At 37.5% G+C, this 1,139,925-nt stretch overlaps 46 protein-coding genes, 3 long non-coding RNA genes and 2 other non-coding genes across 65 annotated transcripts; 26 read left to right on the top strand and 25 right to left on the bottom strand.

Annotated features, from left to right (window-relative positions):
- Positions 1 to 3,657: 3,657 nt before the first annotated feature.
- On the bottom strand, positions 3,658 to 11,601 carry LOC105394362 (androgen-dependent TFPI-regulating protein). Its single transcript, XM_011566253.3, has 4 exons — positions 11,331 to 11,601; positions 9,322 to 9,462; positions 7,702 to 7,922; positions 3,658 to 3,846 (listed from the first exon to the last, which is right to left on the bottom strand). The coding sequence occupies exons 1-4, from the start codon at positions 11,544 to 11,546 to the stop codon at positions 3,672 to 3,674; spliced, it is 753 nt and encodes a 250-aa protein (XP_011564555.3). The 5' UTR covers positions 11,547 to 11,601; the 3' UTR covers positions 3,658 to 3,671.
- A 6,715-nt stretch (positions 11,602 to 18,316) lies between these two features.
- On the top strand, positions 18,317 to 137,918 carry LOC105390255 (neural cell adhesion molecule 2). The gene is made up of 11 exons (XM_038118989.2): positions 18,317 to 18,533; positions 126,895 to 127,007; positions 129,610 to 129,802; positions 131,433 to 131,567; positions 132,409 to 132,564; positions 134,624 to 134,717; positions 135,103 to 135,202; positions 135,705 to 135,863; positions 136,536 to 136,650; positions 137,159 to 137,260; positions 137,575 to 137,918. The coding sequence occupies exons 1-11, from the start codon at positions 18,485 to 18,487 to the stop codon at positions 137,769 to 137,771; spliced, it is 1,413 nt and encodes a 470-aa protein (XP_037974917.2). The 5' UTR covers positions 18,317 to 18,484; the 3' UTR covers positions 137,772 to 137,918.
- Positions 28,632 to 30,847, bottom strand: LOC105394358 (trypsin, alkaline C). Its single transcript, XM_011566248.3, has 5 exons — positions 30,688 to 30,847; positions 30,274 to 30,442; positions 29,698 to 29,947; positions 29,279 to 29,407; positions 28,632 to 28,911 (listed from the first exon to the last, which is right to left on the bottom strand). Exons 1-5 carry the CDS (start codon positions 30,728 to 30,730, stop codon positions 28,723 to 28,725), a joined length of 780 nt encoding a protein of 259 aa, XP_011564550.3. The 5' UTR covers positions 30,731 to 30,847; the 3' UTR covers positions 28,632 to 28,722.
- Positions 31,459 to 33,229, bottom strand: LOC105394363 (trypsin, alkaline C). Its single transcript, XM_011566254.3, has 4 exons — positions 33,091 to 33,229; positions 32,539 to 32,707; positions 32,004 to 32,253; positions 31,459 to 31,872 (listed from the first exon to the last, which is right to left on the bottom strand). The coding sequence occupies exons 1-4, from the start codon at positions 33,131 to 33,133 to the stop codon at positions 31,546 to 31,548; spliced, it is 789 nt and encodes a 262-aa protein (XP_011564556.3). The 5' UTR covers positions 33,134 to 33,229; the 3' UTR covers positions 31,459 to 31,545.
- Positions 35,207 to 37,399, bottom strand: LOC105394359 (trypsin, alkaline C). Its single transcript, XM_038118990.2, has 4 exons — positions 37,264 to 37,399; positions 36,598 to 36,766; positions 36,089 to 36,338; positions 35,207 to 35,725 (listed from the first exon to the last, which is right to left on the bottom strand). The coding sequence occupies exons 1-4, from the start codon at positions 37,304 to 37,306 to the stop codon at positions 35,411 to 35,413; spliced, it is 777 nt and encodes a 258-aa protein (XP_037974918.2). The 5' UTR covers positions 37,307 to 37,399; the 3' UTR covers positions 35,207 to 35,410.
- Positions 59,804 to 66,468, top strand: LOC125489222. Its single transcript, XR_007266819.1, has 3 exons — positions 59,804 to 60,069; positions 63,104 to 63,106; positions 66,457 to 66,468. It is a non-coding gene; the product is annotated as an uncharacterized LOC125489222 (long non-coding RNA).
- On the bottom strand, positions 70,316 to 71,261 carry LOC119692271. Its single transcript, XR_007266818.1, has 2 exons — positions 71,085 to 71,261; positions 70,316 to 70,693 (listed from the first exon to the last, which is right to left on the bottom strand). It is a non-coding gene; the product is annotated as an uncharacterized LOC119692271 (long non-coding RNA).
- Positions 137,919 to 141,760: 3,842 nt separating the features above from the next.
- On the bottom strand, positions 141,761 to 145,098 carry LOC105390254 (peroxidasin homolog). The gene is made up of 9 exons (XM_048624425.1): positions 144,976 to 145,098; positions 144,188 to 144,374; positions 143,760 to 143,891; positions 143,248 to 143,436; positions 142,874 to 142,934; positions 142,488 to 142,749; positions 142,293 to 142,371; positions 142,111 to 142,203; positions 141,761 to 142,028 (listed from the first exon to the last, which is right to left on the bottom strand). Exons 1-9 carry the CDS (start codon positions 145,096 to 145,098, stop codon positions 141,778 to 141,780), a joined length of 1,377 nt encoding a protein of 458 aa, XP_048480382.1. The 3' UTR covers positions 141,761 to 141,777.
- A 3,706-nt stretch (positions 145,099 to 148,804) lies between these two features.
- LOC125488514 (ATP-binding cassette sub-family G member 1-like) lies at positions 148,805 to 198,373 on the top strand. Of its 2 annotated transcripts, none has more exons than XM_048624713.1 (13): positions 148,805 to 148,951; positions 163,092 to 163,455; positions 181,979 to 182,096; positions 185,288 to 185,480; positions 188,313 to 188,458; positions 189,234 to 189,472; positions 192,900 to 193,037; positions 194,098 to 194,246; positions 195,107 to 195,275; positions 195,791 to 195,891; positions 196,369 to 196,524; positions 196,835 to 197,018; positions 197,360 to 198,373. In XM_048624713.1, exons 2-13 carry the CDS (start codon positions 163,323 to 163,325, stop codon positions 197,512 to 197,514), a joined length of 1,881 nt encoding a protein of 626 aa, XP_048480670.1. In that variant the 5' UTR covers positions 148,805 to 148,951; positions 163,092 to 163,322; the 3' UTR covers positions 197,515 to 198,373. The 2 variants fall into 2 exon arrangements, with proteins under 2 accessions (XP_048480670.1, XP_048480669.1); XM_048624712.1 differs by lacking the exon at positions 148,805 to 148,951 and adding an exon at positions 153,817 to 153,968.
- A 6,583-nt stretch (positions 198,374 to 204,956) lies between these two features.
- Positions 204,957 to 222,061, top strand: LOC105390240 (ATP-binding cassette subfamily G member 4). Its single transcript, XM_048624709.1, has 10 exons — positions 204,957 to 205,331; positions 212,378 to 212,495; positions 214,901 to 215,087; positions 216,782 to 216,927; positions 218,547 to 218,785; positions 219,483 to 219,608; positions 219,694 to 219,851; positions 220,113 to 220,299; positions 221,063 to 221,319; positions 221,659 to 222,061. The coding sequence occupies exons 1-10, from the start codon at positions 205,172 to 205,174 to the stop codon at positions 222,001 to 222,003; spliced, it is 1,923 nt and encodes a 640-aa protein (XP_048480666.1). The 5' UTR covers positions 204,957 to 205,171; the 3' UTR covers positions 222,004 to 222,061.
- A 2,377-nt stretch (positions 222,062 to 224,438) lies between these two features.
- LOC105390238 (ATP-binding cassette sub-family G member 1) lies at positions 224,439 to 246,973 on the top strand. Of its 2 annotated transcripts, none has more exons than XM_048624710.1 (11): positions 224,439 to 225,011; positions 229,786 to 229,936; positions 237,191 to 237,350; positions 237,956 to 238,101; positions 239,907 to 240,145; positions 240,984 to 241,106; positions 244,254 to 244,405; positions 244,871 to 245,027; positions 245,353 to 245,453; positions 245,836 to 245,991; positions 246,405 to 246,973. In XM_048624710.1, the coding sequence occupies exons 1-11, from the start codon at positions 224,822 to 224,824 to the stop codon at positions 246,747 to 246,749; spliced, it is 1,920 nt and encodes a 639-aa protein (XP_048480667.1). In that variant the 5' UTR covers positions 224,439 to 224,821; the 3' UTR covers positions 246,750 to 246,973. The 2 variants fall into 2 exon arrangements, with proteins under 2 accessions (XP_048480667.1, XP_048480668.1); XM_048624711.1 differs by lacking the exon at positions 224,439 to 225,011 and adding an exon at positions 227,431 to 227,587.
- On the top strand, positions 241,265 to 242,044 carry LOC125489287. Its single transcript, XR_007266860.1, has 2 exons — positions 241,265 to 241,761; positions 242,001 to 242,044. It is a non-coding gene; the product is annotated as an uncharacterized LOC125489287 (long non-coding RNA).
- On the bottom strand, positions 246,842 to 251,878 carry LOC105385812 (transmembrane protein 62). Its single transcript, XM_011556255.3, has 5 exons — positions 251,530 to 251,878; positions 251,136 to 251,385; positions 250,149 to 251,044; positions 249,444 to 250,015; positions 246,842 to 249,272 (listed from the first exon to the last, which is right to left on the bottom strand). Exons 1-5 carry the CDS (start codon positions 251,731 to 251,733, stop codon positions 249,227 to 249,229), a joined length of 1,968 nt encoding a protein of 655 aa, XP_011554557.3. The 5' UTR covers positions 251,734 to 251,878; the 3' UTR covers positions 246,842 to 249,226.
- A 2,412-nt stretch (positions 251,879 to 254,290) lies between these two features.
- LOC105385810 (protein expanded) lies at positions 254,291 to 267,113 on the top strand. Its single transcript, XM_011556252.3, has 4 exons — positions 254,291 to 254,614; positions 261,785 to 262,033; positions 262,247 to 262,326; positions 262,447 to 267,113. The coding sequence occupies exons 2-4, from the start codon at positions 261,814 to 261,816 to the stop codon at positions 265,957 to 265,959; spliced, it is 3,813 nt and encodes a 1,270-aa protein (XP_011554554.3). The 5' UTR covers positions 254,291 to 254,614; positions 261,785 to 261,813; the 3' UTR covers positions 265,960 to 267,113.
- LOC105385811 (4F2 cell-surface antigen heavy chain) lies at positions 266,980 to 270,505 on the bottom strand. Its single transcript, XM_038119034.2, has 3 exons — positions 270,086 to 270,505; positions 269,576 to 269,715; positions 266,980 to 269,241 (listed from the first exon to the last, which is right to left on the bottom strand). Exons 1-3 carry the CDS (start codon positions 270,306 to 270,308, stop codon positions 267,721 to 267,723), a joined length of 1,884 nt encoding a protein of 627 aa, XP_037974962.2. The 5' UTR covers positions 270,309 to 270,505; the 3' UTR covers positions 266,980 to 267,720.
- A 526-nt stretch (positions 270,506 to 271,031) lies between these two features.
- LOC105390237 (carnitine O-palmitoyltransferase 2, mitochondrial) lies at positions 271,032 to 284,440 on the top strand. The gene is made up of 9 exons (XM_038119204.2): positions 271,032 to 271,765; positions 274,837 to 275,015; positions 275,165 to 275,435; positions 275,830 to 276,020; positions 276,487 to 276,656; positions 280,872 to 280,985; positions 281,915 to 282,029; positions 283,180 to 283,366; positions 283,856 to 284,440. Exons 1-9 carry the CDS (start codon positions 271,155 to 271,157, stop codon positions 283,980 to 283,982), a joined length of 1,965 nt encoding a protein of 654 aa, XP_037975132.2. The 5' UTR covers positions 271,032 to 271,154; the 3' UTR covers positions 283,983 to 284,440.
- Positions 284,441 to 285,424: 984 nt separating this feature from the next.
- On the top strand, positions 285,425 to 291,452 carry LOC105385807 (protein retinal degeneration B). Its single transcript, XM_011556250.3, has 2 exons — positions 285,425 to 285,861; positions 287,476 to 291,452. Exon 2 carries the CDS (start codon positions 287,509 to 287,511, stop codon positions 291,025 to 291,027), a length of 3,519 nt encoding a protein of 1,172 aa, XP_011554552.3. The 5' UTR covers positions 285,425 to 285,861; positions 287,476 to 287,508; the 3' UTR covers positions 291,028 to 291,452.
- A 16,253-nt stretch (positions 291,453 to 307,705) lies between these two features.
- Positions 307,706 to 312,423, top strand: LOC105385806 (probable ATP-dependent RNA helicase DDX28). Its single transcript, XM_038119168.2, has 5 exons — positions 307,706 to 308,298; positions 310,504 to 310,775; positions 310,987 to 311,159; positions 311,632 to 311,908; positions 312,145 to 312,423. Exons 1-5 carry the CDS (start codon positions 307,785 to 307,787, stop codon positions 312,394 to 312,396), a joined length of 1,488 nt encoding a protein of 495 aa, XP_037975096.2. The 5' UTR covers positions 307,706 to 307,784; the 3' UTR covers positions 312,397 to 312,423.
- Positions 312,424 to 313,419: 996 nt separating this feature from the next.
- Positions 313,420 to 408,068, bottom strand: LOC105385824 (gamma-aminobutyric acid type B receptor subunit 2). The gene is made up of 17 exons (XM_048624381.1): positions 407,910 to 408,068; positions 360,953 to 361,772; positions 343,426 to 343,607; positions 338,272 to 338,415; positions 334,010 to 334,122; positions 332,028 to 332,190; positions 324,593 to 324,658; positions 321,828 to 322,001; positions 319,093 to 319,341; positions 318,957 to 319,017; positions 318,473 to 318,701; positions 317,923 to 318,058; positions 317,306 to 317,394; positions 315,915 to 316,104; positions 315,236 to 315,554; positions 314,845 to 315,074; positions 313,420 to 314,732 (listed from the first exon to the last, which is right to left on the bottom strand). The coding sequence occupies exons 2-17, from the start codon at positions 361,746 to 361,748 to the stop codon at positions 313,824 to 313,826; spliced, it is 4,050 nt and encodes a 1,349-aa protein (XP_048480338.1). The 5' UTR covers positions 361,749 to 361,772; positions 407,910 to 408,068; the 3' UTR covers positions 313,420 to 313,823.
- Positions 389,251 to 390,359, top strand: LOC105386366 (E3 ubiquitin-protein ligase RING2). The gene is made up of 2 exons (XM_011556900.3): positions 389,251 to 389,514; positions 389,843 to 390,359. Exons 1-2 carry the CDS (start codon positions 389,377 to 389,379, stop codon positions 390,158 to 390,160), a joined length of 456 nt encoding a protein of 151 aa, XP_011555202.3. The 5' UTR covers positions 389,251 to 389,376; the 3' UTR covers positions 390,161 to 390,359.
- Positions 400,297 to 403,588, bottom strand: LOC125489223. The gene has a single exon (XM_048624379.1). The coding sequence runs from the start codon at positions 403,411 to 403,413 to the stop codon at positions 402,367 to 402,369; it is 1,047 nt and encodes a 348-aa protein (XP_048480336.1). The 5' UTR covers positions 403,414 to 403,588; the 3' UTR covers positions 400,297 to 402,366.
- Positions 408,069 to 412,461: 4,393 nt separating the features above from the next.
- LOC105390248 (putative fatty acyl-CoA reductase CG5065) lies at positions 412,462 to 421,508 on the bottom strand. The gene is made up of 10 exons (XM_048624761.1): positions 421,286 to 421,508; positions 420,969 to 421,085; positions 420,699 to 420,821; positions 419,853 to 419,978; positions 419,315 to 419,462; positions 418,966 to 419,067; positions 416,019 to 416,205; positions 415,608 to 415,714; positions 413,161 to 413,290; positions 412,462 to 412,820 (listed from the first exon to the last, which is right to left on the bottom strand). The coding sequence occupies exons 1-10, from the start codon at positions 421,385 to 421,387 to the stop codon at positions 412,589 to 412,591; spliced, it is 1,374 nt and encodes a 457-aa protein (XP_048480718.1). The 5' UTR covers positions 421,388 to 421,508; the 3' UTR covers positions 412,462 to 412,588.
- A 2,829-nt stretch (positions 421,509 to 424,337) lies between these two features.
- Positions 424,338 to 433,418, bottom strand: LOC105390233. Its single transcript, XM_048624699.1, has 3 exons — positions 433,227 to 433,418; positions 432,738 to 432,874; positions 424,338 to 424,537 (listed from the first exon to the last, which is right to left on the bottom strand). The coding sequence occupies exons 1-3, from the start codon at positions 433,378 to 433,380 to the stop codon at positions 424,361 to 424,363; spliced, it is 468 nt and encodes a 155-aa protein (XP_048480656.1). The 5' UTR covers positions 433,381 to 433,418; the 3' UTR covers positions 424,338 to 424,360.
- A 3,561-nt stretch (positions 433,419 to 436,979) lies between these two features.
- LOC105386369 (putative fatty acyl-CoA reductase CG5065) lies at positions 436,980 to 446,087 on the top strand. Its single transcript, XM_048624735.1, has 10 exons — positions 436,980 to 437,239; positions 437,675 to 437,791; positions 438,070 to 438,192; positions 438,591 to 438,716; positions 438,943 to 439,087; positions 440,477 to 440,578; positions 440,962 to 441,151; positions 441,482 to 441,588; positions 443,504 to 443,633; positions 445,570 to 446,087. The coding sequence occupies exons 1-10, from the start codon at positions 437,132 to 437,134 to the stop codon at positions 445,826 to 445,828; spliced, it is 1,407 nt and encodes a 468-aa protein (XP_048480692.1). The 5' UTR covers positions 436,980 to 437,131; the 3' UTR covers positions 445,829 to 446,087.
- A 784-nt stretch (positions 446,088 to 446,871) lies between these two features.
- LOC105387843 (integrin alpha-PS3) lies at positions 446,872 to 461,878 on the bottom strand. The gene is made up of 21 exons (XM_048624424.1): positions 461,724 to 461,878; positions 461,083 to 461,210; positions 460,096 to 460,193; positions 459,660 to 459,774; positions 459,072 to 459,224; positions 457,687 to 457,797; positions 456,991 to 457,079; positions 456,311 to 456,535; positions 454,648 to 454,762; positions 454,171 to 454,344; positions 453,275 to 453,472; positions 452,327 to 452,451; positions 451,996 to 452,065; positions 451,479 to 451,611; positions 450,078 to 450,437; positions 449,668 to 449,752; positions 449,502 to 449,564; positions 449,121 to 449,247; positions 448,776 to 448,842; positions 448,172 to 448,289; positions 446,872 to 447,800 (listed from the first exon to the last, which is right to left on the bottom strand). The coding sequence occupies exons 1-21, from the start codon at positions 461,876 to 461,878 to the stop codon at positions 447,666 to 447,668; spliced, it is 2,844 nt and encodes a 947-aa protein (XP_048480381.1). The 3' UTR covers positions 446,872 to 447,665.
- Positions 461,879 to 462,251: 373 nt separating this feature from the next.
- On the bottom strand, positions 462,252 to 479,224 carry LOC105386370 (nose resistant to fluoxetine protein 6). Its single transcript, XM_048624378.1, has 14 exons — positions 478,961 to 479,224; positions 478,546 to 478,879; positions 477,914 to 478,102; positions 477,700 to 477,779; positions 477,289 to 477,488; positions 476,659 to 476,773; positions 476,193 to 476,407; positions 474,668 to 474,843; positions 474,023 to 474,158; positions 472,376 to 472,562; positions 471,416 to 471,558; positions 471,014 to 471,122; positions 469,681 to 470,314; positions 462,252 to 462,339 (listed from the first exon to the last, which is right to left on the bottom strand). The coding sequence occupies exons 1-13, from the start codon at positions 479,157 to 479,159 to the stop codon at positions 470,226 to 470,228; spliced, it is 2,172 nt and encodes a 723-aa protein (XP_048480335.1). The 5' UTR covers positions 479,160 to 479,224; the 3' UTR covers positions 462,252 to 462,339; positions 469,681 to 470,225.
- Positions 475,165 to 475,326, bottom strand: LOC119694088. Its single transcript, XR_005254745.1, has one exon. It is a non-coding gene; the product is annotated as a U1 spliceosomal RNA (small nuclear RNA).
- Positions 479,225 to 481,635: 2,411 nt separating the features above from the next.
- LOC105387832 (excitatory amino acid transporter) lies at positions 481,636 to 503,978 on the top strand. 4 transcript variants are annotated; one of them, XM_038119219.2, is made up of 10 exons: positions 481,636 to 481,863; positions 495,573 to 495,728; positions 496,768 to 497,107; positions 498,739 to 498,870; positions 499,236 to 499,444; positions 501,244 to 501,415; positions 501,871 to 502,065; positions 502,506 to 502,640; positions 503,018 to 503,120; positions 503,456 to 503,978. In XM_038119219.2, the coding sequence occupies exons 1-10, from the start codon at positions 481,842 to 481,844 to the stop codon at positions 503,624 to 503,626; spliced, it is 1,635 nt and encodes a 544-aa protein (XP_037975147.2). In that variant the 5' UTR covers positions 481,636 to 481,841; the 3' UTR covers positions 503,627 to 503,978. The 4 variants fall into 4 exon arrangements, with proteins under 4 accessions (XP_037975147.2, XP_037975146.2, XP_037975148.2 ...); XM_038119218.2 differs by lacking the exon at positions 481,636 to 481,863 and adding an exon at positions 489,018 to 489,073; XM_038119220.2 differs by lacking the exon at positions 481,636 to 481,863 and adding an exon at positions 489,279 to 489,715.
- Positions 503,979 to 508,126: 4,148 nt separating this feature from the next.
- Positions 508,127 to 710,787, bottom strand: LOC105387834 (protein dachsous). Its single transcript, XM_038119021.2, has 15 exons — positions 710,520 to 710,787; positions 704,714 to 706,466; positions 532,653 to 532,830; positions 530,876 to 531,346; positions 521,950 to 522,125; positions 521,352 to 521,584; positions 520,827 to 521,013; positions 520,153 to 520,576; positions 516,574 to 516,921; positions 515,201 to 516,430; positions 514,388 to 515,105; positions 513,178 to 514,304; positions 512,205 to 512,495; positions 511,632 to 511,923; positions 508,127 to 511,424 (listed from the first exon to the last, which is right to left on the bottom strand). Exons 2-15 carry the CDS (start codon positions 706,424 to 706,426, stop codon positions 508,811 to 508,813), a joined length of 10,002 nt encoding a protein of 3,333 aa, XP_037974949.2. The 5' UTR covers positions 706,427 to 706,466; positions 710,520 to 710,787; the 3' UTR covers positions 508,127 to 508,810.
- On the top strand, positions 659,818 to 663,701 carry LOC119692708. The gene is made up of 2 exons (XM_048624504.1): positions 659,818 to 661,658; positions 662,321 to 663,701. The coding sequence occupies exons 1-2, from the start codon at positions 660,674 to 660,676 to the stop codon at positions 662,368 to 662,370; spliced, it is 1,035 nt and encodes a 344-aa protein (XP_048480461.1). The 5' UTR covers positions 659,818 to 660,673; the 3' UTR covers positions 662,371 to 663,701.
- Positions 710,788 to 722,598: 11,811 nt separating the features above from the next.
- LOC119693950 (gem-associated protein 8) lies at positions 722,599 to 723,467 on the bottom strand. Its single transcript, XM_038119000.2, has one exon. It carries the CDS (start codon positions 723,408 to 723,410, stop codon positions 722,664 to 722,666), a length of 747 nt encoding a protein of 248 aa, XP_037974928.2. The 5' UTR covers positions 723,411 to 723,467; the 3' UTR covers positions 722,599 to 722,663.
- A 1,547-nt stretch (positions 723,468 to 725,014) lies between these two features.
- On the top strand, positions 725,015 to 726,466 carry LOC105389930 (zinc finger protein 26). Its single transcript, XM_011561139.3, has 2 exons — positions 725,015 to 725,228; positions 725,332 to 726,466. The coding sequence occupies exons 1-2, from the start codon at positions 725,097 to 725,099 to the stop codon at positions 726,337 to 726,339; spliced, it is 1,140 nt and encodes a 379-aa protein (XP_011559441.3). The 5' UTR covers positions 725,015 to 725,096; the 3' UTR covers positions 726,340 to 726,466.
- A 36-nt stretch (positions 726,467 to 726,502) lies between these two features.
- LOC105389939 lies at positions 726,503 to 731,357 on the bottom strand. Of its 5 annotated transcripts, none has more exons than XM_011561149.3 (7): positions 731,104 to 731,349; positions 730,800 to 730,972; positions 730,609 to 730,704; positions 729,741 to 729,926; positions 729,010 to 729,413; positions 728,533 to 728,666; positions 726,503 to 726,637 (listed from the first exon to the last, which is right to left on the bottom strand). In XM_011561149.3, the coding sequence occupies exons 1-7, from the start codon at positions 731,144 to 731,146 to the stop codon at positions 726,552 to 726,554; spliced, it is 1,122 nt and encodes a 373-aa protein (XP_011559451.3). In that variant the 5' UTR covers positions 731,147 to 731,349; the 3' UTR covers positions 726,503 to 726,551. The 5 variants fall into 5 exon arrangements, with proteins under 5 accessions (XP_011559451.3, XP_037974966.2, XP_037974967.2 ...); XM_038119038.2 differs by having other exon boundaries at positions 730,794 to 730,972; positions 731,104 to 731,344; XM_038119039.2 differs by having other exon boundaries at positions 728,533 to 728,663; positions 730,794 to 730,972; positions 731,104 to 731,339.
- Positions 731,358 to 732,195: 838 nt separating this feature from the next.
- On the top strand, positions 732,196 to 739,336 carry LOC105389955 (hsc70-interacting protein). 2 transcript variants are annotated; one of them, XM_048624580.1, is made up of 10 exons: positions 732,196 to 732,315; positions 732,440 to 732,652; positions 733,106 to 733,191; positions 734,159 to 734,373; positions 734,921 to 735,030; positions 735,599 to 735,758; positions 736,274 to 736,394; positions 737,198 to 737,316; positions 737,797 to 737,947; positions 738,815 to 739,336. In XM_048624580.1, exons 2-10 carry the CDS (start codon positions 732,462 to 732,464, stop codon positions 738,871 to 738,873), a joined length of 1,212 nt encoding a protein of 403 aa, XP_048480537.1. In that variant the 5' UTR covers positions 732,196 to 732,315; positions 732,440 to 732,461; the 3' UTR covers positions 738,874 to 739,336. The 2 variants fall into 2 exon arrangements, with proteins under 2 accessions (XP_048480537.1, XP_048480538.1); XM_048624581.1 differs by having other exon boundaries at positions 732,222 to 732,313; positions 732,431 to 732,652.
- A 676-nt stretch (positions 739,337 to 740,012) lies between these two features.
- Positions 740,013 to 742,071, bottom strand: LOC105389962 (39S ribosomal protein L38, mitochondrial). The gene is made up of 4 exons (XM_011561175.3): positions 741,743 to 742,071; positions 740,896 to 741,464; positions 740,655 to 740,813; positions 740,013 to 740,328 (listed from the first exon to the last, which is right to left on the bottom strand). Exons 1-4 carry the CDS (start codon positions 741,919 to 741,921, stop codon positions 740,054 to 740,056), a joined length of 1,182 nt encoding a protein of 393 aa, XP_011559477.3. The 5' UTR covers positions 741,922 to 742,071; the 3' UTR covers positions 740,013 to 740,053.
- Positions 742,072 to 743,776: 1,705 nt separating this feature from the next.
- LOC105389972 (lysine-specific demethylase lid) lies at positions 743,777 to 746,725 on the top strand. Its single transcript, XM_011561186.3, has one exon. It carries the CDS (start codon positions 744,189 to 744,191, stop codon positions 746,628 to 746,630), a length of 2,442 nt encoding a protein of 813 aa, XP_011559488.3. The 5' UTR covers positions 743,777 to 744,188; the 3' UTR covers positions 746,631 to 746,725.
- A 3,425-nt stretch (positions 746,726 to 750,150) lies between these two features.
- Positions 750,151 to 762,289, bottom strand: LOC105390756 (synaptic vesicle 2-related protein). Its single transcript, XM_048624529.1, has 13 exons — positions 762,075 to 762,289; positions 761,617 to 761,776; positions 761,133 to 761,229; positions 760,512 to 760,636; positions 760,259 to 760,322; positions 759,827 to 759,952; positions 755,055 to 755,126; positions 753,286 to 753,425; positions 752,443 to 752,603; positions 752,098 to 752,209; positions 751,737 to 751,821; positions 750,827 to 750,916; positions 750,151 to 750,457 (listed from the first exon to the last, which is right to left on the bottom strand). Exons 1-13 carry the CDS (start codon positions 762,196 to 762,198, stop codon positions 750,323 to 750,325), a joined length of 1,491 nt encoding a protein of 496 aa, XP_048480486.1. The 5' UTR covers positions 762,199 to 762,289; the 3' UTR covers positions 750,151 to 750,322.
- A 27,168-nt stretch (positions 762,290 to 789,457) lies between these two features.
- LOC119694000 lies at positions 789,458 to 792,727 on the bottom strand. Its single transcript, XM_038119304.2, has 3 exons — positions 792,569 to 792,727; positions 791,564 to 792,326; positions 789,458 to 791,302 (listed from the first exon to the last, which is right to left on the bottom strand). The coding sequence occupies exons 1-3, from the start codon at positions 792,586 to 792,588 to the stop codon at positions 791,204 to 791,206; spliced, it is 882 nt and encodes a 293-aa protein (XP_037975232.2). The 5' UTR covers positions 792,589 to 792,727; the 3' UTR covers positions 789,458 to 791,203.
- Positions 792,728 to 800,405: 7,678 nt separating this feature from the next.
- LOC125489232 lies at positions 800,406 to 803,152 on the top strand. The gene is made up of 2 exons (XM_048624418.1): positions 800,406 to 801,146; positions 802,976 to 803,152. The coding sequence occupies exons 1-2, from the start codon at positions 800,406 to 800,408 to the stop codon at positions 803,150 to 803,152; spliced, it is 918 nt and encodes a 305-aa protein (XP_048480375.1).
- A 14,866-nt stretch (positions 803,153 to 818,018) lies between these two features.
- On the top strand, positions 818,019 to 841,778 carry LOC125489300 (cadherin-related tumor suppressor-like). Its single transcript, XM_048624750.1, has 2 exons — positions 818,019 to 823,492; positions 841,113 to 841,778. Exons 1-2 carry the CDS (start codon positions 818,360 to 818,362, stop codon positions 841,155 to 841,157), a joined length of 5,178 nt encoding a protein of 1,725 aa, XP_048480707.1. The 5' UTR covers positions 818,019 to 818,359; the 3' UTR covers positions 841,158 to 841,778.
- A 61,446-nt stretch (positions 841,779 to 903,224) lies between these two features.
- LOC125489231 lies at positions 903,225 to 924,251 on the top strand. Its single transcript, XM_048624417.1, has 3 exons — positions 903,225 to 903,580; positions 903,653 to 903,874; positions 924,158 to 924,251. The coding sequence occupies exons 1-3, from the start codon at positions 903,225 to 903,227 to the stop codon at positions 924,249 to 924,251; spliced, it is 672 nt and encodes a 223-aa protein (XP_048480374.1).
- A 12,233-nt stretch (positions 924,252 to 936,484) lies between these two features.
- LOC105389983 (cadherin-related tumor suppressor) lies at positions 936,485 to 958,086 on the top strand. Its single transcript, XM_048624415.1, has 9 exons — positions 936,485 to 936,596; positions 937,997 to 938,370; positions 938,708 to 938,941; positions 946,568 to 946,769; positions 947,113 to 947,300; positions 948,169 to 948,591; positions 948,779 to 949,280; positions 949,372 to 954,730; positions 954,921 to 958,086. The coding sequence occupies exons 1-9, from the start codon at positions 936,485 to 936,487 to the stop codon at positions 957,523 to 957,525; spliced, it is 9,999 nt and encodes a 3,332-aa protein (XP_048480372.1). The 3' UTR covers positions 957,526 to 958,086.
- Positions 958,087 to 958,475: 389 nt separating this feature from the next.
- LOC105389994 (phospholipase A1 1) lies at positions 958,476 to 966,196 on the top strand. The gene is made up of 8 exons (XM_011561206.3): positions 958,476 to 958,803; positions 960,534 to 960,621; positions 961,216 to 961,364; positions 961,859 to 962,110; positions 962,919 to 963,110; positions 963,427 to 963,598; positions 965,694 to 965,799; positions 966,104 to 966,196. The coding sequence occupies exons 1-8, from the start codon at positions 958,767 to 958,769 to the stop codon at positions 966,164 to 966,166; spliced, it is 1,059 nt and encodes a 352-aa protein (XP_011559508.3). The 5' UTR covers positions 958,476 to 958,766; the 3' UTR covers positions 966,167 to 966,196.
- Positions 966,197 to 966,822: 626 nt separating this feature from the next.
- Trnaq-uug lies at positions 966,823 to 966,894 on the top strand. Its single transcript has one exon. It is a non-coding gene; the product is annotated as a tRNA-Gln (tRNA).
- A 1,111-nt stretch (positions 966,895 to 968,005) lies between these two features.
- On the bottom strand, positions 968,006 to 985,879 carry LOC105390003 (transmembrane protease serine 9). 3 transcript variants are annotated; one of them, XM_048624588.1, is made up of 16 exons: positions 985,675 to 985,879; positions 985,527 to 985,578; positions 984,958 to 985,086; positions 984,254 to 984,453; positions 983,716 to 983,928; positions 983,182 to 983,343; positions 982,756 to 982,877; positions 982,372 to 982,548; positions 981,827 to 981,986; positions 981,305 to 981,535; positions 980,925 to 981,155; positions 971,518 to 971,682; positions 971,077 to 971,204; positions 969,487 to 969,669; positions 969,018 to 969,174; positions 968,006 to 968,266 (listed from the first exon to the last, which is right to left on the bottom strand). In XM_048624588.1, the coding sequence occupies exons 1-16, from the start codon at positions 985,724 to 985,726 to the stop codon at positions 968,082 to 968,084; spliced, it is 2,547 nt and encodes an 848-aa protein (XP_048480545.1). In that variant the 5' UTR covers positions 985,727 to 985,879; the 3' UTR covers positions 968,006 to 968,081. The 3 variants fall into 3 exon arrangements, with proteins under 3 accessions (XP_048480545.1, XP_048480546.1, XP_048480547.1); XM_048624589.1 differs by having other exon boundaries at positions 969,021 to 969,174; XM_048624590.1 differs by having other exon boundaries at positions 984,254 to 984,450.
- A 2,967-nt stretch (positions 985,880 to 988,846) lies between these two features.
- Positions 988,847 to 1,010,242, top strand: LOC105390011 (pancreatic lipase-related protein 2). The gene is made up of 7 exons (XM_048624384.1): positions 988,847 to 989,192; positions 999,069 to 999,213; positions 1,000,807 to 1,001,032; positions 1,002,266 to 1,002,446; positions 1,002,864 to 1,003,055; positions 1,004,783 to 1,004,951; positions 1,009,273 to 1,010,242. Exons 1-7 carry the CDS (start codon positions 989,135 to 989,137, stop codon positions 1,009,379 to 1,009,381), a joined length of 1,080 nt encoding a protein of 359 aa, XP_048480341.1. The 5' UTR covers positions 988,847 to 989,134; the 3' UTR covers positions 1,009,382 to 1,010,242.
- A 7,335-nt stretch (positions 1,010,243 to 1,017,577) lies between these two features.
- On the bottom strand, positions 1,017,578 to 1,081,030 carry LOC105390766 (vesicular glutamate transporter 1). The gene is made up of 13 exons (XM_048624382.1): positions 1,080,456 to 1,081,030; positions 1,068,879 to 1,069,025; positions 1,067,154 to 1,067,257; positions 1,036,142 to 1,036,257; positions 1,030,519 to 1,030,658; positions 1,029,904 to 1,030,158; positions 1,028,139 to 1,028,332; positions 1,027,462 to 1,027,624; positions 1,027,049 to 1,027,156; positions 1,021,870 to 1,022,079; positions 1,020,841 to 1,021,008; positions 1,019,019 to 1,019,180; positions 1,017,578 to 1,018,726 (listed from the first exon to the last, which is right to left on the bottom strand). Exons 3-13 carry the CDS (start codon positions 1,067,219 to 1,067,221, stop codon positions 1,018,520 to 1,018,522), a joined length of 1,791 nt encoding a protein of 596 aa, XP_048480339.1. The 5' UTR covers positions 1,067,222 to 1,067,257; positions 1,068,879 to 1,069,025; positions 1,080,456 to 1,081,030; the 3' UTR covers positions 1,017,578 to 1,018,519.
- Positions 1,081,031 to 1,094,342: 13,312 nt separating this feature from the next.
- Positions 1,094,343 to 1,100,740, bottom strand: LOC125489230. The gene has a single exon (XM_048624414.1). It carries the CDS (start codon positions 1,100,738 to 1,100,740, stop codon positions 1,094,942 to 1,094,944), a length of 5,799 nt encoding a protein of 1,932 aa, XP_048480371.1. The 3' UTR covers positions 1,094,343 to 1,094,941.
- Positions 1,100,741 to 1,105,084: 4,344 nt separating this feature from the next.
- Positions 1,105,085 to 1,133,513, top strand: LOC105390774 (signal-induced proliferation-associated 1-like protein 1). Of its 3 annotated transcripts, XM_048624374.1 has the most exons (17): positions 1,105,085 to 1,106,048; positions 1,110,703 to 1,110,936; positions 1,111,296 to 1,111,440; positions 1,111,882 to 1,112,016; positions 1,112,833 to 1,113,433; positions 1,114,356 to 1,114,491; positions 1,116,751 to 1,116,854; positions 1,117,263 to 1,117,395; positions 1,117,961 to 1,118,122; positions 1,123,241 to 1,123,335; positions 1,123,940 to 1,124,014; positions 1,125,787 to 1,125,919; positions 1,126,428 to 1,126,537; positions 1,127,488 to 1,127,841; positions 1,128,384 to 1,128,491; positions 1,129,095 to 1,129,211; positions 1,129,683 to 1,133,513. In XM_048624374.1, the coding sequence occupies exons 1-17, from the start codon at positions 1,105,457 to 1,105,459 to the stop codon at positions 1,129,791 to 1,129,793; spliced, it is 3,345 nt and encodes a 1,114-aa protein (XP_048480331.1). In that variant the 5' UTR covers positions 1,105,085 to 1,105,456; the 3' UTR covers positions 1,129,794 to 1,133,513. The 3 variants fall into 3 exon arrangements, 2 of the variants coding, with proteins under 2 accessions (XP_048480331.1, XP_048480332.1); XR_007266820.1 differs by lacking the exons at positions 1,128,384 to 1,128,491; positions 1,129,095 to 1,129,211; positions 1,129,683 to 1,133,513 and adding an exon at positions 1,127,147 to 1,127,226 and having other exon boundaries at positions 1,127,488 to 1,127,616; XM_048624375.1 differs by lacking the exons at positions 1,128,384 to 1,128,491; positions 1,129,095 to 1,129,211; positions 1,129,683 to 1,133,513 and adding an exon at positions 1,128,108 to 1,128,191.
- A 407-nt stretch (positions 1,133,514 to 1,133,920) lies between these two features.
- Positions 1,133,921 to 1,138,335, top strand: LOC105390022 (trypsin, alkaline C). Its single transcript, XM_011561251.3, has 5 exons — positions 1,133,921 to 1,134,062; positions 1,134,564 to 1,134,726; positions 1,136,516 to 1,136,768; positions 1,137,189 to 1,137,308; positions 1,137,884 to 1,138,335. The coding sequence occupies exons 1-5, from the start codon at positions 1,134,020 to 1,134,022 to the stop codon at positions 1,138,094 to 1,138,096; spliced, it is 792 nt and encodes a 263-aa protein (XP_011559553.3). The 5' UTR covers positions 1,133,921 to 1,134,019; the 3' UTR covers positions 1,138,097 to 1,138,335.
- A 239-nt stretch (positions 1,138,336 to 1,138,574) lies between these two features.
- LOC105390031 lies at positions 1,138,575 to 1,139,665 on the bottom strand. Its single transcript, XM_011561263.3, has 3 exons — positions 1,139,483 to 1,139,665; positions 1,139,270 to 1,139,383; positions 1,138,575 to 1,139,073 (listed from the first exon to the last, which is right to left on the bottom strand). The coding sequence occupies exons 1-3, from the start codon at positions 1,139,560 to 1,139,562 to the stop codon at positions 1,138,869 to 1,138,871; spliced, it is 399 nt and encodes a 132-aa protein (XP_011559565.2). The 5' UTR covers positions 1,139,563 to 1,139,665; the 3' UTR covers positions 1,138,575 to 1,138,868.
- Positions 1,139,666 to 1,139,925: the final 260 nt, after the last annotated feature.

The following is a 1,139,925-nucleotide window of genomic DNA, read 5'->3' as shown; positions in this document are numbered from 1 at the left end:
CAATTTAATTAAAGTTTTCCTGGATTTTATGGTGTTTGCAATTCAGTTTACAGAAGCAAACCTAACATCGCGGTGTTTAAGTTCCTTTCCGAACTAGTATATATACCCAGGACCACTTTAATGTACTTGGGGAGTCCAGGCCATACAGGAAGCTAATGGCTTTGCCTTAGATACATAGAGGCATAACCAGAACAATGCCTGTATTTATACATAATATATGTATTCAGAATCATATAGTCCAACCTATGCACACAGGACACGTGTATATATAAAAAGATGTTTGTAAAATGTTCTTGGTGTAACTCATTCAGTTGAAATCAAATAATATGTACCAAATACCTTCTAATACCTACCTGACGATAAAAGCTATGCGATTATCTTGGCACCACCATTACTACTGAATTGGCCGCTTCGACTCCCCCATTTTTGCATTTAGGTATATACATAGGTTCTTAGTAAATAAAGCAAAGTATGTTTTATTAATTGACAAGAAAAATAGTTTTCACATTTTAATTGAATTCATTCGAAAAATTGTCATCGTATATGGTTTTTTTTGCGACGGTTTCGTTTCGTAAATTTTTTGTTTCTTACCGATTTTTGTGTGTAAACATGCTCTTCTTGGGAGAGGCATAATTTTTGTCAGACGTATTCACTTAAGGGAAAAAGAAGAATAATAAATAAATATGGGTGGGGACATCTCACACACGGTCATCCGACCCCCAACTATGCAGAGCCTGTGATATGGGTGTCGGACAGCAGATATATTACAAATACGTAGATATATACATATTAAATAGACAAATAACGACCAGCCACAAGGAAAACAAATGCTCATTACACAGATGTTTGCCCTGGGTTGAATTCGATCCCGCGGCCCCAAGCTTCGGAAGCAGATTCACAACTACCGACTTAGCTACGCTGCCGTCAACATTTTTTATGGAAAACACAGTTTTTTTTGAATACTCACTTAATAAATAAAAAAATATATAAAAATACACTCACGGGCAATGAAAAGCTTCTACTGAGAAAAGCACCAAATTAATTCTAAACGGAAAAGGCTAGATTAATAACGCCTTCTGCAACAATGAAGTACATTTAACAGAACATCAGGATATTACCTACTAAAATCGGTAATATTTTGTTCCAATTTTAAAATAAATTTATGAAAAAATTGGGTTTGTTTGGTGTCGGCATTTTGAAGTGGAACGTTTTCATTGCCCGGGAGTGCATTATGCTATTCTTTTTCCTAATTTCCTTTTTTCAAATATGTTTTTGTTGTTGTTGAGTACCTACCAAGACCGTTTAAAAAATATTCACGCGCACCTATTAATATAAAGTAATGCGCTATAAAGTATGCATAATTTTTGTAAAAGTTCTTTGTGCGAACTCGGCTCTACTTAATTCTTACACAGTTGGTAACTTTCATTGTAAAGTAGCTTTAAAGTAAAACCTAAGTTTATTGGTAGTTGTTAGATATAAGGTAGCTACTTTATATCTTTTCATTAACTTAGTTACTCAACATAAGTACCTGTACTGTAACTTCCGACTCCGAGACATCCGTCACACGAAAGTTTGAACAGTCCAATGTTAATAAATAAATAACAAGGAGTAGGTGAAACAAAAAATATATCATCAATTTTTTTTTATTATAAACTGTAGAGAGGATTCACTGTGAGTGTGTCACCCGCACTTCAACAGTTTCATCTCTTTTCAGCTAAGATGATTCCTGTGCCTGTGACGTTATGGAGACATTTTGAGTTTTGCGTTATTAGAGATACCTATCCCATACTGATATGCTATAGATTTTGTCTATCTACTTATTGTATGAGTCGTATCCAATGAAACAGATTTCGCAATAGTACTTATTTATTTGTGCGTAATTCGGAAAATTGTGAACTGTCCCAGGAATCATCTTAGCTGAATCGAGGTGTTGTAAAAAGGGTATACTGCACACGAAGGTTTCGGCTTTGTATACCCTTTTTGCAACACCCTGTATACTAAGTTTGCTAGTATTAGTTACAGTGTCGCTATACTCAGTCCTGTGCTCGTAAATCCGTTGACACGGGAGGCCGCTGAGCGGTGCAGATAGCGTAGAGCCATTGATTCACCGCGAGCCACGCGCGGCTCTAAGTGATTGCGGCATACGCAGATTTGTGGCCCAAATTGTACCGTGGTATATGTGTAGTGTGAGCACTACGAGAAAGGTGGGTCAGTCTAGCAAACGAAAAATTAAATGTTGAAACACTGTAAGGTGTTACATAAAAATACAAATGAAAGGGAGCTAAGAGGCAGTGGTTGCTCTGGTAAGTGAAAAACATAGTTTCGGAGCTTACCAAGACGCTATCTCGTTGTATTTAACTCATTTTACGTGCCGATTGCATGTAACCCTTCCGTAAACAAACATTACCTAACGTAACTAATATCTTCTTGCTCTTAACTTTTCACTTTTATACTTTACTTACCCCTTTTCTTTACTTTTCTTTCTCGTTCTAGTTATCTTGTAGATTATTTTTAGTAATAAGACCACTGATTGTACTATTCATATTGTGTAAGCCTTTATTTTGTGTACAATAGGAGGTATACTTTTATCTTATCGCATCTTAAAATATGATTAAAATACAGAGGGAATCCATTGCTGGCGATTCCCATCTAAGCTTTTGCCGCCTAAGAATACTTGGAGCCCTTTTTGTGGTCGAAACCAATCAGGCACCCCTTTGCCGTAATCCATCGATGCTTTAGTATGCAGTTGTGGAATGGGCCTGGCTTCCTGCTCAGCAATATACGCTGTCGATGCAGCTATCTAGCAGGCTTGGGAGTGAAATATGTGTACCTCCAGCGTTACCTTGTAGCAATGCAATTTAAGTTCAACTGCTATTGATACAAGGGAAATTTTAGTAGTCAACATCCCAAAATCAGGTCTACCTGTCATACTAAGCAATTTTCAAATCAATATAATAATAAAAAATGCCTATCAAACCAAAATGTAGGACACCTGATTTTTCGTTACCTGATGAAAGTGGCTCATAATTTCGGTCGAATTTACTGAAAACATCCTCCAATATGCTTTGTATCCCTAGAAATTGAAAGCGATATGCATGACACTGCATTAAGCAGACATGTGTTAGCAGACTTGACCCCCAGGCTTCGTAGTCCAGAGAAGTATTCTCATATCACGACTGAAAGCTGAAAAGTAGGCGAAACTTCAGCTTTGTGAGAACAACCACGCTACTGTATTGAAACGAAACTTGCAAACAGTCAAAACTTTACCTGAACATTACTTCAGCTATCTGTAACTCATGACGAAAAAAGACAGAGGTGATGACTATAAATTTCATATGCAATTAAAAATTGTGTAATGTTAAAGTGGTTTTGACTACGTTTAGACCTTGGGGATAATAATATGCACAAAAGTGCAGGTACTTACACTCCCACGGAGAATAGAATAGAGAATAGAATAGACGTGGTTATGAACGGTCAATGAAAATGAAAATAATACTTTTCCCCTGCATCACGCCACCTTTTTAGCGATATCATTTTCTATACTGAAGTTTGCTTATGCATTGTATTTCAGGTCATCAGTCTAAAGGTAAGCGTCCACCTATGCGTACGATGTCGAAAGTTGGCCGCTTACCTTAAAGGAGAGTGAAATAAACCACATTAAAACTAAAAAATCACTTGTATGTACGTTTCCTCTTTCCCCACCACAGGTCAATGAACATCCACTGCAGCACAAAATGTAGGAGGTTCTCCGCGTACATCAACACTATGAATGAAATTATTCGTATACAGGATATGTTCTCGAACAACGGATAGATCGAGTCCCCTCGCAGGAGTGATGTGATGAACCTGAAAAAGAAAACAGCCTTCTTAATAATTATTATACTAATTTTTTTAAAACAAACGAGTGCTGAGTACTGAGAGACTCTCACACATTCGGATATTGATAGAGGGATAGGTGGGTCATAGTTAGGACCAATAGCAACGCAGTAAAACAATATCAGAATTCGCTGTAAGTACCTAATTATGTAGTATAAATAATAAACTATTATCACACTAATATTTAATTATACAGAGAAAAATCTTTCATAATTAAAACTTAGGTAGGGCAAAACACCCAGTAACTGACCATGTGCCAGTAACTGACCACCTTCCTCTTCAACTCCAAAAAATAAGAAATGTAGCCAAGCAGGGCCATCTAGTGAACATCCAGTCTATTTTGTGGTTCATTGAGAGCATTACTGATACAAAAGATTTTGCCAGCCGCCAACAGATGGATAGTGAGCGATCGAAAAAGTTCAGTTGGCGCGCGAACCGAGTAAATTGCAGTTGTGACTAACGTATTTGTTAAGGTAAGTGAATTTTTTGATCGTAAATTTTACCATGAAAAATATTGAAATCAATAAGAGAAAAAATTATACCATATAGATTTAATTATAAAGATTACGTTTTTGATAAGATTCAGCTTGTTATTTCCCGTTTGATTGTATTTAATGGGGTTGACAGTTACTGGAAGACAAAACAGCGATTTTCCAATAACTGACCACCTATGTCGGTTATTGGGATTTTTGCTTGAAGCTGAATTTAGGCAAAATAAGTACGTAATATTATAGCTCGTATGTGCCATTTTCTTGTGTCAAAATATGAGCATTCTATCTTTACTCCTTCCATTTACTGACATAGGTGGTCAGTTATTGGGTAAATTGGTGGTCAGTTACTGGTATTATTATATATGACATATTTTTACAGCTTTCAGCGAGATGAAGAAGCGCCAAGATAGCAAAAAAAGTATAGAAAAGGCAATTTCCACCTGTCTGAGACAAACTAGGATCAACAAGACATTCCAAAACAATTCAGGGTGACATGCAAGCACCTTTTAAAATATAGGGAATTCAAACACATATTCCATGTCTGTTCCAGAATCGGTATTAGCTGATGAGGAAGATAAAAACGCTAGTGGAGCATACTATCAGCCTAGGATAATGTGGATTCTCCAGGATAAAGACAGATATCACCATTTTTCCTTAAAGATAATCCTTGGAGCAGCCCCTTCAAGAATGCAAGACCAGGAGACAAATGGCTTTCACCATCTCACTCTGTGAAAAGATACTCAAATGCTATTCAGAATTCAGAACAGCTGAAGGCGAACCTAACCAATGCCAGCGATTGTGAACCAGATGAAATTGGTTCCCCAAAGCACAAAAGCACTTGGCGAACAAGACCTCAATGACGCTATTAATGACCCAACCCGAATATACGTTACCGACGAAACGCGCCGACACATTTGTTCAAAGACAGGCAGAGCCACTTCAGCAAAATAGGAAAAAGAAAGCATCACTACAATGCTAGCACCCTCAGCTGGTGCACCAACACGCCCTTCAATGGCATTATGAACGGCCAACGGATTTCAAACAGAACGGTAAAATTGGCACACAAGAAATGGGGCATTCTTCTATAAGTCGTTACCACGACCAACACCCCAGCCATTTGGAACCGATACAACTATCCGGAATCCACTGGCAACGTTATAGCATCATTGGCGGACACATTAGACCAGCAGCGGAAAATGCAGAAAGTACAGCGATGTTCTGCTTCAGTGACGCCTCTTCAACGAGGCAAAGATTCCCTGTCCCCCTTGCAGATATGACTACTCATGTCTTTGGCAAAATACTTACCTACAAAAGCACGTTTCAAAAGCATCATAAATATTCCAGTTGAATAGTCAACAAAGTCATTGAAATCCCGTTCGTCAAGGCATCCATCTTTGTATCCTGAAAAACTAACTCCCAATATCTGATTCAGTCATAATTACAATGGCTAGCCTCAATGACTCTTTTAGCCGCATTGAAAGTCTCTGGGTGGGGTTTCAGCAATAATGAAAACCATCTGTCTCTGGTCCTACATCCCTGAAAGGACCGGCGGGGAAAGGGCCTACCTTTCCGGCGGGGAATTTATATTTTCCCAGGTCGACAATACAATCCGCCACGATTCCTCCTCCTCATCAGTTGATACCGAATATTTTCGGTTCGATTCGCTACTTTATATTTAAGAAAATACTCGTTTTTGGCACCAAGAATGCTTCATGGGCCTGTCCCACTGATCCTGGCTTGTTCCGGAAAAACAAAATCGCCCTTTCTATGACTTATCTGAAGGTACTACATTGGGGCTTCTTAATCTCCCTGAAAGCTGTAAATTTAAAATGCGTGCTCACTATGTGCATGTGTGTTTACTTCTTTGTTTTTAGTATTTAACAAAAATGCATAAACTTGTGTTTTTAATAAATAAATGGTTGATTATTAGGATATAATATCATTTGAATTATGCATTAAGCTGGTGAATTAATTTAATGCACTTTTCAGTTAAGAAACCTTGAGCTAAAGTGATGTGTCACACATTAAAAGAGACCAGAGGATCGGTACTATTACATGAAGTAATCAAATAAATAAATAATGATAAGATTTAATGATAATTCCATTTTTAAACCATTTTAAATTGGTGGTCAGTTACTGGCATCGAGTGTGGTCAGTAACTAGATTTTAGTGGTCAGTTACTGGGAAAATCGCTACTTTTTGTTTACAAAAATATATAAAAAAATGAGTAACTTCTACATGTTTGCTATTTACTCATGAATGTAGCTCTGTTATTCTAGTTTTTAAAACAAAAATCGGATTTAATAAGCGATAAGAATTGAGCGCGCTAGAGACAAATTACTGGAACAACTCCCTTAAGGTGGTCAGTTACTGGGTGTTTTGCCCTAACTTCTACATGTTTGCTATTTACTCAGGAATGTAGCTCTGTTATTCTAGTTTTTAAAACAAAAATCGGATTTAATAAGCGATAAGAATTGAGCCCGCTACAGACAAATTACTGGAACAACTCCCTTAAGGTGGTCAGTTACTGGGTGTTTTGCCCTATAAAGTTTAATTTTTATTGTACCTTTTCACAAAAAACGCTTCTCATTACCCATGCAACTCATGTTTTTTTTACTAACGGCGCTTTTTATCATGGTTGGCTGTTATAGCGTTAAATAGGTACATTGATGCCAAAAATCATTCTCACCATTTAAAACACTGAAGTTGACATTATCCTCATCCTCTTCAAGTGCCTATGTATTTTTTTGATGGTACAAGGTTCTGGCTACTGTACCGTGCTAATTTATAGTCCAAATTATACCTTACAAACAATGAGGAAAATGAAAACAATGCCTGAATGGCCGGAAGAGGCGCAGGACCGTGATCAGGGGACCACTCACAGGAAAACACACGTGGGACGCCCTCCGAACAATTTTAGTGAAGATCTTGGATAGACAACGATATCCTAACCGAACCCTTTGGATGATCCAGGGGGGTCACTCTATATGACGGAAAGCGAAGTTTCAGAGCGCTGCTGTACAAGCCGCGACTCTACCTTGTTATATTAAACATGCCGATTGCAGGACAGCTTTCGTTCGTTCGTTTTTACAGAATGGAGGAACCCTCTAGGTGGTTACAATAACTTGCGAAAAACGAAAGAATGAGAGCTGTCGTGCTTAGCCAAGCGCTCCGAAGCTTAGGAAAACGAAGTATTGGGAACACTGTTGCGAGCGCTGAAACGACTCTAATGCGTGATATATCTCTTTCGTCTGTTTTTCGTAAGTGACCCTTTGGATCCTCCAACAGTTATGCAATTCTGCCTTCCGCATATTAATTACCATCATATACTCACATAGTAACATACGCAGTAATATACGCAGTCATTATCTTCAGCCCCGGTACCTTGCTGGGCGGGTTGGTCCGCGGCACCAGCGCTAGGTCTAGCAGGACCACCGCGAGGGACACGGTGTGCATGCTGTGGTACGTCCAGTATGGGACGTAGACGTCCAGCTCCGGTGGAGAGATCAGCTCGCGGTCTCGCGTCCAGATCCGCCAGAAGAGAGTGTCGGCGAACTGCAAGGGTAGGAAAAATATTGGAGGGTTCGGTTCTATACTGATGATAAATTTACGAAGGAGAGCTATCGTGCAATCTGCACGTATAATAATAGAAACTTTGTTTTTCGTCTCAAAGTGAGCTCACAGATATCTGTGTATGGATAACCGACTATGAATGTTTAGGGATATCTGATCAATAGGCCCGCCCCCTATTACATTGGGACTTACATACCACTCTGGCGAAAAGTGGGTGCAGCAATGCACCTCTGCCTACCCCGCAAGGGAGTACATTAGTACAAGGCGTGAGTGTGTGTTTTTATATCTGATTTTAGTGCCAAAACGGCACCTCCTATGACAGAGAGAGTGTACTGTGTATACCTATAGTAAAATTTATGAGATACATTGGACTAATGTATTAGTACTAGTACACAGTATATTAAATTGACCACAACCTAAATACTTAATTCAGAACTAACCTAACTAATTCTATTACCTACTCCCTACCTACTGTTCATTTCTTGTGTTACATGGTGTCAATAAATGATTTAGATTTTTTGATTATTTTAGAATGTTTTATACGTATATCTATGTTAATAGATAATTAATTTACACAGTAAGTGCTAAAAGCTGTTAAGAAATATCGCTCGACACCGATATTTCTTTAGACACCGGGTGGTTTAATATAGAGCAGGATTTTAGTCATTTATTTTCCGCTTTAAAAATCACTTGTTTCTGTATTTGTTAGCTTGTCTCTCAGCTTGTTTACCGAGCATAACAAGCATAATCTAGAAAACTTTTAACACCTAGGCATTTAAATCCTTGCGTAGTGTGAAACTAATATGTGCATAACCTAGGTAGGCTAATATTTACATTAGCAGGTATTACATTAGCTAAAGCATGAGGTGTTTTTGCACTAACATTATACAAACTACAATTTCCAAAGCTAATCTTGTTTCGCGGAAGTGGATACCCGGTTAAAAAGAGAGCTCTTAGTTAGAAAATTAATTTATGTAGATTTATCGTAAAACTATTAATAAACAAGAAGAGATTTAAAAAATGGAAACCTGAAAAATACATTTATTACCAAGCAGGTCTTAACTGACAATATTTGTTTTAGTTCTTATAAACTGAAGAGCAATGAAAAAGTTTCACTTACTATATATCGACCATTCCTTACCACCAAATGACCACAATTTTAATAAAAAACTTCATAATTTAGAATTTTATGAAAATATTTTTTACGTTTTTAGTTGGTTATATGTTCTGATGTGCTGTTAAATGTACTTCAATATTAACCTAGACTTTTTCATTGTGGAACAATTTGGTGCTATTGTCACTGGAACTTTTTCATTGCTTGTTCTAATATTATTCCATAACGGTTTACTCAACTTTGCTTGCAGACCAGTACAACACATACCATAGTAGCGGGATACAGAAGGTTGCTGAAGGCTGTGTGGCGCAGTTTGTTCAGCGTCCTGACGTGGTGGGACGCCCCCTGCCCCCAGTACTGACGGCAGTCGCAGTACAGACAGATAGGGTAGTAGAATAGCATGGACACCTGAAACCAAATGTGAAAAAGTTAGTGTTTATTATATAAAAGTTGTTAGACAATATGTCAGTTAATGACACTGAGATAACTGATATGACTGATAAGGTCAAGGGGGCACATCAACGGCAATAGTGCTGCTAGCATGCACTAAGTATTTCAAAGTCCAACAACAAGTCGGTCCAGCCCTCGGCCCACACCCCTTAGGTTATTACGGTGGTAATGGGCTTAAAAATAAAATACTTACCTACTAAATCTCAAACTCATAAATGTTGAGTTTTAATTTAATCTACTCATATAATTAAATACCTTTGTTCTCTGAGAACAAAAATATTTTGTTATTCAATGCATATCAAAACAAACACATTTATACATACTAAACCATACGATTGAAGGTTAAATCATGTCCTTATTATCATAAGTGTATGGCGGATGCTTTGTCCACTGCCAAGGGATCCCCATTTTAGGCGAACATAGTACATTATGTGACTATGTGACAGACGTCAGTCAGATTCGTTGATTTAACTCCTGGTTGAAAATAAGAGGACTTATAAGTTGACGAGTGTCTCTGTCTGTATAAACGCAGTGTTATTCTAAATAACTTTTGTAGCTTTGATAGCGTAAATTTTTAAGATACATACAGTTTAAAACGGGTATTTATGACATAAGTTATGACCTTCGCTGTAAAAGACATCATTTGCTACCTTTACAACTACGGCGGCGGATAGCTGACCTGTCCTACCTACATAAGATCATCAATGGTAGTATCGATTCTCCTGAGTTGCTTGAGTGTGTTAAGATGAAGGTACCTACAAGATCAAGTCGAACTGGTTTTCAACTACACGTACCTAAAGCTAACACTAACTATAGGCAAAATAGTTTCTTTGTACGGGTGAGTAGACAGTTCAATGCTATGGCAAATGAGATCAATTGACTTTTTTAACTGTAGTTTATTATCGTTGAAAAGAAATTTGTCATCGGAGTACTTTGGTTCCCAGACAAACGATTAGCTTTAGTATTCTTTATTAAAATAACAATATAAGTTCTTTTTCTCACTGTTAGCATAATTTAATTCTTGTAATTGCTAATTGCGTAGTTTTACGAAATGTGTAAATTAGACTTACCATAACTGTTTTTCTTTTTGTAATAATTTACTACCATATGCGAAAACTATTAAATGGCTCTTAGATGCATCATATAAATGTTAACTAGTTTAAGATAGCTGTAAGTTTTCCGAATACGATAAAATAAAATAAAATAAAATAAAATAAAATAAAATAGCTTTGAAAATATTTAGAAGAAATATTTGATTTGACGATTAATTTCAAACTAAATCTCAGGTTGTTTGGTTTAGATTCCTATGTCAAAGATGCTACATATTAGGCTTGTATATTCCTCATCCTGATTGTTTTTATATTTCGTTATGTGCCTAGTAAGTGCTGAGCATATCTGTAATTGGTACATGTTACAGAAAAGTACCCATCTAACCTATTTTGTAAGTGTATTATAACATGTACTTTTGATGTGCCATATTAAATAAATAAATAAATTCTTATACAAGTCCTCATCCCTTCACTCCACTACCAGGTACCTTGCCCATAGTTAATTATTTGTTATCTCCACTTTCAACTGTTTTACAATACTTTAATCAAATTAAATAGTAAAAAAAAAATATGAATTTATGATAAGACCTATAATTGCAATGAAGTTAAATTAAACGAAACCTTAGAATTTTATATTTAAGTCAGATAGATACAAATACGTATGACTATAATAGTAAACTGCATTTCAGTTGCATATTATTATTATAGTGTAAAATTTAGTAAGTGTAAGATTTTAACCATATAAAAAAATATATTATATGGTTCTTATGTACTTACATTTACCCATGACGTGATAAGTTTCAACTTCCTATTGTTATAAACCTTTATCCTGGGATCATCACTGGCACTGAAATCGATTGGCAACAAATACAACGCCAAAAACACCAAATGCAGCGATTGCAGTCCAAAAATTGCTATTCTTGTGCGAAGTACAGCTTTATCATTGTCACAGATGAAGCTACCTTGAGATTTTTTTAATTCAATGTTTTGCATTTTTTACAAATTATTTTTTAAGATTATTTTGTATGGCTAGTAAATCGCATGCGTCTTTGTTAGCCGAAATTTGTCTTATTACTGTGAGTACGAGTGACTACGGCAGAAGTGGATAAGGATAAAGGTAAGCGTCTACCTGTCAGAATTGTACGCAACGGACGCATCGCATTCAGTATTCTTTGTATAGAAATTCATATATAAGTGCGTTCACTATGAAAATCCGATTGATCCGATACGTAAGATACCGATAGGTGGACGCTTAGCTTAAGAATACTAATGATAATATGCTCATTGCTTTGTCAAGCATGCTACAACTTTTCATAGGCTATGCTTGAAACGGATCGTATGGGGTGAATTAATATAGGAGTGTGGGTACATAATTTTATGATTATTCTATTAATTACTAATATCCTTCAATTATTGCATTGAAATTCAGATAAAACCTTGCTTCTGTACATTTTGTCCAGATTATAATTATGTATACTTACCTACCAATAAAAATATAATAAAGATTTTTATTTATGGTGTGGAGTGGAGAAGGGACTTCACTGCAGTTAGTTTTTGTTGAGGAACGTTGCTAAATGTTACTGATGTATTCGTTACTAAATCAGAAATTACAAAAAAATGTTATTGTTGTTGGGTTATGGCACTTGTTTGTGTTGCAAAATTAGCTTTGTCGGACTCTAGCAGAATAGTACAGAATAGACATAGACATAGACATAGACACATCGTTTATTCACTCACAAAATACACATCACAAATACATAACAACAATGTAGGTACAGTGGCATAATCACTAGTACCCGGCAGAAGCGTGTATTCTATTCTAGAATATAGTCTATCTAGAATAAGCGTGTAATAAATTTATACCTACTACTTATTGAAAACAACAAGACACTCTCAATTTATTTTTTTATCTAAACGAGGTTAAAACCTCACGATATTGAATGATCATGTTAGTCACCTCGTGATCAACTCACCTACAAAAAATAAACAATGTTTTCACTTAAAATGTAAATAAAATATTTTAAAACATTTTAGGTACTTCTATGTTAAAAAAATATATGTAATAATAAAATTCGGCCCAGGGGATTACTGTAGCTAAACAAAAAAATATCTTACGAGAGCTGTCGTGCGTATAATACAACGAGATAGAGTCGTAGTTATTTTATTTATTTGTTTTCATCGAATTTAATTATAATATTATTATTATTTAACTAGTTTTCACCAAGTATTTAGTTTTTCGTATGCTAGACTGACCTGTCTAGTCGCGCTGCCTGCAAACCATTTGAATATTTCATGTAAAGTCAAATTGTATTGCAATACATTTTATGGTTGCGCCACTATATTATTTTTATTGCAAACTTGTACAGCGGGTATTGAGGGCTTTTAATAGTCACTGCTGTGGAATTGGGCCTTAAATTCTATCAAAGCTGACAGGGAGGGCTTTAAATATAGTTTGTTATTTGATAATGCATTCAAATTAATAATAAATAAAAAAAAAATACTTACATAACAGCAGTACTACAATATTGACGTAGGTATGTATATGTCGCAGGCATCTGGTTGATTCTCCTTTTTGGTGGAATCACTGCGACATATATATATCAGAGTCAATATTTTAAAATAAGTAATAACCTACAGATATTATGTCTGATACGATATCTTTATTTCATTGATTGACAATCAGAACGCTATTTATAGAAACTAACACTGTGCGTAGGACGCGACTAAGTAGATTCTGGAATTAAAAAAAATCTTTGATGTAAAATTACAGGTAACTTCAATCATTTCGTGTGGATCTGTGGATTTAACTACCCACATTTAATTTACTCATCGATTTTTTGTTGTTGTTTTTAGTTTGACTTGATTTGTCCCGGTATGTACTTCCTTTTCATGCCTTGAGAACATTCAATATCTTCCTCTTTAATACGATACGACGCCTTTAAATCCTGTACGCTTTTATAACAATTCAAAGCTTACACAAATTCAAACAAACAATTTGTGCTGGAACTAAAGGCGGAGCGTAGTTCGTCAGCATTGATCAAGGACACACGTAATGGCAGTTCGGGATAGTTGTCCGGGAACTATTTCAATCAGGGGCGTCCCGTATGTCGCCAACGTTACCGCCTCGACTTGTGGGACACCCTCGCCCTTTCGGGGAGACATTTGTACAATGGCATGCTAATCTCCCATTTGGACATCCGAATATTTGATAGCACATGTGTGGCCTTTCGTGGACCTATTTACTATAGTCTGCCTTTTAATCTCAGAAACTAAATTGACAGATTCTGAACGGTTCATCAACAGTCTATTGTCCCGCGATTAAGTGACCGCGTTTGGCGGGACAATCGACTGTTGATGTGTTGATGAATTTGTTAATTTAGTATCTGAGATTAAAAAGCAGACTTTAGGTATAGTAGAAGCTCTGTTGCTCCATTCATTAATTCGTTTTTATTTTTGCAAGTAAGTTTGTTATTTTATAACCAATCACTTCAGCAGAAAAATACGGTTGGTATGTAAATTTCTCCAAGCTAGCCTGCGTCGTCCGAAGGTATTACTTGAAATTGAATTGGAACAATTGCTCAGGTAAACAACCAACCTGCTGTGTAGTGGTTTACAAGAATGTAGGTACATACTTTTTTATTTATACCTAGATATTACATAGGTCATTAAAATATGTAACAATGTACCTATGAATTGTTTAATCCAAATCCCCTCCAGGTGAAAACTATAATCCGTTTTCACCCACGATATTATTACGCAGTACTTACTACTAATAACCATGTATTCGTACTTATGTAATTACAGTAATTACCAGTTACAGATGATCCCTTCAGTGATGGTTCGTCGACCAGCTAAAGACATTAAGCGATAAACGCGAAGCCTCCTTAAGTAAGCGAACTTATCCGGGAGGATTAACTAAGTATCGCAATACAGACGTGCTAAGACAACCTTCCGATGTTCTTTTATTTAGCCTGCAGTCGCCATGAGTAATGACCAGTTTCAATAGCTATATGTAGGGATACCTAACTTTGATATAGTTTAAACATATAGTTGTTAACCCCTTGACGGAAAAAGAGGATTGTTATGTTTATCTGTGTGTGTAGGTACTTATCCGTCTGTGTTAGTGTGTTTCTCAAACGGCTGAACCGATTTTAGTTTGGTTTTTTTAAGGTCAGAGGTAAGCCGACTGTTCTTAGCTATTACAACCAAGTCCGCGATGTCCTATGTTAGCTATGTTTTGTGAATATCGGTTCAGACGTTCAAAAGTTATACGTCTTTTAGAGAAAGGGCGGCATTGGCACTGCCGATGAAGTGGACACACTTGTGTGAATTTCTATACAAAGAATACATAATGCCATGCGTTCGTTGTGTTTGATACTGTTAGGTTAGGATACTTACCTTTACAAGGAGCTTAGGCATGAAAATTCAATGTGACTGAAATCTCCTGAAGGGCTGGCCCATAAATATACGAACCGAATTACGTCCGTATGATAAGAAACCCTGCCACAATATTGTTGCGTTTTTGTAAAACACATAGTGGTTTAGTTAAGAGCGAATATAGCGTGGCTATTTGTGTTTAGACGAGCATGGTTTTCTCATGAAGTGGCTGCGTACAGACTTGCAGGAATTTATCAATAAACGTTTCAACTGACATCGCTGACTGCTGCTACTGCAGTGCAGTGAACTGGGTAGCTTCGGCTTTTCTCTTGAATGTTACTATAGCAGCAGTATTTTATTTGAATACTATATTATTGTTAATAAGATTTAGTACGGTATGTGGAAGAGGCAGTCCAACCATTCTGGAGCTATTCAGAAACTCTATTAAAGTCGTAAAAGATATACTTAGTCGCAAAATTTCCATTTAGACAAAACGACATTTCCCATTTAGACCTCAAACATACGCGAAGTTTCCGAAGGTCCGTTATTATACCTGTAGAATGCTCGGAAGTAAACGCTTTTTAATACAATACGCTTTTTTTCTTCAATTTAAGATGAGATCTAGAGATGAGATGAGATAAGATCTTTGTTCAATTTAAGATGTTGAGTCACAATATGAATTTATTTGCTATAAAATTTCAAGTCACTTTTTAGGGTTCCGTAGCCAAAATGGCAAAAACGGAACCCTTATAGTTTCGTCATGTCCGTCTGTCCGTCTGTCCGTCTGTCCGTCTGTCACAGCCGATTTACTCGGAAACTATAAGTACTACAGTGATGAAATTTGATGGGAATATGTGTTGTATGAACCGCTACAAAAATATGACACTAAATAGTAAAAAAAAGAATTGGGGGTGGGGCCCCCCATACATGTAACTGAGGGATGAAATTTTTTTTTTCGATGTACATACCCGTGTGGGGTATCAATGGAAAGGTCTTTTAAAATGATATAAAGTTTTCTAAAAAACATTTTTCTTAAAGTGAACGGTTTTTGAGATATCAGCTCTCAAAGTCGTAAAAAGTATGTCCCCCCCCCTCTATTTTTATAACTACGGGGTATAAAATTCTAAAAAAAATAGAGGTGATGCATGCTAATTAACTCTTTCAACGATTTTTGGTTTGATCAAAGTATCTCTTATAGTTTTTGAGATAGGTTGATTTAACTGTAATGTTTATTATATTTGCTGCTACGGAACCCTTTGTGCGCGAGCCCGACTCGCACTTGGCCGGTTTTTTTAAAAAAACGTTTCGACCTTCATGGGAATGAATCCAGTTTTACGTTTGAGCATGGCCGCACAACTGTGTCTGTGATGTGAAAATCTAAGCTGAGAGTCAGAGTTTTCATAGTTTTTCAGAATGGAAATTTATGTAACCTTTATATGGTTTACTACGAAGACCCTGTTTAGGTATAGCATGTCAAAATACTGACCTAGTTATTATCAGATTATTATTGTGGTTGCTAAAAGGTTTCATGAAAGTAATGGTGATTTTTACTGTTGACAGTAAGTAGGCTTAACATACGCCATTACTTATTTCATATTTTTCAATCGCGTTGTAGCATAACATACATAAAATATTAAGTTACATAAAATATAAAACTTAACTTTACTACCACAAAAAACTTTAAACACTGTTTAACAAGTGTTCAAAACTAAATTTGACAGATTTTGAAGGCGTGTGGTGTCTAAGTTTTTGTGGTAAGGTACTTACTTACTTACTTACTTACTCCGCTGGCTCAGCGACCCGAAGTGGATCTTGGCCTCAGACACAAGAAGTCGCCACTGGTCTCTATCCTGCGCAGTCGCTCTCCAGTCGCCTGCCTGTAGTTGGCGCAGGTCCTTGCCGACTTCATCGCTCCAGCGATATTTGGGACGGCCAACTGGTATACGACCGCTTGGTACTCCAAGGTAGGCCCTCTTGGCAGCGCGATCCTCCCCCATCCTTTGCAGATGACCAAGCCAACGGAGTCGCTGGGATTTAATTTGACCAATGATGTTTGGCTCGGAAATCAGGTCTTCGATTTCCTGGTTCTTCCGTACTCTCCAGCTACCATCTTCCCTCCTAGTTGGTCCGAGCATTTTCCTCATCACCTTTCTTTCCGCAATCAGAAGTTTATTCTCTTCCTTGAGAGTGAGTGTCCAAGCCTCAGAGCCATACATCAAGATCGGCCGGATTACGGTTTTATAAATTCGGATCTTGGTTTTCCTGCTGAGAAGCTTTGACACTAGCACTTTATGAAGAGCAGCGCTGCATCGGAGGGCGTTTTGTACTCGGATGTCGATCTCCTGCTCCCTTGTGTTTGTGTCAGTGATCGTACAACCTAAGTATTTGAATTTGGCCACTCCCTTATAGGCTGTCTCTCCCACTTGCAGGTTTTTTCGTACCTCATGGTTGCCTCGGTGGTAAGGTAAGGTAATGTAAATATTTCAGAAAATGTTAAGTTTTGGATAAGGCACTATAGAGTTCAATCAACTGGAAGTGCCTTCCTCTACATTAATTGAAAGGAAAACATCAAATTACCAATTATACTGTATACAATATTTTATTCCTGAATAATTCTGAAGCCTCTTTTTCTAGTCTAGGGTTAAAAAGAGTAAAGATAATGAGTGCCGTTGGTCTAGGAGCGACAGACAGAGATCGTAATTTGTTAAAAGGCCATGACAAGTCGTGTTCGTTGCCAAGTATTTTTGAGGGTAGTAGGTTTATAACTACCCCAGTTGGATCGCTTCAGTAAGGCCTTAGCCAAGATTAAGTTTGACTCTTACGTCATGTATTAGATGTGCATATTATACGTTTCCTGGGAAAGCCTATGCGTTTTTAAATAGTTATAAAGTGATGTATTAATTTACCTACAGGCATTTAACTTCATAGGCATTTTTTTAACATGCCACTCAATAATAAAGACAAATATTGTAATTGTTAATCTGCTTGGAAATATATTATTCACCATATAATTATTAAATGAAAACTTAATGAAATTGCTTAGTTATAATATAATGAATACGTTTATGTAGGCGAATATAATTTTGCTATGATGTCAAAGAATTAATTATTTCAATAAGTACATCATTCTCCGAACTCAAAAGTTAACAAACGCAAAAAAAAAAACAGTAAGGACCATAAACATTCAATTTTGGCGGTGTAAATTCATTGTAGGTTACAGAAGACTATTCAACATGGTACCCCAAAACCCATTCACCCATATTTTCAAACACCCAGTCTCCATAACTTAGTTCCAACAGCATCAGCCCAATAAATAACTTGAAAAACAAAATAGTAAATTATGAAAGGGGTCACAGAGGGCGCATGCGTCGAACTCATCCAGTGGCGTAGGAAGAAAGCCGGCGACAGTGCGACTCCCTGCCTGACGCCGCGCGACGGTCCCTGCACAGAGCATGACACCGCGGAAGCAGAAAACTTTGTAGGAAACCGCGAAGTTTTTAAGCGAATCGTTTTATTCTTGTGGGTTTTTCCGTGTGACCTGGTGTGTTTTGAAAATGTGGTCGAGGAGATTTTCGGTTCTGTTCTTCGCTTTGCTGTATTCAGGTAAGTTTTGTGTTAAGCGTGTAGTTATACGTTTGTAAAATTTTGTGTGTGTTTGTTATTTCAAGGTTCTTTAAAGGTTACTGTTGCTCTTGTTTAAATTTATTAGGTGTGTTTTAATTATATGAAAAAAAAACGTATGCGATATTAATTATTGACAGTATTTTAGGGTCACTTTTACGAACGCTAAACTTGTATTTAGTGGATGTTTTGTTTGGTGGAATTCCACCGTATTGGATAAAAATATCTTTACATTAGAGGTGGTGCCCGCACTTCCGCGGCTGGTCAGCGCAGCTACGCAGCGTGTCGCTTCAGCATAGTCGTGAAGTAGGAGTTAACCCCCTGCAGAATTACTACGAATATAGAGTCCTTATTCTATAAAAAATACAGTTTTCATAGACTTCAACGTCTTCAACACCAAATGTAACTATATCTATGTTCTTAATTTTGTATCCTTCTTCTTCTTCTTATCGTGTCGACGACAAACCAACAAAGTCGCTTAATAATACATGCACATTTTGTATCCTAATTTGATGAAATAAAGTCTTATTCCATTTTTTTTTACTTTTAACATTTAAAAGTCTAGTAAGCTTCTCTTCTCAAACGGTAAAGAATCCCGCCACGCATTGTCTATTTCTTTCTCCGAAAGTAGATTCGGACCTGATTTGTTCGAATGGAAAATTAAACGGGACTGCTCATTCTCCCACCTACGTATTTTGTGTCACAAGACATTTCTCATTCTTGAGATAAGTATCTTTAAGATACCTTTCAATTAAACATCTTATAAATAGACAGTTAACTGGAATTTAAACAAGCTGAAAATGTCTCATTTAAATGGCTTGCTATTGCTAAGCTGACAAAGTAAAAGTGGCTTACTGTAAGAAAATTAAATCAAGATAATTAACTTTGAAGTTTTTTTTGCGTAGGGTGTTCGTGATATGTTAAATTAAACAGCTCTAATGTACTTATAATAGTTTGTAATAGTTAGTATCGATGTACTCTATTTTTACTACTTTAATACAGTCCTCAGACAGCTACGCTGGCAATAAGTATCTAAGGAAGCACTGTAAAAAGGAAAAATAATGTAGATACTTTTCAAAATCATTACAAAAAAAAATCTTTTGTTCCTATCTATCCCGGTAATCAAATAAATAAACCCTACCAATAATGTAATATTATACCTACTTTCCTATATATTATTTATAAATGATGTTCATCCAGAAACATTTGGTCACGACACGAGTTTCTCTTTGCGATTTTTGTCACGTGTAGTCCGAAAAACTTGGAGCCTTCAGTACGTGACGAATAGCGACCAAATGTAAAGAAAATTGTACCATATGGGACCCAAGGGCGTACCCAGGTAGGAGCAGGGGGGGGCTGCTGCCCCCCCCTAGAAGATAAAATAAACGTAAATTTTCCTGCCAAGCAGGAATTAAAAACGTGTTACTTATTGTGCGCAAAATGAAGTGTTTGAAAGAAAATATCTTTTCTTTTCAGTCAGATATTTTGATTTAATATTCTTTTATCTATAATGTTTCAATATACCTGACCGACCATCATCTCGGAACAGGCAAGCTGCCCCCCCCTAGCTGAAATCCTGGGTACGCCCTTGATGGGACCATTTACCTGTACCTAATGGTATATTTACACACAGTATGTTATTTTCAGAACATAAATCTTGAAGTTAAAAGAACGAAGCATCGTTCAACGAATTTAAAATCACGCCCATTACAAACACAGCATCAACAAATTAGATTAATAATGTTTATGCCCAGAGGGACTCTAGCTTACGAAAAACCGAACTTTCGTAGCGCCGCAGCCGGTGCGCTAGCCTAGACTCTATCACATCGCATCAAACATACCGATTGCATGACGTCCTCGTTTGATTTTCTGTGAAGCAAGAATAACCCCCCAGATACCTAGAAGCCCCTTGCACATCAAGATAAGGTCAAGTGTCCTGGTGTCACGATCGCCTGACTAATTGATAGGTCAGCCGGTGCGACCATTGAGTCCATTCGTTCAACTCCATCACCGGATTACGCATCGACAATTATGCTTATACAGGGGGCTTATTATGCTTCGTGTGCCTATGTTTTGTGCTCGAGTGATGTTGATGTGACGCCGGAGGGCGACCAGCGGATCGGTAGCAATTTTGTAGATATTTTCATGTACCAATGAATTCTTTTCAATTATAGAATCTGAGTACAATTTATAACAATATGTGCTCTGTAAGGTACCTGAAACATTGAGCCTGCACATTTAGTTTAGTATACTTAGTATCAAGATGTGTGCCCGGAATGCATTTTACTTATTCTAAAATGGCGATAGCCTTCGGCTCATCCACTGCATAAATACCACCCTGTATAATATGAACGTTTATTGAATGCGTGTGTGCCATCTTGCCATCTGCGGGGTGAATTAATCGGGAACCAACATTATTTAATGCTTCATAAATTAATACTAACACAAAAATGAATACTGGAAATGAACAGCTGCCGTACCACCACCGCATTCACCACACATTAGCAATTAAAAATCCATAAGCAGCGTCGCTAGCTTGTCAAACATTTGTCATATAAATAAATAAATAAATAAATAAATATGTGGGGACATCTCACACACGGCCATCCGACCCCAAGCTAGGCAGAACCTGTGTTATGGGTGTCGGACAGCTGATATATCTACACAAATACATAGATAGATAGATACTAAATATAAATATCAACACCCAAGACCCGAGTACAAATATCTGTCTTTAAACAAATATCTGCCCCGGCCGGGAATCGAACCCGGGACCATCGGCTCAGTAGTCAGGGTCACTAACCACTACGCCATTCGGTCGTCAAAAAAAAATATCCATACAAGTAACGTCAGATTTAACAAGCGAGCGACATTGTTAATTGCCACTTAATTACTAATGTTCGGTGGTAGCTTTTTCAAAAGATTATTATTTAAGTAATTAATATTTTCAGTTCTTCCAGCGATAAATGCTACTTGAACTCAAAAGAAAAAGGATACAACGACAATTGTGTCATTAGCAAAATTTGTATAAATTGTAAAAAGGTTTTGTATCCAACATATCGGTACAATATCTTTCAGTTACTCGTACCTACAATGAGTAAACAGTATAATTTGGCGAGATAGAATGTACAATGTAGGTACTGTACACTGCTCCTCAAAGGAAAATCTCAGCATAATTTAATTAAGTAGATTGTATTTTAATTAGTAATAATACTGTATCGTAGTCACTTGTTTAATTAAATTGTGAGGATTTGTGTAATATTATAAATGTTTCTGAACAGAATCTCTTTAGTAAAACGTGATATTTGGTTTTCTTCTACTTTGCTGTACCTAAGTATATTTTATTTTCCTAATGTTTTTCCTTTTCATCCATGATCTTCACGATTCTCCTAGATAGCTCTCCTTAGATACCTCATGACCTTACTAATATGGCGATGTTGTATACCGTTTACTTAGTATAGGTAAAATATTTTGCGTCTACCAACTTTTAGTCCCCTGTATTTGCCATAATTTGTCCAGACCAGTGCTAGTAGTAAATTTTTGTGGGCTTAACGGCTCGTGTTGGTAACTTGCGGCAATTATTTACAGTTTTTGGCAGCAAGGCTCGTCCCGTCCCGCCCAGTTTGTTGCTGACACTTCTGGTACTGTTACTTACTCTGTGGTCGGTTTAAAGCACTCTCTCATATTTAATTTGCTGAAATTGTTTTACATGAAATATGTTGCTGTATTTGGATATGTTATAGTTAAAGTCTGTTGTCTGTTAGAATGCGTTATACCTATTTAGTAAAAATCAGGTAATTTGTAACAGAATGGATATTACTGTATTGACTAAAAAAGATAATGTATGTTATGAAAAGACAATTCATTCTTGCATTTTATTTCCGACGATGTCCCTAATTAATTTGAAAAAAGAACTAAATACTCACACAACACGACACCAAACGCGTTAAGGGTCGGCAATAGGCAATCGAGGGTTGGCATTGTCATAGAATTATGTAGTAAATGATGCTCTACAGCCTTGAAAAAAATCACACCGGTAGTCGAAGAGTCTAGCTAGGTGCTAAATCATTCGAATTTAAGTAAAAGCTTATGGATAACTGTAAATTAAATTCAGAATATGACGAAAAACCAGTAAATGACACTCCCGTATTGTAACAACTGTGTCGTAATCATCCAGAATTTTCATATGATTTTTATCATATTATAAAGTTAGTCCAAGCCTTTAACTTTATAATATGATAAAAATCATATGAAAATTCTGGCGCTAAATACCTTGTTTTTTAATAAACACACACTTATTTTGTGTAAATTAATCCCAAACTTGAGCAATTTTTTTCCCTCAAATCTTCATACAAATATCTATGGCGGTTTTCTGTGTTATAAAATCATAAACACAAGTGACGTTTGACTCAGTTGGCCGCTGGCCTCCAAAGAAGGGTCACGTCGGTTTAGGCAGCACTGACAGCTCGCGATCTTATCGTGTACATATACAAAATCACTGCACATTGGTTGTCATTGCACTTTTTCAACTTTTATGACACCAACATAATTTGATTTGAAATTGAGGAAGCATAATTCTTCCAGTATATTCAATACATTAAATTAAATTAGATAGTGTGCAATATTCTCGTGACATTACAGTCTCGTAAAGGTCTGATGAGGAGCAGGAATATAGCGAATGGATCTAAGTGATGACAATACGCACGAACATTAGGTTAGGGATTTTTATTTTTTTATTTTATTTTATGTTTATTCAGGAAACTAACAGCGCTTATAAAACATATGTGACTTAAGATAAGTAATAGTGTACAAGGCCAATAATAAGTTTCCACATTATTAACTAGTAACAAGTTGTAAACGAAACAAAACAAAGTTATACATTATACATACTGAGTAACAAAGTGACAAAATACCATTCATAATTCTACATCATTTTCATGGAAGAAAATCTCAACAAAAAAAAAAAAATTAAGTGCAAGTAGAATGAAAAGATAACTTATTCGTATTTAATGAATATGAGGAGTACTTACTTATTTATAAAGAAGAAGAAAATACATTAATTCCTAAGCATATATGAAATAAATACATACATACATACATACATACATAGGTGCAATGTATAAACAATAAAGATCATATTTAAGTAGATATTTATTAGCATTATAAACATAAATACATATTTTATATATATAAATACATAATATATAATAATCCGATACGTTAAATATGCATACCTACTCATAACAGCAGATTAAGTTATAGGTAATATTATATTTATATTTACGATTTGCCTTTCAAATTTGGTTAAGTATAACTTTTTTAATATTGTTTTTGAATAAAAGTTTTGAACCGCTAAAGATATCAACCTCACTGAACTTTTTATTGTACAACCTGGGAAGTCGGCTGAGGACTGCGTTTTGGGCGTAATTAGTGGAGTGTGGGGGGACGTGTAGCAGCGGGGTGTGCCGCGTGCGGCGGCGCGGCGCCGCCAGCGCGAGCCGCGCCAGCAGCTCGGGGCAGTCCAGCCGCCCGCGCAGCAAGTCGAACAGCAGACTCATGTCCATTAATGAACGTCTCTCGTCAAGAGTGAGTAGGTTGAAATGCCGACAATTTTCAGTATAATCGTTAAATCGTATTTTATTTCGGAAATTTAGATGTTTGAGAAATATCCTTTGAGTACGTTCAATCTTTTGCTTGTAAGTTATATAACAGGGTGACCAAATGGGGCTTGCGTACTCTAGAATACTGCGCACATAGGCATAGTAGACCACTAGCAGACTGTTCACGTTCTTAAAGGCTTTGCATGTACGGAGCACAAATCCTAAATTCCGATAAGCTTTACTGAAAGTAATTCCCACATGATGACTCATAAGCATCTTTGAGTCTAGCCACACTCCAAGATCACGGACCAACTCGACCCTCTGTACTGTAACGTTATTGAAATTATAATTAAATGTGATAGGTTTATGTTTACGCGTAAAACTAATACATTGACATTTACCGATGCTTATAGCAATATTGTTTCTGTCATAATAAGTTTGTAAGTTGGTAAGGTCATTTTGGAGCAGTATGCAATCTTCTATGGAACGGATTTTCATGTATACTTTTTTGTCGTCAGCATATAAAAGATGATGTGAATTTTGAAAACAGGTGTTAATATCATGAATATAGACGTTATAGATCAAAAATACAGTCTCTTGGTGCTGGTTGAGGTATGGTCTCGTGAGGATCTGATGAGGGCAGTAACACGGTGGTGGCTCAATTTTATTTCAAAGATGTTAATAGCTAAAAGCATCGAGTTTGGGCTATTAAGTATGTTTTTCAGAGAGAGAGAAAGAGATTTTATTTTTCCTCTGGATGTGTTAGGTTTACTGGGTTTACTAAGTTCATTCTGTTAATGGCATCAAGTTGTTATGTGTTCATAAGTAATAATTATTTATTAACAAAATGCTGATGGTTCTCCACGAAAATGTAAAAATAAAAATAAAATAAATAAAAATAAATTCGTAACGTAAAATTGTCAATGACGGAATTTCTTCTATAGACAGTAGCCACAAAAAAAAACAAACGATAGATGGCGTGATTTGAAGATAAAGATACATTTATTCGACACATAGACAGCAACAACAAAAAAAATACAGATTTAAAGAAAACAAACACATAATTATACAAAACATCAAAGAAAAAAAAGGATACACATCAAAATAACTGGAAAAAATATAAGCCCTAATTTACTTGTGTGGGACAGGGAGTACCATAATATTTTTTTTGGGTTACTCCCCATCTATGCGAAATATCAGCTTGATGTCTATCTTTACCCGTTTCTGAGAAAAAGGGCGGTGACAGACGGACAACAAAGAGATCCTATAACGGTTGCTTTTTTTCTTTTGACGTTCGAAACCCTAAAATTAAGTAAAAATATTATGCTGCTACCAAAAAATGTACTTACAGGTATTGAAAAAGCGGTATATAGTACTAAACAAATTATAAACAAACAAAAAACCCGACTGCACTGTACGCTAAAAATATGAAAACAAGTCCCAATGTTAATGGAAAGTATCGTAGGCGGGGACCAGCAGAGGGTTCACCATTTAGCTGAATGTTACTTAGAAAACGGCTTTGAGTGGCGGTCAAGTTGGTCCCCGCCTGCGATACTTTCCATTAACATTGGGACTTGTTTTCATGTTTTTAGCGTACAGTCGGGTTTTTCGTTTGTTTATAATTGTATTTTTTTATTTGTAACTTTTTAGTTGTTTTTATTTTATGAAATTTTACGTCAGTAGTTCATGATCATTTTTTATTTCAATAATTTTGGTGTTGTTATTTAAATACCTTCAATATGCATATTTTTATAATGTGAAAATCAAGCCCTTTCATTTGATACCTTACACGGCAAAGTTGAATTATTATTTTTTCGATCATCACGTTATGTCCTCTAGAGGGCGCTATGTTCATTTTAATGGGACGTCACATAGCCTATAACCATCGCGCCATCAATACGCTTCTAATAATACCTCATACATCAAAATCTATCAAGCCGTTTAGGCTACAGGAGGGAACAAAGAAACAGACAAACATACATACATACAATCAAAAAACATTACCCTCCTCTTTCGGCAGTCCGGTAAAAAGGAGTAAGACAGGGGGTCGTTCTGAAATTTTGCTCTACGAGTTTTGGAAATTAACTTTGTTGGACATGTGACTTTTTACCATGGAAAACGAATATTTTTTTTCGCGAATTTGCAAATCTCGTAGAACAAAAGTTGTTCAGAATGACCCCTTGAGTCATCCCCTTTTGGCTTAGTATAGCCCTTTTGCGACACTATGTATTTACTTTGCTTTGTCGTCGGGGTTCAGTTGGCTGGAGAATGCCCGAAACTTATTATCTACACTTTAATACTTGTAGTTACCTTTCTACAAGTAAATACCACATTTGTTTGAGAAAGCTAATCGGGTTCCGAGTATAGAGTAAAGTGGCACCCCTATTAATTTCTACTCTTTCCTGGTGCCTACCAGTGTAAGTAAGAATTATACTTACTTACCCTAAAATCACCCAAAATGTACTTGAACATAATTGTCAATAAAGTTGGCGAGTAAAAGTTTATCGACCCACTGTGCAAACTTACATGTGTGCGTGTCACTGCGTGTGCTGTGTGAAGAGCATTGAAAACCCGAAATTGGCGCGGCACGTCACCCTGTACGGGCCCTTAAACGACACACACTGAAAATAAAATTCTCAACAATCGAAAATGTCAAACTGAAAACGGGCCGTATAAACTACGTTTAAGTGTAACCATTACTCGAAAAGTTTGTACATTCGCACACCACAAGCCACGACTATTTATTTTGTTGTAACAACTACGAAACAAATATTATCCCTCTTCAATAAAAGTCCCCTGTGGCCCCGTGTGTATCCAGCGTAGAATTATAAAGTACTAGCAGTGCCCGCGAGCTTCGCTTCGCCTTAAAAAGATTTTCCCGTGGGAATTCCGGGATAAAAAGTAGTCTATGTTCTTTCTCAGGGTCTAGACCATATGTATACCAAATTTCATTCAAATCCGTTCAGTAGTTTTGGCGTGAAAGAGTAACAGACAGACAGACAGACAGACAGACAGACACAGTTACTTTCGCATTTATAATATTATAAGGAATATGGCCTGGTAACACCGACTCTAACTTATGCTGAGAAAGAGATACACTTATAGTTTAAGGTAAAGGTGTGGCGACTCTATTATAGCTTTGCTTACTTACCTAACTCTTAATAATGGTAATATTATAGATGTGTATGCGTTTGCGTACCCTAAGTGCATTGTATTCATTCTATAACTTAACTATCAGACCTGTACGTCTTATGTAGGTCCGTTTGATAGTTTCCGTTTCCTCGTAATGTCTCGTATACAAAGTGCGGAAATTATCATGAACATTTTTACACATAATATATGTATTAGTTATTATGCAGATGACAGAAAAAAACGTTTTCGTAAATTCCGAAACTCATACTAGAGGCTATGATAATTATATTACAAAATACACATTCCAGTCGAACCCGTAAGTGGACATGACACCCACAGGCGTGTGTGCTGAAATTGTAAGTGCTTCCAGGAATAAAGCAATTTAAACTTTACTCGCATAGTCAAATATAACCTACTACCTTCATAATAATCACTTTCTGAGGCTTCATCCATTCTAATTAATACGAACTTTGTTTATTAAATTTGTTTTGACTAAAATAAATTATTTTGTACGCAACAACTTTCCCTTTGAGACGAATCAGTTTGGCGTAACTCTTCAGAAATCGTTTATACTTGCCTACTAACTGTACCATTATAATATTTATCCATACAAAATTTTTTTTATTAAGAAGATTATTAGGTACTTATTATAAAACTTTTCTAAAAATACCTAAATCACCTAGTTAGATGAAGATTAAAATAGCAAAAATGCATTGGAAAAGGTAAATCTGATAGCTACGAAAGCACACACAATCATATTAAATTTACCTAACAACTTAAACTTTTTCGTTTGGCGTTAAAATCATGTAAACAAGTAATTATTATAATTACTTGACACGCTGCTGAACTACAAACTACTTTATCTCGTCGTCTTAAAGCTATTTATGGCCCAGCACGCACGGACGCTGCGTGGTCCTATGTTTCCACATATCGCTCTTATTTATAACAATAGCTGTAAAATTCCAATTTTGCCTGAAGACAAAGTTTTACCACCGTGAAGAAGTTTTACTTAGTGAGAGGCGCCTGTAACATCACCAAGTTTATATTAAAACTTAGCATACGTACAGTGGGGAAGTTGCCCAATAAGATTAGTGGTTCTCCTTATGACTTTTGAAACTCACACTGGGGAATATTTTAAAGTGATTATTGTTGTTTAGCTTTGAACAGTGGCCTTGGTGCGTTGGTTATTAAGTTACTCCTGACTGCTAAAGAGGGTTGTTATGCGTTTAACGTGTCTTTTTACGGGGTAATGTATGCGTGTGGCATCGTAGCACCTTAATGGATGTACGGATTTTTTCCCAATCAGCCTACTGATAATTATTATTTAACTAAAAATAAAAACAGAGGCTATCATTTCAAATATATTTTACTTGTAACTGTAATGCAACTGCATCTGACTTACAACATCATTTACAATCCGCCGTCAACCAGTAACTCTCCTAAGGATTCTCAGCGACTTCGACGATCCAGTTGACGTACTTAGGCACCAGGGTGCTGACAGTATTGAGGTCCTTGTCACCACAGAGCTTGCCCCACGACGTGATGCCGTAGATAATGTCTCTCTCTGACACCAGCGGAGCCCCGATGTCGCCGTAGCACACGTCACCCTCGATCACTGAGGTGCAGACCTGGAAGAAAGTGGTTTATGTGATAAGACCGCCTTTTATGTGTTATGATAATGTGAACGACTTACGTCGATAGAAATATCACTGGTATTTGTATGCGTTTTATTAGTTTCTAACGTTACCGACAGGGGCGCTGATCAAGATGTCATACCAATTGCTATCGAATTACGCTACGACTTGAGTCGACAGTACTTGTGAATTGCACACTATCTCCGGTTCTTCTTCTTAGAGTTGATATCGGTTTTTAACATAAGAGCGGGGTTTGCCACCGTGGTGAAAGAGTTACCCAGTTAGAATAGCATCAGTCGCTGTCCATCTTCGTTCCTATATCTCGTTAATGTGTACAAACAAATAAAGAGTATCAACACACCATGCCATCCTGTACAGTCGGCCAGTTGTTGCCTTCCTCCTTCAGCTCCTGGTAGCGGGTGGCGCAGGTCTGCTGGTTGGCGATGGTCACCACCACCTGCTGAAGCTGCTCTGGCAAGTCTCCACCCGCCTGTTGGAGAGAGACGCTTGATTACTGTTTGAGAAGGGTATAGAGGATATTATGTTGTCGGTATTTTAAGAGCTTCAATGCTTGATTGAAGAAATTGTCTGCTGAAAGCTGTTTGTTATAGATTCTTGAGATGGACCTAACCAGGATCGGTTCGTCTATTGAAATATAAGTAAAGTTATTGTTGCTCTTACAGCATGGATGAGGAAAGCCAGCATTTGAGTGATTCATCCTATGACGTCACCCAATTATGTCACCCAATAGCAATAAACAAAAAAAACAATAGAACTCACCGCAACAGTGCCGAAACCAAGTGCGGTGACGCGAGCGCCTTCACTCAGGATATACGACGCGCCGGCCAAGCGCGCGAGACCAACACTGGAAGACAACACCACGACCTCCTCTAGCTTGACGATGGCCACGTCGTTGTGGAAGTTGTCATAGTCGGGGTGCAGGATGATCCTGCGGACGGGGTGCTTGCTGCCTCCGGTGCCGGTGTAGGAGCTGCCGACGCGGACCTGCCATTGCTCCTTCTTGTCGCCGCTGGAATAGGAAGTGTAATCGATGTTGAGGATAGTGCAGCGGTAGTTAAGACTTACATTTTTGTTCATGTAAGTAAGTACATTTTGACTAAAGTAAATAATTGATTGGAGAACCTATCGATTTAGCTGATGGTTATCATCATACCAATCTAGAAATAGGGAGTTTAGACAGAGAGTTTTGACCTTTGTACCTTTTATTAAATGGACTTATAATAAAGCTACATACTCGCACTTAAACAAAGCAGACAGTAAACCACTACGCTACTGTCTTCTCTATAGATTTATCCAATACTGTACAATATTCATCTAACGTCCCCATATACTCACAGGAAGCAATTAGCAGCCGACAGGACGGAGCGGGTGGTGAGCAGGGCGCCCCCACAGCCGCTGCCCCAGACGACTCCAGCCCAGGAGTACTGCATGTCGGCAAAGAACTTGTAGTCCTGGATGGAAGCCGTCTCTCCACCGGCGATGCGCTGGTGAGGCTTGGGGACCGCTGTTGATAGTCATTACAATTGTGTTTAAAGAAAACGCCGTCAAAGTAGATTCAGCCAAACGTGAGATCAGTGATCAACATGCAGGTCAAAGTCTCATTTTTAAAGTCGATTAAAACAATCACCAACGAACTATGGTTATCGATGTAGCTGTAATCTGTAAGATTATGTTGCAGTGGGCGGTGATATCTGCCAATGAATCGGTAAGAGTAGAGATTGGACTGATGTGAAATTAAATTAAACTTACCAAGAGCGGCCCCAAATAAGGCGAGGAAAACAAAATAACGCATTGTTCTGGAGCAGTTATTATTAAACACTAGTTGAAAAAAATATTAAAAAGGATTTATATATAAATTTTACTATCAATGCAGGTACCGAGGTACCTAGATTATGAAACTAAATAATCAGCAGCTGTTTAAGTCCAATCGAATGATTCCTCGGAAAATTTATGATATGCCTAATCCTACCACAACATTATTTATGGCAAAAAAATATTTTAGGCTACTAGGCTTTTAATGCTGATAAACTGTTACGTCTTGATAAGCTTTATGTATTGTTATGATTATTTTATGATTGATTTACTTACATAATACCTGCTTCAATATTTAATTTGAAGATTTCAAGCAAGGATAAACACACAGTTCGCGCAACAATTCAAAGTCTACCAATCTACATTATGTCACTGTATGTTATTATATCAGAGTATATGTAGTGATATTGGTGATTCATATTCTTCGTTGGGATGTAATTACAGTCCTCATATAGTATCCGATACTAGATCCCTGAGTCTCATCTTTAATTTTATTTTCTTGTTAGAAAATTATAACGATATACCTCAATAACAGGAATGGTTTTAGTTTTTGGGACTGCACTCAAACTATCTATGGATGTAATAGAAGTATGTATTGGCAATCCTACAGGATTTGCCATATTTATCTTTAATATTGTAAAATGCAATTAGCTAGAAATGAGTAAGAAGAAGATAGGTAATAAAGGATTTCAAATAAAAACCAAAAAATGAATCTTAACTATTTATATGACAAAACTCATACGTTCTCGCAAAGATGTTTGTATGCGACAATTTTCGGCAACACATAGATGTGACTTAGGCAGAGCCTTCAGCGACAGAGATGATCCATTCGGTGTAGCGGGGGACGAGGGTGTTGACGATGGGGTGCTCTTCATCGGCGCAGTTCTTGCCCCAAGAGGACATGGCGTAGAGGACGTCACCGTCAGTGACCACGGGGGCACCGTTGTCACCGTAGCAGGCACTGCCACCGTCGGCGGAGACGCCGGTGCAGACCATGCCGGCGTCGATGGTGGGCCAGTAGGGGAACTCCTCCTGGACAGCGTCGTAGATGGCGAAGCAAGTCTGCTGGTCGACGATGTTCACGTCAACCTTCTTCAGCTCAGCGGACTCCTCGACTCCCTCCTGTAAACAGATTGAATGAGTTTGGTAAATAAAAGTTAAACAAAACTCTAGCATTGATCTTATGAGAACTTGATAACTGAAGCAACATATATCGGATATATGAAAACGGAAGATGGAAGAGGAAAACTTACGACTTCAGATCCGTATCCCAGGGCGGTGATGGTGGAGCCCGCAGGCAGGATGTAGCTGGCGCCGGCGAGACGAGCCAGACCGATCTTGGTGGTGAGGGTGACCACGTTGTTGAGGATGATGACGGCGACGTCGTTCTTGTACCTGTCGAACTCGGGGTGGGGCACAATGCTCTTCAGGGTCTGCACGGAGCCGCCGCTGCCAGAGACTGAGGTTCCGAGACGTGCGCGCCATTGGAAGGTTTCGTCACCGCTGCAAAAAGACAGAATTGTTTCGAGTAAGTGGAGCTGTTGAACCTGATTGATGGTGAGAAGACATCCAAGACTTTGGAGAAATGAGATCAAAATATGACAACAAACTTAAGCAGCGTCGCTCGCATGTCAAATCATACGTAACTTGTATGCATCTGACATACATTTGACTGGCGAGGAGGTACGGTAGCAGGTCCTAGACTAGTATCGGTAACCGTATCGAAAATATTAGCCAATGAGATTAGATCGTGAGTTGCTGAATCGTCAGCAACGGATGAGGACATACTTGTAGCAGGAGAAGACGGAGATGAGGACGTTGTTGCTGACGAGGGCAGCGCCGCAGGAAGGCTCGAAGTAGACTCCTCGGTTGGAGTACTCCATGTCGGCCACGAAGCGGTTCTCCTCGATGGTGGTGGTCTCTCCGCCGACCACGCGCTGGCTGGCCTTGGGCGCCGCTGTGGGAGAAAGCGTTGAACGTGAAAAAGATGAAGATGCTGTAGAGTCTATGGATGATGGAACAGTGGCAGATAAAAACTACGTAAAGCTATGTTTAAATTTTACATTTTTCTTTATATAATGTAAAGAAGTTTAAATTGAGAATATAGAGAGACATGCTTTAACTAGAGACTAGTTTCAGATAAGTCTTAAGACTTAACAGAACTTACTCTGTATTTAATTCCACTCTAATACCTACTATACTCATATTTTTTGGAATATGACCTTGCAACTTTCGTTAAGTTGCAAACAAAGCTACAATGCAATGACCTAATTTTTCCTATGATGATAATGATTCTATTATTATTATTCAGTTTACACTTGTTAGAGCTAATATTCTTACCCAGAGCGACTCCGAAAAGAGCGAGAACGATCAAGGAGCGCATTGTTCTTGAGGTAAGTCACAAAACACAAATGTACCTGCAACGGAACGCATTTTTATATAATTTTCATTATCAATGAAGATTATGTTCTTAGCTATACAAACTTATCTATTAACACCAATCGTGTGATTATTGTTCGGTAGATACTTTTTAGTTATAGGTAAGTATGTTTATAGGTTTATGGCAGATACGTGGGTGCCTGTACCCAATTATGTCATTTATATTATCATTGATTGTTCAGTGATGTTATGTTTTATAGATTGTTATCTACTTAATACATATGGCAGCACGCATTTCTCTTAGGTAGTCTGATATAGCACTATCCCCTAGGCAACATTATGCTTCATTATATTTCTCATGTAATTCCATATTTCCAGAGGGTTCTAATAAACTATTTTAGAAGTATTCTCTGATGTGATGATCACTTGCCTGGAATCTTTGTGCATATTCCCATAAACTGTTTTCCCAAGTCCACTGAGAGTTGGTGGGTTCCATATCCATATTTATGTACAGATTGTACGTATGTACGTACAGGTTTCCTCACTTACCTTTTTCCTAGCTTAACCTCTCATAGCTTACCTCTGGTAGAAAAGAATCCTAACCCGACTGAATTGCCTCCACTCCTTTTATTCACATTTACGCATCATACATTCTTTTCACATGCAGGTCTTCTCTTCTAAAACAATTTATCAAAATTTTACATAGCATGGCGTGTCTACATGTAGTATTAGGTATTTCGACGTACACCTACCTTACCAAAGCCAGCACCAACATGACCTATGAACGTTTTAAAAAATAAATATTTTGTGTAGGCTCTAAACTAACAATGAGCATTTCATGATTATTATCACTCGTTTGTAAGGTGTTGCTTAAAAAATCGTTGATAAAAATGGCTAATTCTTGTACTTATTCTACAACTCGTTTAAAGGAATATGCATATTATGTAATAACTAATCAACCTGTTTAATGCAAATTTTCTCAGGTCTATCTCTCAGAGGGGTAGGACGAGACTATGGACTGCCAAGTGCCACCATATTTAATTATTTGTACAAATTTTTTTCGCTTCCTCTACATCCAAAAGTTTCTTCATACACGCTCCTCAGTTTCAGAAGCTCATACTTAATGAGGCTGTTCGTAAGTCATCTTTCATCGATCCTTGCGATAAGATAGCAATAAATAATATATCTAAGTATCTATCTGTACTTTTTGATGTGACACCAAATCATCTCAACATCCTTTTTTAGGTTTTGATCATTAGGTTTTCGTTTTGTTCAACTCGATCTCTTTTAATACGTCATTATTCCTCAGTCTTTAATTCCGTTTTTGTTCAAATACTTATCAGAGTATCTCGACAGTATTTACCTACTGTACTGTCACCCTTCTCAGCTTTAACTTTGGAGTAAGGGGGGTACAATGGATACTTCTCCTACCCATGATCATCCAAACGAGCTTTTTCAGAAACGTTTTTACCACTTATGAGAGAGTGCAAGATCGAGGAACCAAGAGGGAAATAAAATCATTATTTCCCTCTTGGAATCTTCATTCGATATCTCCTTTTCGTTCTCCATCGTTATTTTACATTCAGTCACCTTTATATATTTCATAATCCATTCCACTTTTACTATCATTCATTTCCATTATGTAAACTATTTTTATATTAAAAGCAAAAAGTTTAACTTGCGGCTCTAGCAAATATTACAATTTTTCATACAGAACAGAAATTGATGATTGATGTTTGTGTAAACTACACTTTATATGTACCTGGGGTACTCACTATGTTGCTAAGTAAAAGTAAACTCTATCTAAGCTAAAGTGTCCGAATTTATCTATAAAATCTTGAATTAGCACAAACCGTTAATTAAGAAGCCTAGTTTTTCATTCATGCAAAATTAATTGCAAATTCACCTAAAAAAGGACTGTTTTGCCCGGTAACTATACTTACAGAAAATCACAATGTTATATTTGATTATCTGCGACTGTTACACTAACTAAAACTTAACTTTACAACTTTTTTAACGAGCGATTTAGTATATGGGTTATAGAAAGGAATTTATTAATTAAAAACAATACAGTAAGTACTTTGTGAGTCTTTTATTTCTTACCTAATAACCACATAAAAGTCAGAGTGGTTAACTATCTTAACTAGAAAGGTAATTACTGAGTGTAAAATCTAGTAGGTACTTAGTATATTATTGTAGTCATGGCTGGTAATCTTGTCGATGGATATTTTAAACAGCAGTAAAAATAAAAAAAATAGTTTCACTGTAAAACATAAGAGTCTTATACGGAGCCAACGATGAAGTCGATGTAGTTGGGGACCAAGACGTTGACGATGGGGTATTTGTCGTCGTTGCAGTTCTTTCCCCAGGAGGTCAGAGCGTAGATGATGTCATTCTCGGAGACCAGAGGGGCACCGCCGTCGCCGTTGCAAGCGCTACCGCCGTTAGCGTTAGAGGCCGTGCAGACATTACCCTGGCCAATAGTGGGCCAGTGGGGCTCAGTAACCTTCAGCTCCTCGTAAAGGTCGATGCAAGCCTGCTGGTTGCTGATGCTCACGTCAATCTTCTTAAGGCTGGGAGACACGTCACCAGCGTCCTGTAAGAAAGTTAATGATTGAATTAGCGCTTATAGTGCTTATGAAAAAGTATTGTTTGGAAGAGATTTTTTGTGTTTCTCTTACCACGTTTGGTTTGAATACAAAAATATTTGGACAATTATACAAAAGCCGGTGCAAAGTAAAACACGAGATTAGATTTAAATCGTTCCTGAAAAGCAGGTGTATATATATGGTGTAGCTCTGTTGTTGTAATCTATAGCAGCCAGTAGATTACTAATAGATGATAACGGTTGTTAGATGAAGCAAAAAATATTAGCTTCGGTAACAGAGTCTAGGAAAGAAAAATTCAGATGTAGGTATTGTGGAGAAATGGACCGAAATTGAGACTAAACGCAACTTACAGCAAGCAGACCGTATCCGAGAGCAGTGACCACGCTGTTCTCGGGCAGGATGTAAGAGGCACCAGCCAGGCGGGCGGCTCCAACTTGAGGGGACACAGTCAGGAGGTTGCTCAGGATGAGGACGGCGACGTCGTTCTGGAACCTGTTGTAGTCGGGGTGGATCCTGATGGCGCTGAGCTGGTGGATGCTGCCTCCGCTGGCGGTGGCCGAGCTGCCGGCGCGCACGCGCCACTGGCTGACCTGGTCTCCGCTGCAAAATAAATTTTATGTGTTAGGAAAAAGGATTTTTTGTAAAGTTTTTGAAATGGTCTGCTGTGGTTTAATTTGGCCGTAACTTCCTGTAATTGGTTACTCCTGTATTACAAATCAAGTAGCACTGTATCTAGGCTATGTGGTCCTCAATTTAACTCTCCAATAATTATAACATTTTCAAGTTCTCTCTCTCATACTCTTAACAACACAGCACTTTTACCAGCATCTTTGCACTACAACCACAAAAAATTACGTACTAGGGGCAGTGAGCAGCGGTCAGGACGGCGTTGGTGGTGATGATGGCTCCTCCGCAGTTGCTGGTCCACACGACTCCCTGCCAGGAGAACTCCAGGTTGGCCATGAACCTGTACTGCTCGATGGTGGTCTCTTCACCATCGACGATGCGGTTCTGGACCTCGGGGACCGCTGGATAAAATGTCAAAATATTTCAAACTATTTTAAATCACACATTTTAAAAGTTATTAGTTCCACGGAAAAACAGCTACGTATGTATAGTTCACATATAGCCGTGGAATTGTGATTATTTCAAAACGTGTGGTGTATATATCCTATATAATCCTACTAATATTACAAACGCGAAAGGTTTTGTGTGTATTTGTTATTCTTTCACGTAAAAATTACTGTATTATGGATAAGTGTTATATTTATGTACGAACCGGTTACCCTGGAGTGACGTAGGTACATGCTACTTTTTATCCAGCATTTCTTACAGCAAAAGATTCCCACATTTTAAGCTCGCGGGGCCAGTTAGTAATCCAAATTTAACAAAACTTAATGTAGACTACTTGAAAGTTTTATAGGATATTTGAATAACGAATTCAAAGAGTATATTATTATGAAGATGAAATTTGATATTCATGATGAACATATTGATGATGATGATAAGAAAACAGAAATCTTACCAAGAGCGGCTCCGACCAGAGCAAGAAGAATCAGGGAGCGCATTGTTCTAGATTAAAATCACGTTAAAACGTACGCTAGTGCTACAAGTCCCTTTTATATAATTTCTCATTATCTAGCTAGATAAAACAGTTGATATTATTAGAATATTAATCCGTTTATTAGCCCAATTTTGAAATTGTTATCAGCTTCTATGTAAATTTATTGCTGTACGAATTAGTACCAATATATATTTATATCTTGTTAGGTAATGTGTTGGGTTTTTCTTGGCCATAATTTAGTTATTGATTAAACAAGTGAGGTAGCTTATTGTAGATCTCTCAACCTAGTACCTAGCCATGGATGATTTCAAATATGACAAGGCATTTAACTTAGCAGGTAACTTTTCATTTTTCTATTTTTATTTCGACTAGCGGGAATGGCCAACATTAAACATTCAGTTTATAGTCAAGGATAAAAAATTCGCTGACCATAAAATATTATAAATATAGGGAAGAAATTTAATATTCCATTATAATTTATCATACCATAGTTTTACGTGTCTATTTCTAAATAACGAACTGTAATTTTACCCTAGTTCTTTGCACGATAACAATACAGATACATATCTTACTCACAATCTGCCGCTGACTGCGTGACGCCTCTAACGAGAGGTCTGGCCTGTCGATCAGCTGATTCATTGACTCCAGTATGTACTCACAGTGTGATGACGTCACAACATGGCGCCGACTCGTCGCGCCGCCCTGCGTCTTGCGTCTTGGCATCCCCCGAGTATAGTCGATTCCAAGTTTTGTTGACCTACTCCGTTTTTCAGGGTGTTGCAATTGTATTGTTTGCTGAAGAGTAATTTATGTCGAGATTCTAAGCAACATAATTTACACCATAATTCGCCTATTACAGTAAAACTATAAAGTCCTGAAAACGGAAGTGGATCCTAACCATAGAATAACTAAGTATTCTATGATCCTAACTAATTGTTACAGACCGTATTTAATCGATGTATTTTATTTATTAAAGGACAAATCCGTTAAAAGCCATTGCCAAACGGTATTTTATTTTATAAATGTGTGTAAATGTAAGTAAATAACTGATAATGATATAAAGTCTTTGCAAGTCAGGACTTTATAGTTGGACTATACCTATGTACTTACTTTTTCTGCAACACCAAAGTAAGTTCACCTTATATTTTTATTTAATATACCTCTCCATTCTTTATAATTTTACAATAAGTAATAGACGTAGACGTCATAATCATAGTATCGATAGTGGGCAGAAGCAGCAACAGCTAGACTAAAGACTTTCACACAGTAGAATGGCTGTGTGAGGGAGGAAGTAGATAGAATACATTACTTTTAGTAAATTGTTACTTGTTCCTGAAAAATGTGCAGAAATCTCTACCTTGCTAACTCTAAAATGTTTGTACTTAGTTTATTGCTCACCAATAGGAAATATTTTTTTGTTATGCACATACCGGTCTATAAAAAAACGTTTTCCAATCTAAACCTAAAACAAATGGAAACTAGATTTTCGTCGCATCCGTTGTTGACAACGACTGGACATTTTATTTATAAAACAAATACGATTTTTAGAGTGCGCTATTTGTATTTACATACGATTATGCTGTTCTAAAAAAATAGAGGCATCCTATATTATTATTATTTAATTATTTATTGCACAGATATATAATAAATGCACAAAAGGTGGGCTTAATGCTAAGAGCATTTTCTACCAGCCAACCTACAGAAGGTAGGAATATTAATAGCTGACCGTTTTCGTGGTACAAGATTTAGAAACCTAAATTAAATTATATAGGTATTTATAAAGATTCAAAAATCTCAATTTCCTATCATGGCTATTAAAAACACAATAGCCAATTTAAAAAAAAATCCCCAGGGTTAAAGGATTCTGAAATTAAAGGTATTCGCTGACTGCCCAGGGTGCAGCGGGCAGGTAAATAAAGAAAGCCTTTAAAGTACGAATTTTGCAATTAACGAAAACGAAAAAAGTTTACTTCAAAGATTAGGGCATAACACCCTTCTTTTTATCAGGGATTCAAAAACTTACCGGCAATCTGAAAGAAGGTTGAGTAAACTAATACATTTTGTCTAAATCATAATGGATAAACAGATAAGTTTAGATTGAGGGGGAAAGTTCGTATAAATATTGGCGGTTTCGTTATGCATCCATCATGTTTCTGTTTGACTTCGACTATTAGAAAAGCGATGGATAACAAAGGTTTACTTAACTTATCTCGATTAATGAGTTCGAGTCGAAAAAAGTACCCATACTATTCAATTTAGGATTACAATCAAATAATACTGCGTATTTAATAAGTAGCACAGAACTATTGATATCCATTCACATGGAGCATGTTGCCAAAACCACGTGTAGCACTGTTCCAACATCTCCGCATCCCTGCCCCCCTGACCTAGAGGCTACACTCCCGGCGCCGCTCTGTCGCGCCTTCCCGACGCCACTCCTGAAACCACCAGGCACTGAAAACCCCGCCCTACCTACATCCCTCATACTAACCGGAGATCAACTGGATTTGTCAGCCACTCACTACTGTCTAGTGCTCTGGAGCTGTGGTGCCGTTACTACGGGATACGGATGGTGTGTCTAGGGTTTTTGGTCCGTGTTTTATGTTGCGAATGCGATGAATCTGATCGTTAAAACAGGTATTAAGTGGTAGGTAGAGACTTAGTTTCAGTGCCTTTTTATGGTTTAGACACACACAGATAGCATGACGGCACACTGGTTACAATAGAGTACCTCTTTTTCCTTCATGGGCCCAATAGATAAGTACTTGACGAACAACTTACTTTGACGAACTCAATTCAGGCGCAGAAAAGATTTTGTTTAAACTAATTCTTGATCAGCTATGGCTGGAAGGTGGTGAACTCAGGGGGTAATTCTGAAAAACTTTTGCTCTAGGATTTGAAAATTCGCATAAAAATAATATAGTATAAGCAGTTAATCTCCGTAACATCGCAGAAATTATCTTAGCTGAAACGAGGTATAGACGATAATGAGAACATAGGCGCGGGCGTACCGATATACTATAACTCTTATACCTACGTACTTAAGCCAATCTTTTATTAATATTTAACTTCAAAGTTGTAAATCGCGGTGAAAAGCTCCGCAACAGGGGGTTTTTAGTTGATTCATATAGAGTGATATGACGAAAAACTAAGTTTCGGAGCGTTGCTGCACCAGCCACGACTCTATCTCGTATTGCACGAAAGCTCCCGTTCGTTCGTTTTTCGTCAGTATAGAGTGACCCTCCAGTCGTGCAACACAGCAACAAGCGCCATTACTCCCTCGAGCGATGCGCCAACAAAGAGCGGTATGCAAATGTCGACTAATTGGCCTAATGTGCATTCACTTAATATACCCGTTAGAGCCCTTAATTACCTTGAGTGGACTGACGGCCGCTCCTAAATATCATCACTGTAATAAACCAACACCCTGTATAGGTATACCTTGGAACCGCCTGGAAAGCGTGAAGATTATGCTACAACCCTCAAGTCTTGTACCCCCACTTTTCATAAGTTTTTAAGTCGTTACATGGAAAAAAAAAATTTTTGCGGATACCATACTTTCAGAACTTACTTAAGCTTGCTCGATTCTCGAACAAAAGCTCTCCTCATAAGCCATTCATAGAACCTACAAACGGTTTGTAAGAGATTTATAAATCGGAGAAATACCTACTTCTGACTACAGAATTCTGAGTCTTTGTTCAATGAAAAAGTCAAAATACATGTATCACCGACTACTAAACCAACTAAGTTCTAAAAATAGAATAGAAGGTCTATGAATAAGGCAGTTAGTGTTTTTATCAATTCGAATATTAATCAATTCGACATTATAATAAGGTTTGGCTTAAATTTAACATGTCTAAAGTTTTTATTGGTTTGGTTTAGTGTAAAAGTTTTTATGCCTTCAGCCTTAATTTCCCTGCGGCTGTCGGAGTAGAGGTCAAACATCCCCAATATTATAAAATGTAAATTCTAACCAAACCAACAACAAATTTTATAGATACAAAGAGTGTTGCAGCTGTTTTAGAGGAGCAAGCATCGTAAATAAAATAAAAACATTCTCAAGTTTGTTTTTCTTCAAACATAGCGTGGTTTATCTTTATGCATATTATAGAGGTTTCACATTATGGCGATCTGACCATAAAAGTATACTTAAAAGCAGAAATCTTAAGAATAAATTGGGCAGAGTAATAAAACATACTTAAGTACCTACATATTTCAGAATTGATATCACTCGATGCCGTATAATCCAGCAGCTTGCGCATCAAATAATGTTAATTTTATTGTTTTTATGTTATTGTATAAATGAATTGTATGAATTTTATTGATTTGTGTTCTATCTTATTGTAATTTAATGTCAGAAAACATATATTTAAATATATAATTCTTAAAAAATGCATGTATAAATGATAAAGCGAATTTAATTTAATAATGTCAATTGCCTGTAAAAAATATATTGAATAAAGGCTTTATTATTATTATTTGCGCATCGGAATACGTGATGAACGCCCGCCATAACAATTAGAACGCAAGAAGCAAACGCCAATTCGTGCCAATGGCAAGCGGAAATCTCCAACAAAAGGCTTGACTGCAAAATAATAGCTAATAAATTGTTCTGAAAATGGCACCAATTGTACAGTTAAAGCGGTGGAAAAAAGCGCATTAGGGAGCGTTCGGGCAGCACCTGGTTTCATCGTTAGGGGGTTATTGCCTGCTGCAGCGCATACCAAGCGAGAGGAAAATATCGCCAGTCTTTCTTGAGCAAACCCCGCTTGGAAGCTGTCTTATATTTTTAACTTCCGACCGATAATTTGGGTTGTTGTGTTCTTGCTGTATCTGTCTGTAATATACACTAGAAACTGCCAATGCCGCTCACTTAGTCGGCGTCGAACAGTTTAGATAGATAATTGTTTATTGCACACAAACACAGAAATTACAATAGAATATGCACAACATAGACGGTACAAATGGCGGCCTTATTACTAAGAGTTTAGCTACTGGAACGCAGCCTTAATATTGCCTAGCGATTCATAATTTATTGGTTGCTATGTAATAGCGGCCGTAACAAAAAACGATAAGAAAAGGTAAATTATATAATGTTTTACAAACTTATCTAATCAATAAGGATTTGCTAAATTTAGCCAAGTGAAATTATCATCAATCATGATTTGGGAAATACCTATTAATTATGTAATTGAGAGCCCAAATAAAATAATTGTGTTCATGTTGTCATTCTAACAACCAGTATAATTTTATTCTATAATTTTGGAGAGTATCTGTAATCAAAAACATAATATTCTCGTGATTTTTTACTAAATACATTGTGTCAGAGGTCCATGGGGTTTTTTACGAATTACCAAAGGTCATTTATAAAACAAAGGTTGTTCAAACAAAGAATGCCGAGTGAGTCTCTCTCCTTCGGCTTACATTGCTTTGTAACAAAATGTATAGTTTAGAAGAAGCGTAAAATTAGAGTTTGTATTACTTATGTCTAATAATATAATTTTACTAACTTTACTTTTATTATTTCGTCCTTCCATCTAACCAAAGCGCAAATTTTAACGACTTTTGTTTAGAAAACCTTACAATGTTGATTATTTTGCTGTATTCTGGGTAACTCCCAGGAGATCTAACTTGTTAGCAGAATAATTAATGTACATTATGTTAAACCAAGACCTTTAGTAAACAAGATTAAATGAAAACTGTATTTAAACTCTCTATGTTACTTCTGTAAGCTAAATAAATTAATATTAACTACTTAAGTATGTGCACTGTATGTAATTGAGACACCAAAGTACCTACCATGGCTCATGTTGAAAGAAGGCTGTATGTATGCTTGTAACTGAATAAACTGAAAAAAAAAAGAATTATTTCCCATGTAATAAATTATTTTATAATGCTAAATTTTAGGTGAGTTCTGCTGGCTTCTTTTTATCCCGGAAAACGTTTAAAACATCGCGCAGAAAAGTTAGTAAATACATTATACTAAATCTTTCTATCAAATTTGAAGTATATACCATTCATTGTACATTATCTTCTTCTTCTTTCGTGTCAGTGAAATGCGATTTTTTATATTTGTCCAGACCAAAAAGAAGCAACTTTGATAGCATTCTGGTTGGCCTGGAGTAAGTCTTTTTTTTTTTTTTTTTTATTATTTAAGGACTACAAAACAGACAAGTACAGTTTAACTTATAAATTAAAGATAAATTACGTGGTATATGTACCTACTAACAAATGTAGCCACAGCACGTAAGAATTACATTATTTATATTTTACCTTGTCATTGTCTTCCCGTGTGCAGGTGGAAGGGCACAGGGGACAGGTATACATTATAATAATATATCATGTAGGTATATTCAGGAATCTATCTATTGCAGCCTTGTAGGTCTTTGAAGTTATCTACAGGCTTTCTGCCGAATCAGCCAGTGTTCAGGCCCGATAGCCTCCGTCTGAAGTCCTATCTACAGCTGTTTACACCTCACGACTTTGAGTGACTTCGACAAGTGTATTCTACTGATATGCAGCTGTAGTGGCAAAATTATATGTCAAACTTGCTAGGGAATCAAAATATCATTGAAATGTTAATTTCAATAATTTGATATATTTTATAATAATTATTGCATGAATATATTTGACATAGGTATAATTAAAATCGGGAAAATAAATAAGATGCCCGTTTTAAATATAAAAAAATAGGCTATGAGTAAAGCTAGATTTTATTTTAATCAGGATGGTTTTTTTATTGACATTACAACATTTTTATATTTTGACGGTTTTTATGATGACAAGTCTTTCAACACGAAATGTTGAAGCCAATTTCCCCGATAAACAACCAATTACCAATAAACAGATGGACAGGAACACCTTCACCCCACGTCTCATAACCAAAAATTAATTATCCGAAGTGACAGCTAATATAATTTTTAATACCTAAGTGTTAGGGGTGTACTTGAAACGGGTCACCGATTCACGTTTGATTAAGAGCACGTCAATTCAATGTGAATTCAATTCTTGTGTACTGGAGATGTGATTGAGTGCTAATGTGATACGTTGATGTAGAGGTATAGATATAGAAGTAATTTATTATTATTTGAGATTAAGTGGAGTTTTATACTTTTTGGAACCCATTTCCCAAAACATCCCTTCCTGATTCACCACACTTGACTTCGCAATATCGCACCTGTTCCCAATTAATTCAAAAGGTAAGTAATAATTTTTGAAGCAGCGATAATATTTCACACAGTAGCAGATACGTTGTTTTTCTTAAATTCCATTATAAAATCAAAGTTGCTACAAAACTGTTCACTTCCTGCAATCACAGAGAAAAGTGACAAACACCAAGTTTGTTTAGAGAGTTTGAACACCCTGTATAGTGCAGTCACCCGATACCTTTGTGTCCTGAAATTGATTCTTCTCTGTGTGGGGGTGGTCTTTGATAAAGAGAACAAAACACTGTCCAATGTCCATAATGACTGTGTAGGTGTATAACGCCTAGTATATGAAGATGTCAATGTAGGTATTTTTTTACTTATATGATTAAGTTTGTTAAAGCCACTAATACACAATCACACACACACACCACATCCATGTCGTTTGAAAAAAGTTTCGCGGTCTCGAAACGTTCAATTATATATCTTTGAGTTTGTCATAAAAGTAAATATAGGTACAATGATTATCCACCAGAAATGAACAAGGCTACGTTGCTATGGATGCGTTTGATATCCATCAATCATATTTATTTATACATTATTGCACAATTTACAAAAGTAAATTTTATTTATTTATTTATTTATTTTACTGGTGTTCCAGTTTAAATAAATAAATAAATAAATAAAAAGTAATAATGTACAATCAGGTGGACTTAATGCTAAAAGCATATTTTTCTGCCAGTCAACCTCAGGAGGTACAAAGATAAAAAAGTACTGGTGTGCAAAAAAGGAAAAAAAAGATCATATTAATTGGTACACATACGAGTAGCACTGTTGAGAACGGATTTCTTTCGCAGCTGCATCTCTGGTGAAAAACACCAGTGGGGTAACATGAATACAAAACGAATACGAAGTAACAATCTAAGGCTATTATAATATCACCTAGTAAGTAGTTTAATTCCTTGGATCTTGTACCTAAATTTAAAAAAAATACTTCCTTTCATGAAATAAAAAGTTAAAAAAAAATAAAAATAAGTAATTAGTGTCAAATTCAACACAGTTGAAATCAAAACAATCTCACGATACCCCTATCGGCTGCGGATACTTTAAATATTTCGATACTTGAGATTATCTCTGTACCTCCGGAATCGTTCTGATGCAGGCACATCTGAGCGTGTTGATTATGGAAAATCCTTCCAGTCTTGTGGGACATGTCCATGTCTGCAAGTTTGTGTGTGTGTGTGTGTGTGTGTGTGTGTGTGTGTGTGTGTATGACCTCAATTGGCGGCGGGTAAAGTCGGGTGTACACTGCACATTGCGCTGTGAATGCATTGAGGGCGATGCGTTCTCTGCAAATTGTTGCAATATTTCACGACGTGTTTCAATAACAATGTTAGGTGTTTGTCGCGCGGATGGCGGCCCGCGGCAGTCAACTGTTGGGATACTGGGTGCTACTATACTTTATTGGTAGCACAGTCTGATACCATAAATATTACACACTGGTTTTTTAACGTTTTTATAAGTTGCAGTTGATAGAAATAGGACAGGAAAGTAAATAGATTAAGTGGTATACATGTTATTAAGATATATGTATCTAAACGTGGAACTGGTCAAACTGAGCAAGGTTCCGCAAGAAACATACCAGCGTATACTGTGAAGTTGTGAACATAACCTCGTAATTATTAGGTATTGTTTAGATCGCTAATACTAAGTTTGGTAGTTACCAACTGTGGCAGCTCGAAAGTAGTTATTTATGAATATGTTTCTTTGGACATGTTGATCAGTAAGTATATCATGTGTTTAAATTAAACATAGTTGAACCACATTATTGAATAGGACGTCACAGTGTAGAATAGGGCGCCACATTATACGGCCCGTGTTACATGCATCTGTGCATTTTGAATGACGGCATCCAATAGCAACGTACCAACCGAGCGAGCCTTAGCCTATTGAAGCCTCGGTGATGTGCTTTTGTTATCGTAACATTAACTATCGTGTTATTACTAACAAGTTAAACTGGGAGTCCGAAACGGCATTTAACAGATGTAAGTTAAACTTATATGGTTTTTACTGCGTTAAACCTTTGATTTTGTACTAATACTGCTAATAACATACATAATAATAATTTATTTACCAGTCGCAAGACTGTAATCCTCGAAATGGTAGTCAGAGGGGAGCCACCGGTTTTTCGAATTTGTACTTACGTGATAGGTGGCGATCGGTATCGCCGTTTTTGTATGAGTACCATGCTATTAGGATACAGATTAGACAGCTATTAGGATCTTGAATCTAGATGTGCAGGTTTACTAAAACTGCTAATAACAGTGTTTGTTATAAAAATAAACCGAATATAGGCACGTTTCTTCGTGATGCAAACGAGTAATAATAATAATAACAATAATTTATTGACACCATTTAACAGTAAGTCCTGACAATGTGTTTTCGTTGGTGGCATATCTCTCTGTATCACTTGTGTCTCATACGAGTATGACGTGTTGTTTGAACGCAACGATACATTTATAGTTATATAGTAGTTGATCAACGTCTATGAATATGCAGCAGCGTTATATAAAAATTTATATAATATCAATATTATTATGTCGATTCTAAAGGCAGAAATTCAATTTTTTGGTGCAATCAAAACTTGAAATTTGACTCTATGGGAATATCCGTACATCTAATTTTACACTGGAGTTTTTTTTACTTTGACATAAGTACCTACCTATTGATATATATTTAGAGCTAATTATTTAAGGCTACGATGTCTAAAAATAGGCACAAAACGTGACGTCACCTTCGCAACAAAATAGCAGAAACCTCTATGAAATCCGTTTAGTTAGTTTAGACAATAGCCTTTACGTAAACGGTAACGTTTACCTTCACGTCACAAAGACAACATGATGACGTTATGTGGCTTCTTGTCTTTAAAGAAATCAATGATGTTGAAGGGATTTTAAAATCCCTATGTATCTGTATGTAAGTAGGTAGGTACTTAGTATTGTAAATAAATGCATTTATGTATAAAATAACCATTTCATCTTTGCAAAACAATTTTTACCGATATCCCGGTCATTCAAAATAAATATGTCAAGTTATTGTATGTACTTTTTAAGTTTTTTTTTCTTTTTAGTTTGTTACAGTAGAATATAATTCGACGACCGAATGGCTTAGTGGTTAGTGACCCTGACTACTGACCCGATGGTCCCGGGTTCGATTCCCGGCTGGGGCAGATATTTGTTTAAACACAGATATTTGTTCTCGGGTCTTGGATGTGCCCGTAAAATGGCAATAGGCCCGCCCCCTATTACATTGGAACTAACATAACACTCTGGCGAAAAGTGGGTGCAGCAATGCACCTCTGCCTACCCCGCAAGGGAGTACATTAGTACAAGGCGTGAGTGCGTGTGTGTGTGTTAGAATATAATTCGTAATAATTTTAGATATAAATAAACAAGTATTGTACGAAAATGTCTAAGACATTGACATTAATTAACCAGTAGAACATTGTAGAAGCAGCTCGTAGCAATCTCAGCTGTTTGCTACGCGGCTACGCCGTAGTAACTATTAGCTACGACGCGGCGTAGCAAGCAACTGGTAAATATTACATTGCCAGCTAATCTTAGTTAGCATCCTATGAGAGAGACATTCCCTCTATTTCTCCAAAGCTATTCTGGGATTATACAATAGAATAGAATACCTAAATTGAAAATATCTCCATATTCAGAATATAAAGTTTAATAGATTTGTTTTGAATAAATCATCTGTTTACAGGCAGGGCCCAAGTTTAGAGTTTTGACCTTATTAAGATTGATCATTTACCATCATTGTCCGGGTTTGTGCTATACCTATATAATTGTTACTATTACACAATAACGAAATAATATGCATTTGCAATTTTATTCAGAAACTACTTTGTATATTTGCAATAATATAGAAAATTTGCAATTTTATTCAGAAACTACTTTGTATATTTGCAATAATATAGAAAATTTGCAATTATATAGAAAAAGCACAATTTAACGTATTGTATGATCATGATTAGCATCGCTTCTTCATTGGTCAGCATTCTAAATGTACGACAGGAAGTTATACCCTCAACTGCCCACTACATTTTTTATTATTCCATGTGGGTTTGAAGGCTGTTTATAGTCGCAGTGTAGGCCGTTGTTCCGGTCAGCTGTCTCACGGATACACTGGCTTTGCAACTTGACACTGTACGCGTAGGGATGTACCATGAAATATAAAAAATAAAGGGTAAAAAGGGTATAATAAGCTAAAAAGAGTGAAACAGAAGGTAAATCTTCATAACTTTTTGAAAAATCGCGTCTTTTTAGTCAACCTTTTGCTCAATTTTCATAAAAATTCTACAAACTACTCCTATAACAATTTTTTAAGTTGAAAAATAAGTAAAAACTAAGTACATCACCATCTCAATCATTTAGTCCTTAGGTTGTCTGGCAGAGATCTCTTTAAGTGATAAGACCGTCTTTTTACTTTAACTATGTTATATCTTGTTAATTATAATTAATGATTATTCTGTTTGATGTACAAATAAAGAGTATTATATTATATCAAACGTCTCCGTTGGCGGGACGACCTCGACAGGTTTTTGCCTCAATGGCCGAAGGAAGCATATTATGATCGGGAACGGTGGTCAGTTTATAAGAAGGCCTTTTCCCAGCAGTAGGTCAGTCAATAGGATCCACGAAAAAAAAAATTCTATGTATCTACATCCCTAAGTTCCACATGCCGGTTGCATGGGATTGCATTCACCCGACGTACCACTGGCCTCAATGTCGGTCTTGTTATTGCTATTGAAAACCTTTGAGAATCTTCATTTATGTATATATAAACCTTCCTTAAACTAGAATAACTCGTCAAACACACAATCCATAATGAGGCATTGCAGGACATGGTCTCTTCGAAGAATGCAGGGTTTTATCCATTATCAGTCAGCATAATTATATAATGGATGCATTATCCCGTGCTTTGGGAGAGGACTGCTTTAGGCTGATGATGATGATAATGATGATGATGATGATGATAATTATAAAAAAAAAAAAGTGCCCGCGAGCTTAGCTTCGCCTCTTAATACCCTATCCCTACCCTACCGACCTTTAATAAAGATAAAAAATACTTTATTCGGTATATCTATCCATTTACAAACTAGTACGTTTAATTTTACACGAAAAAAGTGTGTGTTGTCCAGCACCCAAAAAGGCTTCTAGGAGCTTCAGCTGACATCGTACATACCTAGGATGTGTCAGGTGTATCATCGAAGTATGAAAAAATAAACAGTCGGAATAAATGGTTTTTAATTCAGTGCAGGCACTATGTCGAAGCTAGTCAATACCGTCATACATCACCAGGTGATCAACCTGCGGCTTTGGTGGCAGCTATTGCTTTATAGATGGTAAATGCCCGTTCAAAAATGTTTTGACTCGAGAACGTAGCTGCTGGTTGGAATTTTATGAGTTTTTATATTAACACCACTTTTTCTTATCCACTTCCTACCTGAGGACAAAGGCTTATTTCAGTAATAATAATAAAATTAAATAAACACAAAATCTTAAAAAAAAAATCTCGCCAGTGTATGTTATAATAAATTGTAAAACCTCTAGGTATGTGTATTTATGAAAAAAAAAACATCAAGGAACACCTCTTATATGTCGTTTTAAAAACATAATAATATTTTTATAGTCATATCAAATATCACGTTGGTCCTATCGCTTAGCATTCCATTCGCTCTGAAATTGCTACAATAGTCGCAGCCAGATGTCCGCAACCATCCGCACCGAACGCACATTTATCTATTAACATAAAATGCACGAGATTTTAAGCCACATGGTCGTAAATACATCAAGCAGGAAATAAAAGAATTAGGTAATTCCGGAGTTCTCGCCAGCAGGATTTGGACGAAGTGATATATGGCAGGCCTAAATTGTAAGCAAATATATCATGTAACATGTGCGTTGCTGTATGATGCGGATTTTCAGTATAATTGTTCTGCCATTCGTTCTGTGATTTGGACTACGTTCGATGGTTGAAAATTACTGGTGAGAAGAATAGATGCTCTTGATATGTTTGTAAGTGGAAGGGACAAAAGGGTTACATCAGAAAAGTTGAACTCTGTGCTATTGTGTGTTTTTTTCTTTGAGTAATTGTTTTACCATACGAAGAGATTAAGAGCCAGCTGATATAGGTATGATGTGATATTACATAATTTGTTATATCGATCGATAATACAGGCTGAGTTACAATAATACATTTCTTTATGACATGATAATTAATACACTTATTAGAGTTCCGTACTTAAAATAAAACAACTAAAGGTCTTTCTTACCGGATACATAACCGAATGGTAGAGTAGGACGGCGCGACGACCTGACGGACGTGACGTGACGTGAGGTGAGGTTTTGTCTTTATCGGTCTGCCGGGACCTTTAGCTCTACTGAATATAATAATCATATCGATTCTGAAGGCGGAAATTTTAAATTTAGAGACGTCAAAACCTTAATTTCTTTGTTTAAAATTCGACTCTATGATTGTTTCCGTAAATGTCATTTTATGCTAGCAATTTTTTTAGTTTGACAGCGTTAAAATTAGAATTTCTGCCTTCAGAATCAACATCAATATCGTACAATATATTTAATAGTGCAATTGCACAGTCATCAAAGTTGTGCAAACTGTGTAATGTTTTCTTGTTCAGTCGGAGAATAGTTTGATTTCACAAGATTTATCTGCAGTTGTCGTGTTGTTGCTTATGACTAAATTATAAAAAAAAAAAAAAACACGCACTCAGTACTAATGTACTCCCTTGCGGGGTAGGCAGAGGTGCATTGCTGCACCCACTTTTCGCCAGAGTGTTATGTTAGTCCCAATGTAATAGGGGGCGGGCCTATTGCCATTTTACGGGCACATCCAAGACCCGAGAACAAATATCTGTGTTTAAACAAATATCTGCCCCAGCCGGGAATCGAACCCGGGACCATCGGCTCAGTAGTCAGGGTCACTAACCACTACGCAATTCGGCCGACTAAATTATAAATAATCTTCAATGCTACGGAACCATTCTACTTTGCCGGTTTTTCACCCGTTTGTTTTTAATGAGCCTATCTAAAATGGATAACCTGATTACTCGTAATTTTAATTAAGTTATTATTTATTTAAGTTACTGTCGAATGTTATAAATCCATACATCTATCTATCTAATCTTATGTAAATGAAGTGAGACTTTAGGCCCAGGTGTAAGGGCACGCATAAGAGTATCTAGCTCGGATGCAATGACCTTCCGCCGGGAAACTAACTGATAAAATTTCACCCTGTATAGTAAGTATGCTCATAATGCTCATGTGTATTTGTCGTATACTGAACTGTTTCAAATACAAGCACTTTCCGTCAAGTGTGGGCAGAAATAACCAAGTTATAGAGTCTTGCCGCGGGCGAGCTGCATTCAAAGTGAATAATACACATTCGAACATTTAGTGACGTTGGCACGGACTTAGATACAGTTCCGAACTTTCTGGAGCTGGGTAATTATGCTACTTTGCGAGGAAGTTCTGGCCGAATGCTAGGGTCAGGCGCTGTCAAGGCGATGGGTGGAATCAGCAGCGAAGTGGAAGATTGGGAAACAATAAGTCTGTTTATTTTCTTAAAATAATGTAAGTAAGATAATTATGTGCACCTGAGATTGCATATTCATAGCGTAAATGAATACTCTTATTTATTATGAATACAAATTAGTTCGACTGATTTTTAGACTGTTATACAAATCATGGTATAACAGTATACAAATAAACCGCTTGATTTACTTCAATATTAGTAAAGGTACCTAGGTATCAATAGGTATATTCCTAGTCACCTCTACGTCCCTCGCCTCAATAGGATAGTAATAATTAAACTGCAATTTCCATCCTCGTCCTGTATACCTCTACCGCCATCTCTTAAAGCGATCGATTCAAATTCTATTGAACGTGACTTATTTATGAGACACAACTTCCAGTCTTAGTAGACGGTAGTACTTTAGTAGAGTAGTAGTGTATTTTTTGAGATCGTCACTTTGTTTGTACTAGTTAGGTAAGTTAAGGTTCCCGCTCATAGCCCTTCAGCTGGAAGGAGTATGTGCAGTATAAACCATAATATCATAACTATCAGCTCTCTACCCACTGTTGGGTATACGCTAAGTTTCTCAGTCATGTGCCGCTCTGATCAACAGTTTCGCCTTAACCTTGCTGATGTCATCGGACCATCTAGCAGGTGGTCTGCCAACAGATCTCCGACCGTCTCTAGGTCACTATTCAGAGACCGCCATTGTACACCTCCATCCTTCTGTAACAACAAATAACAGTTTGAAAATACAAAAAAGTTATATAAGTAGATAAGTAGGGTGATTCGGTATAAATTCCGCCCTTACGATATTTTGTAAAACTACCGCTACTACGTTGCAACTACTCACTACATAATAATATTGTAATCCATCGCGGAAGTATAAGTTTTCTAAGAATAAGAGGGTTAGTTTCTAGAGTCTAAGCGTTTGGTCGGAGTAACCCTGCAATCGTGCATTACAGCGGAACTCCAGGTCGGTACTCTAAATGTAGATTTGTATTTGAGTGATTCAGGTTCCCGTGATTATTTGGACAAGTAATCGTACTTCTGAGAAATGGGAAACTAGATCGCCGAATAAAGCGAAAACTACTCGCCTTCTCGAGCAGGGGCAGAACTGTAGGACTAAACCGAACGTTGCATGCATTAATGTTGCAGTATCATTACTGTATAGATTTACCCTGATCAGAAGGCTTGTGTGTAAAGTGAAAGTAAGTCAGCGGGCATGTAATACTATCAAGTTTATGAACAGCATGCATAATATTGACATAAGTACTGAAAAAATATTTTATGCCTCTGCAGGCTGTGGGTGCCGTTTCATATTGGCTTATACCTACCTACATAATAATATAATGTATTCGCGGTATCCGGACCGGCTACCTACTTACGTACTTTTATGTAACTCTTATTACATTATGTTATGCATTTATATTGTACCTATTCTATTATTTATGGTTTATTTATAAACTTAGTATTATGCGTCTTATTATTTATAAATATATATTTTTACTTAATGTACCTACTTACTTATATCTACTTATACACCAACCTAGCTTACTCAAATATACACACATTCCACACATACACACACACACACAACACAACACATCCCATCCTAATTAATATACCTCGCGTTCGTGACTGAGGTCACAACTCTAAGGGCCAGCTGAAAACCAGCGCTGTGGCCTCTCTGGGCACAGCACACGCTGAGCTGGTGCCTTTTTGACGCTCTGGACAGCAACCGTGTTTGTTTGTATTATTTTCTGTTTTTTTTTCTTTTCATATAAATAATTTGTAGTACTTATTCTTTTTCTTTTTGTTTCTGTTTTTTATTGTTCAGTGTGTCAAATAAATGTTTCTTTCTTTCTTTCTTTCTTTCTAAGGAGCCACTCTACCTTAGAAAATACAAAGTTTGTGAGCGTTGATGCGCTAGCATCTCCTGTGTGTTCTATTTTTTGTAAGGCTCGGGTAACCCTCGTAGTTTTATGTCAATTATTCCTTCAGGTGTTGCAACTCGTAAATTGTTTTTGGTTATCCCACCAGCTACGCTTTGCAAAGTGGATTTTCATAGAATAGTTTTTCTCCCATTCGATGTTTCCCTTAAATTCATAATCCCATTTTCAGACCATGCACGAAACTCCATCCCAACGTCATTTTAAACATCTCAATTTACGTATAACAATAAGTGGGAGGAAATGAGCACGTCACATAGCTATTTGCATTCCTTAACCATTCCTAGATGGGCTTAGCATTTGTCATTGCCATTATTGCCCTACATTACTCTACTTTTTCAGAAATCCTGCGGACTTTATTATGCCAATATTTCTTGGTCCTATTGCGAAAGAAGTAGGTTATATTAAAATCACTCAAACTTAACTGTAACTGAAATAGAGATAATAATATATATCTAGTACGCTTGTTGTAAGTAGTTCCAATGCTTCAAATTTGTGATTGAAATTTATCACAGTGACAAGTTACTATAGCAAAGCAAACTCACACAGAAATACTCTTTCTCAAAATGTAAACCACTGGTTCGCTAAACGGCTGTAGATGTATGTAGATAGCAAAACGTTTACTTACTTCGCTGAAAGTCTAAATGGCAAAACCTCTAGTTCTCATAATTGATATTAAATACATAAAAACCCGTACCAACTACGAAACTTATTCATTTTGCTTGAAATAGCGAAGAATACTTACTATATTTTCCAGGAAAGTTACTCAACATTTCTTCTAGATAAGTCCATAAGCTAAAATGTTTTGACTATCTTCATGGACTTATTTATTGAATAAAAATATATCATTTTTTTTCTGCAATAATTTTAGGCCCGTACCAATCAAATATTATTTTAATTATATCTGTGTATTTGTGTGTGTGACATGAGACATGCATGAGTGATCTCCTGTGCATTATATTAATACGAGTTATACAAATAAAGAAAAACAAAAATGGGAAATAAGTTTTGCTAACTTTAGCAAGCTAGCCATAGAAAAATCTTTTTTTTGTCTTAATATTCTTGAACATTAAACAAGACCCCGATAATATTTATAACTTTAAAAAACCAAATGAAAGAACAACCTCCCTTTACCATGGAGCTTTTTTATTCTATTCAAAGAATCTAATCGAATTGTTACACCGCGCCGTAGAAAAGTTTTCAATATTCATCGTCTAGTGAGCTTAATACTTTCAAATAGAAACAGGAAGACGTAATATTCGGATCGCACCTGTGTACCCACGACGCCATGATTTAATAACACGAAGCCTCCTGTTACAGCGACATTCTGAAAATTTCATACTTTGCATAGACATTGTTCGTATTTTTCATGGATACCTTTGACATGTTGCTACACTTTTAGCTGAGCTAAAAGAGTCCTAGGTTTTCAGGTACGTAAGGCTAGCTTCATTAGTGGCTATAAGGTTATACACTTTTGTACCTTGTGAAACTGTCAATATTTGAATTTTGATTTGACAAGGTACAAAAGTGTACATGTACATGACTGTACCTATATGTTAAGGGTCTGCAATAGGGAATCGAGGGTTGGCATTGTCATAGAATTATGTAGTAAATGATGCTCTACAGCCTTGAAAAAAATCACACAGGTAGTTGAAGAGTCTAGCTAGGTGCTGAATCATTCGAATTTAAGTAAATGATTATGGATAACTGTAAATTAATTTCAGAATATCAAGAAAAACCAGTCAATCACACTCCCGTATTGTAACAACTGTGTCGTAATAATTAAGAATTTTCATATGTTTTTTATCATATTATAAAGTTAAAGGCTTGGACTAGGCGCTAAATACCTTGTTTTTTAATAAACACACACTTATTTTGTGTAAATTAGTCCCAAACTTGAGCAATTTTTTTCCCTCAAATCTTCATACAAATATCTATGGCGGCTTTCTGTGTTATAAAATCATAAACACAAGTGACGTTTGACTCAGTTGGCCGCTGGCCTCCAAAGAAGGGTCACGTCGGTTTAGGCAGCACTGACAGCTCGCGATCTTATCGTGTACAGATACAAAATCACTGCACATTGGTTGTCATTGCACTTTTTCAACTTTTATGACACCAACATAATTTGATTTGAAATTGAGGAAGCATAATTCTTCCAGTATATTCAATACATTAAATTAAATTAGATAGTGTGCAATATTCTCGTGATATTACAGTCTCGTAAAGGTCTGATGAGGAGCAGGAATATAGCGAATGGATCTAAGTGATGACAATACGCACGAACATTAGGTTAGGGATCAAAAATACAGTCTCTTGGTGCTGGTTGAGGTATGGTCTCGTGAGGATCTGATAAGGGCAGTAACACGGTGGTGGCTCAATTTTATTTCAAAGATGTTAATAGCTAAAAGCATCGAGTTTGGGCTATTAAGTATGTTTTTCAGAGAGAGAGAAAGAGATTTTGTTTTTCCTCTGGATGTGTTAGGTTTACTGGGTTTACTAAGTTCATTCTGTTAATGGCATCAAGTTGTTATGTGTTCATAAGTAATAATTATTTATTAACAAAATGCTGTTGATTCTCCACGAAAATGTAAAAATAAAAATAAAATAAATAAAAATAAATTCGTAACGTAAAATTGTCAATGACGGAATTTCTTCTATAGACAGTAGCCACAAAAAAAACAAACGATAGATGGCGTGATTTGAAGATAAAGATACATTTTTTCGACACATAGACAGCAACGACAAAAAAATACAGATATAAAGAAAAGAAACACATACTTATACAAAACAACAAAGAAAAAAAAAGGATACACATCAAAATAACTGGAAAAAATATAAGCCCCAATTTACTTGTGTGGGACAGGGAGTACCATAATATTTTTTTTGGGGTACTCCCCATCTATGCGAAATATAAGCTTGATATCTTTACCCGTTTCTGAGAAAAAGGGCGGTGACAGACAGTCAGTCAGACAGACGGACAACAAAGAGATCCTATAACGGTTGCTTTTTTTCTTTTGACGTTCGAAACCCTAAAATTAAGTAAAAATATTATGCTGCCAAAAAATGTACTTACAGGTATTGAAAAAGCGGTATATAAACAAATTATACCAGCAGAGGGTTCACCATTTAGCTGAATGTTACTTAGAAAACGGCCTTGAGTGGCGGTCAAGTTGGTCCCCGCCTGCGATACTTTCCATTAACATTGGGACTCGTTTCATGTTTTTAGCGTACAGTCAGGTTTTTAGTTTTTTATAATTGTATTTTTTTATTTGTAACTTTTTAGTTGTTTTTATTTTATGAAATTTTACGTCGGTAGGTAGTTCATGATCATTTTTTATTTCAATAATTTTGGTGTTGTTATTTAAATACCTTCAATATGCATATTTTTGTAATGTGAAAATCAAGTCCTTTCATTTGATACCTTACACGGCAAAGTTGAATTATTATTTATTCGATCATCACGTTATGTCCTCAAGAGGGCGCTATGTACATTTTAATGGAACGTCACATAGCCTATAGCCATCGCGCCATCAATACGCTTCTAACAATACCTCATACATCAAAATCTATCAAGCCGTTTAGGCTACAGGAGGGAACAAAGAAACAGACAAACATACATATATACATTGTATGTATGTATATATGTATGTTTGTCTGTTTCTTCAAAAAACATTACCCTCCTCCTTCGGCAGTCGGGTAAAAAGGAGTAAGACAGGGGGTCATTCTGAACTTTTGCTCTACGTGTTTTGGAAATTAACAAAAAAAAACCTTTTTCATAGAAACTTTGTTGGACATGTGACTTTTTACCATGGAAAACGAATATTTTTTTTCGCGAATTTGCAAATCTCGTAGAACAAAAGTTGTTCAGAATGACCCCTTGAGTCATCCCCTTTTGGCTTAGTATAGCCCTTTTGCGACACTATGTATTTACTTTGCTTTGTCGTCGGGGTTCAGTTGGCTGGAGGATGCCCGAAACTTATTATCTACACTTTAATACTTGTAGTTACCTTTCTACAAGTAAATACCACATTTGTTTGAGAAAGCTAATCGGGTTCCGAGTATAGAGTAAAGTGGCACCCCTATTAATTTCTGCTCTTTCCTGGTGCCTACCAGTGTAAGTAAGAATTATACTTACTTACCCTAAAATCACCCAAAATGTACTTGAACATAATTGTCAATAAAGTTTGCGAGTAAAAGTTTATCGACCCACTGTGCAAACTTACATGTGTGCGTGTCACTGCGTGTGCTGTGTGAAGAGCATTGAAAACCCAAAATTGGCGCGGCACGTCACCCTGTACGGGCCCTTAAACACATAATAATATTTGATTTACCAAATAACTATCAAAGGAGAACGGCAGTGGGCGTACCGCCTTTTTTTTGGAGCGTTTCAGAACCATGTTTTCACCATTTATTAATACAGTGTAGATAAGGTATTTTCAGTAATTACAATATTTTTAGAAGTCGGGGGAAAAGAAAAAATGATAAATGAAGAATATTTAAATGTAAGTATAATGGAACGTAAAAACAAACATATAGAGAACGGAACGTAACAACAGTGGTGCCAGACCTCGGAATATTACCAGCAAATCCGAGCAAAAAAGTAATCGAATAGAAATATCGATACATTCTTAAATACAAAAGATATTTTATTTATCAATAAATTACATGTTCTGGTACTATTTGTGCCAAAACTAGTACATTTGGTTTATAAAATATCATTATATTTTAAGTCTTGAAGACTTTTATCCATAGTAAACCATTTTCTTTTTCTGTTTATTCGATTCACTATAATCGATATTTTTTGAATATTTAAATCTAATAACACTGAATCTTGCTTGTCAATCTTGTCATAGTAGTTTTTATTTCATTTTCCATTACCTAACCTAATTATTTAATATTTTGAATACCGCTGAAACTGCTGAAGATATAGAACAAATGTGACAAAGGGGAGAACCAGACCCGGTTCCTGTTCCACCTCCCCGGCAGGCTCCCGTCCCACTTCTTTATCAGGAACCTGCAGAAGCAGCAGAACAAGAACACGCAAAATCCTGACAATATTTTCTATGAACCATAGGATGATAAATACCTAAGTCAAATATGAGAAGAGCAACTGCGTTCTGCAGTTCGAATCCCGGCGCTGACATGTACCAATGTGTTCTTTGAATTTAATTAAAATGTATACCTACCATCACACTTACAGTGAAGGAAACCTGCATACCTATCTAGATTTAGCATATCTAGAGAGCCAGGTGCAGGTACTTACACCCCAACAGAGAATAGAATAGAGTAGGTAATAGGAACATAAAATTCCTAAAGTTGATTCCAGGCACATTATGTTATGTAAATAAAACAATGATCTTTTAAACAGTATATTTTATTTCATTACATTACTCGCCAAATGCATACCCATATAGTAGAACCTTTACATATAGCATTTCGAAATGGCATAGCAGATCCCTGTTGCGGAATGGCAATTTAAAACTTCAGAAGTTGGATAAGTATAACATTATTCCATGATGAAAGTAGTAGCCTGATCTAGTCGATAATATTAATAAAATCATTATATTTATTATGTACGTTGCACGTCCCGTATTTATTTAAACGTAAACATATAACTTGATATACCTAACATATTATTATCAAATTATTATTCACGTTGTTCGTCTTGTGTTGTTCAAGTGTTGACATGGTGTTGACGTTTAGTTGTTGACATGACATGACATGACACATTTTTTTATCATTTTAATTTTTTTGCTCTGGTTTGTCAATTTTTATCATTATACTGAGATCCAACCTAGACATTTATGACGTAAATCACAGAGTACTTGGCATAAACATTACTTCACTTGACGTTCCATTCTTCCTGTATGAATGTTTACGTTCCATTGCGACTACATTTTAAAGATTCTTTTTTTCCGTTTTTCTCTTTTCTCCCAGCTTCTAAAAATCTAGTAATTAATTGACTTGTGTACCTGTACAGTGTCTCTCTAATCATGGTACTTTCATTACGGAACCCGTCATTTCCATAGTGGTACAAAACGTCCTTAGAACCCTGCCTTTGTCCTTTAGTCAAATCAATGATTTCAAAAGGAAGGATAGGCCCCTTAGAACATTTTACTTAAACCTTCTTCATACAAGCAAAATAACTGTCATCTGTCATAATTTGTTTGAACTATGTCAGTGCCGAGCAACTATCTTGACGACGTAACCTTGTACATGCGTTCAAAATTTACCGTCACCGGACATTGTTTTATTAAGGTAGAGAGTCCATATTTCGCGATATTCAAAATGGCGTCCTTATTTCGAGTTATATTTATTTTCATGATTATTACTTATTTTAATAGGTTTGGATACTCTAAAATTACATTAAATCGTTCATTATCTTTAACTGAAACTACTTGATGTAGTAAATATGTTTAAAATTGCCTAAAATTACTAAAAACTCATGTAATGTGCCGTGAGGGCGACGCCGCCATGTTTTTCATACAAACGCGACCCGGCTTACGTAAGGCCAGCCATATTTAATAATTGTGTTTTTTAATATTTATACGACGTTCAACTTTGTAAATAGTTTATATTTAGTTTATTATATTCTTATACTTACATTAAATTTAAATTTTAACTCTTTTTAAACTAATTTAACCCCTTTAAACTCAAAAACAAAATACCTCGGTATAAGGGCCTGATTTTTATACGTTGTTCCTAACTCCGAGGTACCCTCGGTATATGGAAAAATACTATGTCATGATTTTTAGCTTATAACTTTACAAATAATAACATTTGAAGTATATGCTTGATTACATAATAATAATGATGAACGTGACAAGCTTATAACCTAATTCGGCGGTACAAAATATCCTCTAGGAATCTTAATATGACAAGATAATTGTTGACGCAAAAAACATGGTTACCTAGAAAACCTTAACTTAGTATGTATATTTGAAATGATAAAAAACAGTGTTATTTTATCGCTATTAACGTAAGTGATACATATTTTTACCAATATTTTATGTATGATTTGAGTAACATATCTATGTTGTTTCTAAATCGATAATTTGATAACTCGAAATATGGATTATTAAAATACTTGCTGAACCCCTAATATGGAGTATGACATTTTACATAGGTAGGTACCTCGGAAATCGGAATTTGACTACATCACACCTTCGCAGTGTCATCCGATGCCGTCATCAAACCATAAAATCAAGATGAATTAGCGACTTTCTTCCTAAATATAAAAGGGGTGTGGATAGATATGCCTGACTTTACGAAACTACTACTAGATACTACCTACTTATTACTCTTTATAAAAGAAGAAAGAAAGAAATTTGTAGACGTAAAACTTTATTTGGGTGAATAAAATAACACACACGACGGTTGAGTTTTTATAAACTTATATACACAATTGCCTAATTTCATTTCCGTATTTTATTTCCATTATCCTTCTACTTAGAGGTCTGATGGCCATTGTAATATTGTTATCCCAGAATTCCCAGATAAATGAATGTCCTGTATACTGCATTTCATGTTTGGTTTAGGGGTCTGGTTGATTTTTTCATTTTCTTGTTGTTGTCACTGAAAAATAAAGTAAGTAGGTAAATTGTATGGATAGTTGACAGAATTAAGCTTATCCTTATAAGTTGGTACCCATTTTCACAAAACTTAGTGAGTTTAGAAACGAAAACGCTAGAACAAAAACCTAGGTTAGTAACTAAACTGATGCCAAATTACTGATAAAACATAAAAATATTTCCATTTTACGTAATTTCCTAAAATAATTCGCACACAAGCTTACCTTATCGATTTTCCAATTGCATATTGCAAATACAAACATAATAATTTAATAAAAGATGTTTGTTTTCTAATGTAAAGACTTAAAAAAAATGCTTTCAAAGAATAGCGGCAAACTTTTCGGCGGAAAATTGAACATGGCGCCGGCGCGCCTCCAGTCCAGCGCGCATGCGCCATAGAGATGTACCTAGTGCAATGTTCCTTGCTTCCGACCTATGCTTGAATGAAAAAATAATCGATGCTGGATCGATTCCTGGGTAGATACTTTTATTATAATCATATTCGTTTATGGTAAATATATTAGGTACTCATCGGAAATTAGTACTGATAAGGTATTTGGCTTTTGTAAGTATTCGATACTTTTCCTCATCCCTTACACATCTACTTTTATTACGTATCATCAACTTTTAAACATTTAAGTAAGAACATAAAATATCGTGGAAAAATTTTAGACCTTACTTAGATAAAAACTATAGTAAAAAATGTTTAAATCATTCGAGTTCAATAATCGATTAAATTCGATTACTGTCACTATTTCATCAATTTACCCCATCTCTACTCTATTTTTTTTTTAATCGCTTGGAAAAGTCCATAGAACATCATAGAAGCATTATGAATATTTTTTCTAGCCAATGTTACCAGTTGCAATAATGAATTATGAAAATGTTACATAAATAATAGAAATTATCACGAAAACCAATATAAATGGAGAGTATTTAATTCTCTTCATTATTTTCAACTACTATTTAGAATAATTAAATTTATTTGGAGTACTTTAAGGTTAAAAAAGTATATCGATATTTTCGATTGTAATTTCCTTATGTTCATGGCCACACTCATGGAGCCACTGACAGGACTAACTCGGAATATGGAACAGGCTACCTCGGTATATGGAAGAAACCATAATCCTACCTCGGTATTAGGGCAAATCGACATGTGTAATAAATTATATTTTTTTTAGTATAATTAATGTGTTATCAATGAATCTGTGTTAAGAAATATAAAATTTAACGTATATTCTTACAGAAGACAATATTTCACATCAATATTGATGGTTACAAATGCTTATTTTTCTTACTTACTTTCAAATGTTGTGATTTACCTCGGAATAAGGACGCGATACCTTATTTGCAGGCGCCATATTTAAGAGTTATATAGTTTGTGTCACTACTACAATTTAAGACAAATCCAACAACTAAAATTAAAATCCGTCAAGCGTTTTGGGCTGTTGAGCGTCCTTTACAAATGGACTACATAACTACATCACGCTCCAAAACGTACGTGTGTGCAACAAGAAAATATTCTCGGAAGATTGTCAACTAAAAATTACGTGCGTACAAGGTTACAGCGCGCGGCCATTGTAGACTTTGGTAGTAAAATAATTATTGCTTTATAATATGTTTATTACTTAATTTAATGATAATTACCGATGATACGATATTCCATGTTTCTTTTTGGCCTTCGTATCATGGTTTTTGCAGCCTTTCACAACACAACTACATATTTATCACAAGATTCACAAGACCATCTCTCGGCCACAGACAACTGTCGACTGAGGAGCGTTGGCCCTAAAATGACGATTTTAGGGCCAACGCGCGGGTGCCATTTTATTGAGTGGGAGGCCCTGTCCTTACGCTAGTAATATATATGTCAATGAGTCAAATATGAAATTTCTTGGTATCCACTTTATATCTATAAAAAAAATAGCAGACGGGCCGGCCCTGGAGGAGCCTAGCATTACTCAGTAAATTAACGTCTTTGTTGTGATAAGAAGAATAGATTACTGATATAGTGTTATGTTATTTTTTATAACTTCGCGTAAAACTCAAGTACTTATAAACAAGTGGTCGCCGCGCCCAGCCCCGCCCTGTCTGCGTCCAAGTGCATGGCTGCATCTAATGTATGGAAGCCATACTGCAATACACGTCAATATTATGTACTAGCCGCTTAGAGTAACAATATGCGAATGAGATGGTGTGTCACATACTAAAACAAAGCAAAAAACTTGCCACATTTTTTTACTATCAAACCGTTTTAAGTTTATCATTGTAGCAATAATTATTTATTGCTATATAAAGTTAGAAATCTTCTAACCGAACATATTTAAAACTAGCTGTTCCCGCGAGCTTCGCTTCGCCTTAAAAAGTTTTCCCGTGGGAATTCCGGGATAAAAAGTAGCCTATGTTCTTTCCCAGGGTCTAGACCGTATGTATACCAAATTTCATTCAAATCCGTTGAGTAGTTTTGGCGTGAAAGAGTAACAGACAGACAGACAGACACAGTTACTTTCGCATTTATAATATTAGTTAGGATTAGGATTAGGATAAGAGCTCAGTGGTAGAAGCGTGGTATTATTGCTCAAGACGTTTCTTTTGCACTGACCCTGATTATACAGCACGGAATGTAAGTTTATTCAGCAAGACGTGTTGAAAAATAATAATATGCTTTCATTATAATTGGGGGAGCCCTATGTTAAGCAGTGGACGTCCTATGGCTGAGATGATGATGATGATTATTTTATTCAATGTATATTTTGACAAGGCGACTAAACTGAAAATTTATATTTGTTCCTTCTGGTTTCCACTGTACAACCTATGGCTCATTCTGTAAATAATAATTTATAATCTAATAGCAAATGTTTGGCTCTGTTATTAATACATAGGTTATTCCATTAACCGCACATAACAGTTTGTTTCAGATGCTACATAATCATTGACCTATTTTACGGTAAATATTAAACGTTAATGTACAGGCTGTTTAAATAAGATACAATAATTTTAGTATTGTGATTCGTTCCAAATCTAAAATAGGTTCCCTTTGAATCAAAACTTGTAATGTCATAATTAAGTTTCCTTTTAGATTTCAGCATTTAACGATAACAAAAAAAACTTAAAGTTACAAAAACATTACTGTATCTTCAACTCATACAAAAAAAAGTTGACCATCACGATTTGTATGGCTTCAAACTGTATTCTATTGCGACAATCTAACATACTTACTACAATAACCTTTATGTGAGCACCCTGTATATCCGTACATTGTTGGCAAAACCCGACTGTAAATGTGGCCATGATTAACTCTACTTTAGGGGAAAGAGATTATCCGCCATTCGCTTAGATAGGAGTCATTTGTTACTAACGATTCTACACGAGTATACATTTGTCCCTATTCAACGATGTGGCTCCATTAAGAAAGTAGAGAAAGAAAGAAAACACATTAATTTAAAATCATGAAATATTATCAACATTCAATAGAATAAAATAACACACACATACTCGTACACTTACACGTTCAACTTATAACACCCATTTTTCTAAAAACATTACCCTCCTCCTTCGGCAGTCGGGTAAAAAATAATGCCGATGCCGTGTCGAATATTTAACTTCACAATATTTCAAATATAAATAAATAAAGACTTTTGTATTCAAGTCGAACACTTTTAAGATAAGAGGTGAAATTTTAAAATGAAATGCAAAGTCTAAATCCATACAAGTGAGGAGTGTTGAGTGTAGGCTTAAGTTAACGCTAACGACAGTCTGATGTACTATGTTTAACCAACGAGAGGAGTATTAAAGATGTTTTAAGTTTTATACTGTGAAGGTTTCGTGTTTCTATATAGGTACCTGGGGCTTTGTAGCTATAAGATAAATGGGTTAACTTTGAGACTGTCCTTAACATTATTTCGATTAGTTAAATGGTAGTTTTTAAAACAGTAAAAAAAAATTCACGTTTTACCTAATATATTTAGGGTTTGATTCACAATGTCTGGTTAGTGGCTATCTGCGAGATAAAATACATGCTGTCACTGTCAAAAAATAATTACAGAGAGTGACAGCATGTCTTTTATCTCACAGGTAGCCACTAACCTGACATTGTGGAACAGGGCCTTAGCAAAACATCTCATTTTTCTTCTGTGTAACGCTTTATTTAATACAGATGCGCTTACTTTCCTGAAGTGTTTATTTTATTATTCCGTTCATTTTTCTGACAGATCACGCGCTGAATCACATTATAATCTGGAGCGACGTTAATACAAAACGTGTACGCGCATATCCTTACAAAAAACTGAACGTTTCCTCAAACTCAAGCGCCTCGATTCGATACGAAAGAGTTATTATGAGCAACTTTACATATCCGATGGTAAAACTCTAAGCTTATGATCTATTGAGCTGGTTTTGATAAAATAAATGACTAATCTAAGCACTTTTGAATTCAAAATCAGTTAACAAACTGTACTAAATCAGTGTGTCATAGCTAGATAATACAGATCCGCATATAGGTACACATTCGTCGAACTTATAACACTCTGTTTTTTATCGGGTGTAAGTAGCCAGTTATATCAGACAACCCAAGAACAACGCGGACTCGGGTGTACCCAATGAGACAGCCAGTCAATAGGAAGAATGTTCCAGAAAATAAAATAAAGTTTTATGTCAGCAGAGAAGAGGTGAAAAATTTTCTTGACAAAGCCCTCCGTAATAAGAATAAGACAGACAGAGACTTTGTTTCTTTACCAAATAACTTGACGCAAGTTTGTAAATATAGAGATATCTTTTCTAATATTTACTGAGAGGAATTTTCCGTCCAAATAGTTTTTGAAAATATGGTAGTTTTTCAATTTGCATGTCTGTAATGCCTATTCTAAGGCCAATTGACGTTAAGAGCGATTTAACCAGAGAGTGAACGATGAAGATGATACTAATTGGCTGGTGAATCGTCAATATCATAAGTGCTTTTTTTATTTTCAAGTTATACTAATATTACTAGTATTTTATTATCTATGTATAAGGTGCAAAGTAGGTATAAAGTTACGATGAGGGAGACCCTTTTATGCCCTTTCTGTACGATAAGCAGCACACCTTGTTTTTTATATTTTCAGTCTGTTATTTGTTAAATTTCATCTGTTATATTGCAGCCTGAAAATATAACAGCAACTGTTACTAGAAGAAATGTGGCACAAAATAATAAATAAATCGTGCTTATGACCACGGCAAAATGTGTACTCGTCTACAAAACTGTTTTTTATTCCTCCTAATTACATAAATATTATTAGGTTGTCTGGAAGAGATAGCTGTAAGCAATAAGGCTACAAATAAAGAGGACTGTACTTATAAATTGTAATTGTTATAAAATATAAACCCTAAATGTAAGTAGAATCGTATTGTAGGACAACATACTTATTATTTACTTAACCCGTTGCAGCTTATTATACCTACGATAAACACCTTCACTGCCGTGATAAAAAACTTGTATAAAAAGAAGGAATGTAGGCGTAAACAATTTATTTCCATTAAGAGTAAATTATAAAATACTGCTCCTGTATTTTATGTTGAGAGTGTTTTTATTCTTTCCCGCCATAAATATTTCAGCATCTGAAAGGCTGGCTCGTCTAGTTAACTAATAGAAGATTGGGTGCAGTTGTTAGTGAAACCGACCGCTGCGCCGAAGGTCCCGGGTTCAAAACCCGGTAAATATTTGTTTCAAACACACATATACAGGGTGTTGCAAAAAGGGTATACTGGTTCCGGCTTAGTATACCCTTTTTGCAACACCCTGTATTTTGCCTCGGGTTATGGTTGTTTTGGGGCTGATAACCCACAGTGGATTGTTTAATGGGCTGTGAGTGTGCTAGTGTAGTGGTTATCAAATCAAACGGAGGTCCCGGGTTCTTATTATATAGATGAAGTCCTAGTCCTGAACAAAGGCATTTTAATCAAAGATGTATTTTTTTAACAACATCATCTTTTGCTAATTGGCTACCTAAGGGTTTAGATTGATAAACAGTTTTAACCAATAGATTAAGGAATAAACATATAAATAGATATTAAAAACGTTATTTTACGCCATAAACCAGACTAATGGGATTGGGTCGGGCTGTGTTCGTTTATTTAGCCGATGGGTAGTTAAAAGTCTAGTGCAGTGGTTCCCAAAGTGTGTGCCATGATAAACAATAAAAATAAAGTATAGGTAATAAGTTTATCCGTTTATGAGGTTCCTTAAAACAGACAAATACACAGATACACAGTATACAAGTAAAAATTGTAAAACTCATTATTTTTTGTTGGGGGGTTTATCTAGTGAGCTAGTAAAAGGCCCCAAGGGGTGTTCTTGCCTGACGAAATACAAAGTTTCGTTGAGCTAAGATGCAATTTGTGAATTTAATGCAACGAGGAAGGGTCGCTGTTCTTTAGCGCAAAAACCCCAAAATATTCTTTTCGTAAAGCATATTACAAACATAAGCAATAAAAAGTTCCACTTACAAAATGGACCCAACTTTTGAAACATTTAGGTAATTGATATACATATATTTTTCTGGACTCACGGACAAAAAGTTTGGGAATCTTAGATCAAGTGCGCTTAGTACCACAGGGTGTGCTAGATCATTTGAACTGCAACATAAATATACTGGACTTATGGCTGATAGCCAGTGTTATTGTTTTAATTAATTTAGTTAATTAAACTGATAGATGATTCCGTATTCCTGCAAATTCTGAGTTTGTAAAGAGAGCTATAATATCCCGTTTTCAATTTTAAACCCCGAAGGAATAATAGGGGTGTTATAAGTTTAACTTATATGTGTGATTTACGTTTTGTTTTTTAGAGTGCTTGGTAATTTTCCCCGAGTGTTAAGCCGTATTTTATCAAAATCGGCTTAGCCATTTGATAGTTACGCGTATTTTTGTGATGAATGTCGGGGGGTTTTACCGTTGGTTATCACGTTAGGATACAATACACACTCTTGCCACAGGGCTAGGTACCTATTTTAAATTTTATTTCCACATCAACGCATTTGGCCATATCAATTATTAATTAAGCCACAATATGCTTTGTACTGCAACTACATTAACGGCTTTATTGTACGGGAATAAAGCCTTTGTTCCGTTGTATTCCTGTTGATTACTAGTGCGTTATTGAATCACCCCATTATCTGTTATCAATACACTATGAAGTACCGTTCAGCTTATGTCATTATTAGAATCCGCGCCACCATTTAAGTCTTACGGCAAAAGTGGGAACTAAACGACAGCCCTCGTTCTGTTAGACTTTTCGCGCGCATTCGATGCTATCAACCTCCCATTACTACTTTCTAAACTTGAATACTACGGAATTGACACAGAATCTATAAATTGGTTCTCCAGCTACCTTGAAAATCGCGCTCAACATGTTGTAATTGATAACACAGATGGTTCTTTTACTATGTCCGAAAGAGAAGCACTAAATCGCGGTGTACCTCAGGGTTCTATTTTAGGGCCCTTACTGTTTATAATCTACTCTGCCGACTTAACTCATACTATAGCCGATTGCAAATATCACATTTATGCAGATGATACTCAGGTTTATATATCATTTGACCCTAAAGATACAAACTCTGCCATTCAAAAACTAAACAAAGATTTGGATAATATTAACGTTTGAGCAAATAAAAATACACTTGTCTTAAATCCTGCTAAGTCAAAATTTCTAATCTTAGGATCGCGAAAACAAATCTCCGCCGTTGAATCTTACGACTTTATTGTAGAAATATGTACAACAGCAACCGCTTGAACGCGTCTGGGAAGCACGCAATCTCGGTGTGATTATGGATGCTGGTTTAAAATTTGAACATCATGTTAGCGAACTGGCTAAGGTTTCTTTATACAAACTAAAGCTTTTATACAGGATACGAGATTGCTTAAGTAAAGAATTGCGCGTGAAACTGTGTGAGTCTCTGGTCTTATCGAAATTAAATTATTGTGATACACTATTCGGTCCGTGTTTGCTTGAGAGTTCCAAACGCATATTACAACGAGTACAGAATGCCTGTGCTAGATTCTGTTTCAGCATTCCACCTAGAAAACATATTACTCCGTTCCTGAACGCTGCCAGTATGCTTAGGATGGAGGCTCGCAGATAGCTTCATTTTGCCGTTCTTTTATTCGGAGTAATTAAACAAGAAACGCCTAAATACCTTTTTGACAAACTGGGGCGCTCTCGTGAGCCACCCCTTCACTTTACCCGAGGATCCCTTTATATGATAAAAGTACCCAAGCATAAAACTCAGGCATTCCGCGGAAGTTTTCGATATTTATCATCTAAATGCTGGAATAATTTACCTCCACCAATTAGACGAGCTAAAACCAAAAGTTCTTTTAAATATCTTCTTAAAAATACCTTCTATCCCTTCAAAAACTTTGTAATACGTCACATTCCGCAACATATGCCAAGTCATATTTATTATTTTGAATTTGCTTGTACCCCGTCTAAAACTGACGTTTAATAATTTGTAAACTGTATGTCTATTTATTTTTACAGTGTGTCTATAAAGGCGTGAAATTAAATGATGGCGTTGCTAACGTTCATGTAGCAACCCTTTATAGCCTGACAAAACGATTTTGATACTAGCAGTTTTTCAAGTAAAATGAGTAAATAAATAATATTCATTACAGTCATATTTTATGTTTGTTTTATTTAAATTATATACCTCTACTTATGAAAAGTTATTTAAACAAAGATTTATAGTCGAAACAAAATAAAAATACACAATCTGTATTTACTGTCTTTATTTTGCACCATTAAATAAAATTACAGAACATGAAGTACAAAAAGGCGGCCCAACAGCTTAAACCAATCTCTACCGGACAACCTCTAGATGGAAGAGATAAGTACTAATTAAGTTTTATGAGGTAGCTGTAGTGCGGGTATGCTACATATACTAACAACAATAGAGATTGCGTTAACGCAACCTTGGTGGGTGTAAAAATATGAAAGTTAGAAAATAACGCAGTTGACGCAGTGCACAAATATAAAAATTGTCCATTTCTTTCTTTGGTCGGCCTCTTCTGTGTTTCCCAGGGGTTTCAAATTTTCCATTATTATTAAAACCTTCATCTACTATCCGCCTAACTGTACTCTCTGATTTTCCTGAAAAAATAAAGTACAAAAAATTCAGTAAATGGAATTTAAGATTATTTTGTAGAAAGATTACTTAACCTAATACCTATGTGCCATAAAATTTCTGTCGCACAAATTGGCGGTCCATATATCGGAGATAACCATGGAAACAATATCTCATTGACATAAATCAATAATAATTCAAAATTGGTTGAAAACCATTCAGTTTATTTTCAGACTGAGTTATACCATTCTTAAAGTATCAAAAATTATGGTCGCACTCTAATATGACCCACTTACAATGTCAATCTAACCTAAAAATATGCATTGTAAACAATGCTTTTTATGGTCTCCAAATCGCAAATTCAGTAAATTTGTATCTTCAGGCAGACTAAATACAAACAATAACTCGATTACATACCGGTCATAGATGCTGTTCGGCCATAAACATCATCCAAATCCCACAAAATTTGTCCAGCTTGGAACTCCGCCATACATCGCTGGAAAACTTTAAAAATTACTTCCCGCGTACCACTCCGGTTCACTTTACTCATTTTACCAACCTATTCGCGTAGTTTGGCCCTAATTTATTGCAATTTAATTATTTAATTAAAACAATAAACAATATAAAAGGAAAACAGTATCAGAACACCACTCGATGACAGCAGATGTACTTATGTTTGGCATTGTTTGGTGTTGCCAGGCGCATAACTAATGTTAGTTCCTCAAACATTCATGTCACGACTTTATAGACAAACTGTATATTGTTGTTATGCATTACTATTCTTTTGGTATTTTACTTAACTGTGTGTGTTTACCTAGTTGTGTTAAGCCATCCTGTTTATTCTAAAATATAAATTAAGTATTATAATATTTTTTTACACTGCACCGAGCACGACTCGCGGCCACCTGATGAAAATCAGCGTCACAGGCTTCTGTGACATTACGAGTATGTTGAGACGGTGACCATTTTGTTTGAGACACTTTGTAACCTAGTGTATTTTTTATGTTTTGTGTCTTTTACGAAATAAATGCCTTTTTCTTTCTTTCTTTCTTTCTTTCTTTCTTTCTACTTATTTATTCATAATAATAATTACGGTACTACTGACGGTAGGACTGGTCCACCGATTTAAAGTCGCTCAGCGTGCTATGGAGAGAGCTATGCTTGGGGTTTCTCTGATGGATCGTATCAGAAATGAGGTTATCTGTCAGAGGACTAAGGTTACCGACATAGCTGTCAAAATATGCAAGCTGAAGTGGCAGTGGGCTGGTCATATCTGCCGAAGAACCGATAATGGTTGGGGTAGACGAGTTCTCGAGTGGAGACCACGAACAGGCAAACGCAGCGTGGGACGCCCTCCTGCCCGCTGGACTGACGACCTTAGGCGGGTGGCGGGTAGTGGTTGGATGAGGAAGGCCGAGAACCGAGTGTTGTGGCGCTCCTTGGGCCACAACACTCGGTTCTCGGCCTATGTCCAGCAGTGGATGATTATTGGCTGATGATGAATAATTATTATGCTCTGACACTTATAAAAACATCGTTTCAGTTTGGTTCGTTGCTGAAAAAAAATTTCTTCCAGTGTAAGCAGGAAATAAAGTAGGTATATATGTAGGTATATGGTATAACCTATTCTCCTCACCGTATTATGATTCAAATACCTACTGATGCCGATATTTGGAACCTATTTTACGAACTTAATAAAATTCACAAGTATCACATGGTCCAATAGCAGACGAGCTTGGTTTACTAGTGTTGTACCTTGGACTTTTCATCGATGATATAATAATAATAATCCTTCATTTCATATTATAAACTAAACACAATACATTTTAAAAAATACAAAAAATAATAAATATAATACAATATATTATAATAAAAAGAAAACTAACTTAAACTCTAGAACTAGTAACAGGGGATTTAATAGTCTGTTTCGCCTCCCCGTAGCGACAAAAAACGATTTCCGCAGGCCAGAAGTCCCGCGGCACGTTACCTTTATCGACGCCGAGATTCGAGAAACTCGTTTCGTTAATCATAGAGCCGTATTTATCGCGATATAGTGACGACTAGGTTATATGTTATTTTTACCTACCTCTTGCGGAATAGGAAAATACTCTTATACTTATTTTAGAAACTTCATAAATAGCTTGGAAGCTGTGTGTGCATCTTTTAGGAAAAAAATATAAAGAGCTTTTCAAATAAAAAACTATAAATAATCAACCTAGTTTAATAGTACACTCACGGGCAATGAAAAAGTTTCATTGAGAAAATCATTAAATTACCACTGACCGATAAAAACTAAATGACACCTTCTGCAATATTTAAGTACATTTAACGGAGCATGAGAATAGTATCAACGTAAATATTTTTTTAAAATTTTCTGTTAAATGTTTAAAAAAATTGGGCTCATTTTGGAACTGGAATTACAAAATGCAGACACCAAATGGCCCCAATCTTTGCACGCGAGTGTAAAAAAACTAATATTCGATATGGACCATTATCGATGGTTTAACAACTCTAATGCAAATAAGACTTTTACCACTTACTTTAGCTCGAACAATATTTAATATTATATATCCCGTTCCTCTTTTACAACTTGACGTGTTATATGACACCTCTCTTTCTTAGTGTCTGATTTTACCGCCTTACCGCATAAAGTTTCAGAACTAAATAGTACCTACATTGTTTAAAATATTAACATAACATCCGCGCTTGAATTTAACGTCTTTTTGTGTATTGGTCTGTGATAAATGATGACATAGCTTACAAACGGATGAACCAATTATAATAATAAAGTATCCACTAATCTAACATCTAATCTAATAATAAAGTAAATGACAATGGGCGTTTTGGGACCTATATCCAATAAAGTCGAGACATATGTACATCGTTGGATAGCTCTTTTCAAGTGAGCAAAAAAGTATTATGACGACAAATCCGTATAAGTTGTCCATTTTGAGATATATTCGTCGGTAGGAAGTATTTTTCTATGGCATTGCACTCTCTCTTCTGATGACAGTTAGGGCGTAATACACGTAAACACGTATTATTGAAATTGGAAAAATTACTTTCAACTGGTTTTATTTACTGAGATAATAAATAAATATAATATTATATGAAATATGATCATTTTGTTATAAAAATTAAAAATGAACGTGAAAAACTAACAAAAACATTAAAATTACAGAAATAAAATATAAAAACTTTCAAGGTACGATTATTCTAATTGGACAGTAAATCAAGACAAGCGCTTCCGTTATTCATATTCTGCTAAAAATACCTTTTCAACGACGTATCACTCATTTCTATTGGTGCTGGTCCTAGCTTCCATATATTTGTGCCCATCATCATTTATTTACTTACTAATATTTTACTCGTACCTACGTCCACGAGTAAATTTTTTAATTAAACTTTCAAATGCCTTACCGAAAAACATAAAAAAAATATTTTCGCATAGCAATTCTTTATGTGCGAAAATTATTTCCCGGAAAACTGTTAAAAAAGAAAAGCCGAAATAACAACTTAAATGATGTCCAGTAAAAATCTCAACTACAGCGCGTAGCTCGTGGTACCACGGGGGTTACTCTACACTGACGAAATACCAACTAATAAGAGCTGTCGCAATCCGCACGTTTAATACAACGAGATAGAGTCGTGGCTCGCGCAGCAGCGCTACGAAACTCTCGCTTTTAGTCATATAAAGTGACCCCCCAGTTAAAAATTTACGCTTTTATATAAAATGTTACTGTAAAAGTAGGCACGTTTGCGAAACGGTGTATTTAAGTATTCCCAGCACAGCCTTCCTGTTACAGTTGTACTTCTGTAATTTATAGACAAGTTGTGCTGGAAAAATGAGGGGAATTGATAATTTCCAGCCATTTTCCAGCATCGCACTGCTGCATCGAGTAGCGCAGATTTTTCAGCTGGCAACTGTTTTGCTGACTCTATATTGTTCTTGTGAGTCGGGTCTTTAAAATATTTCAGGAGGAAAACGTGTATTCAATATGTCATTTACCTCAAAAACTTTGGATACCTCGCACCACATATTTCTAACTGTGATATGAGGTGCAGTGAAACTTTTGTACTGAGGAAATGAAATGTACTTTTTGTTCAAATACACTGTCCATTTTTGGTGGAAACGCAGGACTTTCAATAAAATAATCTTCTGCTATTTTTACTTTCAGTGTGTAGGTAATTGTTGCTTTTTACTGAAATATAGGTACATATTTATAAAAATACATACATTTTTTTTTTTTATCCACTAAGAAACAAACAGAATTTTTACCAAATTCAATAAGTTTTTTTATTGGCACGGCTGTCAATTTACACAGGCAGTATCAACGCGACCCCTGAACGCTTGCCAACTTCCCAACTTCATATTCCCACCGAATTTTGCGACATAATTTCCTAAACACCCTGTAGCTTCGATGTCCTTACTAACAACTTGCTTTCAACAATATCTCAAGTGTTAATGCTTGAAATAGTTTGTAGTTTTCGGATAAAGATATCTAGAGGTATTATGTACAGTTTCTCGCTTGATAAAGTCTACGTAACCGTGAACTTAAGTCCTGCTCAACTTCAATTAAACCAATTATGACCAAGGTATTTCATACTTAATTTGTGTTTTGTTTTGATATTATAAAGAGAGAAACTGGACATTAGCTCAGCTTAATAACAGAAATGTAAAAAAAAACACTAAGGGTGGGTTGCACCATTTAACTTTAACTATTACAAACGTCAAATCCCTTGAAGATCGATCTCTCTCGTCAAGGGATTTGACGTTTGTAATAGTTAAAGTTAAATGGTGCAACCCACCCTAAGTATGCATATTTCTCATTCATTTTTTCTTGTAAGTACAATAAACATTCAATATTGTCTAAACCAATACGTAAACAACAGTTATGTTTTCCCTTTGTTTTGCCTTCATTCCTATCATAACACTTAGAAAATCTCATATACGTTCGGACAACACACACCAAGCCAAGACAAAAACCAAAATCACAAGGAAACAAAACCTCGTAGACATATCGACAAATCCCAGCAAAAAGTGTACAGACAGTCTCGTATGTTGTTTCTTAGATCAATAATATACGAACTAGATGTAGCATCACATACAAAAACAAAGCAAAAACACTTTCCCCATTTTATTTATCGTAAAACAAGATAAACGTTTTAAGTTCCACAACCATTATACCAATAAATACATTCACAAATCTTCTAACCGAATTTTAAAATTAGTTCCCACATTCAAAGTGAGCTTTTGTATTTTTTTCGAGACGTTTCTTTTGCACTGAAACTCCATCTAGTCCGTAGTATTGTTTATCAAAGATCCAGACTTAATCCCGTGTTTCTAATATTCAGTAGGATGAGAATACCTCTACATACATACATACTTTTTTTTTTTTTTTTTTTTTTTGCCAAGTGATAACTCCTTGACCTCTCAGGACAAAAGAGCCGAGTGTCGACACACCCGGGCCTATTTCAGCTCAACCCTGCCATGCCATCGCTACGTTTATTCCAACGCGATAGAGTCTCGATTAGCGTGGCATTTTAAAACTTCTCATTCCGAGGCTGAGTACGGCCTTTGTAAAACAACACCCTTTAAAGTCCTTGAGTCTTCCTGTGCGGAGGATAGTACTAAGGGCCTGTTTCACAATGTCTGGATAATGGCTATTATTATTCCATGCTAAATTTTCGGTGCGAATGCGTCTTTTTTCAAATTATGTAATTTCTTTACCGTCCAGCCACCGTACCACCACCGCTTTATCAATCTGTCAAATATCTGTCAGATCCATACAAACTAGGTGAGATGGTTAATTGCTTATATTCGGTGGTGGTAACTCGACAGTACTCTTTTCTATAGATTATTATTTCTTACCTCTAAAGTTGATCCCACTGAAAAAAACATTAGTCTAGCTACTCTACTGTATACGTACAAACAAACAAATGTACTAACTAACGCAATTATTAATTTAACAAACAGAGCGTAATATCATTCTATCTTCCTTTACCTGCTCGACCGATACAGATATAATTATATTGTGATCTAAAACATGTCCATCCGTAGTAGTATACCGTTTATACAGGGTGATACTACTTTATAAAATGCAGGTGCTGTTACCGCCTCACCACTGACACATTAACAATTCACATTTCATAAGCAGCGTCACTCGTCTGTCAAACATCTGTCAGATCCATAAAAGTCACGTCAGAATTAACAGGCGAGTGGCGCTGCCTTTATGCGAATATTTGTGAGCATATGTTTGTTAAGTTGACTAAGTTACTGAAAATAAATATTTTGTATTTTGTTACTTATTCACGTCGAAACGGCTGAACCTATTTTAACAAAATTTGGTATGGAGTTAGCCGAGACCCTGGATTAACATATAGACTACTTTTTATCGTGGTATTCCCACGGGAAAACTTTTTATGGCGAAACGAAGCTCTCGGGAAGAGCTAGTTGCTAATATTCCGTGGTGATAAGCCCGCAATTCAATTTTCACGATGTAGATTCAAGTACCCGTAGGAAAGTCTGACTGTGATGACAAACTGCATAGCGTGTGAACAGCTTTTTACGAAACACTCTCGTCGAAGCTGCCTCTGTCCCGAAAACGAACAAAAATAATGCATTCATGTTGTCGTGAGTGCCTAGTTCATCCATTTTGGATCTATATTTTGTATACAATATACATATACATACGCTCTAGGCTTAGGACAGCTTGAAGCCAACGAGTTATTGTTTTAAAATTGCGTAACACACTTTTTTCCATAGTTATTAAATAATTAGTCCTATGAATATCCATAATCATCCCTTATTAAATAAATAAATATATAACTTTATATTCGCAGATAACATTTCACCCTGTAGTGTTGTTGTAGCGAACACAAAGTAACCGCTAATACCGAACCAACTCACATGGACAAACATTCTGTACGGACCCGGAATAAAATATATATTATTATGTTGGTAACTGTTGTAGATAGAACATGTGAAAGTCAGTATTGGTGTTGTAGTCTAGGATGAGGAAGGCCGAGGACAGAGTGTTGTGGATGTCATTGGAAGACGCCTCTGTCCAGTAGTGAACAAATTATGTTTGGCAAAACATCATACAGTAAGATTACCAGATAAAAAAAAACTATAAAAAATTATACCTACTTATACAAAAGTTGTAAGCTCAAATGTCTACTCCTTTTATACAAAAACCTAGAGCTTCAAGAAAACTAAAAACTTGAATAGTCTTGCTTAAAATTCTTATTGCAAAAACTGGTCTTTGTTCGTTTTTTCAGTGCGGCGAGTGCCTGTAAGGAGAGGACATGACTTCCACAAAGTTCCATTGAGGAAACGGTTCTTCTCTATTATAAGTAAACTTAGCCATTATTTGAGGAAGCTCCGCTGAATTTACTGCTTCGTTATAAATGGAGTGAGATACCTAGTTGTTATTTAATTTAGTACCTGATACGTAATAGATTATACTATTAATATTTTCAATTGTTGGAAAATGGTCAGGGTATTCTGTGCACGATCGCACAGTCCGTACATTGATAGTACCGACGATACATGGGAGTTTAATGGTTCTTGATGTGTTTTACATAAGAGTTGGAATTGAACGGCAAGTGTGCCGTTTAGAATGGCGTCGACTGTACCGTGCACATGTCCTGACAAAGCGCCGGAAAACTATTGGAGAATTTGTATTCACTTAGCGTTTCAACTGAAGCAAATAGGTAGTTGTTTTATTTGTTTTTCATGTATTTCCATGCAATGATAATTATGTCATTAATGTTGTTATATTAAGTATTCAAAGTACTTTCATAATAATTTTTCTACCTTAGTTTATAGTTTCTTCGTGCAACTCAGCGTAAGCGAGAAGGAATGCAAACAAACATACAACTTCATTTTTAACCGACTTCAAAAAAAGGAGGAGGTTCTCAATTCGTCGGGATCTTTTTTTTTTTTTTATATTTTTTTTTATGTATGTTCACCGATTACTCCGCCGTTTATGAACCGATTTTGAAAATTCTTTTTTTGTTGTATTGGGTTGAGCTCCCAGGTGGTCCCATTTTTTTCAGAATTTTATCTTACCCCCAAGGGTGGGTAAAGGGGTAAAAACAGTGTATGAATTTCCATTTTGGGCACATATTAACCGATTCTAATGAAATTAAGAACGTAAATATAGTTCTTATAACAAAAAAATATGATGGTGACCTTGAGCTGATCTGATGATGGAAACGGAAGGTAGTCAGGGGAACTCCTCAACGGTATATAGCAACTACTACGTGTTTAGGCTTGAATGATTCGTATTGATTAGTAGGACTTTTTGGTATCATTTGCACCTTACTTTTGATTGAAAATTATTACAAATAAACTAAAAACTATTAAATAAAATAATAATTAAAAAAATTAAAAAACCGACTTCAAAAAACCACTAAAATGTAAGAAATAATTTAAGGTTTACACAAATTCTACTCGTATGAGACAGTACAAATATACCTAAGCAGGAACTGTTCTTTTTTGAAGTTGGTGCCATATTTCTTCAGATTACTTTGTCACCTCACCAAATGCTGAAATATTTATGGCGGGAAAGAATAAAAACACTCTCAACATAAAATACAGGAGCAGTATTTTATAATTTACTCTTAATGGAAATAAATTGTTTACGCCTACATTCCTTCTTTTTATACACGTTTTTTATCACGGCAGTGAAGGTGTTTATCGTAGGTTTAATAAGCTGCAACGGGTTAAGTAAATAATAAGTATGATGTCCTACAATACGATTCTACTTACGTTTAGGGTTTATATTTTATAACAATTAGAATGGGTACACTACATAATTCCGAATTACTTTTTTACGAATATGAAAATAACGATTTTTATTATTACGAATTTCAAAGTTCCGAATAATTCACAATCCCGAATTTCAAGTTTCCGAATAATGACAATCACGAATAGTTAATAAAACGAAATTTCAAACAACAGATTTATTAAAATGACGAAAGTCAAATTTCCGAATATTATAATTTCGATGTTTTAAATGTACGATTTTGTATTATATCGAATTGTTAAAATTACGAATCCCGAAGTTTTAATATTCCGAAAATACAAATCCCCAAATGTAATTTAGTTGACAAGAAATAAGTGGTTATCTATTATACATGTATTTTTAAGCTATATTATTTGAAACGCTCCGCTCCGCTTCGCTGCGCTCCGCTTCGTTTTTCAATATCTATGTGCACCTAACACGCTCCTCCTCGCTTTGCTCGTCGTCGCACCTATCTTTAGGTTTAGGTCCCAAGGTTTTTAAGGTTAAACACAGTAAAAATCCGAGCAATTGTATGGCTTTCTTGTGTTACTTAACAACAAATACTACAAATAGTTTTCTATTTAACAATTGTTTTGCTCTATATTTGAAACGCTCCGCTCCGCTTCGCTGCGCTCCGCTTTGTTTTTCGATATCTATGTGCACCTAACACGCTCCTCCTCGCTTTGCTCGTCGTCGCACCTATCTTTTGGTTTTGGTTCTAAGGTTTAAAAAACGTTTATGTTTTTTTTGACAAAATCACGATTTATCATATTTCCGATCGGGATTTGAATTTTTCGTGATTATAATAAATCGGTATTTTATTTTTCGTATATTAAAGTAATCGTATTTTTTTACGTTCGTATATTTAACAATCGTAATAACAAATCTTCGTGATTATAATATTCGAAATTATAATTTTCGTGATTTTTATAATTTGGTATTTTAAAAAATCGGTATTGGAATATTTCGTAAATTACATATTCGGTGTTATCAAATTCGGAAAAAAGTTTTTCGGAATATTTGGGTGTTCCCATTTCAGCATCTGAAAGGCTGGCTCGTCTAGTTAACTAATAGAAGATTGGGTGCAGTTGGTAGTGAACCTGACTGCTGCGCCGAAGGTCCCGGGTTCAATACCCGGTAAATATTTGTTTCAAACACACATATACAGGGTGTTGCAAAAAGGGTATACTGGTTCCGGCTTAGTATAATTTTCAACATCCTGTATTTTGCCTCGGGTTATGGTTGTTTTGGGGCTGATAACCAACAGTGGATTGTTTAATGGGCTGTGAGTGTGCTAGTGTAGTGGTTATCAAATCAAACGGAGGTCCCGGGTTCTTATTGGAGGAAGTCCTAATCCTTAACAAAGGCTTTTTAATCAAAGTTTTTTTTTTTTAACAACTTCAACTTTTGCTAATTGGCTACCTAAGGGTTTAGATTGATAAACAGTTTTAACCAATAGATTAATTTATTAGTGGAATAAACATTATACATAGATATTAAAAACGTTATTTTACGCCATAAACCAGACTAATGGGATTGGGTCGGGCTGTGTTCGTTTATTTAGCCGATGGGTAGTTAAAAGTCTAGTGCAGTGGTTCCCAAAGTGTGTGCCATGATAAATAATAAAAAATAAAGTATGGGTATTAAGTTTATCCGTTTATGAGGTTCATTAAAACAGACAAATACACAGATACACATACAAGTAAAATTTGTAAAACTCATTATTTTGTGTTGGAGGTTTATCTAGTGAGCTAGTAAAAGGCCCCAAGGGGTGTTCTTGCCTGACGAAATACAAAGTTTCGTTGAGCTAAGATGCAATTTGTGAATTTAATGCAACGAGAAAGGGTCGCTGTTCTTTAGCGCAAAATCCACAAAATATTCTTTTCGTAAAGCGTATTGCAAACACAAGCAATATAAAGTTGCACTTACAAAATGGCCCCAATTTTTTAAACATTTAATTGTTTTTTTTAAGTTTGGGAATCTCAGGTCAAGTGCACTTAGTACCACAGGGTGTGCTAGATCATTTGAACTGAAACATAAATACACTGTACGTACTTAGTGCTGATAGCCGTGTTATTGTTTTAAGAAATTTAGTTAATTAAACTGATATAAATATGGTTCCGTATTCCTGCAAATTCTGAGTTTGTAAAGAAAGCTATAGTATCCCGTTCTCAACTTTAAACCCCGAAGGAATAATAGGGGTGTTATAAGTTTAACGTATCTGTACCTATGTGTGTATCTGTATGTGGTAGCTCCCAAACGGCTGGCCCGATTTCCGTTTTGTTTTTTAGAGTGATTGGTAATGTTCCCCGAGTTTAAGCCATATTTTATCAAAATCGGCTTAGACAATTGAAAGTCTTTTGTGATGAATGTCTGGGGTTTTTACCGTTAATTGGGATAAAATGCGGGTAGCCAGGTATTTTAAATTTTATTTCCACTTCAACGCATTTGACGATATCAATTAATAATTAAGCCACGGTATGCTTTGTACTGCAACTACATTAACGGCTTTATTGTACGGGAATACAGCCTTTGTTCCGTTGTATTACTGTTGATTACTAGTGCGTTATTGAATCACCCCATTATCTGTTATCAATACACTATGAAGTACCTACCTAACTTTCAGCTTATGTCATTATTAGAATCCGCGCCACCATTTAAGTCTTACGGCAAAAGTGGGAACTAAACTACTTATTTATTCATAATAATAATTACGATACTACTGACGGTAGGACTGGTCCACCGATTTAAAGTCGCTCAGCGTGCTATGGAGAGAGCTATGCTTGGGGTTTCTCTGATGGATCGTATCAGAAATGAGGTTATCTGTCAGAGGACCAAGGTTACCGACATAGCTGTCAAAATATGCAAGCTGAAGTGGCAGTGGGCTGGTCATATCTGCCGAAGAACCGATAATCGTTGGGGTAGACGAGTTCTCGAGTGGAGACCACGAACAGGCAAACGCAGCGTGGGACGTCCTCCTGCCCGCAGGACTGACGACCTTAGGCGGGTGGCGGGTAGTGGTTGGATGAGGAAGGCCGAGAACCGAGTGTTGTGGCCCAAGGAGCGCCACAACACTCGGTTCTCGGCCTATGTCCAGCAGTGGATGATTATTGGCTGATGATGAATTATTATTATGCTCTGACACTTATAAAAACATCGTTTTAGTTTGGTTCGTTGCTGTAGTGTAAGCAGGAAATAAAGTAGGTATATATGTAGATATATGGTATAACCTATTCTCCTCACCGTATTATGATTCAAATATTTACTGATGCCGATGGTTGGAACGAACTTATTAAAATTCACAAGTATCACATGGTCCAATAGCAGACGAGCTTGGTTTACTAGTGTTGTACCTTGGACTTTTCATCGATGGTATAATAATAATAATCCTTCATTTCATATTATAAATTAAACACAATACATTTTAAAAAATACAAAAAAATAATAAATATAATACAATATATTATAATAAAAAGAAAACTAACTTAAACTCTAGAACTAGTAGCAGGGGATTTAATAGTCTGTTTCGCCTCCCTGTAGCGACAGAAAACGATTTCCGCAGGCCAGAAGCGTTAAGCGTTACCTTTATCGACGCCGAGATTCAAAAAACTCGTTTCTTCTATCACAGAGCCGTATTTATCGCGATATAGTGACGACTAGGTTATATGTTATTTTTACCTACCTCTTGCGGAATAGAAAAATACTCTTATACTTATTTTAGAAACTTCATAAATAGCTTGGAAGCTGTGTGTGCATCTTTTAGGAAAAAAATATAAAGAGCTTTTCAAATAAAAAACTATAAATAATCAACCTAGTTTAATAGTACACTCACGGGCAATGAAAAAGTTTCATTGAGAAAATCATTAAATTACCACTGACCGATAAAAACTAAATGACACCTTCTGCAATATTTAGGAACATTTAACGGAGCATGAGAATAGTATCAACGTAAATATTTTTTTAAAATTTTCTGTTAAATGTTTAAAAAAATTGGGCTCATTTTGTAACCGGAATTACAAAATGCAGACACCAAATGGCCGCAAACTTTGCACGCGAGTGTAAAAAAACGAATATTCGATATGGACCTTTATCGATGGTTTAACAACCCTAATGCTAATAAAACTTTTAACACTTACTTTAGCTGGAACAATATTTAATAGCGTTCCTCTTTTACAACTTCACGTGTTATATGACACCTCTCTTTCTTAGTAGTGGTTTTGTTACTGATTTTACCGCCTTACCGCATAAAGTTTCAGAACTAAATAGTACCTACATTTTTTAAAATATTAACATTGCATCCGCGCTTGAAATTTAACGTGCAGTGTATTGGTCTGTGATATAAATGATGACAAACGGATGAACCGATTTTAATAATAAAGTATCTACTAATCTAACATCTAATCTAATAATAAAGTAAGTAAATCACTAATACATATTTGACTCGTACCTACGTCCACGAGTATAATTTTTAATTAAACTTTCAAATGCCTTACTGAAAAACATAAAAAAAATATATTTTCGCATAGCAATTCTTTATGTGCGAAAATTATTTCCTGGAAAACTGTTAAAAAAGAAAAGCCGAAATAACAACTTAAATGATGTCCAGTAAAAATCTCAACTACAGCGCGTAGCTCGTGGCCGTACCACGGGGGTTACTCTACACTGACGAAATACCAACGAACAAAAGCTGTCGCAATCGGCACGTTTAATACAACGAGATAGAGTCGTGGCTCGCGCAGCAGCGCTCCGAAACTTCGTTTTTATTCATATAAAGTGACCCCCCAGTTAAAAATTTACGCTTTTATATAAAATGTTAACTGTAAAAGTAGGCACGTTTGCGAAACGGTGTATTTAAGTATTCCCAGCACAGCCTTCCTGTTACAGTTGTACTTCTGTAATTTATAGACAAGTTGTGCTGGAAAAATGAGGGGAATTGATAATTTCCAGCCATTTTCCAGCATCGCACTGCTGCATCGAGTAGCGCAGATTTTTCAGCTGGCAACTGTTTTGCTGACTCTATATTGTTCTTGTGAGTCGGGTCTTTAAAATATTTCAGGAGGAAAACGTGTATTCAATATGTCATTTACCTCAAAAACTTTGGATACCTCGCACCACATATTTCTAACTGTTATATGCGGTGCAGTGAAACTTTTGTACTGAGGAAATGAAATGTACTTTTTGTTCAAATACACTGTCCATTTTTGATGGAAACGCAGAACTTTCAACAAAATAATCTTATGCTTTTTTTACTTTCAGTGTGTAGGTAATTGTTGCTTTTTACTCAAATATAGGTACATATTTATAAAAATACATACATTTTTATTTTTTTAAATCCACTAAGAAATAAACAGAATTTTTACCAAATTCAATAAGTTTTTTACTGGCACGGCTGTCAATTTACACAGGCAGTATCAACGCGACCCCTGAACGCTTGCCAACTTCCCAACTTCATATTCCCACCGAATTTTGCGACATAATTTCCTAAACACCCTGTAAGTTCGATGTCCTTACTAACAACTTGCTTTCAACAATATCTCAAGTGTTAAGGCTTGAAATAGTTTGTAGTTTTCGGATAAAGATATCTAGAGGTATTATGCACAGTTTCTCGCTTGATAAAATCTACGTAACCGTGAACTTAAGTCCTGCTCAACTTTAATGAAGCCAATTATGACCAAGGTATTTCATACTTAATTTGTGTTTTGTTTTGATATTATAAAGAGAGAAATAACAGTTAGAAATGTAAAAAAACACTAAGTACCTATGCATATTTCTCATTCATTTTTTTCTTGTACGTACAATAAACATTCAATATTGTCTAAACCAATACGTAAACAACAGTTATGTTTTCCCTTTGTTTTGCCTTTATTCCTATCATAACACCTAGAAAACCTCATATACGTTCGGACAACACACACCAAGCCAAGACAAAAACCAAAATCACAACTATCACAAGGAAACAAAACCTCGTAGACATATCGACAAATCCCAGCAAAAAGTGTACAAACAGTCTCGTATGTTGTTTCTTAGATTAATAATATATGAACTAGATGTAGTATGACATACAAAAACAAAGCAAAAACACTTTCCCCATTTTATTTATCGTAAAACAAGATAAACGTTTTAAGTTCCACAACCATTATACCAATGAATAAATTCACAAATCTTAATAAGTTCTCACATTCAAAGTGAGCTTTTGTATTTTTTTCGAGACGTATCTTTTGCACTGAAACTCCATCTAGTCCGTAGTATTGTTTATCAAAGATCCAGACTTAACCCCGTGTTTCTAATATTCAGTAGGATAAGAGTACCTCTACATACATACATACGAGTATATTATATGAGAAGCATTACATTGTTTTTGCCAAGTGATAACTCCTTGACCTCTCAGGACAAAAGAACCGAGTGTCGACTCGACTCGGGCCTATTTCAGCTCAACCCTGCCATGCCATTGCTAAGTCTATTCCAACGAGATAGAGTTTTAATTCGCGAGGCATTTCAAAACTTCTCATTCAGGGGCTGAGTACGGCTTTTGTAAAACAACACCCTTTAAAGTCCTTGAGTCTTCCTGTGCGGAGGATAGTACTAAGGGCCTGTTTCACAATGTCTGGATAATGGCTACATGTGGGATAAAATACATGATTTCACTAACTTAAACTATTCCCACTTACATCATCAGTGCGAATGCGATTTTTTTAAAGTATTAATTATCAATTATATGTAACTATAGCTATTCTAGCGAGCTTCGCTTTGCCTTAAAAAGTTTTCCCGTGGGAATTCTGGGATAAAAAGTAGCCTATGTTCTTTCTCAGTGTCTGGACAATATGTATAAATTTCATTCAAATCGGTTCAGTAGTTTTGGCACAGAGTAACAGACAGACAGACAGACACAGTTACTTTCGCATTTATAATATTAGTTAGGATTTGTTTCAGCAGTCTTTTCTACAATTGAACCCACTGAAAAACATTAGTCTAGCTACTCTACTGTATACCTACAAACAAACAAATGTACTAACTAACGCAATTATTAATTTAACAAACAGAGCGTAATATCATTCTATCTTCCTTTACCTGCCCGACCGATACAGTTATAATTATATTGTGATCTAAAACATGTCCATCCGTAGTAGTATTCCGTTTATACAGAGTGATCCTAACTAATATTATAAATGCGAAAGTAACTGTGTCTGTCTGTCTGTCTATCTGTCTGTCTGTTACTCTTTCACGCCAAAACTACTGAACGGATTTGAATGAAATTTGGTATACATACGGTCTAGACCCTGGGAAAGAACATAGGCTACTTTTTATCCCGGAATTCCCACGGGAAAACTGTTTCAGGCGAAGCGAAGCGCGCGGGAACAGCTATACTTTATAAAATATAGGAGATGTTACCGCCTCACCACTGACACATTAGCAATTCACATTTCATAAGCAAACAATTCGCTCGCCTGTCAAACATCTGTCAGATCCTTACAAGTCACGTCAGAATTGACAGGCGAGTGGCGCTGCCTTTATGCGAATATTTGTGAGCATATGTTTGTTAAGTTGACTAAGTTACTGAAAATAAATATTTTGTATTTTGTTACTTATTCACGTCGAAACGGCTGAACCTATTTTAACAAAATTTGGTATGGAGTTAGCCGAGACCCTGGATTAACACATAGACTACTTTTTATCGTGGTATTCCCACGGGAAAACTTTTTATGGCGAAGCGAAGCTCTCGGGAAGAGCTAGTTGCTAATATTCCGTGGTGATAAGCCCGCAATTCAATTTTCACGATGTAGATTCAAGTGCTGGAAGGAAAGTCGGACTGTGATGACAAACTGCATAGCGTGTGAACAGCTTTTTACGAAACACTCTCGTCGAAGCTGCCTCTGTCCCGAAAACGAACAAAAATAATGCATTCATGTTGTCGTGAGTGCCTAGTTCATCCATTTTGGATCTATATTTTGTATACAATATACATATACATATGTTCTAGGCTTAGGACAGCTTGAAGCCAACGAGTTATTGTTTTAAAATTGCGTAACACACTTTTTCCATAGTTATTAAATAATTAGTCCTATGAAACCATTATCATCTCTTATTAAATAAATAAATATATTATAACTTTATATTCGCAGATAACATTTCACCCTGTAGTGTTGTTGTAGCGAACACAAAGTAACCGCTAATACCGAACCAACTCACATGGACAAACATTCTGTACGGACCCGGAATAAAATATATATTATTATGTTGGTAACTGTTGTAGATAGAAGATGTGAAAGTCAGTATTGGTGTTGTAGTCTAGGGTGAGGAAGGCCGAGGACAGAGTGTTGTGGATGTCATTGGAAGACGCCTCTGTCCAGTAGTGAACAAATTATGTTTGGCAAAACATCATGTATACAGTAAGATTACCAGATAAAAAAAACTATAAAAATTTATACCTACTTATACAAAAGTTGTAAGCTCAAATGTCTACTCCTTTTATACAAAAACCTAGAGCTTCAAGAAAACTAAAAACTTGAATAGACTTGCTTAAAATTCTTATTGCAAAAACTGGTCTTTGTTCGTTTTTTCAGTGCGGCGAGTGCCTGTAAGGAGAGGACATGACTTCCACAAAGTTCCATTGAGGAAACGGTTCTTCTCTATTATAAGTAAACTTAGCCATTATTTGAGGAAGCTCCGCTGAATTTACTGCTTCGTTATAAATGGAGTGAGATACCTAGTTCTTATTTAATTTAGGACCTGATACGTAATAGATTATACTATTAATATTTTCAATTGTTGGAAAATGGTCAGGGTATTCTGTGCACGATCGCACGGTCCGTACATTGATAGTACCGACGATACATGGGAGTTTAATGGTTCTTGATGTGTTTTATATAAGAGTTGAAATTGAACGGCAAGTGTGCCGTTTAGAATGGCGTCGAATGTACCGTGCACATGTCCTGACAAAGCGCCGGAAAACTATTGGAGAATTTGTAGTCACTTAGCGTTTCAACTGAAGCAAATAGGTAGTTGCTTTATTATTTGTTTTTCATGTATTTCCATGCAATGATAATATGTCATTAATGTTGTTATATAAATTATTCAAATGTACTTTCATAATAATTTTTCTACCTTAGTTTATAGTTCCTTCGTGCAACTCAGCGTAAGCGAGAAGGAATGCAAACAAAGATACAACTTCATTTTTATTTTATTAACTTTATGATCCAGCCAGTATCTCAAATTATGACAGTATCCACCCCGTTGTCAAAGGAATGCACATGATATATTGCTCCTATTGACGGCGTCGACGCCAACGGCACAAAAGGCCAACGAGCGATGGAGTACGAAACTCACTTCATCAATATTGTAGCTTATTGAACGAGAAAATTATTGCGAGAGAAAATTTGAAATTGGAATTAATATTTTTTTCTCTTTGTTTTCAGGTAACTGCCAGTTGTTAGTGAGTAGATGTGTTGGAGTCGAGTTGACAATGCGGAGTTCGTTAATTCATGAAACGTATTCAATATTGGAGCAGTATATTTTGACGACTTCATTTTTAAATGCTGAATCCTACTAATATTGTAAATGTGAAAGTCTGTTAGTATTATTATTTGTCACGGAGAAAAGGCTGGACTATTTTTGAAATTTGGCAGATAAATAATCTTTAAAAGTAAAGTGAATTTCGCGGAAAAGCTAGCTACTTGTAATATATGATTGGAATATAGCTATGCCATTGAAACATAAAATCTCTTATAGTCTCATACAAACTTTTATGCATTAAAAAGCCAAGTAGGAATAATGAAACTAAATAACCATAGTGAGTATGTCGACCTGTGGTTCAGCGCGGCGAAGCGTGGCAATGCACACTATTTGCAATGCATCGCTGCACGGCTAACAGGGTATAGACTCGTGGCTCGATTCCTGCCATCAATACACTGTGTGCTAGTCTAAATTCACGTTTGCTTGCTTCCGCTTTATAGCGTACTGTGTACCAAGTGAAGTACATTGTATATTCTCTTTTGCGTAGTTTATTGTATATACAGCAAGAGGGCAAAGACACATTAGGTTAAGCTTTGCTAATCACGCCACCATTTATAGCATCATCTAAGCGGACTATGCCAAGTGTGATTACAGAGTATTATAGAGTTTACTAGTGAATCCTTCCCTACTGGTAGCTCAGTCGGGTCGTCCGCTTCTCACGTAACTGATGCAGGTTCGAATCCCGGCGCTGACATATACCAATGAGTACCAATAATATGTGAACCCACCAAACCGCAGTAGACCAGCGCGGTGGGAAATGGCCAAGCTTAGGAAGGCAGTTTAGACCTAGGGGATATGCAAAAGAATAGAATAGAATAGAATGGATCCGTCAAACATCTGTCAAATCCATACAAGTTACGTCAAGTCAATGATTCAGGAGCGTCAATAGTTAATGTTCGATTGTGGAAGATCGCAGGGGTTAAATAAGAACCTATATAATTTTCCTGCTGTCGCTACACTTGGGTAAAGTAAAGAGGTAAAGTAAAGTAAGGTTAGGTAAAGTGAACATATATTTTAGACTTTATGTCGAGTATTAAACGTAACGAAAATAAATATGTTAGTCACTGTCTTTCATTGCACTATGTTAAAGTGTCACAGTCGTTAGTGCATCTTCAAGTCTCAGAGTAATTTATGCACTGTAGGTACTTACTCACTACACAAAATAGGTTTTGCTACATAAATAGTTTCATCTAAAGCTAAATAAAGTCAAAAACTTACGTCGCATAGTGTTATGTTATTATGTAGATTGTAGCAATTATTCTAAAACAGTAAAATATAGTATTTTTTGTGTTAATCCCACAGTAACCATTCAGTATACATACACGCACATTTACAAACATCTAACAGTGACGTACTAGGAGATCAAATTACTTGTAGAACAAGACGCGAAGTTACCAACTGTTAAACTATCTCGAGTTGCGAACTAATATCGCTAAGGGACCCCTTTGTGTATTGCCGTTCTGTTTACGATTATGGCCAGGGATCAATACGATAGCGCTCCAATACCGATGGACCTATTCAGGATGAGACATTTCAAACATTCATCTAACTAAGTAATTGTTTTAGGTCCTAGGATCAAATCTAAATCTAGTGTTTAGTATTATAGTCAATCATTAGCGTAAGTTAAAATTGTTACTAAGATTTTCTATAGATTTATATCTGAATAAAAATGAAATTGAAAAAAATCTCAGCTCTATGGGGGTATAAGTGCCGGCATTTGACTCTCGAATGAAACCACTGTGCGTTTCCCCAACGTCTTAAACTCCCTTCCCAATCTAAGAACATTTCCCACCACGCTGGTTCACTACGGGTAGGTCACACAGTCATCTAGATGAGAGGTCAATCCGTTAGTGTTGTATAGCAGCTTAGGAAGGCAGTTTAGACCTAGGGGATATGCATTAGCCGAAAGAGGGTGACTCAGGGGGTTATTCTGAACAACTTTTGTTCTACGAGTTTTGTTAATTCACGAAAAAAAGGCACCCCCTTTCGGCCTTTTTGCAACACCCTGTATAAGTATTATATCTACCCTAGGTACTCAGCAATTAATCACTAACGGGCTAATCCTTTCACTTCAATAGAAATGGCACTTGAATTTCTAGGCTTAGCTATCTCCTTAGGTGCACAGGTCATTTCCAATCACTCCATAATTATATGGTAGCAAATAAACCAATAGCAAATTGCGCCTCAAACAGTTGCTGCCATCGGAAGGTGAACTCAAAGGGCTCGTGTTTGATTTTGATGTGGTCGTTAAATACAGTTAGTAGCTGTCTGCGTTCCATTTGATACAATTTAATTAGTTTGTTCTTTAATGTTTAATTAAGTTTCTGTTTGGGAAACTGTAATGGCAACTGGCAATGGAAACTATAGGTAAATGGTAGTTGCAAAGTGTAATGAAGTTAGTATTATTGGTTGCTAATTAAATTGTTTGTTCGATGATTCGGAAGTTTAGAAATTCTTTTGCTGATTGTTTGTTTCGTAATAAACTGTCTATCCAGAGTACCTACAACAGAAATTAAAAACCCTTGTCAAATAATTCTGAACAATACTTTATTCCTTTCATCAGTTAGAGTACCTACTTTCAACTTTCCACACAAAAAATACGCATTCCAATCCGTTCATCCGTTTTAAAGTAAAGTCGAAGTCAAATGATTTTTATCCATCGTATATATAAAAAAAGGGTTCCGCTCATCTCGCATAATATTTATTGGCCAAAACTCATTTCGCATAACTCGTATAGTCTAAACTTTTTTGGCCGAACCATCACTTTGCCAAGAATTATGTGGCATAAGGCTCGTTTCGTCTAAAACTCTTTAGGCACAATCTTTAAACACCAAAGTTTCGTTTGCTCAAATTTATGTTCGTCTATACCTATGTATAATCTTGTTTCTCCTAATGTTATCTTTATAAATAATATATTAAGTATGTAGTAAATGTACAAATTGTGGTATTTTTCTACTACATCCCGAAAATCACGATATTGTATGATCAAAAAATCGAAAGTTAATGACCAATATAATTATTACAAACCCCATGAGATCGAAACCTAAAAATAGGTGCGACGACGAGCAAAGCGAGGAGGAGCGTGTTAGGTGCACATGTTCATCAAAACCAAAGCGGAGCGCAGCGAAGCGGAGCGGAGCGTTTTCCAAACAGCGGAAACAATACAAGGCACCAGTTTGCGCTATGTAGGGAGACGCTCCGTCAAAGTTAAAGCCAAACGAATATTATTACTTTGTATAAACCTATGCCATAGCATTATTAGGCTATTCAAGATTTGGCCATACCATTATTAGGCTAAACAATGTTATGCGAAATAACTTTTGACTAAACGAGATTTATGCCATACGATTTTCGGCGTAACGAGACTTTGACCAAACGTTACTATGCAATACGAGATTAGGCAAATAAATCTTATGCCAAAAAAGGTAGAACCATAAAAAAATACTGATTAACCTTAGTATTTTACAAACTACTCTCCGTTCGAAAAAAGGCCTCTTTAAGCGTCCACCTATCGCTATCGTATATCGGACCATACAGATTTTATAAATATTTGGAGAAACGGAGTCGGCATTGCCGATGCAGTGGACGCACTTGTGTGAACTTCTATACAAAGAATACTGAATGCGATGCGTCCGTTGCGTACGATGCTGAAAAGTGGATACTTACCTTTAGAGCCACTTATGCTCCATGTTACGGTTAAACTATAAATAACATCAATTTTTCCCGGACGGCAGTAAAAGCTAGTTTTTCATGAAAGTGAAATGACGGCCTCTCGTGAAGGAGTGCCAGTCACCGGCTAAGTGTTGCCAGTCACCGCGCGATCGATGCTCGCTCCCAGAGGCTTCTACTGCTAAATAGTATTGGAAAGTAGTATTGCTTTATTTTATTATACGCTCACTTCTGGGGTTGATCTTATATTTTTTGCGGCTACTGATGGATCCCTGAAACGTCATGTATGTCAGTCGTCAGTCGCGGTGCAGGCGAGGCGAGAAGTCGACATTGTAAATGAAGATTCCTTGCGCCTTAACCGCCGCGACGCCACCGCGACGCCGCCGCCGCCTCGACTCTAGCAGTAGGCGGATCGCCTAATATGACGTAGAGTCACGGTAGCTTTCATAATAGGACAGAAGATATTATCTTCGTATTTTTTCCCGCTTCTGCTAATTGCACTGAACCATAAAATCTTATGTTATTTGGTTAAAACTTAAGTTGAAACACTAATCAGCAGAATGGGCTCAGGTCAGAACCGATCAGCCCTGTGATTCAATCCATTAAGTTTATGAAATATCCATTAGGATTATCAACATTTCTGATTAAAATTGTTTTAAATGCTGTGTCCACAACACTTGTACTCTTCAGGATTAATTGAGGCACATTTTATGGACCGTATCTCGGTAAGAGTAATACTGGTTTTTATTGTGGCTCTTAGAGTTTAAAAGATAACATTTACTTATTTGCCACCTAGTGATAACAAGGATTGTTATGAGTTTGACCACTTAATTTAAAAGTAGAGACATCCATTATTTATGTTGTTCCTATGTTGTATAATCCTAGTTTCTCTCCTCCGAGGTAGTCTGGAAGAAATTACTCTTAGTAATAAGGCCGCCATTTGTACCGTCTATATTGTACATTTCCTTGTGTAATTTATGTTTGTGTGTGCAATAAAGAATTATCTATCTATCTATCTATCTATAATATATCCTAACATCAGAATTATAAATGCAAGTCAATTGAAGCGCTCCATTTACAAGCTCATTATTTTGTTATCGTTGTGTTAATTTTAATGTCTTCCTAATGACAGACTTAGATTCAGAACAGAGCTCAAATTACTCTATATTGTATAAATGTACCTATTTTATTTCCTAATTTTCACAACAGGAACGCAGTCATCCAATATCGATTAAAAGGTACCTGTAAAGGAACCCTTATCTATTCTTTAAAACTGTATCTACTTATTACCATTATATTGGGAGCGCAATCGCAGCGAAATCTATTCTTAAAACAACAATACGCTTCGCGATTATAATTTTATCTGCAACAATAGTTAGCGACAATCGCTGCTAGGCGAGCACGGAGCTTAGTGTTCGTATTTGTGAATTTACGTGTCGAATTGGGCGGCCATTACAGCCGGTTTCAGCGATACAGCGACTGTATTTCACGTGTTGCTATCGGCTAGGGTTGTCGAAACATCGAAAGTTTTTTGAATACATAAAAGTACGAACTTTATTGCGAGTTAAGTTTAATACTTGAAACAAACCTTATAATATTTTAATCACCATGTAGAATTATAGATACAATCCACAGTTAACAAAGACATACAATTTTTAGGCGTGCAGTCAATACATAATGATAAATAAAATCATCATCTACCCAGGTTTACCTTTTGGGCACATGGGCACTGGGCAGGGCAGCGTCATAAAAGCTTTTTACTAACTTGTAAAAAATAAATTAAGTCTTCTCCTTAACCTATTGATGAAAAATTCTTATGTATTGAATATAGCTAGATTATGGTCTGTCGCCGTGGTGAAAAAAATAGCCAGTCAGATTAGCTTTAGTTGCTGAATTAAATGATGCAAAAATATCGATATTTTGATTCTGCCTGCACTATTGATAGTGCACTATCGCGTTATATCGCGACTATCGCGAGGTGTGTACTATCAACCAGCACAATAATTTATATGGCAGCAGATTTGAATCCCTGGGTAAAATTTTTACATTAAATTTGTTCTCTACCTTTGAATAGCCGGTACAGTATGTGTGAATTGCCTCTAACCATATGGAAGTTGTAAGCCAAGGAATAGATATCCAAGCGGGTTGGTTATCAATCACCTTCGTCATCACCAGCTAATAATAGTAGAGCTGAACTAGGGTAGGGTAGGATTACGCTGAGCTTAACAACTGCCTTGCTTTGACAGTATACGGAAGGAAAGAGACAGACATAGATTTAATACTGGCATTCCTTGCATTAGTTCCTTTCTGCAACACGGCATTAGCTAGGCCATGCCACCGTGGTACGCAGCTAATCCAGTCACATTAGTTGACATTCGCTCACCATCCAGCTGCTATGCAACGTCGGTCTACGGGGTATCTCCCGCTACGTCGGCCTGTTCGTAGCCTCCACTCTGTATGTGTTTATGTGTCGCATAGGGCGGCCATTACAGGCAGTTTCAGGCTGTATCTCACGTGGTGGCGACGTGAATCAGCCGCCATGTTATTTATGTGAGCATTCGTCGGCCTAGAGCCGGGTTACGCGCCGATTTACTTAATGATTTTATTATTATTGTAGCTTTTACTAGGTTTTTCTGTGGGCATCTCGGAAAAAATGAATGATGAATTGTTGAATAGTTCAATTTCATCTAGCACTAACTCTATATGCAGCTTATAATTATGTATTGAGTTAGTTTAACGCTCAAGCGTCTGTCAACAGAATGCTTACGTTTCTGCTACTTTTTACCTGCATTGGTGGCTGGCGGTGGAAAAGAGATGATTTATTTAATACAGTACTTAAAAATATATTTGCGCTAGAATGTACAATATAGCTCAGGGGACAAATTAAGTCCATTAAAAGTACAAAGTGTTACGTACCATTATTCCTCCTGTGCAACCAATTATTTATTTAAAATCCAGACAACACGCGGCAATCTCATAACATCCATTTTTTTTTATGTATGGTTAAAAACAATTCACACATAGTATAAATTACAACACAAATAACAGAATGGCTCTTCATTAAAGCTGAAACTACGGCAGACATCTACCGTGATAGTTTAATTCCATAAATTGTTTCACTAATGCAAGCGTGTGCGGAAAAGTCACCTGGAGCCTAACATAATTTAAGCAACATTAACTTACAATATAATAAAAGTGAACAATCGACTTCTTTTCGTGTCAATGACCTTCTTCATTAAGGTTTTCCACCGTGTTATGTAGTGAATATTGCTGTAATGTAGTGAACAATTTGAGGGGCGTGGTGTGGACAGTTGACATGAACAGGTTTTATAAAAGTGGTAGGTATACTTAGCCAAAAGCGGGTGACTTTTTGAAATTAGCGGAAACATACGCTAATCTGACTGGCAAACCACTTAAAATCCCCATTCCCAGGCCAATAAACAAGCAATCCTTACCACAATAGACGGTATAATCACCAGATATAATTGATTCGGAGTCTCCCCGTGATTTTGGGCAGAGACGCTCCAGTATGGAGATGATGTCATTGATATGCGCGAACCAGACTTGCAATTACATGTACAATGGGAGCGCCGTGCGGAGAATTTAGACGGACATGTCTGAGATAATGCGCCGTGGCTTTACAAGATTGGTTACATCGTGATACAGTTCAGCTGTCAGGCTAGTTAGGGATTAGGCTAAGTGTTGTTTGGAAAATCCATAATCCATTAACAATAAATAAGTAACTTATTCAGCTTTTTAACTAGGTATCTTATAAAAGTATAATTTTATAAATGATATGGCGACGGATATGATAATATGTTCTGATTAGTATTATTTTAATAGTTATTTTAAATTGGTGGTCAAGTACAATAGTTAGTTTTTACGTTTTCAATAAATAGGTATCATACATTTAGATCGCTCTTATAAAATTACAGTCCTATATGGGTCAAAAAAGGTCTGTAAAATATGTCTTTTTCAGACTAACACCACCTCAAGTACGCATTGATTAAGATCTGAGTAAGTAAATATACGAATTTCATATTTAAGTAGTCCTTTATTTTATTGCTTCCTAGATTTCGTTGTCTATTCGGTTCATGTTACAAATATTCAGCCAGAACAATAGGAAGTGTTGAAATACTGCCTGCGTTCTGTGCTCACGACTTTTATTGGCGCAGCCAAATATAGGCTACATTGATTTTTGTCCCGATGCAAATGTTGTGGCTTACGAAACTGGGTGTCAATACATACTCATGTGTACTGTACATAAAGAGTTTCGGATATAACACTCATATAAGTATGTTCAATGTACATAAGGTACAACATAATACAAGAAATTAATGAGCGAAACAAAACTAAAGGTCACGTTATTGCTTAAAGTAATTTATTTTAATCATTATTTTATGGATGGAAAAGTTTTGTGATTTGGTCTTTTATTTATTATAGCAGGACTAATCTATTTTGCTACAATCACCATCACAGCAAAATCGGTGAATATTATACGGCAGACAGCTATTATAAATTCTAATATAATGCGCGATCTCGTTCCAGATGTTTGAGCTTTCACATTATATTTGAACAGTGCAATGTGGCTTTAATAGACTCATGTAGACTCATGTGCACTGAGGCAGAACAGGGTGACAGATGGCTGAGGGCAGACATACAAGTTTTAATTAGTTACAGATAGTGATCACTTGGAGGAACCCGTAAAAATACAATATGGAAAAGCGGAATAGTGATGTGTGTTGAGTGTCTTCTAGGAATATCGATTATCGTCGATCGATCGATCACCATTTACTGATCCGTTGACCTAATGATCTACCAACTTTATAATGTTTAGACTCGTTGGGTTATAATCGGTTTGACCATTCAGTTTTAGTGAATGCTGAGTTGGTTCAGTAGATTCCTTCGTCATACTCGTAATTTTCAGTCATATCAATTTCAAGTAAGTAATCATCTTTCGGGAAAAAATAAATTATATTATTGCTGTCTCTGACTACAGTTACGCTGACTCGCGGAATGGTGAGAAATTTTAAACTAAGTTTGACCTGAAAGATGCCTAAAAGGCTGCCCTGTTTTGACAGTATAAATTATGTACGGATAGAAAGAGACAGACACAATATGTAGATTGAATGCCGACTTTTCCTTAAAGTTCCTTTCTGCAACTGAGCATAAGTCCGGTAGACAGACAGATCAAGCATCATTATAAAATGTCACCAAGTCGAGCTATTATTTACCGATATTAACCGGGAATACCTGAGACAACACTACCCCATTTTCCCCTTACCAGCCGCAGTTCTCGGTATTGTCTCGAGAGGTTTACGGCGACGGTTGCTTTTTATACCTTTTAACAGGTTCCGTACATAATATAATTACCTAACGGTAGCATAACGTAGCTTAGTTAAAAGCTTTTCCTTTGTATTTTGCAAAAACGCGCAGGTAAGCAGGTTGTTTTGTCTCTGGCGATAGAGTTTAGTTCCTATATTATGTATATTGATTTTACCTGTATTTTTTAACTTCCGACGGAATATGAGGGATGTTATAAGTCATTTTAAATTGTTTGCGTATGGTCTGTGGTATATAGTGCAGCTCTAAAACGGCTAAACCGATTTTCGTTTTGATTATTACAGTCGTATATCATTAGAACACTCTATAAATTAGTATAAATAAACCTAGGTTTAACACAGAAAGAGGCCACTACGCCCCGGGTATGAAGTAGTTCCTAGGGGACGGTGACGTAAGTACTCTAGAACTGTATTCAACAGACGCCGGAGAGTCTAGCCAGATCTTCATGAGGCAACCCTGGTTATGTGTTTGACCTTTATATAACAGTGAATTTGTACTGAAACTGTTCCAATTCTGGGGAAAATATAACCTGCAATCTGCAAGTGGTACATACAATACAGTAAGATTATGAAGGCATGTAGGTACTTATATTAAACTACAAAAATTTAGTAAAAAAAACACATAACGTTGGCTATAACTATAGCGGATAGGAAAGCTAATTTACCTACTACTAACTTACGTAGGTATAAATAGTAAATTGAACATATTATTATTAAATTCTTTAATGCACAGTAATAAATATGTAGGTACATAGACGAACTTAATGCTAACAGCATTCTCCTCCAGCTAACCTTGGGTGTTGTGGAGAAAGTTATAGGTAGTGCGATATACTTCGAGGAAAAAGATAATTTGTTAAAATATACAATATATCAATAATATAACCATATTTTGTTCCATCACTGTAATTTTGGTCAGTTTATAATAATTTTACAAAAACATATAGAGAAAAATAATAACACTCTTCTATTTATTTATAGTATGTATCTACTTAACTAATGAAATTCATATCCCTAAAGCAAATGCTCACTATTAATATTGGATTTTCCGTCTTTAAGTACTTCCTGAGAGCTGTTTTAGAAGCTCTTATGTGCGCTTATAGTATTACCGAATCGATTTTATCTTGACGAAGGATAACAATACCGGATACCGGATCGCTTGCATTAGTTTATAAACCGTGACTGAAAATGATATTGTTATTGTTGATTATTTAGGTAATATATAGGCTCTGTTCATGAACACTGAGTAAATTCTAATTTTAGATTGGAGACAAATTATCTCACTTCTATCGTAGTTTTAATATACTCGTGTGCATTCTTGTACATAGTCCGCATATCTAACTATTCCGATCACTGTTTGACTGCCGCCGGTGGTCAAAGCAAATAAACTAAATGAAGACCAAGTTATATTGCGATATTACTTGAAAGTTAGTTGAAGTTATGTTCCAATGCGAATAACTTTTTATTTTATTTACTCTCCCTGTAAGTTAGAATTGATTCAATACAGTGAATTTTATAGAAAGTTCTCAAACTTGAAGCATTTACTTGTAGTTTGTGGATTGGGCGTTCAAACTGGCATGTACTCGTATGTGATGGTATGGCACCTAGTTTATTAGATCACAAGATTGGATATATTGTTTGCCACATGGATTCAAATTATATTTATTTTAATTTTACGGCCGAATGGTGTAGTGGTTAGTGGCCCTGACTGCTATGCCGAAGGTCCCGGGTTCGATTCCCGGCTGGGGCAGATATTTGTTTAAAGTAAAGACAGATAATTGTACTCGGGTCTTGGGTATTGATATTTATATTTAATATGTATCTTTGTATTTATGTAAATATATCAGCTGTCCGATACCCATTCTACAGGCTCTGCCTAGTTTGGGGTCGGATGGCCGTGTGTGAGATGTGCCCACATATTATTATTATTATTAAATGAAATTAAAGTCTCAGAAAGCGGACTTATAACCTACATAATCTACATATGAGATACATTAATTTGTGATGATTTGTGTGGTAGAGATGATTATTGACATTGTTATTCCGTGTGAATGGGGAGTAAAGTCAGAATTATCGTCTTTAGTTTAAAGTCGTCAGTCTTTTATTTCAGTTTAAAGTCAGAAAACCGTGGTGTTGTACACGGGAGGCTAAGGGCAAGAGCACACGATGCGTTGCGGTGGCGGTGCGGCGGTGGTGCGGCGCCGGAGCGGAGTCGTTGCGTCGTTTTACATAGAAATAACTGTGCGCTCCGGCGCCGCACCGGACTTGCGGGGAGACGAGGCCAAGACGAGGCGGGGAGCTGAGAGTGCGTTGCGACGTCGGAGCTCAGTTGTTTTGCGTCACAAGGAAGGACATACATTAACAGAGTGTCCAACGCTGCTACGGCGCCGCTGCGGCATAACAACGTTGCGGCGCCGCACCGCTCGTGTGCCCACTGACACGGCGAAATCTCTGCGGTACGGCGCCGCAACGCACCGTCTGCTCATATTTTAAATCTTTGTATTGCTGTTTTGCTATGATGCTATACTGTTAAAGCAAGCTAGAAATAGATTTAAATAAACAAATTTATGAAACAGAACCATCAGAAGGTTTATTACCTGATGGTATCTAGGTATTCTAGGTAGGTACCGTAAACATAGTTTCTATTTAGATCATTATATGTCAGACCAAAGGGTATGATTCTAGGAAATGCTTTCAGTTAAACTAGTAAATATTGTCCGTATTTATCTATAGACAACATTTGCTTATAAAATTAATATTATTTATTATAATTATATGGATCACGAGCGATCCTCTATCTGAATCATTTATGTTCAGATCTTACTTCATTTTACCTTATTTTCGCAAAAAGGAACCTTTTATAAACCCTGCCATCCTTAGAAGAGTAGGTACAGCGATCAATCGCATCCCTTTGATAAAGTTTTTGCTTTTCCAAGTGAATGGTAACGATTCCCAGGAAATACTTATTAAAATACATACTCGTATAAAACATTCTTGCTACATATGCTCACGTTTGTAGGTAATCCCCGAAGGGATAGTCGGGGGTCGCCTTGACTCGCTGTACATTGGTACAAATCGTAAGCCGTATCGCCGTTACCTTTTTCCTGACATTTTAACATTTTGGTGATTTTACGGTGAGGGGGTTTAGAAAAAATAAAATTCATCTATTTTCCTGCTTTCATTTTGTTCACTAATTGGTATAAGAATCAGCTCAATGCACTAAACGAACGTCTTGAATCTAGATAATTGTAAGCATATTATTATAGTAATCCTACGCTAGTTATGAAAAGGATTCCTACTTATTAGGTACCCAGCCCATTCCGTAATTTAATAATAATATTATATTCTTACCTTTATAATTATAATAATGATAATAACCAAACTATTCAGAAATATTTCTCTTTAAAGTAGTGTCACTTCTCCTCTCCCACTACTACCACACCAAGAAGGCAATATAATTTCGTGCGTAGAGTGGTACAATAATGCGCGTTAATTCAATTGTAGTAGAGATGCAATTAGAGCGGTTCAGGCGCCTCCACAGATTCATTAGTTCATTATGAGACGTGCGTGCGACCGCGACCTGACTCTGAATTTAAGGTGAGAGGCCATTACCAAAGAGTAGACAGGCACAGCTACTGAGGTTAACAGAAGCGATACTTCTATGATAACGCTATATTGGTTATGTTATGATAGTTGATGTCATAATTTTACGATAAATGTAAGGATGATCTCCAGAGTTGTCACCGAGTGGTCCACCCGCGGTCGGCGTCGGCGCGTGGAGGGCTTAGGCCTATAACGCACTAGCGGTTGGCCGCCATGCGGCGTGCCGTTGCGGTAGGCCGCACATCGATTAGTACATGAAACCGCACGATAACGACGCACTGATTTGCGGCTAGCCGTCAACCGCTCCGGTTGTTCCGGAGCTGCGACGAGCCGCGCCGGTTGAATGATGCGGCGCGCCGCATCCCCACCACGCACTCGGCGCGGTAGTCGCAAACGCCGCGTCCCGCCCGCCAGTAGAGGCTCCAGGCGCAGCAGAACCTGACCCTGAGGACCATCGTCGGGGCCGGGCGGTACGTCAGAAATGATGTGATCGCCCGCGACCTCAAGATCGAGCCGTTGGAGGAGTTTGTGGTCCGTCTGGCGCGTCGAATGTACGACCGCGCCGACAACGGGCCGCACGAACACCTCCACGACATCGCCCCGACCTACGACCGGCCAGACAATGGCAGACCATATCCTCGGGAGCTCCTTCTGTTGGCACCAGCCGACGAAGTGGCTCCCTGAGTCGATACTACACCTGACGAGACACCTGATCCTCGGGAGCCCTAGCTGTCGGCTCTCAGCTGACAAGAGGGGCTCCCTGAGTCGATCCACCGGACCTGACATTCCCTCGTGAGCTGCTGTCGTCGGCAGCCAGTCGATGCGGCGGCTCACCGAGACGCAGATGACCAACCAGACGCCGCCTGCTGAACAGGCGGCCCCCCGGACCCAGGAGCTAGTTGGCCCTGGAGAAGAAGCCCGGGCAAAGAGGGCTCCCTCATAGGCCCGAAGCCTGCGCCCTCACGGGCGCAGAAGAAATCCAACGACGCCCGCCAGTCCGTCGTCGCTTGTTTCACGCGCTAGACACTACTCGTGCGCGTCATGGATTTTGATACAGAAAAGTTCATTTTAGAAATAAAAGTACGCCCCGCAATATGGGATAGCAAATGCGCTGATTATGCAGACAGAAATAAAAAGTTAAAATGTTAATATAATAAAATATAATATAATAAAACGATGATATAAATAAATGACTGCCGCAACTTCCTCAACGTCCATCATGTGCAATATTTCTAGAAGCACTGACGATTGCGGCAGACCGCAGTGAGCCAAGACCATACGGTTAGCCGGAATACGGCGTGCCGTTACGGCTGACCGTATATACTGCGGCCTGCCGCATCGGCATACCGCATCGCGGCAGGCCGCTAGTGCGTTATAGGCCTTACAACTGAGATGATCCGGTGAAGTCCAGAAGGGCTAGTACGGGGCGCATTTAAGACGTGACAAAAGTTTTGCATCGCCGTCACTCACATCGCGCAGAGTCAAGAGTGAGCGCGACGGAGAACTTTTATCACGTCTTATTAGCGCCCTGTGCTACACGGCCTGTTAAAGAATACTTTTCACAGGAAACGATGCGGTGCAGAGTGGGTACCGCTCTAATGAGCTATGACCTTACCCTAATTGTTAATATTTTCAATTTTATCCTCAATAGCGTGTATAATTGAGACATTATTATTTTATTATTATGTCTTGCGACCGTATACAGTACCTATAGCACATGAAGTGTTATCGTTACTGTACACATTTTCAGCTGTAACTTCAGTGTATGCTTTTACGTCACGGGCGAAATTTACAAGTGCCCGTTTTGGCTCCCGGTCCGGGCATTACGTGTGAATGTGTGGCCATTCCCCTTTATTATAATAAGAAGCCAGGAATCACTTTTACATGGTAGTTCAAGCCTCAAGCATACAATTCGCCAACCACGGCTATAATGGCTAAACAATCTGTGAGCCCCTTCGACACGACTCACAACTAACACGAATGCCGGGTGGTACGAATTCAAAGAAAACACCAGTATTAATTTTCACTATTCACCTCGAGTGTCTCTGGAGTTGTTCACTGTTCGAGCTTTCTATTAGAACTGAACTTAATGTGCGCCGGACACCTCGCTTTATATAGGCCGGCGAGCGATCTTCCCGAAAGTTCCAGAGATGCTCGAGGTTACACTATTTATTATTATTATTACTAAGAAGGTAGAACAATCCATACTTATCTACTAACTATAAGTACCTAACTTAGCATCTAGAAAGTTCGCGGACGTTGTGGAACATTCCCTAACCATTTTTCTAGAAACTACTAGACTATTGTGGATCTATCTATACTATACAAACTTTTCTAGAACGTTGTGGAAACTTCGAGAAAATGATGGAATGTTCCAGAACCTCCGCGAAGGTAATCGAACTATCTGTTGTTAGCAACTAATCTAACTATACGCTATACATATAATAACTATTACACACACTTATAACTAGAACATACGAGAACATTGTTGAATTATTTAATATCGCGAACATTACTCCCGCCGCAGCTCTTGTAGCTGTATCCTACGTGTTCGCGTCGACATCATCGTGGCAGGGTAAGATTACCAGTTTTTTAGTAGGGCGTCGCAGGACTCCTTTACTTGTTCGAACATCAACAGCACGTACTTCACCGTCCGGGCCTGGATAAACCGCTATGACAATGCCTCGTGGCCACACATTCCTTGGCAGACAATTGTCAGCTATCAGAACTAAATCGTTAAGGCGGATAGCTCCTTTTGCTCGAGGGTCGCGGCGGTATTGAAGTTCTGGCAAGTACTCTCTTAACCAACGTGTCCAGAAGTTGTTCGCTAATTTCTGGCTGACACGCCACATCTTCCTGCCAGATACATCGCCTTCGATGAAGGTACCAGGCAGTGGTACACGTGATGGTCCGCCTAGTAAAAAGTGATTAGGGGTTAGAGCTTCTTCATCTTCGGGTGATGTAGACACGTGTGTCAACGGTCGGCAGTTCAACGTGTACTCGACCTCGATGAGCAAGGTGTTCAGGACTTCCTCTTTGGGGGCTTGTTGATTCAGCGTTACATGAAGTGCTGTTTTCACGCTCCGCACTAACCGCTCCCATGCACCGCCCATGAAAGGTGCGCTCGGTGGTATAAACCTCCACTTGATTGCCCGTACCGATGCCTCCTCTTGAAGTGCCTCTTGCGCTGATTTACGTAGTTCGATGTCAGCGCCTTTAAAATTGGATCCTTGATCTGACCACAATTCAGTAGGGCATCCCCTTCTGCTTATGAATCGACGTAACGCCATTATTGCCGAATCTGTACTAAGTCCGCCTGCGACTTCAATGTGTACAGCCCTGGTAGTTAAGCAGGTAAAAAGCACTCCGTAGCGCTTCTGATGGCTCCGTCCAACAGTTACGGTTAATGGTCCGAAACAATCCAACCCTGTATATGTAAAGGGTCGTTGATGATGAGCCAAACGATTGTGAGGGTGATTCCCCGTAGAAGGCCACGCTGGCTTGGCGGCCCTTATGCGGCAGTATTGGCAGTTTCGAATTTCACTACGAACAGCGTGGCGCAGCCTTAAGATCCAGTATTGCTGTCGAATTTCATTGGTTGTTATCTCAAAACCACCATGATGTAGTTGCTTATGAATCCAATTGATGTAAAGTCGGGTCCACTTATGATTTCCATCTAAGACTGCTGGCTCCTTCTGATTTGCAGTAATATTTTCTGCAACTGCAACTCTTGATCGTATTCGAATGATACCTTCACTATCTAAAAATATGGCTAGCAGGCGTAGACGACTGGACGATGATGGGTTTTTCTCTTTGCGCAGCATTTCTATTTCTTCGGAGAAAACCTCTTCTTGCTGTGCGCGTACCCATATTTGCTCTGCACGATTCATAATGTCAGCTGGAATCGGTATTAATTTCAGATTTCTCATTCTATACTTAGTCGGCGGTTGTGGTTTTGATGTAGCTTTTTTATTTTTCCAAGTTGGGTCATCTCTTTCAATTTTCATCGTACGTTTTCGAGCTACAGCGCATGTTTCCTTTTTTCGTAGTAACTCAATGAATTGCAACACTCGGGCTGTTGCTCGTTGCAGGCGTAACCAACTGGAGAAATTAGTTTCTAGCGGAAGGGATTCTTTCAATTTAGCTGTTGACGCTAAGACGTGTACCCGCTCTTCTTCTATTGTTTCCGCTGGAGGAGTTTCTTCTTCTTCTTTTGGCCATTCCGATTCAGGTAGATATAGAAATTCGGGGCCTTGATACCAGCGGTGATGTGACGAGAAACTAGACGGTGGTTCCCTGGTAGCATCGTCTGCAACGTTTTCCCTGGTTGAGACCCATCGCCACTCGTTGGTTTTCGTTGACTCGGCTATTTCAGCTACTCTATGTGCGACGAAGGGTTTGTATACTCGCGGGCCATTGCGTATCCATGCCAATACTGTCCGGGAATCGGACCAGTACACTCGACGTGCAGGACTGAAGTCGTGTTCGTCTATAGATGTCTGAGCGAGTCGGCATCCCAATACAGCAGCTTGAAGTTCAAGTCGTGGAATAGACACGGTCTTCAACGGTGCGACTCGGCTCTTACCATTAATCAGTGAGACATGGATTCCTCCTTTTTCATCTCTAACTCGCCAGTAGACTGCAGCTGCGTAGGCTGTGGAACTAGCATCGACGAACGTGTGCAACTCGATATGTGCAGCTCTATGTAGTTGCTTGTAACACCGTGGTATTTCCAACAGTGGTAACGATTGTACATGTTCCATCCATTTTCGCCATGACTCTGCTTCTGCTTGCTGTAGTTCTGTATCCCAATTGATCCCGGATCTCCACGTGTCTTGAAGTATACGCTTTGCTTGTACTGTGATCGGAGTTGCAAGGCCAAGTGGGTCAAATATAGACATGACCGTCCTTAAGGCTTCTCGTTTTGTAGGAGTTCTGCTTCCATTCAAGATATCTTCCGCTATCTTGGCCCGATTAACATTGAACGAAAGCGTATCCTTCTCTGGGTTCCAGATCATACCCAGTATTTTCTCAGGATCAAGATGTACTATCTTCCCGCTGCATCCAGGTGCGAGTTTTTCAAGCACTTTCACTGAATTTGATGCCCAGCGTTGTAAAAAATAATTTGCCTGAGTGTGTATCTGAGCCACTTGTGATGACGTCTTCATTGCTTCGTTTTCATCATTAAAACTGGCCAAAAAATCATCAACATAATGATTTCTTATGATTGCTCTTGAAGCTTCAGGATATATTGACTTGAATTCTTCAGCGTTGTGGTTTTTCACGAAAATGGCTGTGCATGGTGAAGACGTGGCCCCAAAAATAACACTTTTCATACGGTATTCATCTGGCATTCCTTCTCTGCGATCATCTCTCCATAGAAATCGTTGCATGTCACGATCGTTTTCTACCACTTGAATCCGTAGAAACATATCTTTAATATCAGCCGTTACGGCTACGGGACGTTGACGAAAGCGCATCAATACTCCCGGTAGAGATTGGAGCATATCTGGTCCAGACAAGAGCATGTCATTTAAACTGATACCTCGAGTCTTAGCTGCAGCATCGTGGACTATGCGTAGTTTTTCAGGTTTTTGCGGATTGATTACCGGAAAATGAGGCAAGTACCATAATCTCTCAGGCTTTGTTTCAGGTGCACGTTCAGCGTAGCCTTGGTCTATCAATACCTGCAGTTGAGCTTTGTACCGTCGTTTCAAATCAGCATTTTTGTCCAGTTTTTTCTCTAAAAGTTCAAGGCGTCTTAAAGCTGACTCGTAATTATTAGGTGGTTTGTAATCGAGATCTTTCCACAGCAATCTGGTTTCATAGCCTCCCGCCGGTAGACTCTTAGTATTGTCCTCGAGAAGCTGCAGTGCACGCCGATCTGTGTCGTTGTAGGAACGTTTAGGTTCTACTCCCAGGGATTCTAGTGCAAAGTGTTCTTTCATCAATATCTCCATAGTTTCTTCTTGATGATTCTGTATGTGAGAGATACGATGCACTTCTTCTGCAGTTCTAAGTTGACTCACTCCATGGAGAACCCATCCTAGTTCAGTACGTGAGGCTACCGGTTGGCTTTTGTCTCCGCTTCGAAGTTCATAAGCCAGGAGCAAATCCCAGTTATCTTGGCCCACCAGGATTGTTGGCTTCCCATTTTGATGAAGAAGCAGACTTTCTAAACCTTGCAGATGAGGACAATCTTGGATGACACGCCGTGAAACGGCTTGTGGTGACAGATTGAGATTATCCATTGTTCTCGCAGTAATCTCACGCCGTTCAGTGTTACGACCACTTATATGAAAACGTACTTTCCTTGAATCACATGCTCGTATCTGTGCACCACCGACTCCTTCAGCTATTAGTGGCATTGTTGGACCCTCAGCACCAATTTCCTCGGCGGTTGCTGATTCTATTATGGTGCACGTTGAACCGTCGTCAAGTAAGGCGAAAGTGTCAACCACGCCTTTTGGACCCGACACTTGCACTGGCAAAATCTTTAGCAGCCCTGACACATTGTTCACTTTTTCTACTGTCTTCGTTGTCGTCACAGCGTTGACGGTCGTTGTTTCACTGTGCGTTGTCTTTGCAATATCATCATGCAACATTGGATGATGTGAAGATCGGCACCCATTAATGTCACATCTCTTCAACTTACAAATGTGCCGAAACCGTCGAACTCTTAGACAGCGGAAGCACAGCTTGTGTGTTTTGGCCAAGTTCCATCTTTCTTGTACGCTGGCTTTCTTCATCTTGGTGCAATCGGTGATGCTGTGCTCTTGTTTGCAGACCGGACACGTAGTAAGCGTGTTGGAAGCCGTCGATGTGTCTGTGACGTGATAACTTCGCTGTGGTTTTCTCGAATGAGGCTCCCGCCGGTCTTCAGCACTAATCATTTCCGCTGGAGCGAATTCACCAACTTCACTGGTCATTAGTTTAAAGAAGTTAGCCAACGTGATGAGGTTAGGTTGGCCTTTAGGTTGCTCTTTGTTGAACTTGTAGTACTGGAACTGTACGGCAGACGGCATCTTTTCCACGACTGTTCGCACGACTTCCGCGTTACACAAATGTTGTGGATTCTCAAGTGCCCGTATAGTGGCCGTGACATTTATAACTTTTGACGCGAATACGCAGATGTCACTCGGGTTGGCGGATAGTTTCGGCAGGCTACGTAGCTTATTCAATTCAGCTATGGCAATCGCTTCTGGTCGGCCGAATCGGGCTTCTAAAAGCTCCATGACTTCCCGCGCAGTTGTCGACCCAACAAATAGACAGTGCACTGCGTCTCTAGCAAGACCACGCAGACTTTTACGCAATCTTGCTAGATTCTCTTGTTCACTTAGTTGGTACTCAGATTCTTCAAAGGCTCTTTTAAATGGCAACCAATCCGATGATGCACCATTAAAGTTCGGTAATTCCACTATTCGTGCAGAAACTGTACCAATAGGCTGTATGGAGCGAGCAACAGCAGAGCCTATGGCAGCTGCAAGATCTTGGTAGTCCTGTTTCACAATAGCAGGTTCGATAGCCCTAACGTTCGTGGGCTTCTCTGGCGCATGGTGTACGCTCCTTGGGTCTTCGGTTATGGCTGCTCGTTCAGCATGGCATCCTGGTCCTGCAGGTTCAGTCAGAACTTGGCAGGCAACTGTTTTCCCTGCTGAATTAGGCGTTACTCTACTGGCGACAACATTTCCCGCAGGTTCAGGCGGGACTTCGCACGCGACGACGTCTTGTGACGTGACTGCGAGTGTACTTTTCCGAACCCACTCGGACGTGCGCGCTTCTTTTATGGTTTCATCATCTGGTTCTATCTGCTCCTCTTCCGAGTCTTCCTCTAGTATGGCGACCTTGGCTGCAGCCAAGTCAGCGTCAAATGTAGCTGCCTCAGCTTTAGCTTTGGCGGCAATTATGGCCACCTGAGCGTTAGCTTCCGCCGCGCGTTTTCGTTTCTCAAGAGCTTCCAAGCGGGCCTGGGCTAATTCTTTTCGCCGTGAACTAGAAGCAGTGGAGTGCGATGAACTTGGAAGACGTAATCTTCCCTGTTTCGTCGATGTTGACTCGACACTATCAACTTCAGTGCTGACTGCGGCGGTGGGGGCAACGGCAGTTGTGGCACCGGCGACTATAGCGCAGGGTGGCAACAATGGAGGGGTCAGCGTCTCCGTCGTCGGCTCTGACGGCGGTTGTGGACCTGGTGTACCTCCTGTGGTTGCACCCGATGCCGATGCGTACTGCGTTGCATCTGCAGACCTCGTCGTGGAGACGGCAGATGTCTCGTCCGTAGTCCTCTTCACTGCGTACGACTTCTGAGACCTCGTTACAGGCATCTTCTTAACTTCCAATCCGGTTTCACGAAGGACCATAAATGTGAGCCCCTTCGACACGACTCACAACTAACACGAATGCCGGGTGGTACGAATTCAAAGAAAACACCAGTATTAATTTTCACTATTCACCTCGAGTGTCTCTGGAGTTGTTCACTGTTCGAGCTTTCTATTAGAACTGAACTTAATGTGCGCCGGACACCTCGCTTTATATAGGCCGGCGAGCGATCTTCCCGAAAGTTCCAGAGATGCTCGAGGTTACACTATTTATTATTATTATTACTAAGAAGGTAGAACAATCCATACTTATCTACTAACTATAAGTACCTAACTTAGCATCTAGAAAGTTCGCGGACGTTGTGGAACATTCCCTAACCATTTTTCTAGAAACTACTAGACTATTGTGGATCTATCTATACTATACAAACTTTTCTAGAACGTTGTGGAAACTTCGAGAAAATGATGGAATGTTCCAGAACCTCCGCGAAGGTAATCGAACTATCTGTTGTTAGCAACTAATCTAACTATACGCTATACATATAATAACTATTACACACACTTATAACTAGAACATACGAGAACATTGTTGAATTATTTAATATCGCGAACACAATCTGCATAATGCACATGCTGTCCTGTGATTGGTTGTTGAAAATGGGACCAATCACAGTAGAGAACGCGATGCTGCAAGATGCAACATGCGATGGCTTTAAAGTAGCCCAGTAAGTGACGAACAGGCTCCGGATAATATACTATACGGTTATCAAAATTCGATTATAAAATCCTATTGAAATGCTATTTAAATATATTTTTTATCCGCCGTCCCTTCAATCTACATAATAATATGTAAGTATAACTAATATGGCCAATTGGCCAACGCTCACCCTTTCATATGTATATTTGATCTCGTGTGCGTACTTTTATATTCCAAAAAAAAAGATACAAACACAAAGTCTGCAGTAAGTAAGTATAGTTTTTATAATTTGTAACAGGTTTTATTATCAGACCATATTAACTCTCATATTATAATCATAAATGTAAAATTTCACACCAACCCTTACTAAACTTGGATATCTTTATTATGTAAAATTAGCAAATTATTTACTGACCGTGACCACAGCTGTTTATTTGGCCCGCACCTCGCTATAAGGCCTGTATAAGGCTAGGCTTATTCTCTATTAATGAGTCAGACACGCAAATAGGGACATCAAATAGCAGGTCAAGGCCAGAAGGTTAAAAACCCATATTTAGTCGTTTAAAAAACATATTTTTAATGCTGTTTATACCTGGGTCTGTATCAATAAAATTATATTAAACTAACGACGCTTCCGAAAAGTATGTTATCGTTTAGAGAGTTTAGAGAAAAACTACAAACAAACGCACAATGTTACCTTAATCATGTCAAAACTTTCTTTAAAAATATACCTAACATAAAATACCTCTACAATGAAATTTTATTAAATAATATAAGAAAAATATATTGAAATTAGGTGTGCGCAAAACAATTTCTTTTAAATATTTATTTTCTTAAAATACATGTAAAATTCTCAAAACCCGAAAGTTCTCAAATAGCCTGCAGCTCGGACCCAAACCGATTGAGTAGAAATAATTTCGTGGCATTCAACCGAAGACTTCGAATATTTAAACTGAGGCAGACGCAGCTTCAAGTCAATGGTTGGAACTTAATTATATTAGATACGTAGGTACCAAATAAAGCTTATGTGCACACTGTCTGATCAGTGGAACATGACTGAACTATTCTATAATATGTATAAATGTAATAACTGTAGAAGTATACTAAATTATGTAAGTACGAGGGCGGGTCAATAAGTCCGTGACTTTGACGACCGAATGGCGTAGTGGTTAGTGACCCTGACTACTGAGCCGATGGTCCCGGGTTCGATTCCCGGTCGGGGCAGATATTTGTTTAAACACAGATATTTGTTCTCGGGTCTTGGATGTGCCCGTAAAATGGCAATAGGCCCGCCCCCTATTACATTGGGACTAACATAACACTCTGGCGAAAAGTGGGTGCAGCAATGCACCTCTGCCTACCCCGCAAGGGAGTACATTAGTACAAGGCGTGAGTGCGTTTTTTTTTTTTTTTTTTTATACTAAATTATGTAAGTACGAGTACCTAGTTATGTTTATTATGTATATTTTGTATTTGGAGGGACCTAATTTGTCCAAGTTGATTCGTTGAAGCGCTTTAACTATTAGCGCATGTGATATGCCGCGTATACCCCAGTCTACCCCTCTACTAGCAGTCTTTGCATAGACCATTCGTCGTTTCAACCTGCACTCGGAAACGCTTTTAGCCCAACTCAAACGTTGTAAAAGTTATATGACTGAACTGGACATTTTGAAAACCAATCAAGCTTTGCTAAAGCTGAATTCATGCAGAATTCACGACTTTGCTCGTAACTACAAAAAGTGAATGAAAAGTAAGGGTCGCGACTTAACCTACAACACAACCATTTCGTAGTGTCTGCGTAAAAGGGAAATACAAGTACCTTTTATTATTATAATTATTGTAACAACACCAAATGGTCTACAGGTGACAGCTGGATGCAGTTTCTGGAACTACTCGTATATAAAGCAACAGATGTAACATCCTTTACCTGATTAGGTGGGATTTATAATATCGCTCTCCTTTTATGGAGAGAAGACTCCAGTAATAAAAAAGTTCAGTCTGCCGGTCCAATTCATTCACTTATTGCCTAGTTCAGGTTTTTTAGACAATATTTAGTTAAGTACCTAGTAATATTCTGGTGCGCAGTTAAATGTACCTACTTCAATATTGCAGGCGGCCTCAGGCTAGCTTTTTTGTTCAGAAGTAATTTGGAGCTATTGTCACTGGAATTTTTTCATTGCTCGTGAGAGTATCCTTGGGCCACAATAGAATAGTAAAACAATACATCTCCACAGCACTGTAACTGAGCATGTTAGTTCCTGTGAGGGATTTTAGTAAATACGTTCCGAGAGTTCCAACAGATGTTACACTTCCTTACCATTACATTATGAACATTGTTTAGCTGCACTATGACGTAGATATACATAATAATACATTATACAGACTGGTTCATAGATGGATGAGCAAATTATTATCCAAAAGATAAGCATTTCACCTATTTCCCGTTTGAATACTGAGATAAAAATTAGCCTATGTAACACATAGGTGATCCATTGTGTCAGTTTAGTACCTACATGAAAAAAAGGTAAAAAAACATACACTCGCGATCAATTAAAACGTTCCACTGACTATAAAAGTTAGTGAGTGCATTTATAGTAAATTAATAATGTACAGTATAATAATGCACCTCTCGTTAAATTATTATTTGTCTTGAAAGTTTGAATAACATAGTGCGAGCGTTATATTAATTAATCGGTGCGTAATCGTGAATCAAAATACATAATACTATGAAATAGTAGATTAATATGACCTGTATTATTATTGCGTTCGTTTGCAGTTACGCTGAGTTGTACATAATGTACACTGTACATTGTACAGCCCCTATCGAATGAGCTCTTAATCCAGGTTGTCCTGCATACACTTTTTTATAAAAACTATTCAATAGTTGCATACTATGCATACGAGTACAAAGGAAATTTATTTCAATAACACGTCGTTATGTTACATAGGTACTCCCTAGTCAATATTGGTATTTAATCCAGCTAACAAGTACTAACTAAAACCTAAGTAAGGGGTGAAATAAAAAACTTCCAGACAATGTTTTCCCGACGCATAAATCCATTTTAAATGCAAAAAAGTGTCATTAGTTAGAGCGAGCGTCTCTCCTGACCGCCATATTTGAATGAATTTAATTTACTTGCAAATAAAGCAATATCCTTACACTTAACCCGTAAAATATTGAAATTGGCAAACAATATTGCTTTATGAATAAGTTTCATCATAAATATAGTATTCACGTGGATATTTTTCTGCCGAAACACGCGCCATCAATGTATGAAATATACAGCCCAATATTGAGTAAATACAGATGAATAGTTTTATTAGCAATATCATTCTGTACTTTATCTTGTAGTACATCTATACTTTTGAAATTACCTACACTTAACATGTTATTTATTATACAATATTACATGCAGCTACTTAGGTAAGCAATGCTCAAAAACATAGTAGTATTCTACGGTGTTATTCTATATAAAATAATGATTCCTTTTATGTAAATACATGCCATAATAAAATTATGCTTCCACCTATTTAAGAATAATTTTACATCAAAACATAGCTCAAAAGTTGTTTGGTAGTTGTCTCCACAGTAAATAACTCCCAAAATCACCTGCTATTATGTTTGTCCTAATCCAATTTCGTTAATAGCTCGTCGTAAAGAAAATATAGAGCGGTTGTAACGACCTGTACAAGCTAAAACATTAAATTGCTTTTTAACCAGCGGCTATGTACAGTAGGGGATAAGCTAAGCTAACACTTTGGGCTTTATGACGCTCGTAGCACGTACCCCGTAAATGTCAAGTTTAAACTGCAAGTATTGCATTTAAGGTTGCGTCCACTATACAAAGTTATGAACACTGTTTTTCCGAAGTTAATTTTTTTTTATGAAAAGAAAACTGAATGTCTGATGATTTATCTACTCGAGTTTTAGTAAAAGTTTTTCGATTACGCTATTTGATCATGTGATTCGTTCCTGAAAATATTTTCTAACAAAGTATTAATATAGGCACGATTCCAACTCTATAATTTTATGTCATTGTGTTATACACAGTTAGGTAACTATACAAATTAAGTTTTATTAAGGAATTATGTAGATAGATATGGCTTAGTCGATCGACTTCTTACAGTCCTCATAATGAAATATATTTTTTACTTTTCAAGCATTTTTTTAGTCTATTATAAAGTATAAATAATAAAAACTACAACAAACAAGTATGTACGAAACTCTAAAAAGACATGAACGAATCGACAGTATGTGTAAATTTTTTAAGAAATTCTTAACATTAACTTTGTATCAAAGTAACCAATTTCAAAAAGAAAATAAAATTGTAATGATGATCTACCTTTTTACTACATTCACAGACAACCCAAGCAATAGTAACTGCTGGGAGCGTGGACTTAGATACAGCGGAGGGTCACTCTATATGACAAAAAACGAAGAGCCCACGACTCTATCTCGTTGTATTAAACGTACCGATTGCACGACAGCTCTCGTTCGTTTTTCGTCAGTGTACAGGGTGTTGCGATTTTTTTAAATTAATTTTACATAGAAACTTAGTTGGTCACGTGACTTTTTACTATGAAGTTTAAATATTAATTTTTCGCGAATTTTGAAATTCTGATTTCAGGTTCGGGCTTAGATATACCATACTGCACATATACGTTTCGGCTTAATATACCCTTTTTGCAACACCCTGTATACCTAGTAAACTTCCAGGAACGGGCTCTAAAAATCCAATTACGTAAGAAAATACACCGCAAATACGGACGTTCCTGTCCCAAAGAAATATTCAAGGGTCCTTAAACTATCAATTCTGCTTAGAGGGCTTCGAAAACAGTCGTATTACCATAGATATTCGTCGAATACTATCACATTCCCGATTCATATTAAATTCTAGTTATTTCAGCTAAAATTGAAAATACATCCCTTTTTCGTTGTTACTCTCAAATACGTGAAATATCGGTGCGGTATTCTTTTCAACATTCTGTCCTTTGTCAAAAAAGTATTGCTTTTATTCCAATCAATTTATGAAGTAAAATAGGTAGTAACTAACATTAATATTTGTAAATAATAATTTACTCACGTCTCTGACCCATGCTTACACTATACACAATAGATTGTCAATTGTTTCAAATTTCCCGGGATGTTGAGTTAACTACCAATATACCTACACAGTTTAATAAATCCTCATTTCCCACAAACCGAAAGAACTAAGTTAAAAATCTAAAAGTTAAAACAAACCCGAGAATCAAGGAAAGCGGCGTGATATTTCCAATTGAAATTCAATTATCAGTGACAAAGAGGAAAAATTGTCTTTTTGCGTCGCCAACGCCACCGCCGCCGCCGCCGCCGCTCCTCGGATGTAATAAAATGGGACGGCTTATCTTGCCGCTGCATTCACTAGCAGGCTGCCTTAACTATTCCACTCACATTGTATAAAACCACAGAGTTATTTAAGTCTATTTTCTGAGCGGCCCGTCGGAAAGTGGGAACGTTTTGATGTTAAGCGGCGAGCTCACGGGTAACGGGTAACTTACTAAATTAAACAGTGTTTAAAACACCTTTTACATTCTCGTCTGTTTGTTGTAGCCCAAAATACGGCTTGTGTACTGTAGGTAGCTACTAGGGTACTCGTTTAGAGGTATACTGTGTTGGGCATTTTAAGTTTAGGCTGCAGAAGGTTTTGAATGTAAATCCACATCTGGGTTCTTACGCAGTTAATAGCTACAGGTACGCTTTTTGCGCTGCTTTTGAGTCCCCTCTTTAATTATCCTTGAAAGGTAGAGTATTTAAAATTAAGAAGTTATAACTTAATTATGGTAAAAAGGCGGTCTTATCACTTGATGGGATCACTGTCAGTCAACAATTGGAAGAATGGTGTGTGTTTGTATAGGGTAATACTTACGTGAAAATGAGAACGATAATTTATTCAAATAGTTCAGCTATTCGTTACGATACAGTACGGTACGCTCAGTGGCGGATTTACCTATAGGCCAAAAAGGCCAGTGCCTAGGGCGGCAGATTTAGAGGGGCGGCAAATTTAGCATTTTTTATTTTACAGATTTTTTTAAATATAAATTTACGTGTACACAATCTACATATAAATAAACACACTGTCATATAATCAGTATGTACCTATATTCTTTGAATTTAGTGGCAACTGTGGCTGCTGAATCAGGCTCAGCGCACACCAAGAGCAGAGCAGAGCAGAGCATATTGTGAAATCATTGAAAAATTAATCTTATGATAATTCCATACATTTCAAAATTGAATACACGTCCCAACTTGATGCTCGACCATGCTCGAGCTTTCTAGTAAATGTTCGAGTATGCGTTCTACATTTTGCTCGACCATGCGCGAGCATTTTGCAGTTCGGTGTGCGCTGACGCTCAGGCTTGGGCTAGTACGGGGCGCATTTAAGTCGTGACAAAAGCTCTACGTCGTCGTCGCGCTCGCTCTTGAGGCTGCGCGATGTGAGTGAGCGCGATGCATAACTTATGTCACGTCTTAAACTAGCCAAGATTGACGCTTTTTCATGCTGCTTCAGGATTTTTTTTTGTAAACTCGACACAACGCTTGCTTAAATAAATGAGTGAAATCGGGAAAGGCAAAACCCGGAATAGAGTGAATTTGAGACGATGGTCAGCCAGAAAAGAAGCATGTAATAGTTAAAGAGATTCTTGGCATGCATATTCTTTGAAATCAATCAAATATGATATCACTAAAAAGCCTGTAACGCGACAAGAAGCGGCGGGAATACTTTCGAATTTGGAGAAACTGGAAACGGCTGTAATGGTAGTTATATGTGGATAATGTGGAATTTTGTCATATTTATTAAGTACATCAGTGATATTTTTGGACCAAACAGTCACTTGAGTCTACCAAGAATTCGCAGTTTCAAGCTTAATATTTCGCAAACCAGTCACTGAATAAAAAAAATGGTTTGAGAAGACCTTTGATATTTTTGAAAGACCTGTATAATACCTTACACCAACGAAAAAAATCATCCCCATTTTACATGTATGGAAGGTAACATTTTTTTTTCATTAATTTATTTTTCCAGTTTGTCGATTTGTACGGCGTACATTTGTACAAGGTGGATCAAAAGAAGTCATCCTATCTTGATTGGCTCTAATTTTTTTCTAAATGAAAAACTTCGATTCTGTTTTTTTTATTAACTATGTTTATTTGAACATTTAAAATTTTATTGGTAAAGTCTAGAAGATGATATTGGCCAAATGGGCGCCGTCACAATTGATTGCCCTATGGGCTCCTTTTATGGCATTTCTCATCAATTCAGCGAGACCTTCGGGCGAGAGATTCTCGCACTCGTGTCGAATGTTGTCCTTAAGGGCTTCCAGAGACACGGGCTTATTCACATTAACACGGGTCTTGAAAAAACACCCACAAAAACTGTCTGAAACGGTTAAAGCGGGCGATATTGCGGGGAAAAATGACATATAAAACGAAAAAAAAGGCGACCCGAAAACTGAATATACAAAATTATTTGGCGTTCTTGGGAAGTGTGGCTTCCATGGCTTGTCAACTTGTATTCTGCATTTGTCTAGTCCACCAATATCAAAACAAATTTGAAATTGGCGGCCATTTGTACAAATGAGAGCAATTTCCAATAGGGTGATTACTTTTGGCCCACCTTGTATATCCTTGCGAAATGTCAGCTTTGATATTTTTACCCATTTCTGAGAAAAAGACAGCCGGACAACAAAGTGATCCTATAAGGGTTCCTTTTTTCCTTTTGAGGTACGGAACCTTAAATAAGATTTGATGAAACATTTGAAGTTGGTGACAGTTAGACATAGAAATATCCACATTATTAAGTTCACAATCATACTAATAACGGGATTAAACTAACAAATTGAATTTCAGAAGTCAGTAGGGGCGGCAAAAATTGAATGGCCTAAGGGCGGCAAATTTGTAAATCCGCCACTGGGTACGCTACGGTAGGTCTAATATGTATTTTATTCTAGAAGGAGAGTAGGTCCTTGTCCAGTTTTTGTCATTAAAATTTCTTACTTCACTGGAACATCCGAAATTAGCCTTTATTTAGCAGCACCTCACAATAAAAAAAAACGAAACCTAAGCACCAAAGTGTATTCACTCACACCTACACTTGTCGGATAAGCAAAGATAAGCTTGGCATAAACTGCTCATAAAAAAATCCTTGGCTTAAACATAATGTTCAGCGCTGGGTCTCACCGAATCCATCCGAATTTATTTAGCCTGTCTCAAGGCCACGACGCCTAGCCACTGCGGCGCCCGTGACGTCACGCTGATCCATCCAGACCAGGGGGGTTAATCTATACTAGAGAAAAATGTAAAACGATCGAACGAGAGCAGTCGTGCAATCGCCACGTTTACTGAGATATAGAATTGTGGATCGTGCAGCAGCGCTCGGAAACTTAGTTTTTCGCCTTATAGAGTGACCCTCCAGGACTATTCAGAGCTTCGAAAATGATGAAGGGGATTCTGACGAATTAATACACTAAAAATGCTTAGTCGCTACTGAAACGCTGAGTTCCCCAGAATCCGACCTGTAGAGACAAGGGTTAGTTAGGAGTGAGAGTTCCAGAGCTCAAATATACCTACTCCATTTTCAAAAAGAAAATTTATTTTGAAGACGAATTATATGTACATATAATTATTATAAGATCTTAATTTAACTTGACTTCAAGTTCAGACAAAGGTTGGACATCGGAGAGTGGCCATATACCTAGGTTTAGATTTCCTTATCCCAGAATTCACACGGGAAAGCAATTAAATAAGTATCAGACAATGCAAGTTTTCAATGAGTTTATTTAGAGTAAAATATTTCTGAACAGAATATCTAGCTTTTCACTAAAAACCTCTCTTCTATTTTTAGTTTGCGGTCGGGTTCAAACGTTTCATATTTGATTCCCTGAATTTTTCACGACTGGTTTATTTGACAAACTGGTTGGTTTGGCTAGAGTTATGTTTTTCACAGAGGTTGGCGATTTAAAGGAAACACGTTTGTGTTGCGAATTGAATCAATGCTAATATTTGAGAAAGTGATTATAGTACCTACAGTTAAAAAAATAGATCGAGTCCCATTTCCAAGTTTATTTCTAAGAACATTATTAATGGGAGATAGATGAAACAAAAAATATTTCATCGATATTTATAAACAATAATAATTTTATTAATATCACCCGTCAGTGGACCTTAAATTAAAATGTTTGCACTGGGAGGGTATAAATATCACCTTTGTTGACTATAATATTCAAAAATATTTAATAATAATATAGTTATGGTCAGCACTAGACAGGGTAATTATCTATGTTTTTTTTTCCGGAATCCCCGCGGGAAAATATTGCAAAGCAACATTTTCAACTAAGTTTTAACTCGGAAATTCATTCTAGAACCGAATCGATAAAGGTTTGTAATATTATCATTTTTATTAAAAGAATATTTTCAATAACCGCCGCGTCCTTGTAACGGTATTTCCCATTACCTTTGAATAAAAATGTCAAGGGAATGGAAACTATGTTTAGTTATTTAATTTATAAAATAAATCCTGAGCGAACGCGAATCAAAGCATGAAGCTTTTCAATAGATATATCTACTTATAAAGTTTTTATAATGTAAGGAATTAAATAGCTTACAAAGTTTTATTTTTTAAGGAAGGAAAAGCTAGTGAGTTTTATGAAATATTTATTTTTGGCTCTGAACATCCTGTCGATAGGTCGTTGTTTTATATCACTATTTCCAACTTTATTTATCATAATTTTACTGTAGGACCCACTACAATAATAATATTATAAATAAAGTTGCTCATTATATCGAGTGTGTGTAATGTGCCCGTAAAATGGCAATAGGCCCGCCCCCTATTACATTGGGACTAACATAACACTCCGGCGAAAAGTGGGTGCAGTAATGCACCTCTGCCTACCCCGCAAGGGAGTACATTAGTACAAGGCGTGAGTGCGTGTTTTTTTTTATATCGAGTACATTCTGATGCTTGGAATTTCACTGATAAAATTTCACTCTGTATAGGCATTAGGCCATATAAATAATACGAACTAGATGGAGTGTCTGTGCAAAAGAAATAACATCCTACTTCTCCCACTGAGCTCTTATTTTGAGTTAGTTCGGTTAGAAGATTTGTGACTTTATTCATTGGTTGTCATTAGGTTAAGCTCCAATTTCACAATAGTCGGTTAAATCGTAACCAGGGAAAGGTTGATCGATTATACGGCCATATTAAATTCTCGACAGATGTGTCAAAAGTCAAACAATAATCCCTGGTTATGCTCTAACCAACTATTGGCAACGAGAAATTGGCACTAAACCTAAAACGGTTTTACAGTAAACAAAATTCGGACAGTTTTTTTGCTCGTTTTTGTTTGCGGTGCACCATCTGTTCGTATATCGTTAATCTAAGTAGACAGTAAATTGCATGAATGCTCTGAGATTCAGTTGCAATTACAGTTCGGTTCAACTAGCGAGAGCTGAACTACTTGAAAAGACTAAGTCCCTTCCTGAACCAGGAAATTAAGTAACAACTCGACGTTAAGAACGCAGGCGTGAGTCTAGGAACTGTCTAAGTGCCGATATCATATTATAACTGAAGTGTACACATACATTTACATATTTTGTGTAGTGAGAAAGACTTAAAATTACTTAATAAGAATGCACATAAAATGGTTTTTAATCTAGATCGGTGGTCACCTCCATTCTATTTATTAAGGGTTGATTTTTCAATGGTCAGATAAATTTAATGCTATCTGAGGAATAAAATTGTAGCTGTCACTGTCTTATGGGTTCCCCTCATCTCGCCGAATCTTTATTGCCCCAAACTCGTTTCGCATAACTCGTAACGTCTAAACTTTTTTGGTAGAATCATCACTTCGTCAAGACTTATGTGGCATAAGACTCGTTTCGTCTAAAACTCTTTCGGCACAAACTTGAAACTCCTAAGTCTCGTTTGCTCAAATTGTTCGTATTGGTATAATCTTGATTCTTCTAATATTATCTTAATAAATACTATATTAAGTATGTTGTAAATCTACAAATTGTGGTATTTTTCTCCTACATGCCGAAAATCACGATATTGAATGATCAAAATATAGAAAGTGAATAACCAATAAAATGATTACAAACGCCATTAAACCCCATGGGATCGAAACCTAAAGATAGGTGCGACGACGAGCAAAGCGAGGAGGAGCGTGTTAGGTGCACATTATCGTCAAAAGCAAAGCGGAGCGCAGCGAAGCGGAGCGGAGCGTTTCCCACATATCGGCCACAATACAAGGTACCAGTTTGCGCTATGTAGGCAGACGCTCCATCAAAGTTAAAGCCAAACGAGTATTATTACTTTGTATAACCTATGCCATAGCAATATTAGGCTATTCAAGATTTGGCCATACCATTATTAGGCTAAACAAAATTATGCGAAATAACTTTTTACAAAAAGAGATTTATGCCATACGATTTTCGGCGAAACGAGACTTTGACCAAACGTTACTATGCAATATGAGATTAGGCAAAAAAATCTTAGGCCAAAAAAGGTAGAACCCAGCCCTAAGTTTATTTAGAAAATAAATAATTATATTATGTACTGCATTTTTTCATACTTGGCATAAAGGTAAACAATCTTAGGGTGTAATTTAGTTAAAATATGATCGAAAAAAATGTACACACGACGTGATAAACATTTTCCGTCCCCGAAGCATAACTTTATTTCAGTTGTGTACAACTGTACATCCACATCCACCTGCCTCACTAGCTAATTAATTTACCTACTTTAGCGAGCATTTAATATTTTGCAAGAAATAACTTACTTTTCTATTTAAACCAGAAGAGTGATAGGTACTTTGCAATAGTTGGTTTTATAATTACTTGGTTTCCGATGTATATTTTTTTTTGTAGAAAAGTCAAAAAATTATGTAAGTAAAAATATATTCATATTGGCAATAAACAGTTTAAATACATCCTAGTTACCCAATAAAGGTAAGCAGAAAATTGCCTCTTTGACTCGTTGTTACGCATTTACCATAATATCAAGAGGTACTTTAAATTCAAACGATCGTCCCGGGTATGATATCCGGCCGGGTCAGATATATGAATCAACATAGATATTTTTATATTAGTTGAGAGATTGCATTACGTACCTACCTAATGTTTATGTGAGGTACCTATGGCCAAGTAAATTGAGACCAAAACATATGCCGGTTTTATTTTGTTGAACAAACCACGCTTTAGGGGTCCATAAATTTTCCATTTTTTTAAATATTAATAACCAATAAGCTACAAAGCTACTTAGGCACATTGCTATTTAACGGTGACTTAATTAAAGAAGTATCTTTCAATTTAGAACTTCTAATTTTAAGCCACTTCGTAAGTACTTTATAATGTTAAGGTGTTTCTCGTTTTGCGTAATTTCGCTCTTGGTCCTGGGGGTCACTCTATATGATATAATTGATTTTATTGTATTTGACTAATTTTATTGTAATACATTTATTATTGTTAATTAATTATTTCTCAATGTGTTTATGCCTGTGTATTATTTTTGAATGTGTTTATGCCTGTTAATTATTTTAGCTATAAGAATTTTTCTACACAATGTATATTGTTTTGAAATGAATAAATATGAAAAAAATATGACGAACAACTAAGTTTCGGAGCGCTGCTGCGCGAGCCACGACTCTATCTCCTTGTATTAAAGTTCCCAAATGCACGACAGCTCTCGTTCATTCCTTTTTCGTCAGTATAGAGCAACCCTCTTGAGTGGCGTCTAGGATAATAAATCACTGTGACAGGTATTAGGAGGCCCACCTTAAATGCTTCCGCAGTTTTGGCGCTAGCACAGAATATTATATTTGAGAGTTAGCTAGCTACTTTCGAATAAGCCCCTGTTCCACAATGTCTGGTTAGTCGCTACCTGTCGGATAAAATACATGCTGTCACTGTCTAAAAAATAATAACAGAGAGTGACAGCATGTATTTTATCCGTCAGGTAGCCACTAACCAGACATTTTGAAACAGACCCTAAATATGATTAAGGTACTACGTACCTTGTACGTATGTTTATTGAATGTTTCATGTAAGAGTACTACCGTACATTTTAATAAGATCAAGTACCTACCTATACTGAAAAGTATAAAGAAAAATTAATGAACATAATTATGAAGACTTACAGTTTTGTTAATGTAACATTTTATTTCCTATCTTAGCTTTATCTATATCTATAATTATCTTATATCCAATAAACCGTCCTATAACCAAATATTCTAACCAACTATAATACAGGCAGGCACTACATAACAGTTTTTTTTGCTCCTCCTATAAAACTTAATGTGCGAATATTTTCACCAAGAAATAAGACAGAAACGGTAACTTCCCGAACTATTCCCACCTGCCGAGCCTTTGACGTTTCGGCCGCACTCCAGCATAGGTTTTGTTCTACAAACTTCCTATTTTATTCCAAAACTTGGGTTAACTTTTCACCCGAGTTCCTTCGATGACTGAGGAATACTTAACAAGTTTTCCTTCTCATTGTTAAGAAAGTAATCAGGGTGTTGAGTCTGCTTTCTTAATGACGTCGCTGCGACACTGACACTTGAGGCTTTCTTTTGAGTAGTCAAGAAGGGCTAGCACGGGGTGCAAGACGCGCACATCAAGATGTGACTAAATTTATCCGACACGCTCGCTCTCGAGGCCGCGCTATGTGAATGAGTGCGATGCAAAACTTTTATCACATATTGATGTGCACGTCTTGTGCCCCTCGTTGGCATTTTATTTAGGCCATTTATTTTGTCATGCTTGCACTTATAGCCATGTGAACTGAGTAAGCGGGATAGTGATGCTGTTCAGCTTTACGTATATTTTTAGATATAACAACAATCAACTGAGATATAACTATTTTCTAACTAACTCTTGTCCCGAACACTTAACAAACAGTTAAAAAAAACATGAAAGAAAATAGATTTTGCTTATTTTAGATATAATTTAAGGCTTCTTCGTTAATCTTCAGGTAAAATTACGCGTAGCGAAAGCATAAATTATGCGTCAAACATGGCTTTTCAATTTTGTTGCTGTATAAAATGATTAATTATGGTTGTCGCTGTTAGAAAATGTTTATTTTGCTAAATTCATCGACGGAGCAGTTAGCACTGTTCTGTCGTTCGAGATTATACAGGATGTTTAAAAAAACTCCGAAAGCGGTAGATTTGAAAAACTGTTCCATGTCTTTTGAAAAAAAAAATAAGTAGGTTGTCCGTAGAAACTTTGTTATTCACGTGAATTTTCACGTGAGGGGAATTAACTTTATTTTTCACGAATTTCCATAAGTTGTCGTCCAAATTAATTTATTTACCCCCTTTCGTCTTGCTATACTACTTTTGCAACCCTGTGTAAATTGTTTTCTAAAGTAATTTGTACAAAAAGGTTTAATAAAAGTATTGATTGCATAAATGATATCCGGAAAACTTCGCTAATGTTGGTGCTAATGACGCCTTTCAGAAGTTTTACTTATAATTCTTCGCACGTGCCCTAGTTTCAGAAGTAACTAGTAGTACTTACTGTACCTTAGTCTCTCGTCTACGAGAGTATACGTAGCATTAAAAGTAAACAAAATTGCTATTTTCTTATTATTTTTTTTAAAACCTCTAAGTGGGCAGATTTGATCTTCACGTTTTTTTTATTACAAAAAATAAAATACTTATTTCTCCTTTCAATACTCGATCCAAAACAAAGGAAAGGTTGGCAGTGGCACGGTAAATGTAAAGTTTGGTAGGTTATATTCTGACTAAGTACCTTTTCATTAATGCAAAATGTATTGTGAAGAAAAATCGATCACAAATATGCGTCCACCATTGCTACGCCTCCGTAGCACGTGCTACGAACACATCGTGCGTCGTAGCAGGTTCGTAGCAAATATTAAATTTTGAGGGAAGCTGCCATGAAATTATATTTGAAAAGTATTTTACACATTGTAGGTATTTACCCGACTGCCGAAGTAGGAGGGTAATGTTTTTCGATTGTATGTTTGTATGTATGTATGTTTGTCTGTTTCTTTGTTCCCTCCTGTAGCCTAAACGGCTTGATAGATATTGATGTATGAGGTATCGTTAGAAGCGTATTGATTGCGCGATGGTTATAGGCTAAAACAAGTGAACTTTCATAGTATCCTCCTGACCCCGAGAGGTATAAATGTATACACTGATATTAAATTTAAAAAAATATTTTTTTTTACTACTGAACTGTTTTGTCACTTTGTCAAAGAACAATCTGTTTAAGGGATAGGAACTTTATAAAACTTTAAATGAATAACAGGGATACTCCATAAAACTTTTAATATAGGTATTTTTAAACTATATATATATTTTTTTTCAATGTCCTACTCATAGCACGCCAGGTGTCAGGAGGGTATATAGGAGCACAAGGCTAACTATATCTTAATCGCTTGATTTATTCCGGTATTACTTCAATACCGGTATTGAAAAAAGCGTCGATTTTGTCCCGGATCCCGGTATTACGCAATACCGGTATTGCGGTATTGCATGCCCTAGTAGGGTATGAAATGAAAGGGCTTGTGAAGCACATTACAAAAATATGCATATTGTAGGTATTTAAATCACAAAACCAAAATTATTGAAATAAAAAATTTTCATAAAATAAAACCCGACTACTGACATAAAATTTCATAAAATAAAAACAACTAAAAAGTTACAAATAAAAAATATAATTATAAACAAACAAAAAAATATAATTATAAACAAACAAAAAACCCGACTGCAGCAAACCAGTATCGCAGGCGGGGACCAAGCGATACTTTCCATTAACATTGGGTCTTGTTTTCATCTTTTTAGCGTGCAGTCGGGTTTTTTGTTTGTTTATAATTATATTTATTTTTTTAAAGTAAATTACAAGTGCACGATAATATATATAACAAGACAATTAGATATTACGTCAAGCCTTGTAGCACGGGACGTAGACGAGTATGACAAATGATGTGTGTTTTAAATAATATGACGCCACGATAACTCACACCGCGCGTTACAGTTACACCCTTTCTCATTCTCATATACCTACAATACAATTCAATAAACTTTATTTGCACACCATAAAATAACTTAAATCTCACTTAATTAACAGAAATGCACAAATGGCGGTCTTATCGCTAAAAGCGATCTCTTCCAGACAACCGTTGTAACTAAGAAAATATAAAACATAAAAAGAGATCTATGTCCTATGCTCACCAACATTGCATTGGCACATACTTGCAACAGCTATACACCGTTTTTTTCCTTATTTTCCAGTAGTGGCATTCGGTGAGGACAATGAACCCAGTCTGCGAGTCATCCCCAAGTCGACCGTGTACAATGTTGGTGAGAAGAAGGCTATTTACTGCGAAGGAATGAATCTGAAAGAGGTACGTTATGGTCACAATTAGTTCATAATTTTTATGAGAGTATATTAGGCGAACCCTAGTCCTACAATAATATTGTGCAATATGTAGATGGTGCAATAAGATTGAATGGCGTTTTGAATCCAAATGACGTTTTCACAATCTTCAATATTAACCCTAGACGATGAATTATATTATTGCACAATTTTCAATATTGCGCAATATAATTGATCGTCTAGGGGGCTCCTTAGGGTGCAAATAGGCGGCGGAAGACAGGTTCGAAGGAGGTCACTCTATGTGGCGAAAAACTAAGTTTCAGAGAGCTGCTACGCGAACGTAAACGTGCCGATAGCACGACAGCTCTTGTTCGTTCGTTTTTTGTCAGTGTAAAGTAACCCTCCAGCAGATAACACTACAATTTCCATAGAAACCATAAAAATTTGAATAATTTAACCTATTCGGAATCAGAAGTGTATCCGCGGTGACACTGCCGGCGTTCCTGGCCTCAGCTCACAGCACCTCTGACCTCTATGGAAAAATTATTTACCCATCACTTGGTGATGTTGAGGTCACGTGCTTGGCTGAGGCGAGGAACGCATGGCTGGATGTTACTGGCCGGAGCCAAAGTCTCCCGATTGTGCCTGGCTCGCAGAGGCTCTGGGACGAGCCACTCTGTACACAGGTCCAAAAAAACCTTACAGACTCGGCACAAAACCCTGCAGAGCGAACCCGTCTCATGGCGGCTGCGGAGCCGGAGTCAGGGTACTGGCTACATGCTCTCCCGTCAACCATCTTAGGGACCCATACCTTGACAGGTCAACTTTCTCGTTGGCAATCAGCCTGAGACTTGGCGCCAAAATAAATGAGCCACACCGCTGTCGTTGCGGCGGTGGCGTCGATGAGATGGGCCACCACGGCCTAGCGTGTCAGCGCAGCGCAGGCCGGCTGTCGCGTCACGCCGCCCTGAATGACGTCATCCGCCGAGCTCTTGCCAGTGCTGGCGTCCCGGCCGTACTGGAGCCCACCGGAGTGCGCGCGACGACGGCAAGAGGCCGGACGGAATGACGCTCATTCCTTGGAAGAACGGGCGGCCGCTGGTATGGGATGCCACATGCGTTGACACTTTGGCACAGTCACACCTACCAGTGACCGCGACCAAGGCAGGTGTGGTGGCAGCGACGGCTGAGGCGGCAAAAAGGCGCAAGTATGCAGCCCTAGGACACGGCTACATGTTTGTGCCTTTCGGCGTAGAGACGCTGGGTCCGTGGGGGCCGGATGCAAAACTTATATACAAGGAAATTGCGACACGGCTGATCGACGCCTCCGGCGACCAAAGGGCTGGCACATACCTAGGACAAAGCGGGGCAATGCGGCCAGCCTCTTGGGAACCTTGCGAAACGACGGCGGTAACCTACAAAATATTTTTTATGTATTAAGGTAGGTACTAGGTAGTTAGGTAGTTTTATTATATTTTAATATTTATAGGTACTATTTTAGTTTAGGTTTGTTAGTCGTAGATCACATTTTATCCTGTTTTATTTATATATAAAAGTATTTCGCCTCCATTAATAATAAATTACCTATTCGTAAATTCAATAAAAGTATATTGATAATTTTCAGCTGAAAATTATCTTAATTGATCTAATTATTTCTACTCGTACATTGTACGCTGTGAATAATCAATAGTAACGGAAAACTACAATACAAATGTAATATTCATAGAAAACTTCATTGAATTAATTGTTTCAACAAACTATCATTTGGTTTCAGTGATATTAATTGTCAATACATAGGAATTTACTTTGATTTCATTCATTTAAATATTATTTATAAACATAAGCCCGCATCAATTTAATCAAACTGTATTTACAAATGCCATATCGAGTTTTCAAATACAAAGGCATTTATTTTATTACTGCCTTGCTTTTGTAATTTTAAAACGAGCGTCCGTGCGTAATAATGTAAAGCTCGGTTTACATGGCTGAAGGCCCTCAATTCTCAAAAGCACTTGTCTATTTTTCAACAACAACTAACGGCACACACCACAACAAGAGTGCAGCAATGACAACGCTTTCTGTATCTTTATACCTCCCGAGCTCCGGAGCAATGAAAAGTTACAGTTAATATTCCGATGCGCTATTAGATGTAATTCAATATTGCAGACGGCATCATTAAGCTAGACTTTTCCGTTGAGGAGTAATTTGGTATTATTGCTGCTGGAAGTATTCACACACACACACACACACACACACACACTCACGCCTTGTACTAATGTACTCGCTTGCGGGGTAGGCAGATGTGCATTGCTGCACCCACTTTTCGCCAGAGTGTTATGTTAGTCCCAATGTAATAGGGGGCGGGCCTATTGCCATTTTTCGGGCATATCCAAGACCCGAGAACAAATATCTGTGTTTAAACAAATATCTGCCCCAGCGATCGAACCCGGGACCTTCGGCTCAGTAGTCAGGGTCACTAACCACTACGCCACTCGGTCGTCATATTCATTGCTCGTATTTATACATCAAATAAATTATAACCTTTGCATCCTCTTAACATAACATATTTATCTAGTCAGAAAACTTTAGCCATGACTCCACTAACAACATCTCCTGCACACCTATTCCAGAGGATCGAGTGGTACAGCCCGTCCAAAGCCATGGTGGGCGCGCGGACGTCCAAGAACAACCGGGTGTACGTGGAACGGATGAAGAACGACAGCCTCATCCCCATCATCATCCAGAGCGCGCAGCTGGAGGACAGCGGCAACTGGACCTGTCGGTCTGGGGAGCTGAGCGAGACTATCGAGATCTTGGTCGGAGGTTTGTATATTAGTCAATTTGGTGTAGGGCTAGCACAGGATGCAAGACGCGAACGTCAAGACGTGACAAAAGTTTTGAATTGCGCTCACTCACATCGCGCGGCTTCGAGAGCAATCGTGACATTAGTCATTTTAACGTGTCAAAACGTGACAAAAGTTATGCATCGAGCTTATTCACTTCGCGCGGCCTCGCGAGCAAGTGTGGTGTAGAACTGAGCGAGCGGACGTCCTAGAACAACCGCGTATACGGTCAGGTGCAGAGAAACCTGACCCCCTCTCATAGTAACAATGTTACTGAAATAATGTGGAGCGGATGAAGAACGACAGCCTCATCCCCATCATCATCCAGAGCGCAGCTGGAGGACAGCGGCAACTGGACCTGTCGGTCTGGGGAGCTGAGTGAGACTATTGAGATCTTGGTCGGAGGTTTGTAAAATGGTCCTTTTAACTAGCACCGCATAGGGTTGCAAGACGCGACCAATCTTTTGCATCGCACGGCTTCGAGAGCAAGCGCGATGGAAGTGCGCGTCTTGCGCCCCATGCTAGGTTAAGTGATTGTGCAATTTATTTTCTGTTTTAACTTTGAGAATCTTTGCAAAGTACAATTTACCTTTATCTTCAGATGATAGCGTCCATTTTCACATGATTTAATGAATGCGTGTATATGAATTTGTAAGGATGAATTTAATAAAATAGTGCTTATTTATAAAAGGTATTTCGAACTCCTGTCGTCGCGTGGTTATGTCACATTCCACCCGCGCTATCCTCCAAAGGACTGCACTTATTGTCTTTATCAGATGAATGTACTTATACCTTATTTGTATCGTCACTGAAAATTGTAGCTGAAATTGGTTCTGACTGATTATTTATCATTATTCCTTTATGAGTGCGAGAGGGCTGCGAGCACGTCCGGGCACGTTGGTTGAATAACAAACATAACTGATGTGGCCAATTTCCGACGTTTTTGTATGGATACGTATTACTTATAGATAGTTACATTATATTTTCACAAATTATGAAGATCGGAACGAGTAGGTAGGTGTATTGATATCCTAAACCACTTCCTGAATAGTGAATGAAAATGTAACTGTCTAAATTGGACCATCAAAGTTTTGCCTGTTCACCCTTTACATTACAACACCGTTAACCAGTTATTTTTCTACTTAGCGTGTCAGTAACAAACACGTAAGCTGAACTAGGGTTTTTAACCGTGGTAAGAGGATTTGCTAGTCGGATCAGTTTTCAGTGTCTGGCTGCGTAGTGACAGTGACACGTATACGTGCAGTTGCTACATCACTCGCGTGGCTCCTATCATGCACCTTAAAGGTAAGCGTCCACAACGGGCGCATCGCGTTCGGTACCTATTCTTTATATATAAATTCTTACAAGTCCTTCCACTTCATCGGCATCTCTGACACCTTTTCTTCATACATTTATGAAAAGAAAATCTGTTTATCCGATACATACGATGCCGATGGGTGGACGCTTACCTTAATTAATCAGTTTACCACACGCGACAGAACCGACCACATTCTCTTACAGTCTTCACAATTCGACGATACAATCAAAACACCTACATCTGCCCACAACTGTTTACAAACCTCTCACTCTCTCCTCATCTCTCATTCCAGAGAAAGTGTACCTGAAAGTCCGCAACCAGACCATAGACGGGGAGGAGGGCAAGCCGGCGCGGCTGAGCTGCGAGGCGCGAGGCAGCCCCGCGCCCGTCGTGCAGTGGTACAAGGACATGGTGCCTATATCTGCAGGTGGGTCTTATGTTTTATAGATAACTAGCTGTTCCCGCGCGCTTCGCTTCGCCTTAAAAAGTTTTCCCGTGGGAATTCCGGGATAAAAAGAAGCCTATGTTCTTTCCCAGGGTCTAGACCGTATGTATACCAAATTTCATTCAAATCCGTTCAGTAGTTTTGGCGTGAAAGAGTAACAGACAGACAGACAGACACAGTTACTTTCGCATTTATAATATTAGTTAGGATTTGGCTCCTATTGCTTGCCTAAGACCGGACAGGCAGGAGGATTGCTTAGCGCTTCAAGCTCGAGACAAAAAACCAACATGTTTCTTCCCTTCAATTCATGCTAAGCGACTAGTTAGGATCCAAGCGCGCAATGCGGCAGTTCACGAAGATTCTAGAACGTTCCTTTTACTGAGCTACTCGCTTGGTGACTCGCTAGGCGCTAAGTAAATCTACTGCCTATGCGAAGGCAGCCTTAGGCTGCGACCGGACAGGTAGGCGGTTTGCTTATCGCCTACTAGCGAGACACCTAGCGAGTAGCTAAGTAAAACAAACGTTCTAAAATCTGTAGGACCGTGTCGTCCGCTCAGGGTGGTTAGCGCCTAGATAGTCTCTTAGCGTGTTTCAGTGCGGATGGTCCTAAATATTTCAGAAAGCTATTAGGATGTATCAACTGGAACTTCACCTCATCACATCAACTTTGCATTGTCTTCTTGCCAATTTATTCAATATCTCTAAGGTTCTACACTTATGTTTGTCGTACATAACGTCATGACCTTCAGTATAAAACCCGTTAACCCCACAATACTCTCTCCCAAAACCAGCTTATACCAACAACCCTTCTCTCTCATTCCAGAAAACCGCGCCAAGTACATAATGAAAGAGAAAGCCGGCAACTACCAGCTGGAGATCCGCAACCTGAACCACCTGGACTCGGGGGAGTACGTGTGCAAGGTCACGCAGGAGGCTCTGTCGCACTACACCGACAAGCGCTACCAGCTCGTCGTGCAACGTGAGTTGTTGTAGTACCGCGCGCCGCCCACAGATGGTGCTAAACTAAATATAATCATATTGTAGTACCGCGCGCCGCCGACAGATGGCGCTAAAGTAAATATAATCATATAGTAGTACAGCGCACTGCCGACAGATGGCGCTAAAGTAAATATAATCATATAGTAGTACAGCGCGCTGCCGTCAGATGGCGCTAAACTAAATATAATAGTACAGCGCGCCGCCGACAGATGGCGCTAAATTAAATATAATCATATTGTGGTACCCTGCGCCACCGACAGATGGCGCTAAAGTAAATATAATCATAGAGATCCGTAACCTGAACCACCTGGACCCCGGGGAGTATGTGTGCAAGGTCACGCAGGAGGCTCTGTCGCACTACACCGACAAGCGCTACCAGCTCGTCGTGCAACGTGAGTTGTTGTAGTACCGCGCGCCGCCCACAGATGGCGCTAAACTAAATATAATCATATTGTAGTACCGCGCGCCGCCGACAGATGGCGCTAAAGTAAATATAATCATATAGTAGTACAGCGCACTGCCGACAGATGGCGCTAAAGTAAATATAATCATATAGTAGTACAGCGCGCTGCCGTCAGATGGCGCTAAACTAAATATAATAGTACAGCGCGCCGCCGACAGATGGCGCTAAATTAAATATAATCATATTGTGGTACCCTGCGCCACCGACAGATGGCGCTAAAGTAAATATAATCATAGAGATCCGTAACCTGAACCACCTGGACCCCGGGGAGTATGTGTGCAAGGTCTCGCAGGAGGCTCTGTCGCACTACACCGACAAGCGCTACCAGCTCGTCGTGCAACGTGAGTTGTTGTAGTACCGCGCGCCGCCGGCAGATGGCGCTAAACTAAATATAATCTTATTTTAGTAATGTACGCCACCGTCAGATGGCGCTAAACTAAACATAATCATATTGTAGTACCACGCGCCGCCGACAGATGGCGCTAAACTAAATATAATCATATTGAAGTACCCTTCCACCTGCACTCGGGAAGACTTACTCCAGGCCAACCAGAATGCTATTTAAAACTTCGCGACAAATTTAAAAATTCGCATGTTCACTGAAACGAAAGAAGAAGAAGAAGATTGTAGTACCGCGCGCCGCCGACAGATGGCGCGAAACTTAATATAATCATAGAGTGACGCAACCTGAACCATCTGGACTCGGGGGTGTACGTGTGCAAGGTCACGCAGGAGGCTCTCTCGCACTACACCGACAAGCGCTACCAGCTCGTCGTGCAACGTGAGTTGTTGAAGTTCCGTGCGCCGCCGAAAGATGGCGCTAAATTAAATATAATAGTACCGCGCTCTATGGTAGATGGCGCTAAATTTAATAGTACCGCGCGCTGCCGACAGATGGCGCTAAAATAAATATAATCATAGAGTGACGCAACCTGAACCACCTGGACTCGGGGGAGTACGTGTGCAAGGTCACGCAGGAGGCTCTCTCGCACTACACCGACAAGCGCTACCAGCTCGTCGTGCAACGTGAGTTGTCGTAGTACCGCGGACCGCCGACAGATGGCACTAAAATTAATACAGGGTGTTGCAAAAAGGGTATACTAAGCCGAAATCTGCATTTGCAGCATGGTATATCTAAGCCCGAAACTGAAATCAGAATTTAAAAATTCGCGAAATTCATAGAGTGAGGCAACCTGAACCACCTGAACTCGGGGGAGTACGTGTGCAAGGTCACGCAGGAGGCTCTGTCGCACTACACCGACAAGCGCTACCAGCTCGTCGTGCTGTTGTTGTAGTGCCGCGCGCCGCCGACAGATGGCGCTAAACTAAATATAATCATATTATAGTACCGCGCGCCGCCCACAGATTGTCGCTAAACTAAGAGAGCATTCGAATACTACATATAGTATGGTAAACTGAACGAAGCCATGCTAAAACTAAAGAGCTTCAAATAATCCAACGCACAGTTATCTTATATGTAGGTATGTCCATTAAATTATAGATTAGGAGAGCCACAAACATCATTTTGTACAGTGTTTATTCGTTTATTAATTTGTTGAATGTTTACCATTTCCAGATAAGCCGCTGTTGGTGGACCAGCCCATTCAAGAGGAGAACATGTACATAACCAAATATAAAACACAAGAAATTTACGCGATACTTAATGAAACGTAAGTATAAATAGTAACTTAATTTATAAAATATAGCTGTTCCCGCGAGTTGGAAGGACGAAGTCGCCAAAGACCTGAAAGAGCTGGAAGTGTCCGACTGGTCAGAATTGGCACAGAAAAGTGAAGATTGGCGCACTTTAATGTTGGAGGCCAAGATCCACTTCGGGTCGCTGAGCCAGCGACCGAACCAGTAGTAGTAGTAGTAGTAATGTTCCCGCGAGTTAAGGGAGACTTGTACAATACATTTCAACGTATTTAAATGTCTTGCTTTGACACTATACCGTCAAAGCAAGCGAGCAATACATTTAAATATGTTTAAATGTCTCGTGCAAGTCTCCTTTAATGTGTTAACTAAACTAAAGTTACAATAATTACTACATTTCAGTAAGAACATAAGCTGCAACACCATCGCGAATCCTCCTCCTGAGTTCGAGTGGCACCGCCGCAAGGACGGCTTTGACGAGCGCATCCCCGACGGAGACACGGTATGTCATCAACATCGTCTTCGTCAGCTGCTGACAGTCCGCCCATTCCTTTAAGGAACCCTGCGCACTCTCTGCTGCCGCAACTCTGGCTGCGCAGCCAAGCTGCCTAGTGCACGGGGACCTTAACTGTCGAGAACTAGTAACTTGGCGTAATTGATTTTAAAAATAAGATCGAAGAAAAAACGTGTAATTTTATGTTTATAAAATGGACGTGTGTAACTTACATTCATCTTGATCAACCTGGTGCTATAGTATCGCATGACCCTAAAAATTAACGTACTTTTGTATTTATCTGTTCTCATAGTGTTTATCGGTTTTATCAAGGATCTTTATTTTATATTTTCAAAATCCCCTCGTAAAATTAAAGTTAATTAAAGTTTTTAACCTTAAATTTATATTTGGCTGCTTCAGTATACCCCTGTATTTCCCCTTGTGTCAGCTAAGTAAACCTTCGGCTCTGCTACTTTATTAATAAACGCTCCCAATTCACCAATCTCCGCAGATCGCCAAATCAGAAGACGGCATGTCGTCCGTGTTAACCCTTCGCATGTACGACGAGACGTACCTCGGCGAGTACAAGTGCTCCGCCAAGAACTCCAAGGGCTCTGTCTCCATCATCTTCCACGTCACGCTGGGGAACAAGCCCGAGCCTCCTGACTCTGTAAGTGGCTGTTTTAACAGCATGCGGATTTCATCACGCACGCGGGATGGACGCCATTTTCCCGTGTCTCGCGTGCATATTCCACACGTTACAATAAATACTTGTATGAACGCGTGCTGGGCAATTCCGCGTGCATGATCAAATAAATCCGCATGCTGTTAAAAACTGCCTAACCCTCTGATAGGGGTGCATGATAACAGTCTTCCTGTTTAGCCTAGCAACGGGCGGAAGAGGAGACAAAAGTTCTACGTCACGCTTGCTCTAATGTCACGTCTTGACATGCGCTCTTTGCACCCCGTGCTAGCCCTACTGATGTTCAGAGTAATCAGGGGAATCAGTGACTGGCGGTAATCAGACTAGCAGATCCTATAATTACGGTGGCTAGATTCGAACTCCTGTTTGTCACCAATACTAACATAAGAAGAAGAGAAGCCGAGCGAAAGAAAAGATAGAGCTGTGGTAGCTTAATCGGATAACATGCCCGTTGCCCGCTTCTCACCACAGAGGTTTATGTTCAGCAGTGGATGATAACGGTGATCTGACTATATTAAAATGCATACACTTAACCTCACTCTTACAGTGAATAATGGGATAAGCATAGGATTCCAGAATGACTGAACCAGATGCAAGATATTGTAAACTAACCTTCTTATCCTATATATACATTTCCAGGTGACAGTAATAAACAGCACGGTGAGCGACATCCTGTTCAACGTGACGTGCTCGAGCTGCCCGCTCGCCGAGGACTCGCAGGTGGCCGAGCAGCCCGAGAACCTCCGGGTTTTAGGTAACGAAGCATTTGTCTTGACTATTGAAGATCCGATAGACTATAAATACTAATGTTAGAGTAGAAAACGGAGGGAGAGGTGCTCTAAGTTTGTATGGAGTAGGCGTAGTAGCCAACCACCTTAGACTTACCCCCTTATTCATAAAAAAGTCATAGAATGCTTTAGCTATTCAACAGCTGCTAGCAATTTGTTCTTTGACAGAGAGGGACATAACAATTCAATAGCTAAAGTGTCCTATAACTTTTTTATGAATAAGGGGGTTAGATTTTATTTGAATAAGACAGGCCACGAATAGTGTGTCGTTCCGTGGTGGTCGATCAATGGTCAATCTGATTGACTATGTCTAGCAGTGAACGATTGTTGGCTGATACTGATGATACTATGGAATTTTTCTTACAGTAGTACTTTGTGCAATGCAATATTTTATATTCAGCTACAAGTTTTACAGTTTCAACGACAGCAAGTATTTCTATTAAGGGTTTAAATTATGTCTTGTTTCATTTCCAGGTTATTCCTTCCAACTGACCCCGGTGGTGGACGGGTACGTGGTGCCGGACTGGGACTCCGAGAGCGCCGTGGAGATACCCGTCGACATCTACGATCCTGACGGTTAGTTATTAACTATACGTCAATTAAAATCATATCAATATGGACCTGCTGGGACTTATAAATAACCCAAAAATGTGATGATGCATGAGATGGTGCCTCAAACTGGTGAATTAGGTACTAGACAGTGTAGACCATGAAAACATGCATGAATTAGATTTTGAAGGTTGAGTACGTCCTAAACTCCTAATCCATTACAATTTCTACCTACACTTCTAACACAGGTCTCATAAACAAAACAATTTACAGCCTAAGATGGTTCACTCATTTGGACCTTACCTGCCTATAATAATCATCATACACATTCTCTCCACCAGACACCCTCTTCTCCGTGGGTCCACTCCAGAACAGCACGTCATTCTACACGCGCGTGCGGTCGCGCAACGCCGCCGGCTTCTCCGAGTGGCTGGTCCTTGAGGAGCACCCGTCCACCACCAGCTCAGGAGTAACCGCCCTGCCGTCCTTGGTCTTAGCTTTGATGTATTTTGTCGCTGTATGTGTGGTTTTGCGTTAGATTGTCGAAAGTTCTTTTGCCGAGTTGCAGAAAGGAGCTAATCTCGGCATTAAAAGTATGTCTGGCTCTTTCTGTCCTTATAGGCACTTTCGAAGACAGCAATACATTTAATGCCGACATTAGCTTAAAGTTCCTTCTTGCAACTCAGTGCTATAGATTGGCAAGTTGCTTGGCGACCCTCCTTGCGGGGTGAAAGACGCGGAGGGGACGAGGTACCCAAGACGACAGCGGGTAGCGGGAGGGTAGCGGGGAACGGCAACGCGTGCACTGCATGTCATTGTTACGGCAGTCTCGGCCGCGCAGCCGAGGCGGCCACATGTCTAATATAGTCTGTCATAATTTGAGTGCGACCCACATGAGATCATTGATTCTGAGACCATTAGTCTTAGGATGAGTGTTGAGGCCTTTTTAATATTATCATTATATTATTATTAGGTATCTATAATTCGTCAACAAAATAACGTTAAAAACAACAAATCGTATAATGTCCCAATATAGGGGCTTCTTGTAGAACAGCGTACCGGATCAGTCATGCTACGCGGCTAAAGAGTTGGTACTGCGCAGTCAGATACGAAAAAGTAAACAACAAAGACGAAGAGTCCATATGACAGTGCGTCAGTTGTCAGTTCTTGTAACTAGGAAAGCAACCAAAATTTATGTGATTTAATGAAAGTAATTAATGAGCAAAACACAGAGAAAAATTACAAAACTGATGAAATTTTGAAAGAAAATGGTCATATCGTGCTTCGCCTACCCCCATACCACCTGGAATTAAATCCTATTGAACTTGTGTGGCGGTACGTGAAAGGCGAGCTCGCAAGAACTTCGATTGACTCTAACTTAGATAAAGAGATAAAAGACTTAGAGTTGCTTTTCTCTAATTATTCGCCTAAAAAGTGCAGAAATTGTGACGACCATGTCATAAAAAATTAAGACGAATATTATAAATCTGATTGAGTATTTGACGATGTATTGGACAGGTATGTTATTGTTTATTTATAATTTATTGTAAATTAAACATAAATTGGTTTTTGTCTTAGATTTATAATTGAAGTTAATGAAAACGATGATGAAGATGAGGATGACGACGACGATGAACAAGTTCAAACAGAGAGTGAACATGAAAGTGACATGGAAATTGATTTATAAAATAAAACACTTTTACATAAATAAATTCAAATTGGTAGATATTCTGAAGGTAAACATCCAAATTTTAATGCTGTCAAACTATAAATTTTAAGCTAAATATGACATTTACGGGAACAGTCATAGAATAAAATTTTACTTACGTCAGAAATAGTTACAAGCTATCGCGAGATTAATCCGGGCACACTTTTCTACGTGTGTAGCATGTCGTGCTACCTCGCCCCCGCCACTTCTTTCACCCCGCAAGGAGGGTCGCCAAGTAACTTGCCGCATTATAGTCTGTCATAGATTTTAGCTATTTCGGTTTGAATGCTGACATATTCTGGTTAGAATTCTTATTTGAAATGCAGGTTGCCGGTGGAATGATTATTTATTTATATCTGCAATGTATAAATTATGATGCAAAGTTCTAGGAAGAGTTTCGTAAATTGCACCCAATTTATTTAATTTTCATAACTAAAAAAATCATCCTGCATAGGTAAATGTAGGAAAGGTGAATTCTATTTCGTTTTGATTAAAAAAACGTTAAAGCTTTAAATGTTTATTGTAAAGTTTAATGTACCTATGCCATAAGGCAATCAGCTAATAATATTACCTATTACTCATCTGTGTGTTCAAGATGATTTTAGTACGGCAGAATTGTACCTAGTTTATTGTTGATTTGATTGAATTCGTCAGTTACAAAAGAGGAGTATGTATCAACTCACTTTATTAAACGAAAGAGTTTATGATAAGCAAAATCTGAAATGTAATTTAGGTGTTGTTTTCGCTATCATATTATAATTATGAAAAAATTATGTAAACGTGCAAAGCATGCATTTTTAAATCATAAATAATTTATTGATCGAGCACTGCAGGGATGACTGACAATATTATTGAATTAGTGTTATCAGTTATTGAGTATATGTGATAGTGTTCTAATAATTTATAAACACCTACTTCAATTAAGACCTAGCCTTTCTCTTGCCTTCTAAGTAATTTTGATCACAAAAAAAAAGTTATTTTGGCAAACGTTGTTTGGTATCTTCAATAGTACATAATCTTTTCAGGAAGCAATCCCTTACACTCTTTAATTTATTAAATTTACTTTAAATTGTAATAAAATATGAATAGTTTTAGCTAGATACTTTAATGTTGCTTTTGTTAAAACAATTTGATTGCTGTGTCGTTTTGTGTGGCTAATGACTGGAAATGTTATAAAATATTTGTAAGGTTAGCATTAAGGTACCTACCATTATTCATAAAGTCTTACCTTATTTTATTTTTGTAGATAGTAAAGAGAAAAAATCTTCGCGACAATGAGTTAACATTATTTAACTAATATCCTTATATAAAAAAAAAACATAACACATTTTGTGTGGCAATTATTAAATAAAAAAATACTCAGATACTTTAGTCAATTTAATAAAAAAGGCACCGAGCAAAAGTTTATCATTGTTTCAAAAAAGGTTTAACATTAATTTATAGTGCCTGAAAAGGTGAAAAAATTATCTTATTTAAAAACTGTCTATTCGCTTCCTGTCATCATTCAAATTATTCACGAAGAACTGGCCTAAGACTAAATACAGTAACATAGAAAGGCTTTTTATAAAATAAACATTAGCACAGGGTGTCACTAAAATTATACGTATTCATAAATAAAAAGAGTCATCAAAGACAGGAATATCATATTTCTTCAATAATCGTAGATTTTGGTACATCAATACGATGATTTAACGGTTGATTCGTTTACCAGTAATTACATTTAATAACCAAATTACAAATATTTGACCACTACGTCACTGACTTTGACATTCATTCTTGACTTTAAGAACACCCTGTGCTCTGTTAGTCCTTGAAGACTGATTTTCAGTAATCGTCCGATGCTATACAATAACTTTTTACCTTTAAATACTGACATGTTGCATTCTCATAATAATTTACTTAATATCGATGTTGGCTTAATATGTATAATTATAAATTTTATGAAAAAAATACATTGTTTAACGTTTTAATGAACCAGTTTATTACTATATTATACATAGAATTATTTTAATAGTAGGTAGAGCTTTATTTTAGTGATCTGGTTTCTGATTCGAGGTTTTAATATAATTAATATGTACCCTACGTCTGCATTTGTGTGAATGCCTCCTCACCCTGCATATAATTATGTATTTCCCGATCAGAAATCCGCCACTATAAAAAATAAATAAGATCCTGGCCATTGATAAATAATTTTACAACTACGGAAATAAAACCACAAACAATGTGTGTCTTTTGTGAATAAACTATCAATTTGTGTATATACTTATACTTAATATAAAGTTATATAAAACATACGAAACAATATTATAGACATTGTTTTCAATATTACTTCATCAACACTAAGTGTTCTTGTTTCTTATATATAATATAATAACTACATGCTTTGGTGTACATTTCACTACAGTCCACTTGGTATATTGATAACATACATAACTTAACTAGTTCTGTTCCTTAAATAAAGGGCTAAAATTGATTACATGTTGTTTTATTCTTGCCCCTGTTTTCATGCTTTAAAATATTATAGGTACATTCAAGTAACAAGAAACTAAAACTGAATACTATTTTACTCTATTACAAATAATACAACATCAGTTAACTGAATAAACGTAAATATAAGTAAAATAAGTAAATTAAAATAAGTTAAATTTCATTTAGTTATTTACGATCATAAAAGCAGAAAATAATGACTTTTAAGATTTCTCTCTTAATTTAAAATCTGGTTCTTTCAGAATTCAAACTGCTTAACATTTACTCTAGGTATCTCGTATAAAAACTGTACGAAAAAGGCACAAACGACTTACAATTTCGTAGCGTAAACAAGTTTATTTCTACTACATCACCACCGTATATTCTTACACCACCAACAGCTAATCCACGCAAACACTGCCACAGTTACAAGTAGCAGGAAACTATAGATGCCCACGCTGAGTTGCTCTTCTAGAATGGTGGTGAGGGCTCTTAGATCGTCAGAATTAGTGCGGAAAGAATACGATTCTGACCATTCGGATTGACCAGCGGCATTCGAGATTCTCACTCGAACACGGTATTCTGTGTCGCTTTCTAGGTTTTTTAGTTTCACTTGGCACTCTGAAAATAAGCAATTTAACATAGATTTTACTGAGTCTAGTCTTAGGAGGTTTTTAGGAGGTTAAGTAGTGATAACACTTACCAAGTGATTCGTTACTTGTCGTAATAATATCATACAAATGTATCCATTCTGAGATATCTGAAAATTCGTCGTCTGTGTACTGAACCAATATTTCTGTAAAAGTTACAAATAAAGTTAAAAGAGGCTGTATCTGTCTTCTGTATAGTTCAAATAAAACTGATACACAATACATGGATACTTACCATCGATAGGAAAAACCACATCTTTATCCCAAATTAGAGAAAGCATAAGCTCATTTTCAGTTTTATTAAGTAAATGAATCTGAAATAAATTGAAACATAACATTAGATAAAGATTCAACTCTCTTTATTGAAAATAGTCGGATATAGGTAAATAAGCAATAAGCTTAAAAAATAAAATACATTCTGTTATCTTACCACTGAAGGCACAGTAGGTTTCTCTACATTTAGTACAACGAATACTTTGTCAGCATATCCATAAGTATTGCCAGCTCGACATCTATACCTCCTTCCAAATGTTATTTCATTTGTCACTATTTCGAGAGTATTTTCAGTAATATTATAGAATGAATCTGAAAATTCAGTATTTTTCAGGTCTTCTAAGACGTCTTTGTCTTTTTCAAGGAACCAAGAGTAGACAGGTGGCGGGTATCCGTTGGCTGTGCAGTTTAACTGTATTCTGAAATTAGTTAGGTGTGGATTTCACTAATAAGGAAAAATTTACTGCTCTTGAGTGCTGAAAATGTGTGCATTAAATTGTAACGTTATAATGCGTAATTTAACAATACAAAGTGACAACCTACCTTTCGTCTACTCTGGCAAAAGCATTGCGGATACTGTCAACGTCGTCAAATATCGGTTTCTCTGAAAAAATAAGTAGGTAACGAAATGTAGTTAGAATGAATAGCTTAAGGATAATATTTATTGGTAGATGCACTGCAGTGATATTATATTTCCTGTTATTTATATAGTTTATATAGTCCGCAATGAAAAGCGGCCCTGTTTTGTAATACGGCTACCTAGCTGCAATGTTATACGGCGGATTATGCGATCCGACTACGACATATCTACGACGTTATAGTTTTCATTTCATTTCCTCGTCCTCATTTGTTATTACAAATCGCCCAGGGAAACGAGAGGTTTTTCATTTATTCCCTAGGATATACATTTTACTAACCACGAACATGTAAGGTAACCACCAAGCCAGCAGTCACAGAACACGCCTCCATGGCCGGATGGTCCTGCACTGCTCGGCAGGCGTACTGCCCGCCGTCTGGCCACGTCAGAGACTTGATGGTGAGAGATGACTGGACCCCGTGTGTGCTGTACCTGTTCATTACTAGGTACTTGGTTGAGTTGTCCTCATCTGTAAGAGAAAGTACGGATGAGGTGAGGTCTCTGTTATTAGCTACTCTCAGCTGATCTGGTTTTGTTTCTGGATGGCACACGTCTTTTAGGTTTTGTGTACTGTAATTGTGACGAACTTGTGGTCGGTAAGCAATGAGCGTGAGGTGTCTACAATTATGCAGTTAGCAGCAAATAGGTTATGATTATGATGATAAACAGATAAACCTTGTTTTTCTACTGACTCTATTGCCGACTGATGCATCCGTTTCCAAAACACTATTCACTAATCCTAAATAATAGTCGTGGTAAAAGGACCGATATAAGGAGCAGAAGGATAGTTACCGAAGATCTGTTCATCATTTTTGTACCAAGCCAGCCGTGGCTCAGGGTTGCCTCTCGCCCCACAGTCCAGGGTTGCCGCTCGGCCCTCGTCTACGGAGAGCTCCTGGTGTGAGCTGGTGAATACTGTTGATTCTGAAAATGTTGTTGTGTTCAGTTCAGTTCATGGTTTTCACTAAGACCGGTAAGCTGTCTATTAGGCAATTTCGGAAAACAAATCTAATTCACTTAACAAGAATATAGGTACATGTTTCACTAGTTAACCCGAGTTAATATCTATCGAGATATCTATCTGTCCTATTTGGATCAAAAGTTCAAAACCCATGTTACCCATGATACCATATAATATATGATACCGCTCACTGAGAAAAAAATAGCTAGTACCTACGTTTTGAAATATCTCCTACTGTTTTTCTACAGGTATTACTTACCTATCACACAAACAGCCACATCTACGCTCGCACCACGAGCGCGGCAGGTCCACACCCCAGTGTCCTGCACCTCAGCAGACGTCAGCACGAGCACGGCTGCGGCCCCAACCCGTGACGTCACATGGTGGACCACCACCCTGGCGTCGGTGCGAGGGACGGGCTGCCCGGTCGGGTCCAGCCATTGTATCTGGTGGGATGGATGGTGGAATTATACACTCACGGGCAATTAAAAAGTTCCAGTTAAAAATTACCAAATTAATTTTGAACGGAGAAAGGTAGCTACCGTCATAAATATTGAAATACATTAACTGTTAAAGTTTAAGAGTTCATCAGAATATTATCAACTTAAAACGATATTCAATTTCTAAAGGAAATGTTTTAACAAATTGAGGTAATTTGGTGTCGACATTTTGAAAGTGGAACTGTTTCATTGCACGTGAGTTGTACGTTAGTGGGTAGTATGTAGACCAGAAGGCGGGGTGCAAGATGTGCTGCCTGTGGGATTAAAGACATACTGTCTGTAATTACGTTTTAGACAGTGACAACATGTCTGTGTCCCATTATCCAGACATTGTTAAGCAGGCCCTAAGGGTAAGACAAAAGATCTGAAAGCATTGACATATATATTACTGCGTAAGGACAGGGCAAACCATCTGAAGGGCGTATCCTTCCTTTTGAAATCATTGGCTGAAAGTTAAATGATTTTATGAAACGATAGTCATACAAATGAAAATTGGTTTTATTTTATTATGAGTGGTTTGATATACATGGGTATGTTCTTGACCAACTTTGTGTTTGTAATTGTTTGATCTGCATGTAAAAGTTTTCCTTGTGTGGGCTTCAACCAGTGTGTGCTCAGCTTCGGTAGCGATGTCTCTCTCTACTGTCAAAATGTCGTAAATCTTGGCCATTACTGAAAAAAACACTTAATATACAGGGTGGCCCAAAGAGTGACGTCCAAAGGAAAATGTATGATTCCTAAGGTCAAGGGGTAGCCAAATCACCCCCATGTATGTTCAGCAATTTTTAGTAGTTTAGGAGTTATGATTTTTTTTCCAAATTTTCTACGAAAATCGACCTCAGTGGATTAATTATGTTTTATTATTTTTTGGATAACTTTTTTAAAGCATTTTTTATTTTTGTGTCATCCTCTTAAGTTGTTCTTTTAACCATAAAAGTTTCAGCTTCCTAGCTGTAATGTAAGTTAGTTATTTTTTTATCGAAAGTTCGAATTATATCATCGAGCTAGACTGCTCTGAATTTTCTACTTGAAATTAAAAATTGAAAAAGATATTCTCATGGTGCCTTATTAATTTTAAAAACTCCGCAAGGTTCAAAAATTACATAAAAATAAAAATAAACTATTGCTTAATAGGGTATTATTTGCAGAAAAAAGCCTTCAAAGGTAGCTGGGTGGAAATTACCTAATTAGTAAATTGTTTCAGAAAGTTGAAATATTCCTGTTATGTCATTACTAAGGACTAATTAAGATAGACAATGTATCAAATTAAAGAGAAAATTAAATTATTTACTTTTTTTAAAAATTTAAGTTACATTTTTTTATGTAAATTCTTAGAAAAAGTTTTAGTCTGAGTAGTAAGATTTATGAGATAATTTTATTAATAATAATAAGTAAATAAACTCTAATAATTATTTTACACATTTACTCACAATAAATTTTCAAAATGGCGACCTCCCATAGCAATACACAACCTACATCTACGCAAGAAATTTTCTTTAAGTAAAAAAAGTGAGAAATGTAAAAAATATGACATTTGTCAAAAGGTTAAACATGTAAAAAAAAAGTACCTTTTCTCAAAAATGTGACATCTGCCAAAAAGTTACATCTGAATGAAACAGAGAAGCGTATAGGCGACTTAAAGAAAATTTCTTGCGTAGATGTAGGTTGTGTATTGCTATGGGAGGTCGCCATTTTGAAAATTTATTGTGAGTAAATGTGTAAAATAATTATTAGAGTTTATTTACTTATTATTATTAATAAAATTATCTCATAAATCTTACTACTCAGACTAAAACTTTTTCTAAGAATTTACATAAAAAAATGTAACTTAAATTTTTAAAAAAAGTAAATAATTTAATTTTCTCTTTAATTTGATACATTGTCTATCTTAATTAGTCCTTAGTAATGACATAACAGGAATATTTCAACTTTCTGAAACAATTTACTAATTAGGTAATTTCCACCCAGCTACCTTTGAAGGCTTTTTTCTGCAAATAATACCCTATTAAGCAATAGTTTATTTTTATTTTTATGTAATTTTTGAACCTTGCGGAGTTTTTAAAATTAATAAGGCACCATGAGAATATCTTTTTCAATTTTTAATTTCAAGTAGAAAATTCAGAGCAGTCTAGCTCGATGATATAATTCGAACTTTCGATAAAAAAATAACTAACTTACATTACAGCTAGGAAGCTGAAACTTTTATGGTTAAAAGAACAACTTAAGAGGATGACACAAAAATAAAAAATGCTTTAAAAAAGTTATCCAAAAAATAATAAAACATAATTAATCCACTGAGGTCGATTTTCGTAGAAAATTTGGAAAAAAAATCATAACTCCTAAACTACTAAAAATTGCTGAACATACATGGGGGTGATTTGGCTACCCCTTGACCTAAGGAATCATACATTTTCCTTTGGACGTCACTCTTTGGGCCACCCTGTATATATATATTAGCGATGTACAAATATAGAAAAAGAACAGCGCCAACGTAGTCACTTCTGGAACTAGCAAATTTGCCTTACATTTTGACAGTGACAGTTGACGATACACAACGTTAACGGAGGTTCGAAAATCTTGTAATCGCTGCACTTATGAACAAAAGGTGTTCAGGATGACCACTGAAACCCGCTTTCAGCTTACTATGTCACTTTTGCAACACCTGGCCCTGTAGCACAGGTCGCTATTAAGACGTGACAAGAGTTCTCCGTCGCGCTCGCTCTTGAGGCTGCGCGATGTGAGTGAGCGCGATGCAAAACTCTTGTCACGTCTTATATGCGCCCCGTACTAGCCCTTCTGTACCTTTAAATTTCAATTTACTGACCATTTCAGGTACAAAATTATATTATTATATACCTCACAGAATAAGCCTACCTGTTAAACTAAACAATAAAATCACTAAAACTTGAATTTTCATTCTAAACATTTCTATGCTACAAAAAACACAATAAAACCACAGAAAACCACGTTCGAAGTGCTGAAATTTCATACGACTCTGGACAAATTAACCTATATTTAGATTAATTAATTCGGAACTCAAATTAACTACGGTCCTCTTTTATTGCATTTTATGTGTTTTCAGGGACGAACGCTCGAGTAATTGTAATAGAACAGAATAGTTCTGTTTATTCGACAAATGTTTGTTTTTATAAAACACTGACCTACAAACTTCGACCATTTATCTACCTACAAACCGAGGTGTAATACATTTATCCCAATACAATGACATATTCATCAGTTTATAAGAGGAGTACAGGAGCGGGGTTTTATATTTTGCATCAACGTAAGATAAGTATTAGTTTGGACTTTATCGGATCCTTAAAGTCATTCGTTTTGACCATGTTTTGACTGAAAGTGTAGTAATTTGTGTAGAAATCACTGAAAAAGAACAGCGCCAACGTGTAGTCATTTCTGGAACTAGCAAATTTGCCTTACATTTTGGCGTGCCAGTTGCCTCCTAACTCCTAACCCAACTATTCGTACAGAATAAAATACTAACGACAGCCTAAGAATATTTAAGTACTTATGTACCACAGAAAAATAACTTTATGCTATGAACGTTTAGGTAACTGCCGTACTCAGAGACGTCATTTAACGTTAATGCCCACTAAAAATTTAACTTATCATCTTTATTTGTATTGACATGCTAAGCCCCAGTTTCACCATAAACTGGGACCGATAGATAATAAGGGATTAGTGGTTGACTTTTGACACATCTGTAAAGAATTTAAATGGAAATGACGTATAATTGATAACATGACAATGTATAACAGGGGTGTTAATGATCTAACAGACTATGGTGAAAATAGGTATCATCACGACCCATCACGTCCCCACTGCTGGGGCACGGGTCTCCTTCCAATGAAGAAAGGGTTTAGGCCTAGTCCACCACGCTGGCCTAATGCGGGTTGGTGGACCCCAACACAAGTAAGCTTATGCTGACAGAGTTGTCGGGTAAGTGGGCAACCCGACTGTCAGATGTTTTCAAGCCGCCCGAAGGCCTCTGACTAGGCTTAACGACTGCTGCCGAAGCAGCAACCAAAATAGGTATAAGGGATTTTTTGTCTCTGTCTCTGAATGCGGCAGTTAAGTAGGTCTGTACGAGAAGCAAGGTTATCCTCTAATTATGCACAAACACTAATAATGAAATTTCGGTTCAGCATCTATAAATACACAAGCATGTTGAATACAACACACCATGATAAGAGTTGATATCCCAATATAAACTTTTTCCCCCTGTTTATAAGGTGTATATTAATACGCAGAAACGTTCAGTTCAGATGAAGGCCGGTTGTACGCATGCGCGAATAGCTGTCAGAATTTCAGTGAAAACAAACCTGACTCATTTTCATTAAATTTGTTTCTGTAATTTTCCGTGGAATTTAATTAACTATAGTGTAAGCGGTGACTTTAGTGAAGTGAGCATTATTATTGGATTAAATTTAAGTGCATACTTACGTAAAGGATTTACAGTGGAATATTATGTGATCTGGGAAAAGGGAATTGCCACAGTAGCTGCAAAGGTAAATAAGTGTCTATAAAGGTTTTATTGCCAATTTATGTTGTTTTTATCAATAAATATATGGAAGCAAGTACCATCTAAGGCGTAATAAAATGAATAAGTATTTAAATCATAAACCAAAACATTAAACTGCAAAGGTATTACTACAATCGCAATCATAATATTATGAAATAGTTTAACATACTTAATCTAATATTCGAACAAAATACTATTACATTTATTGGTATAAAGTTCTAGTGTTTTCGAAATGTATTGTAGATATTGCCGAAATGCAAACCATAACTCTTTAGTAGTAAAGTTCCCTGTAGATTTTGATAATAAATAGAATAACCACAGAGCTGTGAGTTATTGCTATTCTCAATATGTTGGGCGCTGCTGTTCTTGTAAATGTGATTTTGAGTATTCTGGTTTCTGGGAAGATTCCATTCTTACTCAATGCACTATAGATGTCAATAGTGGGACAATAGGATTTTGGGTGACTTGCATAACAAAGGCAATCAAAATTAAATAGTTTGTCTCTTGCTCTGACAGTATAATGTCAGAGCAAGAGATAATTTTGATTAACTTTGTTGTGCAAGGAATTTACCAGAATTTACATATTTTGACTACCAAATTTACTGTCAAATATGACATGGCCTCGTTTTTACATCCAGATGAAATTTTCAAAATTTAGCAGTGAGCGCCCCATGCTAGGGAGGCAGCATATACCTACCTATTATTATAATATATGGCAACGGGAACTTGATTGATAAAATTGCACCCTGTATTATTTTCCAAAAAGTTAGATAAGTACCATTCAGATTAATTTTAATATTGAGGGATTAAGGGATTCTGCTTACGTCGAATAATTCCTATTATCGTAAAAATCATACAAGTCGTGTTTTATGTGGTATTTGCTTGCGTAAATAGTTACACCATAATATTCAGAAAAACCATGTTTATATTAAATGCAATAGTTACAATTAATTTATTTATTCTGTGGTCGTGAGTTTTGCCGGATCTGAATAAATAGAAGATTTTCCGTGATTTACCTAGAATCAATGACTAAGGTGATAATGTTGGAATCTGATAGGAAATCTTTCGCATATTGTCTATAATATGTGAGTGAACGTCATGCGATGAAAAAACAATTATTGTTATACTTAGATAAATAATGTACGAACAAGATGGTATGCACACTTACGAAAGCAAAGCACAAAATTGTCCGCATTTTTTTACTGTTTACCAATGAATAAAGTCACAAACATACAGACTTTGACAAAGTAAATAATATAATAATAATAATAATAAATCATTTATTTCAGACCAAAATACATACCCAACTAACATCGTAGCGTTAAAAAAACTCTCATATAACTTGTATAATGGTTCCATTCGAAAATTAAAGTGTTAAGACATAGCTGTATAAGAGTGTAGGAGAGTGCTCTAACTCACTTATAACCACGAAAGAGGCCCACGATTTTGAGAGTAAAGGCTTTAGAAAGTCTGTAAAACGGTGTCATTGAAGTGTTTAAGTTATAGAAAGCCTGTAGTACGGTGTCATTGAAGTGCTAAAGTTACTATAGAAGAGCGTTTAATCCCTCTCAGCTAGAACTTTTACCGGTATAGTTGTAGTTGTAGAATGGTTATTTGACTCCCTAACTCTTATTTGTTTGGTATAAAAGGGTTAAGTGAGTATGTTACCGTTTTTCGAATACACTTTTACCATACAAGTTGTATGTCTTTGAAAATAATAGTGTCAACAGCAATCATACGCGACAGTATTAGAGTGACAGTATTGATCATTACTAAATAACATTAAATATAATATATTTACTTGACTTAACGTGTTTTGTGAATTGAAAATAATATGCCATTGTAATTTTACTGTAATGTATACCATATTTCCCACCTCAATTTTAATGCGCTCCGAATTTATTAAGGATTTCAAATGAAACATAAGTAAATATAAAATAGACGACTCAATTTTGTATTTTTTTGTATCCTTGCTGTATGTCCATTAGTTTCATAAATCAATTGGCATGACTGGAATGACAAAATTCACATAAATAAGTAAGTATTTTAAAGCAAAATATTGTTTATCCCAGCAATGTATAGGTTAGGTCGTCAATGCAAATGGCGAACTTACATTTAAGACATATAGACTCACCTAAGTCATCTATTACACTTTTTGAAATAGAACACCCTTAGCCAAGGGTATTATGCAGTCTTAGTCGATCCGCACAGTCTTGCTTAACACCGTTACTTTTACAGTCTACTTGCCTAACGCAATAAGCGTAAGTTAAGTTAACCTTAAAGATTAAAACTGCATTGTTGAGTTTTCCAACACTGTAAGAACCTTGTCTTACTGCACTCTTGACAAAATCTCTTTTATAACCAATTCCTGCAGCCTAAATTCAATATGACACCTAAAGATTTATATGAGTATTAAAGGAAACCACTTAACAACCATAAGTGTTAACAGGTGTCAGTGGGCACTCTTGTATAGCTTTAGGTTTTAGAAACAGTTTAAACCTATAACATCTTAATTAAAATTGCTTTGACTAATACCATTTTAACACTTAAACCTGCTGTTAACACTAATTTCATTTGTTAACTCATCTTTATCGCTTTATGTTAGAACTGAGATAATTATAACACAGTTATACAGGTTAAAGTTATAAAAATAGCTGTAACTGAGGGTAAAATGTTTGTTGGGTAGTCCATAGCGTGTTAGTAACAATTTATCTTATTCTATGTAGTGTTATTAAAACAAATAAATAATAATTATACGTGCTTAACTTAATACCAATCCTATGCATAACTGGTGTGACGTAACACCCAATGACGCAGCATTGGGGAGTCCCACCGGTCTGCGAACACACTCAGGATAGTGTTGGTGGTGCCGCGGAGGCGAGACATCATCGAGGCGCACCGTTTCCTCATAATCGCGTGAAAATCATCCGTGTGCGCCTCAGCAAACATTTGTGACGCACTACACCGCCACGGCAACCCCAACAAAACCCTGAATGCATTGTTATATTGGACTCGCAGGTCGCTGTATGCTCGCTGCGTGTAGCTAACCCAAAGGCTGCAGGTGTAAAATGATTGACAGTATGCTTTGAAAAGCGTTATTTTGACTGCTCTTGAACACCGTGCAAACCGTCGGTAGACAAATTTCATCAACGGGGTAAACGCATCTTAAGCCGGGTCCAGACGAGTGTAACGTGTAATGTAATTCACCATGTAATGTATCACGAATTCTACGTGTGGACATCACAACGAGCATTACATGTAACGCTCGCGGTTGATCCATCGGCTGTCGGTTTTTCGCGCAAACACAAAAGCGCGCGCAGTGCTCGTTTGGTCGAGTTCGCGTGCCTTCCACACTGTTGACGCTAAATTACACGTAATTACATTCACGTTACACTCGTCTGGACCCAGCTTTAAGCTCTATTCGTATTGAAACGGCACATTTCAACGTTGGTTAAAATTGGTTTTATTTATTTTGTATCAGAATGTTTCTTCATCATCACAACTCATCAGGTCCCCAGTCCCCACTGCTGGGGCACAGGTCTCCGTCCAATGATGGAAGGGTTGTAGGCCTAATCCACCACGTTGGCCTAGTGCGGGTTGGTGGACTGGTAGTAGAATTGGGAAATTCAAATCTCGTTAGCTTAAGTGCCAATTTCTCCAGTCGGTTATCTAACCGACCAGGGATGGTTAGTCAATTATACGTCATTTCCATATAAAATTCTTGACAGATGTGTCAAAAGTCAATCACTATAATACCAGGTTATAATCTAACCAACTATGGAGAAATTGGCACTTAAATTCTGAAATAATAAAAACCGGTAATTTGTCACCACGTAATAAGGTCAAATATCGAGTAATAGCTAACGAGCTTTGTAAGATTCTTTTTACGGGTGGGTTTACATGGAGCGATTTAGTTAGGTAAGTAATGAAAAAAGTAACAAATTATAAGAAAATTTACTTATGACATAAACGTGAAATTAGGCATGTATATTAACATATCAGCTCAAAATATTAAAAGAAGCTTACATGTTATGTATGAAACAGATACCTTCTTACCCGGTGGTAGCACACGTTTCTCACGCCAGAGATTCGAATTCGAAATTCGGGTTCGAATCCCGGCGCCCGGCGCTGACATGTACCAACGAGTTCTTTGAATTTAAGTACAATACACCGTAAGAGCGATGGTACACACCATCCCTCTTACGGTGAAGGAAAACATCGTGAGGAAACCTGAAAATCTAGATTTAACACGTCTAGATAAGTAAACCCACCAACCCGCAGTGGACCAGCGTGGTGGGAAATGGTCCAAGCTTAGGAAGGCAGTTTAGACCTTGGGGACATGCACAAAGGTTCCATTCGTGAGAGCCAGGTGCAGGTACTTAAACCCCCACAGAGAATAGAATAGAATAGATAGAATACTAACAAACTAAGAAATATGATTTATACTTAATATCAATTTAACGTTATTTCAGGCTACCATCGTGAAGTATTGAAGTCACTGATGTTGATGATTATGAATTCAATTACTTATCATAAAATAGGAAATCATAGTTTACTCATCATGCGAAGGCCCTTGGAGTCATCTTTTACACGACACCTAAACCTACCTAATCAGAACATAATAGATTCCGGGCATAATAATAATACAGTTTAATACTCCCTACACACAATTAGTGGTTACTAGCAATCTAATGTCATCGACAAAATGATAAAGGTCTTATTCTCAATCTAACTTAATAGCTAAACCACGCACCTTCCGCGCTGCGAAACTTTAGCTCCATGTAAGCCCTGCAGGAATGCTTATTGTATTGTATTACAAATTACTAACAGACGGCAATGGTCGCTAGTGGGTAACTGCGGCAGTGGTGAAGTAGATTGGCGATAGAACGCACGCGCGCGCGTGAATGTTCGCTTCTATCGTCGCGCGGAATTATTTACGATCGAAACAGATTTTTAGAACGCCTTTTATTTTGGTTGCAGTGGCAAGGAACAGGGTGTGAATTGTAAGTTTTTGCTTTATATATTTTTTTTTACTCTAGTGCTAGTGGCGATTGTTTTTTGTGCAGTATACATTTAGGTGTAATTTTTTCGAGTTTACGAGTCTTGTTATTTTATTTAAGTAATACTTTATTAGATGTTACGCCGCGCCGGAATAAACCAAATAAGTACTTATCAAAAATAATATAATAAAAACAGCATATATGCTGTTCAAATATTTTTTTTATATAAAGGGGGTGGGTTGAAAAATAAAAACACAACATCACATAAAAACCACTCTTTAAGTAAAAGTAGGTAGTTTAACTGCAAAAATTGCAGTTAGACATTAGATCCTTATACAGAGGTGTGGCTAGAAGCTAGAACCTGGTGGCACATTGGCAATGCATCGTGCTTTCTAGAATCTGAAGCTAGTGTTGTGTAACGAGAACGAGGCCCGAAGAAATGGAACCCAGCCTGAGGGGTCACTTTACCTTAGGAAAAACTGTTTCGGATTTGCGTTAATCGTGACTCTGTTTTGCTGCATGAAAAATACTGTTTTAATTAATGCTTTTGTTCGTTCGTTCGTTCTTTTTTTTCGTGATGGAGTGACCCTTCTGCGCCGGCGCAGACAGGTATAAACGTAGATACTTTAGTGTTTTTTTTGTACTTTAACCGAAATTCCACGGACTATCGTCTGGGTACCGACAGATAGATAAGAGTTTTTTTTTTAGTAACGGTTCATGGTTAGTATAATAAAAAGAAAAAAACTTATTTGTGCCTCTCTGTACTCTGAAAAGCTCACAATCAAACTGACCTGATTTTTAAAAGTTTCAGTATATTTTTATGAATTTTTTGCTCAGCCGGTAATCCTACTAATACACCTTTTTTTTCAAAATTTGTTTAAATATTATATTTTAAATTTAGAAAAGTACCTAATATAATATAAATACTGACAGTCATATTTTTTACACAACTAATATTTTACCATACAAATACCTAACAGTTAAGGCGCGAGAATTCCGTACACCTAAATACCGAGTAATCAGTTAATGACAGCCACAATTAACTTTCCATACCTATAATCAGTAATTACTGTACTTAATCTAAATATTTTTCCGCACCTAATAATTTGTTTACGTAAATAACATCAATAAATCGTTACTTGCCCATTAAAGTGCATTTACTTGTGGTCGTTACATTTTTTAAACAAGTTTGTGACGGCTGTAGTTAAAGGATGTTATATGGGACTACCCAATAATTATTTGATAATAGCTAGGCATATATATATATATACAATACAATACAAACATTCACACCTTGTACTAATGTACTCCCTTGCGGGGTAGGCAGAGGTGCATTACTGCACCCACTTTTCGCCAGTGTTTATGTTAGTCCCAATGAATAGGCGGGCCTATTGCCATTTTACGGGCACATCCAAGACCCGAGAACCAATATCTGTGTTTAAACAAATATCTACCCCAGCCGGGATTCGAACCCGGGACCTTCGGCTCAGTAGTCAGGGTCACTAACCTACTAGGCATATAATATAATAATTAAATTAAATTTAACCAAAGCAAGACTAAAATCGCCACCCCCAGCCGGAGGTCGTCGTACGTAGTACTTAGATGGGGTGACGACTTGCGAAAGGTTGCTGGTAATGATTGGATGCGGAAAGCCATAGATCGCATCCAGTGGCGGGTTTAGGAAGAGGCCTAGTCAGTGGTATTCAGTGCTTATGTTTTCATACATAATATATGAAATTTCAGCAGCATACTTCCCTTTGGCAGGCCAATAGGTACAAAGGGCGCATTCACACGGGACCCGTTATTTACGATTCATATGATGTTTTCCATACATAAAAAACACGTCATGTAGTCATAAATGATTGATTGCCGTTAGCTAGGTACTTTCATTATAACCTGACCTAACTCTGAAATTACCCAAAAAACTATTTTATACAAAAAGTAAAATATCTACTCAACGAAAACATCTACCCTGTATATTATATAGGTATATTATATTTTTAATCGCACAATAATACATGTGAACACTGTGACGGTTATTGTTGAATCATCTGTATGCGACGTATGACTAATGTTTTTAATTCATAACACAAAACAATCCATATCAAATTATTATCTGAAAAAAATATGTAGGTTCCTATTTACACCAGGGACAAAGTTCCCTCACAGTTTACTATCAGGAAATGTAAAAAATCTCTAAACATAATAATATACCTACTTAGGTAGCACCGCTTATCAGTTGTGATTGTAAATATTGTGATGTGACATACATACATACGATGAATTGAAAACCTCCTCCTTTATTTTGTAGTCGGTTGAAAAGGACAATAATATGTAATCGTCCTTTTGTTCTCACACATGTCATTCACTCGCTGAGAGCCTTGATTAAGTTCACAGTAGAAAGCACCTTCCTTCACCCCTGCATCTGTCCCTCTCACTCGGATCCATCCAAGCGAGAGGGAAGAACTTCTAGAAGTGCGTTATCGTGAGTTTGTTTTGTTATCGAGTATTGTGGTGATTGATGCAGTGGATGCAATCGAAGGTGAAGGATGCTCGTGGGTCGCGCATGCGCGCCGCACAGTATTGCGCGGTGGCGATGATAAAACCAACCTAAGCTATCTTTTCAACAAAAAAAAGTGAATATTTCAGTTAAATACACTTCACAAATGGTTGAGATTTTAAAACATAAAGAAGTAGCCTATGACGCTGATCTGGCACTCGCGCGCAGCACCAAACGATCTTTCTCAATAAATGATTAAATTCGATCTATTGCTAATGATTATCATAGGTCACAAAAAAAACTAAAGTTGTATGCGTAGATGTGTGTAAAATTTAATATAATACAATTCATACAGCATCCTTTCTGCTCGTTGCTGTGACAAAGTTCCGCAAGGCAAGCTAGTGAGGGAATAGCAATATCTATGTCACTGTCTCATTATTATACAGTCAGCTGATTTAGTAATACGCGGGAGGTTACAAGTCAAAGGAAACATGATTGTGACATCACCTTTTACCCGGCCTATTAGATTTAGCCGGTTATTTATACATACATACATACATAATATGTAATAATATATATTATGCTCACGACTGTTATCCCCGAAGGGGTAGTCAGAGGTGACTCATTACATTTTTACTATTTTGTACTCACGTGATAGGTCGCGAGCCGTATCGCCGTTTATGAATGAGTACAATACACTGAAGCTGTCGGGTAAGTGGGCAACCCGACTGCCAGATGTTTTCAAGCTGCCCGACGGCCTCTGACTAGGCTTACCGACTGCTGCCGAAGCAGCAACAAGGACCCACGGCTTAACGTGCCGTCCCGTCCGAAGCACGGAAGCGTCCAGAAAAGAACCACGGTTATTTATATTTAGTATAATTATAATTTATAATCCTTATCGTAAGACATCAGGCATAATTTTGGCTTACTTATCTACTTATCTTTTGTCTTGGTATAAGAAGGTAATACTGGTATAGAAGGTATATCTGTGGATAATCGCGAAACAACCATGATGCGGGTTTAGATACAAAATTCATACATTTAGAAAGTATAATCTAAACAGAGAAATCGTAGCGGTTTTGCTCGCTAGTTGCACGGAGAGAATTGGTCCATCTACTAGTAGGTACTAGATGTTATACAAATACTTAAACATATAATACCTAGTGATGGACTATTTTATGAACGAAAAAAGTTTACTTACGTTTTCTTTATCGATCTCCATACACATTAATATATGTGTATACTTACTCACTTTGTCAAAAGTCAACAGTAAGAAATTATGATAATACCTTAAAATATTATAGTTTTCTGTGATGTGAACCTTTGATTCGAGTAAAAGCATAGATATACTTACCAAGTATATACTCACTAAGTACTAGACCCTCGGTTCTTCGGCAGACATGACATCAGCCCACAGCCATTTCTGCCCAACCACGGATTGTGATCAATTTATTTTTTACCGGCAATAAAAACTCAGGAATGTGTAGGTAATAAATATATTGAAGTAATTAAAAGAATAATAATTATTATAGGGCCACGGTCAGCGCGTTCCAAACGTGACATGATTTAAAAAGTTAGAATATACTTCTTTTTTTGAGTTAGGACCATATCAGTTGGTGAACTAGCCATCATCCAGTTTTATTTCATTAGAAGAGTTATGCGTTGTGCTGAATCGTAAACTAAACATAACTTATGAACAAAATAAGCAGTATTATTTATTTAATACAGAATGTAAGTCGAGAAGTAGCAGTAGGCATTTTCAAATGTTTTAAATCAGAATAAATTTAATAAGCTTAGTATTTTAAGTCCAATATGAAATCATTAAAAACAAATGTAAGTAAGTACCTACTTAGTGCAGATATTATAAGAAACGGGGTAATTTTCTAAAGCCTTGCGAGTTTCTTGTTTTAGCTTCCTTAGCATTTCTTCAACACAGCCATGCAATATCATTGACTTGTCATTGCAACAGTGGATATTAATAATAGCTTATTAAATTACTTATCTACAGCCAAAGTAACAATAGCAAGCGACTTAATTTATTTCAAAATTATACTTTCATGACAGAGCTCAATTACAAAATCTAGTTTAAAAAACCAATACCTGTAAATAAGCATCTCCCAGAAGCTTTTATAAGGATTTAAAAGCTGTAGAACCTCTTAAAGCTTCCTTATTGGAGAGTAATAATACCAGATGTAAAAAAGTCATTTAATAATACGTGAATATGAAGATGACCTGTCCCGCTGCTTCCATAAATTTTCTTCCTCATTGTTGCTAAGTGGAATGTACATAATATAGGTACCTGTAGTGTACGGTTGGCAACGCCACCAAATGATTATAACTATTAATATACATGATATATATTAATATACATGTATAATGATTTACAACCAAAAAAGGCCGTCAGAATATTTAATATGTTTTTTTAACCATTGCTACCAAACCACAGCTGTATGTACCTATAAAATTCGTTATTTTTTTTATTTATAACCCTCTCAACTTTATAACTAGGTAAGTACCTACCTAATCAATTTTTACTACACTTGTTTATGATACAATTATAATTTCTAGCATGGTAAATTTTCCCAATCTCGGAAACAGGGCTTACCTTGTTTATGTCCCCATTTCATTACAGTAGCAATTAAGACTAGCAAATATGTAGGGGAGCGGGGGGCTAGTTGTAACATTTTTTGGTTTCTTGCCTATGAAAACTTATTTGTTTAGTATTCAGGAAATCTAGCAATACTATTCCAATTAACAACTATCCATCTATCAATTTCAAAGAAAATTATAATCAAAACTGTCAAGGCTTTTTGTAAAAACGCTTTTGAAAAAAAAGTGGCGGGTGTTACAACTTGCCCCGTGATTGGGGCTAGTTGTAACGAGCTGGGGGCAAATTGTAACATTAGGAATAGAATACCAGTTTTACATTTTTTAAAGATTTATTTGACATAAAAATACTTCAGACACTTTAACAGGTTTTAAATGTTCAAGGAATCAAGCAATCCAAAGTAAATGTTAAAGCAAGTAAGCAAGTACTAAGATATTTTAGCTTCTTCTTCTACTTGAAAAACCAATCTGGGTTTGATATAGCCGACTGATAAAGAATTGTTACTTTTCTTCCTTTTCACATATCTATATAAAAATGCATGACATAAATTAAAAGTTTTTGCGGCTTTTCGTACACTGATTTTATTTTCTAAGACTTCAGCAGAGGCTAATTCGTAAACATCTTGACTTTGGGTAGCACGTGTAGATTTTCTTTAGTAGTGTATCATTCTAAAATAAAAATTAAGGAAGTTAAACGAAGAAGTATTCAAAATACTAAAAGAATAAATTTAAGTACGGACGCGAAATTTCATAACTAATAAATACATAAGAGGGTAAGTTATAACATGTTACAACTAGCCCCGTAAAACTGTTACAACATACCCCATAGGACAGGTTTTTAAAATAATATTTTTTAAAAATAAACCGCTTAATTGTTGTAAAATTAAAATTAATTATAATGAAACTAAAAAAATTCTAAATGTATTTTTGTTAAACAAAAACTGCTAAACAATATGAATTTTATGCTAGTCAATTTCGTATAAACAAAAAAAAGTCCAAAACCTGGCTTTTTTGGAGCGCCTGCACAGCACCGCTTTCTGCGCCGTCCGGCGGGATGCTTACCACGCTTAAATGATACATTGCGTATTAAGTAGTACATTGGATTGAAAATTAAATTAATATTCTTCTATTATGTAGGTAAAAAATGCTTGTTACTACTTACCCCTGTTACAACTAGCCCCCCGCTCCTACTTACTTAAGTCTAAAATTTGTATGACAAGAGCTTCACTTTATTTATTTATACCTAAATAGGACTTTTAAAAGAGTTAAGTACAAAATACTTCTATGTATGTATACTAAGCAGGTTCAGTATGTTATCTAGATAATATTTTCAGATTTCTTAAAGACGTTTTCCTTCGCCGTAACAGAACATAATACCTACCTACTTATAGTATTGAAATTGTTAATAAATATGTAATAACATTAAAGCACTTATGCAAAAACAATAACTTAAACTCACATGTTTTTGTATTATAATAATAATTATTGTGCACGATTTCAATTGTTTCCTTGAGTATTTTTCCACCCGATTTGAACTGTGACGTCCGGAAGTCACTTCGTAACCAAAATAAAAACAATAATGATCATCATTCGCCATTCGCCATGGTAGCTAATGATAGTGACCATTTTTTTTTAGTTTTGATTTTACGTCTTTGTACACTGAAAGCCAGCAGGCAAGCCACTGTTACATGCGAATTCAACTCTTACGACGCGACGATCTCGGGTTTAAAAAAGAATAACGAGTTTTGTTTATTGATGATTATCGTGGAATATCTGTAAGATAAAAGCGCTAAGGATAAGGATTTATATAGATCTGAAAAATTCTCGCACATAATTAATTTTTAGTTAAGTCTCGCCCTGTCTGAAAACATTCAATGAATTCAAAATTGGCAGGTGGAACTTTTCCATTACACGTGTGTGTATTTTTATGATAGTAAATTGTATGTTTTATATTTTAGGTATACCAAATTCGCTTTTTTGCAGTTGTAATTGTAATATTTGTTGGGTTGGGTATACCTTAATATTTCACTTATCATACTTTTAAAATAACGTTTCTGCGGTAAAGATAATTCTAATGTTCTTCTAAAATAAACCGCAAGTAAAGATTAACTTTTTGCTCACATTATATTTTGTACTTAACCAAGCTAGCAACTGCGTACACTTAATTTCGTACAGAATATACTTACTTATCTTTCAGTGCCAATTTTTTCAATAGAATTGTAGTTTAGTAGGTATGTTTTATTATTCTTAATGTTAAAACGTCTTTTGTTTTGCGGAAAAAAACTAATGATTAATAATTGCGACCTCAGTAAAGCTCGAGATAAGGCCTGTGGGACGATCGTTCATTGTCCCAACTATCTATTTGAATTCATGATTTCATGAATTAACCTAAACAAGTACACATAAACTGATGGTTTTTGTTCCAACTACAATTTATTTCAGTTCGTAAAAAATATAAGTAAGTAAGTACTTACATCGTATTTTTTGTTCCTCCTCCTTAGGATAAACCTAAGTGCATAATGATACTTATTACTTATATTCAGCACTGTTTTTTTTGGCAAATCATTGCTGTATGTTTATCTTATGTGTCTAAAACGGATATATTATATTTTTTAACTCAAATCCTTGTAAAGTAAGTATACTTACAGTTTGTATATTTTCTCGATAGCCATTGCCAAAGTGATTTAAAGAAATAAGTAAGTATAAAAATGTGCTCACAGAACCTTATCAACTGCGGAAGTTTTTTTGTGAATTCACAAATTCTAATGAATTCAAAAAAGTTTGTTAGTAATATTACAAAAGAATCCTAACTAATATTATAAATGCGAAAGTAACTGTGTCTGTCTGTCTGTCTGTCTGGCTGTCTGTTACTCTTTCACGCCAAAACTACTGAACGGATTTGAATGAAATTTGGTATACATACGGTCTAGACCCTGGGAAAGAACATAGGCTACTTTTTATCCCGGAATTCCCACGGGAAAACTTTTTAAGGCGAAGCGAAGCGCGCGGGAACAGCTATTTAACATAAGTTTGTTAGTTGGATTAATAATATTACAAAAGAATATAAAATAAATATCAAAGATAATAAATAATGCCGACTCCTATAAAATATAGAACTAATATACCGAAGTAATTTGTACTTACAAAGCCAACATACAAGAACTTATACGTTATGAATATAATTTACCGTTAATTATGAGAATTAATTGATATACACGATTCATAATAACAAGTAAATGGAAATACGGAATAATCCGCTCTTTGATAACGCGCATGAAGTAAATAGGAACATAAACATTCACTTTCTAGACTTTTCAAGTAGATAGATAGTTCACCCAGCCATGTAAGCTTATGCGATTTACCACAATTATACATATATTATATATTTACCACAATTAATAAACAATTAGAAATAAGACGTAGCATATTGATTGTAAATGAAAAAAATACCCTTCCCCATTTTGCACACATCACTTTCTACCAATTTGGGATGTCAGTAACTTATTTACCTATATACAACAAAGTATCTATATAAGGTATCGGTATCGTTCATATCTCATCAAACGGATTGTCTTAAATGTATGGAGAAACGACGTCAGTAATGCCGATGAAGTGGACGCACTTGTGTGAATTTCTATACAAAGAAATACTTAGGTACTGAATGCGATGCGTCCGTTGCGCACGATGCTGAGAGACTTCATGAATGTAAATCACTAGGTACATTGAATCCAAAATTAAGCGTATTAAGGAGTATATAAACACAGTAATAACATTTTCTAACCCGATAAAATCATATACAGGGCATAGGTTATCGTCTAGCTTTGTTACTTTTTAAGTTCATAGTACAGACAGACTGATCCAGGCTAGTTCCGGTATTTTTACGCATTTTAATATAACGTATACTTTTCCTTATTTCTGATTTTATCTACCCCAAAAGTATACCGTCACATACGGTATCAAACATGGTTTAAACATTTCTGTGCCAATACAAATCTAACATTCTCCTCTATTGTCCGCAGATCTCCATCCCAACTGAACTAGAACTTGATAATGATAACACTCACCAACTACCCGCTCGCGTAATTACACGAACCAAGAGCCACAGGGGTGACTCTATATGACGACAAACAAACTTTCGGAGCGCTGCCTGCTGCGCGAGCCACTCGTTATAAACGTATTGTAGAGTAACCCTCGAGCTCCCCAGTGGTGGTGTGTGAAAGTGTGGAACAGTCAGTCGTGACCCAGGCACCATGGAGGACGCATGTGCAGTGGGTCTGAGCAACAACAACGTGGTGTCTCTGCTGCCGCGCAGGACCGTCACCCTCGAGTTCAGGAACATCACGTGCTCTGTCAACAGCTTCTCGCTGACTAAGCTGAAATATGGTGAGTTTTTTTGCTATCCGTACCTAGGTGCAGTGAGTTTGGTTTCAGTGCCGGTTTTTTCTTTGCTTTCTGTAGTTTTGTGTCTATTTTGTAAAATTGTGCGTTGATTGGTAGAAAAATATTTTAGCAATAGCTGAATCCGTCGTGCTGTACGCGTTTATAAATAAAAGATAAATTAGCAATTAAGAATTTGGTAAATAGATAAATATTTGCAATGTTGGTTTGTTATGATTTTTAATTAACGGCTCGCGTATTGTTCTACTTTTTAAATGTTATTGTTGCTATTATCTGTTATCATGTGTGTCTCGTTATAATTAGACGCACAATAAACAAACACGTACCAAAACAATGCTATTCTAAACGGTCATAGTGCAAAACTTTTCTAAACGACGCAAATCTCGAAGCACAAACAAATTACATACTATGTAACTGATAATTATTACTTACTAGCTGTTCCCGCGCGCTTCGCTTCGCCTTAAAAAGTTTTCCCGTGGGAATTCCGGGATAAAAAGTAGCCTATGTTCTTTCCCAGGGTCTGGACCATATGTATACCAAATTTCATTCAAATCCGTTCAGTAGTTTTGGCGTGAAAGAGTAACAGACAGACAGACAGACAGACAGACAGACAGACAGACAGACAGACAGACAGGCACAGTTACTTTCACATTTATAATATTAGTAAGGATTGTAATCGTTGAATAACATAAAAACTCTCACGGTTATCATAACAACATCAACATTATCAATTATATCAATAAACGACTGCATCAAACTGGTCAGTATGCGGAAGAAAAGGGAAAGTGTCGAAGTCTGCGGTGCAACGGCCTCCTTTTGGACACTCGAAATAAAAATACTTCTTGTTCCTTAGTTAGTTCCGTCACATATTTAGTCATTTTTACTATTTTTAACCGACTTCAAAAAAAGGAGGAGGTTCTCAATTCGTCGGGATCTTTTTTTACTATATGAATAAGGTAAAAAAGACGGCTAAGATTTTTTAACGGTACGTTTGTACATATGTCGATTGTGTAAATAATCTGAGACTTCTAAGCTACTGAAATGATTATAAATAGATTAAAATATATATTTTGTTCTATCATTATCAGTAATTAAATTACCAAGAGTGGGACCCTTAAACCGAATCTATCAAAAGCGACACCAAAATCCACGGACCTACAGAGTATGTGGAGTGCAAACAACCTATAAAACTTAGTACCTACAAACTGACTTCCTAACATCATTTACTTATTTAATTGGCTCAATGAATAACAATTAATTGCTCATCCTTGTTAAACGGAATGTAAGTGATTCAATACAAGCAGAACACTGAGCCGGGCACGAAACCATCTGGTATTTAAATGGATTTTAATCAGGTCTAATGCAAGCGATGGCAATGAATCAATTATAGTTCCGACATTTTATCCTGTAGATACAATACTGATCGTAGAACAATCGACAAAATCAACGCAAACAAAATGTCTCGCATTTTTTCACTCTCGATCAAAATGATACCATTGTTTTTTTCATTTTGAATGGTAGAAACATAAACTTAAAAAAACAATGGTATCATTTTAATTTTAAGTTTATGTTTCTACCATTCAAAATGAAAAGATAGGTATACTTACTTATTTTTATATTTATACCTACCTACACAGTTATTAGGTTTTTTAAATTTACGTGCCATTAAACCAGAAGGGTTTGTCTTAACTATGGAATACTTATTTAATAACTACGATCTATGTTGCTAAAGTTATTATTAAAATCTATTAAGTATATTATTATTTATTGCGCTCACATTTAAATCTGAAAATCGCAAAAAATAATACCACCTATTACCACAATTTTTAACCGGTTTCTAAATAATGATTTATGGTTTTAAAATATATCTTTCGTATTTTTTGCTAACCGATATATTTGAAAATAGCCTTCCGTGTGGCGAGTCTGATTTAAACCATGTCTACTAGGAAATGTTAATGCTATTTTTAATCAAGGATTTTTGATAATTTTGCACAAACTTATTATGTTAAATTCTTTGTTACGAATCAATATGTCTATGCGTTATGCCGGTTACGCGTTATTTATCAACTTAATGACATTATTTTTTATTAAATTGTAAATTATTATGTTCTTTTTTTAAATAACAATAATCAAATCATATACATATTATTATCTGTAGCTAGGTTTTTAAAAAACATTACTACTTACTTAAAACTTTATTAAGTAGGTTACGTACCTATAAACTACCATGTCTCACTTTCATCGATCCTTATTCTAGGAGTTCGAATTAATTATACGCTAGTTTTTCATAAGTGTTGATAATGATAATTCATCCATAGTCGTTGTGAGGAAAAAGAAACCGTCATTTCCAACCCACAAAATAACTGTGCAATTGTCAACGCCTCTGGCCATTTAATGCACCATTGCTGAATTTATTATAATCACCAGTCACTTGTCACTAATGGTCACCCTCGAGTATTCCAGTCATGGTGGGAAGTGTGAACGTAAATTAGTCAAAGTCATGGTTAACGTACTGTGAGGTCACTCTATATAAAGAAAAACTACATTTCGGAGTGCTGCTGCGCGAGCCACGACTGTATCTCGTTGTATTTACAGTCGTCCAAATGTAATAGGCCCGTTTGGACCGCTACGCAAATTTGCTATTTAGGTGCTCTTGATTTAATTGATGAAATACATAAAAAGATACATAATCTGGCTTATTACTATTTAACGGCCGAAAGTAAAAAGAACTTTTAAAGCACCAAAAGTTACTTATTGTTTAGATTTGACACCAGCTGTCATCCCAATTGATCCCATACATTTTGGAGCTGTCAGCTTATATTTCGACGACTGTAATGTGCAGACTGCACGACAGCTCTCGTTCGTTCGGTTTTCGCCAGTATAGAGTAACCCCCCTGCTGAGTAACTGTAAAAGTGAATATTTCGCACATTCGGGGTATTCGTCAAGCGTTGGAGTCACATTGGAATGGTAATTAATTTCTGCGCCGTAAGAATGGAATTAGAACGGCACGTCTTGCATTTTTGGCATTTACTGTTGTTACCATACTTTATGTACAGTGGCCTGCAAAGAAACCTGACCCTCTCTCAGTAGCATGTTTGTTTGATACTTTATTGCACAAATATGAAATATGACTGAGAGGGATCAGTGTTCCTACCTATCGCGAACATGTTTTGACAATGATATATGGATTCAAAATGAATTGAATTTGATCTCAATTGAGATCAGCCATCTACGCAGGAGTAGATTATAGTGCCCAAGTGTGTGCGCAGTACACAGGAGCACTCTCTGTTCCATCACTCTCATAACCCAATGGGACGGATTGACCGACACGACTGGAGAGAGCTAGGCGCAGGACCGACTGCTTTACATGCCCATCCGACAGCATGGATCGTTTCACTGTTTCGGACAACAGGTGATCAGCCTTCTATGTCCTAACCAAACTTAGAACCACAATTTAGAAACACAAATTGATGGTCCCACCCGGGAATCGAACCCAGGACCTCTGGGTCATGAAGCGAAGCTTCTACCACTAGACCACAGAGGCACTTATTCATTAATTAAGTAAGTAGGTACATAATATTAATAATTACACGCCGTTATTTTGCACTTTCCCTATTAACAAGATGTATAGTTAGATATAAATGTATGTACATGATAAATATCGTTGGCTATAGGAAATTGTATTCAATTCATGAATGTGAAACGAAATTCTGTGTAATTAAACTGTTATAATTTTACACTTTTACACAAAAAAATACTGTAACGTTGTTGTTTATGTAAAGAAAGATGTTAATGTCAAAGACATGAAAGTCTCTATTGGAGGAGATACACGTACATTCGACTGAGTTTTATACCTCGGCTAAGCAAAAAAGACGGTTATACGTTTTCGTTTGTTTTATAAGCTACGTGTCCGAGAGAAACCTAACCGACAGTCGATAAAATTCATAGAAAAAAAGATCACCAGAAATATGAATCGTCAAGTATACTCTAATTGCTAATGCTATTTTTTCATGAAAATCAGGGCAGCCGATGAAAAGTTATTTTTATCATAAATTTAAGGGGGTTTAACTGGTATTAGATTGAAGAGGTCACGGTGAACACACATTGAATAACCCTGACTGATATGCGATGAACGATAACAGTCGTAAAATTAATAAATAAGTTTAAAAGACTCTTTATCAATTTTAATCCGCAACGCAATGTCATGCATATGTTTATCAATTTAATAAGTTGTCACGCAATTCACGCATAGAGACCAGAAGGGCTAGCACGGCGCGCATTTAAGACGTGACAAAAGTTTTCCATCGGGCTCACTCACATCGCGCTGCCTCAAGAGCGAGCGCGACGGATAACTTTTGTCACGTGTTAATAGCGCCCTGTGCTACAGGGCCAGCTTTCGGGAACGCTAACTTTGCAACAGGTGGGAAGGGAGTACGTGGCAGCCCTAAATTAGTGAAGAAAAGTTTAGGCGTACCACGACAACCGGTATCAGAGAACTCAGAAATTACAAAGAATAAATCATACTACACTCGCGAGCAACCAAATCGACTCAAGCCTTGACGGCGCAAACATACATTAATACAAGTAAAATTATGAATAGAAATAATAAAAATGATATGTCATTTAAAAGCTTAAGATGTCAGCTTTAATTTGATATCATTATTATTGAAATCCATTCATCATTTTTGAAATAAATGATGTCTGAACGCAATTGTAGGAAAAACGGGAATTTAGGAAAAAAGGGTATGGGTATCGTATTATACAAATTAAACAAAAAATGTTAAGATAAAAATTTATTTATTTAAATCAATACTTTGTATTGCCCCCTCTTGCCCTAATTACAGCCTGCAGCCTGTTTCTCATAGACCTTATCAACTTTTTGACAGTTTCCTGAGGAATGCCGTCCCACTCCTCTAATAAAGCTGTCTTCAGCTCGTCCACGCTTGCAGGGACTGGATTCCTGGCCCGAACTCTTCTTTTGAGCTCGTCCCATAAGTGTTCGATGGGATTCAGGTCAGGACTGAGCGCAGGCCAGTCCATCGTGCGCAATTCCTTCTCTCTCAGAAACTGCCGACTGACTCGTGCCGTGTGGCAGCGGGCATTGTCGTGCATTAGCACGAAGTCTTCACCGACAAATTCTGCATAGGGCACAACATGACCGAGTAGAATGTCGGTGATGTACCGATCAGCTGTTAACCCGCCTCCTCGGCCGCCTCCAGGCACGAAAACAAGTGCGGTTTTTCCCTCTAGAGAAATACCAGCCCACATCATGCAGGAACCGCCGCCATATGCTACTGTTTCAGCGAAACAACATTGGGCAAATCGTTCCCCCGGACGCCGGTAGACCCGGCCTCTCCTGTCACTGCCATGCAGACACACTCTGCACTCATCAGTAAACAGGACCGACCGCCATTGCGCAATGCTCCAATCGAGATGCTCTCGAGCAAACTGAAGACGCGCTTGTCGGTGGCCTGCAGTCAATTTGGGGCCTGATGCAGGTCTTTTTGGTGTCAAGTTGGCTTCCTTCAAGCGTCTTCTCACTGTCCACTCGCTGACAGCCACTTGTCGTACACGTCTCAGTTCTTGCTGCACATCAACGCCCGTAAGGTGTCGATTGCGCAGCGAGGTTGAGACAATGAAGCGGTCGTCTCTCTCTGAAGTGCAGCGGTGGCGGCCCGTTCTTGGTCTTCGATTGAAGGCACCAGTCTCTTGGAACCGTCTGTATACTCGGGATACAGCAGACTGGCTCAAGTGGAGCTGGGCAGCGACTGCTCGCTGACTTAACCCTTGTTGCAGCAAGGCAACAACTTGAGCAGCTTCTTCTGGTGTGGTATCCATGGGTTTGCGAAAACAAGGAATACAATGCAACGAGATGTGTACCGGTCAACTTGCAACAAGCGACTGATAAGGTACACCGGATGTGGAAAGGTTTTATAGCGGGATCAGGTAGCGCAAGGCGTGGATTCCTAATGAGGTAATTAACACTGACGGGCAATTAAAATGCGTCATTAAATCTGCGCTTAGTTTTTTTTTATGGTATTGATCTTAATTGAAAGCCTAATTCTTCAGCTTTCGAATGACATATCACTTTTATATTTACCATTTATCGTTTTAGGAAAATCAATGTATATGTGCGCCGTGAAGGCTTGAGTCGATTTGGTTGCTCGCGAGTGTATATACTTATCATTACTTTAACTTAACACTGTTCGAATATGCACCAACTATCTTGTATGTTTGGCGGATGGTTTATTATTAAACTACCCACTATTGTACTTATTTAATTAATGTGTAATATTGAATAAGTTTGTGTATTGTATAAAATATAAATAAGTATAATTAGTTATTAAGTACCTAATTACGTAGAATGATTCATCACGGACAAATCTCTGTGATTTTTGTGATGCAATGATATAAGTAATCAATAATTCTGTAAAATAATTTGATAAATAAATAAAAAAAAAAAAAAAAAAATTAATAGTAATTCAACTTTTTTGCTATACTTACTTGTTTCTGTTGCAGTGTTAGCGTACTAGGACTCTTTACTCGGTATTTATTTCTAACACCATTTCATTGGAAAAGCTGTGCAGTTTAGCAGCCGTATAAATAAACACACAATTTAGTTATGTAAGAGCAGTACTGCGGGCAACTCTCTCTGGGCTAAATGTACACTTTTACTTTACGTTAACTACGAGTATATACATACATTGTAAGTACCTATACCATGCACTTACACGTGTTGAGTTCGACCTATGTAACTTGAAAAAATTTTCTATTTCTACTTCATTTTGTATACCTAAGCTGTAACATACTTATAGCTGTCGGCATTTTATAACTGTACGGTGTAACTTATTCATAGCCAGTGTAATAGGTCCCTATGTGAATGGGTTAGTATTAAGTACTAAGTATAGAAGTATAGTAGTAAGTACTAAGTATAGTAGTAGGTGGTAGTAGGTAGTAAATTTTCCGGGTGATCACGCATCGTGTACGATGATAGTTCAGGGTTGCACAAGTTTACCTACTGACAATCGATGCAACGATCCGATACTGAAATCAACATTCAACATAGTGAACCAGTTTGATTTTAGCCAATTAAGTAAATACAAGCTTAGTACCAATACAATACGCCTCTGTAGAACATTGCTCCAATATAGAAAATTGAGGTAGGTATATAAGAAGGTAAGCGTTAATGTCCTCTTCTCCCAACCTAAGGCTGGAAGAAATTGCTTTTTGGCAATAAGCCCGCCTTTGTACATTGTTAGTTTTCTTTTAATGTTCTTCTCCTTTTTTATTGTAACTTTATAATGTACCTACAATAAAGTGTTTATAAATAAATAAATAAATAAGGTAGGGTTCCTAAAACTGGATCGGTGGAGGGCAAATGTTGGTAACATGCCAAACACCTGATCACTGATTAGATAAATAATTATAATGGTGTAGGCATATGAATAAATATTAATCCGTTATAATGATTTATAAATAGTCACACGATGACTAAAATTAAAGCAGTAACTGACTAAAAAAATGTCATGTTTAGTCGCGCGATTAAACTTCCTAAATTTAGTAGTAACGTATATATATTGAAAGTTCAATTGTACATATCCATATTAATCAAGGTGCCTGTACCTTATTTAGATTTTTCCTTGACTCATATTTTTGCTTTCCCATTAGCTAAGACTAAGGCCTTTTCCCACTATATGGTCCGGTGAACATTATAAAGCCGGTCCGATGCTGATAAAATAACTATACTATAGTATGCACTTCCGTATGACATGCACTGCCAATAATAATCATGTGTAACATCCAAATATCTGTGTTTTAATAAATATCTAATAAGTACCCATTACATTACTATCTAGTATCTACATCCCATCTGCTCTTCCATGCAATAATATGTTTACATAATTTTGCTGTAAAACCTGACGGAAAAAACCTGAGTGCCGAAGACTTAAAAACTGACAGTGAAAAATACCCCTTAGTTTAGTGCCAAAAACGTGTTTCTAATCCATGTTAATGGTAATAAAATAAGGTTAAGCATGTCCATTAAGTAACTACTAAATAGCTTAAAGTATTCCTAAATATACGGCCCTTTATACATAATACATATACATATATTCTATGTACTTAAATTAACTCCAAAGTATCTTAATGTAAGTAATAATAATTCAAACCGTGATACTTCTGTAATGTACTTAAATTAACTACTACTAAATGTGATAAGTACACTTAAATTAACTCTTAGATAAAAGAGCGTTGATGCCTGAAATACAGGTCTCTGGCCTAGTTCAGGCATAGATAGATCATGTACCTAAATAAGCTTATTTTTATACAATAAATAGATTATTATGAAATTATTACTTAACATATTTACCAATAGTAGAACGATTTAAACGTTATCCCTGTTCAACATGTAACAGCATAAGATAGAAAAACACATTCAGAACTAACAAGGTTTTATGTATACCTGCTTTGAGGTATTACTCGTTTTTACAGAAACTGTCCCTATTCTAAATCATTTGTCATCGTAAAACAAACGAACATCTGTAACATTCAAACCAAATTCCGTCATCACCAAACGACCTTGCCATAAATAATGTAACACTTTCGTACCGTGTAACACATTCGCCACACACATAATTTAATCATTTATCAAACTGGTTACTTCATCTAATCAGAGTTCAAAGACCCATAAACCGGTTCACATAACTAGCATTCAATAATCTTAGACTAACAATATGCGAACAAGATTATGTGTCACCTACGAAAACAAAGCAAAAAACGCGGACACATTTTGTTTACTGTCATAATATTATAAGTTGAACCCAATGACAACCATTGTACCAATTAATACAGACACAAAACATCTAGCCGAACAAATAAAAAAAAAGAGCTTGAAGTGGGGTGTTATTTGCCAAGTCGTTTCTTTTGCACTGACACTCCATCTTGTTCGCAAATTGTAAATCTAAGAGCATAATCAATAATACATCCATCCACAATGTTTCGAAATGTAAGCCTTAGGTGTTTTCGATAAGGATCTATTTTGCAATGGTGTTTTTTAATCTATGTCATTTGTGGTGATATATTATTATGTCGTTTAAAATAGTTTTAATTTCAATCTAATTATGATCATGTTACTTCACATGTGGAGGTGTGGACAATTAAAAAAGGCAATTTGATCGCGTAGTATTTTATTGCACAAAGTTACAAACAGTTAGGTCACTTAATTGATTCCATTATCGGTTTGTTTGTTAGTAAGTAGTAATTGCGATGCTATGCGGCGCATTGCAATGTCTAGAACTCTACAGGGTGTTGCAAAAAGGGTATACTAAGCCGAAACCTAAAGCCAAAAAAAAATATTCTCCATAGTAAAAGTCACGTGACCAACAAAGTTCCTGTGGAAAATGAATATTTTTTTCGCGAAGTTTGAAATTCTGATTTTAGTTTCGGGCCTAGATATACCATGCTGCACATGTAGGTTTCAGCTTAGTATACCCTTTTTGAAACACCCTGTAGATTGTCTAGATGCAATGTTCTTTAATTGATGAGCCCGACTGCGATCGGCTTTGTTTGTGCGTTGTGCGGTCATCCTTTAATTGGCTATAGGTGTAGGGTGCATGTACCTATTATTGTCCCTATAGTTTTTGACACGTGGTTCGGGTTACCCCGGGGCCCAGAATAATAACTATTCCCGGGGGCTTATTATACATTAGGTAGAGTTTGAGAGTAGCGTACCTCCGATCGTTAGTTTTTGACTGGGTATTCCCAAAAATACTCGTTGACAGCAGATATCGAGAAACATATTAGTATATGTTTAATAAATAATAACTCCGACGCCACCGGACACTAAATATAACTAAATACCTACAGATACCAGCCATAAATTAATAATCAGGTTCATTTCGTGCGGCGATGGTATTTCATTTATTTAATTCCAGAAAAAGTTTATTAATAGATTAAACATTTCCACTAGCAATATTACCATAATTTATAGTTCTACTTAGCCCATAGCTATATATTTTTTGCGAATGTCGGCCTCAACCTAAAATCGGTATTAGGACGGTAAAAAAATGTATTTTCGATTAAGTTTACTTAAATTCATTCAAAAATTGTGTATAAATGCATGTTAACCGATTAAAGTATATACAGTAAATGCTTTTAGACAACAAGGAAAAGCTTCTCAAGCGTCACAAAATTAAAGTCGACATGATAAACAAATATAAAATTTGACAATATAATCTACCACTGTTTAAATAAATATAAAAATTCTACCTTCACTTACGTAACCTTTGACCTGTTTTCACAAATCACGCGTAAGATGCTAAGAAGTTAAGTTGAGGTTAAACAATTTCTCAATACGTCTCCTTTGTCTGGTGAACACGTGGATTTTGTATGCATAATAAAGCAAATCACCGAAACAATTAAATTTCAAGGGATGTTCTTGATTTATGTTAATTTGTTGATCTCATTTAAAAAGTTGAATGCCAATCCAATAGCCATGCTATTGACATCTGTAAAATTTAGCAGATTGCGGGCCCTGATATTATTTTGTGAGTAAAAAAAACATTTTCTTTATATCAATCTTCTACGATCGAATGCCCGTTACATATTATTATTAGTACTGTTTAAAAATATACGAATTAATTAAAATAAAGGGCACTCGCATTCATTAAGAATATCCGGTCTTACGTACAATACATTCGGATATGAATAGTAAAGGTCTTGTAAGTACAACTATATATGTATCTATGTGCATGAGAAGGTAATTTTGAAGCAAACCTTAGCCTCGGGTCGCACTATCTCAGTCAATTGAAAGTTAATGTCAATCAAAATCTAAACCTTGCCAAATAAAAGACATACTTAAACAGTCATTTTCACACGTCAGAACGTCAAGATAGGCAGAAGTTAAGTATGGATTACAGCGCTGTGTTTCGCAGAATTGTATTTAAGTAGGACTTAAGTACATGCTTGGGCAGATATATCAAGTGAGAAACTGGGCATGACCCTTAGAAGGGCCTTGTTGGTGTTTCGTCATATCGACTAATGCTCACATTGCGTGTAGTGTTATTGCCGTGACTGCGCTAATATTACAAATATTGCGATACCTACGCTAGTTTTAAGGAGTTACCCAACAGAGCCTTAATTTCATCTGGTCTTATAATAATATCTTATATCATCTCACTAACCCAATCCTGTAAAACTCAACGTGGAACAAACTTCCGTTGCTTCAAAAAGTCAGTGTTTCAAACTAAAGGTTAGAGCTTTGGTTTTATAATCGTAGCGTTCAAAACCTTTTCTTTTGCTGGTTTTATATAAATCGTGAGTATCACTAAAGAAGTTTTATATTATGCGCTTACTATTACAAACTAATACATAAATATTACACCCGTACCAAAGCCAGTGGCAATTCACTAGTTGAGCAAATCAATTAAAAGGGCTATTTGTACAATAAATATAGTAAGATAGAGTTGGTATTGATTTGTTTACCAATGTCAATGGCAATGGTTCTATTGAAAGCAATAATGTCAAGGGACATTGTAAAATTTATGATACGACACGGGCACTGGAAGGTAAAGCCCAAGTCTAGTAGTTAATCAGTAGAGAGATATACCAACGATCTAGTTTTGATTCTCAGCGAGTGTGGAAAGTTGTATGAAGTTATAATAATACTTTGCTATAAAATAACCTTATTAACGTGAGTAAGTACTGTAGCAATAATGATTATAATTTAATAAATAGAACAAATTTTTGAGGTATATGTCGACGGACAATTTATTTTACAACACTCCTATTTTGGGTCAGTGGTTAAAAATTTGCGCTCTTCAAAGTGAATTCTGAGCACGACATTTATTATCAATCAATTTATTGTATGTAAATTACTTGGAAGAATCCCTGCTGTCATTTACAAAACTTTTAATAATATATAATTATGTTTATCGATGCGTTTATTGAGCTGTAGTACTTAATTACTCTTTTTATTTATTTACTTACTTATCTTTCTTACGAATGAGGAAAACCACATTTAAGTATATTCATATATTCGGCGCTTTGTTGTACACACATTAATAGTCTCGGTAATAATAAATTAATGATCCTAGGGTTTCCCTACTTGTATGACTTGTAAACATTAATTATTTGGAACACTAATAAAATTAAAACATATGTAAAATAATAATAATTGTGGTAAATATTTAGGTACAGACGCGATGTTAGCCAGGGGCCAAAAAGAGCCACTTTCACCCTACTTTTGTTTCCTATCTAATCTATGAAAATAAATTACCAGTAGGTACTAATCGGTTTAAATGTGAGAAAGGTCAGCCAGGTGCATTTCTTAGAAATTTATCGTATATTTAAAAAAAACCCTAACACATACGTTCTCGGAGATCCTCCACTAATTGTTTTGAAAAATAAGTACTGCCCAATACTCGTAAATACGTATTATTTTCCAACCATATCTCAATATGCTATTAGCTATTTTTCAATGTATTTAATGACGTATTCCACTATCAATAGAGCGTATAATTCAGTACCACAGAGCTGGCCATACTAAAGTGTTGCACCACTCGTATCGAAATCAGAAACCATCCTACTCGTATCTATGGTGAAACCTGCGTATCAACGCTAATAACTTGATTAAAGAAAATTGTACGCAGTGATACTTTTTATTATGAATCACCTCGTAGTTTAATTAATTTAACAATTAAGTATAATGCATAAATAATGTATAATGCTATTAAAGAATATGGGCTATTATAAAAGTTATTCGAAATATACCTATCAATAGAAAGGAAGAGATTTGGTAAATTTTATACAGAAAGAACTGCGTGCTAGGTATAAGTTCATTTATTTTATTTTATGAGTTTAAGATGATTTTGATTTTTATACAGCTTCCATATTCTATGTAATAATAACATATTTTTAAAAAGCAATTCATAAAATCTATTAGTTTAAAGTAACTAAAGATTGAAAAGTAATCGTTAATTTTCGTCGGTTCGTGACCGTAATTTTTATGACTTCAATTAAATACATATGTAGTTAAAAATAATTTTCCATTAATGGTCATCTATTTCTTAGTCTTTGCATTATCACAGCACATTGAACTGTATCGTGTTTAATAAAATGTTCACAACAAAGCGAAGGAAGCAAAACATTATGACTCCTCCCTTAGAGACAATGTGTCTTATTTTCCTCCTATTAAAACTGCTATATTAAAATTACTTGTACTTATTCCAAAACGGCGATATGGTTCGCAACCTATCACGTGACTACAATTAATGTGCTGCGAAAAGTGGGTGGTTCGCTTGTGAGCCACCTCTGACTACCCCTTCGGGGATTACAGTCGTGAGTGCATATGTATGTACCTATGTACATATTAAAATTACTTTAGTATACTTTGTGGTACCTATCACACGCGGGACGTTAACTAATATTATGAGATTATCTTATTTTTATTATATTTAAACAAATGCCTCATTGTCCGCCTAGTACAAAAGCCTACCGGAAAAGGACACAATGGATTTCAGTGACATCGTTGAGATTTCGCGTGCGATTAAAATTCACTGACAATAATTAAGAAGGTAGGAAGTAAATTACGTTCGTTTATTTTTTTATAATGCACAAAAAAATATTGTAGGTTACAAAAATGTCGTGTCTCTAATTTAAGGCCTCTTCAGTTTTTCACTTGAGTCCAACTCAAGTTAAGCACAGCTTAAGTACGACATAGTTCATGATTCGATATATCTACTCCAATGAGAACGGTCCTTTGTTTTTTAATTTAAGAATTTGTTAGACGATGAAACAAAGAAGAACCTGTCAATTGTTAGCTGCAACGTGCCGGCCATGCTAAAATGTTAATGGACAATAAATTAACCAATTCCTCCGGCTACAAATAAAGCGTGCGAAAATTATAATATCCAAAATACTTACGAACAAAGAGTCTGGTGTTGAACGTGATTGGAAACAAAAAGAAACTGTTTTTTTATTTGCATTTTACAATTTACATAAGTACCTCATGAACCTGTCTATATCCTATGTATCCTAAACGTTTAGCTAAAATTTTGTAGTTGGCATTGAGACTATAATCAATTAAGATAAATAAATAGTGCGTTAGATCTCTATGAAATTGTTAAAATATATTATACATAATATATTGTACATATGTAAGTACATAAATCCAAATAAATACAAGTGAGGAACATGCGATATGAGGACACAATCACACACAGTGCCTTATTGTAAACACAAATATTTTGGCAACAATATCAGCTGTCATACAGCCAAACTTTCTTTTTCATGAGTTCAATGCTCGGCAATGTCAGCAGACTCAGCAGGGATACGCTCACAATAACAATATACTTACGGGTTTATGTAAGTAAAGTCAGTGAAAGTAACCGAAGAAAAATATTTTTGGATAAAAAATAATGTTTAGAACGTTTTCCTATATGATATGAATCAGACATTCAGGTTTAAGTATTTATGTATTGTTCATTGCTTGATAAAACTATGTCACACAGTCACACTGTCACTGCCATAAAGTGATTATTCACAGTTTTACTGAACCAAATCACGCAGCAGTCGTTAGAGATTCACAACGCATGTCGTCGCACGACGCACGTCGCCCGTTGACGTCAAACGACTTCGATTTTGACGTTGGTTTTCGCACGATCGCAAGAGCTTTGTTCACTCAGATCTAACAATGAATTTCTTTTCAATATTGTCCAGCAGTGAATGATGACGGGCTGATGATGAATATAGTGATACAAAATATTTTAGGGATTATCAATGTATCACGCACACATTAAATACTACACCGTGAGAGCAATAATATTCTATTCTATTCTATTCTATTCTCTGTGGGGGTGTAAGTACCTGCACCTGGCTCTCTCGAGTGGAACCTTTGTGCATATCCCCAAGGTCTAAACTGCCTTCCTAAGCTTGGACCATTTCCCACCACGCTGGTCCACTGCGGGTTGGTGGGTTTACATATCTAGGTGTGCTAAGTCTAGATATGCAGGTTTCCTCACGATGTTTTCCTTCACCGAGCAATAATATTATTACAGCACTGTGCATAATCAAAAACCTGTATTTGAAAGAAACGAAACACTCAAGGCGATAGAGAGAAAAAAGGAAAAGGTTGTACGTTGGTCTAGAAATGAGTCTCGATCTTTCTACGGCGGCCTTTGGCTGTAAATTTATTAGATGTTGCAGCACTTCACTTGCGCAAGTTACGAATGTGTTTAAGCTTCCAGCCTCCGTAATGAGATGTGACTAAGTTCGCCATCATAACTTTTTTTTGCAATAGTTTAAATTATCGTCATTGAAAAACGCCTCCACGTTTTTGTTTTGTAACTTACAAAACAAATAACATGGCATGAAACTACATAGAATAGAATAGAATATAACTTTATTATGATTGTGACTGTAATGTATAATCACATAAATAAGACCTTTAAAATACTTATACACTAGAGACAATAATAATACAAGCCGCCTTATTGCTAAGTATTTTGATAATTCATCAATAAGTAATAACTAATAACATAACTTCGTTATCCATCCGTCTATCTGACAAGTTTTTGTGCTCTAACTTATAAATAAATCTGTTATATGCTATAAACAATAATGTTTGTAATTTCATTCTTTTAAATTTCGCACAGAATGTGCTAATTTGCAGATTCTACGAAAAAACTGTCTACACAAATATATACCAAGATCGAAGTGTGTCAAATAGACGAAACACATAAAGTCAATAAACTCATTCAACCTGACTGTCGCAGATGTTGCAATGCACATAGTATGCGACTCTCACGCCCGGTTTCTTTAACGATGTTATAAAAGGGTAACCTGTGATTAATTATAACATATACTTAAACATTATATCTGTGAAATAATATTTTCAGGGCATTGAAAATAAATACAGAATATTCCGTAAAAAACTAGTGACATGTGAGTCACACAACACAAGTAGCTATTACTAACAATATTTTCGTTACATAAGTATTGGTCCTATATACTATACTTACTTGATAATTTCTATAAAAAAGGTAATCTTCATCAGACATCGACATTTTTGTGTTTAAGATGAAAAAAAAAACCTTATTTTATGCATTTTTATCATAGGTAATATTATCAGTTAAATAACTTTATTGAATTTAACCAGAGATTAAGTTTGAATAAGGCTTTCGCAAACATGTCCTTAATTTATTCACGTGGTGTTGCACAAATCACGCTGCGACTTACGTAAAAGAATTTCGGTTAAAATTATGGACATTATTGAAGATGGTGTCAGCATTATTACTGTAAGAGGTCACCTAATTTATATTCCAATAAATAATTAATATTGTCATCGACTTAAGTAATCATTTTTATTAATAAGTGAACTTCGCACCTTTATTGGCTAACAACAATTATATTTAATGCTACACTCACGAGAAATGAAAACGTTTAAGTGACATGTGCAACGTCAAAGACAGTTGGAACTTTTTCATCGCTCGTGAGTGAAACTATGGACACAACAAACGTATAACACGGCTCTCTCGTGCCGAGGTTAAATAAGAGCCTTGATCTCATGCGGGTCTATGCTCTCAATAATTTAATTATCCATTATGTAAAAGAAACCACCAATGAACTAATAAATCAATACAACAACATTATATTTACATAAGTGGACTCAAAAAACGCATCATTCCATGCGTAATATTTATTCATAATGGTTTATCGTTATCGAGTTTTATAAATAAAGTAATGTTTCACAAAAGCTTTCGATAAAAGGAGGAAATGGAGGTTCCTTTACCCCGGAAAGAATCTTCGACCGAGCGCTGTCATTATCCGCTGAAGGCCAGCCGTCGCGTTCACTATCGGAACTGAATCTATGTAGTTAATATTAATATTGAAACAGTAACTCCCTTCACTGCATCGAATCTATGTTTGTATTGTAGGTAGTAATTATATGTAGGGTTCGATTCCCGGCTGGGGCAGATATTTGTTTAAACACAGATATTTGTTCTCAGGTCTTGGATGTGCCCGTAAAATGGCAATAGGCCCGCCCCCTATTACATTGGGACTAACATAACACTCTGGCGAAAAGTGCAGCAATGCACCTCTGCCTACCCCGCAAGGGAGTACATTAGTACAAGGCGTGAGTGCGTGTTTTTTTTTTTTTTTTATTATAGATTTTGAAACAATGACTGTTCTTATGATTCTTATGAATTAATAATTTTATTTCAAAAGACATTCTTATATGCTATTGAATTTAAGGGATCGAAAGAGGTTTTGAATGTTTGATTATACCGTATACCAGGGATGTTATGGATATGAAATTTCGGTTACGGATTGGATACGGATATAGGAATGATTATTATACCGGATACGGTTACGGATACGGATAATAAATTATTTCGGATTATCCGTTAGTTTCGGTTACGGATATTATATTTTTAAGGAATTTTAAAAGTAAAATACTAATAGGTAATAAAGTAGTTTTATTTCGTTTTTGGCAGGAATTACAATCAGTCTGTGAGTAGTTATTACAGCTATTTAAAATAAAAATAAATATAAATAATTATATTATATTGAGTAAATCAAAACAACTTGTCATAACGTGTCTCAATTAGGCTCCGCCCCTATCCGATACTATCCGAAACTTTCATTTCGGATTCGGTTACGGTTACGGATGATTTTTTATATCGGATATCCGATAGTTTCGGTTACGGTTACGGAGCTCCCTAACACCCCTACCGTATACCATTCGCGCTGCACCTCTAGGGTAGTGCGGGTGACATCTGTTAAGTTGGAACATTCTGAAATCATCGATGTCTGCGTATTTCAGGAAGGAAATGAAACTGCACCTATTTTGTGTTGTCACTTGTTTCTGTTGCTAAGTAGGCGTTTTCAGATTCTTCTTAGCGGCATTTATTCATAAAACACGTGCAAAATTTCAGTCGATTCGCTAATAATAAATAGATTAAATCAGTCACTATCAATCAATAATAATATGCCTATCATTAATACAGCACATGTTCAAGAACAGATAAGATTTGATCTGGCTAACACTAGCCAATATGTCATTGAACCATTACAATTTGACGTAATAAACGCACCTTGGATTGCCGTATTATAAAGGTAACATCGACAAAAAGCTACCACAAGAATACCGCACCTATGAGAATGAGACTATTCCCACGATATAACGGTAATCGGTATAACACTATTCAATCACTTAGTGTTATTATATCATTTAACATAACATTGACACATGCACAGTACACACGTGTTATGGTTACATTCACGTGTCGAAAATGTGATAATCCAAAACAGGTAATCTCCGATTTTTCACCGTTTGTGGACCTGAGAACAAATTCCTTTCTTCAGGAAAACCAATAACTACTCAGGGCACAGAATAATAACTAGTAGGGCAAAACTTTTCAACCAATGCCAAAATTAATTACAAAACATTCACTATGATTCAAAGGCGCGATAACCTTCACATTCTAACCCAACCCTCTCTTGTTACAGAGCAGAAGCAGATCCTCAAGGGGGTGGACGGGTGCTTCAAGCCTGGCGAGCTGACCACCATCTGTGGACCCTCAGGCGCCGGCAAGACCACGCTGCTCAACATACTGGCTGGATACACGTAAGTACACCTAATGGTATAGTGGTTTGTGGGTATGCCGAAGGTCCCGTGTTCGACCCCGGACGGGCAGATTGATAAAGGAGAGGATAATAAAATTATGTTGTACTCGGGTGTTCGGTGTTAGTTTGAATATTTAATAATAATATGTGTAGATATATCAGCCGTTACGATACCCATATCACAGGCTCTGTTTGAGGTCGTATGGCCGTGTTTGAGATGTCCCGGCATATTATTATTATTGGTCAGTTGTAGCTATGTTGTCGTTTAGATACGTGTAATGTATGTAGGTACTTACCCTCAAGTTATCACTAAGCTAGTAATCTTTACAACACGATAATCCATTCTTACGATTCTATTCTAACTCACACTCTCAACGCAATTATGTAATTAAAGTCACAGAGAACTTACTAGATCAATGAGCTAAATATAGCTATTGAGCACAGCTGAGGAAAGTAAAAGTGAATACCAGTAAAGGCACAACTATTAGCCAGGTTTGACGCACAACCTCACAAACAAAACGTGAATAGTTAGTCGCTAAAAACATTAAAATTTACTCCATACAACATTTTGAATAATGAAACATTTTGATCTATGTTTTTTTTGGTCCAAACTTTTTGCGATTTCAGAGTTGAAAGTGACCCAGTTATGACGGTAACATCTGTACCTTTCCTATCTAAATTATTGCTTTAATATTCTAAGTATATCATTGTTTTTTTTTACAATAAACCCGCCCCCGCTTTTACTGTGTTTTCATTTGTAATGTATTTATACTGTGTTTTATAAACAATAAAGTGTTCAAAATTAAAATTATACTCTAGAGTACTTGTAGGCAGAACCACATAACATTTAATTCGAGACTATGCGGAACCGCGGGATCATCTCAAACCACTCGCTTGTACGGCAAGTTGGAATGGAACCAACAATTATACCAGTACTCGCTCATCCATATTTATTAGTTCCGCGATAAAACAATATCGAATCGACATTGCGAAATGCAAGCCTCGGTGTGGTGCGAAATCGATGACGCTGAATAATATACTTGTGGAATTTGCAATAGCTTTATTGAATGCACCATGTTCTTTACATTTAGGTTGTTTTACATTATTACTAATATTCAATTTAGATAGGTACCTATATGAATACAACAATTCATTTTATAAATTAAAGAAGAATGGCAAAACCTGACCCGCTTTGCGTAAGTTAGCAGCCACTAACCAAACCTATTTTAAGTTATTGATAAAAATGTCTACTATCAGGTAAAAATATTTTAAAAAATCTAAACCATGGGGTTCTTGAGATATTAGGGTTCAAAAGTAAATTAATGAATATTTTTTTTCGTTAAATAAGGTTTTGATGAATAAATAGTACACGCACAAATAAGTTTTATAATCTAAATCATGGGATTCCCAATACATAGTGCATCACAAAATGTATAACATGATTTTATTTATGCAAATAATATCATAATTATTTCTGCACATTTCACACTCAGAGACCTATTTTTATAAACAGACCAATTTCAAAAATTATTTCATTCTATTCAAGTTCCCGTTATCCCAAAGTAACATATAATACTTTTTATCCAGGAATTACCACGGGAACACTTTTGAAAACAATTTTTAACTCGAGGGTAACATCTAGTACAGTAGAAAGACTTGATCTTTCAACACTTATATCTTCGTTCTCCCATGCCTCATAATAATAAAATTAATACCAGTATATACTGTAGTCACGGACTACACATCAGTGTTTGTTTCATCAATGGCCGCTCTGGGTCATGGCGCCATAGAGAAATGGCCATTCTCCTTTAATAAGTAAGTAAATAAGGCATCATTAAAATCATCAAATTACTTAACATGTTTGTTGATGATGATTAAAACCATAAAACCTTGTTGTGTTATAAGTTATGAAAGCTTAATTTCGTGATACCATCACATACCTACATAAATTACACTGTGCAATAAGTACATGAATATTGAAATTTGATTTACCATATATGTAACATATTACAATACAAAGTTACTTGTAAAGAATAATGTATGTACATATATGCACGCTTAATTTACTCTTCCGGTAAAATTTACAAAATTAAATAGGTAGCATCACTAGGTAGCAAAAACTTAACGTTACTGTCGAAAGTTTCATGATAGTAAAGTTACCTACCGTAAACGCGAATTTGTATGTCGCAGGAGAGCCGCCACCTAGCGGCATACGCGCTGCACTAGCTGCGCTAGCTCTTGGCCTATAACAAGCCTCTTCGAATTTACTTCTAGAGACCCAGAGACCTCATACGATGACATAATGTGAAGACCCAGGACTGGGTCCAGACAAAGTTAAGTTTGCAGCCGCCGAAAACTGAAAGTGGTTAAATTGTAAGGGCCTTACCACAAAAACTTAGACAGTATTTGACAGATGTTTAGCGCTGTCAAACGAAATCTGTCAAATTTCATTTTAAACGTTTAAAGTTTAATGTGGTAGCACAGTAGGTTTCTGGAGGTTCAAGTTGATACCTACTTGTGTAGATATAGATACTCTAGTGAGAAACTGCAACCCTACTACTAGGTCTATTTGACACACATCGTGATGCGATAATAAAAAAACGCATCCGCATTTCCGTTACATCCGACTTCGAGCAATGCCGTGTCTAGTTGGATATTTGCCATGATTTATGATCTGCGTTATTCCTTCACTTCCGCGCATTATGATCGTGAAACCAATGAAACTATGGCTGTTTGCCGTGCCTACTTGATTCTTGAAAAGGTAATGACTTTATGATTACTTTAAAAACTGTGCTTCTTCAAGAACCGGAACGGCCAACCAAGAATACGTACAACTATGTAGTTTCCATTGAATGAGATAGGAATCGAAATCTGTCTTTATGGTTTAAAAGGCTGAATGACCTCAATATTAATAGTGAAGATATAATAATCACATATTCTGAAAGAAGGAACTAAAGAAAATCTTACTAATTAATGTGTAATCGACAAACAGAGGTAGGATACACAGCTGGTCTAGGGCTGGTTGATAATCGTGGTGAAAAAAATTGCGTCAGTCAGCTCTGCGTGTCGGAAAGTGCAGTTCATACGTAAAGAGGCACCCTCTCTCTGTCGTGCACCCTTTATAACTCATTCGATATGACCAGTAGATTTTTTTCCTGAAGCAGCATCTAACCCGTTCATTTCACCCCCCAGGACGCGCGGCGCAGCGGGCGAGATCTCAGTGAACGGGTCCTGCGCGTGCGCAAGCCAGTCGTCGGGCCGCGGCGGCGCGCGCTACATCCGGCAGCAGGACGACCTGCGCGCGCACCTCACCGTGCGTGAAGCGATGTCATTGGCCGCCGCGCTGAAGCTGGCTGATTTCTCTGCGCATGAGAAGAAGGAGAAGGTGGGTTTTTGGTGGGCAATAAAGGCGAGGCCTCACTAGTGCGTTGAGTCGTCGCTGCCATACAATTGTGGGACATTTGGGGCGACGTAAGGCAACGCAGCGCAACGCACTAATGGGGCCTCACACTTAGGCATGGGGTTCGTTTAGGCTGCGTTTCCAGTAGGCAAACGGTGTGACGCTGCAAATTGCGTAGAAGGAGCTCAAAACTAGCAATCTGTGGACAGTGGACACTGAACACTCGAGATGTTTAACCAATACGCTGCTAACTCAGGCGGCGACGAATATTATCCCTAACTGAGATAGCAGCCTATATAACATGACATCCGAGTGAAAAAACAAATGAATGCACTTATAGGATTAATAAAATTGAAAGTTATGATTTGCAAATGGGAAAACCCGGGGTGCGTCAAGTAAGTATAGTGGGTGTTAGTCTCATGATCTCATGACTGAAGCCGTTTTGTCATCTTTGTGGTTTGTTCTGTCGCTGCTGACCCAGAAACAATCCCAACCCGCATTAGTTAACATTAAAGTAGCAACCGCAAAATTACTTAATCGGGCAGTTCTTCTTTTTAACCTACATAATGGATAAAAAATTATCCCGAATTTCAAAAAAATTACTTTAGCTTTTTGGTGAACTCTAATAATTTTTATGATAGCTACATTTCTATTCTATCGAAAAAGGTGGTTGGCCGCGAAGTTTAAGTATTTTTTCAAGATTTTCAGAACATAATACGTGGATAAGGCAAAGAAAATTACACCTTCGTCACTGAATCTTTTATTTTTTTTTATCGAAATACTCTTCGTCGATTAAAATGAAACTTTTTTGATACGTTAATAAACAAAATACCATTTTAGAAAACATATGAAGGAATGGATTTTTAGTAATAACAAAATATTTATTAAGTAGTTATTACCACTCTGTCACAATTTCAGCTAAAATAAAGCTTGTTTTTGCTATAAATATTTTTTCGCTACTAATTACAGTCAAAAATTAACAGCATAGACGTTAACATCAATGACTAAATTTAATATGATTTTTCCAAAATTGCACTATTTATAACAGAACATATAAACGACCAAAAATAAGTTGACTACCAGGAGACACCAATCGTTACAGAGTGGTAAACGATGTGACATAGTTGTTATTCTATTAAATATGCGGCAGCGTTTTGGAATAAAACAATTTTATTTAAAAATAATAATTTTGTAATTTACTTATAAATCATTATGGTTTCAATTTAGTCAAAAAAATTACTGGATATATCTTTATTGTTAGTATAACTAATGAAATCACACTTGAGAACCTCTGGAGAGTGAAATATTCGTATTTCAGGAACTTAAAGGACAAATTTGTTCCAACTACATAAAATAGTGTTTATCTGCACAAATAATATTTTCGGCAACCTAAAATTTAAGTAACTTAATGGAAAATTACGTAATTTGTTAAAGTTTTAACCAGCCATATTTCGAAAATACAGCAGTGGCTCTTAGAACTTGAAAAAAATACTCTTTCCTTTTTTAATTGCCTTAGAAGCTGGAAGGACTTTAATGTTATCATCAAACATCCGATAAATCATTCTCCACCATATTAAACAGTCTACCACATTCATCGTCTGTTCTTGAGAACAATAGCACGAAATTACCTTTTTCACTAACGAAACTTTTTATTAATGCAGCGCAAGTGTATTGGACGTTCCTTTCGCTTCTTACTTTAACCAAAACGTGTAGTTTCTCTTCAATTTTTCTTTGGTGAATTTCCTCAGGTTGGAGTGTTTCGTAAAAATGTGACAGATTTGTCGTGTGACAGAGGGGTAAAATGTGTTGCAAAGTCGATTAGCATTTAAACAGTAACATAAAGTGTAATATTCACATGTTGATTGCAAAGTAATTGTTATTACCAATGAGTAAATAACAAAATAATAATTTAATTGTATTTCATTTTAACAATTACCTACGTGACGAAGCTGTCGCCGAATAAACACACGCACCTCCTGTCACACTTTGCGGGTGGCCGATACGCGGTGTCTGGATCTCAAAGGGGAAATCTTACCAAGGGGAAAAGGAGACCTAAACTCTGATCGATGGCAATAAGGACGAGTGGCTCAAACAAATATTTTAAATGGCAACCTACGTGACAGAATGTAACTACTAAAACATTAGGTAGTAAGAGACAAATTTTCAACATTTTTTTTTAATATTTCTGAAATCATTTAAAAATATATATTTTGTTTTACTAAATAGGTAATATCTTCTGGAGTTTAAATAAATTTTTATATTTTATGTCGTCATATATATTTTTTGTAACATTATCGAATATGCGCAGGATGAAGTGGCGGGAGACAGCCAAGATTCGTATGAAATACACCTCTGTCACGCGGATTTACCACTCTGTAACGTAATTTTAAATACAAAAATATAAATTTATATTTTGGTAAACGTGCACAGCCGTTGTGTTTTTAGTACAATGCACGCTGAAATATAAATAAATAAATAAATATTTGAAAAACTCATGATTTTTTCTTCACAACTGATGGAGACTAAGTTATGTAGGTTAAAAAGAAGAACTGCCCAATCATCTCTTCAGCAGAATTTCGCATACGGACGACCGGATCTGACATCCTTGCAAAATATGATTTTATGAAAGCACACTGTAATACTTTAATAATGGTGCATGACCACGGCTATCGTCTAAAAATTTAACTTTTCGTTTCAGTAAACTATTAAAACTTACACTAAGGATCACCCACTACTCGTTCTTACATGTCCTTGCAATTTTTGCAACTTCATCTACTTTCTGCATGATAATCATATTTTATTCCTCTTTCCGGCCAGGTACACGAAGTCTTATCCCTATTGAGTCTGAGTGGGACGTACCAGACTCTGTGTCGCGACCTCTCGGGGGGACAGAAGCGGCGGCTGGCCGTCGCTCTGGAACTGCTGTCTGACCCCTCCCTCATGTTCCTCGATGAGCCGACCACGTGAGTTCCAATTTTGAATTTTGTTTTTCTTTCTTTTGTTTTATGTTGTGATTGCGGTCTCTGGTGTTGTTAGCTGCCAGCTTCTTATATTGATTTTTTATTTGTTTATTCGAAAGCTTTGCTGATCACAGATCATATACATATAGAACCATGGAGTTCCTATTATTAGTTTTAGTACCATAGAGTTATTAAAGTTCTATACATTATATCTACAGGAGCAGGTTTTGGCTAGTAACATAGTAGTTTTATAGGTGTATAAATAGAATAAATAGAATTATAGACTAAAAGATTAGGGCTAAAGGTCTTATAGACTATAAATTCTAAGCGTGTGTAAACTTAAACAGCTTTGATTCTCGTAAATAGTCGTGTATGGAGAACATTAGTTTCATAATTATACATTTTAGTGTCTGTTTTAATTATTTGTTTGCTGCCTGAATACAGAGGTCGTAGGTTCATTACTTTAAACTTCTACATCAAGTGCAGCGAAGAAACCATCAAAGCATAATTACATAATTCACGTGAATGAACTAACTGTAGTAAAGTTGTTATTTACATATATTAGAGCTAGAAGTATTATATATTATGTCTTCGTATTTAAAATGACATCAATTTAACGTGTTAGTATCATGTTTTTACAGAGAATTAATGTATATATAACTTTAAGTATATCTGAATATTTTATACAACTATCTGAACGTTCCAAAACTTAACCCAAACACAAAGTCCTCTTCACAGCAAAACTAACCCAAAACCCGTCCTTCGACCCTGTCCACAGCGGCCTCGACTCGTCCTCTTCCACCTCGCTCATCTCGCTCCTGAACGGTCTGGCTCGCGGGGGCCGCACCATCGTGGCCACCATCCACCAGCCCTCAGCACTGCTGTTTGAGAAGATAGACTCGGTGTACTGCCTAGCCCAGGGCCGCGCGCTGTACCACGGGCCCAGAGCGAGGCTGCTGCCGGCGCTGACCAGCGCGGGGCTGAAGTGCCCGCCGTACCATAATCCGGCAGATTTTTGTAAGTAATTTTACACGCGTGTTTGTAGGTGTAATATAGCTATGTTTAAATTTACCAGAGTTATAGCTTTCTTGAACTAGTGTGTCGGTGGTGGTTCTTACCATGGTGAATGGATTATCCAGTCAGAAAAGAGACGACGATCGCTGACTGCCCAGGGTACGATGATGAACAATTATAAAGTACTTATACTGAATACGTCACTTGCGAAGGCTCCTTTCGTGCACCCCATAAGTTATAGTTAAAGACGCTTGCGTGGACGGCCTGTCCAAACCTCGCAGGTCATAATAATTAACTACGACAACAACAACTAAGTTGCAATGATAATAGGTGGTCATTATACGCCTGTAGCAAAAAGCTCACGATTCGTTTGCTGCAACTGATGATGCGACATCACTCATCCACAGTCTGTTGGACTTTGTCTCTTTGTTGCATTTTAATTTAAAACATTTCTATTATTTTTGCTCATGCTGAACCCCTGGCAGAAAATTATTTTAAATTCATTTGAATGAATACATCAGTCATTATTCAGAAGTTCATACACCCGTAACATTCCATGATGTATGTTTTGTTTTGGCACGGGTAATGTATTGTTACTATCACAAAGGTTAAAATCTAATCGACGTTTGTGCGTAAAACAAAATGCCATTTACCGTAATAGACATTATAATAAGATAGTTAACTATTTATATCTATCCACGTTTATTGTTTGTGTTGGTTAATTTGACGTCACAGCGTTTACAAAACAGTACATTATCTCTAAACGTACCTAATTTAGGTATGTACAAATTGTATTTTTCTAATTTTTTTGGTTCAAATGACAATTTTAATGACTTCCGCTTAAAGTTCAATTGTTATTATTTGTCACTTGTCACAAAAATTTCGCGACTTATGTTAATTTGAATCTATCGTCGCAAATATTATGTTTGTAATAACAGATATTACGTTTCAACTATATTTTGTTTCGTATTTCGTATTGGAAAGTTTGTACTTACTAAAAATATATTCATTGTGAAGACAATCTTGGATGAGAATCTTTTGTATTTCGAGTTATTTTTGCTCCTAATAACGTAAGTATTCTCATCAAAGCTAAGGTTAAATGCAAGCTCAAATAGTGCAACCATCGCCAATTGAAAAAAAAACGGTGAAAATAGCTTTCAAACGGTTGGTTTGGTAGTAATGTTTTTTTTTTCAATTGGCGGCACTAGTAGCAAACACACAGCAACGTCGTGTGACAGACAGACAAAAGATAATTAATTAATCATAATTCATATCGCTGTGACCGCCTGGACCCGTTTCAGGAAACATGAAACCAACATTGTTACAGTTACATTGATAACAATTTATTTTGGTCACTTATTGTCACTTTGAGATTAGAATTTATTTAATAATTACACGCGCAAGCTTCAGCAAATATCTAAGTACTTATATTTCTTATTTTTAAACTTCCTGTTTTTAAGTATGTCACTACCAGTCAGTAGAGGTTTATACATAAATAAGTAGTTTCAGTACTGATTTGCAGGTGTAGGTACTATACAGTCTACAAGGGCTAAATACCGGAACTAGTGGTCATTGGCCGACACTCTCACTTTTCTGTAAAGCCTCAAGTTACTCCCCGAAGGTGGCAAGTACCTATTACAAAAGACCAGGAAGTCATACGTTACAGTTTACAAAACTCATTCATAAGGAAATCAATGAGTTCAGTATACAAAAGCTGTTTACAAACAAAAGCTGTCGTAAAATATACAATACAGACGAACTGAGAACCTCCTCCTTCGAAGTCGGTTAAAAAGAGATGCAAAGTCAACAAGAGAGAGAGTTTGTTAAACAAACGAAGGACTAGGCAGCAAAGATCCCGGGGTCATGGCAGAACAAAATTATATTGTAGGTACCTATATTGTCAATTAAGCTAATTCGAAAAGATAGATTTTTTTAAATTGCATACTGAAAACTAAAATCAAATATCTATTTTTTTTAATAAAAAAAAACTATCTATTATTAATTTATAATACCTTGATCTTATCTCTACCCTAAAATTCACCCATTTTTCAATATACTTAGGTAGATAGTAGGTAGGTACTCACATAGTTCATAGCGGTATTGTTTAAGTACTTACCTAATTATTATTATTGGTTTTCCAAATTAGAAAATAACATCAAATTAAACGGATGATGTTTGCTATACCCATAAAAATAATAGGCCGCAGATAAACTAGAAAGTTTGCGAGACAGTTGTGCAACTGGAAGCGACCGCCGGTTACGTCATGTCAGTAAAAGTTGTCGGGTACTTTCCGTATTTAATAAACTAGGTACTGGAGGGTCACTCCATCTATACTGATGAAAAACGTACGAACGACAGCTGTCTTGTAATGGACAACGTTTAAATACAACGAAATAGAGTCGAAAATAAATTAGTTTTAGTCACATAAAGTGCCATTCAGGCTTAAGAAAAACAAAGTTTCTGAGCCCTGCTGTACTAAACACGACTGTCTCGTTGCATTAAGCTTACCAATTGGATGACAACTCTCTTTTATTAGTTTTTGTTAACCTAGAGTAACCCTACAGTTAGTCTCGACTCTCACAGTTGCAGTAAAAAGAGTGAAACTTTACATCAAGGGTCACATAAATGTGTCCTCCACTCCTCGACTTTACCCAATAATGACACATCACACATGATCAGGCTAAGAGATGGCTAAGAGCTTGCAGCTTACCTGATTAATTTCTAGTAGATTAAACAAGTGCTAAGTATATAAGTAGTTATGTGCAAAGGATAGGTAATCATATATTTAATTAGTTATTTGTTTATTAAACCAATACGCTAGTACATCTAGGAAGTCAGTAATATCAACAAAGAACCGGTAGTGAAAGTATTTTTTTGACAAAGATGTCGAAGTGTTTTGTCTGCTCACAAAAAGTAATAACACAGCTTCTTTTCTCACCCACTTACCTAGATTGTCACGGCATACTATTTTAGTCTTTATTGTTATGTAATACATTACATAGTAACAGCTGGAACCAGTTTTATTTTCTATTTATGTATGTATAAGTAGCAATGAGAAATATGACCTATTGATCTAAAATATTGATTAATGCTCTCGGCATTTTTGCAATGATGACTAAAACGAGAGGATACGTAAAACCATTTACCATTTATTAAAATTAGGTCCTGTTTCACAGAGTCTGGATAATAGCTGTCTGCGGGATATTGAGTGCGTGAGTGCGTGGGATAGAAAACATTCTGTCGCTCTCTGTAAAAAGTATGTCTTAGACAGTATATCTTTTATCTCACAGGTAGCCATTATCTCGACATTGTGAAACCGGCCTTAGTGCCTTCAGAATATCTACCAACAGGATCTTAACCCGCAGCATCTCTCATCCGCTTGGCAAGCCTCATCACACCAACTCATTCGATTTCTTTTTTTAACCCTCAGTGATGGAGGTGGCATCTGGAGAGTATGATGTGGACCTGGTGAAGGTGGCGGGAGTGATGAAGAGATACAAGCCGCACCAGAGCGAGGCCTTCGACCCGCACTCAGTGCCCACCATACCCGCCCTGCAGCATACTAAAGGTAATTTGGATATGAAAGAAATTAGTATAAAAAAGATGAATACTAGAAAACTGATGTTGAGGAAACTCGAGTGAAAGTTAATTGGCAAAAACACTATTAGAGTCAGGTATTATTTCCAGTACAACTGATGGTAACACTTATTTTTGAAGATTATAATCTTATAAAAAGAGCTCAAAGAAGAAGTCTTACTGAATTTGGGCTCTTCTGTAAAAATTACTAAAAGACCCTTTTTAAAGAATTGTCTACTTAGTGAAAAAAATATTCGAAAGAAACAGGAAAAAAATATGTTATGATTACGATGTTTAAAACCATGTCATGGCCATGAATAATAATAGACTCTCCCGAAATGACTGTCGATTTTTGGATTAAAAAATCAAATATCTTATGTTTGTGTTGTCCACTATGACTAGCAATATTCTGATGACTCTGATGATCTGACCACTATCATCACGGAAGCAATTATTAGCCGACGCCAAGTATGAAATTAATTTGTGTAAGATCAACAATCCTAAGTGATAAATAATTTGTTTAATTATTATGTTAATGATAAAGCAATAAAATCGACATTAATCATTGTTATGACATGAATTAACTGCCACTTATAACAGCGATTAAACATTATTTCCCCTATATGGATGCTCCACTACAGACCACTCAGAACATTTTTCATGTCTGAGAGGACCATCACTCTCATACATAACATATTATCCTAACTAATATTATACATGCGAAAGTAACTGTGTCTGTCTGTCTGTCTGTCTGTCTGTTACTCTTTCACGCCAAAACTACTGAACGGATTTGAATGAAATTTGGTATACATATTATGGTATAGACCCTGGGAAAGAACAAAGGCTACTTTTTATCCCGGAATTCCCACGGGAAAACTTTTTAAGGCGAAGCGAAGCGCGCGGGAACAGCTAGTAATGTATAAGATCAAATTTTGTTAACCGAAAATAGTCAAAAACACGCATACTTTTTATTTATTTTCACTATTCCATTTTCTACTGTGGAAAACGTACCTTTACGTTGTATTTATTCCCTCTTACTTTATTATTTCCAGATATAGCCCTAGAACTGAAGTCTATGCCGTTCATCAGTGACTCCAAACATCAGCAGATCTACAAAAAGAACATGTACAGACAATCCGGACTCCTCAGACAGACCTGGATATTATTATATAGGAATTATTTAATGACAACTAGGAATTATGTGAGTATCGTCCATTTCCATTAATTATTCGTTCACAGCAATATGCTAATGTATATTTTTATGGGTCAAATGCAAACCAATCAAACTACCTAGCACGTGTAGACTTGGCTACTTGTCTAGATCCTTATTACTAGATCTTATGAGTATCCTAGGAACCCAACGCGTTTATAATAAAGTTTTATTGTTATACTGCTTGATTATCTTGCTTTAATCATTAATGAGTAGTTTATAGCAGTTATAAAATCGTTAAGAACTCATTTGATTGCGTATTAAAAGAAAAACTGCAAATGAGTCCAGCCAGCACCTAGCTACCTACCTAATAAGAATTTAAATGGCCTGCCTGATTATAAATAACGCGAGACCAAACACAAAGCAAACCAAAATGTTTAAGCACTCGCACATTTTTACGAAAATAGCACTTTAACAGAGCATTTTTTGCGAAACCGCCAACTTGTTTGTAAAGATTCAAGAGACGTTATTTACATACGCTCACTAGTGAATTACTGATGATTCATACAAATTTATCACGGCTCACGCTGCCTGGCGCTACATTGTAACGTAATCACAAAGATCAAAATCACAGTAACGTTACCTAATGTGCTCCTAAACCTAAATCTCACACTGACTCATACGTCTAAATCCAAGCCAAACAGCATGGCAAGACACGATGGCCGCATTCAAAACAACACCCCGTACGCAACTCGTCGTTCATGCGGGTGTTTTTTTTTGTGCATAATACAGTCAGGGGCTAAGAAACCTGACCCCATCTCAGTTATCATTATCACTCCATGAGGTCTCAGCTTTCATTACCCCTAAATTTACATAGAAGACACTAGTCTAACCGTGCCCCCCTTTTCCAGTCTCTCTTCATGTACCGGGTAGCAGCCCACGTGGTGATCGCTCTGCTCTTCGGCTACCTGTACCTGGGAGTGGGAAGCGAGGCGAGCAGTGTATTGGGGAACTATGTGTATCTGTACGGGTCGATGCTGCTCGTGGTCTACACTGGGAAGATGAGCGTCACGCTGTCATGTAAGTAATGGTCTTAGTCTTCGTGACAAATGCTACAGCTGGAGTAGGGTTTCTAGTTAGATAAGTTGTCATACGCTGACTGCTTAGGGTGCGAAGGCGTTGTAAAAAGGTACAATTGTACAGTACCAAATGAAAATGTGTAAACAATTTACAGACTATATTTAATGTCTTCATTAATCATTGTAATTATCAATCTATTTACAATCTAATATAGTAACATCAGAGTCGAATATCAAGTGATACTGTTGACGTAATAGTTGTAGGAAATGATATAATTACTAAGTATTCGTGATGACCTCTGCCATTTCAGTGGATCAATATCATGAGCCAGACATTGCACCTACTTATTAAAACAGTTGACTACAATAATGATATTGAGGCTTGTCATCAAATTGTGATACTTACACGAGGCATATAAATACGTGTAAAGTTCATGAAATCGCTTGCGCCATAGAATAATATTCATGCGTCTTTGTAAAATTGGCTTATAATGACGAAAATGTTTGTTTTTTCAGTCCCCCTTGAAATGGATATCCTTAGAGCGGAGCACTTCAATCGATGGTACAATTTGGGGCCGTACATTGTGTCTATATTGGCAGTAGAACTACCATTCCAGGTGAGGCTTTACTATATTTTTACCACTATATTAAGATCACTCTATCTTATCTGAATTAGGTACATAAATGAGAAGATACTTTTTGCATTATCGTGACCGGCTGTGACTGTCCCGTCTGAAAAAATGCACATATTTTTCTTAGATAAGTAACTAAATCATTAGTGTTGTTATACTTTACAAAGTTCTAAGTAATGTTTCATTACAATCTCATTTGTGATAATTATAATTATAAGTTTTTAACTCCTCTTCTTTATCTCGTAAGTTTTTCATTGCATTCTGTTCATGTAAGACTGTAAGACCAATGCATTAGCAATTAGACTCAAAACCATTTTGAAATCATAGAGCATTGAATTTTTTCTACCTTCGGTATGTATAGGCATAAATTTTTTTTTAATTTATTTGCCTCTTTTTATTTCTTGCATTTGTACTTATGTCTTCTTTACCCACTCCTAACTTCAATTTATCCTCATCTTCCAGATGATATCGTGCGTCTCCTACGTGGTCCTTTCCTATTGGCTGACGGACAACCCGCTGGAGCCAACCAGGGCCACCCTGTTCCTTGCCACCATCGTCGCCACCTCCCTCTGTGCCCAGGCCTGGGGGTACTTCATAGGATCTACTACTCCGACTAAGGTAAATTAACTTTTTTGTTTACCTATTTTGATAATCCACTCTTCTGCAGTGGACTATCTTGGATTTGTTTTGTCATGCTTAATTGTTATTTTCAAAACATCGTCCACTTACATCTAGACTCTTTTCAAATTGTAAAGAATATTTTTAATAATGTTTAAGTTCAACAACGCCTTCACATACAGTTATAGCAAGAACTTTATCTTGAAAGCATTTGATAAACATTAAAAATCTGCTTCCTTTATTAAAGAGGTATGACCATCATTATAATCGTAAAATCATCCATCATAACAGTTATTATACCTGTTTCCAGATTGCCGTGTTCCTTGGCCCGGTCCTGGCTTGCCTGTTCTCCGTGTTTGGCTTCTGCCTCGCGCTGTCGGACACTCCTAAACCTTTCAAGTGGCTCCATCATGTCTCCTACTTCCGAGCTGGCTTCCACATCGCCGTGCACTCAGTCTACGGGTTCAATCGGACTAAGATGCACTGTAATAAAGGTAATTATCGGTATTCTGCAGAAATTGTTACAGGCCGCTTTGTTTATACCAACTCTGCATTCAGACCATGTAGATATATGTATAAGATGAAAGTTAGTAGCAGCTAAGTGTATGAACATAACTTGTGTCGCGCGACGATATTTGTGTATTTATCTTATTCTCCGTTGGAGATGGAGAGCATTCTATTCTAATGTGTTACTATTTATCATACACTGTTCCCAGTTTGCGGAATAGCCATCATCTTCAGCTAATAATCATCCACTGCTGGACATAGGCCTCTCCCAAGGAGCAGGCAGTTAATATTGAAATATGGCTATTTCTTATTTACATTTTTTTTTCAGAATACTGCCACTACAGAACTCCAAGCAAGTTTCTGACCGAAATGGACATGGAATATATCGATGTAGGTGGCAATATGGCGGTAGTCCTCTCAACTACGGTCATCATGCATGTTCTCACTTGTATCGCCCTGTGGTACCGTCTGAACAAGAGATGAAGACATCGTCCAAATATATCGATGTGTAGGTGAAAGAAAGCCTGATGCATGTCCAAACTAGTAAGGATTATCTTGATTATTCTGTGATACCACTCTCATCAACGCCTGTAAAGTTTTGTTTATCAATTTGTGTCGCCACTTTTTCATTTATGTTTTGTTTCATTTGTTACATCAAGCTCTTCTTTTGTACTTTTTTTCTCTGAGATTTGAACATAACTTGTGGAAATATCAAAAATATTGAAATGAATAGATTTAGATAGATAAATGCCAGTGTAAGTTTTAAATTAAGTTTGTAAGTATTATTTCGTAAATTGTAAGTTTTTATGAACTTTTATTTCTTAACTTTCTTGCAGGACGAAACTAGATTTATTTATTTATTTTTGTGTTAGATAGTTTTAGCAATGTTTTTTTTTTGTTATAATATTATGGGTAAGTGATTATTTTTATTTTAAAATGCAATGATTAACAGAAAATAAGCACACATACGTAATGTGCTGGACATTTAAAGACTAATAAAATGACCAACTGACTTCAGATCTTACTTATAATGTAAAATGTGTACTTACTTAGAACCTTTTGTTGCCTCTATCTTTCTATGCACTTGGGTGTATTTTCTTACAACACCTAAATATTATAGGTGCCATAATCAATGATGAAGGAATATTATGCCTAATTCAAATTGACATACATATTTTAATAGACATACACGACATTAACCACTTAGATCTTAGCTACTGCCTTTACGTTGGACTGAGATTATGCCTATAGTGTGATATTTTAATGTTAACATTGCTGGTACAAACGCATTAAAATAATTATGACATAAGCATTTTTTTATAAATAAATATGGTTTCAATCATTTTGTTTTTTTTTTATTTAAAACACTATATTTCATTAAACTCTTACATTGTACAGTCTAAGGGAAATAAATCTGACCTTCCGCAGATTGTCAATCGTACCTGAGAGGAGTCAGATTTATTTACCTTTGATATAGGGGTTTTTTTAAAGTCGTGCGGGATGGTCGCCATTTTCCCGTTTTAAGGAAATATGTTTTCAATATTATGTTCTAAATTAAACATAGGTATTCCTGAGGGGATCCGTGTTTATCTACTTGAATGCCCGTTATCACTGCACTTAAAAAGATAATATTTCAACTAGATCCTTATCTCTTTAAGGGGAGCGCATAAGTGGTAACATAGGTACCTACTGTCAATTCGTAACAGTACGTATAGTACAGGGTTTGCAATTTTTGAAAACTATACAAGTTTACGTTTTCTTCTTTCATCTGCATACATTATCTGTCAAAAGTTGCATGATAGTTTCCGCTAGAGGCGCTACTTTGTATGCGATAAAACTTTTATAGTTTCCGTCAATCTAAGAAACCTATACAAGACCCTCAGTATTTATGTAAGTAAGTACCAACTTATGTAGCTACACGTACAACCAATACCGTCATGTTAGCCTAGTAATTTATTCATTTTCGTAATAGGGAAATACTTATGATCCGTACTTCCTTTCAATCCTACCACTCATAGGAGTAAAATTAGGTACTTACTGTGATAATACCACTAAATACTACACTTTTTCAAAAAATCCGATGAAATGTTTACAAGCTTCAAATTTTCATCAAAAGTTTAGTGTTAATTTTTTTTTAATTGTGGGAATTTGGACGTAAACCAGACTGAAATGATAACTTTGAAATTACCTCTTCTTTTTTTCTGCACATTTTCTACATAAATAATTTGATACAGTACGCCACTGGATGCGATCTATAGCTTTCCGCATCCAATCAAACGTATGGTTTGTTGATTGTTGCATTAATTAATTATAAGTAGGTATACTTATACTTAAGTATTTAATACATATATATTCCCTAGTAGGCTCACCGAGGTGAACAACACATTTCCTTGTTCTTTTGAGTAATCTCACAGTAACTAACCTATTTAGTAATCAGTATCGGACGAGCGGGTGATCATCGCATAATTTCCTTTATTTCAGGCTTATCTTTCTTAATCCTGCTACAAAGTATTGAAAGAATTATGATGCAATCATTGATTTAAATTGTAAAACAAAAGCTAAGTCAGAAACTAGGTAGGTACTTGCATTAGGAAGACTTGCAAATCGTGACGCTTTTGTTATTGTCAGAAACAACGAAGACTTATGTTGGATCTTTAAGGTTGGACAAAGGTCCCTCCTAGAAATAGTCACAATCACATTTATTCAGACCCATCATGTCCCCACTGCTGGGGCACGGGTCTCCTTCCAATGAAGGAAGGGTTTTTTAGGCCTAGTCCACCACGCTGGCCTAGTGCGGGTTGGTGGACCCCATCACATATATTATGCAGAAAAATCTGTCTAAGGGCGCCTTCAAATTAGTCTCTAAGTGTCGCGCGGAAGCAGCGCTGCAGCCGCGCTGCTGTCTAAATTCCATATAAATTGTGAACGCGCGACTGCAGCGCTGCTGCGGCGCTGCAGGCGCGCATCTTTTAAATTACAAAATTTATATGGATTTTGACAGCAGCGCGGCTGCAGCGCGACACTTAGCGACTAATTTGAAGGCGCCCTTAAGCAGGAATTCTGCTTCAGATATTCTGGAGGTACCAAGATGACTAAGTACACAGTAACTATTGGTAAATTTACTTCTCTAAGTAAGTATATCATAAGTAGAATCACAATTGGAATAATATAACCTTTATTGTGTATCGACCTTCACCGCTAACGCAATAAGAACCTTTGTATTTTTTGTAATACAAGCATTGATCATGCATTTAATTTATTATTTACTTTCAAGGACAACATTTAGAAGCACTCCATAAACTTTCATACTTAATCAGACGAAACGAAAGTAGATTTTAATTAAGTCTTGTTATCAGACGTTATTTTAAAGTAGACGAGTTCTTGAATAGAGATCCCGACTTGTTACACTTGAATACTCGCATAGAAAGTGGCGCCTCTACGGGAAATTATCATGAAACATTACAACAACGAAGAAAACATAAACTAAACTAGAATAGGGTTCTTCAATAATTGATAATGTTTATTGCTAAATGGTGGTAGAGTAATATTATGACTATTGACTAGTAATTGTAAAATTTTACGTCAAAATAAACGATATTTCGCTACATAGAAACATCCGCATCCGATATCCACCCCTTTGTGCTTTTCCACCCAAAGGTGCTAGTAAAGAGCCTCTTTTGGGACACGATACTCCCTGAAAGAGTTTTTTTTTTATTATCACCTGTTGGTTGACTATGTCCGGTGCACGCTATCCTATCAGCAACTGAACTGACTGACGCTAATCTGTCAGGCCAATATTTTCTCCATTCCAGTCTACCTCTAGTTTTGGTCACCGCCACGCTAAGATGAAGATCCCTAGGTTGCCTGGTAGAAATTGCTTTAAACAATAAGGCAGTCTTTTGTGATTCATTTTCTTATATCCTATCTTATAGATTATATGTATACTATCTAAAAGAGAATCCTCTTTGGAATCAACTCTCCTTTCCTAAAGGCCTCTACACACCAAAGCCGCTGACCCGGCGGCTCAGGCCGCCGGCTCAACCCGCCGGCCTCATTTTGTACTATGTTAACCCGCCGGCACTAGGCCGCCGGGCTATGCCGCCGGGTCAGCGGCTTTGGTGTGTAGAGGCCTTAAGAAAGGCCTAGGGCTTGAGATAACATATTATTATAGATATGCATGCTTATAGTTTTGCAGTGTCAGTGCTGCATGTTGGGTTGAGTGAGAGAAATCCTTATCTGTACCCAACATCAGGGAAGCGTGCTACTGATCCATACAAAGACATTACTATACATACGAATGACCGATATCATTGGCAATACGCACAAAAGCAGACACATTCACACGATTGCAGCCTAACTATATTGAAATAGAGGTGAATGTCCTCTAAATTAAATAAATAGATAACTTTGTACACGGCATTAAACTTCTATAAAAGTGTTGCTAGGCTTAAAGTGTTTACTTTATTGGAGGGTAAATATTTCTAATGATAAGCAACTTATTGAAAAACGATATAAGTACCAACGATAGATACGATTGTTAATTATTGAAACAAAAAAACTTACGAGGTACCTACAGGTATATAGGATAAAATATCCGTAATTTAATTAGTCCACAACCCCATTTTAAAGCAAAACAATATTTGTGCGTATGAATAACAGTGTGGTATGATTAATCACATACTTAGATAGGCTTAGTTTCTCAAAAATACATCGAGCAAAAGAATTTACTTTAAACAAAATTTTGGGCATAAGTAGTTTTACAGTTTTACTAGCGTAAGAAACAAGTTTCAAAATAAAGCATTAAACAACCAGAAATAAACACATTATACCTACCTATTATTATGATAATGCAATGAAGGCACAAACCCGTTGGAGCTGTAAAAACGTGTGTTATGAACATGAAATGACATTGCGATGATGATGAGATGGCAGTATCTCTCATCAAGTGAATAGCAAATTAAGTTCATGGTAGCTTTGACTTACTGTATCTATGTAGATCATCTCACCAATTTTGAATGGTTTCTTTCAGGAAACTATAATTACCGCCGCATACATATGGCATACTTGCCTCTCCATTTTCTCCATATATCAATCGCCAAATCTACAATTCCATGCAAAAGACTTAGACCTTTTCTTTGATAGGGATTCGAAAGTACTTCTAGCAGGAGATTTTAATGCTCGTCATCCATACTGGAGTCGTGGCCAGGCAAATTCCCATGGTAATGCCCTTATTAACCACATGGTCAATCACGATTATGTGATTCATGCTCCCTCAGAGCCCACTCTCATTCATTACAGAGATGATTTAATGCCTACTACACCTGACTTACTTATTTCGTTAAATGTTCATGACATTAATAAAGTTGCAACTGTGCCCGCATTAGCATCAAACCATCTCCCAGTCTTTGTTTCCGTTGGTGGTATATTTGAACGTACTAGCATAACTCATTACAACTACAGAGATGCTGATTGGCCAGGTTACCGAGCGTACGTAAACAATGAAATAAACCTTACCTCATGTACATTTAATACCCATAACGAAATCGAGTCGGAATTATCGAAACTATCCAATATTTTGATTACTGCAAGAGATTTATATGTCCCAAAGGCTAATTATAAAGGCAATAGTATAAAATTACCTAAGTTCATTAAAAAGTTAATACAAAACAAAAACCGCCTTCGGAAGCTTGTACAGCGCTCTAACGATCCCCTTGGAACCAAACACCTTAGATCCCAAATCGGTGTCCTACAACACAGAATAAAATTATGTTTAACTAATTTCAACGACAAGATCTGGAACGAAAAGCTGGCCAGGGTGGATAATGCACATTCAGACCTATGGAAAATTGTCAAGTCGCTAAAAAACAAACCTGTAACGATTCCACCTCTTCTTAAGCCAGACGGCACCATGACTTCAAATGCTACCGAGCAATGCAATGAATTAGCTTCTGCATTTTTTCAAAACATGTGTCTAACTGCAAATTGGAGCGACGATGAAACAAATGAAGTGGTAATGAAATCCCTTTCGGAACTTAATTCATACCACAGTACCCAGCTACATCATCCTGTTCGCCCTCGCGAAATTTGGAAGCACTTAAAAAGTTTTAAATGCCGCAAATCTCCAGGCGTCGACGGTATCAACAACTCACTGCTAAAAAACATGCCCCAAAAATGCATAGTACTACTTACCAAGATATTTAACGCTTGCCTCTTCTTAGGCTATTTCCCCTCATGCTGGAAACTAGCAAAAGTTATAGGTTTAAAAAAATCGGGTAAAGACGAAACCATTCCCTCTAACTACCGCCCTATTAGTTTGCTCCCTTCCCTAGGGAAGCTACTAGAACGCCTTATTCGTGATCGTCTTCTAAAATACACAAAGCATATAGATGAGCAGTTTGGTTTCCGACAGTCTCACTCGACCATTCAACAACTTGCCCGTGTAACCCACCATATTGCTCATAATCTTAATCTGAATACACCCACAGGCATGTTTCTACTGGATATCGAAAAAGCGTTTGATACCGTCTGGCATAATGGACTATTACACAAGCTAATTAAAAACAACGTTCCCTTAGATTTAGTCAAATTAGTACAGTCCTATCTCAGAAATCGTAAATTTAGAGTTCATATTCAAAATTCCACCTCAGATTATTACAACGTCCCTGCAGGCGTGCCCCAGGGCTCTGTACTGGGCCCAATATTATTTATTGTATACATTAATGATATACCTAAACAGCCCCATACTCAACTTGCATGTTTCGCAGATGATACTGCATCACTTGCATCGTCTAAAGATGAAGAGCTGGTGATAGCGCGCTTGCAAATGAGTATTGACCTTATGTGTCAATATTTTAAAAAGTGGAAGCTCAAGCTTAATGAGTCAAAAACCGAAGCCATTTTCTTTACTAGGAAACGAGCCCTGCCCAGGCAACTCTTAACTATTGGTGGATACCCTATTAAGTGGAAAAAATATGTGAAGTATCTTGGTGTTACCATCGATAGCAAAATTAACTGGAGTACCCATGTTGAAAACCTAAAAGTAAAGGGAATAAAAGCGATAAATGCTCTCAGCCCCATACTCTAAATCGAAAGAGCAATCTAAGCCCAGGCACTAAGTTGAAAATTTATTATACTCTAGTGCGTCCCTGCATTACATACGCTGCCCCAGTATGGAGCGGCACATGCGTAACTAATTACAAAAAACTTCAAGTGGTACAAAACAAAGCTATTAAAATAGCTTTTAAAACCCCCTACCTTACTAACCTTAAAGAACTACACATATCTATTAATTTTCCTCCCATACAAGATTATATACAAAAAATTACAATATCATTTTATCTTCTTAAAAACTACAACCATGCTAATAAACTCATATCGTTAATTGGAAGATCCCGACTACACAACCTATCTTATAAATCGACATATCATAGTTACAGATTACCCCATCACTATATTCTCAACAGTGATGACGCACCGGCCGTTTGAATGCTGTTTGTTGCGACCACCGTCATTTTGCTAATCTACCTGCAACTATTTAATAGTTTTAATTTGGTGTTTTATTTATAGTTTTAAATGCTTAAAATGTAAACTACACAAAGTGAACATAATCTGTGACTTAGTGATAACAATATAAAGTGTAATAAGCCTTAATAGAATTATAATACTTACCTACTTAGTAGTGAGTAATAATTAATGCGTAATGTTACAATAGGCATGGTGTCTGTGTAAACAATTTGGTTATATCCTAATATTTTCACTGCTGTATGCCCCTGACTGTGTCTTGGTATGTACAAATATCCATTGTTATTTTTATGATAATAAAGACTTTTAAAAATCAAATCAATCAATCACTCCCAAATCTTATAAATTCCGCACATATTACAGTCGGCAATTTTAACCCAATTCCTGGCAACACCAAGACTTGTTGTGTGTATAAACCAGCCAGTGGAAGTGTGCTCAATGCCGAGCACCGACGCGGCTGGCCTGTGCCGCGCGATCGCCCTTTGTTTGTTTACCTCCACGCAACACGCGTCTTTGTGTTCCAATTTCAAAACTTTTAAAAACAAATCTACTCCATCAGCCAGTGCTTTTACTTCTTATTTTGAATCGTAGAGTTCTACCATGAGAGTGATGCGAGTGAATGTTCGTAGTGTCAACAGAAAGTGACAAAATGGTGTGTGGTACTGATAATACTGGTTCTGAGTCCCAAGACACTAATTCGACATCTGTGCTTGAGGAATCTATTAATATTGCCTTCCAAGATATACATTATTCTGTACGCAATGGGTTCTTCACTAGAGGTAAGAACCTGCCTTAACTTCGTTTGTTTATTTTTGACTCTATGACGCTTTTGTCTATGTTAAAAATAGTGTAGCCTTTGTTTAAATGTAGAGTTAAGTAGTTTATAAATAAACAAAGATTAACATGTCAATGTCAATAACCGAAGTCATTAACTAAATAGGCTCCGATTCTAATTAATTAACCTTTGTTTTAAATGTTATCAAAGTAGCTAAGCTACGAAGGACAGATAATCACTTAACTCATTTACTGTTTATCTCTTACATTGTACTGAATCTTACCTATATTGATACAGGACCTACTATAATGATTTGTTAATAACTAATTAGGTACGACACATTTCCTCCGATAACAACGCTTGTATGGCAACTGAAATGATAAGAAAAATCATCTATATTTGTATAGTTGTAGTATTTTTCATACTTAGGCCTTGTCCTATTGTAAATTTATAGGAGATTTAATAGCATTTCATTGCTATGTACAAAAGTAGTATTCAAACACAGGTATACATTAAAAAAAATAAATCTCAATTCAAAAGTATTTACAGCACTGATCATTTCACATTAACATTACAATGACAAACTTGGTCTTTTGGGTGTGGCTTTATTTACAAAGTGAAGTCTATCAATGTGACATATTTTATTCTTTAATTTGTTTCATAATAAGGCGTCATCAACAATAATTTTAATAAAGTTGAAATTAAATTCACATTTGAAAACAAAACCAAGAACGATGTGTAATAACAGCTCTATACATATATTTCCTCAGAACTGACTGACAAGAGAACTGAAGGACCTTTGACTGATCGGTGGCAGCCGCCGACAGCCCGAATTGGTTTTCGATTATATGCACATGATATTGACTCCTATTTCTTTCCTACAAGATGCAAAATCCAAGTGCATTGTTTAAGGCTCTTACGATTCAATGATTCGGGTGTTTCCGGGAATACGACAGTTTGCGAAGATTTGCATGCGCATTATTAATATGGGAGAACTGTATAATTCCTTTGACGTTTAATACCTTTCCCTGATTACGATCTTACCTTCTATGGAGAAATTGGGGCTTATGCTACGAAGCTCGTAGCAAACATTGCTACGATTAGCTACGACTCGCTACTCATCGTTTGTAATTAAATTGCAATAGCAAATTTTTTTGTATGGATGATTTTTATTTACAATGCAATAGCATAAAGTGCTGATTTTATTCATCTGACCTCTGACCCTACACCATGCCTAATCTAACGTGGGCTTAAGCAAAACGGAGTATGTATAACAAATGGCCAAGGCCCACATCTTTCCTGTGACAGTAAAATACAACAATAAAGCTAATTTAAAATGCACACTGAATACTATCAACATTTTACACCTACATGTGTTTAGTTAGAGAACATTCAACGGATAAGTGGCTAGGCTTGTTCTCCATCTCGTATTATCATCATCTGAACCGTCAAGTAGGGGGCCGTCCATTAATCACGTGAGGTCGTTTTCCTCATTTTTTGACCCTCCCCTCCCCCCTGGTGATATTTGGTGAGGTTTGGGACCAAAGCTCAAGCAAAAATTAATACACGTGATGTCTAACGAGAACCCCCCCTCCCCCCTCGTGATGTTTCGTGAGGTTTTCAGTACAATGTTTGGTGCAAGTCACCCTAAATGTAACGAGATACATAGTCGTAGTAAACTCAGCAGCTTCAGCGTCCTGAAATTTTGTTTATCTTGAGCTGGAGCGATGCTCCTGGTCCCAACCAAAGACCAGGTCCCAACTGGCCACTGCTTTCCTCTTTCATAATATTATCTATGGGACTAGTTTGATACATACTTATAACTTTCTACGTTCTACGTGGCATTGCAAAGGGCAAAGACACTAATAATAATAACCAATTCCTAATACACCTAGAGGTATTTGATAAAGGCCTTATATTAAAATTGTACCATAATGATCAGCTGGCCACCTGACTAAGGCTATTTACCTACTGGCCTTGGCAATTACTAAACTAACACTGAGTGATTATATTTATCAGTACGCTAAACCTTATTATCATAGGATTAAGAAAGATTAATTTATATTTCAATTATTTTAAAAATCTTTAATTGATATGATAATATTCCCGCAGGTTAACATTTTCATGTGCGTTTACATAAAAAACACGTGTTATAAATGTAATGACCATAATTATAGTATATTATCGCAAGTCAATGAACTTTACAGCATATAGACCTATAATATTTGGATGATATTGAATATTGTTCCGTGCGGCGGCCTCCAAGACGGAAATCAGCAGGATGATTGCCAACCTTCGCTAGGAGACGGCACAAGAAGCAGAAGAAGATTGAATAGATGACCATCAAGAAATAGGTGATCTCTTAGAGGTCCACAGACGGACCGTATCGCAACGACCGGCTGCGAGCAGTTGCTGATGCGATTGCAGACGGTTTTTGTGGTGCAGCCCGTCTGATTTATAGCCATGTTTCAGTAAACTTTCGGAAATATAACAAGTTGTACCTAAAACATAAAAGATAACTTTAGTAAAAACAGTTAGTGCGGGTACTCTTTAACAATTAGCATTAAGTACATAATTATATTTCGTATTTTAACTAACACATTGAGTTCAAAAGTGCCATTCCGTTATAGGACCTTAAGACAGAATGTTTTAGTCGAATCTCTCACCGACCGATTTGTGCAAGAAAGAATTAAATTATGTAACCAGCTTTATTTGTATTGCAAATGAAATGAGATACTTATTATGACGGCTTTTTGCCCAATAACATCGGCCATACGAATGTATTTGGATTTGATTACTTATCGTATTTCTGTAGTTCACCCTTGGTACCTACTCCTATATTAAAACATTTGTGCAATAAAAAAACGTAAAATTCCACAATGGAAAATATGAATTCCCTCCAAATCTAAGAATAAGAACTACTGAATAGCACATCATGATGTTATGCGGTAACTGGCTACTACGAGTAGTAATACCTAACTGGTAGTAATTTATTTCTTATGTCGTTTCAAAACAATTACTTAGGTAGGTATCATGAAAATTGCATATTTTTATTTTTTATTTAATTTCGGTAATCAAGTGTAATTAATTCAAGCAACAGAAACCTTAGACGGAAAGGTCAAATGTAGCAAGGATACAGTGATAAGGACGATGAATGACAAGCAGCTCATACAATCTCATACACAGAGGATTTTCCTCCTAATGTGTCGAATTTGCAATTCTTTTCTTCTATTGTAGTATACAATATACTTGGTTCATTGCAGTATTGGTGCCTAAGTTATGCATTCTTAGTGAACTTTGTTGTGGCTTGCTAAGTACCTACTTGTCTTCCAAAATATATTTTATTATTAAAATACATATAATATTAATTATGTCGCAGGATGATTTGATTTCGTGATTTTAGGCAGTGGTGAAATTCTAGGCCAGTTTGCTCTAAGGAAGATGCTTCCCTTTGCTTTGGACGAATATGTGCTCCTAACATGCTCGCTTTCCTCGATTTTCTTGAAACCTCGAGTTATTAAATCCTCCCAGGACAAAAACTAAATTAAAAATATAATATGAGGATTGCATAATATTTGTAATTTAAAGAATATGCAGAACCAAAAGCCATACTGCGTAATTTGGGTACTCGTGTACTTACCACAAATAGACTTACATAAATAAGTAAGATAAAACTAAATGCATAATTGCATTATGTTTAGTAAACTTGTGTAAGATTTGTTATAATTATGTTGTTTATTCTACAGAAAAGTTAAATGCAGAATAATATTTTCTTGCCTTACACTTATGTAGTCTAGTAGTCTGACGTTAATAAATTTCATAATATGATTAGAAAACAAACTGATAAATAAGAATTTACGTAGTTTTTATATATTCTATTCTCTATTCTATTCTCTGTGGGGGTGTAAGTACCTGCACCTGGCTCTCTCGAGTGGAACCTTTGTCCCCAAGGTCTCAACTGCCTTCCTAAGCTTGGACCATTTCCCACCACGCTGGTCCACTGCGGGTTGGTGGGTTCACATATCTATCACACTATCAAACATTTGTGTAAGTATACCTAAGTATATTTATTTGTCTTAGGTACTTGACCTACCATGCACTGTTGCTCTACTCCAATTTTATTCATTATGATCATGACTCACAACACAACGCTATCTATTGTTCTTCTCATTAGAACAAAGCGAATTGTACTTTAGGACTTAGCACATTTCGATAAAATCGAACTGGTACCGACAGCAGCGCAATCGACAATTTTACTTATACAAACTTATAAGCATTTTAAACTTACTCTGTTTCATTCAATTGTTTTGTCTCGTTTTATTTTATAATGTTTGCATTCGTACAAATAAAATGTTAGACCTCTACCTTACCTCGTAGACCTTACTTACACATATATGTATACATATACTTATTTATTTTTATCCTAAATGAAGAGAGGGTTATATACTTATATATGACTTCGACGTAGATCTTTGTGTATATGTGTCTGTCTGTTCCATCGCACTGAATTGTGAATTTGAATAATCTGATAAACTGATTAGTTTTTATTGTAGTACGACGGGACAACGAGTGCCCTTAGACATATGTAGTCGTTTTATCAGTACTTTGAACGGTAATAACAACAAATACTGTAATGCACAAATTCCACAGAATTCTTGCCAATTCGAACCATACTCTAAGATGAGCTTAATAGATGTATTGTATATTCTTGGTACTTGAATAAATGAATTCAATTATTATTATTATTTTAAGAACGCGCGTGCACGCGTTGTCATCCTATCTCTCACTTCCGATAATTTCACGCAAGCCTCAACTCTACCGTCACAGCAAAACAAAAGATAACAAACTAGAACTGCGCACAATATCACACACAAGTATAACTAAAGTAGCTTCATACTCATAAAGTATAAATAGACGCCTGAGTACTGTAAAAACGCTTATCCTAACTAATAATATTAATTAATAATTAAATAATTATTATAAATGCGAAAGTAACTGTGTCTGTCTGTCTGTCTGTTACTCTTTCACGCCAAAACTACTGAACGGATTTGAATGAAATTTGTTATACATATGGTCTAGTCTTGACAACCGAATGGCGCAGTGGTTAGTGACCCTGACTACTGAGCCGAAGGTCCCGGGTTCGATTCCCGGCTGGGGCAGATATTTGTTTAAACACAGATATTTGTACTCGGGTCTTGGGTGTTGATATTTATATTTAGTATCTATCTATCTATGTATTTGTGTAGATATATCAGCTGTCCGACACCCATAACACAGGTTCTGCCTAGCTTGGGGTCGGATGGCCGTGTGTGAGATGTCCCCACATATTTATTTATTTATTAGTCTAGAGTCTAGACCTTGAGAAAGAACATAGGCTACTTTTTATCCCGGAATTCCCACGGGAACTTTTTAAGGCGAAGCGAAGCTCGCGAGAACAGCTAGACACAATCTCTTAACTAGAAACTTGGAACGACCAATATGTAATCATTGTATTCTATCAGAAAACTTTCACAACCTTGACCAAATATTAAAGCTTGAGGCCCGAGGCTCTTGCCTTAACTGTTTTAGAAAATTGGACTCATCATAAATTCATATCGAAAACTAATGTATTATGTTTTTTTATCTTTATCTTCGGAACATAAGTCAAGTAGTTCCCTCGTTTGAAGTGCAATAAGTACTTACAGTTGATCTTGACTCCAACTATTTTGTCAAAAGAATTTGTATGAAGTTGTTTAGGATTTAACACCGCATATACCGTAAGTTATGTGTATTGTGTGACTGAAACTGCTTTGATAAAAAAAATAATGTCACCACTCTCGAGTATATAATTTAAATTATAAAACTGTATTGATAATAGAAGGGCATTGTCATCCATATTTCACGTAAACTTTTTACGCTTTATTTTAAAAAGTTACATTATACATAATATAATTAATCGATGATTAAGTAAAATATAACAAGGTGATACGCGGTGATGACGCATGAATGGGAAGTACCTTCAATACTGAAGCGATTTTACTGAAAGGCGATTTACGTTTAACAACCAATGAAACCAAAACATCTGAATTAAATGAACCCACTAAGATTAATATGAATAATATATGCAGACTTTTGTTTAATAAATTAATATACTTAACAAAAACTTATGTAAGGTTTTTCTTTTGTTTTTACCAATCTTCAAATACTTTTCTTCGGTATAAGTATGTAGCAAGCAAGTAAGCAGGCAATGCATGAGTCATGAATTGCAGCATGATTCACAAAATCAATTAATTTTTGGTTTATTTTGATGACCAACATTCATTTTATAAATAAAACATGAAATATTTATAACGCAATCTTATCAATAGATACTTCTGATTACGATCTTATAGATTTTTTGTTATAAGTAGGTAACTAGTAAGGTTATTCTTTAAATTCTCTATGTCACAGATGTGTTATTTACAAGAATACAGTCATAATTTAACGTGACTCCCAGTATTGATATTGAAATGTTATCTCTATATTTTGAGGTTATCGGCACTCTATTTTATATATTGTTTTTATTTCCTCACAATTTTGACAGTAAAGTATTGAATACTATAAATTCAAACACTACAAACATTAATTATATAATGTAACTATACGATCCAACACTCTGTTTAATAAACGAAAAGCTACATAGCCTTCTGAAATTATTGGTTTTGTTTGATTTAATTTACTGAAAACAAAAATTAAAAAAATAAATAATATAGGTACAATGTACATACCTTATGATTATCAACAGTACTTAAATAAATACACCTTCATTGAATTCCTTTCATTTTTTTAACATTAGGGTCGGCATAATAAGTTTTATTTATTTTTATTTATTTAAAGTATTTATAAAATATCAGAAAAGTGTGAAAATATTAAAATAGCACACGGGTCGCGAATTTAGAGAGTGACTTCCCAGCTGCCTTACCACCATTGACACATTAGCAATATCAATAAAACTTACGCAGCATCGTTTATATGTCTCGGATCTCCATACAAATTATACCTGCTGTACCTCATGTGTTTATCTTCCTGCAGGTCACAAGCAGATCCTGGCGGGGGTGTGCGGGGAGGTGGCGGCGGGGGAGCTGACCGTGCTGGTGGGGCAGTCCGGCGCCGGCAAGAGCACCCTCATGGACATCCTGGCTGGCTACACGTGAGTAGCTGATGATGAAGATTGAAGAAGAAGGCATCCACAGTCCATTTGTGAAGTCATGAAAATCATAATACATACAGTCATATTAAGACCGATTTGAAACTAATTATTTAAAAAGGTATTTTATCGATCTACTTAATTAGTTAAATTAATTACGTGCCGTTTCCGTTTTCATGACTATATAGATGGAGTGCAGAGCTTAAGTAAAAGGGGAGTGGGCAAGGGCAATTCATACTGCACTACTACTCATGACTCATTCTCGTACATGAACAAAATTTCGCTTCGCAAACATTATAAAGAAGTATTTGAAAGGTTAAAATGGAAACTTGTGCAACATAGTTTCCAATAACAATGATTTATCTATGACATCCTACTCTCCTGTACTCTATGCTCTTCCACCTAATTTCTAGGTCTACGTCTAGAATGCTATCCAATCAACTTCCTTTTGATGAGGAAATAAAATAAATTTATTAATCAAAGCGATAATCACGCTATCAAACGCTTGTGAATTGTGAGTGTTACTCAGATAAGTTGCAGCTAGACAGCTTGGATTATGTACATAATGCACCATAAAGATAAAAGTAAACAGGCAACACTTCACACGAATGTAGTGCGACAGTACTTAGAGCATGAAATATACCGTTTTTTTGGGAATACATATATTAATTTTACCAAAACCCGAATTAAAATAAACACAAGGTGTTTACTAAATTGAGGTACTTATTATTAAATGGGTGATGGAGGAAGTTACACCCGGCGTAGTATTTGCAGTCGATTGAACCCTATAATCTCTTATCCGAAATTCAACCATGTCTGAGATATTTGAGAATTATTGAGTGATTATGAGTATTTTAGTTTTGGCCAAAATATTATGTTTAAAACCATAAATTAAAAGAACTTGCCATTTTAGAATCATTTCTGGAATTGAAAGGAATACATCGTCTTAGTAGATATTATTAAAGCGATCGCTTATAAAAACCTGATAATGATAAAAAGGCCATGCTCAGTTACATAACACAACACAGCTGTTCAACCATGTCAATAGTTCGTATATAATAAAATTGATTGTTCCCTTATCAATGAGCAAATTAAGTGATAGGATAGGAACATAACTGGCCATGATAATACATTATGTATATATTTATAATGTTAATATAACAGACTTCTTATCAGTTGTAGTGTGTTTGAGGCAATGCCTTTTAAGTGTGTATTTTAAGCTGCTACTTTGACCACATTAGTGAGAGGTATGATTAATTGGTATTGTGATAGCGGTGTCCCGATATGAAATCCAATATTATTCCTATGATACATAGGTACATGCAAATACTTATTAGTATATCATTCGGGTTCGAGCGGTCACTAGGGCAAATGAAAGCCGAAAATCGAAACAAAATCATTACTTATTCCGTATCCCACGCTACACTTGAGAATTTAAAATACACTCGCGAGCAATGAAAAGGTTCCACCTGCAATCACCGTTCCATATTATGTCACTGGAACTTTCGAATTATTAACTAACTGCTGAAAATACGAACTTATTTTTTTTTTTACTTGTTTAGTCCGTTAAAATCCTATAATCTAAAAAGAAATCCCTATTCAGCTTTCAACTGCAGTCAATATTCCTTGTACCAAACAATTGAACAAGTACCTTTAAAAGACACCAATCATCTTTCACAAAGGATATTAAAAAGTTAAAGGACATTGCTCATTCGATAGGTGAATCATAAAGAGTCCATCAGCTTTAACAAAGGTTCAGTTAGCGGTGGCTTTGAGCACATTCTTAACCTCAAAGGCATAAGTAACATTTCCGATTGCCTCTATCCGGCATAGCAACAAGCACTTTAGGCCTGTTGAGCAGTTTCCTTTATTCCTCTTATTCTTGAGACAAGATGTCTGAAGATTAAATGCAATGCAATAAAATGCTTGGTTGGATGAAGAATTCTGTAATGTTGTTAGGTTTTTAATTAACTAACTTGACTAAGTATGCTTCCTGGTTAGTCTTTGTCTGTTTGGAAAATAAATGATTTTTTAAATCAAACATAAAAAATACCAACCAGGTATTTTATTGCAAATAACGAAGCGTAGCGCAGTTAGTGTTACTAATGAAACTGTTATGCCTAAGATCCGTGATTTGATTTCAACCAAATGGATCAAAAAAGACTCTAACAAGTGCATTCAATTTCAAAATCATGCACATTTTTTCTACCACCACTGCAAAGCACTTCAAGCGGCCTTTTATCAAAAAGCAAATCCAACCATTTCAATACTTTTTTGAATTCCAAGCTCTTCCGCAAAATATCTACAAGCTGCCAGCAATAAAATTCCTCAAAAAACTAACCCAGCAACAGCAATCCTTCAAAACCATGCTTCGAATTTCAAAACGCAACTTTTTTCTTAACCCCCAGAGCACCAACAAGCGGCCAGCTCCTCGTGAACGGGCGCCTCCGCGACGACAAGTGGTTCCGCCGGCGCTCCTGCTACATCATGCAGAATGACCAGCTCCAGGACATGCTGACTGTCGAGGAGTCCCTGAACGTAGCGTGTGACTTGAAGCTGGGAGCCCATGTGAGCCGGGAGCAGAAGTGCAGGCGAGTAAGTAAGCGGGAATTTGTTGTTATCGTCAAATAAATACCGTACGGGTCGATCTAAATGAAACCGTTTAAAAAAAGAATAGACTGGTGAATATTTTGATGGATGCGGACGGACAGTGGTCCCTTGGTATAGTCGGGTCCACCAAGTGACCAAATATAGGTAGGTACAATAAAATTTAAAGACTGTAGGCATTTTGTAACGCATAGGCACGCAGAAAATAAATGGATAAATTATCTAATTCTTTAAAGGTACTTAATGCTGTAAATATGTATAATATTATGAACATATTTCTCCACAACAATGAGGAAGTCATAGCCAGTTCTTAGTAACATGTCGCAGTAACTTTCCTGGATTCCTTGCACATGCCATGGCGACTCGTATAAAGTATTTACAACAGACATAAGTAAGTCGAAGGTCCAGCTTCAGCAATAATTAACATTAACATCAACCTACCTAATTAATAACTTATAACACCTTATTTTTTCGGTCAGTGGTTCAAATACTACGAACACCAAATATTTTACCGATCATAGAGGCCATGTTTCATAACCTTACTCAGTCCATAATCAGTGCCTGCTTGTGTAATATGATAACAATAATATTACAAGTACCTAGTTAGGATATCGCAGAAAGGTTAGCGGTTGACGGTGTAGCGTCTCAAGCCCGCTACAAAAACCAAAAATGATAAAATTAATGCATCATCATCATGCGTCTCATAAACTGAAGTAGAGGTTTTGTGTTATTCCTATGTTTTATTTTATTTTACCATCAGTAGAACGCGCCACTAGAGTTTTTACTTTTATGCATAAAAATAATGATGATCATTTATACGTACAATAACTATACTCTATCGACTAAAGAGTGCCACTGATATTTGCGATTAGCTTCAATTGAAGCGTGGGATACTATATCCTGTCGTCTACCGTGTACCTTCACAGCTACATCAACATCTACCGTAGTACCTTTAACTCTTACATCCTAAGAGCTAAAGTTCCTTGTAGACTTTGTGAGAATATGTCTCCACAATTCAAGCGTGGTAGGCCACGTGTCTTTCTCCGTTTATCACGAATTCCTTAGTTGATGGTATGTCTGACGTGACGGTAGATTCATTATTGGTGTGTCATGTAATTTGCGACTTCATCTCTTTATAAGGGGATATCCTGTCGGATGTGGGAAGACGTTGATGATATGAATTAACAAAGGCAGCGAAATAGTATGTAATGTTAGTAGAATTTGAGCAGAATACTCGTATGTATGAGCTAGTGCAACATAGTTACTTTGCTACCAAAAGCTATGGTTCTTCTAAAGTCGATCCATGCATATTACTAGGGACAGGTTGCCAGTACTAGTTAGAAACCAAGGAACTAGCTTTTTATAGTTCTTCTAGGGAAAAATCCAGTAGTGGACGCTCCAACAATCGCAAACTATCGCTAATAATGACGTAGATGATGTTAACAATCATAACGATAAAGATAATAGCTTAACTCAGATAGTGTCAGAGCTAGGGTTGTGCTCGGCACGAGTGACGCAGACTGAGCTTTTTACAGTTCTTCTTGGGAAAATTCAGCAGTGGACGCTCCAACAATCGCCAACGCTAATAACTAATATGATTAAGTAGAATGTCACGATGATGATGATAATAACTAGCTTAACACACAGCACATCCATCTAACTAGACACACCTCAACTTCCAGGTGGTAGAGATAGTGTCAGCGCTAGGACTGTGCTCAGCGCGAGTGACGCAGACGCGAAGCCTGTCAGGGGGCGAGAGGAAGCGGCTCGCCATCGGGCTCGAGCTGGTCAGCGACCCGCCTGTCATGTTCCTGGATGAACCTACCAGGTAATCAGTGTTCTAGAGTAACTAGATTTTGAGTCAGGACCTTCTTACCAAAACGTTGAAGTTCCTCGATCTTCTGTGTATAGGCTTTTTCAAGTATGACAGTGTAGAAGAAGGTCATCTAAATACTCGTATTACTGAGGTATACAAAAAATCATAGTAGTTAAGTGTGCTTGATAACACTATAATGTATTTATCAGTTGATGTACAAGTAGGGGAACCCGGGGTAAGATGGGGTCACGGGGTAAGACGGGACCCCCCACATATATGCAAAACTATACATCTTAGGAATCTGAGCCAATAGAAAGGCTTAAATGATTGACCTTTAGTGCGCCAGTGACGGCAGGTGTGAGCGCATGCGTTTTTTGTGTAAGCTCAATTGTTTGTTTTTGCGTAGTGTCCATGTTATTTTTGACCGGTAGAAACAACGTCACAACACAGTAAGTAAAACAGTGCCATTTTTGGTAATTGTGTCTTTTTATTTAAGGTTTGGTACGCTTTGTTTAAATATGTGCAAAATCACTTTAACATTGGAAATATTTTTTTATGAATTATTTTTATAAAAAAATATAACGTGGGGCAAGACGGGGTATTTTTGGAGGGGCAAGATAGGGTACGGATCTAGCTTGGTTAAGTTTTTTTTTTCTCCAACCCGATATTTGACATTGTAGAAGGGCTCTAAAAAGGCTACAGGGAAGTTGGCTAAAAATACAAAGCAGATACTGCCTACGAAGAAGAATAACAACGAAAATGACTGTGTCTACCTCTACTTGAGGATATCAACAGTCCTACTTTAAATCTAAGGAAGAGTGGGTCGGATTTCAAAGGCGCAGGCGGTGGGCTCACACTGCAGGTGCTGGTATTGACGATAAAATCACAGAAGAAGTGTTGTTTGTCTGTTTTGTGCCCCACATAGTATACTTACCTCATCTTACCCCGTACATGGGGCAAGATGGTTTATTTCCCATTTTTTACATTTCTTAAAATAAGTCAATTGTAATCATTACTTTTTTGGCAAAAGCTGTGCCAAAGTGTTCATCATTAAGTTCCTAATGAGCCATAAATAATTGATAACGTTGTGGTTATAAATACCTGTTGTTTTTTTTACTTTCCCTTAGCGACCCCGTCTTACCCCGGGTTCCCCTACATTAGGTCTCTTTCTGCAGGTTTCTTCGCGAAGTGACCTTTAAAATGATAATTCAAATACGGATAGGGATAATTCAATTGTCGCTATCATTGTACATGCGTAGTGAAAGTCCGATGAGGAAATTAATATTTAATCTAGCATAGTGACGTGATGGGCCAGGTGCTGCCCTAATCCATCACTATTGGTATCGCTTACATTGTTACAAAGACACTTGTCACAATGAAAATCCGTCATTGATACGACCCAGACCTTCATTAAGTCTACATTGCCTAAAGATTAGTTTACTGATTAATCGACATTGTAGTAGCATAAATTAAGATAAAATAAATACTTCCTACGTGCGTTTTGCAGCCTTTTCCTGTAACCGAAAAAGTAGCCCCGTTTTTGAGATGTTTGTAGCAAGAAGTCCTTACAACACCACAACATTTCTACCCAATCCATCCTCCATTCTAACCCAAGCCCCTCCTAATTCCAGTGGCCTGGACAGCTCAATGTCGAAGCAGATCATCTACCTACTCCAACTGCTGGCGCGGCAGGGTCGCACGGTGGTCATCACACTGCACCAACCCTCGGCAGTCCTGCTGCAGATGATAGACCGGCTCTACGGCATGGTGGGCGGCCGCTGCGCCTACATGGGGTCAGTCCCGATGCTGCTCCCGTTCCTGGAAGGCATGAACTTGAAGAGCCCCCCTTTTCACAATCCAGTGGATTTTTGTAAGTGTTTTGGGATTCTGTTGGTGTTTTAGTAAGAGGTCTCGTTGTAGAAGAAATTATGAGAAAGAAAGATATTCTTGCTTTTAGTCTGCAAATATTTTTATATCTATGAATATCTTCACGTAAGTGGGTGAACAGCAGAGCTAGCTCATTATGATAATTTGGTTTGAATGCCAGTCTGGTCGTGTAGGTAGAGTAAGATTGCTTCTTCCGCAATTTCTTAGTAATGTACGGTATGCTACAAGGATATGTAAAGATACAACAATATCATATTATTCAACTTTCCCCGAGTTTCTATACTTAGGTACCTTATATTTGTATATTTCGGAATATATATTTTAAAGGTCCTTAAGAGTTATCGGCAATCAGCCATTGTAGAGTGCAATGAACCACTTAGTCAACCCGGTTTGTATTTTATATGCGCATATTTTATGCCAAATCAAGCCAAACTTTCCTAATTAATATACATCGGTCACTCTACTCACTCTTAACCTCCGTCCGAAAGAAGAGTGATAAGTTGTTAACAAATTCATTCTATTAAGTACCAGATGAACTGGATTATAGACTAGAAACAACAATCATGTTGAGAATCTACCAGAAGGACCATTATCGGCCAAAAGTAAAGGGGGTGAAACATTTGCCTCTATCTACTTGATTTATGTAGGTTATTGATATAACTGATTTTCTTTGTTTTCAGTTATAGAAATGATGTTAGAAAATACAAACCTGTTCGTAAGGTCAGCACAAAATGGCAAAAACACGCAATGGATAGCCAACATCCCTCACGTGAGTCCGCAAATCAACAATGAAGATGATTTAATTGGTAATTTCCTGTTTTATCCACCAAAGTTAATACTGTTTGAACTTGAAAATATCTTAGTAAGAATGGAATGTTACATTACTTACAGGTAAAAGTAATTTAAATTTATACGAAGAGATAATATCGATCACTGCCCTGCCGCCCCCAAAAGAAGACGAGACTAGTAAAACGTTATTGAAGCTCAAGACGACATACTCGACGTCATCGTGGACACAATTCTGCACGCTGACCAGAAGATCTCTGCTGGTAAGTTACACTTGCTTATTAAATTAGAACCAGAATCCTGAAAGTTTTTACCACCTACAACCAAGTTTTTGTTTTTGTTATCAGGACCTAGAGCCAATCTTATGGAGAAGATTGGCTCTCATCTTTGCCTTAAAAATAATACTTTTGGAAATGTTCTTGCATTCATCTTTGCCAAATGCCCAAATATTTCAACAAAATTGGATTTTATGATCCGTAAAACCTCTCAGCCTCTTATGCACCTTCCACCAATACCCTCCACAGATCCTCTGGCGGCACCCGACCTACACGCGCATGATCCTCGCGGTCCACTGCGTGGTGGCCGTGTTCATCGGCTCTCTGTTCTACGACATCGGCGGCGACGCCATGTACGTGCGCGACAACTACAACTTCCTCTACTTCAGCCTCATGTTCCTCATGTTCACGGCTTTCAGCAGCGTCTCTATCAGCTGTGAGTATTACTTACTTAGATTTAGCTTTTTAACAGGTAGCTGTAGCTAGAAACAATGAAAACGTTGAGTACGTTTGTCGCTGCTGTTGTGTCTTCTCTTGGGTATAAATACAGACGATGGTGAACCAAAGAAAATTCGATTGTTTTAGATTTAAAAAAAAAAACTAGTTTTTCGGAAAATTCTGTTGTTTCCGTACTCCTGTATGCAGAGTTTCAATTTCATTAACTTCAATCCTTTAGTCATGCTATGAAAAAGGAGTCGATTAGTTTATTTTTATAAATTAATATTAATCCTAAGTAACTTTGAATAGTCCGGACTGACCTTTGCAATTTAGATTGACTGTTAACTAGTATTTTTTTATTTATTTTGGTGGCACTTACTGCTGCAAATTACATCGTAATTGAATAATTACCTACGCTATTCGTATAAATATGAATAAGAATTTTATTTTATAGCTTAGTTACCTATGTACATCCTTATTTAAAGAAACAATACCTACACCTACAGTCTAAAATTAAAATTTTTGTAGTATCTGTTTAAACTACCTTTTATGTCAATTATTTTTAAAATAAATTTATACAGCAACACTCATGATATTCGATTCCAGTTTGACCAGTAGGTGATAAGGTGCTTTTTTTAAAAGAAAATTATATTTATATGTATACTTCTATACCCATATACGTGCCTACACCCTGTACCATCAAACTCAACCCCACAATCAACTACAAATTACTAACTCAACCATCACCATCTATATTCCAGTCCCCCAAGAGCTACCAGTGATCCGGCGCGAGCATTTCAACCGCTGGTACACCTCCGGAGCTTACTACTCGGCCACGGTCGCCGCCTCCATCCCGACCCAGACTCTCTGCACCCTGGCGTACGCCTGCATCACGTACTACATGACGGGGCAGCCCCAGCAGTGGCTGCGGTTCCTCGGCTTCAGCTGGACGCTGATGCATGTGTCGTATGTGGCGCTTTGTTTGGGGCTGCTGAACGGGTCGTTGTTTGATGTGAAGGTTAGTTTATTGTTTCAGTATAATTAAATTTACTACATATTAATACTCGTAAAGTATCATAAAATATGATAAAATAAAATAAAGAACTGTTTTCGACGTTTAATAGAACAAAACTAAGAATGACGATTTGAGTTACCCCTTTCGCATTTCAATACCACATTTTGCAACATCTAAGGTAGTTTAGAAAAAGAAAGAAATTTAAAAGTGTATAACTTACATATTTTTGCATCCTGGTGTATCGGGGCTTCCGTTTCATTGTTACAAATCATTTATTTTCCTGTTACAAATGCTGTATATTTTTTCTAACTCAGTCTTAACTTAACCAATCTTTACTTCCAGAGCGCCGTAGTCTTCGGTCCATTCTTCATCATGCCGTTCACGATTTTCTCCGGCTTCTTCTTGCGCTACGTGGACGCTCCAGGGTTCTTCAAGTGGCTGTTCCACGTCTCCTTCCTCAAGCATGGCTTGGTCGGCCTCGTCCTCTCCATCTTCGGCATGGACCGCGGCAAGCTGCCCTGCTCTGATATCTACTGCCACTACTCCTACCCTAAACAGTTCATTGAAGATCAGGGCTGCAGTAAAGAGTCCTATCACGTCGCGGTCACCATGCTGTTTTGTACGTTTGTCGTTGTGATTCTGAGCACCTATGTGATATTAAAGTTTAGGTTGAGTCGTAAATGGTAGCTCTGGTTGAATGAAGCCTACCGCTACTTAGGTAGGTATTTAGATCGAAAGATTTTGAGATCGATAATAGTGTGACTGGCGCGTCGGTGCTGTGAAATTCGATTGGGATGCTTGGCTAGTTTGCGTGGGTATTGTACTAGTCTAATTTGTTTGTGTTTGTGGTGATTAGGTAAGTAGATTCAGAGTAGGTATATGCGATAGTATTCCCTACAAGAGAATAAGTAAAGTTGATATTGTCTTACAAGTTATTCCGGTGCATTGTAAAGTAAATTGAATTACCAACATCATTTTTGTTTTAAGCCTCTACCTACCTATCAGTTTTAGTCACCACTCCAACAAAGAACAAAATGTTATTTATGTAATGTATGATGATGAAGCCAGCAATAATTAAAACATTACGATAGATATACTTAAGTCGTTAAGTATGTGATTCCTCTTGTAAAGGAATTTCAAAAACTAACTTAGGTTTATGTATCTAAAGAAAGTGACAATATTTGTGTATAATATCGTAAAAATATAAGTGTGTTTAACATAGTGTTGTTAAGTAACTAATAATAAAATAGATAGACCAATTCCGTAGATATTTAGGACTGCCACAATTTCACAATGTAAGAAGCTTTACCTAGAAGGAATGAATGAGATTAATACAATTTTACCGAGGAACCGAACAACTAAATTTATATTAACTTTGATATTTTTTATATTAAACATATTGTTATGTAGGTAATTTCTATCTGAAGAGGTTTTATTTGTTGCCAAATCACTAGTCTAAGGCCTGACCAATTTTGCAATTTATGGAAACTATGTGATAGAATTGCAAAAAAAGGTTTATTTCATATAATTCAGCATCTCTCTACTATTGAAAGGTATTCGCAGCAACCATGTGTTTTAAATGCGATAGTAAATTAGCGTTCTAAACCGACTTCTAAAAAAGAGGAGGTGTTCAATTCGTCTGTATTTTTATGTTTTTCGATCTTCAGCGTCGATGTACGGTCACGTGCAGAGAAACCTGACCCCCTTCTCATAGTAACAATGCTTCTGAGAGGGGTCAGATTTATCTGCATTATAAGTACTATGAATTCCCTACACGCGTATCTTTTGTACAAATCTTGTCAGTTATTTAACATTCGTATTAGCAATTGCTGCCATAAAGGGTTTAAGGTCTCATTCAATTTATTTTGCTGTTAGCTAATGAACAAGTTACTGAGTTGAGAATTATAGCATTATTTAGCAAAAGTTAGTGACTGTAAGTTTTTTTTGTTGTTAGGTAGGTATATCTAGTTATCTAGCCTTGCTACAAAAACGCATGTCAAAGAAAAAGAAGTTTTGTTCATAAAAAGTGCATTTTTTAAGTAAACGTTAATTATATTAATAAATTAATTTGTATTTATGTACCTACGTATAGTTATTTTTAAGAAATAAATGCACAAAGAAAAAATATTTTACTTTAAATAAGGTTACAATCAAATTATAAAGATTTATATTCATATACTTGGGTATTGTGTTTTTTTTAAACTAACCCTAACCCTATGTTACGGTTTACTAACAATGGATTATTGCACACATGTCATTATCGGCCCGTAAAAGGTAAACATCCACCTATCAATATCGAACGTATCGTTCTAAACGGATTGTCATAAATTTCTAAATAACGGCGTCGTCAATGCCGATGAAGTGGACGCACTTGTGTGAATTTCTATACAAAGAATACTGAATGCGATGCTTCTATTGCGTACGATGCCGAAAGGTTACTGTTATCATCCACTGCTTGCCAAGGCCTCTCCCAAGGAGCGGTAAAACACCTTTTTCCTCGGTCTTCTTCATCCAGCGACTACCGGCTACTTGTCTAAGGTATTCGGTCCAGCGGGGCCGGAGGGCGTCTCATGTGTTGTAATCAACCATTTCGCCATTCTTCCTCTCAGTTACTGAGCCTTTGTAAAATGAAGAATGATATTCCATTCTATTCTTCATATCGGTCCTTCGGCCCTCCGCTACATCAGCTTGCTGACAGGGCTGCATAAGAATAATCAAATCAAAACAGTGATTTTGTGTGTCTTTTATAAACAAGAGTTGGTATTTCAAAGTCAATGACCCACCAAGGTCCTTGTAACCATACCTGTTAGTATTTACCGTTGGAGAGGATATTACTTAGTTAGTACCGAACCGATGTACTTTGCTAATATTAGAAAATCTCTACCTTTTATGATGACGATGGTGATTTGATGTATTGATTATAATTGCCCATAAACATCATCGTTTATCAATATCATAGTTACACATTTCCACCAGACGGTGATGTCCGTGAAAATTAATTCTAAAACATTAATTAAAAACTTACATAGAAATGAATAATTAAGCTCTTGGCTTTAGATTAAGATAATGTAACAAAACGATAGATATAATTTGGCTTATCTGCGTTGTCAACGATTTTTAGTTTTAAATCAGTCAATATTGTTACCGACTCCGCTTGCAGTCCAAAGGATGCATTCAATTTAATAATAATATAATTATCTGCTCACTACTCGATTAAACTTCCATTTGTGTTCCTTTGTGTAGTTATAAACCTTTAAACACTTTTATGTGATATGTGAACGTAAAAAGGTACCCAAATCATAGGATACTGTGAGCAAAATAAGTGACAAATATGAGAATAACTCACAAATTGATTGTACTTAAATGTGAAGTGAAAGTTGTAAGATAAAATAGTGCAGAAAGTTGCTATAGCTAAAGTGTATCATCTCGTGCTATAGTAAATAATACCCCAGTAGTGCGTTGCTCGACTCATGCGCATCAAGTCTCCAATTTTCCAATTCCCCACATGAACAATACACAATGTTGTTCTCACTGTGACACAGTCCTACTGTGGATACCCAAGGCAGTGCGTATAGAACTTAAGTGTGAACAAGTTAAAATGGATGTGGAAATAGGAAAGGATGATATCAGTTCTGAAGATGGAAGACTTGTGGTGTTTGGTGATTTGTGCTCGGATGTACGATATGGATTTAAAGGTAAAAATAAAAACTGTTCACGTAGTGTGATGCTTGCTCCTACGGATGATAACATCTTCAACAAAAACACAAATTACAGGCAATTTGGAATAACATTCGGATGGCATAGCACTACTGTTAAGTTCAATACGATTTCCCACCTTCGGCTTCGTAAAAACACCTAAATATTTTCATTAATCATAATCAGATATTCAGACAAATATTTAATAATTTTCCAGCATTCTTTAGGTGTATTATGAATCTAACTAAATTATAAGTAATACTTAATATTATTAGATAGACACTTGTAGGCCAGTTCATAAGGTCATTGATAATTACATAATGGGATGCAAATGTACATTGCACACTCTATCTATGTAATTAGTTCATTATCATTATCACATACTGATGTATGAGTAATCGTGGATATTGATAAGAAATCTCAATCCAAAATCCCCAGACTCTTCAGTACCCAAGAGATAATGATAATCGAGATCAAAAACCCCTGATAAACTGATTTTGATTACATTTGATTTGGGGTGGACGATGTGATGTCAGCTAGTGGCAAAAGATCTGACTGGCTCAGAGGAAGAAGAATATTTTATCTTGATTTGAATTCTGATCTTGATTCAAATAAAAATAAAAATGCATTTAAAAATATGTTCCTAAAAACAGCGTTCCTACGCCAAAGAAACTATTATTTGCCACATATAGGCTGTTCCAATTTGCACGGTAGCTAGACTCGCTGAGCTGAAATTAGGGAATATGTACAAAGGTTCCACTCAGGAGCAATGTTGTTGCAGTCCTATGGCACCCCAGAGGAGCAGAGGGTCTCCACTAAAGTCCGCCACTTCCGCCTATCTTCGGCTGTACTTTTGGCCTCGCTCCGCTCAGGAGCAATACCCCCTTAAAATAGAATATAATAGTTATTTGTCAGTTGGGATTTAATATATCAGAGTTAAATAAAGACTAACATACTGTGCAATTCTATATTGATAAGAGAAGCTGTGGTTAATGCGGATATTCAGTTATCATTTTCATTTGCAAATCGTATTATCACCGACAAAATGACGTCCGGTTGGAAATAAACCACCAATGTATCACATTAATAATTATTTTATTTAAATAAAATATTTAATTCAAATCTCTTGGGAAAGGCTATTAAAGTGTTCCTACAGGGTGGAATTTTATTATTTAAGTTTCCGTTTCCGGGTAAATTTTCCAACATACTTACTGATTTAATTTCATTACGGGACCTAAATACTCAACAAAAAATTAAAATATAATACCTGGTTATTTTAAAGAGTAGTACCTATAGTACATTATCAGCTTTTCCAATATTAAATTCAAGTAAAAAATATATTTTAATACTCAGGAATAATTTTACAATTATAGTGGTACCTACTCGTAAGTATAAGATATTTTTAAATTGGTTTGGGATATTTTTATTTTATTTGCTTCAAACATACATGCATTCTGAAAACAAATATTGCTCAATATAAACTGTGTATTTATTATAAGCCTTTTATTACTCTGATATCAATTATATTTACATTAATAAGTGAACATTAATTGTTTCATGCAATGAGCCGTTTTCCTTGACAGCTGTCAGTTGAGCTTTTGGGTAAGAGGATAGATGGCGTGAAAACGCAGTGTATCAACTGTCAAAAATTACATAGAGAGCAAAGAGTACTAAACTCAGAATAAGAACTCAAACTCAAACTATCTCAAAAGAGTCACTATCTCAAGTGCACTAACTCTACAGTATCAAGGGAGGAGGAGCAGATAGCTCAACTACAACTCAATTAATACAGGAGAAACACAAGGAAACTGAGAAAACTTGAAAAGAACGGCTGTACGCACAATCGCACTGAACGCTGAAGCAACAGTGACATCGACATCATAGAGAAAATAATACTACAATTCTACCTACCTACGTCACTTTCACATTTCGTTAGCCTCACAGAATAACATATTGTGATCTGAGTGTGTTCTGAGGGTTTGAAAGTTGGTACAACCCCAGACAACGCCATCTATTTCTCCAAAAATGAACTTTTTTTTTTTTTTAACAAACGCCTCATTAATTTGACAATTTAAATTTAAACTGTGTATTACTAATTAAATTACACCTAAAAGCTCTGCATTAAGTATATTTTTTTGGCAAATATTTGCTTAATAAATAATTAAGTATCAACCAATCATATTTGCATATTCACTAACGAACTTAAGCATCTTAGCTACGTAATTAAGTAATCTATCTCGCAACCAAGTATCTACTCTAGCTACTGTCCGTCCTCCGATCTCTTTAGTAAGCAGTTATGGACACCCTGGCAACTTTTACTCTGATAGTGGGCGCGAGTCAGTCAACTTAGTCAGTGGAGTAAAAACTACATTACGCTGCGCACGCGCCGCTTGCTCGGTCAATTCGCGAATGAACTTATAACCAACTTTATAGTGCGTGTCGTGTGTGTGTGGTGTATATGTTTTTAAAATGAGTGTCCAAGTAAATATAGGATTTGAAAATCTCGTAGCTGAAGTCAAAGGAAAAGGAGCCGTGTTCACAGATATAAGCTATAAGATCGATAAAGATGTTACAAGTAAGTTGTTGGTCTGACGATGCCGGTGCCGGTGGGTGAAAGTTGCGGATGCAAGGTTTACGGGTTATGCATATGCTGCATCGATTTTAAAATGAGATCCTTTTATGTTGAATGCGTTTATTTGGCTGTCGGTCAATTATTTAAAATGAATTTTCGAAATATTCGTACTACTTAACTTACTTTATTATTAAATTTTAAGAAATAGTTTTGGTAAACTAAGTTAAGTAGGCGAAATAAAATTAAAAATACTTTGATGAAAAATATAGTGGTAAATAAAAAAAATAAGCTCATTATAAAAGTGTGCGAAGAAGCTTTGTTAATCCTATTTGAACTTTGATCAAAATGCAAAAAGTTATCGTTAGGGTAAGTATTCCTAATGAACGATAACTAAATGTGTTACATGGCCAAACAATTTAATAATTACTTCCTATGTTATCATTATTTATCACTAACCCTGCTCTAGACATTACCCCGCTGTAAATAGGTACTCCTATAGTATAACGTTATTAATCATTTTATTCTCTGCGGGATAAATTCCGAAATTTCAAAGAAAATTATTATTAAGTAAATATATAAATAATCGTGTAAGTATAGGACGGGATATGAACCCGTATCTCTATCGTGAGATCATGCGGTGGCTCTTACCGACCGAGTAACCACCACCGCAATCTTAGCACATTATGACACATTTATTTTTATTTTAACTTGGGTTATTACGTTAGACCAGTAATAAATAATAAAATGATCTATATATATACTGTTCGACACATAGAACGACAAACTTCTTTGAATGATAGAGGCGGTCGAACTAAGCATACAATGCATGCTTCGTTAGTTTCTACAAACTGTACCTAAGTATCGGCACACTTTATATTACAATATTACGTGTCTTATCTAAGTAGGTAATACGTCTAATAACTAATATTCTTAACTGTTTATTATGTTGTATGTCCGAGCGTCGGTCAAGCGTGATTTTTGTATAGTCTAGGTTAATCGAGATACTTATTATCGCCGTAGATCTCTCTTGAGATAATTTAATAAATTGGGAATCGATAAGTACCTATGTATAGTTCTTCATCATCAGAACCCATCACGTTCTCACTGCTGATATACGGGTCACCTACCAATGGAGGAAGGGTTTAAGGCCTAGTGCACCACGCGGGGCTAGTGCGGATCGGTGAACCCCAAAAAAAGCAAGCTTGTGCTGACTGTTAGATGTGGTCAAGCTGCCCGAAGGCCTCTGACTAGGCTTTACGACTGCTGCCAAAATAGCAACCAGGACCCACGGCTTAACAAATACAAATAATAAATAAATATGTGGGGACATCTCACACACGGCCATCCGACCCCAAGCTAGGCAGAACCTGTGTTATGGGTATCGGACAGCTGATATATATGTAGGTACACAAATATACTAAAGATAAATATCAACACCCAAGACCCGAGTACAAATATCTGTGTTTAAACAAATATCTGTCTGTCAAAATAAAATGGATGGATTGATTATTGGAACGTAGAAATTAAATAGCTCTCTACAGCCTTCTATTCAACGTGGCACCGTACAATAGCTAAATACTTTGGTTGTACGTGAACCAAAAACAAACGGAAGTCATAATAATTAAATGGGACAATTAAGAATAATAAATCCTAACTTGTTATTAAATTGACCGTGTTGATAGGACGATCGTTAATGTTATAATTTAGTCATTTATAAACCTATTGACACCTACACCTATTATTCATTTTATAGTTCTAGACATCTTATATCCTTTTAGATTGGGTATTTTGTATTGTTCATTACCACAGTGCTTGTCACACGTAAAAACCACGTAAAATGCAATTTTAGAGTGTTGCTAACCACGACTCTACCTCGTTATTGCATGACAACTCTCGAAAGAAGGGTGTTAGGGTCTCTGTATCTGTATGTGTGTATCTGTCACATAGCTCCCAAACGGCTGATTTTAGTTTTGTTTTTAGGGTTATAGGAACATAATTATATAACTTATAGGTAATGTTACCCCGTGTGTTCTAAGCCATATTAATTTTATCAAATTTGGCTTAGCCGTTTTAAAATTGTGCAACTCTGTAGTGTTGAATCAGGGGGTTTTAACGTTAGTTAGGTTTTAGTCAAGCTACAATAACCCATCAGTCTACGTTCATCATCAAATTTTTACTTCTACCTTCAAACCTTGTTGCAGGCCGGTTCCCCTGGCGACGGAAGACCAGCTATGAAGACCAGGTGATCCTGAACGCGGCGTGCGGGGCGCTCCGGCCCGGCCGCCTCACCTTCATACTGGGGCCTTCGGGCGCCGGGAAGACTACGCTTATGACTATACTGGCTGGCAGGAAGTTAGTACCACTTTTGTGTTACCAAAATATTAACATATGTATAGACCGTGTAATAGTTTACTGCAGGACACGGGATCTTGCCATAATTTTCTGTGGAAAATATAGGTACGGTAACAAATGTCGGAAAACTTGAGTTACGGCATAGAACTAATTTTTGAATGAAAATGAATTGCGCTGATTTTATATAAAAGGCGAAGATGTAGGATTGATTGACTGACTAATAATACAACTGTATGGAACATAGTCCTGACGATTATCTAGAAGTAAAATTCTAAAATCAAATGGTCAAAATAAACAAATTCTCAAGTATCTTTCAGGAAATCGTGACTGTTTTATATTATTATGTTTCCTGAGTGTTTGCTACACTTTAGCTCTAGTCCAAATGTTCACGGAGCTAGACTGGACAAAAGCCACATGTCAGTAACAAACCAACTAGAGCCACAAGCCGTGGGGAGTTATCTCTTAGGTTAAAGGAGATAGGAGGGTCATCACCAGTTATCAAAGTTGAGAGATTCGGCGCCGCACCGTCACACTAAACTGTCTTGGGATCCTGTTTGTCGACCTTGACTGTGCCACAAAATTAGTTTAAGTGCCAATTTCTCCATAGTGGGTTAGAGCATAACCAGGGATTATTGATGAACTTTTGACACATCTGTCAAGTATTTAATAGGTATATGGAGATCAACCTTTCCCTGGTTACGATCTATGGAGAAATTGGAGCTAAACATCGTTTAACGGATGCTTACAGTGGTTAGATCAAAAAGACCTCGGAAAAGGATATACCTAATTAGTAAGCTGAAAGGGTGTGACTCAGATTTAATGAACTTTGGTGAATTAAGTAAGTTATTTGAAACCTTGATTATTTAAATATATCCTATGCAATAATATATGAAGCTGATTGATAAGGATACATAAAGTAAACAATGTTATGTCCTTAAACCTTTGCTATTTCATTAAAATTCTAAGAATAGACTTAAGTATATTGTGTAGAAATCACATATATTAACAATACGCCGGCCGTGGGCAATATAATAAGGTGTTATATACCAACAACTAGCATATATTGCAGCTTTATGTACTGATTGGTATGTTATTAACATATTAATTGAATCCAAAGTGTGATGAGTAATATTATTTATCAATAACTATTAAGTTAGTGGATGGACTCTATATTGGACTTAACTCAATTACTAACATATTTTTGTAATTTACGTGTTAAGTTCCTATCTCCCAATAAAAAAATAATAAGTATTCGTTTGTTTCGTTAAATTAAATCGTTCAAAATTAAATAATTTAAATATCGAAATACATTGTAGGAAGTTGGTACATACTCATATTATATTGTAGCGCCGTAAATAAACATACAATAACAATTCTATAAGTATTCTTAAACACATAATGATAGTCGGTATATTAAGTGTGCCTATATGAGTAATCTGGAGGGTTACTCTATACTGACGAAAAACGAACGAACGAGAGCTTTCGTGCAATCGGCACGTTTAATACAACCAGATAGGGTCGTGGATAGCGCAGCAAAGCTCCGAGACTTAGTTTTTCGTCATAATAATTATACCCGTAGAGTGACCCCCCAGCCCCAGAGTATACCCTACACGAGTGAAGGCTATTGCCTCCATCAACCTTTTACCTGCACGTACAGTCACTTACAATTACAACATACATTAACTTTGGCATGCAGATTATTCTGCTTCTTCTTTCATTTTTATCATATAAATTTATATCAAATCGTCTACCTATATTGCATAAAAAATACAAAGATATAGGAACTTAAAAATATTGAAATGCAATACGTGTACGCCTTTCTCTTGTATTCCATCCATATATCATTCCATTCATCCAAAGGTTGCCTGGAAGAGACCGCTCTTAGCGATAAGGCGGCCTAATGAACTTATTCGACTTTAAAATTGTAGGTAATGTATATAAAGATAGGTACTTGTATTGTATTATAGTGTTCTTACTTTCCAACAACACAGTATTAACTTGCTGTTCATACGTAAATTAGTAGCTGACTGTATTATTGCAGGTAGTATTAAGACTTAGTAAGTACCTCTACATGTGCCGTGCATACAATAATGATGCATGCCATCATCGTTTGTTGAACTTAGAGGTCATTCTTGTGGTTTTTGCTCGAATACATATCTTAAGATATTACTTAGGTATACTTTGAAAAAGCATAAGACGCACCTTCCATTGACAAAGGATAGAGTGAGACTTCAACTACTGGTGAATAAATATGAACAAGAGATGTCAGACTACAACCAGAAGCTCGCAGACAACAACCAGGAGTGCGAGTTCAACATGGCCATGCTACAGTCTAGGCTGGCCACACTGAAGTCTGCCCTAGAACAGAGAACTCTGGAATACGAAAACCAGCTGCTGGTGCTGAGTAGTGTGGGCTTAGTTCGGGTTGAGATGCTGCCGGAGAAGTCTTCACCTGCTGAAGCCACCACCGCATCTCCGGAGGCCACCACCACCACCTCGGAGGCCACAAACAGCATCCCGCTGGCCACCACTGGACTCTCGGGGACCACCACCATCCTCCCGAGGGCCACCACCACCTCGGAGGCCAAAAACAGCATCCCGCTGGCCACCACTGGACTCTCGGGGACCACCACCATCCTCCCGAGGGCCACCACCACCTCGGAGGCCACAAACAGCATCCCGTTGGCCACCACTGGACTCTCGGGGATCACCACCAGACTCTCGGGGACCACCACCATCCTCCCGAGGGCCACCACCATCCTCCCGAGGGCCACCACCATCCTCCCGAGGGCCACCACCAGCCTCCCGACGGCCACGCCATCCTCAAGGGTCATCCAGAGTAAATCGGCTACAGCAGATGTTTTTCCGACCTCCAATAATAAATTACATAGGATACCCACCTATGCTCAGGCAGCTAGTAGAATAGTAGGTAATAAGCAGTTACCTAAGATGTCACCCACTTACTTGACAAGGCTTACTACTGATACAAGTAGTAGCAGTTCAGCCAAGGATTACAGCACAGTTGTATACTCCGATAGGCTTGGCAAGGATTTCGGGCACATGTTGGGTAATCATGTAACTGGAAATGTTGTTAATCATTGTTACCCAGAACTTTCATTCGCACAAATAGTACAACTGATTTCAGAGAGGTCGTACACCGAAAAAACTACTATATTAATTATGGTGGGAAATAGTTTAGGTGTGTCAAATTCTGATATAAATAGAAGTTTTGCTATATTAGAAAGCATTCCTGCAAAACATATATTTGTTTGTGCATTTCCTTATTCTTGCACACTGCCTGACAAATACAATTATATGACATGTAGCCTAAATAAAAATATGTACAATGCGTGTTATAAATCTGACTGTATCAATTTCTTTGATACTAATTTGTATGTAGATAATTTTAAGTTGACCTGGGACAGTTTATTTCTGTCCTTAAATCAGAAACGACGTTTAGCTACAGAAGTAGCTCCTCTTATTAACTCAGTTATAAGCATTATAACGAAGAAAACTTGTGTCCCTATTGACACCGTCAGTAGTAATACTGAAAATAGTACAGTAGATTTAAATTAGATTTTCAGACAACGGGAGAGCATCATAGCGTTGATATAAAGATTGATTCAGTTCACTGCTCTCTCGGCTCAAAACTATCGAAGGACAAGACATTTAAGAATGAATTTAAATTGGTACATCAGAATATTCAGAGTATTTCTTCTAAATTGTTAGAAATAGAACTATTTTCGGAAAAATTTAACATTGATTGTTTATGTATCACAGAACATTGGTTAGACGAGAATAAAATGATGTTCCAATTAAAAAATTACAAACTTATAAGCTGTTTTAACAGAAATATCAACGAGCATGGTGGGTCACTTATATTTCTTAAAGAAAATTGTAAATGTAAAGAACGAAAGGATATAGTTGCTCTTTCTGTTAAACACCATATAGAAATTTCATGTGCAGAGCTTAATAAGTATATAATAGTATGTACCTACAGGCCACCTACTGGTGATTTTATTACCTTTGAGACTGTCATGGAGGATGTTCTAAGGTTAGCTTCCAATAGTAAAAAGGAAGTAATAGTGTGTGGTGACTTTAATGTTGACCTGTTAGGTGACTCTCCTAATAGGTCGAAATTGTTGTTACTTTTTAAATCATTTAATCTTTTTAATGTTTTTCTGGAACCAACTAGAATTACACCCACGTCAGCCACTTGTCTAGATAACATATTCTGTAACTGTGAGTTTAAAGACAGTAGTGTGATTAATTGTCTGAGGTCAGACCACAGTGGGCAGACCATTACCTTAGTAAACACTGACAAGACAAATAAAACTAAGGTGAGATGCAGACCGATTACTACAAAGAAAATTGACAATTACTTGAAGAAACTAGACGAAAAACTTCCGAATGTTAAATTAGATTGCAATTCTAATGAGATGTATAGTAACTTGTTTAAGATAATAGCTGATGAGTTTGAGAGTAATTTTGAAACGAAGGAAGTTTTGATTGACAATAAAATTAAATTTTGTGACTGGGCTACAGAGGGTATTCGCAAAAGCAGGGCGACATTATATGATCTGTATGAGATGAAAACATTCATACTCCGACCTGACTTTCAATCTTATGTGAAGAAATATAGCAAGATGTATAAATGTGTCTGTCACTGTGCGAAGACAATTTTTATTAATAACAAGATTAAAGACTCTGCTAACAAATCTAAGGCCGTTTGGACTATTATTAATAACGAAACGGGGAAGAATCGAACACGCGAGACAAATTTATCTTTGAAGGTAGGCAATGACATTATAACATCGAATGATGCGGTGGCGAGGGTCTTTGAAGAGTTTTTTACGAACATTCCTTTAGAGACTACGTGTAACCTGGATTCTTCGGCTGCAGCAGCTGAAACACTGACGTATGAGAACGCACCTTCAACCGATAAGGAATTTAAATTCAGATATATTAATACATTAACTATTATAAAAACATTTAAGTCATTAAATATGAAGAAAACTGAAGACTTGTGGGGAATGTCAGTTAAATTTGTTCTTTCTATTATTAATAAAATCGCCCCAATTTTGGCTAACATCTTTAATAAATGTATCGCTGAAGGTGTGTTCCCAGATCTTATGAAATTTAGTAAAATTATACCTCTGTTCAAAAGTGGGGATATGGAGGACCCTGCAAATTTCAGGCCTGTCTCGGTTCTTCCAGTTTTGAGTAAAATATTTGAGAGGGTCATACTCAGTCAGATGCTTTTGCATTTCAATGATGCTCGATTGTTTCATAGCCAGCAGTATGGTTTTACAAAAGGCAAATCAACAGCCGATGCCGGTACTGCGTTGATTAAGCACATATTTGACGCCTGGGAAGACCATCACGATGCTATTGGAGTCTTCTGTGATCTGTCGAAGGCGTTTGATTGTGTAGACCATCAGACTTTAATTTCGAAACTTAGATACTATGGAATAGGAGGAAAGGCTTTAGATTTGATATCTTCATATTTAGACAAGAGACAACAAAGGGTCGATATTAACAATACTAAATCACAGGGGGCTCATGTAAAAATAGGCGTCCCTCAAGGATCTATTCTAGGACCATTTTTATTCCTCATTTATATTAATGACTTGCCTTTTATGGTTGAAAAATTGACTAATATAGTTTTATTTGCTGACGATACTTCTTTGCTTTTTAAAGTTAAAAGAAGAGAAAATAATTTTAATGAAATTAATTCAATTCTATCTGACATACACGATTGGTTTACCGTTAATAATCTTCTATTGAATTCTAAGAAAACGAAATGTATTAAATTTACACTGCCGAATGTTAGACAATGCGATACTAACATTATTCTAGATGGGAATAAATTGGACCTAGTTAATGATACTGTCTTTCTTGGGATGACTATAGATTCAAAGTTACAGTGGGGACCTCACATTGAAAAATTGTCTGGAAAGTTGAGCTCCGCAGCTTTTGCTGTACGGAAAATTAGACAGCTGACCGACGTTGAAACCGCCAGATTAGTTTACTTTAGTTATTTCCACAGCTTATTATCGTATGGCATTTTGCTTTGGGGTAGAGCAGCTGATATTGAAACTATATTTGTATTACAGAAAAGAGCCATCCGCTCTATATACAAACTTGGTTCCAGGGATTCATTGAGAGAACTATTTAAAGAAATTAACATCCTTACAGTTCCATGTCAGTTCATTTTTTCCAATTTAATGTATGTACGAAAGAATATTTCAACTTTTGATACAATTGGCAGTAATCATGACATTAATACTAGGAACAAGCATAAGCTGGCTTTTCCAGCGATGCGTCTGGCGAAAGTTAATAAATCGTTTTTAGGGTACTGTATTAGATTTTATAATAAGCTTCCAGCAGAAGTTGCTCAAATGCCAGAGAATAAGTTTAAGTGTTACATTAAAGAGAAACTCAATAAAAAAGCTTATTATAAAATTGATGATTACTTAGAGGACGTTAATGCATGGCTGTGATAAGTAGTTAGCTCTGCTCATATTATTATAATAATAATTATTAAGCTTATATGTATTGTATACCAACTAGTTTTAAGTCTTTTTTTGAAAAGATGGCTCAGGAGTTTCTTGCCTCCGTTCTTCTCCTTAGACAGAAAGAGCCCCCCCTTATCCGAACGGAGAGTAATTTGTAAAAATTGACGTTCATCAGAAAATTTTATATTTGTACGATGAATAAAAAAAATTTGAGTTTGAGTTTGAGTTTACTTACAATGTAGGTACTTTAGTTATTTTTTCACAGATAGGTAGGTAGGTTCGTTTAAAACTTTGCTAATTTCATTTTTACTTATAAATTTAAGCATGTTCAAGTGCAAACTCCGTTTTATCCCTATATGGCAGGGACCAACGTTAGTCTAGGATCCATCATCAGATTGAACCCCAGATCTTGACTGACCATCGAATCTAAAGCTAGTACTGTATGCCTGTATAGGTATTATTTCTTGGGCTTTTAGGTGGAAAAACGTGATTTGATCGTTTCGAAATTGAACCTACATTATTTTATTAACCGTGCGTAGTTTCCCTTAAGACAGTGACCCAGCAATGTGAATGCGTCCGCACTTTATCAACTTTGTATTAGACCAAACTCTACTACTTATGGATGTTCCATAGTTCTAAAAATCCATGGACTATCTGACGTGACTTCTATAACTGAGCAATGAGCATCCATAATTTTCTTTCTATCATCAGCTAACCTATGACCTCCGCTTTCCAGAAAGACAGGCGTGTCCGGGTGCCTCCTCGGGGTGGGTCGCGAGGCGGTGCTGGTGTCTCAGCAGGCCACGCTGCTGGACGTGCTCACTGGAAGGGAGACCCTGCAATTTGCGGCCGCCCTAAAGCTGCCGGACTTGTCTAGACGGGATCGGCTTTATGCGGTAATTCTTCTTCTTCTTTGGCTGCGATGTCCACTCGCTAAACTTGTTTTTGGACATCGCTGCACGGAACTACTATCTGTAGGATTCCCGTTCTAGGGAGCTACTTCTCGTGAGCTACATTTAGTAGATTAAGTATTCACTGGTCGAATTATAACGACCAGTTCGTATAATTTTAATGCAGGATCTCAGGTTCGCTGTGGAGTTAACATGTGGACCTCCAATTATCAAAGTCCTATTTCTATTTTTGGGCGATACAATCAGCACCGCCATCATCAAACGCTCATCAAAAGGTGCAAACAAAAAATGGCGATACAAAAACCTTATGATGGATGGCGCAAAATATAAAGAATCTAATCATGCCTATCCAAGATTTCCTTCAGCCAGCTGGACCGTAATTTTTTTTACAGTTTTCTAAAAAGCGTTCACTATACGTAATTTGCAGACGTCGCATGAGTTTCAAACACTTTGCCTACTGGGATTGCAATTTTAAAAAACGTACCTATGACCTTTATTGTATCAGAACTTCTATGTCCAGCTGAGGACGTTTGTTGCCTCCCAATCCTTCACTCACAAGGATTCACTAAAATACCTCCATTATCTTTCAGGTAGAGAACGTGTCGAGACAGCTGGGTATACAGGATGCTCTCAACACGAAGGCGGGCGACATGTCGGGGGGGGAGAGGAAACGACTCAACATCGCGTGTGAGCTTCTTACTGACCCCATGGTCATGCTGCTGGATGAACCCACCAGGTACTGCTATGGTACAGTCAGCTGCATAGAAACCTGACCCTCTCTCAGTATCAGGATTCTGTGCAGGTTACTGTAGCACTATTCTATTCGCTGTGCATATGTCCCCAAGGTCTTAGGCAAACATCTAGAAGCGCTATGGTACCACTAGATGTACCTAGAGATACAATTAGACACTAAGCAATTTCTTAAGAAAAAAATTCGTGGAAAAATCGATGCACTTCAAGTAAATTGCGGTCACATCTCTCAAATCTCACATCTGTTAAAATCTCACTACGAGAACGATATCAACGGTGCAAAATATTTTTTGCTGACCTTTTTACATTTAAGTAATTTAAAAGCCCATCAACCTTGAATAAGCCGACATTTTTAAATAACTGGTAAAGTTACTTGTCCTTATAAACTCATATGATTAAATCCAGTTTTCTACCTTTTATTGAGGTAGGTATAGGTACCTATACGATACGTTACGCTACGCGAAAAAATAATCTACTTACATTTATTTTAACAGTCTATGATATTTGTTTCCTGGGTTCGGTACTTACTTATCCCATACCTGAGCACTTTGCTTAGCTACTTTAGATATCTCTTCTTTTGTTCTCTTTATTATCCTCGTGCGCAAAATGCATCAGTGGTATCTATCTAATGCAAATATTGGAATGTCGCACATAATATATATTATGAATACAATCGTTAACACAATGACAGGAAATGCATTTAAGGTCAAGCAAGGCGTTATAGACTTTAACAATTTTTTTTTTTATGTAAGTACTCTTTTAGGCCCTTAGACCACACTATAACAAACCTTGATGCTGATCGGTATATTTGCTATTTTTACAAAAAATATTTTTTTTTAAATCATGTATCACTGCTATGTCTATAAACTTTAGGTTTTATGAAACTAGACTATTGAAAGATCAAATGATATTTTTTTTGGAAAATATTGTCACACTGCATTATGATAGAAATTAACTGTGAAGTCAACAAGTCGCTTAAGTGGCCGATAACCGGTACTGTTACCCTACTCCCCTGTGATTGTTTCCCAACTGTTTGTTTGTTAGTTTTGTACTGCTGTTATAAGCGCATTGTAATAGGTATTTTTATACTGAACTAGATATAAGCGCATTCTAATTTAACGCAATTTACCACATATTGTAATCTTAATTAGGATAATAATGGCATATAATAACTTAAGTATAATCTGTTATTAAACTTTTTGTAGACTTGTTAGTCTGGTAAAAGTAGGTCCTTTTAAATTAAGTTAAACTAAGACTATAGTCTAATGTTTATGTATTTTGCTTATGATTAATAGAATAGAATAGAATAGAATAGAATATATCTTTATTGAACACCACAAATTAAAATATAAAAAAAGAGAACTTATAAACTAGGAACAATGAACAATAGGCGACCTTATCGCTTAGAGCGATCTCTTACAGATAACCTTAAACATAAAGAAATAAAACTAAAGAAAATTTGAGGGCGGTGTACCTACTACCTAACTACTTATAATATAGCTAAATAAACCATACATACTATAGCTACATAAATACTAACATAAGTTACATATTCTAACTAATATACCTACATACCATTATTTACATACATGCAAACATACATACATCCTATATATATACAATAAATACCTATATTCATACAACATCTCGAAAGTAGGTAAGTAACTATTGAGACAGATAATGTTTTAGATAGATAGATAATAAAGAACTTTGAAAATCAAATCAATCAAAAATCAAATCATGCTGATCAACCCTTCATCTGAACATCTTTCTTCTTCTTCTTTCTTCCAGCGGCCTAGACTCAGTCTCTTCCATGTCAGTCATCCGCGCCCTGCACTCCGTCGCTCGCGGCGGCCGCACGGTGGCCTGCGTCGTCCACCAACCAGCGTCCAAGCTGTACTCCTCGGCTGATGACGTCATCCTGCTGGCCAATGGCAGGACGTTATACGCTGGAGCGGTGGAAGACGCGCCGGCCACGTTCCAGAGGGCAGGGTTCCATTGCCCCCAGTATTATAATATGGCGGATTTTAGTAAGTTTTTTTTTTGGGATGTTTGGAAGAAACCTCCCCTAAGTATATGAAGTTTACGTTATAAGTCTGGTGCACCCTAGACAGTTTGCAAATGGCTCAGACTGGTTAATCCTTAAACCACGGTGACAAAAATAAAAGAGATGAACTAGGCTCATCCATAGTGGATAGTAACGATTAATTTGTGTAGCTAAGCTAGGTAGTTAAGTTCCTACTCATATGTGTTATTACTTACCTAAAAATAATTACTTACCTACAAGCACTAGGCCTTTGTTAAGACCTAATGGATAGGATTTTTCCGTAATAGTCCAAGAGAAGTCAAGTGCTAATTAGACAATAACCTGAATAAAGTGGGTTGTTTTTATGTTGATATTAAACCGCTTGATGAATAATTTATGAGAGCATTCTTGTAGGTAGTCTAGATATAGCACGACATATTCTGACTGCTCAGGATTATTCCAACTCTTATTATTTATGTTACAAATACTTACATACTTTAGATGCGATCATAAGGTAGAAATTTTATCGAAAATCGCCTAAATCAGTTAAAATGACGAATTGAATCTTCGCTAATCCGTTACGCCTACACGGATATGTAGAAGACTGGATAGAGCAGTTGTTAATGACTGGCTGCTGTTCCAAGGGTCCCGGGATCGATCCCTTGCTGGAGACAGATATGCAGCAAGGGATCGATATTAGGTATTGTTCTTGAGACATGGATGTGTTTTAGATGGTTTTAGTAGATATGTGTGAGAACAAGTGTGTATGAATCATAATGCAGATAATCCACTAAAGTATATATATATTTTATTATTGTTATTAAACAATCATATTCCTTCAGTTCTAGAAGTGGCGAGCGGCGAGCACGCGGGCAACCTGGCGCTGCTGGAGAATGAAGCCAGAAGCTACGCGCACGAGATGAGGAAGATCGCCCATAACGAAGTCAGCGGGAACAATGGGAAACGTGAGTTTAAGAGTAAATGATGTAAATGATGTAGGCCAAGTTAAATTAGGGATAGAACGGTTGATCTCGAAATCTGCTTAGTACTCGTATATTACCTATGGACCGATATTGTTATTAGTGTGTCTTGACATCGCAAAGGTTGCAGGAAGGCCATGGATTAGAGCAGGGGTCGGCAACCGGCGGCCCGCGGGCCGCATGCGGCCCGTGGACTAACTCAGTGCGGCCCGCAAGCCTGAGGTCCGTAAGAAAAAAATACCAAAGCAAAAGGCCATATTATACTAAGCCATATAGTTAAGATTCTTGAAAGCTCGCTCCCACCTGAGGGTAATAAAAAATATAAAAATGTACCTAACTACTTATTTCATATATTTGCTGTACTTATTCAATTCTTGGAAAATTATTTTGCGTTTATCCGCCGCACGTGGCCGTCGGTGCAGGCAGGCGGCTTCTTTGAGACAATAGGCGGCGGCAGTCTTTGATTAGACGCAGGTGTGCGGCGGCGAAAAATTCAAAGCGACCGGCTTTAGTTGAAATAACAGCCGCGCGTGCAGCTCTCGCCTCATTCGGTTGTGGAAATTTGCCGGAAACTCACGTCTCATCTGGTTGCTAGCTTCTCGTTTCACCATTCTTCAGCATCTCACGCACGACGTATGAGGTAAGTACTTTGTATGCACTCGTGAATTTGTTTTATTTTATTTACTGCTTTTGTAATCTGTCTGAAGGTTCACACATAAACATGTGTGAACCTTCAGATTGTTCGGTTAACATGACATGAGGTTAGTTACGAGTATGTCATGTTTTATTAGTTATGAATATGGAGTTGAATTTGCAGGTGCTAACTAAGTATAACATATAATTTTACAACGAATTTTATTTTGTTCATTATTGTTACAGGATAATTATACAAACATGGCTTCAAGGAAAAGGAAGATAGAAGACGAAAAAAGAGTTTTTAACGAATTATGGACAGAATTATACTTTTTTATCGAGTTTAAAGGAAAACCGTTATGCCTGATTTGTCAAAAGAGTATTTCTTCAGTAAGGAATATAACCTGAAACGACATTACGACACTGAGCACAAAGCTAAATTTGACTGTCTTGAAGGAGAAATACGAAAAAGGAAAATTTCCACTTTGAAATCGTCATTACAAAGTCAACAAAACATATTTAAAGTTGTGGCAGACAACAGCGAATCGAATGTTCGTGCCAGTTACAGGGTAGCAGAGATTCTAGAAAAAAGTGGACGTCCGTTTACCGATAGTGAATTAGTAAAAGAGTGTGCCTTAGCTATCGCAGAAGAAATATGCCCAGAGCAAAAAAAAATATTTGAAAATCTTTGTCTCTCTGCGAGAACTTGCACCCGACGTACTGAAGACTTGGGTGCTAATTTGTGTGAACAACTCAGGGACAAGGCGCAGTCTTTTGACTGCTTCTCTTTAGCGATGGATGAAAGTACGGATGTGTCGGATACAGCACAGCTACTCATATTTGTACGTGCGGCATTGACGAAAACTTTACTGTTTACGAAGAGCTTGTGAAAATGTGCAGTTTAAAAGGTACGACTACAGGAGAAGATTTATTTCACCATGTGGAAAAAGCTCTGAACTCATTGCAATTAAGCTGGGAAAAGTTAACAAGTGTCACTACCGATGGAGGCAAGAACATGAGCGGTCAAAACAAAGGTGTTGTTGGGAGAATCATCAGCAAAGTGAAAGATTCTGGATCTACTGTGCCATTGATTTTCCACTGTATTGTCCATCAAGAGGCATTGTGCTCCAAAGTTATATCCTGGAAAGAAATAATGGATACTGTAACATCCTCTGTTAATTATATAAGAAGAAATGGACTCACTCACCGTCAGTTCCAAAAGTTTTTGGAAGATCTGGAGGCTGATTATGGTGACGTGGTTTACTACTGTGAAGTGAGGTGGCTGAGTCGAGGTGCCGTTTTAGAACGGTTTTTTGATTTGAGAAAAGAAATTGGAAACTTCATGGAGATGAAAGGAAAGCCAGTGGAAGAGCTTACTAACAAGCAGTGGATTATCGATCTTGGTTTTTTAACTGATTTGACCAAGGAACTGAACCAGCTCAACAAACGTTTGCAGGGAAAAAATAAATTGATTTGCGACATGTATTCAGATGTCAAGTCATTTGAGATGAAACTGAAACTGTTTATCAAGCATATTGATGAAAAAAAGCTTGACCATTTTCCCAATTGCAAGAAAGCCGTGGAAGAAGCTGGAAATAACTTTGTGTGGGAAAATATCACAATGAGAAACGTGTTAGCACAACTACAAACTGAATTTGTAAATCGATTCACCGATTTTAAAAAGAGCTCCCTTAACATGGAAATATTCCAAAACCCTTTTGGAATTGATGTTAGTGAGGTACCAAGCTTGTACTTGCAAATGAATATTGTAGATTTGCAAAGTAATAGCCAACTTAAAACTGCATTTAAAGAAAGCACAGACTTGATACAATTCTATGGAGGTTTGAGCTCTGAAAACTTCAAAGAATTGAAAAAGTTTGCTCAGCAGATAATAACTATGTTTGGTAGTACATATTTGTGTGAGCAGACTTTTTCAGTACTCAACTACCGCAAAAATAAGAATTGTTCGCGGTTAACGGATGAACATTTAGAAGAGATACTGCGCGTTTCTACTACTAAAATGAAAGCAGACGTTAAAAAACTTGCAAGTCAAATGCAGCAGCAAAAATCGCACTAGTTATTTTTATGTTTAATTTATGATTATTTGTTAGTTTTAGTTATTATCTGTATAGTAATTCAATGAATATAGACATGATTGTATGAAGATATATGCGTTTTATTTGAAATACATGCCCGAACCTATAGATATAAAAATAAGTGCGGCCCGCACTGAAACTCTGGCAACTTAAGTGGCCCTGCTATAGCAAAAGGTTGCCGACCCCTGGATTAGAGCAACGCAGAAAGATGGCTTGTTTATAAGAAGGCTCTACCCAACAATGGGTGATGGAAGGCTGATGATGAAGATCAACTTATAAATTCTAATGCTAACTACATAATTTAAAAATGTATACTTAGCAGCTATCTTACCAGGGAGCTGGACTATGTCATCAGCGTTGGCTATGTTTACCAGTGTTTAAAACCTTCCTTCTACTTCCCCAGTGATAGTCCCAGTGCCGGAAGCGGAAGCGCTCCTACAGAGCCCGAAGGCGGCGGCGGCGGCGGCAGCGTACCCGGCGGGAGTGTGGTTACAGCTGCGAGCGCTGCTGTGGCGGTGCAGCGTGGGGTCGCTGCGGGATGTTTACTTGTCGCAGGTGGGTTTGATGGCTGCCATTGATGTTACTGATGAAAGTGAGGTAGTTACACGGCCGAAGCGCCTATAGAATTGGAGATGTGGCTCGCGATAAATGTTTTCTTGCTACTTAGTTACTGGTAACCAGGAACCATGAATTTTATAATATGTAATAAGAAAAGTATAGTATAATATTGCAAAAATCTTAGCGCTACCTACATAGAGCCACAATTATGGAATAAACTATAGGACGTCCTATACATTCGACACTGACAAAATTTTCGGTAAGTATTCCGTTTATTATAAATTCGGCCATCCATCCGTAAATATACATACCTACACAAGTGGTGCCGAAACAACAATCTCTGTGTTAAATTGAGAGCCTGAGCCTGATTGGCATAGCCAGTTGAACCTGAACTAGTTTTACCAACACCTAGAACAGCAATTCCTATAACAACTTCATCACTAACCTCTCACTTGTCCCCAGGCCCGTCTCGCATGCCACCTGCTGGTAGCCCTGCTTCTCGGCGCGCTCTACGCCGGAGCTGGCGAGGACGGAGCCCGGGTCACCACCAACACGTCGTGCCTGTTCTTCTTCCTGCTGTTCCTCTTCTTCTCTAACGCCATGCCTACTATACAGACTTGTGAGTATTGTTTTTAATTTTAATCAGTCACGAATATTTAATAACTGCTGGGTATATGGTTGTTCTAACCAGCACCATGATACTCGATCCTCGCGATTGGCTACCAGATTTTCCACGTTTAGCCTAGCGGCTGGATAGCTAGATGCCACCCAATCTCATGCCTGGAAGTCTGTAGACGACCTAAGTTGTTTAGGACATATGTACCAATCTGGTTGTGATTACCAATGGAATTTCGAATATACCCCGCAATAGCCCCTACAGTTTCTGAATAGAAATAAATGATTTGCTTATCTTATACCTATTTAAAGTCCTTTTTCTTGAACAGTTCCAGCGGAAGCGAGCGTGGTGGTGCAGGAGCATCTGAACAGGTGGTACTCCCTCACTGCCTACTGCATATCCAAGATTGTTTCTGATCTGCCACTCCAGGTAAATACGTCACCCTGGCTGAATCTTGTCGTTAGGCTACATACCCACGAAATTACCCTTTGAACGCCAATCCAATACAGCCAATCCTGACTGTGACTGTTTCCTTCCATCGTTTTTTTAATCCCCTTTTCATGTCATAGGTACTTTTATACTATCTCATACGAAAGTAGTCTTTATCCGGTTACATTGAGAGTAGAACGCATAAATAAAAAGTGTACCTACTTAAATCCACCTACCAAGCGTGAATATTATCACAAAAACCCTATGGTCTTAGAGGACGATTATGTCCTGTACATATCTCTGCCTGTAATCCACTGTAACGAGCTATGTATTTATTTCAAGCTGTCTCTACTTCCCTAATCATTCTCCCCTGACCTTCCAGCTCCTTTGCGCCACAATATTCATGGTCCCCGCCTGGGTGCTGACGTCACAGCCGTTTGAGCTCCACCGCATGGCTCTGATGTGGGCGGTGTCGATCCTCATCACGATCCTGGCGCAGACCTCGGGCCTGGTGGTCGGAGCTGCTTGCGGGGTCAAGGTAAGTTAGTTGCATCTGAATTCTTCTTAGTTTTAAGCGTGTCGACGACAGACTAGATGGTAGTTTTGGACTTAGGTTTATCATCGTGAATAAAGTATTAGCCAGTGAGATTAGCATCTATCGCTGACTGCCCAGGGTAGGTATATTTAGCGTAAATTGGCATAGAAAGCCTAAAGAAGCCACCGGTTTTCTATACCCGTGTAGGCTTGTGTCCAAATATTAATAGAGTAATATGCTAAAATGAATTTCAATAATAGGCAATGTCATCATCATCATCATCATCTCAGCCATAGGACGTCCACTGCTGAACATAGGCCTCCCCCAATGTTTTCCACTTTGACCGATTGGAGGAGGCGCGCATCCAGCGGCTATGGCAATGTAATTTTTTTTAATAAATCATTAATCTTCCACAGCTCGGTCTATTCGTGGTGCCAGCGGCCAACATCCCAATGCTGATGTTCTCGGAATTCTTCATCCCATACAACGAAATGCCAGTCTACCTCCGACCACTAGCCCACATCTCTTACTTCCGCTACGCTTTCGACGCCGCCATACAAACTGTGTATGGCTTTAACCGAGAGACGCTACCGTGTTACCAACCGTATTGCATGTTCAAGCACCCAGATAAATTTCTGAAGCATCTGGGTTTAAACACGCAATTTCAGACGGATATTTATGCTTTATGTATATGGATAGTACTGCTGCAGTTTGCTCTGATGTGTGTGCTGACTTTCAGAATACACAGGGCGTGTCGATAATACGGTGTTTTGTATATTGAGTTACAACATCAAGTTGATTTATATAATTAATTGCAAGTATAGTAAATTAATTGTAAAATAAAATGACAAGCTTGTTTCTGTGATACAGTGAAATTAATTATAATTAGTTATTGCGAATAAGCGAGTGACAATACAAATAATAGTCTTTTTTACACATCGTATAACTAGCAGTAGGTACATTTTAATACGAAAATATCATGACATCTAATTTACATTTATTATTTACAAAATAATATATACTTAGGTAAGTTCTCTATACATACATAAGTACAAGCTCTAATATGATTTGTCTTTTATACCTAATTGTGAGGGACTAAACCCAAGTGTGTCAGTTGAATAAATAAGAGTGGTTCATTATCTTAAATAATTTAGTATGTAGTATTCACTGTAATTAAACCTTCTGTATTCTAGTGGTCGACTCAAAAGTTACAATTACAAAAACCCATAATAAGTACCTAGCTCGGTATATTAAAATGTTTTTTTATTGTCAATTATTTTAAACATGTATTTTTACTTTTATATTATTAACAATTTATTTCGTATTTATTATTAGTAGGTACTTGTGACTGTAAAAGATCTGTCTTAACGAAAATACTGGTTTTCTATGTAATTTTAATATTGACAAATTTTAACGCAGTCGTAACATTATGTTTTCAGTTAAGTAGTACACATTCTAATACCTAAGCCTTAACTTAAAGTTAACATCTGCTATTGTATATCTAGGTACATTATGTAAATAATGCTCACAATATAAAAATAATAATATATATTATGTAGGTAGATAAATAATATTTTATAATTAGTATCTAAGGGTTTTAAAAACTGCCATCAAATATAAATAAATAAATATACAAATACGGCTAACTGGTTTCCTTTCCATTTCATCATTTAATTAAATAAATTCTATAGAAATAACTTCATTGTAATGAAAAATCTCCCTCCTGGATATTAATAAAAACTGAGAGTTGATGGACACAACAAAAATTTACCTACTGTCGGAGACTAAAATCATATCTATATCATTATGTTAAAATAAGGTAAACTGAATGATAATATTTACAAATGATACCTTTTACAGTACAAAATTTACACCTGTGTGAGTGTGGGTTTTGAAAGTAACCGTTTGTTACCTTTGTTACATACAAAGTGGCGCCTCTCGCGGTAGATATCGTAAAACAAATGGCATAATAAGATGCAATAAATTAATAATTAATATGTACGCAGTTCACATTATATTTTTAAACATCAAAACGTACACATTTGCGATACTTTTCACAAAAACTACAATAAGGGCCTTACGAAAACGAAGTTTCAGAGCCCTGCTGCACTAACCACGACTCTATCCCGTTGCATTAAGGTACCATTTGGCATCAAAATACATAAGGTTTCAGTTAGATGTCGTTGCCAAATGAAGCCGTTAACTATGATTGCTAGGTATTTTCATGACTTCCTAGCTTTATAAACTAAATGCTGTAATGTAAGCGTATTAAACTAAACCTATTATACGTAATATGACTTTTTATACAGCCTGTAACTGAGATGTTAGACTCAAAAGCTTTTAAATGCTATCCAACCATTTTGTTTTTGGTTTTCGTCGTCAACTATTATGTAAGTGTACAGAAAATTAATTAATGTTAACAAAGTATAGGTATTATAATTAAATCGTATCATACCTAAGTATTATTAGTCGGTATGGTCTATTACAAAGATGCTTTCCCAATAAGTACGCAAACTGTAAAAAAATTGCATAGGTAGAGTGAGCACAAAAATAGCTACCTAACTCTGAACTGTGTTAACCCATAGGTCGCCAACTCAGTTGGTCGCGAACAGTTTTCCTACTGGGAACGAAGCTTTAGTCACTCATTCAGCCTTAGCCCTTCAAAAAAATGGCATCGATAATCCTAGAAACTCCCTTAGACTAGAAGTAGAATTCTATACAATGCAGTCATTTGGGATGTTTATTACCTCTCACTCTGAACACTAGGGCCCATTTTAGTGCATCCTAGAATAAAATGCGTAACCCCGCCATTACATACTACGCAAAAAAAAAGTATAAGATGCGCAATTAAAGAAACTATAATGAATAACGGCAGACCTATCTTCATTCGTATTAGTATGACTGTCAATACCTACTATTAAAGGGACGCTTATGTAAAGGCCGCCATTTTTATATAGTTACTTTATCTGCGCGGGTTATACATGCGATTGCTGTTACTTTCTATTCAACCAATCACATAGCTCCGTTTTTCGTGTGACTAACATACCGACTGTGTGACATAAATAAGAAACTACACAATTATAGATTTTCAAAAGAAGCACCACATTTACTATAAAGTGGTGAATGCCAACATAAAAAAATATATTGTTGGAATGTACATTTACTTACATCTTTGGTGCAAAGAAATACTTATTATCACGTAAATTATTATCCTCTTGACTATCAGGTGGTTTATATTCTAGAGCGGTGCTTGAGATGTCGGCTCGTACAATCTTAGCAGTTTCCTGAAAATAATGAAAACATTAGGTTTATGATTTATTTCAAATTAAATAAACATTACAAAAATGGGTAAGTACATTAAATTTTGAACCTTATGGGATATAAGATTTGCTATTATAGTTGGTAATTTCAAACTCAGTTTAAGTCAGTAGGTAGGTATCAATAACTCAAATTACCTGCAAACGTCAGGCGGCAGCGTCATCGTCTTATACCAGAGAAGTATGCTGAGAGGAACACTCCACGTCCTTAGCGGCCCGAGAATAAAGGACAAAGTCCCATACTCCAGCCAGAAGAAATATGCCAGCAGCAACTGTACAGACAGCAGCAGAATAAACGGAAAATGCTTCACTACTCGCTTGTACCCTCTAGTGTACTGCTCGGCCAAGTAATAGTCCAACGTTTGAGCCAACACCAGTATTAACGGAATCTGGACAAACATCAACTGGACTCCTCCATAAATATATGTAAACGGTTCGGGCAAAAATGAGCCTTTTATCAAAATACCCCACGCGAATATGACTCCTATATGCCCGTCTATCAGCTCTCCAATGGACCACGGGCCGAATGGGAGATATAAAGCGTATAGCACTATGGGGTAGAATATTCTGTCAACTTTGCTGAGCAGCCACATTCGTCGGATCATCCTCTGGTGGAAGGACCGGCCTGGCTGAGGAGGCTGCTTCGTTATCCGCATTATGACTAACGGCACCACGTTCAGGATTAGTAGAGTACTGAATACAGCCTGAAACTAAAAAAAGAAGTGTTAGGTAACACTCACCTTTGCAATGTTATTTTAACTCATTGTGGACATAAGATTGTGGCAGCGTTATTTGTTTGATTATATCTACAGATGCAATATTTGTGATTGATAAGATACTTACTACAACACCTGCATCAAGCATTAGCAATATCCTTGGTGTAACTGGGAAATTAATGATAGTGCCATCTAAAGAGAATGGATGCTCAATGAAAGCCTCCTTGTCTAATTCATCCACTACCCTGACATACATGTTATGTAAGCCTTCTTTGTATAGCGATGGAGTCCATTGTGCAACATACAATGGACCTTCCACATTATAGCATGCCATCCAATGGACTTTGTCAAAAGATATTTCTACAGTCTTAATGTTAACATCACTGAATGCCAAAATTCGGACATGCGTAGAGGCCAAAGACAATGCCAATGGTTCCCGGCCGGGCATCAAATAGCGAGCATTCTTTGGGTTTGTAACCAGGACTAGAGGCCACACGTTGTGCTTCTGATCAATGAAAGATAAGTGGCCATGGTCAATGGCTACCAGACGGTACAGTCTATTATCTTTCCAGTCTCCTAATTCAAGCTCCAGGTATCCTGCTTTTTGTTTTGTGTACATAAATGGCACGAGCCCACCCATGGAGTGCAGATGACCGCACAGGTAGGCTTGGGAGCTGTGACTCTCGCCAATCATCTTACGTAAGTTCATCTTCTCTGGCTCCTTGTCCAGCATTACTATACAGCTTGTTGGGTAGTGACCGAACCACACAATGTGATCAGCTTTGTCTTTTGCTTCTGCATACAGTTTGGCAATGTTCTGTTGTTCTCGTGTATCCAGGACACCAATGAAGTTGAATGGTCTGCGGAGTCCCGGCTCAGGACAAGCATCTATGCCCATAAATGCCACTTTGACCCCATTGCTTTCATCAATATGAACATACGATTTTGGTCTCAAACTTCCCTGCACTGAGTAGTTGCGGAAGTAGTTGGCTTGATCATTTAATGCTTTAATGTTAAAGTTATCTGAAAGTAATAAAGTTGTGGTCAGTTACAGTTTGATTTTTTATCTAGAAATAAATCAATATTTAATGTTAATTGAGAGTAATAAATTTACCGTGATTTCCTCTGATGTCTAGCCAGACAGTGTCATCTGTTACCCCTGATTCCTTTATTATATTGTAATAATAAACCCATTCTGTTTTAACTTGTGAACTGCCCAGATTGTCTTTGGCTTTAGCATCAGTCAAGTCCCCAGTAGCTAGAACTACCAGTGGTTTAACTTTCTTAACAGTACTATCACAAAACTGCTGAAACTGGGATATTCTACCAGGATCCCTGAATATACTGATGTGTATGTCTGATATCTAAAAAAAGAAAATCTAAGATTAACTATAATGTACGAAGAAATTTGACGAATCATTCCATTACTTTGTTTTCTAAATTTCTTTGTCTCAAATATGAAAAACATGCATTGTTCTTTAGCTCTAAGGAATGTATGAAAATGTTACCTGTAAAAACCAAATAAGATTTTTGGGCGAGCTTCCCACAGAATTATACTTATTTCCAATATATTTGGTAAAGTTTATGCCCCCATCTCTATCTTCTATGTAGAAATTGTGATCGGTCGCAATCAAGTTCAACAAATTCGACATAAATATTGAAAGTAACAATAGAGCTACTATCAGCGATATTGCTATTTTGGAGAATATCATTTTCACCTCTTTTTAACACTTCTCGACATAAAATATTAATTTGTTACTACCTAATTAACATTAAATGTAAGAAAAATTAGAGCTGTGAAAATTGTAAACTTATTTTCGAATTTTCCGAAGCGAAATAAAGTGACAGTTGGCAGCTGTTTGAGAAAAAATAATGATGACACTGACAGTGACATTGTCAAATAGACAAGCACAGATTACTCCGGGCCCGTTTTTTATTGTTTATTAAATAAATCAACTTATTAGATAAATAAATATAAAAATCTGTATACAATAAATGTGTAAAAGCATAGAAGTATGTCTTATTATTACTTTCATGACTAAAAACCACAGAGGAAGACACAAGTCTTTGAAAATGCCATATGCGGAAAAAACATATCATGAAGAATAGAACGGACCCTTGCTATATTATAGGTAACTAAAACTCTCTGAATAATGACGGTATCTCGCTTCGCTCGGCTAAAATTTATTATTCTATGGATTGTAAATTAAAAATCGTCATGAGATAATACCGGATTTGTCCTTCGGGTGGTTTATATTTACCTTGTAGGAATATTGCGTAGAACTGGGAAGACCCGATGCGATGAACGTTACGGTCGGGCTTTATACGAGTTCTCGAGTGGAGACACTGGAGACTATGTGAACAAACCAGCGTAGTATAATGGGACGCCCTCCACCGTTCTAGACAGATAATACGACAACCTAGCCTAGCACGGGGCGTAAGACGCGCAAGTCAAGGCGTGACATAAGTTTTGCGTCGAGAGTACAACGGAAAATTAACTACTTATTGTCACGTCTTGCGCCCTGTGCTATTCCTTCTGATAAGGATAGGTCTGGAAATGGGACAGGGCATTGAAGCGTTCTTTTCGCCTTCAGTTTATTATGGTGTACCTATATAATAAGAATCAAATTAAACTAGTTAGGTAACATGCTTATATGTTACATGGTGCTTAGGGTTTATTTTAATATCCACCATATTATTAAATTCCACAGTAGACATGTACTTACCTAACTATTTGAATAAGGTATAATTAACTACGTACTGTATGGAACTTCGTTCGTATCATTGTCATAATCTTTATTAAGTACCTACTTAATCCTTATTCGTCCCCTGCTGAACTGCTGCTCTGACTGTGACCGATTTCCCATGAGGCCCGCCGCGCCGGGCCTAGGGCGTAAGATATTAGGGAAATAAGTAACTCTTACTGCTTTTCATAGGTATTTGTCTTTTTAACGTGTCGCCCGTGACCTAAATAATTGTGTATACTTAAACCATTAACTTGAACTTAGAGAAAGAGCGGCTGGGAACTAGGCAGGGTGGCCAAGATTGTAAATCCGCCACTTCTGCTTAATATGGCCTTTGCCATTATCGTCTCTGCCAATGAGCGCCAAAATACTTACTTGTTACTCAGTTTCTTTTCGAACCCCATAATTGCATCCATTACCACCACAGTGTTAGTAGTTAGGTATGTTACCTCTATGCAACTTTGTATCGTAATTTGCGCCGATCGTGGTTCGATTCGAACCCAAAACCAAAACCTTGGTCTCCTATATTATTATTATTATTTAACTCTTTATTGTACAAATATTACAAATAAAAGTACAAAGGGTGGACTTAACGCTAAAAGCGAAGCTATATTATGAAGCTGTGTAAATTATGGACTAACGCAGAGCCACGGACACTGACTTTTTAGAAATTGTTCGTTGTTGTAGATATTGATGAGCAGTTGTACAAGTTGTACCAATAGACAGCAGACAGAACTCCTGGTTGGTTGGAACTTCTGAAACCTACTTACCAATTTCCGAAGAGTGTTAATTGAGGTCATACCTAGGTATTCTGCAGGTATCGGGTAGTTTTTCTATCTGCCACCCTGCCCTGCCTAATATGGTATTTAGTATCAATACCTATAGGCATTATTCTCTAGGTAAGTGTTATTTTGCTGGAAGGATGGATTAAGTACTAATATGGAATTACTTATTGGATTTGATGTTTGGTAGAGTATCGTAGGTAACCACATAAGCTAGACAGTATCACAGATCACAGTAGTACCTAACTAAATCAGTAAAATTATGCAATGTAAGAAGTAGTTTACTTAAGTACTTAGATACTTTATAGCATAGAATTTGCTCTTAATGTTGCACACCTACTTACCTGTATTTTATCTTATTCCTACATTATACCTACATACTTACCTAAGTACGTAGGTACTTAAATATAGTTAAACAACTTTCGTATACGCGAACACATTATAAAAGCATACAATAAACACCGACGCCCTGCTGGGTCACAGAGGTCTCGGAATATTTGGAAATTGTATTCAGTTAATGGAGCTCCGCTGTGAGTGCATTCCGCGCGGCGACGCCAGAGAGTCGCGCACCTACAGGCTACGGGGGGGACACTTATATCTATTGGAAAATGAACGGCCGAGAGTAGTCACGCAACCGGTACATAATGCAACGAGATAGAGTCGAGGTAAGCCAAGCAGTTAAGCTCCGCAACGCTGCGCTAACCACGACTGTATCTTATTGGATCAAGCGTACGGATTGCATGGCAGCGTTGGTTCGTTCGTTGGTTCAGTTTGTAGTGACCCCCGGGCCCCGGCACTCTCGGCGCGCCACTATCTCGCCGCATTCCTCCCGCAGTGGAAGCCGCGGCGCGCCCTGCGCGTGCCTTCGGTCCGAGCCTCACCGACCGACCCACGCCGCTCAGTCGTTCCCGCGCGCTCACGCCCGACGCTGCTCCGCGCCACGCCAAACAAACGCAATCGTGATCGAAGTTATGTGTAAATAAGTGCAGTGCTCTCAATGGATGCGGTTCGTGCGGATAGTGTTGACGTTAACTCTAGTGCATAGCGGCTGGATTTATATATTCATGGTAAGTTGTGTGGATTTCGACGGCAGTGTGGACGGCGCAGCGGGTGCGCGCGCTTTCACGATGCGGCCACTTTCATACGCATAGTTGGGATTCCTTGCGCCCGCGCCGGCCGCGGCGGCTCTGCGGCCGCTGACCTCGCGCTGCGCCCTTCCTCGCCACCACCAGCCTGCTCCAACCACCACCGACCGCTCGCACCATCGCCATCTGCTCTCGCTCCCGCCACTAATCAACACCAGATGTTTGGACCACATTCTTTGGCATTTCAAACCCAAGCATTAAGACCACAATACGGCAAGCATATTATACAACAGTTACATAATTAATAGGCTCTGGTTAAAACAATAAAAAGCAACGATTTAAAATCAAGTTGAACTGAATGTTCTCGCTCTATCGAAAGGCTCGAAACCGACAATTGTTTAGAAAGTTAAAACTGTTTCCCAAAGCAATGATAAAGTAGCTCGTTAATTCTTGGGTAATGAATGAACGACGTCAATTTCCGTTCAATGTTTAGTAACTCAAAACAAAATGAACTAAATTGAATTGGCCATTTAGGTAACAAAAAACGCGAGACGGAAATCAACAATATTATAAGCTGCAGAATTGATTGACTTTTATGAATCATAGGCTTAGAAATTAGATTTCATCGTTTTAAATGCAATAAGACTATATTAGAAATAAGCATATTTTTTCAGGTTTAGATGGGCCACCACAGGGCCTCAGGGTAACAAAATTGAAAATCAAGATCATAAGGATCAATGGCGATAGCTTGGATCAATAGATGGGTAGCATCTGAAATTGCTAAGAAACTCTAGTCTAAAAAACACGAAATATTGTTGAGAGCAGAGGCAAAAGTTTATGAGGTCCACCCACAACTACCTCGTCTCATCTCTGGATAGAACAGATGGAAAATATTTTTCCAATAGCTTTAAAGCCAACAATTCTCTCTAGAAAAACTTTTAAATGATAGCAGAGCTCTTGGGAAAAAGTTGCAAAGTATACATAGGCAGACAAACAACAGAGGTATGATATACAAAATATAGATATCATTAGAAATAAATAATCAGCAAAAAATGTGTTATCAGGAGGTAGGCAGTCCCTAATAAGCAATCTCAGACACGTCGCGTGTAGCGCTACATAGCAAATATCATGTTTCTATTAGTAAATAGAAACAGTATAGCTGATGCAGGCACCATATCAGTTGTGTGATAATGATTCATTAGTCAAACATTACGTAGCTAAATATGTTGGCCGCGACCGCATTCCACTGTGCTTGTGTAAACAAATCTAGGACGAGTGAATGACAAAGCAAAGTGGTAAATTATTGACTTTGTCCAGATAAGTGAGCTCGTAAGAACATCGTGTGAAATGAAAACTACACAAATACCCGACTGTTTAATTAAAAACGCACGTGATTGTGAAAAACAACACACTTTAAAGCAAACTATTTTAAAATTAAACAATGAAAAAAGAAGTTAAATAGTAAGTATTTGTAAGTCTTTAAATGATAAGACAAACACCTACTCAAACAGAAAGGAAATATTTAAAAGCGTTCTAACAAAACAAAATAACAACTAGATATAAATAGACATTTGTTTTGTTTGTAACAATGAATAACATAAAAGCGTTAAAAGGTGTAGCGAATAAATATTGCTTCGTTGACTATGATTACTCATAATCTGATGAACATCGATCAGAACATAAAGTAATGACCTCCAGAAATTCCTGGTGTGTTAGAGGTCGCATTTTTTCTGAATAAGTATTTGATATTGTAATAATAAGAACACAAAATTCTAATCGCAAAAAATATCAAAATACTAACTCTGATTTAAAAACTTGTACGTAGTTGTATGTAGTACGACATGGAATGTATCTAGTCACAAAACTATTAGATAAGCACTATGGAGATTATTGATCAAGATCACAGCAAGGTGAAGAGTTCATAATCTATACGCGGTGACCCAACAGACGTAACTACTACTCGACTCAAAAAGTAATAGCGAAAGACATAATTTATTATAGTCTATCAAAATTGAAACTATAAGGGGTCAATATTATGTAGGAATAGAGATAATAGTACCTACTTATCTAATTATAACGAATGTAACTATGCATTTTTATATCCTGGACCGTTAACCTTTACAATAATGTTTACACATAGCAAAGCTATGCAATGCCATGCGCTACGGTATTGCTGTCTGATAGGCATAAAATAAACATAATGTGAAAAATGCCTTCTTCAATATTATTATAAACTGAGAATAAAAGTAACTACGCCTGCAACCTGTTAAAGATTTTAAGAGACCTACCTTTTAACTGCTCTTTAAGCATGCACAAAAATCTATTATTGAATTTTATGCACAAAATCTAAATAAATAAGATTATTTTAGAACACAACGCAATTTATTTAACCAAAATGTAATCTCCAATATTAGATGGCAGCGAAGAAGATAGATAGTTATCCAATCTAAATGTATAGGTAAAGTATATAATAACACTTAGGTATAATAAGTTATAATTGTAAGATCCGATTCTGCGAATATAATTAAGGTGAACTAGCTAACGATTATTTACTAATTAACTCCTAATTAATTAATGACTGAAATTCATAATTACTAGCAAACATTCTATCAAAATTTGGAGGGTTGGTACATGATTTATCAGATTTTCAGGATTTATCATGTTTTCATTCACTACCACAGCGATGAAATATGAATTCAAAAGAAGTCATTGGAACATCTCACGAGATCATCTCTCTATTAACACTCTACCAGCACCGCATTTTTTAATCTTTTGTTATTTATTAACGACGCTCAGTTACTAAACGTATCTACTATTTGGGGTGGTGTACCGACTATCGATAGATTTTTCCATCAGCCCTTAGGGCTAGTCTAGCAAACTTGTGCTGGGGGAAGATATGCCTTGAAGAAGTTACTTTGAAATGCACACGGTTGTTTGTTATACTTCAAAGCGCGAACAAACTTCCCATGCATCCTATTCCATAGTGCAGAAACGGGTCGTTTGGCCTGCTCCACCGATTTAAACTGTCTCACTGGTACTGCTTATGAGATGAGCCATGCTCTAGGATTCTAAAAATCAGAGCTACCTTTCCTTCATTGGAAGCAGACCCGTGCCACTTACTTCAGCTTGTAAGGCTTGCTTTCCATTGTTTTATGTGTCTGTTATAGGCTGTAACAATCAGTGATAGTTAAACTTTATTGACTATACTTATAGAAACTGTAGATAGACCTAGTTGAGTAAGCAGGCTTTAATTCTACCTGATTCTATCCATATGAATTCAAGTAAGTACTTACCTGTAATTCTGTAATAAACCTCTTTAATTATTTCACTGTAATAAGTATATAAATCTTATCTTTACACGTGCGGAATATTTCTCGTTTATATCATGCAAGAAAAGAAAACTCCTGCGACATTTTCCAAAATATTTCACTACGATGTATTGTAATGATCTTTAATCATCGTCAAAAATTTATATGTGACTTAAATTTTTTTTAATCCTTTGAGATTCGTCTGGTAGGATATTTTGATATTTAGCAATCGATTTGGTACTTTTAGGTATGGGTTCCTTAAAGTTAATCTAATCATCGTGTTTATGTTAATCATGTCTAATAAAGAAACTCCGAGAATTTATAAAAACGTCACCTGTAGCAAATAATTATCGTGTTATGATTATCGGGTAGCAATATTCGGTGGAGTGAAATTAGTCGTTTGTTTCTTGCAAGCCTTTAATTTAGTTCCATCCTAACTAATATTATAAATGCGAAAGTAACTGTGTCTGTCTGTCTGTCTGTCTGTTACTCTTTCACGCCAAAACTACTGAACGGATTTGAATGAAATTTGGTATACATACGGTCTAGACCCTGGGAAAGAACATAGGGTACTTTTTATCCCGGAATTCCCACGGGAAATTTTTTTAAGGCAAAGCGAAGCGCGCGGGGACAGCTAGTATACTATAATTCTCACAAGTTAATCGTCATATCCATCTCTACTTCTTCTGCAAAAGGTACAGTCTCTGTAGGCAGCATTATCATTATCACATTTTTATAATTTCCTAATAGTTGCAATATATTGATATCGATATAATTCTTAATTTTTGCTTCGTAACAGTTAATTTTGAATGCAAGTATAGGGAGTTCTTATTGCTTAGTATTATGATCCACATAAATATAATATGTAGAGCTTTTTGGTTAAAGCGATCTATTTAAATGATTTACACTGTGTAACATTACATATGCTGAGCCTTCTACGCTACACAGCATGTTATTCTTTAACTGTTACTCAGCCTTGCTCACATAAATGATAAAAACATTTTAATAAAAAAGTTTCTGCTAATTTATTACATTAGTTCTTTGGAGACAATTTACTAGTGTTTTATTGATCTCCACCTTCAGAATTTGATACTTAAAATAGATTTATAAGTAGACAGATTAGTTAGTTTTGCTCTATCTTAAAAACTCTACCTTATAGAAATATACATATGAGAAATTAACAAAACTTAGAAAGACTCAAGTGAAAATTTAGTTCGAGCTTTAAAAAAACCCTTTAGACCTTTAGATCATCACGGCGGATTTAATACATTCAAAATATGTTTACGGAAGCCGTCCAAACGAGAATCAAATGTGGAATCAATTCGAATATGTAGTAAAATTATAGAGGAACCCGTTCGGAAATTCCATCAGATGTGGACCTTACAAATTGAGAAGTGTCAAAGTGGCTGGCGAGACGTCGAAAAATGGAGGCAGAGACAGCGGAGGTAGGTATGCGGGGACGCGAGATCTGGCCGGGGGAGGGGCGCTCGGCATCCGAAGGTCGTCCGCATTCCTCGCGCCGGCCGCTGCTACCGCGCTTACGTAGCGCCCCGCCGCCCGCGCCCCGCGCCGCACCCCGCGCCCCGCGCGACCGGTCCGCCCCTCCCGCTGCGCCTGCGCGCCATCACAAACTATCGCGCATTTACTAAAACAAAAACTGGGCAAGTGCAAGTCGCTCTGGCGCAATCCGTGTTCCGTACCACGAGCCGCGATAGGTTTATGAAATCCTTGCAACCTTTTTCGGACAAGGCTACTTCTAGTAGCCCCTAAATGCTTTGGCTAATGCATGATAAGATTAATAAGGAAGGGTATAACGTAACAAGTACCGATTCGGTTTGAAACATTCCAGTACGGAACACTAAAAACATGTTGTTATCAAGAAACGAAGAACCACAGAGGTACCGGATGGGATGAAATTTATTCGTGTCTAGTTTTTGGAATGCTTTGAAGAATGCTCGGATCAGAACTCGTAATACAAGTTTTTATTCTAACTGAGAATGTTTTAAGAAATTACGTTGACCGTTTTAAGACATGCCTCAGCCTAAGTATTTTTTGTATCTAGGCACTCGGTAAAGTGTGTGTCTAAACCTTTACATTTAACCATCTTGCATAATATTAGAGTCTAGATTCCAAGACCAACAATAAGACATGTCAATGGTAGTACGTTTATCCCTAGAATCTTTACAAGAAATAAGCAGAGGTCTACATATGATTGAAGCATAGTAAATTAAATAAAAAAACAAGTTATTAAGTTAGGTATATTCATCATCATCACGACCCATTACGTCCCCACTGCTGGGGCACGGGTCTCCTTCCAATGAAGGAAGGGTTTAGGCCTAGTCCACCACGCTGGCCAAGTGCGGGTTGGTGGACCCCAACACAAGCAAGCTTGTGCTGAGAGAGTTGTCGGGTAAGTGGGCAACCCGACTGTTAGGTATATTACCTATAACGAAAATATAAGTTCAGCATTTCAAGAGTAGAGGCTAAAACAGGACGCATTTTTAAAACTGGTAGTGGCATGGTAGCAAAAACATCCGAGGCAAAGCTCATAATTTTTGCCTTTACCCAATTAGCCTTCAGTGACAAATACTCCGGTACCTATTTGGCACAAAAAAGTCAACGGGTTTACTCATTGGCCATTGATTTTAATTGCAATGAGTTAATTTCGTTATTAATGTGATAAATATTCAAATTCAAAAGTTTAGAAATACCGTGGAATCGTCGAATATAATAAGAGCCGGCCGCATAAAAGGAACAATGTGAACCTTAAAGGTCGCAGGTAGCTAAAGGAGATTCTGTATGGAAAAAAGAGAGTAAAAAAAGTTATGGAATGCACAGATGGCACGGGTCTGGGACTCCGGACATTCTTGCGCTTGCGCCGATCTGTATAGAGGAAGTTATTGTGTATAGCTAACAGCTAGCTATCTCGACAAATAGCAACCTATCATGTAACTAGAAGCTCCAAATGTGGATCATTCTATCAATAAAAAAGTTGTCAATCTAGCTTACCGATGCAGGATGTAAATGAATGTAAAATATTGAACATAAAAATTCGTTCTGCTTGTAGAACAAAATGTAGGTGATATCTCCGCAATTTGCTCATGTAACTTGTTCGAAATGAATAATATTAAAATAAAATTGTGTCAACGTTATGCCCGTTTTAAATGATTCGGAATGTGTAGCTAGCTAGAGCGGTCTCTACGAAATCAATAATGATGTTTTAGAGGATTTAAGAAACTAAACATAGCATTAGGCTCCATTGAGAAAAACGAATATTTTCTGGATGGCTCTTCATGAAAATTATGCATCCAAATATATTAAATATATAACTATAGGGACTTGTATTTATTACAATAATAAGGAACATGGAAAAACGCAGTCTCTGCAGTAGGTAATGTATGGAAACTTTGGAAAGTGCACGAATCCTAACGGCGACGATACTAACTTTGCAGACTACTTTAAGGAAACCCAACTCTACAACGATATTGGATTGTTTCTGTTGTGATACCTAAATTTAAAAGAAAAGTGAAACCTTATAGCCGACTCCTAAAAAAATTAAAACAATACGTAACACGTTAACTCGTCCTATTCTGGTAATCACATACGATTCCGGTAATCACGAACGGTAGAGCTTTTTAAAATTAATTGCCAATCTTAGTGGTGGTGGTGATTGATTCTTGGTCCCAACACAAACATGAATCTTCACCAAGATAAATCTTGAATGCCATTCTAGCTGAGACTTTGCCCCTTCCAACATATCCCGCTAATAACACATACACTCCTCTTCAAACAAAGACTATATCTCAACCCCGAAAATATTTCAACGTGTAATCATTGTCCGCAGGTGGGGTAAACGTGGTCTCGAGATGCGACATGCGTGCTCTGTGTTCGGTTCGCGGGACGCTGGGCGTCGAGGCCACGACGCTCGGAGCCGGCGCGCGGCTGGTGGCCCTGAGGGTGCCGGCCCAGCAGCCCCTCCATCTGGTGGTCGAAGCCAAGGCCAGGGTCAGAGAACTCCGGGCCCTCGCCAATGCCCATGCACAGTTACAAGGCATGACCGACACAGAACTCTTCGGCTTGGCCGTCATGCAAAGTGAGTAGACTATACCTAAGTGACAAACACATAGATATAGACTGTCGCTGTAGACGCATCGAAACAATGCGTAGCCTTGACTCTATGACTATTGTGCTTGGCTATCATTATTTTCTTTATCTATTGTTCTCGGGTGTGCCCACGTATGACAAACGCAAATGGTCTGGCGGACGCTGTTCGTGATTGTAATGTGGTGTCGTATTTTTATTTCAGATGGAGAATATTGGTTCGTGGATTTAGACAGCAAACTATCTAAATATGCGCCAAAGAGCTGGAGATCGTCTCATACTCATGTAAGTTATAAAAATCAATAGTTTTCATATCCAAATTCTGATTGACTTTTAGTAAGATTGCATTTTGACTTTATTTTCAACAACAACGCTGTATGCTTATGAGCTTTTGTTATTCTGCAGGGACTGGACGCCAACGGGAAACCCCTACTAGAACTCCATCTAGTGGTCCAGTTTCACGTGGAGAGTCCACTACTGCTGCATGACGACGTGGGCCGCCACTACTACTTCCTCCAGCTCAGGCTGAACGTGCGGCACCGAGACGCTCTCCCAGCCGAGGTCTTGCTCCTCCTGACAGGCCTGGCACTACAGGCCGAATACGGAGATGCCGAGACCTATGAAGACAGAGACTACTTCAATGTGGACGATTACGCACCCCCCTCCCTCACGGGAGACTGGGTCTCCGCAGCCATGCGCGCCTGCCATAGAGAACACAAGGGACTCTCGAAGGCAGACGCCGAAATGCGATTCATCCGCGAAGTCTGCTTCCTACAAGACACCATCAATTCACACAGATACCGACTGAAACAATCCAAGACCGAACCGGAGCCTGGCACGGTCTGGCTACTAGTCACAGCAAAAGGCATCAAAATTCTGCCCAACAATGGACCCGTGTCGACGTTCATCTGGAGCTCTATCGGTAAACTAAGTTTTGATAGGAAGAAATTCGAAATCAGAACCGAAGAAGGAAAGATAACGCTGTATTCTTCAAGTGATGATAAGTGTAAATATCTGTTTGCGTTGTGCAAAGAAACACATCAATTTTCAATGAAGATTGCACCTAAACTGAACGAGATATTACTGAAAGAGGAGGAAGAACAAAAAAGTTGCTTCGGATACACAAAATCACTTAACATTCAGTATAGCCAAAATAAAAGCGAGCAGAGAATATCAGTGATTTCTACTACCAGCTCCAATACTACGTCAGGAATCGTCAGTGATAGAGTACAATCGGAAGACGAACTTGAAATAATGATTGACACTCCTCCAGCACCTTCCACTGAAAGTTTGGCCTTTGCTCACTTACTCGACACCAGCAACTCATACTTAGTCCAAAAGAGCCCTCTGACAAAAACATCTTCGTTGCAATTAGGAAAAACGCAAAGTAGAGCACGTGTCAGTAAAAACAAAGATGACACCGTTTCGGACAGTTTTAACATTGCGTGCGGTTCCACGGATGTGGCACAGAAGTCAAGTCAAATGGATGAAAGTGTTTCACTGCCCGATCAAAATGCCACTGAGAATTCAAACAGCAGTCCGGTCTCTAATAAATTCAAATGCACAGGATCGCAATGTTCATCGTCTTGCAGCACAGTTATAATGGCTCGAGCGGGACTCAGTACGCTTAGCAGAGCATCTGATGCAAGCAGTTTAGAACTAGGCTTTAGTCACACGGCACAGAACTCAATGCTTAGTGACAACAGTACTGTGGGAATTGAAACTGAATATCCTCAAGACACAGCATCAGCATTGTATGACGGCCTCGGCCAACCAGCTACGATTGCTGCCTCTAGTGAGACCAGTGGAGTATATACTATGGGCAGTTCAGAAGTAACTACTGAATCCAAGATGGAACTTGCTTCGGAAGACAGCCGGACAGATTACAACGAGTCACATTATGGCGAATACAAGCCCGCAAAGGAAAACGACTTGGCTGACATAGATAGTGTTTCATCGATATTGAAAAGCAAATCAGAAAGAGTAGCCAAAATAAATGGTGCGCTTAGGATTCAATCAAAGCGTCATTTGGGCAGCAGTGATTGTGTCGACGGAGCAACACCCTTCCACATACAGGAAAATGATAGCAAAGAGAGTGCGTTTAGAGAAAGGACTAATTCAAGTGTAAGTGCCGTTTCGTTTCACGGTGACGGTAGTGACCCGACGGACAATAAGCATAATCTGCTAAGTGCAAGTGAACTCAGTGATCTAATTGTAGGTCGAGGAGTCTACCCTAAGCGCCAGTCAGTGAGCGACACCCTCGACTCAGTATCGGATTATGTGCGACTGCCTCTGCCGTTTTCTGGTGACAGTTACATTCAGGGACATGAGGACACGGCACCTTCCGATGACAATAACCCCGAGGGGTCCTTCTTTGACCGACCACCTACACCACCAGCAAGGACAGACAGTCGGAAAGTGCTCAACTTGTCTTTACCGAACATTCTAGATATCGGGGAGAGTGAGATATTAAACCCCAGATTTCCTAACAAACCACCACCACCCTACGAGTACAATCACAAGACTGTCCCATCGACTGTCTCTTCGCCGATGAAAGCCCCGCCAGCCTACCCTGGCCCGACCACCCCTACAACAACTAAACTACTAGAAAAGGAGGAAGTAACTGCTCGCGTTGTTACGTCAAAACCAATGATAACAATCCTTAAAGCAGAGGCAGGAGAAGTCGGAGGGTCGAGTGAAAGAACTTTTGCGAGTCCAATGGTTTTAGAACATCGGTTCCAGAAGTCAAAAAGACATCAGGCGTCTAGTCGCAGAGCTGATCGATCTAAATTGGCTCAGGGGATGGTGAGTCAGAGCCTCTCGCCATCTCGGGAACTGCCGACACGGGTGGACTCAAATGTTCTGGTGGCGATGATGAAGCTGCCTCCCCCTCCCCCGCCGCGGCGCTCCCGCCTGCCCCCGCCGCCGCCCGCCTCACGCCTGCCGCCCCCGCCGCCACCGCACAACCCCATGTTCCACCAACAACTGTACAGCGATGTCGACTACGTATACTATCCGATGCAGGACCCGGCAATATCGCAACAAAACTACCTTGATCACAAACTTACAGAATCTCGAGTTTCCAACATGCACAAGAGTCATGTACAGTACAGGAGTACGCCGTTCTTATCGACGACACTTTCAACATCGTCGATGTACGGATCCATACAGAATCTGTCCGACTCATACGTGCAGCTACCAGGAAACCGGACCAGCTTGTACTCATTGAACAGTCGGACTTCATCGGTGAGCAACCATTCTATGCACATGGACCGGCCTCTGATAGCATCGAGGATTCCAGAAGCCTCGTTTTTCCCGCGAACAAAGTCCGATGAAAACATACTGAATGCCAGGGACCCGCCACCGATGACGTCGATGAGGTCGAGGCGAATGCCGCCGCCGCCTCCGCCGCCGTACGAACACAAGAAGAAACTCCCCTCGCATTTGCGAGACGTCAAGCTGCCAAGCTCCAGCTTAGAAGTGAACAGTGACCACAGTGGTAAAGTGAAAGACGCTAATTGTGATTTAGACATAAAGACTCTCAGAGAAAAGAGCAAGAACTTGGACCTTCCCTTAATAGCAGCTCTCTGTAACGACCGGTCGTTACTAAAGCAGACGAAAGCGTTCGGTGCTTCCAAAACTAGTAAGCAGACAGGTGACTGTGATAGTGAAAACAAAGTGAGTGCTAAGTCTATTCCAAACACCACCGATAACTTAGATGTTAAGATTAAGCAAGATTGTAGTCTGAAGCAGGTAGCGCCCGATGCTCTTGGGAAGAAGCTGTTGATCAGAAACCCGAAGGATAAGCTCCCGGCACTGCCTGGCTCAGACCCGCACACTCCTCGGGCCATGTCCAACACTTACGTGATGCATCCGTCGAGCGTCGCCAAAACTAAAAGAGTACATCCTAGTTCATGACCATTGCCTCATTTAGATATTAGTCTTCACTTTGTATCTATTCTTCCAACACTATGTGCTTCCATAAGAATCTCCCTTTGCGCCATAATATAGTGTAGTCAAGCAAGACTGAGCTTTATACCTGCAACAGTAAATATATTATGTTATGTACTGGTAAATACATTCCAAAACAAAACTTGACATTCCACACACTCATAGAATCCAGGACATTTGGCACAAAAGCCAGTTTAGCTAACCTCTGCGCCATCGGTCATCATATTCCATGTATGAATAGCAAAAATTTTACTTACCATCATATTCGTTCAATAAATGGTCACGATGTGTGATGTTAAAATCATAAAAATATTACAGCGTTAGTTAGCGACTTCATGTTTTGACTGTGTATGTGTATGTATGCATGCAATTCTTTCTTTTTTTTCGATTAGGTATTTTGTTGCCCATTATTGGTCTTGTGTGCCATAATTTGTTTCAAATTATGAATTATGTTTTTGGCTACGAGTAGATGCAACTCCTGTTACAATAGTAATTATTATTTCATTCTTTATTGCACGCTAAATAAATATGTATAAGTGTACAAAGGGTGGACTTAATGCTATAAGCATTTTCTACTAGTCCACCCACCTACAGGAAACTTATGTAGGTACAATCAATCCATCACGCCACTGTTGGTAGGTTTAAAAATATTTCAGTCATTGTTAATTCAGTTAATTCCTACCTAACCTTAAGTTTCTCAAAGAATCAATGTATGTAGCTTTTTAAGTCAATAAATGACTGAAAAAGATCGTGTGATTAAAACTTTTTGCACTTGTTTCACACTTATATTGAACTCTTTAAGAAACGTGAGGATAGCATTGAGTTGGTAGTTGCTTGTAAGTGGAATATTGTAAGCCATATGGGTGCATAATGGCAGGACAGATTTATAAATTAAATACTCGCTCTATTTAAGAATAATGTAAGAAAAATTGTGATTTAACTAAAATACAAGTCATTGCTCAATCATAGTAAATGATAATGATAATAATATCTGCAACTATTTATTTTGTTTACGGCCATCGTGTGTATATAATTTAACTAGGTTAAACATTCACAAAGTACATATTGTTTCAACTGTGTACAAATGTAAATAATTTACATTAAAAAATCGCAATATAAAACATGTGTTTGATTTTTCAACTACTAAGTAGGTAAGTACAATCTTTGGTAAATTAAGGAATAAAATACTGACAAACATCTTTGGGAAGTATTATCTAATTAGCTCTACATTTTTGGTTAGAAGTAGGTACGGTTGCTCCCTAAATACCGTACCGTATAATACAATAATTAAAAACATAATTAAAAAACTTAATACTTACATTACTACAAATCATATAACAAATGAAAATACATTTTGAGATTCTGTTAAGAAATATCGTGGTTATACGTATCAAAACCTATAAGTACATCAAATACCAATGAAGATTCTTCAATATGGCAGCCATCCAATAGCATAGATAGGTAAAACTATTATCCTTACGATTAAATAATACCTACTTAGGGCTTCGTTTCTAAAACTCTGCACCTAATGATTGAGATTGTAAGTTTAAATGAGGTTCTCTCCTACATAGCAATCTTGACCGCTAGTCCTCAAATTTTTGTTACAACAGTTGGATTTTATGATAAAAAGAGGCATGAATTTTTACTGACGAGATACAATAAAAACAAATCAGAGAAGACCAGCGCTCAAGAAACGCTCTAATGGCTACGATAGGATTCAAACGTCAATTACTTTTCCAGTTTCAATATAACACCGGAATTCGGAAGAAAAGTGATCTTTTCGAAGTAAAGAACCTGCCCGATGAGGCTGGTGTTAGTACCGGCGATCACTGTTCCCCCATAGAACATCGTGGAAAGGTCAGTAGTTATCGACGAGTTCCCCAGATTCCCGACAAACACGCAAGTATTCCTTCTGGGAAACCAACGCTCGACCACCACGAGGTCATTCTCCGTTTGCCGCACCTCCGCATTCTTGAATATATTCCCTTCTTTAAATATTCCGTTCAGGTAAATAGTCGGAGTGTTCAGTCTGACTTTGGTGAGACTCTTTATTATTTCCAGGTAGTGGTAGTTGGGGTCTAAGGAAGACTTGGAGTTCCATGATAGTACTTTCCCGCTGTTCTCTTTATCGTCTATTCCCGGAAACATCATTGGCGGGACGTTATGCACATGCTTGTGCTCGTGGAAGTCGTGCTCAACGTCTTTGGAAGATATTCCTCCGAGGCCTATTTCGTCACCGTAAAACATATTGATGGTGCCAGGAAGGGAGAATTGAAGGACTCGCAAAACCAGAGTGTTGTTCATTTGTTTACTGGCAATCCTCTCACTGTCGATGTCCCCAATGTTCCATAGAACCCACGGGTAATGAGGCTTGGACCACAGAGGCCCAGAAAGAACTTCGTCTATCCGGTTCTTCACATGAGTTATGTCGTTATTTAGGTGTAAAGGGACATCGATTAAATCAACCCTCGATAGCAGGATGTGGAGTGAGTCTCCTTTAGCTTTTTGCAGAGCTGCTTCACTGGCTATGAATATTTTGCCGGCGCCAATCATCTGTTTCCAGATTTGAAGGGTGCTGCCGAAGTTTACGTCGTCAACGAACTTTTCAAGGTTTTTCAGATAAAACCCATCGACGTTTTGGACCTTAGACCAGTACGCTATGGCGTCCGAGGTCGGGTCGAAGTAGTCTAGAACTGTGCCGTTCGAAGTGAGTATTGTGTGAGAGACATTCAAGTTTCGCGAGAACACTGGCGTAGCTATTGAGATGACAGGTATGTCTATAACAACAAACATGTTCCTGCTGTGTGCTGCACCTACAAGGTTTTTGAAGTCCTTGTCGGTTCCAATGCTTCTATCAATCCTGATCAAGGAGGTTGTGTTGTAATAATGATCAGGATAGTTGGAAGCCTCAAAGATGTAGTTGAGTCTGATGGCTGATGCCCCAAGCTCCTCTATGTAGTCAAGTTTCTTTATGATTCCTTTCAAGTCTCCAATTCCATCATTGTTGGAATCCTTGAAGCTGGCTGGGAATATTTCGTAGATTACCTTCCCTTGGTACCAGGGGAGGTCAGGGTTGCAGGAGGTTGGTATGGTAACAATCATAGCGATGATGGCGCCGAGACAGGCTATGAGGCCAGAGAGAACAATCCAAAGGAGTACCTTTCTGATGACAGCCCAGTTCCAGTTGATGAAGCCAGGGAGTTTCCGGTTGCCAACATTGAGGTTGCCGTTGAGTTTGCAGTCCTCCACCTGTTCATAAAATACAACTATTTTATGGTAATCTATCAAATATTTTATGGTATGGCTTCAAGGTGAGAATAATTATAGGTTAAGTGAGTATTTAATTGAGTGCCATAGAAATAGTAAAGTAAAATATTGTGAATCATGAATGAATTGATGAAAATATGTACAGCATATTTTATATTTAGATCAGTCTGTTTCCACATAAGTATTTATTATTGTCATCTACAGTATAGCACATAGGTTAATCCTTGGGGCCTTGAAGCATCCCAGAGCAAAAGGGAATCAAATAGGGATAGGTAATCAGTCACACACTTAATCACATAGTACACTAAATACTGACCTGGTTCAGGATATGGTCTCCGTTCTTGCTCAGGGTCTGATACTCCAGCATGCTGATGTTGTTGATGAGTTGAGCGCTGACAGGGTCCTGCACCACCGAGTTTGAGTCCGCTGACGAGCTGGAGTCTCCCGCTGATGTATCTGGAATATTATTGTATGTATGATATGGTAACTATTCTATTTTTTAATAGTTCAAGTGCCTGCACCTGTAATGGACCTTTGTGGACAGGTTTATATACTAGTGTTGTAGTGTTGAGTTTACCATTGTACACAACTACTTTGTGAGAAATAAATAGGACCTTTTGTAATCATAATCAAATTGAGGGTGAAATAATAACCGTTAATTGTCAATTATGATTATTAATTGTTTAGTAAGTTCAAAAGATCTACTTGTTTACATAAAAAACATGAAAACAATCTAATTTAAAAATTCATAACATTATCTGTCTCCAACATGAGCCAGTCATTACAACTCCTAACTACAGCTAATTGGCTCCAATAAAACACATACCAATATTCTTAAGGTCACTGGTCTCATCATTGAGCGTTAGGAATGCGGCGTCGGTCATCTGATCCGACAGAGGGTGTTGGAAGTCCAGGGCAGTGGGGCTGGGGGTCGTCGGCAGCAGCAGGCATGTTGAGGACTTTACGCCGCGTAAATAGTCCAAGGTCTCCAGATCTGTCCCGCTATTGTTGTTATCCGGCCCCTCTAACTCTGGTACCAATTCACTCATTTTGAAACACTATTGATTTAACATTTACGAAGGGAAATATAGGTGTTTTGTGTACAATTTCCGTGTGGTATTAATTGTAATTTGGTACTTTTCAAGAAGTTCACATGCAATCCGAATCAAATAATCTATTTTCGGAAAAATTGGCCAGAATTTCAGGAATTTATTTTGTTTTTTTCCTGACACTGACAGTAGTAGCTGTCACTGTCAATACGAGCTCTTCTGTCACTGACCTGTCACTGAATGGACTAGCTCAGAATAATAAACCTATTAACATAACGGCATAGACAGTAGGGTCATAACCAGAGATATATGTCAACCAGGTCATAACTCAGAAACGCTCGCTCAGAAAACTCGCTTTGCTAGGATTCTTGGAGGTGTGGAGGCTAAAAGACCTCTATCCCTCTATCCTATTTTCACAACTTAATGAGTTCTTAAGCCCCAGTCCAGACGAAAGCGGGTGGATCGGTAGCACGCACGCCGCCGCACGCACGTGTATTATTTACTGTATTTCGGAGATTTATCTTGCATTACAGTAGTTACAGTAGAGCTTGCCACCGCCGCCGCGCCGCCGCCGCGCCGGCGCCGGTGCTGCCGCTCGCATCGCATCGAGCACCGCTAGCATTGCGGCCTTAGAAGAATGAAAAAAATATACGTCAACGGCTGTGGCTGACGTCAATCATAATAAAGGTTTTTAATCTGTGACTAATTTGACATTCATTATTCTATGTTTCGTTTCGCCGTTTTCATTTTTCATTGTTTTCGTATTCGCTCGTAGTTTTGGGAAGTTTAGTTTTCTATAATTTAGACTATTTAAAGCTAGATTTTAGTGCCGAACGTTTGTTAATAATGCTGTCAGTAAATAGAATAGTATTCAGCAAAAACTTTAGCTATAAGAATTCCGTGAAACACAGAAACTTTTCCAACAAGAATCGAATCAAAGATGTGAACTACCAATATCTCCAACGGAGCAAAGTGCCTACGATGCATTTTCAGAAATCCCTACCGCGCCTCCCTGTGCCTGAACTGGGCAAGACCAGCGAACGCTACCTCAACGCGTTACGGCCTATATTGACCTCTCAACAGTATGAAGAGGCTGTAAAAAGAACCAATGACTTTATCAGTAACGAAGGGAAAGTACTCCAAGACAAACTGATCCTTAAGGACAAGGCCAACAAGCACACCAGTTACATTTCAGAGTACTGGTTTGATTTGTATTTGAGGGACCGTGCCCCGCTGCCTATCAACTACAATCCATTGATAGTATTCCAGAATGATGAGAGGCCGGAGTACAACAATCAGTTGCTGCGGGCTGCCAACTTGCTGACCAGTGCCGTGAGGTTCATGCTCTCACTGAGAGACCGAGTGTTGGAACCTGAGGTGTACCACATGAACCCTAAGAAAAGTAATACTCCGATGTTCAGGACTGTAACAGGGTTGTTGCCAGAAGCTGTATCTTGGTTTGTTGCTTCTCAATTTATTAGTAATGGTTGTAAGATGCCTTCAGATGTCTATGTCAAGCTGTTAACTTTGATGTTAAGGGCCCGTACAGGGTGACGTGCCGCGCCAATTTTGGGTTTTCAATGCTCTTCACACAGCACACGCAGTGACACGCACACATGTAAGTTTGCACAGTGGGTCGATAAACTTTTACTCGCCAACTTTATTGACAATTATGTTCAAGTACATTTTGGGTGATTTTAGGGTAAGTAAGTATAATTCTTACTTACACTGGTAGGAAAGAGTAGAAATTAATAGGGGTGCCACTTTACTCTATACTCGGAACCCGATTAGCTTTCTCAAACAAATGTGGTATTTACTTGTAGAAAGGTAACTACAAGTATTAAAGTGTAGATAATAAGTTTCGGGCATCCTCCAGCCAACTGAACCCCGACGACAAAGCAAAGTAAATACATAGTGTCGCAAAAGGGCTATACTAAGCCAAAAAGGGATGACTCAAGGGGTCATTCTGAACAACTTTTGTTCTACGAGATTTGCAAATTCGCGAAAAAAAATATTCGTTTTCCATGGTAAAAAGTCACATGTCCAACAAAGTTAATTTCCAAAACTCGTAGAGCAAAAGTTCAGAATGACCCCCTGTCTTACTCCTTTTTACCGGACTGCCGAAAGAGGAGGGTAATGTTTTTTGATTGTATGTATGTATGTTTGTCTGTTTCTTTGTTCCCTCCTGTAGCCTAAACGGCTTGATAGATTTTGATGTATGAGGTATTGTTAGAAGCGTATTGATGGCGCGATGGTTATAGGCTATGTGACGTTCTATTAAAATGTACATAGCGCCCTCTAGAGGACATAACGTGATGATCGAAAAAATAATAATTCAACTTTGCCGTGTAAGGTATCAAATGAAAGGGCTTGATTTTCACATTATAAAAATATGCATATTGAAGGTATTTAAATAACAACACCAAAATTATTGAAATAAAAAATGATCATGAACTACTGACGTAAAATTTCATAAAATAAAAACAACTAAAAAGTTACAAATAAAAAAATACAATTATAAACAAACGAAAAACCCGACTGTACGCTAAAAACATGAAAACAAGTCCCAATGTTAATGGAAAGTATCGCAGGCGGGGACCAACTTGACCGCCACTCAAGGCCGTTTTCTAAGTAACATTCAGCTAAATGGTGAACCCTCTGCCTACGATACTTTCCATTAACATTGGGACTTGTTTTCATATTTTTAGCGTGCAGTCGGGTTTTTTGTTTGTTTATAATTTGTTTAGTACTATATACCGCTTTTTCAATACCTGTAAGTAAGTAATATTTTTTGGTAGCAGCATAATATTTTTAATTAATTTTAGGGTTTCGAACGTCAAAAGAAAAAAAGCAACCGTTATAGGATCTCTTTGTTGTCCGTCTGTCACCGCCCTTTTTCTCAGAAACGGGTAAAGATATCAAGCTGATATTTCACATAGATGGGGAGTAACCCAAAAAAAATATTATGGTACTCCCTGTCCCACACAAGTAAATTGGGGCTTATATTTTTTCCAGTTATTTTGATGTGTATCCTTTTTTTTCTTTATTGTTTTGTATAAGTATGTGTTTGTTTTCTTTAAATCTGTATTTTTTTTGTTGTTGCTGTCTATGTGTCGAATAAATGTATCTTTATCTTCAAGTCACGCTGTCTATCGTTTGTTTTTTTTGTGGCTACTGTTTATAGAAGAAATTCCGTCATTGACAATTTTACGTTACGAATTTATTTTTATTTATTTTATTTTTATTTTTACATTTTCGTGGAGAACCAACAGCATTTTGTTAATAAATAATTATTACTTATGAACACATAACAACTTGATGCCATTAACAGAATGAACTTAGTAAACCCAGTAAACCTAACACATCCAGAGGAAAAATAAAATCTCTTTCTCTCTCTCTGAAAAACATACTTAATAGCCCAAACTCGATGCTTTTAGCTATTAACATCTTTGAAATAAAATTGAGCCACCACCGTGTTACTGCCCTCATCAGATCCTCACGAGACCATACCTCAACCAGCACCAAGAGACTGTATTTTTGATCCCTAACCTAATGTTCGTGCGTATTGTCATCACTTAGATCCATTCGCTATATTCCTGCTCCTCATCAGACCTTTACGAGACTGTAATGTCACGAGAATATTGCACACTATCTAATTTAATTTAATGTATTGAATATACTGGAAGAATTATGCTTCCTCAATTTCAAATCAAATTATGTTGGTGTCATAAAAGTTGAAAAAGTGCAATGACAACCAATGTGCAGTGATTTTGTATCTGTACACGATAAGATCGCGAGCTGTCAGTGCTGCCTAAACCGACGTGACCCTTCTTTGGAGGCCAGCGGCCAACTGAGTCAAACGTCACTTGTGTTTATGATTTTATAACACAGAAAGCCGCCATAGATATTTGTATGAAGATTTGAGGGAAAAAAATTGCTCAAGTTTGGGATTAATTTACACAAAATAAGTGTATGTTTATTAAAAAACAAGGTATTTAGCGCCTAGTCCAAGCCTTTAACTTTATAATTTGATAAGAATCATATGAAAATTCTTGATGATTACGACACAGTTGTTACAATACGGGAGTGGTTTTTCGTCATATTCTGAATTTAATTTACAGTTATCCATAAGCATTTACTTAAATTCGAATGATTCAGCACCTAGCTAGACTCTTCGACTACCGGTGTGATTTTTTTCAAGGCTGTAGAGCATCATTTACTACATAATTCTATGACAATGCCAACCCTCGATTACCTATTGCTGACCCTTAATGATAAAAACTGATATGCTTACAAAATCATTTATAAATAACTAATCTTTAACTATTCAAAGCAGGTTCATTGAATTTATTAATTTAAATACAAGGGAGTATTTAATTTGCAAATTAATACTGGCATACAAAGGTGTTTAATATTGTGTCCATTTGAACCCCACAATTTTCTGCTACACAAGTATTATGCAGCACTTTTAAGCACACTCACTTCTTTTTAAAATTATTAATCACATCTCTGTAATTAATATTTCCAGGTATGGTGCATATTTATTCAAAGCATTCCCGCTAGACATGAGTCAGTTTGATGGGCTGTTTGGAGCCACTCGCATTCCTAAACTGAACAAAGACCTCATCTTCAGGGATCCCAACAGTAAACACGTTCTTGTGCAACGGAAGGGACATTTCTATGCCTTTGATGTCTTGGACTCTGATGGTAATTGTGAAGGGCAACAGCAATGGGTGATTGTAACATGCTGCTTTTTTGTGTAACATTATTGAGAGATATAAATGGAGACAGTATACAGTATACTTACATTAAATGTAAAGCTTCCCTAATAATCAATTTAATTATTGCTTTTGCAGGAAACCTGTTATCACCGACAGAACTACTAGCCAACCTAAAGCACATTATGGATGATAACAGTCCAGTGTCCGAGCATCCTTTAGGAGTGTTAACTTGCCAAAACCGGGACGAGTGGGCGAGACAGAGAACACATTTAGAAGAGACCGGCAATACAGAGGCGCTAAACAAGATAGATTCAGCCATATTCAACTTGATATTGGATGAAGAGACAATCCTTGATGATAAACATTCTATTTTGAAGCAATATTTGCATGCTGATGGCACTAATAGGTATTATTATTTATTTTTACGATTATACCTATCTGTCTATGTGTATTATGATTATGAAATATGATAATATTAAGAATGCTATATTTTAATCTCTTCTTATCATGTTATAGAAGGGCACAGACATATTTGTATAACTCCCTAACAAAATAATAATAATAATTAAAGTCTGTTTTTTAATCTCAGATACTAAATTGTCAGATTCTGAACGATTCATCAACATTCTATTGTCCCGCGATCAAGTTAAGTATCGTTCTATTGGTGGGACTATCAACTGTTGATGAACCGTTCAAAATCTGTCAATTTAATATTTGAGATAAAAAAAACAGACTGTAGGTAACAAGCCTATTTTTGCGCGTATTAGTAAAATAATCTAGAACCTTCTCCAACCTTCCAGATGGTTCGACAAGTCGTTCAGCCTCATAGTAACAAAAGACGGTGTATCCGGCATCAACTTCGAGCACTCGTGGGGCGACGGCGTGGCGGTGCTGCGGTTCTTCCAAGATATTTATGCGGAGACCACGAAGAAACCGTTTCTGAACCCTGAGAGTCGGCCCGCTGGGAGTAATGTTACTGCTAGGAGGCTTGGTAAGTTTTTGTGATTATATTTTGCTAGCTTGGTAAGTAATAGGTAAGCTAGTTTTCTTGTAAATCTAATAACTGGCTAAATGGTTACACTGTATGTTTAGAATGCGTTTTTCGCTACATCCTGTATATTGTATTAGAATGTAGCAACGCCCTACAGACGCCGCTTTGACCTATAAAAAGATTCAGTCAAGTTGTGGCACTCTTTTTTCAGAGAATGTTAGCAAATTATGGTGGTGATGGTGATGTCTGCGTTTTCATCAACTGCATAGGTATATTTACATTTTCTGTATTTTTTATCATTTGTCTCCGATTTATATGACGACACAATATGCAGGGAGGGTCGCTGCAGCTGCAGCGCATTATCGTATAAAATAAATTTAAAGACTTGCACTACGATCTGAAATACGTAATACGATCCTTTGTAGGTACCTACCTATTACCTAAAATTCCATTTAAACCATTCCAGAGTTCAAGCTAGACGACAAGTCGAAGCGCTTCGTGAACAAAGCTCGCTCCGAATACAAGGAGTGGTGCGATTCACTAAGCATCGACTACATCCTGTACGAGCAGCTCACGAAGGAGGCATGCAAGAAGTACCAAGTCAGCCCGGACTGCGTCATGCAGTTGGGTTTTCAAGTAAGTAAAATTACATCTAAACTATTCCAGAGTTCACGTTAAGCATTGTATCCACTTGAGCATACTCGGGCGAATGAGCGGCTTTTATTCGCCCGAGCATGCTCAAGTGGAGACGCCTGAGCACGCTCATGCTCGGGCGAATGAGCGGCTTTTATTCGCCCGAGCATGCTCAAGTGGATACAAGGCATTAGACAACAAGTCGAAGCACTTCGTAAACCAAGCTCGGTCACAATACAAGGAGTGGTGCGATTCACTAAGCATTGACTACATCCTGTACGAGCAGCTCACGAAGGAGGCATGCAAGAAGTACCAAGTCAGCCCGGACTGCGTCATGCAGTTGGGTTTTCAAGTAAGTAAAATTACATCTAAACTATTCCAGAGTTCACGTTAAGCATTGTATCCACTTGAGCAGTGTTTTTCAACCTTTTTCATGACGCGACCCCCCTGATATAAAAAAATATTTCGCGACCCCCTTGACCCTTTCGGTTTTTTATCATGTAGGTATGTATGTGTATGTTACAGTATTCCCAATATTCATTCCATACGACGTATTTATGGTCTCCATGATTAGAATTCGAAGTACATACTTACCGGATTTAAAAACACATTATTTTACAATTACATACATCGGATACGTGTCGCCATACGGTACATACCTACGTACGGTGGCCTGCGCCGAAAAGTATACAGGCGGAGTTTTTAAAATAGCTGCCTGATGATGAAGGGACCAGCTACATCTGTTATAAATCCGGGGACGTGTTGTGTGTGATGTGTATAGCAGTGGTGTTTATGTGGATGTGCTTGAGCAGCATGTGAGGTTGAGATCGCTATTTTAAAAACTCCGCCTGTATACTTTTAGGCGCAGGCCACCGTACATGCTATTGCGACCCGGAATTTCTTTTCCGATATTAGCTTTTTCTTTCTTACTTTTTTGAGCATTTAAATATCTTGAATAAAAGTTTTCAAGGGTGAATTGAAAATAAAAAGACAAAATACCTGGCTTTACAAAAAAAAATACTTGTAGTCTTCGTCTTTGAACCAGGCAGGAAGGCCTCCCACGCTATTTTTGCCTATTCGTGGTCTATACTCGAGAACTCGTTTACCCCAATGGTTATCGGTTCTTCAGCAGATATGACCAGCACACTACCACTTCAGCTTGCATATTTTGACAGCTATGTCAGTAATTATAATCCTCTGACTGACGGAAAACCTCATTTCTGATACGATTTATCAGAGAAACCCCAAGCATAGCTCTCTCCACAGCACGCTGAGCGACTTTAAATCGGTGGAGTAGTCCTACCGTCAGTGTCCACGTCTCTGCACCATACGTCATCACTGGTTGAAATCTTTAGTCTTCGGGCTCTCAGGGATGGCCAAGGAGAATATGTGCTGACGAAGTTTTCCGAATGCAGCCCAACCCAGTTGGATGTGCCTTGCAGCCTCCTTGTCGAAGTTGCTTCTGCCTAGCCGAATAGTCAGCCCGAGGTAGACATATTCTTGCACAACTTCGATAGTGAGCATTGTACATGACTTTCGTCTTGTCCAAATTTATACCCCAATGCCTACACGTTGGGAAGCAGCATTTAGACCACTTCCATCATCCAGCTGAGTTCCTGCAGAGATTCTGCCATAATAACGATGTCGTCCGCGAAGCAGAGAAGTGTGACATGTACTCGCCATTCCACGTCCAGCGGTATCGCACAGACTCCTCAACTCCTCGATATAGCGCCAGTCGATTTGAAATCTCTGCAACGCTCTAAAATTGCCCATGTCTCGATGGAGTTGAAGGCGTTTTCTTAGTCCACAAAGGCTAGATACAGAAGCTAATTATACTCTTCGGTGTTCTGTGTAATCTGCCTTACTGTGTGGATGTGGTCTATTGTACTAAAACAGATCCACAATGAGATATTAAGAAAATTTTCAGTAAAAGTTTTTTTTGAAGTAAGAGTCTTTTTTCATAAATTAATACTAAATGTCTTTATTGTTTTTTTACTAAAGTTCCCAGTTTTTTCGCCCCTTGGCGACCCCCCTACAGAAGCTTCGCGACCCCCCAGGGGGTCGCGACCCACAGGTTGAAAAACACTGCACTTGAGCATACTCGGGCGAATGAGCGGCTTTTATTCGCCCGAGCATGCTCAAGTGGAGACGCCTGAGCACGCTCATGCTCGGGCGAATGAGCGGCTTTTATTCGCCCGAGCATGCTCAAGTGGATACAAGGCATTAGACAACAAGTCGAAGCACTTCGTAAACCAAGCTCGGTCACAATACAAGGAGTGGTGCGATTCACTGAGCATAGACTACATCCTGTACGAGCAGCTCACGAAGGAGGCATGCAAGAAGTACCAAGTCAGCCCGGACTGCGTCATGCAGTTGGGCTTTCAGGTGAGAAATTACAATACATATTAATGCATTCAATACTTTGTTAAATTTAAATTTCGCAATGTATACCATCTATTTATTTATCATGGCGAGCTGATTTTCCGCATTTCCCCTCTAAGGTGGGCCATTATGCGTGAAATACCTATGGGGTGACTAGCTAAAGGGTTTTTCAATAAGGGCGGGTAGATTTTGAAACGAAATTAAACAAGCTGCGTATGAGGTATCAACAATTTTTTTTATTTATTTAAAAGGCCCATATATGCCATTAAGTATGGAAGATAACATCATTTAAATGCCCGCCTCGGCTTCACACAGTGGCACGGATCCGAGTGGTCCAATTTTCAATGTCTTTTCCGCATAGATCCGCCTGAATTTGAGCGATGGCATGTGCTATGTTCGCCTTCAGGACATTGGTGGATTGTGGTTTATTTGCATAGACCTGCGACTTCAAAAAACCCCACAAGAAAAAGTCTAGCGGGGTTAAATCGCATGACCTTGGTGGCCAATACACATCACCCCTGCGAGAGATAACCTTAGTCTCAGATCGCTCATGCAGAATGTCAATCGTTGCGTCCGCTGTGTGGCAAGTAGCGCCATCCTGCTGAAACCACATGTCGTCTAGGTCCATATGGTTCAATAAAAAATTGGTTATCATCTAAAGAGTCGACTGTGAAGGGCCACCACGTCTACCGTAAAATGGGCGCAATGCACGCAACGTTTGCACTAACGAACACTTATTTTGATAATAAAGTTTTATCATTTGTACGCGCTGTTCAATCGTGTAACCTGCCATGGTGATTTGGCATAAGCAACTAAATAATAAGCAAAAGATTTGACAATTGTCACCATTACAAAATGGCCGCCACGGGCCGCCAAAATCTACCCGCGCCAATTGAAAAACCCTTTATTAAGCTTACGCCAGAAAGCCAGTAGACGTAGTAGTTAGACGAAAAGTCGAAGCACTTCGTGAACAAAGCCCGGACAGAATACAAGGAGTGGTGCGATTCACTGAGCATCGACTACATCCTGTACGAGCAGCTCACGAAGGAGGCATGCAAGAAGTACCAAGTCAGCCCGGACTGCGTCATGCAGTTGGGCTTTCAGGTAAATAAACGTCATTTATAACCCGAAAGTTTTCCAATTTATTTACATGTTTATTGAGACAGTAGCCATAGCTAGCCAGGTAGCCAGGACCTAACTATATTAAAAATGTACTTAGGTGTGTTACTCATCCAGCATCTATTATGTATTTACTGTACAGTGTACATACAAGAACTTCACTAAGGTGAACCATTGGTCAGTCAGATTAGCGGCAGTGGCTTACTGCCCAGTGCCCAAGTATGGAACAGTTGATACGCGTGACTTGATGAGACTCCCGTCTTTACAACTCCGGCTTACGTACACCTAAAGCCGCGTACAGACCGGCCCAACGAACGCCCAACGATGGATATTTATCATACATAATACAGGGCAGATTGCAGCAACGAAGGTCAACGAAACCCGTTCGTTGGCGTTCGTTGGGCCGGTCTGTACGTGGCTTTATCGTATCGGCGACATACATAAGGTGAACCGTGGCGAAAAGATTGGCGTTGGCTCACTGCCCACCACGTACAGAACAGTTGATACGCCTCACTTGAAGAGACTATTATCTGGCTTATGTTAAACTAAGAAAAAGGTTCCTTTGCTTAGGTTTAAATATCTGCCGTCACATAAAGTACGAAGGTCCAGCCGCCATTTTTCTATTCATATTTCTTGGTAGGCATATTTTGTGTTAACCTTTTCACCAATTTTTTTTTCTAACACCCTGTATAACAACAACAACCTGCTCCTCCCCAGGCGGCCTACCACCTGCTGCGCGGCGGCTACGCGGGCACGTACGAGTCGTGCAGCACCTCCGCGTTCAAGCACGGCCGCACCGAGACCATGAGGCCCTGCACTGATAAGACTAAGGTATGTTGACTGGAAGAGATTGCTTATTAGCATGGCCGGACTGAGACCATGAGACCCTGCACTGATCAGACTAAGGTAAGGAGTGTTGACTGAAACAGATTGCTACGATGATACCTTGCACTGATAAGACTAAGGTAATCTTCTTGCGTGTCAGTGTCGTGAAACTCGTGAATGCTATAATTTTTTTAAGATAAAAAATAAGACATATTGATGGCATTAGGCCTACCACCTGCTCTGCGGCGGCTACGCGGGCACGTACGAGTCGTGCAGCACCTCCGCCTTCAAGCACGGCCGCACCGAGACCATGAGGCCCTGCACTGATAAGACTAAGGTATGTTGACTGGAAGAGATTGCTTATATCGTGGCACCTACGGGCTGGACTGAGACTATGAGACCTTGCACTGATAAGACTAAGGTAATCTTGTTCGTGTTGTGAATGCTAGCTATAATTTTTGCCAAACCAAAAATAAGCAACTTTAATAGTATTCTGGTTGGCCTGGAGGAAATCTTCCCAAGTGTGATCAATGTGGATACTATGGTTAGAAGAATGAGTGTTGCCTGGATGAGATTGCTTATACTATAATGGCACCTACGAGTCGTGCAGCACCTCTGCCTTCAAGCACGGCCGCACCGAGACCATGAGACCCTGCACTGATCAGACTAAGGTAATACCGGTCATAAAGTCTGGGGCGCAAAGGGTAAACATGTCTAAACGTCGTCGTTATAGTTATGTGAAGCCGAGGAAAGTGGAGGGAAGATAGCGAAGTGGAAGTGAGGAAAGGAATTATTGGAAAGCTATGTTGAGAGGAAGGGAGTGTATACCCATTATTATATGTAATACTTACTGTGCTTTTTGCAAAACCTCACTCGACTAATCATTGTACTTTACACCACCACCAATAAATGACCTCCCTCCTACATCATTCCAGGCGTTCTGCGACGGTCTCCACATGAACTCTTCATCCAAGGACGAGCTGCGAGCGCTCATGGCGGACTGCTCGGTCTACCACAGCGAGCTGGTCAAGCAGGCTGCTATGGGGCAAGGTATGATATCGATCATATTATACGGTGAGAGGAAAACGGTTTTTTACGCCTTTGCCTCTGAGGAGTGGCAGTGAGCTAGTGAAACATGCTGCTATGTGGCAAGGTACGGTCAATCTTGTTACAATGCACAGAAAATGATTTTTAAATCCACTTTGAGGTACCGCAGCCAGCTTTAAATGTTATTAAAATGCGCTGAAAACGTTTTTTAATTCACTTTGGAGCAGCATTAAGACAAAGGACGAGCTGCGAGCGCTCATGGCGGACTGCTCGGTCTACCACAGCGAGCTGGTGAAGCAGGCTGCTATGGGACAAGGTATAGTTGGAGTTAGATGTTATTAGAATGAGGGGAAAACGCTTTTATATCGGCTTTGAGGTGCGGTAGTGAGCTACAAAAACAAGCTGCTATGGGACAAGGTACAGTTGGAATAACATGCTATTATGATGAGAGGAAAACGGTTTTAATAACGCCTGGTGGAGGTGCGGCAGTGAGCTAACTAGCTGGTCAAACAAGCTATGGGATAAGGCACATAGATTTAACTCTTATTAGAATGCATACAAAACACATTTTTGCGTCTTTTGTGCGGCAGCGAGCTGGTCAAACAAGCTGCTATGGGGAAGGTACATGAAGAAATAGGTACATAAATGTTATTACATTGTGCTGAAAACGCTTTTTAATCCACTTTGGAGCAGCATAAGCCAAAGGACGAGCTGCGAGCACCACCACAGCGAGCTGGTGAAACAGGCTGCTATGGGACAAGGTACAGTTGGAATTACATGTTATTACAAATATAACAATGAGAGGAAACCGCTTTTTTGTGCCTTTGAGGTGCGGGCTGAGGTGCGGGTGGAATATGGCCAGTAATAATATAATATGGCGCACCAATGACGTCGCTTTTCTGTATCGATTTTTAAAATGAGGTAAAACAAGAATTGTTAAAAAAAAACCCTTGAGTCACCCACCTGAACCACCCCGTTTCGCCTTACTATAAGTAGTGGAACTTACAGTACTTTGGCAATACCTGTATACCGACCTATACAGAAGCGAGCCAGCAATAGATTAAATTATTTGTGATTAAATATTTGGTGCAGGTCTGCAGTAACAACCAAATCACTAAATCAGTTACTAAAACTTCAAATCATTTTTCCCCAGGTTTCGACCGCCACATGTTTGCGCTAAAGAAGATAGCCGAAGAGAACAACCTGCCCGTCCCCGCTCTCTTCGACTCATATGAGTACAAGTTCCTCAACAAGTCTATACTGAGTACGAGTACACTGTCCTCACCGAGCGTGCTGGCTGGAGGGTTTGGCCCAGTAGCTCAAGACGGGTTCGGTATTGGGTGAGAATTGTTTTGTTATTATTACTTACATACTTTTCTATTCATTACGAGGGTTGAATGCTTAGGATAAGTAGACCTAAGTCTAGGGTTAGTCACCATGGTGAGAGGATTGTCCATGCAGTCAGATTAGTCGTCAGTCGCCAACTGCCCAGGGTGCGCCCGACGTATAAGTAGGTAAGAAAGGAGCCTCCTTGAGTGATGGTACTTTATAGACAATTCGGCGCACTCTGAGCAGTCAGAGCTCTAGTGTCTCGTGTTTGTCACCGATATGTTTAGAAGAAGTAGAACCTAATAACGTAACCTATCCAAACCTATACCACCTTATTATAAAACGTAGACTAATTGTACTTAGTTCTGTTTTATAACTGGTAAAGTTAAGAGATTTCATACAGATCGGTAGTCAGAACTAACTTTAGTCTTCGTTTTATAATAGAAGGGAAGATAGAGAGCTTCAGCATTAATTAATAATGTTATTTCTTTTATTTCCAGATACTCAGCGTTTGCTGACAAGCTGGGCGCCGCAGTCACCAGCTACAAGCAGCATAACTGTAGCACGCAGTATGTTGAAGCTCTGCATAAGTCTTTCGAAGACATTAGGAAACTACTCTCAGGGTGAATTACAGGGCACAATAATTCAAAAATATGGACCTTAAAGCTATTTTCATGGAACCTAAATAGCTTATTGGTTTATAGACTTTATTTTCGTTCTTAATATTTAAGAGTTCTACTATTGTCTGCTTTATACAATGCATACCAAAATGGGCTTTAAAATGTAATTTATAAGTGTCCTTTTAGAACACTGTGCAGAAAGCTAGAATTGGTAGATTTTCCTATTAAATAAGTATAATTAATGGTGTATTTTTAAGGAAAAAGTTGAATATTTATTGCAGTTGTTGTTTATTCAAGAAACGTCCATTGAAAATTAAGTGCCTTACTCATAATCGTAACTGAATGCATGCATACTTTTATATTGTACACAAATATGCATTTTTATTTACAAAATATAATCATAATATTTTATCTGTTTGTATTTTTACACTGTTAAACATTTCCGAAATATATTATTCTTATACTCAGCTTGTAGTTTAAATTATTATTTATGGTAAATCTTATAATTACTTATACAGTATTATATATATACTCATAAAAATATGTTTTTTTAGACATAAAATCTAGTCAAAGGTGAAGCAGGAACCAAACCAACAAACCTACTCTAATAAGTAAGTAACCCACCCCACGCTTCCAGATAAGCTCTACATTAAGTGGATTGGATGAAAAGGTAATTAGGTAGGTAATACATTGATAAAACAGGTCACCACTAGCTGTATGTATACCTAATGCAATCAACCCAACGTTTTACTCGATGAAGATACAGTGATACTATAGAAGTTCCTACAGATATACAGTATACTTACTAACCTACCTATAACTTCAAGCCTGATTTATAGTTTAGAATACCTAGACCTAGTTCTATGGTTGAAGCTTTATAATGCCGATGCCGCCCTAGTGCCCTACCCTAAAGTGTCATTTCAATAATAGCCCCTTTTAGTTGTGTACGCATGAATAGACCCGCCACTTTGCTCAAAGAGCCCGACAGAACTGACACGAGCAGAGATATCGATTTTCTCAACTGTTTTGTAAGCTGGACCGTATTCATAGTTTGGGTAAGGAGTTCTTGCGATGGAACCTTGTCGAATTGATGCCCAAAGCAATGCGGTCGATATTGTATTGTATGTGTAGTGTTGCGGTACAGAGTGTAGAATAGCGCGACTACGAGATACCTACGCTACGTCATAAATCATAACGGCAGCCATTATCAACTTACGGAGCTTATAACTAAATCATATTTGTTTATAGTTACGATGCCATACTTATTATTTTGTTTGTCTGTCATACCTTTAGAAAAGGCCAGAAAACTAGGTAAGCGGTAAGCATTAATATTATCGCTGAGTCCAACCACATCTACCTAACGATCCAGCATTCTAGATATAGCCTCTATAGATACGGCACTTTACTCATCGTACGCAGAATCAACAGCGTTCCAATCCACGATTGCGCACATACCCATACCTATTTGTACACTATGTATTTATTTACATTGTCCGCGAAAGCGAAGCTGCAATCATCTCCTCATGCAGTCTATTAAATATTTAAAGTTAGTGATATTTTAAATCATATTTGTGTAGATGTTTCCTATGTTCATCATCATAATGAATTGTTTATGTGGCGATGCAGAAAAGTGCAATGACTGAAAAGAAACGTGGCGTATAGGACCTTTTTGACGTGAGAATGTTTAAATGTCAAAGTTCATTCGTAGACCGCGGGCGGTATTGTTTAGTGAGGAAAGAAAAGAGCAAATTTAAAAATATCTGTGCGATGATTTAGTGTAAGGCAGATACTTTAAAAATGCCTGTAAAGTAATGGCTGTACAGTGTTTTTTCGTGATGTTTGAACGTGTCAAATAAGGATAGAAACCGTGGATTTTCATTAGCAAGGTAAGTTCTCAGTTTTTGTTCCATTTTAGGACCCAAGTAAACATAACTAATTGGTCTTTAGTCCTAGATAATGCGAGTATGTAGATAATTAGATACTCCATTACTTTAGATTTTATCTCTTGTTAATTATTGGTCATATCTTTGATTATGTATTTATTCGACACACCTTAGTAAATTGTTCATGAAAGGTATTCTGCGAAGTCTGTAAGGTATACCAAGAAGTCTAAAAGATACCCAGTTAGGGTGATTTCTGACAAGATAAATGAATTATACCTGCCCACCTAATTAATGATAGCAGTCCATAACATGCATAATAACTGGCATAAGCCAAGGTGATAGTCTTGAGTTAGCATTATGTAGCACAAGTATGAGATGAATTAACATATAGGTACTATTAAATATATAGCACTAAAGTGTTAATAAGTCCTACAGTAATTACAAATAACTTGTTGTATGTATACCTAGTCCTCTATCCCATTGGAAGTATTCTTGTGTTCGAAGTGGCCTTTGCCATTTTAAACCTATACATGTATAAAAGTTTTAATCTTGTGTGAACTTGAACTCTGGCAGAGTATTTACTGTAGTAAATTATGTAGACAAAACATAACCACAGTTACATACTGTTGATGGCTGAATACATTTTATTAAAAATGCCAAAAAAATAGTTAATAAGTACTTTAAATACTTTTGGAGATACAGCTATAAATATAGGTCAGTGAGAATGGTAGCTGGAGGGTTGAGCTAGAATTCTCATCTCTCCCAGAAGCTAGTAGGGCCTATGGACTTGGCTATGGCCTTAAAAACAGATAGATTACATGCCAAATCTCTTTAATGTCCGTCAAGATGTTTGAGAGTTTTAAGGGTGGTACGGTCAGTCGGTCAGTGGCAGAGGAATCTGACCCACCTCTCATAGTAACAATGCTCCTGCGGGTACCAGGGTTGGTAAGGATTATCAGGGTCAGGTAGAATAGCGGGAGGTTTCGATATCATAAAATATCTTTGAAACTAAAATGACTGTTGGTTTGAATTTTACATCATAAAATAGTCCTAAAGTAATTGGACTCTAACTAACAAATATAAAATTACAACTTACCTATATACATACTTTGAAAAAAAACCAGTTTAACAATCATGTCAATTTCTTCATATAAAACACAGTGTATTTTAACGTATTCATACTAAAGTAAGCAAGTAAAAAACCGCTTAAGAGCCATAGCCCATAGCATTGAGGTACAGTACAATCTGGGGTAAAGAAACCTGACCCCTCTAATAGTGGCATAAGTCAAAAACTGAATTCATGCAGGTAAGATAGGTGGTAAGACTATACAAAGGCTTATTGCCAAAAAGCAACATTTGTATAGTGTCTAAATTTATGAGAACTAGATATATTTTTCAAATAAGTCCTATTTGAAAAATATAAATAGTAGATTGTTCTCTTGTGAACATACTTAATGGTAGAGGTCCCTACCTAATTTTATTAATAGAGTTTATTCAATTTAGGAAAAACATATGTAAGAGTGACAAGCCTGGAGGAACATAATATTGGACTAGTCTTAACTGATTTTGCCACTAAAGTACTTCCAAGTTTTTGATCAACAATTCTGATTGTTACAGGTTTCCATGTGATGAAGTGATAGCTCCAGCAAGATGTTGATCAAAGAATATAGAATACCACTACCGCTGACTGTGGAGGAGTACCGCATCGCCCAACTGTACATGATAGCCAAGAAGAGCAGAGAAGAGAGCACAGGAGAAGGTAGTGGTGTTGAAATAGTAGTCAACGAGCCATATGAAGACGGGCCTGGAGGTAAAGGTCAGTACACACAAAAAATATATCATGTTGGAAGCCATCTACCAGGATGGTTCAAAAGTTTACTGCCCAAATCAGCGCTTACAGTCTCAGAGGAAGCATGGAATGCTTACCCCTACACAAAAACCAGATACACCTGCCCTTTTGTTGAAAAGTTCTCATTGGAAATAGAAACATATTATTTCCCTGACAATGGCCATCAAGAGAATGTCTTTAAACTAACTGGTAGTGACATGAAAAATAGGGTGGTTGATCTTATTGATGTTGTAAAAGACCAGTTGTATGGAGCGGATTATGTCAAAGAAGAGGATCCCAAATGTTTTGTATCTGAGAAATGTAACAGGGGCCCTCTGTCAGAGTCGTGGCTTGAAGATTACTGGAAAGAAGTACAAGGGAAACCGCAGCCTTTGCCAAATGGTAAATCGCTTATGTGTGCATACAAGTTATGTAGAGTAGAATTCCGCTATTGGGGAATGCAAACTAAACTAGAAAAGTTCATCCATGATGTGGCACTCAGAAAAACAATGCTACGAGCCCATAGGCAAGCATGGGCATGGCAAGATGAATGGCATGGGTTGACAATGGATGACATCCGAGAAATTGAGAGACAAACTCAACTTGCCCTTCAAAAGAAAATGGCAGGAGAAACTTCTGAAGAACCAGAAAACACTGAAGATAATTCAAAATCTCTTGCTGCTACAATGAGTAGTTTGGAAAAGAATGAAGAAATGCCTACACCTGTCGCCCCCAAACGACATGCTGCCGAGAGTAAAACGCAAATTCATTTATCTCCAGAGTTGACTCCTCCTTCCCAGCATCGTGGTCACCAGAGCAAAGGAATTCGGTCCTCATCGTCAGGCTCAATTAAAAGTTTACAAGTCCAAGCGGCAAACTGGAGGATGGAAAGTCTGGTGAGGGAGTCTGAAACTGAAACTGGTTCGGAGGATGAATTTTATGACTGTGAGTCCTCATTTAATAAATGGTCATCTTTATGCTCTCTAGATGAAGCCGACATTGACATTTCGCCTTCTGCAGGCGAAGCAAACCAAGAAGATAGCATATTTAATCCATCTTTCTTGAAAAGAGTGACTTCCGAAAGAGGATCTCGACGAATGGGCACACTGCAAAGTCGTCAAAGCGTCGATGGCTGCCCTGACACCCCTGTTCATAGTTCATGTTCAACAACTGTTCTCATTCTTGTTTTTCATGCTGGAAGTGTTCTGGATGCTAACGTAGATATGACTGCCAAAAAATCTGATGTGACAACGTTCAAGGGAGCGTTTGAGTCTGTAATGCGACAACACTATCCGACATTAGTTGGACACATTCAAATAAAGTTAGTTTCGTGTCCATCTGTCTGCACTGAATCATTAGGAGTGCTTTCTACATTGAGCCCTTACAGTTTCGATTGTTCACCATCAACTGTTGAATCTCCTTCACTTACAAATGATCTAATACCCATTGGTGCTATACCGCTTATTGCGACATCTTCACCAGAATATCATGAGTCGGTTACGAAGACAATCAATTCGGCAAATTCTGTTTACAATGAATTTATCAAATCTGATGACGGCAAGGGCTTTAATGGTCAAGTATGCATAGTCGGTGACAGTATGGGATCGGTGTTGGCTTACGATGCGATGTGCCGTACAATGCAATATCAATCTCGACACGATAGTGAAAATAGCATTCTTGATACTGAAATTACTATTCCAAATGATCTCACAGAGAATTATTTAAACAAAAATCACCTCCAGGCACCGCCCACCAGGAGAAGATCGTCATCAACTAGTGACCATCAAGTGAAATTTGATTTTGAAATAAGCGATTTCTTTACATTTGGTAGCCCACTTTCGCTGATTTTAGCATCAAGAAAAATATCTGATGATAAACCTCGAGAAATAGTCAAGCCACCGGTACAACAAGTGTACAATCTTTTTCACCCCACTGACCCGGTTGCTTCTCGGCTAGAACCACTACTATCGGCCAGATTCACGAATTTACCTCCAATAAACGTAGCGAGGTATGCTAAATATCCTCTAGGAAATGGCCAGCCGTATCATTTAATGGAGCTAATTCAAAGTCATCCACAATTATTTGGAGATCATTTACAAATGCCACCTACGCCAGTTTTAAGGAGACTTTCAGAGGCATCAGTTCAGAGCACCATTAGTGGACTTGTTGATAATATTCCATTGATAACCATGAACGCTTTACAACAAAAATGGTGGGGTTCCAAAAGGCTAGACTATGCTTTGTATTGCCCTGAAGGCCTGACAAGTTTTCCCACGAATGCTTTGCCCCACTTATTCCACGCAAGCTATTGGGAGAGTTCGGACGTTATAGCTTTCATATTACGCCAAGTTGGTCACTTTGACTTTTCCTTATATGGACATTCAGACGATAAAGATTCGCCTCTATTCAAGCCTGGACAGGAACGAGAAAAATGGATGAGAAAAAGAACATCTGTAAAGTTAAAGAACGTAGCAGCCAATCACAGAGCTAACGATGTTATTGTCAAAGAAGGCTGTCCGCAAACGTTTTCAGCAAGATTTATGTATGGTCCTCTAGACATGATAACTTTGACGGGAGAGAAAGTGGACATACACATGATCAAAGACCCTCCAGGTGGAGAGTGGGTTCTTTTGTCAACCGTGGTTACTGACAAAACAGGAAGGATCACCTACACTCTCAGCGAGAGGCAAAGTGTTGCTTGTGGAATTTATCCCGTGAGACTTGTAGTCCGAGGCGATCACACTAGTTGCAACTTCCATTTGGCTGTGGTGCCTCCACAGACGGAATGCGTCGTATTCAGTATCGATGGCTCCTTCACTGCTAGTGTGTCTGTCACTGGACGAGATCCCAAAGTAAGAGCTGGTGCAGTAGATGTTGTGCGTTTCTGGCAAGATCTCGGATATCTCATACTCTACATTACGGGGAGACCAGATATGCAGCAGCGGAAAGTGGTGTCATGGCTGGCCGAGCACAACTTTCCTCACGGGCTAGTTTGCTTCTCAGATGGACTTTCAACAGACCCGCTAGGCCATAAAGCAGCACACTTGAACAATCTCATAAACGAGCACGGAGTGATACTATACGCCGCTTACGGATCGGGGAAAGACATAAGTGTGTACAACAATTGTGGGTTATCTTCCAAGCAGATCTATGCCATTGGGCGTATAAGCAAAAAGTATGCTAATATGGCTACAACTCTGAACGACGGATATGCTTCTCATTTGGCTGACTTGCGGCAGCCGGGAGCAGTGAGGCCGGCTAGAGGCAACGCTCGCCTGTTGGTGCCGCGCCGGCTGCTCGCCCCGGTAGCCAATGTCACCATCACTCGCGGAAAACGCTAACTGCTGTAGGACTGTCTTCATTGCAATGTTCCGAAGTGTTAAGATTTTAAAGTTGTTGTGTGCAATTTCTATGGTTGTTAGATGTGAATGTTTTTGTGTTCGACAAGTCAGTGGCTGGAGAGTATTGATATTTCTGTATAGAAGTGCTTGAGACTGTATTTGTTGTTCTTTTTGTATTTTCAAATACCTACATAATTATATAATGTTATGTAAAAAATATGTGTGATCGTAATGTATAACTGATCAAACTATAAATTAAATTGATGTCACGCTGTACCTTACTAATATTATATTATGATTATTGAACTATTATCTATCCATTAATGTACGTATAGTCAACTGTGTTAGCAGTGGTAGTATTTATAAATATCTATTTATGTTTACCTAAATATTTATATTGTAAGTATATTTATTCTTAACTGTTTTGTGCTATACTATCTCTTATATTTATGATAACTGTTTCGTTGTTTTAACATTTGGCATCTAGTCTATAGGTATGATATATTATAAGGACCTTTTTGATAGTAATATCATGAGAAACCCTTTTTGACACTGATTTTTCTTAAATTTCATCGATGTAATTCTCAATTAACTAAGAGTAGTCATCAGACAGTAATTTCTATTCAAATAATATTAAGTATATAATATATATTTCATTGTTGTTAGTTTTTAGGTATTTATAAGCGTAATTTACGATTAAAAGTATATTATGCGCATACGGTAGGTACTTTGTGATATGAAATAATATGAAATTTATCAGCAATATATAGATTTTCTATTTTGTTTTAAAACGATATTATGTCCAAATGATAATTTATTTTTTTAGACATTTAATTTTATATCTCCTAGTAGTTAAATGTAAGTACGTACCTATGTAAAGTATGGAATTTTAATCTATAAAACTAAATTTGTGCTAAGATCATTATAGTTTCTGAGTTGGTGTTGATGAAGTTAACTTTGAATATTTTCTTCTTTCCAAAATTGATTTTAAAAGATTCAAAGTAGGCCGCAAAAATAGGGTTATCATGTGGTTTTTATTTAAATTTATTTTAAGTACCTATCTGTCTTTATCTTCAACAAACACACTGCTACTCCATTCACATACCTACTATGTATTTCGTAACATACATAATTCATCGTGTATCCATACAGTTATGGCCCACTCTACCCAATAATGTTTTTATTGAAGTCTTCATAATGCTATTTACGTCTTCCTTTCCGACGAAATGTTGACATTCAGTAGTTTCAGTGCCCTAAGAGGTTTGTTGAATATTGATCATGCAAAAGGGTCTTATTTTTCCTGCGGTTACCTAATCCCTCATGGACGTGGCTATCGATCTGATAATACGGATTAAAGTGGCTGGAAACCAGACGGACCTTCCAAATAATGTCAACGTTTACTTTAGTTTCGTATAAGTACGAATACTTCTATTTTTTGGATAGAAAACGTTGTTTTCGTGATTATGATACGTAATTCTCATTTGGTTAAAACGATGGTGGCAATGGCAAGTCTATTTAAATATTTATAGTAAGGTAAGGTCTAATGAAACTCTGTCTTTCTTTGTATTCAGAAATACATACACCAAGTACTTTGGTGCATAGATAGGTGTTTTCTCGAATAAATTGGTTACGGGTTGTATTATATTGTGATTTGCTTAAATATGTGCACTGTTAAATATTATTTTACTCATACTATTAGGTGTTGTCGGTATGTAGTCCATTCCTATGATTTTGATCTATTAGATTGTTGGGTCTTCCGCTCCAGTTGTTAACAGCGAGTTTAGTATTTCCATCAGAATTGCTAACACCAAAGGTTAATTGCACTCGATTAAGTACTTATTGGAATATGAATCATCTAATGGTACAAAGTATACAGGGTTGAAATTTATCAGTTTTCGAGCCGGAGCACTACTAAGTACATACAAATATTCCAATGAGAAGTATTTTGAAATTCGAGGAAATATGATTTAATTATCCCATGAATTGTCACCTGGCTTCGTAAAAAGCACTTATGTATACGTGACCAGTTTTCGGCTTAATTACTGCTATAGTTCCAACCTCCATAGATCGATAGGTGATGTGATAGAAATAAACTCGTAGTCGCCGTATGTAGTCGGTACATTACTATTCTAATTAGGTATGATTTAATGGTGTTTTTCTTATATTGTTACGTACATTTTACCGTATAAATTATTGTAATAGAGGTGTTTTTGTCTCAATTGAAAATGAAAGAAACAGTATAAATGGCTCCGTTTGTATAAGTAAATCTTGTCTCGTGTCGATCTTATTACCTTCGGATAAACATAGATAGTTATACGAGTATATTGGATTCACAGCGATGTGTTAGCAAATAACATCGTAAGCACATTGTACCTATCTGTTGTTTGGCTTCCCGAGGTCAAAGTGTCTGCATTAAATTTAGTGTCGATCTCAGTTGTTAGGCATTATATCACAAAGTAATATTACGTGTATGAGAGTGTGTTGTTATTACTGTTGGCATCTGGTGTGTTTGAGTATATTTTTAAAGACGAGACTGTCTGTTTGGTTCTAGTTTCTTAGACGAATCTGTTTGGGAAATAGTGTATTTACTGATTTTCTTTTGAACCAAGCACCTAGGTGCAAATGCAGATATAAAATAACGGTGGCGTCTTCCTTAAACTTCTTGTTGAGATCTATGACTCCAATTGCTATGCATTATTGCTTTGGTGGTGCTTAAATGATAATATTATTATCTATACTATATTCTCTTGTTCTAAGAATTAAGTTAATGATTATATTTTACTAAGTAATTTGGACAATTTGTTACACTTGTATGTACGGACAACATTTAGGGATAAATTTACTATCAGGCATCTGTTTTCTTTGTAGCTAATTTTATGAATCATCGTTTCGAGTATTACTTGCATTTCATCCATATTTACATTAATTAAATCTTTTATATCTAACATCCTTTTAATCTATATTTAAGGACGGCAGTTTTTATGTTACTTATTTAATATATATTTTATAATTATAAATCAATTAGGTAAGTACTATATTTAAATTTAAATACCTACGTACTGTAAGTATTTACGTATATTAACTAACATTTTTTATTATGTCTGCATTTACTGCCACAATGTAATTTATTTATTATCATTATTATTTATTGATTATTGAATACCATACGCAGTATTGATCTGATTCTTATTGTAAGGTAACTATTTACGAAATGAATTTATTTACATTTATTAAAATTGAGTTATTAGTAAGCATACTTACCTACATTACATTAACAGAATAAGCATTGAGAGCATTTTTATATTATTTATTTATTTACTTTCTAAATTATTACTATATATGCAGACTTTTGTTAAAATTTTGTAATTTAAACTAGGTAAAACAAATTCGTAATTAACATAAGACATCAAATATATTTTAAAAACATATAATTTGTTACATATTTATAGGCAATATAATATTATAGAATGTACGGTCAGTTTCTGAAGTGCTATAGTCCATTTCAATATACCTACTTACCTCGGAAAAAGTCTCTAGCAAATTAAGCAAGTTAATTCATTTATTTAAATTACTTACATATTTTTATATTGAAATTCGACTGCATTTTACTGACCTTTCACTATAAATGTTTGATATAATATAATTTACTAAATACTTAACTAATGGCGATTTTTTGCAATGTGGTAGCTTTTTCCGCAACAGGTAGGTATATCTCAAAAAGAGTTGGACAAATTGAACAAATTTTAAATCAGAGACTGGCGATATGGTAAGCCAGATTTACACACTGTTTAGTGCGAGTGATTAGTAAACTTACAAAATTGTGTTCATGCTACCTGATAGTGGTCCGGTTTCTTTGCCCCCCTCTGTACTAAAACACCTACTGATCAATCGCGCTAAACAGTGTGCTTCAGCCTGTAGAAATCATGTAATATGTATAACGTATTTTGTGGGTAGTAAAGTGGTCACAAATTATACCTGTCACTGTGTTTAGAGATTCTTGTGTATAGTAGGTAAATATAAGGTGAAATGTACCGATGCATGCTAATCATTTCATTTACTTTCACGTGATGCTATAACTATTTATTATTATTATACTATTTTGTAAGTTTTCTTGTTATGGTTGTCAATCTATTATACATTTTAAGACATGAATCTAATTCTAAAGTATACATTCATTGCTGTTCAAGCTTCTCTCTCCTTGAATGTGTCGAAATAAATTTATTGTTGTTGGCACTTCTGTAATTTTATTACTTACTTACCTACCCTTTCTATAAATAAATTTGTCGTGATATTTAGGTTTAAAGAAACCTGACCCCTCTCTAGAGTACTAAACTAAGAGGGGTAAGATTTATTTGAACCCGACTATACTAATAATAGATAATACCATCAGCAATGGAATCTACAAACTGAACTTTTTTAAGTACCTAATGCACAATAACTATAAGTACCTACTGTATCCTCTGCGGGTTAGTGGGTTCACATCACACATCTAGATGTGCTAAATCTAATTATGCAGGTTTCCTGACGAAGTTTTCCTTCACCGTAAGAGCGATAGTAGTTATACATTGTACTTAATTTCCAAATACCTAACTACATGGACATTCACGTTATTTCAGTTAGTTGTAAGTAAGTACTTATTTAACAAACAGGTCCACAAACTTATTGTGCCGGTAAGAGCTACCGTAAATTTCTCATATTTCTTCATTCTCTTAGATTCTATGTTTTTCAATGATGTACTTAATTCGCCCATGTGCTTTTAGTAACCCATCTCATCTATGAGATATGGATCAATTTAGTCCGACTTCACCGGAGCAGATAAGTTTGTGGCCCGAACCAACCTTTATGAAGAGCCTCTCCGAGGGGTGTAAAATGAGCTACAAGTTACAGGCATTGATCACTTCTAATACATAATTCTAATACCTCCCTACACCTACCACCTACCCCAAGGGCCCTGACAGTTAGACGTGAGTTAGACCCAAGGCTCAGCCACGGAACCAACTGACGAATCCAAACAAGTGGGAGAGGCAACGCGACGATATGGTATGTTAAGAGTAGGTAGGCCTAGAAAGGCTAGAAACTACGTGATTGAGCATTCAGCTATTGTAGGTCGACTTCCCGTTAGGAAAGTCGATTTTTTCTTTGATTCGTGCGAATCCAGCTCGTGTACTGAGAAAATTTCTAAAATAATAAGGCAAATAAATACCTACATCGCCCCGGAATAATAACAGCCTTTGTATCCCTGTAGTCCCGCTGTCCCCGTAATTCTTGTCCCCGTTAAGCGGGGACAACGGTACTTTCAGAAAATAAATAAAATCAGGCCCGTTGTCCCCGTTGGACGTGAGCTCTTCAACGGGGACAGCGGCACTTAATAAAAAAATAAAAAATCAGTCCCGTTGTCCCCGTTCTCAAAATAAACTTTAAAAAACACAAGTAGGTATATTTTTTATTTCATGAATTTTATATAATACCTATCTCCACATCAAATCGCTTTTTAGCATAGATCAATTCATAACTAACCTGGGTGATAATAGACGCATTTTTCCTGAAATAAAAATGACATATTATGTATCTAGCCTATCTGAAACCTAGTTAAACATTGTGAGATATGGCGTTTCGACTTTCTCCGTGTTCGGCATCATAAGGGTCACAGTGACAGTTAAATAAAGTCCATTTTTCTCTCCACCTTTATTTGCAAGGTGCGGGTGTCTATATAAATAGAGTGAGTCGCCCGCGCGCCTCAGTTGTAATATCACCATGCAGAAATGACTAGGTTTCAGATAGGCTAGATACATAATATGTCATTTTTATTTCAGGAAAAATGCGTCTATTATGTAGTCTGAGCCTATCTGAAACCTAGTTAAACATTGTGAGATGTGTTTATTATCGCATGGTGGAGAGAAAACCAACTGTGACCCATAAGCTACTGATGAGTATATCAGTGGATAAATATTTGAATCTATAAATTTAAAATGCATAGATTTCTAGGTAATAGATATACTAAAAAGAAAGGTATATGTATACATAAGACTTAAGTACTTCCTTATTATTCCTGACTTGTCAGAAAGTTATGGAAGGTATGTACCTATACCTATAGGTAGGTATTTATACATATGGATACAGACAGTGCCTCTTCGAAAGCAATACTTATAAGTAGTTATTGATCAATATCTTGTTATTGTCAAGGCAATATTTTTAACATACACTAGCCGAATGGATGGAACCAGTGAAATACTTTGCAACAATATTTAAAAGCTGTAAAATGTAGAATATCGATCCAGGCCGCTGGGGCTCAGGTCAGCACATGCTGACTAGGGTATGTAATTCTGGACTGACCTCAGAAATGCAGCAGCCGACCCTGGAGCCTCGAGGACCTGCTCAGTCAGCCCTGTACGAGGACACGGCCTGCAACACCTGGCGCGGCATCTAGTCCTTGGAACGAGGAGTGGTGCTTGAAGGGAAGATAATTTTACTAAATATCTCAGCCTCATCAGCTACTGGAAAAGATTAGATGAAGGCTGTGATACTGGCGGATAACTTAGTATTCAGTTTTTCAAAACATGATGCAGGTCACTATATTCATATTCTAAATTGACAAGTAACACACAGTCTAATTTTGTATTCTAACTAACTCGGCGGTTAACGAGTTCCTGTGCAGTCCTACTAGGAAGGAAAGTTATTTTATAAGCCTTTGCACCGATTTTGTGGGCTACTATCATTCTGTATCATCATGTGTGAATATTATGAGCTCTGGCAGCATTCCTTGGTAGATGACATCAATTAATAAAGATTGATTAACACAACAATAACAATTATAATAGTTGATAAATGAAACCCGGCTAACATGTCTTAACTGGGTAAGTATGTAGTGCCCTATGGCCTACTTATTCAATTTATTAAAATAGATACCTAAATACCTAAGTACCTAACATCTTTTGCATTAACTTAAATTCAAAATAATTTGTTAACTTACATGTATAAAATATAAAAATACCTATTTACAATATCTACAGTTTAATATCATTGTTGTAAATCATAAAGTACTAAATAAACGTAAAAATAACTTATACCTATTCTAAATTGTAAATTTAAATAAAGCATATATATATTAGTAATGTATAAAAGTAAAAATAATTATAATATAGTAAACATTAAAATAAGTGACAAACAGACAGACAAGACTAAACGTATTTTATATAGATAATTCTGTCGAGTCGTGCGCCGGCCAGCGGTAGCGCATGCGGTGACGTAGAATCCTTATCGCAGATCTACGCGCGAGCGAGATCGCATGATATTGTTCATATACTCGCACGCGGCTACCTGAGCCGGCCCGCGGCCGGCAGTCCGCTTTCGCACTCCGCTGTGAATAGATTATTTTATTTGCTAATAATTTGCTTGCGTCGAGAATACCTACTCCGCTTATTCTTAAATCTATTGTATGTGCTATCATTTCTGAGCTATTTCTTCCACTATACTTTCTACTCCTTCTTGCTTCTTTCTAATAGACTTTTGTGTGTGTACTTTGTGCAATAAACTTTACTTTCATTATTGTGCACTTGGGACTTTTTATTATTGCTTCCTGCCTACACACGCCACTATATTGGTGACCCCGTAAAAGGACACTTTGAAGATGGCTCAAGAAAAAGCATCGACATCATCGTCAGCGGAGACCTTCCGAGTTGGCGTGAGAATTCCGCCATTCTACGCGGAGAAGCCAGGGCTGTGGTTCAGCCAGATGGAGGCGCAGTTCACCCTGGCCAACATCAAGACTGATGAGACGAAGTACTTTTACGTCGTCGGCAACCTGGATGCCCAATACGCCGCGGAGGTAGAGGACATAATTTCCTACCCTCCGGACGCGGACAAATACGAAAAGCTCAAAACTGAGCTCATCAAGAGGCTGTCGGCGTCACGCGAGAAGAAGGTGAAGCAGCTTCTCATGCACGAGGAGCTCGGAGACCGGAAGCCCTCGCAATTCTACCGGCACCTGAAGGACCTGGCCGGCCCCGGAGTACCTGACGAGTTCCTGCGGACTATCTGGACGAGCCGCCTGCCCAGCTCCACTCAGGCCATCATCGCATCCCAATCCAAGACGGACCTGACTGAGCTGACCGAGTTAGCTGACAGGATCCACGACGTCGTCGGTACCCAGATCGGAGCTACAGCCGCTGTCACGTCTACAGCAGCTGCACCAGGTACGTCGAGTGGCGCCGGGAGCTCGGAGATCGCCGCCCTCACCAGGCAGATGGAGAAGCTGGCGGACAAGGTGGACCGAATGTCCCGCCCACGGGAACGCTCCCACAGCCGCACGCGTCACGGCCGTCGATCCAGCTCCACCCGCTCATCATCTGCATACCGACGGTACCCACAGTGCTGGTACCACCAGAACTTCGGTGAGCGGGCGAAACGTTGCGTGAAGCCGTGCGACTACCCACAGGCGGGAAATGCTCGGGGCAATCAGTAATGGCGACTGATGATTGTCCGAGTGCGGGTCGCCTGTTCATCACCGATCAGCGGTCGAAGGTGCAGTTTCTGGTCGACACTGGTAGCGACCTCTGCGTCTATCCCCGATCGGCAATAGCGCGACAGTTAAACAAAACAAATTACGAGTTGTGCGCGGCTAACGGAACTACAATAAATACCTACGGTTACATAAATGTTTCTCTTAACCTAGGCTTACGCCGCGACTTCACTTGGAAATTTATTGTAGCCGACGTAACAAAGGCGATAATAGGCGTGGATTTTTTGTGCTATTATAATCTAGTTGTTGATTGCAGGAACAAACGCCTCATCGATAATAACACTAGCCTCACCACCCCGGCTTCGCCTGCCCGTCGTACTGATGACATCTCATCGGTTAAAGTAAGTCTCGGTAATTCCGCATACACTCACATACTACGCGAATTTCCAGACATCACTCGTCCTCATGGCACACACCGCACTCCTAAACATAACACTGTACACCACATCCGCACCACACCTGGGCCACCAGTATCAGGTTCACCACGTAGGTTGGCCCCTGAAAAATTAAAAATAGCCAAGGCCGAATTCGAGGCCATGTTGCAAGCTGGCACCTGTAGACCATCAGAATCGCCCTGGTCTTCGCCGCTCCACCTCGGGCCGAAGAAGGACGATGGTTGGCGCCCTTGTGGAGACTACAGAATGCTGAACGCCCGTACTATTCCGGACTCTTACCCCATCCGGCACATCCAGGACTTCGCTCACAGCCTGTCTGGCTGTACCGTCTTCTCCCAGATCGACCTGGTCAAGGCGTATAACCAGATTCCTGTCCATCCGGATGATATCCCGAAGACCGCCATCACCACACCATTCGGTCTTTTCGAATTCCCGTACATGACGTTCGGACTTCGAAATGCCGGTCAGACGTTTCAGCGCTTCGTGGATGAGATGCTCAGGGGTCTGGATTTCACATACTCATACATCGACGATTTTCTGGTCTTCTCGAAAGACCAGAAGACCCACGAGACCCACCTGCGCCAGCTCTTCACCAGACTGAGGGAATACGGTATGGTTATCAACAGCTCTAAGAGCGTCTTTGGTGTGCCGGAGGTAAACTTCTTAGGCTATAATATTTCAGCCAAGGGAACACGGCCCCTACCTTCCAAGGTCGAGGCCATTCACAACTTCCCTGCACCTAAAACTGTCAGGGAACTACGAAGGTTCCTCGGGATGCTAAACTTTTACCGAAGGTTTATTCCCGAGGCTGCCACTCACCAAGCACCATTAAATGCCCTACTAACCGGATCGGTAAAAGGTTCGCATCCCGTGGACTTCTCTCCCCAGGAACACCTGGCATTCCAGAAGTGCAAGGACAGCTTGTGTCAAGCAGCAATGCTGGCGCATCCTGATTGCAACGCAAAGTTGGCGTTGGTCACGGACGCGTCAGACAAAGCTATTGGATCTGTCCTGCAGCAGCTGACCGAGGGAGCATGGGAGCCTCTCGCTTTCTTTTCACGTAAGTTGAGCCCTGCACAGGTTAAGTATTCTCCTTACGACCGAGAGTTGCTCGCCATTTACGAGAGTGTGAAATATTTCCGTCACATGTTGGAGGCTCGTGATTTCGTCATTTATACGGACCACAAGCCTATCACGTTTGCTTTCCACTCTCGTAAAGACAATTGTTCTCCCCGGCAGTTCAGACAATTAGACTTCATCGCACAATTTACAACGGATATACGGCACATCTCGGGGAAGAACAATGTCGTGGCGGACACACTTTCGCGTATTGAGGAGATTGCTCAACCTGTGCACGCTGAAAGGATTGCCGCCGCTCAACTCGAGGACCCGGAGCTAAAACAGCTGCTGGCTGGAGACACTTCTCTGCACCTGAAGCAGGTAAGTATACCTGGAACAAGTAGTCAGTTGTATTGTGATATCAGCTCCTCAACCCCAAGACCGTACGTGCCCAAGGAGTTGCGTACTGCAATTTTCGCAAGCTTGCACTCCTTCAGTCATCCTGGCACCAAGGCAACTGCGAAATTAGTTTCTGACCGCTACGTCTGGCCAGGCGTTAGGAAGGACTGTCGTGAGTGGGTTCGATCCTGCTTACCTTGCCAACGATCCAAGATCACACGTCACGTGTCCGCTCCATTAGGCACCTACAAATTACCCCAGTCAAGGTTCGCCTTCATCCACATTGACCTCGTGGGACCTTTGCCATTGTGTCAAGGTTTCCGGTATTGTCTCACCGCCGTCGATCGCTTCACGCGATGGCCTGAGGCAATACCACTAGCAGACATGACTGCTGAGTCAGTGGCAAAGGCCCTGCTGAGTGGCTGGTTCTCTCGGTTTGGGTGCCCCACGGATATAGTTACGGATAGAGGAGGGCAGTTTGAATCCGCTCTATTTAAGGCCCTATCCACGATTGCTGGATTCCAGCATCGTCGGACCACGGCGTACCATCCAGCTTGCAATGGACTGGTGGAGAGATTCCACCGCCAATTTAAAGCTGCGATAACTTGCCATGCAAACAACAATTGGGTGGAATCTCTTCCACTAGTGCTGATGGGTATCCGCAGCGCCTATAAAGAAGACGTACAGGCTTCAGCCGCCGAACTTGTATACGGCCAGCCTATGCGCCTTCCAGGCGAATTCTTCGACCCTGAGGCTGATGTCACAGTTGATACAACTGATTACTTGTCTAGGCTTAGGAACTTGGTTAGGAACCTTCAACCATCACCAACAGCCAGGCACAACAGCAAGCACAACACATTTATTTTCAAGGACCTTGCCACGTCATCTCACGTGTTTCTCAGGGACTGCACTGTTGGTGGTGCTTTGAAGCCAGCATACTCTGGTCCCCACAAGGTCGTACAACGAGGTGACAAGATTTTCAAAATCTTGGTGAACGGTAAACAGGTGACCGTATCGATAGACCGCATCAAGCCGGCCTTCATACTGTGTGACCCAGACACTACCACACCTACCTCTTACACTCACCACAACACACCAAACACACCTCCTCACACAGTCACTCGTCACACTCCAAATGCGGAAAATCGAGACATACTTCGTGCTGATGATGATGAAGATGTCGTCAGGACGACGAGATCAGGGCGTCGCGTACGATTTCCCGACTATTATCGCCCTTGACGGTCTCTGGAGGGGGGTGATGTAGTGCCCTATGGCCTACTTATTCAATTTATTAAAATAGATACCTAAATACCTAAGTACCTAACATCTTTTGCATTAACTTAAATTCAAAATAATTTGTTAACTTACATGTATAAAATATAAAAATACCTATTTACAATATCTACAGTTTAATATCATTGTTGTAAATCATAAAGTACTAAATAAACGTAAAAATAACTTATACCTATTCTAAATTGTAAATTTAAATAAAGCATATATATATTAGTAATGTATAAAAGTAAAAATAATTATAATATAGTAAACATTAAAATAAGTGACAAACAGACAGACAAGACTAAACGTATTTTATATAGATAATTCTGTCGAGTCGTGCGCCGGCCAGCGGTAGCGCATGCGGTGACGTAGAATCCTTATCGCAGATCTACGCGCGAGCGAGATCGCATGATATTGTTCATATACTCGCACGCGGCTACCTGAGCCGGCCCGCGGCCGGCAGTCCGCTTTCGCACTCCGCTGTGAATAGATTATTTTATTTGCTAATAATTTGCTTGCGTCGAGAATACCTACTCCGCTTATTCTTAAATCTATTGTATGTGCTATCATTTCTGAGCTATTTCTTCCACTATACTTTCTACTCCTTCTTGCTTCTTTCTAATAGACTTTTGTGTGTGTACTTTGTGCAATAAACTTTACTTTCATTATTGTGCACTTGGGACTTTTTATTATTGCTTCCTGCCTACACACGCCACTATAAGTAAATGATCAGTCATGCCACCAGGATAAGTAAAATGTTCAGCACTTCATATGAAAAACATTAACAAGGTCACCTTTAGGTATGTTCGTCAACACTAAGGGCAAGTCTCGGCCAAAACCTTAAGGCTTCGCCTTATTGCAACTTCAAAGGTACGTAGATAGGTACCTACTTACATTGTTGTAGGTTCGATTTTGAAACCATCAAGTCAACCTGGATAAAACAAAATAAAATAGCTCGATTAAATAAAGATGGTACGTAAAGATGTTAGTTGTACCTGATCAGACCTGATGCAACGACAGCCAACATAGACTCTAATCTGTGGAAGCAACAATCATGGTGGCGGGAACATGGACAGTTGGACGAGCCACCTCGAGCCTGACTTATCAATCAGAACTGACAGTTCGCCAACAGCAGATAGCTTGCGGCTATCTATAGGTAAACTTAGGTAGTTAGCTATACCCAAGAAACAGTCCTTGGACATCGATATGACAGTGGAACGGCCAATAACTGTGACATTCTTTAAAACAAAAAGGCTTGTTGTTGTCCAGCTAAGGAAGGTTACCTACTTCAGCGACCTGGTATTGCATTCTGAAAGAACTGCGAAGAGTTAATATTATGACTAATAATTATTACTTATTTAGAAAGTTTTCCGCAAACTCTAATAAATCAAGCAGCTACCACGTCACCGCTGCCCGGTTATAACTCTGTACTAGCTTAGTAGATATATATACCAGTTCTAGCCTTCAGCTAGAGGCCAGAGAGCTCCTAAATGAGATGCGAGTACGAGCATGACACAAGTAATTTTTTACTTGGTAAGTAACTAGTTACGTAACTAACTGAAAGATCCATAAAACAGATTACTCAAAATGGAATTGTGAAAACGGCACGTCTGCATCTTAACCAGTCAGTCTAAGTAGTTTCAGCAGATACAGTGTTGAAAAATAGTTATGAAACGTTTGCGCCAGAATCGAATTAAAAATACATTTTCATTAGAGAAGCCGTTTAGGCATGAATAGGTACTTTCACCCTTTGGATTGTGCTCCAAATGATGACCTTCGAAATTCATAGAAATTTAATGACGACTGCCATTGTTTATTATCTAGCCCCGTACATTGAGTAGGGCTGCGGCTACACGTGATGTGATACACAGTACACAGTAGGTATATGCATGTTCCCAGAATAGTGGAAGTTATAATTTTACCAAAAGGTAGTCGTCTCGTGCAAGAGCACCGATACTCGATTTATTCGATACACAACTAGTAGACAGCTGCTGCGTAGGAGGTTCACGCATTTTTCAACAAAGAGCTCGGATTATACACTCTCACAATCCACTGGGACATAAGGAAGACAGCTAATATGGTGCCACTCAGAAACCGCGATGACACTCCGATCATGATCACCCGACAGTAGGATCATAATAAATTCGGTAACTTGTGAAGCGGTATGGTATAGCAACAGCGACTTTCACGAAATCAGGAATTAGCTCAGTGCTTTTAGGTTGAACACTCGCCGGTGGGATTCACTTTGCTCACAGCCGAGAAAAGAAAAGACTCAAAGCTGGAATCTGCCGATGTGTCATGACACTTAAGATAGTGTCTGGGGGGTCACTTTATATGACGAAAAACGAACTTTCAGTGCACTGCGGCGCGAGCCGCTCTATCTGTTTGTATGTATTAAACGTGCCGATTGCACGACAGCTCTCGTTCGTTCGTTTCTCATCAGTATAGAGTAACGTTCCTGTACTTACCGTGCGTCACCATTCCCATGAGCAGTCCAATGATCTTTAGGCAGTTTAGAACAAAAGCTGCATTAGACAGTTTCTTCAGCAGAGACATCGAAATAAAAAATTGATTGCACAACTATCCCCAGGAGCAGTCTACAGGTCACTTTGGGGAGTTCAGAAGAAAGCTGCTTTAATAGAATACCCTACCTCAGCGGAGGTATCAAATTGAAGTGCTATAACACTTTTAGAAGCGGTGCACGTTACCCGATTTGTCGTCATCCATGCCGATGCGGCTACGGCGACTGCAGGTGGTTACTCATGCTTCGTTGGTGTGCCCTTGTATGGCTAACATGACCAACCTTGGCAGTAAACGTTCGTCTGCATATGCCATAATCACTGATGAATAGCGCACGTTACTCGATACCTTCTAAATAAGTCACTCATAATGATGGCTGATGATGATGATGACCGTGCTAGCAATAGTGCAGGCGGTTCCGCTGAGCATAAAATCTCTTCCCAGACAGGGGGCGTTTGGATCTGGCAACCAGAACAGGAGTGCCAGGTGTGCGCAGCGATGCAGGTGGGACAACACAGCCGCCAGGGCAGGAGTACATGGCTGGGTCTATGCAGCGATGCAGGTACCACAAACCGGTGGCCAGGGCCAGGACCGGGTGTACAGCCACCAGGGCAGGAGTGCATGGCTGGGTCTATGCAGCGATGCAGGTACCACAAACCGGTGGCCAGGGCCAGGACCGGGTGTACAGCCGCCAGGGCAGGAGTGCATGGCTGGGTCTATGCAGCGATGCAGGTACCACAAACCGGTGGCCAGGGCCAGGACCGGGTGTACGCTGCGATGCAGGTGGCACGAGACGGCGGCCAGCGCAGGAGCACAGGGCCGGGTGTATGCTGCAATGCAGGTGGCACGAACCGGTGGCCAGGGCAGGAGCGCAGGGCCGGGTGTACGCTGCGATGCAGGTGCCACGAGACGGCGGCCAGCGCAGGAGCACAGGGCCGGGTGCAGGTTACACGAAACTTCAATTTCACCGAATCGGCCTGCCTACCCTCAGCGGGTAGGTACCGGCGGATCACATTACTCGCCGCACATGCCACAATGTCCCAACATACTGAAACTCGGAGCCACGTACTTCCTGTAAAAAATCCTATGACGGTCCTGGAAAGCTCCTGTTTGTAAAGCCTTACATAAGCTGTAAGTGCATTATTGTAATAGCAAAGTTTTTATCAACTGTTTTCTAAAAATATTAGAAATTGAGGGTAGAAAAATATATTTTTATTATTTTTTCCTGTATAAAATTAACATATGCTTTACTTAAAGCGGTCATTAATGTAAGTATCTAGCTCAAGCGCCACTAGTAGGACCGGAATATGTGATCAATCATCACCACGACTATTGAATCGGACCCTACTGCGTGGGATAAAAACCCCAAGCGCCGGAGCATTATGACCAGTGGCTGAGCTTTTAAAAGCAGTAAATAATAGCATTTTACTCACGGCTTATCAACTCAAACCTTCGTTGCGAAATCCTCAGCAATGGCTGCGTGCGCAGCAGCCGGCAGGCCCCGCGCCGCCTGGTCCGCATCACGCTACAGCTCCCGGCAGCGAGGACTCCGCAAATTCAATATTATATTTTTCCCCGTCGGAGCGAAGCCGACGAGAACCGTGGCTACATTGAGCCATTTTGCCGAAGTGTTCACTTCAAAAATCAAAAACCAACTGAGGCGCGCGGGCGACTCACTCTATTTATATAGGCACCCGCACCTTGCAAATAAAGGTGGAGAGAAAAATGGACTTTATTTAACTGTCACTGTGACCCTTATGATGCCGAACACGGAGAAAGTCGAAACGCCATATCTCACAATGTTTAACTAGGTTTCAGATAGGCTCAGACTACATAATTTGGCAAATTTGATGAACGTGTAAATTTTAAAGGATGCACTAACGGCACGACAAAATACTGCCGCGAAACAAAAGCACAGATAAGATTGTTGTTTGCAAAACTCTCATTGGCTTATTGTAAATCAGTGAACCAATGAGAGATTCCGTAACTACACTACCCTTTTGAACATTCATACCTGTCACATTTTTTTTATTGCTCATTGAGACGATGGAAAAAGTCCTAAAGTCCGTAGAATCCCCGTTTTGTGAAACTTTAAATGTTTTTATTTTTATAAAATTAGTAACGCATAGAATAAATCTGAGATTTTTTTTAGGATGATACGGAGGGTTATTCCTATCATCAGAAAAATTATGAGCGTTGTCGAATTTTTTCGGACATTGCCCATTACCTAAAGCCGATCATGTAACATTTTGTTTCATTTTATTTTGTCCTTTTCGTGCTAATAGAATTCGGAGGGGACAACGACACGTAAAATTTTGACGGCCCGTTGTCCCCGTTCACTATTGACCGCAAAGGGGACAACGGAACGAAAATATAATGACGTCCCGTTGTCCCCGTAACGGGGACACAGTTACGGGGACAACGGGACTACAGGTTTGTATCACCTATTTTACTCTGTGATTGTAACTGACATGATAGCTGACATGTGTCAATGTCACTATCACATGTTAGTTGTCATGTTGACAAATTGTGTCATTTGTGAAAATGCTTGATTGTTGATTTGATTGAAAATAATACTATTTTATCGTAAAATGTCTAAATTACGGCAAGTTTTCAGGACATCTTACTGTCGGTACTACAGTGCACAACAAGCAAATAAGAAACTACCAATAATATCATGTAAGCGGCCAGAATTTAATCATTACGAGGGTCAAACGTATTCAAAGTTTGATGGCATTAAACTAGCTTCCAAAGGCTGGCTGCATCCTAAATCAAAGAACGATTACTTTATAGTTCATGGGAATGCAAATAAGCCGGAATCTGAGCCATCATACAGGAAAAGTTTTGAGGAAATTGGTGTGAATCCTGAACTTATTGAGGTTATGGCAAATTTGGGGTACACCTTGCCTACTTCTATCCAATCCAAAGCGATCCCTGCTACTTTAGAAGGTTATAATACGATGGTGACGGCCGAGACCGGATGTGGGAAGACATTAGCCTATTTGCTGCCAATTATTCAGCACATTATAAACTGGAAACCAAGTTTGAAGAAGCAAGAGTTTAACAGCCCTCTTGCTGTAATTATAACGCCAAGCCGAGAATTAGGTAAGTGTTATGTGGTAAAAATGGCTATGTTTATATTTAAAAAAAAATGTGATACAAATTAATAAAAATCTATTCTGATGGAGAAGAATAGAAAATTAAGTCAAATCATTTAATTTTTTTTGGATTATCATCTAGATCAGATAAAGGCATATCAAAGCATAGTTATGACCCTGTTCACAGACACATTAATATCCTATTTAGGGGAGCGGGGGGCTAGTTGTAACATTTTTTGGTTTCTTGGCTATGGAAACTTACTTGTTTAGTATTCAGGAAATCTAGCAATACTATTCCAATTAACAACTATCCATCTATCAATTTCAAAGAAAATTATAATCATAACTGTCAAGGCTTTTTGTAAAAACGCTTTTGAAAAAAAAGTGGCGGGTGTTACAACTTGCCCCGTGATTGGGGCTAGTTGTAACAAGCTGGGGGCAAATTGTAACATTAGGAATAGAATACCAGTTTTACATTTTTTAAAGATTTATTTGACATAAAAATACTTCACACACTTAACAGGTTTTAAATGTTCAAGTAATCAAGCAATCCAAAGTAAATGTTAAAGCAAGTAAGCAAGTACTAAGATATTTTAGCTTCTTCTTCCTCTTGAAAAACCAATCTGGGTTTGATATAGCCAACTGATAATAATAATAATAATAATGCGGCAGGGCAGCTTGTGGCGAGCTGTTGGGCATTAGCGACCCCACCCACCCGATGCCGGGGAGAACCCCTGTTCCTCATCTCTGGCTTGCCTTTATTGGTTGTCCAGAGTGAACACTGACGAAGAACAGGATCTCCCACCTCTTGCTTGCCTTCAATGGCTGGCTTGAGTGGTGTACCGCTAGAGCAGCAATGCTCGAGGAAGGATGTATTACCCAGTAAGGTGCTTGTAGGGATCTTGACCGATCACGCGATTGTCCTGAGAGCCGTGGAATACCTCTCCATCCTTAGCACCTCATGCCATGTTGCCCCCTTGTTGCTACGTCACTGTAATGTGCTAGCGACTATTTTGGGGGGCCCATTTAGTGTGTGTGCGAGTCACCCCCTGCCTTTTTATCCGTGTGTGAAACATATAGGTCAGGCAGGGGCCATAGTCCTTCCATAGTCCCAGTTACCCAGTCCATTTAGCACCCCACTCCATAGCCCTGTATTAGTTTTCTCCATATCCTACAATAGTCCTGCACTAACCGGGGGTTTTCCTTGGGTTTACTTCCATAGTTTACACAGGGAAAATCGTCGGTTGGTGTCACATTTCATATAGATTAATGTTGTCAAACGGGCCTCTACGTGTTGGCTTCGGCCCCATGCACGCCTTCCAAATGCCCGGGACCCCATGGTCCCGTGATGGTAACGACACAACATAATAATAATAATAATAAATATTTATTTTCAGACCACATAGTCCATAGTAAGAAAATAAAGAATTGTTGCTTTTCTTCTTTTTCACATATCTATATGAAAATGCATGACATAAATTAAAAGTTTTTGCGGCTTTTCGTACACTGTTTTTATTTTCTAAGACTTCAGCAGAGGCCAATTCGTAAACATCTTAACTTTGGGTAGCACGTGTAGATTTTCTTTAGTAGTGTATCATTCTAAAATAAAAATTAAGGAAGTTAAACGAAGAAGTATTCAAAATACTAAAAGAATAAATTTAAGTACGGGCGCGACATTTCATAACTAAGAAATACATAAGGGGGTAAGTTATAACATGTTACAACTAGCCCCGTAAAACTGTTACAACATACCCCATAGGACCGGTTTTTAAAATAATATTTTTAAAAAATAAACCGCTTATTTGTTGTAAAATTAAAATTAATTATAATGAAACTAAACAAATTCTAAATGTATTTTTGTTAAACAAAAACTGCTAAACAATATGAATTTTATGCTAGTCAATTTCGTATAAACAAAAAAAAGTCCGAAACCTGGCTTTTTCGGAGCGCCTGCACAGCACCGCTTCCTGCGTCGTCCGGCGGGATGCTTACCACGCTTAAATGATACATTGCGTATAAAGTAGTACATTGGATTGAAAATTAAATTAATATTCTTCTATTATGTAGGTAAAAAATGCTTGTTACTACTTACCCCTGTTACAACTAGCCCCCCGCTCCCCTACTTATTATGCTACTATGCTGAATGTATGAATACTATATAGCAGCTATATTTATATAACTACTTATTGTTACCTTGAATTCCCATTTTCAGCAATGCAGATTGGCGAAGTGGCACAAAGCATAGCTCAGGTGTTCGACATAAATGTCAGCACACTGATAGGTGGGAAAACAAAGAAGAAAATGTTGGACCCCCCAATAGAATACACAGATATACTTGTGACAACCCTGGGAGCGTACAGTAAACTGGTGACCACTGGAATATACAAGATAGATAATGTACATCATGTGGTGTTGGATGAGGCTGATACATTGTTGGATGATAGCTTTTTGGACAAATTAGCACATTTGCTAAGGAAGTTTTCTGTGAGTGTTTTGTATCTTCTTTGATAGTGTCATGTAATTATTACTTGTTAGTAATTCATAATCTTTAGCAAATCATTCTTTTGCCAGCCTACTTATTAAGATTGCCGGTAATATAAATTTTGTTTTATAATCCAACTCAAGATAGCATTTTTTCATAGTCACACATTTCACATTAACATTGAAATATAAAAAAATCACTTATTGGTTTCAGATCCATCACAAGGTGACCATCAGGTCACCACCCTCCGGTTGCCAGCTGACGATGGTGAGTGCCACCATGCCGGTGGAACTGCCCGAGGCTATCAACTCCTTTGTGGACCCGCAGTCACTCCGAACAATCTCTACCACGAACATACACAGACTTATGCCACATGTGCCACAGAAGTAAGTCTGAAAAATCTTTCTTGAAACAGATGTTTTTGTTTTATTTTAATATTAGAGAAATAAAGAGTAATTAAATAATTATAATATTATAACTTAATTAGATTTAGCAGTCAAAGGGCCTTATTTCCAATTTGAAGAGCAAGAAATAGATCTGCTTTTAAAACATTTTATTCCTCTACCTGCATGTGGCATTGCCACGGGATACCCTGTATTATTATTGGCAGACAACAGCTAGTGTTCATTAGGATAGGGAAGGTGGGATGAAGTTAAAACATCTGTGTCTTGTGTGTTTACCCACGAAGTTTCTTGATCCTATGATCCTAACAATCAATAAAAACTAGCTCATTCTTGGACATTTACCTTTCTAAAATTTCAGAGAGAAGGAGACAATGAAACAACCATGCACCACCAATACTGAATAAAAACCTATCAAGAATTTTTGTGCTAACCACACGCAATATTCTTTCCACAGATTCATACGTCTCGGCAAAGCGCAGAAGACACTAGAACTACTGAAGCTAGTCCAAGCCGACGTCAACCAGAAACGTCCAGTCATGATATTCTCCAACAAAACAGCTACCTGCGACTTTGTATGCATGTTTCTGAACGAAAACGGCATAGAGTGTATAAATATTAACGGGCAAATGGCTGTACCGTTGAAGATTGGCAAGTTTGACGCGTACAAAAACGGGAAAGTCAACGTGATCTCGTGCACAGATATCGCGTCGCGTGGATTGGACACTATTCGGGTAAGATACTTGTAATAGCCGTAGTAATAAATAAATAAATTTACCTACCATATAATTATAACTTTAGCTTTCGCGTTAGAAGATTATATTGCGAACTAAATGTGCTCGGAAGGGGAGTAAGGAGAGACGCACCCCTCTTAGCGATACTTACGCCTATTGTACATTATTCCTACCCCTTTATTGTAGTTTTGTAGTGGTGTTCACAAAAGTAATATTCCAATCTATTCCCTCCACAGACCCACCACATAATAAACTTCGACTTCCCGCTGTACACGGCAGACTACATCCACCGTTGCGGGCGCACGGGGCGGCTGGGCTCACCTCCCGGCTGCCACGTGACCAACCTCATCGCCTGGCCGAGAGAGGTCGAGCTGGTCATGAAGATTGAGGCCAGTGTGAGGAAAAATGGGGAGTTGCCCAGTGTCAATGCGAATATTAAGAGGATTATACAGAGTCGGATTGCGGCTATGGGCGCGGTTGCTGCGTAAGTTTGTAAATTAGATTAGATATCTATAGGGTGTTTAAAGAATTTTGTAGTCCGCATATAAATATAATAGTTTCATAATACTAATTGGTTTCATAATGATCAATATACTGTTTAGATTTTATCATACGAATGAAATGTAGCAGGCTACATTGCTGATCTGTTTATCACAGTTATTGTCTAAAGCATAGACTTGAATATATAAAATATTTGTTAATACAAATGGGTATTTTAATTTATACTTGAAATGAAACTAACAAAACGACAGTTTACTTTCAAAATGTATATTTTCACACGTATTTTTTGAGATTCATCAATAAATAGACATCCATTATATTTACAAAAGAATAACATAAAACAATGAACACTCTTAGGACCATATTTATGTATTATAATGTATATGTAGATATCTATATAATATTAATGTATTTAAATAGGTATATATCACTAAAACGATATCTATACTTTTATAGATATCGTTTTAATATATAAATATCGTCACATACATAAGAAATCTTCAATTTCGGAATAAATTATGAAAATAGCAATTTCTACCAAGTTACCTACGTCCATTTACAAATACAAATACTTATATAACCTAACACACATTATTGCTTTTCGACTATTAATACCATTTAAAACATCAAGCTTTACGTAAGTATACGCATTAACGGTACCTACGTGGATTTTGGCTGTAGGTACAGGGTCTCATACGTGAAGTTTTCAAATGTCGACAAACTTAAAAGTTTTGGGTAAGTAACATGCCACGCCACCATGCGACCCATTCTTGGTACTAAAACAAATACTTTTAGTTTCCTTCAACTTCTTCTTCGTCTTTTTAGATATTGGTGCAGATAAAAAGTAAGTAAATAAATAATGAAAAAAAAAAACTGCTATTGTCGAAGCTTTAAAATCTAATTTCTACTTACATAATATTGGTGTTGTACTCCTTCAGTTTTGTAATAATTTTTATGTCCTTAAAATTTATGTTGATGACGATATATTTTTTCTCTTATCGTAGGTATTAAATATTATTTAAAACATAGACATTTAAACATACACTGATAACAGTTAGGTAAGTTTTTTGTAACAAAATCTTGAGCAGTTAACTTAAGTTACACACATCATCATAATAACCATAATTATATCGTAGCCTATGATATAAGTTCACTAATATTTTTTATTTTATAAAGGCCTATGTACTAAAATCTAAATAGAATATCTTTCACATTTAAAATCTCCATAAAAATATCTACAAAATGTATAGTAACGTAAAGATATGAAGCTCAAAAAATTGGCACTCCGTATAGTTTTCAATTCTCATTATTGCTAATTAATTCCTTGGAGCACTCAAAATTTCCAAATACCTTATGTATACGTTTAGTAATACTGAAAAGTTGTATTTTTATACTAAAAGTAAATAATACTTTTCTATTCCGTAGTCCCAGAAGGCCCAGGCCTGGCATCTTCAGTAGATTTCCATCTGCTTTCCAAAATATCTTTGCCTTTGCTCTCACTATTGCTGACATTCTGGTGACTATACCTCCTCTGCTCATCATGGACCCTGGCTGACACGCTGAAGACGCAATCGGCACTTGTCTTTCTCCTCGCTTCCAAACCCATGGAGCTACCTGAAGGAGATATCCTATGGGGAAATCTTGGTGAACCTTTAAACCTCTCACATGAATTCTGATGCGATACCGACTTATGACTAGCTGGGAGCACAAAATTCACTTTCGTCTCCGGTTCGGCGACATACTTCTGCGTCCCTGATGACACTCTCCTGTCCGTGTCGTATCTGGAACATGTCGGCTCATCGTCTGTTATCCGAATGATGGGTCCGCTCCTGGCGTAGGACTCTCTTCTGAGCTTCCATTCTGGGTTGGGAACGTTTAGCGTGTTGCAAGAGAGGACCATTGAATGCTTCCTGTTTCCGGGGACCAGACCAGCTATCATCCCAACATGCATCTTTAGTGCCGCCGCAATGCTTTGCCCAGTCGGGTCTGCTATGGACATGGTCGAGGCTTTTCTGCTCGATGGTCTGCTGGTTCCGAAGAAGCTCTTGATTCGTTTGAGCAGACCAGGGTTCTCTTCTCTTTTATTGAGGCAGAGATTGTAGAAGTCGATTGCTGGCTGTGATTTCCGCTGGTCAAGTTTGGGTTGAGAACTAAAGCTGATGGAGTTGCGGCCTCCGAAGGCGTTGGTGGATGGCCAGCTGGCGCGAGGTATGACGGGGGGCAGGACTGACAGCAGGAGCATCGGTAGACCTCCTGTTATACTCGGTGTCCTCGCCTTGTCAGATTGGGCACGGCCTTCCTCTTCCACGGTGTTTAGCTCCGTCTGTGAAAGAAATGCTCAAGTATATTTTAAAGTCATTTGTTAATTGGTATGTTATTGGTAAACCTCTCCACGGTTTACCATTAACCATAATGAAATTGATGCAGATGCTTACCCGCCTATGCAATGAAATAGATGCGTTTGAACTGCTGGTCGACTCCAGTGGTTCCAATAGTAATTTCTCCAGTCTCCCGATCTCCTTGTCTAACGCTGCTACCTCCCTCTTGTACACTTTGTTCTGGATCTCTATCCGGAAGTGTAGCTCTTGTGTGTCGTCTGTCACAAACCTCCTTGTCTTACATTCTAGTCGGAGACCCATGCTTTGTATCACAGGGTCGTCTTCACCTGAAAAATAATATTTTAAATCTTAGAATCATGAATTAACTTTGATCTGGAAATATTTTCGTATTTGGAGGAATAAGAAAAGTTAGATTCCTATAAGTAGTCCCATAGTCTGGCTTATAATTTTACAGTGTTATATTAATAGACAGTATGCAGATACTTACTTTTACTCCTAATAGCGATAATCTTCGGCAAGAACAGCAAACATAAAGTCGAGGTCGTTGTTATAAGAATAAGACTTGTGATCGTGATGTAGGCCAGTGTAGCTCTTTCAGAAATGATTGTCCCAATGACGACGACACTAATACTCGTAATAACGACGGAATATACACTTATGCCGATGTATTTGGAGTCGTTTAAGGCTGAGATCTTGACATTTCTGGTCTCCCAAGCCATGTAGACCCCGACTATGAGGAATAGAGCCTTGTAGGCGTATAGGGCTAGCAGCCATCCTGTAGTGTTTTGCGATTTGCAGACTTCGATCTGTAAGAAATGTAAAAAAAAAAACATTATACCTTATACCTAGGTAAGATGACTTTACACCAAGAATTAGAGCGATTTTGTAGCCACCAACATTAAATAAAAAGGGTTCAAAATACAAAAACAATTAATGACAATAATGAAAACAAAAATATTGTATCGGAAAATTACATCAAACCAATCATCATAAATGCATAACATTGTGTAAAAATTACTGTAACAAGTATAATTATAAATAGTTAATTTATGTACTGGTTTAAAGAACTTTTAAATTGGGGACTAGTAGGTTTGGTAGACTAGTTACCAATAAAATTGTACGTAGTTTAAACCTACGTTTTGAACAAAATCGTCTTCCATATTCACCTGCGGCTGATAAACGACGCTACGGTCGTCAGGACTCATCTCCACAGTCAGATTCTTCAGCTGCCTCTCCATGGGGTCCGTAGTAGCCCACAGAGTCACGATGAGTCCGTCAATGATGAGCAGCGCACACACGAGGGAGATGAGGGGAGTGTCCTGCAGCAGCTTGGTCTTGCATACTCCGCTGCGGTTGCTGGGGATGGTGGGAAGTGGTTAGGTTGTTATTGTTGTTTTATTTTATTGATAAAATAGGTATTTGCAGTTGTAAGTAGGAGCGACACCATACCAATACTTAAAAGTACTCTATGACCAATACTAAGAGCGATGCCATACATACGATGCATCATTGGCACGTCTTTCCGATTCATTTATGTAGCTCAATGTAGTCGACAAAGGCTAACGCAACGTTCACAACAACAACCGTGTGACAAAGCTATTGTGGCGAAACTGGTCATTCTGAACAGCTTTTATCTTTTAGATGTTTACTGCAGATGAACCATTCTATGTGTCACCTGTTTCCAACGTACATAACGACATTAAAGAGCAGAGTAGATTGGCAGGAGGCACCTAATTAGACTCGTAATATAATGGCTGTGTTCCTCGAAAATCCTACAAAAGTACCAGGTAGGACACAAAATCCCCATTCTATAATACCATTTATTTCTGTCATCCGGATTATTCTCTACAATCCGGTTAGCCATGCTGAAGTGCAGTGTAAGAGATTAAAATTTTGTCCGAAGCGAGTATTACCACTACTAAGTTTGTATTTTCACGTAACTAAGTATTTAATTAGTATAAAGATAAATTACAGTGAAATTCAGAGTCCGTTACGCCACCACAGTTAAACCTATATCCTTTCCTGTCACTGGCGTTATTGTGAATTCTAGCAATGAATTGAATAATTATGGAATTTATAACGATAGTGATCACAACAAAAACAAACTTTTACGGGAAATGGCGAAATCGCAGAGAGTTATCACTAATGAGACTTATAATTCATGCGAAAGATTAAAACGGATATAATGATGATTCGTGGACATTGCCATTATCACCAAGCGTGAGAACAGTCTGACAACGTTAACTTTGAAACAGGTAAAATATGGATTTTATTTAACTGGTAGCACTAAATGAATAAAAAAAAGAATAGGACGGTTCGCATCACCAGTGTCAGACATTAGAAATAACAGTAGTTTGTATTGTCCCAATAAACTTGAATTTCTATTGGCACATACATATGTATAGAAGAAGTAATAAACTGACGTTATAACTTTATGGGAACATGTTGCTGTTGCAAAGTTAACGTTGCCACTCTATGTGTTGCGAACGCACGCAGTGACAGTTCCAAATTAATTAGTAGTCATATCCTATTTAGTAGTTAGCCTATTTATACTTGCCTTATGAATATTCGATGAACTCGATAGGTCTTCGCAAACATTGATCCGAAAGCGAGAGAGAACCCAGCCGATAGTATGTACACTCTGCCCTGGAAATAGGTTTCTTTCTCTGAATATACATTAACATATTAACCGGTTAAATCCCGTTAAATCAGACACAGTAAAAATCTATAGTGTATCGTGCTCATCGCGACTTCGGGAAGCAAAAGGTCAAAGGGTCAAAAATAACAGCTGTTCGATACTGAAGTTTAATGATAGTTACATACCTACTCTATCAATGAGTGCGTACTATAAAAAAGCTATTACGATCAAGACAATTATAATAAAAATATACCTATTAATGAAAAGTTGGTTCAAACCACTTGGTAGTTTGGCATTGGCAGCCAATGTACTTTTTTACCTGGTCAAACTATCAAACCGCCTATTCATTATATTTCAAAGATTTGCAGTTGGTTAGTTTGACAAAGCAGAAAAGTGTAATCGCAACCCACTTCAGGAACGATCACGTAGTTATTACCTATGTCAGGTATAAACTGACAAAGGCAAAATAACAGGTGATTATTTTTCGTCTTCGTCACTATTATATAACCCTACGCTAATAAACAGTGGCCACTTACGGTGCACATAGCCGAGAACGGTATATAGGACGGCAAAATAGCGTTATCCACGCCGAGAAGCGCCACCGACGTGTAAACCAGGACACACCCAATGAGAGTCATGTTGTTGAGCCGCGGGGACGATAACTTGATCGATCTGGAATTGAGAAAGAACTAAATGAAGCCTGTGAAACAAGATGAAAGCTAGCAATAAAGGGCCGGAAGGAACCCTTACGTTAAGGGCAAGACAGAAAGGGAAAGGGATACAGAAACTATTTTTAAAACGAAAGACAGGAAAATTTGCCACTTACTTTACTTTACTTTAGGTACTTCTAATTAAGGCGAAGGTCAAACTGTCTTCTAAATTTTCTAACAGGAACCTACATCTTCATAGCTTATACGAATAGTCCTGTGGCAGTTTACTTATTCCACTATCGGTAAAATACAATATACAATATCAACCTGTAAGAAACGGAGCACCAAGTACTTGGCTATCAACATAACAATGTATAAATTACTATAGCCTAAAAGACAACCCTAAAATCTTCCAGCAAAACTCAAACCCACATACCTCCGCTTACTATAATGCAAATTAAACGCCAAGAACGCCAGCGCCAGCGCCACGCCACAGCCAGCCAGCGCGGTGACGGCGACCCGGGCCGGCGCCCAGACCGAGTCCACTCGGAGCACCAGCACCCGCCGCGCGGCTGGGACGCCGCCCGCCCACTGCGCCTTGGAGCATTCGGAGCAGAGGATCTCGCGGCCGTGAGTGTAGAGGGCCACGGTTTTTGGTCTGCCGCCTGGGGGTTAGATAGGTTGTAAGGTTGTTATTATTCAGCTTCAGATACGATCGAGTGAACCATCATCAAGTATCTCGCTCGTAGTTAAAGATATAGTGGGACCCGAATATTAAATGTGAGCGAGGCGTCTGATAAGATATAAGATAAAGTTCACACGTTGTATTTCCATGGTATTATTGAATGACTAAACTTAACATAGATGTATTATGATGATGTAGAAAGTGACTCGAAAGAAAATATATTAGATATTCTTACCTTGTATTTGATAAAAAGCTGATGTCCCGATCCTGTCAGCTCCATTAAACGATACTGGGCCCTGAAAAAAGTTATACACTATAAACTAGATCTCACAAAAATACCCATAAACGCAATAAATAAAATACCCACTCACCGAAACTCCCAAAAAACTCAGATTCCCCAGTTGGCTCAGAAACTCCTCAGCCATATCCTTCCTATTATAGTCAAAGTACCCCAGCCCCAGCTTGCTGCCATCATTCCCCTGGTTCTCGGAGGCTCTCCAGGTCTGCTCAGCGCGGCTCAGCGCGAGGGCGATGGCCCACACCGCGTCGTACGTCTGAGGGGCGTACGGAGACATCGGGACTCCGGCGGTGGACATCTCTTGCTTGAACATTTCGTTTGTCTGGTGGGATATAAGACATGATGATAAAATATATGTAAGATTTATTAGCGGTCGGATGAGGTTATAATCTTACTACGGCGGTGGCTACGACATTTGCTACGATTGCTACGAAAAGCGCTACGAATTCGCTACGCAGCTACGTAGACTTGCTACGAAGCGACGTAGGCCTATTGCTATAATAATTCGTTTAGCCTAGCCGCCACCAGCCACGACCATTCTTACACGCCCGTTGCAAGACTAGCCCTACGAATGCTACGAGAAGTGCTACGAGGTTGCTACGAAGTTACGTAGACTTGCTACGAAGCGACGTAGGTCAGTACAAAGTAGAATTCGTAGGGTACTATATAAAAATATGTTACTCTCGTGTTTAGGCGACTTTTCATGTGTACCATCTTTCCGTATTGTAGCCTCGTCGCGTATCATGAAGGTTTGATAGCAAATATTAGCTTTCTTTAAACTCACCAAACCTGCATAAGACACCTGAAGAAATTTTACATTTTTAAATCTTTTTTTCATTTTTTGCATTTCTCTGTATCGTAGCCTCGGCGCGTATCATGATCACTAGCTTGACGTCGTATTTTTTGCTAAAATTTCTTGAAACTCACCAAACCAGCATAAGACAGCTGGTCCCCCGCTATCCCGCGGTGCGCGTCCACCAGCACCAGCCCCTCCATGGCCTGCTGGAGCTGCGCTCGCGCACACGGGGCGGCGCGGGGGGCGGGGGGCGCGCCCGCCACCAGCCACGACCACTCTTACACGCCCGTTGCTACGAATGCTATGAGAAGCGCTACGAGAGACGCTACGAGTTTGCTACGAGGTTACGTAGACTTGCTACGAAGCGACGCAGGCTAATTGCTACTACAATACGCAGCGTATATTATAGTGTGTAAAAGCGATTAGATTTTAAAATCCTGTTCAGCTGAGTTTACATCTGTATCATTTCTCCGTATCCTAGCCTCGGTGCGTATCATGATCGCTAGCTTGACGTAATACTCTTCCAAAAATTTCTTTAAACTCACCAAACCAGCATAAGACACCTGGTCCCTGGCTATCCCCCGGTGCGCGTCCACCAGCACCAGCCACTCCATGGCCTGCTGCAGCTGCAGAAGCGCTACGAGAGTGCTACGAAGTTACGTAGGCCAGTTGCTAATACTACAATTCGTAGCGTACTGTGTAAAAATATGTTACTCTCGTGTTTAGTCGACTTAGCATTTGTACCATCTTTCCGTATTGTAGCCTCGTCGCGTATCATGAAGGTTTGATAGTAAATATTAGCTTTCTTTAAACTCACCAAACCTGCATAAGACGCCTGATCCCGCCCAATCCCTTACGATCATGATACGCAATTGATTTGACATATTATTCTTGAAAAAAAAAAAATTAAACTCACCAAACCAGCATAAGACATAAGATACCTGGTCCCGCGCTATCCCCCGGTGCGCGTCCACCAGCACCAGCCCCTCCATGGCCTGCTGCAGCTGCGCGCGCGCACACGGGGGGGGGGGGGCACCACCAGCCACGACCACTCTTACACGCCCGTTGCAAGACTAGTGCTACGAATGCTACGAGACGCGCTACGAAGTTACGTAGGCCAGTTGCTACTACAATTTGTAACGTTGCCAAGAGTGGAAAAGTAAAATAAATAGGTACATTTTAAAATCGTTTTTAGCCGACTTTACCTTTGTATTACACTCACGTGCAAAAAAACAGTCCCACTTACATAATGCAGACACCAAATGGCCCTAACAGAAAAATTGTTGAAATATTTGCGTTTTTTGTTTGTAATATTCTGATGCGCAGTAAAATATGTATACTTAAATATTGCAGAATGCGTCATTAAGTTAGTTTTTTTCCGTTTAGAAGTAATTTGGTGAATTTCTCAATGGAACTTTTTCATTGCCCGTGAGTGTCTTTCTTCGTATCGTAGCCTCGGCGCGTATCATGATCGCTAGCTTGACGTAATACTCTTGCTAAAATTTCTTGAAACTCACTAAACCAGCATAAGACAGCTGGTCCCCCGCTATCCCGCGGTGCGCGTCCACCAGCACCAGCCCCTCCATGGCCTGCTGCAGCGGCGCGGGGGGCGGGGGGGGGGGTGCGCCACCAGCCACCACCACTCTTACAAGCTCGTTGCTACGACTAGCGCTACGAATGCTACGGGAGACGCTACGAGTTTGCTACGAGGTTACGTAGACTTGCTACGAAGCGACGTAGGCCAGTTGCTACTACAATTCGTAGCGTAGTGTGTAAAATGATAAATATTTTACTCTCTCGTGTTTACATTTGTACCATTTTTCCGTATTGTAACCTCGGCGCATATCATGATCGCTTGACAGTAAATACCTATTAGCTTTCTTTAAACTCACTAAACCTGCATAAGACACAGTAAGTGTTTAGATTTCTTGCATTTCTCCGTATCCTAGCCTCGGTGCGATCATGATACGCAATTGATTTGAAATATTCTAGCCAAAATTTATTAAACTCACCAAACCAGCATAAGACACCTGGTCCCTGGCCATCCCCCGGTGCGCGTCCACCAGCACCAGCCCCTCCATGGCCTGCTGCAGCTGCGCGCGCGCACACGGGGCGGCGCGGGGGGCGGGGGGCGCGCCCGCTACCAGCCACGCGTATTGGGCGCCCCACATGCCTAGCCGGTGCGCCTGGGGTGAAGGACATTGAGACATTGAGTATAAATGAGTTTCGTATATTCACTGTAGTTTTCCAACAACCAAAGGTTGGCTGGAAGAAATTGCTTTTTGGCAATAAGCCATGTTTTTGTCTGTATTTTTTTTGTATACAATAAAGTGTCTATAAATAAATAAATACATCCAAGTCCGCGTTTTTTTATGGTGAAGGATGATGTTATTATTTCTACAGGGTGAATCGACGGCCAGTCGACTGTTTCCACAAAGAGGGTTATATTATAGGTTTTTAGGATTTGGGATGATTTATCTTTTGCCTTATTATACTACTTTAGGAACACACTGTATAGTAGCTGGCTCGGTGTACTTGAACACAAGAAGTAACAAGTACGCTTGTGACGAATAAAGTTAAAGATCTGGACTAAAATAACTGGATAACAGTAGTAGATAGGGTCTAACACGAACAGAAAAGCTACTATGAATTAATATAAAAAGCACCTCTCGATTGTAGGTTGTAGATAAGTGAAAACTCGAGAAAGGTCGATCTACAAAGCTGAATTATTTTCAAGTGTCGTCTAAGATATAAATTTTTAGCCCGGATTTTTTCGAGAAAATTAATTTTATATCGGAGAAAAGCTCGCGGGGACCGATAGTTTGTGATTAATTTTAAAACGTGTCAAGTCAACCGCGTCAGGGATTACTTCAAGACTTTGGAGATTACGTTCTAAGTCAAGTACTTAACTAAGACCATAGTGGCTGGGACAAGTTTGGCTAAAAGCACTAGTGTAGGTGGTCACTATAGAAATGAACGAACGAACGAGAGCTGTCATGCAAGCGGCACACCTAATACAAAGAGATAAAGTCGAGGTTAGCGCCGCGATCCGAAACTTAGAGAAAACGAAGATTAGGAGCTAACCACGACTCTATATCGTTGCATTCTATTCTATTCTCTGTGGGGGTGTAAGTACCTGCACCTGGCTCTCTCGAATGGAACCTTTGTGCATATCCCCAAGGTCTAAACTGCCTTCCTAAGCTTGGACCACTTTCCCACCACGCTGGTCCACTGCGGGTTGGTTGGTTCACATATCTAGATGTGCTTAATCTAGATATGCAGGATTCCTCACGATGTTTTCCTTCACCGTAAGAGCGATGGTATACATTGTACTTAAATTCAAAGAACTCATTGGTACATGTTAGCGCCGCGAATCGAACCCGCATCTCTGGCGTGAGAAGCGGGCGCTCACCCGACTGAGCTACCACCGCTCCTCGTTGCATTAAACATACCGATTGCGTGACAACTCTCGTTCGATTTACAAATTTCTGTAGTGAACCCCCAGGTATTGGTATATTGGAGGTGGCTTAACCGTTAGTAAACTGGGAAGTTTAATGCAAGCTCCCGCTACAGCCAAACCCATTGTTGGACCGTTAAGCGCAAAGTTCTTAGGAACTGTCTAGTTTTGTTGTAACTAAACAGAATATTAAATAATAATAATAAATAAATAATAAATATGTGGGGACATCTCACACACGGCTATCCGACCCCAAGCTAGGCAGAACCTGTGTTATGGGTGTCGGACAGCTGATATATCTACACAAATACATAGATAGATAGATACTAAATATAAATATCAACACCCAAGACCCGAGTACAAATATCTGTCTTTAAACAAATATCTGCCCCAGCCGGGAATCGAACCCGGGACCTTCGGCTCAGTAGTCAGGGTCACTAACCACTACGCCATTCGGTCGTCGATATTAACGAAATTGAATTTTAGGAACAGAACATAAATCGTTTCATAGTTATATTATGCAGTGTGTGTATTGTCGATACTGTATAATAAACGGTTTTGCATTATAACCTTATCCAGTTGTGTCGGATGTTCGACTTATTGGGTTATGAGAGTGATGAAATATAGTCCGGGCGGTATCAAAGCACCAACAAAAGGTATTATGTCGGACGAGTATCGAGTATTTTCGCAAATCATACTAATTAGTAATTACTGCTTTAATTATCTATTGAGTTCAGGTAAATTCAGTTCAATAGGTAAATCAGATAGTTCACCTAAGTTCAAACACAATTATTCAATGTTTTCCGACTATTGATTTGCGTTTAAGGAATTTTGAAATATGTTGAGGGCAATTCATTAAACCCTTTGAAAAAGTTTCTCTTATAATTATTTTCGAACCAGTGAATGGGTGGTATTTCAGATTACTTTAGTTTTAATTAGCTTTATGTTTTAATTGATTATGCCTTGGGGTTTACTATAAGAATTATTTTCACTACTACAAGGATTCCAACGATAAAACGGTTTCATCCAATAATGAATGTTAGGGACGCATTTCCTTACTGATACACCGTCCAATCGTTTAAGGTAAAGTACCCGGAAAATCCAAGTTATTTAACAAAAACTTCACGAAGGTAACATTAAACAGATGTTAAGGAAACATGAGAATGTTACGCATAATTTATTTTTCGTTTACAAAAACGAGAATAAATGGCCATTCGGCTTCCCCGTCCCAACATTATTACACGGGCATCTTTCGGAGGACCCCAGGGTCTGTCTTGTTTCGGTAATTAATTAAGCAATTATAGCAGGATTCTCACTCACCTCACAAAATATTTTCGGTATCATCTCTTGGGAGAAGCTTCCTATTATTATTCGTGTATCCAACTCCTGAAAAAAGGAAACAGGTTTAAGTTAGAATTGAGTTTTTATAAGTATTTCGGTACTGCGTTATTTAAATAATGAGTGATTTAACCCTAGGGTCTAGGGTAATGAGTATGTTTCGATTTCCATTTACCTCTGATTCCAATAAAACTTTCGACAGCAGAGCAGATTACATCGTGTTTATAAGGTACACATGACAAGACTCGACCGTATATAACAGGTACAAAGGCAGATTAAAGTAAGCTCTTATAATCCCACAGCAATCATTGAATACAGGAGGCAGTTAATTTATTTTTTTAATCCCTATGGGGTAGAAACAAAGAAGGGTTTCCTTTGTAGCTTGTGCTGGATCATTCCCGAACAATCTATCTACTTTCAACGCTAAAAAAGTATACTCATTCATCCACTCTTAAAAAAAGTGTAATCCGTCTTGTGGACTGTTAATTACCCATGTCGTTATTCATTTTCAGAGTGTAGCAAAGGTTTTATAGTTTGTGAAAATAAAACAGTGAAAACTCATGAAAATTGCATAAAAATTTGCTTAAACTATTCTATTCTATTCTATTCTCTGTGGGGGTGTAAGTACCTGCACCTGGCTCTCTCGAATGGAACCTTTGTGCATATCCCCAAGGTCTAAACTGCCTACCTAAGCTTGGACCATTTCCACACCACGCTGGTCCACTGCGGGTTGGTGGGTTCACATATCTAGATGTGCTAGATCTAGATATGCAGGTTTCCTCACGATGTTTTCCTTCACCGTAAGAGCGATGGTATACATTGTACTTAAGTTAAAAGAACTCTTGGTACATGTCACTGCCGGGATCGAACCCGCATCTCTGGCGTGAGAAGCGGGCGCTTACCCGACTGAGCTACCACCGCTCTTTTTTGCTTAAACTAATAATATGTATTAATTTACTTCCTATATAGAAAAGGGTATTTCGAAGGATTTTTTTTTGTACGGTATCCTCTAATCTTTTGTACCATGACAAAATAACTGACTATCAATGTGTAATGGAATATAAAGAAGTTTGTTAGTACAAAAATGTAAGTAATTTAAATATTTAAATAATATGTATACATTGTTAAGATTTGAACTCACAACCTCTGGAATGAGAGGTAGAGGCTTAATCCATTACGATGCCACGGCTCCACCTAAATTAATGCGTAGATATCTACTCAGTAGATACACAGAGTATACTGACCTACATAACAACGTATTAATTTAGTGTCTCAATCAAGCCTTGGTACACCAAGTATTAGTTTTAATTAAACCGAAACCAAACATTGCAACAGCTCGCGGCTAACAAAATAAAGTTACTGGCTCGGTTCGGAACAAGCGGCGGCATGAAACAATAGATTTGCAAAACAAAAGAACCTTCTGTTCGCCATGTTGGTACTTCACTAATTTCAGCATGAGTCAGCAATATACCTACTATATTGGTCGGTGTATATTTTTATGGACCTCTGAAAATATTATAATTGGGAACGACCTTTTCGACGAGTTTATTCAAAATTACCTCGCCTAAATTTTCAATGTGACTTAAATTGACCACGGTAGATGATAATTAAGCTCGTAGGCTAAATAGGTGTAGGAATAGACTTACTAGTAATAGTATAATATTATTATGCATGTGCCGAAATGCATATACTTGAAAAGTGGGTATATGCGAAAGAGCAGTGCTATTTTCGCCGTCCAATCATTTAATATTAACATTCTACTGAGTGCAATGAATACAGAAGTAGTGGTGCGTTGAATTTATCAAACAAATATAATGGAAATCCTTATAGAAGGAATTAAAAAATATAGAAAATTCATAAAAATGACTTGTAGGTACGTTTTATCATTTTTATTACATATTAAAAAAATACATGTTTCAGTTGGTGTTTGTCTACTTGCGGGGTGTCGTTATCTGTTGTCTCTACCTACTTTCTATCAGTAGTTGCAGTTATTCGTAGTCTTTTGTCTTTTAAAAAATGATGTGTCGGTTCATTGTTGATCGAAATTTTGTTCGTCGGTACTCCGTGATACATTTCTCGGTGGTATATTCTGCAGTACTTTTTACTTACAGTACACTAGTAGGTACCTATTATGTTTAAACGATCCGTTCATCGAAACAAATTGTGCGGAGACACGGAGCGGAGCAGAGTAGCGTTTTCTATTGTTTTTATAAAGCCCATTTTACACTTACGTTGCGCTATCGGCGAGTTATATTGTTATTACAATACGTGGAAAACGAAAGTTAAGCAGAAAATCGTCGATTGAGTTCAGTGACATACGAGTGTTTTTTTTTCAGCGAGTCATGTGCAAATCTTTCGCATCTCCCTACTTACATACATGTATGCTACCTTACTAGTCATTGTGTAGACAGGAGAGTTTCGTACAGTTTCTTGGGTTTAGTGCCAATTTCTCCATTGTCGGTTATTTAACCGACCGGGATTGATCTATAAATTAAACGTCATCTCCATATAAAATTCATGACAGACGTGTCAAAAGTTAACCACTACTCCATGGTTATGCTCTACCGAGAATGGAGAAATTGGCACTTAGTTTGGTATGTTAAGGTTGGTTAAAAAGCAAAATTTACCTTACTTGTACAATGTACATGCCATTGAAAAAAAAATCATAGAATTAGTTACCAGTGTAAGTAGACCAAAACTAAAAAAAATATGAAAAGGTGTAAATTAATAATAACCTATCCAACCATCTAAAGCGGTTTCATCAAGATGCCTATACTTATCTATATTTATTATGCATGACTTTACGCTCCTTTGTGACAAGCACTGAATTACAAACACCAAACACCCATTGAACATGTGTTGCGAACTTCTCAGTTAATCACTTAAAATAAACTTAGATTAAGCCGAACTTGAGTTAAGACTACTTTACTCGTAGATCACGAGTTTGATTGACGTTTAAAAGCGAGGCATCGTCGTTTCGAAATCAGGGTGACATTTTATTAGTGGTCGAGTTGAAACCGGTCCTTATACGTAGAGTGAGAACTCTACGTATATGTATACATATGTCGCAGCCGGATCGTATAACCCGCCGTATTACATGACGGCTAGCCGCATTACAAGACAGGGCCGCTTTGTAATGCGGCGGATCAACGTTTAGCCGTATTGAATACGGCTGCATGATAATGCGCCGGATTGTATTCGGCATCATACATCATTCAATACGGCTGGCCGTTATGTAATACGGCGAGAGATTAGCCGCCGCTTTGAAAGATTTTAGTTTTGATTTTTAACACTCCTGGCGCTGCTTCACATAACAACAATAATGGCGTTGGATACAGATATTTGAAGATGATTAAAACGAAGAAATCGTGTTAAATATGCTAGTAAACAGTACTTCAAGAACAATTTTCACGTGATATTAAATAATTTCTATTCCGATCAATGCGGTACAGTGAAAAACGTACAAAAGTTATAACGCACATCAATCAGCTAAAGTGACCATGGATTCTGCTGGTCGGCGGATTTCCAGATAATACTACTGGGTCATAAAATATAAATGTGGCCGGCAAAGGTTATTTTGATCTTGAAGAGACTGCGACGAGGCAAACGTAGTGTGGGACGCCCTCAGGCTAGATGGGGTGACGACTTGCGAAAGGTGGCTGGTTATGATTGGATGTGGAAAGCTGTAGATCGCATCCAATGGCGTGCTTTGGGAGAAGCCTACGTCCAGAAGTGATGTTGATGATGAAGAATAATAATTCCGAAGATCCTACAATCCGAGTAGTGCCCATGAACAGTATTTTGATACTTACCATATGATAGATTTACTCTATTATGATTACAAAAATCCTTCACCTGTAATGTCATGCTTAGTATGGACATGGTTACCCTACAATTCAGTAGTAGTACGATGCGGCTAAACGTGGGCCGCCGTATTGAAGAACGTATTGAAATGACAATGCGGCTAAACGTTGATACGCCGCATTACAAAGCGGCCCTGTGTTGTAATGCGGCCAGCCGTAATGTAATACGGCGGGTTATACGATCCGGCTGCGACACATATATAACGCTAACTATGAAATAGAAACAAAACTTTACTTACTTAGCAATTAAAGAAAAAAACAAATTGGTATCCGTGTATTTGTCATGATCTTATGTTGTACTCGTTGCAAAGTTAGCTTTAGATTAAATAAATAACATTAAGGTAAATAGAAACACAAAAAAACATATTTTACTTTCTACACTTTTAAAAAGACACGGAGTTAAAACGAAATGATATTCCAAGGATATAAATATTATTTTTATCTCGAACCGGTATCAGTTCGGTCGATCACTGATGAAAAATTCATTATTTACACTTGCTTTTGTACTCATAATTACTTACCGGCAGTTTCAAAACCACAAAATTTAAGTATATCTAAGCGTGAGCCTTTGTGTGTGCTTACAAGTTTGAAGTCTTTGTACCAACTTACTTGATAGGTATATTAGGAGTTGCTTGTTGTTTGAATTCAGAACGTATTAGATATACTTATTATTCATAGGCAATGTGGAACAAAAGACTGGCTCATAATTAGTAATTCCAAAGAGACCTTCAATAAAGTAGGCTATTTTACATAAATAGGAAAATCTACTGTAACTATAATTATATGTATAAGATGTACAAATTGGCTGCAGCAATGCCAGTTTAAATGACACTCAATAAACACAATACATTCACATACTACACTCACGGGCAATGAAAATGTTACACTGAGAAAAGCACCAAATTAATTGTAAACGGAAAAGTCTATAGCTTAATGCGGTTTTCTGCAACATTGAAGTACATTAACAGAGCATCTGGATATTACCAACTACAATCGGTAATATTTTGTTCCAATTTTTAATTAAATCTTTGAAAAAATTGGGGTCGTTTGTTGTAAGAATTTTGTGAATAGAACTTTTTCATTGCCCGGCAGTGTATATTAAGTTCCTATCTTGATGAAGAATGCAGACACTGCTATAGAACAACACACCACTGGGTCCATCGTTGTACAAATAGTATAATGTGTGTGTTAGCAATATAGGTATTATTCTAAACTCTAATTAGTTTACCAACACAACGGAACCCACTGAAACATATCTCACTACCAGAGTATTGTCACTAAATTCACTAAATTGTATTTCCACGCTGTCATTTTGTGCAGTAGAGTTTGCGCTAAACATTTGCAGAAAATACAATTAGTTCTCTAATTGTATTGCCGTGTCAATCCACTTGCTAACTGAGTTTAATTATTTAAATTATTTGCGGGTTTCAAGACTGTGTTCGGAATGTTTCAGGAATTTTACATTCGGTTAATGTTAAATGAAGAAGACGCAGCATACATTTATGTAGTGTTCTGGTTATTCGTTAATAGTTAAACGCAAAAAGACCATTTCTCCTTCCTATTCTATAACCAACTCTTAAATCAATGTTCTGCAAATTAGATTAGATTTTCGATCTAGAAGCTTATTCGCTACTAAACAAGAATTTAAAAAAATACATAACAAATATATGTGTGCTGCTGAAGCTGTGCATATGTATTTTCCTGTACCTACAGCGATACAAATGCAAAAAAAAACTTTAAACTAATTTGGTTTGGAACTTTAGGCGGTCATCCAATTCTTCTGACTCGGTTTTTTCTAAATAAGGCTTAACAGTTGAAACAGGTTTTAGAGTTGTTCATTCCCCATTCTGAGAGAATGAACACAGACTCCATGCCAAAGCAAAGGTAATCCTAGAAGCAAACGGGAAATTGGTTTCAAAGGAAACTTACTGAATACCACCAGCTATTTCGAAAGTTTTGTGGTAAAATAAAGCCAGTAGGAATATTTTATAATACCTATGTTCGGTTTTAGTCCCAGTTAGATATACAGGTGCAGTTTTATCAGTGTTCGAGCTGATGGCGGCAGGTTGAACTGAATTTATCAATTACATTTGTTAATATTACTTATTTAGTGAATATATTTTCTGATTTAAACATATCACAGTGTCGTATATCTATAGGTATTTACATTGTTCATTTACCAGCTTTATGAATCATCAAAGATAAAAGTTTACCCGCTTCTGTCCTGTATTGTATGAGATGAGCAAATTGTTTTACAACTTCCCAATCGGGATCCTAAAGCCACGAATATATTTGTTGTTTGTTTGCATTGGAATTAAGTGTTTTAAACTACTGTTGTTCCAACACATTTAACAATAAGTAATTATATTAGAAAGCTTTGGTTTCGAATCATATTATATGAAGTGGTAGTTGGTTTTAAATATGAGTGTTCATATTGAAATAATGTATGTGAATAATAAATCATATTTTGAAACTAAGTAAACTTACTTAATAGTAAATACCTAGCTAGTTGAGAACACCAAATTTACTTCGAATCGTTAATCTAGAAAAAAATACTTAGCCAAATGAGTTTTTTAGAAGTATTTTTTATTTCTAGTTGACCTTCTATAAACGCATGTATATATGTATTTCATAAATCAAAATGTTAGGTATTGAGTATTTCATCGTCTGTACTAAATATGAATTTGACTTAAAAGTCCCAAAACACTTTTTAAAGCAGCTAAGTACCTAACTGTTTTAAAAAATACCAGCAGAGCGTAATTTTCAACAATAACCATTTATTTTTGTAGTTGTTAGAGTTATTTTATGTTCCAAGCCACATTGTTTCTCTGCTGCCGGCAGATAGTATAAATTTGAAAAAGTTTCGCCAAACCGTAATCACAAACTTTTAAAATTTATTATCTACATTTTCTTTCCAACACACTTTTTATAGTGAGAGTGAAATGTTTTATAAACATTGTGTAGGTACTAAGACTGGGTAAATATACCTGACGGACAACTTTCATTATGGAACCGACTCTGAAATGTGTAAAAATGCTCCTCTCATTGGATCGGAAATAATTGCGCGATATCAGTCAGATATCAATGGCCTATGTGGACGATTACGGGCTGATGACTCTGAACCAAACACGTTTTTTTTTTCATGAAGCACCATACTAGTTTGCGTAGTAATTATTCGCGAATTTCCAAAAGTTGTCGAAAAAAATTTTGTTGGTACTCCAAAGTAAATCCTAACTATATTAATTAATATAACTGTGTCTGTCTGTCTGTTACTCTTTCACGCCAAAACTACTGAACGGATTTGAATGAAATTTGGTATACATAAGTCTAGACCCTGAGAAAGAACATAAGCTACTTTTTATCCCGAAATTCCCACGGGAAAACTTTTTAAGGCGAAGCGAAGCTCGCGGGAACAGCTACTAAATAAATAAACAAAAGTTGTTCAGAATGACCCCCTGAATCAACCCATTTCGGCTTAGTTTGTGACAAGGTGTTGCCAAAAGTATAACTATAACTATAACAATAAAGTATCAAATAAATAAATAAATAAATACCTTCAAAAGCAGCAGTTGTTGCTTGAAGTCGGTCTCTGCGAAGGTGATGGAGGCTGCGCAGGAGATGTTGGCGGCCTCCAGCTGCGTCACCAGCTCGTTGACCGCCAGCGAGTACACCTCCTCGTTCTGGGAGAAGGCTGTCACGGTGTCCCAGCCGTATTGTCTGCGGGTGGAGGGGGTTATTGCAGCTGTGAACTTAGTGAGTTTTGGAAGAAGAGTGGTTGGTCAAAATGATGAGCTGATACACCCCCTTTCCGCCTGTGTAGTGTTGGCAGATACCGATTTACATATAAAATGCACACCCGATAAAAAATCGGCCCAACGTGGGCCCAACAGACGACATAGTGGAAACGACGGGTTACACTTTTATGCAATGTTACTCAGTATTAAATATAAATAACATATAATCGATTAAAAAAAAATGTGATAAATTCGCAAAATATTTTAAACCATTCAGTAAGATGAAAAATCATCTTGCATTTGTCCTTTAGATAAATATTGCCTTATTATTCAATGAAAAAAGGGGGCCAAAGTATGTTTATGTTTGTTATGTTTGACCCATACCTAAGGACATTTGTAATCCATATTTGTTAATGCAAAGGATACTAAGAGATGCATACGTATTCCAATCGATCATAGATGCTATTCCGTTCACGTTATCGAGAAATAGTAAACACAAATGGGAAGATGGATAGAGATGCATCGATAATCTAATTCTACACCAAGTAAGTAGATTTTTAGAGATCTCTGCATAATCGTTGAGTAATCCTCAAAAATAAGTAGGTAACAACAAATGAAAATAAATATGTTAATGTATTCAGTAGTACAGACAATATGAATAACCTTGAAACTGAACTGATTATCCAGATTTCGCAATATGAAATCTACAATACTCATAGAAACAGCTCCCTTCGTTAGTGTAATCCACCGTTGTTTACACAACGATTGGATGAGAACAAACAGGGATCACTTGCTTTACCAGATAAATGGAATAGCGAAGCAGGAGTATGTATGCTGGTTCTACCGGGGGGTTACTCCGAGTTTCGCTGCGTGTGTGCGAGGTATGTTTGCGGAGGATAGTGCCGCTTCAATTTCGTAGACTCGATAGCTGCAGCTGTTGGTGGCTGTTACTCTCGTATAGAGCTCAGTTCGAACACAATGCTTTGGCAAATTAAATCGTTGATCAATACCAGAAAGTGTTAGGTCTGTGGCTATAATAAGTATGGCCATTTATTTCAGATATTGTTTAAGAGCGATATAGCTCGTTACCCGGTTTAAAAAAAAATTGCGAATGAGAAGTGTTTTAGCCCTGGCTAGTCATAATCGCTTCAGCATTCAATTTAACCGATATTTTATTATAACTTTTTTTCGATACTAGAATGTTCTTCTAAGGTCGGAGTAACCGCCTAACCCAATATTAACGTAGCTGGTTAATTATCCAATTAATTAATTACAAGTTTCTTGGAGTGTTCATTCGCCTCTTTTATTTGCAAAGGCAAAGGAAAAAGGTAAAATAAACAAGGATCCATCGAGCATTTGACTAAGCGTTAGCAAGTTCTTCGTAGTTTGCAACTTTCAGGAGCTTAATTGTCTAGGTATTTGTTTTAAAACAATAAGTATTCGTAGCCATGAATTTTTATGGTCACTGTTTATTAAACAGGATTACCCTTCTTGAGAGATTTAAGCCAGATTTAAAGTTTTAGCACTTGAAAATCTAAAAATAAGATAACAAGCCCTTATTAACCGTTTAAATGTTACCATTGTTAGATCTATACAAGATACGACAGATTTGATTGTCGATTGATAATGACCAGCTGCCACGACACGTGTTTGTTATCGACGTCGTTCAATGCGCGTTCCAATTACAACGCCGTTTTTATTATTCTTTTAAGTCACGATAATTAAAGTGATGTTTATCTTGGTGGATAACGAACCCATGTAGCGGCAGCAGTAGTGGTAGCCCCACTGGTGATGCCAATTACCTGATGAAGGCGATCCGCGCAGGATTGTGCGAGGAGTCCGGGGCCACCGTGCGGCAGAACAGGGGGAACTCACTGCGGTCACTCAGCGCTGGTGATGTGGACCCGAATGAGACCTGGTGAAGGAGCGAGATAGCGTTATGTAGGGGAGAAGAAGTTTGAGTGAGACGGTGGGTGTCAGGAGGGTTTGTTTTTGTCTTATAAGTAGTATTGACGTCGGACGACCGGGTGGTTAGTTCTAGTAGATATGAATAGTCCTTACCTACATATTACAATGAATATAATAATGGTGATAAATAGAGATAGCGTTATGTAGGGGATTGAGGGTTGAGTTAGACGGTGAATAGATAGGATGAAGGTGTGTTTTTATGTTATAGGTAGTTAGTGTGAGTACTAATCGGTGGTTAGTACTAGTAGGGTACGCATAGTACCTACATCTTTTAATGAACGGTTTCTTTTAATATTGTTCAATAATTTTCACGTATAGACTTAAAGGTATACATTGTAATTTTTCCAACAAATTGTTGGAAATTGTAACAGTACTTAGTATGCATGGCTACCGTACTGAACACATACAAATAAATAGTCCTGGGTCTCAACTATTGCTCTTCTATCGCGTAATACCCAATCGTATTGGTCGGCCGTCCCAACGGGCTATGGAGTGATGGAACAGAGAGTGCTCTTGTGTAAAGCGCACACACTTGGCCACTATATCTGGAATGAAATGGAGCCTTGCTTCTAATATGAATTTGTGAGAATACAGGGTGTTACAACAGTGTAATACTAAGCCGAAAGGTGACCTCTTTGAGAACTACTTTAGAAAAATTGCAAGAAAAAAGGATTTTATTTAACCTGTATAATATACTGGTAAGCAATGAAACAGTTCCACCTGCCATTGTCTTTCCATATATCACTGGTTCTTATTCTTATAATTGGCACTGGCATGCCAAATACCAAATAATAATAGCAATGGTTACCTAACCTACACCTGTTAGACTCTTAAGTGCCAATTTCTCCATTGTCGGCTATCTAACCGACAGGGATTGATTTATAAATTAAACGTCATCTCCATATAAAATTCATGACAGATGTGTCAAAAGTTAACCACTATGGGTGGTTATGCTCTAACCGAGAATGGAGAAATTGGCACTTACAGATGCAACTAATGCAAACCGTTAATAAGCGATTTCAACCCAAAAGTTCACTACTAATTAATCGAGTTAGTTCGTACACTAACAAAACACTCATTATATTTTAGCATGTAACTCACAAATACAGTATTCGCATAGATTATGTTACATTATCCAGTTTCGATAACTAGCATAGCATTTAAAACTACTATTTCAGACATGATTAGTTATTTAGCTTCATGAACCTAGTATGTATAAAAAATTCTGTTATCAGCTCGGTTTTGGAGCGTTGACGATTGTGGGTTTAACTTTAAAATATATTTTATGTTACTCATACTCGTATAACTACTACACATGACAATATTCCCTAGCTTAGTTGTGATGATAAATCTAAGGATAAATTCTGATGTACAAAATTCACTACAAAAGTAAACATAAATATTTAATTAAAAACAAAAGATACTAACTAAATGAATAGAGGAGAAAGTCTCGGAACTTCTAAAGTAATGAACAGTTTGACTACTATTTAAATTTTCCAATGCAATTTGGCTTTTAACCCTGTGTTAATAGGGGCCAAATTGACACACTATTGAGTGTATTTAAACGAGCCCAGTTGCTTCGCTATCAAACAAGTCGTAGTTTGAGATGCATCGCAGTGTTGAGTGTTGCGCTTGTTAGTGAAAATGTAATTTCATGGTATGGATACCCTTCTTAGTGTATCACTTGTATCAGACAGAGTGTTTGACCCGCCGCGCACATTTGTGGGAAGTTCGTAACTAGTGCGCGTCGGTGTAAGAATTCATTGCACAATATAATAGTCACTAAGCATTATTATACCGTTGTAAAGGCAAGGTTTTGAAATGAAGCCATATGTTGCTGATTTCTGAACGCACCTTAAAGGTAAGCCTCTACCTTTAAACATCGCATGCAGCGGACACATCACACTTAATATTTATTGTATAGAAATTCACACAAGTGCGTCCAGTTTATCAGCATTGCCAACACCGTGATACATTTATGAAAATCTGTTTTGTCCGATACGTACGATACCGATGGGTGAACGCTGATCTATACATATACAAAATAACGTACAACCCAAAAAGTTTACAACATATTTCAACTGAGTTTAAAAAGAAATTTTTCAGACTACACTGAAAACCACATGACAAACAAGCAATCTGTTCATGAAAGTGTAAAATAGTAGCAGGACTATGTGACTAATGATCGAAGAGCGGTAATGGCTACGGAATGATAAATGATCGTTGTATCGTCGAGGAAAGCTGCGCTAACCACAACTCTATGCCGTTGTGTTAGAGGTGTCGATGGAATGATTTTGTGTTCGATATGTCGCAGCGAATGGGTGTGCTTTTGCGAATATGGTGACAATTAACGAGGGATAAGAAAAGCTATTATGAAATTGCAATTGTAAATAACTTTTTGTTCTGTAACAAAACTGTGAATGTATTATTGTATTACATATGGGTTTTCCTGTGAGTTTGGCTTTAATCCCGCGCTCTCGCAAACCCATCAGAATTATTATGATTAAATGATTTTCAAAAATCTTCAATGAAAGCCTACGGCTAGTTATTCATTGATAAAACTGTACAACTGTGTAACTGTATAACAGACAGCTGTAACTAGTACAACATATTGTTTAGAATAACAAGCTGAGCCACCCCCTTTTGTATTACAATACCTCTTTTGAATCACCCTCTATAGAGCAACATACAATGGTGTAAAACTTATAACAACCCTGTTTCTAGGTCGGGGAATACAAATCCACACGACTGGTCAGCGTATCTGGAAATAAGCTCCGTTTGTTTGCGAACTTGCACAGCAATAGTTTATGAGCTTTTAGTGTTTGCAGATAGAGTTGTAAGTGAAAATGTTCAGTGAGTTAGCTGGTTCATGAAAGTGTAAAATAGGCAACGGAAATGAGAACTAGCAAAGATTTCATTTTTACGGTAAAAAACGTTCTCTTACGTTAATAATATGTGCTGTTGGTGTCGCTCAATATTATGGACAGTGCCAAATTTATGTAATAATAGTTACATATTTTATAGTATATATGTAATAGTTAATTATTAATAAAACCAGCAAAGCCACCGGCCACAAAATAAACTAAATGCGTAGTTATAATATCACATATCTGGACCACAAATTCGTTAGAGTGAAGTTGTAACACAATTTGAGTGTGAAATTACAAACTATGACTCTAGTATAATAACCTGAAATAAATCTTGACCATCACTCGATAATCATCCGATGCTGGACATAGGACTGAAGTAACAGAATGTTATTATTGACCTATTTCATTAGTTCATCCTAATGAACTAAAGAAATATCGTAGAAAATTGGCCTACGAGCTACGCCGTAGCTACGCCGTAGCTCGTAGCAGATGTACGTAGCAAATATCGTAGCAACCGTTTCACGTAACGTTTACCTCACTGCACTCTCAGTTGTAGGCAGAGGGTGTACAGTGCTCCAAAATTGATAATGCGCATAGAAATCTTTGACAGATCGGTGGTTTTCGATTATGTGACACATGATATTGACTCCTATTTCTTTCGAACAAGGTGCAAAATGCAAGTGTTTTTTTAAGGCTCTTACGTTTTAATGATTTGGGTGTGAAGATCTGCATGTGCATTATTAATTTTGGACAAGTGTACACACTGTATGTTAGTACAAATATGTAGTAAACTCTGGGGCTAAGAAACCTCTCTCAGAGTGACAATGCAACTAAGGCCAGGTTTATCGGCCCCCAACTCTACTCTATATTATTATTACACTACACTGTACCTGCACAATGTTCCAACAGGGCACGATGTTGCCAATAGCCTCGGTGACAGTGTACATAACCAGGCGGTACCGAGCAGCATGGGCATTCAGCCTGTGGAGAAACAATACATGCTACGGGAGGTAGCGTCATATTTTACCTGCACAATATTCCAATAGGGCACGATCTTTGCGATAGTCTCGGTGACAGCAGTATGAGTAGGAGCATGCGTGCTTGTGTAGAGATATAGGACATGCTGCAGGTATTGTGGCATATCTTTGAATCCTGAAACCTAGCGCGGATGGGCGGCACTTTTAGCGAGAAGTAGGGTCGTAGTCTACGTTAGCACTCTTACGTACCTGCACAATATTCCAATACGGCACTATCTTGGCGATGGTCTCGGTGACGTCAGAGCAGGCAGTGCCGAGCAGCATGAGCATGCGGGCGGCGCGCGGCGCGTACAGCGCGTGGAACAGACGGTCCACGCCCACGCCCGGGTCGCACTGGGGGGAGATTTTATTATTAAAACAAAGCGAATTCAATGCTAGTAGAATTCTCTACCAGTTACATAGGGGGGAGAGATGTGATAAGGATTATATAGGATGGCATAAAGAAGAAAAGGTGACCGTTACATAACGCATGACGTATGCATGCTATTGATGGTGCTGCGAGCAATTTTGGCTACGGCGGCGGCGACGTCTAGCGGGTGTTGGTGTAGAAAAGCGCCATTGGCTGATCTACGAGATATATTTTATTTGTTTATGCTATTTTTAAGTCAACGATGTAATCATATTTATAGTTAAATTAATTATTATTTCCTTTCCTCACGGCATCACACATTCAAAAGCTGGACAGATTTTTTTATGTTTATTATTGTCTGAAAAAACCTGGAAATTGTACGGGAAACCGGAAAAAAGCACAGGTTGGATGTAAAATATAGTCCAATACAAATTGTAAAGCGTGCAAACATTGTGAAAATGGAGGACGTTAGGTACATGAATGGCAAAGAAAAAGTGCTACGATTAATAGCTGCTGGTTTGGGAAAGCGCCTATCGGTGTGATCGAAAATGGCTGATATAAATAATTTTGTTAGTAAATAGTGGCAGGTCGCCATTGCTATCAAATACGTTATGCCAGCACATTAGAAAGTAGATGTAGAACAGTGCTACTCTTCTATTTAGATGTTATTTATCTAAATGCTCTTCTATCTAAAAAGGTAGTAAAAAAACCGGCCAAGTGCGAGTCGGGCTCGCGCACAAAGGGTTCCGTAGCAGCAAATATAATATTACAGTTAAATCAACCTATCTCAAAAACTATAAGAGATACTTTGATCAAACCAAAAATCGTTGAAAGAGTTAATTAGCATGCATCACCTCTATTTTTTTTAGAATTTTATACCCCGTAGTTATAAAAATAGAGGGGGGGGACATACTTTTTACGACTTTGAGAGCTGATATCTCAAAAACCGTTCACTTTAAGAAAAATGTTTTTTAGAAAACTTTATATCATTTTAAAAGACCTTTCCATTGATACCCCACACGGGTATGTACATCGAAAAAAAAAATTTCATCCCTCAGTTACATGTATGGGGGGGCCCCACCCCCAATTCTTTTTTTTACTATTTAGTGTCATATTTTTGTAGCGGTTCATACAACACATATTCCCATCAAATTTCATCACTGTAGTACTTATAGTTTCCGAGTAAATCGGCTGTGACAGACGGACAGACGGACAGACGGACAGACGGACATGACGAAACTATAAGGGTTCCGTTTTTGCCATTTTGGCTACGGAACCCTAAAAATATGTCTGAGTTCATAATTTTGCTCCCCGATTGCCTCGACCACTTTTATCGCTAAAACTGTCGTCGCGTTTACTGCACTTAGTGAATCGGAAAAATAAAAAATAAAGTAGCTACTCGTAGGTACCTAGTATTTCTTAGATATACTCAATGGTATACAGTTTTTTATAATTAAGGTAAAAAATGTTGTTATCGGCAAAAGCAATCACTTGAACTATACTTGATAATAATCCATATATACATGTAAATAACTCAAATTCCTAGCACAGCCGCAAACAACATTTAATTAATATTTCAATGTGACTTGATTATAAAGAGTGCTGACTCCGCTAACATGCATATTTTTGTACAAGTGCTGAACTCTGACCTACTAATTACCGCGAGTGGAGCAGAGTAGTATACATACGAGCATTTTACTAGTGTTTTATGAAAAAGTAATGTTTTTGTGTAAGAATAAGCCCCTGTTCCACAATGTCTGGTTAGTCGCTACCTGTCGGATAAAATACATGCTGTCACTGTCTAAAAAATAATAACAGAGAGTGACAGTATGTATTTTATCCGTCAGGTAGCCACTAACCAGACATTGTGGAACAGACCCTAATCTTATAAATAGCGAGGTTATGGTCATCGATGAAAATAACGAAATATCACCAATGATGCATTTGTGTTTGGTTGAGGCTTCACTCCCACTCACTAAATTGGTCCGGGCAGAATACCAGCGTAGTGATTATTTAATTATAATCATGCTGAGTCAGAACCCTTTTGCTAACATGATAAATACACATCATGTTGCTTATCTATCTGTCTGTCTCATATTAATGTTGTGTGTTCATGTAATCTTAAACTTAATGTTAGTAAGTCTTCCTGTGTATGTGTTGTGTTAAGTAAATAAATAACTTATCTATCTATCATGCATCTTTAAGTCAATGAATACTTCTTAAATCATAAATAAAGTGTAAAAGAATCCCCACTGAGTTAAAGAGATGATGATAATTAGGTGACCCTCATTTTGACTCGATTGCTAATTAGAAATAAACGCATTAAACAAAATTCTCTAACAAAAAACTTCAAATCTACTTTAGACCCTCAAGGACCTAACAACAAAACACTCTTTCCATCAAGCATAACAAATTGATCGAGCAAAACATAGCGAATCCTTCATTACAGGCTCGAGATCCTTTTAAGTCCTCGGGGTTCCATTCTAACGAGATAGCGGGCACAATTTTCCGCCCGATGATATAGCGGCTAGCCCGCTTTCTGGCCAGCAAATAGCACCGGCCAGGCTCTATTCCAGAAGGCTGTTTTGTGAAGTCAAAGTCAGGACAGTCAGTTCAGAAGTCAGGGCATCACTTTATAGGCTAATTTCTGCACAATAATGTTATGTTTATGAATAATCATTTATGTTATGAGGAGAGGAAATGAGTGAAAATATGGGATCATACATTTGTTACTCCTAAGTTGCAAAGGTTTTATAAGATTTAAGTGTCTATCTGTGTAACTACCTGTTGTTAAGCAGTTACAAAACGTCTGCAATGGTGCATATTTAGATATTTGTTTATTAGAGATTTGCTTTGTGTTGTGAGACATCATACGAATGGAGGTTGGTTTTATCTCATTTAGGATTGTTATGTAACTGCAATAATATAATAAGGTTATTAAAAAATCATCACAATCATATTATCCCAATAACAAAATTAAAAACACAATAACTTTACCGCAATAACCACGATTAAACATCCAGAATAAGTCATCAGGACTACCATTTGTGCATGCAATAGCCCCGGAATGCAGGTCTCAAAGTACGAGTCATAGGGGATGTGCGGGGTGTGAGGAGGCGTACGGGGAGGGGCGTGCAGGACCACACATGCATCACATTCTGCGGACAGCGTGCATTATTTATCCCCACTTTATTTCTGTTATGAATATTTGCCGATAAATTGCTTGAGCAGTCGAGTTGTGGTGCAGTTTGTGGGATACCACGTGCCACATAACTTGTGATAAAACTACAAGGTGATAAAAGGAATATGTTGACATCAGGCAGTAGCCAACAAAAGTGACGTTGACATCAATTTATGTATCGTAGCAGTTCCTCCCCTGTTTGACGAGGTCCAGCGATTAATAATTAACAATACGATTAAAATCACGTAATTACACATAGTAAGTGTTGGATTCAAGACCAAAATTGAATCAATCCGTACTAGATATTTAGGTTGTAAATTCGTCTGGTAGTCTCTCAGCCATACAGATCGCTTTTAGAAAATCCCGGGAGAGGCCTATATCCAGCGCTGTCCTGAGTGAGGCTGACACGACCACGGCAAAATACGAGACACGATTCAATAAGCGACACCCAATTTCGGCCCCCCACGCCAGAGTTGCAACGTGGGACGACGAATCAGATTATGTTTTCACCAAGAGTGTGAATTGTGAAACAGAGTATGAAAGGGGAACTCGATTAATCTGGCTCAGCACATGTCCTGTTAGTTGGCTAAAAGCAAACTCGCCGCATTGTAGCTGAAAAGCTGAAATCCTGTCCTGTCGGTGAAGTAATATTGCTGGAGGGTTACTCTTGCTCGACAAAAAAAGAGCAAACGAGAGCTGTCTGGCAATAAGTACGTTGTTTTATACAGCCACATAGAGTCGTGATTAGCACAGCAGTGCTCCGAAGCTTCGTTTTTCGTAAGCTAGGGTGACCCCTTTGGCACGTATAGAGTTCGCAGTCTTGTACGTACTTATCAAAATAAATTAGAAACGGATTTAACGGTTTTACTGTTACATTTATAAACACGCACACATACCTATACTTAAAATATTAATTATATGTGTTACAGTAGAATAGAATAGGGAAAGGGCGCCTTCAAATTAGTCGCTAAGTGTCGCGCGTCTGCAGCGCTGCTGCAGCGCTGCAGCCGCGCTGCTGTCAAAATCCATATAAATTTTGTAATTTAAAAGATTAAAAGAAGAAAGCGCAGTCGCGCGTTAATAATTTATATGGAATTTAGACAGCAGCGCGGCTGCAGCGCTGCAGCAGCGCTGCAGACGCGCGACACTTAGCGACTAATTTGAAGGCGCCCTAATACTTAAGTAAGATTAATTGTGAAATGGTCTGAAAAAAATCTTCATCATTAGGACCTACTTATTCCAAAAATCTTACCTAAATTTTACCTTAGTGCATTACTTTGTATTCCATAACTCTCACAGGAATCCTTCTAAACTCTCGCTCGCGTAGAAACCCATATGAATGTAGGGTGTTGCAAAAACGGTATACTAAGCCAAACGGTAGGGTAAGCGCTGCTGCCTATGGATTGTTAATGGCCAATCTGTCAGTGGTAGCAGTGTCACGCTAGCAGTAAACTCAAACGCTCAGCTCTTAATAACCCACTGCTGGGGTTGAGCCTCCTTCAAAACTTGGTCGAGCTATAAAAGTACGCGTACTTACTCGTACGTCTATTTCTCACTTTAAAAAAATCCACGTAGGTACCATGGAAGTAGAAAAAAAGGCGGAAGGAATATCGCTAACTAAAAACTGAAGCACCCTAAGTAAGTCATTTTCATTATTAAGACGACCCCGAAACACACACATTCACACTCAAAGTAAGTCAGTTTGCCGCCGCAAGCCAATCAAGTCTCACTCTCATATCGTACCATTGTGGGGCTTCATTGTTTTACCAAGCGAGATTCTTTCCGCCTTTTTTTCTACTTCCATGGTAGGTACCTTAGTATCATTAGTGACAAGATGCAGCACGTATCCCGGCAGCAGGTTCCTGCGGTTGACGTGGTTGACGGCGAGGCGCGCCGCCGCCAGCTCCGAGCGGCCGTCGGGCCGCGGCCTGGCGCCGACTGATAGCTCGAAGAGGCCAAGGATGGAGATGGTGCGCGGAGACTGGGGCGGCGGTTCTGTGGAGGTGAGAATCGTTTCAGTGTCATAAGAAGTAGAATGCTTCTATTGGAAAAGAGAAGTCGAAGAGACCCAGGATCGAGGTCATGTGAGGAGACTGATGAGGCTCTGAGGAAGAGGTTGTCAGGTGAGAAAGGACAGCTAATCCTTTCAGCAGGTAAGAAGAATCTTGAGAATGGTTTGACATGTGAGCAAACTTCGAAGTCTTCTCCTTTTTACCGTGTCGGTGATAAATATGAAATACTAGTGCGCGGCTTGGGTTTGTCACCGTTTTGAATGGATAGCCAGTGACTGACGCCCTGGGCAGTGACTGACGATATTTTGACTGGCTAAGTCAGAATATCCCCCTCCCGTCCTCTGTGGCATCGCAACTAAATAATATGATCCCCCTTAATAAGTATATTGGTTAAACTGTGTCGTCGTAAAATGCACAGTCGAGAGGATGTGAGACGTAAACACTTCTCCAATTAGCGACTAATCACATATTATAAGGTGCTTATATACAGCCTGCGCACACCACGTAATACAGGGTGATTGTGTTCTGAGATTAGAGGATGACGTGGAAATGCAGCGTAAATCGTTTATTGTGGCAGAAAACTAATTAAGTGCTTAACCAAGTGAAGCGTAGATTTACATAAAATCCTTAATGAACACTGGAATATGGCTGTTTTACATTTACATAAAACTATTATCTTTTATTACAGTGTGGGGTTATTAAATTTTCACGCTGTAAATCAGTAGAAGACCTTTTTTTTAGCAATTGCCTTTTAGCATGGTTTAGTATATTTATCATTTAATACGAGTAAACATAAAAACCATTGCAGTTTTTGATGAGGACTGTGAAATGTCTCGTGGAGCGGACAATATCAAATTAGGCCTTGGAAATTAATAATAATCGTTTTGAGGAAAAATAGGCTTTTATTTTTATATATTTTTAAACCTTTTTTTCTGTTCAGTGATTCGTTTCGCATTGCTTTTAAATATAACTGTTTCAATCGGCCAATATAATGAATGATGGAGCATTTCCAATTCCTCAATGAAATTAATTTTATTTATAGCCAGCTTTGTGTATTTTAAACTGTTTTAAAAGAAAGGAAACAATGGATTTGTAACTGTGACCTAAGTCCTTAAATCTTACATCAACTATGGTGATAGGCCTAAGTATCTGTCTTTATCCGTCTTGAAGCAACCAAAAGTTCTCAGCATTTTCTGAGCTGCGCTTTATTTTTCTAAAGCCCCAGGTACATGACTAATTGCCCAGAAATGAATTGACGACCCTTGTACTCTGTAATCCCATTTGATCTGGCAATTCAGGAATGGTATTTAAAAGGACCCTCTTTAAGCCCACCCCCGTTTTGTGATCGTCTAACTACTGATCCCGGCTTCGTGAAATACTATGGATGTTTGTGCACGTTCTGTGAAGGATACCGTCATATCAAATTACTTATAAGCAGTTGTTGTCTGTATAGGTACTTAGTTTAGTAACGGTAAAAAAAGTCTGAAGCGTCCGTAGTCAAGCGGGCTTCAGTGATCGTAACTGATCACTGAGGTTAAGCAATAACTGGCACTGGTGACCGATTTCAAGTGGTTCTTTTCTGGACGCTTCCGTGCTTCGGACGGCATTTTAAGCCGTGGGTCCCGGTTGCTGCTTCGGAGCAGTCGTTTAGTCCTTGCTTGTGTTGGGGTCCACCAACCCGCACTAGGCCAGCGTGGTGGACTAGGCCTAAACCCTTCCTTCATTGGAAGGAGACCCGTGCCCCAGCAGTAAGGACGTAATGGGTCGTGATGAAAAAAAGTCTTGGTTTATTTTTTCGTTGCAAGGAATATTTGTATAAAGACAGACTTTCGATTGGATTCAGGTTTTGGATGCGGCCGAATTTCTGTTATTTACATAGATTTTTATATACTTAATAAATAAACCGACTTAATCATATCTGGAACACTATTGTTTTTTTTTGATATTTTAGTTAAAAATAAATCAGTTTATGAATTTATATGAAAGCTATTTCTTAATTAGTAAATAAAAAAAAACCATTTGCAAAATAACTCCTGCATTTATTGAGACCCCAACTCTGAACCGGCAGTAGGTATAATGCGAATAAATTTGGATGTCATGTCATATTTGGACAGATGGGTTCACGGGGTTTCGCCGAACGATATCCCATTATACAGGGCGGACTTTTTGGCAATTAATCATGATACAGCCTGAACCATTTTTTATGGAACATGCATCCGAATTTACATTGAAAGGTGAGCCCGTGTGAGCCTTGTTTATGTGACGTGGGCTCAAGTTATGTACTACAAGTACATACAGTACATACGTAGAAGGATGGTGGGAAATGGAATTTCAAATAATATGATCTCGTTTATGAGTGTAAGATATTAATTATTATGCGAAAGGGTCGACCTTTTTATCCTGTTAAGGTCGAGTGTATTAAGTCGATGCGTTGTTGTATAAAAAAGTGTTAAGTTTATGCTTGAGTAGTTTCTACCTACAGATAAAATATAACTGAAGTAAGTAATTTAATTGCTATTAAATAACAAATTACTTAAAAAATCAAAACATTATCACGTGACCAATGATAGAGAAAAATTACAAGCTCTAAGCTCTACTCTCTTTTGTATTAAAAAAGGCATTTCGACAAAACTGACAAATTTATACAGAATTTTTAATCATTTCCTCTAAATTAGTCAATAGAAAGTACCTAAACACAGCAGTGCAGCGCTGTTACAATACGGGCAAATACCTCCGATGTGGAAGCTTTACTATTTTGCAGCAAAACCGTATAGCATCTATTCTTTTTGCAATTTCACAGTCTTTTCCGGTGCTCAGTTTGCTCTAGTATTTCAGAAAGCGTTAGCGAAATAACGCAACTAGAGAAATAAGGCCAGCTTCTAGAACATTACATTGTGAACTCCTGCAAAAATAATTGTGCAATTACCTTTAGATAGTTTATTTGTTAGTGATGTCAAACTATCCACGAAAATATTAAGTAAGTAAGTATGATAAAGTTTTGACCTTATTGGGTATGGTTATTAAGATTTCAGACTGTAAACAGGCACTTAATTTATACTGCTGTATAACCGTTTAGTTGTATTTTTATTTGATATTTGAGCTTCTAGCTCATGACCATAAATAATTTCAAATTCAAATTCAAATAAAAATTATTCCTTTCTTTTATAATTCATTTAATTTTGTTACAAAACTTGTTTTTCTTTGGTATTTTTCGAGGCCTTTAAAGGTCTAATTTTTGAGAGGACACAAGAGTCTCTCCTGTAATCTTTTGTTCTTGTACTTTGAAAAGATTAAAATGTTTCATTGTTAACGATATATAAATTAAATTTCTTTTGAAAAGACTTTCGTTTAAAAATTCTCAGCTCAAGTTTCTAACCTCATTCAAATATAATAATTTGTTCTCGGAAATTTATGCACTTTCAGCGATCCCGCAGAATTGAGAACAGAATTTAAATTTAATACAACCGCTTTAGTTGGCAAATTGAGAGTTCAACTACGTACACAAACTTAAATAAAAAAGTTTATAATAAAACTAAGTATAATCACGTTTATAGTCAGAAAATTAGGTGAGGTCGTCAGCAGTCGTCTTTTTTATCTTTATCTGTCATTGTTTTTTATTCATAGAACTACGCGGACTCGGGCTAAACCACCAGCTTTATCGGAGGATCCTCCCTTTTCAATGGAGGAGTGGCACTGCGGGTAATACCTTCACTCCTCCATACATTTATTCACTTCCGACAGACTGTTTACTGCTATGGATAGAGATTGCAAGTCAGCTCAGGACAAAACTCTCAAGTTATAATCGGGAATACTCTTGTTTATTGTAAAGATTAGTTATACACAATAATATTTGTTTGTTTCCGCTATATATAAGGTTGCCTGTAAGAGATCGCTCCCAGCGATAAGGCCGCCTATTGTACATTAGTTCTAGTCTATAAGTATGTCTGATTTATGTGGTGTTCAATAAAGCAATACTCTATTCTATTCTATAATATTACTGCTACTTAATTCAATATTTGCTAAGCATCGGGACTCGCATGAAGCATAAACATAATTTTATCGGAACTAAACTCTGTCCGTACTTCGCCGCCGTTTTAAATTGTACTTTTTACAACGAAATTAATTAAAGAGAAAGCAATTTTATTCTCAATCCGCATCACAAAGAGCTCAATCTGCTCTCCTATCCAGCTGTAAATGATTTTATGGGCTATTAAAATTGAATAAAGTTAAAAGATGCCGGCTGAGTTAGTAATAAAATACGAATAAATTACTTAAAAATCTAGAACAGGAAGGAGTTTGAAATATTTACTATACCTATTCGGCAACATTTTTTCAATATTATAGAAAATGTTTTATACATCAAGTTTACAACAGTTATAAGTTATAACTGTTATATTTTTTAACTCAACGATTAGATATTAGATGGACGATAAACATTGATACGATATTTAGTAGATCGCATCATCGCACTGAATACAGGGTGCTCTAATACAAGCTGTCAGGCTGTTGAGATGTTGCCGCGCAGCCTGTGCTGTACTTGACAGCTTATTTCACTCGTGTATACCTAGGGTATCAATTTATCAGTGATATACACCCGTAAGCAGATAAGCGTTTCTCACATCCCGAGGAATTAGGTATATGCTCTAATTAATTAACTATGAAATATAATCAATTTTGATATTTTTATTCTGCGCCTATAAATATTGAATCTTAAGATCGCAGATTTTCCATAAACACACAAAAAAGTATGTTTTGTGAATTTTAACTTTTATCGATTCAGACGTTGTTTTCGACATCGACTACATAATCAGTCGGCTCGGTAACTGATAGAATTCTACCCTAATACTCGATACCAACTACACTGAAGTAGACAGAAGACTTGACAGAATAAGCCGATTTGCAGTTTCGAACAAGGAAAAGTGGACCGAGTATTTTTAGTCTCAATCGACTGTACCTAAGAGGAGCTAGGTATAGTGTCGGTTTTATTTACGGACCGAACATTAATACCTGATAGAGGTAATTAGCCAGATAAAGTTAGCGCTGCAGTTTGGAATAGCTCGTAAGGTTGACAGACAAGTAGCTGAACTATCGATATGAGAAAATTACTTATAAATAATACAAGCAATTTAATAAACCAGTTTCAATAAGTTAAGAAACAAAAACACTTTTCAAAACTTTCTTTTAAAATTAGTTCTAAAACAAAAACTACATGCAGGAAGTGAACCTATTGAATTTTATGTACTATCAGGGAAATATTTTTTTCGCTGGTAGTATAAGTAATTAATATAAAAATTAAAATCATAATTAATTAAGTTATCATAAAGTTTCCAAACACGGTGGCTATATTGGATGGAAAAAGAGTTAAAAAACATGTTGGTTTCAAGTGATTCTGAGTTTCAAGGTAGATAAACGACCGATTCCCTGATAGTACCCTTGCATCGCTAATAGTAATAGCCAACTTTTAACTGCAGAAGTGGGGCTGAGCAAATGCATTTCATTACTAAGTTGGTTACAGTGGAGCATGGAATCGTTAAGGCGAATCGTTTCGGTAGTAGTCAACATCAATAAATGGGGATGATTATATTATGACGATCGAATAGTGTAGTGGTTAGTGACCCTGACTGCTATGCCGAAGGTATCGAATTCGATTCCCGAACCAGCCCAGCGACTGAACACTACATCAATCTGTCACCACGGTGACAAACACTACTCCGTCTGAAGAATATAATAGAATATAATAGAAGAATATAATTTAAAGATTATAGAAATATTGTCTCTATGATAGAGACGCAGGAAATGGTAGTTTTAACCGCTGAAAGCTAAAAACCGCATGTGAGAGCACCACTTAGTAATATCAATTATATGTTACGGCTCGATTTATACATATTCGTATACATAATAGGTATATTATAATTATATCTGCCTTTTATTGTTTTGTACACAGGTGACAAACGTTTTCAAATATTAACAGGCGAAGATCTTGACGAAACTGATAATCTTTGTTGGAGCTACACTACAACACAACTTATGCCAAACTTATAACCCTCTCTTATTCAGTTGGCAATTAAAACCCGATCAGAGGATGTCCCTTAATCGTTCCATTTCTAGTGCAAAACTTGTCGCTGCTAAAAGATTAATACGATTGGAAGTTTCATTTAAACGGATTGTTCGCCACTCGTTTAGCTGCTCTAAAGTAATTAGAATGCCTCATTCATTGTTCCCTTTCATATTAAGTTAAGTTTTACATCGTGTTCACATTGTATTTTGCAGAGTACTTTAAGACCTTTATCAAGTAAGTAACGAATTTAGAGGCAAATTGAATTTCACCTAAGTGAGGTGCTTCGGTGCTAAGTGAAATATAAATTGTGTCATAATAGATTTGATTTTACCTTTTACACCTTTATCTAGTTGGGGACAGGGGAGGAATGAAGATTTATGAATATTGAGTGAGTCTAGAGGTGAGGTGCCACAAGTAATCTTTATAAAATTGGTCGCAAAAAAATACAGTTGAAAAGAATATTTGACTCGGTTTTCCCACACTTTAGTAAATCCAGGACATATTCTGACGAATATTGGTAATTGTTATTGCACGATTTTTTATCAGCTATCGAAATATATAATAGAATAGAATACTCTTTATTCTGCACCATTAAAGAAAACAGTCTTCTAAATATTTTACCTGCGATTTATCTGTATGTGACAATGACAAGCAAATACAGTTTTATTTGGTTTAGGTTTCTCTACGAAATGCTTCTTTTGGGTTTTATTTATTGATCGGGTTTTAACTTAGGTTTACGTTAGGTAATGTTATGTCAGAATGCTAGAAACAAAACAAACACACTGTAAATTAGATTCGCATTCCGGCCGTGGAATCAAAGCGGAAAGGATATCCGCAGTGGTCCTGTACCGGGGTTTCCTTCTGTCATAATTAAGGTTAGTGGAACAAGACACGACCTTTACATTGCCCTTTGCTCTTTTACGAGGCATCACTTGAGAAACGGCGTTTTCACGTTAAACGGTAAGTGCAACGACACGATAACTGCACGACATGATATCTCAGGACTGATAATTTCGTACCGGCAAATAAAAGCCCAGCCCGTAAATAGTAATATGCATGTTTTGATTCATCATCATCACCATCAGCCTATACCAGTTCACTGCTGGATGTAGGCCTCTCCCAAAGCACGCCACTGGATGCGATCTTTAGCATTCCGCATCCAATCATATCCAGCCACCTTTCGCAAGTTGTCACACCATCTAGCCGGAGGGCGTCCCACACTACGTTTGCCTAGTCGCGGCCTCCACTCCAGAACATGTTTTGATTAGAGGTTTATTTTTAACACCCGACGGAAAACAAGGAGTATTATAAGTTTCACATGTTTGTGTGTCTGTTGTAACATAGTTCCCAAACAGACGAACCAATTTTCGTTTGGTTTTTAGGGTGATTGGTATTGGAGTAAACCAAGTGTACTTTACTGTTAAATCCCATAAATTTTCCGTTCCAAAGTTAGCGTTGTTGGATTTTAGTTTCATACATTAACTTCTTAAAGCTTTGACACTATGTTAGCGATATGGGCAAGACAATACATAATTTATATTAAAACATCAGTCCAACAATATCGTACCGTCTAACGACGCAGTGTGGAAACAGCCAACCGCCGAGACGTTTAGCCGCTAAACTTGGGGTGACTTCGTAGATGAAGCTATTGTGAATGACATTTGCAATGCACAGCAAGTATGTGCAGGGCAGAAAGTTATCAATGATCGACCGGAAGGCAAGTAAATCCCAGTACCCGAAATTCTATAACATTTTTCTATTCAAGAGATATTGGGATACTTATACGTTTTCGCTAATAGAAAGAAATAATCGACTACTTATAATTAATTACTTTATTTATTAAACATTGCAGTGTTATACATTAGGTACAATACAATTACCACGAAACCAATATTTTGGAGTCGGTCACTGATAAATTTCCTGCCTATATTCTATTTGTAAGGTCGTGTCCCAACGCTTCACATTAAAATATGGTTGTAGCCTCAACTTGAACAAGACATGAGCCAAATATGTCACTGTTGTGGATACTCTTGGGAGATGTTCATTGGATGAGAATGTTTATACTAATATTCAAGGTATATTAAATTTTATCATGAATACTGCAAAGTCTAATAAATGTAAACATATAAAATTACTTAAGTTTGTTTGGGGTTTTAACATAAGTAGGATTCATCGAGGATTTTTCAGAGTTTCCGTGGGAAATCCTGAATAATTGTAAATAACTGAATAATTGTATCCATCCATTCAGCACTTACTCGTGCTAGCAAACATTATAATCAATATTTCTTCTTTATAATCATTATTAATATAATAATAATGTGTATACAAATGTGTATCGCAATATTTGAATAACCTGACTTATAAAGTACCTACGTTAATAATATGTGATGTGTATAAAAAAACGTTCGTGTAAATTTGCCATTTCCTCCGTGGCGGTCCCTTTTATGTAAATAATTTCGTTCTAAATTTTACTCACGACGTTCCGCCTGCTAAATTGACGTTCTGAATAAGTATATGAGAAAACTAATTTTGGTGAAAAGATTATGAAGAGATTAGTAATTCACCGCGTGTTCTCGCGAAATGTATGTACCTAATTTCGCGTATTTATACAAAGTTGTCGTGGTATTAAAGTCCGTTAGAGTTATAAGGTTTGAGTTATAATGTTATCTTAGATTTTTTTCTAGAACTCTCTCAGTTTGAACTATATTTTTTAAACTTATACCTTGCATTGGTTCTTATACGAGTATTATGTAAATATTCACTTGGTCTAATTAGGTAAAATTTAATCCCATTGCTATAGCGAGTACACTGAACCTCAGCACATTGGAATGATAATTATTATAACCGGGAAAGCAATTTTGGGAATGGCCGAGTAGATTTATTTTACGCGCCTACCTTACCTTACATTTCTTAAGCTTTAACAAAATTTTGCGAAGCATTTTTCAAGTTTATTATAAAATTTAATTAAAAATATTCCATAGTAACCAAACAAGGCACTTAAGAAGAACGAAAACCAAAATTGAAATTCTGATGGTGAGTAAAATAACTAATTTTTGCGATGCATTGGTTTTGTAGATTGTAGCCGAAAGGGGATGTCTTAGCATTTATTACATTCGAATGCGGTTGATGGATACCTACTGAGTGAGTTTTCTTTGGTTTAAACATAAAGTTGTTAACACCAGAGTGCGTCTAGGGTTAATCACCGTGGTGAAGGGATTAGCCAGACAGAGTAGCGTCAGCCGCTGTCCACAGTGTCCACCCAGGGTACGGAGGTATTTATTTCCATTTTACAATCAGGTGGACTTAATGCTAAAAACATTATCTACCAGACAACCTGCAGGGGATTCAGACACAGAAAGAAGGGAAGTGCAAAAAATATGAATCATTAATAAGAAATTTTCTCCTTGCGTTTACATGCAAGCTCGGGACGGGTCCTTTCTTGCAACGCTTAATAACTGATAAAAACATACGTCTTAGGGCACCCACGCTTAGAGCGTGCGTGGACCGTTCGCCATTACCGCCGGGGCCAATTAACTCTCATCAAACCACTTCATGAATGACAAACTTAATTATGAACAAGACGTGCCTACATAATTTAGGGTTCACTCTAAGTGGTTGCTGGGTTCCGGGATCAGCTTGTACAAATACAACCCTTGGGCTAGTTTATTCGGCGTATTATTCCAACATACGGTCGGCCACAGGATACGAGTAATGCACCGGAGTTAGAAGTTCCTAATATGTGCGTCGTAAGGTGTAAATTTTACTGTTCGCGTTCTTAGGCGTTTTGTTGAAGAAGGGTTAGTGATAAGTTGACACAATATTTTAGGGTTTAAAAGCTTCCGTAATATTTCAGTAGTGTTACATCTAGAAATGTTAACAATTTGCTATTTAGAATGGACTCATTCAGCTTAGTTTCGTCTTTCTTTCCCGTGGGAGATTCATGGTGAAAAATTGTTTGGTTACGTCCCATTTGTCGCGATTTCATTAAACTATTTATATGAGTAAACGCGAATATCTGAACTGTTAATAATTAATAACCGTGATTAGTACAAACATACTAATCACGGTGACGAACTGAATATGGGATATATCATAAACAAATTAGTTACTTAGTATCACGCACACGTGATGACCGATCAGTCTAATAACCTGATCGTCTGAATGTCAAGGATAATCCTGATGTTCTTAGGGGTTTCACCCCAGTGGCCTCCAACCTCCCCTATAGCCACCCCGTGCCTCGCTAGTAGGGTTGTTCCCTGGGACTGATCACATAGGACTGTTTCCCTAGCTTCTTACACTGATCACATGGGACTATTTCCCTAGCTTCTTACACTGATCACATGGGACTATTTCCCTAGCTTCTTACACTGATCACATGGGATTGTTTCCCCTGGCGCACTGAATATCTAATCTATCTATTATCACACGGTACGGGTACGGTATGTACTCGTACCTCCTTTGAACCTTACATTACCTCCTTAGTTTCCTTACTCATTATAAACACAATTGGTACTTCAAGAAATCAAGTGTAGGTATAACTTATCAATCATAAACGAGATATAAAAGGTAAGTAGAAAGGTCACTTAGCTGCGCACTTGCAGTAACTGGCTGTTGTCTGAACCGGGCCATCACGCCCGCCTCGGCTCCCCGAGCCTGGGCGCCTCGGCTAGGCTCCGCGGGGTCCTCTCGCACCCACGACACTGATAACTCCCTCACTCTCCGTCTGCTCACCGCGGCTGCTCACAATAAGTGAAAAGGGCTCCCGCGCTGCTCGTTTACGTGGATAAATTAGTCTACCCTCAACTCGCCGATATTAATATTAAGGCTCGTCTACACTCAGAATAATTATCTTGATTATTCTGTGAGTCGAAATCGGTACAACTCCCGATAATTCGGGACACCTAGTCATACTCAGCAACTTTTATTATGAAGCCTTTTAAGAAAATGCGTAAATAATAACAACTGGTCCATACTTGTGCAGATACTCATAAAATATATGAAACAGCTGTTACTTTCACCATTATTTATTAGCACACACACAGGGTTGTCACATAAATCCGCGGCGAGGTAATCCCAAGATGTCTCCGAGAGGTTATCCCTTAATCTGCCTATCAGGAGTAGCCTTGGCGTGTCGCTCGAGTCTCTCGGCCAATCCGGAGCGCCGCTCTCCGTACTCAGTACGTAGTTTCATTCTCCAATGAGACTTATTTAATAATTATAACATACTAGCTGTTCCCACAAGCTATGCTTCGCCTTAAGAAGTTTTCCTGTGGGAATTCCGGGATAAAATGTAACCTATGTTCTTTCTCGGGGTCTAGACCATATGTATACCAAATTTCATTCAAATCCGTTCCGTAGTTTTGGCGTGAAAGAGTAACAGACAGACACAGTTACTTTCGCATTTATAATATTAGTTAGGATAATATATAAACTAGCATTAGATGTAAGTATTATGACTGTAGTTGTTACAAAAGTGATAGGTTTAATTAATACCTCTTTGCTTGAATGGCTATCACTTTCACTCGATTTGGAAAACTTTTTTTCAGCGATCAATAAAGTTATATTGCATTATATTTAATTGTACAAACCGATAAGGTACTTAACTATCAGAGGCGGAGATTATAAAATCCAATCAAATGTTGTTTATTAGATGTAAAATCCTACAATTATTGGTCTATAGTCATAATATACTACCACCAATTCACAAAAACTCTGTCCTTTCCATAAATGTGTTACCCCTGGAGATGAAGTCCGGATATCGACCTCAAAGTTATTGTCATGATAATATGGTAATCTGCTGTACGAATAATTAATAAACCCTCGCATTCTGCATAATCCTATATTTACATTTAATAAACCAAGTTTTAGTTTGCTTGTCTGTGTATTTGATATGCCTAATTGCCTACCTAACAATGTGTTATATTTGTGGCTCGTGACCTATCACGTTGGGAGGCTCGCCTTCAAAACGGTTTTCTAAACCTAGTTTTCGTACTCCGCTACGACAGCCGCTACGCGCTACGAGCTAACGGCTACGAATTTGCTACGATTGCTACGACTACACATGCAGTTAAATCGATGTAGATATTTTGAAGTTTGGTCTCGAAATGTTTTAATTCCTGTTTAATTCTAATAAACATAATATACCGAGAGTTACTATACTACTACTACTTATGAGGCTCCGCCTAGTTTGGGTCGGATGGCCGTGTGTGAGATGTCCCCACATCATCATCACATCACATCATATGATTATTAACCCGTAATAGGCCATAGCTACCAAATCTATAGTCCAATATTCAAGCATTAAGATCAATCTTAGACTATAAGGCAAATGTCTGATATTAAGGCAAGTCTTCCTCGATCATGGTACGGTACCTTCTCGAGTAATATTCTAACTGCTCCTTGCCGCTAATCGGACTGGTTGATCCTTTCACCGCGGTGACAAACCCAGCCCTAGCGGTTGTCACCAACACGCTTATAAGTTAGAACAACGGGTCTCCGATGGACCTCATTAGAGATTCTGATTACACAGTCGAAGACAAAACGTTCACTGTCGTAATATTCCCATCGCTCTTTATGTCGTTGAAATTAAGAGCGAATATTGAATGAGCAGTTGCGGCTCAATGGTATGATAAGGTCTGCTTATGACAGGTTAATTTCATCGTGAGTACTATTATCGCCGCGTATTATTAGTCTATCACTGTCATAGCTATTGTTTTTTAAGTATCTGTCATTGGACAGGGTAGGCGGTGTTGCATTGCTGCACTTACTTTTCGCAGTGTTATATATAAATTAAGGTAAACGTCCACCTTTCGGTGTCATACAAAATGGGCGCATCGCATTCAGTATTCTTTGTATAAAAATGTGTGCGTCCACTTCATTGGCATTGCCGACGCCGTTTCTCCATTTATTTATTACAATCCATTTGATACGATAGGTGGACGTTTACCTTTTGTGGCTTTAGTTTTACTCTGAAAAACAATAAGGCGAATGCCTATGGGTAATTTAATAATATATGTGTATTTGAACAAGGCGTGACATAAAAGATTTGTCACTGAAGGAACGAATTTATATCACCCAAGCAGGAACAAAGGTTTGCACTCTTAGTAAATAGTCTTCCATTTACATCACTTCGTCTCAATTTCAGTAAAGAAGATCGGACCTTAGTCGTATTTTGTGCATGTTGTGAGTTTGTTAATATATGGTCTTCATCAAAATAATAATTTATCTTCTAAGTATTTTTATATTCATCATAACATTATAGCTGGATATACTCATAAAATTCTAGATGTACCTACTGGTTTTATCAGGACGTCCTTTTCACGTAAATCCCCACTGAAGAAAGAGTGAACGACTCTATGATAAATTGATAAAATAATGCGAAGAAATCATCCTCCACAATTTATCACAATGTTATCTGTATCTATATTTTCATCCCTTTGTATTTTCTTAATTAAGATAATTAATCTTCTCAACAATTAATCCTCATCGATACACGGAATATCCATAGCAAAAAATGAATATAACCTTTTGATTATCTTCAGAAATGATCAACTTGACAGCACTTTCGAACACTTTTTTTTACCTATAGAATTGACAGTTGTCGCACTCGCATTCGATTCTATACGTTAGCTCTGTTTTTCGTGATCGCCCTGCAGATATAAAAAGCTTTATATTATAATATATACAGCTTTAATTATTAAACTCTATTTGCGCCAAGTTATTAGACGATAGGAGTAATCTTAAAATTTAAATAACATCCACTGTTTACATTTTTAAGGCCGTAATAAGCCTTGAATTTGAGTCAAAAGTAGCTCTTCATATAATACGTGAGGGCACGTTCTATTGCTATATATCTTTCCTGAGCCCAGCAAAATTAGATACTTGCCCCTCAAGTTATTTGCCAAGCTGAATTGACCCCTAAGTAGGTTGTACAAAAGGTCTGCAATTGTCTGGCAACGTTTAACTTGTGTTTGTATTTATTTTGTTGCTCTGTCGTGTTGCCGGTTTCGGTAAATAAATGATTATCTGTGCGTAGACGCGGGCTCTAAAAAGAGGTTACAAAAAGGGTACAGGGGAAATTATATTTAAAAAAATATTTGTTCGAATTAAGTTTTAAGTAAGTAGTTTTTATTTAAAATAATTAGAGCAATTACCTAAACGTGAACAGCTTCTATACATACCTAAGTAAATGGATGTACATTCTACAGATTTGAACCTTGAGTCCTAATTCCCTATCACGAACAGTGAATAATATAACAGTATTGCTAAGTTATGTAACATTTGACGTGTACACTGTACATAAGTGGATACACCCGTGAAGTTAAGTCAACAATAATTTTGAGCTTACTAATTCTCATACATAAGTATTAGATATTTCTCGGTTGTATTTGACGACTTGAGCTAATTTTCTACTTTAGGGTGAAGACAAGTTGAAGACTCTAGTATGATTGATGGTTATGTATCGAAATATCTATAAAAAACTCAACGGTGTTGATACGTTGCAGGAATGGTGGCGAGACGTATTGTACCTCCAAAATATTATTGAAAAGAACATCTAAAGAAAAAAAAAAGAATAATAATTGAACAATAACAAGTGATCTCTTAATAACTGAACTAAATGAAGCAAAGCTAACAAATATCCCTGCCACGTAACATGCAAATCTGTCCATCTGTTTTGAAGCTTCGGAGGGATACTCTACCTCAGAAAAAACTAAAAACAGAAAGCTGTCACGCATGAGAGTGAGTCATGAGAATTCTCTGAAACCATGGAAGTAGAAAAAAAGGCGGAAAGAATATCGCTAACTAAAAACTGAGGCACCCTAAGTAAGTAAGTCATTTTCATTGTTACGACGAGCCCGACACACACACATTCAAATCAAAGTAAGTCAGTTTGCGGCCGCGCGCCAATCACGTCGCACCTACGCACCCACACACTCTCATGTCGCCGCCATTGTGGTGCTTCAGTGTTTTAGTAAGCGAGATTCCTTCCGCCTTTTTTTCTACTTCCATGTCTGAAATTTAGTTTGTCGTTATGTGGAGTGACCCCTTTCTACCGATACGCTTTCTCGTTTTGCGCCTGTATGGGCTCTTCCCTTTATTCCGATCTCTTCGTGATTGATCGCGCATTGTGTCTGAACACCGACTGAAGTCTTCGGGAACTTTCACTTGACTTCATGTCGCTGAAGGCAATTGAGACACGAATGTACGGAGCTCACAGTTCACCGAGCAGCAAAATGTGATATTTTGGATACATTATAAATAGAAATCTCATAGTTTGTGAAGCGTGAACATAGTTTATTCAGTAGTTGACCTTTTGAGGTGGGTAAGTGTTGCATTAGCGCCGCCAAAGAAAAAAGTGACAAAATATCATATTCAAAAACACATAAAACGGCAGTATTTGTGGAAAATGCTAAGTTTTAGATAGTAAATATGATGAACAGATGATGGCGCTAGTTAGCATAATTATTTAAAGGTTTATTAGTACATACCATTCTTATACTTATACAAACATATCGGTGAAAACTAGCTTTGTTTTATTACTCACCTTCTTTTAATGTCACTTAGATAAGATTTCCCCTAAAAATAAAATGGAATAACGCAGACTTGGATAGGAACAATTATTATAATAATGGTGCATAATTTAGTTCCAAGAGTGTACACAATATCGTTTTTATAACCGTTTAATATAAACTAAAAGATAATATAAGGGATTTCTTGTATAAATTTTCACGCAATTTATTAGAAGAAAAAAAATGGTGTGCTAAAAAGAAACTTCCGTGAAAAATGGAAGCAACGATAAGAAAGGTACGTATTTAATTAAATAACTTATCCTGAAAATAAATTAGAACGAGACTAGAATAAATAGGAATCACAGACCTTTTTCCAAAAGTTCCTGCATTATTCTGGAACATATTTATTAATTAAATGCCTAAATTTTACTAGCACCAGGCCATAGATAAAAGAGTGATGTGCTGTAAAAAAATATCTACTAACATAAGATACGAGTACTAGTAGCTATATAGGAAAGTACACTCTTTGTGCCTTGTCAAACTCACAAAGGGCTGTCGGCCCCAAATACTGCTGGATATAGGCTTCTGGTAAAGAGCCTCACTGTCCAAAACCTTCCTCATGGAACCTTAACGTTTTCCTCATACCAGAAGCCTGATTCTCATGTCAAAAATACAGTTTTACGACTGTACAACTATCATGGAACGGTAAAACTGGATTAATTCGCACGAAGCTATCAGAATCGTTTTTTAAAACGCGACGCCCACGTCATTTTATGGCAAATACTTTAATACTGTCCAGTTCTTAACTTCGACAATTGAACGAAGATTAATTAAAAGGGGTACTTGTTTTATTCAAAGCTTTGACTTCCAAACATCAACTACTGAATGCATTAATTGTATATAAACTTTATTTACGGACACTCAAAACGTCGCGTATTTTGAGGTCTACATGGAAAATGAGAGTTTGTGTTATCTGGGACTGTCTTTAATGGAGGAGAATAGACAGACAGTATAATTCCACACATGTCCATTTCTGGCTGTAACTGGAGGGAACTGAAATGTAATTATGTCCAGGTCTATAGCGACGTTCATTGGCCTTGAATGTGGACGAGAAAATGTAATAAAGGACTTGTTTCCTAAGTGATATTCAAATGTATCGTGAAAGGAGAAATGGGAAATTGCCATTCAAGTTTAGCCTGTATGGTATAAAGAATAAGGCGGGATCAATCCTGAAATGTAGCTACAGCTATAAAGAAAATTAATTTTGTAACAATAGGTAAATAAATCTTAACGCTAAAAACTCAATAACTTGTATAGGTATCCATTATCCAAGCTTAATTCGCACACACAAATATAAATACAACTTAGAAGACCCATATTTTTACTAACGATCAACAAGAATAATGACTGTTTGGTAAACATTCCATTTATCACTTGATAATCCCGGAGATTTAAGAAAAAGTATTAGTTTTCTAAAAAGTGTCAACTGAATACCTAAAGCTAAGAAAATGGCAATTTATTAAAATCAGAAAAAGGGTGAGTCCAGTAGGTCGATGTGATCAGTTAGGTATTTGATTTTACTAATAAAAAAGGAAGCGGAAATGAGAACTTCTCTGATATTCAAAATATCGCTGAAAAAAAGATGTCCAGTTTTTTTCGGATTAAAATAACTATTTGCAACGGCATATTGGTGTTCAGTATTTAAGATAAGCTCAAGATAATTCTTAATCAAGGTACTTATATTTAATATTTTAGTCTTACCTCTCATAAAACCCGGCTTCGCTGTTTGCAGAGGGGTAACTCCGAACTTGGTAATAGGAGATGAAGGGATCATAAAGGAATGATTGTCTTGCACTGAGTCATTTAATAGAACTATATCATCAAATGACACAGTTTCATTTACAAACTTATCATTTAGTTCGGCAAACAGTGCATTATCGTCGGCGAATATTGAATTATCCGTAGTTGATTCAATATTCTTTTCGTTTTCAACTGTGTTTTTGTTAATTGTACTGCTGAAGTCAAAGTAAATTTTACTTCTGTCTTCATCATCAACTTTTAGCTTCTCTATAGAACTTTCAGTTTCTGCTAATTGGACATTACTTTGTGCTAAACTATATACACTGTTACCGTTGTCAGTTGCATCTTTCACGGCATTTTCTAATGTACTATTTATAGATATGACTTCTGAATGATTGACTAGCTCGTTATCATAAATAATTGTATCACTAATATTGCTTATATCCACTACACTTAAGTCTACATCACTGTTTACATTTTTTCTTCTTGTCCAGTTGAGTTTTGCTTGGTATTCTCTGCTATCACTTACATTCACCACATCAATATTTGAGGTATTAGCTTTACTAATATTTATGACTGCATCGTTAATGTTCTCAGTATTATTAGAGGGGTCTAACAGGTTGGGAGTCATCGGAGTGGTGTGAGAGACAGGTACTAGAGTCACGAGTAGGACGAGGAGGGTTGAGGTGATCTTCAAGGGGCCGTAGAGGGGGAGGCAGCGGTGCGGGGGGGGCAGGGCGCGGGCAGGGCGCCGCATGCCAGGCCGCCACCACCGACTGTGCTGTGGACAAAAAATAATACTATAAGTTTTTTCGGGATTAATAAATGTGAAGTGGCATTTTCGATGTAAGATGCACATGTTTGGTGAAAGATTGTTTAAAGATAGTACCTAATTATTATTTTATTAAAATTTTTGTAACCTGTATACTGATACTCAACAAAAAGGTACAGGTAAGGAATACACCCCTAGTATAAACTGAACCTGAAAGTTACAGGTTGTCAACTATTCTTCAACTCATTTTCTATGTTTTAATTTGTGGGTATAATTGACACCTCTGCAGCTCTGGGTAAATCGTACTTACCATAGCCATAATAATATTATTATAGTATAGTACTTAGTCAAATTGCGGGTCCGCGCTATTAGGTTTTTAAAAACTAAAATTAAAGGCGAGCATAACCGTTCCGATTTGAGGTCCGTTTAATACTGCCTCATACAATGACATAGTCTTAACACTAAGAGTGGCCTACGTGACCAATCTGCTGATACATCACTCTACACTCCATACAGTTGATGCTTTACAAAGTTGGAGATTCGTGGAATGATCCATCAGCATCCTGGCTGATGCAATAACAATATAATATGTTGCAATGCTTACAGTATCTCTGTTTATGTTTATATTTAAAGTTCCAGAAAGTTCTAAGGGTGAGATACTTGGGGGTACATAACTCCTCCCTCCTTAAGAGCGAAATTATCGGGGGGTTGCACATGCACATCTCGATGATTTCGCCACTGCAACATATTAGTGAGCTTTTTCCTATTTTTAAGAATAAACACAATAATCATTAAAAATACAATAAAATACAGTAAAAGAGTGCCTAGACTAATGCTTTTCACTTTCACTGAATTGCCCATTTCACTATCACTTTCACTATTGAGTTGTTTCAGCATGTAGGACATGTGTTGCAGGTCGCTGAGGTCCATTCCTTGAAGATTTACTGGATTCTCGTTTTCCTTGGAGTTTACTCTGGTTTGTAGTTCCGGCAGTTTTATTGAAGGGATGCGTTCTGATGACATATTCTCGGTATATGATCGTTGATGATGCAGCTGCATATTGTTAATGTAGAGGTCACAGGGTTCGTCTATAAGTATTATATACGTACCCTTTATGGAGTTACGGCTTATTTCGCTATTACATCGCTTTTCAATAATAGTTGTGTTGCGGCTATATAATATCCATTTATTAATAGATATTTTCTGAACCTTAATCTGTTCTATAATCACTGCATTCTGATTACAGTGAGTCGGGTGCTCTTTAAATGTCATCAGCTCCTCAGTGCATGTAATTTCAGGGTATGGTGCTCTATTTTCATGAGTGCATAGGTAATTTTCTTCAGATACCTGCTTGCAAGGCTGTATAAGTGGTAAATATGTAACACCTCTCACCAGGATATAAGGATATTTGGGAATTATTACAAGGGTAAGGTTTTCAGGGTCATGAAAGATAGGTAAGGGGTACATTCTATAATAATTATAGGTAGAGTTTGCTATCAATGGTATTTCTAATACAAATGTTATCTTTCTATCTATCATGTATGATTTAACATTAATTGTATCCTCTATTTTTACTAAATTTTCCAAGGTAGGTGTATACATAAGGTTTTCAGATTTAGATATATTAATTAACAGCTGTAATAAGTCAGTTGAGTTAAGTATAGATTGATGTACAATATTTATCTTAGTGAAGGCTAAGGCAGTCTCTAACTCGCTAATCTTTATATAAAGCGTTCTAAAATTACTTACAAATAGGTTATACAAGCTTAAGATATAAGTAGAGTAAACTGCATTATTTTCTTTAGTGCTGATTTCCTTTAACATTATTTCAACACGTTTTAGTCTATTGTCCATAATTTTTGAGTTATTATGTAATACTTCTGATGAGTTAATTAGACCGTCTATCATCTTAGAAACAACGGTTAAGCGTTTGTTTGTAGAGATCTGTTGATTGTTTAAATTACTTATTAACTGTTCGTAATGTTGAGCGTCTTCTTGATCTAAGTTTCCTGTTATGATTTTTATTATAGAACCAATAGGGTTCAATATTCCTCTACGGACTCGGTGTGAAGGGATAATCTGTTTAAACTTATCTATAGTAATTTTCTGTAAATACTCTACTTGTTCTCGTATTCCTAAAAATTCATTAAAATAAGGCTTATCTACGGATACTAACTTACTAAAGTTACTATACTTCCTATTATTATATTCTAATTCCATCAGTAGGCCATTTAAATCTAATACCTTAAAAATAAGCCAGTTATCCTGTTGAATAACAGCTGTTCCTTGTCTTACGGGGAGGATCCCGGGATTGTTTTCAATCTTTTGAAGTTGAAGGCCCAGGCTGGGGCTCATGAGAGCCATCATGGCCACTAAGCAGCACCTGCGAAGGGCGTTTTATGTTTTTAATGGGAATTCTAGTCTGTCTACCTCTGACGGTAACAGGGACGATATTTCTTTCAGGTTTTCCAGTAACGATCGCTTTTTCAAAACGGGGTTTATCCTTGCTCCTGCGGGTGTTGACTAATTTTGTGAAAATTGGTTTTCCTTCTGAGAACTGAATATCGGTTTCACCACCACGTTTTTCACGGGATTTTTCTTTCGAGGTAAGCATTTTATCTGATATGTATTTATATAGAACTTTTGTTCGTTTCGCGTGATCTTTCATCAATTTTTGTAAGTATTGTTTCTCGAAGTTTACGTTAAATGGGTTTTCAGACTCTACATGACCAAAGACGACTTCAAATGGTGTTAAGTTAGTAACGGAGTGGATTGAGTTATTATACGCCATGATAGAGTAAGTCATTATGGATGCGGCGTCGGTACATTGCTGTTCGTATTTTGCCAATCTGTAAATTTCAATTAAGGTGGAATGAAATCGTTCGACTATACCCATTGAGTTAGGGTTTCTAGGCGTGCCTATGTGCAATTGAATTTTATAGAGTGACATCATTTCTTTCAGAAGCTCGTTGTTAAATTCAGTACCGGGGTCGCAGCTTATTTTCTTTGGTACACCGTAATAGGAAAAGTATTTTATTAGTGCGCGGATGACTTCAGGGGTGCTTTTACTAGAAATTTCGATTGCTTGGCCTAGCTTGCTGAAAGCATCAACAAGGGTGAGGTATATTTTTCCTTCGATAGTGAACAGATCTATGAATATTTCCTGAAATGGGGCTTCTTGTGTTTGAGTTAACTGTAAGTATGGTTTCAGGGGTTTACGGTCATATTTCATCTTTTTGCACACGTCACATGAGTTAATTACTGCTGAAATTGTTTCAGTCATGTTATGCCAAAAGAAATGTCGCCTAATGTGTGTGAGGGTTTCTCGAATACCTCTGTGGCAGGTTTTTCCGAGGTGAAATTTCAGAATAACCGCCTTCTGTTCATTTTCGTCCTCGATGAAAACTACTCTTTCAGTGCACTCGAAAAATTGGATTGAACCACCCTTAAAGAGGCTGATTATTATATTGCTGAACTGTTTTCGATGTTCTTCCTGTTCGAAATAGATGAAATATTTGGTTTTTGGTTTTATGTACTCTTTCAGGAATTGTTTTATTAGATCTTGGTTATCTATGGGTAGGAAAACTTCTAAGACCTTTTGTTTTTCGCGGGACCTGTCTTGAACTTGCATACTGTTTTTATACCATTGAAAAACTAATATTTGATTAGGCTTAGTATCGATTGCTTCGTGTAAAATAGGTATACCGTGTGACTGAAGGTCCTGTGCTGAATGTATTGTATCAGATTTACTGGAGAGGGATGGAACCGGATATGTAATATTTTCTAAGTCTGATTTTTCAGAACTTGAGTCGGATATGGTGATTGTTTTTTCTTTTTCAGAATCAGATATGGTGATTGTACGTGAGTCCTGTGAATCGCGGGGTAAGTCCTTTTTGTCATAATTTACTACCATTGAGTCCTTATCAGATAGTGCATTTACTTTTATACGCGACAATGCGTCAGCGTTACTGTTTTGTTTGCCCTTTTTATATACTATGTCGAAATCATAGTCTAAGAGATTTAACCTCCAACGGGTAAGTTTGCTGCTGGGTTCCTTGAGAGAATGTAACCACGCCAAGGGACGATGGTCGGTGTAAATGATAAACTTCTTCCCGTAAAGATAGGGGCGGAAGTGTTTGATGGCCCATACAATGGCTAGAAGTTCACGTTCGATCGTGCTATAACGTGATTCGGTTTCGGTCAGAGTGCGGCTTGCATAAGCGACGGGGAGATCACTACCTACTGCACCTTGTGAAAGCACTGCACCAAGGGCTATCTGGGAAGCATCGGTGGTCAATATAAAAGTTTTTTCAGGATCTGGGTACTGTAAGAGGGGTGCGTTTGTTAATAGCTCTTTACACTTCTGAAAGGCATCAATGTATTGTTGATCTATTACAATTTTGTTGCGTTTCTTGAGACAATTGGTAAGTGGTTTCGTTATTTGGGCAAAGTTTTTGATGAATCGGCGGTAATAACCGATGAGGCCAAGGAAACTTTTTATTTCGGTGGTAGTTTTAGGTATGGGATAATTCAGGACTGCCTGAATTTTATCGTCATTCGGCTGTAAACCGTTCTGAGTTATTTTGTGACCTAGATAAAGAACTTCCTTGCACAAAAATTCTGTTTTGTCTAACTGTACTTTCAGGTTGGATTCTCTAAGTCGTTGGAAAACTGTTTTGAGTTTGTGAATGTGCTCCTGAAGGCTAGCTGAAAAGATTATCACGTCGTCCAAGTATACCATGCAATGGATGTTATGCAGGCCTCTTAGAACGTTGTTCATTGCGCGCTGAAAAGTAGCGGGCGCGGTTTTTAAACCGAACGGCATACGCGTGAACTCGTAATGCCCGTTCTGTGTACTGAACGCCGTTTTCTTTCTGTCTCTTTCTAGCACTTCTACCTGGTGGTAGCCGGATGCCAAATCTATTGTGCTGAAATATATAGATTTTCCTAGCTTATCTAGTAAGTCAGTAATGTTAGGCAAAGGGAACTTATCGTCTGTAGTTATTTCGTTAAGGCGTCGGTAATCGACTACCATACGGAACTTTCGTTCGCCGGATGCATCTAATTTTTTTGGTACGAGGTGAACTGGGGCACTCCACGGAGAGTGGGATTCTTGTATGACGTTATCTTTAAGCAGTTTTTCCACTTGTCTATTAATTTCCTCATTAAGGACCGGGGGTAATCTATAGGGTTTTACATAGATCGGATCTTCGTTAGTGGTTCTGATTTCATGTTTTACCTGATTGGTGAAAGTTAAGGGTAATTTGTCTGTGTAAAAGATATCGCGGTACTCATAACAAAGTTGGAAAATTGCTTTTCTTTCCTCCTCGTTCATGTGATCAAGGCGGATTTTATTAAGGTTGTCTTTTAATATTTCGTCTACATCATAATCGGTGGTGGCGGTGTTGAAATGACATTTTATTTCCGTTTCCTGAAAAGGTTGGACCTGAAAAGGCTTATGGAATGTAAGCGTTACGCTTTCCTCTGAAAGATTTTGTATTATTGTTTCAGCGAGGCCATTCTTACAAGTGACTATTGCTGAAGGCATTCTAATTCCGTTTCCGAAATCTCTGTAGTCAACTATCGCTTCACCATTTTCTAAGCTCGTGGGAATTTTCACACGGGTTTCTGAGCGGGGCTCAAGGATAGCCTGTCGAGGTGGACTGTATATTATTGGTATCCGTGTGTTGGGTGTTATAAGTAGTTGGTTTTTCATATCTACTGTGGCTTCAAGCTCCGTCAGCAGATCTGAACCAATCAAACCGTCATAGTTTTTATCTATGTTGTACAGATAAAATTTATGTTTCAGTGGGCTCTGAAATGTTTTCAGGAGAGGTATATAAATTACTTCTCCGTGCTTGCTGCGTGAATGGGTACTAATTACTTCAAAGGGCTCTTGGTATTTGAAGTCTGAAAAGTAATAGTTCGCTATTTCAGGGCTCATGAAAGATCGGGTGCTACCAGTGTCGATCATGAACTTAGCATTTATTTCAGGGATGACTATATGGGGTAGTTTATTAACTTGGTGGCAATTTATTTGTATTATCTCTTCGGGTTGGTTGGGGAGGCTTCTTCCTGAAAATTTTCATTTTCAGTTTCAGTCTCTATTTCCTGATTAGACATAGGTGGGATTTCATTGTAGTATTCGTCATTGTACGCGGGTTCTTCGTGAGCGTACTCAGGATAATAGACATTATCGTCATAGTTTTCAGGTTGATTTTGCTCTGATTCGGGTTCGTATGGCAACTCGTTATAAAAGAGTTGGTTCATATTGGTTGGTTTTGAAAATTGCTTTACAGGGGCTGTTCTCATTGATACGTCAGTCGTCACTGCGTTGTTGGATTTATAGGGGTGAAACTGTTGGTTGGGAATTCCAAATTTAAACTGTGGTCTTTGCAAGTTTTGGTTGGGGATGCCGAACTTAAATTGATTTTGGGGTAAGTTGGGCCTGTAACCAGTTGGCTGAAAATTGGGCCTGTAGCCTGTAGGCTGGAAATTCGGTCTGTAGCCTGTAGGCTGGAAGTTGGGTCTAACATAGGGTTGATTTTGGGGGATGCCAAATTTAAATTGGTTATTTTGTGGAACAAGAGGTCTGAAGCCTTGCTGAAGGAATGCTGGTGGTCTGAAAGAATTCTGGTTGTTAAATGATGTTAACTGAGGGGGTTTTGACGTGGGGGTTGCATTCTTTAACATATTGTTTCTAGATTGATATTGGAATTTGAAGTTTACCTCTTCCAATACGATGCTGAGGGCACTTTCAATCGAATTACATTCTTTCAACCGTACAATCCGTATTAAATCCTCAGGCAAGTTATAGAGGAAAACATTTTTGGCAAGATTCTCATATATTGTTACTTTACTTTTTCTTAGTTGTTGGTCTTCCAAAAGGTTGACCTTGGCTATTAAAGCGCTTTTAATGTGTTGTATTCTACTGTAAAAGCTAGAAAAGTCTTCTTGTGGGTTAATTTTTAACGTTTCCAATTCGATGGCTATACACTCTTCTGAGCGTTTATCACCGAAGCTTTGTGTCAAAATTTCTTTTAGCTGTTGCCATGACTCTATATCCTGTCTTTCGCTGATAAGAACAGCGGCTTTGTCAACTAGTTTGCTCGTAATTAGATGGTACAGGTAGAGCTCCTGTTCGGGGTTGTTATCTCCTTTATATGCATTGATAACATATTCGCATTTCGTGAGAAATGTCCTTAGTAACTTCCCGTCACCATTGAAGGTGGGTATTACTCCAGAAAATTCGCGGGGTATTAAAATTATTTTAGACATTACTAATTTTAAGCAAACGCTTCCAAAATAACTCAACAATTATGGGAATTTTCCTAGAATAATGATTACTTATCCTATATTTTACTTAACTAGGGGTTGCAGAATTTGATGCACTATTTTTAGCTTTACAATTAACTTTTTCTTACTTTTAATCAATTTAATCAATTTAATACACTTTACTTAATATCTAGCGTTAAGCAGAGAGAATTTGATCCCTAAATAACATGTGAAAAATGGAGAGGACTGGATTTGGGAGGTGAGAAGTGTACTTACCAACGCATCGCTGCCTCAACACTCGAGCAAAAACACTAATGCACTTTTGAATACCCTTTTCTTGACGTATTTGTTTGGTTCTTGGAATAGCCGTTTAATAGCGAATCGCGACGTAATTTCACCTTTTTAGGTAAGCAGAATTTGATGCTCGAACCGACAGATGCGAAACACGCGCTGCTAATATTTAGCGACTATCCTACCGGCTGCGCCAGTCAAATTGCGGGTCCGCGCTATTAGGTTTTTAAAAACTAAAATTAAAGGCGAGCATAACCGTTCCGATTTGAGGTCCGTTTAATACTGCCTCATACAATGACATAGTCTTAACACTAAGAGTGGCCTACGTGACCAATCTGCTGATACATCACTCTACACTCCATACAGTTGATGCTTTACAAAGTTGGAGATTCGTGGAATGATCCATCAGCATCCTGGCTGATGCAATAACAATATAATATGTTGCAATGCTTACAGTATCTCTGTTTATGTTTATATTTAAAGTTCCAGAAAGTTCTAAGGGTGAGATACTTGGGGGTACATAACTACTTTAACATTAATAACAGTCTTTTGTCAGTGATATATCCCCTCGGGTGCGGTTGCCAAATTGATAATCATTACGAGAACTACGTCGTTTGGGGATGTGATGACCCAAGTTATCCCCAATTTCAATTGAGGCTTGATTGATTTCAGAAATTCGCTGCCTAACTTTAAATATACATATGCAAAATTACATATTCACCATTTTCTAGCACATTAGTATAACATTGAACACTAAGACTCGCCTAAATGTTGAACGGCTAAGCCGATTTTCACAAAATATTGCTAGGAACACTCAGGGTAACATTAGACATGACCCAAAAAAACGAGTCGAAAATCGGTTCAGCCGTTTGGGATACACGCACCACATACAGAATAGATACACAGACACGTTAAACGTATACATAACACCCCTCTTTTTTTCTGCGGTAAAAAAAATACTTGTTATGGACTTTGTTACCGTTCTTGTTGAACGTTATCTTTGTATAAACATATTTGCTTACTTTCAGTATCTACTAAAATAAATACAACACAGTAGTAAAAAATACCCTATTATTCAATCAAAATGCAAATTAACTTCTATCCCCGCCACTCTGTCGCCATCTTAAAAATAAAACACAACTCACCCATAAACAAAATTAATCAATTTTGCTCTTTCATTATGTCGGTACAGGATGAGAAAGACGGGTAATCTTTAAATCCTTTTTTATTATATCTTTTCATGGGATTTACTCCATTATTGTTCACAGATGGTCATTCTCCTCCGCTTTTGTTAGCTTTCGTTTAGATCACAATGGTCCTGTAATTTTATGAAAACTTCAGTGAAAAAGATTCAAAGACAAATTGTTAGGGAAATCTGCCTTTTCAATTGCATAATACTGTTACAAATGGACTTGAATTAGGCAATGAATTGGTTGGATTATTTGGTAATTTTCTACGTACCTTCTTTCTGGCTTTTGGAAGTACTTTTTAAAGTATTGAACATACAATATGTCATAATGTATTGTTATTCAGATAATGTATACAATGTATATATTAGTGGACAATTTCTTTAATTAATTAGAGTAGTATGTACTTTTGTAATTGAATAATAAAAAATAAATAAATTAACGAGAATTAATTCATATAATCGAGAGGTTGGTTATGGGTATTTTATTATGTATTTGTTTCTATTTTTTCAAAAAGTACATGCCTTTCGTTCATTTCTGTTGCCATGTGGTTGCCAGTATATCAAATTATGTTTATTTACATTTAGCTTTACAATACTCTGTAAGAGGAAATGTCCTCATTTGCCGTAGTAATATATGTATTTCCATCTTCTGACTGATAATTATTATTTACTCGTCACGTTACGGTAGACTTTCCTCAGCGAGAATTTTAATTTAGCCCGAGATTGATACGGGTGTGCGAAGTTCCAAATTGAATTTGAATTTGGAAAAAGATATTGGAATCCGGGGAGCTTTTTCAAGACTAATTCTAAATGTCAACATAATAAATGAACGGGACACGGCGATGTTGATCTAGATAATTCTGCGATCAAATATTGACTATAAAGAGGGCCTGATTCCAGATACATAGTAGTTAGAAAGCTTAATGGTGCAATGACAAAACATGGTGCATGGAGGTCGATCATTGTAGGGTTTGTATCAGGGATATAATTATGGTCTAAGGTTAAGGCCTACTATTGTTGATAATTTGTTATTTTCGTAGAGCAAAATTTGTCAGAGCGTTTTATTATAACTATGTTTTGATGAAAAAAGTTTTATTTTTTCCTATATTATAATTATACTTTTCTGAAATACAAATAAGGCAAGCTTAATACACTCGCAAGCAATGAAAATGTTTAAGTCATAATAGCATCAAATTACTCATAAACAGAAAAGATTAGCTTAATTACGCCGTCAAGAAGTACTTATAATAAGACTATTCTTAACACGTTCACGGACAATCCGTCGAGGGCCGTAATTAAGTATCCTTGTAATATGACTACGCGCCTGTGGCCGTCCAACTTTTATTGATTGAAACGGACGAACCGTCAACAGCCGTATCATTTCCGTATTCTTAACAGGAGATGCATGATTTAGTGTCGTATTGTGCTAATTCATTTGTTTCTAGGTGTCATAACAAAGAACTTGTCGGGGTTTCTTTTGCACACACATAAGTGAACTTTATAGTGACATACCGCCTGTCGCCGTAACCGTTACAAATAAAAATAACCTTCCAGAAGTTTAGTGTCACGACGCGCGCGTCGCGGAAATGTTGTGTAGTACGGGTAATTTTTGTGGAAAATTACGAGGTAAATTAATAATAAATCGATAAATATTATACTGTTTTGCATATAGGATACCTACCTATTCGATTCAAATACTATATTTACTTAAATGGAACAAAGAAAAGCAAAGATATAACTGTAATGAGGAACTAGAAAATTTTAGCTTTTGTCGATGAACCCCTTTGTTTAATCTTACTATATCAGCTTCATTTATTGTAAATAGCATGCTAAAAGTGGAACTTTGTATCTGAAAAACGTCCAAACCTATTTGAAAATGAAACGGTCCTTGAAAAAAACTGGCGGCTGCCGCCTGTAGCCGTAGATGTCACTATACGCATTGTTGGATATGCATGATGTGGCGGACCGCTTGTAGACGATACCGTCTATAGCCGTAACTGTCACATTACGTAAATAAAATATGTTGAGATACGGCAATACGTTTCCAGGCGGAACGATAAAATGTATGGGATTTTTAGGTGTCATATCAAAATATTTTCCAACCATCAATTGTCCGTGAACGTGTTAACTAAAAACGTAAAATATTTTTTAACGAATTCAAAATAAAATCTTTATAAAATTAAAACGTACATTTACAAAAACGTATCTACGTTCATACCAGTTCTTGTATCAAATTTATGCGGAAGGTATTGGAAAATGATGAAAAGTTTTTCAATATCCTATAGCCTGCATGTTGACGTCATTTATATGCAGGAGGCAAAAAATGAGGGTCTTGAAAAGTGGGACTCGATCGATGTAATAAAACTTGACGTCACTGGACTTTTTTAAACTTTGCATCGCTCCGAAATGATGCTTGAAATGAATCAGAATATGCAGTATGATTAAAATGTATTATTGTATACATGTTTTAACTTTATTGTACACACACTTTAAATAACATTTAATACTTAAAATCTATAATACAATAAGGGCGGCCTTATCGCTAAAAGCGATCTCTTCCAGGCTACGAGCTAAGAGAGACCATTTTGAATATAAATTATATGATATTTGCACTGAACTTTATCTTCGCTTTCATTTTGCTTTCAAAGATGATTAGATAATATAAGTACTGACTTAATTACCTATACTTTTTTGAAATACCTAACATAATTATACACACATGAAACCCAAACCTAAAATCTTTATTTATGCATTAATCGGATTAAAGGTATTCGAGTATCTAAGTACTCCATGTTCGCACAGGTTTTATCCTCTTTTGATCTTTTAACACGGCTACCCGGGCTGTGGGTCAATGATAGGGTCTCAGTGAATGGTCTAAAGCAGGGGAAAGCCAATGTGTTTACCTAGCCGGAATGAAAGGCACTTACCATTGAAGCTTTCAATCTCATTAACGATTGAATTTTTGAAAAGGAATCGAGCAACCATACTAGTACAAGCCATAATTATATGGGTATGTACTTTTGATTGAATAACATCGACGGTAATAAGCTCGTTTACATAATAATACTAATTGATTTAAGTTAATGGGTCAGATTTCTTTGTCACAGACTGTACAGTCATTATTGTGATAGAATGTAAATATTAAAACGTTGGTGAATCGTTAACTTATTTATTTCTATTGCTCTATCCGGAATAGGGTTGTCGCTGCTGGCTTTTAAAATAAATAAAAAACCTCTACAGCAAAGCGTGTTGAAATTTATTTTAAACGGAATCCAAACAGGATCGCAATCTTGCTTCCTCCGAGATAATTTACTGAGAACCAATACATGCACGAGATCCGTTTTTGAAAATATTTTATTTATACACTTTATTGTACACATACACAAGCAAACATAAAAGAGAACAGTTACAAATTAAAAAAACACAAAACGTATACAAATGCGGGCTTATTGCCAAAAAGCAATTTCTTTTTTAGCTTTAGCTTTTGAGCTTTTAAAAACTTTCGTTTAAAATTAAGGTATATTTTATTCTTTTTAAATTAGGTTAGAAAGAAAGAAAGAAAGAAAGAAAGAAATAGTTTATTCGCCTTCAAGAATACACAACATGGAAAATCACATAACAATACAAATTAGGTAGGTACACAGCTTATACATTAAATAAATAAACAATATTTTATGGTTGCCAATCTCCATGTCGTGCACAGTGATAGCGAAATGGTTCAGACTCAGCATGTGCTACATATATAAGTGTGTATATATATATAGCGCTGATAATTCTGCCAGAACCAGTTCTTAAAGGGTACCTATGTGGCGTATACATATATTACAAGTAGGTCTATTCTAAGTGCATGCTCCATAATTAGCATATAACATTTTATTAATTTTAACTGATCTTTAAATACGTTGTAAAAAATATATAGGAAGAAAGAATAAATGTGTTTGTTAAACTGTGAAATAAATGGTATATAGTATATAACAGTGCATAAACAAATGCTTACTCATATGTGCCCATGTAAATAACTATGCTTGTGAGTACTCTGTTATTTATGTATAGTTAAGGCCAGCTGAAAGATAGGAAATATGTAATGTATAATGAAATGTGTGTGTGTGTGTTGTGTGTGTGTGTGTGTGTGTGTGTGTGTGTGTGTGTGTGTGTGTGTGTGTGTGTGTGTGTGTGTGTGTGTGTGTGTGTGTGTGTGTGTGTGTGTGTGTGTTTGTGTGTATGTCTGTGTGCGTGTGTGTGTGTGTGATATATATAACTGCTTATTACTGATTTTGTTTTTGCCTATTTAGTAAACATAGGTTATACCTAGCTCTACCTCTATTACGGAAACCCGTATTACGTATTACGTATGGTACGGCCATAACAAGTGTTTGAGTTTTTGTGATTCAATAATAGGTATATTATTATAGATGGACCGGTTGATTTTTACTGAAACGACAAACGACTAAACATTTTTTAATGAAATTCGACATGTAGTAAGCTAACACCCGGGATTAACATGTCAACTACTTTTTATCCCGACAAGCTTGCAGGGAAAACTATTTTCTTTATATCGGTCCCAAAAGACTGCTATTTTCCTGATTCCGCTCACGGCTGGACCAATCTCGATTCAAAAAGGTTTAAGATAACGTAAATGCGTCTTTTACTAGCATTCGTGCAGCGGTCAATCACTCGGCTTTCTTACTAGCAGGTGAGTTGTTCCGAGTTTGATTTTGTGGCTTTACTGTTAATTTATTAAGTGCGTTGGTACTAAGTACGGTCGGGTGCAGAGAAACCTGACTCCCCTCTCATAGTAACATTGCTTCTGAGGGGGGTCAGGTTTCACTGCCGCTTACTATAGGTGTAATTTTTTGTGTAAGTGTAGTCCATTAATAAAACAGTTGTGTTAGTAGTATGTAGTGTATTGAAACACTAGTGTCAGTTATCGGTCCTATAGGAATAAATAAAATGACTTATGATTGTGCTGGTTCCACATTTGTATGATTTCTTTTACCCAAATATGACATCAAACTAAAAGATTAAATATGGAGATTTGATACAGTTGTGCGCCTTTAGGCGGCTTCAATTGTTATGCTCTCTATAACCAAATGCGAAGAGCTGTCGTTTCTGTGAAATCCGCACTATAAATATTTGTGTATTGCAGATTTCAGTGAGCAAAATTCCTGAAAGAACGTGATAGAATCTATTCTCGGTGATGTGACTGTGAAATGCACAAGCTATTTTAAGATTTCCACTGGGAGTTCTAGTCTAAAACTTGAATACCGCCTTAGTTTTATTGTCTTTGGGTATGACCGTTTCAGTTTGATTATCAGGTTAATAATAAAAATCTAAGTTCAAAATGTTAAATTTTTGTATTTATCAAAAATAATAAATTATAAGATCAAAATGTAAATTTCTTGTGTATTAACAAATCCTCTATTTTTCATCGACATGTTTTTCTTTCAGTATACTCGTATTATTAGCCCGTAATTCTTTGAAAAAGTGAAACAGTCCTGGTTAAAACATAACGTTTCATTGTTTCACAAACTTTCATAGTCACGCGTTTCTTCCGATCAGCTGACTTCGATGGTACTCGGACCCATCGGGCCCAGCGGACTTGGACAGAAGGAAAAACACAAGGCAATCAAAAAAATATTTACACACCATGTAAGCAGTAAGCATAGGCAATGGACAATAAGACAGTGAGAAATAAAACACTATTAATTATTAGAATCATCACAGGGCTAAAATCATTCCAATGATGGAAGGATTTCAGCCCTAGTCCACCGCCCTGGCCAGTGCGGGTTGGTGGAAAACAAACTAACTATAGAAAATAATCCCGAAAATAAATAGATCAACGCAGATAATTTATTTATTTATTTATTTTATGGAAAACTTACAGCTAAAATTTAACAGTATAACACTAAAAATAAACAGTTGAAAGCCAATTACTAGTTTTCACTAATTGATAACAGAGTATACACAAATGATTCCTATGTATGCAAACATACTAACCTAACTGGAAACACGAAACTAAACTAAGCTAAATAAAATATTATTTATACCTACAATATGATATGAGTATTACATAAAATAATCGTTAAGTAAATAATGTTACTACTAATCATAAATAGTTGAGCTAAACTTATTAGTTAGATTATAGCTGATAGAACGAGCGCTACTACAAAACATGTCTATGTCAATACAGTCGTTACTAAGCGTATTGAAAGAGCGCGAAGCTCTCAAAAGAAACGAGTTCTGCCTGTAGTTGGTATGAACGAGTGGAACATGCACCAATGATTTGAGACGTAACGGACGTGAGGGGACTAACAGATTGATTTTATTCAGTAGATCTGGACAATCAATACTATTCTGAGCCAGTCTAGTGAGGAATATTAAATCTGCTGCTTCACGCCTGATTTGAAGAGGAAGAAGGTGGAATTGGTTACAATGAAACTCATAGCTACGTCTTGGAATTTTAAATTTATAACATAGGAAACGAATAAACTTTTTTTGTATGGACTCAATTTTTGAAATATAGACGCCATAACGTGGGTTCCACACTTGAGAAGCGTATTCCAAGTTGCTTCTTACAAGAGTGCAGTAAATTATCTTAATAGACTTCATCAGCTTGAAATTTTTACACGAACGCATAAGAAACCCTAGTAATTTGTATGCTTTCTTTACTATTGCATCTACATGTTTGTCAAAAAGTAATTTTGAGTCCATTATTACACCCAAATCCTTTATCTCATTACAGATGGAAATAGATTGATCGCTAAGACTATAGGTACTCTGGTACATGTTTCGTTTGCGGCCAAATGAAATGGAGAAGCACTTAGAGACATTTATGTCTAAACTGTTAAATCTGCAATATGTCGCAAGTCTATTAAGATCGTCCTGTAGTAAATCAGAGTCCTTCGGGCTGTTGACCACTCTAAACACCTTCATGTCATCAGCAAAAAGGAGAAATTCGGAATGATTGAAGCAAATGTCAATATCATTAATAAAAATAATAAATAGGAGGGGTCCTAATAGGGATCCCTGTGGCACCCCGGAAGGAATGTTTTTCCATGCTGACATATAACCATTTAATACCACTGATTGCGTCCTGTTCGATATATAGGACTTGAGCCAGCGAAATAGATCCCCACGAATTCCGACTGATAGAAGCTTTTTGAGTAGCATTACATGGTCAATCCGGTCGAATGCTTTACTATAATCAGTATAAACAGCATCTACTTGATTATTGTTATCCATTTGTTCACTGATAAACTCATTGAAAACGAGAAGGTTTGAGACTGTAGATTTTTTCTTTAGAAAACCATGTTGATTAGGGTTAAAAGTTAGCTTTAGTGATGAGTAAATCTGATCATAGACGATACGCTCAAATATCTTAGCAATAAGGCATAGTTTAGAAATTGGTCGATAGTTGCTGACAATATCTTTTGGACCTTTCTTGTGAATCGGACTAATAAAGGCAGACTTCCACAATAATGGCATTACGCCCTCGCATAATGATCGTTGGAATAAAATGGCTAAAGGGACTGCAAGTGCTTTAGAGCAACTGAAAAGAAATACTGCTGGTAGTTTGTCGGGGCCGGCTGACTTTTTAAGATCCAAAGTTCCAAGGAGTTTACAAATATTGTCGACAGATATTTCAATAGACGCAATATCAGCTAGCGGAGTCGGGATGCTATCATTCGTATTTTCATCCACCTGAACGGGCCCAAAGTCTGACCGTAAAAATGTAGAATGAAAATATTCAGAAAACAAATTACTTATCTCTGGTCCTGACGATGATGAATAATTTAAGTGTTTCATGCACGATGGAAATGAAAATCCCTTACGTTTGCTTTTAATGAAAGACCAAAATACCCGGGGATTAGCTGGTAATGAACTTTCAATATGGGCTATGTAATCATTGAAAGATACTCTTTCGAGCCGCTTTACTCTTTCTCTCAGAAGTTCGAAGGTCTGTTTATCACTTACGTTACCATATTTCTTAAACTTACGGTGGAATTTCATTTTTTCGTTTAACACTTTAATAATGGCTTAATTATACCATGGTGGATATTTGTTTACTTTTGAAACACGCTGGGGTATGTGTTTATTTTGAAGTTCATATACAATATCATAAAATTTTCCCACAGCATCGTCAACTGAGCCCACACCAAGTGTATTTTGCCAGTCAATTGAATTAATTTCATTATTAATTTTAGTAAAGTCAGCACGATTATAACAATACATTGTGCGCTTGCAAGGGACAAGTGGTTCGAGTTCAACAAATGAGACATTAATATAAAGAGCTGGGTGATACGGGTCCTCTGGTACCAGAGGGTCGGTACACAGTGTAACTGAAACGTCGTCATTTGAGAGCACTAAATCTAGTATTTCATCGAACTTATTAACTATTAGGTTAAATTGTTGCAAACCACAAAAACTCACCGTATCCAAAAAGTTATTTATGTGTTCACTTGATAAACTAGCTGCCTCGATCCCGTCCTCAGATACAACCCACTTGATACAGCTCATATTATAATCACCCAAAAGGATGAATTTATGAGAATCATGCTCCGTGACTATAAACTCTAGTTTATTGCAAAAGTTCTGTAGTTGATCTATGAACGAATAGCCCAGGTTTTCAGTACATAAATATAAAGTACAAATATTTAATATATATTCGCTTTTTGTAATAGGACAGCGCAACGTAACCGAGACCCATATATCCTCAGCGGGCGAGTGCCAGTCAGGTAGTCCCGTTGCTATGAGATCCCTCTTGATAGCTAACAAGACACCTCCTCCTCGCTCTTGTTGAGTACGTTCGTAATCACGATCACGCCGCCACACTACGTACCGACCGTCGAACAATTCCTCATCGTAAATTCCCTCGTACAGCCAAGTCTCCGTTAGTGCTATGACATCATAATCATTAAGTCCTACGTTCCTAGAAAAAGTATCAGTCTTAGTCCGGAGACCCCTTACGTTCTGATAGTAAACTTTTAAATTATTCATTAATATATTCAAAACGTAATAATAGCAGAACGGTCACCAAATCAAGGGCAAAATTTACAAGATAAATAATCAAAGCAAAAAATCTCGTTTCCATTGAAAACTCGCACTCGTAACCAACTCGCAACATCACTATAATATTATGTTCAATACGCTTATAAGTATACTCATATAGACGGTAACTATATAAACACAATAATATGGCAAGCTGTAATATTGAACTTACTATGCATTTAGTAACAATTCTATCATACAGTAAAACACTATTACACAAAATCACAAATAGACAGTAAATAATTAAACAAGATAAGTTATTATTTTCGTTAACGCAGCACCAGTGTGAAAAATAAACATAACAAAAATGAAGTAATCCATTATAGTCTCTAATACTCATAGACATAGATCTCATTGAATGCTCATTACAATTATCAGTACATGTGCCCGGCTCGCTCGAGCAATAGCAGGTAGTAGGATCGAACAAAAGAGTCGTTGGGCGCGCAAAAAATGAACAATCAGGGGTTGTCAACTTAAATGAATGGCTCCAAACAAATTGAACAAATAAGTCGGACGATGCAATTATAATTAGTAAGCTGATTATTACAATCTGTTTAAATCCCCGTCAGACCTTATTGTAATGACAGGTGCCGTATCATTCCTCCGGACATGTATCTTGGCATGCTTAACCCATACGTATTTGCAGTTCTTCTCGCGCGCTACAAGCTTAGTCTTGGAGAGAAGCTTTTTGTTTCCTGGCGATAAGTAATCGTTGACATAAATGCGTTCGTCACTAGCAAAACCGATGTCAGAAGCTTTTAGAGACTGATTTTTCAGTCTAGCAGCAGCAATAAAATCTTCTTTTGCGTAGCGATTAACGAAGCCAAGCAGTATGGACTTATCCTTGGAATTGTACACAGGAACGCGTGATATAAAATTGATCTGAGATTTACTTATAGGTAGGTTGACATGCTTACCTAGAGACTCCACTATATCAAATAGATTTTCGTTGCTTTTGAGCGGAATACCTTTGATTTCCACATTATTTAGCCTTGACCACTGCTCTTTCTCGTTCAGCTCCTGTTTTAGAGCCTCCATTGCAGACTGAGTGGATTTGACGGCTTCATGTGTTTCCTCTAGTGAAGACAAGCGGCCATTGACTCCAACAAGCTTCAGCTCAAAATCATCAATTTTGTGGCTAGAGAACTCGCAACTCTTCATTACTTCTTGCATGTTCATTTTAAGCTCATTTACATCGGAAATCAATTTAGGTAATACATCCAACTTTGATGTAAGAATATCCAGACGACTGAGAATATCTTGCAAAGTAGGTTCTTTTTTCTGGGTAGGACTTGGCGATGCAATGCGGCACTTAGGACACTTCCAGGCAGCTCTTCGCTCCGCCCCAAGGTTGCGAAATCCTCTTTCCGTAATGTTTGCGCAAGCAAAACATATATCCTTGGAGCAACCTGCACATGTGGCACCGTGTAAGGTAAAAAGGTTGAGAACCACTGGATGACGAGCAAAGTAACGTGTGTTCCGTACGGTTTCTGGGAGCGGGAATAAAAGATATTACTTACAAGTATGCTACATTCAGAGTGTCAGCTTTTGAATGAGTACCGAATTTAATGGCAATCCGTTCAGAAGCTTTTATTTTAGTGTTCCAAACATCCAAACAAATTAGGCCATTATAATTTTACAGATTTGGGATTATGTATTAGACACATAGTACAAATATGCAACTCTACCAGATGTATTCTCGGTTCCAGGAGCAGGAGGGTCACTCTATCGTCAAGCAATCGGCATGTTTGATACAACTAGATAGTCTACTAGTCATGGCTCGCGCAGCAGCAGACAGCGAATTATAAATGTGAAAGTAACTGTGTCTGTCTGTCTGTCTGTTACTCTTTCACGCCAAAACTACTGAACGGATTTGAATGAAATTTGGTATACAGATCGTCTAGAGTCTAGACCCTGAGAAAGAACATAGACTACTTTTTATTGCGGAATTCCCACGGGAAAACTTTTTGAGGCGAAGCGAAGCTCGCGGGAGCAGCTAGTATATTACATGCTTTTCGTCATGTACACTCTACACTCTACCCCGAAGGTCCAACGGGTCCTGGTGTTTCCGGATCGGACGAATCAGCGTCGTTCGCACTCGGTGGAGCAGAATGAACCGAAGGCTCAGACAGAGTGAATATACATTTATATACTTATCTACATACAACAAGATTGCTAATGTGTGGAGCATTTTGCTAGGATTAAAATGGGGTTAATCGTACTCTTTTTTCTGGCAGAAGGTTTAAGATCTTTATTTTTGTTATCCGGCAATTTGTTAAATAAGTTAAAACGTATCGCTTTAGAGTTAAATCAAATTAGAGCGTATGTAATTTACCTGGATTATAATTTATAAAAATAAGAAAAATACCAAATGTATTAGAAAATCAGGTACCTATTCAAAGAAGTGCAAAAGATTTATACCGTAAATCTCGAAATTATAACTTTCTTCGAAGTGCCTCAGGCTTAGAGCCCTTTGAATATCTAATTTCTTCAACTTCAGATGGGTGTTATTTTGAAAAATATGTATGTATATTTTTTGATTTAATAAATATGTAGGTATTTCTTCATTTTATTTATCACCCCGAACCGGGTGTAAAACGGGTTAAACTAAAGAGTGCTACTACCTACTGCTAAACTTATTTAAATTGTTACGTGTTGAACATAGTGTTTGGTGTACTATAATAAATTTGTACAGTGAGTCGACCTCACACAAGTGGTAGTACTTGAGACCTATGCCCAGCAGTAGACGATGATGATGAAGAACTGCTTTAGAATTATCACTAAAATTGAATTGTACTTGTAACAGTAAAGTTAGTAAGCCTCTTAGTTTAAAATATGTGTAGGTACTAGACGATAGGGCCCGTACCTAGCCGGAGGGTCACTCTACATTAACAAAAAGCTAACCAACGAAAGCTTTCATGCAATCGGCACGTTTAATGCAACGGTATAGAGCTTAAGTTAACGCAGCAGAGCTTTTTAACTCTGTCAAAAAAAAAGTTCTTTCATACAGAGGGACAAAACAGTTCAATAGCTACAAGAGGGACAAACGTCCTATAACTTTTATATGAATAAGGGGGTTAGTTTATCGTAAGCCAGAGTCAGCCCCGTGGCCTGTTCGTTCAGTAGCTTTGCTTACGTTCTGAACTCGCCTCGTTTCACTTGTTTATTATTTATACAAATCCCTCACTGCTGTTACTTAGCCACGGCCGGAGAGAAGGGTAAATTGAAAATGTTTTCCCTTCTAATATTATCACGAAAGGTGTACTTTTCAAAGTTTTCAAAAATGGCAAAGAGTTGTCCAAAATGACCATCCCCTTTTGGTTTACTATACCACTTTGGCAACACGCTCTATTTAATGCTCATTATACACTCGCAAGCGATGAACAAGTTCCAGAAACAATAGCACATTTTTTTTCCTAAGCAGAAAATGCTAGCCGTCTGCAATATTGAGGTAAATGCACATATTGCACATTAGGATAAGGCTAACAAAAAGCATTGTTTTGTTCAATTCTTTTATTAAATATTTTTAAAAAATGGCTATTTCGTGGTGGCATTTTGAAAGTGGACTTTTTTCTCGTGAGTGTAGTATTATGGATGCATAATTATTGAACACTTCTTCAGTCGTCCCATTAACATTTTATAAGTCACTTTAGCATCTCAAAGAAACTATGGCCAACTTGACAATCTCATCTATTCAATTGAAATCGAAAGAGCTTATAGGATTTTAGTCCCATCGTTTCAGCAAAAGATAAAGGTTTTTCAGACCATTCGAATCCAATAGCGTTCCGACTTAGACCCCTTTTGACGAAATACAATAAAACGTTTATGGTGACGTCGCCAGAGTGGTAGTTACAGTTTTCCGATAGAAAATGGCTTTGTTTGAATTGATTAACCCAGATTGAATGTGTGACACTTCTGGGAAATTGTGAGAAAGCATCAAATTCGAACCTATATTTAGTTCTTATAATCAGCCTAAAATTACCTACCTACTGCTGGAATTAGGCATTTCCCGAGGGGTAAATGCTTCATGTATTTTATAGGCTTTCCTTGTGCAAATAGTAACAAACTTTTACTATGATACAACTACTTACATATATTTTGTAAATACATATCTATGAGCAAGTAACAAAGTACCTACCAACTAATAAGTAGGCACCTAAACAGAAAAAAAATCGTGAGGGGTAAACATTTTCACTATAAAAAAAAATCTTCTTCTATAAATAATTATATACAGGGATAATGATATATATTCTAAAATAAGTGATTATCTAATAAATACCTAGTAATTGTGTAATCATAATTATCAGGTATGTTAAATATCTTGCCGGATGTTTTTTTTTCGCCCACTTTGATTAGTTCACAGGATGATGTAATTTAGATTTCAGTTTCCTACCTTTGATCAATCAGCAGGCGCGGGGTACGTATTTCCCTTTCACCGATTCGTTGGCACACTTTATTAGGTTTTTTATCGCCAGTATACTGAAGGTCTGGTTTTAGATTTTTGCCGTTTTTAGTCAGCCTCAAAGAGTTGAAGTTAAATGGCGGTGGTGTTTTAAATATGGGTGAAACGGCAATTATTTTTCTTAAGTTAACAATGAATGTAATGATAATGATACACTGTAATAGTATATCAATCAATAGTTCTTAGACTGAACCCGTGAATGAGTCACCTTTTCGGAGTGCAATAACTTTTTTTAACACACTGTACACTATATAGTAAGCAGAAGTGTATTTATTTATTAGGTACATTTTAAAGTTGGTATGTTTAGAACCATTATTTGAATAATGTTTCTAAACTTCGCCGCTTTTTGTGTGGAAACTTTCACACACTTTGTAAACATTTTTGTTCTACCTATCTACACAATATATTTTTCGTTACAAGTATCTTACGGGTCAGAAATATCCCACAAGTGAGTCGACTACAATAGTAATAATTTGAAGCAAATATTAAAGAGAGAATTGAAGAATATCGAATATCGCATACAATAGAGATCATTATTGTGTTCAAGTCGTTGTGAAATTCGCAACAAAAGTGTGGAATCACTCGGTCTTCAGGTGGATGGGAGATTTTCGTTGACAGTTTAAAAGTTCCAAAATCGTCCGATACATGGCATCCGGCCTGTCCTTTTTATGAGCAGCATTCTTCTGCGGGAACGGAAGATGTCATAAATGGTACAAAGCTGTCTTAAACTTGTTAACACTTAATATTTTTGCATAATATAACAGCTACTTATCGCATATGGTTGGGTTTTTGTATTGGCTGAAAGGACTGTAATCCATGCCGGCTAGGAAAAAATGCTGTGCTGTTGAGTATGAAGTTTTACTAGCGCCATCTATAATCGATTTTTGTCTATGGTTGAAAATCTCCCATTTTTCTGAAGTAAAGGTACAAATTGGTAGCCGACAGCATGAGGTTGCATCAGACGACATAACATATTATATAGATTTAGCACACCTAGGCATGTGAACCCACCAACCCGCAGTGGACCAGCATGGTGGGAAATGGTCCAAGCTTAGGAAGGCAGTTTAGACCTAGGGGATATGCACAAAGGTTCCACTCGAGAGAGCCAGGTGCAGGTACTTATACCCCCACAGAGAATAGAATAGAATGGGCTTACTAACGTAATAACCAATCTGGAAACTGTACGGAGATATTTTAATTGTTTCCAAGAAATACCAATTAATATTACGATACATTGTCTTCGATATAAAATAAGCGGCTTTATACTTAAAGCTTTTATCTTAAAACGCAGTTCATTTGTAATAGAAACCACAATATATAATATGTACATACTTACCTATATAATTATAGTAGGTAGTATACGTAATAAGTATAATATGAATAGGCAGAAAAGGCCACAATACAGTGCCACAAACTTATCTGTTCCGGTGAGAGCTCACGTAAATGACTAATATTTCTTCATTCTATAAGATTTTAAATTTGCCAGTAGTGGTAATTCGCTCTTGTGGTTTTAATAAACCCATCTAATCTATATATCAATATATAATTCAGTAGTAAGTAATGAGATACTTATAAGGATCAATTAAGTTCGCTCTCACCGGAACAGATAAGTTTGTCGCACTGTATGTAGATATTCTTTGTCATTTTTAATAATGATGTGTCTATGATGTAGGGCTAGATTGAATCGTGGGCACTCTACTACTTGAAATAAATATTTTATTCGTTGCAAAATTGGCGGTGTTGTACTCTTTTCTCTCTCTCACTCTATTTCGGTTCCAGTGATCGAGTTACATGTCAAGTTTTAGTTCTCAGCCTTTGATACGTAGACCTGTCTAGATATCTGACCTATTTGATGCAACAGTAGTTACAATGTTAAATAGCAAGTTCCGAACAATATTATTTTAGTTTTATTTTGGAAATAAAAATATGTAATACAGCAGTTACAAATTTCTTGACTTTATCAATTATTATTAAATTTAACGCTTCAAACAATTTGGTTAACATTTCAAAAGTTTTTCAAATGAGGAAGGCCAAAAACGTACAGGTGCAACAGGTATTACAACGTAATCATCAATAAAACTCACTACTTATCATATTTTTTTAAAATAGGAACTATTATTTTTTTAAAATGTGTCGTTCTTTTGTTTTAACAACTATTGCAACAGCTAAAATACATGGTAAATAGGACGATTTCAGTTCAGAAACGAAAGTTTTGCACTGCAAGTGAATTACTTACCACATTACTTAGCACTTAAGGTCCAAATTCCTAAAGCCGTTTTCCGCTCCTCATATTTCAGCTGTTTCTAAACGATTAATGCGATCAAGATGAACAACTTGGGGGATTACAAAGTTCAGTTCAGAAACTTGGACCAATATTTAAATATTTCATAAGTTGCTGGGATCATCTCACGGTGCTGCATAAATGATTTTACTTTTTAAAGTACGTTTAATGACGACCGAATGGCGCAGTATAATATAAGCAACTTTGGCCGATGTTCGATCCCTTATATTGTGTTGTTTTATTTATTTATATAGTCTAGAGTAATGGGTCTGCGAATAAACCGACTCAAAACAGTCGATATGCGTATCAAGGCTAAAACCTCGGACGCCTTAATACTCGATGACCAACGCTTGGACTCGGTCGATGCATTTACTTACCTCGGAAGCACGGTCACCCGTCAGGGAGGAGCAGATGAGGATATAGAGAGCAGGATCAAGAAGGCGAAGGCTGCTTTGGCTCTCAAACCTGTTTGGGACTCGAATGTGCTCACAAGGCGGATAAAAATCTCCCTCTTCGACTCCATCGTGAAGTCCGTATTGCTCTTTGGTTGCGAAACGTAGAGAGTGACGAAAGGGCTGACGAACAAACTGCAAGTGTTCGTCAATAAGTCCCTCAGGTCGATCCTACGCGTTTTCTGGCCGAAGACAATACGTAACGAAGATCTGTGGAAGCTGTGTCGACAATCTCCCATCGGCAAGGAAATTGCGAAACGAAAGTGGAGATGGATTGGGCACACTGTACGAAGAGGAGCTACGAATGCCGCAACTATAGCCTTTGACTGGAGGCCACCAAATGGCAAGCGCTCCCGGGGACGCCCTGTCCAAACATGGCGCCGAAGCGTCGAAAACGAGCTGCGAGCCGCTGGACTAAGCTGGAGTGAGGCCAAAAGTACAGCCGAAGATAGGCGGAAGTGGCGGACGTTAGTGGAGACCCTCTGAACCTCTGGGGTGCCATAGGACTGCAACATAGTATGTACTGTTTAAGTAGTATACCTTGCACCTCTACTCCCATTAATTATGTTAAAATTGTCTTTCCATCCCAAGGTTGTCTGGTAGAGATTGCTTTAAGCAATAAGACCGCCTTTATGTATTATTTTATATATAAGTTGTGAAATTGTAATGTTTTCTTTAATGGTGCATAAAAAAGAGTAAGTATTCTATTCTATTCTATTCATTCCCCGCGGGGCAGATACTAGCTACTTTTAATTTGGAACATGATTCTTTTTTTATTCTGGACTATAGCATTATTTTTTTTCGTTTAATAGTTCCTCACTTATTATTTCTTCTGCTCATTACTAACGGTCACATCTTTGTGACCGACGCTTTTTACTTATAATGCCTTAATACGCTAAAATATCAATATTATAATCCTAATTTCCGTAAGAAATCATTTTATGACTGGGTCAATCAAATCTATATCTCTAGAATCTTTGTCCCTCAACAATAAAATACGGACAGCTTTATCAACATTTCTCAAATTAACTGGAGAAAGTCCTTTAAGGACCAATTTTATGCTAATTGCAACTTTATTCCGTTGTTATAGAGGTAGATCTTCAAACTCTGCAGACGTAAAGACTAGGGTTACTTTAGCTTAACAAGTTAGTGACGAACGAACAAAAGCCTTCAAGAAATCGGTACATTTAATGGCTCGAGATAGAGTCGAGGTTAGTAATTCGATTCGTATTTCGTAAACTAGAGTGACCTCGATTCCGATCCCGTTCACACAGATAAAGGAGGGAGGCTAATAAATTCGATTAGTCGTTTAACAGCTCAAGAAGTCATCAGATTTCAGAGGCTTACGATTGGCCAGTGTTTCAGATAGCCACAGAGGGCGTAGCATGGCGCGCGTCAAAGCTTTCTCATTCTCAGTATCCATTGCACAGACCACTCGGCTATTTAGAGTTGTGGTGGTGTAACAGATGAGCTCAAGGCTCTCATTCCTGAAACCATGGGTTCCAATCTGGCCAAATGTTCCAATAGATTCTTTAGAAATAGTACAATAACAGTCGTGAGCATATGTGTTTATGAATATCATTCGGCCTCAAGAGTGAAGAGGGTTGGAGATATCACACGACACTATAATTTGACACTACTAACGAGAACTAATTTATATTAAAATCTATCTTTTAATGAGTACGTGCCTCGGATGGAATCAAACCCTCTGCAGTCAGATTCGTTAACTACTGTGCTATTTGGTCATATAATGTATAATCGCTTAGAAACATTTATATAAAACCACACGTCCAAATACCTCCACATTTACACAAATCCTCCGCTTGCGTGTTCTACATCCATTACGGGCCATTTTCCTTTATCGCACAATATATTCATGAGATCTCACTAGAAAGTACATTCTCAGACCGCAGAATCTCGCCAAAATGAGAACGAGAAGTCAACTTGTAAAACGCAAGTGCTCTTTAACGAACCAGCGAAATCATTTATTCGTACGAAAAGTTTATAAAACTATGGGAAGCTCTGCGGTGGGTGAGTATACTGAGATTCACGTAACTTGACCGAAAATGGCGGTATAATTTTGTCAGTAGCAGCCTGGGAGACGAAAATAGAGTGGATGTTTTTTCCGTTGCAGTTATCTGCTATTGGCTGAAAGAAATCAGCCATGTAAACCTAGCTTAGGAGTAGGAGTAGTGGGACACTGGAAAATTGGTCATGTTTCGTGAATCGAACTCTACGTATTTTGCAAATAGAGTTCCTAATCGTTTGGCGTCCATTGAACCGTGGTATGCATCTGAGCACTCATGTAATGAATGAGTTTCTCATCTGTTAGTTGTAATTTTAAATTAACAATTCTGTAGGTGCTGAGATAAAAATACGAGAGAAGAACAACTTGACTTTATGAAACTGATCCTTAGAATAAGAGTTGTTCTGACTAGAAGAACTCAAACCCACTCTATGTTAATTTTCATTGGAGAAGAATAAATAAAATGACCGATGACCGACAGAAGTCAGAAGTCAAAACAGAATCAAAATTAGGACTTTACCCTTAGAAAATATAAAATTATTTTAGTAAGAAAAACGATAGATATTCTCTACATAATAATAGTTTTATAATGAAACCGAATACTGGGCCTTTCATCGGAGGGTTTCCGCTTCCGCCAGTAGCGGAGGCTCCACCGCCAGCGCCGCCAGGGAGGGTTACTAAAAGGAGAAGATATAGGAAGAAAAAACAACAACAAATTCTTGATGCGGTAATAATTACAATACATATTCCTCACAAACCTCTCTCACCAAAACTCTTCTACTCCCTGTCTATCCAGCCTGTAAAAATCGACTACCCACCCACCTCATCAGCGTTATCGTAAATTTGGTTTTACTAAAACAACGGAGGTACGGCTCTCGACCTATAACGTGAGTACAAATGTACAGCGAAAAGCGGATGGCTCGCTGGCGAGTCACCTCTGACTTCTTCGCGAAATACAGTCGTGTGCAGTATGCATAATGTGTGCGTGTCTGGTTTTACCATAAACTCTTCTCAACACGATACAAATTTCTCCTGACAATATTTCCCCTCCACAGATTTCCATCAAGGACCAAAACATCAGCAAAAAGGACTGCTTGAACATGACGTGCCCAATCTGCCTCGACTACCTCCAGCAAGGCAACATATCCTCAACCTTATGTGGCCACATGTTCTGTACACGGTGCATTAAGAAGGCTGTGACTAGGAACAATAGCCAGTGTCCATCCTGTAGGTGTACCCTGCGTGGGACCAAGAAGCATCACCCTCTATACCTGGACTGCGCCGCTATTTCCCAACCACCGACCGTGGACGAAGATGATGATGCTAATGAAGTGGTTGCAGAAGAAAAACCGGTAGATGGCGCTAAAAATTAATTCGCCTTTATAAGGCATAAAACTAATATTTTGTTGATTCTTGGATTTGAATTGTTGGTGCTTTTTAAAATGAAGTTAAATTTTATAAAGTGTTGATATTATAAGAAGTTATTTTTTGTATCAAGTCCTAATTTTGAATTTGTATTTTGTTAAATTATGTATTTTACTGTTTGTATTAAATTTTGCAGAATGCAATGAATAACGGCGTTTTTATCTTACTTCATTAAGGTTAAGTATCAGCTTTTCAAAGGAAAACTTACAGCTAAAGTTTATGGAAAAATGCTAAAAGTATGTAGTTGAAAGCCAATTACAAGTTTTCACTAATTAACAATGGAATATTACAAAAAATAATCCTAAATGTAGCAGTAACTAAACACGTTGCTATACACATAACAAAATAACTACACACAGTGTATATATGTCATCAACTTAAATGAAAAATACTTATAGAAATAAGTTAATAAACTTAGTTTATACCACATACACAATGATATAGTACCAAGCTAAGTAATATAAACCGCTAATCAATTAGTTCAATTACCTACCTTTTTCTGATAAAAAAAATGAAAATCCATAACGGCCCACTTGATAACGATATTTGTAGCTAGTGGGTGTCCAATAAAGTTGTAAGAATTATGTATTTTCAGGCATAGCTAGATTTTTAAAGTAACTAAGAAATTCTCAAACAAAAGAAAATAATTGGTGTACCAAAAAATTCGAATCTCAAACGCAAAAATGTAAGAAAAGGAAGGAAAAGGCTTACTAGGCTCTCGACACGTTTTACTTTGATCTGGTTCTACCCGTGTTCGAGTGTTAGCGTAATAGGGACCTTGTCAAAGTAGGATGTGGTAAAAACGGTTGCGTGCAAGTCGGCACTGCATATAAAAGGTCCCGTAGCTGTTTGCAACACATTTTTTTTTTACTTTAGCAGCCTTTATAAGGCTTTCCTAAGCTGGAGCGAGGCCAAAAGTACAGCCGAAGATAGGCGGAAGTGGCGGACGTTAGTGGAGACCCTCTGCACCTCTGGGGTGCCATAGGGCTGCAACAACAACAACATTGATAATTGTGCAATATAATTCATCGTCTAGGGTTAATATTTAAGATTGCGTAAACTTCATTTGGATTAAAAGCTTATTGCACAACAAATATATTGCACAATATTATAGAGTCTAGGGTCCGCCTAAATCTTCTCCTTAGCGGATCAGTGACAAACAACAAAGCCGGACATGTCACTGTGATGAAAGAATCAGCCTAGAATCAGCCACAGCCAGTCACGTTAATTGTCAGTGGCTGACTACCTTACTACCCACTAACTACCTACCTAGTGTGTTCCGGGGACAGAGGACATACGTATTGAAGGTACAGTTGATGTCACTTGGGGTGGCACCATTAATGTCTTCCAGAACAGAACATAGAATCATATCCATACCAATTCATTATTAAAAAAACAAAAAAAAACAAAACAAAAACACGCACTCACGCCTTGTACTAATGTACTCCCTTGCGGGGTAGGCAGAGGTGCATTGCTGCACCCACTTTTCGCCAGAGTGTTATGTTAGTCCCAATGTAATAGGGGGCGGGCCTATTGCCATTTTACGGGCACATCCAAGACCCGAGAACAAATATCTGTGTTTAAATACACTCACTAGCAATGAAAAGGTTACACTGAGAAAAGCACCAAATTACTTCTAAACTGAAAAGGCTAGCTTAATGCCGTCTTCTACAACATTGAAGTACATTTAAAAGAACATCAGGATATTACCAACTAAAATCGATAATACTTTGTTCCAAGTTTTTATTAAATCTTTGAAAAAAATGGTGTTGTTTATTGTCGAAATTATTTGAGTGGAACTGTTTCATTGCCCGGCAGTGTAAATATCTGCCCCAGCCGGGAATCGAACCCGGGACCATCGGCTCAGTAGTCAGGGTCACTAACCACTACGCCATTCGGTCGTATTAAAAAAAAAACACTGAAAAAGACAATCAGTAGTCAGTATCTTAGTTACAGTCTCGTCAGAAAACTTTCAGTAAGGAACCCTAAAATTTGACATTGGTACCGGCCTGATGTCCCTGTGATTCTGGCTATATGAATGGCACTGTGGGGGTACAACGGGACAATATTATGTTACAAAATGGGTATTTTTAATGATATGGTGGGCTGCCGTGGGGTATTTTTTTTTATATTTATGACCCCAATATAATGCAACCATCCAAAGATAAATTTGCACAAATAATCTTCACTTTTTTAATTTAGCTTCTACCAGCAGGTAAACTTAACTTAACATACCTACCTATACAGTCTTTCTGTATTTATGAACATTTTATGAAGATTTTTTTATCTAATATTCATAATAAAAGCCTTCCTGGACTTTTTTCAGTTGTTTAGGTTCTTAATAATACATTTCCTTTTCTTAATATCGTGTGGGCACTTTGTTTACACTTGGCACTACTTACACTAATTATTGTAGTTATTTGGTTTTGAATTGAAGCATTTTGTATTGTGGAAAAGCCAAGCCATAACCACATATGGCATTACAAACATACCAACTTAACGACACTATAAACGTTAGGTCTTCACAATTAAACACTGCCCTTAATTCATCGTTAATACTTTCTTAACCTCATTTTTTCCGCAACCCTCTCGTGCCAAAACCTACCTTAGACTAGTGAGAATAGTGTTCAAAGTAGCGCGAATAACCGTTTCTAATAAAATTGTCGGAGAGCTGGGGGTTACTTTCGCGCTGGAGCGCTATAGTTTTGTTCTTCCTAAGCTTCGGAGCGCTGTGCTAACCACGGCTCTACCACGTTGTAATAAGCGTGTCGATTGCGTGACAGTTCTTATTTGTTCGTCCGTCGATTTAGAGAGTGACCCCCAGAACAGTTTTGTAGGCAGCACTGAAGGGTTTGACGAGAGAAAGAGAGGGCACTTGTGTCGAACTGATTCATGGTTTTTTCTCTTGTCAGCGTTATAGCTTAATTTACGTCAAGGGGGCTAGAGCGGGACGGGAGATCTTTGTCATACAAATGAGACGTGTTGACCTTTCGGCCTCTCGTGAAGTGCGTTTGTCTTATTTTGGCGTGATAAAAAGAAAATAAATGAGATGTATTTAAATTTTATGTAAATGTGACATTACAAACCGACACGATGAGAAGAAAATATTAGCAAGTAAAGCAGTATTCGTTTATTTATTTATTATATTGTACGGTAAATGAAAACATCGTAAGATGGTAAGAGAACCTGCTCATGTAGTCCTTAAGTGCATTCAAAAAGGGCGGTATTATTATTAAATTCTTTATTGAACAATAATAAAATATGTACATAGGCCAACTTAATGCTAACAGCATTATCTTCCAGTTAACCGTGGGCGTTGTGGAGAAAGTGATAGGTAGTGCGATAGGCTGAGAGGAAAAAGATAATTTGTTAAAATACCTACAACAACCAGAAAATTAGTCGCGAAGTATTACGTGAGTACAAATGTATGTACAGCGAAAAGAGGTCACCTCTGACTACCTATTGGCGGATTACAGTCGTCAGCATAATCTGTAAAACCTACTACATGGATCCAGAAGCCCTTAGTCAATCAATCGGAAGTTTTAATGAGATTGCCTCAAGAAATCATAAAAAACATTAACAACCTAAAGAAGAAAAAAATAATCATGTTCAATTTCATAAGATGTCGTACGAACTTTCCAAAACTTGTGTTCAGAGTTGAGAATCGGATTAAAGTTGGTTCTGAACAAAGTCCCGTATACTTTTAGGCGCAGGCCACCATACATACCATCGCTCTTACGGTGAATGAAAACATCGTGATAAAACAGCATTCATTGTGTGGATTACTAATGTGTTATATTTTTTGTATAGCATTGTGTTTAAACGGAAAGGATAAATAAAAGTTAAATCAGTGTGTAATTCTTTTATTTTTATTGTATTTATTAAATGCCTAATCCTTATTTACATTATGTTCTTTCTGAAATTGGTTATAATGATTTTCACAAACACGAGATTGTCGGATAAAAATTATTTCACAAGCCACTGTTTCAGAACAGTTTTATCACTTGGTATGGTATATGTCCTCCTTCTCTTTCCGAACATAACGGATCTGCACAACATTGCGGCATAGTAACTCGATATGATGATAGTTATTTTATAATTAATAAGCTTATAAGATACAAGATTTTAAAACTTTATTTCGCGCCAATTTGATAAAGTCGCCTTTGATAAGTTTGACAGCTATGGTATGGTACCTCTTGACCTCAGTCGACAGTGGCGCCAACTGGTGAGCAAAAAAACGGTAGTCCCCATTGTCAGTGGCTGACTACCTTACTACCTGCTAACTACCTACCTAGTGTGTTCCGGGGACAGAGGACATACGGTGTATTGAAGGTACAGTTGATGTCACTTGGGGCGGCACCATTTATATCTTCCAGAACAGAACATAGAATCAAATCCATACCAATTCATTATTAAAAAAAAACACTGAAAAAGACAATCAGTAGTCAGTATCTTAGTTACAGTCTCGTCAGAAAACTTTCAGTAAGGAACCCTAAAATTTGACATTGGTACCTGCTTGATGTCCCTGTGATTCTGGCTATATGTATGGCACTGTAGGGGTACAACGGGACAATATTATGTTACAAAATGGGGTTTTTTAATGATATGGTGGGCTGCCGTGGGGTATTTTTTTATATTTATTACCCCAATATAATGCAACCATCCAAAGATAAATTTGCACAAATAATCTTCACTTTTTTCATTTTGCTTCTACCAGCAGGTAAACTTAACGTACCTACCTATACAGTCTTTCTGTATTTATGAAGATTTTATGAAGATTTTTTTAGCTAATACTCATAATAGAAACCTTCCTAGACTTTTTTTCATTTGTTTAGGTTCTTAATAATACATTTCCTTTTCTTAATATCGTGTGGGCACTTTGCTTATACTTGGCACTACTTACACTAATTATTGTAGTTATTTGGTTTTGAATTGAAGCATTTTGTATTGTGGAAAAGCCAAGCCATAACCACATATGGCATTACAAACATACCAACTTAACGACACTATAAACGTTAGGTCTTCACAATTAAACACTGCCCTTAATTCATCGTTAATACTTTCTTAACCTCATTTTTTACGCAACCCTCTCGTGCCAAAACCTACCTTAGACTAGTGAGAATAGTGTTCAAAGTAGCGCGAATAACCGTTTCTAATAAAATTGTCGGAGAGCTGGGGGTTACTTTCGCGCTGGAGCGCTATAGTTTTGTTCTTCCTAAGCTTCGGAGCGCTGTGCTAACCGCGGCTCTACCACGTTGTAATAAGCGTGTCGATTGCGTGACAGTTCTTGTTTGTTCGTCCGTCGATTTAGAGAGTGACCCCCAGAACAGTTTTGTAGGCAGCACTGAAGGGTTTGAAGAGAGAAAGAGAGGGCACTTGTGTCGAACTGATTCATGGTTTTTTCTCTTGTCAGCGTTATAGCTTAATTTACGTCAAGGGGGCTAGAGCGGGACAGGAGATCTTTGTCATACAAATGAGACGTGTTGACCTTTCGGCCTCTCGTGAAGTGCGTTTGTCTTATTTTGGCGTGATAAAAAGAAAATAAATGAGATGTACAGTGCCACAAACTTATCTGTTCCGGTGACAGCTCATGTAAATGTGTAATATTTCTTCATTCTATAAGATTTTAAGTTTGCCCGTAGTGGTAATTTGCCCTTGAGGTTTTAATTAAGCCATCTAATCTATATCAATATACAATTAATGAGTAAATAATGAGATATGGATCAATTTAGTTCGCTCTCACCGGAACAGATAAGTTTGTGGCACTGTATTTAAATTTTATGTAAATGTGACATTACAAACCGACACGATAAGAAGAAAATATTAGCAAGTAAAGCAGTATTCGTTTAGTAAAATTATACCTCTGTTCAAAAGTGGGGATATGGAGGACCCTGCAAATTTCAGGCCTGTCTCGGTTCTTCCAGTTTTGAGTAAAATATTTGAGAGGGTCATACTCAGTCAGATGCTTTTGCATTTCAATGATGCTCGATTGTTTCATAGCCAGCAGTATGGTTTTACAAAAGGCAAATCAACAGCCGATGCCGGTACTGCGTTGATTAAGCACATATTTGACGCCTGGGAAGACCATCACGATGCTATTGGAGTCTTCTGTGATCTGTCGAAGGCGTTTGATTGTGTAGACCATCAGACTTTAATTTCGAAACTTAGATACTATGGAATAGGAGGAAAGGCTTTAGATTTGATATCTTCATATTTAGACAAGAGACAACAAAGGGTCGATATTAACAATACTAAATCACAGGGGGCTCATGTAAAAATAGGCGTCCCTCAAGGATCTATTCTAGGACCATTTTTATTCCTCATTTATATTAATGACTTGCCTTTTATGGTTGAAAAATTGACTAATATAGTTTTATTTGCTGACGATACTTCTTTGCTTTTTAAAGTTAAAAGAAGAGAAAATAATTTTAATGAAATTAATTCAATTCTATCTGACATACACGATTGGTTTACCGTTAATAATCTTCTATTGAATTCTAAGAAAACGAAATGTATTAAATTTACACTGCCGAATGTTAGACAATGCGATACTAACATTATTCTAGATGGGAATAAATTGGACCTAGTTAATGATACTGTCTTTCTTGGGATGACTATAGATTCAAAGTTACAGTGGGGACCTCACATTGAAAAATTGTCTGGAAGGTTGAGCTCCGCAGCTTTTGCTGTACGGAAAATTAGACAGCTGACCGACGTTGAAACCGCCAGATTAGTTTACTTTAGTTATTTCCACAGCTTATTATCGTATGGCATTTTGCTTTGGGGTAGAGCAGCTGATATTGAAACTATATTTGTATTACAGAAAAGAGCCATCCGCTCTATATACAAACTTGGTTCCAGGGATTCATTGAGAGAACTATTTAAAGAAATTAACATCCTTACAGTTCCATGTCAGTTCATTTTTTCCAATTTAATGTATGTACGAAAGAATATTTCAACTTTTGATACAATTGGCAGTAATCATGACATTAATACTAGGAACAAGCATAAGCTGGCTTTTCCAGCGATGCGTCTGGCGAAAGTTAATAAATCGTTTTTAGGGTACTGTATTAGATTTTATAATAAGCTTCCAGCAGAAGTTGCTCAAATGCCAGAGAATAAGTTTAAGTGTTACATTAAAGAGAAACTCAGTAAAAAAGCTTATTATAAAATTGATGATTACTTAGAGGACGTTAATGCATGGCTGTGATAAGTAGTTAGCTCTGCTCATATTATTATAATAATAATTATTAAGCTTATATGTATTGTATACCAACTAGTTTTAAGTCTTTTTTTGAAAAGATGGCTCAGGAGTTTCTTGCCTCCGTTCTTCTCCTTAGACAGAAAGAGCCCCCCCTTATCCGAACGGAGAGTAATTTGTAAAAATTGACGTTCATTAGAAAATTTTATATTTGTACGATGAATAAAAAAAATTGAGTTTTTTTTTTTATTTTTTTTTTTTTTATTTATTTATTATATTGTACGGTAAATGAAAACATCGTAAGATCGTAAGAGAACCTGCACATGTAGTCCTTAAGTGCATTCAAAAAGGGCGGTATTATTATTAAATTCTTTATTGAACAATAATAAAATATGAACATAGGCCAACTTAATGCTAACAGCATTATCTTCCAGTTAACCGTGGGCGTTGTGGATAAAGTGATAGGTAGTGCGATAGGCTGAGAGGAAAAAGATAATTTGTTAAAATACCTACAACAACTAGAAAATTAGTCGCGAAGTATTACGTGAGTACAAATGTATGTACAGCGAAAAGAGGTCACCTCTGACTACCTATTGGCGGATTACAGTCGTCAGCATAATCTGTAAAACCTACTACATGGATCCAGAAGCCCTTAGTCAATCAATCGGAAGTTTTAATGAAATTGCCTCAAGAAATCATAAAAAACATTAACAACCTAAAAAAGAAAAAAATAATCATGTACAATTTCATAAGATGTCGTACGAACTTTCCAAAACTTGTGTTCAGAGTTGAGAATCGGATTAAAGTTGGTTCTGAACAAAGTCGTATACTTTTGTTTTTCTTTCTCATCTCACATTGTTAGGAACATATACCTTATACTTACGTAATATAAATAAGTACTGGAAGTTATGAGTCTCTTGAGATCATCATGGATGTTTGATTAGTCAATGCATATTACACTCACGGGCAATAAAAATGTTCCACTCACAAAATGCGGACTCCAAACGACCCAAATTTATTCAAACATTTATCAACAAAAAAAAATAACAAAATACTACTTACCGTGTTTAGTTGGTACTATAGTGACTTTTGGTTAAATGTACTTCAATGTATTGAAATATATTGTTAACATTTGTAATTAAATAAATAAATAAATAAATAAATGATAAATGTTACAGAAAGCGTCATTAAGCTAGCCTTTTCCGTTTATTTAGGAGTAATTCGGTGCTTTTCTCAGTGGAACCTTTTCAATGCCCGTGAGTGTATTATCTTTTACCTAGGAACGGGTATTTAAACAAGGGCTACACAAGGAATGAACATCTATGAAGTTAGGTACTCTACCTTAGCTTATTTTATGTAAGTTTCAAAAACAGGCATGGAATCAACCATACCTACATGCACGAAAAAGTTACACCTACTATGTAAGTTGCTATGTCACTGGTACTTTATAATTGCCCGCGAGATGTACATTGTACAATAATTAATTTAAGTTAAATCGGATTAGTTTTTATCCGACTTCAAAAAAAGGAGGAGGTTATCAATTTGTCGGGATCTTTTTTTTTATATAATTTTTATGTATGTTCACCGATTACTCCGCCGTTTATGGACCGATTTTGAAAATTCTTTTTTTGTTGTAATGTGTTGAGCTTCCAGGTGGTCCCATTTTTTTTCAGAATTTTATCTCACCGCCAGGGTGGGTAAAGGTGTAAAAACAGGGTATTAATTTCCTTTTTGGGCACCTATTAACCATTGCTTCTGATTTTCAAGCCAGTCTTCATCATGCTTCGCCATGCCTGCTTGAATATCGCGGCGCCATTCAGGTTTCATTTCGGCGCGTGTTTCCCAGCTGTTTGTCACATAAAATTTTACATTTTAGTGGTTTTTTGAAGTCGGTTTTTTAATTTTTTTAATTATTATTAGCATACTTTTTTGTACAGAAATAACAGGATTCCTGAATGTACGATGAGGAAGCGTGCATCATAGGATTATACGCAACCAGATAAAAATAAACAAAACCAAATCTATCTCATATCTAAGCCTCATCGTTGAGTGATCCTTTCACGGTGAAGTAATTGAGTCATAACATGTTGTCGTAACACGTACGTTTCAGACAGATTCCGCTGAAAATGTGTTATTATTTGATGTGCCACTGAAATTACGACCTTGGCCTTTTATTCTTATTTTTTCTCAACCCCTCACGATAACAGAAGAGTATTATGTACTTAAAGGGAGGTTTACACTTACATAGCAATAAAAAACGGTAAAAGTTGAGTGCAAGTATGAAAATGTAGGAAAAATATACTCTTGTCATACCTATTTACATACATACTTGAAGAAGTCGAAACATTGCTTGTGTTTCATGTGTGTTACAATTTAGTTCTTCCTTTTATAGTTATAAGTACATATGTATGTATGTATAACATAATTATCACCTTTTACATGTGTGGTCCCATTTTTTGCTGTGTGTGACGTAGGTATGTAAAATTCTTTTCATTCAACATTCATTCAAAATACAACATATAATTTTTATAAAAGTTTAAGGTGAAAAGGAACCACCTGTTCAGTAAAAAGGTGTGTTTGTATAATTAATATTAATGACTAAAGAGTTCATATACCAATTTACCATTCCTTTTATATGCAAAGAATTTAGATTTAATGTTAAAATGAATATGGGTATTTTTGGTTTAGTCATATTATAACACTAAAATATTATTAGCTAACACATACAATAGGCACGTTGATGTATCAATTCCATAAAAAGTTGTCTCTACACGACTATTAAATATAACTGATAATCTTAAAGTTTGTAATATGGGTGTCTAGCCAGAAATAAATGACTATTTATTTATTTATTTTATTTATAACAAGTTTTTAAAATACTGTAAGTATAACCGTATCCGTTTATTGAATGTTTTAGGTCAGGTACAATCTTCCAATGATATCTACAATAAACTCATATAAATACCTCTCTGTTCGTAATCGCTTGGTCTATGCAAGATACCAATGAATCGGTTGTTATTTGCTGGTCTCCTGTCCATGGTCTTCAGCCATGACTTGCCAGTACGACGGCGGGGCATCACTCACCTCATCTATAGCAGGAACTGGAGCTCTTTGCCTATATGTATCATACTCTATCGGAATCTTTATTGAGGCATTCATGTATGGTAGCGGCAACTTCACTGTAACTCTCAACTTGTATTTCCTTTGCACCACTTTCGAGTTCAGAATGCTGAATATTTCCGGTGATGAAGGCACTGATAGTACCAAGTCAGCAGTTGATTTGTCAGCGACGCTCGGCGTTTTAGCTTCTCCGATAGTCCTGTATTTCTTTTTTTTCGTGCCACAAGATGCGGTGTACATGGTACGTTCAATCAGCTCGACAGTAATACAGGGTATTATCACTTTAGTTTCATTCGATACGTTAAAGTTTATTTCTGCTGGCTCCCCGGCAATGGCCTGGGGGTTTTGTAGTTCAGCTTTCACGTGTATTTTTTTCTTGGATGAAAACAGTTTTAATAACGTCTTCTCGATTTTGTAGATAACAGGCGCGGGGGGTGCGGGGGGGACTGCCAGGCCCTTCAGCAAAATTTCCGTGTAGAATTTTTTCGTGAACTTAAAGAAGCCAGGTCGGTAGAATTTCACTTTGATGCAATATGTTATAAGGGCATGCTTGTCTTTAAACGATGGAGGGAGATGGGGCGGAAGATGGAAATCAAACGAGTGCTCATACAGACCAGCGGGCACCACCACTGAATCACCTTTACCGTTTTCCTTGTTCAAAATGCTTGTTTTTATATTGAGAATTGTTTCTTTTCCTTCGTAGCTCAAGTAGGGCCCCGCCAAGGTATAGTGAATATTTTCCTTCGCGGTGGTGGCAGTGTTTGCAATTTTCTCTTTCCATTCGCATCTTCCTTCGCCTTTTAGTGATAGTTGTATGTTCTTGTACTCAGTATCCTCGTCGACCGTGTACTTCACTATCCCAGTTATAAAGTAGCCGGGTCTGAAAAATCCTTCTGTAGGATAGTGAAATAGTAACTGACACGAAACACCCATTATCAGATAAAGGTCTCAGGCTCAACGTTGCTAAAACCAAAAATCTTGGAGAACAATGGAAAAAACACTGTGTATACTTTGGAAAAACATGAAATTTTCATAAGTGGTTAAATTATTATCAGAAAATCTTAATAGTACTAAGAGAGACTGCGCTTTGTGTCTCAGAAATTTAGAAATACATGCTTATTTGCATATTATTTTATCAGAAAATAAAATGTTAATAAACTCTAGCAAATAGAAAAGTAAACAAAACTGACAGAACTGTTCAGAGACTAATCAAATATAAATCCTTTTTTATTTAGGATTATGTAGCAAGGATTCGACCACTTCTCTGCTAAGTCTTCTCCACCAGACTCCGCATCACAAGTTATTTTAAATTTTCGTTGTTTTGTCGATAGCTAATAATCCTAATTTTATAATCTATTTATTGCAGTAGCAACCCCAAGGCAAACAAAATGGCGACCAAAAGGCAAACCAAAAAAATATACAATAACGGGCCTTTGCACCACAACAGAGACTAAATAAAATAAAACCGGTCCACGATATCGGACATCCAATAGAAGGAAAATTAGGCAACTTGTGTTATCCTCATTCAAGTAAACGTAGCGGGAAGCGCCATGCATGATTGGACATTAATCATCATGATTGATAAATAGTATTCACAAGCTGCTTATGTTACAATATCATTGTGTATAGCAGGTAAATTATATGTATGAGTCTGTTTCTACTTCTCATAGGACCTATATATTGTATAAAAATCACTTCATTACAAAAATAATAACTTATTGTACATTTTATATAGGTAATAAATTTTATTACTTACACAATAATTACTTAAAACAAATCTGGTTTACTAAACAGCTATCTACAGTCTGTTACACTATCATTAAGAGTTAGCCATTATTTTTGATTAATTTCTTTATCTTCACACATCACTTTCCAATAACTAGGTGGTGGCGTTTCTGGATAGTTTACTGCACTATATGAATCCACATGACTACTGCTTTTCGTATTCTCAAGAGTTGCTTCGTCAACCATGTCGAGCCCCCGCCGGGTTTCGATAACCACAGGGATCTTCAAACATTGGTTACGATGTGGAAAGGGCAGGATGGCCGTTATATGCACCTCGTATTCTCTCGAGATAACGCTCGAATGCCGAACAGTCACCATATCAGGTTTCGTAGGTAGAGTCAACGACATTTCAGCTTTGTCTGATTTCTTTATGCTTCCAGAGCTCTGACTGCAAGATTTGTGAGTCTTGAAGATTTTCTTCTTGCAACCATTTCCGGATGTATATGCATTGTGTGAGACTAACTCAGCATTCATTTTCTTGATTTTGACGGTCGAGTTGTTTGATACAAAGATATTTAGCTCAGCTGGAAATCCCGCAAGCAAGACACTTTTGTTTATGGTACAGTTCGTCACTATTCCTTCTTCCTTTGCACTAAACATTAGGAACAGAGTTTTCTTGGAATGAACGTGAAGTGGTATTTGAGGTGAAATCGCATTCCTGTATTCCCTAACTATGATGTTTCTGTAGAACTTTTTGTTGAACTGAAACACACCGGGCCTCACCAACTTGATTTGGACCCGATACGATATGGATCCGACACCATCCTTGTACGAGGACGGTATACAATTCGGTAAATAGAAGCAGAAATTTTCTTCATACTCACCAGTAGCTACTTCAAGCTCTGTTTCACTGGTATTTGTCACTTGTAACTTTTTTTTCATATCAACATATTTCTCTCTTCCGCTGTAGTGGGTTGTTCGATTGTTGACTGAGGTAGTCCAGTTGCATTTCCCTTCGCCTTTCACTGACAACACTATTTCGGTGAACTTTGTGGGTTTATCTACTGTGTACCTTACAACCCCAATGACTGGTCCGCCGGGTGTATGGAATCCTACACGAGGTCTGTTCAGGAGCACCTTGCATGTGACCCCCATGGTCTTTGTACGAGTGTTCCTGACGCAACGACGCCTGGTACAATAAGTGGTCCTGGTGACACAGTAGGTACTTTTGATGCAATTGGTTCTGGTGAAAGAAGTGGTCTGTATGCAAGTGGTCTTGATGCAAGCAGACAACGTGTCGCAGCGGTGGTGTTTGGAGTAGAACTGGTCCTAACACCGACTGGACTGGAAGCGGATGACGTCATCACAATATAACAACAAACCGTACGCTCACTTTCAAACCTGTTTGGGCTGTGATGGGATTCCCTGTAACACGATTTGGTTGATTAATATTATGCATTGACGCATTCAAATTGCGTAATATTTGTGTATGCAGAAGTTGCAATCAAATTATATTATGACGTCTCTACTCATTTTATTACGAGTATTGTTACTTTAAAACTAGATGAGGCCATAGAGACAAGTGCCTTAGTTAACATTAAATAAAAAATACCCTGTTTCCCGGTTTTAAAATGTAATGAAAGTAAATATATACCTACCTCCCTACCTACGACTACGAACATGTAAAAGATTAAAGAAAAGGCTCGATCTCGCTCCGAGCCACTTGGTGACAAGCAGTTAACGTTTATGTATTCATGTAAATTGGCAATTGAACTCAAAAAGTCCCAAACAACTGGAAAGAAAGTCTTCAAAGGAAACCTCGCCAAAGGCATGACTGAAGTTCGAAAATAACACTCCAAGTTGAAAAAGATATTTTTTCGCAAGAGCGGCCATGCAAAAAGCTAAACTACTTTACGGGTATTTTTAATTTAATTATTAAACGTTGGCACTACAGAGTGGGGGAGTGCTGAATGCATTTGAAAGAATTAAAAATGTGTCCACGGTACAAAAACTGGCTGTAGAGATGGCTTGGTTCTGTTTTGATTTTGACGTCGATTTTTACTTTTTATTAGTATAAAATGGTTACCAATGAGAATTCGGTGGTAACCATTGGCTGGTGGCTTAGCCGTTTTGTTTCTACAAGGAATAATAGTTGAAGTTTCTTTCTCCCACTTGTTTTCACAAAGAACGACCATTTTCGAATTATCGCTTCACGCCCATGTGGTGTCCAGGGTTCGATCTCCGGCCGGGCAGACATTTGTTCAATGACAGATATGAGAGTCTTAACTCTCTTCCGCTACTTCCTACTATCTTCAGTTGCACTTTTGGCCTCGTTCCAGGGGGGTCACTTTTCTCTAAAAATATTATAATTTTCCATAGAATGTTTGTTGTGTCACACGACTCTTTACTATGGAAAATGTTTTTTTTCGTGAATTTTGACATTCTGATTTAATTTTTGCGCTTAGATACATTTTGCACACGCAGGTTTCGGCTTATATTATGCTTTTAGCGTTAAGTCCACCCTTTGTACTTTTATTTGTAATATTTGTACAATAAAGAGTTAAATAAATAAATAAAAAAATAAATATAAATACCCCTTTTGCAACACCCTGTACATGAAAAAAACGAAGTCTCATTGTATTAAACGAGCTCTCATTTGTTCGTTTTTGTCAGTATAGAGTAACCCCCAGCTACGTCCAGTGGCCCGGGGCTTGCTTTCGAGGCTTCGGCGCCACGTTTATACAGGGTGTCCACGGGAGCGACTTCCATTCGAAAGCCCTATAAATTTAACTATCTGGACAGTGTAGCCAATACATTTAAAGTTTCGCATCGCAATTTCCTTGGAGTGGCACAAGATTGTCGGTATAGCAGCCATAAATCTTAGTTTATTCTTGTTTTGGGAAAGAAAACGATTAATTTTCTTATTGATAATAAGATTTTGAGAGCTTAACTTGGCTTTAAAGCATATTCCCGTTGTGATTCGGGGATAAAAAGTAGCATAATGTGTTAATCTTAGATACAGTATGCTTTATATGAGGTATTATTTGAAATGTACCAAGCCGTGGTCCCGTGAAAGAATAACAATTATCCATCCAAAATTATCTTGCTTTCCACACCGAACAAGTATAACATATCGCTTCTTTCATAATATAGGGGCACAAATCGAAAAATATTAAATATATATTTACTGACAAGAAGTTAAATTATAATTAAATTAAATTATATATTTCTTTAAAAATTGTGTGTTTTCTCAGGCGTTTATCCAACAATCATGTTTTTCGAATTGTGCCCCTATGTTATGAAAATAAGCGATATATTTGAAGGAGGCCATCCTCTCCACTCTCTACGCACCTGTAGCTTAAATCGCATAATTGTTAAGTAGATATCTGTTCAAAAAGATCACAAGGCGTAAGAACAAAGTACACTAAAGAAACAAAACTGTTAATGATAAAACTTGGAAGATGGTACAGTCAGCATCAAATATTAATGCCAAAATAAAAGTGTCCTCGATGCAAAAACTTTAAGAAAGTGCTTTTGTGAACAATGTGGATTGTACCTATTTGTTTTTAGAATTAAAGGTGTACTGTATGGGTGTCAACTACGATGAAGCATAAGGTTTTATGCTTTAAAAAACCGTTTATAGGAATCTGTGAAAGTTGTTGTTTATGCGTTTGATATAAATAAATACTATTATTCCTTATCTTCATCTTAAAATCATAGTTTATCAACCTTCTAAACCGTTTGCACAAAAAACTCAACGTAACTGCCAAAAAATATGTACCTACATAATTTAACAAAATCCTGTGGCTTACTGTACCATGTTCGCGGGCTACCGCAAACACTGTCGTATAAAAACTTTAAGTCAACGTGCTGGTAAACCGCTGGCACATAGGAATCCTTCCATCCGGGGAAAGTGGAAAACTTTCTGTATTACAAAGACAGCCAGTTACTCTGAAAAGTGACCTCTACAGAGCTCATTGTCTAAATTTTGCTAATCTATAGCACTAATTTGGAAACTGATACTGTAGCGTTAATTATTTTGTAAGATTTGTAATTGGATACTCTGAAGTCTCATAATGGGGTGGTAGCCTTTATCAACCCTAATAATTAATAGGCGCTGCCCCTTATATCATTGATTCGATCGCCTATGTATTTTTTTTTCTATATCAAGCCAAGTTACTTTAGATCATTTTACACTTTTATAATGCGTGCTAAGTATACCTAACAGCAGCGTTTAGCATGTGTCTAAGGGCGCCTTTTACCAAAACCTTAAATCTAGATTAAGTGTCTAATTCGGTAATTTATGGCATGAATCAATACTTAAAAGATTTTGGTGCAAGTAACCCTAAGTTTTGACGATTAGGCCCAAAACTACGCAATCCTAGCAATCATTGACCATACATGGGTAGCATAGCAATAGAGCGACACGAATCTTAGTTCTAGGTCAAATGAGCCCCTCACGACCGCTGAGAGGGACCAAGTGCACTTAGCCCCACGCCGTCTCTCAGACATCGGGCGGCTCTATAGCAGGTAGGGACGGACGGAATAATGGATCCCCGAAGGTGGGATTGTAGGTCAATGGTTGGTGCTGAGTGTGGGGAAAATCGCCGTGGTTGTCCTGTGGAGATAGGGTGCAGGTTTTTTTTGTTGGCAGTTTTATTTCAGGGAACTTTACAAAACGCATTTAGTGCCAATTTCACCATTTTCGGTTATCTAACCGACAGGGATTGATTTATAAATTAAACGTCATCTCCATATAAAATTCATGACAGATGTGTCAAAAGTTAACCACTACTCCCTGGTTATGCTCTAGCAGAGAATGGTGAAATTGGCACTTAGTCTCATGTCAAACGTGTGTCAGAACAGAATTTACTTAGTTATGTATTTAACCTTTGATTTAAATACCATTTTAAATACACCCACGTGCAATGAAACAGTTCCATTTGTGACTGGAACTTTTTATTTGCACGCGAGAGTACGTTTAGCGTTTAGTAATAGTGACCCTACTAATTAAAATTTCAGATTCTCATGTTATGTTTTATTTATACCTACACATTTAAATTTAATATTTCACTGAGCAACACAAATTTAGTTACAGCAGAAATCCACCAAACTAGGAGATTATGGAAAATCATCCAGCTTGGAACGGGCTTATGTCCAACTGTGGAATGTTAGTGCACCGCGGCCGCAAAATATATGTGTACTTACACATTGGATCATTCTCCTTTTTTTAAAACCTTTATAACTTCAAAAGTACTACACATATTTATTTGTTATTTCACCAAAAATGTAGTACAGTAACTTTTTAAATGTTTTTTGTTTGAAAGCTGAAAGAAAAAAAATTAAGTCTGCATAAGGCACTTTAAAAAAAGACTCATCCATTGATGGCCAACTCACTTGAAATTATTACACGTCTTGTAATTTATTTTGTACATTGTACGGTCAGCTTAATAAGTTTCTTTAAATTATACTTTTCTACCTTGTCAAAATAACAACCAATATAACATACAACCAATATAAATTAAATTTTGCCCTTAGTGATTCGAAACGATACAAAAGTGTAGGTATCACTAATAAATAATTCAAGGCTGACTACATATTATGTATAAGGTACTAAGTAACTACGTTCTAAAATTTAAATTATAACTCACCACTCAACAAAATATCCTTGCAAAATTACATGTTGATCGCACACTCAATTTACGGGACCGGATACATTTATTTGATTATTTGCGAAAAGTCGCGGGTTTCCTGAACTTTGTCGACTACCGACAGGGGGCGCGGCGGGCGCGTCCGCTCTCCACGGCCGCTGAAACGATACTGAAAGCCTACCCTTGCTTTACGAAGTTTCAGAGCTGTCATGCAATCGGTATGTGTTTTGTGCAACAAGATAGAGTTGTGGTTAGCGCAGCGGGGATGAAACTTGGTTTTCTTGAGCTAGCGCGCCAAAAGAACATCATCGATGCGATCGAAATACACACGTTTATTAGCTGTTACCCTCATTTTCTTTAGGGTTGCCACGAATAATGATTTGGCCGAATACCGAATACCGAATATTCGGCCGGCGCTCTCAGCCGAATACCGAATATTCGGCCACCGAATATTCGGCAGGTGATCCAGTATAATTCAATAAGTTAAAGTTTTATTTAAAGAGTGTTCTTCTTAATCTTACGGCAGATCCGTATAACTGGTTGGCCACCAGTTGTACCAACTCGAATCAGTAGCCAAACCTTATATATTTTGTTATAAAATACCTGTGTCTCAGTAGCAGGTATTGTATATTTTATGAAGAAAAGCGCAACTGTCGCAAGCGCGATGTTGTATTCAGGTTTTCGCAATTAATTATTGTTTGATAGTTAAATGTTTCGATTAAATTGTTTTTTTTATTCCTTTTTGTAAGATATTTGCTACATTTTTAAGTATTCGGTATTCGGCCGAATACTACTTACTATTCGGCCGAATACCGAATAATGAAAAAACTGGCCGAATAGGCCGAATACCGAATAGTTGCCGAATATTCGTGACATCTCTAATTTTCTTATTACCAATCATCCTGTATAGCCCCGAACCATAAATAATAATTCTAAGTTTATTTCTTGTATCAGTGTATGCATAAAAGGTGCCATGATTAGCACTTGAAAGAGAAGATTGTTTTTTCAATATTGCCATTTTATTTTAACTTTCAGTTTACGGTGTTTACTTTATCTCGCTAAAGATCACTTGTTCGTTATGTACCTACTAACAAAGTTTAGTTGCGCATCTTCGCATACCTTAGGTGGATAATGAGACGGGCGCTTGCTGTTTTTATACACCTTATTAAGTAGGGGCATAAGTTTTCTACTAAATTAAGGAGGGTGTGCAATGTTCCCGGTATACTTATTCTAATCCTAATCCTAACTAATATTATAAATGCGAAAGTAACTGTGTCTGTCTGTCTGTTACTCTTTCACGCCAAAACTACCGAACGTATTTGAATGAAATTTGGTATACATACGGTCTAGACCCTGGGACAGAACATAGGCTACTTTTTATCCCGGAATTTCCACGGGAAAACTTTTTAAGGCGAAGCGAAGCTCGCGGGAACAGCTAGTTAATAATAATAACAAAACTCTTTGCCTGTTGGTGATATTTAAACATTAGAGCTAGTCTAAGATAGGTCACCGTGATGCAGCAGACAGATTAGTGTCAGTCGCTGACTGTATAGGATGCGCTGGACATGTTTAAGCTACAGGGTGCTACGTAATTACCATCTGAGATATCCAATCTTATTTAAAAACCAAATATAATATACTTACCTATACATTTACTCAGCAAAACGTGGTAGGATACACTAAACGTGTACCTACGTACTTATCAAACAGCCGAGACATTTTAAAGATACGATTTAGAGTTGAATAGATGCCGAAAAACATTTAGAAAGAAAGCATTCTGTTCAGAATGGCACAGTAAAGGTGAATACCAGTGAGGTTGTAACAAAACACGAATGCATGACCCAGATGTAAAACATCTATTCAATCATATGTTAGTACCTATACGTTCTATTTTAGTTAGTTATAAGGTATTCTACAGGGTGTTGCAAATAGGGTATACTAAGCCGAAACCTACATGTGCAGCATGTTATATCTAAGCCCGAAACTGAAATCAGAATTAAAAAATTCGCGATTTTTTTTTTCATTTTCCATAGGTACTTTGTTGGCCACGTGACTTTTTACTATGGAAAATGAATTTTTGTTTCGCGAATTTCTAAATTCTGATTTCAGTTTCGGGCTTAGATATATCATGCTGCACATGTAGGTTTCGGCTTAGTATACCAATTTTGCAACACCCTGTAATCCCTGTATACTATCAGATTTCGCATAGTAAGTATGGCTAGATCCTTGGCCGAGGCAGATATTTATTGTTTAAACACAGAGTGATGGCAATATGCATGGCCCTTAGTACACTGAGTCACAACACAAGACTTTCGTAATTATAATGTTGCTGCAAAAAGACACTGCCCTGCAAGGGAGTACAGTAACAAGGGTTAGTGAGTGTCTGTACTATTGTACTAATGCACTGTGGTGTACGTAACCGCCCCAACCCATTTCACATTAGTTTCTAATGTAATGGCACATGTACCTATGTAGTTTAATGTTATAGCACTTAATGTTGGCAGTTTTTTCTCTCACGCCCTAGCTATTTGTACAAAAGATACTATTAAAAGGTAATTTATAGGATCCGGTGAACTTTAATTTATATAAACTTTGACATTGAACGTGTGTATAGGCACAGAATAATAACTAGTACCAGGTACAGAAGTCCATCTTCGCAATGGCTATCAAAGAAATATGACTCCATCCCATAAGCAATAAGATCTAATTTAGATCGCGCTCCAGCCGCACACGTTTTTATTTACTTACCTACCAATTTATTTTTGAGGGAATATGCGCCTTATTTCACTGGACTACGGTGCATAATAAGTTATACGTGGTTATACGCATTGAAAAAGAAGCCACCTTAGGGTTGCCTCAGCACCACAGACAACAATGTTTAGTAAGCAACGAACTGAGTTTGTAAAAAGAATGTCATGATATTAAAACAAAATAATTTGAATTTAGAATACAAAGCTATTCCAAACTTATTTTCTATTGGAAATGACTAGTTGAAGCTTCGGCAATTTCATAGTTAAAGACCTATTCATAGATCTATTATTTGAAGTAAAAGTAAAAGAAAGAGGTAGATAGGTACCTATTTCTACCTAAAACATTTACTTCAGTCAAAAAATGATTTTTTTCTTCATAATGTGTGATAATATTGAGATGAAATTGATCATGATGTTCTGTTTTAGTTTAGTTGAGCACGAATCCCACTCAGCTCACATTTTATAATCGATTCATTAATACATTTTGAAGGTAGTTGTGACTGTAAATTTAATACTTTAACGAAAAAAATTGGAATCGACTTTGTTCAACATGGAGAAAAAAAGGGTTTGTAGTTCGGATTAATTTCATTTCAAATAAGGAACATTAACTGAATGAATTACAAGAAATCAATAAAATACTTAGATTACTTTTACCTGTCAGCATCTTTTGGTAATCTAAAAAAAAATAAAATGGATCACGATCCGTATTTAAGCGATTAAATACGGCACAGTATTTTTTTGCTGCTTTTTTTCTTTTTATGTCCATTTTTCTATTCATAAATTTTAATAAATACCTAAATACGACATTTATAAACTAGTACGAAATAGGAACAAATAGCGCGCGCGTGTATCGTCTTCCGCTTGCGGCAGCCGACTAGATTCGCCCCATCGATGGGGCAGGCGCCAGGCTGGCGCCTGCGCCGCCCACGCGCGGAGTGACACAGGCCTGGTATAGGTGGTGAGGCAAATAGATGTATAACGAATTTAGGATAATTTTATTATTAGAAAACATTGACAAAAAAGAATTTACTCTTTCGGCAGCTATTTTCCAGGTATTAGTTCCATTTCTGGCCCACAATCACTTCACATGGCACATATAATTTACATCAGCCAATTAAAGATTTTCAGGGAAATAAAATTATTAGAAATGGATGTGAAAAGGGTATTATAAATATTACTCCTTTTTACACGACTCACCACTTTGTTCCCACGACTTTTGGCTTAAAATAAACTCTCTCCAGTGTCCTATAAATCCCTAAGTATAGGTATAATACGTACGAGAAAAAAATAACAAACTACTTTTACACAGAAGTTTGCCTATTTGCACCATGTTTCGGCGTAATGTTATGTTAAGGAGGCAATAAGGAACGAAATTGTAGGTCATTTCCAAAGACGGGATAATGGGCGCAGATTCGGGGCAGATCCCTCTTTTGTAAACATAATAAGACTGGAGTGGCAGAGTGAGTGGTGGCCGGTGGCATATGGAAAAGAAAATACCTACTGAAAACAGTTGTAGATTGCAGTCGGTGTAAGTTTCTTTTATAGATAGACAAATCGAATATATATCAAGTTTAATTGTTAAAAATAATTGAGGATGGACAATGGACAGTGAAGAGTCGGCGTTGCGTTGTAGTTGCGTAAAATTATATTATATTATTATGAACATGCAAAAACTTATAACCTATTTAAAATCCATGAACTTAGGAGCATCAAGAAAAAATATTATTATACAATTTATCAATGTAGAACAATCTCATTTACTCTAAAAATACAGATTATACTCTGTCCATGGCATAATCAATGTTATTTATTCATGAAATGTATGCAATTCCTACACCTTATTTTAAATTTCAAAACAATCTTATGATACTTTATACATATAAGATCATTTATAAACGGCTTCACATCAATATTAATCGATTCCCAAAATTAATTATTTTTATCTTTCTTTACCAAGAACCTGTCAATACCAACGACGTAATCGTCTACGTATTTTCTCCAATTGATATCGGCCGGGTCACAGTAGAAGGTATCCCTGTCTTCAGGAGTCATATTTCTGATCAGACCCCTGACATTCTCATCACGAAAGGTCCATTCGTTCAGTGTAAAAAACTTCAGCATATCTTCAGCATACTGAAACACTGCTTGTAGTTTCACGTACCTGTTTTAAAAGATGTATATAATGAGTAAATACCGGAAATGTGGCAAAGTGGTAGGTGTAGTGAACCCAACATGGTGACACAACTTATCACTAAGATTTTTTTTTGTTCTTCTTTGGAAATTCTTAAATAAGGGTGACCGCTTATGGCTTATTACACCACTTTTGCAATATGCTGGTATGCAGTAGGTACTGAATCTGGTAATCTGGATCAATAATTCTTATAGATAGAATAAGTATGGGGTTCTTGAGGAATACAAAAAAAATGATAATATTTTAAATAACTTGTGTGTAAGATGGTTAATGATTATAAATGAAAACTGTTTAATGTCTTAGGACTTACTTTGGTTTCCTTCCAAATAGTCTCAAAAATAAATCCATCACGTAAGCAGGAATCAGTACTAAGAAGAACTTCAATATAGAGAGCACGATAGTGGATTTAATTAGAATCAAGAACGGATATGGAACCACACCTGAAAAAGAAAAAAAAACTTATACCTAATACTCGGTATTTCATCTAAAAGCAAAGTAAGATAAATATTTGTTCTCTGGTGTGTGATGGTTTTGCACCATAACTATCTCCAATTGTCCTGCCACGCATGGGCTAGCAATAACCCTCCAATCGTAGAGAAGGTCCATGTCCTGCGCAGTGCAATATTAATGTACTATTTACAGTGTGTCGTGTACAGTCAAGTGCAATTAATCCTGATCCCCTATATAGCTATAACTACAACCCTCCCACATAGGCGCCACCTATGTAAAATAACCTTGAACTACATACACCTTGTTTCGTTACTAAGACTTCTGTATGTGTGTTAAAATATGGCGCTAAATATCGACTTTTATTAATTTAAGCGCCATCTTAAATCAAATATTGGAACTAGCTTCATAAAGTTCATGCCAGAATGTTAAAACCTGTGTTGTTCACTTTTAACTATTGCAAGCCAGCTCAGTGTGATACGAAGTGATTGCATTTTTCACCAGTTTAACTACTTGACGGTGTGGTGTAATCGTTAAGGTATTCGGCTTTCAATATGGAGGTTCAGAGTTCAAATCTCTGGGAGGTGTGACTTTTAAAATTTATTTTTATGTTTTACTTTGTTAATCATTATAGATAGGTTATTTTAGACTATCTTTATCAATATGAACAGGAAATAAAATAAAAACATAATATATAAGAAAAAGAACTTTATTTCACTAAACAAGTAAATATTATTAGTCTGTATGCAGAATAATTATGAACAAAAGTAAACAAATTCAAAAATTGTAGAATTATACAACAATGAGAACCAACATGTTACTAAATTTCACAATTTACATCTCTTGTTGTTTTCTACAATTAAATTATAAATAAGCAACAATTTTATTACTAAGTAGTTACTTATAAATATGTAATCAATTATCTTAACAGTATGAACAAATAATTATCTTACTACTAATTAAATCTTGTCATGCGTTAGCTATTTTATAACAGTTCTTCAGGGCCCATTATAGGACATCCATCTTCGGTAACCTTTAAAAACAATAATTTGATCATGCCTTAATGAATATAATAATTGTGACATTATTACTATAGCGTAAAAAGTATATTATGATAATCTATAAGTAAAATAAATAAAAGCCAATAATATATAAAGTAACCAATAAAATTATAAAGAGAAAATACGAACCCAATGTTGTCCTGGCACTTAACTCAATTAATAATGATGACCTTGTTAATAAATTCGTTTGTCATCGTTACAAATCAATAATTTTGATTATATTATAGGTATAAATATAAATCAGATCAATCAGATGGAATTAACAAAACCCATCTCAATGCAACAAAACATTCTCTTCAAGTCTACAATTTCAAATGAGAAATAAATTCAAAATACCCTCTGCGCTTATAATATTTCATATTGTAAACAATTATCACTACATAGACTATACGTTTGCTAATGAACCGCAACATATTCACTATTTTGCAAACGAGTTCAATAAGCTTCTTGGCGTAGCGGGCAAATGGTTGGTTTGCGAATAATTGGGCCGCGGGTTCGAGCCCAGATGAAAAACAAAAAGAATTTAAATTTTGTATTTCATAATATTATTGTTCTATGAATTCGTTAGTTTGTGTAAATGATGGATATTATCTAAAATCTAAATGATGGATATAAATAGGAGAATAGTAAAATAGTTCTGTGTCTGTCTATAGACACGAGCACTACCGCAACATACGTCACACCGACAAATTGGCTTTGCGTAGTTTGAATTTCTATTTGAAATGCAGGGGGTCAGGTTTTTCTGCACCTGACTGTACATGTCACTTAATAAAGGAGTGCATGAATATACGTCCGGCGCACCTTTCAGTTAGCAACAGACAACTAAACAGACTGGTTAATTCTTTCACCACGGTGAGTAACCCTATAAGTCCAGGGCTAGTAGCACGGGGCGCATTTATGACGTGACATAAGCTTTGCATCGCGCTCACTCACATCGCGCAGCCTCAAGAGCGAGTGCGACAGAGAACTTTTGTCACGTCTTAAATGCGCCCCGTACTAGCCCTTCTGCTCTAGAGTTTTGTCACGGACTCGCTAAGAAAGAAGGTAAGTGGACTGTATTTGTATGATTTTTAGGCCCTGGGGGTGCTTGAAGCTCGTGGGAGTAATTAAAACGGGAATTGTGGATTGATCCGTGTATTTTCGTGTGAAGAGCAGAAACGGAAGAGGAAGTTGAACATAGAATATAAAATATACACATATGATTCATAGACAATTAATGTTGCTCTGCATAAGATACAATAAAATTTACCATAGTGATGTGACGCTCCTGATTCCATGAAGTATCGCAAGAACTCTCCATTGGTGATGGGGTTTCTGGGGCTGCTGCAGCAGTTGTACACTTTCAGTTCCTTTGAACTAAAACCAATTTTGGAATATTAAATTAAGCAGGAGGATTTGTAAGAGTGATATCGAGATCCAACACAACAGTCATTCTGTACAACATGAAAATGTATGTATATGCTCACGAGCGAATTGCCCCTATTGAAGTACTTAATAGTAGTACTTAAATCTAACAGCGTAAATTTAGGGGCATTTACGGTGTCGATATTTTGTAAGTGTAGTGTATTTTATTGCTGTCTTTTTAAATAGGCGGTTAAAGAAACTATTACGAGACAAAGGTACCTCTCATAGGTACACCAATTCCACAAAAAATACAAACTTTTTGCAAGCAGCGGCCGCGGCAATGGTCATGTTGGCGACCGTATCGACGGGGATGAGGTCCAGGACCTTGGCCGCGTCGGCTGCCATGAACCGGTGGACCCCGCGGGCGGCGGCGTACATGAGGCCGGTGGGACCGTTCCAGTTCTCCAGCCACCCTGGGAGCGGGTCCTTGAGGGTTGATAGCACTGTCGATATTTCATATTCATATTAAATTATTGAGTTCAATACATCGTCATACATATAATAATAATTATTAATAATATAATAAAGTAAATTACTAGGGCCGATTTTTCAATGCTCAGATAGACAGATAGATAGCGTTTATTCGACAGATAGCGAAATATTACATTTTTCAAATGTCAGATAGAACTTATTCGTCCAATAACTCAGTTACCTGGAGAATAAATCTAACTGCTGCTTGGGCCGCCAGATAGGGCTTATTCGATTGATAATTTGACATTTGAGGTTATTGTAAGTTCTTTTTTGCGTTTATACCAATTCTAAACTACCGAGCGCAGAGAATAATCGTCATTTTCAATTGATATTTTCGATGATATTGATGATATGGCGATAGAAGAAGAGGCAGTAATGAACGAATATATTAATCCATTTGAAGAAAGTCACAGTCGTCAAAACGAGGCCTGATCATTATAGTATGGGGGATGCAAAAGAATTTCATCGCCGAAAGGCACCAGACTAGAAACATTATGTTGATTTATTTTCAATCATTTATTTTATAAAACAGGAATGTAGCAGCACTTCCTTCATAAAAAAATATTAAGGTACATATAGTTTTTCATTTTACGATAAGTAGGTAACCTACGCTATGTATAAGTATCAGACATCCCTCCGGCTTGGCGGGATGATCTTCAATGTCCAGTATTGGACTGCTACAGGCTGAGGAGAAAAGAGAGAAACCATCCAGTACTTGATAATAAAACATAGGTGTTATAATTATTTCTTTCAGTTTTTATTTGTTAATTCTAAATTAAGGATATGTTGAATGGTAATGCTGGAGCAAATGCCTAACACCTTTTCTTCTACATTGATAAATGGAGGTGCATTTGAGGGCCCACCTCCAGTTTTGTACATCTCTTGCCTTTGCAGGGAAGACTTCTTCTTCATTGTTTAATTGATGCCCTCGTACTTTAACTTAAGGGTTTTCCATGAGCGGACACTTGTGGTTATACCAGTGGAGTTAAAAGAAAACTCAATTTTCTTCCATGCAGTCTCCTTATCTTTATTTGTTGCAGCATCGGTCTTTTTATTTTCTATGACATGTTTCAATTTATCTACCAAACTCACTACACAGTAACTTCAGCATTATTAAAATTCGCAAAACGCTCTCTTTTTTGTGAAACCATTGTGATTCAAGAATAACAAATTTAAATACCAAAATCAAAACAACCAAACCAAACAGTCAGTGAGGCTTGTTGATTGCTGTTTGCTTGACAGTGATAGTTGACACTGACAATTGAAATAGTAGTCTGTCCTGCTTTAGCACTAGTGTCTGCGCATATACTTGTTTCATCTCTCCTGAGTTCAAATAGAAGAATCGGTAAGATAGTTATCTATGGAATAAATCACAATTGAAAAATGGTTAAACAACTACCAGGCCGATAAACAGCCAAATAAAATTATTCGTTAGATAGTTATTTGACGTTTTATCCTGGCATTGAAAAATCGGCCCTTAAATTAGGAATGGTCACAAATAATATAACACAGAATAGGGTGGGTTTTATAATAATATAGTGATAGACTCTGCTGCCGCTACACGGGTTTGTTATCGTCGTAGATAAACGGAACTGTATCGCGATTCGCCATAAATACGGCGCTGTGATTGGTGGACTGCACATTAAACTAATTTATCGATGGCGATAACAAATCCGTGTAGCGGCTGTAGTACTTTAATGTGTAACAGATAAATAATCCTAATCCTAAAATTGAGGCTGATTTACTCTTTGCGCCGTATAGGTTCGTGTGACTTTTGAACACAGAACGTTACGTTAGGTTTCTCTAAATTTAAAATGACTGCTTAATTACGAGAGATAATTACTACAATATAAATAAGTTTACATTATGAGCAACAAGTTACTGGCTAGAAAAGAAACTGTTCTTCATTGCTAAGGCACCATAAAACGCACTTTCTTCCTTCTTCTATTTTTTTACGTAAAAAACAGATAGGTTAAGTTTCTTGATTACGCTGCCGCTGTAGACTCTGTAGAGAGAATGAAAACTTCCGTACTTTTTCTATAATAGATCTGATAAAATTCCAATAAAATTACTTCAATAGAGAACTATCATGCCTCTTTAGTAAGACCAACAGCGGAAACTTCAGCCGTTTAGATTTGCCTTCCCGAGAAAAATGCGGGATAAAGGTAAGGTCCTACCGTTATCATACGTATCGCACCAAACGGATTGTTATAAATTTAAGGAGAAACGGCGTCGGCAATGCCGAAAGGTGGACGTTTGTAGTGATATACTATTCTATTCTCTGTGGGGGTGTAAGTACCTGCACCTGGCTCTCTCGAATGGAACCTTTGTGCATTACCCCAAGGTCTAAACTGCCTTTCTAAGCTTGGACCATTTCCCACCACGCTGGTCCACTGCGGTTTAGTGGGTTCACATATCTAGATGTGCTAGATCTAGATATGCAGGTTTCCTCACGATGTTTTCCTTCACCGTAAGAGCGATGGTATACATTGTACTTAAGTTAAAAGAACTCATTGGTACACGTCAGTGCCGGGATTCGAACCCGCACCTCTTGATTGAGAAGCGGTCGTTCACCCGACTGAGCTACCACCGCTCCTCCGTCATATACTATTTAGGTCCCGCTATTTCCATTATGTAGGTATTACCGCTACCGCCGTGGGTACCTCAGCGGTCTGAGAGTTCCTTAAAACTTTAAAAATACTATGCATAGCGCAAATATGTTCAGCTCTCACCAATTGAAGGTCTGACGATGGCGGTGGGTATGTCCTGTTGATGGGTCGACACCAAATATTCAGCCATAGATTTTGTGTAAGCGTATGTATTCGGTTTCTTTTCTAAAAATAAAATAATATTACGATAGATTTAATTTGTAATTTTCAGTAAACATTGTTTTTTTGAGACTCTTTCTATACTATACAGGAATCAAAATATCAGAAGCCCAGATTATGCTTCTTTATTTCATACGACTATAATTTGAGCCGAGTAGTAGATAAACTTACTAGTTAGCACTTTCTTGAGTTTATAAATCGGATCTATAATTAAAAATTGCTGAAAAAAAAGCATTGCAGTATAGCTACATACTTAGAAATATATTCCTTGCATCCACATCATCGCCACTCTTATTGAGGAATTCGTCAATTTCTTGCAATGTGTTCGGCGGCGGGTAGACCCTCTCCTCCACCGTGTCCTGCTCCGTGTTGCTGTAGGCTGTCGACACGTGGACTAATGCCTGGAAAATAGGTACTGGGTATATTAAAAATACTGATTTGCTAAATTAAATAATTATATAAGCACTCACGAATTAGAACATAAGTAATCGACATAACTGAACAGCGAAAAGCAGAATATACTCGGCCGGTCATGGATACCGAATAACTCATGCCCGGAGTGGTTAAATAGTTCTTAAGTGAAGATCGCAAATAAATAAATAGACAAACGTAGCGTGGGATGCGATTTGCCCCGCTGAACTTTAGTCAAGTAACCGGTATCGGTAGTGCCATGATGAGAAAGCCGAGAACAGAGTTGCGGCGCTCCTTGGGAGAGGTCTACGAGCATGTCCACCTGGACACGGGCTGATGATGATAGGTACTGCTAAATTTGGTATCATAACTATACTTGCATCAATTTTCCGCAATTTTCGACACAGCTCAAGAATCTGTTTGGTTCCTTCAAAGTTAACGGACAAAGCAAATTTCAAGGACTCGTTGAACTTTATAGTGGCGGCCACGTGGAATATTACTGACACCTGGAATTCAATAAATAAGAAATATTTAAAATAGAATAATGATTCAGTTTCCTATAAGGACATTTATGTATGGTATACCGACGTAGATAAACGTCACTATATCCCGAGCTGCGTAACATAAAATGATTGGTGGGAAGCGAACTTGAAGCGAATTATACGAGTTTACCCACCATTTCATGGCTATAAACAATATCTTTTATCATATACTTTTGACAAAAAAAACACAATAAGAATGAATATAATAATGTTCTTTGGAAACAGAAGTATTTTTTCACATTCACCTGATATTACAAAAAATATGTAAGTCTTACGATTAATTACGATTTATTTATTAAGTTATGTACTAATTTGTGTGAACTTTTTGTGATTACGTGACTGTCTGCGTAACCTCAAATGGTTAAATAAGCAATTACGAACAAACGTGTACAATTATATTGTATCTTCATTGAAATTAAGGTTTTTTGTAGATTTCTATTAGCTTGTTAATGGATAACTCCTACGTAATTCTGTGAGAAATTCATAATTTGCTCATAACTGATATTTAATAAATTATAATGATAATTATATGTAATAATATTATTTCATCAAGTCCGTTGTATACGATGCCGAATATGCTGCATACGATGTCCGTTGCATACGATGCCGAAAGGACCTTTCTTACTTAAAATAATATGAATCAATATGAGGTTGTAATTGTATGGTTATCGTTATTGGTCTTACCTTTTGAATTAGAAGGGAAATGACTGAGTGCTCTAGGCCCAGGTTCGGTTCTGACATGTCTCCAATAACAGGGACCACTTTCTCTAAATCACTGGGTCTTTCATTTCTTATACGGGAAAAAATCTAAAAAAAGTTAAAATAATATTTAAAATACAGAATAAGGGTATGTGATAGAATGTAAACGTAAGTGTATTTAGCTGACAGCACATATAGGTACATTTTATTCATTTAAATTACAGCTACAAATAATAAATTAATAAATTCGCTTACGACATTTTCAAAAAATGATTGCATTCGGACGTCGGGATTCCGACCTCTCTTTTTCCGAATTAAAACATAGATTTTGTCAATAGACCTACAGCTATATAGCAGTTTTTCTATTAATACCTGAAATAAAATTATATTATCAAGAGGTGTTGTAACATTTTAAGAGAAATTTTCTATCCTAATTGGCGAAAATACTGGTTTTAATAATGTTGTAAACTTTAATGCAAAACGTAAAGGTACTTAGTATTAATCAGGTTCATATTCATAAATCATAAGTCTCATAACATCCGTATGTTTTATTTAATATTCAAAAGACTCACTTTTCCAAGAAATCCGGTGCCTCCCGTCACGAAAACTGACTTTCCAGCGAAGAACTCGCTAATAGATTCACTCTGATTACAGCCTTCTTCTGAATTCACCATTTTAGGATTTTTAAATTAAATTTTAAGGGCTATACACTCTCTATACACTACTCTGTACTGTTTTTTTTTTAATTAATTGTACTTACTGCCTTATTTAAATATAGATATTTAAATATATTTTATTGAACAATAAATGTACAAAATATATTGACTCTTTACTGGGCACATATTATCCGATGTTGTGTGCGTTTAGCACTGGAAACTTATGAATTAATACTTTTATCAGTTATGGTATTTACACCAACAGTTTACTCGTTAATGTACGTTTAAACTTTATCATAAAACAATTTGATTTATGGATTAGGGCGGATTCGACCAACGTCGAGTAACTTTTTACTCACGAGTAAACTACCAGTTACTCGCGAGTAAGCCGATTTTGCATTCTACCAAACCTGAAACCAAGATAAGTAGCTTATCCCAAGAATAAAATGTTATACCGCCAAAATTGACCGTGTAACGAGCTTATCCGAGAGTAATTTTGTAATGGCGGCGGCACATCAGCTGATTAGAAAACCGTCATAATGACATATAAACACATCTGTCAAAACATAAACAAAAGTACGTTAAAAGGCAAATTCTCAGAATAACAACAACGAATAAAATATTAAAACGTATATAATTTTATACTATTATAATCCATTCAAACTAAGTTGGCATGTCATTTCTATTGCATGCTTTGAAACGCAGCTATTTTTATTTTAGTTGCATTACAGTTTCGTTCCTCGTTCATTCAATTAATCATGGTATAACTTGGTAGAATGCAAATGTACTTATCCCAGATATTTACTCGCGTATAAATTTTATTCCGGTATAGTTATTCTCGTGTAAGGTGATGTTTGGACGAATTCGCCCTTAGTGGGAAAACAGATGGTTAATTTATTAACTGTATATTACTACCAACGACATTGTACATGTTCAGTATATATATAAGTACTCCAAGCTACTACCAGTTAATGCTGTAGATCGGTTTTTGTTTAGCTGTGTCTTTTTAAAAGTTTCATGATAGTTTCATGGTAGAGGTGCGCCACTATGTATGCGATAAAACATAAACTTTTATAGTTTTCGACCAACCATCAAACCTGTTCAAGGCGTATTGATTGGGTCATCCCTTTTACCTCGATGATAAACTCTTATTAACAATACGCTAAAAAGCATCTTCTATTGAACCTGTCCTTATAATTACAAATTATTTTCGGATTTATAAAAACCTTCGACTAAAATCTAGGGATGGGCTGAAATTCGGTAGACATTCGGTTTAACCGAACTTCGGCAGGTTTAACCGAACTTCGGTATTCGGCCGAAGTTCGGTTTAAATGCCGATCATTCGGCACACCTATTTCTACAATTTTGTATGAAATACAGTGTGGAATTTTGTTGGCGACGTTTTCGTTGGTAAGCGAGTGTATCTGTGATACTTGGCCACTTTTAGAAATCGCGTAATAAACTATAATAGTGAAATTGTGAAACATAATATATCTATAATAGTGAAAAATTATAAGTTAAATACTTATAAGTGATTTAGAGGGCAGTATACCTTCGTGATCCTAGCGAAATAAGTATTTAGGAAAACATTTGCTATCGCTTGTGCACTAATGCTCTGGACACGGGTGCGATAGAGATAAATTAAACTTTAGTGTTCTAGTGTTTAACAATATAGATAAAATTAAACTGTCATCGCTAACTTTTAACCCTTTCTAACTAAGTTTCTTCACAACGCCCAAGGTTAGCTGGAAGAGAATGCTTTTAGCATTAAGTTCGCCTATGTACAGTTTAATTTATGTGCAATAAAGAATTTAGTAATAATATTTACTTTTCTTGATGAAATTCTCATTTCGGGAGAAAACTTTTTCACCAAGTAAATATCAACAAATCTCTTTGATTTTGGTGTTAATCGCTTCAGCATAATATACCTATTATAGGTTTGTAAGTATCACTTAAAAAAATACATTGTACCAATTTGTTCGACAACGATTTGATTCGATTCGACACAGTTTTGATCACAAAAAGTATGTTGTTTTTAGGTGCCTATACGTTTGAACCTATAAAAAAATTAGAAAAAAAACTATAACCCTAGAAATTCATTGTGTTATTAACATTATTAAAATTATGGAGGTAGGATAATATTTAGAAATAGAAAAACGTTTTCTCTTTTTGTATGGACGAGCAAGTGCTATACGTCCCTCTTAACAAAGTAAAATTTTATTTATTATTATAGCTTTTTCGTTTTTTCGGGATTTGATCGACTATTTATGAAGTGGTTCGGTATTTCGGGTACATTTCCCTGCCTTCAGGAGCTTCACTGGGGAGATTCCACCCTGTATAATAGATTTACAATAACAACAAATTTAACCGAATGTTCGGCCGAAGTTCGGCCGAACTTTTAATTTTAACCGAATGTTCGGCCGAAGCCGAACTTCGGTTCAAACCACATTCGGCCCATCACTACTAAAATCCTATACGAACCTAACCTCACCTTGAATACTGTCCAACAATTTGTCCAAAAACCCGTTTTTACGTCTGAAGTAATAATTTTGAATAATAACAATATTTTGCCACATAAAATACCAAATTATATTTTGTTAATATTAAACAATAAGTGGCATCCATATGAACGCGACGCGACCGCAGCGGCCGCGCTGATGACGTGCGGTCGCGCCGATCACCTGCAGGTCCACACAGAATTATAACCATACTTTCATTTATAAATAGCAGAAAAAGTATTTAGAAGTTATAGTGTAGGTATAAGCGCTTATCAGCGTTGGTTTGGAAATAGTATGAAACTAACAGATCAGCGCTGGTAACCAGCTTTCTTTCTGTAACGAGCCTTAGAAAATATTATTAATCCAGCAATTTCAGAAAGACAATAGCAGCAATTTTATTCACAACGTATCATTTTGATAATTTTATGAAAATACATACCTACCTATCCATAGCAAACAAAAAAACAGCGTGATTTTTTCCTTCACTTCTCATTTATTCGCCATAAACCCGCACATCGAAAGCCAATCCCTCCACGCTATCGCCTCGCGGGGTGACTCTGACCACGGCCCGCGTGCCCCGGCAGGACCCTGACACCAGCTGGACCAGGATCCTCTCCATCATCAGTCCGGAGATGGAGACACAGCGCATGTCACCCACGGCTAGTTGTATCTGTAAATAGAAAGGTAATTTGGGGGTAAGCACTACCAATCACTTTTTCGACATCATCAAAGGTTAACTGGTAGAAAATGCTGCTAGCATTAAGTTCGCCTTTGTACCAATTTACTTTGTGCAATAAAGAATTTAATAATAATAATAATAGTGGCTACCTGTGAGGCCAGGTACATATAATGTACATATTATGGAAAAACTACGGATATACCTATATATTATACGCGTAATGTGCGCGAACTGAGATTTTTTGATAAGTACCTAGCATGATATTTTCGTTGCAGAAATGTAACATAATATATCACAAAAGAATTATAATGAATAAAGCTACTTATAAATCAAATTAAAATAAATGTATCTATACAACGCGGGTTGAACCTGAATAAAGGAAAAACAAATAAAATGCAGTCTCTGAACCGTATTTTTAATACAATTAATATTGATTTCATTTGTTCGTTGTTTACACTGTACCTGCAACTAATACTACCAATAAAATTGATACCAGGAATCGGGGTCTTTCTGCGAAGAGCGGAGCTCTATTTTATCCATAACACAAAATACCTAATTGTAAATTTATATGAAAGTATAACTAATTAGTATAGATTAAAGATAAGTAGATTAAGTAAGTAAGTAAGTAAGTTATTATGGCAGAATCTCTGCAGGAACTCAGCTGGATGCTAAGTGGCCTAAATGCTGCTTTCCGACGTGTAGGCCTCGGTATAATAAATAATAATAATTTATTCATATAAAAACTTATTATAAAGATACATTTTATATTTAAGCAAAAATATAAAGGCTATAAAAACTTATAAAGTTAAAATACATTTAACTATAAAATTCATTAATAACAATAATCTTTTAATTTAAGGGGATCCCTAAAGCTAAAATGCTAAAGTCGGCTTGATATACTTGATTAGATTGGAAAAACGGTGGCTTCTATCACATTGATAAAAATATATTTTGTAGCAGAGGGTATACTGAACATGTTAGTTGCTTATAAATTGGTGCAGGATTATAATAAGTATGTTAAAAAAAATTGCAAACACACCATGTCTTTTGCCATTTTTTGACTTATTATGAAAAAACCCTCGAAATCAGAGGGCCCATTTTCATGGAATCTTATATGTATGTGTAGGTAATTAAATTCTTAACAAAGTTACCTTAAAGAGTTGGATTTAATGGACCAGAAGTCAACTTTTTTTGCAAAAAACTAATAAATTCCGGTTTAAAAATGATGACACCGTGACAGATTTCAGATTTCTTCAGTCGTCGCCCTGGTGGCGGCCTGTTAGGAGCGATACCCACGCCATTTTATTTTTTATCAAATATTTCACAAAAACTGATTAAATCAACAAATTATGACTACAAGTATTATAATACATATGCATTTGCTATGGAAAGTTAATTTTCTAATCATTTTAGATGCAGAAAAGCCGAAAATTCTTAGAAAACATTTCGCCTTTTCGATTTGTTTAGGTACATTTTTTACTATAGAGTTACAGATGCATAGATAAAGGTAAACATTGCACATAATGACACTTATTAGATTCTCCGAATAAGAACTATACGGTCAATGCAGTATGCCAAAGCGCGAGCCTGTTTATATTCTGAGGGGTAATTAATTTTATTTTAACGGTTGTGTATGGTAGGTAAGCTACACAATATACAGGGTGTTGAAAAGTAAGTTCATAATTTGTTTTATTTGAAACCAAAAACCGTAGTTAATTAAAAAAATATATAGGTATTTTAAGATGTGGTAGTCTGTACACTACAGGTTGTTAAAAATAAGTAAGTATTTTTAAAAATTGAAGATCTAAAATTTACATAATTTTTTAAATCTATTTAACAAGCTTTGCAAAAAAGCGGTTAAGTGCGACTGTATCTCGCCATGAAAAAAATGAAATGTTTACTGTAGCTATGAATTTTATGCGTTACAAGTGGAATAAAATACCGCATAATATTATGTACAACTATGTAAGAGCCTAGTTTTAAAAAAAAAACTCATAAGAAAATATTAAATACACAGGTTTTTTAACCCCTGAAGGAAATAGAGGGGTGTTATAAGTTTAAAGTAAGGGCTGAATTTTTTTTTTAAATTAGGGTGATAGGTAATGTATATTTTTAATGATTTTTTCAAATAGATAAATGTTATACCATTTTTAAATTGCCATAAAATTACCTATAGTTATAGTTATAGAAAAGGGCAGGGCTACCAGTGCCCATTCGCCACTGCAACCTAAAAGATCTATAAATTATGACTCCCCATGCCGAGTCTCACTCTACAGGCCCAGGTCTTTTATAAACCTGATATTACCTATACAGGATGTTGCAAAAAGGGTATACTGTGCCGAAAGGGTTTGACTCAGGGGTTATTCTGAACAACTTTTGTTCTCCAAGTTTTGGAAATTCTCGAAAAATAAATTCGGTCTCTATAGTAAAAAGTCACGTGATCGAATAAGTTTCTATGTAAAAGGTTTTGTTACGTGAATTTTCAAAATTGTAGAAGAAAAGTGGATCAGAATGGCACCTAAATCCACTTTTGGCTAAGCTTTATACCCTTTTTTCAATACCTTGTATAAAATATCGTCAGCGTCACCTTAGATCGTAATCATCGTAACTCCTCGTGACCAAATTTTAGAGGAGACAAAAATACTGTTTTATTTGTAGTTCTAGTTGGCATACTACCCACCTAAAGTTTTTTTTAACTAGCCTAAAAATGATTTGTTTAGACAGTCTATCTTCCTGTTCAACCGCAGCCTGAGTGCCAGTGACTCAATGACTGAAAGGAGGCCATTAGTGCTCCTAAATAAATAAAGCAGGCCTGTAGATTATCTTTCAGTGTACCGACACATCTGATTGCTGTAAGAGCCTGATAAGCTCTTCGAACGAGTCATACCTCTGTGGTGGTACGGTTTCGACCTTTCGGACAGTCAGTTTGGCATCCGAAATGCGGATTCGAATAGTGGGTACAATACTTTGCGTTCGTTCACTGTCGGAGCAGGATAAAAACCACGGGCGAGTTGTTGCGCTGGCTGTTTGCTTAAAAATAGTAACCGCGTTCAACTCTATCCCCTAGAGGGCGAACCTTTAGGGCGGCTCTTGTATACCATCACTTGTCTTCTTATCTGCAGAAAATTGACAGAGGTCATACGTGTCTAACAAGTACATTAAGGATGCGAAAAGAGAGGGTTTGTTTTCACTGAAGAAGTTCAGTTGCGGAGTTCCACAGCGGTAGGTCTTGGACCCCTCTGCTGTGGAACTTGGCATACAACGCGGTCCTGCAAATCAAGCTCGCAAACGGCGTTAGCACAGTGCATTTTTCTAATGTCACACAGGTCGTGAGGTAAGCTGAGAGCCTCCTTCGGGGATGACATCCCAATGATTCATTACGAAAAAATTGCTGCAGCTGTGCTCGCCATGCAGTGCATGGGCTACTTCCGAATCTGGGGGGCTGTTGCAAAGGAGTCCGTTGCCTCTATACGGTACGGGTTCCGTGCGATCTATGATCCTTCCGGGAGCACCTGTCTTGTCAAGTCGAAGAGAATGGCTCGTATTCGACGCAACCTGCAGTACTGGTGGGATTGGTTGGAGGACAGGACAGCAGGAAGCTGCAGCAGCCGTCATGCTGTGATTCGACGCATAGATGCAAAAAAAAGTTGAAAGTAACTTCATGTTAATAAAATATTAGATCTTAATTTAACAACATAACATTGCAAAAGAAAAATTAACATTGTTGAGTATGTTATTGTAATTTACTAAAGTAGTAATAAAAACAAAGGCTTATTGCATAGTTTTCGTTCACGTTCGCCTACAGCGCACGTTGTATATGAGAATAAAGGGTATAATTACTAAGTTTTCTTGTTTAAAAATCACGGTTTGGGGTTTAGAGGAAAACAAATGGTAAAATGCGGAATACAGTTTTTTTTTTCGAATAAAGAGGAAAACATGTGAATTCAAAAAACGTTTCTATTGACACCAAAGAGTACTTTTCGCCGAGAAAAGTGGAGTTACAATGTTTGCGATCTAAAGTGATGATAGAACTAGAACTTATTTTTTCAGTTCACCTGCTGTTGAGTGAAATCGTAATTAGGTAAATGACTCCTTGACATGAAAATAACTTTTTTTTTATAATCGTTATAACAAAACCGTTTTTTTTAATACAGCAATATTTGTAGGTGTACTTACAGTGAGCAAAAGAGCGCAGCAAGGTGTAAATTTTTTGGTTTTTAAGAAACAAAAATATTATTTCTATCATATCCCAAATACACATAAGTACTTAAAAAAAAAATACACACTCTCGCCTTGTACTAATGTACCCCCTTGCGGGGGTACTTACATGTTATTATTTTTCTGGTGACCTCCCCATATCCCTTTGCCAGCTACGTAACCTTTTGTGACACCCTGTATATGCAGAGTTCTGCAAACTACTGTTCTGCTTTTGAAACACCAAAAAAAAAACAGGTCGTCTAACTAAAAGGTCACGTGACCAAAAAAAAATATATGAAGAAGCGTTTTTTTCATGAATATAAAAAATTACGTAGGATAAAAGATTTTCAGAGTGACGCCTGAGTAACGCCCTTTCGGCTAACTATACTTTTTTTATTACACGGGGGCAGAGTTTAATACAACACCCTGAACTATTAAACTCTGATAATATTTTCGCGATTTTTTTACATTCTGATTTCATTTCCTGGCTTAGAAATAACATCAATAACATGCTGCACACGTAGGTTTCGGCATAGTATTAAACCCTTTTTGCAACAACCTGTATAAATATCGGCACGGGTACGACTTTATATATAATTAATTATTAAATATTAAAAATACTTTCAAATAAAAATAAATATTTTCGTATCACAAAACAATATTACTTACTTAGTATATTTTTAACAAAGTGGCATGTCTTCACTTTTATGTTTTCGAGTACTATGTTAAAATTTCATGTCATTGTCCGTAGAACGCCCCGCATACCTCAACCCCCCCTCACTAGATTTGACAGATTCTGATTTTCTTCCAGCTTTAGTGACAGCCTTAATTTGAAATATGATTTAAAAAAATTTAAATTAATAATAATAAGTACATTAGCGCACTTACATAGGTAATTTTCATAGGTAAAGGCGTTTAATATCATTAAGTACACTTAAAATAGCATGAGTATCTCCTAAACTAGGCAAGAGCCTGTATCTTAGGGATACTTACATTATTTAGTTGCCTGTTCGTGTGCGAGTTATTAAAATTTCCAATACAATGGTTTTACTATTAAAAGATTAACAAAATATGAGCTAATTATAATAATGTGAAATATAGGTAGGTACCTACTAAAATTTAAACTAAATAAAAAAAAAATCCAAGGAAGGATTGAAGCATGACTAAATTTACATATAAAATATAGGTAATAAAACAATAATTGTTACTGTTAGAGCCAAGGTTTGAGCAAGTTTTCAGTATCATCGTAACTTAGTTTTAAAAGAAATTCGGTGACTATATTTTTACACTCGTGCTTGTTGTGGGAGTAAATACCGAGTTGTTGTTGTTGTGAGATGAACATGGACAAGACGAAAGTCATGTACACACGGCAACGTTAAATGGTTGGCAGGGCACACTAACGCAGGTAGTGTATGTGTGTGTCGGCGACGTCGACGTAATTATTTAGTTCTGGGCAACCCACACACGGATATTGTAAGCATGTAGTTGTGCCAGTGACAATGATTCATTGTTTTTATGATATGAAGCAAAATTTTGCAAGCCATTGTAATAGATTGAATGGCTCAGTTGGTATGATACAAGACTCACATGAATCGGTATGGTGGTTCAAATCCCACTGAACTTACATTTTTCCTTTTTTGATTTTTTAATAAATTTAATTTATTTATTAAGATGTATTAATAATAGTATTGTAGTATATACGAATAAAAGCAACACAGAAAGTAAATTAAACAAGTTATTAAGTGTTAAAATTACCAAATTTATTTGTGCCGTAACATAAACATTAAGGATGTTACGTTTTTGTTGTTTTTCGTTTTAAAACATAGTTGTAGTTTATATTAAATCATAATAAACATCAGACAAGGATGGACTGGCTGTTTTACTAAAGTAAATAGGCAAGTCATTAGTTATATGAATCAACATGTTAATTAGCTAGAAATAAGATAACTTATTCTCACCTCAGTAACAATAACATCATTAACACATTGGCTTACCCATAATTGTAAATAACGATAAGTATTTAACAAAATAACTAAAATCTTATACAAATGAAAAAATAAAAATTACTGAGCTAACCCCAATAACTATAATTTTCGCCACTTTTTCGCCATAATATCTTACGTCCATCCTTGTCTGACTTTTCATCACTAAATATCACAACATTGTTGCACCAATCAAAGTTTAAAATATTCAGTCGCAAAACGCACTCTGTTTCGACGATGCTGATCGGTTAGAGCAATTTTCTTCGCTGGCCTCCGACACCGCAACCCAGCAGCATGCAAGTGAACCCGTACGGATTGTAGGGATAGAGGATAGATTATGTGTTGTGGCCGTAGAACGGGTGCTGCAGAACGGATCAGCGCTATGTGCAGCTACGATTTCTCGATGGCGTGGTGATGCATCCGTATAGACGACTACTGTCTACATGTCCCGAATCTGCGTATCGGTGAACCCATAATTGAACAGTTCTCCTCTGCAAACAAAAAAAACAAATACTTAGCATAGACAAATACAAATATTGTAACAGTCAAATAAAATGTTTGCAATTCTATGTTACTTACCGTTAAACATCTTGCGATTTCATTAATCGTAATATTTTGTTCATATAAATACAATTATCTCCGCCTTTTTGAACATGGTTTAGTTTAAGTAAGTTAAGACTTTCCATAGTGACTGCGAAGAGTAATTAATCACAAAGTGAATCACTATGCAGATGCAGAGGTGAATTGTAACTAAAACTAAAAACAAATTTCGTTTATTCATATTGTATGAGGGTAGAATGGTTTTAATTCTCAAATGAAGAACGAATCATATATTTTTGGTGAAGATAAATAGTCGACAGCTATGCAGCTTATAGTCATTTGTCAGTTTCAAGTAAATTAATTTTATACTCAACAGCGTTTAAATAACGCAAAATTTGAATTAAGTAAAATAAAAATAAAAATAACCATCAGTGGACTCGAACTCACGACCTATGTTTCATAGGTCTAACATTCTACCAATGAGCTACGAAGTGTATAGACACAAGCAGTGAAATTTTGCTTCACTACAATTTTATAACTATTTAACTAACAATACCGGTTGATATTTTTATGTCACAGCTGGTATACGGGCGTTTGCCTACGCGCAAACTCGTTTGTGCTGTTGTGTGTGTGTGTGTGTGTGGTTTGTTACTGGTGTGTAAAACCGATTTCTGCGTTTATGCACACATAGACAACGTTAGTGTGCACACATACACTACGTTAGTGTGCCCTGCCAACCATTTGACGGTGCCGTGTGTACAATGCTCACATCAAACCGGAGCCGGTCGCCGTTGGTGAGGCAACAATCGAAGTTGTGCAAGAATATGTCTACCTCGGGCAGACTATTCGGCTAGGCAGAAGCAACTTCGACAAGGAGGCTGCAAGGCGCATCCAACTGGGTTGGACTGCATTCGGGAAACTTCGTCACATATTCTCCTCGGCCATTCCTCAGAGCCTGAAGACAAAAGTCTTCAACCAGTGCGTCCTGCCAGTGATGACGTATGGTGCAGAGACTTGGACACTGACGGTAGGACTGGTCCACCGATTTAAAGTCGCTCAGCGTGCTATGGAGAGAGCTATGCTTGGGGTTTCTCTGATGGATCGTATCAGAAATGAGGTTATCCGTCAGAGGACTAAGGTTACCGACATAGCTGTCAAAATATGCAAGCTGAAGTGGCAGTGGGCTGGTCGTACAGGCAAACGCAGCGTGGGACGCCCTCCTGCCCGCTGGACTGACGACCTTAGGCGGGTGGCGGGTAGTGGTTGGATGAGGAAGGCCGTGGACCGAGTGTTGTGGCGCTCCTTGGGAGAGGCCTATGTCCAGCAGTGGATGATTATTGGCTGATGATGATGATGAAAGATAATTAGATGAATCTATAGGTACCGGGTGTAGTTCCTAAGTAGGCCGGAAGTAAAAAAAAACCTTTGGCACCTTAGTCGTTGTCTCTAATGATCGAAAACATTAAATTTACCTGCATTTCTATAGGTTTCTCATATGAACCGATGTATGCTTCATTAGTTTCTGTGTAAATTATTTTACTTTCATCAATGTCGTCACAGTCTCCACACCACCACGATCCGTTCAATAGCACCGGCACATCTTCAGGAACTGAAAATTAAACATAAACCTAATTATAATGTATGAAATATATCTAGTATGTGTTAAATAAGTCATTACTTACTTATGTAAGTGGCATATTTTTTATAATTTTAATATTCTATAGTGAGTACAATACAAGTCAGTGAAATGAAAAACATTGTAGAAATAGTTAAATCGGTATAGACAAGTGACATCTTAGCCTTACGAAAACGTTCGTCTTTGTACTAATTTGTTTCATGTGCAATAAATAATTTAAAACAATAATTGTAATGAATGTGGACAAATGCATTATGCAATAGGGTTGGACTCTCTTTTTCTTACTGTATATCTATGCGCATTATTTTATGTAAGTATAGATTACCTTCATTTGTGAAGTCCTCTTCACTTTTGAAATCTTCATTCAGCAGTTCTTTCAATACTTCATCTGAAATCAATTCGTCATAATACTGACAATTTATACAAGACACTACAACCAACACGAATATTATACTTAGATAATATATTTTTAATAACATCGTTTTCTTTTCATAATAATTATTGGTAAATAATTATAATTATTGTAATACAAGTTTAATTATTTATTTTGTTTTTTAGTGAACAACTCGATCGATTTGTGTAAAGTGATTGAATGCTAAATAATATGTTATCTAACATCACTGACCTGCGGTCAACTTGTTATGGATTGATACTGTTCAATTACAAACATTGAAGTTTATTGTAGGTATCTAGGGACTTAGGTATTATAGTACCAATACATCACTTTACAAATAACATAACGGTTCTGCTAAGTCGAGATTTTTTAGTTACTTTCTGTTCGTATACTGCTAAAACTGTCCCCTCGAGCAACTCAGCGTTATTCATTCAAGTCAAGCCGGTTTCATGAATAATTAAGTAAAACTTAGTATGATATGCAGTGCTGTAATTGCTTAGGAGACTTTCATAGATTTCAAACCCTAGTTGTGCTTAACCGTGGTTAAAACCAGTTAGAGCGGTGGTGGCGTAATGAATAAGGCTTCGTCCTCTCAATCGAGAGGCAGTGGTTTCAAATCCTGGCCTTCAATTAAGGAGTAAGTACAATAATACCACGTGCTCTTACGGTGATGGAAAACATCGTGAGCAAACCTGCACATCTAGATTCTAGATGTGTATCCTAAGTGCATTGTACTTATCCCAAAACGGCGATATGGTTCGCAACCTATCACGTGAGTACAATTGTGCTGCGAAAAGTGGGTGGCTCGCTTGTGAGCCACCTCTGACTACCCCTTCGGGGATTACAGTCGTGAGTGCATATGTATGTATGTATGGTTAAAACCACCCCTACCTAGTGACCTTACCAACCTAGAGAATTCATAGTAGGTATTTACCGTATCTACCGGCTGTAGCCTTGGCATTTCCGTATCCGGCGCGGATGCGGCTGATAAGGCCCGGAAAACGTGGCATGCCGCTACCACGTACACAGTGAAAACGTATAAGTGCTCTTCTAGAGTTCAAACGGATTATGGGAGTTTTAAAGTTTAAGTAAATGTTGACGTTTAGTAAGCTGTTCTGTATTTAGCAAGGTTAAATTTTTACACACAACAGTAGCATATATTTTTTTTAATCAAAATTATGTTTATGTATAATAAATATTCATACGTAAACCGGTTGCCCATCACATCGTCCTTGTCAGTCAGTACCTCTACCATGCAGTACACAAGTCAAACACAAGTGCTAACACTGATGACCGATTCAAGTCAACAGGATGATGAAGTGATATTACAACTCAATCGTGAACTGTACATGTAAATTCGGCCGAATTTACATACCTACATACACGCGACGGCGGCCGTTCGGAAACAAACTGGGGACAATGGACATAGAACGTAACTTTCACGGGAACGGCAACGCCTATTGTTTCACAGGTTTCACTGCTTTTTAGGGATTCGTAACCAGTTCCATGGGCAATGGACAGCGGTTCTGGTTACAATTTAATTATTAAGTAGGTGATGGGGTGCACTAACGAAACAAACACGATACCAAGAAATAGGGAATATGCATTTATTTTTATAAATATTTTCGACAGTATCGCAAAAAAAACTCGCATACAAACAGGCGCCTCTAGCGGAAACTATTATGAAACTTTTGACAGATAATGGATATAGATGATAGAAGTAAACCTGAACTTTTTTCGTTTTCGTTATTTGTAAATCTGTTACTAGAGTATCTGACAATATTGAAATTAATATAGAAAAATCAAAATGAAACATCTTTTGAAACGATAGGATTATACTGAATCCTTTATATGAGTCCGACACGCACTTGGCCAGTTTGGAATATTTTCTCTGCGCCGCCGTGTTTTTACAATCGAAACAAAAATGTTAGCTTAGAAAAGTTTTGTTTTATGCTCCGTTCGCTTTACAGTAGTCTAAAAGCGTAAAATGGCTTAAATGGTAGAGCATAATAATATAGTGTTGAAAATTGAAGTGCTTGAAATAAGCCTCCCTCTTTTTTATTTCTGAAAATTAAACCCTCGAGATTGTATATAGACGATTGCGCTATCAAAACTTTGAGCACTAAAGTACCAAAAAAATAACTTGCGACAGAAATTTTATGCAAATAAAATACGTTTCAAGTTACATCCTCTTGCACAATCGGCCATGTTGGCTAAATTAGGCAATATTGCCGGTACGTGATTGGCTTTCCTACAACAGTTACACTCGCAGAACTAGCGGACATTGTAGTAACAAGGTACATTGTTCACAAATTCATACGAGCAACGGGAAGACCGAAGACCACTGGAAAAAGAGATGACATACACGTCTTCGTAAACGAGGTAAGCGCCCGCCAGACATGTTTTTTTTTTGGAATTTAAGCACAATTTATATACCATCACTCTTACGGAGAATGAAAACATCGTGAGGAAACCTCCATCTAGATAAATGTGAACCTGCCAACCCGCAATGGACCAGCGTGGTGGGTCCAAGCTTAGGTAGGCTGTTTAGACCCTGGCGTACAAAGGTTCTATTCGAGAGAGTTAGGTGCAGGACTGCAGGTACTTGCACCCTCAAAAAGAATAGAATAGTCTTCGTAAACGAAATACGAATCGTTAACTATATTTATGCCAAAGCTATGCAATCCAGTATTTTTTCAGCCCTGGAGGAAGGCGGGGACGACAGCGAAAGATAGCGTCGGATGAGGTCCGACATTAAAAATTATGTGTAGGTTTTCAGAGTGTACTTAATTTCATCTTCTCTCGTAGCACTAGTGTTGCTAAGAATGGTTCGTTTTTCCTTTCGTCAATCACCCTTACACTGAGCGCCGCGACACTCTGTCCTCGGCCTTCCTCATCCAGCCACTACAGGTCACCTATGCACCTGATTTCAATCATTGCTTAAAATACACTGATATTTTCCGCACGTGTTATAAAAATATACGTGCGATAAATAATTGTATAGCTATACATAGATTTGTTGTTTAATGTTGGTAATTGGCCCTTATTCTCAGGTATTCTTTTTTTGTCATTGCATATAGGAAATACATTGTAAAGTAATGTTGGGAAAAGCAATTTTATTGTTATTAAACGAATGGCTCCAATAGTATGCAGTTGTAGAGTATATTCTTTTTCGTGGAATAAATCATTTTGAGTTAGTATTTTAAGTTATATAAAAAACTGAGTCGGACCCACACGGTATAATTATCTTTTAATTAGTTTTTTTTTCCTTTTGCAGTAATAGGAAGTACTACCTATGTACCTTGCAATTTTCTTTCGATCGTCAAAATAGTTTTTTTTAACGAAAACTCTTCTGCAGCAATTGAGTCAGCCTCGTTACGTAATATTCAGATGAAAATCAGTGCATTTTGAATATAGGTAATACGATTAGAATATAATTAATTACCTCTGTTTATTTTTTTTTTATCATTTTGTATATTATACATGTAATGTTTTCCTGTTAGTGGCCTCTACTCTATACTAATCTCACGATAACAATTAACTACGCTAAAAATGTAATAAATTCAAGTCCATTGTTTTTTTTGTTCTGAAGTCCAGTTTACTCTACAATTTTGTTATAAAAATGTTGTAAATTATCGAGTGAACCCATTTATTTTGAATTGTGTCATTTAAAAGAGTATAAATGCTTGGCTTGTTAGTAGGAAGCCAGTATATCCTCAGCTGAGGTCGTGTTGTTACCTTAACAGTACCTGTATTATCTGTGACAATACGGTCATAAAATTATCTGATTAAAGTTGTATATTTTATTGCTCATTGTAAATTAGTGTGAAACTCGAATGAACCTCGGAACATTTGGCAACATGGCGGCCAACGGTGGTAGTGTTTGTGACTTCTACGCAAACAGTTCTGTCTTCATAACTGGAGGAACGGGGTTTTTGGGAAAAGTAAGTTTTGTTTAAGTATGAATATCTCGTCGTTTCGAATGTCTTAATTGTATTTTTTACCATAATCTAAAAACAGGGGTGTTGCTAATGTTTAACGTGTTCGTGGTAGCGTAGCTCCTAAAAGGCTGAACCGACTTCGAAAATCCGGACTTATCGGACTTACTTTGAGTTTATAATTTCTAATATACTTACTTACTTACTACAACGTGATTAGTATAGAAATATATTTTAACTAGCAAGTACTTATTCACCCGAGTCCACTAACTGTATTGTATGGGTTATAGTTTTTTTTTATTCGACGTACGTTACTAATTATAAGTACTATTTAACAACAAAAAAAGTGATTAAGAATCATCTTTTTCTGTAGAAACTTTTTATTCATATACTGTAAAATTAATCAGTCACAAATCACTATCAATTTTGCTTTGCTTTTAGGTACTTATCGAAAAATTGTTACGTAGCTGCAGAAAAATAGATAAAATTTACGTTTTACTCCGAGGAACCACCAACAGAACTGCTCAGGAGAGACTAGAAGATTTGTCCCATGAAGTTGTAAGTACTCATTTGTTTCTCTGTGTGTGTAGGGTAGAACTTTTTCAGTGAATGTGGTCGTCGTATTCAGCTACTTTCATTATGCTCCCAACCTTGAAATCACAAGAAACCGATTTTTTCGAACGTTTCATAGTGAACATTTAATTAAATAGTCAATAAAATCATTGCCCCACGGGGGGGTCATAGGACGCCAAGAAGAAGAAGAAAAAGAAAATAATGGTCTGACGTTTTAAATCTATCTGATATAAAATATTTAAATCTGTGAATTTTGTTTTCAGTTATTTGAAAAAGTGAGACAAGATGATCCAAATATAATGAAGAAGTTGATTCCTGTGAATGGGGACCTCACTCTACCGAATCTGGGAATGAACAACGAGGATTACAGTCTCATTGTCAAAAATGTACGTAAACCCTAATATTTACATTATAGGTATTATTATTAAAAAGCAGTATTACTTATCTTACCAGTATTCGTGTAGGGTTACCACCACTAAACATTAGCAAGCAGTTCGTTGGTCAAATCTGACGTAACTTGTGTGGTTCTTTCTGACAGATGTTTGATAAAGCTGCGTTTGGTAAATTGCTCACATACTATGTGTCGGTGGTAGCTGTTCTATTTCTCTCAAGTTCTTTCTTGGTCTTCCCCTCTTTCCTTCTATTTTGCCTTTAATAATGTTTGTATCGTAGTAAATTCCAGTCTTCCTGTATGTTATATTAAAAATAAACATAATTAAAAAAACTCGAGCAATATAGTAAATAACTGTAGTTAAATTCCTCTGAAAATATGTCTGAATTTCAGGTGTCCATAGTGTTTCACGCTGCGGCATCGATCAGATTTAACCTGAAGATAAAGGAAGCGCTGCACTGCAACGTGGAAGGGACCAAAAAAGTTATAGAACTCTGTCACAAAGCACGTTGCATTAAAGTAAGTGTATAATTAAGTTTAGGGTAAAATGTTTTTCGGGCACAATGCGTTTTACCAAACTAGAAATGACCTATGTGCCGGTAAACGGGGTTTGAATTTTCATAAAAAGACAATCAAGCATGTAAGCAGCCTTAGTGCCTGTTACACTATGTGTTTCCTGTAGATCTGCTTCTATTTTCTCTTACTTAGTTTACATACCGAACTTATTTTTGTAACTTAATTGCAGGCATTCGTCCACATATCTACAGCGTATAGTAATACAGACAAAACGTTTGTAAAGGAAGATGTATACCCAGCGCCGGAAAATCTCGATAAAATATACGAAATAATTCGACAAATCGGAGACGACACTGAAGCTGATGATTTAACGAGTACGTAAATAATAATAATACCTTATATTTACATATATTTCTGTTTAACCATAATGTAATTATTGTGAAATGGCAGCGAATTGATATTCATCTGGGGGCACTCGTGCCCCCACCAAGTCGAGCAAAAAAGCGGCACGGCCGTACCATCCTTTTCTCGAAGCAATTCAGGCCATTTTCGACCCCCTGTAACTTCGTTGTGGATAAAACTAGAAGACTGAATTTTCACTAACCATGCAGGCATTGTAAAGACACGGTATATTTCAAATTTCATTCAATTTGAACCAGTAGTATAATAATTATAACGGGACAAAGTTTTTTAATTTTGTCACTGACTGACTCACTCACCGATCATAAAAATTCTAAGGCACTTCTAGCAGACCTAGAAGCTTCAAATTTGGAATATAAGTAGTGTTTTGTGTATGAAACAATTAAAAACTAAAATATTTGGGGGCACGGCAGGGCCCCCACCAACTCGAGTAAAATTTTTCAATTTTGGTCCAGTTTTCTAGATAGGTACATAACTGCTTAAATAATTTCATAATCACATATTTGGGGGTACGGCAGTGCCCCCACCAAGTAAATATAGGCGCACGGTAGTGCCCCTGCCAAATCGAGCAAAAGATTCGCGTCATGCAAATTAAATCCGCAAAGGATGGATTACCTACCTACGGACAAATTACATCAGGCTACCAGTGCTACCACTTATAGTAAAATTTTCTTAATGTACAATGAACTTTGTGTATTGGAAACTAAGGTTGAAATTTAATCAGGGAAATTTGATGCAGTACGAAGTATCAAAGTTACGTTTATTCATTACGTAGCCAAAAATAAAGATTCTTGATTCTTACCTTAAGTTTGCGATTTATGTAGGTAGGCAACCTACCAAACTAAGTTAACGCAGCTACGTACCTAGAAGGTATGTACCGAAAAGAAAAAAAAAGTAGAACTGTCTACAAAATACAAAAAGAAATGAGATCCCACCAAAAACAATACTTGTCAAAAAACCAAGTCTCGTAACTCAGTTGTTCTGCGGTAAAAAGTTGTGAGATCCATGTAATACCAAGTCTTATCCACGCACGCATCTCAACCTTAAAAATATTTAATGTTTTATATAAATATATTGACTTGGTCATCGCACTAAATAATTTAATTAACACGTGTTTCCATGCGATGGCCGAGTCAATATATTTATATAAAACATTAAATATTTTTAAGATTGAGATGCGTGCGTGGATAAGACTTGGTATTACATGGATCTCACAACTTTTTACCGTAGAACAACTGAGTTACGAGACTTGGTTTTTTTGACAAGTATTGTTTTTGGTGGGATCCTATTTATCCGACCAAATTAAGAATTCATAATTTTGGTTATGTTTTATCAACTTTCAGGCAGCCGTCCTAATACTTATACTTACGCTAAGGCTGTAGCGGAGTATGAAGTGCTACGTAACCATGGAAGCGTACCCACCGCTATCATACGACCTTCTATAGGTAAGTTATAACACTGAGTGGAACGAAGAAACTTAAAACCATTGTTTTTTTTTTCTGTATTACTCACAAGTAGTACTGTAACATTCTAATGCGCAGTTAAATGTACTGCAATAGTTCAGACGGCGTCTTTAAGCTAGTCTTTTCTGATTAGCAGTAATTTGGTGCTAATGTCACTTAAGCTTTTTCATTGCTCCTGAGTATACAATAGCAAAATTGGCCATTTTAACTAAGTACTTATATTATCTTACTGGATAAACCTAATACAATAATAAAGAAAATTTAAAATTATTCAAATATGGGCTAAGTTCAGTTCAATTGCATCTCACTCCCAATGAACTAACAATCCAGGCATGAATATAATGTTTAAATTAATTATATTTTAGTGACACCAATCTGGAGAGACCCGACCCCCGGTTGGCTGGACAAGTGGTCCGGAGGCACTCCCATCATATTCGGTCTCTGCAAAGGTCTTCTGCGATGTCTGGACACGCAGCCATCTAACGTTATAGACTTCATACCGGCTGATATTGCAGTTAATTTGTCTATAGTTGCGGCCGCAAAATGCCATGTTGAGTAAGTTGATTTTAAACTATTTTTCTATGGTAGGTTAGTTCCTCATAGACTATAAGAACATAGGATAAAATTTAGATTCAAAGTAAAAGTCAAATGTTTTTATTCATCGTATAAATATAAAATTTTCTGATGAACGTCAATTTTTACAAACTACTCTCCGTTCGGATAAGGGGGGGCTCTTTCTTTTATTTTTAGGAAACTGTTGATTTTACGAAGATATGTTTTTTTCAGAAGCCAAATTAAAAAAATAATACAGTGCAATACAATTTTCGCATATTCTCTAGGTACTTGTAATTTTTGTGACCGAATTTTCTTTTTTATTATTTTCAGTACTCCCAAGGTCAAGGTTTACAACTGTTGCTCCGGCCCGACAAATCCGATGACGTCCAAAATGCTCTCAGATTACTGTCATGAAAATAGTATCAAACATGGACTTCGTAAGTACCTGGTCTACTTGTCTTCGTCTTCTTCCTTCCCTTTTCCTTATTTAGGGTCGGCTTTGTGCGTCATGTCACACCATTTTACCCTATCTTCTGTCATATCCTCATTCACTCCACAGTAACTACCTACTTATCTTGAGCGAAGACACCAGTATGTTGAAGTTGAAGTTGCTGACTACAGGACGGGAAAAATAGAGGAAATTAGATCAGATCTTATCCCGGTCACTGGCTCTATCCCGCAAGGTAGCGTCCTCGGATGTATATTATTTATAATTTACATAAATGACCTGACAGCTGTATTAAATAAACAATGCATCTTATTTGCGGATGACATTTCCATTTTACTCACTTGCTCGGAAGTCGGAGAGCTAAAGATTAAACTAGATGAGACCCTAGATAAGATAACGGAGTGGCTTGACGACCACAACCTTACACTTAATTTCTCCAAAACAAGTTTAATACAATTCGGCCCACACCAAAGAAAACCTTTAGAACTAAAGTATAAATATAAAAACACACATATCAAAACCGTTGAGACAGCTAAGCTATTAGGTATTGACCTAGATCGCAATTTAAACTGGAAAACACATATTGAAAACTTATCAAAAAAGTTATCGTCGTTCATCTATGCACTATTTCATTTAAAAAAAGTTACGAATTTCAAAGCAGCTCTCGCATCATATTACGCTTACGCTCACTCTAGACTTTCATATGGTATAATTTTATGGGGAAACTCTACAAATATAAAAGATGTATTCACACTACAAAAGAAATGTATTAGAATCTTAGCTAATATAGACCAAATAGATTCTTGTAAGCCTTATTTTATAAAATATGGTATTCTTACGCTCACGTCAATCTATATACTAGAATCATGTAAATTTATTAAAAAACAATCAAACCTATACTCCCCGATCAAGTTATCAAGAAGAAATAACAGATACCAAAATAAACTAAAAACTACCTTCTCAAAATTAAAGATGTATACAACAGGGCCCCACTCTATGGCTATCAAGATTTACAATTCAATACCAAACGTAATTAAAAATTCAAAAACGTACGAAGTATTCATAAAGTCTTTAAAGAGATACCTCATTGAAAAGAGCTACTATACAATAACAGAATTTTTTGATGATAATGGTGATAATAATCATAAGTAGTCGTAATTTAATAAATAGTTCTTCTTAATTAAATGTTAATTTGATTAATAGATGATTTATTTTATTTTATTTTTTAACTATAATAATTCAATGTATATTTATAATATATAATTATTTAGTAGTGCTTATCAATATTATTTAAGATTTTAATAATTTATTATGATATTATAATTTTTTGATGAATATTTTAATTTGTATAGCTATTTCTAAAAATTGTTATTACCTTATTCAAAATATAATGCATGTTATGAGATAAGTAGGTACTTAAGTAATTTTAAGCCCCTCTGGTTGCTGCGCCCTTACAGGGTGTCACATTTGTAACTAATGAACTCATTACCACCTAATTCCACAATGTGACATGCAATAAATGAATTTGAATTTGAATTTGAATTATATCTTTTTTGGTTTTAAGCAATTAATGATTATTTTTTTTATAATTACAAATATGCATATGATCCACTATAAGCTTTGTATACCTCTACAGTAAGAAAATTACAACCATTTAATTCATTTAAGCCGCGACTAGGCAAACGTAATTTGGGACGCCCTCCGGCTAGATGGGGTGACGACTTGCGAAATGTGGCTGTTTATGATTGGATGCGTAAAGCTAAAGATTGCATCCAGTGGCGTGCTATGGGAGAGGCCTACGTCCAGCAGTGGACTGCTATAGGCTGATGATGATGAATTCAGTTAAGAGTTGGTACATGCAGCCACTTTATTATGTTGAATACAGTTGTTTTTTTTTGTTTCAGATTGGTTTCCGTACCCCAAAATATTTTTAAGCACCAACCGAGTGTTCCTTAAAATTGTTAGACTCGTGTTGCAGTTTCTACCATTATTTCTTGCTGACATATGGTTGAAAATAAGAGGAAAACAACCTAGGTAAATAAAATTAATGTACAATTATAATTCCATACATAATTGGGTAATTATACAAATATTTTATGTATTTAATATTTTGAGCGATTGTTTGAATGTGATGTTTCTGAGGAGGCGTCGGTGTCAAGTACATCCGATCCTTCTCAGGACAAAGAATCAGAAAGCGAGATCAGTATGGATGAAATCATGAAAGCGATGAAAAGTATGAAAGTAGGTAAGGCTGCTGGGTATGATAGAATTACAATGGAAATGCTGAGGGCTGGGGAAGGGCTAGTAGCAAGCCTGCTGTGGCTTTTCTTTAATATATGTTGGAGACGAGGTCAAGTACCAGGTGACTGGTGCAGGGCCGTTATTGTCCCACTATACAAGGGAAAGGGCTCACAGCAGGATTGCAGAAACTACCGCGGAATCAGTCTCCTCAGCATTGTCGGTAAACTCTATGCTAAAGTATTGATTGAAAGAGTTATGAAAGAAACTGAAGAAAGAATCTGGGATGTGCAAGCGGGATTTAGAAAGGGGATGGGATGCACGGACCAGGTCTTCTCCATGCGCATGGTAGCAGAGAAGTTTCTGGCTAAAAACCAGAAAGTTTTCTGCGTGTTCCTTGATTTGGAGAAGGCCTACGACAGAGTGGCGAGGAATGAGTTGTGGAAAACACTGTCTATGTTCGGATTGAGCGGTGGACTAATACGAGCACTGAAATCACTTTATGTGACTTCTAGTGCTTGTGTTAGGATCAACGGGGCCTGCACGGACTGGTTCGGCATCCATAAGGGTGTACGACAGGGCTGTGTAGCGTCTCCGTGGCTATTCAATCTATTCATGGACAGTTGTTTACAAAGATTGAAAGAAGAAGAATGTGGTTTAAGTATGGGTGAGTTAGTCATCAGATGCCTTCTGTACGCCGATGATCAAGTTTTATTTGCATCATCGGCAGAGGAATTGCAACATATGGTGACTGTTATGAATGATTATTTGAAGGAGAAAGGAATGAAAGTGAATGTGAGCAAGACGAAAGTGATGGTGTTTGAAAGAGAAGAGAGTAGAACGACGTGTGAGTTGAAAATTGATGGTGTGAATGTGGAACAAGTGGACGAGTTCGTGTATTTGGGCTCATTATTTAGTAGGGATGGAAGATGTGATAAGGATATAGAGCGAAGAGTGAATGCTGGAAATAGAGTGAATGGGGCCCTACACTCCATTGTGGCGAGTCAGGCCGTGTCAAAACAGGCACGGCTGGCAGTTCACAATGCCGTGTTGGTGCCGACATTGATGTATGGCAGTGAAAGTTGGGTATGGCAGAAGAAGCATGAAAGTAGATTAAATGCAGTAGAGATGCGCTCTCTGCGAAGTATGTTAGGTGTGACTTTGAATGACAGGTTAAGAAATAGTTTTATAAGAGAAAAGTGTGGTCTGAAAGAAGATGTAGTGACAAGAGTTGAGAAAGGAATGCTTCGGTGGTTTGGACATGTGGAAAGAATGAATGATGAAAGAGTGACAAAGGAAATATATAGAGCAAAAGTGAGTGGAAGAGTCGGGAGGGGTCGCCCTAGACGGACGTATGTCGACCAGATTGGCGACATACTGAAAAAGGGCCAATTTAAGAGTACCCGTAACCGACGAGCATGTATGCGCAGATGTATGAATGTGGAAGAAGCGAAAGAGGTGTGTCAGAATCGTGCCCAGTGGAAATCCGTAATCTCTGCCTACCCCTCTGGGATACGGGCGTGAGCGTGTATGTATGTTTACGTATTTAACATACTGACAACATAAAATATGCCTCTGTTGGAGAGAGCTACTCCTTATCCCATTCAATTGTAAACTGTGTACATAGTATCATTTTGTATACTTAGGTATATACGTAAATTTTGTATTATGAAATCAAAACTAAAAAATCATTTTACAAGAAATTACTTAAAAATCGTTTATTTTATTTCAGATTCGTAAAAATGCTAAAAAAGTTGACTAAAGTTGAAAAAACGCTCCATTTTTTCATCAAGAACCAGTGGCAGTTTGAGAATCATAACGTGGAAGCCCTAATATCAACTCTATCCCCTTCTGATAGAGTTCAATTTCCTTGTGATCCCTCCGAGATATGTTGGAAAACGCACTTTGAAGATTACTGTCTGGGAATTGATAAGTATTTAATGAATACCTCTGTCAAGTCAGCAAATATTAATTCTGGAATGTATAAGTAATATTTTCTCAATCATGCCGGTATTATCAATATTACACTCACGGGCAATGAAGAGGTTCCACTGAGAAAAGCACCAAATACGCCTAGACGGACAATCCGTATGCAACATTGAAGTAGGTACATTTAACAGAGCATCAGGATATTAACAACTAAAAACGGTTCAGTATAATATGTTGGTTAAAATGCGTTGATTCGAAAATTTGGGTCTTTTAGTGTCGGTATTTTGTGAGTGTAACTTTTTCATTGCCCGTGAGTGTATTTATCACGAAGCGTCCGTAGTCGAGCGGGCCTCAGTGATCGTAACTGATCACTGAGGTTAAGCAACAACTGGCATGGTCAGCCATTGGATGGGTGACCAATTTCAAGTGGTGCTTTTCTGGACGCTTCCGTGCTTCGGACGGCACGTTAAGCCGTGGGTCCCGGTTGCTGCTTCGGCAGCAGTCGTTAAGCCTAGTCAGAGGCCTTCGGGCGGCTTGAAAACATCTGACAGTCGGGTTGCCCACTTACCCGACAACTCTCTCAGCACAAGCTTGCTTGTGTTGGGGTCCACCAACCCGCACTAGGCCAGCGTGGTGGACTAGGCCTAAAACCCTTCCTTCATTGGAAGGAGACCCGTGCCCCAGCAGTGGGGACGTGATGGGTCGTGATGATGATGATGTATTTATCACAGCCACACGGGCAACGGGCATACACAGCCTACAGGTCGGTAAATACAACTAGAATGTTTGTGAAGATGGCTGGATAACACTTTTGTGCTTTGTCAAACTAACCAACTGTGAATCTTTGAAAGAATGAATAAGCGGTTTGCTAGTTTGACAAAGTAGGTAGGTACATAAGTGTAATCGCAGCCAACTTTATGGACATTCTAGTTGTTTGAACCGACCTGTACCTGTTGCTAAGCGCTAAGGGTATACCTATGCATAAGGGGATACCTATGCATTCTTGTGATTAAATAAGACAGTAATGTAATGTTTTAATTAGGTCTTCGAATTAATAATTAAGTGGAACAAATGTTTGAAAATAAATATTTATTGGATTTGATTATGTCATAAATTTATTATAATTATATTATGTCACTTCCTATTTTTGCACTTCCTTAATTAAATAAAACCTAAATATACGCAGTTCACTTGCGAGCATATAAAGTTTTTTATGGTTACAAAACCTGAAACCCGGCAACATAAGCTGACACAATCCTTCAGTCTTAAATCATACCGCTCTAACACATAACCAAACCATCAACAGCACTAAATTTTAATTCAACATAATGTATTTATCTAGCTTCAGTTATACGCCCAAAGGCGATCAACTAATGCGCCTTTCCCACGAGGGTAGAGCACGGAGTCAGATCAGCCCGTCTAGTACAGGTTTTGCAATTTTTGAAAAATATAAAACTTTTCGTTGTCTTCTGTCATCGGCATACATTATCATTCAAAAGTCACATGATAGTTTCCGCTAGAGGCGCCACTTTGTATGCGAAAAAACGTAAACTTTTTATAGTTTCCGACAATCTAACAAACCTATACTAGACCTACAGTTTGGCACCGGTAGTTACTGGCAAGGCAATGCGGTTCTGTCAAGCTCTACCATAGTGTGGAAGGGTGTAGAACAAAGTCTCGATTTAGCCATAACTAGTTAATATCTTCTAGAAGCAGGCCTCGCGTGTTCCATAAGTCAGAATCTTCTAGAACCAAGTCTCGCGTCAGCCACAACTAGTAGTGTAGTAGTAAGAATCTCCTAGAAGCGACCTCGCGTGTTACCCTAGTCGGAATCTTCTTGAAGCATGCCTCGTGTGTTCCCCTAGTCAGAATCTTCTAGAAGCGACCCCGCGTGTCCCACTAGTCAGAATCTTCTAGAAGCAGTTCCTGGCTGGACTCGTTGACGGCGTCCAGTGGCAGAGTGCCCTCGCTGGACCCTGGCTCTTGTTGGAGACGCTTCAGCCGGTCCCGGGCGGCGCGTGAGAAGAAACCGTACTGGAATGGACGTGGACCTGTTAGTTTTGTTTCAAAGTTTATATGGAGGGTCTGTGAGCAATTGTTCATATTATCTAGACATTGACTTCTTTAAAGGGTATAGGGCATAACTTTTATTCCATTTCCATACAGTAACTCAGGGGATCATTCTAAACTACTATTTGTTTAGGTCTACGAATTTTGAAAGTAGGTAGCTAAGCGAAAAAATAATTTACTCCCTATAATACTCGTAAACATTAATCAACAAAATTTCTATAGAAAATAAAAAAAAACACAATTTCCAGTTCTTTTAGGACATATTGTTTAGAATAACCTGTATAAACCCTCCGGTTTATCCTATGTTTATCCTACTATATACCCTACACACTAACCCTGTACAAGGCACACACGATGGCGGCCAGCAGCAGCAGCCCCGCGGCCAGCCCCGCCGCCAGCGGCCACACGGGCGGCGCCGGCTCCAGGACTAGCGTGGAGGTTATGTTGGCGGTTCTGGAACAGAGGAATGAAATGAAATATGGTTTATTGATTTATTCGATGTAGAATTTTAGAATTACTTGTCAATAATCATAACATTACTCTACCACCATTTCAAAAAGGCTCTGTCAGGAGGAAAGAAACTCCTCAAGCATCTTTCCAACTTTATGGCTTATATCTAGTACAATTTTACTTAAGTAGAGATCTTAGAACTGTGAATAATTGAAAGCTCTATTCAGATTTAAGCGGTTTCGCTATCGAGTGATACAGTATAAAATACAGGGTGTAATAAGGAAGTAGAGCAAGCTGAAAGGTGTTGACTAAGGAGGTTAAACTAAACAAGTTCTTTCTAACAATTTTGAAAATACATAATAAATATGAGGAATATGAGGAGTTGATTTTTTCTGCGATATCGTTTACATATATAGGTAACTAAAGCTTTACACAAAGTATCGTGAATCAAAAAATATTAAATTAGATGATGATTTATTTAGAACTTACTTGTTAAACTGGTGTAAACGTATGACTGATGTAAAGTTTATTCTTTGAACTTCTTCAAGTAGCCTCCCTGTAAAAAGAATATACGTTCTAAACTTTACTATTATTTAGGTATATCGAAGTATAATTGATTTTGTTCTTTGGTACTTTATTGTGATGTAGAGGCAAGAGTCCGACAAAGCTGTGCAGCAAACAGTAACATGCAACATGCACCACATCAATGTCAGAAAATACAAGGATTTAACTTTTTTCAATATTACCACTTTTTTTTAAAAAAGTTAGCTTTCTTTATCTTGGTTAGCTCTATGTTCTCAAATAGCGTAAAACTAGCGACCATGTTACACCCACCGTGTTCCTTCAAGTTGAAGCGGAGTGTGAGGACTATCGGCAAGGAGGCCCTGGCTGGCACCGACCAGGCGCAGAGCAGCCGACTGCCGGCCTCTTGACAACCCTGGATTGGAGCCGATAGGGATACCTGGTGCGGAAATTAGAATTCCAGATAATAAGAGTAAATTATTAGGTACAATGACTGTACCTCATAATTGTAGTCATAAGGTAATTTAAACAAAAAACGACTTCAAAAATCTCTCACAAGCAATAAATAATTTAATTTTGAGACCGACAAAAATATGTGAGTAGTAAGATTTTTTTAAATTGATACCCTGTCATGTCGGTACTATTTAAGTTATTGGTTAGTATTGAACACATAGAACAGTGTTTTAAACTCACATTTTCTGGAAGATCAAAACTCGAAACCAATTGAGGCCAATCCGATGGTCCATAATTTATTATCTGAAAGAAAAATAAAAAAGTAGGTAGGTATATAATTTTTATAGGTACTGGTATAATATTTTTATGAGTATAGTTATAAAACTTTAATGATAGTATCGCTCACCTCATAATAGTGTACAAGGGTCATGACCCCGAGATCGGTTAACTTCTGTCTGGTGACCGGAAGTGTAGAGTTGATCAATGCTGTGCTGAAATCGGAATAAAATATCATAAAAATATTAATTAAAGTAAGGGTTATGTAGGTATTTTATCATTGATTAAAACTCCCTTGCTGAATAATTTATGGGTCTCCTTTTTTCGTCGTTTTTATGTTAACAGGCTCTTTAAAAGTGTGTCTCCCTACTGGAAAAAGGCCTCTGTTGAGTCGAAACTTTCTGGTTCTGTGCAACAGTCATCTACTGAGCTACCCCGGCAATAAACTGGCAAGACCATCCCCCGTCATCTCCACCTTGGCTTGGTTTTATTTAGCACATCAATATGCATGTGACGTTAATAAATTTAATGTATACCAACCCAACAACAGTAAAATTTGCTTGCGGTGAAACTTTCAAAATAATCTCTTTCAAGGCATCATCGCTAATATTCTTTGTGTAGAAGGGATCATCCAACTGCGCAACTACTTTCAAATCTACCTCTGAAGTGCTGGTCAATACAAACTCTAATTCTATATTCCATACGACCGATTCTCCTCTGTTCAGTGGCGCTGGAACATTGCATGTAAGGTTGTGTCTCTTTATAGAGCAGGAAGTGGGGACCCTGGTTGGAGGTAGTGGGAGATTCAGATGCACTTTAGCTCCAAAAGCTGGTTCCTCTTTGTTTAGAACGGTCACTTTGACGCCCAGTTTCTTTCCCGACCCAGGAATGTATGGAGTACTGCAAGATAAATTCACAATTGACAACATTTCAAAATTTTATACAGTTGAAATTCAAAAACCATTTAGAGATATGGCTCTAATATTCACAAAAAAATTTTTTTCCGATTTTTCTATTGATTTATTTCAGAGAAAAATATAAAAATCTAAATTATCATTCGTGACATCACGATGTGGCATAATAATTAAACGCGCTTTTACTTCTAAAACATGAACAAAAAAAAACATGTTATGTCACTTTGACAATGACAATGACAAACGTCACTCAAATGTGTGTCACTTTTATGTGTCCTTGTCAATGACGGAAGTTTGTGATTGGTCCTTGCCACAAAATAAAGTTGAAGTGGAAGTTGATTGGTCCTTTGTTCATGTCAAGTTAATGTCATCCAACTTTTTTTTTTAGGTTAGGCAGGCAACGAAAATATTTTTATCCAAAGCCTCGACGTGACGTCACTCATACTATAAATATTTTGAACTTTGAAATTTAAAAAAATATATTAAAACATAGAAATATTAAGAAATAAAAAAATACGGGTCATCTAAATTTGTGATATCTACTCGAAAATAAAATAAAATCGGTGAGCATTTTATTTGAAATGTTGTCAATTATTATTAAACTTATTAAGTCAGTATAAGTACGGTCGCCTGCGCCTAAAAGTATACAGGCGGAGTTTTTAAAATAGCGATCTCAAGCTCACATGCTGCTCAAGCACATCCACATAAACACCACTGCTACACACATCACACACAACACGCTAGCTGGTCCCTTCATCATCAGGGATCGCTATTTTAAAAACTAACGCAGCTTTAGATTAATTACTGTTGAAGTGGCAGTGGAATGGTTGTATCTGCCGAAGAAGCAATCACTGTACCTACTAGCAGACTAATCATTTAGACATTCAACAAAGTGTCGATTTTACGTTAAAATGATGAAAGCTGAAAACGATTTGCTGATGATGATGTAAATAAATCATGCGAAATCCATCGTATTGTCGTTCCAATCATCGTAGAATTATCTATTATCTATTGGTATAAAACTCACCTATCTAAAGGCTCTAAGAACATGTCTAGTTTTGGTCGACACACAAGGTCTTCTCCGCAGTCCCTTGTTAGTTGAATTTCAAAGTAAGAGTTCAATTCAGAATCTTCTGATAGCCTCACTAGATCTGTAAAACCTAAAAAAAAAGTCAAGCTCAAGTCTATTGCTGTCAAAAAATTCATTAAAATTATTAGTGAAAAATCATTATCTTTGCATTTTTATTTCTGATATTTCAGAGCTTTATTAGTTATGTAGTAGGAGACAGATTTACTAAAGCCCTTAAATTATAATCCTTACTAATATTATAAATGCGAAAGTAACTGTGTCTGTCTGTCTGTCTGTCTGTTACTCTTTCACGCCAAAACTACTGAACGGATTTGGATGAAATTTGGTATACATATGGTCTAGACCCTGAGAAAGAACATAGGCTACTTTTTATCCCGGAATTCCCACGGGAAAACTTTTTAAGGCGAAGCGAAGCTCGCAGGAACAGCTAGTAAAATATAAAACGTAATCTTACTTTTCGACGTTATAACAACCGGTTCCAAAACCAGGCTCAAGGTAATTGGATTTGATAAATCTGCACGGGACTGAAAAAAAAAACAACTTATAAGTTGTATTTGCATGTTTATGTTATGTAACTACGATTTCAGAGCTGGTGTCCTAATGAAAGGCAACCTGATGGGCTAGCACGAGGCGCAATTAAACGTTTTGCATCGGGCTCACTCACATCGCGCGCCTCAAGAGCGAGCGTGACGTAGCACTTTTATCCCTTCTTTAATGCGCCCCATGCTAGCCCTTCTGGCAGCAGGGGCATCACACCTTCTTAGCGTGTCAGTGTAGGTACTTACTTTAACTAGTACAGTTTCCTCGGAACAGTGTGTCCGCCCTGGTACAGCCTCCACTTGGAACTCATCGTCCCCGGACAACTCAGCTCTGCCGAGGTCGCGGTCCACCGTGATCTTAGCTTTCAGCTCTAGGGGAGAAAGTAGGGGAGTATTCTGTTAGTGGTGACTGGATGGAAGTTGCGTTGGAGCTGCTACCGTACCACTACCGATACATTAGCATTAACAGTCATTAACCAATGTCGCTCGTCTCTCGAATACTGTCAGATCCAAACAAGTTACGTCAGTTTTGCTGTTTATGGATTGTTAATTACTAATGTTCGGTGGTGTTCACCCCGCTGGTAGCGGTTAGGAATGAATGGTACTGTGTAATTTAAAAAAAAATGAATTGGTCCATTCTGTTTTAAACAGCTCTTTTAAGATTGCTACAATACTCTCGTATTCTTTGTATGATTGAAACATTAAGTATGGTAACCACAAGGTATTGGGTAATGGGTAAGTGTAAAATAACCTTTGCTCATTGGTCAGTTTATGGCGTCAGTTTATGACGTTGTTGAGCATAATTTATAGGTTATAAAAATATAAGTCCACTTAATACGTTGCGTCACCTTATTGTATTCATAACCGAGCAATATCTTTTTGGTGCTGCTTGCTAGCGTTTAGTATATTACAAGTGTTAGAAAAGTTTTTCAAAGGCACGAATTGAAATATCCAGAAAACAACACAATACAAAAAGTGAGAGCATTTATTGTCCTAACAGAAATCATAGCACGGGGCGTAAGACGCGCAAGTCAAGATGTGATAAAAGCTTCACGTTACATTCGCACTAAAAGCCGCGCAAAGTGACTGAGCGCGACACAAGACATTAGCACTTCTTGGCGTGTGCCTCTTGCGCCCCGTGCTAGGCCTTCAGTACCTGCTAGCCAGAAATATTACCAATTACACCATACTTACTCAGTACACCACGTGGCCAATCATCCAGGCTGGGCCACAACGCGCTGCTGGCAGAGTTACAGAACAGAGCCGTGAAGTTAGTAGCGTTGAGGGGCAAGTCCATCATGTCAGGTAGCTTCATGGATGCCTTCACTCTGATGGTAGGGACACACCGGTAGACGTACGCCGTGCTACTGGAATAGGCCCCGATCGCTAGTTCTGGAAATTATGTTTTTGTTAAGTAATAAAAGATGAAGCTACTACCTACTCGTATGTAGTAACTTTTTTGTGATGTGTCTATTTTAATATAAAATATGTTTTATGTGTTCTAAAATTAACACGTCCATGTTTTGTTGAAACAAAGCGTCATTAAATTGAATTTTTGAGAATATTTCTCACAATATTCATTAAACAAGAGCGCTTGTTAGTTTTTTGCCGTGTGATGTTGTAACAAAAACGTTGTACACACGTGACACGTGTGATACGTGCTTAATTTTTTTCATCTACAGTGTGTAAAATTGAAAAAGCTTCCATTAGATGACAGTAACAAAATGACAGTACAATTTCAAGCGATTGCTGCTGGAACAATTTTTACGAATTTTTGTATGCAGGAAGATTACAAACTGGACTATGAAATAGGGTACTTTTTCTCCCGTAACTCCCACGGTCACAACTTTTAACGCAAAGCAATTTAACAATAATAAATAATAGCTATCTGTGGGATAAAATACATGGTTTCACTTTCTGTAATTAATGTTTCAGACGTTGTCCACCACTGGGCTAGCGTGGTGGACTAGGCCTAACTGAACCCTTCCTTCATTGGAAGGAGACCCGTGACCCAGTATTGGGGACGCGATGGGTCATGATGACGTGATGAGCCATTATCCAGACATTATGAACCAGGCGTTTAACCTCACCATTGCACCTGTCACCATCCAGGTCAACGCCTCTAGTGACGGCCATCCCGAACCCCGCAGCTCCCGCGCTCGTGATGCGTTGCACGTGTGGTGTCCTCAGCCCGTCTTCACGCCCTCGGTAGATATACACGGCGCCGCGCCCCTGGTCCTCCCATGGCGCCCCGGCCGCTATATCTGGTGGTGACAAATCACAGGGTAGTCTTGGAATGCAAGGGATAAGAGCTTGTTCTTTTTCTTCTTGATTACTCCTTAATTTTTAAAAGTTATAAATTACAATGTTTCGGGTTACTATACAATTTTCGCAACAACCAGAATACCTATATGCTTCTACTTTCCTCGGCTGATCTCATCCAGTCATATTGGTCATCCAGTCAATACTCTTTATTTTGCAGCATTGAAGAAAATATTACAAAATGACCACTTATAAATAAAAAGGCGGCCTTACTGTATAAAGCAATCTCTATCAGACAGTCTTACCTTTGTACCCGTCACCGTCCACGTCGCCGGCATCAGCGACGGAGGTGCCGAACCTCGCCCCGTTCACCCCAGACCCGGACACGAGGCTGGCCGGCTCCAGGGAAAACCCGGCGTCCTGGTAAAATGGGAATGGGAATTCAGGGATAATTTGTACGCTTTCAATAAAGGTTGTGCTTTTTGTTTAAATTGTAGCAAGTACACAGGGTGTTGCAAAAAGGGTATTCTAAGCCGAAACCTACATGTGCAGCATGATATATCTAAGCCCAAAACTGAAATCAGAATTTCAAAATTCAAAACTGTATAAACATTGTATATTTATACAGTTTTGAATTTTGAACTTCTATCTAATATGTATACTGTCAGTTTATTTAATTTTGGGATTTTAAAAACTGAAACTTGTACTTCTTGAAAGTACCTAATAAGTATAAGTATTATACAAAACTACACCTTTATGATTATAAATGTGTGATTACACTACATATTTCATAAAAATACTCCAGAAGGTAAAGCAACAAAAAACATTGATTTTTTTGAAGAGTTGGATTTGCACGGCCGAAATAATTTATATTTTATTCATTGATTGAAATGGGATAGCTATTCCGTCCCAAATTTGATATTCTTTCCTCTAGGAAACTATGAAATAAAACCATGTTTACAAAAATGAATGTGAGTTTCTGATTTTGGATAGTTACATTACTTATTGGGATCACAAGTATCATAAGACAGAGAGTGACAAAATTAAAGCAAAAATTTAATATAGTTTTAAAAAAATCCTTGTATTCAACTTCTTATAATCTCTCGCGAGCGATGGATAAAAGTTTCAGTTACAATAGCACCAAATTTCTCCTAAGCGGAAAAGGGGCAATTAACAATTAAAATAGAGTGTTAATTTTTTTATATAAATATTATAAGAGCTATTTCATTGCTACTGAGTATATTTCATTGCTATTGGCTGCATAAAATACGAAACTGGTCAAAGAAAAACCTTTTTAATGAAGTTGATGGGACTTTTATTAATTATGTTCCCTACATCTGTCGGAAAAAAATAATATTGTATGCCGGCCCTTATTGAATATTATAGTGACGGAGGTATATTGCTTTTCAAAGGTCCTACCTATTGTTCTACTCGCTCGTAAATCTTGTTTTATGAATAATCCTCATAAAGGTTCGCCCGTCATTGGAACATCCATAAAATTATTTATATTACAAAAGGTTACAGAGAAAAAAATATACCTCGTTGTTGATTTAATAATTATATATATTACCTAACAGATATTGGGTAGGTACGACCAAATGAATATAATTCAAAAAAAACATTCATAGTGTAAGCAATATGACTTAAAGTAGGTATACATAATATACTTATATGAAAATAAACTCTCATGCCTTACTAACGTACATATTTAGAGGTACATTTTACGAAAAAGGAAGTGTTGCATGTTGGACTTTTCAGCAGATATTTTATTTTCTTCTTTTCTGAGATATTCCAACTCAATGTAGTTTTATATTGGTTATCTTATTAGTCTTATTACATAATAATTTTGAGACTGAAAAAAATACTACATATTCGTTAGATGGATTTCACAACTTTTTACAGGTTGGTGGTTGGTTTTTTACAAATAATGTTTTTGATGGAAAACTTATATTTATCATCTTCACCCACCTGTTTCCTGTTCAAATAGACGAACACAGCTCCCTGGTCATACGGCAAGTCACCATTCTTCATCACGTAGTTTGGAGCCCCGACCAGCAGGTCGGTTCTGCCATCGTTGTTGACGTCTGTGCAGAGGAGACTCGCTCCGAAGTACGACCCGAGTTGGGGACCCGTGAGCGATGAGCGGATCCGGAGCGGCTCGGACTCACGGGTCGATGGCTCGAAGATTAGGACCTGAAGGATGTCATCATTAACATCATTATCACGACCCATTAAGTCCCCACTGCTGTGTACAGGTCTCCTTCCAACTAAGGAAAGGTTTTAGGCCTAGACCACCACGCTAGCTTAGTGCGGGTTGGTGGAACTAAGGATGTAATCATCTTCAATGTATTTATTTGTAAATACTTTATTGTAAACAAAAGCACAGTTACAAAGACAAAGGACAAAGTTTGAAGAATAGTACAAAGGCGGGTATATTGCCAAAAGCAATTTCTTCAAATCAACCTTTCACTGCACTATAGTAACTTGTACAACGAGTTATGGTGATAAGTTTATCAGATTTGTGCGATGAGTTAGATTTGTATAGCGAAAACAAGGGTGAAGGATGTGTATAGGAGTTTTGGCGTTTAATGAGATATACACTGAGGTAAATGAAGAAGATTGTATTCCAATAGGCACTCAGCACTCACCTGGCCATATCCCATTTTAGAGCGCGGCGCCGCAGCTACATACAGGATGGTCTTATTCGAGTCAAATACCCCCGACTCCACTGTGTAACCTACAAAACAAAGTCTATTACGATGCAGTTAGCTTTTTAAAAAAACTATAAATTTTTAAGCAAAAATGTTTGTAAGTTTAAATTTGACATGACATACTGAGTCACCCCTTTTCGAATTCATCATCATCAGCCTATGTCAACCCACTGCAGGGTATAGGCCTCCTCCATGTTATGCCAAGTCCCACGGTCCTGTGCCACACTCATCCAGTTTGGTCCAGTCATTCTCCTAATGTCATCGGACCAACGGGTCGGCGGTCTACCGACTGATCGCTGTCCCTCCCTTGGCCACCACTCCGACACTGCCTTGGTCCATCTGCCGACTTCCCGCCTGGCCAGATGCCCTGCCCATCTCCACTTCAGCTTCGTGATCCGTCTCCCAACGTCTTCAACCTTTGTTCTGCGTCGAATTTCTACGTTCGGGATACGGTCCACTAGCGAGATGCCTAGCATGGTGCGCTCCATGGCTCGTTGTGCTACTTTAATTTTGTGCATGCATGTCTTTGTGAGCATCCATGTTTCGGCACCATAAGTGAGGGTAGGCAGCACACACATTTTCGAATTACTATTATTTTTTTGTAACTCCCTGTATTCTAATTACTATAAGTACCAAAATAATCGTCAGGGCCCAAGGCTTCCGTGTAGTAAGGGTTGGTGGTGGGCTGCTTGCTGAAGAACAGACGAGGCGAGTCCGGCAGGAACTTGTAGTCTATCACCCCTCCTGAAACAATAGTTAGCTTATTACACAATTACTTTAATAATAAAAACATCTACCTACCAAAATACTTTGGTATTCAAAAGTTTATTCATAGAGCTTGTAATTCTTTAATTAATCTAGATATTTCTAATTCCTATACGTTACGCCACCACGGCTCTAATACCAAACATTTACACTCACGAGCAAAGAAATAGTCCCACTTACAAAATGATGACACCAGATGGCTCCGGTTTTATAAAACATTCAATAGGAAATTGGATAAAACTTTTTACGTTTTCCGTTGCTAATATTCTGATACGCCGTTAAATACTGTACTTAAATATTGCAGAAGGCTTCATACATTAGTGTTCTTCGTATAGGAATAATTTGGTGATTTTCTTAATAGAACTTTTTAATTACCCGTGAGTGTAGTAGCACCAAGCTTTTAGTAATGTTGTAAGCTATCCACGAAACAATAAAAGGTATATGGGTAAAAGTAAACACAGTATTTATAGGAATTGTATGTGTATACGAAGTAAGTAGGTAATAACGTTGTAGCTGAGACAACGAACAGTTAATAATGTTTCAAGATGTTACACACTGTCTATATTGGATCCAGCTGTAGTTCGGCAAGGGAGTGAAATCATTTTCGTAAGTAGTAAAGTAATATGAACGAAGTAATATCGTTTCTACCGCGATATGTACACAAGGAGTCTGATATATTGAAGGGCATGCCTTTACCTATGAAATATTACTCATTCTAATTTTGTAACTTCGTCACCGCTATTGAGTCTCACAACACAAAAATTCACATTTATTATAATTATAAACAAACTTCAATTCCGCCGGTAATCTTCCTTTAGTTATACCACTTTGGTGGAAAGATTTTTGAGTCAGATCATGTATTATAATGTATTATATTATTGTATATTACATTGGTGTGGTTTAGTGGTGTCGTTTACAATACATGAGTCAGATAAGCGTCAGTCACTGGCTACCTAGTATGCACCGTTCTATTATAAGGCACAGGTGACACTTCTCTCAAGCTCCTTTTGTGCCCCCTATTCTGCTGATGATGTAGCCCCTCCACCAGTTCACTGCAGCAGCATGTTTGCCCTATGCTTGATTCGCACTTGCAGCCCCAAGCTTCGGAAGCATTAACTATCACCTAAGCTACGGCGCTCTCAATCATTGACTGCCCAGGATGTACCGTTCCTATATAAGGAACAGATGATACGTCACTTAAACTCAAGGGGGTACCAAAGCCCCCTATTCTGCTGATGATGAAGCTCCCTCACCAGTCCACTGCAGCAGCCCCGGGGCTCCGATCAGCACGCTGTCGCCCGCCGCGCTGGCCGACAGCCCCGCCTGCCCGTAGGCGTAGAAGTTCAGGTGAGTGCCGTAGTCGCCGTACTCGGAGCGCTTGCCGTCTATTATGTAGGCTTGGCGATCTGGGTAGATAGATGGGTAGGCGATGAGTTACAGAAATTGGGCGGTCTGGATAAACAGATAGATTGTTGTAAAGTTGGTTAGTCAGTTCAATTACAAACATGGAAAGCAGTAAGGGATGGGGAGTGTTAATAGGGGGTTTGCATGGGAGCTAGCCTGATCTAGGATATGTTCATAGGTTCCAATGGAAAGTGTAAAATAAATGCTGTATGGTGTCATTGCAGACAGTGTCCCGCTAGGTGGCAACTTTTCCGCGTTTTATACATATGCATTTCCATGCCAAACACTAGAGCTACGATTTATTTTCACTATACCGATAGAATTGGCCAGTCGCTGACTATAATACATCTCGAGGACGCTCGGGATGGTTGTAAGAAAGTGCAATGCTAGATAGCAAAATGCAATCTTTGAAGAGCAGATATTCACTATGAACTCACTCATTTCCTTCAGCGGCTGCAGTATAAGACTATCAGTCTTGGAATGCACGTAGCAGAGTCCGTGCGCCAGCATGTGGCTGTCCTTGTACGGAGTGGTCCATCTGGGAGCACAGATCTGTGAACAAGTAAAATACGAAAATTATTACTAGAAAAAGTTATGTAGCACCGTATTTGACTGAGGCATATGGTAAGTATCATTTGACTTCTGCTTAGCGTGCCTGTGATTAATACAACAGCTGGACAAGGATTCGTCACCGTGATGGAAGAAAATGAATGCCAATCGGATGAGCGTCAGACACTGTCAGATAGCGACTTCGATGACTGTACTTAGGAATTATTTCGTTGGTGATTTGAAGCAACTGGAAGATAATTTGAATTTGGTTGGCGCACCGCAGCCCTTCATCATAATATTAATGTAAATAACGGAACAAATTACCAATATTTTCTCATGAGGCAGCAGAGCGATGGTGGCTCCGTACCACATGTCGTCCCGTTTCTCCGAGCCCTGCGCCCGCGGCCATCTTGACGTGTATTCTGAAACCATCATCAGCTTTATCATTTGCCTGTGTCTAGAAGTATAGTAGTGGGACACCCTCTAACCCGCGGGACCGAAGATAGCGGGCTGATGATGATGATAATTATAACTCTCTTTTATTTTATCATTCAGTCGTACATTTATGCAAAACACCTACATTTATTTTATTATGGGTAAGTAACTGAAGAATATTAAGTGTTTCAATAATGTAAGTTGTTTAGGCTGGTGTTTCAGTTTAAATAAATATTTACCATTAAAGATAAATTGCTTAATATCTATAACTAACGGTGAACACACAAAAAAACACATATCTACAATACCCCTTATTAAGAAGTAGGTTAACACCATATCACGGCAGCGCGTTAGTTAAATTAGTCTCGCTAAATAATTAGTTAGTAAACTAGCGAAGACTCGAGGCACGAAGGCGGGAAGTGGTGAGGAATCAATTTAAAGTTTCTGCAAGCCGAAACTTATTTACTTGAAAGAAAACGTAACTTTTCGTTTGAATGCGCCACTATGAAACAATGTGTTTTAACTTAGAGGAAGTTGAAGTGATGAGCGGAACTTGTTTAGAAAGGATTTTGTAACTAGGTGTATGTTATACGTATAACATAATAAACCTATTATGTAATGTATGTAAATATAACATATTATGTACTACTTATAGATAGCTACCTAAAAATTCCTACTGACTTATCAACTTACATATTACACTATACATTATCGTCCACTGCTGGACGTTGGCCTATCCCTAGGAGCGTCGCCCCTATTTAATCCTTGACAAAGCGAGCCAGAGAGAGCGTTCTACACCACGCCACTACGCTTGCCTAATTGTGATCTCCACTCGAAATCTCTTTCACTCAGTGAATAATTATAATATCTACTCACGTTCTTCAGTCCTCAACGGGCTGCAAATGACGTCAGTCTTCGTCAGTGACGTCAGAGGGCAGGTGAACACGAGGCCGGTGGCTAGGGACGAGTCATTGTCCCGAGCTTTCGGCGCCCCGACTAGGAGACTGTGAAAGAGGAAGATATTATGATAATTTTAAAAATTTACGGAGGACGATGTGAGTTTGCAGCAGACGAGATCTGTTCAGTAGTGCTATCACAAGCTCTGTCAACTCAAGTCGCTAGCGTTACTCGATAGCAATTTGTAAGACATCTTGATCAGCGCGAAGTGTCCGTAGTCGAGCTGGCTTCAGTGATCGTAACTAAACGTTAGAAATTAATAAACGCATAAAAATCGAGTGACTTTTCTATAGAATTATACTGGTGATCGGGGTACTGTCCCGCGTCGCTACAGATATCAAATTAATTCCATAGGAATACGAAATACAATAATACTCATATTATTATCCGCCGCCAACAGAACTTAATTTTTTATAAACATGTCTGGGTTGGGTCAATAAATACATATTTGAAGTACCTAAGTACTATTTGGTTCTTAGCAAAAGCGGGGTGTACTGAATCTATTAGACTTGTTTAATTAATGACTGAATATGTAAGGAAGAAAAAATTTAAAAACATACCTGTTATTGGTTAACACAACTGTGTATCCAAAATACTCTGACTGAACACCGGACCCCAAAGTTATTTTAGATTCTTCATGAAATATATCAACACTTACACAAATTATACACTGCACTAAAACTAAAACTAGGATATTCACATTTGGATTTATCATTTTCACTTTAAAACTAATTCACAGCTACGGCTAAGTATTATTTATAAATAAACAACTTAGTAAACATGTTTATTTATAACTGCCTTCATTTTTGTTTATTATAAGTAGTTCCTTGAGCAGTCACTGCCCTACTGCTGTGAATAATGTTGTAAAAATAAACAATTGCCATGATACTGATAAGGGCTGAACTTTGTTGTGATTGATAACTTAATGTTGCAGTCAAATTAACAAAGTAGTATTTTTGGGGTCCCGTACTTTTTAAATATTTTGTCTGAATGATAATGGAATGAGTCTACTGGTCCTACATGGAGGTAAGTACAATTAATTTTACAGTCATATAATTCATGCGTGAATTTTCTAACTTGAAAGGTAATAAATAGAATTTAATTATTAAAATAGTTTTTTTTACATGGTGGTAAAGCATTTTTGCCTCCAGTGGTCGCAAATATAATGACTTGTACCTGTACAATACATGCACATGAACATAGATTAGTTCCTAATTCAGTCGCATTAGAACCACCGTACTGTCAATGTGTGTCTTTATTTAGTGATTAAAACCTCAATATACAGTCCACTATTTAAACTTAATTATGTGGTTTTTATTTAAACGACCAGCACGCCACATAATATGGTCCATCTTCGCCTAAATTAATAATTAATAAAGACATCAGTGTTGCGGTTCCATGCGGTGTTCTGTGCGGCTCACAATATCAACCGCCATATTGCGTAGTGCGGGACTTAAAATAATTTGCGTCGTGTGTGTGCGCAAGTGCCACTTCAATAAGTGACTATAAACTTTACTGTGAAAAGCTGTGCTTTTTAAAAAACTGTGACCTGTGTTGCTGGTGTTATTGGTGTCATAGGACTCAGGCTGTGCTATTGACAGCAATTATAAAAAGGACATTGTTACCGTGCTGTGCCATTGACAGTTATCAGCCACGCATTGCGTGGTACGAGTAATAGTGCTACCTAGTGTTAATCACAACATACTTACCGTGTTCGGGCTGTTGCTATCGAGCAGTATTTTAATACGAACATCAGGACTAAACAAACATAAATTCAGCCTGCTATTGAGGCTGGTGCATATCAATCTTCATAAATATCGTCATTCGAATAGCAGAGGACAAGGTGAGCTGACTGAGTTCACGGTCAAGGACGGGAGCGGGAACATACGTCATCGACTGATTCACACAACTCCACGAGGCATCCGCCTTTGACAAAAGGAGCGGGCTATATCGTGCTGCAACGGGTAGGAGCGAGACAGCGAGACGTCGCTGTGCGAAGAACCCACCAATTGCGGACGAGAGCGGCCTCGGTGAACGTTTCCGATTGGTTCGTGAATGAAGCAAGTTCGCGACAATTCATTCAATTTCATTCCTTGACGCGCGACGCGAGCGCCTTTGAACTGCGACTGCTGCGCATTAACGCCATTTTGTTTTCTCTGTTCTCTTTATTTATTACGCAGTGTGCTCAGTCACGTTTTTTTTTTCTATTAAAAGTGAAAACTATAGTCGAATTGCACAATATAACTGTATTAATTAATTTTAAAAGTACGATTCACAATGGAAGACGATTTAAAACGCATGGTTGCGACCAGAGGTCAATTTAAAGGTACTATCACTAGACTAAGTAACCTCAAATTAGAAAATGTAACAAGGGAGCAGGTTCTCGTTAAAAAGGAACAGCTAGTGTCTACCTATCATAAATATTGTGAACTAACTATTGATATTTCAATTCTAGACCCGAACGACGACGAAAAAATTGACGAGTATGAGGATAAATACTTGATAACTTTGGCGGCACTAAATCAATGGCTCAATGAACATCAGTCAGCAGGTAACATTGAAGGGCCTAGCCAACCCCCGAAGGTATCCAGTATGACTCATCAGAGTCTTCCACGGATCGAGATTGGAAAGTTCAATGGCCAGGTAGGCAAATACCACGATTTTGTAAACTTGTTCAAAAGTATCATTGACAATGACACTAGGCTGTCGCAATGTGATAAATTTTATTATTTAAAAACCTTATTAGAAGGTGAGGCTGCGGATGTGGTGCAGCATTTAAGCTTAAGTGCCGAAAATTATAATGTTGCTTTGCAATTGTTAGCTGAGCGCTATGATAATAAGTTTAGGATAATTAACCATCACATAAACAGCATACTTGATCTACCTGTTATAAAGAAATGCTCTGCTGCTAGCTTAAGAGAGCTTGTATCCAAAACTAAACAACACTTGTCAGCATTAACTAACCTAGAAGTTCCCACACAGCACTGGGACTTAATGATTTTATGTATTTTACAGCGTAAGATTGACATGTACACCTTTAGATGCTTTCATCTAGAATTAAAAGATAACACTTTACCTAAACTAGATTTATTTCTGAAATTTCTAGATCAGCGAGCATCTGCACTTGAAACTGTGGCAGAGGTGCAACAACCGTGTACTTCTGTGAACAAATACCATGGAGCGAGCTTAGTGGCGGCTGCTGAGGGCCAAATAAGCAGATCATGTACCTATTGCCAGTCCAAGTATCATAACAAGCTTCATCAGTGCCAAAAATTCAAGCTAGCCTTGCCATCTGACCGCATAAAATTCGTTGAATCTAACAAATTATGCAAGCTTTGCTTAAACTCACATAAAGGTAAGTGTTACTTTGCGTTTAGGTGTGCTACATGTAAAGACAAACATAATACTTTAATTCATGACAGTGATAGTGTTGATTTATCAAAACAAGTTGCTTTATCAAGAAATTTAAGTGAAAATATATTATTACCTACTGTAAAGGTGAAGGTTTATGATAAAAATGGTAGGCCAATGTACTTGAGAGCCCTTTGCGACTCAGGTAGTCAAACTTCATTTATTTTGTCCGATGTGGCAAACAAAATTGATTGTCAATTGTTTAATGAGAAAACCATTATCAGTGGGATTTGTGGATCTAATGAAATCAAACAAAAGGCATCATTAACTGTTTATTCAACAGTAAACAACAATACACAAGATTTAACCTGTTGTGTAGTTAAAAATATAACTAGTAACTTGCCACAGTTTCCAGTTAACAAACAAAGCTTAAATATACCTCCAAATGTGCAATTAGCCGATCAGCAGTTTCACATTAGTGATAAAATAAGTATTCTATTAGGATGTGATATATTTTTCAGAATATTAATGAGAGAACAGCTGCCAGTGGCTCCAGGTGGGCTATATTTGCATAACACTATGTTTGGCTATATTGTAGCAGGCAAGTTACCACAGCATGGTAAGTATAAACAATGCCCGGTTAGTAACTTTTGTAGTAGCACAAGTAATATGATGTTAGACTCAGAGTTTGATCAAAATGAGATACAAAGGTTAAATTCAATTGACAATTCACTAAAAAGGTTATGGCAGTGTGAAGAGGTGCCTAAGGTCTATACAGAGGCCTCCTCAGAGCAGGAACTTGCTGAAATTCAGTTCTGTGAGTCAACAAAATTAATAGATGGTAGGTTTGAGGTGTCTTTACCTTTAAAGCAGGACTTTAAGGATATAAGGCTAGGTGATTCTTTATCACGGGCTCTTCAAAGGTTTTACAACCTAGAAAAGAGGTTCATTAGAGATCCTTCGTTACAGGAACCCTATAAAAAATTTATAGATGAGTATGTACAATTAGGGCATGGTAGATACTATGATATTAGCGATTACAATTTAGAGCAGGACCCGGTGTATTTCTTACCACACCATCCAGTAATTAATCAAAATAGTAAAACAACAAAACTTCGAGTAGTGTTTGATGGGTCAATGTTAACTAATGAAGGTGTTTCATTAAATGATCACTTATTAAATGGACCTTGTGTTCAAAATGACCTATTTAGCATTTTGATCTTATTTAGGTTAAATGGTAAATATGTGTTCATTTCTGACATTAAAAAAATGTTTAGAAATATTATGTTGAACAAAAAACAATGTTCACTACAAAACATACTGTGGAGAGACACACCACAGGAAGAAATAAGATGTATTCAATTGCTAAGTGTAACATATGGTCTCCGAAGTTCAAACTTCTTAGCTACAAGGTGTTTAAATGAGTTAGCTTACCGGTTCAAGGATAAGTACCCTCTGGGGGCAGCTACTTTGTTAAACAATGTCTATGTTGATGATGTCAGCGTAGGGAGTAATGATCTTGATGAACTCTGTGAGATTAAAAAACAGTTGACTGAGCTACTGAAGTTAGGTAGTTTTGAGTTGCACAAATGGAGTTCCAACCATCCAAAAATATTACAGGATATTCCTAAGAGTGATCAAAATCTTGAGGATATTGAGTTTTGTCAGCATGAAGATGCCTTTGTTAAAACATTAGGCATAAAGTACAATGTAAAAAAGGATACCTTTAATATAGGGTGTTCACAAAATGAGGTTCTTACAGAATATACCAAAAGACAGATTTTAAGTTTTTTGAGTAGTGTATTCGACCCGTTAGGTATAATAGGGCCTATAATTGTATTGGCAAAAATATTCATGCAACAGACATGGATGCTGAGGACTGCTTGGGATCAGGCAGTGCCCTATGATTTAAATAAAAAATTTAAAGAATTTGTTGAAAATTTGTTAGGTATGTCAGATATAGTGATACCTAGAAACATAAGAACATACGAACTTCAGTTAATAGAGCTAGTAGGGTTCTCTGATGCTTCCAACAAGGCATATGGAAGCTGTTTATATGTTAGAACTATTGATTATCAGGGAAATGTTAGTATGAACCTTCTATGTTCTAAATCCAGGATTAATCCTATGACTAAGTTGACCACACCGAGATTGGAGCTCAATAGCGCATTACTGCTGGCCAAGTTAGCCAAAAAGGTGTATGACACTTTAAAAACAAAGCTTAGCTTAAATGTGTATCTATATGTTGATTCAACAATTGTTTTGGCATGGTTAAATACAGAACCAGTCAAATTAAGTGTGTATGTAGCCAATAGGGTTAAGATGATTCGTGACTTAACTAAAGAGTTTTTATGGCTGTATGTAAATACCACAAAAAACCCAGCAGACTGCCTATCCAGAGGTGTTGAGCCACACTTGTTACAAAATTATGATCTTTGGTGGTGTGGTCCAGATTATTTTAAAGAAAGTAGCTATGTACATAGTAGCAGGGGGCTTAATTTCCCAGAGCAAATTCCTGAAGTTAAGATTTGCGGTATTTCTTTTGAAAAGAAAAAAGAAAAGTTTGAATTACTGTCAAAATGGTGTCCTTAACGGATGAAAACCCACAAAACGCAAGGCTAAGGCTCTGGGAGGAAAAGCAGCCCCAGGATCCTTTCCTACCTCTTGAGGAAAAACTTGCTCCCGGTAACAGTCTTCCCTGGCACATCTGGAAGACTCTAAATCGGTTGCGAGCAGAGGTAGGCTGCTGCAAGGACAATCTCTGTAAGTGGGGCTATACCGTTGGTACCAACCTATGCGACTGTGGTACCGCCCCCCAGACTATGGAGCATTTACTCTCCTGTCCCCTGTGCCCTTCCACCTGCACACGGGAAGACTTACTCCAGGCCAACCAGAATGCTATCAAAGTTGCTTCTTTTTGGTCTGGACAAATATAAAAAATCGCATTTCACTGACACGAAAGAAGAAGAACTGTCAAAATACTCAGATATAAATAAATTAATAAGGGTAATTGCTTGTATATACAGAGTTTACAACATTTGTAAAAAGGAAGGCCACTTAGGAGGTAACATAACTTGTGCTGAGTTAGACTTTGCATTAAAAATGATAATTAGGTGCGATCAAAAACATTATTTTGAAAGTGAGATGAATGCATTGACCTCAAATAAACCAATAAAAGGTAACCTTAGTTCATTGAACCCGTTCATTGATGACATGGGGCTACTGCGAGTAGGTGGTAGGTTGCAGCATGCTCAGATTCCTTATTTTCAAAAACATCCGATTATTTTGGCCAAGGGTTCAAATATTACGCATCTAATAATAGCTAATGAGCATAAGCTACTCATGCATGCAGGTCAAAGAATGATTTTATCAACTTTAAGCCAAAGGTATTACATTGTTAATGGATTAAGAGAAATAAAATGTGTTATACATAAATGTATTGTTTGTTTTAGGCTTAAGGCTAAAACAACGGAACAGCTGATGGGTTCATTGCCATTTGATAGGGTAAACCCTTGCCGTGCTTTTGAGAAAGTAGGTATTGATTATGGGGGTCCCTTCTCAGTTAAGGCACACCGTATCAGGAAACCATTAATTTATAAGGCATATATTCTCATCTTTGTATGCTTCGTCACAAAGGCGATACACATTGAGTTGGCTTCTAACATGACCACAGAATGCTTCCTGCAATGTTTAAAAAGATTTATAAGCCGTCGTAACAGGCCATCAATAATTTATTGTGATAATGCAGCTACATTCAAAGGGGCTAGCAACCAACTCAATGATTTATATTCAAATCACTCTAAAAAGGAGCACCAAGATACAGTGCATAGATTTGCAAGTGACTTAGGTATTGAATTTAATTTTATACCGGCATATTCACCAGTGTTCGGAGGTTTATGGGAGGCTGGCATAAAAAGTGCTAAATTTCATATGAAAAGGGTTATAGGCAACCAAGTACTCACTTATGAGGAGTTAAACTCTGTAATAATACAAATAGAGGGTGTATTAAACTCAAGACCACTCATCGCCTTACCAGCTACTGACACCACTGATATGGCCTATTTAACTCCTAGTCATTTTTTAACAGGAGCTGCTATGACTTCTATACCTGAACCTGATGTGAAAGATATACCCATTAATAGATTATCTTTCTGGAAACAATGTACAAAAATGATACAATGTTTTTGGAAGGCATGGCACAAGCAGTATCTTGTGCAACTACAGAACAGGCCCAAGTGGCGTTCTGATAGGCCTAACTTAGAAGTAGGTACTTTAGTAATAGTAAGGGAAGATAACTTACCTCCATTACAGTGGAAAATGGCTCGCATTGTGGAAGTGTATCCTGGTACAGATGGCAAGGTTAGGGCACTCACTGTTATTAACAGCAAAGGCACTAAAATGCGAACGAGTGTGCATAAGGTTTGTGTGTTGCCTATAGAATAAGTTATCTGATATCTGCTTACTTGATTCTGTCACTCAGCTCGATCTAGAGGTAATTTAAATTCTATTTGCTAGGTACTTTTTAGAGAATAAATAGTTAAGAATAATTATAACAGTATAATACCTTCAAATAATGTTGTGTTTACAAAATTACAGAGGTAATTTATACTCTTATTTGTCATACTCTTATCATAGTAGGTATAATTAAGCATATTTAATCGTTAGTTAAGTTGTACTAAGTACTTACCTAAACTTATGCTGTGTTAACAGTTGATTAAATTTAATAATAATTAATTATTTAAGCAGGTTCTTATGTAGCCATCTATAGAAATGTATAACCTAAGATAATTAAAATAAATAGGATTAATGAACTGTACTCAACATAAGTATTCTATAGATATAAAGAAAATGTAAGAAACTATTGTACTGATGATATTGTTACAATTTCATGTCAGCTATCTACCTATATTGTTACATAAATGTAATTTCAGTTTGGGAGCTTAATTTTTTTGATTTGTCAAACAATTATTGTTATTTTTGCCTTGGGCCCCAATTATGTACAATACATGCACATGAACATAGATTAGTTCCTAATTCAGTCGCATTAGAACCACCGTACTGTCAATGTGTGTCTTTATTTAGTGATTAAAACCTCAATATACAGTCCACTATTTAAACTTAATTATGTGGTTTTTATTTAAACGACCAGCACGCCACAGTACCTACCTTTAATAATTAACTATTGTGTAATGTAGTTGTTGTATAGACGTTACAATGAAAGTTAGCTTGTATTTACAATAATAATTAATAGTATATTATCTGTTAGTTTCCTGCCTCGATAAGACCCTGATTCATACAATGAGTAAGCTTCCTAAGTAGGGAATTTCTACAACCATTCCGACGTCTGAGTTGGTACAAAGTTCCTCTGGGTTCCCCAAAATCATTCCATTTATAAAACACATTTTTACAGTAAGTATATACTAATATGACTAACACAAGCTTGGGTATGATCCGTATGATATAAGACAAACAAAAAATACTACGGTACGTACTTATATATTTTATTAACTTTAACCATAAATAACAATCATAAGCGTATTCAATACCCGTTCTATTTTACTCTAAAAATAATTAGGTACTTATGTACTACATAGTAAATATTATACTTATAGTGCATACATTATACTCGTAGTATAAAAAGAGTGCACAGACGGAAACTTATAGACACTAATCCTTACTTCACTAAAATCTATTTTTTATTGATGAGTATTTCATAACCTAGATTTGTCCGTGTATCCATTTGATACAATTTCAGCTTCAGCATTCTTTTCAGTTGCCCTTTGCTGCTCTTCTTTGCGACCTGCACATAGTAAATAATATATTTAAAAAATGTTACAGGAACGACTGGGAGGCTATTTCAACTCATTCAAAATCACCCCAATACACAAAGTTAATCTGTAGATTATCTACTTATAGGTAAAATATTTCATCTTAAATTGGAGAGATTGTCGACTGTATTACATGGCCACCTGGCAAGGTGGATCATAAATTAAATAAATTTTAGGACATAAGCTAAGGTGATGAGGGTGTTTTCTATGTAAGCATCGATAATCCACAAATTTATGGTCCACCGGGGAATTGAATCCGGTTCATCTAGCAGTTGTTCCGTTACCACTGGACAACGACATAAGCTACATTTTTTTCCATAAATATACATTATATTGGATACTGGGTGTTAAAAAGGTGGTACTTATAGTAAAATAGCTGTTCCCGCGCGCTTCGCTTCGCCTTAAAAAGTTTTCCCGTGGGAATTCCGCGATAAAAAGTAGCCTATGTTCTTTCCCAGGGTCTAGACCGTATGTATACCAAATTTCATTCAAATCCGTTCAGTAGTTTTGGCGTGAAAGAGTAACAGACAGACAGACAGACAGACACAGTTACTTTCACATTTATAATATTAGTTAGGATTAGGATAATCCATAAGGGGGTGACTCAAGAGGTCATTACTACTATTCCACTTATGTAAAATTCTTTATAAATAGGCATATAATACAAGTACCTGGTGTAAGCGCCATCTTGATGAGAGTGGAGCAGGGCGAGTCTATGAGCAGAGTCGCGAAGAACGCAACGAAAAGAGCCAACGAGAAGTCTGCGATGAACCTGAAAAGCTAAACGTAAAGAGCACATTAGTATTTTTATTACCCAACGAAAAAATGGATACCTAATCCATAATCAAAGCCTATTTCATATATCGATAAGTTTGTCATTTTACGTACCTATGTGAATGTCTGGTCTGTGGCCATTATAAGAATCCGTTAGGGTGTTATTGTAACAATGGTTTAGTAAGGCAAAAGGGGTAACTTGACTTACTTGACGTACAACTTGTTCTTCTGGAGAATTTTCGATGGCAGAAAGGGTTTATCTATCTAAGTTAAGGGTAAATAGAAATAATGATACTTACGAATGCCTCATCGGAGAAGTGCACCGGAGCCAGGTGGGTGTAGTTGACGATGTTGAGTATGGCGTAGTGGAAGATGTACATGGCGTAGGAGAGACGAGCCGGGACCTTCCAGAAGCGGAGGGAGAGGAACCAGTTTAGTGGACCTGTGAGGTGAATGAATCAACTTAGAAATAAAGAAAAGAAAGAAAGAAAAACGTTTAGGTATTTAGTGACGTACAGCACACACACACACACACAACCCTTATTCAGCTTAGCGGGCAGAGCAGAATGACAATTTTTTACACTCAGGATACGATCCCTAAATCGCTAATAATAAACCACCCTACTAATGGGAACTTATATTCTAGAAACTCCGGCAGCCAATTTACAGCAATAAACTTGTACTACATGCCTCGGTTATGAAAACTTCATATTTTCATACAAAATTACTCTAAGAATTCTACTTCACGTTCACGATGAGAATTCATGCTAAGGGGTCTGAGCTCCATATTTACCGCCATATCCCTTATGACACGCAAAGATGGTCCAGCCCACGGCGGCGGCCCACAGCGGGCGCAGGAAGGAGTTGATCATCGTGTCCGCCAGCCTGTGCCGCCACGAGCTCTGCTGCACCGGGTATGTCACACAGATGACAGCTGTCAATATTGCCGCGGAAATAGACCATAGACCATAGTGCAATCTATAGAATAAGTCGGAAACGGAAGACCAAGACTAACCTCTCCGGAAGTTACATCATCTACATTCTCCACGCGACAAATGCGCGTTGTAACAATGACAGCGCCGTATTTATAAATCGCTATATAGTGACGTTTATCTACTTACTTCGAAAACAGACCCGTGCAGTGAGGACTGATTCCTAATAAAACAGAAACACACTAACGAAAATTTAATTTTCAGCAACACTAGCACACTGTAATGCTATTTGGGTACACCCTTTCCCTATAAAGTCATCATATTTACCTCCATATCCCTTATGACACGCAAAGATGGTCCAGCCCACGGCGGCGGCCCACAGCGGGCGCATGAAGGAGTTGAGCATCGTGTCCGCCAGCCTGTGCCGCCACGAGCTCTGCTGCACCGGGTACGTCACAAGGATCGTGCATGTGAGGATCAGTGTGGATATTGACCATAGAGCTAGGAGGAGTGGCTGGAAAGAAAAAAGTTTTTTTAAAGAATAGTTTTAAAAATACATTCCAATAATAAGTACCTATTTCAAAATTTTGCTACAACGCTGGCGCTAGATATGGTAGCGCCAGCGTTACCTACCTAGTTAAATAAGAAAGTAGATAGATACCTATATTTATAAAAAATATTACAGGTGGTTTGTTATACATACGAGGGCGGGTCAATAAGTCCGTGACTTTTATAATTTCCCGCCACTTAACTGAAAGAACAACACTGCTCCTGTCAACAGGCAACTGTCAGTTGACATCTGTCAAAATTTGGACCAGTTACGTCACTTGGTTTGTGTTTTACACCCGTTTTTAGCAACTACCGCGTGATTTAAAAACATAATGGAAAAAACTGAATTTCGTGTGCTCACTAAGCATGTTTTTTTTGCGGAAAAAAACCATCACTGAAACCAAGGCTAAGCTTGATAAAGATTATGGGGACTCTGCACCATCAATATCTATGGTAAAAAGTGGTTTACTGAATTCCGTTCTGGCCATACAAGTACGGAAGATGCCGGACGTCCATGGCACCCAGTTGAGGTCTCTACACCTGAAATCATTGAAAAAATTCACGGCATGTTGTTGGCCGATCGGAGATTGAAAGTGAGAGGTATAGTGGAAGCCACACGGATATCACGTGGCTCAGTGGTTTCAATTTTGAATGATCACTTGGGTATGAAAAAGCTTTCCGCAAGATGGGTGCCGCGTTTGCTCACAAACGCAATCGAATGACAACTTCGCAGAGGAGTGTTTGGCGTTGTTAAACCGAAATTCGGACGAGTTTTTGCGCCGTTTTGTAACCCTGGATGAAACGTGGATCCACCACAACACACCAGAGACCAAACAGCAGTCTAAACAGTGGGTTTCTCGGGTTGAATCGGCGCCAAGGAAGGCCAAGGTGGGTATTTTGATGACCTCGAGAAACCTCATTTTTTGGAAGGGATAAAAAAATTGCAGAAACTTTCGACAAAGTGTATAGTGCTCAAAGGAGACTACGTTGAAAAATTAAAAATAAAATTATCCAAAAACCAGTATTTTCTTCAAAAAGTCACGGACTTATTGACCCGCCCTCGTATACAGGCTGTCCATGAAAGTATGAATCAGTATAGGGGGTGACTAGGGGGTCTACATAAATAATCTCTCTCGGTTACTTTTTAATATAGGTACTTACTTACCTAAGTGGTATGATTTTACGCCCGCCTGGCACAGGTATCTTTGTATACCTAATAGGTAGGTCCTAGCCTTAGTTCAGAAACTGTTATTTTCTTTACTGTAATAAACAATATTTTCTATTTTCTAATAGGTAATAAACAATATTTCTTTACGGTCACGAATTAATCATAAAACGACCTTCCTTTCCTTTGACCCAAAATTACACAGACAATCTATAGGTATAATTGTAAGTTATCTATTTTATAGGCACAACATAACATACCTTTTTAAGATGCAATTTCTGGTTCTTGGTCAAGTACAGCACGTATCCATACAACATGCCGACGAAGAACGGCGAGGCGCGGGTCAGAGTGTTCATGTAGTATAATCTGAAGTAGTCACGAGTGTTACCCACTATCCTGAAATTATAATTAACTCATTAGGTATTTTTATCTGGTAGGTAACTGGATTTTTACATTAATTGTAGAGAAGTTGATGGTAGTTTACGCTAGAGGCGCCACTGTGTTTGTGCGAACATTATTTGTAAAAAGTTTGATGTTAGTTTCCACCAGAGGCGTCACTTTGTATGCGTGGAGCCGTAAAGTAACATACGTTTAAAAGCAAATCAATCTTTATTGGTTTAAACACTTCGATAAACATTAATACAAACTAGAGGGACTGTCAAAAACGTTTTGACTAAATAACACATCACTTTCCATATAATATGATCTCTTATTATATATTCAGTCAGGTGAGAAGATTTTGTTACTTTATACATGTGGGACGATAGTTGTCGTCAGGTTGGACATAAATGTTTATCTCGGTTTAACATTACAGTACTTAAACAAAATGTAGGCATTATTTAGCTTTGTTTTTGTATCTTTAACAAACGATTGTTTATCAAAGGGTTACTAGGTAAACTTCTTACTTAGCACTAAATCCATTGACAGCATTATACACAGTAGCCGCGGTCAAGGAGGCGATCAGTACCAGCGTCATGCTAGTCCAGGCGGCCCTCCTTCCACTCAGCACCCAGAACAGCACCAGAGGAGACAGGATGTGGAGCTGGATATCCACCGCCAGGTACCAGCCTTGGCCGACGCACTGCGAGAAGGAAGGAATGTCAAAGGTGTAGATGAGAGGAAAAGTTGGGGTTAGGTTTGAATTGTTTATAAGATACGGATGGAGTATTTCAAATGGGTTTTTTGTTGGGGAGGTGATTCATTATTAATTTTCATTAATTAATCTATTGCTACCTTGCTTTCACGGTATACAGACAGGAAATTAATATATCTTGCTCTTAAATTTTAATTTGGGTGCGAGGAATATGATATTGAGGATTGAGACTCAGAATCCTCAATATCAAACTCAATTTAAGAAAACTTATTTCTTAATCAGGAATTGGGTTAAGTTTAGTTTATCAGAAGGGGACGGCGCGTACGCAGTCCCCACTACCAAAAATTACGCATCCGAGATATCCACATTAGGGATATTCGCAAAGGTCAACCCAACCGCAGTGCAATGGAAGGGCCTCGCTCTGGGGGAACCGCCTTCTTGATCACGGTGTCCCCTATGCCAGGTAAGTATGCTTTCACTAAGTTGGGTCGGGGAAGTCGTTGTTTGAGAAAAAATCTTAATACCGCGATGCAGACCAATGCACAGTGACATCTACTTGTGACTATAGTACTAAATTTATCGACGGTGCTGCCATCTACAGAAATTATGTAACATTAAGTAGTAACCGAGCTCAGCATTTTTAATGACGCATGACGGCATACACAATACACACACCGTGAGGGGATTGATATTGTTGATATTGTTGTGGAGATAATAATATTCACTTTTAAAATGTTAAAATCTTTAAGGGCTGATTTTTCAATGGTCATATGAACGTTATCTGAGGAATAAAATTGATGCTGTCGCGTCTGAATGTTTGTATTTGACAGTGACAGCAACAATTTTATTATTCAGATAACACTTATCTGACCTTTGAAAAATCAGCCCTAAATGATATATGTGCAGGAGGCAGCCGCCCTCGGCATGAGCTGGCACGAAGTCGAAGGCGTGGCACAGGACCGGTCAGAGTGGAAATCTACACTTCGAGCCCTATGTCCCTGATTAGGGATCCCAGGACCTGATGATGATGAAATGATATAAGCCACATGCCAAGTCAAGCCAAGAATTTTATTGTTGCTGAAGTCGTCTGATCATTAAATGAACACAGACAAATACACAAACGCCATGGACAAAGAAAATTAAAGAAAAGATACAAAATGCCTAATCTAATAAGATGATTAATAATTACACAAAAGTAATTTCATTTCATCTGTAGTAGAAAATTATTCATTCCTATTCCACCAAGAATCGACATTGAAAACACTAAACAATAAATTAAAATACCAAATTAAAGATGTCTTATGTTTGCTCTTAATTTCCAAATTCCACATACTTACCATTTTGCTCTGGTTCGTATAGTTCTGCACATAAAGCAGAGTGGACCACCAGTAGGTCCGGCACCTGTCGACTTTGCTCGCGAACACGGACCAATATGGTCCATCAGCGACGTGGTTGTACCAGGAGGCTATGAGTAGAATGGCGGCTGCCAGGATCGGGAACATCCGTAGCAAGCGGTTCAAGTAGAACAGATGCACGTTTTTTATTAGGTCCACTGTGGAAAGATGAATTACATTAGACTAGAGGTAGATTCGCTAGGGAGATCACAAAAAAAATATGTCTAGTTGAGATAAAATTGAATTAGTAAGTTCTAATGAGAATGCAAAGGGAAATGAAACTATTGGAAGGCATGTATAAGAAGATAAAGTAACGAAAGAAATAACATGAGCTTTTTAAATAATAATAGTGCTTACTCAACTATTTAATACTCTAACAATTCAGAGTTTGCTACTGTGTTTTACTTACTTCTTTTAAATTTCCCTGCAGTAGTGTAAACGACTAACAAGCCACTTAGAAGGAAGAATGTATCGACCGTGATTGGTGCTGCAGTAATTAGGATCGAATGCCATGACTCCAGCCACTGGAAAATAAAAGAAGATTACTTTTTTACAGAAAGTATCAAAATCTACAATTTATAAAAAAAATTATTAAATTGCATGTTTTTTTATTAAAAACCGGGAGTCCACATTGTTCTATAAGTTAAAATTATACATTATTTGATCAAACATTATGATAAGTACCTAGTATCATATTGTTTTTATTTCATAAATTCACTGTAGTATTCGGTAAATTTGATTTGCGTGATAGTGATAAGGTAATCGTATTGTTCATTGTTTACGGTATGCTTATAATCTCTGTTATTTCAACTAGTGAGTATGATGATGATGATACTGCTATTACTGCTTCATTCTGGATTACAGTAGATGCAGTTTGGATTTAACAAGAATTAACAGTAAGTATAAGTAACGCAAACTGCATGGGAGGCCATTATAGAATTTCATTTTACGTGGATTTTAGGAAGTTTTGAGAATTCTTTCTTTGGTTTTTTGACTAATCGAGTGTTTTACTGTATAAAATAGTATTATCTATACTCACTTCCTGTCTCGCCAAAGGGTTGGCAAGAGGGAATGCTCCAAGCGTAGAATAAGTGTGTCCGAGGATGACCCAAGCCATTGCCAACACTCGGATCCCATCGAGACATTCTATGGTGCTAGGAGACGAAGTCACGGTGACCAATCGCTTACAATTTGTGTACACGGAAAATGATCTGTACAGTGCATTTGCCGTCTTCGGATCTGTTGACATATAATTTTAATAAGATAGTATAATTATACAAAATTATTCATAATTTTAAGTCTTAATTTGACATTACGAAACGCTAAGAAAGTCGCTAAATAATACATGGGTATGTTCCCTAGAATTGGGCAAACGATACAATTTTCAAGATAGTAAAGGTTGATTAAAACGACACCTAATGCTTTGATTCAAATACAAAAATGAAATTACCTCTTTTCAGAAGAAAACAGTGATTGATGTCATACGTAGTGCTGATTAACGTTAGCAATCCAATAAATCCAAATATGACGCTGGGAACAAAGATATATATAAGATATATATAATAATGTTATCCTGATTAAAATAGCCAGAATATACTGAAACAAACTAGCAAAATTAAAAGTAAGATTTATGTACCTACTTTTACCTATTTGTTGGTACATACCATGCCACATAGTCTGCAGTGACATAAGGCTTGTCATTGGGCAGTCTGCAGAAGTCCTCGGTATACTCCAGTCCTGCAGATACTGCGTTTCCGTAAAAGGAGTCTAAAGCTTCTTTGGTAGTACAAGTCTTTGGGATGCAAGCAGCTAGTTTTAGACTCAAAGAAGCTAAGACACTGTCCGTTGATACTCTGTAATTGTCATCGTCATACGTAAATATATGTAGAAAGTAAGAAAAAGAAAAATGTTTATAATATACGTCCAGTCTGTTTCCTCAAAGATAAAATAAAATAATTACAGACCACCTAGGTATTCCAATTAATTTGTCATAACATACGATGGAAGTACCGATACTTTATCGGAAATTATTAATTTTACGCATTAACACAGATTTTGTTGATAATGATGTTAACGGATTTACAGCGAATCAATAATCCGGTGAGTAATCGTAAAATAAACAAGATTTAAGAAATCCATTTTTTTTTCGTTATTAGTCAATCAGCAAGCCTTTTTATGTTAGGCATAGCGTTAAATGAATCATCTATTTATGACCATGCAGAAACTGTTTATTATGTATCTAGAAGATACAAAAATATAACATGCAGAATAAATTACACAGAAAAAACTTACTTACCTGCCATTTTCGTTAACTTCTACGCCAAGCAAATTGTGTAGACTTTTTTCAAGTGTTTTAACATTTCTGATATTACTTTCATTGTTTTCAAAATCCAAAACAGTATTGTTTGAGAATAATAGTCCAAAAGGATTGTTTGATAAGGTGACAGAGTCTATAGCATCTGGCCATTGTAAATTGCCTTGTTGTAAAGGTACTGAAATCATGCAGTATTTTCCGTCTATAGTTCGGTCCTCAAAATCTTCACCTATATCCAGACATTGGAAATAGTTTCCCAAATCGACCAAGTTAAAGGACGTTATACCTCGGGGTATCTTTATACCTGCGTCTAAAACTGAAAAAATACCATCATTATTTTAACTGGCCTGATACTAGTAGGCTGGAAGGTTATTATAAAAAAAAATATCAGACTTACATTTTAATTTCCGCAGTATATTAATAGGATCCGCTAAAAAATCGAGTTCCTTCTTGCACTTATCTGTATCTAGTACTTCTTTGTACAGATTTTCATCAAAAGCACTGGGAGATCCAAAACTTTCTAACTCTATCGTGCATTTCACAAAATTAGACCAGAAAATTAAACATAAAAATATTTTCACGTGAAAAAGATCCATAATTAAATATAAAAAAAGACTAATTAGGGACACTGCTGGTCGTGATTTAACTATCGGAACAAGTTTTTTATATTTTATTGTAAAAAATATAGATAATAATGATCGGTCTGATAAAATGCTACGTATTAGTTAGAAAACATGATTACAACGGAATCAATACACGATCGACAAATGATTTTAATGATATAGATAATTTTAGGATAAAATAATAAGTAAATAGGAATATTTTGCTAGATTTTGGTAAGCTTGGCCAAGGTTACTTAGCTATAAGTAATTATTATTTATTTTAATTGAATGAATGACAAGACTTAGTTTGAATGAATGTTGTTATCATGGTAAATTATTTATAATTATTATTATTCACAGACGATGATACTTATACCCAATAGGTGATTTACTGCTACGTATGATCTCAATTCTAATGTCACCACACCTCTCACCGAAAACCCAACATTCATAACCATTAATTATTTTACTGTTAAGCAATATAGTAGGTAGTTAGATTATTTATTTAACCAAAGATTTACACATGTTACTTATCTTTTTTATAAAAAAAGTAAACAAGGTAGATTAGGTAAGTATCAATAAGCTATGAACGTAATAATTTTCCAATTGGAAATATCCTCTCTAACCTAAACCTGTCTCGCTCAGCATCCTGTTTGTCTAGAAGAGTATTTTTCCTCAGGGCCAACCATTCGTAGTGCACTTGACCTAATAATGATATTGCTGCAGCCTCCAACACTGATGACCCTGGGTCTTCATCAGGATGACACTAAATAAAAAGGTACTTGCTCAGTCAAGTCTGAGGAGTAATGTGCTCATTGGGTTCCCGAGAATGCACCGATATTGGTTATTTTTTACTCTCGAAGAGCTTAAGATAAGAGGTATGTTATGAAAATAATTATTATAGATTTGTATCATTTTTGCCATGTCTCTTTTTGTAGAAAATTTGATATGTATTTGTCTTAGCCTGACATACTGGAGGTCAAACTCTAAGGCGTATGTGCGCCGTAACAGTATTTGTTTTTTTAATGTGCATCTTATAATCACCACCGTTGTTTTATAATTCAGAATTATCAATTGTTAACTAAATCGTATGGTTTGTGGCAAAACGAAGGATTTTTGAGATAATTAGGTTATCGGTAAACAGTTGGGTGTGTCAGTCGCTGACTGTCAGGGTGCGCCGAAGAACGTACGTATAGTATATAGTATAAAGTTCTCAGGTCTTGGATGTGCCCGTAAAATGGCAATAGGCCCGCCCCCTATTACATTGGGACTAACATAACACTCTGGCGAAAAGTGGGTGCAGCAATGCACCTCTGCCTACCCCGCAAGGGAGTACATTAGTACAAGGCGTGAGTGCGTGTTTTTTATAAAGCACAGTTGATAGTACCTGACCACATTCCTCATGTTTGTTTTAATACAAATATTCCACAGTTTACATTTATAACGTGTTTATAACCAAAGCGGTACGCCAAACACCTGTTACGGAACCCCGATAAAAGATACAAGGGAAATGAGCTGTCAATTGTGCAACTAAATAACTGAACACGAGGGTTCCCGGCGGGGAGCGATGCTGGCGACGACAGCGAGCTGTTGTCAGACAAATTGTACCATCATTTTATATGTATATATAATCAATAAATAAATAATGATAACCGTTTTCTACGCATTTTGAAAAGGTCAAATTTTTTGGGGTCTCTTTTTTAATCTGTATCGGGACCTGATTTGGAACTCATTTTGGCATTTATAATCGGATGTTTTATAGATATATTAATCTTATTAAAAAAAGTGAATACGTAACGGTGTACCTACATAGTAGTATTCCACGTGTGAATGTGATTTTATATATATTTCATTTCACATTCTAAAACTCTCAAAACAACCTAGACAATTGGAAATACTTATGCTTCAGTTTATAAATTTATGAACACAACAACCTTGATTGAGAGAAACAAATTATAATTATATCTTTGTCCTTACTAATGGTTTTTATACTAAAACATTATCTTTTCGCTTCATTTCATTGACAGAATTTATTGCCGTACAAAAATGCGGCAGTTAAAAAGTTTTAAAATAGATTTCTCCATGTGTGATTATGGGTTCCGTGTACCTACATATTATAGTTTATCCTACTAATATTAAAAATGCGAAAGTTTGTGAGTATGTGTGTGTATGTTTGTTACTTCTTCACGTCAAAACGGCTGAACCGATTTAAATGAAATTTGGTATGGTGTTAGCTGACACCCTGGATTAACACATAAGCTACTTTTTCTCTAGGATTTGAACCAGGAATTCAACTTGCTCTGGACAGTATACCAACCGCCATTCCATACAATGGGCAAAAAAAACGTATAAATTTTAAAACATCTCACCAAAGGACCCCAAATTCACATGCTTTATTTATCATTGTCCTGATGGTGTGATGTCGTTGTGTTTTAAGAATAGCTCTCTTCAGCCGTATCGTATAATATCAGTCAGTAATCTGGCACTGAGGGTGATCTACCAATCAAAAACTCTTATGTTTTTCATACGTAACGTGTTTAAAAAATAATGTAGCCAATTCTGAATTAAATTAAACAATAGACATTGAACATTTCTAGTGAAGTGTGAAAGTGAATAGTGGCTAAACTGTTTGTGTTATTTTATTACCAACAAAGTTAACAGATTGCATTGGTTTTGATGACGCTACCAAAGTTCCTGGGTAAGTTTTTCTTGGGTAAGATTAAATTAATTTTATTATTTGTATAGGTAGGTATCTATGTGCAAAGTGTTAATTTAGGGACTTTTATTACTGACATGCATGGATTATGCATAAATTGCATAATATGCAGTGCTATGTGATCAAATAATCATAGATTGGCCATGTGATCACAAAATAATTAACTCAAAAAAACGATCCAATATTGAATCCTCAATAAACATCTACCTATTGTGTATCGGGTGATATCGTGACTTCGGTATGCAAAAGGTAAATAAATACCCCTGTGGTCTCTGAAATTGTCCCTGAAAAGGGGGGTTCCCATAAAATGATGGCTTAGTAGTCTTAATAGACTTTTATAGCAGGCTTCAACTTTGGGACGACAATGCCATATCTTCCTCTTTATTAGAATATCTTTAATACCTCGCCCTGACCTATCGCAAATTTGTTTTGTCAATGATTTTGGATTCAAATTATATTGAATATATTTTTGACTCTTGTTGCTTCGTAAATGTTATTTCGTTTTGACTAAGCAATTAAATAGGGCCCCTGGTTTTTAGGCAAAATTTGTAGCACCAAATGTTTGCACAGCTTTATGCTCATTATGTTTTTATTCTAGTGTAAATATAATAATTATTCAACACTAGCTGTTCTCGCGAGCTTCGCTTCGCCTTAAAAAGTTTTCCCGTGGGAATTCCGGGATAAAAAGCAGCCTATGTTCTTTCTCAGGGTCTAGACCATATGTATACCAAATTTCATTTAAATCCGTTCAGTAGTTTTGGCGTGAAAGCGTAACAGACAGACAGACAGACAGACACAGTTACTTTTGCATTTATAATATTAGTTAGGATTCCATTGAAAAGTAAAATCTTAAAAAATTATAATTTTACAATTTCAAACAAAATGTTAATTACCTACCGTTTAAAATATCTCAACGAAACAACACAAAACATAGTACCTAGTGCAAAGAAACCATTAACATTAACTGTAAACAAAAGATAATCTCCGAAACACAATATAAAGAAGGATGCACGAATGGCAGAAGAATTCCCGAAATGCCATTCGCGCAGTCGAATTTCGAAAAAAGAAAAATAAACAAATCGGCAGCAGCGGCGGATTGTGTGAAATGCATAGCAGTGGCTGGATGATAGGTTAGGCTGCCAGTACGTTTGCGACTATAAAACGTAAATAACCTAACCAACGTTAAAAACCCGTGACATTCAACAGTAACAGTCACATAACTTTTGAACGGCTAAGCCGATTTTTATCATATGAGGATAAGAATATACTCGGGGTAACTTTACCTGTGACCCAAAAAAAATACAAATACAAATCGAGAATCGGTTCTGCCATTAGATTTGATGGTACCACAGACTGATACACAAACACTGACACGTTAGAAATGCAAAAGTTCCAGTGACAATGCTTATCTGCAACATTCAAGTATATTTAAGAGAGCAACACAATAATAGCAACTAAAAAATTCACTTACAGAATGTCGATATTTTCGACATTCTGTAAGTGAATTTTTTTCAGTGCTTGTGACTCGTGATTGTAAATGTAATTCGCGTGTGTGCGGTCGGCCTAACTCCATCGCTTTTAGATTGCTCAAAGCGCGTCACGTTGGTAACCGCTCGTCTCTGATTCGTCGCCAGCAGTTTCCGGAGCTTCGACCTGAAGAGAGCATTTCATGTATTTTGTGGAACTTCCACAGATACCTAATAAACAGTGGCCACCGGATTTGTTAGGTACTTAGCCCTTGTTGAAATTCAGCGATATCTATAAGTAGAGGTTGATCTAGCTAGATTATGTCTGTAGTATAGCAGTTGGTAGTAAATCAGCTTAATTTATTAATTGGTAGGTTGTATCAATAACTAAAGCGTTTTTTTCTGGCGACTCACAAAATAGTAAGAGTCTATTTCACTATAGCAAGTTTAAATTTGTTTTATGGCTCTGTCTGAGTTAAGTGAGATTATCTTTGTACCTAGACATCTATGTTTATTGTACTTTTTTATTATGACTTCGCAGAAATAAAATATTACCTATATTGCAAAAAAATAGTACGGTATGTCGGCATGATTATGATTATGCTGCCTCAGAACAGCCCAATTTGCTGAGCAAGCCGTTGCATTTATCACTGAGCCAAATTAATGTAGTTTACACCCGGTTGTATCTACTGAGACACTCGTAATTCGTATGTATACATAAAAATTACATATAGATATAAAGTAGATTCATACATGTAGCTTATGTAAAAAGAATTTGTGGATAGGTACGTACCTACAGTGAACTAGAAAAAAATACATACAGACGAATTGAGCACCTTATTTTTTCGAAGTCAGTTAAAATATAAAGTGATGGCGGAATGTGGCCATCAAAAGAAGCGCTGTGCAGTCACTGGACTCACTGGCACAGCTAAGGGAAGAAATTTAGGTAAGTTCCTATCTGCATTTCTTAAAAAACTATAAGGTATTTTATACCTAAGTATTTATACTTATTTTGGGTCAGATTTTCTTCTAACCTGAATAAACTTTCAGTAAAGCGGTGCGATATCATAACGCACCTTAGTCAAAAACTATACTTAAAAGTTTACGTTTTCTCGCATACAAAGTGGCGCCTCTGGCGGAAACTATCATGAAACATTTGACACATAACGTATGTAGATGACAGGAGAAAATTTAAACTTTTTACGTTTTTGTAAATTGCCAAACTCGTACTAGAGGCTCTTGTTTTTCCGCATATTTTACGCATTCCTCACATCTGTTATATTTTTTTCAATTTTTGGCGCCATCTATATAACGATAAGAGAACTACTAAGTTTGTTGTCATTCGACCATTATCAGATAATAAGAGGAAAGTTTCTTTCCTATTTAGCAACTTATAACAGAATAAAGTAGTAGATGTCACTGTAAAATATTATTTTTTTACTTGTTTGAATTAATATTTTGCGATCATACAGATCATCAAAAACAGCCAGCAAATGCCCACTGCTGGACATCTTTCTCAATACCATAACGTATAACCTACCTACAACCTAGACCTCCCAAATAAGCACTAATAATACTAACCACAGGTATACGTAGGTAGTCTACCTACGTATCTTATAGATAAATCAGCTGTCCGACACCTACCCATATTACGGGTTCTGCCTAGCCTGGGGTCGGCTGTGATGGCCGTGTGTGAGATGTCCCCACATACTATTATTATTATCATAGCCAATAGGGGCTGGTGGCTGGACATGAAAGATGGACGACCGTGGAAGACCGTGGACTAAGTAGTAAGTACAGCAGAGTTCCTTGCTTCTTGGGGCATATGTCCAGTAGAGGACACTTGCAATGTAGCTTCCTAGTTTAACAGCTAGATTTATTCAGTTCCAGTGTACATATTTACCGTCTTATTATATTTTCTCATTTGTTCTTATATACCTAAGTAGGTACTTACCTAGTAATTTTATTTATGAAGAGACAGCCAAAGCGTATCTTTTGTGGAGCATATCCAAACACATGTGACGCAATAGAGATCGGCGTAAAATTGTAAAGTCCAAAGTACAAATTTTTGTTAACGTCACAAAAACGAGAAAACCAATGATATTATTATTACTTACAATATTTTATTGTACATTTTTTTAAATGCAGAGGCGAAACCAATTACTCTTCATTCCAAAACAACTTTACACGCCTCTTTGAAATTCACAAATGAATGCCTCTTCATTATTATACAGGGTGTCCCAAAAGTCAACGTCATCCCTTAAAGGGCTGATAGGTCAGCTCATGAGAGGCCAGAATATCACAATATGACCTTAGTAAAAACTCGATAATTTTCGAGATATTGACACTTTTATAAATTTGCTGAAAATCGACACCTTGGATCAGTTTTTTGCGTGCCGCTGGTACAAAAATCCATATTGTTAGATTTTGTTTTGTGTTGCATCACCCTGTATAGCGCTGTTATTGATCTCAGTCAAAAAAAAAATCGAGTAATGCTGTATGTTTAAAAAAACACGGTTTTCAAAGTCATAAAAGGTAATCGTATTTTTTTTATAAACAACTTTGACTCTACATACTGTAAAATAAATATTCCACGCAAACCTGGCACCTTATTTGAAAAGATTGCTCATTTAATGCAGTTTCCAAAATGGTATGAAACATTGCTATTGTTTCAATTAACAAAAAAGTTATTGATATTTTAGTACAAAACGACCTCGATGTAAAATTGTTTAAAGGAAATTTATCTGACTGAATTTATTAAGGGTAAGTCATGTTGGAATGAGTAAAAGTAAAATAGGTGGTGTGGCCGGGAGTGGGAAAAGAGACAACGTTGTCACAGAATAAAAAAAACGCATTTTGCGTATCTTTCTCGAAAAAAGTGGACTATAGCAACACCACATTCCCCATAAATGTAGCGCATGGTAACGTACATTCCTGAGTAGTCTTTATGTGTGATATTGTACAAGTAAAACGCTTACACATGTACAATTGTACATTGTACACCCACAGTATCCAAAAAAGGGACAGATCAGTTTGTCATTAACATTACCTCTAATTACTATTTATTTATATTAAAGTTATTGTTAAACAAAACCAAACTCTCAAAATTATGATTATGACCATTAATGAGTATTATTTTTTGCTGATTATGTACTTAATATAATAATGTGGTGTTATAATTTTGAGAATTAAAAATTAAAGGCAATAAATGTTTCTTTTTTTAAATAAGGTGTTTGGTAAGTTTTTTCTTAGCTATTTTTGCGTCATCTATGTTGCCACGGCTGACCCCACCACCTATTTTACTTTTACTCATTCCAACACGACTTACCCTTAATAAATTCAGTCAGATAAATTTCCTTCAAACAATTTTACATCGAGGTCGTTTTGTACTAAAATAGCAATAACTTTTTTGTTAATCGAAACAATAGCAACATTTCACACCATTTTAGAAACTGCATTAAATAAGCAATCTTTTCAAATAAGGTGCCAGGTTTGCGTGGAATATTTTTTTTAGTCAAAATTGTTTATAAAAAATACGATTTCCTTTTATGACTTTGAAAAACCGTGTTTTTTTTTAAACACACAGCATTACTCGATATTTTTTTTGGCTGCGATCAATAGCAGGGCTATACAGGATGATGCAACACCAAACAAAATCTAACAATATGGATTTTTGTACCGGCGGCACGCAAAAAACTGATCCAAGGTGTCGATTTTTAGCAAATTTATAAAAGTGTCAATATCTCGAAAATTATCGAGTTTTTACTAAGGTCATATTGTGATATTCTGGGCTCTCATGAGCTGACCTATCAGCCCTTTAAGGGATGACGTTGACTTTTGGGACACCCTGTATGTAGATACCTAGTTAATATTACCTACTTGGTATTTTTTTATAATGGTGAAGGGTGGCTGACAGACATACACAACACATATTATACAAATGATGATGGGCACCAATATATGGAAGCTGGGACCAGCACCAATAGAAATGAGTGATACGTCGTTGAAAAGGTATTTTTTTGCAGAATATGAATTACGGAAGCGCTAGTCTTGATTTACTGTCCAATTAGAATAATCGTACCGTGAAAGTTTTTATATTTTATTTCTGTAATTTTAGTGTTTTTGTTAGTTTTTCACATTCATTTTTAATTTTTATTACAAAATGATCATCATTCATATAATATTATCTCAGTAAATAAAACCAGTTGAAAGTAATTTCTCCAATTTCAATAATACGTGTTTACGTGTATTACGCCCTAAGGCCCGGGTCTCCTATTTACGCCGTAGGTCGCGTCCAGTGTCACTCCGTAGGCCGCGTCACAATGCTCATTATGTCTACGCGCCAACGTCGGCGTGTGAGGGAGACCGCATCAGTACATTTCTATAGTGAGCATCGTGACGCGGCCTACGGCGTGACGCTGGTCGCGACCCACGGCGTAAATAGGAGACCCAGGCCTAACTGTCATCAGGAGAGAGAGTGCAATGCCATAGAAAAATACTTCCTTCCGACGCATATATTTCAAAATGGACAACTTATACGGATTTGTCGTCATAATACTTTTTTGCTCACTTGAAAAGAGCTATCCAACGATGTATGTCTCATCTTTATTGGACATAGGTCCCAAAACGCCCATTGTCATTTTAAGGGTTACCTACCTGAAACAGCCGCCAGTTCCTACGGGTTTTGCAATCTACAATAACGAAAAAGTTCAGATTTTCTTCTGTCATCTGCATACATTATTGTCAAAAGTTCATGATAGTTTCCAGTATAGTGCCACAAACTTATCTGTTCCGGTGAGAGCGAACTAAATTGGTCCATACTTACCTCATTACTTACTAATGAATTTCATATTGACATAGATTATATGGACCAATTTAGTTCGCTCTCACCGGAACAGATAAGTTTGTGGCACTATAAGTAGATGCGGTATTTTGTATGCGACAAAAAGGTCAACTTTTACAATTTGCGAGAAACTATCAAACATGTTGCTGACCCAGACAGAAGCACAGATACATGAGTACAAACTTATAACTCTCATCTTTATGTGTCGACGGGTAAAAGCAGTTCCTCGTGTTAGTTATGACAAAGCCTTTTACCGTTTACACCTACGCCGGTATAAGTGGGAAGCCATTCAAATCATAACGTGTAGTTAGTACCTATATTAAATAGAAACTAGTAAAACAATAACATAATATAAATTGTATATGCCTGGATTGAAACTGCTACCCGCGTACACGATCTAATGTATCTACTTGATCACTCCACCATCAGTCCAGACTTATTATCCTAACTAATATTATAAATGCGAAAGTAACTGTGTCTGTCTGTCTGTCTGTTACTCTTTCACGCAAAAACTACAGAACGGATTTGAATGAAATTTGGAATACATACGGTCTAGAGTTCTAGACCCTGGGAAAGAACACAGGCTACTTTTTATCCCACGGGAAAACTTTTAAAGGCGAAGCGAAGCGCGCGGGGACAGCTATACCTTATATACCTATGGGTAGACCTACATACATACATACATACATACATCTATAGGATATGAAACATGTTCTGTGCACATCAGATATGAACTCAAACCAATTGATTGTTAATTCACAAAGTGGACAATCGTTCAACCGGCAAGTGATATTATACATACCGAACATTGAAAAGTAAAGATTAAATAAAAATAATTCATATTTATTAAAAATGGGCAAGGGTTGTACAGTTTTGACTCCAGGTAAGAGAATATTCAGACAAATTGTACCTACTTTGGTATATTATTAGGGGCATCAAAAAAATATTTAGATTTAAAAATTCGACTCGATTTAGCGCCATAACATTGGACTTTGCGCTGTGTCTTATTCGTGCACTATTACAGTTTAATTTCAATGCAAGTAATAAAGAATCTGTCTTTCACCGTACTTATAGATGAATCCAATCACATGCATGCAGCTCGCTAACACGTGCCTCTGGATCTCAAACAGTGAGAAGAATCTCTCTGCCACTGCCAAAACAATGCTATACGAATAATGTTACAATTATACAGTTTTAAATAACCTTGTCCGATCTATGCTAGGGCTGCAGTCGCCCTATGCAGCTGGCAACGCGCACTCCGTCGCAAAAGAAAAAGAAACAAAACTGGCTTCTCAAACTTTTAAATTCGAAATTCAAAATGTGCGCCTCCGTAAGGCCCGGTTTTTTACTTTTATTTTTTTGAATCCGGAATGCCGGTAAAGTGATTACGGAAAATAGTGTGTGTGATTTCGCCCTTCTTCTGAGTGTTTCTGGCCGATACAATCAGTTAAGCTGGCTTCCAGTGGGGGTAAATGCACTTCACCAAGCCTGAAATTCAAGCTTGTCAAAATTAAACGAATAAAGGGTAAGTTTGTCGAGTAGACTAGAAAATGTGTTGATTTGTTTAGTTGGTAGATATCATGTGTGTCTATCATCCATGTCAATAAAATTAATATGATATAACGCGTGTCTTTTGTTTGCTAGGTAATTAGTTATCATTAAATATACTTTAAGAAATTGTCAGTAAGCTATTTACAATATACTCAGTCACTCGCACATGAAACAATAATAATAATAATATCATGTCGTGTTCTCCAGTAAGACCAATACGTAAGTAAAATGTTACAATTACATCAGGGATCTTGTAGCATTAACGGACGGAATACCTATTAAGTATAAATTAAAAATTCCTACATAGGTACTTATATTTTTTCATAAGTTATTCTTAATCATTATAAGTTATGAATTTATGATAATCGGATATACCGGAAATGACACAGACGCGACATTAAGTGAAGGAAAATAGATATACATACAGGGTGGCCCAAAGAGTGACGTCCAAAGGAAAATGTTTGATTCCTTAGGTCAAGGGGTAGCCAAATCACCCCCGAACATGTATGTTCAGCAATTTTTAGTAGTTTAGGAGTTATGATTTTTTTTCCAAATTTTCTACGAAAATCGACCTCAGTGGATTAATTATGTTTTATTATTTTTTGGATAACTTTTTTTAAAGCATTTTTTATTTTTGTGTCATCCTCTTAAGTTGTTCTTTTAACCATAAAAGATTCAGCTTCCTAGCTGTAATGTAAGTCAGTTATTTTTTTATCGAAAGTTCGAATTATATCATCGAGCTAGACTGCTCTGAATTTTCTACTTGAAATTAAAAATTGAAAAAGATATTCTCATGGTCCCTTATTAATTTTAAAAACTCCGCAAGGTTCCAAAATTACATAAAAATAAAAATAAACTATTGCTTAATAGGGTATTATTTGCAGAAAAAAGCCTTCAAAGGTACCTGGGTGGAAATTACCTAATTAGTAAATTGTTTCAGAAAGTTGAAATATTCCTGTTATGTCATTACTAAGGACTAATTAAGTTAGAAAATGTATCAAATTAAAGGGAAAATTAAATTATTTACTTTTTTTTAAAATTTACTTTACATTTTTGAATGTAAATTCTTAGAAAAATGTTTTAGTCTGAGTAGTAAGATTTATGAGATAATTTTTTTATTAATAATAAGTAAATAAACTCTAATAATTATTTTACACATTTACTCACAATAAAATTTTCAAAATGGCGACCTCCCATAGCAATACACAACCTACATCTACGCAAGAAATTTTCTTTAAGTCAAAAAAGTGACAAATGTAAAAAATATGACATTTGTCAAAAGGTTAAACATGTAAAAAAAGTACCTTTTCTCAAAAATGTGATATCTGTCAAAAAGTTACATCTGAATGAAACAGAGAAGCGTATAGGCGACTTAAAGAAAATTTCTTGCGTAGATTTAGGTTGTGTATTGCTATGGGAGGTCGCCATTTTGAAAATTTATTGTGAGTAAATGTGTAAAATAATTATTAAAGTTTATTTACTTATTATTAATAATACAATTATCTCATAAATCTTACTACTCAGACTAAAACATTTTTCTAAGAATTTACATTCAAAAATGTAAAGTAAATTTTAAAAAAAAGTAAATAATTTAATTTTCCCTTTAATTTGATACATTTTCTAACTTAATTAGTCCTTAGTAATGACATAACAGGAATATTTCAACTTTCTGAAACAATTTACTAATTAGGTAATTTCCAACCAGGTACCTTTGAAGGCTTTTTTCTGCAAATAATACCCTATTAAGCAATAGTTTATTTTTATTTTTATGTTATTTTGGAACCTTGCGGAGTTTTTAAAATTAATAAGGGACCATGAGAATATCTTTTTCAATTTTTAATTTCAAGTAGAAAATTCAGAGCAGTCTAGCTCGATGATATAATTCGAACTTTCGATAAAAAAATAACTGACTTACATTACAGCTAGGAAGCTGAATCTTTTATGGTTAAAAGAACAACTTAAGAGGATGACACAAAAATAAAAAATGCTTTAAAAAAAGTTATCCAAAAAATAATAAAACATAATTAATCCACTGAGGTCGATTTTCGTAGAAAATTTGGAAAAAATATCATAACTCCTAAACTACTAAAAATTGCTGAACACACATGGGGGTGATTTGGCTACCCCTTGACCTAAGGAATCAAACATTTTCCTTTGGACGTCACTCTTTGGGCCACCCTGTATATCAGTTTTGCAGGGTTTTCAGTTTTAAGGGTGTATGACTTGTCTAAGGTGTAAATAAATTTTATGTTATGTAAGTACCTAAGTTATACAAAGTTTAGCTTAGGAAGTTCTCCGGCCATAAGAATTATCCCTTGTTCCTATCCCCGTTCCAGTAACAACTCACACACTCATACATCTAACACACTCGTGAGCACTGAAAAAGTTCCACTATCAAATAGGTAGCTAAAGTTTTTTAAACTTTTAATTTAAATTGGATCAAAATGTTAAAATTTTAGTTAGTAATATTCTGATGCTCTGTTAAATGTAAGTACTTCAACATTGCAGACGGCGTCATTGACCTACCCTTTTCCGTTTAGGAGTATTTTGGTGCTATTGTCACTGGAACTTATTCATTACACGCGAGTGCACTAGAAATCTATCATTCAAAACAACGACGGGAAAGGAAATTAGGTTCCGAAAACGTCACGGGAACTGCCGTGATTCGTATGTCATCTACTAGCATCGAGCACACCACAGAGCTACGGTTCTTCGCACACCTCCCCCTGTATCGCCCAATATTATACGGAGTGCGGGGGGCGGGGTAGGCCTTAACAATTCGGTAATATTTATATTCTAAAAATAAATAGCTATTTTGTCTCGCGTGTGCCAATGCACGGTTAATGATGAAGTTCAATAAACTAAACTAATTATAAAAGTTTAAATTTTTTATTTAATTGTACTGTGGATTATTTTGTGAGACGTTCCCATTCATAAGTAAATTATATCTAATTAGCTAGTTATTATGCACGATTTTTCAAGATATACGATGTACTTAATGTGAAACTTTTCAAACTAAGACAATAAATAAAAATCTGTGATAATTGTGATAGATTAGTGTTAGGGAATACATAGATATAGGTAGGTATGTTTATTTATTTTATTTATTAACAATTGTATACCGTTAATTATTTTATTTAACTACCTACCAGATAAAAATATACCCAATTTAAATAAGACAAATACTCTTTTCTGTATAATGCTAAAATGGAAAACACACTTCACATCAAATCAATTAACCGTAAACCGTAAAACTATTGTTGAATAATATTTGTGTTTTCTAATTTAAGTATTTTCTATTACGAATGTCATTTACATAATAAATAAACCAGTGTATGTTATGGACATAATATTTATTATATTTCATCTATTCACGTCATAAAACTGTGTCTGTGAAATTTCTTTACAAAGGGAAATACAGACTTTAAATAAATTTTAACCCTTTTAGGGGTTGGTTGAAATTGTTGTTGTGTACTTTGATAGTTTCCAAACTCACATTTTTTTTTTTGTACGTGTCTGTAAATATACGGTTACTTTTATTTGCAGACACTAACAAGCGTACTTAATTGAAGGCTTGATATACCTAAGCGACCATTCCATTTCCACCATAAATTTTAGTAGTAGGTAATTTTTAAGATTATTAAAACTATAAATTTAAGAAGAAGTTGAGTATGGAGTCCATTGTTGTGATTGAATGAACTGTCGTTGAGTAGAACTTATATAAGGTCAGGTTTAGATAGACTTTTTCAAGTGAGAAACTGGGCCATAGGTTTTTTAACGCCATACCCTTTATACTCTGGTATAGATTTAAGGCGTTCATACTCTGTAATATGGGTACACTACATAAATCCGAATTACTTTTTTACGAATATGAAAATAACGATTTTTAAAATTACGAATTTCATAGTTCCGAATAATTCACAATCCCGAATTTCAAGTTTCCGAACAACGAAAATCACGAATAGTTAATAAACGAAATTTCAAACAACATATTTATTAAAATGACGAAAGTCAATTTTCCGAATATTCTTATTTCGATGTTTTAAAAGTACGACCTTTTATTATAACGAATTGTTAAAATTACGAATCCCGAAGTTTTAATATTCCGAAAATACAAATTCCCGAATGTATCTTAGTTAACAAGAAATAGTTATTAAGAATAGTGTGTTTATTAACAGCATAATCCGTATACAATTTAACAATATTTTTTAAGCTATATTATGTGAAACGCTCCGCTCCGCTTCGCTGCGCTCCGCTTTGTTTTTCGATATCGCTTTGCTCGTCGTCGCACCTATCTTTAGATTTAGGTCCTAAGGTTTTTAAGGTTATCACCGTAAAAATCCGAGAAATTTTATTGCTTTGTTGTGTTACTTAACAACAAATACTACAAATAGTTTTCTATTTACAATATTTTTACTCTATATTTGAAACGCTCCGCTCCGCTTCGCTGCGCTCCGCTTTGTTTTTCAATATCTATGTGCACCTAACACGCTCCTCCTCGCTTTGCTCGTCGTCGCACCTATCTTTAGGTTTAGGTCCTAAGGTTTTTAAGGTTAAACACCATACAATTCCGAGCAATTGTTTTGCTCTATATTTGAAACGCTCCGCTCCGCTTCGCTGCGCTCCGCTTTGTTTTTCGATATCTATGTGCACCTAACACGCTCCTCCTCGCTTTGCTCGTCGTCGCACCTATCTTTAGGTTTTGGGTCTAAGGTTTTTAAGATGTTTTCGGTTTTTTTGTCAATATCACGAATTATCACATTTTCGATCGGGATTTAAATTTTTCGTGATTATAATAAATCGGTATTTTATTTTTCGTATGCTTAAGTAATCGTATTTTTTAACGTTCGTGTATTTGACAATCGTAATAACAAATCTTCGTGATTATAATATTCGAAATTATAATTTACGTGATTTTTAGAATTCGGCATTCAAAAAAATCGGTATTGCAATATTTCGTAAATTACATATTCGGTGTTTTGAAATTCGGAAAAAAGTTTTTCGGAATATTTGGGTGTTCCCCTGTAATATCTATAATATGATATTACTAGAACAATATATTTCAAATCGGATAGAAGCGCTACGACGACGGATGCCTTTAAAAAAACTCTCGTTTCAGGATTCTTTTATGTTTGTATTTCCTTTTCATCTCAGACCTCCATTTTGGAGCTGCATTCAGACTACAGACATGCGTAGAACGCAGTAGCGAGCGAGCCACCTGCGCACCACGAGTTCCCAGTCACTTGTGTCTTCTAGCAACAAGATTAATATCACCAACCTAAATATAGGACACCGCAGTTTACGTAAACCATATAATGCCCTCAATTTAATAAACTATCTGTGAGAATTTAATACATCCAGTGAATGGGAAGATCGATTCCTGCGCGCGCAATCTCAAACACGGCTTCTTCCTCTACCGCGGACAATGTGCTCGCGACACAACCGCCTTTCCGCCATCCATCGCGGCGTTTCAAACTGAACTCAGTGGTGTAAGCGACCAAACGCAGCATTGTACGGAATGGATGCCAGAAGATTGGAGAAAAGTGTTCAAAAAAGTGGTAAGGTATTCGAAACCCAGCGCTATAAACACATGGCCCGTCAGTGTAGCTTCTGTGTCATTATGCCACCGCGCTCGTCAACTGCGCTTACCGAAAACTTGTTGACGACAAAAATCTTAAAATTATCAACACAATCCACATCCATTTAAGCCAAACTTTTGTATCTATAACCTAAAACCAACAATCCATAAACCAAGCAACTCTTAAAACAGGTCCCAAAAGGGGCTTGCGTTTCCCGGTTCCGTGTGATGGAGAAAGACGCTCGGTTTTCAGAGTACCTTTTCGCGAAGATGGGCCCAGGCGACGGGGGCCCGAAGACCACGGAGGAGCGCGCGGCGCCGGTGGACCCCACGGGCTTCCGGAAGTGGCTGGCCGAGAACACCATGCTCGTCATCACACTGGCTGGAGTCATCACCGGCATCGGCATTGGTGAGTGAAGCAGCTCGAGGGTATTAGAAATAGGCCTAAAAACTTTTCCTTCATTGGAAGGAGACCCGTGTCCCAGCAGTGGGGACGTGATGGGTCGTGATGATGCTGGGTATTATAAATGGGGTGCGCGAAAGACACTCACGACAAGCTAGTGGTCGATTTTTGGTTGATGTAGTTGATGATAAAACGTAAGATACACTCACGAGAGTCAGAGAGAAAAGTTCCACTGACAAGGCATCAAATTACTCCTAAATGGAAAAGGATAGCTTATTCACTCCGTCTGCAGTTTCGAAAATATTAATAACTAAAAACTCGTGTCTTTCTGTAATTTAATGTTTTCAAAAAGTCGTGCCATTAAATTCGGTATCGATATTTTGTACGTGGAACTTCTTTATTGCTCTCGTGGGTGTAGTTTACTTTGTTACTTTGTTGAATTCTCATAATTTATTATCAAAGAAAGGTACAAAATCGTTTTAAAGCAAGCACTTTATAATTGCTCTTCGATTAATACTATGCTTAACGAATTATCTAAACGATTCAGAGTACATAAGACGAATCTAATAGACTTCAATAAATATAAGCACCTAATAAGAACAATCCAATATCTTGGCAGCCGAAATATGAAATGGCGGCCAATAAAAATAAATGTAATTGATCTTTATTGCAGACAAACAATTAATGCGATTGTATTTGTGATAGTGAAAACATTTCGTCAAAGGGAAACATTGATTGATTAAAGTCTACTGGTACACGTAACAAATATAAATTTTGTCTGCTTGTCTGTATTTTGATAAAGTAGCTTTTATGCACGAGATTCTTATCAATCAAAATGATTATTTAAAGTTTTGCTGTGTCGATTTTAAATACACATACCTATTTAAGATCAAAATGAATGGTTTCACATTGAAAGATATTCAGTATATAGGCTAGAAAAACTCAGTTTCCAATAAATAAAATCGTACCCCAACAGCCTCTCGGTAAAATGCAACAATACAACAACAGCAAGTGCAACACAACTTCAACAGCAATTTATTCCCAGGGTTCGGTCTCCGCCCCTACAACCTCGGTCCAGACGCGCTCATGATCATCTCGTATCCTGGAGAACTCTTCATGAGGGTTCTCAAACTCATGATCCTGCCCCTCATCATCGCCAGCCTGATCGCCGGCTCGGCCAGCCTCAACGCCAAAATGAGCGGGAAAATTGCCGTCAGAACCCTCCTCTACTTCATCCTGACGTCCATGTTTAATGCCTTCCTGGGGATTGTGCTGGTGGTTCTGATCCATCCGGGGAAGCCCGAGCTGAAGAGTGAGGAGTATGAGGCGGCAGCGTTTGGGAGGAAGGATCACAATATCTTGGACAGCCTTTTGGATATTGGCAGGTAAAGATATACGTTTGTACTTTGTACGTTTTGCAAGTTTGTGTTTTAAGCATATAGTCCATATCCTTACTCATAACAAAGTGAGTGAGTACCGACAAGTAGTTCACCTGAATAGATATTAAATGGAATAATAATCGATATTTTAAAAATCAGCAATATCAAAATAGCGCATTTATTCAGTGAGAAAAAAGTCATGCGCTTTCTAATCTATTTTTGTAATGTCGTTTTGTAATACTTACGTAGGCAATAGGCATGCAAACTTCAGCCACTAACAGCACATACACCCTATGACATAAAGAGAAACAAAAAGAGTTGTGCAACGATATCCAATCAACAGTAATCACAAGCTATTAACTATATCAGAGCATCAGTATTGGATGGTCAAGCGCTTCAATTCACGTCTTTATTGATGAAACACTCGCTGTCAGAGGGCAAATGCCTTCGTGTGGTCTTTAATTAAAAAGATTCCGTAATCAAAATTGATAGACGACCGACTGGTGTAGTGGTTGGTTACCCTAACTGCTATGTCGAAGGTCCCGCGTTCGATTTCCAGCTGGGGCAGATATTTGTTTAAAAACAGATATTGGCAATCGGGTCTTGTTAATGTTAATATGTTTATATAATATGTATCTGTGTAGCAGCTGTCCGATACCCATATTAAAGGCTTTGCCTAGTTTGAGATCGCATGGTCGTGTGTGGGATGTCCCCACATATTAGACGGCCGACTGGTGTAGTGGTTAGTGACCCTGACTGCTAAGCCGAAGGTCCCGGGTTCGATTCCCGGTTGGAGCAGATATTTATTAACTGATATTTATACTCGGTTTTTCGGTGTTAATAAATATGTATCAGTGTCAATATATGTATATGTCGCAGGCAACTGGTTTAATCTCCTGTTTGATTGAACCACTAGCCCGTTCATTGGATGGCGCTGTTCAGTTGTATGACTAGGCCGAACGTTGATTGTACAAGCGTCTCAAAACGTCCAACTAGTTAGCTGACTTAAAATCAGTCAGGTGGTGAATAAAACAAATATGGCGTCTAACAGCTAACAGCTGACACAAAAAGCACCTATATTGTTAGTTTTTTGCAAATAAATTAGCTTTAAAGTGCGTTATTTGTGTTAAAATAGTGTGACAACATGGATTTACCTATTATTACGCCGCGGGCGGATAGTTTCAAAGAAAAAAATTGGCGAAACTGGATAATTATGAACAACAATATGAAGGTACGTTTATTGTTATTGTTTAGTTAATTTGTGAGATAAGAGCTTTGTAACATAGTCTTTTTGTTGACTCTTGTCTGGTGATGTTCACCCTAACCAGACATTACAAAGTTGCTATACTATATCCCATTCAACGACTTCGCTGAATGACGTACAGTCAAGACGTCGAACGTTACAATCAACGACTTGACGAGTTGTCCTTTAGTCATACAACTGAATAGCGTCATCCAATGAACGGGCTAGCGGTTCAACCAAACAGGAGATTTAACCAGATGCCTGCGACATATATACCAGCTGTTCGATTCCCATATTACAAGCTCTGACTCGTTTGAGTTCCGATGGCCGTGTGTGAGATATCCCCACAATTACTATTCTTCAGCCAGTGATGCTAACATTGTTTTTCTTCCAGGAACATTTTCCCGGACAACATCGTGCAGGCGGCGTTCCAGCAAGCGCACACGGTGTACGTCGAGCCCCCCATGTTCGCCAGAAACGCGTCTGATAATGAAACTGTGGCTTTGGTTCGAGTCGTTTCGTATCGGTAAGGAGTTGTTTCATATGCTCGTAAAATTATGTTTAGGCCCTCAATGAAAACAGTTTGCAATACTTTAAACATAATACCTATTTCCCCGGTATTTACAGTGCTAGACGAGTTTCGACTTTTTATGTCAGTCACATTTCATGACATCGTTTTGCAAGTAAACCTGTTAGCTAGATCTATTTATACAGGAGTCAGTATTTTTGTAAAACATTATTTCAAACCAACCCAATTAAACTTTGTCGTTCAATATTTTAAAAAGTTGTACGCTCTTTTATTACCATTATCATCATCATCATTTGGGCTAAGGTATATAATGTAAACCTCTACCGTGAAAATAAGTCTTTACATATTCAACTCTCTTCCAGATCGGGCACCAACACATTAGGTCTAGTCTTCTTCTGCCTAGTCTTTGGAAGCCTGCTCGGCTCACTAGGTCCCAAGGGCCAGGTGGTCATCGACTTCTTCCAGGCCATCTTCGAGGTGATCATGAAGATGGTGACGGGAGTGATGTGGTGCACCCCCCTGGGAGTCAGCAGCGTCATCGCCGGCAAGATACTGGGGGTCAGCAATGTTGGTAAGGTATTCTTGTTATTAGCGTATTGGTTGGATAAATACTATAGAGCGTCTGGTGTTTTTCATCAGGATTAGGTTAAGGGCAGTCAGAATAGCGTCATTCACTGCCTGGCTGAAGAGATTTTGAAATATTTTTGTCATTGTTATTAGTACAGTAGTTTTAGACTTCATAATACTTGCGATATTCACGATTATGTTTAATAGGTAACGAGGTATTCAACTATTCATATTACATGCTCCTTTACGTAAGTATCTAGGTATTTAATGTTTTGGTATAGACATTTGACATGCCACCAAGGTATGTTAGGGAAAATATAAATTCTGCATACAACGGTAGCAAAAACTACTCTTTCGGTACTTCTGGATCGTTCTCATCGTAATTTTTTGTGAGGTATATCTTTCTATGTTCGCAGAATTACCGCATTAGTTTCAGCTATTATTAGGTAGATCAGTAAGAAAAGCCTTAACCTTGTATAACGGCATCCATTACTCGTTGACGTCAAACCTGATTACGTAAAGGTGGGGGCCGCGTTCGCGTGACATGCTAGAGTTTGGCTTGAGGACGACCTATCTTCTATTTTCGGTATAAAGTAGTCCAGTTATATCACTTTGGTTTAAAGCAAAAAACAAACTTGGCAAAGTTACCTTTCGTGTTACACAATACACTATATTATTATAGTAACTTATTACCTCTGGGAATAGGCCCAGAGGACTTAAGCTGAGGTTCTGAAAAACCTAGCAACTTTATTTTATAATATAGGGTTCAGTAGGTATAGTAAAATAAATTCATGGGTACCTAATGGACTGGAAACGGGAACCTGCTATGCGCCATACCATATACTAGTATAGTACCTACCTACATAAAATGTATAGTATGGATAAACATCTATTAGTAAGTAGTCATAGTCGGTCTTTCTCTGGACGACAATCGCGGATGTTTGCAAACCTCCTAGAATTAATAAAATATGAGAAAAATTACCAATGGTGCATGGTGTAATCAAGGGGATTTTCGTCTTACATTCATAATTATTTGCAGCACTTAGTATATATTGTACATTTATTCGAGTTTATTCTAGGTATAGGTACATATATAAAACAGTAACCAAATTACACATAAACGGAAAACCGTCTCAAATATTGAAGATATATATAATGAATAAAAAGTAATATTGTGTTTAAATTAAATGTTTTAAAAGATTTGGGCCGTTCGGTGTTTGGCACTTAGTGGATGGAATTTTTTAATTGATTACGAGTATATTTTAACGATTCTCAAGATAATTTCTTATACATAGCTACATGTTATAATATAAAATAGTTAATCAGAATATTGCGTGTCTCAATCATATTTTTTCCTGTAACATGATTTCTACAAGGTCAATCAAATATATAGGTTTCATGTAATAAGTTACATAACAAGAAGTACTTTGATCTAAGAAATATTTACATAATCATTTATAACTTTTAACTATAGGTAATATAGGCACGTACTTCTCCTTAGCATGTCGATCATAAACTGTTCTAGCACTAGAGTTTTTCACTGTGGTTAAAAAAATTGCCAGTCAGACCATTTTTCAAATCATAGCTAGGACTCCACGTTGTTCTATGTGGTAAGGTAAATAGTGGCTGGACATGGAAATCCGTTGACTAATACACATACATATCTCAGAGTTTCGTGGTACTATACTGAAAAATACAACCAATTTCACCTATCCGTTGACTTAGTATTGAATATTTCCGTGGTAATTATACGTTCTGAAAAATACGAGTAATCAATTTCACCTCCAACCCCCCACTTTCCAGCTCAAGTGATGTCCCAACTGGCGTGGTTCATCGCGACGGTGTCCATCGGCGTGTTCCTGTACCAGCTGATCGTGATGCAGCTCATCTACTTCCTGTTCCTCCGGAAGAACCCCTTCAAGTTCTACTGTGGACTGTCGCAGGCGTGCCTCACGGCTTGTGCTACTGCTTCTACGTGAGTTGTTTTGATATTCTTTTGTACTCCTAAACTGTAATATTATTTAACTGGAGAGCGAGTTCTGTTGAAAGACAACGTAATAATTATACCTACTACCTGTGTTATAAAAGATGATGTCCTAAAGAGTGCCACAACACTGTGTTCTCAACTTCCTCTACCAAACATTACCGTTCTAAGATTGTCGGTCCAACACCCTGAAGGTTTCAGACTAAATTTACTGTTTTATAGCCTCTACTCGAGAACTCGTTTCTTACCCCATTGTTTATCGGTTCTTCATCAGATACACTCGCGCGGAATTAAAAGTTCCACCTGCCTTTGCCGTTTCATATGTCACTGACACTTTTTCATTCCTCACGAGTATATTACGGGTCTACTACCACTATACCTTTCCGCTGGTACTGTTTAACCTGTGGTAAATCTTCTTTACCAAACCCCTCACCCTTCAATTCCAGGGCAGCAGCCCTCCCCGTAACATTCCGCAGCATGGAGGGTCCCCTCCGGATCGACCCGCGCATCACCCGCTTCGTGCTGCCCATCGGCTGCAACATCAACATGAACGGCACCGCTCTGTTCCTGGCCGTGGCCAGCGTGTTCATCTGCCAGATGAACAACATAGCGCTGGGGTTCGCCGATCTGTGCACTGTTTTGTGAGTATGCATGACTTTTGCATATTTTTTGGGGATGGATATTTCTATTTGTATTTTAATATATTTCGGCAACAGCTTCATTAGTATCCTCATGGTTTGCGACAGCATCATTAAATTAGATCTCTCAAAATACTTTCTTTATGCTGAAGTCTTTTTAAGCCCCTATTAAGATTTATCAAACCCAAGACGTGAGTTAAGATAATCCGTATTTACTCTGTCAACACGTTATCACTGGGGCTACCACCACCGCACATTAGCAATAAGCAATCCTTATGCAGCGTCGCTCGCTTGTCAAATCTCACGTAACTTCTATGGATCTGTCAGATGTTTTTAGGCGAACGACGCTTAATGACGACGGATTGTTAATTGCTAAATGTGGCGGAACAGTAGCAGGTTTCATTGTAAGTATTTATTTTTTACCATGCAATTTTTACTTCCAGCCTAACAGCCACAGCAGCATCAGTATCATCAGCGTCGGTACCGTCGGCCGCGATGGTGCTGCTACTGGTAGTTCTGGCCGCGGTGGAGGCGCCTACTGGCGACGTATCGCTGCTCTTCGCCTGTGATTGGCTCGTGTAAGTGTGCGGTTCTTGTTCTGATAGCTGATTGGTCCGTACACGTTTCTAGTGCTGGAACAGCTGAGTCGCTCTACTAAGGTGGAAAACTTGGATGTTTTAAGTATTACGGTACTCTCAAGGGTTAAAGTTTGCTAGCAACGAGTTTATGTTACGATGCTCGTGTATTTTTATATGGCTTGCCCACTTTTTGACTTGGAACTTACCTCACTAAAAGACAATGATTACTAAATTTTTTGCCCAAATAATTTTCGTATGTTAGGTACTTAATTAGTTTACTGGAACTTATCGAGAGAGACGTATATTATGATGTTGAACCAATGTTCATTCGATAATGATACTGAAATACGTAAGTAACTGAAATTATTTATCAACAGAGACAGGATTCGAACCTCGAACAACATGCTGGGCGACTGCTACGCCGCCGCCGTGGTGGAGCACCTCTCCAAGAAGGAGCTGATGGCTTGCGACGCCATTATTGTACGTATTTACTTGCAAACAAACAAACACATCATCAATCACAAAGTGATAGATATATTATATTGATTGAGGGAAATGTTTAATTCAGCAGATTAATAATTCTTTGCACTTCTAGTAAATAGACGTTTATGTTAAAATGAGCACATGGGCTACAAACTTAACAATCAATCATCATCAGCCATTCGTGTAGGTAGCTATATTTTTTATTTGAACTCAAATTTACCTCCTGTGAGTGCTTTATACGCCATTAGGAGTCTTATATTAACTATTAACTGTTCATTAATAAGTATGTAATGCATTTTACATTTCTTAATAGTTTACGTATTCATTTCCAGGATCCTGTGCTTGCAAACGGCACCCTCCCCCCGACGACGCCCAACTCCACAGACGTGGAGATAGGAACCATCACCCCCGGCAAGAAGTCGCTCGCATCCAACGAAATATCTATAGATATGCATTTACAAACCCAAAATAACAAACCTACCACTCCCGTCAAACGAATTTAGCTCCAAGTGTATTATTGATAAGTTTTTTACACGGTTTTATAATGATGGTTGTTGTAGCGCATGTTTAGATGTAGAGACACCGGCCATTTTTTGTAGAGGATTATTTTTTTTTCATTGTGAATTTACAATTTATTGATGGGGTTCAATTCCGGTAACTTCGGAGAAAATGTCGATAATTTTGACGTGGATATTATTTCCGTAGTAGCAAGAATTATGACCCATACCGTATGGGCAGCTTGATGATGTAAAAATCATTATAATGTTATACATACATTGATGGTCTAGAACTTGGTTACATTTTCAAGTCAACTTTAGAGCGTCAATGATCTACAGTACCCATTATGTCTTGAAATCAACCTTTCCTGATATATTAATATTATTTCTGATACAAACAACAACATTATTTTTATTGTTTTTTAGGTGTTTTTGAAGAAAACCATGCTTCCGGGTAGGACAGTTAATGAATTGTGCCAGTGTCGTGTATTGGTTTATTTTAAACCGCCACCGAGTAAATGAAGACTGGATCAATGCCAACATCTTGACAATAATTTAATTATAACCAAAAATAAATTAACTATTTGGCAAGTTATAACAGCCGGTCTCAAACTTATCAAATTCGTAACGTTTATTTTTAATTTTGTTGATTTGGGTTTTGTTTATTATTTGCAAAATAATTATGTATGTACGTAAATATAAAGCACACTTGTATATGTTGTAACAATTGTAAGTACCTAGATCTGGCTTCTGGCATGCGAATTCACAGTTAATCATGTGTTATGTAAGTTACCTATGTACTGTAACCGTACCCTATTTTAATGAAGTATTTAATATTGACATTCGACAAATAAATTGGCATATCGTAGATTTTAGGTAATAATTAAAACTTATTTAGTACAGTCTTATTATGTAAAGCTGTTTGATATAAATAAAAGAATGTTCAACGAACAAAGTGTGAGTTTTCATAGCTGAAATGTTTGTGTTTTACGGTGGTTACCGCTAGAGGCGCCACTTTGTATGTAAGAAAACGGTAACTATCGCAGTTTGCGTTAACTATCAAAACTCACACTTGGTCCACTGAGTGATTGATTGTACTGGGAGTGTAATAAGGATATAAAGTATTGTATACATTATAAGTAGAAAGCATTTTTCAATCACATTACTTAGTATACAGTTGTCACTAGATAGATAGAAGTTGAACTGAAAAGCGACTGAAAACAGTTTACAGACCCATGGACACTGTAATTTTTACATAATATTATTGTGCTATTGAATGGGCATTTAATCTAGGACGGTCAGATTAGAACTAGTAACTAACTATACCTACTTACATTTTTATACCTTGTCAAACTCACAAACTATCGATGTTTGATTGAAAAGACCGTTATACAAATGTGTTAAAAAGCTAATAAGGAAATGAAATTAAGCTTATTGTACCTACTTCTGTGCCTAGCTCTCTCCAGTCGTGTCGCCTATCTGACCCATTGGGTTATGAGAGTGTTGGAAAAGAGAGTGCTCCTGTGTGCTGGCTCAGACATCTCAATGAGATTGGCAGCTGTCGTCAACAATTTACTTTTTATATTCTACAGCAGTGTTTTTCAACCTGTGGGTCGCGACCCCCTGGGGGGTCGCGAAGCTTCTGTAGGGGGGTCGCCAAAGGGCGAAAAACTGGGAACTTTAGTAAAAAAACAATAAAGCCAATTAATTAATTAACAAAGAGTCATACTTTAAATATACTTTTACTTTAAAAAAATTTAAATGCGAAGGCCGAGCTTGTTGTTATTAATTAAATTATCTCATCGTGGATCTGTTTTAGTACAATAGACCACATCCACACAGTAAGGCAGATTACACAGAAGACCGAAGATTATAATCAGCCGCTGTATCTAGCCTTTGTGGACTATGAAATCGCCTTCAACTCCATCGAGACCTGGGCAATTTTGGAAGCGTTGCAGAGATTTCAAATCGACTGGCGCTATATCGAGGAGTTGAGGAGTCTGTACGATGCCGCTGGTCATGGCATGTGTATAAATGGCGATTACATGTCAAACCTCTCTGCTTCGCGGACGACATCGTTATGATGGCAGAATCTCTGCAGGAACTCAGCTGGATGATGGAAGTGGCCTAAATGCTGCTTCCCAATGTGAAGGCTTCGGGGTATAAATTTGGACAAGACGAAAGTAATGTACAATGCTCACATCGAACCGGAGCCGGTGATCGTTAGTGAGGCAACAATCGAGGTTGTACAAGAATATGTCTACCTCGGGCAGACTATTCGGCTAGGCAGAAGCAACTTCGACAAGGAGGCTGCAAGGTGCATCCGACTGGGTTGGGCTGCATTCGGAAAACTTCATCAGCACATATTCTCCTTGGCCATCCCTCAGAGCCTGAACACAAAATATTTCAACCAGTGCGTCCTGCCAGTGATGACGTATGGTGCAGAGACGTGGACACTGACGGTAGGACTAGTCCACCAATTTAAAGTCGCTCAGCGTGCTATGGAGAGAGCTATGCTTGGGGTTTCTCTGATAAATCGTATCAGAAATGAGGTTTTCCGTCAGTCAGAGGATTAAGATTACTGACATAGCTGCCAAAATATGCAAGCTGAAGTGGTAGTGTGCTGGTCATATCTGCTGAAGAACCGATAACCATTGGGGTAAACGAGTTCTCGAGTATAGACCACGAATAGGCAAACGTAGCATGGGAGGCCTTCCTGCCTGGTTCAAAGACGACGACCACAAGTATTTATTGTTTTGTAAAGCCAGGTATTTTGTCTTTTTATTTTCAATTCACCCTTGAAAACTTTTATAAAAGATATTTAAATGCTCAAAAAAGTCAGAAAGAAAAAGCTAATTTCGAAAAAGAAATTCCGGGTCGCAATGGCATTAGTCGTACGTACCTATGTACATGGCACATGGCCACACGTATCCGATGTGTGTAATTGTAAAATAATGTGTTTTTTAATCCGATAAGTATGTACTTCGAATCCTAATCATGGAGACCATAAATACGTCGTATGGAATGAATATTGGGAATACTGTAACATACACATACATACATGATAAAAAACCGAAAGGGTCAAGGGGGTCGCGAAATATTTCTTTATACCAGGGGGGTCGCGTCATGAAAAAGGTTGAAAAACACTGTTCTACAGTGTCCATGAGTTCGTAAAACAAAATAATCTTAACTTACCATTGTTGTGAATGAGGAACATGGGAATGAATATGTAGATAAATATTATAATAATATGTTAATCGCAAAACCTCCTCATCCGAAATCCTGGGTAATATTCTATAGCTATCGCTATTTTTAGGTACAATAACGATTAAAAGTGAGGAGAAAAAGGAAAGAAAATCCATGTTCTAGTTTTGAAAATGTACTGTTACATTTCAATGTATCGTATGTATGGTTTTTTAAAAGACAGCTTTGTACGGGTCCTATAGGTGATAGGGTTACCTATACTGAATTCATTCTTACTTGGGATAAAAGGTAAACAATCTTTGTGTGTCTTGCAAAAATAAAAATGGTTTAATTGCGAAATTAATGGCTAATTTGTTAATACGTAGGTATTTCATTGGTTTTATGTTTTATATAAAAATACACACTAACATTCTTTTCCTTTTGTGCCAAGTATGAATGAATTCAGTATAGGTAACCCTACTGCAGTATACTTGCATAAGTAAATCGTTTTCTCATTATAGCATTATGGACGTTTTCGTGGTCAATTAGTATTCTCGGTAGGTATCATCGTTCATAATTATATATAAGGTATATCATACTGCATAAGGATACAGTCTAGATGATAATACGTATTTCTGAATGTTAAAGGAGGTTTTGGTAGAAAGCACCGATAGTATACCACGTTGTAAGAGTATTCGCTACCGTATAAGTATTAAATGTAGAAGCTAACTATACACTTGCAAACCTAGCATGTTTGCCGATTGCCTTAATATTTTTAAGGAAATAACACCTCATGTCTTCAAATTTCGATCAATTTAATTCGTACTGGTTTTTCAATTACTATATTTACTCACATTGGTGAAGTTAATAAGTTATTATAAAATACTTTTAAACAGCCACAGTGAGGCTATTGTCCATTTCTGAGGGAATCAGCTCAGTAATTTATTTACTGGTTGTTTAAATTATAAGTTTTGGATCACTTGTCGTGTCCTTTACAACTGAATGTTTCATTTGGAAATCTATTTTCATATTTAATGTCTTCTTGGAGACGAATTTCGTGTAAACTTACTCTTAAAAGTAGTATTTTCAAATAAAAAACAGGAACTTCTATGTACATTTCAATTTGATGAGGTGCTACTTATAAGATGTAATGAAATAAGACAAAAACCTTAAAAGGGAAGGGATCCCTCAAGTATCGGTACTAAATATTGTCTAAAATCTTAGATCCAACTGTGATATTTCATTATGTTTTCAATCATTAACCGTTCATTTTAATGTAATTTAAAATAAATCATTGTACCTATGTATAACAATAAAACAAAATTAATTTTTAAAATTTTATTATTTTTCCTTTTTATTTATAAACAATATGTTGTTCTGAGGACAGTCGTTTTATCTTATAATTAAAGATTTTCTATAAACAGAATTATTTACATTATTTCGCTAATAGCTAACATTTCCGAATGTACTTAGACGAAAATCACAGTGTCAAAGAAATACAATTAGATTTATGCAAGTTCATCTATACAAATTGTTAATCGTAGACTTAAAATATTAAAATCATGTTTGGAAACAATTTAATCAATGCTAAATACTGTATTAAGGATGCAATATAAATGCCAAGAAGAAATAAATCGTACACATCGTTATATTTTATAAACCTTATAGCTTACAGTAAAGCTGATTCGTTTTATATTAAAAATACATTAACATGGCAGTCTTTATTTTATATTTTACACAAGTAAGGACAAACAATTTAATATTTACAAAGATTAAGTTAAACCCGATTTAAAACAATATTTACATTTACCGGAAAAATCGGTAATAAGCGCTTAAAATCACTTTGAGCATATTCAGGGCAGACTTTTCAGTTATAAAATGACATGCACAAAATGATACATAATGAAATACTAATACCGATCACATCGGCATTCACTTGAATAAATATTCCTAATATCAATACTTAGAGCGAGACAGTCACATATTTACACCTAGCATAGAACGTATTTATAATCTTAGAGTCGAATGCGCAGATTTTCTGTTAGCAGGAATAGGTGGTAAGCCAGGGCCGACCAACGGCGACATTGAGGGCGATCTAGTCGCTAAAGGTGATAGAGAAGGGGAGAAAGACGGTGACATGGCAGCCGCCGCAGAAAAGCCTCCTGGCACATCGTGGCTTATAGGAGACCGAGGAAGTAAGTGCTGTGGTTGCCGACACGACAACGAAGGAGCTGGACAGCTCCGAGGTGCCACTGTAGTAAGTAATGGCGGAGGAACACTCTTGCCCCCAGGTAAAGATGTCCCCTTACTTTTAGCGCTAGATGCAGCACTGTTGGCACTTTGAAGTGATACAGCGTCATCTTTCAGTCGGGCTATTTCAGAAAATACATGGGCTAAGGGTTGGTATTGTGGACCCCAATCTAATAAGTAATCCCAGTTGTAACTCCCGGTTAGTTCCTCTTCTGAATGTACAATTGAACTTAAACTACCTGTCATGGACGGTCCCTGAGTTGGGACTGCTGTGTTCTCCCCGGGAGCACTTGGGAATGCCCCTAAAGCCATGGCTCTATCTACTGCTGCACTGGCCTCGTCTGCGCTACTCGCTCGCTCACTGCCCGTCACTTCATTTAATTTTGCATAAATTAGGTTAGTAATATCGTTTTCATGTGCCGCGTCTTCATCGAACATATGGATAGGATCTATAGTGCCATGATGAAGAATTGGATCTTTGTTAGTTACATTTTCTGAACATCTTCTTGATGATGTAGAAGCCCCTCCACCGGCCCCTGTGTCAACAATACCGAGCCTCGCTAAGTATTCCTGAGTATTGTGAACTGAAACATCGGAAAGATTATCATCTTCAACGCCATTGTTCTGACGATGCAATGAATCTCTTTGTAGCGGGCCCTCGTTTATCATCCTAATTTCTTCGTCTTCGCCATCTTCGCCGTCTTCCGCGGAGCCTCTGCCACTTGAACCTGACTGATCTGAGCCAGAGAGTTCAGAGGTTGTAGCTGCTCCAGAGTTTGAGCTCGCAGTGTGCGGTCCGTACGGTGGGATTTCATCATATCGAGGTGGAGCAAACTGACTTGCACCCGGAGCAGTATTTCTTATAGGTATTGTGTCGAAAGCGCTTGGATCTACGTAACTATTTGTGGCTCCAACTCCTTCAGAATTCAAACCAGGTTTATTAACCTTCTTGTGCCTCTTATTTTTCATGTGAAGGAATAAGAATGCAGCAGCAAATATTATGATGATAAATATAAAACATATTAGCAGTCCTAGTGCCCAGTCTGAAAGGCCTCCATTTGCAGCCACAGCGGCATTTCCTTCTGGTGGTACTTCCACTATAACTCCCAGGGGATCTAATGATATTTCTACTGCAGTCTTGTTTGTTAAAGATCCTTGTCTTCCTGAACTTGCTGTAACCACCAGGCTTATAGATTTATCGTAACCAAACAGAGTTTCGACACTATCTGCCTTTTTCTTGACAATTATAACGCCGGTTGTTCTATTTATTTTGAAATATGAATGTGAAGTTGAAAGCTGATAAACTATTCTTCCATCGATTCCCTTGTCTCGGTCAGTGGCTGTGACTCGACCTATCGTATAACCTGATGGTAATGCTCCAGTTTTTGGCACAGGGAAGTTGTAGGTCTTTTGCGTGAATTGAGGATAAAATTCATCACGACTTTCAATATCGATTCTTACTTTCACTGTTGAGCTTTTACCGCCAATATCAGAAGCTTTAATTGAAAATTCATATTTGTTTTTCTGTTCATAATCAAACACAGCGTTTGTATTTACTAAACCAGAACTTGAATCAATTTGGAACATTTTCCAAGAATCGTCGTTTCTGTTGTGCGACGAAGATGAAATAGAATAATTTAGTTTTCCATAGCGTCCCCGGTCTAAATCAGTAGCTCTTGCTGTAAATACAGATGTCCCAACTCTTTCATTTTCCGCAATGGTTTCGAAATACTCAGTTACAGGGAATGTTGGAGTGTTGTCATTTTCATCAATTATTTCCAGTTTTATGTAAGCTGCATTGCACAATGCGGGCAATCCTTGATCACAAGCTATAATTATAAGTTTATATTGTGTATTACTTGTGTCGTAATCTAGTGTTTTATTGACAGTTATTACACCTGTACGTGGTTCTATGTAAAACAGTCCCTTATCATCTCCAGAAGTAATATTGTACGTGATTGCAGAGTTCGGTGTTCCATACAAATCAGCATCAGTTGCTGACATTTGAATTAATGTGTAGCCAATTTTGACATCTTCGCTCACAGTTAGTTCAAAGTCTTTTGATAAGAACACTGGTGCGTTATCGTTGGAATCTGCCACTGTCACGAATATGGTAATTGATGTTTTGTTCTGGTTGTACGATAGAACTTTTCCCTGCTCCACGGCAGCTAGTCCCAGAACGAAGGAATCTTGCGTCTCTCTGTCTAATTTCTTGACCAATAGAAGAGCACCGTCCGAAGAAACATCGAAAGACTCCGCTTCATTTCCCGATATTATGTGAAATTCGAGATTGTACTTTTTCACGATGTCGTTAATGCCTCCAATCTGAAGAAGTGAAGATCCCTTTTCCATGTCTTCGTTCACCGTAATTCTGAAATGAAACAAAAAGGTTTTATTTGAAATGCTATTAAAACTAGATTTAAGCGGTTATTTATAGTAATAACAGCTAATATCATAATTAACTTACGTACCTACAATCTTTATTTATGTAAATTAAGTACATATTTTTATTTAATTGACTGAATTTAACTGGGAAATTTACACTTTCAGTAAGCAAAAAAAACACTTAAATAATTACCTGTAAGTATCCTGTCCAATGAACGGCTTGATCTCAGACGACGCGCCGGCGCTGATCTTGACGGCCGCCACCGCACTCCGGTTCGGCTTCCCGTGGTCCGTCGCCACCACGGCCAGCTGCGTGTCTCTGTGCTTCTCTGGCAAGGAACTGTAGTTCACGTAGATGACGCCAGAGGTCGCGTCGATGAAGTAACCCTTGACTGGGTGCAAGAGGGAGAAACTGATCTTTCCGTTGTCTTCGCTGTCTTTGTCTTTCGCGCTGAGGGAACCGATCTCTTGGACACCGCTGCCTTCTGAAATTTGAGAAATAAAACTGTTAATTGAAAGGTACTCGTAATTAATCACAGTATAATAAAAACGTTGGTATCTATCTGAAAATAATGTTATGTACTATCATTATGAATCTTTTTGTGTAAAAACACAATCATATACATTCACTGATAACATGTAGGTACTGACTGTAATTGACCACAATGCTAAAAATACCTACATATATTGTTGCTAACATAAAGTACCTAGATATACACTGAAACAAAATTGGTTTTAAAAAGTTTTAATGGAGATGAACACTTACCAGGCAAAACTCTGTAGTACGAATTCTCGTCAAATTCAGGAGCGTGATCGTTTACATCAGTAACTTTAACAGTTAGGGTTGTTTGTGCGATGTGCTCGCTGTCCGAAGCAGTCACATTGATGTGATAAATGTTCTCACTTTCATAATCTAGTGGACCATTTAGTACAACTTTTCCACTGTAGCGGTCGATGGAAAACTTGTCATCTCCTTTTGTTATAATGTACTGGAGCGCAGGGTATGTATCGACGTCATTGGCAGTAACCGAAGTGAGCACAGTCCCGACTGCAGTGCCTGAAAAAATATAAAAATCTAATTAATATTTACACGGATTATACCTGCGTTTTCAAATTGCTTTGTTTGTTTTGGAATACAAAGTCTATTCTCTTATTTCCGAATGCAGTAAATGTAACAATATTCTAAAATAATAATTAAATAAATGTGCAAAAATGATGTGAAATTTAAGTAAGTAAGTACCTAAATGCAATAAATTAAATGGCACTTTTCTCGTTGACGCTACCTTCACGTTTTTAAGAAGCGGCAGCCGTTTTAACGATCTGCAAAACCAGATTCTCGAAACAAAACCGCTGTCGGCGTACAATGATATAAAAACGAAAAGAGAAATTATAAAAAAAGAAAGAAAGAACGCCGTTCGTTGGAGAGGTACCGCTAAGACATGCACTCGGAAAAAATGTAATACCATCCAATAAATATTGATCCTTAAGGAGTCCCCGTTTATTTAATCTGGCCCAGCGAATCGGGGTCCCAATGCAAACGTGGTTGCGGACTCGGGAATACAAATTATGTAAAATACGGCCCCTTTTGTGAACGCTTTTGTTTTGCCAATTTATTGCAAGATCTACCGTAATTTAAAGACGAATGGAAATAACAAAATAAGGAATGGAAAAGTGCCTATGCCTATCAACATTTATAAGTGAGAGTTCCTATCATATACTATGTAGATACACATACATACCTTCAGATACTGAAATCACATTTGGTGGGGGAAATGTAGGCTGGTTATCATTGATATCGACAACATTAATTCGCAGTGTAGCTGTTCCAGTCATTTGTGGGTCACCTTCATCAGTCGCAATCACTGTTAATTTGTAGGTTTCCCTGATTTCTCTATCCAGCACTATGTTTGTCTTCACAGATCCGGAAAAAGCCGGCTCAATTATGAAGGCGTTATCGTGGTTACCATCTACAATGTGGTATAAGATCCTGGCGTTTGCACCTTGGTCGCTGTCCTTAGCAGACAGCTGCACAACAAATTCCCCTTTGGTATTTCCTTCGAGTACGTTTGCAATATATTGCTGTTGCGTAAATCGGGGAGCGTTGTCATTCTGGTCCAAAAGATTTACAGTAATTTCACTGTATCCGTATAAAACAGGAGATCCTTCTGTTCGAGCCACGACAACGAATTTCCTTTTGGGTCCCGGGAAAGATTCGTAGTCTAGATTTGCCGAATTGTTGACTCGAATAACGCCTGTATTGGAATCGATGTCAAAAGCGTACTGATCGTTTCCACTTCCAAACTCATAAATTATTCTTTGTCGCCTTCCATCACTTCTTACTGCGGTTACTTGCATAACTTCTTTCCCATAGTGAAGGTTCTCGGGTATAGATATATTGTATGTAGCGTTTTGGAAGTGAAGCATAGGTGTTTGGTCGGAAAAGTCACCAACTCTTATTTCTATAAGTCCAATCGAGCTTTGTGGAGGGTTACCCTTATCTTTGGCTAAGACTTTGAGATGAATCAATTTACCATTTTCACTTGCTAAGCTCTGCGTTGCAGTAAGAACACCTGTAGTTGGGTTTATTCGAAACTTGTGATTTGAGATATCGACTAATTCGTACAAGATTTCGGAGTTTGTTCCTATGTCGGTATCGGTTGCTTGGACTTTGAGTAGACTTTGTCCGGGAGGTGTCAAAGTTGCAACTTGTTCAGAAAATGGGTATTTAGTGAAAATTGGCTTATTATCATTGACATCATTAATAGAAACTTCAACAGAAACTCTTTGTGATCGGGCAATGTAACGGCCTTCATCTGTTGCAACAGCTTCAAAATGGTATTTGTCTCGTTTTTCGCGATCGAAATTTCTGTAAAGAAATTAATATGTTAGACACTATTCTTAAATATCTAAATAAGCTGTAAAATAAATAATTCAAGTACAAAATCTTACCCGGTAGTAAATATGATGCCACTTTTGTTGTCAATTCTAAACAGCCCTTGACTTTCATTTGCTAAAGAATAAACAATACGTTTATTGAATCCTAAGTCAGCATCAGTAGCTCGTACTTTTATTACAGATGTATCTATTGCGGCGTCTTCGGGAATCATTGCTGAATAATGACCGGTGTCGAAAACAGGATCGTTATCATTCTGATCTTCAACTATGACTGTTAAATTACATGATTTTTGGAGGGCGATAGGATTACCGTGATCATAGGCAGTAATCGTAAGATAATATTTTGATTGTGTTTCTCTATCTAATGTCCTTGCTGAAAGCTGGCCTGACGATGGATCTATGTAAAATCTGTTTCCATTATTTCCAGATATGATACTGTAAGTTATTAGAGCATTAGCTCCAATATCGTTGTCCGTTGCTGTAACCGTATGTATAACGCCAAGATCATTGTTTTCAGGAACCGATAGTGGGTAACAAGATCCTTGTTTAAAGGAAGGTGGATTGTCATTTACATCAAGGACATTAATGGTAACAATAGTGACATCAAAGTTTGACGACTGAAAGGTGCTAGAGTCAGTTACATAAACTGGTACGACGTATGTGTCCTTTTGTTCTCTATCTATTTTACTTGTCACAAAAATAGTGCCTCGTTTTTCTTCAATAGTAAATTTGCCGTCTGCTACTCCGGTTGGAATAAAATATGTCAAGTTACCTGAAACAATTTAAATTATTAATTGTATGACACAATTTAAATACATGACTGAATAGTCGAGTAATTAAGAAGGTACGCATCAAATGAGAACTTACCATTTTCACCTCGTGATGATTTGGCTGATACTCTGGTAACAAAACTACCAGGTCTAATATCTTCACTAATATTAGCTTTGTAAAATGCTTGTGTAAATCTTGGAGGTACATTTGTTGATTCTAGTAAGTTCAGTGTCAGCAGCATATGACTCATTCTTGGAAATGGAGAACCATGATCAGATGCTGTCAAATTCAGTTTATAGAGTCCGGGTTTCACTTTAGATGTTTCAGAAGAAACCTTTTTAGACAGTAATAGTTTTCCTGTATCGTGTTCCATGGTAAAGTAAGCATCATTTTTGCTGTTTGAAATTGAGTATGAAACTTTTCCATTCTCCCCAGAGTCCGCATCTACAGCTAAAGCTTGGTAAATAGTTCCAGTAAGTGTATTCAAGGAGACAGAAGCTTTGGCAGCTGATACAAAAATAGGTGCATTATCATTAGCATCTGTGACTATAATATGAACTGTCGCTGCCGACGACTGTCTCTCTACAACATTAGGCGCCATATCAGTGGCTCTTACAGTTAGCCAGTATTCTTTCAAACTCTCATAGTCTAAATGGGACGTAAGAGTGAGAGATCCTGTAAGAGGGTCTATTGTGAATACGGGGGATTTAGCTGGTAATGATGATGTTATCTCGTAATTCAACTCTCCATTACTGCCCGTATCGGCATCACTGGCAGTAAAATTATAAACAATACTTCCTAAAGGTGTGACTTCTGAAATTTTGATTGTGATAGGGTCTTCAGCCCACTGTGGTGCATTGTCATTCACATCAATTATTTCAATTTTAACAGTGACCGCACTACTCTGAGGGTTATTTGTTGATGAGGTATCTAAAGCTCTGACTTCTAGTCTGTATTCGTCTTGCATTTCTCTGTCTAATTGTCGAGCAACTACCAGAGACCCAGTGCGTCTATCAATTTCAAACGTGCCAGGATGGTGATCGCTGGTAATCGGCATTAGTAAATAAGAAATGTGTTTTTCATTGTCACCATTCACCAAGTTTTCTTGAATGTCGCTATCACAACAAGCAACTGCGCCCACAATATGACCAATTATAGCGTCTTCCTTCACTTTGAAAGATAAACTCGAGCTTGTAAATGTAGGTCTGTTATCATTTAAGTCCAACACTTCCACTTTCAACTGCCGTACAGTTTGTCTTGGTGGTTTTCCACCATCAGTGGCTGCTACTGTTAGGCGATAAATAGATCTTTCTTCATGATCAAGAACTGAAAGAAAATGATATATCGTTAGAACACATTAGAAAATAAATTATCTACTTTGATTATTTCTACTTTAGCACACATTATGTGAATAAATTATCTACTTGAATTATTACTACTACTAACACTTATATATAAAAAATAGGTACCTGTGCTGGTTTTAATGACGCCAGTTTTGGAATCAATGACAAATACTCCGAATCCATCAGAGTCTCTTTCATTTAATATTGAGTAAGTGAGAGAAGAGTTAACACCATTATCTCTGTCGATTGCTTTCACTCTGGCTACTTCTGCGCCAGGTTGCTGTTCCTCTCTGACGCTGACCACATCTTCTCTAGGATCGATAATTTCTGGAGAATTATCATTAACATCTGTTATTTGTATCAGGACTGGAACTCTGCTAGACCTAGCAGGCGTTCCTTGATCCTTAGCTTCAGCGAATACGGCGTACGATGCTTTGAATTCACGGTCCAATCTCTCTTTTGTTGTGATTACACCTGAAACAATATTATCACATTACGTAAGTATTATGAAAGTAATTTAATTGAATTTACTAATAATAACTCTAGGTACATTTATTGTTAAAATGTCTAACCTAATATCCTACTACTAACAACCTACTTATAGAATATGTTAAATCTCACACGTAAATTTCTAGCAGGGATGGGCAGGGTACCCAGTATCACATCATGCCATCTAGTACAAGGTTAATTTTTGAATTCTGAAGTAATTCATAGACTCTACAATAATAAATTAAGCGTTACGTGTTTGTTCATGATTTTAAAGTAAGTCAACATTTTATTAATGGCTAATTACCGAAAATGCGCATTCACTTATTATTATACATTGATAAGCAAGCCGCATGCGAAGGAATTTTGTCAATTTCAAATCGATTATCTTTGCATCGAAAACCTCAAATTAAGCATTCATAAAAGAGATCGCCCCGAGCGCAATACCTATGATTATCCGAGAGACGGTTCCGAATTTGGACGGACTTGGCCTGTGATGACTATGGCAAGAATCAAAAGGTAGGACCGGACTGGACACAACACAGTCCCTCAATTTTGAATTCAAACTTAAACTTGTTAAGGGGTATTTTCGTTTGGCCTCCCAGCCAGTTAAAAGAAGGATAATAAGACAAGGCGACTGGTATAATGAGCGATGCGAGGCGAACCTTAGAAAAAATGAGAGTCGTTATTTCCGAGCCAGATTGTGGAACCAAATATTGAAGCCAGATTGTTGGGCTTTAGAATAAAGGTTTAAAGCAAAGACAATTCCTTTTAAGAATATCCCTCGGATAATCACAATGAAACTAACGCCACGTCGAAGAATAACATATCGAGTGGGCTTCAGAACAGCGCATAACTCATATTCACCTGTTATAAAGTAAGAATACCAACATAATTTAACACCTATAAGTCATTGGGATATGAAAATAAAAGGTATATCAGACGGACAAACAAGTTCTAGCTCCGGCGAACAGCCTACATGCACATTATACCAGCTTTAAATACTCGATGACAGTATCAAGATCATGGGGAGAGGAATAAGCAGAACTAGTTACAGACTTTTTGTTTAAAAAGGCGTAGGCAAATTCAAGTTCAGCGTCGCATTTTTCGCAGATTGCAATACGCTGCTTTGTGTTCTTGTCTTCCAACTAGTATCATTCTTATTAGATATAAAGTGAAATATACACTTACTACCTTTTTATATTTATCATGTGTTACCAACGATATTTTAATATTCTTGAGTGTGTTACGGAATCCCATAAAATATGTTTTAGAAGTAAATTAATCTTAGATAACACTATTGAAAATAAAACTTAACCTGCTTATTTACATTAAAACCTACACAATTTTAAAATATCGCTGAAAATATTCGATACAGAGAATATTTATTTTAGTTCGTAATACGGTGGCGAGAAGTGTTTCGTAACTAAAACTATAACAAGTTAGGTACTGAAGTATAAGTAAGTAGGATATATTTGCAAATTGAATAATTGCGATTTGCTTGTTCACGCAACACAATGAAACGGGACCTACGTCCTTATAAATCTGGCATCCCCGCGCCGAATCGGCTCTAATAAAACATGTGAGAGAATAGCTACACTGACTACACAGCAATATTTTAATAATACTTAATGGCGGGTCATGGCGAGAGTCTATGCGACGACGTTTATTACTTTCAATTGACGGGTGTAATTCATTGCTGGCTCGGACGCAACCTCCTGGTGAGGTGTCTTGTAGGACCGGCCGATGTAATGTAACCTTTGCGAAAAAAACAATTAATCAGCCATTGGTAATGGCCGGTGACATTGCGCGACAAGTAGGTGCCTGCATATTAAAATTTCCTTATCAGGGTGAGGAAAAATATGAGATTTTCCCGATGGCAATACGCTAACTTTTCAATACCAGCTCTACATTATTGAGAGATAGGTAATAGGTTGGATCAGTTGAGTATGCATTTCATAACATACCGGTGGCATTTACAAAGTATACTGAAGGTAAAGAAAAACGTGTAAATGACACCAATCAGGCTCGTGCGACTCGATGCGATCTCATACAAAAGTCACTCGGAATGATTTACGTACATCGAAACACGGCTTAAGGGTAAGAAGATCCACTAACTAGCGAGATCTCTTGCAAGGTGCCGATCGATCCATCGATAATCCGAATTGAGACGAGAAGACCCCCTATTCATCAGTCAGTTATTCCCGAAACGAAATCGAAACGATAACGAATCGACCCTTTTTTGCGGATCGCCATATCGAGCCGCCTCCAAAACGAAAAACTTATCTCCCAAGACATCGGCGGAGCTATGTAAATGAATTGAATAAACTAGCTATGAAAAAACCCTCTGAAGAACAATGCCATTAAAAAGAATGATTTCTTTTGATGCGTTTTTGTTTCATATAAAATGTGGTGTGAAATACAAATGCGTCCTAAACCGCGACACTGAAACCAATATTGATGGGAACGATTCCTTCCGAAGTATCTCTAAGACAAACACGCGTCGCACTTCATTCTACCTGCTCCCTATACGTCGATAAATTGTCGGATATTACGGTTGGTATTTACACAAACTGTTTGCTGTCTCGAGAGGCTCTTGTGGTGGTACACACTTTGGGTTTTAGCTTTCAAAGCTCCGCCGCTCCGGCCGCGCGCAGTCAACACGTGGAGTGGAAGGACGAACACAACAATTGGCCGGGCATGCGGCCCCTTTAATTTGGTATGCTAGTTTGTGGGAATGGAATTGATAGTTTATTATTTTGGTTTTTATTTAGTTTTGTGCTATTTATTTGCATTTATGGTGCCTCTTGAATTTCGGTTTTTTCTTGAACTCTGTTTTAATCTATTTACTTTAGGATTCCCTTGACCCTTTCACAATTATTATCATTGCAGCAAAACTAGTAACTCTACTAGTAAGGCATACATAATTTACTATACTTATTTGCAGTTGTAACGGAAAATGAACGATTATCCCATACGTATTTTGTTTCTATTGACATTGCGTGGACAGTGGACACAATGTTCGTAATACTATACGAAACAAACACTCCTTTGACTTACAGTAACAATACAATACCTTTTTGAAATTATATGTATATAGACTACGAAAATAACCTTTAAATCACTCAATGATAGGTAATATAGTATAAATGAATTACAATAAATAAACCTATCTCTAAATAATGAAAAACATTCCAAAACATGAGAAGAAAGGCTTACCTGTAACCGGATTAACGTTGAAGCTGGTGTTTGTAGGAAAGAGGCTGTATCTCAGAGCGGCGTTGTCACCCAAATCTGCGTCCTTAGCCGAGATCCTCCCGACAACCGCTCCAGCCTCCTTATTCTCCTCAACTTTGAATTCATACGACGCTTTAGAAAATATTGGATCGTTGTCATTTGCGTCTATGATGTTAATAACCAGCCGAGCCGTAGCTGACAAGGGCGGGATACCATTATCCGTGGCAGTCAGAGTCATTTTGTGAACAGAAGATGTCTCTCGGTCTAGTTGTTTGGCGAGGTACACCCAGCCAGTGTTTGGGTGCACTCCGAAGAAGTCATCGATGGTATTGTTTTCTGGCACGATGCGGTAGGTGATTCTTGCGTTGTTGCCTGTGTCTTTGTCAATTGCTTGGATTTCGAGAATCTGGAATGAAATTCATAGTTAAAACCAATTATCATCGATAATAGTTATTTAATTCTTTATTGCGCACTAAGGTAGGTATATAAATAAGTAAACAAAGGGTGTCCACCTTTACCATTTAACTTACATGAAGTATAGGTATATAAATAAGTAAACAATGGGTGTCCACCTTTACCATTTAACTCACATGAAGTATAGATATCGGGATAGTCATAGAATTTCAACAAACAACCTAATTCATTTTCAAACTTACCTTTGTGTTAACAGCTTCAGATTCCAAGATATTGGCGTTGTAGGAATCATGTTCAAACACCGGGGCATTATCATTGACGTCCTGGACATCCACCACCAGAGTCAAGTTGGCACTTAGAGACGGAGTTCCATTGTCCTTCACTGTTATAAGTAGAGTGTGCTTCACTAAGTTCTCATAGTCCAAAGGCCTGCGACAAAGAGACATAGAAGTTAGAAAATGTAATAAATCTTTAGGATTAATAAATAACCTAACGTAATCAACGTTAAAAACCCCCGATATTTAACACTAAAAGTCGCACCACTTTTGAACGGCTAAGGAGATTTTAATAAATTATGGCTTATAACACTCGAGGTAACAGTACCTATGACCCTAAAAAAACAAATCAAAAATCGGTTCAGTCTTTTGGGACCTACGCTACCACAGACAGATGTAGGTACACACACAGACACGTTAAACTTATACCACCCCTCTTTTCCGTCGGTAGGTAAAAAAATAATGAGTCCTTCAGTTTAGCAGGATCCTTACCTCAGCAAAGTCACTAAGCCATGCTGTGAGTTCACGCCAAACGTATTCGGGGGTCCACTGGCAGAAAGGAGAGCATACGTCAGCTGTCCGTTCTTTCCTTCATCCACATCTGTGGCTCTGGCTGCATATACTACGGATCCTATGGCCGTGGACTCAGCTACTGACACTCTCACTGGCATTGCTGATGTGAACTCGGGCGCGTTGTCGTTCACGTCTTCCACTATTATTGAGACCTGCAATTGGTTAAAATAGGATATGTTTTTAAATACACAATAGTTATGGATATTAAACGTGAGTGAATTGGATGATAAGAGATGAATCAATCTGTATTTTATATTTTAACACTACAAGAGTTAAGATCTAACTGAATGCGTAGCTCTAATCTAAGTCGCTTTAGGGCCGCCTATTGTTCATTATTTCTAGTATATAAGTATTTTGTTTTTGTTCTGTTATTTTGATCATCATGAAATTATCATGATCTGTTGTCTCTATAGGTTTTGGGGTTTTGGCTCACCAAAATCTGACAACTAATTCGATAATTAATAAATAAATAAATATTACTTAAGGAGATCTATAAAGTTATAAAACAGGTACATACCTGAGTCTGATCATAGTTCTGAGAGTTGCCCGTTGCAGCTTGAACATTAAGCAGATAAGACGCCTTGATCTCTCGGTCCAGCTGCGACGAGGTCCGGATGGAGCCGGTCATCGGTTCGATGGTGAAGTGGCGGTCGAAGTCTCCGGACACGATGGAGTAGCGGACTGATTGTTTACCTGCAATAAATAATAGTAGTTGAAAGAAAGAAAAAAAAAGCATTTAAAGCTACATAAGGAAAAAACAACTGTAAAAGAGGCAAAGGGACAATCTCAGCAATTCTGCCAGTTACCTATACATGAACTAATATGCAACGCAAGTTCAACAATCTGCGTTAAATAAACAACAAGATCAATGAGTATGGAAATTATGGAATCGTAATCGTAATAGTCGGACATGATCAGGTCATCTACACAAACTTATTTTCTAAAACCATCGATACACCGCCTACAATAGCTCATCCTTTTTACCAAGTAAGTTTTCATTTACAAACTACAGATTGATGGCCGCGCACTTTCATAGACAAATGGTATAAGGTACAAATTTGAATGACAATGACATTAAGCGCGTGCATAGTTTCGTTGGCACGTTTATCCCAGTGTAAGGTTACGGTAACCCCATTCCGTCTCAATTTTCCCAGATTGAGGCAGGCAAAATTGAGCTCAACACTATTTATGGGCGCTATAAACATTTATGTATCGATATCATTTTTCTTGAGACGTGAAATTGTCGATGCCTTAGACTTTGGTTCCAGGAAGAGATGCATTTACGTCTTCTTTAGGGCGAATTGAACTTGAATCCTATGAATTATGACGATGCAATAACGTTTTATAGCATTGCCGTTGATATCGAGTCTTAAAAGCTTTTATATGATCTAGATCAGTGTTTTTCAACCTTTTTCATGACGCGACCCCCCTGGTATAAAGAAATATTTCGCGACCCCCTTGACCCTTTCGGTTTTTTATCATGTATGTATGTGTATGTTACAGTATTCCCAATATTCATTCCATACGACGTATTTATGGTCTCCATGATTAGGATTCGAAGTACATACTTATCGGATTAAAAAACACATTATTTTACAATTACACACATCGGATACGTGTGGCCATGTGCCATGTACATAGGTACGTACGACTAATGCCATTGCGACCCGGAATTTCTTTTTCGAAATTAGCTTTTTCTTTCTGACTTTTTTGAGCATTTAAATATCTTTTATAAAAGTTTTCAAGGGTGAATTGAAAATAAAAAGACAAAATACCTGGCTTTACAAAACAATAAATACTTGTGGTCGTCGTCTTTGAACCAGGCAGGAAGGCCTCCCATGCTACGTTTGCCTATTCGTGGTCTATACTCGAGAACTCGTTTACCCCAATGGTTATCGGTTCTTCAGCAGATATGACCAGCACACTACCACTTCAGCTTGCATATTTTGGCAGCTATGTCAGTAATCTTAATCCTCTGACTGACGGAAAACCTCATTTCTGATACGATTTATCAGAGAAACCCCAAGCATAGCTCTCTCCATAGCACGCTGAGCGACTTTAAATTGGTGGACTAGTCCTACCGTCAGTGTCCACGTCTCTGCACCATACGTCATCACTGGCAGGACGCACTGGTTGAAATATTTTGTGTTCAGGCTCTGAGGGATGGCCAAGGAGAATATGTGCTGATGAAGTTTTCCGAATGCAGCCCAACCCAGTCGGATGCACCTTGCAGCCTCCTTGTCGAAGTTGCTTCTGCCTAGCCGAATAGTCTGCCCGAGGTAGACATATTCTTGTACAACCTCGATTGTTGCCTCACTAACGATCACCGGCTCCGGTTCGATGTGAGCATTGTACATTACTTTCGTCTTGTCCAAATTTATACCCCGAAGCCTTCACATTGGGAAGCAGCATTTAGGCCACTTCCATCATCCAGCTGAGTTCCTGCAGAGATTCTGCCATCATAACGATGTCGTCCGCGAAGCAGAGAGGTTTGACATGTAATCGCCATTTATACACATGCCATGACCAGCGGCATCGTACAGACTCCTCAACTCCTCGATATAGCGCCAGTCGATTTGAAATCTCTGCAACGCTTCCAAAATTGCCCAGGTCTCGATGGAGTTGAAGGCGATTTCATAGTCCACAAAGGCTAGATACAGCGGCTGATTATAATCTTCGGTCTTCTGTGTAATCTGCCTTACTGTGTGGATGTGGTCTATTGTACTAAAACAGATCCACGATGAGATAATTTAATTAATAACAACAAGCTCGGCCTTCGCATTTAAATTTTTTTAAAGTAAAAGTATATTTAAAGTATGACTCTTTGTTAATTAATTAATTGGCTTTATTGTTTTTTTACTAAAGTTCCCAGTTTTTCGCCCTTTGGCGACCCCCCTACAGAAGCTTCGCGACCCCCCAGGGGGTCGCGACCCACAGGTTGAAAAACACTGATCTAGATAATCCTATTCCTAATGCCCAGTGGAATTGCAGATTAAGTTATTTTAAGAGCGATAGCACACGAACAATTCACATGGGAGTCAAAAAGTCAAAGTTAATTGAATCAGCCAACCGCTTGGCTCTCGTGAGCGAGATAATCGACCGTTCCCTTAATGATTTCAATTTAGAAGGGCCAGATGCAAATTTATTAAGTAATACTAAAGAGAAAAATAAAACGGCGTACTATACCGTCGCCGGCGTGACTGCGGCCGCGCCTCTAATGAATTGACTGCGCACTTGGCCCGGACCGTAAGCGCTCCTGACAGTTCACGAACTTTATTGGTTAGTAAATAAAGATCCACAAGAGACCTTTCGATGTTCGGGGACCGCACTGATTCATTTTGTGCCGGTAATCCGAATGATTTGTACGACTCTTTTTTCTCGCTTATGATAATTTAATAAACAACCGTTCACAGATTAGTCTAAGCCGTCATGAATTCGCGTTTTGGTGGAATGAAAAAATACCTACCGACGCTGCTGCTGGTTGAAGAAAAATGGAAAACGAAAAGAAAGTACCGAATGCATTAAGGACGGATGCTATTAAAGCTGCACCGAAAATAAGGGTTCGACGTATCACGTCAGCGACTGTATAAAGAGGAGAGACAAAGGGGCGCGGGGTGCAGGCGCGGCGCGCGGGGGGGGCGGTCGCCGGGACCATTTGCACAAACAAAGAGTGGCGGGCTTGTTCCCGAATGCGCCGACTCGCGAGTCGCGACTGTATATCAATCTCGCGGCGTCAACCTGGCACGCCCAAAAAAGTCAAGCAAAAACTGAAGGCAAAAAATTTCGACAATGAACCCTTAAATCGTTGTGAGAACTGCCAATTAAAAATTGATACATATAAAACCATTTTCGTGGCCGCTCTCGTACGTAATTTTAATGATGGTTGTGTAAGTTTCGGAAGAGAGCCGATGAAGACATTAAACGTTATTGCTGGAGTATGCAGAACTATAATAAAAAGTAACGGAAAAGAATAGAAACGGTGATCAATCGATCAACAACTGTAAAGCCTATAAAAGTTTATTAATCATCGATGAAAACACTGACAACATCTGCAACTGTACAATAAATAATGCTGTTTATAATTTGAATACTCAGAATGGCTCACATAGAACACACAACAACATAACAAGCGTACCTGTAGGGACAAACGCAGCGGACAAAAACAATGGGGAAAAATCGACCAAATCGAGAAGGGTTAAGACTGACATAACAATGGCTGGTGCTGATTCTAGGGTACAGATCCAGGGACCACTTCTGGACTATTCATTTAATCTATAATTATAATTAACGAGTAAAGCTGTTAGACCTGGGTATTCGGTTTGAAATAACTACTATTATGTTATACCTTTTTCAGAAGTTATAACTAATAATGTGCAATACAACCAGTGTTGATGAAGATTGTTTTACACCGTTAAAATATATTATATACAATGTGATAAGAGATAAGGAATCGATTTCATAGCAGTAACCTCAAACAATTTACAAGATAAACTTACAGAAGTTATTTTCCAGGTTGGAAAGCGTTTATTGAAACCCTCCATTATATCACGATCCTGTTTCTGCAGGAAGCTATGTAATTAATATTCTATGTTGAAAGGAATTTCACTTTGCTCCGGGCTTCATTACTAAGATCTCTTTCATGAGTGATTACTATGTCCTCAAATGCCTATAAAAGCCACTCCGTACTAGGAACTGGTCTTTCAATTTCATCTGGACTTTCAAATCTAATCGTGATTGAGTAAACGTTCAAGTTTATTATGTAGGTACTTAAGTGTTAACAATATATTATGAGCATCAAAGCTAATTGGCCAATAATGATCAGCAATTATGGCCCTCAAATAATCCAATTGCCGGAATGCGAAATAGTCACGATCTGTCCGACTAATGACCGGCCAGAAGCTCACCTATAAAAGTAAATTACACTCAATAAAACAAAATACTTTCTTAACGTTTGGTACAATTCATCAGGGCTTAAAGCACAACCACTTTCTCCACAATAAATCCTGAAAACAACCATTTAAAATTAACCAGTCGGAATAACACAGAGTAAAAAGTTTAAAATAATTGAAGTAAGGTTGGAGCTGGAATCGGTCTAAAAAAGAACTCTAAAATTTGTCCCGCAAAAAGTCCGGAGTTACAGGTAGTCGACCTCTCGCTGGATCCCGGCGCGGCGGTGGTGGCGAGCGCATGCGCACTGACCCGCAGCCAGCCAGCAAAGGGAAGAATTCTCATCACATTTATATCCCCATATTTTGATCTGCTATTTTATAAAATAGATAATGTGAGTTTTGAAGATGATTAGTTTAAGGTACTTTTTTGGTAATAAAACCGTTTTTTTTAATCAAAGTTAAAAAAAAGTAAATGATTGGACTGAGGACTCGTACTGTATGTTTATTTGATGTTTATCAAATGAGGATATCGTAAAAAATATTAAATCATTGTAATGAATACCTTCAATAGTATAAATTGAATAAATTATCTTTCCATAAAAAAGAAGAAAACCAAACTTTAAAATAAAGGAACAAAATAAACCGACTATTTAAAAAAACAATAAGAAACAAAGTACTCTACAAAACACTACTACAAAATATGTGCCACAGCATTCGCGAAAATGTTTTAACTAGATAGGAAACAATACAAGAATTAATGGGTGACATCTGAATGTATCGAAATAAAAACCAGTTGTCGTGTAGGAGGATACTATAAAGTTGTACGCTCTATTGAACAGGGGGGTTACTGTATATATCTACGAAAGAACGAACGAGAATTGTCACACAAGACATATAGTTCTGTTTTTTCAAAACTTCGTAGCGCTTTGCGAACCAAGGTTCTATCTGGTTGTATTAAGGATGCCGATTGCGTGACAATTCTCGTTCGTTCGTTCTCGATGTAGAGAGTGAGTCTCTAAGAGCAGTGGAGATGCATTGGAGGCAATTTTTATGACATTATGTGAACCAGTCACAAAACAAGAATTTCTTTATCTTTGTGATCTAGCAATTATATAGCAGTTATCAGCTCATCTTTTGTGTGCTGTAACTTTAGTGGTCATTTAAGTACGCACTATTAAAGTAGCTGTACTGATAGATATTTGCGCACAAAACATTATACGGTACCTACTACAGAAATTAGACACAGCTCATCATGAACATCATCAACATCAAAAATAAAACTTCACTTGATGGGTGTTTAAATCAAAATTTTACACATTTGTAGGGCGTTTGGCAGCCAGTTGAGCGATTAGCATGTGTCTAACTTTTATGGTAGGCTAATTATATCTAGCTCTCTCAAATGTAATGTTAACACACATTCAAGTTTTTTGTGATAATACATATAACGGAAGAGCAACTCCAACGATAAAAATGTATTAGCAGCTACGGATACTGCAGTTTAATCAGAAATCGATTAAACAAATCCAATTTACATTCAACTGGCGACCACACACCGCTCGAAATTCATCATTATTACTGACACGTCCCCAACACACCGCCACCTCCTAGCCAACTCTTACCCATTAACATTGCAGAGGAAATAAAACTCTAATAATATGATTTATGGTAATTCAATTAAAATAGTGGCCGTAGTGTGTTACTTCATAAAAAACGGTTTAGCGATATTTCTCGCCGAAACTGTAGATTTATGGGTATTTGTAAATCATGTTCGGACGTGGATCTTTACATTTTTAATTTGTTTCTCCACTTCAGTGCCAAGATTGGACAAAGAAGTCTTTGAGTCTTCTGCAATGAATTTTTTGTACTTAGATTTCATTGCCTTAGCATAACAAAAGAAAACGTTTCCTTACATGTAACTAAAATCAAACATTTATATTTATCATCTTTCGTTATAAGTACTTTCGTATCTCGGTGATGTTATTCTTGGATAACAACAAACAAATATACGTCAGAATTAAGTATATTATTAAATCGATTGAAATCTACCCAGGTAGGTGTGAGACAACACATCGAACAGCCGAGAGCAATAACAACGAAATACGGCCACGTATACGCAATACACAAATTTTAATACGCACCCGAGCAAATCGTTTGATATTTTTTAATTAATGGATATTTATCTTCGGGCAAGTTCGTGGTCGTAAATCTAGAATGGGCGGCGGTAAGCAATACAACCAACTGTTATGGGCATCTTTCTAATTAAGCGGGCACAGGCAGATTGCCGAGATTGTGGCGTTGGTCCGATAGCGGGCGCTAGTCATATCGGTCGAGCCAGGGAATGATAATACTGATGTGCAGAGTGGTGAGGTGGATGGCCGTTCGGGAGTATTGACGCTGATTGAAAACTTAGACGGAAGCAGAATGGATGCCAAGATCGTAAATATGGTTTAATGTTATTAGGTTCTGGATTGTGTATTGTGTTGAATATGATCGATGGCTATATATTGTGTACATTGGAACAAATATGTCGCCCATCCTGAGTTGTTATTGTAACTAAAAATATTACTTACTTAAAAATTAAGTAAAGAAAGACAACCGCTTGCGCTTATGCCTCCCGCAACAAGCGTGAACCTTTTATAAACTTAGTTAATTTTTACCGATACCTTTCTAATCTGATCATAATAACTTATCACATCGATTGGATTTGCAATATCGATAGTGTTCCAAGGATTTAATTGCTAACTAGAAGGGTCCTGTTAATGTGTTGCTATAATTTTCCCGATAAACGCATACTTGCTTCTGATTAGTTGCGCGCGCATCCGCCGGTGACCGCGTCTAGTCTTCACTCCGAGATACGTAATTGGTTTGGATTCCATTCATTGATTGTATTCAAATTGAACTGATTACATTATCCACAGAAGCAGCTTTTTGCATCTTCTTCTTTCCATCTTAGCTTGTAAAGTTCGACTTTTATATCGCTTCTAGGCGCACGTAATTTATTTATAGGCAAGATATTACTCACAAAGTATTCTTAGTGTTCGTCTTAACCACTCTATCCCAATGAATTGAACAATAGGACGGATAGGGCTTCCACGTACAGTGGGACGCGCGTGAAGCTTGTCAGAGCCATTGGACTACCAGTTCTACTACGCAGAGAATACGAGTCAGCCGTTGCACTTGCAGCCGACGATATAAGAACAGTTAGCTAAAGTCGAATAGCGATTTAGTGATTTACAGACGAACAGAATAAACGTGGTATATTGTAATGTTAGCCAAACGCAATGTATTTACGCCGGCCGATACCGCACGCTTTTGTAGAGGAGAACCATCCTCGCTTTGATTTATGAAGAGGAACTACCACCGAGACATTGTTGAGATGTTTCGGATGATAGTTGTATTAAAATTGCTATGAATGGTTCGACGTGGCAGTATAATGTACTAGGAAAGTGCGAAAAGTAAAGCCTGTTAATTTATTTCGTATACTACATTAGGTACAATGTTTCCTTTTAATCATCATAGGAATTTCATTTTGAGACTGCGAAAGGTCAACTACGGTAGTACAAGAAAGGTCAAGAACGTTTAATATTTTTTTATTACGATTCCATTTGCATTATTTTTATTTTAAATACATTTGAAAGATTGTTGCATCCAAATGAGGTGTGGTTGTAGCATCGATGACTTACGGCGAGAGTTAATAAAATGCCCTGCGATTGTTTGGAGCAGCCATTGCGTCGGTTTCATTAAGATTCGCGGCTCCTCAAAGGTACCAACGTCTCACTTAATTGATCCCAGGAAGATCATATTGATATGCACTTTGAAACTTATTCGGAAGGCGTGCAAACCATTTATATTTAAAGTGGATATTTTACTTTAGGTATACCTGCTACCATCTACCTAATATGAATGAATTTACGTACCAGCTTCGGCGATAGTAAAAACGCTGTTTGAATCTAAATTATTAAGCAATAACAAATGAAATTCAAATATGAAATCACCCCTGTATAAAAGGTTGAATCCCTTGCGATATCGTTGCTGAAATTTAAGCGTATAAAGCACCTGATTATCACAGAAATAGCCTTTTAAGAAAATGGTTCAATAGAAGCCAACATGCTGCAGTAGGGTAAGTGCACTGTGAGGTGCAAACGATGGTTGCATATCACTAGATCGTGATCCACTAGCAGAAGACAATAGACGATTAGGTATTTGAGTACCGATATCTAAACATCTCACTGGCACGATTTCAATAAATTTGTCCAACAGAAATGAAGACATAGTAAGGCTAAGGTAACTCAAGCGGTAGTCGGCTCACAATCAAAATATTGACGCTGGTCTAAGTAATTTTTGTTGTTGGTTATCTTAAACGTTTGTTTACCACTTTCTTTTTTAGAGAATCTCACGTTTTCGGTTTACAACGGATGTTAGTCGGCTGCCAGTTGTGTAATTTGATGCCCATTACTAATTTAATACTCTCGTCAATGAAGTCGATTAACTAGAAAGGATCTTGTCAACAAATAGGTACCTAATTCAAGTGTGTATTTAAAACAGTGAGCTTACCTCTTTCAGTGGATGCGGGTTTGAGGTTGCCAACGACGGTGCCGCTCCTCACGTCTTCTCTAACTCGGAAGTTGTATCGGGGCTTGTCGAAGACGGACCCGACGCCGGCCGGCATCACGTTGACGCGGACGCGCGCGGACTGCGGCGCGGACAGCCCGCCGCCGTCCGTCGCGGACACCTCCAGCTCGAACTTGGAGTTGGCCTGGATGAGCGCCGGCTTCGTGACGAAGATCTCGCCACTAGCGCGGTCGATGCGGAACACGTCGTTGTCGTTTCCGTTTATGATCCGGTACGTGACGGCTCCGTACCGCCCCCCATCGGCGTCTGCCGCAGACACGGCCACGATAGGCTCGGCCGAGGAGATGCGTCCTTCCTTCAGAGACACGCTGTTGTCTCTCGTAGTGAACGCCGGGACGTTGTCGTTGATATCGAGCAGCTGGATCTTCACCATGGCCGTGGTCGACAGACCGCCTGCAAATAAATAAATAATTGGTCGCTTGATTGTTGTGGATGTAAGCGGTGTAATGCTATGTTTAATTGACAGCCAGCTGATTTATGCTGATGTCACAGCGGGGAAACAAAGGGATTTAAAATAATTGTCTGTTAAAAGATGTCTGCGTATTTAGACATAGCATCAATGGTTGTTCGGTTGAAAGCATTGCATATAATTGCATCTCAATATGGATCTAGTGAGTGTAATAAAAAGTTTGTATGTGTATAAAACATCCAATTGAAAGAGCATGACTGGTTGCATTTGTATGTGAAGATCCCGCGCATGCGCTACGCTCCGTAAGTTCTCAGGAATGTCGCAAAAGGTCCCGATTCGAATTTTCAATGCACTGGGACTCTGAGTTATGGAGGAAAAAACGACTTTGCTGGTAGTTTATAAACCCTGCAATGGGTGGCCATTCTAAATGCAACGTCTAATATTGAATTAAGTAGACTAGTCACTAGCAATAAGATTGTCCGATTAACATAATTATCAATTTGTAGTTCGAACTAAAATCAATTTATCCATTACCTAAATGGGTTTATATTTCGCAGGATTATTGGTTGCTTCATCGTAATGGTTGGTAATACCTATATCATAATTTCCTGTGACTATGCATAAATTATTAACGTTGACCAGAATAATTTTATGATGGTGATTGTAACACATTACACAGTACAGTAAGCTCTGGTCTAGATCAGAAAGCGCCCAAACCTCTCCCTCATTCGGTCGGCAATACAAAGTTGTCCTGCTCGCTTCGACCGCAATAAAAACGCGAAAATAATAGTTGGCGGGCGTCCACCGATAAATCAGGGGCACCAACGCCAGGGACGGACATTTTTGGAATTTATTTCGGTACTGTGGACGCGGCATTACTTTTGAAGAAGATAGAGTGACCACACGAGGAATGCTTCGAGAGGTGCGCTGCAGATTGCCAAGAGGTTTGAGGCTTTCTGGTGTTAATTTCTGAATGCACTGTAGGTATAGATGATTAAATATAATGTATTTCTTAACCGATAATTAACAAGCCACGGAAAAAAACATTAGGTATTGAACAACTCAAACCCTAGATTCTAGATGTAGGTACCTACAGGTTTCCTAGTGCATTATACTCATTCAAAATGGATGATACAGCTCGCGACCTATTTCGTGAGTACAAAATGTACAGCGAAAAGCTGACTGGGTGACTTGCTTGTGAGTAGAATGGGAGGGTTGTAGGCCTAGTCCACCACGCTGGCCTAGTGCGGGTTAGTGCACATATTTCTCCAGATAATGCGTGGTACTCACCGCGATCAGTAGCAACGACCGGGAACTCGTACTCGGCACTCAGCTCATGATCCAGCGGAGCGGCGACGCACAGCTCGCCCGAGTCGGCGCTGATGCTGAACTGGCCGCGGCCGGCGGAGTCCCCGAGCGTGTAGTTGACGATAGCGTTCACGCCGCAGTCAGGGTCGATGGCTGACATCTGGGGAAGGAAGATGAGGTTAGAGAATAGAGGAATATAATCTCATTTAAACAGGGTGATGCCAAAGTGGTATACTAAGCCGAAAGGTCACCCCCTTTCAGGGGCTTAGTATATCCCATTTTTTAACATACCGTAGGACGTAAAATTTTACAATAAGTTGTTAGTTGAAACATTATGAGCCTACAACAATTGAGAGGTGGTAGAAGTGACTGGTAAGTGTGTTAGAATTGTGGTAGGTACTGGGTAGAATATGGAGGATGCGAATACGTTGCTGTGGGTTGACATAATATATTTATGTTGAATATAAAGAAAGATCATGGAATCTGTGTGTGTCACAATCAAATAACACATGACATTTACGCAAATATTCTAAGTTAGGGTTTAAAACTAGCTTAAAAATGTGAACATAAACCGATCCAATTAACCAGTCAGTCTTCCCGTCACAGAGAGCTGCGATCAGATCCTCCCGCCCTTCAAGACAAGTTAAAGTCCAAAGGCCTAAACTTGAACAGGTACTATCAATTCCTACTATCAAAGACCACAAATGACCACTGAGGCTGTGCAGTAGAACTAATTGCGTAGTTGAATGTACCTATCCAAATGATTCAGAGACAGATACCGCTATTAATTAATTAAATGTAGTTAATTTGCCCGCACATTGTGAGGTCGCCGATTTCGCAAGCGGCTCGCGGATAATAATTCCCGTATTTTCTGAGATATTGTTGACGGTGACGGTAGTATTAATTTTCATTAAGTCTAACGGTGAATATGGACATGGGGATTAAAATTTTCCCGCATGAGCACATGAGCAAGAAAGGATCGTTATCTTTGAAGACATTGTTGCGAAGGTTCCTCGCATACTAGCAGACACAAGCACAACGCACAACGTCGTGTTATATTTAAATGGTTCACTGAAGGCGATTGCTATAAGTCCTCTCGATCATTGCTTTTAAGCGTCAGAAAAAGAAATAAAACCCCACATTGTATATAATTAGCGGGAAATCATCTTTTTATTTTTACTTATCGCCTGTATATTACAGACGTGACAACGGCCATTGATTAATTGGCCTCGCATTCAGAGTCCAAGATATATGCGAAGGAGCGCCGAGCGGAACGAAGAAAAAGCTTCTCTAAAATAAAAAAGTGGAGACTTAAATTCCATTGTAAAGGATAAAATGGAGTCAATATTAGGTTTAGCGTCTTTAGGGGCATTTTCGGATCCTTTTGTTGGTATGTTAAATGTAATCAAATAAGTAAATGAATTCCTTTAAGAGATTGCAAATGAGGTTGTAGCTTGAACTAACTTAAATAATATTACATTAACTAACGAACTAACTAATACATAAAACATCATTAATCTCAGTATTTTTCTGCAATTACCTATATTACAGGTCACAAATTTCACATATCATTGAAAATAATGGCTTTCCTCAATTTGTCTACAACAAACTAAGTGGTGAAGATATATTGAGTAGTATCACCGCAATACCTTGGAGCACGGCTCTCCGCCGATACCTTCGAACTCAGATTTGATCAGAACAAGACCCTTATTAAATCGGATTGAAGAGAAAAACTTATTTAATTCACTCAAAAAGTAAAACAACATCGCATTTTAGTTTTAATGAAGAGATTTGATAAAGTCTAAACTGTTTTTGTTGCCACACACGTCGGTTTATTTGCATATTTGAAGCTAATTATTTTGAGACTTTATATTTTAGACATTATTCCCAGTATTCCTACAGAGTTGATGGTTTCTTGTCGAAATGTATTTTTTATTGATGAGATTTTTTGAATTACACAAAGGAAAAGCATGGAGTGAAATAAATAACAACGTAATTACTTCTAATGATGATGTCATCGACATACAGAAGTAAATAAGAGGGGCACCCGCGATTTGTGCATATTTCATACTCACACTGAAGACGTTCAACTGATAAGTTGGCATGAAGTTGATATCTGGCACTTAAGTTGTTTTATATTTTAAGTTTCCATACACGACACCTCAACCACCGGCGCCTTTAGCACCGAGATAAGACTCGTCACAATGAAATTTATAGCACACTTGAGAAAGATTTAAAACAAAAACTTGTAACATCTTAATTTAAAAGCATTTTAAATGGTGCTAATTTCTTTTATTGCTGTATGACGTAAAGTGAGAGATAACGCTGCGAGTCATTTATCTTCAAAACGTGATCGGCTACAGAAAAAAGAATGGAAGCATAAATCAAACGCAGCAGAAACAAGTGAGCTCCGAACAGTTGAAGACGCACCAACGAAACATATTTAAATCGACCGTTCTAAATAAAGGAATTGTCCAGCTGCCTTGTTTACTTCAACGGAAAAAGAATAAACAAATGATTTGTAACAGAAATAATAAACATTCCTAGTGAGTTCGGTCCACGGTAAAGGACATTGTAATTCAAGCTGATTGGCACACAATAATGGTATCAAACATAAGCCATTTAAAAAACTGTTCTCAGTGAATAAAACTAAAAAGGTAGGATGCCGAGAAGAGGGCGACACAGGGCTTCTGAGAGCAAATAAACCTTCGCTTTAAGTCGGACCGGACAATACCAGGGACGCAGACCTCGGGGATTTGTGTGCCATTAGTTCTACAGACCAGCCGATCTGCCAGACGACTCTCACCCTTACACATCCACTTATAAAGTCCGTTCGAATGAAGATATGATATTTGAGATCAAGTAATTAAAAGAATCAACATTGCTGCTACCATTTCTCAATAGGAATACCCCGGATTGTAGAGTAGCCTATAGGCTGTAGCAGGTGCGTGCAATATTTCCCGTCTATCATACTAGAGGATTTCATAACGACATGCACTAACACATTAATTTCATATTGAGAAATATTCTGTTATTTTGTTACGAATAGATATTGGAAAATGAATGATCATCTGACAAGCTCCTTGATTCGCAACTGGAAAGTTTCGTCCTTGTTGTATGTCTACCGATGCATTTTTCTAAAGGGACCCATTTTCAAATCAAAAACATAATAAAATCGCACAAAAAATTATACTAAATATGTTATTCTATTTATATAAATCTATAAGTACTATATAGTCTGTATTTCACGAGCCGGATTATTATAACATCTAATGCAGTTAATCACCTACCTATGCAGGTTTACAACAGAATGGCTAAGTTGATGTCGATTATCCGTCATTATAAAACTGTAAAAGTACATAAGTAAACTTTACTTTGTGAAAAGCGGCATTAGCCCTATGACGTTTTATTGACAGATACTTATTCCAAGAAAATAAAGTTGGTTTTCACAAGTGCCATACAAAACAAGAATAGAATATTAACCAATCGATCGTCGAAGTCGACTAGTCGTGAATCAGGGCGTCGTAACTTGAACTGAATGTTCATGTTTACTTGATCATTGCTTAACAACATACTGGCGGTCGCTAGGCTTAATAAGTTGTGCTTAGTGTGATATTTGATATTAAGTAATACGTCTGGGAACGCGGAATCTGTTCCTACTTTTGTAATTATAAAATAATTATGTAGCGAACCTGTACATTGCGTATTAAGAGTAGCAACAGTGGCAAGCTTTAAAGTCTATGGTGTTTCTTTGTAGTAACTAACTATTCATTATCAGGAATTTTAAAATATTTACATTATGTCGGAAGGTATAATTTTTATTTTAACGTCCCAAATATTCTATAGGTAAGTGACAATATAGGAAAATATACTGCACAAAGTTACAAATAAATAATTGCGTTGGGTATTAGGTACACACATAGTTTTAGACCTAAATAGGGTAAGTAGAGCTAAGAAAAGCCCCGAGTTGACAGAGGTCAGTGTTAAAAATCGAATATTATCGTATCGATCGATAATATCATATCATTGGGTTTTAAAAATCGAATATTTCATAACCTGCAAATCCATCTGTTTTCACATAATTTGATATAGGCATAGACTAATACACTATTAGTCTATGATATAGGTATATTAAGATCCTTTGCCACCTTGAGACCGAAGGCCTATAGGGTAGGTTTATTAGGAGAGGCTTAGGACGGTGTATTGCTGGTATATTGTACATTGGGATAGCTGTATTGTAAAGACCTGACCTTTATAAAGTTCGATAATGCTCAGTGGACACTGAAATTCTTCAATAAATACCAAAGGATCTGATTCAAAAATTTCCACATCGAATGCTTACAAAAGATTTTTGAAGTATAGTCACAACCAAATTGATACTAAAAATCAATACTTACCATAAACTTCGGTAGATATCGCAACTGCCATACTAACAAAGTATGAAATTTCATCAGTGAGAGGGTACTTTTCTTAAAAATGCATTAGAAATCATGATTTTGAATATATAAGTGACATCTTTGAGTGACAACTACTCTTCGACACTTTAAAATTAGTCCAATAAAGACTTATAAATTCAGATAACAGGGTCCACTTAAAAACAGTAACAATTAAAATAGTATTTCAGATACATAAACATGGCAACGGGCAGGCCACTCATAAAATCCACTCTGTGTAATAACTAATAACAGTTGGCTATTACCTCTCGGCAGTATGTGACATTTTACAGAGTTCTCCAAGCAATCCCTGAAGCGTCATTAAGTAAACAGCACAGTTAAACCTGATAGCTCTGAGGTATAAAACTATTTTATGTTGGCATATTTAATCTTCCTTTCTGCTCCAGACGCTTGATTACCAAATTACACTCGCGGGTAATAAAAAAGTTCCACTTCCAAAATGGCGACACCAAAAGGATCAATTTTTTTTTTTTAATTTTAATAAAAAAAAATATTGAGCCTTTTGGTGTCGCCATTTTGGAAGTGACTCCTATGCCGTAGGTTCCGGGCACCATTCGCGGCCGCGGCATATATATCTTTGTTTAAAGGTACATATTTATACTCTGGTCTTGGGTGTTAATATGTACATATACTAATATGTCTCTGTATAGATATCAGCTGTCCGATACCCATATCACAGACTCTGCCTTGCCAGTGCTCGGATGGCCGTGTGTGAGATGTCCCCACACATTATCACTCCGGCCACGTCGGGAGTAACCTGCGCCCGCGCATGGATGTATCGGTTTCCAGTTTGAGCATCCACGCACGACTCACTGCGCAAGGGCATTAGACTATCAGAGTGCACACACTGACAAGAGACTACATACATGTATGTATGTGAATGTTGGGTGAATTGGAATTAGACTGAGGGAAAACTATGAGTGATACATATTCGGGAGATGCAACATGACCATTTTACACTCGCGAGCGATGAACATGAACAACTTCCACCCACGAAATGCCGAGTCAAAACATTTAAGTAATTTAAAATTTCAACACAATATTTACTTTTTTAGTTGGTTATATTCTTATATGCAGACGGCGACATTCATAATTTGGCTACTTAGCCTTTTCCGTATAAGAGTAATTTTAGTGATACCTACGTCACCGGAGCTATTTCATTACTCGTAAGTAGATTTGAAATATGAAGAATGGATAGGTTTATTCAATTTGATTTTTAGCCATTTTAAATACGTTATATTCCAAAAATTATCCTTAATTTTTTCCAGCGTTCTAGGTATTCTAACCTAACTTGATGTAAAATGAAATTTCAATTATTTTTTTCAGTCAGGTGGTAGGTACACGTTTTAACAGTGAATCGTTAGAATCAACATTGACTTATTCGCCGCCGCGACTCCCACTCGCTGCGGACCTGTCACGGGTGTAGCGGAGGTACTGCACCGTACTACCATATACAGGGTGCAATTTTATCAGTGACGTTCACAGCCAGAGATGTGGGTTCAAATTTAGAATCCCGGCGCTGACATGTACCTACCAATGAGTTTTTTGGAGTTTAAGTATAATGTATACTATCGCTTTTACGGTGAAGGAAACCATGAGACGTGAGGAAATCTGCACATCTAGATATGTGAACCCACCAACCCGCAGTGGACCAGCGTAATGGAAAATGGTCCGAGCTTAAGAAGGCAGTTTAGACCTGCGGAATATGCACAACGGTTCCATTCGAGACAATCTTTCGAGAGCATTTTTTACCTTTTACCTTACCTTTACTCAGGTACAGGTACTTATACTCCACAGAGAATAGAATAGGACAGATCAGTTCCTTCCTTTTCATGTTACTCTAGCAAAGGTCACCTTCCTATTTCCGAGCGAGTACTGTAATTTCTAAACACGTGCGTCAACATTCGTCAAGCCGACAAGTTTAAAGTGTGAATGTATTTGCGGAAGAGGCATTCGATACTGCGGTAAGGCGATGTTCACACTGCGGTCTGCCTCGCGGCGTGTGGACCCGCCCTTAGGGTACAGGGTGTACGAGTTACAGGGTCAATAATTTTATGTTTATTTAGTGAACACGTAAAATTATTGGTAAATATTTAATAAATGATGGTGCTTTGTTTATTTTTTTGCATAAATTGGATTAATTTTTCCAATAAGTAATGTATGGATTGTTTTAAAAAAATTGTTAAAGTACCTTTACAGCTTTTTTTCACACCATCCTGTAGACACAATGCCTAAACCCCAAAAGTGTCGATGGCAAAATGCACGATCACTGTTATTTCTTTATTTTTCCTTTTTCCGACGCCATGTTCAAGTGTTGATTGAAGAGGCGAGCTTATCTTGTTTCCGAACGGATAATATCAGATTTCATTCGCGACCTTTTAACGTTTTCCCTTGATGGGAGGTATTTAAATAAGCTGCACTTTTTGTTTTTTTTTTTTAAGAATAGGATTGTGGAATTTAATTTAATTTTATTGTTTGCTGCGTTGTATTTGCAGTGGAGCAATGTAAAAAATGCATTCGTTATTAAGAACTCTTCGTGTTTCATCATAACGAATGTGGACATAATTCAGCTCAAACGCCTCAAACCGTCATTTCCAATAGATAATTATATGAGATAGACCTATATAATAATAATAACGAACCCGGGACCTTCGGCATATATAGCAGTCAGGGCCACTAACCACTAGGCCATTCGACCGCCATTAGAGCTATGTTTCAAAGCTAATTATATCCTTTGACTATTTACTTTTTCTGTAAGCCTTGCTATGCCTTATAATGTCATCTGAGCTATAGGATAGCTTTTGGGAGAATCACACACATAGCAAACGAAACTCTATAGTTAACAAGGCAGTACGTAACAGTACAAGCGCACAAACTCACATACATAGTAAGATTCCTCTTCATTACCTCTCTAATTGGCATTGACGGTTATATCATTACTGAGAGCAATTTTTGTGAGAACCTCTGCGCATAACTGTATATAGGCTTCGTTTGGACGAGGACTGAAGAGCATGGCCCTTGCAGGCTAAATTTTGTGATGGATTTAGTATAAAAAGTCAATTGGAATTTAATAATATTGGCGTCATTTCTTTAGTATTAACGTTTAGTTACCACAATGGTTTAGGTATAATAGTAGCTTTGTCTGATTTTATAATAAATAAAATTATCAATAAATTGTAGAGTGCATTTATGTCCTAAATAGATTATAAAAAAATCCATTGATGATCTTTAGAAATATGCACACGTTACTCTACTGAAAACAATATTAGCTATTACATAGGTAATATTTAAATAATTTAGGGCTCAATCAAGCGGTCCAGTGTGTATATAATTTCTATCAAGGTCAATTTTGGTGTTCACATTTTTATATTCTTAATGTACATGCGGGTACATCAAGTACATGATGTCAGACAGTTTGATGCTATTCTTCTGTGAGGCAAATTGGCCAACAATGTTTTTATGATTGAGGTGTAGAAAGGTTTTAAATAAGAGTACTTACATATAAACATTCAAATGGTGGTTTTTTTACAGATTCATAGAATACAAAGTGTGTAATTGCCTATACACATATTAATTATGGCAATGGGTTGTTCGTGGTATAAATGTCTGGTACAACCGATACCGTTAGTGTGAAACCGTGAAGGAAAGTTTGACATGAACCATGATGACCTTTGTTTGGGTAACTATTCCAAAATTAGGAAAAGTTTAGGCCGAGTTGTGCGAAGGAACTTTAAACTGATTCCGACCTTAAATAAACTTTTGACACTTTCTCTTGGTATAATTACCTACTTATGGTTAATGAATAAGGTTTTTTAAATATTAACAACTTAGTATAGAAAAAAATGCTATTGAGAAGTATAACGTGGGATAATTAAAAGTTAATCAAATATCTTTATCAATTCTCCGCAAAAAATATAATAAATTATAAAACCACATGATTTGATAGATAGATAGACGAAACATGTATAATCGTCTAATTAGCATTTTAGGAGGTAAACCTATTAATCTGCTTAATTGGGTGCAGAAATATTTGTGACATAAACTCTACAGTTTATTAACCTTTTCGTTAGTTTTTTTTTATGATATTAAAATAAAAATATCTATTATTATTTTAAAGACTGTAAGTAAGTATAACAATATTATTTTGTATTATGATTTGTAAATATTTCACAGAAACGTATTTTATGAGTAGGTTAATATAATTGAGAAGATAATAGACAAGTCTTCACTGTTCCCGATGTAATTAATAAATGCAATGTTTAATACTCGTAAGATATTTTTACGTTCATAAAATAATATTAAACAAGAAAAAAGTAATTATTTATTTAAGATAATAATAATAATAATAATAATATGTGGGGACATCTCACACACGGCCATCCGACCCCAAGCTAGGTAGAACCTGTGTTATGGGTGTCGGACAGCTGATATATCTACACAAATACATAGATAGATAGATACTAAATATAAATATCAACACCCAAGACCCGAGAACAAATATCTGTGTTTAAACAAATATCTGCCCCAGCCAGGAATCGAACCCGGGACCTTCGGCTCAGTAGTCAGGGTCACTAACCACTACGCCATTCGGTCGTCTAAGATCGATCATTATTAGTAAGTAATTTATACAGTTTGAAAACATTGTCGTTTCTTTATCCTCACAACTAACATGAAGGTTACATTGCAAAGCCAGAGGGTCTATTCTCTGTCTACACGTGATAGATATTTATTATTACCCAATTTTGTTACATTATCAATTAAGCACGTATGATATAAAATAATAAATTTTAAATTAAACCCTTTCATTGTCTTTGATTTGTTAGTATTAGGATTATAATAAAGTTAAAAGTATATATATCCATTTCAGTTTCTCCATGTTATGTATCTTTCTTATCGCGATCCCCAATTTTTATTTTGCATTGTATTTTATATTTGGTTTAAATATTTACGTTATTAGTTTGTACTACTTTAATGCGCTGATAAATGTAATTCAATATTTCAGACAGCGTCAACAAGCTAGTCTTTTCCGTTTCGGAGTAATTTAGGGCTGTTGTTACTGGAACTTTTTCGTTGCTCGCGAGTGTAGATAGATAGATAGAGTACTATATATGTAAATATATTGTAGGTAGTATGTATTGGTATATTAAATATTTATGGCATATTCTTTATTCCTAGTACACTTTACCCTTCTTTACATCTAAATATCCTTCCACCCAAAGGTTGTCTGGAAGAAATCGCTTTAAGCCTATAAGACCCCCATTTGTACATATGTGTTAGATTAAGTTTTGTATTGTTGTCCATAATTTTGTGTGCAAATAAAGAATATCTCTTATCTTAATCTTACTATTTATTTTTACACCACGACATAATATATATAAATAAATAAATAAATATGTGGGGACATCTCACACACGGCCATCCGACCCCAAGCTAGGCAGAACCTGTGTTATGGGTGTCGGACAGCTGATATATCTACACAAATACATAGATAGATAGATACTAAATATAAATATCAACACCCAAGACCCGAGAACAAATATCTGTCTTTAAACAAATATCTGCCCCAGCCGGGAATCGAACCCGGGACCATCGGCTCAGTAGTCAGGTCACTAACCACTACGCCATTCGGTCGTCAATATATATATATTTTTTACATAATAACTTAACTAGGGTACTAAGGGCGGTCTCATCGCTTAAAGCGATTTCTTCCAGACAACCTTTGGATAGATGGACTAAAAGAGACATAAAAGGGTACAGTGTAATTTAATATTATAAAAGTGTGCATCGAGAATAGTCCCCCAGACCGCTGACGGTGGACTAGCGAACATTTTCATAACAGGTTGCGCGGCGTTTTTGCCGAGAAGAGACATTGGCCTCTCCACGAGTCCACACTGAGGCTTTGAGCGTAGTAATAGACTTCCAGCCATTCTGGGAAGACCTAACTACCTCGGGATGAAGTCATCCTTCATAGAAAATTCCGGTGAAAGAGCTTTTGAGTGCGATTTTAACTATCTATTTTGTAATAGCCACTGATTTTTTAAAATTACAGTACAGATAAATCTGCAACTTATTATTTACAGTCTTGTAAAGACAAATCAGATAGAATGATCCTTTACGATTCTCAAGACTATCAACGGAAATTAAGTGGAATCACAAGAATAAGAGTCAATTATCAATATAAGTTAGCATTAGATTGGTCAATTATTTATCTTAACCAGCAAAACTGTGAGACCTTCGATTCTCTCAGTCACAATCGCAGTATTAATAAGCATAAATCCACCCATACAAAGCAAATAGGTCATACCCTCAACACTAATCAAGCGATCAAAGTCAATCCCATACAAAGTCACATTCAAATCACGATTAAGAAAGTTCAACTTCAAAATCGTAAATTAACTCACTCGTGAATCAACCCTCAACACACCCGAGATTTTTACAATAAAACCGAAACAGTAAAGTTACTCTCTAAACGAGATTTACTTGTAGTTACATAATTGAAATTGCCTACAATCCAAACTAGACAAAAACGAATCTTATGAAGTAGCTATAAATACTGAAAACAGTTTAAAATATTTGAAAGATAAAGGTAGCCTACTGTCCCGGTTCCACCGAGCTATTGCCGTCATCTCATTATTCAGAGTTGGTATAAATCTCGCTAATGCTCCCATATCTTATAAATCTTTGGTCGCTGCTTAATTAGAATGAGCTGTGCGCCCGCGCACGTCCTGGGGGTTACTTCAGCTTGACAAAACAGAAGCTGCCATGTTTAATGCAACGCAATAGAGTCTTGGTTAGCGCAGCAGAACTCTGAAATTTAGTTTTTCGTAAGCTAAAGTGTGCCTCCTGAAACGAAGCAAAGAGCAGACAAATGAAATCATTGGATACGGTAATTTTGAACGCTCACACCCTAATGGCGAACGCAATTAATTGAACTAGTCTTTGTCGTGTAATTATTTTATATTATGTGCAATTCTCTTTGTGTAATGGTAAGAAATTGTAGTAGTAAGGATGTTCCTGTGAATGATGAGGCATTAAATTTGAATTAATTACGAATGCATTTTTAATATTTTCCCGCATTTAACCTAACCTACCTAAATGCTATTCTAACCTACAATAGTTGCAATGTATAAAAGTTACTTATGTACTTACATAAGTTAATGAATATAAAACATTTTAATGCTTATTTTATTGATTTACAATAAAATATAAATTACATCGAACATCAACGACATAGGTCCTCGCCACCAGAAACTAAACCTCATCCAAACAACCTTTTTCGTTTCTCCGTCGACATTTTATCTAAGGAACGTTACAACGTGAAATGAAAGATGGCGCGGGCTCCACCGCACGCGGAAAAGGTCGTATAATGCATTGCATCAATGCTGCATTAGGTGCGTGTGTGCGTCCACCCTTATGCTCCTCGGCAGTGACAAATGAGCCTCAGTGTGCGCGGGCTTTTATTCTTTTGTGGAAGTAGTGCTTTGTTTTTTCGGGTGAAGAGGTTTGTAGCAATATTACCGTAAGAAAAAGGTAACTAGGAATGTGGTTGCAAGTTCTAACTTAGATTCGTATACTTTTTTGATAAAAAATTACCATAAAGAGACATAGAGGAAAGTCATATGAGCAGCAGAACACTTCTTCTACTTGGTGTGTCGATGACAAACCCTAGAGATGGTATGTCACCGTGACCTGAATAATTAAGAAATAGGCAGATAGAGCTATTCCATCGAATAATTATTTCTCAATTTGTTTAACAGGGGGTTGCGAAGTTGCGATGTATACTGATATAGTTAGTCGACTGTACATTGACTGAACAGTTAATCACTTCTATCGAAAAGGAAATATCAATAGTGACCATTTAATATTGCCATACAACTTAAGGGCCAAAAAGGTGACGATAAATTTATGGATCTCATAAATACCACCTCAGTTATATCTACAGGGTGTTGAAAAAAAGGTATACTATATCTAAGCCCGAAACTGAAATTGGAATTTTGAAATTCGTGAAAAAAAAATCGTTTTCCATAGAAAATTAGTTGGTCACGTCACTTTTTACTATGGAGAATGTTTTGTTCTTTTCACGAATTTTGAAATTCGGATTTTAGTTTCGGGTTTAGATATACCATGCTGCACATGCTAGTTTCGGCTTAGAATACCCTTTTTGCAACACCCTGTATCTAGAATAGTTTCTACAATAGTAAAAGCAAACAGACATAAATAAACAAGTACCTGTTATTATGACCGGAGTGTTATCTTCGTTGCAATAGTTATAGCGAATGTCGATACTTGGACGGTGAAAGTGTTAAGACATTCGTAGTAAATCTACCGCCCTGGGTACAGCCAAGGAAATCACTTTTCAAGTACTAATGAGCTAATAAATACCGTTATGTTTATCATTATAGTCATACTGAAACCTTTCCTTCATTGGCTAAGACCCGTGCCCCAGCAGTGAAGATGTGATGGTATGTGATGTGATGAATGTTTAACTTTGATATGATGCAAAGTTAAAGGTAATTCCGAGATTATGGTACTCACAGATATCTGTTAAATTCAGTAAGTTTAAAAATACTCCAGATACCTATATCAGCTTTCTTGAGAGTTTGAAATTATTAATGTACACTAAACTCAGTTCTAACACATAAATAACAAATCGGAATAAATGTTCTTCCAGTAAACTTACAAACACCTTGATGTTTCGCCGACTCTACACCTCTCTACAAGTTGGCCAGGGAAGTCAGCAAGTAATTTACAATGAATAGTGGTGTCTGTGTGTATCTGTGTGTATTGAAGTTAATATTCATTAACATTATGTAAACCGGGACTAAGCGCAGTCGTAGAAACCATTGCGGAATTGGTTCTTTGACGTGATATATTCAATTGTTGGTCCGGCTGTACTTTATAGTTAAAATGGGTTTTGTTAGGTTTTTTTAACGTACTATTTTTTTTGAAAAAAAAATGTATGCAGGCTGACGTTTACTATCATCACCTTAAAATTGGTATAAAGGTATTATAAAGGTATAAAAGTATTAGTCTAGAAAGAGCAAGATTCAAAATGTTGGTCTTTCACGTATGTAGGCAACACAGAATCTACTTACATAAAACAAAAACATCAGGAAACACTCTTTTCTCTTGTGTGCATACTGTTGTGATCTAAAAATTAAAATATTGCAGGAAATCTAAAAAAGCATAATTATTATCAATCAAGTGTAGAGTCTAGCTTTGGTTGAACAATAAGTTTTCAAAAGCACCCCTAGTTTCGTTTCTATACCAACTTTGCTGTGTGACACAGCAGTGGTAATTTAGTAATTTAGGTCACGCCTATATAGATCTAAATGCAGGATATGGCTGAGAAAAGTCTAGATTTACTAGATTTTACACCTCGAGGCTGTGATTACGAGAGTTTGATGTGGGTAATATAGGTATTGCACCTTTTAAAATGAATTGCGTTTAAACGTTTTATCTGTGCAATCAAGTAGAGAGAAAACAGCTTTCTAATATTGATTTTAATCCGATTATTTAAAATTATCTGTTACTTTTACCTTAGTATTATTAAAAAAAACTAGTCTATTTTGGCTCCAAACACAACTAAAGTCTCAAAAATTTTGTACAGTCTCATGATTAAAGTAGCTTGTGGAAATCTTAATAACACCTATAATACATTGCAACTACAATATGACGCAAACCTTCCTACTTTGCCCGAGCACCGGACCAACAAATCTTCAACATCATAACATCGCATTTGAATAATATATTCAAGGCTTTAAGCTGCGCAGAAACCAATAAAGCCTATGGGGAAATTAATTTCGCGCAGGTATGTAGGGCAGGGCTCTTCCGACAGAAGACACAACCGGGTTAGGACATAGCCCCCGGCTCCAGGACCTGGCTTTAGGGCCGCTTAAATGGTGCTAGTGCCAGTTTATAGCCCATTTACAGGTAGCCTCAAAGGATATTAAAGTAACTTAATTGTTTATAGCAGATATAAACTAAACGTAATAATCTATAAACTGTCAATTGTCGAAAACTGACATAATTTATTTCTGCATCGTGCAATATCGTGCGTATCACATTTTAAAACAATAATTGTTTATGAAGAACGGAGTTTGACGGCAGGTTTAAAGAATGTAGGGTCCCAAAAATTTGGTATACCATTTAAGTATACTAAAATCATATGTACATACTTTGAGTTTCAAAATTAATGTTTTACATGATCGGCCGTTATTAAGGTTGGTTTAGTTTTTGACAAATCATAGTAATTAATTTACATGACGATTAATGTAAACACTGCATCAACACACTTAGCTATCTTGACTAATAAGTAGAAAGATTAGTACCGTAGTGTGCCCTAGATACATATTCCTAGATTTCCCTCTTTCTGTGCTAGCTTGACGCGTTTTACGATTACTATGACTGAATGATACAGATTTAGTACGATTAGATACGTGAATAACCTAGCTAATAAAGTTATACCGACTACTGTTATATTAAACAGTGAGGTTGGTAATTAAGTTTTATTATTTCCGTAAGTATTACTAAGAGTCATGAAGAGTAAACAGAAATGCATTTTACTAGGTAGGGATATTAATTTTATTATTGTGTCAATAAAAGCACCGAAAGTTTGCAATCACTGTGCAAAATTTAGTGATCTTATACAAATTTCAATAATACTAGGGAAAACTAAGGTTTATAATGCATAAATATAAATTGTTCCAATTATCACTTACTTTCTTCAAAGAAGTAACTCTCTAATGTACCTATAGCTGCACTATAAGTGACCACATTACTGCTAATAGCACAGGCATAGAAAGTCCTTTACTCACAAACTACTTTATTATTATTTAATGCAAATCACCTTTATACTGGCTCCCACTGAAGTTATTAACAGCTTCTTATATCGATATCAATCGGTTATTTCTATTGATGAATCGTACTTATTAACATAACTATTTAATTCGGCCAGAACAGGAAGTTTGATGCTCGTAATAGTTGTACTTATGCAGATATAATTTATTAAGTAAGATTTATCGTTTTGATAAGCAATTATTGATTTCATTCTTATTGCATTTCAATTGAAACATCATAATAGTCAGCCTCAATTATAATTCTCAAAGTGGATGGATAATCGAGTTATTAATCCATATCCTTTACTAACCCGCATCTGATCATCAAGCATGATCTTATTCTCAGTCAGAGGTTTCCAACTTACGGCTCCTTCGTGTATTCATACATATTTAGTCATAATTATATCACAATGTATGTCATATGTGTAGATTGTGATATACTCGTATATACCTACCACTTGATATGATTTCTTAATAAATTAAAGAATGAATGAACCAATAAACCAGGGATAAAATATGAAATTTTTTGATGTAACTTTTTACGCATTTCCTAAATCAGTAACAAGTAGTAAGTATATATTTCCTATATTAAAATCTTCCAATCAGTCTCATAGTTGGTTGGAAAAGGTAAGCAGCCTCTGGACTACATAATTATTTCGTACGTATCACGTAGGTAGTCTAAGACTAGTTGCCATTAAGGAGTAATGACAAAAATGGAGGTTAATATCATAATCAAAGGAATATGCATGAGGCTTGAAGTGATCAGTGAGGTTTGCTTGTTGCGTGCAGCCTAAGTTTATAAGATGTAGCGGAAACTACACTCGCAAGCAACGAAAATGTTCCACCTACAAAATTTAATGTCGACACCAAACGAAACCAATTTTTACAAACATTAAATTAAAAATTAACTAAATATTTACTGTACTACCACAAAAAACTTTAAACACTGTTTAAGAAGTGTTTAAAACGAAATTTGACAGATTTTGAAGGCGTTTGACAGCGCTAAACACCTGTTAAATATTGTCTAAGTTTTTGTGGTAAGGCCCTTACGTTTTAGTTGATAGTATTCTGATGCACTGTTAAATATACTTCAATATTTCAAACGGCGCCATTAAGCTAGCTTTTCCGTCCAAATTGGTGCTTTTCTCACTGAAACTTTTACATTGCTCGTTATAACAAACATACCAGAGTGAATAAGAAAGAGATTATATGTAGGTATATAAATCTTACACCACAAACAGAGCTAGCGTGTGGGCGTCCATTTTGAAAGAAAATTGCTAAGTCTATACGTGGCCGGATTAAGTGATAACTACCTGTAACCCAAGTCATTATCAGAATAATATTATACACAAACGAGAAATGAAAAAGTTCAAATGAAAAAAAAATCTACATCAAACTTCAAGATGTGACAAAAGTTTTGTATCACTCACATCGCGCGGCCACGAAGGCGAGCGCAGCGGCGAACTTTTGTCACGTCTTGGCATACGCGTCTTGTGCCCCGTGCTAGGCTAACAGGTTTTATTACATTAAACGTGTAGGTAATCATGTAAATTGTCACGTGAGTATAAGTCGTTTTTGCTATGATTTGTGGTCACTAACTAATCGTGTATGCTGGTATGAGAGAGTGCTGCTGATGGAGGCAAAAAACTATTCAGGTCATTTTGTAGAGCACAGAGTTTCACCCACATTGTTTAAACAGTACAGTGCATATATATACAGCTTCTCTCTATTTTTTGGTTTTAGTCACTTTAGCGGTGAATATTTTTTTTTATGATGATGATGATTATGATTGAGTAGTTTTCCTATTTGTTCGATGTCATGCTGAATACCTTTTATTCACACAAGAGTATGGTGAACTTTACTTCACTGTAATACGCCATATATACGTAATGATACAATATTTTATCTAACCAATAAGTTACTCCCAAAGAATTCGTTGGTCGAGTCTAAAATAATTTAGATAAATGCTCCTATCTGAGCCGTAAATAAGATTAATGGAACCGTTCCGTAGATAATTCTCAGTTTCGTAATAAGAGCCATTTACACACAACTTATTAATTAAATATTAACAGTGTGTCCTACATAGTTGTCAGGTTCATGTCATACCGCAGCTGCAATGGGGCCTTGCCCTTAGCCAACGTCAAATTTCGTATTTAAAAAGTTTCTAAAATGTGTTTAGAATGAAGATTTTTATGAATAGGTGAACTCTGTTTTCCTTATGTACCGTATTCTTAATGAAAAACGCTTATGTAATTCAATCACATAATCGCATAATCACATAACTTTTTTCCTCCTTAAAATACCTTTTTCACATTTCCATATACATTTATTGTACACGTTTGAACCTATTCCATAAACTACGGGTCCCAAATGAATTTTCAGTCTCAGAGCTCTCTCCTATGAACTAATAAGAAGTTAGTTCGAAGGGTCAGCGCTCACTGGTTTATTTGTGATAGTAATTAATTGGTAACCATTATTTCGGGGTGTAGAAAGCGGGTCACAGACGACGGTAGTCCACTGGCCTCACATTAGTCGAGTAGGGTGCATATTGTTTTAGAATTAAGATGCTCGAACAATCTTGACAATTAACAAATAATTGTAAAATTTTACGTTGAATAAATTAGTTTTTCTTGCCTACTTTAAGTAAAATATAAACAGTTATTTTATTAGATTTAGTATGGTTATCAATATTTATCACGGCCCAATAGTGACTGGATGAAGAGGGTTAGAAGTGAAGTCTAAAGTATTTATGAGATAATTTATGCATATTTGTATAATAATCTCTTTCGGCTGACGATGACGATGGTTGAGATTGTATCCAGTTATCCATTTCTGCTGATACATATAAATGTCCACAATATTATGCAGATGCACGATCATGGCCACCCTACTCGCGGTGCGTGTTGGAGGGCTAGATAGCGTATCTGAGAACGCTTTTGTCCTTTAATGTTTCAAATAGCTGCACTTAATACCTGTTATTCATTTACTCTCTTTGTGCCTACTTGTGCGGGAGTCTCCGTACAGTTGGAATCACTAAACTTGACCACTGAGTATAATCTTCAGAGGCCATGGAGTTGCGGAGTGAGTCGCGGGCGGAATGTGTCAAAACCGCGCGACCCTATTGGTGCACGCTATTTTGCTCGGCCGCTATTGGTCTATTGCGGAAAAGATGCACTCCACTCCAGAACACAAGTAGAGAAGAACAAGAAGTAATATCTTATAGGTAGCAATTTTCCACAAGCCCACATCACACGTCGGATGTAACGTCGGAGATAGAACAAAGCGTGACAGAGACAGTAAATTTTATGTTAACTCTAAATTTGGATTTGCAACTCAATCGTATAAAAGATTCCTACTCCAGGTTTATGGCCTGTCAGTCAGGAATCTTCATGCATGCATGCAGATGCACTCGCGGGCACATAAATGGAGACACACGTTTGTGTTGTTAAAACTATAAACTACACTTAAACATCAATTTACAAATGACAAAATTTGTACTATAATAAGTACTTAAACTGTAATATTTTCGTCGATGAGCGTAAATACATTTTACCTACGTCAAGACTCAGTTTCGTAACCAACGTCAAGACTCCGTTTCGTAACCCACAATATTAAGCAAACTTCTTTTAAAAACCTTCCACCCGCAAACGTATAAATTTCCCCAAAAAAGCGAAGCAAAAATACTGAACAAAAAGCGCTCTTTCTCCGGCAACAAATCTGTTTAAGCTTTAATAAACCGCGGCGGCCGCGGCTGCCATATTCGTATTTAAATCGGGGCGACATTTTTGTCTCCGTTCGTTTGCATCTAATATTTCACTAGTCCGGCGCATCTTATTTATGTGTGCTTCGGTTGAATAAGATGTCTGTCTGTCTGTCTGTGTTTCGGTCGCTAATGATCTGGGACCGAGCCTTTTTTGCGATGTCTAGCTAAATGAAGGGGACGTGGGGTGCATGTTTATTTGCAACTATGTAAGCGTACGATCCAGAGTATTGTGGGGAAAATACCGACAGTGGTGGGAGGTTATGTATACGCGATTTGCGTATCTTGTATAAATAAATATTGGTAAAAGATGTGGATTTTCTTCTACTTGGCTTTAAATAGGATAAAATGTGTCAGGCTGATATAAAATACATAGGTTTTACTACTGAATTGAACACTTAAAAGGTTGGTAAACGTTTTTCTTATTCATTTCTGTATAAGGTGAAATATAAATATGTAGTTAAAATAGCCTCAATAAAATCAAAATTGTACAAGCGGTCTTATCACTGCACAGATTTCTTCGAGACAACCTTTGCCTAAGCTATTTGTATGTTATATAAGTAGTATCCATTAAAAAAAAACATTTTCATTGCCGGCGCTATGAGATCGGCTTGCACATAAATGACCATTTTCACCAGCAACAGTTAGTCTACTAATTTAATTTACATCCTCCAAGGTATCGGATTAATACGTATACTTCTTGCGTTTCATAAACATTGCTCCGATGCTGTAGTAAATAATTACTTCAGTAAAAATAATTTTATTGTATATAATTCAAGTACTTCTGATAATTTTATTAAGTAATTTAAATAGAGGCTGTAAAAAAATGATTATGAATAAAATAACTGTGCCAATATTCATTCATAATTTTGCTATATTGCATGTTTAAAAACATTATACGTACTAAATTTTTAACCTAAAACTACAAAAAATACTTCTGATTATGAACAGCAGCAAGTATTCTAGACTTCGAACCGGTCTGTGCATAGAATATTTTCCAGACAGGGTTAAACTTGGGACCTAGGTACCTACATATCGCCTAACTGTAGGGCGGACTAGCACACGCGCCTGGCTTCTCTCGTGGGTGTATACAATTGTTGATAAACTTGGAAGTTATTTGCAAGCTCATACAGTTCTGATTCATTATAAAGTATGTAATTTGGATTTTATTAAGTCGTGTACACATGCATTAAATGAAATTTTAATTAATAATTTTTAATTTACTAGCCAATACATACATAAAATAATCATGACAATAAGGATTTTTAAAAGATAAAGAAAATAAATATGTCTTGCAAATTTTAGCCTTAAAACTTAATTAATTCTAGATTTTACGATCCACTCTTCAGCTATTTAGACGTTAGTACTAGCTAAACCCCTTAAACTACATTCTTACTACCTTTATGCAGCCTAGAGCTTAAAGCGCTTGATTGTGCCTGGTATCACTTGAAAGTATTCGCTATATGCGTAGCCCGAGAGTTTAAAATGAAATACGATAAAGTTTTAAGGTTTAATTGGCTAGTGAAAACAAAATTAAGTATATATATAGCGTTGGAGACGACTGGGGTCTGGGGAACACAGGGCAGGGCATTCATAAAAGAGTTAGGGCGTCGTCTTAGGGATCGAGGCCATGACAAGCGCTCTGGGGCGTACTTGATGCAGAGGATCTCCCTCGCAGTGCAGCGTGGCAATGCTGCCAGCGTCATGGGAACCTTTGGGTCGGGTGCGTCCTGGGGCGGGCTATTTTAATTATTTAACTTGACGAAGGATGTTTGCTGACTTCTTTATTTTGTAAATTAAGTATTGAAAAAAAGTTTAATTCAAAGATGGCTAAAACCTGTTTGTTTCAAATTCTGAACAAGTGATGCTGGTTCTAATATTTATGTACTGAATTATGTAGAGTTAGCAATATCAACACTTCAGTTCGATATAAAAGCGTAACATAAGACACTTGAGAGAATTTCCTTGTTAGAAAGGAAGCAAAATAAGGCAATGTATAATTATAATGACACGTTATAACCGAACAAAAATTCTGCACGAAACATACACCCTTAAGTTTATTATAGAAAAAAAAAACTTTTTTTGTCGAATTATAATTTTTCTAGCTTCATAAATTAATATATTCCAAAGACAGGCGTGAAACCGTAACCTAAATTACAGATTTTGTACTCTAAAACTATTTTCCGATAAGCCATAATTGTGTGGCAGCCACGTGGGACGCCACCGCAAGAGTGCCAACAAAATTTAACAATAGAACACATTCAGTACTAATTAATAACTACTCAGACAAGCGTTGAAAAAATAAGTAGGCAACTATAAAGGTATAAATACTTGAAAAATTAACTATAATCTCCCCTAATAAGCTTTTTGGAGTCAACTAAGTGGAACGGGGCTCAAGAATTCAAATTTTCAAGTTTCGACGGTTCTGTATGTAAATATTAAAATATTATACACTAGCTGTTCCCGCGAGCTTCGCTTCGCCTTAAAAAGATTTCCCGATAAAAAGTATCCTATGTTCTTGCTCAGGGTCCATGTGAATACCAAATTTCATTCAAATCCTTTTAGCGTGAAAGATTAACAGACAGACAGACACAGTTACTTTCGAATTTATAATATTAGTTATGATTAGGATTAGGATTGGGCCGCAGAAACAGCCTAAATTCCCTTACGAAGTAATTCGTGTCAATTTCAATACATTCTGAATCCGAAAATCGTTCTCACAAAAAGTTCGCGATAGGGGGGCTGGATTATCGTTTGTCTTCGTGCTTTAAGTAAGGCTTTTCCAGTTCAGATTAGTTGAACGTCGCTGTGCATAATTCATACTTTTTGTGAACAGTTACTCTTTTATTACGTGAGATTAGACATAGTACAGACTTTTTTTCTCTGAGGAACCTTAAAAAAGAAATCAGTAATTGCTACCGAGATACTAGTAATAAAAATCTTCATATTATTTTTTACATTGAGCGTCTGCGTGAGAACATCTTAGCATTAGCACGCATTAAAAGAATTCATCAAAGAATTAAATCTTATCGGAAAAAGCTCCAATTATTCCACTCAATTTAATAGTGAATTTGCACCTGTTGATATAATCTGCATTATAATCTACATAAATAATATTATCGCTAGATCTTGTTGCGTTTAAGCCCTTTTAGTTGGTAGATACGAGTAACTATCTATTTGATCTTTCAAGTGCATTGTGGCTAGACTATGATTATAACCCCTTTCTTTGAAATCTTTACTAAATTGATTGGAAAGTGTGTTTGTTTGTCTTAATTGGCCCAGATGATTGCTTTAAGAATTATATTGACTAGTAGGTATTGTTTTGTTATTCATAAAATATCATTATTATTTTATTTCGGCATCTTTACGCAAGTAAAAGAGTAGCTAGTAAGGCTTTTTACTTCTACACAAAAACACTAGGTATTATTGTTATCAAAGCGTTATAAACATATTCCCAGTGAAGACAAATCTACTCTAATTCTAGCACTAAGCCCATGCCTTTCTCGACAGTCCGTTTTATTAGAAATAAGTGGCGGCTGCCTAACGGTTCGCCTACATACTACGAGGAGTATTCAATTAAATAGTTCTGTGACTCTTAAATGCCGGTTTCAATACTAAATTGCTACGCAGATCATAATTCTCACTTTGATTGCACGTTGTGGTGGAGATTAGAGGAGAAATAAATTTTTAAACATGGAAGCGTTATTATTGTAGCTCTAGCTTTCCCCGCGAGCTCCGCTTAGCGTTATAATGTTTTTCGCGTAATTTCAGGTTAGGTCTAAAGAACGTAATTTCATAAAAAATGGTTCAGCTGTTTTTCCGTTGAAATGGCGTCTATAAACTAGCATTTTCAGTTAAGGAGTAATTTGGGGCTATTGTCGCTTAAATTTTTCTAAATAGGATTATATTTATTGTTTGTTGGGCTAGTGTTTAGTTTTTTTTAATGTTGTAGTGGTAGAAGTATCAAACAGTTGCAGTTGTCATAAAAGAACCTCCTAACCACAACATACTTATATTTAAAAAAAGGTTCAGAATGCACGTTCACAAAATTAATTAAATTCGACTATAGAACGTTTTGCGAGAGACAACTAACAAGACGCTAATCCCGTGTAATCATAATTTAATACGGAAGCTCACTCATATTTCTACTTAATTATATGTTTCACATACGGAAATTATACCAAAATACCTTATGGGACCGTAAAACTATTGTTGGAAGACAATGGCAGTAGAATCCAGATAATATAGCAAATTACTAAGAAGCAATTCTAAGCCACTGTTTAGTAATTAAGACTTTGAATAAATTTCCAGTTAAGATCTCAATCTCTGTTTAAATTAACAGTGGATACACTTGTCATCGGCGCAACGGTAGGCGAAATATTATCAGTAAAGTTTAAGTTCATTTAACTATAGGTTGAGTTAAATGTCTTTTACGTGATTTACTACACGCTAAATGCTAAATAAAATAACAATTTTGTTGGTAACGGTTAATTAAATGCTGCTGCCGTAGGTATAAGTGCCAGCCTTGAGATTTAGAATGCAGATGGTAAAATGGCGAGAATTAAATTTATAGTTTCTTATTTACGAACACACATAATAGTAGTTGAAGTTAGCTATTGCTAATTTAATAACTATGTGGAGCTATACTGTAACCATACTTGTAATCTTATTTATTTATCTATCTTACTATACTTTATAAAATATAGCAAGAGCTACTATATTATGACAGCTGTGAAATCCACATATTTTATTTGCCATTTGTTTGTTTTCAAGGGAAAATCAACTTCATTCACCTGGCATAAGGATCTATCTATTAAACGTCATAGGGGGCTAATGCTATATTTTACAAAATAAGTATAATGTGTTTTTTGCGTTTTTTATAAATTGAATGATAAAACTCGTACAAAATATTCAGTAACCCTGTGACGCACAGTGGGTACCTACACCTAGGTGCGATCCCGACTGGACCCGCCAGATGCGGCCCTCGCGTATTTGACGGGAATTAAGTAATTACATCCAATCGGACGGCGTGCGCGCACGCAAGCGCCCGGCATCCCGACGCGCACGTTTTTGCGCACACCGCGGCGGAGGGGCCGTATTTTAATTAAAATTTAACGCTTTATTATGAAAACTATGCGCTGTCTGAACGTGTGATGGCTGGAGAATTTTCGCGAAAGAATTTGAAGGTTATTTTTTAAGTTGCATTTGTTTTTTGGGTGTGTGAAAAAAATGCTGTTTATTGTGCGGCTGCTGTTGGCTTTTTATTTTGGTAGCGTAATATACCTACGCTTACATTTGAGTCTTACCAAGTTGACTGCCAACCGGTGTCAAATTAAAACCACATTGCAATGAAAAACTAGTCAACTTTAAAACACTGCATCGCTCAAAGCCAGTGCTCGATAACTTCAGACAGCCACTTTTATTATCTCCTCGTCTTTTTGATCCGTAACAAAACATCCGTTAAGCTTTCTTTACACAGAGAGTGTTCGTCCAGAAATTCTTAAAGAGCCCGTCATGAGTTGACGCAGCGCCCCCTCCGCGCTCAAAGCTCATTGTTTAAAAAATTTAATTTCTGAACAGGCGTTGATTGATCGCCGTTCAGAAACTTGATAACGCGACACGGCGCGACCGACACCTCGACTGGGCTCAGCCCGCTTCGAGCCGTGAGTTAGACCCATTTTATTTTTATGCTCATCCCAATTTTTTATCCACATATAGTAGTATAAAGTACACTTTAGGTAATTGTTTTTAAAAGATAAGCTGACTATTTAAATTATATTTTTTTTTTATGTACGTCAGCACGTATGAAAAAAACCACAACCGTTTAATGTAACTTTGTAAAATGGCGCGTGTAAAAAAAGTTTTAGTGGGGGTGCAATCTCATAGTCCTGTTGCAAATGGTAAATTTTCTTTTATTATTTGTTTACCAGTCAGTGTCACCGCCTCGTCCGGGATTTTTTCTTTATTTATATCGAGATTTCAAACATTTTTTTATTCCATTTATCATACTTACTTTATTTATATTTCTCCTACTATTATTACTACTATTTTGATGTGCAGTGGATTTAATTTCGTGCGTTGCCTATGTATGAATAACCTCACGCACCACAATAAACATATTTCCATGGTATTTTAATCCATACAGTGCAAAAACGGAACTAAAAGCTCTCCCATTGTCTATGGTGTACAAAGCTTTTGAAAGCATGTCTAGAAGTGGGTTCCTATGATGCGTTATCACAGTACTGAGTAACGGTGCCGGCTCTGGTACTAAGTAGGTCATTTAGGCACAACCTCAGACGGCAATCCCAGTAGGGAAACTGTTTGCCCTAGCTTGCAGCCTAGGCGAGGGTAACCTGGCGTTAAGTGAGTGTAAAAAGGTAATAAATAAAACTGTAATGACTTGGCAAACTAAACCGATACGCCACCAATTAAATATAGGTACCTAAATAGAAATGCGTATCGACGGACCCTCGAAAACATCGCGTATTTTTGAGGTCTCAATGGAAATGTCTGTATTTTATGGAGGAGAATAGAAGGCAGTCTGCCTACTGGGATCGCAGCCTTAGATTATGCGTGCCGAATGCCGATTGTCCCAGGAATTTGAGCTCTCGCCTCTTGAGGCTTATTAACTTTAGTCTGATTCTGTTTCAGTGCTGCTAGATTAAGACACTACCTTCTGTACCACTTACATAGTCAGGAGGTATTTAATGCATTATTCTGGGAGTTTGAAGAGATTTCATACACATTTAGGGTGTCCCAAAAGCCAACGCCTCGGGGGGCTGATAGCAACTCAGGAGCGACCAGAATTCATAGTAAAAAGTCGATAGTTTTCGAGACCACCACCAATGGGGCCTAACCCTTACGCGAAATTGCACTAAACACTGGGCAGGGCCTAAATAATTTGTGAACAACGGGTGGGCAAATTTACCATGGACTCGGGTTTAAAGTGTACATTACGCGCTACACATAGGTATTTATTTCGGATTTATTGCGTCTCCATTAACAATAACTAAGTGTATAGCTCATAAATCACAAATGGACACACCCTTAAATAGTAAACGTACCTACAATGGGTTATAAATATTCACTCACGGGAATTATCTGGTAGCGAAATGTTTATACTGATTTTTTTCATGCTTTACCACTTCTGAACATTGTTATAGAATTTGGAAGTTATATCGTATAAGCTGAATTAGAAATGTAGGAAAAATATAAAAAAATATAAATGACTGCTTTAAAATATGTATAGCAACAGCTAGTTTCCTCATCGTCATGATCATCATCATAGCAGTCACCTGCACGTAAGCCTCTCTCATAGCACGCCACGGGATGCGATCTATAGCTTTCCGCATCGAATCATTATCAGCCACCTTTCGCAAGTCGTCACCGTATCTAGCCTGAGGGCGTCCTCCACTATGTTTGCCTAATCTAACAGATACCTTAACACAGGTACATTAATAATTCTTACAAATACCGTGATTGCAGGCGGGTGCAATGACCAATATTTTTAAGTCCCTGTTTGCTGTTTCGCGAGTTTGAGTGAAGTGTGTTTGCAGAGGACGCGCGGTGGCAGAAAGTGGGCAATTAGCATTCGGACCTCGAGGTCCCAGGTTCATTCACATGAGGGCAAACTTTCAGTACAATGTCAGAAGTGACTGAGCTTATTGTGGTGGTTGCAACCTTTTCTCAAGATTTACCTAGTACGCTTTAAATGTAACTATGTATTATAATGTTGTGCCTAAGTCTAAGTTTGTACTTCAATTTTTTGCAAATAAATGTTTTTTTTTTTTGTAAAGTCTGTATGTACTCGCTGACTTACATTGTCCCACTGCAGAGGCTATGGATACGGGAATTGGATCTGATTCTTCAATTTAAAATGTTTTTTTTTACATCCCAACGAAGTTCAAAAAAGATGGTAGGTATACCACATTGTATGGATCATGTCCAGGGTTAAATGGAAGAGAATGCTATTAGCATTAAGTTCACCTATTTAACATTTTGCAATAAAGATATTTAATAGTAATAATAATGCCCATGAGAATTTTCTCAAAAGCTATTTATATTCATAAGAGTGTGTAGTGTTAAGACAATATCACGGTCTTTTATTGCAAAAACCTCTGCAGGCTTTTTCACTTAGTGCCGTAGCATATTGACCCTGTTTATATAAATAACAATACCATTTGACTTTACTTTACCAGTTGAAGAAGACATCGCCGTTTCGTATATTTTAATGGATGCATACCTGAAACAGAAATAATAATTTTATATTAATTAAGTATAGAGTTTTCATTTTTACTTTGCATCACTATACAAATATATAATGATTATGTACCTAGGTACTGTTTTGCTAAAATTACAATTAGCACTTTAAATTCAAAACCAAACCATTTTTATTATTTTACAACAAAAAGTTAGTATCAATTACAAAAGCGGATTATTTTGTCCACGTTTTTGTAAAAGATAAGAAATCGGCATGACACGACAAGCGGTGGATCAAAGGGTTCAGCTACATACACTGCATTTTTTATACTTGGCATAAAAGGTAATGGTATGAAAAAATGCAGTGTACAAAAATACATGTATAAAATAAGTGATAGCGGAATATCAAATACTTTTCAGGAACTTTTCATATGTAAAGTATATGCGTTTGTCAAGACGTCAATGTCAATTACTAAACACCATACAAATTACAATTATCATTTTTTTAAGCAGTTAAAGTTCTTTTTGTTTTAGGTACATATTATTATCATCAAAGTAGTCTTTGCATCGCGTCGTGTGTAAAGTTATCGGGCATTCCATCGGAATGATCTCCTTTATAGCTCAGTCTCAGACTCAGTATATACCTCGTATATATGTTTTTAAGTTTAATGTTTGTGTGTGTGTATCTGTATGTGGTTGTGGTGCCAGAGCATTTTACCGTGGAAAAAACAATCTGACCGTGTTCCAGGCGATATATTATATGTTATAGAAAGAAACTTCGGCTAAATGCTTGTTAATTTCACTGCATTTTTTCAGTCATATCTGTGGCTCAGTTTTTTTCATTTAATTATTTTGCGTTTCTTTGACATAATAATAATTATAACTCACCTTTAAAATTATATGAAAAACTAAATGACCTTAGAAATATCCAAATGAAGTAAACATTTATTTTTTTAGCCTAAATAAAATTATGAGTTATACTCTCATCCACATATTCTATGAAAATCCGATTTGAGATTAGATAAAATTCTTACCGAAAAGCTTCATGATATAAACCCGTCGGAACATGATAAATGGTTACACGATTTTTATTACTATATTATTACAACTAATTTAAATATACACATAGAAAATGTAATTCTATAAAAGCGTAACTATTTTAGTGCCCGCACCGTTGTTCGCTACAATTCACACGCAACTCAACTTGTGCCCGTGGACCCACTCGACGCTAACATTGTAACCGGGATATTACTGTATTTTTTATTGAAATCAATTGAAAATTTTAAATATTTTTTTGTTGAAACCTTTACTGACCTTACATAAAAAGAGCCGTGTTCAAAAATACATGACAGTTTTAATAAATAAGTCGTTTAATATTTTATAACAAAACTTTTCAGTACTATCCAGTAGGTTTCAGTCAAATAAAAATAAAATTATAAATCGCTTCTTTGCAACCATTGAGTAGAGGGTACACCCGAGTCCGCGTGGTTCTATGTTTGCAACAAACGAAATAATTTTCAGAATTTTAAGTAACTGATTAGTTATTTTTGTATTTATTCTAAATTTTCTCCTTCATTTTCTATTCTATCACTTCAGTTGAAGAAATAGAGTAAAGTTGTAGATTTACGACGAACTGAAATTATTTTATTCCAGCTTTATGTCCTGTCCTGGCTGACATTTATTTACGTTGACGTTGTAAAATAAATTTTATTGCCGACTGAATACAGTTAACAATCACTTGTTACTATTTTATTTTATGGTAATTGGACATTTTTAAAAGGATACTACTACTAGGTAGATCGGATTAAGTTTTAACAGTTTTTTTTGTGTTTAATGGTTACTTTATGTTCTAGTTTATAAAACTCATTCCAACCGCTCTTAGCTGGCAACTTTAGGTCACTTATTGTTGAAAAATGTGAGTGTATGTTTATATTTGGTGAAGCAGGGTCTGTGGATGCTATCAACAACAATAGGCAAGGTCGCCGGTCGGTCGAATGCCTTTCATTTAGAACCTTAGAACCGCGAGTGCTATAGAGGCGCCAAATACCGCTGGCGTGCAACGACTCTGTGCAAATGTCGGAAAATATTAGTAAGAAGGTACAGACTATTCAAGTTTTAAACCCCGCCTGGAATTAGGAGTGCTGTCATAATTTTTACGTGTTTATTTCACGAGCGTGGTAAGGTAGGTCGATTCGAATATGTTTGCTTAAACTTAAATCAAGTTAATGCAAGCCCTTTGGTTTAGCATTTTCTTTTTTTTTAACTGAAAAATTACTTCCCAGTATGAAATTTTATTTTCTAAGTCTATATATTCCAAGAAAAGCGAAGATACCAAATATTTTATTAACTTAAATTTATGGTTATAAATATTTTAGGTTAAAAATATAATTTTATAAAAAAATACTAGTTAATAACATACATAACAACCACAAACTCTGAAAAGCTCTAAAAAAAAAAACGCACTCACGCCTTGTACTAATGTACTCCCTTGCGAGGTAGGCAGAGGTGCATTGCTGCACCCACTTTTCGCCAGAGTGTTATGTTAGTCCCAATGTAATAGGGGGCGGGCCTATTGCCATTTTACGGGCACATCCAAGACCCGAGAACAAATATCTGTATTTTAACAAATATCTGCCTCAGCCGGGAATCGAACCCGGGACCATCGGCTCAGTAGTCAGGGTCACTAACCACTACGCCATTCGGTCGTCTGAAAAGCTCTGTACCTTCAAAACCCATCAAACGCCGCTCTCTCGCGCGCCCTATCTCGATGTGTTAATATTATTTACTGCATTTAACTTTCGTAATTGTCGACGATTGTTCCACAGACGCCAGCGCCCCTAGCGGTATCGATGTGAATTACTATACGGCAGTGTTGAGGGAAATATGCCAGTACACGTACCACCATTTGCGACTTTAAGCAGCTCTAGGTTCTATTAAAGTATTACCTAACTATCAAATTCATAGGTCTTTGATAGCTGTTCAACTTTCGAGATCATAAAGGGTCAGTAACTGGGTGAGGCACCCTAAATTTATTGAGTGTGAACGGCAATGTCGATCAGATTGTATTGTAAATGTCACTTGCGGTTTAGTAGAACAGCATCGTTGGTTTTGATGGTCGCATTGTCACGGTTTTTGAATTATTATACGTTTGCCATGGACCATCGGTGTCTGTCTGTACAGTGTACATGGGCCAGTTAAATTATAGATCTAAAATGTTTGCAATTATTTGTAAATGTAAACAAAAATCTAAATTTAATGACATGCACATAATCAAATATGTTAGCCGAACGAAAAACAGCCGTTTTAACCGAAAAAAAAAACGAAAAAGTTAAGAACTAATTTTACAGGAATATGTGAGTTTAACTTCACTTATGATACGTAGGTACTGATGTGATTCCACACAATTTTGTAAAAAATTCTGCTATTTAACATAACCACCCAAGCGGAGGGGGAACGCTACAAGAGTGCGTCAGTGCCATAAAAGTTCGTTCCTGTATGAGGGGGTTCGTACCACTCCCAGATAATTAACGATAAGTCAGCAGACTCGGCCCTTTCCTTGTAGTGATCCGTTCCTGAGAGCTGCAGCTGACTGGGACTTACCAAGGATTTTATGCATCTAAATATTACTTGTATGTTATTATTACTAAAGTATAGACACAGTCTCTTACATCCAAAGGTTGTCTGGTAGAGATTGCTTAATATAAGCAATAAGGCCGCCGTTTTGTACTGTTTTATTTTTAAAGTTTTGTTTTTTTTTTGTAATTTTGGTTCTTGGTGCAAATAAAGTGTATTGTATTGTGTATTGTGTATTGTACTTGATTACATCGTAGGATATATCACATATCAAACGTTCGAATCCAGTGCGTTTCAGGTCCATTTGCGCTCTTTTAGAAATATGGCACACTTTGAAACCAATAACTACCTTCATAATAAACATAGGTACAGCTAATTTTCTTCCGCTATTACCCTGTCATCATACAATATTTACATAACTTAACAACTCTCTACTATATCAGAACATAATACTAAATAAGGTACAACTACGCTATCTGAACACACGGACACACAGTCATAACAAGTATGACATTTAGCAAATAACCCTTATTATTTATTACCGGGTAGAAGTAACTGACTGTAGCAATTGTCCGATTAAAGATTAGTAGAAATTCTTTAACGGTACTTAGGATGCCCACACAACGTTGCTTGGGCCTTGTCCTTCCTATGTCGGGGTTTAGGCCGCCCGCACAGTCCGCGACTGGCTGGTGCCGTTGCTATTTGTTAATATTTTTGTTGACCCTTAGGTAATTTGATACGGGTGATTAAACATATATTTTGCCAGCAGATTTGGTGAAAAACAAGGTAGAAGCCATACCCCGTTTAGAATTTAGTGTAAATAGTTTGAATATTGTAAATGAGGCAGTACCGACATAATTATTATTGTCAAGTTGTAGGTAATTACACTGAAATAATTGTAGATTGAAAAAAAAAACATAAATTTTCATGTTGTGTTGTTTTTTTTTGAACCCTAAAAATACTAGGTATGTGATCAATAACTGTCCACAAATAAACTAACAGTGAAAACAAGCAAGATCTACAGAGAGTTCTCTAAACTAAACCATTGCAATCGCAAACTCAATATAATCTGGTCGCAAGTGTACCGGCACCCTTAGCTAGATGTGCGGGCGTATATCTACGTGTAGTACCTAGTCGTCTGTCAGTGTACAAGTCCCTTTAGTCAGAACAGTCATTTGTGACTTGTTATCACAGGTTCGATGTCCGGATGGGACACGACTAATAAGATACGCTTTCGATACTCGTGTTCAGTAATTATGGTCATTACTGCCGATACAATTAAAGGTTATAGTGCTATAGGTGCTGTGATTGAATTCGATTTGATTAGATATTAGGTGATTAGGTTCAATGAGTATTCGCTTCCTCATATTGTTTGTTATTGTGTTTTAGCGAAAATTGTATTTACTTATGCTTATTCCTTAACTTTTATTGGAAAAATATAATAGGTAGATAGTCGATAATCGAATTCAATATTTATGAACGATGTCTATCAAATTAAAAGATCAATCGGACAAATGATCAGACAGTGTATCCGATCATCGACTTTGATTTATATACTGAGCAGTCGGAGACACATTGAGTCTCACACTACAAACTCACACTCGCCCTTACTACGTAGAAAATAAGTGCTGTGAAAACGCTATAGGGGATTAGCTGTGTCCTTGAGTATGCTAGAGCAAGTGATCGACAGTTTGACACTCACCCACGATAGACAATATAAATGTATGAGACCATACGGACCGTTATGGAAGGTTAGAGGGCCGATGTACTGTGGGAGAATCTGGTGCCTTAAAGCTCAGAACCGCTTGAAGCCTGGCCGTCTTTTCCCTACAAAAATACATGCTCGTGCTATGAGAAAAGCACGGGATTATTGTTTTGAATAGATATCCCCGATGGTACAGTGCGTCATAGTTTTATAGCTCGAAGGATGCGAGTGGTGAAAGTTGGATAACAGTTGGAAAATAGTTTTAGATTAGTTGTGAGACGGTATGTTTGGACAAAGTAATAATTATTATTATAAAAACTATTTTATGTCACCAAAGATGAGATACTAATAGTTACAGAAACTATCTACAGTACTAATCTTAAGAGTTAATTTTGAACAGCAGTTCTTTCTACAAGTTTCTATCCATAAAAGTCAAAGCCAAATCAGAGGTCATTTAATGCTTTGGAATTTGTATATAGAAAAGTGAGTTGACCATTGACAGTCTGTCGTAGTCAACTCAGATCACACTACTTTTACGAAAAGGCAATAAAATACGAGACTTTTAGAAATTCGAACGAGCAACAAATAAGATAATTATTATTTCAGACAAGCCGATACTTGAATAAAAATGATGCTGCTTAAATAATATCAAACGTTGAGCAAAACTCATTAATCGAAAAACCCTCACACAATGACAATAATCGTTTTACTTTACCTAATAAACAATCAATTGAACTAAATAATGATTTGTCACCCACGCTTTAGTATGTGTTTAAATCTGATTACACACGGTTAAAAGACATGCACTTTCCATGTTAATTTCTTTTACTAAAGGTACAGGTAGTTCCATAAAAATAAACAAACTGGGTGTTTTTTACGAAAAATGACACTCCGTACAACGAAATGTACGAGTAAAGTAATTTTAAAATTCAGTTTAATAATCGATTTGATATTACACATTGTGATGCTACCGCCAAGACCCGAGTACAAACATGTGTCTTTTAAACCAATATCTTCGCCGGGAATCGAACCCGGGACCTTCGGCATAGCAGTCGGGGCCACTAACCACTACTATCAGTCAGACGTTAATGACGTCATACACAGTACTTTTCAAGGAATCCTATAATATAATACCGTCGACTGTACGTACATTTGATAGTGATCTGTGCGGTGTACCCGATGTTATTGAATAGGCCAGAAATGTTGCCGACTCATACACAATTTGTTGCCTTATGATTGACACGGCGGGAGGCAGAGCTAGGGATGGGAACTATCGGATCCAGATCATTTATAGATAAAAAACGAAAATCGGTTTAGCCCTTTGGGAGCTACGCTACCACAGGCAGATACAGAGATACCCAGACAAATTAAACTTATAACAACCCTCTTTTTCCGTCAGGGTGTCAATAATGTATATCCTCTGAAGATAAAAAGTGTTGCTTCAGCCTAAACAAGTTAGTAGTTAGATTACTAAAATTAAAGTTAATAATCTGAGAACTCAATGAAATTGTGAGGTGAGACTAACAGATAGATTTAATCATAAACCACAAATATATGATACAGAGAAGCTTTTTTTTAAATATCTATATCTATTCCATAAAAAAAGCAAAGAAAATAACAAAATTAAATTGATCGATTAAAACGATCACTCGTTACCCCATCCCTAGGAGCATGCGACGCGCGAGCATCATGGAGAAGAAAAGACCCTCTCTTCATTCGTAATGACCTGAATGGTCCATCCACCACTTCACACCATTAATCCCAGGTCTACACACCACTTACACTCCAGTACACCGCAGAGGTCAACCACTAGCTGGGTGGTTCTGCACAGACTTTCTATAATTTCGCTAGTTACCGATCTATATCTGGGAACACACGCTGACCTTTAGTTTGTGAAAGGTTCGCTGTAAGTCCCAGTAATTTAATTTGAGAACGTTAACCGAAGGTTTAGATTATCTGGATTAATTCGCTAATAGCGGAGCTCGTTAAGTAGTTTGTTGTAGGGCCAAAATGGGAAGGTGATTGTGAGATTTGGTCGGCTTCTCTAGTGACTTTATACTTTTTTTTATATTGAATTACTATCAGACTCACAAATACGTTGATGTCCGTATTTTTTTCTTAGTTTACGTAGGTATGCGTATTTATGTATAATTGGTTTTGTTCTTCAAATGAATACAAAAAAACAAAGTTCTTATTCTTAATCAATCTAGGTAAACATAATCCGAAAATTAATGTTGCCTAATAGAACTTTACATAATAGAGTTTGGTACCAAAAAGGTAATTGAAAACCATAGAGTTTTTTTTTTCAATTCTTCTTCCTGCGGTGGAATGCTATTGTTACCGTTTTATTACTAACCCGCTCTCGTGATGAAACACATGACATTAAGATCTCCGTGTCATGCTCATATCCAAAAAAAAACGATGATAAAATCCGTTCTCGAGGTAGTAACTGTATTTTAGTGATAAGATGCTGTGTAAGTAAGTTTTTTAGTCACATGTTGCTCTTCAAGCATTTTTGTAGGATAGAACTATGTGTCTGCTTCTTGCGTTTTCATCATATTCAGACAAAAATATGTGGCCCTGCAGAGTTATAGGTACCAAGTTATTGAAATGTATGAACTTTTATAACAGTCCTGGCGCAGCCTGGCTGGGCAGTACCTAAGCCACTGAAAAAATCACTATCCAACTAGCTAATCTCTTCACCATCGATAGCACAGCTGTTGTGCTTTCTATCGAGACTCTAAACAGAAGAAGAATAATACCACAAGATAAATTCAGGTCAAAAATAAAAAGCCAACTAAACCAAATCATCATTTTAAAATAAAAGTAAGGTAAATGTCCCAGTAGTTGATAGGGTCCCAGTAATTGATAGTTTCAACTTTATGGTTGAACAATAAGAAAACTAATTCAGTTTTTAAACGCTTTCCTATCAATATTTGAACTTTGAAGTCTGTTAAATTGACAACCAAAGTGTGAGTATTCTGCATCGATTCAATTTCAAGTTACAATTTTTTTCCCGTGCAGCCGTTTGCATCAACGCGTTTACTTGTGTTTCGTTAATTGAATAACTAAGCTAGGAGTGTTCGCCGGTACGATATTGCAGTTGATTTATGGCGTTTTACGGGTAAGTATTGTTTTTATTACCTTTGCATGTAAAGTAACTTCGCTGGTTCATGCTTATTTTACCAATTTTTATTATATTTACTTGTTTGTGACGAGTATCATCTACTAGAACAAGAAAAACCCAAATACCTAGTAATTGATACCCCCTATCAAGTAATAGGTCAAAACTATTTTTTTAATTTGCTCGTAATATCAAAGGTGTAAGGGTCACAATACAATAAAATTTGTCTTTGTTTATTTCTGGGTTGAAAATATTGCACGGGTCGAGTACTTGATAGGGTATCAAGTACTGGTCATCTAGCTATCAACTATTGGTTATACACATTATTAATTACAATAAAATTTTCGTTGCTGGTACTATTATTTGATAAGATGCCACCAATTAATGTTAAAATGCTTGCTTATAGTGAGGATTCAATGCTACGAGCTTATGAAGAGGTAAAATCTGGTTAACCAATAGCTGCTGCAGCCCTTAAATACAACGTACTTTATATTTTGCTTATAAAGTGAACGGTAAGACTCCACTTGACTGGCGTATGGGTTCAAAAACTTTTTTATCGCCAGCGCAAGAAAACACCATAGTTAATGAGATATTAAGCATGGCAAAGTAAAATGAAAAAAAAATTAGAACTGAAAGAAAAACGAGCTGAAGAAAGACAAAGAGAAGAAGATGAAGCCATGAAGATTAAACAAGAAAAGAATTTAGCAAATAAAACTGCAGCTCAACAGAATCTAGACGCCTTGCAAATGACCGCGAAGCGACGATGATGTGGAAATACAGGAAGAAAATAATAAGAATGATAATGGAGAAAGACGGACGAATAAGAACGATTAAGACGAAAGAAGAAACAAAAAATGGATAAATCTAAAGCCAAGGAAACTACAGTGAAAAAGAAAACAGATATTTTCGGAAATAAGAAAAAAGTTTAATTATATTCTACAAGTGAAAGTGAAGCCGAAAAGTGGGTGCCTCCTCATGATAGTACGGATGATCTCGAGAGTGATGACTATATAATATATTTTCTAGAATTTGTTGATTTGTATAAGAAGTTTAAATGATTGTTTTTTTCTATTAAACATTTATACTGTTGTATAATGCTTATTTTGAATGGTGAATTTCATAAGGTCTCATTATAATAACAACGTTAATGCGTAAAATATGTTGCGAAGACATGTAAAATGTTCAGTGTTTTTATGTATGAAAATATTACTTTACTTTTGCTATGACAAATTTTTAATACTTTTGTTTTTTTTTTTTTTTTTTGTTGATGACTTTATATCAATTACTGGAACACAGAATGTAAAACTGCTTTGTCAATTACTGGGCGAAGTGAAAAATTTCCTATCAATTATAGGTACATTTTGAGACTGTTTGAATTTTCTCGGAAAATAGTAAAAAACGTTAAATTAGATACTTGATTGTAAGGAGATAATTTAAATAGAAGACTGATTTACCAAATTTTGTCACTTGGTTACCGCCTGATTTCGTAATAAAAGATTTTCCCTAACAACGTTTTTGTTATTGCCACTATTGTGTCAACTACTGGGACATTTACCTTAGTTCATCATTATCACTAATGAACACTCCTCTGGTGGTAGAACTTCAAAATGAAAATGAGAGAATAATGACATATCATATCCCACATCAGACAATTCAAAAAGGCTACCGAAGTCGGATCCAAACAACACAAAACTGTCTGGCAAAAAGACAGCATCGAATATTACAGCATAGAATACACATAATACGCACGCTATAAAACATTAATAATAGTTTTGTGCAAATGAAAATGACCCATAATCATATAGATAGAAAATTGTTTCCGAAATTATACTTATAAAAAGCGTCTGAATTTTGCGGATGCCATGAACTGCTCTGTGGGTGCTTTCAAAAAGTATTTTTTTGTAATTACTTAGGTATTTTATAAAAATTACAATAACTTTAAACTGCTTAATGTAGTAAATTAAAGATTGTTATAATTATATAAAATGTTCTCAATGTATACATATATATGAGTATAAATATTTCGGTTAAGTACTCAATATAAACCATCTTCTTTCTTCAAAGCCATAAGCACTACCAATCACTTTTTCAACATCACCAAAGGTTAACTGGTAGAAAATGCTGCTAGCATTAAGTTCGCCTTTGTACCAATTTACTTTGTGCAATAAAGAATTTAATAATAATAATAATAATATGAGTAGTAAAATACCTAACAGAGCAGCACTCAAAACGCTCTAAAAATTTCACGGCACACACATTAACTTCGAACGTCTGATGATCGAAAAAAATGGCGCGAGATTCGTCCGCCATTCGTCGGAAGAACGTCGGCTGAAGATTTTAATATTTTTTCGAGTTTCTTTGATTAGTGTGTGCGATGGTGCATTCACCTTTCAAACGTCGATCCAAAAGAAGATGTCCGTAAAATCGGGACATTCAAAAGTGTGCATAAAGTTAACCTGTGGGGTGTATTGTGTGGGGAACCATATCGTTTGCAAATTGATTAACCTTGCGAGTGGTGGTTCGGGCAACTGCAAGATTAATTGTTTTGATCCCACTCAGTCCCGCTCCGACAGAGCCTCCCGGGCGGCCTACGCTTAGAGGGACGCGATGTTTTTATCGGTTTATCGATATTTGTTGTGACAATAGCCTGTAATTTGTTAGCATGTTACTTACTATATTATACTTCATCAGTATTATTTAAGTCACCTGGGTAGTTGAATTTTTTCAACGGTGTTCGCCTGGTTAAGTATGACTCTTATTTATAAATGTTTTTTGTGTACCAAATTATTTTTAAAACCTGTTATCCCAACTAAGCATCATTGCATATATCCAAAATAATAAGAACATTTTCATTTACCGAATAATTGTGCTTTTACAATTAACACAGTCCCTAAAAAATACAAAGTATCGATATTTTTTTCTCGATAAAACCTTAATCCTTGTTTGATAAATGAACGTCCGAAAATTGCATGTCAAAAGGTAACCGGCCGTCCGTCTCACGGTACATATTAATACGAAACGTCAAACGTCACAGCCCGAGGAGGGGGCTTTTAGCAGACAATCCAAAATAATTTCAAAGAAATTATCAAACACGTTAATTGTTATATTATAAAGTTTTTTTAAAACAAAAATGTATAAAATAAATATTTTTGAAACTTTCTGCCATATCTTTATAGATCAAGATATCCTAAAAACCTACTACAATCATAAACGTAGGTACCGAATTTAGGATAACATTTAAACTACCTAATGCTAAACTATCTGCCCCCAGCAGTCAGCCCTCTCCATTCCAAATTTGAATAGAATAAAAAACCGACGACTGTTCCAAGAAGGTGCTCAGAACGAGGAAGCGGCTAGCAATTTACTCCTCAGAACATGATACTTTCTGACGCATGCGCCGGACCATCCTGCGCCGCGCGCTTAATTAAAAACGGTATTCCAAAGTCAAAAAAGAATTCGTTTTGCGCGTGCGCACGCATTATTTGTAAACGCTCATATTAAACGGTGAGTTTTGAAAGGAGGTTGCGATGTGGCTGGTCTTCGCCTTTTTGCAGGTCATCTGATGAGTAAAATCTTTTTTATTTTCTTTTTCTGCGACGTCTGATATGACTGGTCACTGTAATTATTTGCGTACCATATTAAATTTGGGTTTTCTAAGTTACAATTTCAAATTTCATTACTTAACGGTAGACCACTATTTAAAGATAAATCCAAGAAGATCTCATAGATAAAATCAACCTTAAAACTTTTCCCACAGTTCGGACAACAGTATCACGCACAGACTGACCATATATTTTCTATAACATTGTAACATTTAAATAGAAATGCAAATATGTTTAGCTATATGATCACGACCACCATACTTAAATCGACATTTTCACGTCGTCGCATTGGGTAGGCAGATTGTGCATCTTGCATACATTTGCCGCTGTTTGGGTAAATATAAATATGGGAATAATAAAATTGCGTTTGACAAAGCATTTATCGATATATTTAATGATCATTAAATAAATTCAATTAATTGTTGTCAATAAACGAACTATAATAATGATATTTTTATTAACATTTCAATGCATTAAAGGCTCATAGGTAGATTGAGTAGTTAAATAGCAGCGTTTTACCTGAAAATAAAACGCATATTAAAATACTTACCTTATTTGAAGCTTAATATTGAGATAGGCACTTCCGTTTCCGTCCATTTGTACCTTTGCATCAGTATCATGACGGTCAAATAGCGTCCATATCCGTTTAACTTCTGTCACCTGTCAGAGGCGAGATGTTACGTCATCGCCACCATTGGATCATTGTCTCAATAATCACCAGGCAGATATGAAAGTTAAGCTTCAAATAAGGTAAGTATTTTAATATGCGTTTTATTTTCAGGTAAAACGCTGCTATTAAACTACTAGACCGTTATTTGAAGCTTAATATTGAGAGATGTTTGTTATCGTCTGGTGGCTGAAAGTTAAACAGTATAGTGACTTGTTTAAAATAAAAACGCCAATGTGATACAAAGAAAACAATTTATTACGGTTATGAAACTTAAATCATAATTAAGTATATAGAATTAGCATTCTAAGCAATAACATGTAATAACTCTAATAACATCATATAAATCATTATAATTTAAGTATCAACTGCAGAAAACAATTGACTTACAGACGGCAAATCGTTGGAAACAATCACTTCGCGTCTATAAAATTTAAGGAATGTATTTCCTGAACGCCAATTTCCACGTTCTAAAATCTCATCCATGGGATAATTATCAATCCAATTTCTAGAGGCCACTGCAGACCGTATACTTCCAGGTGTGGCCATTATATTAGCCTCTTTAAATAAACTTTTGATCCACCCAGCTATTATAGTGCGAGATGCCCCTTTAGCGGCACCTCTGAATGTGACGAAGAGATTAGATACCTTGGCCTCATTTCGTCGATCATTAAGTAAGGTTATGGTTCTATTTACCCAGAACACAGGATTCAGGTTTTGATTATCATGATTCTCAATTAATTTCCAACCTGATTGTCTGTAATCACTGTTATCAGTCTTTGAACCGAAATGGGGCCAAAGTATAATGCTATTGTCAAATTTTGAGTAATGGGCAGGGTCTATATGAAGTAAAGTCAAATCGTGTACCCTTCTGCCCGAGCATAGAAGCAATAGGGTAGCCGTATGTCGCAAAGTTTTAAACACATCATTAGGACCTATAACATAATCAGATAAAAATGAGGATAATTTAGTGGCATCCCAAATTGGTGATTTCTTTAACATAGGCTTTTTTAAAGCTATTGATTTTAAAATGTGCTTTACTAGGACGTGGGAACTAAGGACACTAGATGTATCTACATTACACAGTGTGGATACAACCGATTTATGTAATAATATGGTGTTGTAAGCGAAGCCCTGTACCAAATGTAAATCTGCTAGAAATTTTGCTAAATCAGAGCCGGAAGGTGTATGGGGATTAATATTATTGGTCTTGGACCAACTCAACCATCGTTTCCACGCAACCTCGTATGTTTTTAATGTCGATAATCGCCAGGAATCTTTCAATAGTGATAATTGTTCTGGATTCCAGCTTTCTACTTGTTCAGACCACCCCCACACTTCCATACTTCGAGCGTCATCTCTGCGACGTTCGGAGGTGGCAGGCCGGTCGATGTGTCTATCAGATGTTGTATACAGTCGCTAATCCTTCTTATGGTGCTTGTATTCTATCCTTGAGTGAAATGAAACACCGTATAACTTTCGACCATTCGCTTATATTCGTACTTTTCGCACTTTTACAATTTTTAACATCAATCGCAAAATCCAAGAATTCCAAGAATCAATCCATCCCCAGTCCATAGACCAAATTCCCCAAACGTCACTTGTTTTTTTTTTAAAACCTCCGTTACATTTTGTAGTTAAAATTCAATTCTTATTCCAACAATGTTAATGAACCTAACAATCGTCCATCCTGACAACGTGTGCGACCCCGCGCACGACGCCGGTGCGTAACCTAACAATCGGCTGGGAACATTGGTCCATGGCACAGAGCTTACAATCATCAAACCAGAAATAAACTATGTTTTATAAACTACAATTTAGAAACAGTTAACATCAACAATATGTTTTATAATCATTAAGTTTAACAATAATATAGCTAAGTTTACTTATATTATATTTAAACAAAATGTAATCACAATGCTTTTTTAAAGTAAATTTAAACATAAATAATTAAATGAATTAAAGTTTATAAAAACTGAATGTTCAAGAGTAACCCAACTTGGAAGAAACAATAAATGCATTTAACAATTACAAATGAATGGGAATGTTCTTTGGTTAACACAAATTATACAAAACAATCCAACTTAATAATATATACCCAACATTTATCATTAACTAAGGAGTATAGGAAACGAACTTTCTCAGTAACCTAACTTACAACCATATTCATAATTTACCGAAACCTTATCAGTAATATAGAGTATAGGAATCTAACTTTATCAGTAACCTATCTTACAAACATTTTCATAATGTATTAAACTTTATCACTAATATAAATAGTATATGAATCTAATTTTATCAGTAATCTAACTTACAAACATATTCATAATGTACCGAACTTTATCAGTAATATATAAAGTATAGGAACCAAACTTTATCAGTAACCTTACTTACAAACATTCATAATGTATTGAACTTTATCACTAATATATAGTATGTAAATCTGACCTTATAAACATATTCATCATGTACCAAACATAATCAGTAACATAGATTTTAGGAACCGAACTTTATCAGTAACCTAACTAACAAACATATACATAATGTACCGAACTTTATCAGTAGCCTAACTCACAAACATATTCCTTATGTATCGAACTTTATCAGTACTATAAAGTATAGGAACCGAACTTTATCAGTAACCCAACTCACAATCATCTTCCTAATGTACCGAACTTTATCAGTACTGAGTATAGGAACCGAACTTTATCAGTAACCCAACTCACAATCATCTACCTAATGTACCGAACTTTATCAGTACTGAGTATAGGAACCGAACTTTATCAGTAACCCAACTCACAATCATCTGCCTAATGTACCGAACTTTATCAGTACTGAGTATAGGAACCGAACTTTATCAGTAACCCAACTCACAATCATCTTCCTAATGTACCGAACTTTATCAGTACTGAGTATAGGAACCGAACTTTATCAGTAACCCAACTCACAATCATCTGCCTAATGTACCGAACTTTATCAGTACTGAGTATAGGAACCGAACTTTATCAGTGACCCAACTCACAATCATCTTCCTAATGTACCGAACTTTATCAGTACTGAGTATAGGAACCGAACTTTATCAGTAACCCAACTCACAATCATCTTACTAATGTACCGAACTTTATCAGTACTGAGTATAGGAACCGAACTTTATCAGTAACCCAACTCGTAATCATCTTCCTAATGTACCGAACTTTATCAGTACTGAGTATAGGTACCGAACTTTATCAGTAACCCAACTCACAAACATATAATCTGAAATAAATGGATTATTATCATTATTATCATAAACAATGTACTGAACTTTATCAGTAACCAATCTGAAATAAATGGATTATTATTATTATCATCATAAACAATGTACTGAACTTTATCAGTAACCAAACTCATAAATATATTATACAATCTTTAGCAAGCAGTCTTTCAATAATAATGCCAAAATTGTTTTTACAAAATTACAATGTTTTTGGTGCTGAAAATGCCAGGCAAAGGAGCTACTTCTCTTCCTAAGACTCTTGCAACCCTAAATAGATCTATGTACGGCGATAAGAGCTTCTAGTTCTGTCCCTCATCGTCAGAACAAGTCCTTGTGCATAAGTTGCTGTTTTTCTGCCTTTGTCGCCCTATTAGTTTTGTGTTAATTAGGGTTTTCTTTTTATTTGTATGTGATGTAGTTTCAGTTTAGAACTAGACATTTTCCACCAGCACACCGAATGATGGGATAGGTTGTGTATTACTCATGCCGAAATCGAGTGTACTACGAGAAATTTGTCCAAGAAGGGACCTGTGCATAGGTTATTATTGTTACACTCCATTTATTTCTGAAACTGAATAATTTAAATGATAATTTGATATGGAGAGCGAGATCTCCTGGCACAGGTATTTTTATGCTTAATAGGAGGTCTTTACCTTGTATTAGTTATAAGTGAAAAGTATTTGAAATAAACAATTTTTTTTTTTTTTAAATTAAAACTTTCTTATACAAGTTCTGCTCATACGTTCGAAGCATACTCGACTACGCCTCACAAGTGTGGAATCCTAGGTACCATGAATGTATAAACTGGGTTGAAAAATACAAAAGATTTTTAGAATACCTGCCCTCCAGGACCGGTATAACTGTTCCCAGCTAATGATGACAGCTGCAGGCGTCATCACCTCCTCCATTATCCAACCGTAAAATAGCTGACATCATATTTTTCATTATTATTATTCACGGCTTAGTAGACAGCCCTACGTGGCCCCTTTTTTTTAAATTAACTTTGTCATTCCGATCACACATATTTTTATTTTATTTTAATAATACTTATTTTACGTGACTCTGACTATAAAGCCATGGTCATTCCTATCACTAGCACTAGCTGTTGCCTATGATCATCGCTTCGCCTTAAAATGTTTTCCCGTGGACGACTCCCGAACTACCCACCCAACAACTTGCCATGGTGGTATTAAACTACTTACATGAGAATTGACAAATACTTCACTAAAAATGATTTACCAGACTTCATACGGCAAAGACTTGTATGGCAAATGGCAATGGCAAAATACTCATTTCAATTAATAATCTATGTGTTTCGCATGTAGCCAACTAACGCAATACCAAATAACTTTGCATTCACTAAGGTTGGCATGTGAATTTTCAAGCGTCTAACTTAAACGGTGCTATGCGATATCCCATAATATGACCGGTACAATTCTGATCAATAACTTTGCTCTAAATCACGTCACGCGGAAATTTTATATTTATAAATTGAATAAAACATTTGACTCTGACCTTGACACCCCCTATTCCCCCTTAGGGGTTGAATATCCCAAAAACCCGTCTTAGTGAGCACCTAAGTTACAAAATGGACCCCATGCAGCACCAGACTCCCAGCACTTGTAGCTTCTAAGTTTTCGTAAAGACTCAGTGTGCACGTCACATTATAGATTATCATTTATTTCCAATAGGCTGATTAGTGATCATTTTGCTTCTCATAAAACTGGTTACTTTAGTTCGTTTTCTTTTTAAGTTTTTATTTTATAATGTCGTTCTCTCCTTTTGTATGTAGGTATTGTTCATAAATAGCGGTTGTTCATAACTCTTACGATTAGAATTAGTTTATTATAGGTATAGTTAAACCTCCCCGTACCATTTAACTAGTCTACCTAGAGTAACAGTAGAGTGGAAACTTGAGTAACATAATTTACTTTTGCATCGTTACAGACCTATATTAAAATTTAGTTAAGTTTTTTCAGTATTATAAAATATTTGGTATATAACTCTGTAATGTAGAAAATATGTAACTTTTTATGTTATTATTTGTTTATAATTATAATTAAATTCTTAAAATGAAAAAGTCTAATTCGGAATTTGTTAATTAAATTTACTGGTTTTGAGTGAACTATGCACCATGTATTTATTAAGTTATAAGTTAAGTTGCAATTGTTTCAGAATGTACATTTACCTACCTATGGTAAAAATATTACATACATAATGTAACTATTATCATATGTTTAAAACAATTGTATTTTTATTTTCTTCAAGAATTTGCACATTTATTGTTTTAAACTAATTTAATGTTTTATTTGGTTACTAGAGTACCTAACTGTGTAAGTTTAGCTAATTTCATTCCATTTTACAATATTTGGAGAAGTTACTGCTATGTATATTATAGCATAATATGAATATCTTAGGTAAATAGCTACTAGCTAGCTAATTACACTTTTCCACATGTGGTTGTAAGTGTAAGGGTCGCATTCTAGAACCCATATAAAAGATCTGTAGACTCTCAAGGGTAAATGTAGCATCAGAAATTCGCTAGTGCTGAGACTGGTTCTAGAATTCGATTCTTAGTTATTATTCATAAGCGTTTCATGACCCCAGATGTGACACACACTAACACTATACACTATTAGCTGTACTTTAATAAATTCAATCAGATAATAAAACTAGTTGAAAAAATATACTGATTTAAGTTAAATTGTTCACCAAAGCAACTGTAAGGTATTTGCATCACAATATTTTCCCTACTGAATGTAACAAACTTTGAATAGTTTTTTTTTTATGTTGTGTTTGAAATGTTAAGGTCAAAGGGAAAACTATAGATCGCATCCAGTGTTATGCTTTGGGAGAAAAGCCTACGTCCAGCAGTAAAGAGCTATGCTGATGATGAGATTCAACATTAGTATTTTGTAAGCATTTGAGTTTCATCAATATCTAATAATAGAGGTAGGATAAGGGAATACTAAACATCTAATTAATTGTAACTTCATTCACAATTTGACCTATCTAGTAGTTTACATTTACCCCATTACCCTTTAATTTTTAATTTCATCTGTAACTGTAGTTTTACTATTATTGGCTTTACTAAGTCAATCATCAGTTGTGAACCCAACCCTGTTGCATTAAGTGCACTCATAACTGGCTTAGGATACGGTGAAAAAAAACGGTGCCCCCTTACTTTACAGTCATAACAAGTCTCTAAAAGATAAGTTAAAACAGATCCAAAGTTGAGCTTTGAATAACATCACAATAGTTTTGATTGTTGTTAACATGTCCATCTTGTAACATATAAAAATATAAAGTATGTCATAATTATAAAAGAGCAGGGCCGCCTGTCCTGTAGGGCTGGAATCCCCACTGCTCATCAAGAATTGCAACAACAGGTCTAGATGAAAACAGCGCAAAACCAAATCATCCAATCTAAGTGCCTGTTTACCAAGTCAGTGTATGATACAGCAGCACTCTCTCTCTCTGAACACCACATTGATTGAGGAGAGACAACCTCTCACAAAACAAACCTTAATTGACCAATCAAGTCTTCTTTTTTGCCAAGCACCTCTTCCAAGATCTGGCCATAATTTGTTCATACGGAACACACTTAAAAGTTTTCCCTGCCACTCTGGTCTAGTCAAGAGAATAGAGTTAAGACCTTCATACCAAATCTTAGCCAGACCTTGAAGCTTTTGCAGTGCAAAGTGAATGGTAGTGTTGTAAAGCTATCCCTTAAACATTCAAAAATATCTCTTTATCGAGACAAGACCAACCTCTTTACCTCAAACCAGTCCTTTGCTATCTCCAGCTTTCCTCTGCTCCGGCTGTCCTCCGCTCCGGCTGTCCTCTCTCCGCTCCGGCTGTCCTCTCTCCGCTCCGGCTGTCCTCTCTCCGCTCTGGCTGTCCTCTCTCCGCTCCGGCTGTCCTCTCTCCGCTCTGGCTGTCCTCTCTCCGCTCCGGCTGTCCTCTCTCCGCTCTGGCTGTCCTCTCTCCGCTCCGGCGGTCCTCTCTCCGCTCCGGCTGTCCTCTCTCCGCTCTGGCTGTCCTCTCTCCGCTCCGGCTGTCCTCTCTCCGCTCCGGCTGTCCTCTCTCCGCTCCGGCTGTCCTCTCTCCGCTCCGGCTGTCCTCTGTCCGCTCCGGCTGTCCTCTCTCCGCTTCGGCTGTCCTCTCTTCGCTCCGGCTGTCCTCTCCGCTCCAGCCTCCAGCTGCCTTCTGCTCCTCTGCAGCCTCCGTCTGCTCCGCTCCAGCCTCCAGCTGCCTTCTGCAGCCACCGTCTGCTCTGCTCCAGCCTCCAGCTGCCTTCTGCTCCTCTGCAGCCTCCGTCTGCTCCGCTCCAGCCTCCTGCTGCCTTCTGCTCCTCTGCAGCCTCCGTCTGCTCCGCTCCAGCCTCCTGCTGCCTTCTGCTCCTCTGCAGCCTCAGTCTGCTCCGTTCCAGCCTCCAGCTGCCTTCTGCAGCCACCGTCTGCTCCGCTCCAGCCTCCAGCTGCCTTCTGCTCCGCAGCAGCCACCGTCTGCTCTGCTCCAGCCTCCAGCTGCCTTCTGCTCCTCTGCAGCCTCCGTTTGCTCCGCTCCAGCCTCCAGCTGCCTTCTGCTCCTCTGCAGCCTCCGTCTGCTCCGCTCCAGCCTCCAGCTGCCTTCTGCTCCTCTGCAGCCTCCGTCTGCTCCGCTCCGGCTGCCTTCTGTTCAAGCACAGACCCTGGCCCGGGCCTCATCCTCCATGGCACCCTGGACTCGGTGATCTCGGCCTTGGGCACCTTGGGCCCTTCTTCTTCTTTTCAAACCATGGTCCTGGGACCATCTTGGTCCCCAATGTGGTGTCTCTGAAACTCGCACACAAAAAAAACATGGTTTGAATCGGCACCAGACATGTACCACCTCTTAGGCAGCATTAACTACTCTGTGTATAAGTTTTGGGACCAAATATCAATATGTCACTTGTTTCCAAAGGGATGCTTTATGGGTCGCGTAACTAACTATATTGATATAGACTAACAGTCATGTCTAGAAAACTGATTGTACTTGTATTCATAATTAAACACAATTTTTCCTCATTTTCTAACTATTTGAGGTTATGAAAACTTTTGGCATTTAAGTTTAACTTCACTCGTGGGTAAAATATCCATTGTTAATTGAAGCTATTAAGTATACTATTGTATTCCACATAAAATCGTAGTATTCACAAGATTAATAAAGTCATTATTAAGATTCTTACAACAAAAATGCACGCGGAAACATCCCACTTCTGAAATGTTGTATACAGTCGCTAATCCTTCTTATGGTGCTTGTATTCTATCCTTGAGTGAAATGAAACACCGTATAACTTTCGACCATTCGCTTATATTCGTACTTTTCGCACTTTTACAATTTTTAACATCAATCGCAAAATCCAAGAATTCCAAGAATCAATCCATCCCCAGTCCATAGACCAAATTCCCCAAACGTCACTTGTTTTTTTTTTAAAACCTCCGTTACATTTTGTAGTTAAAATTCAATTCTTATTCCAACAATGTTAATGAACCTAACACAGATAACTCTGTAAGTTCCTCAATGTGAACGGGGCTGCGAGAGATCGGGCTTTGAGATCTGCGCGCCAGAACACCCGGTGCCAGCGAGGGACTACTATCAGGAACGTTCCTAATGACTGGTTGAGATGTGCCAGAACCTTCGGTATTAGGAATGGTGGAGGGAAAATCCACGCGAGAGGGTAATTCCAAGGAACACTGAATGCGTCGTGAAACACCGCTTGGCGATCCCTTAGGTCTAGGGTTACATAATTGAACACCACATGGGCTGCCTCCGATGCAAACAGGTCTATCATTGGCAGGCCAAACTTTTTGAACACAATCTCCGTGCATGGCGGTAGGAGGTGCCACTCTGGCGGTCGCCGATGCCTGGACAGATGATCGGCATGGTTGTTGAACTTGCCTGGAATGTGATGAATGCTGAAGTCTATCCTGTACCAATCTAGAAGGTGTAATATCTGGTAAGTTATTTCCAGCAACGGAACTGATCTCGTTCCTCCCTCTTTTCGCAAATAAGATACCGCTGTCTTGTTGTCGCATTGCATCAGAATGCAACTGTGTCTCATTAGATGGGCATGGCTCTGCAGCGCGTGCAGTATTGCAAGCATTTCTTTTTGATTGCAATGCAGTGTTTGTTCTGCCTTGGACCAAACGCCTGAGAGAGCATGATTGTTTAGTTGGGCGCCCCAAGCCAGGTCCGACGCATCTGTTGTCAGGAAGTGGGTGGGCGGAGGGTAGTGCAAGGGCGTCGGGAGATGACAATTCAGGACCCACCAGGAGAGCTCCTCTCTTACAGGTTGTGGCATGACATACAGATCGTTTGTTAGGTTCTGAGGTAGCGAGTTCAGGAACATGACCAGTCGACGATGATTTAGCCGACCTCTTGGTACCGCAAAACTGGCAAAGCTCAGAAGTCCTGCCACTCTCTGAAGATCTTTTATGGTGACACTTTTTTGTTCGAGAACTTCGCTTACTTTTTTGACAATGGTGACACACTTGTTTTCTGGGAGTACCTTCCGGTTGTCCCAAGGGTCCCATACGATACCCAGATAAGTTACGCTCTTCTGAGGTGTGAGGACAGACTTTTCGAAATTTATTTGCCAACCGAGATATTGAAGAGTGGAGATGGTCAGGGTGACATGCTCTTGTAGAACTCTTGTACTTTGATGAGCAATTAAATAATCGTCGAGATACGCTACTATTCTCACGTTCTTCTCTCGTAATATTTGAGCGATCCAGTTGGTCAGGATTGAGAAGGTTTTGGGGGCTGTACTTAACCCGAAGGGTAGACAGGTCATTTCTAGTAACTCGTGCTCGTAGATCAAGCGTAGGAAGCGCCTGTGACCTTGAGATATTGCCAGGTGAAAATATGCCTGGGACAAATCTATCTTGCATAGCCAATCTTTTGCCTGAAGAAAAGTGGGTATTCGGTACATGTTTATGAGGTGAAATTGATCGACCAGTACAAACTCGTTCAGGGCTTTTAAGTTGAATATCGGGCGCATTGTCCCGTCGCTTTTCGGAACCAGGAATAGGGGTGATATAAAACTGGGCGAGATCTTGGCAGTTTCCAGAATTTTTTGACTTTTCATCTTGGCGATGAGTTCTGACATTTCTTTTGAAACTGGTGTGTGAAAAGGTCCCTTGTCCAGATTCGGATGTATAAGTGGAGGTTTTTGAAGAAAGGGTATGCGATATCCTTGAATTATTTTTAATATTATGGCCGGTGCTCCCAATTCTTTCCACTGCCGGTAGTACAGTGTCAATTGGCCAGCCTGAAACTGATTCGAGTCATTGTTTTTGCCTTTTAGGCAAAGGGTTTCCCCTTTGGGGGGAAGATGAGTATGGGCGCTTTCTCGATCCCCTTTGAGTACGATCGGGCCGCGAGCCTCGGTTGTTGTACGTTCCTCGTCCATGTGGGTTCGGAAAGCTTTGAAAATTGTGGCTTTGTTCCCTAGAAGGGTAGTGTTGGCTATTATATCCACCCCGCGAGGGTGGGTTTTGATATTGGGCATGAGACGTGGTCGGACAGCAGCCACTATGAGTGCCACGCGATGACACTATTTTTCGAACGCCTTGCCCCCGCGAGGGGTGACGGTTCATTTTAGAATTGGACCTGCTTTGAGAATTGGATCCACCTGACACAGAAGGCCAGAAGGCTTTGCGAACTCCCCCGGTTTTTTCAAGGGTAGAAGTAAAAGATTCTGCTTGAAATAAATGTGTTGAAGACGGGGGTATTTTGTTCAATGCGGCTTTAACTAAAGGATCTTTTGCTTGACTAACAATAGCTTCCCTTCGCATTTCAATACTTTCAGCTCTGTGGCCACATACTAGTTGCAAAAGGTCAGCGGACACTTTGTGAAAGTCGCCCTTTAAAAACAATTCGTCTATTTTTAATTCGAGGGATTCATAACTAATGTTACTAGATTTTTCCCAACCTAACAGATTGCGAAAGCCTTCTTGCAACGATTCCTTTTGTTTTAGAATGCAGAATGTTATAGCTGCATACGCCTTGTCCGAATAAGCTAGATGGCGTAAGGTGTCATATGTTTTTACCTCCTCGTTTGTTTCCAGTTCTGTGAAACCTGGAGCATGATTATATAGCTTTTGGGTATCGGCGTACCGTACATCCGACCATGCACTAGTCTCTAAGCGTTGTACCTCCAGTAACATTTTCAAAAATACATCGGGTGTCTTTGGTATAGTTGGTTCCTTTAATTTGGTTTCGATATCAAATGTAAACTGAGTGTTCTCATTAGGATCATTACGACCATCACCCTGTGGTGAATCAACGTACATATCACCACTGACATCTGAACACAACGATAAGCATTCGTGTGAATTAGGGTCATTATTTACAGTGTTGTTATTCGTAACAAAATTCTTGAGCTCACCCACTTCCTTGGATAACTTTTGTATCAAGCGGCGGTCGCGCTTGTTCCTCCTGCGGCGGTGGCGGCGGCGCTTCCGCTTGGAGCCCTCGCCCGAGGACGAGGTGGAGGAGGTGGACGAGCTGCTACTGCTGCTGCTGCGGTCCCGGGTTCGCACCCCGCTGGGCCCGGCCACAGCCTCCACTCGACCCGCTTCTGTATCATCCATTCTGTAAACAACTGTTCAAATCACAAAAAGTCGATATAACTGGTATATTTAAGGCAACTGTTATTTGTTACAGCTTTAATTTAACCTCCATCGTAAAATAGCAAATTTTATTTAAATATGTTGCAGTAACGGTTATAAACATCGCTGATCTATAGCTTCCTTTAACTACGAATTTAAACGTGTAATTTTACTATAAATAATTAAAAGGAAGCATAATTCGAAATATTCTTACCGATACAGCAAATCAGAAAATAAAATGAGGGTACTTACATGATAAAGGCAAAATATTTTACCTTACTTTGATACCTCACTCCACAATTCTGACTTTCACAGTATAAAACACTTTTGAAACACTTATTTATTTTATTTCTGAATTTAAATTTAATTATAATTTTATTTTTAAAAATATTTTACGGAGCGCAGCTGGAACACAGTTGCCCGGACGGAAATTATTTCGCCAATGATCCAATGGTGGCGATGACGTAACATCTCGCCTCTGACAGGTGACAGAAGTTAAACGGATATGGACGCTATTTGACCGTCATGATACTGATGCAAAGGTACAAATGGACGGAAACGGAAGTGCCTATCTCAATATTAAGCTTCAAATAACGGTCTAGTAGTTTAATATTAAATATACAACGTGCAAATTTAGTGTATAAACCACAAAATAATGTCCAAATTATTTTTACCTCTCCGTGGCTCCAAGCTTGAAGTTTCTAACAACGAGCTGGCTTCACGACGAAAGTTTTTTTTCTTTCCCAGCTCCCGCCCGGAGTTTTTGTCTTTTTTCGTCACGAACTCAGGACTTTGTATGCTAATAGACGATAACGGGTGACTTCTCTGTTCTTTTTTCAAATGTTAAAAGGTGTGAGTACAGCAAATTTGAAGTTTCGAATTCGGAATTCTTTACAGACAGGATTTGGTGGCGTTCTATTATTTATCGACGCCAATGAAAATTTAATTTTTGTATCGATGAATCTCAGAATAAGACATAAGTACATGTCAACAAACGTACACTTTGTCGATTAACAAATCAGTTTAATTAGAGCTTGTTTGCGTGCTCAGTTAGTGCTTGTGTTCTTAATTCAAAACATTTGTAGTAAATTACTAAATACTCATGCAACCGAATGCAGCGTTAATTATATATTGCCAGTGCATTATCAACATTCCATTCTCACTAGATTTAAAGACGATAGTGGTTTGACCTCAAATAATTATTGTAGATTAAATTCTGGCTGTATAAAGATAGATCATTTTAAACTAGACCCTCCATTACACGATCAAGACAATTTTCATGACAATATAATCTGTAATCTACCTTTAAAAATAAAATATTAAAGGTCCGAAAATCAAACAGGGTTTTGCCCTGACGCTTCCAACACAGTTCGCTCCCTTTTACTTAATTACTAGATATCTAGGAAAATGGCATTTATTCCGCGCCTACGCAACCTCTGCCACGTTTTATATAACCCGGCTATAAATACGATTAATGAAAGTGACAGGATAATCTGCACAATTATTTACTGTGAGGCAATATATAAATAAATAGCTAGATAGTTTCCGTAAATAAATACGCAACTTGCGAACACGGCGGGTACAAAGGTCGATAGTTATTATGCTTTATAGAAGTGTTAATGCGTATGGGAAATATTTCTGTAATGAGTATTCGCGAAGATAGCTTAGTTATTGGAAAGTTTTGAATCCAAAGGTTTAGGTAATAATTGCAAAGAAATTGTTATGTAAGTACTATTCTGTAATTATACAGGTTGGTACAGCATGGTATATCTAAGCCCGAAACTAAAATCAGAATGCTGCACATGCTGGTTTCGACTTAGTATACCCTTTTTGGAACACCCTGTATATTTTAAGTGATATGAGTAATGAGAGACGAATGCTTGAAGTAGACCAGTAAAAAAGATTGTCAACATTGAAAAAAACACACATGTATAACAAAAATTGAATGAACAAAGAAAGCGCATACATAAATCGGTCGAGACAAAACGTCCCGATTCTGTAACCGCCCATCGAATGTAAAGCGATACGGTATCGTCGCGTTATCGCTTCGGTATCGCCGCCTAGCATTTATTACTCTCAGATAACTCACCGCTCTCAGATAACTCACTGCTCTTAGATAACTCACGCACAGATCTCCGGAAATCTCCGCCACTGGGAGTTGTTTATGGTATCTTTTAATTGTAGGAACTGGGCAGGTGTACTTAGACTGGAATTGGGGCACAGCATCGCTGCAGTGGTGAAGGTTGAGAGATTGCGTAAAGTTGAGTTGCATGCAAGGTGTAAGATTTCATGATAATCAGCAATCATATACATTTTAAAATGTTTTTTTTTTTTAAAGTTGAATTGTTAATAAATCATAGGGGTACACACATACACATCCAAAAATTATACACGTCTATTGTTATAAATAATATTTCAGAGCGAAACATCTTTATACATTTCATAATCCTAAATACATGTGTTAACATGATAACAATGCACAATAATTAACAAATGTACTTACCTTACTGTTAACATCCTACGCTGTGCTACGCTATGTTGTTTATTATAAGGTATTTAATATATGTCGAATATAATATTACGTTGTTATACATCCTATTCTGTACTTTATCGTCAATTAGAGCTTTCAACATAGTAACTGATATGCAGAAAGCTTCGAAACCGCTTTTCTATATCTCAGTTTTATTAAAATTGACAACCTGCACCGCACTAGGTACTACACGTATACCTCTACAGGGTGTTGCAAAAAGGGTATACTAAGCCGAAACCTACATGTGCAGCATGTTATATCTAAGCCCGAAACTGAAATCAGAATTTGAAAATTCGCGAAAATTTTTTTTTTTTCAAATTCGCGAATTTTTTTTTCCCATAGCAAAAGTCACGTGACCAACAAAGTTTCTATGGAAAATGATTTTTTTTTTCAGTTTCGGGCTTAGATATAACATGCTGCACATGTAGGTTTCGGCCTAGTATACCAATTTTGCAACACCCTGTATATGAAATTCATTCAATTCATAAACATTACAAATTAGTTGTAATATCAGTGTGTTTAACTACAAATGTCCAATGGCGGTACAAGGCTCGTACATTCATACAATGTTCTACAATTTACCTAATAGAAATAAGAAATATGCTTTACCAAACAGAAGAAATACGCTTTCCTTAAAATAAGAAACATAATTTTAGCGATAAGATCCCCATTTGTGGATTTCTGCTATTTAAGTTAGATTTAAAAAAAAATATGGTGCGCAAATAAAGTTTATTATATTGTATTGTAATATGCTCCCAAACAAATAGTTACAAACGTTATCAACTTTTCAAAAATTATGAACAAATCATTTAACCATTCGTTTCCATATCTTTCGCATCGAGTTCACAGCTTCCTACTGAGTAACCCAGTGAGTAGAAATGCGTTATCAATCGGCTCCAGTTTTTGCAGGCGATAATAAGCGTTATAATCTATTGCATTAATCAAGTTTCCAAGTTGATGGATTTATTGAAGGGATTACAGATTAATAGTACCTTCCGGGCTGAGTAGCTGTGTGTTGACCGAACGCTTTTGCATCTCGTTGATAATTGAAATTACGCTGCCAGCTTTGCTGAACGTTTTTATCAAGCAAGGTTGTGATTTTCGGAAGGCGTTCTTGGGCTTTGATTGTTATAATTGTGTTTTATATGCTTATGCTGCTTTGCAAACGTGTACTTAGGTTCCGACAAAGTCATTCTCATTTGAGGACAAAAATTAATAAACCATCGTAAATGTATATGTCGCAGGCATCTGGTTTAATCTCCTGTTTCATTGAACCGCTAGCCCTTTCATTGGATGGCGCTATTCAGTTGTATGACTAGGCCGAACGTTGATTGTACAAGCGTCACAAAACGTCCAACTAGTTAGCTAACTTAAAATCAGTCAGGTGGTGAATAAAACAAATATGGCGTCTAACAGCTAACAGCTGATACAAAAAGCACCTATATTGTTAGTTTTTTGCAAATAAATTAGCTTTAAAGTGCGTTATTTGTGTTCAAATAGTGTGACAATATAGATTTACCTATTATTACGCCGCGGGCGGATAGTTTCAAAGAAAAAATTGTGGCGAAACTGGATAATTATGAACAAAAATATGAAGGTACGTTTATTGTTATTTATTAGTAAATTTGTGAGATAAGAGCTTTGTAACATTGTCTTTTTGTTGACTCTTGTCTGGTCATGTTCACCCTAACCAGACATTACAAAGTTGCTATACTATATCCCATTCAACGACTTCGCTGAATGACGTTCAGTCAATACGTCGAACGTTACAATCAACGACTTGACGAGTTGTCCTTTAGTCATACAACTGAATAGCGTCATCCAATGAACGGGCTAGCGGTTCAATCAAACAGGAGATTAAACCAGATGCCTGCGACATATATATCTAATTCTATTATGGTTAGCATAACTAAGTAGGATATATTGCGAAACATTCATGAAAGAAATATCCTTCAAAAGCTGCCTCGGTGAAGGAAAAACGGCTTAGATCGAGTCGACGGTTGGTCGAGTAATAGTTGATTTTTATGATAAAATCTGGATGAAAGTTGTTATTGAAACGGATCGGTGGCGCGACAAGTTTGCTGATAAATTGTAATTTAAATTCTACTGCCTCCGACCAGTGTTTGTATACACTTTAGTTATTAATCGATAACTAATTGAAAGGATGAGAACCATTAAATTCTAACGGGATACTACCTCTACAATATAATGATATATTATATAATTCGTTTTTTTTTTGCTTTGCACTAAAAGTATTCAGTATGTAATGAACAATTCTATATGTAATCCCTTATATAGCTTGTACTTTATGTACGCAGGTTAAGCATAATTACAGTATTTATCGCACGAATTGCTAATAACAGCAAAGCTCGTAAAATATCAATCCGTTATCTAGAAGGTAAACATGTATCAAATTGATTATACATTCACATATTTCCTTTTATTACTTGTAAACTTTATATGCACAATCAATTCGTAGAAGATTCAATAAAAACAGAAAGTTTTATTTGTTGAAACGGTGAATCTGTCACATTTGTATGTACTACTAGATTGATACCGTCAAGTTATGGCTAATTTTAATGTGATTAAAATACTATAAAATCATCAAATCCGCTATAATTTGAAGTAAAGACTAGTTTGTTAAAATAACTACATACCTGTACCTATGTTTTAGGACTCAGACATATAAGAAATGTCAGCATTATAATCAAAAAGGTAAAATTACAACACATTTCATACTTCATACTCATTCTGTAACCATCCTAATCTTATCTAAAGTTTCTGCCCTTGTCTTTCTTCTGAATAAAAGTCATTTTTATTTTTGAAATTGAATCCAATAAAAACTAGGCAACTATGTACTAGTTACCTAGTTTTTATTGGATTTTCATCAAGAATGTTTTCATTTTACGACGAATAAAAATGATTTCGTTCTTTCTCTCTTTAGTTGAAACGAAATAATTATAACGTATGTAATAAAAATGTACGACTAACGCTGCGAATTCTTTATTCAAATTTAATATTTTTTTCCTCCTTGTACTCTGCACACTCGCTGTAGTCAGCGCTGACCTACATTCCTCATAGATTTATTGCAGCTTCCACTAAAGTCACCAAGTAGGCGCGTGCACTAAAAACCAGCCAGCATTTTGTTTGGACATTTAAATTGTTATTTATACCTCTTTTCACGCAACCAGGCTCACGAACAATTATTGGTCATTAGTTCTACTTAATGACATTTTTAAAGCTAAGTTATAACTAAGTTTGGATGGCATTTTTAAAGCGTGCTTGTCAGTAATTCTTTAAGATAAGTTTATTGCTGTACAAAGCCATCAAGCTTGTGCCGTGTGAGTTTTTTTATTGGAAATAAATTTAATAAATATTTTGCGATTGGCACTGCGTTAGCACTTTACGCAGCGTAATTGACAGGCAGCGGGCCCCGCGGCCAGTTGCACCAATCAGAACCCTCTAATAGCTGTTCAAATCACCAGAATTATCAACCTGCCTTATAAGTGGAGGGTTGACAAAATTATCGCCCAACAAGACTATGCGATAATTCGATTTATGGAATCTAAACTAGATCGCTCGATTAATGTCCGATTAAATTATGAGTCGATACAAAAGTGCGTTAAGTTGCAATAGAGCGGCAGTATGGACGTTGTTGTATCGATAAATCAATATCGCTTGTCGATAGTCAGGCTATCGTGACAATTAAGTGCACATTAATGTGTTAATGGCTATACCCCGTAGCGGATTGGTTGAGCCCATATTTCTAGTTGTAACACGTAAGTTTATAGCGTCTTTGCTACCTATGAAATCTATACTGTCAATATTTAGGTACTATTCAAATAAATAAGCTCCTGGCGATATTATGTGGCTGACAACGACGGCAACGTTGGTCATAGTGTCCATGACACAGGTAAAATCATTAATATTATTTACATGTATTTTTAAAAAAAAATCCTGTAGTAAATTCAAGACATCACTTTAAAGTACCTTACCTATGTAGATACGTGCTGGTGAAGGCAGAAACCTACATTGCAATGAAAAATGATTTATGGTTAAAAACTTAGTTGCCAAGTTAGAAAACTGAGCTAGCTATAACAGCCTTGTTTATTGTACCTAAAGATACCCAATAAAGATTGTATTTTCTCGTGAAAGCGCTCTCTCATAACTGGAAAATTAAAGCAATGGCTCTACAAGTCCCCATTTTACTGAAGTCACAGTATCACACTCTAAATCAACGAAACACTTCTATTAACAAACGGAAAGTAAATAAAATTGTCTATCGGACTCTAACTTACTTTTTATTCCCAACTATTCCTATCCAAAACCTATTGCTTGAGCGAAAATATGTTATATTTTAAACATGCAAGGTTTAAAAAAAATACTCCTAAGTAAATAAATGCAAAAAAATCTGTCTCAAATTTTCTCAGTCTAGGTACTGCCAGATTGTGTAAAGAAACATAATCAAGGGTTCTATTTATAAATCTATAAAAACTTAGGTACAGAAAAATAAACAGAAACATGTCCAATTGACAACATTACCCTTTTTTTACCTGTACTTAATTAAAAATATTACAAATAGGTCTAAAACGGAACAGACCTACGGGTAGCAGCTTGTGACATAATGAATTCCATATTGATATAATATATATCGAGTAAAACTGTCGGTCCACTCGTTTCTAGAGTGAAATCATTAAGGTGAGGTAATAAATTGGAAAAATGGAACATTTATCATTGCTCAAACTGGTATTTTATCGCACGGGAATGTTAAAGTACTAAATTGAATAATTTTGTAATGAAAAATACAAGGTAGCTAAGAAAACTAACTTCTATCTCACTTATTTAAATGGAAAATGACGAAATTATTCAAATAGGGAAAAAGTTATCACAGCAGTTTTAGACCTACCCTACATATCACAGAATTGAAATGCTAATTGCCAATTGCCCTCATTCCTGAAATTAGTTGGTCAATTAAAAGTCAGCAAAGTAGGATAACATGCATTCTTTCAAATGACATGTCAGCTACATGCCTAAGTGTTGCCAAATGAATTCTTGTTGATGTATACTGTACAGTGAACAAATCATATAGGTTAGCCACCCCAGGCAAAACGAAACATACATGACGAATTCTTAAACTATATAGCTTCTGTGTTCTGCTGCTTCTCAATTAAGAGATGCGGGTTCGAATCCCGGCGCTGACCAATGAGTTCTTTTAACTTAAGTACAATGTATACCATCGCTTTTACGGTGAAGGAAAACATCGTGAGGAAACCTGCATATCTAGATCTAGCACATCTAGATATGTGAACCCACCAACCCGCAGTGGACCAGCGTGGTGGGAAATGGTCCAAGCTTAGGAAGGCAGTTTAGACCTTGGGGATATGCACAAAGGTTCCACTCGAGCGAGCCAGGTGCAGGTACTTACACCCCCACAGAGAATAGAATAGAATAGCTTCTGTGTTTCCGTCAAATCAATGACCTGCAACTCTTAGAAACAAACTATTTCAATTTCGCTACTAACTATGATTTGTCTTGTATACCTACTTACATAGGTACATATAGGTATGCAGAATGAGTCACACATAAAATTTATGGAGGGCAGACGAGAACACATTTTATTTAATTAAAAATGTCGCATTTGATAACATGATCGGATGAAATACACAATTAACAATTAACTGGCGTCTTTTCGGGGCAAATTCAGGGATGAAAGATACTTGATACTTTTATCTCTGAATTCACAACTCAATGATACAACAATATAAAATATATTTTCAGTTTTAATAAGTATTTGTTTGTACGAAGCCATGGATACTGATTACATAGAGGTATTCAAGCTGCAGTAAAGTAGCTTTGATTTTACTACTGCATCTCGAGGTCTGATGTTAGATTTCTCTTCATAATTGCCTCTGCCTAGCTATTCAATATATTTATGCGATGCCGTCAGCACTTATTTAACGTAATCATTTTAAATGTGTCAAATAATCAGTTGGGTGAAGCTTCTATAATGGTCAAGAGCTTTCCTTACTGACTCTAGAAACTGTATTTATTACGGGTGTTTGCTATAAATTTCATGACCAGGTCATAAAGCTAACTTAATTATTTGGTTTGATCTAAGCTTTCATTCAAGGCTCTTGTGGAAATCAGTATGGCTTATCCGTTGCGGCAGTTACCTAGATATCGGTTATTAGAACAACAAAATTGCATTTAGGTACTTTTCCCTGCTTAATATTTATATGATATAAAAATCTCCCATTTTTGTCCTTAAAAAATGTGGACAACGGTAGTAAGTTAATTTTAAATTGTAATAAAAGAATACACGCTACTTAACCTCCTATTTAACTGGAAAAAGGTTAAAAACTCAATTAAAAGGAGTATAATTTAACAGATCAGTGGCTCAGAATCAATGCGCTTAAACATGGGAAAGTGTAAACGAAGTATTGTCTTAGAATTATGGAATTATTGTTACGTAAGTACAAAACGTGTGGCGTGTTGATAATGGCTTGTCTTGTTAGTTTATGCTTTTATAGAGGCTGGCGAGAGGGTGTTTTAATATGTATTTCGACATTTCATAAGCTGTTGTGTCTAGTCGGTTGTTGGGAGCAATATACATACGTAGGTATATGTATTTTTTTTTTTTTTTATGTAGCCTGGTTAGTGTCCCACTGCTGGGCAAAGGCCTCCTTATAAATTGACCACCGGTCCCGATCCTGTGCCTCCTTCGGCCATTGAGGTAGGTATATGTATTCTTACATTTAATTTTGTTTGTTAAATTTCCACTTACAGTCGACTTTTTTTAACTATTTAGGTATGTTTTAAATTATCAAGTTTTTAATTAGGTACGCAATTTAAGCTTCATTAGTTCTGTTAAATATTTAATCTCGTATACCAATCAAATGTTTTACATGCTGTATGTACATAGGCTAAGCCGGTAAAGCACGATTTATGGTCAATTAAAAGATTTACTTATATACTTATGTCATACGTCAAGCGTGCACACAGATGTATGAATACAGTAAAGCTCACTTAGCTCTCATTCTATAAATCCAATCTATAATCTAAATATATCTAATAATCTAAATATTAGATTAACAACATAATCATGATGGTTCATGATACCGCACATTTGAACCTAATTAATTGTAATATATTATTATTTTAAGTTTTTGAAGTAATCCACCTAGTACTAGACTAATCAGGCAGTAGCTAGCCTAGCTATGGTATTAATTTCAAGTAAAACGGTAGTCACAAACATTAGTATCCCCATATATGGACAAGTATATGTGTATATATGTATATTTATTGAGTTATGTAACTTTACAGCTTACATTAATAAAATATAAATTTTAAAAAATATGCCTCATCAGAAATAATCTTAGCTCCACACATTTACTATGTGACCGGCTTTCATGAAATACCTAGATAGAAATCTAAATTGCCTAGGTATTTCTGAATGGAAGCTAGGTCTCCCACAAACGGATAGAACATTGCGAAAATGTTCACAGGAAAATCCGTTTCTTGTTTAACCTATTAGTTTATCTACATGAAGTGCGATCTAATGGCCCTTTTAGACGTAATCTAGTTCTCTCTTGATCGCTTTCGAAGTGATTAAATAGATAGCTGTTACAACTAATTGTTTGAGATTGAAAAGGTCAATAGTTCAAGTTGTTTGTGGGAATTAATGGTTAAATTTTTGTACTTATATGTATGTAGTTTCATAGCATTTTTTTAACCTATTGAAAGCGTATTGGTAAATGATGTCATAAATTGGGGAGACTTTATAGATTTTGATATAAAATAAAAACAGCATATATGATATCATATATCTCATCATCTGCAACTATAATTATTATTTTAGGTTATTTTTTATATTTAGTAAAGGTAATATAATATATGTAATACGTTTTTACATCCACCAACCCGCACTGTCCACCAACCCGCACTTGGCCAGCGTGATGGACTAGGCCTAAACCCTTCCTTCATTGGAAGGAGACCCGTGCCCCAGCAGTGGGGACGTAATGGGTCGTGATGAATACAGTACCTACGTTTTATTTGCACTACAGAAAATGTAGCTATTTTCCAGGCCAATCCTACTAAGGTAGTCTAGTAAATACTTCCCATAACTTTCAATTAAACTATTAATTAACAAAACTAGATCAGTATCCTACTAACACCATATTAGTAATTCTAATATACAGGGTGTGTACAAATAGACTTTTAGATCACGAATAAATCATTTTTAAATAAATATAAAAAATATGAAAATATATTAAGTAAAACAAAGTTATGAAATTATTTCCATATTTTATTTATTTAGGGAAATTATGTTTGCTATAATTTTTAGAACATACTGTGTATATTGCTAGCCTGTTGATTTGCACCTCCGTTTTTTTTCTACACTTTAAAAGGAAACTAATTCATAGAAAACTACTAACGTTGAATGGCAGTTTTTATAAATGGAGATCGTTAAAATAGCTTTCGTGTGGTACCAGACTGGTTTATATTGACCACATGCTTGTAGGTAGACACTCTGAACTATAATTACATTCTATTAATTAATAATGTATAGCTACTAACATATGATTATAATAATCATTATACGTCGTATGGAGGTAGTTTTGTGACGCCATTTTGTTAAACACGTATTGGATTGTATGCTAAGCTCTATTTTAATTTATATCTTTAATATTACAAATAAACTTATTATAAGTATGACATTTTATGTATCACTATGTAAACCCTAAAAATATTCTGGTGGTCTAAAGAGGTTAGTTTCTTTTGCACTGTACGTCTAGTACAAGTTTGATAGTTTGTCGAAAATCATAAAAGTTTACGTTTTCTCGCATATAAAGTAGCGCCTCTAGCGGAAATCATCATGAAACTTTTGACAGATAATGTATGCAGGTGACAGAAGAAAACCAAAACTTTTTTCGTTATCATAAATTGCAAAACTCTAACTAGAGGCCCTGACACTCCATCTAGTTCGTACAATGTTAATCTAAGCTACCAGTCGTAGGTTTCGCGTGGGTGTTTAGCTACTGCACTATAACTGTGCAACTTCGCAAAGGCCTTCCGTGTTCCCACATCATCATCAGGTGGGTATTACGCCATGCGGTTCACTATCACTTTCACCTGCCTGATATACTATCCCCGACAAGTGGTCTTGGCGTGAATTACCTGCGGACCTATTTATAACTGCCTTATGGGATTATTACTGGCTGTGGTACCATGGTTAGGCTGTAGAGTTGTTTGCGAGATACAATAGTTCATAAAAATAGTATGATGGTCTTTCATACCAATGAAAATAAATAATACTATCAACATCCACTCTTGTTTTCTTAGGGACTATCTCTTTCATGGCACAAAAGTATCCTCACGTGGTTATCAACTGTACCTAACACACATTAGGGCAGTCATCAATTATCCTATCTGACTGACAAACCATTTTGCCATAAACACTAGTCCAGCTCTAGCGTTGGTTACCGACAAGCTAACAGTGAAGAGTATTGGACAATAACAACTGCACTACTCTTGAATCTCGATCGTAAGATGTCAGTCCCAACGGGTCACTCTAACACACAAAAAACTATATTTCACTACATTACCGCACTCACTACAACTGTATCTCGTTGCATTAAACACACAGAAAGCGTCACAACTCTTTCATGTTTTTTTTGTTAAGGCAGAGTAACCCTCGTAGCAGTTAGAGGCATAAGGCAGTGCGTGCGTGCTACAGTATGACCCCAACTTTCACTGCGCCCTGCCATAGACCATACTTATACACGGTAATAATGTGAGAAACCGAAGTGGAGATATGACTCTAAAACTGCACACACTAAGCACGTACCCATATACAGGATTGTCTTTTGGGACCATTAAAATAGTTATTTCAGGTGAAATATGTTCAGCGCTACGAAAAAATTAACAAATGAAAAAAATATGTCAAAGTAACTTTTACTCTAATTTTCGTTACGTATGCAAACGTACTCAATAGAAAAAATAACAGTAAAATACTTCACTTCTAAAGCGCAGCATCTGCAATCTAATCCGAATTTAAGCTATCAACGACTAAACAGGGATCTGGATTAGCGAGGCTCTACTGTAGTTGCTACTAGCTGTAGCTACATCCTGTATAGCTAACAATACCAGTGATAGGTCAATTTGAAGGGAACGTGCTAATATTGCCTGTGAGTGTGTTTGGCAACGCGCCTGGAGCTGGTTTATGGCTCACAATAACTACCTTTTACTCAAGGAAAGTACATAGTACGTGTATATTTACCTAAATAAAAAGTAATTTGTAATAATTTTAGATAACATAGAAGTAAGAGAAAGTTTCGACTTTTGTAGTAAACTTTTGGAAATGGCTTACGGGAGGCATATCAAATATCTAGCTGATAAACATGTACCAGTAATAAAATAAACAAGAACTTTGTTTCAAAGCGCGCGTTGAATTCTTTTGTATGAAAAACTGATCATAGGCAGTACGTAAGCATTATTTTGTTTATAAATTTGAAATAACCGTTTTTATTCCATAAAATAATTTAAATATTGACAGTTATTTTTTCAGTGGATACTCAACTAAACCCTTCTTTCGGAGGTTTGAGAATGGGAGTAAAATTTACCCTTTTATGTTAATCTGGAATATTTGCTAAATATTATTAAAACAGTCAACAAGACTTTCATGCTAGTTCATGCTGACTCAAACTTATGAATAAAAATATATCACCTAGACAAGTCTATCCATAAACCGCCTAATGACATGCCTACAACATAATTACGCACATCAAAATTCCATGTGCATACCTTAAACCCTTTTTAGCCGAAGAATTTCTGAATGAGCAGCAGACGATAAATTTAAATTCTATTTAATAAGCAAGTTACCCAATAAGGCACAGTTTCACTAAACGAATGAATAAAATCATTCATTGGGTGGTAACACGAAAATAAGTTTAAATACATTAATAGTTAATACCGGATATCGATAAAGTACTAAAATTTTTCGGTATTTATACATTATAGTTTTCTTATAACAATATTTTAACAGTAAATTAATTAATACTCGTTTTTGTATAAACAGTTGCCAAACCATTATTAGATAAATTTATAGACAATTTTTACGTCAGCAAAGAGAAAAGTAGGTGAAATTCATTAAAATGCCGTAAAATCGATAATCTTCTAAACATAATATGAAATCGGTGAGTTTATTGTCATTGGTGATTTTTTTATTGGTGTTTTTTATCTCATTTACGACGTGCAAGAATGTTTATTATGCCTACCGGCCTTTCAGGTGTCAAAGGTTCTCCTCATTGGGGTAATTTGTCGATAAATTTGACTTCAGACACTGTTAAACTAGTAACTGTACTACTGTTTAGATTATTTATAAATATACAGTTATTTTTACGGTAGGACTCTAGCATTTGCAAATATGTATTACACATAATTTACATACAAATCCATCCACCAAATACGTATCATAAAACTGTATATTTGAACCAATGTGTACGTAGCTATTTACCTTTTATTATTCCGATATCAACTCATTACTAATTTAAATATAATAAAAGTATATACATAAATAAACGTAATCTGTGCATGCAATTCAATTCAACAATTTATTTTCCTCATTGTATTTTGTTGGCGATTCGTATTCCATCCGCGGGTAGACTACGGAATGTTCACTTTAGCCATTTAATGAATTGCCTGTCTGTTTGTTCAGCCAATTGGTTTATTGACTCTTGTTTGAAAGCTTTAGCATACTGTTTATCTTTGTAAATACCTGCGAACCTTTCGTCTCATCCAATTAAGAACCAGTGAAGATCAATGGGGACATACCTGAAAATAAACATAGTGTCATTAGTAAACTACCAAAATTGTTTAGTTGTTTTAGTAAATAACTGTTTTACCTAAATCGATGTAAATAAATGATATTTAAATGAAAGGGAAATATAACAGAAAATATCTTATATAATTTGAGACGAATAAAGAAGAAAGTTTCCAACAATCTACTCCTCACTAACATATTCCATTTCCACTACATCCTACCAACTCCACCAACCCGGCACTTAGTGCCCATAAACCCGTCATAAACACATCATAACAGAACAACAAAGCTACACAAGAGATGCGCGGAGTTGCCCTACACCCCGGCCGGATGTGTAAATTACGAACAATATCTACAATTCATATTAGTGGTACCTAATTAATCTCCTAGAGGGCGGCACTGCGAACCTGAAGGCTCAGCGGTGACAACAGCCGAGGTTGAACCCAGGCGATGGGACAAGGGGAGAAATGCAGCAATTTTTATTCACGACTTTTTTTACATTCGTTGTTTGGTTACGCAAGTTAATCTTTAGGTAAATAAACTTATAACGTAATAACAAATAAAACTCTTAACACAATAGGAAAATTCAAAGATTTCTAGTGATAAATTTGCGGAAGCAGCCTATGAATCTGATATTTGACACTGTAAAACTGTCCTTTGTTACACAAACATAACACATAATTGTATTGGTCTACATGTCTACAAACGAGAATCGCTGCCGCGGCCGCCTCCTGATTGGCCCACGGCGTCGGCCGCGAGTTCATCTGCAAATCAAATGTCCCGACCACGCGCATGCGCGCCGCCCGCGAGCTGCGTGCCGGATGCGCGGCACACACGGCGCTTTGTTGTCTTATCATATTATATGAGGTATCATACAAATACACTTGTACTTATATCGTGTTATGAATATCTACTCAGCATGGCAATTCCCGAAGTCAAAAATATAATGACATAAGAACCTGGAGGGTTAGGTACTCTGTAATGACGAAAAACGAACGAAAGAAAGCTGTCGTGCAATCGGCACGTTTAATACGAGACAAGAGTCGTGGTTCGCGCCAAGATGACTTTTTATCATAATAATAAAGAGTGACCCCCCTGAAACGATTTTATCGTCATATGGCTTAGTCAGAAAATGGAAAAGCTTGCATACATGTACCCTTGCATATATTTTTTTTTCCATATTTTAGCTGTTCCTAATTTTCTAACACTGTTATCTAAGGAAATCCCACAGTTAGACTCTAATTTTGGTTGAATAAATATATCTGTGTTGGCAAACTGAACCATTTGTTACCTACTTTACAAACAACCACCTAGTTAATGTCGGTAATCCCTTGCATAATTCCCACTGAATACTTCGCCTTACACGACTGCGGCTCTAGAAATTACAAGCAATATTAGCCTTAACAGTCAAGTAGACTTCGATGGCTTTTCACGTAACTTAGTCACGATTTTCGCCTTGTTGCTTCAATATATGAGCGAAGCACGTAAATTTAGAAATATGTAGGAAAGCGTGAATTAAGTATCTGAAAGTATTAAAAAACAATACAATTATAATCGGTCTATTTATGTGAACACATAACAGTTTATGTAAAATGAGATTAATGTTAAGTTGAAAAACAAGTACGTACCCGGATTGTAAGTGATATGAAAAAATACTACACTTATTTATTAATTAACTACTTTAACATTGGAAAGTATAACCAATTAGGCATACTTACTGCATAAACCTCATATTCACTTCCTTCTTCTATAAACAAAGTAAAATTACAACATTGTTCACCGTAAACCGCTAGCACATTCATTTTAAGGCGGTAATGCTAACTGCATTCAGAAACAACCGCCCAATACCTTCGCACCTCCAGCTGTATCTATTAACTGGCGCATATAACCTACGCTCATTTCTATTCCCTCACTTAATATAGTCGCACGAATCGCAATAAAATTAGCCGCTGAAACACCTGCAGAGGCCAGCGGCCATTTTGTCGCAAATTTTAACAATATGGCGTCGCTCCTTTCGGTGGGTACAGGAAACGGTGGCTGTCACCGCGGCATCACAAGTGGGCATTGTATGATAATCCGAGGCTTAAGTTCGCGATTCAAGTAAATTCGAGTTGTGGGAACGCCGTCCCGCTCTGGCCGCGTAGGTTTGTCTCTGTCGCGGCGGGTTTCAGTGGCTTGCGGATATTTGGTTTTGGTAGTAACAACCATAGACCTTTTTGTATTTGGTCATTATTTTGTATTTTCTGTGTCTCACTCATTTTAGTTTCAAGTTTTCAAGTATTTTTAATGATATATTAAATCGTGTTTAGATAAAAAAAAATTGAACTTATATTACTTACTAACAATAGGTCTGACACCTAAACCTTACACTCTACTTTGATTACATGTTAACAGTTATTAAAAGTAAGGTATCCACCTCAAATCAAAACACTACCAACCAATCGCAAAATCTGCAAAGCGCAGTCGCAAAGTCGCACAACACGGCAACCGCCCTGGCCAGCATCACGAGGTGTGTCGGCAACACAAAGATGTTCTCTACTCGGTAGTAAGCATTATTCCCTTATTGGATGCGAAATACGGATATCATAGTTATTAGATATCGGTCGTGACGAACCCCAATGATTATGGGATAGTTATTTGTAACGATGTGCGAGCGGCGCGACGCGTGCGTGGAGAGAATACCGACGGAAGACAAAGAAACCGACTGCAGCCTGCTTACTAAGTTTTATTAGAAAATGTTGCGCGGTATACAAAGAACGTTAGATAAAATTTTACAAGTAATTGGTATAAAGATGGATGCTGGTTCTCGCTTGCGATTTACCCCTGTCTGTAACAGTCACAGTCATCAGCTAATTCAAGGTGTTACAAATGTTTTTTTTTACATTAGTTATGCAGTTTTCCTTGACACAATACCTACGTGGGTATCACTATTTTACGATAAAATAAGTTTTGAAGTGAAGCTTCGCTAACTGTGAATCTCATTGCACTTTTAATAGCGTGACAGCGATCTTTCGTTCAATTTTTTTTAGTTGTAATGCTAGAGAAACCTTCTAGAACTAAGTGCTAAGTCATCCTCTTTAGGCTTTCCCGTATTATATCCTCCAACAAACACGAGATATAAATAACACAGAAAATCGGCGCCAGACTTCCGTAATTCCATTAAATTTGAAACAATAATAATTATCAAACGCCTACAGATGGTTGTAAAAACTAACGTTCATTGGAAGGAAACATTTACTAAATTACATTAGGCAGGTTTACAGTTTGAACAGTTAATTATGTTAGCAACTTCTCTATATTTCACGTTTATGTTGGGTCATATTATGGCTTTTGTACTGTAACTGCGTAAATTTATACATGTTTATAACAAACAATTTTCTAAAAATGCAAATGCTTACTTCACCTTCTTAAAATATAAGATTCCATCGTTATCGAGTCAACAATTTTAAATTAGCGTAACGGAAGCCAAGCTCGAAAAAGGTAAACACAACATAATGCCTAATTGCTTTGTCGGCTCGCCCGTTTGATACCACCCAGTGATTGCGGCCATTGCACACCATTTGAATATCGAATCTGGAGATGTAACTTCGATCTGCATTCGGCAATCACGGGCTCGAAACCGCCCGCTTTTTATAAAAACACGAAACAAAACATCTACGGCAATCGCTTGCCTTGCTTTGGCGCAAAGCATTGCTTTTTAACGATTTTTTAAGTGGAGCATAATCGGTGAATCTGATAGCCGAATGGATTTTTGTTTCAATGAATCGTTGCTTGCGGTTCTTTTTATGTATCCGGTGTCGGTGTAATGTCTGTGGTACGATTTTGAATCGTTTCACATTACGTAATTTTTTTGTTTGCGGTCCGTGAAAATTTTCATTCGTGTTGTTGCAGGGTGAGGCCGATGTCCCGTCGTCATCACATCAGCGGGGTTTTTTCACGGAGTAACGACTAATGACTGAGAAACTGATGCGAATGACATTTTGATTCGTCAGTCGCGAGCGTATGCAGATGCGTGCTTCCGTTTTTGCCGGCGGCCGCTCGCAAATATGTCAAAAGCTTCAAGTCACAGCCGTTCTGTTAAGAATGACTCAAGTGCCTAAGATACCACGTTTCCTTGCTGATTTAAAATCAGCAACGGGACTATCGCCGTGTATCTATTCCCAAATATTTCCCGAGTTGAGCATAGATTTTAGCATTATCGTACGGGTGCTGTCATATTTAAGGTCACGATTTGTGAAATATAGTGAGGTTCCCATGGGTGCAGTGAGGCGGGCATTTTATTTATGAAGTCTATAATGCTGGCACGTTTCGCATACGGCGCCGCCTGTATGTGGATGACTTGTGAAATCAACGAGGGAATAACTGGCGGATTCTGGAACTTTGTCCGATTGTGAAAGCAAAATAAACCTGTTCCAGAAGTTTCTTAAAACTATATTGTGTAATATTGTTGCAATCTCTATGGGCAGATGATTTCCATCAGATTTATGTGATTAAAATAACTTTGTATAGTACCTACGTACTTACGATATTGTCGACGAGTTAATTATAACTACATATTGAATACTCGGCCGCCATGCATCGGCTTCACAAAGCTAATATTTTCCTAAGATTAACAATCCTTTCTCCAGTGCAATGTAAATATGCTTTCAAAGCTCGCTCATAACATAACCTTCAAATTTTACGAGACATACAACCGTATTCAATTGAATGCCCGGTTATTTAGAATTATCCCCTCGCGATGTAGAACGGGCGAGGTATTCTAACATTAACTATTGTATTGACAAGGATTGTTCTAGCCACAGAGTGAGCGTGGAGCTCGGGTCGCAGTGGGTTTAATGCGAGGAGACGATGTAACTGCGAGGGAATGGCAGTCGTCGTCTTGTGAAAGGTTCTGGCTTAACTAAAGACGAACAAACGACATCTGTCGTGCAAACAGTACGTTTCATGCAGCACCATAGAGTCGTGTTTAGCGCAGCAGTGCTCCTAAAGTTAGGTTTTCGTAAGGTAAACTGACCCCCTGATACATTCCATCTCGAATAGTTCCCGTTTTATGCGTGTGTGGCGCCATGAAACGGTGTTAAGGTATATTTTGTCACCATGAAATAGGTATTTTTGTTTACCTTTTATGTATCTACGTAATTCCCTGTTACTTTTTAAAACAAACCAGATGTTTACTCCGATTTTTCAGTTTGTATTCAGTCATAATTAATGTCTATTCTATAAAACCTTATTTACTGCTGTATACTGAATTGTACTAACACTAGCCTACTTTCAACACAATAGTGTCTCATAGAATATTTTGCTAATAAACACCATTGCTAATAGTCATAAAAGTAATGTCCCAACGGTTCGCCGGCTATATTCAGTTTTAGTGCAATAATAAACAGCTAAATTGAGATCAGTATAGTCTGAAAGACAGGACTATTGCATGATCAATAATTATTGTTAATATATTTGGGTTATAAATAACAATCTGTCTAATAATATTATAATAAATAAATAAGTTTTCTCATTACAATATAAATCAACGAATTCCATGAGCAGAACTGTAATTATGCCATGAATAGCATGCTCATAATGTTGTGGGCAAGAGCATACAAAAAAGGACATATCAGACATCACGATTTCATTTTTGCGGCAACATTGATCCATCCATGAGAGCAAGGAACACCGTGATGCATGGGTGAAGTTGTGAAGTATGGCTGAAGTTAATTGCTCTTGATAGATTAATCGTTGGTACGAGAAAGATACGACTCATACAGATTTATTCATTTTTCCACAGAGCTGAATTTGCTGGCCACCGACAGAGAAGAAGAGAAGGGCCTGGTGTCAGCCCCAGACTCCTCGGAGGAATAGCGGGAATGAAGAAGATGATAGGTTTAGCGCATCCAGGGTTGCCAGCGACTGACGCTAATCTGACTGGAAAATAGTTTCACCATAGCGACAAAACCCTTCTAGCACTATGGTTGTCTGGTAGAGATTGCTGTAAGCAATAAGGCCTCTTCTTTGTACTTTTATATTTTTTAGTTTATGTCTTGTATTTTTGTTCTTGGTGCAAATAAAGTGAATTGTTCTGTAATGTATTTTGACCATTTTGTTATATATAGTCGCCGATATACGATAAGAAGGTAATTTTAATGATGATATAAGCTCGAGTACAAGTTAATGTCGACATCTTCGTACATGAATTATATGAAAAAATACGCAGGTAATATTTATTTACCTACGTAGTTTGAAGTCTAAAGTTGAACGTTGTCAACAGTGGTGATATAAGAATACGCAGCGTGAATACCAAACATCGGCTCACTGCAAGGCGCCAGGAGAACAAGGCACAGTCATAATGATAAAACATAGCATGTCAAGAATGATAAAATATGACACATAACGTATTTACAGGGAAATGTAGAAATTGATAAATTTTTACTTTGTGAAGATAATAACATCGGTTATTAAGTCAAATAATCCCATAGTATTAATAGTGTTTGTCAATATTTTTATATCCTTGAGCTTTTATGGCAAACCTTGTGTCATTTGAGAGTGACCGTCAAAAGAATCAACGACTGAAACAATCGTAATAAACCCCGGCCAGGATCCGAAAACACATTAAACGATTGCATTTCAAGTGGTACGGGAGGAAAAAAAGATTTTTCATTTATTTCTTTACCTCTACCGACGAAGATTGCGATTATAATACCATGCTTTCTGTAGAAGTTGGTAGCGTTAATGACAGCCGGCTGGATACCGCGGCCGGGCCTGGACTGTTATTACCCAGCCCATTACAGCGATCTCCCTCGCTCCAACACAACTACCCACAGGAGGAAGCGAGACGACTTGCGGTTTGGAAGTAGCGACGTGACTCCAGTACGTGATGTCCATTACTCCCAGATAAATTTTGCTTTTTTGTTTTAATCTTTTTGAATTATACCCACAAATGTACCTGACACGAATTGTACGGAAAGCACGGTGATATTTCTGTGGCTGCTAATGTAATCCAGTCGGTTTTAGGAGGGTCACGCTGAATACCAAGTCTCCTAGTTCGGGCGCCCCCCGCAAGAGTCAGGGTTATGGGGAAACCAGCTACATGACCAGAATATTCAGAGGTATTAGGAACTCTATAAATGCTTTTATGACATGTTTATTGTTCATTTAATTAATTGTAGGATAATACAGCTCTATATATTGCATACAATGGTTGTCTGGTAGACATATTCTATATGAGATTCTTTCAGTTTTCTCATTACCCATTAGCAATTCACAACACCTATCCTCTCAGTCTTGAATGTCGAAAGAATTATGGTTCTTCACCAAAGCATAATTTAAACATAAATGAAAATGGACTTGTTACTCACAACAATAAAATTTTATTAAAGCAAATAAAATAACATAGTTCTTTTTAATTAGATACGTTATCCTACCATTTACAGAACCATTAACTCATGAACATAAAAGCTTAGGCATAAAACTGCTGCATGGCAAACACAGCAATTGATTTTTTAATAGAATATTAACCAGCTATATGTTTTTTTTATTTTTATCGGAAGCTCATTGATGAATTTCAATGTGAAAATATATATTTTCGTCCTATTTTAATTAATGTGATGAGTACGATGAATTTTGTATAGAACCCCTAGCTCACACGTAACCACGTGGCTACACACAGCTGCGGAACTCGATCCACCACTCAACTCGGTCCACAACTCGGTCGACATTCCCGTACAGTGCACCCCGGACGATGTCGCCAGATAATTGTGCCGGGTGGAGTTATTAAATAATTACGACGCCGCCCCTCAGCCAATGAGGAGCCGGGGAGCCGCCGCCGACCAATTAGCAACAAGCCGCGACAGGACTCGCGCCAACCCGACACGCTTTTTGCGAACGCAATGGCGGGAGCTCCAATTTCGGATGACGTTTGTTGTCAGTAATCATTGTTTTGAGGATTGGTAACGGAAAATCTTTGTAATGCACTGACTTGATAGTAGCTGAGCTGTTATCATCAATACGATAATTAACAATTGAAAACGATTTTGGAAATAACATTCAGTAACGATTGCATTTCCATGATTTTTACACTTATTCACCTATCTAGCCAAGTATATAAAAGCTAAAAACCCAAAATTTAATATCCTTTTACGGATAAACCAATAGAAACCTTTAAAATTTGCAAGCAGCTCCAACTACCCCATTCAAACGTCAGTAGCGCCCGCACTCATCTACTTACCTCGAAGCTATCTCAACTCACACAAAGTTGCAGAGGTCACTTTACATAACGAAAAACTAAGTTTCAGAGCGCTGCTGCATGAGCCACGACTCTGTGTTGTTGGATTAAACGTGCCGATTGCGCGACAGCTCTCGTTCGTTAATATAGAGTAACCTTTCTGTCTACACCTCAATGAGCCGGCGCCATTGATGGACAGCCGTATATTGCATTATTGTTGTAACAACAGTATCCATTTGCCAGCATTAGCAGAATTGCCACGTTGCTCTGAGCCCGACAGTAATGCATGTCCTGTCAGTTTTTACAGTTACTTACATGTCTATTAGTTGCGTTTGTTCTCGTGATTCGAGTGTTGGGAGTGTATATTTGTACTTTGAGTAACCTATTATACATTGAAGTAAAGAGGTAAAATTTGATTGTAATGACTGAGATTATGTAGTAGTTTGCCAAGGTCGAGACCATTATTTTATGAACCCTTGTTTCGAAATACATATTTACAAGATATGCATAATTTTACACCATGAAACATTGTACTTGTTCAATAAATCAACAATCGGCATCTTCAAAGCCTTCGACTGCAAAGGGATTTCCTCACCCGCCTTCACAGGCTACTGAAAGAAACCGATCACTTTTGAAAGTGCCTTTATTTCGTCAACCTCCATCCAAAATAATGAGGTAAGAGATTCAATCGATACGATATCTATCGCTTATCGAGAGAACAGTAATCGATCTTATACTCGATCCCTTGTACCCGTATTGTCAAGGGACGATCGAGTCTTCAAACCAACTTAACTCCCACATATTTATCTTCGATTTCCGACTTTAGTTCTTTGAATTAAAGGTAATGTTTAGTGAACTGTATCGTTGTTTTTGTATCAGTCAGAAAGACATCTGGCGATCTGGTCTTTGAAGGTATTTAGCCTTAATTAACGTCATGTCGCTGTCAATTGCACGCCCTCGTCAATATTTGTTGTGGAAAAAATGAGTGTTGTCAGCGAAAACACACTTTTTGCCGCAAACCACTTGTCAGATCAGTACACAAAGGAGCTCTATATTCCGTACATACATCGTAACCTTCATATTATATACTGTGTCTTGAATGAAGCGGAACACCTTATCTACGTAAAGTTTAATAAAATCATCTACAAACTATCCAACAACATAATTAAACTCATCTATCTGATCATCGCTTATCATAATGCAAGACATCTCTTTTCCAATATCCGCTGCACTCGGTAAAAAAACTACTAACGATATACCAGAAGCTCGCAATACAATCACTAGTTAACAACTCCTACGTAATGTTGCGGATAAAATGAAAATAGCCCGGTCGAGATCAGAAGCGCCGAAGGGTGGGTTCGCACATCTCGGCGATCGGTTATCGGACATCTCGCGATGAAACTAGTTTCAATAACTAGCTGCGACATGTTTCAAGTAATAAATACGACGCTTGACCAGTGGCGTTCAGTAATTACGTATTGACATGGAATAGTCTTATTATTATTTTATTGGTTCCGTTGGGAGGGCTTCTGTTAACGGATTTTATGAGTTTTTCCTTTGGATGGAGCTGATGTGTGATTGTTTCATAATAGCAATTTAAACTCTATTTTTAAAAACTACCTGTTGAAATAGATTTTGCTACCGAGATAAATAATTATAGATTTCATATACTCAATCAACAAACTTCAGTCTTTAGTCCTTTTTAATATACCTACCTATTATACCACCATTAGGCACACAACTAATCACCAACACGCAACTTCTGTTACTCCAACTCTACAAACACAATCTAGGAGGACACTACGATGATGTCGCGACAACTTCGCAATAAATTTCTGTCCCTAAGCGCCGTGCTAAGTTATCTCACCAATTAACTTGTTAGAGGGCAATGAGATATGCGAGCTATGTACTCACAGGAGTGGCTGGCGTCTATAACTCATCAGTGGATAGGCGTTATATAAAAACAGCAGATGATTCAGTCTATGATGATGTACTGTGGGTGTAAAATTTGCAGTCAAATTGGTCCGGATTGACGAGTAAATACAGTAATAACTGTAACATTTAGAACTTCATTGTATAATATACCTACAATGTATATGCCTAAACTAAAAACGTTTTCTTCATTTTAAGCTTACTAAAAAAGTGTTTTTTACATGTGGGCGGGGTATAACTTTTGTACTTATAATTTTGCAGTAGACGGTAGCATACCTTTACGTTTTCGTTTTTATTTTAAACTGCACCTACATTTTATTAAAGTGTCACCTTCCACTATAATAACACATAGTTATTATGGATAAATATATTGTTTTATAACTAACCCTTTCATAAAGCGAAGCAATAAGTGCATCCTTACTAATATCCCTAATGACCGATCTCGTTTTCAATCGTATCCATCTTCCACATTGCAGAACAGTGACTATGTAATTTTAGTCTCCAGTTCTCCACATTTTTCCCTTCGCTTCAGCCATTCATATCTGTGTCTGAATCTAGACTCGGTAATAATTATCTGTCAGTCCTACCCTTCATCTTCCCACGTAGTACATTAAAACATATTAAAACTAGTGTACTTAATTACCTTTTAATAACGTCATCTTAGATCTTTAAGACGCCGCGCCGCTAGCTAGGTTTACGAGTAATCAAGGAATCGGTAAAAGTAACTCATTTTTCTTTGTATTGTATTTTTAAACAGAGTTTTATTGTGCCGGTTTAGAACTGCACTTTAGAAACTATTAAATGTAGGTTCTGGTCTAGGCCAAGCCCAGTATCGCATGAGACCACTTCAAAAACAGATGGTTTAATCGGTTTAATAGACATACCTTGTGTTCCTCTGAATGGATTTTATTTACGTAATATAGCTTTTACGATTGGCAGATTAATGTCTTATGTTTCCTGTGGGTTGGAAATCCTATAATTATTTTCTCTTTCTCTCTTTACTCTGGTGTAGCGGAGTGAAGAGGTTATCTATTCTATAGGCACGGCTGCTCTCATTCAAAGGAGTTGTTACAATGATTGGACTTCCATTTTTGTCATTATAACGTCAGATGATTGGGGCTCAGTTGTCAATAACTTCCTACGAATAGAAAGTACAAATACTTAATTGCGCACTGCAAACAGCTTAAGATCGTACAATAATAATGCTCGCCACATTTTTACTCTACATACATATTTATAAACATGAACTAAAGATAGGCAAACAAAGTTAAGTTTACACAAAATAAGCTGTCGTGGCGGTTTAGCCGGCCGGCCGCGCAAACACAAAAGAACAAAAGGCAGTAGTAAAGTTGCAAACAGCCTATTAACTACATTTAAAAGCAATACGCAACTAGAAATACAGCATCGTACGAATCCTTATTCCGAGGAATCGTTCATTACTGGCGCGTCAGGAGCCATCATCGTTCAGAAATCAGGAAGGCCTTCGCCTTTACCTTTGCGTTCGGAAACGAGCGTTGAAATGAAACAAGCATGTGTCATAAACCACCCGAGTGTTAACACTAGTGGTGATTCATATTCTTGCTTCAAGTGAAGGGTAATAAAGAGATGCCACTTTGTACATTCATAGCTGAAGAAAAAGATAATTATTAAAAACAAACTGTAACACGCCGCTTTACAACCACGCTACTCACATAATAACATCACTTCCTTAGTTTCCTTTCTAGACTTTGAGTAGGTTACATTATATAGACGCTATACAATTTTTTTGTTCGGATCGTAATTTTTTACGTAAAGCTTTATATAAATAACTTAACCCTTTGAAGTGGACAGTTTGAATCAAACTTTCACTTCAGTAAAGTCATTTAACATCGATGAAAGCGAGGCAATAAATTAATCTCTTGAGTAGGTAACTTAGGAAATAAACTAGTAGCTACTAACGATGTCAATAAAAGAGGTATATTTCCGCATCTACTAATTAACTAAGAAAACAGCAGAGTGAAATTGCTTATTTATTCTAACTTGAATTTTAAAAAAACTCGGGCCATCTGGCTGCGGTTTTTATTTCTCTTATCGTTAACAGTGCTAGTTACAATTTTTTCGTACGCAGAAAATAACAAAACGAATATTGAAATTTAAAAAAACAAACAATATTTACGTTTTTAGTCTGTAATATTCTGATGCACTGTTTTACGTACTTCAATATTGCACACAGCCTGATTAACCAATGTTTTTCACAATTTTTTCCCAAGAAAATTTCCACTGGAAACCCCTCTAAATGCGAAGCTCGGTGGAAAAGCTAGAAGTCTATAAGTGGGCTCGCTGGCGGGTGTTTCGAACGCGCGCTGGCGGTAATGCGCACGCGCGGCGAGACAAATTGTGAGCGATAATCGCGCGCTCCCGAACGCACCCCGTGGCTTTACGGTGACTATGAGTTTGGAAAATCTGGGATAAATCTGCTTTGTCTTTTTAGTGTATGTGTAGGTGTGTGCCAAACAGTGGGAAATTACAGCCTGATAGTTATGAGGATCCAGCAAATATGCCTTGTAGGAAAACCTCCAGGAAAAAAAACAGGAAAATTTCCTACAAGGCATATTCGCTGTTTAGAAAGTAAGATTTATCAAAATGTTTGCAGTTCTTAGTTCGTTTCCATATATTTTTGAAGCTAACTATGTCAGGTTAAATTATGATGTGATGATGTACCTAACTGAATAACTAAAAACGTATCAATGAATGAGTTTTATGCTGACATTTATGAAATATTACATTTTATGTAAAATTTCCTACAATTTGTTTGGTTTGGTACTGTGTATGGTTATTGAATAACTAGGTACAAAATATATTGGAGAGACCAATGAAATATGGACACTCTACCCAACATCAATCTTATCTCGCTAAAACAATGTAAAATAGCTCTTTTGTGTCAGTGATAGAATGTTTATGAATCTTACAAATGTATTTGTGAAGATCCATACAAATTGTTGCACATTTGTTATGAAATCGCGAACAGTTTTAAGTTTTAACATTATTGCTACAAATATGTACAGTTTATTATTATCTAGGTACTTACCAACTTTTTAGTATGCTTTTCGTGAAGATTGACAGAACATTCAGTGACTTACCTGTAAAAAGATAATACATGTATGTTAGACATGAATTGAATTTCATAACTAAAGTTTTTTTTGTCTCACATTTACTAAATTGACACGAGGAAATGTCCAGTTGTTTACAATAATATTTTATAATACACGAGCAAAAGTCAGCAAGTTTCTAGTAACTACAAAAGCTAGAAAACTTACTAAGCATCCCATTGAAAAACAAACAAAAGCGCGGACACGCAAACGTGAACTATGGGTTAACACACACAAGCACACACACAGAGACATACACACACACATACAAAGGCTTTATCACTCAACCCCATCCAAGGCAGCTAGCGCTCATAGTCATATCCTACACCGTCACAGCACAGCACAGTATATGCAATAACATAAAGTAGACAGATGAATCGTGGACACGCTTGCATACGTCATAAAGCCAGCGAGGCGGGGGGCGACGACAGAACAACCTCCGTCTTTGCATATCCTGTGAAATGTGACCAATGGAGGATCGGGGTGGTTTGTCTTAGACATGAGGACTTTCCAGAATCAAAAATAATAATATTCATGTTCATATTACAACCAAAAAAATTATACTGAACTAAGAGAAAAAAATGCAAAAGTACTACTTAAAGCACAAATTTCTTACGATGAAAAAAATCTTTTTTAGGAAAAGAATTGTATTATATTTAGGTGTTATGAAGAACTGTTAAGTAAGTGTGCAAAGGATGCATGCAACTGAGTAATAGTTAGTACAGTAAAATACTAAAACGTATAAGGATTTGGACAACAGAGGACATTAACCTAACATAAGATCTGTCACCACTCACCACACTCGAGCACTCGAATCAGGCTCTTTATTATTTTCCACACACAATTATACCGAAAACATTCCCGGATAGCGGGAAACAAGTAATGAATGCAACAAATTTCATTAACATACACTTCGGGCCACGCAGTTCGGGACACCCGCTACCTCCGGGAGGGTAAAATATTGGATCCCAGCGACTTCCCCAACTATCACCATTAAACTGTCAGTGCTCTATGTTCCCGAGATTATCTCCCGCGAGTTATTATTCACAAATATGTGGGCATTTCGACCGTTTTGCTCATTCTCATGCGTCGAGCCAGCCCTTTTAATGCTAATCTTCGGGTAACAGATAGCAGCTTTCGTCGTAGCGGCTCCCATAAATAACATTTTATAGGCACCGATTCGCGGAAGCCGTAGAAAATTGTTATAATTCGATTTCGTTTTATGTGACATATAAGAAAACTCATGACTATCCTACGTGTCGTTTGTATCGGGGAATGGGTTTGTAACGAGGAGATTGCGTCTGGGATTGCCAGTTTTATTACGGGTTCTAGTTATGCTCGTTGCCAATCACAAATGTTATGGCGTGTGTGACAATTTCATTGAATAACCATAAGTGCGTGAGTCTGGGGGTAGTCATTGCTGGTTCTGAAGAAACACCTTAACTAGTTAAGTTTATAGTTTAGTGGTACTTTTTTATTACGGGAAATTCATCTTCAGTATATGAGGTACTTCAATGCCTATATTATATTGCCATGTAATTTACTCATTTTTGTTTAAGTTTTCGTGTTTCTGGAGTAATTTCCGTGGACGTGTCCCGTGCAGGAATGCGTGGCGGCACGTTAATTTTTAGCGTTAGATATTATGGGCCAATTTCCGTGGCGCGGGGTGCACTGTGCAGTGTACACCCAATTTTATGACATCGTTCTCAGTAAACGCCTGTCGCGGTATCTATTTAATATCAAGTACCAAATGCTACACCGATGGGAAAGAAACACTTACATGGGAATTAGTTTTAAGGCGGAGAGTGAGTTTAGATATACACTGTATTATAAAATATACATCTTATATTTAAGCACAGGAGTATATTCTGAATTTATATCGGGTATACGGCTCACGTGGTTGATGAGATTAATTAATAAATTTAGCAAACTAATTTAGGTTTACGACAAAACCGCTACGCGCCTTAAGCGTTGCTATTTAAACGATTTCCACGCTGCAAGTTTGTACGTAGTTTTCAGTTAATAAACTGCGGAATCACCACGTTGTATGCAGTTAATAATGAAACGCAGCCTGATCCCACTAGCAGGTGAGCTGGGATAATTAATTTCTTGAGCCTTTTCCTACGGTCTATTCCCGTCGCATCCAGAAAACGAGAACTAGAACTAGAGCCACACAACTGATAAAAATGCATGTGATAGGATCATAACAACAGTTGAGCTAAATACAATATATTAAAAATTCAGTTTTACGGTGTCATGAGTAAGTATTTCGAAAACTTCGAAATTTGGAAATAGTAAGACCATTCCCGAATTAAATTCCAATTTGACCCTCATTTCTTTTACAAATGAAATAAACTGATACCTCATTTGCACTTTAAAACTCAAGATATTCATCAAAATCAGTTTAGCCACAAGGAGCCAAAGTGTCAGTCGCGGCATCGCCCAGGCCCGGCCCCCGCCCAACGCACCTAGCTCCATCATTACCGAGGAATGTAATACGTGGTTGTTAATAAACTCTGAATATCCAGCACTAATACACTTTTCAATTGCACTTTTGTGAATCTGAGATGAAACGTCCACTGAATGTGAGATGAAACGTCCAGTGGACCTTTGTATCTGTCTGCTATTGATTAGCGTAGATAGCAATCGGTATAGACGGTTTTACTGCCCCTAACAGATTGATAGATACCTAGGCCATTTGTGTGTACTAATTGTTGTATTATACTTGTAGTATGAGTAATGTAATTTTTCTTTTCTTGTGTATGTGTACTGTAATTGTTGTAATATGTATGAAGTTTTTGAAGTATGAAGTTTTTTTTAAATCACATCGCTCGGCTTCTTGAGCTAGTGCGACAGAAAACTTTTGTCTCGTCTGGACTTGAGCATCTTGCAGCCCGTGCTAGGTCTTCTGAAAGCACTTCCAGCTCAATATACTGGACTAACAACGCCTAATAGTATCCATAGAATACCTACTGCACATTAGCAGTCAGATAAAACAGTCATATTATCAGCAATTTTCATAAAAAAGGACAAAACGGTACTATTGAATAGTACCGCGATGCTTATTCACACTTGATATAAAAACTCACGTCAGTTCGAGTTACGTGACTTCATCGACCGACTGACAAGTCGATGCGACATCATAAAAAAATAATTCAGCTTGTTAGGTCTTAAATCGACACCTAGAGTAGGCTGGAATACAGAGAAGTGACTTAAACGCCGAGTTAAAAAAAGTCGCTAGAGTCTATTTTTTTATTATAATTTTTTGTTCAAAACTTGTTTTTTTGTCTTATCTTTGAAAACGTTGACTGGTCAAATTAGGCAGGACATAAGTATGAAGTAAACCCCTGTGATTGACTGAATCATCGTTGATGGAGTATGGCCATGCATACCTTGTAGTTATACTAAAATGAGAAACTGGGACCGTACGTACGTACGTACGTACATATTATACGTTGTAAATTTTACTTTTGCCTTGTGAACGGTTCAAGATCGCAATACAAAATGAGCTAATCTCGCGTTTTACCTTTTTAACAATATATACAATATATAATAACAAAATAACTTTATAAGGCCGCTCAGTTATCAATAATCGAGTTCATAAAGCTATAATGAAGTAAGATAGAGGTAAGTACCTAAGCTATATGGGCAAGGTACCTTATCAAAACTGAAGTTTTTTTTTTATTCTTTACATTTTATTTCGATATTTATACATAGGTCTAAAACTGAGAGGAGAGGTGGCTAATAATTATAAATTATGAAACATACAAAATGAATGTAAAAATATTTTATTTATAATATTCTTCGGACTCATAACATATCGATTTATTATTTTTGAATCGGAGATAGGTAACCACTATTTCTCTTATTAGGCATAAAATTATGATAGTACCTAGTTTACTTTTTTAAATATTTAAAATACAAATCATCATTTATTTAGGTACATTTGAAAAGTTAACTTTCATAAAAACCTTTTTTACTTATACCTATATTATATCGTTTTCACCAAGAGGACCCTATAAATTGGATTTATTATTTTAATGGATTTTTATCGCTCCATCGCCGATTTTACTTACGAATATCAGCGGATTTGTAATCCCTTTTATACCTACCTACCCAACTTTTTTCAGTTGGAAAACTGAAGGATTTAATTCATTCCTGCAACTCACAATCTAATGTCGAATAAGATAAAAACAACTTTTTTTGTACTTACACTTACCTAATTTAATTTGTCTGTAATGTTCATCAATGTCTATGTTTTTTATAATATATGATCTGGCATTTTGAAACCCTCATCAGTTAATTACAACATATTTGTCACACGAACTTTAATAGAGACATCAAAAAAATACATAGATAAAAGAAATTAATATTAGCACTTAACACTAGGTACAAAAACTTGTCTCTAGGTAAATATTAGGTCTGGCTTGGTGCTATAATTTTTTGTGCGAAAAGGATCAAACAGATTTATCGCGTACATGACATTAATTTATTTATGGACAAGTTAGAATTATAATGTAAATAATGTTGAAAGATTGAAAATTATATTAAGCTTGTTAGCTTATTTATCGTACTTCAGAAATATGAGGTTTAGTAGCTTTTCGTCGGGATTCGGACGTCGCACATCTCACGTCAATCTGAAATTTTGTATTACCTATATGTACCCTTATACTGCTACCTATGATAAACACACACACACTCACGCCTTGTACTAATTTACTCCCTTGCGGGGTAGGCAGAGTTGCATTGCTGCACCCACTTTTCACCAGAGCGTTATGTTAGTCCCGATGTAATAGTGGGCCTATGATAAATGTGTTGTAATTATAAGATTCTCCGGTAGGTTTGTCGCAAATTATCAATAAATTACTTACAAAAATTAGGTACCCACAAAGTACCACCACTTACAAAAACCTAATGGCCAAATTATCTTGACCATAACTGTACCGAGTATTTTTTTCTCTTCAATGAAAGGCCACGCGATGACTGGCACCTTTCGTAGTTTTACATTAAAATATATTCACAAAAAGTTCCATTATTTTTCGAAATTGTATGGCATTGAGATAATGCGGCCGAGTCACACGCCGCGATATCGTCTATCATGTGAGCAGACTTGAGAATAGCTAGACATTCCATCATACTCTTTATTTAGTTAGCCAAACGTTGTCTGGAATACATCGCTTCTATAATGCTTATATGTTATAGGTATATTTGATAATGGCTTAGTTGAATACTCTAAAACATATAGCTTATTCAGAGCTGAGATAAATTATATGATTCACAAAAATAACCCATAACTAAAAAAAAACACATATTCCTAAGGATAATTCTTACACACGTATCATATAAAAATCAGCTGCCTACTACCCCAAATAAAACAAGAGCTTACACGTTATTTATAGCTCTACATTACGTCAGAGGTCAGTGGCCCGGAGGAATGCTCCCCGCACCGCCATAGAACATAATTACTTGGCATCTAGAGGTCGCAAAACATACCGCCGTCTCTATCCATTACCACGTGCGGAACAGAGAAGGAATGACGTGATATGAGTGACAACGCGATTCAATTAATAAATGTTAATTTGATAGTTTTTTCGGCGGAACGCATCTAATGGGGGAAAGAGACGGATGGAGAGGAAGTTACGAAGGAAATTAAACGTTTGTGAATTATTACCGCGACTGCTTAGATTTACTGTCTGGTTGGATATCTAGTTCCCTTCTCATGGCAACTGGGTGGTTCCCATAGGTCAGAAAATGTAAGGCTTTCACACAAATAGATTTTTTCGCCACAAATGAACCTACAACCTTTTGATTAAAAATTCAGCGTGCAAAAATTGCGCCACCGCTGCTCTCGGACAAAAAAAGAGTAGAGAGATAAACACGGAATTTAAAAAATAAACAACCGAATGCCAGCAACGATCTAAATATCCATACATCTCCCATACATCCACGTCGGCAAATCACAAATCCGTGAATTACAACCGAAAAAATCACACCATTTGTCATAAGCGTGAATAATCGAGGAACGAAACGGCTTGATAAATTATTTTTGGCAGCGCCTTAATAACTTAAGTGTTGCTGTGTCTCTTATTGTTGTCGTAGTGACGTGTGCTTCATGATATTATAGGTATCTGTTTATTTTTAACCTCCGACGGAAAAAAAAGTTATAAGTCTGTGTGTCTGTGCATGTGTGTACCTATCTAATTTTGACTGATTTTCGTTATTTTTTTTGGATCTAGGTTTGTTGGTAGAATCATGTTACCCTGAGAGTTCTTAGATATATTTTATCAAAGGATCAGCGTAAATAACACGGTTAGATGGTCAATGGTCACAAACAACACAAAAAAAATTTAACTCATACATTAATTATTCCAACGAATATTGTCGTCCATATTCTAAAGTACTACTCTGTGTATGTAAGTATATTAGTAATCTTAACGGTATGTTACAAAACCTTATGTTACGTAACGACAGTACCACCCAACATCAGGTTCCATGCCATATGCACCTAAATACCGAGCTATAACAGTTTAAAGAAATAAAATAACTATTAAGATATTGAACTTGTTGGAAATCACTTAGGCTTTAGTGGAGGGAAAGCTACGACATTTAACTAGATAGAGCTTTCATGTAAAGTAAGAAATATTTCGATAAAATAAATTATTTTCTTTGAATCTAGGACCTCTGGGCATAGAAGCAGAGGTTATTACCACAGGCTTATAATTGAGTCAGTTTATATTTGGATTGACTTTGAAGCTACCTTCAAAATACAATGCACAATAACAAAGATTTGTACGACGAATGAATTTCAAATTGTATATGCAAAAATCAATAACTAAAGTTCAATTACTTTGTCTGTATATATTTTATATTAATATTATATGTAAAAAAAATACATTGGAAATAACTTATATTATAATTGTTGTAAGAACAATGTATAAAATTTAATACTTAATTAAAAACAAAAATAATAAAATTAATTTTAATTGAAAAATATTATATCACTAATGAGTAGATATAATTACGCACCCCGTTATATTTCAGGATATACTTTTAAAACTATACAAAGTAACATAATTTTAATATAAACTAGTTAAGCAAAATGGAAAAATGAACTTTCACACTAAATCTTAAAAGTAAGTCAACCAATCATAACACTTGTACAAACTGAAAATATGTACAAACAAACAGACAACAGAACAAGAAACATGATCAATGCACACTCGGTCAATTATGGGCGGTTCCCATACCACTACCCAGTTGCTGTTGTCTCTCTTAGCTAGTAGGTTTGCCTGGAAGAGACCGCTTTTAGCGATAAGGCCGCCCTTATTGTATTATAGATTTTAAGTCTTATATGTTATTTTAAGTGTTTTAATAAGTTATACTACTACTACTACTACTGTTGGGTTAAACCGTTTAGGAGCTACGCTACCACAGAGATTCGTTGAACTTATAAGACCCCTATTGTTTGTCAGGGATTTAACTGACTTGACATATTTGTATAAAGTTTTAGTACCATGAATTAATGGTTATTTTTAAGGAACTACACAGGAAGACCCCGACAATCACCCCACGAGCCCGCGGCGCACGCGCAGACTATTCAATAAATACTGCGACGTGACATTCGAATTGTTCTTTTTAACCCCCCGAAAAAGAGGTGTTATAAGTTGGCATGTCTGTCAAGCGTGGGATGCCCTGCCGCCCGCTTAGTAAACTAAGTGTAGAAAGTCCGCGGACAGACTGTTGTTGTGCTTCTTGGGAGAGGCCTATCTCCAGCAGTGGAGCATGAGCTAAATTAATCGGTTATAAAAACATGTAAAAAAGAAAGTCTAATTTACAGGTCACTCACTGTACCTAGGTATTAATGGCGAACCTTACAGTACACAATTATTAAACTGTCAATCATTGGACTAGCAGTGAAGATAAATTAATGAATTACACTCCGACACAACCACGTCGATAGCCGGAAGTGAGCTCTATGGAATATTTCTAAGGTCACAAAAAATACACTGACAAGCAATGAAAAAGATTAACTTACAAAGTGTCGACATCAAATGACCCTTTTTAGGGTTCCGTAGCCAAAATGGCAAAAACGGAACCCTTATAGTTTCGTCATGTCCGTCTGTCCGTCTGTCCATCTGTCCGTCTGTCACAGCCGATTTACTCGGAAACTATAAGTACTACAGTGATGAAATTTGATGGGAATATGTGTTGTATGAACCGCTACAAAAATATGACACTAAATAGTAAAAAAAAGAATTGGGGGTGGGGCCCCCCATACATGTAACTGAGGGATGAAATTTTTTTTTTCGATGTACATACCCGTGTGGGGTATCAATGGAAAGGTCTTTTAAAATGATATAAAGTTTTCTAAAAAAACATTTTTCTTAAAGTGAACGGTTTTTGAGATATCAGCTCTCAAAGTCGTAAAAAGTATGTCCCCCCCCCTTTATTTTTATAACTACGGGGTATAAAATTCTAAAAAAAATAGAGGTGATGCATGCTAATTAACTCTTTCAACGATTTTTGGTTTGATCAAAGTATCTCTTATAGTTTTTGAGATAGGTTGATTTAACTGTAATTTGCTGCTACGGAACCCTTTGTGCGCGAGCCCGACTCGCACTTGGCCGGTTTTCTTAAATTTGATCAAAATATTGACCATATAAATTTATTTATTTATTTATTCATCATCACACTACATAGCATCACAGTTAAAAAGAAAACCTTAGCGCCACATAGAGGCACAATAATAATAATACTTAGTTAATAATCATATTAACTAAGTATTATTATTATTGTTTTATTATATTCACGCACTCACGCCTTGTACTAATGTACTCCCTTGCGGGGTAGGCAGAGGTGCATTGCTGCACCCACTTTTCGCCAGAGTGTTATGTTAGTCCCAATGTAATAGGGGGCGGGCCTATTGCCATTTTACGGGCACATCCAAGACCTGAGAACAAATATCTGTGTTTAAACAAATATCTGGTCCAGCCGGGGATCGAACCCGGGACCATCGGCTCAGTAGTCAGAGTCACTAACCACTACGCCATTCGGCCGTCCAATTCTCATATTTATCCATTAGACTCACAAAATTTCAGGCATGCCTTTAATAAATAGTAGCTAATATTGTGATGCGCTGTTAAATGTACTTCAATATTGCAGACGGCGGTGGCATAATTTAACTAGTCTTTTCGAATTAGGAGTAATTTGGTGCATTTCTAACTGTAATATTTAGTTAATCATAAATATATCTACAAATAAATCTTGTTATAAAAATTCTTAAAAGCTCCTTACCAATTTCTAAATAAAAGTCCAAGTTAACACCTTAACTATCGAGTTTATTAGTATAGTAAAATGAACTTTATATATTACGTTTTAAGTACACACGCATGATTATAATGTATTCTTGAATGTAACATGGAATGCCTTTTAAGGATCGCTTGTAGTCTATTATTATTAGAAAATAGATGAACTTAATTATCGAAGGCTGTATGTGAAGGTGGTACGGTTTAGTCAGTCACATTTGTGTACAAAAGATAAAAAAAATAGTGGTCAAATTCAGCGGAGAGTCAAATGAGCGAAAATTAATTTGCGCCGTGGGACCATTACTTTTATACCGATCCCAAAAGTATCTGATTTACTTACTCCTAGGTCGTACGAGTATAAACATGATTCCTCACACATAGCTTGCCAAGTTCGTTAACACTAGCTAGCACACACACACACTCACACACACACGCACATAGCTTACTCACAATTAAATGTAATTTTAGGCAATTAAATAATATATCGAATCGATTGATAGCCGTGTTGCTAGTCGGGGTACGGTTTTAAATAAAAAGGGTGACGAATTAGTAATGATGAAGAATACAGACTTCACTAGCCGCCATGTTAAGGGGTAGGCCTCTGTATTTAGAGAAATTATGTATAACAACAAAGTTATAAAGCGTTTACACACACACGAAAAATGATAGCACTTATATACAGGTAGAATATTAGGTTGTATTAATTATATTTCATTTTATATGATTGATTTATTTCTTAACTCGCAAAGTTGAAAAGATACATGAAAAGATATTCATTTCAAGATTTTACATTCTTAAATTTTATCCTACGTAAGGTCGACCACCAATGGGCGGTTTCCTATTAAAAAAAGTCTTACCTCAATTTTTGCCCAAAAACCAAAAAGTAAACATGATTCCTCTCTCCATGTACCTACACTACAAATAAAAGTAACCATGTTCAAACACAGAAACATAATAAGAGGGGCAATTGAGTTTGACGTTGTTTCCCATCATCAAAATATAATTTTCTGTCAATTTGTGTATATTCGAGTTAAACGCCGGAACAAAAATCTTAATTATTCGTTAACGAATTATCGATGCATATTTCTGTGTCTGATTGCCGACACTATCTCAATTTAACGGATAGATTCGGGGTTCTTAATTTTATGAACAAAAACATAAACTTTGTATGATTGCTTTAGTAAAAACTCTGACATCGTAAAAACTGCTTCATTGTACAACATTATTAAATAGTCTTTGCTAGATTGACTTACTGAAAGTTTTTAAACTTTTTAAAAAGTAAATGGTGGGGTAAATATTGTTTTGGTCGGCTATATAAATAAAAAAAAATTACAAGCTTAGGTACCTATAATGTTATCAGATATAATATTTTTTTATAATTTAAAGTAACTTGACGTTTATTTATTACTAATAAAGCACCGCACCGACTAGCAAAAATCTAGCCTCAAGGTATGCACTAAGGGGGAAAAAAGTTATATTTATTGCGTTATTAAAGCGTAACAAATTATAAAACTATTAAAATTGACATTCTGATAAAATATTGGTCCATTAAAAGTTTTAAAAAAACCAACGTACCTAGTACGTTTATCTTATCTTAATACATTATCTTTATCACATAACTATGAGACTAATCAAATGTATTTAAATATTGATTTACTTACTTACTAAATAAAAATAGATATGCTGATAGATAGATATAATAATTTAGTAACAATATGTTTTTTTTTAATTAATTTTTAAGGCACGTTGTTAACAAAGTTTAAGACTTGAATTCGTACACATTTTCAGTTCGAACTAAAAGTAAAAAAATACAATGTAAGTGTAAATGAAGCGGCAGTTAATTCTACTGAATAAAGAAAATAAAACAGATAATATAGGGCGAGAAACAAAAAGAAGCTCAAATAAATTTATATTTCAATTACAAGCAATGACTTTTATTGTTGCGCCTTGAAGCCAACTCAATATAAAGGCCGGCTCCACTTGCAGCTTCAACTATTGTACCAGTTGAAAAATACCACTCGATTATGCAGAAAAAGCGAATTACAGCTTCTAAAAATATAGATAAGGTCATGAAAAAAAACTACCACCTAACTCGAATTCAAATCGTACTTCGTTTTTAACCCTCAAAGAAAAAATATGGTAAAAGTGGTTATTTGTTTATAAATACGTATGAAATTCGCTCTTTGCGATAAGGCCATCTATTTATCATTGTTTCTAACCTATGTATATTATTATATAAATATATTTTGTGACAAAAAAGAAATTCTATTATATCCAATGTATCTTTTGTGATTTTTTCGTAAATGTGAGTTCTTCGGCAATTTATTAGAATTGCGTTTTTTAAATTCGTTATATAAAATGGCATCACCGAGACCCTCAACAATTCACTATCTCGAGAGTAGAGGAGAGCAAACTCTGTGGGATGTAATTTCAAAAACAATTACTTGTTACTCTTGTTACTTGCCGATGTTTATTTGCTGTTTACTGCTTATTCAATTAATATACAAAGTAATTGATATCACGACTGAAATACTCTAGCAGGGTTCTAAACTGAAAACTATACTATTTATTATTTAAAAAAAACCACATAACAATGTAATTGGTCTTAACTGTTTAAAATGTATATTAAATTAAGATGGTTCCTCAAAATATAAACCTAAAATATCTCAGGTAAATTTAGAGAAATAATATCTGTAATTTCAATTGCAATTCAAAATATTATATGAAACGATTATTGTAACAGGCAAAAGAACTGAAACAGTAGCATGAATCAACTCAACAATTTGCCATTAGTCTTGTATCTGTGCTGCATCCTCATACCTCCATTATATTCCAGAAAACGCATCAAGATTATTCTTTTTACGATCCAAACGACGCATCTGGACATTTCCCGGAATGCCATCATTGTCACATCTCATGCGACATCCGATCACGCGATCCACACTTTGACTGCAACACAATTATAAAGATTGGTACAAAAACTCACAAAATCGTTATCTAAGTCTGTCCCGTAATTAGTATCAAATTAGACCACGATTATTTTGCTATTAAGTTTGTGTTTTTTCGTTACAATAAAATCAAATATGGCCGCTTTTTATGGGAGACCGAAAAGGTAAACTTGTTGTTCAGTAACTGTTACCTGTTAGTAAATTTTATTCATGATGGATTGGTATAGGAAATGTCGATAAAAAATATCATAATGAATAGTTTACATTAATTGCAATACACTGGGTTTTGTTTTGGAATATATTCGTTTGGGTCACCAGGTGAAAGTGGCGGTATGAAGTTTCAGAGACATAAAATACCTAAAGTTTTGATCAGGATTCAGAAACCTAAACAATATAGATGGAAAAACACAAAACCGAAATCGATAGACTAATCTTAACGGCCCCGACACATTTTTTATACAACATTATTAGATATTTTTTAACCTTTTTTGTGGCTTCCCCGTCATTATTTCAGTCACATTATCTGTCTAAAACCGAGGTCCGAGGTAATGATACAAGGCTCCAAATTATAAGCCAGTCCCGAGGTTGGAGTTATTAACATGCCTAGCGAGGCACTACGCCGTCGGTGTATCATTTGGATTGATTTTTTCGGAAATAATAAGTGAGGTTTCGAAACGTGTAGGATTGGACGTAACGCTTCGTGGAACAAGATGGGAATATAAAGGCCAACCTCCTTTTGTTCCCAACTCATCGAGTTTAGGCAATCAGCCGCCATTACAGTCCACGCCGGCATCACACTCTCCCACATTACTATCTCCACAAACAAGATTAACAAGTTCAACAAAGTTTACTTTTAAATCAATAGTTATCTTATCTCTGAGTTTTCCGATTACAACGCCATCGTTCACGCGTCTTTTTTTTATTTACAAATCCTGCGCAGGCCTGCGGGCCGAGCCGCTCTATCACCCTTTGGCCCGTCGATGCCTCATCTATCATATTTATCTATCTTTAACACGCTAACGGTCAGGGCGAAAGGATTAATCATAATTATTCAAACTTTTATTATGCAGCTCAGGGCAAGAACATGGATGGTCAAAAAAGAAATTAAGGCTTTGAAAGCGTTTTAAAAATCGTCTACTGCATACCACAATTTGTTGTACGCGTTCCTAGGTCATTACTGCTGTGATGTTTCAATTCGTTAATCATTAATAGCCTTTCACCTTATTATTAACATGTATTATTATTTGGATTAGTCATGTCGAGCGCGGTTATCATTATATTCGTAACGTTTATCATTATTTCGGTAATAATCTTCGCCGTATCATTACCTGCGTGGCAATATCAAAAATCACCGAAAGGACTTTTTACAAACCACACACATGAGATCAGTCGTTAAGTTGGTTTTATTGAAGGAGATCAAGAGTATTTTTTTCAATTTTCGTCTTAAATCCTGACTGAATTAGGAGAGTCAGAGGAGATACCGACAATGACACAGGCGGACCTATAATTACCCCTCCCCTGCCCCCGCCCGCGCCCCCCCGCCCCCGCCCGCGCCCGCGCCGGCCCCGCCAACAGCCCAAATTACCACAAACCCATTAGCTACACTATCCCAGGCCTCTTATAAAAAGATCCAACCAGAACAGAAGTAAAAAGTCATATCTTTACTTTATGACCAATGGTAGCCTTCCACTTTTGACTTACAACTCTCAACTTAATGACCTCGATCCTTAGATTAGTTTTGCATCAAAAACTTATTTTGAGCAAAGAATTTGAACTCAACCATCACGGAGTTACAGTCATGACGTAATTGAACAAAAACATAAATGTAGAATATAAGTGATTCTTTAATTTCAATACTAAAATGACAAAAGCGAGGACAAAGTGGGGATGAAAGTCGTTATAGTTAATGATTTTACTTTAAGGTTTATCGAAGTATATTCTTGCGTACAAAATAAAAGCATTAAGCGTTTTACTGCCCTTAATATTAGGCTTGCAAACGAGCAGAGGTGACCACTGCGCGCCTCGCTGAGTCTCCACTGGCCACACATACATACACACTATTTAATATTAGTATTGCGAAAGTGGGTTTGTTTGTTTTTTTATTCAACCCTAGTAGACTGAGTTTCAGCGTAATAATCTTGTAAATAAAGAAAGAAAGAAAAATATTTTTATTTGTCTCCATAACACATATTAAAATGAAAATAAACTAAAACTAATAATAAATTAGAGACAAAAAGGGGCAGACTCAGCATCTGCTGCGAGCTGCAGGGCAGCAACGCAACGCTGTTTTTCAGCCTGTCCCTGTGCATGCACTTACGTTAAACATAATTATGCAAACAAACAAACGGAACTTGTATTAAACACACTATATATAAACAATAGTAAACAGTATATTGCATCGCTTAAATCAAAATATAATAATAACATCAGGTGTCCATAAAAGTTTTCTCAACAATACGGCTTTTAACAATTATTTTGGATATTGAAAAAAATTCTTCTCAAATGCTTTTTAAAAGTCATATTTGTCATCGGTTCATGCAATGGTGGGGGCAAATCGTTCCAAATTTTGGAAGCCGCATATTTAAAACAACCTCTATAGCCCTCAGTGTTGTGCCTAGTCATGATAATTTTATGGCTCTCCTTACTTCTGGTGTGATGATATGTACAGTGATCCCTTGCCCAAACAAATTTTGTATATAGGTATTTCGGTCTCCTACTTTGTACAACTCGTTGAAACAAACATGCGAGGTGCAATTTCCTGCGTGCTGACATCTTTAAAATACCTTTTTGGTTCAAAAATGGTGACACATGAGATCGCCTTGGAATATCAAAGCAAATATAATGGAATATAAATCTTGTAAGTATGTGAAATGAAACTAATTAAAAATATTGAATTGACAATTAAACATTTGAACTAAACTTTTAAATTTACATAAATTATATAGAATAAAAACAGTAGGTAAGTTGTAAAACTTTGAAAATTGAATCTTAATACCTCCCTGTAGTGAAAAATAATTCACTTGCATATAAAAAGATATAAAAAACTAACACCACGTGTTTATTATTTGTGCACAAATAAAATTACGGAGACGGAGGAGAACCGCCGCGAAAATCCAAGGGCAATAAACTAGCGTATTGCTAATTATTCGGCTGAAAGCAAAGCTTAGAGCACTAAGTTAATTGTATATCAATACTGTGTAATATTACTGATGATAGTTCGAATTAAGGGCTTTAGATTTTATAGTACCTCGCAATAACTTGAGAAACTCTTAATGGCTACAGCTGTCATAAAGGCGCTATCCTGTAATAAACATGCCTTAAAAGAATAAAATCTGATGGTAAATTGCATAGTTATTTTTAGCTACAAGTTTGTTTAAGCAGAATGTATAATGTGGGACCCAAGCGCGCGCCTTGCGGGGCCCGGCGCGCTGCTTCATTGTAACAGGGTATTTAAACGTGTAAATTGCTTGTAATAAGCACTCGAGCTCATATGTTACTTTTATGTTGTTTGCTCAGAGGAATGCAGCAATACATTGTTACCATTATAATTTAATATTGGATCGACGCTATCAAACGCTTGACCCGACTACCTATAACTTATCTTGAATTCCTCTTACGGAAGCGCGCCGTATCTGCGTTAAAGATCTGGCATTTTCTCACACTCCAAAGATAAGCGGAAAATTATTCCCAATAAAATAATACACGTCACTAATAGTGGTTGGGTTTCGCCGATGCAAATGGAGCTCGTGATAGTGCCGCCACCTATCGTGGCCGGTTTAATTGTCACCGAGCGCCATATTAGGGCCCTTCGGACCGCAGTGTGGGTATAGAGTCACGCACAGGGACTGGGATTGTTCCGCCAAACTGGCAAATAAGGTGGCTGCTCCAATATGGTCGCCGGATCGGGTTTCTAACGAAATTTAAGCACAGACTTGGTAGAGTATTCAAATGTTAAATGTTTAAAATTATTTAAAAAGACCCAACCCGCATTGGTCTTATACCATTATCGTGCGTGTGTTTTCTAAGTCTGTTAAGCAGATTTCTCATCAAAAACTTCAACTGGATAACGTCATAAATATTTTTTAGCATACAATTGTCACAATGTTCTAAAAATTAAATGCAACCATAGCTACTAAACGCTTCTCATCCCAAAATCGAAACACAAGGCGATCCCCTATTCATAGTCGGTCGTGGCTCCCTCACAATGTGCGGATGCCAAATAAGGTAGTAATTGGTAATTCTCGGGAACCCAGGCCATTAGATTACGCTAAAGGCTGTGTAAGGACCCTAATGTGACAAGGACATGCCGAACGGAGCTATTTAGGTTCTCTTAGCATAATAGGGACTAGATTTTTGGACTGTGTCGGCAGAAATGTTAATTGGACAAATTGGGTGCCGGCTCATATGCATGCAAATATGGAGGCTGATACTAATAGGGTTCTATGAAATTACATGATTTGTCATAAGGATAATTTGAAGTAGATTTTGGTATAGTTATCACGTTCTTTATACATTCATTGAACATTTAATTATACCAGTTTTGTTATCATTTTAAAGGCAAATTTATAAATTAAGTTCCTTCAATTATTGCAAACGACCATAAAATAAGTAATTTTTTTAATGTTCATTATTGGAACAATGTTTCGAAAGCGGTTTCTTTAAAAGTATATTTAATTGCAATCGTAAAGTGACATAATTTTATATGACATACAATTTAAATTCTACTCTGTATTTATCGAAAGGCACAAAACGATATACTAAGTAATATGTGGGTATGTTCCTTACATTTCATCCATTTTACACAAGGCGTCGTGTGGTGGCCGATCTGTCAATAGTTAGAAATCCTTTGGAAGCATATTTCCTCGTGTAGATTTACAAGCATAGCTAAACAAAATGGGATGTCTTTTAAACGTCACTTTTAATTTTCATTCAGTTAGCTTCAAGAAAGTTTCAAGAGATTAAAAAACGTTAACAAGTCAGTTTAGGGTTCTTCCTATAAAATTATCAATCTAAAGGTTGGCTCCTATCAGCAAACTAAATAATCTTGCAAAATACCTAATTCGTGATTTCCAATAATACATAGTAAATACCTACATTATTATACTTTACTATTGGTTTTGAATACAATAACGATCATTATGTGAATAGGCATAAGCTCATGGTACCGACATTTTTACGTATATAATATTAAAATTACTGCTTGTATGCTTTAAGTTTTCAATTCTAATAAAATGTGTCTAAATAGGAAATTCAGAAATAAATTTAAAATAACCGGATAGGAAGACACTAGGCTACCTAGACGACCTAGACGGACAAGGAAATGACGTTATTACGACGTCCATTTTAACGGCTCTTGCTAATCAAGGCTCGCTCTTTAAACTGCGTCCATTTTATAATGGCCAAACAGGTACAGAACTGGTGAGAAAAGCTTTCCTTTAGTAAAACTTGCTTTGAACTCTATGGCGATAGATATAAGAGCGAGAAGCATGTATAGGTTTTGGCACTTGCTGATTGAAGATGTGTACTGCTAAATGAAGGAGAAGCTAAGATGAAGGTATAATAATGTGGTGTTAAGAAGGTTGTTTTGGAAGTACCGTAAATATAATCCGGAACTACGGGCAATAAGTCCTCAACTGTACAATACTATATATTATTAAAATAACCTAACAGTTAGAGGTATGGTTTGAAGGCTAAACAATATTTGACTACGGTATAACTACGTCAATATACAAATACAATTTCATGGGCAGGATTCAAACCAGCGGCCCTGTGCTCCGGACGCAGCACAACTGGTCTGAGCTAGTCATCCTCGTATTATAAAAATCGGTTCTGCCGTTTGTGAGTAACGCTACCACAGACAGATCCACAGACATACCCACAGATGCACACACACGTTATACTAATAACACCCCTCTTTTCCGTCAGGGGATTAAAAAAGTTCCTATCAGCACCCAGGACATACCGTCGAATGAAGGCATCCGATAGCGCCGCACAAACAAACGCACGCCTGACATTTCCCCGCAATCGCCTAGGACATCACAACTGCATACATTAGTGCTAATAAAGCGAACACGGTGGTTTTCATTAGCGAAGTCTGGGGCCATCTGATAGGCCCTACGGGGCTACGCCTGGCTCCTGCACGTAACTGCAACGCCAGACTCGCCTGACCCCCGCCTGCCACCCTCCGCGAACAAACATAGCAGGAATGGATGGAAATGAAGGGTCAAAGAGACTGGTCGGAAGGTTTTAAACACCGAACTGCCTGCTTGGTGTTTTTTGGTTAATTAGTTTAATTATGTGTTTCGGGAGGATATTTTTGCGAGTGTCACTTGTTTTTTTGCGCTCTTTCCCAAATGTTGGACAAAGCGGTGTGACTATGACTGTATAAGTTGCACAAAAGATCGCATTGAGCGTTTGATTATGATGATTACATTTATTTTAAAGTACAGTCGCACACACAAATTATGGCAGCATTTATGAGGGCGTTTTGCAAAATAACCCCGGGGTGTGGGAGTGTGTTTTGATAATTTAGATTGGCGCAACTCACGCGTAGACATTGCAACAGTTGGCTTAAAACGACAAGTTTCTTATGTAGTAGTATTTAATATAATAACACGCACACGGGCCAACCCGCACGTGAGTACGCCGATTTAAAAACTAAAGGAGTTTTTCACAGCGTATTTGGTAGTATCATAATTTCTTGTCGCGCGCTTCGTTTTTTGAAATCTTTGCGGGCCTTTTTTGATTTGCCCCGCCCGATTATTGTGGCGGCGCTCGGCATTCGGAATAAATGCGAGCCACTTTTCTCGATGAACGTACCTGTATTTGTTTGTGTGTAGTAGGCAGCATACTGTAAAATTATCTTTTTTTTGCTGTAATTGTTATGTGATGAGAACTACTAGTTTTATTAAATGATTAATTTATGTCACATTAAAGTTATATAAATAATAACTTGAGGTATTAACAACATTCTTTAAGTACATATTTATGATTATGTTAGCTCTATGCAATACTTAAAACCTTAAAAAGGTCTTGCAATAATCATCTTTAAACTCTCACATAAAATAAATTTTGGAATCGCCCGCGTATCCAATAAAACTGATAATTTGAAAATGTGAATGTCAAAAGTGATTTGCATGGAAGCCGCCTTTCATAACGTTATAACGTAAATAAGGAGTATAACGACAATAACACAACTCACGTCGAATATTGGCTCAGCCAATCAGATAACTCAGATATCGGTAACGGTTTTTTCTGTGTACTGTCGAGTACTTAAGTAATTTCCCTTTCAAATTACATTTAGGTAGTATGTTTTGGTATATTACATATTTATGGTATATTCTTTATTCCTGCTACACTTTACCCTTTACATCTAAATATCCTTCCACCCAAAGGTTGTCTGGAAGAAATCGCTTTAAGCGATAAGACCGCCATTTGTACATATGTGTTAGATTAAGTTTTGTATTGTTGTCCATATTTTTGTGTGCAAATAAAGAATATCTTATCTTATCTTATCTTATCTTATCTTAAAATGTAATCGCAAATACACGAAAAATACGACTACTATTTTAGATGTGATTTATTTTAATTTTTCTATCATCAAATTATGCTGCGGAGACTTCCAGATTATATAGTTTATTTCAAGTAATATAATAATTAAAAATAACAATATACCTAATTGCTCTTAATTTAAAAATTTCAGAATCTAGACTCATCTTAACAACCATTTTTTTTTATATTTATTTTATAAATATTGAAACACATCGTGCGCGACTGTACCCAAAATATTTGCGAGCAAAAACGCACGCGGCCGCGTATTCGGAGAATCGTAATATTGAACCGTATTTTACTTTAAAAATTTAATTTCTCAATGGAATTCATTTTATATATTTTTTAATCTATAAAATATATTTACTTAGGTACCTACTTTATTGTTAATGTGTTAACAGTTTTTATTTTGTCTGGACCAAATTAAAACATATTAAAAATATGTAATCTTATAGTCTAATTTGAACTTTAAACTCATTATTTTGGGTGCATAATGATTGGATGACAGTTTTAAAGTAAATTCGATTTCTTCAAAAGTTGTGGGCGTAATGTTTCGCGGGGTCTGCGACCTTTGTGTTTTAAGGTTTCACAAATAAAAAGCGGTGTAAATAAAACCAATCGGGAGGCAATTCGAGAAATAATTGCTATTTAACTTCGTGAAATTTTATCTTCATAATTATGAGAAATGTGATTCAGGAGTTTTATTACCCTGACCTTAATAAAGAGAGTTTATTTTTGTGAATAAGTCAAAGGTGCTAATTTCATTAAACTACATCAGATTATAATTAACTGTACGACATAACTGCATACTTTTCAATTTCAAGAACTACAATTCACCAAATTCCACGGTTTAAATTATTAATTTATACGATCAAATATTTTTCCAAAGACGCAATAAATAGGGCTCGGGACAGACGAAAGCCGGTATAAAGGACATAAATACTGTTCTGCCCAAAGTGCAATTGTCCAAACCCCCATATGACCACAAAAGAAACCAAGCCTTTTATCGAGAGGTTTTAAGCGGACTTTCCTTTGCCAGTCCAGGATAAGTTACGTTGGGAAACCGAGAGATTCAGCGCAAGACAATGCCATATCGTTTTTGGAGACAGGTGAAGGTGACAGCCTGCAGAGTCCAGATTTCGGGGTTTAATTCGTGAAATGGTGAGCCGAAATTTCGACACCACAATGGGAGTAGAATGGTAATGTAGGAGTGACAGAGATGGATGTGGCGACGGGGAATCGGCTGCGGATGCGCCATTTTCGATGATTCTAGGCTCCGGCGGCGTCTTTGCTCAAGGTATGCAAATAGGGTTGTCGTTTTTTCAACGGTCGGATGGCTCTGTGACGTCACATGTGGTTGGTTGTTCAGCGGCTTTAAAAGAAAGTCAATAGAATGTGACGCCGCATCGTTTTCCCTCATTTACTTATTTGAGTAAAGTCTTATTCCCTGTTCGGGTTCTTTATAATATTTTACAATGGGTTTGTGATAAACTTCGCTGATTATTGGTAGGATTATACTTACAGACAATGTGGAAAAAACCGGGAAATTAAATCATTGAACAGTTTCATTGAAAATTTCGTAAATTTTACGAAATTTTGACAGCATAGTTTACAATTCTAAAAATAACCTTAGAAACAGCTCACGAAGTCGGCACACAGTGTAATTTGGACTCATTTGTCCAAACTATTTATTAGAGAGAGGAAAAAACCAAGTTCACACACATAGAGTGAATTAAAATAACTGGTATGCCGATAGACGGGTAATGTTTGAGGCACGCTGTAATTTCGATTCGATTTGATAGTTATTACACCACGAAAACATACTTCTATGATGTATGTACTTACACTGACAAAAAAAATTTGCTGCATTTGGTTTAGGTATTTTTTATTATAATTTTTTATATAATATTTGTTACTGAAGAACATTGTTCTATGTGTACACCTGGGACATAGTGGTAAATTTTCCTAATTATAATACATATAGTGTAACAGCTGATATGCGATAATTTAAATGAACACATTTTCTGATGTTGGATAACTTTTGATTTAGCAAATCATTACAACACTGCTCCGTACATAATATAAAATTAACAAACGACCAATTTAAGTATAATAATTTGCTTAAACTACACATATACCCCCTTATTCATAGAGAAGTTACAGAACGTTTTAACTAATAAACTGTTTTGTCCCTCTCCGACAAAGAACAATTTGTTCTTTGACAGAGAGGGACAAAACAGTATATTAGTTAAAACGTCTTGTAACTTTTCTATGAATAAGGGGGATAGACTTTACAACGGCAATAAAATTGAAACTGACTCGTAAAATGTTTTTTTATATATAATTAATTGCGTTTACCGGTATGGATAGGTACGTCTAAACTAGCCTAGTAAAGCTTATGTAGATCGTAAAAGTCATCATGTTTAATAAACATACTTTTGCTAAAACAACATAAAAATATATAACCTAGCCTAACCAACGTTAGTAACAAATAACACGATATTCAACACTAAAAGTCGCATAACTTTTAAACGGCTCAGCCGATTTTAATAAAATATGGCTAAGAACACTCAGAATAATATTACCTATCATACAAAAAAAACACTAAAATCAGTTCAGCTGATAGACAGATACATATAATACTTTTAATACCCATATTTTTCGTTAATTATTAATCTAGATAGCGTTTTAATACACTCGCGAGCAACCAAATCGACTCAAGCCTTCACGGCGCACATATACATTGATTTTCCTAAAACGATAAATGGTAAATATAAAAGTGATATGTCATTCGAAAGCTGAAGAATTAGGCTTTCAATTAAGATCAATACCATAAAAAAAAACTAAGCGCAGATTTAATGACGCATTTTAATTGCCCGTCAGTGTTAATTACCTCATTAGGAATCCACGCCTTGCGCTACCTGATCCCGCTATAAAACCTTTCCACATCCGGTGTACCTTATCAGTCGCTTGTTGCAAGTTGACCGGTACACATCTCGTTGCATTGTATTCCTTGTTTTCGCAAACCCATGGATACCACACCAGAAGAAGCTGCTCAAGTTGTTGCCTTGCTGCAACAAGGGTTAAGTCAGCGAGCAGTCGCTGCCCAGCTCCACTTGAGCCAGTCTGCTGTATCCCGAGTATACAGACGGTTCCAAGAGACTGGTGCCTTCAATCGAAGACCAAGAACGGGCCGCCACCGCTGCACTTCAGAGAGAGACGACCGCTTCATTGTCTCAACCTCGCTGCGCAATCGACACCTTACGGGCGTTGATGTGCAGCAAGAACTGAGACGTGTACGACAAGTGGCTGTCAGCGAGTGGACAGTGAGAAGACGCTTGAAGGAAGCCAACTTGACACCAAAAAGACCTGCATCAGGCCCCAAATTGACTGCAGGCCACCGACAAGCGCGTCTTCAGTTTGCTCGAGAGCATCTCGATTGGAGCATTGCGCAATGGCGGTCGGTCCTGTTTACTGATGAGTGCAGAGTGTGTCTGCATGGCAGTGACAGGAGAGGCCGGGTCTACCGGCGTCCGGGGGAACGATTTGCCCAATGTTGTTTCGCTGAAACAGTAGCATATGGCGGCGGTTCCTGCATGATGTGGGCTGGTATTTCTCTAGAGGGAAAAACCGCACTTGTTTTCGTGCCTGGAGGCGGCCGAGGAGGCGGGTTAACAGCTGATCGGTACATCACCGACATTCTACTCGGTCATGTTGTGCCCTATGCAGAATTTGTCGGTGAAGACTTCGTGCTAATGCACGACAATGCCCGCTGCCACACGGCACGAGTCAGTCGGCAGTTTCTGAGAGAGAAGGAATTGCGCACGATGGACTGGCCTGCGCTCAGTCCTGACCTGAATCCCATCGAACACTTATGGGACGAGCTCAAAAGAAGAGTTCGGGCCAGGAATCCAGTCCCTGCAAGCGTGGACGAGCTGAAGACAGCTTTATTAGAGGAGTGGGACGGCATTCCTCAGGAAACTGTCAAAAAGTTGATAAGGTCTATGAGAAACAGGCTGCAGGCTGTAATTAGGGCAAGAGGGGGCAATACAAAGTATTGATTTAAATAAATAAATTTTTATCTTAACATTTTTTGTTTAATTTGTATAATACGATACCCATACCCTTTTTTCCTAAATTCCCGTTTTTCCTACAATTGCGTTCAGACATCATTTATTTCAAAAATGATGAATGGATTTCAATAATAATGATATCAAATTAAAGCTGACATCTTAAGCTTTTAAATGACATATCATTTTTATTATTTCTATTCATAATTTTACTTGTATTAATGTATGTTTGCGCCGTCAAGGCTTGAGTCGATTTGGTTGCTCGCGAGTGTAGTTTCGTTTCAGTACGACTCAAAATTTACAAGACTCGGAGAGTTTCATCCCGAACTCTGTCACAATAACTCAATACTCCACTCTTCCCCGAGCCTCTTTTAAATCAATAAGCTTTATCGTGACAAGGTTCCAATGGCTACTGGACATAGCCCACCATTCTTGACCAGCCATTCATAGATCCTTCCAGTTGTCCTTATTCAGTGGTTCTCAACATACTGCACAACGTTAACTTACATTAATTGTGTAATTTTTTTATAATTGATTGAATATGTCTGTAATACATCTTTTGTTTAAAAAATATAAGTAATATGTAGGTATATCGAGGATAGGATAATTAGGTTCCGTACACGCGTAGACGTTGCTATAAGCAATAAAGTCGCTACTTTGTACTGATTTATTATTAAGTTTTGGTTTTGTAATTTTTGTTCTTTGTGCGAATAAAGTGTAGTGTATTGTACAAAGAAGACTAAACTGGCAATGATTGAGAACCGCAGTCTTAATCTTGGGTAGGTATATTTTTACAAGTGGGTGGCCATAGCAATACCATGCGGCCGATGCTTAATTACAAACCTACAAGTACACATAAAATTGATTATACTTGTCCGTGCTATAAGCCCCTCGCATATTATCTACACTTTACAAGCTCTGTATGTTATATTTATAAGTCTATGGTTTTAATAAATAAATAACATTCATACAGAAATCGAATTCGGTCTCTGCATTTTTAAGATGGGCCAGAATTAGGTAACATTCCTACTTTATGAACTATATTAGTATCTTATTACAAAAGTGTTTTTTATCTATCATATTATATTTTATATCTATAATCACCTCTAAGAAAATTATAATACAAAAGCTCAAAAAAGTAGAAATATTGCTATAAAAGTATATTAATCAAATTAATTATACAGAATCGTCAATAATTATGCAACATTCTAAAACAAAACAAAGATTCACTCCCATTAAAATATGACAGTGATCTAAATCATTTATTTAAATTAATTTCTTAGTAAAAAGCTCTCGAGATCTACAATAAGTTCTATAAGAGTGGATGAAGAACCGGCTTCCTCATGTTGTGTTAGAGTCTGGCAATGATAGCTCTGCAACAAAGACAGGGTGCCAACACCAAAAAGAGTTTATTAGGGCAATGAAGGCAAATTATTATTTGTAATTTCTAACTCTTCTTCACTCATTTACCTATCTAACCTACCAGTTAAATAAAAAGTAACCTCCCGTCTTGTACGGTCATGTGCAGAGAAACCTGACCCCCCTCTCATAGTAACAATGCTTCTGAGAGGGGTCAGATTTATCTGCCTTATACTGTACCTGTTGCAAAGCTAGCGTTGCTCGACTCTAGGTGACCTTTTAACTACTAAGTCGGGACAGATACAATCGGATGGTCGGAATAGCTGCAGCTTTAATTGTGCTATTTAACTGATTTAATACGCAAATGATACGATAAATTACGTATCCGAGATTGTTCACTTATGATAAAGTGTCGACGGCAATTCTCGCATTCTTGTGAGTTTATTTCGAGAAAAGGATTTAGAGTAAATTTATAATTAACTGAAATTTGTTGCTTGATATGCAAATCTTATGACTAAGTGAGATCGATATGGAGTTTTCATTTAAACTGTTTGGGAATGGAAATTTTAAGCAAACTTTTGTTGAAGTTACTAGATTTTTATCAACTTTCATTCTAACACTTATTCATAATAAAATATGTGACGACGTGAAGTGTTCTTTCTGTTGATCTATGATTATTTATTTGGCAAGCTTCCCTACTCCTTATTGTACGAGTATTTTTTTAGCGCGTTTGCTCATAATGCTTTATTATACTGCAACGGCCTACAGGTCTAAGCACAGATAAATTGGGGACAAAAATCAATTATTTCAGGAAATTATAAAAATATAATTAGCATTACCAACCTACTTTCACGATGTCAATAAATGCTTTATTAAGTATTGGAACTTCTTAATAGCAGGCGCTTTAATTGCCAAAGTTATATTGATTCGAACAGTAATCGAGTAGTGGGATCGAGTGAGTGGTATCGATTCAAAATGGCGTCGATTAAATTGGTCAATTAACGTGTTGGGGGAATGTCCCGATGGTATCGAGATGACCTCGGGCTATCGGGTAGCGGGTTCGAGTCCCGGCTACTGTTTAGAATGTTACAGCTATTCGTGATTTATTCGTGGATAGCTTTGTTCGCCGGCTCTGGGTAAAGGTCGGGGGGAAGTGATCTCGTTACTGTGAGGTGTCTCCGAATCAATATACTGGATCCATAATAATTTTTGAAATAATTTGTAGCCGTCTCTATCATTTGTTTACTCATATTATTATATGCGGTATATTTGTTGAAAATTTAAAACAATTATTTACGAGTACATGGGAAGTTTTTCTCCTGTCTGAATGCAGAAATATCAGTCATTGCTGTTGCCGAAATGTACCTATCGATAATCTTCCTTGAAAATAGTAATTAAACATCATACACATTCCCAATCTTTATTGTACCTAGAAGAGCCGGTTTCAAGGCATTTTATTGGTCAAGTGAAAAACACTCGTATCAGTATTCGCTTTAGAGGCGTTTTTAACTGTTATTGCAATTAAACTTTTGTGTAAGCTTCACATTTTAATATTTTTAAAATGAGTCTTGTTTAAAGAATTATTTTGGGTCGTTTTAACTGATCAGCTTTTGTAAATAGAAAGATTTGTATACTCTCTTTATACAGTCATGTCCGGGTAAAATGTTAAACCATAAATGATGGCGTGCCAAAGTTCAATTTCTGTTTGGTATCTCGTTACCTACTTATAGCAAAAGCCTTCCGAAATTTATGCAGGTCAAAATTAATGCATAATTTATATTATTTATTACATAATATTCTCAAGAGTATTAACTTACCTTTATAACTATAACTATAAGTGAAAACCGCAAACTAATATAACAGATTTAACGTGTTCCCGTTAGCAAAATAGAAAATATTATTTTTATTAAAACCACTGTCTCATGAACTTATCATCTCCTATACCTTTATTCTTAAACTTTACCAAAATGAAATAAAAAAGAATCGAACTTTGCTTCAAAGAAACTACGCATACGTAGGTATTTCTCACACACGAGAAAGCCTCGAATAGGAAAATACACTTTAAGCGTTGACATTAAGGGTTCATTTGAGCTTGACGCAGAAGGTGTTAAGTATCAAGTTTCCGAAACACCTCACCAGGTGTCGCCACCATCTTTGTTTTGAATAGCTTTTGTTCTCGCCAGTAATGAAATGAAAGCGATAAAAAATCGATCTCAGGAAGTCTTTTAATTCAAAACTTGATATGTTTTTTTGCGTTTCCGAAACTCTCTTTGCATATCTTATTGCAATTGCGGTAAAGGATGCGTTTTTGTGCGAACTATCCAGATAAAATAATGTGGATGGATCTAGCTAGAAGTAAAAAATATTTTCTTCTATTATTAGTATTCGGTACTATTGTAAAGTAAAGTAAGTTACCTTATAAATACTTAAACCTCCATGACAGGATAAATACGTATAACATAGTAGCACGGCAGCAGGACAGCACAACACAAAGAAACCATTAAAATACTTTAGGAAATTCGATCTTCAATTGCTCCGGGTTACACAACAATATTTTAAACCGTTGACACTTAACAAATTCGAAAAGAGAATAAAGTCAGAAGAAAAATAATTAAAAAGAGAACACGCTCGATGCGAATTTTCTTTTTTATAGCGATTCTGTGTCAGTGGCCAGTGCTCGCCAGTGTTGCTAGTTTATTATTGCCAGCACTAAAAACAAGGTGGACCTGTGATTGTTAATTTACTACACAACAATGAGTCGCCTCTATATTTAGTTGGCATTATTTACCCGGTCCATTGACTCACTCTTATATATTACTCTCTTATTTTTATTTTTAAACGAGTTAAATGTCTAGTGAAAAAAATTGTATGAATGAATAAATGTAGATAGACAGCATTGTGAAATATTAAAATTGTATCTAATCTCCGTTAAACCCTTTGTACATACTTAAGGTAGGTACATATTTTATTAGAAGGTACTATATTGAACTAGTCCGTGAACACAATAATGTCAAAAACATTATCCAAGTTGAGAACAAAAGCTTGTTCATCACTACGTGTTATTAATACGAGCTTAATATAAAGCCAGCGCTCTTCAGCCGTTCAGACGATAATTCACTTTATTTCAACGGACCAGAGACTAAAATGTCAAATGCGTCTCTATGCAGGTATCCACTAAATAAAGATTTTTTAAAGTATGATTTTCAACCTTCCGTCGGTTTTTTATAAAGTCGGATCTCAGATGCACTCGTCATACTCTTCATAGTCGCGGTGCTGTAATGATGTTATCTGATATATGATGAGGTGGTGACGTGTTCAAGGGAACTGTTTGTGACATCCAACAGGCTGGTTTAGTTTAGGAGACGGAAGTACGGTCAGCAATGGAATCCATTTTTTTGTTCTATTATAATAGCTCATAATATGCATAGAGCATCAAAGATGGTAAGAGTTGTCCACAGTTTTGTTTCAGTCAGTATTTGATCCATAATTTTTAATACAGGTTAGTATTTTCTAGTTTATTTCTTCGGGGATTACAGTCATGAGGGTTATGTATTTAGTAAGTGTGTTTTCAAAATTTCTGTGCTGACGCTATAACCTCAGATTGCTCGAATTTTAATCCGAGTAAGTATGTTTACACCTCTATTCTTACACCAATACCCCTTTAGAAGTCTAATTATTGTTGTCCTTTGTGTCTAAATACTTCAGAATCTAAGTATTTTGAGACAGAAGAAAAATTAATCAAAACCATTTTTAAAGAGTTATTGACGTGTAACTTACTTACAAACCGTAAAGTGAAGAACATTATTAAAGTCAATGTACAACTTACCTGAAACAAAATAAAAATATTATTGTAACCACATGAAAATACTAGAAGATTAATTTACCACCAGACAAACCAATACATAATATTATGTATAATAAGAATTAAATTTTCCAAAAGAAAGATTCAGAATTTTAATACAAATATAAATGTACCTATTTCTCCTTTAAGTTTAATCAAATATTCATGACCACAATATAAACTTATCAATAGCCTTTAGTCAACAAATTGTAAAACTTTTATTAGCATTTCCAGAAATTTAGCACTTCAGCTTCATCACAAATAAAAACAAAACTTTTTGATGGACAAACTCTAATTAAAATTTATTTCGGAGCTATAATTAGCAACATTAATTCTTTGCCTCTGGCCTTCAAAAAGGGTTTTGTAGTGAATTTTCTTTAAAACGATTGTGAATAAACCACTGTCTCTAAATTGGTGGACTTGTTAAGTTAATAATTAACTTGGTTAGTGATTAAATCACAAATGTATAAGAATAAATCCAAAAATTTGCAAATATCTGTTATTAAGCTACTTAGTAGTTCCATCATCCGTCGCAGCGCTAGTGTTGCAAAAATTCTTTCGCTTTTAATTTCATCTAGGGCGGCATTAATAAATTCTACTGGGTCAAAAATGACTATGCCAGGAAAATAAATTACCTAACAATTTCTTCTGCCTTTTGTTAGACGATAAAATATTTGGTATGATGAGAAAAAACATTATAGTCACTGTTTTATATATTGCGATACAATAAAGATAAATTACACTTATGTAATATCTGCCAACATTCCGCAACGAAATTCCAAGCAAACCACAGAAACTAATTTATTCAACATACATAAAAACTGCGAGCTTATTATAATATATTTCTATGTAGAGCAAGATTTACCTATATATCAATGTGTACGAGTACCGAAAGAAATACACGTACAGTAGGTATACTAAAATATATAATTATTGATCTGTGACAGATTGTATACTATATAGAACCTAAAAGAACTAAAAATGTACGGCGATGTATAAGGACATCCGATTATGTTAATGAGGTCAACTTTAGATATCGTTTGCATAAATTAAAAAACTCTTTAAATTAATATTCCAAAAAAAACAACATATCTGTTGAAATTCTCGAAATGTAAAAAATTATGAGTCTTTAGCCGGTGAGGCCAATGACCCGCTACCGATTGCTCCAATACATGTTTTGTGAGGAAATTGGGTACAAAGAGTTCTTAATTGTTCCACCAAATTTTTGAGAAGGAAAGAGAGCTTCCTCCTTTTAAGAATCGGAACTGGAATGAGCCCCGCTTTTTAAAGATAATAGCTAAATGTTGGTAGTGGTTATGGGTATCTTCATTATAGAACGGTACTCAAATAGCAAATCAGATTACATCATGTAGTAATCCAAATTTTACAACGATATCGAATAGCACCGGTAATAAACTAAAAAATTGCTTTCCAATAAAAACAAACATTACATTAAACTACACTAATATTTGTTACTGTTAAATAGCCAATAAAAAGTTATGTTAAATAACGGCAAAATTGATTTTTAGACGATAGGTATATCTGTCTCGACGATCTATGATTAAATGTGTGTTTTAAGACTAACAAACGTAAATTATAAACTTGTATTTCTGCTTTAAAGACGATTTTAGAACTAGTCTACCTTATACTGAGCACATTTGAATGAAAAATGTTGGTAATTAATTTTCCTAACAATTTATGTCTTAATTTTTGTTCACTTAAATGTATAGACTGGTTAAAAATTTATACTTTGCTGATTAAACGTTCTTATTCTGTAGCTGTGACCATTTTTTTAGGCAAGTGATGATTTGTAATCTTTCCTTCCCGGCCTGGGACGTTTTTTAATGATTGTCATCTATGTTCTTCATAATTAATGCATTCTATTACAGCAGCCCAGCTTTGTTCTCACACACAGTGCATAATGTATTTTCAAAATAACTGAAAGTGACATTTGACGACAAAATAAGCGTAACCATATTTTAAACACAACCATTTTAAATGGATCTCCGACATGTTTCCTGTTCCACGGTCTTGAGTTATTAGTTGGAAACTCATGGGTCTTTTTACACTGGTGATGTTAAATATTTGGGAGGTGAATGTAAAGCAGTTGACACGTCTGTGTCTGGCATGTGTCGGTGCTCTGTGACCTCGTGGTGACCTCTGCCATGGGAAGGCCTTCGAAGGGTGCTACAGGCCGCTAAGAGTTCGGCTACTTTCTTTTAAGTTTTTCCTTTTGTGTCCGTGAAGGTTTTTTGACAGATTTTTATTATGATTTTTTATATTTCTATTGTAGCTCTTAGCCGCATATCAAAACCGGGTGTGCGCTGCCGAAGAAGAAAACCGTAAAACTGAATTGAACAAACCAAAAAGATTTATGAATTGACGATGTTTTATAATAAACCATTCATATTGTAACTGAAATACTTGTCAAATAATGTAACATTGTTAAATCATAGTTTTCTCTGAACCTAGTTAGTTCGACGGAGCATTTACAAATACAACCGCTATTACTTAGAAATTGTTTAGAAGGGACATAAGTAAATACCCTGCAATAATATATTTATTTTACAATATCTCAGAATGATTGACAACGCCAATAATACGTAATATATTATGTTATCTGTAACAAATCTGCATTACCTACATAATATAATAAGAGTCGTAACTTCATCAGCCTTGTCGAACAACGGTAAAGTGAACTACAAGTTCCATTTATAACAGTTGAATATCTCGAATATCCTCAAAAACACGTTCCCATCGTAATAGAGATACAAAGTTGCACTCCACATTAGAATAAAGCGATCGTTAAGTACAATTGCGGAGAGTAGAACCTTGTCTCAGTCAGGGAACATGGGGCGGCCAACATGGGGGATAAAGTGGCAATAGATATCGATCCTGTGCGACCAGAGGCAAATAATATGCTTTGTTGAGTATTTTGCTGAAAATACAAAATTTTCCGAATCCCTACACAGAATATCACAGAAACTACACTAGTTAATAATGTCAATTTTTTTAAGTTATTAATCAGTAATAGACGCTTAAGTTTAAACTAGATGATATACAGGAAGAGCGGCGTCTCCTGGCACAGGCGTTTCCAACGCCTAAAAGGAGGCTTCAAATTACTAGTTATTAAGAAATCTTTGTTAAGACAATAAACAATTTTGTATTTTTGTATTTGTATTTATTGTAATTTTTTTAAGTTATTGCTCTTCAAAAGAGCCGTTCTTATCATTATCATTTCATTATGATATACGATTAGAATCTTATATCACTCTTTTAGTGTAGCGTCAAATAGTCAGAATCATTTTTTCTTTACCAAAACCGTACTGAATCAAAAAGAAATGCATTTGTTTTTATTTTTTAAATTATAAATTCATCTGTTTTCATTCAAGGAGGGTAACTCTATACTGGCGAAAAACGAACGAAAGAGAGCTTAACGTGCAATCGGCACGTTTAATACAACAAGATACGAAACTAAGTTCTTCATCATATTATTATAGAGTGACCCCTCAGTTGCGTACTGACTTGGCCCAGCTCTCACTAGCCTGTGTACTTCTGCAACATACTCTAGAAATAGTCCGGGTAAGATATAGAAACGGTCCGGCGGAGACAACGCGATACCGACAATGAGGTGTCGTTTAAAGGACCAAATCTTGTTATTTGGACGCCTACGGAATTATTTTACATTACTTTAGGATTGTTGGGATGACCCGTGGTAGGGCTTTTAAACTGCTAGAGTGGGCTAGTGTCTTCTTCGCATCATTTTGTAAGAGTAGGGAGGATTCGGAAATGGAGAAAGAAACTTATGTGTATTGAAACCATGTATTTAAGACTGATACATGTACTGAGCAGAATATAGGCTTGGATTCATTTTAATTCCAAAAAACAGATTAAGGCGATATGTAACGCCATGCGTGAAAAGGAGGTATAGATAGCTTAAGTAAATAAATGTTAGTCAGACACCGTCGGTTTTAAAATATTTCACCTTAAATAGGTAGGTATTATTATGTAAACTTCACTTTTTATCTTATTTTTTACCTGAAACAGTATAAAAAATATGAATAAGTATACACAAATTTCAATCAGTTTCAAGCTGCGACTAATGAAAGCTTTCCAACATTTAGCTGTGCCACTTCTAAATTATCCACGCTTGCTAAGTCGTCGGCGGCGGGCGTTCGCACGGACAGCGTTGCGACTGCATTATTTTATAGTTATCAGCGGTTGTCGATGTTGCGGCGCGCATAACTCAGCGCACGGAGAGCGCACGACTCGCCGAAACACGAGGCTTACTCTACACTCTCAGCACAAGCTTGTGTTGGGGTCCACCAACCCGCACTAGGCCAGCGTGGTGGACTAGGCCTATACCTTTCCTTCATTGGAAGAAGACCCGTGAGTGGGGACGTGATGGGTCGTGATGATGATGACTCTACACTGACGAAAAACGAACGAACGAGAGCTGTCGTGCAATCGGCACGTTTAATACAACGAGATAGAGTCGTGGCTCGCGCAGCAGCAACCCGAAATTTGGTTTTTGGTCATATAGAGTGACCCCCCTGAGGTGTTTCCACTATTCACCACATTGCCTAGGAATCATGAGTCGTTTTTAACGGAAAAAGAGCTGTTGTGAGTTCAAATTGCATTTCAAACCATCGCTTATTCATAGGCACGGACCTACGCGTAGTCAATGACAAAAGTATTTTGGTTCGTGATACCCACTGTTACAACAAAGCGAAAAGGTGGATTAAATGTGTCCAACTCGATCTACCCAGGTTGACTCGGACATTGACACTAAATCAAACAACTTCAGTAATTTTCAACATTGTCATCACAATCTATCACATCCCCACTGCTGGGGCACGGTTCTCCTTCTAATGAAGGAAGGGTTTTTAATCCTAGTCCACCGACCTGGCCTAGTGCAGGTCGATGGGTGATTGTCAAGAACTAACTATGAATTAGAAGTATGTAGTTATCTTTAGTCAAATGCTAAGTACTTTATCTATTTAATCAACAGCACCTGATGAAACAAATGGGCTTGGACATCTTGGTTGTAAACATACGACACGATTATAAACAATGTTTTGATTAGAATTTATCGAGTAAAGCTTTTAATTTATTAGTATGTAATTACCAGCTATCTTTTATAATTATTGATTAAGATATCACTTTATTTTAGTATGGTTAGTAAATTATTGATTGGATATGACACACAATATCCTTCCGTAATTCCAAATTCTAACCAGCAACAAAGTCACAAACAAAGCCGGCTATTGAAAGCACTAAAACAACAAACTTAGCAAAAATCACGCACCGACCGAACACTCCGGGGAAACTGGTCACATAGCGAGGTTTTACCAAGAACCTGGACTCGCCACCTCGAACAAGTGGTCATTTTATGTATTCAGAGCGACCACTGAAATAAATCTGTCAGCCTGTTGCAGCTAACTAGACGATTTTGAATTATACAACTCCCTTTTTCGCGTCGTGTCTACGCGTTTGTAAGTCTATGGTCAGTAGTGTAAAGGTGGTTTTCCATTGCGTGAGGTGGAGGAAGCAAAGTGCGCTCTTTATTATTGTGTTATAGTTTTGGTACTAACTGCCGGTTCGTATTTGAACTCGTGATTTTGTAGAGACCGCCTTTTTACTTTGTTTTCAAATGTGTTTGTTTCGTGAGCTAATGTAAATACAATTTAAATTGCGGCGTCGAGTGAAAAAGTTGTGTACTTTCTGTCGCATAGAAGTATACATATGCAACAACAATACTGGAAACATTGTTGTGACATTCTTACAGTAGGTACCTACCCACAGAATCAAATCCTAGTGGTACTTGTTGCACTAATGTTTCTTGTACACTCTAACGGCATGTTCAGTATATCTTGTGTAAAATAAAGGTGAAATACGACTATTTTTGCAACGGCTACCTCTCATTGTCTGTCAATACCCATACATTATTATTATTACTATACTAACAATCAAGATATATAACACCTTTATTGTATGGTTGCACTATTGCTATGACCCTTTTCGGCAGTGGTGTCTATAATAACGTTTGATTACTAAAATGATTACAGGATAAACTTAAGACCTTAAGTCCACCCTTTATACACTTATTTATATAATAATAAATAAATAAATATTAACCTTTAAACTACAAACAGTAGATCAATCTAAGGAATTTTGATGGAGTCGTAGCAGTCAACACTAATTGCTGAAATATTTTCACTGCGCAATATTACAACATCATAAAACCCCGCAAAATGGACATAATACGGGCGCAATTAGAGCCTAGTCCTCTGAACTTATCTATTAAGTCGCTAAAAGCATATTTATGTCAGTTCAAAAGAGAATTAAAATTATGCAAAGTAGAATTTATCAGTGATCCTGTTGTGAGGGTAAGGAACCCGGCATACTGAGCAACTTTTAAATAAATAAATAAATATGTGGGGACATCTCACACACGGCCATCCGACCCCAAGCTAGGCAGAACCTGTGTTATGGGTGTCGGACAGCTGATATATCTACACAAATACATAGATAGATAGATACTAAATATAAATACCAACACCCAAGACCCGAGTACAAATATCTGTGTTTAAACAAATATCTGCCCCAGCCGGGAATCGAACCCGGGACCTTCGGCTCAGTAGTCAGGGTCACTAACCACTACGCCATTCGGTCGTCAAATCGTTTTATTAAGGGAGCAACTCTAAAATGTCGGAATAATACAGATGATGTTCCATACATTTACTGGACTGCAAACATGGAGGACACTGATAAAAATTCCATGTATAGAGAGCATAAAAGTTGCTGTGAAAAGGGCGCATGTGTCAGAAATTCAGAATGCAATAGAAAATCTTCAATTTTATTTTACAACATCACGAGAGCGTTCGCTTTTTAGACGCAATCTTTGATATGAAAATGAAAGCTCTACATACATAATAAAGTTTATTTTGCATTGCCAATTAGCGTACTCATAAACAGTTCGTTTTTACGGGAGGTCCTTTTATAAAATCGCTCGATTCAGTGGAGGCGAGTGCTGTACCTATTGTGCTAAGTTTCGATTACGAGTCATGATTATGATTGTAAACTGAATCATAAACGCTTTCATCGATTTTTATACTTCACAACATGACTTAACTTGCTAACAAGTAAAGTAACCTTTTTACGACTTTGCGTAAGTTTATGTAAGAAATATATAATGTATTATGTAGATTATTTGGTAAGAAATAAAATTATATAAGGTAACAACTATCAGTGAATCATTCAAAAGGCATTCGTATGGGAAAAAAACGTTTTAGTAACTACTCTTAACATAAAGATTTTTTTTTATGATTTATGTGTAACATAAAAATGTTAACGTAAAAATTCAAAAGTAAGTTTATGTTTATGTAAACTTTGACGGATACCATCTGTTAGGTTTTGAGTTTTGAGTGACTCCATTTTGTAATTTATGAACCATTTGACGTTTGTGGTCCTTCAACATTATTTACTTACAATTTTAAAGCTCCATAAAAAAATTGCTTATTTTAATTTTGAAACTTGTTTTAGCTATCATCAGGATCTTAACGATGAAAGCCTAAATTCTTATCTATACCTAGTCGTTATCTTAAGTAATACCTGCGTACAATAAATCTGTGTATTTTCGAACATAATATTATTATTATAAAAAAGTCGGACCCAGTAAATGATTATGAAAAATATACCAACAGAATAATTTTGTCTTTTCTGACTATCTGCACGTTCGCAGATAATTTCGTTATAATTTTATGAAATTCCTTGCGGTTATCAGTTATAAAATATAAGTTTTTCTTAGGTGGAATAAAGGTTGTGTTTCATCTAAATTGGATGACAGGTTATCGTCAAGAAACTAATTTTGATCCTGGAGTAGAACTAGTTCCGTAATAGAACATAATATGTAATTATAAAAAGTATTGCTAAAAGATGAACACTGGCCGGTAACAATTCACAACGAACCTCCTCGCAACCTTGACCTGACATTAAAAAGAAAAAGAGCGCACTTACGGTTCATCGATTCCAAAACCAAATAAAAGTCAAACAATAAAGTTGGCAATAACATCATATTAAGAAGACAGATCTCGGTCGGTGGCGGGTACAAGACATAAGAATTACTTATTTTTTCTTCTTCTTTCATTTTAATACGACAAAATGTGATACATCGATTAGTTATTATTTAAGATTTTCTGGGATTATGATTTTAATGCCTGAATTTAAGATGCGAATGTCAGATGCGTTTAACATTGTAAATTAATAAATATTTGGCTTACCTTACTTGATGTAAGCTTAAAGATTTGGTATAGGTTAAAAATTTTGTACCTACATTTTTTTAAGTTTAAATAATACTAACATGTCGTTAAGAGTTCACCCAGAACACCGTTACATTTACCGCTAAATAGCTTAATTAATTAAGAATAATTAAAGATTCTACAGCAATTTGTAAAAAGAATAACAATAAAAATTTATGGGATTATTAAGCAGACGTTAACACTACAACGACCTTCCGCCATTATGACGTCACATCCGATTGCCTCCCAAACAAAACGGAGCTTAAAATATCCACTGAAATTCATGTGCACACCACTCGAACAAGTTGAAATTCGAATTCGTGTACTTAGAAGCGTATTGACAGTTACACATGCTAAAAATCGTTGAATTCCTCGGATACGTTTTGTATTTGGAACGCGAGCCGATCGCCGGCGGAGATGTCCGAGCAGCAGGGGTCCGCCTCGCTAACGGTCCATTCGATTTATGAATCCCGCAGTATCTGCCAGCGACGAACACGCTAATTGGTGCGTGTACGGAGATCGTCGCTCGTACGAAATGAACGCGCCCTCCGCCTGATGCGAGGGCAGATAGGTTAATACGCTGCTTAGCCGCACAGATTTGACTAATGACACGTTCTGTCTAAAACCCTCTGTTAGGCCCTATAAAGGAGATGAGCGACTAAATCGATTGGAAGGATTCGAGCACATTCCTTGCTCATTCGATTCCATTCTCGATGCCGAAGTAACAAAACCTACGCAATAAATCTGAGCTCAAATAGCACATTCAAATCTATGTCCTGACAAACGTAGCGGTCTAAGGAAGCGGTAAATTTCAGCGCATAGTCTTATTGCTAATTGGTTAAGGTCGAGAGTCGCGTGCTAATTAGTGATTTCTCGTATTTCTGATGCGACTCATTTTGCCTTAAATCTTGTTAAAGCGGCTTTATTAGGTTCCAAGTTTCCACGTTCATTGCCTGGAGATTTCCAACCGGCTATCTTTATTGGTAGGAATAATCATTTGATCTATTGAAGCTAACAAGGAACAGACTATATTATTAATGGTTGTTTTAAGGAATTGATGGCTTCCTTCCGTATTAACATCTCAACTAAAATGGAAGTTTCCTAAATTTTATATGCTTATTCAAAATTCATGCAACATTTTGCTATTATTCTTTATAGCTGGTAAAGTATACAATATCAAACAATAAAATACGAACGCAGCTTAAGTACCTCTGCACCTATCGCGGCGTGAAACCTCACAATAGAAAACCAATACGAAGCAATCAAAACAGCAAGAACAAACGACCGGCGCAGCACCTCCACTGCAACCTCCAATCTACCTCTACACCGCAGAGGTAAGGCCCGCAAACTTTTCACTTTGTAAAGATTAAAGCTCGCAATTTGCGAAACAGAAATAATTTCGAAGTACATTCTGCGGCGGACGCGCAATTCCGAAGTATTATTTCAAATGAGTGCGGCGGGGAGAGGTTTATAGTCTGTGGTCGGGGCACGGGGGGTCACTCTATACTGACGAAAAACGAGCGATCAAGAGCCATCGTGCAATTTTCACGTTTAACATAATGAGATAGAGTAGTCATGGCTGGCGCAGCAGAAGAAACTTAGTTTTTCGTACTATAGAGTGAGTGACCCCGCCGAGACAAGCTATTCTACAGTACCTGTAGTATAACTTGTCTACAGGCCACTCTATTAGTACGTGGGTATACCAAAAATATATATAAGCTTTTATTTAACGCAAAATTCCCATGCCGAAGCAAAGTTCAATATCCATACATTAGAATTCAACGCGCTTACGTAAATAAAAAAAACTTTTCTGTGTGGAAATCTCTATATCAGGCTTTCTGTATGTATATTATTTCACCATTTCAGTTAGAAAACTTCTTCTTTCTTCTTTCACTGAAAATTCTTTCAGCTATAAATTATTTTGAAAACAAACATTGTTAATCGGAAATGATTTCCAGCCAAGCTTTGTATCTCTACGTATTTAATGACAGAGGAATGAGATAATATTATGTGCATATGAGGTCAAAGATTATAATAAAACTTAATGTTCTTAAACGCCCTAAAACAATAACTTTAAGAGAAATGTATTTTTTAGTCTGCTTACATTGTTGAAGCCCTGAGCAATAATTAAAACCCGTCGACCATCGTTTTGTTGCCAATAAATTTGGCATTCTAATTATCATTACTTTAAATTAGGAATAGTCGGCCAAATTATAACCTTTAAAAGCTTTAAAAGTCACATAATTATTAAAGAATGTCATAAATTTATGTAAGTTTATCTTAATATTACAAAAAAGCGTACATTCCGTGAGGAGAGAGGATAAACAACATAGTATCACAATCGCTCCAACCATTTTAAACACAACTTACAACATATACAAACGCATTACTGATATTGGTACCTTTATACTATTTCGTCCGTGCTTATTAAGTCTTTTTGCAATAAATTCTATTCATCACTATCATCTTCTTTTAAAACAAAAACCTACAATAAATGCCGCCTCTTTTGACGCTAATATGTTCGGACTACCGTGCAAGCATTACCCTGTTTCCCTTTCGTCTGGCCTCCCGTAGTGTCCAGTTACAAGCCTTAAAAATAATAAAAAAACAAAAAGGGATTAGCTTTATACTGCTCGAGTTTTGCAAAGATAAAATGCTTTTGGCGCCCTCTAGTGCAATTTTCGGATTAGCGGTTTAAGCCGATTTTACGATTTTCAAGACCTAGAGTTTTTATTTATACTACGTTGGTGATATTTATAGTGTGTCTGAATAAAAGTCAGTCTTACCTATTTTTTAAAGCTTAATAAAACAAGATTTAATTTTTTATTTTAATTACAGGCATGAGCTATTCATATAATTATTGTACGTAAGTAAAAGGAAATCCACTTGAATAACGACTCATATATTGCCTTAAAACGATCTGCTATTAATACTGGACCAAAACTTGATAATCAAAATATCAAAATAATGTATTCACAGTCTTCGCAATAAACTATAACTGCCTGGTGAGCCTTGGTTTTGATTGATAGTTGTGTCTTGATTTCATATCCTACGAATATAGATAGATAATATGTATATGTACAATGATACTTAGTGAAGTGTGTATAATGTATATTGCAGTAAGTACCTGTCTAACATTGTTTAATATACACTTTGACTCCACTGCTTGTACGCATATTCCTATAAATGTACCTAAACTTAAGTTAAATTGCGAAGAGATGGTTGTAATGTAACTTGTAAGTGCGAAAGATCTTCTTCTTATCGGTGGTGATAAGGACCCATGTTTTTGTGTGTATTATAAATTATAATACATTTAATTATCCCCGGATGCATTTTTTTTAAAACGCTACATTTAGGTGTTAAATAATGCATGTTACTAGTGCAGGTACAACGGTTCATTATCACATGAATCATATTTAAACAAACAAACATACACTCGCCGCATTCTGTATTAGTAAAGTTTTCGAATTCCTTTCTTTCTAGAAGCGAAACTAAACTGCTTTTTATCTGCCATTTTGGGTTTAAAAAGGCGTGAACGTGGTGTCAGCTGCACCCAAGAGATGAACCAATTTTAAGAGAACCATAAAATAATGCCAGATCTAAGCTATCGGAGGTCAGGAAAACATGGTCGACAGCATACAATGCAGTATCACCTGAATAGCTAATAAAATCCTGTATGAACAAGTGCTGAGTTTTTTGTTTTGTATAATAGGTGTAGGTACTTTTCGAGGACCCATAAATATAAAAAAGTCACGTCATCCTTGATGTATGCAATGGAATGTTTTAAATAGCCTTATTTTTCATTAGCATAAGTGAAACGAAATCACAGATGCTGGATCTTCACAACGAAAGTAAACATGTCGAAAATACTATTACCCACTTAAATTACACTAATGAATAAAGAACACGTCAGTATAAATAACTTTTTATCCTGAACCTTGAGGACAGACAACTTTGCATAAACAGAAATATTATATTACAACACACAAGCAGTACGAGCTACGAGTATGTAACCATTCATCAGTGGAACAATATAAATAAATCATTCGGAAACACAATTAAAATAGTGTATAAATAGCATAAAATTCCGTTTTGAAAAGGGAACATGCGATGCAGAAAGTGGTCGCAAAAGTTTAAAATGCAAATCAGTTGGATTTGCATAAGTGCGAGGGAGATGGGGCGATGTTTGTCGCCCCGCCGCGGCACGGTAGCGCGCCGCCGCCGCCGCGGGCGCAGCTAATATCGGCACAACGTATCAACGCAAGCTTTTCACAATATACAGTTATCGACTATCGATTTAAATTCGTGAACACTTAATTTTGTTAAGTCGGTAATGTGTCTTGAAATGTGGCAATTCGACAGCTTGTTTCCCGCAATATTCCTACTTATATTATTATATTAGGTACCACAGCAGTCTGAGCAGTCAGCAACTGACTAGCAGTCTAGTCTATCCTACTCCAGTATGACAAAGCCTACTCCAGTGTTTGTCAGCGATATGCTAAGTAGAAGATGGTAACAATAATAAATATGGAGCTTCAAAGTAAATGTTTTATTTCATAACGAATCTAAATGTATCTAGATTGTATAAGGACATCCACAACTAATTTAGATAAGCTTCACCAAAAAACTAAAGTGACCGGCACTCAGATTGACTAATAACAATAAGGGGCAGTGATTTTACATAATTTATGTGATACTTACTTCATTAGAGCTGTCTTCATTTATATTTTTGTTTTTAAACTTTAAGAAATTCTTATTTAACCTTGGCATTATCATAGTCAAATGAATGATCCTACATTCTAACATACAGATGGTATGATGGCTATTTAATACATAGTCTGATAAGTACAGCCTCAGTATTTCAGTAACTATAGACTTTAGTACCTTGTCAAACATACTATTCACCTTTTTCCTTCTTTCATAGATTGACGGTTTGTGAGTTTGAAAAACTGTATAATATGCTACTAAAGAAAATTCCCGTATTTGCATAATACTAGTATAAAAAACGTAATCAAGTTATTAATACTCAGTATTTCTGAGTATAATTTTTTTTCGACCATATTTTTGGTTAGTTTTACTCCGAAATCAAAAAGGCATCCCACGTGCAACGGGCCGCTGACACGTATCTGAAATATTACGATAGAGCACAAAAGACACGCATTAGGACTACGAGTCATGTCCCGACTGTAAAAGTTTTTTAGATTAAGCGGCGGGTGTGGGCCAAGTCGCGAGGGGTAGCGGGTCTATTTTACTACTAAACTCACGGGCAATGAAAACATTCCAGTGAGAAAAGCACCAAGTTACTCCTAAGCGGAAAAGCTAGCTTAATGACGCCGTATGTCATATTGAAGTACTTTTAAAGCTCTCCAGAATATTACCAACAAAAACGTAAACATTACGTAAAATTTTCCTATTCATTGTTGTAAAAACTTGAGACCATTTAGTGTTGAATTTTGTAAGTGGAACTGTTTTTTTGCTTGTTAGTGTATTATTACTTACTTTACTAGTCTGTTTTAACCCCTTTTTTTCAAAGGTATTTAAATGAAACGGGTGTGTCGCTTGCGAGTCTCATCTGACTTCCCCTTCGAGGATTACATTTCTATGTATGTAGGTACTTAAATGAAAAAAGCTTAAAAATAAAAGTAAGCTTTCACACAGCCATTACGACGGCTTCGATATTTAACAGATGCTGTCAAACACCTGATAAATCTGTAAAATTTCGTTTTTGCTTTGCTTAAAGTTTATTAAAGTAGTACAGTCGGTCGCTAGTGTCTTGTACCACGGCTTGCAGCGTTTCCCGGTACTGAGTGTATCGTGAACTATCTGCCACGTCCATCTCACACGAGCGTTATTCTCATCCTTGTCTCTTATTTACTCTCTGCCGTGAAAAAAAAAACCTACAGCTTCATTTGAGGTCTTCGTCTTTATAAAATACACTGTGCAGCGGTTGAACACTGGAAGATTGAGCCGTAGGTTCGATTCCCATGTCGAGTCAACGTATATGTTATTAAAAAAGCGCCAGAGAAAGTTGTTTGCTGAGAGCGATTTTAGGTGCATTTCGTCTATTTCTTGACATGCTTAGTAAAATCTCCTAAAAACAGTAAGTAACGACTGAAATTCTCACGAAATTGTGAGTGTTAATTATCCAGTAGGAGCCTATAAAGGAGAGCCTCCCCGAGTGAAGTTTACACAAACTATTAACAAGCCTCTGTTTGGGACAAAGCTTTAAGAGAGAGCTTTGTTAAACGCAGTTTTAAGTTGTTACAGTTTCAGTGCCAAGAGGGTTTAATTGGATCGGCTGGAGCTTTGGTTGATTTCGTTTTTTTGGAGTAATTTTTATGGTTTTGAATAAGCTTAATTTTAAGCAACTTTAAATGCAATGTTCCCATAAGTATGGTATCAATCCTGGTAAGTAATCTAACAAATAAAACATTTTATTATACTCCTTTTAGCAAGTGCATAGTGCTTAATCAAGGAACATAAGTACTTCTCTAATGCATAATTATACAGGGTGTTGCAAAAAGGGTATACTAAGCCGAAACCTACATGTGCAGCATGGTATATCTAAGCCCGAAACTGAAATCATAATTTGAAAATTCGCGAAAAAAATATTTCATTTTTCATAGAAACTTTGTTGATCACGTGACTTTTTACTATGGAAAATTATTTTTTTTTTCGCGAATTTCCAAATTCTGATTTCAGTTTCGGGCTTAGATATACCATGCTGCACATGTAGGTTTCGGCTTATTATACCAATTTTGCAACACCCTGTAGAATGATAAATAATATAAGTTTCATACTCGATAAAGCCTTATATCAAACTCTGTTTTCATCGGCGTTGACAAACGAATATAAAACACTGTTTTCTTTATCTGACCTGTGAAATTATTCGAATGAGTGAGCCGACGTGCCTTCCAGCGAACTCAGTAGCCACTTGAGACAAATATTGACAGCACTATTCACACTGAGAAGGTGCTAAATGATCGCCCATTCTAGTCCTGGATATAAGCATTTTACTTCCCAACTTCAAAATCACCCTTAAAGCATTCACAGTAAGGTGGAAAAGAAAAAGGAGAGACTTCGTTAATAATACTGGCTGCTTTAAAAGATTCCAAGCGAGAGAAAGCATTGTTTTAAAAAGTTTTAAACTGAATTGTTATGTATTTTCTGGTTATCCGAAATTGCTCTTTTGTTTTCTCTTTTATTTGTATGAGAGGCAGTGTGTAGTGATAGTTCATGTATAATGAATAAAACTTGGTAAGAAATTCTCAGCATAAACATAAAATCTACTAAAGCAATGTATGACAATGAATACTATAATTATAATTAGTCGTGTCTCATATACATTATAAATATTATGTGAACGAAAAGTTTGACACTTTTCTTCACATAATACATACTTGTAATTTGTGTATAAATAAAGATCTCTATCTATCATTACATCATACAGGTTCTGCCTAGTTTGGGGTCGGACTTCCGTATGTTCCGTATCCCCAAACATTATTATTATCACACGTTCCTATTCCCCACACTCAGTGATACTCCAACAGCATCAGTTCTAGACGTAGTGCATGCAGCGTCCAGTGACACAGTTAGTTCCGCGGGCGGCCGCGTGGAGCCACCGGCGCGGCGAGGAATGCCGCTGAGCTGTCGACGCCATCTGGCTCAATAGGGATGGGGTGTGGGGGGTATCGATACGGATTAATTTTATTTTGGAGATTCAGATGGTTCGCGGTGATATTTTTTAAGACTTGTGGTATTATTCAAGTGAATTGATGTAGGTAACAGAGAATGTAGAAGTAAGAATGGAGATGTAAAAGTAAAATAAGGTATAAAATTTTGGATTTTCCTCGGTCATGCGATTGTTCTTTGTGTCTTCAATATTTACTACTAAAGTGTATCGGTATTTATTTCTCATTTACGATACGTATTTATTTATATAAGTATATGTAAAAATTTCAAAATTCTAATTACTAACTTACTTTTTCAACTTATTATAAGTATGGCTTGGACATAATAGTTTTAATAGGCATTGTGTGAGTATTCTAGAACTTCATTAATTCGAACTAATCTAAAAATTAAAAAAAAAAAACAAATAAATTGATAAAATCTTTATCTCTATCTCTATTAATGGCGCTGTCAAACAAAAATGTAATGTATATATGCCTGTTTTTATAAATAAATAAATAAATAAAATAAATAAATATTGTGACTTTTAATGACTTATCTATGAATGTAGAAATTGGATCCTATAACACGTTTGTGTAATAAACACAACATCGACATCAACACGCCATCCCTCGCCTAAAACGCGCCAACCTCGCCCTCTCCCATCCCTTTCTCTTTCACCACGTGTTTTATCTCCGTCCTTCTCTAACACCGGCTACCTTATTTAAATAAGAGTGAGTTCGCTTGATCGTTTCTTCCTGGGTGTTTCAGGGAATTTAAACTGTAGTACGGTGGTTTTACAAACCATTTTGAAGTGTGGGTTGTTTATAAAAAATCAAAAAGTCTTTATCCCGTTCTCTCCCGAAGCGTTTTGAATTCCGACCTAAGTTTTAGTAGAATACTCCACCGGAAATATGGCAAGGATTTTTTGAGACTTTAGAGGAAACAGCCTTGAAGCTCAAGAGAACAGATCTTTTGTTGATATATTTTAGGTAGGTTTAATAAGTACCTAACCACCAAGTTAACCACCTAAAGCAGTCATAGTATTTATATATTTTGTTATTTTTGGACTTTCAAATCATTTTCAATTCAGAATAATATTTCTTGACATGACAATGATGTAATGTGCCTTTAAAGTGAGTGCAGCAATGCAACTTCAATCTTCATACCCAACAAGAGTACAAAGCGAGTATACAAAGTAGCAAGTGATTTCTAGTCATCATCTCACATCTAAGGGCATATACATGCCATATATACATGCCATATATACATCCATTTGAGAACCAGAGATGAAAATTCATATGGACAGTGGCATCAGTAACTAGCGTTCTACAGTGTTCGCGGCCTAGGCATTACATTTGTTTTCATATGTAAACTACATTATATATGCAAAGGCAATACCTATACATTATTATTTATTACATGCCATTGTATATGCATAGTGCTATAAAACCTAACAATACAATGAGAAACAGTGTTACTAAAGCAAAGCATATTCAATATCATAAAGGGAAACGCAAAAGTTATGCTTAAAGTTAAAGCTGAGACCTTTATTGTAACTCAACACTGCGGTCGTTGAGGTAAACGATTCGTCGCCTGACCGTGCTTGTGCGAACTGATCAGCCTCAACGGATCATAGTTTGATCTGATGAGACTGTATAAATTACTACACGATAAACGGGTAAGAGTATTATAATTATGAATGAAAACTTATTTCAATTGGCATTTTGTATATTTTTATGAATGTTTCTATAAAAAAAAAAAAAAAAAAAACACGCACTCACGCCTTGTACTAATGTACTCCCTTGCGGGGTAGGCAGAGGTGCATTGCTGCACCCACTTTTCGCCAGAGTGTTATGTTAGTCCCAATGTAATAGGGGGCGGGCCTATTGCCATTTTACGGGCACATCCAAGACCCGAGAACAAATATCTGTGTTTAAACAAATATCTGCCCCAGCCGGGAATCGAACCCGGGACCATCGGCTCAGTAGTCAGGGTCACTAACCACTACGCCATTCGGTCGTCGAATGTTTCTATGTAATGAGTTAACGACAAATCAAATAGATACTTTAAATTTTTATGAAATTTTTGTTATAATTGATGTAAGTCTTTGTTTGAACAGCCAATATGAATTTATCTTCTAAGAAATATTTCTGTTGTAGGTAGAACTATTTTAAGACTAACTTAGTCACTCTTTCATACAAAATTATTAAATCTACAAGACATTCTTTGCAAAAAATTAATATAAAAAATCAAAAAATATCAGTTGGGAAAAAACCCGTTTAATAGACGTAAGTGATCGTCGCTATCATGGGGCTTAGTGTTAGTAGGTCACAGAGCTAGGTCTTACTTACAACCCGGCTGTGAATCACTTAGGTACTCTATATTAAATTCTGTTATGGTAGTTTAACAAATTGTTTAGTTTTGGAGTCTATAGGAAAATGTAAAAACCAAAAGCTGTATGTATGTATATTTGAGAAAGAGTGTATGTTTGTCACCCTTTCACACAGAAACCACTGATCCGATTTTGGTGAAGCTTTACAATAATACAGCTTATTGATCAGAATAACACTAGTACCTACAACTTTTTCTTAAACAAAACCTTATATGGCGACGTAAAGCGCGCGAGGAAATCAAGTGGTATTGAATTTTTAAAGTACCCAGTTGTTGGCAACACCAACACAGTGTATATTTTTAATATTGTTATTTTGTCGTCTGGCAATACTCTCTCTCTCTCTCTACCCACCTACCTACGTGTGTGCATTGTTAATCATCTAATAATTAATAAAAGTGCAGTAAAACATTTAATCAGCGTATAATTCAAGCGTATACAGTCCCGCTTCGCAACATGGTCCTTCAGCTTTAAAGGATCCAACGGGGGATACACAAATCACGAGCTGTTGGCAGAACAAATACGGCGCGACGCGCTCACCAACTCGTTCCCGCCACTATTTCTACGGGTCTTCGGTTCGGCGAGTGCGCGATTTCGTGTCGGTCCAGCAAGCCAGTGCATAAAAAACTAGACAGTGCAGTGCGTTAGTGCCGTTACGATCATACAAAGACATCAAATCTGGCAGATTTGACGACGCGACGACTTCGCGCTCATCATCAGGTTCCCGCCATTACGACGGTGAATCGGCGCGAACGCGCTATTTCGTGTCGGTCAGTGGTGTCGGCCAAGTTACGAGGTTCATAGTCTGTGAACGCGACACGTCAAGCAAGCAGGGTGAATATTCTGAGCGCTAGGGACAGCAAGTTCGACAACTAGCGCCAGCGGCGAGCCTTGGAACTACGCGTGGCGGCCAAGCGGCGAACATCGGCGGCCATTCTGACGGTTTACTTTTTTTCACTTGTCAAAAATTTTCTCGTTGGATTCAACAACTTTGCGTCGAAGTTAATTTATTAGTTTTTGCGATTTAAATCATTGAAAAAGTAACTTATATTGTGTAAATTTGTTCAGAACTTAAGTATTTGTGTTATAACCAAAGATTTAACTGTGTTCTGTTGTTTGTAAATAAGTAAAAATGGAGAAGTTACAAGAGCTTGTGTCAAGAAGGCGTCACACAAAAGGTAACATAACTAGGCTTTATAACTTTGTTAGCAGTGACGAAGATGTGGCAAACTCCACAACCGAAGCTCTGCTCGTCAAAAAGAACCGTGCTTTGGAATCGTTTTCGAGCTATGAAAAGTGCAATGTCGATATTTTACAACTTGACGAGAAGGACGATGAAGACGTTTCTGTCGTGGAGGAAAGGTTTTTCCACATCTTAGCCACACTTGATGCAGAATGTAACAAACGCAATAGCCAGGAACCAAAGCCTTCAGCTCCATCTGCTCCAATTTCCAAATTAAAACTACCACCTATCAATGTACCTATATTTAGTGGTAAATTTACTGAGTATATACCATTCATCAACTTGTTCAACTCAGTGATAAATGACAATGAGTCAACAGACTATGTACAAAAATTGTATTATTTGCGTGCATATCTCAGGGATGAGCCCCTGCAACTAATCAAAAACTTACCTTTGACGCACGAAAGTTATAAAAAAGCACTAGAATTGTTAGATGATAGATATAACAATAGATTTAGGATAATTAATGAGCACATTAGCACACTGTTGGATCTGAATCCTCTTACAAAGTCGACAGCAGCAGGTCTAAGAGAGTTTAGTTCAAATGTTAGGCAGGAGATTGCAGCTCTAACAAATTTAGATCCTAACGTTAAGCATTGGGATGCTATAATTTTGTGTATACTTTGCCGAAAATTAGATCTCCTAACATCGAGAGCCTACCAAATGGAGAGAGACACCGCCATGGACCCTACCGTGGAGGACCTGCTCAAGTTTATTGACAAGCAAGCACTGGCATTGGAGAATGTGGGGCCGGCCTGTGGCCAGTCGCAACCACCACGACACACCAGTCAGCAGCAGCACAAGGAGCAGCGTCCAGCATCCACAGGCAAACCGGTAGCGTACACTGCAGCGCAGAAGGCATCATGCTTACTATGTAAGTCAAACCATAAGTTATATCTATGTAAGAGCTTCCAGTTAATGCCTGCCACTAAAAGGGTACAGTTTGCAGAGGAAAAGGGAATATGCAATGTATGTTTAGGTACGCATTCAGGAAAATGCAGGTTCCACTTTAGGTGTGCAGAGTGCAAACAGAAACATCACACTCTGTTACACTGCGATAATGATAAAGTGGAGGGACCGCAGGCCGCTGCGTCACCCGCCTCATTGGCGGCAAGTAAAAAAATGACCACTAATAGTGTACTTTTGCCCACAGCACAAGTAAAGCTTCTCGCTCGAGATGGCACAGAGATGAGTTTCAAAGCCCTACTAGACAGTGGCTCGCAGCTCTCTTTCATTTCTGAAAGAGCCGTTCAGCTGCTAGATTTAAAGCCCCTGCAGAGTAATATTAATATAGTAGGGATTGTCAACACTCAGGCCAGCGTGAAGCGCTGTGTGCCAGTCGATATACACTCGTTAGTCAATCCATTTAAATTATCGACTACTTGTCATGTAGTCGAAAGGATTACATGTGAGCTGCCACAGAGAAAATTTGATATCTCAGATTTTGTGATACCACCATATGTGAGGCTGGCAGATAAAGACTTTAACATCCCCAGTCAAATAGATTTACTCATGGGGGCGGACTGTTTTTTCCAGGCTATGCTGCCACCGGAGTCGACGATCTACGAGTCTGCAGCCCCGCCTAGCGGAGCGCAGCCCTCGGCGCCAGGTGCCCGGCATCCACAGCTCATCAACACGCAGTTCGGCTATGTAATCGGGGGAAGCCTGCCTACACAAGTCTGCAATAAGGTAGCAGTTTTTAAATGCACATGTGAGTCAGATATTAATGAAAATTTAACGAATTTTTGGAAGAGTGAGTCCGTTCCAGAAATTTATAATGAAAAGTCTTCAGAGCAAGAGCTCTGCGAGTATGTATTTCAAAAGACTGTTCAGTTGAAGGATGATTGTTTTGAGGTTGCTTTGCCCTTGAAACTGCCATTAGAAGATGTAAACGATGCTCTCGGAGATTCATTTCATTTCGCGTTAAAAAGGTTTTTAAACCTCGAAAAGAAATTGCACAAAGATCCCAACCTTTTCATAGAGTATCAGAAGTTTATACACGATTACATAAACTTAAATCACGGGCACTTCGTAGACATTGAGAGCTACCAGCTTAGTAAGGACGCAGTGTACTTTCTGCCGCATCATGCGGTACTCAAGCCTGACAGTAAGACCACTAAGTTGCGTACTGTTTTCGACGCCTCAATGAAAACAAACAAGAAGGTATCGCTTAACGATTTACTGCTAAACGGACCGACCGTACAGAGAGATCTTTTCGACATACTGCTCTTGTTCCGTTTCGGTAACTATACGTTCACTACGGACATAAAACAAATGTTCCGCAACATCCGCGTAATACCTGAGCATACTTCCTTACAGAACATTCTATGGAGAGACAGCCCCGACGAGACCATCAAGTGCATTAGGCTGGATCGAGTAAGCTACGGGCTGAAGAGCTCTAGTTATCTAGCCACGCGGTGTTTGAAAGAGCTTGCTATGCATAATGAGCGCGAACTGCCCTTGGCTTCGTTCATTTTAAACAACTGCACGTATGTAGATGATGTACTGTTCTCAAATAGTGATTTAGACTTGATAGTAGAAGCAAAATCACAGCTTCAGCAGTTACTGAAAAAAGGCAGTTTCAAGTTACATAAATGGTCAGCAAATGACAGTAGAATATTAGAAGATATTCCCTCAACTGAACGGCATTTTGACGAGTTAGAATTTCAAAATGACAACTGTAGTATAAAAACCTTAGGTTTACAGTTGATTGTGCATCAGGACAAGTTTAAGATAGTAAGTCCAGAATCATGCGATGCAGATAATATTACGAAACGCGAAATATTGGCGTACATAGGAAAATTCTATGACCCGATGGGTTTTGTAGGACCTATAGTTGTACAGGCTAAGTCTATAATGCAGAAATTATGGTCCAGCAAATCAGACTGGGATTCCACGCCTGACGATAACATTAAATCAGAGTGGACAGAATTCTTATCTAGTCTTGCTAAAATGGATCCGATTTATATAAATAGAAATGTACAGTTCTCTGATTCAGATACAGTTGAACTCATAGGCTTCTCTGATGCATCCAGTTCGACTGCATACGGCTGCTGTGTGTATCTGCGCGTCACCGATAAGGAAGGTAAAGTACATATGCATTTGCTCTGCTCGAAATCCCGCATAAACCCTGTCCAGAATAAAAACCTAACCGTGCCACGCTTAGAATTAAACGCTGCGCTACTCTTGTCTGTGTTGATTGCTAAAGTTACAAACACGCTTAAATTGAAACTAAAGATAAGTAGAATTTACTTGTTTACTGATTCCCAAATCGTGTTGGCTTGGTTACGGACTGAAGTGATGAAGTTGACGGCTTATGTGGCGAACAGAGTGAAAGCTATAACTAACAATACTGCTGACTGTCAATGGCTGTATGTCAACACCAAGGAGAACCCCGCCGATTATATAAGCAGGGGCGTCAGTCCACACGAGCTTAGTGGCTGCGATATGTGGTGGCATGGGCCTCGATTTATGCATGACAGTAAGTACAAGTTTGATGAAAATATAGAGTTACCTGCAGAATTACCTGAGAGCAGAGCCAGCGCAGCGATCTCCTCCAACGTAGGGTCTGCGGCTCGTCCAGTGTCCGACATATTGCAAGGTATACACAAATATTCTAGCATCCAAAAAATGGTACGTGTCTTAGCCTATGTGTTAAGATTTATTAATAATTTAAAAGGCAGTAGGGTCTCGCATAACTTTTTGTCGAGTACAGAATTAAACTCTGCGCTAATGTTGCTCATTAAGTATGAACAAGAGTTATATTTTAAGGATGAAATTGAAAGTTTAAAGAAAAATGAATGCGTCAAAGGCTCGTTATTAAGTTTGCATCCGTTTCTAGACAACCTAGGTATTCTGCGTGTAGGCGGCAGGTTACACCACGCTAGTATACCGTACGCACAAAAACATCAGGCTATATTACCTAGAGAATCGTACGTCACAGAGTGTTTGGTAAGATCAGAGCACGAACGCTTACTACACGCCGGACCTAGGCTGTTATTGTCAAATATAAACCAGAAATACTGGATTACTAACGGCTTATTGTATGTTAAGAAAATTACAAATAAATGTATAAAATGTTTCAGGCAGAAGGCCACAGCTTCCAAGCAGCTGATGGGTTCCTTGCCGGCCGGCAGGGTGACTGCTTTGAGCCGTCCCTTCGAAAAAGTTGGAGTAGATTTCGCAGGACCTATAAATGTAAAGCTCTCGCGCGTGAGACGATCAGTCATAGGTAAAGGCTACATTTGTGTATTTGTTTGTTTTGCCACTAAGGCAATACATCTAGAGCTAGCCTCAGATCTCACAACCGATACCTATCTCGCGTGCCTACGTAGACTAATATCAAGAAGAGGCCTGCCGAAAGAAATCTACTCTGACAATGCTAGCACTTTCAAGGGGGCAAGGAACCAGTTGGTTGAACTTTATAAGTTGTTCTCTTCCAAAGACCACCAAAGTAAAGTTATGCAATTTACAGCTGAAAAAGGGATTGACTTTCATTTTATTCCCAGTCGTTCACCGACGTTCGGAGGCCTTTGGGAGGGTGCTGTAAAAAGTACTAAATACCATTTGCGAAGAGTAGTACAGAGTCACCAACTAACCTATGAACAGTTGAACACTGTGTTAGTAGAGATAGAATGTGTACTTAATTCTAGACCTTTGCTACCAATGTCTTCAAGTGATGTAAATGACTATAGTTATCTGACCCCAGGTCATTTTTTGATAGGAAATGCCCTCACAATGTACCCAGAAAATGATGTAACAGATGTTCCACAAAACAGGTTAAAATTTTGGCAGTTATGTACGCAAATAAAGCAATCATTCTGGAAAATGTGGCACAAACAATATCTCAATGTGTTACAAAATAGACCTAAGTGGTTAAATGTTGCTCCTAATATTAAGATAGGTACATTGGTAATTTTAAAGGAGGATAATGTTCCCTCCATGTTCTGGCCAATGGCTAGAGTGGTAAACACATACCCTGGTCATGACGGCCACGTTAGGGCCGTTGAAGTAAAAACTGCTAATGGGAAAACCCATACTCGATCAATATTAAAAGTGTGTGCTCTTCCTTTAGATGTATAATTGTTATTTTTACTATGTACTTAATGTGTGTTTTCCTTATGTGTAATAATTTAATGTGTTTAGTGTCTTATGTATAGACCGTACATACCAATAAGTCAATGTCTCTATTGTAACTTAAGTGTAACCTAACTGTAAGTAATAGGTACAGATTTTAAAAATGGTTTTTCATTAACTATTTGTTAGCAAATTATTGTAGGCGGCAGCATGTTGGCAACACCAACACAGTGTATATTTTTAATATTGTTATTTTGTCGTCTGGCAATACTCTCTCTCTCTCTCTACCCACCTACCTACGTGTGTGCATTGTTAATCATCTAACAATTAATAAAAGTGCAGTAAAATACATAATCAGCGTATAATTCAAGCGTATACAGTCCCGCTTCGCAACAAATTAATTAAACGCGTAGCCCAGAGAATGTAAGTTCTGGTGTTTACTAGTTATACAAAAGACATCAATATATAGGTAATCGTCCATCTTTCGACATCGTACGCAACGGACGCATTGCATTCAGTATTCATTGTATAGAAATTCACACATCTGCGTCCACTTCATCGGCATAGCCGACGCCGTTTCTAACATAATGAAAATCCGTTTGGTCCGATACGTACGATACGGATAGGTGGACGCTTACCATAAACCTGCGACTCAATATCAGGGGTCTGAAATGTTATGATATATGCTACAATATAGACAGATTCTGTCACAATATTAATACCTACTGTATTTAATGGGTATAAATTCATATTTACGAAATAATACGAATTCGCCGGTTTTATCTTAGTCGGGTCGTTTTAGTTCTATCGGCCGCCGGAAATCCTATGTTATGACTAAAGAGCCATTCACTCGACTTATAGATGTTATCAAAAATATTGTCGACACGGGGGTGGACATACTTGTAATATCTAATACAAATATTAATAACAATCTGCATATTAAACTTCAGCAGCCATCCCATTCACGCCGGATAACGGAGCGCCATTACCTTGCATCAAAATAACACCGAAATAGTCATAAAACTTGTAGAAAGCATCATCAATTCGAATCCAACAGTTGTTCTACTCAACTTAGTTATAAGTTAGATAGCACTTAGCCGCAACTCGGCTACTTACCGGCACACATTACTCTGGATTTAACCGTTAGATTCAGGGCCGCTCTTATTTATCCACAACTGTGTAGCTTTTGGACGCGACCTTCGCATAGATTGAAAAAAAAAATGAACTTGTATTCACATTTAATCCATTTCTGTGTAGCTTTTGGACGCGACCTTCGCATAGATTGAAAAAAATGGAACTTGTATTCACAAGTAACTTATGTCCAAATATAAAGTTATGTCAAGTTATACTATACCTATAGTTACCTATCCATTCCATGGCATATATTACACTTCATTAATTCTTAAAATGTCATAATTACCTACGATAATAATACATTAAAAATCAATAAAAAAAACCAGTGGTACTTGGAATGGCAAGTGGAACATTTTCAATGCTCGTGAGTGAATTCAGATTTAAACTCCACTTAGGTTTACGCGCTAACACAAGAATCCTGCGAAAACATATTTTTACTTTAAACACGACTTACCGCTACGATAAGCAATGTCGCCTACGGTCTAGGTCTAAGCGCATTTCTAGGTCGAACCTAACTTAGTAACCTGACTTAGCTTACTCTGGAGAGTTATTGAATGTGGTTGCCGCCAAGGATTTACCGGCCATTCAATATTATGTTAGTTATAAACATCTACGGATAGGTTTGTCGATCCGTTCGATGATCTTTATTAAGAATCGTGGCATTTCAAAAGCCTGTGTGTGTTTACGTGCATCGTGGAATTGTTTATGTATCGCAGATGGAAAGGCAAAAATGACATGGCAGAGACATTTTACTTCAAAATTGTTATATACTTTGCCGAACGTGGAAAGTTATGTAACTTATTGTCGAAAATATATGTCGCTGAGTAATTTTTGCCATCCCAGCGTCATTGTGTAACTTCATTAAATAAATACAAATATTGTTGTTTTCCAGATTAATATAAAAAATAAAGCTTGAAACCGTACCTCCATTTTAAAATACACAAAACAAACGCCTAAAATACCACAAAATCGACGAAAAAGCACAAAACACACAAAATCCAGCTTTAATGCTCAATGGCACGGAAAGTGGACGAAGCCCCGAGCCAACCGAGCGTGAGCTTCACAACACCTCCCAAACAGCCTTAGACGTGTCGATTACTAGTATACTTAGACGAATATTCCTTCCCGTATGTATAGAATGTCTTTATTGCACATCAAGTTATCAGAAACGACAAACGCGGCCTTATCGCGACATATGTAACAATACATGTTATTGACAAAAACTTTTTTTACAGAATCCACTAGCTGAACTAAAATATAAAAATATCGTAGAAACGGAGTGGTAAGCGTATGTTTTCAATATACTTGCAAATCACATAACATACCGTTTTTCCTAGAGATGTGGTCGTTCATGAAGTCACAGACGACTTTGCTTACCTGAAACAGATGTAATTCACACATTATTATTTCAAATATTTATATACCCCCAAAAACCTTAGAGAAACATCTGGGAGGTCACTTTTAATGACTGAAAACTTTTCTCTAAGACTACTCTTCTTTCTTAGACTCTATCTCGTTTTATTAAACGTGCCGATTGCACGACAGCTCTCGTTCTTTTGTTTTTCGTCAGTATAGAGTAACCCTCCTATCTTCAATCAATCTGAACGCTAATCCCTTCTCCACGACAATCGCTAACCCAGCTGTTTGATTCAGCTCTAATGTATGTCACAGTCACACGATAATACCCTCATTAGAATTCGCAACCGGCGCTTTACAGTACAATAAAACATTAATTTAGGGCAGAAAATGAAGTCCAGTTACATAGCCGGCGGCGGCGGGCGCGGGGCGGCGGGGTGCGGGGCGCGGGGGGGGCACGCATGCGATGCCGACTCTATTGTGCTGATCCTGGCAGATAGCATCGCGATCCAGGGTTTACAGTTACGGCCCTATGTGTGGCGGCCGAGGCATTTTTACGGGTCACTATGAGAGAGTGTGGATACGGTTGTAAGTGAAACTTTTCTGTTGGGAAGGGTGGAGGTTTTGGGTTGATAGGAAATATTTTTTTTTATCATCCTCACTACGGGGTTACGACTGACGTAGCAATCTGTTTAACATCATAACTGTAGTAACAAAATCATAAACATATGTAAAATTAATGACAACTACACTTCTGTTACAAAAGATCAACTATGTAAACTAGTCCTAAACTCTAAACATCGAACTACACAACGTACTTACAGACTCGTAATTTAAAATATGACTACGCGTAATCCCTTCTGGCACTAAAGCCACCGTTACACAGCCGTTAAACCAACAAAATATTGTAAACTCAACGGCTTAAGACACAATAGTTTATCGGGAGATCTCAACGCGGGCCACTATTAAAACACAATTTAACTCTAACACTATATTTTAGACTCCACATAGTCAACATAGTGGAGCCTGCACATAACCTTACTTGATAGAGATCGAACTTAAATTTACAGTTACGACGCTCTTCTCTAGGGTGCAGGGTATACTGTAATATAGAGAGGAGTAAGTAATTATATGATAAGTATCTAGTTAGTAGCATCGGCAATAATGGTACAAGGAAATGGTTGCATGAAACAGAGAGGTGAGAGTGAAATGATCAGACAATAATTATGATCAGCTGATAATTACAGCTAGTGTATAGAGAATGTTGGTTACCAATTGTCTAGCATACGTCTTTGGAGGCGCGTGTCTGAATTAATCTCAAAATAGTCACTATTGTTATTTATTGTATTAAGAGTCGCCATAGACCACCTATTATTTACTTTAAAGGCGCGTAACAAAGAATTACCGCAAGTTTCTATCTAATAGAAGTTTTATAATTTTTTTAACAGTACAGATATGTACGAGCGATAAAATAATTAAGTAAGCATAAATCCAATACATAATATGGATTGTGAAACCCCCAGTAAAATGTCTATAAAATAGCTGTAGAATATTTTCGTGTAATAAATTATGAGATTTAGATTTTTTAAGATATAACTAAATCTCTGAATTGCAAGTACTCTACCACACTATTGCCGGTAGTGTATGTTCGTACCTAACAGATTTTCAGCAAAATTGCTGCACAACAACAAGTAAATGACTTGTAAATAATTGTATAGCTGAAAGCTTCCAAATTGTGTCATTAAACACAGTGATTACATTAAACTGAGTTTTTAAATGATTTTAAGCATATTTTTATTCTCTACCATGACTGAGCCAATGAATGTGTGTAAAAAACAAATGTAAATCAAAACATCTTAAAATTCCCACCCACCTTTATCTCAACTGATCACCAAAATCGATATCGGTTCAAACAAAAAAAACAATAACTTTCTTCACTTACACATACCTCCACATCAACAGGAAAGATCGACCTTAACAATTTCCTCAGTCACTCTTACTGGCTTGTTATAGAGTATATTTTCTATTGATGAACGGGTTTATATAAATTGGTGTTTTTACGCGGAAGCGTTGACAAGTAGAAGATCTAACATCGGCTGGGATAGTCTGGAACAATGTGCACGCAGCTTTATTTAGTGGCCCATTCAAAGTCTTTTAATTATTTCCCATTCTTATGGCTTTTTCGCAAGTGCATTAGAACCTTATGGCAGCAAGATTAGAGATTAGATTCGTCTTCATGACTTGTATTTGTTACTGGCTACTAAATCTTAAGATGGATCTCATAACGTCATATGCACTAAAGCTGTCTGATTTTCTTCTGACTTTGATTAAGGTAGAAAAGTTATGACACACATGGACAAAATAATTACACAAAGTTTAATTTCATAAAATTTTATGCAATACATAATAATAGGTATATTATTTTATAACAAAAATAATTAAATTTGTGATTAAATGAGTTTTAACAAGTGCACTAGTGACGTATTTGGTAATAATTAACAAATATTACCGTAAATAAGTTTATTAGGTTTTTCAACTCAAATAACGCGTTTTGTACTACACAATATACATAAATATGTAAAGGAAGTGAAATCTATGAATTTGTGCGCGAAAACTCTCACAGTTTATGACAATAATTAATAAGAATGAGCAATTAATGTCTCGTATCTTCTACTTTGTTGTGAGAAGACTTGGTTGTGAATGAGGACAGACATCATCGTAGTGTACTGAACTGGTAATACTATATTTTCTGTCTGTTTAATGTTTATAAATTTATTCGAGTATGTATATTAAAAAACTTGATGGATGGGATGGTAAATTTGGAATGACACTTAGCAAAACCTTAATTACATTAAAGTACTCCAATTACTATTTTCAATTTTTACCAAAGACCAAATGGATCATAACCCTTATGATCCACCAACAAGCCCTTTTTTCCATATTTATGTAAACTGAGCATTTCTAACGTGATGTTGTAGTCCGTCTACTACTCAACAATAAAGCGAGTGTGGACTCTACCTACCGCAGCAATATACACTATTGCTTTGAAGTTTCTTAGTTCTCCTGAATCAGGATACTTTATTCTAATCTACGAAATATCTACTAAAGATTTCCCGAAGCAGTTAGTAGACAGTGGAGTGGTGATATGTCTGAGTGGATATTTCACTGTTCAACACTACCTCACAATAAGAGAGAATTAGATATATAATCTGTGTGTCTCTATGAATAATGTTTGTCCAAAATTGTAATTAACTTTTATGTTTAATTTCTTTTGTTATTATGTGGTTTTCTCCGTGCGTTTAATGTTCTTTTGTAAAACTATAACAACAACGAGTCTGTTTCTTATTAAATTACTGCCTATGGGAAATGTTTCATTTCTCTTTTTGGTATAACATACAAATAAATTGCTTTCAAGCTTACATAACACCTACTTCTCTTCAATTTGCATTAATTTCAACTACCAGTTACAGCTAAATTAACATGAAAGTAACCCGTTTAGAGTACGACTTACTTAAATATTATTTGTAGGTTATTTGCTTGACTGTGACTTAGACGGGGAAAGCTCCAGATGGCATAAGTACTACTTTCACGCTGCTGGCAATTGCATCTCATGATATACCCATCATGTGTTTCAATCATCTACTATACATCTTATTGGAAAATTAACTGGAATATAACACTTCAGAATGTCAAATGTTTTAGCACATAATAAGTATTATATTATTGATCTTATGTTTTATTCTCTTTTCTAATTGAAATTTTGTAGCTACAATATTTTTTTTATTATGATCACATACTAACTTGATATTTTCCTTCTATACCAAATATACCTTTCAATCCAGCAATGCTCAATTGTTAGTTGATTGTTTACTAATAGCCGACATAAGTATCGAAACCGACAATGCCTAGTAGACACAACAATAATTTAAATTCCTATCTGTTACCATTTCATGGAATCTATGTATTATCTGATCGCTATCATAGTCTTATTTACATTTAACATCAACACTACCGTTGTGATAAATTTTCAAACAACAAAACTAGACCAAGTTACCCTTAGCCGGCTATCGGACATTCTACCACAAAGTCTATTACAAATAGGAGGCTAGTTTTCGCTCATTTAGTTTTATGTATCATCTGATACAGTAACAACATAAAGATTCAGAATTATGGCTATACTATTGGTGTAACGTCCTCACAAAATCTAATGATAAAATATTATCAGCTTCATTATACACGTATACATAATAATATTATGTATCAAAATATTAACACAAATACTTTCTGAGATTGTATATACTTATATACCTTAAAAATTGTTTATTGTAAACATACATGATTAAATCAAGTAAATATATTCAATATAAAACATCATTACAACATACATATACTTTATTGCTGACTATAAAGTTGGTGATAAGAATCTAACTGTACTGCGAATCTTTGCCATAACTTAGACATCTTCACCCATATTAAACTTTTCACCTACAAACACGTTTTTAACTAGCACGCCTGAGAACTGAATCTAGAAGCACTAGAATACTGGGACAGTTGCTCTATTTATATGCAGTCCCATAAAATATAAATCTATTATACACGTATAAAGGCCCAACACTGTACCAAGCTTCATTTAATATTCTCAGGCCTTGTGCAGTTTGTGCACTGGCGAGTTAATAGAAAATTATCTTCTTGCTGGTCCCGTAAACTTACATTCTTAGCTGATACATTTTATGATGATCTGTTAAAATATGATTAAACGTTATACTAACAAAGGCATTCTTTTTACTATAAGTATTTAAAGTTAATATTTCACAGCGGGATGAGTCTATATGTAGCAAACTATTCAACAAATTACAACGTAATGGATCAGCCATAAATATGAACTGTACAATTGACTATCTAGTATTAATCTATACACAAAATAGAACTTAAGTGGACTTCGTAATGTCTGAGTTACACTATTACAGATAAGTTAGAAGTCATCGATTCATAGCAATTAATGCCATGATCCGTTCGCATTTATCGCAACCGATCAATTACGTAAATGATCAGTTAAGACTCCGCTAAAGACTAGTCGTGAAGTGTGTCGCTAGTTAACGGAAGGTATAATATGATTTAATAACGTGTTTCCTATAGGTAAAGTAGAAAATTTCAATTTACAAGCTGCATATCCCGTTTGCTTGTTTTAAAATTCAAAAAATGCAAATATGTCTGGTCACTCTTAAATGACTGTAGTAAATCTCTTTCAAAATATACAGCGTAGGGGCATTAACACTTATGTGTTGCTATTTAAGGGCTCTTTTTCCTTATTGGTTTTAATAGGATCTGACATAAAATGTTTGCTTTATCTTGATCCCTCAATAATAATTAATTAAACAAGATACTTAATGGCAGTAAAAACTATCGCCTACTCTTTTTTGATTAACAGTCCAAACTATCCGTTATTTTGAAATAACTATGTACCTAATACATATTCCTTCATGATTTTTAATGGCTGAACTATGATTGTTCTGGCTGGACAGAGTGTTGTTATATGGAAAGTCCAAAATCCAACAAAGAGCATTTGTTGATTATATTGGTATGTATGAAAAACTAGCATATTCCTACCAAGAGAGAAAATTCATCTCCCTACATATTTGCAAAGCATCTCAAAACTTTCTCTGCAAAAAGAAAATACGTATAAAGCTAAACGAAGCTCACATACTTACATATATAGAGATGGCAAAAAACCGTTTTAGCTCTAGATAGAGCTATCTGGTCGGAACTGAGTTTACTCGTATGATTTATTGACATACCCCATAAAGGAAAAGTCTGGTGAAGTGCTCGTAGTAAGTCTATGGGAACACAAGTACATTGGCCACTATAGTACATGAATTTCAAATTCATCTAATTTTTTATTTTTTTTTTTGTGGGAGGGATTGAATTCCAAATTGCTATATGTGAGTCAAAGTTACTACAGTAATTACTACAGTAGCATATGACATACGTAAAAATGCTCAAGAATTGTGAATAACAATATGCCATAAAGATTTTATTTTATAAGAATTTGTGATTGCAAAAATACAATCTAATTCAACATCTTCTTCAGCCTATAGCAGTCCACTGCTGGATGTAGGCCTCTCCCGAAGCACGCCACTTGATGCAATCTATAGCTTTCTGGAGCTTTCCACATCGAATAATTACCAGCCAACTTTCGGAAGTCGTCACCCCATGTAGCCTGAGGACGTCTTACACTAATTTTGCCTAGTCGCAGTATCGGTTCTACGACAGATGTGACCTACATACCTACATATAGTTAAATACGTAGTGAGTACTTATAAATATACAATATAATTTTCTGTAACTAAAAAAGTAAATGGGTGGCTCGCTTGTGAGCCACCTCTGACTACCTCTTTGGGGATTACAGTCGTGAGTGCATATGTAAAAAAGTAAATGCATAATAGACCTTTGTTTACTCATCTTTGCTACTTCTCTTATCTGTGGTTCTACCACTCCTTTGGTTTTACCTAAACAGTAATATGGTTACGTTTTATAGATGGAGAAAATTTGCCATGCAGGAGGATTTATGAGTAAATATGTGGAAATATAATACAGTTTCGTCTATAAAGTCTTTTACGGTTAATAACAGATTGTATGCTACCCTTGTAAATACCCGAAAACGCTTGAAAAAATATACAGATTTCATCACAAACACTACATTTAAGTTCATAGAAATCATCACTAATGCCGTCATTTTGTTAAAAAAAACGCAAATATCCAGGTCACCGACTAAGCAGAAGTGTTAATTAGACAAGCACCAGTTTTTGCGCAGGTTTCCTACGATTATCGCGACTAGAGTATGACTGGTATTTTACTATACGTCTTTGCGACAAGAATTAAATAATAATATGGATATGGCTTTTATTCATTCTATATAAAAGAGGCTTCTTATTTCAAACTAAAAATAACGCGTATGTAATTATGTACCTATATTTTTTTAATATAATTTTTTAAATTGTTCATGCCCGCGTCTTAAACCAGGACACAATCGTACATTATCATACCAGTATTCTAACGTACGTAGTATTCACTCGGAACCTAGATAGTGTTATGCCATGAATTACCTTATCCTACATAAAAAGAGTTAGAATTTTCTCCATAGCCTACATACATAGATGCCACTATAAAGTAGGTACGTATCACATATCATTTGCTTGTCACGTTCTGTCAGCTATCACTCTGTCGTATCCACTATTTGCTTTCCAACGTTGGGCCAACGATTAAGCCGAGTTTCCACTGTCAACAGCCATTTGTGGTGAGACTGACTGTACATTATTAAATTTCTCCTACAATTAACAGGAAAATAAGAGGAAGCTAAGAAAGCTCAAGTTTGTTTAACTAGGTACTGATATAAGTGTGGTCGTGTATTAAAAATTGTGGTGTGGTTTGTGATACAGATACTTAATATGTTATGTCAACGACGGGACCTGGTCCTCATAGCACAGGGAATCCTAGTTTGAGGATCAAGGTTTTTAACAAATTTATGTGTCTTTGTTGGTATTTCTAATAAACGAATTTTTATTATTAATAATAATAATCAGTAAGATTTTGTCTTTACTTTACGCAGTCATCGCTCGAAGTAACTTGCTTATGATGAGGTCCACCAACCCGCACTACGCTGTCGGCTTGTGGAAGCTGTCAATCATTTTGGTTTCATCGATGTCTATAATATTATGTTTGTATTCTCAAGAGTGGCCCAAAAAATTGCACAAAATAGAAAATCTTCCCAAGTTCTAATTACACCTCTGACGTGATGACTTCCTTAGAAAAGGGTTCAGTTATAAAACCTTTTATACCCTCATAAAGGAATAAAATATACAAAAAATATATAACTTTACCCTTTGTTCATACGGACCTCGAATTAACGCAGGGAAGAACCAAATCTGGTACAGTCACGGTCAAAACAGGTTTAATAATTTAAATAAATGTAACTAAGGGTATTATTAGCATTGAATAAATAGTCAATTTTAATCCTCCATGATTGTATAGTTCATTGTAAAATGAATATGTTGGAATACATAATATATAAATTTTCTTTGCAATTACGGTTGGAACAGGTGATTTCTACACGTTACAGCTCAATTAAAAAGGTTAACTTTGAAGATTCAAATGATGATAACACAAATTCTAACCTTCTTTGTAGAATTGCTCCGGATAATAGCATGTAGCCTGACAATAAAGCGGTAATAGCATGCTATTAAAACAAATTTCACAATCAAAAAGTATATTCCGAAACAATTCTGGTCGCACCTGTACATTCCTAGGCGTAAGATGCTATAGCCCGAAGGCTCACCATTTTTGGTGGAAACAATTTGGTTTAAAAAAACAACTTCTGAGCAAGCAGGTACAAATACGTTTCTATAGTCCATGACGAATATTCTAAATTCAAAACAACTTTACGAAAAATTGCGGAACGATGATGTGAAGTTTTTTTATGCTTTTATGTAGCGCTTTTGATCATCACACTCTGACCAACAAGACTAGTAGACTACTTACCTCATTAAAATATATTTTATAATTTAGCAGTAAGTAAAACGTTACCTTTGTGACTTAACCTTCTACTCATTCCACTCTACCAATGATTATAACGTGACGGTACCAGACTTACTACAGTCACATTAGACTTCGATTGCTTTACCATTTTAGCTGTAACATTAAACATACAGAGTGACTTTCATATTAGCGTCCGTAATGTCAGAGCGGGCGACTTCCGAAGTTACATTCTAATGCCGACGCGGTGGAGCCTGTACCCTACTTTACCCTAATTATAGGGGACCAGGGTCAGCAGCAGCCGCTCCATTTAAATATCAGACAAATGATGGGTTCGAGTGTACCCGACCGCGACAGACAGAGATAGGTCTAGATAGATAACTGAAACAACAATATCGTAATACAGACACATTTCGAAAAGACTATCGTTGATGTTAGGTGATGTCTATTCTATTCTATTCTGATAGGGGGTGAAGTTCCTGTACGTGGCTCTCTCGAGTGGAACCTTTGCACATATTCCCTTGATTTCAGCTCAGGCAGCCTAGCTCCCGAGTAAACTGGAGTAGCAAGCCTGGGTGTTGCAATAGCTGAGATAGGCGCTCTGTTGGTCCAAGAATAGATAATCTTGTTTCGGTAGTAGGTGGACAAGCTAACAGAATATGTTCCACCGTCTCATCTACTTCCTTACATGTCCTACATAAGGGACTAGTTGAGTTACCTATGGTATGTGTTTATTTTTAGATGATGTCATTACTAGCTCCTTTTGCAACGAGCTTTCCATCCTAAAACACCCATTCCTAAAACATCAGTAACCGAAATCTGACTTTCCCAATTAATTCATTTCCCAATACATCAGTTTTGTGTGTTCTATCGTTATGATAGTGATAGTAGATGTCAATTTATGTTATTTACAGCTACTAAGAGGAGCCTTACTGGGCGAAATATGTATCATCAGTTTTGCAAAGCTGTTGTTTCCAGCATAATTCCATCCTGTAGAACTAAACTAATTGAAGGAATCGACATATAGCTCTCTGAGACTTCGTATTTCGTCAAACAAAAGTAATATTTGCTGACTGCGACGTTTCCAAATATAGAGATAGGTAGACTGTGAATGCAATAAAAGCTATATTTCAAGTGATTAATCACAATGTATAAACTGAAATTGAATTAAACAAAAAACGAAAGCCCCGTTCGTTCCGAGCAAGAACGTGTTCCCAAGAATTCACTCCACCAAATGATTTCTCAACTCCAAATCTAATTCCGAAATAACGTACGACCATAAAACTATAACGAAAGGCACACACATCGAGTCAAAACACGATCCGTCACAACCGAAAATACAAGATGGCGGCCAACAGAGTAACGTGACGATTTTTTAATAATACCAGCCTCGCTCTAGCCTCGCTTATTACTATGAAACAAAAAAACTCATCCCTTGTACGCCCATTCTGCTATACTTTTATTATAGGCTAGAACACCGACTACCGGGAAATTCCGACTTTAAACCGTAAGTGATTAGGTGTGTTTTCCCGTGAAAGGAAGTATCTCTGGCTAGGTAGTAATCTCCTTGGTTCATCAATTATCTTCACTTCAGACTGAGTTAATGACTTTTATAGAGCGGGCCCGGGCTTTTTTAATAGTGAAATAGAGTTTTGCTTCGAGGTGGCTAGAATTTAGAATGTTAGGTGGTTTTTAAATTATTTAAACTAGAAATGTATCAAAAAGTTCATATTTATTTGCAAAATAGTCATGCCTCATTTGTAAGTAAAAGTAAATGGTGTTCTTAGCTAGGTAGGTACTTCGTAGAATATTTATGGATTAATATTATCATCCAAAACAAGTTACCAATACTTTACTTTAATAATAATATGGCATCTAATATTTGATACCAATACAAAGGGAAATCCGAGAGGTATCATAGCATTTTGACAAAAAGGACCCATCCGTGAAGGTATAATACTATAATATGTTATTAACAAAAATATAGACCATCAATGACAATCATAGTTGGGGAAAAAATTGTCTGACTGTCTGGCGCCAATGTCCCTTAATAAGTATACCTGCACTTATTCCAGTGATCCTCAAAGTCAAGGTATTTTTTTATATTAGCTTATTAGCATTTAATAGTAGATGTTAATTGTATATACTCAATCATTTAGACACAAAAATAAAGTGCAAATAAAATGATTCCCTAATCCTATTGATTCTAAAATTACAAGTAAAAAGTTTTTTAATAATTCGTTGGCTAATCAAAAAATTCAAAACATGGCTTTTTCATACATTTTGATATTATTGAGATTCGTTCATGAGCCTATTATTAATGCTCATTCAATTACATAGCTATTGCTAAAGTTTGACAATCAGTGAGTTTGCCGCGACGCCTTTGTCTGTCTCTGGGTCTTCAGTGCACTTGCTCCCAAATTGTACCCCAAATAATAGACCTTCCCCATACCTGACCATGGCCCATACCTGGCCCGGACCTTCGAGAAGTAAACAGAGGTTTAAGCTTGAATTCACATTGAGAATTTTGCATTCTTTCGCTATCTTTTAGTTCCTAGTCTTGTAACTTTGTATGTGTTTGTTGAAGCGCGAATGGTATTTTGATTTTCAGAAACAGAATTATTAGTTTAATGTTTGCAACAGGGCATATTAATCTAGATCTTTTTCCTTGAAAAATTATACGATTGAAGTGGCTGTACACCTTCTATTTATCTTACTCAATTTATTCAACTTACATATCTTAATTAAATAACACTGCGGCTAACAGAAGAAAAACCTGTATGTAGGAGTCTGTAAAAAAGTAAACAACCCTATTTCTAACATTCTAGGTGCAATTACAAAATCATAGTGCACTCCGTAAAGATTTAAACTGCGTAACAGAGATGCAAGATACTGTAAGAACCTGCGCAAAAGAAACAGAGGATAGCCAATGAGCATTTAAATAGGCTGCTACGGGGAAGATTAATGCTTTGAGTCAGTTCGAAACTACCTTCAAAGTAAGGTAGAAAGCTGTGTTATTATTTTATACTCTACGGAAGATGGAATGTTGATATATTTTGTGTCGTACTCACAATTATTATTGATGTAAGAATAATTGCACCAAAAAAACCTGCTACAGAATTAAGAATAACATAATGTCTTACTTGTCATAATAGATAGATCGGATGAGTCATTGACTTCGGAATACTTAGTTCCTATACGAAATATAAATATTTCTCATGCATTTTGTTACATACCTACACATCATTTTGTGATTTGTGATGATGCATAATCAGACCTTTGATAGGTAAGGTCCAACCTTTGAACTTTAAATCATCCTAAGAGCGTTTTTCTAAATACACTCACGGTCAATGAAAAATTTTCACTGACAAACCACCAAATTACTGCTAAACGGAAAAAGATAGCTTAATGACGCTTTCTGCAACATTGAAGTACATTTAACAGGGCGTCAGGATATTACCAACTAAAAACGGCAATATTTTAATCAATTTTTTTGTGGAACTTTTTTATTGCCTGTGAGTGTAGTACTAAAACTGCGTATTTCTATTTCGTACATTGTGAAACAGGCGGTCAGAGTAGTAACATTTATTCTATTACACAATGATCGTAAAGCTCCTAGATTCACGTAATGTATTTATTCCTAAACGGGTAAGAGCCAACTATCATGGTTTAAACACCTTTTCTAGTTTTTTCCGGATTTCTAGCAGTAACTGCTATTACGGCTGTAGCCACAAAACCTTGACACAGGTACAAGCGTAACACTGATAAGATAAAAAGTATTTATTCGGTGTAGGTATACACACACTAAAAAAGAAACAAATTTAGAGAAAAATAATTACAATAAAATACTTAAAATTAAACATAGAAAAAAACAATTCGATCCGATGACTTCTGCTTTGACATCGCTGTCAAACACTTTAGGCAGGCATCTGTCAATTACCGTGTAAAACACCGTTTAAATCTAAACTTTTCTGCTTTAATACATTATACTTATGTCTAAAATTTAAATAACTTTATCACGAACCGAGTAAACATTTGGTTATTATCATTTATAATGATTACCGGTTCGCGAACGACTCAATTAACTGTTACAAATGTTTGATATGTACAGACCTAAATTGTATGTTAAGACCTAGGTATAATGAAGCAAATCCTAGGATTACCTAAATACCGTGAAACCTGCGAGCAATTACTAAGTTATCTTAATTTCAGAACGATTTGAGCTACGCCTACTGGCTACTGTCATAACATGAGTAGGGTGACCAAACTATATTAATTATTTTATTTTTCATAATAATAAGGGAAATAGTAATCAATTAGTATGAATAAATACAATGTCGCAAGTATGGCAAGAGCTATGAAAACTTTTAATAAATATTCAAATGTGACCACATAGTAACTGTTGTGTCTTTACAAGGTAAAGTGTGTGTCTATATAAGCAAAACATAGTCTTCGTTGTAATTAGCAATAAATATACACTAGGAACTAGGAACATAATCAAATCGATTAACATTAATTCCAAAAAGTAATGCAACGTGGTCCCACTACTCCATTTAAACCACTATGTAAACTTTATGAATTTATCCTTCATACCAAACAATGCAATTTGTTACTTACGAGTTTTCAATAAAACTCATTTTAAACTGCAAATACCAGTACACAATTTAAATTATGATGTTAATAACAAAACGAAACCTTGGAACGCTTTAGACGTATAAGCTTAGATAACTTATGCTTATCTTAGAACTTAAATTTTAGTTGTAAGTTAACATTGTTAAGTTAATCGAACTTGCGAGCTTGTAACTAAGAATTAAGATAAGCCTTGTAAGTTATGTCACATGAACTTAATTTATCTATTAAGAGCTTTTAGGTTATACGGGTCAGTTTTGTTAATACTCAGTATAATAAATTTGTGCAGAGTTTTGTACAGCCAGCACAATATTGTGTTTGCACTTTTGAACTTCATATATAGGTATTGTGTCCTGCGACTTTGCCTCTGCTTATTAAATTACTGCTTTATTTAATATATAGGTAATTAGGTGCATCTACAATTATCATTGACACAATACGTATTATATTAACTAAGCTGGCTAATAAAACTAACTAAAATCCAACTCAAAGCTTTAAAAACACAACCAAAGTTCAAAAAGTGAATGCAAAATCGCGGCAAAACCATTTAGAATTCCCTTAGCGTATTAGTTTAAGCCGGGATTCACTCAGTGCGTTTTTTTTTGCCGTAGCTCTTCAATCACGCGCCCACGAGTCGCGTCAACTAGCCAGCGCACTGCGGCTACACCACCTTAATATATTACCTGAAGGAATATTTATTATGTAGGTATGTACTAGGTTTTTTATTATTCTGTACGCCATTTTGGCCGATTATGCCATAGAATCAGAAAAGTAATTAGCGGGCCCCGTGCCGCAGAATCGATAACTGTTGGGATATAAAGGATTTCTCGAGAAACATCACTACCAGGGGAACGTAATATGGGATTCTCTCCAGCCTATTGTATTTGGAAAACCGAGGTAAGAGTGAGGGAATGTTGGCTAATGATGATACGATATAAGAAGGTAACGTTTTATTCAAAGCTCTCCATCTAACAATGCGGAAAACCTACACACACAAAACAAAATCGTCTCCAAGTCAAGCCTGAAAAATTCTAAGCATCTCTCCCATCCATATACGTCGTCGCAAATGGCTTCGTCAATCAAAAGCCGCCCTTACACCCACACGCAAAGAGTCCACCTAATCCGGTCATAAGCTATCATAACCGCAGAAGCTGTCACCAGTTGCCTCAAAGGGGCCGGTTGCACGACATAAATTCTATTACACGACACAGATACGAATCTATTGGTGACAGACTTCAGCGCCATCTCGTGGTGAAGTTAGAAGGTTCTTGGCCTATAAGGGCCTTGTGGCAGCCGTAGAGAATAGTTGGCAGAATCAGTGTCATGGAATGCAAATGTATTAAGGTATTGTATGAAAGTAGTGAATGCAATGGTTTCTTTTTTATTGTATAGTTCTGAATATACGCTAACTTCTTAGATAATTACCCTTCAGATTGTTCGTCATTGGAAGAGGCAATAATATTTACAAAGCACCTTATTTCTTCAATTATCATCAAACACCCCCTTACGCATTGAAAACATTCATTTTCAAACCCTAATCCCGAAGTAGTTCTCTGATCTATCTACAAATACATCCGTGTTATCCACCTACTTACAGAGAAGTCACTGCTCTGTGCAGATGAGAAATGATGTCCTCATACAAGAACTGGACACGATGGGTCTATGACTCTGCACGAGACAGCTATACATGCAGTGTATGGCATTATAATGTTGTTGTAGCGGTCGAGTAGATGGTACAGTGGCGTGGACAGTTAGGGACGCTGTCAAATGAAGGGATACTTTATAATGGTATGGATTTTATATGCGGCCAGTAATGTCTAGTTAGTCTAGTGGCATGAAGATAAGAATTGTATGATCTGGATATTATTCGCATGTCAAATATCCGTTTTAAAGCTGTTTAATAGTTACAAACTATTAAAAAAATTGCAACAATCATGCCTATAATACTTTGTTTCCAAATACTATAAGTAATACGATTGAAACAGAGGTGAAACACTTATTAAATAATTCTATCAATTTTCTAAACCAACTTGTATAAACAAATCAACAGCACCCAAGTATAACAGACTAAGAAAATCACACTGCGCCCCCAGAGTAAAAAAAAACTAAAACAAAAGATGCAAAACTAACTCGCAGTCGACAGTGAAAGCTGTATTTATGATTTCACACTATCGCGCGCGTCATCGCATGTTCGCACGATGACAAGGAGTAGGAGCGCTGGATGCGACTGTTTTATCCGTTTAGTTTATTTACTCTATGGTTTTATCCCCCTCGGTTTGAAAATGGAACGTGGTTTGCTTTTAAATTTGCTACGAGGCGGCAAGAAGGTTGGTGTTTTGAGTTGGTAGTCTTTAAGTAAAGAGGTTTGGGGAAAAGAGTTGGAATTGTGAGGTTTTCTGTAAAAAATTAATTAAATGAATACACGATAGCTACTGCGTGTAGGTCCATACCATTCCTTTAAATATACCATTTTTTTAAATATAAACGTAGGACTTAATATAAATATTGATACTTACTTTTATCGGTAACAAAATAAATTCCAGTTATAGCCATTTTTTCTATAAAATGCGACATGAAACTCCAAATGTAACAAAACAATACCAGGCAGTCGTTTTATTTCGTCGCCTCCACACAATTTCTTTCATTAATTCCGACAATGGTAGCGTGGGCCGCCTGAGACGGTTAAAGCTAGATACAAGGATACTTCTATAGAAAGTATACGTTTATTTATGTCCTATTGTACCACCTTCATATGGACGCGTGTTGAAAACTTGCAGAAACCTTTCGTAATTCCATTCATCCAGAAATTATTAAGAGCTCGAAATTTTACGCTTTATTCATATTGCATACATATTTTTCGTTTACGATTTAGTACCTACCAGTAGTGAGCAAATTTATTCCATCCTCAAGAATGGTTATACTAACACAGTAAATATATCTATAATATTGAAATGAACTTCACTCACTCGACATCCTACTTTTAAATTGCATTCATAAATATCATCCACGCCTATCATATTTGTGTCATTGAAGTAAGCCAGACACCTAACTTGTGCAAAATTATTGGCAGTTCTATTACTCTATCCATGCACGTAGTGAAGAAGCTATTAAGATATTGTACATTCATTCATTTCCTACAACTGCTTCGAGTTCAGTGCAGTGGGTTAACGGCGCGCCATCTCCGATAGAATGGGAAAAAAACACGGGAAACAGATAAAACTGATTGATTTATATCTCTATCTAGGAGAAGACCTAGTATTTGTCTATACCCATATGCAGAGGAATACTAAACTTCGTGATTCTGGATTGAAAGAAAAAAAGAGGATATGGTAAGATTCAAAAGTAATTTTAGTTCCTTTGGGTTTATTTTAATTTAGTTCATATGGCATAAAAGCTTCACAATGGAAATCTACCCTTATGTTGATCCATGCATTACGATGAAGAGACGAAGTATACTATTAAGATAAACTTTAACTATGACGAAAGTGTCACAGTACATAAGCCCACACAGTTTGAATATTAATCAGCACTCAAAGGTATAATTTACTGTCTCTGTTCCACTGCTATGCTGTTGTTATAGTTATAATAATGATATAATATACCTATGTAGTATTAAAACAAATTAAGTTTGTCGAATCTAACGTAGAAACTGAATTAAAAATCATTTAGATTTTAAACTGTTACAGTATTGCATGAGAATTTAAGTTATTTAACTATACGTTGGAGAACTAAAGCTGTCCACAAAGCTCTTCAGATCTGTAAGTATATATGTATATACTTGCACCACAACTACCTCACAATCATATAGACTCACTCTCTTCCATCCAAAGGTTGTCGGGTAGAGATTGCTATACGCAATAAGGCCGCCTCCTTGTACTGTTTTATTTTTAAGTTTTGTTTTTTGTCATTTTTGTTCTTGGTGCAAATAAAGTGTATTGTATTGTAAGTTCAAGTGGCAGTGGGATCTAGATCTACCAATAATCCGAAGAAGGTTTGGGTACACGAAACGACGGTACGATTATATCGCTAACCTTTAATATAATTATAATATTCATATAAACAAAGGTTTTGATATTTCCAACGCCATTGCTAGACTGAGTGGCGTATTGCAAACATGTGGGCTTTAGAATCTAGGTTTAGGTTAGGATTTACATTGCAACCTCGAATATTAATAATATTCTAAGCCACCACATCCTAGACTAGTAGTTCAAAATGTTTATAAAACTGTTGTTCCATCTTCTTCATAATGTGTCACAGAAAAACTCTAGAGCTTAGACTGGAGCTTTTTCAAATGGTAGTAATGTTTTTCTTCTTCAATATGACCATAAAGAACTATATCTCCATAATCCAACTTGATAGTTTCTAAAACGCAATGATTTTCAGTATAATAATGTTTATATATGACCAGATGAAACCCCAATTTTATCAATCACCAAGTAAAATGTACAATAATATATTTTCACCTAAATAAACTAATCCACGTAAACAACAGTTATCAAAATCGATTAGTAATTTTGCGCCTGTCAAGCATCGAACCAGGCCCCGTGGGCTGAGCGACAGCACAAGGCCTTCGGGCTATTCGGAAAGTCTAGACCAGAATAGAACCTAAGTCCATGGTTATAAGGATTGTTACTATGATTAGATTAGATGGAAAGGTGTTAAGATGTAGATGAAGTTAACGGTGCGTGTAATAAACTAAACCTAATAAATAGAATACACAGTCACGAGCAATAAAAAAGTTCCATCTGGCATTGCCATGTGCATGTTACCGGAACTTTATCATTGCTCGCGGCTTAAACAAAAAGGTAACTATTTTGTATACAAATCCCTTTCAGAGGAAAAGGAGATGTATTTATTCTTTGTTAACAAATTGAAGTGTTGTGTGTTGTAACATACTCTCAGTACTTACTTAAAACGATCTAAATTCACAATAATAACAGCCACTTGACATTGCAAGGCCGTTAATGTGAAAGCTAAAACCACTACTACTTGCAAACAACGTTACAATACGTTTTAGTAGCCATCAAAATACCAACGCCAGTTGACAGAAGTAATTAGCAATTAACAAACAATAAATTGAAATTATCAATATTTCTCTTTAGTCTTGCTGCAAGGCTTGGCAATACGAAGCATACTTCTGAAGGTCTTTAGTCTAAATGTTATGTAATAAATCAGTGTTAGGGACATTTGTTGCGGTCCCAGATATTACATTGATTAGATACGCCCTTAACCAACAGTAAGTAAATATTTAGTAGTAAATATTTATTTCATGAAGTACATACATATACATGTTTAATTTGGCAAGGTAGTAATTATATTAAATGAACGAATCATATAGGTATATTAACTTGAGAATTAAAAAATCCTTATAAAGAAATCCGTATTTTCCTCAGTTTAAATCTGCGTCCAAATTAGTAGTTATTATTTATAAATAACTACGTAAATTTTTAAAGTCAATGTACTTACATCAAAGTCAGTGTTAAAACATTATGCATCATATTTCTTACCTGCAAAGAAAGAAAAAATAAATTAATATTTTAAATAACATATCAATTTCAATTCAGTATGTTTAAGTAAATCAGTTTTGTCAAGCTTTAAAATACAAATGAAACAATACTCTGTTGAGTTACCACAAACAATAAAACAATATTAATCAATTGTATTTAACAGCCGCAAATAAATACACAACACGTCAATTTGTTTGCAAAACTGCATGACATATTATCAATTCCGACTCCATGTAATCTTTCTATCGTTCGTATTCTGTGACTAATAAGGGCTGTTTTGCTCTAAATTACAATAGCTTAAACAGTTGTATTTATCAGAACTGGCGATCGTCCTTGTAAATCGACATTTAGTTCTCGGGGAATATTTGAGATACCGAGCCGTTTAGCGTCTAATTGTTATAGCCCAATTCTGTATTTAATAAAGCGAGGGAATTTTATTCAAATAAAATGGGCATTTTATTTTATGTACGTATAATTACCTACTAATATTGTAGAGTATTTTGTATGTACCCATAGATAGTAAAAACGAGACATTTTGGGACTTTGATAAATAATACTTTTTGAATCTCATAATTATAAGCAAAATACTATCTGCATTTTATTTTCTGACAAACTGAGAGTTGAGTTAGTTAGTTAGTTCAACCTAATGACGACCGTTTTACTAAAGAATAAAGTCAGAAATTAATTATTAATTAAGTCGGGGTGTAATAAGAATATTTTTCAATACTTAATTTTACATCAATTTATTAGTTACGCTCTAGAGTAGATACCGGTAGAGTACGGTCTCTACTCTAGAGTTGGGCAATTGTGCCCACCGAAGGCCACACCATGCCTATAGTACAGCCTGTCAGTTACTTCACGCTATATCACTTCGGAGGACAATAGTGACTCAAGTCAGGTAGGCTGACATATTCGCTATATACTTGTGACATATTTGGAGCAGCTAGACGCGAGCTAGACAAGGAGTTTGTCGAGACAGACGGCGGGTTAAGGTAAATGTTCACATTTCGGCATCATACACAACGGGTGCATCGTTCAGTATTGTTTGTATACAGGTTTCAAAAAGGCGAACTACTACTACTTAAGCCGAAACATACGTGTGCAGCGTGTTATCTAAGCCCATGAAATCAGAATTTTAAAATTCGGCTTAGATATGAACTGCTGCACACGCAGGTTTCAGCTTAATATACAATTTTTGCAACACCCTGTAGATATTCACACCACGCGGACGCACGTCCAATTTATCGGCATTGCCGACGGCGTGTCTCCATACATTAATGATAATCCGTTTGGGCCGATAGGTGGACTCTTATATTTACTGAGAATCGCCTACTTAAAAGTCAAACTATCTTACTCTTTACCGCATAGGTCTATTTTCCGTGACTAATGAAATGAAAAGGAACAGAAAGTATACTTCATAATAATATATTATTTATCTTTTTCATAATTTCATAATGAAAAGTTATTTTATCATAAATACATAATTTTTGAATATTTCAATAAATAAAAACATTATATGTAGCAGGTCTGTGTAAAACTGACCAATTGAACACTTAAGTGTAACAATTTTATTTAGCGAGTGTAGAGCCAGTTTTGTGACGAAAAGAAAGTTTAAATTTTACTTACATTTCTTTCTTAATTGACTACAGTTGGTGTGAGCTTCTCAATTTAAACAAGAACTGATGGCGACCGATCAATCAAAAACTTTCACACTTCGTATAAGAAATTACCAGTTTTATCGTAAGTTAAGAATCAAAATGTATAACGTACCAATTTTGTACTTTTACTTACATTTTATTTATAATTATAGCATAATTACATAGCTTCATCGCAGCATAGCACATATCTGGTGGAAAGGCGTCCTAACGCAGTCATTGCCTCGTAAAAATTACCAATTATGTAATTACATTCAGTAGCTTTTGACAATACTAATTACATACGTCTGTTTACTTAGCTAAGGGTTTAGTTGGACATTTCCTTTGTGTGCGGATAATAGTGGGAATAAGCAGGCATTGTTCAAATGTTGTCACACATGTCAAAATGCCTTTTTGTTATTGTTTGTTTCTAAGGAAAAATATTTACTAGTAACTTTTTGAGAACATGAAAAAAGAAAAAAACATATACATACTTATTATTGGAAAAAACTTAATGATGTCCAGATTACTTATTGATGAAATTATATATTTACGGAGGTATTAGTTATTTAAATTAGATATTTACCTTTATATATAATATATAGACAAGACAAAACCCTCCATTTATACACACATTACCGGATGTTCAACCCAACGAAGTCAATTAGAAAGATTGATAGAGCAAAGGAATAACTGAATAAAAATATATCCTAAGGACTTGGTAATTAAGTCTATTTAACGTAATTCCTGTAGTTAAATTACCATAATTAATGTCATCGATTAAGTAACCATTTCCTTTCTCTGTTGGTTACCACCAGGGGGGTCACTACAGAAATCGAACCAACGAACGAACGAGAGCTACCATGCCATCCATACGCTTAATACGAGATACAGTCGTGGTTCACTAACCAACAACAACATATTTTTTAAGTAAACCACTTTAGAATTGGGCCAATCTATGCTGAGCTATTGATAAAATTGCTCTGCCTATATACTTTACACAACCTGATCACCAAAAACTGGTTTGATCAACCAAAATCAAGTTCGACCAAAATAAAATGAACTCTATCCAGTACGAGCTTTGAGATTCAGCTTTTCGAGTGAAAGCCAATAAAATGTGTATTAGCATATTAATTGTATGCGGCATTTTAGTGCTTAAGAACCGTTTTGTGTCATAAAGATGTGAGGCGAAGCAAAAAAGTTAATCTTATTTTTCGACATTATGGAGATATGTGATTTTAAAGGAGTGAACTTAATGCCTTAAATTTATTTTAAATGCCTACCTTTAAACTTACAGTACCTCCTTCTTTCTTTGAGAACTTGTACATCAAAAATAGTAACCAAGCATCCATAATTATTATTACATTAATAATATTACGAGTACAATAGTATAAATATCTCTACTGATGTTTCAGCTAAACTCTACACTAAACTTATCCTCCATTTCATATATATTGTGCTTTCTTATTTAAATTCTCCTACAAAGTAAGTGTTTCGTGTCAGTTTTATTAATTAAAAATACGTTTCCAGAAGACAATCTCAGGCACAGCCTTTTGCACAGTTTTCTCAGACAAATACAATTATATTCACGGAGGTACTTAATTCATTCTCACGGGCAATGAAAAAGTTCCACTCACATTTTTTTTTAAATCATTTTATGTTAAATTTGAACAAAATATTACCGATTTTAGTTGGTAATATCCTGATGCTCTGTTAAATGTACTTTAATGTTGCAGAAGGCGTCGTTAAGGTAGCATTTGCCGTTTAGGAGTAATTTGGTGTTTTTCTCAGTGGAACCTTTCCATTGCCCGTGAGTGTTGTAACGTTGTTGTTTCCACAACTCTTTTCACAATTTACTAACCGTTCCCTAAACATTCGCCGCAACTTCTATTCTATTTAAAACAGAACGAGTATCAAACTTATAGCGAGCCTCCTGTAGCGAAATCGCACTTGATTTGACTTTTTGCCGGCTCTGCCTACCCATGTAGAGGTATAGTTTGATGTTTATGTATGTGTCCACTCCCGCTTAACGTCTATTAACCATGAAGGTTGAGTTTGACAGATATAGACGGCCTTTTTTCTTCGCATGCCGCCTGGCGACATCTAGGGGCTGCGAGAGAAGGATGGCGCGCATATGCGGACATCACTACATCTTTTCCTATGCCATAGTAACAGCAGTTTCCTGAAGAAAGACTATTATGTGTAGGCTCAAACTAATTTAGCAAACAAACACAAAAGATTATATCTATATTTTGAACAAAAGTAGGTATGAACATTTTTTTTCAATTACTCTTGAAGTGGCTCTCTCAAAATGTCCCGAATTTCAGACGCGTTTTAGATTCCGGCCGAGTGATTAAAATCTATCCAAGTCGTGCACTTAAACGTGTCATCGGCAAATATTTCACGTAAAATCTCCGCGAGCTCCCAAAGATCAGGCCGTGATAATATGCAAACGACGCAGAGGTGTATTTAAAAGAATTAAACGAGTAAAAAAATCAGGTTGACGACCTTTTTACTGACCCAAAGAGAACAAACTTCGAGCATGGAGGCCGCAGCTGTCAATAAGAATTAGTAATAATGTTAGCTTTAAATTGTGTATTTTTGTATTGTATTACCTGAGGTCTGGATTAATTCTGGCGGTGTCTCGTTTGTTATTTATTGAGCGCGGGACGCGGAGGTGTGTTATCTCTGCGATGAGAGAAACGTTTTTATTTAGAGCCTAATCGTCACTACTGGCAGCTTTGACGCTCCAGAAAAAAACAAGTGCTGTTTCATTTTTATTCAAGTCAATGATGTTGCTAAATGCAGTATGTTTCGTCTATGCATTTTGTTGAAAATTTTAGAGGTATTTGGAGTAAGCGATTTTTTGTTATCTTTTTTTAGAGCAGTCCATTCTGGTCGTTAGTGTGATGGGGAAATCGTGTTTTGGACATCGACGTTCTTTAAAACTGGTTCTTAGAGTAAAAAATAGGGGTTTATTCAAATAAATTACTAAGATGTCGTTATTTCACTACTAAAGGTGACTTCGATTAGGTCAAAATCAAAGGTGCAGTTTGGTTATTGTTTTGAAATTTGAATCTCTAAACATTGCAGTTATGCTATATTATGCACCCGGAAAGCACAGTTGGTAATAAGCCTCTTCCATATTGGAACATTATGCTCTCTCTATACCTAACAGGTAAATTATAAATCTTACAATTTCCCAAACAAAACAACGTGCCGATATAGCAATATTCATAATATATAGAAAAGTAATCAAATATATCAACAAACTGAACTAGCCATCTCATTAGCATAGTTATAATACCTATAAATAAGTTTCATGAATGAAGTGTCACTATGATATTTTTATATATTTTATTCTTAACTTATGTCAGTCAGACACCGCAATTACGTCGTTAAAGTTCGAACAAAGAATAGTTTTAGATTACGAAACAAAATGGTTATTTTCACATAGTTTGAGAAACCGGAATGGCTTCTTATAAGGAAGTGTCGCCAATTTAAAAAGAAAGACTGACAGGTTCTATCAACGAATTGTCTAAGCTAGCCTCGTGATTCTAGATTCTGGCAATAAAAATCACATAAAATTATTTCGATGCTCCTTAACCACTAAAACTAATGGATGAGCTTTTAGATCAAGTAAATAAATTGTTTTATAGAACCCATTAAGTAATGCGAGCAATCAGATCTGCATTCGTATTATTATATCTCGAATACCTAAATTGTGTAGTGAAACTTTAAATCAGCTTTAGTTCATTGTAAAAAAGAGTATCTCACTAATAAAAAGTGTAGAACCTAGACAGAAGCTAACATAAATCGGCTTAACATTAAATCTTTTCAACACTCATAACTCCAACATTGTTATAGCAATCATAATTTTATCAGCGTTTTTATCACACGCTACCTTTTCCAGACATACTTATTAGTACACTCGGCCACGTGAACAACACATACATTCTCATACAATCCTAGGCTTTATTCCAAAGAGCACAAATGTGTGGTTTCAGTCGAACAGAGGTCTAACAGTACATGATTGCACATCATGCAAAGCGCTGCATTGCATTTCGATGTTCGTTTCGTTTGTTTCTTTTATTATGTTCGAATGTGATTGTTGGTTGCGGTCCGATCCGACGAGGAATCGATGAAGAATCGGCGGTTAATTTATGGTTTAATTGCAAGTTGCCGATTCTCCGCGGCCGCGGGGCAGCGCTCGCGAACACAGGACTGTTGTTTTTACTGAAATTTCATATGTTAAAATCGTTACTTAAAGTTGCATATTCTCTATTACGGTATTAAATCTCATCTTTTGTTTGTATCTAGGTATTTTTTAATAATACTCGAAAAATATAAATTTTATTATTATTAAGTATAATTATATATGTTTATTGACAGAAAAAATAAAAATAATATTAAGCGTTTTTTTTTTTGTAAAAAAATATACACATAGTCGTACGCGGAAAACGAGCCACTAACATATTTTATTAAGGCACTTATTAAGTTTTCTTTACCACTGTTGTTATTTTTACCACATTTATAAATCTGGCACCTATCTACTTTACTCTGTCTCATCCATTTCCATAGAAACGAAATAACTTTACAAACACAAGCAAAATCAGGATCACGAGAAGCTAATCAATGCGAGGAGAAATACACAAATAAATAAATAAAAAAACATATACAGTGATAGCTCACGTCTGTGGAACTAAATATAAATCAGCTAATGTAGGGGCGAGCGTGGCTCAAATTATCGAAACATGATAGCTTACACTTCCCCTCGTATACTGCGACCACTGTGTCTGGAACTTCGGGTTAGAATCGCAACTTAACTGGCAAAATTAATGAGGTATGTATTTAGTAACGCCATGTCAAGAGAATAGCGATAATTTTTCAAATTACACTAGATTAACACGAAGAAAAAGCTGTATTTATGATACATACTATTTATTTGAACTAATCGCCTTTTTGCTGTTTAAAAGGGAGGCAGCGCCCTCAGCAAAAGTTGTGAATAGTTGGTCGAACTATACCGAAGCCCAAGGTTCTATGTTCCCGAGATAAACCAAGGCAGTATCGACTTGATACCAAATATCATGTGACTTACGACTTTTAAAAGCCAACGTCGATAAATTTCTCCAAAGATATTAAGAAGCAGCCTTGCACAAGGTTTTTTTTAACCCCGGACGTAAAAACGGGGATGTTATAAGTTCAGAGCGTGTATTTTGTTTTATGTAAGTAAGCATGTACCTATGTGCATAATGTAAGAACAAGTTACTCTCATTATTAAGTGAAGGAGAAAAAATAAGTAGCTTATCACAATTTATTGTAAAAATATAATTATATGTACCTATATAACTTCTTCTAGGAGGTACTTACCTAGTAGCCATATTTATTGAGTACCATTTTACGATCGAGTTAAGCAATCAAATAATACATAAAATACGAATTAAATTTAATAATATTATTCCATATTTTGCTTAGATCTTAAGAGTCAAAGATGTAAAAATGTACTACACATTTAAAATCCAAAATGGTATCCCGCCATAAAAGTTTATTGTTTTCGTGGAAAACATAAAGTTGCGAATTAAAGCGATTATCGTTAGCTTTACGATCAACTGGATTTTTCAAAACTTTTATCGTAATCTCAAGGATGCACAATAGTTATCCTTTTCCTATTCCGAGTAGATTAAGTATTAGTACCTATATATTTTAGGAATTAAAATACATTTTCATACATACAGGTAGTTTATAAGGTAGGATTAGCAATATACCCACCTAATATTATTATTAAAATAGAATAGTTTGAGATACACGACCTACTTTTAAAGCTCAAAAACTCTTTGCGCATCACCATTTGGCCAGAAGAAAAAGAAAAACTCGAAATTTGAAATTAGAACGGGTGGATTCCACTGCGCGCCGGATCCAGGGCTGCCAACCATTCTCATTAAGCGGGCGATCGTCCACCAATTCAACCATCCGTCATTAAGTGCCGCTGAGCGTCGACAGCCCTATAATTTCCCACCTCCCCCCTCTACGCCGCAACTCCTGTGCCCCCCTCGCTCGTCCAGTAAACGCTCAAGCTTTTATTAAAGGAAGACGTCGTCGTCGGTCCAAATGGGTTTCGTTGGAAAACTTGTATTTTTGTAAGTTTTTTGTTTTGTTTTTGCCATTGGGATTAAAAAGTTGTAATAAAAATGATGCGCGTTTTAATGCTTAGTGTACATGATAATGTTTCTTTAATTATCTTCGTCAATATAAATAATTAACTACGGTAGAGATGCTTCTCGTTTAATTTTAAAATGTCGGCTACATTGTAATCTATTTATCGTTTCACACACAGTGCCAACTTCAAATTCAACCTTTGAGAACAACAAAATTATGTATCTCGTATGTACACTATGTACAGTCGAATGCTACTAGTTACGAAACAAGTACATACGAGTACTCTATGGTTCATATTTACACAACTCATATCTGTAGGCTCTGTGCCACAACAGAAAGGCTGTGCCGGCGATATGCTGAATTTGCCATTTCGGTAAAGGTTTTAAATGGCATAAAATTATGATATTACCTATTGATTAAGTTAGGCATCGTTGACAAATCGATTTAACCTTTATATTGTTGCTAAATTTGTGTTAATGTTATATTTATCGAATGAATAAAAGTGAGAACGAGAATGTTGTAGGTATTTTGGTGGGAATACAAATTTATTGTTATGAAGTTTTGCATAGCAAAATATTGATTAAAACAGTAATAGTTTTACGACGAAAAAGAGGGGTGCTATAAGTTTAACGTGTCTGTGTATCTATATGAAGTATTCGAGATTCGAGAAGCAACTCTGTTCACGCCGGGTGTTAATTTTGTGCATCAAGTTTTGATATCGCTTCCTGAACCCTATTTATTTATTTATATACACTTTTTTGTACACATACACAAGCAAACATAAAAGAGAACAGTTACAAACCAAAACACAAAACGTATACAAAGGCGGGCTTATTGCCAAAAATTTCTTCCAGCCAACCTACGCCAAGCCTAGTACTTAGATTAACGATATCCGAACAAGATGGTCTGTCACACACAAAAACAAAGCAAAAAACATACAAAAACAAATATTCTAATCAAACTAGTCCAAATATAAGAGCTCAGAAGTGAGGTGTTATTTGTAGAGTCGTTATTTTTGTACTGACACTCCACCTAGTTAGTATAAAACATCGTTGGTTTATTACTTTACTGCCCAGTGTTAGGATGTATTCTTAAAGACATTATGTAGATTACTTTTGATAAACACGTCTGCATAAATGCGCTATAAGGAATGCCGGCGCGTTTTGTGTTTAACGAGCTTGCGAACCAAAGGCATCGTGATAGAACATAATATAGTAAGTATATAAAAATAATATATATACTTCATACTATATATATTATTATATTATTTATAGTATGAACACACCTTTGTTTTTTTAAGATGTACATTTTTATTTATGAATTTTGAATCTTCTAAACTTGGTCCACAAATCGTTAGCTATACATATAATCACACAAAATTATGTTTTATACACATATAGGTGTATAGGATTCAATAATTAAAGATCTTGTGTGATAATACTGATAGTATAATAAAACTATACATATTTATGATTCATTAAAATTCAGTACAACAAAAAATATAAGTTTATACAATATTTTCCTTACATTAGAATTCAACGCGCGCCAAAAAAGAAAGTTCTAGTCACAAATCGTACATCACGAAGGAAAAATCTAACACGTGCTTTAGGTAAACTAACAATCCAATACTCTCTATCGTAAACCGATCGCTAAATATTATCAGAAAAAGCTCCAATTTCGCCATAGTCGGTTAAATCGTAACCAGGTATTGGTTGATCAATAATACGTCATCTACATACTAAATTCTTGACAGATGTGTCAAAAGTCAACCAATAATCCCTGGTTATGCTCTAACCCATTATGGCGAAATTGGCACTGAACCTTCCAACCTTCACTGCTCTTTTTGCATCCATACTAAATAAAGACTAGCACACTGGCAGATAAAATAAAAAAAAACATTGCCATCCCACGAGCCACATTGCACTTTAATGCCCAGACATACAGTTGAAATCCAGTTACGATTAAATTTAATTGTTTTGCGGTTGATATCGCGTTTAATATCCAATCTTATGGATATCCAATGATTTAAAAGGATATTGTAGCTTTAATCTTGTAAAATTACATTTCAAGTAGAAATTCCGAGTTGCCAACTTGTAATAATTACTAGTTTATGCCAAAAGTTCATTTATAAAAGGTAAACTGCAAAAAATACATTTTTGTAATTAAGGAACGTATTGAATTTAAAATATCTTTGAACATTGCGAACAAACAGTTAAACAAGGTAATTTTGTAATAAACTGTATTATATCTGCAAATAAACGTTTTAAATACCATTGACCTTCCGAAATGAATATGAATTGGATCGAAATGAGTTTTAGGAATGTACACTTGGTGACAGTTGCAGCGGACGACGAAAGTACACTGATGGAACCTTTGTTGTATCTCTTCATAAGTAGGTATATAAAATACAATGGTATATCACAACTTGCCATGTTGATTATAAACATATACATTAGTATTTTTTATATAAAAAATTAGAAAAGAATACGTAGGTATATTTTTTGTGGCGTTTCCGCTACCGCTCGTGCACCAAGCGCACAATGTAATCGCCGCGAGTCGTCGTTGCCGCGGTCGAGTAATCGAGACGACGCCCCGTGGACCGATGTCGCGCATACACCCTCTTAAATATCGATTCTTCATCCGATGAATCGATGAATCGTTACTGCCATCGGTGACGAGACTTGCAGATCAGTAGGGTTACTCTATACTGACGAAAAACTAATGAACGGAAGCTGACGTGCAAGCGGCACGTTTAACACAACAAGATAGAGTTGTAGCTATATAAATTAGTAAATTAGTTAAAACAAAGGAAAGTTAATTTATATGAAGGTTAATTGCTCTCTTTAGAGTGTTGGAATATTACAAATAACACTTATTTCATATCTAAAAAAGAAAATCTTAATTAAAGTTGGAAACGATATGATCTACTTATGCCTAGCTATGTGAATCCTGTTTAATTGCATTAAGAGTTTTAAGTACATAGGTATTACAAAGAAATGTTAAGAAGAGTAAACTCTACTATTCGTATAATCACTTCAATCATTAATAATGCTAACAGATCTTATCGTATTTTTTTAAAGAAGACAAAACTTTACAGCCGGCCACCAAACTGCCACAGATTAAAACCTCTTTAACATTTCGCGGCTGCATGAACGCAGCGCTAATCCCTAGATTCCCGCCAGTTTTTCCAAGATGGCGTCCCTCGTCAGCCGCCACCGCGCCACGCCGACAGCCGCTCCCTGTCCGACATGGCTAGTGGATAGCCACGTGCTGAACGAATATACAAGCGAAGTGAAGTTGTAGGGATGGTAATGCGATTTAGCAGCATATTCGCAACCGGGAATGCGTGAAATTGGAAACATGATGGTGGTCTGATCTCATGCCGTGTGTCTTGTAAAATGGCCGCCAAAGTATTGTTATTTTATTATGGTAATGGTCAGGTTAGTTATGAATAGTTGCATTGAGTTAAAATAAAAGTTAATTGCGAGACGGGATTTGTGCTTTTGCAAGATCATGTCAAGAGAAATATATTGCAATGATGGAAGCAGACAGATGAGAAAAGAAAAGCATTGGAAAGCCTAAGGACGTCAAAAAGCTTGCGCTACAAATAGACCAGTCCCTTTTTTATCTACATTATCTTAGAATCTTAGCACACACTATTTACTGTAAATCTGCGTAAGTCATCTTATTTATCATCATAAAGCTTAAACTTATGAAGAATATTATACTACGAAAAGCATTACCTATTAAAAAGAATAATTAGATTCACCAATGATCAAGCGAGCAAGTCTAAGGTTTTTCAAGATGGCGACCGCAGAGACACTGACAGCTCCTGCACGGTTGTCCCGCGATCCACGTGCTGATGGACACGCTTTATCTACGACTCGAGGCTGTAGGGCTGCAGGATTACAGACACCATGTTTTAAAAAAAAAGTTGACCAAAGAGGTCCACTGCACTGTAAGTTTATTTGAATCTTTGCTGTTAAATATTTTTGAAAATGATAATTCTTAATAAACTACACAACTGAGACAAAACTCTATAAACTTTTTTATAAGTACCCCACAGATTAATAACAATTCTTATCTGTGCCATCACAAAAACCACAGATTACATCATTAATGTCACCATGAGCGCAAGTTGAGTCTTCCAGGAAAAATGCAAAGGAATAAATACCAACAGCCGCGCCAGCACCCCTGCACTCCTAGTTGCGCAAAAAAAGAAATGAACCGCCGCGCTGTGGGAATGCATCGAGCAATACGATCTTTTTTGCTACATTATTAGCTATACAGGTTGAAATGTACCGGACATACACAGAAATAACAAGTTAGACGTAAGCACGGCGAGATGGGTTTAAAAATAAAACGAAATGAAAATGCCACCGATGGTTCGTGATCGCTGGTTTGCGCGAGATTTTGAAATTCAAATTCAGAATGTCTCCTTTTCGTGTCCGTGACAGTATGATATATTTTCTCATGTGCCAGTGTGCTTTAACTAAACATTAGAGGACCATAAACAAGGTTTATTATAATTTACGGACAACATTAAGCTTACTACTATAATTGATACCTACACTACCTACTTAAGTAATTAAAACTAAATTAAAATGTTAAGACCGTAATGAAAATATAAAACCGATTTATGTTTTACTGGCCGAATAGCAACTTAATAAAGTTAAAGCTTGCTCGAGAAAATTACAGAATCTCAAAAACAAACGCATAGACAAGATCGCAAGGAATAAAAAAAACAAAACATTAATAACCAAGGGTCCACTAGGCAGCGAAAACCTTTTTATGCAGCCAAAGAATATTAATTCGATACTGTATTTTAATTACCCCGGTCTGTCTCAGAGTTATAATAAAAAGCGGCGTAAACGCACTTTGTACAAGACTTTTACAAATGAAGCGGATGAAGGTCATAGGTAATTATGAGTTGTGAGTACTTGTGAGCCGCGGCGACTCCCAACCAAGTAGTCAACAGGGATCCGTGAAATACATCTGGATATGGCTACGGTTCTGTTCGGTTTTAGCAAAAATATAGTCATAGTAATCGCAGCATGAAAATTACCTCATTTATCTGTAGAATGTTCTATTTAAGTCCTAAATATACTATCGGTAGATATACCTACTTAGGTAACCCTTATTTTACATACATTATTATAATATGTATTAAATAACCTTCCGAGAACCATTACCATTGAGGCAAGTTATAATTAAAAATATCATTAATAGACTTCACTAAACGTTTTAATTAAATTATAAAACAAATTTCCATCACAGTTTTTCTCTAATGAATATTCAAATAGACACAGCAAACGTGTTAAGCTTTCTAAATTTACGAATGCAGAAAAATACGTTCGATTTCGTTCGTTCGCTTTTCAAATCATTATGCCGTTAAATTGCAGCCAGTTGTAAGTACGTTTACACGCAATGAGCATCCGTGCATCTGTACTTTACCCCGGTGTTTGAGTTGCAAGTCTGTATTTGTGAAATTTACTTAATTATAGAATTAACAAGTAACTACATCTATAGATATCCTGTAGCGTGAATATAGTTTTTTCGGTTCACCACATTCATTCATCATTTAGGGTGCCTTACCAATTAAGGTAATATCCAATGTACCTTGTATACGTCCGCCGCACCCTGCCTAGTCAGCGACTGACAACTGACCGCAAATTTTTATGGCACGCTAGTGCAGTTGTATTTCATGTATATTTTTTATATTATAATATACTTGGGATCTACATAACAAAAATTTAGATTCTCAGACTCTCTTTTCACTAGAAAAAAGACTGAAATGTGTTATTGATGTAGGGAAGTAAACAATATTTGTGGGCCAAACTCTATGGTACACACAGTCTAGTAGAGACAATATGAACACAGAACGTTATCTAACTTAGCTTTTTTTCTAAGCCTCCACGCAACGCGTGCGTGCAGCAAAATGAGAGTAGAATAATTAGAGTGACGCGTAAACACAGTCAAGATATACCTGAGAACATTATCGGCTCATTAATTATACGTATTAGATCGTATATTTATTGAGAAAACATTCTTAGTAAAGTACAGATGGCAAAAACTGCACGAACTTTTATACAAGAGTTTTTATACATGAATCCTTGATACTTATAATATAGCATGTAAACTCAGTTTTATTCGCAGAGTCGCAATGACCTCATAAATTAAGTTCAGTTACATCATTAACAGTTGCGTGACTATTAAACATAAAAGACCTTATCCTCGAGCTTGGAATCCTGTTTTACTTTGTCCTGGACCAATTTATGAATGCTCACTTCAATTTAGATATACTGTGAGAGATTCACTGCGATTCCGCTTTTAATCTGTGACATTTTAGAAAAAGACCGGCAGGAAATTGACGATTAGTGCGAATATTTTGTAAAAAAATAAACTTTTTTCTTTATTAAGTACCTACTTGTAAATATTTTTTCTATTACTATTCAAATTAACGATTAATATTTAACGTTTTCTTATATACCTACATTAGGTTACACTAAAAGTTATGTAACTTGTGAACTGAATGTAGATATTTAAGTAATAAACTTTGATAAAATCAGATTCAATTAATCATATAGAACACGCGTTACTACGACACACACAATAACAAAATCGTTAAATTATTTCCCCGTAAAAAAAACCATCAAAGTCAATCAGAGACATAAAAAATACGCTCATCATTATCAGTCATAAAGAGGAAGAAAAAAAACAAATTCGCGTCCTACGCGCGCGTCTCTCGGTTGCCATAGAAACGGTCGCGCGGAATCTAAAATGGCCGCTGTATCTTATCGGGATATTGAAGACGCGGTCGTCAGAGCTGGAGGGTTACTCTACACTGACGAAAAACGAACCAAAGAGAGCTTTTGTGTAATCAGGACATTTAATACCACGAGATAGAGCCGTGGCTCGCGCAGTAGCGCTCCGAAACATAGTTTTTCGTCATATGGAGTGACCCCCCTGGGTCCCGCTACCGGCAGTGTTACCTGCCTAAGGGGTTACGGTAATCTCGGGATTATTTTTGCAATTATTGGCAGTGATCTGGTTTAAAACCGGCTTTTCTGAATCAAAAGCCGCTTAAACCTATTGCTTATAGGTGGTCTGTGTGTTTTAAATTCATGACGGCTTGGCTTCTTCTAATGCTAAGTGGGAAGTTTAATAGGCAGGTAGGGAAGGGGAGGAACTGAACATACTAATAAAAAGTTAAAGTAGAAAATAGATATTTAAAGATAAAGATAACATCAGTTCTAAATAAAAGTTGTAATAAATAGAAGTTTAGTGATTTTTAATTTTCTAAAGCTGGCCACACAGCTGTCAACTGAACGGGATAACGTTTGAAAAGTATTAATTTGCGTAGATTGTTAACCAGGAAACTAGTAGTAAAAGCTTAATGGGTTTTATACGTTCCAGAAAACTTAAGTATCTCCTAATTAACTGAAATGCAAGTAGAAATGCGATTTTATTTATCGCTCATTATAATTCCTCATTTGAACACGTTCTGTGTGTTTAGAATTATTTATAGCTACTGTTTTAAATACTTAAGTAAGTACATTTGGGTCCAAACAACTTGATAGTTTTGAAGTTGGCAGCGATAACACTTTTGTGCTTTATCAATCTCACCAAGTTACAATCATTGAAAGAATGAATAAATTATTTATAAGTTTGACAAGGTACGAAAGTGTAATCGCTGCGAACTTGACTATCAAGTTATTTGAACCGAACTGTACCTAGTTAGGTATATGTATATTCTGTCACTGGCTCTACTTAATTACTCAATCGAGTGTATTATATTCATACATGGGTATTTATAACTTAACGATAACCATGCTACATGCTATAGTTTACCTTAAAAACGTACGAACATAAACCTTTTTCCCGGTGAGAAAATCCCTAGTATCGGATTTACTAACATATTAAATCAGTCCTCCCACACACGGTACTTTCGTAAATCTACATTCCATCAAAGTCAATGTCAAGAATTTAAGCACAGAATTATATTATGTGTCGTCGCTACATAAATTACGTTTTATTTAAAATATACCAACTCACAACGCCGGCTAGACGACGTCGGTGACTAATATTGCAAACCAGATTACATAAAAAACTCAAAAGAAAACGTTTTGTTAAATAGACACTTTACATTTTAATTTTCGTATAATTCTTGCCTAGATTTTTGAATTAAAAATAGAACAGAATTTGTGCCAGAAACTGTAGATTCGTAATTCTCGAAGGCATAGACAAATGATCGAAATAGAGCTCGGAATAAGAATCGAGTAATCGATTACAGTCGTGGATCGTGCAGCGGCATAATCGTATGCAGGTGTAACTATTGTACGGCATGCTTCACTATTCATTCTTTCGTAGTGCGTTTCGAAACAAGAATCCAGAGAGGAGTATGCACTTTTACTTGTGAGTTTAAGCATACATAATTAATATGTAATCCTGCCTATTTGAAAACTTTCGCACTAATTAACGTTCTAAGTATGCTATTTCAATTAGTTAAAGTGTCAGGTTCATAAATTAATAATTAAAAAGTGTCAGATCAGCCCACGTGTTGGTACAGAAATTGTTAGGAGTTGTCTGTTATCGTATCAACTGCCCACGGCCTGATTTAATTAGTTATATTGAAAGGTACCGTATCTACAAACACTCAAGTTTAATGACTGCTATTGCGTAACACGTTCGCTTACATTCACGCGGGGGAAATGAGAAGAGAGTTGAGTTCAAAGGAGTCCGGGGTGAAAATCGAATTTCAGGAACCGTTACGAGTTCGAGAACAATTTAAAATAGGAAGAGGAAACACAGAGGTGGCGCGGCGCAGCGGACTGTGTTGCACCGCGCGCCCGCGGCCGCTCGCTGCCCACTCCTGTTTAATTTTCAATTTAGATCGCAATTTGCGATGTGCATCGCCACACGCCCAAACTGGCATCACTCGACCCGATAGATTTATGCACCCGCTTTATTTATAACTACTTCAATATAGTGGAATATTTTAAAAAGAAATTAACTCGCGTAAGTTACGAGCGCGGTCGGCCCGGATTCGCCTGATAAGAGTTAATGAAAATTGAGTTTTTTAACAAATTCGTCGGTTCACAGGGTGCAGCGGGAACAAGCGATAAGCGAAATTGATCTGTCTTCGCTAATCGATGGTGCTGAATTTTCGGACGCAATTTTTTGTGTGTTCAATGAGTATTTGAGATAAGCGGAATTGTTTCTGCTTTTATTGCTGATCGTTATTTTTGCCGGGAACCATCGGGTCCCATTGGAGGAGTATTGTGTAAGTACTATAATTACTCGACATAAAATCGAGCTTTCAACAAATCATTAAAATACAAAGCGAAAGACAACAGAGTCAGAGGTTCCCGGGTGCAATAGGCGCTGGCATTTCCACTGACATTTGATAACACGGGCTAAGCAATTTAATCAAATAACGCAAATTACTGGTAGCAAATTGAATGAACTTTCACTTAGCAGGAAATGGGTATGCTTATTTCGAATCGAAATTGAGTAAGATTAATCTTTCTGCTCGTTCAGAATAGAGTGAAAAACTACTTCCTGGGTGAAATTAGTTTCAAGTGAAAGATCAAAACAATTGCCAAGAATAAAGTGTTATAGATAGATATAAATTGATTATTTACTTAACACAATACATACATACACAAAACTGAGTGAGCAAGAAGTTTCCACCAAATGAAGTACTCATGTATGTATAAACGAATATATTGTGTTACAAGTTTAAACTTATATGAGTAAAATAAAAAAAAAACATACAGACGAATTGAGAACCTCCTCCTCTTTTCGAAGTCGGTTAATAATAGCTACTGATATGATAGGAATTATAACAAAATTTGCTTGGAGACCCTTACAAAACTATATAACAAAAGAACATCTCAAGAACTGACCTTTAAAATGCAGCTGCCGACGGCCTCGTTCTCGGGCACGGTGACGTTGTAGAAGGACTGGTCGAAGATGGGCTCGTTGTCGTTGACGTCCAGCACCGTGACCACCAGCGAGGCGGTGGCGGACAGCGCGGGGGCGCCCCCGTCCCGCGCCAGCACCGTCAGCCGCGGCGCCGGGTTGGTCTCGCAGTCCACCCGCGCACGTGTCGTCACTAACCCTGACCGCTCGTCGATGGTGAACCACTCTGACTGCGCGGTCGGGAGCAAAGAGTACCGAATATCCGCGTTTTCCCCCTCGTCCACGTCCGTCGCTGACACCTGCACCACCGGCGTGCCGGGCGCCGCCGCTTCAGGCACGCTAGCCTTGTATTCTAGCTCCGTGAACACAGGAGAGTTGTCGTTCACATCAGTCACTCGCAGACTGATGATGCGCGACGCGTGCAGCGGCGGCGAGCCCTTGTCTGTCGCGACGACGTTCAACGTGTAGGACGACTGGGATTCACGGTCTAAAGGCAACGCAACTACTACTAAGTAGATTATGTTATCGTGCGTGCGCAAATCGAAGTGGCCGTCGCCTCCGCTCAGAGTTACGTTCACGTTAGAGTATTCGGTCTTCGAGTCGGGATCGTGGACGGAGATGCGAGCGACGAACTCGTCGAGCTGCGCGGACTCCGATATCTTCGGCGTCGCGTCGTCGCTCAGGAAGATCACGTCTATTGTGGGCTGGTTGTCGTTCACATCCGTCACTCGGATCGAAACAAAAGCTGTTGTCTCCAATGTTTGCGCCCCTTTATCTCTCGCGACAACAACTAATTCGTGCAGCTCCTTTGTTTCAAAATCTAGAGCTTTGTTCACAGTGATCTCCCCTGTTTCGGCGTCGATCCTAAACATATTCTCTTTATCACTCTGCCTTCTATTTATCGAATACTCGATCTGTCCATTTTCACCAGAATCTTTATCGGTAGCGGAGACTTTTAGAATAGGAGTGCCCACGGTGGCATTCTCCGCGATAGAGGCTGAATAAACGCTTTCCGCGAACACGGGCGGATTATCGTTGACATCTAGGATTGTGATATTCACAGTCATTGTCCCGCGCAAAGGCGGCGTGCCACCATCTAGAGCCTCTATCACTAGTTCGTAATGATCCGTTGTTTCCCTATCTAAAAAGCCATTGATTTGTAGATCTAGATACAGGACGCCGTCGCGCTCGCGGTGCGAGGAGAGGCGGAAGGCGGCGTCGGTGTTGCCGGCCACGATGTTGTACCGCTGCGTGTTGAACGCGCCCAGGTCGCGGTCGCGCGCCGGGTTGAGCTTCCTCTTCACGTCCCGGGGCGTGTTCTCGGAGAACTCGACATTCATGACGGGCGCGGGGAAGGCGGGCGCGTTGTCGTTCTCATCCAGCACCCGTATCACTACACGGATGTTGTCCCCACTGGCCGGGATGGCGACGAGCGCGTAGTGGTCCCTATTCTCCCTATCAAGAGGCACTTTGGTCCGTATCTCGCCGGTGTGCGGGTCTATGCGGAGGTCGTCGTTGACGGCGCTGCCGGGCACGGGCACGATGGTGTAGGGCGGCGCGGCGTCGGGCAGCTCGTCGCCCAGGTGGCCCACCAGCGCGCCGGCGCGGGCGTTCTCCCGCACGGCGAAGTCCCGCACGTGCTCGGCCGCCGCGAGCGCGAGCGCGAGCACGAGCACGAGCAGCAGCGCGCGCGCCATCGCCGGGCCTCACCGCACGCACATTGTCACTACACCTAATCTGAAAACAAAAATAGCACTCGTTCAAATTTGGAACAGTAAAAAATTCGACACAGGAATTGAAAATTACTTTTATTTTTGTATTGTAAACGGTAAAGTTCGTGCGTATGGATTTATGATTTTTATGAAATTTGGTATGGAATAAGCCGGGAACACATTTATAAACTAAATTTTATCCTCCCATGGAAAAACATTTTACGTTTCAACCTACGTGGTTATGTATAAATATTGATAAATGAAATTCAATGAATTTTATTTTACACTCTCTTATTATAGTTATTATCTAGCAGCTTGCGACCAGGCTGAGCTCAACCGTCATAAACTTTTCAATAGATGCACAAACATGAAACGACAGCCATTACGGGATCATTACAGAACCTACGGCATTACCATACTATTAGTATTCAGCTTTTGTAAAACCTATTGAAAGCTCCGACAGACCAAACACATACCTCAGAAGAACCACATGCAACGAGAATTGCAAAAAAGTGTGTCCTCGTAATGAAATCAGTACACGGCCCTAACAGAATAGGCTTAATTAACTAACAATAGCCCTGCCTACGTAGGATGTATACATACATCTAGGCAGAATAACTTATAAAACTGCCGACTTTCAGGTGTACATTGCCAATAAAAACAGAACAGTCGATAAATACTTAATTATCAATGCATACTTGTGTTAATTCAGCCTTACTATACTGGTCTACACAGTCAAAAGGTTTTTGTTCTACCGCGTATATGCTTAAAGTAGGAATTCTGCATGAAGATACACAACAAGGCTATTTTTGTATGGAAGAAACTGCAGTTGGCGTGGAAGATTTATTAATTGACGGTCATCTACAAGGCAGATGAGGCTCAGAATAATAGTGCTGACACTCACCCCCTACTAACTGTGAGAATTGTTACTGTATGGCATTATACAAGATGTTTAATAAAGTTTAAAAATGAAACGTATGTTATAGGTACAGAAAAATATTTTTCAATAAAAAGAGTTTTGAGTTTAGTTTTGTTACTAAAATAATGAATCTAATGAGATTTATAATTACGCTACCGATTGACAATACAATTTACACATCGATAATTTTAACATGGCGTCTAAGATTGAACACCAAATTTAAATTTCTATTGAATCCAAAGTAATGATTTGAATGTCCATGTTGAATATAAGCCAATCATTTCTGTAGATAACCATCTTTACAATTACTTAATTAATGTTACTAGTCATCCATCATAGTGAAAGTTATGTTTGCCTTACTTTTGATTTAAGAGCACAAGCTGTGCTTATTTACAAGCTGTGCTAATTTACTTCCATAAAAAATATAGGTGAACCCTTTCTGGCTATGTTTCAACATTTAAAAAGTAAACAAACTCACAAAAATAACATTCAACCATATAGGTAATTCTCAATAAAAATAAAAATACTCTAGATCAAATAAATGTATGTCTAGCTCTGTTATTTCTTTACCGATCTTATAGGTATAGTAAGTGATACGTAGACTCTACAATAATTGAATGATTTTAATTAAATTTCAAAACATTAAACTGAATTTAGTCTTACTATCCGCTAAAGTAAAAGAGTCGTTAAACATATCTTAACCACCGACTATTTCTGTTTCGAATCATCTCCGAAGACTCTTAAAACTCTATTAATAATTCATAATTGCTACACAGTCATCGGGGAAAAAGAGAACGAAGAAGATAAGTTTTTTTTAAGCTTCTACCTGCGGCCCGTTGATAGCATTTTGAACTATTTTGAAGACGTCCCTTTGTAAAGAAAACAAGGCTTTGAATAGAATACCCTGATCCCCAATTATTTGTATTACCACACGCATTTTTCGGTAAAAGCTTAGTTTGCATTCAAATATTGCCTCACAAACTAGTCTTAGAATACATGTACATGTACTTGTAGAGTTTTCTTAAATTCATTTCAAATACTATATTAACTGTAGTTTATAAAGCACATTATCTATTTATTCTAAAACGCAATAAACCAGTTATCAACAACTAAGGAAAGTTGATGATTCGGCGGCATTGTGAGTGACATTTTTAGAAGCAATTATAAACTTCCAGTTGGAGCCGGCTTATCTGTGGAACCGTTAAGCCTTCGAGAGACACTCTAAACAAGTCCAAGTGATAAACAGACGACTTATTTAAGAAATTTTGTCATACTAGATTAATTTGCAGAAAAGGTGAGGCCCAAATTGGTCTACCAAAAATTTCAAATTATTCATGTACGGAGTCATATTCGGTTTAATCATTTTGATAAATAAAAAAGTTACTGTACCGGGCTTAATTAAATTGTTTGACTGTCCTTATTAAAATAATTAACCAGGATATTTTCTTTAATCTTTAATGCCTACATGAATAGCATTTCGAGAAATTTACAAATGGTGTCGGAAGGCTGGATTTTTAAGTGAGGTTTTATCAATTTATCTCTTGATCTTAATTTGACACAACGGCCAGCTAACTTCTTGTCATTTCTCTTGGCATCGTAAAACGTTGATTTTATTATAAAATTTGCTCTAAAACTGGTGTAGAAGTTGTCCATTTCAAAGAGACCTCACCTGCTTTTATAATGGCATAGAGGTTGTAAGAGAATTTAAGATGGGTGGCAATTTCCACATGCCTTATTTCGCTGGTTTAGCAGGATTATTTTTCAAGACGGCTTTGCTTGTCAGTAAAAACTATGTTTTAATACTTGTTTGGACAGAAAGCTCAGCATAATAATTTCATTAGGAATAACACTTGCATTATCATTACAGTGATGTAGGTAATTTTCGTTTTTATGGCGAAGATTTAATCTGGCACAAATCTTTTCTTTTAATGTCTTCCCCAAAATTGTAATTATTTTCTTACGCGTTTTAAATTATATTTATTGGTAGAGACATAATTATCTGAAAACTGTTAACCTATCAACGGGCTGGGAAAAAGTAGTTTCTAACAAATTAGCGTCAAATATGCCGTGTATGCCGCCTCGGCGAAGACCGAAAATGCCAAAATACGAGCAACATTTCAAGTTATGCGACGAACCCACTGAGTTATTACCACGAATTTTGTGCACCTCACTACCTACGCCTCAAGAAATTCCAAATTTGAATTCGGACACGTTTTTTAGAAGTCCAAGAGAGTTTTTTAGAGGGAGAGTCAAGATTGGACCTTGAAACCTGTAGTGTCCTTCAATGCTTAAAAAAATCTTATAAAAATGCATCTACCTCTATACACTTAACTTTAGACAAAAAATACTTGTACATACGATGTATCAGAATTCCCACTTTATCTCATCACACGGGAAGAACACAGGACCTTTATCATCGCATGAAGCGGATGCGTTCAAACTTTAGTTTACACTAGCAGTATCTATAACCATGTTTCCTACAACAATACGTTTTACCCCTGAGGTACTGTACTGATGTTCTTGTTTGTGGCTTTTTAACGCACTCTACTACTTTGCATTCAATGCGATGGTTATCAAGAGAGGCTTTATGCCGGCCCTTATCAACACGCCCAGCGCTAGGGGATTGAGTGGAGATGATTATTTCCATTTTACCAAAGCCTTGGTTATGCATGCCTTTTGTATTATGATCCCTTGGTAACTTATAGAACGGGTTCAGTTTATATCATTATAATGTCTTGGTGTATTTGCAGATTTCGAAGTTTTTTTTTACTCATGGAATTTGATAAAAACATGTTTAGTAAATGGAACCAAGCGTCAAATAGGACACCTCAAGGTGATGTGATAGGCCCTATTCTATTTAATATTTACTAACAATAATAAAGAGAAAACAACTATTTATAGTTTGTATTTCTAACATTAAGAGAAAATGTTAAATCTAAAATGCCACTAACATAAAAGTTAAACCGGGAACAAAGTTACATCTCAAACGCAATAAACCATGCCTTTATAAAACGGGCTTCCACTAGCTTGAACTTTCAAGTTCTCAGCCGCGATCACTTTCCCGCTAAGCATGGCACCTAACTCTGCGCTCATAACTTCAACCTTAAACGTCACTAGGCACCTTCCCTAAGACAAAATCAATCTCAAAATCCAACTAACCTCCGAAACCGTTCAACACTTCACAAATACGTTCGCTAACAACATTCAGAACATTATACGGCACTAAATCCAAGTTGTAAAACACGTTTCGTTAGAGCTATTCGTTTCGTTATCACTGAAAGCACTGCAATCCTTGTTAGGCACGGTAACGAACAGTTTATCACACACTGTAAGGGAGAAAATTTGAAAAGTATCTTGTGGGTTTTGTGACCGGCGCGTGCGCAGGGACCGTGCGCGCCGCAGGCTCCCAGGGTACTGGCGAGCGCGCCGGCCCCCCTCCCCCCCCTCGCCGCACAAACAGGTTGCTCGCGGGCGCGCATACCGTCCGAACGCCAATTTTCGTAGCTCTCGGGATAGGGACGCAGCCGTCACGGAGTGCGATGAAATATTTTGGTTTGGAGGTGTTGGCTTTTTTTGGGTGCCGGTAATTTTGAGTGCGCCGCCGCAGCCTGCTGGCTAGTCGATGGCCGTGGATGTATGAATGTTTGAGTTGAAGACATACTGATTGTATCTGAACGTTGGCCAATCTAATCACCTTTATAGGTATATCATTATTAATTGTCATTGAGTTGGTGGTAACTATATCAAGGGTTTGCAAAAACGTAATTGTGAGCCGAATTTTCAACAGAAAATTCACAAAATTGCCAATTTACTTTTTATATAGGGAAAATTGAGAAAATTTTATTAAAAAAAACGTCATGAATAAATACTTTAATAAATAATTACTTAAAAGCTGGTTAAGTTAATTTCTTCCATCTCTATAAAAGCGGAAGGTGATAAACAGAAAGACGCTTGCTTATAGGAAAGAACTTTCTTTACGTTAGCGCGTTGAATTCTAATGTATGGACATTTACAAAGGAGAATTGAGCTTTGATTTTCGATGGGAACTTTGGGTTAAATAGTAGCCTATATTTAAATTTTTTATATATTCAGGTACTAAGAAGTATACACGCCCTATGCCCTGTAAATAATAGTGGCTAATTTTGCCTTCCGGTAACAATTACTATATCATTTCATTTTAAAACTAATATTTATATTTTATTTTTAACTTCTTCAATAAAGGAGAAGGTTCTTAATTGGTCAGAATTATCAGTTTCATATTTTCGCCAGTTATAGACCGATACTGTATTACGTTGACCTACCTATAAGGGCTGATCCAATTTTATTTTAAAAATAAATTCCACCCTAAGGGTAGGCCAATAGGTTAAAATAGGATATGTATTTAGAATAGAATAGAATAGATTTGTAGACCTCCATTCTCATTAAATTTTTGACATAAATATAGTTTTTATTTAACAAAACAATATGATGGTGACCTGGAGCTGATCTGGTGATGGAAACGGAAGGCATTCAAGGGAAAAAGCAACTACCTTGTGTTCGGGATTGAATGTTTCGTATAGGCTAGTAGGACTTATTCTTATGATTTGCAGCTTGACAATCAAACTAAAAACCGTAGTAGTAGGTAGATAGTACCTTAGGTATTTATTAGGTGCCAGCTTAGGTATTGGTTGTGAATTATTTTGAATGTCAAGAAAAAATACTGTCTACCCACTATTTCAATAAAAATAAGAAGAAGAAATGGCGAGATTATTCACATGTCTACGTATTTGCAGAAGCTGCAACCACTGTTGTTAATAACGAGTTCTCAAGTAAAATGAACGTAAAGAATTTTCTTTGATCATGAGCCCTTGGTAACTTATACATACGAGTATAACGTGTTCTGAGCATATTATTTAAATAATTTTCAATTTGCAGTTTTAGAAGTTTTTTTTTTCGACTCATGATATTATTGATAAAAACATAGTTTTTTTTTCCAAGTATATTTCCAAAAGTGATAGAACAAAGTGGTTCAGGTTGACCTCCTGACTCCTGAAGCTGAGTCTACCAGTACTGAGTATACCACTTTGGCAAGCACTTAGATAAAATAAATACGGTTTATAATAATATTATATGTGAAGTCGCTCAGCGTGCTATGGAGAGAGCTATACTTGGGGTTTCTCTGATGGATCGTATCAGAAATGAGAAATGAGATCCGTCAGCGTATAAAGGTTACCGACATAGCTGTCAAAATATGCAAGCTGAAGTGGCAGTGGGCTGGTCATATCTGCCGAAGAACCGATAGCCGGTAGTGGTTGGACGAGGAAGGCCGAGGACTGAGTGTTGTGGCGCTCCTTGGGCCTATATGTCCATGATGATATGTGATTATTTAATGTACCTACCAATGTTTCTTATTATTTTTAATGTAAGTACCTAAAAAGATTTTTTTTTATACTTAAGTAATTTCAATTACACTTAATACTTACCTACATACTTTTATTCTACACAAACTGTTCCCGCGAGCTTCGCTTCGCCTCAAAAAGTTGTCCCGTGGGAATTCCGGGATAAAAAGTTACCTATGTGATGTGTTTGGGATTCAGCAAACTCCGTACCAAATTTCATTAAAATCGGTTCAATCGTTTTGACGTGAAGAGATAACAAACATACACACATAGTTACATACTCACAAACTTTCGTATTTATAATATTAGTAGGAAGTAGGCCAAGAGTGCACACTCTTATTAGATTTTTGATGTAGTTACCTAAAGTGTTAATGGTGTGTATGTGTCTGTGGTAGGATGGCAACATTTTCTATCTCCGGTCAGACCAATGCTACTACAGCCCATAGATTTTTAAAGATTATATCGGTTACTTCCTGTAACTTTCAGCTGTCTTACGAATTACTTACCTCATTCCTGATGTAGACCTTCATGGAAACCCCTAGCAAAGATCTTTCCATTGCCCGATGACCAACTTTAAATCGGTGGACCAGGAGGGGTTTTCGTCAGTAAGAATAGAGTAAACTGACGAAAAACGAACGAACGAGTGGTCTTGCAATCGGCACGTTTAATACAAAGAGATAATAAAATCTAATAGTCGTGTCTCGCGTAGCGCTCCGAAACTATTTTCGCTCTGAAATAGTTTTTCGTCATATACAGTCCACAGTCAGTGTTCACGTTCAGAATTACCCCCTGAGTCATCCCCTATCCTTTCCCTTTTTTAGCTTAACTTTTAGACTCTAGGTACCTACTAAGAACTAGGAGGTATTATAGGTTCTAATAATTAAAAAAAATTAAAAACCGACTTCAAAAAACCACTAAAAAGTAAGAAATAGTTTAAGGTTTAGACCAATCATTATACCCACATTGTACCTAGGATTGGCTTTTTATTATTATTATTATTTTATTTTATATTTTTTTGTTTATTTGCAATAATTATTCAAAAGTAAGATTCAAATGATACCAATAAGTCCTACTTGTCAATACGAATCATTCATGCCCAAACACGAGGTACCGTTGAGGAGTTCCCTTGACTGCCTTCCGTTTCTATCATCAGATCAGCTCAAGGTCACCATCATACTTTTTTGTTATAAGAACTATATTTACGTTCTAAATTTCATTAGAATCGGTTGATAAGTGCCCAAAATGGAAATTTATACCCCTGTTTTACCCCTTTACCCACCCTTGGGAGTGGAATAAAATTCGGAAAAAAAAATGGGACCACCCCTGAGCTCAACCCAATACATCAAAAAAATAATTTTTCAAAGTCGGTCCATAAATAGCTGAGTAATCCGTGAACATACATAAAAAAAACATACATACAGACGAATTGAGAACCTCCTCCTTTTTTCGAAGTTGGATAAAAAAGGAAGCTAGCTTGACGAACTGATTGGAAAAACGAACTTAATCAGAATTAAGTTATTTATATTCAATTAGCACCGCTAATTAGCTCTAGTAACGCCCTTAAGTCGTTTTTTAGAGTAGCTATGTCCAATACAGAACAACACTTCATCATCATCAACTGTACAGCAATACGGATAGTCAAAAGATAGCTGATAATCAAGTGTCATCATCTTTCGTTTCGTTTTCGACGCCTACTATTTACTACCCGGTATTTGGTATACTGTTTCTAACTGCTGCCTTCCCGAAACCTTGGCGATTTAGTCTGTATAGGCACCTATCTGGGAAGTCGGCCTACTGCTAGCTCTCCGTATCTTAGCATTCCGTCACCACCTTCATCTATCTGTCATCATTGTGAAACAGGATCACATAATTATAAGTTATAAACATAAAATGCATAGAAAAATTCTCCTTAACTAATTACTCTCCTTGTTATGGGTATATATGTGGGATGAAAATGAAACCGCCGGTGCACTTGAACAACGTTATTTAATTTATTTTAAACCCAACATGAGAAAACAATCTTTACTGCTAGACGCCATATTTACAAGAGAGAGTTTATAAAAGGAACACCATAACCAATAATAATTCTATAATCTATTACTCTATGTTCCTACTCCTACAACCCGGCCATCCTGCAGATAGTCTGCCCTCAGACTATTACAAAGATCGAAAATTGAACAACATAAAAATCTTTACTAACTTCATTCTTAACACAATATAACAACTCTATAATGTAAACTTCAGAACAAACAAATGTAAACATTACAACACCGAAACTAACTCAAACAACAACTTACATAACTTCTTTGAAAATAAAAATGTGCCCCAGACTAAAATACAACTTCAATAAAAATATACTCATTCTTCGTCATTCATTCATCATCATCATCATCATCCCACAAATAAAAACTTGTAAAAATCATCGCTTCATGTATTCAACGAAGTGTGTGATAATCTTTATTCATTGCTTCTTTCATAATTTTTCCAGAGAAACTACTATCCTTGTATACCTTCATCGCGATTTCTCTCACGATAATTTTCTCCTCATTTGTTTTGCAACATATTTCATTCTCCATTAAACCATCTTGAAATCGTCTTTCTACATATCGCACATGACAATCCGAACCGTCATATCTGGAAAAACGTAGTTTCGAGATATCGCGTTTTGAAAGTTTGGTGTCTCATAATTCAAAGAATAATAAATAAAATAAATATATTTCTTTTGTGATTGGTAGATTAACTCTTTGCCAATAAAAACATATAGTTCAATTGAGCCTAAGTCATTTCATTTTATATCTACAAGTGTTTTTCTGAGGCGGTCCGAAGATAATACGGTCTTGCCTGTCAAAATTTTCGATTTTCATATTTATGACTGTATAGCCCGTTTTTTTGCTTACATATTTGCTGGTAATTTGTCATACGTCGAGATAATACATACGGTTTATCTTCTTTTAGGGAAAATTTAATAATACAAAGCGTTTGATATATTTTTTCCTATAGAAAATCGGTCTTTTTATTGATTAAACACGAATTTTAAAAACGAGAAATCTCACTTTTATAACATTATTTTATATTTTTAGACTTAATTACAAAAAAAACAGAATTTAAACCTTTGATTATCTAAATACTATGAACTAGTGTTGCCACGAATAGTGAATTGGCCGAATACCGAATACCGAATATTCGGCGACGCTGTCGGCCGAAGCGCCGAATATTCGGCCGCCGAATATTCGGCGCTACAACCTGTTTTTTTTGTTCCTGGAACTGCTTTGAAGAAGTCGCTCGCTACAGATTATATGAGAAATGCTAATTATTAGGAGGCAGAACGAGGCTGTGGCAAACGAGTTGAATTTTTATTTGATAATAGTTCGCCTAGATCGGATGGCCGATTCTTACAAGTGGTGGTCAGCCAACAAAAAACAATACCCGAACCTTTTGAAATTTGCAAAAACTTATGTTTCTTCACCTGGAAGTAGCGTTTATAGTGAGAGGTTATTTTCTGAGGATGGTTACAATGAAAAGCGCAATTGTGGGCTACCAAAAAATGCAGAAATGCTGGTTTTTATCCAGCACAGCATTACTACTGATTAAATTTAAGTACTAAAATGTTGTGATTTGGAAATAAATACACAATTTTGATTAAAATAACAACTCATTTTTTACATGATTTACTATTCGGTATTCGGCCCGAATAGTACGCACTATTCGGCCGAATACCGAATACTGAAAAAACAAGCCGAATAGGCCGAATACCGAATAGTTGCCGAATATTCGTGACATCTCTACTATGAACTCTTTCAATTAAATTATCAGGAACTTAGTAGAGTGCATATTTTCTTAAGCCGTAGCGAAGAATGATACAAAAATAATTTTATTATTTATTGCTTTCCATAATAGATAATTACAAACTATGAAAGCAAATTGTGAGTAACATTTCGTCAGAATAACGGGCCCTCACCAAGCGTATAAAGAAGCTGATACGAAAAGACCTTCGTTGCTCCAATACACTAGTTATAGAAGCAGCTATAGAGCAAAATCGTGGGGGAAAGTATTCGTTCAGCAGCATGGGAGAACCACCGGACGAAGTTGAAAACTGAGGACAAGATATGAATAGCCCTTGAGCAGCATTAAATCAAAAATAATCCTGATGCAGACAGCATTACCTCATAGCTTCTGAAACCTGGAGGTATTCTCGAGGTAGTCTCGAAGCCTCGGACAGCTCAAGAAGTACTTAGTGCAAGTTGGTTGCTTGTACTGGTATAACACCGGAGGTATCGTACGAGAGTGTCATATCGTACGATATTTTTTCAACAATGGTAACCGTTCTAAGGAACTTGAAATAAAAACCGTTCTAAGGAACTATAGACCGAGGCTATATAAGTGAGATTTATGTACGTTCTCAAGGATCATTTAGAACCGTTTCACTAATAAGTTTGCCGAGTTCCAGCCCCCAGAACAGGCTAGATTTTGAAAATTCTTAATCACCAAAGATTATCAAACAGTAAGGCTAGAAATAGTGCTCGACCGATGGTCAGCGCTGACCGTCGCTTGACGTAGCTATATCTATGCAAGTCTATGAGTGCAACTACGCTGACGGTACGCGCGTGATTTCGTGTGACACGTCGGTGCAGCCGTCGGTCGGGCTCGTCGGTCAGCGTACGTGTCAGTCGACCGACGAGCTATGAGCTTGTAGGGACGCTTTCAGTGCTTTGCTGACGGAGCGACCGACCGCGTGACCGACCGCATGGATTCAACACGTATCGTAGTTTGCCGTCAGCGAAGCACTGAATGCATTTTCGCAACCGACGCGACGGTAAGCGCTGACATTCAGATGGTACGGTCAGGACGTACCGTCGGTCAAGCACTATTTCCAACCTCAGGCAGATTATACAGAAGACCAAAGATTACAATTAACCTTGGTGGCCTTTGTTGACCAAAAGCTTTGGATATTTCATCGAGACTTTGACACTTCTGGAAACCTTGCCGAGATGTCAAATTGAATGTCGCTATATCGATGTGTGGAGGTATCTGTAAAACGCCGCTACTAGCATAGCATCGACTGTGTGCTTGTCTAGGACCACAAATCAAGACTGAATTGCAAAGAGTAGTTCAACAGAGGGATTTAATATCGCCAAAACTTAATATTTAAGAAATAAATCTTATTTAATTGAATGCTCACATTAAACCAAATCCGGTGGTAGTTCAATGGAACCCAAAGATCAAAGTTGCTCAGGAATTTGTCTAACTTGGGCAGACTATTCAACTACGCAGAAAACAAGAATACTATAAGTTGACCTGCATACGGTAAACTTCGACACACATTCACCTTGAGGCCGTTTCTGAAGTCTGAACTCAAAGGTCTTCAATCAGTGCACCCTGCCAGTGATGACGTCTCGTTCAGAAACGGCTGTGACAGTTGGACTCCTCCAACGGATTAAATACGCTTATCGAGCAATAGAAACAACTATGCTCGGCGTTTCTCTAAAGTACTACATCAGAAATAAGTTAATTCGTAACAGATCTCAACCAAACTTTTAAAATCTACCTCAAGCTGAAATGCCAGTGGGCCAAACATTTAAAGCAATCAGACTTCAGAACTGCTATGTGCGTGCTCGCAATGTTGCTTTTGTTGCTCTGGAAGATTCGGAGAACTTGGACAGAGTCACTATTTCTTCGACGGGTTCATACGTAAGTAGGGTCAACCAAATCATCATCAAAGTCTTTGTCTGGATTCTTAGGCTCCTTAGCTGCAATACCCTTCAGGTTCCAAGCCTTTTAGGGTGGGGAATTGCCGTCAAAACTAGTTTAGCAGCACGTTTATGTAGCTTCATGATGTTACTACAACTCAAATATTCCATGAATAACTACATTAAAAACCGTACAAACCGTATTATTTCTCTTATGACATAGAAAAATTATTGATTTAACTGGACAAACAGTATTATCTTGACGAATCCCATAGCTAAACGGTCACATAAAAACATACTACAATCAAATTAGTAAAAATTTAATAATAAAACAGGCAAGATAGTATTATCTAGAAATAATACAATAAAAATTCTACGTGCGAAACAAGCAAAATAGTATTATTTACATTATAATACGTTTTGATTCATCACATTTTGCGTATTTCGTAACCACACTTGTCTTAACTTAAGATAAAACGACCGGAGCCCGCGCTTCAGACATGGTCAGCGTATTAAACTAAAATATGACTGTTTGTCCATCGACAATGCGCGCGCATCACAACAGGCAAGATAGTCGTATAGTGCCATATCTCGGCCCAGAAATGAGCTACAGATATGACTGTTTTACCAGATTGTAGAGAATGATCTGTATAATGCAAAAATGTAATTAAAAAAAATTGCGATTTTTCAAGATATGACGGTTCGGATTGTCACGTGCGATTATCTTTTTTGGCCATCTTTCTTCTTCACAAGATTAGCAAACTCGCCTGAAAAATGCTCCTTTTTAACTACCTTTTCAACTTTTTCTTCCACCTTTGTCTCACATACCTCTTCAACTTTATGTTCAACAATCTTTTCCTCCTTAATACTCTCCAGCTCTATTGGTACCTCTTTGCTACTTTTCTCCTTTTTATTCTGTAAAACTTGCTTATTATTTACATTATTTACAACTTCCGTCTGACGTTGACATTTCTCGTATTCGTTCTTTATCGCTGTCACTTCTGTTTCCTCCGAATAATCATTACTCCGTTTGTTGGCCTCGTCCATCCTGACTTCGTACTCGAACATACTCGAGTGCTGTTTTATCGACACCACCGACTTGTCTCCGCATCCGCTGCTCTGTTGCTGTTCAGGGTCCTGCTTTACCGACACGTCGTCTATCGGTCGTTTGCCTCCTGTGCAGCTGTAACACCATCTAGCCGGGCTTTCTCTTCTCGTTCGTGCACTCATCTCCATCTTTTTTTTCATATATTCGTAAATTTTCAGCTTTTCCTTCAGGTCCGGATATGTGGTGACACCATACAGCATGACCTTGTTTATCACGCTGTCTTCGATACCATCGACTATATATTGGATGGCCACATAGTCTTCAAATCCACCGCGCTTCCCCAGCTCCTTCATCACCAGCATGTACTCATAACAGCTCTCATCACGCTTCTTCTTACGGTTTGTCATGAGCTCGTGGATCACCTTCGGGTTGGCATCGTAGGGAAACTCCTCCAGCAGAGCCCGCTGTAGCTCTTCGAAGGTCTTGAATGTATTCTCCGTACGGAGCCACAGACCTGCCACACCAGTCAGTGCCCGTCGCGCCATCAGCAGCTTTTGTGTAGGTGACCAGCCGAACACCTCCGCGTTGTCGCTGATCTCCTCCACCCACCTTGCCGCCGGGTACGTCGGGTCCGCTCCCGTGAATCGTGGGCTTGTCGCCTCAATGCTGACCAACGAGCTTCGACCATTTACAACGACGTTAGACGACGGAATGGCGCAGTGGTTAGTGACCCTGACTACTGAGCCGAAGGTCCCGGGTTCGATTCCCGGCTGGGGCAGATATTTGTTTAAACACAGATATTTGTACTCGGGTCTTGGGTGTTGATATTTATATTTAGTATCTATCTATCTATGTATTTGTGTAGATATATCAGCTGTCCGACACCCATAACACAGGTTCTGCCTAGCTTGGGGTCGGATGGCCGTGTGTGAGATGTCCCCACATATTTATTTATATTTATTTATTTATTTATTTTATACAACCCTAGACGGACTCATCCCATACATCGCCTACATTGAAAACAGGCCAAGATTTTATTACTTTTGTGCGTGACTGTACTGTCATTCCCTCCTGTCATGTCATTGAGTACATGAAAAAGTGTGGCAACGTAAGAAAATTCTACTATGTTGGTGGAAAATTCATAATAATGTGGTGATATTTTTTAGGGAAATTGAAATTAGTTAAAATCGTTTACATTATGATTTATCCGACTCACCCGAATGGGTTACTACCGCTGGTAATAAAAATAATGCCTGGAATGTGGAATTTAACAAAATTTACTAAACAATGTTATCATTAATACTATTCACATCATTATATACATAGCACAACCTGCAATCCCCAAAGAGGTAGGTACTCTGAGGTGACTCACAAGCGACAAGTTTAAAAGTTTTTATACATCTTATTCTGATATGTAAACCACTGCCTTTTTTTGTAGAAATATTATTAAATTGTATAATTCCCACTGAGCTTAATTAAAAACCAAAGAGAAGAAAAAACTAGAACTGAGAAAGGCTCCTGGCTTTGATTTAATCACTGCTGAGATACTCAGAGAGTTACCACAGAAAGCGGTCATCTACCTAACATACTTAATCAACAGCATCTTCAGACTTTCCTATTTCCCTTCCATCTGGAAAATCTCAGATATTATTATGATCCACAAAGAAGGTAAACCTCCAAACCTAGCTAGCTCTTACCGACCAATCAGCCTCTTGCCAGTAATGTCCAAGCTGTTTGAAGGATTATTTAACAACAGACTTCAGCCCATAATTTCTAAGGGAAACCTCCTACCTAACCACCAGTTTGGGTTCAGAAAAATGCACTCAACAATAGAGCAACTCCACAGGGTATGCAATAAAATCAGAGAGTCATTTGAGAAGAAAGAGTACTGCTCGGCAGTTTTCCTGGATGTTCAGCAGGCCTTTGATAGGGTGTGGCACAAAGGCTTACTCTACAAGCTAAAAATGGTACTACCACATACATACTATTCACTACTGGAATCTTACCTCAGTGAGAGACTATTTCGGGTAAAGTGCAAGGAAGCCCACTCAAAACTTTATGACATAAAAGCTGGTGTTCCCCAAGGCTCTGTGCTTGGCCCCTCCCTGTACAGTCTTTACACAGCAGATATACCTCAGTCCAGAAATGTCACCACAGCCACCTATGCTGACGATACAGCAGCCCTATCTAGCAGCAAGACGCCAGAGCAAGCCTCGAAGCAACTACAAGAATATCTTGGGGAAATGGATAAATGGTTGGAAAAATGGAAGATAAAGGCAAGTGCATCCAAATCAGTGCACATCACATTCACCCTAAGACAAGGTAACTGCCCACCAGTCAAACTAGGAGGAGAGGCACTCAAGCACGTAGATAATGTCAAGTACTTGGGTATGCACCTGGACAGAAAACAGACATGGAAACATCACATTCAGCAAAAGAGGAACGCAATCAACCTGAAGACACGAGAACTAGAATGGCTCATCAACCCAAGATCAAGACTAAGCCTTGAAAATAAATTGTTGGTATACACATCTATTCTCAAGCCACTGTGGACTTATGGCATAGAACTTTGGGGCACTGCAAGCACTTCAAACATACAAGTCATACAAAGGTGTCAAAATGCAATCCTTAGAAAAATAAGCAACGCACCCCTATTCACCAAAACATCTGAAATACATGAATACTTGAAAGTTCCTACCGTGTTGGAGGAGGTTAGATCTCGAACAGCTAGATACAGAACGCGACTGCAGATGCATGTGAACCCACTCGCCGCCCAGCTCACTAACGAACTGAATTGTACCCGACTCAAGAGACACAAAATTCTGGATCTTGACAAAAGGGGACTAGTTTAAAACATGGGGAAACAATCAATGGATGACAGACCCGACATGTGACGCTCACAGAAAATACCTGCTTATGGTCTCAGGACCGATCGCAAGTGGCCATTAAAAAAAAAAAAAAAAAAAAAAAAAAAAAAAAAAAAAGAGAAGAAAAGGAACAGAATCAAATTTACACTTTAATCTGTCTCTTAGCAAACTAATATGAAGAAATATGGTATGCAGAGTTAACTTGAATATAATAGCACAGAAACTATTTACATCAATAGGTCAAGAGGAAATGTGAAAAACTTCATAAGCAATTATTATTTATGAATACCAAAAGTACAAAATATATTCTAATTAATATTATGTCAACTGTAATTGAAATTAAAGGGAATGTTTGGCCAAAAGGTGGGTTTACATTTATCACTCTCCGACATAAACTGACATTGTGCAGCTGTCTCCAGGGTGGATATCTTCCTCCAATCACTTCCATAGAGCTCTTGCAGCTCCTTAGTCTTGTCTACAGGATCCTTACATGGTGGAGCCTCCATTCTTTTGATCTTATCACCCTCTGACTCAACATTCTGCTGAGCTCTGTACCTTTCCCGCTCGAGCCTTGCATCTTCCTTATACTTGGCATTTGCTGACAGAAATTCAATGAATGCTTCACTGACTTCCAAATCAGGATCTGCGCTCTCTTTTACACCATTGATGAACTCTATTTCACTGCTAGAAGACTCGGAGTCAGACTCAGCAGACTCTTCTACTGACATATCGGCTGTGCTGTTGGATGCTGAGCCCCCTAGCTGGCTCTTTCTGATGATGTCATGAAGGACACTGTTTTCGAACTCCAAAGCCTTGGCCTTCGCTTTCCAATACGCTATTTGGTGCTTGAACTGCCAGGTAGCAGCGTTTGAAAGACTTTCTGCGAACGAAGTCATATTGTTCCTCCGGTTTCCCTTAAAATTTGTTTTTTTGACTCCAAGGTTCTGATTTTTTTTCTTATTCTTGTTCTTCTTCTTTTTCTTGTGTTTATTTTTCCTTACAGGGCCGGCGCTGTGAGCTACTGATGAGTTTGTTGCAGTAGTATTGCTTTGATTACCCTCATTTTCCATTTTGTTATGACACTTTTTTTTCACAGGTTTTGACACTTTCACTCATAGACACAGACTCATTCCTAAATTCACAGAAAACATCACAGATAAAATAATTTAACCCTATAGGAGTAAAGGAGCCGACACACTCGCGGACGCGGCTTACGGATGCGGCTATCAGCCGCGACTGATAAGTGTGCACGGTCTTTTGGGACAGTTCGTGCCAGATCGCTTTCGGACGTCTGAACGTTCAAGGTTACGTCCGCGACTTACGTCCGATAGTTTGAACAGTGTAGAATGAAATTAAATTAATGAAATGAAATGAAATCGTTTATTTTTTTGACGTAGAATCTTAGAATTACTTGTCAAAAGTCATAATCTACCACCATTTCACAAAGGCCCCGTCAACCGTCATTAAGGAGGAAAGAAATGGCGAAAGAAACTCCTCGAGCATCTTTTCAACTTTTTCTTTTAACTAGTTAATACAATTTTACTCAAGCATATCCATTTCATTTTTCCAAATGCCTTAGCTGAGTTGGACAAGACCACGCGTTTTTGTCGTTTAGATAATCATTTATACTATAATAAGCTTTACTACATAATGTCGTTTTTACAAAATTCTTAAATTTAGTCTCAGTTAGGCTAAGTGTTTCATTTGATAATTTATTATAAAAGCGTATACAGTTCCCCATGAATGATGTGTTTGTTTTCGAAAGTCTGAGAGTGGGGAAGAGCAACTTATTTTTGTTTCTGGTCTCAATACCGTGAATGGCTCCTACTTTCGGCTCGAACATACATAATATTTTCATAAATATATTGACATGGAACGGTTAGTATTCCTATTTCCTAAAACCTGTCTCTTAATGAAATTCTAGATCCTAATACATAAATGGCTCGAATTGCTCGTTTTTGCAGAACAAAAATTTGATTAATATCAGCCGCCCGTCCCCACAATAGAATTCCGTAAGACATAACATTATGGAAATAACTAAAATACACAAGCCTGGCTGTAGCTACATCTGTTAACTGTCTAATGGATCTAACCGCATAAGCTGCAGAACTCAGTAGTGTATAGTGCCACAAACTTATCTGTTCCGGTGAGAGCGAACTAAATTGGTCCATATAATCTATGTCATGTCAATATGAAATTCATTAGTAAGTAATGAGGTATGGACCAATTTAGTTCGCTCTCACCGGAACAGATAAGTTTGTGGCACTATACATTAATTACCTAGATACCTCTATGTCACGGCTGACAGCCGCGTCCGTCAGCCACGGCTGATAATGTGTCCTTACCTTAAATATGGAGTAAATATTAAACAACGTAAAAGTTTGTTAAAAAATATTTTCAAATATTGGAGAAGTACCTATGTAATGCCATACAGCAGTTATGGAAATTCCATAAAGAACAGTTGACGCATTCCTATGCCTCTTTAGGAACTCGTTAGCCATCCACGTCCCAAAAGACCGTGCAAACTTAATCACGGCTGACAGTTGACAACCGCGTCCTGTGTCGCTTACTCTGTGTGTATATTATTTGTACCTGGCAACTAATTTGTATTCGTTCGTTCAATTCAATCGTTCATATTATTATTTCATTCAATTTTCTAACAACAAATACAAAAGTAGACGAAAAGAAATACTCTAATTTGTTTTAAATTTACTTATAGTTTATGTGGTTTTTTAACTAGAAAAGTACCAGGTGCAATGAGTAATAAAAACTGCTGTCTAACCTGCCTTAGTACCAGCAAAGAAACACGGAATATTCACACAGCAATATCCATATCAGGAGATGATATTCGTCTCTCTGATATTTTGCTTAATTTCTACAATTTTAAGGTTTATTTCGAATTTATACCATTCATATAATTATAACGTGTCTTCCCTTTTTTGTTTAAGCAGTTCTTTCATTGATTTTAAGTAAATTTTCATATTTTTCCAGATCCCAGATGACGGCGAACCATACCCAGAAAATATTTGTATCTCGTGCGTTCACCAACTGACTATAACATATTCCTTCAAAATTCTCATAGATTCTTCATTTAAAACCCTATCAGAAAACCTATGCCAAGCAGAATCTGATAATGATTACAACGAGTATTCCTATGAATCAGAAGATGAACCGATTAAGCTTCCGCCAAAAAGCAGTTTTACGGCTAAGAAAGTACACCAACGGAAGTCAGTCAAAATGGAATTGGTTAAAGAGGAGCCAAAACCCTTATTCTGTGTGGAATGTAAGAGCCAGTACTTCTCAGTACAAGCTCTGAACGAGCACTGCATGAACAACCATCCTGTCAGATCCACCGTGGGCAGAGATTGTGAGTATTGCAGTGAGAAATTCGATGACTTCAGATCCCTGGCCCGTCACAGGAAGCTGCACCTCAAGCCATATCTTTGTGAGAATTGCTGGGAAGGTTTCTTCACAACCGATGACCTGTCTACACACTCATGCTTGAGGAAGGATAAGAGCAGTGAGCTAGAAAAGCCAGACAGAGCTTTAAGGCAATGTGACCAGTGTGGGAAGTCATACCCTCCGGGGTACATCAAGAACCACATGCTGACGCACAGTGACGACCGCCCGTTCCACTGCAAACTATGTCCAAAGAAATTTAAAGTAAGTGGCGGCCTTCACTCTCACATACTATGGAACCACAAGAGAACTCGCAACCACAAATGTGAGATATGCAATGCTACATTCATCTCGTCTAGCTCTAGAAGCTCACATATACGAAAAAACCATTTGAAGGAAAAAAAATATGCATGTAAGTGTAGTAAACGATTCTTTTCTAAGTCGGAGCTTGAGAGGCATATGCTGACACATACAGGAGTGAAGAATTTCCATTGCCATCTGTGTGACAAATCATATCAGACTCGATATGGCTTGAATGTACATTTGAAGTCACATTCACAAATGAGTTCTCAAATGAATTTAAATGTACTGAGTTTGTAAAGCTTTTTAACTCAGGATCTTATAATTTAATGGGTGCCACAAATGAGTTGATAAATATGATACTTATTTCAGTTACTTTATTATTGCTCTGGAAATGTGTAAGTAAAGTAGGTTTGAAATATTTCTTGTCATTTAGGTAATAGTAGTCTGAAGTCCAAGAATGTTTTTCTCTGAAATATAAGTATGTACTAACATAATACTATCTGAGTGATTTAATTTGTTTTATTCTTGTTACTATTGCGAAGTCCTGTTGAAACCACTCGTTTTTTGCATTTTCCTTGATGTGCTATGAATACATCTGAAAAGAGAATAATATAGGTTTAAGTAACAAGCTATTCTATTCTATTCTCTGTGGGGGTGTAAGTACCTGCACCTGGCTCTCTCGAGTGGAACCTTTGTGCATATCCCCAAGGTCTAAACTGCCTTCCTAAGCTTGGACCATTTGCCACCACGCTGGTCCACTGGGGTTGGTGGGTTCACATATCTAGATGTGCTAAATCTAGATATGCAGGTTTCCTCACGACGTTTTCCTTCACCGTAAGAGAGATGGTATACATTGTACTTAAGTTAAAAGAACTCATTGGTACATGTCAGCGCCGGGATTCGAACCCGCATCTCTTGCGTGAGAAGCGGGCGCTTACCCGACTGAGCTACCACCGCTCTAGTAACAAGCTATAGAATTTTTCCATTTGTGGATGAATAAGGCTGAGCCTCTGCTCATCTCTCTAGATTTGAATAAGGCTTATTTTGTCAAATTCACTGGAACAATATTTTTAGGGTTCCGTAGCCAAAATGGCAAAAACGGAACCCTTATAGTTTCGTCATGTCCGTCTGTCCGTCTGTCCGTCTGTCACAGCCGATTTACTCGGAAACTATAAGTACTACAGTGATGAAATTTGATGGGAATATGTGTTGTATGAACCGCTACAAAAATATGACACTAAATAGTAAAAAAAAGAATTGGGGGTGGGGCCCCCCATACATGTAACTGAGGGATGAAATTTTTTTTTTCGATGTACATACCCGTGTGGGGTATCAATGGAAAGGTCTTTTAAAATGATATAAAGTTTTCTAAAAAACATTTTTCTTAAAGTGAACGGTTTTTGAGATATCAGCTCTCAAAGTCGTAAAAAGTATGTCCCCCCCCCTCTATTTTTATAACTACGGGGTATAAAATTCTAAAAAAAATAGAGGTGATGCATGCTAATTAACTCTTTCAACGATTTTTGGTTTGATCAAAGTATCTCTTATAGTTTTTGAGATAGGTTGATTTAACTGTAATTTTGGTTAAGTTATTGTGCTTACTACCCTTTGTGCGCGAGCCCGACTCGCACTTGGCCGGTTTTTTATTCTAATGCAAGCTGTAATAGCTGTGGTTGATATTTCACGTTAGATGCGGGTAGGGAGGTAGACTAGGTACCAACATAAAAATATAATTTGCAAGAAGACGTGTATGCAGGTATACCAGAGCGTGGGGGAAGACCTGTGCAGGCGATCGTAGTAAAATCTATAATCAATTCTCTCAGGTGAACGTGGATCCTTCCGGTAACCCGGAGTACCCCACACACAGACACTACGGCAAACGGTAACGGTATTACTGCGCAGGCATCCTCATATGTACCTGCACAGGCGGACCTCTCCGGTAGTCCGGTACAGTGTATAAAGTGTATTGCCTACTTAAATATAGAAGTAACGAAAATAAAAACTTTTTTTCTCACTTAAATAAAAAAGAATTTCCGTTCAAGTTCCTTAAAATAAAAGTTTTTTTTATGTTAGGTTCATAGAATAATAACAGAATTTTCCATGAATATAGCGTTATAAAGATTTTTTATGGCTACTCGTTTCCGTCTTCATCTATCAAAGTGTGATAATAAAAGTTGCCGCTAGAATGCGTTGCCCCCTCTAGACTAGAACTAGAACTATAGTAGGTACATACCATACCTAACATAGGTAATTTATAGTAACAAGATTTCAATACATTAACAAAACATGAAAAATATACCTATTTTGCTGAAAGAATAATAATAAAGTAACAATTTTTTTAAATATACCTTCACTTACGGAAACAGCTTCTAGTTATACCTAATTATTAACAACATATTTTTAACTTATTGTTATCATATTAATGATTTTAGGTACTAAATGAACGAAACCCGGACTTAGGTAAGTACAATAACTAGTTTTGATACTTACTGACACCACAATCGCGAGCACATTTAAATCTTCCCGGATTGTAGTAAGTAATTTTATTCGTGCCACACACAGGTGCATACTCGGTGGTCGTCGGGCAGTCTTGTGCACATTGCGTCTGAACGGGATCGGTGCTACTGAAACATATTCATTTTATTACGAATATACTCAATATCGGCACTTCAATTAGTGCGTTTACCAGTCAGTCTGTTAGTTTTCTAACTGTACTGTACCATATACCACAGTAAGGTTTTCCGGTTTAATATAATAATAATGTCTTTGGGTAAGGTACTGTGGTACCTAACTACCAACCTTATTTTCGTTAAGCACAGTAGATAAAGTAGGTACGTCACTCGGAGCTGCTCATTTCGTGTACCTACCCTACTAAAATAGCGAGGTAGGTATTATTTATAGTTATCTTCAGTCTTCACCACTTTACTATTCTATTATGTTCGCTTAATTCAACTAAAACGCACTTACTTGTTGTTAAATTTTATCCCATCTATTGGAGGAGAAACTGCTGATACCAGTACTGGCCTTCCCAGAACAGCTACTGGTTCGTCATCATCGGCATTATCGTCTTCATCGTTGTTAGTGTTATTAAAATTTGATGAATCGTCGGGTTGCGTATTAGAACCAGAATCCACCTGGGGTTTATTATTCAAATCAACACTATTGGTTCCTTGGGGAGAAGTGTTTTGCCAGCTTGGGGTTGACGTTAAGGTCGGTATTTGATTTTGCCAACTTGATGTTGACGTTTGTGTCGGTATTTGATTTTGCCAGCTACCTTGACCCGGAGATTCAAACATTTCATGTTGTCCCGGAAATTTATCATGGTCAGAATTTTCTAACCAGGGTTTAAAGTTTGGTGCTCCATTTGGACGCTGTAACACAATCGCGCATATAATATTTAGTGGGCACACAAAAATAAAAAATATTTAAAATACTTTTAATAAAAATATTCCAAGAAAAACGAAGTAGGGTTAGTTACCTAGAACCGAATAAGACATGCTTGATAGTTATGCGGAAAATAAATGAATGAATTGTTAGTTAATTTAATTTGTTAGTCACAGAGAATAGATTTTATAGGTATGAAATAATATGTCTGATAGGATAGGATAGGACATAGGATTTAAGTCATTTAAGGTAACCTAGAAGGTGAATCATGACTTAACTCATGTTACATATAGGTTATGTACAAAATACACTACCAAGGGGCTATGTCCAGAATTTGGTGGCCTACCAAACCAAGGGTCGGGGTGGTTGAAATGACCATATTGATTATCTTGAAAATACGGTGCATGTGGTTGAGGACTATGATGGTACCCGTGGCTTGGAAATGCTTGGCCTGTGTCCAGGTTCCAGTGTGGTCTTTCAGAATAATGTGGTCTAGGATTCTATAAAATAATAGGAATAATTACTTTTCATCGCAAATCTCAAAAAAGGTTCTTCAGAAAATCTGTCTTCCACAGGTTAGGCGCTTCATGATTTTCATGAGCTATCCACATCTAACTAACGACATATTAGGTAGGTAGGTAACTTTATTGTCATATTATAATAAATAATGGCATTGAAATAAAATTAAAAACAACAACCACTTTAGCTACAACAGTGACCGTTATCATCATCATCAGCCCGTAATCATCCACTGCTAGACACAGGCCTTTAAAATGTATAAAAGACGATGGCCCTTTAGAGGAACACGAAGTCTTAATTTTATTCACTAGGTAGATACCATTTTATAATGAAAACATTCAGAACTAATAATTTACCTATTCCTAGATAGGTACACTTACACCTTGGTGTTCAAATTTTAATATTTATTACTTAGGTACCGAAATTGCGTAGTTATTATTTCTTGTAGGGGTGGGGATAAAATCCACTTGAATGGTGGGAAAAACTAATGTAGGTAGGTATTTACTTAACTCGTTAAATTGTACTTTAAAATAATGATCCATTGTTACCCAAAAATATATTTTAACATTGTTAATGACAAACACAAACTAGTTAACTACCTAACACAAAAGTATATTCATACTACCTAATTAAAATGAAAATAGTCATAAGTCACCTAGTTACCTGTCCAAACCACGGTCGATGACCATGGTAAATATTTTGATCTGGCGCTACTGGGTATAAATTTTGGCCGGAGCTCCCATGATGGTCAAATGGAGGCTGAAAATTTAAATAAGGGGGGTTGGTTCAACATAAGGTAAGTATATTCTTGAATATACCTAGTGTTACTAAGGTAGGTAGGTACTTACATGATCGAATTGAGGAGGGAATCCGGGATGACTAAACCCGAAATGCTTCCGATTGAAAGATCCAAGGCCAAATAATCCGGAATCGAATGTGTTTGGATTATTTTCGTGATATGGCACGAATTCATACCCTACGGAACTTATGATTTGGTTCGTTTTCACAAAACAAGGATTAAAAGTCACTGAAACACACAAAACATTCATAAGTAAGTATTAAAAATAATAAACTGCACAAAACTCTTTGTTTATTATTTCGCACTGTTTTGGTCCTTAAGCAGTAGGTAAAAGGGAAAAATCAAAACAAAATACTCACGCGTGATAAGGATACCGTTCGTAAACAATGTTATAAAAAACATGCTGTGATTCCAATAGACTAATCAAAGATATAGTCTATGACAAATAATGCAACCGACGTGTTTGTAAAACAATATCCCCGACTTTATTGACCGTGCGTTTGTGAGTAATAATATCCAGTTTGACCAGTCGATACTAGGAGTGATGATTACGTAGAAGCACGATATATACATATTATCATAAAAATATTTTAATTCGTTCGTTCGTTAAGCAAATTGAGTGAAACTGCTGCTGTACATTTAAGTTACTTATAAGATTTGTACGTTGTAAATAAGCAGGTAGGTATATAGGTAATAAATGTATTCTATTCTATTCTAGGTAAGTATATAAGTAGGTATTATAATATTATGTTGTAATAGAGACAATATCGGTCAATTAAAATTCCTACAATAATATGCTTATTCGTTTGATTTATAAGTAGGTACTTACTACCAGGGGTACGGATGGATACCCTACCAAGCATCGTCCAAATATCATACCGAAACCGGCGCACTATCGCTTCAGTTTTCAGATTTAACTACCTATGTTAGTAACAGACACCTCGAAAGCTATAAGTACCTAGTTAGGTTATTACCTAATGTAGTTACCTACATTAAAGTTGGTCTTCATGTAAGATGTGATCTCTAGAAAAAACCTCAAGCATAGCTCAGCAACCCAGCATAGGTACTTGGATTTAACTGTCTAATTTGTTTTCGAGTTTTCGGATGAATTCCTTCGACCACTTAAAGCACTTGTCGGTTTTTTCAAATCTGTGAAAATATTTGAGACTTTTAAATCTAACTATTTTACAGCTCGACCATGCTCGACATAAAAAATAGGCAGCGGAAACTCAATAATAATTTTAGCTAAAACTAAACAATCGGTAGGTATTTTTTATTTTACTTTGTCTTTAACCATATGCATTTTTAAAAAATCGAACTTTTTATTTTCGTCTCTTTTATGTCAAGATTTTAGGAAGTTAAACTAAATGTTAGTCCTATCTAATAACGATAACGAACGGCTTCTCCCCTTACTGTCCCTTCTCTTGACGCTCAAGTCTTGTCCCATCACTAATATGACAGGAAAATTCTGGTATGTCATTGTCATTCTTGTCAAACAGTTGTCAAATCAAATCGCGTTGCTTCACTTGTGTTTTTCGTGAATTCATCTGAATTTATTTCTGTTAATTACGGTATGTGTCTTTACCATTACCTCCTCTATAAATCAATAGCTTATTCAGTCTCCATTCTCAATAAAAATACTAAACTCCGTGCGTTAAATTTACCAATAACGCCACCATTACGTTCCGCCGGCAGGTGACAAGAGAATATTTTCAAAATGAGCGGTTGCCCCTTCAATGACGAGCAGCTGGCGCAGCTGAAGGCGTTCGTGGAGCTGTGCCGGTCGCAGCCGCAGGTGCTGCAGCACCCCAAGCTGTCCTTCTTCAAGGATTACCTGACTTCCCTCGGAGTGTCCATTCCGACGGCCACTTTTGGTTCCAAGAATTTTACGGCACCCGGTGGTGATAGGTAAGATATTGTTTTTGTTACAGTATGATAATTTACTTTAGTGTTTCCAGGAAGACGAGTTGTATAATCTTAGCTCTGATTGCTGAAGTAGGTATGTAGACTTTTATAGGTGATGTTACTGTTAATTCATCATAATTAGACTGGCCTCCAAGACTAAGTTAGTTTAAGCACCAAAGAGCATTAAAATACAAGTTAGGTCAAGAACTTTTTCATCATTCAAACACAATGTTAAGATAATTTAGACTGATGCAATACAAAATGTCAATAACTCTTCACAATGTTAATTCATTATCATCATGCCATGTGATGCCTAATCATAGTGTACATTGCATTAACACAATTTAGGAATCATATCAAAGTCTATTCTCTACCATAAGTAGGTAAGTATACACTCACTACAATGGAAAAACTGTATCCATGGAAACTTCTAGAATAAGTAATTTATTTCCACAGTGCGGGCAACAACAATGCGGCCGAGCCTTCCTCAACATCGGAAGAAGAATCTGAACCAGAGTCTGATGTGGAACTTGACTTGGAAGGTAAAGTAACATTTACTCACAACATAGTTTGATAACCAATAAGTGAGGTAGTGTTTTTTTCTGAGAATTCTTCATAGTCAATAGTACTTAATTATTTATCTATAGCATTTAGAAGTTCATCACCTTCCCTTGTAGTAACTGCATGAAGAACTGAAGTCTGACATACACTTGACTGTTTTATTTAAAAAGTGTTTTGAACATCATTTCTTACCATTTTACAAGACTTCTACAAAATGTTGACTGCGAAAGTACCAATGTTAATGCCTACTGCTAGCTTATTTAAAATTTAAAATAATGTTAATTAGTATATTATTTAACTTCAACTTCATTTACATTTACTGAATTACTACTGACATATTTTAAATGTCTAGAAAGAGCAAAGCTCATTTCTTTGTGATATCACAAAATTATATATATAGATAAACAACCTTTTTATATGAAGAAAGTCCTAAAAATCCTTAATTGTAATCAGATTAATCAGTCAAATGGGAATTATGATATCTATGATCATACTGTCTACCCTCCAACTAACTTGATCAATGATTAACCACAATAGCACTGGATATAAGTGTGCAAGGTACACAAGAAAAGTCAATTTCCCTACCCCCTCATAACCCAATGGGTTAATGAAACATGAGTTACATCATGCATAAATAAGCATGCTGGGCAAATGCTGACCTTACTGCATTGTAACATCCACTTTTAGCCATAATATGTAACTGCACTTTATTGATCTGCATATTCTACTACTACCTTCTGTATTTAACAAAGAAATTGGTGTTGTTGGTTGAATGTGTGTATCTTTCTGAGATATTTTTGACATACATTAAATTTCTCAACTATACTTTTTCGTTATGTAAGCTCATAATCCTTGACTTCTTGTAGTTTATATGAATTAGGAACTCATCCATGGGTTACTAGTCTTCAAGAAACTGTAATTAATTCCATCTGGCTTACAATTTTTCAGGTATCATCGAAGAAGACAAGCTTGATGACTCACAGATCATGGGAGACGCTTCAAAGGAGGAGATCCCTGACGAGGAACGAGACCAATCTGATGAAAAGCGATCTGAGGCCATGCGGGCCTTCGCTGACCAGAAGTATGATGAGGCCGTCAAGTTGTACTCGGAGGCCATCCAGCTGAACCCACAGAGTGCCTTGTTATTTGCTAAGAGAGGACAGGTATGACATCAAATCACTTTTCTTTGTCCTTTTTCCATTATATTTTGGTTTAGTTAATAAGGGAACAAAGGACAGATGTGGATTGGATACCCAAGTTCTTAATGCATAAAGTACCATAAAGTGCCTTGTTATTTGCTAAGAGAGGACAGGTATGACATCAAATCACTTTTCTTTGTCCTTTTTCCATTATATTTTGGTTTAGTTAATAAGGGAACAAAGGACAGATGTGGATTGGATACCCAAGTTCTTAATGCATAAAGTACCTACCTAAAAAATCTTTTACTACTTTTGCAGCAATTTTGCTTGATCAATTATGTATTATTGGCTTATGGTTAAATTGGTTCATGACCAAATATAAGTTCATTTTATAAGCTTCACCCTAGAGACAAAAAAAGAGAACATGAACACATTGCATAACAAAGATGATGAGCCAATCACAGCCCACCATACCTTTTAGCAGGTCCACAACAAGCACTAGATTAGCCAGCCAGATAAGTCATCAGTCGCTAACTACAGATGCCATACTATACATTCTGTAACACTCCAGGTGTACCTGAAGATGTCCCGTCCGAACGCGTGCATCAAGGACTGCACGCGCGCGCTCGAGCTCAACTGCGACAGCGCCGCCGCGTACAAGTTCCGCGGACGCGCCTACAGGTAACATCTATATATGAACCTACCTATCTAGCCAACTTTCGCGCTTATAACATTATGACCATACTAAGCAATTTTAAAAGATTTTGATGCTATCGAGATGCCAGGGTCGTAGCGCATCCGTACTGCAAAGGCTCCTCTGACCAGGCCGGGTGGTTTAGCCTGGCGGGCATCTGAACAACTGGTATTTGTATTTGTTCTACCCTGCAGTGAAACTTTATGAATTTTTATTACTCCATCACCGTATAACGGCTAATAACGGAGTAATTTAGTGTGTAGGAAACTGACACCCTGAATTAACATATAAGCAACTTTTCATCCCAGAATCCCAAGGGTGTTTTATTTAGGGAGCTCGCTGGCTAAATAAATAAACTAAATGGCCGGATAAATGTATTTCCAAATTTACCATGATACCAATAACCCAGGGAGTTTCTCAAGTACTTACCATCAGTGAAAACATTTAATGGCTTACTATTGTTTACGTACATATCTAACTGCTTTCTTAAAACAGTCGCTACTTGATAGTTTTCCAAACAGACATAAATAAACTCATTCAACATCATTTCCACAGGCTACTGGGCAAGTTCGAGGAAGCCTCCCACGACTTGTCCGAATCTCTCAAGATCGACTACGACGAGCAAGCCAACGAGTGGTTCGCGGAGGTGAAGCCCAACGCGGAGAAACTGCGGCAGCATAAGCTCAGTGTGCAGAGGAAGCGGGAGGAGAAACAGGTATTATTGTGATTTAAATGGAGTATTGACATCAACCCGTGATAAATAATTGGCCCTGTAGCACAGGGAGCTAATAAGACGTGACAAAAGTTCTCCGTCGCGCTCACTCATGAAGCTGCGCGATGTGAGGGACGGCGATGGAAAACTTTTGTCACGTCTTAAATGGGCCCTGTACTAGCCCTTCTGGACTTAGGCCTCTGTTACTGATGCACACGAAAGCCTAGCTTTGTACTACAATTTGTATTATCATAATCAGCCCTTATTTTAAAATCATTTAATTTAAACACAAGAAGTTAAGTGAAGCCCCCAATGGCCCCTATTTTAAAATCATTTAATTTAAACACAAGAAGTTAAGTAAAGAAGTTTTTCGTTGGTAATATTCTGATGCGTTGTTGTTAACTGTACTTCAATATTGCAGGCGTAACCTTCTCCGTTTTACTCCTAATTTGGTGCATAGTCATTGAAACATTTTTATTATAATAATGCATTAACACAATGTCAACCTTACCCCCCAGCACCGCGACCGCGTCCGGCGCGCCCGCAAGGCTCAAGAAGCCCGCGCCCGCGCCGCCAAGGCTCAAGCTGAAGCCGCCCAGTCCGCCCCTAGAGGCTTCCCCAGCGGATTCCCCGGAGCAGGTACGTGGGCTTGTACACCTCAGCTGAGGCTGTTGGAAAAATTTAATGGATATTTTTTTATGTAGCCATTTTAGTGTCCCACTGCTGGGAAAAGGCTTCCCCATGTTTACTCCACACGTCTCTATTGTCGTTACTTAAGTAAAAATGTACAGTCAGCTGCATAAAAAGCTGTACACTTTTGTACCTTTTCAAACTCACAAACTGCCTATTGACAGTTTGTTATGTAGCTAGTTCGACAAGGAACAAAAGTGTTAAAGTGTATAGCTGCTTATGCAGTTGACCGTATCCTAACTAATATTATAAATGCGAAAGTAACTGTGTCTGTCTGTCTGTCTGTTACTCTTTCACGCCAAAACTACTGAACGGATTTGAATGACATTTGGTATACATATGATCTAGACCCTGAGAAAGAACATAGGCTACTTTTTATCCCGGAATTCCCACGGGAAAACTTTTTAAGGCGCAGCGAAGCTCGCGGGAACAGCTATTAGATATAAGTAAATGTACTACTTATATATAAGCAAAAAGTTGAAAAGATGCTCGAGGAGTTTCTTTTGCTATTTCTTTCCTCCTTAATGACGGGGCCTTTGTGAAATGGTGGTAGATGACTATCGGCCAATAATTGTAATATTTTACGTCGATTATAGATAGAGCTTCCACTATGTTATTGTATTTTAGACGTTTCCTTATGTCCTGGTAAGTAACGTTGGTTTTCCTTTGCAGTCATAAAATATGTATGGGATTTCGACTGTCAAAAAACCAATAATATAAAGGACGGAGTATAAACAATTTGACTTTGACAGGTGCAGGGTTCCCGGGGGCTGGCGGGTTCCCGGGCGCGGGCGGGTTCCCGGGCGCCGGGGTGAACCCGAAGGACTTCAGCAATCTGCTGTTTGATCCGGAGATTATGGCTTCTATTCAGGTGGGTGGTTTTTGATTGTAGTTGTTGTATAACAGATAGATCTTCTGTTCCAAAATTCATTTTAAAATAGTATATTTATTTTTTAAAATTTTGCATTGCATTGTATTATTATGCATTCACAAGTAAGTCATTAAAAATTACCAACTCCCATTTTAGCCTTAGGTACAAACTCACGTGATTAAACGCTTTAAGAACTATGAGTAACATAACATTTATTTGAACTAGGTGGCCCAGCGAACTTCGTACCGCCTCTTACCCTACCCTTCTTACTTTTTAAACCTTCCCTGGATATCCACGAATATTTCAAGACCAAAATTAGCCAAATCGGTTCAGTCATTTTTATTTATACAGATTTATAGAACTAAACCTTTGTGCGCAAATTATTAGCTATGTTTTTAAAATGCTTCTGTGTAAAAATTTGTTTTTTTGTGTGCAATAAAGTGTATATAAATAAATAAACCTTTATCTCACTCACTTTAGGACCCAGAGGTCGCTGCGGCGTTCCAAGACGTGTCGGCCAACCCGGCCAACTTCGCCAAGTACCAGAACAACCCCAAGATCGCGGCCGTCATCGAGAAGCTGCAGAATGTGCTGGGGAAGGGTGGCGCCGGCGGAGCGGGGCCTTTCGGAGGTATGTGGTGATGAAATATGATGTAGAAAGGACTAGTACGGGGCGCATTTAAAATGTGACAAAAGTTTTGCATCGCGCTCATTCGCAGGCTTAAGAGCGAGCACGACGGAGAACTTTTGTCACGTCTTGATAGCGCCCCGTGCTACAGGGCCATGATAATTATATTTTAGTGGCTTCGGCGTACATGATCCACAGGCCAGCTTCACCGAAAAGCTATAAAATTGCAGTTTTCATGCCGTCGATCATGGTCTTTATAGCGTTGTGTGCGAGGCCGTGGCTAGGCAGCCCGGAATTCTCGCTAGCCAGGTTGCCCCGGTTGGACTAGGCCTAAAAACCCTTCCTTCATTGGAAGGAGACCCGTGCCCCAGCAGTGGGGACGTAATGGGTCGTGAAGAGGTTGCCCCGAGACATGAAAATGAATGTGGCTGCGTCAGTGTAGGCTTAAAAGCGATGTGCACGAGGAAGTTTTACCTCCTGTAAATCTTTCGGCGACAAATACAGTTTATAATACTCGTAGTCCTCTCAGTATATCGCAGTACCCATCACTTTGTCCACAACGCCCAAGGTTAGCTGAAAGAGAATGCTATTAGCATTCAATTCGTCTAATGGCTGATTTTTCAATGGGCAGATAAACGTTACCTGAGGAATAATTCTGATGCTGTCACATGTGAATATTTGTATTAGACAGTGACAGCAACAATTTTATTCCTCAGATAACGTTTATCTGACCATTAAGAAATCAGCCCTAAGTTTAACATTATGTGCAATAAAGAGCTTAACAATAATAATATAATCTCCTTTGTCACGTATCTGTGTGGCAGACTTCGAAGAGTATTTCCATTTAAATTATAATTTCTTAATTCCCAGGAGCGGGCGGCCCAGACGGCCCAAAGCCGCCAACGGATGATGACGTTGGCCTCGACTAAATATTATCTACAAGCTAACTGTATCCTGAAAAATGCTAACTGTATACTGAAGAATGCTAACTGTATCTACTAGCTACACATTGTATATTGGAGTATAGATCACATCTGATCCCTGAGGCGGTTGTTTCAAGCATTTTGTTTTTGAAATTATGAACAAAAATTGCTAATGTCGTCATTGTATCGTTCTAAAGAAACAGTTATGAATGACAAACCGACTGACTACAGTCGCATTTTTACTGGCAAAATGCTTAAAATATTCCTCTCATATTAAATGATAATGGCACTAATGTAGGTTAAAAATAATTATGAAGACTAACATCACTAATTAAGTTGGTAACTTGTTGAGCAAAAATCTTTCTGCATTCTGGCTACAATGTTGTTTTCGCACATTTTTTGCCAAAGTTTCGGTTATTCTATAAGGAATCTGTTGGAATTAAAAAGGTTTACAATCTAACTTTCCTATTATGTGCCATCTATATACCTTTGCTTGCTACTTTTCGACTTGTGGGATATAATCTAAATTCTACATTTCAATATTTCTGTCCCTCAGAACATATTAGATATAAGTCAGACTGCTTAAAGTAGAATTAAGATCTGCAATAAAGACCTAAATGCCAGTTTATAAAATTTATAATCAAATCATTGGTGCTCAGTGGCATTTTACAATTAAGCTAAGTTACTTTCTAAATCATCTTCAGAAAGTGATAATTTTATTCCATTATTAGTATCTATAGGTATATTATATTAACAAAATATCTGAAATAGATGGGGTAAAGTTTGCGTTTCAAAGTATAATACAGTTCTATTTAATTATGTTGACTTATAAAAACTGAAAATAATGGAACTTATTTGAAACGCGTCTTTGTCACCATTTTAAATGCATTTAACGTTCAATTATGTTTTTCATGAATTAGTCTTTTTATATTATTCTGATAAAAAATAATTTTATTTTACTAGTCGTTCAATGTTGCTTTATATGATTTTTGTGAAAAAAATTGCCAGTATGTAATATGTCTGAATTATTGTAAGTTGTTTTCACGGTTCTATCCAATAAAATAAAGCAAAAAATCCCCTTTGGTTTCATTTCCATCTAAAGAACTTTAAAAACAAAACTTTTAATTAAGTAAAACGCTTTTAACATTTAACTACATACATTTATTACCTTATTTACAAGCTTACATTACACCTCATTGATTCTGCCGCGTCCAAGCCTGATCTTCTTTTCATGGAGTTTCAGCCAGGATGGCATCTCTTTCGGCAGGGGATGTGCGTTGGGGAACCTCAATGGAGCTGGTGGCTTCTTGAATGGATCTAAATCCTTCAGCTTGCGCAGTAAATACTCCTTGTTGATTTGCTGGGGGTCCCGGTATTTGTCCATGTAAAGGTTGAATGGTTTGCGGCGCGGAAACCACTCTTGAGGGCGTATGTATGGCGCAGGGAAGTCATACTCGAAAACTGAAATAGGATGTGAGTTATGATATGTTATAGACATTAGTTAACTTTATGAAACAAAATGATTGCAGCTGGCGACTTTGTGTAGCCCTTTGTTTTACCTACAACAAATTAACAAGATAGAGTGTCAGTGCAAAAGAAACACATCTTGACAAATAACACCTCACTTTTCAAGGGAACTCTTATTTTAAAGTACCTAAAAGATTTTATTTATTTAGAAGATTTGTGACTTTTATCTTGGTATTGACAGTAAACAAAATGCAGACAGTATTTAGCTTTGTTTGCGACTTTTATTAAGTTGTGCTGCTAAATGCTATCAAACCACTTACCAGGCTCCTTAGTATTGAGTGTTTTGTGAAAGAACTCCTTCACAGATAGATCCCAGTCACTCTGGTAGAAGGCCAGCCCTGCCGGAGTTATCTTGTCCTGGTACTTCTTGTACCATTCTCGGGTGACAAATGTTCTGTCTTCTAGTGCAGGCTCGGTCACTGAAAATGAAAAAACTATATTATGAAGTCTGACAAAATAGTTACAGTTTTTTTTGGCATAAAAAGCATTTTGGTTTCTTACCTTTTGGAATATCATAATCAACTCTGCCATCCTGCTTGTAAAGCACAAATGCATATCTGTGATATCCAGTTCCTTTTAATGGGAAAGGCTGTAAGTACTCCACTAATGTATCTCCCTTCTCCACACAATTACCAGGAATATTAGCTACAAGCCAGTGTACATACTCCTTGTCACTCTCAGTCAGATGCCCATCGAGACTGGTGAGAGCCAATGTCCACATATCATTCCCATCAGCCTCAAACAAAACAGTTGGAACCTCCTTGGCTTCCAAAGGTTTGATAACATTTCCAGTATACACTGGCAGGCAAGAACCATCCTTCAAGTCATAGAGAACTTCCAAATTCAAAAGTGGAAGAAAATATCCCTCACCATAGAGGTGTTCAAATATACCATAGTGCTCCGCTATGTTTTTTTTGTGGACTGGACCAGCTGTTTCCAGCCAAACCTGCCTCACTTGGTCTTTATCAACTTTGATTTTGTGATCTCTTGCCATCTGTTCAAGGGTTTTGTCTGCTTTAAGTTTTTTCAGGTGTGTTAGCCTCTCTGTCCGGACTTCCTTTGAGGGTTTCCTGAAAATATAAGTGTGCTGATTAAAAAACTTTGGAAATACCCATTTCAATCTATTTTTGCAAGACTTTGCTTAGATTGAAGAAAATTAATATTACCTACATCAATCAAGATCGTAGGGGCAAAGAAACTTAAGAAAGTGCTCAACACTGTGTAATTCCTCATAAATCTTTGAATACCATTCTAATATTTGTTTATATGCTTTTTTGAGGTAATACAGACAATGCCTATGCCTACAGCATTCAACATTAATGTAACAAGAAGTTGGTTTATTACACACCTCAGTTTTGGGAATCCAATGTCAACCTTAGCGGTGTACAGCTCATCTTTATAATTGAGTTCGTCTAGCCGTTCCTTGAGACTCCTCGCTACAGTGGGGGCTTTTCCTCGGACTCGGTGACCTAACCTCACTTGCTGGTATTGAATGTTCACAACGGCTGCACGAAACGAGTTCAACATGTTGACGACGGTAGTCTTTAAATGCAGCAAAACTATATCAGTTTACTATCTTTATCATTAGAAATTAACACATTATTCTTTCAAAATGCATGAAAAAATATGAAAATAAATGAAAAGTTTGACATTTGACAATAATTGACACTTTGACGTCTGAAGTGACAGCAAAATTTAAATTAGTGATGGGTTAACTTATCTCATTCGAAATATCGATACACTATAATAAGAGCAGTACGGTGGAAGTTCAGTGAGTGGTGGTAGCTCAATCAGTTAAGCGCCCGCTTCTCTCGCCAGAGATGCGGGTTCAAATCCCGACTCTGACATGTTACAAAAATTGGAATTTAAGTACAATTGTATACCACTGGCTTTTAGGGTGAAGGAAAACATCGTGAAGAAACCCGCACAATGCACGTCTATTTATTTATTTTAACACTTTATTGTACACAAAAAACATAAATACATAACAATTTATAAACACAGTAAAAGCATACAATGGCGGGATTATTGCCAAAAAGCAATTTCTTCCAGCCAACCTTTGTTGGTGGATAAAAGAGTTACTTACGAGCTATTAAGTTACAGGTACAACAACAGTTACAACAAAGAAAATTAAAAATTAAAACAGTACTAATTCAATACTAATATAATACAGCCTTCAATTCTTGTTGCTCAATCTTAATAATACCTAATCTAGATTCTAGATGTTGTGTAACCTAAGTGCATTGTACTCATTCAAAAACCGCGATACGGCTATACGACTACCGCACTGCGGATTACAGTCGTGAGCATAATGATGTATTTAAGTAAGTTATACGAAGTTTAGAATGATGAGTGTATTTAAAGGACTTGTTAGGTTTTTGTATCCATAAGTTTGCTACACGCAACACATGCCGGCCGCCTAGCCAACGGACATGCCGCCGGTACTGTGTGTAACTACCTTAGGCTATATCTGATTGGTATAGAATAATCATTACTGCTGCCAGGCTTTAACATTGCATAAATAAGTACAAGTAAAATATACAAGTTTCACACTTAACATGAACATGACTTCGCTGACTGGCTTGCTTATAGCCTACTCGCTTACAGCTTACTATAGCATGTGTCCTATGACAGCTGCCAAATTATCACATTTTATTTGTCGTTTGTTTCTGTTTTTATTTTCAAGGGAAAAGAAAATATAAAATAATATCTACCAGGCATAGCTATCTGTCAATCAAACTAAGGAATCAAAGGAGTATCAAGTCTAGCCAGCTACTGCGTTAGTAAAACAAATGTTCTAAAATATTTGGCACTGAGCGCTTACCGCCTAGATTTTTTTTAACTTTATTTACCTATTTATTTATTACTTTATTAATAGATACATTTAAAAATCATATAACTTAAGCCTTAAGCTTAAACACGTACCGTTAATTTACTGATAAAATATAAATTTATTTATAAAACAATATATTTATGTAACTATACTCGGCAGTCTATTCCGATAAATGTTCATGAGATATTATTTTATCGACACAAAAGAGCCATCTCTATCCATAATGACAATATTTTTAATGTTGGCTACAATGATTGTGAATTTGAATTGCCATAAGTAACAATTAACCCACTCACAATCACAGTATTTTGTTTCACTCCTCTAGTTACCATGTATTTGTACTTAAGTTTATTTATTTATAAAAAACATAATTTATACAATATAATTTCATCTTTACTAAGCACTGGCGTACTGTCCCATGCGATGGAAGACGAAATGATCAGGGTTAAACATAGTAACTAACACGTAGTAAACACTATTAACACACACAATTTGAGCAAATCTAATTTAGTATGGTCACCCATTTTAGGTCTATAGCTTATACCAACATAAAGATATGTACAAAAACAATTTCGACCAATCAACGTGCATGCTATCAACTATTTTTCCGAGTGGCGACCAAAAGTAGGGACTTGGACATGGTGTTTCTTGTGATGTGATGTGAATAGAACAATAAAGTGAGATCAATAAATTATAACAGATTTGTGTATCAGTGATTAGCTTTGTTGCTAATAGCGCCCGGACAAATTGTGTATGATGCGGTAGCAACGAACATTGACTGTCTTCCGTATTCATGTGGGTGAAAATCTCCCGAGTTTAATACTTTTCCTAAGTTCAGTTTTATAATAGCCATTTACACATGGCGAGGAGTCACGTACACACAAATCAGTGAAATGTACCTATCAGATTGACGGCATTGCACAGAATTCAATTATATTTTGAGAAATAAACGCTTCCAGAGATGGATCTAAAGAATATACAGAAAAATGCCATGCAAAAGAGCGTGGAGTTTACTTTCACGCCTCCGCCTGAAGCGCCCGTATTCGAACCCACGGCCGAGGAGTTCGCGGACCCGCTCGGCTACATCGCCAAGATACGGCCCGTCGCCGAGAAAACAGGAATATGCAAGATAAAGCCACCAGCGCGATGGCAACCGCCCTTTTCTTTAGATGTCGACAAATTAAAATTTGTACCACGGATACAAAAAGTCAATGAATTAGAAGCCATTACGCGTCTGAAACTTTTGTTCCTAGAGAAAATTCTCAAATTCTGGGAGCTTCAGGGATCGCCACTTAAAATTCCGAATATAGAGAATAAAACATTGGATTTGTTTTGCCTAAAGTTTTGGGTAGATGAAGAAGGTGGATTTGAAAATTGTAATTCACCTAAAAAATGGCGTAAGATTGCAAATGCAATGGGGTACAGTCAAAATGCGCAAACAATGAATTTTCTCCGAAATAATTATGAGAAGATACTCTTGCCATTCGATATTTTCGAAAAAAGTAAAGCAGATATATTGAAAAATGTAAAAAAGACTGAACCTAAGCTTGAAATAAAGGAAGATGATAATAATATCAAATGTGAATTCAAAGAAATTGCAATAGAAACCATTACCAGTGTAAAAGATGAAGAGATAAAAGAAGAAAAACCTCACTCAAATATAAAGAAAACCAAGACTGGCTCTGACATCCACATGGATGCAGATTCTTCCAAACCTAAGCCTGAAAAGGAGGAAGACAAGCGTAATAGAGAACTCAGACGGCTAGCCACATATGGCCCAGGACCAAAAATGCCAGGTCTAAATGATGAAGAGTTTGACATAACGAAGTCCAGAAAAAGACCCAGGTATGATTTAGACCCTTTAGCAGTATACACCTGTGCCATATGCCAAAAAGACCACCGTGATGATCTCTTACTTATCTGTAATGGCTGTTCAGACACCTACCACACATTCTGTCTGAAGCCTCCACTTACTACTGTACCTGATGGTGACTGGAGATGTCCATGTTGTATAGCCCAGGAGGTGCACAAACCAGCTGAAGCATTTGGCTTTGCACAAGCTGAAAGAGAGTACACATTACAACAATTTGGGGAAATGGCAGATAAGTTTAAGTCTGACTATTTTGGCATGTCTGGTCATTTGGTGCCAACCAGTGTTGCAGAAAAAGAGTTCTGGAGGATAATATCATCAGTGGAAGAAGATGTGACTGTAGAGTATGGAGCAGACCTTCACTCTATGGACCATGGTTCAGGGTTCCCTACAAAGTCTTCACTTAACCTATTTCCAGGAGACCAGGAATATGTTGATTCTGGCTGGAACTTAAATAACCTCCCAGTGTTAGAAGGTTCAGTGTTACGGTTCATCAATGCTGATATTTCTGGGATGACTGTACCATGGATGTATGTGGGCATGTGCTTTTCAGCTTTCTGTTGGCACAATGAGGACCACTGGAGTTATTCTATCAATTATCTGCATTGGGGTGAGGCTAAGACTTGGTATGGAGTTCCGGGCAGTGGGGCAGAGTTACTAGAGAATGCCATGAAAGCTGCAGCTCCTGATCTTTTCAAATCCCAGCCAGACTTGCTGCATCAGTTAGTCACTATAATGAATCCTAACATATTGATGGTAGCCGGAGTGCCAATTTATAGAACAGATCAGCATGCTGGGGAATTTGTAGTGACCTTCCCAAGAGCATATCACACAGGATTCAATCAGGGATATAACTTTGCAGAGGCTGTCAATTTTGCCCCACCTGACTGGCTCAAGATTGGACGTGATTGCATTAGTCATTATAAGAATTTAAAGAGGTTCTGTGTTTTTTCTCATGATGAGTTGATCTGCAAAATGGCACTGGAAGGAGACCGATTAGATCTGGAGACCGCACTAGAAACACAGAAAGAGCTTGTCAATGCAACAGAAGAGGAAGGCAAATACAGGGCACTGATGGCCAAAAAAGGATTGAAAAATGTGAGGAGAACTGCATTTGAGCTGCTTGGTGATGATGAGAGGTTGTGTGAAGTATGTAAGACCACTTGCTTCCTATCTTCAGTTTCTTGTCTGGTGTGCAATCACATGGCATGCCTTCAACATGCAGATGAATTCTGCCAATGCCCTTGGGATAAGAAGTCACTGAATTACCGTTATGATATGGATGAACTGCATATTATGCTGCAAACTATTGATTTTCGAGTAAACAGTTTTGACAAATGGATGACAGACACAAAGAATATTCTTCTGCCCACCGCCCCAGATATTGGTAGATCCCAAAAACTGAAATCATTGGTGGATGAGGCAGATGAGTTGAAAATACCAAAGTGCTCATTGTTAACTCAACTAAAGGATGAGTATATTAAATCCACTGAGAATGTGGAACCAATAGTTATAGAGCTGGATGATGACTGAATAGTGTGGCGATGTTCTAGTACAAATGACAGTCTTAATATAGTATTATAGTGATTAAGATTTATTATAATTCAGAAGCTTATTTATATTGTTGTAGTGTATTTGTATGTAGGTACCATTTAAATCTCACAAGTGTTCATTGTCTAATAATCTGTTATATCGCCATAACACTTATTTGGAGTAATAATGTTATCAAAGCAATTCTTTATTGCACATTCCATCAATATACCTACTGGTTTATTTAATTTAAATATTAATAAGAAATTTAATATGTATTGATTGAGTAGTAATGAAGATAATTGAACTTAAGTTTTCTTAGAAGTAAATCTATAATTAATTTTGTCATCTATTTCATGTTTAAAATATGCTTCTCCAATTTAATTAGGTATTAGACGTAGGAATTTATGATAGGAATAATTCAATACTTACCTTTAGTTTGTAAATGGCAAAAATCTATTTAAAGTAATCTGTAAAAGTTGTTTGTATATAATATGATTTTGTATATCTTACAAGTAAGTGTTCATCACATTTCAATTTAAGTTAATAATACTTAAGTATAGGTTCTCGAGGCAATTTCATTTAGTTTTCGAAACAAGAGTAAATAGATATGTGTGTGTCCCACCGTTTTGGAGTTTTGTAAGTACCTATAAATAATAAATTTAGTGAAATTTAGATATACAAAACTTAATTTACCTACTTAGGTAGACTGCATAGGATTTTTTTGGTTAACAATTGTTCTAATTTTCTTTCTTGTATGATCGCTTTAATTATAATCTGAAACCTAAGATTCGGTTAAATATTCATTTTGATCTCTTAAATGTCTTCTAATATTTTGATAATAGTCATATAGCACAAAAAATATTTGTTTATTACTATTGAATGTTCATTGAAATATGAAAAGGCTATCATTCGTTACATAAGGTATGTTATATAAAAGTATTCCTTTTCTTCTTTTTATGTATATCCTGTTAAAACAGCTGCATGAAGAAAAAAATAATGAATAGTTCCCCCTACATGTGTAACTAAAGTTTGCAACTTTCTGCTTTACCTTGTGGTACCTTTTTTGCACTGTGTTTGCATAAATATTGAGAATTGTATTTTGTTAAGTACCTACTTGGTGTTTGAAAATTTTTATTGGAAAAGATTAGGCGTGGAATATTATCAATTTATTTTAGGAAGTTGACTGAAAACGCTCTTTCATTAGATAATTTAAGATTTTCACGGCACAAACAAAATAACACGGTTTATCATGATCAACCAGATAGGTCATGATGAACCAAAAAAACTAACTTATAACTTGACTGTCTACATCTGATTTGAGAATTCACAGAGTTAAGCAGAGCTATAATAACTATATGGCGTATTAACACAGTACAGCGTGAAAAGTTAGTTTATTGATCCCAGTTCTGCGTTTCTTGGTATATTTTATCATATCAGAGACAAGCCCTATTTTTCAACACTTACTTACTGTAATCATGTTTTTGTTTGTTTGCGATGCACCGTGTTATTTCCATTATCCGAATTTGGGCTGTATTAGGGAGCACATAATATTTAAAATTTAGTCGTAAAATATTTTATTTTTAACGTTTGACTGAAGTGTTTGGAGTGCAGCTTGGTAAATTATTTTGTGTTTGAGAATGAGTGAATTTTGAGGTAATTAAAACTGTGTTCTAGTAGTACGTACTAAATCACAATAGAAGTAAGTAGTTAAGTTATATAAATTCCCATTGCTGACACATATAAGACAATATTGTAATAGGTACCTAACAAATGTAATGTTCTCCAAAATACATAAAAAAATGTGAAGTTATTTGCTGATATATGTTCAGTTGTTTTACTGTGATTCCATGTGTGTAAGGACAAACTAGTTATGTTAGTGAAAAAATGAGTATTATTCAGATGAATTTGTAAACTAATAAAATGTCGTAATGAAAAAAGATACTGAAGATTTCCTTCGTTTTATTTTTTTTGTCACACCCTCTCCCAGCAGTGATCAGAGTTGAAATGTACGATTTTAATGTGCAAAAATAATTTATTAGCTGATAAAAGAATTAATAATTTAAGTACTTTTGTCGGTACATTACGTTCTATGTTAGGTATAATAAAAATATTTGGTGTAAAAATGCAGTGATTACATCACAAAAGCAGATAGCTTAACATAATTAGTCGTCAAAACATCGATCTATCATATTCGTATAGCCGTGTGGATAAAGAAACAATTTGCAAATGGCGGCCGATAGGGGTCACTCTGGCTTACGGAAAACGAACGCTGCTGCGCTAACCATGAATTGTATCATACGTACCGATTACACTTCGATCAACAATATACGATTCGTTCGTCAAGGTAGAGAAACCCTTCGGGTACTATAAGAGCGAGATAGCATGACTCCGTCCGCCATTTTCAGACTGTGTCTTTATCCGCTATTTTATATATTAACAATTAGAAGCTCTTCAGACATTATATAATATAAAACAGACTCTTTGATGTGTTATGTAGAATATAAGATTAGAGTATAATTATTTTCATTTGTAGAGATTCTACCTTTATTATTTTATTCGGAAGCACATTGAGTCAAATAGTGTCAATAATGTATCGATCTAACTTACTTACAATATAAAAATAACAGTGTTATCACAACCTCTTCAATATTTTAATACAATTGTTATACTTTTTATATAAAATTTATAGTCTGATAAGAATAATTAAACTTATTAGTTATAATATTCGAGGAAACATAATATTAAAATTAACTAACAATAGTTTCAGATCATTATGTTTCTCTATCGATTTATGTTCTCATCATAGTAATAAAAGTAAGTACGTACGATCATAAAGTGGTCAAATATAACACAAATTACAACTAACCTACGTAATAATTATAAAAGGTATAAAATATCTGATTATAAATAACAATATTGCGTTGTCTTATTTACTTAGTAATAAGTTAGTTTTAATAAGTAAAAGCAGTCTTTGATAGTGGACTTTTCCACATATTCTATTTCAATAAGGATATATTAACATACACCTCACATACACACAATTATGGTTATCTTCATAAATATTTTTTGCTGTATAGTCAGTGGCCAAACTACAAATAGTATAACAAAATAAATATTCTTGTTTAAATTTTGATAATTTGATTACATTCGGTAAAGCATGATAAACAATGCCTACAGCTAGGTAATGAAACAAGATCTGTATACCTACATAAAAATGCCAATGCATCGTAAGCCACTATTATTACCTAATGCACATAATATGCTGAATAAGTACTAAGTGCATTTAAAACTAAGCAGTTCGTTAAAAAAAAAACAATAATTCACAAAAAAATACTTCACTACATTGTTGGTTGGATATATAGGATACATTTTTTGGGAAAGACTGAGTAAAAAGTAGTGGAAGACAAAACCTCTGAGGTGTAATTAACAAGAGAGCTTTTCACTTAAAATTACAAGTACTCAATCGAAAATAAACGCGATATACACTCACGAGTCACGAGCAATGAAAAATTTCCAGTAGCACAAAATTACTTCTAAACGGAAGAGGCTAGCTTAATAGCGCCGTCTGCAATATACTAAAAACGTTAATATTTTGCATACATTCTAAATTAACTGTTTTATAAAAATGAGGCCCGCAATTTTATGAGCGTACTTTTTAATATTGTTCGTGAGTGTATCTATAATGTGAGTGTTTATCGCGGCCCTACGGTATCACGCATCTCTCTCCCTTTGGTCTCTATGGGCAGAGCGAGACAGGCGAAGGCGGCGACGATGGCCGCCGACGCGTATACTGCTGTAGCTGTTGATATCGACGTCTTTAGCAGCACCTGGAATGGGGAGAAACGGGATTTTATCATTAACTACATTACTTATTTGGGTTCCTATTTTGTTTGAAAAAAACATAGGGGAAGACATGATCATCATCCACAACTAATCATCGGTAACGCATAAGCATATGCTTACCACTCAAGAAGACTCGTAAGCGACTCTCACTTTTCCCAGTAGATACACTAAATTTCATAGGTAGTGGGCTGTATCGTCGGTTTGAAATTCATACCTACTTAAGGTATGAATTTCAGACCGACGATACTAGAATCTAGATGTGCTAGTTTCCTCACAACGTTTTCCTTCACCATATGACTTTGATATACAGCTATACTAATGTATAGGTATTGTAATATTGCCTACTACACTACCTGTGCAACATAGGGCGTGATCATGGCCCCGAGGCGCGCCACGCCGCTGCACGCGCCCACCGCCGTCGAGCGCAGCGCAGTCGGGTACACCTGCGGGAAATAAATTAGGTATATTATAGTATAAGCAGATTCTAAAATGGATCTATCGCTTAAAGAAGGTTTTAATAAAGGACGGAAACTTAAAAGATTATGAGTTCTAAGCTTTTTAAAAGCTCAACAAACGTTCATAGAATACCTACTCTCGTTAAATCATCTCTAAACAATACAACCCATCCACATTCGTGTCATGCATTTGTATCTCTTTATCCATCTGTCACGACCACCCGTGTAACATTGATACGCAGCTATGGTATGTCCAATGATTTCAAAAGGAAGGATGCGCCCGTCAGCACTTTTTGCCTAAAGAAAATGTCATCCGCTTTATTCTAACAAATTATGACAGATATATGAGATTTTAGGGCCAGCGTGGAGGGCACCATTTGCTTGAGCCCAGACAGACCCGACCGTCTTTACGCTAGTAATATATAAGTAATTGTAATTTAGTCATCTAAGTAACAGTCTAAAGAGAATCTATCGATTCACCTTTGTACATTTCGGACACAAACACTAGATCTGGTCTAGGGTTTATCACCGTGGTGAATGGATTAGCCACTTACCATAGGATCAGTCGCTGTTATGACTTTATCACATAATGATGTTGATGATGTTATGTCTTAGCCATTATTGTAACTATTGGAAATTATAGTTTAATTTATAAAATAGTACTACATAGATTTCGAGAAGCTCAACAATTTTTATGGATTATGGTCCGTCTTTTCTACAATAAAATGTACACGAAACGGGTGGAGTTATTTAACTCCACCCGTTTCGTTGTCCGTCTCTAAGAAACTCGGGAGGCGCTGTAACATACCTCGGGCGTGTAGACGTAGGCGGCCTGGAACAGCCCCGCGATGATGCCGCGCGCCACGAACAGGATGCACGTCAGGAATGTGCGGCTGGGGACGGAAACGGAAGGCATATTACACTTATGGTCTGGTTTTTAATCTCAGATACTAAATAGACAGATTCTGTTGACCATCGACTGTTGATCAACCATTCAGTCGATTGTCCCGAAAATAGAACGATACGTCAATTAATCGCGGGACAATCGAACCGTTCAGAATCTGTCTATTTGTATCTGAGATTAAAAAACAAACTATGTAATTAGATTAATTTTATAACTTTCTTCTTTTGTAAGTAATAGGTACATAATTATTGTTTAAAAAGCTTACTTTTCAGTGGTAAAGATAAGTCCGCAGATACACACAGCGAATATGACGAACTGGAACGCCATCGTCTTCTTGCGACCAAACTTTTCTATTATGAAGATTGTTGCGAAAATCCCTGTAAAATAGAAAATAAATCTGTTATACTTGTGTATATTAAACTTGATTAATCGATATAGTCGAAACTCAATAAGTTGAGAATCTCCATAACTCGAAAGAAAATCTCTATAAGTCGCGCAGAGATCACATCTTGCTTTGAGCGTCTAGCGGCCCGTGCTAGGTCTTCTGTTCCGCAGTCATGAGTACTAGGCCCCAAACGTACATACATTATTTATGCATTGTGCGTGATACCTGGGAACTCAGCGAGCGTGGTCCACAGCAGGTCCATGTAGTCCGTGGTCCGCAGCGGGCGGCACTCGGCCGCGCACGTCTCTATGGACCCGTCCGATGTCGTCTCGAACAGTTCCGTAGTCATGAGGACTAGGCCGTAGTAGCAGAATGCGCAGGACATCCTGTGGGGTGGTTGTGGTTAGTTAGTTATGTTTTTTTAAACCTTTTAATAAGGCATGGCTACTTCAAATGTTTCATTCTATGGGATAAAGTTAAAAAGGGGGACGTTCTTAATTCCGACTTTATACAGGATGTGGCAAAAGTCCAAATTTCAGTCGTGGTTTGTGAAGTTTAGATAATTTAACTTGATTGGAATAATGATCAACATTATAAGTAAGCTAACACAACTCTTCCTTTGCTGCCTTTCCCAAGGAGCGCCAATATCAGCTAACAGTCTAACTGCCAGTTACAATAACTCTATCTACCGATGACTGGTAGTTACTTTCATAAGATTTTGGCAGGTTGTAACTTTGAATGTGTCAAAATAGTATGAAAGCATATGAAAATGAAAGTAACTACCAATCAATAATATAATCGGCCCATCTGGCTGGAGGGCGTCCCACGCTTCATTACCGTATAACCCAGAGCAGCAGGCTATTATTCCTCAGCGGCGTTTTGAGTAGATCGTCTAAGATAAATGGCCCAGCTGACTAGAGGTCGTCCCACGCTACATTACCATATGAGCCACAGCAGCAAGCTAGTATTCCTCAGTTGCGGTATGAGTAGATCGTCTAAGAACTCTAAGATAATCGACCCATCTGAATGGAGGATCGGCCCATCGGAGGGCATCCCACGCCACATTACCATATAACCCAGAGCAGCAAGCTAGTATTCCTCAGTTGCGGTATGAGTAGATGCGCGAGGCGGCCGCGGCGCCCCACGCCCACGGCGTCGTCGCACACCAGCCGCCCCAGCAGCATGGGACGCCCGTTGTCGCGCGCTATCTGGAAGGAATAAGGTAGAATACATATATTTCAATCAATGAGTATGAATGGTCACCCGAGTTCGCATTGTTCTACGGTTTTAATAATAGCTTTTCCGCGAGCGCGAGAAAAATTGAGCCAAAATCCGTTGTGTGGTAGTAAAAAATTAAGCATACATCCATAGATACAAACAAGCTTCTAAATATTTACATAGAATATATCTTTATTGGTCACCACAAATATTAAACATACAAAGAATACTTATAAACTATACCTGGATCTTTAATTCAACGGAATTCTGACATTTCAAAAACCTCTTAACCGAAAAAAGGAAAAATTTGGATCCATTTCTGGGCAATAAAAAATAAAATGACAGATAATGTATCGAATTCATATTAATTACTTTATTTTATTCTATAGCTGGCATCACTTCCTACTAAATTCAGGGATAGTAAACCTTTTTAATCAATTTCAAAAAAAGATTATCTATTCGGTACATACTCGTATGTGCTTATGTAAGATTATTGGGACTGCACAACAAACAAATATACTTGCTAAATTTTATAGATGTATGTATGTTTATAATGTTTGTCAACGCATATCTCCGAAACGATTGAACCGATTGCCACTATTAATTTTTTTTATGGCTTACATTGAGCAGTCATAATCGGTTAGTATTAATAATGATTAGATATTCTATTCTATTCTCTTTGGGGATGTAAGTACCTGCACCTGGCTCTCTCGAGTGGAACCTTTGTGCATATCCCCAAGGTCTAAACTGCCTTCCTAAGCTTGGACCATTTCCCACCACCCTGGTCCACTGCGGGTTGGTGGGCTGGGTTCACGATATGCAGGTTTCCTCACGATGTTTACCTTTACTGTAAGAGCGATGGTATACATTGTACTTAAGTTAAAAAAACTCATAGGTACATGTCAGCGCCGGGATTCGAACACGCATCTCTTGCGTGAGAAGCGGCCGCTTACCCGACTGAGCTACCACCGCTCTTATTATTATTTAATAATCGATTAGATATTTTAATAATCAATTGTATTTTTTCTTTATTTATTAATTTATACTTTAATTAAGTAAATTATTTTTGTGATGTAAAGGGACGTAATTATTACTCACCGTAGGTAAATCCCCTTTTAATTTGGAGCGCCGAACTTAATAAAATGGATACATTCACTAACAAATAAAATATATAGAGTAGTTTAGACTTATGTGTTCAGGGGGGTCACTCTCTAAATCGACGAACGAACGAACAAGAATTGTCACGCAATCGGCACGCTCAATACAACGAGATAGAGCCGAGCCGATTTTGGTAGTGGCTCTCCAGATTCGTATTGAAAAAAGGGCTCAGCCAAAAAAGGTTTGTGATCTCTGACATGTCAAAAGTAGATAACTGTCAGAATTTCGCCGAATTAAAGATCAAGGTATAGTAATAATTAACAATAGGCGGTAATACTACATAAATTGTTTACTATCATAAAAGCGATAAATAATGAAGAATTTAATTACACATTCATATCATTCATTTTAGTTCGGAACGTCTTCTTCTTTCGTGTCAGTGTGAATGCATGTTTATGTTTGTCCAGAAGTTCGGAACTGTTTCATATTAATATAGTTGGTATACAATACACAATACATACCTGTTCGAGTGTGGCCAAAGCTTTATCCGGCTGCCCGCTGGCTACATGAAACCTCGCCGATTCAGGCAACCACTGAAAACAGAGAAGATATAGTTATATTATTATTTAGGTCTATTTTCGGACGGAGACGCATTTATAGCATACTAGCGGATGTCACGTGGCGGGGCAATCCCGCGTGCGTGATGAAATCTGCACGATATTAAAAACAGCCGAACACGGCTCGCGCCGCCGCGGCTCGTAAATTATAAATAAAACTTCTTATTAATTGGAGGAGTGCGTGTTTCTTCGACTGTCAGCTTTTTCTGTCGACTCGTTTTCTTCACTGATGCATTATAATTTCTAGTTCAAAGTTGTTGTTGAGTTCCGTTTAAAAGTTTTGTTAAGGCTGTCACTAAAGCTGGAAGAAAATCAGAATCTGTCAAATCTAGTGAGGGGGGGTTGAGGTATGCGGGGCGTTCTACGGACAATGACATGAAATTTTAACATAGTACTCGAAAACATAAAAGTGAAGACATGCCACTTTATTAAAAATATACTAAGTAAGTAATATTGTTTTGTGATACGAAAATATTTATTTTTATTTGAAAGTATTTTTAATATTTAATAATTAATTATATATAAAGTCGTACCCGTGCCGATATTTATACAGGTTGTTGCAAAAAGGGTTTAATACTATGCCGAAACCTACGTGTGCAGCATGTTATTGATGTTATTTCTAAGCCAGGAAATGAAATCAGAATGTAAAATTCGCGAAAATATTATCAGAGTTTAATAGTTCAGGGTGTTGTATTAAACTCTGCCCCCGTGTAATAAAAAAAGTATAGTTAGCCGAAAGGGCGTTACTCAGGCGTCACTCTGAAAAACTTTTATCCTACGTAATTTTTTATATTCATGAAAAAAAACGCTTCTTCATATAATTTTTTTTTGGTCACGTGACCTTTTAGTTAGACGACCTGTTTTTTTTTGGTGTTTCAAAAGCAGAACAGTAGTTTGCAGAACTCTGCATATACAGGGTGTCACAAAAGGTTACGTAGCTGGCAAAGGGATATGGGGAGGTCACCAGAAAAATAATAACATGTAAGTACCCCCGCAAGGGAGTACATTAGTACAAGGCGAGAGTGTGTATTTTTTTTTTTTAGTACTTATGTGTATTTGGGATATGATAGAAATAATATTTTTGTTTCTTAAAAACCAAAAAATTTAATAATTTAATAATTTGTAAGTACACCTACAAATATTGCTGTATTAAAAAAAAAACGGTTTTGTTATAACGATTATAAAAAAAAAGTTATTTTCATGTCAAGGAGTCATTTACCAAATTACGATTTCACTCAACAGCAGGTGAACTGAAAAAATAAGTTCTAGTTCTATCATCACTTTAGATCGCAAACATTGTAACTCCACTTTTCTCGGCGAAAAGTACTCTTTGGTGTCAATAGAAACGTTTTTTGAATTCACATGTTTTCCTCTTTATTCGAAAAAAAAAACAGTATTCCGCATTTTACCATTTGTTTTCCTCTAAACCCCAAACCGTGATTTTTAAACAAGAAAACTTAGTAATTATACCCTTTATTCTCATATATACAACGTGCGATGTAGGCGAACGTGAACGAAAACTATGCAATAAGCCTTTGTTTTTATTACTACTTTAGTAAATTACAATAACATACTCAACAATGTTAATTTTTTTTTGCAATGTTATGTTGTTAAATTAAGATCTAATATTTTATTAACATGAAGTTACTTTCAACTTTTTTTTGCATCTATGCGTCGAATCACAGCATGACGGCTGCTGCAGCTTCCTGCTGTCCTGTCCTCCAACCAATCCCACCAGTACTGCAGGTTGCGTCGAATACGAGCCATTCTCTTCGACTTGACAAGACAGGTGCTCCCGGAAGGATCATAGATCGCACGGAACCCGTACCGTATAGAGGCAACGGACTCCTTTGCAACAGCCCCCCAGATTCGGAAGTAGCACATGCACTGCATGGCGAGCACAGCTGCAGCAATTTTTTCGTAATGAATCATTGGGATGTCATCCCCGAAGGAGGCTCTCAGCCTACCTCACGACCTGTGTGACATTAGAAAAATGCACTGTGCTAACGCCGTTTGCGAGCTTGATTTGCAGGACCGCGTTGTATGCCAAGTTCCACAGCAGAGGGGTCCAAGACCTACCGCTGTGGAACTCCGCAACTGAACTTCTTCAGTGAAAACAAACCCTCTCTTTTCGCATCCTTAATGTACTTGTTAGACACGTATGACCTCTGTCAATTTTCTGCAGATAAGAAGACAAGTGATGGTATACAAGAGCCGCCCTAAAGGTTCGCCCTCTAGGGGATAGAGTTGAACGCGGTTACTATTTTTAAGCAAACAGCCAGCGCAACAACTCGCCCGTGGTTCTTATCCTGCTCCGACAGTGAACGAACGCAAAGTATTGTACCCACTATTCGAATCCGCATTTCGGATGCCAAACTGACTGTCCGAAAGGTCGAAACCGTACCACCACAGAGGTATGACTCGTTCGAAGAGCTTATCAGGCTCTTACAGCAATCACATGTGTCGGTACACTGAAAGATAATCTACAGGCCTGCTTTATTTATTTAGGAGCACTAGTGGCCTCCTTTCAGTCATTGAGTCACTGGCACTCAGGCTGCGATTGAACAGGAAGATAGACTGTCTAAACAAATCATTTTTAGGCTAGTTAAAAAAAACTTTAGGTGGGTAGTATGCCAACTAGAACTACAAATAAAACAGTATTTTTGTCTCCTCTAAAATTTGGTCACGAGGAGTTACGATGATTACGATCTAAGGTGACGCTGACGATATTTTATACAAGGTATTGAAAAAAGGGTATAAAGCTTAGCCAAAAGTGGATTTAGGTGCCATTCTGATCCACTTTTCTTCTACAATTTTGAAAATTCACGTAACAAAACCTTTTACATAGAAACTTATTCGATCACGTGACTTTTTACTATTTTTCGAGAATTTCCAAAACTTGGAGAACAAAAGTTGTTCAGAATAACCCCTGAGTCAAACCCTTTCGGCACAGTATACCCTTTTTGCAACATCCTGTATAGGTAATATCAGGTTTATAAAAGACCTGGGCCGGTAGAGTGAGACTCGGCATGGGGAGTCATAATTTATAGATCTTTTAGGTTGCAGTGCATTTCATTTTTTTCATGGCGAGATACAGTCGCACTTAACCACTTTTTTGCAAAGCTTGTTAAATAGATTTAAAAAATTATGTAAATTTTAGATCTTCAATTTTTAAAAATACTTACTTATTTTTAACAACCTGTAGTGTACAGACTACCACATCTTAAAATATATATATTTTTAATTAACTACGGTTTTTGGTTTCAAATAAAACAAATTATGAACTTACTTTTCAACACCCTGTATATTGTGTAGCTTACCTACCATACACAACCGTTAAAATAAAATAAATTACCCCTCAGAATATAAACAGGCTCGCGCTTTGGCATACTGCATTGACCGTATAGTTCTTATTCGGAGAATCTAATAAGTGTCATTATGTGCAATGTTCACCTTTATCTATGCATCTGTAACTCTATAGTAAAAAATGTAAACAAATCGAAAAGGCGAAATGTTTTCTAAGAATTTTCGGCTTTTCTGCATCTAAAATGATTAGAAAATTAACTTTCCATAGCAAATGCATATGTATTATAATACTTGTAGTCATAATTTGTTGATTTAATCAGTTTTTGTGAAATATTTGATAAAAAATAAAATGGCGTGGGTATCGCTCCTAACAGGCCGCCACCAGGGCGACGACTGAAGAAATCTGAAATCTGTCACGGTGTCATCATTTTTAAACCGGAATTTATTAGTTTTTTGCAAAAAAAGTTGACTTCTGGTCCATTAAATCCAACTCTTTAAGGTAACTTTGTTAAGAATTTAATTACCTACACATACATATAAGATTCCATGAAAATGGGCCCTCTGATTTCGAGGGTTTTTTCATAATAAGTCAAAAAATGGCAAAAGACATGGTGTGTTTGCAATTTTTTTTAACATACTTATTATAATCCTGCACCAATTTATAAGCAACTAACATGTTCAGTATACCCTCTGCTACAAAATATATTTTTATCAATGTGATAGAAGCCACCGTTTTTCCAATCTAATCAAGTATATCAAGCCGACTTTAGCATTTTAGCTTTAGGGATCCCCTTAAGTATTCTATTTTATATGTTAAGAATTCCGGTATAAAAAGTAGCCTATGTTCTTTCCCAGGGTCTAGACCGTATGTATACCAAATTTCATTCAAATCCGTTCAGTAGTTTTGGCGTGAAAGAGTAACAGACAGACAGACAGACAGACAGACACAGTTACTTTCGCATTTATAATATTAAGTTAGGATTGTGGATGTAGCTGTCTCACTTACACTAAACGTTTGCTATTTTTTTTAGTCAAATAACGACTGATCAACACAGCGCCCAGTCTCTAGACGGCTGACCCGACGGTATAAGAAAAGTGGCTGGACCAAACTGGACGAGTGTGGCATAGGACTGTGGAACTTGGCTGACCATGGAGGAGGCCAATACCCTGCAGTGAGTTGATATAAACTGAAGATGATGATCACACATCATCACGACCCATGACGTCCCCACTGCTGGGGCACGGCTCTCCTTCAAATGAAGGAAGGGGTTTAGGCTTAGTCCACCACGCTGGTTGGTGGTCATCACACAGCGCTCCCCAATGGCGTCTCGTTTTCTCGAGGCATTCCATACAATTAGAACTCTACTCACAGGACAAATAAGAGCGAAGATCAGCAGCGGTATGGTAGACAGGGCGAGCAGCCAGTGCACTCCTAGCGACGGCATCACGACCAGCGCCAGCGCCACCTCGAGGCACGCGCCCAGCGCCCAGAAACACTGGAGGAGGGTAGAGAATACGTGTTAATATTGGGGAATTGTATAGGTATACAGGGTGTTACCAAAAGGGTAAAGTGAGTATGTTGAAAATTGGACAAAATCTCAACCAGTCAGTATCTCAATGATATAGGTCCTGAAACTTGTGTTTTAGATACGGAGCCTTCTGGGGTCGAGAAATTAAATTTAAATAGGTTTAATATTTAGCTGGGACACAAGCCCTCAGATGGGTCAAGCAAGTCGTTATAGTAGAAGTTTCTACTCCAGGCCTAGTAGGTACTGTTATGTCATGTAAGAGATTCTACTTACATCTAACAGCACCACACATTTGGCTCTCTGCTTTGTCGGAAGAAACTCAGCATACAGTGTGACGCTGAAAAATGCAATTTTGATTTGTTAACAATCTAATAGACATTTTGGTTTATATCAATCAATTTCTCATATATTTATTTGGATTCCCTGCTAGTTTATGCAGGTTTATTTGACTGTTATTCACTGGAAGGATAGAGTTAATCACAGATTTAAAATGACTCAAATTATAGTAGCATATTTTTCTACTTACGATTGCGGCACACATCCTATAGCAAACCCAACAAGGCCTCTCAGGAACAAAAGCCACAAGAAGTTGGGTGCAATAGCACTCAACAACCCGTAGTAGAATAGCAGCACGCCACACATACTCAGGGCCTGGAAAACGATTTTGGTAAAATTTATGTAAATGTGTCCTGTTTTGATGTACAAATAAAGAATCTATATATGCATACTTACATCAGCATTTCTCGGAAAGCTATTAACAAATATAAAATTGCTGTATCATTAATTACTACTACTTATGATTAGAAAATTACGCAAATTACGCAATACCATTGACTATATTGGCATCAATAGTAGACATTTGAGATTTTTATTTCTGTAATTATAATGGCTTTGACTGGTGTTACCCTACTCAACACATTATATTATTTTTCATTTCATCATTATCAAAATATATTCATATTAGATTGACTTCATTGGCATAAGAGTGGCATCAATAATTGATATTTACTTTTATTATTCTCTTATTATAAGGGCTGTGAATGGCTTAAGTCCTGGACTGAAGCCATTGCGTGGACTCCACTCAATGCTTTTTTAGAAACTCCATTTTGTGTTTAAAATGTAACAATAGTTCTATTTATGAACTTACAGTCTTCCTGCCGTATCTGTCGCTGATGTTGCCCCAGAATGTGGAGCTCAGCATCATGCCCAGGAACACTATGGTCGTCGTCAGCGCTTGCTGATATCTGGAAAGTTATAAAAACTAAATAAATACATTAAAACACCAATGCTTGTATAGCTGTTAATTGAGATTTGTAATGTACATTTTCATTTCAATCTAACTATGACTATTTTCACCAGCCTAAAAGTTAGAAGAGCAGGTCCAATCAAGAACTCATCATCAGCCAAAACTCATTCATGCTAGTCAGAGGCCTCACCTACAAGATGCCGCAAGTGAGGCCAGAGCCAGAGGCCATACAGCTAGATTATTTCCTCAAACTTCCTTATCCAAACGCTAGTAGGGTAACTACTTATGTCAGCATGTTGGTAAACTAGGCTGAAAGTAATCATGACTAGGGTTTTAGTCCAGCTCAATTAGGTAATACAGAAAGTCTGTTCTCTAAGTATCTCACTTGCTAATATTCCACTCGCAGTGCAGCGCGGGCGACAAGATGCTCAGGATGGTCATCTCCATGGAGTCAGCCATCCAGCACAGCCCCGTGCACAGCGACAGCTTCACTTGGAACCAGCCGAACCCGAGGTTGTTCACCGCCTGCGTCACCGTGAATGTGTCTGGAATTATACAATGGTAGTGTGAAGATAGTGTGTAGGGAATTTTTGTACATACTGAATTTGGGGTTCTTATTGTATTTGTTAGGGTGTACAGAAAGTATCATTAGGGTCTAAAAGTATGATTACTCTCTCTTATACACAATCAGACAAATTATTGTAGACTGCTAATGTTGAAGATACGATTTGTGACTCATCTAAAAGGCATTAAAATGAAATCTTTAACAAAAATTATAATAATAGCAGCAGAAATCTACTTAGAAAGTTGTAGTAAGTACCTCAGTAAAATAGTTTTGCTTACCATCAGGGACGACAGATACGGAAGCCATTTCTATTTCCTGGGCTGGAGGCATCTGCGGCGGCGGCCGCGGCCCCACTGCGCTATCGTCCAGGTCCTGATACCCTTTACTCTTCCTGATATTCATCTTGGAATCTGCGTTAACTATGAATAAATTCGTCACTGACGTGGATAGAAAAATGAGCTCATTTGGTTGGTTTGATAACAGTAAATAACACTTTGTTGATTGCACTTGATGAGTAGTTTGGTTTAGTTGCGATTTTCATACAGTTTTATTTATAATAAAATGAAAATATTAAATAGTTTTGTTTCAAAACAAAGTTCCGTTATTTGACATTTTTGCTAGCGCGACACTTGCATTTTTGTGAAAGCGTGTTTTGACAGTGACAGTGAATGATTGTTGACTTGACACTTTTGACAGCTACGTTACATCGTTTCGTTTCACGCTACGACACAACACAGCGCGAAACTCGCAAAGCTACAGCAACGAAATGCTAAGCTACAGCTTCAAAATACACATAACGGGAGAAATATAAAGATCGCAAACCAAAAGCAGCGTATGAATACACTGGGTGATTCCATCCACGCCATTCATGTAGGAACATAATAACTAAATGTTAGTGCAGGTTTCCTCACCATGTCTTCCTTCACCGTATGAGCGATTTATAATAGTTAGTCGTAGAAGTTACTATAACTAAATATACTTACTTACTCCCCCGCTCTCAACTGAGTTAGACGTGATTGTTTTGCTCCTGAGTTTTAATTCAAAAAAGTTATTTAGCATCAGTAATTACACGGTGAATCTAACTTTGTGTCAACAGTAGACTAATACCAAGCTTAGACAGTGCTCACAAGTTATTTTTCGTGTGGTTTTTAGTGCTTTTATTGTAAAAACCAGTGTCTCGTATTGTGCTTACCAAATTGTAAATAGACAACTACCCCTCGTTCAACGAACTCTCTAGCGCCTGATAAATTGGATACGTCAATTTTGCACATACACTACTTACTGCCTACCGATTTCTTAAATCATAACAAAAATCTGAGGCCATCATAATGCCACTAAATAGAACACCGCCATCCATACCAACACTATCCAACACGGACTGCATTTCCGAGAACCTATGTCAGTCGGATCCTAATCTCAGCCTAACCAGTGACCACAGCTTACTTTCTGAGCAAATTACTCAAAGAATCAAAAGAAAGAGATCAACAAAACAGAACGATACGACGAGCGACAGTCTCACCGGATTTAAAAACGAAATCAAGGACTTTATAAAGGACCTGATCAGCAACCAAAATGCCCGCCTGGATAGATTTGAAAACCATATCATGGAAATCAAAAGTCAATACACCAAAATTGAAGACTCTAATAGCAGCATCGAGAAGTCGATGAACCATATGTCCGAACAACTAACTTCCCTGGAAAATAACATAAGTGCTCTAGAAAAAGAACGCTCAAATATGGTATCCCAAATATCTCTTATTGAAGAAAAGATGGAAAACTTCGAGCGTAACCTTCTCAAAACTTCGATTGAAGTCCGAAACGTTCCGAAGCTGAGTCAAGGAGCTAGAGAAACTAAAGAGCAGCTCTATGCCTTAGCTCGCTCTTTATCAACAATATTGAATGTCGAACTGAAAGGCTCTGATATTCGTGACGTCATGAGATACCCATCAAAGAAAGAAGCCAAATCGTCCACCATATCCATTGAATTCTCAAACACCCTGCTCAAAACGCGCATTCTGCAAGCTTCCAAGGAATATAATAAACGCAATCCTTCGGACAAACTGAACTCATCTCTACTAGGACTAAACTCAGACAAAGTCCCAATATATGTCGCCGAAAAACTGTCCGCCAACTCGAACAGACTATTTTACATGGCGCGTAGCTTTACAAAATCAAACAATTATTTGTTTTGCTGGACATCCGAAGGACGCATATTGATAAAAAAAGATACGAATAGCCCTTATATTGTTGTAAAATCAGAATCACAACTGGAAACTATTGTAAAACCTAATACTGCATGACTATCCCAACCCATTGTCATCGAAAAACTATTTGTACAGCGTATCTTATACACAATCTACACTTTAAATAATATACACACTATTAAACACACATACACTACTAAATTACACATCATACCAAGCATTCCTTACACACACACACCACAAAACACAACTACATCCACCGAAGTCATCAACACCTACATGTTTTGTTCACTATCTAATATATGGACGGTTCTAGTAATTTACAAACGCATCCTGCATATCTCACTCTGCCAAACTGATCAATGTCCCAATTACACACTGTATTACCCTTTCTGTTACCCTGAAAATTACTAGATATTGATTTTCGCTGCTATTAATAATATTGAATACTTAAATAAAGACATTGATCAATTGTCTATATCCGATGTTTTTACTAGTTCTCCTGAAAACTGTAATACACTTATAGATACCAATAAACAACATCTCAAAATACTAAGTCAAAACATAAGATCTATTAATGTAAACTTCCCTAACTTTGAAACTCTCTTACATCGTATACCGCTTGAAATGGATCTCATTGTTTTATCAGAATGCTGTTTACTTTGCAAAACAAACTCTACTATCCCTATTTTACAAAATTACAATATGTGTCACACTGAGAAAAACCTTAATAAAAATGATGGCGTTGTACTCTATATAAAGTCCAACCTCAATTACTCTATCGAGGAGCCAGACTTCCAAAATTCCGCTACCGGACTTCTCGTAAAATTAGGTCATGAAACTGCCATACTATGCATCTATCGTTCCCCTAATAATGCAGATATTGACTCATTTCTTATATCACTAAATAAAATACTAACCTCATTATCACGCTTTAAGTCTGTTGTTGTTACAGGTGACATAAACATTGACATCAAACCCTCTTCTACTGATACACATTTTGAGAGCTACCTTAATAACCTGGCTTTTCTAGGCTACCTACCAACCCATACTTTACCAACGAGAGACAAAAACTGCCTAGATCACACCGTATTACGCACTAAACACCCCGCGACAACAATCCTATTCGAGTCGACCATAACCGACCATTTCTGTACTCTTTTTTGTCTCAAATCTCAGCTACCACGAATCTTCGCAACTACATCTGTAAGCGTAATTAATTACGACTCTCTCGACGAAACTTTAGCAAACCAAAATATATTTTTCTCTACTCTACCTATAGACGATCCTAATACAGCTATTGATGTAGTCATGAAAACCCTATCTAACGCCATTGCAACTAATACGACGATAAAGCCCTTATCTAAGCGAAAGCGAGTAATCAAGCCATGGATTACCCCTGGCTTATTAAGATGCATGCGAAATAGGGACAACTTACTTAAAAAAACAATGAAATACCCGGATGATCCTATACTAAAATTAACATATAGTAGATATAGAAACTTTTGTACCAAAATCTTAAAAAAAGTTAAAAGGCAATTTGAAACTAGAGAACTAGATGTCAAAACCATTACTAACACAACAATCTCCAACAAACAACCAACAGAACTATTAACCATCGCCAAGTCACCCGTTGATTCATGCAACATCGTAAACAATTTTTTTGTTAATGTCGGCAAACAACTTGCAGATGAGATCAAGCTTCAACAACATGATCCACCCACTCATGGCTCTGATAGATATAATGACGAAACCAACACCCAGTCATCATTTGTCCTCCTGGAAACTGACGCCGAAGAGGTATCATCAACGATTCTCTCATTAAAAGCGTCCGCTGCCACAGGCTATGACGGTATATCAACCCAAATTCTTAAAAGGTACGTTAACATTTTGTCACCATGTTTATGTCGTATCTTTAACGTATGCTTTCGGTCGGGCATATTTCCGTCATCTCTAAAAAAGGCTATAGTACAACCAATTTTCAAAAATGGAGACCGCCATACTGTTAACAACTATCGTCCTATAGCTATTCTGACCTCTCTCTCTAAGGTACTAGAGCGCCTTATTAACAGAAGGCTTATTAACTACCTAGAAGCAAATAAACTCCTTTCCCCCAATCAATTCGGATTCAGAAAAAACAAATCCACAGACGACGCAGTAAATGAGTTGACGAATCACATCGTTAAAGCATTAAATAATAAAGAGAAGGTACTTACTATATTTATTGATATTTCCAAGGCATTTGATACCGTCCCTATTCCTTTACTATTATTAAAACTTGAAAAAGCAGGTATAAGAGGACTACAACTAGAACTTTTTCGGAGCTACTTGATGGGTCGCTCGCAAGTAACTAAAATAACTAACTACTTAAGTGAAGAACAAAATATCTCATATGGCGTCCCTCAAGGGAGCATACTTGGTCCTACCTTGTTTTTAGTATTTATCAATGACTTATGCAACCTGAAAATACCTTCCGGGAAAATTGTATCTTATGCAGATGACACCGCAATAACTTTTTCATCCGCGTCATGGTCAGAACTACAAAAAACTGCTCAACAGGGTTTTAATACCATATTTGACTGGTTCCTTTCTCACTGCCTTACCCTTAACATCTCAAAAACTAGATTAATACCATTCTCTATTACTACAGCTTCACAACCAAAATCACCATTACACATTTTTGCTCACTTTTGCCCCCGCACTTCACCGATCTGCCAATGTCCATCTGTTATGCATACTGATTCGATCAAATACCTAGGTATTTTAATAGACAAACACTTAAATTTTAAGAACCACATCAATCTCGTATCAAACAGGATTCGAAAACTTATTTACATATTTAAAACTATTCGACATGTTTCGAATCCATTTATCATACGTACACTATATTACGCACTCTGTCAGTCAGTACTATGTTATTGCATTACTTCCTGGGGAGGAGCCGCTAAAACAATACTAAAACCACTTGAAATAGCCCAGCGTGCTATCTTAAAGGTTGCTACTTTTAGTCCTTTTAGATACCCAACCATAGATTTATATAAACACGTTCAGGTGCTAAATGTGAGACAACTATTCATATTTAACACTATTATGTATCAGCATAAAATCACACCGTACCAAGAAATAACAAAGCGCCGCAAAGATCTGGTCTGCAGTCTTCCCCACCCTTATTTCGAATTTACTAAAAGATTTCTTCCTTATATCGGTCCATATATTTACAACAAAATCAACTCACTGGTTCCTATATATGGAAAATCAATCTTTGATTGTAAAAAAATGGTTCGAACATTTCTAATGAACAAAACTTATGATGAAACCGAAGACTTCATAAACTCATAAACCACAATCCTAACATACCCACAGACACACCCACACACACACACACTCACACACACACACAAACACACACACACACACACACACACACACACACACACACACACACACACACACACACACACACACACACACACACACACAACACAAACCCTTCCTACCACTATCTTCCTACTCATATACCTATATGTTATAATTTTATTTTTTTAAATACTTACTGTGTAATTTCTCACTATTACTGCATTTACTGTATTTTAAAATATCTGTTCGATTTTGCTATCTATAACTTAACTATATACAAATGTCTAACTATTTACATGTGACCTCACCATTTCTCCCTGACAGGGGACTGGGGCTGTTAACTCCTTAATACAGGCTAACAACCTACCTAGGATAACAGCAAGCAACTAACTTTATAAAACCTCACCATGTAACCTAGTTTTAAAACACAAAATTGTTAATATCTGTTAAGTTAGTTTAAGTTTACTGTAACCTTTTTTGTGAAATAAATACATTATTTATTTATTTATTTATTTATTTATTTACTGAAGTTCCATAATGGTGGTGCACCTTGGTGTAAAATGAGTTCACTTGTAGCCCTAATGAACTTGATAATGTATTTAACCACGATTTTACCACTTAGGTACTTACCTACAGATTTCAGTCTTATACATTTTTTTACCCCCCGTCGGCCCTTGGGGCACGGATTCAGTCGAATCCAGGTCGAGGCAGTGCATTGACCCGGTCACCGACTGCAAGCCCGGGCCACTGACAACACACCAAACATACCCTTACTACAGGAGAAATAGGCTTTATGGGTAAAGATATAAAGGTTACACAGGAAGACTGAGACCAAACATACCCTACAGATTCATCGGAAAAAGGAGGCTTTATGGGTAAAGAAATAGAGGTGAGGGAGTATGTGGTGGGAACTTTGTATGAGACAGACATTGAGGTAGGTATTGGAAAATGGGGCAGCTTGATAGTAAGAATTTCGGGAGTGCCTTGTGAAATTAGGGCTACAAATCGCAGTGTAAGTATGTGGTTCTAGGGTGTGTATTAATGTGTAAGTATATTTATATGAGGAGTTCATATTGGATGGCAGAATAAAATTGGCTTAAAACCTATCCGCATCATACCTACATGATTGTCCTTCCTATAAAGCCTAGGATGTAGCGTTAGTCAAAATGACTGAATGCTATAGGTACCTACATTATTACACAGCACACACAGGGCACAGTTAATGGTTTAATAAAATGTTAAAATAAATATGTAGGTACATATTATGTATTGTATGTGGTTCTACCTTTTTTGGCCTAAGATTTATTTGCCTAATCTCATATTGCAATAAGAGTTTTATGCGAAACGAGTCTTATGCCACATAAGTCTTGGCGAAGTGATGATTCTACCAAAAAAGTTTAGACCTTACGAGTAATGCGAAACGAGTTTAGGGTTGTTGAGGACAGAAATGGACTGAGGCGGAATAAAAGAAAAACCGTTTCGATTTCACTTTCCCCAACAAGAGGAATTTATTTACACGAACAATCAAAACACACTGTACACACAAAGGTTAGCATACATAAACAACAGTTAAAAAGGTTCACTAAAAGACGGGTGTCCATATCACTTTTTTTCCGCGACGATTCTCTGCCGTGGTCGGACGTGTCACACTAAAGTTTTAATTTATACTCATATTTAATATTCATATCCATTGCAAAATAATACGTAAATCTAAAGTAATACAGTTTAATTTCGTTAGTCAAACAGTATCACTGGTTCAACTTATTACCATAGACTCACTATCCGTATAGACATACCAGCATTGAAGATGTTTCACTCGCCGAAGCATAGCCACTCTGAAGCAGATTTAAACAAATTGGACCCTGAAAAAATTACTATGCGTAAGCGTAAGCATGGAGACGAATTTTCAGACGCTTTTAAAGAATTTGCCAAGGAGATGATGGGCACTCTTAACATTTGGAAAACTGAATTAGAGGAAAAATTTACTGAAGTCAATGAGAACGTTTCTAACGTCATTCAGAAAGATCTCGCCAAGTTAACTGAAACAACGATGTCATTAAAAGAAGAGCTAAATAGTGTACGCAAGGAATACTGCGAAATGAAATCTTCCATACAAAAAATAAGCACAAGACAATGCGAAATGTCTGAAGAAATTATTTCGTTGCAAAACTCCGCTCAGTTTAGCAGTGACCAGCTTGATGATATCAATGGCAAGATAGAAAGCCTTACGCAAGAAGCGAAGAAAGCGAATCTCTTGGAGACAGAAGTCAAAGATCTAAAATACCAAAATAAGGCACTGAAACTAGAAATGAACGACAACAATCAAAGGGACCGCATCCTTAACCTTGAGATAATAGGCATCCCTGAACAATCAAATGAAAACCTAATGAACATTATATGTGCTTTGCTTAAAAAAGTTGATGACAATATCACTCCTGACGAAATTGAGCGAGCTCACAGAGTTACACCAAAAAATAAAGTTCAGGGACGTCCACGAGTGGTAATCGCCAAACTTAGATCTCGAATGCTGAAGGATACTATCATCTCGAAATCCCGTAAATTACAACTCACCACTAAAGACATCGGAATTCAAGGACAACCTAAACAGATTTTCATAAATGAACATTTGACTCAGTTCAATAAACTATTGCTAAAAAAATGCAAAGACACCGCAAAAATTAAAAAATACCAATTTGTATGGTCAAAAAACGGGTTAATTCGCATGAGGAAAAACGAGACAACTCCCGCATTATTGATCAAGGACGAAGAAGACCTTCTGAATTTACGCTAATATTTGCATATTTATTTCTTTCTCATTCACTAAAAAACATGTACTTGTATTTTGAAACACTATCAAGTTTGAAGGGCAAGAAAGCTATCTCAGGTATTTATGTCATACATAATAATATATTTTTCACTGACCACTCTAGACCGCTTCGTAATTCTACATCATCAACACTATTAAGCAACTACAAATTTAGGGTGCGAGATATACTGCATGTTGAACGTATGTGTATGTATTATATGTTTAATAAAAAATACTCCTATCTTTTATTGTCATCATTATCACTGTTATGTGGGATAGGTATAGTATCTGTTTATTGCTTTGTCACTTTTTGGACAACTATTTTTTATAAAGAATGTTTGTGTTATAAATGCCACCTTGTTGAAAGCACTTTATTCATATTATTGGAGCTCATAAACCACTTTCTATAATTTTATACATGGACATAATACAATACTCGTGATTGTATATTATATGGCTGGGTGTGAATGGCGCGCACCTTTATATGTCGCATGGCCTATAATACTGCCCCTGCGTTCTGTAGCTGCGAGTCGATGTGTGACCGGTCTTCGCGTTAAGTTTTACTTCTACCGCCTTTTATTGAATCTATCCGACATTACGATAACAACTCAATATATATTGAAACTGCCTATGTATTATACTAATTTCATAGTTAAGTTCTTTAAACACAAAGTTATTTACATTTTACCGTCATACGTTCAAATACACACTAGCTATTGGGTATCTATTCGTAAATGTAAGTCAAGCCACTTTATTTATACGTATGTCACACGCAAATATCCGTTTATTTTAACACCAGTTTACTCAATTTACAGACTACTGTGGAGGTTCGATATTAGACGTTATCAACTTGACCATAGGGACATAGTTACCTACTACTTACTCATTGAACTCGTACAGTGCTTACGTATCATTGTCCGTTATATTGCCTTTCGCTATGTGTTATTCTATTTTAAATCATATTAACTTAATCAACTATTTACTTAAAATAATTATATTTTTTTAAATCTTAATGACAGAATATAGTAATTTAAACATATATTACCAAAACGTACGCGGCCTCCGGACTAAATGCCATAAATTTCGACAAAGCGTATTATGCAACACTTACGACTTCATTATAGTAACTGAATCATGGGCTCACGACGGCATATTAGATAGCGAATTATCCCCTAATACTTATGACGTATTCCGTCTGGATCGAGCAGTGGCGGATTAACCTATAAGCACGACAAGCACGTGCTTGGGGCCCCGGGCCTCCAGGGGCCCCCATCCTCTGCTGCTGTTTCATTTTATACCTACATTTTATTCATCCACAATATGTCCGATGTAATGAGTTTGCTCTGATTAAAGGGCCTACCACACGCGTAAATATCACCACAGTTTTGCCTGCGCAGGCCGGCTTAAACACGGAATACCGTGCGTGTGGTTGGTAAAGGGCCTACCACACGCGTAAGTATCACCACAGTTTTTCCTGCGCAAGCCGGCTAGTACTGTACAGTTCCCCAAAATTGATAATGCGCATAGAAATCTTCGCCATTGTTCGGCAACGGTCGTATTTCCGAGCACCAGAAAACGATATGTATTTAGAGTGGTTAAGTGCATTTTCTTCATGCATTTTTTTTTAGATTTATGTGGTGCTAAAAGAGATATTGATTTATCAGTAACGAAATTTGAGTCGATAATTCATAATAATGTCATAATATTAAAATTTACTTCGAAAATGTTACAGTACTTTTCAAATGTCTTTCTCAGGCTGGTGTTAATATGGATGAAATAAGGTTTGAATAACACAAGGTTTATGTTAGAAGAAGAAATATGGATTTAAAACACAGGTTAACATTAAAATCTCAGTTCAAAAGTACCTATTTACAGCGCTGATCATTCACAATAATATTACAATTACAAACTTGGTCTTTTGGGTGTGGCTTTATTGGCTAAGTGAAGTCTATCAATGTGGCGTATATTTTATTCTTAAATGTGCCTCATAATATGGCGTCGTCAAAAATAATTAAAGTTGAAATTAAATTCACATTTGAAAAAAATAACAAGAACGATGTGTAATTGCAGCTCTTTATAATTCCACAAAAGTAATACTGATCTTGACCTTGAGACCTTTGACTGATCGGTGACAGCCACCGACCGCCCAAATTGTTTTCGATTATGTGTCACATGATATTGACTACTATTTCTTTCAAACAAGGATTAAAATGCAAGTGCTTTGTTTAAGGCTCTTACGATTTCAATGATTCGGGTGTTTCCGGGAATACGACAGTTTGCGAAGATTTGCATGCGCATTATTAATATGGGAGAACTGTACATGGAATACTGTGCGAATGGGTGGTAAAACTGTAAGTATACCGCGCCAACCCCGAAGCGCGGCTTGCGCATTTTTCGAAATGTTTGAAATTTTAATAATTTTGCCATTCATTAGAGTCTTCTCTTAAATCCTTGAGTAGTTTAACCAGTGAATGATTTTTTAAATTTTACAGCAATTTTTTTGTCCACTTTGATCGTGTACGGTTTGATTTTTAGTTGTCTAGTTACTAGACTTTTTGAAAATATACCAGTAGAAGAAATAGTTCCTCATTGGGAAACATTGTTTCCAGTTTCCACGCCGACGATTTTGACAAAAATAGGGCTTGCGCGTACTTAACTGTGCCGTGTGATAGCTCGGCGCAGTTGTAACGGTGGTGATACTTGCGGCTTTAAGGCAAGCAAATTTAAAAAAAAATGTTTTACATTCTTTTTTACAGAAAAGTTATAGGACGTTTTAGCTATTGAACTGTTTTGTCACTCTTGGTCAAGGAACAAATTGTTCTAAATTAGGGGCCTACACAGGCTTTGTGCTTAGGGCCTCCGATGCTCTTAATCCGCCACTGGGATCGAGATTTAGTTAGCACCGGCAAGAGTACAGGCGGAGGGGTCATGATACTAGCTCGCAACTCGCTTGATGCGGTGCAGCGCCCGCTTCCAGGGCTGTTCAATGCCACCGCCTCTGCCGCCGCCGCCGCCGCCGCCGCCTCGATGCCTCCCACCGAGATGTTGTGGTTGACTGTACCTGCTCGCGCCGTGGCATCTACTGTTGATCTGCACATAGGAGTAATATACATACCGCCTGAAACACGCACTATGATGAACGATGTCAATAATCTTTTAAATTTCTTACATGCTTTATCAGACTCTTTTCCTAAGGATAATTATTTGCTATTAGGAGATTTTAACTTGCCTTGCTTGCAGTGGAGTGATAATGGTCCGATATACCTTAAAAGAGGGCCGATTGAAATACAAAACGCTGCGTCTCAACTTATTCAAGAAACTAATTTCATGGGGTTAACTCAATACAATACACTTACTAATCATGCAGGCAACACCTTGGATCTAGCTTTTTCTAGTTTACCATTAATCATCGAGAAATCACTTACACCATTTATTAAAGAAGACAAAGCTCATCCAGCATTTACTATTGAAGTACAAGATCTTTCCATAACTTCTTTAAAAGAGGTGCATGTACCAAAACCTAACTTTAGGAAAGGAGATTATGTTGCTATTAACGAATATTTAACAAAAATTGATTGGCTTACCGAATTAGGACCATGTTGTGTGGATGAAGCAGTGGATGTATTTTATCGGCACATTCTAATATGTATAAAAAAACACATTCCTTTGAAAACTAATAATTCTAAATTTCCCCCGTGGTATAGTCCGGCCTTGCTTAAAATAATGAAAGAAAAACTTAAAGTTCACAGACGATGGAAAAAGTTCGGCAATCCCAGGGATTACGATGAGTTTAAACTACTTCGCGCGAGGCAACTGCGTGTCCATAATCTCTGTTTCAAGAAATATACTTCGAACATCGAGAATTCTATTAAAGTGAACCCGGTTGCTTTCTGGTCCTACGTGAAATCACTTAGAGGGGGATCTAATTATCCTAAGGCTGTAACATATGGTGATAACAAATTTACGGATGGTCGTGATATTTGTAATGCCTTTAATAATTTTTTCCAGAGTGTTTTTGGTACTCCCATTGGAACTTTCGTTTCTCATAACTCCAGCTCAAACAACGACTGTCTTTCAGGTTTTAAGATCACTGAGTATGAAGTTGAAAAAGCCCTTTTTAACATTAACGAATTAAAGGGACCGGGAAGCGACGGAGTCCCACCTTTTTTCTGGAAACAATGTACGAAGTCGATTTCTTTCCCTATCACTCTAATTTTTAACCGCTCTTTACGTGAAGGGACGTTCCCAAAAAAGTGGAAAACTGCACAAATTGTACCAGTTCATAAAAAGGGGTCGAAAACCAAAGTTGAGCACTATAGGGGAATCTCAATACTAAATACCATGGGTAAATTATTTGAAAAACTTGTTTATGATGTCATATATCCTATTATAAGCAAGGGGATCTCAGATAAACAACACGGGTTCCTTCGCAGACGCTCGACTATTACTAATTTGGCAACTTTTCTGAACTATGTGATGGGTGCTATGGACGGTGGCGGGCAGGTTGACGTGATCTACACAGATTTTGAAAAGGCTTTCGATCGTGTGGATCATATCATCCTGCTCGTAAAACTACATAACCTTGGAATTCACGGAGATCTTCTACGTTGGATCAAATCTTACCTCACCAATAGATCTCAGGCAGTTGTTATTGGAGGATATCGGTCTGATTATGTTTCTATCCCTACAGGCGTCCCACAGGGATCTCATTTGGGCCCGCTTTTCTATTGCGCATACCTGTATGATATAACTGACTGTTTTAAATTCTCCAAACATCTTCTTTACGCAGATGACAAAAAAATATTTTTTAGGGTAACCAATGAACAAAACTGTGCCGCAATTCAAGCTGATCTCAACAGATTATGTAAATTTTACGAAAATAACAATATTACTGTAAATGCGAACAAATGTGAATGTATAAGTTTTACACGCAAGAGATCCCCTATCTATTACAATTACCATTTGAACGGTATAAATGTCAACCGGGTAAGAGTTATTCGAGATTTAGGTGTTTTACTAGACGAAAAACTACTTTTTGATAAACATATAGACACAGTCACTAACAAAGCATACAAAAATTTAGGTTTTGTTTTACGTACCTGTCAACTTTTTAATGATCCGCACACAATAAAGATAGTTTATTATGCATATGTTCGCAGCATATTAGAATACGCCTGTCATATTTGGTCACCCCAATATGTTATATACAAAACACAACTGGAGCGTATACAAAAAATATTTATCAACCACCTAAACTATCGTGCTAGAAAACCCGTGGACGCGTACATAGATGGGTGCAGATTGCATGGACTGTTAACGCTAGAAGAACGCAGAACAGTGCTTGATATGTGCTTGCTGTATGACATCGTGCGAGGATTACTGGACTGTCCTGAGCTGGTAGGTAGCGTGGGATACCGAGTACCAGGCCGTCGCACCCGTCATACGCCTTTGTTTCACGTTCCATCTTGCTCCACTAATTATGCTGCTAATTCTGTACTCAACCGAATAACACAGACTTTCAACAAGAGATTCGGAAATATTGATATTTTTAACTGTTCTAAAATGTGTTTTAAAAAACAAATTATAGATATACTCACAAACAGATAATATCTATCCTACCCCTATCATTACCAATTCTAATTTAATTAATTAATTTAATGTATTAATTATATCTATATATTTATATGTATGTATTTGATAGTAAATTTTTACTTATCGTAAGTACTTATGTATGTATTGTAATTATGTATTATCCATTTAATATTTTTATAACAGTAATTTATATATACAACTTATATTTATTAGTATAATTAGTCTTAATTCCTATTTCTTACCCTATCCTTCTTCCCAAACACTACTCTGAGAAGCTAATCAATTTTACTTGATGAATGATGGTTTTATTGCCTTACAAACAAGATTTTAATTTTAACTTTAATTACGTAAGTACTATACTCACATCATTATGCAGTTAGTTGGACCTATTTAGTTAAACCTATTTAGTTACATTTAAGTTATCTAATTGATAAGATTATAGTTATGTTACTTATATATACCTAAGTTTTTTAAGCCTTTTTTGTGATCTGTCCCGATCTCGATATAGAATTTACTATAGTAATCTTACTGTGAATCCTATTATTAGCCTTACTGTTTTGTTTGTACTTAGCATTAATTTTTACAATGTAACGCTGTTGGATTTTCAATAAAAACTAAATAAAATAAAATAAATAAAATCACAGTTAATCACTTTCACTAGTGTCCATGTCACAGTTAACTTCACATATACCAGTGTCTATGTCACAGTTTATTCACATCACTTTGCACTTCCGAGATAGGGGGCCGGGGAGCGGCGGTGCCGGCTCGACCCGGACCAGCGAAGTGTGCAGTGGCCGCGGCGATGGCGCCAGCAGCGGCGTGACGTCAGCGGCGGCGGCGGTGGCGGCAGCGGCGTGACGTCAGCTGCGGCGGCGGTGGCGGCAGCGGCGTGACGTCAGAGGCGTGACGTCAGCGGCGGCGGCGGTGGCGGCAGCGGCGTGACGTCAGCGGCGGCGGCGGTGGCGGCAGCGGCGTGACGGCGTGACGCCATCGCCGCGGCCACTGCACACTTCGCTGGTCCGGGTCGAGCCGGCACCGCCGCTCCCCGGCCCCCTATCTCGGAAGTGCAAAGTGATGTGAATAAACTGTGACATAGACACTGGTATATGTGAAGTTAACTGTGACATGGACACTAGTGAAAGTGATTAACTGTGATATGGACACCCGTCTTTTAGTGAACCTTTTTAACTGTTGTTTATGTATGCTAACCTTTGTGTGTACAGTGTGTTTTGATTGTTCGTGTAAATAAATTCCTCTTGTTGGGGAAAGTGAAATCGAAACGGTTTTTCTTTTATTCCGCCTCAGTCCATTTCTGTCCTCAACAACCCTAAACTCGTTTCGCATTACTCGTAAGGTCTAAACTTTTTTGGTAGAATCATCACTTCGCCAAGACTTATGTGGCATAAGACTCGTTTCGCATAAAACTCTTATTGCAATATGAGATTAGGCAAATAAATCTTAGGCCAAAAAAGGTAGAACCACATACAATACATAATATGTACCTACATATTTATTTTAACATTTTATTAAACCATTAACTGTGCCCTGTGTGTGCTGTGTAATAATGTAGGTACCTATAGCATTCAGTCATTTTGACTAACGCTACATCCTAGGCTTTATAGGAAGGACAATCATGTAGGTATGATGCGGATAGGTTTTAAGCCAATTTTATTCTGCCATCCAATATGAACTCCTCATATAAATATACTTACACATTAATACACACCCTAGAACCACATACTTACACTGCGATTTGTAGCCCTAATTTCACAAGGCACTCCCGAAATTCTTACTATCAAGCTGCCCCATTTTCCAATACCTACCTCAATGTCTGTCTCATACAAAGTTCCCACCACATACTCCCTCACCTCTATTTCTTTACCCATAAAGCCTCCTTTTTCCGATGAATCTGTAGGGTATGTTTGGTCTCAGTCTTCCTGTGTAACCTTTATATCTTTACCCATAAAGCCTATTTCTCCTGTAGTAAGGGTATGTTTGGTGTGTTGTCAGTGGCCCGGGCTTGCAGTCGGTGACCGGGTCAATGCACTGCCTCGACCTGGATTCGACTGAATCCGTGCCCCAAGGGCCGACGGGGGGTAAAAAAATGTATAAGACTGAAATCTGTAGGTAAGTAACCTAAGTGGTTAAATACATTATAAAGTGCATTAAGGCTGCAAGTGAACTCATTTTTAACCAAGGTGCTCCACCATTATGGAACTTCAGAAAGTATAGTAACTTCTACGACAAACTAGTAGTACCTAAGTATACCATCGTGAAGGAAGACATGGTGAGGAAACCTAACAGTTAGGCATTATGTTCCTACATGAATGGCATGGACGGAATCACCCAGTGTATTCACGCGCTGCTTTTGATTTGCGATCTTTATATTTCTCCCGTTATGTGTATTTTAAAGCTGTAGCTTAGCATTTCGTTGCTGTAGCTTTACGAGTTTCGCGCTGTGTTGTGTTGTAGCGTGAAACGAAACGTTGTAACGTAGCTGTCAAAAGTGTCAAGTCAACAATCATTCACTGTCACTGTCAAAACACGCTTTCACAAAAATGCAAGTGTCGCGCTAGCAAAAATGTCAAATAACGGAACTTTGTTTTGAAACAAAACTATTTAATATTTTCATTTTATTATAAAGAAAACTATATGAAAATCGCAACGAAACCAAACTACTCATCAAGTGCAATCATCAAAGTATTATTTACTGTTATCAAACCAACCAAATGAGCTCATTTTTCTATCCACGTCAGTGACGAGTTTATTCGTAGTTAACGCAGATTCCAAGATGAATATCAGGAAGAGTAAAGGGTACCAGGACCTGGACGACAGCGCGGTGGGGCCGCGGCCGCCGCCGCAGATGCCTCCAGCCCAGGAAATAGAAATGGCTTCTGTATCTGTAGTCCCTGATGGTAAGCAAACTATTTTACTGAGGTACTTACTACAACTTTCTATGTAGATTTCTGCTGCTATTATTATAATTTTCTTTGAAGATTTCATTTTATTGCCTTTTAGATAAGCCGCTAATCGGTTCTTCAACATTAGCAGTCTACAATAATTTGTCTGATTGTTTATAAGAGAGAGTAATAATACTTTTAAGTAAGTACATAGTGTCTATTTTAGAGACTCATTGCAACTCGACTTAGTTCAGGTGAAGTCGTACTTGGCTAAGCATTAGTTTGAGCAAGTGCTAAGCAACGACTATTTATCTTGGCCTTAGACCCTAATGATACTTTCTGTACACCCTAGCAAATACAATAATAACAAATTAAGTATGTACAAAAATTCCCTACACATTATCCTCACACTACCTTTCTACTATTCCAGACACCTTTACGGTGACGCAGGCGGTGAACAACCTCGGGTTTGGCTGGTTCCAGGTGAAGCTGTCGCTGTGCACGGGGCTCTGCTGGATGGCCGACTCCATGGAGATGACCATCCTGAGCATCCTGTCGCCCGCGCTGCACTGCGAGTGGAATATTAGCAAGTAAGAAACTAAGAGGACAGACTTTTTGTATTACCTAATTGGGCTAGATGATGATTACCTTCAGCCTGCTGAACCAACATGCTGATACAAGTACCTACTCTACTAGTGTTTGGATAAGAAAGGTGGAGGAAAGAGTCTTGTGGCATCTTATAGGTGAGGCCTATGGCTAAAAGTGAATGAGTTTTGGCTGGTTCTTGATTGGACCTGCTCTAACTTCTAGGCCGTTGAAAATAGTCATAGTTAGATTGAAATGAACATCAAAATGTACATTACAAATCACAATTAAACAGCTATGACAGTATTGGTGTTATAATGTACCTATTTATTTAGTTTTTGTAACTTTCCAGATATCAACAAGCGCTGACAACCACCATAGTGTTCCTGGGCATGATGCTGAGCTCCACGTTCTGGGGCAACATCAGCGACAGATACGGCAGGAAGACTGTAAGTTCATAAATAAAACTATTGTTACATTTTCAACCATAAAATGAAGAATATTAAAATGCCATGAGTGGACTGAAGGCATTCACAGCCCTTATAATTAGATCAATAAGAAATATAAATCTCAAATATCAACTATTGATGCCAATCTTATGCCAATGAATCAATGGTTATTTGCGCAATTTTCTAATCATAAGAACCTTTAGTAGTAATTATACATTAATTTGATATTTGTTAATAGCTTTCTGAGAAGTGCTGATGTAAGTATACACATAGTAAATCTGTATTAGCCCTATTTATAATTTTTAATTCCTAATAAATAAATACACACCGTTTAATAAAAAATAAAAATTATAATTTACACATTAACAGGAAACTATAACTTTTCATTAAAAACATTAAAATTTACATAACTCAAAAAGTAGTCTACCCCTAAAAGCGAAAGCTAGATTCTTCCAGACCTTTGGGTGGTATAAATGTAATTTATATTCCAGGCCCTGAGTATGTGTGGCGTGCTGCTATTCTACTACGGGTTGTTGAGTGCTATTGCACCGAACTTCTTGTGGCTTCTCTTCCTGAGGGGCCTCGTAGGGTTTGCTATAGGATGTGTTCCGCAATCGTAAGTATTGCTTGTGTTCTTTGATATTATAATATTTAGATCACATTTCATTAGTAAGTACATCAGAAAGATTCACTATGCAATAAAATATATCAATATCATTTTTGTGTTTTCATCAAAACACACTGTACACACAAAGGTTAGCATACATAAACAACAGTTAAAAAGGTTCACTAAAAGACGGGTGTCCATATCACAGTTAATCACTTTCACTAGTGTCCATGTCACAGTTAACTTCACATATACCAGTGTCTATGTCACAGTTTATTCACATCACTTTGCACTTCCGAGATAGGGGGCCGGGGAGCGGCGGTGCCGGCTCGACCCGGACCAGCGAAGTGTGCAGTGGCCGCGGCGATGGCGCCAGCAGCGGCGTGACGTCAGCGGCGGCGGCGGTGGCGGCAGCGGCGTGACGTCAGCTGCGGCGGCGGTGGCGGCAGCGGCGTGACGTCAGAGGCGTGACGTCAGCGGCGGCAGCGGCGTGACGTCAGCGGCGTGACGTCAGCGGCGGCGGCGGTGGCGGCAGCGGCGTGACGTCAGAGGCGTCGGCGGCTCCGCGGGAGTCGCGGTGTCCGCAGGGGTCGCGGATTCCGCGGGAGTCGCGGATTCCGCGGGGTCGCGGGAGTCGCTGATTCCGCGGGGTCGCGGAAGTCCCAGCAGCTGCGACGGGTGTCGCGGCGGTGGGCGTTGCAGCGGGCCGGACGTTTGCCCGGTTTTTCCTCGGAGCAGCTTCAAGCTTCTTGAGAGAGCTTGAGGTTTCTTCAGGTTTCTGGAGGCTTCTTGAGGCTGGTGTTCCCGGTGGCTGCTGTGCTGCGACTGATTTTTCCAGCCAAAATGGCCTCCCTTTATACTTGGCCGAGCGCTTGATACAATGGGCGCTCGCTATTGTTTCAACGAGCGCCGCGCTCGGCCAATCAGAGCATCGCACGGGTGGGAAAGAGAAAGGAAGTGTGCGTGCGAGGGGGACGGATTCTTCGCTGTCCGCAACAAGGGTAACAGAGATTAGGCGAGATGAGCGGAACCCGATAGGCAATGATATGAATAGGATGAAAAGCCATTTAATAAAAACTAAACAGTCATGAATTATCACAATCAGAGCGGTGGTAGCTCAGTCGGGTAAGCGCCCGCTTCTCACGCAAGAGATGCAGGTTCAAATCCCGGCGCTGACATGTACCAATGAGTTCTTTGAATTTAAGTACAATGTATACCATCGCTCTTACGGTGAAGGAAAACATCGTGAGGAAACCTGCATATCTAGATTTAGCACATCTAGATATGTGAACCCACCAATCCGCAGTGGACCAGCGTGGTGGGAAATGGTCCAAGCTTAGGAAGGCAGTTTAGACCTTGGGGATATGCACAAAGGTTCCATTCGAGAGAGCCAGGTGCAGGTACTGTCACCCCCAACAGAGAATAGAATAGAATAGAAGGTAGAACCCATTGCCTATCATACACAAATACTCACCATAAATACTTTAATACATACTTACTTACATTACACACACATTTATTTATTTATTACTTATATTATTATTATTATAAATTAATAGTAGGAATTTATTTTATCAATAAACATGCTTTGAGAATGGGCTGTTGAGTTACAAACCTTTGCTAAGTCGTCGACGAGCGGTAAAAAAACAAAATAAAATCGGGTGGGTATTGCGTTGCGACGAATGATTTCAAAAGGAAGGATACGCCCTTCAGAACATTTTACTCAAACCTTCTTCATATAAGCAAAATAACTGCCATCTGTCATAATTTGTCGGAACTATGTCAGAGCCGAGCTACTTATCCTGACGACGCAACCTTGTACGTGCGTTCATATTTTACCGTCACCGGACAGTAGGTACATAATAATATTAGTGAGTTGCATGCGGACGTCCGTACAAGGTTACATCGTGCGGCCATTGTAGACTTTGGTAGTAAAATAATTATCGCTTTAAAATGTGTTTATTTATTAATTAAGGATGATACGATATTCCATATTCCTTTTTGACCTTCGTATCATAGTTTTTGTAGCCTTTCACAACAAAATTAGGCATATTTACACAAGAAACAAAGACTCATCTCTCCGTCACAGACAACTGTCGACTGAGGACCGTTGGCCCTAAAATGTCTATTTTAGGGCCAACGCGCGGGTGCCATTTTCTTGAGTGGTTTGGTCTGTCCTTACGCAGTAATATATATGTCAATGATATATATATATATATATATAATAAATATATATATATATATATATATATATATATATATATATATTTATTATATATATTATATAATATATATATATAATATATATGTCAACGCAGTAATATATATGTCAATGGTTGCGACGTATAAAAACGAAATGTATAATTTCACATTAATAACGTTCAAAATATATAATGAACGTTACGTATAACAACAACATCTATATTTTCATAAGGTATAAGATTCAATTGGTATAACTTACATTTCATATAATATCAAAATAACTAACACTCACGAGGACTCATATCAATTCGTATAACATACATTACGTATATCAATCAAAATATATACTATCATTTTGTATAAAGTTCTTCTCATATCATTATATGTGTTTAATTACCCAACGCCGTCAAACCCCCTAGCACCAAAACCTAAAGATAGGTGCGACGACGAGCAAAGCGAGGAGGAGCGTGTTAGGTGCACATGTTCGTCTAAACCAAAGCGGAGCGCAGCGAAGCGGAGCGGAGCGTCTCCCAACATAGCTTCAATAATAATAACACTGTGAAAAACCCTAATACCAAAACCTAAAGATAGGTGCGACGACGAGCAAAGCGAGGAGGAGCGTGTTAGGTGCACATGTTCGTCGAAACCAAAGCGGAGCGTCTCCCAAAATAGCTTCAATAATAATAACGCTGTGAAAAACCCTAGTACCAAAACCAATGATAATATATTTTTTTGTTCATTATACATAATGATATTATATCCGTTGAATAATATATGTTATAAACGTTATATATTATGAACGTTATACATTTTAATCGATATATCAATTGAAATTATACTTTTTGAACGTTATTCTTTACGAAATTAAGTATTTAGTAATTATGCCTTTCGTTGGTTATGCACAGTGATAGGTATACTTAATAAATTTATATCACATGGGCATATACCTTGTGAATGTTATACCATTCGTTTTTATACCTCGTATTACTTACCCAATAAAATCTATCCTATCGTTCCTTTTGGCAGTTTTGGCGGCATCGGAAAGTGTTGCAAAATGGTTGCAAATAATAATTATTAGGTATGTTGTCGTAATAATAATGCGGCTCTAAAATGCATGCGGACAGTTATTATTAAATTGTGCATAAAGTATATTGTGCGGGTATAAAAAATAAAGTTCTGCGGCGGATCTAGAAAGGTAGACTTCTTATGCGGTACGAGCATTTGGGTGAGGACTGAGGGTTGTAGGCTTATAATTTATGGTAAAAGTGTCTAAAAAAGTTAAGTACATTATACTATCTAGACACGCGGTAACGTATCAAGCCAAGTTCAAAAACCAAAACTGGCGAGCCGCACCGTGTGTAATATTACCTACACGAACCATTTAGAGACACTTTTGACCCCCTCATAATAAGTAGTATTTTCTCTACACGTCTGAGTAGGCGACACTGGTGGTCCTTCGAATAAAATACACTGACAACTCCCTGAATAATTACCTCTGTATCTTTTCCCCATTCTGGCTCAGCACTGTATAAGTACTTACAAAAAAACTCGTAGCCACTTGTTACAAGAAAAATAAAAATCAAATAGCTGCCAACAAAATAAGTATAAGTATAAATTTTAACTACTTGACAGTAAACATAAATCCCTTTTTGTGTGTGTTTTTAAAGAAACAATAGTAACGAGAGGGATTCTTAATTACACATCATGTACGTAAAAATAATGAAATAATTTTGGAACCCCATCAATTTAATACGGTTTTATCGACAATTTCTCAAAAACTTTATGGATCAACATGGTTTCATGTAGGTATACATCCAAGGGCGTACCCAGGATTTCAGCTAGGGGGGGGCAGCTCATACCTATTTCGAGATGATGGTCGGTCGATTGTAACAAAAAATCATGAAAATTTACTTGTAGTGCGTAGCTAACCTATACCTACTATAACGAATATTGTACAATATTTAATTTTAACGTAAATGCAGGTATTACCGCCATCTTTAAGCCATTTTTGACTTTGAAGATCGAAAAGAAAGGGTTTTGGTTGATCATTAAATATAATATTTTTGTATACGATTATACAGTGTGTTGTTTTTCGGACCCAACAAACTTTAAGGGTGGATTCTACGAGTAATTTAATCGATGAAAAAACCCCCATGTGTTGGGTCAAATCTAAATATTCTAGAAATGGCGGCCATTTTAAAGTTTTAGATACTTAGTTTTCATAAAAAATCATATCTCGAGATTTAATTAAACGCCTTACGGACATGAAATAAAATGATTTCATCGGCAAATAGCCATTTGTATCCAATAAAAATATCCACAACTGCTAAAAAGGTACATAAAATAAGTTAAAAGCACCTAATCTATTTTTTTTGGCGCAAAAAAATTTATTCAAAAATCTACATTTACTTGATTTACTTTGAAAATAGCCCCCTTCGATGATATTTTTATGTATTAATTTAAAACTATTTGAAATAAGCTAAACAATGATACGAAAACCGTAGGTATCTGTACGTCGAGGCAGTCAAGAATTATCGAAAGTTTAAAACACACCTAACGGAGCGCCGCAGCTCAGGTAGCAATCGTCACGGGGTGGCGGTAATACCATCAACTGCTTCTATCATTGAGGGTATTATTACCGTTTATTTTAAATGTTAATTTTATCGTATTTATATACTTGCAAAATCCTTCGAAAATACTTACTCCCAGTTTCTATAACTCTATCTATCCTTAACTGGTAGTTACTTTCATACGATTTTGACAGATTGTTACTTTTGATTATGTCAAAATCGTATGAAAGTAACTACCAGTTATGGATAGATAGAGTTATAGAAACTGGCAGTAAGTAAAAATGTTGAATAAGTTATTTTAGAATTAAAGTCAAGAAAATTATCAATAAATTTATATAAAAACTCTTTTGTAACAAACCAATGTTCTTACGGGACCGATCATGCAACTCTGTCTAAAAACCTGGTGAACCTGGTGAAATATTTCTTTTTCTAGAAAAGCTAGGCATAGAAATTACTGTCTTATTAGATGCATATCACACAAACGCAGGTAATTTGAATCCGTTCTATGACTAAAACCGACTGGTTAGCTCAGTAAATTAATCTTTCTTGAAGGTGGCGGTGATATCTTCCTATTTTTTTTGAAAATTAAATATATTTTTAACCGACTTCAAAAAAAGGAGGAGGTTCTCAATTCGTCGGGATCTTTTATATATATATATATATATATATATATATATATATATATATATATATATATATATATATATATATTTTATGTATGTTCACCGATTACTCCGCCGTTTATGAACCGATTTTGAAAATTCTTTTTCAATTTTTTTTTCTTCAGAATTTTACCTCACCTACAAGGGTGGGTAAAGGGGTAAAAACAGGGTATGAATTACAATTTTGGGCACATATTAACCGATTCTAATGAAATTAAGAAAGTAAATATAGTTCTTATAACAAAAAAATATGATGGTGACCTTGAGCTGATCTGATGATGGAAACGGAAGGCAGTCAGGGGAACTCCTCAACGGTATATAGAAACTACTTCGTGTCTCATACTGTCACATACGAGTAGAACTTGTGTAAACCTTAAATTATTTCTTACATTTTAGTGGTTTTTTGAAGTCGGTTTTTTATTTTTTTTAATTATTATTTTATGTTTTTCCAACACTTGTCTTCATTTTGCGCAGAGTAGGTAACACGTTTTTAATTCCCACTTGGCCGGAAAATTTAAGTTTATTTTATCTTCTAGGGGGGGGCAGCCGCCCCCCCCTGCCCCTACCTGGGTACGCCCTTGTATACATCATATGTATAATTCAGTAGAAGCTTATGTGTGTGTGTTTTCTAAGTGCTGACCTCAATAAAACTGTGTCCCATTAGAGTGGCCCCCTGTGGAGGGGAAAAAGGAACATGTCACTGCTTCTAGAACAGTCGGTTATTAAAGGTCTCTACGTAATGAATACGCATTATTGCATTACTTACCTACAGGGTGGTTCAGTGGAAAGACACTGCTATGCAGATTGCTGAAGGTCACTATAAATAAATATCTGGGGACATCTCTCACATACGGCCATCCGAGTCATCCGACCCCAAGCTAGGCAGAACCTGTGTCATGGGTGTCGGACAGCTGATATATATCTATACAAATACATAGATACATACTAAATATAAATATCAACACCCAAGACCCGAGTACAAAAATATCTGTCTTTAAACAAATATCTGCTCCAGCCGGGAATCGAACCCGGGACCTTCGGCATAGCAGTCAGGGCCACTAACCACTACGCCAATCAGCCGTCTATTCGATTCATGACCGGGCAGATATTTATTTAAAGATAGCAATTTTGTTCTCGATGTGTTTGTGTACTTTAGTCTCTTCTCAGCTCTCATGGCTGATCTCAATTATGTTATATTTGGTGCTCTCATTACTGGAACTTTTTCATCGCTCATGAGTATAGTTAAGTACCTACTTAGTAATATTCCGTTTTTACCCAAATATAAGTAACTGAAAATGATAGACTGCTGATAATGCTGCTGATCTAAATAATTCTCGTGGGCGGTATTTGTTGCGAGTTACCTTCGGACTTTTCAGGAGTACAAGGACGACCAGTAACGCTGAAATTATCAACCACGAATCTTTCTCAGTAAAGGAATTTGTATCACATTCTCTCTAGAAAAAGTTAAGTTAGGATGAAAGTAGGAATAAGTAGTCTAGTGTTTGTTAAGTAAAAAAAATATTTCACCATTTATCGCTCCAATGTTATAGTAATCATTAAAATTAAAAATAAATGATGGCCCTAGAAAACTTATCTATTGGGGTTTATAAACCTCATATTTGAATAGGAACCTAAGGACTTTATAAGTGGTTCGAATAAAAACGATCAACGCCACTGTCCCACTGTTCGCTCACTCGCCTCGGCTAGGAAAAGGTCAGAGGTGAATTGAACTGTTGCTAGCTCGTTCAGAAAGTAAATAAGACGTCTTGAGAAATGAACAAAATGTTCAAATGTCGAGTACCTAACCACCTACGCACGCTGTGGGTGGATCCACAAAGAGATATTATGTGTAGAAAGAGGCAGCATTGGTTAATTAAGCCTTTGTAAACTCATTCTGAGGGAATATGAGTGGTTTAATATTGTTGAAATTAAAATAAAGGGGGGAATTTTATCAATGAACTTACATATGAGGAAATTCGCTTAATTATGCGTCCCCGGAATTTGACAATCATTACAGCTTCGACTACGTCATTAAATTGAACTTACATACATACACACATACATAATCACATATGCTCACGACTGTAATCCCCGAAGGGGTAGTCGCTGTACGATTGTACTCACGTAATAGATCGCGAGCTGTATCGCTGTTTTTGAAAGAGTACAATGCACTTAGGGTACAAGTCCAGAATCTAGTAGTGCAGAGTAAGTGGTATGATTGTACTTAATAATTATTTCTAAAGAATTCATTGATACATGGCAGGATTCGAACCCACGGGCTCGTGAATGAGAGCCGAGACCTTTTCCGTTAGGCCGCGTATAACACCACCACGACTAACATTAAACTTAATTGAAATATAACATAAAATAACCTTGAAACGTAGAAACCTCTAGAAATCGTCAAGAAAACTCCAAGAAGTCTTATCAAATGTCAAAGTTTCAAGAATGTATTTCAATTAACTTTTTTAAGAACCACCGGATGGTGCAGTGGAGTGGAGTAGACACTTTTGTGCGGAAGGTCCCACCCAGGTTTGTTTTCCAACGGACGGCAAATTTGTAAACAAATTATCTATGCATACTTAGTGGCGATTCCCTGAGGAGTGCTTAAGTTTCATTAGTCAGTGTGTAGGTAAACTTTTGTACCTTGTCAAACTCGCAAACTGCCAGCCAATTAATAGATTTACTTAAGTAGAGAGTGAGATTAGGTGCCTTATTGTAATACAGGAGGGTTTTACAAAAGTAGTGTAAGTGCTGAGCATATCTGTAATTGGTACATGTTACAGAAAAGTACCCATCTAACCTATTTCGTAAGTGTATTATAACATGTACTGTTGATGTGCCATATTAAATAAATAAAAAAATAAAAAAAAAAAAATAAAAAAAAAAGTAGTACAGTAAACCGAAAGACGATAAGTCACCAATATTATTTGGTGTAAGACTTTTCTTGGAAATCTGCGTTAAAAAATGTAGGTACTCCAGTGCATCGAGCACCGGATTCGATACTATTTTCGAATCTACACGAAGGGTCACTTTTACCAAACGCTAAACGTATTTAAATCAAATTTTAAATACATTTTGTACTAATTGACAGACGTATGACAGGCTTCTAAATACGTTTAGCGTTTGGTGAAATTCCACCTAACATATGGAAAAAACAAATGTCACTTTTGGAACTAACGTTGCCTTACATTTTGACAGTGACAGTTGACGATACGCAACGTAAACGGAGGTTTCGAATCCTGTACTCGCGACTCAGATAGTTAAAAGTCACGTAGCCACCAAAGATTAAATTAAATAGCGTTTTTTTATGAATATTTAAAAGTCATACAGCAATAGTTGTTTAGATTAACCTCATTAAGGTAACCATCCACCTTTCAGCTTCGTACGCAACGGACATAGTGAGTGCATGCGTGAGTGAGTGAGTGCGTACGTATTCTTTGTATCTTATTAAACGTTTCGTCTCAAAAGTGCGTCGTCTACTTTCCTCGGCTTTCCCGAAACCGGCGACAATCCGTTTGATGCGATACGTACGATACCGATAGGGGGACGCTTACCTTTAGTCACTTCCTTTCGGCTTTTACCACTTTTGCCATTAACCATTAAGACCGACTTTTGGCCTATCTTATTTTTAAGTTTGGTATGTGAATGTGTACCTACTTATTTTTTGGTGGTAATAAAGTATATTGTATTGTAGAACTAGTCTGTATAAAGGAAAAAAACAACAAAATACATTGAAAGTATTCTTTAATATTTCATCTTTTCACGCAAGTTTGTCGTATTTAATAGCTCTATGTATTCGTATATTATCTTTCAACAAAAGTTCTATCTAAAGTACATTGTTATATTTCACTGTAGTTGAAAAATAAACTTCTAATATTAAAATACAGGAACGTTACTAGACATTTCTATATAAAATATAGTTTAGGCTATTTTCAGTTTGTATTATTGTATATCTAATAGGTATATTACAAGCACAGCAAGGTAAGAGCATCCATTCTATTATAAGTATATCATAATTATTATCTGCCATTTTATTTGAACAGAGAGTCGAGTTACTTGTCCAACTCATCTTGCCTGTCTCGGCCTGTCGTTATAAATATAAAGATTTACAATAATGCTTTCTATATTTTTTTGTATTACACCATACATGGTATTGTTACTACAGCATGGACTGGATAATTGCATCAAGTTCGTAGTAGGTAAGTAGGTAGGTACTAATATTATTTCAAATAGGTAGGTATACTTATGGAAAAATTTAATCATACAAAATTTGGCTTAAAACGAACGAATACATTACTGTTTTGACGACAGTAATTATTTTAATAGTAATTTTAATAATTGCTTTATCTAATAATACTTTACAGGTCACATTTATTAGGCTACTTTTTCATTAGGTATAATTTTGAATAAATACGTAAGAATTTTAAACCCAATGGGATAATGACATTACTTGAAACAGATATGTATTTTATACGTGATAGTTCGGATGAAGTTTTATACAAAGTTTGATGGGATCTTATATTTATATAGAAAAAAGAATAGAAAAAGTCTTGTGTCCTTCAGGGATTAGTGTTGTAATCTGGGACCGAGACGTTTTGGAGGGAATAAAAATTTTCTTAGAAAGAACTACGAAAGTTTTCATCTCTATATAAAGTCTTACAGACCTTCTGAAGTATATAAAAAGTACATTTTAAAGCTGTAAAGCTACAATATCACCGAATCCTCCGCCCTTCGAGAGAATCATCAAATTCATTTGAGAAGTGCGACTCCCTCCCGTGTTGCTTCGCAAAATGAGACTATTGTCCGCAGAACCAGAGAGCTAAAGTTTTAAACAATACTCAGCGCCTTCGTTTCAAATTATTTAGGCCAAATTTACAAAAAAGAGATTAGAAAATGTATTTTCTCTTTTTTTCACAGCTAGACATCAGTTAACTTCTCAATAGCTTGCGCCTAAACAGAAGTACATATATATTTTAATAGACACGTAACTATCTAACTAAAGAAAGACTTAGACATAATCAGTACAAATATTTACAAGTCGCACGTTTTTTAAAACATGTGCATTCATTTTAGCTGCCGACCGAAGGGTACAACATTTCTTCTTCCTATAAAATAATTTCATGCAAAAACTCTCAACAAACAAGCTTCCTTTTAACGATTATAGTCACACTTTGTACGATCATGTATACCCGTATGTGCTTACAATTACCTATCACCTAAAATAACGAAGTAAAGTTCGGAAAGAGAAGATAAACCGATCTCTAAAATGATTAGGAGACAAGTTTTCTAATTATATTTTACAGCGGGCATCGCGGTATTCATTCTTTAGAATTGTAACTTTTTTTTGGGTTTTCTTTTAGTTTGCCCAGCTTGCCTGATCGATTGGACGATCTCAGCCCTCGTATTTTTTATTTACATTGTCTATATTAAGATTCAGTCTCTTGAGTGTGGAGTGAGCGGGTGGGGGGGGTGCCTAGGTCCGGATGCGGTGCTTGAGGCCGCGCAGCTCGGCCACCAGCCCGCCGTCCGTCGCCACGAACCGCTTGTCGATCCTGCGCGCCTTCGTCTCCTTCTGTCAACAAAACAAACAACATTACAGACCTCCATCTGTAATCGTAGATATACAATCGTCATGTACAATCGCCGCCCCGTCCCACCTGCAGTGACGAAGGCATTTGATAAATTGGAGCGCCGTCTCCCCCCCCACTGACCCGCCGCGCGCCACCCCCCGGCCCGGTCGAGCTATTTTTAGCCACAAGAGTTTCGATGGGGGAAAACGTTTCTTCAGGAACAGTGATTAAAGAAAATGAGTGTGACGGGTGGGGCGACTTACTTGTGGGTGTGTTTTCGCTTCGGATTCGAGGAGTTGGCTGATCTTGTCGTAGACGGAGTCCTTCTTGTGGTGGTCGCGGTGTGCGGGCGCGGGACGCGGGACCGCCACCTCGTCCTGGCCCAGCCGCGGCCGCGCCGTGCTGGCGGGCGGCGCCGCCGTCGCGCTGCGCTTGTTGCCGTTCCAGTTGATGAACCCGTCGTCCATGGGGTAGTCGTCATCGTCGAACCGCGGCGCGGTCTTAGGCTCGTGGTAGAACGGCTTGCCGGCCAGAGCTTTCAGCTCCCTCACATCTTCGTCCTCGGCATTCCTGGGTGGTTCCTCGTAGTCATTGGCCGCTTGCGCTGTACGCGCGTTCTCGCGGCGCCGCTGTGCGTCCTGGGCCATTTGGGTGAGGATGAGGTTATCGAGGAAGGCGGCGTTGACGTCATCCATCTCGTTGTTCCTCCAGCTGGGCTCGGTCTCGCTCTCGAACCAGGTCTCCTGCCCCACGGGCAGCGAGGCGAGGCGCTCCTCCTGTCTCACGGGGTCCTCGTTGGCGTAGTGGCCGAAGGAGTCATAGTAGAAGGGGTAGGGCACGCGGCCGTACACCTCGGGAGCGCTGTGGCGCGGCGCGGCGCCTCCGTAGTAGTAGTGCACCTTGGGCGCGGGCGCGGGCGCGTAGTAGTAGTCGTCGTCGGGGTAGTCGCGCGGCGCGTAGGCCGGCCAGGCGCCGGGGTAGGCCTCCGCCACCGCCAGGCACCCCACCACAAACGCCCACATCACACTGTTAACAAAATATTGCACTATTAATGATAGGTTAAAGGCAGATAAGACGGAAAGGTTGTCTGAAAGGATGAGGATTATCTATTCTAGTTGTTTCTGTTGGTACACAATTTTTCATAAAGGTCAAAGGTTACGAGCACGACTTTCGAAACAGGAAAATTCCTATATTTTTTCCGCGATTTCTACTGTTAATTTCGACATTTTCGCAACAATCCGAGGCACTGTAAGCGTAAATCCACCCACCTGAGGCTCGGTGTCTGCATGATTCACTTCACTTCACTGGTTGTTGCTCATGGAGCGAGCAGTAGAGAACTGTGTGGGCTGGAAGGGGTGCGGAGGCTTTTATACCCGGCCGCCCACGCGCCGCCTACACGTTCTCAATGAACCCCCCCGCGCCCGCCCCCGCGCCCCGCGCCGCCCGCCCACTGGAGATACTCGACTATCGATCGCTACAGATTATTCATCTGCTGCACGGCTGAAGCGCTGAAGCGCCGCGGACAGGCGGACGGCGGCGCCTCTTTGTCATAAATAGAATTCGACGAAAGAATCAGTTGTTTAGAATTGCGCGCTTTTTTCTGCGCCGTCCGATTGATTGGAATGGCTTTGTTGGTTGCGTTTGTTGTTTTATTTAATTAGGAGCTTCTTGTATTATGTACTCTAACAAATACTTCGATTAAATTTAAAAACACTACTCTTCATAATTGTGTAATGCCTAGCAGTTGTACAGTCATTATTAGTACCTATAGGTTGGAGGACTGTAAATTAAACGTCACAGGTGGTGTGCCATCATCAATTTTTAAATTAGTAAATGAAAAAATAATTGTATATATCATAGGCTATACCATAATAACAAGCCCATAATAGGTAAAAACTATAGTAAATCTTCATACTTTTGGCGAGTGTCAACGTATAAGTACAATATGTACGTAAGTTAACTACGGACATATCTCACATATTCTTGAATGAATCCAACCCACGTAGATTTGAACAGAGTAATATTTCCGCACTGCACTCGAATCCCATTCTTATCTCACAAGTAATAGAGTCTGCCATGCAAACTTGAATCGGGATACACGAATTCACTATTTCATTTAACCGTTCTTAATGGAAACGACATAGAGTTGAGTTTTCGGTGGTATTGAAGTAAATATAAAGGGGTTTATTATGTCAGACGCATTATATTTCCAGGGCCTGGCAAAAGCTGGCACAATGGTGACATAAACTGTGTAGGTGGTAGTTTTTTGTTCCAAATTGAAATCCAAAACTTTTACGGTCTTCCCAGGTCTTCCTCATAACAAACCTTAACTAGCAATACATAAAGTAAAACAGATGTTCAGCACAGTCAAATATAATCGTATGAACATTCCATTTGCATACATATGCTCACGACTGTAATGAAAATGAAAAAGGTATTTATTTAACCAACTTAACAATCTGACACCTTAAGTGCCAATTTCTTCATTCTCGGTTAGAGCAGCATAACCAGGGAGTAATGGTAAATTTTTGACACATCTGTCATGAATTTTATATGGAGATGACGTTTAATTTATAAATCAATCCCTGTCGCTTAGATAACCGACAATGGAGAAATTGGCACTAAAAGTAATAATAATGTATTATTGGTTACATGGCTTCCATAGTAGGTCTCGAGCTGAATCGCCTTTGTTTTTTATGGTACTTATCTAGAATGTAGATGTGCTGGTTTCCTCACGATGTTTTCCTTAAACGTAATAATATGTGGTACATTTCAAAATTGATGTATTAAAATGAATCAATTATAAAGTTTGCAGACGAAACCAAATAAATTTTACAAAGCTTTAACTTTTCTTTGTAGTTTGTATAAAATTTGTTACATCTTGAATGAAAAAGAAATGTAGAGAAGCCTTTAAAGTTAAACTTTGGAGTTGGATTTTTTCTCTTTACTCAAACAATATTGATGAACCACTTACAAACACGTAAACATCTTATGAAAGTTCTGTTTCTTATTAAGTTTTTTTTTTAAATTAAGTACATTATAATACATTAAATGCTGCAAAATCTCTTAGTCCATCCATCCAAAGGTTGTCTGTCAGATATTGGTTCAAGTGATAAAACCCCCTTTTGTACTTGTTAATTTTATTACTATTATCTCTATCGACTGCAAGCAAATCATGTGCTACGAATATTCGTAGCACTTTGCTACGAGTTACGTAGCCGTCTGCTACGGCTACGAATATCGTAGCAATAACTTCTACGAAAACGTGAAAGCACGATTACAATAATAATATTTTCATCGAATTTAATTATTTATGGTTAACACTTACACGGAGCTGCTGTGTTGTGGGTGTTATGACCTCCGATGACGTCAATGTTAAATGGGTGGTAATGACAATAAATTACAAGGTTTACGGTTACTGTAACAAAGTTACGTGTTCATAAGTACTATGTTTGAATTATTTAATAGATCAGTACTTAGCAGAACCATACCAAGTTATGTCAAATAATAGATATAGTATATTTCTCTCGGTTTCCTAAATATAATGCAATGTTCACGACTGCTACCCTAGAAAGGAAGTTAAATGTACCCCTCAACAAAAACCCACCATTCAAAGCTTTTTCAACAGCTTAAAAAGCTTCGTCCGACAAAAGAAAAATACACAGAACTTGCCTTGGCTGGCACTACAATAACTCTTGACTCAGGCCACTCAATGCCCGGGCGAATTAAAAACAGAACCACGTTTGAAAAAAGAATGCCACGACGCGATACCGCGGGCACGTCTATTGGCGGCTTCCTATTGGCTGCTCGCCAGCTGACGTCACGGGCGGCTGACGTCATCACGAGCCTTGACTCTTGGAGTCTCGTCCTTGGGTCCTGTACTCGGGGAGACACATTTACTTGTGTCTCGTATCCATTTCAGGGCCTTTGGATTATTGTTATTATCTCGCGGCAAAGGTCATGAGCGAACTATGGGGACCTATAATTTTTCGAGGTTTTAAAGGCTGATTAGGATATCATTTTAGTTCTGATTAGAACAAGAGTAGAACCAATTTTAGACTTTAAAGTGTACAAAATAATATTTTTACTTATTTCTGCTAAGTACCTACTTTGAAAGGCTAAATGTTCTCAAGAGACACACAAACTGTCTAGCTGGTAAATAAAAAGAGAGAGCAATTTTTATTCACCATTTAGAGCTTTGCGCAAACAACAAAAATCACCGGCTGATAAATGTCAAAGGGAGATTGTCAGCTTAAAGGAAGATGACCTTGACTTTTTCATTAGTTAATGAAAGATTCTATGAAAAATACTTGTCCCCGCCTCTTCTTTTGCCGCCCCCGCGCTGAATAGTAAGTAACAAGATGGAATTTTTCCAACGCACTTTGTTTGTTAAAGCGATTTTTTGCCGGCGGTTAATTTTCCACCTCGCGGTTTGCTACTGATGTGAAAGCGTTTAGCTCCCTATTTATATTTTCTTTGATGGCTTTACGAAGAAATAATTTGTTATTTATTTCATCCTGTTTTTTGTGGTCCTTTTATACATTATAAATAAGTATATCTTAAAGTTCATGAGACATAAAATAATCCTTACACGAGGACGAAGTACACGAGTCTTCATAAAATCGTAGGAAAAATTCCCGGATAGAAATATTTCTTCAACAGCTATTTCTGTGCACCAGCAATTTTGCATTAGAATGTTCCGGAAATATCTAATAAGTAGCATGACTTCAGCCAGCAGTAGCTAGCATTTTCTCGCTTATATCACTTCGAATTATTTTAATATGTTTTTACGTTGGTCCCCAGGGCTACACAACACATGTCTATATACCTGTTTAGTGCATTTATTTAGTAATCATCACATAGATTACTCTAAGCTACGATGAATAATACTATGTAGTTTGACGATTGCTAGATAAATGCATTAAAGATTATTATAGACAGTTACACATTGTTACCAAAGAGGCAAGTACATTGTTACCCAAGGGGTGAAAGCCGCATATATTTAATCTCCTTGGCGTGATTTGGCGCCTGGTGCAGCGGAAAATGAGCGAACGTTACATAGTTTATTGTATTTCCATAAGTTTTCGTTCACATATAACCGACAATACAATATTAAGCTATTACATACATTATTACCTTCGGCGGCTTACAGTCAGTTTCGTTTGAACACCGCCTTACGAAAAGACTCAAAATACAAATTTTAAACAAAGTTATTGACAGCTCTAAAATTAGAATTTGGGCTTTCAGAATCGACATCACTACCAAGCTACCTATTGTAGTACTTCCGTTGTTACCAGTTACTACCAGTGCTACCGTTGCAGTACTTACTGCAAGAGAGTAACTCTATGTGAATTTCCTCAGAGACCGTGTGTGTTTGTGTCTGGGACTCTTGGCTCAAGTAATTTCAACCATTCCACATCGATTCTGAATTCGTATGACATAGCTGCGCTAGAAAGCTGTTTATGTTTGACACTCAGCTGTTGAGCAGCAATGTACTACGACTTTACTGTTGTTGCCAAATCGCTAAGAATAAAGAAAAAAGAAAATAAAGTTTATTCAGTACCTGGACTATTTGCTGGAATGATTGTAGTTTGCAGTTCTGCCATGCAATAATCACAATAAATATAAGGATGTTTCTCATAATATTGAATATGGAAATAAGGTCACTAATCAGTTCTCTGATTAGTGACCTTATTTCCATATTCAATAAAGTTAATTTGTTTTTTAAAATCTACTTCTACCGACAAGATAATTAGACACACGATTAGAACTCAAACCGCTTTAATAATAAACCCCTTATCACCGGTGTTAAATAAGTCCCTATGTAAGTGGGGAGAGGATGGCGAGCATAAGACAAATTGAAATAATGTTAACAAATACATAGTAAAAAACATAACTGGCACTCAGAATAAAAACTGCTCACTTTGCTTGCACAACTTTTTTTAAAGTTTAACCACCTATTGCCACAAATGACAATGGGCACATTGGGACCACCCTCCAATAGCATTAAGACTAACATCGTTGGATAGGTCTTGTCAATAGGAATAACTTTTGCTATGACAGCTTTGTTGTCACAGTTGTCCGTTCAGAGATATTTGACTTATACGTTCCGATACTCGTCAGTTCATCTTACTGCTATTGGAGGCTGGACCACCCTCCAATAGCATTAAGACTAACATCGTTGGATAGGTCTTGTCAATAGGAATAACTTTTGCTATGACAGCTTTGTTGTCACAGTTGTCCGTTCAGAGATATTTGACTTATAAGTTCCGATACTCGTCAGTTCATCTTACTGCTATTGGAGGCTGGACCACCCTCCAATAGCATTAAGACTAACATCGTTGGATAGGTCTGGTCAATAGGAATAACTTTTGCTATTACAGCTTTGTTGTCACAGTTGTCCGTTCAGAGATATTTGACTTATAAGTTCCGATACTCGTCAGTTTATCTTACTGCTATTGGAGGATGGACCACCCTCCAATAGCAGTAAGACTAACGTCGTTGGATAGGTCTTGTCAATAGGAATAACTTTTGCTTTGACAGCTTTGTTGTCACAGTTGTCCGTTCAGAGATATATGACATATAAGTTCCGATAGGGGGTTAATTAAATATTTTCTTGGGAAATAATACACGGTGATTATTTAATTATTTATTATTATAATTACACTATCTACACTATCAGACGAGATCTGGGCATATTGGATGACAATAACTGACGATAAAAAACAAAAACCGCAGCGGTGGAGGTGTATTCTGCCCGTAACTTCTGTTACGTCGTCTGATAGTGTAGAGAGTGTAATTATAATAATAAATAATTAAATAATCACCGTGTATTATTTCCCAAGAAAATATTTAATTAACTCCCTATCGGAACTTATAAGTCAAATATCTCTGAACGGACAACTGTGACAACAAAGCTGTCAAAGCAAGGTTATTCCTATTGACAAGACCTATCCAACGATGTTAGTCTTAATGCTATTGGAGGGTGGTCCAGCCTCCAATAGCAGTAAGATGAACTGACGAGTATCGGAACTTATAAGTCAAATATCTCTGAACGGACAACTGTGACAACAAAGCTGTCATAGCAAAAGTTATTCCTATTGACAAGACCTATCCAACGATGTTAGTCTTAATGCTATTGGAGGGTGGTCCAGCCTCCAATAGCAGTAAGATGAACTGACGAGTATCGGAACTTATAAGTCAAATATCTCTGAACGGACAACTGTGACAACAAAACTGTCATAGCAAAAGTTATTCCTATTAACAAGACCTATCCAACGACATTAGTCTTACTGCTATTGGAGGGTGGTCCAGCCTCCAATAGCAGTAAGATGAACTGACGAGTATCGGAACTGATAAGTCAAATATCTCTGAACGGACAACTGTGACAACAAAACTGTCATAGCAAAAGTTATTCCTATTAACAAGACCTATCCAACGACATTAGTCTTACTGCTATTGGAGAGTGGTCCATCCTCCAATAGCAGTAAGATGAACTGACGAGTATCGGAACTTATAAGTCATATATCTCTGAACGGACAACTGTGACAACAAAGCTGTCAAAGCAAAAGTTATTCCTATTGACAAGACCTATCCAACGATGTTAGTCTTATTGCTATTGGAGGGTGGTCCCAGCTCCCATATATCTTTGCCCATCCTCTTTTAAAAGAAACTAGAGCATTGCTAGTTGTTTTCAGTTTCAAAACTTGAAGAAACTGAAACTTTACAAACTCGGGAAACTCAACCCACTCCAGTATTAAGTCTATGTAAATTGCTGAAACCATGTAAATGCCCTGTAATTATTGCTTAAACTAAATTGAACAATACACGTGACCTTTTATTTAATTTTACTTAGGTATAATAAAATTGCGAATGATTTAATATAAAATTTAAGTATCTACTTGCTAGTTATGTACAAGCATATAACTATGATAATTGATTATGCTAACAAATAATTGACAACGGTATATAGTAAATAAATATGTACTGTTATGTATAAAATCCACCGTATTGGCAGAAACAGCTTTTCCGCTGCAGAACCTTAGTTTGTTTGTAATCTACGGTACTTATATCTACTGCAATATAGATTAAACATATTTTTTATCAAACCCTTCATCTGACACCATTAATATCCAACTATCATTACAATGTTATCAATATGATATTTCGTAGTAATCAAGCACTATATCTAAAAATATGATGTACTTATTTAGGTCTTTGTAGGTAGCTAACTAATTTATTATAAGTATGTGTATAGGAATAGATAGCAGCGAATTCATGTCAAATGGTAGATATTTCAGTACATAAATTTCGTTAATAGAATATTAATAAAATAAACACTTACACCTTGTACTAATGTACTCTCTTGCGGGGTAGGCAGAGGTGCATTGCTGCACCCACTTTTCGACAGTGTTTATGTTAGTCGTTAATAGAAATACTACAAATATGAAAATGTTTAATAAATAAGTTTAACGAGACAGAAGTTACATAAATATCGGTGGCAACTTGGGAGTTCTCGACTGAAAATTCAATATTTCATATCCCGCTGCAGAATTGAGTTCCAAAACTAACGTGTTAAGGGCAAGCTTATTTAAAGAAAGAAAGAAACATTTATTTGACACACTGAGACAGACAAATAAATACAGAAAAAGAAACAACAAGAAAATAAAGACAATAATACATATTTTATTTAGAACAAACAAACAAAGGGTCCAGAGTGTCAAAACTAAAAATAAAACTGGAGACCTTTCAAGTATCAGTAACTACAGGCCGATATCACTGGGTACTATCCTCGGCAAGGTGCTGGAACGGCTTCTGCAGCCTGAGCTGGTGGGCCAGTTAAGAATAGATGATTCTCAGTTTGGTTTCCGTCCCGGTCTCTCAACGGATTCTGCCATCCTGGCATTAAAACATACAGTAAAATACTATACGGAGCGTGAAACAACCGTTTACGCATGTTTTCTGGACTTAAGCCGGGCTTTCGACTTAGTAAATTACAATTTACTATGGAGAAAACTTTACGAGGCAAATGTCAACAGTCAGGTGGTGGATCTGTTGAGATACTGGTACGGAAACCAAACGAATCACATTAGATGGGGCGACACCATGTCTAGCGAGTATAGGCTAGAATGTGGTGTGCGTCAGGGTGGACTTACTTCTCCCGATCTGTTCAACCTTTATGTGAATGACTTGATTGTGGAGCTGAGGAGCACCAGAATTGGCTGCCACATAGGTGATGTTTACATAAACAACCTGAGTTATGCTGATGATATGGTGCTCCTCAGCCCCTCAATTGAGGGTCTTCGTAGGCTTTTGGACACATGTGCTCGTTATGCTGAAGCGCATGGTCTTAAGTATAACGAGAAGAAAACGGAGATGATGGTATTCAGATCGGGGAAGGGTCCTGAGAGAGTACTTCCACTCTTTTTAAGGGGGGCGCCAGTTCGGGTTGTGGAGACTTTCAGATACCTGGGACACGTGCTCACGTCAGATCTACGTGATGATGCAGACCTGGAGAGGGAGCGCAGGGCCCTGGCCGTCCGCTGCAACATGCTCGCGAGGCGGTTTGCTCGTTGTACTGAGCAAGTAAAAGTAACTCTGTTTAGAGCGTACTGCCAGAGCTTTTATACTTGTCAGCTCTGGCTAAACTACACGAAACGCGCATACTCGACTCTTAGGGTTCAGTACAACGATGCATTCCGTATACTTCTAAAGCATCCTCGTTTCTGCAGTGCGTCAGGCATGTTTGCGGAGGCTGGGGTCCCTGACTTTTTTGCAATAATGAGGTCACGTGTTGCGGGCTTCTGGGACCGAGTGCGCTCCTCCAGCAATACCATACTGCAAGTGGTGAGTGACGACTTGAATGGTCCATTTTTAAGGCACTGGCTAGCTGTGCATCGTGGTGGGAACGTTAAATGACATGAACATTATCCAAAGTGAAATCTTATTATATACATATATATTAATATTGTCTTTAAACTTAAACTTTAATGATATTTACTTTTGTATCTTTTAATTTTAATTTTATAAATGTAAATGTAATTAAGATATGATATGGGCTTTTTACACCTGAAATAAAGATATATTATTATTATTATTATTATAAAACGGCACCAGCTCAGCATATGCTGTGGACAGTAAGGCCACAGCGCTGGTTTTCATAGCAAGACTTTTGAACAAAAATAATCTACACTGCAAATGACAATGATAGCTGGAAGTCTTTGAACCGACTACCTTCTAACACATGACGGAAATAGTAAGAACCACGATGCTGGTGATTCTCTGATGCGTAAAATTTGGGTAAGTAATACGAGGTATAAAAACGAATGGTATAACATTCACAAGATATACGCCCATATGATATAAATTTATTAAGTATAACGATCACTGTGCATAACAAACGAAAGGCATAATTACTAAATACATAATTTCGTAAAGAATAACGTTCAAAAAGTATAATTTCAATTGATATAACGATAAAAATGCATAATATTCATAATATATAACGTTTATAACATATATTCTACCACGGATATAATTATCATAATGTATAATGCTCAAAAAGTATAATAGATTGTCGTATAGTTTTTTTTAATTATTATTGACGTTATGTGGGGGGAACGCTCCGCTCCGCTTCGCTGCGCTCCGCTTTGGTTTCGACGAACATGTGCACCTAACACGCTCCTCCTCGCTTTGCTCGTCGTCGCACCTATCTTTAGGTTTTGGTACTAGGGGCTTTCACAGCATTATTATTATTGGGGCTAAGAAGAGAGACGCTCCGCTCCGCTTCGCTGCGCTCCGCTTTGGTTTCGACGACCATGTGCACCTAACACGCTGCTCCTCGCTTTGCTCGTCGTCGCACCTATCTTTAGGTTTTGGTACTAGGGGCTTTCACAGCATTATTATTATTGGGGCTAAGAGGAGAGACGCTCCGCTCCGCTTCGCTGCGCTCCGCTTTGGTTTCGACGACCATGTGCACCTAACACGCTCCTCCTCGCTTTGCTCGTCGTCGCACCTATCTTTAGGTTTTGGTGCTAGGGGGTTTGACGGTGTTGGGTTAACACAGATTATGGGTTAATACAGGTTAAACACAGATTATGTTATATGTTAGTATGTTTTATGAACTTTATACTAAATGATAGTATATATTTTAAACGATATACGTAATGTATGTTATACGAATTGATATTAGTCCTCGTAAGTATTATATATTTTGATATTATATCAAATGTACGTTATACCAATTGAATTTTATACCTTATGAAAATATAGATTTTGTTGTTATACGTAACGTTCATTATATGTTGTGAACGTTATTAATGTGAAATTATACATTTCGTTTTTATACGTCGCAATACGCACCCGTAAAATTTAAGTTGCTTTTGTGTCACTGACATGCTAAGAAGAAGCACTACACCATATTTATATTTTATTCTATGAGAAGGCGGAGTTCATGTACGTGGCTCTCTCGAGTGGATCCTTTGTACAACACCCCTGATACTCAGCTCAGCCTGCCTAGCTCATGTATAATGTAGCAAATGACAACTTAAAACCTTTTAAAAAAAAGTTGGCAATTGCTACAGTATACCTACAGCAATAAATGGAGCAGCAATGTGGGTGTTGCAATAGCTGAAGTCGCAACAATACCAACCGATGTTTCTACCTCTGCCCGACAGTTGCTCCAACTGATTCCTCAAGAGCTTCCCTTTAAGAAGTGCACCCCGGTCCCCCTGCCCCCTCGCCGCCCCCCCGGCTGCCGAATGCATCGTCAGGTCGACACGGAAGTCACAAACACGGGGTCGACGCCCCCGCGGCGCCGCGCTGTCCGCCAGTGCATCCCGATTGAAATTTGACTACAGCTCTGACTTATTAGTCTTTGAGGCACTGAAGTACAGTTGCAAAATCTCAAAAAATTTGAATTTTGAATTTTGAATTTGAAAAAAAAATTTGAATTTGGTACTATTTATAAACAATGGTACGGAACTTAACGGAACCTTTGTGCGCAAGTCCGATCGCACTTCACGTTCTTTCGTACGTAGGTTTATATTTTGCATACCTTTTATCATGAATATGTCAACAAATACCTGTATTTGCAAACCTTTGCCACTAATCGAAGCCGGGATCGTCAATACACTAGGGTGCACGAAAGAAACCTCCTCGAGTGACGTATAACCTGATCCTTGGACAGTCAGCGATTGACGCAAATATAACTAGCCAATCCTTTCATCACGGTAACAAACTCTAGTGTAGCTCTTGTTTTGGTCATCGACTCGGTAAAATCACAAGTAGTATTGTAACCCATTGCATCAACCGTTCATTCATGAATTCAGGGAAATGTTCAGAAGCGAACAGAACCGACGCAGCGCCCACGTGAAATCCAATATCTGGAATAGCTGACGCTGAAAATAGAATCCAGCTAGGATCACAATATACACTGGATAATATGCTATGTACAGGATGCATCTATCCCTGCGCATCACCACCCCGCCCCACCTACGCTTCCACCACCCTGTATACTATTGTATGCATATGATGGTTGTGGTCTTTGAGGTTTAATTTTAGTTTGCTAACGGCGTAGTGGAAACGAGTTTTCCCTTGATATTGAAAACAGGGTTTATTTATAAAATGGTATTGCGTTTTATAAATAAGTTGTTTACATTTGCTGTTTGAATTTTCCGAATAGAATAGAATAGATATTCTTTATTTGTACACAAAAACATGGACAAAAATTACAATTACGAATAATTTATTATTTACAAATATTTATTTGTGTTCATGTGTGTATTCTTCAAGACATTTTAGACATGGTACACAGGTTAATGTGAGTTCCAGTACACTTATCCAAAACCATGAAGTGAAACGCTCGGATTATCTAACAAATACACTTATCACATATAGTCATGCGCTTTCACATAAAGGAAGAGGAAATAAAAATAAAACCCAATACCTTGACATTGTTGTTGTTGTTGTTTGTTATTGTAAGAGCATGTGAACATAACACATAATAATGTTCATTTACGTTATAGCTGCGACCCTAGCTTCGTCTCGTTCAGTGACAAATTTCTACCCTGTAGAGAGTTAATGGATGCAAATCTGGCTGCTGTCAACAGACTGGGAAGGAAAACTGTTGTGTCTGCCCTCTACCCCACCGGGGGAATATATTATATGATATCAAGAAGAAGAAAAAGGTTAATGGAGATACTGAATATCGTATTCACGAGGAGTCTTCTTCAATCACGAACGGCGCTTTGTCAGAAACAAATGAAAGGGACTGAATGAACGGAGGGAGTCAGTTGGAACCGTGTTTGAACGTAGCTTAGGAATTGTTAGGAAGATATCCGCTCAAGTTATTAATCCTTTTCTATACGTTGCTTTTGTCTGCTCACGTAGTTCATTTGCGATCTGTATTTTTTTATTATTTAGAGGTAAAGATCACGAACTTGCATTTTAAGTTGATGGCCAGCATGTAATAATGTTTGCGTATATACTTGTAAGGTCAGAGGTAAAACACGTCAGTCAGTTACGATAGGATGTCTCCAACACCACTTTTTATGTATGTTGGAATTTGTATCAATATAATATATCGTGTAATAAGTGAAAAGTGTAAGTTACTTTTTTGCTATTCACTATATATGAACCGGCACGTTACTGCGCGTGAACAGCATCCGCGACAGAATACTGCAAATTCCACCAGTAAAATCTATTAGCATACTGAGCGAGTGAAACTAGGAAAAGAAAATCGAATTAATTTTTCCATTATTCCAGCAGCCAGCGGACAAAAGAGACCGCTAACTAAAAAGATAATATAAACTTCACTTCGGCCAAAAATATTTCGCGTACCCAGTTAAGTTTCGGACGTAAAGAGACAGCGATGGCCGCCCGCGTCTGTGTATGGTAAAGTTATTTTAACACAAAGTGTTATAAAAGATTCCCTTTGGCTTGGCCCAGTGCCCGTGGCGGGACATCGTAATGTAGAGAGCCTTACTAGGCGTAATACTTTTTGTAACTCCTAATACGTGCGTGATAAGAGTTGAAGTTGAAGCTCAAGTGTTGAATTGACGGTGCTATCTAGTGGAAAACTTTATATTCATTTGCGGATTTGGAGAGTATTGTAACTGGCTGGATGTGTTCAGTTTTGTAAATTTTTTAACAGTGTGCCAAGAATTTGAAGAGAAAAGTGCATTTGTTTGCAATTTTTACTGCCTACTTTGAACTGCTATAACTATTCTGGCTTTTATTAGTTTTTCTCTACAGTTTAATTACTCTGTCATATCAACTATCTGACTGGCTATATGCTATATAAATCAATTCCTGTATATGTTGTAAAATTACACACAAACTAGCTAAAACACTGTTAGGTGTAAAGAAAATCTGAAATAGGCATATACAGTAATAACTTATGCAAGGACACTGCAAAATTATGGGCTTCTCAAATTGATTACTTAATAAGAATAACCTATTTCTGTCTTTATAAATGCATAAGTACTTGACTGCAAAGAATCCAAAGTATTTTCCAGTAGAAGGAATCGCTGACCAGAAAGCCGAGCTGTCTGCTGGCGGCATCTAGGGCATCCAGGTCACGAGCTAGGTCGTCAGCCTCGCGACCTGCACCCTGGGACCTAACTCAAGAAAACAGGTAAAGAAATACTCAATTGCATGCATTGCAAGTAGATTCAGTAAACCAAAAAAAAACAGTAAATTCCCTGGCAATGAAAGAAATAAATTTCCAACCCTGTCCAGTCTGTCACCGATGCAAGTTTAACTGGAAAATTATTTGACCACGGGAGGAACCTCATAATATCCGAGCTTTTTATCTCATCACAATTGATAATTTTCTTTGGCAAAGCTTGTTGTTGATGATAACGATCTGATATACAGAATGACAAAGCTTGTTGCAGATTATAAATTTAGATATTTTTTAAATTCTTCTTTAATTATAATAATTAAAAATGAATTAATTGCACTATTAATATTTTTGTAACCTATTTTGTGTGGCTTAAATTGTATAAATACTATTACAAAGTCACTAACATTAACCGAAACGTGATTACACCTATGTATTATAAATTCTCCAGCTGACAGGCCTAAGTCCAAAGCAAACCGTTACATAATGACCTACCTCCACACAAAACACAGGGGGGTTACTCTAAATCGACGAAAGAACGAACGAAAATTGACAAACGATCGACGCACTTTATACAACGATATAGAGCCGTGGTTAACGCTGTATATTTGTTGTTCCGAAGTTTCGGAGCGCAGCGCGAACCACGGCTTTATCTTTTTGTATTAAACGTGCCGATTACGTGACAATCCTCGTTCGTTCGTTTGTCGATGTAGACAGTGACCCCAGTCCCGGCCTCAGTGGTGCATATTGATCCCCGCCGCCGGCTGGATGTAGGTCATGAACTTGCTTTCGACCAAGGGTGCACTCCAGACCTGATCATTTTGTTTACATGATACATATATAGTTATTTGTAAATACATAAAGGTGTCTATTAGTCAACGTCATGTAGGAAGTGATTCGAATCGTTATTCTATGCAAAATCTAAAAATACAATCCCTATACTAAAAACTTACTAAAAAGTAACATAGACAACAGCATAATTGTTATGTTTATGTATGCTTAAATGCTTGTACAATAAACAGTGAACTAAATATATAAATAAATAAATAGGCAATATTACGCAAATGCAATACGAGCCTACGTTTACTACACCCGAATATTATTATTATAAGGCCCTGTTTCACAATGTCTCGTTAGTGGCTACCTGTCAGATAAAATACATGCTGTCACTCTCTGTCATTATTTTTCAGACTGTGACAGCATGTATTTTATCCCACAGATAGCCACTAACCAGACATTCTGAAACAGGCCCTAAATTTAATAATTCAGTTGAATATACCAATCTAAAGAACAATAGCCTTTAAAGCTCGTAGAGTGGGTTTATGTTTTAAAATGGCTGCGCTATTTCAACAAGCTATTATACCGTCTTATGCTAGTATAGAGAAAATTCCTACGACTCAACGGAAACGCTTGATTTTAGAAAGCAATTTTGAAGTACTTATAATAAAGTGAGTTTTATATTTAACAGTCGATTATTGAGAGACCAGAGCCGCGAGAACAGGATTCGATACTATTTTAGAATCTACACAAACATATGGAAAAGGTTTCGAATCCTGTGCTCGTGGCTCAGAGCCGTTTACGTTGCGTATCGTCAAATGTCACTGTCAAAATGTAAGGCAAATGATGATGGGCACCAATATATGGAAGCTGGGACCAGCACCAATAGAAATGAGTGATACGTCGTTGAAAAGGTATTTTTTTGCAGAATATGAATAACGGAAGCGCTAGTCTTGATTTACTGTCCAATCAGAGTAATCGTACCTTGAAAGTTTTTATATTTTATTTCTGTAATTTTAATGGTTTTGTTAGTTTTTCACATTTATTTTTAATTTTTATAACAAAATGATCATATGTCATATAATATTATATTTGTTTATTATCTCAGTAAATAAAACCAGTTGAAAGTAATTTCTCCAATTTCAATAATACGTGTTTACGTGTATTACGCCCTAACTGTCATCAGGAGAGAGAGTGCAATGCCATAGAAAAATACTTCCTTCCGACGAATATATTTCAAAATGGACAACTGATACGGATTTGTCGTCATAATACTTTTTTGCTCACTTGAAAAGAGCTATCCAACGATGTATGTCTCATCTTTATTGGACATAGGTCCCAAAACGCCCATTGTCATTTGTTAGTTCCTCGTTAGTTCCAAAATTGGCATTTGTTTTCTCCATATGTTTGTGTAGATTCGAAAATAGTATCGAATCCTGTGCTCGCGACTCTGGTCTCTCCTGTGCCCCTGGTGGCCTATCAGATAACATCTCAGCTCTCATTTGACACGCGTGGGTTCATATCCTGGCACATGCCTAATGGCAATGAATTCTTTAGCAATAGGGACTTCAAGTTTGTGCAATTATGCTGGTACCTACGGTGTAGGAAAACCTACACATCTAGATTCTAGTTGAGTACCCTAAGTGCACTGTACTCATGAGCAGTTGGCTGTCACGTGAGTACAGATATCTATTTACCTATACAGAGAAAAGCGTGTGGGTCCCTTGCGAGTCACCTGTTACTACCCCTTCATGGATTACAGTAAGTACTAAGCGTATATTTTTAATATCTAGCAATCTATAATTTAAGTTCCTATTTCTATAAATATATTCACAATAATAAAACTGGTACTAAAATTAGATCAGGTTGATTCAATCAACAGCTCCTTAGAAAACAAGTACTTACCTAATCAACTCCAATTTCTATTTTTAGTCGAGCCCCAGATGTGATTCGGGTTAAGCCTTTAAATAAGTAACGACACGGAGGGCCGCTGAATACTAAACAGCTTCGGAGGTGTTTTATGTAAATTCTAGGCTATTTTCATATGGAGGTAAATCAGTTTGTTGAATATTACTAAAATAAATATTGTCGTAAAACGGTGAGGGTTATGATCACACTGGAAGTCAAGGTTACATATAAATGAGATTTATCACACCTGAAAACAGGTTAAGTTTGTAATGCAACGCTGTGATTAGCTGACTTAAACATTTAATTAAACTTATTTCATACCGAGCGCTGCAGTCACAGTTTACAATCATCTTAAATGCACAAAAGTTCCATAATTTTCTGATTTGATCTTCCATGTAGAGTTTCTAAAAAATTCTTTAGCAGCAAGTAAGTAACTTCCGGGAATAGGGAATCTCTAGGGTACATTACCGACATTAAGACAACCCGCTGTAAAACACAAGAAGTCTGTAACGTAAATTTTTGTACATACAAGTAATTATTTCCCGGAAAGGCACTTTTACTTAGAAACGGGCCGTGAGTTTTGCTTTTACAGCAAAAGGTTTTCCGAGAAGCAATGTAAAGAAAGTATTATTGTAATTTCTAAGTAACGCCCACGTATGTTTCATTTAATTAGTTCCTTTGTACGTAATCGTTGAATCTTGTTCATTAAATAATATCCTGGATAAAACTTCGGATACAGGGCCTGTTTCTCAATGTCTGGACCATTGACTACCAATGACTACCTTACTGCTACTCTTGATACGCAAGACGGTTATTCATATTGCGTTAATATTGTGCTCGAGTCAGAACCAATTTCAATTTAGATTTGGTACTCTTGTTTACAATTCGGTTTCACTTAAAATTTGGTTACGATTGTTTGAAACTTTTTGTATAGTGCCACAATCTTATCTGTTCCGGTGGCGACGTCGCTGTGACCGAAGCCAGTGATGCCATCGATTAAATTTTGCCTATTTCTGGTTTAAACGACAATGCATTTCTGCTATTACCTATTTTTATAATTAGGTACATTCATAAGTATAGATAAATAAAAATATAGGGTCGATTCTTGATGAAAGAGGATATAATATATCAAACGACATTTTGTTGTATAAAAAATTTGTCCACGGCGAACAGAAACAAAATTAGTTCTGATTATGTTCTGATATAGGTACTTAAGACATTAAATCTAGATTTTACAATGATATATGTAATATCTGTGGGTAGTGGGAATAACGAGATAGATAGACTTAATAGAAACTATTAAGTACTTAATTATTATTTATTCATTTATGAACACTTTATTATTTTCATTTTCTAAAGTAACAAGAAACAAGAGCATAAAATTAAAAGAAATTCAGACAATGTACCTAAAATAGCAATCCTTGATTATGAAGGGACCAGCTACATCTGTTATAAATCCGGGGACGTGATGTGTGTAGCAGTGGTGTTTATGTGGATGTGCTTGAGCAGCATGTGAGCTTGAGATCGCTATTTTAAAAACTCCGACTGTGTACTTTTAGGCGCAGGCCACCGTACAAAGGCTAATTGCCAAAAATCAATTTCTTCCAGCCAACCCTTGATACTCGTAGTGGAAGAAGAAGATGATGATCATTATTTCGTCTAAAATCACTGCAGGTGCGATAAATTATTCTTGGTATACTGCCTAAGGTATAGGTTCGCAGCTTCACTCACACCTGTAATCAAAGAAAAATAAAGATTATATACTTTCATCATAACCCATCCCGTCCCCACTGCTGGGGTACGGGACTCTCGAGAAAATATTAATAAAATTACATGTGAGTATATGGGTAAAATTATTCGTCACATTTGGCAACACTAACCTGTAACCGCTGCAACTCGTTCATCCAATTTTTCAAACGGAATTAAAGGCGCCTGAATACGTTATTCTTCTTGCATAAAAGCCAATATATCTAATATTACTTTTCTTGCATCACTTTTCAGCGCTATTGGCATTATTACACCCAGAAAATCAGAAAACAAATTAAATAACAAATTGACAACTCAAATAACGCACAGAGTATGAAATGACGTTTGACAATGACGTCTCGTTAGTACACAGTTTGACCACCGGAACAGATAAGATTGTGGCACTATACGACTTTGTGAAAGAATGAATGAAAAGGAAAAAATAACAAAAACTGTCGTGAATAGTGTCAAGTTGACACTATCGAAGCGTCTGTAGTCGAGCGGGCTTCAGTGATCGTAACTGATCACTGAGGTTAAGCAACAACTGCCACGGTCAGCCATTGGATGGGTTACCAATTTCAAGTGGTTCTTTTCTGGACGCTTCCGTGCTTCGGACGGCACGTTAAGCCGTGGGGCCCGGTTGCTGCTTCGGCAGCAGTCCTTAATCCTAGTCAGAGGCCTGTACTGTATTTTATTTATGTAGCCTTAATGTATGTAACAAGTGTATCATTTGTTGGTCTTCAAATAAATAAATAAACTCTTTCAGCACAAGCTTGCTTGTGTTGGGGTCCACCAACCCGCACTAGGCCAGCGTGGTGGACTAGGCCTAAACCCTTCCTTCATGAAGGGCTCTATGTCTCCACATAGTTCATCAAAAAGTTCTTTTGTGAGGCGGTAATTATCGACGAACTCCGCCTGTCCCATTTCCACTGCTTCATCCAAATATCTCACCATTCGCCGCAGATTTTTGCGCTTCCGGATATCTCTTCGCTGCGCATTGCGCAAAATTGCTATTCGTAGTGCTAAATAAGCCATAACACAGCATCCTTAGTCTCAAATACCAGTACCACACAAAACCACACAAAATCGCCACTCACAAGTACAAATACAAGTAATAAAGTTACTTTTTTCTTCTTGCCTTAGCGATTGCGTATATCCAGTATGTTCAATATTGACAACTGTCAAAATGGCGGTCAAGAGTACCAACTTGCGTTCGTAACCGAATTTAGACTAGTTCACCCGAAAACCACCAAATACGGTAGGCAAGGTGGCGCCACCATCGTGTTCCAGAGTGCCAAATGACTCGAAGGCAAGCGTGACACAATCGATTGCGCGTCGAGAGTACCACTACTGTGGGATAAAATGATAAAATATATGCTAAGTGCTGTGACTCTCTGTCAATATGATTTATCTCTGTCATATGTTTTGTCTCTGTCATTGTGAAACAGTATCTTAAATATATAATTATTATTAAAATAATAATGATTATTGTGATGACCATGTATGAAATTTACTTAAAATTGATAAGCATTGTTGACAAAATTGATAGATTCTTTACTTTGCTTAAGTTTCAGATAAATATTCTTACTGTATGTATTCCAGTAACAGTGTGGGTGGTTCTCTACAAAACGAGGCATTAAATAACAAGTGACCTTTCCAAGTTATACAATACTCAGATGAAACGTTTGTCCTTTGCAGTTTGTCAGGGGCAAGGCCGCAGGACGGATGGTGGAAAATTTCTGGAATACAAGTGTGAGAAAATTATTATTTTTCTTCTTAGCGTGCGTGGAACGCTAAGAAGAAAAATAATAATTTTCTCACACTTGTATTCCAGAAATTTTCGGCTAATCCTTATTAGGGCGCAGGACGGATGGTGGAAAATTTCTGGAATAAGTGTGAGAAAATTATTATTTTTCTTCTTAGCGTGCGTGGAACGCTAAGAAGAAAAATAATAATTTTCTCACACTTGTATTCCAGAAATTTTCCACCATCCGTCCTGCGCCCTAATAAGGATTAGCCGGTCAGAATACCATACTAATCGATAAGATATAATTTACTCGTAGAATCTAACGTATAAGAGTGACTGGTACACATTAATAATATTAAAATGAAACAAATCACGAAGGTCAGTTTACAAAATAACTATTTATAAATAAACTGTTCTATTCCATACGCGATAGCCTTCAAACTGGCCTGAAATTATTCCGCCCTACTGACGAAAATACATCCCCCAGCATGCCCCGGCCGCCACATCGATTGTTTCAGCGCCGCTGTAATCTGAAAATCTGGACTAAATTTAGGTTGTAGCTGCTGAAATAGCTCTCAGACATTCCAGCACTTGTTGCTTTGGGTTTTGACGTCATTGGGCTCTTTACCCCCCCTGTATGGACCCTGGGGGGTGGGGTGGGAGGGGCGAGGCATTGACGCACGTAGCACAGTGCTCACGAAATGAATGAGACTTGGTTCGGTTCTGTACAGGGCGAAAATGTATCAGTGACTTTCCCTTTACTAGTTTATTGTAACTTATTGTGCTATTTTGAACAATTATCATTACGTGAAAAACTATTCCTGCTGAAATTTCTCCTGTTGCATAACTACATTTTCTTTGAGTAGGTATATTATATCTTTACTATGCATAATGCATAACAACGCTGGAGAGATAAAAATGACTATGCGACATTGTTTTTAAGTACCTAAGTATATGCCTTGTAAAAAAATGACAATTCCAGCAATGTAATACAATTTCTGTATATTAGATACATTTCGATAAGATGTTTTTTCGAAATTTTAGACATGTCTCCATAGTGAATTTTGGTAAATAATATGTCGCGTACATTCTCTAACCAATGGCATGTCCACTAATAAAACTGCACCCTTTACTGACGTGGCGTAGGCCCATCACCTCGGCGACTGTTCTCGTCGGCCGTCAATGGGATTTTTGTTTGACGTAATGGGACATACTACTCGTGCGAATTAACTGTGCACCCGGCCAGCAAGAACCAGGGATCACGTCGGGGACGCCAAAGATAGTTAATATGACCTCTGGTTTTTGTCAGTCAGGTGCACAGTTATTTCACACGATAGTAGTTGCCGATCGGTTGTTGTTTTGACGTATCGATCTGTTTGCGGAGAGTTCTGGCTTGTGGCTCCTTGTGGCTTGGCTTCTGTCGTATGAACTAGCGCGGGTCAATGTTTGTGATCACTATGTAGTACCTATACGATATAAAGAGAGGTGAATGATTGGAGTTTTCCATTTGGTAACAAAGGAACATGATAATGATGATAGATATTATAATATCGTGTTATGTTCTTACTACATTCTAGCTTATTCTCGCGATAGTTGATAGTTTCGTTTTAAAAGATCGTTAAAAGCTTAAAATATTTTCGATTGGTAACACCGGGTTAATAAGTAGTAGAGTAGCCAGGTTTCAATAACTACCTTCCGATAAGTGGTAGTTACTTTCCTTGGTTTCATACGATTTTGAGAGATTGTAACTTTATGTGTCAAAATAGTATGAAAGTAACTACCAGTCCTCGGTAGGTTGAGTTATTCAAACAGTCAGAGGCTATAATTACTTAAACGTCCGCAATTCAAGAAGGGTTGTAGCTCATCTACTTACCTATAAGGTTTTGGTGTGTTGCGCAAATTAACCATTTTGGACTGTACATTATTGACGGATATGCCTTAGAACAGCATCAGTTCCAATCAATATATAAATAAACTAGTGGTTCAATCAAAAAGAGATTTCAACAGTTTCATAAGACTACAATTTCTATCAATAAAATATTATTATGTAGGTAGGAGGAAAAAGTTGAATCACGAAATGAAATTAAGGAATCCTTCTCGGTGGAATGAAACCCAATTAGTTACGAAGGAAATTACTTTTAAATACATAATATAACGGAAAGTTCTAGATTTTCTAAACATACATACATAACAACTTACACATTTTTGAGGGTTGTACGGAAGAATGCTCCCGATTAACAGATTTAAGGTAAGCGAGCCTTTCGGCATCGTATTCAGTACTCTTTGTATACAAATTCACACTTGTGCGTCCGCTCCATGTAAATTAATCTTACATTCTGAAACTTTCGGTAAGCTGAGTTAAATGGTATGTGTTTAACACAAAAGACTAATCTATTTACAAGAGCCTGAATATTAAATGTATTTTTTTTTAATAACATAGGTCTGTATTTCTTTCGCTAATAATATATAAAGGTATGTGGGATGTTAACTGGCTGAAACAAAATATGTCTAGACATTCTCATTGAATATTGAATACAAAACAAGAAGAAAGAAATTCTACCTTCTCATAACTTTGTTTCTTCTTTGAACATTAACCCCTTTTCACACAGGTCTTACAAAAGCCTAGGAACCCTTTGTCTGAGTCTTCAGCACACCCTGTATATGTACAATATCGGCAAATCACCCTGTAGTCGAGCTTCTATAAATAGCCTTGTATTATTTGCGACGTTCTCCTTCAGACAAACTACATTTACATCGCGGTTGTAAAATACATCATTTTTACAGAATTTATGAAATTTTAAGAGTACTTTTTTGCGATTATCTGTGTATTATAAAGAAGAAATAGTAACATGAATTTATGAATGTAATGTGTAAAGGTATAATATATAAGTTGGTACAAGTAGGTATCTTTGACGAAAAAACAATGCACCATTACGTTTAATAATTATAAGTCAATATTATCCCTCTGGAAACGCTTAAAAGATTATTAAAGAAAAAACTAATTAAAATTAAATTTATGATTATAATATGTATTACATATGATAATATAAGTTCGTTTTTATAATCGCGCGGTCAAAACGCTTCTTTGTAAATCTTAGTCGACGCAGCAGCCGAAGGAAAATTCATTTTCTCTCTCGCTCACTCTTTCAGCTTCAGCATCTCGCTGTCTCCATTCATCGATTCAATACTGTCCCGTCTATATTTAGCCTTCAGAACCCCCCTACCCCCCCATTTCACTGCCCACTCAAGCTCTTGTTTTAATAACTTTGAACAGTATTGATGGCCACTTGCAACAATGTAGCAATAGCCGTAATGTTCTGTGTTACAGTAGTAATGTTGTTGATATTGATTTTAAAATGAGCTAAAATCTAAAATTTTAACTGACAGCTCCGATTCTGGAAAATAATGGTGCCTTCCACCTAAGATCAACATGATTGAGTTTTGTACGCTACGTTATAACTACAGTTATCGAAACTTTTTTAGGTTTTCGTAAGTCTACTAGGAACCCTTATAGTTTCGTCATGTCTGTCCGTCTGTCCTGGCTCGTTCTCCGCCGTCTCTGCACCGATTGCCACTTGGTGGGGAGAAGAATTGAAAATTGGTGGTGAATACTTACAAATAATCCAAAAATTGGTTTTTAAAATTATCGAAAAATAATTAGTTTTTACTACCCCTCCCTGGATCCCTGATGTCAGACTGCCGTCTGACTGAAGGTATAGTGCCTGTTGTTTATGACCAAGTCGTCGGGAATGACAGGCACTATAAAATAATACGTAGTTTAGAAAACGGGTATCGTACCCCTCCCATACAGCGAAAAGTTAGTTCGAATTAAAAAATCGATTTATCATATCGTGTGGGTATCGTTAAAAATATATCTTTAAATACAACCAAATTGCCTTGTGACCATGTGGATCAACCCCCCCAGTCTCGAGATATATGAATACAAATTTAAAATTAGAGCGTCCCCCCCCCCCTTTTAACTTTTGAAATACTATTACAATAATTCTGAAAAAAATGTGCTGTATACCTTCAAGTAAGAACTTTCAATGAAAACTATCGCGAACTCTGTATCATACATATGGGAAACTTGTTAGACCTAAGTTATCTTTAGTTTATTTTTAGATTATTATATTAACTTAGTTAAGTTTTCCAAAAAAAAAAAAAACTTATTTTTATACAACTCAACAAAGTTATGACTTACAGTTGCCCTAACTAAATGGTAATGTATGGATATTTTTTTAAACTTATGTTCGGCCCTACTTTTGGCTACGGATACCTTTCATGTGCGTGTCCGACACGCTCTTGGCCGGTTTTTTAAATAATTCAATTTATAACTATAATACGGCAAGTTACTTGGCGACCCTCCTTGCGGGGTGAAAGAAGTGGCGGGGGCGAGGTAGCACGACATGCTACACACGTAGAAAAGTGTGCCCGGATTAATCTCGCGATCGCTTGTAACTATTTCTGACGGAAGTAAAATTTTATTCTATGAGTGTTCCCGTAAATGTCATATTTAGCTTAAAATTTATAGTTTGACAGCATTAAAATTTGGATGTTTACCTTCAGAATATCTACCAATTTGAATTTATTTATGTAGAAGTGTTTTATTTTATAAATCAATTTCCAAGTCACTTTAATGTTCACTCTCTGTTTGAACTTGTTCATCGTCGTCGTCATCCTCATCTTCATCATCGTTTTCATTAACTTCAATTATAAATCTAAGACAAAAACCAATTTATGTTTAATTTACAATAAATTATAAATAAACAATAACATACCTGTCCAATACATCGTCAAATACTTTATCAGATTTATAATATTCGTCTTAATTTTTTATGACATGGTCGTCACAATTTCTCCACTTTTTAGGCGAATAATTAGAGAAAAGCAACTCTAAGTCTTTTATCTCTTTATCTAAGTTAGAGTCAATCGACGTTCTTGCGAGCTCGCCTTTCACGTACCGCCACACAAGTTCAATAGGATTTAATTCATACATACGTAATTATTCGTACATAATTTTGGAATCTACAGTTATACAGAGTGTTACAAAAGTCGTATAGTAAGCCTCATAGTAAGTCGTATAGTAAGTCGTATAAGATTCATGCTCATGGGGTCATTCTAAACTACTTTTGTGCTACCGCTTTTTAAAATTCGAAACACCGACACATTTTTACATAAGTTAGTTCTTACACAAAGTACCTACATTTTATATTAATATCATAAAGTAAGGTAGGTAAATCAATATTAAACTTCGTTATTTTAACCGTGTTTTTATGAATACAAATCAAAAATACAAATAGGTAACTTAGAACCTAATTACATATTATATTTTTTTGCCAACTATGAATCTAAACACATAATTTCAATTATATAGGTAGGTAAAAGTAAGTGTAAGCATTCATTATTTCATATTACCATTTACTACCGCTTACACCAAGTTGCGCTCTCGGTTTCACGGCATTCCCCATAGAAAAGACATCAACGCGTAGCCATGCGTCTCCGTCGCAACAACATTAAACTAAGTACCTTGTAACGATTAATATTCAATCTGAAATATAATCTTACTCTGTTTTTACAGTAACATATTTATGTACCTAACAAACTAAAAAGTGTCATATTACCAAAACAGAATCGACTAACAATCCAGTTTAACCGACCAACAGTGTTTACACGATGCGGAAATGAACAATAAAAGAAACTTGCTCAATAATAGCAAAACTAACTTAAATTATTATCAAAATCTACCTGTGCATGCGGCGCGGGAGCATTTCTGAGAAAAGGTGGTGGGCGAGTGTATCGAACAATAAATAGTAGAATCGTTCGTCCGTTATCTCGGCATCATCATCACACGGAGCTTTCAAAGCTGCGGGGGCCAAGCGCGGGGCGGGGGCGCGGGGCGCGGGCGCGGGGGGCGGCGCGAGCCTCCGCCAGTGCCTTCCGGACCACGAGGCTGCCCGCATGCGCCGCGCGCCGCGACATACACACACTTAGCGACACCCTTCCTGACTGAAAAGTGACCTAGGACAGTGCCTAACGGATTAACCAGTGCAATAGTGTATTAAACTAAGTGTTGAATCTGTGTTTCCGTACCGTAGTACCATCCGCGAGCTCGTGTCACGTGTGTTTACGAGTAGATGTGACGGCGCTGGCGCAGGTCGCGCGCCCGTGAGATATTCGTGCTCCGCCATGTTGCATACCTGAGGAGAGCGGGACGGGGCGAGCGGGACGCATGATCGCGCGCGCTGCTCGGGCGGCGTGATGAGGAGCCGCGCGCTGCCGGCGCTGCTGGCCGCGCTGCTGGCGCTGGCCGCGGCCGAGGTCATGCAGTCGCGCGCCGTGGACACCGGCGTGGACCTGCGCGCGCCGGAGCGCCAGCCGGCCGGCGAGCCCGTCGGCCGCATCCCCACCAAGCCCGGCTTCACCTACCGCTTCAACGAGCCCCCCAAGGAGTTCGTCCTCGACCCCGTGTCGGGAGAGATCCGGACCAACGTCGTCCTGGACAGGGAGGCGGTGGAGCGCTACGCTTACGTGGTGTTGTCGAGCCAGCCGACGTATCCCATCGAGGTCCGCATCCGCGTGACGGATGTGAACGACAACTACCCCGAGTTCCCCGAGCCGAGCATCGCCGTGGCCTTCTCCGAGAGCGCGGCGCCCGGCACGCGCCTGCTGCTGGACGCGGCCACGGACCGGGACCTCGGCGACAACGGCATCACCAACGACTACCGCATCGTCGACGGAGACCACGAGGGCAAGTTCCGCCTCAACGTCACCGTCAACCCGAGCGGACAGACCTCCTACTTGCATCTGGAGACCACGGGCAAGCTGGATAGGGAAGCTAATGATTTTTATATCCTAAACATATCGGGTAGGGACGGAGGAAACCCTCCGAAGTACGGTTATCTTCAAGTGAACGTGACAATCCTCGATGTGAACGATAACCCACCGATATTCGATCAAAGTGACTTCTCTGTTTCGTTGAACGAAAGTGTGCCGCCCGGGACAACGGTATTGAAAGTGACGGCCACAGACAGTGATTTAGGGGAGAATAGTAAAATTACGTATGAGGTGACGGATACAGAGAAGCAGTTTGCAGTGGATCCTGAATCCGGTGTGATAACGACAACTAAAAAACTTAATTGTCCAAAATATTGCAGTAATGCGACTTGTAACATGACATGCGTGCTTACGGTTATCGCCCGGGACCACGGCGTGCCGCGACAAGACGCGAGGACATACGTCACAGTCAACCTGATAGACGCAAACGATCACGACCCTGTCATAACATTTATTTACGTTCCATCATCCGCCAGCTTCGCAACTGTTGATGAGAATGCTAAGAACGGGTCGCTTGTCGCTGCAATATCAGTGTCCGACTTAGACGCCGGGCTCAACGGTGTAACGAGCGTCAACATTGTGGCAGGCAACGAACTGAACCATTTTCGTTTAGACAACTCATCTAGTGTACACATAGTCCACGTCAACGGAGTGTTGGATCGGGAAGAGATAAGCAAATACAACTTGACGGTCGTTGCCACAGATAAGGGCGCGCCCCCTCGCACTTCGACAGCCTTCTTGATCATCCACGTGAATGACGTCAACGACCACGAGCCTGTGTTTGAGAAGTCTGAGTACTCCGCCGTTCTGAGTGAGCTGGCCCCCGCCGGCACGTATGTGGCCGGCATCACCGCTACCGACGAGGACACGGGAGTCAATGCTGAAATATTCTATGACTTCAGCGATGGTGACCAACTACAGTGGTTCTCTATAGACAATTTTACCGGGCTGGTGACCACAAGAATGCCTCTAGATAGAGAAATTCAAGGAACAGTCGAACTGAACGTCTCAGCTAGAGACGGCGGGCCAAACCCCAAATTTGCTTACACGCGTTTAAAAATTACCATTCTCGATGAAAACGATGAGGCACCGACATTCGCACAAACACAGATAAATGTTAGTATTCACGAGAACATAAAACCTATAAAAGAAATAGTGATATTGACCGCGTCAGATTACGATCAAGGAACTAATGGATCGGTTTCATACTATTTACAATCGAGTGTGGAAAGAAAGTATCCAAACACGTTCATATTAGATGCAGTTACAGGCCAATTGAGTACGGTTATTGAATTAGATCGAGAAAAGATACCGCTGTATGAAATTCACATACTCGCTAAAGACCAGGGCTTCCCGCCTCAGTCATCGACGGCCACTGTCTTCCTGAAGGTTCAAGACGTAAACGATAACGATCCTATGTTTTATCCACAAAGGTACATTGAGTCTGTGAGTGACGATCTACCCCCAGGAACTAGAATATTACAAGTAAAAGCTTTTGACTTGGACGAAGGGGAAAATGCAAGAATCATGTACAAGTTGGAAAGTGGCGGTGATGGCTACTTTGAAGTAGACTCATGGACAGGAAGTCTTATTTTAAAGAAAGATTTCGGTAAGTCTCCCAAACCCAGTTATACATTGACAATATCATGCAAAGATAAAGGAAACCGTAAGGCGTATGAAAATGCCGTTGTTGAAATCATTAAGGCCTCTTACCGCAAAAATCTGGAATTCGATTCATACAATGGCTATACGTTTAAAATTGTAGAAGACGAAGCGACTAACCGAGCTCAAACTGGCCGTTACGTTGGAAAAGTAAGTGTTAGAAATTCAGTTGCATCTTTATCCTATTACATATTTGAAGGTGACTACAAAAAAGTATTCAAAATAGATGAGAAAAGTGGTGTTATATCAACTAATTCAAACATTGACCGTGAAGAGAAGATGACTTACAATTTGAAAGTTATGGCTAAGAGTAATTTGGCATTTGGTTTCACCTATGTGAATATTTCTATCTTAGACGTGAATGATAATTACCCAACATTTATTGAAGACAAAGATGAGATCCATATACCTGAGAATATGGCTGTTGGTCAGGAAGTGTACTTCGCTAGGGCAAGTGACAGGGACTCAGGGGTGAACAGGACAATATCCTACTCACTTAGTGACAACCCTGACGACAGTTTCCGTATATCAGAGACCACAGGGGTCATTTACTTGAACAAGCCGGTGACGAGTGAGCCGGGTACTGTTATGTCGATCGAAGTGATCGCCACTGACAACGGCAGCCCGGCGCTCGCCACCAAGCATTCAATCATTGCGATTGTCGACGATGTCAATGACCACACGCCAGTGTTCGACCACACCTCGTACGAGACATCTCTGTTTGAGTCAACTCGAGTTAACACAAGGTTCTTCGCTATATCAGCCTCCGACGCCGATTTGGGACCAAACGGAAGGATATCTTATTACATCTCCGAGGGAAATACGGACGAGAAGTTCGGAATATTTCCGGACGGCTTCTTGTATGTGAAGAATCCCCTTGACAGGGAGGAGAAGGATTATTATTCGCTGACGATAGCGTGCACGGACGAGGGCCGGCCGCCGCGCGCGTCGCAGGTGCCCGTCGTGGTGCACGTGCTGGACGAGAACGACAACAGCCCGCAGTTCACCAACACCACCTTCATATTCAGCATTAAAGAGAACGAGCCAGCCGACACGTTTGTTGGAAAACTCACGGCCACAGACAAGGACATAGGGCGCAACGCCGAGCTCACGTACAGCCTGCCGGCCACGCAGAGCGACTTCAGGATCGACTCGAGAAACGGATTCATAAAGACTTTGAAGTCCTTCGACCGCGAGAGCTTGGTGAACACGACGGGGCAGGACTACATCACGCTGACCGTCACCGTGCACGACAACGGTCGCACGCGGCTCGCGGACTCCGTGCGAGTCACGGTGTACGTCACCGACGTCAACGACAACGTGCCCGTGTTCACCGGCACGCCCTACGCCGTGGAGGTGTCGGAGGGCGCGTCCGTCGGCGCCTCCATCATGCGCCTGCGCTCCTCCGACATCGACGAGGGACTCAACGGCGACGTCTACTACAAGCTCGTCGGCGGGGACGACATGGGACAGTTCGCTCTGGACGAGGCCACGGGACAACTGCTGATAAACAAGCGCCTAGACCGCGAGACGGTAGATCGCTATCGCCTGACCGTGGTCGCGCACGACGCCGGCCAGGCGACCCGCCTCACCGCCACCACCACCATAACGGTCGACGTACTGGACGAAAACGACAACGCACCGGTTTTCACTCAGTCCAAAATGGAAGTGTCCGTCCTAGAAACGGAGCCTGTGAATAAGAAGATAATGCAGTTCCACGCCACCGACGCCGACCTCGGAGTCAATAGAGAGCTGCAGTTCTCTATCACGTCGGGGAATAGAAAGGAATCGTTCTTCATTGATAGTTTAACCGGTGAGCTGTACCTACACAAGCACATCGACTACGAGGAGCTGACGTCGTACGTGCTGAACGTCACGGCGACGGACGGCGGCGCCCCGAGCCTCGCCTCCACCGTGGCCTTCACCGTCCACGTCGTCGACGCCAACGACAACGCGCCCGTGTTCACCAACACCGCCATAGTGCGACAAATACGCGAGGGAATCCCGACGCACACGCCCATCGTCACCGTCACTGCCGAGGACCCCGACTCGGGGCTCAACGGTAAAGTGTACTACTCCATCAAGCACCAGGAGCCTAATGACCGCAAGCGACATTTCGCCATCAACAACGTTACCGGCGTGATCCACACTTTATTGCCGATCGATAGAGAAAGCATCGATACATTCCGCATAACTGTAGTCGCGTTCGACGGAGCGGTGCCGCCCGCCCCGCGTTTATCCGCCGAGAAATTAGTCACAGTGATCGTCGAGGACATCAACGACAACGCTCCGATATTTGTATCGATGAACGCAGCGGTGATCCGCTCGGAGCGGCTCGGGCGCAGCGCGGGGCAGGGCCTGTTCATCATGAACGTGCAGGCGCGGGACCTGGACTCCGGGCCCAACGGCCTCGTCACGTACAAGCTGGTCCACGGAGACAGCGAGCTGTTTGACCTGCACCGCAGCTCGGGGGCGCTGTCGCTGCGCTACCCGCCGGCCAGCCCCGACGCGCGCTGGAACCTCGTCATCAAGGCCACCGACGAGGCGGTCCTTAGTGAGCAGCGCAGCACGGAGACCTACCTCACGGTGATCCTGGGCGGGCGCGAGCTGCGTGACGTCACGTGGACGAGCCCGGCCAGCGTGGCCGTTGCGGAGAACGAGCCGGCGGGCACGCCCGTGCTGAACCTCACCAACAACTACAAGTCGGGGCTGGAGTACTACATCGTGAACGTGACGAGCGCGGGGCGGCCCACGGAGCGGCTGTTCGACGTGGACGCGGCGCTCGGCATCCTGTCCACGGCGGCGCCGCTGGACCGCGACGCCGGCGCCGCGCGCTACGAGGTGCTGCTGTGCGCCGTGTCCACCGACGCGCCGCTACGCACCACCACCACCAAGGTCAGTACACAGGCATCCATGTATACACAGCACATTACTTTTATCGATTACAGATAACATTCCCGTCTTAGATTATGCAAAAAATCTTGTTCCATTATTGTTATCTCTGCGGGATTCATTTAGAGGCAATTCACACACCCCGCTATTTGCCGTAACTGCGCTATGAATACACTCAACGCTCATTAGATTTGTGCAAAAAAAAAATACGAGTCCGAAGATAGAGCGACGACGCCATTTGTAAAACCAACGCCAATTAAATCTCGGCCGCGGAGCCAAAATAAACAGAATATAATTCATTGAAAAGAAAGCTTGTTAGCGTAAGTCAGGGCCGGCCTAATCGGAACCTCTAAATTAACGATAAAGTCCGTTCCCGGACGATATCGCGTCGCGCCCGAAACCTCTGATTACAACCGAAGCATAAGTTTTGAATGTTATTTATGTTAGCTCATTAATCCGTTTATATTATTTATATTCGACTCTCCAGGCAGCGGTGAGGACTAAGGACCTCTAATAATTTAAAAGCCAGTTTGTTTTTGAGAGTTATGAAGGGTACACGCAGTATTTTTCATGTTTTGGGAGAATTTGACACTGTTTAAATATTCGGTTTGTTTTTTTATATGTGGTTTAAATATTGAATGTGCTTTACGTTATATTATAAGAGTTTGTAAATTTATAATCTTGTTTATCTTATTCTTTACAAGTTAAATGAGAATCCATTCGCATTCGATTGGTTTGACCGTTTAAGAGGCTTTACTTTAACACGCTTTTATCTCATATCTTCGGAAAGTTTCGGTAAAAGTTATAAAATTCGCGTTAAGAATAAAATGGTATGCTTAAATTTGAGACCTTTTTCGAGATACTCATCAAGTATTCCTCTTAATTATAGAGGCTAATCCACCGTATCACCTGTCTCCTTTATTGCACTGTAACTTCTGATTATACATTGGAGTATTTTGTTAGGGAAAATTAAGTAAAGTTGGCCTAACTTGGTGTCAAATGGCATTTAAGTACATACCAATAATTACTTTAATTTAAATGAAATTTCATCCGACACCGCTGACAGTACGTACGTTCTCATATTGAATTTATCTTACGTTACTAAAGTATGATGTTTATTTTTTAGATCACGTTCTCATATCGTTAATTACTTTATAGATACTTCATGGCGCATTAGCGCTATTAAACTATAAATAATCTATTGTTTCCATTATAATTGTGATCATCTTCTTTTACTTTTCTTTTACACCCAAGCGATAGGTTAGTGCGAATCGTGTCACAATAAGAACATTACTTTGTGATATTCTGAGTTAAACAGTAAATTTATTCTAATTTATAAGCTGAGTAATTTATTGTAAAGTTACATTCACATCGTATTTAGTAATAAGTAGTTTCGAAAGATCAACACTCACACTTTCAAACATCTATGCCTACATAATACTAAATTAGTAAGAGGATAATACCCGAAAAATATCAAAACTGATTTGGTCCAATCAATCGTTGGCTGGCTGCGGCGCGGCGCGGGGCGCGGGGTATCATCTGACAACGAAAGCGCATTAGCCCTGCCCTTGATTTATGCGAGAAACCCGTCGCCCTCTGTACTAATGAACCTAACAAGCAGACTCGCCAGTCAGTGTAAAAGTTGGCTGGGCTGGAGAATTCCGAAATTAGCCATAATTTTTATGCAGTTTTTAAAGGTATGTCTTTTATTATTAATTTGATAATGTGAGTGACGTAATAGCGATGGTAAAGAGCTAAAATGTTAAGCTTCCAATTAATATGTTGTAAATAGGATGATACTGATGAATTACTGAGTATAGTGTGTATATCACACACAAAACAAAAAAACTAAATATTTCCATTTCCGGGCTACAGACAGATATGCCCAATTTGTGTATCGAAGTACTAAGGTAACTCGCACTAGACATAACATTATGTATTTGAAACAAAACGGCAACGCTATAACTATATACTATATGTAGATATATCAGCTGTTCGACACCCATGTCACAGGTTCCTAGCTTGGGATCGGATGGCCGTGTGTGAGATGTACCTACATATTTATTTATTTATTTATAACAGACTGACAAAGCAACGTTTCAAATTTAGAATCGCAACTTTTTATCTCGAAATTTATGTGTGGCCAGTCCGCGCCGCAATAGCAGGGGGATATAGGCCTCGATTTATCTCAAAGTTGCCTTTCCTTAATGTGTCCTTTAGCGCAATTGATAAAAAACTTGGGTGGCTATTCTTCAGTGTTGTTCGTTTAAAAAAAGTCACTTAAGTTCGTTTCCAGAGTTTGATAAACGGTGACTTTGCCCCATGCCAACCGCCTTAGTCACCGCTTGTCGGTCGGTTTTCGTTGTGAATTCACATGCTTTACAGAGGTGCTTGTATGAAGAGATGTTAGTTTTGATATCTCTTCGGAGCGGTGGTAGCTCAGTCGGGTAAGCGCCCGCTTCTCACGCCAGAGATGCGGGTTCGAATCCCGGCGCTGACATGTACCAATGAATTCTTTTCTGAATTTAAGTACAATGTATACCATCGCTCTTACGGTGAAGGAAAACATCGTGAGGAAACCTGCATATCTAGATTTAGCACATCTAGATATGTGAACCCATCAACCCGCAGTGGACCAGCGTGGTGGGAAAATGGTCCAAGCTTAGGAAGGCAGTTTAGACCTTGGGGATATGCACAAAGGTTCCATTCGAGAGAGCCAGGTGCAGGTACTTACACCCCCACAGAGAATAGAATAGAATAGAATAGAATAGATATCTCTTCTTCTTAGCATCTTCACAAATTATCTCTTCTTCTCGGTTGTCGATAACAGACACTAAAGCTGGGCTGGGTTTTCCTGCACCCCATCCTGTTTTCATAAAGTCGGAGTTAGTTAAAAGATCAAGAGGATATTCTATTCTATTCTATTCTATTGATCTTTATTTTCTAGAGGGCGAAGTAGCTCTTTCAAATGGAACATTTGTATATTCCTACCGGCATTGCTCAACACAAGTTTTATACGATAAACATATGGAAAAGTTTTTCTAAAATCACATTAAAGTTTTATAGGATTTTTTAATTAAAAAAATAGTTTACAAAATTAACGAGCTATAAAACCTTAAGAGAGCTTTATTCACCGTTATTCAATTTCATCCGTTCATTTGTCTCAATCGATACAGTTTTTTTTTTAATATTTTTATAAAGAATTTTAGCATAACCTGCTAGCTCTGTTGACCCGATTTCTTGGATGATATTATGAAATTTGGGAAGAGTCGTTCGTATGATCGATTTGACATTTTATACAGCGATACTAATGCCATCTAGTGAACGCCGAGATGTTATGGGGGGTCACTCTATATGACGAAAAAAATAGTTTCGGAGGACTGCTGCGCGAGCGTCGACTCTATGTCGTTGTATTAAACGTGCTGACTGCAGGACATGTCTCGTGCCTTAGTTTTTCGTCAGTATAGATTAACCCTCCTGGTCAGATCACATTCCACATGGGTTTCCTCAGCCAGTGGATTCCAACATAATCTTTCTTGGACTAGCTGCAGGAGAAAGACATTATAAAAACACTAGCTGTTCCCGCGCGCTTCGCTTCGCCTTAAAAACTTTTTCCCGTGGGAATTCCGGGATAAAAAGTAGCCTATGTTCTTTTCCAGGGTCTAGACCGTATTTATACCAAATTTCATTCAAATCCGTTCAGTAGTTTTGGCGTGAAAGAGTAACAGACAGACAGACAGACACAGTTACTTTCGCATTTATAATATTAGTTAGGATTTAATGAATTATTTAATTGTGCACTGCTTATGCGAGATTTCGTGGAATTTCTTCGTTGGAAATTGTTGACGAGCTTTTACTAAGCTTTTTCTTTTATTTAATAAGAATCTATGATTTATACTATTTTATTTTTCGTCAATATCAATATTTAGTGGAGGGTATTTGATAGATGCTCGTCCATGACTGTACAAATGTACGATGTACATGGCACATACGCCTCCCCATCAAATCTCTGCAAAAATGTGAACTCGAAATAATATAAAAAAGTATTATAAAATCCTGAGAGTGCTTATTAGTATATGATGAGTTTACAAAAGAATTAATCTTAGAAATATAAATGAACATTAAAAGAAACGAAATAGATTCCCGAAAAACCCAAATATTATACGGCGTCTAAGAGCATTGACAAATTGTATGGAACGTAAAAATATCATGTTTCTAATCTCAGGCTTGTGATTAATTCCTTATAATTTATAGCTTCAATCCGGGGTATAGCGAAGCTACAGGTGAGTAACTTCGACACATTACAGTTATGAATGTTATGATAGAGCACTCACCTGTATTTGTTACTACAAAATAGGTCGGTAAGAGTATTTCGCGTTTTTTAAGTCGTATAATAGTTGGTGATTTTACGTTTTTTTAAGTATGGAAACATCTATAAGTCCCTTTATGCTTTTCCTTCACGTGGTAAGCATCGACATGGTATTAAAGACGTATCTATTTAACTGTGCCTTTCCTATATTTTCTATCCCAATACTTGTTTGGTATATTATTCTAATGAGAAATCGAATATATTTTGATAGTAGGCACAAATATAAGTAGGTAAGTTGGTAGTTAAGTTTGGTTTATTATTATTTTAAGACCGTTATGTTCATTGAATAGTTACTCACTACACGTATGTATACATACATGTTAGTTAAAGTTTTTAAATTAAGTAGTAGACACGTTGTTAGTCAATAACTTATAGTAAGGTAAGTTGATAGCAATTTAAATATATTTTATTAACAGAAGCGGTCGTAATTAACGGTAAGTCAGTAAACATTCATACGATGAATAAAAATATTTGACTTTGACTTTATCAATTTGTAAAAGTAAATCGTAATTTTTCAATACTTACGACATACGTATGTTGTTACTCTATGTTACGTTAATATATATATAGTTACGTATGTTGTTGTTATGTTTGTTGAGCATATTGTTACTCACATTACTTAAGAGCAAGGAACATAATACTCTCTACCGAGAGTGCTTAAGAGTCAACTACCATTATCGCTATGGATTTTATATCCACCTGTGTGTCCTGTAGTTGAAAATATTGATTATTCTGAGCTGTAATTTCAAAATATATTTCTGAAAAATAGCTGTGGTTTCGCCCGATAGCGTTCTACCGATTTTGATAATGTTTATTTTATTGAAATCACATTTCGAACATTTCTCTGTTAATTATTTTACATGCATATGCCAGCGCCGGGATTAGAACCCGTGACACACCCCATCTTTGGCGTGAGAAGCGGGCGCTTACCCGACTTAGCTTCCACCACTCTTAATTATTTTGTTAATATGTTATTGTTAGAGCCTATCACCACAACTTTATAGATAGAGAGGAAAGGTCGATCATGTTGTTTTATATTTTCTATCTCTATATCTAGACTTATCTGACCCTAGAACTTGAGAATCGAGGCCACACATGGAAATACACAAACATAAAGCTGACAAGACCTTTCACATACAAAATACGAGTACAATACAGTACAGGTATGTGGTCGGTATGTGTTTGAGTAAGCGATATACTTGTATCTTCCGTCGCACCGTTATGACATTGTGTCAGAAATGTGACAAATGTTCTGTCAGGCTGTTCTGTTCTTCTGACAGAGAGAAGTGACATCTTTAGGACTCGTTAGGTTCGCCTGTTGCTGGGAAATATGATATATTGGTATAAATTAAGATGCCGTATTGTTTTCATAAATTATGTATGATTCATTTTGCATTTAGGTTCCTACTTGTTTCTTTTTTCACAACACCTTTGGCTGGATGGAGGTAAAACGTGGATCTTCGAGAACAAGTTTGAGAAGACTAAGTTTATTTATAAAAATAAATTCATAGCATACTTTTGAGTATATTACTATAGTATTATAATTTTTCATAGCTTTACTAGGAGTTGTAGTACACAAGGTCGCGTGAAGTATTCATCTGCAAACTGAATGTGCTTAACAGCAAAGTATGTATTAGGCCTGAGAATTATAACAATTATCTATATATAAACACAATCATGCTTTAGATTCAGTAGCACGAAACGATCGTCTGATTTCTGAGCACAACAATCATAGATGGTGTCTTGGCTACAGCTTTCTTATCGATCACCCGACCAGCCTAATCAAACCCCCTCGCTTCCATACTTAGAAGTCAGACAACACAAGGAACGATCTGTCGTATGGACCTTCGGAGGTCTCGATATAGTGGCGAGGCATGCTTGTGTACACGTTACCACAACCGGTTTCGACCAGGTTTCCATGCATATTTATCTCTACCGCGACTCTAGCCCGTGACGTTATGACAATAAGTGTCAAATTGGATCGGCAAACACGCGTAGATATAATGTATGGTGTTAGGTGTGCATGTGTGTGTGTGTTAGGCCTTGTTCCCACTTAGGCATACTTTCTCATGTCTTCTTGTTAATGTCTAATTAGTTTCGAATTGTGCCAGTTCAATGAGGGTGCTCATTGACTTTTCACTGACTTGTTTTGCAACATTATTATGATAAGTATTTGTAATTTTATGTACAAAAATGTACAACTATATTTGATTGTAAGATGCGTTAGCAAAAAGGCACTAAACCAAAAAAAAAATATAAGCACATGCATTGAAAATCCGTAATTAATTTGACCAAGCATTTAATTAGTAATTCGGTTTAAACCTCACTGCAAACTGCAAACCCATATTATACTCCAAGATATAGACACTGGTCATTTACTTACACCTTACGAATGTTTAAGTCAGTAAAGTAAAGTCAGCCTTACCGCCGCACCTCCGCCGAAGCACTCCGTAATGTATGAAATAATATATGTTTACGTTCATAAAGAAGTATCAAGTTCATTTTGATTTGTGCGTCACCTCGCGACGCTAGCTATTAGCTGGGTCCTCTGTGCACTGTAAATTGTCCAAGTATTTATTTATAATGGTGTTTGCACTTAGCTTAACAAGTATTTTGAATTTAAATTCTTGAGTGAGGGTATTAAATTATCCTTCCTATTTTACAGGAGAGAACTACATGGAAGAATCTAAAAACCATGGAATATAAATCCTCTACATCCGAAAACTTATCATTAGAATCGAAATTGGTAAAAAAAAACTTGTTTTGTTTGCTTTGTATCAAAATATAAATGTTAGTTTTCATCAAATACTTACAGATTTGTCTTCTCTCTATTTTATCAGAAACCATAATGGTACAAATATGGCGTGATGTTCTGTTTAGTTAATAACTACCGCGTCCAAATTCATTACTCCTGTTGTTCACAGTTGTTAATGAATCGCCGCACTTGATCTTTGAAGTTTGAACGATTCGATTGTTGCGTGATAGTTACGTATTTACGTTTTTGAATATTATATATGTGTAGGCACATTATTGCTTTATTCACGCAAGTAGACTCTAATGGACGGGTCTACCTTTCGATAGAGATCAAAAGTTTGCATTTACGAGTATTATTAGAGATTAAATGGGGAAGAAAACCAAGTGCAGGGAAACCAACCCACCTTTGGCAGCAAAATACGCCCCCAATCAATATTTTGATCTAATATATTTTGTAGCCTTTGTATCTATACACATACTATTACTTAATTGAAAAAAAAACATGCATGAGCTATCACACAAACGAAATCAGTTTCAAACCACAGTGCACTTGAAATATAATCAGCGCTGGTAGTGGTGGTTGCATTCGGCAATACTGCACGCTATTAACCAAGCATTCAAATTCTGAGCGTTTACATGCGTTCAAAACCCATCATTAAAACACATTTAAGCGCAAACACTGCTCTGTGTGACTGAGCCGCCATCTTGCCACGTTCCCGCGCAAAATTGATTCACAGATTAAATCTAGCCCTTGAGCCATACAGAATAAATATTTTAATATGTCCAGAATCAGATAGCAATGTATATTATAGCGTTTTAATTCTGGCAACGCCCTCTTTAACGTTACTTTTTGCAATGATTTAACTCTCATTGTGAGGGTAGGGCGTGCTAAGAAGGTAAGCGTCATATAAATTTTGTTGCCGCCAAAATCGCGCCGCCATCTTTGTCGGCTGCGTTCGAAATGTAAGGTATGGATCGTGTAGGACGGGAATGTTGTACAATTTTAGTTTTATGTGGCCCTCTTAGGAAAATGGTTTCATTCCAGACATAGTTGTCAGTATTGATTTCTTCATCATCAAATTAAATAGGTTTAGCAATGATTACATTACAATTATGTTTCATTAAAACGCTCTTTCAATAACTAAATTAGGTGCACTTAGCTGACATATAATTAATATCAAAATTACAATTCAATTCCGATTCGTATAATATATCTTGATTAACACTTATTTCGGTCTCATTCTTGAGGTTTCCTTCGCACAATCCGCCTACTTAACAGATACTAAATCACAATTACAGGTTTCCTGTATAATGTTTTATATTTTGGGACGTGTTTGATGTGGTTTTAAATCTTACTACACTCTGATCATCAGCCGATGTGTAGGTGTATTTCAAATAACTGAAAAATACAATACTTTTTCTGCAAAAATCAAGCATTTTAATACGGCCTTGTTATGATGTAAACTTATTTCTGTACAAAATGTAAGTTTTAAAATTTAACACCACTATAACTTTATGCGATATTTACTGTGCCTAAAGCTGCATGGCAGCAGTAGCAGGTACTTGGAATTGATTTTTTTCAGTGCGCAGAATCGAACCCGGGACTAGTATTTCAATACAATGTCGGGCCGTCACCCGGTAGCCCTGGGTTACGAGCGTTCCTGTGGGCAGACTGCTCCCGACACGCCCGGTAGTTGGAGAATATCCATATTAAATCCTACCCACTTCTTACAAATTTATACGCTTACGATCAATGAAAAAGTTCCACCTACCATTGACGATTCATATTAGGTATATCACTTCATGTATTGTAAACAAAACAGAGTAAAAGCATAAAATGGTGAACTTATTGCCAAAAAGCATTTTCTTCCAGCCAGCTTCCTCAAAGCTTTTGATTGTGGATAAAATATAAGTATTTAATTAAAGGTACAATAATAATACTAATTAGCCTACCGTTGTTGCTCAATCTTAAGATACCTATTACATCGTTCGTTCGAAAAAATGAGTAAGCGATACCTACTACTCGTGCGAATTAACAGTCCACCTGACCAACAAGAACCAGGGGTCACGCCGGGTACGGCAAAGCAAGTTAAAATGACCTCTGGTTTTTGTCAGTCAGGTGCACAGTTAATTCGTACAGGACTGCGCCGGCGCAGGCAGACGCGGGCAATAATTAAACAGTGACTAGCGAGCTGCTTAGTCCGTTCATACGTCGCTCGCATACAGCCTGCTAATAACTATTCTTACAAGCATTTGTCGCTATAGGCTCAATAATGAACTTACACAGTGACCATTTAGCGTATCACAACGCTGAATGTCTACAATTGTGGTTAACGTGACATTCTTAGTTCTGAAACGACAGAAATAAACTCTCTCAAATCGCACATCGATTAAAACATTCGATTTGGGTTTTCATACAAACCGTAAAATAAAGGTGCAAGAACGCATCTGCACAGTTACAGTTGATGTGTCACTCTTGCGATGTACGAATTAAGAGTCGAAGGAATCCAAAGAATTAGGCTTAGTAGGTTCTCTACTGTATATTAGGCTTCAGATGAAGAGGTTGGACGTATAAGGCTGGATCCGCTTTCCAGCCATTAGCCATGCGACTCGGATTAGTAGCTATATGCATCGACGTGCAATTTTAAGCTATTTCGATTCGAAAGCCGATTATATCGAATCATTTCAAATCGTAGTTGCCTGTTGCCTATATAGACGATTGGTTTATTAGTGGTCTAGTGCTCAGTATAAATCTGACTTTCTACCTTTATACAGGTACAATATCAAATTTTACTGCGGTTTGTCAATTGAATATTGGTTATAAATTAGTTGTAAGCTTTTGGTTGCGTCAAAGATAATATATATAAACTATCACAGTCACACCTGAGAATGTTACAAGCAGAACTTATTCATGGAATAAAGAGATTTTATTGGCTGAATTGTTGTTGGTTAGGACATAAGATCATACTAATGTCTACTCAAGAATGTAATGATTTAATGATTTACTCAAGTAATAAATCATCAATAAATAATTATTTACTCAAGTAATAAATAGGGTCAAGGAATTCAATTGATATCACAAATTAACAAACAGCAACCTTAACTGTCCACCAACCCGCACTAGGCCAGCGTGGTGGACTTAACCCTGAAGGAGACCCGTGTCCCCGCAGTGCAGACGTGATGGGTTGTGATGATAATACCTAAAAGAGTAACGGTCCATACCAAACAGTTCCCATACTAAATAACCGAAATGCGAACAAGCTGCTACCAAGTCCGGAAGTCCACCCACGGCCCACGGCACACAACTAGTCTGTGTAAGTTATTGGGTGTCGAAGGTGGAATAGCCCAGCGCCGGAGATGTTAAATGCAAATGGTGGAAATTTGTTAAAGAATTCGGCGCCCACGCTCCTTCTGTTCGCGCCGTTACTGCGCGTGACACTCTGCCTTACATCCTATTAGGTATACTTAAAAATTACGAAAAATATTTTATAAGTAGTTGTTATACACATTGTGGTCCGAAGTTGCGAAGGATCGCGACCGTTGGACCAAACATAAGGAAGCCATTGCCCAGCAGTGGGACACAAAGGCTTTAAAAAAAGTTGTTTTACACTCACGGGCAATGAAAGTTCCAGTGAGAAAAGCATCAAGTAGTACTTTAGCGAAAAAGGCTAGCTTAATCACGCTGTCTGCAATATTGAAGTACATTTAAAATCTCACCAGAATATAACCAACTAAAAACAAATGTTTTAAAAACAAATTGGCGTTTTAGTGTCGGAATTTTGTAAGTGAAACTTTTTCTTTGCTCGTGAGTGTAATACTACTTTCTGCTCTTGAACCTCCTGCAGGTTGACTGGTTGAGAATGGTCTTAGCATTAAGTCCGCCTGATTGTACATATACTTTTGTAATATGTGCAATAAAAGTATAAATAAATAAAATATTAATTTTGTTTCAAGAGATAAGTACCAATATTAAATAATTAAGCTATAGGTTTTTTTAAAAATTAGGTATATTGCCTAGTTATATAAAATATAAGTCATGTTTCATTTACATGCGGTATCAATGATTCTAGCCACATATTCGGCTAAATAATTTTGCCATTTTAGAACATCACGATCCCCACATAATAAATAAAAATCTTATCTAAACTGTAACCTATTAATTATTGATAATAAATAGTAATGGGTCAAGATATAAGATACGCCTTAGTCATATCTTAAATAATGAAAGTATAATAGCATTATATGGGAGTTTAACTAGATCGTAATGTGTTTTAGCGTTTTATAAACCCACGGGCTTGACCAAAATTGATTCTTATCAGAAATGCTGTCACATTAGTCTTTGAATGAGCCATTCTCTTTCTATATAGCAGCAACTGCTTCCTACCTGACAGATATATAAAGTATTATTATGGACTCTGAAATCTGTTAAGTGACTATTATATTTCTAGTAAATTGTAGCCGTAACTTGCAATGCAGAACAGAAGATGAGGATATAATTTTTGTACTTTTGGTTGACTGCTCTAAAGGGAAAACCTACTGTTTGCAAACACAGATTGGATCCAGAAGCCAGTTTAACAACCATGGACGATGAACGTACGTTAGAGAGGCTCATAACATAAACATGTATACGACCATATGGAATAATTTCGACATCGATAAAAGTATTACTTACGATTTGGTATCATTACATTGAATCAAAACAGGCTTTGTCTAACTCCTGTCGGAATTTAGGGAAGCAAAGCGTCTAGCGGAGTCGGCGGCGGCGGCGGCGGCGGCGGCGGGTAACATTTTATCGTATAATTGCGGAGGTGCGAGCGCACGGCAGCTAAACGCCATTTTGTTATTAGTGATGTGCCCGCCGTGTCGATAAACTCGTTTTATTTTGTGTTGCGCAATTCCATGGAGGTACGTTGAGGGTGTAGTGGTAGATCTCTATAGTTATATTGTCATGATGGAAGTAATTTTGGACGTAAGTTCACTACAGAACAGACGCGCGCATTGAAAAATCATCATAATTTGAAGCTATGTAACATATTAGGCTGTAATTGCCCAACTGTAGGAAAAGGATCGAAATAAAAACAAATTCATACATTCAATAAGTACTAACCTCAAACATATTTTGCCAACAATCGATAAATCTAAACTCGCACTCAACTGGGCATCGACCTACATTGAAACAACACTAAATGGTAAGGAAACGGCGCTCAAAATATTTAATTTGGATCCCTCGCAACCCATAATTACATGGTATACAGTTATTTACGACATACAGGGTGTTAGTTAATCTGCCGACAATGACCACATTTGATCGGTCACTACCTTTGCCTTAATGAGGAACAGAGAAGGATGATACAATGACTCACTGGAGCAAAAAGTACAGCAATACCTGTCAAAGCTAGCAATTGTAATAAACTTTTTGTTTTAGCTTGTTAGTTTAGCCTTACTCGTTTTACTCGAGATCAAATGGTAAAGACTGTAATTTGCACTACGTAATTTATTCTGTGAAAGAACTGTTTGCAAATAAAGTTAATTCAATGTAATTTCTTTGAATCGTTTGAATACTAACAGTTATTAAATAATTGTTTAATAACTTAGCTCTGAGACACTCTATAATTTTGTTACTAGCTAGGCTGTAAATATGGCTATTCACCACATATATACGAATCTGAACTGAAGCTGGCATAATATTAAAATAAATAATCAAAAGTTTAAATCCAGACACCATTTATAAACCTTTTGATTTAGGGCCGCCCGCCGAACCACGGCCTCGTATTTTTCCTTCTAACTATAGGTCATAGACATCCGATGCCATCAATTTGAAATCGATATTTCTTTTAGTCATTTTCACTTGTTTTTCAATTAAATGAAAATAATAAAAACACTTAAACAGTTCCCGTGTATGTAGGTACTAATAAGCCTTTTCAAGCATCATAATTTAATCAAGACCTCTTAATATAGAACCTGTTCTTTATAAATTTGTTTATTTTGAATGCATGAAGTCTTTTGTGACCTTTCATAAAGCTTCTATAATAAAAGCTCCTGTATGAAAAGAAGTACGTCAATTGAAGTATATGAAATCACAATATGACTAAATCAAGTTGAAGTATGTCAGTGATTTTTGTAAGTAAAATAAACTTGAGCTTTTATAAAATCTTAATTTTAAGTTTGAAATAGGTACTTAATGCCAACTCACATAGGATAATTTTTTATGAAAAATATAAAAAAAAAATTGTGTGTGTATTTAAAAAAACTTGAAAATTAAAACCTACATATTTAGTTCCGTTCATCTGCCGTGCACCTACTGCAATTTTGGTAATGATATCATTAACGAAACTGATTATAAAAATAACAAACATCTCCATTATTCAGTTTGTACATCATAATAATGTTATTAAGTACCGTTTGCACAGCTACTTCTCTCTAACTAGAACAAATTGAGTCACGCCACAATTTTTTTTCTAGCTGTGAGATTAGCATTGGTTTGTGACCCTTACCTGGCGCAGGTAAAACTGGAACCTCTCTCTAAAACTCATTGGAATTCCTTTTAATTCTTTGTGCTTAGCTGGCTGGTTAGAAAAAAAACTTTTCGTTTATTGTCTGTGATTTGCTTTATGGTTCTTTTAGAACGTGTTAAGACGAGTTTGAAAAGCTTCGTAAAAGCAACGTACCTGCCTATTTTTGCGACGCATATTGGTAGGTATTTTGTTGTCCGCAATATTAAACCTGACGATCATGGATACTTTTGTATCTACAGGATTAAGGGAGACAGGGCTATGGATTTCAAAGGACGTTTTCTCAAGCTTTGCATTTGATTTAAGGATTTATAACAAGCTTTTTAAATTGTTGGGGTAACAAAAGTAGGAATTATTGACTAAAAGCTATTTATTCTAGTCTTACAATAGTTACACCACTTGCATGAACGTACAGAACACATCGCGGCGTTTAAATAAATCAAACGAGGCATTTTATGGGCCAACTCGATTTCAACTATAAATAATTACGAGAAAAACTCTTACCATACTAAATCCAAACAATTTATGTCCTGGACTCCTGAAATTATGAAGTTAATGTTAAAGTGGTGTGTCAGGTATATGGGAAATCCTATAAAGGTGAGGTGTACTATTATATACTATTATTGTGTACTATTATATTTTAGTATTTCATTTTAATTTAGGTATGACTGAATTTTTTTTATTATTGTTATTTTATTATTTTTTTCCCTGACATGTAATGAATATTATGAATAATAAATACAATCCTAACTAATATTATAAATGCGAAAGTAACTGTGTCTGTCTGTCTGTCTGTCTGTCTGTCTGTCTGTCTGTCTGTCTGTCTGTCTGTTACTCTTTCACGCCAAAACTACTGAACGGATTTGAATGAAATTTGGTATACATATGGTCTAGACCCTGGGAAAGAACATAGGCTACTTTTTATCCCGGAATTCCCACGGGAAAACTTTTTAAGGCAAAGCGAAGCGCGCGGGTACAGCTAGTACAATATAAAGGTGAAAGTTTGTGAGGATGTTTGTTACTCTTAACGGGAAAATAGTTATAAGCCATGCACCTTATATTCCAGGGTATCCCTTTGCCTTAATGCATATTTATCATTTTAAAAACAACACAATTATTATTTCCAGCACAAACAAAAAATATTTTTCTCCTTCTCTACGAAGATTTAAACCCGCACTTTAAATAGTAAACCATGCAAGCTGTTCCCGCGCGCTTCGCTTCGCCTTAAAAAGTTTTCCCGTGGGAATTCCGGGATAAAAAGTAGCCTATGTTCTTTTCCAGGGTCTATAACGTATGTATACCAAATTTCATTCAAATCCGTTCAGTAGTTTTGGCGTGAAAGAGTAACAGACAGACAGACAGACAGACAGACACAGTTACTTTCGCATTTATAATATTAGTTAGGAGTAGTTCTGGCTAGGCTGTAGTTCATATTAGTTAGGATGAGGAATTTCACTACTAAAAGTGCACTTAAAATTCAAGCAGTAACAGATCTCCGGAGCCATCTCCGGCAATTATCTGGCATGCATCAGGCATGAGGCAGGAGGCATGGTGAGGGATCGCCGCCATTTGTCGCCATTGCCGCGAGGCGCGAGGCAGGATGCGAGGCAAGGTGCAAGGGGGTCACTCTCCAAGAAGAAATACCAAGTTTCGGAGCGAACTCTATCTCGTTGTATTAAACGTGCCAATTTGACAACAGCTCTCGATCGTTCGTAAGAGAGAGTAACCTTCCAAGTTAGACCTTGCGACCGTCCACGTAGGTATACGGTACTACAGTTTAGGTTCAGGTAACTGTTTCTGTAATGGCGTAAGTTATATGAATTAGTCAGTTTGGTAACACAATTTCATTCTCAATAAGATACCATGAAGTTTGATGTTAAATTAATATTTTAGCAAATTTAGATCACTGATAATCGAATCATAATTTACATATGGTATAAGTATACGGTGGCCATGTTATACAATATAGCATATTTCTATAAGATCTACCACCATCTGCCTACTCCTAAAAGAAACACGGGAGAGTAATCGCAACAGCTTTAACAATCACACTTCCAATTAAACCATGCCTAGCTTTCTGTTATAAAGGTGTCAAACTTTTATCTTTTTTATTAATTGCGCGGGTAAAATATACAACTTTTCAGTCATCTTCTATCTGAACTATTAAATATACCATTCCAGACAATCACCATAAAACTAAGATTTACGCCGAGCATGCGAAGAAAAGTGCAGATGTATTATTGTTAGTATTAAAAACGACATTACAAGTTTGCCTCCCTCCCCACACACTGGTGTTGGGATCGTAAACACGAAATTCCTATATTTAACGATGCTTTGAGAGGTATTTTACGTATTTTTTTTAAATACTCCTTTGCGGGCGCTCTATTGTGCGTTGCGAGGATGTTTTATGTGCTTGCAAATAAACATGAAAGGTTATTGAAGTTACAAGCAAGTTCCATATTTCTTATGTACCTACATCCACAACGTATGAGATCGATATAGGTATCTTCTGCACTATTTGTAGTGTATTAGAACTATCTAACATAAACAAAGTAAATTAGTTTTGAGTACCTAAGTATACCACATATCTAGGCCGACAAAATAACTAAAGTTATTCGCCGAATCTAGGCATATATTATTATTTATGTAGACAAAACTTTATTTCACTGCTTCTCTCCCAGAATTCCTCCAAACCTTTTAAGGACTAGTAAAGCTAGCAAGGATAGTAACTATATACACACCTACCTGCAGCCGGTCCGTATCTTAGAAAATCGTGCACCAGAAAGAAATGGCCGCATTATCTATAGGTAGATCTGCATTGACAATGTAAGTTTCAATATTCATACCAGAGTCGCGACCCCGGCGCATTACCATAACTGTGTAGTTTCTAGTACTTCTGTAGTTCTGTTACTGGACTAGTTTCTGCTAATGCCAGCAATGGTTGCTATAAGTAGTCGATAAAAAGTTAAAATTTAGTATATTTTCATCGTAGTATAAAAATGCCTGTGCTTGTACCAATGTCTAATTAATTGCCCTGTGAGCTTCTAAGCGCGATATCGCGGGAGACACAATAGATTTTTATTGTGACTGATTTCACCGGATTCAACCGGTTAATAAAAACATGTATCAATGTTCCTGATATACATCCGGTCGACAAGCAGCGAATAAGGCTTATATGACTGGCTGGTGATAAACCCTAGTCGCGCTCTTTTTGTCATGGACACTTTAAAAAGAAGAATAATTTAATCCACAGCACATCCTAAGACTCCTTAAATCGTGGAGTTGGGAATGTAAAATAGCAGAATAGCCTCCCTCTGGCATTGCAGCTGTTAGACCGTTCCTATTGTCTAAGTTGCCGAATGACCGCACCGCAGTCACGATGACTTTGGACTGTAGACACGTGGATACTATAGTTGTGCTAGCTCCAGCGGCAGAGCCAGGCTGTGTCTGCCAAAGAACCGAAAACGTGCACGAAATTACCCTGCCCGAGTGACACATCACTCAGTAGTAAGCAAAGGGAATGACTCAGCACGTCCATAGGAAAAAAGGACACCATATATATACCCGCCGCACCCTAGGCAGCCCTCTGGTCAGTCAGATTAGCGACTGACCCTATTCTGACTGACTGACCAATTCTTACGCCACGGTGATAAAACCTATGGTATGGTATGGTATGGTACTAGAGTTTGTCATGGCAATAAACGCTTAAAAGAAAGAGTAATACAGGAAAATTTTGTAAGCGTTTCTTAACTGGTATTATCTAACCATTAGGGTATGTCTACTTTAGCTAATATTCTAAAATATGCATTTAACTTTTAATATGCTCAAGAGTTTACGGGTGGTCATAAACTAGGCTTCCGTAATTAACGCTATTTACATATTTCGCCCTCCGTCTAAACATACCTATGTCTATGGGAATTTAAGTGTTTGTTTGTGAATTTAAATACTTTTAGCTAAAGTAAATAATATTTTATTCTAATTGTTTCAGGTAAAAAAATCATTTATTAATTATGCGGAGCTGAAAGGTAAGTAGTACTTTTGCTGTAAATAAGTTCACTAGCAATTTGATTGGCAGGATTATTATAGAATAGAATAGAATAGAATAGATTATTATATCGGATTTTTTCCCTCACAATTCGTTGGAAAAATATATTTCGATTAAAATCAACTACAAATCAAATGCTTCGGCCAAAAGATTCGACATTTTATTCGTATACAACCGTCTGTCCTATTAATACAGCCATAGAGGAGATGTAAAATATGGCCGTATTTTCTGAATAAAAATGAGATTAAATGCAAAACTGAGCTATAAAAGTCGTCGAACCACTTGTTCGAATAGTTTTGCGACAGCCATTCTGGCCATTTTGAGATAATATTAAGTATTTGGGGGTCTTTGAACTGGCTCGGTAATAAAATATTACATTTTCTCACTAGTTCTATTATAGACTAAAGATTTTAAAATTCTGTGTGGCTTTTATACATAGATTTTATACTTAATACAAGGTTACCTCGGCGGCGGTTATTTTTTATTAGGAAGAATTTATTAAATATTCTGTGTACAGTCAATTCTTGATTAGAGAATCTGCTGCCACAACAATAATTCGTATTCGTTTTGTTTTAAATTTAAATGATCAAATCCACACATGTTACTCAATTTACTTAACTAAACTTTTATATATTATTATGTATATTGAATATAGTAAAGAAGCTTTATCTCAGACCACATTATATTTTCCTTCATTATGTTATACCTAATTCAAAAAGTATCTAATCCTCTTGATTTAATTTGGCTGAGCAATTATTATTAATTAAAATTGATAGTATGTAACGGAGAGACTAATTTATATAAAGTTTGGATCTGGCGCTTAGTCCACATTTGCATAAAAATTCGTACAAATTAAGAAATCTTGACGTTTGATATCGGCTGAGAACAAAGCCTGCTAGCGAGCTGGGAACCTACATACACTCATTTGATTGGTCCAAATTTAGATTTTAGATTTAAACGGTATACCTATTTTAAGCAACTTTGGTTCTACGAGTTTTGGAAAATAGTGAAAAAAAAACTTCTCATAGTCAAAAATCACGTGACCAATAGAATTTCTATGAAGTAGTAAAAAGATCACAAATATTTCAAAGTTTTTTAGAATCACGATTTGTGTCACAAAATTTAAATTTATCTAAAAAATATGATTAATTAATTAATAAAAAGGTGATGTAAGTATCATTCATACCTACATAGTAAATATAATACGATGTTTTATATAGAAAAACGTGTTAAAACTGCATGAAAACCGGTAATTGCTTTAATTGGAATCCAACTTTGTTTTCAAATCAAGGTGTTAAATTTATATAAAAACGCGAAGTGCGAAATATATTAGGATTTTTATGATGTCTAACGTGACAGAAATATTTTATTGCAGACTTAAAAGTATCGATAATATTTGACGTGTTGTGTAAGAGAGGATTAATAAATTATAAATAGAAAAAATAGATATCTTCCTCGCTGGACGAAACCGATCAAGATGACCGATTAAAGTGTCAATATTTATTATGATTGACAGCGTATCTATACGCATAGATGTTAGAGATACCTACATTTAGGGCGGATTCGACCAACGTCGAGTAACTTTTTACTCGAGAGTAAAGTACCAGTTACTCGCGAGTAAGCAGATTTTGCATTCTACCAAACCTGAAACCAAGATAAGTAGCTTATCCCAAGAATAAAATGTTATACCGCCAAAATTTACCGTGTAACGAGCTTATCCGAGAGTAATTTTGTAATGGCGGCAGCACATCAGCTGATTAGAAAACCGTCATAATGACATATAAACACATCTGTCAAATCATAAACAAAAGTACGTTAAAAGGCAAATTCTCAGAATAACAACAGCAAATAAAATATTAAAACATAAACAATTTCCTACTATTATAATCCATTCAAACTAAGTTGGCATGTCATTTCTATTGCATGCTTTGAAAACGCAGCTATTTTTATTTTAGTTGCAGTATAGTTTCGTTCCTCGTTCAAGTCGTTCATTCAATTAATCATGGTATAACTTGGTAGAATGCAAATGTACTTATCCCAGATATTTACTCGCGTATAAATTTTATTCCGGTATAGTTATTCTCGTGTAACGAGATGTTTGGACGAATCCACCCTTACTCGTATATCTTCATGATTTTACAATATTGTGACGATGAAGAAAAAATATGAAGAAAAAAAATATCCGTAATAAAAGCAAAACCACTGTAACATATTCCAGTAAAATAAAATGTTCTTCGTAAAATTTGAACACATTGAAATATAAAGTAGCTGCTTTCCACAATAGAATTTACAAGTTAAATTGGAATTTTACAACTATTTAACGGTTTCCCATAAAACTCACGCTAACCTTTTCCGGGCTGAGATTGGTCAAAACGACTGTTGGTAGCCCATAATTATGCTCAAACAAGTCTATCTGCGTCGGCGATTGGTCGGGGTTGCGCAAGCGCCGATCAGACATCTCCAGCGTTCTCTTATAAAGGACTGAGACTAGAATCTTGCAGATAACCTCCGAACCTCACTCAACGGCTTTAATGGAAATGTTAGGTGTAAGAAATATGCCCTTTTGTGTGTGAGGTATTGCCGCTTGTACTGTAAGCAAATAGTCTTGAGATACAGAGGAAACAGCTCAATTTGTTGCTTCACTTATCTGTCACATTTATGTAAATTATTGTTTTAACAAAAGGCGTTTTAGACACTTACGTTTGATCAGTCAACAAAATGTAGAAAACCACACGGTAATACTTATTAGTCATGCAGAATAAGCTAAAAAATATGTAATTTTTCATTAATCATTATCCAATCCCATGCACCTGTCGTAATACTTAACTATTTTGCCTTCATGACTTTTATTCGTGAAATAATTGCTGATTGATAGTCTGTAGCTATACAATGCTGCATCGCAACCAGCCAGATAAAAAGAGCTTAAGATAGATCTTCAATACTTTTATTTTGAGGTATTTTAAACTTGTTCGGGTTTCACCGTTGAAGGGTATAATTATAAGTTGGACATAAATTTTGTTTGGACATTTTCAATGCCTAGTAAAGTGCCTATCATCGACATATTAATTCATGTCCGTGCTACAGTGCCATGGGAAGTTAACTAGTTAACCGATGAATTGTAGAACGGTAACATGTATGTTAATGAATTTTTACTGTCTAAATTCAATATCAATGTAACCACTACTTACATATTAATTAAATAAGATTTAGAAAAAATCTACGTGAAAACCCCACTTTCTGAGAGTTTTTAACTCTAGAATACAACGGTAGAATATTAATTGTCGTGTATATGCCAACTTGCCACCCTGTATAGCTAAGATTTGAAAAACTGCCTGCCAAAACGAGGATTTCTTGCGTAAATATTTGATTTATTAATGTATGTTTGCCTATCTTACATCTACACCAGCAGCTACAAATATTAAGATAACAACAAAATACTCACATCGCTTAGATATTTATCATACACATAGCACAGAAAGGATTTACGTCAAACGGGAGACATCGTCATTTTGCTGATAAGTTGATAACCCGCAGAGGTTGCCAACGCGAGGGCTATAGAATAATATCTTGCAAAATTCTATGATAATGTTGCATTACTGTAAATATGAAGTATTTTATGAGCTTCTAGTATTGAGTTATTAAATGTTTCAAAATGATTGTTTTTATTTAATCTTATTTAAATATCTACATATTTACTTCCCCAAAGGAGCTGATAAGTATTTAATATCATAGAAAAAACAAAATAAGAACTAATACTTAATTTAATAGTAAGTTGCGATTCGCATCACTTATATAAAATATAGAACTCAGTGAGCTCAAAAGCATAAAAATATGGAGATAACATATACATATATGGTAAAACTTTTTTTTTCTGTTATCTCTACATTATTTAATTTAAACTTGGTCAGTTTAAACTTATTCAATTCTGATTATAGCGTAACGGCATGATAAGCGTAAGTGATCCGGTATCAACTAATATTCACGAAGCAATGGACATGGCAGATATTCCATAAGGCCATTCCATACCCCTCCCTGGGCGAAGCTGTGAATCATTTTACCTATAACCTCTGGTGTACCATTCCATAGAGCATGATTCCTAACTAATATTATAAATGTGAAAGTAACTGTGTCTGTCTGCCTGTCTGTTACTCTTTCACGCCAAAACTACTGAACGGATTTGACTGAATCTTGGTATACATATATTATGTAGATACTTGGATACATAGTCTAGTCCCTGAGAAGGAACATAGGCTACTTTTTATCCCGCAATTCCCACGGGAAAACTTTTTAGGCGAAGCGAAGCTCGCGGGAACACCTAGTAATGCATCCTTCAGGATGATTTCTTTGTGTAAATTACTATGTTATTTTAAAGTTTCTCTTAATAGTATAAGTTGATGAAAAAAGCTTAAAATAGGTACACAATTTTTGCTTTTAACAATGCCTTGTAAAGCTATTTAGTAAAACTCTGTTCCAGATGTGTGTAATCTACCTACGTAATCAGACTTTAAAAGACAAAACACACATTGTGATGTATCCATAATGCCTATAATAATGGAACAAGGCACTATATTTCAAAAACCAAGCAGTGATTGAACATCACAAGCTCTAAATATCATCATCTAGTGCAATAATTACCCCGAGGTACAGACTCAATAATGGCAATAGTCCAGTAACTCACAAAAGATTTACCGTCCACATAAAACCGAACCTATCGCCCGATCCACACATCCATACAGGATGAAATATTTAATTATAATATAGCAGTGTTAAATTAAACGCTACATCGTCAGGCGTGTTTCTTGTGGCTGTATAAATCTATAATAGGTTCGCTTGAATTATGACACCCTGTATGTTGAGATAGAGATGTTCCATGCAGTTTAAGGCTTTCAATTTACAGGGGAGAGCGGGGCTAGACATTGAGTTAATGTAATCTTAACATATTTGAGTGCGTTAGTAGCACAGCGGGGACCCCACACTAGAGCTATATACAGTCGGCTTAAGAGCTATGTATACCTGCACAATTTTATCGATGAAGGAGAAAACCTTAAAATTGTTAAACCTTTTAAGTTCAATATTATTGATTTCATTTTAAGCAAGATAATCGTGACAAATTAAGTTTTTAACTTGGAACTAGTTTTGAGTCCAAAACTGCCCAGTTTCCTCTTTAAATAATTGATACTTCGCGTGTTCTAACCTATGTAGATCGTTAGCCATATCGTACATTCGCATACGCGTATGGTGGAGTCCTATTTAATGATACTTGGAATTTTAAATACTACAGAAAGTTCGATTGAATAGTGTAAGATTTGGAAAATCGATCATTCTGAACTCAACTATTGCAGTTACATGAGATATTTTAAATACCATTATCTGTTACCAAATGCTGCCTTGCATTGAATACGGTGCCATGTTCTTTATGACGGAGCGGCGATAGACCGGTTGGGAAAAGTAAAAAGTTCGAAGGAATGCGACGATCAACGTTATATTTTGTTTATGCTAATTCGTTTTGGAGAAAGGCTTACTTTATTTGAAGCGACAATCAAACTGGTTAGCTAGATTTTTTGACTATATAGCAGGCTAGAGGCCAAAAATTTACCGAGTATAACTTACTTGAGTTTAATAATGAAATCAAATTTTGTGTTGTGCGTTAAAATTCGCGAAAACAGCAGCTATAACTGAATTTTCTAGCATAAAATTCTTTCTTTGGCAGACAAAAAGGTTTTTTACGCAGCAAGCAGGCTGTTTCCACATAACTTAGCTACTTAATTACGAGAACTTCAGGAATTAAGATTATTTAATCAGATACAAGCAGCTACATAAAAAGTTTACGTTTACTTACTTATCTAATTACAGCTCGAATTAAAATGTAACCGAATTTAATGAATGGCGTGTATTTGTTCATCATGGGCCGGTAGAGTTTAAAAGTGCTTGTATCTATGCATTTTTAAGGAAATGAAATAGTATTTTAAAGTTAAAAATATTTACTATTTTTCATTGATTAATTTAATTCATATCTACATCTAGTTAGTTTGGTAGGGTCTAACAATTCTTATTATTTATGCTTCTTAATGTACTGGGTGGGTCACTTGTCTGAACATGTTTTAAGTAAGTTTGTGCTTAATAGGAAATTTAGGTAGAATCTTAGTACATAATAGCATCATAGCACATACATATTAACCGCCGACGAAAAAAGAGGGGTGTTAGTGTTATAAGTTTAACGTGTCTTTTGAAATAGGTTTTGTGATATCTCCCATGGTACCCTAAAATTGACAATTTACATTCAAAAATGTCGTATTCAGTCCAAGTTGCTAGTTGAGGCGTCATAAAGTATTTTATGTGTTTATTAAGGTGGGTTTCGTGTGAAATTTTTATTGCCCCAAAAATCGAGTTTACGAAGTTTTACGACGACGCTATCTGCCGTGATGATATTCTCATTTTACGCCATTTTTCTTGGTGATATCATCGTCATATATCTAAGAATTGGATGAGTGTATAATTGCTTAATTTTCGCGACTCCTGCGCAGACGTTTTGTGTTTACAATGGCGTCGCGGCGTGGCGCTGGGAATCCGGAATAAATTATTATGTTTAGAGCCAACGCTAACTTTGCAACAGAACTATTTCCTACACCAAAAAAGTTTATTAGGACAATTATAATTCTTTGTAAATTCTGACAGTGCGTGGTACGTTTTTCTCTTCATTAATTTAGATGATCGCCCATTAAAGGTATTAACCCGTTGCAAAGTTGCGTTGCCTGACTCTAATGAATTTATTCGTCTTTCTTTATTGCAATAAGTTGTCACCGTCAATAAATCCTCGTTTGCTGGACATAACCACGTAATTTCAAAGAACTACTTAATCTCTTTCCACTGCATTTTCCCATAAGCCCGCGGAAGCCATGTACGTTTTAGGTCGAACGTGAAAAAGAGGTTTAATTTGATTCACGATGTGAGCATTAGCCTCCATCTTGTTCATTAAAATTACATGTGTCGTCGGAAAAGAACGGAGTCAGCCCAGCAGTCTAGGCCTGTAGTAGCGTTTTTTAAAGGAGTAAGTCTGTTTTGTCGATTGTAGACTTTACTGCATTCATTAAAGGACACAGGTTAGCTGTTTGCACTAGTAGTTGGAGGTAGACGGATACAAGGTTAAATTTACAAGTAAGCATTGCAATAAGTAGTCGCAGCTTAGAGGTACAAACTTAATTACAAATAATTTCTGGAGTCGAATGCTTTAAGTATTAAACTTTAATTATTAAGTTTAGGGGAAGCTTGGTTAGTGATACAGTTCTTAATTAAATAACTATCATATAAATGTGTATTAATAATTTATCTAGCCGTGCTACCTACAACAGTGAATTCAATATAAGCCGTGCCTAAATTGCAAACTTTTACGATTTTATATCCGGCTCAGTTATAGTATTAGTTTTATTGATTTTTGCCTAATTTGCTGATGGTATTAGGACTGGATACAATGTTTTTTTTACTTTTTTTATAGATCAAGTAGGTTTTTTATTTGGATATTGGATTAATTTTTCTATGCTCGGTGTGCTACCTTAATATGCTATAACAAGTTGCCGGAATGGCATAGCATTATACGTTACACAAAATTTGCCTCCCCGAGTGACGAATTAACTGTACCTTTTTAACGTCTAGCGCAACCTGGCAGTCAGCCACTGACGCTATTGTGACTGGCTCATGTTTTCATCACGGTGAACAACAATCAACAGCTCTAGTGCTTGTTATCGACACGCTAAGAACACACAAACAAAAACACGCACTCACGCCTTGTACTAATGTACTCCCTTGCGGGGTAGGCAGAGGTGCATTGCTGCACCCATTTTTCGCCAGAGTGTTATGTTAGTCCCAATGTAATAGGGGGCGGGCCTATTGCCATTTTACGGGCACATCCAAGACCCGAGAACAAATATCTGTGTTTAAACAAATATCTGCCCCAGCCGGGAATCGAACCCGGGAGCATCGGCTCAGCAGTCAGGGTCACTAACCACTACGCCATTCGGTCGTCAACAACGAACAACGACATACATTCATAAGAGACTTGCGAGCAATGAAAAAGTTCCACTTGCAATTGCCGTTCCAGATGTCACAGGAACTTTTAAATTGCTCGCGAGTAGGTATATTATTTATTTATTTTAAGTCAGCATTTTCTGTGATCTAACTTGACTGTAAACAACAGTGGTTTACAAATGACTATGCAACCCTAGAAAGCGTTAGTTTTTGAGTTGGCCAGCAGCTGCTAATAGCTAACTAATGCCCAGTTTCCTGATTTCGTATTTATATATGCGAAACAGTGGCCGCCATGTTCGCGGAATCGATATATCTGGAGTGTGCTCGCAACTGTGGGCTTAGGTATTTTGAAGCAGGCAGAATTTATTAGGGCTTTCGGTATATTTTATTTTGAATCTTACACTTTGACCATACTGAATAGAACCACCATTAAAACAATACGACATTATTAAGAACAACTTTATAACATGCATGTACGAAGCATAGGAATTCCTTTACCCACCAGTAAAATCTTTAAACCCCCCTTCTTCCATCAGATCAAACTGTGGGGGGTCACTAATAAATAACAGGAAAAATCTGCAGCGCCAACCCACGACTCTATCTTGTTGTATTAAGCGTCCCGATTGAGTTTCAATCCTCGTTCGTTCGTCGAGTGACCCCCTGGTCTGTCAACCCTCGCGCCGCCCATCTTCACATCAGCCAGCAATTTGCCAACTCCACCACACAGCGACCGTGAGAACTAGAAGTGACTCGCGGCCCTATTCAAGATATTAACACGTTTGGAAAGCGATTGCGATTAGGTTACGCATTTAGTGTGCGTTGTGTGAAGCCGTGTATGGGAGTATAAAGTAGGGTTAGTTGATATCAGATAACGGAAGCACGTAAGAATTTAAATTAATTTTCAGTATATATTACCTATATGTTGGTATATTAACAACGTTTATGAAGCATAGGAATTCATTTGCACATAAAATTTCATAGTGGCTACTTAGGTATTTGAGTCGTTTTTAAAATTGATATGTTTACTATTTATCACTGATAGCTGCTTACACGCCACTGCCTGCATACTCACAATCGATTCAAATGCGATTCCTGGTGCAGAATAGGACTGCTGGACAATATATGCGTCGCGCGGACCGACCTTGGAGCATGGTTCGACGTCTTATTAGCAAACAATAACCTCCGAGGCACGTGTGAACCCCCACTACAGCCGGAGGGTTCCGTTTTTACAACCAGCTAGGAATTAAATGGAAATGGAACTGATAATTTATTTTATTTGTGCACTTGAAGAAGATCTCACGCGGTTTAAAGGTGTTACGCGATTCGGTTGGACGGGTAGAGATTGTTGTTTACGTTGAATCGGTTGCTTGGACGCTATCGTCTCGTGGGTATTGTGTGTGTAGAGTTAACAAATTAATGTTGTTAATTATTTGGCTTAAGAATAACTACAGAAATACAGTAGTTATGTAGTTACCCTCTCATCACGATGATAAATCCAGGCAGCAATACGCTGCCTGTCATGTTATAAAGCACTCTTAGAGTACTGTAGAACTCATAAATCTTTTAAGAATACATTACGAAACATAATCATTTTATTAGATACAATTTTAAATTCAAAAGATGCTACGAGCATCAGGTCCTTACGGTCCCAGAGTCTCAATCCCAAACTATACAAGTATATAGTTTATGTATACATGTAAAACAGGCCTGCTGATTCCACAGCGGGACTCCAAAACTTACTTAACAGGCCACGTAAGAGCTCCGAGTTCTTACTATAAATATGTCGTATTCAGATTTTATTGGTTGAAATACTGCGCCGGCGCATCGGGCATTCATTATGTGGTGCGATTTGACGCCCGAGTGACGGAGGCTCTCCAGATCCGATAGAGGAGGGCCACTTTCTAAGTAGAGCGGTGGTGGCGTAATGGATAAGTGTTTTCAATTAAGGAGTTTACGGTGATGGAAAACACCGTGAGGATACCTGCACATCTAGATTTTAGATATGTGTCCTAAGTGCATTGTACTTATTCCGAAACGGCGATATGGTTCGCAACCTATCACGTGAGTACAAAAATGTGCTGCGAAATGTGGGTGGCTAGCTTGTGAGCCACCTCTGACTACCCCTTCGGGGATTACAGTCGTGATTGCATGTACTCTAAGTAGAATCTTTTTGTTATTGCAGAATATAGGAGAATGTCACTAACAGTAACAGAAGTTCATGCAAAAGCAAACTTTTACGATTTGATAAGTCAAATAGGAAAATATATATCACCGCTTATTTTAATCACTCCAAACAATTTTAGTCGATAAATCATTTTCTCTTAATGTTTCCTTAATTCCGGTACTATTTAAAGCCAATAAAACACTTGTAAAATGAAAGTAAAGTAACTTAAGCCTCAGTGGGACATACGCCATGTGTATAAAAATGTAGTGTACCGTAACAAATTCCTAAAGGTTTAACTTTAATTGATCGTTAAAGCTTCCAATCAAATATATTTGCATCTTTTTTATACTCGGATAAATTACTAAAAGTAGCGGTTTTTAAATGTGTGCAAATTGGCTTGCATTTTTTACCTCAGTATAAACGTTTTTTTGCTCCTTACTAAGAGTCATTTAAGTACTGTACGCTTAGTATAGTAAGCATTTAGCTAACTGATAGATTACAAAATAAGTACATAGTTTCGTTTTGGGTATCGCCGAGTGAAGGGCGTCCCACGCTACATAATGTTATCAACTTACAGGGTGAAACAGGATTATACTGTAATTAATCTATTTTTATGTTTTTTACTTTTTATTTGGATATTTTATGCATAATATTAAGTGCCATGTTCATTATAAGTACTTACAAGGTTATGAGTATTGTTAATAAGATATATTACCTCTAAACTTTCATATCAAAGTCTCCGCATAGCTTTTTTACTATAAGAATCTAGAGTCTAGAGAATTCGACTAGAAACCTATCACTCATTCAATCAAGATTAGCTGCAACGTCTGATTCTTAACAGACAGGACAATCGCATCTCTAAACAGAATGACACCGAGCGATATACACCCTTATGTGTGAAGCTATAAGAGTGACTGTGTAAGAATGAACAGTAGCAGTCAAGGTGATCGTGATTATGATTATAGTTTGATTACAAGTGGTCTGATTGCAGTCGCGACTTACCATTTGTCATGGCTTTGCCGAGCTCATCAATAAATACGGCCATGTGTTTGTATGTTAGTAGAGACACAAACCGTTTTCTTCGTTAGTAATTATCATTTTAGAACTTATAATTCATTACTTTCATTACCAATTAGGGAATTAATTCGTAATCGTTTTTAGTTTTTCTTTATACATAATTATATTAAATTTTCAGCAAAAAGTTTGAATGTAAAGACACTGCTAATTTGTGACACCATAGACTCCTCGCATAGAAAAAGAAACGGTTCGAAATTCAAACATGCAAATCTGACAGCGCGCGGCGCGGCCCTCGCCGATCATAATTCGTTGCACCCGCGTACCGCGGCCGCGAGGTGCGAGCGGGACGGACGTATGGCATTCCTCCACAACACCGCAGTATAATTAGGACAGAAGCTGTAGTTAGCAGTGCGGCGTGTTGTCGCAGCGATAAATCATAAGAGGCTCCCGCGCGAGGGCGGGCGAGGGGCGTGGCGACTGATTTTAAACGGTTTTTTGAATTTCGTACAAGACCAATGCCGTCCCGGCTGTCCCGCTCTGTCCCGCTGACGATCAGGGCGACACTTTTTCGTTAATTAGGGACTCCATGATGACGGCATATGGGAGGAGGAATTGCATACATAGTTCGGGACTGCCTACGCTCCCGTGCACCGTGAAAACGTTCATTGTATTCTGGGAATCAATTTGAAGAATAAAACTGATATCTACCTGTTTTATTATGCTTTCTATGATCCTTTATTAGTAAACATTATAATGACTTTATAAGTAAACATATTTTTGTAAAAACTAACATGTCAAAATCTAGAAATTCAGGTACAGTGTTAGAATATGCAAAAATACCTACATAGAAAAAATACTCATATTTCCACTCAAATAAAATATCTAATGGCTTCCCTCTCTCATTCCCACAATGGCCACCCTACCCGTTAATTAATACCGGCGAAATTCGTGGAACATCTTGACAAGGTTGTGCGATAGTTTTTGCCGTGGCCCGGTCTATTGTCCCGCGCACCCGACGCGGGCAATGCGAATGTGCAATCTCCTTTAATTGTATGTCGTTGTCATAATTGCTCCGGTCGGATACTAACTAAATAGTTGGCGTGTATTGAAGCATTGTTTTGCGGTGGGAGAGCTGTTTTATTAAGTTTATTAAGTGAGTTGCGGATTCGAGAAATGGGTGACTACTTTCCGATGAAGTATTTTGGAATTTCGAAATTTTGTGCGCTTGGACATGATATTCATGTAAGTCCATGGCGCTTGGCTTATTATTTTATTTTATTTTATTTAATTTATTTAAGAAAACTTACAGCTAACACATTTATCATATATAGCAAAAAGTAAAAAACAAAAAGCCAATTAAAAGTTTTCACTAATAACTTACAAATTTAAAAAAAGCCAGGGAAGCCGCTGTTGGTACAACCAATTACGAATTGAATTTAATAAAAATTAAAACCTATATCCTTAAAGGTAAAATAATTGCAACACAATTAAAAGCTAGACAAACTTAGAACTAAACTTATCAGTTAAGAAATAATAAATGCTCTTGACATCACTATTATGACGTAGACAAATTGAAAAAATGAATTATGCCATATGCCACCTAATTAACAATCTTTCATAACAATAGCAAGTTGAAAATGGCACTCTAGTGACTATGACTCTACCACAAACATTTTGCTTTTACAACAAACAAAGCAGGATTTGTCATTCTTACTTTTAAAACGCCGAGGCCACTTCTTCAAGATACCCCTATCGCACAACTATTACTCAAACGGACGCCTGGAAAAGCAAAGCCTGTTATCATGAGCCTTAACATGTAGCGCCAGAATACTTCAATCTCAGCCTCTAGCCATACAGTCGTATTTCCAATGAGCAGGGGCTTGTCGTAAAAGTGTTTAAGTGACGTTGTATTTTTTGTAAATAAGTTTAATGATTTCTCTGAAGTCTTTGGGGTAGCTTGGGCTTTATGGGTACTTCTGTGTTATGGGAAAGTACTGCAGTAGTCGATCTCTCCCTTATGCTACACCTTTAGTTCAAAATTATGGCACACTAATTAAGACTTAAGTTCATAGAAAGTAGGCATGGTAGGATTCAAACCGACGGACTCACGAATGTGAGCCGAGCCATTATCCGTTACGCCACCACGACTCTTGATTATGATTAACTCAATCAGTTCATCAGTAATAATGTTTTAAACTTACAAGGTCCCTCATTAAAATAAAACAAGCATATTTTATAAGCGTATCTTTTAGATTCACTTTATATGATCATGATCACACACACACGAGTATCTGTGCAATAAAATAGCAGAATTTCATGTTACAATGTGTCCATTGTGTGAGTTTAAAAGTGTGCTTTCCCCTTTAAACAGATATGTATATGAAACCAGATAGTGGGAACGACAGTCCTGTATGTTACTTACACAGATTATTTTGGTTTAAAGTGCTTTTAGATTTAAGCTCTTGCTTTGAGTAACTTAAGTGTGATGCCCAGGTTTAAATATGAGATGAGCTTTTAGGTTCATATTCCGCATGACAGAGTCAACAAACCATTAAGGAAAAGTAAAAGTGATGTACATAAGGTATAAATATTTCTAACTTATATTAATTTATGGTATTTAAAGTGTGCATGCAAGTTTATAAGACTGCCATCACTTGTCACTGAAGCGCTCTCTGGTACTAGGAAATTCAGAATTTAATGTTTGCAGGTTTGCAGTCTTTAAAAACAAGTGAATACCAGTCCGTAAACTGACAAAACTACCATTCAAGTCATAACTTTCTTGCCAGCCAGCATTCATAGGTGAGGCGTTATTCTAAGCAATGAAGTGTAAAAAAGAATAAAAAAGTGTAGAATACTGAGGTCCTTGGCGGCCCACGCGCCGGCGGCGGCGGCGGCAGCTCGGGCGCACAGGATCGCACAGAGTCGGCCAGTCTCAGGGAATGTATGGAAAAAGTTGGGGCCAATGAATGGCAGGATTGGTCCAACAATAGGTCCAGCATAATTTGTTGCAGGAAAATCATAGATCTTGTTGAAGGAGGAGAAAATATATGAACTTTAGTCATGGTTAGAATGTTTCTGCATAAAACGTTATCATGAATAATCGAAGCATTTTTACAGAAAATAGTTAAGGGAAAACCACAGTTGCATTCAATAACTATGCTAAATTACTAAAACATGTTGTTTGTACCATAAACAGCGAAAATAATAGGTTCGACTCCACAGACCCTGAGCTTAAAAGCAACCAGCAATGAGCAATGACACAGCACTAACCCTAAAGAGATACTTCAAATCTCGACTTGACTTGAGATCGAGCCTCACTAACGAATAACGAGTGCTTTAAGTGTACTTAAACACTTTTCTTTGCACATACCTCTCAAGGAAAACATACCTTCTGCTGCAGTACTAAGGAGTATTATGAAGTGAATACAGTAAGAAGGTTCCTCAAATGAACAAGGCAACTTCGTCGTGGTCGGAAAGAAGGTTATATCTTGCAGAGTAATGCTTGATACGCATTTTACCAGCCACAAGTATTAATTTATTCAATGATTTTCAACTGTAACTCAAAGGTATAAAGTTCGAAATGAGACGCAACCTTTGGAGTTAACATAACAATCAATTTATGTATCCATATTTCATATTATTAATCTGGATTTATTTTGATAGTGCCTTTATAAATACGTGATGGGGTGGTGATAAAATTGTTATTTTTAATAGTTATGCTGGAATTTTATAGGACGACATTAATTTGTATCTGAAGTACCCTTGATGTTTAGAGTTGCTTATTAGTATATAAGTATGTATTAAATATAGTAAGTACCTAAATATTAGGCGCTTTTATGAAAATACAAATATTATCTTTATGACATCATAAATATGTAGGTAGTTGACTCTAAAGAGTTGTAATTGACTATTTTCATCGAAGCTTGATCATCTAATAGACTCTAGCTAGATAATATAAAATAATTTGTAGCAAAAAAAGTTTAGTTTGTCGTTGTAATTCTGCCATAGCCTCATTAAATAAAAAATAACCTAAATATAAAAAAATACTTTATTATAATGTATTTTCAACTTCAGTTAGTTCGTTTGCAGCACAGTTTTTTTAAAACCACAAATCATGACTCTAGACTTAAAATGTATACCAACAACTACTTAAGAAATAGAGTCATTCAAATGACTTTTTATAAGATGTTTTACGACTATCCAAAAAGGGGCTCGAATCGTCTTACAAACCAGTTTTTTAATGTTTATGTGGAGGCTCGTAAAAACATAAATTTCCTACAGTTTCCCTTTACAGATGTTTTAGAGAGCAATTTATAAATTTCATAAATTTAAATCTGTAACAAGAGACGGTAGGGGACCTTCTGACACTGTTACTTGTTGCACCTTTTGTTGGAACCCAAATCTTTATTTAATAAAGTCAAAGGCATTTATTTACTGAACAATAATTGTAAGGAAGGCTGCTAAGTTATACTCTACCCAAAAAGTTTTGCTAAATTTAAATATTAACAAATAAATATATTTTCATGTTTACTAATAAAACAAAATGACAGTTATCAAACCCTTGTGATTAGTCTTGATAGTGCAGAGCAATGTCATTTAATCGATTACAATGACAGAGGTAAATCGGTGGCTGCCTATTGAAACATTAAAATAATAATAATAAAATCAATCAGGAAGAATACCAAAAAGTTTAAAAAAGGGCCCAGTTAGGACAACTACTCCCGCCCACGCCAGTTACACTATTTGAAATAATAATATACCTTTTCCATATTCAATACACTAAACCACAAAATAGGCGGACTTTTAAACGCTTTGTGTGTTTTGAGGATTGTCTTTTTCTAAATGTTTTTTTTTTTTTCATTTTTTATATCTGTGGAATGATTTCTTTTTGAGTTATACAAGCATCAAGCCATTCAATTTAGTTTGAAATACACTTGCGTAGGATACTATTTAATACACGAGTGCTCATATACCTTCTCCTACTAGTCTTTAGAAGAAAACTATGTCCTACCTTTATTATTACCTAATAAAAATATTTAAATTTAAGTATTAGTAAATTGCATGTGTTTTCACATTAACAATTTAAATAATCCTAACTTTGTCTAATAATGATAAAATACATTACGATCATTTCAATTTCAAGATTGCCGTACTAGCACTTGCGCTACGCGTTGATGTCTTTTGTATGGGAGAGCGAGCTACGACGCGTGGTGCTACCAATTCTTCTGGAGTGTATATTTTTATTTAGTTATTTTTATACAATTTTGTTGGGTTGAAAGGTAGTATTATAAACATAGTATTGAACGAATTAACTTTTATTTTAGATGCGGTAGATTTATGGTTAAACTGAGTATTTTTTTTTTTAACCAAAACAAAAAACTATTGAGTTTAAGATGGAACTTCCTCTTTATTCACTTATTTCGGCCTAACAAGGTCTTAAAATAGTTTTCATTCTCAACGGCGCCTTTCGTGTCTGTATAGTGGTAGTAATTGAGAAAATACATTAGGGCTACTACTGTAAAGTTGTCAAATAGATTTCTTAGATTCAAATAGATTTGACTATCGCCGAAATGGTTTTCGGACTCTAGCGTGGTAGGGTAAGGTTGCGTATATTGGACCACTTAACTTGTAATCAATAATCAAAATTATGTTCAAGATTATATTTATTTTCTTTGCAAGTGCAATATAGCAGCAATAATTTTATAATTCATTTCTTTTCATATACGTAAATGAAAATATGCAAGAGTGGGTACATAAATATTTTAGTTTTTAACTTCAGCGTGGTTATTTAACTTAACAAGTAGAATGCGGTAGACAACGAATGTATAATGGTTGCGTAACTGCATCGTGTCCCAGCAGTGCAGTTGCATTTAGTGATGTTCTGATATCGACATTTTGACGATCGATTTTGTTTGATGCGAAGATTACTTATTCGTGATCTCCATCGCAGAACTCCTCTACTCCAACAGAGTAGTTGTCGATTACATTTACATTATAATATATGTACAAATACTTGAACCAATAATAGTTATTGATAACATGGTTTCTTAAGTTATTGTTAATTTATTGAATTCATAGACTAAGCAGAAAAATGGTTTTATGGATCATGTGAAATTGTATTGATATGATTTTAAGCTCATGATATTTGAACTGAACTGAGTGACTACTGACAGGAACAGCACTACAAGTTGCAATATTCGATCAAATCGTGAGCTGCAGAGAAAGCCGTCGGAATCGCATTCGGAACACGCTTGCATGATATCATTGTTGTTTACATTGCAACGATTGCTTACTAATGACTGTGCTGCGATTATCTCAGAATAGAACAGAACAGTCATTTGTTTATTTAATTACTCAATACAAAGGTACGGAACCAGATCACAATTAGAAACTAAAACAACCGAACGGAAAACCTTTAACAAAACAGCTTTTACGTTCATGTTTTAAAGTCACGCGCAGCCAGTCGCATTACAGTGGGAATGAAGGCTTATTAATAATAGCCAATATCTTATTTGTAAGTTGAAACATCGAACGCACTTTTGCTTAAGCGACAGTAATATTTCACGTGGCTTCGCTTGTGTTTCCGGATCGCAGGCTTTTGTCATGCCTCACCGGGGTATTCGTCTTTTTGTACGCGGCTTAAGTAAGTAGTGGTTAGATGTTGGAAGAGCTTTTGTATGTGTATGGGACGGGTTTTGTGAGCGTGAGTGAGTTTGTGCTTTACTTTTGTATTGGCCTCCACCGTACGAATTACAAAATTTAGATTTATTTGCTATTTTAGTTGCATTCTTTATATAAATGTGTACGTGAAACGAATTTTTCCTGTTAAGTTAGTCATTATTATTGGAACTATACCTTAATAAATATAATGTCGGGACGAACCAGCTAATAATGGTGTAAAACAATTTGAATGACACGGCGACACCCACACACCAATGTTGGAAATGTAAAACATCACAAAACACACTTTTGATTTTACCTTTTACACGGTAATATTACTAAACAATGTAAACTAACTGCCTTGAAGCAGAAAAACAGGGTTATGTTTTTGTAATTTAAGTAGAAACTTATTCTTCAGTGACTCATGTTTTAAAGGAGATAACATATACCGATGATATTTTCCGTTTATTACTGTTATTAGATTTGTGTAAATCAAGTTTGTTAATTAATCATTATTATGATTTCGTTTTTTAAGTCCTGCTAAACCTGTTAGATTAATATATTTGTTCGAAATTACTTAAATTACTGTTCAATAATTAGCAAAATTAAACCTTTAAGTTTATCTTAAAGTAAAAGTGCTATAACATAAAATGAAAATCAAGAAATATTAAAAATAATCCCAAATTGGAAAACTTTAACTCATCACGATAGACGCAACAGAACTTAAATTTTATTTATAAAGTTAATTTTTTTATATCTTTTAAAGTGAACTCTATTAATTGAAGTTCTTATCCAGACCTATCAAAACTTGATGGCCGCCGACTTCTGGTGTTCAGAATAAATCGTAGCACTTAACCAATTCTAAATTTGCAATTAGAATTGTGAACCAAAAGAATGACGGCCAAGAGGAACTTGTGTTTGCGACTTTAGGATTCCGTAGGTAAAAAATCTAAATGACATTTTTATAATTGTCTAGGATAGGCTGTGTTTCTAAAATTACATGATGACATTCATACATACATACTAGCATCACTACGTTGTTTGTAGATTGACTGGTAGAAAATGCTTTTAACATTAAATCTACACTCATCAAATAATTTACATAATCAGTGCAAAAATAATCTATTAAATAAATGTAGCACAAAGAAATGATCAAATATCATAACATTGACTTGAATTTATGTTGTACAAGTTATTTTTGTAACTACGTATTTGCCAAACGTTCGTTAGTGAACTCGTTTAGCAAATTGACAACGGAACCCAAAAAACAAGCTATTTGTCAAGAAGGCTGCTCGGCACAGACTGACAAGTGTTATGAATGGGGCTAATATTTAAAACTAGAAAAACGTTTTAAAAAACTGGTTCTTATCCATATTTTTGCCTAACTTTTGTTGTTGAGAATGTAAATTGTAATTTGTATTACTGATCCAGCTAGGTGGGCCTGTGTTGCCATTTCATTTCACACTTATCATAGTGACAAATTTTGATGTCACATAAATTAGGTTTTAGTGCGATCTGTCGGTTATAATTTCTGGCAGTTGTGAGAAACCAGCGTTAACTTAAACGTTGTTTTAAGATAGTAAATTTTACTCGGGTAGATAATATATAATCTGTTTTCAGATTTATGTCGTATTGTAGGTACTAAATTTATAAATTTACGGGGAAACAATTGATTACTTTATGGATTATTCTATTATCACGTTTAGCACAAAGTATTCAATTTCATAAAAGTTTTAATAATAGTATACTAAAGTTAATAAGTATAAAACCACATCGATGCTAGAAAGTGACAGGCACTGAGTGATGGTTCCAAGAGCGAAAGTTAATGAAAAATGAGACTTGACCATCACTTTCTATTGTACTCTACCCACCAATTAGGCAATTTATCATATTCCAAAATCCAGCTCATCCTAATTACTCACTTCATAGAAATACATCTTAAAACCAATAATAAATATGTGTATCTGCTTACAAATTGAGGCATCTAATTAATAATTTAACCAAGAAGAATAAAAACGTTTGCCATGAAAAAGGCAAAATTTTATGTATGCCTACATATAATTCATAAGTTTTACAATCAGGTAGGTAGTTTTGGAGAACTAGACAAAGGGAACCCAAACTATTAGACCTCAGAGATTAAAAACACTCCCTCTATAATCCCCGCTTTGATTATGTTTCAAATTATTTGACGTCTTCATCCGCCGTGCTTCGACCAGCGGCTTAACTCGTGTATAGTCAAAAAGATACCATTTGTCGAGGCTCAACTTGAAGGAATGATGTTATCATTATTTATGGGTCAACTCTTATCTGTACTCGGCTTAATGCCTCTACACTTCGAAAACGCTCTTAGGGCGCGGCCATACTTGTTTTCGTTGCTAAATTTTAATTTATTTTAAAGCATGCTTTTCACACTCAACAAAGTCTACATTTTGCTTATAGTGCCAGATTTTATGTGATTATGTTTTTTCTGAAATAATCTTAAAAAATCTAGTAATTTTAGGTAGATCTAATAGTATAGTGACAAGCTCTTAAATCGGTTTACTTTTTATCAGCAAAAGAGCATGCTTGTTAAAAGCACATAATGTATCCGTGGGCTATGCAACCACCACTTTACTTATTACCTGCTACTCATGCCATTTTTAACTGTATTCCCAAGTAGATAAGGTTGTTAAAATATAGCAGCCTTTGTGAGCATGTCCTTAAAATGTACTCAAACTTTTTGTTTAGTCACTTAAGGCTCAGTGATATTAAGGAATTATTTGTTTTGTTTCTTGAAGCCTCCCGCGGTAAAGGGACAGGCTTCATGGTTTAAGACTAAAAGGTTAGCTGGTTGATTAACATTCTACTTTTATTGTCATTTCGTGTGGATTGATAGCGAGCGCGGATACTGGGCAACTGACAGTTGCATTAGTTAATGGCATTCCAGTTTTAAGATATGCAAATGTGTATCTTATCATTCATCTTTTCAGAGTTTGATTTTAATGTTTTAAATTCAGTTAAAAAAAAAATGTTTTCGTAAAAAAACTCATAGTTAGTTTATGTAGAAAAAAACATTATATGTTTTTTTTTTATATACAGCGTTTACATTGCGGCAGCACCTTATAACGCGCCCGGTAAAAAAGGGCCTCCTGCCATGGCAGCCATGCAAACAAAACGTAAGCCTCCCCACTAATCTTTGTTGAGCCCCACACGCAGACCTAAAACACTTTCTACTAAGTACTTGAGATAACCCGACACCTTCACTAAAAGGGCTCCGATTTACTACTTGTATCTATTAGGGCCCTAACACAAGGGAGTTCCCTTTATGAGACAATAGTCGTTCGTCGCACAGAGGTCACTACAGACATAGAGTGAACGAACGAATGAGAACTATCATGCAATCGGTAACCTTAATACAACAAGATAGAGTCGTGGTTAGCTCAGCTCTCCGAAGCTTAGGGCAAACGCAACCGCTGAGCTAGTCACGACCCTATCTCGTTGCATTAAGAGTACCGATTGTGTGAAAACTCTCGTTAATTCGTTCTTCGATGTATATACTGACCTCCCTGATAACGCTGCCAGTACTTTATTGGATAGACTTAGGGCTGAGCTTTATACGTCCCTTTGTAAGGCCGAGGACAGAGTGTTGTGGCGCTCCTTAGAAGCCTATGTCCAGTAGATGATTATGAGCTGATAATGATGATGATGTGAGAATTACAACAGCTCTTTGTAGACACAGTGGGTAAATAATCTACAGGGGTAATTCTGAACAACTTTTGTTGTTTGACTTTTGGAAGTTCGTGACAAAATGAATGGACTCCTAATTCCATTTTTGCATCACCCTGATTATGGTACGAAACAAATATACCTACGCATAATATTATTATTTTCTCAAAGAATTTCACACTATCTCTGATATTATTTTATTCTCACGAGCATTTAGTATTCCTTGCGGTTCTCTCTAACACTCACACCGTACGTCTTAATAATACTATTTACACAGCTTTGAAGCATAACTAATGTCCGAGGTATAATATGATACGTGACAAATGTACTAAGTTGATTATGTTGTTAGTATTTGCATATTGCAGAAAACGGTTTTCATTTATGTATTTTAATTTTTTATGTTTATAATATTTACTTAAGTAGCAAGTTTTGTTTTTAAATCATGGAATATTATCTGATTTTTTAATTGAAATTCCCATTTTCAAAAGTTTTTTTCCCTATTGTGTAAGTGTCACTGCTGGGCAAAATATATTTCTGGATCTTCAACCTATCCATGTGAATCGCCCCTGAAAAGTAACATTCAATTCAAATGATTATTTTTGTTTCAGGTATGTACTAGTATTCTTATATACTCACAACGGATATCGGCTGAATGGTAAGTTTTTTTGTTTAGTTTATTGTAATAAATAAAAAGTACAATACTATGTATAACAATAACAAAACCTGTCGTACAATATAACATAAAAACTAAAGACCGTTAGAAAAAAGCTCTTAACAAGGCCGCCTATTGTAATATTTTTCCTATATTTTATTATTTCAGTAATCAATAAAGTTACCTTATAATATTTTCTGTGATAATCACTTAATTAATAATGAATAAAAAATACACATATAATAGTACTCAAAACTGGTTTATAATAAATGCATTTAATTAAATTATATCATTGTGTACGTACACGAAAACAATCATTTAAAAACATACAGTTACACAATGTATGCACATAATTAATTAAGCATGTACATATTACGAAAATGAACTATCGGATTGAATTATAAGACCTATATTTGCGTGGTAATAATTTGTTTTGGATTGGTAGATACTATAGCTAACTGGTTAACCAATTTGTAATTCATACAACAAACATAAGTTTTTGTTACATTTAGACTAATTGATCTTGTAGGTTGATATTATTTATAATTCGCTGCAGTGGCTCTCAAATTATGACTTTGATTATTAACTATTAATATACAACCTGTATTTCAAAGTTTTATGCAATCATGTCATTAATGAGACCGGTTTTTATGGTTGATTGTTATCTTTTATGTCGCTAATGCGATTTTATGTAATGTAGTTCATGGTTAAGAAAGGTTCTAATACTTTTGTTAAACATTATGTTCATCAATCCAGGATAATCGGATAGGATTTAGTTTTCTGAGTTATTGGTGGGAGGCATATTAAGTAAAAAAAAAACAAATTGCGGCTAAAAGTTTGCTAATAAATGTTTAATAGTATATTTTCTATTCAAGTCAAAACAGCTAGGACGCGCTTTAAAAAAAATGTGTAGCTGTAAAAATATCGATCTTATCTTAAAAATGGATATAGTTTCATTGAAAACATTATACATACATTTATAAAGGTGTAAATGTGCATTGCTTTTCCAAAACAATGACCTTACATTTTCACAGAATTTAAGTTTTTAGAATTTAAGTTTGCCTCTTTGTATAAGCGCTTAAGTTTATTCAAGATGAGTATGGAGACACTTTTCATAAAAAAACATGGCATCATTTTTAAGTTCCACGAAAAATGAATGTTATTTCCATAAACTTAAGTACGTCAAGTTAGGATGACATGCTGCTGAAAAAGTTTCCGCTATAGAGTAGATACAATAGTTAATGATTTCGGCAAATCAGTTACATCAGTATAGGTCAACCGTCATTGAGATGAATGAGCGGTTGTGTGGCATTTTAATTGCTTATTCCTCATTGTGTAGTGCAATTATTGTTGAACCTGTGACCTCTGAGTGGGAGACCGAACAACTTACGCTTTACACTGTCACCATTTCATGAGGTAGGTACAACCAGCTATTTAAGGGAATGTTAGAAACTGGCCCCCAATCGAGAACTCCTATTGAATTTAGAACTAATTACTTCGTAAATGTGACTTATCGTTACTGGAAATAAATTTGTAAGCTTACATCAAGGTTTAATGCATGGTAATTAAAATTAATCCCATAATTCACACAAACAATGCCGTGGGTCGATCCAAGATACATATTAAATACAAATGAAACATAAACAGACAGAGATACAACATTCTATTCGCAATCACCTATTGGCGCCAGACAAGGTCAGGTATTGCTCCAAACTAGTAATTTAATATTATGTAGAAGACAAGTAAATCAAAGGGCATTTGCTAAGTTTATTCAAAAGCAAACAAGTTGTGCTATTTGTCATATTTGTGAGAGAATTTATTGGTATAGCGTTGTCATTTGAGAGATAGGTACATGATTATTTTGCTTGGTGTCGTGTTCGGCCAGAACGCAATTTAAAATTTCGTAACTACATAGCAAGATTAATAGGTAAGCACATATTGCTTGGTAAAACAAAATTTATTGATGCAAATATAAAGACAATGATATCGATTCTGAAGGCAGAAATTTTAAATTTAGCGATGTCAAAACCTTAATTTCTTTGTTTAAAATTCGACTCTATGATTGTTTCCGTAAATGTCATTTTATGCTAGCAAATTTTTTAGTTTGACAGCTTCAAAATTAGAATTTCTGCCTTCAGAATCAACATCATTGCCTTGTTAATAGAAGAAGGTTTAATTTACTTTACTTTCCTTTAATTATTTTACATACAGTACTTTGTAAATACACTATTACTGAAAAGCTACCAAAAGTTGTATTTTTGCGTATTAGTTATGTATAATTGTATATCAGTGTAAGAAAAATTCAACTATTAAACAAAATAATCCTTCTCAGTTCTAAAACTTCTTATACAGGATGTGGAAAATAAAGGATGACTCATAAGCTTGTGGCAATAACTTTTACATCCGACAAACCTATGTACCAGGACTGCACACTTTTCAAGGAGATTTATGTCGAAGTATACTTCTAGCAGTGCAGTATCTTCTTTTCATAATTTTGGTCATGGTTACAAACGAAGTGTTCTGCGCGCGTTCTTGTGTGACATCTAAAATAAAGATTCATAAACTTCTTGGTGCATTATGGTGTCTATACACATAATGTCTAGTAGTAAGTAATTTTTAAATTACATACTCATTTTTCATTTTCGTCGACAATCTTCAAAGTGGGGTTAAAATGATCATAATCGGAGAAATACGAAGTCTCAATATTAGTCACTATAACTGTACCATGTATGGTTTGTTGCAGTACAAAGCTTCAGTACTGCAAGTAAATAATTCTACCACATCTTTGAAGTATTACAATGTTGGCAGCAGCGGCGCCAGTTTGAATGCAGGCCTGTGATTGGTTGACGCCGGCTGCACAGAATCTGGGTCATGCGCCTGCGCCACTCTAGAGCTTTTGTTGCGAGCGAATTGTCAATGGAATGTGAAAATTAACAGCTTTTTCCCTAAAACTGTAAAGTTTAGTTTTACGACCTTTTCCTTTGAAAGTTACATTGTATTGTTATGCTATTTTCGCGTTTAGGTTAGAATTTTCGTGTGATTTTTTGGTGTCGTTCTCTTCTTAGGACGTTGTGAAATACTCACTTAGGGCTTTACTGATTGTACCTACTGTGACAAATATCAAACCTAAAATAAAATGTACAGTTTTTAAGAAACATGTCCAGTTAATTTAGTTCCCTGTTGCCTCCGGCACATTACCCCGTCCCACCCCTTTTTGCTCTAAATCCGTGAAACGATCCAGCGGCTGACGCTTCTTCACGAAATATCAGCCTCTTCGGGGAATGTTCGTGATCTAGCCTTAATCGAATAACTGTATCCGCCATTTTGATACGAATACCACTGCCGATGGAATTTAAAGCTCTATTGTAATGTTGGATAGCGATAAAAGTTTTAGTGTGTGCATGCCTTTATTTGGCGAGGCCTTTGATGACCCCGCGATGCAATGGTTACGACTTTGACGTTCAATTCTTTTGTAGCTAGTTTATTTAAAGTAAGTGTTGGTGATAAGATAAAGTAGGTACATAATCTTTAGGTGCTAAAATTTTCTTGATAAAAAATTGTGTTCCGTTGTGTGTGAAAACAGTCTCACTCCTTGTAATATTTTTATATATTTCGAAGTTATGTTGGTAGGTATATTGTTTAAGTAACACAGTAATAACGCTCATAGATCTAAGAATTGTTGCACAGAGTTCGTTCTTTTCTCAGATAATCGTCAAAGTGAACTTCTAAAACCTCCATTTATCGATGCACTGCGCCGCAGATGCCTTCTATTCATCAATGAAGGTCCACAATATATTACGACCACAGCCGTTAATAGCCAGCTCAATTTAAAAGGCTCTGCTTAAGTACAAGAGTCATTTTAAATCGTAAATTAGATTTACGCTAGGCGGAATCACTGCGTCCATCGCAATAAAAGTCCAGGCAACGGGCATTTCATGAAACGGCCGGTTCCTATTATGTCTAGGTCACGGTTAAAGCGCGGATTAAATTACCAAATGATGTAAATGTCATGCTAGTTTCATTATTTTGCAATAAGTTAGGTTTGATATTATGAAACGCAATGCAATACTAATTAAAAAAAATAAGGCTGGAATACATTGTTAGTTTTTTTATGTATACACATTTAACATTATCGCTGACAATGGTCCAAACTGCAGAGAAGAGGGTGGGTTAGTTGATGATGATGATAGAGTTCCGGCCGCTAAAACCATCTAGACATATCAGGAACGATCCTACGGGCATTTCATGAAAAGTGCCAGGAAATTATCACAGGAGGTCCGCACAATGGGCCGGGCGCAGGCACGTATGATCGTAAATACAAGGTCCCTTATTATTAGACGCTATTGTTTGAAAGTACAGTCAGCAAAAGGGCTAGTCAGTGCATAAAGCCTAAGTCGAGGCGCAATATTTATAGCTGTTGCCAGACAGTGATTGAAAGCTGAAGGGTTATTTAGAGATGCGTAACTATTAAATAAGTAAATTAGAAGTGCCTATTACAGCTGATTTTTTAATGGTCAGAATAATATGAGTTGTTAAGGATTAATTTCGATGCGGTTACTTATGAATGTTTGTGGAAAATGGCAGCAAAATATAAAAACATTTTTTGTTAAAATTTCACAAAAACTTACAATTGTAAAATCAGTGTTAGTCTTTTAAAATACCGTTGGCAATGTATTATGTACCTAACAACATATTATCTACTTAAAGAAACGCCTGTGCATCATCTTAAAATCTTAATAACTAGTCTACAATTTAGTAATTTAAATTTAGGTTTAATTAGTCAATAAACCTACGAGTTTTTTGCCGACGCTACCTCGACGTCGGATATCCGACACTCTGAGCTATAATATTCCTGCGAGTTGGCGCACAATTCATTTCTGCCTCTAAATAAACGCGATTAGTCCACATAAGTGAAAGCGTTCAAATCACGCAGTATTAATGAGTACCTGTCGTCGGCTCGGTTTCATAAAAATCGAGAATTATAATCGAATGCTTTAATTGTTCCCATGGTGGCTGGTTAATGACCCGTATGGGTGATTCGCGTTTCAATAATAGGAAACATTTACTTACTTTTGGTGTGGAATTGTAAAACCACTACGTGTATTACCTACCACAAAAAAACTTTATAAGTACATTGTATAAAATGAAATTTTGCAAATTTATTAGGCGTTTTACTGTGCTAAATATTTGTTAAATACTATCTAAGTTTTTGTGGTACGGTCCTACGTATCAAGACCCGTATTAGAAGGATCTGGTAGCCAAGTTTTAAAAAAATACTGATATTTGATTTAAACGCCAGAATAGGCTATTAATTAAAAAATAACCTTTGAAAGGATGTTCCAACACAATAACTGACATTAACCGCGCAGGTATAGCCCCTGCCTATAGAATCTATTATTAAAAATCGAATACGTTCCATTTTTAAATCTCGACAGGTTGAAATAATGCATTCTTATTGGTCACTTTATCTCAGGTATTGGTAGTGTTGGACTCGTTGGACTTTGGAATTTGTTATTGATGAGAAAATGTATATTACCTACTTATAATTTTTTAACACAAAAGAAGAAAATTATTTTTTTAGCTGTCTACGCTATTCTTTCGCAGACAGATACGTTAAACGTATAACACCCCTCTTTTTCCGTCAGGGATAAAATATGATTTTCAGTGTATCATCATTAGGTCTAATATGTTAATTATACTTAGGCATTTTAAATTTGGTACTGTAATTAATTGTACCTAATAAAAAAAATTGTAAGACTTTGTAGAATTCATGAAGTATTAAGTATTGTAAAAAGCACATTAATAGGTACTAGTAAAAAATATACTTACTATTATTTATTTCACATATTTATTCGATAATCCATTTTTTTAAATAATGACAGGACAAAATGAAGAGGTCTTTATAGCCCACAGCCGGTAAGCATCGATCAATGACGCAGAAATTGAAATCATTCGTCTTATAATCTGACATTTTCCATTGTGTCCAGCGCCCCAGTACGGACGAGGAACAGACTTTGTATGAATGATTTTACTTTTTTGTTGATATCTCTTGTTGCTATCTTGAAGGTATTGGGTCGTGTAAGGATTTGTTATTTTATGAAGATTATGTTTTTTTGTAAGTTATTATTAGTATGCACATTTCCCATAATAATTGTAAACGTTTTAAATACGTATATGTATGTACCTATATCCCTACCTGTGTCATTTTATTAATATTATTATGTACATTTGTAACGATGACCTAAAGTCTGGTTACTACCTACTACCAAAAACGAACCTTTTGCAAAAATCGGAAAAATAGAATACAAAGTCAAAGTCAAAGTCAAAGGCATTTATTTGCTGAATATAGGTTACATAGGTGATAATAATTATATTAAAGGTTGCTTAGCTATACTCTACCCGAAAGGGTTTGCAAAATTTAAAATATTAACAATATAATTTTTATACAATTCATGAAATTCACATCACAAATTACCCTGTCCCACATAATCCAGTGTTCTGTCAAACATTTGGCCGATTCTGTCAAACATTGGCGGGCGGATCGATCCATCAGACCGACGCAGATAGCGGGCTCCGTGACAGATGTAGGAATTAAATAATCAGAGCCGGTTTCCAACAAAAAAAAACTAAACTTTATGGACTCTTTTGAAGTGCACTTAGGAGTACGATTGGATTGAAGAATTGGTAGAGCTACCTTTATGTTAATGTGGGGTGGGCTTATGGTATTTGTATCGATTATTTTTTCAGTAAGTATCATGAAACATAAATATTATGTTTGTTCTGAGCCATGAATATGATAAGTTGGCTCAGGTGGAATATTTTCGCTCATTCGAGATCAAGATCATTTAAGCACACGAAATATTTCATGATTAGTCGTGAAACTACACTGCCGGGCAATGAAAAAGTTCCACTCATAAAATTCCGACAAACAACGACCTCAATTTTTAAAAGATTTAATTTAAAATTGGAACAAGATATTACCGATTTTAGTTGATAATATCCTAATGCTCTGATAAATGTACTTCAATGTTGCAGAAGACGGCATTAAGCTAGCATTTTCGGTTTAGAAGTAATTTAGTGCCTTTCTGAGTGGAACCTTTTCATTGCCGGTGAGTGTATATTATACTTTAAATACGAGATATACCTGCGAATGTCCAGGGAGTGAGAATCGGGGGCTAGATTCAAAATGATAAAACATAATTTTTACTTTTATTTAGTAACTAATGAGACAGTATGGGCCGATATTACTTTGTATGCTACTGTAAAACTAGAATGAAACGACTAGAGTCTATAACGAATAGAGTAGATAGCGTATGGTCTAGTCACTAGACCATACGCTATCGTAAAATCACACGTATACCTACATGGACAACTAAGGTTAAAAAGAACGTACAATGCAATATATTCTTATATGTTACTTTTGTCTACAGATACATTTAACTACAGAGCTGTGATCAAATCACATAGATTTCAAGTGCTTCATAACCTTGCCGCTGGATAAACACCTCTGTGCCTATGTGAATAAGGTACCTGTATTTTTTTAAAGTTGGTAATAAAATGACAATATTGAGGTGGACCGTAGCAAAACAGGTTATGAGACACCTAGCGAGAAGTTTGTCGTTAAATAAACTGTAGATGATAAGTTTTAAAGTACGTTCTCGCGTTTTTAATGATTTAAAAAGTCAAGAGTTCACGTTAGTATGATAATGTAATACAGATAAAGATGTTTAAATACTTACTTTGTTGTTGCTGCTTAATATTGCTGTTTAATATGAGTTACTGAAAAGCGTCTAACGTCACAGAATAATAACTAGCGATAACGTGAACAATGTATTTATCTAATTCCTTAATTTATAATTTAAAACGTTCTCAAACGTTAACCAAAAAAAATATGTTATCAGTGCATGTATATATGTTTTAAATACCTATATATTATTCCGTTCCAAATTAACATGTTTGTTCTAGAAGCTCACAGAACAAGTTTCCCACACGGCCACTAGAGACATGGGATAGTCTCTTTACGACCGTTTCCAACACCTCGGGCAGGCTGGCCTATAAATCCATATTCAATTACTAATTTTGCCAACAAAAAGGCGGCATAGGTGCGACTGCGTGCATTGAAACGAACTCAGTAGTTCTCTATATGGAGGTCTCTGCGGATTGAGATATCTACATCTATTGAAACAGTTTTCTATGTTTTTCCCCGCAAATTTTCTGCTGAATATGTATACTATATACAGTCATGTAGGTATGTGTTGACTACAGACTTTAGTGGGCAGCTATTTGAGCTGGCATGCCTTTGGAATACATAATGAACCGAATATATATTTAATCAGAAATAGCAAAATAAGTAGGTATTTCACTAAAGTTATTTTGAATATTACTAACTACATATACAAACGGATATAATGCGTACCCTTCACCCGCCACACAAGCGCCGTGCATTTTCAGTAGAAACACATATAAAATTGCATTTTATCTTCGCATTTCGCCATAATTACGCACGAGGGGCATAAAAGTTGTGTCGGCTGCGCGGGCGCATATAAATCGAGCGCTTCATGAAATATCGCGACGGCCGCGGGCGCGCCGCGTATCGGAGATACGATATTATGCGATACTCGACTTTTGCCCTTTTTTTTACTTTTTGACGTTTATGGATCGGCTGTTCACGGTGTATCGATAGGTTGAGATCGCAGTTTAATGTTATAATTTCTGTGTCGGATTTTTGTGTAGATTTTGTTGTGATTCGTAAGACGCGAGTTTTAGGAAGTGTTTCTGTAATAAACACCGTTTTTTTAACGAAGGCATCGTTCCTTTATGTGAATGGATTTTCAACATTTATCTCTTACACATATAATTAATATAATTAATAATTAAAAAATGAAATAATTAATAATAATAGTTGTAAGTTGTAAATTAAGAATTTTGTTATATATATGATGCATGTTTGAAAATAACTTAACTATTTGGAAATAAATGGCTTTTGTATTTGTATTTGTATTTGTATTTGTATCTCTTACACGTATCGTTTTTGCCCTCTGAAATTAACTTAAAAATCCAATAGCGAAGGCAGTTAAGATGTAAACAAAAACAGACGTAAAACAATTAAGACATAAACGAAATTAAAAATGCAGAAGTCAGAGTGCGCCGCACGAAAATAGACCAACGTCAAAAAACAAAATGGTTCTGTCAGTTCGCTCATGAATTTCAAAATGATATCATGAATGGCGCTGCCAAGGCTGTGTGGGTCATTATGATCTGTCTCCACAGCCAGTTCCAACCATTAATAAGTAAGCAATATTATTTCCATATGTAGGTAGCATTCCTTTGAGAATTATTCAATTAGGTTATCTTTCTTCTGTTGTTTTAATGTGTCGTGATGTGAAATTTGTCCATCGCTTAAAGCATACATTTCGATGAGTTTATATTATAGTCTATAAAAAAATTACAAGTATAATATTTTTTAATGTAATGTAATGAGTTGCATATACAATAATTTTAGCAATTCATTAACTAGTGGTAGAGGGCTATCGTACCAATAATGCATTCATTTTCAGTTATAGCCATGTTGTCACACAAAACTTATCTGCGGCACAAAAAATGTATTTTGAAGGTCGAGAAAGACTGTAGACCACCACTAGTTCTGCCATATTGACACTTTTTGCCAAGCTGACACTTCCCACCGGCATACAAGTATGAACTATTTATGTAACAAACAAAACACTTATAAACCTGAAGCCAACCTAATACGGGACAATTACAGCTTAGAATCCCACCTACTGGTTAGATTTTTTTGTCCCACACCCCGGCGGAGTGTCAGTATATCCATATTTATTCACTATAATTTATCGTCACTATATTAGGGTGAATTTCCCGCGGCCAAAAATTGCGTGGCATCAATGAAATCGGTACTAAAAAACCAAGTTATAATTTTCTAATATTTTTTTCCGGTTAAGTGAAATAGTTATCTATATGTAGCACTAAATATTGTATTAATAGGATTAATGGATATTTTTAAATAAAATATTAAACCTCCAAATCTTTCATTGCCGTGTCTGTCCCCACGTAACCACGTTTTGTATTATTCTTCATTGATGAAAAAATATTGAGTATTGATAGTTAAACTTAGTTTCATTTGATACATTAATAGTTAAAGTATTGTCACGGAATACATTTATTGAAATATATAAAGAATATAACGAACGGTAAGTGAAAATTCATGTGTCCCAGAACTTCTGTTCATCGCCGTGTCCTAAACATGATCAAGGATATTGTTTTACCTATGAACTTGGGTGCCCCTCTGAGTGCGCTAATCGTTTCTTACAAGTGTCGCCTAACTGCTAGACGTGGCAGGAGGTTCATCGGTGCCCGCGTTTTTGCGCAATAGTGAAAATCAGTAAAATTTTTGGGGACTGGACAATTTTTCTTTCATTGCCGTGGATAGATATAACTTCTATAAAATTAAGTTTGTCTTCTAGAATAAGCATTCAAAAGAAAGCTTTTTGAAAATATTTACCTTATAAAGTGTTTATTTCTTCGAATAGTTAATACTTTTTTAGTTATTTATATTTAATTCCTTGGTTTTCATCGCCATGCTTTCATTTCCGTGGCTTCCGTGGCCAATATTTGCTATGGCAATGAAAAAAAAGCCACGGCAATGAAAAAAATTTCATTGCCATGTCTTGTAAAATAATTTGTATTCATTGCCGTGGTTAGGTTATTCATTTCCGTGGCCAGGTTATTCATTTCCGTGGCCAGGTTATTCATTTCCGTGACTTATGTTTTCATCGCCGTGGTATGTATGACTAGGCAAAGTAACATATCTTTACCATCTTTTACCTGTAATACAGGTAATACCGATCACTGACATTACCTACAGGACTAGTCAAATTACCTCTTTTTGCAGTGCGTTAAAACGGGTGCGTATCGCGATGTATCAAAACTAAATATATAATATTACATTTAATAATAACAATCACAACATAATTATAATAATAATTATTATTATGTTGTGTCGTTTCCATCTCGGGACCATGGGGTCCCGGACATTTGGAAGGCGTGCATGGGGCCGAAGCCAATATGTAGAGGCCCTTTGACAACATTAATCTATATGAAATGTGACACCAACCGACGATTTTCCCTGTGTAAACTAGAGAAGAAAACCCAAGGAAAATCCCCGGTTAGTGTAGGACTATTGTAGGAAGGAGAAAACTAATACATGGTTATGGAGTGGGGTACTAAATGGACTGGGTAACTGGGACTATGGAAGGACTATGGCCCCTGCCTGACCTATATGTTTTACATACGGATAAAAGGCAGGGGGTGACTTGCACACACATTAAATGGGCCCCCCAAAACAGTCGCTAGCACATTACAGTGACGTAGCAACAAGGGGGCAACATGGCATGAGGTGCTGAGGGTGGAGAGGTATACCAAGGCTCTCAGAGCAATCGCGGATGCCGGTCAAGACCCCTACAAGCACTTACTGGATATACATCCTTCCTCCGAGCATTTCTGCTCTAGCGGTACACCACTCAAGCCTGCCAATGAAGGCAAGCAAGAGGTGGGAGATCCTGTTCCTCGTCAGTGTTCACTCTGGACAACCAATAAAGGCAAGCCAGAGATGAGGAACAGGGGTTCTCCCCGGCATCGGGTGGGTGGGGTCGCTAATGCCCAACAGCTCGCCACAAGCTGCCCTGCCGCATTATTATTATTATTATTATAATTATAATGAACGTTATGTATAAATAAGATCGGTGGTAGCTCAGTCGGGTAAGCGCCCGCTTCCCACGCCAATAATGCGGGTTCGAATTCCGGCACTGACATGTAGGTACCAATGTGTTCCTTTGAATTTAAATACAATTTATACCATCACTCTTACGGTGAAGGAAAACATCGTGAAGAATCCTGCATATCTACCTATAGATTTAGCACATCTAGATAATATGTGAACCCACCAATCCGCTGTGGACCAGCGTGGTGGGAAATAGTCCAAGCTTAGAAAGGCAGCTTAGACCTTGGGGATATGCACATTGCACAAAGGTCCCATTCGAGAGAGCCAGGTGCAGGTACTTACACCTCCCACAGATAGTAGAATAGAATATAATAGAACAAACATCTCTGCAGGAACTCAGCTGGATGCTAAGTGGCCTTAATGCTGCTTGCACCGTGTAGGCCTCCGTATGAACTTGGGCAAGACAAAAGTCATGTAGAATGTTCACATAAAACCGGAGCCGGTGATCGTTCGTGAGACAACTATCGAAGTTGTGCAATAATATGACTACCTGAGGCAGACTATTCGGCTAGGCAAAAGCAACTTCGACAAGAAGGCTGAAAGGCGCATCCAACAGTCTTCAACCATTGCGCCCTGCCAGTTATGACATATGGTGCATATACGTGGACACTGATGGTGGGACTGGTCCACCGATTTAAAGTCACTCAGCGTGCTATGGAGAGAGCTATGCTTGGGGTTTCTCTATCAGAAAAGAGGTTATACGTCAGAGGACTAAGGCAACATAGCTGTCAAAATATGCAAGCTTAGGCAGGTAGCCGGTAGAGGCTGGATTCGGAAGACCGAGGACCGAGTGTTGTGGCGCTCCTTGGGAGAGGCCTATGTCCAGCATTGGATGATTATAGCTGATGATGATAACGTGTACATTTCATATTATTATACCAATTAAAATATACTATGATTTAGCATAAAGTTCATAAAATATTCTATCATATCACATAAACTGTTAAATTACACAACACCATCAAAACCTCTAGCACCACAACCTAAAGATAGGTGCGATGACGAGAAAAGCGAGGAGGAGCGGTTAAGTGCACATGTTCATCAAAAGCGAAGCGGGGCTACATGGGGAGACGCTCTATGTTTAGGTTTTGGTGGAAGGAGTTTTGACTGCGTTATTATTATTGGCGCTATGTAGGGAGACGCTTAGCTGACCAACATGTGCACCTAACCGCACCTATCTTTATATTTTGGTGCTAGGTGTTTTGCCGGTGTTGTGTAATTCAGCACAGATTATGTCATATTATAGTATATTTTATGAATTTTACATAAAATGAACAGTATACGAATTGGATATTATACCTTATGAAAATATAGATGTTATAGGTAAGGTTTATCATATGTTGTGAACGTTATTAGTGTGAAATGAAACATTTTGTTTTATACGTCGCAATACGGACCCCACAATGCTACCTAGAGAATTCCATACTATATTCTTATTTTTTATACATACTGTCGTTCTTTCTTTCGTTCCAATATCTATCCAAATATTTCTGCCATACATACCTGTCTTAGTTTGCGTTACCCACACAGTCTTTTTAAAAAATTGCAGTGGATTGATTCTTTCATTTCCATTGTATACAGTTCTTTCATTGCCGTGGAAGTTTGTTTCATTGCCGTGGGCCTTTGTTTCATTGCCGTGGACGCTTGTTTCATTGCCGTGAACGCATGTTTCATCGCCGTGGCACGAAATTTTTAATCATCCGTATCTCATTCAGTTTTTAATTTATCTGCTACCCATTTAGTAAGAACACTAACATTAACAAAAACTTTAATAAAAGCGTTTTTCTAATATAAAAAACTTTAAGATAAAAAAGTCCACGGAAATGAAGATTTTTTAGGACTTGTTGAAATCCACCCATTAAACTCATTTAAAAATTGTCCGCGTTACTTCGTAGGGAATTTTAGCAAAAACTGCCTACTTATAGAGCAACCGGTCGGTTCTACGGCGTAAGGCTGCCGCACACCGGCGATTTATCGCTGCGATTAATTCGGTCACAGCACAGAGTCAGCTTTTGAATGCGACTGCATTAATTTAAATTCAGTGTTAATTTTACTGCTGCTGCTGGCGCACTTAAGTTCTGCAAGTTTTTATTTGCATTTGAATTTCTGACCATACTAGTTGAGCACTAGTTATTTATAAATGTATGACTACGCCACCTTGTGTAAATAGAGTTTATCGATAGTGTAATTTTTACTGGTCTTAGAAAGGTCACAACTTTACTTCAATCTGTATATTTATCGACAGCCTAGAACCGGCCCGTTCAAACTATTGTAGCATCGCGGCCGACCGACCAATAAAAACACAGGCATTGTCTCAACTCCGTATAAAGTGCTGTCTTTTATCACCTAGCTTTCAACCACTTCCTAGAAAAAAGAAAGTATTTTTTCTCGCTCGCTCCATAGAGACAAAGTAGAGATGGCTATATGTGGATTGATCCAGGAGTCAAACTTTTTTCTCTGGAGAAAACAATTGACGAATGCAATAATGTTGCCGTTTCATCGAAATTATTGGTTCTCCTCAGTTATTGATTCAAGCGTGTGTTTCTCGAGCTTCGATTGGTGTCATTGTGAATTAATAGCTCCGTAGTGACGGAACACACGAGCCTCGGTCGGTTAATGAGAGCTCAAACGGATGTTACTTAAGTATTCCCGCTCGAGACACTGGCTGAGACAGCCTGCAAATTATTCACAATAATCTTCGAATTTATTGGAATTTACGACCTATCCCCTTGTTATTACGACACTTTTCACATTGCGCCGCTTCTCGCCCGGGTCTCGGAATTCTCGTAATGACGCGCAGCTTAAAATTTTAACAAAATACCATGTTCATAGCTTGGGGGGAGATCGCCCGATCGAATATATGATAGGTATTTTTATTATTTTATGCAAAATATTAGGTTTGTGAGTGTGTGTGTTGTGTATGGAGTGCATAAATTATAGATGTCGCATTTCTTGGACAGGTTTCGCATAGCTTGAAGGAGTTCTCAAGCTTTCTCGCTCATAAAAGTTTGTGATTTGGTCGCATACTACAAAGTTTCAATCGCTTTAGGCTTACGGTAATGGTTGACTATGTGTTAGTGTGGAAAAAATGCATGCATATACCTATATACTTATAAATACTTGTGTGTATTGTATATTTAAGCCACAATCTTTAGATTTGTATCGTATACTTTACACTCGCTAATAAACAAATAACAAAAAAGTCATCACTCGCAACTTACTATATCACCACACCATACATAATATGCAAACAAGCCACCTTTTTACTTTGAAACAAAATCAAAACTGGCTATTAAAAAACTGGACGAAAACCAAAGCAATGCATGCCACACGCGATAGTTTTATGTTACCGTACGTCATCTCCTGTTACTGACGGTAACATGACGCGAGTGGACGAGTTGTGACAGGGGGATATTCCGGCCATTTGGGAGAATTGCTGTACAGATAAATGAGTACAGAGGTGCTAGTCGGTGTCCTTGTGCAAGTCAAGGATGCTGGAATTGCAAGCCATTAAATCTGTTTTAAAATACAATAGCACAACACTTTATATTATTATATTTTATACGTTTAATGCCACTAGATAGCGATTTAGCGAGCAGCAGCGCTCTGAGGGTTACTCTACATAATGAAAAACTAAGTGTCAGAGCGCTGTTGCGCGGGCAACGACTCCATCACGTTGCATTAAACGTGCACAACAGCTCTCGTTCCTTCGTCCGTGGTGTCAGTATAGAGTAACTAATTAAACTTATTTTTCCGTAAGCTAGATGGAGCCCCCCTGTATTTTCGTCCTATAAAGTGTATCGTGAGCGCAATGAAACGGTCCTAAACGCTTCGTCCGGAACAACTGTTCATACAGAGAAAAAACACAAGAACACAAATCTGTTAAGAACTCCTAATCGTGGCTGCCTCCGTTTCTGAACTGAACAACGGTGTTTAGGAGGTCCTGTTACCCTTGGAGAAATATAAATTTCTGTGGTCTAATGAATAGTTATTAACGCAAATATACAATGTACAATAAATTTATTTTTTAGAGGGGCAGAAGGATCTTAAAAAAACATTATATTGTTTAGAGTAACAGAAAATATACGTAACCAAATTACATATATTATAATATTTACTACGTTAGTCTGTACCTCCATAACAGTTTTTTTTAATATAAAATCATCATTTATAAGCTGTCCGATCAAGCTCTTCCCACTCATAGCAACAATAGATATTCAAAAGTTGCTGTATTCTACTACTGTTGCGACACAATCTCAAACTTAAAATATACAATAAATAGCTCGAAACGAATGTGATACAGATGTCTTAAGATGAAAAGGGATAAGAACATAAAATCAATGTAAGTCGCGTATCTTGTAGAATATAGACCAGATATTAATTTTTCAGTTAGTATAAACAAATATTATTGGTAAATAGTGTATTCATATATTATTATACTGCACTTACCTAAATCTCTAGAATAAGGGCTAAGAACAAAATAGGTTAACATACTGTACCCCCTAAGCATTATGACTAAACCAAGCCACGGAATGTCGGGAAACGAGTTCTTTATCTATCCCGCTCTATTACACGACAGCTGCACTATAAAGCTGTCTCAGTCGCTCTCTTGTCATTTTCTATAACTTTTTTCTATGGCCGTTTCGTCCGAAAACACTTGGCTAAAGCTTTGTCTGGCTTAGGAGTTTGCTGTTGTTAAATGGCATTTAGAAAGTGCTATGCTTAGAAGAAAATTGTAAGTGGTTATTGGTTACTGTAATTTTACTCTATAAGGGTAGGCTAAGTATCTTCTAGTTTGAAGGAACAGGAAGTTTTAGTTAGTGGATGAAGTTTATCATATTCAGGTAAATTTTATGCCATTCAAGAATTTTACGTAATAAGTATGCATTAACAATTATTTCACTGTAAGGACAGTTTTATGTATAAAAAACGTTACAGAGTGTTGAAAAAATAATAACATTGTTATGATTCAATAAAGGCAAAAACAATTAAACCTCATACTTACTTTAGTTTGTATTTATTAATTTGATTCAGACTTAGACTTACAAGTGTTTCGGACGAGTTCATTGACCTCATAGTAACTACTGTTTGTCTTCACTGGTCTATGTAAATTTAAATTATTCTTTATGAATCTCATTTTTGTTACCACTTGTTATAGTCTATTGTTATTATACTGTGGGCTAAGGATGTCGCGGTTGTTCTGTGGTATAACTTAATGTTACACCTGTCAATGTGATATTATTAGACATGATACTTAATCACATCTCAATCATGATTTTCTCCTTTGGTAAGGACTTAAAAAATATTGGTGGGTTAAATTATTGGTAACTTAGTTTAGTCATTGCTATTTTTTAATTTTATATATACTAGACTAGATTTTCAATTGAATGAAAATGATAACTGTAGTCCTGTTATAAACTTGACAGTTAACTATTACTCATGCTTTGAATATAAGGTATCAAACATAAGATTGTACTTCATAAAAAGCGAAACCATCACAGTATTACGGAAAAGTAATATTCTCTACTTTATACAGTTGCATAATCAACCAAAACATTCCCAGAAACTCTAGATCGCATCTCCAATACACAGTCTCCGACCAATACACCAGAGCGAGCTAAAGTAGATTCTAAAACGAACTAACCACTCGCATAGTACAAGTACAAGGGGCAATCTATTGATCTTAACCCCCACCTACCCAATTATCCCCCCATTTCCTCGACCAAGCTTATTCACCGAACATTATCAAACGAAAACCAACATCTAGCTATTAAATCAACTTTACTGAAAACATGCTACCGGCGCCCAAACTAATTGAATACTGCGAGAACGCTGTACCTAGGACGATGCATTAATTAAAACTTAAGAATCACCACTGGGAAATGCCTTTATTGATTCTCACGCGGATTTAAAGCTTAATAAAACTGGCTAGAAATGCCAAATTCGCTTGGTAAGATTGCGTTAGTTCTCCTTGAGGAGTGTAGGTGCTAAAGTGTTGGGGTTAAGGTAGGTTTTTAATTGCAGGTCAGGGAAGGATGCGAAGTGAGGTAGGGCTGGTGCGGTCAATAATTTATTGATATAGAACATGCGAAGACCATAAAGCTTCGCCACACATCCTCTCGTTGAGCCCGCGATTGGCGGTTGCTCGCTGCCGTGAAATAGTTGTGTGATTGGATAAACACATGCTGATTAAAAAGGTTTTGATGAAGTAATTGATTAAATCATTTTGGCTGTTTACTGAATGTACTGAAATGTTAAAATAACTATGTGTATTAATAGGTTAGGTGATTTTAAATTAACTTTACAAAAAATAAACAAATTGAAAAGTTAAAACAATTACCAATGGCAATGAAAAGGTTCCACTGAGAAAATCACCAAATTACTTCTAAACGGAAAAGGCTAGCTTAATGGCGCCTTCTGCAATATTTAAGTACATTTAATAGAGCATCAGAATATTACCAACTAAACACATAAATATTTTGTTCAAATTTTCTATTAAATAATTGAAAAAATTATGGTCTTTTGGTGTCTGAATTTTGTAAGTGGAACTGTATCTTTGCCCGTGAGTGTATTAATATAAGTGCGTATTTTAAACCATCCAAGGTAGGTTATAGGACTTTGTGGTTATTTCTCAAATTACTATTCGACAATACCTGCCTTTTTGTAATAGGATACCAATATTAAAGACTCTCATTTTTTCTCACACACTCCCTTCGAATTAAGCGTAATTTTCACGAATTTTACAAGGATTAAATATGTTTTTTAAATGAAATGGCTTGAGTAATCTACGCCGGAGCTAAAATAGTCTGTTACGAAAGACTTGTGGTCACCCTGTGGTCTACCGGCGCTGTAGCCGTAATGACTCTGTCCCTAGCGCAGAGTAAGCTTATGTATAGTGGGCTCCAATTTATGAAATATTCCATGAACTATCGTGTATATTTTTTTTATTCAAAAGTTTTTGTCTCAAAAATTAATATCCATAGGTACTTAGTGTTTCGGTAACGTTAACGTCTAAGTGGCAGTATTCAACACCCGATTATATTCATACACTGTCTATCAAATCATCTTTTGTAAATATGCCATCAAGTTTTTTGAGTCACATACGGTTGAGTGGTCACACGTTATACAGTAAGGCCTTCGCGATAACCCCACAGTAGCTAAAACTTGGCTACTCTACACTATAATAACGTGTACTCTATGAGGGCAATTCTCACGAAACAGCACATAAGTTCATACTCACCTCGCTTCGCGTCAATGTGAAAATAAAGAGATCTTCACTAATGGTCATTGACAGAGCGCCAAGGCTATTCCCATGTCGTTAGCTAATATCTAGACTCTGTACAATAAAATTAAGTCAAAAGTTTTACATGACATTTGACAGATTAAGTGCCAATTTCTCCATAGTCGGTTATCTAACCGACAGGGACTGATTTATAAATTAAACGTCATCTCCATATAAAATTCATGACAGATGTGTCAAAAGTCAACCACTACTCCCCAGTTTTGCTCTAAACGACTAAGGAGAAATTGGCACTAAGAACGCTAAACGTTTTTATCGAGATTTTTGTTCCAGACTGGTTCTATGGTTGACGACGACGTCCTATGGTTCATATTTACAAAGTTTGATTCAGACTAATAATACTAATATCTTATCTTTATTTTTTGTCCTTACAAACTGTTATAAAAGTTGAACAATGAGGCAAAATGGGTTGACTTAGGTCCTTCTAATCTAATCAGTTTTGTAGTATATAACTTCCAAATATTCGAAACGAATTTCGCATAGTAAAAAGTAACGTTACTAACAAAGTCAAAGTCAAAAATTTTTATTCATCGTACAAATATAAAATTTTCTGATGAACGCCAATTTTTACTCTCCGTTCGGATAAGGGGGGGCTCTTTCTGTCTAAAACAAAACTCTGTCTAAACAAAGTTTCAATGGAGAAGATTTTTTAAAAATATTTATTATTGATAAGGGAAGAGCCCTTGACTATTCATCTCTTTTATGTCGACGCGGCCATCACGCTTGGATCTGTGCATGTGATCTTTATGCCAGCATTTGTGGAAGAATTTGTTTAATATACATAATTTTACAATACCCTTCTCAGCCTCTAGTACGGGTTTTGCTAAAAAAGTATACGTTTTCTCCTGTCATCTCCATACATTATCTTTCAAAAGTAACATGACAGTTTCAGCTAGACGCGCCACTTTGTATGCGAGAAAACGTTAACTTCTATAGTTTTCGACAAACTACCAAATCTCAAACCAGTACAAGACCCGCTGTTTTTGACTAGGTATTGCAAATATACACATAAACTCAAGTGCAATAGAAAAGTTCCATCTGCCATTGACGTTCCATGTCAACGGACTTTTTTCGTTGCTCGTGAGTTTATAATGTATATTTTATCCTATATCAGCCTAAAACAATTATACCATTTTGGAAACTTTATTGGTTATGTAACTTTTTACTATTTGGGAACGTTGTTTTTTTCTCGAATTCACAAAAATCGTAGAACAAAAGTTTTACAGAGGGACCCCCCGAGTCCCCCCTTTCGGCTTCCTATACTTACCACTTTTTCAACATCCTGTATTTATAAATATACATAATAATGAGCTAGTAAAAGGTAAAAAACCTGTACCCAAATGAAATGAAAAGCTATAAACGGTTTTATGGGGTAGCGTTTCCAGCTGCAAAAAATGTTTTTTTCTTAACGTCCAGTCATGAGTTTTTAGCGGAATTGCCGTTGAAATGGTTTCGCGAAGACCTGGCTCTGTGTTTTTCTTATTCCTACTTACCATAAAAAAACAAGTTTTGCAGACATACATACATGCGTCACAATTGCTCACGAAAGTAATTCACAGAAAGAAAGAAAGATAAAACTTTATTTGATATAGACAGCAATACTGATAAAATCAACAATACAAATCACATTTAAACATATTTTTTTTGCTGTCATCGTCAAAAAGGTGTCCACTCAGCTAATGCAGTGCCCTTGGCTAGGTCAAGGACACTGCGCTCGTATTTCAGTGGAAGCCTTTGTGTTGACGCACTACGTGTAGGTAGTTATACAAAAAAAGAAAAGTAAATAAAAAAACGTAAGTAACATGACCAACAAACACAAACACCCTCACGCTTTGTACTAATGTACTCCCTTACGGGGTAGGCAGAGGTGCATTGCTGCACCCACTTTTCACCAGAGTGTTATGTTAGTCCCAATGTAATAGGGGGCGGGCCTATTGCCATTTTACGGGTACATCCAAGACCTGAGAACAAATATCTGTGTTTAAACAAATATCTGCCCCAGCCGGCAATCGAACCCGGGACCTTCAGCTCAATAGTCAGGGTCACTAACCACTACGCCATTCAGTCGTCAGAAAGTAATTCATATCATACAAACTTAGATTTTGACATAAATTTATAGGTACCTAAAAGTAACAACAACTAACTGTACCAATTTTGACTACTAATAAGTATTGTTAGTTTTGTAAAAAAATGTCTTGGACGTGTTTGGGTAAAACAATGTTCGTTTACTTAAGTAATTAATGCCATTGGCAACAAAAATCACTGGAATTTGTTCACCGTGAATTAGTATTTCAGAATAAAGCTACTAAACAGCATCAAAATAATTAAAGGTAAGAAAAATTTAATAAAATAACACTTTGACAGTTCAAATAAAACATCAATAATTATGAATACAAAAAAATCAATAATTTGTTCCAACTGCGAGGAGATATCATGTTCAAGTATTTTAAATAAAAATATAAAATAAATTTGTATAAAAATGTAATGTAGCCTCAGTCCCGTTTAGGCAGGTATGAGAGAAAAAAGCATACCGTTTTGAGCTCTATGCTTCTTGTGGTAGGAGTTCAATTGCCCTATAGGAAATGCATTTTATTATAGAGTTCTGTTGCAGCATTTTATTATTATTTATGAGACGACTTCCAAACCCTTGTGGATTAGGATGTGGGCATGGTGTGTAAACCAAGTAAGAATAAAATAAATAGAGCAGTTAAAAATGTTGATACTTCTCCTGATAGGTATTTTAAAAGTATGCAGTGTTGCAGTTCAATAGTTGTAATGTTGGGAATAAACTCAGGTTATAAGTCCAAAAGATGACAATAAATTCGAATACATACTATCTGTATAGGTACTCTACTATAATATTTGCTTTGATTTGGTAAAACTTAGATGTAACCGGCAAATCAACTAACTCAAGAGCAATTAGTTTTATTGGCATATAAAACGTCAATGGCCGGTGGAACTTTTTCATTGCCCGTGAATGTAAAATCCTAAGCACTGACACCCTCAACTGGATGCGAGCGGTGGACGCCGCATCCAGCGCAGCGGGAGGCGCATCCTTGATATTACTCCACGAGGAAAAACAAATGCAACAATAAATTAGTCAAAACTCCGACTAGTTAAACACATTCACATAATATATAATTATAATTATTATTATAATTAATTATATTATTATTTGGAAGAACACTTTTGGTATAGTTCTTAACAAATTTAATGATACTAAAAACAAATAAAATGACAATCTATTGCAATCGTAAATTACCATTGAACTGATGAGAGGCTAAATAATACCTACATAAAAACATACATACAGACGAATTGAAAACCTCCGTTTTAGGACGTCGTCAGTTAAAAATAAAGCCTAATCGTTTACAAACTACAGTGTTTGCGTAGTAAAACTACTACAGCCATACAAAAGAGTTCAACGCGTAGCTTGATATCAAACTACGGACGTTATTAAAACATAATTTTAATATCCACTGACTTAAACGTTGTTATAGTAAGGGCTTGTTCCACAATGTCTGGTTAGTGGCTACCTGTCGGATAAAATACATGCTGTCACTCTCTGTCATTATTTTTTAGACAGTGACAGTATGTATTTTATCCGACAGGTAGCCACTAACCAGACATTCTGGAACAGGCCCTAAAACTAGTGTTTATTCTTGTTAATACTAAACATTTGTATGATTGGATTAATAGGCGCATTTAAATAAAGCTTAACCTCAAAATGCCTACGCCGTTTTCGTAGCAAAGTCAACTTTCCCACACAAAAGAGTTGAACGCGTTGCCGTCACCATCCATTACTCGGTCCATGTTATAATAAAATAAAATAAATAATAAAATAAATATGTGGGGACATCTCACACACGGCCATCCGACCCCAAGCTAGGCAGAACCTGTGTTATGGGTGTCGGACAGCTGATATATCTACACAAATACATAGATAGATAGATACTAAATATAAATATCAACACCCAAGACCCGAGTACAAATATCTGTCTTTAAACAAATATCTGCCCCAGCCGGGAATCGAACCCGGGACCATCGGCTCAGTAGTCAGGTCACTAACCACTACGCCATTCGGTCGTTATAGCCTCAAACGCCTCGAAAGCCTTCATTCGCGCCAAAGTGCAAATAATTCACCCCTCTCACGTAAAACTGACGGTTGTACCCACCAATCACAGCAACCTGTAATCTAAACTTAACCATTAGTTAGGCTAACTGCTAGTTACACTTGGTTTAGCGCACTAGGTCGCACGGATATGTCTAGGACTTCCGGTGGAACTTTCTAGACTTTATTAACAGACATCGGGAATGCGATGGATAATCAACTGGTTAGCGCTTTGATTGTGTGATAGTGGATCGGTTAATCTTTATGAGCTTGTTTTATGTTGAGTCTACTCACTGTAAAAGCCCTTGCAAGCCCATTTGTAGACAAAAAGACAGTAAGTACAAATAGTTTTAAATAGATTATTTTGTATTTATATTATTTTAATAGACCTTTATCCGTTAACATTAAAGTTCACCCAGAACTTAATATATGTAGGTCAGGTTGTAGAATATAGGAGGAACAATAATAATAAGAAAAATATAAAATTAAGTAGCTATACGAGGTACCTAAATGGGTTTCTTGATCAGGTATGGTATGGTGGGCCTTTTTAAAATTTATTACGTCGGTCTATATGTACACTACGATTGTCCACTTGGAATATTGTGCATAGCAGATGTCATGTCAGGTTATATTGAGTTGTTGCAAGTTATCATAATAAAGTTTCTGTGTATTCTTTACCATACCATTTTTATGTACGGAAGCAAAACATTTTATTTTTAAAAAACTAGGTTCACAAATGTCGACAAAATTACAATTCTATGTAGGTAATGATAGAAATAGATTTTTGAATGTAGATCGTGTCCATACATGGCGTATGTATGAGGTAAGTAAGGTATACATGTAAGATTTCAACAGCTTTAAAAAAAGGACGCGTTTGTGAATAGATTTAAGGCCTCACTGTGAACAGAGTTCCAAGTGGGCACACGTCCGGGCGCAGGTAACAATATTAGCTATCGACGGGGGGTGTCTGAAGGCTGCGCAGGAGTCGCTGCAGCACGATAGATCGATTTGTTTATGCCAAATATGCATTATCTACTTACGTCATTTCATGTTGTGTTAGTTTTTAATGAATAATTATACGGTATTCACATTAAGTGATGCTGTGTCTCTTCTTACTATACAGGCAAAACCTAGGATCTTATGTACTTACTGTAGTTACTTATTGAATAATAATAAAAATATCGTGTCTTTGAAAACACTGTCCCTTTGGGGATAAAAAAGTCGTGAGGAAACGCACATAAAAATATAATCCACCGTTAGGAACATTCTACATTGCTTAAAATTTTGGAATGCTACCAATATAATTTTGCCAATGACAATAAAAAGGAAATAAAAGACGCACGATCATTATACGCAGCCCATTCTGCCAGCCACTTCCAGAATATTCGGAGTTCGAATTTCAAACCCAACTCGTAAATTTCAAAAATCGATTAGGCGCGTTGCGAACGATGCTGGGATTCTTAGACTGACGTCTTTTGTCACTTGATTACTTTTTAATGCACGTGACTTACCCGGTTTTCTTAATGGCCAGTTTTGCTTCACAAGTTTTTTTAGTTTTTTTTGTTGTTGTAAATAGGTAAGGTTGCACGTCAGGTAGGGGTCGGATTATCTGTCGACTATGTGTTACTAATAGAAGTTATTTTGTTACAGGTATGTACTATGGAAACAGCATAATACCGTGGGACTTTTTCTCAATAGTAAGTTTTTTTAGTAAATAATATAAAACTGAAAACGTGCATCAACATAATTTATTACTGTGCCCTAATCTACATCCTGATGAAAATATCGAAACTTATCTACCTGTATGACTTATGCGAGGAGTAACCTCGGCAGAACCAAAGTTTGCGAAAAAACGTTCCGTTTCCGTCAAATAGACAAATACTCTATGTATATTATACAGCGTGATTAATCCTTAGTTATTAATCGTGTAGCAACAGGTATGTTGTGTGCAGTCTCATCCGTCGTGGCTTCAACTCGGATGAGGCCCGCGGCTGACACTGCACGCTGGATACGCTATGACTACTAACTTATACATAGGATGTTGTAAAATTGGTATAGTAAGCCGAAACATTGTTGGTCACGTGACCTTTTACAATAAAGAATCATTTTTTTTATATCATTTGAAAAAATTATGGGCTAGTTGCTCGTAAGTAACCTGTAATTATAGCTTTGTGTGTACATTATACATTTTTATCACATAACAATCGGAGAGAGAGATTTGTGTTCAACTTTGACATGTAACCAAAACTCTTTACAATACTTCGAGAGAATCAATTAATTAAACTCCATTGTTGTTTTTTAAAAGAGACAGTTTTAATCACTACTCTACACACAAAAAACACTATTCCTAATTACCTATTAAGCGCAACATAACGAACGGACTACCTCATTCCAAGAGCGACGTTTTGAGTCGAATCGAGAGCGTCGCAAAAACGGTTCAAAGGCCTAATTAAAACCCTAGTGTATAGTGCCCCTATGACGCGGTATGCGACGCTCGTCAGACTCGAACCGCGGACAGACGGATGGGAAGACGCTTGCGGTAATTTCTGAGCTATTCGCCTCCAGCCATCTCGGGGTGACGGCGGACTTGCGGTTCAGACGCCGGGGTTTTGAGCCGTTGCTGATGTGGAATAGTTTGAATTGGTGCTGTTTTGGCGTTTGCAGAATTATTCCCACAATAATTCTGCAAACGCCAAAACAGCACCAGTGGAGATTTATAAAAAAAAAAATGTATGTGTTTATTTCTTTTAAACCAAATCGGTTGCACTTATACTTGTAAAATCATGTTTTTGTACATATTTGTGGGTCTTGTGTTCCTCGTTTTCTGTTAAAAATCTCCAACAATACTTAATCAAACAGAAATCTAAATCAGTCCACTAAAAAAAAAACGTCTATACGCGTTTATGCCGCGATCAAACCGCCAGTCTACCCACGCAACCGCAATCGCACACCTTTGGAAAAATGTTAGATTTTAACCATTATGTAAGACCAGTCGCCACCCCATAAACGGCGCGTAATTGGAAGCACAACTTACGAGTTTTTGCGAGTGCGATTACGCCGACTGATCCTCGCGTTTTTTGCACCCAATGATATATAGACGTCGGCCTACAGCCCGCTCTAGGAAATATTTATACAGGGTGAGGTTTTGTCAGTGATAGTCCGATTGAAAGGACTTGGGGTCTAGTATAGGTTTCATAGTTTGGCGAACACTATAAAAGTTTACGTTTTCTCGCATAATAAGTGGCGCCTCTAGCGGAAACTATCATAAAACTTTTGACAGTTAATGTATGCAAATGACAGGGGAAAACGTAAACTTTTTTAGTGTTCAAAAATAGCAAATTCCGTACTAGAGGCCCTGTACCCATCATAGCAACTTTCGCGGTAATCGCGAAACTGCTAGCGAACTGATTCCTGTCAAACATTTATCAGATCCATTGATTGTTGATTACTAACACTAACTAGTAGCTATACCATACTGTTTAAATATTATTCCATACATCCTGGTTGGTTTTTAACTCTCCTATAAAACACCAAATACTGCTTCCGTAATTTCAGAGTTGCTCCCACATGTATGACAGATATGTAGGCCTGTCATCGGAAATGTCACGGATAAAACAACACCCCGTATATACGCTGGTTGCGGACTCCTCTCTAGGAAAGGGGAAATTGTGGAAACGATCGCCGCAGCCTCGTTATCCTGATGGCCCGGAGTTCCCCTGATGTGTTTGTTACAGGGTGTAAAAATGTCCGCTTGTAAAGATTGGTTTGAAATATATCGACAGTCGCAGTGCGGGTAATGGCGGAACAGTTGGTTTACAAATGTTAGTCTGGGTCGTTATGGCGATTGTAAATTAATGTTGAGCTTCCGGTGTTGGTGATTAAATTGAAATGCAAAGAAAATATTCTAAGTATTCTGCTATAAAGAAATAAATATTTGATTGAATATTGACTTTAAAAATATTTATTTTTACTATCTAAAGGTATATTAATGCCCAATAAAACCTGTTACTGCATTAAATTGGCAAATTAAATTGGTCAAAATATGCAAGCTGAAGTGGCAGTGGGCTGGTCATATCTGCCGAAGAACCGATAACCGTTGGGGTAGACGAGTTCTCGAGTGGAGACCACGAACAGGCAAACGCAGCGTGGGACGCCCTCCTGCCCGCTGGACTGACGACCTTAGGCGGGTGGCGGGTAGTGGTTGGATGAGGAAGGCCGAGGACCGAGTGTTGTGGCGCTCCTTGGGAGAGGCCTATGTCCAGCAGTGGATGATTATTGGCTGATGATGATGATGCATTAAATTGTTTACCTATGCACACATTATTTTCGTAACTTGCATTACTTCAAAATCATGTTTGTTGTAAAAGTCGTGTCCCGTGATCAACATCTGATCTTGGTTTCGCAAAATGAACAATAGATAGAGAAATCGCAGTTCAGTTGCTAAACAAGCCCCTCGGGGTAAAAGTTGACAATACTAGTTCTTGAGGGTCACTCTATACTGACGAAAGGCGAACGAACGAGAACTGTCGTGCAATTGACACTTAAGCCTCGAATTCACTAGGGCACAAGTTCTGAGACTGTTACAGAACATCTACGGTGCGTGTTCTCAGAACATTTTGGTAACATGTCGTGATACAGAAGTCGTGCACGCGTCTACACTCTGCAATAGCGGTCGCTAGACCTAGTAAAAAAAATATACTCTATGTGCTAGACAGATGTCGCAGGAAGTTCTGTCTCGCGAGCCAAAACACGGAACCTGTTCTGCGACACGTAGATGTCGCTGTATAGTCGCGTGCGACGTCGCAGAACAGAGCGCGACGTCGCGGCGACACGTAGACGACATGTGCCTAGACAGGTTCTGCGACAATTTGTCGCCTAGTGAATACGAGGCTTTATACAACAAAATGGAGTTGTAGCACTCCAAAACTTAGTTTTTCGTCATATAGAGTAACCCGTGGGTCTACGTGAAGCTTACGAAATACCAACTTGGACCAATCGGTTATTTCCAGAAAGATATTAATTATGGTTAACATTTCTACAGCCTTATTTAGCTATTTTCTATTTGCATAGATTATTTGCTTGTAAACCCTGTTGATAGTTGCCAGATGGCGGATATTCGAGATTTTGCGAAATGTTTGATTTTAAAATAAATATAATAAATGACAATTTATACCACTTTATATTAATATGTAATGGAGTGGAATTAAGTTGAAAATAAGATTTAGTCAACATAAGGATGGGCTTTGAATTTGCAGGGGGTTTGGACTTCGCACAATATAGTATTGGTTCCTTTTTCGGGAGACAAGAAATTATAGTTTTCCAAAGCAACTCAAACATTGATCACTGACTGACATTAAACTAAGTAATGAACATTATCAAATTAAACATTAATAAATACCATATAGATAGATAGGTAGATAATTCTTTATTGCACACACAAACATCTGTGTCTGCAACTAGTAGAGTATAATCTTAAGTTTTTTTTAATTGTCTAAAGATACATTTATCGTAGATTATGTTCAGTTTTGTAGACCAAATAATAAAAAAAAAAAAAAACATAAATTACACAAGGAAATGTACAATATAGACGGTACAAATGGCGGCCTTATTACTAAGAGTAATTTCTTCCAGACTACCTCGCAGGAGAGAAACTATACAAGAAAAGGGGAAAGTGCAAAAAAATACAAACAGAACATATAACAAGGAGAAAATTACAAATGTATATACCTAATCTATACCTAGTAATAGGTAATATAAATAAACTACATACATCATACTTATATACTTAAATAAATACATACTATTATATTTATAAATATATTACGCTGGTAAGGATAATTTATTGAGATAGTGCTTGTTCAGCAAAGTTTTAAAAGATGCAAGCGATGGCGCAAGTCTGATATTGGTGGGTAAATCATTCCACAACAATATCAAATATTAATAAATATCATCAAAATAAGTAATGAACAATGAAGTTATTTTATTGACTTCTGAAGTCAGCTAACTAGTGAAAGTTAATGTCCGTATGGATACGGTAGTAATCTACGCCCTTAGATTAACAATATATCAACAAGATGGAGTAACAGTGCAAAAGAATATTCTCGACAAATAACACCCCACTTCTACCACTGAGGTCTTACTTCGAATTAGTTTCGTTAGAAGATTTGCGACCTTATTCTTTGGTACAATGGTTGTCATTAGGTGCAACTTAAAACGGCTTGACACTAAACTAAATCTGGACAGTTGATTGCTTTGCTATTGTACGTGATACATCATCTAGTTTGTATATTGTTAGTCTAAGTCTGCGGCCCACAATTATAGGTGCGGCTGATAAATGACATGTACAGCCATACGTCACAGCTTGCATTTTACAACTATGATTTATGTCTTACTAAAGTTTAGCCGATACATTCGTCAAAGGTATAATAGGCCTTGTTTTCGGATGGAGGTAAACTATGAAAGTCATACGATACTATTGGTATATTGTCGTTCATTGATTTGATTTTCATATAATTTATTTTATATTTTACACTAATTACGAAACTAATTTAGTTGATTACAGTTAACAGTAGGTAACAAATGATTTAAACCTTCAATTGAGCCTTATTTGTAGTTCTAGTGAAAGTTGGAACCCGTTCCACCATTACGGAATGATAAACACTGCGCGTATAATAATATAATTGGTGTCAAAATATCACGGAAGTCAGACGTTTGTGTCAGCTTGGACATTACTGGGAGTTGCATCAGAAGGGCTAGCATGGGGCGCATTTAGACGTGACAAAAGTTTTGCATCGTGCTCACTCGCATTGCGCAGCGTTAAGAGCAAGCGCGACGGAGAACTTTTGTCACGTCTTAATAGCGCCCCGTGCTACAGGGCCAGGTATGATTAAAGGGATCCATTTGAGTTTGCAAAGCGAAAGCTGCTACGTAGTTAGTTTTGGAAATCTAGTACTTACCCTGAAAGAAAACAATAAAAAAAACAATTTTAAAATTTAAAAAAGACTGTAGGATTTAGGTACCTATTAGTAAAGTAAAAGTGAAAATATTTATTTCCTTAAAAAATATATAAGAGATGGTGATGACCCCCCGTGGAGGATAGAGACGATAATTAACCCATTTAAATACGGCTATACAAGAACATAAAACTTATACATTGCAATTTTGGAAAAATTTGATATATATTAGAAAATTGTTAAATATAATGTAAAGATAGGACACTGATTGATCTATATTATTTCTCTTATTAAAATAAAGCTTGAATATTTCCTATTTAAACCCTTCCTTCATTGGAAGGAGACCCGTGCCCCAGCAGTGGGGACGTAATGGGTCGTGATGATGACTCTTTTTTGACAGACCGTTACTATTGTGTATTGATTTTGTCAAAGAAAATCCAAAGCAATAGCTCAGAGTACCAGGATCCCATAGGCTAGGTGTAGCGTGTAACGCCTACACAGGTCTCAAGTGGGTCTCACTGCCAGACGCGTTTATCAAAACCCGTCCATCCGACAATGCCGGTTATAACTCATCTGTGTGACATTTCACTCGCATGGTGAGGCTATCATTAGGGGAGGGATGGACTATGGTACTGTGGCCGTTGGGCCAGGGAATTGAATGAGTGAATGAATCGGCTGGTGAATGAACGTTGACCGTAAAGGGTGATTGAACGAAAATGAATGTGTAACTGAAAAGTCAAAATTATAATTATAGAAATAAAGTATATTTATTTCGTTTCATTGTCATAGTCTTTTTGAGAAAATATACCTCTTATAAATAATGTAAGTAAGAAAAATTACAGAGACGTAATTATTCTAAGAAAATGAATAGTTTTCGAAACAATAGAAAACCGTTGAACAATTACGAAAACTATTAATATCGCAAATTTTATGGCTTCAAGTGATTGTCATTAGTATTAAACCTTTAGTGTTATGTTTTAAGACTTATTTTGCTTTGTTAAGTCGTGAAGATATTAGCCATAAATCATAATAGTCACAAATGTGACAACTCGTGCAGTAATAGTATGAAATATGTATAATGGGGTCGTATGATGAATTCTCTGCAAGTCATCGTACTAGCAGTTTTGACGTATCTAATAATATGTCAGTGGAAGATTTACCTACCGAACTATTATCCTTTTGTTTTATAGGAATAGTCAGATATAAGTACGTCTGAGATATTTGCTATGTCGCTTATCGAAAGTTTTTATATGAAAACACAATAATATTATAAAATAAACAGAATTTAAAAATCCTGTCATAAAATTTATATTTTCTGAAATAAATGTGCAAATTTTGATAATTGCATTCGTTATTATAAGAGTTTAACTATTGTACTGATTAATCATAAAGGTAAGATGTATTGAAAAAAATGGGAAAATGTGGTCTACATTTAAAAAAGATTTATGTACGATTGAGAATCTGAGATCTCAGGGAATCATAACTTTAAACACGTTCTGACTTAAGATTTAACACTTGATTATATTGTAAAATATCTCGTTCTTAATTATTATTGTGAGATATTACCTATTCAGGTTACTTCGAAGCAAGATTCTCTACAGTAATGACAGAGAACAGTAATGGTATTCAGTGATATATTTATGAATGCAAAACTCCAAATTTGATGTTAAATTACTCGAATTGTATTGCGTCTATGCCATTGGTTTGAATTTCACAGTAGATATTAAAACAACAGCTTACTTAATAAAAATGAAAATAAAAGAACTCAATACACATATAATGTATAGCTGGAGTTGTCAAATAGGTCCATTATGATTCTGTCAAATATCGTAAAGAAAACGCTTTAAAACTGCCTTAATCTTTTTTATTGCAATGCAGTGATAGTTTAAACTTTGTACCTACAGGTAAGCTTCACCTCTATACTAGGCTACACTGTGACAGTGAGCCGTACAGTGTACAGTTCGGAAACAGTTATAAAGATAGTGGGTCCAAGCGCCCTATAGCTTCGGGCGATTGTCGTCCAAACTAGTTAGAACAGAGTGCCTAGTGTGAATTTCCACGCATGCTACAGTATTTCTTTTTGGGAGTTTTAGGAACTATTTACTTTAATACATATAATTATCATACGGTATCTTGTTTTCTTTTAAACCATAAATAAACAAGAAAGGAAATGCCAGTGAAAGTAGCCAAATGTTGTTGCTTTAATAGATGAACCTTTAGTTTGTGAGGATATTAAATCACTATTATTTGTAACTTCTTTCTTCTTAAGTGAGTCAAAATGCCTTAGTGGCAGCTTGCCGGTTTCTTGTAGAGCATGGCCATTTTTTTATGTTTTTACTTTTCTGCTTATAGTTATCGATGACAAAAACATAAGCTAGACTTGGTTTTGTCATTGTTTTTTACTTTGTAGGAGTAGTATTAACAAGATATTAACAATCATTAACACAGGTGAAGATTCTAGACCACACCTCCTAGAAACATAGCGCTATATTTCCACCAGAAACATGTAAAATATAGTAAATTTTGTTACAAGGAGCTATAAATTATCACGAAGTTGCCCAAAGATTTATGGGAAGTCGGATTTTCTCACATCGCATCGTCGTTAGGAGACGCATAAAGTGCCATCAAAAAGATACTAAATGTCACACCGACCAAAGTTCACAAGACCGTAAAACAGTTTAAGGAATATTGCTATAGCTTTTAGAAGCAGGAGTTCGTAAAAACAGGGCTAATGTTATTTGAAATTAAATACAGATATTTAGGTACTCTTCCCCTTGTTCGTGAATCTTACAGAATACTATTGTGTTAGTAAGAAGAAGTACTGTTTTCATACATTAACACCATTTATATAAATGATCATACAAGCTGTATTATTTAATCTGAATATTGATATGCTGAGGTCATTGGCACATGTATATTTGTGTCGAAGGTATGCATTCAATACCAAATGTGAAAAAATGAGTATTCCCAAACAAATGGCGTTCCCCAAACACATTTTTGGTCGTTCATACGTAAAATGATAACATTTTTATATTCCGTGCCATACTTTTGCCCGTGAAAGTGAAGTGTAATATTTGATTCGTCTGATTCTTTTGGAAATGAAATAGTTATTAAGGGTAATTTAGGTTTCGAATGTCTGTAAATGGCTGATTGGGTTTAAATGTTTGAATATTTTAAAACGGTCAATCACTTTTTCACGATCCTTATTTATGAAAACCAATCGCGCAACAAATTAAAAATTCTTTTGCAAGAGGCTCTTCAAGTCTACAGGGCTCGAATCCGGGCTAGTCCCAGTCTTTGACCTAAATAACCCAAAGACCTGTTAAGACATTTGGTCAGACTCACATATTAATATTATTAATATGATTTATAATCCGTTCGCTTTCCGAAGAGACAGCTGGCATTAAGAATATTTCGGGTATTAAATTGGAAGCAACTTATAAGATTTCGCTTTATGACAGGTCAACTTTGTTAAGTGTGGTTTTTGGGTTGGCGGCCTGTTGCAACTTTTGTGTTGTTTATTTGTTTTAAAATTAAAGATTATTAGTCGAGCATGGTCGATAAAGTCTAAACAGGTTTTTCAGATTTATTTAGATGTTTCAACAAAAAAAAAATGTCGATACACACAGTAATGTTTAGTACGACTTAAAAGGTTTCCATAAATTTTGATGCAATCATACATGTGCCTCGATCTTCTAGTCACTTGCACTAATTTATGAAACAACATTGATCCAAATTTTGTGAACTCATGGCGAAAATGGTTTAAAACTCTCATAACCAAACAATTGTACTATAGTCTAAATAACACTTATATGCTACGAGACATTGAAATCAAATCTGGTTTCCCAACATATTGGTCTCATTAATTTGCCACAGAATTTTGGTTCTCGATCATAAACGACTTGTGAAGATAATGTGACCCTAATTTGGCAATAAAATGTGGTATTAACATAAATTTATTTTACTACAATTGGAGCTTACAATGTGTTGAGAATCTCCTTTATTTTCGTTTTGAACCAATTTGTGCAGAATTTTGTATTTTGGTGGTGATCAAATTATCGGAAAATTTGTTGCCCTGTTACGTCTTAGTGAACACCTTTTGAGCATAATACAGCCACATTACATGCATGCTATAGTGTAGGTATACTATTCTCATATATGTAGCCACTTTATTTAGATACAGAATGTAATTTGAATGATTAAAGATATTTTATTACTTACTAGCTGTCCCCGCGCGCTTCGCTTCGCCTTAAAAAGTTTTCCCGTGGGAATTCCGGAATAAAAAGTAGCCTATGTTCTTTCCCAGGGTCTAGACCATATGTATACCAAATTTTATTCAAATCCGTTCAGTAGTTTTGGCGTGAAAGAGTAACAGACAGACAGACAGACACAGTTAATTTCGCATTTATAATATTAGTTAGGATAGTGATCTTCTTTGTTTACGGTTTTTGAATATTCGTAATTCATGGCCCTCAAAAACAATAATAATGTAATGGCAATCATATTTTGAACTGTATGCTATGAACTTAAAACCAATGAAATATTTGTATTTTTCTACCCGTTCCTTTAACTTAATGTAACAGATCTGGGTCCAAAAATGACGCTTAATTATGAAAGTCACGCTGAAGGTAGAATACTTTCGGCTCTCTCACTCGATCACAAAAACCAACTTCAATGAACACTCCAAATACTTTTTCAATGGGACTTTTGAACATGTTTTGGGGTTCAGTTTGATTAAATGAGAAAATATATAGACCTAAGTTAACATTTTGGTTATTTTTTTAAATAAGAATGTTTTTGAATCGTAGGCTTCTATGGCATCATTTATCATATACAAGGTGTTGCAAAAAGGGTATACTAAGCCGAAACCTACATGTGCAGCATGGTATATCTAAGCCTACAACTGCAATCAGAATTTGAAAATTCGCGAAAAAAAAAATTCATTTTCCATAGAAACTTTGTTGGTCACGTGACTTTTTTATTATGGAAATTTTTTTTTTTTCGCGAATTTCCAAATTCTGATTTCAGTTTCGGGCTTAGATATACCATGCTGCACATGTAGGTTTCGGCTTAGTATACCAATTTTGCAACACCCTGTATAAGGGGGACACATTACATGAACATCCGAACATATAGTAATATGTATAAAACTTAGTGTGTCCCGCTCTATTTCTAAAGACACCAGTGTAGCGAGTCTCTTAAACATTCCATAAACTATTGAATTACGGAACCTTAGCCTAAACATAAAGATGCCCTTCGCCTCTAGAGAGTCTTTTTAGCGTGGCAGCGCGTTCCTTGACGGTTTAATGAGAAAGCTTTGTGACGAAGGCCCAGGTTCGATGCTCGTCCGTGTCCAATCGGCGCCGCTACAGGCTCTCTGAACAAAGGGAACTCGTTCAAAAGGTGTCGGGAACTGAGTTTGTGTTTCAAATACGTTTGAAAAGCAGATTTTGGTAAAAATCCTTGTAAGCTTCGTAGATACTTGTTACTTGAGACAGAAGGAGATAATGCCTAACTCGTCTGGAACTCAGAAGAGAGTGCATATTCAGGAATTTAAAAAATTGTCTTCATAGTAGGTATTTATTATAAAATACAAACATTAATGTACAAAGGGTGGACTAAATTTTGAAAGAGCTATTTTAATTAGGTAGTGAGCGCGAGTTAGTTTAAAAAAAAATATAACATGTGTTTATATTTAAGCTTTGTATAATGTATTCTTGTGTACAAATAAAGAATAATCTATCTAATCTATCTATCTATAACAGAATATTTTTTTCTTATTGTAGATTTTTTTATTTTATTTAAGCTTTATAGTTAACTAATTTATTTATTTAACTCTTTATTGTACAAATATTACAAATAAAAGTACAAAGGGTGGACTTAACGCTAAAAGCATTTTCTGCCAGTCAACCCGCAGGAGGTACAGGTCTAATAACTTACTAAAAAAAGGTTTTTTATTATTTTACAATATCTTCAATAGTATTAGCAGCCTACAACTCAACCAATATACCAAGGCCATATTTCATTCTTAACTACAGCTTAACTGGAAATTCTTAAACGGAAATCGGGGGTTACTAATAAATTATTTGAATTGGTACTTAACAAGTTTTATACCTTACCCGATTCACGTGCTCCGGCGCCACTCTACTATTTTTATAAAAATGATATTAGATTGATTTCATTTCTTTGGTGTTAGTCCAAACTAAACTAAATCGTGTTTTAAAAATTATATATTAGTTACAAAAAACCCCTAAGTTTAAGATCTAAAACAAATGTTATCAATTAAAAATAAATCAAAATACCGAAATCACGTCAAGAAAGAAAGCATTACGCAAGTAAACGTTACGGATCACTGAATCGGGGATTAAGTTTAAATCCCACGGCCATGCGTGTAAAATCGTCCGGCTCTCGAGTAAACCACGACCGCATTATGACGGTTTTAATGAGTTTCTAGATGTCGCTCGTGTCGGGGTCAAGTTCACGATGTCACGTTCTTCTTGTCGACGCCGATTCGATTGGGTAACCGGAACTGAATTGAGAAGGAAATTATAAGTTTTGTTTTGATAATTTTTAAATTTGTGTTGTAGGTACGAGTGTAGGTAAAATGTCCATGTAAAGTTTAAGCTCGTCGGTCGAGCAAGCCGGAGGGGGTTCCACGCTACGTTTTCCCTTGTGGTCTCCATTAAAAACTTCTATGTTTACCAAAATCTCTACAATATGTCCATTTTATATTCTAAAGAAAGGCCCTTTCTTTCACGACATGAATTAAACCCAGAATAAGAAGGAACTGAAACGCTACATGGCCACGGTGAACTATGCACCGAAGTGTGTAATTTTCTGTGTAAGTTCAAAAAAGCCGCCATAACCCGGCAGTTAATTTTGTAATAAACAAACAGGTCAGCGCGGCCCCGTTACTCAGGGTTAACTGAAATCCGTCAAAGCCTTACGGTGCCTAGAAATTGTCCATTGTATTGAGTTTATAACTTACCCTGTATCAACGGAGCCGGAGCTACTGAAAAATAACTTTTAAGCTACGCAAATAAGGTTCGCTTTCGACATACATTGAAACAGATAACACAGTTTTATGTATTTGATCTTTGACCGCTATTGGTTTTCTAGTAGAAATTGCGCCACAGGGCATTGTAATTATCATTTTGGTGTGGCTAAACGTTCACAGACCTATCAATTGTTAAGTACCTGTGTAGATATTCAGATAGGTTTTGACGAAATGGAAGTCACATCTCATAAAATTAGTATGCAGGAAAGTATGAAATTCCATTCAGATATTTAGCGCATCACCATTATTCAAAAGCCCTGGAGATACTTAATGAATCTATAGCGACCACGGAACGAATTTCTCCTAGCTCCGTGGCAAACCGTTTAACCCTTCAGTGGCGTCGTGAGGTCTCTCTGACCCCGCTTACTATTTGCCCATCATAATCGCTCGATTCAATTTACAGTGGCGATACTATCAGCTGATGTATGGAGCATTTCGATGCTTTATTGCACCTATATTATATTCTCATAGCCGAGATGGTAAGATTGGCCCGTGTGCGATTTTATCAGCTCATGTGCTGTGTTGGCGATTTAGGGTTATAAAGGAAGTAAGAGGGTTGAATAGAGAAACTGGATAAGATGCTCACGACTTTCGTTTGAATATAAGGGTTATCAGATCAGTATCAGCCATGAAACTGTGTTAGCGTATTAAAAGTAATAATTCTTAAATCTTAATATAACCTACTGAGGATAAACTTTTTATTTTACACATAATTGTGACTATACCTTCACGAGCATAATAAAAGTATAACAGAAACAGCTTCTACTTCTTCATAAAGAAAATAAGATTAAAAAATACTCAGCAACATTGTAGCACAGTGGAACACGTTTTAATATATAAATGAATAAAAAAACTTATGACACTCTCTGTCATCGCCATCAAGAGCTGCAAACCTGGATTACTAGATTACCGAGACTAATAAAAATCACAACTTACTACGTATTATATTAACAAGTTCAAGTTATATTGATATGCATTTGTATCATCTTAGGTATAATATGTACTTATGCCAAGTGTTTCATTTCTATAGATACCCTTATGTTTTATATGATTATTGATTTATCAAATTCATAAAGTTCAATTGTGTACTTACTTTTTACATGAAAACTACAAACCCACTTGGTTCCATACTAAGAGTTGAAGTCAACTCAACCAGAATTTACAAAACGGAAATGAAATTTTACTCATATGGAATACAAAAATACATGCTCAGTATTTTCTTAAAAGTGAAGAAAACATTTTTTTATGACGATCTAAAATAGGTAAATGTGTAATATTTTCCCCCATGTGATCGATAAAAAGTAATACCAGCACGTAAGTACACTAACTCGGCTGGACGTCCGCCAGTTAGCACCATATTCTTCGTATTTGTTATTGGATTAAGTAAAAATTGCGACCACATTGCCAGTTATTAGCCATATACATTACACCTAATGAGAGGTGTTGGAATTTATAAACCGTGTCGACTAATTGAAGCTAAACGGTTCTCTGAATGATTTTGTAACGAATAACGATTGAATTTTTCTCACACCTGCATTCATTGAAATAGCTAGCCAAGTGGCAGATTGACAACTGCCAAATGCGGATTTTAATTAGATGTATGTGTCGCAGCCGGAACGTGTAATCCGCCGTATTACATTACGGCTAGCTGTTATCAAAGGCCGTTATGAAATACAGCAGCTGAACAACTTTAGCACTTTACCCATACGTAATGCTGATACTACAGATACAAGCTGAAATTTTGTCAGTCAATCAAAAACTTTAAACCTACTATAATATTTACTATCTTGCAATAGTCGCGGTGCTACTCGCATCGCCTTATCAATAAGCCAGCGGGGGCCGCGGCGATCGTATCACGAGCCTACATTGTAGCGACCAAGAATGGCCCAGGCAAACAGTATTGCGGAATGCAGAAGTAGAGCTTTCGCTACCCAGTCTTTAACAGCAATCCTCGCGTTGTTTAGTTGCAAGAACATAGGAAAAACTGTTTTCTGTGTTTGTACGTTTTTTATTTAGATTTTTCACTTAGAGATGCTGTGCGTAAACAGCAAAAGACTACACATATTAAGTGTGCTGAAAGATGGATTAAGTTGCAGCATTCAAAGATAAAAAGATCCCGACGAATTGAGAACCTCCTCCTTTTTTTGGAGCTGGTTAAAAATGGAACTCTGTTCTTCAGGGGTTAAAACTTTAATGGCGGATGTAAATGTAAGAGCTTTTTATCGGCAACAAACTACGAAGGTACTTTAAAGGGGCAAGAAACAAGACCGGCTAATCGATCGGTAACCTAAACCACTTACTTACTCAACATTAGTTACAAGTAACAACAATAGTCACAATAAATTCAGGTTGTCCCGCGCATCCCCGCTAGGGATGGGACAGGGGGGCCGCATGGATGAACTGCCTGCGCAGATACGAATTTTAGTTGTATTGTGTATATTAAATTCGTGTACTTATACGTATTTTTGGGATTATACTGTTTAACCAAATAAACTTTGTAAGGTGGGCCGAAACTAAGTCAGACTCATATAGGCTACAGTGTGGTGTAAGACAGGGTGGCCTGACATCGCCTAAGCTGTTTAACCTTTATATAAATGCCCTCATAGTCGGGCTTAGCAACATGCATGTCGGATGTCGTATAGATAACACTAGCGTCAATAACATCAGCTACGCAGACGATATGGTGTTGCTGAGCCCGTCCGTGAGGGCCCTGAGGAAGTTGTTGGGCGCGTGTGAGTCGTACGCCGCGGAGCATGGCCTGCGGTACAACGCGACTAAGAGCGAGCTCATGGTGTTCAAGGCCGGCTCTAAATGTCCCGCGGAGGTGCCGCCGGTGGTGCTCGGCGGCGCGCCGCTCAAGCGGGTGAAGTCGTTCAAATACTTAGGCCATATTGTTACCGAGGATTTGAGCGACGACGCCGATATGGAAAGGGAGCGAAGGGCGCTGGCAATCAGAGCAAATATGATAGCCCACAGGTTTGGGCGGTGTACGGAGGAAGTGAAGTTAACGCTTTTTAAAGCATACTGTACATCGCTTTATACTTGTAGCCTGTGGTCTAAATATACTCGAAAGTCGTTTAGCGCCCTTCGCGTCCAATACAATAACTCGTTGAGGGTGTTGTTGCGGCTGGGGCGCCGCTGCAGCGCGTCGGGCATGTTCGCGGCGGCGCGCACAGACTGCTTCTACACGGTGCTGCGCAAGCGCTGCGCCTCCACACTCGCCAGGCTGCGCTCCAGTTGCAACAGCATTCTCGACGTTATAGCAGATAGGTATGACGCGCCACTTTTTAAACACTGGTGTAAAATAATTGTACATAGAAATAGTATCTACTAACTTAGTTTGTAAGTACCATTGTTACTAACCACATATGGATCTATGGTCTGAAATAAATGATTTATTATTATTATTATTATTAAGCGCATGAAAATTATGTAAATAGGATAAATTTATATTTTCTACGCAAATATTTTTTTCAAATGGTGCTCTCTTATTTTTTCAGTTTAAATATAATTTTATAAGATACACTGAATATAAATATCATAAGCCATGATATACGATGGCAAGTAGATTAGAACAACAAAAGCACCTATTTTTTTATTTATCACAACGGATTCTATCGACTAGTTTCTGGAATGTCCGTGTCGAGCCCGCGCCGTGCATCCCTACAAGTTCACGTCGCCGCATCTACCGTCACGACCAACAAGATGGCCGCCTGAGAAATTGTTATTGGTAATCATCTGGGGGTCAGACAATTTATCAATTTTTGTTATTCCATAAAGTTAAGGATAGATCGTTATTGATTTATCGAAGATGTTTATTGTACTAAGTTTTATTGGACGCCGACTGTGAGGGTTGGAATATTTTAAACATTTTATTTCTTCAACGCTTGTTTGGTAGAAAAATACTATAACTACAATTGCCTACCTTGAGTTATTTGGTAATGTAGTCCATATTTAAATAAAAACTAAGCGTGCAAGTTTATAAAACGAGGGCAAAATGAAACCACAAAACGAGTGGCATAAATAATTAAATTGGGCCGCAAAATTGTGGCTGATGTTTTTGACAACTGCCGTAGCCGTGCCCTCATTGGTCGCCTGATCACTGCGCGTGAGTCACTTGCCACCTCACGACACTTACGGTAACTAAAGTTAAAGCAAACGGAAAATGGCGCACTATCATAACCTCACTTATATCACTATGTTGTCAAAACATCTTACTTGAATGATAACTAACTATCTACAGAGGTTGAGATCCCTGTGTCTACATCAACTTCGACTACTTAATTACAGTTTAAATCATTTTTGTAGAAAATATTATAAAACACAAATGTTAAGAGTGATTCTAATATTAAATCCTTCATTAAGAGTTTAGAAAAAATATAATTTATTTCAATTTATCGTTTCCGATCATAAACACTATTGATCCAAACACGGGCTGATAGATAATTTGCACCTTCATATTAAATCTCTAATAAAACTATCAATTTTACTGTGAAGGAAATGCAAGTGATAAATTAATCTAAACGTTTTAAATAGCACAATTTCCTTTTGTAATTAAATCTGTCGATTTGCCCTTTGATGAGTTAGTAAGTGGGCTACCTCATGTAATTAGTACTCCAATGATATTTCTTCTAATGTTTATTTATTTATTTATTTATTATAGGTAGATACACCAACAGCATACATATTATTACAGTTTTAAAAGACACATTGAAAGAAGGTCTTACATCTAATACGATATGCCAGTTACAGGCGTATACAACATTTTAATCATCAAACCTTAAAAATTAATAAAATTAAAATTTTATAAAGAAATAATAAAATTCAAATTAAAAGAAATAACAAATATCGCAAATCCGTTAATTTAAATTAGGTATTAGTTAATATCATACTTAACTTAAACTGAAAATAGTTGCAGAATACTTTGGAACTTCGGTAGACTGTCACTAAAGATATCTATGTTCGGAAGCTTAGAACTAATTTCGTTGTACTCCTGACAAATTCTGTTAATTGGAGCATGCAGACCAGTATTTGTTTTAGAAGCACTAATATGAAAGATTTTATTGATTGGTTTTCTAGGAAGATTATATGGCACTGATAGATGAATTTTTTCGGAAAGATGAATACAGCTTATTTGGTTTGAAATAATTTTGTGTTGAAAAACACAAAATATGCCTCATCATAATCTTTTCTGTTTTTTTTTCCACGTTGTCGATGTTTACTGATTTAACTAAGTATAGTAATGCATGTTGTAAATTAAAAATGAAATATGCAGACTTACGCGTACTTTGCGTTTATATTTGTGTCTCTGTCGGAGCAGAAGGAAAACACAGGGATTATCCTTTCTTCAGAATATAATCACGGATTCAAATCCCAATCTTTACTAAGTCTCGGCCAACAAGCCAAGTGTGAATAACCTCATTACAGCAGCCATTGAATGCAAACCACCCGGCCCTACCCTAGCCAATTAAACAATTTATAAAGAATCAAGCAATAAACTGCAACATTTACTGCTCACAGATATTCCGCAGATTGCTTACTTCGCCCGGAGGTTCCCCCTGACAGAGAGCTGGACTCTCCTCAAAGCAATATACTTCAGAGCTTTTAAACTCCTTAACTCGTATGTCGTAAGACTTATTATTGAACGGTGTATGTAGCTTTCATGGATGGACGTACCCCCAGGCTCACAACTTGGGTATTAATCACCAGATATTAAGGCTACCTTATATGAGGCTTCGCTATTCGATCTCAACATATTCCACGCTGTTTGTAATGAATTTGCGGTGCGAAGTCAGTATGGCTGAGGAGCTGGGAAGGAAATTGTTTGTTGGTTTTGTTTTGTCCAGAGCAGATTTTTGTTTTCAACTGTTATTCAATAAAAAATGCTCGTCATTTATGAATTCGTACGACGATGAAATATAAAACCAATTAGGTAACATAATATCCAGTATCAGATTTGTAGTTTTTACACTCCAAAAACATAGTTCACATCAAGTATGATACGTACTCAGGTACAGGAACACCGCGATGACAAACCCTAAGTACCTATAAATTTGTCACCAACTCGATAAGAAGAACAGACGTAGAAAAGTAAGCAGTGAGGTCACAGACGTACAAATTAAAATACAATATATCATAAAACAATAAGATGTTGATCGGCAAATAATTAAAACACATCAAGCAGTCAAGTGTGAAGGTCTCTATAATATAATGATTATCATATGCAACACTTTTAATTCACTTGCTTGAGGCTGTAAAAAGTATTTTTTTTCCTCTCCCCGACAGGTTGCGTGTACAAGGCGTATCGGCCCGGTCGGTTGTAAATTTTATTTTACTATTTTACATATGTAATATTTTTCAATTTTATTAGCTTCACTTGCGTCGCTCGTTAATAACGATATTGAAATCGTTATTTGTGGTCGTCGCATATTGAGCCGTCTTAATAGAATGTGAAAGGTAGGTATTTATAATAATATAAAAACCTTTTTTAAACCCTTGAATTCAAGTTTTCGGCCATAAAATTGACACGTTATTTATGCCACTCCTGCTGGTTCTTAAAGATAAATATTTTCTTTTAATATTGCACTGATCATCTTTTAGATTGCATTAAAGGCTATTATGTAGCTAATGTGTATGGGTTTAAGAGCCATAATTGCACAAACATGGGCCCACGCGTGGTGCCAGTTATTATATTACAGCTCTTGATATATCTTTATAATCGTATGTTAAATACACAAATGCGTTTAAACACCGAACGTATATACACGAGTGTCCCAACATTTGCAAATAAGAAAACTAGTGCAATAAGTAAGCGTGTATTATGAGATTACAAATATTATTCTCTTACTTAGTGTTATCTAAATGGTTTCATTCTAGATTTCACAGCTTCTCATACTCGTAAACTATATTTTATGAGATGCAATCTTTAGATTTACATAATATAGCCATGATACTATGGAAATAAAATCAAGTAAATAGGGTCTGTTCTATGAATACAACACTGATTTTTCCAGGATTTTCATATAGCATACAATGTACAGTGATATTTTTTTTACTGTGAGATAACTTTTTGTCTATGTATTTATATTTTGTAATGTAAATGTGTCCTCTTAACCTTATTTATTTAGCCGAGTTTATTGTTATTATGAAATTAATAAGCTTAATAATTACTGTAAAGCGGAATCACACTCAGTCCAAGTTGGCAGGTTAGTCCAAGTGTAAACCCGCCTTAATGTGGCCTTCATCCTCGAGCCTGATTTGTGAAGTGACAGTAATCAGTCTCATTCAGTTATATTAAGGATATGTATCTTATAAATTATGTGGAACATGTGGTTTTATTATTAAAATCAACAATTAAATAATGATTCATAACAAAAACCATTTAATCTGATTTCCAACTATTGCTATTAAATGAACTAAAGTATCTAATCATGACTATCCCGCAGTATGTAAGTGGTTATATTTCCATTACTTACATACCATTTCTCTCCATAGCTAAGTACATATGTAGTTACTTTCATACTACTGGCTTACTTAAATGGTTAACTTCGTAATTATTAATATTTATTTATTAAAGAACCGTTATCGTGAGGCTTTTAAATGCAAAAGCTTGTTAAGTTAATTAAAAACTATGCAGTTGCAGTGCGCATGCGCAGTGAAGGAGGTTAGAAGGGCAGTCTGCGTGACACAGATGTATCGATGAGAACGAATGTCTTTCTATCTTGTTCACTCCAACCAACGATATTTTAATACTAACGCCTCGACAAATAACACCCCACGTCTACCGCAAGAGCTCTTATTTTCAATAAGTTCGGTTATAAGATTTGTTACTTTACTTTTTGGTAAAGTGGTTGTAATCTTAAGTGCCAATTTCTCCATTGTCGGTTGTGTAACCGACAGGGATTGATTTATAAATTAAACATCATCTCCATATAAAATTCATGACAGATGATGTGTCAAAAGTAAACCACTACTCCCTGGTTATGCTCTAACAGAGAATGGAGAAATTGGCACTTAAGGTTTACAAACTGCTTAAACGGTTAGACAATTAACAAAATGCGGATAGTTTTTTGCATGTATAATATTTTTAGGTATACATAAGACCTAATTCCTACAAAGTAATTGATCTAGTCTAGTATATTCATTATTATCTCAATTTTTTGTCTGAAATCAGTTAGATTCTGTAAAAAAACTTATAATTTAATAATTATGAATTATGTTAATGTGAGTGTTTGATAATACATTGTATGTAACTGTGGTCACTACAGTCCTATTCACTGGTGACCAAAACATTTCTATAAACCGAACTCGTTAGGAATGTAGCGTTATTCGACCCAATTAGAAAGTGGCTCTCAAGTCGCAATGAAGATATCACTACCTGACTCTTGAATTCTTCAAAGCTTCAAATGTTTCGCTTAATCAGATAAGACATTCTTGATGACAATTTAGCGGAGAAAATTTATTACAGACAATCGAAAATATGCAAAAACATACAGTTTTTATTTATTTTAGTATCATTTTTATGGTTTTTTTACAATACCAAGATACAAATCGGTTTTTATTTTAATTTAATGCGAAAAAAATTCTGCCAAACTAACCTACTTGCATAATTTTATGACTTTATTTTTACCGTCCTCTTCTTGTTTTGCAGGTAAGGCTTGGGAAAGTCACCCAAACAAAACAAACACCGCAAGCCATAAAAATCTGGTAAGAAATATTATATCATTAAATTTAGCTACAAAAGCAAAGTTGCCATTTTATCTCCGTTCTAAATCATAATCATTTTTCAATTTCCGAGCAATTGAAACCTTCTAATAGCAGTCATCAGCGGTGCGCACGCTTCCCAAACAACCCTTAAATGCGGCAACAATTTAAATAATAACTTGTCAAGAATCAATTCCGTAAACGCAGCAACATTAAATTTGTTTGCCGTCAATCGCGACCAGAACAGTTATCTCGGAGCTATAATCGCGGCGAGATTGACTGACAGGACAGACCTGAGCAGCGCGGACAGTGCAGCGGGCAGTGGTCTAGCCGACACACCCGTTAGGCATTCACTTAAATGCCGGGGCTAGATTATCATCGCTCTTCCAAGCTGTTTGTTTGACCTGGGAACTGGGATTCGATTAGATATTTCCCTTTTTCAGTGTTCTCCACTTTTTGAACGTAACGGCACATTTATTGGATACCTTTACCGCTTCGGATTATCACAACATCTGCTTCTGACCCTAGATCGGAAATTTAATCTCTTTTATTGTGATTACGTTCGCCGAACTATAAATTGTATTGTCCAGTGATGCCATCGCGGTGGGTTTAATAAAAACATCTTTCACGAGTGGAATAAGCCCATTATTTGCGGCGAGCGTTTAAAAGCTTTTAAAAAACAATTCGCGGTCGTGTTAACACTAGATTTATGTGGATGAGTGTATCCTATAAAGTAACATTTGTCTCGTAAATCGTGCGATGGGCCAGGACGGAGTGTCGCGATGTGGGCGACTCCGTTACTCGGACCCACATCGCCCGCCGTAGGGTTAGATTCTTCGAATGTTTTCGTGCAATTTTCTGTGTTATACTGTTGTTGTTGTTGCTACATTCTTCGTAGTTCGTTCGTTCGTTACTATTCTTTAACTCCTTTAATTGGTTTTAACTCTAGCATCTACCAAGCTTTCTATATGACGCAAGTCCCAACTTCATCCTAAAGATTGCTTCAATCGATTAACAATAGCGTCTGCACACAGCTGGTGCCTACAAACACAGAGTCTTAGGCAATCGGGAATCGCACCCAAATTCTCAGCATACCAGTAAATCGGCACCTTCCATTTAAGTGTGGTCGCGCGTCGCCGGCCGTGGTGTCATTTACATACCTCCCCGTGACACACATGTATCTTCAACAGAGGCTGACGTAAAACGGTACAAATACTTTTAACCACGAGCCGGGTGTCGAGTGTCGGCCCACTGTGGACGTTTTCGTGCGACGGGAAATAATGAGGCACCGAACTAACATTTGAGCAAACACATTCACTTATATTCGTTGATCCTCAAGATACTGCAACTAGATAGCGGTTGCGTAATCTTTAAACATGTAGGGGTATATGCAATCATCTGAAGGTATTTCTGCACCTAAGGTTTTCGTTAACAGGATTCGTACTTTCTGTTTTATTAATGGGATAATGAGGTGCATGAAAGAAGCCTCCCCAAGAAATGCATCAGCTTATAGGCCACTTGTAGGTCACCGAGCTACAGCCATACACTAAGAATTCATAATTCCATAATCCTTTAAATTCAAGTGCTTAGATTCTATACATCAATTTTGAAACGTAAAACATGGGAACCAACAGTTACTTCACTATCTCAGCTAAATCAGGAACTATTGAGGCTTAAGATTTATCATAACCTTACTTACTGGTAGGCAAACGATCCGACGCTCGCTTTCTCCCGGTCACAAAAGCATTAAGCCATCAATCTTCATCAGACATATTCATGGGACAATCCCTCCATTCTCTGCAACATTGTTATGACACAACAATCCCTCGGCCTCGGTCGCACAAATCCTCACGCCACAAGAGAACCAGCTAGACTCAAACTCAATAATTCACGGCACCAACTCAATATCCTTACTTATCATCCCACACGAAATCTATCAAATAAATATCCGAAAACCGTGTACGTTTCTCGACTCGTCCATTGTCTCGCGCAGATATATCTTATGCAACGTCTGCGAGTAGCATGGCATAGCTCGCGCTACTGCCCACGCGCTACGTATTTGTGGAGCTTCATTAAACTGCAATACATACGTTTAATTGCTTGACTTTGTTCGTTTCACTGTTGAAGTGACACTGTTTTTTCGTTTGGATGATTTTAAAACGGCACTATTTTATATAAAAAGCATGCGATAAAGTATCGTTAAATAGTTTACTTACAGGTGTTTCAAAGACAATCCACAATTAGCATCCAACATCATCTTAGCACGACTATGGGCAAGTTAGCAGCGACATTGCAAATACTGCCTGTATTTGGCAATTATTACAGTAATTTCCTTAAGTAGCCCACACTCCTTTGCTGGTACTTTAATAACTCTCAGCCGATACACACGTCAGATAAAAGGCTGTCCGTTTAAATCCTCATCATAAGGCTGGATTCCTGTGAGCAGACTCCGTTAGCCAGAGCTGTCGTCGCAGTGACCAGTTGGCCAACAAATCCACTGACAAATCGCTCAATTGTTTTGCGACTGGTCGCATGTCTCGACTAGTTGGGTGGTTGATTGCGTAAATAGGTACACTGTAACTTAGGCCTGTAGTTGTGACATGTTGTATGAAATACAACGAATGATCAATGTATCTTATTGTAATTACAGGACTCTTGTTTGGCTATTTCAAAAAGTTTCGAGTTAATGGGAGTTATTGCAGGGTGTAGCCAAGCAGTGATAAGAGCGTTGAATTAAGTACTGAAAGTTCCATGGGTTATCAAGGTTAGACAGAATTATCATGACTGTGTTTCAGAATCATCTGTTTCACACAGCTGTCGCGCGCACGTTGAATTCTTTTTTATGAAAATTTTTTTTTCTCTTGTAAACCGTCCTAAAAATTTAATGTACCTAAAAAAACTCATTGTTTTGCATTTTTTTACCGAAATTCATTGTTTTGCTACTAGAGTGTCTTTTATATTTAATTTAATTGTAAATACCTACATATTAACAGTTGAATATATTTTACTGACGCGAATCCTAATCCAATATATTCTCTTCAAGCTGCTAATACTGTAACTTAATTAAAACGATAACTGATTTAATCCGTTCCGAGTCGACACAAGAACGCGAGGCATTCCATTTATTACCCCAAATAAGTTTCGATTCGTACCTCATTTATAACTGGGCAAAAATGTGGCGTTTCCAATACGAATTCTATCGACGCATCCGCCACTAAATCTCCGGTTGAAACCACGTACCTGCTATCTTTAAAACACATTAAGTTTTATCCGAGAAAATAAAACTTGTGGTCGATAGCGAGCCTTCATTAGCATGTAGTGGACGAGGCTCAGTACTTGTGGTGGCAGCAGAGAGCCTCTCGTGAAGGCCTTAATTGAATTGAAGCATAAGAAATGGTCACCGATTATTTTGTCTGGAACTAGTTCCGCGGCCCGTGTACGGTGTCGGCTGTTAGATTTATTTTGCAATCTCATTATCTGTGTTATGGTTTTGTGCAGGGTGTTTTATCTTATAGTATAGGTGTTTTTTTCGGAAACTTTCGGAACTTATAAAATAGTTCATTAGGTATATTTTTTTATAAGTTTTCGATTTGGTATACTTATTTGATATAATATGTAATTGTAAGAAATAAATACCTATGCAATCTAATAAGTTATTAGGTTTAAAGTTAGTCTTATTAAACACCTTGTGCTAGAATTAGATTTACACTAATATCTGCTTAATTTTCTAATATAACTAAAAACACCTTACGCACTTTTATAACAACGATTCGAAAAGGATTCTTTATCACGTGAGAAACTCCAGAGCAATCTAATTGAATCCTTCGTCAAGCCATCATGTCTAGTACATTCCAGCTCTACATCTCGCGATGATAAATCGTCGGGACTCACGAATCGTGCGAAGTCCTCGCGCTCATTTTTATGCAAATTCAAATTTGGAAGAATTTGTTAAAATTGGCAACGGCCGCCCGCTGCGGACTCCCGGTGACTACGGACCAGAGAGCACGCTCTAATTGTTTATGAATCTATGGTTTTTATTTTTTTTCCGCAACGGTTTTAAAGCATACAACCAAAAGTTTGGGGTTGTTTCATGATTATGATAATGCAGTGCTATAATAATTTTGGCTGCATTTCTCCGGTTGTTGTGTTGAGGAAGTTATTAATTACTATAAAATGAGTTATTATTACAATTATTTTCCAATTGTCAAAATAATATTTTATGAATAAGTAATGTTTCTTGATAATTTTCTGTACAACAGTTGAAAATCCTACTCCATCCAGTAATTAGTTATTATCTGACGCGAGTTAGTAAGAACATTCCTTGCTGCCGACAGCAGAATTGGACCCAGCCTGCTGGCTTTATTAAACCCGTAGACAACTGAAAGGTGAGGAGGTCAAACCCTAATGTCTGGTCGGAACATTGGTTACTGCATGCATTGGGTCCAACATTTGAATACAATGTGTCATTGTTTCTTCCCAACTTAATTGATATAGGACTGTTATTTCGAAGGGATTGCATAAAGTTTTAATTGATTGGTCGATGTTTAAGTTAAACAAGACATGAATTTAAATTATTTGTCGATGGTATTTCCTTTAGTACGGATAAGTTCACAGTTTGTTCCATAGTACTTCCGTGACTATGGGTACCCGTTAATTGTTAAAACAAGTATTCTACTTTTTGTAGTGGCCCTGACTGCTATGCCATAGATCCCGAGCTCGATTCCCGGCCGGGGTAGATTTATTTGTATAAAGACAGATATATGTTGTACTCGGGTCTTGGATTTTGGTATGTGCATACAATAATAATAAATGTATCTATGTAGTTATATCAGCTCTCTGATACCCATATTGCAGTCTCTGCCTAGTTGGGGTCGGAATTCCATGTATAAGATGTTCCCACACATAATAATTTATTTTTTATTATTACAAATATTTTACAATATGTACATATCTGCAATTTATCTATAAGTAGTTTTTTTTATTTCCCACATATCAACATTACCAATACCGATCTAGTCGAGAGGACGTACAATAAGAATCTGGACAAACAAAACATTAAAACCAAACCCAAAACACAATAAATAACCGAACCGATTCGCAATAATCTTTTCTATTACAAAACTTTAAACATCGTGTGAAAGAAAGAAATCTCGCCATCTCCCTCTAGCCACAGTCGGCAAAATATTTCCCGAGATAAGTGCGCACGAGGGCGATCCGGCGATACCCGCGCGCCGGCGGATCCGCGGCCTATCGAGACCTATGATCATACAGCGAAGGGTCACGAACGTTCACCGTAAATCAACATATCTGCAGGGTATCTAGCCGGCGAACAAAAACTGAATTTTATAGCCGTAACACAACACCCGATAAAAAAAGATGGCTGCCGACAGTCAAGCTCGAGATCCGAGATGCATTCCGAACAGTTCCGCGCAGACTCGGAGCCTATTCTATTTTTGAATTTGAATCCGGAAATCTTGTTCTACAACTTCATCACGTTGTTGTTAGACTTATTTGAACGTGCTGCGTACCGTGTGTAGCCGCTGTCTTTCAATAATTATTCCAAACCGACGACGTAGGTCTTTTAAGCAAAAAATCACGGCTGATTTCCTTTACACAGTTATCAGTCATCATTAGCTCTAACAAACTTATCCGAGCATGTAAAAACCAAGTACGAAGTATCTCTAAATGTCAGTACAAGTTTCATACATAAATCAGAGGCGCGTTAGTACACAATTTCTCTAACTCTAGGTCAACATTTGCTATCGATTTCCCACTCGTATCCAGCCTCTTTACTCGCAGCCTCTCGCCAAGGGAAATTGTAACTTAGTGTTCATAAAACAAGGATTAGACGGGAAAAGAAAATCCGTTGACTCAGTTAACTGATCTGGTCCGGCGTGTTTGCTAATTACTGACAAGATGTCACTTGGACTGGAACTAATTAAAGAAGTTAGGTCTCTAGATACTGTATCCTATTTCGTGTCAAAAAGCAATCGGCCGATTGTCGTGCACACGACAGATCTAAGACGTTTAGATGCGATAATACTCACGAGGTTTGTTTCGAGATAAATTCTTGCTTAGTGACTGTCGAACATTACTCTGTAGGAAACGTATATCACATAAAACATTGTAACTAATTGATAGTTAATGTGCGCTAATCAATAGGTGCATACAACATATACATTAATAATTGTTATGACTTCTTATGCACAAGTATTTATTTACACTTTTAAGCCGCAAAATAACGGTTTCACAACCAATGTAGCAAATAAAATATACGACCGTTTAAATTAGCCGGGTTACAATGATAGCTGTAAAAGGAATGCCGGAACAGATGAAAGGGGTGTCAAAATGTAGTATGAGTGTCGTATTTGTGCGTCGTTCTTGTTCATAATTGCTGAATGTCGTATCGGACCACACATAAGTCTATAAAGTGCCGGTAATAATTTGTTGTGCAATTATTCAAAACTAGATTTTCTGCGCGAGCTCTTTTGCATCGCCTTTAAAGGGTTTCCTGTGGGAATTCTGGGATACAAAGTAACCTAGAGCAGTCAGGATATTCTAAAATTATAATTATATAAGTGAACTCTTTTTTGAGATCACTTATGAACTGTTTGAGTTTATTCGTTACAAATTAACATACATCTTTGCATTGCAAACCGTAAATATGTCTATCTGTCCCTTTATTATTATTTTGATACTTACCTATTAGCTATGATTATAAACTTTCACGATATTTGCTTCTAAGTTTCGTTGCAGTTTCAAGTTAAAATCTAATCTTGTTATTGACTCAATAAATAATGAAATGCAATTGTACACAGTATAATTTCAGTCTCGTTAATACCTAATAGAAAGCATAACCAATGCGATTTTAAGTACACTTAAAATCGCATTTATTGCAAAGCTCACGAGCGAACCGGAAGTCTGGCTTCACTTTCAACTCATTATTACATACTTGTGCAAATAATTGAGAGATTTATAGTGTAATATTCTTTTAATGTGGACATACAAGGATTCCTGCAGGCAATAAAATATTTTTATAGTGAGTTGGTATTTTAATCGTTTAAAGAATGTTATAAATATTTTATGATATACGGTTACACTTGATACCTCAATGTTTGATATCACAATAAACTTAATTTTAGTTTGACAAATTAAAAAGTATACAATTTTACATGGTTAGTTCCTATAAAATTCTTAAACGCCATCATAAACTTGGAAATGTCAGACAGTTTAAGCAAAACATAGTATTTACGGCGAGTTTAATTCGCAATATAACGTTGAGCAATTACAAACGTATAACTTAACTGTGTTGTTTGTCTGTCGGTGGTCGCGCTGTCAGCGGCTGTCACTGTCACCTGCCTTCTTGACAACATTTGAATAACAAATTGTTGGAAACTGTCAGACGGTGTCGGGACAAATCTCAGTGAAACGTGCCCCGGAGGTGACGAAATGTTGGTCACCAGCAGAATTTATGACGCATACAAGTTATAAATTTTAGTGAAACTAGCCGGCATATTTAAATGTGTATTTTGATATTGAGATGGATGAGGTATTCTGGATAATGGTCCGTAGAGCCTTAAACTAGTTGAAAGATTGTATTTAAAGAGTAATGATCCTTAGAACTGGAGCAATATCTCGGTTTCAACCGGCCACCCAATTATTGTCTGAACTTATAATATTTTCAATAACATCAAATTTAATAAATGCGTCATTTAACAAACTCAAGCTAGCCCAGTACGGTCGGCCACACTAATAGACACGCTGACGGCGCGGAAGCTGGCAACGAGAGCGGCACTATCTGTGGCAGGCGGAATCTGAGAGCATTCGTCAGATAAGGGCGCCGTGTGTACCGCCGCCGATAGGCGTAATGAACATGTGTTTGTTGAGTTCATTATGCTGGTTTCTACTTTATTTTCAGGCTAAGTGCCAATTTCTCCATAGTCGGTAAGAGCATAACCAGGGAGTAGTGGTTGACTTTTGACACATCTGTCATGATTTTTATATGGAGATGACGTATAATAAATAAATCAATCCCTGTCGGTTAAATAACCGACTATGGAGAAATTTGCACTTAACTTATAGATACATAGATAGATAAAATACTCTTTATTTAAATACAAAAAAAACTTAAAGCAATTTCTGCAAGTCAATACACAACACAAAGAACACACACTCACGCCTTGTACTAATGTACTTCCTTGCGGGGTAGGCAGAGGTGCATTGCTGCACCCACTTTTCGCCAGAGTGTTATGTTAGTCCAAATGTAATAGGGGGCGGGCCTATTGCCATTTTACGGGTACATCCAAGACCCGAGAACAAATATCTGTGTTTAAACAAATATCTGCCCCAGCCGGGAATCGAACCCAGGACCTTCGGCTCAGTAGTCAGGGTCACTAACCACTACGCCATTCGGTCGTAAATACACAACGTGTTAAAAAAGCTTATTTCTATTCAGCATATTTTGAGCAAGACCTAATGTCGTAAAGTAGTCGATTTTTGTATGATGAATTGATGATGATAATATAAACAATAATATAAACGTATATTAATTGTATATATGGTTGTATATTTAGGACTATGGCATTTTATTACGGATTCTTTATAATAATTCAGTTTCGTTACAAGCGAACTTATACTTGTAGTTATCCATCCAAACACAAACATAGAAGAGATTATTTGAATTTCCATCATTCGTTGAATAACTGTTAGATCCACCTAGAAGCCAGCTTACAAATACCAACTGATATCAAATTATCCACCTATATAGAAGCCAGTTCACAAATACCTACTGATATCAAATTATTATGACACTAATTGAATATTGATTTAAACTACAGTCAAATTTCCTATCTCTATAGATAAACTTTCAAATATTATGATAATTGTAGATTTATTTATAGGTAAATAGGATTCAACTTGACGGGAATCTAATGATCTTGCGTGGAAGCGCGGAATTATGCTAAAAACTAGCTTATATTTACATAATTATGGCGATTATGTGTAAGTTATTATTATGACGGTCACACATGAGTAATGCGTGGTGACCGAAAGCAAAGTCAGACGAGAAATTATGATTATTAAAATAATAATTGGGCGCATTATATTTAACGGTCAACTTTGGAGTCTGATAAAATCTACGAAATTTATTTTAAACTCCAATGTTTTACACTTTGCAGTATCTATTATATGTATATGTATAAATATACATATTATATATGTTCCTAAATCAACTGTCATTTGTTATTATGGAAAAAAAGAACATGTTTTATGTTTAAAAATATCGTTCAAGAAAACCTTTACCAAATTTCAAATCGATTGGAATTATACATGAATATCTACGTAGCTGGGTAGTTACCAGATTACCACCGCCAACCTGTATTAAACCAAATCGGATTTACCATTACGAGTGCATATGTAGAATGAATCTGAATTATACAAGACTAGCTGTTCCCGCGAGCTTCGCTTTAAAAAGTTTTCCCGTAAGAATTCCGGGATAAAAAGTTGCCTATGTTCTTTCTCAGGGTCTAGACCATATGTATACTAAATTTCATTCAAATCCGTTCAGTAGTTTTGGCATGAAATAGTAACAGACAGACACAGTTACTTTTGCATTTTATAATAGTATAAGGAAGGATGTGTAAAATATGCAGGCAGTCGATATACTACTGTTAGTAGTAAACCGCTAGGCTGATGCGTGAAATGAGGAAGGGCCAAATTGCACCAACCATTAACTCGCCTTAACTGAACTAAAGTTCAACTGGAGTATTGATTTATGTGTGGCATTCTGAAGCTGAGAAATGAGCGTTATTTTGGTATTTTAATTGAAAAATTCGAGTTATTCCATCGTTACTACGCCACTTGAAGGATTGAAAACAAGATTTGTACCTGAAAATGTAATAAGTAAGTTATGTGGAAAGGCAGTATAAATTCCTTCAATATCTACATCTTGTGAATGCAATGTATTAATCAACTGAATTGAGGTTAATTGAAAAATCCGACTAAGGACTAAATGCGTGAAAAATTTACTTTCATTCCTCTCTCTTGATTAATTAGGGCTCAACCATTTACCCTATGTAAATCAAACAAACCGTTACATGCAAATCTTATTAAGATTAGGAAATCGATACCACCCTCGGCGATTAACACATCTCGGCAGCAAGCGCAAGGCCGCGCGGCGACTCGAGATTATAATCGATTAATGCTTCTCAGAATAGATTAGATTAAAATCGATACGATTCACAAGCGTCTCACGTACTGGTGGTGTTATTGAGGCGACAGATCTGGAGCAGAGGCCGGCTAATTACCGCGTTTAGACGAGACGCGGGTGAAAACTTGCAGCTACTCGCGGTTGTAATGAACCGAGACGGTGCGGGCCGCCTTATGATGTTCCATGTGACTTGTTTACTTAATAATATGAAAATTTAATATATTAAATGTTATTGCATTTATCGATAATTAATAAATACCTTTTTTGTTACAGGTAAACCACAAGTTTGTGCATTCACACTATTTGGTAACTAGAAACACAGTACGTTTTTTGATTGCAAAGAAACTATGGACTGAAACAAAAAATATGTATAAGAAATGACATAAAATATAAAACATGAATGAGAAAACATATAAAACGGGAACTGACAAAACAACTTCAAAGTTATTAAAATATTTTTTTCTTTCGCCGAAACATATGGACATAATATTAATAACTGTCTTTGCAGCTTTAGGTCGATAACAATATATATTTTAGGGTTCTACCTTTTTTGGCATAAGATTTTTTTGCCTAATCTCGTATTGCATAGTAACGTTTGGTCAAAGTCTCGTTACGCCGAAAATCGTATGGCATAAATCTCGTTTAGTAAAAAGTTATTTCGCATAACATTGTTTAGCCTAATAGCCCATTGTATGGCCAAATCTTGAATAGCCTAATAATGCTATGGCATAGGTTTATACAAAGTAATAATATTCGTTTGGCTTTAACTTTGACGGAGCGTCTCCCTACATAGCGCAAGCTGGTGCCTTGTATTGTTTCCGCTGTTTGGAAAACGCTCCGCTTTGGTTTTGATGAACATGTGCACCTAACACGCTCCTCCTCGCTTTGCTCGTCGTCGCACCTATTTTTAGGTTTCGATCTCATGGGGTTTGTAATAATTATATTGGTCGTTAACTTTCGTTTTTTTATCATACAATATCGTGATTTTCGGGATGTAGCAGAAAAATACCACAATTTGTACATTTACTACATACTTAATATATTATTTATTAAGACAACATTAGGAGAAACAAGATTATACATAGGTATAGACGAACATAAATTTGAGCAAACGAAACTTAGGTGTTTAAAGATTGTGCCTAAAGAGTTTTAGACGAAACGAGCCTTATGCCACATAAGTCTTGGCAAAGTGATGGTTCGGCCAAAAAAGTTTAGACCATACGAGTTATGCGAAATGAGTTTTGGTCAATAAAGATTATGCCAGATGAGCGGAACCCATATCGTAGTAATACGTTCGATGCGTATCTAGGTATGCACTTCATCAAAATCAGTTGAAATTATTTGCACATAACAATAAAAAGCCAGTAGGTAATAAATAACCAGTGTACCTGCCTGTACAAGGTTCTATCTGGAAACATTTCCTAGCCTCAGTTTCCTCAAGGGGTAGCCAGCAGCCATCGCTAGCCATGGACCGACTCCCGCGCAGTTAACCTCAAAATCATTAACATGTCGCAACAACTATCAATAAAGCCCAGCGCAAATATGTGGATACAGTTACTGGGGGCTCAGGACTAGTTGCACTCTACCTGCGGTCGTAGTGCTACTGTATGAAAGTCCTTTTTAGACACAGGCAAAATTTTTGTTATTAAAAATGCATACTATAAGACCTTTATTTTTTGGTTGACGATAGTAAAATATCAAAGCATTTATTCTGATCGTACATAAGTGATAGAAAACTGTTTCTATAATTTTATAAATAAGATGTTTAACTTCATTACCATATCATTATCATATTTCATAATAGCCGTGGTCTTTGCCGTTAAATACTAGATTATTAAAATAATGTGCTGATAACCGAATGCGGGTGTAGCACAAAATTAATTACTGTATGTACTAAAACACTGAAATTCCATTGATATTCCACCAAAGATATTTGCTATAGGGTATTGGTTGCTCCGAAAAATGACAATAATTATGCCTTCCTACTATAGCATTGGTACTAAGAGAACACACTTGCTCAATAGTACACAAGTACAAGCGTTGATATAATAAGGTTTTCTTTTTTCCTTTTCAGCATTCATTAACTTATTGTTTTAGTATACCTATACAATTACGAAGATGTAAATCGAGGCATTTGAAGTGTTAGTAGTACCTATGTATAATTGTAAAAGGTACAGCTAACACCATCAAATTAGTTTTTTGTGAGTAACAGCACGTTTGGAAACCTTATACATAGAATATCCAAAAATGGAATACATTACGTACTATTAACCGAAATCGTCAAAAATGAACGGTCGGTTTTAGCCACCTTAACCATTTATTTTCCTCATTCATAAACCTGAAGATGACCATTGACCATCTAACAACATAAACTTGTATACTGCAGTACGAGTATCTAGTTCCCTAGCAACCCTAACGGTAATCACACGGTGGAGTGAGCCCACGATATTTTGATTTTCTGCAATCATCCGCACGGATTGATTAATGAAGCCACTGCTTGTATTAATTGTATGGCCTTTTCTGGCCATGGAGCCTTCGCAATAAATAACACTAGTGATGTACCTCCTTCGTGGAGCTGACTAATAGACCATTATTACAATCGGAGACTGGCCGGTTAGAATTTACCGTAGACTGTCACAGATTTGAATTTTGTGCGCTCAGAGTCACAGCCGCGCATTTTTAAGTAGCTCCTTACATTTCCAGTTTACTGGCGCTATGTGAGCTTTGAAATTATTCCCATACGCGTAGCTATAAGTTTTTTTTGTTGAAAATTAAAAATAAAGTTTTTATTTTTTTCTGAGTTATTTACTGATACACATAACAGGATAAATCCATACCGTCTCAAGTTATTCGCTAATTAGATATTTTGGTCCGGCGGTGGGTAACGGTTAACTGTGTTCTTTTTTCGAAAGTCCGCTATTCCGGTCCTCTCTGTAACAGAAATGTTATCGAGTCCGCGAACAATGGAGCGCGATCTTTGTCTCGACACGAAGGCCTAGGTTCGGGTCCCGGCCAAAATCAGGCTAATGACCGTCCCTGTGAGATTATGTTTAAGTTCTAGCTTTTGCCGATGCCCTGTGCTTTCGTCTGCTACGAGTTCTTTCAAAATGTGTGTTTAAGGGTGACTTATGTTTATAGCTTATTTGGTCTATCAATATTGATTTATTAAATGAATAATGTTAACTACACAACGCAAAAAATCGGCAGCGTGATAATGATGAAAGAATTACAAAATAACTAAAGTACCTACCTACTATTGATATTTAAAGTAAAAATAAACCGACCAAGCCCCAATTTCCTAAAGCAATAAATTAAAAAGCAATTCTAATAATGGTCGCTTCATCTCGACAATCCATCAATGACTCGGAAAGGATTCTAATGGATAAAACGAGTTTAAATTTTTAAGGTTATGCGTGGGATGTGACTTTGCTAATAAACATTTATTATTGTTACAACAGAGCATCAACCTATCTTTAGTAAGTAGGTAATAAGTACAATTTAAGTTTATACTTAAGATTACATTAATTTTTACACCTTTAGGTACATTTTCTATCAAAAATTTCATGATAGTTTTGTTCATGACGCCAGTTGCATGCTAGAAAACGAAATCTATCAAATCCTGTACTACAGGTTTCTACAGATTCAATTAGTTTTAACATGGTCATTATCATAGTGAAATACATTTAAAGTGATTGTTCATCTCCTTATATGTTGCACTGGAAAATGTAAAAATTCAAAATTCCGAAAGAATGTTGAAAGTTATTCTAGTCGATATTTTTAATAAGTATGCAAGTACAAAACGCGATATAGTGAACATAAATTTATTGGTGGTGTAAAACTTTCCATTTAGTTTGGATGCTGGTTTAGGTACCGAATGAAAAAAAGCTTCGGTGTTTTTCCTAAGATCTTTAATAATGTGGAAAAAAAAGCAATTTACAATTAGGTACTTACATCTCCTTTCGTACAAGTCTCGCCTCTAATGCCATGTTTCCTCCCTCCTGACACTTGGTATGCATCCAGTACCGCGGGTTGCGTTCTTAAACACAAATACTGCACTAAACGTCAGTTCAGAAATTCATACACTGGGAACTAATGGGTTATCAGCAACGGGAAATAGTTTAACGATTGCCCATTAAGTTCCTTACTTAAGGGTTTCAAATATCATAAAACCACAGGACAAGCCAACTGGGCTGTAAATTACGAAATATTTCTCTCCTGGATAGTAGGTAAGGGAACTGAATAGCTGGTTTGATTTTTTTCTGTTTTGTTACGGCTTTATGAGACAGAAGGTGAAATATGTGGAGCTTTTCAGGCTTTCTGTTTATTTTAAACTAGCTGTTATTCACGAGCTTCAAAGGCTTTCTGTAGAAATACGGAGATATAAAGAGCGCCTTCAACTAATCTACAGTGTGATTAATTATCAGTGAGCTTCCTGGTAGTACTTACGTACCCAACATTTATTTACCTTATTGTAAGGCGTCCAACCTTCAATATCGCGAAAAAAATGAGACCCTACACCTAAACGATATCCCTCCAGTATAAAGCACCAAATGTTTACCTAATATTCAATAATACCTCTAATTTACCTCAACAAATTCACCAATAGCCTATTATTTACTTCTAATAAAACCCTCTAACCACAGTCTGAGCGGTGAAACAAGAAAAGCGTTGTCAGCGGTCGCCACAGCCGCTCGGCCAGACTCGGCCACGCTCGGGCGCGCTCGGCCGCAGTCGTGACCGCTCGGGTCGAGCCGCCGCGGGCGCAAATAATACCGCGTCCGATCTTAATTATCATCCGATCAGGTACAGATTGCCGGTGATCTGTTTGGACGCGACTAGCACTGGGAAGTTCAAGGTAGATTGTGGGTACTTGTAGAACAGTTGTAATATGTTATTGTATAGGATATGTTATCTTCATTGCGTGTTTTCCCACTACAACGTGTGTTAGTTGTCCGAACGCATTGTATTGAAACATTTGCTAATACCATAATGTATATGATATGCAATTGAAATACAAGCACCCATAAACCTAATGCAGTAATATCACAACAATTCGAAAAAAAGCTTGCAATTTCCGCATACACAGTGGCGCCTCTCACGTCCCTAATCGCAAACCTGGACCGACACCGCTGAGCCGCACCGACCACCAGCTCTCCCCTCGGGGCTCCATTTATCTTGGCGCGGAGGGGGGCGGGGGCGGCCATCTTGCATGGCCAACCTCGAGGGCACTCCCGAATCGGGCGACACCGTTTTTGGAAGATAGCTCCGATATCGATAGATAGGGCGGAATGTTTATCGATCGTTTCGGCTTACTGTTGTGGAGTCTGGGAGCGCCTAGTAAGGAGATTGTAAAAAATTAAGTTCTTAACGGGTTGGTTTGGGAGTCCAATTTTTTGGTTTTAATAGGGCTTAGGATATGCAAGGACGGGTAAAATCAAGACGAGGCAATCTAAACGCCTATCTATACTTTGCTATTATAATGTCATTTCTGCTAGCTAGCCAATATCAATGAATCTCCCTCCTGCTTTCTCGCAAAAAAATTTGACAGTAAGTACCTGTGCGTAAAACGTTACGCCTAAACTGCGGGTAATTATTAACATCGTGATGGTAGAGTTGCATGTTGATTGAAATAATTGAAAATAACCTGTGGCGTCGATACGGATCCGAGAATAGATTTTTAAAACTATGTATGAAATTGCTAAACAGTTGTAAGTATGTATATTGTTGTTTGCTGATCAATTGACTTCCACCAGTGTGATTTGGTGGTCAGATATCTTTGTAATATTAGGTAGTTACATAAAATATTATATATAACATGATATATACTAACATTAGTTTAAATGAGTATAACAATATTGCCGTATCGAATAATGATGTACTAAGTACTGTAGTTCATACTGTTCATAGGTCATGGGTCATGGCTGAGAAGATTCTGTAAATTTTTACCGGTTTAAGACATTATGACGTAACCTAACGGGACATAAAATCATCTTTTGAACTGCCAATAAATCCATTATTTTAATAATTGAACTCCCCGACAAAACTCTAATCATAGATTTGGTTTGACAAAATAATACTTACTTACTTATTCCCAATCTCCGCTGGGGAGCAAAGGGCCGAAGTGAAGCGCCGCCACTCTTTACGATCTTGGGCCAGCTCAGAGACATCCGCCCAAGACATCCCCGCCTGGCCCATTTCCTTTTTCACAGTGCGCTGCCATGTCTCTCGCGGTCTGCCGAGTCTTCGTTTACCGCCCTCGGGGTGCCATGTCAGCGCTTCCTTTGGGACGTCTTCAGTACGCCTTAGAACGTGTCCTATCCATCTCCATTTGCGTTCTTTTACGGTTTCTGCTACAGGTTTTTGATGTGTTCTGCGCCAAAGTTCCTCGTTGGAGACAAAGTCAAACCAACGGATCCCTAGGATACTGCGTAAGCATCTGTTTACGAAAACCTGTAGCTTGTTCGTGGTTTGAACCGTTTTCTTCCAAGTTTCGCAACCGTAGAGGAGAACGGTCTTTACGCACGCGTTGAACAGGCGGATCTTGGTTTGGAGACGGAATGCGGAAGACCTCCACACTGGGCTTAACATGGCAAAAGCTCCACGGGCTTTGTTGATGCGGTTGCCGATATCCTCGTCAGTTCCACCATTTGGTGTGATTTTGCTTCCCAGGTAGGTGAAGGTGTCAACATCTTCAATGGATTGGCCGTTGATTTTAAATGGAGTACGGTCCGCAGTCATTACTCGCATTGACTTTGTCTTTTCTCTGTTGACATGCATGCCCACTCGGTTACCCAAATGGACGAGGTCATTGAGTTTCCTTTGCATATCAGCGCTATTTTCGGAGAAAAGACAAAGATCGTCCGCAAAAGCGAGATACTCTAGAGATGTTCCATCGGACCAATCCAAACCTCCTTTGCCATTCTGCTCCATCATATCCAAAATTACTTCGGTAATCATGATGAAGAGTAGTGGGGATAACATGCAGCCCTGCTTGACGCCAATATTGGGGCTTATTGGTTCGCTCAGCTTCCCTTCGTGGATTACTTGGCAAGTGTAGCCATTGTAGGCTTCTTTAATAAGGTTTCCCATTTTATTCGGAACGTGAAAATATTTCAGCGTATCCCATATCGCTGACTGGTGTACCCTATCAAAGGCCTTCTCAAAATCCACAAATGTCAGGAAAAGGGCCTTTTGCCACTCTGTTGATGCTTCCAGAATTATGCGGAGTGTGTTGATTTGGTCCGTGCAATTTCTTCCCCTGCGGAATCCTGCCTGTTCACTCCTAAGATGTTCATCTACCCGGTTTTGGATTCTGTAGAGGATGATGGCATTCAGTATCTTGGACACTATAGGCAGTAATGTGATCCCTCGCCAGTTTCTGCAGTCACTTAGGTCACCCTTCTTTGGGAGTTTAACGATTGCCCCCTTCTTCCACTCCTCGGGTATCTTCTCTGTCTCCCAAATCTTTTCGAGGACTGGTTTCAGGATGCCTACTGTTGCAAGCGGATCGGCTTAGAGCATTTCCGCTGAAATATTATCGAGTCCTGGTGCCTTGTGACTCTTGAGCTTCTTTACCGCAGCTAATATTTCAGCTATGGAAGGTGGACTAGCGTCGAAGTCTATATTTTGAGTGTGCCTCGCGCAGTTCAGCTCGGCTTCCACCCCATCGTGTTGGTCGACTCTGAGTACTCCTGAAAGTACTCCTTCCATCTTCGCAATACTTCGCCAGGCTCACACAGTAGCTTTCCTGTCTTATCTTTAACAGGGCGAGAGGGTTTTCTTGGTTTCCGCGTGATTTCTTTTATGACTTGGTAGAGTGTACGGGTATCTCCCTTGTACGCTGCATCTTCGGCTTTTCTAGCCAAGTCATCTCCCCACTTTCTTTTATCACGTCGTACTCCCCGTTTCACTTTTCTCTCCATGTCCCTGTACTGCGCCGCAGACGTGTTCCCGTGCAGCAGAGATTTGGCTTCTTTTCGCGCATCTATCAGTTGCCATGTTTCAGCTGTGATCCAAGGTTTGGTAGTTTTCCTTGTCCTTGACAAAATAATATACATAAATAAAATAACTTTTTAGCAAGAAAAAGTGATATGGCGAATTGTTATATCGATATTTCACACAGTAACTTTCGTTGGCTAACAAGCAACAATACTATAGTATAAAATAAACAAAAAATCGATACAGTAAGTAATAAATGATATGCTCTCATTTGGTTGGTTCGTTAGTCGCTTTGTGTTTGCCGACGTGCGCAGGCGCGGTGCATTCCGAACTGATCACCTGTTGTACTTTACATAACTTTACATAATGTTGAAGTGCGTGGAACGGTTTTGTGCATATCATTGTGTTTTGAATGAGTTGTGGGCTTCTCGGGAGTATTGGACACGCATTGTTTAAAATTTGTCAGTGAAAAAGTAATCACAAAGAAACTATTTAGAAAGAAATACTTTTTCGTGAGTAGATTTAATTTTCAAACTAGTATTGTAGATATCTAGTAATAACACTACAGTAGTGAATGTTTTACAACAAACAGATTAAGAGAGTTTTTTTAATACTAACAGGAAGTATGACGTATTGCACATATTTGATAATGTTACATACATTGCATAATAATATGCAATCTCTCTCGGCTGTAATACTGAAGGTACCCGGCGGCAGGCAGATGGCAACCGAGACATCGCTTAATGTTATAATGATAATAATAGTATCAGGAATCAAGATGCGAGGCTAAAAAACATTGGATCATTTATTTATTTCAACAACATGCTTCGTCAACTTCTTAAACTAATACATAGAACATCATTAACCATAACTTTCGTTTGAATTTAGTCGAAAATACCGCCCTATATCGTTCCTCGCTCAAAAGTACCCATCACCTCAGCTGTATTACCGCACTGTATGGTCGACAAAATGCGTTGAACCAGAAACGACCTAGAGCGGAGCTTATAAAACTTTTTTCACTTTTTTTTTTAAATGGATAACTACGCAGTTTTTTCATATGTATAAAGTTGAATGTTTAGTATATTATATTATTATTATTAAAAAGCAGATGATCAGCAAGGAATGCACCATCTTGTCGATTTCGATCGGACGTTGAAAAATCCCCCGCGCGTGATCCGCGCTCGTGGCCGACGTCTGTTACGTCTCGCGGATTACTGCTAGCTTCCCGCTTTCATTGCTGATGATGACTATTTGTCAATATTAGCCCTTTCCCTTATTTTATTTGTCAGTAGGGTAAAATAAAAAATGCGCGGTTGTAGTTATAACAACTTAGTTGTAGTTTAAAAATTAATTAATTAAAATTATTTTTAAGATTGTTGGTTTTACCACTATGACTAATACCTCTAGAATTGTGTAGGTACTTACGTTTGAAACTTATTTATTTTGAGTCAGTAAAATTATAATATTATTTTAATAAATATGTTCTTTGCTCTCAATAACGAGCCTTATATGCTATAAAAAGTGTCTCATACACATGTCTACCCCAATAGTTATCGATCGTTCTTTATGCCCGCTCACTGGCACTGCTAGGCTTGTAGTGTTGGCTCTCTAATATATCACCACATTTTTCTATAATCTCTCAAAGACACCCTGACTTCTAAATCAACCTCTAAAACCGATCACCAAAGTCCGATACCTAAGTGATTTTAAGTACCTAAATCGTTTTAGTGCACTTACTGATAACCTAAAATCCAAAACCTAACAAGTTTTAAACACAACACGCAGCGCTCTTAATCATACAACAGTTATTTAGCAAGAATTCAGTTACAAATGCAAATAACACTTTAAATGCCATAAAAATGATCCCCGACAGTTCCAAGAACCGAACCTGGGACCTTAACGAGCCAGTACTCGTCCGAATATTTATTAGCCGCGTGCTAAGACCGAAGCCCTACGTTTTATCTCCCAACATCATTATAAAATTAAGCTTTTTACATTTACGTAATTGATTTCTGAAGATAACACTTAAGTTTAGTGGCTTTTTGAAATATAATATTGGGTTGTATCTTAATTAGTGATCTTAGATGTGATGGACAATTAATTTCTATGATTATTTTTGTCACTTTGGAGACCAGTGGCCTACAGCTATTCTCTATGTCATAAGATAAAATAAAGACAGATGCTGATATCCTCTGGTTATCAAAAATTATAACGATTTTACATAATCTTCAATGATTACTGCACAAAGTCTATCATGCTGGTTTACTATAGCACCCAAAATTATTCGAGGGCCAAGCAGTACTTTTTTTATTCTCGCTCAGTACCTACAGCAATTTTTTACAATATTTTCCAACGGCACCGCTCAAAAATAGGTACTTAAATTCCGATCAGGTTCCTTCACTTACGACAACTTCCTTTACACTCCAGTATTTATTAAATTCACATAAAACCATGTATTCCGCGGAGAATATTTTAATGTGCCCTTGGGTATGGGTATTATAAAACTGCACAATCGATCTTTTAATACGAAAGCCCTGCGGTAACGAATTTAGGTAAAATTTGAGATTGCGTGCGCTGCCCGGTCAGACATCCTCTTTTTGTGGCTAACTAATAACTGTGCTTCCCACTGCTCTCATATCGCACGGAATTTGAGATTTGTTAAAAATACTAACGGTAAATATAAATATTTTCATCGCGTTTGTTTGTTTTCTAATTTATAATTATACCTCTACGTAGCAGTACAAAGCTGGCAATCCTAAGGCTGTAACTGACTGTTTCCTTTTCAATTTGTAATTAATGCTTTTCTTGCAATGCTCGGTGGGCACTGGGCAGTAGAATGGCGGTAGAGGTAGGCGCTGCACTTCCTTTGAGTTGATAATTGATTAACTAGTTTCAGTATAACACACAGTTGTTTAAACTGTACCAGCAATCTAGTCTTGTGTTTGTTTACACCACTCACCTTATGAATTATTTTAATTTAAGTAATCACATTTAGAAATTCTCCATAATATTATGGTTAAAACTGCCAGCATACGTATTGTATATTATGTACAAATTAAAACCTCTAGTAGTTATGATACAATTTCAGTTATAGTTACATAACTGATGAAAAACCTACCTACTGAACCTGGCCATTAAAACATTCATTCAAATTTGGAATCTCACATTTCCTAATCCTGGCCGCCAAGACACATGACACAAGAATTTCAAATTCGGAATCGATTTTCGGACATTTTCGGTAAACACCGGCCGGCCGGGCGGCCCGGGGCGATGTAAATTGCGTCCTTTATCGTCGTACTTTATCCGGGGTGCTCGCTTGCATATTTAACATATATTTGCGGGGATGTGCCTGATAGCGCAGTGGGCGTCGCCGCGCCCGCATTAACATCGGCCACAGATTGTTGCACGCAGATGAGGCGTTTGGTACAGATGGAGTGTCGAATATTTTGGTATGTTGAACATATGTAGGTTCATCATTCGTGTCGTGATTGCTTGAGATAATATTTAAAAACCCAAAAATAAGAGAAAAAAAGCCTGAAATTATTTATAATAGTAGTTTTTTGTATTGTGCAATGTTTACAGTAATAGGTACACAAAATTTACTAAAATATAAATCAAATAACATCAATACTTTACATCTCCAAGGACAACAAACGTAAACCTTTCAATTTAACTAGACTTACATAACAAAATCCCAGATCAAATACCCATGCGAAATTCCACCTGAAATCCGACATCTTTGCCCATCGCTGCTCCGTGCCGCGTAGTCCATAATTGTGGTTCGCCCGCGGGCGGCGGCGCGGGCGCAGCGCTCACGAACCGCTCTAAACATAGAGGCTAGCCCTAAACGATGCCACCATATCCGTCCGGACTGCGGACTGGCATGTCTGGGGAGTTTTACTCTCTTTTTACTTTTTTTGCGAATCAGGAAGACGTTATGTAAGACGTAATGTTTGAGATGTGATTGTTGCTGTGTAACGGTAGACGAAATAGTAAATTTGGATAAGTTGTAACGTATTTTTTTCTTACCTGTAGGTACGTTATATGAGACTATCTCGTACTACTTGTAGGAAGATATGATATACTTATATAATATAGATATAATACAACATTAACTATTTGTTTGCATTCAAATTATATTTCCTCTAAGTATTATTATTATTTACCCCAATATGTGTACATACACATAATTACATAATTACTTAAATCGTCTAACCCAACTTATTATTTTCAATCAATCATGCAAATTCGTTGTTCCCAAACCCTTTTTCAAATCGTGGTCTGTCTCAGATACGGACCTTAGAGCCGGATTCAGACACTTGCGTTTTTATATTATTATTTTGTATTGGTTTTTTTTGTTTTTAATTCGATATTTATAAGGTTTACATATTTACAGATATAATAATGTCCGTAGTAAATAAAACTTTAATAATTTATTTTATTGCACAAAAAAAATACAGTTTTGCTTTGGATTTCGATGTAAAAGTGACAGTGACAATGCAACCCATATACTTAGCAAAAACATTTAAGACCACCCTAAAAACTACAACACAATCACCAACAGCTTCTGCACGCAGACCTAACATCATAAGGTGTTCTCAAGACTGTAAAAAGTAAAAGAGGAGGTTACAGAGGGGTCACTCTATATGAAAAAAAACTTAGTTTTGTACGGCTGATGCGCGGGCCACGACTCTATCTCGTTGAATTAAACGTGCCGATTGCACGACAGATCTTATTCGTTCGTTTTTCATCAGTATAGAGTAACCCCCAGCAAAGGGACGGCGGGTGGAGGCAAACGACTCGCATGATTGATGCGACTGAGATTACCGCGCCCGGCCAGCGACAATGTGTTGCAATATCTCAAACTGTAGAATACGGACTTAGGGCGACATCACACTAGGCTGATTGCTAGCCACTTTTAGTTGTTTAGAATTTTGGATCTTGAAAAAAACTTTTCGGGATTTCGTTTTTTGGATTAACTAAGACTTAAAGCTTAACCCCCTTATTCATAGAGAAGTTACTGAACGTTTTAACTAATAAACTGTTTTGTCCCTCTCCGACAAAGAACAATTTGTTCTTTGAAAGAGAGGGACAAAACAGTATATTAGTTAAAACGTCTTGTAACTTTTCTATGAATAAGGGGGTAAGACTTAAAGCTGATAGACAACTTTACAGAATCATCGTCACCCGAGTGTGGTTTGATTCCAGATATTTTAAAATTGAAAATTTACCTAAAATAACGTAATTACAGGCACAGATGACACTACTGATTAGGTGGTCAGGTTTTTTTGCAAGTCTGTGTACCGGACAGTTTTGTCACAAGGTAGCGTAGTGTGAATGAGCCCTAAGCGCGCTCGGACGCCGCGACTATGTAATGATTATGAAGCACTGTGTGAATGTGGCAGACGAGGGGTTAAAAACTTGTGGACGATTTACTGTTAACAGTAACTGTAATGTCTTGAATGTAGACTAGATATAGTGTCGGAGTTCACCACTTGATTGTACTAGATAGTTAGTAATATATGAATAAGTTTAGATCGTATTCGATCTAAACTTATTCATGTATTATATATATTATTTTTATATATATATTACTTTTAGTAATATATGAATAAGTTTAGAGTCTACATTCAAGACATTACAGTTACTGTTCACAGTAAATCGTCCACAAGTTTTTAACCCCTCGTCTGCCACATTAATCTGGATCTAGAAAGTGAGAAAAACATTGCTCGCTTTTTTACAACAAGGTATCACAGGTTAACAAATTATCCTTCGCCATTTTTAGGGTTCCGTAGCCAAAATGGCAAAAACGGAACCCTTATAGTTTCGTCATGTCCGTCTGTCCGTCTGTCCGTCTGTCCGTCTGTCACAGCCGATTTACTCGGAAACTATAAGTACTACAGTGATGAAATTTGATGGGAATATGTGTTGTATGAACCGCTACAAAAATATGACACTAAATAGTAAAAAAAAGAATTGGGGGTGGGGCCCCCCATACATGTAACTGAGGGATGAAATTTTTTTTTTCGATGTACATACCCGTGTGGGGTATCAATGGAAAGGTCTTTTAAAATGATATAAAGTTTTCTAAAAAACATTTTTCTTAAAGTGAACGGTTTTTGAGATATCAGCTCTCAAAGTCGTAAAAAGTATGTCCCCCCCCCCTCTATTTTTATAACTACGGGGTATAAAATTCTAAAAAAAATAGAGGTGATGCATGCTAATTAACTCTTTCAACGATTTTTGGTTTGATCAAAGTATCTCTTATAGTTTTTGAGATAGGTTGATTTAACTGTAATTTACATAATAAGTTTATTATATTTGCTGCTACGGAACCCTTTGTGCGCGAGCCCGACTCGCACTTGGCCGGTTTTTGTTTATTTAAACAAATCGCCTTAAAACACTAAGTTGAAGCCACGTAGGCGTGGATAGTATCGGCCGAGGAAATTATTTAAATCCTTCGTTTAATTTTGAGCGATAGCTCACAGGCGCCATCTTGTGGCGCTCCGGAGAAACCTTAGCTAATTTTAGTGATTTACTTCAGCGATATTTCTCGTTGATGCTAGTTGCTATAGGCACTACTGATAGGAATAAATGAAACAGATTTGTCTTGTTCAATTGGCATTTACTTGCTCATGAAAGGTCGTGGAAAATGCAAGCCTTTGAACGAAGCTGTTCTGCAATGAAGTAACTAATGAAAAAATAAACTTTACTAGGTATAAGTTTAATCAGGGGCTGGAGAGGCCTAATTTCTGCATGTATGTGTGTAGGTAGGTAGGTGTGTAGGTAGTTCCAATAAAGGAACTCTTAGTTCTATTTTTGTGGTACAATTTAAATTCAAAATTTAAGCACAACGACAAATTGTTAACTTTGAAAGAGGTCCCTCCCAAAGAATTTTTTTTATCGTAGAATTTCCAAATCAAACCATCACCAGTGTAACTCTCGGCAAAGAGTATCATGTTCACAATGAAGAGCTATATTCAAAATCTAAATACAGTAGATTAATAAACCCATGGAACAGCTCTGAGCGCCACAAAAGTATTCACGATAATTAATTCAACAGATACTTATCAGTTTGTACTCATGCCTGTTCACATCAAGATGGTGTCTCTCTAATCACAATTTGGATGTTAACTAATAGTTTGTATTCAAATTTCTGTGGTGAAAGTAAAATTAAATATCTCTGGAGTTCAGTTAATTGGGAAAAGGCTGTTACGTAACAGTGGGGAGTCTCGTTTTACATAATTTGGATTTTATTCCATATTTTTCTTACTTTAAAATAAAATAATCTTTACTTTTTGGATGAGAGTAAGTGTTGGAACTTTGCTCGGGACTCGTGTGTTTCTCGCCGATATTATGAAGTACTTAATCAATTAATCTGTAACATCTTTACTTATCAAAAATTTAAAAGAATGGTATAGGGATATTAACACGAAAAAACTATGTCTTATTATTCTAGAAAAATATTGAATAAATACACTATGTAAGTAAATAAGTTCTACTATATTGCATCATAAATGTATCTCTAGGTTTATACACTAATGTTGATACGATTTGTGTGTGATAAAATCAATACAATATTCCGAGTATCATTTCCATATTTTCCATTGTATACATTTAATGTTGTAAAAATTAACCCGATATTCGATGATGGGATCATTGACTCTAAATGTCTCTATGAGTACATACTATGAAAGGCTAACCGTTGATTTGTCTTGAACTACAAGAGATTATCTCAATGATTGATTGAACATTATCCCCAAACGTACATTAACAATGAACTAGTTGATTCCATCCAACAATATTTTAAAAACTTATGTTTCTGTGCGCGCATCATCTGTGTCCAATACAAACAAACTATCATCTATTACAATATTTATTAGACTTACGCACCGTACGCCATATATTATCGAAAGTTGATTAATCGAAGGGGCCACTAAAATGACGTCGTGTCATTTCTCTTAGCTCTATCGGAAACTCCGGCCGGGCACTAGGGGGCCACTAAGATGTTTAATGCTTTTTGTTCATAAATCTCTAACTTGTTTTTTTCTCGTCCCGACTATTTCTCCGGTTGTCTCGTAGTTTTAAGAGATCGTTTCTGGTATGTTGCGTTTGGTTTTTGTTTTTGTTGTTAAACGTTTGTATGGATAGCGCTAAGATACTTTGTTAGCTGCGTAGCGTTATTTAATATCTTCGAAGCATTATTTTTGATCATGCAGAGATAACTGTGAGAAACATGTAGGTAGCTATCAAATTTGAACAGTTGTTAAATTATTTATCAGTTCTATTGGTTTTGAGCGTCTTTCTAGAGGTTTCATGACAGGAAATTACGATGCCAAATTGTTGCCTATTAAATTGATTATCACATGCGCAGCACTGAATAAAAGTAGTATTTGAAAACTCAATCAATACGGACAAACGGATTGCCAGCTGAGCCATAAACGCACTTTTATCAGTTAATCCGACATATTCTCAAGCTTTCACCTTTTGTAGCCGACAAATTTAATTAACACATTTCAGTGTACAATCGGTATTAATTGATGCTACTAGAAGTTGAAAGCATCATGGAGGCACCTCGGGTAGGTACCTACCTACAGCGGGACAAAAGAAAGATTGAGTCATCAAAACAAATGCTGGACAGCCTCGGCACAGCACGTATATAACAGTACAGTCATTTGATCATCACAGAGACGTTGTAACTAATAGTAATAGGTATACACACAAACATACGTTAGATTCTAAATAAACAATTCATTATCTAAGTAGTCGCCATGCAGAACAACTTTACTTTGTAAAGTCACATTTTTATCTCATATCTTATGAAATATGGCACAATCGTAGGTACTTATTTGGTTTCAAAGGGCATACGCCTTTCCTGCGCTATGTTACGTATGAAAGGTTTTCATGTATCGTTATGACCAAAGCAATGTACCATTTCATGCTTTTTCTGCTATCTTCAGCATTCAAGCTAGTATATACTGTATAGTTGATATTGAACTGTAACCGAGTACTGACATCGAGGAGCGTTGCCTATGACGCGCGTGGCTGTGCCGCCGCCGCCGCCGCCGACGCCGCCGCCGCGCCGCTCACAGATGACGAAACTCCGACTCTACCATTCTCAAATGTCTTTTGTTGACTTGTCGGGCTCATCCGAGCCGCTTTTTATACCACCGCTTTGGTATCGGCCGCTAACTCCATAAATCGTATCTAGCGATCGGTAAATAAACGATCACACAATCACGGACACCGAGGCACTCCATAAGTCAGTAAGTCACTCACTCCGCCGCGCCGTGGAACCGCCACAGTAATTAAGCCCCGACATCAATCTTTGCGAAATTCCAAACGAAAAAACTCGTCAAAAATACAAAAAGAACATTTGAAAAAATCGTTACCAAAAAGGAGGTGTGCGTAAAAAATCTAATTACCGCCGAAAAAAGTAACTTTCCTCCATTAATCATATTGATGAATGCATTAAAAATTACGGATAGGCCACGCGTTCCGCGGCCAAATTATTCTGGATGCGCCATATCCAGCATATCCAGCCCGTCGACGGCGAATCATTAAATAATGCAATTCATCGCATCCGAGCGGAAAGAACAACAAAACGGATTCATTAATTTGGTCTCGTCCTCGATCAGCCGAGTGATACCAGATACCGGCGAGCACCTTCTACAGAACCCCCAAAAAATTATAATTGATATGATCCAGACACACTGTAACAGTGAATATTATCTAGCAATCAGCCATAAATAATATTTGCTCGCAAAAACTGTTGTTTTAACAAGCACGTGAATATTGAAGCGTTATCTCAGCTCATTACACAGGGTCCCGATGTGGAGAAATTCATTCTGTTTTTTGTGTAGCCGTATTAAATATATAAGCTGGTGCTGGCAACATTTTGTCATTCGGCCGGCGGAGCGCCCCGACATTTGTCGGCCGAGCCGCCAGCCAGCTGCATTTTTAGAATTATTAATTTGGCCCGTGTTCTTGCACTGTGTTAAACTGCCTGATTTTTGTCCTTGTCTTATAAATAAAACATCATTCGTCTCGACTGGCGATTGTTTTGCGTCGACTGGGCCCTTGTTTAAATACTTTATGTGGGGATTTGCTTTGATTGTTTACGAAAATGGTATTGCTTCGAATACAAAGTTAAAATTATCTTATTTTGACCGAGAAAAAACTAGGCGATATAGCCATTAAACCAGCGGTTGAAGTAGGTATTTATAAGCTCGGATACATTTATAACCGCTGTATAAACTTATCCTTTATTAATATGGGAATATTAATGTCTTACTCGACTCTAAATGCACTGGTTCTGAGAAAGTGCTTATTACCACGAGCGTTCCCATAATATTACAATCGAACCTCTAATTAAAATGCTTATTACATAATTACTTGAGATAAAAGAAAACAGAAATTAGCACTAACCTTCAATCAATCTTACAACGCATATACATTACTATTTAAAATTCAATCAGTTTACATAATTGACTCTTAAAAAACAACCACCTCTTAATACCTACAATTATTTAGTTGTATGTAAGATAAGTGTAAATCCATATACACCATAAACAATCGAACATCACTAACCGTCCCCTCTCCTCCACAGATCGAAGTGACAGTCCTGGACAAGAACGACAGTCCGCCCGAGTTCCAGAACATTCCGGCCGCCTACCTCGCGTCTGAAGACCTGGCGCTGGGGCAGACCATCGCCACCATCACGGCTATTGACCCCGACAGCATTGGGACTACCAGCTACAGCCTGCAGTCGGCGCAGGGGCTGCCCTTCGAGCTGGACCCCCGGAGTGGAGCGCTGACGCTGCGGGAGCCACTGGATCGGGAGGTGGAGGCTGAGTACCAGCTCACGGTGCGAGCTGATGATGGGGTCCAGTTTACGGATGTTAATGTTGTTGTTCAGGTGTGTATCAACGTTAGAGAATAAGTAGCTAATATAATCGCGAGCAATTAAAAAGACACCCCTTTCAAAAAATATCAAAATATTTATGATTTTAGTGGATAACATTCAGATGTGCTGTTAAATGTACTTCAATATATCAGACAGCGTCATTAAGTTAGTCTTTTCCATTAACGAGTAATTAAGTGATACATATTGTCACTGGAACTATTTAATTGTTCGTGAATGTAGTATTTTTCTAATACTGGAAAATATGCTATCATACAATAACCAGTTTATCCATGTGATTAACGTACAAACAACATAGCCCACACCTCTAACCTCCTCCCTCCACCCGCAGGTCACCGACACAAACGACAACCCGCCTGTCTTCCAAGAGACGGCCTACTCCTTCGACATCCCCGAGAACGCGGCCCGCGGCGCCACCGTCGGCGCCGTGGCTGCCTCCGACCTGGACGCTGGAGAGAATGCTCGCATCACATACACGCTCATCTCTGATTGGGCCAACGATGTGTTCTCTCTGAACCCTCAGACTGGAGTGTTCACGCTGACTGCTAGGCTGGACTATGAAGAGGTGAGTGCTTTGGTTTTGTTTGTTATTTGGGGTGTGAGGAAGAATTCATGTATTAACTGTACTTTAGGTATAGGTATATGTCCATGGGCAGTTAGTGAGTTGAGAACGAGTAGCTGATATTTTAACACGGCGACAAACCTTAGTGCTCCAGTGTTTGTCAAAGACACGCTAAGAAGAAAATTGACAATTGATTTTTGCGAATAACTATAGAACCCGAACCGTTATTGCACTGTTATGGGCTTCAGAACCTTAATAACTCTATGTGTTTACTATGAATAATACTTATATTAGGTGTAAAATGTGCCAGATACACTCAAAACCAAAATGTATTACCTAAGAGAGTAACATTATGATTTTTTCATATATTAGACATCAACGCGGTGCCTGAAAAAGAAAGTTCTGTATCAAAACAGCAAGTCTTTATTTAATCATCAACAAAAAAATATTGTTGTTAGATACCTAAATAATGAATTGATCATCAAAAACTTTTTTTAATACATACTTATATACTTCAATTCTAAAAGTGACTTTATCATGAATATTTTTAGGTATATTTAGTTATTGCCGAATGGTACACATACTGGCGGATACTCAAAGATTTTAAACATACAACACCATAATCTCTTTCAGTTAAAAATAAAAAAATACACTGTATAAATACAAATGTTTCCTCCCTGATTAACCAAAAAGCAATTTTAATTATTTTATTGGCTATAAATTACATTGCGTGTTACTCGCAGACCCTAGAGTTTCTTCTCTTGATTTTATATTTTCCATTTACCTTTGTTTGTAGATCGCCTTGTAATGTCATCGTTCTCTTTATTTATGACTACCTATACTTACTATATTCTTTTCATATAAATACGATTCAATTTCATCCGCAGGTACTTTTAAAACAACTAAGTACTGCTATATATTCCTAGATTACTGAATGAAATGCCAACCCAAGGTACTCTAATGAATACTAATAGTTATTATTTTACATAAAAAAACGTCCTTCTAGAGTTCCTCACTGAATTGTCAATGTATTATACCATAACTGATTAATTGTATTAAAATTTAAAACAAAAACGTTAGCTGTTATTCAAAATATAACCGAATTCGCCAATTCAACGCTCTCATGCACAATAAAGTTAACGGCTGCTTAAAAGGCGTCGAGTAGACAATGCAATAAAAAGCACCACAAATAAGTGTATCAAGAACAAACAAACATTCTTGTTCACTTCGGTACAAGATGGTAATTAAAAACGGGGTACAAGCCACTGCATCAACGATTAATGGCGGCGACCAACTAGTAGTTATGCAAATTGTGTAAAACTGTCGATTCGACACCGACACGAGAGTAACCTCGCGTTTTATGGGTTTACTTTCCGACTGCCTATTTATTGTATTTAAATAAATTGAATTACCAACATGAATGTATTGTTAAAGAATATATTTTTTGATGTATTACATTACATTATGTAATTTTTGTTTTTATAGATAGCTTACATAAAAGCCAATGACAAATAATGCAATGGTGGGAATAAATCTATAAAAATTTTGCCACGTTACTTAAATATAAAACGTCAAACGCGCCGTTCCACCGTAAGCCACAGATTAGTTAGCCGCACAAAATAAAATAAATAAAATAGTGAAGCATGCGGTACAAATAATTGCCGTAATAAAATTTCAGGGCTGTCGCGGCCACAATAGAACTGAAGAGGTATATTTTAACGTAAATGCTCTCGGGAAGATCCTGATGGACAACCCGGAACATGCACTAGGGAGGGGCTATCTCCATCCTGTACCCTTCGGCTAAAGTGGTTTCGGCTTTTCTGTTCGGATACGAATTTAGGGGGAGTTTGTTTTTATAGCGATGAATGAAAATATTATGTCTTATTTCAAAGATTACGAATGAAATTGTGAACTTGTAAGTAATCTCAAAACCTCATTTTTAAAACTCAGTTGTTATTTTTCATATTCTACTGCCACGAATATGATCGTAAAAAGTTTACGATAATATAAATAAATTACTTGGAATTATTAATAAGACTTATCGCTCTTTCCTCATACCGTTACATAGACAGACAGAAAAATCAAAACAAAGTGTTCATTTCGGCCTGTGCCCCTCCCTATCGTCTATCGTGAATGCTGAAAGTGATAAGTTTACGGCCCGCCATCTGTTTACTTTGTCATGCTTTACGACCGCCGCCACACCAGCCGTTATGTATATCACATTATTTATTATAACTTACTCTATTTACACGGGACTTTGTAAATTTTACGGGTTATATGGAAAGGCTTTTACAAGCGGCTTGGAAAATTTCCTCGTATTGCTGTGTACCTTTTTCGCAGAATTGAAAAAAGTACGATGTTATAAGTTTTACTTATATATCTGAATTACTGAATCAGAGTGTGTTGTGAATGCATGTTTCACCGTGTCTGGATAAAAGTTTTCAAAATAATTAGGTATGTCAATTCTATGATGTCAATCCCTTGTTGACATCCTAAAATTGCTTCAGTTAAATTATTTGACCCCGACAAAAAGAGGGGTGTTATAACTTAAGCGTCGCTTTATGTTTTTGGATCATAGGAATTGTTACCGAGTGTGTACTTAGCTATATTTTATCAAAATCGGCTTAACCATTCAAAAGTTATGCAGCTTTTAGTGTTGAATGTCGGGGGTTTTAATAATAATAATAATAATAATAATAATAATTCATTTATTTCAGATAATTAAATCCATAAAAAAATCCATAAGAAATGTGTTTAAACGTTAGTTAGGTTACTTCGAATTTGGAACTGCGTTCGGTTCACACCAGACTCCACTGAGGAGCGGTAATATGTAACGGTGTGTGTAAACTCGCTGGAATGGCCACTAACACTTGACATCGACTGACCGCTACCACACTGTGTGAATATTGTACATTATAGGTTGCGTTACATGGTTTTACTCTGCTTTTATTGTTAGTGTTGCCCATGTGTCAATGTTAATAATGTCGACATAAGTTTCAATTGGGTACGCTTTTCTGATGCTTGACATGCAGAAATTACTTAGATAAAGTATTATGTACACTTTTTGAAGAAAAATACTGTAATAGCGTGTAAGTTTGTAAACGACAAAAGTTCATCCAAGTTGAATCCTTCCTACTATCTATGAACAGCGTTCCAAACAGGTTGCAATACAAAAAGTTCAGGCCACTTACAAACTTTTAAATTAAGAACAAGTCACCGCTTCCTATTCTAATTCGATAATTGTATTGTTTGAAATTAACAAGCTTAAAACTGCTGGCGCACTGACCCGGCCGCTGTCCGAAAGAATTATCTCAACGAAATCTCCGGAGGTCAGTGACCGTTTAAGTTGGTCTAGTGTACAGGTAGATGACGTTTCGAACTTTGCCGGCTTATAGCTATATGTAGTTCTGTATGTATATTATTATGTGCTCGGTTATAGTGCGACTGGTTTAAGAAGAGCTCTGGTGTTTAGATTTTGGAAGTGGTTTTAAAAGTATCTGTAGACTGTAGAGCCGTTTAGAAAAATAACTTAATTTATTAATAGCTAATAATATAATTTTATTTATAGTAAAATTCGATGAGTATACAATTTGGCCATATTCTAAAACTAAAGAGTAAACCATTATAGCTCTTCTTACACTGGGCAGTGGCCACACTTAAACTGGTCGTACCTTTTGTGTTTACTTTATAAAGTTTGAGAGTTAAAAAAGTGGATGAGTTTTTGCCATTTAAACGCTCTACATTTACATCCGGTTAGGAAAACACTTTTAAGCTTAACAATACAATCTTAATTTTGATGCTCTTATGCGGTAAATTAATTGTAGAGTAATAAATATAATTGACAAATACCCGTGTAAACAAGGCATAAATCTTGTTTAAAGTTATCAGATGAAGAGATCCTGGTCGGTGTAGCGTACACCGATGTTTGGGTCGATTATTGCTTGCACCATTAACTTAATCTCTCAAGTTTTACTAAGAAATATGACCTAATGTTGCAGGGGATAATCGTACGTATAATGTAGCGATGGCTATGGAATGCGGTGGCTGTAAAAGTCCTATCACTGGATCATGTAAACTGTAATTAATAGTTACAACTAATTTACATAAATATCACGAAGGAAATGAGGGAGCCACTGACGCGCCGCAGTTTATAGTCATTTGTAATAATAACATTTATTTCCTATGGTTTATGCATTAAGTAGGAATATGATATATGATTTTATAAATTACAGTTGAATGGCTATTCCATACTTTCATAAGTAGGTATATTATTTGTTGTATTTCTGTGGGATACCTTAAAACTTTTTGAAAACATTCATCTTAGCGTGTCGTTGACAAAAACTAGTACTAAACAGGACCCTATCGCGAAGTCAAAACGTAGTAACATTTAGGGGTCAAATTCGATATAATTTGGATCGGAAAGTCGTTGTCAAGTTCGCGATAAGCAGCCAGGGTTTGTCAACCACATTAGTCGTCAGTCACTGAGTGTCCTTTGACAATGATAACTTTATAATCATGTATTAAAAAATATATCATAATCATCATCAGCCAATAATCATCCACTGCTGGACATAGGACTCTCCCAAGGAGCGCCACAACACTCGGTCCTCGGCCTTCCTCATCCAACCACTACCCGCCACCCGCCTAAGGTCGTCAGTCCAGCGGGCAGGAGGGCGTCCCACGCTGCGTTTGCCTGTTCGTGGTCTCCACTCGAGAACTCGTCTACCCCAACGGTTATCGGTTCTTCGGCAGATATGACCAGCCCACTGCCACTTCAGCTTGCATATTTTGACAGCTATGTCGGTAACCTTAGTCCTCATAATCCTCACCGCAATATTCACAATTTTGAGTCTCGCCTTTTGGGCTTAAAATAAAGAGGGAGCAAGTGAAATTTATTACAGGTTCATGTGAAATATAGTATGTTGTAGGCAAAGTGAAGGCCGTCGGTGCCTCCGAGCGAGGTTTTAATGTAACTCACAGAGTGAGTACTGCAAGTATGGACGCCGGCGCGATTATATGAAATCTGAGGCTCCTAGTTACAGTGTTGGATGGAAAAATTGCATGTGTAGAGATTATACTGTGTGTTTAGTGAGACGGATGGCGATTTAATGACGTGTCGGTTTTTTTTTTTGGATTTTGTGCGAATGAATGAAAATAGAGGTTTTGCGAATGACCGTATAAAGATGAGGAATTTTAATAGTTTATGTAATCTGTAGTTTATTTAACAGCCAATAGAATTTACAATAAAATAGCAAATATTGAGATTAAATTTCATTTTATACTTACAGAAAAGGGTTTTCTTCTTACTTTATTTATACTCATCTCCATCTCGCATGAAGGGTATTTGACCATTGTATAGGGTCTATTAAATAGAGAGCCCGAGGGCACCATCGGGAGCCAGCTCCAACGAGACAATGAAAAAATTGAATAAAAAAATTACGCCACTTGACCTTGGAATTTACCCTCCAGTCAGATACGCCGTATTCGCGTAGGGTCTTACCCGGCTTCATTAATATAATAAGTAGTACCTAACTACCTATACTTAGGTACTTATTTTATTGCGTTACATCGGAAATTGTTAAGAATGTACTATTTATCTATAGTCAATTAAGCATAAAATCTTTTTAACGTTTTGGTCGTAATGGCATACGTATAAATCTAGCTACAGTATCAAATACTTAGTTGAGAAATAATAAGTTTTTGTTCGCTTCTAAATTAATGATATCGCAAAAAATACTTAATAAAATCTTAAGAGTCTACTAATGTAACCTTCAACAGCTGTCCCAATCAAGATACCGATTCTCGAAAGTACAGTCGCTCACAGAAGCGCTTCCACGTTTCCCTCATCAAGTGGTTTGGACTAATTAGGGTCCGAGCGGCCGCCCGCGCCGTCGCTAGGTCCCGCCTAACTCTGGCCGCGGCGGTTTTTGCAACCCGCATCATATTCGGTATTTGCTCCGCGAAATTAAAACCCGAAACAATGTCGGACAAAGCGGCCGTCGGCAAAACATCCCGGAGCGGGATTCCGGGCCGGGTTTTTTTTTTAAATCGGCCCCTGGTTTCCCAATGAGGCAACACGTCATAGCTGGGATGTTTCGATGTCCTATTATATGGAAAATCTGAATGCCTACAGCCTCAAATGAATGTTACCGCTAAAAGTTCGCGTGGTATGGCGAATGATAATGTTTTGTAATTATGTTCTTTCTCTTGTTTTGTGTCGAGTGCTTGTGGAGAGGTGTGTGTGAGTGTGTGTGTGTGTGTTGTCAGCCAGTTGCTGGGTGACGTGGTGTCTTTATGTTTTAATTGACGATTATGTTGACTGCGACTGTACTTGCTTATTTCTCCATAAGGAACTCCATAAGTTTTAAAACTTTGTCTGAGCGTCATTGATTTTCCGTGCCTTCTATCACACATTCTAACTGCACTTCCGTACCATTTCAAACCTCCAATTCCTCCTAACCCGGAAGATTAATACATAATATCTTTGAATCTGCATAACGTGAATATCTTCCTCCAATAATATTAATATTCGACGTGGATGTCGGACAATACATTTCAATATGTGTGTGGTGCGAGCGACGCCCCCCAGACCCGATAAGATACGAGCGGCGTAGGCGAGCGGGAGTTATGGAATTGCAAATAAAGAGCCTTTATTTGTATATATTTGTGGATAGACAGCGATTACTACATTGTAATCTATTACTTAGTCTAGGAGTTTTTTTTTCAGATAAAAGATGCGAATACTGTCACTTTGTTAACCAGAACTTATAACAAAAATTAAAAATTTCTCTAAATATTGTTTTTTGGCATTAAATTTATTTAAGTAACCATGGATTTGGGTTCCTAATTTTAGCTTATTAGCAAGCCAAATAGCTTATGGGGTTATCTATGAAAATAAAATGCAGTTTTCACACCATTTAAATGAATAGTAAAAATATACACCAAAGGTCAAACAAGCCCTTAGTGCAAAAACACGATACTGAAGAACTTTGAGTAAACGCATGTCAAAACTTAATGCCGCGCCATTACTTACAATTCCAGACGTCAGTTGGAAAAATTATGAAATATGCAGGCTATTACTGAATTCATTCCTACCACTTAGTGCTGCTAGAACAAAAATAGCCGGCGCTCGCACGCATTCGCTATTTATCTACCTACACGTGGGCGTATCTTCTTTCACGATTTTAACGTGCTTTGTACTCGGCTTATTTATAATCTTAAACCGTCCTTTGATGCGGGATATGAGATCTCGGGGCTTCACTATTGTGTGGAGAGTGAAACTCGTATTTAACACAAATGACATCCGTTTAAAGATTATAATATCGTTTGTGATAAAATAAATGATTAATAAGTGGGTTATTTTATCTTAAAATATAAAAAAAATTATAGATTATTACTGCATAATTATACTATTTAGTAATCTGTGATTATCTATGTTGGTTAGAAGTTACTAAGTTGATCGGCATAATGTTTTATACCATGAATTGTAACATAATTATTATACCGTACTGCCGTTGATCTTAAAATAAACAAATTAAAAAATAATAACTTTTTTTTTAAAATAATGTACGACTAACAAAAGAGACACCTGACCACCCTTATTTCTAACCACATCCACGTCTTCTCCAGGTGCAGCATTACATCCTGGTTGCGCAGGCGCAGGACAACGGGCGCCCGTCGCTCTCGGGCACCGTCACGGTGTACGTCAACGTCGTGGATCTCAACGACAACGCGCCGGCCTTCGACCCCATGAGCTTCTCCAACGAGCTCAACGAGGATGTGCGCGTCGGGACGCCCGTTGTGACGATTAGCGCTACTGATCTCGACTCAGGTAATAATGATAATTGGATTGAATGAGGAAAGCTATAGATCGCATCCATGGGCGTGTTTCGGGAGAGGCCTATGTCCAGCAGTGGACTGCTATAGGCTGATTAAGATGAATAGTAATCATAATTTCAATGAAATAATTTACAATCCTGCCGACAGTGGTATTGGTATAATCAATGTGATGCAGAAAACCCTTGCAGAACTAATACAAACCTGAGTTTACGATAGAGCCTGCGCGACTAATAATAAAAATACGGTTTAAATTAATATGTTAAATGAATTAAGGACTTTATTTCAACTGTGGTTTAAGAATTATTATAATTGACAATTGAATATTCCCATTATAGGACTCAATGGAAAACTGTCCTATACCATCACATCGGGCGACGAAAACCAAGACTTCGCCATAGCAGAGAACGGAACGATTTACACAAGACGACTGTTAGACAGAGAGACTCTGCCGACATACAACCTGGTGGTCACTGCCAGAGACTCGGCCGTGGCTCCCGAGCCACAACTGTCCTCCACTGTACAGGTATGTTACTAGAATACCCCCAAAATTATTAACACCAACACCCCAAAAATACCTCGAGTCTTCCGTCCTGGGCCTCTTTCAACTCTCCGTGTGCTGTTGACTTTTACCTAGAGGTGTTACTTTTAGTGAGGTCCTGTGGAATCATTATGATGATTTCGTATGCACATACTAAACACACAACTCTCTTTCCAGTCATAGGAACGTTTTCTCTTTCACACAGCAACTAAACGAGCAGGACAACTGCTTTCCGTAAATATTTTTTATTCCCGTTTTTGAGTACCTTGACGACGTACGAAGCAGTCAATACTAAAATGTTCTAACGCTGCCTAGTTTGTAGAGTCACAAAAAACTAACCAAGTAAATACTAGGTACATCATAAAGTTATAACTGTTAGATATTATTTGCAATTGATTCATCTATCACTCTCGCATCACTATATTTACCTAATTGAAATCTATAATATTGAGTACAGTAACACACATAATAAGCAGTCATCGAAAATAACGATGTAAAAAATTAATTTGAGAATACGCTTGCTTGATCTTTGTAGTCAAAATATTTATTATAGGCCGAGGCAGCTCGAAGTGGCATCCGGCGATGGACCGTGTGCTTCATTAAAAGCTATAGTTGGTTCCACCAATACGTTTATACAATGCGTCTCTGATGAGAGGATGAGACGTCTTGCCCTTAATTCGTATTTATTTTTCTTAGCTGTCTTCTTTATTTGACTTTAAACTGTATTTTCTAGAGGTAACGTAAGTGACTGTTTACGAAATTCAATTGTTGGGGGCTCGGATATCATATACTTATCTACGTGTATGTATTTTGTTAGACATTTGCCAATGTATATTTATTTTATGGTTTTCAGGTGACCATTCAACTGAAAGATGTCAACGATATGGCTCCAGAATTTATAACATCCAATGTTACGACCATATCAGAGAACATTCCCTTGAATACTGCCATCATGACGATAAAGGCTGTAGACAAAGATGAAGGGAGAAATGGATACGTGGAATACTTTATGCTACCGGACCCTGAAGTCAATGGATTATTCTCACTAGGAAATGTCGATGGTATACTAAGAGCTACAGGAAAATTAGACCGAGAACTAAAATCAAACTACACGATAAGTGTTTCAGCAAGGGATAGAGGGGATCCACCAAAAGTAACTGAAACCAAAATAACAATAGATATAATGGATGAAAATGACAACAGCCCTGTATTTGATCCCAAACAATACAGCGCATCTGTACCAGAGAATGCTAGCATCGGCGCAAGCGTACTACAGGTAAATATAGATTGTTATCTAAAATTTTACTACTTCACACCTGTACTTTAATATTATATCCGACAATAAAAACACATAATGGCACTGTATGCCGTATAATTTTAGTACACTCTAAGTAAATACAATAATTTGTTATGATATCTGATATCGTTAAAAATTATATTACAATTATTATCTTACGTTCCAGGTATCAGCCACTGATATTGATGAGGGAATAAATGGTCGAGTAAGATACTCAATAGCGTCTGGTGACGAGAATAGAGACTTCAGCATCAGCGAGGACACCGGCGTGGTGAGAGTGGCCAAGAACCTCAACTTCGAGAGGAAGGCGCGCTACATACTCACTGTGAGGGCAGAAGATTGCGCAGAAAATGATGTTAGATTTGATACGGCTGAGTTATCCATTTCAATTCAAGATATAAACGATAATCCGCCTACGTTCCTAGACTCACCATACTTAGCGTATGTAATGGAAAATGTTATTCCACCTAACGGCGGCTATATAATAACAATACAAGCTTACGACGCTGATTCACCGCCGTTCAACAATCAAGTGCGTTATTTCATAAAGGAAGGAAATGCTGATATTTTCAAGATAAACGCTTCGACTGGGCAGATATCACTATTGAGAACCCTAGATAGAGAGGCGCAGGAAGAATACACGCTTGCACTTGTAGCAATGGATACAGGTTTGTAAACTATGTTTGCCCTATTCCTAATGGGTAATTCAATTTGTTGTGCCATATTCAGTATCATAACTATCTCGTTTTATTATTGCAGGTTCTCCGCCACTTACCGGTTCCGGCACTGTGAAGATCGTGGTTCAAGATGTTAATGACAATAGCCCTGAATTTGAAAGGCAAAGCTATAGAACCGCTGTAAAGGAAAATTTACCATCGGGCACTATCATTTTGAATCCTAAAGCCACAGATAAAGATATGGGAAATAATGCAAAGATAAGATACAGCCTACTGGGAGATAAATCGGAACGCTTTCATATTGATTCTGCATCTGGTGTTATTGCTACTAACGCTACATTGGATAGGGAAGAATGTGACAAATACTACTTGATTCTAATGGCTCAAGATTCATCAACGACCGACCCGAGAACTGCTACTGCAAACTTAACTATTGTTGTCGAAGATGAAAATGACAATACACCTACTTTTGTATACCCAGTTTACGAAACGTATATTTCGGAAAGAACAATGATTGGAGATTTCGTGTTTGGTGCCAAGGCTACAGACATAGATATTGGCCTTAACAAGAAGATTGTTTACGATCTCAAAGGTGAACATCGGGATTTGTTCGACATCAATAGTGAGACTGGGGTTATCAAAGCGAGGGAAAACCTAATGAAATACAGATTGAAGAGTGGGTCCACTTTTAATCTTGTAATAACAGCTACGGACTCAGGTGTAAACCCACGGCAAAACACCACCGACCTCGTACTTATACCGAAGTCTTCAAAGAACTTCCCAAAGTTTAATGTGACTAACAAACTTACATACACTTTCTCTGAAAATACGCCTGAAGGTGTCTTAGTAACACAACTAGCCGCATCATCCCCCAAAAAGGGTCCGACTGGGCTTTTGCAATATGCTGTTGCCGGTGGAAACGTTGGCGATGCATTACGGATAGATCCTATGTCCGGAGAAGTGTATATTACTGGAAAAGGCCTAGATTATGAAACAATGCCCCTATACGAGGTTTGGTTTGAAGTAAAGGACTCGGATAACCCGCCATTAAAATCGTTTATCGAGATTGAGATAAAAGTAACGGACGCTAATGATAACGCTCCCGTAATTGAAAATGCCCTTTACAATGCTACAGTGTTGGAAGAGGAAGTAACACCTCAGCTAGTAATAAAAATTGAAGCTCATGATGATGATTCTAATGACAACGGAAGAATATCATTCAGACTAGTTGATGATTATGACGGAACTTTTGAAATTGATATGGAGAGTGGTGAAATCTACACAACTATGGAACTCGATAGAGAAACAAAGGAATTTTATGAGGTTGTTGTTGAAGCCTACGATCATGGTGTACCTCAATTAGTTGGTACATCTACTGTGCTTGTAACAGTGCTAGATAAAAACGACCATCCTCCCAGATTTACTCGACTATTCAGTGTTAATGTTACTGAAAACGCTGAAATAGGCTCCTTCGTAATTAAAGTAACTAGCTCTGACCTTGACACCGGTCCAAATGCTAACGCTACTTACAGTTTTGTACAAAATCCTGGTCAGAAGTTTGTTATTGATCATACAACTGGAAATGTTACAGTAGCTGGCACTTTAGACAGAGAACAACAAGATGAATATATTCTTAAAGTGGCTGCTATAGATGGCTCTTGGAGATCTGAAACTCCGCTAACAATAACTATACAAGATCAAAATGATAACGCGCCTGAATTTGAATACTCTTACTACAGTTTTAACTTCCCTGAACTTCAGAAGAAAAACAGCTACGTCGGCCAAGTTATTGCAACTGATAGAGATAAACAAGGTCCTAACTCCATCATATCATATTCGTTTCAACAACCTTCAGATTTGTTTGCCATTGACCCTGCTACGGGTGACATTTTGAGCAAATCCGTAATGAACTATAAACGAACATCTGTGGACACATCGCCAGAAAATATGTATTCAGTAATAGTTCTAGCGACTGATAACGGAAAACCGCCAATGTCTTCAGAATGCCTTGTCACAATTAACGTTGTAGATGCAAATAATAACGCGCCTTCATTCAAAGACCACGAACGGTTTGTGCCAGTACCTGAAGACGCTACTTTTGGAGAAAAAGTAATAAAATTAGTGGCTGAAGATAACATGGACTATGGAATAAATGCTGAAATTGAGTATTCTATCTCCGGAGGTAATGGCACTGCATACTTCTCTATTGATAATGCTAATGGCTGGATTGTTGTGAAGAAACAGTTTTATTCACTAGGCCGATACTATGAACTAAAAGTTAGAGCTGTTGATCGAGGAGTACCACCACAGTCGGATGAGACCACCATTACATTTGTTGTAACTGGTGAAAATGTTTACACGCCTAAATTCACAGCTTTGAGTTACCAAGTGATTGTCCCAGAAAATGAACCTATCGGATCATCTATATTAACTGTCAAAGCAACTGATGATGATGACGGCCCAAATGGCATTGTTCGTTATTCTATCTCAGCAGGAAATCAAGGCAAAGAGTTTAAAATTAATCCAGTATCGGGTGTGATAAGCATAGTGTTACCTTTGGACTTTGACACTATCCAAGAGTACCGCCTAAACATTTCAGCAAAAGACCTCGGCTTTAAATCGAAAGAAACAACTGCTACCCTCACAATTTTACTAACAGACATAAATGACAATGCTCCCCGATTTAATCAATCGTCGTACGTCGCTTATCTACCAGAAAACTCACCTGTAAATAGTTTGATATATAAAGTTACTGCTATTGACGTAGACTCTCCCAAGAATGCTATTGTGAAATATCACATCAAGGATCCAATGAACTCTTTGTTCCGCATTGACACAATTACAGGAGAAATATTTTCTAGAGAAGTATTTGATTATGAAGAAAAGTCAACATATACACTGAAAGTGTTAGCTGAGAACCCAAATTCTGCAATGCGGAACCTTACTGAAGTAGTAATACACATTACGGGCGTCAATGAATTTTATCCCAAGTTTATACAACCAGTTTTTCATTTTGATGTATCGGAATCAGCTGAAGTTGGGACCAACGTTGGTGTTATACAGGCCACCGATCAAGATAGCGGAGATGATGGCATTGTATACTACTTGTTTGTTGGATCTAGCAACGACAAAGGATTTAGTATCAATTCTCAAACTGGGGTAATACGAGTTGCTAGATACCTAGATAGAGAAACACAAAATAGGGTAGTTTTGACAGTGCTAGCGAAGAATTCTGGCGGAATAAGAGGAAACGACACCGATGAAGCACAAGTTATTATATCAATCCAAGATGGTAATGATCCTCCAGAATTCCTGAAAAATTTCTATGACGCTACAATATCTGAAGGAGCTACTATTGGTAAAGAAGTTATACAAGTTCAAGCTGTCGACAAAGATGTTCGACCACAAAACAATCAATTCAGTTATTCTATTATTGGAGGAAATGCGAACCAAAACTTCAAAATAGATCCACAGACAGGAGAGATTGAAGTAGCTAGACATCTTGATAGAGAAACATCTCCTGTATACTCACTTATTGTTGGTGCTATAGATACTGGAATACCGCCACAAACTGGTACAGCTACCGTTAAGGTTACGCTTACTGACATAAATGACAATGGCCCATCTTTTGATGTAGAAAACTTCAATGGCGCAGTTTATGAAAATGAACCACCAAATACAAGCATTGTCACGTTATCAGCCAGTGACCCAGACTTGCCACCAAACGGTGCACCATTTTCTTATGCTATAATTGGTGGACAGCATCAAAGTTATGTCAAGATACAGAAACACACTGGTATTCTCCTAACAACAAAGAAAATAGACAGAGAGCTTACTCCCAAATTGGAAATACAAATACAGATCGAAGACAGCGGAACACCTGTAATGAAATCCAATTATACAATATTTGTCAAAGTGCTAGACAGAAATGATAACCCACCATTATCTAGATCGGTTCACGTTCTTGTTTACGCATTCAATAACAAAGTGCCAGTGGGAAAAATTGCTGACGTTAGACCTAATGATCCAGATATTGTAGGAGACTATCGATGCAGAATACTGAAAGAATCTACATCTGAAAGTACTCTATCACTATTGAGTATCAGGAAAGGGTGTGATTTGTACACAAATGCCATCAAACCAGGACAAGGCTACTCTTTCTCAGTTTCTGGAAATGATGGTATACACAGAGACGTGACATCATCGATCAGTGTAGAGTTCTTCTCGTTTGACAACGCCACGGTTGAACAATCTATCACCGTCAGAGTACTCAATATGACGGCCTCAGATTTCTTAACGCAGTACTATCGAAGTTTACTTGAATCGCTGAAAGGTGGTCTAAACAGCGGAGAAAATGTTTACCTTTACAGCATTAAAGAGTTTGACGGTGGTTTGGATTTAACAATAGCAACAAAACAGAAATATAGAACGTGGGAAAGAAAAGAAACTGAAAGCTACATAAAAAGCAGAGAATTTGATATCAAGAAATTGTTGAAACGTCAAATCATCGTATCGTACTTACCTTGTGCTAATCACGACTGCGATAACGGAGGTCTGTGCACCGACTCCATGAAAGTAATGGAAGAGACCAAAATAACAGAAAGTCCAACGTTAATTCTGTCATCACCACTGGTTAGCCATGATTTCACTTGCCACTGTACAGATGGTTTTATGGGTAAGAATTGTGAAAAGAGACAAGATCCATGCTCACCGAATCCTTGCCGATTCGGAGGTCAATGTAGGAAGCAGGGTCATGATTTTGTTTGTACGTGTCCATCAAGACGAGAGGGAAAAACTTGCGAACTGGAAAGAGGCGATGTCTGCAGCAGCAACCCTTGTAAGAACGGAGGATCATGCAAAGAAAGCTCGGACCGTAATTCCTTCTTTTGCTTATGTCGCCCTGGTTACCGAGGAAATCAGTGTGAGGCTCTCGTAGATTCATGCAGACCAAACCCATGCATGTATGGAGGTGTGTGTGTCAGTTTAAAACCAGGCTATAAGTGCAGCTGCATTGATGGTCGTTACGGAAAGCACTGTGAAAGCTCCACATTCGGATTCAATGACCTCTCTTACATGAAGTTCCCTGCCCTAGACGCATCCACTAATGACATCACGTTAATATTTGCCACTCGAAGACCTGATGCACTACTGCTCTACAACTATGGAGCCCACACAGGAGGGCGATCAGACTTTATTGCTATCGAACTATTGGGAGGGAAGCCCGTATTCTCCTTTGGAGGAGCTAGAACTTCAATAACATCCGTCGCTATAACGAATACTGACAAGAACCTGGCAGACGGCGGCTGGTACAAGTTGACGGCCACTAGGAATGGCCGCGTCATATCGCTGAGTGTGACGTCATGCAGCGACCACGGGGACGTCTGCATGGAGTGCAAGCCTGGCGACGACTCTTGCTACGCTGACGATACTGGACAAGCTGGGTATGTATTGTTTGCGTTATTCATTTAAATAATTTGCATAATATTTGTAATATTTCCATAAACTTGTCACTGAAATTTCCGTCATCGTACTATTGCTGTCATTAATATAAACATAAACGTATATAATATTTTAAGACTTCATTATCAGTCTGCATCCAACCTATAACTATTTCATGTTTCTTTTTCACAGAACCCTCAACTTCAACAACGAGCCTCTTCTCATCGGTGGTCTCCACAAGGCGGACCCGGTGCTGGAGCGTCCCGGACAGATTCACTCTGATGACTTCGTGGGCTGCATCCACAGCATCTCCATCAACGGCCGCCTCCTCAACCTCACCAACCCGTCAGACTCAAGAGGAGTGGACCCCACTTGCGGAAGATCAGAAAACGGAGCGTGTTATAAGAAAAACGTCTGTGGTGCCGGCGAATGCCAAGACAGATGGAAGACCAACTACTGCAAATGCCCTGGAAATGTCATCTCCCCAGATTGCACGCAATCTCTGCAGGCTATTTCAGTCACGGAATCTGGTATAGTTCAGTATGTTATATCTGAAAAACATAGAAGAATGCAGCTACTTGAATCCTTCTATGGTGGAAGCACGACGTGGGAGAGGAAACCGATGAAGGCTAAGACGACCAGCAAAATAACGAACCCGCCAAAAACGCTAACATTCTTCTTTAGAACTTATAGGAGAGATGGAATAATGTTTTATGCAGCAACTGATAAATACTATACGCTGATTGAACTAATTGATGGAAAAGTTAGCTATAGTTCGAAACAAAACACAGTTGTTAATATGACTGTGGATCAAGAGGACGTGTCAGATGGAAATTGGCACAACGTCACCTTGTTCTCACTTGGAAGAAGCATTCGCTTGCTGGTCGATGGTCGGCATCTCGGCGAAGAATTAGATTCTGCTGGAGTTCACGACTTCTTGGACCCCTACCTCACCATCATGGCAATGGGCGGAGTGAAAAATGAATGGTTCCCGCTAAACAGCTTCCGAAACTTTGAAGGATGCCTTTCAAATCTTACAATTAATAATGAACTTCAACCTTTGAATGGAAATGGATCTATATTTAGTGAAACAATTCGCTTTGGCAAGATCTTGGCTGGCTGTCACCACGCATTCGCAGCAGGATCCGCTCAAACACCGTCGCCGCTCAGCATCGGCGTCACTCTCATAATAGTATTTTTTATCATCTTAATTGTTGCCATACTGGTGTCATTTATAGTTTTCCGATTACGCAAACAAAAGAAAGAAAAAGGTGACATGCCAAATGCTAAAGTAAACGTTATTCACTCGAAGCAAAATGGAGGCCCAGCTATTTTGAATGCACCAAACTTAATTGCCGGGACAAACGACAGCTTAATGAACAGAAGTATGCACAATAATGAGACTAATTTGAACAGCTATATGTCTGACAACGCCGACATTATGAGAAACGTGGGACATATTGTTGGGCCCGAGTTGCTGTCGAAGAAATACAAAGATCGTGACATAATGGGCTTAGATCCGCCAAGACCGCAACGACCAGACATCATAGAACGTGAGGTTGTCGGTAAGAGTCCCGCGCTCAGAGAAGACCATCACCCACCACCGCCACCTTCTACAAATAATTCCCACCATAACCATGACCACCCAAATGGTATGGACTTGAATATGGATGGGCCAGAGCATTATGACTTAGAAAATGCTAGTTCCATAGCACCATCTGATATTGATATCGTGTATCACTACAAAGGATTCAGAGACGGAGGAGTGAGAAAGTACAAAGCAACTCCACCTCCGATAGCTGGCTATCATCACAAGCATCAGACCCCTCCACACCGGCACTCTCCTCACCACGCGTCGGGGTACCCGCCCCGAGTGATGCCGCAGCCATCACAACCCCCATCTCAGCCGAGACAACATCAAACTACACCACTAGCTCGCTTGTCACCAAGCAGCGAGCTCAGTCAGCAGCCCAGGATACTGACTCTGCATGACATCTCGGGGAAGCCGCTGCAGAGTGCCTTATTAGCTACAACATCCAGTTCAGGTGGTGTCGGAAAAGATGCTCTGCACAGCAATAGTGAGAGAAGTTTAAACAGTCCAGTCATGTCTCAACTAAGTGGCCAGAGCTCTTCGGCTGGTAGAAAAACACCAAATGCTCCGTTGCAAGTGCCTCCAGGCTCTGTCGGGTCCGGGGCTGTCGGATTAACCTCAGAGGAGATAGAAAGAATGAATGCGCGACAGCGGACGTCTAGTCTAGTGTCCACTCTAGATGCGGTGTCCAGCTCCAGTGAAGCGCCCCGAGGCGGCGGCGGTGGCCACCACATGTCACACCGACACCACTCGCCGCAAGCCGACAACCGGAGTTCTACAGGCTCTGATGACGAAAGTGGGAATGACAGTTTCACATGTTCAGAGATAGAATACGACAACAACAGTCTGAACGCTGATAAGCCTGAAGAGATCAGGAGAAACAATGTGAGTGCGGGCAGCAGTTCCAAGACACCAATAATGCCGCCTCCTTACGAAAGTTTTGACTCGTCTTTTCGCGGGTCTTTGAGTACACTAGTCGCGTCTGATGACGACCTGACCCCTCACGTCCTCTACAGACAAGCCAATGGCTCCCCAGCGCCCGCCACTTTAGGTTGGGACTACATGATTAATTGGGGGCCAAATTTTGAGAGCATGATAGGTGTATTCAAAGACATAGCAGAATTACCTGACGCTGTAAACGGCAGGATGTCTTCTTCACTGCGGCTTCCAAACGGAACGCCTAAACCTTCCGAGGAATACGTTTAAATTGAAGACTTATTAACTAATCTGTATTATATAAAACTGTATAGACTTAGGTTTATAATTTAGGATATAAAAAATCTGGTAATGAGATTGATGGATATTTTAACCCAGGTTTTAGTTCAGTTAAGACAATTAGTTGTAAATTTTGTACAAAAATGTTGACGCGATCTTGTATCAAGGTTCGCCTCCAACCTCTTGCCATATCTTGTTGTTTTTGTAAGATCGACTTCCAATTTATTAATTATTTAGCCTGTAACGAACATTCAAACCTCATTGTACATAATGTCATTGTAGATATAATTAACAATATTATTTTGCTACTGTACAGTATTTAGAAATGTTTAAATATACATACTTTGATCTAATGTTTGGTTCTGTATCCACATAAAAACTATATTGAATCTTGATCATGAAATTAGCAGTACTGTGTCGATCATATTATGTAAAGCCATAATATTTTTTGTGAACAAAGTGCCAAATGCCTTTTAACGTGTTAATTAAAAGAACTGACTGATTTTTTAATTTTATATGTAATAAAATAAATAAACAATAATTTGAAAAATATTTGGTGTTTTCTTTGAACTTGCACGGTTTTTTCTTTCTTATTTTAGAAACACGTTAACGCAATTAAAAGGTAACGACTATTAAGATAAAACAACAAGGTTTTAAAGTAATTATAAGACAGATATGTAAATTAGAACAGTTTTAAGTAGAGTATACTTAATCTTCAAATACTGGTTTACGCATAAAATATTAGACAATGGACAGAAGCAATGTCAGAGGAATTAAATTGATAGAAACTACAATGATATTATATTATTTACCTAGATATATCATACACAACTGGATACATCTTTTGTATTAAAGCATGGCTAGATCGCTAAGATTGGGTGGTTAGTAAAAAAACATATTCGCTTAAAGCTATCGGTTACACAGTCTCTGCATTCATACAAATTACACCTGTTAAACTTGTAACACTGATTTACAGATCGGTTATGAACAGTACAACGGATGGTAGGTATAACATACTACAAGTAGAGTATTTTTTCCAATATTACCTAGTGAGTCATACAAAAAGTTTTTTCAGACCTACTCATTGGTTTTCGTTGTTCCAATACAATTCACATTCATTACTTGCTGACTGAAGTTAAAACAGTATCGGCAACCAGTTGACAGTTCTTTTCATGAAATTGAAATTCTATTTTTGTCTTCACACGTTTTGATAAAGTGTTTACATTAATATTATGTTTCTGATAGTTCTAATCTCATTCTGCTGCATATGTAAGTAATTAATGTAAAACACGATCAATATAAAATGGGTCTACCAACTAGCGTTCACTAATACTACCACTAACGTCTCAAATTGATAGACGCAAAGTCGTACTAATAAAATAGATAATGTCTACTTCCCTGTTGCAACTTCATAATAAAGGTCAGTGTCCTCGGCCGCGCACTCGGTCACTTGCTAGCCGTTCAATGATCGGCCGAGGATACTGACTCGCCACTGTACTCGTTAGGTATACTACCGGCTACTTGTTTAAGGCCATCGGTCCAGCGGGCCGCAGGGAGTCCCACACTACGCTTGCCAGTTCGTGGTCTCCACTCGAGAAATCTACCCCACCGGCAATCGGTTCTTCGGCATATATATGGCTTAGGGAATTGGAGCGGAGTTTTCTATAGAATTATCTTATTTCTTATGCGGTCCTTCAGAGAAACCACGACCATTGCTCTTTCTATTGCCCAATGAGCCATTTTAAATCGGTGGAACAGTCCAACCATCGTGTCCACGTTTTTGAACCATATTTATGTGATCATTAGGTGGTAGGACACACTACTTGAAGACCATTGTATTCGGGCTTTGAAGAATGGTCGAGGTGTGGTGTGTGTAAAAAATAGAAGACTGCAGCAATAAACTCATGTGATGAAAATTAAAATAGCTGAGATCAACAATTTCCATAGTACTGGTGGCAAAGAGAACTGAATCCTCTCAGAAACACAATACAAGCAGATTTATATTTTTAGGTATTTTTCTTGGTATTAGAAGATACATTTTTTTAAGCTCGATTGGTTATGCATCACCCACTTCATACGCGGTTCAAATTCCGCCTCTTACATTATATAGCTACCAATGAGTATACCATCGTTCTTCACTGAAGAACGATGCCACACCGTCGTGAGGAAACCTACATAACGTCAATAGATACTCGTATATAGCATATCTACATTTCCCACCAACCCGCAGTGGACCAGCATGATGGGTAATGGTCCAAGCTTAGCTAAGGAGCTTAGATCTTAAGGTGATATGCACAAAGATTTCATTCATGAGAGCCATGCGCAAGTATATTACCCCATTACAGATAAGTAGTAGAATAGAATATATAGAATACTTTTAGACTCAAACTCATACACCCCTTTTGAGAGGTTATACGTTGTAATATATCTCTAATAAAAATATCATGTACTCATGCAGTCATTAAACTCAGTACAAACGCCATAGCACATTGAAGTTACAGAATAGCACCTTCCAGTCGATATCTATGAAGCTAGACCATAAAAACTTATCTTAATTGATTCCGTAAAGGAACATGACATGACACACATATATACTATTCAAATGAGACACTCCTTATCATTTTCACATAATATCGTGTTTTCTATGACACCATGGTGGGTATAGTTTATTTAGTTTTTAGGGGCTCTCGCCACCAAAAATATACATATACTTACATCAAAAGGTAGTGCTAGACTTTTCTATTTTCTGCGGGGGTATTAGTGCCGGCACGAAGATCGAAACTACCTTCCTAAGCTTGGACCATTTCCCACCACACCGCTCCACTGCAGATGGAGTTTCTCTTCACAAAAAAGGTTACAAATTGCCGGAAGGGTTAGCCCTCATGAGTTATTCTAAACACTTGCTCTAAAACTTTTGGCAATTCGTAACTTCCTATACTAATTGAGTAACTATACAATTTGTTTAACACCCTGTACACATATTTGACACTATATTCCAGCACCATGTTGGTGTGAGAGCTTCGACGGCTGCGTGCAGCCCCCGCTAGAGTGCCCCAACGAGAACATCACCTACTGGTTGTACACGAGGTTCGTATTATATATATAAAAAACATATTGCATTTTGAACAGGGAATGGTCTTAGGTAGTAAATATATTCTACTGTTTACTAATTTATTGAAAACAGATTGATGTAAGTAAGTAATTTATATTTAAATTTTATGACAGGTAGGTAAGTATTGTTACGGCGTATAAAAATGATTAACTTTCTTTTGTTGATGGTTATTTATATACTTGTAGTAATAATCTTATTATAATAAAATTTTATTATTATCTATCTAATCATAATTCAATTGTTTTGTCTAGTCAATTGTATGATACCTAATCATGATGTCACCAAGGGCAATTTTGTACGATCATCAACTGACAAATTAGGCAAGTGAAAACTTTATTATTTCACAAAAATATTTCCGAAAACTTCGCTCTACTTAACTAGGTAGCTAGGTACCCAATCAGTGCACAGGTCAATTATTTAATTTAAATTACTTAAACTGTATAGGTATCCCTATACCTAGTAAGTACATTAATTAAATTTAATCATCAATTAAATGTTATGATGAGTGAATGAAGATTATGGATCACTTTACTTTGACACAGTTACTTCTTTCATCTAATTTACAACAGAGACACCCAGAACAACCCGACGGAGCTGCGCGTGAACGACAGCCGCTCGCTCGAGAGTGCCCCCTGGGTGCACGGTGCCCCCATCAAGGTGCTCATCCACGGGTACACGGGGCACAAGGACTTCTCGCCCAACAGCGAGATACGACCAGGTGCGTGCAGACGTAACGTGCCTCTACAAGCAGGTGGACCAAGCTCGACCCATACGATGACACCTAACGAGTACAGTGGCGAGTCAGTGTCCTCGGCTGATCCTCGACCAATTAACGGCTAGCCGAGTGCGCGGCCGTGTACACTGACTCGCCACTGTACTCTTTAGGTGTAATCGACCCATTACATACAGGGAGGAAGGCCGAAATCATATTATTCTCGTACTCCTTCCGGGAAATCCTCAACCATCCGCCTAACATCTAGCACGTTATAGCAAAATATTTCATAATTAATCAATTTTGCATTCTCACTCGACTTGAAAGACGAATTGAAACGATTGAGAATTAGGAAATGCATTCCGACAGCAGTGATTTTTTAGGTGTAATGAAGTACTTACCTAAGGTATTTTTAGACAAATATAGCAGGAGTTTATACTATTTTTCTCAAGATTTTTTAAAATATATAATGACAAAACCAACAAAACCTCAATTTCCAGCTTATATGCAGTGCTGTGACTACAACATCATCACAGTAGACTACAACCCGATAGCCCGCGAGCCGTGCTACATGTACGCCGCTTTCAACACAGACCTGGTCGGCAAATGCACGGCCCAACTGATCGACCGACTGGTCCAGAACTACAGTATAGCCCTGGACAGGTTCCATGTGATTGGCTTCAGCCTGGGCGGGCAGGTGGCCGGATTTGTCGGGTACTATCTGGAGTCTGGCAAGCTGAGGAGGATCACTGGTTAGTACTTAGATATAAGACATATGATAGGTTTTGCTCACATGATTACGTCTAAGGTCCAAGGCTCGGCGGCGTGAGGGCCCCCCTCGATGCTTGAGAAATCCAAATAAATCTTCAGGTACACACACAAAATTCACTTGTCCGTTTATACTATGATAAACGCTTAACGCTTAATATAATGCTTAATGGCAACTGATGATATTTAACCAATATTTCCCCAATTCACAATAATTCTGATAATTGCGACAGCGCCGAATCACAAAAGCATAACAACCAAACGAAGGCTGACAACGACTGACTTCTTGTCAAAGGAGTTGAAATCAATCTAAGTACCCACATACAAATATTAAGGTGTTCGACCGATGTACAATAAGGATTTTATGATTTCTATTATGTTATTTTAATACGCTCCGCCACTAGGAGTAGGAGTTTTATGATTTCCCTCTTATAATTATCATATACTTCGACCTCTCATATCATGATTATCAGGTTATATCGTACCTTTTTTAGTCTTCCAAGACTGTAATCCTTTGAAATTTTGAGACCTGACCCATTTATTCTGAGTATACCTAATTTTAGTTGTATAACATGCACTAATAGATTTAGAAAACCCCCTTTACATACCGTTCTCTGTATGACTCCCTCACCCCCCTTTCACACTAGTAATCCACTCCCATTAATTAATTTTATATTTAATTTTGCAAACCCTTTCGGGTAGAGTTTAGCTCAGTAACCTTCACTATAATTATTATCACCTATGTAACCTATATTCACCAAATAAATGCCTTTGACTTTGACTCCCTTCCAGGCCTAGACCCAGCCCTTCCTCTCTTCGCGACTCGAGACAGCAACCGCAAGCTGGACGCCGGCGACGCGCGCTTCGTGGACGTGCTGCACACCAACTCACTGGAGAAGGGCAAGCTCGAGGCGTGTGGCCATGTCGACTTCTACGCTAATGGGGGCATGACGCAGCCGGGATGTGTAGACACTGACAACCAGAGTATGGATCTATAGCTACAAGCGAATACACAAATATTACGACGCTCTACTAACCTCCAACAAACCCTACACGATATGGAGCTGGCGATTGCAATAAGCAACTTCGTGATCATCATCAGCCTGTAATCCAGGAAACGCTAAAACACTCGGCCTTCCTCACCGTCATCAACGTCGTTCCTACCGTTTCTCTTTGTGATCTCTCCTCGAAAAATCATGGATGATCGTATGGTGCTTTCGCCACTATTCACTTCTGCAGCCATACGGCTGCTATAATCAGAGCCTTAGTAATAAGCTTACCTTTGCCACGTGAATTCCAGCTAAATCTGGGTGCGACCACGCGCGCGCGCCGGCCTACTTCGCGGAGTCCATCACCAGCGACGTCGGCTTCTACGGCACCGGCTGCTACTCCTGGGTCACCTACATGATCGGCTGGTGCGAGGTCACCAGCTCTGAGGAAGAGGTGCTGTTTGGAGAGAACGTGCCTTACGGGTTCGTGTTTATGAACTGACGTCTATTATGTACTAGATTCCCCAAAGCACTGCGCGTGTCAAAACTAATCAAAAGTGTGAGCATTTTAGTTTCGTCCAGCTGTCATTAACAGTGTCAATTCCTACTTAAATTTTGGCACGCGTGGTTTTCATAGAAATGGGTGCATTCGTGGTATCTAGCCAATATCTAGAATAATATACGTCTAGTCTGTGTGTTTATGGTTGCTTTTCTTCAACATGTCTTTATCTAATAGGCTGGCTGGGTATAGCCAGAGGAACGTCGTGATAATCTGTCTTTTGCTTTTCTACTGCAGTTAGTACCTACAGGAATTGTCTAAGATCGTTGGCCAGTTAAAAATTAAATCGGTAATATGTAATAATATGAGTATGTATGTATGTCGACCGAATGGCGTAATGGTTAGTGACCCTGACTACTGAGCCGATGGTCCCTGGTTCGATTCCCGGCTGGGGCAGATATTTGTTTAAACACAGATATTTGTTCTCGGGTCTTGGAGGTGCCCGTAAAATGGCAATAGGCCCGCCCCCTATTACATTGGGACTAACATAACACTCTGGCGAAAAGTGGGTGCAGCAATGCACCTCTGCCTACCCCGCAAGGGAGTACATTAGTACAAGGCGTGAGTGCGTATGTATGTGTATTATAGTAAACATAGCCAATTCGATAAGTACTTTAATAGTATTCCTGGTAGGTATAACATTCTAGCAAGATGAAGATTATTAACATGGTCATAGACTGTGGTCATAGAGTAGGTTGTTAGAATTATGATACGGTTAGTACATATCTATCTCTACATAGTGGAAAAATACCAGGACGTCATCTACACGAGGCTAGGAAATTGTACCCAACATAAAAAATACGTAACTTTAAATAAAACTAACTAGGTATTTCTATTGTTTTTTATTCTAAACATTACTGAAAATTCTGTTTATGTCTCATCTACAACCGTACATGATCTACACCGGAATATTACATAAATACGCCTGCTTCACTGCATGTGATGTGACAAAGATTAACTTTCACTATTTCCTTCCATGTGCGTTATTTAACCTAGATTTGTGAGTTACCTAGATGAATTAATCTGTCATAAATCTACACTTTTGAAACATCTTCATATTATTATTGTGTATTTTTATTACAAGACGATTACATAATATTAATCCGATGTATAAACGATGCGTTTTGATTAAAGACTTGCGTATATGTAAATAAAACACTAAGTATTGAATGTAAAATGTATCCGTTTTTACTGTTTACTCAAGTGTGCGAGACATCGATATATTATTAAAGAAATAAAGCAGGTTTAAAACCTTTATCCACAAATCACCAGCCCTATGCAGTACCGATGGCCCTCATTTAAAATCCACAGTGAAAAGAAGGTGGCTCGCTTGTGAGCACAATAAATGACTTTAAGATATACGAGTATGTGGGGACATCTCACAAACGGTCATCCAATCAAAAGCTAGACAGGGCCTGTTATATGTGTCGGGTATCGGACAGCTGATATATTTACACAGGTATATATTATTACATACAACGGTAACGAAGACCAGTCAGGGTCACTTACTACTTCTACCATTCATTCATTAATGTATATAGTAAGGTGGGGTAAGACAGTCACCGGGTGAAGACTATATCTAGTTTGTCACGCTCGTAAAGTGGCAACCACCACCAGTGGACCACTTTACCAGCGTGACAAAGTAGAGAATGAAGCTGCTTATAACAATAATATAATATAATATGTGGTGACATCTCACACACGGCCATCCGACCACAAGCTAGGCAGAGCTTGTGTTATGGGTATCGGACAGCAGATATATCTACACAAATATATAGATACATATTAAATATAAATACCACCTTGGGTGTTGATATTTATATTTAATACCCGAGTACAAAATATATCTGTCTTTAAACAAATATCTGCCTCAGCCGGGAATCGAACCCGGGACCTTCGGCATAGCAGTCAGGGCCACTAACCACTACGCCATTCGACCGTCATTTAGGTACAACTAATTATTACACATTCATAGTCTTACCCCACCTTACTATTCCATGTTTATTCCACATATTCCAGGGCGTCAGGTCTGTACTTCTTCCGCACCAACGCGGAGTCCCCGTACGCGCGCGGCTCCAACAAGCGCGCCAAGAGGAGCGCCGGGCCCGGCGACTACAGCGACAAGGTACTATGTATCCTATATACAGGGTGTTGCAAAAACGGTATACTAAGGCGAAAGGGGGTGACTCAGGAGGTCATTCTGAACAACTTTTGTTCTACGAGTTTTGGAGAGATAATTTACGGTCGTCATGTAGAGTGAGCCTCCAATCACTACTGTACCTATCGAGCCGAAAAGAGGTCACCTCATGGTGTTTTGGTGGAACTTAATTTGTTCTACGACCTTGAAAATTTGGCGAAAATGTTTATTTTATGCACCTACATAGTAACCTCATTTGACTTGTACTGTACATATTTCATGAAATTTTCAGGTGAACCGACACATCGACAAGAAGAATTTCATGCAACAATGGCTGGAGTATCTCGTTTATTGAATTAAATGGACCTTGGCTGTTTAACTATCATTTTGAGTTTTTAATTCGTACCTACGTTGTTCTATAAAAATCAGACTTAGGAAAGGACTATTACTTATTCAAAATTACGTCACAGCAGCTGTGTAACTACTAGGGTCTAATAAACTCTAGCCTTCTTAGGTACATCTCAGATTTCCGGAGCATTCTTTAAAACCTTAGTGCGTTTATCGTACTGCACTTAAAATTCATGTGAGATTTCATTTAGGATATGAATTAATTGAACTAGGTACGGATAAATCATCATATCACGTATTGTGATAAACTCTGTGGTCATTGTGACCTACAAGAAACTTTCGGTAATTTATCATGAACAGAAATAGATTAATGTTTTATTTATATTTTAATCAGCTAATCGGTTTAACCTGTGAATAATTAATTATGATTTTTCATGGTATTTTGTTAACATTGCTTTATAGAGAGAAAATTTTCTGACTGTGTTGTGTACCTAACATACTCTCATTTGAAGCCATTTGTTTTAAAAACATTGATTAACTAAATATCTCATCAAATTCAATTCGTAAAGATCAAAGGTGAATCATATTGCGTACGCGGATTGCTTCGTGACTCACTAGATTTAGAAAGTTAAGTAATCACGAATTTCGGTATTTATATCGCGCGGTTCCATGGTGTAATGGTTAGCACTCTGGACTTTGAATCCAGCGATCCGAGTTCAAATCTCGGTGGAACCTGAACTTTTTTCTTTATGTTCATACTTATATAAAAGTATAGATATGTCGCAGTAAGATAGTAATAGCCGGGATATAATTATATCCCTAGGGATATCATTATATACCGGAACATAGTTATAAGAAAGCCATTCATTACTATCTTACTAGGGATATAGTTATAAAACGGACCAAGTTTAGTGATATACTTATATCACTAGATTCAGTTTAGTGAAATAGACATTTGAGTGTGCGGAGTGTGTGTATTACTAGATTAAGTTCAGTGTTATAAATATACCTATTAAGTACTTGATTAAACTTAATGAAATAGAAATCTGCCATATATATTATATACAGAAATTTCCTGTCATTAACGTGGGGTCTTCAGTTCTTGTAGAGATACCCAAAATAGATCGTGGGCCACTGGACCAAAAAAATGTAATAGGAAAAGTTTTAGAAAAGAGAAATGAAAATCATAAAATAGGTACATCAGTGGGAATTTTGAAAGACTGGATGCCAAGAAATGCTATTCAGCTTTCAAACATTACTTTCAATGATCCTATACCAAATGAAAGCTTGTCATTACTTACTTACTTATAATGTCTGTCTGTTACTCTTTCACGTCAAAACTACTGAACGGATTTGAATGAAATTTGGTATACATATGGTATAGACCCTGAGAAAGAACATAGGCTACTTTTTATCCCGGAATTCCCACGGGAAAACTTTTTAAGGGGAAGCGAAGCTCGCGGGAACAGCTAGTTTATAATAATTATTTATTAATTCTTGTTTGAAACAATGTATATGTACTTGCATAATGTAAATGATTGAATATAATAATTGTATCTTAGATATCGGCTGTACCATTTCAAAACCTAGTGTGTGACTATTTTCTTTTGTGCATTACAGCAACGATATTAGTTATATTTAAATGAAATAGTATTGTATGTCAAGCCAAGGTTCTGCCGCTTATTTTAAGCTTACATTTGTTCAGATATGTATCATAGTTTTACCAGGGCATTAAGATGAAGAATGAATTTTTGGCTCTCCTGAACATTTTGTCTCATGGTTCTTACTACGTTTTAAAATGGTACAGCCAAGTTGGTAATAATAAGTAAACAAAAACACATTGAAGTATTTATAATGGACCCTTTAATAAAAACATAGCATGGATTCTTAACTACTCACATAGCATATCTAGGTAGTACACGCTAAGAATTCAGATAAAAGAACTGTTTCATCTTAGTGACTTGCGTGAACAGCACGATGGCCTTGCTGCAAACGTCTCCGTTAAAGAGCATGCTGGAGGCCACGCCGCGCAGGTAGTGCCGGGTCACGCCCTTCTCCACGGCGGGGAACACCAGCCCCGCGCCGCTGTCGCCCTTGCACACCAGCCCTGGAACACCAGACAAAGAAAGAAAGACACGTTTATTTGACACACTGAAACAGAACAATAAGACAGAAAAAGAAACAACAACAAAATAAAGATAATACTTAATACATATACAGAACAAACAAAGGTTGCTGTCCAGAGGTCTAGAGTGTCAAAACGGCACCAGCTCAGCATATGCTGTGGACAGTGAGCTTTTCAGCTGGCCTTTCAACAGACAGGTGATCATTGACGGCCCATGACTTGAGGAGGCAACTGTGGGTTGAGTCTCTAAATCGACGAACGGACGAACGAGAATTGTCACGCAATTCCAACCAAAAATAATATATATCCATATATGTAGTAAAGTGTGCGAAAATCGTAATTAAGTAGGTACTTAATTAGAAAAAGACACGTGTCTTTGGAGACATGAGTTATTCGAAATGAGTGGGTACTCGCTTAAATGTTTCTGTAATAAGTAAAGTTTTTAAGATTCACAGTTTTTACTTTAATACTATTTGAGCTCTACCACACAAATGTAAAAAAAAAAACTTCCATAAACTAGACTTATGCCTGTGTTCCTCTAATCCTGCTACTCCACTTGGCTATTCATCTTTGCGTAATTGCCATCTGTGATAAGTATATTCGCTAAACTTACTGCCGAATTTATTTGCCTAAAAGTCGTCTATTTGGCAAATATAGCCAATCAAAGCTTTGGAAAATGCGAATAGCCAAGTGGAGTGGTAGAATCTAAGGTACAGATTAACCATAAAAACCTCACCATCTTTCACTGCAGCGCAAAACTTCGTGGGGGCCATTATATGTGTAATTTCTGGACGCCTCGCCCGACACGCGGCGGGCGTTAGGTATTCATAGTCAGACATATGGACCTCCTCGGCCGGCGCGTCTCTACTCTCGAAACCCCAACCAATCATCTTGAATATAATGTTAAACACGTGATTTAACTTAATATATATGAACACCATATAAATCAGATATACAAAAACATACGTATAGACTAGAAAGAATGTGCAATAAGCGGTCTTATTGCTGAGAGCGATCTCTTAGTGTGCATCATGATTAAAATAAATTTAAGAGAATCCACGAAAAAGGCAATATTAGCATGGGCCACCGGACCGCTGGACCAACCGACATGAGACGGGTGGCCGGTAGTGGCTGGATGAGGAAAGCTGAGTAGAGCAGTGGACGATGATGATGATGATGACATTAAACAGTTCTCAAATTACCTGACCAACACTAGTCGCTTCATTACTAAACGTGAACCTTTCAAACACATCGTTTAAATCGACGCAAATAGGCAACACTGATGTGTGAAACTTTATAGGAGCAGACAAATGCACCAGTGCCAAATCTTCAGCGTACTTAGTTGCTGAACCTGTAAAATTTGCAGGATATACTATTCGGGATACCTGAAAAATAATTATTTTTTAATATTTATTTCTCTATGTCTCACAGAATAATCAAAAGATATACAACATGTTGTTTTCAAACACGACAAACTTTAAGGGTGTATTCTACGAGTGATTACATCGAGAAAAAACCCCCATATGTAAGTTCAAATCTCAATATTCTAGAAATGGCGGTCATTTTAAAGTTTAGATACTAAATTTTTTCTTCTTCTTCATAGAAAATCATATGTGGAGATTTAAACGCCCTATGGACATGAAATAAAATGCTTTTATCCGCAAAAAGTCATCTCTATCCAATAAAAATATCCACAACTGCTAAAAAGTTACATCAAATAAGTTAAAAGAACCTAATCTAACAATTTTGGCAAAAAAAAAATACATTTAGGTACCTGAATAACTTTGAAAAACGCCCCCTTTGATGGTATTTTTATGTATCTATTTCAAAGTATTTGAAATAAGCTAAACAATGATACCAAAACCGTATCACTGCGTCGAGGCAGTGGAAAATTATTGAAAGTTCAAAACACACCTAACGGAGCGCCGCAGCTCAGGTGTGTTTTGAACTTCAATAATTCTTGACTGCCTCGACGACGACTTGTATCTTTTATTATTATTTTTTTCAAATTATTGTGATTTTTTGTATATTTTTTTATAAATTTTGACAATTTATAAATTCCTTGTAAATAAATGTGTACGCCATAAATATGACAAAACATAGAGAAACTAACTATTGTATTGTATTGTATTACTAACCTATGTTTACAAATAAATACTTTGACGTACAGATACGGTTTTGGTATCATTGTTTAGCTAATTTCAAATACTTTTAAATAAATACATAAAAAATACATCAAAGGGGGCGTTTTTCAAAGTTATTCAGGTAAATATAATTTTTTGCTGTTTTTTGTGTCAAAAAAACTAGATTAGGTGCTTGTAACTTATTTTATGTAACTTTTTAGCAGTTTTGCATATTTTTATTCGATAGAGATGACTTTTTGCGGATAAAAGCATTTTATTTGATGTCCGTAAGCCGTTTAAATCTCGAGATATGATTTTTTATGAAAACTAAGGATCTAAAAGTTTAAAATGGCCACCATTTCTAGAATGTTGAGATTTGACCTCACATAAGTATGTGGGTGATTTCTCGATGAAATCACTCGTAGAATACACCCTTAAAGTTTGTCGGGTTCGAAAAACAAGAAAACAACACATTGTATATGGCAAAGCCAGGGGACCAGCAAGTGTTTTATTTATTACTCATGCTCTGAAAGTATATGTGTAATTGCATAAAAATTCGTATTTTCGTGACTAGGCAGAATTTATTTCTTAGAAGTCAAAGCAATGGCTTCAGCTGAATTGAAAAATATATCAAACCATGTTATCAGATGCATAACGTAAGTTACTCACGTTTCTTTTTTGTTCGTAGGGTGCGTCTCTAATATCGTCCCAAGCCCTGTGTTGCTTATTCACAGCTACAGCAAACAACTTCTCACTACGAGACGACTTTGATGATTGGTCCCAAAAACAGTGAGCGGCTGCAAATAAATTAGATGCTAAAAAAATTCGATACTCAATCATAATTTTCCTACTCAGGCTTATAGTAAATATAAATGAATGGTGAAAACATATTAAGTATGTCTATGTAGTTTCTTCTTCTTAAACCAAATAATTACATTGCAAGTCGTTAGCCATCTCTTATACATATTTTAAATACCGAACTAATCAATAACAAATTACCGCTAAAAAGCATCAATACATAAATTATTTTCTTGGTCCCTAATTAACCAAGGCACGTTTTGTATATCGATGTTTATTAATTAAACCTGGATAAAAAACATGTTGGTGTACCTGTAATAATCAGTTTTTCCTTGAGTATGGAGGCTTCACAGATCAACATGTAGCCTTCGTCTCTGAGAAGGTAGACGCCGGCCCGCCACGGAGCCAGGTTGTGCGGGGGGCGTGACGTCACACTCGCCAGCGGGACTGCCTCGTTGAAATCAGTCCTACCACACTCTGAAAACAATTAAGTACTTACACTGAATTGCAGAAAGGGACTTTAAGCTAATGTTGACCTTAAATGCATACTTGCATAGCTGCCTTGCTTTGACTGTATACGGACAGAAAGAGACAGACATAGATTTAATGTCGTCTTAAGGGTCTGCAAGGGGGAATCGAGGGTTGGCATTGTCATAGAATTATGTAGTAAACGATGCTCTACAACCTTGAAAAAAATCACACAGGTAGCCGAAGAGTCTAGCTAGGTGCTGAATGATTCGAATTCAAGTAAATGATTATGGATAACTGTAAATAAAATTCAGAATATGACGAAAAACCAGAAAATCACACTCCCGTATTGTAACAACTTTGTCGTAATTATTAAGAATTTTCATATGATTTTTATCATATTATAAAGTTAAAGGCTTGGACTAGGCGCTAAATACCTTGTTTTTTAATAAACACACACTTATTTTGTGTAAATTAATCCCAAACTTGAGCAATTTTTTTCCCTCAAATCTTCATACAAATATCTATGGCGGCTTTCTGTGTTATAAAATCATAAACACAAGTGACGTTTGACTCAGTTGGCCGCTGGCCTCCAAAGAAGGGTCACGTCGGTTTAGGCAGCACTGACAGCTCGCGATCTTATCGTGTACAGATACAAAATCACTGCACATTGGTTGTCATTGTACTTTTTCAACTTTTTTGACACCAACATAATTTGATTTGAAATTGAGGAAGCATAATTCTTCCAGTATATTCAATACATTAAATTAAATTAGATAGTGTGCAATATTCTCGTGACATTACAGTCTCGTAAAGGTCTGATGAGGAGCAGGAATATAGCGAATGGATCTAAGTGATGACAATACGCACGAACATTAGGTTAGGGATCAAAAATACAGTCTCTTGGTGCTGGTTGAGGTATGGTCTCGTGAGGATCTGATGAGGGCAGTAACACGGTGGTGGCTCAATTTTATTTCAAAGATGTTAATAGCTAAAAGCATCGAGCTTAGGCTATTAAGTATGTTTTTCAGAGAGAGAGAAAGAGATTTTATTTTTCCTCTGGATGTGTTAGGTTTACTGGGTTTACTAAGTTCATTCTGTTGATGGCATCAAGTTGTTATGTGTTCATAAGTAATAATTATTTATTAACAAAATGCTGTTGGTTCTCCACGAAAATGTAAAAATAAAAATAAAATAAATAAAAATAAATTCGTAACGTAAAATTGTCAATGACGGAATTTCTTCTATAGACAGTAGCCACAAAACAAACAAACGATAGATGGCGTGATTTGAAGATAAAGATACATTTATTCGACACATAGACAGCAACAACAAAAAAAATACAGATTTAAAGAAAAGAAACACATACTTATACAAAACAACAAAGAAAAAAAAGGATACACATCAAAATAACTGGAAAAAATATAAGCCCCAATTTACTTGTGTGGGACAGGGAGTACCATAATATTTTTTTTGGGGTACTCCCCATCTAGGCGAAATATCAGCTTGATATCTTTACCCGTTTCTGAGAAAAAGGGCGGTGACAGACAGTCAGTCAGACAGACGGACAACAAAGAGATCCTATAACGGTTGCTTTTTTTCTTTTGACGGCTGCTACCAAAAAATGTACTTAAAGGTATTGAAAAAGCAAGGTATACAGGGTTATTGGTAAGTAGACCTGATCCTTTCAGGAAGTGATAGAGGAAGGCATTTCCAGTCGATTATACCCTATAATGCATTATCCGAAACTTAACCATTTCTAAGATATTTAATATTTAAAGATTTTTTGAATTTTTGCCAAAATTTCATGTTTAAAACCGAAAATAAAAAAACTAGCCATATTTCAATACTTTTTTTGTTTGTTTTGAATTAGTAACATCTTAATAAACTTATTAAAATAATCAAATGTGCATTATTTGACTTAAATTAGACACAATACCTCAAAATAGATAAACATTTTTTAAAAATATTCAAAACCTAAAAAGAAATAAATTAAATTAAAAAAGGATTTCATACAACAATTTTTTGTGCACTTCAGCTTAAAAACATTGTCAACTTATAAGCTTTCAAATGAGATATTTCAATATCAAATCGATTTAGGTCTCACCAAGATATGGCCAAAACAATCAGAAAAGGTGGACAAAATTCAACAGAAAAACTAACAAAATTAGCGCAATTTAAAGGTAAAAAGTGTGATGGTTTTCAGTCCTGTTCACTTTAGTATGGAAACCCTTGATTTTTCTTGACAAGTCCCAATGTTAATGGAAAGTATCGTAGGCGGGGACCAGCAGAGGGTTCACCATTTAGCTGAATGTTACTTAGAAAACGGCCTTGAGTTGAGTGGCGGTCAAGTTGTTCCCCGCCTGCGATACTTTCCATTAACATTGGGACTTGTTTTCATGTTTTTAGCGTACAGTCGGGTTTTTCGTTTGTTTATAATTGTATTTTTTTATTTGTAACTTTTTAGTTGTTTTTATTTTATGAAATTTTACGTCAGTAGTTCATGATCATTTTTTATTTTAATAATTTTGGTGTTGTTATTTAAATACCTTTAATATGCATATTTTTGTAATGTGAAAATCAAGCCCTTTCATTTGATACCTTACACGGCAAAGTTGAATTATTATTTTTTCGATCATCACGTTATGTCCTCTAGAGGGCGCTATGTACATTTTAATGGAACGTCACATAGCCTATAACCATCGCGCCATCAATACGCTTCTAACAATACCTCATACATCAAAATAGAAACTTTGTTGGACATGACTGTCTTTTTAACCGACTTCAAAAAAAGGAGGAGGTTCTCAATTCGTCGGGATATTTTTTTTTATATTTTTTTTTATGTATGTTCACCGATAACTCCGCCGTTTATGAACCGATTTTGCAAATTCTTTTTTTGTTGTATTGGGTTGAGCTTCCAGGTGGTCCCATTTTTTTTTCAGAATTTTATCTCACCCCTAAGGGTGGGTAAAGGGGTAAAAACAGGGTATGAATTTCCATTTGGACACATATTAACCGATTCTAATGAAATTAAGAACGTAAATATAGTTCTTATAACAATAAAATATGATGGTGACCTTGAGCTGATCTGATGATGGAAACGGAAGGCAGTCAAGGGAACTCCTCAACGGTATATAGCAACTACCTCGTGTTTGGGCTTGAATGATTCGTATTGATTAGTAGGACTTTTTGGTATCATTTGCATCTTACTTTTGATTAAAAATTATTGCAAATAAACTAAAAACTATAAAATAAAATAATAATTTAAAAAAATAAAAAACCGACTTCAAAAAACCACTATAATGTAAGTAATAATTTAAGGTTTACACAAATTATATGTGACAGTACAAATATATCCCCCCCCCCGCGGCACTCGGTGATAACAGTCGTGTTTACGTTTGCTCTGTAGTTTTTTGTGGATTAATATTGTTTGCACTAAAGTTACGCGAACAAAAACTGCTTCAATGTGTTAAATACCACATTTGCCAATACGCAGTGAGTACGAATTGAATCATTATTGTGCGATTTAACTTAAAGTAAAATCTAAAACCGAGACTCGTTTCGAACACCTACCGCACAAATTTTACTGATAGAAGCGCCTTCAACGATTCACTGAGCAATACCGCACATCATAGTATCCCAAAATGGACCGAACTCCACCGGCATCTCGAATCACTTGTCGCCGCGAAACAATATTTGCATCTGACTCCAACCTCACGCTGAATAAAGACCTTGGCCTTGAACCATTAACCTGTAACGACAATTCTACTGCTGTGCGACCGGCGAAACGACGGCTCGTCACTGAGAGTGATGACATTGATAACCGTCTCAACATGTTCGAAAAATCGTTTATGGATTTCCTTACATCCTGGAAAAATGAACAGATTGGTCAACTTAGCCTGATCCAGAACTCAATCACCAACATGCAACTACAAATGAACGAAATCCAAAAAACAAATGCTGAAATAGAAAAATCAATGGAGTTCCTTTCGTCACAATATGATACCCTAACAAAGAAAGTTGATGAACTTGAAGAGAAATCGGCTTCTTATGAACAACGAATCTTACAAATGGAAGAAAGCATGGAGGAATTTTCTCGCAAATCTTGTCTACACTACCTAGAAGTACGCAATGTTCCCATAAAGCAGAGAGAAACCACAGACGACCTTCTCCTGACTGCAACCCACATTTTCAAAGCAATATCTTGTGAAACCGCGTCCACGGCGATTACAGATATACGCCGTCTTCCTTCCAAATCGGCTAATAAAACCATTCTTGTCTGTTTAAATAGCGTGATTACAAAGAACCAAGTCTTAAAATCAGCCAAGGATTATAATATGAAGCACCAATCCAACAAACTGAACACTTCAATATTCAGTCATAACACTGATCGTCACCAACCCATCTACATAGCCGAACATCTGACCATTAAAGCCAGAAGACTCTACTTCGAAGCTCGCGAACTGGTAAAGAAAGGCCAGTTTAAATACTGCTGGACTTCCTATTCAAAAGTTTTCCTGCGGAAGGATGATACTAGTGCTCCAATAATCATAACAAATGACTCTCAAATTCTTGAAATTAAGAAAAATATTGTCCAATGACTATTAATTACAAATTCATTGTCAGATATTAATCATTGCTCTCTTGTAATATTAGATTTAGTCTTAGGCCTTAGTTTATACTTCTCCACCAATGTTGTAAAACTATACTTTCTCCTGTACTACAAAGCCATTCGTGGATTTTTTATTGCTCACATCCCACTCTATAAGAATAACCATACTCACCTGCTACTCATCCATCAATCTACGTGCATAATTACTATAAATTTATTCCTCTTCCCCCTCCACTTCACTATGTAACTCTTACATCATTATTATTAATATAAATTCGATAACTTAACTAATTTATTTAACGACATCGACTCTCTATCAATCTCGGACTCAAAACTATGCAACCCAGATGATTGCAGGGCCCTTTTATTAAAACACACCCAGAATCTAAAAATAATGCACCAAAACATACGTAGTATTTCTGCCAATCTTGACAGCTTTCTGGTGCTGTACTCTACTATTGAGCAAGAATGCGACATTTTAATATTCTCTGAGTGCTGGCTCCAGCGAAATCCAGTAATTCCTTCCATAGATGGCTTTACATACTATGTTTCACCAAATCCCATTAACCAAAACGACGGGGTTATTGTATATGTAAGCGATAAGCTTTCAAATGTCAAAGTAGAGCCATCTAATCTAACCGAGGCAAGTGGACTAACTGTTAAAATTGGGAATGAGGTAGCTGTTCTCGCTATTTATCGACCGTGGCAATTTCGCACTACATCTGTTTTTCTAAATGACCTGAACACTTATTTATTTTCTCTCGCAACTTTTCAGAACATCATACTTATAGGCGACATTAATATAGATATTATTCCAGAGAACAGGGACCCATCAGCAGATGAATACCTTAATATCACTGCATCCCACAGCTTGCTACCTGCTTATACCTATGCAACTCACAATCTTACTTGCCTAGATCATGTAATTGCTAAAACGCAATTGCAATTGACTACCCTTGTTCTCCAATCTACGATTACTGACCACTTCTCATCCCTCATAAGTTTAAACATGAATAAAACACAGCCAACACTTAAAACAAGAACTAAGATAGATCATGACGGGTTGGCAAAAACTTTAACCGAAACAGATTTCTCAGATTTACTTAATTATAAAGATCCAAATGATGCCACTAATAGCTTAATTAATAGAATACAAACTGCCATCCAACTAAACTCTAAAATTGTAAAAATACCACAGCGTCAGAGAACAATCAAGCCCTGGATCACACCAGGATTGCTGAAATGCATTCGTAATAGGGATAATCTCCACAAAAAACTAAAACAATCACCTAATAATGAGATCCTGAGATTGACCTACAAAAGATATCGCAATTTCTGCAACATGATTCTAAGGAAAGTAAAGGTAAATTATGAAAAAGAGGAACTAGACAAAGCTAAAGGCAACAGTAAACGTCTATGGGATGTCATAAAGAAGCTTACTTATAGAAACCCCAATAACTCTACAGCTAAGGAACTTCTTACTATATCTTCTCTTCCAATGGACAGCGTTAACATAGTCAATAACTACTTTTGTAATATAGGCAGAACTCTTGCACAAAATGCAAATTCAAGTGCAACTGTTCATAATCAAATTCTCTCTCCTTCCCCAAGCAATTTCAGTGACTCCTTAGTCTTTTTACCAACCGACAAAGAGGAAATCAGCCAAATGATTGATTCACTACGGCCTGATTGTGCTATCGGTATAGACGGTATTTCAACAAAGCTTTTGAAATCCTGTAAAGGCTTAATCTTATCTGCACTCACGCATATATTCAACTTGTGTCTACATAATGGTGTATTTCCAGATTCCTTTAAAAGAGCACTTGTACATCCGATCTTCAAGTCTGGGGAAAGAAACCGTGTCAACAATTATAGGCCTATTTCCATTCTACCAGCAGTCTCAAAAATTCTGGAGCGTTTAATCAACAAACGACTTACCCACTACCTAGAAAGCAAAAATCTATTATCTAATGCTCAGTATGGATTTAGGTGTGGGAAGTCTACAACAGATGCAGCTCATGATCTCATAGACCATATTATAGTTAACATGGACAAAGGCAAGAAGTGCTTAACTATCTTCCTAGATCTTGCTAAGGCCTTTGACACGGTTTCCACCCCCATCCTTCTTAACAGGCTGGAAGAAATTGGCGTGAGAGGTACCCAACTATCCTTTTTCCGTAGCTACCTTTCGGGCCGTACTCAATCCGTTATTATTGATGGTCACATTAGCTCGGCCTCGCCCATTGAATACGGTGTGCCTCAGGGGAGTATTCTTGGCCCAACCCTCTTCTTGATTTTCATTAACAAAATGTGTAACCTTCATATAACTAATGGTAAAATAACCACTTTTGCTGATGACACTGCAATTACATTTACTGGGGACGACTGGGACCAAGTTCATTCGTATGCGCAGCAGGGCCTCGGCGTCATCCTTAGTTGGCTGATAACGAATAAGCTGACTCTCAATGCAGATAAGACTACATACATGCTGTTTTCTCCTCGGAGCTGCTCTCTTCCACCAATGAGCAGATATTCAATAGTCGCACACAGTCAAGGCTGCGCAGTCGATGTATGTGATTGTCCTAAAATAAAAACTTGCGACCAGATGAGATACTTAGGTATAATTATCGACCGTAACCTTAGCTTTCTTCCACATATAAACGCTCTTGCTTCCCGAGTTCGTAAATTAATTTATGTCTTTAAAAAGCTTCGTCACATCTCTGATCCACCTATCTTGAAAACAGTTTATTATGCTCTCTGCCAATCCATTTTAATGTACGGGATTACAATATGGGGCGGAAGCTATATCACACATTTATTAATTTTAGAAAGGGCCCAACGCTCTATTCTCAAAGTAGCCACTTTTAAACCGTATCGCTTCCCTACTTATGCCCTGTATCAATATTGCCAAGTTTTAACTGTACGTCAGCTTTTTATCTTGTATTCAACTCTTCGCCAACACTCTATGACACCTTATAATGATATGACTGCACAAAAAAGAAACCACATAATTGTACCCACTAAAAACTTTAAACTTACTCTATCTCGTAACTTTTTTTGCTATCTTGGCGCTTCTCTGTATAATAGAGTACATAAATTATTGAACATTTATCCTCTCCCTAAATTCGTAGCTAAACTGACCATAAGTAAATGGCTACAACAGCTTAACTTTGCTGACACTGAAAGCTTTTTACACCCTGCTGTATAGTGCTCTAGCAACCTCTGCACGTCTGCCCCACGCACAGTATATTTTCTCTTTTATATATTCTATGAATATTTAATGGTGATTTAAATATATGCATATTATATGTCTTGTATTCAAAATTTAATATCCTACGAGTGGTTTTTTGTCTCTTTTTTTATCTCTTTTTGTCTCTTATTGTCTACAAATGATTTAAGTATTACACGAACGTTAACACTGACTGGGCTACAATCACCAGGGGCGTTCGCTAGTGTCTATAGCTCAGGATTTATCCTATTTTAGGCGCTAGCACTTTACTTGTATACTTTGATTAGCCAATCTATTGTATCTTATCGTTGCAACAACCTAACATTGTTTCATTTTATAAGTTTAGTTTATATCCAGCTCTGCATGTTAGTTATAAGTTATTTTAAGTTGTGTGAAAATGTTTGTAATATGGCTATTGGAAAAACAATAAACATTATTATTATTATTATTATTATACCTAAGCAGGAACTGTTCTTTTTTGAAGTTGGTGCCATATTTCTTCAGATTACTTTGTCACTGCACCAACATCAAAAAAGAACAGTTCCTGCTTAGGTATATTTGTACTGTCACATATAATTTGAGTAAACCTTAAATTATTACTTACATTTTAGTGGTTTTTTGAAGTCGGTTTTTTATTTTTTTAAAGTATTATTTTAATACCATGGAAAACGAATATTTTTTTTCCCGAATTTGCAAATCTCGTAGAACAAAAGTTGTCCAGAATGACTCCTTGAGTCATCCCCTTTTGGCTTAGTATAGCCCTTTTGCGACACTATGTATTTACTTTGCTTTCTCGTCGGGGCTCAGTTGGCTGGAGGATGCCCGAAACTTATTATCTACACTTTAATACTTGTAGTTACCTTTCTACAAGTAAATACCACATTTGTTTGAGAAAGCTAATCGGGTTCCGAGTATAGAGTAAAGTGGCACCCCTATTAATTTCTACTCTTTCCTGGTGCCTACCAGTGTAAGTAAGAATTATACTTACTTACCCTAAAATCACCCAAAATGTACTTGAACATAATTGTCAATAAAGTTGGCGAGTAAAAGTTTATCGACCCACTGTGCAAACTTACATGTGTGCGTGTCACTGCGTGTGCTGTGTGAAGAGCATTGAAAACCCAAAATTGGCGCGGCACGTCACCCTGTACGGGCCCTTAAGCTTAATGTTTGTTACTGTGACGTTAGGGTATTTTCTAAATTCCCATTTTTAATGAATACCTAACGACCTTAAAGGGCATCCTGGGTTCAGCAGGTAAGAGGTTGGTACAATATGGATGTTTGTTTCGAGCAGTAGTCTCAAGAGAAAAATACAAAAAGATTGCCGACCTCCGATTGGAGTGGCACTCTAGCAAGAGAGGGTATGTGCAATGTTCAAACAGAGTCAAACAGACAATGAAACAAACATACCTAGGATACATTTAGGCTCAAAGTCCCAATACCCGTCCCTGCAAGTAACGAATTGGTTTTGCGACTGCAGAGAGTGCACGGGAGAGTTGCATCGAACCTCCACGACGGTTCCATTGGCCTCAAAGGTGGCGCAGGGTCGGTAGCCCTGGCTGTTGCGCCGCTGTGGGTCCGACACCGAGATCAGACAGAGGTAGTCGATGTAAGGGTCGTCTGACCTCAATTTGCAGCTGCCTGTTAATAGTAAAGTAGACGTTATTGTGAGATACTCTTACCAATCATCTACTGCTGGACAATGATATGGGTCTCTTCTGTAAACCCGTATTTTCTCAGTTATTTTTTCTACTTGGCTTTTAGGACTTACATGTAAAAGAAACTCTCACCTGAAGATTTTCCCCCGTGAACAGGTGTATAACTTTTTAACGTCAAATATGGTCTGATATAAGCCTCTAGCTTGGACAAGTGGAAGAAAGTGGTGATTGTTCCGATGTTGCAGGCGTCGAAGGATTTCGGAGCCGTGGAGACGACCCCGCGCAGGTAGTGGCGGACCACGCCCAGCTCCTTGCTGGGGAACACGAAGCCGCCACCGCTGTCGCCCTTGCAAACTGTTTTTGCTGTAAAAAAAAATATATCTATCACCGGATAACTTGATAATCTAACGTCATGTTCCGTGTGCTAAGAGGAGTCAATACAGTTAAGAAATATAAGCACTAAATATATGTTGAACCTGAATCCAGTTAGGGTGGTGTGAGTATGAGTATGTGTCGACGTCAGCGACGTAAACACTCTCAAATACTACACAAGTCAAAAATCGATTACGCATTAGCGCAACAGTTCCAGACAAAATTATCTACCCGCACAGACAGCTAGACCCCACCTTACATCACCCCAATCATTGCTCTTACAATCTTCAGATCCGGCGCAGAACTTCTGGCTGGTGACCAGGTCTCGGTACCCTGTGGGCGCCGCCGCCAGGCACGTGCCCTCATCCATGAAGGGCAAAGAGACTACTTTCAGAACCGTGGATGAGGAAGAGTTGCGTCCCGTCAGCCCCCAGCCCGCCACCTGGAAGTATGCCATCATCATTCATCATCAAGCCACTGGCGACCACTTCTGGACATGCAAAAGCACATCGTAGGTTTGTTGAGACACCTCATCGCAAAAGAAAGTTTTAATAAGGTTTTGTACGTACATCAAAACTACAATACATACCTACGGAAAATGGCGGATCGTACCAAGTAATCTTCATTATGTTTTGGTTAAAAAAAACACAATATAGCTATACGGTTTAGCCTACACAAGGGTTTGATATCGCGCTGAAAGCACGTCAGCTGCTTACTGAACAGGGTGCGCAAGGACGTATACAAAGAAGAGTTGACACTATAAAAAAAAAGTTGACACTATGTAATGAAAATATTGATAGCGGAATCCATCAAATTATCCCATCTACCTTCCCATAGCTGCCTGCCCGTAGCTGCTCGGCCTCCAGCACGGGGTTGAAGTTGACGCAGACTGGCCGGATGTTGTTCTGGTAAACAAAGGGCTTCTCCACAAACACCAGCGCCAAGTCGTAGTCGTAGTTCGTCTCCGCGCCGTAGAACTTATCCGGCACCACTATGTTTGTCACCTGGTATTTAAAATTATGTCAAGTTTACAGAAATTAAGGCCAATTCTATATCTAAAACAACTGAAGATTTCTTTCGTTATCAACAATCCAGTCAGATATTCTGCTTTCAGCTCATGTTATATGCAGCCACTGCAATACTATCCTGTAATTGTGACCTGGACAAATTAATGTTTAGACAGCTCTAAATGGAAAGTTTTAGTTTGTTACATTGGTATGACGTGCCCCGTCGTCGTGTGTTTCGTTCCAGGGGCTGTAGATCTTGCCGGCCGCCACCGCGAATATCGCCGCGTCTAGTAGCTTCAGCGTGTCGTCCCAGAAACAGTGGGCAGCTGGGAAACACATAAGATATTACAGGGATATATAATTATATAATGTGGTTCACGTAGTCAGAATTCAGAATAAACATAGGCTAAATCATTTAACTGTGGTGTAGACAAGTTATCCTGGTAAATCTCAATACTTCTTTATCATCATAATCCGGCCTACTGATCGTGCACTGCTGGATAAAACCCTCTCCTAACAAGCGCCACAACACTGGGTCCGCAGTCATACACACCCAGCCACTACCAGCTGCATGTTTAGGTCAATCCAGCGGGAGTCTTGCACCCCCAATATAACCTCAAAACAACGAACCTGATATAACCAGAGCCGGCGACACGATGGATCCGCCGCAGACCTGCCTGTAGGGCTCCGAGTCCTTGCGATAGACGGCCACGTGCCAGGGCAGCTCCCCGCGCCGCGCCGACCGCCCGCCCGCCACCAGTCCCGTGCCCGCCGTCGTCACGCGACCGCAGTCTGCGAACACCATCATCATCATCACCCAATAATCATCCACTGCTGGCCTCTCTCAAGGAGCGCCACAACACTCGATCCTCGGCCTTCCTCATCCAGCCAGTACCGGTTACCCGTCTAAGGTCGTCGGTCCAGCGGGCAGGAGGGCGTCGCACATCATAACCCGAGCATCAGTATTGCCACTATTAGATGGCCACAGTTATAGTGATATGAAGAATAAACGTATTTAGTGAAGATGATCTTTCGGCTTTGAGATTCGGGCGTTAGAAATTTACTTTCAAAGATGACTGGATGGTCTATTTCGAACTAGCTTTGCACTCATTCTCACGACTATCTTAAAGTATATAGTATAGGTACTGTATAACTCGTGGTAACCTGGTAAACAAGGCGTCATCTCAGTCCACTCTCCCCGGACACACGTGATGACAGCAACGCCAGAAGGCGAGTAGAAGTAGGGCGGCCGGCACTGCGCCTCCACCACCGTGCCCTCGGGCTCGTGCCGCCGACAGCCGCGCCAGCCGCCGTTGCTGTCCGGGACCTGGCAGTGGTACTCCACACTCGGGTTGTCCAGGTCCAGGGTGCAGCGGTCTGAAATTGTTGTGAGGATATTGGTAAAGTTGGAAATGATGCTGGTCTAAAGTAGCATGCCTACATCTGGAAGCTCATAAATATCACCCCTATGACTCTGATACCACACCACTGTTTCCTAGGCCCTCCTCATTCAACCACAACCAGCGACCATCTTAACCATTCCATCTAATTCTAGTTGTTTTATGACATTCCTGAGTTTTACAACCACCAAAATAGTTCTACTTAAAACATGAAATATACTCGCAAGCAATAAAAAAGTTCCACACGCCATTGCCATCCACATGTCACTGAAACTTTTTGCAGCGCGAGTGTTAGCGCTTACGTATGCATCGAGGCGGGTTATTCCTCCAAGCCCCGTCGTGACAGAACACCTCAGCTGGTCCTTCCAGCTGGTAGCCGGCGTGGCACGAGTAGTTCAGGGAGATGAACCGGACCCTCGCGCCCGGCGCGGCGGCGGCGCTGGCGGAGTAGTAGCCGTGCTCCGGGAACCCTGGCAACTCGCACTTTGGACTCTGTGGACTGCTGAAAATTATATGCTACCACCCACCCCACTCATTGGCTGTTTGTTTTTGCGTAATTACCAAAACTGCCATGTGTGGTCAGTATATTCGCCAAAATGATTGCCGGATTAGCTTAAATTTTTGTTATTTTTTGGCAAATACCTACTGCAAACATCCAATAACAAAATACGAATAGGTAACTAGTGAGTTGCCAGCAGCAGACTATAGTGTTATGTGCAACTCTGTGCTATGTCTAATCAATTTCTGACTAGCTACAGAATCTACAAATTACGAGTATTATTAATGTGGTGCTGGAACATTATATGGCTTTATGAAGATTACCGTAAATTATGTAATGTTCCGGAGAGAATATAATAATATTTCAGTTTTGGTGGCTCGCAACATTCTACATTATAAAGCAAATTAAGTGAAATTAGGCTGCCTTTCGTTGTGTAGGGGTATAAAAAAAACATTTTATTTTACACAAGTATGATAAAGTTTGATGCAGAATTAGGATTTAACTTACTCTGGAGCCTCCGTTGCGGTATTTTTCCTACCACCAGAGAAATTCTTCTTGAACCAGTTGCCTATCGATTGGAATACTGTTGGAGTCTGGGCTGATCTTCTCCATCTAACATGATTGAGGTGGGAAATGCTGAAAAAAGAGTTTGTAAAATGTAAAAAAAAAAAATTACATTTTAGGTAGACCGACGTTTAGTTATTTATTTATTTTTTTCAAGGAAAGTAAAGTAGGTGTTATTGTTAACATTATTAATTTATTGGGCATTTTTTTTGCTGTGATAATATATTATAGCTGTGATAATATATTATACTCACGGACAAAAAAAAGCTCCACTCACATAATTCCGACACCAAACGAACCCAATTTTTTCAAAGATTTTACTAAAAACAAAAGATTATTGTTTTTAGTTGGTAATATCCTGATGCTCTTTTAAATGTTCTTCAACATTGCAGAAGGCATCATTACGCTAGCCTTTTCCGTTTAGGAGTAGGTAATTTAGTGCTTTTCTCAGTGGAACCTTTTCGTTGGCCGTGAATGTATTTTGGACATCACTTTTATTGTTATATACCTACCTGTTCCACACTCCTTTGTCTTGCGCCTCGAAAGGATTTGAATCAGACAAAGCTGAAAATAATTGAGTACATAATATTATACAAAATAGAACTTGTACAAAATAATACAGGAAAATATATCCTGTTGCTAAAAAAAACATTAACTTACCAAAACATTGCACTATAAATGATAAAATAATGAAATAATAGTAAATAAACATAACTATCACATTTAATTCAGTGAACTAAACTCACTGTACAACGTATATGATATTATTTATTCCAAAGATAATATTAATTTGGTTCAAGGCTGGGTATTTATTTATAAAAGCAACATATCTGCTGGGTAATACCAGATTGACTGAGGAAATATTGTAGTCAGCTAATATTAATATAATAACACTTTTTCCTCCTTTACAAACTGGTATTTGTATAGTGTAGCCTGTAGTTTTATACTCGACTTAATTATATGAGATTACTATATTCAAACTTACCCGAATCCTACATCAATATTATAATCCCCTTAAAACAACTTGTCGTTACTCTTACGCGTTGTATTATAATAATGTATGATGGAAATTCGACAACAGATGAGTAGTATTTTTTTATTTATTGAATTTCAGTTTTATCTATCTTTAGCTGACTGTATTTATTTCAATTTAACGTGAAAGGATCCATTTAGCACTACATCAAACGAAAGAAAATTATGTTTGTTGTTTCATAAAATGATTATTTAAATTGCCAGAGAAGAGTCGACAGAACCACCCGATTACAAAACCATTTTGTCGCATGTCGCAAGTCAGATTGCCCGACCATCCGTCAGTTGGGAAACCGGTGGATCAATCATCTGTCACATAAGTACCAGATAAGTAGTATGGTGGTCATGGCTAAAGAGTGGTTTCCGCTATTTTTAGGATTCACCAACGGAAACAGTACAATTTGGCAGATAAGTTAGTAGGTACGAGTACTTTGTCAAGTGACTACCCTAAAGGCTTTTTACGTCACTTCTACGCCACACTTCACTCCGCTGTTTTATTTAAAAATCGGTGGCCCGGCGAACTTCATACCGCCTCTTACCCTATACACTGTCGTACACTATCATACACAACCCTACACTACCCTATACTGCCTATTCGGTCCAGCTGTTCTCGAGTTTTATGCAGACTAACAAACACCGCTCCATTTTCATATATAAGATAAATAAGTACTTTATTTGGCAGAATCTGATTAGTAATCGAAGTAAAATGTTACGTGTGGGGTACCTATACAAGCCTTTCTTATAGAAACAAGTACCTTACGTGCGTGACGTCTCTGCATGTACGGTCGGGCGCTAAAACTTATGATGATCACACTGACACTGAATCTAATTAGCTAAAATGGTTAACTATAAATTAAGTAGTACCTAAAGTCAGCAAAATAAAGAAGAATGGCGAAACCTGACCCGTTTTGCTTAAGTTAGCAGCCACTAACCAAACCTATTTTAAGTTATTGATAAAAATGTCTATTATCAGGAAAAAATATTTAAAAAAATCTAAACCATGGGGTTCTTGAGATATTAGGGTTCAAAAGTAACTTAATTAAAGTTTTTTTTTTCGTTAAATAAGATTTTGATGAATGGTACACGCACAAATAAGTTTTATAATCTAAATTGTGGAATTCCCAATACATAGCGCATCACAAAATGTATTACATGATTTTATTTATGCAAATAATATCATAATTATTTTTGCACATTTCACACTCAGAAACCTATTTTTATAAAGGGACCAATTTCAAAAATTATTTCATTCAATTCAAGTTCCAGTTATCCCGAAGTAACATAAAATACTTTTTATCCAGGAATTCCCACAGGAACCCTTTTAAAATCAATTTTTAGCTCGAGGGTAACATCTAGTACAGTAGAAAGACTTGATCTTTCATCACCTATATCTTCGTTCTCCCATGCCTCATAATAATAAAATTAATACCAGTATATGCTGTAGTCACGGACTACACATCAGTGTATGTTTCATCAATGGCCGCTCTGGGTCATGGCGCCATAGAGAAATTGCCATTCTCCTTTATATGAGTAGCGAATGTATGTTTGTAAGTAATTCCTGCTTCCGAAGTTGGGGGCCATGGATTCAAAAACTGGGCAAACATTTGTGTGATGAGCATTTGTGTTTGCCTTGTGTCTGGTTGTGGTATTACATATGGTATAATATGGTATATATGGTGGTGGTATATGTACCAATTTGTGTAAATATACCAGCTGTCCGACACCCATATCACAGGTTCTGCCTAGCTTGGGGTCGGATGGCTGTGTGTCAGATGTCCCCACATATTTATTATTATTAAATGTCAAAAGACGACCGAATGGCTTAGTGGTTAGTGTCCTGACTACTGAGCCGAAGGTCCCGGGTTCGATTCCCGGCTGGGGCAGATATTTGTCTGCCTACCCCGCAAGGGAGTACATTAGTTTTTTTTTATTAAATGTCAATTTTGCCCGATGGGTTTTCATCGAGACAATCGTTCCTGCGCCTGACTCCGGCCAATCGTGTCGCTTATATTCGTCCAATGATCTATAAGAGCTATAGGCGCGGATATTTTACAGGGTGGTAAAAAGGATATAATTACAAGAGTTGTTATGAAGAACCTTACAGGCTTAAGGTCTTTTAGGCTCTTTCGTCTAATTAGTAATTATATCGTTTTTATTTAGACATACTAGGGAGGTAGGGAGTAATTCCCTGTATAATATTACATAGATAGCTTCATAATATTCTATTGAATGCTTTCATTACTTAAGTATTATTAGGATTATGTATTATGACGTTCAGATTACGGATATATTATTACAATATTATATAAATCACTCTGCTCTTAACGATATATTAATATTTAAATAATTATAGTAGGTATTTAACTTTTATAATATCGGCTTAATTATGTAATGAATTATAAATTACTTCCTTATAATTATTATATTCATTACACACCAATGAATCATAACAGATTGCATTGGGAAGAGGTTTTCAGGAATGTATGAGCAGAATATGTGACAATACCTATGTGATACTTCATAATTTATTGAGCAGGTAATCTACTGACTTACCTACTTATAAAGTAAATAAAAATGATGTAGTTTTTGTGAGATCCTGCAGAATGTAAAGAAGGAACGCCAATAAGCTAAGCTCGATAAACACAATGGTTGATATAACCAGCAACGACCAATTAATAATTTGCATGATTAATACTTTACTTACTATAACCTTACATAGAGTCCGCATCCTACATCCGTGGATTGGCCGAATTCGCAACTTTTTTTAAAATAATTCGCGCGCAAGGAAGCGGTGCGGTGGCGAGGGTCACCCGTCGCAAACAGCCAGCACTTTCGCTGTCAGTCGACGCACGCGCCACGCACGCCTAGCACACTCCCGAACGCACTCGCAAACGTCAAACTAAAAAACCGCGGCAAAAAGTTTTGAAATTCTGACGTTTCAAAGTTCCTTTTTAAATGAAATAAAGTTTACGCAAGTGTAAATACTTTTTAAAAAGGATATGTGGGGTTGTTAAATTTGTGTTATGTGACTTTTTAAGTGATTGTTTTCAGTGGCTGTGTTTATTTACATAATTTATTTTTAGTAGAAAAAATGGTGGCTAGTGCGAAGTGGTTATTGTTATTTTGTGTCACTGCACTGGACATTACTGGTAAGTGGTGTAAGGTTTTAAAGCTTTTATGTAGATTTAAAGTAGGTATTTCTTATCATCATGATTGTTTATGTTTTAGTAAACCTGCTAAATGCTATTTAAGTATTCTTTCCGCAGTTTTATTCACTAAGGAAAGACGTGACATTACTTTAAAATAAATTGAGATGTAAAAACTATTCGTCACACACAAGACAATACAAACAATCTACATTTTAATCAGATACTTACGCCTGAAAATTAAGTAAAGTATAAAAGTCAAAGTCAAAGGCAAAAGTCAAAGTCAGTCAAAGTCAATTTTTTTTATTCATCGTACAAATATAAAATTTTCTGATGAACGTCAATTTTTACAAATTACTCTCCGTTCGAATAAGGGGGGGCTCTTTCTGTCTAATTCTGTCTTTCTGTCAATACATCGTTATGAATTAATTTTTAGACATTTATTTTGTCTTCTAAATCTCATTACTTATAAGTAATTACCAATTTTATGTAAGTTTCTACTAGGTATAGTTACCGTACTGTTGCCTATATACCGTCGCTTCATCACCTAATTAAAATAAGTCGTTTTACTCCCATGTACTCTTCTCTCTCGACAGCAAGCCATTAGCAATTTATTTGATCGTGTTCAATTAATAAACCTATCCATTCTCAGACTATTTTAGTTAGTCCTGCCTGAAACAGATAGAGAGATTTATTTTCCAAAATATTGGATGATTTTGATGATGATGATCACCTTTACTTAATTTCATTGAAAAATTACAAAACTTATAGAAAATATTAACACTATGACAATCAATCCTGTATAATTTCCACCTGTTTAAGTATAATAAGTATGTATATCCACGAACTTTGATCTGTGTCAACGGCATTTCCTCGAGGATTTCCGAGTGAAGTATAGAAAAAGTACAGTTTAACAACTCTAGCACAGTACATTTCTTCCGGGTACGTAAAAGGGGCATATTTTTTACAAAAAAACTTACTACTACGTACTTAGTACCTATGTTTAAAGAGAGGAAAGATAAAGATAAAAGAGTTATTTTCAACTATCATTTTTGTTGTTTCTTCTAAGTAAGTGTTACAAGAGTTACGAGAAACCAAAATATCTCAATAAAATTGCATGACGATCAGATTATTTAAGAACTTTTTGGAAATACGTTTTTAAACATATGTTTTTTTCAATGGGCGGGCGGTGCTAGCCTTAATCTGCAGGAGCCGGTATCGTACCTTCTAAATGAAGTGCACAGTTGAGACTGTGAGTGTTCGACCATAGAGTCAGAAATATACACTAGACCACACATACTTATTATATTTCTATTTGTTAATGTTCACTGTGATTGAATATCCTCTTGAATGACGAGCCTATTGGGGTATATAGTAAGAGCAAACCAAACTAAAAATACATAATATATATATATTACACATTATTATATCCTATATGTATGTACTTAATTTATGCAAATAATCAATTAATCTAACAATCTTTTATGCTTGATAATGTTATGGTGCATTACCGATCCAAAAATATGTTCAACTTACTAATTAGCTAAATACAATTGAATTTATTTTTAATGTTTTGGTCAACAAAATAAAAATAATAATATGGTAGATCTAGTACTTCGTAAGCTCTATGTGCGCGACCGACATCCGACCAGTCCATTGCATAACCACTCTCTCAGCCCACTCGGTTATCTCATATTATGTGCATAAAAACATACGAAAAATGTACCAAATAAAGGTCACGAAGTTTGTTTGTTTTAAGTAGCCATTTGTTTGTATTGTGTAATGAATCGGAACTATTTGGAATATTTTTGATTCTATTATTAGACCATGGCTCCAAGATCCAGTAACTGATATGTTTTTAACCTATCTAATGAGAGGTCGAGGATTTGATAGCGTTAAACTTATACTAAGAAGAAAACATCGTAAGGAAACATTCGGCTAGTAACATATACATTAACTACATACTACGTACCTTTGGTCTAGATCAGACCCACACATCATAATCTGCATAAATTCAAGGAACCACTTTTTTAACACTTTGTAAAAAATACTGCCTCAATTATTACTTAAAGTTGTTTTTTATCCAGTCGGTTGCCTTCAAAACCTCCTTCAAAGTTATGACATTCACTGTACGTGCGAATTGCGGAAGAATTGGAGTCAGTTTTTGTTATAATCATCAGATAATGTTTTTATAAATGCAATTCGTCATAATCTATTTTCTTATAATTAAAATGTACTAGCATAAACGTTTATGTTGTCAATTATTTAAGCAAACAAATTCCTGAAGTAGTAAAATCCTACGAATGTTTAAACCGAAAATTCGTAACTGCATACAATATCAAATTATTGCAACACAAACTAAAACCCGTTTACGTTTTACCGGTAAAACCAGAAGCAACCGAGACTTTGTAACTTACTAACATTGATCATAATAACATAATAATTTAACTATTAATTTTTACGTATTAAGTGTTATTTTTGAGCAACCGATACAGCAGCTCTGTCGTCGCTGGCAAACATCAGCTTCTCCTGCGCGCAGGTGTAAGGGCTAAGCCCCATTGGTACGCTGCGTCGTCGCAGCCATAGCCATAATTATATTTTTATGACAGTTCCTTTGGGACGACTCGTCGCAACGTACCAATGGGGTCCCATCGTAAGGGCACGCGGATTTGAGGTGGGCATTGACTTATAATATATATTACTAGCGTCCTTACGGACAGGACCAACTGCTTAAGAAAATGGAACCCTCTCGCTGGCCCTAAAATCTCATATATAATATCTATTATAATTTGTTTAAATTAGAGCCAGCGTTAGAGTGCCATTTTCTTTATAAATATTTTGCATGATATATTTTTCATACCGTTGCGATTGTAAATATTTTCGCAAAATAGCAACAAGTACAGTGAAATATTGAGTTCGTAAATTATTGATTAAGTAAATACGTGTCCTGTTTGCTATTCAAGGCGACTCGGCCGGGATCCTGCTGGCAACTGGTTTTTAGTGAATGCACAAATGTTTCTGCGAAGTTTTACAAAACCAATGACGTCACCGGAATTAAGATCGTAAAACCAATAATAAATTAGCTAGTATATAGGTTTTTATAGCCGGCAGTATTGTATTTCAGTAAGCATTTATAATATGTTTTACAGGATATTAAACAAGCTAAATCATAACAATTCAAATAATTGGAGCCATTGGATTGGTCATAACATAAATATATTTAATACATTCATTTATATAAATATATCAGAAATCAATCCATTGTTTTAAGTTAAGTTTAAAACCAAATAATTGAAATATCATTAGACTTTAAAACTCGATTAAATATGCAAAAAATCAAATTGCTTAACGTTTTTCTAGACGACTATAGAAAATTAATATAACGACAAAAGGACATGTAGCAACACAACCTTCGAACTCCGACAATGAATTAGTAAAAAATGCGTAGAGGTGGCTCGCATACGACATTTCACAACACACGTGCCCTTGATGGGTTTCCACATCGAAGATAATGCTAGACGACAAACACATGATTGCTTTCTAACAATAGACAATTTTATTACTGATCGAACCTTGGTGCCCTTGGTTTAACCCTATATTTGATTTGAGCATAGTATGAAGGTATGATTTTGATTGAAAGATCTTTCAAGGAAGTTATAAGCACCTAGGGTTTCTAGCCCCTGTCCTCCGTAGAATATGAGTGCCCTTCCCGATGTCATTTTGCAACGAAAAATAAAACTTCTATTTCATTTTACTAATCCAGTACCACACCGACCTCACCAAGTGATAACATAGTATGAGGTGGTATGAAGCAGTCTTCCAAACTTCTAATATAGTTTTTTGATTATGTTTTTATTTTCTCTATTCATATGGTAAGTAATATACATCATCATCATCACATATGTAGTACCAACAATAGCAGTCTTCATATGAACTTAACACGTATTCAAGTCATTACACGAGGTAGCGCGTGGGAACTCCAACGATATGGAAAGGAATCAATTAATTACCAAGTAACACACTCTCTTACATAAAGCACTGTCTAGAATACGCTTCCATTTTCATGGATGACTTGAGAATTCAGTTACGAAACATTTAAGTAAATGGAAAAATTATAAAATGTATTATTATGTAGGTAAAATTTTACCTATAACGTGAAACCTTAATCTAATTTACAATCTCACAAGACGAGAAATGAGCGCTACATAACTTTTGAACCGATGGTTGAATTATATCAGTGACGTTTCCATTTTACCAATTATATTATGTACCTGAAATACTTAAAAACTTTTATAATATGCATGCTGCATGACCAATGACCATTCTTGTAACCGTGAAAAACAGCAGGGTATTTTTTCATTTCAGAGGTGGCCGATTAAAATTCGTGGCTTGGTGCACTACTTATGGAAAAGGATTCTCAGGCTTGTTCTGAAAGATAGCATTACATTATTCTTCATAGAACTAAGGTTACAAAATAATAAAATCATTCAAATTGATGTGTGGAGAATATAATTTGAGCAAAAGTTATACCTACTTAAGAGGGCAAAACGCGTTTTAGGCGAAACGTTATTATTACTCCATAGTATCAAATACACGTTAAAATTTAAACGCAATCATACTAAATACAGGTAGAATTAATTACCTCATCCAATGTCACTGGCACAGTTGAAAGTGAACTGGGTACATTAGACGACACCCTAAATGTGGAACTTATAGTACAAACTTCACTCCTATGGCGCAAGAATTAAGAATAATTAAACGTCCTAAGTGTTACTTTTAAGTGTTTCCCACTGTACTAAGTGAATCGATGAACAGAGAAAGTGATGCGAGAACCTGACACAATGCGTAGGTACGAGCGAAAATATAGCTCCCGTAATCATTTATAACCTACGTGTTACCTGTGTCATAGTTGTATAAAGCCTCGAATTCACTAGGGCACAAGTTCTGAGACTGTTACAGAACATCTACGGTGCGTGTTCTCAGAACATTTTGGTAACATGTCGTGATACAGAAGTCGCGCACGCGTCCACACTCTGCAACAGCGGTCGCTAGACCTAGTAAAAAAATACTCTATGCGCTAGACTGATGTCGCAGGAAGTTCTGTCTCGCGAGCCAAAACACGGAACCTGTTCTGCGACACGTAGATGTCGCTGTATAGTCGCGTGCGACGTCGCAGAACAGAGCGCGACGTCGCGGCGACACGTATAGTCGTTTGCAATAGAATCCAACAATCATGTAAACAAACCAAATTGTCACGATTACTCCGTAATCACATACATTTGACGATCAATTATGAACATATTCTGATTTCAACGAACGCACCATTGTTTTCACATTATCTTCAACACGATTTAACTTGTATTTATAAGTTAAATTTGTTAAAACATTTCCAACGTAAAAATTTCGAAGTGTTTGACAAGCTGTCAGCTTAGTTTTTTACTCATCGAACTCTATAAGTCATTGAAAAGTTAGTGTTGTTCGTAATCTGAAGTTATCTTTTAATTTTAATTTAATAAATTATTTTAATTTAATATTATTTGAATACAATAAAAAATAATTTTCAAGAGCTTAATATAATTAACCAAAACGAAAAAAGGAAGAGGAAGAAATGAAAAAGCTCGACGGCATTTTAGACACGGCAAGCGATGACACAGTGGTTCCATTTATAATTACGGTTACCGGCGACACTTCTGATAGTGATGATGAAGAAGACGAAGATTTAAATTTGTTTTAATTAACACTTTTTTATATATAATCAGTTTTATTTTATAGTCTATGGCTTATATATTTAATCTAATTAGAACACTATGACATCACTATGGGCATAAACAATACGCTGTCAATGTCAGTCCGCCATATTTGTTTACATGATTGTTGGATTCTATTGCAAACGACTATAGACGACATGTGCCTAGACAGGTTCTGCGACAATTTGTCGCCTAGTGAATACGAGGCTTAATGTGTAAGTGTTACTGAAAAGTGTGAATTGGAAGTTGTGATGCATAGATTAGTTCGGTCCTAATAAATAGATGATAGTCATTAAGTTGGGGGCTATTACATTTTGTAGGTACCTTGTCAAACTAACAAAGCGCCTATTCTTTCTTTTAAAAGATTGACGGTTGGTTAGTTTGACACGGTGCAAAAGTGTAATTGCTGCTAACTTTAGGACTGTCTACTTGTTTGGACCTAACTGTATTGTAATGTTATACCCAATTGCATGTGCAAAAATAAATTAGATTCACAACGTGCGTTATATCATTAATCATTATAATAACCGTAAATTATTTTTATAATAAACATGAAATTATAATTACAAAGAAAAGTTTGAAAAATCATAATAATTGCTTTCCTAAGTAGTTTCATATATCCACACAGAAAGGGCACAAGGTACGACTATCCATGACTGTAATGACTTAAAACACGTTGTTACATAGAAATTATAATGATGTGGTCAAAAGTCAGGGTGAAAATAGCGAGATGATGTCCTCTTTACAACAACAGCTTGGCTGCTGTTTGGTTGACATTGGTAGGCATTATCATAATACACAGCCTAACACAGCATAATATATATATAACACACTCATACGGCGATACGGCTCGCGATCTATCGACGGCTGAATAGTGTAGTGGTTAGTGACCCTGACTGCTATGCCGAAGGTCTCGGGTTCGATTCTCGGCTGGGGCAGATATTTGTTTAAACACATATATTTGTACTCGGGTCTTGGGTGTTGAAATTTATATCCCATCAAAAACAATACTTGTCAAAAAAACCAAGTCTCGTAACTCAGTTGTTCTACGGTAAAAAGTTGTGAGATCCATGTAATACCAAGTCTTATCCACGCGCGCATCTCAACCTTAAAAATATTGAATGTTTTATATAAATATATTGACTACGCCTTCGCATGGAAACACGTGTTAATTAAATTATTTAGTGCGATGACCAAGTCAGTAATGGTTTTTTTTGACAAGTATTGTTTTTGATGGGATCTCATTTCTTTTTTTATTTTGACAGTTCTACTTTTTTTACTTTTCGGTACCTTCTAGGTACGTAGGTTCGTTAACTTAGTTTGGTAGGTTGCCTACCTACATAAATCGCAACCTTAAGGTAAGAATCAAGAATATTTATTTTTGGCTACGTAATGTACGTAATGAATAAACGTAACTTTGATACTTCGTACTGCATCAAATTTCCCTAATTAAATTTCAACCTTAGTTTCCAATACACAAAGTTCATTGTACATTAAGAAAATTTTACTATAAGTGGTAGCACTGGTAGCCCCATGTAATTTGTCCGTAGGTAGGTAGGTAATCCATCCTTTGCGGATTTAATTTGCACGACGCGAATCTTTTGCTCGATTTGGCAGGGGCACTACCGTGCGCCTATATTTACTTGGTGGGGGCACTGCCGTGCCCCCAGATATGTGATTATGAAATTATTTAAGCAGTTATGTACCTATCTAGAAAACTGGACCAAAATTGAAAAATTTTACTCGAGTTGGTGCTACTACCGTGCCCCCAAATTTTTTAGTTTTTCCTTGGTTCATACACCAAACACTACTTATATTTCAAATTTGAAGCTTCTAGGTCTGCTAGAAGTGCCTTAGAATTTTTATGATCGGTGAGTGAGTGAGTGAGTGAGTGCACTTGCAAGTCACCTTTGACTACTCTTTCGAGGATTGCAGTAGTGAGCATAATATGTTGTAATAACTACGTATTCATCTGTTTAGTAATTAGTGCCAAATTAGTCAAATTTATTTGAAATGTTAAAACATTAATTATTCGTACGATTGACAAGGAAGTGTAGGTTTGCATCAACTATTAGTGCACGCAAATTTTTTAATCATAAAGATAAATGTTGGAACTACCTATTTTATGTTTGAATCTTTAATCATTTCCTTACAATGTTTGGTTTCCGAATCGTGGTGATTTATTAGTGAAACTTTGGTAGGTATTTTCGGGAATTATTTTACTTTTTAAAATAAAATTCTTTCAGTATCTCGAGCTATTTAGTGATTCAAACATAATTAAGTAAAGTTTATTCCGCAACAGATTTATTTACGAATGTAGAAGTATTCAGTTAGGAATTGCACCAAGGATAACCACATTTTACTAGAGAATTTAGTGCAAAGTTATACATTCCAAGTAATTTATTTAAGAGCTCAAGTAGTACACCTATGTACAAACATGGTGTAGTAGGTGACTTAGGGAGTCATTCTGAACCCCGATTGTTCTATAATAATCGCAAATATAGATTGAAAAGTCACATGACATACGTATAGCAATAATTCAATGCATAAAGAAATGTAAGAAGTGCAATATTAATATTAAGAACAATATAATGTAATAGTACAGTACGTGTGTAAATAAAATATGAAACAGCAGAAATATTATAACCTCCAACTTATTAGTGCATGACATTCTGGAGATAACACGTTCAGATTTACCAGTATGTAACGTAAAGTTTTTCACAATAAATTAAAAGGGTTTTACTTACTTTTTATTGTTAAGTATTACAGCGGAGAATGCCAAATCGTATACCTTTACAATAGTCTTGATCCAAAAGAAAGTCGCGCAAATCATCGTTCTTCATTCTAAACAAACGACTTTTGAAAATTCGCGAAAATATTTTTTTCTGCTCCTAACCTAATCTTTGTTGGTCACGTCACGTAACATTTTAAGTAGTATGGGCACTAGAATTTAATTTTCGCGATATTCCAAAAGTTGTAGAACAAAAATATTGAAATAACGTGTTGTCTGACTATCTTTCGGATGTCAATTTAACCAGGGATTTATATTAATTTTTGTGCGTGTTTGACGTATTTAGCGTGTACGAATAAATAAATGTAAGCATTAAATATAATCTTTTTTTATTTATTAGCACTTTATTGTCATAAAGTTTAAAAGAACAGCAGAAAATTGAAATAAAATACTGACAATGTACAAAGGCGGGCTTATTGCCTAAAAGCATTGTCTTCCAGCCAACACATGTTAAGGTTGGGAGAAGATGACAATTTATAGCACAATGTAATATTAAAACAAAATATTTGTCGCATTCCACCTGCGGCACACTTTCCAGCAATTCCTCGTGGAATTACCGAATTTTCTCAACAATGGCGACAACACGACAAGAAATGCAAATAATTCTCCGGGGCGTGACGCAACGCGGTGGCACTACGTGCTGGGAATTTACATGGCTTTTTGTTTCATCGAGCCTCCATACACCGGCTTCTCACATTACTACTCGTGCGAATTAAACTGTGCACCTGGCCAGCAAGAACCAGGGGTCACGCCGGGGACGCCAAACCTAGTTAATATGACCTCTGGTTTTTGTCAGTCAGGTGCACAGTTAATTCGCACGATAGTACTTGTATACAATTAAACACCTTGACTAAATAGCCATTTTATTAAGTAATTAATCTGGTGGGTTCTAAATAATTGTGTGACAATCACAAAATTAATAAGGTTTTTTATTTACGTCCGATATGAAACAACAATGTGTTTTCAAATAATGCGTACGTATCATTAGGTACATCTTTAACAATTAGGTACTTACTAGCTACCGAATACTTTTAATATAGTATCTAATTACGTTTAAAGTCATAGATAATATGCATTCGAAGTTTATTATAACGGTTTCCATACCCTATTAGTGAATAGCAGTATTCCTGTACTTACTGACGAATACTATGAATGGAATACGTAAAGTTTACATGACCTATTTTAAAACGATGAATATTTTATATAATATCTATGAACATAATAACATTCATGCTCTTGATTACAGCCAAGAGCAACCCATTCCTAACCACCGTTGACTGCTGCGGGCTAGTCGTTTCCCTTACACTTCCTATGCTCTAATCACTCGTCCTATCCCCGCAGTGATATCCACCCAGCGGCCGAGCCGGCGGCCGCGACAGCAGAAGGAGAAGCCGCAGTCCCTGCAGGACGTGTTCAACACCACCTCGTGCATCCCGCCGCCGTACCGCTGCCCGCACCACAAGCTGCAGTTCTACTTGTACACCAGGTGAGAATATGAACCCAGAAGGGTTATTCTATACTGACGAAAAACGTTCAATACAACGAGATAGAGTCACGACTGGAGCAGAAGCGCTCCGAATCTTCTTTTTCGTCTTACATAGTGACCACCTAGGAACCCGGCGCGGTTTCGTTATTGGCAACGATAAATTCATTTAATGCACGTTCCACCAATGAAAGCGCTGTATTTAAGGTGAATCTACTTCGATAACGGACTCGTGCAGTAGAGGCAGAGCTCATCTTAGAGAGATAATAAACTTTTTAGATTACCTTGGATGTGCGCAATGATATTGGTGCGCGCTATGCTGCCGGTCATCTCCTATTCGTCTAATTTACGGCATGCGGCAAGGACGAGCTCCGAGTACTTTCTTATTATATGTTCATAAATTCAACATTATAAGGTAAGTTCTCGAGTAGAGACCACAGGCAAATGTAGCCTTCAACGTCCTTTAGGTCGGCCCTTAGATATGTAGGCCGTAGGGATAGAAAGAGGGTAGCCAAAGACAGAGTGTAGTGATGCTGATGCCCCTTAGGAGTCTAGTGCTAACTGTCAGATTGCAATAATATTTAATTTTAAAGAAGAACCATCTAAATAAAGCTTAGAATAGCATATTTAATTACATTTGAAGCCATCACTACCCAGTGGCTTACCGCAATCTTTCGCAAACCTTCTCACTTCGGGACGGTATAAAATGTAATTTTAATAAGTAATATGAATTCAAAATATCAGGTCAAGGCACAAATGATTAATAGTCAAATTAAGGTAACTTATACATTCATACTTCGCTATTTTAAATTTAGTTTGGTAGGCGAATTTTATAGCAGGTGCTTTGGCACGTTATTGAGCAAATTGGCTCTAGGTACCATTAGATTGTGGTTACATTATATACAGCTGGTAGGTGCTTATTTAGGTTTATCGGTAACTTAGAGAAGTACATATGTTTCTTGAGTGCAACTCATATTTAGCTTAGATACATGATCGAAGTAAGATACCTATAATAATTTGTCAACATTATCCACCTAAGATATATTTTGCTGAACTAAATTAGTGTTTACAATATTACTTTAGTTCCATTGGAATGCAATAGTTTCCCAGCATCCAATTTTACAGAAAAGTTTCACAACTCTGTGAGGGTTGTGAGAAAGATCAAATCATAGGTTGTGGGATTATAATAATTTACTCTTTATAACTTCAATTTAAGTTTTTAATTACTATCTCGTATGAATTAGATACAATGAAATATTTAATGCATGGATTTTTCCTACATAAGAATTGAATACATATTAGTAATGCATTTAATTATATCATTGTTTTGAACTAAGATTTATCACTGTACTGAAAAAAATAGTACGTCATTCCCTAACTGCTATACATTTATAAACTTTAAAAATAAGCGTCCACCTTTCGGCAACGTATGCATCGGACGCATCGCATTCAGTACCTATTCTTTGTATAATTTCACACAAGTTCGTCCACATGCTCGGCATTGCCGCCGCCGTTGCTCCATACATTTATGAAAATCCGTTTGGTCCGATACTTTACCTTTCTTCTCTTCTAACCAACCCCCCACTCCACTTCCAGATCAACGCAAGAGAAGGGCGAGCTTCTGGACACACTGGACAACCTGTCTCTCACCCGCTCGCGCTTCAACCCGGCACACCCCACCAAAATCGTGGTCCACGGCTTCGGCGGCGGCCGCAACCTCAGCCCGAGTACTGACATGAGGAAAGCTTACTTCGCGAGGGGCAACTATAATATTATTATAGCTGATTATGGCAGTCTAGTCAAGGAACCTTGTCTTAGTCAGGTGCGTTCAATAGCTTTATGGTACTTCAAAATAGTAATATTGGATCGAGGACAATGTTATGGCGATTATTTGGAGAGGCCTATGATGATTAGTTTATTGTTAGAAGCTACTTTATATTCCGAAAATATAAAGTAGCACTAATATAAAAAAAAAAACTGAAACAAAATTGGTATCACAAGTGGATCCTTTGTACATTTCCCATATTAAAAACATGCCTATATGGTCACTTAAAAACTGTGTTTTAGGTTCACTGTTATGTTAAAACACATAGTTATCCAAATGAACAATGCATGTATTTCACTGCCTCATGGTCACCCTAGCACGCAACGCTTTAAGTGACGAATATTTGTGTCTTGTACAGATTAGGCAATCCCTCATTATGTGTTAATTATATTGAGGTAATATTACTTAAACGTTAAAAGGTAATTAACTAATAATTTCATTATAATTATGTTGCGGTGTGCCCCTTGTAACTTTTTACTTTTGCACGTAGCCAGTTAAAATTGACTAAGAATTTACCAAAGTTAATTATGGACTGGGCTGACCTATAATACAGGTGGCGGAGTACAGATTTTTGTTACGCTATTTAAGAGAAACCTATGTCCAGTATTATCTTGGGCATGATGGTGATGCTATTTTATTATTTTATTGATGTTATTATTGTCCCTTCCATAATCATTTAATTACCATTAATACACAGTAGTTATGTAAGTATTTCTGTACGTTTCGACACTCTTCCAACGTATTCCAAGTAAAAAATATAGCCTCGCTTTTATAAATATCATTAATTAACTGATCTGAGTTCAAACTCAAGGTGCTGCACAACAATTTTCATCACTTCCGAAATATACGGAAGCAGAGCATGGCCCTTGTCCTTTTATCATATCATATATCATAGTACGTTATTGGCTTTAATTTTGTATCTTTAAGATCGATTACCCTGATTACACCTATCGCGTAGAAAGGCGAGACAGAATCCTCGGCTGATCCTGAACCAATGAACGGCTAGCTATTGACCAAGTGCTCGGCCGAGGATACTATAACGCCACTCTACTCGGTAGGTGTAACATCGTTATATTCAATAGAACCATGGTTACCTACTATGACCCTCTACCCTAAAATCTACCTTTCCCTCTATTGACAGCGCAGACTCTAGTTTCTGTCTGTCTAGGTGTGTCTAGGCACTACTGACTACACTGACTGCCACTATCACTATATCCTCTCCATCCACAGATAGAATGGGCGCCGCGCTTCGCCGGCATGTGCATAGCTCAGCTGGTCGAGTACATCCAGTACCACCCGAGCAAGGCGGTGGCCCCGGAGCAGATCCACACGATAGGGTACAGTGTCGGCGCGCATATACTCGGGCTGGTGGCGAATCATCTGGCTGAGGGGAAACTTGGCAGGATCACAGGTTAATTACAATACAATGTAAAATATCCACATGAATTTAATAGTCTAGTGGTAGCAGCGTCTATACTATAGTATCCTTTCTATTTGATAGAGTTTAATTTAATTGACTATGATCTATGACTGTCGTCTATAATCTTCTTCGGTAACAACCACATTTATATCTACTTATAGCCAGTCTAGGGTTTGTTGTTAAGCCAGTCCTAATACAGTCTTTCGCTGACACCCCAACCATCAATATCAACACTCGTCCACTACTGGCCATAGTTTTGCCTCTCCCAAGGAGCACCTACCACTATACTTATTCTTATAGATCTTCTCCGACAAACTACTACCTCACTACACTGAATTCTTTAGGCTTTCCTCAATCAACTAAGTACTATCATCTGTTAGTCTAACAGATACCTCATACCTCTTCCAGGCCTAGACCCGACAATATTCTTCTACATGGGCAACAACCGGTCCCGGGACCTGGACCACACGGACGCGCTATTCGTGGACATCCTGCACACGGGCGCCGGGATCCTCGGCCAGTGGGGGCCGAATGGACATGCTGACTTCTACGTGAATGGCGGGTCGAGCCAGCCCGGCTGCGCGCATGACACCATCTTCCGTGAGTATTGGGAGAGAGATAGCACAGTATACTGTACTGTTTAGTACAGTATAGTACAGTACACACACACACACACAGATACCTCACAGTACTGTACTGTACAGTAAGTCTGGTAAAGTACAGTATAATACCCGAGCTTCGCGCATGGCTCCATCTTCCGTGAGTTCAGGGAACAGGGAGAGAGATAACACACAGTACAGTGTAGTACAGTACAGTACAGTTCAGTAAGAGACCTGGACCACACGGACGCGCTGGTCATGGACATCCTGCACACGGGCGCCGGGATCCTCGGCCAGTGGGGGCCGAATGGGCATGCCGACTTCTACGTGAATGGCGGGTCGAGCCAGCCCGGCTGCGCGCATGACACCATCTTCCGTGAGTATTGCGAGAGAGATAGCTCACAGTATACAGTACTGTACACTGTACTCTTCAGTACAGTACAGTACAGTACACACACGTAGAGAGATACCTCACAGTACTGTACTGTACAGTAGGTCTGGTACAGTACAGTACAATACCCGAGCTACGCGCATGACACCATCTTCCGTAAGTAGGTACTGGGACACACACTACTGTATAGTATAGTACTGTAAGTGACCTGGACCACACGGACGCGCTATTCGTGGACATCCTGCACACGGGCGCCGGGATCCTCGGCCAGTGGGGGCCGAATGGACACGCTGACTTCTATGTCAATGGCGGGTCGAGCCAGCCCGGCTGCGCGCATGACACCATCTTTCGTGAGTATTGAGATTTAAGTGTTTAGTGCGAGTGTGTAGTAGACGTACATTGCTGGGCTTGTTGGCAAAACTTTTGAATCTGCTATACATACTCCGCAATGTACGTCTACTCGCATTCGCACTAAACAGTGTATGAATCTGCCTTTAGGGCTAATAAAACTGGGAGTGAGTGGAATGCGAGTTCGCAACATGCTCTCTGATATGGAATGGTGGCCCAATGAACATGCTGACCGTGACTATTGGGATGGGATGAAAATTTAGGGCCCGTACACAACAGTTGTGATATCACAATCACAATCCGAGTCCGCGTTATTCTATGCGTCACAAGGATGACGATGATTTACGATGATGCGACGTCGCATTCTGTTTCGATGTAGGTAATCGAGTAAAAGGTACCTATGTTAAACTCTGCACATTTACCTTGGGCTTTATGGAACTACCTACCATTCTGATGCTATGTAATATAATGTTTCTAAGCATAGATGGGTGATAAAACTGCGTCTTATCCGATACTTATCGCTATAATCAAAGCCTAATAACAACTTAGGCCAAAGAACGATACTAAACAATAGAAAAGAAAGGAAATGTAACCACCACACCTATTTAGCTAAATGCAAACCGACTCATAACTGCTTACTCACACTAGAATAAACTCTTCCTTGATTGTTACAAAAGAACTAAGTTATGTAAAAGCATTCCATTCATATTTTTACTACTAGCGCCATCTAGTTTTGAACTCACGAAGCGGCAATGAACTACTTTCACAATTTTCACTCGTGAGGAAAGTGTAGAGACGTCGAGAGACGATCCGTTTTGCACTTGTATCATAGATGGCGCTGCCGAGCTAAACTATTTAGTTTCAAGTATTTCATTTAGAGGGAGTTACTGTTTCAAATAATATGTGTATGCCTTCCACTATTTATGTATACTTCTACTTGGTAAAACACATATCCTTTCATTAAAATTGTTCTACATTCTTCCTTCTAGAGACGCTATCGTGCGACCACACGAAGGTGACCCCCTACTTCATAGAGTCCATCAACAGCCGGGAGGGCTTCTGGGCTGGTCCGTGCCCGAGCCTGTTCTCGTACCTGATTGGCTGGTGCGAGCCCAAGGATACGGAGTATGTGATGATGGGAGAACATGTCACGCCTAAGTAAGTTTTTTACCACTGTAGGTAGGTGTAAAAAAAGTTGACCATCTAAATCGTGGACCATAATATGGTCGTGGACCATAATATGGTCTATTCATTCGTCGGTTGTCATTTGTACGGATAAGTTGTGTGTCATATATCTGCAGAATACTCATAACTACCCGCAATATGCCACCTAAACTACCCAAGTGCGATAACTGCCAGAAGAACATCACCAAGAGAGCACCAGGCCTTGAATGCAGCAAGTGCGAAATGTCCCTACATGCTACGCTAGAATGTGCTGGTCTTACGAACAAGCAAATCTCTGCCCTTCGTGCCGTGGAGAACTTCGAATGGTCCTGTGACGCCTGTCTCAGTAACTCACCTAAAAGAAAATCATTCATTGCACCGGAGGAAGACCAGGATGATGAGGTTCCTGATAGCAATATTCAAGGTAGCAAGTCTAAACCAGTATCTATCGACATAAAGAAGCTTCTACAAGACATATCTAGAGACATTGAAAAAACAATAAAAAAACAAATGTCGGAACTACAACAATCAGTTGAATTCTGCTGCAGTAAGATGGAAGAATATGAAGAGGATATGGAAGAACTGAAAACAAAGGTCAAGATGTTAGAAAAGAAAAATGAACACTTAGGTAATACAAACCAAAACCTTTTGATTAAAATGTGTGCCTATGAACAACAACTGCAGGAACAAGAACAAAAAAAACTTGATCGTTACATTGAAATTGCCGGTGTACCATACAAAGAAGATGAAAATGCCGATGCGATAACCAAAGACATAGCAATCAAACTGAAAATGGACCACACTGCAATCAAAACGGTACAGAGATTACGAGGAAAGGCTGGACAGAGCGACGGGATCCTGCAAGTGGAGCTGAAGAAGGAGCATGAGACCAGCCCGTGGGTGAGGGCAGGTCGCGCCGCCGAGCTACTCGTGTCCGATGTGCTGCCGTCTAACCCTAACCTCGAGTCTGCCTCCAACAGAATATTTGTGCGTCATGCTCTCACATCCACTAACAAAAAACTACTGTATGAGACTAGGATTGCGCTAAAAGACCACTATAAGTTTATTTGGTGCAACTCTGAAGGCAGAATTCTGGTACGTAAAAACGAAAAGGCCAAAATTTCTAATATTAAATCGGTGGACGATATTAAGAAATTGATTCCCCAATAAAATAGTTCACACAGTAGGTAGTTATACCTACTCAACCAGTATTAACTTTTTTACTATACTAATGGCTAACATTACAGAAATATTTGATTGTCCCCACCTAAGTAATTTTTTATCCATAATCCCTACAACTAAAAATAAATTTACTGTTTTTCACATCAATTTACGCTCAATTACCAAAAGTTCCCTAAACTATTACAATGCATAAATGAATCTAAGTACCAACCAGAGGTTATCATAATTACAGAAGCCAACATTCCCCATTCAATAAGTACATTATTTTATATCGACGGGTATGAAATGCACACGAAACTAAGATCTAAACGCAAAGGAGGCGGTATAATTATATATGTGAAGAAACCATATAATTTTGAACCATGCATAAATAAAACTTCCACATTACACTGTGAATGTCTACTAGGTAAAATCACTATATCAAAACAACACGATTTAGTTTTGTGTGCACTTTATAGACCTCCGGATAAAAACAAGCACAAATTCCTAAATGAACTTTCAAAAATATTAACACACTACGAAAAATCACCATATTTCATACTAGCGGGCGATATTAACATTGACTTAAAGACAGAAAGCATAATCAAAGAGCTGTACTCGAACTTAATGGCGGAAAAAGGTCTTATGTGTGGAATTTCTGATTACACACGAATAGAAGAAAGGGATGGTAAAATCTCAAAAAGTTGTATTGACCATATATTTATCAGAAACTCCACGGAAGACCTTTACTCCGCGGCGCTCGGCACAGTATTGGCTGACCACCGCGCGACCGTGCTGTCGGCTATTGGTGTGCCGAGCGCTCGGGTTGTTCCTAAAACGGTCATGCACAATGGGATGAAATAAAGAAAATAGAATGCCCTATCAAGCTATACGATAAAATAAAAATTACCCTGAACAACGCATATAAAAAAGCATCTTATACACAAACCAATAAGTACAAATTTAGAAAGCAAGAAAAATGGTTAAATAATAAAATTATAATGCAATGTAACAAAAGAGACTAATTATTTATACAGTTAAAAAATACACCTAACAATTACATCTTAAGATTAGAATACAATAAGCAAAGAAATAAAACAAACAAACTTATACAAAACTCCCGAAATAATTACTATAAAGAACAAATAAAAGAAAATGAGAATAACCCACGGAAACTATGGCAGATTCTAAACAATATGACTGGTCGTATCACGAGGTCTGTTGATGAAGTGATCAGTAAAGCTTTCCGTATGGAAAGGAAGGATGAAACTGTCATTGCAAACAACTTTGCAAATGCGTTCGAAAAAAATGTCGCTGATATAATACCAAACTGTAATACTCCTGTACTTAATCTAAGCAAAACTAAAATGTCCAACAATTCAATACTCTTTAAAAAAGCCACAACAAAACGAATAAAAAGCATCATTGATAAAATCAGCGTTCGTAAATCAGCTGGTCAGGACCACATAAGACCAATAGATATTAAAAGCGCCTGTGACAACTTAATCTCAACCATAACCAAACTTATAAATATAAGTGTCAATAAAGGCGTGTATCCAAACGACCTAAAAAAAGGACTAGTCAGACCTATATATAAAAATGGTACAGAAAGTAACTACGCAAACTATAGACCAATAACTATCCTACCTATTTTAAATAAAATATTTGAAAAATACATAGCGGGCTTGATTCATGATTACTACAACGAGTATGATACCCTAACAGATACCCAATATGGATTTAGACAAAACAAAAGCACTAGCCTATTGCTCTCTAAATTCACAGACGAAATTAATAAATGCCTGGACAATAAAGAACACGTGCTGCTAGTCTTCATAGATTACAGCAAGGCATTTGACACGCTGCGACACGATCAGCTAATTCAGAAGCTAGATAACACCGGAATTCGCGGCCCGTTACTAAACTGGTGCAAAAATTACTTGGAAAATCGCACTTATATGGTCCAAATCGGAAATTCATCTAGCAGAGAAGTAGACGTGTCTATAGGTACGGCCCAAGGATCAGTGTTGGGCCCGTTACATTACCTAGTGTATGTAAATGACGTGGCTGAAGTTATAAAACACTGTTCCCTGTATCAGTTTGCCGACGACACCTGTCTTATTGCTTCGGATAAGAATATCAGAGTAGCGATGAAAAAACTCCAGTCCGACTTCACGACCATTTGTGCATGGTCGCATGATGCCGGTCTGGTACTCAACGCTAAAAAGACCCAGATGATGCACATACGATCCAGCCACAATATGAGTGACATATCACCCAAGCTTTTATCTCAATGCCACAAGTGCCTCCACAACAACAACCGTTCTTGCAGGGATTGTACAACAATTGATCTAGTGGACGAGGCCACATACCTTGGAGTCACAGTAGATAGTCGGTTCAATTGGGGCCCCCATATAAACAAAGTGTGTAACAAGCTACGTGCGCTTATGGCTAAACTTAAAATTATAAAATATAGAACACCTTACAATATCCTTTTAAACATATATAAATCTCTTGCCGAGTCCATAGTAAGTTATGGCTTGACTAGCTATGGCCGCACATATAAAACATATTTGGATCAAATTGAACTCTTACAGATTAGAATACTTAAACAAATAGTTCCTAATCATGTCAAAATTAAATATAGGGACGACTACGCTAAACTGTTCAAACATTGCAAAGTTATTCCGATATCCAAAAAAGTAAAATACGCACTTCTCGCTGAACAATATAATCGCCAAGATCTCATAAAACCCATACAACATAAAATTATAACTAGAAAAGTGACCAATAAAGAACTTACAACATATAGGTGCACAAACACTTACGGTAAAAGAACAGATAAATATTTAATACCTAGACTTATTAACGACCTACCTCAAACTCTAAAAAAAACTATTAACAACAAGAACCTAAAAATCAAATTAAAACAACACTTCCTATCATTACCTTAAAACTTAAAAAAAAACCGTCGTTCGTCCATCTGTAAGTAATCAGTTCATCATCGTCAGCTAGACACATAACCTATTTGAGCTATTGATACCAGAAGCAATCATCTACTATTCATACCATACGTAATGCTCCTATTCCACCAAGGAGTCATTATGCAGTTATGTAACACTAGAAGCCACTTACCTGCTTTTTATTGTTTCAGGGCTCGAGGCATTTACTACGTGACGACAAACGCCAAACCTCCCTACGCCAGAGGGTTCCCGGGGAAGTCCCGACGACTCAGATCTATCTCCCCTGACTCTTACAGCTGATGATGCGATGATATTTCAATATAGAAAAGTAAATATTACAGTTATATTAAAATTATCATCAATAGGATGCAGGCGGGATGTTGGAATTTAGAATAGAAACAGCGGGAATTCAACTTGCCATGTCACGAAATTTATAAAATAATGGAGACTGCCTTTTTAGGTATACTGTGTCTTTATTTTTTAACCTATTTTTAAATTACTTCGAGTCGGCTCTAAATAGGGTTTACCGAGATAAAAATTAAGTAGGTACCCTTAGATTTTCTGGGCTCAATGTAACATTATAGGTAGAGATTACTTACTCTTATTTGCAAACCAACACAACACATTTTCATTGCAGTAGTTTTGGAACAAAACTAGTAACAATATTACTTCCGTATAAATACTTCCTAGTACATATTGACTCTCATGACGAATTCGTTTTGTTTCTTGATTTTCTATCAGTATGCGGATTAGTTACGACACTATCTTTTACTACTATTTTAATTACCTCTAGGATAGAAGGCGTTGTGCTTTACGGTATATGTATTGTTATTTATTTATACTACTTTAATTTACTCTTACTTAATATTTAAAAAACGCAAGAGGGTAATGCACCTATGTCCAGCAGTTGTGCTATTGGCTGATGATAATGATAATTATGATGATGGATTAATATAACTAATAGCTTTTATTGTGAGTGATATCTTTAGCTAGTTTAATATTGTGATATACTTAATATGTATTAATTATGTAAATAGTAAGTACCTATGTGTGTGTAGTTCGCAATGTGAGTGGAGGGGGGTATAGTGTAGATTCCTAGAATTATTACGCTTTAACTATTGTGTCCATAACTTTTAATAAATTATTATTTATGAGCCTTAATATTTTTTTTATTTAAGTATTACTTTTTACCCGTATAGTTTGCATGGAATGAAAATAAAACAAGGTATATAGATATTAAACATTTATTAGGGAAGATAATGTCATCATCGCAAAAATATTTCTAATGATTTGAGAAAAACACAACAAAATTACAAAAAAATAATCTATCATGTTTATTAAATATGTTGAATAAAAGCCATTCGATTGATGAAAACATTTATCTGCACAATACTAGGTAAGTACCTACCAATATTTCAAGTCACTTTCAAATAACGATATACCTACTTACGCAATAACAAAACAGCTACATACACAATTATTATTATTTTAAAAAGAAATACATTTATGTTTGATATCCATGGAAAATTTTACATGTCTCATAAACAGATTGTTTCAAATTCTCTGTTAGTTGCAAGAACTAGGTAATACCGGTAGCATTTTTTCAGCAAGTAGCAAGTTTCAAATTTTGTACTGTCGATAAGTAAATTTAGAACATGGTAAAAGAGATTTACGCAGAATTTATCTTCATTGGCAAAGCTATCAAAAGGCTGGCGTTTTTCATTAAACTGAATACCACTAAATACCATTTTTGTATTTAATAATTTTACAAAGCACTTTATTTCAGCTAAGATGATTCCTGTGAAATTTAGATTTTTACGGTTTAAAACCGGACATCCCATTTTGACATTCTAATTCGAATTTGACATTATAATGAAATTATTGTATTTAATCCTAAATTTATGTATTAATTTGATTTATGATAAATTGTACTTATGTTAATTCTTGTGCTCGTTGTTAATGTATTGTTTTTTGTTTATTGAATTTTATGACATGTACTGAATAAATGAATTTAATTAATTAATTTTAATAATTATGTCTATCGAGTTATATTATGCGTCGTCGTCGTATCCAATGAAATATAATTAATAGTCACAGAATTTACAACAGTATTTGTACGCAATTTTCAAATATACAAATTGTCACAGCAATCATCTTAACTAAAAAGTGGTATATGTAGTACTATTTTTGTCAAACTGAGCCACTGCAAAGCATTAGTATCTACATTATTGAGCTAGGTAGGTATTATAAACTTATCTATACATTCATAATGGTTATACACTTATACATAATCTTATTAAATATTAACGTAAATATAATCAATAGCGTTATAAATTTAAGCGTTAATGCTTAGGCAAGCTCGCGAAGAACACCCGAGTCATCCGAAGAAGCAAATATAATTATAATTACAATTTATCACATCTTTTGTATTGTTTTATTCCCAGCTTAAATATTATTATTTACTTAAATAACTTACCTATCGTCATTATGATAAATACTTGATAAAATATACTGTGTCATTTCTACAAGAATACAGGTCTTAGTATGATAACCTATGTTAAATATGTCCTACCAACTAGGCACTCATCTACCCAATAACCACATTGAAGGGTTTATTTGTAGATGTATGTTACCTAGAAGTTTTTCAGGAAACGCCTTTTAGCTTAAAATTAATCGTTTTATACTGCCATGGTTCTACTAGCAAAGTTTCATCTACGCTTATTTTTAGGCCTGTTTGGAAAACATCCATGTCAATTTATAAATTACTGAAATATTTGCCAATAAACATGATCTAGTATATTATTCATACTATTTAACATAAAAATAATCATACAACTACCTAACTATAAAATATTATGTTTGTCATAAAACTAGGTATTCGTCGAAACAAGTCAAACCTCTCAAAATTCTATAAATTCACATAGTGCCATCATTATTTACTGTTGTATTCTAAACATTGAGTACAGTTACTGACTATTCACACAAAATAATACACTTTCTGATAAATAATAAAAGGTACATAATACTTAAGTAGTACGAATAGCGCAAAAAACTATCTACAGGCTGTATGACGATCCTGGTTAATTTTGACACACATATCGAAAGGGAGGTCTACAGGTGCGATTATCAGTGACTATGACTGCTTAAGGTCGATATCTGCTATGAGGAAGATATTTTTTAACAGGTGTTTAATGTTTGTGCTGTGTGTCATCTCCAACCTGCCTTCCAAGCGTGGAGATTATGGCAATAAATCTCTTTGCTTGGCCTGGACGCGGCCCATGTCCTTCAATGAATTATTAAAGGCTGTGAGTTTGCGTTTGGGTAAATGGCAAAATTATCCGGGATCGTAGCACTGAACACTACAAAGCAAACCTTACATCTTGACGATTCTAATTCAGTAATTGACAAACCAGTGCTTCGTGACTCAAACACTTACTGCCCACTTTAGGTATCCAGAGCTAGCAATTAACCCGCCAGTAATTATAATATAACCCCAGGATTTACAGAAGAACCGTGAGTTTAGATCTAACTTTTTTAAGCGTCATCGTATGTATCGTATATACTCGAAACTTGACTTTCTAACACAAAGAGTCGAACTTCGAGTATTACAAGCCGCTTGAAAACCTCTTGTAAACAGTTCATTCTGTGAATTCAGAGGTGTAAATTTACAGAAAAATATGACATAACATAGGGGTTAATTGTCTTGCTCCGGAATAGTAGGTATACTAAATTACTACTATGGTAAGTGGGTCTTACAAATTTAAATATTATACTTTAGTAACTGTATCCTTATTTAATAAGAATATTAGGCATAACTGAAAATATTGACTAGTGAAAGACAACTGAAATAAATTCTATCACACCACAAGGTATAAGTAACCATAAACACCGAGCATTTTTCTGGTAGTGGTTTTAACTTAATTGCGATTGTGACCTAGAAGATCTGTTAGCCCTTATTTTGTTACTAGAAACAGCTAAAAATATTAATTTATAATCACAATTAAGTATAGCAAAATTGCTGTCCATTTTCGATTAAAATTATTCAATTGAGTGATTGGATATCTACTGCAAAATTTATGTATACTTTCATTTTATAAGTTACTTATATGTTTTAATAATAAAATTACTATTAAACAACACCTTAATACTAGTTTTACTAACTGTACACACTACGGGCGCCTGTAATCGGCATTTATTGTCATCGTCGTCAGCCTATACTTTAAATACATAGTCTCTATATGTACATGTTATTGTCTTATCGTATTATCGTAGTTATATAAGTCAAATCTTATATGTTTACCCTTACTTTTAAGTTTTATCTTATACACTTTATACTTAACCACATATTATTAACAAAGGAAATGCCAATTGGCTTCCTTCAAGACTTCAATTTATGATAAATACAAAAAAATGTGAAGTATCATTACGATACTTTCAAAGCCCTACTCAAAACACATTGTACTTATAAATAACTGAAAATATAAAGTAAGCTGTTAGGTGAACCTAAAGTCATTGCAACATGTACATTATACAATAGCTTTCCTCGTAAATTAAATAAATTCAACGACTTACAAGAGCAAAAATTTATTATGCAATATGAACCTAAATTATTTTTTTCTGTTTTAATTATTAAATTAATATTTTAAGGCCTTGTTTCACAATGTCTGGTTAGTGGCTATCTATGAGATAAAATACATGCAGTCACTCTCTGTTATTATTTTTTTTACAGTGACAGCATGTATTTTATCCTACAGGTAGCCACTAACCAGACATTGGGAAACAGGCCCTATCTGTTTTTTGTCTTTTACATACTGTAATGGTTCGGAAGACAGAAGACTTTACATATACATAATCTATGTATTTATACTATTCAATTTATATTATGTAATTTATAATAATCTTCCTTTTCGATTAACGACACACACTTTTCCGTGTAGATACTATTTAAACAAACCTGGGGCAAAATGAATAACTGTTCAATATTGTTAAGGCGAGGCTCGTGAAATACGCATATTCTGGGTTACTCTCTGGATCGACAAACGAACGATCAAAAATTGTCAGGCAATCGACATTCGACACACTTAATACAACGAGATAGAGCCGTGCTTACGTTAGACCTCGTTGTATTAAGCGTGCCGATTGCCCGACAATTCTCGTTAGTTCGTTTGTCGATTTAGACTATTTAGAGAGTGATCCCTGTGTTCCATAGATAGGTACGCCACCGTGTGTGACTTGATTTACTGCAATTAGTATTTTACGAGTATGTTATATTTTAATGGTATTCCCTCTTCGTTCTTTTAATTTAACAAAACCTCGATCTATCAATGAACTCATTTTATTTAATAACTAAACGCCCCTGTAATCTCTACGTTCAAATTGTATGTAATTACTTTGTATATTATGTAAGCCAGCTTAGCTTACTAAAGTTTAAACATATTTTTCTTTTTTTATTTAGATTTTTACATGTTTGTTATTTTATAAAAAGGTTATTATTGTCGGCACAGCTTTACCTTATATATAAGGTTAAACATATTATTATAATTTATAGTGGTATAAACATTATGATTATGTTTTTATATAGGGTCCTTATATGCCCATAAAAATATACTTAGATATTATGTCTAACCGAATACATTTTCACCTTAACTCTACTTTTGAAAGATATAACCGTCAAACCAAGAAAAAGGATCTTATATGTTTGACTTGTGTAGGTATGTGTGTCTGTTAGTAGGCACAAAACAGCTCTCACGATTTGAATGCATTGTTTTTAGAGGTGACGATGACGTAACAACATTGATTTTGCCATATTTTATTATAATGAGTTGATCCGTTCAAAAGCTATGCGCTCACCTATCTTGAGGTTTAAGTTCAGCTATGTTATACTCGTATGAACCTATAATCGGCGCCACCATTGAAGTCCGATAACCGCGGCGCTGATAGGAACGTAGGTAGTATTATTTACTCTTTGCATGCACCTATACAACTAAATCTAGGATAGTATGAATAGCCAGCTTAGTTGGTTACTTCCTTCGTAGACTTCAGTCAGACTCTTGACATGTCAGCAAAGTAAATGTAGGACGTCACCTCCTTCACACAAAAGCATAATATTCATATTGATAATTTTTGTTTAAATTTGTAAAATCACGTTCGTATCTTATTTCAAGTACGTATACATATTTCAGGTATTGTCATCGAAAGGTATTTAGGAACGAAACGACCTTTAGGTTTTTTAAGTAGGTACATATCTATAACTGCTGGTTATAAACAGTATAGATGAAGCTGAAAATAATTATTTTTTTCATTTTATACTGATTACATAAAATTTTATAAATGCGGGTAGGTACTTATTAATATAGTTTTGTACGAGTATACCAAGTTATATATTTTGTGTATCTAACGCTTATACCTGTTAAATAGTGCACATTTAACGAATGCTTGAGGAATGACACCCTTAATGCCATAGAATTTGGACATTGTGAAAATTATCACCAGCTAGTGAGTCTAGTGAATTACAAAACTTCTTCAAACACCATACTTAAATCACAATCAATGTTGAAGATGAGAGAGGTTATTGCTATAAATTTCATGAAACAGCGGCCACTACACGGGTTTGTTTTCGATATCGATAAACACGTTTAATGCGCCTTCCACCAATCACAGTGACGTATTTATGGCTAATCGCGATATAGTGACGTTTATCTAAGTATATAACGAACCCGTGTGGCCCGTGTAGCTACACCAGTTTTTACTGGTGTTTAAAATTTATAGACTCTTCCGCTTAGAGCTCTAGGAACCAAAGGATATATTTCAGATGTTACATTACGTAAAACGTCAGCTATAGTTAATTAAATTGTTTCTGTGACTCAGTAATGTTCCTACTTTGTTACATTTCCATGAAATATCCATAAACCTTTGTTTTGTCTCTAGACTACATTGTGATAAACGAAAGAAATACGAAAATTTACTAAATTATGAGTCCGCTACTAAATACTTAACATGTTCAAATATCAGGGGGGCAATTCTCACTCTCTCGATACCACCTCACTACACGACTTATCTCGTGTGCTGTACAGTATGTCGTGTGCCGAAATGTCGAGTGAGTGACAATGGCTCCCGTAGTGGGACTACCATGAACATGAACATCAATTTATTAAAACATACAGAATTGACAGCGTAGAGAATCTATTTTAACAACTCAATTGTTGTATTTATTTGCAATCTTTCAACTATTCCTAATAAGTACATAAAATTGGTAAAAATACCATCGCTTAAAGTAATTTTTGTACATTTTATAAAACTGAGTTTAAGTTTCACGATTTTTCATTTGATATAGTGATGCATGATTCGTATTTTGTACTACTTTTATATCGATGAGTTTAAAGATAAGTCGATAAAATGAATATGATAATTTATTACTTCTCTTTAAAAATTGGACCTGAATAGTATAGGGATATAATGGATTTTATTAAGAAAGGATGGTATTTTACTTTACGAAAGAGTTTCGGGAAAATTATTATGTAAAATTAGTTTCAATGTGGTCTATTTATATTATACCTATATGATAATTCTCACCGATGTCCAACAACCTTATGTGTTAGAATTTTTAACATTTTGTAGTCTTATGTATGTATAAGTAATTCAGTACTTACTATTATTTTATTTATTTACTTACTTCGTAATTTCGTTCTATACATACCTCATCTATAACAAGTTAATAACTAAGCACAACATTTGTTTAATTATTGTCACCACCTTTTGTTTTCGTAAGTATAAATATTTCCAAAATATACATATATCATATTTTAAATATGTGAAGATATTTTTAAACTATTTAAAATTATTGTCATTGAACTTATACTTAAAAATACTATGTTTAACAATGAGATTGTAAACGAATAATGTTTAAAATAACTTCAATATTGTATGTGAGTAGCTTTAGTTATTGTCCCCCTTGGTCTCAATATTCGTGCAAAATTATTGTCATCCTGGTGCTACAAATTAAGTGTGCTATACTGTGCTGCTATACTCCAAATAATAAGTGACAAAGTGCATTTTTGTGCATAATTGTAAAATACACTTGTGCATTAGTGTATAAAAAGTGGTGCAATAGTTTTCTAATTGTTTGTGCAGAGTGCAGGCTATCACTAACACTTATACTAAGTGCTACTACAGGTGCTTTCGTTTTAGTATTAAGTACATTTACAATTTAAACGAGTATATTCTTAGAGGTAAATGTTAAATCTCACTAAACTAAGTGCAGCCTAGGTGCTTCAATAATATTAAAGTTTAAAATACAATTTGGTTAAGTGCAATAGAGTAAAATAGTGCGACTAATATTTATATTTTGAATAAATATTTAATAACTAGCATGCATTATAAATAGTGTTATTTTGTATGTCTCAATTGTAATTATTATTTAGTAATTTCTTAACTACTTACGCATAAAAAACAATAAATTAAGACTTTTATTTAGGTCTATTTAACTAAAGTTCATTTATTGTGTATTGTCCATGGATATCGAACACGCTATTTATTATGAAAAGTAAATCAAGCAAATAGTTATTATCCAACTTACTTTATAGGTGAAATACAAAACACAATTATGAATTCCATAAATAGTAGAAAATATCGGTATAAATATGGCTGAAATAAGTAGGTACTACCTACCTAGATTTAATGAAAATGAGAATAAATGAAGCATCGAGGTCACCTAAGAAATGCTAATGAATGATATTTGTTAAGGAATACGATGACACTTATCTTCCCTACATAAACAAGTTTAAGACTATCTCTACGATATATTTTACACATTTCGAAACATTTGCGTTACAGCGCAACATTAATAGTCGAGAATATTTTTATATAAATAAGTAATTTACAACAGTTTCATGAAAGGAAGTTTAGCTAAAAATATATGTTAGTATTATTTTTAGTAGAACAACTATACATTCAATTTTTATTCCTATTTTGAAAATAAATAAAAACGTAACAGTTAAATTTCGCAAAAAAAAAACGTATCTAAAGTAATACATAATTAAGTTATAAAAAAACATAACAGATCATGATATGCTTAAGCATTATTTACATATTGTGACTAGGAAAGTAAAATTAATATCACAGTAAATGAGAGATCATAGAAAACGACTAGAACTGTCAACAATACTACATCGCAAAACCCATAAAATGAGACATAAGAATAACATTAATTTCATACAAGATACCTAACATTACGAGACCAACAATTTCACCTATCTACGCGATAAACTCCATTCGAAAAGCTAACATACTAAACAGTATCGGATATGACAGACGACCATGCAAAGAATACGTCGAGAATTATTAACGAACATTGCTTCGGTTCCTTTAAACTATGAAAACTTAACCGTCCCAGAGGAACAAGAGAACAGAATGGACAGAAGAGAACGCCCGCATCTGTGCCTAGTAGGTGCCGTCATCTGTGAGGTCCTGGTAGGTCTGCGCGGGCGGCTGCACGGGCTCGGCCTGGTACAGTGCGCCGGAGACGAAGGGGTTGTTGGGGACGTGCGGGGGCTGAGGAGGAGCGGGGAGAGCGGGGCGAGTGGGGGCATTCAGGGAGCCGTACGCTGGTGGGTGGGAACCTTTTAGCGGATCTGATGGGTGCTCCACCTATAAGACAAAGTTGGTGATAAGTCTTCTGTTTCTTAGCTGTTAAAAAGTGCCTAAAATGTATATTATATATTATCTAAGCCCAAAAATTAAATCAGAATGGCAAAATTTGCGAAAAAAATAATTCGTTCTCCATTCTCCATAGTAAAAAGTCACGTGATCAACACAGTTTCTATGGAAATTAAATTAATTTTGATATTCTCATTTAATTTTTGGACTTAGATACAACATTCTGCACACGTAGGTTTCGGATTAGTATACCCTTTTTGCAACACCCTGTAGAATGACTTACGAAGGTGGTCTCATGGTCCAAGCTCTTGGCTGGCGGCTCGTAGGGCGGCGGCGGCTCGGCCCACGGCTGCAGCTCGCCGGACGCGAAGATGCCGTAGATGGTGATGCCCACGAAGTGCACCGTCGCGCCCATGATGAACACCTCGCGCCACTCCGTTATAGCCTTGTCCTTGTTATCCTGGGATAAAAAGGTTGGTGTAGATTTGAAAGATTTTTTTCAAAGGAATCAGACATTTTGTTTGGTGGTTATGGTATCCCTATACAAAAAAGAAGAGCAAAAAGTATATATTGCAAAACTTTTTTAATTCTAACAAATATAACGTAAAAACCTCGTATCAAGTTTTTTTTTTAAATTTAAGTGAAGAAATAAACAATTGAATTATTATGTGTAGATCAACAACAACAACAAAACAGGAACACCAACTCAAAACAAAAGAGCATCGAACAATCGCATCTGCGCATAAATTAATCTTTGGCGTTCATCCGTGCGCGGCGGCGCATTCGGAAGCGTCGATAACAAAGTGCTCAGCGCGAAATATTCGCGTCCCACGCACCGCCGCGCACCCACCGCCACCGGCGGTGCCATTTCACATTCAGAACGCACCACTCGATTTCCTTTTTAAAATTAGGGGTGTAAGTTACTGGGTGCTGAGTGTGCTGACTGATCATAGGAAATTTTATTTTTGTTTAGGAAAAATAGGTCAGAGATTAACTGATTTGGTTTACAGATTATCCACTGATATTTGATTTCGTAATAATAGAAAGATGCTTTTCTGTAAAATTCTGTATTTAAATAAATGATTCCTGATTTACTGAAATTACCAATTTTGATATGGAAACCCCACCTACTGTTGTGTATATAACAAAAATATTTAGGCATGTTCTGATCAGCGAGTCCAATGATCAGTTCGGACGAACCTTAAAATTAGCCACGGACGAATGTCCTTTTTGTTTAGCGATCGCGATGAGCGATACGTTTCAGGGGACCCCTAACTGAGTTTTCAAATAAATTTCCTGAATGGGGAAACGGATGGCGGCACAAAAGATATTCATAAGGTTTTGCACGCTTTTCAATCATCAGCTACTCGGTTAGAAAGTTAATTTACAAACTTTGAGGAAACTATAATAATGTTGGCAATGAATAACTGTTATGTTTTATGTGTAATCATTTATTATTTACTTTGCTATATTTTTCTGAGAAGTTAGGCGCTCAACGAGATCTAAAGTCGAAAATTTAAATGACTCTTTTCAAACCACTAACAGTTGGTATCTTCAAATATCTATAAGTATTTTTCTACTAACAAGTTTTGATAACGAAAAAAAGACACCTGAAATCTAAACCATTCACACGTAACACCAAACACCACACACTCATCAGCGCCAACACTACTTTCACTCACTTTATTCTGCGTGATGTTATTAATAATACTACCATAACTAACCTTATCCTGCGTGATATAGTTGATGACAATGGGCACGATGAAGCCAGCAATAGTCCCGATGCCATTAAACATGAGGATGGACACCAAAAGCCATCCACACCTCAGAGTTCCAAGGCTGGCATCACTAACCTTATCCAGCGTAATATAGTTGATGACAATGGGCACGATGACGCCGGCAATAGTCTCGATGCAATTTGACAGTACCATGAGGATGGACACCAAAAACCACCCACTCCTGACAATGACAAAACTACCACTAACCTTATGACATAATTAATCACAATGGGCACAATAAACCAGGCAAAAGTCCCGATGCCATTAGACATGAGGATGGACACCAAAAACCACCAACTCCTCAGAGTGACAAATGCAATCACTCACCTTATCCTGGGTAATATGGTTGATGACAATCGGCACGATGAACCCAGCAATAGTCCCGATGCCGTTAGATAATCCCATGAGGATGGAGGCGTAGCGCGGCGCGATGTCCAGGTGGTTGACGTTGTAGCCGGAGATGGCAAACCCGGAACACGCCACGCCGAGAGTCAGCTCGATTGTGGCCAGGTACTGGGGGGAGTGTGGTGGGTTAGGATAGAATAGAATACAATATATATTTATTTGGTCACCACAAATATTAAAAGATACAAAGAATAGGATGATAAGGATAAAGGTCTTGTCATACTAAAGACAACCATAAGATGAAAGACCGCGGTGGTTGGAACTATACTGACAAGAGAACAGCGGAAAAATAGTAGAAGCAAAAAGAACTTGGTGAGTCGTTGTAATTGATAGAGAAGATGATGAAAATGATGATGATACAAATGAAATTGCAGAGGTCAAATAAGAAGTAAAAGCTATGATTTTTCGAATTATTATACTTAATTACTATAGATTTTCATAAGCTGAATGAGATAAATGCTCACATTAAGTACCTAAGTACATTTTAAAATCAATAACCCTACTTCTTCTTCTTCTATCGTGTAAAATGCACTAAGCTAACTTCCTCCAGTGTTTTGCTACTCTTATTGCGAGATCATTGGCCTTCATCAGGTCTCCTTGACTGCATTTTGGGGCATCAGGACACTCTATAAGGTGTGACGTTGTCTGGAGGCTTCCGCAACTGCATAGAGTGCTGGCATTGGCTGGGAGCATATCCCATCGCCTTAAATTGTCCTTCGTCCGGGCAACGCCAGCCCGGAGGCGGTTTAGAGTTTTCCATACAGACCACTCTTCACCCCCTCCAGCAGGCAGCTCCTCGGCTGGCTGGACAAACTGACGCAAGTGGGAAGTATCGGCTCTCCAGCGGCTCAACCTGAACTCCTGCGCTGTCTCGTTAGTCAGCGGTTCGGTTGTGACGAAGCTTCTGCGTGATTTAAGGCGCTGCTGCACTGGAACATGACCATACATAACCCTACTCATACCAAACAAACCAACCTTATTATTAGCATAAGCGACGAGCACAAAGAAGAAAGCCTCGAGCCCGAAGCCGCCGCAGTTGAACAGCTTGCGCACGTTGGTGGTGGTCATGATGTTGTTCTTGCGCAGGTAGTCGGCCAGCATGCCGCCGATGGGCACCAGTGACGTCATGATCAGGTGCGGGATGGCGCCCACGAAGCCAGACTAGGGGGAGAGAGCGAGTTAATTAACGTTTAAGTTTATGTAGAATAGGATAGAATGTAACTTTATAGGTCACCACAATAACAATATAAAAAAAATACTTATAAACTAGGAGCAATGATCAATAGGCGACCTTATCGCTAAGCGATCTGTTACAGGTAGAGCGATCTCTTATAGGCAGAGGATGAAGAGACTTGTGGTGGAGAGAGTGGGACAGATAAATTTAACAACGCAGGTGGTTCTACGAAGGGAGTAAATTTATGATAACATGAGTTAGTTACGAACGGACAAAGGCATAATTATGTATAAACAGTTTTAAATAGAAAGCTGTTATACATTTTCAAATTCAGCTTTTAAAGGCTCTGATGGAGGAGAAAGAGTAGTGTCATTGGGATATATGTGGTCGTGCGAGCCGCGCGCCGCAGTAATAAACCAGCCTTCGTTAAGAGTACACTGTGTTTAATTGCTACCTCAACCTCATACATATCATCTGGCGACGAATCGTATCTACCCGCGTAAATAAAATGTCAAATTTTATTGGAAATATCGGCAATTTTGACTACAAAGTGCAAGATTGGAAGACTTTTTCAAGCAGATTGCAACAGTTTATTAAATTAAATGATGTGAAGGAGGGCAGTAAATGTGCAGTGTTGCTAACTCATCTTAATGATGAGTCGTACCGTCTGGCGCGGAACCTGGTGTACCCGCGCGACCTGGAGGCGGTCACATACGACGAGCTGGTGAAGACGCTCAGCGACCACTTCACGCCGAGTAGGTCTACCTTCGCCGACCGGGCGAAGTTTTATGACGCAACGAGGGGAGAGTACGAGGCGGCTGAATCATGGGCGGCGCGGCTGAGGGGCCTCGCGATCAACTGTGAGTTCGGCACCGAGCTCGACACTCTGTTGCGAGACAAGTTCGTGCTGGGCATGAACGTGGGAGCTGAGCGAGATCGCTTGTTCGAGATGGACGCGAAAACGCTGACGCTCTCGAAAGCGTTGGAGGTGGCTCAGCAGGCGGCCAGCGCGCGACAGGCGCGCGCCGCGATGGTGAAGGAGGAGCCGGTGTTCCGCAGCAGCAGCACGGCAGCGGGCAGCAGCGGGCGGCGAGGCGGCGCGGCGCGAGCGGGCGGCGCGGCGCGAGCTGGTGGCGCGGCTGCCGCCGTCGCGCGGGGCGATGGCGAGCCGCGCTGCACGATATGTGGACTAAAAAACCACGAAGCTGGAAGGTGCCGGTATAAAAATTATACGTGCCAAAAGTGCGGTTTAAAAGGTCATTTAAAAAAGGTGTGCGGGGCCAATAAAAGTGCATTTTATAAAATGTGTGAGTGTTCCGATTCCGATGCAGAAAGAGACGCAAAGGTTCCTCAGGGGGACGATTGCAAGGAATGTGCCCTGTTTAATTTAAGGTATGTTCAAAATGATCCGATTATGTTAGACGTTCAATTGAATGGTGTAGATTTAAAAATGGAACTTGACACAGGTTCAGGTAAAAGTGTAATCTCAGAGAAAATGTACAATCAGTATTTCAAAAATATTGCATTAAGAAAGTGTGAGCTTAAATTATGCTTTTACACGGGTCATAAAATCACGCCCATAGGTTATTTCAATACCAGTATACAATATTTAACGGTTACAAAAGAAATTCAAATTATTGTTGTGCAAAATGGCGGACCACCGTTACTTGGGCGTGACTTTATGTCAATGTTTGAAATTTATTTTAAATCTTCACTGAACAACTTGCGCACCGGTCAGAACAATAATGATAAGGTAAAACCGTTAATGGCCAAATATCCGGATCTGTGGAAAGATGGTTTGGGACGATTTAATAAATTTAAGGTTGAATTGAATCTTAAAGAAAATACGGAGCCAAAGTTTTTTAAACCACGGTCGGTACCGTTTGCCTTGAAAGCCAAAGTTGATGAGGAACTCAATCGATTAGTAGACATAGGAGTCTTAGTGCCTATAAAATTTTCAAAATTTGCTACTCCAATAGTACCGGTGTTAAAGGAAGATGGCAAGGTTAAAATAGCCGGTGATTATTCTATAACACTCAATAAAGTACTTAATGTAGATAAGTACCCTCTACCACGTATTGAGGAAGTGTTTGCTAAATTAGGAGGGGGTGAGCATTATTCTAGGATTGATTTAAAAAATGCCTATAATCAATTTGAACTTTCTGAGCAGTCTCAGGAACTAACCACTATCACTACGCAGACGGGGTTGTATAAATATACGCGATTAGTCTACGGCTTAGCCAACGCACCGGCAATTTTTCAAAGGTCAATGGAGACATTACTTATGGGTATAGAGGGGGTCAGCGTCTGGCTGGACGACGTGTGCATCACGGGGCGCGATGAGGAGACGCACCTGCAGCGATTAGAAGAAGTACTTCGAAGACTAAATGACGCGGGCCTTCGCTTACAAAAAGATAAATGTGAATTTTTTCAAGACAGTGTGACCTACTTAGGGTACGTTATTGATAAAAACGGGTTGCGTACTTGTGCTAAGAAGGTGGAGGCGATAATCAAGGCCCCTACACCGTCCAATGTATTAGAGCTGAAACGATTTTTAGAGGTAGTAAACTACTATCGGAGTTTCATCCCTAATGCATCTTCGCTAATGAAACCTCTCCACGAGTTATTGTGCAATGAAGCACGGTGGGAGTGGGGCGCGCCGCAGCAGCGCGCCTTCGACAGCGTGAAGCGGGCGCTGGCGGACGAGCGCGTGCTGGCGCACTTCGACCCGGAGGCGCAGCTCGTGCTGTCCGTGGACGCGGGCCCGGCCGGGCTCGGCGCCGTGCTGGCGCAGAGGGACGCCGACGGGGTCGAGCGCCCGCTCGCCTTCGCTTCTAGGTCACTGGCACATAGTGAGAAACATTATAGCCAGATACAAAAAGAAGCGACGGCTATTATATTTGGTGTAAAAAAGTTCCACCAGTATCTGTACGGCCGGCAGGTACCATTTATACTTAAAACGGACCATAGACCTCTGCTATCAATATTTGGTACTAAAAATGGTGTCTCGATTATGGCCGCATCACGGCTGCAAAGGTACGCGATAATTTTGTCGGCATACAACTATAAAGTCCAATATATAACTAGTCATAATAATCTAGTGGCCGATTATTTTTCTCGCGCGCCATTACCGATAAGGCAAGACGAACAAATAGAAGAAACTGTATCTTTTGTTAATTTCTTAGATAACAGCGTTGCTCCGGTCTCGTTTGCAGATATTCAAAAAGCTACAAACGAAGACGAAATATTACAAATAGTCATTAAGTACATGACTGTAGGTTGGCCGAGGAAAATCAAATGTAAAAACATTATGCCGTTTTTTAACTGTAAAACGGAATTAGAAGTGCAAGACGGTTGTTTGTTACGCGGCCATCGAATTGTTATACCATCGAGGTATAGGGAACGCATGTTGAAAGAATTACATACAGCTCATTTCGGTATTGTTAAGACAAAGACAGCAGCACGTAGTAAGATGTGGTGGCCAGGAATCGATCGTGACATCGATCAGCTGATCGGGTCCTGTTATGTGTGTGCTTCCACTCGCAGTGCGCCGCCGCGCGCGCCCCCCGCGCCCTGGCCGCGCCCCGCCGGCCCGTGGCAACGCATACACATAGATTACATGTCGATAGGACAGAAAACCTATTTAATAGTGATAGATGCCTACAGCAAGTGGTTGGAGTGCATAGAAATGAACAGTTGTTCCACCACGGCACTGATTAAAAAGTTAAAATATCTCTTCAGTATATTTGGAATTGCGGAAACAATCGTTTCCGATAATGATGTAAAAATAAATTCTACTGAGTTCATTGACTTTTGTAGGTATAACAGCATTAAATATATTAATTCTCCCATATACCATCCGTGTAGTAACGGCCAAGCAGAGAATTCTGTTAAAACTTGTAAAAAAATGATAAAATGTATACTGAAGGAAAACGATAATTCAGGAGCTCTAAATGATAAGCTATTAGGGTTTTTATTCGAGTATCGCAATACGAGCCATTGTTCTACCGGCGTGTCGCCTGCGAAGCTTATGTTGGGCCGAGACTTACGGTCGAGATTAGACGCTATATTGCCTAGGCATAAGGTAGATAATGATGTTAGTGATGTACCAAACAAGCCGTGCTCTTTAAATAAAAGTAGGCAATTTACAGTTGGTGATACTGTATGGTTTAAATGGTTCGTAGGTAGAAAACCCTTTTGGTCATTGGGGAAGATTGTAAAAATTTTAGGGAACAGAATGTTTGAAATTTTTTGTTACGATTATAATATTTCATGCAAACGACATGTAGACCAAGTGATGAAATATACAGGCTCTGAAACTATCGTTAGTCCTAGTACTGCTAACATTGAGTTAGGCAACAATACCGGATGTGAAGTAGTGTCCGAAACATCTCAGGCCGAGGAAGCGGCGGCGGTGCCGTCAGGTCCGGGACCAAGTTCTCAGGTGTTTGAACCGACAATTGCACAAACTGATAAGCATGGTATGAGTGTTTCTGACCCTGCCTTACTAACCGATGTCAACACGGCCGATAACGATAATAGTGATGAATGGCAAGAGGCATCAGCTGACTTAGTGTTAGCGCCGCAGTCTGAGGATAGTGCCACAGATCCGCGGTCAGAGCAGTCACCTGACCTTCAGCCCGAGCCTGTTGCTCAAACTGATCATTATAATGATAGATTAAGGCCTAGGCCTAAGAAAATTGTATATAAAAAGTATTTTTAAGTAAATGTACTTACCTATTATAGGTACCTAACCTAATTGTTTAGTTATAAGTACTTGGTTGTTATCTATTATTCTATTAAGTATATTTCGATTTAATTGCAGATGTAAAAATTAAGAGGGAAGAATTGGGATATATGTGGTCGTGCGAGCCGCGCGCCGCAGTAATAAACCAGCCTTCGTTAAGAGTACACTGTGTTTAATTGCTACCTCAACCTCATACATATCAGTCATACCTCGGTAATCTGCATATTGAATCTCGTGTTGAAGTAGGAAGACTGGAAGATGACGAGCAAACAGAAGTTCCAGGTCCTGCAGAAATTCGCTACGATGATGGCGTACACCTAAAACAAATAAGAACATCAGCATATTTTTTCCTCTATCAAAGACAAAAATAATATGCAAAATTCCTTAAAATATTCTTATTTTTTAGCGATGGCTTCCACATATCCACATCTTGTAAATGAGTTTGTTCACAGGCAACACGTGTATATATTATAATATTTTGATCTCAGACAGACTATGACTATTTCCTCAACTGGTTTCATACCTACTGTGCCTAACTTATGACAGTACACACAACTTTCAGACGAGAAATAAAATTACAACAATACAGTCAGAGGTAAAAAACAAGGACACCAAAACTCACAGGCGGAGAAGTGGCAAAGGCCTTCCACGGCGTGGACCAGAAGTCGGGCATGGCGGCCTGCGTGGCCGTGCCGAGCGACGTCTCGATGTAGGCCAGCTCGCGGCCAGTGATGCACGGGTGCTTGCTGGGCCGCTCGAACACTAGCCACAGCCAGCACACGTACCTGGAGGGAGAGGAGGGGAAAGGATGATTAAGTTTTGATGGACTTTTTTTACTTTAATGTCAGGCTGTTTTAACAGCATGCGGATTTAATCACGCACGCTGGATTGCCCCGCACGCGTTCATACAAGTATACATTATAACGCGTGGAATATGCAGGCGAGACGTAGGAAAATGGCGTGCCATCCCGCGTGCGTGATGAAATCCGCATGTTGTTAAAAACAGCCCCAGTTTCTGTTACAGATTCAAGGAGAGATAACTGTTGCTTAGGGTTTTACGGAGTCTGTAACGGTTCATCCACAGTCGATTCCCCCATGAAGTAACAGAATCGAACTGGAAACATAGTAATAATCCCTTTACAAGTTTTTCCTTGTTTTTTTTTGCATAATTATGATGTTTATTATAATGTACAATTGTGTTACCCTTTGGCTCAATCACGGCAGATCAAAAATTCCATTAATCTAAAGCGTCCCGTATCTCTCTACATTAACAAACCCCACTCATCATCCCCCACTCACCAAATGACTCCAGAAACGCCATAAAAGTAGAACGGCGCCTGCCAGGCCATGTAGTCCGTCAGCAGGCCGGACAGCGGCATGCCGATGACGATGCCGGCGTACGTGCCACAGAACGCCAGCGTGGCCAGCCGCGAACGCTCCATGGGCGGCGCCCACATGCGCCAGATGCCGTGGCAGGACGGGTAGGTTACACCCTGGGTGCGGGGAAATGGGAGGTTAGGTGTGAAGGTGGGCAGTTGTGGGGACGAAATTCGCTTGTTGCTTCAGTAAATTATTAGGTCAATTATACATATAGTGAAAGGATACATTATGGACAAGGCCTTATTATTCAGTGGTGAAATCTTAGTTATTTATGGAAGTTAAAGAATAGCTGTGACACCCTATAGTAATTATAAAGCCCTATAATTATAAACCTAACTTCATTATTATTTTGCTCCACTTTTTTATAAAACCACATGCTTTTAGAACTTTAAAAGTACTTAGTAAGAGTACGTACAATCATACCTACCTTCCTATAGCTATACTAAAACCGTCTATTATCACCCCACAAAGTCTGTTTACAACGGATGCAGATGAGCCGTGATCCGCATCGATTAAATCTCGACTCGCGGCGCAATTACAAAATCGATCTGTATCCGATTCAATCGTATTCGAGGACTTTCAAGGTACAAAGCCTACCGGATTACGGAGCCCTCGGTCGCCATGGCAACGCTTTCGGCTAAGCTTTGTCGACTCAATGCCACATGAGATCCTATTAAACTAAAAGATAACCGACCCATTCAGTTGTATGCGATAAAGAGAGGTATTATCTGATTTTCTGAAAATATTATTTGGGGGCTTTGGAGATTCTTTTTGATGCTGGTCATAAAGAGGTAGATTTAATGGGGTTGTATCAATACAACTATTATAAAACGTTATTATAATATAGCGTTATACACTGTAACGTATATTTAATGTGTAGGTAGTGGCAGCGTAGTAGGTTAAGTTATAATTCTATCTTCCCACTCCTACGTATTAGCCGACCAAGACAGGCTTAGCCTAGATTCAATCAATAAAGTTAATTAGTCTACTAAAGATAAATCCCTCTTTCAGCTTTATTCTAGAGACACACTCATTTATGAGAAAATATACCAACCACTGATTTATATGTATTGTTTCTTGTACAAAAACATACAAGACAATCCCCATATTCGGAAAGTACTTTATTCGTCCAAAATCCAAAGAAGGGTTTGTCAAACGTGACCCGTGCTGACATCAGTTATATTTTGATCTGAATTTTAACTCGTAATAAGCTTGATCATGCATCAGCACGATCCGGGCGGGTGTTACAGACTTTCAAATGATGTATAATGTGTCAGGATTATGTCTTGTTATAGGGATTGAATGTGTGACATTGTCTGGCATAATTTAGCTAAATAACGGTTACACACGAGTACATGAAATGAACAGTTGTTCCTTGCTGAAAATATTGAATTACAGCACGTTACCATTTTACAACTTTTATATAACTGTAAAACAGGATTTGCTGGGTAGATAAGCAGTGCATTAACGCACACATTTTTGGCTGTTTTAGATCATTGAATTTTAAATTATATTACCATGCGGTGGTTCTGTTGATATCATCCCAAGTAAAATAAAATATCATTCTTCTTAAAAAAATGTTTAGAGATGAAACAATCACGACTATATATAATTACATAACAAGTCACTGTACTAAATATAATACCATTAAATCGAAAGCAGTTACCTAGTACATAGCACATACCTCAACAAACCCCTGCGCAATCTTCAGCAGCACAACAGCGGTGGGCCCTATAGACATGGCGCCGGGAATGGCCATGTTAAAGATGGCGGACGCAGCGATGGCCGCCCCGAAGATCCTGTTGGCCGGATACATGGAGGCCAGGAACCCGCCGGGCACCTGCGTGATGAGGTACCCCGCGAAGTACGAGGAGTCGATGGAGGATTCCACTTCGACTGTCCAGTTGAAGGGCGTGTCTTCGTAGACGCCTCGCGATGTCTGCAGGATAGAGAGTTCATTTGTAGAATAACGTAGGGTATTTCAGCTGTTTTGTGGCCGTCGGACAGTTATTTGCATAGGTACTTATTGTACTAGTGCAGTGGTCTGATTTAATTTTTTTATTAACTATTGGGCCATTTTCTGATTTGTATTAGTGCAAACAGCTGGATCAATGCATTATACACTCACGAAAAAGGAAAAAGTTCCACTGGTATAGAACGTCAATGGCAGGTGTAACTTTGTCATTGCTCGTGTGTGTATTTCTGTTAATGTTGTTAAGTATTCGGATAAAGTAAATGAGAATTTCGTGGATATCATTACGTACTTGCAACACCCTGTATAGCAGTGCGAGGTACTCACATTGTGCTTCTCCGTCATTTTGAGCTTGGCCATGCTCATGTTGCAGCGCATGCCGAACATGATGCTGAAGCCGAAGCACGCCAGCAGCGCCACCGTGTAGCGCGCGCTGAGGCAGCGGCATTCCGCGCGCACGTACTTGTCTAGAGATAGGAGTGGAATAGTTGAGGATATATCAAGTTTACTGCCTATGGTAATTTTGAGGATATAGGGGAAAAATGCCTTTTATTTAAAACGAAAAGGTGCGACAATTGCTATGTCCGCACAAAAAGTGATCACGAAAACCTCAGACAGAGCCGTTAGGACCAATTTGACCATTCTGATACGGGGACGCTCGCGCGCATTCGCAGCTACTAGACGTGTCACCGGTCGCTCTGTTATTTATTTTTCTAAAAGTAAACAAAACCATCCGAAATCCAATTAAAAGTTGTCACATTATCTCTCAGAACAGTCAGAGCATATTATTGTGAAGCATTAACTATAAAATAACGCGCTAACAGTGCACAAAATAGTGAAGTGTTAAGCAAATCGCCTATTCCACTAGAATTGCCTGCCTACGTGAGTACACCGGCATCCGAATCTGTGAATCATCGAACCCTACCCTACACACACAATTAACGAGACTTAATATCATCGAGCTCATATGGTACTGTTGTTTCGACCACTTCGTACAACTGTAAAACAGCGCATCGGTCGGCTACTCGACTCAGACGCAGAGGGTCGGCGGTTCGAGTACTCAAAGAGTTGAATCTTTTTCTGAATTTTATTTATTTGTAAACTATGAAGTGCAAGAAATGCGAGGTCTCTGTTATAATCAAAGACAAAATAGTCTGTTCCCGAGAAAGTTGCGCATCGATTTATCACATTAAGTGCGTTAACGTAAAACCTGATGAGGTAAAAAGACGAAGCGCCTGGCTCTGCACAACTTGCAAAGTCAGTTGCTGTTTCGCTTGCAATGTTTATACAGAGGAACATGAAAGAGTCAAATGTAGTATCTGTCCGCTTGTGTACCATAATTTGTGCGTTGGAGTAACCTCAGCAGGGCTAAAAAATCTGCACGATTGGCAATGTCCCAGCTGCATAAATAAACAACCAAAAACGGATAAAAGCAACACGCCTATAAGAAACCTCTCATCGAATACAAGCACAGCCAGAGCTGCAAGCGTATTCCAAGAGGGAATCGTATCGGCTGATCTAATGGACCTGCGTACTTACATTGAGACGTGCAACGAAAAAGTGAGAGCAGACTTGTCACAGATTTCAACTAGCCTAGCGTCGTTAACTACTGAATTCAAGGAAAAGTTTGCTAAGATGGAGGAAAAAATCGGAAAAATACATGAGCTTGAAACTGAACTCAGCGAAGCCAAGAAACGTATTACGGAGCTGGAATCGCAGCATGTAGTATATATGAAGGCTTCTGTTCAGCAGTTGGAATCCTCTGTCAACAAACAAAACCAGTATAACTTGAGAAATGAAATAGAGATTGCAGGCGTGGATGAGTCTGAGAGTGAAAGTCTGCAACATATTGCTACATTGGTCTCCAAGAAGGTCGGTGTCAATTTAAAAGAAGAAGATGTCGACGAGATAACACGCGTTGGCCCAAAACGTGGAAATAGCAGGCAGGCTCCTAGTAAAGATCTCTTGCCACGCACTATTGTGGTCAAACTAGTTCGACGAACGAAACGGAATGAGATCCTTCAAGCGGCTAAGATAAGACGTAACCTAACGTCCGATGGCATAGTGGAAGGGCCTTCAAAGAAATTATATATAAATGAGAGACTCACGAAGGATACTCGCTTGTTATTTCGAGACGCCAGACAACGTTCCCGACAGCACGGCTTCCGTTTCTGCTGGATCCGGGATGGTACTATTCAAATCCGTCAGGAAGAAAAAAGACCTGCGATCACTATTAGATCATTGGATGACCTGGACAAGCATTTGGGACCTATGTCAGCACCAAATTCGGCCTGACCTGCATACCTGCATCTTAATTTTTGTCTTATGCATGCCTATAATCTTACATAGTTATTACCAACACTCCACAAAATACAACATTACACCCATATTATGTTTATTCCTATTACTTGTAACATACCTCGACATAACATACACCAACAAATCATCAAGCATATATTACTCATTTAACAATGATATTCCTCAAGACGAAGCGTTATCTCAAAATCAAAATTTTACGTATTGTAATTCTGCAGTTTCGACTATATTAATAAACACTTTTTATTCTACAGTTTTCTGGCCTCCCTATTGATACATTAGCTGAAATTGACCGTTCCGTTGATCAATCATTATGTATACCTTGTTATTCGGTAGAAACTGTAGAACAAGGCAACAATATTTTTAGTAATGAGTACAATTTTCGTATTGCTAATTTTAACATCAGAAGTATTAGTAAAAATCTGGATATGTTTTTAATTGACCTTAAACGATTTCACTTTGAATTTGATATTATTGTATTGACTGAGTGTCACCTTAAAGATGCGTCTATAGTAAAGAGCTTACCTGGGTATTCACATTATCGCACAAATAAGTTTATCAATAAGAACGGAGGTGTTGTAGTCTACGTCAAGTCATGTTGGAAAGTTTCTGTATCTGAACCAGATGTACTGGATGCAAACTGTCTTCGTATAAATTTTCCAAACATGTTCACTATCTTCGGCATCTACCGATCGCCATCATTTTCTAGTTATAATAATTTTACGAACTCTCTTGATACTGTTATTGCTAATTTGGATAAAAACGCTACAATAATGCTCGTAGGAGATATAAATATCAACATAATGCCTGATTCTCTCACCACTGAATCCAATGAGTACCTTTGCTGGACTGCCGAACGAGGACTTAAACCAGCTATCAGTAAACCTACCAGACTTAAAGCGTGTCTTGACCACATCTTAATTCATAACAAACAAAACGGAATTGGTTTAGTATGTCAAACCAGCGTTACTGATCATTACTTGGCAATAGCAGGAGTTGCTACTCAAACTAAAAGACCGGCTAAGTCAAGAACGCAAAAGAAAACAAATTTTGAAGCTATTAAAGACGAATTAAAATCTTATGACTGGTCAGAACTCTACGTTTCCAAAGACTCATCTGAAGCGGCTGACAAATTCACAACTGTTCTCAATGAAATTTGTAATCGCCACACAAAAACAGTACATTTAAGTCGTACTAAGTTTACACTCAAGGAATGGATCACCCCTGGTATAACGAGGTGTATCCGACATAGAGATAAGTTGCATCTACAAGTAAGGAGAAACCCAAATAACGCTGTCTTGTTGGTAACGTACAAAAGATACAGATATTTCTGCAATGAACTACTTCATAAACTGAAATCTGAGTATGAATATAACCAACTATCAATTAACAAAGATAATCCGAAACGGTTTTGGCAAGTTATTAAAGATATTTGTGAACTAAATAAAAACAAAAATGAATCCTCAGATCTTCTGCACTTCAGAGATAACCCGGAAAAATCTTTGCAGGCGTGCAACAGTTATTTCTCAAGTATAGGGAAAAATCTAGCCACAGATATTCTGCACAATTCAAAAAAGACAGAAGCACAGCTCGCCTCTGGAGTGAAGGTTTCGGGTCCAGCTAATTCATTTTTCCTCTCTCCTACAGACGATTCTGAGATCGGCGACTTAATTAACAGCTTAAAATACGGGAGTGCGTCGGGGTTGGATGGTCTAAATACAAAACTGTTAAAATATATTTCTAATGAAATAGTCGCGCCTGTCACTTATATTTGTAACAAAAGTTTAGAGTCCGGAATATTCCCTGACTGCTGGAAGACTGCAGTGGTTGTACCCATTCACAAAGATGGAACCAAGAATGATCCCTGCAATTTTAGACCAATTTCTCTTTTGAGTGTTTTATCAAAAATACTTGAAAGAGTTGTTAACAAACGGCTCATAAAATTCTTTGAGGACAATAATGTACTATCTGGGTTACAGTTCGGATTCCGGCCAGGTAGATCCACTGAGGACGCTCTTCAGGTGCTATTGGAGGATGTTTCCTCGGCCTTAGACGAAGGTAAGACATGTATCGGAGTCTTTCTAGACTTAGCTAAGGCTTTTGATACGGTGTCTCCTTCTATCCTACTGAGTAAGCTTGAATCTTTTGGGGTTCGGGGGCTTGCCCTTGAATGGTTTAAGAGTTACTTGACTCATCGTAGCCAACGTACGAAAATCGGTGCAGATATCAGTGATGCATCATCTGTACTATTTGGGGTCCCGCAGGGCAGTGTCCTCGGTCCCACTCTTTTTATAGCGTATATTAATGATATAGCGGACGTAATACCTCGTTGTGATGATGTGAAAGTCTTGTGTTATGCCGATGACACTGCACTAGTGTTTAAAGGACCCAATTGGAGGGATGTCGTATCTACTGCAGAACGAGGAATGAGCACAATCGCAGCGTGGCTGAGTGATAACCTCCTTACTCTGAACACAAAGAAAACAAAATACGTCTGTTTTCATAAAACGAAAGCATCTGAACCCCCCGAATCACTTCAGCTGAAGGTACACACGTGCAACTTGAAATTGAATAATCTGTGTACTTGTGAATCAATAGGAAGGACGCATTCGCTGAAATACCTCGGGGTGGTGATTGACGAGAAGCTATCTTTCGATCATCACATTATCTATCTCTCGGGAAGAATGAGGCGAATGATTTATGTTATGAAGCTTCTGCGAAACGGGGCTCATATGGAAGTGCTAATGCTGGTGTACAGATCTCTGTGCGAATCTATTTTGAACTACTGCATCTCAGCTTGGGGAAGTGCCCACAAATCGTCTCTCATACTGCTCGAAAGGGCCCAGAGAGCTGTTCTGAAAGTAATGCTAAGAAAACCGTACCAATATCCAACTAACGCCCTTTATGCTGAAACAAAAGTACTAACTGTCAGACAGCTGTACATTCTTAAGGTTGGGCTCTTACACCACCGATTCACCATCAAAAGCCCTAACTATGAGCACCTATTGGCGAAACGTGTCTTCTTGGTTAAAGTACCTCAGATAAAAACGGAATTTGCCAAGCGTTTTAAGCCTTATGCGTTTTACAGTATCTACAAATCAATTTTGAAACACGTCACTATTCAACGCTGCTCCATTTTGGAAAGTAAAATACAAATTGTACGATGGCTTCAAACACTGGACTATGATAAAACCGAATCATTGTTGGTCACACAATTATAGTTAATAACTGTACTTAATATATTTGTATAGGTGTATAAATGGCATATATCACGCATTCTACACACACACAAACACAAACACACACAGACACACAAAACACCCACACACACACACACACACACACACACACACTCACACACAACACATTATTTATTATTTTTGTTTTTCTAAATTATTTGATCCATGTCTAGTAGCTATCACAGTTTTGTATAAACGTACACTTGTATTCTGGGTGCCCGCGATACAGTTTTACTAGTGCGGGGCCCGCTGTTAAAATTTAAATTGTGATATGTTTTTGTTCAATAAATATTTTTGAATTTGAATTTGATACCAATATGATATGAGTCAGAACTTGGTAGATAACTAATCTTTAAAGGTTAGTAACAAATTATTCAACACAACGACTATCTCACCTATTTGCCGTGGAGGAGGTCTGTCAGGGGAGGGCGGTGACTCCAGATCCTCTCCATCATACATCTGGTCGTAGCCCTTCTGGTCCACGTGGAACGTCTCATACTGCTGGTTGCTCCTGCAACAAGGGGTAGGGGAGTTAGAAAAAGCTGCAAGTAAGGGTACTGTTTGATTTTTGATAGGATAAGATCATAAGAGGCGACAACGAATTGTTTCCTAAGGTTCCAATTGGTAACCGATGAGGTCATGACATAAGGTATGCAATAGATGCCACTAGCTGCTGACTGTTACAACCATTATATCGCCCACGTCAATCAGTACCTTAAGAGCAATTAACTATAATAAGTAGTTCGTTACTTTAGACTTAACAATCGTATCTTCCAAGGGTAGGTACACCCGAGTCCGCGTTGTTCTATGGTATTATCAGAAGGAAAACATTCCGCATTATTCGCTTTACTTTAAACGTTGGATCGAGAGCAAATATGTATGAAACTTTTAGCGTATCACATCCAATTACTATCAGAGCGAAGTGCAGACAACACAATAAGTTTGCAAACAAGGGGGCGGGGGTGTAACTCGATTTGTCGCTCATAACGTCATGCGACGGAGATGTCACACGAGTTATTAAGCGCCAAGTTGCATGTGATTTTAAAACTTGGGAGCGCTATTCTACACTTTGATTCTGTAACTGTTCTTTTTATAAAAATCGTAGGGGAGTACCAAATTTCTTGACCAATTGGAATACTTGCTAACTATGTTCACTATCGGAACAGGAACTATACATCACTGATATTCACGCCTCATAATACAGTTTTTCTTTCTGAGCAGATTTATTTTCTTTACCGTTTATCCCTACATGAGAAGTCAGTTTTGCATTACAAGTTACATAACATAATCACAGCCAGATTCATAAAAACAGCTGATTAGGGATGGACTCTTGATAGAGACCTTGAACTAAGTAAGAGAGAGGGAATTGGGCCAGAGACTAAATACTAGTTCTCGTATTAAGGTCGGGCCGCGCGATATTTGCATCCCGCATTCCTGGCGGCTCGATTGGATTTCTACTCAACTATTGCTGGTAGAGTGAGACAATTGAACTTGGAAGTTGCGAAACTTCTTGTTCAATTCATTCTTATTTTATTTCTTTATAGGTACCTAGTCTTGAGGTTGGAATTTTATGATTTAGCGGCGATAGGGCAGGCAAATTTACACGACTGGGACATTAGTAAAAAAAATAAGATAACTTCATGTCTTTAATTTTTGCTTTAATCATTATCATACTTATAATAGTAATCATTATTGTATTAATTATTTTTTTTTCTTATTAAGATATTAGTATAGAAATACAAATTTAGCTTTAGAAATGAAAGGATATCAATAAGTGAGTATAGTAACTAAGTTTTCAAAAGACAAAATATAGTCTCAAAACGACCACGACTTTTGCACTAATACAACATTTGGCAATAACACCGACGATACCCTATCATATTTCTGTATGAACATGGGCCCTCCCCCCACGGCTCAGGTGCGAGTCACATATTCACTCCATTAAAAAGCCGTGTGCGTTTTAATTTTATTTCCGTGCGATGCGCTGGGTAATTACCCGAGCGCTGCGCGTGACGTTTATTACTTTCTGAACGTGTTCGCTGCGAGAATAGGGCGGCGCTACGAGAATAGAGCGCTTGCAGCGGGAATGCACTTAGCGTGAACTGTAGTACGAGTAACCTAATGAAAGTAAAAATCAGTCGGCAGTTGAGAAACGGGCTTCTATATTCTGTTCAGCTGAATAGTTTTATGAATGTAAGTACGTTGTACGCGCACAGAAGCAATCGGCAAAGGTATCCATTATTATAAGACAGTAATGAAAAACCGCTCAGACACGATCGATACCGACTTCTTCAGGTCATTATGATGGGCAAGGTAGAGGGGAAAAGACGTGTGGGCAGAAGGAGAAAGTCGTGGCTCCGCAATATAAGAGAATGGACGGGAGTGGCCAGCGTGGAACCGCTGATGCGCTTGGCGAAGAATAGAGAGGAGTATGCAGAGCTGACCACCAACCTCCAGTAGTGGAGAGACACTAGAAGAAAAAGAAGAATGAAAAACCACTTTTCTAAATTCATAAACCGTAACCCCCAACAAAAAGGCGCATAATTGCAAAGTTAGCGCAAAATATAATTAAAAATTTGTCCTCTAATACCAAATCGAATCAAGATTGTGAGAAATTACCGAGTATCGCTGACTGGACGTATTTAGGGAGGGGTGAAATGTCCCCCCCCCCCCCCCCTTAAATGCATTTTTACGCTGACAAAAGTAATAAGTCAGCCATGACGACGTCCCGTTATTAGATCTGATTGGACGACGAGAAATGATCTACTTAAAATGATTGCTATTTGTTAAGATGAAATTGGAGTTGTTTGTTGGACAATATAAAAGAGCTTTTGTCTTAAGTTTTTGTAATATCTCTAATAATGATTTGTTTTAAAAAGGTTTTAAATTCAAAGCTAGCAGGTCTACATCTTGAATTGTATTCTATTGTTTTCACGATCGATGGCAGATGGCAATAATCAATATTCTTATATTTCTGAAATCCTCCTGTATTGTTATAAAAGTCAAGAAGTTAAGTCTTTCAGCCAACGTTTTTTTTAATTTTCAGGTTCGCTTTTAGTTTTTTTGCCCAGAAATTTCCCATCCTCCATGCTTGGAGCACAGCGGAAGCTACAACAGTTGACGTGTCATCGGACAAGTAAACGCATTACCGTATCGAGGGTGCGTGCGGGGGGCTGAGGAGGGCGCGGGGGGTTTCGCTTCCACTTGGTTGTGTCTGTTGTGCGACGATTCATTATCTATGGCGTTTTGTTGGGGTAAGTATAGTTCGTTGTTTGATTTTTGTATGGGAGAGAAGTTATGATTATGATGGTATTTAAGTTGCGTAAATGTTCAATCTGATTGCCGATGCCACCAATAACCACCTTGCTGACAAAACAAACGTCCTATAACTTTTCTATGAATAAGTGGGTAATTCTTTAATATTCTTTATCAAAGTGCAAATTATTCCATATCGAGATATTCAGCTCGGCACATAACTAAATTTTTTGTAAACTACGTACACAAAAACCTAGAAACCTCACAACTGTAACCTCCTCACATACACATTTACTCACAGAAGAAAAATAGTAGTATGAGAAAGGTCCATTAGGCGAGGGCTGAATTATCTTCTTTCCACTCGGTTACTCCTGTTATGTGACGATTCATTTATCTGCACCCTTCACGCTGGCTGGTTGGTATGAATATATTAGTTGTGTGGTGAGAGTGGCTGCTCTGTACTGTCTATGTATTTATTACGGCAATTACAAGTGGAGTGTTAGTAGAGACGAAAGGGATTTGTAAATTGAGCTCGATTTTGACCGCTTTTACTGGTCTAGTTTAGATTTTCTTCAACTTTCTACTGCTTTCTATAATGGGATAAATTACGGGGTATCCAAAAAAATACTTGTAATTCTGGAGGTTACATACGAAACGGCAATACAGCTCACAAACGTGTAGATCGTAAATGACTACAAAATGGCTTGGATTGAATCACTTGCGGGGATTAAAGACGTGTCCAATGTCCATATTCATGTAACCACACTTTTACACAACGTTTATTAGAAACAAACAAGCCACTAAAATATATAAATTCAAAAATATTACTGAGTACCAAAAAATGCATTCCAAAAACAAGATAGATATATTGCTATCTATATTTTTAATCACTTCATCCCCTGCGTTACTCTTTTGTCGTCTATACGTCCCCCTGCCGACGGTACAATTATCTGCTTTTAAACGTAGTAATTGTTGTTTTGCTGCCCCTACTGCGGACCGTTAATGGATACAGCAATTTTGTTATTTAACAATGAATTTTATGTGACATCCTGTTATTATGAAGTTAGTTGTGATTGGCGGCGTCAGGCTTTTAGTCACGGTAGGTAGGTGCATTACTGTAGATGGAGGTAGGATATATGGTTGTGCTGTATCAAAAAAAAATGTATCAAGGTTTACATCTTCAATCCCCCCGTAAAGAATCAAATGTAAAGATTTTTATTTTATTGATGTATAACATGTTTTATGTGTTTATTTGATTTTTATAAATAAGAAAAATACGCATTAAAAGCGATAAGTACCACAAAAAGTAAGTTTTCACTGACATTACAAAAGAAGTCGAGAAAAAACGGCTTTACCACTTCGCCTGGTTTAGTATGCGAGTCAGGAGGTCGATCGCGGCTCGCGGGACGGAGAGCTACAAATTTAACTGCCGATTGTAAATCAATTAGTGGGGGCGAATCGACCCCCGAGTATTGCGGGTCTACTGATGGACGAGGAAAGATGTTTGCTATGCAGTGTGATGTTTTTGACCTATTTATTGATTTTTGCATATATATTTTGCAGCTCACAACTGTCTGTAATCCCCGAAGGGATAGTCAGAGGCTATATTCGCTGTACATTTCTACTTATGTGATCGGTCGCGAGCCGTATTGCCGTTTTTGAATGAGTACAATGCTCAGGAATCTAGATTAGCAGGTTTTATTTCCTTAGATATTGCGATTCATTAAAGTACTCAATATGAAATACAAAACCAAGTGTTTAAAGAACTATCTATAAGAACTTTTTTATATAAGTATTGACAGAGTAAGAAGTTCACTCTGTAAAGCTTCCCGTTCATTCGGTCGCAGCTTCAATACCGGGAAAGTAACTTTTAATTACTTTACTTTCCGCAAAAAAGGAAACACGCCTTTGTCCGTATCCAGGATGCAACTAATGATGTCAGTCGGAGGCCCACGACTAAGGAAGTCGGCTAATTAAACTTATGTATAAATAATAATACAATGCTAACTATTATTATATGAACACAAAAAAGAAATATAATAAATATGCTCTACAATGTGGTAGTTATTGTTCACGCGACAGATATTTCAAATTTCAAATTCAAAATTCAAATGGTTTAATCGACGTAAAATTTTACAATTATTTGTCGATATAGTCACCTACTACCGTTTCACAAAAGCCCCGTCATTGAGGAGGAAAGAAATGGCGAAAGAAACTCCTTGAGCATCTTTTCAACTATCTACTATATATTACTACATATCTATTACAATTTTTACTTATATCTACCCTGGAATTCCCAAAAAAGGATGTCCCTTTTTATAGAAATAAGCCGAATAATGGTCCTCGCAGTGGCTGAGACGTAGGCAAGCAATAATTTGGTGTTATGGTAGTTACTAACATAATATTCACTGAATTCACAGAGCTTTTTACAAATGACGTTGTTACGTGTTAACTTACAAAAACAGACTCAACACATACTCAAAACATTTTTAACCGCCTCTAAACTTAAATACTTACTTCAATTTTGGGATTTTTTTTTTTAATTTTAACGGAGCTTTCATATCATATCGTTTTATTTCACTTGCAAAACTAATCCAACACCAACACCTGAGTGCGCCCCTGTACCGCGTGTTCATTGCGGCATCAAGTGCATATTGAGATACTCCCCTCCCCTCCCTCCCCCCTCCCTCCCCTACAGCCACTTGACGTCGCCTCCAGGAGCCGAGTCCTATTTGTTTTACTCTACACTGTATTGCGAAGACGCTTTGGGCAAATTAATATGGATTCTATTGGTGCTTTCGTTTGTGGAAAACATATAATGAAAGATCAGCTAAATTATGACTATCGATACTTTGTTATGCAGTATTTTATGGAATTGGTAGAATATTTATCACATATCGCGTGAACTCTAAGGCCCGAATTCATCATTGAAGAATAAGGCTATTCTGGGAATAAGTTAACGTAGGTATTAGGTATTATAGGGACAGCCTTATTCTTCAATCGTAGAATTGGTCCCACGTTATACAATACAGTCGCTCTCTATTTCTGTCTTGTTGCCTCTCCAATGTACCTACGAACATCATACTCCACCCGTCCCTTTGCTAATTCTCCATTAACCATCGCAATGCAACGCAATATCGATTGCAAAGGCCATTGACCCGCGGAGTCAATTCATCAAATCTGTGCCGAGAAAAAAGTTGAAGGCTGATATTGGTTTATTGACCTACAGAACACAGGGCCGTAGTCAGACTGTGGGGTCGCGGGTCCCCGCGGATTCATCCCTCTCCGCTGTCGCCAACTTCATGTCATAAACAGAATGTCTTCAGTTCGAGTGGTAGCTTCCTTGAGTTTTGCATTTGCATATATAGGGTGCTAATATATTATTATTATTTTTAGAGTAGATCAATGTTTCGTTACAACAATTCGTCATTTTCCTAATTTAAAGCTGGAAATGAAAGCCTTATTTTGTGGCCAAGAATGAATTACATTCCGAATCTGAGAACCCATAAAATATCTTTTATGAAAATTCCTCAAGACGCAGCTTAACAAGGCTGAAAGACAACACAGATTATTAACGAGACGACAATTATCGCGAGACCGCTGAAACCATAAAAATGTCTGCCGAAAAGCTATAAATAAGGCGAGACTCGCATTTCGTCATCGGCGACTATAATAAAGTTATGGCGGAAATGGCGGGCGACGCCACGGGACGTACTAAGGTTTCTTTTCCTTTTGTATTACTTTTTCTTTTGTTTTTGGTTTGCTACTTTAGGTACTACTGTAACTGCCTAATTTTACCTAATTACATCTGTTAAAATTTGACATTTCATTAAGTATAAAGTATACAAATCGTTCTATATTTTGGAAAACGACCTTTAGATGAAAGTCAGGCATTTTTTACTATATGCTAATAATGCAATCAATTGAATAAAACAGTATTTTTATTATGTGTATTTATGTAGAAAATAAGTATAATTACATAATTATTTATTATAATGTTAACCCTGAGTGCGTCCCCCGAACCCGACGCTTGTTAGGCCGCTCTTTATTTATGGGGTTCTTTACGACGACGATAGATCCACATCCAGCGGACTCGGGAGACAATATTTCTATTGATTCGATAATATCCTGGTTGGGTCGCCAATTGTTTTTCATATGAATGGTGTGGGGGCTAACTTTTAGCAGTCAATTTGGTGGTAGAGTAAGTTTTGCCAATGTTTATACCCTGTACATTTTATTGACTGATTACTACTAAAATACATTTATAGCTATTGACTCGACTCGACTCGATTGATCACTATTTTAACACCTATGATCAAAGAATTCTGATAAATAATTCATATTTCAGACCATTATATTATTATAAATTGCGGAATACATTTTTCACCAGCAAAAGGAAACTTAACTTAGCAAGTCAAAGCTATCATCCCCCCATCATATCTCCAAAACAGGATGATCTGCACAAATACCGCAACTCATCCAACCTCATTATGACATGTCAATAGCCGGAATGACATAACGCGCGAGCGGGACAGAGCTACAATGTTTCAGCGAGTGCGAGGGAGATAGGAACTGTAATGTCCTGAAACCTGAAACACAATCGTCGGGATTGTATTTATTACATGTTTTATTCACATTGTCTGGACGCGGCCCCGGCTGGATTACTGAGGCTTTGAAGGTGATCCACTGGTAGGTAGAGTGATGTAGGTATATTTGCTTTCACAATCAGGGTTTTGGTCATATTTCTGTGATGTGTTTGTGTGTGATCTTTGTGTGTTTTAAAAAATATGCTCTTTATATGCGATGTAAAAGATATTATTATCAATACCAGTCGTCATTATCATTCCCGTATATATATGCAATGACTTTCGTGTTTTTATACGTACTCGTAGAAGAAGACAAGTTTCCAGAAAAAATATTTGTCTTTTGTCTTAATTTTTTTCAATCTTTTTATCCTATACTTTCATATTAAATAAGCATCGATAACATGTCTGTACTAGGAACAAGTTGAAAATAGAAAAGTAACTTTCAAACTAACAAAAGAAGTCATTTTCGTTTGAAAACCACCCAGTAAGGATACTAAGGATGGACCCCATAAACGATAAAACTGATTTAATTATTACTTCCTACGATGTGATCATTCAATAATTTTGATTCATTTTTTAAGTAAATGATATTACTTTAAATATTGAGTCTATCCTAGGCTATCCTATCAAATGTATATTATAAAACCTTTGTAAATTTCCTCAGTACGCTGCGCGACAATCTCCTTTGAATAGAAAGTGGATTCCTTACAGGCGTAGTGTGGAGACGTGCGCCCATTCAAAGAGCCCTTTCTTTGATCGGGCGAGTCGCGACATACAGGGTGTTTCAAAAGTATGGCATGGCAATCCATAATGTCGTCATATTGTACACTCTAAGTGTTTTTTTATTCATAAAAAATACATGCGCAGGTATGCTCAAAACTGCAATCCGCAAACGGATAGTCAGAGGTGACTCTTAAGCAAGGCACCCGCTTTTCGATGCTCATTTAAAAAAAAAAAAAAAAAAAAAAAAACACGCACTCACGCCTTGTACTAATGTACTCCCTTGCGGGGTAGGCAGAGGTGCATTGCTGCACCCACTTTTCGCCAGACTGTATGTTAGTCCCAATGTAATAGGGGGCGGGCCTATTGCCATTTTACGGGCACATCCAAGACCCGAGAACAAATATCTGTGTTTAAACAAATATCTGCCCCAGCCGGGAATCGAACCCGGGACCATCGGCTCAGTAGTCAGGGTCACTAACCACTACGCCATTCGGTCGTCCGAAAATCTTAAACGATTTTATGTTTGGTGATTATAAAATAATATACCTCCATACTTACAGTCTACGATGTACGCAGACACAACCCACAAACGTTTCCCAAATAAAAATACTGCAACAAGCTATCAAATGGTTAGTTAGCACAGTTCTGACCCAAGTGCAAATACTCTCCACTCCACCAGCAGAAAATATCAAACAAGTAAAGTCCTTTACGTGATGTCTTGTTCCGGGCGCAGATTAGAGAACCAGAGCACAGAGTAAATACAGCCATAGTGTTTGTTTTCAATTTTTATGATATTTGATAGAAAAAAAAACTCGTTATTTGAGCCAGGAAAGCGGGAAATGGCACGTTCGAGCCAATATGGCGTTCGGTTTGTATTGTCCGCTGGCTTTTAGTTGCTGAACGAAAAAAAGCCTTATTACAAAGGTACTTAGTCTTAGTAGCTATAATATATCACTATAATGATGAATGCTAAATCAAAATAGCGCCCATAATCCACTAAAAAAACATACGTTATATGCCTTAACCACAATTTCTTTTGGGAACTTCTTATAGGGTTACAGAAGGGAACATTGTAATTTCAAATGTATCAGCTTACAAAAAAAAAGACAGGAAAATCTAAACAAATCCCGTACTAATCCCGGGAAAGCGTTTTGCAATCCCGACTAACTGTAAATATCAATTAGATGAAATCCCCGCGTTTCGGGGTAAATAATTCAACCGCGCAGGCAACCCTCAGGGGTGAATGTTCTGAGTTCACACCTTTTAGTTCTACTTGCAAAGTTGAACCGTATCTCAAGGTAGCAGAATTGAGATTTACCCAAGCGGTAGATAAGTGTTTAGAGGTTAGTAGATCATATGGGAGCTTTTAGCTTTAAGTGAAATGATAAAGTGGTTGTTTTCAAGTTGATTAATTCATTTTTTTAACATTTTGTCCTCTTCTTACGGATTTTGTCAAGAAAGTTTGTTTATTTACATTCAAAGTACCTATTATCTTCTAAATATATAATATTCTGCATAAATTATCAGAATCTGTCTCCTATGCTGACAGTATTATTGCCTATTTCTATTACGTTACTACATAATATATGCCTAAGTTAGTTAGGTTATAGTTAGGTTTGTGAATTAGAATAAGTGAACCAGGTCAAACTGAAAGCCGAGTGTTAGGTCTCAGACTTTGCCTACTATCTATTGTCTGTAGACCAACTTTGCGACTTCCAGCTTAAAAGCATAAATGCTTTTTATATGTATCCTGGTGATCATGGACACTTAATTATACAGGCACGACAGGCAGACAAGACAATTGAGTCCCTATTACATCATGTAACTCTTTAACTATTCCAACAGTAATACAAACAAAAAATCCGCCAAGCATATTCTAACAAACTCTACTTTAACCTACATCCAATAAGTTCCATAATTGAGAGCGCAAGATCTTAACTTGGCGTGGGTCCCTTGACAGTTTTTTTTTCTTAACTGTAATAGAGACGGGAGCGTTCAATAATTTTATTTTAATATTCGGTTTCGCCCCGATAGTCCCGAGGGACTGAGCGGCTGCGACTGGGTCAATCATAGCTCATCGTAGGCAGCTTCTACAAAGAATAGAGACCCATGCACTTTTACGCGTAGATATTTCTAAGTATGTATCAGAATTGGAATGATATAGAGTCAAGATATTTACATTTAACAGCTAGGTGCAAATATACAAAATTATAGATCGCAATTTGCCCAATGTGGCATATTGACTCATTGATACATAAAGTTGAGTCTCGTAATCACAGGACTGGTATATAGTTTTTCCTTGTCGATTCATGCAGGGAGGCACTCGCTATCTACTAACTAAAATGAGAGTTTACCTTCAGAATCGACATGAATATTTGCTCTGCTCAGTACTCAATACTCACTAACGCGACTAAAGAAGCGGTAGAGTCGGCGCTTACTGTCGTGTCGTAGGGAGCTTCGTAAAATAACTTCTAAAAATTATTGTTAAAGGAGTAAGTAACTATTTTAGTTTATTGGCATATAACTTACTTTATAGGCAGTTAAAATCCAATAGTTTGTCAGGGTCTCAGGTACCTTAAAGGAATCAATCGCGCACCCATAAAACGGCCCTTATTTGCAGCAATACAATTTGTTATATCAATCAAATGTTATTGCCGACGTCGGATCTCGTCCCTCCATCAATATCTCATAGTTACGCTTTATGTATGTCTTTACGATGTATTCTTACTACCGAATCACACAGCCGAGCGATTTTCGACCCTATTAACAGGTAATAAAGGCTAAACGGCCGGAAAATCCCGGGGGACCGCATTAGGAATATGGCAATTTCTTTCTTCACCGTGATCAAACTACGGCGGGATGCTTGTTAGTGAAAAAAATGAGATTTACTGTACGGTTATTTTCGATCAGGTATTGATAGTTAGATGTTCGTATCTTCTTCAGTGGCTTGGTGAATCGGTAGGTGATAACATTTGTTAGATATACGTAACTTAAGAAACAGAATGTAAAACGATTACAGTTATCAGCTGAAACTTATTGTGTTTTAAAAAAAACCGTAGGGAGGTCCTTTGCTAAATTGACTACAGCAATAAAGCATGTTACCAGTATTTCAACCAAACGAACTCGCAGAAACAGCGAGAATGAAATAAAGCATGAAATGGAGAAACACAATCCAATTACACGGAATACTTACACAAACCACCTCGAAAACATGCCCTTAAGACCACTTGGGCCAATTCAACAGGTGATAGCGCACTGCAAGGAAAGTCACACCTTAAACACACCAACACGAGAGTTCAAATCACAACAACCGTACAAGAAAAACAGTTTAAAACTGCAACCTGTGGATTGTTTTCCTTACACCCGAAAATAGTTTCTAGCACTGCGAGGATAAGATCTTTAGTTGCATTCTAAATTTCACTTTTTCTTTCTTTTTCTAAGCTGCCAGTTACTTGGCTGTATGCAGTCTCTTTGGTCGTTTTCTTTTTTTAATTTAGTGAGTGATGTGAAGGGCGTGATTGTCGGTGGCTGAATGAGTGAGTGGAGACAGCGGTGGTGACGTCACCGGCCCCGCGGCTCAACTACCGGAGAGTGGCACACTGCCTCGGTCCTGGCTTTGTGCTATTCTGCTATTGCTAACGAGCACTGTTAATTTATTTCACTTACTGCAAAAAAAAGTTCACGAAAGTAATCACCGAATTACCTATAATATATGATATATGATATTATACATGATGATATTACATAATTCATGTGTTTTAACTTTTATGTTTCGGGATTTGAACATGATTGTTTAAACTACATATATGCAGGGACAGATGTATCGAATAATGATAAACCACCACGATGCCTAGAACTGATTTTTGAAAATCATAATATGTTATAAGTATAAGAAATATTTCATTACGAAAGTACTCACGTACGCCTAAATGAAAATGTATCAAGTAAAAGCCTTATACTTTCGATTTTTTATACATACTGAAAATCGAAACTCAAGGAAAACCTCTGTATTTAATACCATAAGGAAAACTGCCTTATCAAATGTTTGCGCTCAATCAAATTCCCTTATCTCCCGCCGGCACTACAGAATAGCGCTGCCAATTGATCCTGCTGTATCGTAGTGAAGGGCCGGAGTGCAAAACGCTGTGAGTTAGAGGGAAACAAAAACTACAGAAGAAAGAGAAAAGCAATTGAGTGTTCATTCAGCACTGCCCTTCGTATCCAGTTAAGGATGCCACAACCACGTCACTGTCCACATCTGCTATCCTCTTCGTTTAAGAAGCAGATGACAGAGAGGGAACATGTGAAATTGAGTTTTTGAATAGCGTATGCAGAGTGCTAGATACTGAAAATCAATGTTGCCAAGTTAGTGGTTCAATTACCCACGGAGAGTAGATTACAATCAGTCCCGATTAGAGGGATGAAATTAAACGAATACATAAAAGTTATCTTTAAACTTTAAGCTTTTGCATTAAAATATAACATAGAATTGTTAGATATGCAATTCAATAGAACTTATTAATTAAGTTTTCCATGTAAAACAATGTAACCTGCAGCCGGCATTTGCATTTTTTAACTTTTGGGATACTTCTTTGATTATTTATGTATGATGATTCATAATACTTCTTAAATTTATTATCACAGTTTACCAGCTTTCAATGTAAGGCAAGAAGATGCTTCATTTTCCCATATATCCTTGAATATTAAATTATTAAAATGAAACCTGGCAACACCACAGACAATGCTCCAATTTATATCCAACTCGGTTAGCAGTCAGAGGTCACGGGGGGGGGGGCTCATGCCAATGCCTGTGAATGTGTGACTATCAAATATATTAGTTTTTTTCTCTCCACGAGCTAGCAGCGTGGGCGGGCGGGATCTGTATGTAGGTTGATTTAAGAGGGTAAGTTATTAATATAGGCGTATTGGTTATTTCAATTTAGGTACAAAGTTTGTCGGTGAACAGTTTATTTTCTATGTTTATCCTAGACTGTATGTATGTATGCATAAGTAGTTGCATTTTTAACCGACTTCAAAAAAAGGAGGAGGTTCTCAATTCGTCGGGATCTTTTTTTTTATGTATGTTTACCGATTACTCCGCCGTTTATGAACCGATTTTGCAAATTCTTTTTTTGTTGTATTGGGTTGAGCTTCCAGGTGGTCCCATTTTTTTCATAATTTTATCTCACCCCCAAGGGTGGGTAAAGGGGTAAAAACAGGGTATGAATTTCCATTTTGCGCACATATTAACTGATTCTAATGAAATTAAGAACGTAAATATAGTTCTTATAACAAAAAAATATGATGGTGACCTTGAGCTGATCTGATGATGGAAACGGAAGGCAGTCAGGGGAACTCCTCAACGGTATATAGCAACTACTTCGTGTTTAGGCTTGAATGATTCGTATTGATTAGTAGGACTGTTCTTTTTTGAAGTTGGTGCCTTATTTCTTCAGATTACTTTGTCACCGCACCAACATCAAAAAAGAACAGTTCCTGCTTAGGTATATTTGTACTGTCACATACGAGTAGAATTTGTGTAAACCTTAAATTATTTCTAATATTTTAGTGGTTTTTTGAAGTCGGTTTTTTAAAATTTTTTTTCATGTAAGTTACAAAATGTTTACCTCAAAAAGTAATCATTCAAAAGCCTACATAAAATAGCGGCGTATAAAAACTGTCGTAGCAACCTCAAAAACCACGTTCTTTTTTCAAAAACTATTCTTCTTTTTCCCCCTTTCCCGCCCTAAAGTTTTCAAAAATGGAACCCGATATACCGGACCCTCGGCCACGGTTGATCGGAGCGGTTGTCGCCTGATTTATCAAATGGGTTTGCTTGCAAGCGCAGCACTATAGCTTACGTCTTCTTTGGGTTGTCTTCAGCTAGTGATGGGAAAAGAGTTGGGATTTTTGTCGATAGAAAAATACGTATAGAAGCTATAAATGTTTATTAAGTATTATCATTAGTTGATAATTATTGTCACTTTCCTCATAGACAAATACCTCTCCCGAAGGGACCTTTATTACCGACGGTCCTTCGAAGAGTAAATATAGCTGTTTCTGACTCGTTTGAAATCATTAAATCCGTAATATCACTCTTTTTAGGTTTACGACTAAATAACTCACGAGCAATGAGAAAGTTCCAGTAACAATATAGTACCAAATTACTCCTAAATGGAAAATAATAGCTTATATAATGACGACGTCTGCAATAGAGAACGTGATCACGAGAGTATATACAAATGTACAGCGAAAAGTGGGTGACTCGCTGGCGAGTCACCTCTGACTACCCCTTCGGGGATTACAGTCGTGAGCATATTTTATGTGTACACCCATCCCTAGCGAGTGAGTCTCGCTCCATCAGCGCCAAGTTAAAAGCATTGCGGACGTATCGCGGCGCCGCCATTGTTCTGCGAGCCTTTGTGTTGCCATGTTTTAATGTAATTGCCTCTTTAGACCCCATTTTTGGAGACGTTTGGCTTCACGCGTGACGGCCTATTGTTGATGTTGAGGAAATTAAAAGTATTATGTAAGATTGGGCTCCCTATTGCTTTGACATCGAATGGAAAATTAAAGGTAGGTACAAGCCGTGTGTTGGTCAGCGAGAGTAAGGAAGGGCATTAATGATGTACCTACCTAATTATATACATATTTCTTGAGATGCCTAAAAATATCAATCTGTGAAAAAGTTCAATATTTTATATTCGGAAAAAAATATTCTCAACGAGTAAGAAATTTTCAGTATTATCATTCCATCACCTACAGTCCTACCTATGAATCCTTCTAAATGTAAATAGTATAAATCCTCGTAAAAAGGGTATATTGCTGTGATAAAATTTACAGATAGGGTTACCACATCGAAATTTAAGATCGATTTAGGTATATTTTACTTGTTCTGAGTACAGTAATCTCCGCCATAACAGCAAATTGATATTATGTGTGTCAAAGCTAACACTTTTAGCCACGTATCATATATCTAACACCTATTATTGCTATTTAAAACAAATATGAATAGTAAAAAAAAATAGACATTGCGATATACGACAGTCAAATAAACTACTCCCCATTCAAAATCGTCCTTCTAGTCTAGTCCAGGGCCATCTTCATAATTTTTTTTTCTTTCCAGCAACCCTTACAAGTCACCCCGTGTGGCAACCCTAGCCGGGTGTGACGACACATCTCGCGAGTATAAACGATGCGGCGACGGAAGTCATCGCCTTAATAGAGGATATCTGGAGACTTCGCCTTAATAGAGTCTATCAGGAGACAGATCAGGGACGGATTTGGACTGATGTGCGCACGTAATGACTTGGATTTTTAGGGATCCGCTGCTTTCTAATAGTATTTGAATAAAGGTGGTTAATAAACTGGACATAAACGCGGAGTTAGATAAGCATCTGGGTTAAATATAGTATTACCATTGCTACCTAAGTAAAATAACCGATAACTAACAAATTCAGACAAAAAGTATAACGAATCATAATTATGAAAATTTAACAACGACGGCGATACCGCTCACGTCCTGTATACGACGTGAGTACAAATTTACTGCGAAAACCAGATGGCTTGCATGCGACTCACGTCTGACTACTCCTTCGGGGATTACAGTCATGAGCATATGTATGTAAAATCAAAGAAACCTGTCATTACAGCATTAGCAGCAGTTACAGAATTAGCAACTAACTTGTGAAGAAAGAAAGAGAAAGAAAACTTATCTATATCTATACCACTGTCCTTAAGTAAATCAAATCGCCGGCCGATCCTCTACAGTTCTCTAAAGATGCCGTCTCCACTCAATGGACGTAGATCAACAGTTATCACTAAATAGATCTCCGGGACGCTTCGCCTTAATACTCATTTCACTTATCTTGATTATGTGCGAACACGATGGACTTTTAAATTGTTTTCGGAGCATTGTTTTTGTTAAGAAGGAACGAGATTGAATTGTTTCTGTTGCCTGTGCAATTCACTTTTAGTTTAAATATTCCAAAAATACAAAATTATAAGTTAGTGAGATTATTATGATGTAAGTATTTATAGTAAGTACCTATTCATAGAAAACGAATTAATAGCACTAATAAAGATAAGTCCGTTTTTAAGCTCTTTTCTGTATCAATCCATCCATGATTAGGCTATAAATAACAAGTTCTAAGCTGCTGGTCGATTTAGCAGTCTAGACTTTGAAGCCACTTTAGTAGTTAGATAGTCTAACTTTAAAGCCGTAGCACAGTTGTTCATCGCACTTACAAAAGGGTAAAAACGAGAATAAGGAAATATAAGTAGCAAATACATAATTTCTTTTGACTGTGTCCTTAGAGAGGTAGCTGCTGGTTGCACAGCAGTATTTCCATATACTAGGACTTATATCCTATCCAGTCTTTTCCTGGGCATTAAATGATAGGTAAATGCACGTTGTAGTGTGCATACTGTACCTAGAGAGTGTGGGATTGAGACTGAGTAGGACCAAAACAGAATATATGTTCTGTCAATTCGGAGGGCCTACTTCAGCTGCGTCGATATCTCTGGGTACCTCGCCACTGGCAGCAGGTGAGGATTTCCGATACCTCGGCTCCCTTCTACAGAGTGATGGAAGTATTGACAGGGATGTGACGAGACGAATGAATGCAGGATGGATGAAATGGAAACAACTCACCGGCACGACGTGTGATCGCAAGATGCCAATTAAGATCAAAGGCAAAATATATAAAAGCGTCATAAGGCCGGTGATGTTGTATGGGGCTGAGTGCTGGGCAACCAAAGTATGCGATGAGAAAAGGATGCATGTGACAGAGATGCGAATGTTGAGATGGATGTGTGGTGTTACAAGAAAAGATAGAATACGAAATGAGTATATAAGGGGAAGTATGAAAGTGGCTCCTATAGTGGAGAAGATGAAAAGCCATCGTCTTTCTTGGTTTGGGCATGTCATGAGAAGAGAAGATGATTATGTGACAAAGAAAGTGTTGGAAATGAGACCCGAAGGAAGGCGCAAGAGAGGAAGACCAAGAAAGACGTGGCTTGATTGCGTGAAAGAAAATATGAGAGAGTGTGGAGTGAATGAGGATATGACAGAGGATAGGGTAAAATGGCGTGACATGACCAACAAAGCCGACCCTAAATAAGGATAAGGCAAGGAAGAAGAAGAAGAAGAAGAAGTGTGCATACTGTACTGATTACAAATTGCGATTAAACATAGAAGTTCCGTCGCCTCAAATACAAACTTTGCAAATTTGAATAGTTCGTAAGAAGGCATTTAAGCTCTAAAAAACTCCTGTTTGCTGTTCGTTGTAAAAACAGAAGAACCAAGAAAATCAAATCACCCCAACCGTAGCCACAACAAAAAAAACAGTTAACGATTAATAAAAATAACACGAAAGCGAATCTTTTTACAACTGGATTTGCATGTTTATTGCTTAAAACCGCAGATGTAGGAAACCCTTCGTTTGCGGCATCTTATTGAGTACATTGAGTACAAATCTCTGCTGGAAGCCTTTGAGGGTTTGAGTACAACAATGGACTCCACCGCGTGTATGTATGTGGATACGCAATACACTTAAAAATGTGTCGATAGAGTTACGAAAGACAAGACATGACATGTCGTATAACGTAAATTTATTTTGGAGTAAAAGCAACTTAACGACTTAATTCGTAATATTTAATTGATTTCATGGTCACAGGCTCACAGTATAATACAATTAAAACTTACGAAAAAAATAGGACACATAATTTTGGTAGTCAGCTACAACAGCTGGGAACCAAAACTCAATTTATGAAGATATTATTGACATCATGGGTTTCTAAGATTACATTCAAACATAGACAAAAGTAAAGTACATAAAAGATCCCGACGAATTGAGAACCTCCTCCTTTTTCTGAAATCGGTTAAAAATTGAGGCCGTGTCTGGTCGTTTGTGGCTCTGCAGCCTCCCTACTCTGTTTAAGAGCCACGCTATTTCCATGTTCCGCTACAAATGTGAATCCATTTAAACACTGAGCCAACGTTTCAATTCGGTTTTTTGTAAAATGTATCACTGCAAGCACCCTCGCTTTCAGATGCCATAAAAATATATATTTTTTATTGAAATAACAACCTTATTTCCTTAAACGAAAGGATTGTTTATGTTAAGGCTAAAAATAAAATCTATGCGAATATTTTCTGATAGCAACTCTTGCGCTGTTTAGAATAAGGTTTCAAACATCTTAGCTTCAACCACGCCAAGGTTGAAGCTAAGATGTTTGAAACCTTAGAAAGTGAATGGCTTGGTCGGATAGTGAAATGCTTTCTTTGATTGATCCGTGATTATACCTTCAGGATATAAATGTATGAGGGTACTTCCAAGGATTCCTTTTCAATGACAAAAGACCTCTACTTAAGTGATCGTTTGCTGACGAACACAATATACCAATGCAACTCTGTAAATGTTTATAAAATGACGTATATTTCTCAAATATCCCAACAGGAGGGCACCCACGTGGTCGAACCACGTACAATCATGGCGTGGGACACCCTCGAGAGCACTCGACTAACGACCTTAGATAGGCACCTGGTAGCTGGGTAAAGTAGAGTATTGTGACACCCCTTTTGAAAAAATTCTATCCAGCAGTGGTTAATTTCTGCCTTTTAATGGTAATGTTTGTGTTCGTTTATTCTGAAATGTCTAAGCCTGTCTGTAATTTCGACTCTTATTCCTGGAGTGTCAGTAGGAATAGCCACTAAGATCAGTAACCAGCCGCTGACCTGATGCTTATAACCTACACAGTTGATGTATCACTCTAGGAGGCTTCTATTGCGCATTCCAATTTAAAATTGCCACCTTGAGAACTTTGTATCAAACGGAAGACATAGTAACGCATCTCTTTGCTAGTGCCGCTCTACAAAAGAGAAAGCAATCCAATTTAGCATCTAGTTCCACTCTGTAACTGGTTCTTTGTTGACAAGAGGCTGCACTGCACTGAGGTTCACTTGAATTAGTTTATTATAGAGGAGTTTCATGGGTGGTGAGTAAAACAATGTATACTGAAGCTGCGTTGTAGATTATACTTTTTTGTCCAAGTCACTGCGATTTATTATTTGGCTTGAATGAATGAACCCGCAACCCTTCCACCGCTCCCTCAACGCGTCACTGCTCACGCACCGCTCCGATGTAAGCCACCGAAGCGCTGATCAGCGATCAATAGGTATGTTCAAAAATATTTGGACTTGAATGCATGTGTAAGGGACGTATGAAAATGAAGTGGAAATCACAATGTAAAAGTGAAAGTTAAGTATAAAAGATAATGCTACGAAATGGCTACGACTTTTCGTAGCATGTCGTAGCAAATCGTAGCACGTTGTCGTAGTGCTACGAGTTGCTACGATTCGTAGCCGAACGTAGCGTTAAATTGGTTCTACTTTATTTTGTTTATTTTAGAATCAAAATCTAACCGCCTCTGTTCTCTTAATCTACAACATAATATGTGCAACAAAATTAGTTCTCCGACATGAAAAAGATCACTGATCATTCGGACTAAAATCTAGTCAGCACCTAGGTTCCACTAAGTGACACCTCCCCTGTGAAGTGAGCTGTCAGCGTCACTGGGGTCGGCTACAAAGGGTTGAGCTAATGGCCGCTCGGATAGCCGTGATAAATCACTCCGCTGATTACACGCCTATTATCTAAAATACAATCTCCAACTTTCCTAATGGAGAGAGAAAGATTCAACTTAGCTTCTTTAGATTGCTGGTGAAGTCGTTAATTGAAACAAAAGTGCCAAAAAAAGTAACAGACATTTCTTAGAACGGTTTAATTATAATTATTGTAACACTATCAAATAACAAAACTGAACCTTTTAGGTTAACTTAGATTTGTACCTACCAGTATGGATTTCTATAAACATATTTTTTACTTACAAGTAAAGGTCTTATGTAATTACATATATTTTGTATTTCAAAGTGAATAATTATAAAGTTTTCATTTAGGTTTGTAACTTAGAAGGCTGTGGGCAGACCCGTGTGAGTATCAAAGGAAGGAGAATTAATCAGGTTTTAATTTGTCCGGTGGGCTTAGTACCCACCGTATTGAGTCATTGATCGCTGTTTTATTATAATTTTTACCTTGCTTAAAATTTATATTCGCAATTTTGGGTTTCATAATAAAATGATACTGCTCGTTTGTTCAATGGAAAATCACAAATTATATTAAGAAATCTGTAAGTTTTAATTACAATATCCTATCTTACGATTGACGTTTTTTTTAAATTAAATTTGGCATTATAATAAGTTGATACCCTAGATTTATAAATAGGCTTCTTTCAAATCCAGAATTTCTTCAGACCAAGCTTTAAGCTAGTTTAAAATAAACTAAATCGTTTTAAATACATTGGCAGGCCCAATCCTCAGGTCTAACGGATCTAAACCCGCATGCAGACTCCACCGCAGTCATAATCTGGCTTCAAAGCGTTCAGTAATTAGTGTCGGCCCGGACCACCCCGGCTGATGTGCTCAATACTGTTGTGGGATTCATTATGTTTGACAGCAGATCTTATCAATGACGAAAGTCGTCAGTTGTACAGATGCTGAATTGAAATATTTGTCATTTGCCATATCCGATGTTTCGTTAATTATGTAGGCAGACATGATGAACTTGAGTTCATTTCTATTTTGTATATATATAACTAGAAATGGTGTTGTATATTCAACACCTATTTCAAAGATAAATGTCGGTTAGATTGTAAAATTATTTGAAGTAAGTTCCATTTTTTTTTTCATTTAAATCCAATACACTTGAATGTTTTTATATTTTATTTTTGTTGATGTTTTCCAAACCCAATACTTATTAAATAACGCCTAAATAATTAACCTGAATACCGAGACGAGACAGTCATCTACAGAAGTGGGTGAAGTAGCCAAATTCCGATCTGACAATACAGTCTGTGATACAGTCGCGATCAATAGCATGTCGCCACAGAGTCTGGGCGCGGGAGAACTTGGGACAACAAACAACTATGAAAATATAAGCCGTTCGTTAGTCAGTATTATAGTTGGTATGATTCTGATTCCGATTCTCCCTCACAACGAAACGGCAGTCTTTATAAGACATTATAACTATTAAGAAATCTGAATACTAATTAAGGCAAGCGTTTCAATTTCAGACCGCACGACTTTGGAAGCGTGTGCCAAAATAAGCTTACTCAGCTATAGTAAGTAAAATGTAATTTGTAAATTTTAAGTTTCGAATTCCTAAACTGTTTTTTCTAATGCTACGATATTAAGTAGTCTTTTAATAGTGAGGTAGTCCACTGCATAAGACGGGTATTATTTCAGTAGGGTAAGGAACAAGATGTGGTCCAGATTTTACAAGACATTAGTTTTGAAGAAGATTGTGTAGGTTAACCTTCGTCATGACCCACACACATGACACTACGCCTAAAAAATAAAAGTATCATCAGCATCAAAACCCTTTACATCCCGCTGCTGGGACACGGACTTCCAGGCTACTTCCAGGTTTTAGGCCTAGACCACCACGCGAGCCCAGTGCAGATTGGTTGACCCCAACACAAGCCATCATGTGCTGGGCACCCGAGTCCGCGTTGTTCTATGGCTGAGAGAAATCTCGGATGAGTGGTCAACCCGACTGTCAGATGTTTTCAGCTGCCCGAAAAATGAAAGTGTCAATGACAGGCCAATTCTGTGCCGCCACCGCGATCCCGGGTCGATCCCGGCGCGCCGGTGAGTCTGGGCGGGCGGACGGCGCGGCGCCGGCACCGCTGAGGCGCCAGGGGGGCGGCGGAATAAATCTTATAAATACCGCGATGCTGTTTGTGTTCTGTGTTCCGCTTGCGGGTTTGTGCTGAATCATCGACTCGTGTTTCAAGGGGAAACTGTAAAGTTGTGGTAGATAGGTTGATCCTTGCGAGTTTTTTTAGCAAGGTCAGACGGATTAAACGGTATGGGTTTATTAATTGTATGGTATCATTTCACCTCATGGATACATAGTTATCTTTATAATTTTAGGCTGTTATAAAAATTGAGGGTATGCACAGAGCAGCGCTGATGCTCAACAGAGTAATATCATTTTCAGACACAATGTAGTTCAATTAGAAGATATTTACTCTATCTCCCTACCTATTTCATAATATGTTTTAATGAACTATAATCTCCACAGCCAACAATACCTGAGCAGTCACCATACAGAACATTAACAAGTGACGTTGATAGACACCACAAAAGTCACCTAGCCACCCCAACATCCAATACCCGAATATCCCACTCTGTATCCCTAACTAATTGGCCGAACCCCCTAATTACGTACAAAACGGCCACAGAAGCGCTCGTCATTAAAATTTAATAGAAGCAAATAGCTGCGGGCGAGTGTCCCGCCGCCGCCGCCGCCGCGTGTAAACAGACACCGGGGATTACGTAATAGGTGTATGTTTATTGACGTCACGATTTACAGAATATGGATTTTGAGTTAGGTTTGCGTTGGTTAAAGTTTCTGCGGCCGGGGTTCATTATTGACGTCGATTTTTTTGCATATCTATGTACTTAGTGGATGATTTTAGTTACGTAATATATAGAAATAATACAAAAGTATGCTATGGAGGTCCACCAACCCGCACTAGGCCAGCGAGGTGGACTAGGCCTAAAAAAACCCTTCCTTCATTGGAAGGAGACCCGTGCCCCAGCAGTGGGGACGTGATAGGTCGTGATGATGGTGATGACACTATGGAACAAGATAAAATCGAAATCAATCATTGTTTCCATTAAATAACTTATTATGCTATGCATGTATTGTGTATACTTAAACAAACGTTGTCATAGAACATAATAATCCATTAAACAGAAGCGAAACAATTAATTTGCCATTTGGCGAGGTGCTAGTTATGAGGAGAACAATTAATCCAGCCCCCGCCGCCCGGACCGGCCGGTCCAATCCGGTAATTGTCGAGAGCAATATTTAAATGGTGGAAACAATTAGCGAAAGTGCTGCCATCTAGCGCCGCGTACTGTCAGCAAGCTAGGAGTTAGGTGTTCAAGTATTCATTTAAGTGCAGTTTTAGAATTGTAGTCTATAATTTAAATCATAATGTGCCTAGGTATGACCACAGCTAGCAAGCAAACTTATTTATACTTAATTAATATATTATGAACCCAAGAGAACAAAGAACTTGATTAGTCAGTGTAAAGGCTAAATAAGTAGCTGATTATTTTTAAGTAGACCGCTGGTCTTGGGTTTTGTAACATTCTTCTTATAGGTGGTAGAAAATCATATAAAAAAATCGAGACCTTTTTATGGTAACGGTACGTCTGATTGCAATCACCATATTGTTTCCCACATGATTGTTTCAGAGTGCTGTGACGGAGAATTTGTAATTTTCATGATTTCCTTTAAGAATGCTTTTATAATACAATGATTACTCCTGAGTTCTTGTAAATTTATATGTAATTGTACCCTTCAATAATTATATTCGAGATAAATTATAGTTAATACCTAATTAATAAATTATTGATTTATGTAGGTTGTACCTACATACAAAAAAATTACAAAGTATTAGCATTATTTCTAGTTTGTCATTAAACTTCATACATGATCTCGCTTCTTCACCGAGTGACGTGGATTTTAATTGATCACAAAACAATTGACGTCCATAAATATACAGCCTAGTAACAAAATGGCTGCCTGTCCCCTGCCCCCCTTAACAAATCTCTTTTGTTTCGCGATATCTGCACAAAGCCTGCTAATGTCTTTTAAGGACTTAGTGATTTAAACCGACTAAATAATGAACGCTACCCTTCTGTTTAGATTTAAGCTGCTATATTATGACGTAGCTATATTATGTAAGTGGAGGGGGAGGACTATCTAGTGGGACCAGGCGTATTAGGGTTTTAATTGCAATGAAGTTATGGTTTTGTACAATGTAGGTAACTGTCAAATTCGCCCTTGCCTGTTGAGTTGTTACCCAGACACATTTTAAAGTTTATGGTGTCTCGCCCACAAACGAGTTAACGCAGGCCATGAGTGCATAATACGTATTATAAATTCCAATTATATATATTTTTTTCTAAATGAATATATTTATGACTCTAGCTTAGTAAATTAAGAGTTTACACATTTTCTTACAGAAGCTTGCAGTACAAAGACATACTTATTCAATAATTAGTGCTTCAGATTATTTCTCCCAATTAAAATCAGTAAAACATCAAAAATTTCACCCGTTTCTAAATTGTGTAGCAAATCATATAAATTCAGAGACAGTCATGAGCAAAAGTGTTTCGCCGAGTCAGTTCGACGCCCGGTCCTAAGCCGACGCAAGCCGCTTGACGACGGTAAGCCGGATCATGTCGGTGTATTTGTTATCGGCGCTGTGCATTCGACTGTACTAGTTCACGACCGCTAATAGATATGAGACCACTGAAGGAAATGTAATGGAAATGGAATTCAAAACTGAACATTTTTTTTCTAAGCTTTTCACAATTTGTAACAGCAGTATTCAAAATTGAAAATATCCATCGCATCCCACGTTATTATTTATGAACTTTAACATAAATTAGGCAATGAAAAGTATGTTTTGTGAATGATTTGGAATGTTTTAAAAACTAAATAAAAGTCCAAAAATGCATCTTTATAAACGTTTCTATATATATATATATATCATCATCATCATCATCATGTCCTCCACACCGTATCCGGCGACGGCGACTCCTGTATGTTCAATCCGGGTTGTTGTTTTGGTGGGCTCTGATGTGACTTGCAAAGCCAAACTTCGTCTTGAAAACACGACTACAAGGCGTACAGTACAGTTGGCCAGACGAGTTGTACGTGTAGTTGTAGGAGGGCTTCGGTCTGGTTTTCCGTGCCTGGCGTTTTGCATCAAGGTCTTCCAGACGCTTCTGTTCGAAACGGTCCACATTTGTGTGGACGGTATGACGCCATTCTGGTCTACTACGCGCACGCTCCTCCCAACTCTTTGTCGGAATGTTGTTTGTTGAATGATATATATATATATATATATATATATATATATATATATCCATAATGGTGTAGCCATGAATAGGACTAAGTTGATGGAGCAATACTTAGCTTTTATAAACTTATTAATACACTGAGGATTTTTGCTTGAAAGTTCATTTTAAGTTTTATCAAAATCAGTTCAGTGGTCACTAAGACCTACTGTAATTTCAGTTAGAGTTCAAAAAAAATATGATAGCAAAATGTTGTTTTGTCTAACAGTCGGTTGTCTATCAGTGTATGTGCGGATCGCAGCACTAATCCGAATAAATTATATTTGTTATCAGCGTTGTGCACTCGAGTGTACCGGCGCGGCAGACTCCTCATGTTATAGTAACTGCTTCTGAGATTTATTGGGCAGTTTTATGTTTGTGGCGTGCCTTTACGGTGAAGGATGAAATCGATAGACAAGATTTTAGATTTCTTATACACTAGCGAGAAACGAAAAACTTCCACTTTCAAAATAACCCAACTTATTTAATTTTTTAATTAACAATTAAATCAAAATATTTCCGTTTTTAGTTCTTAATATTCTGATGGTCTGTTAAAAGCGTGTAATATCCAGGATGTTACAAAAAAAGTATACTAAGCCATGAATGAAATCATAATTTTCGGGCTTAGATATAACATGCTGCACATGTAGATTTTGGCTTAGTATACCCTTTTTGCAACATCCTGTATAGGTAGTTTTAAGTAAATTGTACAGACTTGAGCATTGTTTCCTTCTTCTCTCCCTTTGCGTTATTTTTAAACACTTAAACACTCGCGAGCAATACTATAGAAGATGGAATGTTATTGAGGTTGAGGATCACTATGAACTCTGTATTTAAGCACGTTATGTGCAAGTTATCACAGCACAAACGTGTTAAATGTTCCTTGTCTTGGCACAGTATAAATGGCTTACTGTACAACTTTCAAATGTCCCCACGTGTTGGAACTTTGCCAAGCAACCTTGGCATCTTCAGGCATATAAAATCTGGTTCAACCACAAGAACGATTTATTTTAGAAGTATGAGAGAACCTTACGCCTGACATGACTTGGTGACCTGGACGTCCTTAAGGCTGTCACTAAAGCTGGAAGAAAATCAGAATCTGTCAAATCTAGTGAGGGGGGGTTGAGGTATGCGGGGCGTTCTACGGACAATGACATGAAATTTTAACATAGTACTCGAAAACATAAAAGTGAAGACATGCCACTTTGTTAAAAATATACTAAGTAATATTGTTTTGTGATACGAAAATATTTATTTTTATTTGAAAGTATTTTTAATATTTAATAATTAATTATATATAAAGTCGTACCCGTGCCGATATTTATACAGGTTGTTGCAAAAAGGGTTTAATACTATGCCGAAACCTACGTGTGCAGCATGTTATTGATGTTATTTCTAAGCCAGGAAATGAAATCAGAATGTAAAAAAATCGCGAAAATATTATCAGAGTTTAATAGTTCAGGGTGTTGTATTAAACTCTGCCCCCGTGTAATAAAAAAAGTATAGTTAGCCGAAAGGGCGTTACTCAGGCGTCACTCTGAAAAACTTTTATCCTACGTAATTTTTTATATTCATGAAAAAAACGCTTCTTCATATAATTTTTTTTTGGTCACGTGACCTTTTAGTTAGACGACCTGTTTTTTTTTGGTGTTTCAAAAGCAGAACAGTAGTTTGCAGAACTCTGCATATACAGGGTGTCACAAAAGGTTACGTAGCTGGCAAAGGGATATGGGGAGGTCACCAGAAAAATAATAACATGTAAGTACCCCCGCAAGGGGGTACATTAGTACAAGGCGAGAGTGTGTATTTTTTTTTTAAGTACTTATGTGTATTTGGGATATGATAGAAATAATATTTTTGTTTCTTAAAAACCAAAAAATTTACACCTCACCTTACAAGAGCGCAGCAGCGCCCTTTTGCTCACTGTAAGTACACCTACAAATATTGCTGTATTAATAAATAAATAAAATAATAAATAAATAAATAAATTTATTTATTTCAAAGCCAAAAACATAAGAAAAACGGTTTTGTTATAACGATTATAAAAAAAAAGTTATTTTCATGTCAAGGAGTCATTTACCTAATTACGATTTCACTCAACAGCAGGTGAACTGAAAAAATAAGTTCTAGTTCTATCATCACTTTAGATCGCAAACATTGTAACTCCACTTTTCTCGGCGAAAAGTACTCTTTGGTGTCAATAGAAACGTTTTTTGAATTCACATGTTTTCCTCTTTATTCGAAAAAAAAAACTGTATTCCGCATTTTACCATTTGTTTTCCTCTAAACCCCAAACCGTGATTTTTAAACAAGAAAACTTAGTAATTATACCCTTTATTCTCATATACAACGTGCGATGTAGGCGAACGTGAACGAAAACTATGCAATAAGCCTTTGTTTTTATTACTACTTTAGTAAATTACAATAACATACTCAACAATGTTAATTTTTCTTTTGCAATGTTATGTTGTTAAATTAAGATCTAATATTTTATTAACATGAAGTTACTTTCAACTTTTTTTTGCATCTATGCGTCGAATCACAGCATGACGGCTGCTGCAGCTTCCTGCTGTCCTGTCCTCCAACCAATCCCACCAGTACTGCAGGTTGCGTCGAATACGAGCCATTCTCTTCGACTTGACAAGACAGGTGCTCCCGGAAGGATCATAGATCGCACGGAACCCGTACCGTATAGAGGCAACGGACTCCTTTGCAACAGCCCCCCAGATTCGGAAGTAGCCCATGCACTGCATGGCGAGCACAGCTGCAGCAATTTTTTCGTAATGAATCATTGGGATGTCATCCCCGAAGGAGGCTCTCAGCCTACCTCACGACCTGTGTGACATTAGAAAAATGCACTGTGCTAACGCCGTTTGCGAGCTTGATTTGCAGGACCGCGTTGTATGCCAAGTTCCACAGCAGAGGGGTCCAAGACCTACCGCTGTGGAACTCCGCAACTGAACTTCTTCAGTGAAAACAAACCCTCTCTTTTCGCATCCTTAATGTACTTGTTAGACACGTATGACCTCTGTCAATTTTCTGCAGATAAGAAGACAAGTGATGGTATACAAGAGCCGCCCTAAAGGTTCGCCCTCTAGGGGATAGAGTTGAACGCGGTTACTATTTTTAAGCAAACAGCCAGCGCAACAACTCGCCCGTGGTTCTTATCCTGCTCCGACAGTGAACGAACGCAAAGTATTGTACCCACTATTCGAATCCGCATTTCGGATGCCAAACTGACTGTCCGAAAGGTCGAAACCGTACCACCAGAGAGGTATGACTCGTTCGAAGAGCTTATCAGGCTCTTACAGCAATCAGATGTGTCGGTACACTGAAAGATAATCTACAGGCCTGCTTTATTTATTTAGGAGCACTAATGGCCTCCTTTCAGTCATTGAGTCACTGGCACTCAGGCTGCGGTTGAACAGGAAGATAGACTGTCTAAACAAATCATTTTTAGGCTAGTTAAAAAAAACTTTAGGTGGGTAGTATGCCAACTAGAACTACAAATAAAACAGTATTTTTGTCTCCTCTAAAATTTGGTCACGAGGAGTTACGATGATTACGATCTAAGGTGACGCTGACGATATTTTATACAAGGTATTGAAAAAAGGGTATAAAGCTTAGCCAAAAGTGGATTTAGGTGCCATTCTGATCCACTTTTCTTCTACAATTTTGAAAATTCACGTAACAAAACCTTTTACATAGAAACTTATTCGATCACGTGACTTTTTACTATAGAGACCGAATTTATTTTTCGAGAATTTCCAAAACTTGGAGAACAAAAGTTGTTCAGAATAACCCCTGAGTCAAACCCTTTCGGCACAGTATACCCTTTTTGCAACATCCTGTATAGGTAATATCAGGTTTATAAAAGACCTGGGCCTGTAGAGTGAGACTCGGCATGGGGAGTCATAATTTATAGATCTTTTAGGTTGCAGTGGCGAATGGGCACTGGTAGCCCTGCCCTTTTCTATAACTATAACTATAGGTAATTTTATGGCAATTTAAAAATGGTATAACATTTATCTATTTGAAAAAATCATTAAAAATATACATTACCTATCACCCTAATTTAAAAAAAAAAATCAGCCCTTACTTTAAACTTATAACACCCCTCTATTTCCTTCAGGGGTTAAAAAACCTGTGTATTTAATATTTTCTTATGAGTTTTCTTTAAAAACTAGGCTCTTACATAGTTGTACATAATATTATGCGGTATTTTATTCCACTTGTAACGCATAAAATTCATAGCTACAGTAAACATTTCATTTTTTTCATGGCGAGATACAGTCGCACTTAACCGCTTTTTTGCAAAGCTTGTTAAATAGATTTAAAAAATTATGTAAATTTTAGATCTTCAATTTTTAAAAATACTTACTTATTTTTAACAACCTGTAGTGTACAGACTACCACATCTTAAAATATATATATATATTTTTAATTAACTACGGTTTTTGGTTTCAAATAAAACAAATTATGAACTTACTTTTCAACACCCTGTATATTGTGTAGCTTACCTACCATACACAACCGTTAAAATAAAATAAATTACCCCTCAGAATATAAACAGGCTCGCGCTTTGGCATACTGCATTGACCGTATAGTTCTTATTCGGAGAATCTAATAAGTGTCATTATGTGCAATGTTTACCTTTATCTATGCATCTGTAACTCTATAGTAAAAAATGTAAACAAATCGAAAAGGCGAAATGTTTTCTAAGAATTTTCGGCTTTTCTGCATCTAAAATGATTAGAAAATTAACTTTCCATAGCAAATGCATATGTATTATAATACTTGTAGTCATAATTTGTTGATTTAATCAGTTTTTGTGAAATATTTGATAAAAAATAAAATGGCGTGGGTATCGCTCCTAACAGGCCGCCACCAGGGCGACGACTGAAGAAATCTGAAATCTGTCACGGTGTCATCATTTTTAAACCGGAATTTATTAGTTTTTTGCAAAAAAAGTTGACTTCTGGTCCATTAAATCCAACTCTTTAAGGTAACTTTGTTAAGAATTTAATTACCTACACATACATATAAGATTCCATGAAAATGGGCCCTCTGATTTCGAGGGTTTTTTCATAATAAGTCAAAAAATGGCAAAAGACATGGTGTGTTTGCAATTTTTTTTAACATACTTATTATAATCCTGCACCAATTTATAAGCAACTAACATGTTCAGTATACCCTCTGCTACAAAATATATTTTTATTAATGTGATAGAAGCCACCGTTTTTCCAATCTAATCAAGTATATCAAGCCGACTTTAGCATTTTAGCTTTAGGGATCCCCTTAAACCGACTATGAACCTAGGTCGTTCATAATAAGGACAAAATGGCTATAATACAATGTTAGTGGGTCACCTTGAGTGTGGCTTCATTAAACATGGAATTCCTCATACCATGCCTCGCATGTCCTTACACCTGTACACGAGAGGCGCTCGTGACTACCGACTACTCAGTGTTACTTGCCCAATTCGTCGAAACAACAAGAAAAAGTGTAAAATATTTGTACATTAAAACATATCTGCTCTAATTCCCGTGGCATGGCATCTTCGTCTACGCAGATAAACTCCATGTTCCACCACCACCAATCACATCTAGTTTATCTGTAATATGCTGTGCCGCCGGGTGAGGTGACCTACTATCGACTATCATCATCACGGCCATCACGTCCCGACTGCTGGGGCTCGAGTCTCCTTCCAATGAAGCAAGGGTTTTAGGCCTAGTCCACCACGTCACGCAAGCTTGCGCTGAGAGAGTTGTCTGGTAAGTGGGCAACCCGACCGTCAGATGTTTTCAAGCTGGCCGAAGACATCTAGCTAGGACCTACAGGGTGTATAACAAGTTCACTCACTTGGTGATGAGCGGCTTGTGCGCGAAGAGGCTGGCGGCGCGGTCCTTGGCGGCGTGCAGCCCCTGCATGGCTCCTGCGCACGCGCACCCGCACTACACTAACACCTGAAGCAAACAATATACAGGGTTAGGTATAAAAGTTGTAGAAAAAAAATCTTGGAATTTGGAAAAGTCTCGGAGACTAGTCGCCGCGAAGAATCTCATATACATTTACGCGTAGAGTACCAGTATCATAGTGTCAATAATTATAAATGTATGTGAGATACTTCGCAACGTCTAGTCTCGTAATGGGTGAAGGACCATACAGAATGAGCCCGTAACTTTGACTCTGTCTCTGACTTTCTGATCACTGATCTTTTTGGCTTACTATATTTTTTAACTAAAGGTATAAATGATTTTTTTATTCTTAGCATATCGGGGACTGACACTAGAGCTGGACTGGCGTATGTAACCGTGGTGAAAGCATAGGTCAGTTTGTCACTGACTGCCCAAGGTACACCGGAAGTGGACTCATGGTGCACTTATTGAGAAAAAAGAGTCACCCGGGTACTCTTTGTTCTGTGGGCGTATGAAAAGAGCGTCCAAGTTACATGATAGTCTCTTACTAGCTTTTCCCCAAAGTTTTGCTTCACCGTATAAGGTTATTCGAATACTTTTTAAGAGTACCATGATAAAAAGTACTACTCGGATGTATTTAAGCTGCAATATTGTAAATTAATTAAAACAACTTTATACATGAAAGAGAGATAAAATAAACAACCTCTAAAATAAACAGACGGCTGCCAAGCATGGATAATTCACAGTGCTAGTTTAAAAACACCGCACCGGTACCATTCATAATTACACAAAACTTAAAAATAGATCTGACAGAGCTGCATTTACAAGAACTATGAATTGCTAATGGGCAGATAGGTTACTATAGCTGGGCATGAGAACTCTTCGCAAGGACTGGTTAATCCTTTCCCCACAAAGTCAAAGCTCTAGCCGTTGACATTTATTTATTTAATTATTGAATACAATAGCCAACAGGCGTACACTAAACTAATAATACAAAAAAAAACTTAACCAAAAGTAATAGTGTAAACCCAATAACAGGCTATCACAGCATGCATTGTTATGACTTAACCTAATAACTTAATTTGTATTTAAAGTTACAAAATAAACCTACATGCTGCAGCATATATTGAATGGATGTATCATATAATGTTAGTACCTTCAGCTACCACAGTGTTAGGAGCTATTAATATGTACCGAAATACAGATTTATACCCGCAATTGAATTGCCGATGGCTTCAGTTATTTGTTTTACACCAAAATATTTAAATGGAAATACAGCTCACGTCACGTGATCTACCACCGGAATATAATCTCACTGCCACTTTGGAAATTAGTCTGAAGCACATTATGTATACATTATATATAAGTATAAAATGGAGTTTTGTAATTAATTAATACCACAATTATCACAGTTACCTACGATTATCACCATAAAGCCTTATTAGTACCTATATACCAACCTATAGATACATATATATCATAAGACACCATGTTACATAACGACCTAATGCTACCTATACCTATAGGTAGCTAGATACGCCCACCCAGACCCTGGCCCGAAAAATCGATAATCAACACTTTTAACACGAAAAAAATCACACGGCATTTTAGAAAACAATATCAGTAGTTTAAAGCAAGCATTTTAAGTGAAAGGAGAAGGTTTACTTACATAATTCGTCGCCGAGGCAGCGAGCAACGTCTGTCGGTGGCAGCGCCGCGGAGGCTCTAGCGGCGGGCCCGGGCTGCGCAGCGCCGCCGCCGCCATTGGTCGATACCGCCGCCGACGTAAGCCGCTCTCGCCCAATCACAGCCGAGCCTGAAAAGGGGCGGGGCTGCTGCGGTTTTCAGAAATTTCGAAACCGACCCCCACGTACCTTAGTCTACCCACATACAAGTATGGAAGCGTATCTATGTATGTATGGAAGCTGCATACAAAGCTTTGAGATTGGAAGCCTTTGTGCGGAATTTGAATGTAACATAAATGTGTGCTGTCAAAGGATTATTTGATATGTTTCAGGTTTGTTTCAGCTGGAATATTTATTTGTAGCGCAATATTTTGCAGCAAGAATCTCATATTTTTCAGATTCGAGTACCTGACATTTTTTCTTGCAACTTACTGAAAATTTGCTCTTTATTCGCCTACATTCTGTTCAATTCATCCACTTTTAATACTATACATTTAAAAATACTAAGAAAGCAAATCTTAGTTTAAATGAAAGTACCATTAAAGGTCTAGTAGTCCCATTATGATTATGAAAGCATTGGAAGTAACCGTGGTTTAATTATCAGATCAATCATGACATGATCTGTTCTTGTAGGAAGACATCTGTAATTCCAAGTGGAAACTAAGAATAGGTTACCATTTCGTGTAACCTACCTTTCAGGTGAATCGACAACTTAGAATAGAATAAAAAACCCTCGACAGAAAAAATCGCTATCGCTAAATAAGAAAAAACAGACAAATTAAGAAAAATAAGCATTATGTACGAGCCAACCTACAGGAGGTACAGAAAATCGAAAATAGTAAAAGTAATAATATTTATAAAGAATTAGAGAATGATGAACCCGCAGTGGACTAGCGTAGTGTGAAATGATAGGAAGGCAGTTTAGACCTTGGAAATATGCACAAAGGTTCCACTCCAGAGACCCAGGTGCAGGTACTTATACCCCCCATAGAGAATAGAATAGAAGAGAATGATTATTTATTTATTTTTCTCACAAATACCATAATCCACATAATTTACTTACAGGAAATTAACGTTATTTCACAATGGGTGAAAATAAATTTCCCACTTCTTAGGTACACTGACTTATATTTTTTTCAAATTCAAGACATTCATCAAAAGAATTAAACTATCAATGAACTAAGATGGGTATCCGGCGATGCCACATAAATCACCTTAAATTCTGATGATAAGACATTCACTGAAAGAAGGCTTTGCTTTTATTTTAAAAACGCTACAAACTGCATTCTGATTTTGGCATAACTGTGTGGTTAATCCTGGAATCAAACCCGCAGAAAAATCCAGGGTATCAGCACCCAGTATACATACACGATTTATGCGTGAAAATAGGAGAATTCATAAAATTCTGTTCAGTAGTTTTTTCGTGAAAGAGTAACAAACATTTCCTTTTAAAATACCTATAATGAGTGTAAAATTAAAGCCGTTATCACATAGTACTACTTATTAAACCATATTATAATCTGTACAGGCTGTATAGCATGAAGATATGGATTGCTCGTCAAAGCCAACCCTATCAAACAGGCATATAATAATCTAGTCACCCTAGTTCGATCGTCTGTAGCGGTCCAGAGCATCAGTAATATTGGCCGCGTCGAGCCGACTTCATTTCACGGGCAGGGAGCCCGCAAATGAAGTTTCCACGGTCCAGTAGACCGGCAGGGGATGTGGGGGAGAAATGGATATGCGTTTTGAATAGCATAACCAAAATTTAATTTAACGTTTATTTGATTACTTAGGTTTTTGTTTCACGTCATATCTAAAGGTGGGAAATCTTAAATAACAGAGATTTCAGAAAAAAATTATAAATGTAGTATTCTGAATTTTCAGCTAAGTATAATAAAAGATATTAATTAGTATTTAATGGATTGCACTGAAGAACTTCTTCAGTTATCTTCTTCTTCTGTTCCATATGTTTGTATGTAACAACACACAATAAGAAATTTAACCAACCAGATTTCACTGTACATTCACAAATTTGAGCCCCACATTATCGACGACCACTGACCACATAGGTACCACTATTACATTACCATCCAGATTGCCTGAAGGACATACACAAAACACTCCGCCCATAAAATGTAAGCGTCTACCTTTCGGCATCGTGCATATCGCATTCAGTTTTCTTTGTATAGAAATTCACACAAGAGCGTTTACTTCATCGGCATTGCCGATGCCGTTTTTCCATATACATATTTATGAAAATCCTTTTGGTTCAATAGGTATGATACCGGTTGACGCGTTCTAAATAGTCAACTGCTTGTCATGGGACTCCTCCAAGACTAGACGGTCATTGCCACAATCTCCACACTCGGCAGGCAGTGTGGACATTGCCTCCTCCACCTTGTCTCAGCTCTCGACATGATCCGGCACGCTCGCTCAGTCTGACTGAACATTTGAGCACTCAACCGTGCATACCTTCTTATGATGAGATATCAAACCTTTTTGCAAATTCCCTTTTTATTTTACTGGCTGGCGATACTTAATCGTTTTTTTTGTGTTTTTTTTTGGGTTTAAAGAACAAATATTTAATGAAAATAAATATAATTATCTAATATTGTACTTTTTTATATAAAAAGCTGTTAGTTGATCTAGATATTAGATATGTTCCATAAAAATCTCGTCTGTCCTGCAGTTTATTTATTAGATTCGCCAACAAAGACACATTCAATTCATGCTAAATAAAAATACAAAAGTTTAATGATAAATGTATATATCTTAAATTATAGGCATATACGTTACAATATATAACTCAATTTGTTAATTTAATAAAAGTATAAGTAGTGAACACGTATAAGAATTATAATTAGTTTAACTTCCTAAATTAATACATAATTTCTGCATTGGATTTCACAGATGTGTACTGTTTGTGTACCTAAATCGTACAAGTTAAAGTTCAGTTATCCGCGGTTTTAAGTTTATGTTGTCAATCATAAAATATTCAACGTTTTTTTTTTATTTACTTTTCTGCCTCGTTATTACTTAAAGTCTTCATCGAGTAGATTCCATTGCTATAATGACCAAGAATTTGTAATGAACTCATAACTAACAGAGTACAAAAGTCAGAACATTAAGCCTTTTCTCCAATACCCGGCCACAATCGTGACGTCACGAAACATTACATTTAGCTAAAAACTTCCAAATGTGTCTCCAGTATGATTAATGCATCCCATTATAAGTTGAAACGTCGGGGGGAGGCGCCCCGGCATGATACAGTCTGATCAAGTGACTCTGGGTGGTGGCAGAAATAGGAACTAATATAAAATTAAGGGGAGAAAAATTATGATGACGCTACGACTTGTTTTAATAAACTATTTGCTCAAACGGGACCTTTTTTTGAAGAAAATGGATGCATAAAAATTTATCGGCGTTAGACCATCTTGATATGGAACGAAATGAAGCGTCACTTCGTTCTACTTTATACCGAAATGGAGAATGGGGAAGATTACAAAAGCATACCAATCGTAATGTAATGTAATCTGGATCTGCTTATCTGTTTTGGCAGAGTAAAATTGTTTTACAGATGGCGCTTCTGGTACATCTCTTATAATTTTGGTCAGACTACAACGTGCTCTAAATCTGCTTACAGGATAACTGAGTTAGCACAAATTAGTTTAGAGGATCTGCCCGTTGATATGTAAAGGCATTTAGCGATTATAGCTGTGAGCCCATTGTCTACCAGTAATGAATGACATGAGTATGCAGCTATGCATAGGTACCGATAAATATGTTAGAGAAGATGAAGAAAATCTAAATAGAAAATAGTATTTTGATACTTAATACAAGCAACTCATGTAATGTAAATGTTTGCTACGTATAAAAGATAAGAATATTTGGAGCGGTGGTGTCGTAATGGATAAGGCCTCGTCCTCTCAATCGTGAGGCCGTGGGTTCAAATCCTGGCCTGTACCAATGAATTCTTTAAATTGTGTTTTCAATTAAGGAGTTTAAGTACAATTATACCACGTGCTCTTACGGTGATGGAAAACATCGTGAGGAAACCTGCACATCTAGATTCTAGATGTGTATCCTAAGTGAATTGTACTTATCCCAAAACGGCGATATGGTTCGCAACCTATCACGTGAGTACAAATGTGCTGCGAAAAGTGGGTGGCTCGCTTGTGAGCCACCTCTGACTACCCCTTCGGGGATTACAGTCGTGAGTGCACATGTATAAAAGATAAGAAAAAATATATTTCTAAAATCTTGTAATTCTTTTTTAAATGCCATATTAGCTCCTAATACAGCGATTAAGCCAGTTGCACACTTGCGCTCTGTATAACGTCTAACGATTGGCATCACACTCGTCCATCCACTCACGATACCGTCCACTCGCGATATCGTCCACTCAGCATCGGCTTTTAGCGTCGCCTCTCGAGGCACTCGAGCGAGGCACTCGGCCGAGGCAAGTGTATCGATGTTGTGCGCGCCCTTACACGTGATCGGCGGATAATGACGTGAACACTGTGAAGAGGTTTTAACGGAGGTTTTAAGACTTTTTAACCGACTACGACGAAGCAAAAAGGATGGTTATGATGCTTGCTGTTGTACTCGTAGTTAGAGGTGAATTTTGCGGGAAAATGTTTTGTGGATGTCATTTTGGTGACAGCTCAGCTCAGGCCTGAGCTGGACGGAGGCCTGAGCGGTTGCTGAGGACAGGAAGGCGTGGCGCACTCTCGTGAAGGCCCTCTGTACCACTGGGGTACCTTAGGACGACAACAACAACATTGTGGTAACAATTTAAAACATATTGCCATCTAGACAAATTATTACCACTACAAAACTAAACCGATAAGGCACGTTGATTATTATACAATTATTTATTCATTCAAATTTAATACCTAAATCATATATTTTGTTATTTCCTAGGTCACTTTCTTGTGCAATTATTTTATTTAAGTATCTTCATCAAACCGTGCAGTCAAATACCGAGAATACTTTACGAAGTGATAAAAAAAGTGTTAGTAAGCCCTTTTCAAGGGTCACACATACAGCAAGGGTCGAATGCGCAATCGAGCTGAGACGATGTGTCAATACTGTGATGTGACGATATGAGGTACCTGTGCCAACTAGGGAGATATTCTACGGAGGATATTGCTGATCAGACATAATAGATACATATTATATGTATATGCAGTCTAAGCTTGATATCGTGAATAAACAAATTGGCAAAGGTTCACACAAAGACACTTCGTAGATAATCCCATATATAAAGTTTAGTTTATTGTATCTAAAAAAACCAGAATCATGTCTATATTTTTCCTCTCAAACATAGAAGCTGCAATCCAATCGATTCTATCGATTCGATCTGTTTAACACAACTTAAACCAGCCTTTCTCGATCTGTTGCTAAAAAACTTTGAAAGAAAAGTATCACCATAATCGATCCTAAACCAACTCAAAGGCCACTCCATTAACCGCCACCACACAGCTTCATCTATCCCTATACCTATAGCATTGATAAGGAGTCCCCAAACGGAATGAAACGACTCGATTACGTCGGCGAAGCCAAACGTCGCGACACCTCCCCGATTCTTCACGCACGATTGACTTCCACCTGCCCTCTCCCTGTCGCTCCTAGCGACCGACGCGCAGGAGTGAGGAGAAGTGATGATGATACGCGATGGTCGATGGCCTTAACAGTTTTCATAGAGTACATTATGATTATTATGAACTGTTGTAAAGTTGTCTGAAAGAAGAAGCGTATGCGTAGCATTGGCGTAGCACATGTGCTACGGCCTGCTACGGCGTAGCAATTTCGTAGCATATTGTAACATTCTAAAAATTTTCACTAATTCTTATTGTAAAAATATGGGAATCATTAAAATTTAATGTTGGCAGCTTTTTATTCGACTAGAAAAACTAAACCAACATCTACATATTTTTATAAATCTTTCTCTGCCACTTCTCTTTAACTCCGAGCTCGGCAGCAAGCCAGCAGCTCGATCTGCACCAATCTATTTATGACTTATTAAGTGCTCAAAGGTATCATGGCAACGTCCCTCACAATATAGTGAATTGTGAACTCGACTGTACACGAGACGTAGTTTATTAAATACCAACCAAAATGGCGGCACGTGTTGAAGCTTCAAAAGTGACGCTGTTTTATTGGAGAATATTCGAGAATACAAATTGAAACTTTGATGTTTCAATTTGGCTTATTGCCTTTGGGGACCTACATCACCTGTGTAACTGTAAGTTTGATTGAAATTGGTTTATGCCAGGTTAGTTGCGATTAATAGCTCCTTGCTTCATTCACAGGGAATTAATTCTGGGTTATGCCCCTATAGTTTATAATTTAGAACATGGACAATTGAAGATACTGGAACAAATGTACAAAATTGATGCGGAAAACTAAATACAATTCAAGAAAAGAGTCTTCCTTGGTAGAATTGCCACTGGGTAGTCTGATAACGATAACTGATTTGACTACCTAATCCTTTCAGCATGGTAACAATTAGTCCTCCACATGCTAAGAAATAGCAAGCTGAAGTGGCAGTGGGCTGGTTATATCTGCCGAAGAACCGATAACCGTTGGGGTAGACGAGTTCTCGAGTGGAGACCACGAACAGGCAAACGTAGCGTGGGACGCCTTCCTGCCCGCTGGACTGACGACCTTAGGCGAGTAGCCGGTAGTGGTTGGATGAGGAAGGCCGAGGACCGAGTATTGTGGCGCTCCTTGGGAGACGCCTATGTCCAGCAGTGGATGATTATTGGCTGATGATGATGATGATGATGCTAAGAAATATAAAAGCAAAATGCACACGTAAACTAGCGGTAGTAGAAAATGTAAGTTTAATAAGAATAGAGAACAAATATTGTCTCAACATCCGATTTCCGTGGAACGAGGAGGCGCCTTGTTTGCACACGATCGCTCCCCGGGGACTCGGCTAGTGAGATCTGAACAGTGATACGTTTCTTACTTTATAAGTTTAACGTGTATGTGTATCTGTCTGTGGTAACGAAGCACCCAAACAGATTCCCGGTTTTCTTTATGTTTTTTTGAGTCATAGGTGTTTTTAGGTATATTTATTTATTTATTTATTAATGGGAAAACCAACAGCTTATATCTAGGTACATTTGTGCATTATGGTAGGGGTTACATAATATAGCCAATTACAGGTTTCCACGTACAAAAAATAATCAGTAAAGAAGCTTAAAGTTCTTAATCATCGTCTTTCTAGTGGACATTGTTAAATATAAAGGTTGTAAACATGAAGACTGAAGAGAACAAAGAATACATATAATTAATATAACAATGACTTACATAATTAAGTAACAATAGTTAAAGTAGTAGTATGTAGTTTATAGTTCCCAGAAGCAACATAAAGTACCAACAAATATATATATATATATATATATATATGAGGCCGGCGTTTATCATATCCATCGTACAGTAAATAAATAGTAGTAGGTTGTAATCATTTATATAATAACAATTTTGCATCACACAAAGAACAAAAAACCGCCACAACTGAGAATCTTCAGAACATTCATACCTATTTGACCATCACTGATAAAAACATAACAGTGCCCTACGACTGACATTTAGCGAGTCTTGGGATCAGTAATTAAACTGCTGGATAATGTAGGTATAACTGTTAGAAATATATTCAGCTGATAGTATAAACAATAAACATATTAAAGGGTGTAGGTATGTAGGTATGTATTTATAGCAGAGATTTATAGCTAACATATTAAAGGGTGTAGGTATGTATTTATAGCTAATATAGTAGATAGTATATTTTAATCAATATAGGCTTAGCCGTTCAATAGTTATAAGACTTTTCAGGGGTTTTTAAAGTTGTTTAAGTTATTTTTGTAAAGTATTTATTTGGTGCTTAAAGGCCTGTAATGATAAACGAACTTTTAAGTGTAAATCTTGGTAACATAACTTTCAGCCTACGAGACCGACGGGTAATTTTGGTTAAATAAATAGTAAGTACAATGTTGTTTTCTGCATATATAATGATATACGAGTATAATGTCTAAGTGCGAAAATTAAATCAAAATGTCAAAATTCTCAAAAAACATTACAAACATTTAAAAATAAACATACATGCAACATCTTGATCCTCACATCAACTTCCACAGATTTCTAAGACATAGAATTGAATTTTATTTTATTTTATTGCTCTCATCCCTCCCCTCACACCCCCGCATGCCCCCGCCGGCCCCGGGGAGCGATCGTCGGTAAACACAACGATTGCGAACACTTCAATATTTTATCCGGGACTTAGACCGTATTTTGTTTCTGCTATTGCTTTTCTATCGACAGATTTTCGTATTTCGTACTGTCTAGAAGAGAGAGAAATGTTTTTGATTTTGGTTGTAGTGGTTTGTTTCTGTTTCTTTTTGTATTTATATTAGTGAGGGTTTTTAATTCATTGATAATATCTGTTTATGTTTGGTTTTGGTAAATGATCTTGGTCATTCTGAGATCATATGATTTTATTAAAAAAATGTATCATATAACATTATTAATAAACATTTCTGCTGTACAAAATCACTATTCTCAGAAGCATTAAATTAACAGCATAAAGTCACGGCTTCATTTTCAAAGAGCATTAGTAATTTTCATTGGAAAACTCCATCTCTATTCCTGTCGATTCGACGAAACTAGTAAAGTTACCTGTAAAGACCCAGGTGAGAGGGCGGGGCCTCGCCAAGCCCCGCCCCCCCCCGCCATTGTTCACCAGCTAAATTGAATAAATTAACCAAGTCGAACGGTAAATTTAATAACTTCATTACGGTTGATGAAAACCCTCACTGACTTTCGCTAATAGGGGACAGTACATTTTCGATTTTATGATGTTGTTTATCGGGTATCTTAATCAAAATGTAATTAGTTACTTCAATTTGAATTTGTAATATACATGGAAACGGTCACAAATAGTACCTACCTTATTATGTACAGAGTTAATAAATGTTGTATGTAGGTACGGTGGCCTGCGCCTAAAAGTATACAGGCGGAGTTTTTAAAATAGCGATCTCTGATGATGAAGGGACCAGCTACATCTGTTATAAATCCGGGGACGTGTTGTGTGTGATGTGTGTAGCAGTGGTGTTTATGCGGATGTGCTTGAGCAGCATGTGAGCTTGAGATCGTTATTTTAAAAACTCCGCCTGTATACTTTTAGGCGCAGGCCACCGTACATATAATAAAGCCAGGAGTCGTGGTGACGTAACGGATAAAGTCTCGGATCTCCTTAATCCTGCCATGTCCTGCCAATGAATTCTTTAGAAATAAGGTCACAAATGTTCAGCAAAAGCGAGTGGCTCGCTTGCGAGTCACATCTGACAACTCATTCGGGGATTACATTTGTGAGAATATTATAATATATTTGTATTATGTTTGTAAATATTTTTTTAAGTTAGCACTAAAAACGTTTATGTTTGGAATTTAGATAAACTCTAAATTTGTTTGTTTTAAATATTAAATAATATTTCATATATTTCACCATGAAAATAATTTAATATAAAAATATTACCAACGTCAACATGTTCCATTAATTATAATCATCACCTCACTGCTGGGGTACGGGTCTCCTTCCAATGTAAGAAGAGTTTAGGCCTAGTCCGCCACGCTGGCCCAGTGCGGGTTGGTGGACCCCAACACAAAGGGTAAGTGATGGGCAACCCATTCTATTCTATTCTCTGTGGGGGTGTAGGTACCTGCACCTGGCTCTCTCGAGTGGACCCGTTGTGCATATCCCCAAGGGCTAAACTGCCTTCCTAAGATTGGACCAGTTCCCACCACGCTGGTTCACTGCGCGGGTTGGTGGGTACACATATCTAGATGTGCTAAATCTAGATATGCAGGTTTCCTCACGATGTTTTTCTTCACCGTAAGAGCGATGGAATATATTGTACTTGAATTCAAAGAAGTCATTGGTACATGTCAGCGCCGGCATTCGAACCCGCATCTCTGGCGTGAGAAGCGGGCGCTTACCCGACTGAGCTACCACGGCTGCGATGGGCAAACCAACTATCAGATGTTTTTAAGCTGACCGAAGGCCTCTGACTAGGCTTAACAACTGCTACCGAAGCAGCAACCGGAACCCACGGCTTAACGTTCCATCCGAAGCACGGAAGGGTCCAGAAAAGAATTACTTGAAATCGGTCACCCATCCAATGAATGACCGTGCCATGTGTTACTATACTCAATGATCAGTAACGATCACTGAAGCTAGCTCAACTACGGACGCTTCATTATTTGTAAGAATTTGCAAATCTCAAAGGACTTCTAAGAGCTTCTAAGTTAAGAGTGAGAACTTCTTAGTGCTGAAAATTATGGTATTCAGCCGTTCAGAACCCCATGAGTCATAATAAAGTCCTAGTTAACTTGATGTTCTTAGTTGAGGAACCGACATACAGTATCTTTAGGCCACAGTTCAGTTAGTTTAGTAAAATAATATTACATTTGTAGTGATTACAGAAATGTCGTGTATTATAGCATATTCTATTCTAGGCTTCAACGTTATCGTCGGAAATATTCTCAATCCGATTGTAGAGTTTACGATTCTACCATACGATTTTCTATGTGTACACACAGAAAATTAATAACACACTTCATCACACAATTCATCTATAAGCTGTTGAACATAATTATACTACGTGGGGTCAAATCGCATTCTGAATGGCTGGTGCACTTGCGAGTTGCGAGCAATGAAACCACCCAAAAGAAAGCCAAAGGCCCCCAATTTCTTTCCGGTTTAGGAGTAATTTTGGTGCTATGTCACTGAAACTTTTTCATTTCTCGAGAGTGTATTGTTAATGGCAAAACGAAAGGATTTTTTCCAACAGTATAATTAAGAGTGCCAGCAAATATTATCTTGACCTAAAATTATAGTTATCCTTATAAATTTATTATTAGGGTAAGAAAGTTTGCACATTAGACTTCTAGTTTTTAGACCTTACTATTAAAATAAAATATTAAGTACCTACTTACTTATTATTTAACTAAACTATCTATATATTTTACAAATAAAAATGATAATAATATAGAATACTTATAACTGGCCTGGAAATATTCTACCCTTAATAAACAGGAGTTTATCAAAGGTAGAATATTTCTTTTAGTTCGCTGCCGTCGCCCGGGATGGTTCCGAGGAGGCTGGCAGCGTTCCCTCTCTGTATAGCCAGGCTGATGCGCTGGCTGAGATAGCTGCCAGCCCTCTGGTCCCTTGATACCTCGACCAGGCGCGACGAAAGTTCTTTTACTAATCGTCGCGCTTCGGGTCCCCACGGCCCCAGGGTCTCAACCCCAAATGGCACAAATATGTAGCCTGTATGTCTTCTAGTTTTTATGTGTACATACATAACATGTTGTGCTTCCATCTATAAAAAATACACTAAACGTTCTTAAAGAAGGTACCTACCTATTCCAGGATTTTTAAAGAATAGATAAGTAAATTATAATAAAATTTATGGTAAATAATATCAAAGCAACAAACTGAAAGTAAGTCGATAGTAACATTATTATTATGATAATTAAAATCTTACCTCTGATCTAGATGTACAGGCGTAGACTGTAGTCACCAGTTTTTCGCGGTATACGAGTATATTATTTAATTATCTATATATTTATTTTATGAGAAGAAGTACATTTACATTGATAAATATGAAAGACTATAAGAGATTCACTAATCTAAGTTTCAACTAACATTAACTTTGGATATGATTAATTTAGTTTTGATATGTTTCGTATTGATATTCTTTAGAGTGGTTGTTAAACAAATACCCTAAATTCAATACATTGTTGTAATGATATCTTTTGAATCTCACACAGTAACTTCACGAAAAGTCTCCAAGTCTATTTACAAAGTCCGGCTGACCGGCGAAGCATCACTCTCAAACTTTATGTCAACTGTCAAAAGTTCCCTCCAAAAAGATTTTGTTTTTAAATTTTAGGCGCGCGCGACAAGATCATCGCGTATGCAGCCAACTATCTTTTTACCGGCAAAGGTTTCTTTGTGGCCAGTGTTTTTCTAAACAGTTGTTTTGTTTTTCTTCGATGGTGAGTATTTGTTCTGAGAGTGATGCGCCCCCGGTGGGCGCGCCACGTGACTGCCGGCGTTTCGCGGCAGAACCTTTGTGTTTACACCCCCGCGCCCCGCCGCGGCCCCTCTGGCTCCCTCCCTTCCTCATGGATTGCGATACGGTTTTCAGCTTAGCGATGCAGATACGTGATTTTCCGTGGCATGTTTGAAGACAACCCTTTGTGTTCAGCTCTCGGGATGTGTATTGTTTGCGTGCTGGCGTCTGAGCGTCTGGTAAATCCAGACTGAGATGCTTTAAGCCTACGCTATCTACTCTTTTGCGAATGCACTATTTAAAAATAATGGGTGCCGTGAACCGCAAACCATATCATCTAGAGTTTGAGACTATTATTACGTATTTTATTTCAATTTATTTTGTTACCTAGAATTTACATTAGTTAAAGTTTTCCTAAAAAAGTTATTTTATGGACACTAAAATGTATAAAAGTTAAGTTTGTAAATATTTATTTAAATTCTACTTTCTTACATAGCAGCAAAATACTCTTGTATAGCATGATACCCCTAACGCAGTAAGTACCCAAAGCTTTCATAATTCCAACAAAGCTTCGCCGTTGGCGTGGAAACTGCGATAAGGGTGTTGGACTCGTAAAAATCGGATTTCCGCCGTCGACGCGGGCACTGCCGGTGAATACTGTATAAGTACCTATTATTATAACTATATAACCTAATATTATATTAATTATTTTAGTTTATAAGGGAAAAAAAACGTATTAATAACTAAGAAGGTAAAGGATATGTATAATAATTATTATAAAAACATTTTATTTTAATTTTAAAAATTACATTGAGTGAATATTAGTTTCAAATACTACCTCGGTTGCAGTATCGATTGTCCGAATCTTGGAATGCGAATATTATTTAGTTATACAATATTTGTTAGTACCTATATCGTCGACACGATACAATCATATACTCGTAATTGTGTGACATATAATTATCCCATAGCATAGTACGGTAACATGACAATAACGGGCCTTCAATCGTTATAGGTGAACCTGCGACCGACTAATGCTTTTTCCATTAAAAGTTATTTAAACTGTTATTATGATCAACACGCCACTGTTTAATTGTCACCTACCTAAAGCTTAAAGTTTATCGTGGTTTGTGTTGATGGTGCACATAAAATTTACTTTATTATCAATATAAATAATAGTCGTTATATAGTATTATATTAGAAGCTATGTAACAGTGGTGTTAATGATCTGACAGAGTATGGTGAAACTAAACCTTTTTTACTAGGCCAGCGTGGTGGACTAGGCCTAACCACCTTCTTTCATTGGAAGGAGACCCGTGCTCCAGCAGTGGGGACGTGATGGGTCGATGATGAAACCTTTTTTTACATTAATGTTACTTTGCAAATATTTTGTCGTATTGTCACCATCAAATTTTTATGATTTAGCTTTGATCGTATTTCAGGTTTCAGCGCGATGGATGTCCGACTCGTATTCGATTACGGTAACCCTCGCGGATGCAAAATATTCCAACCTAATCTAATTACAACCTAATCTGATCACCAGTTCAGAAATGACCGGTGCATGAATCTGTGTCTGTCTTTCATTTGTTATAGGTTTTTTCCTGGCATTTTTGCCAGTACTTGTTGAGAATAATTTAGGTAGGTTTAGGTAGGTCTTAACTTATAAGGTATTGATTCCAGATTTCCAAGCGATATTGGAAGAAAAACAATTAGATCCTTGAGACAGATTTATCGTTATTTGTATTTCTTATGGAAGTGCTCTGGAAAAGTACAAGGAACGGTATATTTTTACAAATAAATATAAGACTTTTCTGTAAAGATTTCTAAGAAGCATTACTCTTTCAATAATAGGTACCTACCTATCTACTTAGTTTTTTTTATGAATAACTTGGAGAGACATATAAAATATATATAAAGGTCAATCTTTAAAATAATAAATATGAGAAATGTCTTTTCACCGCCTTAAGACAAAAAAATTACGTTATATGCCCAATTGTTAACAAAATCGTATGACCATTATCCATCGTTTCGAATGCGCGTTGTTCGTATATAACTATTCCTATAAATAAGCCAAAGAAACGCAGATATACAAACACAGCTACCATATTATTATTATTATCATCTTTTGACGTCACAATTCCTGCTAACGAGCACAGGTAAGTTTAGAAGTGGGATTACGTCAGTGGCTGCCAATTAGACCGGCTTTGCCAGTAAGAGGCTTTCACCATACTTCTGCATCCCTGGTACCTGCCGGTAGCTTCAAATACTCGAGACTTGTGGAAAATATCACACTTATTGAGAATTTTCCACCTATATAAACGATTTGAAAGATTTTTCTGATTTATGTATTTTGCGAAACTCATCTCATCAATTCCAGAATCAAAAGAAAATAAGTAAGGCTACAAATTTAGTAATTTATGGTGAAAGGCCTTTTAGTTGGTTTGAGTTTATTCCTTAGAAAACATTCATATAAAAGATGATACTTAGCCCTTATAAAAAAGTCTCTGATAATATTTAAAAGAGCCGTCACAAACTTTAATATACACATTTTAATATTGTGATATATATTTATTACTCCCAACTAAACCTTTCTCTACAGCCCCTAAGTCCAGGACTCCCATTGAGCCTGTCCCATCAGATCTTATCAGATCCAAGTTGAAAAAGAGCAGAAATCGGCGACAAACCACCCGAGGATACGCGCATTATGTTATTATTATCAGCCGCCATTCATCGCCGTGGACGCATTCAAAACGAATGAATAGATTCCGAAAAATAATCTTTATTGAACATAGATACAGGGGTGGTTCCGCATTGGCTCAAGAAAAACATATTTAGTTATGTACTTAGACAGAAAAATATTCAGGTCAGCTTTAGTTGTGGAATACTTTGAATAAAGAAAAACATTGAAATATATTTTGTTCTATTACAAGATCCCGTGAAAATATTTGATGAACTTGCAGAAAAAAAAATGTGTTACAAATTAGCACGCAAGAAGAAATTCAAATTCGTTAAAAAATATTATACTTAATATTGTCAGGTGATACCTCCTCGATTCTATTTAGCAAAACCTGAATAAATCTAATATCCTATAACATCCGCCCTAGCGCAGAGGAAATGAAACTAGACAAGAGTGGCCCGCAGGGCGGGCGGGGGCGGGCGGGACAACGGGCTCGTTACGCAACTTCCGCCGGAAGTCGCCGCGTGACGCATTGTCACCGTGGGGGGGGGAGATGTTTATGTTTAAAAAAATATAATTTTACAGCCGTTCTGTAAGTGTAATGGCGCAGAAGGGTGACAAAGAGTTATGGTACGGTTTTAAAATGGATGCTGAGGCCGGTTTTAATTTTAAAGTTATTGCTGTTTTGTGTTTTAATTAATGCATTTTTTTGGTTACACGGATTTGTTGCATAAATGACACATAAATATAAGTATGTACCTACCTACTCCAAAAATTTATTAGGGGTAAGAAACTACACTTTATGTGAAACCTATTTTTTACCATAAGTACTTACCTACTTATTAGAAGTTTTATGCCCTATATAAATGAACCATTTTGTGGAAGCTATAAATGTTTTTGCATTTTTCACATACAACGAAAAATACAGCTACGATCTTGATCTAAAGTTGATCCACCATGTCTTCTGTCTGTCACCGTGTCTTCATTTCCCGGCGATATAATCAAAATTAATTACCCCGGCATTAGTTCGAGTTCCTCGGCAACTCCAAGTTCATTAGTTCGTCATCCGTCAACAAATAATTACGAACTGCAGTGATAATCACCGCCGGATGAATGTCCTCGAAGGATAAAAGTTGGAAAGGGGACGAACAGTAATGGCGCTTGCTAGTTGTGGAGAGAAATGGGAAAGCGTAGAGTTTATAGGTCGATACGTACGGTGGCCTGCGCCTAAAAGTATACAGGCGGAGTTTTTAAAATAGCGATCTCAAGCTCGCATGCTGCTCAAGCACATCCACATAAACACCACTGCTACACACATCACACACAACACGTCCCCGGATTTATAACAGATGTAGCTGGTCCCTTCATCATCAGGGATCGCTATTTTAAAAACTCCGCCTGTATACTTTTAGGCGCAGGCCACCGTACATACGGCAGGGCATCAAAAATGTAAATAAAAAACACTAAATATCTTATTTACATTACAAAAATAATCCATCCCACAGTAATGTAGGATGGGTCAGCTACTCCAACAGAGGACCTTAGTAGTATGAGTCCGAGAGAGGATTTGTACATAATGAGAAAGTTTTCTGGGCATGAGATTTGTGGTAATTGAATCAAAGATTACCATTTGCCAGACAATATGATATTTTTGTATGAAAACGAACTTTAATCTATACTGTTCCATTCGTACACGGCAGTATGGAAAAGTAATACGGCGGATGGAAGCAAGGTGTCTCGCTGCCCCTCGGGAAATCTCGGTAAGCCGCCGCCTCCGCCGCCGCCGCTGCGGGGCGGGTGCGTGGAGACCAACACGTTTAGTGATGCGTTAGTACTTGGATAGGTTGTCTGGAAGAAATCCTTTGAGCGATAAGAACTCCATTTGTACATTTTTTGATATTTAGAATAGAATAGAATAGAATAGAAATCATTTATTTTGACCATGTTTATTGTGTACAATTAAAGAATATCTTATCTTATAGCTTTTCTTACTTTCTTACAGATTGTTGCAACAAATGATCTGCTCCATATTATTATAAACCTTGATGGTCGTGTGGAGCAGACATGGCCGGCGGCGGCGTCGCGTTTCCGAGGAAGCAATGAAGTAGAAATACTTAATATTGGAAGAGAAAAAGGGACGGTTCAGCAGTGGGATGCACATCTGAAACCTATTTATTTCTATTCGCTTATCATTTCCTTAGTCTTTAGACAACGACAAATGTTACTTATTTAATTTCCACATAAAATCTCGTCATCCCGACTCTTTCCCATCCCTAGCGTAAACGGTGGTGAAACCAAAGATCGGAGTGAAAGGAGTCTGATGAATCATCTTCAGTCATGCGGAACGACGTGCGAAGTGATATACAGGGGGGTCACTCTACAGGGTGTTGCAAAAAGGGTATACTAAGCCGAAACCTACATGTGCAGCATGTTATATCTAAGCCCGAAACTGAAATCAGAATTTGAAAATTCGCGAAAAAAAAATTTCATTTTCCATAGAAACTTTGTTGGTCATGTGACTTTTACTATGGAAAAAAAATTTTTTTTTTCGCGAATTTCCAAATTTTGATTTTAGTTTCGGGCTTAGATATGCACATGTAGGTTTCGGCTTAGTATACCAATTTTGCAACACCCTGTATATTACGAATAACTAACTTTCGGTATGCTGCTGCGCGAGCCTCGACTCTATCTCATTGTTTTAAACGTGCCGATTGCACGACAACTCACGTTCGTTCGTTTTTCGTCAGTATAGTAACCTACTTGGTAACCGCCTGTTATGTAATATCCTCGGTTAAAACCATTAACGATAAGAAATGCGACAATTTACTTTTTAAAGTACAGATCGACGATTATAACTATATAGATTAAGTACTTTGCTTTTTAAAAACTAAAGTTACATTTAAGGGCTTATAGCAGTATCGATACCGATTTATTATTCACTAATATTAGGTAGCATCAATAAAGCTTACGTCTGAATAGAACTTTTATGTGTCGGTGTGCCCATCTATTCGATTTCACTAGCAGTTTCCAGAAGTTGTATTCCAATACTTATACTCCTACAACATAATTAAGTATATCTTTGATCAGGTAAGTAATAGAATTATTATCCACCAATAAGAGCAAGAGATTAAAGACTCCGAAGGACTCGTAAATGCTGAAATCTTACAAAAACATACCTAGTTTTTTTTTCTGTTAAACAAATAAGTGCTAGCGAATGATCGTTCGACGGTAAACAGCAATATTCGGAGCTTAGTCAGATGAACCCGCTTCAAGAGGGATAAAGACACACGCGAGACCGACGACCCTCCGCCCCGTGACGAGTGTGACGACATAAATACACTAGCGAGAAGTGAAAAAAGTCTACTTACAAAATGTCGACACCAAATGAGCTAAACACATTTTATTTAAAATTTGCTACCTCTAATTCTATTTCTATATTTTTTTATAACTCTCTTCCATCCAAAGGTTGTCTGGTAGAGATTGCTATAAGCAATAAGGCCACCTTTTTGTACTGTTTTTATTTTTAAGCTTTTATTTTGTATGTTGTTCTATTTTGGTGCAAATCAAGAGTATTGTATTGTATTGTATTTGTTCAAAATAATATTATTTTAGTTGGTAAATAATATTATTCTCATGCGCTGCTAAATGGACTTAGTTAATATTTCAGACATCGTAATTAAGGTAGTCTGTTCCTATTAGGAGCATAATTTGGTGCTATTTGCTATTTTCACTGGAACTTTTTAATAGCTCGCGATTGTATGAGATGTCGATGTCGAATGTCGATGTCGAGGCGAACAGATTTAAGGTAAATGTCCCTGTAGTTGATAGGGTCCCAGTAATTGATAGTTTCAACTTTATGGTTGAACAATAAGAAAAGTAATTCAGTTTTTAAACGCACTCCTATCAATATTTGAACTTTGAAGTCTGTCTAATTGACAACCAAAGTGTCAGTATTCTGCATCGATTCAATTTCAAGTTGCAATTTTTTTCCCGTGCAGCCGTTTGCATCACCCGTTTTACTTTTGTTTCGTTAATTGAATAACTAAGCTCGGAGTGTTCGCCGGTACGATATTGCAGTTGATTTATGGCCTTTTACGGGTAAGTATTGTTTTTATTACCTTTGCATGTAAAGTAACTTCGCTGGTTCATGCTTATTTTACCAATTTTTAATATATTTACTTGTTTGTGTGATTTTCGAATTTGAACCTATTGAAACTGGTTCCTTTTTTAATGCATTACCCGTACATACTACTAGGAACAGTATATAATAATTTTTGCGACATTTATTCAAGTTTAAGTTTCTGGGCAGTAAGCTAGGTAAACGCAATAGTCCTTGTGTGAGGACCGTGGGCAGATAGTCCTAAAAAATAAAATAACGGCTGGGCGTCAGGAGGTTAAATACAATGTACTTTATAGTACTCTTGCTTATGAAGTGAACGGTAAGACTCCACTTGACTGGCCTATGGGTCCAAAAACTTTTTTATCGCCAGCGCAAGAAAACGCCATAGTTAAGGAGATATTAAGCATGGCAAAGGAAAAAGAAAAAAAAATTAGAACCGAAAGAAAAACTAGCTGAAAAAAGACAAAGAATAAAGAAAGTTAAGAAAAAAGAGAAGAAGATGAAGCCATGAAGATTAAACAAGAAAAGAATTTAGCAAATAAAACTGCAGCACAACAGAATCTAGACGCCTTGCAAATGACCAAAAAAGTATTGTTTGATTCTTCAAGCGAAGATGATGTGGAAATACAGGAAGAAAATAATAAGAATGATTATGGAGAAAGACGGAGGGATGAGAACAATTAAGAAGAAACAAGAAAAGGATAAATCTAAAGCGAAGGAAACTACAGTTAAAAAGAAAACAGATATTTTCGGAAATAAGAAAAAAGTTTAATTATATTCTACAAGTGAAAGTGAAGCCGAAAAGTGGGTTCCTCCTCATGATAGTACGGATGATCTCGAGAGTGATGACTAGGATAATATATTTTCTAGAATTGGTTGATTTGTATAAGAAGTTTAAATGATTCTTTTTTCCTATTAAAGATTTATACTGTTGTATATTGTATAATGCTTATTTTGAATGGTGAATTTCATAAGGTCTCATTATAATAACAACGTTAATGAGTAAAATATGTTGCGAAGACGTGTAAAATGTTCAGTGTTTTTATGTATGAAAATTACTTTACTTTTTCTATGACAGATTTTTAATACTTTGTATTTTTTTTGTTGATGACTTCATATCAATCACTGGAACACAGAATGTAAAAGTGCTTTGTCAATTACTGGGCGAAGTGAAAAATTTCCTATCAATTATAGGTACATTTTGAGACTGTTTGAATTTTCTCGGAAAATAGTAAAAAACGTTTAATTAGATACTTGATTGTAAGGAGATAATTTAGATAGAAGACTGATTTACCAAATTTTGTTACTTAGTTACCGCCTGATTTCGTAATAAAAGTTTTTCCCTAACAACGTTTTTGTTACTGCCACTATTGTGTCAACTACTGGGACATTTACCTTAATCGATTATTTTTTTAACACCAATGTATAAGTACTTAGCAGGAACGCAAGTTCCATTTGTGTATCTATCTGCCTGTCTGTAAACTGTGTAACTCCAAAGATTTGTTTGATAGGATACCAAGAAAAACTATAAAGAAAAAGAAGTATAAATTTAAGTACCTCCATCTTTCCTTTACCAAGCTAACAGATAAAACTAATAACACCACTTCCTAATTTTCGTCATGACTGGGGTTTAAAACTATGAGCGTATAATGCAAGGTGGCGGAATTACAAAATGATGAGGATGCAACAAAGCAACGGCCGTTCGTTAGACTGAGAGAGGCGAGACAGCCTGTCTCGTTATGTCATATTTCCACTAAAGTTGTCGAGTGGCGACTTGTAAAATGGGGAAAACTTAAGAATTTAACTAATCAACACATTGTGAGCAAGCCTATAATGCATTTTTATATGCCGGCTAAATAAAAATGCAGTGCTGTTTAGTATGAAGTCATCTATAATCTATGGTTGTTTGTCTATGGTTGAAAATCTCCCATTATCTAAATTTCAGAAGTGTACCTGCATTGTGCTCATTCCAATTCGGTATGGAGTATTCGGAGTGGAGACCACGTACCGGCAAGCGCAGCGTTGTGCGGCCCCCCGCGAGATGGACAAGTCCGCGGGGAAGCACTGGATGCGGGCCTCCTCCGATTGGACAAGGTGGAAATCATTGGGGGTGGTCTATGTTCAGCAGTGGACGTCCTATGGCTGAGATGATGATGATGATGATGATGATTTAACACTAAAAATATTCATACATTCACATAATATAGGTATACTTATACATAAAGTGTGGCAATATAGTTCTATAGATCAAAACTTATTGGCCACATCTCACTGACCAAAGTGTTGCACAGTGACAACGCGGATAAAGTATCGTGAACGACAAAAGTGCGGTTCCCCAATCGGATATTCCCCTCGAGCTAATAATAATGAGGCGACGAGACTCATAATTCTTCATTACGGAGACAAAGTTACGGAGCCCGATAACTTGCGAGAGACAGAGCCAACGACATACGGGGAAATGCAGACTTGCAGAGGTAGTTGAAATTTTGTTGAGCAATTTGAATGTTCATACTTAGCCCCAAAGCTGTACGATTAGTCAAAAGTTATAAGTAGGTACATTAATTTGCCAGTGTAGTTAGTTGGGAGCTTCCTATGTAGTATATTTTTGGGTGTTATGATAAGTATTGAGACTATCGATTTCAAGAATCATTAGAAGAAATGTATGTTTTAACAACTTTCACCAACTACCTACATATAATAATATAATTAAATTTTACTACGTAATTTATCTGCCCGTGAGTCCCCTTAGCTAAAGCTTGTTACGAAGACATCATAGCAGGGATATCCCTTATACTTCATTTTTTTTTTCTTCCGGTACTTCTGGGATAGTAAAGACTAGACAAACTACCGTCTAACTTTCAGTAGTTTCAGTGTAGCTCAAGATAAAGGATTATTTTACGGTATGTATTATGTTTTTTTTTTTTACGTAGCCTGGTTAGTGTCCCACTGCTGGGCAAAGGCGTCCTTATAAATTGACCACCGTTCCCGATCCTGTGCCTTCTTCCTTTATGTAATTTATCACTGAATAAACCAGCAATTGCTGGCCATTGCAATATTTTATTTATTTATGAATGTTTATACATAATAACTTTAGTTTTACTAATTAACTGTCCGGAAAAAATAACCCTAGCATCCAATATCACAGTCCACTAATTACTTTATCCTATGGCTTTGATAAGTACTGAAGCTCTCTACAATTATCTTAGAGCTTAATGATACTTTGTTTAATACTTAGAGCTTTTTAATAGAGCTTTAAGCTCTGCATCATCTGGCGGCAGTAATTATAATGGGTAACGTGACACCCCTGTTGGGCGCTGTCGCCGCCGCCATGATCCGTCACGGTAATGAGTGGTGACTACGCCGCGGTAATCCGTTACTGAAAACTTTGATTTTACACTTAGATTAATAATATACGAACTAGATGGTTTGTTTTTGTATGTGACGTACATCGCATACAAAAACAAAGGAAAAACTGTCTGCATTCTGTTTACTGTCAAACCGTTTAAAGTTCAATGTAATGACAACAATTGAACCAATGAATGTCACAAAACTTTAATTCAAAATAAGAGCTCAACGGTAGAATTGGGGTGTTATTTTGTCGAGACGTTTCTTTTGCGATGACACTCCATCTTGTTCGTATATTGTTAAGATTTTACACCACAAAGAGGATAATATTTCTTGGGCTAAAATATTAGGAGTTTACGGGAAAAATGTGCGGGGAAAATGAGAGTTGGAAAGTGATTTGAGGGATAATGTATAGTAGTCAATCTGTGTAAACAATGTGACCAGTTTGTTATTATAAGTATTAAATACTAATGATAGTGAGTAGGTCCATTTTCAACAGTGATATACAATTTTACAAGTTTTTGGGGGTGTTTATTAGAAGTAATTAGAGAAGATTGAAGATTTGATATTCTTTATTTGATGATAAAAACAACATACCTAATATACTGAAAATATTCCAACAATTAAAGCGATTTCTTCGAGACAAATTTTGATTGATGACGTAAAACCAAACTAAATACCCCATATAAAGAACACCAGAAAAAATACTCTTCTTAAAGATAAATCCCCCGTATTCAAATAATTATGTTTAAAGAACCTCGGGCATTTTTAATAAAGCGATTGAAACAAATATCTGTAACCAGCGAGGACATCATAGCAAACAATATGCCTGCAAATTAATCAAAGTTTCAAATTATTTAAATATTGATTTAACTTCAGTAAGCGGGGGCGGCGGCTCATCCGGTCGGTATTCTGGTTATTCTGAGTTCGCGAATAGGACATTTTAATGTACTTACTACAATTAATGAGTTAATGATATTTTTAAAATAACGTAATTTTCTGGCTAAGCTCGTTTTTCTTAGGAATCATGTTTTCAAATAGGCATCGAAAAACTTCAAAATTAGATAAAAGCTGAGTAAACGCAAAGTTTCTACATTGATTTTAGGTACTGCAGCTAAACATTTATTTGGCAAAAGATTATACGAAGACGGCCATACCAATAATATACATAAAATGAACCAGAATACGCGTCATCACTGAGTTAATGTTTGTCGAAGTCAAACAGCAATATCAGTGGCCGCGGGCTCACCGTTTATTGGAAGCGGCGGGGGCTTAGTGGTTGTACAATGTACAACACTCGCAGGTTCGATCCCCAGGTACTTTTTCAGTAGTGCGTTTGGCCTGATGAAAATATTCTACTAAAACATATATAGTTCAAATTAGAACAACATCATCCCATAATCGTTTACTGCTGACTTAGGTCTCTCTTAAGTGCTACAACGCTCTGTCGTCATGATTCCACCACTACGGGCTAAATGACATAAATTTATCACTAAACGTTCACCTGGGACAGAGCTACAATGGTGCAGTCGGACTAACACACCGTCACCACCAATAACCGTCAAACTTATCATACCATTATTATATACAGTAGCTTCAAAATCTTGCATAAAGCTTACCAACCTGATCCAGCACTCAAAGTACTCCATCAGCTGAGGCAGTGTTTGTCCTGGACAAATACCAACACTGGATCTCGGAACAAGGACGGGGCGGCGATATTGAGTCGTCTATAGTCTATGGTAATGAGTGAACGCGTTGCGATTTTTAATGTGTTTGCTTTGCGTTCGAGTATCGAGGGTGGATGCTCCCGTCTCAATATTCTTTCGTTTGTTTAGATCGGTGGCTGTAGGCAGTGATATTATGTTTAATTAAATGTTTAGCTACAGTAAGGTAGGTTGTAAATCTTTGGATGTATTGTAGGTATCCCGAAACCGCAAAATTCATCATAAGTAGTTAACACATTGAATGCCGCGACTACGCAATATCGCTTTGGTACTTACCAGTGATACGAGTTTCCATTAGAACTCAAAGGGTCAATATAGGACCTCTATGTAATAAAACAAATGAAACTTACATAAAAAACACAGATATAAGATGAAAAATAAACATGCACTTTGTTCACTTTGTTATATCGTAGTTTATTTTCTCTATGCTCTTTGTCAAAATCTTACTTAATGTATTCTACAGTGCCACAAACTTATCTGTTCCGGTGAGAGCGAACTAAATTGATCCATATCACATTATTTACTAATGAATTATACATTGATATAGGTTAGATGGTTTTATTGAAACCACAAGAGCGAATTACTACTACTGGCAAACTTAAAATCTTATAGAATGAAGAAATATTACACATTTACGTGAGCTGTCACCGGAACAGATAAGTTTGTGGCACTATATTTGGCTAGTTTACAGCTTTTAAACTTCATTAACGGCCATTAACATATTACCTACTCTGTGCCCATTAACAGAAGGCTACGGCTATATCACAAAGCAGGTTCATTAATAATTTATCGAATCCCGGGGCCGTGTCCACCACAAAAAGTTAACTTCAGACTACTAACGAGTAAATCTGCGTTTAATATGAAAATCGCGATAGCACGGTCCCACGGGGACGCCTTTAGACGTATTTAAAACGGGGTGTCAATGTGGGCGGTTCTAGTTCAGTCCACTTTTTGAAAACGACAAATATTTGAATGAGGATTAGACAGAGGTGATTTAGGAAGTTGGTGTACGTATTTTTTGCCAGTGTTTCTATGTTAGAGTAACGTAAGTACATGTAGGTAAGTATAATAACAATAATACACTCAGTGCTAAGTTATACGCAGGAACTATAAAGTTTATTTATGCCCCAACCAGAAACCGAACAAATGGCTCTCTGCGATTTAGTCTATTCCTTAAACACTGCACTATTAGAACGTCACATTATAAAACTGTAAAACAGCACTAAACAGGAGCAGCCCGAGAGTCCCCCGGGACCAGCGACCACCTCTCCACGGCCACTTCATTACGAGCGCAGAAAGGGGGTAGTTTCAATTAACAGCCGCGATACCATTAATTACTTCTTTGTGTCACTAGATGGCGTTTTGTTTTGTTTGAGCCGTTTCAATGAATGTGATAAAGTTTAATTAAAGATACTTTAGTACCGAGATCCTGAATTGATACCTTATAAAAAGATTAGTGTGCGGATCACTTCGACCGTTTCATGAACTATTACTATACGGTGCGAAGGAAGTGGCGGTTGCACCTGTTTGGTTCTTCAAGAAGATGAGGAAATGCCACTGACGTAGAGGTAGCTATATATTAGCCTGTTGAGTCTTCGAAATAAAACACTGGTATTATTGTTCACAATTCACTGGAGATGTTTATTGTTTCACTCTTTCTATTAAACTGACTTGCTGTGAGGTGTTGGCGTCTGCCTTTTATACTAATCTCTACCGAAGATAGAGAATTCCAGGAAGCTCTAGAAAAGACTCATAAGAAGTAGTATGTTCTAGATGGGGCTGCCATCTGTTGTCGAGTAGGTGAACTACATGGTCTATTTAGTGCACTATTGTTCTACTTCGTTATGCTATTTCCTACTAGATGGCGCTGGCCTCCTCACTTCCTGTCACTATTTACTTATTATTATTACTAAAGTAGGTAGGTGCTCGAACAACTAGTAGGTAGGTACATACTTAAACTATATCGATATCTATACACACACATAAGTAAGTATTTATCTTAGCGCTCAGAACCTTCGCGAGCGTAATCGAGTTAACTACTTGATCTAGTTATTTCTATGAACTATTTACAAATAAAACAAAACTTCTTTTAGTCGTTCCGTACATCTCTCCCGCCGGTCATCGCCTGCAGGGCGTTGAATTCTTTGGTCGGAACGTCTGGAGCTGTAGGCAGGATCACCAGCTTCTTGGTCGGTCTTCTAAGGGTTCCTCCTTTGGTTTGGACGTCGACTGTTCTTACGATGCCGTCTTGTCCGGGGTAGACAGCCGTGACAACGCCCTTTGGCCACGTGTTGCGCGGCAGGTTGCCGTCTGCCACCATGACAATGTCGCCAACCTTTACTGCTTCGCCGCGTCCGTGAGGCTCCCGCCGGTGCTGAAGTTCAGGCAGGTACTCTCGTAGCCATCTTGCCCAGAAGAGGTCGGCCAGGCGCTGAGAGGCGCGCCAGTGACTGCGGCTGATGAGGTCCTTGTCGTCGAAGCTGCCAGGCGCGTGTACGCGTCCTGATCCGCCGAGCAGGAAATGGTTCGGTGTCAAGGCCTCGGGGTCGTCGGGCTCGAGTGACACATGCGTGAGCGGGCGGCTGTTTACTGCGTATTCTGCCTCGGCTAGCAGTGTGCGCAGCACCTCTTCGGCTGGGTGCTGCTCGTTCAGGACGGCGTAAAGGGCGGTCTTCACTGACCGCACTAGTCTCTCCCAGGCCCCACCCATGAAAGGAGCCCCAGGAGGTATGTAGCGCCAGTTGATCTTCTGTTGGGCCGCTTCATCAGCTGTAGCGGCGTCGATTGATTGCCGCAGCTCTTTATCAGCCCCGCGCAGGTTCGTGCCGTTGTCGGACCATAGCTCAGTAGGTGTTCCGTAGAGTGCCATGTGCCTACGCAGCGCCATCACTGCCGAGCTAGTGGTGAGAGAGTCCACCAGCTCTAAGTGTACGGCGCGCGTCGTGAGACACGTGAAGAGCGCCACATATCGCTTCTGTCGAGTGCGGCCCACGGTGACTGTCAGAGGCCCGAAGTAGTCCAGGCCGGTGTAGGTATAGGGCCTGCAGTGGTGTGCAAGGCGGCTCGATGGGTGGTCTCCTGTAGGTGGCTGCGGGGGTGAATCTTTCCTGATGCGGCATGGTCGACATCGATGAATCATCATCTTCACCACTGTGCGAAGGCGGAGTATCCAGTAGTGCTGTCTGCACTCATTAACTGTAGTTTCGGCTCCTGCGTGCATCAGATGGCGGTGTGTGTAGTCGATCCACAGTTTGGTGATTTGATGATTGCCGTCGAGTATTGCAGGGCTGATGACTCCTTGTTCTATATTGAGTGTACGGCCGATTCGCGATTTCAATAGTAGTATTCCATTTTCAGCGACGACCGCAAGGTGGCGCAGCCTGCTTCTCGCGTTCAGGGTTCTGTTTTTCTGTAAGTCTTCTATTTCTGAGTCGAAGGCTTGCTGTTGACTTAGGCGTACGAGTAGTATTTCCGCCTCACGTAGTAGCTGCCCGGTGAGCGGGAGGTATTTTATGTCTTCTGTAGTTTTCACTGTCGCACGCTTGTTCGGTTTCGTAGCTGTTTTCTTGCGCCAGTCAGGGTCTTTTTCGCTATTTTTCGCAGTTCTTTTGTAGTTGACTCGCTGATCACGTGGCCGGCACAGCTGTATGAAGTGTAAAACTCTTGCTGTAGCTCGTAGCAGTTTTTCCCACTTAGAGAAACGGTTGTAGTCTGGCAGCGCTTCTTTTAGTTGTGCAGACTTTTCGGTAACTGAGGTCGTTTTCTCTTCGCCTGTTTTCTTCGTTAGAAGTGGTTTTTCCGCCGGCCAGGCAGTAGGGTCCTCGAGTAAGAAGGATGGGCCCTTGTACCATCGGTGGTCAGCGTCGAAGTCGCGTGGCACATCCCTTGTAGCGTCGTCGGCCACGTTGAGTTTCGTAGGTATCCAGCGCCATTCATTTGTAGAGCTGTTTTCCTCGATGTCAGCTATGCGGTGCGCGACGAACGGGCGGTACGATCTTGAGCCGTTCTTCAGCCATGTCAGCACCGTCTTACTGTCGGTCCAGAAGGTCTTCGATTCGGGCTTAACTTGGTGTTCTTCAATGACAGCTGCGGCCATACGGCAGCCCATAACGGCGGCTTGTAGCTCGAGGCGCGGGATCGAAGTGAGCTTGAGCGGTGCCACTCGCGCCTTTGCTATGACGAGCGATAGGTATGTCTTACCCTCTGCTGTTACGGCCCGCCAATAAAGAGCGGCGGCGTATGCGGACTCGCTCGCGTCGACAAATATATGTAGCTGTAGACTCGTAGCGTCGCTGTAGCGGGCGTAGCACCTCGGTATTGAGACACGGCGTAGCCCTTCCAGGTGCATCATCCATTGTTGCCATTGTTCTGAGAGGTCTTCATCTATTGGCTGGTCCCAGGTAGTGCCGCGCCGCCACGCCTCTTGAAGTAGCTGTTTTGCTCGCACGGTGACAGGCGCGGCAAATCCGAGCGGATCATACAGCGACATGACGATCTTGAGTGCTTCTCTCTTCGTGGGTATCTTCTTTTCTATGACTGCAGGCGGCAGACGCGCCAAGTCTAGGTTGAAACCGAGCGCATCGGACTTTGGCCGCCAGATGAGACCTAGGACTCGTTCGCTTGATCCATCATCGATCTTAATGTTCATGGGCTCGTTGCCTGTTTCGCCGAGTGCTTTGAGTACTGCCTCGGAGTTTGATGCCCATTGCCGCAGCACGAAGTGGCCTCGCCGGTGTATGTCGCGGACGTCCTGCGCCACCTTGATCGCTTGCTCTTCGGTCTTGTGGCTGTCGAGGTAGTCGTCGACGTAGTGTTTGTTGATAATTGCGTCTACTGCCTCGGGGTGAGTGGCTTCGTACTTGAGTGCGTTAATATTCTTCACGTAGATTGCTGTTGATGGTGAACTTGTAGCGCCGAATATGAGTGACGTCATTCTGTATTCTGTTGGCGGCCCATCACGCTTGTTGCCCCTCCACAGGTAGCGAAGGGCATCTCGATCCTCAGCGCGTATCTTCACCTGCATGAACATCTCGGCGATATCAGCTGTCACGGCGACTGCATGCTGTCTGAAGCGCATTAGTACTCCCGGCAACGACTGTAGTAGGTCTGGCCCGGTGAGTAGGTGGTCATTTAGTGAGACGCCTTTATATGTGGCTGCTGCGTCCAGGACAATGCGAATCTTGCCCTTGTTCGGATTGACGACTGCGAAATGCGGTAGATACCACACTTTGTTTGATGTGGTCGGCGGCGCGACTTCAGCGTAGCCCTTTGTAATAAGGCTCTCCATCTGTTTCTCGTACTTTTCTTTGAGGTCAGCGTCGCGATCAATCTTCTTCTCGATGCTGTGAAGTCTCTTCAGCGTGTTCTCGTAGTTGTTTGGCATGCTGAAGTCATCCTTCTTCCACAGTAGAGACGTTTCATATCGGCCGTCGTCTCGTGCTATGGTGTTCTTGGTGAGCAGGTCGAGTGCTCGCTGTTCTGGGTCAGACTTTGGTGTCTTCGGTGTGATCGTTAATGAGTCGAGCGCGAAGTGTCTCTTCAGCTGCTCGTCCATGCTGTCTTCGAGGTTGATGATGTTGTTCACGTAGTGCACGCGCTGTCCCAGTGCGCGCGTGTGTGCACCGTGTAAAACCCAGCCCAGTGGTGTGCGTGAAGCCACTGGTTGGTGTCGCTGTCCCGCTCGCACTTCCGACGCCATGAGCAGGTGCCAATTGTCTTGCCCGATGAGCAGGCCTGGCTTCATGTCTGCGTGCTTCAGCTCGTGCTGGATGTCTTCTAGATGAGGGCAGCCGGCAAGGTCTTGCTCGGTGACACGCTGTGCGGCGAGGTGCAGCTTTCTTACTGTGCGTGCGTTGACTATGTGCGTCCCGCTTGCCCCCTCGAGAGTGAGTGTGACGCGACGTGATGCGGACTCTTCGACGCTTGTGTCAGCGATCACTTCTATGAAGAGAGGGTCAATAGGCCCCTTGGCTCCGATCCTCTGTGCAATGTCACTGTCGATGAGCGTAACAGTAGATCCGTCGTCTAGGAGCGCGCATGTGTCGACCGCTCCCGCTGGTCCGGAGACTTGCACCTTTACTATCTTGAGATACGCTTGCGTCTTCGGTGTCCACGAAGAGGCGACTGCTTCCGTTTTCTTTAATTCGGGCTCGTCTTTGCGCACGAAGTGAAGCAGTCGGTGATGTGACCTCTCGCAGCCGTCAACTTCGCATTTCTTAATTCTGCATCGGTGCGTCTTGCTGCGGTAGCGTAGACAACGAAAGCAGAGTTTGCTTTCCTTAGCTAGCTGCCAACGTGAGTCGATGTTGCTCTCTACAAACTTGCGGCATTCTGCTATGTTGTGGCCGGCGTTGGAGCATACTGGGCACGAAACTTTCTGTTCCGCAGTTGCGTGTGCCCTTTGTGCGCGGCGTGGCTGCTGCTGCTGTTGCTGCTGCTTCGGTTCGTAGGCGATGCTCGACGTCTTCTCATGTGCGTGCGGCCCGCATATCGAGGCTTCCCGAGTGAGGAAGCGGCTGAGCTTCAGCAGGTCGGGTTCTTCGGGCGACTGTGCGGCGGAGAAGTCGAACCAGCGAAGCTTGTGGGCGGCGGTGAGCTTCTCGACTGTGAGCTGCGTGATCTCGGGATTGTTGAGGTAGCGGTCGCGGTGCAGCTCTTGAAGTGTCGTTACGATGTTGCTTACTTCGTTTGCAAAGAAGCAGAACTCTGTAGCGATATCCGTAGGCCGGCGTAGTGCGCGCAGACGTTCCAACTCGGCGAGCGCGATGCTGTCCGGGCGCCCGAAGCACAATTCGAGTGACTTCATCACGTTCTCGGGCGTCGTGCTGGTGATGAGCAGGCGGCTGACAGCTTCCTTCGCTCTTCCTTTCAGGCATCGACGTAGGCGCCCCATGTTGTCGCAGGGCGCGAGTGATGCGGCGGACTCGTAGTAGGCGGTCTTGAACTGTAGCCACTCGTGCGGCGCGCCACTAAAGTACGGTAGCTCACTAATGTGACGCGGAGCCGGTGGCGGTGGTGGTGGCGGCGGCGCCCCGGCTCTTGCAGCTAGAGCAATAGCTTCGGCGAGGGCAGTGAGGCTCACAGAGTCGCTTGTCCGCGGCTGAGCGACAGGGACGGCGGCAGTGGAGGCAGGGTCGACGGCGGTGGCGACTGGCGGCGGTAGAACGTAGTCCTCATCATGCTGTCTGGACTCCTCAGCAGCTTCTGTTGGCGGTGGTGGTGCTGCTGACGCGGAGTGAGGCTCGTTCTTGATGGCCAGTACATTCTGCTGTGTCTTGAGCCACGAGTCGACCTTGAGCGTACTCTCCATCTCGGTACTGATGCTGCCGTCGTCGTCATCGGTGTCGGATTCAGCTTCAATAACTGCGAGACGGGCGGCGGCGAGTTCAGCTTTACGACGTGCTATTTCTTCTTTACTACGTGCTATTTCTTCTTTTGCTTCGGCGATTTCAACTTGACGACACGCTAATTCTTCTTTCGCTTCGGCGATGCGGCGTGCCTTTAATGACTTGGCCTTCGATCTTGCTGTAGACGCTGGCGGAGTAGCCCGGATGCATGACGGTGGGCAGGGCGTTCCGGCAGCAGCTGTAACCACCCTCGCGGCAGTGGAGGGCGGTGGCGGTACTCCCCCGAACACAGGGAGCGGTGCCCCCCCTGTTATGGGGGGCGAGACGCTATCCACCCTGGCGGCAGACGAGGGCGGCGTCGATACTCCGGTGGACACACCCGTCGATGTTGATGCTTTCACGGCGGTTGACGGCGTGTGCGTGTCGGAGTCTGTAGCGGTGGCGGTGGAGGCGGTGGCGCCGGCGGCCGACGATTCTTCAGTAGGCCTCTGTTCTAGGCCGCCGCGCTGTAGCCTCCCTGTCGTGGACCTCGTTACAGGCATTCCAAAGTCTTCAATCCGGCTCCGATGGACCAAATGTGCGGATCACTTCGACCGTTTCATGAACTATTACTATACGGTGCGAAGGAAGTGGCGGTTGCACCTGTTTGGTTCTTCAAGAAGATGAGGAAATGCCACTGACGTAGAGGTAGCTATATATTAGCCTGTTGAGTCTTCGAAATAAAACACTGGTATTATTGTTCACAATTCACTGGAGATGTTTATTGTTTCACTCTTTCTATTAAACTGACTTGCTGTGAGGTGTTGGCGTCTGCCTTTTATACTAATCTCTACCGAAGATAGAGAATTCCAGGAAGCTCTAGAAAAGACTCATAAGAAGTAGTATGTTCTAGATGGGGCTGCCATCTGTTGTCGAGTAGGTGAACTACATGGTCTATTTAGTGCACTATTGTTCTACTTCGTTATGCTATTTCCTACTAGATGGCGCTGGCCTCCTCACTTCCTGTCACTATTTACTTATTATTATTACTAAAGTAGGTAGGTGCTCGAACAACTAGTAGGTAGGTACATACTTAAACTATATCGATATCTATACACACACATAAGTAAGTATTTATCTTAGCGCTCAGAACCTTCGCGAGCGTAATCGAGTTAACTACTTGATCTAGTTATTTCTATGAACTATTTACAAATAAAACAAAACTTCTTTTAGTCGTTCCGTACAATTAGTATTTATAAGACTTAAATTTATATAAGTATATTCATCAGAATAGTACCTACCTACGCAGCGGTTGAAAATTAATTAAATAAGCTTTTCTTAAAAGCGCTAACGTATTGAAAAAAAACTAGGTACTTTTCATGTTACGTGACTGTTTCTGATTATGTAAACTTATTTTTTCAGCTCCTAAACTTATTATTGTTATCTTTGAACAATAAATAAAACAAAGCTAAAAAATCGAAATCTAGTTACAGAAACTGAGTTACCAGATCTTCTGAAGAAGGGAGGGAGGACGCTCCCGTCTTTGAAGAATTTAAATAAATTTCCACTTAAGAATGGAAAGGAAAAAAAGCGATCCCGTTACTAAAGGAAAACTGGGAGCTAATAAAAATGGCTTAAATGTCCCGTTTTAAATAACGGTTTAGAGTTCCTGCTGAATTCAAGATTAATAAAATGAGATGTCGACTACCACTGTGGTTTTTACTGAGTATTGTGTTCACTTATTAGAATCTAAAACTAGTGTTTGAATCCAAACATCGATTTAATTAGATTTAGAGTCTGTAGAGCATCTTCAGTCTCCATTCCTCAAATATAAAATGGTTTCAACTGGGTTAAGGTTTGTCCGTATCAGTAGTTGCGTTTTAAACTTCATGTTAAATCTAATACGGTACTTTTACATATTATAATACATTCATCAAATCTTCAACCTTTCATGCACTTCCTTTGCGTAACAAAACGTTCAATCAAACTGTTGCGACGCTGCTTCCGCATCCGGTTTGGAGCGGCCATCATGCCTCTTACATCCTTGTCTAACACTCTACAATAGAGCGAGACAGGTGATTTCCTTGACACGTAGTAGTTAAGATGGTCGAGGGGCTGGATAGCAATATTAACTCGTCGGCCCTCCATTAGGCGTCGGCAAACAACTCGAGTAGCCACTTGGATAAACATTAATAACGTTGGCTAATATTGCTGCTGAATACCTACCGTACATAATGATAATCATCACTACTATATTAGGTACTAGTGTTGGTATGGGGTCTGGTATCAAGTGAACATAACATTGGTTAAGTTCATGTACTTAACTACTTACATGGCAGGCATCGTGAAGGATTATAAGTTCATAAGTACATGCTTTGCAGCATTCAGAGTACTTACACGAAAGAAGCCTCGAGAAAAAAACGAACGAGCGAGCTAAGAACAAGAAGCATTCGCTATATTTATGCTTACCAGAGCACTATCCTAGCATCACACACCGACCGACGTTTTTAGCTCAGAGTCTCTACACATTTCAGACTATGCAGTAGGTACTTATACATATTAATTTTACGCATTTATTGTATATATCTAATCCCTCGCTTAAGTACAATCATCCCGCTGCACTTCAACGTAATCCGGCGATCCTTCACAACCCTATAGGTATACCTCTACAGTGCATCGGTGTATTAGCATTTAGCATACAACTTTATTAATTGCCGTAGCCCGTTTAATCCGAGTCGTGAAACGCACTGTTTCAAAACGGTTAAGCCCCGCAACTTGTACTAAATTAAAGTTTAGGGTGGTGCCAGAGGGATGAGCGGAGCGGGCAGCGAAGCGGGTAGCGGGGAAATCGTTATTGTGGGCTGGGAAGGTAGACAAATATGTTACACAGCAAGCTTTGAGTCGAAATTTCACGATTCTACGTGGGGCTAGACTGATCACACGTGGATTCTTTCTTCGGTGTATTATATTCGAATATCCCAGGTACAAGGTAACTATATCGCGCTGCCCAAGCTGGCACTAGAAATCACTCTTCACGCACATCTAAAATTGAAATACTAGTTCATCATGTCTCGTACAATCCGGCACCGCTTCCCGCTATCTGCTCTCAACATACTCTGACTCTCACCCCGAACCAGCGGGAGCCCCGAGGCATGCATATTCATTAGAGCTATTGAATTGAAAGAGGTGGATCGAGATTTGTTTGCACAACAAAAAGGGGATCATGGACGCCGCCCGGCGCACGACTGATAACATCTTTTAGCGACGATAAGCAAACAAAACTCCCGCTTAGATCATAGCCGAATTTGTGTGCTGACAAGGGGTTTATTAAAAATGGGTGAAAATCAAAACTCATTTCATAAAGGGTAGGTTATTTATCGAGTACTTACCTGCCTAGGTATTTGACGAAACACATTGGTTTACCGATAATACTTAAGTAGGTAAGTACCTAATATTAATAATTATGTTTGTTGACTGCAGTGTGCAGTATGTACGTGGCTAAGTGCCTAACTAATAATATGTACTAAGTACCTACACTGTATAAAAATCCTTTATTTTCCTTTCAAACATCCTTTTCCGGGAAACTACAGTGAAAAAATACCGGTCTAATGCCATTTTGATGTTATCGAAAATAGTGTAAAAGGTTCCAGTGTAGTTTTCTATAGAAATTAATGGTTGGACTGTCGTGTGACGAATCGCCCCCGCCTGCCCCTGACCAACGCTTTATTTATCGAGGGAGGCCATGGACGTGGCTTGTGACTGAAATAAAATATAGTTTTGGTAAGAATTTTACAGTTTACGCTCTAGTGGTCTGAAATGGCTCATATTTGCTCATCATCAGGTAGGTACCTAGTGCAAAGAGCAGACATAGGCTAATTACTTTAGTTTGCCACTAATCTGATAATCTAGGAAATAAATCAATAAGATTCATTAAAAAAAAATCTCAGACTGATAAATCCGAGTGTTTTCCTCTCGTCCAGAGATTCAGATTCGGACCAGCAGCCGACAGTGTGCGACATCAGATCTATGGAGCTTGTTTTGAAAATATACTCCCTTTGTGTTTAAAACCGTACGAAGAGCCATCTGTTGCTATAAATCGTAACTAGCAATTAACTCCATGAAAATCATACAAGTAAAGAAACTTTTAGTTTTATTGTAAAATTAATATAATTTATAGGTATTACTTTGCAAATTTTTGCAACATATTATATTATTGAATCACTATTTTATATTCGCTGAACGATTCCAATAAAATTTCTAAACGTATTTAAATCTATTTCATTCATTCAAGTCAGAATGACCGAACGAAGTCAATGGAGCCAACCTTTAGGGATGTCCCATTAAAACTCTCACCAGAAAAATGATTGTAATTTTATGTCAGATTTAACACCGATTGGTGCTTTAGCCTTCACGCCTTCAGCCTACACATTATCACACACCCTAGTGTTCATGATAACATTAAATAATACCCTTTCATGAGCTGATAATTTTCCCACACAGGCATGATTGCCTTTTTAAAAAAAAAAGGTACAAGTAGCTACCTTCTTTTATTGATAAAAGTCATGCACTTGAGGCTTATCAACACGTTTTGGGTAATTTTATTGATAGTAAAAGAAGCACACAGTGCGGGTGGCACGGCCACCGGGCTACATTTTATGCTGCCGCGCACCAGGCGACATGCCGCTGGCATGTGTGGCTTTATGTTATTTACCTACATGCGATTCAATAAAAATAACATCTGAAAAAAAAAATTAACTTCATTTTAATATTATTATTTTTTTAACGTGGTTTGACTAACATAATATTATTCGGTGAAGTCTTTGTGTTATAACTGTCGAATGAACATCACTATTCCTCTCTCTCTCTCGTGTCGTGATGTTGTCTTTGCTCATTCACCAATCATTCATTTCGTTCATTCAGTAATTGTTGGTTTTCTTTCTTTTCTTTGCAAAGTGCAATTTGCATATTTTTATTTCATTTTTGTTGTGAAGTAAATAGTAATCATTTTGTTTGTAATGTACGGTTACTGGTAGATTTTATCATCGACATTTAATATGAAGTTAATTAACACCTAGATAGTTATGTGGAAACGTAATGAAAGTTTACAATCAGTGATGATGTTGAGAAGATTCGTTGTGTACCTGCCAATAGTTGCATCGATCTCGAAGTTCTGACGTGATATTACCCGCGATAACTTAACGCGGACGAAGCTCGGATGACGGCAAACGCCGAGGGAAATCACCACGCAGCGTCGAGAGCTCACTCGACCAAATAATGCCATGTTCGCTCAGGAACAGCTCCGGAGGAAGGAAGCGCGAGATGTCATGTACCGCAGCAACTCGAGCCTCGACCTGATCTACCTGGAGCACGGCGCGGGCGGCGCGCTGCGGCGGGAGTATGGCAGCCACGGCTCCATCGACGTGATCGGCGGCGCGGGCATGGGGCAGGGCTACGGGGACAAGGCGGCGGGGCTGGCGCGCCTGGGCGAGGCGCTGGACGCGGCCGACGGGCCCGCGCGCGCTGGCGCCAGCCCCAAGCCGCGCCTCAAGCTCAACAAGCTGTGGGGCGGCGCGGCCCCGCCCGCCCGCACGCTGCCTGACGACACAGCTCCCCTGCCCGAGCCCGAGGGCTCCAAGCGGCGCCAGTTCGCGCACTACGACTGCCAGTCGCTGCTGGCCAACCTGAGCTACGCGGCGGAGTCGCGCGGCGCGCTGCTGAGCCGGCGCCGCAACACCACCACGGGCGCGTCGGCGGCGTCGCTGCTGGCGGCGCGCGGGGCGCCCCCGGGCGACGAGCCGCTGCCTGACCTGGGCGACGGACGCTGCAACGAACTGCTTGAGAGCTGCCCCTTCTTCCGCAATGAACTCGGAGGTCAGTCACATTCATATTCCATCCTCTACGCTCTCACATGACTTCCAGTATGTGTAGGAAACATTCTGTAAACTTTTTCTAAATGTAAGTGTTCATTCACATGGTTCACTATTGTTGACATTACATTGATAATGCTGAATGTACTAATTGTTCTCACAATGTTTTGCTATGGGTTTGTATGAGATTGTTCCTGCATTATCTACATTTGCAAACAAGTAAATGTTAAACCTATATTTGCTCAGTATTAACTAAGATTAACTTATTGAATCATGAAATTACAAACCATTGTGTCTGTCGAAGTTGGTGCCAAAAACTCGGTAAAACAGTCTCGATTCAAGGCAGGTAGTAGCCTATTATGAAAGAAGCCTGTGTGGTGGAAGTTCAGTCGCTCTCCTTGGGACCAACATCCAGCTTGACCAATTGTTTCCTGAATTGTTGACCTGATGATGTTACCACAAGGTACTGGCCTAGGTGAGGCTAACTAAACTCTGTTGATAATAGTGATTAGACTGGGTTCCAGTCAAACAAGTAACCCTCTTGTTGCTTTTTTGTAGATTGTAAAGGGTTTCATCATTAAAAAGTCATCCCCCGTCAGATCAATTTTTTTTTTTATAATAAATTATCAAATGAAGCAATAAACCTTACTGAGCAAAAATTTAAGAATTATGTTAAAGCTACATTATGTAGTAAAGCTTACTATAGTATAAATGATTATTTAAACGACAAAAACGCGTGGTCTTGTCCACCTCAGCTAAGGCTATTGAAAAAATGAAATGGATATAGGTACTTAAGTAAAATTGTAGGTACTAGATATAAGTAAAAATTGTAATAGATTATAAGGAAAAAGTTGAAAAGATGCTCGAGGAGTTTCTTTCGCCATTTCTTTCCTTCTCAATGACGGGGCCTTTGTGAAATGGTGGTAGATGACTATCGACAAATAATTGTAAAATTTTACGTCGATTAAACCATTTGAATTTGAATTCAAATTGACCACCTCTAATCTCTACTTTCTCCATTTAAGCCTCAATATTATCATCTATTAAATTAGGTACTATTGTGTGAGATGAGTGCTGAGAAGTGGGTGACCCGCAGTGAATCAAACTTGGCACTAATATGAGAATTATTGTGCCATTAGTTCAAAAACAATAGGAAGAGCCAAGTAAAGAAAGATGCTAAATGCTATCATTTTTTAAATTATACTCTTACTTTTTTCTACAAATGAACTAAAGTGGTAGTAGTCATAGACAAATTGCTTTGTTTTCACACATTTGTTTCTTTATTATCATACTTTTCATCAGTAAAGTGAAGACAGTAGAGATTACAAGGTAACATACTACAGTCAGTGTACTCTCTGTTACTTAATAAATGTACAGTGTCAACAAATAAGAAGTCAACATTCTGGAATATAAAGTACCTATTGCAAAATGCACTAGACCTTTTGTTTTCTTGTTGTTTGTTACTAGTACTACTAAAGGCCCATTCGCACATATCAGGGTTGCTCCAGAGCCACCACAGATCAGTTCATGCTGAAATATGGGAATGGCCCTTTACAAACAAGTTGTTTTGCTTCCATGTGCTATAAGGTTATTTTTTAAGCCACCTACAAAGTTAATAGACATCCAACTTAAATTACATAGCCAGTAGCCACTCACATGTCTTTTGTGAAAATAGATTTAAAAACATTCTTACAATAGATGTTCACTGAAACAATTGATTAAAAAGTAAACTGATAATCAAATTCATTCAGCTTGGTAGGAATGATGTGCTCGAAGAATGTTAATTACTTAATGAAATTCAGCAGCACTCAAGCATTCAATAGTGAAATGGTCTTAGTTCTAGGCAATCACTAAGAGCTGTTATTATTGTATCAGTACTGTCTAGAACTACACTTTCATTTGCTATGCTGCATCTGCAGTACATGATATTATTCACAGAGCAAATAACACCATATGAACAAATTGATTACCAAATCTTTCTACTAACTTCTGTCCCATTGTTTTTAGTGTGTCGGGAACTAACACTAGCAGGATGAGGGTTCACTGTTGTGAAAGGATTAGCCGAAAGATTTCAGTTGCCTGACTACCTAGTCTAGGTAACCTAGAGTATGCTGGAGTTACTGTGTATCCTATGGAATTACAAGATATATTTTTTAAACATTAATAAGAAAACTATTAATCACTCTGGACTATAAAATCAGAGTCGAAATGTTATAAACGACTTTGCAAAATCAATACCTACTTAGCAAGTGGGGTTATCTAGCTAGAATCTAGATAATTGCGGCGTTAATTGGTGTCAAGTTGTATTGTTCCTCATTATCTAATAGTGCGTAATTGGGACATTATTTACAAATATGTACATTAAATGGGAGAGCGCCTATCAAAACAAAGCAGTATCTATAAAACCATATAGATGTACCTAATTAATACAGGACTGAGAACTGCATACAATCTTTGCATTTTTAAGGAAAAACTATTCTTAAACCGCTCTACCTGATCCGCCATACCAACCACATGACTCACATTCAGTTTCCCCAACTTTATGAATGAAGTCTTCATACTTATTTTCATTTTAAATCTTACTTCGATTCGCGTAAGTTCCATTATTGAGTACGCGAGAGGACCACGATTCGCATGCTAAGTTCTTTGCTCTTTAGCTAAATGACGTCACAAAACTCACGAGTATGCGACTGTATTGAAAGAATTCGGTGATTTAATTTATGGGCTTGTCAATAAGATCGTTTTTGCCGCGCGTTGCGTGTGTCAGGTGTGGCCGTTCCATGCTGTGATGCATCTTAAACTTTAATGATGAAATTGATGAATCAGTTCTTGCGGAGACCTACTTTTGCACAGAAACTCGTTTGAAATGCGGCAATAACGTGCTGTTTGGTTTTGAACTTGTACATTGACTGTTCCACTACCATTTACAGACATTGACAACATTTTTGTAATGTAATTTTTGTGTGATAGATATATAATATATCATCATGTTCCATAGATGGAGGATAGAGTTTGATCTAGAGTTACTTCACTTACCTATACAATAGTGGATTGTGCATTGGAAAAAGGGGTTAAAACAGTATAGTATGTAGATCCTTACTTATAGTTTGAATCAATGAGCTGTAATTTATGCTATCTCTATGAATAAGGATATAATAAACGTAATCCATTCAACACTGTCCTGAAGTATTTATCTCTTTGATAAAGGCATCATTGATAAACTATAATATGTACATTGAAGGACGAATTTATGTAGCTAAATTCATACGCACTGGGCACATAGGTACCTTACATGGAAACCCAACTATCGGAAGTTTTTAATGCTGATCTATAGATTCATAATAATTCACATAAAAACCCACGACAGCTATCGAGTAACACTATTATCATTCGTGTTTTATATTCACCTTATAAGAAGGCCATTCATTCCATTCATAACTACATATTTTTTATCGGCCTCCCATCAGCCTTGAATTTTTGACCTAGCTCGAATAACGACGTTTGTAGAAATTATTGTGTGAATTAAACACCGTACCGAAATGACGAATGAGTGGGATAAGATCTCCTGATGGACCATCGAGATATTGCCTACTACGACGCAGTAATCATAATAACTCGTGTGATTATCACGATTGTTTCCGATCGGCTACTGTATTGTTTAGTATTTTATAAATAACTAGCTAGGTAGTTAACTAGGCATTACATTACTTCTATAATCTACTTGTTTGGCAGGCGCATTGGAGTCAAAACACTACAGAATTCAACACCCAAGACCCGAGTGCAAATATTCTATCTTTTAATGGATATCTGCCCCGGCCGGGCATAGCCGTAGAAAGCAGGGTAACTAACCACTACACCATCATGTAGTCAGAACCACAAGTGTGGTTCAAAAGGTTCCCGTAATAGATAAAATATCGATCGGTAATCGATTGCACTGAACGCGCGGGGGGGCGTGGTACCATTGTTTCCTCCACTCTCAGGCTACGCAACTAACTGTTAATAATTACCCACTTGGGCCGAACAGGAAGCAACCACTATCTGTGAAATTCGAGTGGCTTATGAACGAACTAACTTTGTTTATTGGAAGCCATCTCGAGCGTAACATATGCGTTTTAATTTAACTAACTACTTATGAAGAATATAATAACCTTGCTATAATTAGTAAATATTGTCACTTCAACAAACTTCTTTTGTATGAAAATATTCACGCGTCGCACTACTCGCACTCAAAACATAGTTCTTGCTGACCATCTAACATCCCATCCCATCACAAGTTCACACTCGAACCTACCCTATATTACAGACTCTTCCTAGTTTAGAATCAGATGACCATGTTTGATAAGTCCCCGCATATTTTATGTATTCCCATGTAAAAAAGAGGATTTCGTGTCCCTTACATAACATTTATGTATAGCTGTATAAAACTCGAATCATAACTATAACACTCCAAACTATCCGTCATCGCCATGTGAAGAGCGTTGCGTGTCCCTTACTTAACATATTTAAGGTGTACATAATATAATCATTATAATATAACACTCCAACCAAACTCCCCATCCCTAGATGAAGAAAAGCGCTGCGGGTTCCTTACTTAACATATTTATTATAGATAGTTGTATAAAATCATAACTATTAACACTCCAAACCGCCATCCCCAGGTGAAGAAGAGCGCTGCGTGTCCCTCTGCTACCGCACGGCGCGAGGCGGCGTGGCGCGCGCGGCGGGCGGCTGGCACCGGCCCCAGGCGGCCTACGGGCTGTCCGTGCTGGAGTTCCCGCCAGGGCAGTCGCACTGGCGCCGCGGCTGCCCCTACACCAGGTCGATGAACCCGCTACCGGTGGAGAGCCAGGATGTGGGAGCCCTGTATTATAGGAATTATTTTTATAATCAACGTGAGTGTGAAGTAGTTAATGATTAAAGAAAACGTTTATTGACATTTAAACAGTGCATTGCACCATTAGGACTTTTTGGGAATATGCTGATGCCATCAGTACCTCATCTATTACATCATCAGTCAGTATCATCCCTCATTTAAGCGGTCAAGAGCGGCGCATAGGACCGAAAAACTCTGCATATACAAGAAGAGGCGTATACTCAACAGTGGACAATATATAGCTGATTAAGATAATGATAGACATATCTATTCTCCCCTGCCATTAAACGGCAATTAGAAAAATATCTACCTTTGTACTTATACCATCCTTACCCTCATAACCCCAACACTTCAACAATATCTCCCTCAACCTTCCAGCCCACCAGAACTGGTTCGGCCTGGACGAGCAGCTCGGGCCGGTCGCCATATCGGTGAAGAAGGAGCGAGTGGAGCTGAGACGAGGCGGTGCGGACGCCACGCAGCCCGCCACAGTACTGGCGTGGCAGTATAGACTTATCATCAGGTAGGCAATGTTTGTAGTCCACAGAGAGGTTTAAATTCAGGGTCGTAGAACAGAAGTGGTTCACAACCAGCCCCTGTGTCACCTCCCTTCGACCCGACTATGCTATGCTATGCACTTTTGTTGACGGTGGTAACAGAGTTATGCGAAAGGCTGTATATGCTGTAGGTAAACCCGCGTTCGGTGTTTTTGCTTGCGGGAAGGAATTGAGCGATGGCGGCATAGTATAGCATAGCATAGCTGTGTCTGTGCTAGCTACATCGCATCCTTAGTGTTAATATAATAGTGGTGGTTGAACCAGCTCAGTGTTTATCATCAAGAATAAGAAAATCAAGTAGATAGACGAAACAGATCACGACAACTAGCGGCACACTTTTTCTATCACCCGCCGAAGCTACACCACTTAAAACTTTTTTCCTAACCCTCCTCCACTATCCCCCACAGGACCTCCGAGCTCCTAACCCTCCGGGGCTCAATACTGGAGGACGCGCTGACCAGCAAGCCCGGCAACAGCACCACCTACAGCGTGAAGGAGCTGCTGGAGTACCAGGCGCCCGAGCTGCAGGCCGCCTGCTTGAGGTAACTAATGATCTATACTCCATCCAAGATAACGAGATAAATGTTGAGAACTCCGGTACTAACTGCTTTCCTGTACCACGAAATACACAACGACAGCTCTGTCGACCAATTGACGCCATAACTGCGTGTACGAGTGACAAGGACAGATATAATAATCTCTCGCTATCGCAATGTAACTCAGTAACAATCCCCTTTTTTATATTCTTTATTTCAGTATCTTGGATGGGGTATACTTTGAAAAAATATATAGCATGAGCCCTATGACAGCTGTCAAACTTCTTGGCAAGATTTAAGCTCACTATGAGTGCAAGGTTTGCGCAGATGCTGACTGACTGGCCCATAACGGTCCGCTCATCCCGTCCATAGTTTTCATATTATCAAGAACTTTGCCTATCATCACGTCCCTTCTGCTGGGACACAGGTTTCCTTCCAATGATGGAAGGCCTAGTCAACCACGCTGGCCTAGTGCGGTTTGGTGGACCCCAACATAAGCAAGCTTGTGCTGAGAGAGTTGTCGGGTAAGTGGGCAACCGGACTGTCAGATGTTTTCAAGCTGCCGAAGGCCTCTGACTAGGCTTAACGTGGCGTCCAAAGCACGGAAGCAGCCAGAAAAGAACCACTTAAAATCGCTCACGTATCCAATTGCTGACTGTGCCATGTGTTGCTTAACCTCGCATCCCCTCCTGTATGCGTAATTAGCCTCAAAAATGATCATCTTTATTTCTTCCGAAATGTAGCGACTTTTACCTATAACTTTGCCCATTATATCACTACCATTTAAGATTCCCATTTTAAAACCCCACCCTCTCATTCCAGACTGGGCGTCTCTAACAACGGGGCTGAAGAGCAACTACTTCGTCTCGACGAGCAGTGCCTCACGCGGCACTACAAGGTCGGGGTCATGTACTGCCGCGCCGGACAGTCCACTGAAGAAGAGATGTACAACAACCAAGAAGCGGGACCGGCCTTCGTAGAGTTCCTACAGACCCTCGGACAAACCGTCCGGCTAAAAGACTTCGACAAATACAAAGCGGGTTTAGACAACCGCACGGATTCTACAGGCCTATACTCTGTATATACGACGTACCAAGGATGCGAAGTCATGTTCCATGTGTCGACTATGCTGCCGTATACCCCGAATAATAGACAACAGTTGCTAAGAAAGAGGCATATAGGGAACGATATAGTGACGATAGTGTTTCAAGAGCCGGGTTCCCTGCCGTTCACTCCTCGGAATATTCGCTCGCAGTTCCAGCACGTGTTCGTGGTGGTGCGCGCGATAGATCCGTGTTCTGAGAACACGCACTACAGTATAGCTGTCAGTCGAGCTAAGGAGGTGCCGTTGTTTGGCCCGCCGATCAAAGATGGCGCTGTTTATCCGAAAGGAGAGGCGTTTACGGACTTGCTATTGGCTAAGGTGAGTTGAATTCAATAAACTTTTGACTATACTTGTTTATGCATAACTTCGTCTGTATAATCCGTTAAATTTATTACGCTACTTTTGCCAAGTTTGCCGCCATTCAAAAAGTGTAAGCATCCAGCATAATCCATGACAAGAACTCTATATAGCCAAACCTAGGATAGACAAGCCAATCCAATACTTTCTAATTACAAACAAATAGAATCTTAATGAATGGTCAAGACTAACTCAATTAACGAACAGAACAGTTCGCGCCCCGTTAGACCGGCAAATGATCCGTATCGAGAGAGTTTTTATCTCTCACCGCTCACGGGTCACGGCTGGTTTGCCGCGAGTTACATTGCTGAATGAAACATTCTTTCATCTGTCCATGCTTGAGTAACTCATTAGAGCTCTGTTAGTGTTGGTCGGGTTTTTGCCGACTGTTACTATGTATTTATAGCTGTGGTTCGTGGTTATTTGTGGAAGGAATGTACTGGATGGTTCATCATGAAACACTAATGTAAAATTATTTAAAACATACCTACGCCATTTTATGTTAGATTACATGTAACCTTTCGTCTATATTATAACATCAACACTTATCTGACTACCACGCCAGAAAACACTATATTCATCAATTACCCAAACATCGTCCATTATCAATCGGACACAGGCGTCTCCGAAGAAGCTCGACACACAGCACTCTACCCTTATTTATAACATATATTATGTCTCGTGCATCCAGCGATTACTGTATAACTCTCTCAGAATATAGAGGATATAACGGATCACCAACAATCGATTTAATCACTAAGGTACTATCCCATATAAGTTTTCTTCCAACGAACGTTTTGTCCACGAACTACATATAAATTTATTAGTATCGAAACATTTTGTGCGCTAACAGTTCATTCAAATTCATTATAATTAATTGCAGGTGATAAACGGCGAGAACGCGGCGATCCAGTCGCCCAAGTTCAGCGCGATGGCGACGCGCACGCGCCAGGAGTACCTCAAGGAGCTGGCGCGCAGCCACGTCACCGCCACCGCGCTCGACACGCACCAGAAGTTCTGTGAGTTGTTGTGTCTAGTTCTGTGAGTTGTTGTGTCTAGTTCTGTGAGTTGTTGTGTCTAGTTCAGCGCCAGGAGTACCTCAAGGAGCTGGCGCGCAGCCACGTCACCGCCACCGCGCTCGACACGCACCAGAAGTTCTGTGAGTTGTTGTGTCTAGTTCTGTGAGTTGTTGTGTCTAGTTCAGCGCCAGGAGTACCTTAAGGAGCTGGCGCGCAGCCACGTCACCGCCACCGCGCTCGACACGCACCAGAAGTTCTATGAGTTGTTGTGTCTAGTTCTGTGAGTTGTTGTGTCTAGTTCTGTGAGTTGTTGTGTCGGTATTACATATTCTTACACATATTTTTACAATAGGTACTCTAACACGGAGAGACCGACACACATAGACACCTACAGCTGTAAAACTTATCGATACCCTTTTTGAGTCGGGGGTTAGTAAAAAAGTATCTAGACCTGATGTTTTAACAACATTAGCATCCAGACTAGAGATGAGAATAAGAGTTAAAACGGAATAATGGTTAATTGATAATGAATAATTTAAAATATCATAATAAATTAACAGTTAATATTAATGAATAATTGTTAACAGATAAAAACGCTGATTGGTTGTTTGTTATTTTTATTGACTTCAAATAATTAAACTCATAGGCACAGAGGTTATAAGGTTATGAATGATGTTATACCTACAGGGTTTTTTGTTTGGTTAATCGCTGTATACGGAAATGTGCATTAATTTTAAATGCGTTTTCAAGTTTGTAGTGGTTCCTTTATAAGAAAGAGTCTTTTTACAGAAATTACTCCTAGCAAGTTTAACACTACTGGCACTTTTCTCGAAATGGGTTTATTTACAGTTTACTGCAATCACTTATCACTAATCCAAGTTTATTTGTACAGTTTATTACTCTAATTTAACTAACTTAATCATTACACTAACCCTACTTTATACCAACCTACAACTTCCGAAACCGAACTTAAGAAATATTTATTATTGCAATCTACTTTACTCGACGTCAATAACAATAATACTTACGCGACGTAAAAATTATTTTACTTTCGACTTCCGTGTTTAAATTATCATTCAATGAATTAGTGAAAATAAAGTTATGGTTGATGGTAAGTAAATCGTTAACAGTAATCCAGCATTCAATGATAATTCGCATCTATTACTATACACATAAATACCATAACCCTGTGCATTACATCGCTTAAACGTTAATGGAGCATTCAACGATAATTCGCATCTATTCCTATACACATAAATACCATAACCCTGTGCATTACATTGCTTAAACGATAATGAATAACCGTGACCATTTTGTTCTCATCGAAAATCATAGAGGGCGTTGCAAGTCAAATACGGACGGTCGGTAAATTGATGAACTTTTTAAATTATCAATATCAATTTAGTGAAATTGTGTCAATGTAGTTAATGAATAAATATAATTCATGTAATAAATTAATGAATTAAACCATTAACGATCACCCCTAATCCAGACCCTGATGTCATGTAACGTTTGACACTAGTATTTTCTAACCTCTATAAGAATAACAAATACACATTAAAAGGCATTCTATTACATCAAAATAGTACTTTTTTACAAGAAATATAAGCAATGTATGTTAATGGTTAGAAATTAAGTACCTACTCACCAGTATAAAACGCTGGTCTTTCATAAACATCGTATATATTGACTAATACTTCTCCAGCCTCATTCTCCGCCAAACATCGTAGGTAAACGCTGTAAATCATCTGTCTAGCTTCGCTGCGAATGGTTTTATTCATTTTCACCTCATGATCAAACTCAACAATCCACAAAACTCCAAAATTAAGCAAAATTCGATTTATTTATACAGGAACAGGGCGAGTTTGACATTCAAACCATAGAAACAGACCACAAATCACAAGTTTTTTTTTATTGCCAGGTTTAAATCTGTTTAGTTCCAAAAACATTAATCTCTACTCTTTTGTGTTCAGCTATATGTTTCCTCGAATTCTAATTTCATCGATTGAATTCCGTGAAAACTGTCAAAATAGAAAGACGGGAATTGTTATTTCTAAGATTCTAAGGCCCTGTTTCACAAAGTCTGGTTAGTGGCTACCTGTGAGATAAAATACATGCTGTCACTCTCTGTTATGATTTTTTTGACAGTGACAGCATGGTGTTTTATCTCACAGGTAGCCACTAACCAGACATTGTGAAACAAGGCCTAAATGTAATGCAATGAACACCTGAAAAACAAATTAATTACTTTCTTTACAGCAATATTCTCATCTCTACTACCTAACCGCGGCGGCTCGGCCCCGGCAGCCCGACCTGACAGCGTGGCGAGTGATGTGCTGGTGGGAGGCGCTCTGTGCTTCCATGTGAGTGTGCCTTTATACTTACTACATGCTGAATGCTAGTTACCACCAGCCAATGAAAACGGAACTGCTGCTTGACATATTTTTGATTTTCAAAGGTCTTTATTTATCATAAAAAATAGATGCAATGGTTCCTGAATATTGTAGAAATACAGTATATTGAAACTTAAGATAAATATAACATGGGGGGTCAAGGAGGGCTCCAAAATTTTCCTTGGTCTTCGAAATCTGTGCGTCAGATCGCTGATTGGATAACGGTTTCTTTTCGGCCTTAAAGCTAGTGCTTCCAATGCTAGTACAGTCATTTGGGATATTGTGCATTTTGATTTCGACTCGACTGCACGCTTGTACACATACGAAGCTCGGATCGAAAATTTTATTTAAAATGTATAATTCTCTTATATTCTACAGGTGCAAGTGCAAGACGAGGGCGCGGGCGGCGCGCTAGTCGACTGCGTGGCGGGGCTGTCGACCGACACACTGGTGCTGGTCGACGCGGCGACGCGGCAGCTGGCGCTGGTCGTGCCCACCGACGCACTGCTGGGTGAGTCACGAGCGAGTCACCCACAGTCTAGGAAGGGCTAGCACGGGGCGCATTTAAGACGTGACAAAAGTTCTCCGTCGCGCTCGCTCTTGAGGCTGCGCGATGTGAGTGAGCGCGATGCAAAACTCTTGTAACGTCTTAAATGCGCCCCGTGCTAGCCCTTCTTGTCGACTGCGTGGTGGGACTGTCGACCGACTCGCTGGTGCTGGTCGACTGAGAGTCGCTGGAGAGCTTTCAGGCAGCTTGAGAACATCTGACAGTCGGGTTGCCCACTTACCCGACAACTTCAGTGCATTGTAGGTACTCATTCAAAAACGGCGATACGCTTCGCAAACTATCACGTGAGTACATGTTTATGACTTATAGAGTAGAATTTTTCACAAGAATTTTAAAAAGTTTTATACACCACTAAACTCTGAATGTATGCCCTCAGAATCAACATCAATCTTTTAATAACTCTGTTGCTATAACTAATTTATTTATTTATTTATTTGATACTTTATTGCACAAATATGAAATATAAGTGTACAAAAGGTGGACTTAATGCTAATCTATCCCCCTTCAGGCTGGGTAGAAAGCGGCCCATGGACCCGCATCTACTACCACCTGGGCGAGAGCGTGCGCGTGCGCGGCGCCGGCCTGCGCGCCCGCCTGCGCGCCGTGGCGCCGCCCGCCGCGCGCCCGCTGCCCGAGATCACACTGAGGAGGGAGCGTAACCAGCAGTTAGGTAAGGAAATATATGCCACTCTAGCGCAATCACTAAGGCCCGGGTCTCCTATTTACGCCGCAGGTCGCATCCAGCGTCACGCCGTAGGCCGCGTCACGATTCTGTTTACGTCTATGCGCCAACGTCGGCGTGTGAGGGAGACCGCATCAGTACGTTTCTATAGTGAGCATCGTGACGCTGGATGCGACGGGCCTATGGCCCGGGTCTCCTATTCAAAGTCAAAGTCAAAATTTTTTATTCATCGTACAAATATAAAATTTTCTGATGAACGTCAATTTTTACAAATTACTCTCCGTTCGGATAAGGGGGGGCTCTTTCTGTCTAAGGAGAAGAACGGAGGCAAGAAACTCCTGAGCCATCTTTTCAAAAAAAGACTTAAAACTAGTTGGTATACAATACATATAAGCTTAATTATTATTATTATAATAATATGAGCAGAGCTAACTACTTATCACAGCCATGCATTAACGTCCTCTAAGTAATCATCAATTCTATAATAAGCTTTTTTACTGAGTTTCTCTTTAATGTAACACTTAAACTTATTCTCTGGCATTTGAGCAACTTCTGCTGGAAGCTTATTATAAAATCTAATACAGTACCCTAAAAACGATTTATTAACTTTCGCCAGACGCATCGCTGGAAAAGCCAGCTTATGCTTGTTCCTAGTATTAATGTCATGATTACTGCCAATTGTATCAAAAGTTGAAATATTCTTTCGTACATACATTAAATTGGAAAAAATGAACTGACATGGAACTGTAAGGATGTTAATTTCTTTAAATAGTTCTCTCAATGAATCCCTGGAACCAAGTTTGTATATAGAGCGGATGGCTCTTTTCTGTAATACAAATATAGTCTCAATATCAGCGGCTCTACCCCAAAGCAAAATGCCATACGACAATAAGCTGTGGAAATAACTAAAGTAAACTAATCTGGCGGTTTCAACGTCGGTCAGTTGTCTAATTTTCCGTACAGCAAAAGCTGCCGAGCTCAACCTTCCAGCCAATTTGGCAATGTGAGGTCCCCATTGTAACTTTGAATCTATAGTCATACCAAGAAAGACAGTATCATTAACTAGGTCCAATTTATTCCCATCTAGAATAATGTTAGTATCGCATTGTCTAACATTCGGCAGTGTAAATTTAATACATTTCGTTTTCTTAGAATTCAATAAAAGATTATTTACGGTAAACCAATCGTGTATGTCAGATAGAATAGAATTAATTTCATAAAAAATATTTTCACTTCTTTTAACTTTAAAAAGCAAAGAAGTATCGTCAATCGTATGTCAGACTTTGACACCCCTAAACTATTTCCCACCATAATAAATATAGTTGTTTTGTCAGTGTGTGACCTCTCTGAAATTAATTCAACTATTTGTCCGAATGTAAGTTCTGGGTAACAATAATTAACAACTTTTCCATTTACATGATTACCCAACATGTGCCCGAAATCCTTGCCAAGCCTATCGGAATATACAACTGTGCTGTAATCCTCGCTTGAATTGCTACTACTTGTAGTAAGCCTTGTCAAGGTAGTGGGTGACATCTTAGGTAACTGCTTATTACCTACTATTCTACTAGCTGCCTGAGAATAGGTGGGTTTCCTATGTAATTTCTTAGTGGAGGCCTGAAAAACATCTGCTGCCGCCGATCCGCTCTGGATGACCTCTGAGGATGGCGCGGCCGTCGGGAGGCTGGTGGTGGCCGCCAGGAGTCTGGTGGTGGCCCTCGGGAGAATGGTGGTGGTCCCCGAGAGTCCGGTGGTGGTCCCCGAGAGACCAGTGGTGAGTCCAGTGGTGGCCAACGGGATGCTGGTGGTGGCCGCCAGGAGTCTGGTGGTGGCCCTCGGGAGACCAGTGGTGAGTTCAGTGGTGGCCAACGGGATGCTATTTGTGGCCTCCGAGGTGGTGGTGGTGGCCTCCGGTGATGCGGTGGAGGCTTCAGCAGGTGAAGACTTCTCCGGCAGCATCTCAACCCGAACTAAGCCCACACTTCTCAGCACCAGCAGCTGGTTTTCATACTCCACAGTTCTCTGGTCTAGGGCAGACTTCAATGTGGCCAGCCTAGACTGTAGCATAGCCATGTTGAACTCGCACTCTTGGTTGTTGTCTGCGAGTTTCTGGTTGTAGTCCGACATCTCTTCTTCATATTTATTTACCAGTAGTTGTAGTCTCACTCTATCCTTTTTCAATGGAAGGTACGTCTTATGCTTTTTCAATGCTCGCTCAGACTTCCTAATATATTTATTTATTTTAATATATTTTTTAAGCCTGTTTGCACCTTTGATATTGATTGATTTGCTTGGAGTGGTGAGGTCTATTGTTGGCATAGGGGTGTGATGTAGGGTAACTAATTCATCGTACAGTGCCATTGTCTTATTTGTTTCTTCGCTTGCATGTGCTTCATTTATTTGCTGGATTTCTGTGTGTGCTTCAGCCAGTTGATGCTCCAGGCTGCAGATCTTTGTCAAGGCAGCTTCATATAAATCCTGACACTCTGTGTTTGATCTCAGTACAATTTCCAGCTCATCACATTTGCCTTGTAAGTCTTGGTATTGGATGTCCATTTCAGCGATGACATTCTTTAGGTCGGTGTTCTTTTTCAAAAGGGAATCAAATTCCTTTTCGTTGTCCTCCCGCTCTGCCATCAGTTGGCTTGAGAGGTCACGAGACGCCTTGAGATCCTCCAAAGCTGTCCTCAGCTGGATCTCCAGGTCACGGCTCTGCACCTTCCGGGTCATCATCCTCGACATCTCTGAAAACCAACCGGGGTTACCCGTTAGTATCTTGATAGGTAGAACCGAGAAGATGATTATCCAAGACACAAAATAACCCTCTTTAGGTATAACTTGATCAAACCAGATACCAATAGGTTATAATAATTATTAAGTAATATATTGTAAGTCTATGTAAAAATGATCAAAAGGTAACTTATTTGTTAGTTATCATAAACAATGTAGTCATGAACACAAACTATAGGTGGGGAGGGAGTAATATGCATAATATGTTACTTAAATGAATAGGTACTCAGTGGTATTATTGACTTAGAATTATGTAAACTTTAAGCCAAAAAACAATCACTTGATCAGTATTCAATGAAGTACTAATAGCAATTAAGTAGGTGGAGACTATGATATAGTAAGAATAGGGAATAAGGGATACAAAAGCTAATAGAAAGTTTGAAAATTAGAAATGAAAACAACAAAGTTTGAAAATGACAAAGTCTAAAAGTGGGTTAAGGAAGTGTGAAAAACATTTCACGTATGCAGCAAACTAATGAATAATGATTAAATAATTTAGTGATTATGATTTTAAATGAGTAATACTAGTAAAAATATGTAATTTTAACAATACTCCCCTGATAGATATCCGTTGGCAAATTCGAACTTTGACAGGTACCGTTGCTTCAAATATCCGAGTCCCGTAAGTGTTTTATTTCAGGGTTTGAAGGCTTGTCTTCATTTGCACAGCTGTATAACACTATATTCTTTAAGTTAACACTAGTTTTATACGTAATTAGACATTAAATTTAGTAATATTAAAATAAATTAACTCAGCTGTTTTTTTGACACCCGGTTCGTAGGGTTGCCAGGGAGAAAAAAAAAAAAAAAAAAAAAACGCCGCCGAAATTTACGCCGTAGGTCGAGTACAGTGTCACGCAGTAAGCCGCGTCACGATGCTCAGTATAGAAATGTGCTGATGCGGTCTCCCTCACACGCCGACGTTGGCGCGTAAATGTAGTGAGCATCGTGACACGGCCTACAGCGTGACGCTAGAGGCGACCTACGGCGCGTAATAGGAGACCCGGGCCTTACTTAAATACCTAGTGTGGCGGTCATGAAGTGTCTTACATACATGTACTAGCACTTGGGCGAGAGCGTGCGCGCCGTGGCGCCGCCCGTCGCGCGCCCGCTGCCGGAGATCACGCTGCACAGGGAGCGGAACCAGCAACTAGGTACATACACACAGCTACTAACAGCAGCGTGCCGTGGCGCCGCCCGCCGCGCGCCCGCTGCCGGAGATCACGCTGCACAGGGAGCGGAACCAGCAACTAGGTACATACACACAGCTACTAACAGCAGCGTGCCGTGGCGCCGCCCGCCGCGCGCCCGCTGCCGGAGATCACGCTGCACAGGGAGCGGAACCAGCAACTAGGTACATACACACAGCTACTAACAGCAGCGTGCCGTGGCGCCGCCCGCCGCGCGCCCGCTGCCGGAGATCACGCTGCACAGGGAGCGGAACCAGCAACTAGGTACATACACACAGCTACTAACAGCAGCGCGCCGCGCGCGCGCTGCCGGAGATCACGCTGCACAGGGAGCGGAACCAGCAACTAGGTACATACATACAGCTACTAGCAGCAGCGCGCCGTGGCGCCGCCCGCCGCGCGCCCGCTGCCGGAGATCACGCTGCACAGGGAGCGGAACCAGCAACTAGGTACATACATACAGCTACTAGCAGCAGCGCGCCGTGGCGCCGCCCGCCGCGCGCCCGCTGCCGGAGATCACGCTGCACAGGGAGAGGAATCAGCAATTAGGTATAGTTCTTCTAACTAGGCATCGCAAAAATCTGCGACAATAAATCAAGCATTTGTACGGGAAAACTTCTAAAACAGTCGCAGAATTTTGCGATGCGACGTCGCAACGCAGCAGTGTTGTGGCCTGGCCCAAAGAGATATAATGCCACCTTAGCGCAATCACTTAGCCCCTTCTCCCATTACGATATACCCGCGCAACTCTAGTGTGGGAGACTATTCGCCGCGAAGTGTCTTACATACATTTATATGGAGACTCTCACACTACGATACTGGTATTTTACGCGTTAATGTATGTACTTCACGGTGACTAGTCTCGTCGAGAGTCGAGACTAGAGGCACGCGGGCGTATCGTAATGGGAGATAGACCTTAATGTATGTGAGATACTTCACGGTGACTAGTCTGCGAGTCTTCGAGATTACTCACCGTGAATCGGGCGTATCGTAATGGGAGAAGGGAGAAGGGGCTTAAAATTGTTATCCGCCTACATGTGCCAAGAAGAAGACTGACCATGATTATGTCACATTTTTCTCTTTCATCGCAATCAGCATACATACTAATCTCTTCTTCTGTTGGCAGGGTTCCATGTGAAGCCCGATGGTCTTGTGACGGCGGTGGAGGGCGGCGGCTGCGCGGCGCGGAGCGGCATACGGCGCGGGGCCAGACTCTTGGAGGTAAACTAATTAACTATATCCCATTCCACGGGGAAAGACAGATGTGACAGAACCATTATGGAAAACCAGGCTGAAAAACAGCGTTGCGTTGCTGCCCTGCAGCTCGCAGCAGATGCTGAGTCTGCCCCTTTTTGTCTCTAATTTATTATTAGTTTTAGTTTATTTTCATTTTAATATGTGTTATGGAGACAAATAAAAATATTTTTCTTTCTTTCTTTCAATTATTAGATTCTAATAAGGGTAGATTTGTTTGTATCAGATGTCTTTCCCCGTAGAATGGGGAGTGAACTCTTAGCCAATTTACGACAATGGCTATATCAGCCTCGAAGAGATAATTAATAATCACCAGCTTATAATCGTTCACATAGGCCTTTGCTAAGCTTCTCTTATCGGCCTTCCTCTCCACTAACGGCTGCCTATCCAATGAGATTCCATTTACATTCATTAACTTGGTCTCTGCTCTGTATCATAACTGTAATTGGCTTCAGACTTTGATGAATGAGTGGAATGGCCGATGAGAATATGTGACGAAACTTCCTAATTTTGTCATACCTGTTTAGATGCTACAAATTGTTCTTCTCTGATAGTATTTTGATATTCGCAGGTGTGCCGCGCGGCCGTGATAGCTCTTCAGCACGACCAGCTGGTGGACCTGCTCAAGTGTTCCGACCCCGTCACTGTAAGTTATTACAGTCTCCATTGCTTTACGAGGGCTACACCGAAAAGATCGGGAATAGAATACTTAGGAATAAATTAGAGTGAAACCTTTTTGGTGTATCAAATGTAGTGTTTTTTCAAACATAATTCCATTTTCGAATTTTAAAAAAAGTAAAAAATAAAAGAGTATTGACCATTTGAATTTGACAAGTCGGTGTAAAAAATGGAGCTTACGCGGGAACATTTCCGTGCAATAATTTTTCACAACTTTCGTCGAGGTTTATCTCAAGAACAATGTCTCGCCGAGCTTGTTTCTATTTATAAACTTGAAGCACCAAGTAAAACGACTATATATCGTTGGTATTCTGAGTTTCGCCGTGGACGTTCCTCTCTTACCACAGTCCCTTCTACTGGTCGGCCAAAAACAGCGGTAACACAAGATAACATCGATGCTGTACGCCAGTTAATAAAAGAAGATAGACATGTGACATACGAGCAGATTCGGGCTTCTCTCAGCATTGGTATGACAGCCATTCAAACCATTTTACATGAAGAACTGGGTGTCAAGAAGTTAGTTTCGCGCTGGGTGCCCCACCGTTTGACCGAGGAACAAAAGTCGGCTCGTGTTAATTGGTGTCGATCTGCTCTGCAACGGTTCAATGGAGGCAGTTCAAATGCTGTCTACAATATCGTCTCTGGTGATGAATCGTGGATTTATTCATATGAGCCCGAAAGAAAACATCAATCGGCAGTTTGGGTCTTCGAAGGTGAGGTCAAGCCAACAAAAGTTATTCGCTCACGCAGCGTGTCGAAAAAAATGGTCGCTTCGTTTGTATCGAAAACTGGCCATGTGGCTACGATTCCATTACAAGAACAAAGGACGGTTACTGCTGATTGGTACACAACAGTTTGTTTGCCGGAAGTCGTAAGAGAACTTCGTAAAACTAACCCGAATCGTCGTATAATCCTTCACCACGATAATGCAAGCTCTCATACCGCTCGCAAAATAAGAACGTTTTTAAATATGGAAAACGTGGAGTTGATGGACCATCCTCCGTATAGCCCTGATCTGAGCCCCAATGATTATTTTACATTCCCAAGAATTAAAGATATGCTACGTGGTCAACGGTTTAGCGGCCCAGAAGAGGCGGTCGAAGCTTACAAATCAGCTGTTTTGACAGTATCCACTTCAGACTGGAATTACTGTTTCAATGATTGGTTTAATCGAATGAAAAAGTGCATTGAATGTCACGGAGACTACTTTGAAAAACAATATAAGTAAATAATATTATGATATCTTTGTACTTTTTTCTATTCCCGATCATTTCGGTATCGCCCTCGTAGTTACTTAATTTGTTAACCACTACTAGAAAAGTTACTTAATTTATATTTTCTACCCTTTCTACAGTATTTTATTTGTGTCGCGAATTTTGACTTTCTGATCTTATTTCCGGGCTTAGATATAACATGCTGCACACGTAGAATTCGGCTCAGTATACCCTTTTTGCTACTCCCTGTATAATCTCCCTGTATATTTATACAAATAAGTTTCATGGGAGTTCGAAACTGAATTTAACTGCGCTAAACATCTATTTACATGTTTCTAGTATGTAAGTATTATGTAAATACTTCACATACTTCAACCATATAATTACCCCATAATATGTCTATATCTGTTATGTGATATATTGTACACCGGCCGACGTTGAGCGGTGAGTGTAAGCACGGCTTTAGCATATTCGGGCACATGAGGTGTGATATTTGAGATTCTAATGAAAATATTACTATCATCAGGTGACGGTAACCTTCGCTAGTCCCCCGCCGTGCCTATGCGACGCGGCGCGGGACGCCCCCGCGCGCCCCTCCCGCGCCGACGCGCAGCTGCCGCGCCGCTCGCCGCCATCCGACAGCGAGGGCTATGGCACCGGTGAGTAGTATAGTTTATGTCACATGGCCACTCGGCCATTCAAAAGCCTTATTTTCGAACTATTTCAACAAACTGTCTTAAATTGGCCGACGTGCCAAAGGCTATAGATTTATGTCCTGTATTAAAATATGTAGGTATATACAAAAACATAGTTTCAAGACCCGTACTTAAGTTTTACGAATTAGTAGCCGCCGCGTCCTGACAACGAGTGATATGACACTGGTATAGTATAGTTTATGTGACTTGACTACTGCAAAGGAGGGGCTATACTGGCTCGAAGAGTAGATTTCCACTCTGTCTGGTCCTGTGCTACGTTTTCGACTTCGTGCCAGCTCATGCCGAGCGTAGATAATGCCTATTGCAGTGCGATGCCATGTAGTTCTTGGCCGCCCTCTCTTTGGAACCTTGATGTCCTATGACGTTTGATTGACAGATCCTTATGCTTGGTAAATAAACTATTTTTTCCTTGAAAACCAATAAAACTCTATTTTTCCACTCGCATCCCCAGGTTCATCAGGCCGCAGCGCGCGCTCCCCGCAGTCGGACGCGGTGCGGCGGCGCTCGCAGGAGTCCCCGAGACACGCGCGCGCCCGCCGCGACAACACCACCTCGCTCACGGTATGTACAGTGCTCCAAAATTGATAATGCGCATAGAAATCTTTGACAGATCGGTTGTTTTCGATTATGTGACACATGATAGTGACTCCTATCTCTTTCGAACAAGGTGCAAAATGCAAGTGTTTTTTTAAGGCTCTTACGATTTAATTATTCGGGTGTGAAGATCTGCATGTGCATTATTAATTTTGGACAAGTGTACCATGTAGCCTCAGGTTCCAGGGTGCTTGTCCACCAGAGCGGAGAAGGCTAGCGGAGCGGTGTGCGAGGTAAAAATCGACCAATGAAATTGCATAAAAACTCCGCTCATGCTGCTTCATTGGACGATTATTGCCTGCAAGCTCGCCCGCTCCGGTGGGCAGGCAGCTTCAGGATCGTCAAGTTAAATAAATATCTGTCCCAGCTGGGAATCGAACCTACGGCTATGCCCGGGACCTTCGGCATAGCCGTCAGGATCACGAACCACTGCATCATAATATGGTCGTCTAAAATAAAATTGTGGTTCGTGACAATACTATACTCTTGTAGGTATTTATTAGACATAATATTATTCTTTTAAATATTTAGGTATAAGTTTTAAATTCTTATATTTATAAAAGTTTTCTATGACAGTACCTGCTGAACTGGCACCGCCCCTTTTGACATCGCACTTTATAAGACCACTACAGACCGGAAATCTCAGTACTTTTAGTGTTTGTATCTTTTTATTTATTTGGTTTCTGTGTTTTTGTTTGTACATTTGTTTCATAATATCTTTAAATGTTATTGTGGTTATCTCGGGTGCCTAGCTGTTGGTCTTTGTGACTGTCTGTGGTTGTTTTAATGTTAATGCGTTTCATAATAATTATCATTTAATTCATTCACAAAACGATAACTTTATTATGTTAATGTCCACCTTCACGTCGCAGTATGATATTTGCATTAAGCTAAATAAATCTCAATTCAAATTCCAGGAAGAACTAATGCGTCTAATGGACGCAGAGTTAGGCGACCCGCGACCCAATAGCACCACGAGCAGCGGCAGTGCTGCCAACATCACGGCGCCAAGTTCCGCCAACATGACGTCGACAAATTCTACCAACATGACCGCGAACAGTGCTGCCAACATGTCAAGCCCGGGAAGTGGTACCAACAGTGGACCGCCCAGTGTCGCCAACAGCAGCGGCGCAGTCAGTGCTGCCAACAGCGCGGTGAATGGAGTAGCCAATAAGGCGGCGTCGCCCCGCGCCTGCGCGCTGCCGCTGCCGGACGCGACGCAACTTGATTGGTCGGCGCTCGTGCATACTGCTACGAGGGCTATGTTACAGGTAATGTGAAAATATAAATCCTAACTAATATTATAAATGCGAAAGTTTGTGAGTGTGTATGTTTGTTTCCTCTTAACGTCAAAACGGCAGAACCGATTTGAATTAAAACATAGGCTACTTTTTATCGCGGAATTCCCACGGCAAAACTTTTTAAGGCAAAGCAAAGCTCGCGGAAACAAATAATAAGTTACAAAACATATTGTATAGCTAGAGCTCACAGTCCATGTTACATCCACCCTTCTAATGCCCGTGTATATTCCCTGTAGATCTGCGAGGAGCATCAGTTCCCGTCGCTAGACAACCACCCTTCTAATGCCCGTGTATGTTACCTCTAGATCTGCGAGGAGCATCAGTTCCCGTCGCTAGACAACCACCCTTCTAATGCCCGTGTATGTTACCTCTAGATCTGCGAGGAGCATCAGTTCCCGTCGCTAGACAACCACCCTTCTAATGCCCGTGTATGTTACCTCTAGATCTGCGAGGAGCATCAGTTCCCGTCGCTAGACAACCACCCTTCTAATCACCGTATATATTCCCTCTAGATCTGCGAGGAGCACCAGTTCCCGTCGCTAGACAACACGGAGTCGTCCATAGACGCGTCGCTCAGCGAGCCCGCGCTCGAAGCGTGGCCTGACACACAAGGCAGCAACGTGAGTACTGCACGTATATGTTACAGGAGGATGTATGAAATCTGTCATTGTATTAAATTTCTAGGAAGTGTTGTACAATGTACAATGCCTAAAACTACTCGGAAATGTGCGATTTTTATATTAGATTCATTTCCTAAATAGCTTACGAATAATATGTATGATTTTTATTTAAATGGAAATACGTAAAGATAGTTGTGTGGCGGACTCCTAGCCACTAGTTCAGATGAAGATCAACAGATGGCGCTCGGAACGCAATACAGAGAAGATGAATGGAAACTACGCAAATTACTATGAAATCCTACATCGCGCATTCGAAGTTTCTCACCTACGCTGCAATATATAGAAATCAAGCTGCAGCTGCCCGCCAGGCCACACCACCCGGCCTGGTCGGAAGATCCTCCCTTTGCATGGGGATGCTCCAACACCTCCAGCATCTCCATAGGTGTGACGATTAGCAAAGCGAGAAATGTTTTAACTGCAAATGTCCCACCTATATTTTTTTTCAAAATTATATTGTTTGCATGTGTACCTAACCTCTTGAAATTGCCCCGTAAATTGGCTCTCCTAGTGTACTAACATCACCGCCCTTCTCTACACCCCCAGTGTGCACAACCAGCCGCCCCCACCACCGGCGCGGGCGCATCCTGCGCGTGCGGGCTGGCGGGCCGCGTGGCCGCGCTGGAGGCCGCCGCCGCGCACTCCGCCAGGCTGCAGGACGAGGTATGTACATAGTCATTATAGTGACAGGTAATCAGAACTCAACCTCTACGATAGGTGTCAGGTAGTTCATATGCCTACGTAAACAAACATAGATTGGAAAAGTCTTGTTGTGTTTGTATGGGTGTACAAATTACAGCATAACTTTTGAAATCTTAGATGAAGCATCATGGCTCTGCAAATAAAATTGGCATTACAATCGACTGGACCATACTTTGTAAAATAAAGCAGGAGTCCCTGTGACGTTTCATTGACAGATTCTTATGCCTAGTTAATAAAGTCCGATTTCGATTGTCAAATTATAAATACAAGATGTATGGATTTGACATCTACCATAGGACCCGTGCTATATTTTAGAAAGTATGGTCCAGTCAATTTCTAGTGTCAACTTTACAGAGCTATGCTGTTTCATCTAAGATTTCAAGAATGAATAGCTGTGTAAGTGCGCTAAATAATATACATACCATTCCCCAGGTGCGTCGCTTACGCCGCCACAATGCGCGTCTCCGCGAGGAGTCGGCGCGCGCCGTGTGGCAGCTGAGACACTTCACGCAGTGGCTCAAGCGCACCGTGGACCGCCAGTAGCGACATGTAGTGGCATCTAGCGGCGACAGGGAAGTGCTACTAGCGACTTTTATTGGCGACAAGGAAATGCTATTAGCGACACCTGGCGGTGATAGGGATGTGCTAGTAGCGACATGTAGTGGTGACAGGGGCAGTAGCGGCATCTTTTGGCTATTAGGAAGTGGTAGAAGCGACACCTAGCGGCGATAGGTGGAAGTGGTAGTTGTGACATCTAGTGGCAACAAGAGAAGGGCAGTTACGGTATATTATGAAAATTGTTCAACAATGGCGAAGGAAGGATTTTCTATAGTATGCCTGTACCGAAAATGTTCCCATAGTAGGGAGGAACCATAGCAGCATCGCTGAAATTACAGTATAGTAAAAATCAGCTATATTGACCAAAATAGTAGTCATCTGGGTATGTTGCATTTTTGAACGAACGAGCGGCATGGCTTGCACGAATGTCTTCACGCAATTGTGACACATTCCACTCGCGCCTCACCAGAACTTCTAAGGGCTATCCTAAAATTATCGCAATATCAACAGTAAACCATAGATTCGAATGTCAGCATAATTATCACGACGGCAACGATACACCACAGAGACAAGAAACACCCACAATATTCATTGCCCATCGCCCAACTTATGCGTGTTTATGTTCACTACACATTGCAATAATAACATACCTAAAAAACGTTGTCCATTTTTGGTAAAATCTGCACGTTTTACGTGCTTACAATGACAAGTGTCTCAAATATGAGTTTATGAATTTATACTTTCAATTACAGAGTAGAATAAGTATACAATTTGCGTGTTATTGTTTCTTTTTTAATGTTTGTGTATTGTAATTTATAAATATTAAGTAAATAAGCACTCACACCTGTGGCCTGTTCATTTATAAACGAGTGATCCAATCTTCCAGTAGAACAAATTAAATGCTAGAAGTATTATAGCCACTAGACAACCTGATCTATAGTTTAGGCATTATTGCGTAGGTATTAGGGAGTACCTATCCATCTTTAAATACTAACTAGATAATTTATTTATGAATTTATGTAGCTATAGTTCTTGTTATGACTGTATAATAAATAATTACTGATCCATTTATTCGATGGTAATGCGATGAGATCACAACTTAGCAAATAACATCTTTTGGGAAATAAGGTTTAATTGAACTTATAGTAGCTGATCTTTTGTAAACGAACGTAATATTTATCCATTCTTATAAAACAGAATAAAAACTGGTTATAAAATGTACCTTATTAAAGTTATACAAAAAAATAAAATTACCATGACATTGCATCGAATGAGTGTTTGTAGCCTAGTAAAATAACATTAAGAATTAAACCAAACATTTATTTATTAGTAAGTAGTCGAGTAAATCGCTAAAGCTGCGCTGTATCTTATGAAATTGTGCCTTCGGCTTCCGACGAAGCGAGTGTTACTTTGCGTCTAGTGTTGATAGTCTACGTAAGTAAAAACTTGAGTTTTAGAATGGTATCGAATTTTCTATAGTTGATATTTTAACCCGTCGAGATCGACTGAAACCAGTCCGCGGGCAATTCATATAGAAAAGGTTCTGAAAAATTATAGGATTTTAGAAATCCTTATTTATATGATATCGATGGGTAAAACTTATTTCACGTTATTATAAATGATATAAATCTGATTTGAAGTGAATTAGAGTGTTAAGTTCTCAACATGGGAGTTACAATAGTTTAATTAAATTAGTCAACGAATTGTGTATCACAAAACTATTACAATTTACACTCATTCTCATCTCAGTCCACTATCTTTATATGTATCTTAATAAGTACAACGTACTTTCCAACGTGAATAACTTGCTACCTGCCACATACGTCTCTTTTATTGGATTTTAAATATTTTAATTAAGTTTGGTTGTACTCATGAACATCATTAATTCCATTTTTTATAAAACTCAACTTTAAAAGAGTTTTCTATTTAATACTTTCCGAGGGGCTGGTGCTATTCTTCTTCTAAAAATCACAGTTCACAAAAATAATATATTAATATACTGCTTCATTAAAATCATATTGAACTCATTGTGTAACCTCATTAAAATTATACATAAATTAACCTCTATTGTTATATGTAGGTAATACTAATACAAATTTAAACGCTTGATCTAAGAAACATACAAATAATGTACGTACCTACTTATAAAAATCAAATTCATCATCTGAAGAAAAAAAAATTATTAGACTTTCAGACACTTATATAGAAAGGTTTATTAATCAACTGCATATAATATGTTTCTTTGATCAGGTTTTAAATACTAACTGATCTTATGTAAGGTGAACACCAATTAGAATAAGAGTATGCCTAAAGGCAAGTAGTGGGTAGCCAATTTAATATTTAAATAATATATCCTGTAATAGTATAATTGAAATACAACATCTAGCTATAATAACATAACTATTATAAAAAAAGGGATGGAATTTTGAAAAACGGCGTCAATCTTTAATAATCACCACACTGACATAGAAAATGAGGAATGCAGCTTTTCAAAAATCCTCTTATATTTGAATGCATGGACTGTGTGTAAGAAATTTAGATCTTGTTTGCGAGTTTCATTCCAAAATATATACCTGAGTAGGTTATTTAAGTGACGCAAATTATAATAGGAATAATTTTTGAAATTATATTGTGCCTATATTCTACATTTAAGTAATTCACGTGACAGAATTCCAGTTTGAAAGGTTGTTAGCAAATATTCTGTCCTATTCTACGGTGCCTTGAGACAGAGGGGGAGGTGTTAACCATTCTTTGGTAATTTTTATCTTGTTCTGAAACAAATGTTTGTTTTTGTATTGAATGAAGAAAATAAAGCTTTATTAGAGTAGTTGTGCGTATACATGGTGTTACTGCATGTACCTATTGGAATACTATACAATATGTTTAGTAATAATAACTTTTTAATAATTATAAGTTTCAGTGTGTTTTGTTTTGTCTTAAAAGCGTACCGTTTAATCATAAAGATAGGTACATACTTACTATTAAGTCGATTTTTATTTTTATTTCAGTAACATTCTTTATACATCAGCTTTGTGTGTTTGACTGATATTTTTTTAACATTTACACTATTTACCTATATTTTTGATTGAAATTTTGTAAAGTTTTTAGTTGTAAGTCTTGTATTGTATATTTTAGTTTAAGTTTTGATAACAGTGTACTCATTTGATGTTTGTGTATTTTCTCCCACCACAGTTTATGTTAATTTATTTCAATACAAAGTACTTTAAGCTACCAAAGTTTTTTTATACAGTATAATATTCAGAAGCAATTCGTAAAACTTCAGTGGCTTTAAAATTCATCGACCCCATCTATGCAGTGGCTACGAAAAGTATTTAGGTATTGAATTTATTATTTACTTTACATTCCAATGTGGACTTATGTTAACAGTTCTCAGAGCATCGTGCAGCATCCATTTTCTAAATATTGATCGATCCAGCGGTTTACTTCAAAATTGTTTCAAGAATCTATGATGTTTGTTACCGGAACATGACATTGTTCAATAAAAATAATTTGATTCTACAAAACTATGGCGCTGTACAATCTGTACGCATGAGTTTGTTAACCGAAGTCCGCAGATAGGTAGACTCTTCAGAAACCAAATAAATTGTCATATAGTGTGTGCTACGTTAATTTTGTAATATTTAAATTATATATATACGTTGACTAAGTACATACTTTTATGTAATAAAGCATTTTTTTATAATACATGGGGTATTAAGTTATTTAAGAAACCTTTCCATTCGTCATAACTAGATAATCTAAACATTGTTTTCTATAAACCATTATATAATCTCATGTTATCATGCTACTGTATCTTCAGTAGGTAGGTAGTTGTATATTCATAAAGATTAATAAATCTATTTATAATCCGCAGACTACTATAAACACTGTAAATAATATAATTTACTCCGTAAATATGACGGTTACGGTTTTATTTTATGCCTATTTTATTATTGACGAAGCATCACGGGATTATTTAATTTCTATTGATTGTAGGGACATAATTAAGCATAAGGCGATCATCAGTTTAGAAATACATCAAACGTATTTAAATTCAATAAATCCTGGGCAATAAAGTATTCAGATAACATTTACGACTAGGTAATTCCTAAATAATTTGGATGTTCCGATATCAGTAAGAAATCCTGCAGATAAGGTGTCGGTATAAAGCACCGGCGCGGCTGATCGGCCGTAGTATCTACTGAACCAACATGCGTTGCTTCATCCTGCTTGCTCTGGTTGGCGCCGCTTGCGGTAAGTACCCGACAGTGTTTTGGTTTCAAAGTTCAAGTGTAAATAAGTATAATAATTATGTAGACATCTACTATCTGAGGGTAGGTAATCGATACCTTAATCAGGAGTATCCGGATGGATAGGACTCTGTTAAAGTATCAGCCATCATTCATAAACTGCTGTAGGGTGCCACATTTACAGAACCAGCATTTTAAATTTAATGTTAAGTACATTAATCTTGTGATCTCGATCTTCTAATAGGGTTACCAAAAGCCTCTTCCCAAGTGACTTCACTGTACCTACCTTGCCTGGATCACCCTACTGGACAGTCAGCTACTGACGCGTTTGTGACTAGCTGATAAAAAAATACGTTTTTAATATTCATACCTCAACTTCTTCCGCGCTTCTCTCCCTCGCTCCCTGTCTACGTTTTGAATTTTCATACCTCAAGCAACTACTTCCGCTTAGCTGGTTATTATTATTAGACTTATTAGTTATTATTCTGAGATCTGTCTCTTCCAGCGTCCGCGCCCGCGCGCGTGGTGGGCGGTTCCGCCGTGGACATCGGCGACTTCCCGTTCATGGCGTCGCTGCAGATTCGGCTCTTCAACGAGGTGTTCATGGCGCGCGGGGGCGCCACTCTGCTCACTGAGAACACGCTGCTCACCGCCGCGCATCTGCTCAGGTGAGAAGGATGATAATAATATACAGGGTGTACTTACTGGTGACTCAGGAGGTAATTCTGAACAACTTTTGTTCTAAGACTAGTACGAAATCACCACCTGAGTCACACACACACACGCACTCACGCCTTGTACTAATGTACTCCCTTGCGGGGTAGGCAGAGGTGCATTTGCTGCACCCATTTTTCGCCAGAGTGTTATGTTAGTCCCAATGTAATAGGGGGCGGGCCTATTGCCATTTAACGGGCACATCCAAGACCCGAGAACAAATATCTGTGTTTAAACAAATATCTGCCCCAGCCGGGAATCGGACCCGGGACCATCGGCTCAGTAGTCAGGGTCACTAACCACTACGCCATTCGGCCGTCTGAGTCACTTTTGCAACATTTGAAGTTCAGAGTTTCACGGGGCGCAATTAAGGGGTAAGTAATACGAGGTATAAAAACGCATGGTATAACATTCACAAGGTATACGCCCATATGATATAAATTTATTAAGTATAACGATCACTGTGCATAACAAACGAAAGGCATAGTTACTAAATACATAATTTTGTAAAGAATAACGTTCAAAAAGTATAATTTCAATTGATATATCGATTAAAATATATAACGCTTATAACATATATTGTTCACCGTATATAATAACATTATGTATAATGAACAAAAAAATATATTATTATTGGAGCTATGTTGGGAGACGCTCCGCTCCGCTTCGCTGCGCTCCGCTTTGGTTTCGACGAACATGTGCACCTAACACGCTCCTCCTCGCTATGCTCGTCGTCGCACCTATCTTTAGGTTTTGGTACTAGGGATTTTCACAGCATTATTATTATTGAAGCTATGTTGGGAGACGCTCCGCTCCGCTTCGCTGCGCTCCGCTTTGGTTTCGACGAACATGTGCACCTAACACGCTCCTCCTCGCTTTGCTCGTCGTCGCACCTATCTTTAGGTTTTGGTGCTAGGGGGTTTGACGGCGTTGGGTAATTAAACACAGATTATGCGATATGAGAAGAACTTTATACAAAATTATAGTATATATTTTAATTGATATACGTAATGTATGTTATACGAATCGATATTAGTCCTCGTGAGTGTTAGTTATTTTGATATTATATGAAATGTACGATATACCAATTGAATCTTATACCTTATGAAAATATAGATTTTGTTGTTATACGTAACGTTCATTATATGTTGTGAACGTTATTAATGTGAAATTATACATTTCGTTTTTATACGTCGCAATACGCACCCGCAATTAAGACGTGACCAAAGTTTAGCATCGCGCTCACTCACATCGCGCAGCCTCAAGAGCGAGCTTTTGTCCTAGCCCTTCTGAACAACTTTTGAAAATTCCCGAACAAAATATTGTTTTTGCCTAGAATTTTCATAAGTCTTACAACAAAAGTTGTTGTGAATCACCCCCTGAGTAACGTTTGGTACCTAGGTACATACGTTTGCGTTGATTTTCACCGAGCACAGTTAAGATAAATCTACAACCATCACTCTTGTCACGTTTTAAATGCTACCCGTACTGGGTTTAGCGCTTGTTGGCGCGGCGAAAAAAAGAGGCCGCAGAGTTATCCGCTGCCGCTAGTGTTCACGGTATACTCTAGTCTCACTATTGCCACAAGTACACATTTTAACGCTATCCAATCCAATGCGATGGAAGCGGATAACTCAGCAGTTTAAATAGGCCATAAAGGTCATAGTTAGTCATAACCCAGGAGAAAGAAAACTGTTTCTTTTCTTAAGTACAATAGTTTTAAACCCAACCGTCACCCAACAGCGGCCCGGCCGAGAACTTCCGCGTCCGCGTGGGCTCATCCCGCGCCAACGCCGGCGGCGACTTGGTAGCCGCCGCGTCCTACACCCTGCACCCTGAAGCCGACACTCCTCGCCTCGACAACGACGTGGCCGTGTTGAAGCTGGCCCGCTTTGTGACCTTCGGACCTAACGTCTCTCCTGCTGCTATACCTGGGTCCGAGTACCCGCTGGCCGATGGGCTGGATGTGGCCGTGCTGGGATGGGGATCTTTGGGCGTGAGTTTTGGTTTTTAGTTGTTGTTGCTGAGGATTATACGATAAGACTAGCACGCTAAGACCGAGTATACTCTTATCATGTAAGCTTCGCAGTAGACAGGAATACGAAACCTAAACGGAATGGAATTTTACTAGTGAACTACCCGTCAGCAGGTCAATGTACCCGACAATTCTCATTTAAGTATCTAATCTTATGTTAGCCGTCTGCAAGTCTATCATATAACACTAAGATAGTGCATAATAATTAAACTGTCCGACAGAAATTCTTAATTAAGATTTACTAACTTAATTTAAGTTTAGAATCTCATGTCGCTCACTACTAAGGCTGTTTTTAATAGCGTGCGGATTTTATCACGATCTTGCGTACTCTAACTGGTGATTGGTCGGTAGCAAGTATTCTAACCCCTGATTGGTCGGCAGTACAACGGCGAGTACCCCGAGCAGCTGCAGCTGGGCCGCGTGCGCGTGGTGAACCAGGCGCTGTGCCGCCAGCGCTACCTCGAGCTCAAGCAGCAGCCCAACAACGCCAACTACCCTGAGGTCAGTGCAATGTCTTCTACTTCTTGGTTGTAGTTAGCTTTTCCTTATGACCCCTCTCTTGGTCTCTTCTGCGCCCGTCATGACTCTTATGGCCTCTTATGGCCCCTCATTTATCTTATCTAAACGTTCATAACTATTGTTATCATGTTACGTTAACGTACTAGCGCAACGTTATTAAAATGTAATAGAATAGAATAGTTTTCCATCTAACATTCCCGTCCTATGATAACGCGATTGACGTTAACGCAGACCCCTACTAAAGATTCATACTTGTAGAAAGTAGGCTACCAGCGCAGTTCGGCAGTCTCTGTACCTAGGGCTGACAGACGCTCTGGCAGCCAGCTTTTTACGTGTACTTATCCTCTTATCCTACGCCTTAACATTTCCCTTCCAGCCTGTCAAACTCCACACTCATCACCAACGAATTTCTTAACATTAGTGTCTTCCGAGACATTTCTTGTCCTCAATAGGGCATGACGACTTCATTCTTAACTCAATTGGTTAAATGAAGTAGGATCCATTAATTTTGCCCAATCGCGGGATAACCATCCTAACCTGACCCTTCCTACCCTCAGGTGAGCGACAACATGGTGTGCCACGGTCTCGTGGACGAGGGCGGCGTGGAGGCGTGCCAGGGCGACGCAGGCGGCCCGCTGGTGTACGCCGACTACGTGGTGGTGGGCGTCAAGAGCTGGAGCGAGGGCTGCGCCTCCGCCGTCTACCCCGGCGTCAGCGCGCGGGTTAGCAAGTACTCGCAGTGGATCCTGGACACTAACAACAGCCAGTAGGATGTTGAAGTGTAGCTGCTTGTCATCAAACGTTATTTATGCCGTAATATCTAATAACAACTTAGATCAAGCACTATGTGTGTAACAGTTAGTAAAGAATTTAACTGAATAATGTTCTTTGATTGTTAAAAGTTGTAACCATGTAAATAAAACTTTTATGAGATTAACAACTACAAATAAGTGAGTTTTTACTACCATATGCTATTGTATTAATAATATAATACACATGTGATTGTAAATGATTATCTTTTATTGCGGTAGGGTTATAGTAAATCAATTAGGTGGTTTAGTTACAGGTTCTAATGTCCAAACTCCAATCAGATTATGGTTTTAGTATTAGATTAGTGTATATGGTGGATTTAGTATTAGATTAGTGTTTATTACCAGCTGATATAAACCTAAACTTATAAAGTTCATCATCATCATAACATAAACTATTTAAATATATTTAGATGTGCAAAGATGGTATGAGTACTGAGTACTGCCATCATCACATCGGGAAAAAGCATCATCATCAGCCTGCCCTGTGTGATGATGATGAGTGATGGAAAAGGTATTTGTTCTAGAAATCAGTGATTTATAATAGTATTGATTAGTTGGATAAAGGGAATGCTAGTGTTATCATAAATTCATGACTATAATAACTGAGATAAGTACAAATTCAATTTTGTTAGTTTATAAAAAAATCCACTATATTATATTAAAATAACTTAACATACTTTAATTATTATGATTGTAGGCACTTTTCATAGTTCATAACATAATTTAACATTCATGATCCAGTCTTCTGCTCCTCGTCAGCGAGTTGTGCAAGCAGACCATCCACCGTCCACACAGTGTCGGCCATGTTCATGTCGACCTGTGGGACGCAGGAGCGCAGCACCTTCAGCACTCCGTCGATGCCGTCCACAGTGCTGGTCAGGTCTCCGCCGATATCCGCTAGAGTGTCCGCTGTCTCAGTGTCTTTGTGCTCCGCTCTGGAATGTGGGTAGGATTGTTTTTTTAAGCTATAGGTGTGGTTAGGATGAGACACATAGACATAGACAATAAGTACTTATAAAATAGGGTGTACTTTAATACATTTGAACAGAAATTCAATGTGAGGCAGTAAGTTTTAATATTTAGTGTCTGATAAATCAAACTTAAATCAAATTGAAGTTGGTGAGTACTTACACAGGTGGCTTAGATAAGTCCTTCTCTAGTATATCTTGAAAGTCATCGAAATCTGGTAGGGTAGGAATATCGTCACTGCTTGATGCTGTAGTCTTTCTAGGTATTATAATATTTCTGAAAACATAATAATTTTGAGAGGTTTCTTTGCTTTTCACACAGCATGGGTAATGAATGAGGTAATGGGAGTTTATTTTTTATTAGAATTATACTTACTTAGCTTCGATATGTGTGCTTTCTGCCCAGACACCCACTTTTTTCGGCTGAGGATTGCTAGAGCTGAATAATTCATTCATAGTGGATTAGTTTCACTATTGAATAATAATATCGGTTGTTTTGTTTGCAAAACAAAAATTCGTGTTTTGTTGTGTTGTGACGTTGTCATGGAAACAATCACAGTCAAATTTGACATTTGATATTAAATCTGTCAATCTCACGATAGATTCACAGACAAAATAAATATCCCTAGGCCATTATTATTATTCTGAGTATAAAAGCATTCCGAAAACTATCATGACTGTATGGAACAGCTTTTAATAGTAAAAGTAAGCAAAACTTGTTGAAAAGTAGGTACCTATACAGTGAAGACAATCAATCCTGTAATCTCTACCTCTCTCTCTAATAGGTTGCCTGGAAGAAATCGCTCTAAGCGATAAGGC

Source organism: Plutella xylostella, chromosome 12 (genome assembly GCF_932276165.1).
Source record: "Plutella xylostella chromosome 12, ilPluXylo3.1, whole genome shotgun sequence".
Taxonomy (NCBI): Eukaryota; Metazoa; Arthropoda; class Insecta; order Lepidoptera; family Plutellidae; genus Plutella; species Plutella xylostella.
Note: the sequence above shows the minus strand (reverse complement) of the source record. Positions and strands in the feature narration are given on the sequence as shown.

Bases quoted from the DNA above. Each gene is read 5' to 3' on its own strand.
- LOC105394362 (XM_011566253.3), bottom strand. From the start codon at position 11,546: ATGCAAAACATTGAATTAAAAAAATCTCAAGGTAGCTTCATCTGTGAC. The intron at 7,923-9,321 runs GTATGTGTTGTA...CTACCCTTGCAG, and splicing joins TTCTGTATCCCGCTACTATG to TTCGCCGACACTCTCTTCTG. The intron at 3,847-7,701 runs GTGAGTATATGA...TTTCTTTTTCAG, and splicing joins ATTACTGCGTATGTTACTAT to GTTCATCACATCACTCCTGC.
- LOC105390255 (XM_038118989.2), top strand. From the start codon at position 18,485: ATGTGGTCGAGGAGATTTTCGGTTCTGTTCTTCGCTTTGCTGTATTCA. The intron at 131,568-132,408 runs GTGGGTCTTATG...CTCTCATTCCAG, and splicing joins CATGGTGCCTATATCTGCAG to AAAACCGCGCCAAGTACATA. The intron at 136,651-137,158 runs GTAACGAAGCAT...TTTCATTTCCAG, and splicing joins CGAGAACCTCCGGGTTTTAG to GTTATTCCTTCCAACTGACC.
- LOC105394358 (XM_011566248.3), bottom strand. From the start codon at position 30,730: ATGCGTTATTTTGTTTTCCTCGCCTTATTTGGGGCCGCTCTTG. The intron at 30,443-30,687 runs GTAAGTTTAATT...GACTATCAACAG, and splicing joins CTTATTTGGGGCCGCTCTTG to CGGTCCCCAAGCCTCACCAG. The intron at 29,408-29,697 runs GTGAGTTCTATT...TCTCTCCAACAG, and splicing joins TTGGTTTCGGCACTGTTGCG to GCGGGTGGAGACTTGCCAGA.
- LOC105394363 (XM_011566254.3), bottom strand. From the start codon at position 33,133: ATGCGCTCCTTGATCGTTCTCGCTCTTTTCGGAGTCGCTCTGG. The intron at 32,708-33,090 runs GTAAGAATATTA...TTTCTCCCACAG, and splicing joins TCTTTTCGGAGTCGCTCTGG to CGGCGCCCAAGGCCAGCCAG. The intron at 32,254-32,538 runs GTATGTCCTCAT...GTCTTTTTGCAG, and splicing joins TCCGTCTTCTCCTGCTACAA to CGGTGACGAAACCTTCCAAT.
- LOC105394359 (XM_038118990.2), bottom strand. From the start codon at position 37,306: ATGCGCTCCCTGATTCTTCTTGCTCTGGTCGGAGCCGCTCTTG. The intron at 36,767-37,263 runs GTAAGATTTCTG...CATTTTATCCAG, and splicing joins TCTGGTCGGAGCCGCTCTTG to CGGTCCCCGAGGTCCAGAAC. The intron at 36,339-36,597 runs GTACGTAATTTT...TTTATTTTGCAG, and splicing joins ACCGCTGCTCACTGCCCCTA to CGGAGACCAGGTCAGCCAGT.
- LOC105390254 (XM_048624425.1), bottom strand. From the start codon at position 145,098: ATGGCCAAGATTTACGACATTTTGACAGTAGAGAGAGACATCGCTACC. The intron at 143,892-144,187 runs GTAAGTAATACC...CAACATTTTCAG, and splicing joins TGTGGCTGTTTGTGTGATAG to AATCAACAGTATTCACCAGC. The intron at 143,437-143,759 runs GTAACTATCCTT...TTTCTCTTACAG, and splicing joins AAATGATGAACAGATCTTCG to ATGAGGACAACTCAACCAAG.
- LOC125488514 (XM_048624713.1), top strand. From the start codon at position 163,323: ATGGAGGACGCATGTGCAGTGGGTCTGAGCAACAACAACGTGGTGTCT. The intron at 163,456-181,978 runs GTGAGTTTTTTT...CTCTTGTTACAG, and splicing joins GCTGACTAAGCTGAAATATG to AGCAGAAGCAGATCCTCAAG. The intron at 197,019-197,359 runs GTAATTATCGGT...TTTTTTTTTCAG, and splicing joins TAAGATGCACTGTAATAAAG to AATACTGCCACTACAGAACT.
- LOC105390240 (XM_048624709.1), top strand. From the start codon at position 205,172: ATGTTCGTAGTGTCAACAGAAAGTGACAAAATGGTGTGTGGTACTGAT. The intron at 212,496-214,900 runs GTGAGTAGCTGA...CTTAACCCCCAG, and splicing joins GACATCCTGGCTGGCTACAC to AGCACCAACAAGCGGCCAGC. The intron at 219,852-220,112 runs GTAAGTTACACT...TACCCTCCACAG, and splicing joins TGACCAGAAGATCTCTGCTG to ATCCTCTGGCGGCACCCGAC.
- LOC105390238 (XM_048624710.1), top strand. From the start codon at position 224,822: ATGAACAATACACAATGTTGTTCTCACTGTGACACAGTCCTACTGTGG. The intron at 245,028-245,352 runs GTGAGTATTGTT...TTTCTTGAACAG, and splicing joins CATGCCTACTATACAGACTT to TTCCAGCGGAAGCGAGCGTG. The intron at 245,992-246,404 runs GTAAGTTAGTTG...AATCTTCCACAG, and splicing joins GAGCTGCTTGCGGGGTCAAG to CTCGGTCTATTCGTGGTGCC.
- LOC105385812 (XM_011556255.3), bottom strand. From the start codon at position 251,733: ATGATATTCTCCAAAATAGCAATATCGCTGATAGTAGCTCTATTGTTA. The intron at 251,045-251,135 runs GTAAATTTATTA...TATTACTTTCAG, and splicing joins AGACATCAGAGGAAATCACG to ATAACTTTAACATTAAAGCA. The intron at 250,016-250,148 runs GTAAGTATCTTA...TTCTTTTTTTAG, and splicing joins TGCTTGATGCAGGTGTTGTA to TTTCAGGCTGTATTCAGTAC.
- LOC105385810 (XM_011556252.3), top strand. From the start codon at position 261,814: ATGCGTGCTCTGTGTTCGGTTCGCGGGACGCTGGGCGTCGAGGCCACG. The intron at 262,034-262,246 runs GTGAGTAGACTA...TTTTTATTTCAG, and splicing joins CGGCTTGGCCGTCATGCAAA to ATGGAGAATATTGGTTCGTG. The intron at 262,327-262,446 runs GTAAGTTATAAA...GTTATTCTGCAG, and splicing joins GGAGATCGTCTCATACTCAT to GGACTGGACGCCAACGGGAA.
- LOC105385811 (XM_038119034.2), bottom strand. From the start codon at position 270,308: ATGAGTGAATTGGTACCAGAGTTAGAGGGGCCGGATAACAACAATAGC. The intron at 269,716-270,085 runs GTATGTGTTTTA...ATAATATTCCAG, and splicing joins CAGTGACCTTAAGAATATTG to ATACATCAGCGGGAGACTCC. The intron at 269,242-269,575 runs GTCAGTATTTAG...TTTTATGAACAG, and splicing joins GAGACCATATCCTGAACCAG to GTGGAGGACTGCAAACTCAA.
- LOC105390237 (XM_038119204.2), top strand. From the start codon at position 271,155: ATGCTGTCAGTAAATAGAATAGTATTCAGCAAAAACTTTAGCTATAAG. The intron at 271,766-274,836 runs GTTTGTTGCTTC...TAATATTTCCAG, and splicing joins TTGCCAGAAGCTGTATCTTG to GTATGGTGCATATTTATTCA. The intron at 276,657-280,871 runs GTAAGTAAAATT...GCTCCTCCCCAG, and splicing joins TCATGCAGTTGGGTTTTCAA to GCGGCCTACCACCTGCTGCG.
- LOC105385807 (XM_011556250.3), top strand. From the start codon at position 287,509: ATGTTGATCAAAGAATATAGAATACCACTACCGCTGACTGTGGAGGAG.
- LOC105385806 (XM_038119168.2), top strand. From the start codon at position 307,785: ATGTCTAAATTACGGCAAGTTTTCAGGACATCTTACTGTCGGTACTAC. The intron at 308,299-310,503 runs GTAAGTGTTATG...TCCCATTTTCAG, and splicing joins AACGCCAAGCCGAGAATTAG to CAATGCAGATTGGCGAAGTG. The intron at 310,776-310,986 runs GTGAGTGTTTTG...TATTGGTTTCAG, and splicing joins ATTTGCTAAGGAAGTTTTCT to ATCCATCACAAGGTGACCAT.
- LOC105385824 (XM_048624381.1), bottom strand. From the start codon at position 361,748: ATGCGGCGCCCTGCCCGCGCCCTGCCCCCCCCGCACCGCTGCCTCCCC. The intron at 317,395-317,922 runs GTAAGTGGCCAC...ACCTATTTCCAG, and splicing joins CGTTCTCGGCTATGTGCACC to GGCAGAGTGTACATACTATC. The intron at 315,075-315,235 runs GTAAGTATCTGC...ATTATTTTTCAG, and splicing joins TATCGCTATTAGGAGTAAAA to GTGAAGACGACCCTGTGATA.
- LOC105386366 (XM_011556900.3), top strand. From the start codon at position 389,377: ATGAAACCGAATACTGGGCCTTTCATCGGAGGGTTTCCGCTTCCGCCA. The intron at 389,515-389,842 runs GTAATAATTACA...TCCCCTCCACAG, and splicing joins AACAACAAATTCTTGATGCG to ATTTCCATCAAGGACCAAAA.
- LOC125489223 (XM_048624379.1), bottom strand. From the start codon at position 403,413: ATGGGGGTCACATGCAAGGTGCTCCTGAACAGACCTCGTGTAGGATTC.
- LOC105390248 (XM_048624761.1), bottom strand. From the start codon at position 421,387: ATGGTGAATTCAGAAGAAGGCTGTAATCAGAGTGAATCTATTAGCGAG. The intron at 413,291-415,607 runs GTAAATTTTATT...TTTCTTTTTCAG, and splicing joins AGGAGCGTCACATCACTATG to GTGTGGTTCCATATCCGTTC. The intron at 412,821-413,160 runs GTAAGTCCTAAG...CTTTTAAAACAG, and splicing joins CTATTTGGAAGGAAACCAAA to GTACGTGAAACTACAAGCAG.
- LOC105390233 (XM_048624699.1), bottom strand. From the start codon at position 433,380: ATGTTATTAAAAATATATTATCTAAGTATAATATTCGTGTTGGTTGTA. The intron at 432,875-433,226 runs GTAATCTATACT...TTTAATTTTCAG, and splicing joins AGAGGACTTCACAAATGAAG to TTCCTGAAGATGTGCCGGTG. The intron at 424,538-432,737 runs GTAAATTTAATG...TTCTATTTACAG, and splicing joins AGAAACCTATAGAAATGCAG to ATACAACTAGCCGTGGGTGA.
- LOC105386369 (XM_048624735.1), top strand. From the start codon at position 437,132: ATGAACCTCGGAACATTTGGCAACATGGCGGCCAACGGTGGTAGTGTT. The intron at 437,240-437,674 runs GTAAGTTTTGTT...CTTTGCTTTTAG, and splicing joins GAACGGGGTTTTTGGGAAAA to GTACTTATCGAAAAATTGTT. The intron at 443,634-445,569 runs GTAAATAAAATT...ATTTTATTTCAG, and splicing joins ATAAGAGGAAAACAACCTAG to ATTCGTAAAAATGCTAAAAA.
- LOC105387843 (XM_048624424.1), bottom strand. From the start codon at position 461,878: ATGATAAATCCAAATGTGAATATCCTAGTTTTAGTTTTAGTGCAGTGT. The intron at 450,438-451,478 runs GTGAGTTTTATA...TTTATCTTGCAG, and splicing joins TTCTTAGAGCCTTTAGATAG to TACTCCATACATTCCTGGGT. The intron at 449,565-449,667 runs GTGAGCGATACT...TTTTTCTTTCAG, and splicing joins CCCTTGTACACTATTATGAG to ATAATAAATTATGGACCATC.
- LOC105386370 (XM_048624378.1), bottom strand. From the start codon at position 479,159: ATGGATCTTTTTCACGTGAAAATATTTTTATGTTTAATTTTCTGGTCT. The intron at 477,489-477,699 runs GTAATTTCATTT...ATATGTCAACAG, and splicing joins CTGTTTTCTTCTGAAAAGAG to ATCCGAAGACGGCAAATGCA. The intron at 474,844-476,192 runs GTAAGTATGTGG...TCCTTCTCGCAG, and splicing joins ATACGAACCAGAGCAAAATG to TGCGTCGGCCAAGGCTGGTA.
- LOC105387832 (XM_038119217.2), top strand. From the start codon at position 495,260: ATGGATGCCAGAAGATTGGAGAAAAGTGTTCAAAAAAGTG. The intron at 499,445-501,243 runs GTAAGGTATTCT...CCCACTTTCCAG, and splicing joins ACTGGGGGTCAGCAATGTTG to CTCAAGTGATGTCCCAACTG. The intron at 502,641-503,017 runs GTAAGTGTGCGG...ATTTATCAACAG, and splicing joins TTCGCCTGTGATTGGCTCGT to AGACAGGATTCGAACCTCGA.
- LOC119692708 (XM_048624504.1), top strand. From the start codon at position 660,674: ATGGAGAAGTTACAAGAGCTTGTGTCAAGAAGGCGTCACACAAAAGGT. The intron at 661,659-662,320 runs GTAAGTCAAACC...TGTTTTTTCCAG, and splicing joins GAAGGCATCATGCTTACTAT to GCTATGCTGCCACCGGAGTC.
- LOC105387834 (XM_038119021.2), bottom strand. From the start codon at position 706,426: ATGGCGCGCGCGCTGCTGCTCGTGCTCGTGCTCGCGCTCGCGCTCGCG. The intron at 520,577-520,826 runs GTAAGTTTGAAA...ATTTCATTCCAG, and splicing joins CTGAAGCTGTTAACACAAAG to ATTCTCGAAATCCAAGCAAT. The intron at 512,496-513,177 runs GTATGTATGTGT...ATATTTTTTCAG, and splicing joins TGTGATTTCAGTATCTGAAG to GCACTGCAGTCGGGACTGTG.
- LOC119693950 (XM_038119000.2), bottom strand. From the start codon at position 723,410: ATGGAAAATGAGGGTAATCAAAGCAATACTACTGCAACAAACTCATCA.
- LOC105389930 (XM_011561139.3), top strand. From the start codon at position 725,097: ATGAGTAATAAAAACTGCTGTCTAACCTGCCTTAGTACCAGCAAAGAA. The intron at 725,229-725,331 runs GTTTATTTCGAA...ATATTTTTCCAG, and splicing joins TTAATTTCTACAATTTTAAG to ATCCCAGATGACGGCGAACC.
- LOC105389939 (XM_038119038.2), bottom strand. From the start codon at position 731,146: ATGTTTTTTATAACATTGTTTACGAACGGTATCCTTATCACGC. The intron at 729,414-729,740 runs GTAGTGTATTTT...ATTGTGTTACAG, and splicing joins ATTCTGGACATAGCCCCTTG to CGTCCAAATGGAGCACCAAA. The intron at 728,667-729,009 runs GTAAGTGCGTTT...AATATGTTTCAG, and splicing joins GGGATAAAATTTAACAACAA to TAGCACCGATCCCGTTCAGA.
- LOC105389955 (XM_048624580.1), top strand. From the start codon at position 732,462: ATGAGCGGTTGCCCCTTCAATGACGAGCAGCTGGCGCAGCTGAAGGCG. The intron at 733,192-734,158 runs GTAAAGTAACAT...ACAATTTTTCAG, and splicing joins TGTGGAACTTGACTTGGAAG to GTATCATCGAAGAAGACAAG. The intron at 734,374-734,920 runs GTATGACATCAA...GTAACACTCCAG, and splicing joins TATTTGCTAAGAGAGGACAG to GTGTACCTGAAGATGTCCCG.
- LOC105389962 (XM_011561175.3), bottom strand. From the start codon at position 741,921: ATGTTGAACTCGTTTCGTGCAGCCGTTGTGAACATTCAATACCAGCAA. The intron at 741,465-741,742 runs GTGTGTAATAAA...TTATATTTTCAG, and splicing joins ATTGGATTCCCAAAACTGAG to GAAACCCTCAAAGGAAGTCC. The intron at 740,814-740,895 runs GTAAGAAACCAA...TTTCATTTTCAG, and splicing joins TGATTATGATATTCCAAAAG to TGACCGAGCCTGCACTAGAA.
- LOC105389972 (XM_011561186.3), top strand. From the start codon at position 744,189: ATGGATCTAAAGAATATACAGAAAAATGCCATGCAAAAGAGCGTGGAG.
- LOC105390756 (XM_048624529.1), bottom strand. From the start codon at position 762,198: ATGAATATCAGGAAGAGTAAAGGGTATCAGGACCTGGACGATAGCGCA. The intron at 761,230-761,616 runs GTGAGATACTTA...ATAACTTTCCAG, and splicing joins TGCGAGTGGAATATTAGCAA to ATATCAGCAAGCGCTGACGA. The intron at 760,637-761,132 runs GTAAGTTCATAA...ATCGTTTTCCAG, and splicing joins ACAGATACGGCAGGAAGACT to GCCCTGAGTATGTGTGGCGT.
- LOC119694000 (XM_038119304.2), bottom strand. From the start codon at position 792,588: ATGCAGACACCGAGCCTCAG. The intron at 792,327-792,568 runs GTGGGTGGATTT...TTTTGTTAACAG, and splicing joins ATGCAGACACCGAGCCTCAG to TGTGATGTGGGCGTTTGTGG. The intron at 791,303-791,563 runs GTAAGTCGCCCC...TTTTGTTGACAG, and splicing joins AAGCGAAAACACACCCACAA to AAGGAGACGAAGGCGCGCAG.
- LOC125489232 (XM_048624418.1), top strand. From the start codon at position 800,406: ATGTCTAGCGAGTATAGGCTAGAATGTGGTGTGCGTCAGGGTGGACTT. The intron at 801,147-802,975 runs GTGAGTGACGAC...TCTGCCCGACAG, and splicing joins GCAATACCATACTGCAAGTG to TTGCTCCAACTGATTCCTCA.
- LOC125489300 (XM_048624750.1), top strand. From the start codon at position 818,360: ATGAGGAGCCGCGCGCTGCCGGCGCTGCTGGCCGCGCTGCTGGCGCTG. The intron at 823,493-841,112 runs GTCAGTACACAG...TAATTGTTTCAG, and splicing joins TACGCACCACCACCACCAAG to GTAAAAAAATCATTTATTAA.
- LOC125489231 (XM_048624417.1), top strand. From the start codon at position 903,225: ATGCATGTCGGATGTCGTATAGATAACACTAGCGTCAATAACATCAGC. The intron at 903,581-903,652 runs GTTTGGGCGGTG...TTATACTTGTAG, and splicing joins GCAAATATGATAGCCCACAG to CCTGTGGTCTAAATATACTC. The intron at 903,875-924,157 runs GTATGACGCGCC...CTCTAACCACAG, and splicing joins CTCGACGTTATAGCAGATAG to TCTGAGCGGTGAAACAAGAA.
- LOC105389983 (XM_048624415.1), top strand. From the start codon at position 936,485: ATGACGCGCGTGGCTGTGCCGCCGCCGCCGCCGCCGACGCCGCCGCCG. The intron at 936,597-937,996 runs GCTCATCCGAGC...GTTGTATGTAAG, and splicing joins GTCTTTTGTTGACTTGTCGG to ATAAGTGTAAATCCATATAC. The intron at 947,301-948,168 runs GTATGTTACTAG...TATGGTTTTCAG, and splicing joins AACTGTCCTCCACTGTACAG to GTGACCATTCAACTGAAAGA.
- LOC105389994 (XM_011561206.3), top strand. From the start codon at position 958,767: ATGTTTCTGATAGTTCTAATCTCATTCTGCTGCATAT. The intron at 958,804-960,533 runs GTAAGTAATTAA...ACTATATTCCAG, and splicing joins AATCTCATTCTGCTGCATAT to CACCATGTTGGTGTGAGAGC. The intron at 962,111-962,918 runs GTTAGTACTTAG...ACTCCCTTCCAG, and splicing joins CAAGCTGAGGAGGATCACTG to GCCTAGACCCAGCCCTTCCT.
- LOC105390003 (XM_048624588.1), bottom strand. From the start codon at position 985,726: ATGTTTATTTACTATTATTTCATTATTTTATCATTTATAGTGCAATGT. The intron at 985,579-985,674 runs GTAAGTTAATGT...AATTATTTTCAG, and splicing joins ATTTATAGTGCAATGTTTTG to CTTTGTCTGATTCAAATCCT. The intron at 983,929-984,253 runs GTAAGCGCTAAC...CAACAATTTCAG, and splicing joins TAACCCGCCTCGATGCATAC to ACCGCTGCACCCTGGACCTG.
- LOC105390011 (XM_048624384.1), top strand. From the start codon at position 989,135: ATGGTGGCTAGTGCGAAGTGGTTATTGTTATTTTGTGTCACTGCACTG. The intron at 1,001,033-1,002,265 runs GTGCGTTCAATA...CTCCATCCACAG, and splicing joins AGGAACCTTGTCTTAGTCAG to ATAGAATGGGCGCCGCGCTT. The intron at 1,002,447-1,002,863 runs GTTAATTACAAT...TACCTCTTCCAG, and splicing joins GAAACTTGGCAGGATCACAG to GCCTAGACCCGACAATATTC.
- LOC105390766 (XM_048624382.1), bottom strand. From the start codon at position 1,067,221: ATGCAGGGGCTGCACGCCGCCAAGGACCGCGCCGCCAGCCTCTTCGCG. The intron at 1,028,333-1,029,903 runs GTATGTGCTATG...CCCCGCACCCAG, and splicing joins TTGCGCAGGGGTTTGTTGAG to GGTGTAACCTACCCGTCCTG. The intron at 1,019,181-1,020,840 runs GTGAGTGATTGC...AACAAGGACAAG, and splicing joins ACCATATTACCCAGGATAAG to GCTATAACGGAGTGGCGCGA.
- LOC125489230 (XM_048624414.1), bottom strand. From the start codon at position 1,100,740: ATGCCTGTAACGAGGTCCACGACAGGGAGGCTACAGCGCGGCGGCCTA.
- LOC105390774 (XM_048624374.1), top strand. From the start codon at position 1,105,457: ATGTTCGCTCAGGAACAGCTCCGGAGGAAGGAAGCGCGAGATGTCATG. The intron at 1,112,017-1,112,832 runs GTAACTAATGAT...CTCTCATTCCAG, and splicing joins CTGCAGGCCGCCTGCTTGAG to ACTGGGCGTCTCTAACAACG. The intron at 1,128,492-1,129,094 runs GTGAGTACTGCA...CTACACCCCCAG, and splicing joins CTGACACACAAGGCAGCAAC to TGTGCACAACCAGCCGCCCC.
- LOC105390022 (XM_011561251.3), top strand. From the start codon at position 1,134,020: ATGCGTTGCTTCATCCTGCTTGCTCTGGTTGGCGCCGCTTGCG. The intron at 1,134,727-1,136,515 runs GTGAGAAGGATG...GTCACCCAACAG, and splicing joins ACCGCCGCGCATCTGCTCAG to CGGCCCGGCCGAGAACTTCC. The intron at 1,136,769-1,137,188 runs GTGAGTTTTGGT...ATTGGTCGGCAG, and splicing joins TGGGATGGGGATCTTTGGGC to TACAACGGCGAGTACCCCGA.
- LOC105390031 (XM_011561263.3), bottom strand. From the start codon at position 1,139,562: ATGAATGAATTATTCAGCTCTAGCAATCCTCAGCCGAAAAAAGTGGGT. The intron at 1,139,384-1,139,482 runs GTAAGTATAATT...TTATGTTTTCAG, and splicing joins AGCACACATATCGAAGCTAA to AAATATTATAATACCTAGAA. The intron at 1,139,074-1,139,269 runs GTAAGTACTCAC...CCCACATTCCAG, and splicing joins GACTTATCTAAGCCACCTGT to AGCGGAGCACAAAGACACTG.